General features: G+C 40.3%; 5 protein-coding genes, 3 long non-coding RNA genes, 1 other non-coding gene and 7 pseudogenes across 51 annotated transcripts; 6 read left to right on the top strand and 10 right to left on the bottom strand.

Moving 5' to 3' along the window:
* Positions 1-67,762: 67,762 nt before the first annotated feature.
* On the bottom strand, positions 67,763-155,975 carry Fgf1 (fibroblast growth factor 1). 12 transcript variants are annotated; one of them, XM_087180470.1, is made up of 6 exons: positions 155,829-155,975; positions 155,570-155,703; positions 83,956-84,158; positions 72,240-72,343; positions 69,894-69,952; positions 67,763-69,037 (listed from the first exon to the last, which is right to left on the bottom strand). In XM_087180470.1, the coding sequence occupies exons 3-6, from the start codon at positions 84,122-84,124 to the stop codon at positions 68,821-68,823; spliced, it is 549 nt and encodes a 182-aa protein (XP_087036596.1). In that variant the 5' UTR covers positions 84,125-84,158; positions 155,570-155,703; positions 155,829-155,975; the 3' UTR covers positions 67,763-68,820. The 12 variants fall into 12 exon arrangements, with proteins under 12 accessions (XP_087036596.1, XP_087036594.1, XP_087036593.1 ...); XM_087180468.1 differs by adding an exon at positions 110,957-111,216 and having other exon boundaries at positions 155,570-155,956; XM_087180467.1 differs by lacking the exons at positions 155,570-155,703; positions 155,829-155,975 and adding exons at positions 110,957-111,216; positions 145,599-145,746.
* On the bottom strand, positions 95,158-95,282 carry LOC147826687 (small nucleolar RNA SNORA36 family). Its single transcript, XR_015438878.1, has one exon. It is a non-coding gene; the product is annotated as a small nucleolar RNA SNORA36 family (small nucleolar RNA).
* LOC106010177 (uncharacterized) lies at positions 108,934-258,059 on the top strand. Its single transcript, XM_087180465.1, has 9 exons — positions 108,934-110,044; positions 126,447-149,213; positions 173,791-175,161; positions 176,548-176,696; positions 176,846-176,925; positions 182,876-186,154; positions 186,301-189,255; positions 190,886-191,012; positions 257,670-258,059. The coding sequence occupies exon 2, from the start codon at positions 132,869-132,871 to the stop codon at positions 133,862-133,864; it is 996 nt and encodes a 331-aa protein (XP_087036591.1). The 5' UTR covers positions 108,934-110,044; positions 126,447-132,868; the 3' UTR covers positions 133,865-149,213; positions 173,791-175,161; positions 176,548-176,696; positions 176,846-176,925; positions 182,876-186,154; positions 186,301-189,255; positions 190,886-191,012; positions 257,670-258,059.
* Positions 167,558-170,180, bottom strand: LOC110343865 (ubiquitin carboxyl-terminal hydrolase CYLD pseudogene; annotated as a pseudogene).
* On the bottom strand, positions 170,172-170,870 carry LOC101700574 (ubiquitin carboxyl-terminal hydrolase CYLD pseudogene; annotated as a pseudogene).
* On the bottom strand, positions 182,063-186,981 carry LOC101719859 (ribosome biogenesis protein NSA2 homolog; annotated as a pseudogene).
* Positions 185,857-186,375, bottom strand: LOC110351093 (dnaJ homolog subfamily C member 24 pseudogene; annotated as a pseudogene).
* Positions 242,984-243,147, top strand: LOC147826686 (U2 spliceosomal RNA; annotated as a pseudogene).
* Positions 258,060-259,708: 1,649 nt separating the features above from the next.
* On the top strand, positions 259,709-725,753 carry Arhgap26 (Rho GTPase activating protein 26). Of its 6 annotated transcripts, none has more exons than XM_004854324.4 (23): positions 259,709-260,225; positions 370,995-371,090; positions 372,885-372,946; positions 376,443-376,514; positions 381,976-382,077; positions 388,769-388,879; positions 402,577-402,681; positions 404,110-404,239; positions 413,482-413,582; positions 418,671-418,765; positions 434,679-434,757; positions 501,072-501,108; positions 527,921-527,986; positions 531,709-531,783; positions 552,498-552,585; positions 554,014-554,072; positions 555,584-555,689; positions 611,718-611,877; positions 626,490-626,628; positions 645,356-645,506; positions 704,826-705,101; positions 711,043-711,134; positions 720,008-725,753. In XM_004854324.4, the coding sequence occupies exons 1-23, from the start codon at positions 260,072-260,074 to the stop codon at positions 720,094-720,096; spliced, it is 2,445 nt and encodes an 814-aa protein (XP_004854381.1). In that variant the 5' UTR covers positions 259,709-260,071; the 3' UTR covers positions 720,097-725,753. The 6 variants fall into 6 exon arrangements, 5 of the variants coding, with proteins under 5 accessions (XP_004854381.1, XP_004854382.1, XP_021121804.1 ...); XM_004854325.4 differs by having other exon boundaries at positions 259,711-260,225; positions 704,826-704,936; XM_087180451.1 differs by lacking the exon at positions 259,709-260,225 and adding an exon at positions 369,374-369,542.
* On the bottom strand, positions 314,962-316,671 carry LOC101720810 (60 kDa heat shock protein, mitochondrial pseudogene; annotated as a pseudogene).
* On the bottom strand, positions 453,615-470,567 carry LOC106010181 (uncharacterized). Of its 5 annotated transcripts, none has more exons than XR_015438794.1 (4): positions 470,310-470,564; positions 465,733-465,973; positions 461,338-462,120; positions 453,615-457,395 (listed from the first exon to the last, which is right to left on the bottom strand). It is a non-coding gene; the product is annotated as an uncharacterized LOC106010181 (long non-coding RNA). The 5 variants fall into 5 exon arrangements; XR_015438795.1 differs by having other exon boundaries at positions 453,615-461,877; positions 461,988-462,120; positions 470,310-470,558; XR_015438793.1 differs by having other exon boundaries at positions 453,615-462,120; positions 465,733-466,330; positions 470,310-470,567.
* On the bottom strand, positions 659,350-659,632 carry LOC101720208 (mitochondrial import inner membrane translocase subunit Tim9 pseudogene; annotated as a pseudogene).
* On the top strand, positions 659,979-696,023 carry LOC106010180 (pentatricopeptide repeat-containing protein 2, mitochondrial-like). Its single transcript, XM_087180464.1, is given in 1 exon segment — positions 659,979-696,023. A coding segment is annotated over 1 exon segment (1,011 nt). The 5' UTR covers positions 659,979-670,333; the 3' UTR covers positions 671,345-696,023.
* Positions 725,754-778,622: 52,869 nt separating the features above from the next.
* Positions 778,623-886,582, bottom strand: Nr3c1 (nuclear receptor subfamily 3 group C member 1). Of its 22 annotated transcripts, none has more exons than XM_087180453.1 (11): positions 886,348-886,582; positions 884,719-884,783; positions 884,142-884,388; positions 881,030-882,223; positions 803,537-803,700; positions 800,747-800,863; positions 795,741-796,016; positions 794,651-794,795; positions 789,208-789,338; positions 783,142-783,299; positions 778,623-782,671 (listed from the first exon to the last, which is right to left on the bottom strand). In XM_087180453.1, exons 4-11 carry the CDS (start codon positions 882,208-882,210, stop codon positions 782,519-782,521), a joined length of 2,325 nt encoding a protein of 774 aa, XP_087036579.1. In that variant the 5' UTR covers positions 882,211-882,223; positions 884,142-884,388; positions 884,719-884,783; positions 886,348-886,582; the 3' UTR covers positions 778,623-782,518. The 22 variants fall into 22 exon arrangements, with proteins under 22 accessions (XP_087036579.1, XP_087036583.1, XP_087036585.1 ...); XM_087180457.1 differs by having other exon boundaries at positions 803,540-803,700; positions 886,348-886,581; XM_087180459.1 differs by lacking the exon at positions 886,348-886,582 and adding an exon at positions 886,013-886,194 and having other exon boundaries at positions 803,540-803,700.
* On the top strand, positions 821,759-869,804 carry LOC110351095 (uncharacterized). 2 transcript variants are annotated; one of them, XR_002398136.2, is made up of 4 exons: positions 821,759-823,168; positions 855,297-855,406; positions 856,350-856,532; positions 869,691-869,804. It is a non-coding gene; the product is annotated as an uncharacterized LOC110351095 (long non-coding RNA). The 2 variants fall into 2 exon arrangements; XR_015438797.1 differs by lacking the exon at positions 821,759-823,168 and adding an exon at positions 837,400-837,479.
* LOC106010178 (uncharacterized) lies at positions 885,822-899,700 on the top strand. Its single transcript, XR_015438792.1, has 3 exons — positions 885,822-885,958; positions 896,798-896,863; positions 898,394-899,700. It is a non-coding gene; the product is annotated as an uncharacterized LOC106010178 (long non-coding RNA).
* The last annotated feature ends 105,109 nt before the right edge of the window (positions 899,701-1,004,809 follow it).

The raw sequence follows: 1,004,809 nt of genomic DNA, 5'->3' as shown, positions 1-1,004,809 counted from the left end.
GGTAGAACACTTTCTAAGCCTGCGTGAAGTTCTGGGTTTGATCCCCAGCTTTGCAAAAATAAATAAATAAAAAATTCGAAGCATTGAATAGAGGTCCTCCACAGTATGTCATAAACCCATCTGGATGTTGGTGATGACAATGATTATCTCACCGCTAATGATAAAATAACATTCTACTGGAGTCCTGTTGCTCAGGCACTTTAAATGACTTATCTTATTTAATCCTCATAACTGTTTATGCAGTAAGTACTTTTGCTGTCCCCGTTTTACAGAGGGCAAGATACTAACATCACATGGCTGGTAAAGAGGGAGCTGGGACTCACACTCAGGCTGATTCCAGAGTACTTGTTCTGAGTAGCCAGTAGAAACAAAGCTGGCGGTTGTGCATTTCAGCCATGGAGACAAGGTCTGAGAAATGTATCTTTAAGTGATTTCATCATTGTGTGATCATCATGTACTTAACAACACATGGACCACCATTTGACACACCTAGGCTGATGGCCTCATGTCTGAGCAGCCTGGGTCTGTACTGAATACAGTGGTATCTGTGGGTCTATAGGTGTCTAACCATGGAAGAAGTACAGTAACTATATGGTACAAAAGATAAAATATACTACATCCAAATACAAGTAAAGAACAAAATAGAAGATGGAGAATAGGAAGCAGGGGGATCATCCTCAAAGTGAAGGGGCTCAAAAGATGGAGGGAGGAGGAGGGAAAGGGATGAAAAAGGAACTCGGGTGAGGTATGCACATGTACCAGCTCCACACAATGAGTGTAAACATTAGGTACTGCAAGCATACCAATAAAATTATCAAAACAATGACTGTGTCTCTACTGAACGACAACAAAATAGAATACAGCCATGTAGAGCTGTTCCTCTGAATGGAGCCTGTAGGATGGGAGGTTGCTCTGGGTCAGCACGAAAGCCAAGGGCAGTGCTGCACACTGTGATACACTTTGTAAACATCACACTCAGGCTACACTGAATCTATAAAAACACTTTTCTTCTTTTTTTTTGTCTTGGTACCAGGGATCAAACTCAGGTCCTTGTGCTTGTGAGGCAGGCGGTGGAACCACTGAGCTAAATCCCCAGCCCACACTTTTCTTCAATAATATATTCACCTATGTTTACTGTAACTTTTGCTTTTTTAATGTATTTTTAAAATGTTTTAAACTTTGATTCTTTTGTAGTAATAGCTTAAAGCACCAACACATTGTATAACTATACAAAGAATGTTTTTCATTTTCTCCTTATACACTTTCTCTCTCCCATTTGCTTTCTCTACCCCCTCTCTTTTGTGGTATTGAAGGTTAAACCCAGGGCCTCATGCATGCTAGGCAATCACTCTAGCCAGAACTATATCCCCAGCCTTTAAGAAATCTGGCTTTGAACTTGAAATCCTCCTGCTGCAGTCTCTCAGGTAACTGGGATTACAGGTGTGCAGCAACATGCCTGGCTCTTAGAAGCTCTTTTTCTTTTCTTTTTTTTTAACTTTTAAAACATTTTTTGTTAAAAACTAAGACACAAACATACACATTCACCTAGGCCTCCATAGGGTCAAGATTGTCGCATCTTGTCCCACTGGACGCTCTTCTGGGGCAGTAACGTGTGGAGCTGTACCTCCTGTGATACCAAAGCTGCCTTTTGGAACACCTCCCGAAGGACCTGTGAACGCTGTTTTGCAGTTATTTATTAATTTTTTTTTTTTTTTGGTACCAGGGATAGAACTCGGGACCTTGTGCTTTCAAGGCAGGCGGCAGAACCACTAAGCTTAATCCCTGGCCCTTACAGTTACTTTTAAAAAAGTAGTAATATATTCCTACATAATGATAAACAGTACAGTATTCCATAAGCCAGGCACAGTGGTGTATGCCTTTTATCTCAGCTACAGAGGCTGAGACAAGAGGATTGTAAGTCCCACACCAGCCCAAACAGCTTAGTGAGACCCCATCTCAGAATAAAAAGGGCTGAAGATATAGTTCAATGGTAGAGTGCTTGCCTGGCATGCAGGAAGCCCTGGGTTCAACCCCTAGATTTCCAATACTAAATATATATTTAGTATTACAGACTGTATATAGTTGTGTGTCCTCAAGTTTAATACAACTGGCAGGGCAGTGGGTTTATTTATGCCAACATTACCACAGATGCATGCATTGTGCTCTAATGTTATGGTGGCTATTGATATCATTAGGCAACAGGGACTTTTTCAGCTCTGTTATAATCTTTTCTTTTGTAGTGCTGGGGATCAAACCCAGAGCCTCACACATGCTAGTCCATCATAACCTTATGGGACCACAGTCATGTATGCAGTCTGTGGTTCACCAAAACATTGTTATGTGGCACACAGTCATATTTGTAAATGAACCTGCATAAGCTCTGTCTAATCTTGGAATCAATTATCTGGGCCTCTGCCTAGAAGCTACAACTGATCTTTAGCAGTTAAGGATTCTTATGGAAGAATCCTTTCAATATTAAGGATCATTTTGTATTTCTGTGTGTCCAGTTTTGATAACAACAGCATGTTAAACCAGTGGAGAAAGGATGGTTTAATCATTAAAGGATGTTGACACAGTTGAATAATATTTAGAAAAATAAAATTAAATTCCCACTTCACATAATAAATATGAACATATTCTAAAAGAAAATGTGAAACCATACACAAAGCTTTTAGGAAAAAAAATAGGTGGATATTCAGAGTTGAATGAAGGTGGCCTTTCCAAGTGGGGCTGTGTTTTCTGGTGGGATCTGAGCTGGGACTCAGGTCTGGCTACCTTTTGGTGGCTTGTGGCCAGTGTAGAAGGTGCAGCCTGGGATCTGGAGGACCAGGAAGCCATCCTTCCAGTTGTTATTGGTTCAGCCCTTTCTCAGAACCTTCTGCAACTGTCTAGCCTTCCTTAGCCTCAGCAGACAATCATCTTAATGTCCAGAGGAAAAAGAGGCCAAGGACTTTGTCCTTCTCACAGGTTTCAGAGAAAGTAGTGAAGTAGTGTCCACCTTCTTGCCTTAAGCCAATTCCTTTGTGGGTACTTCAACATTTATTAGTTTAGAGCAAAAACATTACTGGTAGACACACTGGAGTTCTCATATTAGCTTTTCAGTGCATTCACTCCCTGAAAGAGAGTAACACAGGAAGCCAAATGATAATAAAGTTTTCCTGGTGGCCCAGAACCTGCCTGAGCAGAGGATGTGAGCTGTGGCTGGGGATTAAGGACCCGTCAAGACTCTTTTTGAAAGATTCTGGACTTAGTGAAACACTTGGATGACTGAGGCTAATCTGTGAAAATGATAAATAGTTCGTTTGATTTAGCTGACTTTTGTTTTGTTTTCTGAGACAGGGTCTCGCTATGTAGTTCAGGTTGACCTTGAACTCACTATGTAGTCCAGGCTGGCCTCAAACTTGCTGTGGTCCTCCTGTCTCAGCCCTCCAAGTGCTGAGAATACCAGTCTATATCACCGCACCTGGCTTGGCTGGCTTTGGTTTTGATTTTATTTTGTTTTTGGCTTTTATTTTTAACAAAATCATTATATGTTCCTTGTTGAACAATTGGGAAGAAAAGGAAAATTAATTAATTTAAGAGTGTTCGTAATTCAGACTATGCTACTGCAAACCCTTGTACATCCTTTTAAATGTTTTCTCTGGGTATCCAGGCACTCCCTTATGCCACTGAGTGCTTTCAAGTCACTCCAAAACGCTATTCCCATTGTGCAGAATCCCTGGAGGAAAACTGTCTCTCTAGGAAAGCACTTCCTTTGCATCCTCTCCAGCCATGAACGATGGGACAAGAGCAGACTAACAAACTGCTTTGCTGTGCACTTCCTCCTTATCTGAATTATTTCTTTTTTGCAAACTTTCTTACCATAAATGAAACAGAAACAGAGCATACCCAAAATATATATAGTATACAGTATAATGAATTATTCTAAGGCAGAGGGAACCCAATCAAGGAATATAACTGAGCTTCCACTGTGTTCTGCCCAATTACGCTCCTTCCTTCCCTGCCTCTGACTTTATACTGATTGATCATATCTTTGTTTTGTTTTGTTGGCAGTGCTAAGGATTGAACCCATGGCCTCACATGCTGGGCAAGTGCTCTATCCCTGAGCTACATCTCCAGCCCCTCATGTTTTTTAACAATCATTTTATCACCCTCACACGTATCTCTAGATATTATAGTTTAGTTTTTCCCTTTTCAAATGAAATATTTTAGGCTGGAGATGTGGCTCATGGTAACCTGTGGCTTTTCCCACAGTCTGGATTTGGTTGGTCACTGTCCCTTGGCTCTCTTTAGTGTGGTTGCCTGTCCTGTGTGCCAGCTGCTGAGTCCAAGTTATGGGCAGATGTAAGCCTGATCCCTTGGGCAAACTAGAAGAGGTACTGTATTCCTTCATTAGGAGGCACAAGGTCTCATTGTCTCTTTCTCTTTTTAAAATCTTAGTAACTATTGATGTGTTTAGATCTTAATTCATTGGTGATTGTAGATTGGTGATATCCTAAATCCTTTGTTTTTTTTTTTTCATTTATTCACTGGAATAGTTTTATCATAAAGAGGTACTTTCTCCCATTTACTCTTTGCTTACATAGTTGCACAGTAGGATAAATGCTTTCACTTTATTTATCAAGTTATTAAGATAGTGATTTGTGGAGGACAGGGATTTAGGTCAGTGGCACAGTGCCTGCCTTGCAAGCTCAAGGTCCTGAGTTTGATTCCACGTTCCAAAAAAGAAAAAAAAAAAGATGGTGATTTGTTTCCCTGTCCACCTCAAAAGGTAACCAAAAGTACCTATGAACTCAGGGAGTGATCTCTTCCTTAGAGAGGTAAACCAGGTTATTCTCACCAAACCTCCCAGGCCAAGGCTCCAAAGTCACATGATGTCACTTCCACTACAATGCAATGGTTGAAAGCTATCCAAAGGCCAGTCCTGATAAAACACTCCAGCTTTTGATGGGGGAGAACTGCAAAGATTTGTTACCATACTTAATCTATGACACCTAGTTCTGCTATAAATATCTTCCATACACTTTGGTCCTGCACTCTGTTTTTCTGTGGGCATTCAGGGAGATTCAAAGACTATGACACTAACTCTATCTTACCAGAATTCTCCTCTGAATCGACTTTTAATCTACTTACTTGTGGAAGGTGCCTCATATAGACACAGGTGCCTAGCAGGTGAGGAGGCCAGGACTTCTGCACGTTCTTCCCTTGAATCTTCAGGGGCACCAGACTTTGACCGTTCACTGCTGCCCTGTCCATTTCAGGCAGTATCTAAATTTTTCATTCCTTCCTGCAACCTCAGCCTGCTCCAGGTGATATGTACGCAACTCCTCCCTGAAGGCCTTTCATTGCCCGGCAAATCAGGTCCCCAGATACAGGGCTATTCTTGCCACTCAACCCATTTACCAAACAGAGCCACCTCTGAATCCATGTTCAGGCTATTATGGTTTGGGTCTGGATGTCCCCTCAAGCCTCATTTGGTCAGAGGTGGCTGAATCTGGAATGTGTGATGCTGGGATTAAGGGCATGTGATTACCAAGCTACTACACGTGAGTGAGTGGTTTAGTACCGCCGTAATCCTGGTAGTCTGGATGGGATAAAAGAGGCAGAAATTCTCGGTAAAGGCCTCTCGTTACCTTTGCTGCCTTGTGTGCACCATGTTGTTTCTCCTCTGTGAGGCCTGTTTGCCGTCCCTGCCTTGGAGCCAACCGACTATGGGCTGAATCTCTGAACTGCGAGCCAAATAAACCCCTTCCCCTCTCACGTTGGGTGTCTGGTATTTTGTCTCAGTAACGAGAGAAAAGAAACTAACACAGGCTCTACTGGGACATATTTAGACAGTTAGAGAAGCTGTCCCTATCCAAGATTATATCACTGTTTCCCTGTGGGCTTTGCTGATATTTACATGTATGATTTCATGTCATAGATTTAAATCTTTAATCTACTGTTTTTCATATATTTTGAGAATATATTTTTCATATATTTTGAGGTTTTCATATATTATGAGAATCTAAATTTTTCCCAAAGTAATTTGACAGATACAATTAGATTATTTGTTGAATAGTCTGTCCTTCCCCCACCAACTCGAGACCGCATTGTCCATTGCTTGAGTTTACACACATATGTCCACACACATGCACACGCACACACAGGTCTGTTTCTGGGCATTCATCCTTGTTCTTTACATTTGTATGTCAACATCTATTTGACAGTAAATGGAAACATCACAGTGCCTTTATTAATTGCAGTTGTTTAATATATTTTAGTAATTGATCCTGTATTCTCATTTCTTTCTTCCACCCTCTCCCAGGAATCTCGGGTCTGTCTTATTTATTTATTAGCTCCTCCTTTTCTGTCGGCTTATTCCCCTCCACCTATAAACATGTTCATGTCCACATGTTGAAACAAACCAGCAGCAGTCTCTTGAGCCCCTTTATTTCCTCTGGCTGCCATGCTACTTCTGTCCTCACCAGAGGTGACCTCTGCTAAAAGGCAGGTTTTCTGGGTTCTCACCATAGTCGTTGCTAAGTTGAAGAAACGTTTCACATTCTTGACTTCCATGCTGAATGACACTCTAGTGACCATTCTGTGCTTCTTGGAACCCACAACTTCTGGGCCTCCTGCCGCCGCCTTCCTCAGGTCCCTTAGCCTGCTCCTTCTCACACCCCTTCTCTGGCTTCTGTTCCTTGGTTGGCCCTTAGCAGCCAATGCCCAGGCCTGAGTCCTAGGCCTAGCTCTCTTGACTCTCACTCTCTTTGATTGCACCTTTTCTGTAACTTTCTGCCAGAAAGTTTATTCTGCATTCCTGGCCCAATCCCTTACATATTTCCAGTTACCTACTGGATGGCATCAATGAGGTGTCCTATTCAGAGCATAAAATATGGAGAGTCTCATCTTTCCCTACACATCTGCTCAGATCTATCTCAGTTCCTGGCCTTACCATTCCTCTGGTCTCCTGACCAAGAAACCTGAGCCTCATACTCATTCCTTCCTCCCTCTCCCTTTCCTTCTGCCTCCAGAGCAGAGAGAAAAAAAAAAACTTGCTTTGTGAGGAGACCATGTTGGATCCCAATCCTGGCTCTGCCTCCTGCTCATTCTGTGGCTTGCGTGAGCCCCTTCACCTTCCACAGCCTGCTTTTCCATGCCCTGAAATTGGCGTGATGATGGGCCCTACCTCAGTGGGTTGTTGGGAGGGACACATGAGATAATGTAGGTCTACCCCAGGCCTGACTCATCACGAAGCTCGTCAAGGACTAGTGTCCACTCTAATCAGTGTCCTTAAAATATTCTCCGAGTCAGAATCTTCCTGTCCATTATGTCTGCTGGTTTTTCCATTCTTGTCCCCTCACCTCTCACCTGGACTGTTCCAGCAGCCTCCCTGCGTCCCCTTCCATACGTCCCATCTTTTCCAGTTGATTCTCTCCTTCTCTCCCCTCGTTCCTGCTCTCTACTTTTTGTAGATTGAACCCAGGGCCTTTGCACTGAGCTGCATCTCCAGCCCCTTTTTTATTTTTTATTTTGAGCAAAGTCTCGCCTAAGTCTCTAAATTGCCTGGGTTGGGCTCAAACTTACCATCCTTTCTCAGTGTCCCAGAGTGCTGAGATTACAGGCATGCCCCCACCACATCGTGCTAATTCTCTCTTCTTTCCCTTGTCTTTTCTATATCCAGATCCTGGAAGGTGCCAGATCCTCAATAGGCAAAGTACATCTTCCTTAGGCTGGTTCTCAGGCCTCGTGGACATCCAGACCTCACCAACTTTCCCACCTTTCTCTCTGTGCCTGTCCCCTGCATGCCACATTTCAGCTGTATGCATCAAGCCCTCTGTTCCTCTGACACGCTGTGCTGTTCCTCCTCAGCCTTGCTCTTTTGTACCCTGGATCTTTTGTCTACTCTGATTCCTTTTCTTTTTCTCCCCCCATCCCTGCCCTGGACACAGAATGCCTGGTAAACTCCTACTGATTATTCACCTTCGTCTCCCTCCCTAGCCTCCCCACAGGGTAGCTGGTTCTCTCCAGTTCCTTCTCGCAGCGCACGCCACATTATAATCTTGTAGGAAATCCTTGAGTCACAGTGTGTCTGATTATTTGCTTCCCAGGCCTTCCTTCTCCCTGTTCTCTACCCTTTCCCCTAAAGACCGAGAATCTCCTCGAAAGAGCAGTATATATTAGGAGCTTGGGCTACAGAGTTTCAGTGGTTAGATTCAAGTCCGGCTCTCACTGTTCACTCAATTGGTGACATTGAACAAGGTGTTTCATTTATTTGAGCCTCAGTTTTCTTGCTTATAAATAGAGGCATTAATAATACCTACTTTGAAAGATTATTTTGAGGGCCAGGGATTTAGCTCAGTGGTTCCACAGCCTGCCTCGCAAGCTAAGGACCTGAGTTCAATCCCCAGTACCAAAAAAAAAAAAAAAAAAAAAAGATTATTTTGAGGGTTAAAATAATTTGTGAAAATGCTTGGTGGCACTTATTAAATGCTCATCAAATGTTAGAACTTGCTACCACCGTAGTTATTCTTTGTGTCTCATTCATTCTAAACCCCCAGGACAATCATATGAAATGTCTACTATTGTCTCCTGTATGTATCATTGTCTCTATCGTACAGTTGAGCAGACTGAAGCACAGAGAGGAAGAACCTTGTCCCCCTTCCTCTCCCAGCAGGTGGCAGAGCAGGGACTTGAGCCCAGGAAGCACCCAGCAAAGAGACTTAATGGGCTGAAGATGCAGGCCTCGTGCCAGGTCCCCACTGGTGCTATCCCTCCTTAGTTCCAGTTTTAGGATAATGCCAGAACCAAACAGAATTTCACAAGAAAATAAGATTGACCCAATTTCTAAGAATCGTGTATTTCTCTTAATTTCTGAGATTCAGATTCAGATTCTAGGATGCTCAATCTGGCTAAAATTAAAAAGTTAGAAATTCTTGATCTCTTTGTCTCTCATTACTCTAATGTGCTGAAGATGGGGTCCCGAAGGAAATTCTCAGGGGCCCACCCTTAAACTTAGCACTATGCTGCCCTCTCAAGTTCAGGGTCACTGTATCAAGTTCTGGAAGAAAAAGACAGTTCCTATTTTCACTCCCTCACATGTATTCTTTCAGTTTCTCTGGACAGAATCAGTCACCAATTTGGAGAAATAAATATTAGAAACAAAATAACCCTGATCTTCACCTTGTCATTAATCCACGAACATAAATTCTGGATGTGAAATTCAATGCTTAGTTTGCCTAAAGTTAAATTGTGAAGGAGCTCTAAGGTCCACATTTAGGATGGAATAAATGCATGTAATTTGGGGAGCATACAGTTAATGGTGGCCGAGGGGAGGCTTTCTCCCTCCCCAGCCAGAAGGTGTCCTGCTTGGTGCTGTGCTCATGAGATTGGCAGGAGGCAGCGGGGAGAGGATGCTGCTGCTCTAGTGCAAGATGACAACTAAATCCAGAAGGGAAGGAAGTGGGAGGAGAGACCTGAGTGAGGCCGTAATTTCATTATGAATTCCTGCTTATTCTGAGCAGATTGTCCCCAAATTTGTCATTAACAGTGCAATTTCCTCTATGCGAACTATCTTTCTGAGGACCCCAGAAAGATGCTGAGAACAGGAAGTGGGGTATCCAATTATTCATTTTGGTAATGAACTTGATTCTGTATTCATTATTTATGAATTCTGCATTCTGTTCAGTGTTCATTTGATAATAAAGTCAGTATTTAAAAACTTCTCATTCCTTTGCTTGTGCATTTGTTTCACAGACATTTACTGATTGCCCTCTACATGCAGATGCCATGTTGGGTACTGAGCATTTGAAAAGGCCCTGGTTACTGGCCTCTGGTGCTTCCATTCCACCCAGGGAGGCAGACATTAAGCATCTAATTACAAACTGGAGGTATATAATTTTCAAGTTGTGTGTGGTGCAGAATTGCAGGATATGATGAGAGCAGGTAACAGGAAGGGCTGGCTGTGTTCAGAGCAGCAGGGAATGCAAGTATGGCAGAGACATTTACATCAAAACTAAGGACGAGTAAGTGAAAAGACAAGGAAGGGAAGGCTGGGGTGTAGCTCTGCAGTGGAACTGAGGACTCTTGAGGCCCTGGGTCCAGTCCTTTGTATCAGGTACATGGCTGCTTTTCCAAGTATGATCTGTGAGCTACCTGCATCAGAATCACTTGAAAAAATGATAAAAATTCAGATTCCTGGGCCTACACCAGGCCACTGTAGAGATGGAAAGAATTAATGGATTTTTCTTTTTTCTTTCTTCCTTTTTTTTTGTGGTACTGGAGATCGAACTTGGGACCTTGTGTTTTTGAGACAGGCGGTGGAACTGGGTTTTTCTTTTCTTTTCTTTTTTTTCTTTTTTTGTTACCAGGGATAGAACTTGGGTCCTTGTGGTTGCAAGGCAGGCGGCGGAACCACTGAGCTAAATCCCCGGCTGGATTTTTCTTAATGAAGTGACTTTTGGGAAGTCCTTACCCAACTGCAAGATGAGGAGGTAGTTGCCAGGGAACTTACTATGTGATCAGAGAGTTAGAAATTTTGGACTTGGGCCGGGGATTTAGCTCAGTGGTTTCACCACCTGCTGCACAAGTGCAAGGACCCAAGTTCGATCCCTGGTATCAAAAAAAAAAAAGAAATTTTGGACTCATCCTCTAGCCTCAGGGAGGTCCGAGGGTCTGAAAGTTGAACTGATCACCATTAGCCCATGATGTCATCAATCGTGCCTACATAATGAAGCTTCTGTAAAAGACCAGAGGGCTGGCTCTGGGGAGCTTCCAGGTTGATGAATAAAATCTCATCTCTGTGACACGAAAGCTGTGCTTCCCAACTCCACAGGGACAGAAGTCCTGTACTTGGGACCCTTCCAGACCTCACTCTTCATCTGACTATTCATTTGTATCCTTTAAAATAACCTTTGCAATAAATGGTTAACCATAGGGAATGTGATTCCCTGAATTCTGTAATCTACTCCAGCAAATTAAACCCAAAGAAGGCATCTGGAGTAACCCCATTTTATAGCCAGTGGGTCACAACCTGAGCTTGTGTTTGACACTTGAAGTAGGGATCATCTCCTGGGACTGAACCTTTAACCTGAAGGTTCTGATGCAATCTCCAGGTAGAGTGTCATAACTGAATTGGGTTGAATTGAATTAGAGGACTCTCAGCTGGTATCCCCTGGAGAATAGAATGGTGTGTGGGGAAAAACCCACACACACATCTGGTGGCAGAAATGAAGTGTCACATGACTGCACAAGAGTAGGAACATTTTGGACTTTGTTTTATTCCCCATCTTGAGAGTCACAAAGCAAAGATGCCCTTAAAGTCTGATGGGAACATGTCAAAAAGACAGACAAGGTAAACCACAGTTGTAGGGAACAGGGAAAGGGGATGTTACTAGGACCTCTCCAGTAAGTCCTAGTCTCCTGTGAGCCACGGCAGCACAAGGTGAATTAACTTACTATACAGGAAAGGTAGAAAAAGCTGAGCTTTGGGTCTGATCAGTGCTGCTCTGGGCAGCAAAGATGAAAGCCCCCAGCTTACAGCACCTTTTATTCAATACATCAGGAGGACCAGATGTAACAAATGACTTGCAGAGTTCAGTACATCGAGATAAACAAAGTGTAACAATCCAAGAACAAGGAGGAACTGAGTAGATGAAGATTTTGTTCCTCCTAGGATGTCTTTAACTGGTGTAAACTTGTCCTGGAGCATCACAGCGTCACCAGATCATTGATGTCTCAGTTGTGACCAGAGGCCAAAATGGAATTATGTCTCAAAATGCCATAGCTGCCCTGTCGGCAGGAGAACTAGGGCTAATCAAATGATTTTTCCCTAAAATTGTATCGCATTGCTCCCGACACACAGTGGATCCTATTTCCCAAACTTGAGACACTTTGAGTATCAGAAGAATAATAACCATGATGTTGATTTTAACACATTTGAGTATAAAACATTTGAGTTCAAAGTAGTAATTAAAAAACAAGGAATAAGCCGAGGATTTAGCTCAGTGGTTCCAGTGCCTGCCTCGCAAGCACAAGGTCCCAAGTTGGATCCCCAGTACCAAAAAAAAATTATGTTGTAAAAAACAAGGAATAGTAGAGAAAGTTTTTTGTTTCAGTGTCTGTATGTAGGAGGAATTATAGTCAGAAAAGTTGGAAGATTTTCTGAGTAATACTCTTATAATACAGTCTTGTGCTGCATAATGAAGTTTCAGTTAACAATGGGTCACATATACAATGGTGGAACCATAAGATTACTTTTATATCCCCTAGAGTCATTGTAGTCATTATAGTTTTCCAAAGTATACTCTATGAGATTTGTACCATGAAGGATCACCTGACACACACTTCCTATAATGTATCCCTGTTGCTAAGCAGTGCATCACTGCACTGAGTTTAGTGGTCATCACTGGATGCTGAAACTATTGGTTAGGAGCTGGGGGTGCAGCTCAGTGGGAGAGCACTTGTTTAGCATGCATGAAGCCCCAGCTTCAATGCTTAGCACTGCAAAAAATATAAGAATAAAAAATTTAGTTAAAGAGTATTGATAAGGACCATACTCCTACATCCTTAAGTATTACTTAATAGTACTATTTTATCATTATACAAAATGAAAAATGTGTGTTACCAAACCAGGCCCATTTTGCCTTCTGTGCTGGATGCCAGTCACTGAAAAGATGTTCTGCAAAAGAGAAAAAGTGTTTACTCACGAGGTGGCCAAGTCTGAAGAGGCAGAAGACCCACCTCTCAAACTTGCTTCAGGGTACTTATGGGATAAAGAAACAGGGTGGTGGGATGCACGGGCAAGGGGATTAGAGCTGAGGGAAAGTGAGGTCATAGGGGCTCTGTGGTTGGGTAATCAAACTTCATAGCTCGCCAGGGGATGCATGTTCAGAAAATGGCAGTGTTAGCTTGCTCTGAGGTTAGATTTTTGGCCTTCTGATGTCAGAAGGTCACCCATTGGGCACTTGCTTGGACACGGGAAAGGCTATGAGGGTAGGTGGCTTGAGCTGCCAAATTCCTGAAAAATGTCTTAGGCTACCATTACCACCATGCCCGTATGTCAGATGTGTTAGCTATAGCAAAGCTAAAGAGAGTATATAGTGTTTATCAATGTGACTTCTAAACTTGGTGATAAAAGCAAATGAAATTAGAGGGCTTGGGCCAGGGACTTAGCTCAGTGGTTTTGCCACCTGCTGTGTAAGCGCAAGGACCTGAGTTCGATCCCCGGTACCAAAAAAAAAAAAAAAGAAAAGAAAAGAAAAATATCAACTGATGTACTAATGAATAAAATGTGAAATATAAAATTCAGAAATAGAAATTAATTGCTGGGTGTGGTGGCACGTGACCTTAATCCCAGTACTCTGGGAGGCTGAGGCGGGAAGATTATAAATTTGAACCCAGCCTGTGCAACTTAGTGACTTAGCAAAACTCTGTCTCAAAATAAAAAAAGGGCTGAGAATGTAGCTCAGGGCAAAGAGCCTGGGTCCAATCCTCAGTGACTTCCCCCCAACCAAAAAAATGGATGAAATATAGATACCTTCTAAGAAATGGATGAAGCCTGAAAACATTATATTAAGGGAAAGAAGCCTGAGAAGTATCACCTATAATACGATTTCACATCTATGAAATGTCCAGAAGAGGTAAATCTATAAGGACAGAGGTAGATTACTTGTTGCTACAGGTGGTAGACTGCTAATAGGTCCAGGAATTTTTTTCTGGAATTATGAAGATGTTTTAGAATTAGGAATGATGGTTGTACACTTTGTGAATATACTGGAAACCTGAATTGTACACTTGAAAGGGGCAAATTTTATGATATGTGAATTATATGTAAAAAAAAGATGTTGATTGGGACCACTGGGGAAATTTGGATGAACTATCTGTTAGGTAATATTTTTTCAGTGTTGCATGGTTTGGATGTGTTAATGCATTGTGTAAATATTTAGAGATTATTCAAAGATGAAGTACTTAAGGATGAAATGTCATGATATTTGCACTTTATTTTCAAATAGAACAGAAAAAAGTATTGGGAGAAAGCAAATGGAGCAATAGTTAATGGTTAAGTTCTAGGTAATAGATATACAGGGATTCATTCTATTGTTCTTTTAAATTCCTTTTGTAGATTGAATTACTTCAAAATAGAAATACTGAGGAGGGGCTGGGTGGGGTGCTGCATGCTCAGTGAGACTGAGGTGGGAGGATGGAACATTCACACCCAGCCTGGGCAATTCAGTGACTTCTCAAGATCCTATGTCAAAATAAAAATGATGAAAAGGGCTGGGGATATAGCTCAGTGTGAGGGCCCTGGGTTCAGACCCCCACAGTTTTGAAAAAAACCCAAAAAGGATGATAGATTCTTGTGGATTGTGACAAGGAAATTAGGAACGCCTTGCCTCTTTTCTGAGTGAATCCTCAAAGGAGAGTGAACTGTCCTCCTCTTCCCTCAATACTTCTCTCAGTTCCACCCTCAGGAGAGGAGAAGAGAGGAGAGGGGAGGGGAGGGGAGGGGAAGGGAGGGGAGGAGAGGAGAGAGGAGAGAGAGAGGGGTTTTTTTGTTTTTGTTTTTTCAGTACCAGGGATCAAACTCTGGTCCTTGCGAGAGTTTTGTTTTGCGAAAGTCATCCTGTGCTTGTGTAGTGGTGCTGTGAACGGATTGTGTGACTTCATAGCATTGACTAGGAGTCTTACAATTTCCCAGGAGGGGGTGGTTCAGGTGTTGCCTAGTGGTAGAGTGGTAGAGTGGTTGCTTGCTTAGCATGTGGGAGTCCCTGGCCTCCATCTCCAGCACTGCAAAAATAAACGAATGAATGAATAAGATTTCCCAGAGAGCCAGTACTATTAGTGAACTCAAACGGTGATGATATGCAGGTTTCTTGGGGGTGAAGGCCTGAGAAGACACGGGTTGGTCATGGGTCCCTTCAGTGTGGAAGTCAAGTAGCCAAGTACACTCAAGTACATTCCATAAGTTTGAGTGATAAACAGAAAGTGGGGTGAGCCAGCCCCATTGCAGGCTGCAAATAGTAAAGTAGATCTGGGGAACTTCTTTGTTTAGCTCCCAGCTGCTCCTGGTCAACTTGTCTCCCATCACCTCTCTCAGTATCATCACTGCCCAGGTGAGTGCTCTCTTTTTGGTCTGTGTTTCATGATTTTACCTCAAGGATGCTGGGAGAAAGTGGTATAGAGCTGAACTAGCTAGTGTTTACTTTGGGACAGAGATTCAGGGTCTCAGTTTGGATCAGGGGTTTCGGGTATAGAAATGGCCAAGCAGCTGCAGTGGCATCAGGAAGGTTTTGTGAGGCTAACTGGAGAGGGTGGGGTGGATTGGATTTCTGGTTCACCCCTGACCACTTGTGCCGTCTGTTTTTAAAACAGACATGCTTCACCCTTCCCCAGAGCAGGGCCCAAAAATGGCATTCAAAATGCAAAGTCCCACCCGGGGAAATGAAGCTGCAAGCACTCAGCGCCTGAAAAATATTGACTGTTTCTTTTTTTAAGCTAATATTCCAAATTTCTTATGAAAGTCAACTTCGACAATCAGGACACAGGAAACAAGGCAAGAGGCCACAGCCAGCTGCCTCAGAGGACCCGGGACACTTTCTTAATAACATCCAGATGGTTCCACAGAAATTGTTAACATCTTGAAAAAAAAAATCAGCTGCAAGAGAAATGAGATTCAAGTGGTTTAGGAAGGACAGCCTGGAGGAGAGTCCCAAGGGGCTGCCAGTGGGCCTGAAACATTAACCGCTGTGGTGGGATCACTGCCTCCCATGGCAAGGCTTGGGGGCTGGGGCGGTGACACCCAGAGCTTCTGTGAGAGCCCTCTCCCTGTCAGGGGTGCTGGCCTCCAGTCCTGTTCATCTGTTCACTAACCTGTCTGCAAGAACTCTCTGAGTTTTTGTTTTGTTTCTTTGCAGTAGTAAGGATTGAACCCAAGCCCTTTGCACTGACCTCCTTCCCTAGCCCCTTTGGAATACTTTATTATTTATTTGTTTATTTATTTTTTGGTACCGGGGATCGAACTTGGGTCCTTGTGCTTGCGCAGCAGGCAGCGAAACCACTGAGCTAAATCCCCGGCCCTGGAATATTTTATTTTGAGACAAGATCTCACTAAATTGCAGAGGTGCTCAGGCTGGGCTCAAACTTGGGCTCCTGCTTCAGCCTCCTGAAGTGCTGGGATTAAGGGCATATGCCACTATGTCCAGGTTTGTTTTTGTTTAGAGAGGACCATTTACTTCTCCGTCTACTGTTTCTGTTAGGTTCTGAAGACACAGTGCTAAGGCCAATAGTTTTTAAGGGTTTATGGCAATATTTAATCTGGAACACTATGACATATGTAGTATATTTTTATAATCATATACATGACACATATCTTTACTTACAAAACATAAGTGTATTTACTGATGTATGAAAATAAACACAATTTGGGCCAGGGATTTAGCTTAGTGGTTTCGCTGCCTGCTGCGCAAGCGCAAGGACCCAAGTTCAATCCCCGGTACCAAAAAAAAAAGAAAAGAAAAGAAACACAATTTAATATCTAAATCCGTACAATAGCTTAGCATTTCAATCTAATCATTTCTTAAGTTTAGTGTTCATTAAAAGCTTTGTTGCATTTGAAAACAATCCATAGGTTAGATTTTCTCATTTCCCAATAATTGTTTAAACATCAGTTCCTTGGAGCCAAATAAATTTAAAAGGGAAATTTAAAAATCCTTCCGGGCTGGCAGTGTAGTTCTGTGGTAGAGCACTTTCTACATGTGCAAGATCCTGGGTTCCATCCCCAGCACAAAAACATTAAAAATAAAAATCCTTCCATAATCTTGCCAGGAAAGAATCATATATGTTTAACATGGAATATGAGTGCTTTGTAATGTGTTTCCCTCAGACAGGGAAGAGAGCAGACCCCTCCATGAAAAGGATGAAGAGGCTGAGGGTCAAGGAAGCCCTTAGCCCAGTTCTGATTTTCTGAAGAGCTGGGGGCTTCCTCCTCTCCTCCCAGTTGCCTTCCCACAAGGAAGAGGAAATGACTTGCTTGTGGAATGTAACTGTTTGCACGCAAATCACTTGTTTGGAATCGAAAATGGGGGAGAGGGAAGTAAGAGCCACAGACTCAGGGCTATATCAGCCTTCAGAAAGCCTCAAGAGTTTTTCATTTCCCATGACATGCCTCCCCCACCAGGCCACTTCAAAGCCCAAGTGAGACATCTCCTGCCTCCCACCCTGTGGTCCCTACTAGAATAGAATTCCGCTCTTTTGTCTGACTGTGACAGCAGGAGATTAGAGCTGGCTCATGAGTTGGTGGCCCTCCTTGCAGTTCCCACCTTGTAAATCAGGAAGCAGGCTGGAGTGGAGGGTGCGCAGCAATATGCACGTCTTGGAGCTTGTAGTCTGAAACACCTGGGTATTTAGTCCAAAAAATATATGTATAATTAAAGAAAAAAAAATCCCAAAACCTAATGCAGGAACCAGAATTTTTTGCAACAAGCAACATTACCAAAGAAAGGCCAGGGGAGAGAGAGCCTGCCAGAACTGGTTATGGAGTGTTAACCAGGTAAATTCATTAGATGGAACCTTCTCTTCATTTGGGAGAATATTGACATTTAAGCTTTGGCTTCTTGGGACTGTGCTGGAGGACTCTTCAGTGGAATGCAATGACTCCTTCCTCCCCAAACTGAAATCCAGGCTATAACAATTCCAAATGGACACAGAGTCCTGCCAAGTTTATAGGAAATTGGAATGACACTGTGGGTTCCCACCGCGAGGGAGAGCAGAAGCTGAATGCTCAGAGAATAAGTAACATTTCCCTTGTGATTCCCAAATGTGTCTATTTTTATTTTAAGGGGTTCTGTGTTTTCATTCAGTTTTGTGAACCGAAGAATCCATATGGAATTTTCACCAGCTCTACTAAAATAAAAGCATGCAACTTCTCAGTAGTACACTGAAATATCTGCAGAGATTCAAGAATAGGTCAGAGGGAATGGAGACATTTACTTTCGGAGAACTGTGAGAAGTCATCGACTCATTTCTAATGGATACCTTTGTGGGCATACGGTGGAGACAATATAAGTTGCTAAATCCGCGTACCACAAATACTGTCTCTGACAAAGTATAACTAACTTATTTAAAACAAGCTATAAAGTAGCTATTCGGAGATAAACAGCTTGTATTCACTTAATATTTTTTTATAGGTATTTTTCATTAAGTACAGGATTTTGGAGATGGAGTAGTGAGACTTATAAGTCCCATGAACAAAACAGGTATATTTTTATCGATAAGTTTCAATAAGCCTTCTTGAAAATAGATGTTAATGTTAACTTTGAAATTATCTTGTTCATTTTCTTGTTTGCTTATTTAAATGATATTTTTCCTAGCTTCTTCAGCTTCCACCTACCTTTACCTCTCTTCTGGGACTTTACCTGTCTTGATTGTATACCCCCAGAAGACGGATCGTGCTTGAGACACAGTACTTGCTCAATAAAAGGTCTTCTCTCTTCACTCATCCATCCAATAAAAAAAACCCTCCTTTTTTAAAAGGTTAGTTATGAAAAAGATATCGCATATATTCATATAGTTGACCATTTTTTGTTGTAGTTGTTGCTGTTTGTTTTTCCTTATGCAGCACATTAACTGGGCCATATACAATAGTATTCATTTTTAAAATATTTGCCTGCTGTGTACCAGGCACTGTTCTCATGAGGAAAAACGCTGTCTCCATGGAACCTACATTCCAGCAGGGAGAGACAGACAGAAAAAAAAATGTGTATTTGCCAAGTGGGCATAAGTATTTTAAAGAAAGGTACAGTGGGATAAAGGGGTGCCTAGGAAAGGATCTGATAAGAGGACACTGGGGAGCAACTTGAGTGAAGTTGGGGAGCTGCCCTTGCAAAGAGCTGGAGGCCAAGAGGTCACAATACTGAGTATCAGACCCCACTGTGCAGCTGGGGCAGGAAGGCAGAGCTGGGCCAGCAAGAGGAGGCCGTTGGGGGCTGGGGGCGGGGGTGGTCAGCCCAGGAGGCAGGCAGGCCAAGGAGGGCTTAGAGGCCTGGGCTGACTTCGGCTTTCACTCCTCGTGAAATGCAGAGGCCTCTCAAGGGCCCAGAGTCAAGGATTCTGTGACTCGGGTTTGCAAAGACTTCGGGCTGCTGTCTCTAACGGGATGGGAAGGGTGGGTTGGGGGACCAGTGAGACCAGGTGGGAAGTCTGTAACCCAGGACCAGGGCATGCGATAAGCTGGCCTAGTGAGCGAGGAGAAAGGATCTGACCTGAGCATGTCTGAGAGGAGGTGCTGATGGTTTGGGTGTAGGACCTGAGGACAGGAACCTGAGCGCCTGGCAGAGTGATACCCTGGCCTTTGAGTGACATGGAGGAGACTGTGGGAGCAGCAGGGAGGGGAGGAGTGGATGATGGATTGTGCTTGAGATTTCCCGAGTGAACCTGTAGGGCAGAGGCTGAGTAGGCAGTTGCAGAGGTGAGGATGAAGGGCCAACCTGAGCCCCTCACTGGCAGCATGACCGCTGCACCCTGACTGGCCAAGGGCCAGGAGGATGGGGTCAGGCGGGGCCAGTGTCAAGCTGCACAGACAGGGAACCTAAGTGATCACAGATCCTAAAGTCTAAAGCAATTCTCCAGCATAGCTAAGAGGGAAGTCTGCCAACGAGCTCCGAGAGCCCACCTCTGAGTAATCTTCAGGGGCCTTGTTTAGTCTGTTGCCTTCCTGCTAATGTTCTTTTCCTTTATCTCTGTACCCTATGCCATTTATTGATTGAAGAACCATAAAGTTGCTTGTTTTTAACAAGACAGAAGACCACAACATGGAGGTTTAACTTTAAGAGTTTAAAATTTGGCATTTTACTGCTAACTGCGGGGCTGCAGGCAAGGAAACATAAAAGAACCCTCACATTCTCAGTAAAAAGCATCTGAGTCTGGGAAGACTTGGCAGTAAAGGAGAGGTGCAGCCAGGGGAAGGAGGCTTGGGTCCCTTCTGTGCCACCAGTCTGGTGGCTCGGAAGATGGGTGGCAGGCTGGAATGCTGGACTGCCTGCCTCCGTCTGCTCCAGGTCAGGATCTTGTCCTTGCTGACCTTGGGAATTTCTGCAGCCCCCATTCCTTTGACCGGTCAACTGTACTATCCTTAGTCCCCCAGGGCCCAGGATAATCTGCCAGCAAATTCCTTTTTCTTTAAACCTAAATCTGAAGCCCCGCGGGCCTTTCCCATAGCATAAATATAGCACTCTATTCCTGTACCATATTGTCTCACTCACAGGAAATAGTGTCTGAATTACATCACGGACCAGTTCTACTGTATTCTATTGACATTTTTTTTTATGGAACCATTGTGGGAATGACCTGGTTCCTGTCCCTGATAGCTACTATATCCTATCCATTATGTTCACAATGCTAGAGCTGGTGGCAGAGATGGAAGAAACGCAGTGAATTAAATTCCAGGATGTCTCATCATCTCTCCCATAGTAATGTTTTATCAAAACTTTTCTCTAAATGCTGCCCTAAGCACTAGACGTGAATATGAATATACAGCAAAGCAGGATACTTTCCTTATCTATGACCAAAAATCTTATCTTTGGAAAGTTGCTTGGGGGATAGGAATCTGTTAGATCAGTGTTACAGAAAACCACTGGATGTCTCCCAGTATCTGTCTTTCCCTTCTTCTGGGTTAAAACAGAACCCCCCATTTTAAGTGGGGCATGTAGTCACTGGGCCTTGTGACTACATTTCCCAGTATCCCCTACTTCTCCTGGGTAGGTCAAAAGACTGAGTCCTGGTCAACACAAGTAGGTTTGCTGCCTGAAAAGCAGACACTGCCATCTTGGTGAAGGCCAAGCTCAACGGAGCAGCTACCATAGCCTTCCTGTCTTCAAGGATTTTCACATGAGAAAGAAACTTTTATTCCCTAGAGGGTTTCTAGGCCTCATAGCTGACCCTAATCCCAATGAATACAGTTTGCTAGCTTTCTCTCTAGAATGCAGTGTGCTCCGAGTGCCGCTCTTAAGTGGCTATGAGCTATGTGGCCGTTCCTGCCAACAAGTCATGGAATTGTAGTTACTCTGATATACTGCCATCATCATCCAAATGGTTCTTCATGAAAGCCTAGAGTAGTGAGCAGCACTTACTACCTGAATATCAGAAAGTGAAAACAGTGGTTTCCAGCTAGTGTGACTTGAGTTCACTTGTTCCCTCAGCCCCAGAGACTTGTCCCTGTATATACTTGTCTTCCATTGTAGTATATCTGTCACGTAGACTCTGGATATAGATGAATACAGCCAACAGAGTTTCTTAAGGCAGCTGAGAGATCTGCATATCACTCCCTGAGACTGGTTTTTATTATGTAAAAGTAACACGTGTAAAAGGATTCAACCAGTACAAAAGACTATAAACAGAAAAAGTGCTCCATATCCCTAGTCCTACTACCTAAAAGTCCCTATGTTAAAAGCTTTCAGGATATCCTCTAGACATTTCCATGTGTGTAAAACCTCTAAGAAAAAAATAATTTATATGACTTTGATTATATATAATCACTTTTATATAATTGAGCATACACCACATACTCTAATATACTTTGTTTTTTAAATTTAACCATAATTCTAAGCATCTTTCCAAAATAGATATGTATATGCTAGCTTCTGACTACATAGTATCCCATTGGACAGTAGATGTATCATAATTTATTCAATGAGATTCCTGTTAATGGGTATTTACTTGCAGAATTTGGCTACTATTGACATTATTATTTGACATTTGGCTATTCATTGACATGCAACAGATTGTCTTGCACATACATCTGTGTACCAGTACATCTGTAGGAGGAATTCATGGAACCAGAGTTGCTGGCTGAAGTCATATGTAAGTATGTAAGCAGCACTCTCTACATTTACATTCCCAACAACAGGCCCAGGGCCAGGGCTGCTCTTTTTTTTCTTCTCTCCAGTACTGGAGATCAAACCCAGAAGTGCTCCACCAATGAGCTCCACCCCAGCCCTTTTTATGTAGTATTTTGTTTTGAGACAGAGTCTCAATAAATTCCCCAAGATAGCCTCAAATTTGTGATCCTGAATAGCTAAGATTACAGGTGTAGACCACCAGGCCTGGTGAGTTTGCTTATTATATTCACTTCCCATCTGGAGCTACAGCTGGGCATTGGTTTTTTCCTGTCCAATTAGTTTTTTTGTTATTTGAGTTTCTGTTCACAAAGAGCAGAGCACTTGATTTTTTAAAAGACAGATGAGAAACAAGTGAGTGATCTATTTCAACATCATACTTTATGTTATCAAAAGTACATCTTGGACAAAAGTTCCATCTTATTGCTGAAAAGATGCTAGTGATTATTTTCATTTAAGGTATTGACATAATAATCTCGAAAAAAGAGGGAATAGCTGGAGGTCTTCCAGAAGGAAGGATCAAAGATACCATGAAGAATATAAAAGTCCAGTCTTTTAGACCCCGGGCTCTAGAGAGGCCACTCCACCACAAAGACAAAAGGGATTTTGAAAATTGTTGGAAATAGAAAGGTGCCTTATATAAGCCCTGAGAAAAATTCTAAATTTAGGGTTCTTTCAATCCCTGTGATCTTTACCCATCCAGCCTCACTTAACATTCCTTCTGTCTCAGAATCTTTGAAAAGCAGCCTGAGGGCAGGCAGCAGTAGTAGCAGTGGCAGTGGAAAGTTTTGTACTGTATTCCCAGTGCCCAGCAAGCTGCTGGATAATTGCTTAGAATAAAAGGAAAATCTTTGCCTGAAATCTGTACATCTTTTGTATCCTCTTTGCATCTGCTCTGCTGATATTTCATGCTCTTTAGACACTTGCCTACTATTCATCTAAATTAGAAGAGTTCTTTGTGTCAAAGGATGGCCAGGCTTGCTGGAGCATTTCTTCTACACTGGTGAAAGGGCTGCATAGAGCTGAGCCCCGGGCTCATTTCAGGTGTCCTGTCATGCTGGGCTTTCCTGGAGCAGCTGTCTTGGAAGTAGATAGCACCCTCTCCTGGGCTAAATCCAAATGTTTTCTATTTGTCCTGAAGTCATCTAGGATATCCACCAGCATTTCCCTTCTCAGCCCCATCACTGCCCTCTCCTGGCCCCTTCTACTTTTTATTTAAATGCTGCACTAGACTGTTTACAAATTCAATGAAGTAATAATGTGGGAGATTCCAGCTCAGATTTGTTAGGCAGCAAGAACTTATGTGAGTATTTACTATGTGGAGGACACAAGGGCACGGTTGTGGTTATTTAAAAAAAGGCTTATAGTTAGTACAGATAGGGAATATGAACAATAAGTAACTCCTTTATATGAAATACTCCTTTAAACAAGCAAACAGGTGCTAATGAGATTCCCTCTGTAGATGTTTGTTACCCAGCAGTCTCTTCATTAAATGGCGAATGCTGGAAAAGGAGCAGCGTGAAACATGAGGGTGCCTCCTTGCCTCTGAGAAGATTCACATAAAACTATACAACTTAAATCTTTGGGATTCTCCTAGCACCAACTTTTACGTTCTTCCCTTTTTGTCAGTCATTTGTTTTACAATGACGTTGGCAGAAAACAAAGGCATTTTAATGGTACCTTCTTAATTATAATAAGCACTCCATTTTCTAATTCATCAATATATTTACTCTAATTGACATATAAATTCTGCTTTATTTAACTTCATCTGCATACTGATGACCATGATCATTTGTTCATTTTATCTGGTAAGTCAAGGACTTCATTTTCAATTCAACAATAAAAAGAATGATAGGTGCAGGGGACATAGCTCAGTGGCCCTGCACCTGCCTGGTAAGCACAAGGTCCTAAGTTTGATCCCTGGTACGGCAAAAAAATTTTAAAAAATAAATAAATAAATAAATAAATGACAACAGCTGTCACCTTTGTGCGTCCTTTCCTGAGCCCAGGCACATAATAATTTTATATTTTATCTGGTGTTTACAATTACCCAATGGGACAAGAACTGGCCTTATTATCCTTTTTTTTTAAATTAATTTCTTTTATTGGTACATTGTAGGTATACAACATAATTATATTTCTTATTGGTAATTGTACCTTTATATAATGCATCTTGGTTCTTATTTTTTCCCCATTCCCAGCCCTCCCTTCACGCCCTCCACCCTTCCCTATTTACAAAGACTTTATTTCCATTTTTTCCATTTCTCAGCATTTTTCCTTTCTCATCATTCCTTTCCTGTGCCCCTCCCACTACCCCTACTGCTTTGGACCTTTTCTTCCTATTTCGCATTATCGATTATTCATTCTAATCATTGGTACATTTTAGGTATACAATATAATGACATTCATCATTGGAAATTTGCACCTTTACATAGTCTCTCTTGGTTCTTATTTTTCACCCTTGCCCAGCCCTCCCTTCAACCCCTCCAGTCCTCCCTATTTACAAAGATTTTGTTCCTATTTTTCCATTTTCTCATATTAATCCCACTCCCTTCTATCCTTTCCCCTAGCCCTCCCACTTCCTTCCCCTTTGCCCCTTTTCTTCCTATTTCACATGACCTATTATACATTTAGTCCCTATTTACACTTTCAGTTTCTCACACCAGAAAAACTATTTGGTATTTATATATGTGTGTCCTATTTATTTCACTTAAGAGTATGGCCTCAATGTGCATCCACTTAGCTATAAATGTCTCTAATTTCTCATTTTTTATGGCTGAGTACTACTCCATTTTATTAAAAAAACCCACACTTTCTTTATCCAGTCTCCAGTTGATGGGCATTTGGGCTGTTTCCAAGTTTTAGCTATCACAAACTGTGCTGCTGTGAACATGGGCACACATATATCACTGTGGTATGATTCTTTTAATTCTTTGGGGAAGATCCCCAGCAGTGGAATAGCAGGGTCAAATGGGACTTCCAGTCCTAGTTCTTTGAGGTATCTCCATACTGATTTCCACAGTGCTTGCACCAGTCTACACTCCCACCAGCAGTGGAGCAGGGTTCCTCTTTCCCCACAGCCCTGCCAACATTTGTTATTGGTTGATTTCATGATAGCAGCCATTCTTTCTGGAGTGAAGTGGAATCTCAGCGTTGTTTTCATTTGCATCTCTCGAATGACCAGTGATGTTGAACATTTTTTCATGTATTTATTTGCGATTTCTACTTCTTTGTCCGAGAAGTGTCTGTTCATTTCAGCTGCCCATTTTTGGATTGGGTCTTTAAATTTGGGAGGTCTGATCTTTTTAAGTTCTTTACAGATTTGAGATAGTAGACCTTTGTCTGAGGAACAGCAGGTGAAGATTTTTTCCCACATTGTGGGTTGTCTCTTCACACTGCTGGTGGTTTCCCTTGCTGTGCAGAAGCCTTTTAATAAGAAGACATCCCACTTGTTGATTGTTTGTGCTAGTTCATGGGCAACTGAGGTTTTGTTCATAAAATCTTTTCCTACACCGATATCTTCAAGGGTTCTACCTAACCTCTGTTCCAACTGGTTCAGAGTTTCTATTTTAATATTTGGATCTTTAATCCATTTTGATTTTAGTTTAGTGCATGGTGAGAGATACAGGTCTAGTTTTAATCTTTGGCAAGTTGAAGCCCAATTTTTCCAGCACCATTTATTAAAGAGGCTATCTTTCCTCCTGTGAGGGTGTTTGGCTCCTTTGTCAAAGATGAGATGGCTGAGTGTGTCTGGTGTTGTTTCTGCATCTTCTAATCTGGTCCACTGGTCCTCAAGCCTGTTTCTTTGCCAGTACCATGCTGTTTTTATCACAGTAGCTTTGTAGTATAGTTGCAGGTTGGGGATTGTGATACCCCCTGCCATGTCGCTGTTACCTAGAATTGCTTTTGCTATTCGGGGTCTCTTCTTGTTCCAAATGAATTTTTGGATTGTTTTCTCCAGGTCTATGAAGTATGCTGCTGGGATCTCAATTGGAATTGCATTAAATCTATGTAGCAGTTTTGGAAGTATGGCCGTTTTCACTATATTAATCCTTCCTACCCAGGAGCAGGAGATGTCTGTCCATTTTCTGCTATCATCTTCAATCTCTCTTTTCAGAGTGCCATAGTTTTCAGAGAAGAGGTCTTTGATTTCTTTTGTTAGGATGATTCCTAGGTATTTCAGGTTTTTGGATGCTATTGTGAAAGGAATTATTTGCCCTATTTCTCTCTCAGTGAGTCTGTCATTGGTGTAGAGGAAAGCTATTGATTTTTGTGTGTTGACCTTGTAACCAGCTACTTGACTGAATTTGGTTATTAAGTCTAGAAGACTTTTGGTGGAGTTCTTGGGGTCTTCTATATAGAGTATCATGTCATCTGCAAATAATGACAATTTGACTTCTTCATTTCCTATCTTTATTCCTTTTATTTCTTTCTCTTGTCTAATTGCCGTGGCCAATGTTTCCAGAACTATATTGAACAAGAGTGGTGATAGTGGATATCCTTGTCTTGTTCCTGATTTTAGTGTGAAGGATTTCAGTTTTTGACCATTTAGTATGGTATTGGCTGTTGGCTTTTCATAGATGGCTCCTATCAGTTTGAGGTAGAGACCATCTATTCCAATTTTTTGTAGGGTTTTTATCATAAATGCATGTTGGATTTTGTCAAATGTTTTTTCTGCATCTATGGAGATAATCATATGTTTTTTGTCCTTGTCTCTATTGATATAGTATATTACACTGATTGATTTGTGTATGTTGAACCATCCCTGCATCCCTGGGATGAATCCCACTTGATCAGGGTGTAGGATCTTCTTGATGATCTTCTGCATTCTGTTTGCCATTATCTTATTAAGGATTTTTGCATCTATGTTCATTAGTGAGATTGGCCTATAGTTCTCTTTTTCAGTTAGGTCTTTCCTGCTTTGGGGATCAAGGTGATGCTTGCTTCCAGGAATGAATTTGGGAGTATTGCTTCCCTTTCAATTTCATTGAAGAGTTTCAACAGTAGTGGCAGCAGTTCCTCTCTAAATGTCTTGTAGAATTCAGCAGTGAGGCCATCAGGGCCCGGGCTTTTCTTAGTTGATAAGTTTTTAATTACATTTTCAATTTCATTGGTTGATATTGGGTTGTTCTTATTATCCGTTTTTACAGGTGAGGGTACTAAGGTTCAAAGGTATGAAATAACTTGCCCAGGTTGCAGAGATGGGCTCTGAAGTCTAGCACAAGAGACCTCATTCTTGTCCACTATGTATATTGTCCCTCTTAGCACTCACAAATTATTCATGAATGTGCAGTACTTCAGTGACCAAGGAGATCATGACATTAGCAAGTATAGTTCACTACATGAAAGTGAACATGACTTGGGGTATTACAAAACTAGCAAGGAAGGAAATGTGTTCTCAGTGTCTTGAGGTTGCCTTATTAATGGAAGAGGAGTTGAGAGCAGGATCGGCTTATGCTCACACATCACAGATCTCTGTGCGACAGGATCATAGCCAGGACCTACCCAGTGCTTACTGTGTTCCAGGCAGTGTGCTCAGAGCCCTGCAGGTTGGTTCACTTAGTCCTTATGACAAACCCACTTCACAGAGGACGTCAGAGAGATGAAGCAACTTGTTTGAGTTTACAAAGCCAGTGATTGATGGAGCCAGGACATTAGACAGCTCCCCGGGCCTCCTCTCAAGTGACTCTGGGGATCGTTAGATTGTCTTCCAAGCCTTCTGTCTCTCAGAGGATCCCCTCCAATAGGGTTGGGGGCAAGGAGAGGTCAAGGTTTAGCTCAGGACTCTGTCAGATGCATGTGCTGGGGAATACTCCTGGATCTAAGGGTCTGAGGGAACGAGTCTGCCCCGGCAAACCCTAAATGGCTCTAAAAGAGCCTTGTCAAGCTGAAGGGAACATCGGGAATACTGCATATTTGCACCTAAGCCTACAACAAGACTCTAGTTATCTTCAGGAGCAGGAGTCTCTCTAGTAAGTTTGATAGTCAAGGAAGGAGAAAGCAACCTCAGTTTTGGGTAGCAGTCAACTGAAGAACCCTTTCCTCTAGATCCACGTATAAAATAGTGGTTCTGGCTGCTCTTGTGAAAAATCTCCATCAACTAGGTTTTCAAGTGGATCTGGAGGGTAAAGCTTTGGAGACAGAATGCCTCGGTTCACATTCATGCTTCACCACCGCTAGCTACTTTTTCATCTGGGACAAGTCAGCAACCCAGTCTGGGCCTGGGAATCCTCTGCAAGATGGCTTGGGCCAGTGGGGGTGAAGCACTGGGCTGGGGTGAGTACTAATTAACCGTCCCAGCCCTGTGGTACTAACAGCACCCACCGCCATTTCAGCTGGACGCGCTGCAGCCGTGCTTCACAAAGGCACCAGGGATGGTTTCCCTCAGCGCGAGAGCTTAAAATTCGCAGTTCCAAGTTGAACCCAAATGTGGAGGAACAAACACCTGGCCCCAAATATAATTTCCTCTTGTAACTCACTGCAGCCCGGAGGAAGTCGCCAGGGGGAGAGCCCGGGTGTGCGGCAGCACGGCAGCCCAGTAATTTGCAGAGCCGTGCTTCTCCGCTGACACGTAATTGTCAGATTGTTTTATGAGAGCAGCTTCCTGCCCCCTTCCTGCCTGGCTTCCAAATGTGCTCATTCCCGGGAAGCCTCGCATCTCCTCCTCGCCCTTAATCGCTCCTTTCCTGCAGTCCAGCCGGCCGGGCTGGGCGATTTCCTAAACCACTGGGAATTGGCTCCCAGCACGCGCGCCCCGGGTGGGCTCGGAGGGGCGGGCTGCCGTGACCCGGGGTCAGCCGGCCGGGACGCGGTGCTGTCTGAGGTCTCTGCGGGGCTCCCTCGTCCACCGCTCCCCACGGCCTCCGGAGCTGATGTTGCCCTAAGGGCAGGAAGAGACGAGGGCGCCCTGTCCGCTGCTCCCCGCTGCAGGCTTGGGTGGACGGGCTCCACCGGTCTCCCCAGCCCTCAGCACCTCCGCGCCGGTTCGGAGGGTTCCCCGCACCAGAGCTGTTTACTGAGTCATCCGTTCCTGTCATTCTCCAAAAGCCAATTTTTAGGAGGAAGCACTAAGTTAACTTTTTTTTAGCTTAATTTCCCCCATTTGAGGAATTTCTGAGGAAGCACCATGAGGCTTTTTATATTTTAACTATATAGTTTTTATTACTAAAGAAATACACAATCACAGTAAAAATTTCAAACAGAATCGCTTCCAGATGGAGCCACAGTTAACAGAGTTCTGTGTACCCTTCCAGAAATGCTCTGTGCACGCAGAGGCTTGCAAAGTGTGTCTTTTGTTTGTTTTACACAAATGGGAGCATATTGGATGTCTTTCTCTAAAACTTCCTGCTTTTCATTTAGTGCATTTTGGATGTTTGCCTTTTCAATAAACCCAGCTTGACTAATTATAAAAAATTGCTAGATAGTATTCTGTTATATGAATATAGTAGTGTATTTAACCAGTTCCCTATTAGTGAATGTTTATGTTAATTTTGCTTTCTTACAAACAACAATTATAATATCCTAAAGCTATGTCTCTGTGTGTATTATTAAAGTATCTAGGAGATTAAAATTTTGAGAGATGTCAGATTGTCCTTCAAAAAGGTTATGCCAGTTTAATAGTGTGTAGGAGTAACTGGTTGTGCATATCATCACAAATATATGCACAAACATGTAAACTTGCAAATCTTAAATAATTTTTATTATTTAAATTAATATTTCCTAAAAAGTTATTTCCTCCAAATAATTTTTTCCTGTGAATTTCCTGCTCATGTAAACATGACCATTTTTGTATTATTTTGGCTACATCTTATTGATTTGAAGATTCTGTATAAAAAGGAAAATAACCTTTTGTATCACAGGTGTTATCATTAGTTGCCACCTTTATTGTGTGGTGGATTAACTAATGGTGAACTTGAAATGCCCAGCTGAACTGAGGGTGGTTTGGAGTGGAAGACCCACTTGAGGATTGTTGCCAGCGACACAAAAAGAGAACTGGAGGGCGAGGGATTAGCTCAGTGGTGCCACTGCCTGCCTCGCAAGCGCAAGGTCCTGAGTTCGATCCCTGGTACCAAAAAAAAGAGAACTGGAGGGGAATATCCAGGGCTGTTGATTTTCTAGGAGAAGCTTGGTGCGGTTGGTTTTCCTGATGCAAACTTGGCTGTTCTTGTCGGAGGAGGAGCTTGGGGTCTACATGTCACTGGGAATGGCTGCTGTTCTCCTCAGGGGAGCGCTGGTCTTCACCATGAGCATCACTTCCTGGATCCAGTGTAGATCCCTCAGTCTGGTGGCACAGATCCTTCACCCCACCGGCACAGGTTTTCTGGCATTCACCCCTGGCCTTTGGGTCTTCCAGGTGCAGATTCTCACTATGGACAAGCATGAGTTACTGCCGTGGGCTCGAGGCCACTGACTGGAGTCCTGGAGGATACTGTCTTGGACTCTAGGCCTTCAGCTAGACTTGGCGGGACATTGCTGTGGAATCCAGGGCCTTGGCTGAATTCTTTGGGTCTCTAGTATGGGGCTAGATCTCTTAAACTCCTCTGCATTTGACCTTTTGGGTGACTATTATAAAATAATCCTATAAATTATGCATCCTGTATTAAATCTATTCCCTTGTAAACCCTGACTACGGCAACTGAAAGTCCTTTGGTCTTGTTTATGACTTTTTCTCCAGCTAACATTTTAAAAAATTGGGGCTAGGGATGTGACTCAGTGGTAGAACATTTGCCTAGCAATGCAGGAGCCTCTGGGTTCAATGTTCAGCAATGAAAACAATTTTTTTTAAAAAATAATTTTAATAGCAAGATAAAGCTCTCTCTCTGTGTGTGTGTGTGTGTGTGGGTGTGTGTGTGTGTGGTGCTGGGGATTCAAACCTAGGGCCTTGTATTTTCCAGGTAAATACTTTACCACTGAGCTATGCCCTCCACTAAATTTTTCATTTAAATATGCTTAGAAACCCATGGACAAACTGTTTCTTTTCTAATCATCCACATTTTTACTCAATCTTTTATATTTTTTACACTTAAATACTTTATTTTGAGGGGAAAAATAAATCATACTTTATATCCTATGTGTCCTATCAGTTCTCACAAGTATTCGTTGACTAATCTCTTCTCAGCACTTTTGAAAGTATAATGTTTTAATACAAGGAAAATACTTATCATTTCATAATGATAGCTTTTCCTATGTGTGGAGCTCTTTAGGGAAGAAAATAATTTGATTCTTTTTTTTTGTATTAAATTCTTTTATTGGTACATTGTAGGTATACAACACAATTACATTTCTCATTGGGAATTGTACCTTTACATAATGCATCTTGGTTCTTATTTTTTCCCCATTCGTAGCCCTCCCTTCATGCCCTCCACCCTTCCCTATTTACAAAGACTTTATTTCCATTTTTTCCATTTCTCAGCATTTTTCCTTTCCCTTCTTTACTTTCCCCTGCCCCTCCCACTACCTCTACCCCTTTGGACCTTTTCTTCCTATTTTACATTATCGATTATTCATTCTAATCATTGTTACATTTTAGGTGTACAATTTAATGACATTCATCATTGGAAATTTGCACCTTTACATAGTCTCTCTTGGTTCTTATTTTTCACCCTTGCCCAGCCCTCCCTTCAACCCCTCCATTCCTCCCTATTTACAAAGATTTTGTTCCTATTTTTCCATTTTCTCATGTTAATCCCATTCCCTTCTCTCCTTTCCCCTACCCCTCCCACTTCCTTCCCCTTTGCCCCTTTTCTTTCTATTTCACATGACCTATTATACATTTTAGTCCTTATTTACACTTTCAGTTTCTCACACCAGAGAAACTATTCGGTATTTATATATGTGTGTCCTATTTATTTCACTTAAGAGTATGGCCTCAATGTGCATCCACTTAGCTATAAATGTCTCTAATTTCTCATTTTTTATGGCTGAGTACTACTCCATTTTATAAAAATACCACATTTTCTTTATCCAGTCTCCAGTTGATGGGCATTTGGGCTGTTTCCAAGTTTTGGCTATCACAAACTGTGCTGCTATGAACATGGGCACACATATATCACTGTGGTATGATTCTTTTAATTCTTTGGGGAAGATCCCCAGCAGTGGAATAGCAGGGTCAAATGGGACTTCCAGTCCTAGTTCTTTGAGGTATCTCCATACTGATTTCCACAGTGCTTGCACCAGTCTACACTCCCACCAGCAGTGGAGCAGAGTTCCTCTTTCCCCACAGCCCCGCCAGCATTTGTTATTGGTTGATTTCATGATAGCAGCCATTCTTTCTGGAGTGAAGTGGAATCTCAGCGTTGTTTTCATTTGCATCTCTCGAATGACCAGTGATGTTGAACATTTTTTCATGTATTTATTTGCGATTTCTACTTCTTTATCTGAGAAATGTCTGTTCATTTCAGCTGCCCATTTTTGGATTGGGTCTTTAAATTTGGGAGGTCTGATCTTTTTAAGTTCTTTACAGATTTGAGATAGTAGACCTTTGTCAGAGGAAGAGCAGGTGAAGATTTTTTCCCACATTGTGGGTTGTCTCTTCACACTGCTGGTGGTTTCCCTTGCTGTGCAGAAGCCTTTTAATAAGAAGACATCCCACTTGTTGATTGTTTGTGCTAGTTCATGGGCAACTGAGGTTTTGTTCATAAAATCTTTTCCTACACCGATATCTTCAAGGGTTCTACCTAACCTCTGTTCCAACTGGTTCAGAGTTTCTATTTTAATATTTAGATCTTTAATCCATTTTGATTTTAGTTTAGTGCATGGTGAGAGATACAGGTCTAGTTTTAATCTTTGGCAAGTTGAAGCCCAGTTTTTCCAGCATCATTTATTAAAGAGGTTATCTTTCCTCCTGTGGGGGTGTTTGGCTCCTTTGTCAAAGATGAGATGGCTGAGTGTGTCTGGTGTTGTTTCTGCATCTTCTAATCTGGTCCACTGGTCCTCAAGCCTGTTTCTTTGCCAGTACCATGCTGTTTTTATCACAGTAGCTTTGTAGTATAGTTGCAGGTTGGGGATTGTGATACCCCCTGCCATGTCGCTGTTACCTAGAATTGCTTTTGCTATTCGGGGTCTCTTCTTGTTCCAAATGAATTTTTGGATTGTTTTCTCCAGGTCTATGAAGTATGCTGCTGGGATCTCAATTGGAATTGCATTAAATCTATGTAGCAGTTTTGGAAGTATGGCCATTTTCACTATATTAATCCTTCCTACCCAGGAGCAGGAGATGTCTGTCCATTTTCTGATATCATCTTCAATCTCTCTTTTCAGAGTGCCATAGTTTTCAGAGAAGAGGTCTTTGATTTCTTTTGTTAGGATGATTCCTAGGTATTTCAGGTTTTTGGATGCTATTGTGAAAGGAATTATTTGCCCTATTTCTCTCTCAGTGAGTCTGTCATTGGTGTAGAGGAAAGCTATTGATTTTTGTGTGTTGACCTTGTAACCAGCTACTTGACTGAATTTGGTTATTAAGTCTAGAAGACTTTTGGTGGAGTTCTTGGGGTCTTCTATATAGAGTATCATGTCATCTGCAAATAATGACAATTTGACTTCTTCATTTCCTATCTTTATTCCTTTTATTTCTTTCTCTTGTCTAATTGCCGTGGCCAATGTTTCCAGAACTATATTGAACAAGAGTGGTGATAGTGGATATCCTTGTCTTGTTCCTGATTTTAGTGTGAAGGATTTCAGTTTTTGACCATTTAGTATGATATTGGCTGTTGGTTTTTCATAGATGGCTCCTATCAGTTTGAGGTAGAGACCATCTATTCCAATTTTTTGTAGGGTTTTTATCCTAAATGCATGTTGGATTTTGTCAAATGCTTTTTCTGCATCTATGGAGATAATCATATGTTTTTTGTCCTTGGCTTTATTGATATAGTATATTACACTGATTGATTTGTGTATGTTGAACCATCCCTGCATCCCTGGGATGAATCCCACTTTGTCACGGTGTAGGATCTTCTTGATGATCTTCTGCATTCTGTTTGCCATTATCTTATTAAGGATTTTTGCATCTATGTTCATTAGTGAGATTGCCCTCTAGTTCTCCTTTTCGGTTGGGTCTTTCTCTGCTTTGGGGATCAAGGTGATGCTTGCTTCCAGGAATGAATTTGGGAGTATTGCTTCCCTTTCAATTTCATTGAAGAGTTTCAACAGTAGTGGCAGCAGTTCCTCTCTAAATGTCTTGTAGAATTCAGCAGTGAAGCCATCAGGGCCCGGGCTTTTCTTAGTTGATAAGTTTTTAACTACATTTTCAATTTCATTGGTTGATATTGGGTTGTTCAGAATTTTTAGGTCTTCTTTGTTCACCTTTGGTAATTCATATGTATCTAGGAATCTGTCTATTTCTTCTGTGTTGTCCATCTTATTAGTGTATAGGTTCTGGAAGTAGGTATTGATGATCCTCTGGATTTCTGCTGGGTCTGTTGTAATTTCACCCTTTTCATTCCTAATTGCATGGATTTGGGCCTTTTCTTTCCTTTTTCTGACAAGGTTGGCTAAAAGTTTGTCATTTTTTGGATTCTTTTGAAGAACCAACTCTTGACTTCATTGATTTTTTGTATCATTCTCTTAGTCTCCATTGCATTGATTTCTCCTCTGATCTTTATAATTTCCTCCCTTGTATGAGCTTTGGTGTTGTCCTGCTCTTCTTTTTCTAGAAGCTTGAGTTTTGGCATCAGGTTGTTTCATTGGGCTCGTTCTGTTTTCCTAATATGCGTATTCACTGCTATGAATTTCCCTCGTAAGACTACTTTCATTGTGTCCCATAGATTCCGATATGTTGTATGGTCATTGCCATTTAATTGAAGGAACTGTCTGATTTCTTCTTTAGTTTCCTCTGTGACCCATTGGTTATTCAGAAGTGTGTTGTTCAATTTCCATGTGTTTGTGAAATTTTTTTAGTTTCTTTTGCTATGGATCTCTAATTTCATCGCACTATGGTCTGATAATGTACAGGGGATAACTTCCATTCCTTTGCACTTACTTAAACATTTCTATGTGTGAGTATGTGGTCTATTTTGGAGAATGACCCATGTGCAGCTGAGAAGAATGTGTATTCTGATTTTGTGGGGTGGAAGACTCTGTAAACATCTGTTAAGTTCATTTGTTCAAGAGTTTGATTGAGTTCTAGTATTTCATTACTTATTTTTAGTCTAGTTGAACTATCTATTTGTGACAGTGGGGTGTTGAGGTCCCCCACTACAATTGTATTAGTGCATATATGACTTTTCATGTCTGTTAGTATTTGTTTTATATAGTTGGGTGCACTAGTGTTTGGTGCATAGATATTTATGATTGTCATCTCTTCCTCTTGGATTCTTCCCTTTACAAGGATGTAGTGTCCTTCTTCATCTCTCTTAATCAGTTTTGGTTTGAAATCTACTTGATCTGCCAAGAGGATAGCTACTCCTGCTTTTTTTCAGGTTCCTGTCGCATGCAGTATTGTTTTCCACCCTTTAACTTTCAGTCTATGAGTTTCCTTTTGAATGAAGTGTGTTTCTTGTATGCAGCATATTGTTGGATTTTGCTTCTTGACCCATTCTGCCAGTCTATTTCTTTTGATTGGTGAATTGAGACCATTAACATTGATGGTTATAACTGACATGTATTGACTTGTCATTGCCATGACTTTTTCTTTTTGTTGCATTCTCTCCCTTTACATTTAATTTCTTGTCATGCCAGATGGGTTCATTCTGCTTTGCTTCCTGGGGTTGTGATCCTCAATGTCTGTTCCTAGGATATTGTGTAAACTTCTTTGGAGTGCTGGTTTGGTATTCACGAAGTTCCTAAGGTGCTCTTTGTCATGAAAGTATCTTATTTCTCCATCAAATTTGAAAGATAGTTTTGCAGGGTCCATCAATCTGGGTTGGAGGCTGTTTTCTTTTAGGGCTTGGAATATGTCACTCCAAGCTCTTCTTGCCTTGATGGTTTGTGTTGAGAAGTCAGCTGTGATTCTGATGGGCTTTCCTTTGTATGCGATTTGTTTCTTTTCTCTGACTGCTTGGAGAACTTTGTTCTTCTGTTGTGTTTCTGGAATCTTAACAGTTATATGCCTATGTGTAGATTTTTTTTGATCAAGGCTATTTGGAGTCCTATATACCTCACTTATCTGTATGTCAAGCTCTTTTCCCCTGCTTGGGAAGTTTTCTGCCATTATTTCTGTGAAGAGATTTTTTATGTCATCTCCACTCTCTCCTGTTTCTTCATTGACTCCAATCAGTCTTATGTTATTCTTCTTTGCATCATCTAGCAGCTGCTGGATTGATTTCTCATGTTCCCTTATAATTTTGAAGCAATTTTTCTTTTCCTGGGTACTAATTGCAATCTTATCTTCTATATCTGAAATTCTGTCCTCACATTGGCTCATTCTGCCGTGTAGACTTTCAATGGAGATTTTCATGTCTTGGAAATCTATTTGCATCTGTTTTATGGATTCCATTTGTTTCTTATGTTGGGATTCCATCATGTTCCTCAGCTCCTCTCTAGATTTATTAATGATGTCTTGCACTAGGGGCACAATTTCTCCTGTTATCTGAGAAATTATTTTTGATCTCATTTTTTCCAGATCCCCTTTTGTTGCCAGTTCAGTGGGTCCAGGTGGTTGAGTATCAGAGTGTTCCATCTCATTTCCCTTTAGGGTTGCTGTAGGTGATCTGGAAGTCTGGTTTTGAGACTTATTTACGTGTTTTCTCATTTCGACTGGGGCGGGGGGCTGTTAGCGCCTGCACGGATTACTTCCTCTGAGCTGGGTGAGGTGGGACAGGGACCGGGAGCAGCGGTAGGGATGGTGACCCCAAAGCCCTTTCCTGTGGGCTGGGAGCAGCGGGAGGGATGGTGGCCCGGAAGCCCCTTCCTCTGGACCAGGAGCAGTGGGATGGCGGCTCAGAAGCCCCTCCCTCTGGGCCGGGAGTGGTGGGAGGGATGGTGGCCTGGAAGCCCCTTCCTGTGGGCCAGGAGCAGCGGGACAGAAGGTGGCCCAAAAGCCCTTTCCTCTGGGTTGGGAGCAGCCGAAGGGATGGTGACCGGGAAGCCCCATCCTCTGGACCAGGAGCAGTGGGACGATGCCTCAGAAGCCCCTACCTCTGGGCCGGGAGCAGCGGGACTCAGTACCTTGGTCTGGTGGTCTGGTTGTCTGGTGTCCTCTGCGTCTTTGTAGTGTGGAACCAGGTGGCTGCCTGTCTGCAGTGGGGTGATTTGGTGTCTTCCGCGCGACTCAGGACCTCGGTAGGGCGTGCACAGACCTTCCTGTGTGCAGCGGACTTATTCGGCGTGTTCTGTGCGACTCAGGACCTCGGTAGGGCGTGGGCAGACCTGCCTGTCTGCAGCGGAGTGATTTGGCGTCTTCCGCGCGACCAGTAATTTGATTCTTAACTGACTTTAAAGATGCTGAGACCCATCTTCCAGAAAGAACAAGTTAATTGCTAGTGTTTGACTAGTCTTTGTGAAATGAGGGGATCTTCAGATGACCCTGAAAGGTTCTGTTTTTCATTCATCCACAACAAGCACTCATTGCTAGTATGTGCAGTGGCCTATGGAATCACTGAAATGGTTTCATATAATTTTTGTCCCCTGGTATTCTCGGATAGGGAAATGTCAGATATTTCAGTTTTTAGAGAGGTGTGTGTGTGTGTGTGTGTGTGTGTGTGTGTGTGTTTGTGTGTATGTGTGTGTATGTGCATGTTTATAGCTCATTAATGTTTTGCTTCCTAGGGCTTTGGAAATGTATGAAAAGGTGATTCAAATTTATTTGTTGATTATTTCAGGAAATAAGCTTTTCCATACTTGAAAGTTGGAATGAAACATCAGAAATATTATAAAGGACTTGCAGTTTAGAAATATATGTTCTGTATATATTCCTGTGTGTTTCATTTATCTAAAAACAAAGTCCTTTCTGCAGAGAGCCAGGCTGATGTAGAGTTTCAGAGCTGGCAGGTAGGAAAGAGAATAACTGCCAATTATTGTATCCATTTCACTAAACTGAAGCTCCACCTTTCACCTCTGTCTCAGCTAAGTAGTGGGGGGAGATCATATCCAGGTGTTACTCAGGAGTTGTGGTGGACATTGTTAGTCATCTGCCCGAGGTCTGCTTACCCTTTTGTTGTATGAGTGAGAATGTCCAGGCTGCGACAATCATGCCACCTCATTTCCTTTTCCTAAGTTCCCTTTTCATGGGCTCTGTTGGACCATACTCATTGCCAGGGGCTGACGTAACAAATACCAGATCAGTGCTTCAACAACAGAAATTTGTTTGCTCCTGGTTCTGGAGATGAGAAGTCCAGGGTCAAGGGGTTGGTGGGGCTGGTTTCTCATGAGGCCTCTCTGCTTGGCTTGCTCTGTCCTCAGGTGGTCTCTTCTCTGTGCAGGTGCATCCCTGGTTTCTCTCTGGTGTCCAAATTTCCTCTCCTTAAAAGAAGAGCAGTCACATTGGGTTAGAACCTACCGGCTGTCCTCATTTTAACCTCTTTAAAGTCCCTGTCTCCAGAGGGTCAGGTGAGGAGGTACTGGAGCCTAAAGCCTCAGCATGTAGACATATAGGTCTGTAGGGGACGCCATTCAGCCCACAGCAGAGACCAAACTGAGTTTGGCCATTGCTACCTAAGGAGAACTCTATGGAACCATAGTGGGTTGAATTTTCTTTTCAAATCAGTGGGCCCTTGTGAAGAGAAAGCTTTGTCTCCCTGTCTGCCTTGGCAACATCCAGGGATGCTTATGCCTGGCACTATGACAGCTCTCTGACAAGAGTTGAAAACTATTAACACAAAAAAGCTTTATGCCACATATGGTTAAGACCCACAACCCTCACAAAATTGTTGAGTTGTTGAATGAATCCTGAAGTCCTCCATTTCCAGGCTTTTTGTTAAGAATAAAATGTCTTGGCTACTATTAGATAAGACGAAGGGAAGAAAGAAAGGATAGCAGAGGGAATGGATATGATCAAATGATGTTATATGCGTGTACTTATAAGAAGCTGTCATATTAAAATTAACATTTTTATAAAATTGATACTAGTAAAAATATATTTTATAAAAAGAATAAATGTTCTGGGCCTGGAGAGGGGCTCAGTGGTAGAGTGGTTACCCAGATGTGCGAGGCTGTGGGTTTGATCTACAGCATTACATACACAAAAATAAATTATGTCTTCATAGTAATTCTGCCATTATTTATTAACTTTTCTGTCACTTGCAGCTGAAAACATTTTTAACTAATGTGGAACTTCATTATTTCTCCACTGAACTATAGGTTGACTCCCAGAGAGACTGAATGGCTGATCTGGCTTATTAAGTTTAAGACACTGGGTGCTGCCTAAACCCGTGTGCTCCATAGCCTGGTAGGGACCATCAGCCAAGAACTCACCTTACACCTTCCCAAGCCCTCTCATCTTTTCTGTTTATTCCAGCTCCCAGGTTGTGGGTTTCAGGAGCTAAGTGCCTGCTAAGTGGAGTCTGGCTTTTGTTACTTTGTACAGTTTTTTCTATAAAGTTCTAAGGACAATCAGGGTTCTCAGACTCAAGGACCTGATGAACAAAGCTATGTTCTCTCTGTGCACAAATGAACGCATGCTGTGCATCTCTGTGGTGCTGGGCACTGAACCCAGGCAGGTGTACTACTGCTGAGCTACACCCCAGCCCATAAACTCTCTCTCTTGTGTGTGGACCTTAAATAGGTTTCTCTTTACTCCAAACATTAGAACTCGGGCTTGAGTACACAAGGTGGGTTTTGATTTTCATTTGGAAGCCTTCTCTATAGTTTTACCATATTCAATCATTACTTTTACCATTTAAAACATGTATAGAAATTGTGATAACCTGGAGGGGGTTGCAGAATGGCACCTATCTCTCAGCCTTTTCTCTAAGAGATCTCCGACAGCTTCAGCGCCTTCATCAGATGCTGTTCTGTCCTTTTAAATTGTCTTTCAAGGAAACACTCTCCATCTTACAAAGAGGAGAAATTGCAGAAGGGCATGTACTATGGCGTGGCACATTCGAACAAGTCTTTGCAGTTATTCTTTCTAGGTCTGACTCCTTCCTCTGTCCCTTCCCAGCTCTGTGACGTCACAACAGTGACCTAACCTCTCTGAACCTCAGTTCCCTCCTCCCTGGATGGAGTGGGTATAGAATTAGACTTGTTGAGAGGTCTCAGTATCTCGTGTGATCCAGTGCTTGGCTCTAGTGTGTCATAAACTACGTGTGTCTTGTTGTTACTGTTTTTATTATGTTGTGCCATCATTATAGACTTTATTTTTTTCAGATTTTCTTTATTTTTCAGCTCTTTGTTGTAGCATAATTTTAGGTTTAAAGGAAAGTTTCAAAGATGGTACAGAGTATATTGTGTGTACAACTCACCCAGTTTCCCCGTTGTTAACCTTTTATATTACCATGGTACCTTCATCAGAACTAAGAGACAGCGGCGTATCACTAGGAAGCAAACTGTAGACTTCGATCCAAGTAACCACTTTGCCTTGAATTGTCCGGGCTCCCCAGCTCCTTTGGTCTGAGAGTGCTCAATCTTTTCTTGTTTTTCACAACCTTAACAGTCTTAAGGAATGAATCCTGGACTCTCTAGGGAGAGTAAAAACAACCTATGCCACTTCCCTCTGCTCATACCTTTTCTGTTCCAGAGACTTCTGAGCCCACAGACAAGATGGAGCAGGATTGATGGAGCAGCATCTTCCAAATACTGAGCCCCTTCTGCAGTCCTGTGGCGCAGGTGCCAGTTGCATGCACATGTCTTCAGTGAAAGCATGGATGCTTCTAGAGGTTAGATCCTCACCCTTCCAAAGGGTGCCTTTGCTCCAGAGGAGAGCCTTGTAGATAATTCTGTCTACAAATGGAGTGTGTTGATGGGAGATAGAATGGGGATGTGAGGACAGAAAGGAGCGTCCTGGGAGAATGTGGCTCTATTTAGGATAACCCTGGGGACAGGCAACTCTTGCTTCTTTTCCTTTCTGTTGATACTGGAGGACATCAGAGTTCTTCCCATCAGCCTTCATCCTATATACTCCCCTTTGGTCCTTACTGGCAAACCCCTTCAAGTTCCAGGTGTCAGGGAAAGAATTCATCTCTAAATGAAGACGTCTCTAGTTAAGCAGATCCACTGCTACACACACTAATACCTTCTGAGGCTGGGGACTCTTGCCTCATGGTCAAGTTCAGGTAGCCACAAAGGACATTTGAAGCCCATTAAGTCCAGATTCACATTCTTCTCTAACAAATGGTGGTATTTCAGAATGTTTATATAACATAATGTACAGTTAAAGTTTTGGCCCTTAGAGCATAAGAATTTATGTGATTTCATGCCCCTCTTTCTGGGGAGAATAAGCAAAACAGGGATAGGCCAAAGCCTGTAGAGGTTTTCTTCCTTCTCCTGGATGCCTAGTTTTTGCTTAAAATATTGTAGGAAACTCACACATGGGAACAAAGATTGCTTGTTTTCTCTTGAGCAGAGTTGTTTGTATTCGTTTTTGTGGAATCTGTGTAATTTTGATAAATCTAAGCCCTGCCTTATCATTTCTCAGTTAACTTTATTCTTTCTACTTCAAGTTGGGAAATGAATTTTGTTGCCCATGTAAATAAAGTCTTGGGATGAACACTGGACTTGATGGGCCCGAAGAACCCAAAACTATGCCTTGTTCACACATGTGCATGGTATGTGCACCTGCGTGTATGGGTGGAGTGGTTGTTCCCAAATTGACCTCTTTCTGGCTTTGTCACAGCCTGCAGGGTTGAGTGGTTCCAACCATTCTGCCACTTTGCTACTTTGGTGGAATAGGCGTCAAGATAGAGGGTGTAAGCCAGGGCAGGGTGGAAAGATGAAGCCAGAGGAGTGGGAAAGTGACCTATAGGTAACAAATTATGGTCACATTATTTAAAAGAGAAGCAGGTCTTAATAGGAAACCTCTCAAATGCTGTATAGTGATCAGTCATTGATGCGAATACTTTGCCAAAAAAGCCAATACTTGACTCAAGATTTTTCTTCTCAGTGTGTTAATAGGTCAACCTCAATATTTGGTTGTCTGAGAGTTACAGGTATTAAATACTGCTAGAAATAAGTCTTAAGATTTTGAGATTTTTTGGGTCACTATTATTTTCACTGTAATGGAATTTGATTTTCCTAGAACTAAAAGTTCCTACAGCTTTATTAAAGTCCACACATCCATCAAAAATTTGAATTCACGGTTAGTTATTCTTGAAATCAACATGGAGGATTATCTGGTTTACATTTCAGAGGTTTGGGATAGAATGATTGCCTTATCATGAAGTCATACAGCCAGGGTCCTGGGAGTGAGCTATGATTGCTCTTGAAATCAGCAGTCTCAGGGCAGATGAGTATGCAGAGGTACTGGCAGGTCTGAGTGCAAATGTGGTCAGCCTGGAGAGGGACCTGATGACCCCTCCCCTACCCCAGAGTGCCAAGAGGGTATCTAAAAGAGCCCCCCTTCTAACTTCCTTCCCTTTGAGACGGACAGTCTTTCTTTCATTGCCTTCTGTGCTGTCTTCCCTCGTGATTCTATACCTATCTCGTCCACATAGTTCCTGTGAGGCCTGTTGGAAAGGTACCACTTCTGGAGACCATGCCAGTGAAGAGCAAAGCTGGCTCCACATCCTATCCCATGCACAGTGGCTCCTTTCCCTAAATAAGCCTGTTTAATGAGTCAAGAATATTCCATTAACCAAACAAGTACAGCTGCCAACAGGAATGTTCCAAGGAAAATAAATGAAAACTTGTCTACTTTGTACTGTTTTGATGGGCAGTCTTTTTAAAAAATCATGGTGCCTGGTCTGTCTCCTGTCAGGTTGTAATGTATTGGAACAAACTTACCCAGAGAGGCCTAGGAATGTTTTCATGCAATGATAATTCACAGCTCAGCTTTTATGTACTTTATAGTCCTCTCTCCTCAGTGCCTAAGGCTTTGTCTGGGAAGAAGTTAAATGTGTAAAGAGATGCATTAATTCCTTGGAGCCACTGGCTTGCAAATCTAAACAGTGAATGCAATTACAACAGCAAAGCACCATTATTTTAAAATGTTATCTGTTGAGCCAAACTCATATAAATGCTCTTTTATTGCTTCAAGTGACAAGTCTGTGTCAAGTAAGTTTGAAAATGAAGAAAACTCCAGTATCATCAAATGACGAATACCACTCTTTTCCCCTACTTCACCAAGTTGGAGTTCTCTTGGCAGAAACGGAGGGTGCTGTGGTGGGAAACCTGGCGTGGAGCGGCTCCCTTGCTCCGCTTGTCCTTCTCATAGACCCAGTATGAGGAGCTGTTGGCAGGTTGAGCTCCTTTCTGGAGGCTCAGGAAAGAATCCACTTTCAAGATCACTTGGGCTGTTGACAGAATCCAGTTCCTTGTGGTTGCAGGACTGAGATCTCCATTTCCTTGCCGGCTATCGCCTGGGAGCTGTGCTTGTTCCTAGAGGCTTCTCAGGAGAAAGTCCTACCAAGAGAAAAAGTCTCTCAGAATTTGAAGGACAGAACCTAACTCTTGTAAGTGTGGAATCCTCATCTCAGAGACCATCAAGGGATACCACACTCAAGGGTTTTTTTGTTTGTTTGTTTTTAATACAGGGTCTTGGTAAATTGTCCAGGGTGGCTTCAAACTTGTGATCCTCCTGCCTCAGCTTCCTGATTAGCTGGAATTACAGGCATGTGCTGCCATCAGATGGCTATATTCATGGATTTTTTAATGAAATGTTTCTTCCAATTAGTTATTGGAAGGTTCTTCTGATGTGGCTCAGTAATTTTATGCTGTTCCCACTTACCTTTCCCAAGGGCGTTTTGTGACTACTTCAGAGAATCCTTGGTGTGATGTGAGGTTTTTATTTTTGGGGGGGTGCGTATTGGGGATTGAACTCGGGTCCTTGGACTTGCGAGGCAGGCGGCAGAACCACTGAGCTAAATCCCCGGGCCGGTTTTTAATTTTTTACAGTGCTGAGGATTGAATTCAGGACCTTGCACATGCTATTCAAATGTTCTCCTGCTGAGCTACACCACCAGCCCTGGAAATGAGTTTTCATCTGGGGGATCAGAGCTCTTTGGGAAAACTCCAAATATTATGGCCTTTTAATAATTAAATCCCCTATTAGACAAGATTGTTTTCAGATTTTTAAAAAACTGGTTTGATTGAACTCTAGTTTACATGCAATAAAATGCACTATTTTAAGTTCCATTTTGATAAGTTTTGAAAAATTTATGTATCTGCGTAACTACCACCACAATCAGAATATACATTTCCATCACACCAAAAGTCTCCCCAGCCCAATAAACCTCATCCTTTACCCCCACCATCCCAGGCAACCACTGATCTGCTTTCTGTCACTCTACACTTGATTTGTTTTGTTTTTGTTTTAGAATTTTATATAAATGGAATCATACGTATCTGTATCTATTACTACATACATACTTTTTTTGGTCTGGTTTCTTTTTTTTTTGGTACCGGGGATTGAACTTGGGTCCTTGAGCTTGCACAGCAGGAGGCAAAACCGCTGAGCTAAATCCCTGGCCCTGGTCTGGTTTCTTTTATTATGTATAAGGTTTTTTAGTTTCATGCATGTTATGGATATCAGTAGCTTATTTTTTATTTTTTAATTTTTTTTAGTAGTTTATTTTTTAATACTGAGTTACTTTTCTACTATGTGAATACCCCACAATTGCCCTTTTTCTGTGTTGTTAGAATGCATATGCTGTGTTAGTTACTTTTCTCTTCTTGCTGAGACAAAATACCCAACCCCTAAAGTTAAAGGGGCAAAGGTTTATTTAGTTCACAGTTTGTAGAGGTTTCAGTCCATAATCAGCTGGCTCCAAGGCAGAGTGGCAGAGGGACAACAGTTCATGGCGGCAGAAGACAGCAAAAGCAACAAGAGAAACTTAACAGTGCCTTGCTGCAGCTTTTACCTTTTTTTTTCCTATATTGTATACCTTAAATGTACCAGTAAAATTAATTTTTAAAAAATCAAGTTTCGGCCCTGCCTGACAGTAGGGTGGGGAAAGGAAATTCTCTAGTGTTTCCTGGTGAGTACCCTAAAGCAAAAAGTAAAGAAATGACAGAAACACACCCTGTAAGGCAGACCAAGGAAAATTTAGACCCATATGTAAACTTCTAGGAAAGGAATCTTACACATCATATAATGCCCCCTCCCACCATTTATCTTTATGAATGTGGAGGCTGTCTCTCATCCCCATCCCTCAGAGATAGCCAAGATGTTCGAAAGCCACTGTTTTATGAGGTTTTGGGGCCCCCAGGCAAATAAAATTCCTGCTGATCGTGCTTGATTCTCCAGCTCTCCTGAGTTGGCATGCAGAACAGGCTCTCAGAGTTCTGGCTAACAAAATCAGGACAAAGGACACTCTCTGGTGACTTTCAGCCCAGGACTGAGGCTAAGGCATGATGTTATATAAACTCCCTATGTGCTATATCATCTTTGGGTGCCTTTTATATTGGTGTTTCGAGCCAAATATTACAGCAAAAATAACATCAATAAATATACTGTAATTCTTGAGTTTGTGTGTGCGTATATACACACACATACAATTTTAATAGCTATATGATTAAGGCATTAGCATATGGAGAGTGTAGTGTAATACTTTTTTTTTTTTGCAGTACTGGAGATTGGGAGATTGAACCCAGGGCCTTTGAACTGAGCTACATCCCAATTCCTTCTTTATTTTTCATTTTCAGATGGGGTCTAAATTGCTCAGTTGTTCAGGCTAGGCTTGAACTTGTGAAACTCTGGCCTCAGCTTCTAAGAGTGCTGGACTTACAGGCATGCACCACCACACCCAGCTTCTGTTGTGCAACATTCTGAGAGCCCACTTTCCTGTGTTGTTTGGGAGACTTACTGTAGACCTCCACAAAGGCTAGAACAAGTTACACGTGCCATGGCCACTCATGGAGACCCAAGGACATCAATCTTCATCTCCAGATAACTCCTTTGTAAACTAGGTAAGTTGCTTAGATGGGAAATCAGAACTAAGCAAAGGGTTACAACAAACAAGAGTTTCATTTGTTAGAGTAGTTAAAGTTTGACGTTGGATAGAGTAAGATATTTGGATAAACCAGTTCCTAGGAGCCAAGAAACCAAGATGATGCACAGAGCCCAGGAGGAGCAGACCTCAGGATGGAAGGAAACAGCCAAGACCTCAATGTGTTTTTGTCAGTGTCCTTTGTGGTGCTGGGATCAGACTCAGGGCCTTGTGCCTGGTAGGCAAATGCTCTACCACTGAGCTACAGCAACAGCTCAAGACCTTGTTTTTAAGAGTGGTGGGTGGAGGAATAAAAATGACACGAGACAAGCAGTGAAGTCACTGAGTTTGGATTCAGTCTCTGCCACAAAATCGTTTTGTGGACCTGGCCCCTTCAACAGTTCTCCTAGGACAGTTTTCTCTTTGGAAACTATAAATTTATAGTTTATAATAGGAGTTGAGTGATAGGAGTTGATGATTAAATTATGTCTAGATTTCAAGACCTGAAAACAACTGTGAGGAAATAGCGGTTCTTTGTTTTTGTTTGCTTGTTTAATGTCCTCTATAAAGGTGCCAGCTGGTCTGAGACATAAGTGGGAACAGAGAAAAGGGACTTTGTGTATGTAGAGGTGGTGGTCAGACACAGCTGAGGACCCTTAAAGAAGGGGTCAGAAAGTCAGGGGTCAAGAGTGAGACTGCTGGATATTCAATCCTTCTAGAAACTGCTCTGTCATTCTCTAGAAGGTTCTGAGTGTTATTTAAGGACATGGAGGCTTTGCTATCCTGAATTCTTAAGCTAACTCCATGTGTATTTCTCATGCTTCTTATCTTATAAACAATAAGGTAGGTCTTATAAACAATTACAGTAAGCATAAACACTGAAAGTGCTTGGACTATGTGACCAGCATCTTCTTTCAGAGAGCTGCTTCCTGTCTCCTGGAAACTTCTTTCCTGCTCTGCACCCCAAACCTACCACCACCAGCCTCCCCTCCCCATATTTGTCCACCCAGCCCCAGGGGTGAGCAGGTACATTTATATAGCATGATCACCCTCTGGCTTCCTGGCTGGAAATCTGTTCATTTTGAGAAAGTATCACAGGAACATTTTGAAGTAATTTTTACTTTGGAGCTAAGAATCCGACCCCCCCCCCCCCCCCCAGTACCAGGGATCAAACTCAGGACCTTTAGCTTGCGAGGCAGGCATGGCACCATTGAGCTAAATCCCTAGCCCCTGGAGCTAAGAATTTTTTATGAATGAAAACAGAAAGAGGAACAGATTTGGGACTGAAGGGGAAGCAGACCATTACTCGGGGCGTTTGCAGATCATGCACAGGTCAGAGTCCACTGGGTAGTTGAACATACTGGCCCACACCTCCCAAGAGAAGCTGCAGGCACAGGCTGGGAGTCAGCCTTGAAGTCTTGTTGCAGGTGTGAGAGTAGCTGCAGCAGCCCCAGAGAAATGGAGGAGGCCAAGAGTAGATTGTAGGTAAAAGAAGAAGAAGAAAGCCAACCGAGACTGTCAAGGACGATGAACCTGAGTTCTCTGTGGTAGTGCATGCTTGTGCTCTCAGCTACAAGGGGTGATCGAGAAATATGGCAAATGTTTAAATTTTTAAAAGTATATTCCAGTAAAAGACATACTGCCATTCATCCCCCTCAAAATTCTCCTCACTGGGAATTTAGCTCAGTTGTGCCGCCACCTGCCTTGCAAGGGCAAGGTCCTGAATTTGATCCCTGGTACCAAACCAAACCAAACAAAAGAAAAAAAACCCCAAAATTCTCCTCACTTCAAACACACTTATCTCATTATTCTTGCTGCTTCCTGAAGCAGTTTTGGAATTTCATTTTCATGAGTGTATTTACAAGTTGTGGTAAAAAATATGGTAAATGCTGCTACCAAGTGTCATCCAATCATAAAAATATTACAGGGCTGGGGATTTAGCTTAGTGGTTTTGCTGCCTGCTGCGCAAACGCAAGAACCCGAGTTTGATCCCCGGTACCAAAAAAAAAAAAAATTACGTTCGTCCTCATCCACCTTACTCACTGGATCTGCCCCCATGTGACTTCTGGTTCTTCCCCAAAGGGAAAATGGCCATGGAAGGTAAATGCTTTCAGGACATTGAGGTAGCCATGACAGCACAATTAAACACTCATGAAAGAGACCTTCCAGAACTGCTTCAGAAAATGGCAAGAACAAGAGGATAGTGTTTTTGAAGCAAAGGGGAGTATTTTGAGGAGAATTAATGGCAATGTGTCTTCTGCTGTAAGAAAATTTAATACCATGTTTTTTGACCACACCTTGTACTCAGAAGGCTGAGGCAAGAAGATTTCAAGTGTGAGTCTAGCCTGTGCAACTTAGCAAGACCTTGTTTCAAAATAAAAAGGCCTGGGGGTGTAGCATCAAGAGCTGATCAAGTCCTCGAATACCTGTAGGCAGAATGAAGGGGACTAAAAGAAAGAGACAGAAACAATATTCAATATGCGGGGGGGACCAGGATGTATCTGTCTCTAGTGGACAGGCTTCAGCGAACTCCACAATGAGTCCACTTTTATTCAGCAAGAAACACAGGGGAGGAGATAGTATGCTATTCTATGAACAGGGACTGCAGTAAGATTAGAGTAGTAAGATAGGGAACAAATTTAGCATCTCAAAGGGGAACAGGTTAAGGTCCTTTGCACACCTGGATGCCTCTATTTTTTATTGCGCTCAGCAGAATGCTGCTATCTTGGCTCAGGCTGTGATTATGGCTTTCCCACACAGCCAGGAAGTCTGTAGACTTTTGTATACTTCTCTGTTCCTGAGGCAAGTTAACTCGGACATTGGGACTGGGGGGCCTGTTTCATGGCCTCCACCACATATCATGGCCCTGGTTTCAACCCCCCGTATCACACACACACACACACACACACACACACACACACACACACACGCACAATGGTGAGGGCCCTGGGCCAAGCTTGGGTCACTCCATTCCTTCTTAAGGACACAGCCTCTGGTCAATACACTTGCCCTCTGTCTGGTCCAAATATCACTGGTTTCCAGCCTTTTTCTAGGGTGTCCACATTTCCAAGATGCATTAGTGTTCCTTTTTAGCAGTCTGTCCACTTACACAATTAATTTCCAACTCGCTGAGATAAGATATCTGGTGTTGTGTATCTTCCAGGCGTAATGTCCCTTCTAGCCTGTTCACACTGGATCGCTACCAATGGCTTGCTCAAGAAAAATAGTACAGCTCCCAACTAGCTGTTGTTTCTGGGGTAATGCATTCTGTACTGGCACCTCTGGTTTCTGGAACCTTCTGGAAGTTCCTAGAAGCCTCTGGAAGCCCTAGGATATTCACAGGCAGCTATAGATCCTGCTTGTGAGCTGGAAAAACTCAGGAAAAAAGCAGTGATTGAGTACTTTGCTTTATCTCACCATGTACTTCCTCACCTCTCCTTGCTGCGTAGGGTGTCACCCAGTAAAAGGGCATTTTATAAGCAAACGATTCATCAGGACTCCTAATTAAAAAGTTGGAAAGTGTAACACTGGAGCTAGTTTTGCCATCTCTGACACCTCATTAACCTCATCACTAGTCTTCTGTTGAGGGCAGGAGGCTCAGGAATTATTATGTAGGCTCTATCTTTACACTTGAGCAAAAAAAGAAACAGCAATGCTTGTCCTTAAAAAATGACCTCCACCATGTGATCGGCAGAGTTTGCCAGATCACGAACCAAACAGGAAGGATATGACAAAGAGGAAGATCTACTTAGACTTGTCTAAATTTAGGAATATCCACCTTTACCCAAAGGAGGAGTAGGAATAAGTAACCCATTTTTCATGGGCCTTTCAAGTGCAGGGGAAGATGATTTACCAACTTCTCTCTGCAGAAGACAGCTAAGCATAAATATCTAGGGATTTGAACTGTACTGTGATCCAAAGACTGCACATTTTGTGAATTTTAAATTGAGCCCAAGTTCTTCTTTTTTTGGATCACAGTGAATGGATTCATATTGAATCCATGTCCATTTATTTTCTGTGACTGGTGAACTGAAACAAAAAAATTCACCCAACCAAACTAATTTTTAAAAGATCTTGTCTCTGGTATCATGGAAAGGGGAAGAGGAAACTAGGTGTTCTATGGGGACAAGAAATTCAATTCCATTTCTCTCCTAATGAGAATATGGTAAGACTTAAAGAAGGAGATGGGCCCAAGTGGTCCCACAAAGGCCCAAGTAGTCTCACAAGGCTCAGGGGCAATCAATACTCCAAACCAGGTTTTATCTAAATCTGTGACACTCTTATTTGCCCACAAGAACCAAAATCATTTCCTTGATGGTTCTCTCCGAGGAGAAAGTTATAGAACCTATTTAAAAAAAAAAATCAAAATAAGAAATCAGAAACCCAAAAGATGGATTCTAACTCTTACCTATTTTCTTTGGCCTAGAACAAGTCAACAGGGCTATAACGTTGGCACCCTGTCACTTGGATCTCTCCAGAAAGTTCTAACAGGCACTTGGTAGAGATACAGTGTGCCATGGATTTTTTGTGTGTATTTGTTTGGTGGCATCTCTTTGGGCTCTTATGGGGTGGGCTGCTTTCCTATACTCAGAGTCTTGAAACAGACAGGTTTCAGGGGCCATCATTAAACAACCGAGGAGACATTCAGTGGGAAAACACACCTCCTCCAAGGTTGTCCAAGGAAGGGCTGAGAGTGCCCCTTATTGTGTCATGATAAATGTTTGTCTAGGGTTTCCCAGAACTTGTAGACATTATCGCTGGGACACAACAAGATTTCTTTTTCCCGTGTGAAAAAGTTTGTCCAGGAAAAACATCAGGTTTACAGAGACAAGCATTGTGACTATATGGATGGATGTGGTACAGAGAAAAGAATCCCTTCTAGGGATAGAAATACGGACTCTTTGTTATAATTTTATAAGACAAGTTTTCTGATAGTGATCTTTGGGCAGTTTTAAAACTTAGAGAAATCCATGGGAAATTGGGGGGTAGAAGGGTGAGAAAGGAAGCAGTTATTAGTGGCTACAGGAACAGTGATAGCAAGTGGTGACATTTGTCCTTGTATCCTACTTTATTTTTTTAAATTTGACTTTTTTTTTTTTGGTACCGGGGATTGAACACAGATCCTTGTGGTTGTGCAGCAGGCGGTGAAACCACTGAGCTAAATCCCCGGCCCCTAAATTTGACTTTTAAAGTGCGATGTTCTATGAATTTTAACATCTGTATAAATTCATGTAGGCACCACCACAATCAGAGTTCCGAACAGTTTCTTGTGCCATCCCTTTATAAGAATACTCTTCCCCAACCCCTATCCCTGGCAGCCATGAATGTGTTCACCATCCCATTTTGAGCATGTAATTTAAATGAAATCATCCAGTAAGTCAGCGTGGTGCGATTGGCATCTTTTACTCAGCATAATGCCCCTGCAATTAATCCAAGTTGTATGTAACAAGAGCTTATTCCATGTTATTCTAATATAATACATGGATGTACTTCAGTTTGTGTATTTAGTCATCCATTTAAGGACATTTGGGTTGTTTCCAATGATTTGAGTCCCTGATTTTTAAAAAGGTTATGGAGAGATGGGTAGATAGAAAGAGAGAAAGAAAGAATTTGTTCCTTTATTTTTTTTTCTGGTACTGAGGTCTGGGGCTCGTGTATCTTTTTTATTATTTTAAAACAAGGTCTCACAAAGTTGCCCAGGCTGGCCTTAAGGTTGCAATCCTCCTGCCTCAGCCCCCTAAGTGGCTGGAATTATAGTCATGCACTACCACGCACAGCTCCTTCAACCATTTTTTAAGTATAGTTTAGCGTATTCGTTGTAGTTGCACTGTTATGCATTCATCACTATTTTCTGTTTCTAAAACCTTTTCATTGCCCCAAACAGAAACTGTGTAACCATTAAAAAATAATTTCCCATTTCCTCCAGCCCCTGGCAACCTTCAGTCTGCTTTCTGCCTTTATGAATTTGCTCACTCTAGGTAGCTCTTATAAATGGATTCACACAATATTTGATTTTTTTGAATCTGGTTTACTTCACTCAGCAGAGTGTTTTCAAAGTTCATCCAGGGTTGTAGTAGCCACTGCACTTCATTCTCTTTCAAGGCAAAGTAAGTTCCCATTGTGTGTAATTGCTACTTTTTGTTTTCCCCGTTATCCACTGATAGGCACTTAGGTCTGTTCCTACCATTGGTCATTGTGAAGAATGCTGCTGTATGCTCTGACATATAAGTATTTTTTTTGAGCTCCTTCTTCCAATTCTTTTGCTTCTCAAAATGTTAATTAAACTGGGAGGAGAGGGGAGATTCTAGTTTCTAAGAATCTGGTATTTTGCCTGAATCTAATCCTTGTTCTTTGTATTCTTAAAGGATTTGAGGAATTCCATCAAATTTTGTTCATTAGCTGCATCAGTCTCCTGAGAGGAAGAGACAGTCACAGCTTGGCTATGGGGCAGGGCCACTTGGGGTGAAGGCCAAGATGTCCTGGTCTGCAAAGGTCAGAAAGTGCTCTTTCTCTAACAAACATCTATAATTTATTTTTAAGTAGCTACATTTGCATACAGCAGGGGCTGAAGTCATCAAAAAGTAGGGATTTTGTTTGTTTGTTTTGTAGTGCTGAGGATTGAACCAGGGCCTTGTGTATGGTAGTCAGGTGTGCTACCATGAAGTTACATCCCCAGCCAAGTAGTTGGGTTTTTTGTTTGTTCATTTTTGCAGTAATGAAAAGTTGCTCCTCTAATGTTGCTAGTTTGCCTATTAAATTTCCCTTGATAAGCACTGTAAAGATTAAAGTTCAGTCTAGCTTTCCTTATAATAAATTGTTGCAGAAACTAAACTTAGAAGATTATTATTTTGTGCAGCTGAGTTTGCTGTCTTTGTAGACTGAATATAGGGTGAGCTGCTTTTTTTTTTTTAATACTAGGGATTGAACCCAAGGCCTTCACACTGAGCTCCATCCCTAGTCCTTTTTATTATGATTTATGTTTTTCAATTAAGTTTTCGCTAAACTGCTAAATTGCCCAGGCTGGTCATTCTGGGATTATAGGCATGTACTACTACATGTGGGTGATAGTGTTTTGTTTTGTTTTAATGTTTATAAGCATTCTTTTGCTCCTGAAGTGTAACAAATCCTTCATTTTACCCACACCCTGCCATGGCCTTCCACAAAGCCTTAGATTCTCACTGGTTTAAAATTCTTCTTTTCTGAGAAGCTACTACAAAATGTAAGAATAGGATCTTTGTGTGTGTGTGTGTGTGTGTGTGTGTGTGTGTGTGTGTGTGTGTGTAATATAGTCTGTATTTCTCCAACCAACATCTATAAATAATTGGTGTTTCAGTTTAATGAGTGGTGTGTGTGTGTGTGCTTGTGTGTGTTGGTGTATGTGTGTTTGTGTAATATACTCAGCATTTTTCAAACCAGTGCCCACAGGTACATTGGCACATGTCAGAGTTCTCTAAGGTGTTTGTGTTGTGGGGAGGAGCTTTCAAAAGGACTGCAAACTTATCCTAAATCCCTTGTGTCTCAGTTTGGCCACATTCCTTCAGTCCCCAGGTCTGAGCTCAGACAGGAACCAGGCAGGGCCAGTGACATCCCATCCCAGGTGTGAGGCCAGAGTCATGGGCTCACACTGACACACAAACTTCAGGAGCTTTTATGGCAAGTGGAAACACAGAGCCAGCTTTGTATCCTAAGATCAGCAGAATTTTTTCCTTGAATGGAAAATTTGTTGGTATTGTATTTTGGGAGACTTCATTAAATTGATTAGCCTTTCAAAATAATGGAAAAGGCCCAGGCCCAGGCCTGTAGCTCAGTGGTAGAGCTCTTGCCTAGAGAATGTGAGGCTCTGGGTTTGAACCCTAGCACTGAAGCAAACCAAACAACAGCAATAACAGAAATGAGTTAAAGTGGGCTTGGCTCTGGGCTTTCCTTGTATTCTGCATCTAATCCTCGTAGTTGCTGCTCAAGAAAGTACCCATGCTGTTTCCATATTACACGTCAGCAGGTAGAGCCATTGGGTTTCAACCTAGGTCTGATTCTAGACCCTTCATTCTCAGTCTCTGAGCTGGTTTCCCACAGCACAGCAGAAGATAAGTAGCCACATTGTAGGATTCTAGTTTCTAAGAACCCCAGTTGTCTACCTGCCGATGAATGCATAGCAAACTTCATCACATTTTTGTCAATATTTTGGATTTTATTGGCATTGTAATTTTGTGGGCTTCTGTTTGTTTTGTTTTGTTTGAGGCAGGGTCTTGCTGTGTAGTTCAGGCTGGCCTTGGAGCTTGCAGCGGGTGGTCCTCCTGCCTCATGTAATTTTGTTTTAAATTTATAAATAAATCCCATGTATATTTATGCATCTGTTAGGTTTAATAGCTGTATAAGAACTGTACACATAAGGAGTTTATACCTTGTTTTATATACTCGTGCATATTTTAGTAATATTATAATAAAATTGGCTTAGGTCAACACTGGCAGTCCTCAGTATTATGTCATTAACACCCTGAGCACATTAACACTGTTTACTTTAAATAAAATCCCTTAATAGCCTAAGAGACTGGATGTATTTTGATGGACTTGGAATGAAAAGGTAATAAGGAAGCTCAAAGCAGAAGTTTAAAAATGGCTTACAGTTGGCTACATGGTACCAATGCGGAGGCAGTTGATGGTTATTTTCTATCAACTTTTTTTTTTTTTTTAGAATTTTTTTTGGTACCGGGATCGAACTCGGGTCTTTTCGCTTGCACAGCAGGTGGCGAAACCACTGAGCTAAATCCCCGGCCCTCTCTCAACTTTTTAATGCAGGATTTTTCTCTTTGCTGGATGCTATTGCTGTGTTGAAAAGCTGCCTTCTACTATAAATGCTACCTTAAAACTAATCACCCTTGCCTCCAGTTGTTCTTGAGATTCTCTGTGGCGTCCATCCTCGTCCTGTGTAAATGTGGACATAGCCACTGCATAGGACTCTATGTGCTTTCAGAACCTTCAGGTTCCTGTCTCTCACACAGCAGGAATGTTCCCAGTGAGTCTCCCAGAAATCTCCATGTCTCCCCTCTGCTCATATTGCATCTCCTCCTCTCATTCTCCTCTCTCTGCCTCTGTACCTCCCATTTCTATGACCGTGTCACATTCTGGTTAATTTCTTTAGATGTATTATTTTTTCATTTTTAAAACTTAAAAAATTTTTTGTAAATATTAACTCACATTAATTGTGCAAATTAATGGGTCTCCTTGTAACTGCTTCATACATGTGTATATCATGCTTAGATCCTAGCCACCCTCCTCACTGCTCTCTCTTGCCCTCCCCACCTCCACCCCCTTCTTCAGACCTGTTTGTCAGTTTTCTCATGTTCTCTTCAGATTTTACCATTATAATATTTAATCTGCATGTTAAGTTTTTTAATGGAGGAGAGACATACATTTCATCATTTATTTTTAAATAAAGTATTAGTTATACTTTATACACCCCATTTATATTGCACAGTAAGGTGATTCTTGATGAATGTAGATACTGATGAAATGTCATATTCAAAATAAAGAACATTTACACCACCCCTGTTATGGCTTGTGTCTAGATGCCCCCCAAAGCATCATGCAGTCATAGATGGAGCTTTTCAAAGGTGGCTGGATCTAGAGTGTGTGATGCTGGGATTAAGGATGTACACTGAGATTGATTCATGGTGAGGATTAGAGTGTCTTACCCTGGGTGTTAGTGCTATCTAGCCTGGGTAGAGAATAAGGGATAGAAAGAGGGCCGCTCTTGTCACTTGCTGCTTCACTACTTCACTGCTTGCTCCCTTGCTGTATTCTGCCTTCTGCCTGCCATGAACTGTTTCTCCTCTGCCATGCCACCTTGGCTTGGAACCAGCCAACTATGAACTGAAACCTCTGCAAACTGTGAGCTACAACAAATCTTTCCTCCTTTAACTTTTAGTGTCAGCTATGAGAAAAGTAACTAAAACAACCCCTAAAAGTGTCCTTGTATCCTTGTGGGAAGTTTGCAGCAAATATTTCTTCAGCTATTTTTTCTCTTCCCTACTCTTTCTCCTCTTCCTCTGTAATTCCAGTTATATGTATATTGTTCCTCCAGGTTTCTGAAGTTCCCATTTCTTTTCAGTCTTTATTCTGTCTGTTGTTTGGATTTGGCATCTCTATTACTCTAGCTTCATGTTCACAGATTCTTTATTTTACCATCCTCAATTTTTTTGGGGGGTGTAGTGAACTTTTTATATTTGGGAGATTTAAATATTTTCAGTCCTAGAAAATTGTTTTTCAGTCCTTTTTTCCTGATTTTTTATGTTACTTTTAAGTTTTCATTTCTCTATGTGAATTCCTAGCTACTTATTCAGTATGCTATTATACTTCCCTTTAATTTTTGAACATATGTATAACAACTGTTTTAAAGATATTGCCTGCTAGATCCAACATCTGGAGCCACTCAGAGTCAGTTTCTGTTGGCTGCCTTTTCCACACTTCAGAGTGTCTTTGCTCGTCTAGTAGTTTCTGGTTGAAAGTTGGACCACGTAGAATTACATGATGGCCACTCTAGATTCCATTGTGTTCTTCTGGGTCATTGGGTTTTTGATTTAGGAAGAAATTTACTTGTCTGAACTCCACCTGCAAACACTGTCACTATTGTGATGCACAGTAGCTACCTCTGCTCTTATGTTTTCCCGTTGCTGTATTTTTTACCTGGCCCTTTGGAAATTTTCCCTGTGTCTATATCATTTGATATGCCAGTATTTCTCCTGAATATTTCTAGGTACTTTTGCAGCCTGAACTCTGATCTCTGGCACCATTAGCTGGTAAGGCTGTGGTTTTCCACCACTATTTTTCACAGCTGTAGTTGTGAGAGCCCAGCTTCACCCTCAGGCAAGGAAGACATAAACTCAAAATTCTTACCCCTTTCTGTGGCAGTTTTTGAAATTAAATTCCCCTGCTTCTGTCTGTTCTTGATTTCTCTCTATAGAATATTTCAGTAGTTGTTTGTGTTAACTTATCTTGTTTTTTTGACTTTTGTCATTGTTATCTGTGGGAGGATTTCATGACCATTTCATTCCTCTGCCATTTCTCGAAGTTCAGCCCATTAGGTTTTTAATTCTAGTATTTCTGTTTCTTGTTTGAAGTTTTATTTGCTTCCTAAGTGAAATCTGCCAGTCAGTCTTGTGGTTATGATAGCCTTTGTATTTCTCATATTTTAAGTCTCTTTTCCAAAATATATTTGATCATTTTAAAGATTCTTTCTTCTTCTTCTTCTTCTTCTTCTTCTTCTTCTTCTTCTTCTTCTTCTTCTTCTTCTTCTTCTTCTTCTTCTTCTTCTTCTTCTTCTTCTCCTCCTCCTCCTCCTCCTCCTCCTCCTCCTCCTCCTCCTCCTCCTCCTCCTCCTCCTCCTCCTTCTTCTGCTCTTTCTTCTCCTCCTTCTCCTCCTCCTCCTCCTCCTCCTCCTCCTCCTCCTCCTCCTCCTCCTCCTCCTCCTCCTCCTCCTCCTCCTCCTTCTTCTTCTTCTTCTTCTTCTTCTTCTTCTTCTTCTTCTTCTTCTTATTATTATTATTATTTGGTACCAGGGATTGAATTCAGGACCTTGGGCTCATGAGGCAGGCGGCAGCACTACTGAGCTACATCCCCGGCCTTTGATGCATCTATAATTAAAACCCAGTCACTCCATTTTTGATGTTCTTGAGTGTTCAGCAGTGCTATCATTGTGTCCTTCATTTAAGTTTTTGTAAGTAATTTTTGAATTATGAGCTAGTGATTAAAGATGCAATACACATGGGGAAACCATTCCTGATTTAGGGGGTTGAATCTGCAGAGAGGTTTTCATTTTCTTTTACTTGGTGTTGCCAAGAATTCCATGGGCTATTTTTTAATGTTTATCTCTAAGACTAGGGGTTCTGAAACCAGGTAGGTAGTATAAATCTGTAGCCAGAATTCTGAAGACAGGTTGATGTTCATAATCCTTAGAAGGAGACCCTTCTTCCTCATGATACAAGGCTGAGGACAACCATATCTATTGGCCAATCAGTAGCCTATTTTACTGCCTACAGTAGAGTTCTTTGAAACTGTCATGTGCCCTCACATGATAGAAGAAGAAAGAGAGCTTTCTGGGATTGTTTTTATAAGATGTAAGAGCCCTTGTGAACCAATCACCTTCCAAAGGCCTCAACTCCCACCACCATCACATTGGCCATTAGGTTTTAATATAGGCACTTGGGGAGCACAGGGACATTTGAACCCTAACATCTGCTCATCTCTTTGACACAGTTCAAATATCACTCTTCTGGAAAGCTTTCCCTGACTCCCTTGGAAAGCATCTTTCTTCCACCTGTATTACTGTGGCCTCTTGGACTTATTTCTTCAAGTGCTCTTCTACATTGCATTCTAATGATTTGTTTATGTATCACATTCTCCAACTATGTTGTGACCCCCTCCATAGCATCCTTTTCTTTCTTTTCTGAATTCTCTGATATTTTTTACAATCCCTCCTCCGTAGCAGGGATTCAGGAACAATTTTTTTGTTTGTTTATCAGAAAGGCATATCTCCATCCTTTTAAGAAAAGGAATGAGATCAATTTATAGTGCTTATTATAAAGAATCTGTGGTATTTTATACAGAATTTGAAGTATGAAACATATTCTTTCTCTATTTACTTTCTATCTCTTTGATTTCTTTGTTCTTTCTGTGGGATCAGTATTTGGTTTTAGGACATTAAGATGCTAGTTACTGTGGTAGTGTGGGCTGTTGAATTTTCTTCCCTAGGTCTGTGTAAACATGTTTATGTTATCTATTTTTCATGCCTGGGTTAAGACATCTCCAGTCAGCCAGTTCCTTCCTGACTCTTAGGCTAGCACCATCTCTGAAGAGTTTCCAAGTTGCCTTTTGGCTTCTCTCTCATGGAGAATGCAGGTTTGGGTTGTATGCTTCTTTTTAAGCAGCTCTATTTGTTTTGGGGATGATTAATAACACAGCTACCCAAACTTGAACAGAAACTTCACATTCTGAATCTCTGGAAGCATAACAGACATAATTGCTTGATGTTTTCAACATGATTGAGACACAAATGCATAATCAGTGCTTCTCTGCTCCACTCTCACCCTGAACTCTGCTGGCAAACTTCACTTTTCCTTTAGGATATCAGGGAATTTATTAGAACAAAAGGCATTTTCCTGCACTCCACCTGCTGGAGGGAATGAAGAAAACCTCAGTAAAAGATCTAAATATCTAGCAAATGCAGCCTCAACCCCTGGAGTTTCAGTCTGGAATACATTTTACAGACTCTCAAATTTGAAGGCAGGCCAGATACATGCAACACTGATACTGATTATTTGTGTTCTCTGGCAGAGGGTCTAGAGAAGTGTTATAATTCAGCTGTGCAGGGAGAGTGAATGATTATGTGCATGCAACTTCCGCTTGGTCACCTACAGAGGTTGAAGAACGGAGTCATCCCACGTCCCTCTTCTGTTATTGGTCTCTGCCCCTGTGGCTTGCCTCAGTTCCTGCTTTGTTCCCTCACCCCTTGTTTTCTACCTTTGAGCTGCACTGTTTTCTGCCACAGGGAGGCACATGGAGTGAGGCCCACACCTCTTCACCTACTCAACTCTTCCTCTTCCTTTCCTGTCAGTTTGCTTCCTCTGGGAAACTTCTGAGTAAATTAAATCCCCTATATATAGCCTCAGGACACTGGGTACTTGTCCTCTGTAAGTACCTGTTACAGTGCAATTTTACATTTCTCTGGATGATCTTTCCTAAAGATTGCCTCCTGAAGTATGATATGTGTATGTGACACAGATGATATGCAGATGTTTATTTCATTATAGATTATATGTTTATTTTAATATGAATTCTTTAAAAAAAAATTGACATAGAGCTGGGTGTGGAGGCACATGCCTGGAATCTCCTGCAATCCCAGCACTTTAAGCTGAGGTAGGAGGATCTCGAGTTTGAGCCCAGCCTGGGCAAGTTAACAACTTTGTGAAACTTGTGTCAAAAACCAATTTTTTTTTAGTGGCCAGGGTTATAGCTCAATACAAAGGCCTTTGCTTCAATCTCCAGTACAAAAAGAAAGAAAGAAAGAAAAAAAAAGAAATCCACATTCTACTACTGCTAATTAATTTTGTAAACATTTTAGGTGATCTTATAGTAGGCCTAAAGTAGCTAAAACTGTGAACCAACCTTCATAAACAGTATAAATTAGAAGTACCATGGTCAGACAGTAGGCAGGTGTGGCAAACATTTTGGAAGCTGTATGAAGATGTCTGAAAGCTGGAATATAACTAAATCACCGATGATACCATGTTTCCCCTCATTGGAATGCACGCTTCACAGAGGAGCTTTTTTGTACAGCCTAGGGCATATGTGGGCCTTAAAAATATTTGTTGAAAGACAGGATAAGTGATTGGACAATCTAATGACCCAACAAGTGTCCCTTGCAAGTGACCTCAGGGTGCTGTAGCCAGGTGATCAGAAAGAAGGTGGGCTCTTCTTGTGGCTCGGCAGTATGATCTGCACACAGAGGCACACAGGTTCCAGCTATAGGGAGCTCTGCTGTGACCTTGCTCAAAGCCGTGTTGACAGCATCCTGGACAGGTATTGCCATAGCCAAGGTTCCCTGGGGAACAGAGTCTGAGGCCAGGTCACTGTGCGGGAAGTTAGTCTGGAGTCCTCACTGGGAGGGAAGTAGCAGGGCATTGCGGAGGCAGCATGGAGGTGGCCTCAGTGGGACCTGGATGAGGTCCTGAAACTGAAAGGACCATTAGACTTCTGAAATTGGTCACTGACACTCCTAAATGGAGAATTTAAAATAGCATTTTAGCCCTATCTTATTATAGAATAGGAATGATTATATTTACTAAAAAAGCAATATCAAATGTTTTTTGAATCCTCATTGAATCCCAGATGTGGTGTTGCAGAATACTTGCATACCTCCCTTCCTCCATCTTACTTAGTCCCCCCAACAACCCCTTGAGGCTGATACTGTTCTCGTCCTCATTTACTGAGGCACAATGGGTTTAGTAATTTGCCCAATGTGACAAAGTCAGCAAATGTTGGATTCCAACTCTGGAAGGCTGGCTTCAAAACTCTCTTCTGTATATGTATATGTTACACTGTTTTAAGTTAGGGGACAACTAAGCATACATAAAGACAGCACCAAACACATGTTGGTGCTCTTCTGAGAGGCTCGGAGGGCTTGAGAGACAGTAGCATTCTATAAAGGAACAAAACCAAAATATTGACTACTTCATCTAAGGATTCTCTCCACTGCTATCATAAGCTTTGGAAGAAGGACACCCTTTCTCAACTTCAACTACTGTGTGTTTAGTAGAGTAACTAAATCATGGTCGTGCAGGTTGTCAGTTTATTATCAATTTATTGCCTTTCTGCTCTTACTCCACTCTTCTTTCCCTTTTTTTAAAAAAAATACTGGAATGGGTGCTATAAACAAGTCATTCATTCATTCATTCATTCATTCATTTTGTGGGCTCAAACTTGTGTTCCTTCTGCCTCAGCCTCCCAGGTGTTTGCCACTACATCTGGCCTGGCCTGTAAACATTTCTTATATACCAGTTGATACAGTGCCAGGCTTGTCATAGGAAGAAAGCATGGTCCTATTGGGTTCTTGGTCTTACCTTCTTGCTCCCATAGCACAGCGCCCAGTGAGTAGCTCCCTGTGGGAGACTCAGCAATGCACAGCCTCTGATGAGTTTTGCTAGCACCCTGCAAGTTCCACCTATGCTCCGATGGGAAACTCCCTGAAGCACCTCAGTGAGATTCCCCACCCTCCACTGGGCCACAGCCTCATCTTGTCCAGTAAAGTCTGCACCTCATTCTGGAGAGGACACCTTCTTTCAAGCTTGTTCCTTCCTAGAGGACTCTCCTTGGCCTTGGCAATGGTAGTGGCCCCCTGCACCTGCTTTTTCATTATTCTTTAGAGATCTCTTTGCCCCTCTGAGTAATTAATCTCTTTTGCTAGCCTCTAAATTTCCCTGTTCAGATTATTGGTGTGGTTACTGTCTCTTGCCTGAACTGTGACTAATATAATAGTAGACAGTAAATGACTCATGAGTGGATGAGTTAGTGAGGAGTTGAGGAAAGATGCTTAATTTTCACATTATTGCTGCTGTTCTCCAGGGCTGGATTGGGTGGCCTCTGCCCTATCAAATTCTTCCCAGATGTTTGAGTTTCTTGCAAGTTACACGTAATCAAGCAGTCTTAAAACCCATAAAACTCTTCTTCACTCCAATTAAATATATGACAAATTCTAGCAGCACGAAGGGCATAGAAACAAGATTCTCTCTCTGCACACCTCTTGTAGATTTGCAGTTTCATCCTGTATTATCAGGAATAATCTGCCAGGTCTGAAACTCTCCCGCCAAGCAGCACTGCCCCCAAGGCAGGTGTTCTATTTTGAGGATGCCATAGACGTTTCTGTTCATTTCCACAGGAAATTGCTGAACTCCAACACAGTTCATATTCCCAGGCTTCGAACAGTTCTGTTTCCCAACCCACACAAAAGAAGCTTGTATATAGCAATATTCCTATGACCTATTCTGGCGAATAAAGAGTTCTGGCTAAGGCCTGTCAGGAATATCACTAACGTCATCTGACGTCTTGCTCTTGTGTGTCTCTGGGTCAGGTGAAAACATTTTTTTCCTATAACAGGAAAACATGAAAAATGAAAACACAATGAAGTACGCTTCTGGGACTGTTTGTGCAAGTTGCTTGTCTCCGTCTCCATTCCCACACACTTCTGCCCAGTGAACCAGATCCTGAAATTGAATGCAGTTCTGAACAAGGAGTACCTAGCCCTTCATTAAGGTTGATCGAAAAGCACAAGGACAGGGTGAGGTTTTGCTTGAGTATGTAGTAAAACAGACACCAGTGTTTAGTTACTGAATGTGTAAATTTAATCTATGTGACAGCAGGGAGCTGAAAGAGAAGAAAGCCATTTGGGAAATAACCTGCTTCCCACATCACAAACGCTCTCAGATCCATTAGAAGACCCCAAACCTGGGTCCTACAGTACGTGCATTTTATAAAGCAAACCCATCTGTGGCTTCAGGCTGTGTGTGACCTCATTTCTCTCTTTAATTTTATAACTAGGGTGGAAAGCTAACAGCATAGTATGTCATGGTCAATATGTCAACCACAAAGCAGGTCCAATGCTGCAGAAAGAGTCCAGTAGCCATTCAGTGCATCTCCCCTATGTGATTGTTAGCGGGATCACTAGGGTCCGGAGTGCCTCTTCACATCCCTGTGCCTCTGGTTCTGAAGTCCCTGACTGCATTTTAGAGTAAGGTTTATGTACAGTGACAAAGAGGGTTTCTTTCTGGAGTGGAGAGCAAGTTTTAGGAGGGGACTAGGAAGGAGGCAGTACCATTTTTAATCTTTTTTTTTTTTTTGGTACCGGGGATAGAACTCTGGTCCTTTCACTTGTGCAGCAGGCGGCGAAACCACTGAGTTAAATCCCTGGCCCAAGCAGTACCATTTTTACTAATGGATTATTACATTTTAACAATTGTCAAACAAATCATCCCTAGGTTTTTATTTATTTATTTTTATTATTTATTTACTTGTTTATTTATCAGTATTGGGGGTTGGACCCAGGGGCTCCCATATACTAGGTAAGTACTCCACCACTGAGCTATATCCCCAGCCTGTCTTATTTCTTGTTTTGAGATAAGGTCTCACCAAGTTGTTTAGGCTGGTCTTGAACTTTTGATTCTCCTGCCTTAGCCTCCTGAGTAGCTGACATTACAAAGACACACCATTGTGCCCATTCATTCCCAGTACTTTTTTTTTTTTTCTGGTACCAGCATTTGAACTCAGGGCCTTGTGCTTGTGAGGCAAGCATGGCACCACTAAACTAAATTCCCAGCCCTCATTTCCAGTACTTTTTAAATGGGAAACATACAAGTCCACTGCTCAATTGAGCTTAAATATTCCTATAGTATCACTACTGTTACTAAAAAATAATTTTTGTTAATTTGGGAAAGTGCAGTTAAAGGCACATTTTTTTGTTTGATGTGCTACTATGACCATATTAGCACACTAACAACCCACAAGTGCTTAGGACCTGACATGCCCCTCCCTGCCCACCCCATGACAAACGGGACCTCAGGTAAATATGGAAAGTGATGACTTCATTTATAGATTTCTCTTTACAGTCAAGTTCACCCATCAGGGGCTCATTCTCCCCAACTCTAATATTCAGGACACAGAATTCCTTTTTATAGTTTGTTCAGTAAAGATGGAAAATTTTCAATCCTCATATAAGCTACATTGCAGGAACAGTGGTATTTATTTTATGAGTGAGTTGGTTTGTGTTTTGTTTTGGTAGATAGAAGAAGAGAAGGTAATTTCCAGAAAGTGATGGAAGCTGGGTTTGTTTGGAGCCTTTCCTGGCTCAGTTTACTTTTAATGTCTCTTAGAAATGGTTATGAAGTGAGAACTTGGAGGGGGGGGGGGAGAGGGAGAGAGAGGGAGAGAGAGAGAGGGAGAGAGAGAGAGAGGAATGAAGATGTGAGAGGGAGGGAGTAAGCACAAGACCCCAAGCTGTGAGATTTCCAAAGGAGGAGGGAGTGGACCAAGGTTTCCGGCTCCCAGAGCAGACATCTGCTCACCCAGCATGAGAGGCAACAGTGGTGCCAATGGAATCTGCATTGTTACCTTCATTTTGCATGATTAGTAGCAAACACAGTGGCTGGAATTCACTGAGCTTCAGAACAGATGGTGCCTGGGTAACAGGATGTCCCTTTGTCTTTGTTTATTCGAGAATGAACCGTGTCTTTGAAAACACTAAAGTCATAACACAGTATCCTAATTGGATCTCTCCATCTTTAGGAAGGAGAACAATTGCTTTAAACCAGTGTTTTTCAAACTGTGGTTGTGACCCATTAATGTTGAGACCTGATTTAACTGATACCTGACCAGCATTTTTTAGCGGCATGTAGCAGAAAGACCAAAGTACATCTCTTAGAGTTTTGTGAATTTTTTTATTTTAGTGGTGTGTACATATAAGGGATATGTACATTCTGGTTTGTAATGGAAAATGTAGTTATTTTGTGGAGCAAGCTCTGAAAAATAGAAAAGACACACTTAAGGCAACTTTAGAAGGCCAAGGACAGTTGGTTATATGTGATTACCATTGTGAGCACACTGCCCGGTGTTTGTCATGGGTGATGCATGTGCACATGTTGGGTGTGTGTGTGTGTAAGATCTAATTCCACCGTGATATACTTGGCACCAGTGCAGTGTATCTTAAGAATAAGAAGTCTAGGGCCGGGGATTTAGCTCAGTGGTTTCACCGCCTGCTGTGCAAGCACAAGGACCCGAGTTCGATCTCTGGTACCAAAAAATAATAATAATAATAATAATAAGTCTTAAGATTCAGAGGTTCCCTTAAGGACATATTGCTGTGTGAGATAATTTAGAAAATCTGATGAGTGAATTCTATAGTCCCATATTAAATTAAGGCTTTGAGATATAGAGGTACAGCCTGTTGACCTAAAATTATAAATAAATCCTTATTTCTTTTTTACAATATCTTTGCATAAACAGAAGCCAGTCAACTCAACAACAGTGGCAGAATTTCACATGGTTCATATTATAAAGACAAAGTTTCAAGCAAGTTTTTAGTGGTGCCTGGTTTTTGAGAAGATGAATTTCTGGAGTCTGTGTCCTTACCAGAAACCTAGAAAATCAGCAATATTACCTTATGTCCTCAAACAAAATGAGAAATGTTTCTATGTGAGATTTTCCTGTCAGCCTTTAAAGCATCATTTCTGGTAACACAGTAAGTGTAGAAAGCAAAGGAGCCATGTCTCAGGGTGCTAGGGAAGTCCTTCCATAGAAAGATGTGGCATCTGATGTTCAGAAACTCAGAGACAGGTCAGCTCTTACTGGATATTTATTAATATTTGTAGGGTACAGGACTATGTGTGAGAGAGAGAGGGTAATGGAGGAAGGGGAGGAGGGGGAGGGAGCAGATGACAGGTGTGGCCTTTACTAGAGCCCTAGACTGTTAGGCGGAATGTTCTGCCAGGCTGAGGACACAGGCTCTGTTGCCTCTGACACAAAAGAAGGACTTCATCTTCAGTGACAGCTGAGCCACCAGTTTCTTTTGTATGTCCACCCTGTTGGATGGCCATCTCTACTGCCATTGCATTGCCAACCCTCAAAAGTCCTGATGCTCCAGATGCTTCATACAGAGTGGCAGGCACCTTGTAACAGTTGGCCTGGAAATGAGTCCACGTGAGAGGCACAAGACAAGTCGATGGCTGCAAGACTTGATTTATGGAAGAGAGAATGAGACAAGAAGGTCCCTGTGGTTAATGTTTGCATATTCACAACGGCACAAGGAAGCTGCCCACTACTCTTTTCTTACAAGATCTGCTGGGCTTTCTTCCTGATTTGGAAGCAATCGCTCTGGAGCTGATGCAGATCTAAAGTTGAAAAAGTTGGGTTGACTTTGTCATCTCCTCTGCCATTTTCTTAGGGGTTCAACTTATGTTGGGGGTTGCTAAATTTCCAAATCCTGAATGTCTGGGACTTGTTATTTATTTAGCAGTAAACTGCAAAGCCTGTGTTTTTACTTGACTAAAAGAAAGGAATCCACAGCGTCTTTCAATAATGCCCTTGGGAGGTCAGAGCAGCAATCTAGACAGAAATGGTCCCCAGGGACACCATACCCAGTAGTGTGCCTGGCAAACAGGAGGCGAATAATTCACTGAGCAAATGTGTGAGCGATGACTGGGCTGAAACTGTCAGGCCACAGCTTTCTGGAGTACTTTGGGCCTCTGAAATCACAGATTACCATCTCATCTATTAGCTATGCTATTTAATTTTTCTTGGCCAATGTTACACTTAAATTTGATTCACATAATAAAAATTATGAACCATTATAAATATCTTATATTTCCTTGTGGAGTACCTTTTAGTGGCCAGATATTCTCACTGAAGTGATATTAAGCCAAATTGCATTATCTCCAACTTGCCTGCAAAGATTTACTAAAATAGAAGAGAATCATCTTATCCAAGTTACAAAAACAAAAAGTCACAAAATCATTTTGCTGTACAAAAGCAGAACACTATTCTTATTCTTTTTTTTTTTTTTTTTTGGTACCAGGGATTGAACTCGGGACCTTGCACTTTCGAGGCAGGTGGTGGAACCCCTGAGCTAAATCCCTGGCCCCAGAACACAATTCTTAACCATAATGTCGACTTGCTTCAGTTCCTCAGTTGCACCATGACTTTGAACTTTCAAATTGTTTTTCTTCCATCCTAAATATGACAGTTCAATTAATAAGGAATTATTTTTCAGTTAATAATGACTGCAATTCCCTGTAAAATATGAGCTAACACTCATCAGTTTTATCCACAATTATGATTTCATTGCTTAAGAGAACCCACTTTCAAAAGAAAATTCAGAAACGGCACAATGGAAGACAGAGAAAAATCTCATGAGTAAATGAGTATGTAAGTATTAACTGAGTAGCTTGTACATCATATCCTATTAGTATCATTCTCAGTGGTTGAATGCTAATGAGCTTAACTGCCTTAAAGCTATATATTTTAAAATGTGATTAAAACATATAGTCTCATAAATTTGAATGGCTTATTATTAAAGGCCTTTCCCTGCGTCAGTATCACATGTCAGAGATGAATAGTGTTTCTAATTTGCTAGCCACTTGGGTCAAGTTTACTTTAAGCAGGAAGCATATTTATAGAAGTAATAGTAACAGAAATGGCCTCTTGGGAAAAGCTGTTTGTGAGGATTTAACATTTTTTTTGAAGTATGTTTTTGTGTGTTTTCTAAATGGGCATTTTATAGGCATTGGGCCAAAGCGCCTTACCACCACACTCCTTGATACAGGCCTGAAGACTGGGGATGCTGCCCAAGGCTGAGGGAGGCACCTAGGGTGTGTGTGTTTTCAATGAGGCAGAGGCAGGTGAGGGTCAGGGATTTAGCCACCTTTATTTGAATAATTTTAAGATCTGCTCCTTACAGGATGGTGGGGAAAAGCAGCAGCAGCAGCTGCAAGACCTGGGAGGCTGTTGGAAGCATAGAATATGCGCTCCAGCCAGGTCCGCAGGTGGTCTGTAAGCGCATCAGAGGGGGAAGCCCTACGCCAGGACCCTAAGACCTCTACTTCCTGGTGACTGAGCACAAGCGATGGTGTCGCTTTCTCTGTGCTTGCTTCTGAAGTCATCCCTTTTAGAGGACAGAATCCCCTCATCCCCTCTCTACTCCCACCATCTGGACCCAGATGAACTTCCCAACCTCCATGTCATTACTTTTATTAAGAAACCACTTCTGGTGCTCTTCCCGGACATCAGAGGCTTCCAGTGCTGCTCATAACCTTGGGACGGGCAGCAGCATGACGTTTAGACTGCTTTCCTGTGGCCAAGCCCCCCCCCCCCCCCGCCTGCAGTTGTTCTGTATTGGGACCCATCCTTCTAAGCTGTCCAGCAAAATGCAATCTCCCTTTTCATTTCAAACCCCTTCTGTGCTCGCTTTCTCTGTGCTTGTTTTGGTCATGGAACACCGCCTTCCTCTAACCTCACAGTCAGCTTCTCTGCTAATATTTGTGGAACACTGAAAGGGGAAAAGGCAGTCAGCCTAGATGTTTGGGGAACTCCAGTCAGGGTTAACTCATAGCAGGCTGTATTAGGGGTTACTAGCGACCCACTGGCAGACCTGTAACACTTCACTCACACTTCACTTGGCCCCGCCTTTGCATTGAGAGGCTCAGCCTGCAGCAGGTGCCCTGAAGCAACGGACACCCATACCCGGCCTGGGACCTGGCCAGTTGGCCCCTAGAGGCAATTTGGTCCTTCTGTCCCAACTGTGCCAGGGTAAAGGGCTCTGCGGAAAAAGTGAACTGGGCATTTAGAAGTGCTCTGCTTACAGATTCAGGCTCTGTGGGCTGGGAGTTAGCGCAGCCAATGGTCAAGGGAGCATTTTGGGGTCTACCAGGTGAGGATCCCTCAAGGCTCCTCTGGAGTGGTCAGCACCCAGAACAGATTTCTCTAATCAGAGGAGACTGGCAAGGGGAGGAACAAGATTGCTTTCTGGCCATAGTGAGTCCGAGGACCACGTTTGCAGCTTCCGTTCTTCTTGAGGCCAACAAACCAATTCTTCTCTGCATGCTTCTTGGATATGTAGGTGTTGTAATGGTTTTCCTCCAGCCTTTCCAGGAACAAGCATTCCTCGCTTGCTGTCTGCTAAAAGGATAAAACCAAAAGAGGGTACCACTGTTAGGGTGTAGCTTTAAATGGGGTTCCTTGCTCACTAGCTGTGTGACCTTGGGCACATTACTGATACTGTGTCTAAGTCTCTTCTTCAGGAGAATTAGAATAAGGAGGGAACCAATCTCGGGGTGGTCATGAGGACTTAGCAAGGGTACCCAGCACATAATGAGCCTTCAGCATTCATCTGCTGTTATTGTAAGCTCCCTTCCATCTTCTCTTGTCAGCACGGGAGAGCTCCTGCTGGGAGATCCTGTGAGCACCAAGCAGCCCCAAGGAGTTGCTGTGCACAGACACTGAAAACTGGTAAAGTCATACCTCCATGTAGTGGGGGTTTCCAACTTTGAACACGTACTTACATTCCCTTCCATCCTGGTGATTTCAGTAACAATAGCAGGGTTTTACCACAGCATTGATATGAACATGAATGCTGGTACAAAATTTGTCTTCCTTATAAAACATGCAGGAATTTAAAAATAACTATTTTTTGCTATTTATAAAAATCATTGTATTTTAAAGTCACAGCTTTGCTTAAGAAAGAAAAAGAAAAAACACACCAAAGCCCATCATCTATATATAGGCAACTGTATAACTCTAGTGTTGTGTGTGTGTGTGTGTGTGGCGCTGGGGACCAAACCCAGGGCTTAACACATTCGAGGCAAATACTCTATCACTGATCCAATACCCCAGCCTATTGTTAGCTTTTATCGGTAAGGAAGTACATGACAGGAAGTCTTCTGCTTCTTACTCATGTACTGGCTAGTGAAGTGACACTTGGTGAGCCACGTTAGGTCCTTTTGGAAGGAGATGGGATATAAATATAGTACTTAACTGGATGACTCTGCTCCCTCTAGAGGAACTCGGTCCGCACATTAGCATGGATGCACACAGCTGGGTGGAAGGAAGGACAGTATGGGTCACCTCTCCCCTGCAGGGAGGGGTCACCCTGTGACGCCCTTCCGTGGGTTTCCGGTCTGTGTTCTGTGACGGAGGTGAGAACGACCACACTGCCCACCTGACGTCTCTGTGAGCGTGGAGCAGTTGACACGCTCACAGTGGGTGAGTCACCGGCTGAGCCAGCAGGCAGTTCCACTTCAGCCTTGGCCAGGGTGTGTCAGCTCTGGCAGCATGCTGGAGGCGAGTGACTCGACTGCTGGTTGATGCCTATTGTTGTGGTTGTTCTGTGTTTTTTATATTTAGCATGCTTTCCCCCTGCTTACTTAGGTGGCATATACTCACTGTAGAAAATTTAGAAAGTACAAGAAGGCATTCATACACTGTAAAATCAACCACTTACCACCCTCAAAGATAACTATATTAATATTTTAGAATATACCCTTTCAAGCTTCTAAAAAAGACCCTTTCTACAGGATAGGTTGATACCTACAATTTGTTCAGAGCATGATGCAGAGCTTTGAGACACTTTAGAGCTGCTCTGTATCAATGAGAAAAAGATAATAATCCTTAGGCACAGTATACTAAGATCAGAGTCCAGGTGAAGCACCCTGATGGCCAGGGCCATGGAGGGAGAGGGGCTGCCTGGGGCCCAGCAGAAATGGGATTCAGCGAGTCTTCCTTAATAGTTTATATACGTAAAAGGTTATAATAAATATGCAAGTTGATTAAAGACGAAAAGCCATAAAACTGTAGTCTATTACCTAAGGCACATGAGGGTCAGGGATTCACACTCTCATGGTTTGTCTCGGTGGCACTGAAGTGCTCGTCATTCTGGGGGTGTGTTCTGAGTGTCATCTCACTAAACCCTCTGCAGCTCCACATGAGGTGGTCATTGTCTGTTACTGCGCCATTTTAGACGGGGCTCAGAGTGGGCAAGTAACTTGCCAGAGGGGCAGAAGTATGAGATTCAGTTTTGAGTCTGAGAACGAATGACTGCTTGATTGATTTTATTACCAACTGGAAGAACAGCCTTAAATAAAAACTCCCTGTGTAGCAGTAACTGCCTGCGTTCCAAACCCTTTCAAGCCTGTCCGCTTTGCTCTGTATTTCGGCAGACTGCACCGCACCGGAGAGGCTGCCTAGTGCTCTGAGGAGTCCATGTCCTGACCCCTAGCGGGCAGCGAGGGGGAGACACCTGCATTCACATCCTGCGCCTCCCCTGGGCCGCCTCCACTCTCACTTGGCCACAGGAGTCAGAGGAAGCCCCCAACCTACTGGCTGCCTTTTTGTAGACATCTTTATAAAAGGCAAGAAGGGGTTTGGACCGGATCATGAATTTCTGCCAAGCCCTGGTTATCAGCTGTGAGGATACAGAGAGGATCACTGCAATCCGGAAATAATTGCAAATCCCACACTTACTGGCTCCAGCTCTCGCTCCACTTAAAATTGAGCAGAGATACCAGGCAGAGCAAAATCAGATTGCCTGTGTTTTTCTTCTTTTCTCATAGAGACCAAACGTACAAAGCACTAACTCGGACAGGGCAGAAGCAGATGTGGAGGGGTTTGCTACTGAGGAAACCATTAGACCGTACTTCCTGAGATGGCTCATTCATTTTTACATCCACTTCAACACCTAAGATGCTACTTAGACACTGTAGGAGTCATTTGGCAAATGTTTGAATTTAGTTATTACATTTTCCATTCATTTAGGTGATCCTTCTAGAATAAAAGGGGCTATTTCCAGAATTTCATGCAAGACATGTAAATTATTAGAATCTAGGCTACTGCTTTCCTGATTTTTTTGAGATGCGGTTTTGCTATGTTACCCAAGCTGGGCTTGAACTTCTGATCTCAAGTGAGCTTCCCGCCTCAGCCTCCCCAGTAACCGGGACTGTAAGGAGTATGCCACCATACACAGTTTGGGCAGTTTTATACAAAGCCTTTAAACATACATCTATAGGATGTAGTAGGTACTCAAGAGACATATTTGGGATGAATTAGGGTATAAGGTGGTCTGAGATGAGTGCCTGACAAGTTATCAAAACATCAATCAGTATTCCCTGTCTGTATGATAATACATCTGAGTATTTTGAGAAACTACCACAAGAAACTCTTTTATGTTTGTGCCTAAAATAAGTCAGAGTAGAGGGCGGCAATCCTACTGCAAAAAATAACAAACAGAGGCTAATTGATGCTTTTTAGTTTGGATCACTTGGTGTAACACGATTTCTGGAAACCTCAGACCTTGGCCACATCTGGAGGAGCGTCAGCTTCTACTTACTGAGCCGTACAGAAGCCCGTCGGTGTCCATGGCCAAGTATTGGCCGGTCTCGGTGCTCTTTATATACACCTCCCCCACGCCTTCCGCACTGAGCTGCAGCTGAACTGGGATAAAAATAACACACGCAAAAGTAAATAAACACTGTGCTTTCGCCCATGGGGCCCAGCAGCCAGGACAGTTGGCCATGGAAAATTCTGCTCATTGATTTCATAGAGCCCCAAGGATGAGCGTCCAATGAATCAAAACACAAGAAATACAGCTCCTTTCTGCTTCCCCTCCAAGGAGAGCTGTCCCTGTGGATTATGTCCTCAAGAGGAGGAGTGACAGTGCCTGGCTTGCCCACCTGTGCACCCCATTTGTTACAGAATGACCCCAGATGACCCTGTAGGCACCTCTGCATTGCCCCCTCAAATAATCACAGGAGGAAATGACATTCACTTCCCTGGCTCTGTCTGTCACCCCAGTAATGTTGGGGTGCTTGTAGCGTGTAGCTGGCCAGCCTGAGTGTGTTGTTTCTGTTATCAACCTGCTACAGGGTCCCTTTTATGGCCTGCACCTTCAAGGTGGGGAGAGAGTCTTGCCAACAGATTTTTTTTTTTTAAACCCAAGATTGTTGTTTTTCCCGACAGAAGAGAGTTAGGAATAGTTGTCACCTATGAGATGCAGGTCACCCACAGTGAAGTTCAGTCAACCCTTCAACTCTGGGGCAGCCCAGCTGTGGTCCAGGCAGAGGGGAGTCCCCAGATTTGGATTAGAAGAGTGAAGCAGTTACCTGAAAACACAGTGGCAAAGAGTACTCGTTCTCAGCCAGGGGCCATTTTGTTCCACAGGGGACATTGGGCAATATCTGGCTGTCAACCGGAGGGGATGGAGGATGCCGCTGGCATCTAATGGGCAGAGGCCAAAGGATGTTGCCAAACATTCTACTGCGTACAGGGCAGCCGCTACAGCAAAGAATTATTTGGCCCCAAAAGTCAATGGTGCCCAGGTTGAGCAACCCTGAGACTGCAGGCAAGGCTGAGTTACCGTCTGCCACACAGTCCCCATCTGCATTGACTGAAACTCCCAAGAGGCCTTGACCATTGCTGGTTACCAAATTGGAATCCAGTATCCAACTGATAATTATTATTTTGCTCAGTCACCCCAGAGTACCTCTGAAGGGAGGTGCTCTGGTTGCATTTGGGAATTGGAATTACTTCTGCACTTTTCTAGACAATTTCCTTGGTCTCCAGACTGTCAAAACTATCATTCTGATTGGGTGAGAAATCTAGACCAGCAACCAATGACTGCTCAGTAAATTATTCTCTTGAGGATGAAGGGGCTTTTCTAGGGGTCAGCTATCAGAGCAAGGGACATGGAGGCTGGAACACAGGGCTTTTGTTGGCAGGTATAGACCGCTCATGGCTTCTTTCTTTGTTTTCATTTTAAAAATTTAATTTCTTTGAAAAAGAAATTCATTCATATGTTTCAACTTGGAGACAGTATCAGAGAAGTCAGTGGAAAGTCCCTCTTCAGCCCTCCCTGCCTCTCACCATGTAGCCAATGGAGTTTAGTGGCAGCAAAAGTCTTGACCCTTTGTGTCTGTGCTTGTGTGTGTGTGTACACGTGTGTGTGCATTCTCCTCTGGGGAGACAGACCCAAACAGGGAGCTCCTCTTGGGGACATTTTGTGTACATCCCTCTAGAGAGATTATATGCATGTGCTGCCAAATATATATTATACCCTTTATGATTTTCTACACTAATGATAATATACTATTCACACAGCTCTTCATCTTGCTTTTTTTGCTTAACTATGTCAGTACTGAAAAAGTTATGTCTGTTTTTTTATTTTGGCCAGTTGAATTGTGTTCCATTATGTGGCTTTATCATAGTCATTCAACCACCTCCTTATGAATATACCTATATTTTCTCATTTCCCTTCATTTTCTTCACCTTCTGATTCATCCCAAGGGAAATGCACAGTTTTACACACACTGAAGATGCACATCTCTATCCTCGGAAGTCTGCCACAGACTCCGGACTTCCTCCAGCTTCCCGTGGTAAGTGGAACTTATTGAATTCACAGGAAGGGAACTGGAAGCCACTGAGGTCCTTCCCCATGGGGCACCCTGTGCCTCTTTCGAGGCAGCTCTGAGAGCAGGGTCATGGAGAACAGGCTGAAGGAGGGGAGGACAGCTCATCCACCAGCCTCAAGTCCTACCAACTTGCTCTCTCAGTTCCCCTGCTCTGCCTCTTCACCCCCTTCAGACCGCCAAACTCTTTCCTGCTCAAGTCTTTGCACCTACTCAGCCCTCTGCCTGGCATCTGCTTCCTCTCCATATTCACAAGCCTGATTCTCCTCCTCCTGCTCTGGGGCTCAGTCTTAAACACTCCTCCTCAGAAGGCCTCTGCCATGTGCCTGATGCAGGGACCCAGACTGCTCTGCACACAGAGTCCTTCACTCGCACCCACCACCCCTCCCAGAGCCTCCCCAGGCCCACATCATTCTCTTTCTCAGGCCCTTGTTTCTTTCGTGGCCTTTAATGAACATTTATTTTATTGCTTAGGAGCCTGCTCATTTCTTTCTGCCTCCCCAGGAGAAGGGCACTCTGAAAGGAAGGGCAGGGATTTGTTTATCCTGTGCCTCCTTGGGTCCCCAGCCCTTCACACAGTGGGCCACAGTATCTATTTGTGGAATGAAGGTGTCAGGCTAATGTTGATGGAGATGATTTTGCCGGGCCGTCATCAGTAAGCTGCATGCTTTGGTTTGTGTCTCCAACGATGCACTGTGGAATGAAGTGAGATGGAGCTGGGGTGAAAGCTGTGAGGCAGGAGCTGGGCTTTGTCCTCAACCAGCTGGGTGGCTTGGCGAGGCTCCTTACCTCTCTGGGCCACAGCTTCCTTATGAGCACAGTGGTGTTTGGGTTCCTTCTCTATGAAGGTCCTTTCTAGGCGAATAGTCCTAGAAGCAAGAGGTCTAAGAATTCTAGAACATCAGTGCCACATACACTAGAATATTACTCCTTGATAAAAAGGAATGATGTACTGGTGCAGGCGATATCAGTGTCAAGTAAAAAAAAAAAAAAAAAAATCCAGTTCCAGAAGACTGCATACTCCATGACTCCATTTGCACAAAAAGTCCAGAATAAGCAAATCTCTAAGTACAGCAAGTAGATTATTAGTAGCCAGGACTTGGACAGGGGTGGGGACGGACGGGGGGAATCATGATAAAGGGCATAGGGTTTAATTTTGAAAATGTTCAAAATTGATGGCAGAGATGGCCGCACTAGTCTGTTAAAGAGTTGTAAGAAAAAACAGTGGATTATACAGTTTAAATGGGTAAATTATATGGTATGTGAATTCTATCTCAACAAAACTTTATTTTAAATGTCCTATATTTTCACTGGACTTCATGGTTTTCAGAGGCACTTCAGATATATTTTAAAATTCATTTCTCAGCATAATCTTGCATGTGTGAGACGAAGGGAAGAGGATAACCAAGTTTCTGCCTTGGTATAAATAGAGTAGAATTAAGGAGTGTGGGCTCTAGACTCAAACTACGTGAATTCCAGTTCTGGCTGTGCTGTGCATTATCTTTTCTTTTGGTACCGGGGATCGAACTTGGGACCTTGCGCTTGCGAGGCAGGCAGTGGAACCACTGAGCTAAATTTACCCCGGCCCTGTGCTGTGCATTAGCCGTGTGATCACTGGGCAGATTATCAACCCGTTTCGCTTCCTTACCTATAGCCGTGGTTTTTGTGAAGATTAAATGAGCTGGTGCACAGGAAGTGGACAGTATGATCGTTATTTGTTCTGTGCTTATGTGACCCCATGTGGTCCTCACAGCCTTCCCTGCTCCGAGCTACAGGGGAGGCGCTGAGGCTTGGTGGCAGCATATGTTATTTAAGGCTATACTCATAAGAAGGTGAAAAGTCATGAGCAGAACTGGGCTTGAGTGCTTCAGGCACCTTACCTTTTCCTCTCCTTCACACCTCTTAGGCTCCAGTTAGTGGTGGATGGTCCAAACCTGCTGGGGCCCCCTTCTGTCCAAGGTTAGACATGTCCAGGCTGGTGGGTGCCCTGCAGGGTCCCACTGGTAGCTTCCACTCTCATGGAGTGGAGTGAGACTAGAGCCTGGCACTCTTTCCACCTACCATCACCTACCATTTATCTGTGTAAGTATTTCATCAAATACACTATAGGTGCTACAGAGATCCCCAGGGTAGGTCTTTGTAGCTAATCAAGGGAGATTTTTAAAAGCTTTTCATGTCCTAGTTCCCTTCTGTTCTGTTGCCTTAGATGCTGCCCATCGTCTTGCCATGGGGCTAAGTGGAGCTGCCTCTGCCCTCTGTGGAGTCCTGTCATGGCCACGGAAAGGCCTCACACAGGTGACAAGGGCTGCGGGTCTGCCTCGAACATGACTGCAGCCCCCAGCCATGAGCCCCACCCAGGGTTGTTGGGCTGGGGAGAGTTCACCTTAAGAGTTTCTGTAAATATTATTTCTCCAGGATGTCCAAGTTTCATAGCTCATTTTCACTGGATTTCTTTCTGACTAAGTTTCCTAAACATATATCCTTTTGCAAGCAGCCCTGGCAGGAAGGAGCAGCACCCAGCCTGAGCTGCTCATGTCGCTGCCTAGGTGTCCAGCTCTCTAGGATGACCTCACTCCAGTTTTCCAGATATACATCCTCCTGCAGCTGCCACTGAGCAAGGAGAGAGCGTGAGAAGGGGGCCTCAGAAAGAGAGGGAGGGGAGGCCGTGGTGCATCGTGCCCTTCCCCTTGCAGCAGTCCAGTCCCGGCGTGGACAGCCATCCCATCTGCACACACTCGCCTGCCATGTGCCGGGGGCTGGGTGCAGTGCACAGGTGGTCCCTGCAGCCAGGGCTGACACATGATTAGGGAGACAGACACACCGACCTGTACATGGTAAAACAGCGTGTAACAAGGACCCCATTTGTTTTTGAGCAAATGCAGACGAAAGTGAAAAACCATAATATGCTGTCTCTTTTCCTCTGTTCTTTATAAAATTTTCCTTTTTTTCCCTCTTTCAAAGCAGAAAATGATATACAGTAAAAAAATATTATGGTTAGCCCCCTCTTGGAGCAAGGGGTGGAGTAGGAACCCAGGGCTTGCTCACTCAGAACACACCCCAAGTGCTGGGCACTTCGGCGCCACTGAGAATAACCATCAGTGTGTGAATCCCTGACCCTCACTGTGCCTTTGGTTATAGATTACAGTTTTATGGATTTTCTTTATCCAACTTTGATATTTATTCTATAAATATTCATATATAAAATACTAAGGAAGAATCACTGAATCCAATTTCTGCTGGGCCCCAGGCAGCCCCTCTCCCTCCATGGCCCTGGCCATCAGGGTGCTTCACCTGGACTCTGATCTTAGTATACTGTGCCTAAGGATTATTATCTGGTTAGCCCTTCTTGGAGCAAGGGTGGATGGAGCAGGAACCCAGGTCTTGCTCACTGTGAGCAGGAAGGGCAGTGGTTGCAGCACCCCAAGGATGAAGAGGCAAGTTCTTGCTGAAAAATGACACATCTTCATAGTTGGTAGGATACCTCTGTTTCCCCACTTCTGAAATGGGGACAGCAACTTTTGATTTAGCAGAGTAGAAAGCAGCTTTTAAAAAGCTACTTAGTGGTAGATACACATTTCCTCAAGAAATTCAGTTTGACAGTGCATTGTAAAAACACAGTGGAAGAGTGCTGGAACTGCTTGCCTGGCAGATTTGTGATCCTCAGTGTCCTGGATAGAATGGGTCCTGCTCTGTGTGCGCGTGTGCATGTGTGCATGAGTGCGTGCATGTGTGCATGAGTGCGTGCATGTATGCGTATGCGTGTGTACTGAAGATTGAACCTAGGGCCTCACTCATGATAAGCATGTGTTCTACTACTGAACTATATCCCCAGGCTATTTTTTAAAGGACTGCATTAGATGTGTTGGTTGGGAATGCTGTATTTATCAAAAAGAAATGTCAACCTGAAATATACAGAATCGTCTTTGCAGATGTCCTCCTACCTTGTCTCGTGTTCATTATTTAAACCCTGCATAGATCTCTGCATACCTAGGGGACCTACCCAAAGGGGGACACAGAGCTTTTGAGTGGATATCCCAACCCCGACCTGGGCACTTGCCTGTTGTCTGAGGAGCTGAGTCTGTTTTCTCCTCTGCTCTCAGGGGTTTCTTAGTGGTGGTTCACTAGGCTAAGACCCATGGTCCCTCACGTTTCCGGTGCAGAAGCCAGGAAAGGGAGTTTACGCCTGCTGAGTGAGGCGTGCGCTGCAGGGCACTCCGCCTGCCTGGGTCTAAGCCTAGCGTTTCTGGTCCTGCCCGAGGACCTGCTGAGGATGAGCTTAACACTGCATTCAGCCGGGCACAGGGGACCCAGTCAGGGCCGTGGAGGACGCGCCAGTTTATTCTGGGTTGCAGACTTCCCGTCCTTGGGTCCTTGGCTGTGTTTACCCACAGTGAGGTCAGCCTCATTCAGAACTGAGGAGGTTGTTTTATGTCCATGGCATTTATAATTAAAATGAAACCATAGCCAGGCTCCGCAAGACATTAAAGAAAGACAGAGAGGTAGAAAAAAATGGATTTGAGAAGGGAAAATTCTGGCGGTTGAACGGATGCATGTATTTAAAGACCGCTTAAAACCTGTAAAGATGTTTGTTCTTTTAAAGAGTGGAAAGGATGTCTGAAAACTTTTGGTTTGGTCCAGAGGCATATTCGTATTTTAAAATCTATCTACAAAAATCCCTCTGTATAATCAGATAAGGGGTGGGGGCCGAGGGACCAGGAGGTCTTCACGTCACGCATGTGACCAGGCTGGAACACCCATCCTGAGGACCTTCCTGCTGGGAAGCAGGAAGGTCCTCTGTGGCTTCTGTCAGCAGAGTGCAGCTTTGCTGCCTTGGTCTTCTGGAAAGCTGCTGGGATGCGGGGCCCAAGCTGATGGGAAGGCAGCGCCTTTACCATGAAGTGCCAAATCACATCAGCCCAGACAGTGGAAGTCTGGAGGCCCCAAAACAACAGGCAGGGAGGGAGGGATCTCACTAAGGTGAAGTCTGCCCTGGAAGCAGAGCTGCTGTGCAGGATTCTTTTAACTGGCAAACCCCCAGTGCCTTTAGGATGTGGCTGGATTTATAAATATTTGATTGGCACGCACTTTGCTCAGGAACATTTCCATCTGTGCTGTTAGCGGCACCAGTAATCCTCCTCTCCGCACAGCCTCTTTCGTGACTGGGGAGGAGACTGCAGGCCCGGGCAGCTCAGAGCTCACCATCGTCCTCCCATTACCGTGCCAGGCGTGGGTCCCACCAAGGGCTAAGGCGTGGCCCACTCGCCAGAGGAGACTCTCCAGTGCGAAAGCAGCACTGAATGTGGCAGCCCCTTGCCTTTGCCCGAGTGGCTTGCTCTGCCAGAGATAGGGCAGGTCTTGCCAGCCCAGGGCCTGGGCATGTCGCACCTCTTTGTTGGGCCTCAAGACTTCCATCTTAGAAGTCCCAGAGAAGCTGGGGTGAAAAGGCACCCTCAGTTCCGTAAGGAAGGATAGCATTCACTTAAGTTTAACAGACTCAAAACATCAAATGTTAGGTGAGGAAGGCCCAGGAAGGCCTCAAAATGATGACAATGGTGATGATAAATATAATTTTCCAAGCACTCACATGCCTTTAAATGTGCTAAATACTTTCACAGACCTCACATTTCAGATTCCTACTTTTGTAGGAGGTAGATACTGTTGTCATTGTTGTTTTTAAAATGAGGAAACTGAGGCATATAGAAGAGAAGTAACTCTACCATGGTGACACAAAAACTAGTGTCAGTGATGGGACCTATGTCTACATCTGTCTGACCCACACGACATGCTGTGTCACTCCAGTGTGTTTCTTTAGTTTGTGGGGTGAAACCTCCATCATGGTGCTGGTATCAGAGGTGGTGGTGGGGTACAGAAAGATCCTCAGTGTTGGGAACAGCTGAGGAGGTTGGCCATGCTGTCCCCATTAGAAGCTGGTCACTCCCTGTGAGCTGTAGTGTTCTCAGAGTGGTAGTAATTCATCACCTCATGGGGAAATGAAAGAGTCTAGCACAGTGCCTGGCAAGTATCAGTGCTCAATAGATATTGAATATATCACTGAATTTACCTCCAGGACAGTTCAGTCACTCATCAAATTAATGCTTGCTGGGCATTACTCCAAGAGATGTGCTGGACATACAAATTAGTGCCGGGTCTTAGGAGACAGAGTCCTCGTCCTGAGAGAGTTTAGTGGGTGACAGAACCAGAGAGTCATCACACAAGTACAAGTAGGAGTGAGAGATGCACTGTACTCGGGCCACTCCTCACATGTTGTGTCCGCAATGGAACTGGCCATCTTTCCTGGCACCTGTGCCTCCTCCACAACCCTCCCTCTCATGGTGACGCCTCTCCCTGTCTCTCAGAGCTAAAGTGGGAACCTTCTCACGAACTGCACACCGCGGGGTCAGAGTCAGCAGCTCTCGCTGTCTGGTTCACCTGGCTCTGGTGGGATAGAGGGGAACCCGTGCTGACAGGTGCCTGCAGCTGTGGTCTGAGGCAGGTTGAAGACAAATTCAAACCATGCTCTCCACAGGCAGGAAGCCCCACCAGGGGAGACTGTCCTCAGGTCTGCATTAGGGTGGCAGCAGGCGCGCATCCATGGGAGGGTGGGCTCTGCAGTAAGGCATCTGGAGCCTTACTTGCCTAAGGGTAGGAAGAAGACATATATTTGAAAACTTCCCCATTTTTCCCAAGGCAGATCAGCTAGTTCAGGACAGAGAAGCTGTGAAAGAATGATTTTTGTCTTCTAGAGTTCCAAGGCATACAATTCTGTCTTGTGACAATTTATAAAGATTAATTTAAATATCCAATTGGCTTTTAGGAATGGTCTTCCTGAAGGAAGTCTTGGAATGAGACTCTCTGCCTGTAACTACAACTCTATTCATGTTCAGAACAGTAGTCAAGGGATAGAAAGCATTCCCTTGCCAAACTATGTGGATCACGGTTAAGCGGAAGCACCCACTCTATTCCTGTCCAGGGCTGATTCTGCTTCCTAATAACCTCTCCAGTCAGAAGTGCCAATGCAGTACCACTATTGGGCAGAAGAGGGCAACAGATCCGCATTCAGGGAGTGTATTATGCCTGGGGTTTCCCGGAGGCTATCTCACCTGCAAGATCTTACTAGTTTTCAGACTTGTGATGTGCACAAAGCAAGGCTATCATTTCCATTCCACAGGTGAGGAAACAGTCTCTGAGATTAAAATTTTTCTCCAACCTTAGACAGCTGGAGATTCTGGAGATTAGAAGAGCCAGAAGGCCAGACCATTGGAGCTTTTGCAGAATACTTGATGCAAAATGGAGAGAATGTCCACAGTCCAGTTAGACGTGGTAGAGCAGGAATTTGAACTCAAGATTGCTGACTCTAAACTAGGGCTCCTGACTGCAGAGGGCACGTGGATTATCCAGTTCTGGCATTGGACAGATGTAGGGTGGATTTCTGCCCACTACCCCACTTACCCTGACTTCTGTCCCCTAGCCTTTGTTCTTAGTTCCGGAGTAAGCAAATAAAAGGCTGACATCCCAACCCTGAATGTTGGCCGAGAGGCCCAGAATCAAAGCCGGAATCAAGACCCTTGTCCTCCCTGGGAAGTGGTATTATAGAAGAGAGGAGACTAGGGAAGTTCCTTTAATATATACTCATTTCCAAATGCTGTATTGAATGTAGTGAAATCTTAATGATGATAACAGCAATATTAACCAATATATGCTGAGCTGTTACTCTGTGCCAGGCACTGTGACAAAAACTTTCACTATATTATCTCATTTAACTCTCCCAAGTAATATTGTTTTACAAATGGGAAAAGTAAGACAAGAAAGACTAAGGAACTTGCCCACTTGGCGCGTAATCCAGCATCACTGGGATGCCAGCACCCTACGCACACTCCCAGGGCTCACTGTGCTGCGCTCCGAAAGTTCCCGGCATTACACCCACAGCAGACCTCAGGGTTTGTCTCCATGTTATGTAGCCGGGATGCAGTCTGTCGTGTTAACGGTGGGATGACAATAACGGGAGCATATGACATTCAGAAATCCCAGCAGCTATAGCCTGTTTTTACCCTGGAATGCAAGTTTTCCCAGAAAGGCCCCTTAACCTCAAGAATAGGTCCCCATATCCCCCTTTCCTCTAGAGACTAGAGCACTCCCCAGTGATTCAGGAAAATTGATAAGCTTATTAGAAACATTTAAAACTCAGAGAAATTAAAGCTTGTCCCCCTGTGTTGTGTGGACAGATCACGTAAGTTGTATATCATGTCTAACACAATGGACTACAATCTAAGTCCATTTATTTACAGTAAACATCACTTACATTTAATGTACTAGAGTCATTTATATCTATCTATCTATCTCTTTGCTTATTCTCTTGCCTGTTTTTCGCTGAGTATAAAGTTGACAAGAGGCCCATTTAACAAAGAGTCCACACAAAGCCCCCAAACCCTAATCCTGCAGATGCAACCCTCAGCCTCAGTCTTTCCGCTCGTCTCTAGGGCTGAGTAGTGGGTAGGAAAGAAGGGACAATACCACCTGTTCTGAAAATGCCGGCATCCATTCCAGTTTCCTCTGCATCCGAGAGAAGAGGGTGGGCTGCAGTGAAGTGGTCACTGCGCTTAGAGCCTGTAACCTTTGGTGCATAGCTCAGGGCTAATTGAGACTGCCTGACACATAAACCATCCTATCAGGCCAGCATTGTGCATTCTATTTTAAAGTTATTCCCACGAAACCCTTCTTCTTGCCTGTGCCCTTCGAAGTTCTTGCATGGCTCCTGATTTTTACCCACACTTTCCTCCTGTTTTACACTTGAGATTGCTGCCCCTCTAAGCAGGGAGCAGGTCTCTGCAACAACTCATGTCTCAGTGGTAGTCGGGGAGTCTGAAACATTGCAGGAGGACTAGACACTGGGTATCAGACTCACCCCCAGTACCAGAAGTGCTGCGGCAGAAGGAAGAGGTGTTTATACTTAGCCAAGAAGGTTCTTTTCTTCGAGGTCACACCTCCATTTAGCAACATCCTCTGAGAGCTGGCTGCCAGGAAAGCTGAGGAGGGGTAGTCAGCCTTTGGCTCTCCGGCTTCCCCTCTTTGGCTTCAGCAGGGTCTGGAGAATGACTTTCCCCCTCCTGGTTACCGCAGCCCCATCTGCATGATGCCTTGCGGGAAAGCTGCATAATTTATGATGTGTAAAACTACGGTCATGGACTAGGATTTCACAAAGCAAGCCCAGCGGAAACATCACCTGGAGAAACTGTTAACTTAAAATCAAGCCCACATCTTTGTGCAGGATTTACCGTGCCTGCCCATCTGGCTCTCCCCATCATGGAGCAGGCAAACCCTTGGCCAGCCTTCAGGGCTGCATCTTTCATTAGTTACAGAAACTCAGGAAAACATCCGCAACTGCTGGCAGGCAGTAGTGTCAGGCTGCTGCGCATCCTTTTAAAAACTCGAAATAGGACACCATTCACTAAGCACCAGCTCACAACTCCCCGTTTTCCAAACCCAGGCCGATTGCTTTTATCTGTTGTTCCCACCTCTGAATGAATGCACCACTGAATGGAACCCCAGAGAAGCAGGTACCGGTACTGAATTACCCACCCTTGTCCTATCCTTGACTAAGAGAGACCCAGAAAGGTGAGGGGTGTAATACAGACGGCTGCTTACTGTGCTGGTCGCTTCTGTCCCTTGTCCCATCCACTTTGCCGTCTGGAAGGATCCTCAGGAAGTGGCCCCCGTTGCTGCAGTAGAGCAGTTTGGGCTTCTTGTAATTCCCTGGAGGCAGATTAAACTTCTCAGTCAGGGCTGTGAAGGTTGTGATTTCTCCTTCAGCCATGGCTCAGTAGCGGCTTATTGTGGCGCTTTCAGGACTGTAAAAAATTAAACAAACCTGTAGAATGTTCTGCCTGCAAAGGCTCAACAGACACTTTCAAGAAGGGTAGGACTGCTTCAGTGCACAGGGCTCCTGGTCAGCTCGTAACCACAGCCTGCCCAGGTGATGCCCAGAGCTGGGCCTGTGAGGTGGCTGGTGGTTAGAGAGGGAGGGTCCCTGGCAGGGGAGGGCTTTTCGGAGCATTCTATCTTCCCAATTGGACACTACTTTGGACCAAGCTGTGCATTTTTTAGAGCTTCAAATTTAATCACTTAGCCAAAGGGGCAAAAAAATCATGTTTCAGTCCCTCCTTCTGGTCTACACAAATCCTCAAATTAAACACTGAAGTTGCACTAAAATAACATCTGGGGTCAAACCACAGATGCTGGAAGGCTGGGTCTGAGGCCCTGGCCTCCACCCTCATACTGTTTGACTAGGTCCTGCCAGGCCCGGGCATAGCAGAGAGCACAGATGGCCTGGACCTTCGGGGACCAGGGAGCAAAGGACACGGGAGGGGCAGGGAAGAGTTGCTAGCTAAAAGAAACATTCTGGGTTTGCTGGAACCAGGGAGTAAGGCAGGGAAGGAGATTAATGGGGATTTTTAAACGCAAACACTGTCCCAGAGGATGTTTGATAAAGTGGATTATTACGAAGGGGATGCCTGGTTTCAGCTTTCCATGGGTCCGTTTTTGTACCTAGGTCATCTCCATCCTAATTATTTTCTAGTACAAGATGTAAGAAAGAAACTACCATGTTATATTTCATAATCCTCTAATGCTGTATACACTTACCATATACACATTTATGTTATTAGTGTAAAAATGCATCAATTGTTGCTCCAAAAGATTGAAAAACAAAGCCAATGAAGGTAAGAATTTTCTAGCATATATGTGTCCCATCACTTAGAAAAAGGAAGTGCTGGTGACTACAAAGAGTTTAAAATAAAGAGGCCAAACAGAGCAGGAACCTGCTGTAGGGGATTCACTTGTGAGTAGGTGCTAATTATATACATGGATTATCAAGTGGTCTTATCCTAACAGTGAGTGTCATCATCTTCAATATATGCTAGGCTATAAGTTCGTGCCTGTTAACCTCACCATGACCCTTTGATGCAGACTCTAATATTATTCCTGTTTTTCACAAAATGGAACCAAAACTTAGAGATATTAAATGACCTGTCCAAAGTCAACAGCTACAAATGGCAGAACCAAGCCTCAAAATGGGCCTGTGAATACAAAACCCTGGTTTGCCCTTAATCTCTAGGAAAAGGCAAAGTGATTTCCACTGACATGGAAGTATTGTTATCAGAAGTGGGGTTTTACCCATTGCTTGGCATGAACATCTGCCCCTGTAAACTCATCATTTAATTCATTTTTCACTTGGACTCAAATGTTGGCTATCTTCACTTGCTTTTGCCCCCTGTCAACCATGGATCAAAACTCCACACATTTCCCCCATTAGCACTGTAAACCCTGGGGGCCACCAGCCAGCTGCCTGCATCCCTGTCAGAATCATCCACCCCGCCCTGCAGCCGCCTCGTGGAGCTGCTTGCACTGAAAGCAGTTTCATCATAAATCAAGGCACCAACTTAGATCATTTGTCCTTGTGACATTGGAATTAAGGTTTGTGTTGAAAGCACTCATTAATTTTCTGCACTCCTGGCATTTTAATGTTTCTGGTACAAATCTCCCAACCTCCATACATGGGCCAGTCATTGACCTTAGTTTAAGCTACTGTTTGAGGTCCCTCCAAGGACCCCAAAGAAAATTTTGCATGCATCATACAAACAGTTTTTAAAGTCAGACCATCCCAAGTGGCACCTCCACAGGTGATGAAACTCATTCCAGTTTTTTTCACATAATTCAATAACAGACAAAATTTTATGTTGATTTTGCAGGGCAGACAGAGGGCTTACCTTGCATAGAACATATTTTCCTCCCCAAGTCTATCTATTCTAAGCCTTTCTCTTGCATCCCAAGCCTCTGAGTCTCTCTGTGCCCACCTCTGCCTCTCGCACTGTGTCTCCACCTAGACTCTCAGTCTCACTCTCATTCTAGTTCCTCACTCCACTCCCATCTGGATCCCCTTTTCTTTCCCCCTGGTGCTGCACATTGAACCCAGGGCCACATGCATGCTAAATACAGGCTTTACCACTGAGCTACACCCCAGTCTTCTGGATCTTCCTCTTACCTTCCCCCATCACCTTTCCGTTAGAACACACATGACCAGATCCCCCTTCCTTAAAATGCAACTGAGATAAATTTTTCATTTATTTTTTCCAAGCACTTCCTAAGTTATATATTTAATTTGGAATACAGGAGACAATAATTATATTCTAGTGGTTGCCAGCTAACTGAACAAATAGCCATTTTTATTGTCAGTCTCAGGTGGGCAGGATTTTGTTCCTTGTTATCTATGGTCTCCTCCAATTTTTTGTGGTTTTGTTGTTGTTGCTGCTGTTTGTGGGGTGGCTACATGTTAAGGCTGGCCTTCTGCCTAGATGCAGCCCCAGTGAGGGGTTTCCACTAAGTTGTTTCTTAGTGTTAAGCATGCATTTGACACTCTCCATTTGTTTGTTTGTTTTCCATTAAGTTTATTGGTACATTTTAGGTATAAAATAGTTACATTCATCATTGGGATCTTGCACCATTACATGAGTATCTTGGTTCTTATTTTTTTCCCCATTCCCCTGCCCTCCCTTCACCCCCTCCACCTTTCTCTATTTGCAAAGACTTTGTTTCCATTTTTTTCCTTTTCTCATATTTTTTCTTTTCCCTTTCCCCTACCCCTCCCACTTCTCCTGCTCCTATAGACCTTTTCTTCCTATTACACAATATCAATTATACATTTTAAAAATTACAATATCATGATCTAGGAGACATTACCACAGATTTTACAGAATTTAAAAGGATATAGAAAGTATATTACAAAAATCTTTTTTGAAATAAATTTGACAACTTCTGAGAAGTACCTTGGAAGACAAATTAATGATACTAACTCTGGAGGAAATATAAAATTTGAATAGCACCTATTAAAGTATATTCCTAGCTTGAAAACCTACCTATATGACAACAGCAGGCTCATATACATTTTAACTGAAAAATTATATCAAACAATTAAAGCAGAAAAAAGAAGGAACACTTCTCCCCTCATTTTAGGAAATCAACATTGTGACACTCTCCATTTGCATTCTTGCCTGCATCCTTTTGGGATGAAGAGGAGCAGATACACCAAAGGCTGGCTGGAGCTGGAAGTACCAGCTCTGCCCAAAGAGTATACTAATACACTCACACATGTGTGTAAGCCTTGCAGCCCGGACTTCATCACTGCAGAGCTTTCATCAGCTAAATGACTTTGGCCAGAGCCCAGCAGGTCCTCAAGGGTCTGCTCCCTCCTAACTACGATGTAATTTGTGGTCATACAGAGTAACAATAAATCTGTTCTCTGCCTGTCTCTCCTGCCCCATAAGAGGGACAGTCACGGGTGGCTGTACTCCACTGATGGCTCCCATAGTCCTTTGATTAAGGCTTGTACCTGGTAAATTGAAAGGCACATGTCATAAGCCTGGGGTCAATGTGGAGCTGATAGGCCACAGCAGGTGGACTTATGGATCAGCTGGAATCCCAGAGGCATTAAAAGCTTTTATTGTTAACTTTATTTACAATTTACCTATATTTTAAGCAATGGTTGTTCCACAGTTCTTTTCCAATCTGCTGTTTATTAAAGGATGAGAATAAAGGAAATATGTGATGTGATAAAACCATAAGCCATCAGCCTTAGCAGGCTCTGGGGGATTTACACAAATTGCTCTAATAAATGAAACCATTAACTAAGTGAAATCAGGCATTAAACATAATGGAAATTTATGAGCTCTGCTTTTTGTTGCTGTTTTCTTTTTATTGGCTGTCTGGAAGATGATTAGCTATGTGTGTTTTGGGAGATGGAGAAGACCAAGGCCAATGGATTGTATGTCATCATTTGCACAACCAGCCCCTGAAGATTTTAAGAAAGCAGATGATTTTCTGGATGGATCAGTGGCACAAACTGAGAGGAACATCAGTGCTATTGGAACATCCATGTTAAGGCTGACATACTTGGCTAGCTGTGGCCTCTGGAAGAGGCCCTGATTGCAGAAACATGAACAGTAACAGGATGAAGAGTGTACACTCTTGTACAGGAATACAGCAGCCACTCTTCAGTGTAGGGCAGCAGGAAACTACGGCACAGTCCCGGCTGTGCAACAGTTGGCTCTGGGAACATGGGTTACCCCCTCCTTCTAAGATTTCTTTGCTACTTTAGTAACCCCACCCTACCTACTGCACAGAGTTATATGGAGGGAGAAATTAGTATGATTGTGACCTGATATATGGCGCATAGAAATAACTGATAATGCTGAACTAGTTGAAGCCTGGTATGATCTAGGTCAGCTGTAATCAAATGGTTAATTTAAAATAATTTTTCAATTGGTTTGAAAATAGAGATTTCCCCCCCTTTTTTCTTTTTGTGGTGCCAGGGATGGAATCCAGGGACTCATGCATGCTTAGATAAGCACTTGACTACTGTGCTATACCTTCAGCCCTGAAAATAGAGCTTTTCATTCCCTCTCATATTTGGCAGAAATTAGCTAATCCCCTTCTCCCATTATTTAAGCTACAAATATAGCAAAGGAGGTGAAAGAGGTAAAGGCAAACTGTGGTTATATTGAGAGAATTCAGATCATGGTTTCATACTCAGTTCCTAGCTTATCAACAGTTACTGAAGAAATATTTGTGAAACTTGCTATTTCTAACTGACATTTATGCTCACCTTGGCTCTGTTGACTAAACTGGAAGGAAATACTTATGGTTCTAAGAATCAAGGGAAGGCAAACACTGATGTTTACTTTTTGGCTTTGTCTTTAACTCCTGTCACTGCTTATGCAGTGTAGGCTACCCACAAAGGAGGACATTTTATAGTGTATAAAGCCAGTGAGGTTAGATGTGTAGTAGGTATTTATAAAGGTGATAATTGAATGCGCCTTCAAACCCACCATATACAAATAGGATTTAGCTTTGGTTCCAAATAGGTTCCAAGTCCTCGCTGCCTATCTCTGAATAACATCACCCAAAAGCCTTAATTGTTCCTTACAGAAATTAGTTAACTTTCAATTTTGTTAATTCAAATATGAATGTTAACTGTTAAGGGTAAAATAAATAAAATAGAATGTATTAATTTCAACCAGCAAATGGCAGGGATGAGGAGGGAGGATGAGTAAAGTACTTAACCAAAAGTATCCAGAAAATAGGGCCAGGGATGTAGCTCAGTGGCACCATGCCTGCCTGGCAAGCACAAGGTCCTGAGTTTGATTCTTGGTTCCAAAACAAACAAACCAAAAAAGTCCAGAAAATAAAAGAAAAAAAAGAATTAAAAATTTTCAGAATTTACTTAAAATTAGGTGGCTGAAATGAACTCTAATATATTTCTAATTACAGTAAATATAAATGGGCTAAATTTCCTAGCTATTGGATGTTTTAAAAAATCCATCTATACTCTGATTATTAAGAGATGTATTAAAACATAAGGATACAAAGAGATTAAAAGCATTGAAAGTATAAATAAAAAGTAAAAATGAACTAGGTGCAGTGGTTGCACCTGAAATCCCAGATGCTTAGAGGGTCAGGCAGCAGGATTTTTTCAGTCCACAAATCAATCAATCAATCAATCAATCAATCTCTCCCTCTTTCCCTCCCTCCCTGTTCCTCTCCCTCCTGCTGCCTCTCTCCCCCTCTCCCTCATTCCCATTCATTTAGCAGTATTAGAGATTGAACACAAGGCTTTCACAATGAGCTACATCCCAGCCCTTTATGTTTTTTATTTTGAAACAGGGGCCTGCAAAGTTGCCCAGGCTAGCCTTGAATGTATAGTCTGCCTGTGTCAGCCTCCTAGGGTTCTGGGATTACAGGTGTATGTCACTATGCTCAGCACGAGCCCATGAATTTGAGGCCAGTTGGGAACATAGTAAGATCCTGTCTCAAGAAGCCAAACAAAATAAAAACAGATAAATGATAACAAAAAATTAAAAATTGGTAGGGCTATATTAGTATAAGATAAAATAGGCCTAAGGCAAAAATGAGTAAAGGTAAAAAGAATTATGATAAGTGGATAAAATCCAAAAGAGAGACAAATTCCAAGCTTACATATATCTAATGACATAGCCTCAGAATATAAAGGCAAGAATCGACAAGCCCACAATAATGGTAGGAGATTTTAATACATTTCTGTCATAAATGGTAGAGTAAACCAATCATGGCGAACCTTTTAGAGACAAGTGCCTACACTATAACGCAAAACCCACTTAGCTATCACAAATGCCAACACTGCAATTAAACCTGAATACTGAGGTTTTAGGTTAGAAAAAACAACTCATACATTAACGTCTTTTGTCTTAAAAGAAAAACTACATGTGCCACAGGTTTGCCACACCAAAGTAAACAGATACTATATTAATTAGGACACAGAGGATTGAAATACAAAGCTAGCAAGCTTAATTCATTTCTCTCTCTCTCTCTCTCTCTCTCTCTCTCTCTCTCTTTCTTTTCTTTCTTTCTTTCCATCTTTTTTGGTACCGGGGATGGAACTCGGGACCTTGCACTTGCGAGGCAGGCGGCAGAACCATTGAGCTAAATCCCTGGCCCTGCTTAATTTATTTGAGAGAATCTGTACCCATCAATGAAGTGAATATCATCCTTCTGGAACATCAATCAGAATTACATAAGACAAGAACTACTGCCACAGACAAATTAGTTTCTTTTAACTGGGCTTTATATAGAAATCACTCCTGCCCATCCAGTATGTGATGGTGCCCTTCCACTTTTGCCTTTTAATGTCTCCTAAAACTACCCCATCTCTTCATCTTCACCACCACTGCCAGAGAACAAACCCAAGGGGCCCCCTCACCTGGGCTGCTCCAGCACCGCTCCCTGTGGTCACTTCCAACCCTGCTGCTCATGACCCTCCGGGAGTCTGAAGATTCCTCCCCAGCTGCAGTGCTTTGACAGGGCCAGTGGTCTTCTGCTGCCTTCAGACTCCTGCCATGACCTATGCGGCTTTCCTCTTCTGCGGTCTGCCTAAGGGAGACGCCTTTTCTCTTATTGGCTTCTTCTTATCTGCCCGGCCCCCACACCCACCCAGGCCTCATCCCCACTTTGTTCTGCTGCCAGCACTTCTTTCCCCTTTCCTCTTCTTTTCTCCTTTCCTACTACCATGGCCTGGCTAAGTCATACTCACTGTTCAGAATTTGGGCTCAGAGAGTTCCTCCTCCAGAAAGCCATCTCTGGATACATCCCACATTCCCCAGGCTCCCTCCGCACCTTGCACACGCTAGTTCTGATGGCTTGCTTCCTATGGGGACCCCCTGCAGCATGTCCTTTGCTTCATGGCAGCACTGGGTGTCACTGTCATCTATATTCCCTGCCTGAACCCTTCCCTGGCTTCCCAGTTCTCTGCAGTGGAGGCCAAAGCCTCTGGGAGGTCCAGCCCTTAGCTCCCCCTGCCTCATCTCTTGCCATACCCCCCTGCCAGCTAGCTTTCCATCTCTGAAATCACTGCACTCTCTGCCACTCGCCCCACTCTTCCCTCTGACTGGAGCAGTAGCCCTTTTCTCCTTTTGTCTGCTCCACTTACCTAGTGAACTAATTTTCTGCTAATCTTAATTCAGTTAATTGCTCAAGAAAGTCTTAACTGACTTCCTTAACTGGGTCAGGTGCCTCCAGGGCTGGTAGGACCATTAACATTTCTCCAGAGCTCTTGCATCTGTTTTTAATTACACAGTCATTCCTGTGATTATTTAATTAATGGCTCTCTTCATGACTAGGCTGTCAGTTCCATGATCATAGAAACCAATCTGTCTTGCTCACCGTGGTATCCCAGTGCCTGGCAAAATGCCTGGCACCTAATGGGCACTTGATAAATATTTGTTAAGTGAATGAATGAATATAATTTAACTATGCTTCTTGATGATCTCCTTCATTAGTCTTCATTAGGCTCCTTCAGGGCCTCACAGACACTGTGCCTTTTTCTTCTGCATCCAGTACTAGGTAAACACTTGCACATAATTGGTATCCTGTGCATGCTTGTTGATTGGATAGCAAGCTGGTCCCTTCTCAGGAGGCTCTAGCAGAGCTGTGTTATCAGGAGAACCATTTAGAAGGCAGTGTCCTGTAGGCGGTGATGGAAATGGTAAGCCAATGCCTGTGTATTTAAATTGGATTCAGACTCCTGACTGTTGGTTAACAGTAGGCCTAATACCTGTTCCCATGCATAACAAGTACTTGCTTACTTCTTCAAAGAAACTACTATCGGAATTAAGGGTCTCAGAAGGAAAAGGATCAGACCCTTTAGCCTGAAGTCTAACCTCCATATCTGACCAAGAGTAAGATTTGTAGCACCTGGAAAAACGATTCCAGTTTTGGTTATTTCAGCCCAGAAGTGCTGTCAGGCTGACAGGGACCCTCTGGAGAAGGAAAGTTTGCCTGACTAGAGAAGGCAGTGCATTCTCTGTCCCTGTTCCCCCGCTGCTCTTCCCTTGGTGATCTGGATAGGGGCTGAGGTAATCAGCATGCTCCTCCAAGCCAGCTCTGCTCTGTGAGCTGCAGTTCACTTTCCTAAATGGGCAGCAAGACAGTGGTCTTGACTATGGGATGGACTCAATAGTGACATGCAAGAGATAGCTCCTACAGGTTCACAAAAGCCAATTTATACGTAGTCAGGAAATTTTTTGCTGGATGTTAAACCATTAGTTTAGCTTGAAATCAGTTCTGGTGAAAGTATTTATACCACAGAAATTGGCAAGTACTGTAAATCGGGCTTTTGCTTTCTCTCTTCCTTTTTTCTCCCTCTGACTGCTATGTTACCAGCATACAACTAGACTTGGGTTTAAATCCTGACGGGGCACTCATTAGTACATTACTCATTCTCAGCCTGTTTCCTCATTGCACAGCGGGGCTCCATAAATGTAGCCACTGCAGAGCCTCTGTAAGTATTAAATGACAATGCACACAAAGTACTAAGCCCAGAGCATGCAAGTTTGCAAGCATTCAGGAGATGTTGTTAGTTTTGTCAATCATCTGTGCTACTGATTTAGAACTCGACTTAGTCCTGTTTTTAGCAATATTTGAAAAATACCATTTTCTAAGTGATAAGTTACTTTTTTTCATCATCATGTATATGCAATGATGCACTCTTCTCATTTGCTTTGTTGCAGAACACGACACATTAGTGATGTGTTCTCAGTGTATTCCACAGGTCTGCACATTTTCCTGCCTAGGATGACAGATAACCTCGGGTTGAATAGTCTTCCTGTCCTGTTCTTCAGGAACTTTCTTTTTTTTTTTGGTATCGGATATCGAACTCGGGACCTTGCGCTTGCGAGGCAGGCACCGGAACCACTGAGCTAAATCCCCGGCCCCTCTTTAGGAACTTTCTAACGCTAAAGAATCCCTAAGTCACTGAGCATAAATTCCTCCCAGACTTTCAGAATCAAATATTTGAGTAAGATTGAGATGTCATGCTTTAGATGTCAATAGCCATTAGCATGCTGTTAGAATGCTACAGGCGTCCTGGAAATTCAAAGAGGAAGGGAAAGGAAAGGAAAAGTCCTGAAATCCCTATTACACAATTCTGAACTCCAAAATGCTCTGAAAACTAAAAATTCTTTCATAACTCAGCTATGGCAAATCCTGACCCAAACTGACCCAAGACTATTTCAAGTCTTTATTTAGCTCATTTTGTATTAATATTTATATACTCTGATGCAGAATCACTAATGCCTGTATCCTAGGCTACTGTCCCAGACCCCACTGGTGTTGCTCCATAATATATGAGCCACACTACCTTTCTACAATCTCCAGAATTGTTGGTTCTGAAACCTATCCAGCCCAAGGTTTTCAAATACAAGATTAGGGACTGCCAGTAGAAATCAGTTTCTGCCTTTAAGAAGGCTACAGTCTAGCCATACTCGACTCATCAAGCTGTGCTTCAGACAGGAGAGGGCCTAGACGCTTGGGCCAAGCATAGCTGGCAGGAAGTGGGGGCTGTCACTCTGTCCAGGTGGACCAGCCCAATCCCCACCTTAGCTCTCAGACTCTGTAATGAAGAGCAGAGAAAAATAAGCAGACTCACACACACATCCCCAAGGATGGCCTCCAATATCCTTTCTTTCTTCCCACAATTTGTGATCTTTTATCCTCAGCAGTCTGGCATATCCATTCCCAAAACACATCCCTGCTGTAAGTGCAGGGATAAAGGTCAAGAATTCTTTTAAGTGCTTATAGAAAACAGTGCCCACTCTGAGAAGGAAAACAGAGTGCACCCTGGCACACCAGCGTGTTCTGCTGGCTTTGGTTCTGCTTGAACGCACTGGTCCAGCGGCCCTGAGCCGTCCTGGAGACCTGTGCACATCTTAACAGAAATCTCTTGCCAACAGACTGATGCACTAAAGCCCAGGGCTAAAAGCCAGATGCAAAGTGATTCTACAGGGACCCATCAGCCCTCACACCCCTTCCTTTAACCTTCTCTTACTGATGTGCCTCCAAAAATCCTTTTAATCTCTTGTGCAAGTTACAGTCTCCAGAAGCAGCCCAGCAAGGACATTCCTTTTTCAAAGTCAGCCGACTTGCAGCTTCTAGGAAGATGATCTCTTTCCTGGATCTATTTTTTTTCTTCCTTCCTGACCTAGAAAATTTAGCTTCTCCAAATTCAGTTTTTTCAAAGAACATTTGTTAGGCAGGCGGCAGAACCATGGAGCTAAATCCCCGGCCAAAAGTACATTTATTATCTGTTTGGCAATGCTCAGGGCTTGCCCCACCGTATATTACTCAATAGCCTGCTCTGGATATCCCATAAATAATAAAATAGCAACAGTTTCTTGAACCTATACTATATTCCAGGCCCTAAGCACATTGTAGTCATCATTTTAATTAATCTTTGAAGAAATTCTGTTAGGAAGGCATTGATTATTTTTGTGTTGGCTGGAAGATAAATGACTAGAGTAATACTTTCTATGCGATCACACGCCACAGCCTGTTTCAATGTTGGAGAGTGTAAGTAACAGAAAAGGGAGATGTCCTGAGTAGAATTCATCATTGCTTTATAACCGCCCCCCCCCCAATTTTACAACTGAAGACACTGAGGCTCAGAGAGTTTAAGTCATTTGCTGAGGTAATGTAGCAGAATAAGTGTTAGAGCTGAGATCTGGAAGTAGGGTTTTCTGACTCAAATCCCTGATTTTAATCACTGCATCAATGTGGACAAGAAGGAATGAATGCCACTGGAGCTGAGTGAACTTTTATCTTCTCTTTTCTCTTTGCCCTATCAGCAGCGTGTGTCACTTGTATAGCCCCCTTGACAGTGTGTGGAAGGAGGTGTTGCTTCACTCAAGTGGAGTCTATGTGACCACATCCCCCGACAGCCTGTCCCCTTCTACAGCAGTGCTCTGCTGTTGTCATTCTGATGCCCCCATTATGGCTTAGTTCTAAACTGTCCCCAAAGTATCATGTGTGTGGAAGGTGATTAGATCATGGAGGTGCTATCTATACTCATCAGTGGATTTATGTATTGATGAGTTCATACCCAAATGTGTTATTAGGAGGTTGGGCTTGGCTGGAAGAGGTGGGTCAGTGAGGGCATGACTTAGAATGGTATATTCTTGACCCTGGCTCCTTCCTTCTCTCTCTGCTTCCAGCTGCCATAGTTTGAGCATTGTTTCCTTCACCACACCCCTCGGTCACCCTCTTTCTGCTGCCAACCATGGACTGAAAATACTGAAACTGTAAGCCAAAATAAACCTTTCTAAGTTGTGTGTGTCAGGTATTGTGTCCAGTGATGGGAAAATGACTAAGACAACTCCTCAAGGTGACACAGCATCATGTGAGAGCCCCTTGATTCTTGTCAGGGAAGTCATTTGCCCTTGCTGATAAGGGCCAAGTGAGGCCAGAAACCACTGGAAAAAGGTCCCACTGAAACTGATTTCCTCTGAAATGCCCACAAAATGAAGTTCTCACAAGCTGAGAATTAGAGACCTGGATTTTGGTCTCTGCTATGACATTAACTTTTTATATGACTACCAATTGACTCAAACTTTCTGACCCCCAGTTGTCTCATCTGTAAAAGGAAGCTGTGAAGAGTGTGGATCTCAGGGTAGGGATGTGGGTAGCATGCATGAGGCCCTGGGTATCATTCACAGCACCTCTAAAAAAAGAAAAACAAAACAATACCAGGCTTGCCATGGGACCAAGAGGAAAGAATAGAACAAGGCCTAGGAAGGACCTTGCATATAATGGGTTCCAGAAAATGCCAGGTATTATTATTGTTAATTAGAGCCTATGTCTTAGGTTGATCATTTGAATTTTTAAGGCATCTGGGTTTTCACAGAGCATTTAATGACCAAGCAGGCTGTTTAGGTGGGTGTTGTATAGACATGACCTAAGTACTTTATACTCACTTTGCATTTGCTACTCCTCTTCCTATGGGCTACACAGATACCCCTTCTTCTCTAGCCAGGACAACTGTGACACAGACAGGCTGAACAGCTTATCAAAATAAATCTGTGGCTTAGCCAGAAATGAAACTCTTAGTCCTTAGACATCCCTCTGTTGGGCGGCCTCATTTCCAAGGGCCTCAGCTTACTCAAAACACTAAAAAAATAAAAAGGACAAAACTCACATTTTTGCCAGACAGGTGACACCCAAGCAGCTCTGGAAGGATGGTTAGCAATTGGCTTTGTATTTAAGATGCTTGGATACAAAGGAGGAATGTAAACACTTCGGGGCTCATTTTACATGTCAGAGTCTATTCTGGATCTTGGAAGGGGGCAATGGGTGCCCAGCTGTGCCCTGAGAGCTATATCTTGGGGAGCTGTCCAAAGGCACGCAAGAAGCAGGCAGCAGAGCAGGGCACGGGATTTGCAAAGGACCCACTGGGTGTCACAGCCAAAGGACAGGAAGAAAATAGTCATTTGCCTCAACACCAGCCTTGAGGACCCAGTTTTTTTTACAGGGTCTGTATTAGGACAACATAAAACTTGTTCTCCTTTGCATTCTTTCTTTCTAAGGACTTTGGCTATTTTTAGAGATTCCATGTGCTTGCCAACTCTCCTTGGTCCCACACCGATAGTCCAAAAGCAACCATTCTCCTATTTGCACCATTTGCCCTATCTCAGTGCCATGGATGGCTCTCATGGTCCTGTGACCATGTCACTGCTTTCCACACACAGGTTCCCACACAGCCCTAGCTGTTGGTAGGAACCAGATGGGTTTTATGGGAGATAGAACAACACAACCGTGGGCCCTGGGGAATGACTAGTGTTGAATGGGAGATGAAAGTGCTTGGAAGTGAGTTGAAATCATTGCTAACCTAAGAGATGTTTGCCCCTGTATCTCGTGTCTTCAGGAAGGTATGCAGCGCAGCCAAAATGCCATGTCTCAGAAAAAGGTAGGCGCAGATAACCAGGACGGTGCCTTTATCTTCAGGAGAGGTCATTCACAGGAGAAGCTTCAGCCCTGGCAGGGAGCTCAAAGCGTAGTTTGCTCTATCTCTTCAGCTTGTCAGATTTTCTCTCCTCCTTTGCTTTTTTTCTCTCTGACCTTTCACAGCCATTCATCTCCTTCAGTGTCCACTGCCCCGCTCATTTTTCCATATCAAAGAGCCACTATGTTGGGTGCGGCTGTTTGAAAAATGGAGAAACTTAAGGGCATTGGCCTCTGAAAGCAGATTAGGCAACAAGAAGGAAGGAGAAATGTCAGAGTGACTTTGTCTTTCTCTCTGTTATCTTTTTGCTCATAATTCCTCTCTGCAACAATCTACATTCCTTGGCTCCTTCTTGCCTCTGTCAGGTTCAAGGGGTTCTTCTGGAATTTGATAAATCTGAAGCTCTAGAAAGGCCCACGGGCTGCAGCAGACAGAAGGCAGAATATCTCCTGGTGTTCTCATGATACTGTATTCTTGAACGCTATGGTGTAACCTTCCTATACATCTGTTCTTACAGAAAATAAGTAGAAAAATGGATGTTGATTTTAAAAAATTCTCTTCCACCAGGTGTGGTGGTGCATGCCTGTAATCCCAGCTCTTGGGAGGCTGAGGCAGGAGGATCACTGAGTTTGAGGCCAGCTTGAGCTAAATAGTGAATTCAAGACTAGCCTGAACTACATAGCAAGAGCCTATCTCAAAATAAATAAATAAATAAATAAATAAATAAATATTATCTTTCATGGAGTAAGTCATTAGGCTGTGATATTTAACACTATGTAGGAAGTCTGATGGATTTGATTTGCAAATCTCCTTATTAATGCCTAGAATCTCCAGCCAGGGCATCTGGTTCCCTGAGCCTAATTCTGTTGGGCCTGCCTTATGCAAGGGGGCTCACCTGCCTGCCCTTTAGATGAACTCAGAAGGAGGAAGCTTAGAAACCTCCTCCCCTTAGAAAGTCTCTTTAGAAATAACAATTAATCAACTATTGTTTTACAGATGTTCTAACAGCAGGATGTTCCGCTTCTGTACCTTTTGCTTGCTTTACTAGTTCTATCCCATAGGGGGGCCTAGAAACTGCTGGCCTCAAAGGTGTATAAAACATGTTTGTCTCCCCGCAACCGGGGCTCGAGTCTGATGCTCGGCTTGGGTCCTGGCCGGTAATAAACTCCTGTGTGGATTTAATATCGGTCTCTGGTTGGTTCTCTCTCGCTGGGTCTAACAATATTGGATTTTTGAAAAATGTCGTGTAAAAAGATTACTTATTAGGATTGCAGAGGGAAGCGACTGGCATCCCCATCTCACCCTAGTTCCAGCCCTATCTCTGAGGTTTACTAACTGAGGCCCTTGACTGCAGTGAAGGTTGTCAGACTTTGTACTCATCGACATCCCCATCAGCTGCGACCAAGCCCACCGTCACCATAAGTCCTACTTTTTGAAAAAGCCCCCTCCTTCCTTGTTGGGTCCCTCCTGCCATTATAAAATACAGAGCCAGAGAGACCTCTTAAAACCTGTATCATATGGGTCACTCTCTGATTCAAAACCTTCCATGGTTTTCATTTCCATAAAGCAAAATGCAGCTCCTTACTGTGGCCTGTAAGCCCCGGTGTGGTCCGGCCTTACCTCCATCCCTCTCTCTGTACCTGCCTTCCAGCTATCTCAGGTACTCTTGGGTCACTGAGCGTACGGTGTCCTTCTCCACACCACTGCTTTCTTACAGACTGTTCTCTTGTCAGCAGTGCCCTTCCCCATCAGTGCAGCTGGCTGGCACCTACTCACTTTGCAGATGGTGGCTGAACGCCACCTCCTCAGAGCCCTTCCCTGGCCTCCCCACCTAAGCTCTCTCCACCTCCCCCATTCTCTCCTGTCCTTCCTGTTCTTTTCTCTCCCAGCACTTCCCGCCACTTGTAATTCATTATGCACCCACCCCTGTGAGTCCTGTTTGAGGCGTTTCTGCTTCCTTAGGAGCTCCCAGAGGACAGACAGAGCCATGCCCTTCACCTCCTCCTCCCAGCCCTCATGCCAGGGCTGGCACTGAGGAGTGGCTCAAATATTTGTGAAGTGAGTGAGAGAGATGAGAGAGGGAGAAGAGAAGAAAAAGGAAGAAGGAGGCCACGAGTAAGAGTGTCTACAAGAATTTTTGAGATTGCAAATTCTTGACCTAAAGATTGTTCCACACAAGGGACTTTTGTGTGGCATTCTCCTCCCTGATGGAATGAACTTTGCTCTTCTAAAGCGAGTATTTTTCCCTCTAGATTATTTTTATACAAAAAAGTGAAGCAAATATAGAAATAATTATCGATTCCCACTCAACTCCCTGTTCCCTATCACCAACATCCTCCTGAGAACCTGCTGCAGAATTCCTGGGAACCACAGGAAATAAATCCACTAACCACTTAAAATGCTCTTATAAAAATAGACCAGACTTGACCTTCTTCCTGTGGAAGGGCCTCTTTCCTCAGGGCAAACATTACAAAGAAATTTTATCTGCTTTTAGCCTCCCTCTTCTGTCATTCTCCCCTCAGGATTTATCTGGATGGACTCAGATTCCTGTCCTGAAATTGTCCCCCCACATTGGCTGGGTCCAATTGCTCATTTATTATTTCTGTGCCATTGTTTTTATACAAAAATGAGAAGATGGATAGAAATAAAGGCTGGGAGGCTACTGGGCTATTGCAGCACACACTGACGTTCCAGGGGCTGTTCTGTCCTGACCAGGGCTTATCACTGCTCCCCAGACTTCACCCTTCGTCACTTTCATCACTATCCTGTCACCAAATTCCTTACCATTAACTTTCACTTAAATTTCTGACAGGCACTTTTACTTAAACTTAATTTCCTTATTTAATGGAAGCTTGAACCCTCTAGCATATTTGCAAAAATTTCCCACAATAGAAGGCAGTCATAAAGGTAAGTTCTGTGAAAGGACAGCAGCGACACTGACCTCTCCTCAGAGGCTGCCTCCAGCCTTCTGAGCTTTCTTGGTTGCAAAGAGGGCACAGCTGTTCTTCTGAGGTAGTAGAAAACAATTGTCCTGAGCCAGAGCTTTCTCCTTGAATGACCCAAATGATTTAAGGAGACATAAAAGGCAGCTTCCTTTCTCTGGGCACTGTTATTGAAAGAAAGTTCTTAGTGCCATTCCAACTTCCTCCTGTACCACAGGGTACCTGCACTGCACTTGGGAAATGGGGCTGGTGTTTAGGAGCTGTTGTTTTAGTATTCTGTCAGTTCAACAAGTAAGCAGGAAGTGCTAGTCCATTTAGAAGCCCTTGACTTAAGGGAGTGATAGAAAAATGAGAAAATACAGATAAATAACAATAAAAGGATTAAAAAAATTGCATACGATCACTTGGTATGGTGGTGCACTCCTGGAATCCCAGCACTCTGGGAGGCTGAGACAAGCTGATCACAAGTTTGAGCCTGGGCAGCTTAGTGACTTAGCAAGATCCTCTCTCAAAATAAAAAATAAAAAAGAGCTGGGGATGTAGCTCAGTGCAAAGGCCCTGGGTTCAGTCCCCTGTACTGCAAAAAAAAGTATATGATCATATCTACTAGAATTAACTTCTGTTAATGTTTCTGTTTAGTTATGTAAACATTTTACAAAGTAGAATAATATATTCATGTATTTATATAAGTATGTTTATCTTATAAATGTGTTTATATTAATATTATAAAGCAGTTGTATATAATTATTATTTATGCTGTTTTATAATCTGACTTAACATGTCAAGAATTTTTCCTCATTAATAAACAAAGGAACATCTCCATTCACAGTGGCTGTATAGGATTCCCTTACCAGGACATGCAAAACTGTGTTAACTAATCCCAATTGTTGGACCCATAGGTTATTATTTGTCACACTTATAAACAAAACTGCTGAAGGCATCCCTGCATGCTATGCCATTACTTCCCTAGGGAGGATTTATGGAAATGGAATTACTGGGGGAAATCCTGTGTATTTTATTAAGGTTTTTACTTGAAATTTTCAGAAAGTTGGTACCTATTATGGCCTTAAGTTCCATTTTTTACTCCTTGATTTATCCTTTCTGATTTGTATGTCTGTTCTTCAAAGTAGAGGAAAAATTAATTTGAAAGTTTCAGATCTGCTCACTTTGGTTTCAAAATGTTAAACAAGAGCTTTGTTCCCTGCATCTAAAATGGCTCTGAGGACAGCGACAGTCACGGGGTCCCTGCAGGGCCCCTGTTCCTGTGTGTGGTGTCCTCCCTGAGGATGTGTCTGCAGCGGGGCGGCAGGGGCGGGGGCTGTGACCATGCCGGGCTCCAGGGTGCCCAGGTGCGGGAGCACAATGCCTGTGGGACACAGCCCTTTGCCTGAGTCTTTGGCCTCAGGCTCTTGAAGACACCTGCTCCCTATGCTGCACCGCTCTCCTCTTTCAGCTCGGACTTCTGTTTAAAGCTCATCTCCTGACTCCTTTTTTGTTTTCTTTTTCCTTTTAATTGACACATAGGAATTGAACTTATTTATGGGGGCCAGTGTGATAATTCAATACATGTGGGTGGTGCAGTGCTCAAATCGGTAAAACTGGAGTTTCCATCTCCTTATTCCTGCGTTTGGAATCTTCAGACTCTTTTCTGGTTCTTCATTAAATATGACTTCTGGGTCCCCCTTGTGCTTTTCACCTCTGCTGGCATTGATGCCTCTTTTCAGTCCAGACCTTTTGTAAAATCACCTCTAAATGTTTTTTGTGTCCCTTCAAACCACAATAAATGTGTACACTTTCTTGAGGGAGACCACATGCCCCACTTATTAAATGCGGGGCTTTGTGCTTGGCATGAACATAGTGTAATGAAGGCACTCCGTAAGTACTGAAAGAAGGACCAAGTAAGTCTCCTAGAAGTAAGTCCACACAGCCAGGTAAGAACTGTAAATGGCTGAGAATTTTTACTTCCTGAGCATTCCAAATGGTGTCTGTCTGCGTTCTTAACTGTTGAGACCACCCAAATATTGGACGAGGGCGCTGGCTTGTGACTCAGACCCCTCACCATGGACAGCCATGTGACTACAGGCAGGCTGGTTAGCCTCTCTGCTGCTTCCTCACGTGGGTTGTACTCCTTACAGAGTGGTTGTAGAGGTCAAGTTTGTTCACATCATGTAAAGGATAGGACAGTGCTTCGAATCTGATAGGCCCACCACACACAGTAGTACAGTATTAGGGCCTTTGTACTTCGGGAATTCACAGCAAAACGGAGCCTCCCACCCAGTTTGGGCTGCAAAAGCTTTGGCTCCTGTACTCTTCCATGGGCCACCGGGAAAGGAGACTGCTTCACTTTTCTAAAAATATGCTCACCCCCTGCCCCACATCCATGTAGGGGGAAAAAAGTCACTTTGGTTACTGCCTTTCCTGTTAAGAATCTTTGCACCAAAGAGTCTGCCGAATAATTAACCAGAACTGCACAGCACTCAAGATGATTGCTCATTGCTGCATAAAGCTATATAGTTTGTACTTTCCCTTTTGATTTTCTTATGATTTTTCCTTTTAATTGTAAGCAACAAAAAGGCAGGGAGCGTTCTCTAATGGTTTAGACTGGAGTCTCAAGGGTCAGGAGGACCTGGCTTCTAATCTGCTTCTGCACTAACTTGTTTGATGACTGGGCAACTTTTGCTTCTTCCCTGTGTAGAGAATGAGGGTACTAATAATGCCTTTTAGGGTAGCTAGGAGGAGGAGTGAGATAATACACGTAAAACACAGCACACACTGAGTTACCACCACAGTCTTGCCCAACTCCATTGCCATCAGCGCCTTTCTGCAGGTCCCAGCCCACAGGCTCAGTTCAGTCCATGTCATGTGACCTCTGGCCTTGGCACCCTTCTATAGCAAGCTAGAGGAATGCAGTTCAGCTCAGAAGGAAGCGATGAGCTTGATTATTTCTCTCCATTTAGCAGTCACTGAAATATCTCCAAATCTACTCCCCTTGTTTTCTTTAATAGCAGCAGCCCAGGGAACACTGCCCATTTTGACATGTTTACTTTTTTCTCTTTCTTTCCATTACTCATATTTCCTTTACTGAATTATTGTTTGTTGCTACTCGGGGGAGGAATGTAAAACATCAGTGGGGCGGAAAAAGCAGAGCTCTCCTGGCCCTGTTGGGCACCGAGGGTTTGACTTACTGATCATGGTGGTGGCTGGAGAAAGGCCTAGGTTTCTTTGACCTGAACCACTAATTTGAAACCAAATTAATGGGCTAATCACAACACACAAGCGCCAGGTAACACACAGCTCCAGAGTTAGGAAGTCCATGTGGCTCAGAATTGCAGTGTGAGGTCCTGTTGCATTTGGCTTCTCTCTGCCTCTTATTTGGTAAAGTTGCTCTGAACCGTTCAATCACTTGAATACATATTCAATGATTTGACACATATTTAATGAGCCCCTATATAGACAAGACAAGAGGAACAGAGTGGAGAACAAGGCAGACATCGTAAAGCCTTTCAAAGTTTGAATTTTATTGGGAAGAGCCCCTTATACAAGGGATTCCGAATTAACTGTTCCAGTAGTGACTCGTAGGATGCTCTAGGAGCCAGATAAGTGGGCTAGAGAGGCAGGGAAGTGAGAAGGCTTCCTGGACAAAAGCTTTTATTCATGTTGTTAATGAATAAGGAGGGTAGCGGGTAAAAGCATGTGCAAAGGCCTTGAATCCAGAAAGAGTGTTTCATTTGGGGAACTGAAAAGACCCCATCATGGATGAGGAGAGAAGGCTGTGTCTGGGGAGCTAACAGGGCCAAGGCACTCAGAGCCCTGTAGGCATTTATCTGAAGGACTGTGGGAAACCACTGAACAGTGCAGGCTGAGGAGTGACATCATCAGATTTGCATTTGGAAAATGTCCGTGTGGCTGCTGATGGAGGAAGGGAAGAAAGGCAGAGCAAGGAAAGTTCTTGCAGTAGCCAAGGAAGAGGGAATGGGACCCAGGAGAGTGGCATGTTTGGCATGGGCCAAAGGTAGGGTCACTCTTCACAGCTCCCTGCCGAGATAGCTTGGGTATGTTGGCCCTGAAGCCTTCTCTGAAAGGAACAGTGGCATTTATTTAGTCAGTGGATGGAACTGAGAGATGAGCTAAACTTGGACTCAAATATCCCACCACTAAATGTACAGGAACTATATTTCCATATGCGATGGCGCTGCTTTGGGAATGTAGGGCTCACTGGTCTTCAGTGGCAGATTTGGAAGTGAGGCCCATGATGTCTCCAGAGTTGACATCTAATGGTGGGAAGCAAGGGATTCCCCCATTGCCTGCTGTGCCAGGCAGGAAACTCAGGGCTGTCATCTGCTCTTCTCCATCCTCTCCTTGGCTCACTGGTGAATGGACAAACTGTCTCCTTCAGCAGTGTGAGTATGACCTCAAGAACTGAACTTCCGAGTCATGCTGCTATAATTCACACAACCTAGGAGTTGGTGTCATTTCTGGGAGGTTGAAGGGCAGGATGGCCTGAGGGGTGTGAGGGAGCCAGGAGGCTCTCCAGATGCCTCTGTGGGGCTTAGTGAGGTCTGAGGAGAGGGCTGAGTCTTCCTGCCGGGGCTTCATTCATCCACTCTGCAGATGACCACTAGGAATCTCTGCTCTGGGACCACTCTGAGGGTAAGCAAACTGATAGATCTTAAATTCCAGCCATTTATTGGGAACTCACTCTTCCTCTGAGTTCTCCTGGGCTTTGTGCTGAAGAAAGACAGATAACCCAGGAGTTCTCTAGCATGGAACCCACCAGTGGCCTCAAACAGGAGTGAACTTTCAGTTCTCAAAGGTGCCAAATTTGTTTTCACCTCTGGGCCTTTGAGTTTGCTTCTCCCTTACCCTAGACCTCTCTTTATCAGCATTTCCACCACTCCCATCTGTCTCAGAAAGATAGGGTATTTCTACTTCTCTCAGATATAACCTCAGAATAGGCCTTCTGCAATTTGTTTAACTATTTTCCCTTTTGCTGCCTTAGGGCAGAATCCTTGCCAGTCTTGCTCAGCTTTTTTTTTTTTTTTTTTTTTTTGGTACTGGGGATCGAACTCAGGACCTTGCGCTTTTCAGGCAGGCGGAAGAATCACTGAGCTAAATACTCGTCCCAGCTCAGCTTTTTATCCCTAGTATCTAGCATGTGTCTGGCACATAAGACATGCTAAACAAATGTTGATTCCACCATATACAAAGAACAACTAAAAATAGATTGATACCTTACATTTGACTGGAAAGTGTAAAACTACTAGAAGAAAACACATGGGAAGAGCTTCTTGACATTGGCCTGGACAATGATTTTTTAAATATGATCCTAAAAGTACAGACAATGAAAACAAAAATAGACAAATGGGGTTGCATCAAACTAAAAAGTTTCTGCATGATATAGGAAATAATCAACAGAATGAAGAGACAACCACAGAGTGGGAGAAAATATTTATAAATCATACACCCGATAAAGGGTTAATATCCAAACTATATAAGGAATTCAACTCAGTAAGAAAACAACCCAATTAGAAGTGGGCAAAGGACCTGAATAGACAATTCTCACAAGATACACTGAGAGCGAACAAATGTATGAAAAAACCTTCCACATCACTAGTCATCAGGGAAGTACAATTTGAAACCACAATGCAATGTCATCTCACACTTGTTAAAATAGCTATTATTTAAAAAGACAAAAGGTGACAAGTGTAGGTGACGATATGAAAAAAAGGGAACCCTTGTATACTACTGGTGAAAATGTAAAGTCATTCAGTCATTCTAGAAAATAGTATGGAAGTCCCTCAAATAATTAAAAATAGAATACCATGGGATCCAGCAATCCCACTACTGGATATGTATGTAGGGAATTGAGATCAGTATCTCAAATAGATATCTGCACTCTGATATTTACCCAGTGGCTACGTAGGCAGCCACTGAGGAAGAGTAGGTGCAGAAAATATATAAGGCACTGGGAGGGCAGGAGCAAATACGAACAGCCATGCTGCTGCTTTCATTGACTGAGCAAGAGCATTGGAAAGGGTGCTATTGCCTCTTTCTCCCTGTTGAATTAGGCAGGGGGTGCAGAGGGAGAAGTGCAGCAGGAGAGAGAGAGTGGCCAGGGGACTCTTGGAGGGATATCTGAGCAGAGATCTTTGATGATGAGCAGAAATTTGCCAGATGAGATCAGGGATATGTATGGAGCCATAGGCATCTACATCTGTCTCACCTACTGGGATCCCTGGTCCTTGTAACCAACAGGGCAAAATGGAACTTTAGAAGTTTTCATAGATAAGCAGCTTCTCCAGACTTCTTCCTGCTGAGCATATAACCAACTCCCCCTCCTCTCCTCAGCCCCCAAACAGTGACAGAAGATGGATGCTGGCCCCACGAGGCTGGAGTCCAGTTTTCTTCCCACAAGAGGAGGGGGGAGGATAAGCTGTGATGGCTGGAAGTGATAAAGCAAGTGCAGAGATCTGCATTCTCCTGACCTCTCCCCTCTGCTCCTCACTGTAAAGGACCCTTACCCACCTGAACATGATGCGACAGTGATTTGAGACAAATGGACCCCTCCATTTCATTGGAGCTGGCTCTGAATAAATCATTTCTCATTTTTACCAAAATAAATGGCCTCCTTTGATTTGGTCTGCGGCAAGCAAACAAACCTGAGCATACGAACCTGAGTGGCCAGTAACATCATGAGAAGGTGCTGGTGGGTAGTTTCAGAGAAGAGACCACAGGATGCCAGCCCTCCTTCAAGTTGTTAGCCCAGAGTGGACAAGGGACTTAGAATAATCCACTGGTTGCAGGGGCTCCAGGAGCTAATAATATAATCTTTTTTTATAAGACAAATTCTTCTGGGGTCGGGGTGTTACTGCTGCCTCCATGCTGAACCTGTCCTGATCCCTACAAAGCCAAATTCATTGTTTCCTGTACGGCATCTTGTGCATGTTGGGTGTAGCTGTTTGTGGCAGTCACTACCTTCTTACCCTACCATTATAGTTATTTGTATGCTGTCCCAGCTCCTCAGTGAATCTTCATCCCCTCTTAGGCAGGGATCGGGTCTTGTGCACTCCTTTCCTGTAAAGACGTGCACTCTTGCATACACTTAGCAGATACCCAGTGAATAGTCATTGATCCTTATGACAGTGAATAATGAGGATTTCGGGCTGATCCTTTGGAGATACCCTTATTATAAAAAGGGAGGACTTCTGACGTAAGGGAAGGGAAAGATGGCTTTGGAGCACAGAGACCCTATTGGTGGTTCTTCCAGTGGAGAATGTTGAATGGTCTTAATTAAGACTTTCCAGTGGGAATGGCCAGGATAAGAAAAGAAAGTTGTAGGGGCCACTAAAAAGGGAAGGGACAAGAGGAACTGACTTCATATTCTCCTGTTTTGATCTTGGTAATGGTAAAAACCATTTGGAATTTATCTTGCATTCTCCCTGAAACTCTAGGCCACAAATGTTCAGGTTTCCTTTGAGATTTCTGATGTCTGCTTGGGGTTTCTTGTCTTGTGTTTTCTGCTTCATTTTTGTGGAGGAGGTTTATTTTTCTATACATAAGCAGTGTATTGTTCTGAAGAATCTAGACCAAGGTGCGTTTTTGTTATTAGTGTTTTTGAGGTTGAATTAACGTTTAAAACTGAAATTAATTTTAAATGGAAATTTGGGTCACTACTGAAAATGTAAAACCAGTATTACTTGCCACAGATGGCCATTGTAAAAGTAAATATAATTTTCTTAAAAACCACATATCACTATTTTAATTTATTTGCACTAAATTGAGTACTTATATGTTGTAATGTATGTTATTTAATGTACATATGTCATCCCACGATTAATCTATCATTGCAGTGCCATAGCTTGCATAGTGTTATTCTCAGTTTTACAAATGAGAAAGCTGAGATCCTGAGAAATTAACTCTCAAGTTAAGAGGTATTTTAAATATCCGAACAAATACAAATGGATTATGCAAAGAAAATCCCATGAATATTATAAAGCTAAAAAGTAGAATAGAAGGTGGTGAGAGATGATTAACTTTTAGAATAGACACTGGCAAGCGCCCATCAACTGGAAACTGGATAAAGAAGATGTGGTTTTTTTATAAAATGGAGTACTACTCAGCCATAAAAAACGAGAAGCTAGAGACATTTATAGCTAAGTGGATGCACATTGAGGCAATACTCTTAAGTGAAATAAATAAGATACACATGTGTAAATACAGAACAGTTTCTCTGGTGTGAGAAACTGAAAGTGTAAATAAGGACTAAAAGGTATAATAGATAATGTGAAATAGGAAGAAAAGGGGCAAAGGGGAAGGGGAAGTGGGAGGGTAGGGGAAAGGAAAGAAGGGAATGGAATTAATATGAGAAAATGAAAAAATGGAAACAAAGTCTTTGTAAATAGGGAGGGGTGGAAGGGTTGAAGGGAGGGCAGGGGAAGGGGGGAAAAATAAGAACCAAGAGAGATTATGTAAAGGTGCAAATTTCCAACGATGAGTGTCATTATACTGTACACCTAAAATGTACCAATAAAAGGATATACAAAAAAAAAAAAAAAAAGAAGAAGAAGCAAATCTAGTGAAGTATGGGCAGACAAAGCAAAAAAGCCCTAGCACCCACCACTGTCACAGGAGCCAGCTGGCCTTTGGCATCTAGGATCCAGCAGTGGCTGCCCTTGGCCACAACATCTCCTCCCTTCAGGACAAGGAATGGCCAGTGACAAGAGCGTTGCATGGGGACAGAGAAGGAAAGAGAAGGACTTGGGGGAGGGCCAGGGATACTGAAGATGAAGCCAGGGCCTTGGCACTAAGCTATGTCCTCAGCCCGATTTTTATTTTTTATTTTGAAACAAGGTCTCTCTGAGTTGCTAAATTGCCCGGGCTGAGCTTGACCTTTTTGTTTTTGTACCGGAGATTGAACTCATGACCTTGCGCTTGCAAGGCAGGCGCCGGAACCACTGAGCTAAATCCCCAGCTGAGCTTGAACTTCTGATCCTCCTGCCTCCAGGTGCTTTGGTTTCCTCTTGGCCATAACTTATTAACTGAAACCAAGTTCATTTTCCTTATCCTCTTGGACTGGAGGTAAACTTCTGATGGAAGCTTGCAGGGATAGTTCCGTGGGGGCATTCCAAGGTCAGAAAACACTGGCAAGCAGTGTTTGCATCAGCGAATCCCTCTGCATCATGCAAGCACTTGACCTGCCCCTGACTGCCAATACAAAACAGATGTCTGATGTAGGAATCGGGAACACACAGGACTCTGTAACTGGTAGGATGTCTCCATGATTTGAGAAAAGGCCAAGATAGGTGGCACTGTTAGGCCAAGAACTGACAACAGCAGCAACAGAACAGACCTCACTGTGTTGGCTGAGCCCGGCGGCCTCCAGAGGAGATGCTGGGGAGGCCAGCGAAGGCGACTATGTTCCTGCCTGGGAGACTCGGAGGTTTGTGTGCTGCGCTGTGGGGCTTTGAACTGTCTTTGGCTGGATTGTGAGAAGAAGTGGGATCTTCCAGGCCAGTGAAGGGGAACTGGGATCAGGACAAAGGTCCCACCTGGAGCTCGGTCTTAGAAACTGCTCTTCTGCTTTTGTCTACATAATATTACTAAATGTCATGCACATCATAGCTTATGTTACAAATCTATCCTAATAAATAGAAGGTTGCCTGATTAGGTTAGTCATGCTGAACAACTTTCAGGCAAGGTTTACCAGCTAGGTATAGTAATAGATAAGGAATAATCAAGCATTTCTTAACTGATCAGCCAGGCCCCTATAATCAGTGTACCCAGAAAGCCTGCCTGCCTTCATTTTGAACAAACAGCACAGTAACAGACTTTAAGATTCAGATATTGCCCATGGAGCAGTGATAGCTAAAAGATTCAGATTCCAACTCCTTAATACACATTTAGTGTAGAAAACAACTTACTCCTCAGCTGAGCTTTTTTCTTCTTCCGACTCTTACTTTTTCATATCTCTGCCAACAGACTCAATTACACGGGAGCAGAGCTACATTGGCATCCCAGCTCCCCAATTTGCTAACCACAGGATCTTAGCCAAGTAAACCACTTAATATCTTTGTGCCTCAGTCCGTTCATCTGTGAACTAACAGCCTTATGATGAGGATGAGATGGAATAATGCATGTCAGCTCGTGTGGCCCAAGGATTGAGGGTTTGGCTATTCCTGTTATCCCACTGGCTTGTTCCCATCATCTTTTTCAACTATCGTGCACAGAGCATTTTTCTGATTTAGCTGGGCTCTGTAATCACAACAGGTAATGAGAATTGTGTAGTTCCAGAATGGCCCCAGGAGCATTTAAAGACAACACAGGAAAGGCTTAAAACATAGTCCCCACTTACCGGCTGGCACATCACTGGTTTCCTTGCAGAGGTGTCAGTGCCCACAGTGGAGTAGTAAACTTCACTCACCAAGGTGTCCCCAGGAGCCTGGCTGTGCCCCAGCGCCTGCCTGCCTCACCCAGATGGTGTTCTCTGTAGCTGTTCCTTTGGGTTCCTCTGATTCAGTGTCTTAGGTCATTCTGACACAGACTTCTCCTCACCACTGTCCCAGCTTCTACCTGCTGTCTTCCACATTTGTCATCCTCTTGACTGTCCAGCATCTGAAACCCCACCCCCGTATTTGAGAGTCACCACTCCACCTCACTCCCCAGGACACACACACACACACACACACACACACACACACACACACACACACACCATCTTGGTCTGGCAGGACCATTCCTGGTGTGTGACTTAGGCCACCATGCCTTGCCAGTGACTCATTGAGCAACCCCAGGTTCTCCAAATTCTCTTTCTGGAATCAGTTTTGGTTGCTTACAGTGAAGAAAAAGCTTGCCAGCTCCTCTTTGTCCTTCCTGCCTACTGTGGCTGTTGGTTCCACTCCCTGAGCTCCTGTCTTGCATCATTTATCTATTGGTTATGACATTTTATCATACGTGCCTGCTTATTTCCCCTGGACTATTCTCTTCCTGAGAACAGGAATGAAAACTGTGTAGCCCTTGGTGGTAACTGTATCACAGAGCAGAGTTCCTGACACATAGTAGACTGTTGAGAAATGCCAGATGAATAAACAAGTCGCAAAACCTTAGCATACCCAAGCGGATTGGAAGTAAGACAGTAGTTTCATGTGGAAAGCCAGCTAACTTGCCAGTTGTTTGATATCCTGGCACCACTCCTAGTCTGATCCCAGGGGAAACCAAATTTCCTTTAGGCTTCGGCAAGGAAGAAGGTCTTCCAGCAGTATCCTGAGTGGGAGGGTGGGCTGTTGGCCACATCTTGAAGAGGGTGAGTAATCCCCCAGGCAGTACTTAGCTTCAAATCCTGGCTTAGAATGCAGTCATCTCCCGAAGCTCCCAGCTTAAAATGGAAAGTGGCATTACTCATGGTGAAGGGCAGACAATAAAAAAACATTTAGGTGGGGCCCAACAATGGGGTGAGTATTCCCTGCTGACGGATGAACACATCTCTGCTCTGAGCACTCATAGCCCAGGCAGACAGCTCAGTCATAGCAGGGATTTTGAGCTACACCTCCAGATTAGCTCACCACCCAGAGCCTTGCTCTTTGGGGTGTCAGGAGATGTTGTGTTTCTCAGCCTACAGCATGCAAGGTGGGAGGAAGCCCATTGGATCAATACCAGAAAGTAGTAGAACATTGGTTTTGTCACTTGGCAAAATTGGATCCAAATCCCAGATTTTAAGACTTAGTAGCTCAGTGATTCTGTGAAAGTAACTTAACCTTCCTGGCCCTCAAATTCCTCATCTGTAAAATGAGGAAAATAATAGTACCTGAATAAGGTACTATTCTGGGGATAAGTACATTAGACCAATCCCTGGGATGTCGTCAACACTTACCAGACAGTAGCTGCTTTCATTGACTGTGTTCTTTGACCACCTACCTTCAAGAGACTCCATTCTCTTCTCCACCCTTATGTTTTTATTTCTTTGTTAATGTCACCTAGTCTCCATACCCTTACTTTTCTCAGGAGTCATCTTTTACCTCTGACAACTTCCTGAGCTCAGCCCATACCCCAGATTCCCTCCATGGTCACTACTCTTCATTTCTAAGTTGTCTTCCTGTCACTTTGTAGGTGTCTGTCAGCTTGTGTACCAAGATCCTGCCATGCAATATCCGACCCTGTCACTAGGTCTTTTCTACTTCAGAATCCATGACTTGGCATACCAGGAAGAAAAATTTGTTCAAATAAACAATCTTATTTTAATGAAACCTTGTGGAGAGACTGTGCATAAGGTCATAAAAGAATCAGGGATCAAAAAAAAAAAAATAACGAATCAGGGATCAACACCAGTTTCTAAGGCCCCAGGATAATGAACCTGCAACCACAGAAACCAAAGAGGACCCAAGTCTAGTTCTATAAAAGTTGGGCATAGGGTGGTAATGGTGACAATGAAAAAATTGCAGGTGTATTTTTCCTTAGGAAAGAATATGCCACCAGCTTTCTAACAACAATCTTCTTTAATGAGTTCATAAAAGAGAGTCAGATTTTTTTAAGGAGTGCACACTTTGCCTAAAGCAGGCTCCATGCACATATAAGTGCTAGGACCTTTAGCACTGAGCAGGCAGTTCTACACCAATGAGCCAGAGACGCACTGATCAGCCCTTCCTAGGGTTTAGAAAATGTCCTACCTTTGACCATGAATGCCTAGGTTTACCTGTTCATCATTTCAGCACATATCCTAATCATTCATTTATCCAGCACATTTAATGTGTAGCTTTCTTTATGCTGAGCACGTTTCTGGGTACCATGGAAGATATTATAAAAATAGATAAATAAAGTAAATAAGCAAGTCAGTTGTTTCAAACCCTGCCTTCCAGGAACTTATGACTTAGGAAGTTAATTAATAGTTAATTAATAGTAATAACTTTCATGAGGAAGAATGCACAAAATGTCCCAAACAAAGCATCTAGGTTTAATATGAATCCCCACTGGGCATCACTCATTTATGATGGAGATTTGGGGAAGCGAGGTCACTTGAGATGGGTTGTATGCCTGACTAGGGTCTCCACAGGCAGAGGGGTCAGCATAGACAAAGAACAGAGCTGGGAAGATGCAAGGCGGGAGCAGGAAGCAGTCCAGGTGGGTTAAGGATGGCTGCGCACAATGAGTTCATGGCGCGCAAAGCCTGGAAAGATCACTTGAGCCAGATCTTACATCACTGCTGGCTTGGCATCTCCACTTGGATGTCAATTCACTATCTTAAAGTTAACGTGGCCTAGACAGAACTGTTGATTCCCCTACTCAACTCCCCAGCTATTTGTTTCAGAATATTTCAAACATTTAGTAGAGAAGTCCTGAGCCCAAACATGAAATCAGTGTTTTTCTCCTGTACCTGTCCCTGTCCAGTTCATCAGCAAGTTCTATTATGTCCAAAGAATATCATCGACCTGATCTCTTCTGTCTTCTCCATTATTACTGGCACGCTCCAAGCCTCCCACCGTTCCTACCTACCTCTGATTTCCACCTTTGACTATTCAGAGCAGCTTGCTTCAGACAGATTGTATCTTACTGCTTGCTCAGAGCTCTCTAATGGAGGCTGGGGACATAGCTCAGCGGCAGAGTGCATGCTTACCATGTAATACGTCCTGGACTCCATCCCCAGTCCCCCCCCCCCCCCCCCCGCAAAACACTCACAAACTAAAACCCAAGATACAATAGGCAGGATGCCTCTGGAAAAGAAAACTGCATGACAGAGGACAAGCGGACAGCACTTTTAAATTTTTGTTTTGAGAAAAAAATAAAAAGAAATACCTGCGTGTACTGTATTCAGATTTAACAAATGTCAACATTTCCCCAAATTACTTCAGATCTTTATTTATGTAAAAGAAATGAAACATGAGTGAAAAAGTTGAAGTCTCCCTTGGATCTCTTTTTCATAGCATTTCTATCCCTCTTCTTCTGAAGAGACCACTATTTTTTTTTTTTGGTACTGAGGATCGAACTTGGGTCCTTGCATTTATGCAGCAGGCAGCAAAACCACTGAGCTAAATCCCCAGCCTGCGACCACTATTATTATGTGTGTGTGTGTATCCACTGTACATAAACAGTGTGCTCAGTATATGTGGCCTGCAATTTGCTTTTATGCATTTAATATTGTTCCTGAAATAATCTATTTTCATACATTATCTCTAATACTTGTAACTATCAGAAATTCCAAACTGATAGTTTGCATTGTATTTATATATAATCTCCAGGGATGGACTTTAATGCTACTTTTAATTTTTCGCTATTATGAAAACTTCAGCCATGAACATCTCTGTACATTGGGAGAGGAGCTTTAGGCTGTACTATCTACCCTATTGAACTTTCTTATTTACTTTTTATATGAATTTAGCAGATATTTTTTTAAAAAAATTAAATTTCAGGCTGGGGATTTAGCTCAGTGGTTCCAGCGCTTGCCTTCCAAACCCAAGGTCCTGAGTTCGATCCCTAGTACCAAAAAATAATTAAATTTCTTTAAAAACCTACAGATTAGTGTTTCTCAAAGAATGAGCCAAGGAACACTAAAGTAAGAATTACATGAAATATCTGTCTTCAGCTGGGCCTAGACTGGCAGGTGCACCAGGCAGAGCGTTCAGCGTAAACAAAGAACACAGGTGGCCCCATCTCAGGCTACTGAATCAGGGTGAGCCTGGACCTGCACTGGAATAAACTTGATCATGTGATTTTTAGACATCGTGCCAGTGGGAGGCACTGGACAGTCAGGGGGTCCTGGGGCAGGGGAGAGAGCACCAAGTCCGTGGTGGGTACAGGGTGTGCTGATTGACAGCTTTCCTGTGCCAGGCACGTGCCTGGGTGTGACATTCGTCCTGTATCACTTCAAGTAGAACAGTGAGGGACTCTATGGGCTTTATTAGGATAACAGCAAAAGGTTTCAAAAGACAGGAAAGGTGAATGTGGCAGTTTAAACATGGTCTGTGGATTCCGTCAGCCCTGGCCTCAAGTACCGCCCTCCCCACTTACTCTGCAACTGTGTGACCTTGGGAAGTGATGTAACCTCTCCGAGCTTCAGTTTCCTCACCTGCAAAGTGATAACAGTACCTCCTAGGAATTTTGTAACACCTATGACTTAAGGCACAGAAACTGCTGAACCCAGAACCTCTTGCAGGGGTGATAAATAATGATGGTGGTGGTGGAATAACTGATGCCTGCGGTGGTCACTGTGTGATCCTTTTGTAGTCAAGACATGTACATTTTATAGAGTTCAGCTCAAAGTATTGTTATTTGAAATGCTAGAGATTCTTAGCATGGATGTCATTTTAATATCACTTGATAGAAATCTCAAATATGTAATCCTCAATCACTCCATTATTCTCATAGGAAAATATCAACAGAGTCAGCTATGAGATGCAGATTCTAGGGACACATTGTAATGGAAAATGAGTGCCTCTTTTGTTGTTGGGGGTGGGAGGCCAACACTCTAAACGGAAGAGAGAAAGTTGCACACACGTCCCCAGCCCTAGCACATGTAGGCCTCACCCGCAGTGTGGTATGGGGGGTCAGTGCTAATGCAGTGTAAATGAGGCTCAGTATCCTTGAGCTCAGAGAGAGGCCAGGGCCCAGGGGTAGAGGCCAGAGCTGGGGCATTCTGCTTGCCGACCAAGACACACATGCTAGGAGCCCAGAGGTCCCCAGTGCCCTCCTTCCTGAGTCCAGTCCCTTCTGTTCAGTGTCCTCTTTCCTTCCTAGGAGCTCCAATTAATTGTAGCAGCTGAGGCAGGTGGTAAAAGTGCTGGCTTGATCTGAGTATCAGCTTTGTCTTAAGAGCTAGGTTACTTCACCTTTTGATTTTTTAAAATAAATACTAGGCTTCACTTTTCAAAGCAGTTTTAGGGTCACAACAAAACTGAGCAGAATGTACAGTGAGTTCCTTCTCCCCAGCTCCCAAACGGCTTCTTCCAAGGTCAACTTCCTCCACCAGAGTTTGGTCTGATCCACGAACCTACATCTTTATCACCCAGACTATAGTTTACCTTATGGCTCACTCTTGGCGTGCCTTCTGTGGGGTTTGACAAGTGAAGTGACTCTTAGAGTATCATATGGATGATTTCACAGTCCAAAAATCCTCCATGTTCCATGAATTCACCCCTCCCTTCCTCCTAACCATCATGGACAGTTTTCTGCTTCCATAGTTTCATCTCTTCCAGAAAGTCATATGGTAGAAATCAGATAGGATCTAGCCTTTTCAGATTGGCTTCTTTCACTTAGTAATAGAACCAATTTACAATTCATTCCTCCATGTCTTCTTGTGGCTTGATAGCTCATTTTTTTTGGTGCTGAGTAATATTCCATCACATGGACACTTGACCTCTTTTTAGACTCAATTTCCCAGGCTGCATTATAGGAGGAACTGGGAAAATTAGTAATGAGGATAAACATAAATGTTTAGTGAGTGCTAGGTCCTGGTACTCTGCTAGGTGCCTCTGTGCCTCTCCTTCCCTCACCCTGTGCTGCAGGTATTATTCACACCCTCACTTTGCAGAGGAAGAAACTGAAGCCCAGGGAGGTTAAATAATTGCTCAAAGCCACATGTTCAGGAAGGGGTCAGTTCGCAGTTTGAACCCAGACATTCTGGTCTCAGTATAGATAAACATCACTAAACAATGGGAATATGTTCTGAGAAATGTGACAGTAGGTGGCTCTGTGTGTGAACATCCTAGAATGCACTTGCATGAACTTATGCAGCTGTGATGTCACCAGGCTTTATAATCTTATGGGGCCACCATTGTATATGTAGTCCATGGTTGACCGAAATGGCGTTATGCAGTGGACAACCACATTTGGGCTACAACATCCCAGAAAGTTTCTTCATAGTTTTGCACATAGTAAATACATATCACCAAATGATATCTCCTATATTTCCCCTGCGTTGCTACTACTAAATTTATTTAGGTTAATCCTCTAAACTCAGAAATGGCTTCTTTCTAATGTCTTAAAGGGGACTATTCAATCCTCCAAGGAACGTGCTCGTGACCTGTTATGATGGGGGGAGGAGGCAGCACGATATATCCTATCGTTATATTTTGAAGTACAGCCATTAACAGTTCTTCTCCAAAGAAGAGCATGAGATGTTCAGACATTATCTACTACTTGTGCCGAAGATGGGTCACAGAACCAGGGCTAAGGAGCCAGAGAATGGAGGCTTGGCAGAGGTGCTGCTGGTTTCTGATGGTCCCTTACAGGGTGGGTGGTCCCATTTGATGCACTGATGACAGTTATCCCAAGGCCCTGTTAGAGGGGGCAGAAGCACCCCAGGGCTCCATCAGTGCTCTGTGGGCTTCTCCCCACACTGGGCCAGCCTGTGCGGTCCAGCCCCATCATGGCACACGGGCAGCCCCACAAACCCTGAGTTGGAGTCTGGCTGCAGGTGTGGGCACCTTGGCAGCCCATGGCAGCAGCTTTCCCTGTACCCCGTCACGTACCTGTGCGTCCCCACCGGCCCAGCAGTCAGTCTCAGCCTGGGCACATCTACTCCCTGTCCCCTCCACTTCCTTCTGTCCTGCTGGATTTCCAGACAGAGTCAAAAATGGGTTCACATCAAATAAGATTTGTTTTCCTTTGGTGTAATTTTCCATTTATAGCTGGCATTCTCTAGGGAGGCTCTGACCTCCTTCCTGTGCCTTGTTTTTTTCTGGGTATTTGGGATAAACCCTCAGTGGTTGTTTTGAGCCCTGCGGTCAGCAGCCCAGCCGGCCATTCATTCAGAATGTCTCCCGAAAGCCAGTGGCTACCTTACAGGAGATTATGCTAATTTCTGTGGCTTCTGAGACCTGGATGGTGCTGTGCCCACAGATCCAGTGTGAACTGTTGAAAAGAAACGTCCCAGCCAGCCCAGCAGGCCCTGCCCCATGGGGTGAGAAGGATGAGGACAGTGATTGCAGTAATTGCTGTTACTGACAGCACAGCCCTCTATGTGCTCTGCAGAGGTGAGCTCACTCACCCCTGTGAGGTTGGGCTGTCCAGATCCCCTTTATTACACAGGAGGAAATGAACACACAGAAGTGAAGGCCATGGTCGACGAGACCCCTTGGGGGATCTGGCCCTGCTGCCCCTCCCAGCCTTGAGCTGTAGCCATACCAGCCTCAGTTTGGTCCCTCCAATACACTATGTGTTTTCCTGCCACAGTCCCTTTGTACATGCATCCTCTTGCCTGGACCACTGTTTCTCTCCTCTACAGCTTATTCACCCTGACCCAGCTTTTAGACCTCAAGTGTCCCTTTTTTCTGAGGATGCCTACCTGGACATTCCCCAGCACACACATACATATATGGATCCCAGCCAGCTACTGTATTAAAGCTCTCGTGGTACCGCCTGCCTCTGCTCCATGGCACTGGTTGGAATTTAAGCCCCACTTTTATTTGTGCAATTTTCCAATTAACGTCTGGTTTTCTTTCCCCCAGACCATAGCTCCAAGAGGGCAGAGGCTTGGAAGTGCTGCCCATGGGCAACTCTCATGGCACTTACCAGGCTGGACTGAAATGGTGTGTTTATCATCTGTCTCATCCTGTGGTCTGTTAATTTCCTGAGGGTGGTGTCCAGGTCTTTTCCTGACAGTTCTCAGCTCAATAAATATTTGTTGAGTTGGACTGAATGAACCACACTTAATTGAACCAGGGTAACTTGGTAGAGGCCATCTGAAATGTCGGAACTTTGAATGGAGCAAGCCCACAAAATACAAACCTTGGTACCATCTTCTTGGAAACTAGGAACGTTTTTAGAGAAAATGTTAGCTTTTTTAAAAAGCCCAGTTCACTTATAATGAACTAGTACATATTTCACTGAACTCTGGAAAGCAGACTAGAAGAATGCGTGACTTTCCCAAAGAAGCATCATACTGTGGTGGCGATTCCAAGAGAAATGAGAAAGAAAGGGTGCCTGTCCCCGCCAAGGTCCATCTGAAGTTTAGTAAAAGTCAGGGCATACATAGTGAGTGGAATCTCATTGGATGCTCTTGGAATTTGGTTCCTGTCAGTCCCTGGCCTTGTGTCCTTTCTTTATCTCTCCTGGCTCATTTACTAGTGCTATCAACTGCTGTCAGCTCCGTCAGTGCTGTGGCCTGGCTGGAGGGAAACGCCCCCTCTTCAGGGCTGGCTCTCCACAGGGATCGATCCCTTGGTCTGGTAGATGGGCCCTTGGATGAGCAGGAGAGAGGGGAGAAGGGACTTCTTTCTGCAGGAGGCACAGGGCTAGGGACAAGCAGAGTTATAGACCTGCTGCTCGCCTTGCAGGGTTTATGAAGACAGTGCAGGTAACCACAGGCTTCCACATCCAGGGCCCGGCCTCAGCTCAGCCCACCCGAGTTCCAAGGAAAATAGTTATTTGGAAAAACTGTTTCCTTTCATGCTGCATCCTCCCCCCATCATAACAGGTCACAAGCATGTTCCTTGCAGGATTGAATAGTCCCCTTTTAAGACATTAGAAAGAAGCCATTGCTGAGTTTAGAGGATTAACCTAAATAAATTTAGTAGTAGCAGCACAGGGGAAATTAACAGGTGACTTGAAAGAACATCACTGAGGATACAGTAAGCCATTATGATGCTCTTAGGCTTCCAAGCTTATTGAAATGAAAACCCACCTGGTTATCACATGTGAGGTTGAAGGTGACATTTTTTGCCTTGTTCACCACTGAGATCTGTCCCTAGGACGGCAGGTGCTCAGTGAGGACAGAAAAGATGAGGTCCTAACCTAAGGTCCTGACAGCTCCCCACAGCGGACCTCAGTCTTGCCATGCTTTAAGTGATTTGGGTAACAACACATAGAATTGTTTGCCATTCTGCTTTGGCTTCCAGATCTAGTTCCCACTTAACCAAAATTATCAAGTTTATTCCTGACAGTTAACAAACATAAGTAGAATCCCAATGGTTCAACTCACATTTAAGAAGGGCATTAAAGGAAAAAACAATACCAAACCAAAAAAACTTCAGCCACCAAGCAATCATTTCTAGAGGAGACAGAACCCTGGGTAACCTGAAATATAGCACCAGTACCGAAAGAGAACATATTGGGGTTTCAGTGGCTATGGCAGAAGAAAGCCAAAGGTTCGTGGACGTTAGCATTGGAGAGCCAGAGCTGCATTCCAAACACTGGCTATCAGGCTACACCTGCCCTTGGGTTGTCTGGACTCGGGCTGGTGCAATGGAGCCTGGGTCCAGAAGAGGGCGCGCTGAGCCAAATGTGAGGCCGCCACGGAGGACTAGGAGGGACCATGCAGAGGCCTTTTTAGGTTTCATCTGGGTTTTTTCAGCATGGTTTTGTGTTCTCTGCAGGAGGAGAAGGAGTTTTACCCGATCTATGCCAAATAATGATTTGATGACTTCATATATTAAATACCAAATCCCAGGAATATAATCTTCCTGCAATTTTCCCACACTGTTAACTCCTTTAGCAGCTTAAACGTGCCCTTGGGAATAAATATCTTCTTCAAATACTGACTCTAGGCATCCATATTCAGGAGGTTAGTAAGAGTTACTTATGCATAAATGCAATCACCGACAGCATCTTGATTAAAAAGAAATTTGTGTACTCATCAGGTTGGAATACTTTAAAGCCTTGTTTTCTCTTTACAAGCTTCCTTGGAAATACGTCTTCTCCCTTGCACTTTTCATTACCAGTCCTGATGGAAGAACGAATCCAGGAAGCCCTGCTAGGAAATAGCACATTTATGTATGGACCCCGTGCCTGGCATGGCCAGCATTAAGAATTTGTTGTGCAGAAGGATTTGCATAAATCCCCAGAGATTAATGTATGAAATTCACCTGAGTGCTGTTTACAATAGCAAAAATTTGGAAACAAGGTTGCATCAGTAATGGAGTGATAAAATAAATTATGCAGCCAAGCAAACAAGCACTATAAAAAAAGAGATGCATGCGTTTATGAGTAGAGGAAAAAGAAAGTCCATATGTATGGACTTAATCCCATAACTGATTTAAACCAGTGTGTGTGTGTGTGTGTGTGTGTGTGTGTGTGTGTGTGTAAAGATGAAAACCTCTGGGGGGGGGCAAAGAGGAAGTCACATTTTATTTTGTTACTATAAATATTTTTCTAATTTAAAAGGAAAAACTAATAGCACTTTTAAAGCCCCCTAAAGGGAGGGCAAGAATGCTGTTCACTGACCTTTCCCTTTAGCCCCAAACATGCTAAGTCCCCTCGACCTGAAGTTCTTCTACCCACCTGGGGCCATCTTCCCCTTGCCCCCTTTCCCTTCTCCTTTCAGCTAAAGCCCGAGATTTCACGTAAACTCATGCTATCTGGCTCCCCTTTAACCATTCCAGAGCCCATCCCTGTGCTGGCCATTGCAGAGGATGGTAATATTGACTGTGCCCAAAGCAAGCTGTGAAAAGTTAACCCCACAATTGGCTTGTTTATAGAAGTGAGTCCAACCACAGCCTACGTGCCGAGTTCAGAGTAACTCGCACCCAAATTCCATTCCCCCAGCTAAAACCTTCAGACTAGAAGGACAATCATGTATTTTGTTTATTCCTAATTCGAGAATGCTTTGTCTTTTACGAGCCTTGCTTACATTAATTTCCACAGAAACCACACGACTGCACATCCTCTCATGTACTCCTCCCCTTGCACCATAGCTTGCCTTTATCCCAATTGATTACCAATAAAAATGAGTGGCTTAGACTGGCCAGCACCTTTGTCAGTTGTACTGGCATTGGTTGTCTTGGCTCTCCAATTTCTGTCCCCTAGTTCTGTCTTTAGTATATTTTTTCTCAGGCCTGCATCGTATACTGGGGAGGAAACTGAAACCTAACTGCAGGAGTCTCCAGTAGGCCATCGCTGGGTCTCCACTGCACTCTCACGGAGTTTCCAGCCCTGGTGGGCACTGGTACTTTTAGTTCCCCTATAGATAGTTCTGCCCACTCTGGTTTCACCAAGAGCACTGGCTTCTAGGCTTCGAGCATTGTCTTCTTTCCCTTTCCCTGCCCTTGATTAGTGTCCTTCCCAGGCTTCTTTTCCTTTAGCCACCCTTAGAAATGTGGCTTCCTCCAGGGTCTGTCCTAGGTCATCTCTCTTAAAGTATATGTCCTCCTTGGCTTCCTCAGAGTCTGCTGTCTCTCCAAAATCCTGTCCTGTGTAGCTACACCTGGGTCTGCAGATTCAAAGCTCCCATCACCACCAAGAAGCCTTCCTAGACATTCTGCCAGATACATCCCACGGTGGAGGAGGTCCACGTCCTCCTCCTCCTGTGACCTCTTGATTAATGGCAGGTACAGTGGTTACAAGGTAGCACAAGCTTCAGACAGAGTCTATTCCCCCTCCCTTAGTACATACTGCAATCCCCCATAGTTCTACCTAAATATCTATTAAATTTTCCTTCCCTTTCATCAGTGTCTGGGCTCAGGTCAACAAATTTGATCCAGTGGCAATTGCTTCTACTTTTTCTCTCTGTAATTTATTTCTCTTAATTCATCCACAACATCTCCAACCTTGTCTTCTTAAGCCCCAGATCTGACCGTGATTTGCCCCAATTTGCACATTTCCTATGTTATTTCTCATTGGCTACAAGCCAAACTTCTTAGCTTGCCAGTCAAAGCTCTGTATGATCTGGTTACAACCTACATTCATTCAGGTAACAAACTAGATACACATTATGGGTCAGGCCTTGGAGACACTTTTGTGAATTACATAGCTGTGGTCTCTGCCTTGATGGATCACATTGTAGTGGGACTCTACAGAGAGTGTGCATGCATGTGCACAAAAGAGGAAGGGACAAAGAAAAATTGTAAATTGTGATTGGAGGATATTCCTTTCAGTACCAAAAAACCAAGTCAGAGAATAAACAGTGAGACCAACAGACAAGACTCCTTGAAGAGCAGTATGTGAGCTGAGGCAGGCGGGAAGGGAAAGGAGCAAGATGCTGAAAACCATCCTCCTAGGACCTGTTTATACTGTGCTCCCTGTCTCTGTACTCTTCAGCGTGAAGAGCGGACTGATGATTTGAGAATCCAGTACTTGGCACATAGTAGGCTCAGTAATAATGAGATCAAAAAGCTGGCTGGCTGGGTAGGTAGTTGGGTGTACACATTCTGAGCCAAGCTGGGTGTAATGTTTTGGGGGACAGTTAAATAACCAACAATGCTGAAGCCTTCAGTACGATAGCATTGGCTTTCACGGGGGAAAGAATGGATGAATTGAGTTCTCAGGTTCTCTGCCACTTTGGTTACATGTCAGTTTTCTACTGAGACATTATTATTGTTGTGAAATGAGCACAAAGTGGTTTTTTTTTTTCCAGATAAAAGGCAGTAACATTTTTGTATTTTTCTTCAGCAAATAGCTCTTTACCAGATCTTGCTTCATCTCTAAGGAGAAACTGTAAGTAGCATAACCAGAGGTAGTGGACAGGGGCTAAGTGCCCAGTCTCTGTGGTTAGAACGTCAGATTCAAATACTAGCAGAGATCCTGGGAAATGTCACCAAGCCCCTGTGGCATATAAGTAGCAGCAGTACCTACTTTCGGAGGACTGCTGGCTTGACTCAAGGACACAGGTAGCTATGACTTGGGACTAAAGAAAGGCTCACAAGGGAGGCCGCGCCACCATTAGATGAGGGCCATTTCTTTGGCCTGCCCTCCACAGGCCTCCCATGCATCTGAAAGAATTGCAGCCAAAGATGACAAAAGACATGCACTTTGGACTGTTTTTCTGGTTGAAAGGGAGAGATTCTCCAGCTGGGTGCTCCTCGACTCCAGAGCAGGGCCTGAGAGCAGCCACAGACGGCGGCACTCATGGGCCTGTGTCTCATCTCCCTCTCTCTGTGTGGGCTGGGTCACTCCTGAGCCAGCCAGAACCAGGCCCCAGGACAGTGCGGCAAGTTTCTTCACACAGTATGGCCCTGGTTTCTCTTAGTTTGTCTGCAGTTGTAGTTTCTCACATGACCACGCCAGTTAGGTAGCGGAAAACATCTTCATTCTCACGCTGTGAGAGAATTGAACTGGTCCTGTGAGGAAGTCCTGCAACCCTCGGATCCCTCTGGCTTTAGCCACCCCCTGGCCCTCTCTGAGGTGGCACCTGGCTGTAGGAGGAGTATGGAGTCATTCATCCTCTCCCCAGAAGGGAAGAACTGCGATCCTCCTGTCCAGGGTCTTCTGGGGCCCTAGCACGAGTCCTTTGCCTGCTGTGCTCTGCCCACCCCTCGACCCTTATGACTCAAGTTGGGCCTGCTGGTCTCTCTTGGCTGGGTCATGGCCCAGGGCGGCTCCTTGGCTGACCAACTCTTGCTGGCCATGGGCCTCTGCCTCCCCACCCGGGAGGTCTGCCCCTGCCCCCGCTGTAGGGTCACCCCACAATGCTTCTGGCTCAAAACCCACTATCTGTATTATGTGGGAACAGCACCAGAGTCCACCCACTCACCATCTCATCGCACCCATTCAATCTCTTGGCCCTCTGGGCTGCCCCATGTTGCAGGACCTCCTTGTCCTCTCCACTCATCTGGATGTTTCTAAAGCCAGAGCACACATATACACATACAACCATCGTATCTTCTTTTCACACTCCATCTTTGGGGCTAGACCTTCACCACCCCTGTGGTACCAGCTCCACAGTCTGTCTGCTGGGCATTGCCCTCACTGTGTGAAATGGAGCATGAGCCATTTCACATATCTTCTTCCCACAAATCTTAGAAGTTGATCCAACTGTCTTTCTCTTTTTTTCTGTGTCCCCTCTCCCTCTCTGGCTCCAGATGACAAGCTCCTGGCCCCGCCTCTGAGAAGGGTGGCCCAAGTGGAACATGGTTGGGGTGAAAATACATTGCTTCAGATTTCCAAACACTTCCCTCGTGGCACCACCCCTTGTGCAGGCCTGCCACAGCTGGCAGAGCTGGCACCCTTGAAGGCACACTTTTTTTTCCTCTCATAGTTACGTCCGTTCAGCAAATGTTACTGAGCACCAACAACATACAGGTACGGTGCTGGGAGTCCGGTCAGCAGCTGCTGCACAAACATCATACAGATGTTCTCATCCCCACATGAAAAGATGCTCATCATCCTTAGCCACCAGGGAAATGCAAATCAAAACCACAACCTTACTTCACCCCTGTCAGGATGGCTTTACTGTAACAGGCAGACACTGTTAAGTGTTGACAAGGATGTGGAGAAACTGGAGCCCTCACTGCTGGTGGGAATGCAAAATTAGTGCATCCACTGTGGAGAACAGTTTGGCAGTTCCTCAAATGGTGAAGCATAGAGTTGCTATATGACCCAATGACCCCACATCTAAGTATATACCCAAGAGAAGTGAAAACATATGTTCATACAAAAGTGAGTCCACTAGGTTCACAGAATTCCTCATAATAGCCAAAAAATAAGAGCAACCCAAATTTCCATCAGAAGATAAATGGATGAAGAAATCCACACAATAGAATATTAGAAATAAAAAGTAATAAACATGATATGATGAACCTTGAAGATATGTGAGATGGGGCTGAGGATTTAGCTCAGTGGTTCATGCACCTGCCTTGCCAAGTGCAAGGTCCCGAGTTCAATCCCCGGTACCAAAAAAAAAAAAAAGTCAACCTAAGAATTTTAGGGGGCGAGGAATTTAGCTCAGTGGTTTCGCCACCTGCTGTGCAGGCGCAAGGACCTGAGTTCGATCCCCAGTTCCAAAAAAAAAAAAAAAAGATATGTGAGATGAAAGAAGGTGATCACAAAAGACTACAAGTTGTATGGTTCCATTTATATGAAATATTCAGAATAGGCAAATCCATAGAGACAGGAAGTAAATTAGTGGTTGCTAAGGACCAGTGGAAGAATGGGAATAAACAGGGAATGACTGCTTTAAAGGTTTTTTTTTTTTTTTTTGGTTCCAGGGTTCGAACTCGGGTCCTTGTGCTTGCAAGACAGGCGGCAGAATCACTGAGCTAAATCCCTGACCCCTTTAAAGGTATTTTTTAAGGGGCTGAAACTGTCCTGAAATTAGATAGTGTGAACGTACTAAAAGGTAAAGATTTGTATACTTTAAATGGTGAACTGTATGAAATATGAATTACATCTCAATAATACTGTTAAGAAATGGCCTTATCTCATTCTCTAGTTTTCTCTTTTTGCCAATTTCTTAGCTTTCTTGAACAAATATGAATTAAATTCTGTCGCTTGAAGACTTTCTCCATACTGATAAGAATCTTATCAAATGGACACAATATAATGCTTTTTTTTTTTTTTTTTTTTGGTACAAAGGATCAAACTTGGGACCTTGAGCTTGCAAGGCAGGCAGCAGAACCACTGAGATAAATCCCTGGCCCACAATATAATGCTTTTTAAGTAGCTTTTTTCCATTTGTAGGTAAGACAGAGGGCAGGGATTTTTCTTTCTTTCTCTCATATCCATCATGCTTCACACAGGATCTGACAGGATCTCAATAGGTATTGTTTTTTTGTTTTGTTTTGTTTGGTACCGGGGATCGAACTTGGGTCCTTGCGCTTGCGCAGCAGGTGGAGAAACCATTGAGCTAAATCCCCGGCCCTCAATATTATTGTTAAATGAACAGATGCCGGTGCGGTGTTCATACATCGAATGGACATGCAGTCCCAGCCATGACTGCTGGTCACTCCTTCACCCAACACATCTGTCCTGTGGCCACCTCAGTGTGTAGATGGTAGGAGTGAAGCAGATACTTCTCTGCCCAGGGGCATTTAGAACAAAAGAAAGACGAATTGAGCTATTTTCACACTTTGATCAAACACTGAAAACAAATATCTAATATTTAATATAGGTTGACATATATTGAACTTGTAAGTTGTTTCCAAGTTCCCTTGAGCAAGGCTTGGTGAGAAAGGTTGAATTGAGGCTCATGTAAAGAAAGAGAAAGGAGATTCTTAGGGGCAGAGGACTCGTGAGAAGAAGGGCCATTGGGAAAAAAGAAAAGTAGCATTTCCAATAGAGTAGATTTGCCAGTTAGCATTTTCCAGTCATAATTGTTGTTTTGTTGCAGTGGGGAGTAAAACCAGGAGAGGGTAAAGTGCCGAGTCCCAGCCTTCATCTTTAGGGTCAGGAAGGCTTTGTAGAGACTCAGTGACTGGAAAGCAAGAGAACAAGGGTGTCTTAAAGAGATGGGAAAGAGTTAATGAAATAGAATTGCCTTCTTCACCGTGGAAAATCACGGAGAGGACAGCCAAGAGTCAAGACAGGGGGCGAGGAGATACATGATGACGACACGAGTTGGAAACCCAGAAGCCGGCTGGGCAGTGGGGGCTGGAGGCCTTGGGGTCAGAATGAGAGAAACTTGCTCCTCCAGCTGATGATTTTCCACAAATGCAACCTCTTTGTTGCACCTCTGTCTTTTCCCATATTTTCATTAATATGCAGGGCTTTTAGGAAATGGTTCATGAGAAGGAGTGTGAACAGTAGTGGGAGGTGATTAAGATGGGAATGAAGCTTTTGGAGAAAGGGTGAGGCTGAGAAGTTAAGATACTTGGAGAAATGGGAGGAGGCAAGGAAGATGTGGGAAGAACACAGTTCAAGGTCAAGGATGATGTTACAAAGTCTGGCACAAATCACAAGCGGAGTTCGGGAAAGGGGAGAGATGGGTTAGATTGAGAACTCTGTGAACCGGGAAATGAGTGGCCAAAGCTCAAGGACATCTTAAAGGCTTCACCTGACTTCACCACCAAAGGACACCTTGCAGCCCAGGGGGAGTCTGAGATGCCAAGTGAGCCCAGGCACAGATGAACACAGGAAGGAGGACAGGCAAGTTTTCCCTTCTCCCGGAGCTTGGTGCCTCCATTTGGTTTCAGTTGGCCAAGCCCACCCGCAGGAGCAGATGACAAAGACGGCCCTTCTGAGGCAGTGTGGCCTGCCGGTTAAGTGCAGGGAGTTGCCAAGATAGACCCAAGCTCAGTGGCTCCCTAGGTCTAGGTCTCAGACAGTGGACACTGACGCAGTGCTCTAAGCCCTGTGTCCCTTTTTGCAAAAGCAGAGGTGTTGTGGATGTGAAATGACACAGTAGAGGCAGAGCTCCTGGCCCAGCATGGCACCTAAGATCGAGCCTCGGATGCACATATTGTTAGAGTTTGAACATCTTGAAAATCAAGCTATGTAGCAGTTTTTCTCAGTGGTACACAAAAGGATGGGGTGTTTTACAATTCATGGCACCTAAGATTTGATAAAGTACACAGGGAGATAGCCAGTAAGTGATTGTTGGGGTGTTTGTCAGTGCTCCTACCTGTATTTGAGTCGGGGCACTGTTGATAACCCCGCTGGTTGATAGCTCCGGGCTGGTTAAGCCTTTTCCCTGGGAGGTAGGGCTGGGGTTCTGGGGTCAGTCCAACTGAGGGCAAATTTCAGCTTCACTAGTACCACTGGTGAGAGAGCTGGAGTAGCCAGCATCACCTCTCGGAACCTCAGTCTCCTCTTCTCTACAGCAGGGATAGCAATATTACTCACAGGGTTATGGTGAGGATAAAACGTGATAATATTATGTAAAGTGCTTAGTACAGTGCCGCACTGTATAATTAAATGATATAAATTATTAAATAGTATTACCTTATTACCTTTTTTGGGGAGAAATTTGAGACAGGGTCTTGTTATATAGTTCAGACTGGCCTTTAACTCACTATGTAGCCCAGGCTGGCCTTGAACTCAACGGTGATTCTCCTGCTTCAGCCTCCGGAGTGCTGAGATTACAAATGTGTACCACCAGGCCCAGCTGTTACATATTATACAAAGAGTTCTTATTAGTATAATCCCAAGAGACCCTGGGAGCCCCTCCCGCAAAGTACCCATCTGGGGCCCTCCTGGGAAGAGATTTCAGAACCTGAATCAGCCTCAGCATCAGGCCAGAGGTACCCATCTCACCTTGCCCTCCACCTGTCTACCTGCCTTCCTGTTTGCCATCCTCTGTTCTGAACCGGGCTTCCTGTCCCTCCTCAGGTCTTTGGACCCTTCTGGACTCATGACTTCAGACCTGTTTACCTTAGAGAGATGCCGCTCCCTCCTCCTTGGGAAAGGCCACCACACGTCCTGGCTGGGGTTTCTTTGGTAATTATTGACCTCCTCCACTCCAGGCACCTGCAAGGCTCCTCTTCACCTTTTCCTTTTCCTGTCTCCTCCTGCTCACTTCACCCATCTGGCTGCCTCTGTCCTTGCCAGGATTTTCTCCTCAAAGCCTCTCACCTCTGCCTAGTAGGCCTTGTTAGTCACTGTCAGTGAAGCTTTATGTTTGGAACATTGGAACCTCCCTCAGACACCTGCTGGTCTTCCCCTTCCAAAGTCCTCCTGAGGCTCAGGAAGTATAGCACACGTCTTGTCCAGCATGACAAAAGAGCTCTCCCTGCAGGGAAGCCAGGAAGGCTTTGTGCCGACAGGCTCTGCCTGCTCTTTCTGATCCTTGGTCTATCTCATCATTTCATGAGCTGAAGATGGAGCTCATGGCTTCTCCCCAGCTTGGCTCTCTGCAGACCCTCTCTTCAAGGCAAGGCCCCTCCTGCAGTCTGTCTTTTATAACTGGCCTGCTTCACCACCGAAAGCCCAGGGTCAGGAAAGCCACAAGCATCTGATAAAGTTTTGAACTTGGCTCAATGAATCTTAGCCACAGCTCAGCCTTGAGTTCCTATTGCTATGGGGTTGGACCTGTAGTAGAACCTTGGGTCCTCAATCCCCTTGGGGAGCTGTGGAATAGGAATATGACTCTCATGGCCTAAGGAACATGTCTAGTCCCAATTTCTCAAAACTTGTTTCTGCCCTGTTAAAATCATATCATACATAGAGTACTGCACCGGCTGGGATGGGGTGTAAGATTTCATGAGATTCAGCAGCAGTGTGGCATTGTTGAATCAGAGTCTGGAAAGTACAGTGTGTTAGACAAGATTTCCGCTACTCCTCAGTAGACTGTCCATTTGCCTGTCTGACATGTTCCCCCAAACATGGCACCTAAGCCAGGAGGTGGAAGCCACAGTGGCATAGATGAGATAAGCCAAACTCAACCAAGTAAAATTATGAAGCAAGGAAAGGCTGTATAGCCTTCATCCCTTTTCTGTTGTTGTAACAGTACCACTGACTAGGGAACTGATAAAGAATGAAAGTTTTTCAGCTCATGCTTCTGTAGGGGGGTCCTGCATCTGATGAGGACCTTCTAGCAGGTGGGGACTCTGTAGAGGCCAGAGGCAGCAGCACAGGTGGCAGGGATGTGTACCAGAGCCAAAGTGGCATTGATAACAGACTCACACAGGAGAGAACACACTAACCCACAGGATCCAGCACTCCACAAGGATCCAGCAAGTCTTCATGACCCAATCACTCTTAAGGGTCCGACCTCGTCACCTCTCTGAATAACTCACAATGGGGTTCAAGTGTCAGTGTGAGTTTGGGTGGGGACCTCAAACCATAGCCACTACCAGCTTCTCAGTCCCTTGCAGGCTGGTGGGGAAAGAAAGGGAGTGAGAGGAGCAGGGTGTCCTCCTGCTGTCAATGTCAGCTCTACAGTGTTGCACGCTTTGGGGCTCTGAGAGGTCTGGCCCTGGGCTCTGCTTCCCCGGGCTTTCTGGGGCTCACTGCCACCTCATTCACACGCTCTACTGTCCATGTCCCAGACAGGGATGGAGGAAGTGCCTGGGCTGGTGGCTGTCTGTGTACAGCAGTCTGGGCAGCCAGCCCTTCCCCTTTCCCAACTTTCCCATCTCCACTGGCCCTTGTGGCTGTGCTCCTGCTGCCTGGGGAGGCCACAGAGGTGCTGTGCAGACCAGGAGGCCACCGCCTGCCTGTGCCCACAAAGGCAGGCCTGTCTGGAACTGAGCAGGGCGGCCCTCGGGGGAGCCTGGAGCCACACCACTCTTTCCCCCTAAGGAAGCAGACAGGTCCAGGCCAGGAAGAGAGGGAGAGGGTGACCTTGTTAAACCTCCTCTCAGCTCAGCAGAAGTAGTGGCAGCTATGTGACAGGCAAGTTCTTTGCTTTGGGAGCCTGGGTCCACCAGGGCTGGGTGACAGAGCGTGTCACCACCCAAATCCCATCGGAACCAATCAATTTGGATTTAACAAACTGCAATCTAGTCCTTTGCTGAGAAGCCGGCCAAAATGTTTAGGGTTTCTTGGGAAACTAGTGCTTCCATTTCCTGGTTAATAAGTGTAAGAGAAGATGTAGCCACTAACAATCCTACATTTGCCATGTCTCAGTGGCTGTAATTGTAGCATGACCTTGAGACTGCTCTTAGTTTCTCCCCTGTCTCTTTTTCCTTCGTGAGCCACCCCTGTTAAGGAGCCTGACCAGACACGGTAAGGGAATGAAGGTAGAGTTAGGGTTAAGGGCGTGGGCTTTAAAGTGAGGCTTCCTGCATTTAAATCAGAAAGTCATTTTACCTCTCTGAGCTTCAGCTCCTTCACTTATAAAAGCAGGCCAGTGCAAGAAACTGACCTGAGTGTTTGTACCCAGATGCCATAAGATAATGCAAGTGAAGCTCTCAGCACAATGCCTGGCATAAATAACATACGCATTACAGCATCTCATCATTTTAGCTATTATGTTTGTTGTTATGATTATTCAGGATGAATAAGACAAGCTCCCTGTCCTTTACTGAGGGTGAGACGCTAAATCATAAACAATGCTAGGTGCTGCGAGGCAGCCAAGAGCCAGCATGGAGGAAGAGGGCAGGAGGGATTGTGGAAGGAGGTACAAACACGCTTTACATGGGTGGACAGAATAAAGGAATTGCTTGGAAAAAGCCTGGCAAAGGGCAGTAGAGGGCACCCTCTCCTGGGTGAGTGGCCGACGCCACCGAGCTGCAGACTTTCCAGAGATGCACATTGTCACTGCAGGCTGGTTTGGAGTCAGACCACGGAGGACCTCAAAGGATGCCATTCCCAAGAGTCCAGGCTTTCATCTGCAAGCAAATAAAAGTGGAGCCAGTGGAGCTTTTTTGAGCAGGGAATTTGGGAAATGCTCCCGGAAACATTTTATCGGAAAATTTGGGTTACTGATGGGGTGGGCAGAGGCGGAGCAGAGGCTGAAGAGGACAGTATCCTGTATTTCCATCTTGGAAAAGCTAACCTGGCTTAATGTTCATCTTCCCTAGACTGCAAGGTAGTCGAGGCCAGGGCCTGTGTGCTTCATTCTCACCAGTATATCCCCAGTACAGTCCTGGTGCTCAAAGGCGGTTGAATCAAAATAGACAATGGGCCAGGGATTTAGCTCAGTGGTGCTGCCACCTGCCTCAAAAGCTCAAGGTCCTGAGTTGGATCCCTGGTACCAAAAAAAATAGACCACAGCAGATCTTGAACTGGAATCATAAAGGAGAAGAGGAGGATGGCTTTCAGTCCCTTGAAGAGAAGGAAGAAGGAACAATCAGACATCACTGGGGTGGAGTTGGGGCTGGAGGTGCCAGTGGAGAGCTGTTTGGGAGAGAATGGAGAATGGAAAAGCTTACTTGGCAGAGCACATGAGGGGCTCTCTGTGGGGTGCGTCACTGCTGACCCTCTGACAAGCTGTGCAAATGGGGCTCTGGAGAGCAGCAGAATGGGAGGGAGATGCAGGAGAGTCAGAGCCAAGGGAAGGAGGGCTCTTCAGCGGGGAGCAACCTGGAGAGGGGTGGACAGAGCCGCCGCGTGCCCGGAGCACTCCAAGACACCACCTGTTACCTCAGAGGAGAGGCTGCAGGAGCCTGGCGAGAAGAGGCGGGGTCAGGAGGAGGGAGGGGCAAAAGGCACAGGGTCCCAGCATTGGATGGGCTTGTCTGGCCGGGCCACTCTGTGCAAAGCCACAGAGAGACCACACAGAATGGAAAATGGACGCTGGAGCCTCGGGATTGGTCTTCTCCCTCCCAGCAGAGGTGTCCCAACCCTTCTGCACACGGGCACTAGTGTCCTCCTGAAGGAAAGTCTGCATGTGACAAACCTTTACTCAACAGCTTTCCCGTGCTTCCCGCTTCCCGGGTTTTACAGCCCAAAGTTCTTGGCCAAGGATTTAAGTGACTCCAAATCTGGCCCGAAAGGCCTCACCTTCTACCGTGTCCTTCCACATCCCAGCAGTCTGAGCAGCCTCTTCCCCGTTGCACACCGAGAACTTCCACACCTTCACTCACTGGGTCATGCTGTCCCCTCAGCCTGGAAGGCCCTTCTCCACGTTCTGCTAGTGACAGCCCTTCTGTCCCCCAAGGCTGAATACTACCTGCATCGCAAAGCCTTCCTGGGCCTCCCTTGTAAGAGGGCTCCTTCCTTCAAGGCCCCAAAGTGTGGTACTTGGCCTAGCAATGATCTTATTCATTCTCCAATTGGGTTTTGGCCTTCTTTCTCCCCTCTGTGAGCTCATGAAAGCAGAGAGCACATTTTATCTTTGACTTCCTTGCAGTACATTTTCTTACACACAGAAAGCACTCAACAGATGCCAGCAAAGCATATGCCCAGGTTTAGCCTGTCTTATAATCATGTGTGTTAGCTGAGATCTCTGAGCGCTTTGATATTGAGGACATACCCTTCTACACACATGCTAAGACTTTTGAACATTTCCCATGGATAGACAGAAATGGGAAAACTTGGCGTGGCTGTTAAACGTGCTATATCATATGTGCTGCCTAGGACGGCGCTGTAGAGAAATCCCAACAAAATCCCATCACGATCATAAACACAGTCATCCCAAGGGCCAGGCACTGGGAGGAAAAAGTTTCTCAACACTCAAAAAGCATCTGTTCATTATCTGGCATCTTTTAGTCCTCCCAACAGGCTCTGACAGTATTTAGATTAAATTAATATACTGTTTCTTTACTCAATAATTTGCTATTGCTGTAAGAAAAACATATGGTCCAGATGGGAATTCATCGTGGTCCAGTGAGGACCTACTGTGTGTCAGTAGTGTGTCTGCTTTTACAAATGTAGTACCATAAATAAGTCCGGTCAGTTCCGTCTGTGGTCTGTGTTTTAGAGGCTAGACATTTTCTGTATTGTTGTATAACACAGCAATTTAGGATTGATCTAGACAATCCTTCTGCTTCTTTCTTTTTTGGCCTCCTTTGTTTTATTTTAGGATAGGCAGTTATAAAACACAGCTGGCTCCTTGGAAAGAAAGGCTACATTCTTGATGCAGCTGTGAACAACAGGATCACTTAAATCTATCTCTAATCCAACCAACCTGGCTCTTGGCAAGGAAGAAAAAAAAGAGCTAATTGTCTTTAACACTTGGACTTTGACATGCGCCTCCCCAAAAGAAACAAGGATAATGTAGGCAGAGGGTCTTTTGAGTGATTTTAAAATCCATTTTCCTTGGATCTTGCAGAGTAGGATAGAGGGGGTGAGTCTCCAAAGCACAGAACTGGCGAGATGTCTGCTCCATCTTCATAATAACCATTTCTTGCACATTTTTTCCCTGCTAGGCAGGATGCTCAGAAGAGCTTTGCCCATTTTACCTCATTGTGTCCTCCAAGGTATGAGCCATTTACCTATGGTGAAACTGAGGCTCAGAAAAATGTGCTCACCTTTGGTCACATAGCTGGTACAGGGTAGGATTGGCATTTAAACCCAGTTGTCTAACTTTGGGACCCACATTCTAGTCACAACTGGGATTTTTCTTAACCTATTCCCACTGTGGCAGAATTGCACCCAGAACATACTTGAGAGGTGAGTAATGACCAGAGCTGAGAAAATGGAGGGTGTGTTAGATGGCATCTCCTTGACTTGAAGTGATTCTGAAGGACAAAGGCAAGAAAGATGCCAGTTGGCCTATCCAAAAAAAGCCCCCCAAATGGGCTTTGGTCTGCGTATGTCTGCCCCCAGATTCATACATCGAACTTCTAACCCTCACAATGACATCATTAGAAGGTGGGGCCTTGGGGCAGCAATTAGGGCATGAGAGTGGAGCCCACGTGAATGGATCACCACCGCAGAGATCCCTCACCCCGTCCACTATGGGGGGTTACAGGAAACAGATGGCCTTTGAGGAAGCAGCCCTCAGTAGACACTAAGTCTCCTGGACCTTGACTACCCAACTTCCCGAGCCATAAGAAACAAATGTCTGTCATGTAGACGCTACCAGTCTGTAGCATTTTGTTGTAGCAGCATAAACATACCAAGACAGTTGCTATGCACAAGTGTTTTAGAAGGATGTTCACTACAGTATTATTAGTAATTGTGACCACAAATTGAATGTCCAATAGTAGAAGACTCAGTAAATAAATTACAGAGGATTGTACCAACTCCTCACAATGAGTGTATTCATTATGTGTTACAAACATGTACTACTAATACTACTAAGAAATAATAGAGGAATGCGTGATCCATTAAAATTCTATTTTAGAAGAATATTAAGTGAAATGATGACTTCCCATAGTATATTCTTTTTTTTTGGTACCAGGGATTGAACTCGGGTCCTTGCACTCATGCAGCAGGTGGCGAAACCACTGAGCTAAATCCCCGGCCCCCCATAGTATATTCTTGAGTGCAAAAAACTAAGTTCAAAGCCTCTAAATGCATTATGATGCTATATTTGTTTATATGCACAAACACATGTATACATACATTGATGAGAAGGTGGCTAGCTGGATGGGTAAAGGAGAGACAGACAGACAGATATAAACGAGAAAAACTGGAAAGATAACAATAGTGATTATCTCTGGATGACATGTAAGTTTTTATTTTCTTAAGATTGATTAAATTTTATATTTTCTATAATGAAATCTATATCCAAAAGTAATTTTTGAGTAGCATATACTTATTAACTCAGCAATTTCATTAAACAAGTTGATTTTGAGTATCTTATATGTACTAGGCACACTATATTCAAAACAATAAGAAACTAAAAATGAAAAAGACAATGGACAACTTGTATCCTTGCTCTGCTAACATTTGGGATGCTCTCCCGCCAGTCTTTTCCAGTTTTTAAAACACAGTAGTGGCCAAGTCAGGTAACAGTGGAGCCCTGGTATGTAGTTAGTTATGAGTCCAACCAGCCTCCAGACCCTGACTCTGGCCCTCCTACCATGTGACAGCATGTCGCCTCCCTCTAAGCCTCTGTTCATCATCTGTAAGGACTGGTGCCTCTTCCTTGATTTTTTGGAGGACTAAATGACTTAATACAATTAGGGTTTCTGCAAAGTACCACAAATAACAGCTATTATAATTGTCCTCTGCAGAATGTGTACGTGGTGGTTCGATTTCATAAGCATGGCTTTCTTCTGAAGAGCAGTAATACAAGAGTGTTTCTCTGCAAAGTAGGTACAACTGTTCAGGTCTTGTGGAAAAGTGAGATCATTCAGTCAAAGTAGGTTTTCTGTCAAAGCTGTGAATTTTGTTCTTGTTTTTGTTTTTGTTATGTTTTATTCTTAGTTGATCAAACAATTCCTCAAGAAGAGTGGAGTAGACCCATTTGGCTTCATGTCCCAGCCAAAGATGGAAAAGACAGAGAGCTACCATGGTATAAAGAGAGAAAGGTTTTTACACACAATTCAGAAAAGTCAAAGGGGCAAATGTCGGACAAAGCTTACTTAATTGAGTTGGAAACCCTGTGCGATAGCTTTTCCTGAGCAACCCTGTGACTTTCACATTGGTGTTCTAGTCCATCTGATGACTGCAGGACAGTTCTATGAATGCTTTGGAAGGAAAATGTTCAGTGATCAGGGAACTCCTGGCAGCACCAGCCTCTGTCCAGCTCTGGTTCTGCTCCCACTCTTGCCTCAGCTGTGGTCACCGCCTCCGCATGACTCTGTGGCCTCCCAACCCACACCCCAGCCTTCCTTCTGCCCCTCTTAGGGTCAGTTCCCCTCTCAGGAGCCGAGGGAGGGTCCTAAAATGTCCACCACTGCATGCCACCTCCTGCTTCCAGCCTGCTCAGTGACTTTCCACTGTGCTTGCAGCAAACCCCTATGCCTCTACGTGACTCCAGGGCTGGCACACATGTTCTTCCTGCCTGAGATTAGCCGGCATCCTGCTCCTTGCATGCACATAGTCCTTGTTCTTTGGGTCTCTGCTTCTGAGTCACCACCTCAGAGAGGCTTCTCTGTACCCCAATTAGTGCCTTAATTGTTCTCTTTGTACTATATATTTTTTTTGAGACAGGGTCTCACTATGTAGTTCAGGCTGGCCTTGAACTCACTATGTAGCCCAGGGTTGTCTTGAATTCAAATTCAAGGCAATCTCCTGCCATAGTGCTGCGAGTACAGGTGTGTTCCATCACACCCAGCTCTACAGGGTATATCTTGTCACAGTTTCTTCGCTGGATTACTTGGTTTGTGTCTGCATGCTTGGCCTATCACCCACTCCCCTGGCCCATCAGAATGTAAATTCCTCAAGGGCCGGCCTCTAACTGTCCTTTTGATGTTATATCCCTGGTGCAGAACATCTCATGGAGTTGGTGCTCAATGAATGTTACAGGAAGTGAGGCAGGGAGAGAGTGAGAAAGCCCTCAAAAGGGGGGACACCTCTGCAGGCAGCCTGGTTTCCTGTGGATGTAGGCAGTATGTCCTGCTGAGCCCTAAAATTATGGTGCAAGTTAAAAATAACAGCCCTGGGTGGAGTGAGAAGTCTTTAAAGAGGATGGGGGAAAGATAATGAGAAACATGAGCTGGCCAACACAGATCCAGCAGGATGTGGGACTGGCCAGGAAGAAAGAGCTCTTGACTCCAGGAAAATACTGCCTTTGGGGCTGCCATCGTCTGATGAATGTACAGCTCCTAATTTGTTACCAAAGTCTTTCTCTTGATCTGCCTGTGTACGAAGGACTTTAAAGTAGCCAATTCAGGACATGCTTCTGTCCTAGAGCAGGCCATGATTAGAGATTTTTAAAAAGACAGTGCCTGCCCAGCCATGAGAAGAGGAGAGACCTAGAGGTTACAGAACCCTTGAAACCTACTTTGGCTCACCTTCCATTTGACCTACTCCAGGGCCCCCAGTGTGGGATCTGAACCTCCCACCACAGTGGGCTCCAGCTGGCCATCCCAGGGTGAACCCACCCTCCAAAGGCTTGGCTTGGTTCTGGGGCAGCACAAGGCAGGGAGGGTCAGGTCAATGGATCGACAGAAACAACTCAGACGTCGCCTTGGAAACACTCTCCCCCCTTGCACTACAGGCATCTGGATCCACCCTGAACCAGCTGTGTATTAAACCCCCAGGCCTCAGGAGGAGGTGGAGAAGTGCTGGGAAGGGTCAGAGTGGAGCGGGAAGGGGTCCACCTCCTTTATGGGACTGTATCAATCTTCAGGCCTTAGTGAGAAGTCCGAAGTCCCAGGAGAGTGGCAGGCTATAAATCCATCTTTCAGGCCTGGCCCCGTAGTGAGTGGATGAGCTGAGCGGAGTGTGGGGGCTGCCAGCACCCCTCCTCCAGACCACAGCCTGGACCCATTCCCAGAATCCATCTCTCTGTGTTGCTTTGGAAGCCAAGCAATGTGATCATGGTCACCTGGTGCGAGGAAATATTCACAGACCTCTAAGACATTGATTGCCACTGAGTTTTTCCATCTCCGCAACTACGAGACAGGCAAGGGGCCACAAAGGAAGGGAGGGGAATTAGCAAGTGTCAAAAGGGACTGTTGTGCTACAGGCTTTACACCGCACCTCTATTTCAGTCCCGTATCCATGCCCCGAGAGAGGAGCTCTTAGAGGGGAGAAACTAAAAATAAAAGAGGATCAGCTCCCTCACCCTCTCTGGGAGGGAGGGTGAGGCATAAGGAAGGCAAAATGCAAATCTCTGTGCATTTGCCACCTGTAACAGTCCACCTCTCTAATCTCTGAAGTTATTTGTCAAGTGATTTGAACTCAGAGCCCAGCACCAGGAGAACTGAGCAGAATTTTCAATGGGCCCACATACTGAGGAGCCACAAGGCCCCTGCCTGGGTAAGAATCTCAAAGTCTTTTTTTGCACAGAGTAAAGGGAGAAAAGTCAACAGTGATTTAATCATTTTCATACAGCTTAAAACTGCTGAAGAAGGCTATGTCTGCTGGGGCTTAAACCCTTTAAGGGGCTCTTGCTTTCTTGGCCGGATCTAGGTTCCTGACCTGAGGATTTTAAGTCCTGAAAAAGCACAAGTTAACCCTCCCCTGGGACAAGAAAGGCTGACAGGGAATGGCAGGGAAGCAGGTGATTGACCTTCACATCCCAGGGTCATTTTAAAAATTTCAAATACATTTATATGAAGACTTCTGAAAACCTTAGCCAGACTGCAAAGTTTGTCAGCAGCAACAGCAACACATATTTTGTTGAGCAAATACTGTGTGCAATTAACGTGTGCTCTCTGTAAATTTTTATACTAACCCTATGGGACAAAAACAGCTAACATTGACATAGCATTGACATGGACTTTAGACTTTACCTGCATTAACTCACATATTCCCGTTAACAGCACTAGATACAGCTGTTGTTATTGTGTCTGTTTTAAAGACAGAGAAGTTCTGTGACTTGAGCAGGCCTCACAGCTATTGAGTGACAGACAGATCCAGAATTTAATCCCGGACAGTCCTGCCCGGAGTTCCTGCTCTTGGCCATTACGGCACCCACTAGAGCACCTCGGGCTGTTTCAGAAATAACGAAAAGGCAATGCAAGATGGGGGAGAACTGGAACCATCAAAACATTTCTTGGTCTCCCTTGTCAGAAGCATAGGGCTCTGCTTCTCCAGCCTGCAGCACAGACATTCCAAGCCTGGTCAACGACCTGGAGATGTCATCCTTGGGAAGCAACCTTCCTTTGAAAGATGCCAATCTGAAACTGACTTGCATCTTTGCCATTTAGAACAGTTCCCGTTATCACTCCAAACATAAGACACTGATCTAGCCTAAGGAGGAATGTTTTGCTCTGGTTACGGAAATCCCACCTGTCATTAAGCCACCCCGGCCTGCGACCTGAGCCAGGGAAATCCTGTTCTCTGGGCCGCTGAGCTTGCTGTATGGTCAGGGCCCAGCTCTGAAGCATTAACTCCCAGCTGTCCCTCCTTGGGCTTGTCATCTTCCAACAGGGATTCTGAGCAAGGCCATGGAAAGGTTCACTTCTCGGAAGCCCTTTCTGTCCCCAGAGGTACCAGGCAGCACTTTGCACATGCTGATTAACTATAGTCAATGGCATCTGCCATCCCCAGCGGGTTGGCAGGGAACACAGAGGCTACCTGCTCTGGCTGCTTCCGTGGGTGTGAGGGCCAGAACGTGGTGGCTTGATGTCCCCCTGCTGGGCATTGGCAAAACTTGTTTGCCTTCGATGCCCATCAGCCAACAAAGTTACTCATTTCTGTGCATGAATAACACCCCAAGAGTGGATTTTTCCAGGCCCAAAGTGGTTCTGTGCAGAGAGGAGACCAGGCCTTCTCGGCCAGAGCATGTGACACACGGCACAGGGTTCTGAGAGCTGTGAGGGGCTCCTGGATGCACACTTCCCAGCTTTGCTTTGGACATGCCTGCCCCCTTCAGAGCTAAAGGACCAACAGTAGGCAGTCCCGCAGAGTAAGTGATAGAAAGATTGTTTAAAACTGGTGAGATACCTGTTGACTGGGGCAAGTCCCATGGAGGAAAGAGGAAGATGGGGAGTACCAGGAGTGTCTCTTTGAGGAGTTGACAGGAGAGGTAAGGCTGAGGATGGAAGGGGATCTGCTATGCAGAGAACCAGGGAGACAGCATCCAGGCAGGAGAGTAGCAATTGCAAAGTCTCAGAGGCAGGAAAGGGCATAAAGGCATCTCAGAGCAGAAAGGAAGCCGGGGGTTCAAGTAGGTGCTTTGTATGGGGTTTGCTCTCTCTCCTCCAAAGTATATTTCAGACTTTGTTCTTGCTTAGCCAAATCCAGTCCCTCTGCCAAAATCCAAAGGAAGAGAATTCTTTTTGTGGCAGGCAAGGCACTGTGGCAAAGGCCTGGTGTGCCTTTTTCTGTAACAGGAATTTGGTTGCATATGGACTGTGCCCACAACAGTTGGCACTGACCTGATGTTTCCCGATGATGAGAAAGAACTGTCAGGTAGCCGCGGCATTCAGGCAGCTGGCAGGGCTGCCAACACCAAGCTGGAATTCCTCCTACCCCTGCCCCCGGGCCCCAGGCCCCAGGCCATCTCACTGCTTCTTGTAGGAAATCATGAATAAGGCAAAGTTTGCCAGTAGGTCTCTGAATTCTCTGTTCAGCACCTCCTGCCCCTTTTCAGAGCTGTTTCACCCACTCTTTCCCCTAAGGTCCTCAGTGTTCTCCTGGGCTTCCTGTTACACACTGAGCCTCCTGAATGTAACCTGGGCCTGCAAGCTCACTGACAGGAAAGAATGGTCCCCCTTTAAGCCCTCGTGATGGGGCCATTATAAACACCTAGACCACACGCTGCTGAGGGTGCACCATGGCCATGCACCCACTATTTGGGAAGTAGCCTGGAACTCTGCTCTTAGTGCCCATACAGCCCACCCCAGGTTGTGAAGCCAAGGTCTCCTGATGCCTGCTTCAGGACTGACCTGAGGTTGACCCATGCCGTGGGCATCTCTAGCCCAAGGTTCCCTTTGTTGAAATGTGATTTTACTCTACATAGGTAAAAGGCCTCTTTTGCCTTTCTATGGCTCACAACTTCAGGAACTAAATCCTCGAAGGGCCACTTATCTGACTCTGCTCCTGTTTCCACTTCCCCTACAGTCAAGCTACACTGGCCTTCCAGTGACCTAGAGTGCTATGCTGCCTCATACCACGAAATCTTCCCACATGCTCTTCCCACAGCTGATCTCACACAAGCATCAGCTCTCCTGGACCTCCCACCTGCTCAGGTGCCTCTGCCATCTGCGTTGCAGACCACCTAGAAAGGTTACCCCTGGAGTGATGTCCACGACTCCATCTAACCGCTAATTCTCATGGCGGCGGGGACTGCTGGGCCCAGTGCCACAGCTGTGTTTACAGGCTCTCTGTCAAACAGGAGGTGCCCTGTGACCATGACGGAGCTGAATGAACCTGAAGTAGTCACTACTGGCCTTCTGTGAGCCCCACCCAGGCCTCACTCCATCTCTTTCTCCTCTTGTCTCTTTTCATCTTTCTTCTTTACTTTCCCTTTCTTCCTCCCTCTTCACCTTTTCCATTTAGTCCTTCTCTCCTGGGCCTTAAGCCTACTTGTAGCTCCCAAGAATACTGTTTTTGGTGTGTGTGTGTGTGTGTGTGTGTGTGTGTGGTGCATGTGTGCATGTGGGTGTTTGATTGTAGTAGTGTCGAACTCAGGGCCTTGTGTATGTCAGGCAAACACTCTACCACTGAGGTACACCCAAACGCAAGATACCATTTAAACCAACAGAAAGGTACTCAGAGCTCCCTAGTTAGGAGCACAGACTCACTGGACCACCTGGTGTGAAGCTTGGGTCTGTCACTCGGTACCTGTGTGACCACAGGTAAATGGCTCACCCACTGAACCTCATGTCCTACATCTGTAACAACCCTGCGGGTTGACAAACTAAAATCCTGGCCCAGTGCTCAGACAAGGGAAGGACTCGAGGAACACCAGTGACCAGAATGGAAGCTCTTCGGTTCTCAAATGCTCACAGATGCAAACAAAGCTCCATGCCAAAGCAAAAGTGCCTCCATGGCCAAAAGGTGGCACTAATGGTCATGGTTACCATATCACTTTGGATTTTGGACCAAATGGACTTGTGAGCGCCTCTGCAGAGCTCACATTTTAACAGGATGATAGCAGATATTTACATCACTCTAAGCCGGCCACTGCACTAAGGCAGTTATTCCTTTGATCTTTTCCATATCAAAGTGTATACTCTATTACCTACTTTACAGATAAGGAAACGGAAGCAGCTCACAGGACTAATAAGTGGCAATCAGAATTTGAAGCCACAGAATCCATGTACTTAGCCACCATATTACGCTACTTTTCTTATATAGTATGATTCAGGAGTTAAAATAATTGCTAGTCCTGCCTCCCCTTTTGGTCCCTGCAGGCCACTGGCCCAGATAACTGCTCTTGTCCTACACCTTGGGCTCCTTCCAGCTGAGTTGGACAACTTGTCAGCCCAGTTCATCTGTGTATCCAGCCCACCTTATAGGTCTCCTCCCTTCTCTGTGGTTGATCGGACTGGATCGAGTCACATATGAAATGGGACACTTTGTGGGTACTTGACAAACAATTGCTGGTTAGTGAATCCTTTCCTAAGGAAAAATACTCATTCACCCACAATTTATGTGCCACAGATAGATTTTACTTTACTGAAAGCAGGGTACATCTGTGGCACAAATGGCTATGGATTATTTTTCCAACAGCCTAAGTAAGTCAAGGGGTACTGCCTCCACCAAGCAATATGTATTTAATGAGTGGAAGTGGGTGTGCCTCACACTCTGCACAATGCCTAGTTCCTGGCTGCTGGTGCAGCAGGGCTGGCAGGTTCATGATCCTTAATGGCCTATTCAGGGTCCACAAAATGCATGTCCACAAAGAGATCAACCGCGCTGTCCCTCCAGGGCAAAGGGACGTCCTTTGCTAGTGTAGGTGAAGGTTATGGTCGTCTGTTCCCCATCTCCCCAAAAAATACTATCTTCATGGTTGGTGCTACTCACCTGTAAGTCAAACCACTTCCCCAGATTCTGCTTTCTTAACCCTTTTTGAACACAGGCAAGGCTTATGTGAACAGATTTGGGAGAAGGTTTACAGGAAGTTCATTGTTTCCTTCCTGGACTCTTTGTATATTAACATTTGCAAACCCATGCATACTAAAAACAGCAAGGATAACCAGAGTCTCCCTGCATCTTCAGCTGGCTACCCTCAGCAGCAAACTGGTGCTCTCACCCTCAGAGATATAGTTTCAAAAGGGGACTTTCCTAAACACAAAGAAAACAGAGGAGAAGGGAACTGTGGCTGTGAATCAGACTCTCCACCAAAATGCACACTTATTCACATGAACAGCCCTGGTAAACAGCCGGCCGACCCCTTGCCGGTCACCACTTCCCAAAGCAAGGCTCCTTTCTTTCACCCCTTTGTTACCACCAGGGTGGCTCATCCTCACGCAGAGCCCTGGGGAGGCAGCCCTGCTCTCCTCTGCCTGGATGTTCTTGTCCTCTCCCTGGGGCTTAGAGAGCTAAACCATGAACATTCACATCCCTGTAGAGAATGAAAGGGAAAGCGCTGGTCACCAGAGCACAGAGGGAGGAGGAAGGAGATGCCTGTAAAGCAGCCAGAGAAAGCACAGGGTGCTGGAATTCTGCGGGGACGCAGGCGAGCTCTTGGGCTGAGACGGGAGGTGTGGTCTCTGAAAACCCGTCCTTGATTAAATGCCTGAGATTCCCACCCCAGCACCGGGAGGGAGGCCCAAATTTCCCAAGTATGTCTGCATAGGAGCCCTGCGCACTTTGGGTACACAGTCGCAGGGAGGGTGTGGCTAGCACGAGCACCCAGTGGTTAGCCATTCCGGCTCCTTTTCTCTTGGTGCTGTGCAAGGGGTGCAAGATGCAGATGAGAGAGTCAAAGATGATCAGACAAAAGGTGAGACATGACCAGGTGGCCCAGGGTAGGGACATGGGAATACCACCCTCTCACAACCTATCGCTCACACCCTCAGAAGATCCTATTATTCAGCCCAACATTTAGGGCAGACGCCTTCTGAGATCTAAGCCGCCCACCAGGTGGACTGGTCTCTCAGGGCATTGAATTTTCAGGCTTCCTGGGAGGGTGAGTGTGACACAGCAAGATTATGTCAGCCAGAGCACCACGGCCACAGCCTGCGGCTTCCACAGACCGCAGGGGCGGCTTCCAGCACTGTAGTGACTGAGAACATCCTAGCTCCCTCCCATCCCAGTCCCCCAGGCGAGCACTAGGGGCAGGAAGATAACCGAGCAGCGTGGCGGCACATGATTATTTCACAGTGTCTAAACCCACAGTGCTATTTTTGCAAATCTCTGCCATCAGCAAGCCTTTGCCCCACACAGCAGTCGGGGACCCCCAGCCAGAGGTGAGCTACTAGGGAGTCACTGGTGGGTGGCTCCATGTTATCTGCTTAAAACGCTTCTCAGCCTTACTGGCCTGTTTTTACTTTTCTCTTCCACTAGCCTTCTATTTTCACCCAGACACACCCTCGGCTCCTGATATAACGTGTTCTGCTGCAGAGCAGACCCCTGATTCTTACCTGAAAAGCTTGCAGGCTGATGCTGTCCCAGGGAAACTGCATCCACTTGGTGTCCTCTGCTCTGCCACTGCTTTGTCACTGTCACCTTGCTGTGGCCGCTTCCCCAGCAGCCCGAAGCTGGCTCTCTGAACCTCGTTGTTCCTGCAGCTCTGTGTGGGGAGAGGGACGGGCCGTGGCATGCACATCAGGTTGCTGGCCCGCCTCCAGACACCATGCCACAGAGCTGCTACCAGTCCCGGAGGGCTGTGTGGGAACCGGCGGCAGGTGAGGGGAGCTGGGGGTGTCAGCCTCTAGGTCCGTCTGCCCCTTGTTCATCAGCAGAGGGGCTGCCTTCCCCAATGGCCCCCTCCCACCCACAGCTGGACATACAGAACTCTAAGTGCCCCCCAACTCCGGGCCACAGGCAGCAGACCCAGGAACCCAGAGCCTCTGGCCAGCAGAGAGAAAGGCAGATGGGAGACAGTGAGAGCAACTACCCCTGGTGTTATTTTACCACGGTTTGTCTTGGGGCAAATGCCTGAGCCCAGCGGACTACTGGCCTGGCTGAGAAGGATCCTGTTTATTTTGAGGCCTCAGTCACCAGGGAAACAGCAGGTCGTGGTTGGAGACACTCCTCTGGAATCAGAAGGCTGCTGGATGAAAGGGAGCCCTTTTCTGTTCTGTCATCTGGCATCTCTGCGCAGGGTGTAGGTGTCTCTGTGGGGCAGCGTGTCTGTCTGTCTGTCTGCACCATTCCTAGAGCCAAGCCCTACAAAGGGTATTTTACAAAGCTAGTCAGGGGAATGGGTGTCCAGGTTAGGACCGGGAAGGGGCTGCAGAGAGCCTTCTGCACAAGCCTGCCCTGTTGGTCCCGGTGAGTCCTCATGTGACTCAGTTTCAGGGATGGGGATTTCTTCCATGAGGCATGGATGTTGTGTTCACACCACTGCCGAGATGGAAAAAGGACAGAGGGAGGAAGGGAGGGAGAAGGAAGGAATCTAAAAAACTAACTCTGGCTAAAAGGTGGGGAACAAAGGTAGATTGAAAGGATAAGAAGGACAGGGTGTCTTTGAAGAGACCAAATGGAAACATGATTAATACTTTCCTATAACTGGCAAAGAGTCTCTACTCCTCGTGTAGCCATTTGAGCCTTGGAGGCATGAGTGGGTGGTGAGTGTGTGTTCACATTCACGTGCACACACAAGCCTGCCCGCCTGATGATTCAGAGACAGAGGGACAGATGGACCTGGAAGAGCTAGGTTTCTTTCTGGTTTCTTGCTTCTCTGGGCAGTGGCTCAGGTACAGTGAAGGTGGAGGTGGACACTTCTCTGCACGAAGCACCCGGGGGCCATCCATGTACCTGGAGCACCGAGGAGTCTTGGGAGCTCATCCTCTGTATCTGGGAACCAGAGGTGTGGACATCTCATGGCTCTGACCATGGATCTCCCCGCTGCGGGTTGACACCCTTTGACCTCCCACACTGTGCCACGCTGGGTGACTCAGCTCTGCAGGGCCCAGAGTCACTCTTTGCTGATGGCGAACAGTAAGACTTTCCTATTCTCATCATCCCTGCAGACTCAAAGAATCGGCATGAGGTGTGATAATCAAATGCATCCAAGCGCGTGAAAGCACCTTAAACACCAGGGATACAAAGACAGTTGTTATTTCATCTCTCCACTGCATCTGGTTGTGAACCATTCTTTAACACACACATGCACACTCACAGAGGTTTTAGTAAATGTAATCCTTAGCTAATGACTTACACTAATTTCTCTGCTATATATTGTTACAATCCAAATACTGGGAAATATTTAGTTACTTAATTCCCTGCATGTTGAAATTTTTTTAAAATTCCATTTTAACAGCCCTCAATCTCTATATTTATTTCAACTTCCATGTTAAATATCTAGATTTATCTTTTAAATATATATGGATTTATCTTTTAAATATACATCATGTCTTAAGATATGATGATATGATGATTTTTGGCCTCACTATTATTTAGAGTGGAAAGGGACTCCAAGATTACCTGCTAGAAAAGTCTGGGCTCAGAATAGCTCTTAGCTTTATGCCAGGAAATAGTCTGTGGAAATAATAGCTGTTGAAACCACTTATTAAGCATCCACAATAGACTAGATCCTATACAGTGCACATATCAGAAATCATACCTTCCCCAAAGCTCTTATACCACTTCAAAAGCCATTTCTGCCATGATAAAAGCTTACATGAGAGCCGTTCCACCCCTGCAGAGAGGTGGTCTGAGAAAGAAAGAAAATTATAGATTCTGAGGACCAAGAAAAATCCCAGTCGGTTTATCCACAGATCTGTGGGCATGGCCGGCATCATCCACATCTAAAATGTTAGGGCTGGTGCTAGACGTGCGATTTCCCTTCTGCGTCCTGAGAGGCAGGCTCCATGAGGGCATTTAGGCAGTTGTTATTACAGAAAGTAGCCCCAACCTCTTCTAAGAGAGTTAGAGGGATGATAAAAGTAGAATATGGCTTTTCTGCAGTTTTATTTATTCTGTGCTCAGTGCTTTCAAAAATCAGACATAAAACTCACTTTTTAACTTCAGCAGCATGAACAAAGGAGCAAAGCATTTTGCCAAAGAGTCAGAGGATGCAAAATGCCACCCAGCCATAAATACATTTTCTTCACTCCTGGAGTAACCTAAGCCCTGGCATCTTGTCCTTGAATCTTGAGACGGACATTTGGTATTTGCTTTAAAATTTCCCCTCATTCATCCTGTTTACATGAATGACGCAGTTATGTGAAACGCGTACCAGACACAGTGCATTTCTTCCTAATCTCATTTGACCTTGCTCAGGCACTACAAATCCTAATCAGCTGACAGGAAAATTCAGATGCTGTAGGCCACTCTCTTCTCCCAACTCGGACTTCCTTCTGTTTATGGCCAATCAAGCAGTTAAATCAAGGCCTTCTGGCCTCCCAGTGGGCCAGGTGCCAGGCCGGTGGCAAGTCTGGGAAATGCAGCAGACAGTCCCAGGAAATTGCATTTATTGCTCAGGAGACCCGACGAGGACAGTACATGCGGCAGTACACACTAGCAGAGCTGCCCAACAGAAACCAGGTCCAGCAGCTGCAAGAAAGAAGGTGCCTCGCCCCAACCCAAGAATGTGGGCTTGCCCCAGTTTGCAGCTCTCTAGCTCTGGAGGCCAGAGTGCTTAAAAAGGTTCCTGTTGTTGAGAGGTGGGCTCCTTCCCCTCAGATACTGATCAGCCATTGCCTAGTCTGTTTTCCTTGATTCTAGTTTTTAAATTGTATTTCGAATATTTTAAGTAAGAAGAAGACTTCATGGACATGATTACAATGTACAATGTACAAAAAGATGTAAAACGGTCCTCACTAGCCCTTTTCTCCTGCAAAGATAAGCACTGATAATTTGTATGTGTGTGTGGGTTTGTGTGTGTATGTAGGGGAACTGGGATCTTCTCAGGGAGAAAAAAATGTCTTTATATGGCTAGATGTCTGTATGTTTAAACTATTGCTTTTCACTCAATAACAGATCTTTGCCCATTGGTCTAGTCCACTCAAGCCTAGTTCACTGCAATATACTCCTAACTGGTCCCTCTGCTTCTATCTTTGTAGTTCATCCCAGAAGGATCTTGCTAAAAGGTAAATCAGATTGCGTCTCTATTTGTTCAAAACTGCCCAGTGCCTTTCCCTTGCACTAAGAGCAAGTGCTAAGCATGCCTCCACCACCTGCTTCTCCCCGAGTTCACCTCTATTCACCCTTCCTTGCCCACTGTGCTCCAGTCATACTGCTCTTTGTATGCCAAGCTTGGTGCTACCTCAGGGTCTTTGCACTTGTTGTTCCTTCTGCACAAAATGTACACATTTATTTTCTGCTCCTTGATTCCTTGCATGGCTGGCTCTTTGTTGTCCATCTGATCTGATCTTAGACCATCTCTGCCCAGAGCACCTGTTTTATTTATTTATTTGTTTGTTTGTTTGTTTGTTTATTTATTTATCTTGTACCAGGGATTGAACTCAGGACCTTGCGCTTGCAAGGCAGGCACGGTGCCACTGAGCTAAATCCCCAGCTCTTCAGACCAGCTGTTTTAGATCAGCCTTTCCTCATGGTCCTTCACGTCCCCTGCTCTCTTTCTCTTCACGGAACTTACTGGTACTGGCTGAATATTACCATATTCATAAAATATTAACTTCTTTGCTTTCTGTCTGTCCCACTTCACACACTGAAATGAAATTCCATGAATAGAGAAGGGTTTTTGTGTCTTCATCCTTAGATCCCCTTGTGGATACACATCGAGTCACCGTTAAGTGTTAGTTAAACTACACAGGGCCGAGTTTCTGATTCAGCAGGTCTGGGTGGGCCTACTCGACTAGAATCTGCATTTCTAACAAGCTTCCAGCCTTGCTGCTGGTTCAGAGCCAGCCCAACTGGTGTTGCATATATGTTCATATGTGATTGTGAGGCTGCACATGAGGATCTGCTGCCTTGGCGTTTTCCGTTTATGGGTTAGTCCAGCATTGGACTGTAAGCCTCCTCCAACTCTTTGTGACAGGAAGGTCTTGAGTCTTAGCAGTTCAAATGGTTTATCAGCTCTGTGGGCTTGTCAGCTGGTGATCAGCACACTAAAGCTTCACCGACTCAAGGCAGAGCCTTGAAAGCCTTGAAAGCCTTCCTGCCTCTGCCTCAGCAGATACTCACCCCCGGGACGTGGTGTGGCTCTCGGGTGGTGTGGGACAGCACTGCCCCAGGAGCAGTCACTTCCCCAGTGTGGCCAACACCTGTGCTGCTGGTTCGGGATTTAGCCTCCGTGCCCAGGAATGTACACAAGCCGGCCCCCAGGTGGTTATAAAGCAGATATTTATCACCCCATTCCCCAGGAGAATAAATGTGTGTGAACATGCACTCATGTGCAGGCACACACACTTCTTACATGTCACTTTGGGAAGTTACAAGATGCCTTAACCCCTGGTTAATAATTAGCTTGCTGTTTGGCAAAACAAACAAAACCAATCTTGATCCCAGCATATTATTTAAATTCCTGATGAATCAGAAGTTTAAATGTAAAAAGGCAAACCTTAGAGGAAAGCATTATAGTAAAACATTACTTAATGAGATTTATCATCTTAGAATGTGGATTACTTTTTAAAGCAGGATTCGAAACACAGAAGTGAAAACAGAATAGTAAGAGTGATTCCATAAAATGTTAACTGTTCTATGCAAAAAAGAGGGGGAGAAATCCTCCTGGTTTAAACTCAGGGGAGAAATCTACGGATCCTATCTTTTCCATCTACAGCCTTTCCACTGGAATTATGTGAGAGGCCAACAGCTAGGCTCTCTGGAGCAAGACATGCATTTATCAGAGCAGACAGGGACCACATTCTTCAGCAAAGCCTTCCTACTGGGTTAATGATTCCACTAGTAGTGGCTTGGGTTTTTAAACAATTTTATCAAGGCATCATTTATAACTGGTGCCACCACTGTGGAAATCAGTATGGAGATACCTCAAAAAACTAGATTTAATTTTTTTTTTTTTTTTTGGTACTGAGGATCGAACTCGGGTCCTTGAGCTTGCACAGCAGGCAGCGAAACCACTCAGCTAAATCCCCGGCCAAAAAACTAGATTTAGAGGTCCCATTTGACCCAGTTATCCTTCTGCTGTGGATCTTCCCAAAAGAATTAGAAGAATCATACCACAGCAATATATGCATACCCATGTTTATAGCGGCAGAGTTTGTAATAGCTAAAGCTTGGAAACAGCCCAAGTGCCCATCAACTGGAGACTGGATAAAGAAGATGTGGGTTTTTAAAAAAAATAAAATGGAGTACTACTCAGCCATAAAAAATGAGAAGCTAGAGACATTTATAGCTAAATGGATGCACATTGAGGCCATACTCTTAAGTGAAATAAATAGGACACACGTGTAAATACTGAATAGTTTCTGTGGGGTGAAAAACTAAAAGTGTAAATAAGGTTCAAATGCTATAATTGATAATGTGAAATACGAAGTAAAGGTCTAAAGGAGTAGGGGAGTGGGAGGGGTAGGGGAAAGGAAAGAAGGGAAAAGAAAAAATATGAGAAAAGGAAAAAATGGAAACAAAGTCTTTGTAAATAGGGAAGGGTGGAAGAGGTGAAGGGAGGGCAAGGAAATGGCGAAAAATTAAGAACCAAGATACACCATGTAAAGGTACAAGATCCCAACGAGGAATGTAACTGTATTTTATACCTAAAATATACCAATAAACTTAATGAAAATACTTTTTAAAAGATATAATTTATATACCATACTGTTCACACATTTACAATGTACAGGTTAGCAGTTTTGGTATATTTACAAAGCTGTGTAACCATCACCACTATCACTGTGGGATATTTAGAAAGAAACCCCTTACTCATTAGCAGTCACATCCCATTCCTAGCTCCAGCCAGATTCGGGCAACCACTGTCTACTTCCTGTCTCCATAGAGTTTCCTGTTCTGACCATCTCATGCAATAGAACCACGTAGTGTGGGTTTTATTTTCTTTGTATATGATCTTCAAGGTTCATCTGTGTTGTAGTATGTATTAAAATTTCTGGCCTCTTTATTTCTGAACACTGTTTCATTGTATGGTGCACCACATTTTATTGATCCACTCCTCAGCTGATGGATACCTGAATTGTTCCCTCTGTTTAGCTATTATAAATAATCCTGCTATGAATGCTCATGTGCAAGTTTTTGCATGGATATATGCTTTCATTTCTCTTGGGTCTAGGGATAGTTTTTCTCTTAAGGCTTTTCCCAAAGAATTCTACTAAAACACACACACACACACACACACACACACACACACACACACACACACACACACACACCCTATCATAACCTCATGGAGATGTGAGCAGGCTTGGACCCTGAAGACCTCAGTGTATGTCCGTCTCCCTTCTGGGACCTTATTGTAATCTCAGGATATGACTCAGTCTAACTGTGCCTCAGTTGTGCCATCAAGAGAAGGAAGATGAGAAAACTAGCTCTTTGACCCTCTCATAGGCTATTGTGAAGATAAATGAAATGACAGAAGTCAAATGAGAACTGCTCTTTTGAAGATTTAAACCATATGGATAGATTCATGTGCATCAAATAAGCAAGATGCACCCAGATCAAGAGTTTCACGAGCATGCAGATAACTGTACCAGCCAAGAAGCCTGTGGCCTGTGACTTGTGGGCACAGATGGTATAAAAAACTCACCATTTTCTAAAGATTTTAGTTTCCTCTGGGATGAGAATTTGGTTGCCTACCAAACCCTGTCAGCTTCTGTCTGAGCGAGAACCCTGGCGTGGTCACCACGGCCACCGTGGTGGTGTCTAATAACTAGTAGCCAGAGGAGCAGGTTTAAATTCTAAAGCCCATACATTCCCCCAAATATCACCCTGTACCCATTTAATTAAAAAGCGCCTTGTTCACTGCAGAGCTCCTTTTGTGAAATCCCTGACCCCTTGATGTTCTTGATGGCTCTGGGCAGGGGTGTAATTCTCACTCACACAAGGACTGTCCCCCAGAGAGGTGCTGGGATCCCTCCCAGCAGAAGAGGCTTTTTAAAATCAGGCAGTAGGAAACTGTACTGATAAGCATATGCATTATGAGTGGAAGAACAAACATGATGGTAGGCATGCCTGGGTTCTAATCCCAACGTTACCACTTACTGTTTGCATGATCTAGGACCTGTGAATTAATTATTTTAGACTCAGTTTCCCCACCTGTTAAATGGAGTAATCATAATACTTTCCTGGTAGGTTCTGTGTGAAAATTATCTGAGATGATACCTGTAAGAGTTCCTACATATATTCTGAGCTCAATCAATGTTTGCTATAGTTATTATACTACCTTTTTGTGGTACTGGGGGACTGAACCTAGAGAGCTGAGCTACATCTCTAGCCTTTTTTATTTTACTTTGAGACCATCAAAGTTGCCCATATTGGCTTTGGATTTGCCATCCTTCTGTCTCAGACTCCCAAGGAGCTGGGGTTACAGGCATGCGGCACCAAACCCAGCTTATTTATTATGTTGCTTTTAAAGAAGGAATTAAGGACCTCAAGCATTCCTGCTATTGGTCTTGTTTAGGAAGGCTTATTTTCTGTTGGTCACTTAATTGGACTCTCTTAATTGGGCATCTCCCATTAAATACCACAAAGAGGGCTGGCCACAAAACTTAATTCCCACCACCCCATCTATAAAATTCAAGGTGAGAAAGAAATTAGGAATCATGAAGTTCTTAAAGAATATTTAAACAAGGAAAAACAATCCTGATATTCACTGCCATTCGGGTTTGGGGAGGGGAGAGGGAATAAAAGTCTGGAAGAGCTAGACAGTGTCCCCGTGGGAGGGAGGTAGCACTAAGGCTGTCTTCTGTGTAAGGGTCGGGAGAGAGGAAGCGGTGAAGGGAAAGGAAGACCCAGGTGAGCACAGGCAGTTGGAGGGTCCAGGCAGGTCTGGCCTGGTAGAGATGGAGCCAGAGCCAAGCCTTTTTGTGTCAGTGGCTTTCCCACTCTCAGGGGTCTCTAGGAACAACATGCCACGGGGCCTTTTAGTCCTCTGTTCCACTAACAATTATCCTTCCTGAGAAACTTCCTGCCACTTGTGCCTCTGTGGAGTGTGAGAGGTAGGGAAGAGCAGGTTATGTTGGAGAGAAGCCTTGACTTTTAGTCCACACCACGGCAAGTGAGAGCAGCACAGTGGCAGCCCTGAGCTTGGCTGTCCTGGCTGACCTTGGCCCCCCTTCTCCTGGACCACCGAGTTGTTCACCTCTGGGGGGAGCCACCCTCTGCTGCTCTCAGTCTGTGTGGGTTTCGATGGGGACCTCTACACCCCCAAGGCAGGAGTGGGCACAGTCCCCGCCTTGCTTCCATGACAAGTGACCCCTACACTAGCTAGAGCCCCTAGGAACAAGAGGCATCTGCTCTCACAAGGTGGCTGTGGCAGCCTGAGCCGCTGGCAGCCCTGTCCCACCACACCAGCGAGTCTTCCCGGAAACAGAAGGACACAGGGAATGCAAAGCCAAGAGACAGAGAGGGACAGCCTCACACGCCACCACCTTATACCTGCACCGGCCATACCAAAACTGGCTTTTCAGTCACATAGTCCAAAAAGAAAAAAAAATCTTCTTTTTGCTCAAGACTCTTCAAACTGGGTTTCTGTCTGTGGTCACTAAAAGAATCTGGACTTATTCAAGTAATTACCTGGTCCCAGCAGAATTTGATTGACTTTTTTTTAGCATGGATATTTGCAGTCCACAGTTTAAGGGTACTCAGTAGCCAGGACAGTAGGATGCACGTGTGAGGGATGGTGACCCCCATACTTAGCCCCGAGTAGACACACGTCCCTGTGACGTGCTTGAGTGCGCAGGCACATTGGAAGGGGAGGCCAAGAGGGAAAATGTGTTTCTCCTCTTCCCTCACTCTGCTTACAGAGCAGTTCTCCCCAAACCTTTGATTTTATTCCTCTTGTTTTCAACCAAAATAGAGTTCTTGAATCTGTTAAGCATATTTGGTAGGACTCTTAAGAAGTCAGGAAGAGAAGGGGAAGGGAAGCTCTGCAGATCCCATTTTTTGTTTTATCCCTTTTGCCTAATAACAAAGAATCAGCTGGCATCCTCTTATTTCCTACTTCATGCAGCACTTTTTAAAATGAAGCACTAACTCTACTGTAATGGGATTTGTCTAACGATTTCCTGGTAAATGTCTTCTCAGCAAAGATAATTCACTTGGTAGGAATCACTTCCTGCTTTCCTGCTCAGAGCTAGACCTACCTATTTCTTTCTGGGAGTAAATTGGCCTCTGAATGAAGGCATACAGGAAATGTTTTACCATAGCCCCCATCACTCAGCCTCAAGCCACCCAGATCTGGGAAGGGAAAGGAAGGCACAGGGGCTGAGGGAGAGCATTCATGCTGAGCTCAGGTGCGAAGCCAAGCACTAATCTGAGTCTGTAGCCTTCTGAGTCCCTCCCAAACCGATGCACTCACCTCTATGCCTCGGCTCTGGGGCGCCTTCCTTCAGAGCAGTGAAGCTGCTTCAGCATTCACAGTACTATCCAGAGGCTGCAGGCCGGCTGTGGCAGGAGGAAGGGAGTTCCCATTCACCATCAGAAGGGAGTGTCCTTCAAGAAAAAGAGGCGATGCCCTTATCCCTCCTGAGGCTGTTGGATTCACTTGTCCTCCCTTCCTAGTGTGAATGGAACCCAAGGGCGCCCCAAGGGAGCAGAGTGAAACACACCACACCCACCTAGTAGCAGGTGGTCCCCTGGCTCTGAGATCCTGGGGAGGGAGGTAGCCACCTTCTTGGGGCCCTGCAAGGGGAGCTGGTGCTAGTGTGCCCACAGAAAGCGCAAGGACAAATCCTTATTCCTCCTCTTCTCATGTGATCTTATTTTTGGACTGGACGCACAAGCTATTTGGGGGCTGGACACCAGCCAGGTGAAAGGACAAGCATGTCTTCCAAGCTGTCTCTTTGCCCCACTCTGAGCCAGTCCCTGTTTCCTTTCCTCATGGAGGCAGAGAGGTGGGGGTCTTGCTCCAAGCAATTTGTTCGACTTGCCAACTTTTTTCTGAGTAGTTGATTGCTACCCTTTCAGTTTCAGAGAAGATAGATGTATTGGGAAAAGTCATACTTCTATATTGGACGTGGCCGGGTGTTCCTGAGGCTGGAGGCCTTATCACACAGCCATTCGCACTCTTAGATTTAGAGACCCTCTTATCAACACGGGGACCCCCCCCCAAGGCAGGTGTGAGCAGTGTCCAGGAGCGGGACTCGGCCGTTTCTGCTTCTACCTCCCGGGCTTGTAAAACTTACAACACTGAAATACGTAACTTGATTTCTCACCTCTGATTTTCCCTCTCTGGACCCCAGTGGAGTGTTGAAGTAGTCATGTCAGACTGAATGCCAGTTCAATACCGTCATCGTCTTTGCTATCTGTCATCACTAATATTACTGAGTGCTTACTGAATGCGTTCATGTGCTCGGCACCTTTCCTGACCCCATTTCCTCACAGCAGCCTACCAGGAAGGTGACGCTGCGCTTGTCTGACAGCCAGGGAAACAGGTTTGGGAGGGTCTTCAATCTGACTTTTGGAACAGTAAAGTGAGACCACAGAGTTGGGGCTCTCGGCCCCTTTGCTCTGCTGCCTGCTGAACCTATACATGGGTGAGATTTCACTGCTGTTTTTCATTTCAAAAGAGAAAAAACAAAAACTCTATGGTTAATTCAGACCCATAATTTCAATCTTCAATTTCTATTCCAAATTCAGTTCTTAAAGGGGAGAATGAGGGTTTTTTTTTTTAACTGTTTACAGGCCCAGGCTGTGATTCTAGCTAGTACAAGATGGAAAGACGCTGGCCGCCGTTCTCGTCGGAGCCATTTTCCTATGAATAATTCACGGTTCAGATACACATTTTAGAGAGCACTGGGTTCCCATTGCGTCTAAGCTGAATTGTCCTCTCTGCTGCCTGCGGAGCAGGAGCCTGAGCGGGAGCCCAACAGCTTGTGCAACACTGCCCTCTGCCGGCGTTAGACTGTATTACCGCAGGACAGTAGTCTTGCAAGGGTTTTCAGATCGCTTTTCGGGTTTTCCCTTTCTGTAGTCTTTTCTAAAATTGGTTTGCCTGACAGCATATTTGTGTTCACAATAATTCTTTTCCCTAGTTTATAAAAGGAAAGCGTACGTGTCATTATGCAAATCTTAATAGATGACTTTGCCGAAAGTGTAAAAATCTTGTTCCTAAACTGGAAGGTTCCTTTGATGATTTAATTCAATATCCCTTATCGATCTATTGGGCAGTTTCTTCAGTTGACAAGTTTCTCTTCCATACCTTGAATGTTGAGAGACTTGACTGTGAAAGCAAATCAAAGACAGAATATTAAAAATAATGATACGTACATGTAGAGAATGTCATTGTTTATTTTTTAATTTAATTTAATTTAATTTATTTTTTATTTTTTGTACCGGGGATCAAACTTGGGTCCTTGCGCTTGCGAGGCAGGCAGCAGAACCACTGAGCTAAATCCCCGTCCCATTGTTTATTTTTAAAATTTAATACTAACAATACAGTAAGTCCCTGATTTACAAGCATTCGAGTTGTGAACTTTCACTGACATGAATGGCCCTCACGCATTCTCCTGGAATGGAAACTCATTTGTAGGTCAGGGCCTTCATGTAGCTTATTTATAGTTGCACTGTACTGTACCACCATTTTTTATTTATTTATTTATTTATTTATTTATTTATTGGTACAGGGGATCAAACTCGTGTCCTTGCGCTTGGGCAGCAGGCGGCAAAACCACTGAGCTAAATCTCCAGCCCGACTGTACCACCATTTTAAAGTAACTGTAAAAGCAAAAAAGTTTATTTATAGTATTTTTGTGTATGTGTTTGGTTTCTATGTTTTACATTGTATAAGACTCACTTTGACTTACGAACAAATGCAACTTACGAACATTCTTCCAGAACAGAACTTGTTCATATGTCAGATACTTAATTTATGTTGGAAGTTATAATTGTCAAACAATAAGAACTTAATGATGAACATTTATATATCAGTTTTATGTATTTATTTATTAACTTACTTATCTAGATGGAGGTCTCCCTATGTTACCTACACTTGTCTCAAACTCCTGGGCTCAAGCAATCTTCCTGTCTCAGCCTTCCAAGTACCTGGGACTATAGGCACACATCATCTTTCCAGGCTAACATATCAGTTTTAAAGGAGATGTCTTATGGTTTCGATCTAGAATCTTCAAGAGTCTTATTTGTTCAGAGGTGGTTCTTTTGGAAGGTGACTGGATCATGGGGGTTCTAAACTCATCAGTGAACCATTGCTGAGTTAAGAGCCTGGTTACAAGATGTATGTTATTGGCTGGGGATGTAGCTCAGTGACACAGTGCCTACACGGCAAGCATGAGGTCCTGAGTTCAATCCCCGGTACCAAAAAAAAAAAAAAAAAAAAATGATGTCTGTCATTGAGGACATGTTTTTGGAAGGTGTTGTGGCTTTTATCTAGACATTTTGACTAAAGCCTCATGCTGGGCTTTTGGGAAGTGACTGGATCATGGGTGTGTGATCCTGGATTAGTCCTCTGATGGTTTATAGCTGGGTGTAATATTGGGAGGTGAAACAGTGGGTCACTGTGAGTGTGGCCTGGAAGAGTGTATAAATATATCCCTCCTCCTCCCTTGATGGCACTGCTTCCTGGATACTGTGTCCTGAGTTCTTTCCCCTCTGCCAGGCCACCCTGCCTTGGAGCCAGAGGACAGTGGGCTGAAACTGATACAGGATATGATACTGGAGATGAAATATGAAAGTATTATATCTACCAACCTGTTAGATGCCTGACACACCAAGCTTGTGTTCTCTAAAAATCAAAGAATGAATTCTAGGAAAAATGGAGATTAAGGGTAGGAAGATATTGATAAGATAGCTCCTGAGAGGCAGGAGGGGTCCCAAATGGGTAGCTGGGGACCTTACTTTACAGAGGACTTTTATAGAGCAAGACCCACGTGGGTACAATGTGGGTTACAGCTGTGATCCACCAATAAGATTGGAAGTATAGTTGCTTAGGTAATAGTGATCCAGTTGGAAAACAAGTTATGTAACAAGTGTGCCTGGAAAGAACAAAGACTTCTTGGAAATGATGAGTCCAGAGGTCCTGGTTACCCGCTGAGGTGACTGATGTCTATGTAGACTTCATTAGGCTCAGTGTTTGTCCTTTGAGGAAGTATACAGGCCTGGTCATCTTGTCTTTGTTTTGAGGCCTGGTCTCTAGCATATGTATCTCCAGCTACAGCTGTGATATGTTTCACCATTGTCTTGACTCTCTCCAGGGTCTAGCCCTATCTGACTGCCTGTAATATTTCTATCTGATTTAGCTGTCTATAATAAAACCTCTGCATACCATGAGCCAAAATAATCCTTTCCTCCTTTAAATTGTGGATGTTGGGTATTGTGCTTCAGCAATGAGAAAGTAACTAAAACATATTTTGCAACCAAAGAAGTGGGGTTGTTGCTATGATGCTACTTGGCCATGTGGTTCAGATGCCTTTGGAACTGGTTTGCAGAAGGAGTTTAGAAAGCATTGGAGATGCTAGCTGGAGAAGCATCCCTAGGATGCTGTAGGCCAAAATTGGTGGGAGATTCTGGTTGGAGCACAGAAGACCTGAATGCTGATAGAAATGCAGCCAGTAAAGGACCAGGCTTGAGAAGTTTCAGTTCAGAAGGACTGTATGGACAGCTGGGCTCTAGGCCATGTGTGTTATGCTTTAGCAAAAAACTTGTCACATTTTGCTCATGCCCAGAGACATTGCAGGAAACTGAGATTAAGGGCAGGGCACTAATTAATCTGGCAGAAGAAATTTCAAGGCAGTCTAATGCTGAGGCAGTGGCGTGGCTACTATTGGGGACTTTTCACAGTTGTACCTTGAGAAGATCAAATGGCCTAGGAGAATGATTTTAAAAGTTTTGAGTCTGGGCAGAAAGGAAGCCCCAGTAAAGTTGTGGACTGGAGAGATGGAGCTGAGAGCTTGGTTGCTGAAAACATTAGTATAAAAAAGCCAAGTACTTTGGAATAAGACAATAGAAAAGATGGCTTGAGGGCATCACAAGAATCAGCAGGACTCCACCCTTTGCAGCCTCAAAATTGCAAAGATTTTGCTTTGAGAAAAGATCCCCAGGGCACCATGGTGCAAAGTGGCAGTGGCCTACTCAGCATTCTAGCTACTCAAACCTTGTAACCAAGAGAGAAGGAAGCCTGGCTACTGCTCCAGCTGCCAGCAGACCTTAATGTCATCCTCGTGGTACTGGTTTTAGGTGCAAGAAGAATGCAAGAGCTGTGGGGTCAGGAAGGCTTTTGCCCAGATTTCAGAAGGCCTGGGAGGCCAGGCAGTGTGCCCCTGAGAGGGCAGTGTACAAAACTGTGAGTGTGAAGCCAAAAGTGCAGTGGAGACCCCAGAAGGTTGGTGAAGTCAGGAACATGGATCATCTGAGGAAAGCTGCAAGGAGTGAGCAAAGCCAGCCCAAGAGAGAGCCATAGGAGCTACAATCACTGGCAGTGCTGTAGGGGTGGACCACCTAAGCCCTTTGGAGTTCACATCTCGCCACAGACCACCTCAGATGCTAGACACGGAACTGTGGCATTTAATGTTTGCCCTGCTGGATTTTGGTTTTACTTTGGTCTAATTTCTTCTTATCTCCTTATTTCTACCTTTTGGAATGGGACTATACATCTCATGCCATTGTATGTTGAAAATGTTTAACTTTATTTTCATTTTTATAAGACTCCCAGCTAAGAATTTGCCTTAAACCCCAGAGGAGAATTTGGACTTGGACGTTATAGCAATGTTGAAACTTAGAACTTTGGCAATTCTCAGACATGGACTAAATGTATTTTGCATAAAGGGATGCACACGAGTCTTTTGAAGGCCAAGGGTGGAATATTATGGCCTATATCTAGATCAACCCCTAAAGCCTCATCCAATTGTAGGTGGGGCTTTAGGGAGGTGACTGATTCATGGGTGTATGATAGTGGATCATGGGTGTGAGGTACTAGATTAGTCCTCTGATTGGTTTAGCATAGTTCTGGCTGTGGATGATGGATTTAATGAAGAGAGAAGACCCACTCTGGGTGTGGGTGGCACCAACCAAATAGGCTTGTAGCCTAGATGGAATAAAAAGGGAAAGAAGAAGGAAAGGTCTGATTCCTCCCCGCAGTGCCATGAACTGTTTCTCCTCTGCTGTGCTCCTCTGCACGCCACCTGCCTTGGAGCCAGCTGACTATGGACTGAAACTTCTACAAACTGTGAGCTAAAATAAACCTCTCCTTCTTTAACTGTGGTGTCAGGTATTTTGTTCTAGCAACAAGGAAATAACTAAGAAAGAGGGTGTATTTCCCTTCCTCCCTGGCTCCTCTTTTCAGCTTCCTGACTGTTATGAGGTAAGCAGCAGGAAAGGGCCTGGTGCCACCACATCATTTCTGTCTAGGAGCCAATCAACTGAATCATCTGAAAACTGTGAGCCAAAATAAACCTGTCTTCCTTTGAGTTATGGGTATTGAGTATTGTGTCTTAGTGGCAAGAAAGCTAATACAGGGTATACATGTAACATTATTTTTCAAAAAATTGTAAGAAGGCACAAGAGCAAAAAGTCATGAAGAAGGCTGTCCCCCAGGGTTGGCTATTGCTGACTGATAATGGGTTTTCATCTGTGCATTCACTAAATACTCCTTGACACCTACCACGTGTCAAGCCTTGTTTTGAGCATTAGATAAAATATGGTGAGCAAACACTAACATGTTATATACTAAATTCTTTGTCATGGTTACCTCTGTGGAGCAGAGTAAGGAAAACCAGTTAACTTAATAATTGCTATAATTGCTTAAATGACCATAAGAATTGATCTTTGAGAAACACTACCAAGGAAGGGTATTTGGTGACTAGAGAATGCATAATAGGAATGGACAATGTGTAATGGGGAAACAGGGAAGGTATCCTACAGAAATGAAATCTAAACCAAGAATAAGATATATAAGAATCTCTATGAAAGGACTGAGGAGATCCACAAAGAAAGGGTGTTTAACATGGGAGGATCAAGGAGAAAAACTATCAATATTTCTAGAGTTGTTTTGTTTTATTTTGTTTTGTTTCATGGCACTGGGGATTGCACTGAGCTATATCTATAAACCTTTTAAAATATGTTTTTTTAAATTTTGAGATAAGGTCTTGCTAAGTCTCAAGTTGCCTAGGCTAGGCTTGAATTTGCAATCCTCCTGCCTCAGCCTCCCAGAGTGCTGGAACTACAAGGTATGCTACCACTCATGGCTGAGTTAGTTGTTTTTAGAAACAGCTCTTACACAGTCATGATCAGTGGTTCTCCACTGAAGTAATTTTCCCCAGGGGATATCTGACAATTTCTGGAGATATTTTAGTTCTTGCCACTGGAGTGATGTTAGTGGCATATAGTGAGTGAGGACAGCTGTGCTGCTCAGCACTTTACAACTTATAGGACAGCCACCCCCCCTTACACACACCAAAGAGTTATCTGCACCTGAAAGTCAATAGCACTGTGTCAAGAAATCCTGTTATAGATGGGGGCAGAGCAGGCCTGACAAGGGTCTACAGTGGCTGAGAATTTGTGTTTGTTCATTCCATCCATTCATTTATTTAACAGGTACTGAGTGCCCACTGAGTTAGTATATGATTCTGGACATAAGTGAGGCACACCAGGTACTTCTTATCCCAAATTGTGCCTCAAATCATCTCCCCAGTTGTGTCCTTCTGTTTATTACCCAGCCAAAAATTTTCATCATTGCAGTGATTGCAAAACTGGTCTTCTTGTTTGCAAAATGAAGATATTAAAATGTATGAATGTTATTCACAATGATGGCCACTGAACCTTTTCCTGGGAACAATTTAAATGTCAACAGAGGAATAGTCATATATAGTAAATAGCACAATGGGATACAAAGCAGCTAATAAAAAACAAAGAGGCATATCTCTTTGAGATAACTTGGAAAATAATCATGAAGATATTATAAGTTGGAATTTTGTTTTTCAGGACAGCAGGTGGAGTATGATTGATTTGTGTTTTTAAATTTTGAGTTGTGTGTATTTGCATGTGCACACACTTGCTAGAGAAATTCTCAGAAAATTCCTAATAATGACAACCTCTAAGGACTAAAAAATCACACAAACAATTTAGCCTGTTCATTGGTAAGAGCTTTCTAAGTCTCTCCTCCACATTGATTAGATCTCCCCAATTCATCCTCTCCATTACTACTGATATTCAGTTACCAGCCTCTTGCTTATTTTAAATTCAAATCCTCTTTAAACCTACCTGTAACCAATCTTCACAAACTCTTCCTGGAATCTGCTCTCCCTGCCCAGGCTACATCCCTGGAACTTAAGCCACAGTGAGCTCACCAGGCATTTAACACACCATATCCTTTGTTTTCCCCCAGTACCGGGGATCAAACTTAGGACCTTGTGCTTGCAAGGCAGGTGGAGAGCCACTGGGCTAAATCCCTGACAGCAACAAACTTACCTTAAGCCCAGAAAACAGTCCTTCTCTTTTCCTACCAAATTAATCTCAATATACTGGGTTATACTGTGGTTGTAAATAATCCCTAATCTCAGTGTCTTAAAATAACAAAGGTTCGTTTCTCTCTAACCAGTGTTAACATCAACATGTCTGTCTGAAGTTCTGATGGGACATTTTGTCATCCTCACCCAAGGCCCAGGGCCGAAGGAGCTCCAAATCTCTGTTTTTGGGAAGAAAAAAGGAGGCACATTTATTAATCATGGAAGTTACTTCTCCCATTTCATTGGCCAAAGCAAGTCCTATGGATATTCCTAAAAAAGAGGTGGGGAATTCCAAACCTATTATTTTCTTAGAAGGGGAGCTGTCATAAATATTTGGGCAGCGTGGATTCTGTAATTGTTGGGTGAAATACAAAGTCAAATTTGCTAATCTTGTCCAAATCTATATCCTCATTCATTGTGTTAGATGAATTCTCCAGAGAGATGTGAAAGAAACATCTGCCTCCAAATTGAGAGGGATCCAACAGGTGGCAGAACAACTCACACAGGTCCAGCATGGTGAGAATGAGTTTATTAGGGCTTATTTACAGAGCAGTGGGAAACTTGGTGAGGAGATGAGTTTATTAGGGCTTTTGTACAGAACAGTGGAGGACTTGGGGGCTGCAGCACCACTGAAATCACCAACATCCCCCCACTCCATGCTAGGCTACTGGTTTTATAGGACACTAATTACAATAGCAAAAGTAGGATCAAAAAGCAAGGAGGGCCCTTGAAAAGTTGTGTGTACTCTGGTCCTATACCACCCTCACCAGAAAACTCCTCTGGATTCAGCAAGCACGGTCCACCCGCAGTAATGGATGAGGTTTTTGTGCTGAAGTCTGACACACAGCCTCAGCACCAGGCTTGGGCCCCACTGGACAGCTAAGCAGCAGGCCCACTACAAGATGGAGTTACTTTGGCTAGGGTTTGGAGGCCAATCACACTGTAACTTATCTGCTCACTTTTTGTCAATGTTAGCTTTATATTTTTGAAGCCACATTATAAGATGTGTACAATTTCTTTTTCTTTCTGAGCAGTTGCATTTATTCTTTTTTTATTAGTACATTATTATAGTATATAATGATTATATTCCTCATAGGAAGTTGATACATGTACATAATACATCTTAATTCTTTTTTCATCCCTTTTCCTTCCCCGCTCTCCTGCTTCTTCTACCTCTTGGTCCCCTTCACTTTTGCAAAAGATTTCCCTGGTTTGTATTATCTATCTTCTATTTTACTCTTTAATTTATTTATACTTTGGGTTTCTCATGTAGTATACAAGTTTTATCATCGTTGTATTTTCCTTTGAATTACACTTTTTATCATTACATAGTCCCCTTTAGCCTTAGAAATGCTTATTGCCTCAAAGTCTATGTTGTCTGATATTAATATATATACCATTGGTATAATTTTGTTAATATTTACATTTTTTAATTTCAACATTTTAATATTAATATTTTAGATGGTTTTCTTATAAGCAGCATATAGGTTTTTATCTAGTTCAATAATTTTTGACTTTTAATCAAGGTATTTAGTTTATTTACATTTAATGTAATTGATCTATTTGGATTTAAATTTACCATCTTGTTAGTTGTTTTCATTTGTCCCATTCTTCTTACCCTCCTTTGTTTGATCTGCTTTTAGAGTAGTTGAATATTTTATTTTTCCCTCAATTACATTGGAAGTTATATATCTTTTTAATATCTTTTAGAAGTGATTCTAGAAATCATAATATGTGTCATTGATTATCAAGATCTAATGTTAACTGATACTTTTATGTGATAATTTAAGAAGACTGGGGATGTAGTATAGTGGTAGAACTCCTGCCTAGCATGTACAAGGATCTGGGTTCATTTCCCAACACTACAAAATTGAGTAATAATAATACAAGAACCTTAGAACATTTAATTCCATTTACTCCCCCTCTTCATTTATACATATTCTAATATTTTTATATTACAGGAGTTTCCTGCATTTTCATATATTCTAGTATTTTTAACCTGCAGCACACATTGCTATGCTCTGAATTTCCTTAAATTAACCTTCATTGTACTTCCTTTCTTCCTGCATCCCTAATCTGTCATCTTAAATCACTTTACTTTTGCTTAAAGAACACCCTTTAGTATTTGCTCTTGGTAAAAAAAAAAAATACTGGAAATGTCTTGATTTCACTTTTATTATTGGAGGTATTTTCACTGAGTATAGAAATTCTAGGTTGGCAGTTATGCCTTTCAGCATCTGAAAAATATTTAAATTTCTCTAATTTAATACTTCCATTGTTTGGCTCAAGAAGTAAGCTAATGGTCTCATTTTTTTTTTTGACCGACACATTACTGTTTTTTAATATAATGATAATTGCATTATGTCAAGATTTCATACATGGCAAAATATGGATAATGATCAAAAGTTTCCAAATGTATGTACTTGCTACATGTTAAGGTCAAAATATAAGTTAAGGATTTGGTTTTTTTCTTTTTGATTTTTTGTTTTGAATTTACAGTAAATGTTTTTTAAAGGCTGTAACATGAAAAAAGAACACAACACAGATTACATTATGATGACTGAGACAGTGTTCTACATGACAGAAATCAAAACAAAACAAATGTATACAGTAAATATACCAGTGCTGAACACAGTACTTGAAATTTAACCCAAGCTGCATATGCATAAAATGATCTGACTACAGGATTATGCAAAATAAATTTTTTTAGAACACCACAATGTCATCCATTTGGACTATAAAGTGACTTATTCCTCTAAAGAGTATTTTGAGACAATTTCTGTTTGACGTGAAAAGAACTGACATAACACTTAAATAGTACAAAAATAATTGAAGACATATTTGTAATGCAGTTTCTATAAAATATACAGTTAATCTTATTACTTAAAAAACTGAAAAGCAAAAGACCACCCTGAATAATGATGAAAACCTCAACAAAGAAAAATGCTCATCATTTGGATATCATTGGCAGAAAACTGATAAGATTTTGTTGAGGGGAACAAGGAAGGTATCTAAAGAAGTCATTCATGTAAAATTTGTTCAAAAATGTTCATAAAGCTGTAAATTTCTGACTTGTAACATCTTAAACACACTTTCTACTATTTAACTGGAGGACAAAAGAATATCTTGAAGAAAGTGTTTCTCAAAATGAGGTTCAAAAGTCCAAAAGAGTTCTAATGTGGGCTCAATAATAAACATGGTAAACAAACACCCTGGGTGATTATTCTACACTCTGAAATGCCCTACGGAAAAGAGCAACACTTAAAAGCAAGATCCTAAACATATATCTGACATGTTAGAATTCTCTATAAGTTTATGTTGTGAATAAACTCTGCTTTTTGTTTTAAAACAAGTTCCAGGCATTAAGAGAAACACATACACGCCTTGGAAATGAACAGGAGAATGTCTATAAACATTTTCCTTTGATGTTTTCATTAGTTTCAAACTAAATTATATGAAGAAAAGACAATACACGAGTACAAGCTTTGGAGCATCTAAAAATGGTTAAAAGATAATTTCTTAGGGCCGGGGATTCAGCTCAGTGGCTTCACTGCCCGCTGCAGAAGCGCAAGGACCCAAGCTCGATCCCTGGTACTAAAAAAAAAAAAAGATAATTTCTTAAATGTTTACAAATTTTAAATCATTCCAAATTTAAAACTAGATCATTAAGTAAAATTAGGATGCTATATATCATCCTTCTGTTTTAGTATCATTTTTATGCCAAGGATGTGAAAGGTAACCATCATCATCTAAATGTAAATAAGTTATAATGGTACAATCTTAGTTTAATTTAATTTTAATGATCTAGTTTCAAATTCAGAACAATTTAAAATTTATAAACATTTTTTTTTTTTGGTACCAGGGATCGAACGTGGGTCCCCGCGCTCACGCAGCAGGCAGCAAAACCACTGAGCCAAATCCCCGGCCCTATAAACATTTAATAAATTATCTTTTAATCTTTTTCAGATGCCCCATTTCATGAGAACTACTACCTTTCCAAAGCCTGCAGTTGTATACCGTATTTTCTTCATATAAAAAAAGATACAAGTATATGTGTTTTTAGTCACAATTGTTGGTATTTTTTGGATTTTCCTGAAGACTGCATAAACTCACCCCAAAAGGTGGTCAGTTTCAAAAGTGTAGTTGGAGAGAAACTAGCATAGGTAAGATATTTTACTGAAAAGACAAATTGTTTTCTTGTATCATAAGTAAAAAGAAAAAATATTAGGCGTTATGTCCCACTTAACAAATGAAATGTGTATACAAGTGTGGTTAACAAGCAATTGCCTCATTGTTATTTAAATCAGTTCATAAAAATCTAATCTATGAACAAAAAATTCCATATTCTCTACTACAGACTATAAGAATCATGTATTACATCTAAATATAGCTTCAAAACAATAAATGAAAATTCGCTTCCTGACATCTCTGAAATGGTTAATTCTATCTAGGCTGGTAACAAGTTTTTCCAAGCATTAAATGGGAACATAAGGAAAATGCATAGTTGAAAAATGGAGATCAGACCCCTTCTTCATACATCATAAGATGATTTATATACTCAAAACCTGCAAATTCATATCCATCAAGCTCCCTCAAGACATCATTATCATCTGGGGTCAGCTGGACAGGTTCATTAGTAAATTCAGGATCAAAGTTGTCCAAACCGAATCGCTCAGAGATATTTGAGGGGTTTTTGGGGTTTTTTTTTTTCCAGAAAGAAGAAACATTTATTTATATTTTCAGTGGACTAAAAGAAGTTTTAAACTGTCACAATTAAAATTTTATGCTTCCAAAAATATCATATAATCAATACAGTTAACTTAAAGCTTCAGGTATTAATTAACTTCATTTAGACTTCTTAAAAAACCAACACAAACATACTTTCTAGAGTGCAAAATGCTTATTAAATACTTTGGTAACACAAAAGCAATTGGTTTTGAAGTATAGGAACCCTTTTCTGAATTGCCACCACACAAAGATACCTATTGCTGGCAATGGGTGTGGAACAGAACTGCCAGCTCCGGGCAATTGCAACACTGAGATTTTGTGTTCAGTCTCTTTATCTCTCAGGATGACCCACTACTTGTATAAGCTCATGGTCGGACTCTGCTTCATGCACATATATGCATCGCAAAGAAGTCTGCGAGCACAGCCTTGGATTCTCCTGGAGTCCAAGGAGTGTAGGTCCTCGGGAGACATCTTCAGGTACTTGCCCACTTCTGGGCAGGGGGTCACCTGGGGAATGTTGAAGCCATTCTGACCACCATCCTGGTCAGCCATACTGTCAAAAAAGAGCCAGGCGGAATCGTCCTTCCCATACTTCACAAATGCAACATAATGGCTCGTTTCTATGCAGAGAATAGCAAACAACTCCATCTTCTGGCAGGGGATGCAGCCGTGTCTCCAGTCCCAGTCAGGCAAATCTTTGGGGAGTGACACTGGGTTATATTTATGATTCAACCTCTTGGGATGAAAGTGGACCTGAGTGTTGCAGGCTTTACAAAACTGCTTGATTTTTCCAGCTGAGATGTCTGGATCATCATACTGCTCTCTACACTCACACATGGTGAGCCCTCCGCAGATCCGGCACTGCCTGGGAGTATCTTCAAGTAAATCTGTTATATTTAATTCCAAAGAAGGAAAATTTTTTAAAGATAATTTTAAAGTCTTTTCCAAATCGAGGCATCTGAATAATCAGACATGATGGTGCCTCTGCAAATTTCAGGTTACTGTAGATAAAGGACCATTCTAATAACTGTTGAATTGTAGGAACTCCAACTTTCTTGTTTTTTTCAATAAAAATTTGATGGAAGTAACAATCTTGTACTTTTAGACCTGCTGATCTTATTTTTAACAATGGTTCTACCCTTAAAATGTGGTGAAACAGGATATTTAAGAATTCTTCAGGATCTTTTTCTTCACAGGTAAATCCTGATGCAGGTTCAACTTTTTCAAGTATTTTCCTCAGTTTCATAATTTTTGTGGCACATACATATCCATATATTCTCAGAGGATTAACAATTTCTGTCCTCAGTAGTTCTTGTGTTTCACTGTAATACTCTACATCATTCTTTTCTTTGGGTCTAAGTAATACAGTGTCCAGAACAGAACTAAAAGCAAATAAGCAAAATAAGGTTGAATCTAAGTAACAAGAATTGTAATGACCCTGGATCCCTTTCTTCTTTCCAATCATTATCTCCAAACCTTCTTTTTCCATTTTTGGTGGAGTGTTTTCTTCTACCACTTCACTTAAATAGCCTCCAAATTCTAAGGAGTTGCAACGCTCAATCTGATTGGAGACAGGCTGCAGGAATGCAAACCTAGAGTCTGGCCTGCAGCTCTTCAGTTTCACGAACAGCGCCGTCTTCGGGGCACAGGTGAAATATCAAGTGCCCTGAAGGTTCCATCTGTGCCACCTGCACATTCGTCCTCCAGTTCCAGTCCAGCTAGAACTTCATTGAGTCCCGGTGGCTGACCAATCCAGTGGATGACCCCATAAAAAGGAATGATTCTCCTTCACTTCAGCCAGTGAGCCCACTTCAGGCCATGTGACCCATTTAAGGTATAAAATAATTCAAATCTATTTCTGTTTCCAGGGTTGGAGGTAGATTCTGTAGCCTTTGGTTTATCATGGCTGGATGAACCTTTGTCCCCAACATCTCATGACATAAAGGCAAGTTTGGGAGGCCTCCTTTCCTGTGTCATGCTATCTGGAATGATATCACTGATGTGCAAGAGAATTGTACTTTCAACACTTGCAAAACCGCAAAGCTGTACTCCATCAAACTTTCCATCCCAGTTGCCAACAGGGTTATCCATGTCCATACCAACGAAATATCCTAAGCTCTCTTTTCCTGGCAAAACCTCACAGAATATAACTGTTCCAGATTCTATAGTTTTTCAAACCTTCAAAGAAACTCTGGAGTTTATTTCCAAAGGGGGAAGGTCAACCTGCATTGTGTCCACTGGGCCTGCATAATCACTTTCCAGTCCATTGTCATCATCTTTTATGATTTCTAGCTTGTCCAATGCAACAAATACTCCACAATCTTCATCACACTGAAAAAGCTGTTTCCCTTGATATACCCCATCAGTGAAACCTTAACCATGACCTTCTTCCTCCGACGTGCGGGCCCCTGTCCAGCTGAACCTGCTACCTGAGATACTAGGTTTAAATGGAGGCACCACCTGCTTTTGTTCCATCATGTCCCAGGCTACATTTTGAAAGAATGGATGCTCCTGAATATCACCAAAGCCCCTGTGAGGATGACAGCCCAGCCGTTCTTTTGGGTATTTGTTTAGAAAATCCTTTTCCACTCCTTTCATGGCATACATACAGTTTGATTCTTCCTGTTGGACTAACATTACTTTCTGATAGCTTCCTCTGCCAATCACTCGGAGCAAATCAAAGTCCTCAAGCCCTCAGCCAGATGAAGCTTTGCCACTTTCCCCGGTGTTCCCTGCCTCATTCTCTTCATCAGCTTGTTCTAAAGCCTCATGAGTTGAAAGGTTATGTGGGATTGCTGTGTGTGCAGGGTCTGAAGCCATGGATGATGGATCGACTGGCATCGTGGGCTCTGATGGTAAAGAACACTGCCCACATTCAATTGTGATAAGGTTGTGGCACTTCTTGTGAACTGGGAGTTTACAGTCAGTGCACTTATACATCTAGTGGCCCAGTCCCCCTACACAGTCTGTGCAGACAGCACAGTGAGCTCTCCTGCTGAAGCGTTTGGCCTGAAAAGTGTGGCCATTCACATAATACAGCTTTCTCCAGCAGCCTGCAGCTCTGTGGTGGATGGATTTCTCTTCTTCTGGATAAGGCACTTTAGGATGCTCTGGTATACAAGGCAATGAATGAATTAAGAGCTCAGAATCTTTCTTTAGCTTAGAAATCCTAATGGCCTCTTCTAACTCCAACTGAGGTAACACAGTGTCCGGGTCTCCTCCCTCCTCTGCCCAGTGTGTGGTGAAAAGATGTTTATTGTCCAAACACCACACATCTCGATCTTTATCACACAGGGCCTCAAAGGGGATGGAATTCTCAAGTGATCTTGTCATGATGTCCCTTCCCAAAATCAGGGCTGATTGGGTAGAGATGTGGGTGGTGGAGGTTCCTGGGAAGAAGGGACCATAGACAGGTTGGCTGCCCAGGGAAACAGGCAGGCAGAGCTCAGAGAACGAGAGTGGCCTGTCTGCAGGCACCACACTGGCCGGAATCCTGCACGGCTCTTTGTGAAGTTGTTTCCAATAGTGCTGGCCAGGCCTGGGTGGATGTACGCCAGGCTTCTCAGTGTCTCTCAGGGGATGGTGGCTGTGACTTCGGTCTCCCCCCCTGGACTTTGACTCTGTAGGTTCTCTGTGCCTGGCTCTGGGGAGGCCTTCCCAGAGCTACTGGGTGTTTCTGGGCCTGGTGATACTTGCCCCACGCTCTTCCCAGTTTCTGTGCCATTGGTATTTGGGCTTAGGGAGACTTCACTGGGGTACCTTGATTTTGGTAGGTCACTGGTGGTCACTCCCGGGGAGACCATCCCTGGGGTGTCTGTGACAGTCATGCTGCTGCAGCAGCATGGCCTGCGGCACCTGGATGTAGTCAGCCATCTTCTTAATCTTTCACAGATACTTTCTCTACCTGGGGTCTTGAGGCTGCGGCCTCTCGAAGTGGAGAAGCAGTTCAGCATATTCGCTGTTGACTGTCTCTGGCCAAGTGAGCTTGGGAGATGGCAGTTACAAGATTGTGACACCCGTTAGCAAGAGTTCCAAGTTCTGTTTGGAGATGTTGCCGAGGAAGTGACCTCATGTCTTGGGGCTCCATAACCTGAGTCTCTATATAATAGAAAAGCCTATAGCCCTGTAGGGATAGAGACCCCTAGGCAGGGAGAGATGAGCCCCTCCCCAAAGGAGTTCAGATAGCTGGCAGAACAGGCTTAACCACCCATAAAAAGCTGACAGTCTGCTGAGGATACACCTCTTCATGCTGTACCCTGCAAAGCTTGGTTTGCTAAGATCAAAAGGAAAAAGAACCTTGGCCCTAAGATGTAAAAGGCCCCTGAAAAGACCCTTCCCTGTTGTCCCTAGTAATGAGCTAAGTTAATCATTAACCAATCAAGTAGGGGTGCCCTCAGCCTAGAGGCAGGATAGGCCCCCAACTACTACAAAACCAGCATCTTGAGCCCCCCCTGCAATGGTGCCTCTGTTTCAGGCACCCCTGCCTGTCGCTCTGAGAGAAGGCAGCTGTACTCTTGCATGCTTGCTCAATAAAAGTATAACTTTGCTTCTATGCTTTCGGTCTCTATCTGATTTTTCCACAACCTTCTGCATCTTTAGCAGAGTCAGGCCCAGGATTGTGGGGACTCTCCCCCTGTCTCCACCCATGACAGCCATTTTTTTTCTTCATACTAAATAAATCAGTGGCCACTTATTTTGTTATTTTTATCTAAGTATCTATGAATATTTTTTTCTATTTCTCATCTATCTGTTAGTGTTTCACTTTTGCATTACTGGGGCTTGTACTCTGCATCTCCTCAGTGAACTATATCCTCAGACATTTTACTCCAGATACCCACTAAGGGTCTCACTAACTCACCAAATTGGTCAGGCTGGACTCCACCATGTGACCTTCTTACCTCAGCTGTCCAGCTTGCTGGGACTGCAGTCACACACCATCCTGCCCGATTCAGTGTGCAACTACAGTGGTCTGGGGTGCCTTTATTGCAGAGATTTTCTTCACTTTTCCAGTGGGCTTCCATTTTCATCAAGGAGCCTGAGAGAGGCCCTCTTTCTGATGCTCACTTCTGCTCTATCTTCTGGAGCTCAGAACAATGTCCTTTATGACCCCCTGTACCTCTGTGCTGTGGATCCAAATACTGTCTCAGCGCAGCCACTGGGGTGGGGGGAGAGTGGTGCTGCTGGCACCCACGCAGCTCACCTCCTCGGCACTGGGGGGCGGGGGGGGGGCTCTGCTCCTCAAGTTTTTTGCTGTTTTGCACTGTGAAGTGCATCTGAGGATTTTATGGGGCTATGGTGTCTCCAGGCCTGCTCTAGAAAGTTGTATAACAAATTTCTTCTACGTGAGGGTCAACCTGTTACCAGCAATGTTGAGCTATTGATATCTTGATTTCAGGATCTGCAAAGAGGTGAACCTGAAGAAGATAGCTTGTATAGGACAGTCCCCTTCGGAGCACTGCTTGTTTACCCTTCGTGACTGTGTGGCCGGCTGGGAGCAACAGCGTTTATCAGGAAGAGAGTGTCAGGTCACGAGTTCCCAGCAAATTGTTACCTGCTTCCAGATATGGTGGAGGATGCTTGTAATCCCAGCACTGGGAGACTGAGGATATGCATTTGAAGTCACCCTCAGCTACATACTGTGTTCAAGGCCAGCCCGAACTACATAGCAAGATCCTGTGCATGGGGCTGGTGTGGCTTCCACGCCTCCATCACGGGCTCACTGACGTCCAAGAGCAGGCAGCAAAGCTCCTTGTCCTCCCCTCTCTCCCAGATCCTGATGTCTTTACAGAAATCAGCATCCTGGTTCAATTGTCACTGCATAAGGAACCATCTCAGAATACAAAGACTTCAAATATCTTCAATATTAGGGACCATGAGTCTGGTTGCATCATGGCTTCTTCCGCTGACCCTGCCTGCATCATTCTTGGAGCAACATTCCATTAATGGACATTCTCAGTAGTATGGCTTGAAAGAACGTGTACAAGACACTGATGGATACCATCACTGCTGTGCATGATGAGAGGCACAAATCTTTCTCGGTGAGTTCAGAAATATGGCAAAGATTTCTCTTCTCACAATTTTTCTTCAATATCACAGTAGAAGTTGTAGCTGTGCCTCAGAGCTGAGCCCAGCGGCTGCTGGATGCCGAGGCCTGAGCAACTGTGTGTGGTGGCAGGAGCGCCATGGACTCCTGCTGCAGCTGGTGTGTTTGTCGGGGGGCCGGTACCTTCTGGTGCATGGCTGGCATTCACTGCCCCCTCTCAGCCATGACTCCAGTCCTTGGAATTAGTGCTACTGGTCTCACTTTCAGGGAAGACCCAATAACAATGAGGAGATCAACTTCATCTTTGTCCTACTTCATGGCTCCATGAAACTGTTCTGGTAAATTTTCACCAAAAAAGACAATCTCTGGCTTCATGATAGCAAGTGGTTCATCATCAGGTGGGCACCTGATTAAAAATATCTCCTTGTACAGCTCCACAGTAAACTTTATATTTAAAAATCAAGCAAGATGCTGTTGCAAAGGAACATTGAATTATCCTTTGGATTCCTGCAACTTGTTCCAAGGTATCTATATTCTGGGTATAGTTGCGAAGTAGTTTTCTTCTTTATCTGATAAGGCTATGAACTAATGACAGAGAGACGGCTGGAACTGTCCAGGACATATTTCCTTTGCAAACCTGAAGAATGGTCTTGGATCTTTTCTGAAATATTCAATATCAAGCATCGCTTGAGGATCTGGAAGATCTGGGAAGTCAACAGCAAGGTGAGCATAAATACCATCTCTTGACCTGAAGTCAGGTATTCCACATGAAACAGATACCCCAGCTCCAGTTAGAACTATTATTTTTTTCCACTCTTGCAGTAATTTCACAGCATCTTCAATTGTATTAATATCTTTTCTTTTTTTCCTTTTTGGTGGTTCTGAAAGGATATTAATGACAATCTGCCACAATGTCATATCATCTAGTTCGGGTGGTGGAATTGTTTCTGGTAGTAAATCTTTAAGAACTGTTCAAGGATCTGTGCCAATCATGAGATGTTGTTGAACAAAAGTATATGGACCTATCCTCGGCCTTGGAGTCCAGTCACTAGAGCTGGCATGCGAAGCCCTGTCATCGTCATCACTTTCACAAGAATGAAAGCCATTGGTGCTAATGTCATCACTTAACAGAAGGTTATCTCCTCTGCTCCTGCTCGACGCACAGCATTGGCCGGTCTCATATTTTTTTAAGTTATAGTGGCCACTTGAACTGTTTTCTTTTCTTTATTTATTTATTTTTAAATCTTTTTTTTGGTACCAGGGATCGAACCTGGGTCCTTGCCCTTGAGCAGCAGGAGGCAAAACCACTGAGCTAAATCCCCGGCTTGAACTGTTTTCTTTTTGTCTTTGATGTCATATTTTACTGTGATGTGCCTAGGTGTTACACTTAAACAATTTATCCTGGGCCGGGGCTTTAGCTCAGTGGTTCCACCGCTTGCCTTGCAAGCACAAGGACCCAAGTTCAATCCCCGGTACCAAAAAAAAAAAAAAATTATCCTGCTTGTGTGTAAATCCTGGGGCTTCTGGAATCTGTGACTTGATGCCTTAAACCAATGTGGACAATTTCTCACCCAACTTTTTAAAAAAATGCTCCTCCCCCATTTCCTCTCATCTCTTTCTAGTACTTATTTTCATTTTACCTCCTATCTCTTATTCTCTCTGTAGCATTTTCCATCCTGTTATCATTGTGTTTCATCTTTATGTTTTCTTCTAACCTACTTCTCAGGTTATCAATTCTCTCTTCGGCTATGTCTAATCTGTTAAACTCATCCACTGAGCCCTTTACTTTTCTTGGTATATTTTTCAGTTCTAAATTTCTATTTACTTTTAAAATTTTTATCATCTTTTTAAGTTTCCAGTTACCTGCCAGTTTTCTGATATTGTCTTTTATCTCATTATCCTTGATAAACATTTTAAAGTCTTGTTTCTGATAACTCCCCAAAGTGGAGTTCTCTTGGATTGTTTCTATTGTAGTTGATCCAACTGTATCTCTTTCATGTTGTCTTATTTCCACATGTGTGTGGTCATTTTCATGTGTGCTAAAATTGTATGTGGAAAGTTTTTGATAGAAGTAAGGTGAGACTTATTAGACTTATCCTTTTCTTATAGGATGTCATTATAATTTCCCAGAGAGTATTTACATTTGTTTCTGCAAGGCACCTGAGGATACCAGCAATCTCGGATGAAGTATTAAGTTCATTGGATCATGGTGGAGGCTCTGCGAAATCCCACCTGCTTCCAGTTCATCTAGTTCTAAGGTACACTCCTTCAGGGTGAGTCCTAGCCTAAAATGGGGAGTTACAAGTACTCCTCCTTTGATGGGCTCTGGATTCTACTTTTGTCCGCACTGCATACATAGCTCCCTTGGTGTTTCTTAGTCTTTCAGCTTCTTCGTTGTCTTTTCTAGAAGCAGCCAGTGAGCGGAGAAGAGGATCAGTTATTAGGAGTGCCTCCCTGAGTACCCACCCTCCCCTAAATCCTGGTTTGGTGAGTCTTCATTGTCTTTTTAACACTGATGTTGTCCAGCAGAATTTATATTTAATTTATTTTTATTTATTTATTTTTTTGGTATCGGGGATCGAACTCAGACCTTGAGCTTGCGAGGGAGGTGCCAGAACCACTGAGCTAAATCCCTGGCCCCAGAATCTATTTTTATTATTCCCTATTTTTCCAATTCTCAGTAGGAAAGCAGGTCTACGTTCTCTAGTCTCCATTGCCAGATGGTAGGAAATACAAATGCAGGACATGGGCCAGGTATGTGTACATATGCATGGCTCATAGCAGTGATGGGCACTGAGGTTAACTAGAGAGCATGAGGCAGTGTTTGCCTTTGGAGATGAGGGCCTCATATTGCCAGTTGCCCAATTTTTTTTTTCCAAAAAAAGGAGGGATAGAAATGCAGGCTTTTGAAAAGTGAAATCCTAATTTCCCATATTGGTTCCAAAAAATTAATTCTCAGCTGGCCAAACAAAATACATCTGGGGCCCACACCTAGCCCAGGATACCATTGGAAAATATTGGGAACATAGTCTGCATTGATGAAAGAAGTAGGGTGAAGGCGGAACTCCCTTTCATTAAATTCTAGCCTCCCTATAGCCTGAGCTTCTTTGAGTAAACACCAGCCCCCTCATACCAAACATAGTTTTTAAGCCAATTTATGTTTTAACTGAAATCTCTTTAAAAATACCAAAGACGGGGTGGATTCCATTCATAATAACAACATTTCTGAAAAAAAATCCTCTTTTCCAAATGCTCCTCATGACAGCCCAGCTGTCAACCCCCTAATTTATCTCTTGAACCCTCCAATTCAGTGCATCCTATCTCCTGTCCTGTCCAGGGCTCCTGTCTCTCTTATTCTCCCTCTTAGCTTCTGATTTATTCTGCTTTCTTTAGGAGGTAACTTCCTGCCTTTTCTTAGGTGTACCCACTGAGCTGTCCTACCCACAATTGCATCTTTCAGAATCCTTTCCCATATGCTTCCATATTGTGCATGAGAAATACTCGGGAACTTAGCTGGCCTAGACCAATCCTCCTTCACAGGAAGTGGGGGTGGGGGAAATCATGCCGTAAATACTCCAGAATACATACTTTTTCATGTCCCACAGCTATGCCATCTGGGATGGGGTGGAGCTAGGAGTAGATGTCATTTTGATGGAGGCAGAGCCCATTTCTGGGATGCTATGGCAACCAGATGAGTTGTGAGGTGACTGCCATTTTCCTGTCACTCACCTCCTATTGACAGGATGGTGCCTCTGCCCAAACAACCACCCCTGCGAAATTGGGAGGGAGAAGCTGGAAGGGAAAGAAATCAAATTCAGACTTTCCCTGATATGTCTAATAATACACAGTTGGCAAAGCATGACACAGAATAGAAAGTATTTGATAAAAATAGCATCTGTTCAGCTTAGGACTCAAGCTGGAGAAGCATGGAAATTGATTTTTTCTTTCCTTGAGTGTTCTTGTACTAGTATAGCAATTCTGTCTCTCTTGTCAATGAGGAATGTTTAAAATGCTACTTTCTGTAAGCAAAATGGCTTCCTTTCCCAAGGTCTGTAGGACAAGGAGGTATCAGCCAAGGCTGAGCGGCCACCCTGGCTGGGCACTGGCTGCAAATCCTCATACCTACTGTGCCATGGAGGGGCAGTGTCATGGCCTCCCTTACACCAGCTTGTGAGCAGCAAGATCTGGCATCCCAGACAGGTCATGTGGCTGAGGACCAGCTCACCAGTGTCTGGGTTTTCATGGTCTCTTGCTCCCACAGAACCAGCAGGGTGCACCCCTCAAATCAGGATGTGAACCCGAGTCCTGGCCTTGCTCAAAGCACCCCAGAGTCCAGGGAGACACCAGCCAGGACTCACCTCTGTCCGCAGCCCTTCAGGGCCTGGCTCCTTAAAGTCGTGCTGTAGGTGCAGCGCCCTTCACTGAGAAGCAAATCTGGGCAAACCAGGATAAGGGAAGGAGTGACTGACCCAGAGCTGTTCACTCTTTAAATGACTCAGTTTGAGTTGGTTTAATTATAAAATTTAATGTACAGTTCAGTGGTGTAAGATACATTCACATAGTTGTGTGACCAGCTCCAGGACTTACTCATTACTCTAAACTGAAACTCCCTGCCCTTCCTCCTGCTCTCCTCTATCGTTAGCTTTTAATTTTCTTCCCATCAGCATTGCCACATCCTCAGTCCCCACTCACCTGTCTCTCTGGTGACTTACATTCTGCTGTTTCTATGAATTCAATTCTTCTAGGTAACTCAGGTAACTGGCAATATACAGTATTTGTCTTTTCGTGTCTGGCTTATTTCACTTCACATAATATCTGCAAGCTTCATCTAGGTTGTAGCAGGTGTCAGAATATTGCATTTTATTTCCACTTGTCCACTGATGGACATAGGTTGTTTCCACCATTTGGCCATTGGCAATAATGTGCGGTTTTGTTTTGGTCTGTTTGTGTTTGACAGGACTCTTTGGGAAGGTAATTCAAGTGGTAGAATAGTTCAAGGACTTGTAGCTGACAATCTTAAATGAGGGTAGACTTAGTGTCCCTTGCATTAAACTATATCACCTATGTAGGGGGCTGCCAAAGGATACACATTCTGGTATCATATATTTTCTGTTTCTTCACTAAAAAGCATAAGAAGTTATGTCCAGTGGAGGGAAAATGTTTCTGCCTGTAACAGTTTCCCAAGCCACTTGGCCCTGGTGATGGTGGGAAGGCATCATGGGGTGCAGATATAAGCAGACATAAGAGTTAGAACCAGCAAACATGTTCCCCCAAAATGAGCTTCAAACATCTCATTGTCTTGACTCTTTGGGGGTCCTTGTTTGTTCAGCATCTACCCCCCTCCCCATGCTCTTTTCTATCTTCAGCTCTTAATTTTCTTCGCAGCAGCACTGCCACATGCTCATCTTTAACAAAATAAAATTACTGGGGGAAGCACAGCCCCTCCTTGAAGCTCTGCTTTCCTCCCTCCCTCTCTTCCTCCTCCTTCCTTTCCTCATTCCCTCCTTCCTCTCCTAGAGGCCTGTCTTCACTCCCAGATGCCACAGCGTTCTGCTGTGACTCCTTGCCACAAGCTCCTCACATTTTGTTTCACAGGCAGTTCTGAGGATGCTAAGAAATATATATTTCCCATCAAGAGAAGGCATATGGTGTCCTGGGTACACTATACAATCTATAGAGCTGTATCCTCACAAACTCAGAAACAAGACCAACACTTACAGATTGTCTTTACTGACAATCAAGTGTAGAACTTAGGAAATCAACTCAATCATCAAGCAGACTTCCATACAACTCTGAGCTTTGCCCATTGCTAGGGGGGAATCTTGAGCAAGTTACTTAAATTGTGCCACCTTACCTCGACTCAGATAATGGCAGTTGTCACCTGACCTACCTAATAGGTCTATTAGAAAAAATAAATAAGATAAGCCTTGTCCAGTGCTTAGCACAGTGCATAGCTCACAGGGAGCATTTCATGAGGCTTAGCTCTTATTATTACTTTTTCATAGTATAAGTTGAGTGCAGTATTTAAGTGTATCTTGATTTTTATATTTGTAAAATTTGAGTGAAGAAACATGGTAAGCTTTAAGGGTTTATTGAAAAATTCTCTAGATAATAAGTGATCTGAAGTGATCAGAACTATTTCCTAAGGACAACATGAGGATCTACAGGGAGAAACATCACACAGAGGTTAATGGAAAGGCAGAATCCTGAATGGAGATGAACATGCCTGGACGTTGTGAGATCAACTGAAAAGCTTGAGTGTGACTGTCTTAGTTACTTTTTCATTGCTGGGAATGAAATACCTGACACCAACAAGTTAAATGAAAGGTATATTTTAGCTCACAGTTTATAGACATTTCAGTCTATATTTGGCTGGCTCCAAGGCAGGGCAGCATGGTAGAGATGCTAGAAGGTCATGGCAGAGAAAAAAGAGCTCATGGCATGGCAGCAGAAAGCAGTGAGCACTCAAGGTAGGAGGGGCATGGATATATATATATATATATATATATAATCCCCAGGCCATGCCCACAGTGACCCATTGCCTCCCACCAGGCTTCACCTTTTAACATCACACCCAGGTATAAACCCATCAATGGACTGATCCAGTATCACAACCTGTGATCCAGTCACTTCCCCAAAGCCCCGCCTATGAGTACATGAGGCTTAGCGGGAACATGTACATATAACCCATAACAGTGACTGACATGTGCATCAGTGATTAGCATCAGGTAGGATGAAGGGTCACAGCTGTGCATGCACAAACACAGGCTGTATTGGAAAACAGCCTCTTGAAAAGCTACCGGTACTAAAAGACAAATAATAATCAACACAGTCTGGCCACCAGATGAGGTGTTCTACTATTTAACCAACTTCAGAAACTGTAGACCTCATTTAAAAATAAGTGGAAATATTCCAAGAACAGACTGCAGAGTACATGAATAGGTATATGAGACTGAGAAAACAGCTCGAGTGTGGCCAGAAATGGAAAGACATTGAAGAAAAACTGACCTGTATTGTTTGATGCATTAAAGTCAAAAGGCAGCTGGGCACAGTGGAGCCTGGGCTCAGAATCTAGGTCTCTGTTATGCAGTGTGGTAGCCAGTAGCATGCCTGGCTCTGGAGCACTTGAAATGTGGCCAGTATGAATTAAGATCTGCCATGAAGGCAAAATATATACCAAGTACAAAGACAAGAATGTAAAATATACTGACAATTTTTAAAATATCAACTACATATTTAAAAAATGTTAGCAGAAACCAGATATGGTGACACATACCTGTAGTCCCAGCTACTCAAGAGGCGGAGGTAAGAGAATTGCTTGAACCCAGGAGTTCAAGCCCAGCTTGGGCAACTTAGTAAGTTCCCATCTCAAAAAAAAAAAAAAAAAAAAAAAAAAAAAAAAGAACAGAGTGACTTGCACACAGTAGGCACTCAAGAAATGTGATCCACACAGTAGGCACTCAAGAAATGTGATCCACTTTTAAAAAATGTTTTTACAATTTAATAAATAATTCTCTTGATGACTGCAGTTATGAAAGCTGTGGTAGTATTCACAGTAATGATGGTTTTCCTGATTGGTCTATAGTCTTCAATAAGTGTAAGAAGTTATTGTATGAAACATCTGTCAAACCAGTAAGACTGCATTGATGCAGCCATCATTCTCAGGAGTGTTGGTTACCTGGGCATATTTACCCCAAATAACCTTGCCTCTTTGTGTCACAAGCCCCAACTCATTCACGTTCACTTCAATCACTGTACCTTTGGTAATAACACCCAAAGTTGTATATAGTGGTGATGAAGGATTTTTTTCTCACACCAAATATTGGCAGGCAAAAGGTGGCTTTCAGTTCAGGATGTGTTACATGGGCCTTCTTGAAACGTAAACCCACTGTGCTAATGAACCTTTTGTATTTTGGTGGTTTTCTTATAAAGCCATCTCCAGCAAAGCAGACTTTAGTAACCATCCTCTTCCATGCCTTCTTTTTCCTCTTTCCAGTTTGAATAACTTTTTTTTTTGTACCGGGGATCGAATTTAGGTTCTTGCGCTTGTGCAGCAGGCAGTGAAACCACTGAGCTAAATCCCTGCCCCCCCCCCCTTTTTTTGGTACCGGGGATCGAACTCATCGAATAACTTTTTTCTTTTTTCTGACAACTGACAAGCATTTATTCCTCTGACCTGATGAGTCTCCTGGTCCAGTGAATTTATGATCGCAGTGGAAACCATGTACTTACCTTACCAATAAATGATTTGCTATTTATTTTGTTGTTTTGAATGCTTAAACATAAAGAACAAGCAACACATTGCAAATTAGTTCAAAATACCTGGACAAAAATGTAAGGCAAAGTTAAGTTTTCCATCTAAATTTTATGGTGATATACAAACATTTTGGGAGGAGAACCTGGATGAGTACCTCACTTTTAAATTTTGCTTTGATAGGTACAATAAAGCCAAAGCAAAAGATCTACTCTTTCTGAATGTGCCACATTTGTCAACTACATTTTCAGGGCAGTGTAACTGCTCTGCTCGTGAGTTCAGGCCGATAGCACCGAGCACGCATCTGATGAAGACCTGCTGAGCTCCGTGCATGGCTCGCTCATCTGAAGTAGGGAAGTTCAGAGACCCCAGGAAGGATCCTGTGAAGATCTTCAAATAAATTCTACCTTACACCATAGAACATCAAGTTCAGTGATACCTCGGTTGTCAAACTCAATTTGTTCCAAATTCATGTTCAAACACTGAAAAGTTCAAGAACTGAATACATTTTTTCCCCATAAGAAAAGTGGAAAACCAAATAATAGGTTCTGAGGCCCAAAAATTACACTTAAAAATTCATTTTTCCAGGACTTTAACACAAAACAAACAGCCCTCGGTTGTGGAAATACCCCTAAAACAGCTGAACACCATAAATATGGTACATTAAATACCAAAATGATACAGTAAATGAAATTTTAAGAAAATTTGTCCAGGAGCTTCACTTTGAGACTCGGAGGCTTCCTGGCATAGCAGAAGCTGGAGAGAAATCGGAGGAGGGAGAAATGTTACTTCTGGAAGGAGCGTCTCCTTCCGCAGCGACTCCTGGCAGTACCCTTTCTGGGGTCTTCTCTGTCGGTCTTTTTTTCATCTTTTCTCACTAAAAATTTGTCCAACACCTGCTTCTGCCTTTTCAAACTTCCTAAAGTGAGAGGCATCATTTGCATTTGCGAGGCTCACAGTCCTGTCACGGCCCTCCCTGGGTGGTTCTGTCCAGAGGTGGCCACTTCCATCCATGTTGCATTCACTTCTTTATCAATGAGCAGGGAGCTCCTCGGGCCCCTCCTCCTCATCCAGGCTATGTCCTCAGCTGCCGCTCGCCGCTGCTCCTCCTGAAGACCCCGAAGTTCTTCTGGGGCCAGCTTTGCACTGTGCTCCGTTGCCTACTCCTCCACGCCCTCATCAGCCTCCAGACGCATGGGCACCTGCGAGGCACAATATGCTGCACACCAGGCTCCTCCTCAGAGCCCTCAGAGCCTTCAGAGTCTCTGCTTCTGGCCACAGCCTTGGCCGTGCAGCATTCAGGGTCTTGTAGAGACTTCCCCCAGGCCTTGTGGAGAAGGGCAATGCAGTGAGGATGCGAACATGACTAGCAGAACTCTGGAAGGGTCCCCTGGGTGTGAGGGTATTTCCAAGCACAGTGCCCTGGTAGAGTTTTGTGAAATTAGCAATGACTTGCAGGTCCATGCTGGATGACAGGAGTGTATTCAGGGCCAAGAACTTAACAGTGATAAAGGAGCATTTACCATCCAATGCCCTCCAAGCCTGGAGGATTAGCAGGAGCACCGTCCATCAGGAGGAGTGAGTTTCCAGGCAAATTCTCCTGCCCAAACACCTACTCAGTGAAAAACGGTCTGCTCCCCACGCTTCATTATTTACCCTCCACATCGCACTTATTTTTCATTGTTTTGTTGTTTAAAAACCCATGGGTTTCAGAATGGTGCACCGACACGGGCTTCACTTCAGTCCCCACCTGTGTACCCCAACACCAGAGCCAGCCCATCTCATAGGCTCGTGGCCTGGCAGTGCCTTTTCCGCTTCAGAATGAGTTCCTACTGGGCATTTCTTTCCCAGAGTCTAGTCTGTCCCACTGAACACTTGCTGGGGAGTGACACTCAGCATCCACATACTCAGCAAATCTAGCCTCACAGGTATTGGCTTTGTCTGTATTTGAGCTCGCTCCTTCCCCGTGTTTCACTCTACTGTGTGTGCCTGTTCTCTTTTTGAATTTTTCAAACCAGCCACAGCTGGCTTTGAACACTTGAGGCTGGCTGCCCAGCACTCACTTGGCAACACTGTCAGTGAATCACTGTGGAGGCATTCGGCCTTCTCGAATTGTCACCGTCGCCATCCAGTTTCTCATTTACTCGACCTTACAGTAACTTTTCAACCTCTTTGATGGCCTGGGTTCTTGGTTTCGCGGTTAACGTTTTCACACCTTTTACTACACTGGCCACTTTAATCACATTTTTTTCTAGAAGTATTGATAATGGCAAGTTAGCCATGTTGTATTCAGCTACCAAATCAGACAAGCAGTGACCTGATTCAAATTTCACAATTTCTTTAACTCTGTCGTGTTTCTCAGTTTTCCACTTCACTTTACTGCTATCACTTTCTTTGGGGCCATGGTTATCGTATTTTATGCAAATAACGCCGGAAAAAGCACAATGACGGGTGTTTTAACGTACTAACACAAGCACTGTATGTGGGCTTGGCCGAAGCAGCGCTGAGTGAAGCGTCACCCTTTGTGTCCAAGGAGAAATGCAGTCCATGATTCACTCTCCGCCCATACAGGTTTCTTCTAGTCAGATTTTCGCTCAACTATCAAGCAAAGTTACAAACACCGAGCAGATTTTTTTCAAACTTTGCTGTTCAAATGGTGGAAAGTTCAAGAAAGACCGAGCATGGAGCTGTTGGACAAGTGAGGCAGCACTGTATCGGAAACGGGGGAACCGATGCCTCGCAAGCCACAGTCCACAGCCCACACCGTCAAAGTCCGGTGCCTCATCCCAAGGAACCCCAACGTAGGCACTGTGGTCGGATCCCGAGCCTCTGGCGTAGGCAAAGGGAAGCGCCTTTTCCGGTTGCTTCTTTAAGCTTCCACTCCCTGAGTTACACCTGAGGATGGCAGTGTTCACAGCCAGGGCTCCGAGCTGCATTACTCCAGCTGCCGCCGCCGGATCTCCAGCCACTGGGAACCGCCCCACGCCACCCTCACCCAGCCTTGCTCACGGAGAACCAGCTCTGCGCATCCCACAGGGGTTCTGATCCACAGAGAGGCCACCAGGCCTGTGCCTTCAGCAGCCAGAAGCAGCTCTGGCCGATTAGAACCCAAGTCTCTGTAAAGGAATCGGCGGCATTGTGAGCCAACACAAGGGGAGACATGCTCACGTTCGAAAAAGAAAGTTCTTATTTTCCTAAGAGCAAACAAAAGTTCTCAGACATCAATCCACAAAATACAATTTATAATTGAAGTCTTTTCTTTGGCAATGTGTAAATATGAATTCTAAGCCCACGTTTTGACGAAGTTCATTTCCTATTATTCCGTGGCGGCTTCCGGTAGGCCTCTCCTGGCAGAGGCAGAGTGTGACTGCGCAGCTAGCTGTTGCGAAGGAGCTCCACCATCAGCGAACACGCGTCGCAGGGACCCAGGCTTGAGGATGCTGCCTCCTGCTCAGAAACGAGGTATCTGCCACCACATCAGCAGCTCAGAGAGAAAGAATGATTGCCTTCATTCCAAGACATTTCTTCAAGATATATTTGAGCGTCTATTGGTCCCATACTTCTGAGCTCATCTTCATTAATATGAGTTTCTGTTACTTTTGCTTCAGGTCTGACACATTAGCAGAAGGCTTGGCCCCCAAAACACCATACCAATCCTTCGCTGGCCCCTGCTCCAACGCCATCACTCTTGAACCAGAAGAGGGTCTTCTCAGGCCGGCTAGGCCGGCCCGGGCCCTGTCCCTTCTCGCGCGGCAGAGCTGGAGCCGGGCCGGACGCGGCCAGCCTTCCTGCCGCGCCCCACGCACCAGGACAGCAGGCCCTGGGGCCCTGCACGGCAGCTCCGCTCCTCGCGTGCCACCCGGCTCCGTCCGCGACTAGCTCCCCTTGAATAAATTTTAATATTTCTGTCTCTCCCTGCGCACGAACTTTAGGCAGAGGGACTTCCCATTTTCCCGCCTTTTCTTTTCATTTTTGTTTAATTATATTGGAAAGTACTTTTGCTCGAGACTGTCCCTCTCTATCCAGCAGACAAGCAGGTACTGCTGCCTGAGGAATCTTTTCATCATTCTTTTGTTTGGTGTTTCTCTTTTCATGCATCTTGGTAGTCTTCTTCATTTGTATTTTCTCGGCATGGCGCTGTTTATAGTAGAGCTTAGCCTTCAGGCCAGTCATTTCTTTTTTTACCTTCTTTGAACATTCATGAGCCTCTCAACTTTCCTTCTTTCCCTTTTTCTCATGGTACTCCAAATGATACCCATAACATTTACGGTGTTATTCAGTATATTCATTTCGAGGCATGGTGAGAGCTGCAGAGCCACCAGGGGCAGCCTCAGGCACGGGAAGAAAAGTTTCAACTTTAGGGTCTCTCAGACACATGAGCTGACTCCACGCAGCCGGTAACAGGTTGTAATCCACTTTTTCGGTTGCTATTTAAACTTAAAGAAGATGAGAATTTATTATATGTTGTAACTTGAATATAGTTTGTTTCCATAAAAACTCATGTTGAGGCTTGGTCTCCAGAGTTATGGCATTGGAAAATGGGGCCTTTAAGAGGTGGGGCCTAGTAGAAGGTGACTGGGTTGATGGGTCATAAGGGAACCACCCTTGGAAAGGGTTCATCCTTTTCTCAAGGTTCTTGATTGGTTGCCACAAGAAGAAATTGTTACAAAGGGAGCATTCTCAACTTACCCTTTGCTCTCTCTCTCTCTTGCAATATATTATGGTTTAGACATAAAATGGTCCCCTAAAGTCTCACATTCAGTGTGTGGCCTGGTCAGAAAGGACAAGTGACTGGGGACATGAGTTTGAAGGGTACCTTCTTTTCCCAAGCTCTGACCTTCTCACTCTGCTTCCTGGCTGCCATGAAGTGAACAACATTCCTCCAGCACACCATTCTGCAATGTCATTTCTGCCAACCATGGGCTGAATCCAATAAAGCTGAATCAAAATACACCTCTCCTCCTTGAAGTTGTATGTGCCAGGTATTTTGCTCCAGTGACAGGAAAGCTAATATAGAAAATAAGTACCAGGAGTGGGGTTGTAGCTGTGACTGTACCTGACCATGTGGTTTAGAAGTCTTTGGAACTGATTTGGAGGAGGAGTTTGGAAATGTTTGGAGATGCAGGATAGAGAAGCCCTAGAATGTTCTGAGCAGTGCTTTATATGTGATGCTGATCCAAGCTCAGAAGACCAGAATGCTAATAGGCATGTGGACAGTGAAGGCCAGGGTCATGAGGTTGCACTGGAGAAAAAGGACTCCATTGGTGGTTGGGCTAGAAGCCTTGTGTATAATGTTCTGATAAAAAATTTGCCTACATTTCCCCCATGACCTGAGACTTGCAGGAGACCAGGATTAAGGGTTGCAGACTAAAATCTGGTAGAGGAAATTTCAAGGCAGCTCATTGGTCAGACTCTGACATGAATAAAGCTGGCTGCTTTTAGCTGGATCTACAGTGGGAATCAGAAACAGACAGTGGAGCTGAATGATTTGAGGCTTGCAGTTTTGCCAGAAAGAAAGTACCTGTAAAGTTAGGGCAAACAAACAAACAAACAAACAAAAAAAACCCAAACATGGTTGCTGAAATGGTTAACTAATATTAAAAAGAACCCAAGTACTTTGTAAAGGGAGAAGAAATCAGCAAAGCCCCACCCATCACAGGTTCCAGAGTGCAAGACTGTAAATCTTTCATTTGAGAAGAGTCCCTGTGATACTCACTCAATTCAGTGCCACCTAAAGAAGTGTATCCCTGAGCTCAACCATCACAGAACTCAGAGGCCACTACAGCCATGATTCAGGGAGATCTAGCTAGTGCTCAGGCTAGTAGCCAACCTTTGAATCATCCACATGGTGGTCATTTTGGGGCATGCATAATGCAAGAGTTATGGGGTTACAATGACTTCCACTAAGATATCAGAAGGCCTGGGGCCAGGAGCTCATGAGAGGGCAGTGCGTGATGCTGTAAGAGTGAAGCCAAGATATAGCAGAGACACTCGGAAGTTGAAGCGGCCAGGAATTGGAATGTCTGCTGAGGAAAGCCACAGGCAGTGAACAGAGCCATCCCAAGTAAGAAACCATGTGGGCTGCAACCAGCAAGGCCATAGAGGCTGGACTACCCAAGCCCTTTGGAGCTCAAATCTCATGACAACCTGCCCTGGATTCTGGATGTGGAGCTATTGGATTTAATGTTTGCCCTGCTGGGGTTTGGTCTTACTTTGGTCAGATTTCTGTCTATCCCTCTATCCTTCTCTTTTGGAACGGGTATGTTTACCCTGTGCCACTGTAGGTTGGAAGTGTTTAACTTTCTTTTTCATTTTTACAAGGGCTTACAGGAAAGAATTTGCTTTAAATCTCAGAGGAAACTTTGAACTTGGATTTTTCAGCAATGCTGGACCTGTTGAGACTTTGGTGACTCTTAAAAGATGGACTAAATGCATTTTGCATAATGAGATGGATGAAAGACTTTTGGGGGCCAGGGGTGAAATGTTATGGTTTAAATCTAAAAACGCTCCCCAAAGTCTCACATTCAGAATGGGACCTGGTTGGAAGAAGCAATTCACTGCAGGTATGACTCTGAAGGGTATGTTCTTGTCCCTAGATCCTCCTTTCTCTTTCTGCTTCCTGGTGGCCATGAGATGAACAGCTTCCCTCATATATTCCATTCTGCCAAGACAGAATGGAGCCAGCTGACTATGAGCTGAATCCACTGAAACTATGAGCCAAAATAAACCTCTCCTCCTATAAGTTGTGGATGTTGGTTTGTGCTAGTGATGGGAAAGTGACTAATACACCATGTGATCTGTTGTGCATGTACTCCCACCATGGGATCTATCCCCCACGTTACAATGCAACCAGAAGGCTCTCACCAGTGGCAGACCAGATGGAGCCACCCAACCTTGGACTTTCAGCCTCCAAAATTATAAACTAAACTTCTTCTCTCTATAACTTTGTCAGCCACAGGTATCTTGTTATAGCAACACAAAATAGACTAAGACATTCAGTATCATTATGTAAGGCAATACTTTAAGAGGCCTTCACAGTCTACCAGATGAGAGAGTAAAACATTCCCACCTTTTAGAGCAGTGGTTCTCTATTGGGGGACAATTTTGCCTTCCAGAGCCATCTGTTGATGTCCAAGATGTGTGTAATAATCAAACCTGGGGGAGAAAGAAGAGTCTGGGAGAAGAGGCTGCTACTGGGATGTGGTAGGTAGAGGCTGGGGATCCTAAAGGTCCTACAATAGACAAGATAGCTACACACACACACACACACACACACACACACACACACACACACCCCACAAAGAATTATCAGTTAGGATATCAGTAGTGCTCATGTCAAGACACTCTGAACTAAATCTTCTGGATTGCTCATAGATTTTGACTGATTAATAATCCCTGTAAGTGTGTAGTACAGGAGGGGTTCCCACATGGCAGCAACAGCAGCCAAGAAGTTATTACAGCAGCAAGTCCTCAGGCCCCATCTAGTCCTATTAAGTCAGAATCTCTGGGGGCAGAGCTCAAAAATCTGTTTTAACGAGCCTTCCAGGTGATGCTAATGCACTCTGCAGTCTGAGGAGACAAGGTAGCCGATCTTGTTTCCTAGTTCCCAATTCCTGGCTCTAGCATTTGGTGACAGCGAATCTTATAACACTTTTGTAATGGCTACTAAAAGCTAAGAAGCTGACTGCACCAAATCAATTGATGACTGAGCTGGTGACAGTCATTCCAAAGTGCTCCTGCAGGGGACCCACAGTTAATCATGCCAGCTTTCTAATTCCAGGACATTGGAGTTGACCACAAGAGGGCACACTCCACTCAGCCTTGAGCGTCTGTGGTCTCTGCAAAGGGTCTGAACGGGAAGTTTGAGTGACCTGCCAAGTGTGAGGGGGGTAGGAGGGGACAGACACTTTTCCCCATAGAGTGGCAGTGATCGGACTTCACTGCTAGACCTCAGCCCTGAACTCTAGAGCTGAGTTTCTCCAAGCATGGTCCCAGATCAGCAGCATCAGCATCACCCTGGGAAGTTGTTAGAAAGGGAATTCTTACCCCAGGCCACTAGATGCAAAGCTCCAGAGGCGGTGGCCAGCAATCTCTATTTTAACAATTCCCCTCCCCTTCTAGGTGAATGCTTCGTTGGCTCAAGCTCCAGAATCCCTACTCCCTAGACTAGAGCACCTTTCTGTTTATTTGCAGGCCACAAAACCACGTTGGTATCTGATCTCTTCATACTTCTGCTGGGAGGTGAAATGGAAGAGGCTTCATTCTTGACACCCACTGTCTTCTTCAGGTCACTTTCCTGGGAACCCCTAAGGACACCCAGGTCAGTCACTCTGCAGAATTCTGTGCAATCTCTAGGCTCAGCCCTTGGCCAGGGCCTCTGAGAGAGCAAAGGAGCTGTAAGCAAGGTAGCACTTCCATAAGCTCCCAAGGCACTGTGGGAGGCAACTGTTAGAAGTCAGAGGGGTGCAGGGAAGGTCAAGGAGCAGTAATGGGCCGGAAAACAGTATGGCTGAACCTACCTGAGACAGCTAATGCAGAGGAGGAAGGAGAGACAGTGCCAGGGGGCTGGCGAGTCAGGGTGTGAGTTACTTGCGCATGTAGACCGGCTGAGGGAAAGACCCCATAGCAAGAATAAGGTTCGGGTTTTGTGTTGATGAGTGGATGCAGTGGAGCCACGGGGCACCAAGAGTGGGCACTGTTGCAGCTCTGCCCAGCATTCATATAAGAGCAGGCTGCTTCTCCTCACAAATCCTTGGTGTCTTCATATGTGACACAGACTCTCTAACTTATATAGTTTGGTGGATATTGAATAAAAACTTGCCAGTGCCAAGTCTAACATGGTACCTAACTTAGAGCAATCACTTAGAAAATGTTAATTATTAGAGTCGTTTTTGATAGCATTTGATTAATGTTTGTTGAAAAAAGAAAGTAGTGGCTGAGCAGGTCAACAGCTTAAGCTTACTCCTGGCCCATGATTCCTATTTGTCTTTTGAGAACTGGGAAATAAGGGTTACATTGGTTCGAATGAAGCTCATCTTAACATAAACTTGAAGCTGCCTCCACCGCTACCCCCAAAAGCAGCCTGCCCCAAAGGCAAATGGATCCCATAGTCAACTTGACAGAATTTGGGACCCAGGCTGATTTTCCCCAGAGAGCTTGCCTGCTCTCCAGTGAACCTAGGACTCCTGTGATTTACGTCATCGTCTTCAGGTGCAAAGAGCTCCACGAACAGGGGCACTCTCTCCCAGGCAGCCGCAATACCCTGGCCCTAGCACGAAGGAGCCCATCTGGTGGTGAGGTGCAGCTGTCCAGGATGTATGCTGGCCCCGCTGGCTCCACGGTGACTAACGGACACAACTGCCACTGCTGCCTTACTTCCAAATAACTTGGAGTAGGACAGTCTCCCAGCCACATGGGTAGCTCCAGGTGGCCACTTTTGGGGATTTCTGCCAGTCTCAGGAAAAGAGAGAAAAGCTCTGTAAAATCATTATAATAATACTTTCTCCTCTTGAAGGATCTTAGCTGTTGGGCCACATGCGAGTTTTTCTCTAAGGTTTCTATGCCAGCACTGTGTGCCTTGATTTTCAGGCAGTGGTGGGGCCTCACAGTGGAGACCCCAGATGCAAAAGTCTGGCTCATCTTTTCTGAAAGAAATACATTCTATAGCAGTGCATCCCAGACTTAGCTGTGTGCCAGATTCCTCTGTGGAACATAACATATGTGCAAATTCTGAATCAGTAGGTGTGTGGCCAGATCCAAACACCAGTGTAGATGTTCACACTGTACAATGAGTCATATCCTGATAAACCCACTGTAAGTCAGAACTGTGTTAATACACCCAGCCTACCAAACATCATCACTCAGCAATACACACACTGACAGTGCCTGGTGGTTTAGCCCTGCGACCATGTGTGTGACTGGGAGCAGTGGCTCAGAGCTGCTGCCCAGCCTCTTGAGAGAGTATTATACATGTGTTGCTAGTCCAGGAAAAGATCAGAATTTGAAGCACAGTTTTTAGTGAATGTGTATTGCTTTAGTGCCCCATCTGAAAGTAAAAAAATAAAATCCTAAGCCAAATATAAGCCAGGGACTATATTTTATTGCTAACCAGCACTGTAGGACTTAATTCTCACAGTGTGGTCTGCACACTGCCTGCTTCCAATCACCTGCAACACTTGTTGAAGATGCAGCTTTCTCAGCCCCACCTCTACCCACTCAGGCACGCCCAGCCTAAACTACAGGTGGGACACACCTAGGTTATAATAAATGATATTTTTAAAAGAAAGTCTTGTTACGTACATTACCTATGTTATGTCTTTTATATGTGGCCCAGGACACAATTTCTTCTTTTTTTTTTTTTCACTTTATTAAATTCTTTATTGGTACATTGTAGGTATACAACACAATTACGTTTCTCATTGGGAATTGTACCTTTACATAATGCATCTTGGTTCTTATTTTTTCCCCATTCCTAGCCCTCCCTTTACCCCCTCCACCCTTCCCTATTTATAAAGACTTTATTTCCATTTTTTCCATTTCTCATCATTTTTCTTTTCCCTTCTTTCCTTTCCCCTGCCCCTCCCACTACCCCTACCCCTTTGGACCTTTTCTTCCTATTTTACATTATCAATTATTCATTCTACTCATTGGTACATTTTAGGTGTACAATATAATGACAATCATCATTGGAAATTTGCACCTTTACATAGTCTCTCTTGGTTCTTATTTTTCACCCTTGCCCAGCCCTCCCTTCAACCCCTCCAGTCCTCCCTAATTACAAAGATTTTGTTCCTATTTTTCCATTTTCTCATATTAATCCCACTCCCTTCTATCCTTACCCCTAGCCCTCTCACTTCCTTCCCCTTTGCCCCTTTTCTTCCTATTTCACATGACCTATTATACATTTAATCCTTATTTACACTTTCAGTTTCTCACACCAGAGAAACTATTCGGTATTTACACATGTGTGTTCTATTTATTTCACTTAAGAGTATCGCCTCAATGTGCATCCACTTAGCTATAAATGTTTCTAATTTCTCATTTTTTATGGCTGAGTAGTACTCCGTTTTATTAAAAAACCACATTTTCTTGATCCAGTCTCCAGTTGATGGGCATTTGGGCTGTTTCCAAGTTTTAGCTATGACAAACTGTGCTGCTATGAAATGGGTGCACATATATCACTGTGGTATGATTCTTTTAATTCTTTGGGGAAGATCCCCAGCAGTGGAATAGCAGGGTCAAATGGGACTTCCAGTCCTAGTTCTTTGAGGTATCTCCATACTGATTTCCACAGTGCTTGCACCAGTCTACACTCCCACCAGCAGTGGAGCAGTGTTCCTCTTTCCCCACAGCCCTGCCAGCATTTGTTATTGGTTGATTTCATGATAGCAGCCATTCTTTCTGGAGTGAAGTGGAATCTCAGCATTGTTTTCATTTTCATCTCTTGAATGACCAGTGATGTTGAACATTTTTTCATGTATTCATTTGCTATTTCTACTTCTTTGTCTGAGAAGTGTCTGTTCATTTCAGATGCCCATTTTTGGATTGGGTCTTTAAATTTGGGAGGTCTGATCTTTTTAAGTTCTTTATAGATTTGAGATAGTAGACCTTTGTCTGAGGAAGAGCAGGTGAAGATTTTTTCCCACATTGTGGGTTGGAGGACACAATTTCTGTTCACTCATTATGGCCCAGATAAGCCAGACAGGTCCAACCCACAGGCTACAGGTCGGACATTCCTGTGACAGCTGCAGGGTATGGGCTGCTTCCTTCCTTTTTTTTTGTTTGGTACCGAGGATCGAACTCAGGTCCTTGCGCTTGCGCAGCAGGCGTCGAAACCACTGAGCTAAATCCCCGGCCCTATGCTTCCTTCTTGACAGGTGACCATCCCTGCAGGTCTGCTTTGAGAACCACTGGCTATCACAAGCCACCGCTGTAGAACAATTAAGCTAGAATTTCTGTCTTAAGAACTCAGCAACTATGGAAAGTGTCAGCCAACATGACACAAAGAAGCAAAGAAAGTAGAAAAAGTGATGTAATCTGAGGCCATGTTGAGTTTGAGGTGAGGAAATTGTGATGGAAAAACACAGGGCTCTCACCTTGACCCTGACCTCACCCTGGCAGAGGGGCTGGTCGTGGTTAGCAGCCTTCTCCTGGGGGAGGCGCTTCTGCCCCTGCTCTTGCAGGGGACAGGGTCGGGGTTTGTGTGTTCTTCCTGGCTGTGTGAGCTGGGATTGGAACTGGGATCCCAAAGGACTGGCGCTGGGCCCCAGCCTCAGCCTGAAGGGTCTGTCCTCCCAGGGGCAGAGGGGCCCCGTGCGCATGTCTGTGAAGTGGCACTAGGAGGCTTTGCTGCCAGCTCCATGGAGCCTTCCTCTCCTGTGGAGAACCAGGCCAGAGCCAGTCTCTAGGGGCCCAGCCAGCCACACAATGGCCTGTCTGTTCCTGTGATTCCAAGCACCCAGGCAGTCAACCCAGAAACTGCCCCTGAGCCCTTTAGGGCAGGCAAATTTAAAGAGCTCTCTTCAACCTAGGCTCAACATTTTATAGGCTAAGAAGATGCATTTGCCTTCCCCAAAGTGCACTTTTCCATACTCTTTTTATTTATTCTTTTTTTTTTTTTTGGTTGTTTTTGAAATAGGCTCTTGCTCTATAGTTCAGGCTGAACTCACTGTGTAGTCCAGGCTGGCCTCAAACTCATGGCAATTCTCCTGCCTCAGCCTCCTAAGTGCTGGGATTACAGGTGTGCACCACCATACCCAGCTGTCTTCCATACTCTTTGACCATGAGATCTTCTAAATGGAATCTTTTCTTCCTCTGCAGCTGATGGTCTCTGGAAAAATTTGTGGCTCTCCAGAATTCCCCCGGGAACTCCTGGGACAAGAGAAACCTGTGTCCACTCAGCAGGATGGGCTGGAAACACACACAGTGTCTTTCTCTCACCCCACAACAGCCAGGGGTCAAACAGCCACCCAGAAGGCCAAAAACTAGATACTTTTTTAAGATTTACTTTTGAGTTTATCTCAATATAAGCCACATCATTTCAAAAGTTAAGGTAGCTGACAAAAACACATACATTATTTGTCAGTTAAAGGAAAAGAAGCAAAGGGAATGTAAAGGAAGGCAAACCAATGAAACCAGGTAGAAGTTTATGCATAAATTTACTACTATACCTATCAAAGACAGAACATACATTGGTTCTGAGCTTTTCGGCCAAAAAAAAAAGAGTGTGTAATTTTAAAGGTAACTCATATATACCCTCAAATCCTTTTTATTTCCTTAAGGAAAACAGTGAACTTTTATTGAGTTTCCTCTATGTGCCAGGCTCTGTTCTAGGCACAAGGGTACAGCCATGAACAAAGTAAAGTCTGTCTTAATCCATAGCAGATGGGGAGGGCAGAAGGAGGAGGAGGAAGAGAGGGAGGGAGAGAAGGGGGGGTGGAGGAGGGAGAAGGGAAGAAGAAAAGGAAAAAGAGAAGAGTGTCTGGGGAGAGGCGTGATCATTCTAGACTGAGCCCTTAGGGAAGTCCCTTAGGGAGTGACGCCTGAGCAGTGCAAAGCCAGCCCTGGATTGCATGGAAAATGTGCTTTCAGCCTGAGGGCAGTGTGTGCAAAGGTCCAGAAGTACAGGGGTGGGGGAGGGAGTGTGTCTGTGGATCTTCCCACAGGTCTGAGTGGCCTAGCATAGGAAAGGGAAAGAAGTTCATGGTGCCCTCGAGATAGGGAAGGAGAGCGGAGCCAGGGGTTGAGCAGTCAGGCCCTGTGATTACACGTTGGCTGGGGCATGAAAATAGGCTGTGGCCAGTGTAAGTTTGCTTAAGCTGCCATCATAGAATACCATCAACTGGGTGGCTCAAACAGGAATTTATATTTTCACATTCTGAAGGCTAAAATCCTGATATCAAAATGTTCACACATTTGGTTTCTTCTGATGCCTCTCTCATTGTTTTTTGTTTTGTTTTGGGAAGTAAGGATCAAATCCAGGGCCTTTTGCAGGCTAGGCAAGCACTCTACTACTGAGCTATATTCCTAGCCCTTCTCCTTTGCTTTTGATGACTGCATGCTTGCTTTTTCTTTCTTTCTTCTTTTTATTAGTGTATGTTTGTAATATGTCATAACTATAGTCATTGTGGGGGATGGAATTGGTATATGGATATATCATATCCTGATCATTTGTGATTCCTTCACCCCCTCCAATCTTCCCTTCCCCCTCCCCCATCCCCATACCTAGCTCATCTCCTAAAAGTCTGCCTTTTTGTTTCCTACTATCTTTCCTTTGTTTAAAGGTTTTTGTGTATGTTTTATGTTTCTCATATAAGAGTAACCATGTGATATTTAACTTTCTGTGTTTGACTTATTTCACTTAACAGTATGGTCTCAGGTTCCATCTGTTTTCCTACAAATGGTATGATTTCATTCTTCTTTATGGCTGAAGAGTACTCCATTGTGTATATATATACCACATTTTCTTTATCCGTTCATCTGTTGATAGACATCTAGGCTATTTCCAGTGGTTACTGTGAGTTACATGTATGACTACTGTATGTCTTTAACTCTTTAGGGAATATATGCAGGAGTGTCACTAGGTCAAATGGAATTTCTGCTTTTAGTTTTTTGAAGAATCTCCATACCAATTTCCATAATGGTTGTACTAGTTTACATTCCCACCAACAATGTAGAAGAGTTTCCTTTTTTCCTCATTCTTACAAGCATTTGTTGCTTTTTGAGTTCTTAATGATAGCCATTCTGGGCCTGGGATTTAGCTCAATGGCACTGTGCCTGCCTCATAAGTGCAAGGTCCTGAGTTTGATTCCCTAGTACCACAAGAGAAAAAAAGATAGCCATTCTGACTGGAGTAAGATGGAATTTCAGAGTTGTTTTGTTTTGGATTTCAACCCATCCTATAGTAGTTATGGATAATGAATTTTTTTTTTCATGTACTTACTGGCCACTTGTACTTCTTCTCTTATGAAGTATCTATTTAGTTAATCTGTTGATATTTTGATTGGGTCTTTTAAGAAGAGGGTTAGGTTTTTTTTTAGTTCTTTATATATTCTAGATATTAGCCCTCTATCAGAAGAGTAGCTGACAAAAAGATTTTTTCCCATTCTGTAGGTTGCCTCTTCATTCTATTGATTGTTTCCTTTGTCATGCAGACGTTTTAAAATTTGACATAATCCCATTTGTTGATCCTTGGAATTATTTCCTGTGCTATTTGATTTCTATTCAGAAAGTCCTTTCCCATGGCTGTGGCTTCAAGTGTTTCCCCTAAGTTATCTTCGAGCAGATTCCAAGTTTCTATTTTTATATCTAAGTCTTTGATCCATATTGATTTGATTTTACTATAGGGTGAGAGATACAGACCTAGTTTCAATCTTCTGCATGTAAATAACCAGTTTTCCAAGAACCACTTATTAAAGAGGGTGTATTTTCTCCAAAATATGTTTTTGGCCCCTTTGTCAAAAATCAGATGGCTCTAGGTGCATGGGATTGTTTTTGTGTCTTCTGTTACCTAGTCTGTTGATGACTGCCTTCTTCTTTTTTTTTTTTTTTTTGCTTAAATTCTTTTATTGGTACATTTTAGGTGTACAGTACGTTTACATTTATCATTGGGTGCTTGTACCTGTACATGATGTATCTTGGTTCTTATTTTTTCCCCATTACCTGTGTGCCCTTCCCTATTTACGATGACAGCCTTCTTGATGTGTCTTCCTATGGTCTTTCCTCTGTGTGTGCATCCCTCATGTATTTTTTTTGTGTACAGATTTCCTCTTCTTTATAAAGATGCTGCTCAGTTTGCTTTAGGGCCCATCCAAATGGCCCCATTTTAACTTAATGACATCCCTCAAGATTCTATGTCCAAATACAGTGACACTCTGAGGTCGTGCTGATTACAGCATGAATTTTAGGGAAGGTAATGCAACCCACTACAAGTCAATGATAGAAGAAGGAAAACAAATTTGGAAGCTAAAGCCATAGTCCGGACAAGAAAAGATGTTGGGCTGGACCAGGGTGATAGATGTAAAAGTGTGAGAAGTGGTCAGATTCTGGAAATATCTTATAGGAAATATAAGACTTGTTGATGGATTGGATGTAGGGTAGGAAGAAAGAGAGGCTTCAAGGATGATTCCAATTTTTTTTTTTTTGCCTGATGTGATGTTCAATTGTTACATGCCAACTTGTCAAGTAAAGCCTGCCTAGCAGATTACTACAGCTGAGTGTGTCTCTAGATGATTGACATGTAGGCCAAACACAAATAGGAAAGACAAAACCCAAATTCAGGTGGCACCAACCACTAGGCTTGTATCCTGGGTGGAATGACAAGGAAAAGAAGAAATAGGTCTTCTCTTTGTTCTTCTTGGGAGAAGCTCTGGTCTGTGACATTGCCTTTGGCATTAGTCTCCAGTTCCTTCAGTTTCTTGCGCAGAATCTTCAGCCTTCCAGTGCAGATTCTTTGGTTTTCCAACATGGACTCACACCAGCCTCTGCAGTGAGCTCCAGGGCTTTGCAGTCTTCCACCCCAGATTCTACAGGCAACCGTGGGACTTCTGCTTCTGATCCTTTTAAGCCTACTTAGTAAATCCTTCATATAATCATGTATTTATATTAAATCTGTTCCTCTGGTGAACCGTAATATACCTGAGAAACTGGAATCATGAAGTTTGACATTTCTTGAGATGGGGAATGGGGAAAACTAAAGGAGGGGAAAATTTGGGCTACGGGATATTGAGCTCAAGGAGTAGAGTTTGGGACATAAAGCGTTTTGGTTTTTTGGGTTTTTTTGGCATCAGGGATTGAACTCAGGACCTTATGCTTGCAAGGCAGGAGGCAGAACCACTGAGCTAAATTCTGGGCCCTGGGACATAAAGTTTTAATGCCTGTTAAGCATCCAAGTGGAAATTTCAAGTAGCCAGTTACATGTGCCCATCTGGAGCTTAGGGAAAGATCAGGGTTTATTGACTTATAAATATTTTTTTCTCATTCCTATGATTCTTTTTTTTTAAATAAAAATTTTAATGAGACATAATTTGCAAACCATAAATTTACCCTTGTAAAGGGTACAACTTGTTAGACTTCAGAATGTTTACAAAGTTGTGCAATAGTCATCAGTATCTCATTTCAGAACATTTTTATCACCCCCAAAAGGAATCCCACACTCACTAGTAGTCACTGGCCAATCCTCTCTTCCTCACAAAACTCTGGCATCCCTTTATCTACTTTCTTTCTCTATTTACTTGCCTTTTATGGACATTTTATAAAAAATGGAATCATGCAATATGTGGCCTTTTGTTTCTGAGTTCTTTCCCTGAGCATAATGTCCTCAAAGTCCACCCATGAGTATCAATTCTCCATTCCTTTTTATAGCTGAATAATATTCCATTATATGGATACACCATGTTTTGTTATACATTCATTAGTTGATAGATCTTTGGGTTGTTTCCTCTTAGGGCTACTATGAATAATGCTGCTATGACTATTCACGTACAAGCTTTTGTGTGAACACGTGTTTCCAGTTCTCTTGGGTGTAGTTAGGAGTGGAATGCTGGGTCATAGGGTAACTGTGTTTAACATTTCAGAAACTGCTAAACTTTTCTGAAACAGCTGTACCATTTTACATTTTCACCAGCAGTGCATAAATTTCAGTTTCTCCTGATATTTTAACAAGCCTTAAAAATTCTTTTTTGGTACTAGGGCTTGAACCCTCCTTTATTTAAATTTTAAGAAGGGGTCTTACTGAGTCACTAAATTGCCTAGGCCGGGCTTGAACGTGTGGTCCTCCTGCCTCAGCCAGCCAGAGTGTTGGGACTACAGATGTGCACCACATGCCGGGAATGCCTATCTTTTTAATTATAGCCTTCTAGTGAGTGTGAAGTGGTCTCTCATTCTGGTTTTTATTTGCATTTTCCTTATGACTAATGATGTAGAGCATTTTTCATGTATCTAGTTGGCCTCTTGTATATCCACTTTGGAAAAATATATTCAAATTATTTGCCTATTTTAAAATTTGGGTTGTCTTTTTATTATTCAGTTGTAAGAGTTCCTCATATCCTCTGGATACAAGTTTCTCTCTGAATATGAGTCACAAATATTTTTTTCCTATTTGGTGTATTGTCTTTTCCTTTTATATCTTCTCTTTCTTTCTTTTCTCGAGATGGGGGTCTCACTTTGTTACTCAGTCTGGCAATTCAACTTGCTATCCTCCTGCCTCAGCATCCTGGGTAGCTGGGATTACATGCTATTTTCCCTTTCTTTGTTTTGTCCTTTGAAGCATAAGAGTTTTAAATTTTGATAACCTGTCATATAAATTTGAGACTTACCAGTATATTGCTATTTTAAACTGCAAGATTCAATGAGATCCACCAGGAAGTTAATTAAGGAATGAAAGTATCAAAATCTGAACCCGAGATTGCTCTTCCCTCAGAGACCCAAGATGTGGAAAGACAGTAACAAAGGAGACAGAAAAGGACTCCACTCTCTCTTCTGTTTTTAAGGGCTTATCCCTTTTCAGAGTAGCAAGAGAGAATTCAAAATTCTTGTTCATTTTTTAGGCTGTACAGTTTTGACCCTCCGTTTCAGTCCTTTGCTTCATAGCCACACAAATGCCAGGGGCCTTGCCCATTCCAGTGAGGAGGGCTGGTGTGTCAGTTCAGGCCCTTGAGGAAGCAGATGCCAAGATGACATTAGAAGCACCACAGATTTATTGGATGTAGTTTCAGCAAAAGATAAGGGAGGAAGAAGGAGGGCTAGTCCGAGAGAAGCTTCAGACTGAATGGAAGCCATGACTCCTGTGAAGGGGGAGGGAGAAGGAAAGAGGCTTGAGTAGGAAGAGCCCCAAACCACAATGCAAGTCTGAGAACCTATTGGCCAGTCCAGCAGGGCTTACAGCACATAAAGGGGGTCCATGTGGCCAGAAGTGACCTGTGTCTAGTACTTTTGCCATGTTCACTGTCATTGGCTAGAAGCAGCCTGAGGAGAGTGTGGCCTTCTCATGGGCACCGAGAGAGATCATAAAGATGCTCTTTCTGAGGACTTCAGCTAACTGCAGGCCTCCCAGCAGATTCATTCTTAAAGGGACACCTGCATCCCCATGTCTTTAAAACCTATCCCTCATGCTTACAAATCATGCTCATATATACTCAGGAAAACAGCTCCCCCGTAATTTACACAGGTTTGTCTTCCTTGGGTGAAAATTATAAGGAAATTAGAACAAACTACAGCCCCAGTGGCTGCAGAAGGTCTCAGGGCATCCATTGGGACTTAGGGTTCTACTCCTCCTCCATACCCATGTACATTTTCCCCATCTTGAGCTATCACCTCTGCAGATCTTTGTGGCTTACTTGCCAATGTGACTCAAACACTAATTCTCAAGAGGCCTGAGCCTCAGCCTTCTTAATGGGCTAACTGTACCTATGTACATGTCACCTAGGTTCCATGTGCATGCCTCCACACCTCCATTGCATACAAGCAGCCCTACTTCCTCTTGCTGATCAGAATCCATTGCCTCTGCCAAGGTTGACTTCTTACCTGCTAGCCCTTAGTGACAAAGAATCCAAGTTCCCTGCCAGCAGCCAAAGCTGGTGGTTCAATGGGGCATTGCTGTGTCATTTGGCAGAATGTACTCCCTTTTTGAACCGTAACCACTAACCCTGCAAAACCCAGAGTTGTAGGGGCAGGAAATACAAAGTCCCTCAGTGGGTCACGAGGAGTAATGATAAAGCTTTCACTGCTTTGTTCTCTGGTCAATGGATTTAGCCTACTGTGACATAGTAGTATGTCATGGGGACATCGTGACATATTGAGCTCTCTGATTTAATGCCTACAGTGGATCCTGAAGCGTGGCACCCATCCTTCAGCTGTGCCTGTAGAAGGTCATCCCAGCACTCTGTGAGGCTCTCTGTGTCTGGCTGGTGTGCTTTTGGGTGATGCAGCGAGTGGATTCCATGTTAATGGGCCCACATCTACTATGAAGGGTCCCCAGGACAAGTGTATTTAGAGTAGAATAACAACTGGACTAATTTTTCTCTAAGCCCCTAGATACTGGCTGAGGATCTGTAAGCAAGAAAGGCAAACCCAAACTTGTAGGGAATAATTATCTCTCTATATAAGGACAAACTGAAGGCCCTTCCAAGACAGAAAGAGCTCAGTGGAGACAATTTGCCATCAAATAGCCATATCTCCTTGAGGAATAAATGACATGTCAAGGGCTGCAGTAACAAAGATGCACAAAGTGGTTTAAACAACAAAAATTTATTGTCTCATGATTCTTAAGGCTGGAAGTCTGGAAGCAAACATGTCAGCAGAGTTGGTTCTTTCTGAGTGCCATGAAGGAAGAAATCTAACATAGGCCCCCCTCCTCGGCTCATAGGTGGCTGTCTTCTCCTTGTATCTTTATTTTGTCTTCCCTTTGCATGTGTCTGTACCTAAACTTCCTCTTAAAGGATGCTAGTCACATTGAATTAGACTTAATCACCTCTTTAAACACTCTGTCTCTGAATGCAGTCATATTTTGATGTATTGGGGATTAGGACTTTAACATAAAAATTTGCTGGGAGGGTTACACTTCAGCCCATAGTACAAGCTCAGGACTGGCTTTGTTGCTTCCCAGTTGAACATTCAAAGGCATCAGCAGCTAGATCAGCTATAGTAAGTTGGGATCCTTGGTGTTTGACCCATACATCTCTGAGCCTCCTTCTCCGTTACCAAGGTGACTGTATGCATGTGCCCATCTTGCACGCGGAGGCATTTTGTCTGCTTGATTAATCAGTGTCTCTTCCATGGTGGATGTGTTCATGTGAACATTAAAATGTTATACACAGATTTTCACTTGGTGCCTGCTCCCATTTGTCCAGCCACGTATCTCTGCCCCAGACCTCTTCATCTCTGATCTCCTGGGCCACTAATTAGTAAGCAGCCCATGGATTCTGCCCATAAATCTCTCTCTGGCCTCATCAGACCACTTTTCCTACAGAATAGATGGGTGTATGCATCACTTTCAGCTCTGTCCATTGGGAAGATTTTCCACCTCCAGGTTTCACGGCCACTCCTATACCAGCCCACTCATGAGCCAAACTAGAGCTTCTTCCTCCTTCAGCTGGTATTAAGGACCCCTTTCTCCCGAACAGGGCATAGGTACAAGTAGGGGGAGGGACATTTGTGGCACTCTCAGGTGACCTGAGAGTCTAGACTACCTGTTTGTATACCTTGATCCTAAATGGATCATTTCCAACTTACAATGTAGAAATTTGGGGCTCATTCATCTTTGTGACTTGGTGACTCCAACAGAACCCACCTCATAATAGGCTGTTTCGGATACATGAAACTCATATGTACCCCATGGCCAAGTGAGTGGCCTCTATTAGGGCCCAGTAACCTATCAGGAATCGTTTTTCCAACAGCATATACCGTACTTGTCTGCTGTGGATGGCACAGTCTTGCTCTAAAATCCGAGGGCTGCATCATGATTCTTCCACTGCGGCTTGTACAATGTGTCTTGTACCTGCAGGGAATATTTGGTCACACCCTGATCAGTGGCAGTCCCTGAATCTTTATAGCATTCATCTTCCACTCCGCAGGGTGCAGTTGTCTCCCCAAGGTTTCCCATGTTTAGCTACCTCTTGCTCATTCTATCTTATCAGCATGATGCCATCAATAGAATGCATCAGTGTGATGTTCTGTGGGATTTCTACAGTGTGCAGATCTCTGCGGACTGTATTTTTTGTTTGTTTGTTTTAGTTTGGTTTGGTTTTTGTTTTTTGAGGCAGGGTCTCACTATGTAGTTCAGGCTGGCCTTGAACTCACTAGATAGCCCAGGCTGGCTTCAAACTCTTGGCAATCTTCCTGCCTCAGCTTTCTGAGTGCTGGGATCACAGGCATGTGCTACCAGGCCTGGCTGTGTGGACTATGTTATAAGAGAGCAGGGGAGCTGAAATAGCATGGAGGCAAAGCTGTAAATAAATGTCAGTTTTTTTATAAAGCAAAATTCTTTGAAATCTTTTAAAGTCAGAATGAAAAAGAATACATTCACCCAATCCATGGCTACACACTTTCTGTGCATACTGGGCTATACTAATCTACTCTAGCAGAAGGGCCACATTCAGCACCACAGCTGTGGTCAGGACAACTGCTTGGCAGAGCCTGTGGGTACTGTCTGGCTAGGCTCTGTAGGGATCTGATTGGCAGGTCAATGAAGATATGAGAAAGACATCAGCCTCCTCCTGCTGATATTGTCTGACCTTGGAGAACAGTCCCCACTGAACTTCTTGGTGGAGCTGGTACCCCTGATGGCCACACTTTGATTAATGGCATGTCTGGACCCTGGCATAGAACTTGACCTCTGGCCTCATGTAATGTATCCACTACAGCTGCCTTTCTTAGCTTCTTTATTCCTTGCTCAACTGCCTTTCAGAGCAAGTCAGGCATTTTATTTTGTTTTTTAGTTTTATTTTATAAACGTATTTTAGTTTTTGTTCATATCCATAAACTTTCTGTAGTATAATTGTTTTAATCTGTTTTCTTACTTTTATGTAATCTCTTTTTAAAAACTATAAGTATGTATTTGTAGAACATAATGATTACATTCATTTTCAGGAGTTGGTACATGTGCATAATGCATCTTAATTCTTTTTTCATCCCTTTCCCCTCTTCGCCCTCCCACCTCCCTTCGGCTCTTGGAAAAGGAGGGGACCAAAAGGGAGGGGGGTCCCTTCTCCAATAGATCAATCTCCCTCTTTCCTATTACCAATCTTTTATTTTGCTCTTGAATTTATTTATATTTTGGGTTTCTCTTTGGACCGTCAATTTCTTTAGGCTTCTAGGAAGTACTAGGTTTTCTGTTGATTGCTGTGAAACAAATTCCCTAAAACCCGATGGCTTAAAACGGCAAACATAGGACTGAGGATTTAGCTCAGTGGTGCCGCCGCCTGCCTCAAAAGTGCAAGGACCCGAGTTCAATCCCCGGTACCAAAAAAACCAAACAAAAAACCCCAGCAAACATATATTTTTGCATGATTTCTGTGAGGCAGCTTAGGAGTTGTGTAGCTAGATGGTCGCATCTGCCAATCAGGCCCAGGTGGATCCTGGGGAGTGACTGCAGCCCCCAGCTTTGACTGGGGATGGAGGGTTCCTTTTAAGAAGGATCCCTTACATAGCTGGCAGTTATACTGGCAGCTTGGATGCCTCAGTCCTCCTCCACATGGCCTCTCGGCCTCCTGGACCTCTCTTCTCCATGTAACTTCTCCAGGAAGACAGCCTAGACTTCTTGGGGTAGAGAGAGACACACAGGCACACAGAGATAGACAGACACTAAGACTTAAACCAATCTAATCATGGAGGTGACATTGCAGTAGCTCTGCAGTATTCTGACCATTAGAGGTGAGTCCAGAAGTCCAGCCTGAACCCAGCTGCAGGGTTATGCAAGGACTTGAATGTCAGGGTGCAGTAGTCACTGGGGTAGAAAGTCTTTGAGGCTCTCTGCCATAGCTGCCCTAGTAGCCAGTTTGGAACTCTGAAGTGCTAGTGATCAGGTGCTGCAGGTGCTCCTCAGTTCCTCTAGCTCTTCCCCTGCAGGTAAACTCCCCCAAAAGCCCTCACATTTAGCCTGTAACTGTTTAATTACTTGTTAACAACTCATTTTTTACCTCCTCTGGAGAGCTTCAAGGCAATTTAGCAGTAACCAGCAACTCTTCTTTCAGATCCTGCCTCCCCCAGTGTCTTCCAAATGTGGGCTTTGTCCCACCTACAAGGTTGTTCCCTTCTGCCAGATGGTTTCCCCAGGCCGTCACCAGGAAACTCTAGTGATTAGGTTGCGGCCTTCACCAGGGACTCTCAGCACCCCACAGGCTGCTGAGGTGTCCCCTTTGCCTCCCTGTTGGTGAGTGAGGCTGTCTCCAGGCCCCATCTCTCTGCCGATTTTCTCCAACCATTTCTGTGCTAGTTTGGGTTTTCTGAGAAGCAGGTGCCAGGAGTTGTGTCATTTTCCCATTGCCCATGATGTGGGAAAGGGAGGGAGCAGGCTTGGTCAGTTTTGGGAGCCTTGGACTTTGAAGAGAATCAGCTGGTAAGAGAGTTTCAGCCGGGCTGATAGAGTCCTGGGGCTGTAGTTAGAGGTGTCTAGATGAGGGCCTTGCATACGCAGTCATTCCTGGGAGCAGCTCCAGAAAGTAAGCCCTGGGCACAAATGCCATGGAGGGTTTAGAGGGCCTGTCAGTCACCTGCCCCAACCCAGCCCCTCAGAGGAGAGTATGCAATGTCCCATATCACCAATATCTGAGTTCAAGGCTCCTTCTTCCTTGGAAAGTCACCCAAATTCCCTTCCAGGGTCACCCCTTCTCCTGCCATGGTGGCCCTGGGGACAGGCCTGCTCTCAGGAATGAACACTGTCATCCAGGACTTGCTGGTCAGGCTCAGAAAGCCTGGCAAACTGAAGGTCCCTCAGCTGCCACACAGCTTCCTCAGGGTGGAGTCCCCAGCCAGAGAACATATGGTGAATTGAGGGACTTGCAGCTGTGTCCCTGTCCTGACTTCGTGGCCTAAGCCTCCACTACTGGAGTCATTCCTTTGCCTAGAACACAGTCTTCGCTGGCCTTTCCTTTTTAAACTCTGCTCCTCGCTCTCCTCCCCATCCTGACTTTGTTTGCCAAGAATGAGATGATCACATCACAAATACTCCCAGATGAACTCTTTTTCCGGTCCTTTCCTCAATCCCACGAATAACTCTGGGTAGTAGGAATGTACTAGGGGTGCACAAAAATGCAGGGGCAGAGGGCACGACTCTGAAGGCAACTGATCTCTTGCAAATGGGATTGCTGTTCCTCCCAGGAGAAAGCAACTGATTTCAGGTTTCTGTCTGTAGGTTTGCCTATCTCTAGGTTGTCGAGGAAGGGATTTTTGTGTCTTTGAGGCAAGAAAACAACCTTTACTGTCAGGCAAGAGGGGGATCAAAAAAGGAATGAAATTAGGCAGTGTTTCTGTCCCTTTGAGCACATCCAGTAGGTGTTGGACAGAGGAGAGGAGGTATTGTGACCTCCTTGATGTAAAAACCATGCCAGGCCAAAGCTGTGGAGGAGAGCTGTCCCCTCTTTCCTTCTCATCCTGCAATTCTGCAGAGCACTGCTCCCTGATCCTCCCAGAGAGCAGACAGCGGTAGTTGTTCCCTCCCACGAAAAGGCAGGTGGTCCTGGCTCACATCTAGCTGCAGGTCAAAGCTGATTCCCAAAAAACCAGTCTGGGGAAGGCCTGTGACCAGGAGTTCTCATAAACCCCATAAGTAGAGGGGGTGAGGATAGAAATGAAGGTCTTAAAGGGACCAGCGATATCCAGTGTGTGAGCCCTACTCACCCTGGGGGACCCTGGAGCAGGTCGCCCGCATCTTTGGCCTCGCCTTCTAAATCTGATGATAGGTAGATAGGTATAGACAGATAATGGATGGATGGATAGATAGATAGCAGACAGATAGATACAACAGATAGACAGCGCTTTTCTCATGACACTGTTTTGAGATGCCAGGGAGCAAGATGTGAAAAATGCTCAGGCCGGGCCTGGCATCTTAAGGTCTAAAGGAAAGCTGCTCTCTGTGTAGTATTTCTGCAGTGGATATTGGAGCAGCAGAGATATGCTGTTTCCCAAACTCAGATGTGTCTGAAATGTCCCCACACCTCTTTACTTAAAAAAAAAATCCGAATGAAGTACAACTGTAACCTCCATTCCATCAGGCTTTCAGGAAACTCAACCTCAGTTATTATTCCAGTTGCTCTACCTTTCAGCCTTCTTGGGGTGCCTAGACATTGGGTGACCGTGGAGTTGACTGGGGCAGCAGCCTGAATGCAGCACCTCTGTACCTCCAGTGTACAAGACTCTTGGCCCCAGCTCCCGGGACTAGGACCTGCCTCCCCAAGCCCGCCAGGAGGCTCTCTCCCTTTTGCCCACCGTGCAGTTCCCCAGACTCCACAGTCCCAGGGATCTCCAGATCCAAGCAGCTCTCCTCTGCTGGACAAAACCTTTTCCCTCTTCTCCCAAGTCGAGGGCAGCTCCTCACCCTGCAGCTCCTCCTCTATTCCCAGCATCTGTTCCTCAACTGGGTCAAGTCTTTTATGTTTGTTTTGTTTTTTGAGACAAAGTCTCACTATGTAGGGCCCTGAACTCACTGCATATCCCTGGCTGGCCTCAAAGTCATATCTTCCTGTCTCAGCCTCCCGAATGCTAGGATTAAAGCCATTTGTGCCATGCCCTGCAGGAAAGGTCTTCATGAAGGACAGAAGGACAGGTTAGCTTCAGACAACTTCTGCTTTTAGCTCTGGATCACAAACTTCCCAGAGGCAGGGAGGCAGTAAGAGAGTGAAATACACATTCATGCATTGACTTTTCATTCATTCATTCATATCTTCTGTGTGTCAGTACCACTCTGGTCCCTGGACTTCGGAGTAAATAAGCTCCCTCCTCCCAAGGCTCACTTCCTGTCAGGGAAGTTGGATAATAAGTTCGTGAACAAACCCGGAAGGCGATTTTGCCTAGTGTGAAAGTGCTATAAAGAGAGTAAGGGATAACAGGTTAGCGAATGGGGCGGAAGAGTTAGCATTTGGTTGTGTGGTTGAGAAAAGCCTCTTTAGGATGTGATATCTGAACTGAAACTTAGTTGCTGGGAGGCCGCTGTGCAGACATCCAGGCAGGAGCGGCCCAGGCCCAGAACTGCTCTGCATTGGGAATGAGCTTGGCCTGTTCCGGAATCATGAGCAAGATGGTGATGCAAGAGGAGGCCAGAGAAGCGAGCAGTCAGGGGCCAGATCATCACCTTTGGGTCACAACAAGGAGTTTGGATTTGTTTGTTTGTTTGTATGTTTGTTTGTTTTTTGAGACAGGGTCTCACTAGGCAGTTCAGACCTGTCCTCAACTCACTATGTAGCCCAGGCTGGCCTCAAACTTGCAGTGATCCTCCTGCCTCAGCCTCCTGAGTGCTGGGATTACAGGTGTGCACCACCACGCCTGGGTGGATTTTATTTTTAATCCACCAAGAATTCCTTAGAAAAGATTTGCAGCAGTGTAGTAATGTAATCTGATTTGCATTTTTAAAAGATAGTTTTGTCTGCCAGATAGAGAATGGTTTCTGTAGGGGCAAAAGTAGAAGCAGAAGCCCACTGAGAAGCTGTCACCCTAATGTGGGGGAAACCGTGGTGCCTGTGCTATAGTGGGACAATGCCACTGCCACCAGCGTTGTTATTTCCCTATTTGTGCTGCTAGATTACCTGCAAAAGCAGTATGACCTCCTTTCTCCTGTCTAGTAGGTATTTTAATTGTACTCCTTATTTTTCTCTTTTAATTTAGGAACAAATATATATGGTGTTCTATTAAATTATTTTAAATTTTTATTTTATTTTATTAGTGCATTTTTGTTTTTGGAAACAGGGATCAAACTCCAGGCCTTGCACTTGTGAGGCAGGCGCTGGAACCACTGAGGTAAATCCCCGGCCCCTAGTACGTGTTTTTGACATATAATGTTTACATACATTGTGGGCATTTGCCACCTGTACATGGCATATCATAAATATCCTTGGTCCCTCTTCCCCTCACTTTCTCCCCTCTTTCTCTGTTTCCTGGACCCCTTCTCATTTGCAAGAGATCTACTTCCTTGTTTCTTTTTATCCAGCCTCTATTTTGCTTTTTGTACTTTGCCTTACTCAAATGAGAATGACAGATACCATATAGTTTTTAAATGTGTGTCATTTATTTCACTCAACATTATATTCTTTGACTTCTTGATGACTTCCATTCTTACTGACTCAAGATGAATTCTTAGTGTTGTTTTAATTTGCTTTTCTCTAATGGCCAGAGATGTTGAACATTTTTTCATATATTTATTGGTCATTTGTACTTCTTCTGAGACATGTCTATTCATTTTACTTGCCCATTTCTTGACTGGGTCTTTTATTTTGAGTGATCTAATTTTTTGAATTCTTCTTATATTCTAGATATTTGTTCTCTGCCCAAGGAATAGCTGGCAGTTTTTTGTTTTTTTTTACCCATTCTGTTGGTTGTTCTTCACTTATAAATCAATTCACTAATTGATTTCTTTGCTGTGCAGAAGGTTTTTAACTTCATATAATCCCATTTGTTGATTCTTGCTGTTATTTCTTGTGCAGTTTTGTTCAGAAAGTTCTTTCCTATAGCTATGACTTCAAGTGTTTTATCTACTTCATCGTCCAGTAGGTTCTGTTTCTTTTTTAATGTTTAGCTCTTTTAGTTTAGTACATGGCGAGAGCTATGGGTCCAGCTTCAATACCGGAAATAACTAATTTTTCCAGCACCACTTGTTGAATAGGTTATCTTTCCTCCAATGAATGCTTTGGGTCTCTTCATTGAAGATCAAGTGGCTGAATGCACCTGGGAATGTTTCTGCATCCTCTATTCTGTTTCATTGATCTACAAGTCTGCTTTTGTGCCAGTACCATGCTGTTTTTAATCAGTTGCTTTGTAATATAACTTGAAGTCAGGTATTGTGAAGCTTCTCATTTTGCTCTTGTTTCCCAAGATGGCTTTTGTTATTCTGGGTCTGTTCTGGTTCCATATAAATTTTAGAATTGTTTTCTCTACTTCTATGAAGAATGCTGTTGGTATTTTGATTGACATTGCATTGAATCTGTATAACAGTTTTGGGAGTATGGCCATTTGGACAATATTGATTCTGCCTATCCAGGAGCAGGGGACATTTTTCATTTCCTGACATCCTCTTCAATCTCCTTTTTTCAGTAGTTTTCATTGTAGAGGTATTTTACTTCCTTGGTTAAGTTAATTCCTAGATAGTTCATGTTTTTGTTGCTATTGTGAATGGTATTATTTTCATAATTTCTTCCTCACTGAATTCGTTATTGGTGTACACAAATGCTATTGATTTTTGTGTTGATTTTGTATCCTGCTACATTGCTGGATAATTCTAAGAGTTTTCTGGTGGAATTCTTTGGGTCCTCTATGTATCAAGGCATTTGCAAAGAATAATTTGACTTCTTCCTTTCTTATATGTATCCCTTTTATTTCTTTCTTTTGCCTGATTTCTATGGCTAAGGTTTTGAGTACTGTGTTGAATGGAAGTGGTGAGAGTAGGCATCCTTGTTTTGTTCCTGATTTTAGAGGGAGTGCTTTCAGTTTTCCCCCATTTAGTATGAGGTTGGCTGTTGGTTTGTCTTAAGTGGATTTCATCAAATTCAGGTAGGGTCCTTCTGTATGTGTTTTCTTCAGGGTTTTTATCATAAAGCAGCATTGGATTTTGTCAAAGGCCTTTTCTGCATCTATTGAAATGATCATGTGATGTTTGTCCTTGCTTCTGTTTATGTGGTGTACTATGTTTACTGATTTGCAACCATGCTTGCAACTCTGGGATAAAACCTACTTGGTCACAAATGTTCTTTTTGATGACATGTTGCATTCTATTTGCTAATATTTGGCCAAGGCTAATATCTTTGCATCTATGTTCATTAAAAAGATTGGCCTGTAGTTTTCTTTCTGTCTTTTCTTTCTTTCTTCCCTTCCTCCCTTTCTCTCTTTCTCTCTCTCTCTCTCTCTCTCTCTCTCTCTCTCTCTCTCTCTCTCTCTCTCTCTCTCTCTCTCTCTCTCTCTCCCAGTACCAGGGGATCAAACTCATTTTCTTTGCTTGCTTGCTCGCTCTTTTTCTTTCTTTCTTTCTTTCTTTCTTTCTTTCTTTCTTTCTTTCTTTCTTTCTTTCTTTTCTCTCCCTTCCTTCCTCCCTTTCCTTCCTTCCTTCCCTCCCCCCTTTCTTCCTTCCCTTCCTTCCTTTCTTTCTTTCCTTCCTTCCTTCCTTCTTCCTCCCCTCCCCTCCCCTCCCCTCCCCTCCCCTCCTCTCCTTGTACCAGGGGATCAAACTCAGGACCTTGTGCTTGCAAGGCAGGTACAGCGCCACTAAACTAAATCCTGGCTCATCCTGTAGTTTTTTTTTTTTTTTCAGTTGAGTTCTTTGTCTGCCTTTGGAATCATAGTGATGCTGGCCTTCAGAAATGAATTTCAAAGCATTCCTTCCCTTTCATAAATATACATAGTTTCCTATTGAATTATTTTAAGTATTATGCTCTGTCTTTGTTAAATTAATTTATCAGTAAAAATTTATTCTTATGATAGATTCTTTGTGTTTTGCTATCTCCTATTTCTGTTGGATGTTTCAGAAACATAACTGTTAGCTGGCTCATTCTTCCCCTTAGGATGGTTAATTTTTTGTTAACTTGTCTGGGCCAAGATAATTGGTGAAACATTGTTTCTGAATGTGTCTGTGAGGGTGTTTACAGAAGAGATGAGTATCTGAATCAGTAGACTGAGGAAAGCTGACTGCCCTCCCCAATGTGGTAGGCATCTTCCAACCTGTTGAGGGCTCACATTGAACAAAAAGGCAGAAGAAGGGTACATTTCTCTCTTGGGTGGGGACATCCAACATCTTGTGTCCTCCAAAATCAGAGCAACTGTCTTACTCTTTAAAATCCAGGATTATACCAGAGGCATCCCTCTGCCTCCCCACCTGGGTTCCCCAGTGTTATGGTTTGGGTCTGGATGTCCCCGCAAAGCCTCATTCAGTCAGAGGCAGCTAAATCTGGAATGTGTGATGCTGGGATTAAGGGCATGTGATTACTAAACCACTACACTGTGAGTGAGTGAGTGGTTTAGTACCGCCATAATCCTGGTAATCTGGGATAAAAGGGCCAGGAAGATGCTGTTAAACTCTCTCTTGTTACCTTTGCTGCTTTGTGCACACTATGTTGTTTCTCCTCTGTGACCCCAGCCTCGGAGCCAGCAGATTATGGACCAAAACCTCTATGAACTGGAAGCCAAATAAACCTCTTCCTTTCCAACTTTTGAGCCTTCAGCGTTTGGATCAAAATTGAATTAAACCAGCTTTCCAGGTCCTCTAGCTTGCAGGCTGCATATTGTGGGAACATATCATACCTTCCATGATCATGCGAGCCAATTCCCATAATAAAGTTCCTCTTATGTACCTATATGTGTCCTATTGGTTCTGTTTCTTTCGAGATCCCTAATATATTCCTCTTCTCTCTTCTTTTATCTTCTTATAAGGATTGAATTTAACCAAGCCCTGTCTTTGTTTCCATTTTTGTGCCAATTCCTTTTCATACCTTCTGCTGTTCTGTAGTGAGGAAGGGTATCAAAGGCTAAATAAATACTGCTACCATGAAATTATGAAAATTAATCATAATCATACATTGCTTAAACACTTAGTATGTGTCAGGCACCAAGCTAAAAGTTTGTCTCATTTAAATTTCCTAGCAATCTTATGAAAGAAGTGCTTCTATTGTCCCATTTTGCAGATGAAGACAACATCTGGGAAATGAACCAGATAACTTAAGATTTCATGCTAGAGTAAGTGCCAGAGCCAACCCTGAGACTCAGGCTGCATGAGTTCCAGCTGCAGCCTGATCACCTCACCCCTTCCTGCCCTGGTGGTTGGTTTCTTTAGACTTGGCTAACCCAGTTTGGATAGAGATGGACGTGTAGCTATGTGAGTGTAGACTGCAAGTGCATTCTCCGCACCTCAGAGAAGTAAACAGCATGTAAACTCAAGTTCAAATGCAAATAAGCATCTTTGTTTTTTTCTGAGTCAGTCAGCCATTTTCTATAACAGATCCATGGCTCCTTGGGCAACACTGGATTTTGATTGAATGTGGTGTTGTGCCACTCCAGATTTGTGCTTACACATGTGGGTATCCTGGAGGCTACATGGCACTGGTGTGCAGCCAGCAATGGCTTCTGCCAACCGTACCTCCTCTCCAAGAACATAGACCTGATGTAGCTACTGAGCCAGTCCTGGCTGAGTGACTTTCTTTATTCTCGTACCTAGCCTTTGTTAATAACACTTGGCCATCTCTCTCTCTCTCTCTCTCTCTCTCTCTCTCTCTCACACACACACACACACACACACACACACACAGACACACACACAAATACAATTAGGATGAACTGGAAAATGTGATTTCTATATAGGAAGTTAAAAATTCAAAAAATTGCCACCTGGATTTTATGTCTTCATACAAAATAAGACAGCCTCTCAAGACAGCACATTTGGGGGCAGCTTGGCAGCTTTTAGTAGCAGCTTGCTTCCTCTCCAGCCTTCTTGCTCCCAGATGCAGAGTCCAGCTGTGTGGCTTATGTAGAGCAGAAGATCGGGGAGTACAGGAAGAACCTCAGGCTGTGCCCTCCTTGTTCTCTGACTGTGCCTGCTCACAGGCTGGCACATTTGCATGTCATTCTCTGCACAGACAACCCTCCCACTGTTTCATATATTTTGTAAAGGCCAAGAGGGCTTTCTAAGGCAGGCAAATAAAGAGATAGTAAGTGGGAGCTCCCACTAACTGCTAGCCATTGCTAGCACTGTATTGGTAAGATCCTTCAAGGTGCTTATCTTCTTGATGCCTAGAAGAGTGCTGGGTACAAAACACACATCAGATATTTATTAATTACAAGGGCTTGGGATTTAGCTCAATGGGAAGACATGAGGTTAACATGAGTAAGGCCTTGGGTTCAATGGCCAGAACTGCACTAAAATAAAATATCCATCAGTGTTCCTCAAACTTCAGTTATTTCCCCATTACTTTTGCATATTTGTATACCAAATGTGCTGCTGTCTTTTTCAGTATATTTTAAGCCAATTGATCATCTTTTTAAAAAATTTGAATAAAATTAATTATATATTACTACTACAAATTGAAAGCCAGCATCTTATGCATTAAGCAGAAGAGAACTTTAAAACTAAATTTATAATTATTAAAATAAAAAAATAAAGTTGTCCATGAACCATCTGAAAACTTCTCTCTGTCCCCTGTGAAGTAGGACAATGACATCGAGCCTCGCTCGAGGTTGTAGTAGAGGCTGCTGGTGCCCTTCAACCCTTACTGCTTCTTTGTACCCTGTGCAGTCCTGATAGCCAGAACCTGCACCTCTGCACCTGTGGGCCTTCCTAGTTCCTGTAGAAGTCCCCTCTTCCTTCTCTGTAGGCTGCCAGGGAGTTAAGAAGCCTGAAGATTGCCTCAACCAGTGACAGATGGGAATTGGTGTGTGTGTCCCCACTCCCTGGCCCCTCTAGTGGGATGCTTCTGATGCATGTCTCTTTCCCAGAGCTTCCCCACGAGTTAAGCTCTAGGAATTTGCTGTAGTCTGTCTCAATAACGCACACCTTCCTTTCCTCTCTCATCTCCTCAACTCTGTGTCATCACACCTTCCAAATGACCAACTTACACTGGAACTCTTATTTCCAGGCCGGCTTCTGGGGAGACTAAACTAAGTCAGGGGCTGGCTGCTCATAAGTCAGAGGTTAGTGTTGCTTTTCTACTCACTAGATGAGGTTTGCATAATGTACACTTTGTAAAACTGTGCACCAATCTATGTAAATGTATCAAATGAGAAGGAGGAACAAGTACAACCACTTTTTGACAGATATTTTATTCAGGCTACATTTTCCCACAAAAGTAACAATTTGAAAATATTTTCCAGAAAAACTATTTTTGAACTAAACTTACATAGTTTCCAAAAGTAATGGTTCTTTCCAATAAAAGCAAATAATATGAGACAAAAGTTTTATTGGGCTAATGTCTTCCAATAAAGAAAAGTCAATATGCTTAGGGTCTGGGAGTTATCAAGCAGAAAAGTTCATTAAAAAAGCAAATAAGTACTTTGAGATATTTCAAGGAGATAATGACCAAGTATTACTGTCATCATTGGCCATAGTCAATAATTCTAAAATCCTCACAATTTTATCATTGTGTTCTCAAATCCAAGCCATTGTCTCCTCTTGCAAAAACAGGCCAGGAAATGAAACAACAGCAAAAACAACTTGAGTGGAAAGGGCAGGCTTACTTTGTTGATCTAGATATTCTATTTATTTTCTACTCCATTTTTTCAGAGATTCCAACATTAATATGGTTTCTTTTAAGGTACTTCTACCTGGTGTTTATTTGGTAGTGCTGGGGATTTAATTGAAGAATCCAGGGTTTCACACTGAGCTACATCCCTAGCCCTTTTTATTTTTTATTTTGAGACAGGTTTCACTAAGTTGCCAAGCTGCCCAGGCTGGACTTGAACTTGTCATCCTCCTGCCCCCGCCTCTCAGAGTGCTGGGATTATAGGTTTCCACCACTCTGCCCAGCTCTCTGCCTGCTTATTTGATATTCAGACTTATTTTTCAACTGTCAGTGGACTGCTTACTGATGTAATTTATTGGTTGCCATAGAAATCTAGTCGTTCAGCTTTCTAGGTGCTACAGATATATCAGTGAGCAAGAGAACTTACCTTCATAGAGCTTATAGACTTGTAAGAAGTTTAAGCCACTTATCAAAAAGACAAATAATTATAAAATATATATGCTATGATGGAAGGGGACATGTTTTGAGAGAGAAATCAAGAAAGTACTTATTTATTTGGGAGGGGATTATCAATTGGAGATTGTGTTCAGCTGGGAGTACCAGAAACCTGATGAAGAGTAGCTTAAATAATTTAGAGTTTCTTTTTTTCTCTTGGGATATGAGAAGACTAGATGTGAGCAAAGCAGGGTTATTAGGGAAGCTCTTCAGTGTCATCAGAGCCCCATGTTCTTCTAACTTTCTAACCCTCCATTGTTAGAATATGACCCTTTACCTCATGCCTATAAAAAGGCTGCTAGAGCTCCATTCATCTTGTCAGAGGCAATGAAAAAGACTAAATGCTAATAACTAGCTTGCCTGTTAAATTGGTCTCCATCTTAGGGAAATTTTCCAAAAGTACAATTGTAACAACTTTTCTTTGCTCTTTGGAATTTTTGGTTTTTGTTTTGTTTTGTTTTTTGGTAGTGAGGATTGAACCTGGGGCTTTGTGAATGCAAGAATAGCACTCTGCACTGAGCTGCCCCTCCAGAACTGCCTCTTATAAATTTTGATACAGGTCTCACTAAATTTCCCAGACTGGCCTCAAACTTGTGATCCTCCTACCTCAGCCTCTCAAGTAGTTGGGATTATAGCTGTGCACCACTGCATCCAGCTTGGAGCTATGTTATATGGCTGTCTCCCGCTACAAGAGAGGCTAAGAAATATGATATTTTCTAGGAATGTCTCCACTACCAACACAATCAAAACAGTGTTAGTAAGAAAGAGATGAGAACGAATACTGGGTAGGCAACTCTGCTGTAAGATAAGGGTCAAGGAAGCACCTTTGAGGAAGTGATGTCTAAACTAAGATCTGAAAATAAAGAATTATCCACACCAAGAGCAATGGGAGAGGCATTGGAGCAGCAGTATATGAAGGAGGAAAGGAGAGGAGGGTGTGTGTAGCTTCCCAGTGTTGGCATTCCATACTAAGCAACCCAGAACTGTTCTAGCCCCTGTGGGCTTTTTATCGGCTGGTATAAGGACTGTAGTCAAATACTGAAAGGGATGCTGAGTAACAGTAGTAAGTGATTGTTTTCAGAAAGAGAATATTAAATATCAGCCCTCCTCCATGAGTCATCCCTTCCCACATATCTTCAGTTCTGAGGATTTAGTACTTTTTCTACTGGAACTATGAAATGGTGGTCCTTCTTCCTGCCAAACTTCTTGTCAGCTTTGTTCTGGACCCTGGAAAGAAGAAATCCTGTTTCCTGTCTTTTGTTTCCTGGCAGTGGCCTCTGATTCCACCCCTTTCTTGGTCTCAAAGTGTCTATTTCCACCACAGGTTCCAGGGTCTGTAACAAGCTCATGATCTCTTTTCTCTTCCATAGTTACTAGTCAGTCGCATCCAATTATCAAAGAGGGAAATGATTTCTCTCTGTCCAGTGGGATTTTTCCTCCTTGGATCATTTTCTTTCATTTGTCTTCCCTAGGTTCATTTCCCAGGCTCTTCTGTGCAAAGACAGGAAGAAATTAGCAGGTGTTGGGGCCCTGGTTCTCCTGGGGCATAGAGTGGAGCGGCATTGGTACTGGACCAGGAATGATGTCATAAAATCACTGGCAACAAATCCAAGACAAGAAGAACTCCAGGGTTTACATCCTGAGTGTAAAGACTGAGATCTGATACTATGGCCAGGATGAGGAGTAAAGTGTGCTCCTCTAAGAGAACACATTCCAAGATTGCATAATTTCTCCTGCTCCTGGGCTGGCGGATTGTATGCAGTTTACATGATCACATTAAGCTTTGGGAATTTTATCTTAAAAAGAAGATAATAGATCCTATCTATAAAGATTAATTTTATGTGTCAACTTGACTGGGCTGAAGAATGCCCAGATAGCTGGTAATGTTATTTCTGGGTGTCTCTATGAAAATATTTCCAGAAGAGACTGGCATTTAAATCAGTAGACTGAGTAAAGAAGATCTGCTTTTACCATTGTGAGGAGGGATCCTCTAATCCACTGAAGGTCTAAAGAGAACAAAAAGGCACAGGAAGGACATTTGCTCTTTGCTGCAGCTAAGAGCTCCAGCTCTTCCTGCCAGGACTTTGGCCCTCTGGCTCCCAGGCCTTTGACCTTGGACTGGGAATTACATCATCTCCCCTGTTCCTCAGACTTTTCAGACTCAGACTGAATTACACTACTGGCTTTCCTGGTTCTGCCACATGTAGACTTCATATCATGGGACTTCTCATCTTCCATAACCACATATGCTGTTTTCTTTTCTTTCTTTTTTTTTTTTTTGTATTTTATTTTATTTATTTTTGTATTAAATTCTTTTATTGGTACATTGTAGGTATAAAACACAATTACATTTCTCATTGGGAATTGGACCTTTACATAATGCATCTTGGTTCTTATTTTTTCCCCATTCCTAGCCCTCCCTTCACGCCCTCCACCCTTCCCTATTTACAAAGACTTTATTTCCATTTTTTCCATTTCTCATCATTTTTCCTTTCCCTTCTTTCCTTTCCCCTTCCCCTCCCACTACCCCTACCCCTTTGGACCTTTTCTTCCTATTTTGCGTTATCGATTATTCATTCTAATCATTGGTACATTTTAGGTATACAATATAATGACATTCATCATTGGAAATTTGGACCTTTACATAATCTCTCTTGGTTCTTATTTTTCACCCTTGCCCAGCCCTCCCTTCAACCCCTCCAGTCCTCCCTATTTACAAAGATTTTGTTCCTATTTTTCCATTTTCTCATATTAATCCCACTCCCTTCTATCCTTACCCCTAGCCTTCTCACTTCCTTCCCCTTTGCCCCTTTTCTTCCTATTTCACATTACCTATTATACATTTAGTCCTTATTTACACTTTCAGTTTCTCACACTAGAGAAACTATTCAGTATTTACACATGTGTGTCCTATTTATTTCACTTAAGAGTATGGCCTCACTGTGCATCCACTTAGCTATACATGTCTCTAATTTCTCATTTTTTATGGCTGAGTAGTACTCCATTTTATAAAAAAACCACATTTTCTTGATCCAGTCTCCAGTTGATGGGCATTTGGGCTGTTTCCAAGTTTTAGCTATTACAAACTGCGCTGCTATGAACATGGGTGCACATATATCACTGAGGTATGATTCTTTTAATTCTTTGGGGAAGATCCCCAGCAGTGAAATAGCAGGGTCAAATGGGACTTCCAGTCCTAGTTCTTTGAGGTATCTCCATACTGATTTCCACAGTGCCTGCACCAGTCTACACTCCCACCAGCAGTGCAGCAGGGTTCCTCTTTCCCCACAGCCCCACCAGCATTTGTTATTGGTTGATTTCATGATAGCAGCCATTCTTTCTGGAGTGAAGTGGAATCTCAGCATTGTTTTCATTTGCATCTCTCAAATGACCAATGATGTTGAACATTTTTTCATGTATTTATTTGCGATTTCTAATTCTTTGTCTGAGAAATGTCTGTTCATTTCAGATGCCTACTTTAGGATTGGGTCTTTAAATTTGGGAGGTCTGATCTTTTTAAGTTCTTTATAGATTCAAGATAGTAGACCTTTGTCTGAGGAAGAGCAGGTGAAGATTTTTTTCCCACATTGTGGGTTGTCTCTTCACACTGCTGGTGGTTTCCCTTGCTGTGCAGAAGCCTTTTAATAAGAAGAGATCCCATTTGTTGATTGTTTGTGCTAGTTCACAGGCAACTGAGATTTTGTTCATAAAATCTTCTCCTACACCAATGTCTTCAAGAGTTCTACCTAACCTCTGTTCCAACTGGTTCAGAGTTTCTATTTTAATATTTAGATCTTTAATCCGTTTTGATTTTAGTTTAGAGCATGGTGAGAGATACAGGTCTAGTTTTAATCTTTGGCAAGTTGAAGCCCAATTTTTCCGGCACCATTTATTAAAGAGGCTATCTTTCCTCCTGTGAGGGTGTTTGGCTCCTTTGTCGAAGATGAGATGGCTGAGTGTATCTGGCGTTGTTTCTGCATCTTCTAATCTGTTCCACTGGTCCTCAAATCCGTTTCTTTGCCAGTACCATGCTGTTTTTATCACAGTAGCTTTGTAGTAGAGTTGCAGGTTGGGGATTGTGGTATCCCCTACCATGTCTCTGTTACCTAGAATTGCTTTTGCTATTCTGGGTCTCTTCTTGTTCCAAATGAATTTTTGGATTGTTTTCTCCAGGTCTATGAAGTATGCTGCTGGGATCTCAATTGGAATTGCATTAAATCTATGTAGCAGTTTTGGAAGTATGGCCATTTTCACTATATTAATCCTTCCTACCCAGGAGCAGGGGATGTCTGTCCATTTTCTGATATCATCTTCAATCTCTCTTTTCAGAGTGCTATAGTTTTCAGAGAAGAGGTCTTTGATTTCTTTCGTTAGGATGATTCCTAGGTATTTCCATTTTTTGGTTGCTATTTTGAAAGGAATTATTTGCCCTATTTCTCTCTCAGTGAGTCTGTCATTTGTGTAGAGGAAAGCTATTGATTTTTGTGTGTTGACCTTGTAACCAGCTACTTGACTGAATTTGGTTATTAAATCTAGGAGATTTTTGGTGGAGTTCTTGGGGTCTTCTATATAGAGTATCATGTCATCTGCAAATAATGACAATTTAACTTCTTCATTACCTATCTTTATTCCTTTTATTTCTTTCTCTTGTCTAATTGCCGTGGCTAGTGTTTCCAGAACTATATTGAACAAAAGTGGTGATAGTGGACATCTTTGTCTTGTTCCTGATTTTAGTGTGAAGGATTTCAGTTTTTGACCATTTAGTATGATATTGGCTGTTGGTTTTGCATAGATGGCTTCTATCAGTTTGAGGTAGAGACCATCTATTCCAATTTTTTGTAGGGTTTTTATCCTAAATGCATGTTGGATTTTGTCAAATGCTTTTTCTGCATCTATGGAGATAATCATATGGTTTTTGTCCTTGGCGCTATTGATATAGTGTATTACCTTGATTGATTTGCCTATATTGAACCATTCCTGCATCCCTGGGATGAATCCCACTTGATCAGGGTGTATGATCTTCTTGATGATCTTCTGCATTCTGTTTGCCAGTATCTTATTAAGGATTTTTGCATCTAGGTTCATTAGTGAGATTGGCCTCTAGTTCTCTTTTTCAGTTGGGTCATTCTCTGCCTTCGGGATCAAGGTGATGCTTGCTTCCAGGAATGAATTTGGGAGTATTGCTCCCCTTTCAATTTCATTGAAGAGTTTAAACAGTAGTGGCAGCAGTTCCTCTCTAAATGTCTTGTAGAATTCAGCAGTGAAGCCATCAGGGCCTGGGCTTTTCTTAGTTGATAAGTTTTTAATTACATTTTCAATTTCATTGGTTGATATTGAGTTGTTCAGAATTTTTAGGTCTTCTTCATTCCACTTTGGTAATTCATATGTATCTAGGAATCTGTCCATTTCTTCTGTGTTGTCCATCTTATTAGCGTATAGATTCTGGAAGTAGGTATTGATGATCCTCTGGATTTCTGCTGGGTCTGTTGTCATTTCACCCTTTTCATTCCTAATTGCATGGATTTGGGCCTTTTCTTTCCTTTTTCTGACAAGGTTGGCTAAAGGTTTGTCAATTTTGTTGATTCTTTCGAAGAACCAACTCTTGGCTTCAGTGATTTTTTTGTATCGTTCTCTTAGTCTCCATTGCATTGATTTCTCCTCTGATCTTTATAATTTCCTCCCTTGTATGAGCTTTGGGGTTGTCCTGCTCTTTTTCTAGAAGCTTGAGGTTCAGCATCAGGTTGTTTAACTGAGCTCGTTCTGTTTTCCTAATATACATATTCACTGCTATGAATTTCCCTCATAAGACTGCTTTCATTGTGTCCCATAGATTCCAATATGTTGTAGTGTCATTGTCATTTAATTGAAGGAACTGTCTGATTTCTTCTTTATTATCCTCTGTGACCCATTGGTTATTCAGAAGTGTGTTGTTCAATTTCCACATGTTTATGAAATTTTTTGAGTTTCTTTTGCTATGGATCTCCAATTTCATCGCACTATAGTCTGATAATATACAGGGGATAACTTCAATTCCTTTGCACTTACTTAAACATGTTCTATGTGTGAGTATGTGGTCTATTTTGGAGAATGACCCATGTGCAGCTGAGAATGTGTATTCTGATTTTGTGGGGTGGAAGATTCTGTAAACATCTGTTAAGTTCATTTGTTCAAGAGTTCGATTGAGTTCTAGTATTTCATTACTTATTTTTAGTCTAGTTGATCTATCTATTTGTGACAGTGGGGTGTTAAGGTCCCCCACTACAATTGCATTAGTGCCTATATGACTTTTCAGGTCCATTAGTATTTGTTTTATATAGTTGGATGCACTAGTGTTTGGTGCATAGATATTTATGACTGTCATCTCTTCCTCTTGGATTCTTCCCTTCACAAGGATGTAGTGTCCTTCTTCATCTCTCTTAATCAGTGTTGGTTTGAAATCTACTTGATCTGCAAAGAGGATAGCTACTCCTGCTTTTTTGGGGGTTCCTGTCCCATGGAGTATTGTTTTCCACCCTTTAACTTTCAGTCTATGAGTTTCCTTTTGAATTAAGTGTGTTTCTTGTATGCAGCATATTGTTGGATTTTGCTTCTTGACCCATTCTGCCAGTCTATTTCTTTTGATTGGTGAATTGAGACCATTAACGTTGATGGTTATAACTGAAACGTATTGACTTGTCATTGCCATGACTTTTTCTTTTTGTTGGGTTCTCCCCCTTTACATTTAATTTCTTGTCATGCCAGATGGGTTCATTCTGCTTTGCTTCCTGGGGTTGTGATCCTCAATGTCTGTTCCTAGGATATTGTGTAAAATTCTTTGGAGTGCTGGTTTGGTATTCACGAAGTTCCTAAGGTGCTCTTTGTCATGCAAGTATCTTATTTCTCCATCAAATTTGAAAGATAGTTTTGCAGGGTACATCAACCTGGGTTGGAGATTTTCTTTTAGGGCTTGGAATATGTCACTCCAAGCTCTTCTTGCCTTGATGGTTTGTGTTGAGAAGTCTGCTGTGATTCTGATGGGCTTTCCTTTGTATGTGATTTGTTTCTTTTCTCTGACTGCTTGGAGAACTTTGTTCTTCTGTTGTGTTTCTGGAATCTTAACAGTTATATGCCTATGTGTAGATTTTTTTTGATCAAGGCTATTTGGAGTCCTATATATCTCACTTATCTGTATGTCAAGCTCTTTTCCCATGCTTGGGAAGTTTTCTGCCATTATTTCTGTGAAGAGATTTTTTTATGTCATCTGCACTCTCTCCTGTTTCTTCATTGACTCCAATCAGTCTTATGTTATTCTTCTTTGCATCATCTAGCAGCTGCTGGATTGATTTCTCATGTTCCCTTATAATTTTGAAGCAATTTTTCTTTTCCTGGTCACTAATTGCAATCTTCTATATCTGAATTCTGTCCTCACATTGGCTCATTCTGCTGTGTAGACTTTCAATGCAGTTTTTCATGTCCTGGAAATCTATTTGCATCTGTTTTATGGATTCCATTTGTTTCTTATGTTGGGATTCCATCATGTTCCTGAGCTCCTCTCTAGATTTATTAATCATGTCTTGCACTAGGGGCACAATTTCTCCTGTGATCTGAGAAATTATTTCTGATTTCATTTTTTCCAGATCCCCTTTTGTTGCCAGTTCAGTGGGTCCAGGTGGTTGAGTATCAGAGTGTTCCATCTCATTTCCCTTTGGGGTTGCTGTAGGTGATCTGGAAGTCTGGTTTTGAGACTTATTTACGTGTTTTCTCATTTCGACTGGGGCGGCCGGGGGCTGTTAGCGCCTGCACGGATTACTTCCTCTGAGCTGGGTGAGGTGGGCCAGGGGCCGGGAGCAGCGGTAGGGATGGTGACCCAAAAGCCCTTGCCTGTGGGCTGGGAGCAGCGGGAGGGATGGTGGCCCGGAAGCCCCTTCCTCTGGACCAGGAGCAGTGGGACAACGGCTCAGAAGCCCCTACCTCTGGGCCGGGAACAGCGTGACTCAGTACCTTAGTCTGGTGGTCTGGTGTCCTCTGCGTCTTTGTAGTGTGGAACCAGGAGGCTACCTGTCTGCAGCGGGGTGATTCGGTGTCTTCCGTGTGACTCAGGACCTCGGTAGGGCATGCACCGGCCTTCCTGTTTGCAGCGGGCTGATTCGGCGTATTCCGCGGGACTGGGGACCTCGGTAGGGCGTGGGCAGACCTGCCTGTCTGCAGTGGGCTGATTCAGCGTGTTCTGTGCTACTCAGGACCTGGGTAGGGCGTGCACAGACCTGCCTGTCTGCAGAGGGCTAATTCGGCGTGTTCTGTGGGACTCAGGACCTCGGTAGGGCATGGGCAGAACTGCCTGTCTGCAGCGGGCTCTGCTGTTTTCTAATAATACCCTCTTATGTATCTCTATATATTCTTTTGGTTCTGTTTCTCTGGAAGACCCTAACTTATACATTACCTAATCAAGATGTGAGGATTAAATAAAATGTGTGTATAAAGTGCTTGTTATAGTGCCAAATAGTAAGCTCTCAACAAATGATCATTATTACTATACCTAATAGGATTTAGAGTATATATTTGTTATTAAAATATTTTATAATTAGCCCAGCATGATGGTGCATACCTGTAATCCCAGGACTTAGGGAAACTGAGGTAGGAGGATTGCAAATTTGAAATCTGAGCAACTTACTTAGCTAGACACTGTCCCAAAATGAAAAATAAAAATAGGCTGAGGATGTAGTTCAATGCAAAGGCCCTGGGTTCAATCTCCAATACTGCATAAAATACAGTTAATTATAATTAATTTTAGGTTAATTTTAGAGTTAATCATTCTGGTTAGAAGTATATTTATATAATTTATGTAATTTTGCATAACATCTATTTAAATTATATAATTTTCATATAATATACTTATAATTAGTTTTAATTATAATATCTTCCACCAGCTCTAAGAAGAGTTTTGGAATACCATTGGTTCCTTCATGGGGAGCTGGCTTGGGACTAGATGAGAATAGAAGATTGGCATCAAATTGAGCTCTTTAGTAGAGATTTGAGGTACTGATAAAAAACTCCCAGAGAGAGGCCTCCTTGGAATGGACGATATTTCCCAAAGTGTTCTCAGGTTAGGTCAGTTCTAACTCTCCAACCCTGCTGGAAAGTGCCTGAGGATGGAGGGAGGCTGCCCGCTCTGGGTGCTCTCTAGAATGTCTACAGACAGATGAGAAGTCCAGCTGGGAATACAGATTTAGGAGCCATGTTTCTTCCTCCTGTGATGGCAGAGAGGAGATACCCAAGATGCCAGTCTGTTAGTGTTCTGATATTGACTGTAATTTAGAGCTTTATTTCCCCATCTCACTAAATCACTAGCTTCTAGAAGTTAATTGCAGAAGAAAAGGAGAGGATTTGGGTGCAGCACTGTGTGTGTGCCTGTTATACATGCAAACTACCTCTATATCTTTGCTGTACTGTTCAGGAGAGAACAGGCTATGTTGCAGAAACCAATAGCCCTAAAATATCAGTGGCTTAAAGTAACAAAAGTTACTTTGCTCACACTGCATGTTCTGTTGTCAACTGTCACTGATAGAGAAAAGAGGAGAGGGCACGGAAAATCACATTCTGGTTCCTATAGCCTACTGTCCACATTCCAATAGCTCAAGCAGGCCTTATAGCCCGGTGACTTTAGGAAAAGTTTTCTTAGCATTGCTATAGGTTGGAGGTTGACTGTCCCCCAGAGGCCCATTTGTTAAAAGGTTGGTCCCCCAGGTGGTGCTTTTGGGAGATGATAGAAGTTGTAGGAGGTGGAGCCCAGTGGGAGTTTCTTAAATTATTGTGGATGCACCCCCAGGGTGCACTGTGGACTCCAGGCCTTTCCTCCTCTTCTTTTGTTTCTTGGCTATGAAGTTCCTTTGCTTCAAAGCATGCTCCCTACCATTGCCATCTCGTGTTCCAACTAAAGACCTAAAAGGCAATGGGACCAATCTATTATAGACCAGAACATGCCAAACCGGGAGCCAAAATAAACATTTTCTTTTATAAGTTAATTATCTCAGGTATTTTGTTACAGTGATGAAGTGCTGACTAATGATCAAGGCTAGAATTTTTCCAATTCAGCCAGGCATGGTGGTACATGGTTGTACTCCCAGCTATTAGAGAGGCTGGGGCAGGAAGATCATGAGTTTGAGGCCAGCCAGGGCTACACAGTAAGACTCTATCTAAAAAAAAAAAGATTTTTTTTCTAATTTAAATGGATCTACCTGTAGTCAGTGTGAAGTAATGAATGTTTTGAATCTTTGAAATTGTCTGGCTTGAAATTGTAAAGGGCTAATCAGGGATTTGTTGAAAAGGAGACAGGAGAGGGACTATAAACTGCCTGCCCAGGGTAGCTGTGTGTGTGTGTGTGTGTGTGTGTGTGTGTGTGTGTGTGTGTCTGTGTGTCTGTGTGTCTGTGTGTCTGTGTGTGTGTGTGTGTGTAAGTACTGGGGACTGAACAACTCAGGGGCATTCTACCACTGAGCTACCTCCCAAGCCCTTTTTATTTTTTATTTTGAGACAGTCTTGCTATGTTGCCTAAACTGGCTTCAAACTCCCAATTTTCCCACCTTAGCCTCTTGAGTAGCTAGGGTTACAGGCATGTGCCACCATGCCCAGCTAAGAGTAGTTTTTGAAAAAGCAATAGGGTTCGAGGTATAGCTCAGTGTCAGAGCACTTTGTTAGCATTTGTGAGGCACTGAGTTTGAAACCCAGCATGACAAAAATTTTAAAAAGGCAAGAAAGCAATAGTATTTCATCTTTTCACTGTGTTCAAAAATCAAACCTGAGCTGTGCTTTATATTGAGTCTTAATATAGATGCATCAAGTATGGGCAGTTAAACATTCAAGGTAGGTGAAATAGTAATGCTGATTTTCTTTGATAAATGGTGTTATAGTTTGGGTCTAGATGTCCCCCCAGACCCTTGTGCTGTCATAGGTGGGGCTTTTTGGAGGTGGCTGGATCTGGAGTGTGTGATGCTAGGATCAAGAATGTGTGTTTACTATATTAGTCCACTGATTGGTTTGGCATAGTTCTGGGTAGGATTAAGGGTGCCCCACTCTGGATGTGAGTGCTATCTGCCCTAAGGTGGGTAGGCTGGATGAAATATAAGGGATAGAAAGAGGGTCCCTGCTTGTTGCTTGTGGCTTGCTGCTTGGATGCTTTTGCTGCCTTCTGGATGCTATGAACTGTTTCTCTTTTGTGATGCCCCTCTGCCATGCCACCCTGCCTTGGAGCCAACCAATGATGGGTTGCAAACTCTACAAATTGTGAGCTGAAATAAACCTTTTCTTCTTTAACTTTGGGTGTCAGGTACTTTGTCTCTGCAACAAGAAAAGTAACTAAGACAAATGGTCATAATGATCTTTGCAAGAATAATAGGTTTAGAGTACACTGAATCTTTTCCCAAAGAGAGGTTAGGACAGAAATATTAGTATATCACTGCATTGCCCTTTTCCAAATTAATTCTGCTTACCATTTAGAAATAGAGAAAGTAATCTTTTTAGTTGAAGGATGACTTCAGATAACACCTGCTAGTTAAAACATCAGGGACACATGAGACTTTTCAGCTATTTTGAATGAAATGTGTAAATGAAGCTGGAAGACATATCATTATAACTAAGCAATCATTTTTTGCCTGCCTACCACATGCCTGGCACTGTGCTAAGCATGTTATACACATTGTCACATTTTACTACTCTCTCAACAGCAGACAAGACTGTGAAGGTTTTGAGAGCTACAGTGCTCTATCCAAGATCACATAGCTGGTCCATGGCATTGCCAAAGCCTGATCTCAGGTGCACTTGAACCCAAAGGCCAAACTTGGAACCAGATAGGTGTGAATGAATGAGACTGACTCCATTGAGAGAACGCCATAGATTTGGCAGGAAATTCCAACTGGTTATATATACGCTTATTTGACTATTTTCTGTTTGAGGAATAGGCACAAAAATAATTCACCCAAAGATATGCAGAGGGTCTTATATCAGCCAAATATTTGTTCTAGTTCTGAAAATGAAAAAATAACATGATGCTCCCAGTCCTCCATCAAAAGCATGCTGTCTGGATTTGAGCTCTCAGAAAGCTAACTTGCCACAGGAGAGACATGGCTGGTACTTTAGTCTTTAGTTTAGGCTTCCCCTATCAGATTTCTGGAAACTTCTCATAAATTCAAGCCAAGGCATGACTGTCTAGAAGATGTAACAATTCTTTAGGAAGGGAAATAGTTATCTAGCATTCCAAGTTTGAGACCATCCCAAAGGTGTGTCTCTGTTTGTCTCTCTCCTATCTCTCCTTTTCTCTCTCTTTCCATTGTTCATCTCCTCTTCCTCCTACTTTCTTTTTTCCTTCCTTCCTTCCTCTCCTCCTCCCTTCTCTTCTTTCTTCTCCTTTTCTCTCTTTCTTATTTTTCTCTTCTTTATTCCTTCCTCTCCACCTCCTCTCTCTCTCTCTCTCTCTCTCTCTCTCTCTCTCTCTCTCTCTCTCTCTGTCTGTCTCTCTGTCACCTAGGGCTTCACACATGCTAGGCAAATGCTTTACCACTGAGCTACAGCCCCAGGAAAGGATTTCTTGACGCTTTCTTTTAACCTTATGATCATCCCTCAGTCCAAGGGCCCTACACAATGTTGATTGATTCTACACACATTTTTTAACACCTCCTCTGTACTGAGCATATACTGGCAATGCCATAGTAGAGAAAACCTATTTCCTTCCCTCAAGGAGCTTATAAGTCTAGTCAGGGATACAGAACACAATATGGGCAATGAATTTCGTTGCTGTTTCATTTGGGGTGAAATCCATATTCAATACTTTTTGCAGTATTCCTTAGACTAAGCAGGCACTTCCAATTTAAGGCAATGGAGTATTGTGTAAGGAAGACTATAGGACAGATATGGACATACCCATAATGAGTGATTAAATGATCCTGTAACTCATTACCCCTATTAATTAACCTCACTGAGCTTCAATTTTCCCCTCTGTAAAATGGGGATAAGACTGGCATGGAAGAGTTGTAAAGATTAAATGAGGAAATGCTTTTAAAATATCCAACATTATGCCTGGTTCACAGGAAGCGCTCAATGCCTGCTAGCTAGAATCATAATAACAAGGATGCCAGTTATGACAATAAAGAATAATAACTGTCACAATAAAACGGGGAAGGTAGAAAATAAAGGCTGCTGAGAGCAGAGTTCAGCCAGTAAATCCATTTCCTCTACAATGGTCACTCTTGAAAATGTATATTTGAATGCAATTTCCAGCCCTATTAAAAATAATTAGTCTTGAACTTTTCTTAAATGTGTGTGCAGAGGGTGGAGGTGGCCAAGGGGAAGGTGGTTTAAGCTGATCCCAAACTCTTTTCCTTTTTCTCTTGTCCTTTCCTTCCCTAATGTCTAGAACAATAAACATTGTTTAGAGAAAGAGTATTTACCCAAGGTCTGTTTCCATTTAAGATGTTTCAGCAGGACAGTGAATAACCTTGTATCCTAATGAAGATTTTTCACTTTCTAGAACAAAGACCTATTTATTAAAATAAGTTCTTTATTAAAATAAGTTCTTGAACCCCAATAGAATGGTCACTATAGTTAACAAAAGGATCATTTACAATGGCTTTGTAAGAATGGAAGCCATTATCATATAGAACACTCTAACAAAAATCTTTTTGTTTTATCCAGTACTGGAGATCCAACCCAGGGCTTCCTGCACACTAGGCAGCCACTCTATCACTGAGCTATATCCCCAGTCCTTTTTATTTAGATCTTATTGTATCTTTTCTTTTTCTTGTTTTCTTTTGAGATAGGATCTTGCTAAGTTTTCCACTTATCCCCAACTGCCTTAGCTTCCTAAGTAGCTGGGATTACAAGTGTGCACCAATGTGCTTAGGCTATATCAAAGATCTTGATTCTGAGACTCAGGACTTTTTGGTGGCAAGCAGTGAGAGAAACTCTGGTTCACTTAAGCAAAGGAAGTTCATTAGAAGGCTAGATGATGTTGCTTATAGATCCTCAGGGAAAGCTGGGGGTGGGGGTGGGGCGGGGACAGGCTTTGGAAAGCACTGGAACCAGGACAACTCAGAGAGCAGAAACTAACAGAGAGACTTTTGGAGTCACCCATATAATACAGATCAATTTCCTTTAATTTTAGCCTCTGCCTCACTTTTCTCAAATTTAACTTCCTGGGAGAATCTGGTTGATCCTAATGGACTCAGATGAGATGTGAATGGAACTGCAGTCAGCTAGAGGGCAACAGAGCACCTTGACTGACAGTCCTACAAGCCTTATAATGAGAGACAGGATAGTAAAACCTAAGGGCTGCCACCAGAGAGGGACTAGACATTGGGGAAGGTTCAAGAGTCTACACTACATAGAACTTCTGGGGCAGAGGGGCAATAGAGGAATCCCTGAGGAACTGAATCAAGTGGTTTGCTCCAGGAGCCACAGTTGTGGCAGAAATGAAACTTTTTTGATGTTGTTTCTTTCTTCTTCTTTTAACACTATTAGGGATCAAACCTAGGGTCTTATGTATGCTAGGCAAGTACTCTGTCACACAGCTAAACACCAGGCCAGAAATGAAAATTTCTGACTCCTACCAATCAAATGGGAATTTTTCCTTCTTCTTTCCACCTTGCTGAGAGCAATGGTTTAGAAACCTGGCAGTACACCAGAATTACCTGTGGAGCTTGTTAAAAATAGAAGAGCTGGGTTTGGCATGAGGTTGGGGCATTTGTATTTTTAATCAGTTTCTCATCTGTTTATAATGAACTTGGAAGACCACTACACCACAATTACATAGAGTATGACATAAAGAAAAAATATAGTACACTTTAAAAGGGAATAAGGCAATTTTAGGGAAATTATTTGGGTTTGAAGATAAAATGTTTTGAGGTCCAATGTGTTAGCTGTCTTCATGGTTTGGGGATTGAGAAAATGTGGGACAGGGAGAGTCCTCTTCCTACTTATGGCGGATCAAGGGGCTTAGACTTTTATCCTAGGATGCATCTTCCCTTCAGCCCTGCAAGGAGCTCAGCTGGGGCCTCCCTGGGGCAGTCCTTGCCATCTACAGTACTGAAGGGGAAGGATCAGTTTCTATGAGCAGTTTACCCAAGTGGTAAGATCTGGAACACAAAAAGAGTTGAGAAATAGGCCTGAGCTGGCACCAGCAGGACAAGGATCTGTTACTTTTATCTTTTTGTCTCATCAAAACTGATAAGACAGGCTAACCTACGACTCTTAATCAACTTGGAAGATGAAAGAGGGAGGAGAATGCTATTTCTCTTCCAGGAGCTGAATGTCTCTACTCTTTACCTGGCTACTTCTATCCACACTTAGGCCCTGGACGGAATTTCTCCTCAGAAGAGCCTACCTGATGGCCCAGTCTAAACTAGGGCCCTGCTGTTCTCCCTTGTGGACACAGACCCCTCCCAGGGCAGCTTTATGAGTGTGCAACTCATGTGATATTGCCGTTACCCCAGGTAATTAGGAGGAGTCCATGCTTGATTTAGTGCTTTACTCTCACCATCTTGAAAACTTTAAGTTTTGAACCAGAGTCCCTCCATTTCATTTTGTACTGGATATTTTTTTGGAAATTAATGTATCTTGTCCCATTCCCCTTCCTTGAACTTAGCACCCTTTACTTGCAGTGATCCTAACATCTAGCCCCATGGCTTCCACTATAGCAAAGGCTTGATAAAGATTGTCTGACCATTTGGAATTAAGGTTATTTGACTATTTTTGACTTATAAAAAAGCAAATTCATATAATCCAACATAAAATATTCTGTATATTAACAGAATAATGGTAGGTAAAAAGATACTTTGGGAACGGTGAGCTGTTGACCACTATCTACTCACCTACTTCTTCCCTAATAAAATCCTAATTATGATCAAGTGTCTGCCTTCCTCAGTAACTCAGGGGAGGTGACCTCCTTCCCAGTTTCAGGGTAGATCATGTGCAGCCTACATTTTCTCTTTTGTAAGAACATTCTTTCTTTTTCTTGGCATTTTCAGGAATACATTTTTTTTTTTTTTTTGGTACCAGGGATCGAACTCAGGTCCTTGCGCTTGCGCAGCGGGGTACGAAACCACTGAGCTAAATCCCTGGCCCTACTTGGCATTTTCAGGTTTGAATGTGACTCCTGGAACTACTACAATCATCTTGATATCATCTTGATAGTTCAACCAACAGAAAGCAGAGTAGAGCCAAGGAAATTGCAGGAAAGCAATATCTGGATCTATTGTGGACGGACCCTGCTCTACCTCTGGGATTTCTATTATATGAGATAATAAAGTTTCTGTGTTGTTTGTTCTGGTTTTATATTGGTATGAACCAGTTACTATGAAATGAAGTAGCTTAAAATAGAACCTATTGTATTATATTTCACAATTCTGTAAGTCAAGAAACTAAGCAGAGCTCAGCTAGGTGATTCTGTGTAGCACTGACTGAGATCATTTACTGATATTTAGCTGGCCAATGGACTGGTCTTTCAAGTCCAAGATGGCTACCTTCACCCATTTGGCACCTTGGCAATGATGGCTGGAAGTCTAGGGCTAGCAGAGTACACACACATAGTCTATTCACTATGATCATTTCCTCTTGTAACATGGGGTGCAAGGTTACCAGAGAGAATATTTCAAGAGGCAAGATATAGAAACTACCAGACTCTTAAGGCCAGCCATTCCTTTGGGTCAAAGCAGTTATAAAATCCACTCAGCTTCATGAGAAGAAGACATAGAATCTTATCTTGATGAGAAAAGTTGCAATGAGTCCATGGCTGTCTTTAGTCCCCCTCATTATTTAGGTCTATTGAACACAGGTTTTCTGTTATTTACAGGGATATAGATCCAAAATAATTAAAATAAATTGAATGTTCTCCCAAGCCTGGATGATGTTGTTTCCTATTCCTTTAACACAGAGGCCTATAAACTTTCTCTGCAAAGGGCCAGATAGTAAATATTTTAGGCCTTATAGACCACAAAGTCTCTGTTGCAAGTGCTCAACTTTGCCAATGTGACATATAATCAGCCATGGAAAATATATAAATAAATGGACATGAGTATTTTCCAATAAAGTTTTTATTTATGATCACTAAAACTTGAACTTCACATAATTACCCTGAGTCACAAAATATCATTATTGTTGTATTTTGTTTTTCAGCCATTTAAAAATATAAAAGCTTGAGGGCTATCCAAAAAAAGAAGCCAGCCTGGATTAGGTCCCCAGGCTGTAATTTACTAACTTCTCCTGTGGCATAACATTCTTGTTCTAGGCTCAGGGCCTCTGCACATGTTGGTCTTCTGCAGTTCTCTCTTTGGTCTTCACTGCACTTTTTAGCTTCTCCTCATTGGGTTTTAGATCAAGTATTACCTCAGAGCAGCCTTCTCTGATAACTATTTAAATACTGTACCTCTGAAATATATTACCTCCTTATATTTTCTTGATGCCATTAATCACTGTCCGATTTTTAAATTTTTATAGTACTAGGGATTGAACTGAAGGCTTTTGCACTGAGCTATATCCTAAGCCCTTTTTTATTTTTATTTTGAGACAGAATCTTTTTTTTTTAAGTTTTTTTTTTTCTGGTACTGGGGATCGAACTCAGGACCTTGCACTTGCCAGGTAGGTGCTGGTACCACTGAGTTAAATCCCTGGCCCTCTGAGACAGAATCTTGCTAAATCATCCACACTGGCCTCAAATTTGTGATCCTCTTGTCTCAGCGTCCCAGGGTACTGGAATTACAGGCATGTGTCATCATGCCTATCTCACTATATGAAATTTTTCTCATTTATTTGTTTACATATTTGTTACTGCCTCTTATTTACCTTCCCTAGAGTCTAATCTGAATGAAAAGGGGATCTTGCCCACTTTATTCACCTCTGTAAGTCCTTTAGCTAGCACAGTGCCTGGCATGCAAAACACAATTAAATAATTGTTGAATCTATAATGGTTACAACCAGTTCTCCAAGGTTTGAAAGACCATAAAAGGCTACTGAATTTATACTTACTAGATAAGAGAAAGATTCTAAGAGCAGAAGACATAGATGTAGCCATTACCTATACTCAGAGAAGCTTTGGTCCCTTTGTTTCCCCATGTTTCAGAAGAAACCAAAGGAAAATTTTTCTACTTACGTAATTCTGAAGATGGCTATTTTTCTCTCTTGGCACATAAGAATGGATTGCCTTGCCTGCCTGGAAGCAGGAGAAGTTGGAATCAGTTGTGTCTGAGGAGGGGGTCTGTCACTGTGGGGTTGTGAAATGTTTGGAAGCTGGAAGCTGGCTTAGACCACTAAATTATGTTTTAACAGGAACTTCCAGGATCTCTGGAGGGGAAAAGCAAAGGTCCTGGGTGGCACAGCAACAATAGAGAGAACATATTTGGAAAAAAACATCAGGCTAAACCTGTCATCAAGAGGGAGGGAGGAAAAAGCAGCAGTAAGTTCAGGACCAGAAGGCTCAAGCTTGAACAGAGTGTACCTACTGGTAGTGTTGGGTTGGGGCCAGAGCTGAAGAATTTGGTATCAGGGTTTCCAAGCCCAGGGACAGAAGTGGCTTCAATCCAGTCCTGTCTCTATTTATTCCAACAAACAAATTGGCAGGGTAAAAAGAACCCCTGTAGGGGATAAGGATAAACAGGGAATGTCTATGGGAAGCAGCAAGATGCTCTGCATAGGCTCAGTTGAGCAAGTCAGGTTCGGAACTGAACCCTGGTGCAGAGAGAGCGCAAAGTAGAAACAGAGAATGTGGCTGACTTGAAAATGCTGAGCATAGTGTGGGATCTACAATAGGAGAGTTGAGAATACTGTGGCTTTAGATAGTTAATTACCCATTGGTGGATGAGGCAGAAAGAGTAGGGGTGAAATTATGCTTCTCACCTGGACTTTTTTCTTAGAAGTGGTAGGAAAGCTAATACAACGTTACCAAAGTTTAAAAAGACAATTTAAATTTAAAAAGGATGACATAAGAGACCAAAATGGTGGAGTAGAGATCAATGCAAAAATACAGCCTCTCCAGGACCTGGAATTGAGACACCTGGAAAACAACAACTTGGTGAAGAGGGAAAAAAAAGAAGCAGAACTCTGGGAATTGGGAATGACCTGATAGGAAAACCAGGAAGTACAGAGAAGGTGGAAAAACAGAGAACAGAGTGAAGCAGTCTGGAAAGCTCACTCTGGCTCTGGGGAAGGAGGACCAATCTCCACTGACACAAGATAAGCCTAGAGAGGGTCAGCAGCTCCCAGGAGAAACAATAAACTGGGTCAGAAGCACTAATCCCAAGGAAAGCCTATGGCTATTACAACACTGCAAAAACAGTGCTGTGTTTTACTCTGAAAGTTACACCTTCTTCAAGGCAGGTTAGAGTGGGAGAAGAAATCATGTGCAGCACCCACCATATTTGAGAGAGTTTATTCAGGAGCCATTCTGGGAGAGGCTTAACTGTTTAAGACTGAACCACAGAACAATTATAGAACACTATACTCCAGAATTTCTGGTGGCACCCTACCATAGGACTGAATGGGAGGCAGCCACAACAGACAGATGCAGAAAGGAGGTGGGACCCTCTGAGAAGTTTAAGCTCAGGCTGGAAAGGAAAGGGTCCCATCTTCTGTGGTAAGAAATGAGGCATGTCATGTGTGACTTTAAGAAGGAGCTGGGTCTGAAAGAGCTGACATGCAGTCCAGCAGATTGCTTGACAGCCCCCACCCTACCCTACTGCCTACATCAGCACAGAATTCAGTGGTCCTCATCTGCTAGCATGAGCAAGGATATGGCTCAGCTTGGGGAGTTGCCACACCCTGGAGTGTATGGACAGAGGGGTCACTGGGATGGGGGCTACCTCACAAATGCACAGGCCGTAAAGCTAAGAAGAGAAAACCATGACTACAGGCACAATGAGGGACACAGAAAGTGGGAGTTAACAGAGTGACAATAGCCAGAGGGTGGACAGCATTAATTGAACATGCCCAGTGGGAAAGGTAACAGAATTCTGCATTCATACACAAAAATGTGAGTATGGAAACAAAACAGGCTTTGCTTACTATCCCTCCCACATATTTGCTGGATCCAAGACTGCAGACCCTGGAAAGAAACTATTCATTCAAAAACACAGAGGAAATTTTTAAAGACTAATTTTGTTTTTCCTTTCTCCTCTCCCCCATTGGTTTATTGAGTTTAGGGGTTTTTTCCTTTTTTTCTTTCAATTTTTTTATCCTTCCTTTTTTTCTTCTCTTTAAATTTGTTCTTTTCTGTTACTTTGCTCTAATTCAATTAACTTCCTTTTACTCCTTATAGGATTCTTTAGTTCACTTTTCTATCTTCTCATCCTTCTTTATTTTTCAAATCTTCTTTCATTCTTTTCCCCACTCCCTCCATCTTTACAAGTCTAATCATTAAGTTTTACTAATCATTAGATATTTAGTTAACTCTGTACTATTACTCTTGAATTCTTTTGTTAGTGGAGGTGTATTTGTTGCATTTAGTAGATATTTACTGTAGATTAATATTTTGTTTGTCTTTGTGTTTATACTATAATTATAAATCTCTTTTCTTTGGGTAAGGGTTGTACGTTATTGTATGTCAATATGCAGTTTGTCTTTGACTCTATTATTGTTGCTACTGCCAGGGTGGCACAGTTGTTGCTATCAATTTCTTTTCTCTGTATGCCCATATCTGGATTGTCTTTGTGTCATTAGCAATACTGTGGTCCATTTCCAGAAGTTGGGTGTGGGGCCAATTACACTGCACCCTTTCCTCCCAAATTAACAGAGGGGCTGGATCTTGTGACAGAGGCAAAGGCCTCTGTCCAGAAGGCATCACTGAAAAACAGATACTAACTAGGGAGATCTCCATACTAGCAACAAAATCTTTCCACTATAACAACCCACAAATTTCACCATATGCGCGCGCACACACACACACACACACACACACACACTCCTAAAAAACAACAGCAACAAAAACAATAGACACATGAGAAGACAAGTCAATGAAATGCCTTCAAAGACTCCCAACTCCCCCAAAGCTGATCAATGGGCCATCAATGGGAAGGAAATCAAAAGCCATGTCTGAATTAAAATGATAAAAGAATAGATTAAAAAAAGATCAATAAGGTACTCAGCAAGTTCACAGATGATATAACTAAATAGATAATAGATTTACTAAAATGATCAGTGAATTTACAGAAGACACTAATAAAAAGCTAGCTGAGCTAAATAAAATGGCACAAAACATAAACAACCAGTTTAGCAAAGAATAAGAGTCCATGAAAAGATACCAAACAGAAATCCAGGAGATTAAAAATTCTATTGAATGTATGGCCAACAAAAGTGATCAAGTGACCAATGTGAGTTGGATGTGGTGGTACCTGCCCATAATCTAGCACTTGGGAGACTGAGGCAGGAGCATTGCCATGAGTTAAGGCCACCCTTGGCTACATAGTGATTTCAAGGACAGCCTGAACTACATAGCAAGGCCCTGTCTCAAAACAACAACAACAAAATGTAACCAATGTAAGACAGAGTATCAGAACTGGAAGATAAGGTTGATACTGGTAACCATATAATCAGAGATACCTTAAAAACAAGAGAACATGGGGCCAGGGATTTAGCTCAGTGGCACTGTGTCTGCCTCGCAAATGCAAAGTCATGAGTTTGATCCCTGGTACAGAGAGAGAGAGAGAATGAATGAAAAATGGATCAACCCTGAAAATCCAGTAACAGGCAATAAAATTGAAGCAGTACTAAAATACTTACCAACTAAGAAATGCCTAGGACCTGATGGATTCACTGTTGAATTCTATAAGAAATTCAGGGATGATCTAATACGAATAGCCCTCAGAATCCTTAATAAAATTGAAAGGGAAAGAGTACACCCAAAGTCATTCCTGGAAGCTAACATTACCCTTATTTCAAAACCAGACAAGGACCTAACTAAAAAAAGAACTATAAGCCAATCTCTTTAATGAACATAGATGCAAAAATCCTCAACAAAATACTGGCAAACAATGCAACAAATCATCAAAAAAAATCATACACCATTACCAAGTAGGCTTCATCCCAGGGATGCAAGGATGGTTCAACATATGCAAATCAATAAAGTAATACATCACATAAACACAAGGAAGGAAAAAAATCACATCACTTCAATAGACATAGAAAATGCCTTGGACAAAATCTGACATCCATCCATGATTAAAAAAACAAAACAAAACAAATTGAAGGAAATAGGTGTAAAAGGACCTTATCTTAATCTGATAAAAACTATGGCAAACCTATCACCACTATTCTATCAAATGGGAAAAAGCCTTTCCTCTAAAATTAAGAAGACAAGGATGTCTACTATCACCACTCCTGTTCAATATAGTACTCAGAACATTATCAAGCAAGAGAAGGAAATAAAAGGTACATATGTAGGAAAGGAACAAGTCAAATTATGATTATTTTCTGATGAAATGATCCTCTACATAGAAGACCAAAAAAATTCAACCTAAAGACCCCTACAATTACTAACCAAATTCAGTAATTGCAGCAGGATACAAAATCAACACACAAAAATCAATAGTGTTCCTGTTCACCAATAATGAACTCACCAAGAAAAATAAGGAAAATAATACCATTCACAGTAGCATCAAGAAAAACTAAATACTTAGGAATTAACCTAACCAAGGAGTGAAAAACATCTACAAGAAAAACTACAGTACTCTGAAAAAGGAGATCAAAAAGGACATCAGAAAATAGATATCCCCTCTGCCTGGATAGGTAGAACAAATATTGTCAAAATGGCCATACAACCAAAACTGACTTATAGATTTAAGGCAATCCTAATCAAAATACACCATTCCTCACTGAACTAGAGAAAACAATCCTAAAATTCATATGGAACCAGAAAAGGCTCAGAATAGCAAAAGCAATCCTGGACAGCAAGAGCAAAGCAGGAGGCATTATAATCCTGGACTTTAAGTTATATTACAAAGCTACAATGATAAAAACAGCATGATACTGGTACAAAAACAGACATGCAGGTCAATGGAACATAATAAAGGATGCAGAAACAGCTCCAGGTATTCCTTTTCTAGGTATCTTCCCCAAAAAGGTTGAAGACATCATATTACAGTGACACATGCATACCCATATTTATAGCAGTATAACTCATAATACCTAAATCTTTGAAGCAGGCTAAATGTCCATCAACAGATTAATGAGTAAAGAAAATGTGGCATTTATACACAGTGGAGTACTACTCTGCCATAAAGAAAGATAAACTTGAGTCATTTGTAGGAAAATGGGTGTATCTTAAGACTATACCGTTAAGTGAAATAAATCAGACTCACAAGCTTAAATATCTCATGGTTTCTCTTCTATAAGAAACCCAACATATAAATAAATTAAAGAGCAGAATTAAAGATAGATATTAGGAAACAGGAAGATAAACATTTTGTAAAAGAGAAGGCAACCAAAAGATGGAGTGAGGAGGCTGGGGAAGGACAGGGGATGAAAAAAATACGATGTGTCACGTGCACAGTGAATGTAATTATGTACTGCAAACGTGTACTAATAAAAATAAACTTTAAAAAATAAAAAGGCTCACAGAATTGAAAAGTACAGCAGTATGCTAGCTTCAGAAATGACCAGAGGCAAATTCTCAAACAACCCCTTCAGTGCTTCTCAGACAGGCTCTCGCCATAATGTAGTAGACCATGTCCACTGGAGGTTCATATCTGCTCAGCTTCCAGTTCAACAGGAGTGTTTTTGGCTTGGTTACTCTAACAAGCCCAAAAACTCTGTTGTCTCTGATTGACTCATATTTCCATTTCTGAGCCAATCTCTGGGCCCAGGATGTTATAATTTTTTTTTTTTGGTACCGGGGATTGAACTCGGGACCTTGCACTTGCAAGGCAGGTGGCGGAACCACTGAGCTACATCCCCAGCCCCTGTTGCAATGTTTTATTGGTCAACAGGACTGCATGTTCTTCTTGCAGTGGCACCAGCTCTATTCAGATCACCTGGATTAGTAACAGGGGAGGAGGTGGTTTCTCCAAGAAAACCTCAGAGATTACTACCATAAGAAAGGAATATGGATGCTGGGTTGGCAAAAAACAAAATCAAAACAAAAGAAATGCAAAACAGGTGTTTACACCTAATAATGATCATACGCATATAGAAATGACCAGAAGCCACAATCTTTCTCACCAGTACATGAATATGTAATACTAAATAAATGTTACAATCAGGTCTTGGCTATTCAGTTGTTTTTATACTGACGAAGTAGCATACAATAGCATAAATTTGGAAACTAGAAATGCAGCTATGGGATAAATAGCTCTTAGATTGTGAGGTAACACAGCTCTAGAAAAAGGAAATGCTGTGCATGCATGTGCGTATGTGTATTTGTCTGTCTGTCTCTCTAGAGGCCTACTTAATTTCAATTTAGGAGTAATTCATGAAGAAATGTTAACATAAGGGTCCTGAACTTAAAAAGACTTTAGAATCCCTGATAATATGCGATGCATGTGGCTCCAAGCCTACCTTACTTTATTTCCATGCCTGCCAGCCTGTTCCATTCCTGCCTCTGTACCCAATCATGAAGCATTTGTGTTTTCCAGAGTTTCATCTTTGAGTCCCCGCTCTTTTCTCTTTTTATATACTCTCATTCAGTAACTCTTCACTTTTTCTTTTCAACGGGTACCCCTGAGAGCCTCCTTCATGTCAGGTACCATGCAAAACATTTCTTGTGGACTCACAACTTCTGATTATCTATTGCTAATGACTCATCATAAGAGTTCAGTAAACATCAGTTGAATGAACGAACAGTTAAAATTGTAGGTTTATGTTTTCTCTTCAGTGTTTATACTTCCTTGTATAATTGTAGGTCTCTGTTTCCCCCTGGCCTAAATAGCTTCCACAGTATGAAAAAGGGATACTAAAATACTAAGAGCAAAAGGGAATTGTCCAAGATTGAGACAGAGGGTTACCAGTAGAAACTTATAAATAAATTAATTTGTATTTTCTGCAAAAGACGAACTCTAGAAACCAAAGGCAAATGTTACAGACATTAAAATATGTACTGGCCTTATAACAGAGATCAGAAAAGTGACTAATAAAAAAGCAAGGTCGTTGGGCATGGTGGTGCACACCTGTAATCCCAGCACTCAGGAGGCTGAGGCAGGAGGAGCACTGGGAGTTCGAGGCCAGCCTGAACTGCGTAGTGAGACTGTCTCAAAAAAGGAAAGAGGTAATATTTCTCTAGCTTAAACCATTTATTTAATTACAGTCAGTTCCTAAGCCTTATTGTGAATTTTCCAACTAATATTTTCTAAATTAATTTTAATCCATATAGAATGTCTACTAGTCTTTGTATTGGATTCTGAGTGTGATATTTCTTTTTTCTTAAATTCTTTTATTGGTACATTGTAGGTATACAACACAATTACATTTCTCATTGGGAACTTGTACCTTTACATAATGCATCTTGGTTCTTATTTTTTCCCCATTCCTAGCCCTCCCTTCACCCCCTCCACCCTTCCCTATTTACAAAGACTTTATTTCCATTTTTTCCATTTCTCATCATTTTTCCTTTTCCTTCTTTCCTTTCCCCTGCCCCTCCCACTACCCCTACCCCTTTGGACCTTTTCTTCCTATTTTGCATTATCAATTATTCATTCTAATCATTGGTACATTTTAGGTATACAATATAATGACATTCATTGTTGAAATTTGCACCTTTACATAGTCTCTCTTGGTTCTTATTTTTCACCCTTGCCCAGGCCTCCCTTCAACCTCTCCATTCCTCCCTGTTTACAAAGATTTTATTCCTATTTTTATATTTTCTCATATTAATTCCATTCCCTTCTTTCCTTTCCCCTACCCCTCCCACCTCCTTCCCCTTTTTCCCTTTTCTTCTTATTTCATGTTACCTATCATACATTTTAGTCCCCATTTACACTTTCAGTTTCTCACAAGCATCGCTTCTCAGCCTTTTGGCTAAGATCAAGTGTAGTTTCTCACACCAGAGAAACTATTCAGTATTTATACATATGTGTCCATTTCACTTAAAAGTATCGCCTCAATGTGCATCCATTTAGCTATAAATGTCTCCAATTGCTCATTTTTTATGGCTGACTGGTACTCCATTTTATTTAAAAAAAACACATTTTCTTTATCCAGTCTCCAGTTGATGAACATTTGGGCTGTTTCCAAGTTTTAGCTATCACAAATTGTGCTGCTATGAACATGGGTGCACATATATCACTGTGATAAGACTCTTTTAATTCTTTGGGGAAGATACCCAGCAGGGGAATAGCTGGGTCAATTGGGACTTCCAGTCCTAGTTCTTTGAGGTATCTCCATACTGATTTCCACAGTGGTTGGACCAGTCTACACTCCCACCAGTAGTGGAGCAAGGTTCCTCTTTCCCCACAGCCCTGCCAGCATTTGTTATTGGTTGATTTCATGATAGCAGCCATTCTTTCTGGAGTGAGGTGGAATCTCACCGTTGTTTTCATCTGCATCTCTCAAATGACCAGTGATGTTGAACATTTTTTTCATGTATTTATAAGCTATTTCTACTTCCTTGTCTGAGAAATGTCTGTTCATTTCAGATGCCCATTTTTGGATTGGGTCTTTAAATTTGGGAGGTCTGATCTTTTTAAGTTCTTTATAGATTCGAGATAGTAGACCTTTGAGGAAAAGCAGGTGAAGATTTTTTCCCACATTGTGGGTTGTCTCTTCACACTGCTGGTGGTTTCTCTTGCTCTGCACAAGCCTTTTAATAAGAAGAGATCCCACTTGTTGATTGTTTGTGCTAGTTCACAGGCAACTGAGGTTTTGTTCATAAAATCTTTTCCTACACCGATGTCTTCAAGAGTTCAACCTAACCTCTGTTCCAACTGGTTCAGAGTTTCTATTTTAATATTTAGATCTTTAATCCGTTTTGATTTTAGTTTAGAGCATGGTGAGAGATACAGGTATAGTTTTAATCTTTGGCAAGTTGAAGCCCAATTTTTCCAGCACCATTTATTAAAGAGGCTATCTTTCCTCCAGTGAGGGTGTTTGGCTCCTTTATTGAAGATAAGATGACTGAGTGTGTCTGGTGTTGTTTCTACATCTTCTAATCTGTTCCACTGGTCCTCAGGTCTGTTTCTTTGCCAGTACCATGCTGTTGTTATCACAGTAGCTTTGTAGTATAGTTGCAGGTTGGGGATTGTGATACCCCCTGCCATATCTCTGTTACCTAGAATTGCTTTTGCTATTCTGGGTCTCTTCTTGTTCCAAATGAATTTTTGGATTGTTTTCTCAAGGTCCATGAAGTATACTGCTGGGATCTCAATTGGAATTGCATTGAATCTATATAGCAGTTTTGGAAGTATGGCCATTTTCACTCTATTAATCCTTCCTACCCAGGAGCAGGGGATGTCTGTCCATTTTCTGATATCATCTTCAATCTCTCTTTTCAGAGTGCTATTGTTTTCAGAGAAGAGGTTTTTGATTTCTTTCATTAGGTTGATTCCTAGGTATTTCCATTTTTTGGATGCTATTGTGAAAGGAATTATTTGCCCTATTTCTCTCTCAGTGAGTCTGTCATTTGTGTAGAGGAAAGCTATTGATTTTTGTGTGTTGACCTTGTAACCAGCTACTTGACTGAATTTGGTTATTAAATCTAGGAGATTTTTGGTGGAATTCTTGGGGTCTTCTACATAGAGTATCATGTCATCTGCAAATAATGACAATTTAACTTCTTCATTACCTATCTTTATTCCTTTTATTTCTTTCTCTTGTCTAATTGCCGTGGCTAGTGTTTCCAGAACTATATTGAACAAAAGTGGTGATAGTGGACATCTTTGTCTTGTTCCTGATTTTAGTGTGAAGGATTTCAGTTTTTGACCATTTAGTATGATATTGACTATTGATATTTCATAGATGGCTTTTATCAGTTTGAGGTAGAAACCATCTATTCCAACTTTTTGTAGGGTTTTTATCCTAAATGCATGTTGGATTTTGTCAAATGTTTTTTCTGCATCTATGGAGATAATCATATGGTTTTTGTCCTTGGCTCTATTGATATTGTGTATTACATTGATTGATTTGCATATATTGAACCATCCCTGCATCCCTGGGATGAATCCCACTTGATCAGGGTGTATGATCTTCTTGATGATCTTCTGCATTCTGTTTGCCAGTATCTTATTAAGGATTTTTGCATCTAGGTTCATTAGTGAGATTGGCCTATAATTCTCCTTTTCAGTTGGGTCTTTCTCTGCTTTGGGGATCAAGGTGATGCTTGCTTCCAGGAATGAATTTGGGAGTATTGCTTCCCTTTCAATTTCATTGAAGAGTTTAAACAGTAGTGGCAGCAGTTCCTCTCTAAATTTCATGTAGAATTTAGCAGTGAAGCCATCAGGGCCTGGGCTTTTCTTAGTTGATACATTTTTAATTACATTTTCAATTTCATTGGTTGATATTGGGTTGTTCAGAAATTTTAGGTCTTCTTCATTCCACTTTGGTAATTCATATGTATCTAGGAATCTGTCCATTTCTTCTGTGTTGTCCATCTTATTGGCATATAGGTTCTGGAAGTTGGTATTAATGTTCCTCTGGATTTCTGCTGGGTCTGTTGTAATTTCACCCTTTTCATTCCTAATTGCATGGATTTGGGCCTTTTCTTTCCTTTTTCTGATAAGGTTGGCTAAGGGTTTGTCAATTTTGTTGATTCCTTTGAAGAACCAACTCTTGGCTTCATTGATTTTTTTGTATCATTCTCTTAGTCTCCATTGCTTTGATTTCTCCTCTGACCTTTAAAATTTCATCCCCTGTATGAGCTTTGGGTTTGTCCTACTGTTCTTTTTCTAGAAGCTTGAGGTTCAGCATCAGGTTGTTTAATTGGGCTTGTTCTGTTTTCTTAATATGCGTATTCACTGCTTTGAATTTCCCTCGTAAGACTGCTTTCATTGTGTCCCATAGATTCTGATATGTTGTATTGTCATTGTCATTTAATTGAAGGAACTTTCTGATTTCTTCTTTAATTTCCCCTGTGACCCATTGATTATTCAGAAGTGTGTTGTTCAATTTCCATGTGTTTATGAAATTTTTCAAGTTTCTTTTGCTATGGATCTCCAATTTCATTGCACTATAGTCTGATAATATACAGAGGATAACTTCAATTCCTTTGCACTTATTTAAACATGTTCTATGTGTGAGTATGTGGTCTATTTTGGAGAATGACCCATGTGCAGCTGAGAAGAATGTGTATTGTGATTTTGTGGGGTGGAAGACTCTGTAAACATCTGTTAAGTTCATTTGTTCAAGAGTTCAATTGAGTTCTAGTTTTTTATTACTTATTTTTTGTCTAGTTGATCTATCTATTTGTGACAGTGGGGTGTTGAGGTCCCCCACTACAATTGTATTAGTGCATATATGACTTTTCATGCCCATTAGTATTTGTTTTATATAGTTGGGCACACTAGTGTTTGGTGTATTGATATTTATGATTGTCATCTCTTCCTCTTGGATTGTTCCCTTTACAAGGACATAGTGTCCTTCTTCGTCTCTCTTAATCAATGTTGGTTTGAAATCTATTTGATCTGCAAAGAGGATAGCTACTCTTGCTTTTTTGGGGGTTCCTGTTGCATGGAGTATTGTTTTCCACCCTTTTACTTTCAGTCTATGAGTTTCTTTTTAAATTAAGTGTGTTTCTTGTATGCAGCATATTGTTGGATTTTGCTTCTTGACCCATTCTGCCAGTCTATTTCTTTTGATTGGTGAGTTGAGACCATTATCATTGATGGTTATAACTGAAACATATTGACTTGTCATTGCCATGACTTTTTCTTTTTGTTGGGTTTTCCCCCTTTACATTTAATTTCTTGTTGTGCTAGATGGGTTCATTTTGCTTTGCTTCCTGGGGTTGTGATCTTCGATGTCTGTTCCTAGGATATTGTGTAAAATTTTTTTGGAGTGCTGGTTTGGTATTCACGAAGTTCCTAAGGTGCTCTTTGTCATGAAAGTATCTCATTTCTCCATCCATTTTGAAAGATAGTTTTGCAGGGTACATCAATCTGGGTTGGAGGTTTTCTTTTAGGGCTTGGAATATGTCACTCCAAGCTCTTCTTGCCTTGATGGTTTGTGTTGAGAAGTCTGCTGTGATTCTGATGGGCTTTCCTTTCTATGTGATTTGTTTCTTTTCTCTGACTGCTTGTAGAACTTTGTTCTTTTGCTGAGTTTCTGGAATCTTAACAATTATATGCCTATGTGTAGATTTTTTTTTGATCAAGGCTATTTGGAGTCCTATATGCCTCACTTATCTGTATGTGAAGTTCGTTTCCCCTGCTTGGGAAGTTTTCTGCCATCACTTCTGTGAAGAGTTTTTTTTATGTCATCTGCACTCTCTCCTGTTTCTTCATTGACTCCAATCAGTCTTATGTTATTCTTCTTTGCATCATCTAGCAGCTGCTGGATTGATTTCTCATGTTCCCTTATAATTTTGAAGCAATTTTTCTTTTCCTGGTCACTAATTGCAATCTTCTATATCTGAATTCTGTCCTCACATTGGCTCATTCTGCTGTGTAGACTTTCAATGCAGTTTTTCATGTCCTGGAAATCTATTTGCATCTGTTTTATGGATTCCATTTGTTTCTTATGTTGGGATTCCATCATGTTCCTGAGCTCCTCTCTAGATTTATTAATCATGTCTTGCACTAGGGGCACAATTTCTCCTGTTATCTGAGAAATTATTTCTGATTTCATTTTTTCCAGATCCCCTTTTGTGGCCAGTTCAGTGGGTCCAGGTGGTTAAGTATCAGAGTGCTCCATCTCATTTCCCTTTGGGGTTGCTGTAGGTGATCTGGAAGTCTGGTTTTGAGACTTATTTATGTGTTTTCTCATTTCAACTGGGGGGGGGCGGGGGTTGCTGTTGTTGCCTGCGCCTGTCACCTCTTCTGAGCTGGGAGAAGTTGTCCAGGGACCGGGAGTGGCGGTAGGGATGATGACCTGGAAGCCCCTTCCTCTGGACCAGGAGCAGTGGGACTGTGGCTCAGAAGCCCCTACCTGTGGGCCAGGAGTGGCAGGATGGACTGCAGGCTAAAACCCCTTTCCTCTGGGCTGGGAGCGGTGGGAGGGATGGTGGCCAGGCAGCCCCTTCCTCTGGACCAGGAGCAGTGGGACAGCAGCTCAGAAGCCCCTACCTCTGGGCAGGAATTCTTTAAATGCTGAGAACTTGATTAGCTCCAGTATGGTGGTCTGGTGGTCCCATGTCCTCTGCGTCTTTGTAGTGTGGAATCAGGTGGCTGTACAGAGAAGAGGCCAAAGGAGTGGGGCCGGGGTGGGGGGGGGTCCAGTGGATTGCTGCCAGGGCACAGGCTGATTCGGTGTTTTCAGCAACAGTGGCGACCTTGAGACCATGTCTGCAGACCTGCCTGTCTGCAGCGGGCTCCTGAGTGTGATATTGACAAGCATAGAATTTGCCTGTACAAAGTATTTAACAAATGATTATTCACTTAATATCTTCATATTGAAATATACAGAAGATTTCATCAAAAGAATACTATCAATTCATTCAACAAGTTTTCTTAAGTACTTGTTGCATGCTAGGCATTATTCTAGGCCCCGAGGATATAACAGTGGACAGAATAGATTTCCCTAGCTAAAAGAGCACACAGCCACTCCTACCGTGCTCTCCTGAGAGAAGAGTACTTATGCCTCCTTTAGAGAATACCAAAAATGCCAGGAGGTCAGAGCAGTATGAGTAAGGAAAGTTGGGCAGGAAGTGAGGTGAGAAGAGGTATCTGTGGGTCAGATCATGATTTTGTTTTTATTCAGTAAGTTGTTGGAGGGTTGTGATCAGAGGAATGACAGTATATCTTTTATGTCCTAAAGGACCACTCTGGCTCCTGGACCACAGACAGCAAGGGAAATACCAAGAGTTAGGAGTTAGTTAGGAGGCTGTTGCATTATCCAGGTAAATGATGGCAGTGACCTGGACCAGGGTGATAGCAGAGGAGGTGGAAAGTAGTTGGGTGATAGGTATCTACAGAGAACTGTGTCAAAAGGATTTATGTGTAAATTGTAGGGTAGGGGAAGATAAGGATGGCTCTAAGGTTTTGGCTTGAACATCTGCAAGGCTGGATTTGCCACAGGGTTTGGAAGAAAAATCCAGATTTACTCTTGGTCTCATGTAAATTTGAGATGCCCATTTAAATATACAAGTAAACTATTGAGCAATGAGTTGTGTAGACTTGTTTGGAGTTAGGAAAAAAGTCAAAGCTGGGACAGACTTCGGGAAGTGTTATTGTGTAAATAATATTTGAAGCTATGGAGTGTGTTAGGTCACCTAGAAGTGGGTGTAGTTAGAGGTTTATAACTGGCCTGGAATATTCCAGTGTTAAGATGTTGGGAAAATGAAGAGGAATCAGCAAAGGAAACAAAAGAGGCGGGACCAGTGAAATAGAAGGAGACGTGAGAGGCATTGAGTGGGTGGCCAAGTAAGGAAAACCCAGAGGCCAACTGAAAAAAATCTTATTCCAAGTCTCAGTGGTAGTACTTTTCCCTATAAATGTGGGTCTGTAAACATTTTTTTTCTTTATTCCTATTGGCTTGGTGTTACCCAGGTACCACGATCAAAGAAAATTTCTTTCTGTACTGGCCAGGTCATCAGACCAGCTTTGGAAAGCACAAGTGTAGTTTACATTGTTAGTTTTTAGGCAAAAACAAAAGAAAATCAAAAAACTCTATGAATGTTTAGTTTTTAAATTGGAAAATATTAGTGTTTTTTATTAGTACATGTTGCAGTACATAATTATTGTGGGGAGTAGGTACATGTACATAATACATGTTAGTTATTTTTTCTCTCTTTGTGTGTGTGTGTTTAATACCCTCCTCTTCCCATCCCTCTCTGCACCTTCCAACTCCTGGTCCCCTTCCCATTTGCAAAAGCTCCATTTTCATTATCCCTTCAGTTATTTTCTTTTTTCATCTCCTTTCCCTCCCCCCTCCTTAGTATTTTAATGATGGAATGCTTTAGTGTGAGAATATAATAGCCATTGGTTTTGTTAAATCAGATTTTTCTAAATAGAAATAGAGTGATGGGAAATTCTAGGAAAAAATACAAAAGGAAGTAGGGACATAAATAAAAGAAATCTGCTAATATTTGTTCCTTCAACAGATGTTATATCTCATTTACTTGGTGTTTGGTTGTAGAATAACCATTTTAGTGCTGATTTTTTTCATGCTGCCCAGCAGAACACTTTATGGAAACTCTGCCCTCTTCTATCCCCACCATGACACTTTCACTATGCATAGTCAGCCCCTAAAAACTGTAGCATCACCTCAAAACCAGAGCCATCTAAAGGGATGTGATTCCCAGTCTATCCATTAATGATTCAAAGTTGGATGGTGAAGTTTCCCTGCTGCTTTTGAAAGTTTGCTAATTCTTTATGCCAGATGTTCTGTCTTGCAACAATTAAAATGGTAACTAAGAGTAGAAATCATCCTTTTCTATTGTATGTCTCTATTCTATGATTTTGTTCATCTCCCAAGCATATTTCACAGAACAGTAAGTGTGGGACCTACTGTTGGGGTGAAGATAGGACTCTGTGCTCAAAGAAATATAATAAATACTGAGTTAAGCAAAATTTCACAGGATTATTTTCTGCAGATTTCTTAGTATATGTGTAATATGGATTGTGTATATATAAAGCATATATATGTATAACAAGATTTGGAGGTGAGAAAGAAATTATTAAAAGTGAAAATAAAAACATTACTAATATATAAAACAGACTTGTATAGTACAGGTCATATGAATTTCATTAGTTTCTTGAGCCAAAGAATGTTGCATAAATGCGGTCACTATCCTTAGAGAACTATGAGCCAATGGCTTTAAAAGGATAAATTCTTTTTTTTTCTCTCTGGGAAAATGAGGATTTCATTTAATCAGTTGCTGGTATACAAATTGTAGGGCCTGGGATTCCAAGCCAAAACAAATTAGAGGCTTGTATAATTATTGATATATTTGGGACATACCAGCAAAAAATCCTGGGACACAGGTCCTGATGGCTTCACTGCTGAATTCTGCAAGACATTTAAAGAAGAACTATTGCCATTACTCTTCAAACTCATCAAGGAAATTGAAAGGGAAGCAGGGCTTCCAAATCCATTCCTGGAAGCAAGTGTTATTTTGATTCCAAAACCAGGGAAAGACCCAACCCAAAAACAGAACTACAGGCAATGTCCCTAATGAACATTGATGCAAAAACCCTCAACAAGATACTGGCAAACAGAATACAGAGGGTCATCAAAAAGATCACATACCCTGACCAAGTTGGATATATCCCAGGGATGCAAGGATGGTTCAACATTCATAAATCAATAAATGTAATACACTATATTAACAGAGCCAAGGACAAAAACCATATGATCATCTCAATAGATGCAGAAAAGGCATTAGACAAAATCCAACACCAATTCATGATAAAAAACCCTACAGAAAATTGGAATAGGTCTTTATCTCAACCTGATTAAGGCTATCTGAAAAACCAACAGCCAGCATCATACTAAATGGTCAAAAACTGAAAACTTTCACACTAAAATCAGGAACAAAACAAGGATGCCCACTATCACCACTCCTGTTCCATATAGTTCTGGAAACATTAGCCACAGAAATTAGAAAAGAGAAAGAAATAAGAGGAATAATGATAGGAAAGGAAGAAGTTAAACTGTCATTATTTGCTGATGATGTGATACTTTACATTGAAGACCCAAAAAACTCTGCCAAAAGACTTCTAGACTTAATTGACAGATTCAGTAGAGTTGCTGGATATAAGGTCAACACTCAAAAAACAATAGCCTTCTTATACACAAATACCAGACTCATTAAGAGAGAAATTAGAGAAACAATTCCTTTTACAATAGCATCCAAAAAAATGAAATATCTAGGAATCAATCTAACAAAGGAAGCAAAAGACCTCTACACTGAAAATTACAGCACCCTGAAAAAGGAGATTGAGGAGGATATAAGAAAATGGAAAGACATCCTTGTTCCTGGGTAGGAAGAACCAATATAGTGAAAATGGCCATGCTTCCAAAACTACTATATAGATTTAATGCAATGCCGATTGAAATTCCAACAATATACTTCACAGAACTAGAGAAAACAATCCAAAAGTTAATTTGGAACCAGAAGAGACCTAGAATAGCAAAAGCAATTTTAGGCAATAGAGATATGGCAGGAGGTATCACAATCCCCAACATGAAACTATACTACAAAGCTACTGTGATAAAAACAGCATGGTACTGGCAAAGAAACAGACCTGAGGATCAGTGCAATAGATTAGAAGATGCAGAAATAACTCCAGACATACTCAGCCACTTCATCTTTGACAAAGGACCCAACCACCCTCACTGGAGGAAAGATAGCCTATTTAATAAATGGTGTTGGAAAAACTGGATTTCAACCTGCCAGAGATTAAAACTAGACCCATACCTATCACCGTGCACTAAACTAAGATCAAAGTGGATTAAAGATCTAAATATTAAAACAGAAACACTAAACTTGCTATAAGATAAGTTAGGTAGAACTCTTGAAGACATTGGCATAGGAAAAGTCTTTATGAACAAAACCTCAGTAGTACAGGAACTAGCACAAAGAATCAACAACTGGGATCTCATCTTATTAAAAAGCTTCTGCACTGCAAGAGAAACCCCCAACAGAGCTAAGAGACAACCTACAATGTGAAAAAAAATTTAGCAGCTGTACCTCAGACAAAGGACTACTATCTAGACTATATAAAGAGTTGAAAAAAAATCAGACCCCCCAAGTTCAAAGACCCAATTCAAAAATGGGCATCTGAAATGAACAGACATTTCTCAGACAAAGAAGTAAAAGCAGCAAATAAATATATGAAAAAACGTTCAACATCGCTGATCATTCAAGAGATGCAGATGAAAACAACACAGATTCCACCTCACCCCAGAAAGAACGGCTGCTATCAAGAAATCAACCAAATTGGGGCCAGGGATTTAGCTCAGTGGTTTCACCACCTGCTGCGCAAGCACAAGGACCTGAGTTCGATCCCTGGTACCAAAACAAAAATAAATAAAAATTTAAAAAATTCAAAAAAGTAATCAACCAATAACAAATGCTGGCGGGGATGTGGGGAGAAAGGAATCCCTTCTCCACTGTTGGTGGAGGTTCAGACTGGTGCAACCACTGTGGAAATCAGTATACAGATACCTCAAAGAACTAGGGCTAGAGGTTCCATTTGACCCAGGTATTCCCCTGCTGGGTATCTTCCCAAAAGAATTAAAAGAATCATACCACAGCAGTATATGTGCACCCATGCTTATAGAGGCACAGTTCATTAATAGCTAAAGCTTGGAAACAGCCCAAGTGCTCATCAACTGGAAACTGGATAAAGATGATGTGGTTTTTTTGTAAAGTGGAGTTCTACTCAGCCATAAAGAATGACAAACTAGAGATATTTATAGCTAAATGGATGCATATTGAGGCCATACTCTTAAGTGAAGTAAATAGGACACGTGTAAATACTGAATAGTTTCTCTGGTGTGAGCAACTGAAAGTATAATTAAGGATTAAAATGAGTAATTGATAATGGGAAATAGGAAGAAAAGGTCCAAAGGGGGAGGGGTGGTGGGAGGGGAAGGGTAAAGGAAAGAAGGGAAAGAAAAAATTATGAGAAAAGAAAAAAAATGGAAACGAAGTCTTTGTAAATAGGGAGGGGTGGAGAAGTTGAAGGGAGGGCACACAGGTAATAGGGAAAAAATAAGAACCAAGATGCATTATGTACAGGTACAAGCACCCAATGATAAATAATGAATGTATTGTATACCTAAAATGTACCAATAGAAGAATTTAAGGAAAAAAAATCCTGTGACACACTTTTCAATGAGGTACCTTCTTTATTATTTGTGTGTCATCTCTTACATCTTTTAGATGTTGTCTATTATTTATCAATGCTTTTAGAAACATAAAATGTATTTCTTATAGATATATGAAGACAGTTATTTAATTAAGACGATAGATTTGAATTCTAGCCTAGCTCTACCATTAAACTTTGTGAACTTCGGTATCTTACTTCTCTAAGCCTCAGTTTTATTATTTGTAAAGTAGAGATGGCAGCACTAATCACTTCCTGGGGTTGTAGTACATTTTTAAAAGGAATATAAAACTATTTATTGACCACGGCTCACCATTATTTATAATAAAGTAAATAATTATACACTAAGATAACATTCTGACTACTACAAAATTATTTTGCTGGCTTCTGCTGAAATAGTAACCCAAATACTGAAAAGATTGCGTCCATATATAAGGATGAGTTGGGGTCAATGAAAACATACAGGTCAATAATATAAATCACAAAAGTTTGTTCATTTATTCTAGCAGGTCATAAACTGTGAATACCTCTAATAATCTGCGTGGTTTCCATGAGCCAAGTCCATGAATGAAGACCTTTTAGTACACAAATTTCAACTGATTGTAAAGGAATGGGTCACCAGGAATCTTTGAAAATGTTCCCTTAACAAGTTTTGCTTAGTTAATTCAAACAAACCAACTTTTGTCTAGTTTCCTTATTTGAGTGGGAAAGTTGTTGGTAGTGATGAAATTTTTCTCTTCAACAATTTTGCAAGTCAACTGCTGAATTTATGTGATTAAAGACATAGATATGGATTCCGCTATGGCTGCTTTGAAATTATCCACTTTAAAATGTCCAATTAACCAAAGAATCACCTAATTAACTTGAAAGGTTATAGTATCAGGAAAGCTTTCAATTTAACTGGAAGCGATTTATTTCTTAGGTTGCTCATAATGATGGCATCTCAGGAACATAGACTTAACACCCATGGTGTTTGTTTTGGGAAATGCTTAAAAACAAAACAAAAGGCATTTACATAGTCTTTATTTATATACACACAAACAAAACACTGAGAATGGTCCTTAAGCATGTGCATCTGGGACTATTAGTGCAAAACAAAACAAAAACAAAAAATCCAACAACTCCCTCAATACTACTTTCAAAACCAACATATTAAACTTGATTTTCATTAGAATACAGTTTACTTTTTCACACTAGTAAATTAAAAACCAAGACCAATAATATATAGTTATATTATATATATTAAAATATACAATGCAAATTACTATTGGGCTTCATTTTCTGGACAAGAATGCCAAGTTAGTCCCTCTTCATAAAAAGTAATTACAATTTGAGGACACTTCGTTTTTGCCTCTTCTGCCAGCACCAAGTCAGCCTCATCTGAATCTTCCCACTTCATGAGAAACATCAACTGTCCACTACTCTCCATGGTACCAATTATTCCTTCAGGGTCAAGACCTCTGGCAAAGCCTCTTAGTTTGTCAGCAGCATCTCTTTTCTTCTTTGATTTGTTATCATCAGACTCATGATCAGATAGAGATTTTCTTTTCATACCACCTTTTTCTTTACCAGCTTTCTGAGAACTAAGAAATGCTTCAATTAACTCTGAACAATCTAAATTTTTTAGGTTCCCATGTATTGTCAGCATCTGTGAATCCCTCCCACTTGAAATACTTCACCTTCCTGTTCGCTGCATGTTGGTCCAGTGCTTTTTCCACCACAGATTCTTCAGGCTCTGTCCCTTCAACTTTTAAACTTTTTCCATCGTTTCTTTCCCATTTTTTGCATTGTACGTAGTTTTATTGCAGGCCATTTTTGTTTGTTTGTTTTGGTACCGGGGATCGAACTTGGGACCTTGCACTTGCAGGGCAGGTGGTGGAACCACTGAGCTAAATCCCTGGCCCAAACTTTTTTTTTTTTTTTGGTACCGGGGATCGAACTTGGGACCTTGCACTTGCAGGGCAGGTGGTGGAACCACTGAACTAAATCCCTGGCCCCCTGCAGGCCATTTTTGATTGCAGTCTTGGAGAGCTACTACTCACTGCCTTGTGTGCTTGGGCATCTGTAGCATCTTGGTCTATGGCCCTGCAGCTCCACTCACAACTGAGGGAGGGGCCAGGCTGTAGATAATGTTAAACAGGAAATGTAATAAAGTGTTTAGCACAGTGCCTACTACACAGCGAATACCTAATCAATCTCACCATCACCACCATCATTACTTTTTAAAGTCAAACTTCATTGAGGTATAATTTACATATAATAAAATGCTCCCATAAGTTTTCCAAATGTGATGCTTCTGTAACCATCACTATAATCGAGATAGAGAACATTTACATCAACCTAAGATCATTATTTTAAAATAGGAAACCTGATGTCTTAACCAGTAATAACACAAAGGAAAAATCACTGTGTAAAGTAACATACGGTACCAACCATAAAAAAGAATGGATAAGTGCTGACTAGAATTATGAAACCATGGGAATGCAGCAGAAGGAACATTGCCTTTGAGGAGGCTGGTGGACAGGTCATGTGCACTGTACATTATTGGTTCTGCCTATTCAGCAACAATTCCCTCTTTCCCTGTTACTAGCACTTTGCTTGTCCTTTGGGGAAAAAAAATTTCCCAGTGTTTAATGTGTTTGAATGGGGCTGTTTTACCATTGGCTTCTATCCTGTCATTTCTGCTGGAATTCTTGGAAAACTCTGTAACTGAATATTGATGAATGTAAATTTAGAGAAGTCACTTGAGAATGCAGCCACTACAGAAAGCAGTCAGGGTAGCTCAGTGATAAGAGTGTTTGCCTAGGATTTGATTCCTAGTGTGTGGGGTGGGGGTGGGGTGGGGGGGGTGAGGAGGACGCTTAATAAAGTAAAACAAACAAAAACTCCACAAAAATTTAGGGAAGTCAGCTCAGCTAATTGGACAACTGAAGTCAGAAATAATATGGATTTAAAATACACTGATATTGAAAGCAGAACTATTTGGACTAATTTTGTGGCTAATTTGAAGGAATTCAGAAATTTCAGCCAAATAATTAAAGCCAAATAATGTTGCCTAACTTATCTCATGTGATTTCTGGTCTTAACTGTTCTACTTGTACAGCATGGCCATAACCTATGTTGTCACATGAATCACTGTTCCTTCCTTCTTAAACATGTGCTCCTCCCATTGATGTTGAGCAACTTTGAAAGATACCAGTAGCTTTTCTAAGCTGGGGCTGCAGCACTGAACACCACGCAATCTCTACCCTCACGGAGCTGCTTTCCTAGGAGAGAGACAACTGTACCCTCCATGTACCAGAGTCTGTACTCAGTGCTGCTGCCTTCTGATTCTGTTTTTCTGATAATACTGCTGAAAGCATGGGAGAGCTTATGTGCAAATTTGGAATTAATTTTATGAGACGTACACATTATATACTTTCATTATTCTCTCTGAATGGGCATATTACGTTATATGTTTGTCCCACACAGATTTATTAAGTATATATCTTGGTTAAAGATACATCTATGGGCCCCGATTTCTCATTTTGGAAGATGAGGATTATCATAGCACCAGTTTATGGGAGTGAATCAATTTTAAAAATTAAGCATAGTTCCTGGTACAAACTAAGTTTAATGATAGCTAATCTATTATCAATACACATATTAATTACATGTGTATTATATACACATTTGCCCAATAGCCCTCAATGAGATGAAACAAATAATTGTGTATTTCATTTTTTTTCATTCATTTAATATTATTGATTCCATTTTTTTCAGAAATGACTCACATCCCTCTAGAGACACATTCGAATACCTCTCCCCCACTTCAATCTGGACAAGCCTGTAACTTGCTCAGAGGCAGTGAAGGTACTCTTGCTTCCAAGGCTGGATCATAAAAGGTAATTCTGGGATGATCATACTGGAGCCCTGAGGCTGCTATGCTCAGAAGAAGCCTAAACTAGACCACATGGAGAGACCACAAAGGGAGACCACATGGAGAGACCCTGATTCTTCCTGAAGAGGAGAAGCCTAGCAAACCACCCCTTCTCTGGCTCCTGTCACCATCTGACCATTTGACTGCAATCACAGGACAGTCCTCTCCAAATTCCTGATCCACAGAGATTATAAAAGAAAATGATTGTGTTGCCTTAAACCATTAAGTTTTCATCTGATTTGTTATGTATCATTAATAGATAGGGGTTTTTTTGGTACCGGGATTGAATTTGGGACCTTGCGCTTGCAAGAGGCAAGCAGTGGAACCACTGACCTAAATCCCCAGCCCTCTCAATAGATAACCTGAACACCTACCTTGAGTTGCTCAAGATAAGCATCAAACAGTTTTACTTTCGTGGAGTTTCAATTCCTGATCTTTCTCATCCATCCCAAGTGAGGAATGACTATTTATTTTCAGGGTTGTAATTAGCAACAGTTTGGCTCTGCTGTCAAGCCTAAATTTGTAGCTACAGTTAGCAAATAGATCACATTCATTCATCCATGCATTAAATAAATAGATCTAGTTTTTCAACATAGATGCAGCTTTCAGGCATCCAGGCCTTACATCCTATCAGGCAGCACTGTAACTACTTGTTTGCGTCTGTCTTAACCAGAACAGAGGGAGTGAAGTTAATTCCGTGTTCATCTTCGTATCCCTTCCATGTGGGCTAGCTAGTGCCTGCACATAGCAGATTTATTTAAAAAGGCAAACCCAAACACACACACACACACACACACACACACACACACACACACACACACAATCAACTGGAGGGCTGCTAATACCTGGACTTGGAAATAATTATTCAAGGACAGCCCCTGTTCTCCAGGAGTTCACAGTTGAGCACTAGAAACCCTGCGGTTCTAACCCTGACAACTGCAGGATGAGTGAGCTGGAGCTGTCGGGATCTGATCCAGGCCTGCGGGTCCTAAAGAGGGACCAAAGGTCAAGGAGCTGGGGGTGCGAGGTAGAGGGGACAGGGGAAGGGTTCTCTCACCTATGCCACAAATATTTTTCAAGCACAGTAGCACAGTTAGCATATGGTAAGCACACAATACGTTATCAAATGCCTGCCGACTTCCAGGTGCTGGGATGCAAGAGCAGGCGAGAAAACTGGCGGCACGTGTTCTCGTGAAGCTCGCAGTGTAGTAGCGAAGCACAAACAGGCATTGAAAGTAATTGTGTAAAATGGTTCTAGGTGCCCAGCAGGAAAATAACAAGCGGCTGAAATTCTTCTAAGGATGTGTGATCCCGGCAAGGGGGGCCGTGGGCGGGTTTTGAGCAGGAGCGGCCGAGGGGCGGACAGACTGTAGGGGCGGGAAGACTGTAGGTGAGAAGAGCTGGTAATTTAAAAATGCGAACAACATTTTCTCCCTGACTGAAAGAGGAGTGTGTGCTGCTCAGGGCAGTCCCGGGGCAGGGGGCTGCATTTTTTTGAGGGTAACCTCAGTAGCCCAGCAGTGCAGGGCTGGCTACAGCGATGCCTAGATTTTTTTCATGCTGGGCACATCTAGGCATCCTCCTTTCCTAGACCAGCAGACGGACTATCTCCGGCTCGGATTAGGGCCACAGCAGGCGGCAAGGTCCAGGGTGGGGAGAGACCTTGCACAGCAGCACTCACGCCCTGGCTCGGGGTCTGCAACACCCCGCGGGCGGGAGAGGGCGGTACTTGCTCTGCAGACCCAGGGGTGGCGTGGGCTCCGCCCCCACCCAGGCTCCGCCTCCTGACTCTCTGATTGGATCAAGCCCGCGGAAGGGCTGGGCGGCCCCTGGCGGCCCTGGGGGTCGGACTGAGGAGGGTGCGCTGATTGGCCCGGAGGGATTAGGTCATCGCTAGCAGGTTCGAGCGGCTGGGACGCCGGCGGGGTGGCCGAGGCTGCTGTGAGAGGGCGCTCGCGGCTGCAGGAAAGCAAGCCAGCGAAGGAGGCGGGGAGGCAGCGGCCGTGCTCGGCACCCGCTTGCTCGTTTTCCAGCACCGCTGCGGGTCCGCCGCCGCGCTTCCTACTCCCCCGCTGCCCCGTTGCGCGCCGCGGGAGCAGCCGCCCTTCGGCTCGGCTCGACAGTCGGGTGCGCCCGCAGACCCCGCGCTCCGGGCGAGCCGGCGCCACACCTGTGGAGCCAGCGGCCGTCCAGGGTGCCGGCCGAGGTCCCGGGACGCGCCCCTCGGCTGGGCGCCGCCGGCAGCATGGGGCTCCCCGCGCTCGAGTTCAGCGACTGCTGCCTCGACAGCCCGCACTTCCGAGAGACGCTCAAGTCCCACGAAGCGGAGCTGGACAAGACCAATAAATTCATCAAGGAGCTCATCAAGGACGGGAAGTCACTCATCGTCGCGCTCAAGAGTGAGTGCCCCGAGCCTGGGGGAGACGGGGACCCGGGCAGGAGGGGTCTGCGGGGTGCCCAAATCCTGATCGCGCGCTGCCGGTTTCGCTCCGGGGCACTGGGTGACGGGTGTCGATGCTTCTGCTTGAGGCAGGAAGGATACGCGAAGCGGCCGAGCCAGTCTCCGCCAGAGGAGGAAGGAGACGGGTCGCCCAGCTGTTTGCGTCCCGGGATAGCCGGGAGGGGACGGGGCGCGGGTGGTGCTTTGGGGGGCAGGTGGGTGCGCACGGCACACAGGTGTCCCGGGAATGGGACCATTGCCCCCAGACTACCGCAGCCCTCTGGGAAGCCCATCGCGTCCACGATTCTGGCTGCCTTAGGGGAAGAGAAGCTCAACCTTGGGTGCCCAGCCGTGGGAATGAAGAGTGCTAGGGGGTCGCTGCCTCCCCCTGGGGAAAGGCCAGGGGTGACTGCTTCGCTTTCCGTAGGCACCTCCAGCATACTGAGGGCCTCTGGATTTTCTGGGTGGAATGGTTGGTTAGCTTCCAATTCCTTGGAGTATTGGCAGCCAGTAACCCCCAGATCTAGAACCAGTGCCGTGTACGTGTGCAGGTTCCGATTCTTGTGTTTAGCAGAAGGTGATAAGGGTGGGAGTACAGAATCAGAGTGTTCCTTTACTCTAAACTGTGGGCGAGCATTTAAAAATAGAACGAACATATCCCATCTCTCTCCCTTTTCTGCTTTGTCGCTGTACGTTTTACCTCTCCTATTATCCTTGAAACCTCAAAGGTCTGAGGAGAAATGTCTTCAGTACCTCAGAAAGGAGAAGCTTAAATTCATCTTAAAGGTTCTTGGCCTGTTTTTTTTTGTACCAGGGATCGAACTCAGGACCTTGCGCTGGTGAGGAAGGCAGTTGAACCGCTGAGCTAAATCCCCGGCCTCTTGGCTTTTTAAAAAAACCCATTTCTTCCCTCTTGGTAGAAGGGAAGAAATGAAATTTGTATTCTGCTTGAGGTTTTGCAGAGCCAAGGATTTCTCCTTCTGGCCAATTAAAGTGCTCTAGGGATGAACACTTTGCCTTGTGAGAATGTATTTCGGAGCCTTTTCAGTCTACCGATTTAAAAGTAGTTAATTCCATCTGATGAAATTGTCTTTGACCCTTTTCTTGTCTCTATGCTAGATTTCCTAATAGGTGATATTTTTCAGTTTAGAAAGGTTGCCTTTGCAGAGTAGGATCCTAGCTGGGAGAGTTGTCCCAGGCCTCTCTATGGGAGACTTTATAGAAGCCAACTGCCTGAGGTGCCATTTTTTGAAACTGTTTCTTCTAAAAATGAAGCAAGAGACAACAGAATTCCACAGCAGCAAGTGCCAGTCTTTTGGGGGTGGAATATGAACTGCGGGACTGTGATATGAGGAGGCTTTCCAGGGACAGGATCTCTGAAGGAGACTAGGGACCCTGTAGGAGGCTGTGAAGCATAGGAACAGAGTCTTCTCTGTCAATGGTGAGGATCATCCTTGATCTAGGAAACACACAACCTTGTTTTTTTTTTTTTTTTTTTTTTTTATGGTACCTGGGATCAAACTCGGGACCTCACACTTTGAGGCAGGCGGCGGAACCACTGAGCTAAATCCGAGGCCCAGACACACAACCTTGGTTTGAAGTAGCACTAGGGACCCATTAATGAGTTGAGTTCAGGCATTTCGATTGAGCCTCAGGCCAGCTTTAATTAGTCCTCTGCTTCACTCAGCAAACGTGTTGAAAGCTGGCTGTGTACTGGGTACTGCACTGGACACTGAAAATGTAGCAGTGATATTCTGCTACCCGTGTGGTACAGAGATGTGTATTCTATGTCAGGCACTGCTTCACCAATGAATTATCTCATGCACTTTTATTTATTTTGCAAATGGAAAACCAAGGGAAGCTTTGATGGAAGGATTAGCCCAGAGGCACATATCTTTAGCAGCTGAGTTAGAGCTTTTGCATCCACCTGGTCTGAGCCAGAAATGAAGTTCCTGCCATTGCAGAGCTCTTGATCCTGCTGCATCCTCCTTGCTCAGGATGGAATCCTTTGGACCAAGCATGCTAGAATTTGGAATTGCATCTTAGCATTGAATCTGAGATGGGTTCATTTGGGTGACTGGCAATTTGCCTATGGTTATTTTGGGGAAGGCAAGAATTCTATGTGTGTGTGTGTGTGTGTGTGTGTGTATGTATTTATTTATGTGGTGCTGGGGATTGAACTCAGGGCCTTGCACATGTTGGGCAAGTGCTCTGCTACAGAGCTACACCCGCAGCCCTAAGAATTCTTTAGTTAGGAAGCATTGTAGTGATGGAGTACAGGAGTTAAATTATCTAATGGAATGGAGCAGCCCTGTAATTTAGGGGAAAGAGTGATGGGAAACTAGGTGCTCTGGTCTCTCTATATCTGGCTCTACAACTAACAGTACTTCTCTACTACTACTAACTACTACTTTAGCAGGGCATGCAAATTCTTACAATAAAGAAGGCGAGGTCAATCACTGTCCTAGATTTCAGGCATTCTGTGATGAGTGCTTGCTACTATACTGCCATATTAGTACTTCTGTGATATTTTTATTCAGATCATCTTTATCATTACTGTAAATGGAAAGGCAGTGGTTTTCCAGTATAGTTTAAGGATAAATACATAATTATACATAATTACATAAGTAACAGTGGTTTTATGATTTTATTTTATGATTGTATTTATAACTAGTATTTGCAGATCTTTGGATTTAGATTTCCTTTGTGTATGAATCAGACAGTGAAACTGGCCTGCAGGGATAGGCAAAGTTCAACTAGGTCATTGTTCTAGTACTTCAGCTTTATGAATGAGGAAACTGAGGGACAGAGAGGTCAGTAACCCATCCAAGGTGACATAGCAATTAAGGGTATTTAAACATAGATTGTGAGATTCCAAGGATATTTCATTTAACCCCAAAGCAGCACTGTCATCTAGATCAGCCTAAGTCAGGTTTTCCTACATTTAGCATTCAAATTCCCTTCAGAATATGATGCGAGCGATGGACTTCATAAAAATGAACACCTTGGACTTTTTCTCTGAGTATATACTCTTGGCATGGACACAGAGAGGATAAAGAGTAAAATAATCTGAGACACATGTTTAAAAAAAATCTTGCCTTTGGAGAAAGTTATTGTTTGATATGGAATTGAGCCTTGGCAGTCAGTTGTTTCTGGTGCTGACTTGTCCTGGCCTCTTTCTGGGGACTCATTCACCTAGGACCCTTTCTTCTGACCTGATAGTTGTCTCAGTCAAGAAGATTCTGTAATAGTCTTTTGTTTTTCTTTTATTCTGTAGAGGTGATAGAGGATGGAAGAATTTTAGGATTTCTTAGGTCAAATCTTGACCCTATTACTTATTTGTTGCTTGATTTGGGGCATGTTACTAAGCCTGAGCTCCTCCTCTGTAAAGTGGGAATAGCTACACTGACTTCCTAGGGTAGTGAGAAATGGAAGCAGTGGATGTATCAAAAGCTTTTAGCTTGGGGCCTGCAACATGGCATTGCTCAATTATTGGTAGCTGGTGTTACCATCTTCCAGCATTCAAAGCTGTCAAGATTGGTGATTCTCAGAGCAAAAGTCATTAAGTGCAGAGAGGACATGTTTTTACCTTAGGTGCAAGAAGTTAGGCTAATACCTCCCTTGTGCCAGTTGTTGGTAACTCACATAGTTTTGTGTATATTAGCCACTGGTGGGCAAAATCCTGGTGTTTGCATTAAGTTGTGATTATGCTAAAAAACTCCACAAGTTAAAACGTAACAAAATAAATAAGCCTTATTTTCTTGTGTTCCTAAAAATATTCATTCTTTTTGATAAATTAACTTACCCTCCTCAGTGGCTAGACTGTGTGCCTTTCTCTGCTTTGCACAAAAAGCTTGCAAAATAATTTGGACCTCCTGTCTAATTATGTCACGAACTCAGTGACAAACTAAATGTGGTTTCACAGAAATAAAAGTGAATTAGACTCTTGGTTTTGAAGGATGATGTGGCTTTTCAGGAACTATGTCTTCCCATCACGACAGTTGAGTACTCAATTTGGGAATATACCAACTTGCTGGGCACATACCCATTTATATTTAACTTCTGCTTTTTGAAATAGAGTATGCTTGTGCTAAATAGTTTAAGCTGAGTGGAGAGTATGGCAATGCAATTATTCAGATATCAACTTTATTGAGATATAACTTATTAACATCCTACTCACGCATTTGAAGTATTCAGTTCAAAGGTTTATAGTACATTTATGGAGTTGTACAACCAGCAAATAACCTTAGAACATTTTTATCACCTGAAAAAGATCCTCTTCCAATTAGTAGTTATTCTTTATTTCCTACTAACCTCTGCATATACAAATATGCAACCCTAAACACTGATGAATTTTCTTTGTAGATTTGCCTGTTCTAAACATTAGAAATACAGTTTAAATAATTTTTTCTTGGATATTGTTGACCAACTTGAGGCACAGAGTTCTTGATTGGAATTTCATGTGGAGAAACTTTGATTCAGTAAACTATTCTCTTTATCATTAAGGGGGTTTAAGTAGAGGTGAGGCCCAAAGGTGGATCCATGTTCTAGGGCAGTGGTGGTGAATCTATGGCACATATGCTGCAGTGGGCTGTTTGTTATTGTTGAAAGCTCTAAAAGTTTGCTGGCCTGGAGAAACCTGGATGCCCTTTGGTGTTTTCAACCCATGAGATGGGAATGGATTAATTTTTGTTGATGATACTTTGATGGCTGCAGAGGGAATAACAAAAGCAAGGCTAAGAATTCAGTCTTTTCCCTCTGAGTTTTCCTCAAGTTGGGTCAAGGTGTGTGATGCCAAACAAAGGCATACTTTGTGCTTGCTATTCTGCTTGGTGACATTTTTAAAAAAATTACTAAATGAAATGAATGTATTTGTGTTTCTGTAATTGAGCCCGTACTTCTCATGAAACTTTTTGGGGATATGTGCCTTTTTCAATGAATTTTCAAAAGTTAGTACTTCTGATATCTTTGTCTTTTGCCTTATATCACATTCCCAAGTTAATTTTTTTTTTTCTGGTACTGGAGATCGAACTCAGGACCTTGCACTTGTGAGGCAGGTGGCAGAACCACAAAGCTAAATCCCTGCCCCCTCCCAAGTTAATTTTAACAGAAACACTTTTTAGAATACCAGCACGCTTTCTTTTATTGAGCGTTTACCAAGTGCCAGGTCCTATGATAAGTGCCACACATTGTCTTACTATTCCGTAGCACCGTCCTGTAAGATGAATACAGTTGACCCTGTAAGATGAATACAGTTGACCTTCCGTATTCATGGGGCATTGGTTGTAGGACCTCCTTTGGATACCAAAAAACATCATATGCTCATAAGTCTCTCATATATACATATATGCATAATATTTACATGTAACTTACATTTATCCTTCTGAATACTTTAAATCATCTCTAGGATACCTATAATACCAAATACAATATGAATGGTGTGAAGTAATTGTTATACTGTGTTGTTTAGGGAATAATGATAAGGAAAAAATGTCTAAGCATGTTCAATACAGATGCATTAAAAAAAATATTTTCCATCCTAGTTGGTTGAATCCCAGGATATAGATATGCACATATGGAGGACTGATTACACTACTCTTTTTCTGCATTTTATAGTTGAGGTAACTTGTATCATGTCACACAGCTAGGAAGTTGTGTGATCAGAGTTTGTACTTGGCAGTAGATTGCAGGGTCTCCACTTAACATTGCCTTGCAGTGCCTTCAGCAAAGATACTGAAGATGGTGCAGATGGAGTGTTTTCATAGATTTAGATTCTAGAAAGGAGAAACATGGTGTAGTTCTGGGTTAAGTGAGTATATTGCCCTAGTGTTTTTCAGACCGTGAGCCCTGGTAGCAAAGACTAGCTAACATTTTGTATTGTGTGCCGAAGTTTTGTATTTTTTTTCACATTCATAGGCTGAAAGAATCTTGTAGGCTGGAAGAACAGATGAGGGCAATGATTATGTCTTGGATTTGTAAACCAACACTTTCCTTTTGAGGTAGCACTGAGTGATTATCAATGATTCTCTTTTATCTGGGTAATAGAACATTGAAAGGGGAGACCAAAAACTTGTTTCTGGTGTGCTTCAGTAAGGTAAATGATTCATCTTCTTTGCTCATTAAAACAAGATTTAAAAAAGTCAGTATTAAGTGTTGTATACTTTAAAGCGTGTCACTTTTTTGGATTTTTTTTTTTGGTACCAGGAATTGAACTCAGGACCTTGCACTTGCGAGGCCGACTCTGGAACCACTGAGCTAAATCCCTGGCCTTTTTTGGACTTTAGGATTTAGTATAGGCTTTTTTTGTAGCAGTGAAATGAGCCCTTCCTGAAGGGCATAAACTCTCTAAGATGTTCAATGCCAGCTCTTGCTTTGTTTACAAGTAATTATATTACTCACAAAATCCTGATGGGACAAATACATATACAGTTAGGTAGCAGCAAGTTTCTCCTGGTTCCTTTGGTTTGCTTTCGCACCTTGTGAATAAAAGGGAAGACTTTTCTTAATTATTTGTAGATGGTGCTAATTTGCAATACTGACATTTGGAGTATTACTCATACAAATGTAAACAACAGCAAATTAAACCTAAACAACATTTATACTTACATAATATTGGCTTAAAAAAAAATCCCTCAACTTTTTTTCTGTTTTTGGTTGGATTGAATAAATTGCATCCAATTTGTAATGTTCAACCCAGTGACTGTGGGTTAGAGCCCTTCTCCCCATTTTACATAATTAATATATTTTATTTTTTAGAGAAGTTTTAGGTTTACAGAAAAATTGAGTGAAGGGTCTATAGTTCCCAAGTAGCCCTTCATTCCTATTCCTTCTAGTTTCTTTCTATTTTTTTTATCATCTTTCATAATCTTGGTATATTTTTTGCAGTTGCTGCTGGGGACTGAATCCAGGGCCTCATGCATGCTTTGCCACTGAGCTACTCTCTCAGCCTCCTGCTATATTACTAGTGAAAGCCTATACATTAGGTTCACTGTCAGTGTTGCACCTTCTGTGGATTTTGACAAATGATAATGACATGTACTCACCACTACAGTATCATATAGAATAGCTTTTCTGTCCTAAAAATCCTGTGTTTGGCCTGTTTCCTTCCCTTTTCTCAACTTCAAGCAGCCACTGAGCTTTTTTTTTTGGTGCTGGGAATTGAACTCAGGACCTTGCACTTTTGAGGCAGGTGCAGCACCACTGAGCTAAATCCCCAGCCCACCACTGATCTTTTAATGTCTCTAGTTTTAGCTTTCCAGAATGTCTCATAGTTGGAATCTAAACAGTTTGCAGCTTTTCACATTGGCTTTTTTTCACTTAGCAATGGATACTTAAGATTCCTACCATGTCTTGTTAACTCATTTCTTTTTATTCTTCTACTGTAATTTGTTTATCTGTTCATCTATTGAAGGACAGCTTGGTTGCTTTCATGTTTTGGCAATTACAAATAAAGCAGATTGTAAGGATTTGTGCGTAAGTTTATAGGTGGACATAAGTTTTCAGCTCATTCGGTTAAATCCAGAGTATGACTGTTGGATTGTATGCTAGGAGTAAGTTTACTTTTATAAGAAAATGCCAAACTGTTTTCCAAAGTGGCTTTGCATTCCCTCCAGCAAAGAATGAAATTCCTGCTGCTCCCACTGGGTGTTGTCACTGTTTTAGATTTTGGGCATTCTAATAGGTGTGTAGTAGTATCTCACTGTTTTAAAAATTTGCAATTTCCTGATGACAAATATTATTGGACATCTTCTCATATGCTTATTTTCTATCTGTATATCTTCTTTGGTGTGATGTTTGTTTGAATTGTTTGCTCATTTTTTAATTTGGCCATTTGTTTTTTTATTCATGAGTTTTAAAAAATCATTAGAGTAAAATATGTATAACCCAAAAGTTACTGCTTTAGCCACTTTTAAATATATCCTTCAGTGGCTTTAAGCACATTCACAATGTTGTGTAGCTATCACTAATACCTTTTCCCAGAACTTCTCGTCATTCCAAACTGAAACTTTTCCTATGAAACAGTAACTTTCCATCCCTGTCTTCCCCATGTCCTGGTAATCTCTATTCTGTGTTGTCTCTATGAATTTGTCTGTTCAAGGCATATCATTTAAGTAGAGTCATACAATATTTATTATTTGTATCTGGCTTATTTGACTTAATATAATAAATATAAATTTTGCCTTTTCATTTCTTTTTTTTTTTCTCAGAATGATCAGTAGTCCTTGGAATTGACATTATCAATTTATCATAAGTGTCTCAGAAGAACATGAAGTTTATTTATATTCATTCCTTTCAAGGCAGCTATTTGTTTCAAGTCAACATATTTTGGCCCAGTAGTTTTTAAAAAGTTCTTTACTGACTCTAGTTCACATACCATAGAATTCACCTGTTTTAAATCTATAATTCAATGTTTTGTAGTTAGTTATGCAACCCTCACCCCAATTCGGTTGATGAACATTTCTGTCACCCCCAAATCTTCCACCCTGTATTCTCACTTCAAGCCTCAGACAACCACTGATCCACTTTTTTCTGACTGTATAGATTTGTCTTTTCCAAAAATTTAAGCTAACTGGAATCATATGGAATGGCCGTTGTTGCACCTGGCTTCTTTCCCTCAGCATGGTGGTTTTGAGATTTAGGTTTGTGGTATGGGACAGTAGTTTGTTCCTTCATATTACTGAGGAGTATTTCATTTTGCAAACCATAAGTTGTTTATCCATTCACCAGCTGATGGATGTTTGCGTTGTTTTTAGTTTTTGTCTCTTATGAGTAATACTGTTACGAACATTTACATACATGTCTTTGTGTGGGTTTATATTTTTACTTCTAACTTCATTTCTTATCTAAAAGTAGAGTTCCTAAGTTATGTGGAAAATTTATGTTTAATCTTTATTTAAAATTAGGTTAATATGTTTAACCTTTAGAAACCTTTCAGGCTGTTTCCTACAGCAGAAGCACCATTTTACATACCCGCTAGCAGGCAGTGTCTGAGGGTTCCAATTGCTCCACATCTTTCCCAACATTTGTTATTATTTTTCTTTTTGATATATCCACTACTGTATCTAAACCCATCATTACAGTATCATATAGAATAGTTTTTCAACTACATTGTGGTTTTAATTTGCGTTTCTCTGATGACTAATGATGTTGAACATCTTATCAAGACATTTATTGGCCATTGGTACAACTTCTTTGCTGAAATATATATTCAAATATGTATGTCCTTTTACTTTGTGCCATAAAACTTATAAACTTTTTTGTTTTTTGGTTCCAAGGATCAAACTTGGGACCTTCTGCTTGGGGGGCAGGCGGCGGAACCACTGAGCTAAATCCCCGGCCCCCAAACTTTTGAACTTTTGAGGATCAAATGAACAGAACTTAGTATATTTTCTTTATTTGTCCTTTTCGAGGACTTTTTTTTTCATTTGCTGTAGCCCCAGATGTATTTGACTGATCAGTTTTAGGATCTCAGGACTTAGGAAAGGGGTTCTTAGGAGGCTATGGTTGAGGTTTCTATTCTGATTAGCTAGTCTGCATCCCTCTGGGCAGATTCTACAGGTGGGGGGCTTCCCGATTCTGGCCAGTGTAAGCTTCTGATCCAAAACCCCTGAATTGACAAAATGAGAACCCATCAGAGAACATTATGACCACTGAGCTATTGGAGGAAGCAACTTTTGCAGGGGTTTTTGTTACCCTGTCAAGGCCATTCCATTTCTTAAAATTAGCCAAGGGTGGGTTGCCAATATGAAGCTAACAATCAGAGTGAGTTTTCTCTATTTAAATTTCTAATTGACCTTAGTTTTAATTTTTAAGATTATAACACAATATATTTCAATTTATGTGTACTTTTTGCCACCAAAGAATGCTTTCATTCACCAGTGTGCTGCCCCTGCCATGCCCTAACCATGTTCTCCAAAGCCTGAGACTGGAGTAAGGGCTTCTGGGGATGTTTGTGGGCCAGCAGTGAGGCCAGTTGAGGCTGAAGCAGAGTGATGGCAAATGGACAAGGAGAGAGTCCAGGGGCCAGGTCATGGGGACTGGAGTTCCAGAAAGGACTTTGGGATTCTTTCTAAGTGTGATGGACAGTCTTGGGAGATTATAATGTGATCCATCTTGTCTTCTGGAAAGATCATCCAGGCAGTGAATTGGACAATTAGTTGTAGTGGGGCAAGGATGGTGGCAAGGAGACCAGTTAGGAGGCTGTTAACAATAAACAGGTCAGAAACAGTGGCACTTTGGAACAGGGTGGTGACATCAGAGGTGGTGGTCAGATGCTGGGTGGTTTTGGAGGTAGAGCCCCTCATGATTAATTGGGTGTAAACTGTGGGAGAAAAGTCAAGATTAATTTGCTAGGCATGGTGCCACATGCACTCAGGAGGCTGAGGGAGGAGGGTCACTTTAAGTTCGAGGCTACCCTGGGCTACATAGTGAGACTCTATCTCAAAAAACCAAACCACTCCACCCCCCCCCCCCCCAAAAGATTCAAATGTCTTTGGCAATTATGTGACTGACGGTTAGGAAGGTTTGGGGATAAAATTAACTGTATAAATGAATGACTTAATCTTATAGTGCAAAGACAAAATGACACAGTTCATGAATATATTCTCATGAAAGAATCAGAGTACAGAAAGATAAATATGGAAAGTAAACCACCTTTATTCCTCCTTTCTTCCCTCCTTCCTTTCCTCCTTCCCTCCCTCCCTTCCTTCTTGTGCTGGGGGTGAATTCAGGGCCCCCACAGATGCTAGCAAGTGCTGTGTCACTGAGCTACACAACCAGCCCCAGAACTCCCTTTCCCTAATTAACCATTTTGTTATGCTTTTTTCCCTTTCTCTTTTTCTATAAATTTATTTTCATAAATGGGATTATACTATATGAATTATTCTGTTTTACTTTTCCAGTTAATACTGTGTCTTAGAATTCTTCTATGTACATACTGCATTCTTTTTGATCACTTCAGAGGATTCTGTTGTATGGGTGTACTATGGTTTATTTACCCAGGCTGCTACTGGAGGATTGCTGGGTTATCTTAGTTTTTCAATTGTCGTTACAGAGTTATGCAGAGAAAGTGTTGTAGTGATCATTTGCACACCTGCCTTTATATGTGGGTCCCAAAACTTCCATGGGATAGATTCTCTCATGTGGAACTGTTGCTGACTCCAGTTTCTACAATCTCTTTGACATCTTTTGTTTAGGGCTTTTATATCCATATAGCAACTTTCTACTGGTGCTTCTTTGAATGTGTTAAGATTATGTTTCCAAAGCTTAACCTTTTAGCTCAAATTGGAAGCATCCTGGACAGGCCCCTCATTAAAGCACTGATACTGATTCTAAAAGAACCAAGGTGGAGAGAGGGAAGGAGATAGAGTGAGAGCGAGAGTGAGTGAGAGAGAGATTAGAGTTAATTAAATGTGTCCCTCTTAGTCATGACCCTAACTAATATCCTTTCTGAGCTGCAGGTTCTTACAAGTAAAATGGAAAGTGGACAGTTCTCTGTCCATATTTAATAGTCTGTTCCAAACTCAAATTATAGGGACTTAGCAGGAAATCATGTTTGTTAGGGTGAGAAAAACAATATTAGTGGCTAGAGGAGTTTTTACAAATGAGAGTCAGTGGGGTTTACACATTTTTGTAGAAACCCAGAGTGGAGGAAGAGAGGAAGTAGTAAGGAAAACAGCTTGGCAGTGTGGGCCAGAAGCTGTCACGGCATGTTTATATCTGGCTCATTTCACCTTCATTGGAAGGCACAGAATGCTGCAGAGGATGAGCTTGGAGACCATGTAGTTTCTTTCTATATTTAGAAAGAGGAGATTCCTGGGGTTGGGTAGTGTGTGTGTGTGTGTGTGTGTGTGTGTGTTTTCTTTGCCCATGGACAAAGGTTTGGGGTTTGGGAATTCTAGACCAAGCCTTGTTAACTTGCTGACTTCGCTGTGCCAAGCCAGTAGCTACACTTTGACTCTGGGTGCTACCACACAGGAAAAGCCAAAGTAAATGCTGCTTTGTATGGCTTGTAAAGACATCATAGGTAGCTTTCAAAGCTCATCTGATCCTGCTGTCAGATCTACTTCTAAGTTTACTCCAGCTAATTGGAACCCTCAGAAAATATGACCTGGCTTCTCCTGTGAGACTTTAGATAGATTTTCATGTGCTGTATTGAACTTGGGCTGTTTCTGTGCCAAAGACACTATCAAGTAGATGGAACGAGAACTGTAACGAATTTCTGACTACATATCTCATGACACTTCAAGGCAGGTATGAACAATGAGTATCAGTTGAACAAATAAAATTGAAACATTTAATTTGATTTATATCTGTTTTTCTCTTTTGAAAGCTGATCTAAATAGGTGATACCTATAAGTGGTACATGATGCAAAAGAGACAAAAAGGAATGTATCCCTGTAATTCTTCCTGTCTCATCTCCAGTTCTACTGGAGGCAGCATTTTATCAGTTTCTTGGATATTGTTCAGTTGTAATTTAGGCATGTCAAACAATATATGTATATGTTTACATGTTGATATATATGTATATATAAATTTGGAAGGTTGCCATACATATTGTTTTACATTTTGTAATCTTTTTTTTTTTGGTACCTGGGATCGAACTCAGAACCTTACACTTGCAAGGCAGGCGGCATCACTGAGCTAAATCCCTGGCCCCTCAATTTTTGATATTCTACATTAGTATATACAAAGCTAACTCCTGGTTACCATTACGTTGTATTCCTTTGTATGGATATAACACAGTTTATTTAACTACCTCCCATGTGATAGACATTTAGATTATTTCCAACCTTTTACTCTATAAGCATTGGTGCTGGGAACATCCTGGGATTTCTGGTATGGGACACATAAATGGGTAGATCTGAAGGGTAGATTCTTAGAAATCGAACTGATAGTATATCCTGTGTATATGTAAAGATAAGTATTTAATTCTCACTGTTCACTTTTAACTGACAAAGAAAAAAAAAGTGGAGAGTATAGAAACTCTGGTAGAAATTTAACTTGCTGGTCTGGTCCTGGTTGTATCCGCCTTCGAGCAGTCACAGTCCTAATTGAGAAACATTCCCAGTAGAGAGCAGCAGGAGCCTCTGACATCACTTCCTGTATCCTCGCTAGGTATTGACCAGTATATTGTGTTACATGTAAAACTTTTGATTGGCAATTCAGTATAATAGTGGGAGGTTTCTGATTTTGTCTTTAATTCTGTGGATTGTGTTGAAACAGTTCAAAAGTTTTTTTCTGATGATGAGATACTTAGTAGTATCACTATCACATAGTTGTCACTTTACTGAATGTATACAACAGTACCATGAAGTTTATAATGTCGACCTTGTATAGTTTCAGGTACTAGAATTAAAATTCATCTGTTATCACAAGGTAAAAAAAAAAAATAAAGAAATGGAACTGTTCAGCTAAAAGGTAGTATATGTGTCAGGTAAAAGGGCCGAAAACCAAGACCAGACCAGGCCACAACAAGCCATTATTAGGGGAATAGATCTGCCGGGCTGTCTCTCAACAAAGGAGAGACAAGCAATATGGCTGGGTCAGGGAGTCTTTTATAGAGACTGGGGTGGGGTTTGTAGGGGCTGAGGTGGGGTTGAGTGAGGTAGTGACTAGGGAATGGAGGAGCCGGTGATGTCACTAGGTGGTAGGAGGTGAGCGAGTATTAGGTTATTCTCTAGGCGGGAACAGGGGCATGCTGGGAAGAGGGGTTTATTCTTTGGTGGGAGCAACCATCTTGGCATGACGTCACACAGGGGAAGGGGCAAGGCATGATAGGAAGAGGGCAGCTACTATACATAATAGCTGCTGAGGTGGTGGGAGACCTATCAATATGTATATTTTTCATTTTGATAAATATTTCATAGGCGTGTTTCTAAAAGTTGTGAGTGAATGGAATATTATAAATCATGATTTTCACTGTTAGAATTTAGTACAGAGAATTCTTTGAAATATCACATACTTAGAATTTTCTCCATTTCCTTTTCCCAGTTTATATATATTGCTAATTCTGGGATTAAAAACCACCACCAAAATCATTGCCTAAAATGGAACTTGGCTGTATCTAGGAATCACCTGAATATAGGACCCTAGAGAACTTGTTTGTATTCCTCGTGATGGTCTTGTTACGTTTTTATCTTTGTACAGTGCTTGCATTTTTCAGGAGGCTTGGCAGGTGTTAAAGGAGGGTGATCTCTCTGCCCATGCATCTCTTATCTGTGGGCTCTAGAATTCCTGGGGACTGGTGGGAAAGGGGGTGTTTCATCTGACATCGCTCTATACTTAGCACTTCCTCCTGATGGAGGACAGATTATGCTACATGTCCCCTGCAGTCTATATTCTAGGGGCTGTGACAGCTCCTGTAGGTGTAGAAGGCTCCTTTGGTAGGTTTTTGGGATGCAGCAGGCCCAGCCTCATTTTCTGGGTGTTCACTCTCTCAAGAGGAGGCAGGGGGAACACAGGTAGTGCACAGTATAACAGGATGGTTGCTGGCAGCTTGGCAGGGTATTGAAGAGGGAGCAGAGGCCTTTAGGAAAGGCAGGTGACGATTATCAAGCACAGGAGGTTCCTTATGATGAGTCATTGGTAGATCACCACTGTTATTTTTGCCTCACCTTTACCTCTGTTTATTTGCTTTGAAAAGAAATCTACTAATTAAAAGTTTATTTTAAAAGAGAAGTGAGGGTGTATAAGCAAAGTGTACAGGACTGTACAAAAAAAGATGGGTCATAAGTCCCAGTGGCGGGTTGTAAGTCCGAACACTCATGAAATAGGCAGGTCCTAAATGAGAAATGCCTGTATATTACTTAAAATAATCCCACATTTCACCAGTGAAGTGAGATTTTTGCTCTGCTTAACGCTGTCCCCAGGTGGACATATTTTAGAGTGGACACCATCTGCCTATGGTACTGGGGGAAGGATAAGGTGTGTTTCACAGACTAGGGTACAAGTGTCCTGGGCAGGTGCTCAGGAAAGAAAGTCTACTCAGTGGAATCACTGTTTGAATATTCAAGCAGACACTAATAAATTGTAGAGTAGAATGCAAGGTGCCATGATGTTCTTCAGAGATGTGCTGGTGTGAATGAAGAGGAGAATGTATAGTCAGTAGCATTTGGTGGATTGGGGGTCATGGGAAAGAGGAGAGGGGAGAGTTCGGGGTATCTTCAGAGTTTCTCTGTTAGGTCTGGAGAGGCTGGCTGACCTGGACACCATGGGAGAAGTCTCATGGTGTGTGATGGGGGAGTTAAGTAAGGTTTGATCCTGCTGATTTGTTCTGATGGGGCGTGCAGGTGGAGACAGGCCCAGATCTGGAGCTCCGGAGAGAGATGGGGCCTATGGGTATAGTTTGGGTCTCCTCATGTAGTATTTGAGACCCGAAATGAATGAACTCATAGGGAATCAACCATATAGAATCACACCATAGGGAGCCTGGTGTGTGCCCCAGAAAATCAGCCTTGGGGATGCTGAAGTAATTTGTTTGGGTTGCATTGTGGGCATAGGGAATTTAAAAAAAAAGAAAAAAACTCCTCAGGTGAGTCTAGTGGGCAGCAAAGATGTTGAAACACTGACATAGAGTGAGAGAAGAGAATGGAACGGAAACCATGGGGAATATCCACATGTAGCGGATGGGTACAAGAGGATTGGAGAGAATTTGAACTGATGACTAGTTTGGTCCTGACCAACTTGGGTTAGGACTTTCCCAGAGAACTTTGGATTTGATTTTAGGAGGTGAAAGTGAAGAAAGCAGCCTAAGTACAAGGTGGATAATTAATATCTACCTAATAATATCATTATGAGGAATAGTTGAGAATTGTAGGTGTGCTTAGCAGTGTAAGCAGGCACATGGTAAGTACCCTATAATTGGAACCTGCCATTATTGTCATTACCAGATTGTCCTTGTTATTAGGCCGTGATTGTGTGGATTTAGCTTGACATGACTGCAGCCATCTTGAGTTGTAACCACCATGATTGCTTCAGAGTAACACTAATCAGTTTTTCTTGAAGTGGTTTTAAAAATCACTTGTATGTAAATATGTGATTCTTTGTGTAAGAATCTTCCTAACTGTAGATCCTCTATTCAAGGAGATTCTGATGTGTAAACTCTGGGACAGGCCTGGAAATTTGCATCTCTTATCTGCACCCACCCAAGATGATTTGCATGGAAAGGGTCCTCAGGCCACACATTAAATCTGAATAGGCCAAAAGGGATTCATACAAACCTGGTTCTCAAATCCTTTGTCCACCCTCAGGTCACAGCCAAGCAGCCTAGCCTAACTTGTGGGGACATCTCAGCTGCCTGGAAGGTGTCTGCATTACTGCAGGTCAAGGAGTGTTTAGGGTGCATTTCAGAAGTGAAAAAGTTTCTGGGTGGTTGGTGTGGCTTCAATGCCCGGGACCAAGTTGTTCCATGAACTTGACTTGTGAGCCAGGACCCTTCTGTCGCACTGGGGCTGGGGGTTAGGGAATCTCCTGAAAGGAAACTCCATGCTGTTGGACAATCCCAGGGCAGTTTTCCCACAGTGAGTCTTGGGTGCTCTTATTAGGGTTAAAGTCATTTGGGGTCAGAGGCTATAATTATGTTGCAGATTTTTTTTTTCTTGAAAAACATTCAGGAAGCATAGTAAGCTGGATTAGCCTTTGCACAGCTAGGGGAAGTCAGTGTCTGGGGAGACAGTGGCTGATGGAGTGTGAGGTGCTCCAAACCCAGAAAGAGCTGATTTGCTCCTTCTGTCATGGTGGCACCTTCAGGACACTCATTTCTGGCAGTCTTAGTTCCTTTAGTGCCTATCTGTGATCTGATCTCATTTGTTCTCAGCCCACTAGGGAGGGCTGGGTGACTGAGCAGACCATAGCCATTGCGGATGTCACCTCAGAGAGACCAGTGCCGCTTTTGCCCTGCCCTTTCCTGCTTAGGAAGTTCTGTGGGCTGCTCTTCCAAAGAATAGTGTGTAGAGCTGTGAGTAGTGCCTAGAGCTGTTTGATAGAAGTCTTACCCTGGGCAGTATATCCAGCAGCTCATCAGCTGTGCACTTCTCACTGAGAACAGTATGGCTTTGTAGGAGTTGGAGGCCAGGGCAGGTACCGTTGAGGGATGGTCAACATCTCCAGACCTCGGTGGCTGCTGCTCTCGTTGCATCTGTTTGCTGGCCAGACCTTGCTACTATCTGCTTGCCCTCTGACCAGAGCTGCTTGAGCTTAGTGTGCAAGGTCAGCAAGCTACCATGTTGCGAGCTCCGTTTAGAGCAGTACCACGGTTCTCTCTGGAAAGAACTACTGTTTCCTCTTTATGTAGTCAGCATGCTTGTATTAAGTTCCCCAGCAGGATAGCTCTGCTCCATTGCATAGCAAATTGGAGTGGAACTGATAGCTTTTGGCCTTAGTGTCTTTTGGGATATGATATTGGCCTGTTTCTCAACTCCTCCACCTCTTTTGGCCAGCGTAACTTCATACTGTCACAGCACTACAGGGCTTAGGACTTTTGTGCTTGAAGTAGCGCTGAATTCATGCACGAAGAAGATTACCAGATGAAGATAACAAGATTTGCCTGTTTTCACAAGTCTAAGATTTGAATGTTGGGGTCTGTTTTCAGCTCTCAAAACTGAGTCTCTTTAAGTAAGACAATTGAAGTGTTTTTTGATGGTTATCTCACGTGAGAAACTTGTCAAATGTCAGGCAGGAGAAGGGTGACTCATCTCAATGTGTCATCTCAACGGGGCATATTATTGAGCTCCCCACATGGGACGATGTGGGGGCAGCAACTGTGGGCAGAGACCTTGGAGATCCTTCTTTAGGATTTAAAAAATAGCTTTATTGAGGTATAATTCAGATATCACATGATTCACCCATTTACAGCATACAATTCAGTGGCTGCTTAGTATATTCACAGAATTTTGCAGCTATCTCCATAGTTAATTTTAGAACATTTCCATCATTTCCCAACAAATTCCCATACCCTTTACCTATTATTTCCCATCATTTCCATTCCCCCAGCCTTAGGCAGCCCCTTCCTGAGGCTTTTTAAGGCATGGCTCCAAGGGTGGTGCTGTCTTATCTGCTTTGTCCTTTACTCTTAGTAAGCTGCATGTCCTTTTCCTTTGATGCATCCAAACAGTTTGCAACTTGATTTCAATGCCTGGATGCTTGGACCTGGCCCTGTTCTCGCTCTTCACCCTCTGACAGATTTGCTAGTGTCACAGGTGTCACATTCATACTCATTCCTACAGGCCTGTTGGCCTCTTCCCTTATGTTGATCTTGTTTTAGAGTAATTTCCTGGCCGACAGTGGGAAGCATAGCCCAAGATGAAGGAGGTAAATGCATTGTTTTGAGCAGAAGAAGAGCCGGTCTTCTCCCCTCCAACCCTGTGTGTGTGTGTGTGTGTGTGTGTGTGTGTGTGTGTGTGTGTGTGATGTTGGACTTGAACCCTGAGCCTTACCCATGATAAGTACTCTATATCCTCCATCCAAGGAACGTTTTACAGAGGAAAACATTTTCCAGTAATATTCTGATTTGGATAGTTGCATTTGGAAGGTTTCAGGTTTAACCAGTTAAGAGCTAAGTGGCTTTTCTGTGTGCTGCAGTGGGGATAGTTTCACGATACCTAGGGCCTTAATGTGAAAGAGAACAAATTCCTCGCTGAGGACTTTGTGTTGTTCTAGGGAATTTCAGCCCAAACAGAGTATGCATTCTCTACCATCTGTGTGTTTGCTCTCCTCCTCATTTGCTTCTTTCTTCTTTTTCTATTTCTGTCTCATTCTTTCACTGTGATTGCCCTTCCTCCACTCCCAGCTCGCCTTGCCAAAGGCCCAAATTGGTGACCAGCTGATATCTTGATTCTGAGGAAATCAAAGCCTTTTGATAATGGAAATGACCTGAAACAGATTTCTGGAGTAATAGAATTGTGGCTAAAATGATGCCTAGATTTCAGGTGACTATGACTTTGCCTAAACAAGAAGTCCAGGCAGCGAGCAGTCACATCTTATAAACAGCGCTGTCTAGGGCCCCTTTCCTGTTACAGTTCCTGTGTTATGTTCCCAAGGTGAATGGACCTGCGCAGAACTAGAGTGGGTACAGAATGTCCAGCTCTGCTTAGCAGCACTGACAAGAGCGTTTAGGCGCTCACTTTTGCTTTCCTGATGAGACCTAATGCAAGCCTCAAGTTTCCCTTTTTTATCATCATTGAGCTGGGACAATGCAATTAAATTTGTCTTCAATGAAGTAGGTTAATGATTTATATTTCAAGAAGAAATTTTGGGAACATGGAATGAGAGCATGTTATTTGGGTTAGTTGAATAGCTCCAGATATAATTATGTATTTATAATGTTATCTAGGGACCTAGGAACCTATTTGGGATAGATAGGTCAGGAAGCTGGATGTGAGAGCTGAGTCTTTCAGGTTCTCATGTAGAATCTCTAGTAACATACTTTAGTCGTGTGTGTGAGTCCTGGCTGAGATTTATGACTTATATTTCCCTCCTCAGGCTGCCAGTCTCAAAGTTCACAAAGCCATCAGCACCAAAGCAGTGGGCTGCCCCTTCTGACTTCCTCTGAGGCATGGGTCTGTCTCTCTGCTCACATAGTCATTAAAAAAATCAAATAATCCAAAAACTTGCATTTTTTTGATTATACAGGTAATACATGCTCATTAGAGAAAATTTAGAAATTACAGATGAATAAAAGAAGAAAATGCAAATTATACCAATAGTACTGATTAGAGAGAGTAATTTTGGTTTTATAACCTTTTTCTTTCTTGCTTTTTTTTGAGACAGGGTCTCTCTGTGTGGTTCAGGCTGTCTTTGAACTCGCCATATAGCCCAGGCTGGCCTTGAACTTGCAGCTGTTCTCCTGCCTCAGCCTCCTGAGTGCTGATTACAGGTCACCACATGTGCCCAGCTTACAACCTTTTCTACTCAGTGCCTCATGATCATCTTTCCATATCATTAACCACTCTCTAAGCTGGTTTTTAGTAGGTACATAATGCTCCAGAAATGCTGTCAAGACATTTTGAACTAATGACCTACTTTTGGATAGTTAGGTTGTTATCTTTTTCACGTTTATTATTAACCTGTCCATAATTCATGTCCTCATAAATGTGCCATCATATCTCTTTAAGCTAAGCTTACATGGGCTTCTCTTGTGTTTCTATTCATGTTTTTAAGCTCCAGCTTTCACCTCTCTGCTTGTTTACTCTTTTTTTTTTTTTTGCTGCTGGTTGAGCAGTTCCTTGGGGGCAAAGAGACATTATATATTCAGAGTGCCACAGAATGAAGAGTCCCACAATATCTACTATCATAAAAGTGTTTACTCTGCACATGTGCTTCTGTTCAGTGTTTTGCAAACTGACTTTTTTAAACCCTTGGGCTTTGTCCATGCTAGGCAAGCACTCTACCACTGAGCTACATTTCTAGCCCAAACTTTTATTTCATTGGAATTTCACAACTATCTTAATGAGGTATGATCTGGTATCACTATTTATAGACCACAAACTAAAGCATAGAGAGATTAAGCAACTCATACAACTAACAAGCATTAGAGTAGGATCTGAACCATGGTTTAATGCCATTCCATTTGCTCTTAACTAGTACTATACTATCTCAGCCTAGCCTGATAAATGTTCCATTTTCTCCTTATAGAAAGGAGACAGTAATGCTTATTTGAGAGCATTATAAACATTAAAAGTAGTGTTAGCAAGCACCTGGCCCAAAATCACAGCAGCTATTGCTACTCTAGTAACTAATTATTTTCACTTTTTGTGAGATAATAATAATATAGAAATAATACAGAAATAATGGAAATAATATAGAAATAATTTAGAAATTTGTGGAAATAATATAGAAATTTATGTCTTTGTGCTGTCCCTTGATGAGTTTCTGATCTCCTTATTAGAGCTGAAACATTGTATTAGGGATTATCTCCAGGAATTAGACTGCATGTCATTCTCTATCTAGTATTATATTGACCTTAATCCAAAGATGTCTTGGTTTTAAACATGTCCAGCCAGATTCTGCATTCTCTAAGGAAAAAAAAAGAAAAAATAGATGGTTTGGGATGCTGACTTCTTAAAAATAATTGTAAAATCTACACACCATGTGAGTGCTCTCTTCTCCCTATTTCTGTCTCACAGCTCAGAGGTGGACACCATCAGCATCTTGGGCAAGCAGTTGACTCTAATTAGGATTTCCTCCTTGAGTTCAGCATAGGTCAGCAGAGGTATCTCTTGTCGCACTAAATTAAAAGGTGTCATTTGTATAGTGGTGTTAGTGGAGCCATAATGATCTCTATGCTGTGACCATGAAGCAACCCTATTCCCACGTCTGGTAATTTTACCCCCCTCCCCAAATCCTAATATATACCCCTGCATCTCAGCAGACTTCCACACCTGGGCAGTTCTGAGGAAAACAATAGCACAGACATTCTGATACTTCACTAGCCGGTTTATAATGGGATCCAGTACAAGGGAACTTTCTCTCCTCTGTGTCTCCTGAATTTTCAAAAGTCATTTTTAGTTTTAACAACCCACATGGGAGGCTAATAGCCCTAGAAAGGAATCCTCAATTGGGGACTATTAGAATATTTTGTTTCTTTACAGTAGAAGTAAAGATAGGATCCTCAAGAACGGAACCCACAAGTATTTATTGGACTCCAACTATGTTCTAGGCATTGTTGTACATTTTGGAGGGCTAGCTCTGAAAAAGACAAAGTTCCAGTCTTGTGGAGCTTATAATTTGGTGAGTAGACAAGGTAAGACAGTTAATAAATAAACAGGATACTTTCACATAGTAAGAAGACTGTAATGGAAATAATATCAGATGGAGAGTGATGAGTGGTGGAGGCAACTTTAGATTATGTAATTAGAGAACACTTCTTTGAAGAGCTGAATGAATTATATCCTGGGCCTGCACCAGGTGACCACAGCTGTTGAGAGTTGTAAGCCATCCTTTGAAGGAAAGACTCTGATGAATCATATTTGTTTCCCTTTGTATTTCATCTTATGTTTTTATGGACAAGACCATTCTTACCTACTGGAATCATGACCACTCAGAACCTTAGTGATCTGGTAAGATAGAACACATTTCCTCCATGATGGGCAGACAGGTAATTAAAAAAAACCCCAAAAAACCCCAGAAACTGTATTAAGTCTTTCCCATCTGGAATTTCACAGTTGCTTTACATGTCATTCACAATTCAGTTTTAACTCCTTACCGTAGTTTACATGCCTCATGTGATCAGACTTCTGCTTACCTTGCCACTGCCTTTCTGACTATTCTCCTCCCTCACTATGCTCACTATGCTTTGTTGGTCTCAAATCCTCTAATGCACCGAGCACTTTGCACTGTAGGGCCTTTCCATTGCTGTTTTGGAGCACTGTTGCCTTAGATCGCCTATGGTCAGCTTCTTATCCTTTAGGTGTCAGCCACAGAGCTCTCAAAGACTCTTCCTTTGATCACCTGAGCATCACCTGAGCTGAAGTCTTAAAGCTGTCCCTTCTTTTGCCCTGTATCTCATTGCCCTGTTTGAGAGTCTTTGTAGTCATTGTCAGAGCATGAATGAATGATGCCAAATGTGTCTTCAAAGAGCACTTCTCGTCCACTTGACTGTGTGTTCTAGAAGTAACTCTTAACTGTTGATGGCCTCAAAGATCCCTTGGTTCTCTTCAGATTTTATTTTGCTTTAAAGATTTGGCCTTAGTAGATCAGGTGTGACTTTTGATTGGGTGGTAACCCAATGTATCTTTGGGGTAGTTTAGAAATGATGGCATGCTCTCTCTTCTCTGTTAGATCTCTTTCTCTGCTGCTTGATTTTTGTGAGGCAGGGTAAAGGGAAAGGGAATCTCATATTTCTAAGTCTGTGTCATAAGTGGCACAGGAGGAGGCCCAGGTCTGTTTGGTTGGGCCAGTTCACTGTCTGTGAATTGAATGCTTTTATAATCTTCACACCAAGAAGAAACAGACTCACAGCTGACTCTTCAGTTGACAAGACTGTTTATGTATATGAAACTGCTTTAAAAAGAAAAATTTGAATATTAGTGTACATTTTTTCCTCTCTACCCCTCCGGTTTAAAGGTGTTTAATTTTGACATATCATTTTAGTTACAGCAGCGTAATGGGAAGATAAGCTTTATAAGCCTCTTGATTATTGATGACTCATTTTTCATTATTAAAAAGATTGAAACACTTTTTTCATTTTTGTTCATATTTCAGACTTCCTGTACATTGTTTGCTGACATTTTCTAAACTGGAATCACAGCTCATCTTCTTTCAGTGGTTATCATAGTTTGCACATAGTCACGGTTTCTACACAAAACTTTTTGAAACCTCATAGTGACTTTTTTTTTTTTTTTTGGTACCGGGGATCGAACTCAGGACCTTGTGCTTGTGAGGCAGGTGCTGGAACCACTGTGCTAAATTCCCGTCCCCATATAGTGATTTTTTATAAGGTTTCATATCAGTTCACTTGGAGAGTTTCAGGTACCTGAATGGGTTGTAAAAGGAACTTAGCAAACAGAAAACAGTGCTTTACAGTCTCTTTAAGTATTAGAACTTGAGCCTTGCTAAGTGGAATTTAGTATACAGGTCAGACTCTGTCTCTCTTGGACTCTAGGCTCTCGAGTTTTTGTGAACTACCACCATTTTTAGATATTCTCTACATGAGAAGGGAGAAAGAAGGGACAGCATCACCTCTGTTATGGTTTAGATCTAAAATGTCTCTTAAAAGTCTCATGTGTTTGGAAGATGATTGGGTCGCGGGAGTGCAGTACTTATCACAGATTCATCTGCCCATGAGTTCAGTAGTTGAGTGTCCTGTCAGGAGGTGGGGCTTGGTTGGAATGGGCCACTGGGAATGTGACCTGAAGGGATATATTCTTGTCCTCAGGTCCTTTCTTCTCTCTTTGCTTCCTGGCTGCCATAGTGTGAGCAGCTTTCTTCTGCCTTGTCTTTTCACTATGCCATTTGTCCCTTGGACTCTGCTGACAATGGACTAAACACACTGAAACTGTAAACCAAAATAAACCTCTCCTCCTTTAAGTTGCAGATGTTAGATATTGTGTCTTAGCCACAGGAAAGTGACTAATACAACCTCCCTCTGTCTTCGTACACACAAGTGCCCTGTTTGATGACATCTAAACCATTGGAGAGTTATTGACCCACGTTCTTTTCCCCCTCCTCCTCTTCCTCCAGGGTATGTACTTACTGTATGATGCTCTTTTATCACAGTTACACACATCTCTGTCCCCACTGACTTCTCAGTTGTTGGAAATTAACTCAGAACCTAGTGAGAGCAGCACTGTAGCTGTGCTTTCAAAGCCAGAATCCTTGGAGGGAGATGTGGAATGAAAGTACTGGAGGACTAAAGAAAATTCTGAACTCAAAACCCATCTAGCCTGCTTTCTTGATATGCACATTACCTTTTCCTCTGCTGATTCAGAGTATCATGATAAATAATAATAAATTAAAGTTCTTTTTCCTGTTGTCCTATCAAGCTGCTTTTGAAAGCTCGTACCTGTTTTGGGGAGCATCCATCGTTGATGCTCATTGAAGGTATAAAGATTAGAGGAACTTTGACCAGTATGGGAGAGACAGAAACCTGTGGGGGAGGCTAGAGACATTGGTTGCTCAGTCTGTGGCATTCTGCCAACTTTGTAAAAGAGCGTGAACCACCCCTGCCCTTGAGTACTGGGGCCATAAACAGGACATGTTGCATGTCCTAGGGCTGGTGCCTGTTCTGCTGCTTGTCCACTGGACTGACCATGCTGAGGCGGGTTGCCATGCAACCCCATACATAACAGAAGCAGGAGATCTCGCCCACTGATTGTTCTGTCTCTTTGCTTTTGCCTCTGTTTTCTCTTATAGAGGCTTAGGGAATAACAGTTTTGAGTGGAATGAGATAACACAGATTTGAAATATTGTCTCATTAGTCCTAGCTCTAATCACTAACTTGATATAAAATTAGAAGGGCCTGAAATCTCTCGGAAAGCTCCATGGTCCTGGAGTTGATGGAGGGAAGAGAGGTGAATTTCCTTTGGGCTCAGAAGCACGTGAACTTCTGGTGACAGTGAAGGCAGCTCTTATTATCCCATCATGTCTATCAGTTTTTTGTTTTTTTTTTTTGTACCGGGGATCGAACTTGGGACCTTGCGCTTGCAAGGTAGATGGCAGAACCACTGAGCTAAATCCCCGGCCCTCTATCAGTTTTAATGAGGCACATATGTAGGTGTGGCTGCACTAGCCAGGGCACTTTTTAAGATAAGGGAGAAAAGCAAGTCAAGAAGTTTAAGCTACAAGAGAATTTGCTGTGGTACATAGCTGGAAAGGCTAGGGCTGTTTGACTTTGGACTCACTCAAGTCCCATGGCTCTAAAAGGTGTACTCAACTCACCTTCCTTTTAGGATGGTGCCATTCTCATGCAATCTCTTCCTTCTAGTTGCCAAGATGACTTGTGGCCAAGAGTTCAAACTACAACTCTGGGTTTGGACCTCATCAGCTCTGTTTATTCATGTATTCATCCTTGAGATAACCCCTGAAGCTGGTCTGGCTTGAGCCCAGAGTAGGACCTACAGTATGTAAAATAAATGTTTCAGAGGTCAGGGAGGAATGGTTTCCCAGAGGAATATCAAGTTGCTATAAATACAGGAGAAGTGGGCATAGCAGCCAAGGCCACCACGTTCCTCCATACTGGCCTAAGGAAATTGAACAGGGTCATCCAGGGAAGAGGAAGGACTCTGCTTTCCAGATAGATCATGGTTCTTATCCACATTTGGATAAATTAGTTTGTGGTTTAATATTTAAATTAGTTTGTGGTTTATCAGCCTGTGGTTTAATGAAGTAACCCTGGAAATTAAGATTTGGAGGAGGAGAAAGAGGAGATGGTTTTGAAATGCTGGGCACTACCAGGTCTAGGCACACTGTGAGCATCCTAGGAACCAGTCTGGGAGCCAGGTGCCTAGAGAGTAAGGGATTGGACATCAGGAAGATAGTAGGGAGAGGGAGACCTCCTTTGTTGGGACAAATTATAAAAAATGAAAACAAAATGCTGTAGGGAAATTATTAAGTAATGGAGTAGCATTCCATGAGCCTCAGCCAATGATTGATTGACTATCTTACAGCCTGGCCAGCACGGAAGCTAGTTCTCCATCTTCCAGAGCTGGCTTCTCCTTAGGACGATTTTACAGTTAGGAAATAATGCATCCAGTAGAACTTGTTTTAGGTCTGATCTGCTCATGGCTAGTACAGTAGATTAGGCTACAAGAGTTGGCAAACTTTGTCTCAAGGGCCAGATAGTAAATATTTTAGGCTTTGTAGGCCACATAGGGTCTCTGTTGTATATTTATTTTTAAATTTTTGATGTGGGGATTGAAGCCAGCACCCCAAGCATGCTAATCATGTGCTCTTTTGCTTGTTTGTATGTTCAATCTTTCAACAACATAAAAACCATTCTTAACTCATGGGTTGTTCAAACACAGTACAAGACCTAAGTTTGCTCAGCCCCAAAGTGGGTTTTGGGAGTCAGAGAGTGTCTGTGTGGCCCCTTAACTGTATCAAAAACTCAACTTCCTCAGTTTTCTCATCTGCAGACTGAACCTGATGAAGGTCCTCATCTCAGAGGGTTAGTGTGAAGCCTCAGAAATTGTTAGCTTGAAATCACGATGTTGACCCTTTCCATGTGCATAGTGTGCTCTGGGGAGGAAGATGAGTCTAAGTTCTAGTAGTCTTTGTAATTTTGATTGTGCTTCCTCTTTTGTTACCCTCTTTTTCTCTATTCTGAGCAACTCATCACCAGGTTTTGGGAACTTGACGCCAATCTCAGTTTCATTTCTAGTATGTTCAGGAAGTGACCCACATTTTAATCCATATTTGGCAGTAGCTGAAATAAATTGGCTTCTAAATCCCCAGCCCATGGCTTGATTCATTAAATGCAGAATTTTGCTTCCAGCCTGAAATTCCCTCCTTATCCATTTTTTCATTACATTCCAGCTTATCAGCCTATCAGAGACTCTTATTAAAACCAGAATTATATTTTTCTGTTTTATCAGGAGAATGTTAGAGTTGTGGAATTTTGTTTGTTGAGCTTGGTGGATAGATAGCAGCAGGCTTGGAAGAGGGCTGAATTTCTTTCGGAAAAGCAGTCCTATTACCTACCTGTACAGGCAAGGAGTATGATGAAATGGACTGAAATCATATGACCTCTCTAATCTTTACTATCCTACATCCACTTGCCTTTCTCAAAAAGGTCTAACTTGACAGACCTCCCCTGTCCCACTTCTCTGCTTTATTTTCTATAGTACCTATCTCATTGTAACATATATATAACTTACTCTATGTATTATGGTTTTTTGGGGATTAAATTTATTTAATTTTTAATTTTTAGTACATGTGTATAGTCCATAATGTTTACATTCCTTTTGGGAAGTTGCTACATGTACATAACACATCTTAATTCCGTTTTTCATCCCATTTCTCTTCCCTCCCTCTTCCTTCCACCCATCTCTTGAACCCTCTTCCTTTTTTTTTAATTGCGTGTTTCCAGTACATAATGTTTCCATGTCATGGTGGGAATGTGAACTAGTACAACCACTATGGAAATCAGTATGGAGAGTCTTCAACAAACTAAAACTACAATTCCATTTTGACCCAGCTATTCCCTTTCTTGCTATCTTCCCAAAAGAGTGAAAGACATCATATTACAGTGATACATGCATATATATACATATATATATGTCTTATATATATGTATATATATATCAGCACAATTCATAATAGGTAAATCTTGGAAGTTGCTCATATGTCCACCAACAGATGAGTGGATAAAGAAAATTATTTACACACAGTGGAACACTACTCTGCCATAAAAATGATAAACTTGAGTTTTTTTTAAAAAAATGATCTATCTTTTCCTACCACAGTGAAACCTCCAGAAGGGCAAAGGTACTTTTCCTTATTCATTTCTGTATCACCAGTACTTATAATCACATCCAGTATACAGGTAAATATTTGTTGAATGAATTAGTCCTTTGGTTTTTTATATCAGAATGTTTAATACAGTATATCTTACTCTCTCTGGTCTAGAAGTCACGAGACTTGGGTTTGAATATTGACTCTGCCACAAATTGCCTCTGTCTTTGAGCAAATCATTTAATCTCTCAGGACCGTAGTTCTCTTATCTTTAAAATAAGGGGTTTGAATAAATGATTGCCAACTAGGTCTATAGTTCTGTGATTATAATTTCTGGTTAAAAGGAACTATGTACTGCTATTAAAATTCCCACAGATATTTCCTAAAAACAGTTTGAATTTCATTGGTGGGCAAAGTGAATTGAGTCTCTCAGAAAAAGTCTATGGAGACACCTTCTGCTTTCACTAAAACAGTTCTTAGTATAGTTGTTTTCAAGAACATTTCTACTAGGTCCTTTTAGGATGAAGTCCAGATGTCTTGATGAAGCTTTCTGAACCCTGTGGACTCTGGCCTCTGCTGGCTCCTCTAGCCTGTCATTGCCTGTGAGTCTATATACTCTGTATTCTAGTCCTTCGGAATCTGTTTTGGTTTCTTCAGTGGACAATGGGTTTTTTTTTTTTTTTTTAGCTTCAGTCTATTTTTTAATAGTGCTAGGGATTGAACTCAGGATTGAATTTATTCATGCTTAGCTAGCACTGTACCACTCAGCTACATTTCCTACCTCCCCCTGTGCCACTGAATATGCCAGGTATACCTAGTGCCTCCCTCATCCCCTTTCGTTTGGCCCCTCTCCACAGTAGATGTGAACTTGGAAAGGGATTAGCATTAGGTTTCCATTTCCACTGAGATGCTCACTGGCTAAAGCATGTAGTCAGAAACTGTGAGTAGTGTGGATTGACCAGGGCACCTATGCAATTAGAATGCAAAGGTTGTTGGGATTTGATTGTGGAAGGTTTTGGGATCACAATGAAGAGTCTGTCTTCATTTGGTGGATCCTAGGAAGCCACTGTAAGCTTTCTGAGTAGCATAATGACATAAAGCTTTATGAACTGAGTGGCCCAGATTGAATTTCCAAGAGCACTGAAAGTATAATTTTCCTAATCCCCAAAGCATCCTTGGAGGAATAAATGCCAGAATTTCTGTTTTGTAGATGGGAGAAAGCTAGGATACCTGCTGATTAAAGGACTTATTTTAGGTGTCACAGAAAAGTGGTGCTTTGAGTCAACAGTGTCTTTATAATTAGATAAAATTGTGACCTTCAAGTCTGATGAATTTTGTAAGTGGCTTCACTCATTTTTCAAGTAGATAGCAAGGTGAATAATTCTGGTGAGTGCCAACAGGCTGTCTTTTAAAGTTGACTGACTCGTGGTTGCTTCTGGAATCTTTGGCATACTTGGATTCTGATTAGGAGATAAGTGGATGCTTTTGGGGATGGACTAAAGGATGGTTCTTTTATCATAGCTGCCTATGCTTACCCTGCACAGTTTCTTAAATAGTGTAGACTTGGCAAGATGGAGGAGCAGGTGGATTCTGATTTCCCTTCCTGGATAGTGTAGGAAAAGAGTTTTCTCAAAGTGACCCTTACCTGTGATTATATCATACACATACTTTAAGACAAGTATTTGGGTTTTGCAGCTCCGTTTCAGACTCTGTCCAAAGCTGAATTTGAAAATGTAAGACTTCTATGCTATAATTGATGATCTGTAAACACTTGTTCCCATTCTGTGTTGGTGCAGTGCTTCTCATATTTTTAATGTGCATTGGACTTACGTGGAGACCTTGATAAAATGCAGGTTCTGGGGCTAGGGATGTAGCTCAGAAGTAGAGTGCTTCTGTAGGGGTCCTAGGTTCCATTTGTAGCACAGGGGGTGAAGTGGGGGTTGGGGAAGTTAAGGAAAGAGCAGGTGGCAGTGGTTTGGGGTGTGGGCATGAGTGTGGTGTAATAGTTCTGAGTTGGGGCTTTAGATTCACGCTCCAGATGATATTGATGCTGCTGAATTGCATGTGTTACACCAGGGTTTTCCTTCCTGACCCTTCTTGGTTTCTGCCCCAGCCTTTCACTTTTTTGTTGTCTCGGTTGACCTCAGTTAGGGGCTGTTAATGTTTGCCACTAGGACTCATTGATTAGCTTTTGGCTACCACTGTAGATAGAATGGTTTTTCCAAAAATGAAAATTTGATTATGTCAACTTACTGTTTAAAACCGTTTGATGACCTCCCATTTCTCTTAGAACTACCAGCAATCATAGTCTGGCCTCCTTTGCCTCTCCCCTTTCACCTTGCATCATCTTTGCATTTTCCAGCCTCTTCTCCCCTTTCCTGCTCTTTTGATGCTCCAGTGCCTCTCTCACAAGATCTTGGCACCTGTAGTTCCCTTCAATGTGGTGCTCCCTTCACCTAACTCCTTTAAATCTCAGCTTAAGCGCCATTGCCTCTGGAAGCCATTGGTTTCCCAGTCTGGTGATTTTCTGTCTTGGCCTGGCCTCAGGCGTATAGTTAGGCTCTGCGGCAGGAAAGCAGGGGCTTGGTGGGGGCATTATTGGATATGCGCTCTGACTGTGCTCTCAAGTGAGCATTGTGTAGCATTTTAGGAAGTTGTAAATTGCCCAAGAGCTGCCTTTCAAAACTCACTCCGACAGGGAGGTTGATTATGGGGAAAGTGTGTAGAGGAAGAGGAAGAGCTAAGAGTTTCTGCCAGAGGCTGTTGGTGACATCTAAAACTGGGTTCCAAGGCTGCTGTTTGTGAATATATATGCACTCCAAGAACCAACCGTTTGTATGTCCCTCTGGTAATTGCTATGCTTCTCCTTTATCTGCTGTAGCTTTATAAATGTACACCCCATTCCCCAAAGGAAGAAATTGCCCAGTTTAGGGCTGTAGGATATGTGGCTAGGCTGAGAAAGAATCCAGTCTGATTGCAGCCTGGAGCCTGGCTTCTTCCCACACTGGGCTGTGCTGGACTGGCATTTGACTGGTATCCTTTGAGGCCTGCCAGCTGTTGGGGAACTTCCTGGGCAAGTGAACAGCCCCATTTAGGTGACACTCTTCCTTCCCAAACGAGAAGGGATACCCTGAGTTATGTTCTGCATCGAACCTAACAAACCCCACGAGCTGGTCACCTGTCCTGCTCTTCACTCTCACTGTGAAAGTGAAGTAATGCTCTAAGTATTCACTCTCACAGCAGTGAATGCTGTTAGGAGGAACAGTGGTGGTTTTTTAGGAGGCATATCCAATGTCTTCTTAAAATTTCTGTAGCGATAACTTGTTAACTAAGTAATAAGATTCTCCTGCAGTGCTAAGCTCTGTGACAGCCAGGTCCTTGGCTGGATCCACACTTTTCTGAATGGTGACGGTCACATAATAGCTGCTCCACAAATATTCTCAGGGGAAGTGTCTTAGTCTGTAATATATAGAAAAATCTCCCCTATGACTTTCAGCAGTCCTGATGGCAGAGGTTTTGAGGCCAGTGGTGTTTGTGTCTATGAATTCCTCAGCAGGATTCATCCTGTAAGCCATAGGGGGTGACATATAATTGGCTTCATGATTGCTTGTTCATGTGCTTGATGCATTGGCCCGCTGCAGTGGGACACACGGTATTAACTGAAAAGGCTAAAGGTGGTACCTTGTCTGGCATGATGATCCAAAAAGGATTGACTGTAAAATAAGTATAAAATACACAGACCAAAGTGCTGGCTAATGCATTTATTTGTCCTAATTTAAAGATTGAGTATGGAGCTGGGTCTGGTGGCACTTGCCTATAATCCCAGCACACTGAAAGGCTGATGCAGGACAATTGTAAGTTCAAGCCCAGCCTGCGTGACTTAGAAGACCTCAAAAAGAAAAAGAAATAAAAAAGTTGGTATATGGAATTAGGACTGTAGAGTCTTGCAGCGTATTCCACTTCCATTCTTTAGTGACTCATTGGACTTAGTCCGCTCCCTCCCTCTTTCTTCTGTTACATTAAACTGCCTTCAGAGGGTCAGGCTCTTTTTCTTGTCTGTTTCCATGATTTGCACTTTGTTAATAGGTCTGCTTGTGGCACTGTTGCAGTGGTGTCCTAACTTTCTGTGACTCTTCTGTGGATCTGGCAGTATGTTATCATGTGCTCACGTGTGATTTGAACCACCTAGCTGTAAAGCATCTGTCTGCAAGCTGGAAGGTCCTAGCATCGGGGTGGGAGGAAAGCGGGGGCTGTGGCACAGAGAGATAGAAATGATGCTAGCTTTATTTCTTGTTCCAGTCTAAGAAAGTGTCCAAACCTCCACGTCATATTGCTCTTGCTCTTCCCTGATGAGAAGCATTGGGTCACAGAGAGGCTGTGGGCAGCAGTGTGTGTGTGTGTGTGTGTGTGGTCCATCATCAGCCCCCTGTAGGTGCTGTTTCCAGTTCTTGGGGCATCTTCAATTGCATTTTGGTGGCTGTGTGGTTTAGTCCACTGGGGCACTGGGCAGATTGTGTTTTCTTTCATTTTAGCATTTTTTTCATGAAGATGGCCTTTTTCTTTGGGCTTGAGCTTTGGAATTTTGGTTAGGAGCCTTTTGCATTGTGGTTTACTCATTATCCCATTCTACCTCCTGTCATCTCCAAGTTAACATCTGTGCTCCTAGTGCTGTGCTGGGAAATAATAAGAGTTGCAGTCATAGCTAGTAGCTGTTGATGATGCCCTGTGTGCCAGTACTTCTGTAAATCTGCACACGTTCTCATTTAGTCCTTGAAGCAGTCTTATAAGGGAGTGAAACTGTTGCTACCATCTCTATTAGTTACATAGGGAAAGCCATGAGATCCATTGGATAGATACTGGGTACCCCTTTTGGTAAACACAAAACATAGAACCCTTAAGTGCTCTTGAAATCAAGAAGTGAGTGGGTATCTTGCCTAAATCACAGGCTCATTTCTAGGTTGCTTGCTAAGGTATGAGGCTTAATAGAAGTGTGTGTGTGTGTGTGTGTGTGTGTGTGTGTGTGTGTTTCCCTATCCCTTTTTCTTTTTTAGAACTGTTACCAAGGAGATAAATTGCCTTCTAAAGGTAAATATGATGAGGAATTTTGCCATCTTTGGTTACTTGTGTGTTTGAAGAATGTGGTCGTATCCAGCTGTTTTTCTTGCAAGCAAGAGGATGAAAAGGCCTAGTCCTGGGCTCTAGTGGCTAGACAAGCCCTCTCCCCTTAGGGAAACTGCATTTTCTGTGCATGAATTTAAATCCAGGGCATTTATGTTCATGGCTAGCCCCGGTCCTTGGTCTGAGGTCCCATTCGTGCCATCCCCTCCCCTTCTGTCTCTTGGGACGAGAGTGGGTATAGATAGGTCAGATTTAGTAACCTCATGGAGAATACGGGTCAGATTTGGTAACCTCATGGAGAGCAGGGAAAGCTTAGACTGAGAAGAACATCAAAGAGGACCTGTTTCCTTTTTAAATCCCTGGCTGTTCCAACTCTGAGAGTTAAAAGGAGAAAAGCTGTTCTGTAGGACCTTCTACATGAATGAAGTATTTGTTTTGCAACAAATGTACATGAAGTTTGATTTTTGTAATAATGGCTACAGTTTTGTCAGTTGTAGCCCAGCTCTGTTACTATTGGTGATGAAGTCTATAAATGGATGTGTTGAAGTTGACATTGTTCAGATTTCATTTGATCCTAGTCTTATTTTCTGGCTATATCTACTTAGCAGAATTTCATTTGTTTAAAGTTTTGTATTCTTTTGTTTTTCCTGTCCTTAATTTTGGTGGAAAGGTCCATGAGATCAAGTGGAAATGGAAGAGAAAAAGTCATTGAAATCATCAGCTAAAATGGCTCTGGTGTGTTATGGATTGAAATTAGTCTGTGTTATTGAAGGAGAAGTAGGCATTAAAAAGAAAATTGTTTGTTTTTTTTTGTTTGCTTTTTGTTTTTTTTAAAGACAGGGTCTTACTATGCAGTTTAGACTGGTCTTAAAATCACAGTGATCCTCCTGCCTCAGCCTCTTGAGTGCTGGGATTACAGGCATATGCCACCATGCCTGGCTTGGAAAGAACATTTGTAATGGCTTTATTGAGATAAAGTGGACATACCAGAGCATTTCAAATTTGGAATTGGTTCAGGGACATTGGCATAGCCTGTAGAATTAAGTCTGGAACTCTGGTGCGAGGCTTCTAAACTTTATTTTTTGTTTGGGTGGAAGACATTGGGTCTACTCTTCTAAATTGCAGTCTCCCCACCTGTAGTATAGGGATAATAGTATTTGGGCCTACCCTCTAGAACTAATTCCAGGATACAGGAAGTTGCTAATGCACATAAAGTGCTTTTGTGCAGTGCTGACCCAATATATGAAGATATATACCTGAGCCTCAGAATATAGTACAAACGTAACTGGTAGAGACTCTTTAATCCAGTGTTACACAGACTCTCATGAAAATTGGAAATCTTATCTTTCTGCCCATCATAGTTGTTTTTTGTGTTAAAGAATATGCATTTATTTTTGGTACTGGGCATTGAACTTGGGTCCTTGCGCTTTCAGGGAAGGCTGTGGAACCACTAAGCTAAATCCCCGGCCCAACAATGTGCATTTTTTAATGTTTGGGTTATAAAAGAGTGATCTGTTGTATAAATTAAATTGTGGGTTATTAAATAAAATTAGGACACCCAGTTAAATATGAACTTCAGATAAACAATAAACATTTTTAATATGTCCATGAATATTTGTTTACCTCAAATTTAACCAGTTGTTTCATTTTGTTATTTGCAAAATCTGGCAACCCTGATTTGATTCCATTGTTTCCCCTGTTTGCAATCTTTTGGCTACCTTTATGATGACTACAAATGAAGAGCTTCAGATAGAATGTAGGTATATAATTTTATTTACATTTGCCCCATAGCTTCTTTCTTTTTGTTATTGCTAGTAGAAATGTAGCCTTTCACAAATAGCTCCACCATCCATTAAAACACTGGTTGCATAGCAGCCAAAGATTTTTGTTGAGAAATAGGTTAGAAGGAAATCTCTCTGTTGGCCCTTCCTTCTGCTTCATCATATACTGATCTTGTGGTGAAGAGGATGCTGGGCATGGAATCATAAGAAGCCTTCTGTAGTGCTATCAGCAGTTCACCCTAGAGGAGGTAGTGGCCTGCAGGCCAGGACTCTCTGGTGACCTGCAGGGAAGCATTCCCAGGCATTAGTAATCATTAGGAAGCTATATCTGTGGAGGAGTCCAGCAATGAACACTCCCTGTCTGTGTCCCAAGGGGACACATGAGTAGGAAACACATGGATACAAAAGAAATAAAAGACCTGGTCATTGACAACTTAGGAATTTCATAGATTTTCACAGAGAGATAGGATGATATAATTAACAGCACACCTCCTTTGTGACTTTACATCAGCACTGGTAGTTGCTTTCCATAAAGCATTATCACAGCAATCCTAGAGTAAGTAGCCTTATGAACAAGATCCTGTACTTATCCCTGCCTTCCATATGCAGATGAAGCTTGGGCTATGTGATGGAGCCTCTCACTACTTAAGGTTGGTCTGACTTAAAAACACGTGTTCTGTCTTGTCTCCTTACCAGATATTGCACTAAGGTCGAATCATATGCTTTTGCCATTATTTAGCCATTTTGATCTATAAAAATGACACTTTTTAGGGAGGGAGATCTTTTTCAAATGAGAAGGGGATCAAGAGATGAAGGGGAAAGAAGAGGGAAAGGAGGTGAAAAAAGAATAAAGATGTGTTATGTATGTGTACAACTCCACACAAGGAATGTAAACATTACATATTGCAAGCATGTACTAATAAAAAATGCTAATTTTGTATAGTTCATCCTAATCCAAACAACTAGACCCAGTCTACATATTACACAGAAATAGATCTTATATTACCATTACACATAATGTTGTGAGGCTGACTGGAGTGAATTAAATATGAGGACCTAGTTAAGGCTTACCCCAAAGGCTTCTGGGAAGTCAGGTTTTATTCATTCACTCACCCACCCATTGGCTCATTCCCTGAACAGAAAATTACTGTATTTTGCCAAGCATCTTATTAGGCATAGTTTGAACAGATTAGAATGTTTTATGAAAAATTTCTCTCTTGCCTATTTGTAGTCAATCCTGTTTTCACCCCCAGGTGACCAATAATCTGTGTGGGTTTTGTTGCCCTCCCCTCCCTGTGGGGGGATTGAACCCAGGAGCTTGCACATGCTAGGCAAGCGCTTTACCTCTGAGCTATATCCTTATCCCTTAAAAAATATTTAGGGCCAGGGATTTAGCTCTGTGGTTCTGCTGCCTGCTTCACAAGCACAAGGTCCCTAGTTTAATCCCCAGTACCCCCCCAAAATTTTTTTAAAAAAAACTGTTTGAGGTAGGGCTTTGCTATTGCCCAGGCTTGCCTTGAACTTGCCATCATCCTGCTTCAGCCTTTTGAGTAGTCAGGATTATAAGCATGTGCCACAACATCAAACTCACTAATCTGTGTTTTATATTCTGGCACTTTCTAGAAATTTCATACAAATAGAGTCACACTATGTGGTCTTTTGTTTCTGTCTTTTTTCATTTAACATAATATTTCTCAAAGTTTATTCTTGTTGTAGCATATACCACTGGTTCATTCCTTTTTATTGCTGAATAGTATTCCACGTATGGCTGTACCAGATCTGTTCATTTATTTTCCAGTTCATAAGCATTTGGATCATTTCTGTTATGTATCTTGCTACTGTGAATAATTTGTACAAGTTTTTTTATGGAAGTATGTTTTCATTTCCCTTCAAGTAGATAATCAGGAGTGGAATGGCTAGTTAGTTTATGTTTAATTTGAGCAAGTTTGAGAAGAGAGTGAAAATGGGTTTTTTTGAAGGTTTAGAAGTAGGACTGAGTTTGGATCAGACCTCAAGGCAACTATGTCCTGGAGTGAAGTACCAGGCCCAGAAAGCTGAGCCAGATGGATTTTGTATTTGTAAGGGTAGCTGGAGTTAGTCAGAGAGACTGTGAAGCTAATGCTGGTGCTTGGCACATTCAGCAGAGCAGGCAAAAGGCTCCTCTTATCATTGCTATCTCTGGACAAAGGAATGGTGGTTGTGAAACTTAACAGCAAAGCAGCAGTCCCTGCCTCTAGAACATCACTTTCCCAAGTTGGGAATGGGAAGCAGTCCCCAGTTGTTTTTGAGAAAAATATGGACAATAATATACATAGATAATATGAGTTTTCATAAAGCTAAATTTGTGTAATGGAGAGATCTATGATCCTGAGAGTGTATCTTTCTTACTATTTTGAAATAATTAAGACGGTTCTTTTTAAAATTTAAATGCTAGTGATACGCTTTTTAAAAATCAGTGTACATGGCATAATAGATTATTGGCAACTGTGTGTGTGTGTGTGTGTGTGTGTGTGTGTGTGTGTGTAAGTTGGTTACGGAAATTCCTGAATCTGGGGACCACTGATCCAGAGGCGGTTTTGAGAACTGGCTGTGGATGGCATTCTTGTGATTTTCTTCCTTTCTCATTTGCCATATTATTGTAGAGTGTGGGCATTTAGGGTGGTGGTTGTATGAGAACCAAATAAAATATTAGTAGATCCAAGAAAAGACAGTCCCAAGCATGTACCTCATTACTTAGACATCTGACCCTGTGTGAATATTGCAGTGGATAAACACATGCCCTCTTCTCCCCTTTGGTTGTCAGGAAGCCAGAACCAAGCTCAAGTTGGATCTTTGTGCATGTTTGGGACTGGACAACTGTTGGTTCTGTTCAGGGGAAGTGCTTGTTTTCGCTGCATAGTCTGCTGAGGCCAGAGATGCTTTAGAAGCAGCAATGTGATGAGGAGTTTAGGACAGGATCCTAAGTGGGAAGGAGTCTGTAGTCTCTCCATAGAGGACCTATTTCCTAGTTTGGGGCAAGGGAGTGGAATTTCTCTATAACATGATCCTGAAGTATGTGTAGCTGTTTTCTCCAATTAATAATGACAGTAGTTTTGGTGGTACTAAGAGTGAAATACATTGAGCCTACACTGTGCTAAATGTTTTCAAGCATGATATAATTTGACTGTAGCAACAATTGTGTTAGATAGGCATGGTTATTCAGTTTTTGTGTGAAGCGGCGCAGAGTTAAGAGTCTATAGTAACTTTGCCACTGAACTTGCCACTGGATGAGTGATGTAGTGCCTGCTGCCAGTGAGGGCCTGGGCTGCCATTCAAACCCAGTCTGTTTTCGTAAAAACCTGGGTTTCTAGAGATGAGCAGTTTCTACCCCAAATCCCATGCCCAGAGGCCTAGCATTAGTTTGTTTTAGCACTGGTTCTTCTTAGCACTGCTTTGTCTTGTGTATGAGGAGGGAGCCAGGAACAGATTCTGTCCTGAGCCATGCTGAGCAAAGCTTCCCAAGGCAGCCTGCAGGGCTCTGCTGTGTCTGACACACTTTATTTGCTACCCCTCTGTCTACAGATGCCTCCATTGATTCAGCCATGGGAAGTGTCTGCCCTGGCTGCCCTCCACACCCCTTTTGTTGATACATCCTCAGAATGTTCAAGTTCACACCCGTGATGCAACCCTGGCCCCTGAGCCTGATGTGGGTGCCTGCCCTGGTGTTCCTGGGGGTCTGTAGGGTAGAGGGTTGTGTTGGGTCACTTGCTGGTGGTTTCCTCTTTGCCTGTGCTTGGGAACTGGGAACTTTTTAACCTAGTCTCTTATAAGCCATATTCTAAATGCTGTGTCACTTCCTAGTGGGGAAGATGGGTAGAAAAAGGAGAAATTGAAAGGTTCTCTCTATTTCTCTTTAACGGTGTTTTATTTTAGAACCCTGGGCTGAACAATGCTTTGAATCTTTCTCTGCTTGTTAAATTCAGCTATAGTTTTAGGTGGTGAACTCCCATTCAATTAAGTGGTATCAAATTTTGCTTAGTGGTATTTAAATGCCGTCACTTAATGATGGATGGGATTACCTTCTGAGAAATGTGTCATTAGGTGATTTTATCGCTGTGTGAACATTGTAGCACATACCTATACAAACCTAGGTGGTGAAGCCTGCAACACACCTAGCATATATAGAATATATATGGCCTGTATATATATGGCCTGTTCTCAGCCCTACGTTCTGTGGTACATGACTCCCTCCCTTTCCTTTCCTCTTTTTTCTTCTCTGCAGTTTGATATTTGCCTTAGTTTTTCCTTAACCTGTGAGATATAGCCTTGCACTATTCACTTTTGGTAAAATGAAGTCACCAATGCATGAAGTGCTAAGTAGGTAGGCGGGTCCTGGCTAGATTGGGTCAAGAAATGAGGTCTTTTGATTGCTAGCTGCTTTCCTGTTATCACTTGGTGCAGTAGGCTGAACTTGGACAGTGAATTCTGACTGGGAAGAATCTGAGGGGCCTCTTAAGCTGGTTAAGCTGGTTAGAGCATAGTCCATCATTTTGGGACTAAGGATGAGCTCAGGATGGACCAACCAACCAGCTCCATGAAAAAAGAAACCACTTCTATTTCTGTGGAGAATTCCGTATTCCCTATTGGCTTCTCTGAAAGCTTCTGCCAGTGACGGAGAGATGCAAAGAAGCTTTTTTTTTCCTCTTCTTTACCACAGATGCATTCAGAACATATATTTTATCCATACATGGGACATGACTTGTTAAGCATGTATCCCAGTACTTTTCTAATACTCTTGGCATCTCACTCATCAGATAGCTGCCCCTTTTATAAGTGTCTGGATGACTGGATATTCTGATTTTAAGTCATTAGCTTGATTTTCAAATGACTTAATAATTGCAGGGAATTACAGTGTTAAATTTTTAGTGTAAAATGTTAAAGTAGAACTCTGTAAAATACGGGTTTCAGTGTCTTTTTGGAATGATCTTATCTGTGTGTTTTATCAGCTTATGTTAGACATTTTTATTACTTATGAAATCTGTGTTCATCTGTATTAGAAAATACAGATAAGCAAAAAAGACGAAAAAGAACAGAAAAAAAAATGCTGTAACTAAAAGTCCCTTGAGAGAGAAACTAGGATGTAGAAGACTTCTCAGAAGGAGGGGTCCAGTCAGTTGATACAAGGCATTAACATTCCTAGACTCATCCTGCTCTTCCTTGTTCCAGACACTAGAGATCACAACAGAAGCTGGGGTGCCTGAGCATGTCCTAGAGAAAGTCAGAGTGGCATTCCTGTGTGCTGCTCTGTGCTATGACCTCTGATCCTTCAGGGTTCAGAAGTCCTGGTGTTACTCTACCACTTGCAAGAGGTTGCTGTGAAAACAAAGAATAGTTCTTTGGGGGTTTCTTTATTTTATACACTTGCTAGTTCTTAAGCAGAAAGGCTAGAAAATAATCTTCTAGTCTTCTCTTACTCCTCGTGGCCTTACTGGAGCCATCCATCCACCACCCACCCATCTGTCCACTTCTTCACCCATGTGTTCATTTACTTATTCATTTGTTGATTCAGTTCACTCACTCATCCATTCAATACTAATTCAGTGTTTACCTACTAAGCACCAGACATTGAGTACACTTGGCTCTGGGAATGCAGTGTGAATAAGACAAATTGGTGCTCTCACGGAGCTTACATTAAAAACAGTGCAGGTTGTGGTGTCATCATTTCCCTTTCAGGTTTTCCTTGCACATCTGTGGTTAAGATGCCATGAATTTGCAATTGAAGGTGTTTACCTCTCCCCTGGAGCACACTAGATCCCTGTGTTCTGTCCTAGAGCTCAGCTCACCCTGAACACTCGTGGCGAACCTGCAACCTGGTCATCTCCAACAGGGAAGGTGAGGAAAAGGGATCATTTGACTGAATTTTTTTCAAAATGGGACTTTATTTTTGTTTGGGAGGGTCAGGGGAGCAACGCACAGAGGGAAGGGTTCCTAGCTTTATCAGAGAGAGAAGGGCTCATTGTGTGTTGTTGTTGGAACATGTCCCAGAGACCTCAGTGCAGTTCTTTGGACAGGGCTGAGCTAAGCTACCATGCCATAAAATAATAGCCAAAAGAATGGAGTGGAATGTAGGATAGTATCAAAGGGAGCTCTGTGTTTCAGCCCTCCAGGCCCAGGGCAGGACTTCAGCCCCAGGTCAAGCCCTGTTGTTAACTTCATAATATCTTCATGAACGTGCCTTTTGTGTCAGTGTCTGTCCCTCCCCCTTCCTCCCTCCTCTTCTGTCCCCTTTCTTCCCCTCCGCTCTTCTTTCTTCCCTGTCCTTCATCACTTGTTAAAGAATTTCGATGGAAAATTTAAAACCTCCTCTCTGCCTGACATACCTCTTGAGCTATGACATACCTGGGTGGCTGCATGTGTTGCAAGGATGGGGACATTTGATATGGAAAACAGAGAGTTCCAGGAAACCAGTCTTTCCCAAACTTTAGTCATTTCCATCGTTAATTTTTGCTACATTTATGTAATACCTATTTTGTTGTTCACTTAATATTTTTAAGTGGAAGTACTAGTTCTTTTCAGAATGACAGTCTTTGTTTAATAAAAGACCAGTACATTTTTGCCTCAGCTGGAAAGTAGCCATAAGAAACAGTGTGTAAGCCCTTGTGTTTGTGTGACACACAGTGTGTGAATTGATTGCATAGCTGTGAAGCTGCGCACTTACCACACTCTGGGAAGTTCTGTTGTAGACTGTGTCAGCTCCATTCAGCATATCCCTGGAAAGTCAGGTAAGTACAAATTCCTCCTTCCAGTGCTTTGTCCCCATCTCTCTCGGCCATGCTAAGATGAACAACTGGCTATAACTCAAGTGCAAGTTTGCAGGCTCCAGGGACTCACAGAATTTGGAAATTCTGGAAATTGAGCATTTCTGGTTGCTCCGTGCTCTGCCCTTCTTGGGCTGCCCCTTTTCCCATCTTCTGTAGGCACTGGGGTCTTGAAAGACCGCTCAATACTATGGGTACCGAATGACATTGCCAGTGCTGAAGAGTAGAAGATGCCGACACTGAGCAGTGTGCTGTGGATGCAGCTGTCTGTGTGCCAGGTGATTTCTTTCCCATCTTTTTAGCAAATGTTCTCCACTCTGCGTGGTGGAAAGTAGAAGCTGAGCTAGAGTGGGCTCTGGAGGTCAACAGCATAGACTCTAGTCCTGGGCCTATTCCTTATAAGGCCAGACAAGTAGCCTCTTTTTTCATTTATTCAAGAGATAAACATATATGTATGAGCCAGCTGCTGTTCTAAGCCCCAGGGTTTTTCTACTGAACAATCTGGAGGAGGTGGTGGGATCATGCCTTCATAGAACTTATATTCTGCCCTTATTCTCATCTCTTAAATGGGAGTAGTAGTTCTAGACGTACCTTCTGTGGTTATCACAAGGTGTGAGTGAGCGGGTATGAATGAAGCGAGCTTGGCATAGTTCCTGGCTCTCAGCCATTGCTTATTAACTGCTAGCTGTTTACTTACAATACCCATGTGCCCAGCATTGCTGCAGTCTTAGTCCCCATTCTGATCATTTCACTTCTGCTTTAGCATTAAAGTACCTAGCTGAAATATTCTGTCTGTATTTCTTAGCCATAAGTCATTCTTGAAACCCCTCAACTTGTAGGAACCTTGCATGGCTTCCGGTTTCTTCACCTATTCATAGGATTCTATATCTTTGTCATCCCATGAAGTAAGCGTAGCATCACTTAGCTGCTGTGTTTGGTTGACGTTCTCATCTCCTGGATGACATGTTTTGGAAAGATTCTTTTGTAGTGGGGTCTCCTATCTCTTGCCTCTCCCTGCAGTGTTTCCTTCTTCCTTCCCATCGTGTGAGGGTTGTTTGGGCAGATATCCTGCTCTTGCAGTTGCTGTAGGGATTTGTTTAACACAACTCTTTACAGGAAAAGCCCACTGTAGTGGAGCTGGTTTAAAATAGGGGTAGTCATGCACTTGACTATGTAGGAGATTGACTGTGTTTTAATTCCATTCACATGTAAAAGGAAAGATTCTGTTCCTCATCTCTGTGTAATCACCAACATAGACATAAGGTAGCATCGGTGACCGTGCTGCATGGGGTGGTTGCTTCAGAAGAGACACCAACCTGCTTGTGCCATGCAGGTGTGGCAGGGAGGCAGGTAATAGGAGCAAACTGGACACTGTGTTATTACTGTGCCAGAGTTACCATAACAAAGTACCACAGACTGGGTAGTTTAAACAACAAAAATTTCTTTTCTTGCAATTCTGGAGGCCAGAAGTAAGATCCAGATGTTGGGATCTTATCTCTTCCCGGGCCTCTCTCCCTGGCTTGCTGATGGCTATCTTCTCTCTGTGCTTCACATCGTCTTTCCTCTGTACATGTCTGTCTTCATCTCTTTTTCTTAATGTGGTTACCACTCAAATTGGATTAAGTCCCACCTATGTGACATCCTAATTGCTTCTTCTTTTTTTTGAGCAGTACTTGGGATTGAAGCTGGTACCTTCACACTCAGCTATGCCCCACTGCCTTTTTTGAGACAGGGTCTCACTGAGTCACTAAGTTGCCCAGACTGGGCTTGATCTTGTGATCTTCCTCAGCCACCCGGAGTGCTAAGATTACAGACATGTGCCACCATTCTGGGTTACTTACCTTTTTAAAAGCCTTATCTTTGGATATAATAACTTTCTAAAGTACTGGGAATGTGAATTTTGGGGGACACTTTTCAGCCCATAACAACGTATTTCAGGAATGCTGTTTCAAAATACACAAGCATTGCCAAAGCCTTGCGTTACTCAGTTTGGTCTTTCAGGGCAGAAAGGAGGACCAGAAGACCAGCTAGCTTTAGACGTGAGTGTGGAGATGTGGCTGTCATTACTACTTTAATATGATCTTGCTCATGACTTAGGCTAGTTGGCTGCTTCTCAGGGGGTTGGCCAGGTCAGCAGTAGGTGGACAGTTTTATTTACAACCAGAAAGTAAGATTTTCTCATTTACCATTGCATCCTGGCTACTTTCAGATAGGATTTGAAAGGGAGGAGTTGGGATACTTTGGGGAAGGATTTGTTGATGGTGAAAGAGTGACATTGTCCTTTAGAAGGGACTCAACTTCATTAGGAGTTGGGAAAACCATGGCTAGAGCTTTCCAGTAATCTGCGATCCCTCTCCTTCCGGTTTGACGTGCTGTAAACAGTGACTGTCTGTGAGAGGGGTTTGTAGCCTGTTGACTTTGGCTGGGATGTAGCCTAAGGAGACTCATCAGTTTCCAATTCCTGTTCTCTCAGGACATTAAGTATTGCAATGAACTGGAAAACTTTCCTTTATTAAAATTGGAGGAAGAGTTGGGGTGGGAGGGAGACCTGAACAGGAAGGGAGCAAACACCAGAAGTTACATGTGTCCTTTGGGGACACTTTTGTCTCTTGCACTGTCGATATTCAGTCAGTGGCTTTACACCCTCAGCACAGCGAGGTGAGATAAATACATGAAGTCCCAGCTAGTTTGCATGACATGATGCTGACAAGGCAGCTCCTTTGTAAGGCTGTGTAGGATGGGTTTCAGGGTGTATGCTCTGGGGTCCCGCCGACTCCTGTTTAGAGCCTGGCTCTACTGCTTCTCACCAGTGTGAGAGTGGGCTAATTGCTTAACCTCTCTGAGCTTCGTTTTCTTTACCTGTCAGATGAAATAATAGTATCTACCCCATGGGATGTGGTGCAGATTATCAATGGTCAACAACTGTTAGCCAGCTGGTAGCCTCTGTTCGTATTATCAATGTGGGATTGTCAGCAGGCTGTTACCCTTGTCAATTGGCTGGCATCTAATTCAAGGATAAAATAACATTTTATTATTCATGGAATCACATTTTAATCAGATTCTAACCTTGTGTGATTTTCTGTTTCTAGCTAAGAACTCAGCTAGCTAGCTAGCCAGCCTGCCTGCCTGCCTTCCTTCCTTCCTTCCTTCCTTCCTTCCTTCCTTCCTACCTTCCTTGAGACAGGGTCTTGCTATGTAGTTCGGACTGGCCTTGCACTCACTATGTAGCACAGGCTGGCCTCGAACTCATGGCCATCCTTCTGCCTCAGCCTCCCAAGTGGTGGGATAACAGGTGTGCATCACCATGCCTGACTCAATTTTAATCGTTTTAGAGAACAATACTTTTCAAATGGGAAAGAAGTTTTTGAAAAGTTATGTTTGGTGTTTTATCACGTCTAAGGTTAGTTTTATGGGTTAAAAAAAGTATTCTAATTGGTGAGGTTAATATATTTATATTCACTCCACATTTATTGAGTTGTCTCTATAACCATATTATACCTTTCCCCTGACTCCTTCCCAGTCTCTACCCACACTGATTCTGCTTTTGCCCGCCACAGGGCATTTACATTAGCTGTTCCCTGGACTTAGAGCACTTTTGCCTTTTTCCCTCTCACTCATTTTTCAGGCTCATCCCAACCTCTCTTCTTTGGCTAGTCTTCCTAGTCCCACTGTGCTTCTACAGGACCCTGATTCTTTCCTTCTGTAGTACAGAGCTGTCTCTAAATATACACTCCTTTGCACAAGTTCATCTCCTCCGTAGATGGGAAGCCCATGAAAGTAGGGACTGTTTTTTTTTTTTTTGGTTCACCATTATTTACTGAGTGTGTGGTAGCACCTTCATGCATAGTAGACATTGAGAAAATATGTGCTGAATGAATAAATAGATACCGTTTTGGTGAAAGAGTACATCAGATACAGTGGCTGCAGAGAGAGAGAGAGAGAGAGAGAGAGAGAGAGAGAGAGAGAGAGAGAGAGAGAGAGGCCGGGGAGGGGAGAGGAGAAGAGAGGAGAGGAGAGGGGAAAGGAGAGAGAAGGGGAGGGCACCTATTCAGTCCCTGTCCCTGAAGACATTCCAGTCTGTTAGAGGACACAGTTAAATAGTGCCACAGGAGATGAGTGAAGCTGGAGTGGACAGGAAGACAGAGTCACTCTCCATGGCGGGAGAAGTGAAGGCATGTTTAGGAGATACCACAGCTCCACCGGGCCTTGGAGAAAGAAGAATTAGGGCTGAAGAAATGGAAGGAAATGGCACATGAGATAGAAGGGACTATGAGCCAAGCCTTGGAAAGTTCAGCATGGATCAGGGAAGGGGAATCATGTGGTTTGGCTGGGGTCCAGCTGGCTTGCAGGGACGTGGTAGATAGTAAGTTGGAAGGGACGTCAGAGCCAGGTTTGGCAGGCTTCCTGTGATTTGGCTGGGAGGAACATGGGCCCGGTGGAAGGTCTTGAGCAGGCACTGTGCTCCAGCAGGTAGTTGTCCTGTGTAGGTTGCATGGGGGCAAGAGATGCTCAGAGTGTGAGAGGAAGGGGACTAAGTAGGTGCCTAGAAGAGGGCCATGTAGTGAAAGGGAGAGAACACCTCTGGGCCTTGGTCACTGACTAGATGCAGGAGCTGAGGAAGAGGGAGGAGACAGGCAGAATAATGAGATTTTGTAACTTGGGTGCCTGAGAGTTTATTCTTTTAGATGAAGCAACATGGGAAGCACCCAGCATGGTGTCTGGCAGGTGTGGGAAGTTTAGTAAATGTTATTTTTTTTTCCCTGTGCCAGCAACAAGAACTCAGGTGGGAGGGAGGGAGGGGGAGGGAGCAAGATGGAGGAGCATTCAGGTGATGAGGTTCAGCAGATAGCTGGAAGAGCAGGAGCGGTGCTCTTGAGGGAAAGCAGCGAATGTCACCTCCAGAGCCGTTGAAACAAAAGAGAAAACAGGTTTTGGGAAGAACTTGGGGGGCTGTCTCCCTTCAAAAGTAAGAGGAGAAAAGAGGATCGACAAGATGAACAGGATGCAGGAGAGGAACACTGAGAGGATGGTGCCTTGCGAGCCTTGCTTCAGAAGATGGGTTTTCCTGTTGTAGAGATGATGAAAGCCATGTGGACCTTTGGTGGCCCATGGGTGGGGTTGAATTATGGGTGTGGCTCTCATTTTAGCCAGCCTCTTTGTTATTTCTGTTCTCTGACCACAGACTACATTCCCAGCCATGGGCAGCTCTGTGTCTCCCTCTCATGAGGTGGTATGACAGATTGGCCAACTTCAGTGCCTGCCTCAGTGACTGGCCCAAATGGTCCTGCATTGTTACATGTCAATTGCACTGTTCATCCCTACGTCCAAGATGGTGGAAAGTACTTTTATGGGAAGATCAGCAGTATCAACATTGAAAAGTTCATGTGCCTTGTTTAAAATTTTCTGACAGTAACCTGGGCATGGTGGCACATGTCTATAATCCCAGCACTCAGAAGGTTGCAGGAGGATTGCACGAGTTTGGGATCAAACCTGAGATTCATAATGAGTTCAAGGCCAGCCCAAACTATATAGCGAGACCCTGTCTCAGAAAACAAAACTGGCAAAAAAATTTTCCCACTCTGTGGGTTGTGTCTTCACTCTGTTGGTGATTTCTTTTGCTGCGCAAAAGCTTTTTAAGAAGATGAGATCCCAGCTGTTGATTCTTTGCGCTAGTTCATGTGAGACTGAGGTTTTGTTCATGAAATCTTTTGCTACACCAGTGTCTTCAAGAGTTCTACCTAACCTCTCTTCCAGCCTGTTTAGTGTTTCTGCTTTAATATTTCGATCTTTGATCCATTTCGATTTTAGTTTAGTGCATGGTGAGAAATACAGGTCTAGTTTTAATCTTTGGCATGTTGAAATCCAATTTTTCTAGCACCATTTATTAAAGAAGCTATCTTTCTTCCAGTGAAGGTGTTTGGCCTCTTCATCAAAGATTAGGTGGCTGAGTGTGTTTGGAGTTGTTTCTGCATCTTGTAATCTGTTTCATCCATCCTTGGGTCTTTTCTTTCTTTTCTTTTTTTGCCAGTACCATGCTGTTTTTATCACAGTAGCTTTGTAGTATAATTTAAAGTCAGGGATTGTGATGCCCCCTTCCTTGCCTTTATTGCCCAGAATCATTTTTGCTATTCTAGGTTTCCATTAGTTCCAAATGAATTTTAGGATTGTTTTCTCTAATTCTGTGAGGTATGCTATTGGTATTTTGATTGGCATTGCATTAAATATGTACAGATAAAGGACTAATATCTAGAATAAAGAACTCAAAAAAGTCAGACCCCCCCAATTTAAAGACCCAATCCAAAAATGGGCATCTGAAATAGAGGTGCTCCTCAGATGAAGAAGTACAAATGACAAATAAAAATATGAGAAAGTATTCAACATAACTGGTTATTTGAGAGATGCAAATTAAAACAACACTGAGATTACATCTCCAGAAAGAATGGCTGCTATCAAGAAATCAACCAATAACAAATGCTAGTGGGGCTGTGGGGAAAAAAGAACCCTTCTCCACTGCTGATGGGAGTGTACACTGGTGCAACCACTGTGGAAATCAGGTTGGAGATTTCTCAAAACTAATACTAGAGTTTCCATTTGACACAGCTATTGCCCTTCTTTGTATCTTCCTGAAAGAATTAAAAGAATCATACCACAGTGATATATGCACACCCCTGTTTATAACCACACAGTTTGTAATTGCTAAGTCTTGGACACAGCCCACATGCCCATCAGCCAATGAATGGATAAAGAAGCTGTGGATTTTTTTTTTTTTAATAAGTGGAATACTGTTTGCTAAAAAATAGAATAAGCTTTGGGGTCAGGGATTTAGCTCAGTGGCACCATGCCTGCCTCAAAAACACAAGGTCCTGAATTCGATCCCCAGTACCAAAAAATTAAAAAAAAAAGAGTAAGCTTGAGACATTTCTAGGTGAATGGATGCATCTTGAGACCATATTCTTCAGTGAGATAAATCGGATGCACATGTTTAAATACTGCATTATTTCTGTGGTGTGAGAGAGCAAAAGTGGAAAACCAAAATGTATAATAGATATTGTGAAGTAGGAAGAAAATATTCAAATGGGAAGGGGAACAAGGGAAGGGGGAGGGAGAAAGGAAGGAAGGAAAAAAAAACAAGAAGAAAAAAATGGAGACAAAGCTTTTGTAAATAAGGAGGGGAAGAAGGGTTGCAGGGAGGAGAGGGGAATGGAAAAAAAAGAATCAAGATATATCATGTGCAGGTAGAAATTCCCTGTGGTGAATGTGATCATTATTTATATCTAAAATGTACCAATAAACTTAATTAAAACAAAACAAAATGAAACATTCCGTGACAAGATTTGGGATCTCTTTGGCCTTTGCAGAATCAGAGTTTTAGTTTCATTTGATAGGGTAATTGTCTGCTCTAGGCTTCAGGTTTTAGAAATGAGATATAAATAATAGGGGCATCACAATGGGCTATGGGGTTGTAATTCAGGTTCTGCTTTCTCTCCCTGGGTGTGTCATCTAATCCTTACCCTAAGAATGTGCTTTCTGTTCCAGCATTTTTTAGGAACAGCTTGGCTCATGGCAGACTTCCTTAGTTCTGTCTGGACTGGAAGTGTAGCTTCCCTTCTACCCACCTAGGACTACAGAGAAGAGTGCCATGTACAGGTTACTGCCTTTTTTTTTTTTCTTTTTTAAGTTACTGTACTTCACCTGTATGACCTGGGCCCATGTCACCCTCCACCAATTCTTCTGGCCTGCCAAGCCGCACTTGGCTTAGGTGGCACAGTATGTCAGCCTCTTACCTCTGTACACCTTTATTTCTTTGTGCTGTGCCCATAGGTGTGGCATTGCTGGCTGGGGTCAGGGACTGCCACAGGAGGCAGGGCTTCTATCCTTGTTACTCTCCTTGTTATTTGGTGGCTGCACCTTTTACTGTCACTAAGATACTAGGTTTACCTGGTCCTTTAAAGTCATCTAATGAAGCAAAGTAGTGGTGGTTAAGATCTCAGAATCTGGAGTTTGAGTCTTTTCTTTATTAGTCGTATCACCTTGGGAATCACTTGGTCCAGTTTCCTCATGTGTAAAATGAACAAAATGACATGACCACCTTCATTGGGCTCTCACGAAGAATAAAGTGAAGCAATACTTTTAAAGAGTTGGTTTATATGCTAACACAGTTGGCTGCATTTACCATCATTCTTATTCTTTCTCTACCACTGCAGGAGGGAAGAGCTCCAGGTGCCCATTTGTCAGCTTCTTCCTGTGATACTTCTCACCCAGAGTGGCATGGAGGGTGCTTATTAGAATCTACCTTCCTTGTTACTGCCGTAAGGCGCCCCCCCCCCCCCCCATCCTCCTCCAGGGCGTGTCTGGAAAGAATGCCCCTCTGGCTTCTAGGTGTTTGTCAATTCCACCCGGACTTCAGAGCCAGGGCTAAGCACCACCATGAGTCTTAGTAAGAGTGATTTGGTTGCAGGGAGGAGCTGTCTCCTTAAGCCAGCTGAAGCCAAGAAGAGAATTTTACTTTGGGAAGCTGGGATATTCCATGCACCTCAAGGGCAGGAAGTATACCTGATTTGGAACCAGGGATTGGGAAGTCAGGAACCTGAGTTGTAAGTACTTTCTCCTTGGGCCTGCGGGGGTGCCTTCTCACTTGCCTCTCTAGTGGACCAGCTTTCTGTCTGAGCATGCATGAGGCAGGAGGAGGCTGCCCAGCCCTCTTCTAACACATTCTTCAGTTTGCATTTCCAGCATCAGTTAACAAGCTCCTCTGTGCCCTAATTACAAGTTCCCTGGAGAGAAACAGACCAGTTCAGCTAGGTCAGCCATCCGCTGTGGTCCATAGTAGTGAGGAGAGTGGCTGGGGTGGTGCGAATCGTCTCACCTGTTGATGTGGACAGACAGGCCCAGACATCTGGACATGACAGTCACTTGCACACATGACATAGCTCTTGTTCTTCTGGCCAAAGGGAATACCTCTCTCCTCCCACAGCCAGCTCTGCCAGGCATATACAGACTGAGGCTCCAAGCCAGGTCTTCCAGAATAGCCACGCCCTGCATATCAGGCTTCATAAAATCCCCAGTTGGTTTCACATTTCTGGGTTACACAAACAACATTTTCTCAAGAGGGGTGATTTCATGTACAGGTGATGTGGGAGATGATTTTAGGTGGTATAGGGACAATATATTTTATATAGATAACTATTTTAATTGCAAAACATATAACTAAGGACCCATCCCACAGCTAATGCGTACAAAATTTCCTTTCATAATGTAAGTAAAGGTGAGTTTATTTTAAAAATTTATGGGTTTGATTTAAAAAAAATTGAAGGTGGAATGTGAGGGGTTGAAGTTGAGAAATGCTAACTGGTGGTGTTAGAGCAGTGGGCTTACCAGGAAACCTGGGATATCCTTCAAACCACAGGCAACATTTTATATGTGTGTCTCCCTTTTTTTCATGGGAGATAAGTGGGTTTAAAACTTCATTTGGTTTAAAAATTGAATGTACATTGGAGCATTCTGAGGGTAATTTTTTAGAAATTGCAGTTTCCCTCCCCAGCAATTTTGTTGTAGCATTTAGAATGACATGCATAAATATCCATTTCATATTTCGGTGACTAAAGTGGGTCTTTCTTGGACTTCATGCTTAAAGAGGCTCAGGATGCCCTAATGTTGAGAATCTGGTTTTGGCCCATCCTTAGGATTGTTGTTCAAACTGATAAAATGTTTTTGTCAAGAATTTCTGAGATCTTTGGACAAAACATTATTAGGTCAATTTATGTCACAAATTATTAAGGAGTTCTTAGTAAGGTGGCCCTTTTTTCTCTGAATGGTCCTATTGTGTTTGGATTTGGCCTTCTTAGACCAGGATATTGAAAAAGAACAAACTGAGGTTTAAGAGTTCAAGTCTTTGTGTGATCATAAATCTGTTATTAGAGAGACATGCTCAAGTGTTTGTGAGCAGCAGCAGCAGCTGCTGCTGTTGCCACTAGCCTTGTTGGAGTGTGTCCATGCAGCAGTAGGGTGGACAGAGCTGGGCTTTGCCCTTCCGTTTAGAAAAGAGAGAAATCTTTTCTTTTGAATGGATCTGGATCTCTGCTTGTCCCCAAAGGCCATAATAAAAAAAAATAATAAACCTTTTTTTAAGCACCTGCAAAGTGCCTGGATTACCATATATGCATTTTCTTGTTCTTCCCCAGAACACTATGGAGTCTGATCTTAATTGCATTTTACAGATGAGGAAACTAGACTTAAAGCATAACTAGGGAGGAGAGTTGTTATGGCCAGCCTTCTGCCCTGGCCGTAGACCTCATGTTACCTGGGAAGGTGGTGCCAGTTAGTGGTGAGATCAGGCAGCCCCCACTTCACTTGGGCAGACAGAATACCAGAAAAGACTCCTTGAAGTGGAACTTGAGCTGAAGATGAGTAAACTGGATCTTGGAGTCAGTGTACAGGACTTCCTGAGATATATATTTTTTAATGTACCATTAATGTTTCCTTCATCTTTAAGTCCTCTTAACTATGTTACTGTGGACCAAGGGAAGAGAGGGAGAATTGCCCACACAGAGGCCATAGTGGTCACAGGCATGCATCCCTCCACCTTACCTCCAACTAGTTTGGTGTTGGTATCAGTGACTGGCAGCCTTCCTAAGGCAGAGCTTCTTAATGTGGGATCCATGTTCCGTGGAAGTTTCCTTCAATGGCCCATAAAAGATCTGTGAAATTTTATGTGCATGTGCTCATACTTGCAAGTGCACCTGTGTACTTTTCTGGGTAGTAGAGTCCTTCCTCTGTACTCTCCCAGCCAACTGTAACCCCGAACAGAGGCTTCACTGCCGGAGGAGCATTCCACTGCTAGACTGTAGCTAGGTGGTCTAGGTCCCTCCTCAAGGTATGGTTAGTGGGTGGCAGCATTAGTAGCATCTGGAGAGTTGTCAGAAATAGCAGTTGTGAGCTCCACCTGGTTCCTGTTAGCATTTTACCCAGATGATTTGTGTGAACACTAAAATTCTGTACACACTTGATCTGATGAACTCTGCCTGTCTGGAGAGTCAATTTCTGGTGCACCTCTGTGCTAGAAGGCTTTTAGAAAAAAAGCCACATTTCCTTACAGCATTTCTTTTTTAAAAAATTCATTTTATTGGTACATTTTAGGTCTACAATATAATGACAATCATCATTGGAAATTTGGACCTTTATTACATAGTCTCTCTTGGTTCTTATTTTTCACCCTTGCCCAGCCCTCCCTTCAACCCCTCCAGTCCTCCCTATTTACAAAGATTTTGTTCCTATTTTTCCATTTTCTCATATTAATCCCACTCTCTTCTATCCTTTCCCCTAGCCCTCTCACTTCCTTCCCCTTTGCCCCTTTTCTTCCTATTTCACATGACCTAATATAGATTTAGTCCTTATTTACACTTTCAGTTTCTTACACCAGAGAAACTATTCGGTATTTATACATGTGTGTCCTATTTATTTCACTTAAGAGTATGGCCTCAATGTGCATCCACTTAGCTATAAATGTCTCTAATTTCTCATTTTTTATGGCTGAGTAGTACTCCATTTTATAAAAAAACCACATTTTCTTGATCCAGTTGATGGGCATTTGGGCTGTTTCCAAGTTTTAGCTATTACAAATTGTGCTTCTATGAAGATGGGTGCACATATATGACTGAGGTATGATTCTTTTAATTCTTTGGGGAAGATCCCCAGCAGTGAAATAGTGGGGTCAAATGGGACTTCCAGTCTTAGTTCTTTGAGGTATCTCCATACTGATTTCCACAGTGCTTGCACCAGTCTACACTCCCACCAGCAGTGGAGCAAGGTTCCTCTTTCCCCACAGCCCCGCCAGCATTTGTTATTGGTTGATTTCATGATAGCAGCCATTCTTTCTGGAGTGAGGTGGAATCTCACCGTTGTTTTCATCTGCATCTCTCAAATGACCAGTGATGCTGAACATTTTTTTCATGTATTTATAAGCTATTTCTACTTCCTTGTCTGAGAAATGTCTGTTCATTTCAGATGCCCATTTTTGGATTGGGTCTTTAAATTTGGGAGGTCTGATTTTTTTAAGTTCTTTGTACATTCTAGATAGTAGTCCTTTGTCTGAGGAACAGCAGGTGAGAATTTTTTCCCACATTGTGGGTTGCTTCTTCACACTGTGATTTCTCTTGCTGTTCAGAAGCTTTTTAATAAGAAGAGATCCCACTTGTTGATTGTTTGTGCTAGTTCATGGGCAACTGAGGTTTTGTTCATAAAATCTTTTCCTACACCGATGTCTTCAAGAGTTCTACCTAACCTCTGTTCCAGCTTGTTTAGCGTTTCTGTTTTACTATTTAGATCTTTAATCCATTTTGATTTTAGTTGAGTGCATTGTGAGAGATATAGGTCTAGTTTAATCTTTGGCAAGTTGAAACCCAGTTTTTCCAGCACCATTTATTTTATTTTATTTTTTTAACTTTATTTATTTATTTTTTTTGGTACTGGGGATCGAACTCGGGACCTTGTGCTTTGCAAGGCAGGTGGCAGAACCACTGAGCTAAATCCCCGGCCTCTATTTTTTTAACTTTAAACAGATTTTTGTTACACAAAGGTTATTTGTGTAATAGTTGATTTTCTCTGCTTTGTACACAATTATTCCTCTCCATAGAAAGGCTGCTTCTGAACTTTTCATCTGTAATGGCAAGCACTAGAATCCTGACTGTAACAGAATAATAGTAGAAATGCCTCCATAGGGCCGGGGATTTAGCTCAGTGGATCTGCCACCTGCCTCGCAAGCACAAGGACCCGAGTTCAATAACCGGTACCAAAAAAAAAAAAAAAAGAAAGAAAGAAATGCCTCTGTGATTAAGTTGAAAGCAGTACACTGGTATGTGGCTCTGGCACCCAGTTTCAGGAATGTACAAATGCTTTTGTATTCAAAAATACAAAATAAATTATCTGTAGGCATGGACAATGACAGCAGTAAGCCATTATATATTGTAACTGAAACCAGCAATGATGGGTGTGTGATTACCTTATAGCCAGCCTTCTCTTCATTTCCTTCATCCGAATTCTCCAGTTACTGGGGAGGACCCTGTGTGGAGCTTCCTGTCACAGTTCATCAGCAAGGGCCACGTGCTACTCTAGGCTAGAACATACCGACGCCCATCCTGCCACCCATCCCGCCCATGGCACCCATGGCAGGGTCCTGCTCCTCCTTAGGGATTTCTGTGACCATGACTTCTACTGTACTTAACAGAGAGGCCACCCCCGCAGCGTCCAGCAAAGCAGTTCTTACAGCCTTTGTTGGATCAATGATTCCTTTCTCTACCATATTCACAAAGTCTCCGAGCATAGAGTCATAGCCAACCTCAGAGGAGCTCTGCAGGATTTTCTCAACTATCAGAGATCCTTCCACACCTGTATTCTTAGCAATGGTCATCTCAGGAATCTTCAATATTCTTTTAATAATTTCTATGCCAATTTTTTGATCTTCATTAGCAGGTGTTAAGGCGTTGAGGGCAGGAATGCACTGAAGCAGGGCACAGCCAGCACCTAGCACAATGCCTTCTTCCACAGCTGCCCTCCTAGCATTGAGGGCATCTGTGACCATCTTTCTTCTCATTCATCTTGACATCACTTGTCCCACCAACCTTCAGCACAGCCACTCCGTCTGAAAGGTTCGCCAGTGGCTCACTCAGTGTCTCCTTCTCATATTCACTGGTTGTGATTTCTAATTGCTCAGTGATTTCTTGAATACGTTTTTCAATTTGTGCTTTGTCACCTTTGCCTTTCAAAAGCAGGGCATCATCTTTGGTCATGATGACCTCTCCAACTTTTCCTAAGTCATGGGCCTGAACATCTTCAAGATTTAGGGTCAACCCCTCTTCTCCAAAGACTGCACCATCAGTAGAAATAGCCATGTTTTTCAGCTGATTCTTCCCATTGTCACCGAACCCTGGAGCTTTGACTGCGACAACCTGAAGACCAACCTTTAGCCTGTTCAAAACCAGGGTAGTGAGAGCTTCTCTGTCAGTGCCCTCAGGAATTATGACCAAGGGCTTCCGGTGAGCACTGGCAATTTCAAGAGCAGGTACGATGGACTGGACACTAGAAATCTTCTCACTCAGTAGAATATAGGTATCCTGAAATTCACACTTCTGGCCTTTTGATGTATTAATAAAGTATGGAGAAATACATGCTCGATCAAACTTCACTCCTTCAATGATTTCCAATTCATCATTCAAGATTTTTCCATCCTTCACTGTGATGACGCCCTTCCTTCCGACCTTCATGGCATCAGATGTGATGTTGCCAATTTCTTTGTCTCCATCTGCAGAAATTGTAGCAACCTGAGCAATTTCTTTGGGAGTTGTCACAGTCTTAGACTTTCTTAAGCTCAGCAATCACAGCGTCAACCGCTAACATCACACCTCTCCTGATTTCCATGGGGTTCACGCCTTTGCTGATCTTCTTGAAGCCTTCCTTGGCAATGGAGCGCACTAGGACAGTTGCAGTGGTGGTGCCATTTCCTGCCTCTGCGTTTGTGTTGTTGGTGACATCTTGAACAATTTCAGCCCTAATACTTTTGTATTTGTCTTAAATCAATTGACTTTGCAACAGTCACACCATCTTTTGTTACTTTGGGACTTCCCCAGCTGGGTTTAATGATCACTATTCTTCCCTTAGGCCCCATTGTAACGGCAACGGCGTTGGCCAGAAGGCCTACACCCTGAAGCATGAGGGCATGGGCATCTGCACCGAATTTCACGTCTTTGGCATAAGCTCAAGTGAGCTTCGGGGTCAGCGCCCGGGACACTGACCTTGCCTGGCAGAGGACTGTGGGTAGCTGGAGCATTTCTGTGGGGCAGCAGTGGGGACGCACGTGGTGAGGAAGCCGTTGGTGGTGAGAGCAGTACCATATATTAAAGAGGCTATCTTTCCTCCAGTGGAGGATGTTTGGCTCCTCTGTCGAAGATGAGGTGTCTGAGTGTGTCTGGAGTTGTTTCTGCATCATCTGATCTGTTCCACTGATCCTCAGGTCTGTTTCTTTGCCAATACCATGCTGTTTTATCACAGTAGCTTTGTAGTATAGTTTTAAGTTGGGGGTTGTGATACTCCCTGCCATGTCTCTGTTACCTAGAATTGCTTTTGTTATTCTAGGTTTCTTCTTGTTCCAAATGAATTTTTGGATTGTTTTCTCAAAGTCTGTGAAGTATGCTGCTGGGATTTCAATTGGGATTACATTGAATCTATATAGCAGTTTTGGAAGTATGGCCATTTTCACTATGTTGATTCTTCTTACCCATGAGCAAGGGATGTCTTCCCATTTTCTGATACTGTCTTCAGTCTCTTTTTTCAGAGTGCTATAGTTTTCAGAGAAGAGGTCTTTGATTTCTTTTGTTAGGTTTATTCCTAGGTGTTTCAGTTTTTTGGATGCTATCGTGAAAGGAATTGTTTGCCCTATTTCTTTCTCAGTGAGTCTGTTGTTTATGTAGAGGAAAGCTATTGATTTTTGTGTGTTGATCTTGTATCCAGCTACTTTACTGAATTTGGTTATTAAGTCTAGAAGACTTTTGGTGGAGTTTTTGGGGTCTTCTATATAGAGTATCATGTCATCTGCAAATAATGACAATTTGACTTCTTCATTTTCTATCTTTATTCCTTTTATTTCTCTTGTCTAATTGCTGTGGCAAATGTTTCCAAAACTATATATATGTGTGTGTGTATATATATATATATATATATATATATATATATATATATATATAATTTTTTTTTTAAATCCTTTTATTAAATCTTCTTTTGGGTACTGGGGATCAAACTTGGGACCTTGTGCTTGCAAAGCCGGCACCGGAACCACTTAGCTAAATCCTTGGCCCCTCCAAAACTGTATTGAACAGGAGTGGTGATAGTGGACATCCTTGTCTTGTTCCTGATTTTAGTATAAAGGATTTCAGTTTTTGACCATATAGTATGATATTGGCTGTTGGTTTTTATAGATGGCTTTTACAAGATTCCAATTTTTTGTAGGGTTTTTATCTTAAATGCATGTTGGATTTTGTCAGATGCTTTTTCTGCATTTATTGAGATGATCATACGGTTTTTGTCCTTGGCTCCATTGGTATAGTGTAGTACATTTATTGATTTGCATATGTTGAACCATCCCTGCATCCCTGGGATGAATCCCACTTGGTCAGGGTGTATGATCTTTATAATGATCTTCTGCATTCTATTTGCCAGTATCTTATTAAGGATTTTTGCATCTATGTTCATTAGTGAGATTGGCCTAGAGTTCTCTTTTTCAGTTGGATCTTTCTCTACTTTGAAGATTAAGGTTATGCTTGCTTCCAGGAATGAATTTGGGAGTATTGCTTCCCTTTCAATTTCATTGAAGAGTTTAAACAGCAGTGGCACCAGTTCCTCTCAAAATGTCTTGTAGAATTCAGTGGTGAAGTCACCAGGACCTGGGCTTTTCTTAGTTGGTAAGTTTTTAATTACATTTTCAATTTCATTGATTGATATTGGGTTGTTTAGAACTTTTAGGTCTTCTTCATTCAACTTTGGTAATTCATATATGTCTAGGAACCTGTCCGTTTCTTCTGTGTTTTCCATCTTATTGGCATGTAGGTTCTCAAGGTATGTATTGATGATCCTCTGCATTTCTGCTGGGTCTGTTGTAATTTCACCCTTTCCATTCCCAATTGCATGGATTTGGGCCTTTTCCTTCCTTTTTCTGATAAGGTTGGCTAAGGGTTTGTCAATTTTGTTGATTCTTTTGAAGAACCAACTCTTGCCTTCATTATTTTTTGTATCATTCTCTTAGTCTCCATTGCATTGCTTTCTCCTCTGATCTTTATAATTTCCTCCCTTGTATGAGCTTTGGGTTTATCCTGCTCTTCTTTTTCTATCAGGTTGAGGTTCAGTATCAGGTTGTTTAATTGTGCTCGCTCTGTTTTCCTAATATGAATATTTGCTGCTATGAATTTCCCTTGTAAGACTGCTTTCATTGTGTTCCATAGATTCTGATATGTTGTATTGTCATTGTCATTTAATTGAAGGAACTGTCTGATTTCTTCTTTAATTTCCTCTGACGCATTGGTTATTCAAAAGTGTGTTGTTCAATTTCTATGTGTTTCTGAAATTCTTGGATTTGTTTTGCTATTGATCTCCAATTTCATCGCACTATGGTCTGATAATATGCAGGGGATAACTGCAATTCCTTGGCTCTTACTTAAACGTGTTCTATGAGTGAGTATGTGGTCTGTGTTGGAGAATGACCTGTGTGCAGCTGAAAAGAATGTGTATTCTGATTTTGTGGGGTGGAACACCCTGTAAACATCTGTTAAGTTCATTTGTTTAAGAGCTGATTGAGTTCTAGTATTTCATTTCTTATTTTTGTCTAGTTGATCTATCTATTTCTGACAGTGGGGTATTGAGGTCCCCCACTACTATTGTATTAGTGCTTATATGGTTTTTCATGTCTGTTATTATTTGTTTTATATAGTTGGGAATACTAGTGTTTTGTGCATATATATTTATGATTGTCTTCTCTTCCTCTTAAATTGTTCCCTTTACAAGGATGTAGTCCTTCCTTGTCTCTCTTAATTAGTGTTAGTTTGAAATCTACTTGATCTTCAAAGACGATAGCTACTCCTGCTTTTTTTCGGGTTCCTGTCGCATGGATTATTGTTTTCCACCCTTTAACTTTCAGTCTATGATTTTCTTTTTGAATTAAGTGTGTTTCATGTATGCAGCATATTGTTGGATCTGGCTCCTTGACCCATTCTGCCAGTCTATTTCTTTTGATTGGTAAATTGAGACCATTAACATTGATGGGTATAATTGAAACATATTGACTTACATTGTCATTACTTTTTCTCTTTGTTGGATTCTCCCCCTTTGCATTTAATTTCTTGTTGTGCCCAATAGATTCATTCTGCTGGGCTTTCTGAGCTTGTGATCCTCATTGTCTTTTCCTAGGATAGTCTCTAAAACTTTTTAGAGTGCTGGTTTGGTATTCATGAAGTTCCTCAGGTGCTCTTTGTCATGAAAGTATCTTATTTCTCCATCAATTTTGAAAGACAGTTTTGCAGGGTACATCGGTCTGGATTGGAAGCTATTTTCCTTTAGGACTTGAAATATGTCACTCCAAGCTCTTCTTCCCTTGAGGGTTTGTGTTGAGAAGTCTGCTGTGATTCTGGTAGGCTTTCCTTTGCATGTGATTCGTTTCTGTCCTCTAACTGCTTGTAGAATTTTGTTCTTCTGTTGGGTTTCTGGAACCTTAACTATTATATGCCTATGTGTAGATTTTTTTGATCAAGGCTATTTGGAGTCCTATATACCTCACTTATCTGTATGTCAAGCTCTTTTCCCCTGCTGGGGAAGTTTTCTGCCATCACTTCTGTGAACAGTTTTTTTATGTCATCTGCACTCTCACCTGTTTCTTCATTGACTCCAATCAGTCTTATGTTATTCTTCTTTGCATCATCTAGCAGCTGCTGGATGATTTCTCATGTTCCCTTATAATTTTGAAGCAATCTTTCTTTTCCTGGTCACTAATTGCAATCTTATCTTCTATATCTGAAATTCTGCCCTCACATTGGCTCGTTCTACTGTGTAAACTTTCAGTGGAGCTTTTAATCTCCTGGCAATCTGTTTGCATGTGTTTTATGTATTCCATTTGTTTCCTATGTTGGGATTCCATCATGTTCCTCAGCTCCTCAATTTTTTTAATCTGTGTCCTCTAGATTTATTAATCATGTCTTGCACTATGGGCAGAATCTCTGCTGTTCTTAGAAATTATGTCTCTTTTCATTTTTTCCACGTCTCCTTTTATTGCCAGTTCACGGAGTCCAGGTGGTTGAGTATCAGATTGTTCCACCGTGTTTCCCTTTGGGGTTGCTTCAGGTGATCTGGAAGTCTGGTTTTGAGACTTGTTTACAAGTCTTCTCATTTCAGTGGTGGATGGAGAGGGGTGTGTGCTGCTGGTGCCTGTGTGGCTCACCTCCTTGGCACTGTGGGTGGCTCTGCTCCTTGGTGCCGGGGGCAGTGGTACAACAGCCTGGAAGGCTCCTCCTTGGTGCTGGGGACAGCTCTCTCCTTACAGCATTTCTAGAAAATAGAGTGCCTCTATGTATAATGTTTCTCCTTTTTGTCCTTTTGTTATTGGTGCTCAGCTGATCATAGATTGAGTCAGAGCTAGATAAAGGGATTTTTGACCTTTATCTAGCTCTAATAGAGCTAGATCTGACATCAGCTGTTAGGTTGGCCATAGGTGCCTCCTGACCCAACTCTTTGGGGGAAATAAAAAGTTAGCAGTGATAAAACATTGACCTGTTAAATTTAATCCCCCGTAAGGCATTTCTTTTGAATGTCATTATGGGCTTTTTATGGGAAGTGATAGCTTTTGCTTCTCAGCTTGGCATGATTATTTTGGAGAGGTCTTTGCTGGTTCTTTTTCTTCCTCTACTTGGTTTTTGCCTAGGAATTTTTATCTGTCTGTTGCAATGACTTTTGAAGAATTGCCAATAATAGGGCAGATTAGTTGTGTATTTGTCTGGAGAGTTGCCTGGTTACTCACGGTTAATAAACACAGCCAGCTGATGTCCAGGTATCTTCAGGTTTACTATTATATGTGTTCTGGCTATATTCACACTGGACTCTGTTCATCTCTGAAGGAGAAGGTTGTTCTCATTTTGGTGTGTATTGATCCAGCACCTCCTCTAGTTAAAGGTGAATTTTAATTCACTGTTGAACATCAACTCTCTGTAAGTATGTGGGTGAAAAAACCCTGCAGGGTTGAATCTCAGTATAAGTCCTTTGTAGGAAACAAATATAATATGATACCCAATCTATTTTTTTGATTCCTGTCACAATTAAAATCCATTCTGAATTACAACAAAGCATTTGTCTTTTTTTATTGTGTGTGTTTATTTTTGGTCCTCATCTGGAACATTTGATGCCTTATTGGTTACATGGATGTCTGCTAAACAGACGAGTTGTTGAAGCCAGAGCCCCACATGATTCCCTGTTTACCCTACATCTCTAGCACAGTGCCCAGCACATGAGGAGCAGTCAGTGAATATTTGCTGAATGACTGAGCCATGAGACACATATTGTACTTAGTGCTTGAAATAACTTTTTGTCATTTAATTCTCTCAATGTTATGAAGTAGGTGGCATCATTCTTCCCATTTTATAGCTGAACAAACTTATAAAGTCTCTTGGCCAGCATCTCTCGGCTGTTGAGGGAGGAGTGAGGGGTTGCCTCCATGAGCATCTGAGCTTGAAGCTCATGCTAGACACATGAACCTTTAACTCTCCCCAGGCAAGGGCACTGACCTACAGAAAGCCATGGTATACATGGGGCCATGGCTTCTGGAGGGCTCCTTAAAATGGTCCGCCTATACAGATACAAAATGTGGGCCACCCTGATGTCTGCCAGAAGTCAGCATTCATGTGCCTCTCCCTTCTAGGTTTTTCTCTTCAGCCTTCTGCAGAAGTAAAAGCACAAATGGCTGAGTATGTTTCTACTTCTCCCTCTGTCCATCTTACTAAAGCCTGTGTCTAGGGGCTCTGTGACCTTAGACACCACTCTCTTTATTTTTGGAACAAATTAAATTATCCCGTGTAATCTAATGTTGGTGGCAAACATCTCAAAGCATTGGTCACAAATATTGTGAGGGAAAAATCAGTTTCCCTTCAGAAGACTTAGAGCTGAGTCTTGTTTGAGACAGTTTTTTAGATTATCCTAAAAATTAGTGCTCTACAGTCGTACTTTAATAGAAATGTCATTGTGTGCATGTTAACACATACCTGACAGCAGTAATTGCTTGTGACAGCTTGTAGCTTACTGGTAGTTATTTAAAGGCAGTCTTGCTTTAGGTTTCTTCTCCCTATCACTGCTTTGGACAAAATGATTTGTTTCTGCGTAAGGCCTGTCTCGGCAGAGCTTCCACCATTTAGAAGTGGGCATCTTATTTGTAACCCTTAAAAGATCTGTGGTTTACAGATAAGAGCAAAGTAATAGATGGATATTATAAGTAGTTTGGGGTCATTTCACCTGTTTTTTTCCTGTGGTCCTGAGCAGGGTGTGACTCATGCATGCACATTTTGAGATAAACTCCATGATTAGTTTCACATCATATTTATTTGTTTGTGGAACACAATACGAGCTTCCAAGTTGGTTACATTTTTGGTTACATTTGCTGCAGTGCACCCTCTCCCTCTCTGTTTTGATTTTATTAGTACATGTTTGTGTTAATAATGTTTAAATTCCTTGTATGGTGTTGGTACATGTATATAACATGTCTTGATTCCTTTTTTCTTCCCCTTTCCTCCTCTTCTCCTTCCTCTGTTTCTTGAGTCTCTTCCCATTTGAGAAGTGTATATCTCCCTACTTCCTATTATCTATCTTTTATTTTGCTCTTTATTTATAATTTGGGCTTCTCATCTAAGATATGATTATTTAAACTTGTGTGTCTGATTTATTTCATTTAACATGGTTTCAAGGTGCATCCATTTTCCTACAGATTACTCAAATCCACCTTTCTTTATGGCAGAGTAGTACTCCATTGTGTAAAAGCACCACATTTTCTTTATCCATTCATTATCTGACAGCTGCATCCTGGGATATTCCTGTGAGCTGAGTTCCTGAGAGTATGTGTTGTTGCTTGTTGAGCAAAGCTGTCTATCTGTTAGTTAGTTCTTGTATTTGGCAGTATGGGAGCATTTGAAAAAGCCCAGGGAACTAAGTCTGGATTAGGAGGCATAGTCTTTGAGGGTTGCCCCTTGCCAAACATTTTACCTGATTCTCTTTGACAGGCAGAGCTGGAAGTGTGTGGGCTCTCCTAGCCCTGGAACCTGCCAGTCTAGCTGATCATCCTGCAGGGCAGCAGCCCTGGCAGCTGTAAAAACTCCAGATTGGGAGCTTGACAGGTGATTTGTTAAATTATTACCCATGGCCTCTGGTGCCAGGCAGCATGGAGCTGGGCAGGATTAGAAGGATTACACAGCCAGCAAAGGTAGGAGGGGTGACTGCTGGCTGCCACCAGGCCTCCTTGTTGAGACAGCCACAGACGGTGGTCCTTGAAGTTGTATCTCTGGCTCTGCAGAACATATAAAGAATGAAGGATCCAAGCACAATGCATTGGCTGTAATAGGCTTTTCGAAACCCTAATAATAGGTCACGGCACCAAGAATGCCTAAAATTTCAGCAAAATATGCAGGAACTCTATTTTAAGAGCTAGGGAGAATCTATCATATGTTAAGTATTTATTGAAGGTCATTGGTCCTTTGCTACTGCAGGCAAAGCAGTAGGCTGGTACCTTTTACTAGTAGCTAGTAAAAACAGTCCAGCAACTCTTTTCCCTCGCTTAGAAGTATCCATTGTTTCTTGTGTGTGAATTCTGTATTCTAATTTCCCTACAGCTAGAACAAGAGGTACCCTTCTCTCTCCCTCATGCTTGGGAAGTGGGCTGTCCTGTGGGGAGAGGACCAGCCTTTAGGGTCCTCCCTCTCTGGCTCCACATCCCTGTCCCTATGCCCATCTCCAGCAGAGGGGCCCTGAGTGAGGCACTAGCAGTGAATGTCCCCATGGCCGCCTCCTGAGAAAGCTCCTAACACCCCTCTAAGTAGCAAAGGCTGTGGTGAAGAATGCCATGCTCTAGCTGTAGATCTTGGGGATAATAACTGTGCCTCCTTCATGGGATAATTGTAAGGATTTAAATCAGTTAATATATTTGAGGTGATTCTAACATTATCTAATATATGACTCATATTCTTTATTTATGAATGGATCAATTTCTTTTTTTTTGTAGTACTGGGGATTGAACTAGGGCATTCACACTAATCTACATTCCCAGACCCGTTTTTTATTTTTAAATTTTGGGACAGCATCTTGCTAAGTCACCAGATTGCCCAGGATGGGTTTGAACTTCTGATCTTCCTTCCTCAGCCTCCTAGAGTGCTGGGATTACAAGTGTGTGCCACCACATCCAGCCCGACTCTTTATTAGTAATCATAATCATTACTATTTCTACTGCTACCATCATTGTTATTGAACAAGGGTGGGATCATTGCAGTGGCTTGTTAGGACATTTCTCTCAGGGGGAGGCCGTGTGGACAGAGAGGCCTCTTTCATTCACTGCCCTTCCGATGGAGGTGTATGTGGGGACAGGGATTTGGAGCCAGAGAGGGAGGACCCTAAAGGCTGGTCTCCCCCATGGCACAGCCCAGGAGAAGGCCTCTCCTTGGAGACTGCCTGGGTGTCAGAAGCAGAATGGCCTCCTTCAGTTTAATTTCTTCCCTGCCCACAGGCCACCTAGAGTTCAGAAGGTTATTTTTCTATTGTACTTCATTAACAGAACAATAAATTCCTTCTAGGACATTCAGAACTTTAAAATTAAAAAAATTGTTTTGAAAAGCTAAGTTGACAGCACTGACTGAAGGATATGGCAAGAAGTAGTCAAAAGCCCATGTTCTATAAGATACTCTAAAAAGCCTTTTCTGTTTCACGGAAATACTGGATCAGTGAGGAGGAAACTTCTCCTGAACCAGAAAGTATCATTTATAGATGTCCTTGATGGAATCAGTGAGAATTTAGGTTTAAACTCTGCTGGCGACAATGTTGCTTTTCCTTCTGTCTGTCTGCAGGCTGGGATTTGAGGAATTCTATTCATGATGCATGTGAGCAGTTTGTTGTGCCCAAGGAAAGATGATGAGGAAGAGGTCAGAAGACCTACATTTTGTTATGGATTTGCGAGTCATCCTGTGGAGAGTTACTTCTGTGCTTTATTTATAAAACTAGAAACTGTTCTAGCTTCCAACTGTGTTAGTAACCAGTGAGACAGTGCTGTACTGGGGGACTTTTTTTTTTTTTTAGAGGAAGAAGGTATGATACTTACTCAAATTGTGTTTCATATAGTTAATGGGCTAGTGAACTGATACTACCCTCTATTACTGTTAGGGAGACAGTGCTGTTTCCTAGGTCAGATTTCCTGAGAGCTGATGGTTGGCCATACGGTCAGCACAGTGAGGCCAGTATCCAGGTCCTGGGTGAGGTGCTTTACATCACTAACTTACCTAATCCTCACCACAATTCTACAGTGTAGGAGTTGTCACACCCATTTTGTGGAGCAGGAAATTAAAGTTTAATAAAAGCAAAGTAATTTATTTGAATCACACAATGTTGGTCATTCATGGAGTGGCCATTTATTGAGTTACCATTACGTGCCAAGCCCCAGGGTTATCATGGAGAGCGAATCAGACACTGGTTGTCAGTGCAGTAGTCAGGATGCCCCCTCCATCACTGGGCTTCACACCATGACTTGTCACCACCATACTCGCTCGCACAGAATTTTAGTGGTGGAAGAAACAGGGCTTTCTTGAGACCCCTTAGCTGTAGCAAGTCCCCAGGTCCCTGGTCACATCACTGATTGTGGAATTACTCTCAGCATTAAAGCCCAGAGGAGTCCATAGTCCTGTTGGCCTATTATTACCCAGCCCTGCTGTCTCTTGCTGTTACAAATGCCAAGACTTTATAACTTTTAAATACTTGATTAAAAACCTATTATAAATGTTAGGGATGTCCCTGCTTTTAAAAACAGAGGATGCTGAAGCAGAAGCCAGCTTTTTTTCTTGATCTCTCAGGTCTGTCATCATGTGCTTCATTGATGTACTGTGTAATTTTGAGTCTGGATGTTTCAGTTTTTCATTTTCTTCAATGTGTCCATTGTCACCTCACCTGCCATCACACAGATTTTTGCCAAATGCTTCTCTCTCTCTAGGTTGGCTGTTTCTGATCTGCTATGAATGAGGAGACAGGGTTTCTGGGGTTTTTATTCTATTTTTTGTTATATGAAAAGCAGGAAATTGTTAGATGAGACCTGAGGAACAAGAGTCACTGGCTTTGTGCCAGCCGCCTCTGCATTTGGCCTTGTGGCTGACTGTACCATGGTCCTATGTGCTGTGGTTGTGGTCTTGCTGCAACCCTGAGCTCTGCTGGAGGTATTGAGAGCTCAGTGGTGGTAGTAGCATCTTGTGGTATTGGTTATGGAGGTGGGGCTGCATGACCATGATAGTGTTCAGGTAACCTTGTAGAGTGTGGGTTAAGAGCATGGGCTAGGAAGACTGGGGTTCAGTATCTCCAGCAGAGCTCAAGGTTGTAGCAAGACCACAGTTACAGCTGGGTGGTTGCTAATAGACAAATGTAATGTAGACGTCAATAGTGTGGGCACTTGAGTTAATGTAGGGGTCTGTCCTTGGCTCTGCCACTTACTCTTTGGGTGACTCAAGTCTAGAAACTGCTGAGGGTATAATAGAACCTACCTCTCAGGATTGGTGAGAAGATTAGATTAATGCATATACAGGGTTTCAAACAGTGTCTGACACATGTAAGTGCTCAGTAGACATCGACCCTTACTACCCAATGACTCCCCTGGGATCCAGGCAGAATTGATTTTATTATTTAAGTGTTGTAGCTTATGTTCTGCCCTTCTGCCAAGCACCACAATTGGTTTCATGATCACTCTTGCTGGTCTTTTTGTTCCTATGGCTTTTCTTGGTCTACCAAAGACTTAAGTGGGACCAGCAGACGATTTTTTTTGAGAATAGTTGCACATTCTATTCTGAGAGGTAGACCCTTTGCTTTGTGAGGTTCCCTGTATCAAGTTTCCTCTTTAGGTCAGAATTGTCTCCTTATCTGGTCCTCAGCCTGGGCCTCACCGACCTCCCTGGCAGATTATATGAAATGCCAGAAATATTCAGGAGATGAAATATCCATTAAAAATGGAAAGTGTTCTCTTCTTTGACATCTGTACCCATTTTTATGGGAAAAATTTTGAGTATTTGTCCCCTCTGTATTATTCCATTTTTACACAGTTAATTATTTTTATCATAATCTTTTCTTGGTGGGCTTATAGTATATGCACCATGAAATGAGTCATTAAGGGTTAGGATTTTTTCACTTTCTTTATATTTCTTTTAAGCACAGTATATAGGTGATAAACTACATCCTTGCTGGTCAATTCTAAAATGGTTGAGAAAATGAAGTGAAAAGGAAAAGCATGGAGAAGGAAATCAACAAACATGTTTTTATATTTTCTAAAGGATGTTGCCTTTTCCCTAAAGCGAATTTCTTTTTTCATTCCCTGATACCTAGTTATAATTAAAATACTGAGTGTCTTTGGGAGAATTTAGGAACAAACGGTTTGTCCTCATGAGGCATCAATTGTGTGCAGAGGACCAGTGATTAACAGTTGCCAGGATAACAGGAATAGTTTGGTTTTGCAAGGCTTTGTCATGTGAGGGATTACCTCTGTAATTGGGAGGGGAATGGCAGACTCCCTGGAATTCTCAGGGAGAGTTACTGTTTGGTCATATGTGGAGTTGCCCATATCTGGACTTAGCCTTCCCCTGCGAGACACTGCTCTGTGTCTCGCAGGGAAAGGGATCATCGCAGATAGCAGGCCCCTCTTTAACCCTCCACCATCTTGATCCTTGTCTTCAGCTTAAAGCAGTCGGAATAACTGCATATGATTTTACCTAGTGTTTTTGTATGCTCCTGATTCCCACTGTTGCTGTGTGTGCCACTGTATTTCAGAAAAGAAGGCCCACTTTGATTATATAGGTTAGTGAGTGCTGGTGTTGTATTGAGTCCAAGAAAGGCTGGTCATGATAAGGGGAGGAAGCTCTGAGGTTCCTGTAAACTTTCCTCTAAATTTCCAAGGTTGGAACTTGGTAGAAGAGAGAGATGACCACGTTCCATCTTCCTCCCTACAAAGGACTAGGCGAGGACGACTATGTCCTGGATAACATCTGCTGCCTCTGCATGATTAAATAGGGCCCTTTTCTCATAGCCATCCTTTGTATGGATCACACATGTTTCTTTGAAACTTTTGTCAATAGGAATGAATGTCAGCTTCCAGTGGGTTTTTGTGGTAAATCACGGTGAGTGAGGCCACCTCCTCCTTCATCCAAATCAACAGGAAAGAATGGTTCTATGGATGGTTCTTAAAACCCCTACCTTATTCACTTCAAAAAGCCACAGACAGGCAGAGCAGAAGTCACTTAAGATTGTCCACCACCGTGGAGAGAAAAGTGCCAGATGATGTAATGGTATCTATCTCTGGCTGCTTCCCGCAGTAGATTGAAAAACAACAGTGATAACAACAACCTTTGAGGTTAATTGGCTAGCATTAGATGTGATAATTAGGAAGAGTGTAAAACCTAAAAGTAACCAATGATGAATTTCTCCAGTGTCATCTGGCTAAGTAGGTAACAAAACAGAATGGGTGTTCGGGTGTGTCTAGCCCTCTCTGTCACCTCTTTCCATCTGCCATAGTGGCCTGGTGTTTTCACTTTATGACTCTGTTATGTTTTTTTCCTCATCACGCAGGGGATGAACCAATTCAGAGCATGATCTGCTGTTTCCACTAAATATAGCTAGGAAGTAGCACAAGCAAGACTCAGGCCCAGGGATTTTTATTGTTACCTTGGGGAGAGATTAAAGGTGGATGCTTTAGACTTGATGAGAATAGTAGGAAGAGGCAATTGGTATGAGGAAATATTGCTACAGGGTGAACCTTTTCAAGCCTTTGTGAGTTAAGTCATTTCCCTAGAATGTTGGCCAAGCCTCAAGAACACAGCACGTGGGGATGTTAATCATGTTCAATAAATGTCAGACAGCATCCACAGATTTATAGGTTTGTAAATCCAAAGAAACTGTTATTAAGGTTTCTTGCAAGCCCAGGATTGCTAACTATTTTTTAAAACAGTTCTAATAAAATAGCTCATCACTGTCTAATATTGTTTAAGTATCTGGCTGAGAAGGAAGATGATTTTGGAATACTTTAGTGTAGTGGAGAGTGACTATGGCAATGATTAAAAATTATTTTGTGGTGATGATGAGTTGTGATAGAGGGCAGGAGAAGGAAGTACAAGATTTCTAAAACTCAGGATTTTCTCACTTGTGCTAAATTTCCACAGGTTTGAGATAATTTCTCAGAGTATATTACTAGCACTCAGACTTCTTCCATAATTGTGGTAACCTCAGAGTGGAGACTTAACTTTTAAAATTAATGATGCGGTGAACTCAGACTCTTTAATTACTATAGCTGTGCAGGTGGATAAAAAAAATCAGCCTTCAGAAAGTGTTATTGATAGTGTCAGATGGCACTAGGGCTAATTGACCAGACTAGCATGGTTTTGTGTTTTCTTCCTAATCAGTTCACATGGGTGACAGAGGGAGAGAGAGTATGACTGTGTAGCCCCTGGAAGTCAGTTAATTTGCCATCACAAATAACTTTGGCCACTGTAATTAGTCACCTAGCCAGTTCCATGTTCTACCCCTCTCAGTTTGTAGCAGTTCTTGATACCTGATTCCACCTACACGCCTGCTCTCACATCTCCATAGCAACATCAGAATATACATGAGAGGTTTGTTTTTTCAGACAGGCAAATTTGACCTTGCAGATATGCTCCTTTTATTACTAAATATACAAAATGCTCTGAATACAAATTACACTAGTACCTGCCTTTTAGGAGTGTTTGTGGGGATTAAAGATGACAATCCATATAACATTCCTAGAATCATGATGCTTGGCAGATGTAGGTATTTAGCCTGTTAGTATCTATCTCTTGCTTTTTTTTTAAGTGTCTTTTTTATTAGTGTATGTTTGCAATACATGATAATTGCATTCATCTTGGGGAATTGGTACATACATACATACATATAACCCATCTTAATCATTTTTACTTCTCTTCCCTGACCTCCTGTTCTTATGCTTTTTGTGATTCCCTGCTTTGAAGTCTCCACCCCGTTGAAACAGTTCTCTTGAGGGTCCCACTGGTCATATAGGAGCCCGATCCAAATGCTATTTGATGACTGTATCTTGTGCTCTTACTGAGCACTGTCCTGGAAGCATTTCTTTTCTGGCTTTCATGGCACAGACTTATCTTGATTTTTCTACTACATTTCTGGACTTCCCTTGTTTCCTTTCCTTCCACAAGCTTAAATATCTCATGGTTTCTCTTATATGAGAAACCTAGAATATAAATAAAGAACAAAATAAAAAGATAACAGGAAATAGGGAGATAGTTCTTTTACAGATGGGAAGGGGACCAAGAAAGGGTAGGAGGGGAGTGGGGAGGGGAAGGGGATGGAAAAAGAACTGAGATGTGCTAATTACACGTACCAGCTCCCCATGAAGAGTATAATCATTATACACTGCACACATGTGCATATAAAAATTGAAAAAAAATAAATCTTTATCTCATCTTTTAACTTTAGTATTTCCATTTATTTATTTATTAGCTATTTTAAAGTGAATTACTTGCTCAAAGGGCACAAATATTTTTTAGTGCTTTGGGGAAGTCCTTACCAAGCACAGACATAGAGCACTTTCTGTGTGAACAAGGGTTGATCTTGGCTTTGGCATTGGAGGCAGAAGAGATAAGGCCAATGACTTGAGAATAAGACATGGCTGCTCAGAGTTTGTGTAATCTACCAAGGAACATATACATAGGAGCACAGAAGCTCAGAGGATCTTTTATTTTATAAGTGATTTACCCAGGTTTTTTGAGAGCAACCTGGAAATTTCAAACCAGTAGTTCAACATACTGTAACATTGGCATTGGAGAGGTTTCTGGGCCATCTGAATAGTCCTCCTTTTGGCAAGCGAGATAGGTATTCAAATTTATCAAGCCCTGCTTTTCAAACTAGTTTTGTATGTGTTACATGCATATGCTTCTTAGTAGATTTTGTTTAGGGAACTAAAAATTATGAGCATGGTAATTTACTTCTCATAGCCACATACTTTTGTTTCTCAAAGAGGTTTTGCCAAGAGAGACTTATTTAAAACTCTTTAAAATATAAGTTTATTGTATATCCAGAAAAGTGCACAAGTTAGAAGTGTACATTCTGGTAAATTATCATAAAGTGAACATACCCATGTAATTGCTTCCCAGTCTAAAAAATAAAAATTATTAGTGTCTCAGAAAGCTCCTTTATCCTCTTCACTCCATCCTTCCTCTCCTAAAGTAAACACAGTTTCTGACTTTCGGCAACCTAGATTTTGCCTATCGAGTGAGTGTTAAGCTTTTGATCTTTTGGAAGCTCACTTTAAAATTAAGTTAAACCCCTGAAAGTCTACATGTGTCCCTTATCCATTGTGGTATAACCAGTTACCCAGGCCTTTGAGACTAAAGGTGACAGTAGTGTTGTTTCTTGTGACTCATTGGGTTTGCTGAGTGCTTGTGTTGGCTTCTCTGGTTGGGGTCAGCAGGCTTCTCCCCCTGAGGTGTTTCATTCTGGGCTTCTCCAACTACAGTAGTTTCAGGGCAGCATTTCAAAAGAAAACGATGGAAACTTTGATGCCGTGGCAGAGTCACTTCTCCCACCTACCGTGGTCCAAACAAGTCAGAAGGCCAGCCGAGGTTCAAGAGAGTGAAGTAATCAGTTCTACCTCTGGATAGGAGGAACAGCAAAGTCACATTGCAAAGGAGTGTGTGCTAAACATGGCTGGCCATGAAACAATTCACCATACCCCCCACAAGCACTATTTACTCCCTAATAGACCAAGATTATTGTTAACACAGAACTGTGTAATATTGAGACTCTGTTCTACCTGGTTCATGTTCAGCACTGTCATGTGAAAGAGCCAAGTGGCTTGTGGGTAGGTAGGGGGCGTATTTGTCTTTATCTAAGAGGATTGGATCAGAAAAAGAAGTACTTTTAGGACTGACTTTTCTTTGTTTCTGAAAGAAACACCATTTTCTTCTTTCTCTCTCTTGGCAATTTCTTTGATTATTTGAAATAGCCGCTGCTTATCTCATGGAATGATTTAAACTATTGCTTTACCAACATGAGAACTCTTGTGGAGTTGAAATGGGTGCTCTTCAAAGCACATAGTATCTTGAATCATCAGAGGTAGGATTTGTGACACAGAGACCTCTTCTCATTCCTTCTGGCTGTCAACTCTACTCAGCATGAGGAGATATTCAGGAGGTTTATTTATCTGATTCGTAAGTCCTGGAATATCTATGAAAATGAAATCCTGAAGCAAATATCAAAGCTATTTGTTGATACAAGAAGAATCTCTGACTCATCAGAAATATCTGATTGACATATTATCCACATAGATGCTTGTGGGGTGATTAAGTTTCACATTTTCTTTGGATTCATCTTTTATCCAGGTGGCTTTTCAGAACTGAACAAAGAAGTGTTTGGATTTGATTTGTGATTTGGTTATAATAAAAGCAAGGAGTTCTCTGCATTGAGCATTTTCTATGTGCAAGGAGAGCACTAAGTGTTTGGGAAACTAAATTAGTAACCATGGCTATCACATGGCACATAAAAGCCCAGTAATGATTAGCCAACAACACTAAGGGGTAGATAATAACCTTCATTGAATTGATCGTGTTCTGGGATTAAACTCTATAGGTAACAACTCAGTCTTTACAGAATCTATAAGCTTAGTTCTGGTATTGTACCCATTTTCTAGATCAGGAAATCCAGGTGCAGAGAGTCAAAAAAAATTCACAGCTAATAAATAGCAGAGCCAATATTTAAACCTAAGACAGGTTGTCTGAGTCCAAGGCCTTGGTACCTTCTCATTTCTCAGGACTGGCGTCTTCATAGAGGTTGACATGATGTCTGGATTGTTGGAGCACAAAGGCAGGATATCTGACCCTCTCCCACAGAGCTGCACCACCCTCTGTTGTTTAATTCCAGGGCCAGGCACCCCAGGCAAGGGTTCTGAACTGGCTGCGCCAAGTTGCTGCTTCACTCAATTAATGATCTCTCTGGGGTTTTGGCTTCTCATTTAATCTATGGTTCCTTCTTCCCCTCTGAAGAGGAGAGCTGGCTTCCTCAAAGCCTGACAGCTTTTTTTCCCCTGTGATGAACTAGTCATATAAATCATTTTCAGCTTACTCTTTCAAGAAATGTTCTTTCTTTCAATATTGGAATTCAGTGTACCCTGGAAGGCAGGGGCTCAATGCCTTTGCCTGAGGGAGTATTAATTAGACCACCTGTTCTTTCTCTGTTTTAGAGCACGCTAAGCCTCCTATGCACTCAGGCTGAAGCAACAATCACCATGGCTTTCCTTGGCATTAGTGGATATTTTGACACTTCTTGAAGGCCTTCATTTTCACAGGAGGAGTTGGCTCTAGGCTACTTGGAAGAGTAAAGTTGGACTAGAACCATAGGGTACCCAGATTTAGTCTCCTGAGTTTGAAACTGTACAATGTAAACAAGTCTTTAACACTCATTGTTTTCTTACTTCCTTTCCCAGTTTAGAAAAACACTGGTCCAGATACTAGAAATGTAGGCATTTTATGCACATTATTTATCCTGTGAAAGAGTTATGTAAGATTGGTATTATTGCCCCTATTTTACAGATGTGGCAATGAAGGAGGGTTCTGTAACTTGCCACTCTGGGTAATTAGGAAGTAACCAAATGGTGCTGTGATTAGGGCTCAGGTTTTTCTGATTTCAAGTCTTGTACTTTTTTCTGTGTGACTTCCTCACGTGACTTGGCCTTCAAACACCCTTTAAATCTCTCATAGAACATATTTGGAGTCCAAAATAGTTTTTGTCTTAAAAAACCTGTCACCTGGATCTTGCTGTAGGAAATGTACTTTCTCCTCCTCATCCTCTGTACAGTTTTCCTCTGAATTTCCAAGATGAAGTAATGAAGGTTGGAGGCAAGAAGCCCTGGAATTAGGTTCCCCTAAGTTACTTGCCAAGAAATAAAAAAGAGTAGATGTCATGAGAAACTCTACCATTGTATCCCTGAGCTCTACTGGAAAGTTCTGTACTTCCCATGAGAAGAATTAAGAAAGAAAGGGAAGAAAGATCTTGGCAGAATTCTGTTTTTCACCCTGTCCCACTGTCCGAGCTCAGGGCTGTGGGTTCATGGCTTTGCTTTTTTCTTACTGCCTACCTTGCAGTTCCTCCTCCATTCTTCAGATGTGACATCTTGTTGGTCTTAATTCTTACTTGCACCTAACTTTGAGATGATAAGAAGGCCTACTTTTTAGGTTTGCAGTGCCTGATGGGGACCCTTCTTTCTCTTGTGCTCTGTGCTTGCCTTTTGGAGCTAGTCTATTCATTTTTCTGCAGTAAAAGAAAACTTTGAGTGAAATGAACATTGCGTATTTTGTCAGATCACTGGTTCCTGTCATGCCTTTTTGGGAACCATGGTTTATGAGATGTTCTGGATTGGAAGCTTTAGTAAAGTATTTAAATATACCTCAATTCATTCTTCTTTCTTTGGACTAACTCAAGCAGTACAACACATTTTTGAGTCTCAAATACTTCAGATGGAGTCAGAATTAAATAATAATTACATATATAATTTAACAGTAATATTCAGAGCTTTCATTTTTCCCTAAAGGGATATTGACAAGTAACAATCTGAGCTCGAAGTGTTGAGGATAAAATATTGATTTTTTTTTTTTTTTAGCAGAGTTTGTATGGTACCCTAACCAAGAAGTAAGATTGCATTTTCTTCCTCTTTTACCTCCTATTAAATGGAAATTACTTAAAGCCAGGCTTTCATTGTCCCTAAATTTTGACTGAACAAAAACAAAAAAATTCAGAGAAAGTAAATTTTCTAGTGAGATTGCCAAAGGCAGAGTGATGAGAACACAGGTGTTAGACCAAGTAAACCTGGGCTAGAATCCAGGTTCTTTCACTTCCTGGTAGTGTCACTCAAGACAAGTTGTTGAACTGCTCTGAGTTGGTTTCATTATCTTGTACAATAATGCCTACACTTCAAGATTGTTGTGAACATTAAAAGCAATGGATTAACAGCCGGGGATTTAGCTCAGTGGTTCCACCACTTGCCTCGCAAGCACAAGGTCCCGAGTTCGATCCCCAATACAAAAAAAAAAAGAAAAGAAGAGAAATAATGCATTAACTCTTTAGGTCAGTATCTTGCACATTGTGGGAGCTTAATAAATAATAGCTCTTATTTTGTCTACTACGTATGCACAAAACATATGGGGTCTATGTCCAGTAGCAATCACCTTTGGAAAAGGGAATCTTTGGGATTATACAATCTGAGACTTGTATTATACAGACAAGGGAATGGAAACCTAGAAGAGTTAAATGACTGTGTCAAAGCTGTGGAACTAGTTAGTAGGAAAACTGAAACTAGGACCCTATACCTGACTTATAGTTTATGCTCTTTCCCTGTCATCATGACTAATTTGGTCTGGATATTTATATCAATATCTCTAGGGCAGAGTTTCCTGTAATTACCTGGGGAAGAGGGATAGTGGGATTATGGTTAACAAAGTACATTCCTGGACTCCATCCTAAACTAATGACCCCACTCTCTGGTGGTATAATCAGAGATTTGCATGTTAAAAAATCACCTCAGATGATTTTTATATATCTTATGAATTTACATTTGAGTTTGATATGAGTTATTTGTGTTGACTATAAATTTGAACCTCTTTGCCTTTTTGCTGTAATTAAGAGTTGATCTTCACAGAGTGGCTCCAGAGAGGTCATGACCCTCAGTCGAAGAAACAAATTCTGTTCTAATAATGCTAATAATGACACTAATGGCAGTTACCATCTGTGGAATGCCCCAGCTATGGTCTTAGTACCTTCAGGCACTTGAAGAGTACTTGGGACATAATAAGCACTTTGTCAGTGTTAGCTGTAGTAATCTCATTTAATCATCACAGCAATCCATTGAAAGTTATTATTGTCTGTTTTACAGTTACAGTAAACTAATATACAGAGAAGTCAGATAACTTGTCTAAGGCCACCCAGCTGTTATATGGCAAGGTGTTACTAGAACTCATGTGTCTGATACTGAAACCCAAGTGGGATAGTAGACAGTGTATGCAAAATATTTTTCAACAAATACTAAAAGTTAGAGAGTTTCCACATTAAAAGAACACCTGTCTAGGTTTAGTTGATACTGTCTGTTGAGACAGAGCCAAGAGAAGCCTCACACTGCTAAATAATCCCTATTCTTGGTTTATTCAGAGTCAAAAAAGGTTTTCCTGAAGGTGAAGAAGCTGGCAAAAAATAATTTGTTTAAAAGAAAAATGTTTTCACCTTCAGTCTCTTGTATATATGAAATGGACAATGAACAGCAACTGACTGAAGAGCCAGACTCAGCTTCTTGAAGACCGAAGAGCTCAAGACTGAAAGCCTCCGAAGGCTTTATGTACTGTGCAGTTTTCTGTTGCTTCTGCTGGTTGTTTTATCCTTGACCCAAAGTTGAAGTTTTATATACTGAGCCCATCACCTGCACATGGGATTGAAGTTATTCTCCCTCTCCCAGCCTCATGGAACTTGACCTTGAGGCTTACAGGAGAGGGACTGTTACTATTGGTCTTACGTATTGTTCCAGCTATTGTGGCTGAATGAAAAACTACCTCAAATTTGGTGATTTTAAAACAGCAATATTTAATTTTCCCATTAATCTACCATCTGGACAGGATTTGTCAGGGATACCTCTTTTCTGCTCCATTTGGCCTTGGCTGAGTTTGCTGGAGTCCCAGAATCATCTGAAGCCTCATTTATTCATGTCTGGCATCTGGGCTGGGTTGAGAGGACGGAACAACTTGCGGCGGTGGATTGCGGGAGCAACTCTTGGTCTCTATGGGGTCTTTCTGTTTCACTCTGGCATGGTGGCTTCACACTACAAAGTGATCTGGGCTCCAGAGTTGTGCTCAGAGGAGGGGTGGGGTGGGCAGATGCCTTTGTTGCCTCTTACAGCCTAGCCTCTGACTCGAGCAGTGTCACTTCCACCATATTCTTTTGGTTGAGGCAATTGCAGGAGTCTAGCAGGTTCACAGGAAGGGAACATAAAGTGCTCTGCTTGACGGAGGAGTGCCCAGTTCTCATTCATTGTAAAAATACAAGGGATAGGATCTATTGCTGGGGCTGGCTTTCTTTGGAAAATATAATCTGCTACATGTGTTGACTGTACTCCTGCTAAGTGGACTCATTCAGTGCCTGAGTGGTTTACTGAGTCCCTGTATCCTCATAGTTAGTGTGATTTATGAATTTGCAGATGTTAAAAAGGCTAAACTTATAAGTTTTGGGATGGAACTTGAACTTTGTTTACTCAAAGCCATGTAAATATATGATGGGCAGTGGCTGGCAAAATTTTACCTCGTCATGGAGGAATAATAAATAGAATGTTTTTTTCTTTTAAGAGGAAATAAATCCTTAGTCTTTGCTCAGAAGCTTAGGAAACCTTGCAAAGCACGTAGTCATTGTGAATTTTTTGACAATTGTTTAATAGGGCCTAAAATATTTTGGAGGTTTGTGAATAAGACAAATAAGAATCTATTCTTACGAAATTTAGAGCCGTGTGGAAAAGAGACAGTAAACAAGAAAATGGGCAAGAATGACTAAGAATTTCAGATAGTTGCAAGGTTCTTAGATGAATGGGAAGCTCTCAGGACAGGTGGTAGTTGCCATAATGTCATTTGAGTCTACTTGGCCAACAGAGTCATCAGAAGAGACATATGAAGAGTTTCATGTAGCCCTCTTCTGTACTTGATGCATGAGCTAGATGTACTTGATTTGTAAGCTAAAGTAGAAATTGTCAGGGAATAAGCACAAGCTTGTTCACAAAATTCTAGAGTTGAGTTAACCACCCCTTCAATATCTACTCTCAGTTCTTTTACTCCTTTTCCTCTCCAAAGAAAGCTTCAATAGTAGTAATGTAAGAAAATACAGAGAAGTAGTACTTTTACGCAGTAGATAGTAAACCCCTGGAATTTATTTTTTTCAATACAAAGTATGACAAATATAAGAAGAAATTTTATAAATTCATGAAAACTGAATTTGTAGTAGGTTATTTAGGGAAGTTAGTAGTATTAGGCTATGTCTGTCATCTTTTAAGGATACATATCAGGTTTTCCACATGATTGTCCTTTCATCACTTTATCTCATAATAATTATCAACCCCACAATAAGTATTAGTTGTGTTTGTTCTTTACATCAGCCTCTAGGGTCTGAGGATAAACTGGTAATCAGAGTCCCTCCTTTCATGTAGGCAGACAAAAAGAGCAATATGACAAAATAACTGTAAGCCCTAAAAATAGCCAGAAAAGAAAGAAATTCTGGGTTATAGAGAGGGACTGACTTTAGATGAAATGTCAGGGATGGTCTCCTTGACCACTGATGCTAGATATTCTAATGCTAACACAGTCACCTAGGCTGGAAAAAGTGTTAGTCCAAATCCAGGACATCACTGATGTCATGCTGCCACCATAATTGAGGAATGATTGGTTGAGAGTTGGGCAATACAACAATTCCTGAAGAGTATCGAGTCCTTATAGCCTTAAAGTTTATAAGAACTCTTTACCCCAGCTGGTATGATCCAGGGTGTCTACCTAGTGACATTGAATGAGGGTAATTCTACAAAGCTGCTTAGCCTCTGAGCCCCAGGTCTGATGGAAACTGTAGATTTCTTGGCTCTGCTTAAAGCTTGTCCCATGAGTGATAGGGAGCAATAGGTTTCAGAAGCCTGACTTCATCTTGGCTCCTATTTTTGTTGGATAGTGTTGCTAAGCAACAGATCCCTCAGCTGGAGCAACAGAGATGGCCAAGAGAAGTGGGTGGAGGCAAGTGAAGTAGAGTAGTGCTTGACTAGTGTTGAAGGATGACTTCTAGGAACAAAAATCCATAGCGTTTCACTGTCAGAGGGAGGTCTGATTACACAATTTCCCACATCCATTGTGTCTGTCCCTCCCTCTTCTCTTGTGATCTCTGTACTTGGTTTTGGGGTTTAAGACTTTTGGTAGTTTGGTAAGAGCCCTGCATACTAGGGTCTGGTGGTAATTACAAGAGCAAAGTGGCCTGGTATATGAGAGTGCATTTTCCCTTGTACAGATCTTGAAGAGGAAAGGGCCTTTAAATGAGAACATTTGGTTCATATTATTTTGATTTGTATTAATGGGTTGGTTCCAAAGTCATGACTTGCTTTGGGAAATCTAATGGAGAACACTTGCAGGATATTGTGTGTTTGCTTTTTTTCCCAAGTGATATTTCCCTGTATTCTTTTTTTTTTTTTTTGGTACTGGGGATCGAACTTGGGACCTTGAGGTTGTGAGGCAGGCGGCAGAACCACTAAGCTAAATCCCAAGCCTTCCCTGTATTCTTATCTTCTTCTATAACTATTTAACTAACATTTAAAAAAATTTTTATCTTCTGAGAAGGCATCGTTTCTTAAAATTGTTCTTGAAAAAAAGGGGAGTGTGGAGTGTTTTGGGTATGTCAGTCTATGGGACAGAGAGTTTGTGGTCATATCTGTCCCCATTTCTTTCACCAGTTAATATTCACCTTGCATGTACTTCATGTCATTTATGTGTGCTTTTCAGTGTAGTTGGCCTGAGGGTTAGTGCAGTTTATCTTTGATTCTGCACCCAGCACAAGAAATATTTTGGATTAAGAGAGTCTGAAATAAGTTTGTTCCTGTGTTTCTGGAAGGACTAGTAGAAAAAATGTCTAGAGGTTTCATGGATGGAACCCAATGGTTGATCTAAAAATGCATAGTAGTAAGCATGAGATTTAGAAATCTTTTTTACCTCCTAGTCCTATGACTTTGAGCAGGCTACCTATACTTTCTGAGGCCGGTTTCCTATCTGTAAAACAGGCATGAGAATTCCCTCAAAATTTCATTCTGAAGACTGTACGAGATAATGTATATAAAAGACTTAACACATAGCATAAATGTTTAATAAATAAATGGCAGCTATTTTTGTTAATAATTATTTTCCATGTATAAACTTCATAAATTGTCCTAAAGGTGTGTAACTCTAGCTGGGAAGAGTGGGACAGAAGATTATCTTCTTTGAAGAATCCTATAAACTAGATGGATTTCTTACAGGGATAAAACGACTATAAATCATAGATTCCCCCAAACCTTTGTTCCTGCAAGCCCTGGCCTCCCAAAACCCTAACCTTTTCATCTGTTGGCCACTCTGGCTCAGAGTAGACCTGTATTACCTTTGACAACTTCTTATAGTTATCTTCTGGGCTTCTTTCTGTGTCTGGAAAAGCTTGCCATGAGCATTCTTCACTTAATCACCTTGGAGGTTTCCAAGACCTCTCAGCACCATAGATCTTGTTGGAGAGTTGGCCCAGGGACCCAGGCATGCGCCCAAATCTCGCTGGCTGCTGTGCTGGTGTTGGGTTCCCAAGCATACAGCTGGGAAAAGAGTGTGATCACTCCTGGGAGCCAAATTGTGGCTCTTCTTAGCATCTGAGTAGAGTTCAGGGATAGAGAAAGTGGGCTCACTGAAGCAATAAACGTGGAGTTCATGGACATGGGAATGATACTTTTGATCACGAGTTTCACTAAATTATAGTGATGAGGACAGTGACGCCTTCCATTTATTGAGTGCTTAAGCCATGATGCAAACCCAAGTACTTTATACATTTTGCCTTGTTTAATCCCAGTAAGATCCTTGTGGAATATAGATTTAGTTACTTCCCTGCAGAATAATGACTTATAGTCCCCATTTTCCAGCAAGAAAGTTGAAGTTTATGGCAGTGATACATTTCCTTGTGGCTGCTTGTTTTTTCCTGATGGTCAGAAAATTTCTCAGTATCAGTTGTGTGAAGACACATGGCGGGGTGGGTAAAGTGGAAAGAACATAGAACTGAGCCTAAGCTTTGGGCTCAGAAGTTTTGGGGTTGAATCTCGGCTCTGCCATTAACTTGTGTACACACCTGAGCCTTTGTTTCCTCATCTGGGAATCCTATTTTTTCCCAATGTTGTGGGAACTGAGTAAGATAATATACAGTAAAGCACCTGGAAAGTGTTATTACACTTGAACTAAAAATTAGAAATTGTTATTAGTCTTTATTTCTCAGGTATATTTGTTTTCCCTGAGTGACTCATTAATTTTAAGGCCTTCTTCCCCTCCTTTTTCTCCTGGTGAAGGAGTGTCAAAGACTTTGTTAAAAGTCTGATAAAAGTCTGGACACTTTCCCAAGAAAATGCTTGCCAGGTAGTCTCTCTTAGCCCGGGTACTGTTTCTTATCTTCCTTCTGATATAGGATGACTGGCAGGGGAGCCCACCACAAGGACTGGAGGGCGCACTTCTGTTTCTCTTTCTGTTCCATTCACTAGCAAGCAGCCTCCTGATTTCTTGGCCTTGGAGTTGCTACCCAGAACAAGCACCGGGAAGGTCTTTCAGGAGCTGCAGCTCTCAAGCCAGGCTGCTCAGAGAGCAGGGAAAACAGTTTTTCTTCTTCAGCTGGGCTGTTTCAGGAATGAGAGAGGGGTGAGAGGGGAGTGAGCAGCAGTGACTCTTGGATTTTTAAGAATGATCAAGAATGGTCTTAGGTGCTTTGCATTTGTTCTTCTCATCCATATAAGAACATTACCAAGCTCTATTCTTTGCATCCTCGCTTTACAGATCTAGAAACAGACTCAGATGTTAGGTGAGAATAGCAGGTGTCAGAGATGGGAGTCAGGCCAAGGCTGCCTCTTTTCCCAGCACTCTTCTTCCCATGCCATGCCTTTTCCCAAGGTGGAGTCAGGTCTTTGGAGTAAAGGGTAACTTCACACCCTTTGTTGTTGATAAAGGAAATACTTTTCCTCCCTTGGACAAACATCCGCAGTTACTGTTTTGTTATGTGCTTTGGAGGGCCTTCTCATGCTAAACTACAGACTTGTGTATTTTTAGAAAGGGAAGAGACTACTGTGTGGATTGTTCATGTACAGAGACGTACCAGCTTCTGAATAGTAAAATCAACAAAAGCTACCAAGGGTCAGACTTTGTCGATGCCCTTAAGCTGGTGGCCTTGTCTTCTGGCTGGCTGATACTTACTATGATGGCCTCAGGGGCAAAACTGATCTTCTGGTCTCTCTATCTGATAGGCTAAGATCCAAGCCCCCACAGGGATTTGCTTCTGCTTCCCTCCAAGTCTGCACTTGCCACCAGCACAGTTCCTGGTTGGTCCACAACTGGTCAGGTCTCATCCTTTCCTTTTAAAACCTTTTTTTGCTTGCATTTTCCTCTCCTGTGCCACCCCACTTCACCTCACCCACATGCCTTCTTTCTCCCTCCAAGACCAACAACAGCATTTTGAGTTCTTGCTGTATCTTGTGCACCACACCGAGACTGGTCGAATGCAAGGTGGAATGCAAGGGCCGAGCTGCTGTACTTGGAAGGGCAGGTACTGCAGTGTTGAGGTCTCAGTGCTCCTGGATGTCATTTCTGTATCCCCATCGCCTGTGCATGTGTCTTGCTGGCTCATGCCAAGCACTTGTTGTGTGCCAGACACTGGGTATACCCATAAACAGTTGAGTCCTTTCAGCAGCACTGTGAGCCTGGCTCTGGTGTTGCTTGCTGGGCCCTGAACCTGCCCAAAGTCACATGGCTGGAGTTGTGGCCACATGTAAGGGAAGCTGAGGCCCACATATGCAGTGAGAACAAGTCACCATAGTATAGGAGGGAGGGTAAGGTGTGCCAGCTTGGTGCCTATCCTTTGCTCCCTGGAGGATGTTTTTTGGTGTGGCATGGGAGAACCTGAATTTCGGGTCCTCTTTGACCTCCCTTTCTTCCCTGGCAAAGAGGATTTAGATGGGATTTCCCTTCCATGGGGATTTTCTTATGAGGGCTGTGAAACTGCACCTGCTGCTTGTGGCTTGTGCTGTGTCATTCCTGCTCAGTCTTCGTCAATGACCACTCCCACTGCCTCCCTCTTGAATGGAGTCGCCTCTCAAAGACATTTGGGGAAAAAAAGACATATTTTATGCTATCCTATGAGGTTTTATATGTAGGCTGTTGTGTACCCACTTGCAAGGCACTTTCTTGTCTGTCTTTGGTAGTTTAGCCGATGTTTTTCATTCTCTGTTTCTATTTTCTTCATTCATAATCTGTTGAGTAGTATGTTCACAGCACACATGTTTGAGAATACCTCTTCCATAAAGGAGGTTACTATGGGGACAGTAAGATACAGAATAGTCAGGGTGCTAAGGACTTTACCTATGTTATCAGAACAACCCTGAGGTAGGCAGGAAAGTGAAGAAAGGGATGAGGCAGTGGAGAGCAGTGATTAAGAGAAAACCCTACTGTAGGGCTGCTAGAGTGAGACTCTCAGCCCTGATGGTTGCTGTCTGTGGATCTTGGGCAAATTACTAAGTCTTTCTGATGCTCTGTTTTATCATCTATGAAACAGTTGCCGATGTCATAGGATTTTATGGATCAAACAAGATAGTGTTTATAAATCTGATTTCTCTGTTACATAGTAAGTGAGATATCAATAAAAGGCAGCTATTTTTTCTTTTCTTGTTATTATTAGTTATTATTATCTCTTTGCTTTAAAGTTATGTAAACTGAGCCTTGGGGAGGCTGTTGCAGTCTAGTTCACACAGCCAACACAGCTAAGGATGATGACATGTTAACTGCCATTTGGTGCTGCAGAGCGCCATGAAGCAGTTCAAGGGAGGGACAGCCCCTGCACTGTGTGTGTGGAGGGAGATGCTGCAGGCAGGCTGACAAAGGGTGAGGGAGAACTTCCTGGAGGAAATGGCACTTGACAGAGACATCCATCTGGACAGTTGGAGATGGGGAAGTGCATCATTGGTAGTGAGAACAACAAGGGCCACATTCAGTGATGAGAACTGGTTTGTATGTGAGCTCAGGAACCCTCAGGTTCAGACCAGAAGCAGGGCTGTGTCAGCCCCATGAGGGCAGAGACAGGGATGGGTTAGTTCTGACCCAGAGTAGTGGGTCCACATAGGTTCAGACAGAGTTGTTAAATCCAGTTGAATGGCAGTGGCTAGAGATGGTAAAAGCCTTAGTTGGTAAAGGGGGGTGACTTGGGGACAAACAATTTTGAATTTCAGTTGGAGAATTTGATTTCTGCTCACAGTGAGAGATCTGAGATTGTATATGTCTACTGAAAAATGCTAGCACTCATAGCTACCTGGTATTAAACTGTAAGTTGCTCTAGACCACTGCTCTAGGCATTAGTTTTGGTTTTACTTGGACTATGAGTCAGATACTCCCTGAGTATTTGGTCAGCATTGCTGATGGTTATAAATGATAGGACTAGATGGTCATCTCTCTCCCTGGGGTTAAATTTGAGACCACAGAACCTTGAACCAAGCAAAAGCTTGTGTGAAGTTAGTATTGTATGTGGTCCTGTGGTTTCCTAGTCCTATTTCCCTTCTTGGCTCTCTTCTGGTTTATCTTTATTTTCTATGGTCAGATTCTCACCAGAGTTGGTTCTCAAGCCTTGCTTATGAGCCCAGGGCGGATGCTCCTCCCTTCATCTAACATGTATTAGAGAAGAATGGTCAACAAGTCTTGGTTGTGTAGATGGCATAAGATGCTGCCAAGGTAAACAGGATATAAAAACACTTACCTGCAGTGAGTCCTTAGTGAGGCAAATAATTGCTTTAGTTTTGAACATCTGTGCCCTAATATGTGATTGTTTGGTTTTTGTATATTGGGTTTTCCCAGGGCCAGCAACAAGAGTGGAAACTCCTAAAGCAGAGACTGCTTCTTCATTGCTTATAGTCCAGCCATGGCTTGTGTGAACTAACTAATGGGATGTTGCTTATGGACAAGGCAGCAACTTCCCTCCTACTTAGTTAGGCTTACTAACAACTGTCAGAGAACAAATATGGGGTGGAGATCTCAGGAACAATTATCCTCGCACAAAATCAGGTTTAAACTGGAGGTAATGATCCAAAATTTACCTGAAGTCTTTGTCCTGCTGTTTATTGGTTCCATGAGATTCCATTCCCAACTCCAACTTGTTCTTTTACAAAAAAACAAAACAAACCAAACCCCAGCATCTTCTCTGAGTCCCAAACAGCACTTTAGAAGGCACAAATGGAGCCTGTGGGGTGTAACTCATTAAGAGAGTGTATGCTTAGCTGGGGTGTGAGGCGCACAAACACATTCACACACACACTCACACACACACACACACACACAAGCGCTAAGGGATGGGAATGAAGGTCTGTGGTTTTGAAAATTGATTTGAAAGATTGAAATCATTTAGAAGACAGTATATTTTTATCTTAGCTCGAGCAGTTTAAGTAGGTTGTCATGTGAGGCAGGCATGGACTCTTGTTTCTTTACCTTTGGGTGAGGCCAGTTCTCATTAAAACAACAAAATAAACACAAATTAAAAAAAAAAACAACCCAGGACTACAGAGCAGGTGAAGCAACTGTGGCTGCACCTTTTGTTTCTCCCTTCCCAACCCATGTCTGCTTTCAACTTGTCTTCTCAAAAGCGGAATGCTCCTTGATACGGTGCGTTTTTACCGCATAGGACGCGGCACGTGAGTTTTGAGTACTATGTGCTGTATGATTGGAGAGGAGGAGGAGCTGTCCCCCACTATGCGGGTCAGTAGGCTCGGCAGTTGCCCAGCTGCCCAGGTTTCGTCTGCTGCCACCCTCAGCTCTGGCCCCCTTGCTTGCAGTCCTACTTGCCTCTCTGGACAATTGCTCCGTTAATGTAATACCTCTGAGCATCTCCTTTGCTCCCTCCCTCCCTTTTTAGTGGCAAACTTTCCTCTATCTGCAAACATGCTGAAGTATAAATTACCTTTAAAATAAGGGGAAAAGGTGCCAAACCCAACAAAACTTCCCTTTGAACTTCTCCCACCCATCTGCCATACTGCACTCCTGCTTCTTGGACAGCCAGACTGCTAAAAGAGTATTTTATACTCACTGCCTCTTATTGCTTCAAGTTCTCCTCTGCACTTCATGTTAGAAGCCCTAGGGACCATCTGGTTAATTAAGTGGTGATTTTCCTCAGCACCCTTGTTTTTCTTGAGACTCCTCCTCCTTGACAGTGTGCTCTCCAGGGTTGCTTCTGAACACCCTATACTTATTTACCTTCTTTGTTCTGTGAGTTTCCCAGAGTTGCCTCCCTCATCCTTCCCTCCCAAACTCGAAGGTCTGTGTGTCTCTGTCGCTAATCTGTCCGGTCCCTGGCTTCCGTCAACATGCAGACAAATTCCCAGACTGCTCTCCTGCAGCTCCCTGTGTCCTCTAGTTCTCCCAGGCCCTGACATGCATGGGCATCTCTGACCTGTGTTTTGCTGATGCCTCACCCCTAACATGTCTCCATCTTTTCTCAAGCCCGCTTCTCCCCCGTGGTCCCTGTTCCAGTTAAAGATGCCCTTGCCTCTGAAACCATCTGTGATGATGTTTCCCTATTTAGTTCCCTAACCCCATAGGTCTTCTATGTAACACCTTCTTGTCTCACCTGTCCCTGCTGATTCAGACTCTTACCACTTCCAACTTGGGCCACACAGAGCCCTCAGACCTGGATCTTCCCTTCGCTTCACCCATGATACCATGGCTCTGTTTGGCTATCTTTTAAACTTTCTTTTGGGTTTTTTGAGACAGGGTCTTGCTATGTAGTTCAGGTTGGCCTTGAACTCACTGAGTAGCCTAGGCTGGCTTTGAACTCATGGTGATCCTCCTGCCTCAGCCTCCTGAGTGCTGGGATTACCGGTGTGCACTGCCACAACTGGTTTGTCCTATCTTTTAGCTGTTTCCTTTCACTGCTTTCCCATCCTTTTATAGAGCTCACCTTCGGGCTCTCCCTTTCTTCTGGCCCAGCTGTTCCCTGTGCTTGCAGTCCAATGTTCACATATGTACTTTTGCCACCCTTCCTGTAAGGCTTATTTTTCCCATCTCTCCCAGATCAGGCCCTCTGTGACCAGCTCAAATACCCTTTTCTTGGAGATCCACCCAACTAGGTGTGGTTTCTCCTCTTGCCAAACTCTCAGTACAGACCTCATGCCCCCAACCCCTCTCTCTATTTACCGCTTTTTCTTCCCTTGCAACCATCCTTTAAAAAAAATCACTATTTTTGAAGCATGTTACATGGTAAAGAGTACAACTTGGGAGTCAAACCTGTATTTGAATATAAGTGTTTTACAAGTTAGATATCTAACTGAGGAATAGCTTCTTAGTATCTCTGAGCCTCCATCTCTCTGTAAAATACAGATAATGATGCCTACTTGATCAGGCTGTTGGAGAATCAAAGATGATATAGATCAATGTCAGACATACATTAGATCCTGTGTTGTTTACATTTCTGCCTTTGTCTTTTTTTTTTAGGCTGCTGACTTCTTAGGGTTGCATGCTTTTTCTTTCTTGTTTTTGTGGGGTTTTTTGTGGTGCTGGGGATTGAACCCATGGCCTTGTAAATGCTAGGCAAATGCTCTTCCAATGAGCTCCCCTTTTTTGTTTTGTATTGTGCAGAGTCTGTGTCTGACATGTAGCAAATAAGGAATAGCTATTAACTGAACAGATTTGAAAGGACTTTACAGAGTATGCATTAGAGCACATGTACCTACTGTGCAGATGTCTGGCATTAGCACAGTGGGTAAGCTGAGTGCAGTGTAAGCCAGGCCCCCAAAAGGTTCCTGCATCAATTCTGAGACACGAACAGTTTAAACAACAGATTAGTGAGGGCACATTTAATGATGAGATAATTTAATTATTTTATACATGGGTGAATTTTTTTTTCAACCATAGAAAATGCACATTTGACATCAGCTAAGCTCAAATCAGGCATTAGGTTGTGACCGGATATCAGCCTCTTATGTACCAGTTTGAGATTGTGGTTTCAATAGTTAAGTTGTTTTGGGCCTCTTGCCCTTCACAGGCTTGTACAAAAGAACTGAGTTTTACCTCTAGAATCAGAAGGCAACTCCAGCTGTTTATAGATTACTGATGGTACTGGTGCTTCTGGCAGCTGAGAACAGGTTCTACCACTGTAGACCCTGCATGGCTCCCTCTTTTTTCCCATCTTATGCTGGCTCCTCATCCATGCTTGGCCTCTGGTGTGCTGGCCGCCTTAGTGGCCCTGTTTCTCCAGCCTGGTACTTCTGCTTCTCCTTCTTTGTGGAGTGCTCTTCCATCTTCTCTTTGCCAGGTTGACTTCATTTCTGCTTATTAACGCCACAGTTTGTCACACTGAAGTTCAGAAAGGTTGGGAGACTTGCCTGAGGCTGTAGCAGGTTGTTCAGCGAGTCACTGTATCTCCAGGATCCATTCTACATAGATGTGTATCCTCTCTCCCACCTTGGAAAGATGATTCATTTTGGTCAGAAGATAATTAAAATGTACTGTAGCAATGAGTTAGATTTGTTAATGGTCTCCCTCTTGCTAGAGCTTGATAAAATAACAAGCATTTGTGCTAGAGGGTTCTATGGGTTTGTTTGTGTGTGTGTGAAGAGGCAGGTAATGCTATGGAATGCCATGTTAATGAGAAAAGAAGGGGTCCCTTGGTGGGCAGTAAGGTATAGACTCAGGGTGGTAGTTTACCAAGTAGCAGTCCTTAGCAGCCAGACAGTTTAGAAGTGACAGGTCTCAGATGAGAGTCACTCAGCCTTTGAGGGGATGTGGGATGTTCACACATCTCACTCTAGGAACATGGAACTGGCTCCTCAAAGGCATTGCCAGACTCCTCTGTATTAAGTGTAACTGTTGGCCAGTGCCTTTAGTGGAGGCATTTTTGGAAAAGTAAGTTCACATGGCAGGATCTGAATTCTTAAAACTGTCCTTTGTTGCTGTCACAAAATTCAGAGTTTTATTTCTTCAGGGAACCTATGTTGGAGAGATTTACTATATTTTATTTTTTCCTAAATGACTAATTATAGCAGTCATGCTATTAATATGGATGCCTATGGCTTGTAACCACAGGGATTTTTACCCACATCTCACATACATTATCATATGTTCATGAGTTTTGGCTGCTTGCTGCCTGTGGGCTGCCAGGAGTTAGATTGATTTTACATGATTTGGTTCCATGTCCTGACAGGGATAGTAGGAAGGCTGTTTGATCCAGGAGAGATTTGTCTTACCCTGGACCTCTGTCTTCATTATTGCCATGATCTCACCCAGGAAGTTTGTATCTTACTTGTGTTTTAGAAAACCGACAAACAGAAAAGTTTGCCAGTTAGAGCCTGGTGTGCCACTCTGCCTGCAGCCAGGGATTTCAGGAGTTTGAGCTGTTGTCTGTCCTTGTATTATTGAAGCTTTGTGACATCGAGCCCTTCATTTGGCTCAGATTGATGTCAGAGTCAAGTCTCATATAGAGGAATTGAGACCTTTGACCTCCTGCTCCTTGGAATTTGTTGTCAAGCCTCAGAGGTAGCCTAAGTACCGATGGGAGAGGATTGGAGAAGCTGCTCAGCAAAGAGCAGTGTCACTGCCAAGTCTCAGTTTGGCCCAGAAGAGTCACTTAAACTATAAAGTGGCCTCTGAGATAACTGATGTACAACTTACCATTATGGTAGGGTAGCTAAGAATTTTGAATTGTAGCTTCTTGAGTCAGGTTCCAGGATTCACATCTTGGTTATATTAATGGCAATTTTCCCATTTGTAAAATGGATTTAAACATAGCTCTAGGAGCTTTGGGGAGTAGCAAATAATATTTTTAAAGCACTTAGGGGCTGGGCACATGGTACACTTTGAATAAATTCTTATCTATCACATTGTTGAAAGTCCTCCAGAGTAGCCTCAACTCCATGTTCTGAGCATGCTACCTGCCTTCAGGATGTAGACAGCAGTTATATTTTCCATTGTGTCCACGTTTGCAGGAAGCCACAAGCCAACAGAGCTGTGTTATGCTTATTTTTATTTATAGCATAATGGAGAATACAAATGGGCAGTACCTGGCCTATAGCAGATGTTTAAGGAGTTCTCATTGAGTGAATGAAGTCGTGGGCAGACTTAAGAACATTGTAGAGTGGTGTACTGTAGAGTGTTGTGTTTGCTGTCACTAGATTATTTTTGTTAGTTTATGACCTCCGAATCCTCATCACCCAGATCATGAGAGTAAGTGGCAAGATATTAGGCAACTTATATTTTTAACACTCAATTGTTACATAAAAATTTTAATTAAATGTACAATATGATAAATTTTGACAACCTATGCATCTTGGAAGGTACTGGCACAATATTGGGGGAATTCTTAATGCCCGTCTCTAAAGTGTTTTACTTCTCTCTAGATGATAAATCACTTCTAAGTTGGTCTTGGATGTGATTCACCACCTCCTCAGGGAAATAATGGAAGTCTGCTTTGCTCTTCTTCATGTTATCCTCTTCTAGCCTTCACTTGCATCTTTACACTGTTGCTGCTAAAATTTTCAATGCTTATCATCTTACAATGTGAATTTGTTGGATATCTGTTTCTACCAGTTTCAGATTTGGGGAGCACAACAGCTATGTCAGGTTTTTGTTTTTGTTTTCCTTTGGTGATACTGGGGATTGAACCCAGGGTCTTTGCCCTGAGCCACATTCCCAGCTCTTTTTATTTTTAAGATTGGTTCTCACTAAGTGAGTTGCCCAAGCTGGGCTTGAACTTGTGATTCTCCTGCCTTAGCACCCATAGCACTGCAATGAGAATCTTTTTTTGTGGGGTGGGGGGGGTACCAGGGATCAAATTCAGAACCTTTGCTTTTGAGGCAGGTGTGGTACCACTGAGCTAAATCCCCGGCCCTGGGACAAGAATCTTATACCACTGCACTTGACTACCATGTCAATTTTGTGTTTTATTCTTTATGCCTGCCAAAGTCCTGACATATAGGAAGGGCTTAGTGAAGTCAAAGGATGAATGAATGAACCTATTGCTAGAATAAATATATGGGATTGCTGGACTTGAACTGGAAGCAAAGGAGACTAAGCTGTTTTTAGAGATTATAAATTATTCTCACCTTTGGCAGAGGGAAATCAAAGGGAAGAAAGGTACTATGGTTTGAATGTATCCCCTGAAGTGCTATGTGTTAAAACTTAATCCCTAAATTCATATAGTGTTGGAATTGGGAGGGGGCCCTTTGGGCGGTAATTAGGATTTAGTGAGGACATGGGTCTAAGGCTGTCGGGATGGCATTTTTGGCTTTGTAAGAAGAGGAAGAGAGACCTAGGCTTGCACGTTTGCTTTGTCTTGGCCATGTGATGCCCTATTCTGTGTCAGGATGCAACGAGAAAGCCCTTACAGGATGCTGGCATTGCACTGTTAGACTTTCCAGCCTCTAAAATTGTGAGCTGGACAAACTTCTGTTCTTTACACATTATTCAGTTTTTGTTATTCAGTTATAGCTACCTAAGCAGATTAAGATCAAAGGCTTCCTAGGCCCTGAATTACTTTATGTTTATTACTGATGTTGTTACTGTGAGATCAAGTAGACTCTGGAAATACAGGGACTCTACCATGACACAAGCCAGACCCAGAGATGAGGCCTGTGGGGACCTCCCCTATCATTCTGAGACCCAGCTGTTTTGTGGAAAGTTAAATGTTTATGTGGGGGCTTTTTGTTTTGTTTTGTTTCATTTTACTGCAAACTATTTCTCTATTCAGCTGCCATGGAAGGGGACTTCAACTGGCTAAGTTATGAGGAGGATGCCCAGATCCCTTTTATCTCCAGCTTGTGGTTCTCTCTCCCTCATCATGTATGACAATGACATTTCCCGAGTCAGCTCTAGTTCTCTCAGAGAAAAGTCTCTCTTAAGGCAGTAGATAAAGCACAGCTCACAAAAATAATAATTAAAAATGATGCAACCTCATAGTGGTGTGTGGTGTGCATTTTGGCAAGAGTGAAGTTAACATTTTTAGAACAATAAATACTCTCTGTGGGGGAGGACTGGCAAAACAGGCTTTTAAAAGCCCCAGTACAGAAACAGAGAGGATGGATAGGAAACAAGATAGAGCACATTTGTGTTGGTAAAGCTGTTTTTCTGCCTAATGGTTACAGAGTGGTGGAGTGCCAGATGCCTTACTGTTTCTTTCAGGTGCTAGAACACAGCAGGTTCTAAGAGGAAATGAGGTGGAGCTTCCAGAGGTACCACTTAAGAGGGCGCTGGCATGTTTTTCCTGCAGTACTGAGGGGCTATCCTAGGAATGCCTTAGCACTGAGCTATGTGCCCAGCCTTTTTACTTTTTTTATTTTGAGAAAGGTTCTCTCTAAGTTGCTCAGGAGAACTTGAAAATGTGATCCTCCGGCTTTAGCCTCTCTGCGCTGGGATTACAGGCAAGTGCCTCTATACCTGGCTTCTTCTTCACTTTTGAATTGTGCTTTGTGTACCTTTCATCTCAGGTACTTTAATACCTAAGATATCCATCCCTCTTTCCATCTGCCGTCTATCATCAGCTGCCTGTTAGTTCCCAGGAACTGTTCCTTCCTTTTCACTCATTTGTCCATCCATCCATCCATCCATCCATCCATCAGGCTATTCACCTTCCATCCGTCCACATAATTGATAGCCTGCTATGTGCAAGGCACTATCTAGGCCAGTGGTGGTGAACCTTTTAGAGCTTTCAATGATACAAATAGCCTGCTGCTGCACACATGCTGTAAGTTCGCCACCTCTGGTCTAGGTGTCCCTGAGTGGAACATAACTTAGCAGGGTAGAGACAAGCTTGTGAACAAGATTATTTTATTGTTTTTTCAGCTTAAACACAAGATTGTTATTGACTGACATACTTCCCTGCACCCCCATTTATAATGCCATAAAGACACAGGTTGTATCTGTTTATTTACACTATACCGGGGACCTTGCACTTGAGAGGCAGGTGCTGGAACCACTGAGCTAAATTCCCCGCCCCCGTGCATACTTTTTGAATGAATGACAGGAAGAATGAGTGAGATGTGTGGCATGGTGTACGTTAACAGCAGTGTAGTCACAGTGTGTGAGAGGTCACAAGGAGATAGATGCATTTCAGGGCCAAATCATGAAGAATAAGGGATGACCATAGGGGCAGTTTAGCTACTTGCTCCTTTCCTCTCAGGGACTGTGGTGAGCACTGGCCTTTTGGAGCTGCCCTTACTGAAGAAGGGTGGAAAGTTGTGGGAGGGAGAAGTGGGGGGCTGGTGGAGGAGTGGCAGGACTGTGTTTGAGGGGTTTCCTGGGGGGAACCAGGGGTCATTGTGGTGGTTGCGGTGGAAGAGGCCTTTGAGGTTGAGAGGATGCTTGAGGGCACTGATGGGGAGGGAAGGAGGTCCAGGTCTGTGTGTGGAGCTGTGGGGGGTGGCTCCATAGGAGGCTGGGGGCCACATGCCTCCACAGTGTGGGAAGAGCACAGCTCTCTCTCTTTTGTTGCAGAACCCCTAGATTTTGGTAACAACATCACTTTAAGGCACAGGCTTTCTCAGAACAATGATGCCACAAATCAACACAAATTCATTTTCTGACACTCCTGGAGGCTGGGAATCTGAAATCATGGGGTCAGTAGGACCATGTTCTTCTGAAGACGCTAGGGAAGAGTTCCTCCCTTCCTCTTCCTGGCTCCTGATGGCTCCTGGCAGTCTTGGAGTTCCTTGGCTTGTAGCTGCATCACTCTAATTTCTGCATGGCCATCTTCACACAGCCTTCTCTGTGTCTTCTCTTCTTACAAGGATAGCAGGCGTTGAAGTTAGGGTCTGCCCTCTTCCAGTGTGACATTTTAACTCATTGCTTCGGCAAAGACCCTTTCGATTGGGGTCACCTAGCAGGTTTGAGTAGACATGGATATTGGGAACACCATTTAACCCACTGTGTAGATGGGGTTTTGAAGTTAGTGGAGCAGTACTGGGAAGCTTCCTACAAGTCTCCTCAAGGATTCTGATTGATAGGGATAGTCAGGCTGAGTGAGAGACCGGGGGACCCAGCAGCAGGTGAAATTCCTCTGGATACAGGATTCTTCTCAGCTGCTCCACAAAAGCTGTGAGATGGTTTGAGGTGGCCCTGCTTATGCAGGTGTTGTGGGTCATGTTCCCTCTATCCTTCCTGCACCAAAGGAACATGTCAGGGTTTCTTCCTATTCTAGAAACACCTTGAGATAGGAGGAAGTGTCCACAAGAGTAAAATGGCCAAAATAATTAATGACTTGAGTGAACAATAGCCTAGGGTTTTTCCAGGGGCCTTCTCTCCTCTGGGAACAGTTTCCTGTTGCTTTCTTGGAGGCATGTTGCCAGGGACTTTCCGGGTTTATAGGACATTGCTTTTCTTTCCTTTCTTGTTTCCTTGTTTTCTCAGTTTCAGGGTTATTAGCTCTTTCCAATTCCCTGGTATTTAAACCTTGCATGGAGTGTCTTCCTATGGTAGTAGTTCTTAAGCTTACTGTGCATTAAAATTATTTAGAATACTTATTAAAAAGGCAGATTTCTTGATTTGATTCCCAGAATTTCTTGTTTAGTATGTGTGAGGTGATCTGATTCAGGTGAACCCCAAAAGCCAAACCAAAGAAGACTTCCCTAAAGGATATTTTTGTGGTTATATCTGATATCTGATATGTGTATTAGAAAGTATGGGTTCTGCATTTACCTGATGTTAATTGTCACAGCATCATGTTAATATTTAAAATTCTGGCTTAGGTGTTCTGTCTAGATCCTCAAATGCAAACTCTTTTTCTTTTACTTTCCTTTAGGCAGAGAGGTTTGAAAATAGCCTCAGTTATATCTTGAAAACATCATAGGCATCATGTTGGATTAGGAAGTGAGTGAGGAATGTGTTTTCTTTTTTTCTTTCTTTCTTTTTTTGCTTCAAGATGAAGCCTCGGAAATGGGGTTCTGATTGTTTAGTGTGTGTCATGTAGGGGTGAAAAAAATACGATGGCTGTTTTCTTTTTTTGGGAGGGATGCAGCAAATGCAGTTTTATTTTTTTTCCTTAGGTTCTTTTATTGGTACATTTTAGGTATACAATACATTTACATTTATCATTGGGAACTTGTACCTGTACATGATGTATCTTCGTTCTTATTTTTCCCCATTACCTGTGCACCTTTCACCCCCTCCACCCTTCCCTATTTACATAGATTTTGTTTCCATTTTTTCCTTTTCTCATAAAAATGGAATTATTATAAAATTATTATTATAAAAATTATAAAAATTATTTCTCATAATTTTTCCTTTCTCTTCTTTCCTTTCCCCTACCCCTCCCACTTTCCCTACACCTTTGGACCTTTTCTTCTTATTTCCCATTATGAAATATTCATTTTAATCATTATTTACACTTTCAGTTTCTCACACCAGAGAAACTATTCGGTATTTACATATGTGTGTTCCTATTTATTTCACTTAAAAGAATGTCCTTAATATGCATCCATTTAGCTATAAATGTCTCTAGTTTCTCATTCTTTATGGCTGAGTAGTACTCCATTTTATTAAAAAAACACATCTTCTTTATCCAGTTTCCAGTTGATGGGCACTTGGCCTGTTTCCAAGCTTTAGCTATTAATGAACTGTGGTGCTATAAACATGGGTGCACGTATATCATTGTGGTATGATTCTTTTTTTTTTATTAAATTCTTTTATTGGTACATTGTAGGTATACAACACAATTACATTTCTCATTGGGAATTGTACCTTTACATAATGCATCTTGGTTCTTATTTTTTTCCCCATTCCTGGCCCTCCCTTCACCCCCTCCACCCTTCCCTATTTACAAAGACTTTATTTCCATTTTTTCCATTTCTCATCATTTTTCCTTTGCCTTCTTTCCTTTCCCCTGCCCCTCCCACTACCCCTACCCCTTTGGACCTTTTCTTCCTATTTTGCATTATCAATTATTCATTCTAATCATTGGTACATTTTAGGTATACAATATAATGACATTCAACCCCTCCATTCCTCCCTATTTACAAAGTGGTATGATTCTTTTAATTCTTTTGGGAAGATACCCAGCAGGGGAATGACTGGGTCAAATGGGACCTCTAGCCCTAGTTGTTTGAGGTATCTCCATACTGATTTCCACAGTGGTTGCACCAGTCTACACTCCCACCAACAATGGAGAAGGGTTCCTTTCTCCCCACACCCCCACCAGCATTTGTTATTGGTTGATTTCATGATAGCAGCCACTCTTTCTGGAGTGAGGTGGAATCTCAGTGTTGTTTTCATCTGCATCTCTCAAATGACCAGTGATGCTGAACATTTTTTCATGTTTATTTGCTGCTTTTACTTCTTTGTCTGAGAAATGTCTGTTCATTTCAGATGCCCATTTTTGGATTGGGTCTTTAAATTTGGGGGTTCTGATTTTTTTCAGTTCTTTATATATTCTAGATAGTAGTCCTTTGTCTGAGGTACAGCTGCTAAAAATTTTTTCCCACATTGTAGGTTGTCTCTTAGCTCTGTTGGTGATTTCTCTTGCAGTGCAGAAGCTTTTTAATAAGATGAGATCCCAGTTGTTGATTCTTTGTGCTAGTTCCTGTGCTACTGAGGTTTTGTTCATAAAGTCTTTTCCTATGCCAATGTCTTCAAGAGTTCTACCTAACTTGTCTTCCAGCAAGTTTAGTGTTTCTGTTTTAATATTTAGATCTTTAATCCACTTTGATTTTAGTTTAGTGCATGGTGAAAGATAGGGGTCTAGTTTTAATCTTTGGCAGGTTGAAATCCAGTTTTTCCCAACACCATTTGTTAGAAAGGCTATGTTTTCCTCCAGTGAGGATGGTTGGCTCTTTTGTCAAAGATGAGGTGGCTGAATATGTCTGGAGTTGTTTCTGGATCTTCTAATCTGTTTTGTCTTTATTTCTGTGACTCAGGTTTTTTTTTTCTGTAAGCAGAGTATTGCCCAGTTTATCATTCTCCTGACAGAACTCTTTTTTGTTTTGTTTTTTTAAAATAGGGTCTCACTACACAGTTCAGGCTAACCTTCAACTCGCTGTGTAGCCTAGGCTGGCCTCACACTCACAGCAGTCCTCCTGCCTCAGCCTCCCAACTGCTGGGATTACAGGCATGTGCCACCACACCCACTCTCCTGACAGAACTCTTGAAATAGAGTTTTTCTTTTTCCTGAGTTCATTTATGTAAACACACTGGAGGCTTACGGCATGCTATGATTGTGATAACTATCCTTTTATGAGCAAAATAGCTATGGCTGCTGCCTATCTGGAGTTTATACTGTCACCAGGAAAGTATCCATTAAAAAGTCATCCAGAGCCAGGGATTTAGCTCAGTGGTTCTGGTGCCTGCCTGGAAAGAGCAAGGTCCTGAGTTCTATCCCTGGTACCAAAAAAAAAAGTCATCCAAATCAAAGAAAATTACCAGTTGTATAAAGGGAGGATGGGAAGGGAATTCTAGGGAGCTAGGAGAGGCTGTCCCTGTGGGTGGGTGTGGGATGAGAGAGGGCAGCTTCCCTGAAGAGGTAACTTTTCACGCAGACTCTGATTGGCAGAGAAGGGCAGTATTTGGAGGGATAGGAGGGGGCTCCGGGCAGAGGGAACAGACGAGACAGGCTTTGTGCCCAGAGGCCTCCTGGCACCTTTGAAGATCAGAGAGTCAGCCAGTGGGGTGGGCCACAGAGAGGGAGGGGACTGGGGGACTCAATGGGACTGGTGAGAGGTGCAGATGAGACAGGTTTTGTAGACTTTGATCATATTTCTCTTGCGGGAATGGGAAGAGTTACAATTGGGGAGAGTATGGAAGGGAAATGAAAAGACCAGATCTGCCCTTTGAGTAGCTGTTTCTTGGCACCTGGGTGACGCAAGGTCTGGAGGGGACCAGGAAGGAAGCCAGGAGGCCAGTGAGGAGTTCTGGCCAGCAGTGGTGCTGATACAGCAAGGATGGGGGTCTTCCTCAGGGTATCAGTTGGAGGAAGGTAAATTGAGGTAGAAGAGCAACTCCCAGGTGTTCCTGTACTGAGGGCCAGCTGCTTATTATGTGGAACTTCTTACCTCAAAGACGGCTATGAATGCTGTTTAAAAATACTAAAATATAAAGCTCCTTTCTTTCCTGGTCTATCCACTCATGGTGGTCTTTAAATTCGCTATTTAGTGTTGTTCTAAAAAAGAAAGTTTAAAAATTTAAGTTATTAGTATGATTTTTTTTCTGTTCATCTTTCTGTTGTACAGTGCTAATTTTGAATGTCAGTGTAAGGTCATCTGACTTGTATGCAGAATCACCAAATGTACAGTCATACCTCCTATGCATTTATTTCGTTCTTCCAAGGACAGCGGAAATGCTGCATGAAATGACTGAGCTGCTTTGCCTTTACTCCTCAATGCACCCCATTCCCCTGCGTGCTCTACCTGCAGGTCACTGATAAGTAGGGACTGAAAAGGAAGGAGCTATGGGTTGACCTACTTTTGCTGTCCTTTGTCATTTGGTTGTGTCAATGCTTGGTTTATCCAGGGAAATCCTGGAGCTTGAGTAAGAAAGGCTCTGACAGGGTCCCTGGGTGGCTCCGGTTTCTTAGAATGCCTTTGTCCTCTTGGGCCTGGCAAGTCTGGTTGGAACAGAAGGTGTGGACTCTCAGGGCTGTCTTTGCCCCTCTTACACAGCTATAGGCATAGCACGCTTGCCTTGTACTTGTTTTGAGCCTTGCTGAGCACCCACATGTCGTGAGTCCCCCAGAAATCAGTGCTTCTGCACATCAAAGCACTATGTGCGCCTGTGGCCCCAAGGATCTCAGCAGGCACTGTGACACCCCTGCTGTACCCATGTCTGTCCATGTGCATGCTCCATTGTCCTACTGGACTTCACTTATAAAACACAGGTTGGAAGATAAAATTATTCAAAGTTTTAAGACAGCAGAATATTCAACCAAGTAGGCCCTCTGAGCATGGAGTCCTGCATAACTGTGCAGGTTGTTTGCCTGCCCATGAAGCTGCCCTGCCTCATTCTCTGGGCTCTCAGTTTTCAGCCACCTGTATGAGCCATGAGTCTGTATCCAGGATTCACTGGAGTTTTATTTGTCAGAGAAGATGAACTGGGGCAGAGCCTATATTGGCAGCTTCAGCCTCAGGCTGTGGTTAGAGCACTTAGGTCCCCAGGCTCTGAGGCAGCTGTCCATCCAAGCCTGGCTTCCAGATGGCTTTCCGGGCTGCCAGCACCAAGGCCATTCATCAGCTCCAGGTGCCATGAATTGGGTCTCTGCAGAAAGAGATCTGACCAGAGTCATTTTCCTGGTGAGTTGTGTGGGCTTTGGAGTGAGATGTGATTGATTGAAAACATTCTTTGAAAAAGAAAACTAGCTTCAAAATTTGTGATTTTTAAATTGAATTATGGGGTTCCCTTTCTCACCCCTATTGTCACTAGATTTCTTCTAACATGAGCATGAATTGCCTGCTTTGAGAATGCTTGTAAACCTATTATTAGGAATTAGAATTTCAGTTTACCCTGTGGGGCACCACCTTTGTGATCTGCAGTGGTTCCATTGTTGGTGTTTGGCAGCAGATGTCCAGAAGTGTTATGTCTTAGTTACTTTCTCATTGTTGGGACAAAACACTTGATACTAACAAGTTAAAGGAGGAGAGGTTTATTTTGGCTCACAATTGATAGAGATTTTAGTCCATGGTCAGCTGGCTCTACAGGGTGGCACGGCAGAAGAGAAACAATTCGTGGCAGGGCAAGCAAGAAGCAGCCGTCACTCAAGGGAGGTGGAGGAGGGGGCGCTTGCTCACCCCCCCCCCCCATCTATTTCTCCAGGAAAAACACCTGCAGTGCCCCATATCTTCCTACCAAGCTTCACCTCCCAACATCATACCCAGCTATAAACCCATCAGCAGACTAATTCTGTATCACACACCCATGGTTTAGAATCACACTCCCATGACCCAGTCACCTCCCAAAAGCCCCACCTGTGAGCCATGAGCCTTTGGGAGATATTTAGATATAAGCTATAACAGTTTAGATGATAAGAAATCTCAGCATGCATACAGAATGCCTGGCCACCCAGAGTCCTGGGCCCCAGCCCCAGACATTTTGATCAAGGCAGCTGGGAGGTGCTCCCTAGGAGAGACTATTGCAGGTGGGGCCATGCTTTGAGAAACACTAATTTTCAGCCTGTCACATTATCTGATGTTCTGGAGCAAGGGCTGCTCTGACAACTAGCTGGAGCATGATTTCTTACTTGGGCTTGGGAGGAGCCAGTGTTGGGTACGGAGCAAGGTGGCCAGAACCTGGGGATTTCTTGGGAACTTCTGAGGAGGATGTGTTTGCTCACCTGAACCTCCGGCTTGGTCCCTGAGCACAACCTTCCCTGAGGTGCAGCAGGGACATGGTTCACTAAACAGAGTAAAAGAAAGTGAGGCTCACTCTGAGAATGTTATTAGGCGTGGCTCTCTTCAGAATTGCAAAGTACTTTTTTTCTGCTTCAGAAAATGTTCATGTAATCCCGGGAGAGACAGACATATTTTCCTTTTTTAATTGAATTCTGCCTTGCTTCCTGTGGTATTAGTGTCGAGGAGTGCCTGAACTGTGCCCAGGGATTAGGCTGATTCCGTTTAGATCCTAGTAACGCTGTGCGGGGTCCTCATGGGAAGGAGGATGAGAAGAGGTCATAGCCGTGGGGGCATAAAGAAGGGTGGGAGGCAGCCAAGTGGCTGGATTGTCCTCTCATCTTTATAGCCATAAATCAGCCTGGTGTTTAATTTATTGCAGTATTACGTAAACTGTCTAATACCAATACCTCTGTTCTATTGAGTGATTACTGCGGGCTAGACCCTGTGCTAAGTACTTCCATGAATCCTCTCTTTCCTCACAGGAAACTTGGGAGGGAGGTTTCCCTTTTAGCTCTATTTCACTCAGGTGGGAACTGAGTACAGGGACTTTTTTTTTAAGTGGCTGAGGTGGGAATTTGTACCCTGGTAGTAGGCTCCAAAGCCCTAGCACTTTATCAATATTGTAGGTATTCGGCTTGTTAAAGGCCTCAGTTTACGCTTTATGCTGCATTTTTCCTTAAGTACCTTCCAGCTCATCCTAGCTGTTTGATAAGAACCACTAGAAGTGTGTCTGATTTTGTATGTATCTCCAGTTCTACTGTCTGTGACTTTCTGAGCTGGTAACTGCTAAATGCCAGTTAAACTCTGATTCTTCGGGCTGTTATTATTGGTCAGTTTTTTTCTTTTTGTCCTTAGCTAGAAAAGGCTTGAGGTGACAGAGAGTGACAGGCTTTGGTGTCTCTGTTCCTACTCTTCAAGCAAAGTTCTTGCTTGCCTGGATTTGTTCAGTGTAAACGTGATTGCAGTGCTCCTGGAAGAGGCAAGTCTGAGGGATGGAAAGATATAGTACCTTGTACAACTTACAGATGCTGAGGTGTTTATTCACAAGGTAATTCTAATGTACAGACCTTGGAACAGAAAGATCTTTGTCTCATGATGACCTGTAGAGAAATTAATGTGGCTAGAAATCTATTATCCAAGCCAGTTTACTATTTTGGAGTTTTCCCTTTTGGCTTTCAAAGGTTATAATTATTTTGGTAAATCTCTCTGAAGACTTTTCTGAGGTAGTAATATTTGTTTTTCTTTAATACTATAAATAAAGGGAGGCCCAGAATGAGAACACCATGTCAGTTGCTTGTTAACTTCCTAGCAGAAGTGATGGCGCTCACATATGTAACCATTAAACAAGTTCTGGATTCATGGGAACCCAGGATAGGCAGAGCAGTGCTGCTCCAGTTTTCATCTCTTGAATTTTTTGGCTTTGTCTGTCTTCAATTTATTGGCAAGGGCTTTCTTTTACTTATAAATGTCTTCCAAGAAACTCTGGCTTTTGCTGTAAGTTTATGACCATAAATTTTCAGATGGTACACGTCACCCTCTTAATCTAATTGAGCCAGCACATCATTGTGAAGACATCATTTTATTTGAGGGGTATTAGTTGCTATGGTTACTTGCTGAGACCAACAGAGTCTGTGTTTTCTCAGTTGGGTTTTTGGAAGTACTCTGAGAATGACACCGACATGTACCTTGCTATAGGAATATTCTCTCATCATTTTAAAAAAGAGGAGGATAGAAAAGATACTTTGGGTAAAATCTTAAAGCAGTAATTCAGCCCCTGGTTTTCAAATGCATGCTGTATGGCTGAGTATGTCAAGCAACTTTCCTTGGGTTCACATGTATGGGGATTGTAAGATGTAGCCCATTTCTTGTTCTTACTCTAGGTTCTTTTCTGTCTGTAACAGTTTAAGTTCTCTTAACAAGTTCATTCATTCCCTCCTTCCATTATCTATTGAGGGCTGGTGTATTCTGAGCACTGCGTTGGAAGGACAAAGTGGTTGTGGCCTTTGCTCTCAGGGTCTTGGTTGGGAGTCCAGACCCTCATAGTTTGGTGCCTGGGTCACTTGTGGCAATTGAGATTGAGATTCTTTTTTTTTTTTTTTGGTACTGGGATCGAACTTGGGACCTTGCGCTTGCGAGGCAGGCACTGGAACCACTGAGCTAAATCCCCGGCCCTGAGATTGAGATTCTTAAAGCGTGAGAAGCCCTGGTCTAGAAGGAAAGGCATTCTAGAAGTAGAAGCCAGCCAAGGTCTCTAGCCTTACCACCTGCTCCTTTGCTTGTTGTTGTGCACCATAGTACTATTTGGTGCTGAGGGAGGGGAACATATTCACTTTTTCCAGAACCCCCAATCTGGTTCTTCATGTTCTTCCCAGTGCCAGTCTGACACTTTGGTATCTTCTTCATGCTCCTCTCTTCCTTTCTCGCATGCACTCACCTTTGGTGGTAGCACAGGTACCACCCTCTCAGGTAGCCCACTCCCTCAGGTCTGGGAGCCTCCTTATGCCATTATCTTGGATGTGACCCTGGCCTGCTCTGTTTCCTCTGGGGCTGGCCTGCCATCCAGGCATTTGACAAAAGGAATTTGATGGAAATGTACGTTTCCCTTTCATAGTTACATAGATGCTTGAAAAGCTGAATAATTTGGTCAAAGTTACACAGCTAGGAAGTAAGAGACCTGGGGTTTGATTATAAGTTTGTGGAACCCAAGCAAGTCATAGTGTTAAATTGCCCTGGACCTGCTGTGTGTGTGTGTGTGTGTGTGTGTGTGTGTTTGTGTGTGTGAGAGAGAGAGAGAGAGGTATTGAGACTGGAAATAACCCCTCTAGTTTGCATTCTCCTTAATTAGTCCTTCACAAAATGACTTTTTTTGTTTTAACTAAGCAAACAACATGTGGTTTTCCTTGAGGGACTTTTTCCCTTCACTGACCTTCTGTTGCCTTATCACGTCTTTGGGCAGCATGTGAATGTAGCTGTGCTGGGTTGAGCCACTGGTGGGACGTGCATGACTGTCCCATCGGGCAGCATGGGACAGTCTCATCAGGTGGTACCAGCCACCCAATTGGACAGTGATGCATATATGGCTCCGGTCATGAGTGTGTTAAGGGGTTGAGTTTTCCTCATAGATTTCATGCTGATTAAATGATTTGATGCAGTGGGCAGGAATTTGGCAAATATTGCACCTTCCATGTGACATGAACTGTCCATAAACATGTTCTGGAGGAGCATGTGGCTCAACCATAGAGTACTTGCTTAGTATTCATGTGGCCCAGGGATCAATTCTCAGTACTGGAAAAAAAAACCCCATTCTTAATTTCTTTATCTATAAAAGATCCAATGCTGTCACTAAAACTCAACTAAAACTCTCAATATTCTTTGAGGATGTTAATATTTACAATATATAAAATGTATGTAAAGTATATAGTTACATGTAAATATATATTTATCCCTATATAAATATAAGATATACGAAAGGTATAATAATACTTTGGAAATCCAAGTTTATTTGTAGGTAATTCAGTAAGTCAGTCTAATGATGGTGCTGCTGATCGCTCATAGTAGTACTTGGGGGTTCCAAGCACAGAGCAGGACTCTTTGAATCCTGCATATCTTTCCTTAGTTCCTGGCTGACTGGTGGTCTGTGTACACAAGTCCAGGTTAAGAGGTGTCCTCTGTCTTCTAGTTATCCTGCCCTGAGGAAGCTCCTGGGCTGCAGTTGCATGATCTGGCAGTGGTTCATGATGAATGAGTTAAAGTAGGCATCTTCAAAGAAAGTTCCAGGCCAGCTCCTTGGTAAAGGACTTAATCAGTGTATAAATTGATCTCCTCTCTCCTCTGTTTAAAAATCTCCTTCCAGTTTCCTTTAGGGATGAAGTGTAGGTACCTTAGCTTGGCATTCAGGTCCATCCATGGTTTATTTTTAACTTCCCAGTCTTGTCTCCAGTCGACCTAGCTGAGCTTCCTGCTGTTTCTGGGTGGTCCTCCACTTCTGCATCTCTTTGCTCCCTATGCCACTCCCTCCTTTCTCCCCCCTCTGTGAAGTCTCCAATGGCCCCAGCTGGAATAATATACCACTTACACTTCTACAACTTTTTTTCCTACATGCTGACTCCATTAGCACATTCTACCTTATAGTATTGTGTATATAGATTAGGCCCTTCTAAAATTGAATTCTCCTCAAGAATATGGGATGGATATATATAATATATATTAATAATATAGATACAATATATTCTATATTCTTTTCATGTATTATTATATATTACATATAATATATATTAATAATATAGATACAATATATTATATATTCTTTTCATGTATTATTATATATTATATATAATATATATTATTTCAATTTCTTTGAGTTTACCAAAATCAGATTCTCAAACTGAGAAAATTAGGCAGTATAGTATAGTAAAGAGTTGTGAAGGCAGAGGGACCAGATTTCTTATGCTTCTGTTCATTAGCTGTGTGACTTTGAGCAGGCCATTTAACCGTTCTGAGCCACAGTTTCCCCATCTGCAAAATGGAAATAATGCTTACTCTGCAGGATGGCTGTGAGGATGGAATGATGTAACAAACTTAGTAGATACATGTTACATAGTAAAATAATTGATAAATTAATGCATAGTCATAGCTATCTTGGTGGATATCAAGGTAAGTTTGAGACTCCCATATTTTTCTTGAAGGTATGTCCATGTATAGAATTAAAAACCTCATTTGGAAAGGGCAACACCCTCCTTTGTTCTATTTGATTTCATTAAAAAAAAAATCAGCTCTGAAAACTTCATTAGCTTTAGGGCTCTGGTTGGAAAAACAAATTCTCCAGGCAGTGCTGGCTATGGCCTTATTTAGACAATATAGTTTTAGGGAAGTGGCTCTAGGAAAAGCACACAGATGTATAATCAGACTGAGGGTTATATAACATGGTCACTTGGTGGGCATATCGTCTCCCTTGCTGAGCTGAGACGTTTTCCAAGTCTGTCCTCAACTAAATTTGAAAGGATCGAGCCACCTTGGTTTTGGCTTCATCCCTGTATCCCTTCCCCTCCATGTCTCATGCTTGAATATTTTAGTTAAACAGGGACTCTCTGAAGGTATTAGGAGAGTTCTACCCACAGGGAGGCCATGGCCCTCCCTCAGTTGCTCTTTGAGCACCCCTGGGGACATTTTCTTTCTCAGGTGGGTGCATCTGCATCCGTGGGGCAGGATCTTTCCCCAGCACTGAGTGGCTTTAAGTCTGGCATATAGTTTCTCCTTGAGAAACACACCTTCTCTGGTATAGTTCATTGCTACCTAGTGGCCATAGGTAAGACCATGTGTCACAGAAACTAGACAAATATGGGACTTTGCTTTGAAGATTTTAATGGGTTGTTCCTATTTTCTAGTGTAATGTACGGGTTCAGGTTGTAGAATTGCATCTGAAAAGAGACCATTGCATGCTTTTCCTAGAGCTAAACACATTAAACTAGCTTTAATATGCTGCATGCCTAGTTGGAGACATGGTTAATAGGGAGCAATGCCTCCCTAAAGCACAGTTTCTAATAGGATGTGTGCTGTTCACCCAGGTCTGGAGAAAGAAGATAGATCTTCCTCACTCTGTTTTAACTCCAAGATGAAAGATGACTGTGGCTGGCCCTTGGCTTGTTTGTAGTTCCTTTTTCTGGGTCCTTGTTATAGAGGTTTTGCTTAATGTCCCTGCTGGAGATGGCCTTCCCCCCCAGCTTGGTGGGAATCTTCCCCCACAGACAACATTAGGGGAGGCAGTTCCATGTTAACAGTAAGCACATGGGGAGGAGTGGGCAGAATTGGGTGATTCTTAGGAAGCAGAATGAACAGTCCTGGGAATGAGCATTGTGTGAGAAGCAGACTGACCTGTCAGGAATGACACACGGGTGCCCAATTGTGTGGCAAGGCAGATGGTGGTGCCCTTCATTGCCCATGGCTGGCTCTTTGGAGAAGAGAGTTGCTGGGGAGAGGGTTTGGATTTGAGTATATACAGCTTTACCTGGGATTGGGGATGCAGAGTAAACTGTAGTCTTCTCAGGACTTGTGTTTATTTCTCCGTTCTCAGTCCTGGATCCTCTCTGGTGACTCATACACTGCATCTTGTAAGCCAGCTTGTGTTGCTTTGCCCAGTCAGGTCGGTGCAGCATGTTTTGAAGGTCACTGGCCAGCCCTGTCCTAGACACTCTCTGGGTGTTATGATACAAAGCTGCTCATGAATAGTTCTAGAATCATTTCAAACCCAAGGTGACAAGACACAGAGAGTAAATGTAATTGATGTTCAGAGAAGGGCAAGGTTAGCAAGGCTAGAGACTGATTTTCTTGTGCTTTTAAGTAGCTGGGAGCCAGTCCTATTGCAAATTTGACCTTAGTAGTTGGTTTTTATTAGCTACAATCACTTTCTAAGTCTATAAAGAAAGGTGTGACTGAGTAGCAAAAATTTTTAAGGGTAGTTATATGCAATTTGAGTAATTTTGAAGGTCAGAGATAGGGAATAGATCCACTGAAAAATATAATTGTAAGGTTTGTTGAGTTCTTTATTATGTGGATGTATATGTGTATACACAGATGTGTTAGATTTTTACCCAAGGAGAAAAAGGAGATGGCTTGGCTTGTGATGTTATGGGTAAAACTTGTATAAAATTAAGGTGGATTCTGTGGATTAGTGTTTGCTGAGGCAGAGCATGACATCTCCAGGAAGGGAAGGCAGTTTCCTTTGGCCCCTGAATGAGTAGGTGGTATTGGGAGCAGTCTCTGTAGTCCCAGACTCCTCTCTGCTTCCGTATTCCTGCCCTCCTGGTTGCCTCATTCAGAGGCAGATCCTTTTCCACTCTGGATGTGGGTAGTGGTCACTTTGCTTGGCTTTGGCCAGCATTTTGCTTTTTTAGCAACAGATGTTTTGCAAAGTAAACATTATTGATAGTGCCTTGGCTCCTTGCTGTGTCTTGCACTGTCTGTACCTGAAACAGTGAGGTTATGTGAGCAGGGGCTGTGATGATTGGCATGCACCCAGTCCTAGTACCAGCCCCCCACTTACTGGAATCTATGTGCTAATCTTGTGTGCATCAGAGTGAAAGCTCCAGAAATAAAGTTTTGGGGAACTGCACATCCGGGGTGATATTTTGCATAAGATACCCTTAAGCCTTTTGGGTTAAAACAAGCAAGAAACAATGACTTATTTATTTTTTTTTAGTTTTCTAATTTTGATGGCTTTCCCATTGTCCTGAGTAACACAGGGGTTATCTTAATGGGGTGAAGCAGCAGGCATCCAACATGCATACAGATCTCAGTTCGGACAGCTCTGATGGAGTCCCAGGTGACTTGGAGTCTCAGGCTTTGTGCTCTTATGTCAGTCTTTGATTCCTCTGAGCTCCACAGACGGGTAGCTCCCCTGGGTTTTGTTTTTGGGATGATTCATATGTTAGAAAAGAAGAGCATGGCCTTACTTAGACCTGAACCTTGTGGTGTGCAGAGTGCTTGTACAGTGTGTCTCCCCACCAAATCTGCAGGGATGACAGCATCCATCAGATGCCATCACTGAGACTTTGTGACTAACCCAGGGTTAGTTACATAGCTGAGAAATGCTGGAGCTGGAACTTGAACCCAGGAACCAGGGAAGGTTGAAATTGGTCAGTCTGTAACTAGCACCTCATTGATTACACGTGGAGAAAGGAGGGTCTCAAAACAAGCTCGAGATGCCATCCTTAAGTCTGGGGCATGGATTCTGAACAAGCAAAACAAGAGGTGTCTAGTGTAGCTTCCCTGAAAATTTTCTCTGCTAAGTCCAAGGTAAGTTCTTCATGTTCCAATAATAGGGATTCTCATTGTCCCTAGCTCTTCCACTGGCCTAACACCCCATGCTGACTCTGTACCAGTATGCCTTACCTAATCTCCTATTAAGGGATAGGCCCCCTTCTCATCTTCAATTGACCCTCCTTGCTTCTCAGGTTTGTGCTGCGGCAAGGTGTGCTCTGTGTTGCCGGACAGTGAAATCAGATTTCCTTCTGGTCATAAGCTACCAGGGCTGTACTAGTTAACCGGGTCCTCTTGTGAAAGGTCCCACAAAGGCCCTGTTGTCATTATTAGCCACTCCTTGATTCTCACTGGCAGCTACCCCAGCAGCATAGCTTTTCAGGTGCCTGTTGGAAGTTCACCCAAGCCTGGTTTACATTTCAAGCCCCTCCCACCCACCTTTTACTTTGTTGAGATGATTGTCCAGCCCAAGTCTTTCTTGCCTTATTGGGGAGGCACAGGAGGATTGTCAGGTGAGTAGAGAAACAAACCTGTTCTTACTCTGTGCTCAGGCCTTTCTCTGTGAGTTCTGACCGAGGGAACATCTGGATTAAAATAAAAATGTGGACAACCACACCCATGTTGGATGCATGTGCATTTGGGGGCTCTTTGAGGGCTTTCTCTTCTTCTCTGAAATACCATTCTCCTTTTTCTTTGTCTCTTGCTTGCCAGTGGCCTCCTGCCCATAGTCTTCTGACTTTCAGATACATCTGTTTCATTCTTGACTTACCAGGGAATGATTTGTGGTTTGAGGGATATTCTTAGCCTGGGCTAGTTTTTTTATTTTTATTTTTTTATTTTTTGGTACCAGGGATCGAACTCGGATCCTTGCGCTTGTGCAGCAAGCGGCGAAACCACTGAGTTAAATCCCCGGCCCAGCCTGGGCTAGTTTTCACAGAAGCCTGATTTCCCTCCCAGCATCTTTGGACTTTTTGTCAAGGATCATTTCATGAAAGTGACTGAACCAGGAGGGACAGGAGGTTGGTTCTCCTTTTCCACCCTATGTGCCTTCCTCTTGCAGTTCGGAGCTAAGTGTGTTGTATGAGCCATAGCTACTTCAGGGCTTATGTCATGTGAGTCTATGGGATGGCAGTCCAGGATTCATGCAGTAGCCTAAGCCTGGCTTTTCCACTGGCAGCCATTACTTGGAATGAACATGGGACATTGGATTCATATATGGTGCCCTCAACATACATTCATTCAGCACATGCTGAGCAGGATGCATCATTAAATATAGAGAGGAAACAAACCAAACAATAAAAAATGAAAAATGTGACCCCAAACCTCAGGAAACAAAATAGGAGCTAAGAAAGGGAAGTCCTGAGGATCACGGATGCTTTTATTTAGAAGGTTATGTTGATCTGTGAAGCCAGAACACACATCAATCCCCCGCCCCCCCCATGTCTTATTAAAGCCAGGCCTTGTTCCTACTTCGGCCTCATATTTCCCTCTGGGAATTTGAACATAATGCCATTTCCCCTGCATTGAGGGAAGCATGTATAAGGGTAATTTGAATGATTAGCCTAATCGGCAGGAAGGCTGCACACAGAATTAAGTTAAGCAAGTTTGTACTGAGCAACCTTGTCTGTCAGGCCACTTAAAGGTACCTTGGTGGTTTTATACCCTTAACAGAAGCTGAAGGCTCAGGAAGGATCATTGGCTTTTATTGCTGTCTTAAATGACAGCTTATTTTAAAAATTTGACAAAGACCTCTGAGTTTTCATTATAGATACCATGTGTGGGGTGTGTTTTTAGCCCAGTACAAAACATTGCCGGGGCTTTGTTCTCCTGGCTGGGATAGATGTGGCCGCCCAGGGAAGGGCTCAGGTGGAAGAAAAGAGGGTGTCTGTGAATCTGTACTTTGTGTCTGAGTTAGAAGAGGAAGTCTGGGTGCTCCTGGGCCGCAGGGACCAGGCAGCTCCAAGCCCTTCCTTTCAGCTTTCCCAGGGCTCCCCCCATGATGTCACTCTGTGTTGTGAGTTTGACTGTGGGGAAGTTACTGTTGAGTTAAATGTGGGGACACTACACTGACCACGTGGGAAGTCCGGCAGGGTGGACATGCAGGCTGTGGAGACTCTTCTTGGCTTTAATCCAGCTTCCTCCTCCTTGACCTCCTGAATGGATTCCCATGTGTCGGATGGACATGACCGAACTCACTGTATGGGTGGAGGAAGTAGAGATAGGATTAGAATTGTTCAAGCAAATAAAAATTATTAACTTCTAGAGCAGATCAATATTTCAAGTTATAAATGAATGTTACTATTTTGAGTTTACCTTCATTTGTGGTTTTGAAATGATCTCAGGAACAAATCTGTTTGTAATGGTCTCTGGAACAAATCTTACCACTATATTCATAGAACTAAAAAGGGCAGCAACTAGGAAAGCCAGTTGAATTTCAGTAACTCCACTTCTTTTTTTTTTTTTCTTGCTAGATTTGTCTTCAGCAAAGCGGAAGTTTGCAGATTCCTTAAATGAATTTAAATTTCAGTGCATAGGAGATGCGGAGACAGATGACGAGATGTGTATAGGTAAGTCATAACCATGGAGATGGTAAAAACATTCTGTCCTAGCAAAGCCTTTTTCTTGGAATAGAAGGCCTGTAAGGTTAGTGAAGACCAAAGCCTACAGTGGTTGCAGAGGGCCAGAGACATGTAAACATTGGACCTGGGGCTATTCTGAACTACTCTACTTGTCTAGTTCTGGGATTGCCTCACTCACCTTCCATTGTGCAGGATAAAACTGGAGGTTCTGCAGTGGTGTCTCCTGTCTGCCTTCCTTTAGTATTTTCCTCCTGATTTGTGATATTTTTCTTCCCAAGCATACCACTAAGTACTTAGGGCAAAAGCAAATACTTGTAGAGGAATAGTTCAGAGGAGGTTGCAAAGTGATAGCTCATGGGCTGAGGTCAGAATGCAGCTATGTTTTGCTTGACTTTAATTATTAGATTTTTTTTTTTTTTTTTGGTACCGGGGATCGAACTCGGGACCTTGTACTTCTGAGGCAGGCTATGGAACCACTGAGCTAAATCCCCTGCCCTTTGACTTTAATTATTTAAATTAAATTACTATCTAAGTAGAACTTGTATAAATTTCCAGTTTTCCAGCTTCTTTGAGAAGTTTGAGAATCCAATCTATTCTCCCTGTGTTCTGGTGTGGGAGCAGTTGGCTGGAGCTATGTAGGTGCCTGTGGCTCTAGATGGGGAGAGGAGCTCAGTGTCCTGCCCCTGCAGTACCCACCTCTCTGTCTCCTTACCAAGAAGCTGAGGTGGGTACCTGCTTATCATCAAACTGTGCTGCTTCATTCTTTCCTGTCACTTGCTTTCTTCTCTAGGCAGCCCTGAGTACAGAGGGTTGGCAAGGTCAGAACCATTTTTCTCCAGAGTGTTGTTATTGGACTTCATTCTTCTTACATTGGACATCTTAGTTGTCTCTGTGAAGGGGGAATAATTGAGAAGTTAGGGCTGAGAGATGTAGTAGAGCACATACTTATTATCATGTGTGAGGCTCTAAATTCATAATCCACCATACCCTCCCCCCCAAAAAAGAATTGAGGAAGTTATAGTGAATTGATTGATTCATCAAATATTTATTGAATCCCTCTTGCCATGGAGGGTGCCAGGATCTGGGGTTGAGTAAAGACATTTGGGAGACACCCGAGAGCAGTGAAAACACATACTTGATGTAACTTGTGAATGGATGGATGCTTCTTTTAGTATTGCACAAGTGTCCTGAGCATTCTCAGGGCCACAGCACTCAATGCTTGCTGCCTTTGTGAGTAATTCTGTCAAGGAAGACCGTCCATTTGACTGTGAGGCTGTGTTTTATTACTGAGTTGCTTCAGGACTCAGGGAGGAGGAGCCCAAGAAGACGCCAGAGATATGGCTTCTGATGCCAGCAGCGCTATTTGTTTAGTTTTGGTGCCAAAATAAAGGTTGAATTCTGATGCAGCCCCATGACAAAAGGTTGAGGAGGTTGAATCCTGGACAGGAAATCCTTTAACTCTTAAGCCGAACTCTGTGCCTTCCAGTCTGGAGACTGGGAGCCTGCCAGTATCTCACCAGTCCTGCTGCTCTCAGGGACAATCAGGTCTTTTCCTTGAAGAAATCCTTCGCCAGCTAGAGTCCCAGATGCAGTTAACCTGCATTTCTGGGTCATCTATCCTTAATGGTTAGTGATTAAAAGATAAGGGTAACTTTAGGAAGCAACTGACTGTAGGCATCTGCATGGATAGGAATTTAAATCCATAGGTTTAATAGTGGTACTGGAAACGTTCCTAAAGACCCATTACTGTCCTTCAGCCTCATGGCCCTTTCTCTCTTCCAGCAAGGTCTTTGCAGGAGTTTGCCACTGTCCTCAGGAATCTTGAAGATGAACGGATACGGATGGTGAGTATGTCTTGGTACCAGACAGTATGTGCACATGGGGTGAGGAAGACCTGAGTTCGAGTTCTGCCGCTGGAGTGATTTGAGCTTAGAGCAAGCCTTGTCTTTGCAGGGTTTAAAGCCTTTTGTAAGTGTTACTAGATTACTGGTGTATATCTTCAGAACAGTATCTCTGTCCTCTCAAAGATTTCTTGTAAGGTCTAAACTTATACCTATATGAGGTATAGGATTTAAGGGTGGATCTTTTGAATGATTAACTTTTGGGGGCCTGAGATTCTTTACCAGCAGAATGAAAAAGAAGGTATCCTACTGTGATCCCTCTTCCTCATGCCGTATTAAACCTGTCCAAGAGCCTTAGAGGGCCAGGGGCACCACTTCCTTTTTAACTCTGAAGCACCTGACAGAACCTGCCATGTAGCTAGCACCTAGTAAATTCTACTTAGTAAATGAAGGTAACTCTAGGATCTTCAAAGGGAGATGCTGTACAAATTCAAGAGTCAGATTCTGATCTCCAGTTTTGTAAGAGATATCTTTTGAACTAGCATTTATTCTGATGTGGTTTAGTGTTAACGGGTAAGAGATGTCACACTCACAGAAAGTTCCTTGGCATCTTCCCCACATCCTTTAGATATCAGGAATGTCCCTAGGAGGGCTTGTCTCCAGGCAGCAGAGTTCCAGAGATTTAGGGACGATGCCAAATTTGAGCGTTCAGGCATATTCTATTTAACTCTCATGATGCCTCTATGGAATAGTATTTATATTATCCCTAGTTTTTTCGGAGAAAGAGATTGAGGCTTACCAGGGTTAAGTAACTTGTCCAGGATCACACCGCTAATAAGTAGTATGGTCTGGATTCAAACCTAACTCAGCATTATACCAAAAACTATGGGCATTTCTTTAAAACTCCAAACAAAGCAGAAGCCTACTACTTTCCTGGAAGTACCTTGAAGAGAGAGAGACCTGTTTTTTCTGATTGCTCCCTGCTGGTACTTGAACCAGAATCAGGAGGGTAGTCGTGGTGGCAGTGGCAGGGTTGGTGGCAGCTGGAGGGAGAGGAAAGCTTGTGTGTTTGTGCATGTGCTAGTGCCTGAGAAAGGGCAATGATTCTTTTGAGTCTGATTTCTTGGCTGAGTCAGTATTTGGGGGTGGAGGGATGCGTGGTGAGCAAATCACCATGAATCCCCTGCGGATTGCTACGGCTTGTGGTAAGGGAACAATGGCTGGATTATGCTTTTCAGCTCGCCTCTGCAATTTTATTATTAATGTCAGTAAATTGAGTTTCTACTGTCTGCGCCTAAGTATCTGGCCATCACAAGCCCCTGCTTACCCCTCTGAGGCCTGTGATAGCTTCATCATCAGTTTAGCTCAGCTTAGCAAAGCTGCACCTTCTTTGGGAAGTCTTCCCTGACTTCCTGGGATATTTGGCCTTCCTTTGTGCTTTGTGAACATCTAGTCTATGCTTCTGATTCTGCACTTTTCACATTGTCCTGATAGTCACTGTGTGTCTGGGCCCATAGGAAATAAAAGTTCCCCAAGGGCTGAGGGGCTGAGGGCTTCTGTGTGTGGGCTTCTGTGTCCCCAGCTTTAAACACAGTTCTTGAAACTGAACGGAACTTAAAACACTCATAGAATTTTCAACCCAGAGGGACCTTGTTCCTCACTATCTGTAATCACTCATTTGACAGGTGGAAAAGCAAGTTGTAGTAGGATTGTGGTAAAGACTTGGGTATTTTGCTTCCCATGTGAAATGCTTCACATACTGAGCTTCTAGTTAGGGTTGGATTCTCAGTTATAGATGCCCAATGGAATGTCTTGGGGGCTTTAAAAATGCTGATGCATGGGGCTAAAGCTAGTGATTGTCATTTGGTACGAGGTGATGGTGTGTGCTCTGAACATTGGGGTTTGTAAAAGCTCCCCAGTGATTCTAATGTACAGCTGAGGTTGAGAATCACTGACCTAGCTGCTTAGCACAGCTTTGTGAGCTTCAGAGACTTTCAGTGGATTTGTGGAAAAGACTTTAGCGAGCCAATTAAGCAACACCAAATCATAAAAAATTAGAACAAATTAATATTACAGCACTTCAGTGTCAAAATATACTTTTCTGGAATAAGTGCTGTCAAAATTGAGAGAAGGGCAAATAGGAATCAGTTTGGAAACCTGTCTTTTTTTGTCTCTTACATTCTCTGGTCCTTCCTTACTGTGTCCATCTGAGGCTTCTGGCATTGACTTGTTTGGTTTCATTGTGAATGACATGCATGTGATTTAAAAAAAAATACCTTATTGCAAAGAGAGTCCTGAAATAATTAGTTGATCAAAGAGTGAGCAATGAGTGACTTAAAAGGAAAGATTGTAAAATATTATCCTGCCTTAGAAAAGACCATAGAATCTTAGAGCTGGGAACAATTTGGGTCATGCATTTTGCAGATGAGGAAATTAGAGCCCAGAGAGGTTAAATGTTTTGGCTGTCCTACAGTTGGCAGTCAGTCCAGTAATCATTCATTATTCATTCATTCATTCATTCACTCATTCAAAAGTGTTTGAGTGCTCCTTTGTTTCATTGCTTTTCTGTTCTTTGGATAGTGGTAGACAAATAAATCTTTACAAGATTGTATGTATATGTGTGTCTATGTGGATATTTAGAGTGTGTATGTACATGTGTATATGGATAGTGTATATGTATGTGTGTGTAAATGTGTATAGTAGTGAACCAGAAAACTTCACCTGGCATATGGGCTCTGAAGAAGATGCTTGGTGGGATGGTAGGTAGCTTCTTGGAATTATATTGGTGGTCAGGGAAGGCCTCCCTAGAGAGGTGACCTGAAAGCTAAACCCTTAATTATGATAAAGAGTCATTCATGCAGAAGTTTGGGGACAGAGCATCTGAGGGAATAGGCAGAGGCAAAGGCCGTAGGAGGGACAAGTTTGAGGTGCATTGGAGTGACAGTAGATTGGCGTGCGGGACCCGAGGGGTGAGCCCTGTGAGATGGCATTGAGAAGGAGGCAGCGGTCAGGAGAAACATGTTCTGGCCCCTGTCCTGTACTGTGGGTACAACCAAACCTTAAGCTTGAAGGACTTTTGTGTCAGCAGATTTCAAAGATGTTTTGTTTTTATTTTCAACCTAGATTCACTGTTGACTGACTTTACTTACAACTTCAAAGAATGATCATTTGTACGATGTCACTAGAATCTTGAAATTTAGATGCTACTCTGAAACCAGTTCCCCTTTGCCTTCACATGGTTGCTAACACTTTTAGGTGTCCTCATTTTTCCTTTTAAAAAGTCAATATTAATCATGCACAGGAGGAATATTATGTTTTGAATCAATGGGTAGATTTTGTTTTGATGTACTGATTAGTTTTATAAATAATGACACATGAAGATTATTGCTTACTCCAATTTTATTCCAAGACTTGGGGGGCGGGGCTTATGTGATGGAGCTGCTATACTCATCCTCCTTTTGTCCCCTGTCCTGGGTCCTTTTCTGACTTTCTTCACCAGATTGAGAATGCCAGTGAAGTTCTCATCACTCCTTTGGAGAAGTTTCGCAAGGAGCAGATTGGGGCTGCCAAGGTGAGAAGTTTGTAAACCTTGTTGTTGGATTTTTGGGTGGTGGTTTGGAAAATGCAGTACTTTCTTTAAAATCTAAGAACATCAGGAGAAAACATAAGCCTTCTTTCTTCAGAAAATCTTTACCTGATAAGCTGGATCTTAGCTCTTCCACACTTTGCAGGGGACTGAAGAACGGCTGTAGTGGCCAGCCCCCCTTAGCCAGTCCACTGTGTTATTCTGTGCTAGTTCACAAACCATCCAAAGGCAGAAACTACGACTCTTGTGTTATTAGATGGCTGTATGCATGGACAGTGTGTTTTGTTTTGTTTCTGGGGAGGTCTCACAGAGTTGTGTATCAGGTCCCCTCTTGACAGATCCTTCAATGTTTTAAGGGAAATTGAAAAACCAGATATTTATGGGAAATGTCCTGTGGGCAAATAATTTCAGAAAATATGTTTTACTCATTGTATAGGTCAAAAAACCATGTTTGCAGGCCAGTTCCACCCCAGAGGTTACCATGTATTACCACCAGCCTAGAGGGACTATAGCCCAAACTTGGCTAATTCTCATGTGTTATTAAAAGGCTATAAAGAATCTAGTTTATAGCGGGTGGATTCTCCAGAGTTACTCTCCCGTGTGATGAAATATGAGGCAACCTTAGTGGGTTTGATGTTCATTAGAGTGTTAGAGGCTACCTGCAGGGAAAGTGTTTTCAATGGAATCAATGGGCACAAAAGGCTTTCCACATTTTCCTGTTTTTCTGGAATTGTCACTTCATCCTCAGTCCCTTACGCCACCTATAGGGAGTTTTGGGCACCACCACCACCTTTCTTGGTGGAGATTTTACTCAGTTGTGAAGAGAAGTCCTTGAGGAGTGATTGTAGGTGGGAAAACAATAGAGGAAATGTCACAGTAAGCGCATGCCAGTTCTCAAGCCCCCTCACTCACTTTTGCTCTCTCCTCTTCCTCTCCTCCCAACCTGCCTTCCAGAAATAGATAGGATTACTGAAAAAGATGTTTAGTCGGGGTCTTTCAGAGCGGCAGGTGGCTATAGTTTGAAGGAGAGACTATGGCAAAGATTTTTCTTCCAGCTTCACAGCATGTTCACATCAATTTCAGTTTAGTTATGACGAAATTGGTGTTCATTGGTTTTGTACCAGAGGTTAAGGAGTGTATAATTTCAGGGAAGTTTTGCTCTACCCAGATTTGTCCAGGACTTTGAATTGACCTGCTGAGGGCTGAGAACACACTGGGAAGGAGCTCTCTGGGTCAGGCCCTGGGAGAGGCTCCTCTGGCGCAGCCTCAGGGCCTGTGCGTCCCCCATTCCGAGCACACCCTGCCCTGCTTCCGGAGGCTCCAGGGAGGATCTGGGATGGAGTGCGCTGAGGCAGAAGCAGAACAGACTTGCTTACTGAGTCACCCTCCTGTAGCTCCTTCTCCTTCCCGGCACATGCCTCCCACCGTGACCTCTTCCCTTGCATTGTTTGGGGAGTTATCATAGTCACCACTGAGAAGCAGAGGTCTGAGTGGGCTCCCTTTGGGTTTAATACAGTAGCAGTAGGGGTTTAAGTGGTGGGATGTGTAGAAATAAAAGAATTTATAGGAAATAGTCACCTAGTGAAACATGTTTTCTGTCATGCACACTTTACCTTTCATTCAATTAGTAATAATCATCAGTCATTAACATTTTTTATAAATCATCAGGCATCAAAGTGATTTTGATGACATTTGGGATTATTTCTCATTCCTCCTCCTTTGTCATATCTTTTCTCTCCCCCACCACAATATACCCTCCTCTCCACCACCCGCACAACTTATATATTTATGTCATAGTATCATGTAAGTTTAAGAGAAAACAAACCAAAAACCTCCTAGAAGACACTCTAGTGAGCAGACTCAAGAATATCAAAGACCCAGAAAGTCTTCCTTAGCTGTTTTTTGGTGGTGGCCTAAGGGAGGCTCCTGAACTCTGCCTGTGTGATGCTAAAATTACTTTTCCTTCCTCCTCTCCTCTATGGTGCTGCTTTGGTTGCTATAACAACTTGTTGCAGAGCATGCAGAGTGAAGGCTGCCAGGGAGGGGATTCTTGGGCATTCTTCTGTGGATATGGCTGCTCAGGAGTAGGTCAAGAGCCTAGAGCTTGCTAGAATCATTAGCTGAGGTTTTTATTTCTGAGTTTGGGGAAGTAGATTTTTTATGCATCACAGGTAGATTGGAAGTGCTGGGCTCCATAATGAAAGTAGAATAGACATTAGAGAGTGTTTGGTTCAGCATGGCCTAGAGCAAGGCTGCTTGAGTCCAAATGTCACTTCTGCCATTTGCATATAAACTCGGGTAGGTTCCTGAGCCTTCCCATGCCTGTTTCCTGATCTGTAAAATGTGGATAATAGTAGAACTTACCTCCCAGAATTATTATGAGGAAGAAGTGAGTGAACTCCTACGAAGTGCTTAAAGCAAGTATCTGTCATGTAGCTATTTGGACATGAGGAGAGTGGCTGTCATTTTGTCATTTGATATTAGTTATTAGATAAACATAGTTCATTCCTTAAGAAAATATATGAGAGTCTGCTATATGTCCGGCGGTGGCTTTGCCCTGATGTTTGGTGGAGAACAAAGCCAATGTGTTGCTGTGCTTGTGGTGCGGCCGAAGAGAAAGGAGTTAAACAGAGGGATGCTAACAAATGTGTGATGTCAAGTTGTGGTAGGTCCGTGGAAAGTCTGCCTTCATGGAACGTGGTGCCTGCGAGGCAAGTGATGTTCCTGATGAGGAGACGGGTGTAGAGGGTGAGCTAGTCCTCACCATCCTCATCACCACCACTGAAAGTCATTGAGTACTTTACACGTGTCAGGTGCGAGCACTGAATATGGTTTATCTCATTTCATCTGAACTGCCCTATGAAGAAGGGGTTATTCTTACCCTTATCTTGCTATGCGGTCTTTGAGCTGCAAGATGAAAGCTGCACAATTATCTCATCTAGGCTTCCTCGACTTATAGATAAAGAAATGGAGTCCTGGAGAGGGCTAGTTCTTGGTATAGAGTCAGTCTTTACAGCATTGGGAATGAACTGCAGGACGCTGACTCTGTCCTGTATTTACTTAACCGCCCCATAGCCACCTCTCTGAAAGGTGGGAGTCGTCTTGTGTCCCGAGTAACTGAGGAATGCCTCCCTCCCATTTCACGAATATCACTTGGACCTTAGGGTTACTGCTGCAGAGGTCTTGGTACTATTTTCTCCATACAGAAACCACTTCCTTTCTTTTCTTTCCATTCTCTCTACTCTCTGACTCTGGCTGTCCTCTTGAACATGGAATGTGGAGGCTTGAGTGGTCAGAAAGTCAGAATGCCAGTGACTCAGGTTCTCCGGCTTCTTCTCGCCTCTGGCCAGCTGGACTGTGCTGACCCTAGGGTTCTCTGTTCTGGGGCTGCTGACAAGGCTGGTAGGAGTGGATTTATGCAGCATCAATGGGAGTCACAGCCCAGCTTAGTTTCTGGTTTCTATAAAGAAAAAGAGTTGCTTGCCTGTATCCCCAAATTTGAAAGAGTAAGGTTTCCTTAGGCTTTTTCATCTTTGCTTCTATATGTTTCATTGTTAGTGTGTGCAAGGAGTGGTTTAAGCAAAACAATTGATCATTCTCCCACTCTGTGAAGCTTTGAGTCTTGCTGTTGACCAAGTAAAGGTGGGAGGTTGGCAGGGCTTCAGATCCTGGCTTCTTGGCTTGGTGTTCTTCCCCTGAGCATGTACACCCATTCTCTTGCTCCAAAAGGCTCTACCTCGCCCCTTCATGTGTTTAGTAGATCTTAGCTCACACCTCTCCTTCTCAGTGAGGCCTTTCCTGAGTACTGTATCTAAAGGACCTCTGTGACCACACTCTATTTTCTTTGTAGCACTTGCAGCAGTCTGAAACTGTCCTACATATTTGTCTACTGGTTAATTGTGTTTCTCTTTCTACTAGAACATTCTTACCATGAGGGTAGGGACAGCTTCTGTCTCACATTTCCAGTGCCTATGTGGAGTCAAATACAGAGTGGGTGCTCATTGTAAATTTCTTAAATGAATAAAGAGATGTCCTTGAGCTTCCTTATCTTGCTTGAAAATTTTTTTTGCTCATGTAGGTCTTAGAATTGCACAGAAATGCCTCCTGTGAGCTCCATATGACTCAAAAGCAGGAGAGATGCACCAAGTTAGTGAATTTGAACCTGCTTATTAGATTGGTACCAGCTCTCTCCCAGCCGCCTTGCCTGCAGTCCCCACTAGCATGTGGAAGGAAAAGAGACTGCCTGTGGCAGTGCCTCAAGTGTGGTGGAGAATGTGGGCTTTGGAGGCAGATTAGCCTGAGCCCAAACCTCGGTTCTGTCACTTTCTGTGATATTTTATAAGTTACCCTCCCTGGATCTAAATTTTCTGATCTGTAAAATAGGGGATAAAAATAGAACCTCAGTGACTCAAGGACTTGAGGGATATCATTGCTTTTCATTTTAAAGGCAGTAATTTAGGCTAATAAAAATTTCCCAAAGGGAGAAAACAATTTTTCATTGTTCTGTTTCCTTAACTGAAGTATTTCCATTTAAGTTTACGCCCATCTAATCTTTGTCCATGGGTAGATACCCTGCATAGGCTGTTCCAAGTTTATGTCATGTTATTATAGTTTTCATTATATCGTGATCCACTGAACAATTTTCCATCTGACTAATTAGATGTACTGGATATCTTATGCTTTAATGATCACAAACCCTATTCTTGGGCAGTGATATTATTTCTACTCGTTTTGTTTTGTCTTGCTGTTATCAATGGTGTTGTCAATTTGTGAAGATATCATCTTACCGTGTTTTGAATTTTTCTGTAGCATAGAGACAGACCTATGTGTGGCATCAAGTGGTAGCTGGGTCTCTACAAGACAGAGTTCTGTTTGAATGCTGTTAGGCCTGGCTCTAGCTTTACTTTAGACTTGTGCCATTGAGGCTACAGGAGGCATTAGCGACATAAATAACCTACATAGCCTTATTTTCTCTGGCTTGACATCTGTGTGGATTAGAAACCAGGAATTTTGGTCTCACAATTGAAATTCTCTCTCTTTTTTTCTTTATTTCTTTATGTTACTGGTGGTCAGACCTGCGCCTCATTCATGCTAAAAGTAGCCACTCTACCACTGAGCTACATCTGCAGTCCCCATAATTGAAGTTCTTAGAAGGTAGAGTTCTGGCTTTGGTAGTATTAAATACTGGCATTGCCTTGTTTCTGGGATTGTACTGGTGCCTCTGTGCCAGATAGATGCTCTGATCTGCAGGGCCATGGCAGGGTAGTCGCATGGCTTAATGGGTGTAATGTGCAGAGTAGGAGCCATGCTGTCTGCTGCGCTTCTGTGCAGGGGGAACAATGAGTCTGTAAAGGGGAGCAGAAAGGTCTGGAGAGACTGAATTGCTTTATTCCTGCAGCCTCTTACTCTTCATTTTCTCTCTCTCTTTTTTTTTTTTTTTTGCCAGGAAGCCAAAAAGAAATATGACAAAGAGACTGAAAAGTATTGTGGCATCTTAGAAAAACACTTGAATTTGTCTTCTAAAAAGAAGGAATCTCAGCTTCAGGAGGTAAGAAATTTGCCATATATCCTGAACAAAATATGTCATTTTTACACAGTGCTGTGGTTGCTCTTTGCCAGAAAATCTTAGGTCTTTGCCAGAGACCTTGGAAACTAGGAGCTTGATCCTGATGCCTCCTCCTTTGTAACCTCCTATCCCACTCACCTTTGTGGCTCTGGATCATACTGCTGGCCAAGATGACTGCCTTCTGGTTGGGGAGCCCTCCTTGCTAGACTGGGACTCTTCACTTCAAGCTGAGATCTGTCTTCCTGTTTCTTTCACCCTTGCCCTTAATACTGCACTGTTTCCTTAACCCCTGACTTCCTGCCTTATGTCAGTGACTTACATTGTTAGCATCTGAAGCACTTTTTTCAACCTTCCTTAATGTTAATTTTTAAATATTATTTCAGTCCGGTATCTGACATTGGTTTTTTCCTGTCTTGTCTTTTCTTTTTTGTTCTAATAGTGTCTTACTGTCACATATATATATACATATATGAATGTTTTGGGTGTTTTTTTCCTTTTGTCTTTTGAGTTTTGGTAACCTTGTTTAAAGAAAATATTCATCAGCCTGTTCCTGGTTCCTCAGGATTTGGATGGGATGTTTTTAAAAGTAGTCTTTTGGAAGGAGAAGTCAGATTTGCAGCCATAGAGCTGTTATCGTTTTACTTAGTCTGCGGAGATTTGCATGGTGAGGAAGTTTTGTTTCTGGGAGACAGGGCAGTTTCCTAGCGGAACTCAAAATATGGTGTCATGAGTGTCATCTTATTTAATTTTCCACAGCTTGCTCTCCTTTTCTCATGATATGTCTCTAAAGAGAGGTGTTGGCTTTCAGACTACCCCTCATTCTTAAATTTCAATTCCTTTTGAGCCCATATCATGCCAGTACTTACAGTAAGTGAAAAGATGGAGGAAGATAACTCGCGAGATGTGGAGTCCATTTCCCTCCTAACCATGATTTCATATACATCTTCAGAGAAGAATGTGCTGTTCTCATAAATATTTGCTTTGAATGGGTATTTGAACCAATTCTTGGGTGCTGAGGTTGTAGCTCAGTGATACCGTGCTTGCCTAACCTGCACAAGGTCCTAGATTCCATCCCCAGCACCAGAAAACAAAAAGTACCAAAAAACCAGTCTTTGAGTAATGATAAGGACCCCAGCTCAACACAGAGACACAGGCACTAGATGCTGCCCAAGGACAGGTAGATTGCACTTGATAATTCTATAATTCCATTTAGGATCTGTCCCAATACTCGAACTTTTTTTTTTTTTTGGTACCGGGGATTGAGCTGGGGACCTTGTGCTTGTGAGGCAGGCGGCAGAACCACTGAGCTAAATCTCCAGCCCTAATACTCACACTTTTTAGTTTTCATTCTTCTAACATTAGATGGCATTTAGGGTTTGGGAACTCATATTTCAGGTAAATCTCTTTGGCTGTACGTGACAGTGGCCAAGTCTTGTAGCTCTGCAGCTTCTTCTTGGTTATACAGCACGTTTAGGATAACCGTGCACCATTAGTGCAGTTGTCCAGAGTGGAGCAGGTGGGTGGAAGTTCTAGCACCCACTGATACTGGAAGCCCACATTTATCCTGTAGGCATGGTGGTCCCCCTGGTAAGGGTGCTTCTCCTGCAGGTCCATTCTTTCCATGTCTTGGTATTACTGACTTTGGGATGAATCCAGTGCTTTCTTTAAGGTCATTCCAATGCCATCTCCCTCTGAATTATCACAATATAAGGATCTGAACCCTGGCCTACCAAAGAGGGTGCTTTCCTTCAAGACCCACCTGTCTTGTATTCACTGTGTGGCCTGGAGCAAGTTCCTTAGGCTCTCTGAGATTTCATTCCTTTATGTGTAAAGTACTCATAAAATATACATTCTGAGTAGTTCATGAATGAGAAGGCGAACCACAGCTACTGAACAAACACAGTTATTATCCTTGTGACAGGCCTGCTTCTGTCTATCCGCTATATCCATATTGGATGGCACTGTTACAGACTTTGCCATTGTATATCTCAGTGAATGTTTTTTATTATGTTCTTTTGTTACAGTCCTTTGTGTTCCTACCTTTTACCCATTCATGCTTTCTATGTACTTGGGTAGCAAGGATTGGGCTGCAGTCTTTTTTGCAAGTTCTGGTTTGTTGAGGTCCAGTTGTCAAGCATTGCCATTTTCCTGTGCTAATTTACAGGCAAGAAATGTCCAGTAACAGCAACAGCACATGGGTACTACTAACAACAATAGTAGCAAACATTTACTGAATGTACATTTATGCCTGATGTACTGTGTTAAGCACTTGCCATGGAATCTTCTTGAATCCTCACAACTACTCCATGAAGTATGGATGTCAGTATTACCTCAGTTTTACATCTGAGGAGACAGAGGCTCATAGTGGTAAATAGCCTGCCTGTAGCTAGCTAACCTTGGCACCTAGCTGTGGACCCCTTCTCCCTTCCAGGTTCTTCTTCTTTCAGCATGGGTCCTAAGCGCTAATCCCTTTCAGTCATGCAAATAGAAATGGAGAGAAGGGGGGACCTTGGTGATCATCTGGTGCAACTTCCTTGAATACATTCAAAGGATCTGAGTTCTTAGCAGAGGTGAAGTGATTTGCTTAAGATTTTCCAGCTATTTAGTAATGCTTTTCTTCACATTTATTTTAAAAATCAACTTTTAGGAACATTATTAAACACCTGGTACATCTTTGATAAAATCTACTACCTTTGATTATCCAGAATTGTTCCCTGATCACAGGACTCTGAATTGAATGCTTTTCAATTTGAGTCCCTCACTCATTCTGTGGAGGCGGAAATTACTGGGGCAGCAGTGTGGGATTACACTGCCACCTAGTGGATTAAAAATAATCTACAGTGACTAAGAAGTTTGTATCAAAACCAGTATTTGTAGGGGAAGGGGATGAAAAAGGAGTTAAGATGTGTTATGTACATCCAGCAGCTCCCCATGAGGAATGTAATCATTATGTACTGCAAATGTTTACTAATAAAAAACAAATATTGCTTCATAGAAAAGCAATATTGCTTCATTGTACCAGTACTCATCAGACACTTCTGTGAAAGTCTGGTCAGGCTCTGAGTGTTTTATGGGGAGTGAAAAGAAGGATCCACTGTCATGGAACTTACAGGTTTTGAGAAATACAGAATGATCAATGGGTCTGCTCAAGCTGGAAGATATATACTTTAAGTTACAGAGAAACAGTTGTGAGTTGGTGTATTGGTTTTCTGTCACTATAACAAAATGCTTGAGGCACAGTACTTTATAAAGTAAAGAGCTTTACTTAACTTACAGTTTTGGAGGCTGAAATTTCAAACCGCATAGCCCTAGCTCCAGTGAGACACTCTTCCGCCTACACCACATCGTGTGGGATGGCATCACAATGCCAAGAGCCACATGGTGAGACAGGAAGCCAGAAAGACCAGTGAGGGGCCAGTCTTGTTTTTCTAAAACAGGTTTCTCGAGAATTAACTAAGGCCTCCAGAAACTGCCTCCCTTCTAAAAGCAGTGCCCCCAGTGACCTGCCACTAGGCTATATCTTGTAAAGGTTCCACACCACCTTCAAATGCTGTCAAATTGAAGTCCAAATCCCCAGCACACAACCTTCTGGGACACACTCAAACCATATCCAGATCATAGGAAGTGGTCTGGCAAGCAGGTTAGCATCCTGGCTTTTGATTCCAGTTTAGAGAGGCTAAGGATGTGGTACATTCTGTGGCCAATAAGCAGGGATGCTGTCAAGAGAATCCCATCTCAGTTGGGATTTCTCTTTTGTTTTCCTTTGAAGATGCATTGAGTTATGCATTTCTTCTTAGTGCTGGGTCACTAAAGGGACATTCCTTTGATGCTGCCTGATAGCCACATGGAGAGAAATCTGTTTATTCTACTGAACATTTCCTACCATCCAGGTACTTTTCTGGGCACTGAGATAGAAAGGTGAAAAAATTAGAAAAGGTATCTGTTCTCACAGACTATATTTTAGTGGGCAGCAAAAAGAAAAGAAAGGAATAAATAAGAATTTCACACAGTGATAAGAAATAAATTGGGAGAGAAAATGCTTAATGAATGCTTCTCCGGAAAGCCCAATCTGAGCCTAGGAGGAATGACATGAGCTATGTTAGCTAGGCAGTCTTCTTCAAGCTGTGGGTGTGTAATCAAAATCAAAATTACTGGGTCATAACATAGAGTAGGCTAGATAAAATATGAAAGTGCATTATACTAATTAAAAATGTGTATTCATAGGGTCATTGTGAGACGTATACACCAAAATAAAAAAAAAAGTACATTTATTTAGGGGAAGAAGTTTTTAGGCAGAAAGAATGCTAGGTCAAAGCTTTTAGACCGTAAAGAGGTTAGAGAGTAGGAAGAGACCAGAATGCCAAGCACGGTGAGGGCCAGTTAGGCTGGGAGGAGGGGCTGGTGGGCTGGACAGACAGCACAGGGCTTCGCACACCATGGTGGAGGCTGGGGGAGGGCTTGAAGGGGCTGAGAGACCATCTGATTTAGATTCTAAGGGGGCATACTGGCTGCTGGGTGGAAATTGGGACAGGTAAGGAGACCGGTCAGGAGCCTGGTGGCTCAGGGAAAGTGTGCTGGTTTAGGGCAGGAACAGGGATTGCAGGCCACTGATGCTGAAGTGCCTGGTGACAGTAGCAACCAATGCCCCGTCTCCAGTTATTCTCATCCTTTAGCCCATTTTCTCTGAACTAGCTCCACCCAGAGCAAGGGCAGATATTATTATCTCCATCCTTCAGACAAGATCAGTGACTGGAACAGGTCACATCAGCTGGAAGATCCTGGGACTGGAACCCACACATAGATCAGTGCTCTGCTGCTGGAGTTGGTTCCTTGTTCTTTACCGGAACTTTCTGTGGCTTTCATCTTGCCTACGCTGCAAGAGACTTTTTGAAGATTTTCAGAATGATCCCCTCCCTCACTCAACAACCTCAGTCAGCAAGCCCACTGAGAAGCTGTGAGGTGTGTGGGATGATCAGAGGAAGATGTATTCACTGGTGTGGGGGGGAGGAGTTGAGCCCCAAGGACATCAAAGGCTGCTGGAACATACGGGGCATGACTGGCAGGAGCCCTGCTGGAAGATGTGTCAACCCGGTTGTCTAAGCAGCTAGACTTGGCAAAATGGGGTGCAGACCTTCTGAAACATTGCCTACAGATAAAATCTCCTTCAGAAAGTGCCTTCAGCTTCAGCCTTCTGTGTTATTCAGCAGTTACTCAGCAGACCATCTTCCTTGTGTGAATGTGTCATTTGCCCCGGGGGAAACTGGTAGCCTGAGAGACTTGAATGCATACTTTGGGGCTATTTCATAGTGTCTTGTATTTTACCAGAGCTTATAATTTTCTTTTTATTTACATAAATTTGACTGGGTTCTCACTTAGTTTTTTCTTCATTGTGCTGTAAGCCTCATGAAGAAGTCTCCTTTTGCTTGTGATAGTTAAGGAATGAATGATTATATAAGTTCTTAAATGTCACCATAGCATAACATTTGGGACAATGGAAAGGTCTATTCCAAGTTTGTTCTGCAGGAATCTTGACAAAGGAACAATAAGAGAAATAATCTTTTGGGGAGCTTTTTTTTTGGTCTCAGTAGAGTGTATTATAGAACTAGTTTTGACTAATTTCTAAGGAAAACAGTGTTTTGTTTCCAACTAGCAGCATAATTCACTTATATTTAAAAAAACCAACACATTCACTTTGGTGCTTTATTGTTGAAATGTGCTTTCAGTGAAACTGCTTTGAAAGAATGTGTGGACATAGCCACATTGCGGACAGACGGAGAGCTGTGAGTGAGGGCTGGGCATCTGTAGCAGAGCATCCTCACGGAGTTGTACTCAGTTTCAGCCCTGGATAGTAGATTGCAGATCTGTGCTTTAACTGTACCCACTCAGGGCCTGGGCACCACCTGCATAGAGGGAAGAGTGGGGGTCTGAGGGCGTGATAGTTACTCTCTTTGGATGAACTGCTCATTTGTCCTTGTCATTAACAAAGTACTTGGCACTCCTATGAAAATGTTCTGTTTTGGGGTCCTTGCCCTCTAACAGCTCATCTTACTCATGAGGAGGATGGGCTGTGGATGGCTGTGCAGGCTTGCTGCTTTTGTTTGTTTCAGACAAAGTTTCACTAAGTTACCCCAGGCTGGCCTTGAAATCTTGATCCTCCTGCCTCAGTTCCCCAAGTAGCTGGGATTTACAAGCATGTGCCACTGCACTCAATTTGCTTTTTTCCACTCTAAAAATCTGTCTGCCATGGAGGTGTGGGGAGGCAGTAGAGCTCTTAAGAGCGATCAAGGGTCTTGAGGGCAGATTCAGCTGGACAGAAATCCCAGCTCTGTTCTCTGATAGTTGTATGACCTTAGTCAACTCTCTTAATGTTTGTGTACCTCATTTTCCTCCTGCAAATTAGAGATAAAGATATCATTTCTTTTATAGGAATATAATGACTATATAATTAAAAATAATGAGAATTAAATAAAGTTATATTTATATATTTATATAGCTATGGACATAGTGCCTGCCATAAAATTAGTGTTGAGCTAATCATTGTAATTACTCTTATTACTGTGTCATGCTATTTGATTTGCTTGTAAAAATTGTCTCCAGAGATTTTTTTCTGCTTTCTCAGTGTTCTTGTTGGATAATCACCAGATTTTCCTCTTAAATCCCATCTTCTTTGTAGGCAGACAGCCAGGTAGACCTGGTCCGGCAGCACTTCTACGAAGTATCCCTGGAGTATGTCTTCAAGGTGCAAGAAGTGCAGGAGAGGAAGATGTTTGAGTTCGTGGAGCCTGTAAGTAGACGTGCAGGGTTTCATGATGTACTTTCTTTTTTTTTTTAATCAATTTTATTGATACATTTTGGGTATACAATATAATGACATTCATCATTGGAAATTTGTACCTTTACATAATCTCTCTTGGTTCTTATTTTTTCCCCATTCCCTTTCAACCCCTCCATCCCTCCCTATTTACAAAGATTTTGTTTCCATTTTTTCATTTTCTCATATTAATTCCATTCTTTTCTTTCCTTTCCCCTACCCCTCCCACTTCCCCTTCCCCTTTTCCCCTTTTCTTCCTATTTCACATTATATATTATACCTTTTAGTCCTTATTTACACTTTTAGCTTCTCACACTAGAGAAATTATTGGGTATTTACACATGTGTGTCCTATTTTACTTAAGAGTATCACCTCAGTGTGCATCCATTTAGCTATAAATGTCTCTAATTTCTTCTTTTTTATGGCTGAGTAGTACTCCATTTTATTAAAAAAACACATTTTCTTTATCCAGTCTCCAGTTGATGGGAATTTGGGCTGCTTCCAAGTTTTGCCTATTACAGATTGTGCCGCTATGAACATGGGTGCACATATATCACTGTGGTATGATTCTTTTAATTCTTTGGGGAAGATCCCCAGCAGGGGAATAGCTGGGTCAAATGGGACTTCCAGTCCTAGTTCTTTGAGGTATCTCCATACTGATTTCCACAGTGGTTGCACCAGTCTACACACCCACCAGCTGTGGAGCAGCATTCCTTTTTCCCCACAGCCCCACCAGCATTTGTTATTGGTTGATTTCTTGGTAGCAGCCATTCTTTCTGGGGTGAGGTGGAATATCAGTGTGGTTTTCATTTGCATCTTTCAAATGACCAGTGATGTTGAACATTTTTTCATATGTTTATTTGCTATTTCTACTTCTTTGTCTGAAAACTGTTCATTTCAGATGCCCATTTTTGGATTGGGTCTTTAAATTTGGGAGGTCTGATCTTTTTAAGTTCTTTGTAGATTTGAGATAGTAGAGTTTGTCTGAGCAACAGCAGGTGAGAATTTTTTCCCACATTGTGGGTTGTCTCTTCACACAGCTGGTGGTTTCTCTTGTTGTGCAGTTGCTTTTTAATAAGAAGAGATCCCACTTGTCCATTGTTTGTGCTAATTCACGAGCAACTAAGGTTTCGTTCATAAAATCTTTTCCTACACCAATGTCTTCAAGAGTTCTACCTAACCTGTTCTAACTGGTTCAGCGTTTCTGTTTTGCTATTTAGATCTTTAATCCATTTTGATTTTAGATTAGTGCTTGGTGAGAGATACAGGTCTCGTTTTAATCTTTGGCAAGTTGGAACCCAGTTTTTCCAGGACCATTTATTAAAGAGGCTATCTTTCCTCCTGTGAGGGTGTTTGGCTCCTTTTTTGAAGATGAGGTGGCTGAGTGTGTCTGGAGTTGTTTCAGCATCTTCTAATCTGTTCCATTGGTCCTCAGGTCTGTTTCTTTGGCAGTACCATGCTGTTTTTATCACAGTAGCTTTGTAGTACAGTTTCAAGTTGGGGGTTGTGATACCCCCTGCCATGTCTGTGTTACCTAGAATTGCTTTTGCTATTCTGGGTCTCTTCTTGTTCCAAATGAATTTTTGGATTGTTTTCTCAAGGTCCATGAAGTATGGTGCTGGGATTTCAGTTGGGATTGGATTGAATCTACATAGCAGTTTTGGAAGTATGGCCATTTTCACGATGTTGATCCTTCCTACCCATGAGCAAGGGATGTCTGTCCATTTTCTGATATCGTCTTAATCTCTCTTTTCAGAGTGCTATAGTTTTTAGAGAAGAGGTCTTTGATTTCTTTTGTTAGGTTTATTCCTAGGTATTTCAGTTTTTTGGATGCTATTGTGAAAGGAATTGATTGCCCTATTTCTCTCTCAGTGCATCTGTTGTTCGTGTAGAGGAAAACTATTGATTTTTGTGTGTTGACCTTGTAACCAGCTACTTGACTGAATTTTGTTATTAAGTCTAGAAGACTTTTGGTGGAGTTCTTGGGGTCTTCTATGTAAAGTATCATGTCATATGCAAATAATGATAGTTTGACTTCTTCATTTCCTATCTTTTTATTCCTTTTATTTCTTTCTCTTGCCTAATTGCTGTGGCTAATGTTTCCAAAACTATATTGAACAAGAATGGTGATAGTGGGCATCTTTGTCTTATGCCTGATTTTAATGTGAAGGATTTCAGTTTTTGACCATTTAGTATAATATTGGCTGTTGGTTTTTCATAGATGGCTTTTACAAGATTGAGGTAGAGACCATCTATTCCAATTTTTTTAGGGTTTTTATCATAAATGCATGTTGGATTTTTTCAAATGCTTTTTCTGCATCTGTTGAGATGATCATATGGTTTTCATCCTTGGGTCTATTGATATAGTATAGTACATTTATTGATTTGTGTACGTTGAACCATTCATCCCTGCATCCCTGGGATGATTCCCACTTTGTCAGGGTGTATGATCTCTGTAATGATCTTCTGCATTCTATTTGCCAGTATCTTATTGAGGATTTTTGCATCTATGTTCATTAGTGAGATTGGCTTAGAGTTCTCTTTTTTGGTTAGGTCTTTCTCTACTTTGGGAATCAAGGTGATGCTTGCTTCCAGGAATGAATTTGGAAGTATTGCTTCCCTTTCAATTTCATTGAAGGGTTTAAACAGTAGTGGCAGTAGTTCCTTTCTAAATGTCTTGTAGAACTCAGCGACGAAGCCATCAGGACCTGGGCTTTTCTTAGTTGGTAAGTTTTTAATTACATTTTCAATTTCATTGATTGATATTGGGTTGTTTAGAATTTTTAGGTCTTCTTGTTCAGCTTTGGTAATTCATATGTATCTAGGAATCTGTCCATTTCTTCTGTGTTTTCCTTCTTATTGGCGCGTAGGTTCTTGAAGTAGATACTGATGATCCTCTGGATTTCTGCTTGGTCCATTGTAATTTCATCCTTTTCATTCCTGATTGCATGGATCTGGGCCTTTTCTTTCCTTTTTCTGATCAGGTTGGCTAAGGGTTTGTCAATTTGGTTTATTCTTTTGAAGAACCAACTCTTGGCTTCATTGATTTTTTTGTATCATTCTCTTAGTCTCCATTGAATTGATTTCTCCTCTGACCTTTATAACTTCCTCCCTTGTATGAGCTTTGGGTTTGTCCTGCTCTTCTTTTTCTAGAAGGTTGAGATTCAGTATCAGGTTGTTTAATTGGACTCACTCTGTTTTCCTAATATAAGTATTCAGTGCAATGAATTTCCCTCTTAAGACTCCTTTCATTGTGTCCCATAGATTCCAATGTGTTGTATTATCATTGTCATTTAATTGAAGGAACTGTCTGATTTCTTCTTTAATTTCCTCTGTGACCCATTGGTTATTCAGAAGTGTGTTGTTCAATTTCCATGTGTTTCTGAAATTCTTGTGGTTTCTTTTGCTATTGATCTCCAATTTCATTGCGCTATGGTCTGATAATATACAGGGCATAACTTCAATTCCTTTGCAGTTACTTAAACATGTTGTATGAGTGAGTATGTGGTCTAATTTGGAGAACGACCAATGTGTAGCTGAAAAGAATGTGTATTCTGATTTTGTGGGGTGCAACACTGTAAACATGTAAGTTCATTTGTTCAAGAGTTTGATTGAGTTCTAGTATTTCGTTGCTTATTTTTTGTCTAGTTGATCTATCTATTTGTGACAGAGTGGTATTAAGGTCCCTCACTACTACTGTATTAGTGCTTATTTGATTTTTCATGTCTGTTAGTATTTGCTTTATATAGTTTGGCGCACTAGTGTTTAGTTCATATATATTTAAGATTGTCATCTCTTCCTCTTGGATTGTTCCCTTTACAAGGATGTAGTGTCTTTCCTTGTCTCTTTTAATCAGCGTTGGTTTGAAATCCACTTGATCTGCAAAGAGGATAGCTACTCTTGCCTTTTTTCGGGTTCCTGTCACATGGAATATTGTTTTGCACCCTTTAACTTTCAGTCTATGAGTTTCTTTTTGAATTAAGTGTGTTTCATGTATGCAGCATATCGTTGGATCTTGCTTCTTGACCCATTCTGCCAGTCTATTTCTTTTGATTGGTGAATTAAGACCATTAACATTGATGGTTATAACTGATATGTATTGACTTATCATTGTCACGACTTTTTCTTTTTGTTGGATTCTCCCCCTTTGCATTTAATTTCTTGTTGTGCCTGATGGATTCATTTTGCTCGGTTTCCTGGGGTTGTGATCTTTACTGTCTTTTCCTTGGATATTGTCTATAATTATTTGGAGTGCTGGTTTGGTATTCATGAAGTTCCTCAGGTGCTCTTTGTCATGAAAGTATCTTATTTCTCCATCAATTTTGAAAGATAATTTTGCAGGGTACACCAGTCTGGGTTGGAGGCTGTTTTCCTTTAGGGCTTGAAATATTTCACTCCAAGCTTTTCTTGCCTTGAGGGTTTGCATTGAGAAGTCTGCTGTGATTCTGATGAGGTTTTCTTTATATGTGATTTTCTTTTCTCTAACTGCTTGTAGAATTTTGTTCTTCTGTTGGGTTTCTGGAACCTTAACTATTATATGCCTATGTGTTGATTTTTTTTTTTTTTTTTTTTTTTTTTTTTTTTTTTTGTACCTGGGATCGAACTCAGGATCTTGTGCTTGTGAGGCAGGTGACAGAACCACTGAGCTAAATGCCCGGCCCCTATGTGTAGATTTTTTGATCAGGGCTATTTGGAGTCCTATATGCCTCACTTACCCGTATGTCAAGTTCTTTTCCCCTGCTTGGGAAGTTTTCTGCCATCACTTCTGTGAACAGTTTTTTTTTTTTATGTCATCTGCACCCTCTCCCGTTTCTTTTTTGACTGATCAGTCTTCTGTTATTCTTCTTTGAATTCCCTCGCAGCTGCTGGATTGATATCTCATGTTCCCTTACTATTTTAAAGAAATTTTTCTTTTCCTGATCACTAATTGCAATCCTATCTTCTATATCTGAAATTCTGTCCTTGCTTTGGCTCATTCTGCTGTGTAAACTTTCAGTGGAGTTTTTAATCTCCTGGAAATCTGTTTGCATGTGTTTTATGGATTCTATTTGTTTCCTATGTTCAGATTCCATCATGTTCTTCAACTCCTCTATTTTTTTATCTGTGTCCTCTCTAGATTTATTAATCATGTCTTATACTATGTCTTGCACTATGGGTACAATCTGCTATTATCTGAGAAATTATTTCTGATTTCATTTTTTCCAGATCTCCTTTTGTTGCCAGTTCAGGAAGTCCAGATGGTTGAATATCAGATTGTTCCACCATGTTTCCCTTTGTGGTTGCTGTAGATGATCTGGAAGTCTGGTTTTGAGACTTGTTTCCATGTCTTCTCCTTTCAAGGGGAGTAGGGCAGTGGTTGCTGCTGGTGCCCACGCAGCTCCCCTCCTTAGTGCTGGGGGCAGCCCTGCTCACTGGTGCTGGGGGCATTGGTAAGTCAGCCCAGAAGACTTACCTTCTCAGTACTGTGGGCAGCTCTTAATGATGTACTTCCATTTCAGCCACCTCGCAGGTTACAAGGTGGTCTTCATTGTTGATGAGAAGATTGACCAACCTTGGTGCTATGTCTTTTGCTAAGAGTGGTGCTTTGTCAGTCTGGGTCTTCTGAACTCTTCCTGGCAGCTCTTCCCATACAAGCTCAGTGAAGCAGGTGGAGTGGTCAGCAATACGTAGTCCCTTCCTGTGACAACCTGAGATTGTGCTATTTGGTCTTCAGTTGGAAGAAGTGTAGTGAGAATCCAGAAGGGGTCCATTATTTTGCTATATCATAGTGACTAAAACTTAACTTATCTCCTTTCTCTCACCTTCCTTCATGTAGTCCAACTATAGTAGTAACCCAAGGAAATGGCAGAATGTACGTATTACCCTTTCTATTTTTACTCCTGGCTTTAGAGCCCTTCCAGTAGTCTATTCAGTAGTAGTACGTGCCATATAAACAGTTTCTCATGTTGACTTTTTTATAACCAGAGCAGCTTATAAATTCTATTGAGTGTATTATGATGGAATTTGGACTGGAGTAGAGAGTCCCAGTGGGCATGAAAGATTACATTGTGGAACAAGTCTGACTTTAGTTTAGCTCACGCCACTGTGGTTGTGGTTTCATTCAGACATGGTGCTGCTCCATCCTATTGTTGCGCTGGTGTACATAACCATGGCAAGAGGACTTCATGGAGGATAAAATAGGTAAAACCCTTGAAGACACAGGCATAGGTAAATACTTTCTAAACAGAACAAGAAATAATTGCACAACAAATAACATCAAGAGTCAACAAATAGGATTATGTCAAATTTAAATGCTCCTGGACAGCAAAGGAAACAATCAACAGCATGAAGAAACAACCTACAGAATAGGAAAAAATTTTTGCTAGCTACTCTTTGGACAGAGGACTAATATCTGGAATATATAAAGAACTCATAAAAACTAGAAAGAGCCAATCAAAGATGGGCAACTAAAATGAATAGACACTTCTCAGAAGAAGTATGAATGGCCAATAAATACATGAAAAAATGTTCAACATCTCTGGCCATCAGAGAAATGCAAATTAAACACTGAGATTGTGTCTGGCTCCAGAAAGAATGACTGTCAAGAATCAAACAATAACAAATGCTGGTGAGGCTGCAGGGAAAAAGGAACCCTCCACATTGTTGGTGGGAGTGTAAACTAGTACAATCACATGGAAATTACTCAAAAAACTAAAGCTAGACATTCCGTTTGATGCAGCTATTTCCATTCTAGGTATCTTCCTGGACGAGTTAAAGATATCATATTACAGTGATGTCTGCATACTCATGCTTAGAGCGGCACGGTTCATAATAGCTAAATCTTGGAAACAGTCAATATACTCATCAACAGAAGAATGGATAAAGAAGGTGCTATTTATACACAATGGTGTACAACTGTTATAAAGAAGGATAAACTAGAGTCATTCATATGAAAATGGATGCATCTTGAAACAATTTTAAGTGAAATAAATCAGACACTTAAGTATCACTTAACATCTCTTGTAGGAGAAGCCCAAGGTATAATAATTTAAAGGGCTAAAGAAAAGATAGACAATAGGAAACAGGGAAATAGATCTTTGGTAAATAGAAAGAGACCCTTGAGATGGAACAAAAAGAATTAAGATACATTATGTACATGTACCTACTTTTCACATTGAATGCAGTCAATATGTACTACAAACATGTACTACTAAAAAAAAGTAGACTTCATGGAAACACCGCACTAACAAATGGGGCTCAGTGTAGAATTGTTGTAGACCTTTGATTTTTCAGCCCACGTGTAGCCTCTGATTTAGACTCAAGCCTGGGGTCTGTGTGTAAATAAGTTTCTAATCTACCTAGATTTAAGAAAGGGCATTTTTCTTAAGCAAAAACAAGAAAAAAAACTAGAATCTGAAAGAAAATGATTTTTTTTTAAAAAGTAAAGTGTGTTTTGTGTGTCATTTCTAATTTATAAATGTATGGAAGCCTTTTTAGTCACGTAAACTTACTGGTAGTTTCATCAAGACTCCAGTGAGCTTTGGAATCTTTGTATCTTTTACTGTGCTGGAGGCGTGGTCCCTGGATTCCACTCCCAGCACCTCATTTGGCAATTCTTTAAATTTCTTAGTTACCTCCATTTTAACGTCTGAACAGTGCACATCCTAGAGCCAACTTCCTGTGCAGTGGTGGTCTTGTTCAAAGTTACAGGTTAAAGTCCCCATCCTCTGTTCTGTGAGACCTGTTAGGATGGAGCAAGAGTGTCTGAGGAAGCAGTTATTGATTTTCCTGCATGGGACCCTGACTTACTTTTCTTACCCTACTTTTCTCTCATTGCTGAGACAAAACACTGGACACCCAAAACTAAAGGGGAAAAGGTTTATTTGGCTTACAGTTTGTAGAGGTTTTAGTCCATGATTGGCTGGCTCCCAGGAAGGGTGATAGAGGCAACAGTTCACTGTGGCAGAAGACAGCAAAAGCGGCCTTCCTGCCCTTTTTATCTTATGTAAACTGTGTAGGCTGGGTAGCACTCACACCCTTAATTCTAAGGCCCTTGGGCCTAGCACTGCACTGTGAATCAATCACACACTCTGTATTCAGCAACCTCGGAAATAGCCCCACCTCATTTGCATGAGGCTTTGGAGGAACATCTAGACACAAGCCCTAACAGACCCAGAGGTGTTAAAGCTAGTTCTCTTTTTTTTTTTTTACCCAGCTCTGGGGATTAAACCTCGGGCCTTTGCACTGAGCTACATCCCCATCCATTTTTATTTTTGAGACAGAGTTAAGTTGTTAAGTTGTTCAGGCTAGGTGCTTGTACTTGTGATCCTTCTGCCTCAGCCTCTCAAAGTGCTCAATTGCAAAAATGTACCGTTATGCCTAGCTAAAGCCAGACTTTCAGTCAGTTTGCTGATGAGTCATTTCCTATGCTCAGGGCAGCATTCAAATGTTGTCACACCGAATTAGCCTTTCGATTATTTTTATTTGCTTTTACTGCAATTTCTAAACAAAAATGACAGTGTAATTTTAACAATCTTTATGTATCTATTAATCAATATTATTCTGTAATTCCTTGGTATTTATTCTCCTTGGCCCATCTGACAGGGGCAAGTTTTTTCTTTCTGTGGTACCGGGGATCAAACTCTGGACCTTTTGCTTTTGAGGCAGGCAGTGGATCCACTGAGCTAAATCCCTGGCCCTTGGGGCAGGTTTTTTCTTATTGACTTTGATCTCCCAGTAAGTGTAGTGAATCAGGTACTGTGTCTGTTAGCTTTTGCTGAGTGACAGCCACACAGCCTCACACAGAACCGACGTTTATTTTTCACTCATCTATGACCTTTAGCAGAGCTAAGCTCGGGTTGGTTGGATGGCTTTGCTCATCTGACTGGGTTCCCCCCCACCCCTCTGCTTCCTTTATTTTTTTTTTTTGAAAGATAACTGCAAAGGTTTATCATTCCATTTCCTGGCATTATTTTGTGGTATGTTATAGTCTCAGGGAGTTCAGGGATTTTTCATTTTAAGAATCCATAGCATCATAGTTAAGGACTCTGCCTGATTTTAAAACCCAGCTTGCCATTTACTAGCTGTGTGTTCTTGGGCAAGTCATTTCCCTGAACTTTTCTTTCCTCTTTCACAAATGGGAATAATAGTACCACTTATCTTACAAAGATGCTATGGAGATTAGCTGAGTTGGTCCATGTAAAATTCTTAAAATAGACCCTGATTAGCACACAATTAAAATTTGGCAACCTCCAGGTGGTTCTGCTGCACAGTACAGTTTGAGCTACTGGTCTGGATTATATACAGAAAATGTGAAATAACCATTGTCAGGTTAAAGGGCCGAAAACCAAGACCAGACCAGGCCACAACAAGCCTTTATTAGGGGAATAGATCTGCCGGACTGTCTCTGAACAAAGGAGAGACAAAAGCAATATGGCCGAGGCAGGGAGTCTTTTATAGAGACTGGGGTGGGGTTTGTAGGGGCTGAGGCGGGGTTGAGTGAGGTAGTGACTAGGGAATGGAGGAGCCGGTGATGGTGATGTCACTAGGTGGTAGGAAGTGAGCAAGTATTAGGTTACTTTCTAGGCGGGAACAGGGGCATGCTGGGAAGAAGGGTTTATTCTTTGGTGGGAGCAACCATCTTGGCATGATGTCACACAGGAGAGGGGGCAAGGCATGCTAGGAAGAGGGCAGCTACTGTACATAATAGCTGCTGAGGTAGTGGGAGACCTATCAACCATTGATGATCTTAGTTGAAACTGTTGTACTATGCTAAGTGCTTTTGCTACATTGTGTTATTCAGTCCTCATAACATCTCTGAGGGTAGGTGCTGTCCTTATCCTTATTTTCAGATAAAGAAATTGAAACATTTACAGATCTGACCCCTTCAGGTGGTATCAAGTAAACAGCAGAACTAGGTTGATCTGGCTCTTGATCTTAGTGAAGCAGCATTTGATTGCTTACAGGTGGAAAGGAAATCAGCAAATCTATTGAACTAAATTTCTGGGGCACACAGGTATTGGCTGCAGTCAAAAGGAATCTTCTAGACTTTCAAATAACCCCTGTACACAGTGATCATGTTCATTTTTTTTCTTAGAAAGTAAGTGCAAGCAGTGTTCTGGGAACATGGATAGCAGATCAGACACACTGACTTCCTGAAGCTGAAGCCATGCTCCTCTCCGTTCCCCCGAGTTTTCATAACTGAAGATTGGTTAATGCTGTGGGAACTCATTCCCCATGTTCATCAGGCACCACATCCTTTGAGTTCACTTCCTCAGTATTTCTTAGGGCCATATCCTCCTGTCCCTCCACACTCTTCCATCCTATTGCAGATTTTCATTCTTTCCTTGTTTTTTGCATCCTGTCCTGGCCCCCTTCGTTCCCTATTTGAGCTGGACCCCAGTGCATTTGATGATATCTCTATTTTGCAGAACAGCTCCTGACTGTACTCCCATGCTGGAATTAACTGTTATCCCTCCTGTGCACTAATAGATCCTGCTGATATTCTCCTGTTAAAGATGAGTTAAGTGGAGTTTTGTGGCTCAACCAGCTCAGCTTCTCATCACTCTCTACTGGCTGTCCTCTTTGTTGAATGAATGGTGATCCCTAGAGCCTATGAGTTTGCTGTGGCCGCTGAAACAAAGTAGTACCACAAACAAGGTGGTTTAATCTGATGGAAATCTATTGCCTTGTAGTTCTAGGGATTGAAGTCTGAGGTTGAGGTGTTGGCAGGACTATGCTTTCTATGAAGTCTGTAAGGAAAGAATCATTTCTGTTCCACGCTTCAGGTAGCTTGCCCACAATGTTTTTTTGGTTTATAAGTGCATCTTTCCAACCCTCCATCTTTACCTAAATATCTTCCTTCTGTGCATGTTTGTGTTTGTATCTAAATTCTCATGTTTATAGGATACCAACCATGTTATTCTTATAGAAGTATTAGTGCCCACCCTAATGACCTTATTTTAACTTGGTTACCTCTGTAAAGACCCTGTTTCAAAATTGAGCCACATCCTAAGGCACTGGGGATTAGGACTTGGACATATCTTTTTTATAGGGCACAGTTCTGCACATAACAATGATTCTGTTCTATGAATGTTGACACTTGAGTTTATCAGGTAGTTTGGAATGATGCAGCTGGCACTAATTCCAGCAGTTCCATTTTTGCTTTAAAAAAATATATGTATATAGTTGTCAGCCAGCTAATAGGTTTTGCTTGTAGTTAATCATGGGAAGAGGGCAGAGATTGGTGAGGAAGTCCTTTCCTTTGTGATTTTTGTGGTAGCTCAGTGGATGAGCTGACCCCTCTCACTGGATAATCACATGGGGCTACAGCAAGCTCTTCCTCTTTGTGTTTGAGTAGAAGCATTTCTTTGAAGCAGATGGATCCTTCCACCTCTGAAGTCCTTCTGTGGGTCTCACCCTGCCCCCTAAGGAGTGGACTTTCACTTCCCATTGGGTCATAGGTTCAAGGGTTCATGCACTATGTGGGAGGAGGATGGAGGAAGGCGGGGAGGGGAGAATGGATGCTATGAGAGGAGAAAGTAGGCCAAAAATAACACTTATTTAAGGGATTGTTTTCTGTAGAGAAATGGACAATGAAGGCACAGAACCAAAGTAAAAATCAAAATAAATATTAGTCACCGCCTGCCTCTGGAGCACTTGTGTCTATGCCCAGGAGGCATTTTAGTGAGCTATTTGGAAGGAAGAGAAGAGAAGAGAATTCTAAGAGAAGGAAAATCAGAGTTAATAGGAGGAATAACCTTAGAATTTATTTAGCTGTTTATCTTCTGCATTATTCTCATGCAGAGGAGTGGCCCAGTGCTTTGGAAAGTCATGGCATACAGCATTTACAGTCTGCAGGGAGGTCACAGATGAGAAGAAGGAAAGAATGATTTTCATCGTGAATTCTGGAATTAGGTTTGGTAGGAGAGCCCCTTCTCCTCTACTACTGGAGCCTCCTGGAGGGAAAGGTATAGGCCCTACTCTCAGAAAAGTATTTCATTTAGAATAGTCCAAAGGGTGTGATCATCTTTGAAAAAAAATTTGTTATTAAGCTTTGGCAGCTGTATGTTGATTTATGTCAGGGATGTATATGATGCCACTAGGTGGTTTTAAGCCAGAGAATCCAGCAGTGCCTGCTCACCCACCTCCTATGAGAATCTAAGGGAATAGAATGTGCTGGGGACAGTGGCAGAGGTAAGGTACCATATTGTTGTAATTGGGTTTTGCTGGACTTCCCAGTACACAGCTCTTTAATAAACGGGGCTGGCCATGTAACTTACCTTGAAGGCAGAGTCCCGTCTGGGTTGTGCCTACTATAGTGCTTACCAGGCTTGCCACAGCAGGTGGAAAGGAGGCGATTGGTGGGTGGGATGAGATCCCTTACCTGTTATTATTAAGACTGCCTCTTGGGCTGGGGATTTAGCTCAGTGGTTTCACCGCCTGCTGCGCAAGCTCAAGGATCTGAGTTCAATCCCTGGTACCAAAAAAAAAAAAAAAAAAAAGACTGCCTGTCAAAGAGGAGAGTTAAGTGAAAAGAGGTGGGATGGAATTATGTTTAAGGAAAGATGTATTCATTTAGGGACCGATCACCAAATACAATAATATGGCGCCAAGCAAATGTGTCTTGGGATAACATGTGCTAGAGGTAATTCAGGGAGGTCAGTGTGGACCGCTGAGAAAATGTGAGTGAGCCTTCAGAAGCTGAAGAATGGGGATGGTCCCCACACACAGGAGAGCTGAACTGTGATAGACTTGGGGCTCTGATCTTTCTCAACCACTTTTTGTGTTTTTTCTTTGAAATTTGGAACTGAGGCAAGATGTGCCGGACTCGGGAAGGAGCCAGGAACGCATACCACCCGTGAGACTTGGGTTTCAGCTCTGAGAGGAAAGACTGCAGGACTGTTTGTTTATTTTGGAGAAGTGAAGGCTGGCAAAGGCTCAGGGTGGGGACAGTTTTTGAGAACATGAAGTAGCATTAGAAAAATTGTGGCCGAACAGATGTTTACAGTATTCACTAGGGACAAGACTAAACAATGATGAACTTACCTTTTAGCCCAAGGGGATTGAAATGAGGATTCAGGGAAACCATTGTAACTGAAAATGGACTGTTTGAATGAAGGAATCCATGGTATTTGGTTTTGAATAGTTTAGGGAAAGCTCAAAATGCGCCTTAGCTCAAGTCTAGCTAAGTCTAATTTCACTTTGCTTGGTAGGTTGCAGACTCTGAATACACCACCTTCCTTTTCTGTGTGATAACCTGATATTACAAATGTACAGAAGGAAACTAAATTTGAACCTTGGTCTTTGGCTTCTCGAGAAATAATGTTCTTAGGGAGTGATGAAGCTCACAGGCTAAGTGCATGGATATTGGTGCCAAGGAGACCTAGTTTCAACTCTTGGCTACTACTTACTGTGTGTGTTTTGGAACAAGTTCCTTAACCTCTCTAAATCTACTTCCTCATTATTAAATTGGATAATGGTAATATTTAGCTCATAGTTGTAAGTATTCAGTAAGACAAGTCATGGAACAGCAAGTACCTGACCTGGCGCACATTTGGAGCTTGGTAAATGCTAGCCATTGTACTGCCCTGCTGCAGACGTTCAAATCAGTGTTGGGAACTCAGACACAGCTATGTCACACCTCTTTTCAGCCTGCACATACGACCTCTGCTTTTTTCCCTTTATTACAGCTACTGGCCTTCCTGCAAGGACTCTTCACCTTCTATCACCATGGTTACGAACTGGCTAAGGATTTTGGGGACTTCAAGACACAGCTGACCATTAGCATACAGAATGTGAGTAGGGAGGGGGACAGGCTTCCATTCTCTGGTTAAGGGAAGGAAAAACCAAAATCTGGGTCTAGTGGCCAGTGACCCCACCTGCATGAACTGGAATGTAGGCACGGAGGCTGGGTCTTGCTCAGGTTCAGAGGGTAGCTGGGGATGGGCATTTCAGTAGCACTATGTGGGTCAGATCATCATCTTCTTCTCCATTATTTCAAAGCACTGCTTATGTTCCCGGAAGTGCTGTTGCTGATTGTTTTAAATCTGTCCCTCTAGTCAGGATTTCCTTTGGCAATGGACATCCCGCCCTAGCCCAGCCTCCCTTCTTTGCAGCTAGCTGCCTGGCTACAGGAAACCTTAGAATGTGTGCTCAGGGAATGGTCTGGGGGCACACGCTGACCTTTGGTGCAGAGGACATGCTCTTGTCCAATGCTTAGGAAAGGTGACAGGAAGTCCAGGTCCATGCGGTTCACTCCCAGTGTTCTCTCCCAAGTTTTAAACACTGGACCTTTTGATGCACAGACTCCTGTTTAGGGTGTTTGGTCAGTGCTTACCAGAGCTCCAGTCACCTTGTTCAGTGTTTGGTGGACCATGTTGGCCTGCATGTTGTCTCTGGGTGCTGTTGTATAGGAAATAGCCAAATGTTTCTATGTGAGTTGTATTGCATGACCTGTGGAAGTCTGAAGCTTATATGGTTCTCTGCATCATCCCAGAGAACAGGAAGTTGCAGTCTCAGAAATGGTTCTACAACAGCATGACTCTTCCGTTAGGCTGGCTTCTTTTGAAGGCTGTCTCTGAAATGGAGATTTGCATGCAGTAGGTTTACTGTGTGTGTGTTGGGGAGGGGTAAAGCCATCAAAGACTCCTTTGAAAGAATGAGCATGGAGCATGGTAGGGGGAGTTGAGCTGTATGCAGATGCCTCCATTAGTGCTGTGGGAGTGTGGGGCTGGGTGGGCCTTTGGAAAGGGCTGGTACAGAAGCCAGGAGCTACAGGCCACCCTGGGTACAGCAGCTCCCCTTTGAGGAGGGGCCCATCTGTGAGCTATGAGTGAGCATTGTTCCCTGTAGCTGGAGAAGTAAGGACCTCAGTCCTGAAGGCAGAAAGGCCCTTGGACCATCTGAGTTAGAATCACCTGGGATTAAGATCCATATTTCTGGGCCCAAAGATTCTAAATTAATCTCTAGGAGCAAGGCCTGGGCATTTGCAATTTCTGTAAGTTCTGTAGGTGATTTTGATGGTTGCTAGTGTTTGAGAGTCATTCAGGTTTAGGCCTCTAAGACCAAAGTGTACTTGTTTGAAGTGAATATTGGCCCAATTCTTAGAAGGTTGAATGTTCCTGATCCACTTTTAGATCTAAGAATTTTATTAGATTTTATTAGATCTTCTGAATTGTTAAACAGAGATTCCGATTCTTTGAGTAAAACTCCTTTCATTCTAGACAAGAAACCGGTTTGAAGGCACCAGGTCAGAAGTGGAATCCCTGATGAAGAAGATGAAGGAGAACCCTCTGGAGCACAAGACCATCAGCCCGTACACCATGGAGGGGTACCTCTACGTTCAGGAGAAACGTAAGTGCTTTGCCCAGCAGCAGCCAGGACATGCTCAGACCCTCGGAGCCTCTGTCTGGAAGGTGAAGCATGTCCTTGGTAGTGCTTGGCTACTGTGCATCCATGCTTGGGTGAGTGAGTCATTTATTGTATAATTCTGAATGAGAAAGATGGTGTCCACAGAGTCTTGCTGCCTCCAAGTAACATATTCTGTTTTCTTTTTATATTCTTGTGGCTGGGAATGCCCCGGGGACCTGGGATTTCCTGAGGCTCTGTGGTTGCTCTTCACTCTTGAGCACTCTGTACTCTCAGTGTAGTAGCTACCCCGATCATAGCAGCATTGGATAGTCGTACATGCTGAATCTTCTTCTCTATCAGCAGTCATGTTCTTTGGCAGATTTAATATTTGGTGATGCTGTTTTGAGCTGAGAGTGGTCATGACTTGGGCCCTTTTCCTTTTCTGCTTAACTCATTTCACCCCAGTATTTAAATTTATGAAAAGTAGAAACCAAAGGTTGCCTGAGCACCCACAAAAAGACCCGTAGCCCTGGTGATAATGATGTCTAAGAAAGAAATGCCATGTGCTGCTAAGGTGGTTTTTAATGGTGACTCACACATTTGTGGCTTAAAGCTAGCTACACAAAAGGTTTGTGATGGGGCTGTGCTCTGGAGGGCCAGCACTTCCAGGTGTAATTCATGATTGGCAATGCCAGAAATCGAATGTTTTTTTCCTGTCCTGCTTCCTTAGTGGGAAACACACTCCTCCTCCAGGTTTGTGCTAGTTTTGCATTCTTTTTGGGGGGCGGGTCCTCTTTTTAAGCAACTATTTTTGCTTCTTCATTTCTAGAATCACTCATAAAGTTGGTCCCTGGTGAAAGTGGGGCACTAGTGGGTTTGGGGAATTGGCTATAATTTTTGTTCTTTATTCTTATAGGGACAAGCTTGCAGAGGTTTGTAAGAAGCAGAAACCACTTTAGCTGTGTGCTTCATTCTCTGAATATAAAGTGATCCCCTTTTTGCCCCATGAGAACCTCCCACCAAAAGGTTTGAGGTCAACTTGAAAGTACAAATTTTCAGGACTGAAAAATGTAGAATGATGTTCATTGTAATCCTCAATTTATTAATATTATTCACTTACATGTGTTAGTTTTTTGAACTGTCATACACATTATTAGTCAGTTTTGTTCAAGCATGCTCTTTTGACATCGTGTAGATTATCATTGGAACCACTTTTTGGTTCTCTAACACAGTAGTCCAGAACATTTCACAGGGATACAGCTTTTTTTTTTTGTCTTAACATTTTTTTCTAACTTATTATTTTGAATAATAATGTGTCAAACTTATAGAAAAGTTGAGAAGTTCATGTTTCTTCCATTGGAAGTATGGAATAAGGAGCAACTGTATGACTTTACCCAAATTCACCAATTTTTAGCATTTAGTCACAATTACATCAGTTTTTCTTTCTCTGTGTAGGTGTGTATATGCATACCACCTTCTCACACATACTTTTTTTTCCTGAATGTTCAAGAACAGGTTGCATATACTATTCTCTTTTACTTCAGTGAGTATTTTTTACGAATAAGGATATTCTTTTCAGTAATTACAGCCAGGACATTTGATATTGTTGTAATATTTAAACTATAGTTTATATTTCAGTTTTGCCAGTTTTCTCAAGAATGCTTCTATATAGCATCTTGTTTTCCTCTAGTAGAGACGCACTCCGCATTTAGTTGTCATCACTTTCATCCTGAGAACAGTTTCTCAGCCTTTATCTTTCTTGACAATGACATTTTGAAGAACATGGTCCAATTCCCTTATAGAAGTTGCCTTAGCATGGGTTTGTCTGGTATTTTCTCATGATTAGATTTGGGTTATGTACCTCTTGTTCAATTCTACATAAGTAGCTCTGTGTTCTTTTTGGGCCACATCCTGAGGCATATGGTGCCCATCTGTTCCTTGATGGTGATGTTCATTTTGATCGCCCAGCCAAGGTATTTTTCTTGTTTTTCCACTGTACAATCACTGGTTTCCCTTTGTAACTAACTAGGAATCCGTGGGAAGAACTTTAAGATCATATAAATATTCTTCTCTTTATCATTCTCTACCCTCCACAGCTTTAGTGTTCTTTGGTGATCCTGACCTAACTTGATTTTTACTATGATGGTTGCAAACTGGTTTTCTGGTCCCACCACTCCCAGCACATCCATAGTTGCCTTTCATTGTACTGTAAAGAAGTGTCCTCCTTCCTCTTACTCCTGTCTGTCTATCTGTCTATACTTCTATCTTTCCTATCTTTATTTTATCTTGCTGCTTGATCTTATTTTATCTTGATTATCTTATTTTAGCTTGTCCAAGATAAAGCACTTCTAGAATCTTTGTGAACTTTCCTCCTAAGCTACAAGAATACACTTTGATGGTTTGTATTTTCCGTTGTTCTTGATGTCCCAATGTAAACACTTATGTATTGGTTTTTAAGCTTGTTAAATACTTGCAATTGGCAATCATGCCATACCATTAATAATTAATAAATGTCTGTTGATTATGTTTTTAAACATTATAACCATTTCTGTTGTGTGGTGTCTATTTTTTTTTAATTTTTATTTTATTGGTACATTTTAGGTATACAATATAATTACATTCATCATTGGAAATTTGCACCTTTACATAATCTCTCTTGGTTCTTATTTTTTCCCTCTTTCCCTGCCTCCCATGAACCCCTCCATCCCTCACTATTTATAAAGACTTTGTTTACTTTTTTTCATTTTCTCATATTAATTCCATTCCCTTCTTTCTTTTCCCCTACCCCTCCCACTTCCCCTTCCCCTTTGCCCCTTTTCTTCCTATTTCACATTATATATTATACCTTTCAGTCCTTATTTACACTTTTGGTTTCTCACATTAGAGAAACTATTCAGTATTTACACGTGTGTATCCTATTTTTTTCACTTAAGAGTATTGCCTCAGTGTGCATCCATTTAGCTATAAATGTCTAATTTCTTTTTTATGGCTGAGTAGTACTCCATTTTATAAAAAAAACACATTTTCTTCATCCAGTCTCCAATTGATGGGCATTTGGGCTGCTTCTAAGTTTTAGCTATTACAAATTGTGCTGCTGTGAACATGGGTGCACATATATCACTGTGGTATGATTCTTTTAAATCTTTGGGGAAGATACTCATCAGGGGAATAGCTAGGTCAAATGGGACTTCCAGTCCTAGTTCTTTGAGGTATCTCCATACTGATTTCCACAGTGGCTGCAACAGTCTATATTCCCACCAGCAGTGAGCAGTGGTCCTCTTTCTGCCCCGGCCCACCAGCATTTGTTATTGGTTGATTTCATGATAGCAGCCATTCTTTCTGGGGTGAGGTGGAATCTCAGTGTTGTTTTCATCTGCATCTCTCGAATGACCAGTGATGTTGAACATTTTTTCATATATTTGTGTGCTGCTTTTACTTCCTTGTCTGAGAAATGTCTGTTCATTTCAGATGCTCATTTTTGAATTGGGCCTTTGAATTTGGGGGGGTCTGATATTTTTCAATTCTTTATATATTCTAGATAATAGTCCTTTTTCTGAGGTACAGCTGCTAAAAATTTTTCCCCATACTGTAGGTTGTCTGTTAGCTCTGTTGATGATTTCTTTTGCAGTGCAGAAGCTTTTTAATAAGATGAGATCCCAGTTGTTGATTCTTTCTGCTAGTTCCCGTGCTGCTGAGGTTTTGTTCATGAAATCTTTTCCTATGCCAATGTCTTCAACAGTTCTACCTAACCTCTGTTCCAGTGGATTCAGCGTTTCAATTTTAATATTTAGATCTTGAATCCATTTTGATTTTAGTTTGGTGCATGGTGAGAGATACAGGTCTAGTTTTAATCTTTGACAAGTTGAAACCCAATTTTTCCAGCCCCATTTATTATTATTTTTTGGTACCTGAGATCAAACTCAGGTCCTTCCGCTTGTGAGAAAGGCGCTGGAACCACTGAGCTAAATCCCCGGCCCTCCAGCGCCATTTATTAAAGAGACTATCTTTCCTCCAGTAAGGGTGTTTGGCTCCTTTGTCGAAGATGAGGTGGCTGAGTGTGTCTGGAGTTGTTTCAGCATCATCTGATCTGTTCCACTGGTCCTCAGGTCTGTTTCTTTGGCAGTACCATGCTGTTTTTATCACAGTAGCTTTGTAGTAGAGTTGCAGGTTGGGGATTGTGATACACCCCCTGCCATGTCTCTGTTACCTAGAATTGCTTTTGCTATTCTGGGTCTCTTCTTGTTCCAAAAGAATTTTTGTTTTGTTTTCTCAAGGTCCATGAAGTATGGTGCTGGGATTTCAGTTGGGATTGGATTGAATCTACATAGCAGTTTTGGAAGTATGGCCATTTTCATGATGTTGATCCTTCCTACCCATGAGCAAGGGATGTCTGTCCATTTTCTGATATCGTCTTAATCTCTCTTTTCAGAGTGCTATAGTTTTTAGAGAAGAGGTCTTTGATTTCTTTTGTTAGATTGATTCCTAGGCATTTCAGTGTCTTGGATGCTATTGTGAAAGGAATTGTTTGCCCTATTTCTGTCTCAGTGGGTCTGTTGTTTGTGTAGAGCAAAGCTATTGATTTTTGTGTGTTGACCTTGTATCCAGCTACTTGACTGAATTTGGTTATTAAGTCTAGAAGACTTTTGGTGGAGTTCTTGGGGTCTACTATACAGAGTATCATGTCATCTGCAAAAAATGACAATTTGACTTCTTCATTTCCTATCTTTATTCCTTTTCTTTCTCTTGTCTAATTGCAATGGCTAATGTTTCCAAACCTATATTGAACAGGAGTGGTGATAGTGGACATCCTTGTCTTGTTCCTGATTTTAATGTGAAGGATTTCAGTTTTTGACCATTTAGTATGATACCGGCTGTTGGTTTTCCATAGATAGCTTTTATCAGATTGTGGTAGAGACTGTCTATTCTAATTTTTTGAAAGGTTTTTATCATAAATGCATGTTGGATTTTGTCAAATGCTTTTTCTGCATCTATGGAGATAATCATATGGTTTTTGTCCTTGGCTCTATTGATATCGTGTATTACATTGATTGATTTGCATATGTTGAACCATCCCTGCATCCCTGGGATGAATCCTACTTGGTCAGGGTATATGATCTTCTTGATAATCTTCTGCATTCTATTTGCCAGTATCTTATTAAGGATTTTTGCATCTGTGTTCATTAGTGAGATTGGCTTAGAGTTCTCTTTTTCGGTTAGGTCTTTCTCTACTTTGGGGATCAAGGTGATGCTTGCTTCCAGGAATGAATTTGGGTGTATTGCTTCTCTTTCAATTTCATTGAAGAGTTTAAACAGTAGTGGCAGTAGTTCCTCTCTAAATGTCTTGTAGAATTCAGCACTGAAGCCATCAGGACCTGGACTTTTCTTAGTTGGTAAGTTTTTAATTGCGTTTTCAATTTCATTGACTGATACCAGGTCGTTTAGAATTTTTAGGTCTTCTTATTCAACTTTGGTAATTCATATGTATCTAGGAATCTGTCCATTTCTTCTGTGTTTTCCATCTTATTGGCGTATAGGTTCTTGAAGTAGGTACTGATGATCCTCTGGATTTCTGCTGGGTCTGTTGTAATTTCACCCTTTTCATTCCTAATTGCATGGATTTGGGCCTTTTCTTTCCTTTTTCTGATAAGGTTGGCTAAGAGTTTGTCAGTTTTGTTTGTTCTTTCAAAGAACCAACTCTTGACTTCATTGATATTTGGTATGGTTCTCTTAGTCTCCATTGCACTGATTTCTGCTCTGATCTTTATAATTTCCTCCCTTGTATGAGCTTTGGGTTTGTCCTGCTCTTCTTTTTCTAGAAGGTTGAGGTTCAGCATCAGGTTGTTTAATTGGGCTCGCTTTGTTTTCCTAATATGAGTTTTCAGTGCTATGAATTTCCCTTGTAAGACTGCTTTCTTTGCATCCCATAGATTCCGATATGTTGTGTTGTCATTGTTGTTTAATTGAAGGAACTGTCTGATTTCTTCTTTAATTTCCTCTGTGACCCATTGGTTATTCAGAAGTGTGTTGTTCAATTACCATGTGTTTCTGAAATTCTTGTGGTTTCTTTTGCTATTGATCTCCAATTTCATTGCGCTATGGTCTGATAATATACAGGGCCTAACTTCAATTTCTTTGTACTTACTTAAACATGTTCTGTGAGCAAGTATGTGGTCTCTTTTGGAGAATGACCTGTGTGTAGCTGAAAAGAATGTTTATTCTTTTTTTTTTTTTTTTAAAGAATGTGTTTTCTTATTTTATGGCATGGAACACTCTTTACACATCTGTTAAGTTCATTTGTTCAAGTGTTCGATTGAGTTCTAGTATGCCATTACTTATTTTTTGTCTAGTTGGTCTATCTGTTTGTGACAGTGGGGTATTGAGGTCCCCCACTACTATTGTATTAGTGCATATATAACTTTTCATGTCTGTTAGTGTTTGTTTTATATAGTTGGGCAGACTACTGTTTGGTGCACATATGTTTATGATTGTCATCTCTTCCTTTTGGATTGTTCCCTTTACAAGGATGTAGTGTCCTTCTTTGTCTCTTAATCAGTGTTGGCTTGAAATCTACTTGATCTGCAAAGAGGATAGTTACTCCTGCTTTTTGGGGGATTCCTGTTGCATGGAGTATTGTTTTCCACCCTTTAACTTTCAGTCTGTGAGTTTCTTTTTGAATTGTGTTTCTTTTTTTTTTTTTTTTTTTTTTTGGTACCAGGGATTGAACTCGGGTCCTTGCACTTGCGAGGCAGGCGGTGGAACCACTGAGCTAAATCCCTGGCTAGTGTGTTTCTTGTATGCAACATATTGTTGGATTTTGCTTCTTGACCCATTCTGCCAGTCTATTTCTTTTGATTGGTGAGTTGAGACCATTAACATTGATGGTTATAACTGATACGTATTGAGTTATCATTGTCCTGACTTTTTCTTTTTTGTTGGATTCTCCCCCTTTACATTTAATTTCTTGTCAGGCTCGATGGATTCATTCTGCTGGGCTTCTTGGGGTTGCGATCCTCATTGTCTTTTCCTAGGATATTGTCTAAAATTTTTTGGAATGCTGGTTTGGTATTCATGAAGTTCCTAATGTGCTCTTTGTTATGAAAGTGTTTTATTTCTCCATCAATTTTGAAAGATAGTTTCGCAGGGTATGTCATTCTGGGTTGGAGGTTTTTTTTCCCTTAGGGCTTGAAATACTTCACTCCAAGCTCTTCTTCCTTGAGGGTTTGCGTTGAGAAGTCTGCTGTGATTATGATGGGCTTTCCTTTGTATGTGGTTTGTTTCTTCTCTCTAACTGCTTGTAGAACTTTGTTCTTCTGTTGGGTTTCCTGAATCTTAACCAGTATCTGCCTATGTGTAGATTTTTTTTTACTCAAGGCTAGTTGGAGTCCTATATGCCTCCTTTATCTGTATGTCAAGTTTTTTTCCCCTGCTTCAGAAGTTTTCTTTCATTACTTCTGTGAGCAGTTTTTTTGTGTCATCTGTACTCTCTCCTGTTTCTTCGTTGACTCCAGTCAGTCTTATGTTATTGTTCTTTGCATTGTCTAGCAGCTGTGCATTGATTTCCCATGGTCCCTTATAATTTTGAAGCAATTTTTCTATTCTTGGTCACTAACTGCAATCTTATCTTCTATATCTGAAATTCTGTCCTCACATTGGCTCGTTCTGCTGTGTAGACTTTCAATGTTAATTTTTAATCTTCTGGAAATCTGTTTGCATGTGTTTTATGGATTCCATTTGTTTCCTATGTTGGGATTCCATCATATTCCTCAGCTCCTCTCTAGATTTATTAATCATGTATTGCACTAGGAGCACAATCTCTGTTGTTATCTGAGATATTATTTCTGATTTCATTTTTTCCAGATCCTCTTTTTTGCCAGTTCAGGGAGTCAAGTGGTTGAGTATTATAGTGTTCCATCTCATTTCCCTTTGGGATTGCTGTAGGTGATCTGGAAGTCTGGTTTTGAGACTTATTTACGTGTCTTCTCACTTTGACCGGATGTGAGGGGGTGTTGTTGGTGCCTGCACAGCTCACCTCCTCTGTGCTGGGAGCAGTGGAACGGAGGCCGAGAAGCCCCTTCCTTTGGGTTGAGAGTAGGGGAATGGTGGCCAGAAGGTTCCTTTCTCTGTGGTGGGAGTGGTGGTATGGCAGCCCAGAAGCCCCTTCCTCTGCACTGGGAGCGGTGGAGTGGCAGCCAGGTGGCCCCTTCCTCTGGACTTGGAGCGGTGGATCTGCAGCCCAGAAGCCCCTTCCTCTGGGTTGGGAGTGGTGGAACAGCAGCCAGGAGGCCCCTTGCTGTACACTGGGAGCAGTGGAACAGCAACCCAGAAGCCCCTTCCTCTGTGCTGGGAGTGGTGGAATGGGGGCCGGAGGGACCCCTTCTCTGAGGTGGGAGTGGTGGAATGGCCTGTGTTGTGTCCATAAATATTTAAAACTAGCATTGACTGAGGTCCTTGCAGGCTGTTAATGTTTTTTTTCCTCTAGTCATTTTATTTTGCTGTTTAAAATAAAGGAATTGGCCAAACATTGAGTGAAATCAGAGACTTCATTAGACCTTGACTCTACGGTGTTTCCCTAATTCCTGAGGTATAGTTTTGTGAGACAGACTGATTGGATTTGTGCATTTACAGTCACCTCCATTCTGCATCTCTGGTGTCTCTGAGGCTGGCTTGTTTTCTACACTTGATCTTAGCCAAAAGGCTGAGAAGCAATGGCTTGTTTTCTATTTAGATACTTTTTGATTTCTGCTAAAGTGAAAAATGAGGGATTTGGAAGTAGATCAGAACCCCTGATGTCAGAGTCTCCGAGCAGCTGTGTGGGAAGCATGATGTCATTGCCTCAGATGGGAATGGTGATAGACACTTGAAGAAGTCTTTCTATGTTCTTTCTTCAACCATCTTTTTCCTGTCAGAGAAAAGAATGGAAACTTCAAATGGAGCTTGATGATGGGAATATGAATTAGTTTTCCCAGGGAACTTCTACTTCCCTTATATTTTAAGACCCACTGGATATAGCATTGGTGGGAATAGTGTTCATGAGTCTCTGGAGGAAAGCCTTGGGTTGGTTCCATTTTCAGCCTGCGGGATCAGATTTCTGTCTATTTCAGTCTAGCTGATGTGGAAATTACATTACCCCTAAAACAGTGTATGGGTGAATGAGCATTATGGGCTGTGTGTTTCTGCAGTTACTTATGTGCAGCCTACAGTGGACATGTGTGCACAGATGCTTAATGGGAAATATTACCTTACAGGTCACTTTGGAACTTCTTGGGTGAAGCACTACTGTACATATCAACGAGATTCCAAACAGATCATCATGGTACCATTTGACCAAAAGTCAGGAGGAAAGGGGGTAAGTTCATTTTTGAAATTTCATGCTTGATTTGCTTGACTAACAGATAATGGTAATAATGCATATATACAGTAATACCTCCAATGTTTCACTATAATTCTCTTAATTTTATACAGTAGTTCCAGAAGGCATTGTACATTGAAGAGGTCTAAAATATGATACTTATCCTTAGCTGTAAGTTATATTAAGAACTACAATTAAGGAAGATTCTTATATTTCACATGTGTAGGATATTAAATGTGTCAAATGTTTGTAGATGCCAAAACTTGGATGATCTCATTCTGAAACTGATTGATGGCACTCTCACTCAATCCCTGGAGAGCAGTTTAGATGTTCCAGTTCTCTATTGCTGTGTAACAAGTTGCCCCCAAACTTAGCTGCAGTCATTTTAGTATTTCCCAGTATCTGTGTGTCGGGAATTGGGGAAGCATTTGGATGGGTGCTACAACCTCAGAGTTTCTCATGAAGTTCCAGTCGGATGGTAGAGCAGGAACATTGTAAATCTAAAATAGTTCAAGGCTGGTCAGCTACAGTTTCTCCTTTTCCTGGGTCTCCTTCTCCCTCCTTGTGTGCTTGTATGGCCTCAGGGCCTGTCCATCTGGTCTCTGGGTGGGCTAGTTTGGGCTTGTTTACAACATCTTGATGCAGTTTGGCTTTGAGCACCCATGGGTTTCAGGAGTGAATGTTCTAGCAGTAAAAGCAGGCACTGCCTTTTAATAACCTAACCTCAGAGGTCATTAGCCTTGCTTTTGCCCTATTTGTTGCTTGAAGTGATCACAAAAGCCCGGCCATTCCCATTGAGACAGAACGTAGACTTTGTCTCTTGATAGGGGTATATTAGTGTCTTCTCTCTGAAGAGCATGTGGGACGGAAGATATTCTGTGGCCATCTTTGGAAGAGAAAGGCCATGTCAGGTTCCTTGGTCTCCCTGCTGTAAGGCAGCTCCTTCAGTTCTGCAAAATTCTTGCCTTGCCCAGAACTGCTGTCTCTTGTGTCCTGCTGGGTATTCTCATAGTCAAATGCATTTCCTATGGAGGTGATCTGTCTTTTCTTTCTGTCTGCTCTTACTACCTTCTTTTCTTCCCTTAGTAATCCACATTTCAATATGATTGTCTTGGGCTTGAAATTTTAAAATTTATTGCTTAGAAATTTTTGGCGTTCTTGGCTGTGAGGTTTTTGTCTCTTTCAATAACTCTGGAAAATTCTCACCGTTTATCACTGAATTTTGCCTTTCCTTACTCTTATTAACCTCCATCTAGATGTTTAAATGTTTTTAATAAGAATTTTATATTTTTCTATTTTTTAAGTGGTTCTAGTGATTGAACCCAGGGCCTCATGCATGCTAGGCATCCTTGACTACACCCCAGGGCCTTATACTTTTTATCACTTTGGATCTCTGGACGACATTTTGAGTAATTTCTCTGGTTCTGTCTTTAAATAATTTTTCGGTTTTATATACCTGTTGATGAATTTTTACCCTACCAGGACTCCACCTTTGGCCCTCTCTATAATTCATTTTTGTGCAACATGTTGGGATTGTGTACGTGAGGCATTGTAGTGTTCAGGTAGAGAGTGCTGGCTCTGATACCAAGTTTCCCTGAATCAGGGGTGTTAGGTGCTATTATTGTTACTGTATCTACTCAGCTATGCTGTAGCCTTGGGCTCTCTTCCACTTCCAGTTTTTCTTCCTGGCTTTCTTTTATTTCAGCCACAATAGAGAAGATAATCAGCATCTCTGTTCCTTCCCTTTGTCCAAGCAATAACAAAGCCCTTTTAGTGTTTCTTGGCAGGGGTGGATTAATTTATAAATAATCTCAGGAAAGCAGACATGTTAAAATATTGTAACATTGTGAAGTTAAAAAGTTAGAAGGAATATTATAAACTTGTGTTACTAGGAATCCCTGTTTTTTATGAAATGGCCATAAAGGCAGGCCTGTTTTTCTTGGATAGACTCATAGTCCATTGCCAACTCTTAGTCTTTCTAGAAATCGGCTTCCCTGAATTACTCTCCCATAGTCTTTAATTGGGAGCTTTTTTTTCACTTTACCAAATCTTTAATGAAGAACTCTCTTCTATTTTCTCTACTTTTGCTTGAAAATAAATGATAGAAACCATTATGGTGGTGTTTGGGACTCCTCAGACTTCAGTGAGATCCTAGTGAGTTGTAAGAGGTTTTGTGAGTTAATACCGATCATCTTCTTGGGACAGACTCTGACACCAGTGGGTGCTATCTTAGGATCGTGATACTATAATTCATTTTTCTGATAATTATTCCCTAGAATTATATAACCTTTTATAATTTTCTACATCCTTTTTTTCCAGAACCCTATATTGGCCATTTGATCCAGTCTTTTTCCTTGTACAAAGCTGGAAATTGAGGTCAGAGAGATCAGCTGATGAGTGGCAGAGTGAGTGCTGAATGTGTCATTATGGAGTCTGAATCTCCTGCTGAAATCATGCACTTTCTACCGTGTCACTGTGTTTCTCCAGCTTCAGGTAGTGGAACTAGAAGGACAGGCTCTGTAGAAATAATGTGGTCTAGGTTTGTGTGGGGCATCATGTGAGGTCTTTGCATACATGTTTGCGCAAAGCTCTCCAAGGACCTAGACACGTAGACTTAATTTAGAGAGTAGGGTGGTTTTTTCCCCCTAACATTGGTTTTATTCTACCCTTTCTGCCCACTAATTGTCCCTTGTGGTTTTGGGTATTTTTTATTTCTTTAGAAGTCCCCACTGTTCTTCCAGCCTCAGGCCTAGAATTGTGAGTAGACTTGTTCCAGCCATGCGTGGTGAAAGAATATCCCTTTGTGTGCTTGAAACCCTTTGTTATTTTTCTGCTACTCTCAGGAAACAGACCAGAATCCTGCACTGTTTGGCCCCTACCCTCCCTCAAACCCTTTCTCATTTCACTTTTCCTCTCTTTCTGGGATTCTATCCACACCAGCTTTCCTCTGTTCCTCTAGCACTCTCTGGACTCTGACCGCAGGGCCTTTTTACCTGCTGCTTTTGTGCCTTGCTCCTTTTCTCCTGTTTTTATCTCCTGGGACCTCTCCTAATCCCAGCTCAAGAAAACCTTCTCTGCCTTCCTGATTAGATCACATCCCTTTTATCTTTTTTCAGATTTTTAAGCAGTCTGTGTTTTGCATGTTGGTCATGGATGTAACTTTTTTTCCCCAGTACCAGGGATGGAACTCAAGACCTTGTGCTTGCCGCTGAGCTACAACCCCAGCCCTGGATATAACTTTTTATTTAAGTGGTGGTTAGCTATACCTGCCACTTTTTAAAACCTCAAGTAGTTGAGCAGATAATCTTTACAGATATTTCCTCATATGGCGTGGTCACACTTGGAACAAAATTTTATCTTGTTCTTTTTTCTGCTTCTGTTGGATGATCCTTTATAGACGCCTTTCCCCTGACCTTTCTCCATGGCACTTCATTTAAGCTTTGAAAGTGGAAGCTGATTCATAGCTATTAAATCTGAAATATAGTTAGGCATTAATGAGGTCAGATTGCTTATTCTTGTTGAAGGACAAAGTTAGGACAGTTTAGTTTCAAGATCTTAATTGGCTTGATTTTTGATTCTAGAACCAGGCAACACTTCGTTTCATAAAACAGAGTTAATCTTCTGATGAGCTAAGCAGAAGAGGTTGGTTTTAAGACAAAGAAAGGCTGATAAAAGCAGAAACAGAGAACATAAAGTAGATTAGTCATTTTAAAGTTACTTTCCTTGTAGGGAAGGGACAGGGAAGCAGAAGGATGGAAAGATAATTGGTCAACATGAGGTTACTTCAAGTTAACTTTTGGTGTAAGAATTAAGTCAGAGGGAAGTACAGTCATGCCAATTGAAATGAGCCTGTTTGGAAAATTTGGCTGTTAGTTCATTTCTCCTGGTTTCTTGAAAGGTTAGATAAACAGCTTAGTGATGAGGAACATTAGCATGGGTGACTCCATGTTGACTTTTAGTCTGGTCTCTTGACGCCCAGAGTGGGAGCCTAATCCAAAACAATGGCCTCCTGTAATTTTTAGTTAATACACTCATGTATCTTACAAAGTAGAAATAGAACAGTTCTCAATCTGAGTAATTAATCTTTGGTATTCAATAAAAGACAATAGATGTAGAGCGTGTGAATATAAACTGTCTCTTAAGTCTTCTGTGTTTTTTGTGCTATTTTGATGTCAGTGAGTGGTTAAGTTTACCTCATGTAATCACACTTTCTATTATTTCAACAAATTAGGCAAGCTTGTTAATCCCCTCACCCCACCCCCAGCCCCCTTTAGAAAAAATATTGGCCGAGGTAGGAGAAACAGAAACCCTAGCAGATTTGTAAGTAACAGAAAAAGAACTCAGGAACAGTAACTTCTGTGTTTCTAGACAGTAAATCAGTACTAGGAGATAAAATTGTCACGTTCCACTTAATAGTATAGTAATAGTAATTAGCTATGAAAAGTATGAATAGTGATTAGCTATGAAAAGAAACAAACTCTTGATGTACACAACATGAACAGTTAGGCTGAATGAAAAGAAACCAGACAAAAAAGAGTACATACTGTGTGGTTCCACTTATAAAAAATTGTAGAAGATGAAATCAATCCATAATGACAGAAATCAGGTTGAAGAGTTGCCTGAGGATGGAATAAGAGCAGGGTTGGATTACCCAAAGGACATAAGGACATGTGAACACATCTTGGGCATCTTTTACCTGGTCTAGGAAGGTGTTCTTGAAGTGATGACTGGCTCAAGGGTATAGAAGCCCAGTCTTCGGAGTACATCTTCTTCAACTCTTACCAAGTCTACAAATTAAACCTGGTTAAGATATATGACCAGGAGCTCTTTCCATCTACTGTGAATTGATGCTGTATCATCTTGATCCACAACTACTAAAAATGTTTGGTTCTAAATATAACAGGATTTCCAAATTTTAGCTGCAGGAGGCTCTTACCTGAGAATGTTTATGATTAATTTTTCATCTCACATGGTCATGAATTTTGAGAAGATGATGTGCTCTCCTGTTTATGTGCTATGTTTGTCCCAGGGAGGAAGAGATCCCACATTCTGGCCTTACTTCTGTAATCTGTGTCTTCCCACTAGGGAGAAGATGAATCAGTCACCCTCAAATCCTGCACACGGCGGAAAACAGATTCTATTGAGAAGAGGTTTTGCTTTGACGTAGAAGCAGTAGACAGGTGAGTACATTACACTTTCTTTAGAAACAAATCTTGCTGAATTTGGATTTTCTTCCTTTCTTTTAGTCAAAACTTTTCTACCTTTTTCTTCTCCCTCCCATCTCTATTTCTCACTGTATCCATTTTGGATTAGATCTTAGGCCTTGGCTGATTTGCAAGGATCAATACAGTGTCCCCATATTTCAAGTTCAGCACTGAATCACAGGGTTTGTTTTGCTTTATTTGCTTTAATGTTAGCACTTCAGTGCTTAGGAATGTGTATTATATCTCTAGGAGGTGTGTATGTGGGGTAATATTCAAAGATAACTATCTTATTTACCATGATTGTATCTGTTCTTTGAGGGTTTTTTTCCCTTAAAGAAATTAATACAGAGATTCAAAAGAAAATGGGTAGTAGATATTTTAGTCAAATTAAAGAAAAAGCTTTTAATTATAGTATTTCACCTACCACTCTATGTGTATGCACACCCAGGAAAGATACTAAACCACTTGTGAAATCAGTCTTTGGAGAGAGAGCCGTGTGTTGTATTCCTCAGGATTTATAGTGTCTCTCATTAAGTTGTACCATTTCATGCTGTTAAGCTAGTTTGACAAGATTCCAATTCTTTGAGGCACTTTACTTGGCAACAGTTTAATTCTTTCAATGCAACTCACGTGTTAAGCTTGTTTGAGCTGCCTGTTCAAGATCAGCAATGTTAGTACCGAGATCCTTAAATCTCAGCATGAGACTCATTTAATGCCATTTAATCTTTTTCCTTTATTTAAGAAAAGCCACACCATTTTGTCAAGCCAGCACTGATATCCTGCCTGGAGAATGCACTTGGAGCCACCATCGCTGAGCTCTAAGGGGTCCTGACACTGAGTGTCCCCAGGATGGGCTGTGCTCCTCCTTGTGCTGGCAGGGTTGGCATGCCTTCTTGTGGCAGCTCTCTCCTCTGCACGATGCGTGCTGGAAGATGCATGCCCCTTTAGCCTAAATTAGAAGTTTAAGATTTCTTTTAATCAAAAGGAAACAACATCTCCTAAGCAATTTAGTCATTTACGTTTGGCTTCTAAAGCCTGACAACTTGGGTCCAAATTTTGACTTTGCTGCTTAGTGGCCATGTGACTTTGAGCAAGTTACTTAATCTCCTCTGGCCTTGATTTTCTTATCTGGGAAATGAAGATTATTATAGTATCTAGTTCATAGGATTGTTGTAAGGATTCAAGGATGTAATGCGTGTAAAATGCTGGGCAGCATGGCAGATAATAAGTGTTCAACAAATATTAGCTGTTGATATATCTTGTCATTTAGCTTGTCCTCCATGTTCATCAGACTTATATTTCCCTTCGCTTCTAAACATGGAGGAATATAATTTATAAATAAGAGAAAGTGCCCCTGCCCTTCACTGTGTGTGGGACTGTGAGAGAGGGAAAATAAAGGAGAAGGGCTATATGGAGGATGGGTGGAATTGGGATAATAAAGGGGAACTGAAAATCAAATTGGTTCTTGTTTTAACCAATCTGAAATCTGGATGCTTTAAGTATGTCTTTTAAAAAATTTTAGTCATGGAATTAAGGGAATCCATGTTACTGGGATCTTTGAAGAGGTTCAGAAGATGCATTTGTGTTGGCGGGGAGCTGGTTTTGATGGCCACGAAATGTGTAGTTCCTAAAGACAGTCGTATATTTGTATGGTGGTGTGGAAGAGGGGATGCCTTCTGCTGCAGCTCTCCATCAGATTGAGAATAAGCTCCAAAATGCTTTTGGGAGCTGTTATTTTCTATGTTTTCTTCTTCAGAAGTTCCCTGAGAAGTTGTGGAGAATTGTTTAGTAGGCAGTTAAAACTCCCTGTTGCATCTTAATCTCATCTCTACCTTTGCTAATACAATGTTTCCTAGCACCTTCCCTCCTTTATCATGCCCCAAAGCCTTGGCAGGCCCCAGTTTTAAGCCAAGAGCAAATATGTCACACTTGAGATACTGAATGGGCTCGAGAAGTTGATTTCTCTCTAGTGTCTGTCTCTGGTCTTTCTGGCTTTTGGCAGAGTTCAGAACCAGGCTGCTGAGTCTCCCCTAAAGCAGGAGGTAAATCAGCCATTCTGTGAAATGTCATCTCGGTTTTATAGGAGTCTCAGATGAGGTTACTGTTTGGCAGGATTTTTCTTCTCTTTCTACTTTTTTTGACTCCAGTGTCCTTCTGTGTTTTTCTCACATACCTAGGAGGGACCAGGACAAGGAGGGCAAGGCATTTCCATGTGCTGGGCAACAGCCCTGGGTACTTTCTCTCTGAACTCGTGACTTTTCCTTTATCATCTGCACCCTGTAGCAAGGAGGCCAGTGCTGCTGACCCTGCTGTCTTTGGCCATAGCGTCCTCAGCTCTACCTGCTGCCCACAGAAGCAGAGGTCAAGGTGCAACTTAGCACCTGGGAAGTGTGATTGTAAAAGAGGAATGGTTATAGTTACCAGTGCAAACGTTTGAAATGCTTCCAGAGTATCTTAATGATAGAATATTAGACATTTATGTAGTGGCTGTTAATGTGGTATTCTGTCAGGATACACATACATACCAAAGTGTGATTTATGTGACTTAGAAAATGAGATGTTATGGGATTTTAGAGCTGATATTTTAGAAGCTGTAGCCTTTAGGAAGTGACATTCCCAGAGTTTAATGGGTTGAGTTGGTTACCTCAGGGTCTCTTTGGTTTTTTTTGTTTTTTTTTTTTGGTACCAGGGATTGAACTCGGGTCCTTTTGCTTATGAGGCAGGCAGTGGAACCACTGAGCTAAATCCCCAGCCAACATCAGGGTCTCTTATTGTGTAGTTGGGCTCACTTGCATTCTGCATCCACTGGGATGCTATCTAGAACTACAGGTTCTGATGCCTACCCCAGACCCACACAGTCCCAACTTTTTGAGGCTGATCCCCTAAAATCTGTATTTTCAAGCTCTTTGGTTATTCATTATTCTTACTAATGATTATTGCATTTTACACTAGCATTTCCCAGTACAGGTTCATCAGAGAACATAAAATCATTTTTCTCACTAGAGATATTACAATAAGCAAGACAAAACACAATAGCAATATAAAAAGCAAAACAAACAAACATAAATCTCAGGTTCTTTATTCTTGAGCTTGGTTCTTACCCATACAGAGGAGAACAGTGTAGCTAGTAGAAAAGGTCATGTCCAGTCTGTGGCACAGATGATTTTACCAGGAAAAAGGCAACCACCACTACCACCACAATAAAACTCCACCTTTTTAGTTAAGGGATGTTAATAATGAATGAGGAGTGAGGAAGCTTGGTGCATGCTGTATGCCAAGTACTCTTCATACATGTAATCTTCATTATAACCCAGGAAGGTGGCACCTTCTTATTCCCACTCCACTGCTGAAGGGTCTGCGGTTCAGAGGGGTGAAGTTCTGTTCCCCAGGCTAAGGTGGGATTTGAACTGAAGGTCATAGCAGCTTGTTCCAGGGTACACCGCAGCCACAAAACTCAGAATATTTTAGAAATGTTCCTGGAGGTGAACAGGGTGCCACCTGCTCTTGGCAGGTGTATTTCCAGGATACCATGGTGTTTTCCCTATGCACGTGATAGAACTTGAGAAGTGCTGTTCTCACTGTGATCATTTGTATTTGGCATCGTAAACTAATGGTGCAATAAAATAAATTTGCTTCTGTCCATGTATTACTCTGTGACCTTTAGAAAGTTCTTGCATGACTAAATCAAGAAGTTAGGCAGATAGATCATAGAACTAGGGACATGGTATATAGTAGTTATTCCATGCATGCTATTTCTTTTTTTCCCCTGTATACCTCTTCTTTCACTTTTTATTTTTAAGGTGATACTCATCAGAAATCTAGAAATTAGGCCTATAATCTTTTCCATGTGTCCTACACCCTTCTCTTTGGCTCCTGCATAATTTCTGAGGCCTCATCTCATTTAGTCCCTTGTCTGTAGTGCCTTCCTCTTCAGAACTAGTTTGGGGGAGGTTCAGACCTGAATGACTGAAGATGTATGGCCTATTGTGAGCAAATGTTTCACAAGCTAATATTAGCTCTTTATGTCTTTCATTTTCCTTCAGAAGGGTTTTATTGTCCCCAACATTGAACAAAGTTAAGAGAAATTCATTTTATTTCTTTAATCCAAAACTTAAAACTTGCTTAGATCAAGGTACCATGTCCATCCAAATGAACATAATGGTCCTTTGACTTGTGGTTGTGGGATGTCACCACAACATGCTCTAAAGGAGGATCTTTTCAGATTTTCTTAGCAGGTGCCTTTCATAGCAAATCATGTCCCTACTAAATTCATATGTTGAAGTCCTAACCTTTAGTTTCTGAAAATGTAACCTCATTTGGAGATAGGATTTTATAGAGGTTATTAAGATAAAATGAAGTCGCTAGGATAGGCACTAATTTACCCCAACTGGAACCCTTATCAGGAGGGCAAATGCAGACAGAGACAACATGGGCAGAGGGAGAATGCTCTCCCAATGTGAAGCAGAGATCAGCATGATGGTCTCCAAGCCAAGGAATGCCAGACTGCCAGAAATCCACAGAATCTAGGAGGAAGGAATGGAGCAGTCTCCTGCACAGACCTCAGAAGGAACCAGTCTTGCTAATGCTTTGATTTTGAAAGGAGGCTAGAAGCCTCTGGACCTGGGAGGCAAAAAAATTTCTGTATTTAAGACACTAAGTTTGTGGCACTTGGTTACAGCAGTGCCAGGAACTAACAGTGTTGAAGAGGAAGGAATCCTAGCAAAGCAGCATCCTGATGGCTTTTTAAATGGATGGCTCAACACCATTCACATAAATTACCTTCCTTATTTTAGTTATTCCTATTATTACTAATTATTATTGTTATTATTATTATTATTCCTCATCCTTTTTTATAGTAGTAGCCCAAGCCTTCATTAACTTAAAAGAAAAACATCACCCCTTTTTTATACCTTCATAAGGAAGCATTCTTTGGTGTCTTTTTATTACCTTACCATAGACCCTGCTCTTGAAGGTCTATATTTTATATTGGTTAACTGACTAGATTTATAATTTTTTTCCTTAGTATATGCCAACATTTTTTTGAGAGAGTTTAGTGTAAAATTTCTCGGTGAAAGATGGGATATCTTATAAAAGCACCCTTTGCTGGTAGTGCTGTGTGAATTGGTGATTCTTGCCAGTGTCTGAGTTCAGTTACTTTGAATAATTAACTCCACCATGTAGTACTTTGTGGAAATTAATGAGAAAATGTAGGGAAACATTTGTTTAAGTTAAAGAATCATAGTGGAAGTCCTTTTCCAGCATTTCTGGATTTGTTTATTTTTTAAAGAAATTTTTCACAGATGTATGTAATACATGGATATTTTCTTCCAAATGTTTTTCAGGAGGGGCCATTAAACATATGGAAAATAGTAGAAACAAAAGGCTTTTGATTCACTGAATCAGAGTAGTATCTTGGGGGGGGGCAGTGTTTATACTTGGGGGACAGGAAACAATTAGAAGATTTTTTTTTTCCTCTGGAACTGGCTGACTCCAGCAGAAGTCCATCCATATGAAAATCTGATTGTGTTATATGCCCCTTCCCCAGAATTGTTGACACTGTTGGCAATGACCCAGGTTGGGCAATGACCAGTTGTTAGAGGTGGTCAGGGTACTTTGGGCTAGGGGTGGAATAAGGGCCCGACAAGAATAGTTGCTGTCTTTATGCTGTCTGCCTTTGTGTGTAGAATGCACACGCATACACATACAAATATTCAAGCAGCTGAGGTATAAAAACCATGCTATTGAGTGTTCTAGCAAACCTGGAGAGCCAAGACATCACAGGAGAATGTGACAGCCTGGCAGACTTAACGCTTCCATTCTTACAGAGAATGTTAGCACGACTGAATACTCTGCACTTACCTCCTTTCTTGCTTCTTGCTTTGTTTATTGAGCATAACTACATAGTAGAGACTCTTCTAACAGTGAGGGATATAATGTTCATGAAGCTCTATGAATTTGTTGGTCTTTCTTTCTTAAAGTCACATCTAATTCTTTCAAGTCCTCCTTCTTTTGTAAGCGTGTAATAGGTAAAGGGAGACAGCTCTCCTCCGAGCTAGTCCCAATCTGGCACATTTACTGTCAATCTGTCTTCTTCCTCCCATCCTGTACCCTGTGTTTGCCTCGTGATGGATGGCCTATTCTTTGTATTCATTGGCTGGATGTTTAAATAGCTATGTTTTTCCTACTTTTGTTCAATTCTGATTGTCTTAAGTGATCATTATATACAGCTCTAAATACATTAAGTACTATGTGCATGCAATTGTTTTTAATTTTTTTTTTCTTTTGGCTTTTTGAGGCAAGGTCTTACAGTGTACCTCAGGCTGGCCTCAAACTTAATATGTAGCTCAGGCTGACCTAGAGCTAGTGATCCTCTTGCCTTAGCCTCCTGAGTGCAGAGATTACAGGCATATGCCATTGCACACAGTTTAATTTTTTTATAGTGATGGAATTTTGAGATATATTATTTTGTTCTTTTCCTTTGGGACTTTGGAGATGAGACTAGAAGAGCTTAATTAAGTTAGTTGCTAATTAAACTAAAACTTTGGCAAGTGCACATGTAACTTGCATTTATGTATATAGGTAGGAGGGGAAAACCCAGGAAAATGGAGGATTGGTTAAAGTCAGAATAGTAAAGCCAAGGAAGATTTTTGGAACATCTAAAAAATCTTTCAGAACTCTCCAGTCAGTCTGCACCCTCACTTCAAATATGTTTTTTTGGTACTGGGGATCAAACTCGGGACCTTGCACTTGCAAGGCAGTTTAAATATGTTTTTACAGCAGGCTGACTGTTACAGGTACAAGATTAAAGAAAGTCGAAGTTTCAATTCAGCATCTGCCCTTTACTGGCTGTGTGACTCTTGGTGAGTGGTTTAACCATATCTGTAAGATAGGGCTCATTGTAACTGCCTTACAGGACTGAATTGAAAATATACTACAGTAATGTTGATCTCTGATGGAGTGGTATGCCCGGAAAGGTTGTGCCTTTGAATTTATTTATTTTTTCTATATTCTAAATCCTAGTAATTGTTCTTACAGTGAACTTTAGCTTTGGTGGTGCTCTGAGCCTGCTTATTATCTTACAGTGTCCCAACTTTTCAGTTCACCTATAAGAGCGAAATGCAGGTGCATTAGGAGTATACATGCAAAGGGCCTGCTAAGGGAAGACTCCATCTTAATTATATATGCGGTAACCTTTTATTTATACCCATTTCTTATAAAAGATAAAGTTTTATATCCCCCTCCAAATTATGATCACAAAAGGAAAACATACTCGTTTTAAAATAAAATAATTTTATGAGTTTTGGCTTGTTATGTGATATGTATGCATGTACTGGTTTGTATGTCTTTATGAAAATACGTGACTGCGAAATTTTCCAAAAAGAATGGATCATTTTATATAACAGATTTTGTTTCAGCATTCAGCCTCTAGATGGCAGTTTTGTATATGTATTAGTGACCACTGTATAACATGGTCAAGTTGAAAATTTGCTGTCCTTTATACATTAACAATTTAGCTGTGTATGTGTATGTTATGTAGAAATGATTATCGTGTGTATATTACTCCTTAAGAGAAAGGTTTTCTAAATGAGTCATTCTTTCTCTAGAAGTTCCTTCCTCCCACCCTTTCATGGATCATTCATACCTCTTTCCTGCTCAGTTAGCCAGGACTCTGTTTAAACGTTGCCTTTTATCTGTCTTTCTGAACTAATATATGAGGGATCGTTTGAGGATGGTGAACGCAACAGATGCATGATTACACTCCAGAGTGTGCTGAAAGTTAGGTGGGCCTACTTTTCCCTCTTGATGCAGTGTGCCTTTATCTTGTGCAACAGATGAATCCATTTTTCCTGGTTTCAAACTTCCTGTCCCTCCTCTTCTTGCCCTGTGTTTGGAATAATACTTGATTTTGCCTTCCTGCTGGTTGGATTGGAGTGCTGGACTCAGTGCCATTGACATTTCAGGCAGGAAATGGCTTTTTCCTTCCTCAGAGGGTGTTGCACTGTTCTGACTTCCATGATTTGAACAGGGAAGATACCATCCTTTCTGAATTGCTTCTTGAATGTTCTGTAAAATAAGCTCTTGGGCAAGTTCTAGGAATCTTTAGAATGCATGGAGTGAGAACTCATCATTGAGCTTTTTGATTTTTTTTGTCGTTTCTAATTAAAAGAGGGAGTATTTACTGTTTGATTCTGGTTTAAGTAAAAATGTGATATGGTGGTGAATGGGTTTGATGGGAGGGTGACTGAGGCAACAGTTTTATTTTAGTCTTTAACATAGTGAAATTTGGAGTTTTATTGATTGAATAGACCAAATTATTTACCACCTTCTAAATACAGAATAACTTCGTTTTTAAAAAACCTATACAAACATTTTGCAGTTATATAAATCCAAAGGAAGGAAACAATTCAGCCAATAAATTTCACTTACGTACATTTCTATTTATCATAAGACAGAATGGTAAACATGGAAAATAAGTTACCAACTAAAAGATTATTTTGTCTGTTGTCAATAATAATAGCAAGTGTTTGCATTCTCCCTGAGTCTTATTCATGCCATCAATCAATCTCTTTCTCCTGGTGCATTCTATTACAATTTGCTTACTTCTGCATCCCTGGTATTTAGTGTCATGGCTGGCACATAGCAGACACCCAATCGATATGTTACATTTAATGCCAAAGATTTCTCTCTTTAGGCTTCTTGATGTTTTACGATAGCAGTCTCATTTAAAATAAAACTGTAAGAAATTTTTCTGATGGGATTTGGTGATATTTACTCTTTAGACTATTTTTATTGAAATGATCCTAATTATTTTAGGACCTTTCTTCCCAAGAGGTTGGTGCTGTAGGCATTAATAGGTTATGCTTCACTCTTTCATTCACTCATTAGGATCATCTCCTTTTAAATAATTGATTAGGAGCTGCTTCTAAAAAGTTCTTAATGTATGTGTGGGAGGGGGCCTCCTTTCTCAAATGAGCAGTCTTCTTGAAGGAATCCCAGCACAGATACAGTGCATGCACTCGGGGGCAGTATGCCATTGTGATTACCATATGGCCTGCTTTAGAGTCAGACACACCTGGTTTGTGTTCAGGATCCAGGACTGAATAGCAGTGTGACATCATGCAACTAATTTCTCTGAGACTCAGGGTTTTATTTTTCCTTTTTTAAAAGGAGGCACAGTGATAGTACTTCATACAACTATAGTGATAAATAAATGATAATTCAAGTAAAGTTCTTAGCACAGTTCTTGGCATATAAAAACTTTCAAGAGATCTTAGCTATGATCTGGAGGTGACCAATTTGCAACTTCCGGTTTCTCTGTCACTCTGTCTCTCTTACCTGTACTTCGCCCCATTACCATGGCAAATGACAATGGGTGACATCTGCCTCTGTGTCGTGAGGGGAAATGCTTATTTGTTCCTGTGTCTCTGTCAGAAAGTGAAAATGCCAAAGAAAAACCAAAAGGCTGCCGATTTTAAGGAAGATGAGACCACGCATATTTTCCTTGGGGCAACAAAATTTCTTATCCAGGCTCCCTCATTTTGCTTACTTATCTGCTCTCCATGGTCATTGGGGCATGTAATTTCATAAGCAGGTATAGAAAAGATGTCATTTTCCAAGATTATTGTACATGGCTTTGGGCATATCTGTGTAAGTGAAGATATCCTGAACCTTAACCTTTGTTTAGAAACTGTTAGGAATCAGTTTTCTCAGTAGCTCTTTAGAAACAAAGGACTTCTCCTCCCTGACACTTATTGCTAACCTCTTTCCTACTGCCAGTTCCCCAAGCCTTCATTTCCCTGTCATACTATATAATCATAGTGGTGTCACACACAGACTGAGAACATGTGTTGCTGTGGATCCCACAGTCCTTGTTTTATTCTGAACTTGACCCTTAAATGTACAGTAGTGTGTATAGAAGTTAGAGAATGAATTCTCACCAAGTGAAGATTTATAGTCTTGTGAATGAGTAAACCCCAGATCTTTGGAGAATGATTTAGAAAGAACAGTACTGTGAGATTCTGAGTGTGTTTCTTTCAGTGGGGTGGAGTTAGTTCTAGCATTTCCTTGTCCAGTAGGAAGTGGGTGAATTGCCAAACCACTGAGATCACCATTGTTGACTCAGATTCAGGGATAAGATTAGAGCAGGAAAGCTGTCTAGGAACCCTGGAATCAGTGCTGGTTGTGCTTCTGCTTGTTTTTGCGACATCAGTGATCCCAGGATCTGGATGTGTTGCTAAGTGATGGATTACTTTCCTTGGACTCTTTTTGGGACCTATATTGGAGGAGATATGGTTGGTGGTGGGTAGCAACTTGCCGTGTTTACATTGTCCCTACAGTGTAAGTTTACCAACTCAGAGAAAATGCAGATTCATCCAGCAGTTCATGCTTCTTAAGCTGATCTAGCTTCAGCACTAACGAAGGGCGTATTTAGAGTGAAAAAGAAGTACTATGTTTTTCTTAGGATTGAGCTATAGAAAGATTTTTAAGTTGTTTGCTCCTTCTCTCTGGTGAATAGAGAGAGCTTCTTGACAGATTTTCTAGAATTTGTTAGACCCCTCTCTGTCCTTATCATTCACCAGATATTAATTTCAAAAGGGCAACTTGGATGCTGTACTAAGTAGAAAAAAGAAAATGATCATGATGTCAGAGATGTTGTGTTTTTTCAGCCCCTAGCTGGGTGCTTTGTGGTAGAGGTGATTTTCGGTGCTGTGTGTGAGTGTATTGATGGTGGGGTCCTGTGTATTAGTGGGACATGTGGAATATTTCTTTTCTTTTAAAGATAATCTGCAGCCATAATTTTGACCCTACTCAATACTTGGCATCTTCTCCAATCCCCATTTGCCCCTGTGATAATGACAGATTTGTAGATTATTTGTTCTGTGCCGGAGACTTGGAAAATCTGGATATACTTCTCATTTAACTTTTACAGCATGCCTTGAGGTGTAACACTAATACCCTGGCCCACAAGTAATTGAGCTGCTCTGTGCTTCTCTTCTTAAAAATGCAAGTCATAAGAGTAGCATCAGTTGCTTGTTTACCAGGGCCACACAGCATGGAAATACAGTGGACCCTTGACTTAAGAACTCGATTGGTTCCTGGGGGCAGATTGTAACTCAGGTTGGTTGTAAGTCAATACAGCTGAGATCTGAATGTTTACCTGAGTACATGCTATAGATAACAAGAGGTAGATGAATCTTCCATTAACTTAATTAACCCAAGTTGTTTGTATATCAAGCTGGTCGCAACTTGAGGGTCCACTGTACTAGAGTTAGGTTACCTAGTAAGACTAAATTACTGATGAGAAGTCATATCTCTTGAGTATTTAAAGCAGTTTTTAAACTGAGATGCAATCACAATAGAATGCATAAATCTTAAATCTATATTTTAATGCCTTATACACATATTCGTACTCATACATGTCTGTGAAATCACCTGTATCAAGATATAGGACATTTGTACCATCCCCTAAATTTCCTTTAAGCCCTTCCCCCAACACAGAGTCATTCTTCTGACTTCTGCCACCATGGAGGTATTTTACAAGTGTTTGAACATCATATAACTGGAATCAGACTTTATAGTCTGTTGTATCTGACTTCTTTTCCTCCTCATGTCTGTGAGATTCATTCATGTTAAGGTTGATGCAGAAGTAGTTGGTTCTTTTTTGTTTTTGAATGGTGCTCCATCATGTAAATATTCAGTGCTTTATTCTCTTATTGGTAGATATTTTTGTTATTGCTGCTGTCTGAAGCAATTGTGAATAAAACTGCATGCATTCTAGAATGTGCCATTTGGTGGTCATAAGCTTAATGACTGATGAGAGGTACAATAGCTAGGTCACATTTAGTTCAAGTAGATATTGCCAAAATGGTTTTTTCAGTTCATTCTCCCACCAGCAATCTATGGGTCCCAGGCGCTCTACATTCTTGCTAGCACTTGGTATTGGCGGTCTTTTTTACTAGTGTTCATTCAGGAGAGTATTTGCTTTATCTCACTGTGGTTTTAATTATATTCCCCTAATGAATAACATTTTGGGTCCTGTTTCTTACACTTGGTAACCATTTGGATATCGTCTTTTATGAAGTTCCTAGTAAGTCTTTCACTGAGTTAGCTTGTTCATTTTTTCCCTATTTATTTGTAGGGATTCCTCATATAATTTGGATGTGAGTTTTGTTGGCGGTATTTATTAGAAATACCTTCTCTCACTCTCATTTTGTTTTTTATTTTTTAAATATTGGTGTGTAGTGGGTAAGGGGGATTGAACCTAGGGCCTTCATGTTGAGCTACATCTCTAGCCCTTTTTAATTTTTTATTTTGAGACAGGATCTCACTTAGTTGCTGAGTTATCTAGGCTAGGCTTGAACTTGCAATCCTCTTGGCTCAGCCTCTCAGAGTGCTGGGATTATAGGTATGGGCCACTACATCCAGCTTAATATTATCTTTTGATGAATGCAAGTTCTCATTTCAGTGAAATTCAATTTCCAGTGTTTTTTCTTTATGATTAGTGCTTTTTTGTGTTCTTAGGGAAAAAAACCCAACTCATTGCCTTTCCATCTCTTGAACATTTTGAGGTGGAAAACAATGTGGACAACCACTTCTGTAGAAGATATAAGCCCCAGTCACATTGGGTGCTAATGGATTCTTATTTTAAATTGGTATATGTTTGTGATATAAATTCCTGATTTTGGATTGGCCATTGTCACTCAGAGTGGTATTCTGAGCTTTCATATTTATGAAGGATTTTAGGTTTACAGAGGTTTTTATCCTTCCATCTCATTTGATCCCATGCAGGAGCTCATTAAGTTATTGCAGGAGTGCTTGGTTAGTTTTGACACTAGAGGACTTGACTGGTCAACATAAGCTTCTGGGACTATGGCAGCTTCACATTTGCCATTGTGCACTAGGGTTAAGAGGTGGATTTCTTGTATTCATGTCCTAGCTCTGTAACTTGCTAAATACAGCAGCTGGTACATAGTAATGGGCTATTGCTGTTGTTCTTTTGTTATAGTGTCTAATAGGGTAACAATTTTTTGTAGAGCTACAAAGAGCTCTAATCTTTGACTCAATTTCTCTTGCATTGTTTTATATTTCCCTTTCTTTCAAAACCTATCCCTCGCCCAGTGGTTTTTGCTGTGAAAAAACCACATACATTTCAAGTATGAACTAAAGCAACAGTAGGGGAATGTCTGAAAGTATGCTGTTTTATAGGGACTTCTATGGAAATTATAGAAGGTTTTGCTTGTTTATTTTGTTTTGGAGGACAGTGGTTAGTAGGGGCATAGGGAAGGGAAACATCGAAAAAAGATTATTGCTTAATTCCAAAATAAAGAATATTCATCCGTTCAACTTGGTTCTAGGAAATTCACATGGAAGTAAGATATTTATGTAATACTTATTTCAATTGTGAAAAAGGAAAAGAAACATTTGAGTGTTTTCTAGATGCCTAGAAAGGATGGTACTATATCCAGGTATACGTATATGAGGGCTAGGAAGAAGAAATTTTGTGAACCTGGGCTAGGACTAAAACTAAACCATCTGCCACCCCCCTCCACCCCGTATACACTCTCCCCTAAAAAGAGGACAAGACCACATGTGGAAAAGAACTTGTATTTTGATGTATTTTCTCGAAATAAAAACAGATCCTGTTGACTTTCCCTGTTACTGAGGCCAAGGGGCCCACCCTTCACAGCCTCTGAGTTTGTCTGAACTTCCTCTTTGTGGCTCTGGGTGGAAATTTTACACAGTGTGCCATGAAGTTGATGTGACATCTGTGAGGGCCCAGAGATCTGGGTATTTAGGCAACTCTTGTGCTCAAACTGTTTCCTAGCAGGAAAGGAACCGGAGACATGTTGACTCTAGGACCCCAGTGTGTAGAGAGGAGGGTGTCTTGCATTCCAGAGCAGGGGGACCAAGAAAGAAAAAAGAAGGGATAGAGCAGGCAGCCAGGACATGGGCCTCAGACTTAAGCATGCAACAGGATCATCTGGGGCATTGGTTAAAATCCAGCCCAGAAGTTTAGATTCTGTAAGGTAGAGTTAGGAATCTCCATTTTAATGAATCATCTAATTTGGAAGCAGATACAGAGGTATAAGACCTTGAGGAACAAAAATCCAGGTCCAGAGACTTCAGAGTTCTGCAGTAGACTGTAGCTTCAAAGCTATCAGTTTCAAAGTAACATTGTGCTCCGCTTTTTGAAAGGTGGAAGGGGAGAATCAATCCATCATGCCCCCAAGTCAAGGGTGGTTTTATGGAGCCATGGCTGTCAGCACAGTCTGCAGACACACGGGGAGTCAGTCTAGCACTCTCCATAGACTGATGGTGGGAAATGGACATTCAAGTCTGAGAGTAAGAATTTCTGAAAAGTGGAGAGAGAGCCATTGCAGATTCTGTGGCGAGGGGAGTTATTCCATCTTTGGAGTCTTCTTTGTGTTACGATGTCAGGTGCCGAGTGGCCTCCACAGGGTCCCTCCCACCTTCACACACTACCCATGCACCCACCCTCTCACCCACAGCACTCACATATGCTCTTCCACCTGAATCCCCACCTGATGCTCCTTATATCCCCAACCCTCCATACTTAGCATGCTCGCATCTTTGAAAACATTTTTCTTTAGGTGTTGTTGAGAGGTGATCAATGAGAAGATGCAGATGTGATATTTAAAATAGGTTAAACATAAACAGGCCTATCCTAGAACTATGGAAATCAGCCAGGAACAGGAATTGTAGGTGGGAGAGAATGAACAGGCTTGGGTGGTTCTAATATTGTTCAGAATCCTCAGCAGGATTCGTGGACTTGATGGCGATCACTCTCAGTAGATCTCTTCCTTCCTTTTGGGCTTTAAAAAACTTTAAATATGACAGTTAAAATCAACAATTCTTAACTTTTTAAGGGTTGCAGTCCTTTTTGAGAATCTGATGGACAGTTTGAATTGTTCTACCAGAAAACCACACGTGTATTTGAAGAGGAAGTGGTTTATGAACAATCTGCGATCCATCTGTGGACCCTAAATAAAGAACTCCCACTTTAATCAGCATATGACCTTCTCCTGAGGTCATTTTTATGGCACAGTCCTTTTTCTTGTGAAGTAAAATTTGTAATGGGAACTCCACAAACACCACTTGATATTATGTGTTTGCTTTCTGGAGGGTTTATGTTCAGTTGTAAAAAGCAAGTAGCTTTCAGTTAGAGTGAAAAGACTGAGTGCCCATAAAGTGCTTACCCCCTGATATGGTAAGTATTCACTTACAAAAATAAATACATATACTCAATATAATCATAATCACAAAGCTGATTAACTCTATAAAACTTCTCCCCGTTTTTTTTTGGTACTGGAAATCGAACTTGGGACCTTGTGCTGGTGAGGCAGGCCCCGGAACCACTGAGCTAAATCCCCAGCAAAACTTCTTCCTGTTACAAGCAGTTTAGAAGCAAAGAACTAGATATTAGGAAACCCAGAGGCCTCTAGCTTTGCTGTTTCTCCCTCTTTTTTTTTTGAGTCCAGTAACTCAATTCACTACAATAGGTATTTATTGCATTCCTCCAGTGAGTAAAGGACTCTGTTAAGTATTCTGGAGAATAGAGATGAATAAGATTTTAAGGAGTGAACAGCATCTAAAGGAATCATGTTATTCATCTGTGTTCCTTACCTGTATCTCCTGTGTTTCTTCTTGGCTCTAAGAGAGTTTCACTTAGTAAGTGGGATTTAGGGAGGTAGTTTTGATTTCTGGAACAGGAAGCTGGCTTAGAAAAGCCAAGCAATGTGTCTTTCTTCATGTTGTTGACTTCAGGGACCTCTCACACTGTTGATTGAGTATTTCTTGAAGGGTTACCTTTGTCAGTCTCTCTCCCTGTGGCACTGTGTTCATATCCATGCCCTTCCTTTCTCCACAGGCCAGGGGTTATCACTATGCAGGCATTGTCAGAAGAGGACCGGAGGCTCTGGATGGAAGCCATGGATGGCCGGGAACCTGTAAGTAACAATTCAGGGAAGTAGAGCAAGAATAAAAACTCTGAGCTATTTGTTGGTTCCCAAGTGCAATAATCTTTGCTGCTGCTCTAAAGCCTTAGTTGTTGAAACCAGTACCAGAGGTATTTTTTTATTCCTAGGTTGATATTTGTGATTATTACTATTGTTCCTGTGCATATGTAGTTCCTGAACTTTTACCTCTCAGTCCTAAGGCAGAAGTTCTGCATGATACACCAAGCTCGCCATTTGAAAAGGCAATGTAATACCCCTAGGTTTCTTAAAGGAGGCAAAATCCAGTCTGGCTTACTGAGTGTTATTTATTGACCATATGATGCCTTCATGTGGTAGGGTACAGAGCATTATTTCAAACCCATTTTAATGGGATAAAGAATTATAAAAGCATGTATAAGTTGTGTAACATCTCTTATCATTGCCTTCTGGTTCAGTCTCCTCTTTCCATGGTGACTTATATCTCATTATGAGAAGTAGGACATTGTCAAGGTCAATGGAAGTAGTTAAGCCTGGTGATAGGATCTGTGTTCCCATTTCAGAGTTGCTGGTCTCAGCTGGGTGATGTAATCTTGTGGTTTTTCTGCATCTTGTGACATGTAAAACCCATGTGAGAGCCCTGGGGAAAGTCCCAGAACAGTCTTCTTATCTTTGTGTTAAGGATCTGAAGGCCAGTGCTCCACAAATCTCAAGGTTACAAAAAGTCTACAAGTACTTTACAATCTAGCTGTGTCTCATCAATAAAAGATAGAAAGAATCCACAGGGCTAGGGGGCCAATAATTCATGCTAACAAAAGTACTATCAAATTGGGGATGTATGCAGAGGAGAAGCAGGCCCTGGCCTCCACTAACTGTAGGACTCTGTACATCCAGTGTAGATGACCGGGGTTTGTGTGTGCATCTCTTTTTCAGCCCACCATGGTGAGGTAATATAGGAACACAGATTAGTGTACTTTTCTCCTCAGCTATGTTCTACATAAATGAAGGACTTGATTCAGTCTACTAAGCACAGACAAATAAGTACTGTTCGCACAAGATTGAATATAGAGCAAGATTTAAAGAATTATTTAAAGACTTAAGTATAGCTGGCTGAACTATAATGAAACGTTGTTTAATCTTAATTCTCCTTCTGGACTAAAATGTAAAATACCCCTGATTTTCTCTGAGTATGTTGCTACCCATAGAGATGTTCTCAAAAGCAGGTGCACATTTCTTTTAGTGCTTTGGGGGCACATTTGCTATTTGGTACTAGAGGCCTTCCAAAGCAGCTTCTGGAAAGCCTTCTGCTCTGCTGGTATCATCTACCATTAGTTTAAGCATGTGTGCCTGTGCTTGTGTGTGTGTGTGTGTGTGTGTGTGTGTGTGTGTGTGTGTTAGGGGCAGGATTGGGCATGTTACATCTCAATTTTATTTCTCTGTGCACTTTATGAGATGTGATCTGATTCCATTTTATAGATGAGGAAACTGAGGTTTAGAGAGGTTAAACTTCTTGCCCCAAGTTGCATGGATAGTGAGTGGCTGAATAGTAGGGAATAAGCTAAGTGGCTATATAATAAAGAAACTCTACAGTATAGTAATTTAAGAAAGATGGAAGTGTACTTGTCTCTGGGCAGAATGAGCCATGCCCAGCAGGGTCATGCTGGCATCCGCAACCCCATGACTTCCCAGGTTGCTGTAGTTACTGCCATTTTCCACCTGCAAATGGGCTTGAAAGCACCCAAGGCAAGCATTTTGAAGGGCCCAGAGTGTACACATCACTTGCATTGGGGCAAACAGTGATGTGGCTATATCTATCTGGAGAGGAGAATGGGAAATCTAGGTGGCCCTTACGCAGTGTGGGCCCTGCCAGTACCCAGCACACTTCAAGGAAGAAAGAGAAGATGCTGTGGATGGTTGGCAATCTCCACTGTTGTGGCACAGGTAGAATTTGAACTCATGTCTGCTCCTAGATGTATTTGTTATTCACCTTTGGTAGAAATACATCATCAACTTGCCATTTATTATTTTTACTCCATTATTTTTCATACTTCTTCTGACTCTCTAGAATGATCTTTCAAACACTTGAGGGAGGAAATATCCAGGATGAAAAACCTTGTCATGACATGCTGTTCTTGGTGTGGGTTGAAAAGTCCTACTACCATTTTCCCCAAATCTGCTGGAGTTTTAAAACTGCTTCATCAACTCCATTTTAAGCTTCCTCCTCCACCCCTCACTACTGCTTGATATTTGTTCTCCGTCTGTGTCTAATTGGGCTCTTACTAACCACTTCAGTTTTCCCCTAGATTAACATTTGGCCTCTGCGGATGGAAAGTGCACTGTTGAAAAAAAATCTCCTCATTCCAGAATGTACATATTAAGACAAGTTTAAACAAAAGAATTCTATGTCTAACCATGTTATAAAAGTTTTTCCTCATAGGAACATACAGCTTGCAGTGAAAACCATACTACCGAGTGGTTTTTAGTTTCCTAAAGAGACAGATAAACACCACCAAATGATGACTGCATAATTGAAGTAACGCTAGGTGTGATTTTCTCTCCCATTGCTGATAGCCTCTAGGGAACATTGCTAGAGATGCATGCCCAGTAAACAATTAGCAGCTCCAGTGTTAATCACTGTCTTCCTAATTAGTTAAATCTGTTCCCTTGGGAGTTTTGGCTTGCTTTAATTCTTTCTCTAGCTAATGTCAGAGCAGTTTCCTTATTTCAGGGAGATAGTAATGTGTGCACCTCCCTTCTATTTTTATACTTTTGTCTCAGTTGTCCTGTGACAAATTAATATTTTGCATTTTTTTTTTGCTTTTTTTTGGTACCGGGGATCGAACTCAGGACCTTGTGCTTGCAAGGCAGGCACTGAAACCACTGAGCTAAATCCCCGCCCCTGACAAATTAATATTTAAAAATCAATTTTGGTTTTCATTCTTCTTACGTTTTCCTTGTTCAGTAACACCTGAGAATGGTTGGTTAGGGGAAACCAAACCCTAAATGAACTCCAAATCAGTTGATTTTTTTTAACATTCTAATTAGCTGTTATATAAATCAGCTTTTTAACACACAGTCACATTCTAGTCTAATGAAATATTGAATGCCTTATATGAGTCATACTGTTGAGCATTATGGATTTTATTTATGTAGTAAATCTGAAGTATTTTTGTTGAAATGAAGGAAATCCAGTTCAAATTTGAGAAAAAGCAGGGTTTATTGGGTTACGTAACTGAAAAATACTAGGGTATAATTGTGTCTGGTCAGTCCGAATCTGGTAACTTATATAATATTTGGAGTTGGTTCCTTCTTTTGTGCTGGCTTCACTTTCCAATATGTTCTTTCCATGTAGTGGTGAGATGCTTCCTAACTCTTCCAGGCTTACATCTTATTATTAAGAATTGGGCTCAACAAACTTTTTCTGAAACTGGCTAGATAATATTCTAGGCTTTGTGCGCCATATGGAGGCTGGTATAGCTATTTAACTCTGTGGTGGCAGCTCTGAAGCAGCCATGAACAATATGTAAATAAATGGGTATGGCTGTGTTTCAATAAAACTTTACTTACAAAAACAGATGGCAGGGTAGTTTTGTGTCACAGGCCATTGTTTGTTGATTCCTGCTGTAAGTGTACGGGAAAGAGAACTTTTGCAGAATAATTCCAAAGAGGTTCCATATTTGAATCTTATTGAACTAAATACTTAGTTCAGAGGATGGGGTAGATGCACTGAATAGATCTCGTACACTTGTTTTCTGCATTGGGAAGGTTGCCCTCCTCTGAGAGAAAATGCATTGTTATATGGGTAAGGGCAGATGCTAGGTAGGCAAAAAAAAAAGTATAGTTTTTTCTTACTCTAAGACTTATATTACATTATTTTTGTATTGAGAGAGATTTTTCTTTGATACTTAGCCAAGAGTAAAAACCATGTTTACCACAAACATGATACTTAGCATGAAAGACTATAAATGCTTTCTCCCTAAGACTGGGGACAAGCAAGGAGTTTCAGTCTTACCACTCTTTTTCAATATGGTACTAGAAGTCCTAGCTGGTATTGTAGTCCAAGAAAATAATTTAAATGGCGTACTGACTGGAAAGGAAGATATAAAACAGCCCTTATTTACAGATAACATGATTATCTATGTAGAAAATCCTGAGGAGTCCACAAAAACAAAAATCCTTCTAGAATTAGCAGATGAGGTCATCATGGTAACAGGCTATGATACCCACCCCCATCAACTACATTTCTATAACTTCACCATAAACATATGGTTATCAAAGACTATAACACTATTTATAGTTACTAATCCACAAAATGAAATGCTTAAGGTATAAATCTAATTATATGTTGAAAATTACAGCATGCTAATGAAAGATATAAATAAATAGACATATTGTATTCATTGATTGGAAGAATCCATGAATTGTGAAGATGTCAGTTCTCTCCAAATTTTCTGTAGGTTTAATGCAATTCCTATCAAAATCTCAGCAAGATTTTTTTGTAGACATAGACAAGTTTATCCTAAAATTTATATATAAAGGTACAGAAACTAGAATTGCTAAAACACTTTTGAAACAAATGAAGTGGGAGAGTTCATTCTATCCTATTTTGAGGCTTTCTTTATAGCTACAGTAATCAAGACTATGGTATTGACAGAAGGATAGACATATAGATCAATGGAACAGAATAAAGAACCCTGAAATAGACTCACAGATATGCCCAATTGATTTTAGGCAGAGGAGCAAAAGCGAATCAGTGAAGGAGAGTTTTTTTGAACAAACAGTGCTTTTTAAAATAATGGATCTTCATAACTGCTCCCCCCCAAGAATCTTGACTTAAAGCTCATATCTTAAACAAAAATTAATTCAAAATTATCATAGCTTTAAGTGTGAACTATAAAAGTATGTTTTAGAAAAACATATAAGAGAAAAATTGTTGGGATGTAGGGCTCTGTGAAGAATTTATAGATATGACACCGTGAGGATGACCCATAAAATTTAAAAATGGAGACATTTTTCTTCATAAAAATTAAAAATGTTTACTCTGGGTATGAAACATTTGTTAAAAGGATGAAAAGATATCTATAGAGTGGAAGAAAGTATTTGCAAAGCATATATCTGATAAAGGACTCTTAAAACAGTTAAAGACAAACATCTAAATATGAAATGGACAAAAGACATGAAACATTTTACAGCAAGAATATGCAACTGACAAAAACGCATGAGAAAATGTTCAATATCATTAGTCATTAGGAAGTGCAGACTGAAATCATAATAAGCTATCTCTACAAACATATCAGATTAGCTAAAATTAAAAATAGTAAAAATATAAAGTGATGGTGAGGATGCAGAGAAACTGAATCCACTTATACCCTGCTGGTGGGAATGTAAAATGATGCCACCACTTTGGAAAGGCACTTGGCAGGTTCTAATAAAGTTTAATATGCACTTATCATATGATCCAGCAGTTGCTCTGGGGCATTTTTCCCAGAGAAATGAAAGAGTATGCACATACAAAAGCCTATAAACATATTTTTGTAGCAGCCTTATTCATAATAGCCCCAAACTGGAAACACTGCACATGTCCTTCTGTGGACGTATGGTTAAATAAACTGATACATCCATACACTGGGAATAGAAAGAAAGAAACTATTTATACACCAACTGGGTGAATCTCAAGGATGTTATGCCAAGTTAAAAAAAGCCAATCTGAAAAAGATATATAATACATGTTTCCAATTTATAACACTCTTGAGAGGACAGTTATGAAAATGGAAAATAAAGTAATGCTTTCCAGGGGATGGGGACAGTGGGAGTGGGGAGCACTGGGAGTTTCCCTTATGATGGCACAGTTCTGTGTCATGGTTGTGGTGACTCTGTGAAACTGGATCAGAGTTTATGTAGAGCTTCTGTACATTTGTACACACACACAAATGAGTACATGTAAACACTGCTGACCTAATCACTGCCAAAGGTCTTGCCTCCTAATGCATCACATTGGTGATTACAATAAATTTTGGGGAGGCACAGACATTCAGATCATAATATCCACCTGCTTTTGTGGGTATTAGTAAATCCACATTGTTCAAAACTTTCATCACCTTACTCATTTTTTGGGTGTGAATGTAGCACAGAAGGCCTTTTGGTAGACATTAGGGTTTTCTGCAAACCTCAGGTCATTATCGACTCTGTCTTCCTACCACTGGCTTTATAGGCTTGGGGCCCTCTTAGTTAAAATTGGATTGCATGTCCTCTTTTAATCTTTGACATTATTTTTGTCTTTAGTATTTTAGTTTAACCTTTGGAGAGTAGGATTAGTTGTGAGAGGAACTTTGAGCCTTCATTTTGAAGTTGTTCGAATTTTTCACAGTCAGCAAATTTCACAGTTAATTTTGTTATTAAGTAGCAAATGCAATGGAGATGTCTCTGTGAGTCATATCTCTTCTTTTAGGTGTCTCTGATTTTTCCTGTGTGATTGTCATTGGCTGTAATTACATTGTCATGCTTAGATTTGGAGAGTCTCCCATCCCCACCCTAGCTATAAAGTTTAGGTGAAGTCCCTCCCTCTACATAAAAATGTAGTATATATCCTTCCACAACTTCTATGAACTGGTTATATATTTGTGAAATAGAGAAATGTTTTGTAGAATTTTTGGCATAGCTTTATTATTAAACCTTTAATTAGTTTAGTAAACCTAAAGATTTTGACATTAGGTTGTTTTCAGCTTTTCATTCCTTCATTACAAACAATGGAATGAAAAATCTCTTTATATACCTCATTATTTACCTATTTGAGCATTTTTTCCCCCTGGGATACATACTCAGGGGGTATGTACTTAATATTTTAATAGATATCACCAGATTATTCTCCCGACCAAAAATCCAGACACTTACGAAGGTACCATTTTCTCTATAACTTCAGCATTGCATATTTTGAGTTTTTGTGTATATGTGTGCATCAATCTGATAGAAATTGTATTGTCCTCTCATTTGCATTTCTCAAGTTACTAATGAGATTAAAATTCTTTCTCATGTTTACTGGTCATTCATATTCAATTTTTTCCACACAAAAATATATGTTGAAATGCTTAAAACAGTGCCTGGTGCATGATTCATACCGTATAAAATAATATTAATTCCTTTTTCAGTTTTTTGGTCTTAAGGTTACACTCATCACCTTGTCAGCTCTGCTTTCAAAAGGTCGAGGTACAATCCTAACTTTTTCTAGTGGTCTTTTCTTAACTGGTAGCAATGGCCGGGTTGTTGTTGCAGGCTTCTCTTGTTTTCTAATAGCCCGGCCCATGGATCAGGCTCGGATGGTGAATGATGAAGGATGTTCCTGCTGTGCACTTTTCATCTCTGACTTGAGCTGTTGCTCTGGCTCACCAGGCTACTTGATCTAGAAGGGAGCCTGTGGATCTCCTGCACCTCTCTATTCTGACAGCAGTCAGCAGTGTTGGATGTCCCCAGGTGCTGCTAAGGTCTTTCCATCTGTCTTCTCCATAGGAAATAACCTGACCCTGTTCAGAGAGACCCAGGAGCTCTCCTGTCTAACCCCTGGCATGGTGTTGTCCTCCAACTGGCTGGTATATGTTCCCTTGGCCCTTCCACCCAGTGCCAGTTCCATCTCAGAGAAGCAGTGGAAGATACCTGCTATTCTCTACCTATCCTAGAAGCCAGTCATTGTTTGGACTGCTCTCTAGTTCATTAACTCTACACCAGCTTTGCTTTTTTCTGGAAGTTCCTGTCTCTATTTTGTGTCCTAGGTTAACTACTCCTCAGCCTTCTCAGAGGAGGTTGGCAGGAGCTTTGACTCTGAAGCTTTCTATCACCAGTTAGTTGCTTATGTGTCAGAATTAAGACCAAATTAAGAGTTCCCTATTTTAATGTTTCCTCCGTCTGGGAGATGACATCTTGGCAAGTCAGGAATTTATCAGAAGCTCTGGGTGTGTGTTTGCAAAAGCTCATTGAAGAAAAATTTAACTTTTCATTTTGAAATCATTTCAGCCTCATAAAAATGCTTGAAAAGTATTACAGAGAATTCTCAAACACCCTTCACTCAGATACTCTAATGTTAATATCTTACATAACCACAATACAATTATGAAACAAGGACATTAACACTGACAAAATATTATGTATTTTATATATTTCTAATTTTGCCAGTTACCCCTAACATGGGGTAAAATATATATGCATCATTCTCTCTACTAGCTATTTTGCAATACTCAATTAGTTATTGCCAACCACAGTTACCCCCCGGTCCTACAGAATGTTTGAAGTTATTTCTTCTCTCCAACTGCACTCTTGAATACATCTATTTCTTTTTGAATATTTTGTCTTCTATCCTCTCTACTCACATCGTGTATTTTTCCTTGTGCAGTTTTCTGTGTTTATCTATACTGTTATTAGCTTAGAGATACTTGAGGCCATAATATGATCTTCATAGACATTCCCTATTGCAACCTCTCATTGTTAGCAGCAGCACCAATCAGCTCTCTCAGGCATTGTAGCAATGATTTGTGGAAGTGGAGATTATGGTTGGATTAGCTTCAGGATTTTTTTTTTTTTCATTCTGTGGGAAAGGCAGTTGATAAAAAAACCTTTTAAGAGTGACTTTGTTCATTTGAAAAATGATCTTAGGTCCATTTGTACAGCTTTCTCTTGTACTCTAAAACCCAAAAGGTGGTAAAATTTGTTAGTGCTCTCCCCAAAACAAAACAACAACAAAAAACAGTATTTAAAAATATGTTGATAGAAAGACCTGGAGACATTTTGAGTATTAGGAAGTCTGTGAATTAGGTTGTTTGCTTTGTGGTGAGGTGTGGAACAAGATAAGCATTTTTGAAAAATTATGTTTGGGTTTGTTGAATTGAGCCCCAGCATGGTTAAGTCAGAAGAGCTACGGATGCCAGTTTTACCACATTCTTTTTAGTAGTGTTCCAAAAAATCCTGCCCCTGTGACCCTGGAAGAAAATACCAGAACAAACACATTTTAAAAGCAAAGTCATTTTCTGGTCGGTTTAAGAAATCTTCCTTTTTGGGTATCCAGAACACAGTGCAGACGTGCAGTCCAGTGGTCACAGCCAAAGAAGGAGCAGAAGGAGTGTGGCCCCAGCGAGCCCAGCCAGCTGCCATGGCTCCACACAATGTGTGGTCTTGTCCCAGTGCCCGGAAAATTAAGGTTTCCCTACTCATTACCTCCTTACTTTTTCAAAGAAAAAGAGGTCCGGGGATTTAGCTCAGTGGTGCCACCGCCTGCTTTGCAAACGCAAGTTCCCGAGTTCAATCCCTAGTACCAAAAAATAAAAGAAAAGAAAAGAAAAGAAAAGAAAAGAAAAAGAGAGAAGGAGATAGGGGAACTACAAACTGAATAGCATCTCCTCAGGTGGAAATATGCCATTTTGCAATTAGTACTAGTTAGTTTTGTTTTCACCATAAATCTAAAAAGCTTTATCTCATTCAAACTAAGAGTATCATCAAGACTCTTGGGGTAAATTGATGTGCAGGTTTTTAGGGATGGTGATAGTAGTGGTGGTGGTGCCTACCATTAAAATATATTGGAGTACTTCTTAACTTTCCCTCTTGGAACCATTGTGCTGAGATGACTGTCATCATTCTCCTATGGTCATTGATGGTGGTGGTAGCCATGCATTTGGATGGAGAATAATATCCTGTTTGGGCTATTTCTTCACCTAGTTCATACCTCTGTGTGTTTTCATCCCAGAAGATGCTGACTTACTGAGCACGGACCGTGGTTGTGTCCTTCATATACGGTAGTTAATGTTATCTACGTATGAAGATTAATGTGTAATATGATAAGGACTCACTGCTTATTGAATTAACTTGGAGGCCTAAGTCAAGTGGGGATTCTTATCTAGTCTCATACTGAATTCATTTGTTGAATGTCTTAAGTTCTAGCCATTATTTGGCTACTATAAATAGTAATTGTAAAGGCAAGGTAATTGTTCTTTACTACATATCCATACTCAGAATACTGATCATCACATCTGGAATACAAGACCATTAAGCATATGGATTGAGAATCCATGCTCTATATATTACTTTGAAGGAATGACTAACTGGTTGGGGGAGGGGGAAAGCCAAAGACATGTTTCTCTTTTCAGTCACATATTGGTTCCCTCTCTAGTTCTTAGTGACTGTTGGTGTGTGACAGGCACCAGTGTGATATACCAGAGGAGTTCTCAGGTCAGAAGGCTTAGTAGAGCCAAATCAGGGACTAGTTGAGAAGTATGTAATGTCATCTCTGGTACCAATAGTAAAATTAGAGTAAGTGTGTGTGTACACATATATGTATATAATGTAAATATTCTCATGTCCCTGTGTTGAATTTAGTATGTGTTTTTTTAGATTTCTTGCCACTTGGTGATCTTCCTTGAATTTATGAAAAATACATGATTGTGCTCAGAGCTCTGGCTTCTGGTGGTCATGTTGCCATGTTGTAAAAGTATGACAGGGCCGGGGATTTAGCTCAGTGGTTCTGCCGCCTGCCTCGGCAAGAGCAAGGTCCCGAATTCGATCCCTGGTACCAAAAAAAAAGGGAAGTGTGACCACCGGCATCCTTGTGGCCATGCTGAAGAGTTTACTCAGATGTAACAAGGGGAGACTAATAGTACTTATGAGATTTGAGGAGGTAACACATTTTTTCATATGAATTCAGTAAAGATTAGTTGTCCAATTGACAGTAAATTCTAGAGACTTTTATATTTGCCGCATATAGTATATACAGTGTGTGTGTGTGTGTGTGTGTATATATCGCACATCATTATTTAGAGAGAGTAATAAAGTCTATTCTGACTTTATGCTGACAGCCTGACTGCCTTTGGGGCAAGTTTTAGTCTGTTGAACTATGAAGATTCAGAAAAACCTAAACATGATGTAGCTTTTTCCTTTGTAACAAAATGTGGAAGGGGAGATAAACTAACGATGATAATAATAATGATAATAATAATAATACTTAACAAATACTAGGATTAAAACTTGGATAGAAATAAGATTTTGAAGTTGTTAGGCCGGTTTTGTTATGTCAGACCAGTTTGTTAACTTTGTGTCTATATGGCAACCATACATTAAGCAAGTGTAGAAATACCCCACCAAGGTTTTATAGTTCAATTTCTAGAGTTGAAGTGTTTGGCCAGTTTGTAGGCTGTACTGCTGTCTGGATTCTGTTGCAGAGGTCTCAGAAGCCAGATGATGCGTACATTTCTCTTTAGGAACATTCTCAGGAGCAGAGCTATGCCATTCTTATCTGTCCCAGTAAGCTTCATTTTTGCTAATATTATCTGTTTAAGCCCTAAAATCCAATCATAATGAGTAATGCTCTTTTGCTCTTCTAAACCTGTGATTTAGGCTAATATTGTCCCAGTAGGGTCAATTTGTGGAGGTTAAAAGGAATGTGGGCAATTTGGGGGGGGGTAGGTTTATCAGTTAATATTCTTATTTACCTGGCTTTGTCTATTTTCTTTAGAATCTAAGTAGAATTAGTATAAGCAGAGGAAAGAGACACAAAGGGCAAGTTTGAGAGTGAGGAGAAGGGAGATAGCTGGAACTTGAATGAATTCCACCGATCTAGAGAACCAGGGCTTTTCACTCTGGTATCTGTGTAGATATGGGAAAAGGTTTAGTGGTAAAGTCTCCAAACCGTCTGAAGTGGCATGCAAGATGTTTGTACATGGGTGTGCAGGAGAAGAGTCCATACCATTTAGTGGTTTGTCAAAGGGCTCTATGGCCTGTTGCCTGTTTGTTTGCCAATAAATCGCCTGTTGTTTCATGAGAATAAATATTTAGACAGAGCTCTCTGTTCTTAATACCCAATGAAGTAATGGCATATTGTTTCTCCTGGGCCCACTTGTGGGTTGAAGAGGGCTTTGGAATGCTTCACTGTGCAGTGCATTTGTTTGCTACCTACCTGCATTTTAAGCTTGCCCAGAGATAGAATACAACCTTATTTCAATTTCAGATGAGTTATAGAGAAGGCACACTTTGAGGTAGGGGTGTGTTTTGGGGGGGCATCTGGGGAGAAAGGGGTTGTGACAGGCAGAGAACTGGAGGCAGGGAAGAGGAAGCACATATAATTAAGGGGCGTTTTCCATCTCACCCCTCGGTTTTCCTGTTGGATCGATACTAATGATATTTACTTCCTTTAATTAGTGCTTTCCTTTTCGTGGCTACCACAATTAACACTTAGGCTAGTTTTTTTTATAATTTTTGAAACTTTTTAGGATATCTTTTGAAAGTTTTGCTTGTAAGAAAGAGAAGTAGGATCTACATTGCATTTTCTTTTTTCTGAATAACACTCATCCTTTCAGTTTCTATTCTCAGTTTAAACAAGAAATCCTTAAAGTAATCTTTTCCTACCTGCATGTCATTTTTTATTATCAAAACAACCCATTTCCAGCAATAAGGCCCCATCTCAGTGATGGACCAACAAAGTCAATCTCGTAGTTATAAAAGGTCTATGAGTCTGCCCTTGTCTTAGTTAAACTAATTTCAGCTAAATTATGATAGAGAGCTATTGGGATTAGAGATGATGTCTCAAACGTAGACCACAGAAATGGCTAGCCAAGTTACTGGAAGAAAAGGAAGGTGCTTGGGAATGTAGGATGGATCCTGTGGAAGGACGACATCTGTGTAGGAGAGCCTGTATTGCACCCAGACCAGTTACTCATGTAGCAGATTTCTTGTAAAATAGTTTTTATGGTATTAGATACTTGGGAAGCAGAAAGATAACTTTTTTTCCTAAAACATCTATTGTGTTTAAGTGACCATTGGGAAAGGTTGGATATGTAAAATGAGAAGGGAAGTGCCAACTTCTATTGTTCATGTGGGCCCTAGCACTTCTGGGCACCACTGGAAGTGGCTGGAGGAAGACCAGTTTGGGATCTGACCTAGGATCTAATCTAATCAGCTGGCTTTCATGACTTGATTACTGCCAGAGTTAAGTGTGTCAATCTTTAGGATCTTATCAGTCTTTGTGGGTCCTGCTCTGAGACATGCATCCAAATCTGATGACTAAACAACCAGTCAAGATCTGGCCACTCAGTAGCTGATGGTCCTGCCTCAGGGAGTTCCCATGTTGCTTCGGCTGTTCATTTATAAAGTTTTCCCACATCTGTTGGACTGGAGATGAACATACAATGAAAGATATACAAGTATTTGAAGTATAGTGTGTATATTAGTTTCTTAGAACTACCATAATAATTTACTACAAACTGGGTGACTTACAGTAAGAGAAGTCCTAAATTAAAGTATAGACAGATGTTTCCTCTGAAGACTCCAGGGAAGAATTCTTTTTTGCTTCTTCCAGCTTTTAGTGTCTTCTGGTGTCACCAATCAGTTGAGCTCTTTTGCTCAATTCAGATAAAAATTATGAATTGGCAAAGAGCAGGTCTGTTTAGGCCCTGATGCTACAAGCAGCACAAGTTAATGTTGAATGTTGTCTGTTGATGCTGCCGGTTACTGGTCTCTGCTGCTGCTGTCCACTACCATTTGCTGGCTGTGCCAGACAACGTCGTTCAACTTCTGCTGGATGCTGGTCTCTGCCACTGCTGGCCACCACCATTCATTGCTGGCTTGTGCTGGATATGGTCTGTTGACTCTGTGGGTTACTGCTCTCTGTTGCTGGTGTTCATCAGCTGCTGCTCTCTGGAGCTTTTCAGAGCCATCACCCCCTAGTGTTTATAGCTCTTTCTTTTAAAGTGACTGCTTTGTCTATACAACTCAGGATTCTTAGATTTACAGGGCCTTCCAACCCCGTACTATCTGAAAAATAAATCAGGAGCAGATACATTTAGATTTGGAGTAAGGCTTTATTTGAACAGGGCCTGTGCTGTGCACAGAGGGAGTCACACATCAGAGGGGCCCTCCTAGACCAACAGGAAAGAAATGCGAGGGGAGTGTTACTTACAGTAGTGGCCTGTGATTGGTCCAGATTCTGACCTACTGGTTGATCTAAGTCTGAGCCTGCTGATTAGTCCAAATTGTTCTAAACTCAAGCTTTCAGATCTGAGTGTACTGATTGGTCCAAATCCAGTTCTGCTCCTTCTTTCAAATTCAGGCAGGGCAGACATCTCCGGAGAAAGAGTGGGGGTGTTCAGGACAGCCACAGTTGTCACGGAGTGGGGAGCAGGACAACAGAAGCCAGCCTTTTCATTGATAGCAGTCTCATTTCTTTGAAAAATTGGAAGGCCAAAAGCATGGAATCTTGAGGGGCTAGATGTGTTACTCACAGCTTGTTGGGATTGGAGTTGGGGATGTTAATAATGGGCCCAGGTCCTTCCATCCCTAATCTTGGCCTTCTTAGGGTGGTTTCACGCTGCTTCTACCAAGACCAAGAGTGGCAGGAGTTGAGGGAGGGGCACCATGGCTGACAGCCACACTGCACCTCCTGTTGTGGCCCAGTGAGCAGCCACAAGGTAAACCTAGTGGTGGTGGGAGGGCAATGTGGCAAATGTCTTAGTCCCTTTTTAGGAGGAGGACTGAAGGCAGGCAAAGGAGCGAGGCCAGCCACTCACTGTTAGTGTCATGGCAAAAAGGGGAGCACCATGGGCTTTTCCATCAGCCTCACTGGTGCTGCTTGGCTTGGCTGCATCACTCCAGACTCTGTCTCTGTTTTCATGTGGCCTTCTCTTCTGTCTCTAATAAGGGCACTTGCTATTGGATTTAGAGCTGATAATCTGGGATGGTTTTATCTTGAGATGCTTAACTTAATTACATCTTTTCCCAAATGAAGACATATTCACAGTTTCTGAGGGTTAGGACCTGGAAATGTCTTTTTGGATCATCATTCATCTCACTAGAGTGAAGTCTTCAGTGTCTTGGTCTGCCTTGAAGGTGGCATGCACCATCTTTGCTACCAATATTTGGCAGTGAGAGATACCTTGAATGGGGAGGTTTCTCTTCTGTGAGTTTCTTCTGTCTTTTTCTGTTGTCTAACTCAGATGTATTTATTCTGTTTGGGTACTTGCTTGAGTTTAGCATTCTAGGTAGACATTGTACATGGTTACAATCAGAGGAAAATTCTAGATTGGAGGTGATGGGAGACTACTGATAGCAAATTACTGTTAAAAAATGGATCCTGTTCTATGGACTACTCCTCTGTTATTCAAAAATAGAAGCAGGCATTTGTTTCTGGAGGCGTATTCATTGCTAGACTCCCATTACCATTGGTGATTGGCAGTGACTGTATTTTTTAACATTTCAGGTATATGTTTGTTTTTATTAAGATGTAGCAGTAGCCACAATGTGGAGAGGATATAATTTGTAATGCCTTGACTCAGCAAGTGAATTTAAGTTGTGTTCTGGTCTATCTTGACAAAAATGAACCTATAGCATGAACCAGGATTTTCTTCACTTGTTTCCCACTGCCACTTTCATTCACTGACACAGAAGAGGATATAAGTTGCTCTTAAAAACCTGTAGCTTCTGGAATTCAATGCAGGGAATATTTATCAATTGTAAACCTGCACCAGCCCCTATGTAGGTGCTAGGAGAGTTTACAAGCACATAGATTAGGTATTTGCAGTTGTGCTGTAACTAGTTCCCTTTTTCCTTCTCTTATTGAACCTTTTCCTAGTCTTGTATACTGTAGCAGTTAGTTGTTTTAAATTGAACAAATCTTTCATTTTGAAAACTTTCATGTAAAAATATCTTTGTCCATCATTGTATATAGTTGGGATCCATCATAACTTTGCATCTCATTTCTCCTAGGTTTGGAACTTTTAGCACTGTTTCAAGCCCCTGCTTGGTACTTGGTTCACCACTTCCTTTCTGTCTCAGGGGTTGGCACTCCGAGGCCTGGCCCTGAGGACACTGTCTGTGCCATGCCAGTTCACTTTTGAGCACTCACCAAAATTAAGGCTGCCATTCTATATGTACAAGAGTTTGCTTTTATTTTTATTTTTGTGAGGTAGAGCTTACAGAGTCCCAGCTGACAGAGAGAGAGAGAGAGAGAGAGAGAGAGAGAGAGAATGAATTACCAAGAAGTTTAGCAGCCCGTTTTCCTCGTATGATGTAGTAACTAGGTATTACTAGGTATTAGCTCTGGCTGAAGGTGGGTAGGGTTCTTTGCCTTCCTGCTTGGCAGAAAGAGCTGCTTCAGTTTGACACCAGAGATGCTTTCCTGCAGAATTTCCACTGGTCTGGTGCATTTGGGGCAGGGCTTACCCGTGCCAAAAATCCCATTCTTCAGACCTGCATCTCTGTTGGTATTGGATCATAACTGTCTTGCCTCTTTTGGATCAGAGGGACAAGTTTCTCCTTGTTTTTATAGATGGTGTGAGACAAATTGGTATGCTGTCTAAGCAAAAGGGGTGGTTTTTTTGGCAAGAGATTTGAAAATACTATACTTTGTAACCCCTCATCCCATCTCTGAGAATAGGTATTCAGACTTTGAAGGGTTAAAGACTTAGACAACTATCAAATTTATTTCACTTTTTCTGTAAAGTAGAAGATAGGTCCCATATATGGGATCTTTCTGAAGATTTATTATAGTATTTATCCAATGTAGAGCCCATACAGGCTATGATTTCTTTTTTTGCACTTGTGGTCAGAGGTTTGGCTGAGCCGGTGTCTAACCCCCTTGGCTTCTGGTATAGTCACTTTGTTCTTGTAGTTGGAAATTCTTAGGTTACCTCTCCTCTGTATTATAAATACGGCTAACAAGTTGATGAATTATTCTTCCCTCTGAAGCCCAACCATTCTGGAGTCATTTAGTTTGTTCTGTTTTCTCTCCAGTTCTTTTTTCTCTTTCTAAAACTTACTTTCTAAACACTTACTTTGTTAGTCCTGACTCCCCAGCTTCCCATCTGCGTTTGCTACACCCTCTTGGGAACGTGCCAATTTCCCCTGCCTGGATCAGTAACTTTTACAAAATGGTACGTTTTCTGATACATAGTTGCATTTTGTACATATTGAATACATTTATGAAACTTGACTAGTGTTCAATGGTGATATGACTTGAATTCAAATGTTTATTAGGTATTTTGATGCCCATCAGACTAGACCTAGCCCCATGTCCCCATGGAGACATTAAAGTGTCTTGTCTTAGGTTTTTTGTTTAGGAACATATACATAACTTTTCCTACTGAAACATTTGGTATTTGGAGTAATTTCTGTATTGCTTAAATGTCACCAAGTCAGAGGTACACCATCAATTTAATAATTACGTTTTTTTTTTTGGTACCAGGAATCAAACTCAGGACCTTGCGCTTGCAAGGCAGGTGTGGTGCCGTTGAGCTAAATCCCTGGCCTAATTAGGAAGTAAGAAGAAAAGATTTTATTAAACAGATACAAGGATTACAAGACGCCTTCAACTTCAAGGGAAAAAAGAATGTCTTAGAATTAAGGAAATATGGTACCTGTAAATCCCTAGTGATTAGTTGTCATTGATTGAGAACACTGTACAGGAAAATTATCTGGATACTAGGTTCTTTAGTGGGAATGGTACCACAAAACAGAGACTCCTTTAAAAATTCAATGAATACTATGGACTCCTAGAATTGTATGCACCCACAAAACAAATTTTGACATCATGTTTATAGAGATTTATGGTTCCTCTAAATTTACCCAGCTTACAAATCTCCAGCATCAGCATTGTAGAATAGCATGTCCTTGCTTGACCCTACTGAGGAAGCTCTCCAAAGAATGACTGAAGATAAAATTTTGTAATGTTTTATATCAGGAACTTTGTTTGGATTATTAACACCAAAGGACTTGTTAAGCCTTTAATAGGGAAAATGGAAGTAGTCAATGACCAGTTCAAGATTTGAGTCACCTTGTAGCCTGCCCATGGCCAGGGTACATCTCATGTTGTCCCTCTGTAGCATGTAGCACCCTCAGAATAAATCCTAGTAAAGCTTGCTGCTTGCTTGGCTTTGCTCGCCTGCAGTGTCAGAGTCTTAACTGCAGCTGTGTGTGCAGCCCAGCAGCCTGGGGTCTTCTTTAGAATGATCTCTAGAGGGCTTCTTTTAGTTAGGAATTTTGAAGGTGGCAGAAGATTACTTGAGAAGGCTTTAACCCCACTATACAGTGAAGCCATTCATGGCATTGAGCATAATGGTGGGGATGAGAGTCTTTGTTTATCTGTGTTTTCATTGTCTGAGCCCCTGAAGTTATGAGCTTACCTAAGGAAACAGAACTTGTAATTATATTGAAAACATTAAATAATGAATAACCATGAGTAAGATTAATCACACCTCAAGTAGTTCTCCTTACTTAATCCTTTCATTTCTTTTATGACACTTTGCCTGTGTCCAGGGCTGTCCCTGAATAGCAGATAATCAGATTCAGGGTAGTGAGCAATTTTAAATTTCACAGAAGACACTGGATTTTATGAAATCTATAGAATTAGTATTAGAGATCTTGACTTGTAGTCTTGAACAGAGGAGGTCTAGCAGTAGCCGCAGTTCACAGTTGACCAGGAGAGAACAGGGAGCAGCATTTGGGTCAGTGGCTTAAAGCTGGATCTTGGGAAATGGATGAGTATCTCCACGGTTTTATCAAAAATCATCATCTTTTTATGGTGGTGTTAAAAATCAAGCTTAATTATCTTACAGTGTTATTATAAAACCTTAAATAATTGTATCCTTCATCAACATCCAATTTAGTCTTTTAAGGTTTTGTACATAGTTAAAATCTTACTCAAATATAAGGTGAATTTATTTTGATTAATCATTTTTTATTATTTTCTCTTTCAAAATGAAGTCCTGGGGCTGGGGATTTAGCTCAGTGGTTTCCCCGCCTGCTATGCAAGCACAAAGACGCGAGTTTGATCCCTGGTACCAAAAAAAAAAAAAAAAAAATGAAGTCCTGTTCAGCTCCCCACCCTCACCCACCCCACCTCAAGACTCACATGACCAAAAAATGTTTATCTTCAAGCTAAAGGGATTCACTTTGTGGCTTTGTCTTTGTACCAATTCACCTATGACAACAGGCCGTATTTCCCCTCCACTAAATGATGCATAATAAGCAGTGGGTTTTGATACAGATTTCTAGGCCTTTCTCCTTGTGGGCAGGCTCTGATCTAGTTTGATCTAGATCTCTGTGCCACACTTTCCTGCCACTCTGCATTGGGAAGCCTCTTCCTGTACTGCAGTGCACATGCTTTTTATAGAAAGCACTCCAGCACTCTGTGCCATGACTCAGAGTTCAGTTTAAGTACAGGGAATCAAGTAGTTGAACTGCCAGGGGGATTTGTGCCTATCAAAACACTGCAAACGCTCCCCACCCCCTCTCTCCCTCCCACTTTGACACATTGCCTTTTGTATAGGCTCAGGTTCTCAGTCTGTACAAGTATTTGAACTGGGGTATGGATATTTAAAATATACTAGGTGGTTTTCTAGAGAAATTTTTACTCTACAATGTCTCAGTTAAGAATGATTTGCAACTTTAACATACCTGGAACATATTTGAAATAATCAAAGACAATGTGTGTAAGGACCCTTCTTTTTGTTTGCTTTAAATAAAAACTAAAATTCAGAGGTCAAATATGAAAATTTGAACAGAAGACCCTAAATATATATGGTCAATTTTTCAAAGTTGTGTTTATTTACTAATTCTTTTTTTTTTTTGGTACTGGGGATCAAACTCGGGACCTTGCGCTTGCAAAGCAGGTGGTGGCACCGCCGAGCTAAATCCCGGGCCCTCAAAATTGTGTTTAGATATACTGCTATCTCCCTCCCCCCAATTTGGCACCCAGATTATGTTTTATGCAAGTTTTGGGATCATGTTTACTTGGGTTTTATGCACACATAAACTCTATAGAATGCCTAAATAATTAGTTAACTGCAAGATTGCAGAGCCGCTGGGGTACTGTTATAACTAGAGCTAAAAATAAGTGCCCCAATTATATATTGAATAGATTTAAAATAAACAGTATCAGCAGATTCTTTTTCCAGCAGCCTTTTGTAAACGTTGTGAACTTAAGATACAGGGGCACTAATATGTTGGGAAAAATGAATATCACTGGAAAATTAAGTATATGGAGATAATTATGCATATTTGTTTTTAGTTCACTTTTCTAATTTGATAGGAATGATTAAATCTGTAGACCATGAGAGCTGGAAGAGAAACTTAACATCAGAACATTTCTATGATTTATAAAGAAAAGGCCAGAGGAGGAAAATGAATTTCCTGAATCACAGAGGTAGCTAGTGACAGGGTTGGGATCAGAATCCAGGGTTACTGTCTCCCAATTTTATGCTGTTTTTATTAAGGTAGGTATTGTGTGCACAATGGGGAGAATGACATAGTGAAAGCCCATTTATGAGTTGGGCATGGTGGTACAATCTATAATCCTAGCAGTTTGGGAGGCTGAGGCAGCAGGATTGCAAGTCTGAGTCCTGCCTGGGTAACTTAGACCCTGTCTTAAAGTAAAAAGAGCTAGAGATATAGCTCAGTGTGAAGGCCCTGGGTTCAATCTCCATTACCACCAAAAACCCCTCAGACCAGACCAGACCAGACCAGACCAGACCAGACCAGACTAGACCAGACCAAAAACCTCATTTATGGATTCATTGCTCTTCAGCAAACTTACTAGATGTTCACTTCACTTACTGTATTATTTAGCTGTATAATAAATGATCACAAACTGAGTAATTTAAAACAGCTTCCATTTATTGACTCCTACTTCTGAAGATCAAAAGTCAGCCTGGAAATCAAGGTGTTGGCTGCCTGTGCTCTCATCTGGACACCAGGTTCTTTTACATCCTGGTTCCTATGAAATTTGAGAAATCGTTTCTTATAGTTTCTTACAGTTGTAGGATTTGTATTCACGAGTGCTGGCTGGCCATGAGCAAGGACCTGTTCTCAGTTTCTAGAGACGGGTTCAAATTCTTTGTTTTTCTCAACAAGGCAAGGTTATTTTACTTCTGCATAAGGGTGTGAGCACATATTAGCATGAAGTAGCAAGCACACATAGACATGGCAGTGGGCTCCTTTTATTTCCTCATGTGTGAGAAGCAGCTGACCTCCCCAGTGGCTGAAGGTTTACAGTCTGTCCCCATTGGCTAGTTTAAGTGGCGTGAGGGGAGGACCTGAAGAATTGTTGGGTAGGGTTGCTGGCTATATGGGGACCGAAAGTCCTTGGCTGTTGATAAGTTGTCTGTGGTGGTTAGCCGTGTTCCAGGAATCTAAACTGAGCAGACATTTTCTGTAACTCTGGTGTAAGGGTAGGGGTGGGGCAGCCTAGGGTGGACTAGAGTTTAAAATGGAGGCACTCCTGTTTATATCCTTTGATAGGAAAGACAGGGCTGTGGTTTTTCACAGTTCCCTCCCTTTTAAAAATCCTCATTTTTTTCTTCAAACTCTGTGAGCAGAAGTTCACTCTCTCTGTTGTGTTTCTCCTTCAGGAGCATGTTAGCTGAGTGTGGTCAATCCATCCCCACTTAGCCATTTGGACTGTAATTTCAGTAGTCAGGAGCATGAGGAAGGGTCCCTCCCAGGCTGATCTGACTTTGTCCTCTTTTTATGACTATCAACACATAGTCACCAGGCTGTTGTGGATGGACCAGAAAGTTGAGCAGTGGGGTTTGAGTTAGAAGTCCTTCTGTCTGAGGGAGTAAAGGGTGAAAGCCAAGCCAAGCACATCATTTCTTAAGAATCGATCTTTGGTTTTAAAGATAGGTGGGTCTGAAGGCCTGGTGAAGTAGGGAAGTCCACACAGCATTTTATATGGAGATAACCCAGTGTCTTTTCTGAGAGCTGTTCCCATAGTTGACCCATGGTAACTGAGTTTCCAGTATCTCTTTGGTTAAGTGGGATTTAAGAGTGGTTTTAAGAGTAGTTTGACCCGAGGAAGGTGAGTGCCAGGAAGAGTGGTATTCCCAGTTTATATCCAGCTCCCTAGAGTCTCCTATTTGTGCTGTGAAGTAGCTCCCATTATCTGAGTCTGTATTTTTAATTATTCCAAATCTTGGGACTACCTGTTGTAGCAGAGTTTTTACTACATTACTTGTTCCACTAGGCAAAAATAAATAAACTTTAAAGCACATATGACCAAAGCATGAGTACTAGAGTGAAAGGCAGATTGGGGAAGGAGCCACACCTAGACATAATTCTTAAGAGATTGGAATAGCAGTTATAACCAGCTGGCTTTGTAGCTGGAAACTGTCAGCAGGGCTCAATGATTGGAGTCCCCTGTTTATGTCTAGTCTATATTATTATTATTATTATTATTATTTTTGGTTATACTTTCTTATTGGGTGTTTAAGTGACCAAGTTAAAGTGAGACCAGTATTAATCAAAATTAACTTTTTGTCAAATATCATGGTCAGTTAAGGCTCTCCAGGGATTGCTTTTGGAAGTATGTGCAGAGCCTCTTAGCTCCTCTGTCAATGTCAGCTGCCAGGATGGGTCATGGTCTTGCTTGACCATGTAGTTTCCTGTGGAAGCATAGAAGACATTTCTCTTTTCTTCCTTTTTGGCACACTGTGTCTTGGTTGACTCCTGTTCTCTGGAGTCCAGTAATCTCCCTACTCAGGAAGTTGGGTGACTCACCAAAGTTGTAGAATCCTGTAGAAAAGGTCCCCTCATGTCCTGGTCCTTGTTGACCATGGAGGGTCAGGGCCAAAATATTAGCTGTCCTTTTGGCTCAGTTACTACATTAGCTTTGGTCTCCAAACTTTAGTTGTTGAACACCTAGATCAGTTAAACAATTATTGTAGTAGGGAGCAGTTGGTTTAATCTTATGATCTTATCTAGATATCAAGTGTCTTGAAATATGTAGTATGACCAGGGAACTGTTATTTTCTTACCAGTCATGGTTGAAACACTGTAGAATGTTAACAGATAACAATTATAAAGCTTCATTGAGAAAGCCTGAGATAACGTTTTAGCATAACAATATGACATCCTTACATTGGAACCATTAGGTTTTATTATTATCTCTGAAACATTTAAATATTTATCTTAGTATAAAATAACTTTTTAGTCAGTTATCTTTTATCTAACTACAAGATATTAAATGATATACAGAAAATTTTATCTAAATTTGTTACCTTTTAATAGAGTGTCTACTTTACAGGTTATCAATGCCTAATCTCTAATCATTATGACACTCTTAACTGTATAAGGTGAAGGCACATCAAACTATCATAACACAATTATATAACAATCACATAAACCTGGAAAAGTCCATCATCATGAACAACTGTAGTTTAGAGGTCATCAGTATGTCTTTTTCCAGTCCTATACCTTAAAAGGACCTGTACACTTGGGAAAGCACAAATGTATTTCATTTACTATGAGACTGAGCAATAATTAGCATGACAGCTATATAGAAATCTTAAACATATCTGCTTAGTTTTTACTCTTAAGGCAAAATTTAGATTTTTAAAAACAGCTTTATTCAGAATTTTTATCAATTCTGTATTGATAAGAATTAAAGGACATCTTTAGAACTCTTACAAATTTAGGTAACAGTGTTAATGACTACATGGAGACTTATTACCCAATATAAAAGTGTTATCACATTTATATAATAACAAAATGCTTATTAATTCAAAGCCAGTAGATGTAGATCAAGCTTTAAATGGCAGGACCAAATTTAAAGAGATGTCCAATTTTGATCATTTTATGCTTAAATTCTAAATATATATTGTATAAAAGAAAGCACCTATTACTTTGTATGTATTAAACATAACTTTAAAGTTTAGACTCACAGCATAGCTTGTATTTAGATGTATACATACATATATGTCCAAATATATGTTATTTCATGAACTAATATAAGTTTATTTAACCAATCACGAACTGATTATTGAAAACATTTTATAGGTTAACATTCAAGTACTGTTTAACTTTTTTTTTTTCGGTACTGGGGATCGAATTTGGGTCCTTGCACTTGCGCAGCAGGCAGCAAAACCATTGAGCTAGATCCCCGGCCCCGTTTAACTTTTAAATCCCCCTTTTTAGTAATCAAAAGCGTAATGATGAGAACACAAAAAAGCTATTTTAGTAAAATATAGTAACTTTTGCTTTTCAATCTAATTGTGTAAGTTTAACCAAGAGGATTTCAATATATTAAGAAAGCTTATTGCTTTAGACATAGAGAGCTTAACCTTTTAATCATATTTAAATATATGCTAACGATTGTTTTAGATAATTCATGAGAACCAAATCATAACATTTAAACACTTTAAGCCATATATATTATCGTTATCTAAGGAAAACCTCTTAAATTATTGTAGAAAAACAACAATAGACACTGCATTTATAAAACCAACCCTTTGATATTATCTCAATAAGCTAACAAGCTGGTTGGAAATATGGTACCAGCTTTAAGGACATCTTATTATCTTATTATCTTGTTAACTCACTGTTAACCCTGTGAAAAAAGATATTTGGATTATATTATGGTATTCATTTATCGATATATGAACTAAAATAGAATATATACCTGAAAATTGACACACAAAGACATATACAACAACCCAACCATATATAACCCTTATGATATCAAACTTTTAGGGTTTTATTTTTAAGTTCTATGTAAACCTTGAGACTATCAGTCCTCATCTGTTAATGTTTTAAATAAGTTTGGCTACCCTGAAAATCTATATAAATGATTTTTTCATGGAAATCTCAAAAAGGATCAAAAAAAATTGTTGTGCTAAAAAAATACTTTTCTTTTTTTTTTAAAATACTTTTCTTAAATGAAGCCATTGTAGGTGCTTTAACTGGTTATCATTAACATACATTCAACAGACAAACATACTCAAGAAGATCACATTTAAATTAGAGTGTACTCTCAGATGTATTTGGCCAAGTTGAATTACAATAACCCCTTTACAATATTAGGTTTATAACTATAAATAGACTAGTCAGAACTTCTTATAGGTCAGTTAACAGAGATTCCTTGTAATAAGAATCAGAGGAGGAAAAAAAAAGTTTTATACCTGTGAAAGCAAAGACAGGCCCTAGGCTGATGGTTTATCTTATTGAAATAGCCAGTCACAGAGGCTTTTCATGGTTGCTTTGACAGCCACAGCTGATAGCCAAAACTGCAGATTTGATACCCTCATGTAACTGTTCCCTCTAAAGGGACAGACTGTTAAAGGCATTTTTACCTATTTTCAGGGGGTGCTTAGGCCAAGTTTGGGTGTAGAGTCTAAGTGGTACTCTTTTGGAGCTAAGTATATATTTTAAAAGGAGAAGAAAGGGAAAGAAGGTATCCCTGTCTATCCCTCTTGCTCTGTACCCAATCTAAGGCATCCCCTAGGCTTAACCCCATCCAGCAACAGCAGTGGTGAACTGGATATTCGAGGAAGTGGCCAGAGCTGGGTTATCCACTCTTATGGTACACCTGGGCCCCTTCTTCATGGTCCTGTGACCCTTGGACCATACTTAGCTACAGGCTTTCCTCTTTCAGAACCTCAGTTAGTGTATCTCTGAGAATGAGGGCTGACCTAGCAAGATGCTCTGGAGAGAAACCATGGCAAGAGAGAGGCAGTCCTCTGGAGACTAGGGCTATGGGTATTCTTTAATACCTGTTTCTATTTAAAACTGTTATCAAACTTATAAGGGTCCCTAAGAATGCCTTTTCTTCTATCAGTGAACTTATCTGTGGTCTAAAAACCAGTCAGTCTCCTGTGTAGTGCAGCATTCTTGAAGGGAGGGGATAGTGAAAAGAGTTAACTTGTAGTTCTGCCTAAGGGTAAAAAGGCTGATAAATTTGGACTAAAACTTTTACATTTATTCTTTGAGGGTTTGAGGATTAAATCTAGACCATATTTTTTTTTTTAGAATATGGTGCAGAGATAAGTAAAGGTCATCTTTATTCTGCAAGGGTCCCATGGAAGGAAACCTGGCCCTGGAATTAAGCTGTCACAGAGAAGAAAATTTCCTCGGACAAAACACTGTTGTAGATTACATTATTTTTCAGGGGAAGGGCAGTGGAGAAGGAACAGAAGAGTGACTCCATGCATGGCAGAATTAAATCCTAATTATCTCAAGGGCAGAAAGACAATCAAGACCAAGAGTCTTCCCAGTGTGGGTCTCCAGTCCTTCTCCTTTCTTTTTCTTGTCTTAGATTGTTACATTTTTAAATTTGACTGGCTGCCAACAGACTTTCAAGTAACCTTGAATCGGTACTCCTATCCTAACATGAGCAAAAAGCAGAAGAGCAAGTTAACCCTATAAATGTAGTCTACAAATTTACAAAACACAAGAAATGTATTAAGCATATCAAGTAAACAGAAATACCCATTTAAATTGGCCAGTGTTTAAGTAGGTATTTCAAAGGTGACTGGGGAAATATGATGGATTGTTTGTTTGTTTGTTTGTTTTTCATCCATGGATTATCACCCCAAGTCCTTAACATCAGTCCAGGACTGTCAGTTGGTATTTTGTTCCTTGAGCTCCTTGATTCCCTCATTTGTCCTGACTAGGAGGCACATTTATTTCCCATTCCGTTTGTTCCGGAGCCTGAGGCTCAATCTTTGGCATGCACTGAGATATCTTGCCATTAGTTACTTTTGATTTCATCCTAAATTGCCAGTCTTACCTGAGGTTGTCCTGAGACAGGGACAGAATAACCCAACCACCAAAGAAGTACTCAGTCATACTTGTGACTTTTCTTACCTTGGTCTGTGCATGAAGTTGCCTGGTCACTGCAGTCTTTGCCTCCAGACCCTTTCCGTGTTGTCAGGAAGTCTTTATTGGATCCTCTGCCTATAGGCAGGGTTTCTTGTCCCAGAGGCCACTGCAACAAGGCTGTGGGATGCGTTTCCTCCTGGTGGGAGTCCTTGTGCCCTAATGGGCTATAGCTCCACAGTTGGGTGCCAAAATTGTTGAGAATATGCTCCCTGACTCAGTTTGTTGGTGCAGATACTAAAGCACTCAGACATCAAGAAATCTTGACAAGGCGAAGTTGTTTTACTTCTGCAGAAGGGCATGAGCACATTTTAACATGAGGTAGCAAGTGCTTGGTTCAATTTCTTTCCTTTTTTTTTTTTCTGTACCTGAGATCGAACTCAGGACCTTGCACTTGCCAGGCAAGTGGGGTGCCACTGAGCTACATCCCTAGCCCCTCAAATTCTTGATCATATGATGTCCTCCATGGTCAAGCCAACAACAGCATGTTGAATCTTCCCAATGCTCCTGTCTCTCTGACTTCTTTTGCTATAAGACAGAGATAACTTTTCTGCTTTTAAGAAGTCATGTGATTAGGTCATCTCGATAATCTATATTTTAAGGTCAGCTGATTTGGGAATTTAATAATACAGTAGTACCTAGATTAATGTTTGATTGAAGAACCACAAGATGGAAATCATTGGCAAACCACCTTTAGAATTTTGCTACCACACCCAGTTTATCTGGTCGCCAGACTGGATAGACCTTTTCATTTGTGGTACTGTTGTGAACCTGGAAATAAAGAGAGGGAAAGAAAACTATCTATATTTGTTCTGTTTTTCTTTTTCTGTATTGCAAGGTGCAGCAATAGGAATGGGCTCTAGATAGCAATATTTATTACAAAACTCCTGCACTTGATTATGTGGAAAAGAGTAATAGCCTATTAACCATAGCTGAAGGTATTTCCAGATAAGGCAGTTCAGGGAACCTGATGTAGGAAGTGATTGCTGGTAGAAGCAGAAGAAAAAAATTGTGTTATAAAAGCATGTCTCTGTCCTCCTGATGACAGAGCACCACACAATACTAATGAGCTCAAGTCAATAAAAAGTTCTATATACTTGCTTTAAAAAGAGCAAATCTGTGACATAATGGGAAAGAAATTCCTATTAAATGCTTTATAGTTTTGATACCTCAAAAGGTAAGTCTGACTTAATAAGAAAAGTAGTCCACTTAAGTGGAACAACCCCACTATATTCCTGTCATGTAGAACAAAGGCCAATACCCTGGTGTGGTTTCAAAGGGCAGCCTTATTGGCCATCTTCTTATTCCCAGTGTGTCAAAGTATTTCTCACCTTAGGATCTTTGCATATGTCATTCTGCCAGGCTATAGTAAAAAAAAAAATATTTTACTTGTACATGTTTGCAGTTCATATAGTTCACAGTCATCTTGGGGAGTGGTTACATGTACATATTACAGCATTTTTCTTTGTTCTTTTAAATCTCCTTTCCCTTCTCCACCCCCCTTTCCTCCAGTTCCCCCATCTCATTTTTCATTCTTGTTGATGCTGTTTGTCTTAGCTCATGTTAGGGCATATAATGTTTACATTAATTGGGCTCCTGTACCTGGCTTATCTTTACTCTTCTTATTTCCCCTTCACTTTCCTGCTCACCTCTCACCCTTGTTCCCTTGGACCACTTCCCCATTGCAAGAGATCTGGCCCCTTGTCTCTTTCTATCCATCTTTTCTCATTTTCTTTGTTTGTACTTTGCCTCACTCAAATCAGAGACACCGTACAGTATTTAAGCTCGTGTGTCTGATTTATTTCACTTAACATTGTATTTTCCAGTTGCATCTATTTTCCCACAGATGTCTAAAATTTGTCATTCTATATCGCCAGTAATAGTCTAGTGTATATAGGATTACATAAAGTTTTTTTTTTTAAACACAGTTCACTCTTTCATCAGATCTCAGCCTACTTATCACATTCTCAAAGGCCTTTCTTAACTTTCCTATTTCTAGCATTACTATCTTGCCTCTTCCTAACCTCTATTACTTTCTATCAGATCACCTACTGGCCTTCTGGACAACTTACCCTGTTTCCTTGTTCACAATTTCCTCCCTCTTTTAGAATGACATTGCTTGAAAGAAACCTTTTCTAACTCACCTTTGTCTTCCTAGCATCTAGATCAGGGCCTAGTATACCGTGGACACCCAGTCACTCTTTGTTGGATGTTTAAAACAGAGATCCAGAGAGGTTAAAATGTTCCTTTGTAACATTGTAGGTAAAGGAAAGTCATGCTATTACAGGAAGTAGCGTTCTCAGTTTAAGAAAATTTCACCCTGTCAGTTGAATTAGTGGTATTCCTGATTACCAGTTTGACAGTTTGAGTTAAAAGTGGCTTTACTGGGGCTGGGATTTAGCTTAATGGTTGTGGCGCCTGCCGCACAAGTGCAAGGTCCCGAGTTTGATCCCGGGTACCAAAAAAAAAAGGTGGCTTACTGACTAGCCCAAGGTCATACAGTTTAGCTTCCTGAGGCCTTGATATTTGCAACCATTCTTCCTTAAGGAATTGGTTCCTGTTGAAAATGTTCAACTTTAAATGTTCTTGCCTTTGAAAATAAAATTAAATAACAGTAGTCTTCAGATGTTCCATTTGAAGAATTTTCAGTTCACTCTTTTTGCTCTTTCTATGGTTTTATGCATGTAAATTCTCCTCCAAAATTGTTTTTGTTTTCAATATCTTTTAAAAATGATGACAGATTATCTGGTAGAAACTACACATCTTTTGAACTCTGGCCAGTGTCCCAATCATTAGCATTCCTGGCCTTGTTAAAAATATCACTGACCCTTTGAGATCCTAGGGTAGTTGATACTGAGACCTTATTCATGAGAAACTTCAAAGCAAAGCAGAACTGTGAGAGGCAGAAAAGTATTCAGAAATAATTTCCAAAATAAAACTTTCTTTGTGCTTATCTTCTACAGATTATATCAGATATTTTATCCTCCACTGAAATGTAGATGAGGCTTGTTTCATTTGGGCAGCTCCATGTGGATTTTACCATCACCAGCTTGAAACTGCACTTCTGGGTTTTTGTTTATTTTGCTTTTTTAATTTAAAACATGCTTTAGCCTCCCTTCAGCTCTCAGTCTGAAGTTGTCTTGAGTGAACAAGAATTTGTGAAGTATTGTGGCAGTGGGGTTGCTTTTGGATTTTAACTAATATAAAAGAATACAGGAAAAAATACCCCCAAAAAATGAATAGGAAAAGAATGGTGACTGTTTGTTTTTGTATTGTTTGGTTTTCAAATCTGTGGTTGATAAAGCTAAAGCATTGCTTCTACTTCAGTGGCCAGAGAAGGAACAGGAGCCCCAGAACAGGCAAGGCAGGAGAACAGGGGGTTGGCACAACCCTCCGTGCAATTACAGAGAATGCTTAACTCTGAATACCTGAATCTCTCACAGACAGACAGTTAAGGGTGAAATAATCTATAGGTCAATAGGATTGCATGTATTTCCGTATAGTAAGGGGATCGTTGTGCCTGTTTTATTAAAATATCTGTCATATTCTTTATAGATCATCAAAAACTTAACAGAGAGTAAAACTGAAAGCTGAAGTATCCCAAGTCATTCATGAATAATAAGCACTCAGAGGTCAAGATAAAGCAAGGTTACATTGTAATGATTTTTTAAAATGGACTTCAGGATCAATGAGAAATCAAGATAAAGTAAACTCAAAATTATAATGTCTTGATGGATTTAATGTATCTGAATGTTTTGTTAAATGGATAAAAATATAAAAGTTAGACTTTGCTTTTATATGGGATACCTGACATCTGAAATAAAACATAGTGATAGAATACAGTCCTTTTCCTTTAAGAATAGAAGAGTTAAATCAAGAAAATCAGGACATGCAAATGATAAGTGTGAAATATAAATAGGCTTAATGCAGTTTTGCAAACTTCAGTTTTTCCCCATCACCTTCTTGATTTTAATCATATCCCCATTAACACTTTTGCTTAAAACTTTTCTTCTATTTAATTTACTTACTTTACTTACAAACTTAAAAAAAAAGTGCACATCTTACATGAATCAGTAGCACTTCCTATATAAGGAAACCATAAAAATAAATAAAGTAGAAACAAAACTATATTGTTTTTAACATCTACCTATATTTTTGCTTGGTAAAGCCTCTGAGCTTATGTCCTACTTTTCTCTTTATTAAAAAAATAAAAGGATATTAGTGCAGAGTTTAAACTTTCCCTCTGAAGGTTTGGTAATTGAATTTTCTGAAACAGCTGCAAAATAGGCAGATTAATAGGGAAAAAGGCATATAAATTTATTACTGTGCATATGTGGGCCCACGCAAGATAGGAAACTCAAAGGGCAGATGATTGAGGCTTACCTACTGTCTTCATAGGAGGGAGGCAAATAGGGGCTGTAGACACTTTTAGAGGGGTTGGAAATTATTTTTAGGGAAGAGAGCGAGCTCACAGAACAGAGAGTGGGCTGAGATGAAGTTCCTGTGGGCTCCACGTGTGATGTCTGATTTTCAGTCTGTGATATGAGTTTAATCTTCCATGGGTAATGAAACTTCAATAAAGGAGTTGAAGGTAGCTGTGTTCCTCGAATTGCAGACTTGGTTTCTGTGGAGAAAAGAGAACTTCAGAGAATTGCCATCCTTGTAGTTGCTGCTCCCCGGTTGCTCTCAGTGCGAAGTATAAAGTGGCAGATACTGGGGGTATCCTTTTCTGAGCTTCCCCAACATTAGTAGCTATTAAATGTTAGAGGCCTGCTGATAGCAAATGGAGACTTCTTTTAAGTGATATCACGAAGCATAAAAGATGATAGAAAGGGACTGTCTCTACAATCTGGGGTGCATTCTTGAGTCACATGGAGTCATCTCTAGCACAGTTCCATAGGTCTTATACTTGAAGAATGCAGGCTTGGGAGGATGCTGCCGAGGGTGTTGGTCTTCGGGATGCTAGAAGCAGAGGCAAGGTCTTGAAAGGTGTCCAAGGTAAATAGGTAGAACATAATGGGTTAGAGGGCTTGTACAAATTTGTTGTTTAATCTTTAGCAGACAATTCTAAAACACTATAAGCCTTTTTGTTTTCTCTCTTCTGTTCTTTTCTCCCTTGCATTTTGGACAGCTTTGTTCTACTGTTAGTAATTTCCAGAATAGCAATTATTCTGTAAGATTGGGGTGGTAGAGGAAAGAGGATAGGAGAAAGCCAAATATTGACACACACACCCCTTCCTCTTTGCAAGGATTCGGCTCCAAATGGAATCACAAATTGGAAAACTGTTCTAGTTGCATTCATAAAATAGGAGAGCTGTACCAACTTCCAGAGAGAGCTCTCAGTTGTCTGAGTGTAGATGGCTTCTGACTTATTTAGAATTCCATGACTAGCTTCCCTTTGTTTCCCAATAGGGTTCAGACTTTTTTTGATCTTTTACTTTTTCAGAATGCTGTACTCCTGCTTGATTTCGTTTTATCTACTTACTTTCTGTTGACATGTGAAGCATAATTAAGAAAAATATTCTATAGCAATATGTGTAAATATTTGGCCTCCCAATTGCAAACAGAAATAACTTGGGTTATTCTCAATACCGCTTTTCTCTATTAGTGTGATAATAAACTGTTGATTTTAGTTGCATTTGGTTATTCAAACCCTTTAGAATAGCCTTTTGGTCATTAAAAACCTTAAGTTTTTTCATAGCGTTTGGTCTGATAATCTCATTGCTAAAAAACTTTATTCCAGGTCTCTAATTGAAAAGAAGAGCCTTAGCATGATGGCACACACCAGCACTGGGGAGGTTGAGGCAGGAGGATCACTTTGAGTTTGTGACCAGCCTAGATAATAGAGCTAGACTTCATCTCACAAAACTGAAAAAAGAAAAGTAGAAATACCTACATAGAAAGATAATTTATTAATGAGTTATATTTCAAAATGGAAATTTGTGTTTTCACCAATAGGGCAGTAAGTAAGTAAACAAGGGTATGACAACCCTCTGAATGTTTATACTGCTATTACAACATAAACACTGAATTTAGAGAAATGCTTACTCAAATAAAAAATAACAGTGTATGCATGTTATGGTTACAATCTTGGATGTGTGTGCATAGTGTATTGTATATTGCATATGTTGTACATCATACATGCACATGGACAAACTAGAGAAAACATAGGAAAATAAAAGTTACTAGGGTTAATAAATTGAAAAAGATTCTTAATGTTCTTTTAGTTACTAAATAAGTATTTAGAAAATATTTTATCAAGAATGTCAGTAGAAGGAAAAAGGAAAGATAAAAACTAGCCACACTGTATAAAAACAGGTGCCAGTAAGACAAATTGAACTGTGTACAGAGAGGTCAAATACATATGAATCTTAATAATCCCATTAAACCAGATGGCTGTAGAAGGAGTGTGTGTAGATCATTTTAATTTTTGATGTTGTACTTGTCCCTGTCAGTCTCAGACACCTCTCCTGGTCTGTTTCCTGGCAGAATGTTTGGCTTGTTATTGTCATTTGCTGAAGAGCAGATGATGAATTGACTGGTGATGTTTGGGTGGGTGGATAATGGGCGGATGGCTTCTAAGAGCACAAATCCAAGTCAGAGTTTAAGGTAGAAGTTGTAGGAAGGAAGAATAAGCCTCCAACACCAAGTCAGGCACTGAGATGAATAGAAAAGAACAGAGCAGAGCAGATAGAATAGAATCAGTATAAGAACAACATAAAGGGGAGAAAAGAACCCGTTTGTTGGAGCATAGAGGGCCTCATGGGTATAGATTATAGTGGCCAGGAAGTGGATAAACTGTGGGGGGCAGGGATGAGCACGAGTTTGCTAAAGGCTTCTGATGCCCCTGGAGAAGTGGACCTTGCTGTTATGGGAGGAAAGGATTCCAAAAAGGGTCAGAAATATTTGGATCGGGTCTGTGCTCAAGAGTGTTTTTAGATGAGGCTCTTTGTGTATAGTGTATCTGAAGCAGCTTTTCTTCCTCCTCATTCTTTATCATTATCCCCTTTATTAGCTTTATTTTTTCTTCATAACAAATCTGTGCAGCAGGCCTTTCATTTTCTCCAGAATTGTTTTGGGAACTGAAGCACAGAGAGACTTAAGTGATTTACTTAAAGTCACACAGCTAATAAATCGAGGTAAAATTTGAACCCAGGCCATCTGGAGTGAGAGTCATTGTTCTTATCCATTATTACATTGCACAATAGCCTCTGGATAAGCAATTGAAATTCCATTATTAAAAATAAAGATGTACAACTTCTTCTCAACCTCTTGTTTCAGAAGACCACCTTAGGGTCTCCAGGTTGTGTTTTGTGTGGTATATTTCAAAACGTGTTTAACATACAAATATTACATATGCTCACTCTCAAAACCCAAATGATATAGAAGTAGCATGAAAAAGAGGAATTACCCAAATTCTTACTTTTTTAGAGATGACCACAGGTAACATTTTAGTGAATATGCTCTCAGTGCTCTCTGAGTGCATATGTATTAGTGTTAATAGGATTGCACCTCCTTCATTGATTTGTACATATATCTTCTCCATTGCTTTTACAGTATATACCTGCATAGACACTGTACATACGTGTGTGTATGTATGTTAATGAAATTGTGCTTCACATGCTCTTTTGGTTTTTTTTGTTTTTGTTTTTGCTTTTACTCTTTGTACCATCACAGAGCTTTTACCATGTTAGTAACATAGGTGTATATCACTAGATCTCTTTGATCTGCAATTGTGTTTCCATTTCCTGTCATATTGCTGGCACATAATAGATGTTCAGGTTTGAATATATCATGTTGATTCCATCATCTTATGCTATAATATTTAAGTAGTCTTCTTTTTAATGAACATTTAGTTTGTTGTGTGTTTTCCACTGTTATAAAAAAGCACCATTCCCTCATTTCGAGTAGGTTGGCCCTTTTGTGGTGAAACCTTTGGAGGATGGCAGGCTCTTGCCAGGTTGAAGATGAAGCCCTTTTCCTTCCTCTAGCTAGGGTTTGCTGACTGCCACTGTTCATTCATAGTAGAAACAATAGCTCTGAGAACTTATTCCCTCCACCATAAGGTTTAAACAAACAAGCAAGCAAGCCATCAGATAAAGCTTGATTTTATGTTGGTCTTTTATAAGGAAAACAGCTCCAGGTGGATTATTTCTTGTCTTTTCCTTGAATAATGTTCATTTAACTGAATTAGCAGGGGAAGAGAAATGAAATGCTTATTGTACCCCATAGAGTATTGCTTTTTAACATTTCTGGGCTCTCAGATCCCTTTGAGAATATGACTGAGCCTTGGGTCTCCTACTTAGCAAATGCACTTGTGCATTCAAAGAAGTTGGAGAGCACTGGCTGAGAACCTCTGCATCTATTGGAGCCATTGCCTCTGCTTGCCTCACCTTCTTGCCGTGAGCACTCTGCTCTTTCTATGTGATGCTATTTTGTTGACAGTGCTTTGGAAACTTTGGTGGCTCTTTGTTGTTCTTGAAATGTGTGAGGTTGGGGGTGTGTATAAGAATTAATGAGTGCATGCTTTTTGGTAGGCAGAAAGGAAGAATGCAGCACTTTATTTTCCATGAGTGTGTCTAAACAGCCCACAATCAGGTACTTTTTGTAGTTACTGTTAATAGCATTTAAGCTGCTGAAGAGGATGCACATAACCATTTGTTGAAGAGGAGAATTAGTTGTGGGAAAATTCCCATTGAGCCCAGTGCTGCACGCATATTCAAACACTCTTGAAACAGGGCTTCTATTAGATTGTGGGCATACAAAGACAGTAAAACTTAGTTTCTGCCCGTTATAGACAGATCTAATAGAAGCTCATGGGCATATGAAGAAATAAATGAAGCAGTTTTATTAGTGAGCTTGATTTGCTTCCAAATGCCAGAAACTGGCTCAAAAGAAAAAGAAAATTTTTTAGCTCATATGTCTACAAATCTCAGCAATAGATTCTCTGCTTTACTCACAGTTGACTTCATCCTTGGGTCTTTGTGTATGTGATCCACCAGCCGTCTACCTCTGGCAGCTCCACGCTGATGTCAGCCTTACAGCCCACAGTCCCAGTTAAGAAGATTTACTTTCCCTGCTGTTCCAGTCAGTCTTGAAGTTGGGTCATTGCCCAACCTAGAGCTAATCACATGCCGGGAAGGAAGAGGACAAAACACACACTGACTGGCCAGATCTGGGTCACAAGGGCAGAAGAAGGGAGGAGCCAGCTGGACTGACACAGGAGAAATGGTTCCCCAGAGGAAGAAAAATAGCCTAAGTTGCAGGACATGGTTGGGCACACCTGTAATCCCAGCACTTTGGGAGGCTGAGGCAGGAGAATCCCAAATTCGAGCCTAGCCCGAGCAATTTAGTGACTTAGTGAGAATTTGTCTCCAAAAGGGAGAGGGGCTGGGGATGTACCTCAGTGCAAAGGCCTTGAGTTCAATTCCTAGTAATGAAAAAACAAAAACAAAAACCCTAAGTTATAATGGTTTCTCCTTAGTACCATCATTTGCAAAAGATTGTTCTGAGTATAGTAATGTAGAGTTGTATAGTTGAGTAGGGCAGAATAGACTGTTAAAAATAAATAAAAATGAAATTGCAGAGAAAGGAAAGTATCTCTATTTTAGAGCATTATAATTTTCTGGAAATTGATAATAATCAGAAGGAGGAGGAAGAGGAGGTTCCTGTCCCCCCTCCCCCCTTTTTGGAGTCAGGGTCTTGCTATGTAGTTCAGCCTGGCCTTGAACTCACTATGTAGCCCAGGCTGGCCTCCAACTCATAGCGATCCTCCTGCCTCAGCCTTCCCAGTGCTCGGATCACAGGCATGGACCACCACCACACCCGGCGTGTCCGTCAGGGGTGGGGAGACCTCAGGGTGCATTGTATTGTAGGAAGCTACAGCTGTATTGTAGGAAGCTCCCGTAGGTTTAATCTGATATCTAAGCAAAAATCTGTTTCAGAACTATAGCACCCTTTACTAAGCCTGCTCATTTTAAGGACTGAGGCTGATGCTGATGTAAGTGGTTTCATTTGAGCATAAGCTAATCTGGGGTGGTTTGAGAGTCTCTATAATGGGGGGCTGCTGCTGAGGAGGGATTTCATTTCATTTCCATGCTAGCATGATGCCTGGGTTCAGGACACAGCCATTCTAAGCTTTCAGTTTCCTCAAATGCCGAACAGGAACAGGAACTGTACCTACCTCACTGAACATGAGATAATACACGTGACATTCTTGGCAGAAAGAGTAGGACACAAAAAATAGAAGTTGTCAGCAATTCACATCAGCAGCGTGCTCAAAAACAGCTGCTGTTCATTGGGTTCTTTCTCAGGTTGGAAGCATCAAGAGCTCCTTTGAGTGAGGGAGGCCTTGGAGAGGACAAGGATGGCCTCACAAGGTTGATACCCCTTTGGACCTGTCTTGTTTTTTAATGAAGGCGTGATTAATCTCCATTTTTTCTGTTAATTTTTTCTATAATGTTATTAAAAAGGTAATTATATTTCTATGTATTAGATACAAAGTTATCCAAGTAAGTTTTTATTTGATTTTATATCAGTTAAGTTTTTAACTACTGATTGGTTTGGCATTGTTTTGGAATAGTGCTTCCCAAGCCCTTTGGTTTGGTTCATTGAGAATTAACTGTGGAACATAGACAGACCCTGACGGTTCAGAGTGGGAATGTAGGATGTTCATGGCAGTGTTGGTGAAGGAGTCCAGATAGACAGAGAAAAAGGCATCACTTGGAATGCCTCACTGGTATGAGACTGGCTCATCTGTTGGTGCCTGCGTAGGCATCGTGTGTGCTGCTCTATTTTATGCAGGACCTTGTGTCCTGATAGGAAAAGCACTGGTACAGTAGTGGCATCCAAAACTTTTTGAGTAATATGATCTCATTTGAGTAGATAATAGGATGTTTATGAAGTCCGTGTTCAAGCTCTTCCTAGTATATAAATAATTTCTAGGGATGATACTCCAAAATTTAATAGTTGAAACCTTTGGGGAGAAAAAATAGAGGAACTTAACTTTTCATTTTTTTCTGGATAGTTTGATTTTTGCCTCATGCACATATGTTACTGTTATTTAAGAAACCATAGTACAGTATTGAAAATGACACCTTTGGATAAGGAATGAATAAAAATGAAATTTAACAAAATGAGTCCTTTAAAGTCCTTGATTAAAATAAAACTATGAACGTGTTTCAAAGAAGCTAAGTCTGTTATGTACCCTAAGACACGGGATATATCCCTTCTTCCCCACCCTCCTCCCAGACTTTAGGGAACTGAAGTTATTTATTCCATGGATATTCGGAAGTAGGGCAGCAACACAACCCAGAAAAGCCTCTCTGTTGGTTTTGGGGTAGCAGTAGGAGGGAGGGTGCTAGCAGAGGACATTGACTTTGCTTCCTTGATCTCCTTTTGCCTTTTTGTGTTTGTTGTGGTTTCTAATCATTTTCCTCTGCTTTGTGCATACATTTTGAAGAGATTCTTTTAATCTAGGCAATGCCCTTACATTTTTTTTAGCTTTTTGCCTTCTGTATTTTTACAGTATGTTTTTAGAGTCTATTTATTTTCTTTTTATTTGATCAGTTCCATTACATTTCATATCTACTATTTTATTGCTTCTCATCCTGATTGCTTCTGGTGGAGGTTAATGTGCATGTCTGATTGTGATCATTCCCTTTCTATCCTGTTTCATTCATACCCTCTTATCTCTGTACTTTATTGGTGTTTTTTAAAATATCTGGATAATTCAGTGTCTTATGATCCACATAGTGAGTAGAACTTTGCTTGAGTTTCTTAGAGTATCTGAAATACAGTGATACAACCAAGAACCATGAAACAGGATGGACTCTGCTTCTCAGCATTGTCCTGATATCTAAATCTTGGCAGGGTGATACCTATAAGCTTCTTATTAACACTATATTTGAAACAGGCAGCAGACCTTTTTACATGGCCTTTTCATGGGAATAGATGAATTCTTCTCCATCAGTTGGTTAATGTTGTATTTTTAAAGTGCAATAACTTTATATACTGATTAATATTTACAGTTTTTTTCTTTTTCTAAACATCTTATAATATGTTAGTCATGCTTGCTCTCATTATTTGAGGACAAGGAAGGTGAGCTTTTTCCAGATTCAGGCCCTCTGTAGGGCTCTAGTCCTCTGCTTCTTCATCCATCTCCTCACTCCATTTCCACGTAAATACTGCAGGAAGGATTTGGGATATATGCATCTTGTGGAAAATAGCTTTCCCTCAGCTATTTAGCATCACTAACATTTTGCCTTTTGTTCTTTTCTCTCATCCCCCTCATCCACTTCAAGACTTTCCACTGAGTTCTAGTTGTCACCCTTTGCCCTCTACATCTCCTTTCTCATGCTCTTAAGTAACCTGAAGAGTGGAAAATGAATTTTTCCACTAATCTGTTCCTGACTTGATTTTCTGTAAGATCTAGCATCAATTGCTCCTCTTTCCAGAAGTCTAGTAGATCCTATTTTGATCATTTCAAATCTTCTTTAGCTCTTCACATTTCTGAAAGATCACCTCTTATGTAATAGATGGTGGGTGGAGGGGAGGCAGTTTTGTAATGGAAGTGGTGCCAACCTCAATCAGGAAATTTGATGTCTACAACAATGCCACTAAACTACACAACCTCAGGAAAGTTGCATGCCCTCTGTAGGCCTGTGATTCTGTAGCTATAAAATGAACTGACTGGGAGTAGAGGTTTGCCTCTAGATTAGTGTTCAGATTGTTTGAGGAATCTCTGGGATTCTGTGGTTGTTGAAGTGAAAGGAGTATCTTTTCCTAGCATTCCCCAGAGCTGTCTTGCTTTTGTCTTTGATATGCTCGGATTTCAGATTCTACACTCCCTCTTTTTTCCCTCTTTCTCTACGTATTTGTCTATTTTTGATAAAAGATTTTCTATGAATTATTTTTAAATCATCAGATTAGATGACCCAAATATGGTCACTGTCTCTTACAGTTAACGACTAATAAATAGTATTAGTTTGACTTGGCTTTGTGCTTCAGATATTTCTTATGTGCATAGTCTCCCCATCTACAGAATATTAACTTTACTACCATAGGTACCAAAGGCTGCTCAATAAAAGATTTTGTAGGATTAAAAAAACTGTAGTCTGTTTCATGAGTCACCTGAATAGTATTAAGAAAGCATAATAAAAGTGGTCAAGGTACATTATACATGTATTAAATTTAAGTGAACTTAACTATTAGTATTATGCAAATAACAAAAATCTATGTGTGATGTGGCCGCTGAGTGCAAGTAACTGCTTTGTCTGGTGCTCAGCCAAGGACACCACCCTAAGCAGGCAAAGGTCCCTGTGGAACTTACCAACAGGCTGCACAGCGACTTACAGGTTAAATAAAGCAAAGGGTATTATGCTGCATGCACTGCCTAAGGGCTTTTCATGAGAAATTCTTACTCTGGGTTTTTCTTTGAATGTTAGTTTTAGAACCTAACATTTAAGTAAGTAAAAGGCAATATCACTGTATTCCATTTCACTTCCTTGGAAGTTCTTTCCAATGAAGGATTTTTATTCTGTGATGATGATTCCACACTACCACTTACTCCTTTAAAAACATTTTAAAAATCCTTTTGAAAGAGGAATATGAAACCATTTTGAAAGCACCTTCTTTAAGAAAATGGTAAGTTTATGAAATAAATAAGTGGACTGACGTCATGCTAGCTGTCTGTACAGAGCAGCTCTGCCTCTGCAGGGCAAGGGCTGTCCACTGAGGAAGGATGTCCCCTTCATCTGCATCTGGTTCTTTTGCCGACCCTGAATATAGCCCAAGAGTAGGAGCTCCATAATGCCAGGATTTTTTACCCAGTCATAATTGCTTCCATGAAGTCTTTTAACATCCATATATAATAAATATAGCCATTCACTATAAATTCAAGGAATAAAAGCATACCTGAATAAAACTGTGTAGTGAAAAATGCAGGATTCTTAAGATTTCCTGGTGGTAAAAGATATTTTTTTGCATGCCAAGAATATAAATTGAGACCTTACTAAACTGTATTGGAAAGACAGTTCTGTAGAGACATCTGGTTCCCTGTAGGTGGAATTTCAACCTCTTAGAAGCAACCATACCAGCTTAAATGGTGTGTGGAGAATTTAGATTCTGAAGCTGCTGGTTTCAGCTTTTCTTTGTGTTGCATCATTCTCAGGTAGGATCTCATGGTGTCAAAGATAGGCCCTTGTTAAGCCAGAAGCCCCTGGCTTATACCCCACCACTTCACAGGGAAGAGAATGCCTCTTTGCTAACAATGCCAGCAGAAGTCCTGGGGCCTCTTTCATTACCCCACGCCAGGTCTTGTGTTCATCCTTGTCTCTGTGGACAGGCCAGACCTGAGTCATATGCTAGTGCTGGGGTTAGCTGCGCCCAACCACACAGGAAGAGATGGGGGCAGGGTAGTACCTTAAATGGAAATTGAGGAATTGTTCCTAGTAAAAAGGGAGCAGGATTCTGGGCTGGCAGAAATGACATGTGGTTCATAATGAGCAATGGTAAGGGTTCATATAGATAAGTTTCAGAGAAGTGTGTTAGTGGTGATGAGTAAAGAAAGTTACATGAAAATAATAGCTCAACCCTGATTCTTCTTGGAGATTTTGGACTTTCTCATTTCATGATTTATGTCTTTTGTTGTATGACATTGCTAGCCCAGTAAAGAGAATTGCAAACAGATATTCAGCATTTTGTTTTATTACTACACAGAGCACCATTGTTTAACCTTACTTTGCAAAGAGAGAAAACAGAAGAACTGTCCTGTTTTCATTTCTTGATTTGCTCCAGAAGCATGTAGAAGGTCAGCAAGTCTTTGCTGGATTGACAGATTGGAAGTCCTGGGGCTGCCCGGGGGTCAGTCAGGTGGGGGTCCTCTGGTGCATATGGATCTTCAGACATTTGCCGCAGGTCTTCAGGATGACCCAACAACTTCCACGATGAGGAGGCAACCTTTGTGTGCTTGTCTCCCTCTAAAGCAACTGTCTCCAGGAGCCAGTAGCCATCTCCTGGCTTGGACAGAAAAGGGAAGGTGGTAGGGAGAGGAAGCAAAAGCATTTCACACATTGCCTCCCCAAAGAGAGATCTTTTATCCTCCCTTGACCACAAAACTTCACTAAGGAAGTCAGTGAGTCAGAGATGCACCAGAGTGTAAGTCATCAGCACAGCTCAGTGGGCCTCCCATGGCTTGTATCTTTCTGTTCTGGCCATGGTGGCTTTCTTTCTAGGCCTTGTTCACCAGCGGGAAGAAGCAAGGCAGGACCTTGAAAGGTTTCATCAGCCCATCGCTGGGTGTGGGGGGGGGATGGATCACCCACAGAGCCAGGGAAAGGTGACGTTCTTCCTCTTGACCACTCTGTCATATTTTCAGTGATCCTGACATATTTTAAATATTTTCTATTTCATTTCTAGATTCTTGCAGAATTTCTAATAAATGAGCAGAGCAAATATTAGAATTTTTTTCTATCTACATTAATTGGGATGGGGTCAGAGTTTGTCTCCTCAGTGGGGACTGCAGGACCTATCTGAGGCTATCAGTGGTAGGTCCTGGTAAAAGGATGTTCTCTTTCCTCAATAGCAATACCTTCCCAAATTTGTTTTTCCACTGTTGTACCTCTCTTTTCTTCCAGTGATGAGGGGGTATGAAATCATGTCTGAGAAGTCCTAGGTTCCTTTTGGAGAAAGAAGCACTGCTCATTTACATCTTGTATTCTCATCTAGAAAATATAGCCGGTATTAGCCAGTGGCCACCCCCACCATTAATCTAAGCCATTCAAGACTGGAAATGTAAACACTAGTGTAGAATGATGGCCGGGTGTGGTCTGGTTTCAGACAACCTGATTTGAATTCAGGCCTCTTCCCTGACTAGTGGAATCCTTGTGCCCCAGATTCTTCTTTCTTAAATAGGGATGATTTTGACATTTACCTCATTGAGTTCTCAGTATGATTAAATGAAATAATCCATTGAAATCACCTGGCACAGTATTTACCACATAGCGAACAGCCAATGAAGTTACCATTATTATCTTAATTCTAAAGCTTAATGTCAAGATGGAAATGTCTTTCTGGTAAAGGTTGAAATTTTTCAAAGCAAAACTGGGCCAGGGGGAATACAAAGAAGACTAATGAACAATAAAATGACCAACCATGTCTCACCAATCAAGTCTATAAAGTCTCAACACTTTACTACACTTATTTGGGATTTTGTAAAGGAATTAAAGCATCATAGGTTTATAACTTCTGATAAAGCAATGCTGTGTAAAGGAGAGGGGAGGGAGGCTGTTCAAAATAAAAGTGACTTAAGACTCCTGAGTGACTGCAATGTGTGGACCTCAATTGGGCTTGGAACTGAATAAACCAATTACAAAAAGACCCTTTTGAGGCAGTTGTGGAGTCCTTATTAGATGATATTAGGGAATTACCATCATTAACTTTGTTGCATGCAATAAAACCCTGGTGATTATTTATTTAAAAAATGTTATTAAAGAAGATGGGGATTTGTAAGAAAGAAGCTTCCCTTTTAAACGTATTCTTTTTTCCCCACCTCAAGAAATAACCTTACAAAAAAAAAGAGAGAAAAAGAAATAACGTTACTTTGACACTCTCAACTAGGTGTTGTTTCTTTCTTCTCTCCACTTGACCCCTCAAGTCTGCTGAATTCTAAAGTCCCAGTTGGTGTCATTTTGGTTCCATTCTGGCCAAGTCTGTTTAGCCAGAATGAATCTGTTCAGAAGTGGATTCTTCTCTGCTGTGAGCCTCAGTGCACACAGAACGTGACAGGTATGTTCCTCTCAACCCAGTTTTCACTCAGGATTTGGCAAGCATAGTTGTATCTCTTGAAGACTAGGAATGCCTCACATGGGGCCACATTATCAAGAAGAAATCAGCAAGTACAAACTGATAGCTTTTGAAATATTTTAAATTTTCTTCTATATACAATCAAAACAAAAAGAATATCCAGAGGCAGGGCGCCCGGCTTGGGATTCTGCCTCCTCTGTTTATCTACCAGGTGAAGGGGGCAGGAGGGGGGGGTGTTGCTGTGTGAGAATTAAGGGGAAATGGCCCCCTATGAGCCCAACCCCAGGAGATAATTCCATATGAAGCTCAGTCTCTGTAGTCACCACATACGTGTACAGCAGGCAGAAGGGGTAAGGGAGGTAGCAGGAGCAGTTCCTTGTCTGCTGCAAATCCCTGACCAGCAGCTGGAAACTCCAGTGAAGGCTTGGGAGAGGAATGGCACTTGGTGGATTGTGCTGTTACCATTCTTAAGCCAAATCTACAAACATGTAACTCCCACCCGGATCAAGATATATAAGACATTTCCGGTATCCCAGGAGGCTCCATAACGTGTTCAGTCATCACCTTCCTCCCGTCCTTATCCACTCTTGGTAACCACTGCTCTGCCTTCTGTCGTCACTGATTAGTGTGGAATCATGTGGCATGTATTCTTTCTGTGGGCCTCTTTTAATCAGTGTAATATCTGTGAGAATCTCCATGCTTACATTGTAGCAGCAGTTCTTTTTTATATACTCCTGATACAAAGCATTTCATTGTAGGGAATGTATCACTATTTTTTCATTGTTTTATTGGTGAGCACAGTGTCATTTCTAAATTTGAGTGATTATGAATAAAGTGTCTGGGAACATTCTTCTAATGTGTTTTGAGCTCTAAGTATTCACCTCTCTTGTGTGTGTTCTTAGGAGCGGGGCTGTTGGATTGTAGGGAAGATATGTGTTTACCTTATAGATAGTGCCAGATAACCTTGCAAAGAGATTATACCAATTTCCATTTCCACCAGCAGGGTATGAGGGGTCCAGGTGTTCCACATTCTTATGTGCTTGCATTTGTTCATCTTTTTCATTGTAAACCTTCTGGTGTGTATGTAATAGTATCTCACTGGGGATGAATTTGCATTTCCTTCTTTCAGTATTGGTATGGAAACCATTTGATCATTTTGTAAAAGGCCTGTACCATCTTCTGGCCATCTTTCCATTAGAAATTTATCTTTTTTTTAAGTAAAGGTGAATAGGACCATCAAAAGTCATTGTGAAGGAAGAAATGCAGATGGAGTTGTAGCACCACTTGGTTAGTGATATGAAGAGTAGACTCTGGTGTCTGACAGTATGGATTCAAGTTCCAGCCTGGTACCCACCAGTACAGTATTGATTCACTTTCTGATCCTATTTCCTCAGTTATAAAATGGGGATAACAGCACCAAACAGTAAGAACAACAGTTATTGGGAGGATTAAGTGAGATATGTGCCGGACATGTAGTAGGTGGTCAGTAACTATTACACTGGTGTGGTGGTGGGCTGCTCAGCAAAAGGGAGAGAGACTTTTTGAAATATGGGGGTTAGAAATATGTGAGCGTTCATTCATTTTTAGTGCCAGGTGATAGAACATCCCCTTTCTTTTGTCCTATCTGTTTGACCAGTACCTACCTACTTGTCCTGTTTCGTACCACCCGTGCATCTTGTGAGATCTTGGCTATCACTGGATGGCTCAACTCTTGAAGTTCTCATTCCAGTTCAAGCATCTACTTCTTATAGCTCTGTAAACTCAGTTATTTCTAGGGAACATTTGTGGGACCTGAGAGTCCTCCTTCCAGCTCTTAGGGAGCTTAACTTTCAGTCAGGTACTAACAAGTAACAGCTGCATCATTTGAATCTTTACTATATATATGCCAGCTATAGTTCTAAGTATGTTTATATATTAGCACATCTGCTCATAACACTGTTCTTTAGAGGTGTATTCTGTTATTATTTCTGCTGTTCATATTGGGAAAATCATTCAAGGTCACACAGCTGGGAAGTGTCAAAGCCATTATTTGAACTTATATCCAAACCCATTTTCTCAATGCCATTCTGCCTTTCTTAAAACATCTCTCCTGAAGCACTTTGGGCCATATTAACAAAGCTTTAACAACACATAAGCACAGAAAGTCTAAATGTCCTAGAGATCTCTCTCCTCACACATACACCTTTCCCTGCCCTCTACTTTCCAGAATGGTGAGAACATGAGCTGTTCTTGCGACTAGGTATCCTAAATGTATAAAGTCTGCTGTTTTAGTTGGAGTACAAGTTAATGTTTGGAAAGTTCTTTGAAGGCCTGAGTGTGTTCCTAGTTGTCATTATTACCAACAATAGATTAGTGACTTTCCTAAGGGCAAAATTAACTGCAGTCAAGTGATCTTTTGGTAGACTTTCAAATTAAAAGGATCTTTGCTTCCTCTTGCCTCTCCTTCAGTCCTCCAGAACTACCAGCCCAAACCAAACAGTTGCACTTGTCCCTGTGTGGGGAGAAGGTGCTTCACTCACCCACGGCACCATCACACTGCAACCTAGGTCAGGAGGAATTCAGTACCTGCCTCCCTTTCCTTTTAAACCTTGGAAGCTCCTGATGAATGGAAGGCTCCCATTTCCTATCCTCTGTTGCAGTTATGCATCTGCCTGTGTTTTACTCTGTTGCTTGTTACGCCAAAAAGGACTCTAATCACAGGCTTTCTTTGCATTTGCCCATGCAGAAGTCTTTTCTCCAATCCATTTGACCCCAAGGTGGTTTTTTTTTTCCCTGGTGCTGCATGTAAGCCATCATGATCCTGCTCTCTGATGCTGCTTTTGAAGGCTGAAAAAGCCCTGTGACCAAATGTTTAACAGGCTGTTCAGACATGGTGGATTGATGGCTTGATTTGATCTGTTTCCTGCCTTGCACACACCTCCCCATGCCTCAAGGCCAAGGTGGAAAACCCAGAAAGTTACATAAGTTGCTGGAGCAGTCCAGATGGCTGGCTGCTGGCCCAGGCAAACTCAGCTTCGGAGCACTTGGGAATGGCTGCACTGGCAATAAAGTGTGGACTCATTTTTTAATGAGAACAGTCATTTTGCTCAGTTATGTGTATCAGTAGTGAAGTGGGATCAGGGCTGTGATTGCTAACATGTCTGGTGGCTTTACTCTGGAGCAGCTCAGCAAGTGTCTTGTGGCAGGAGGCTGTCTGTCCCTCCTGTTTGAATTTCACAAGCAGTGAAGCATAGGTAGGGTGCAGAACGGGAATGAGCCCACTGTCCAGCCTGGCTGCCCTGTGGAGTCAATGTGAGAGTGGAGGGAAGGAACCTGCAGAGGCAGGAAGGATCTGAGCATCAGCGAGAGTGCGCTCCCACCTTGCAGTTCTGTCTGCCCCACATCAGGTCTTCCCGTTTTGCTACATCCTGTTCTCAGAGATTTGGAATGGCATTATTTCCTCTGCTTTGAGGCCCCATGTGGCTGTAGTTAGCCAGACTAGCTCCAGAAGATGGACCTGAAACTCTGCTGAGGGAGTGAGGGAGGCCCAGGGAGAGTCTGTCTAGGAGGCCAGGGGTGCTGCTCACAGGGTGGTCATCTTAGGTCTGATTCTCCCCGTGTGGCCTCAGTGTGATCAGGAAGCTGGGGTGTCACTCGCCTGTGGCTCACACGCACACAGCCTTGCATCCAGGATCGGTGATGGTTTTCACCAGGCCTCCTGGAGCTGTGTGGGACTGCTGGGCCCCTGAGAACTTCTCCTGCTTGTCACATGGGGAGCGCCTTCATGGCTGGTGGGACAGAGTGAGGAGAGGTCACCTGACTGCCTGCTGCTGTGCGCTCTGGCACACTTGATATCAGAGGCCAATTTCCCATGCAACCCCATGGTCAATTTAGATTCTGAGATACTATTCCTTTGTTTCTGCTATTTTTTAAAAAACGGATATAAAGCTGGGTGTACTGTAATCCAGCATGCAGGAGGCTGAGGAAGGAGGATCACCGCAAGTGTGAGGCCAGCCTGGGCTACATAGTGAACTCACAGCCATTCTGAATTAGCAAGACTGTCTCAAAAATAAATAAAATAAAATGTCATACAAAAGTAGAAAGGAGAATCACATTGAACAAGTAAGTTTCTCTGATTGAAAGAGTAACATTGTAGAAAATGTGGAAATAATTAAAAGGACAAGAGGAAAATGAATTTTCCACTCAGAAAATAGTGATTAATTTTTGATGTTCATGTTTTAACTTTCACTCTGTATGTATATTTAGATAAGCATACATATAATCAAAAAATAAAGGATCATTTTTCACTTATGGTATAGGTAGGAATTTCATTTAACTTATTATGCTTTCTCTTATCTGTCAGTTTAGCCAATGAATTTTGGTATAAACAAGTGAAAATCCAGTAAGCAGTGGCTTAAAAGAAATGACAGTGTATAGGCATTAAGGTATAAAAGAGGCAGTCTGGGACAGATAGGATGGCTCTGTGAAGCTACTGGGGACCCAAGTTCTTTTCCTCTTTCTGTTCCTGCATCTTTATGATACAGGATTTGGTCTTTCTCATGTGCTCCTAATTGCAATATGGCTGCTGTACCTCTTGGCTTCACATCTGTGCTTCAGGCAGGAGGAAGAGAAAGGAGTGGTGTGTGTCACAGAAACAAAGGTTTCCCAGAAATCCTTAGTAAACATCCACTTATGTGTCTTTGCCCAACCCTTTGTCATACTTCTACCTACAAGGAATGTAGTGTTTTCAGCAGGGTGATATTTTGGTTCACACGTTGGTTACTAAGGAAGACAGGAAAAAGGGACATTGTATTGACAGTTAGCAATGCCTATCATTCCTTGTGTCTAAGTATTACTCCACAATTAGGAGTTCTTGAGTGACTTAGGTACTCCTATGTTAATATTAAGAGAAACTCGTGGGCACTGTCCTCAGAGAAGTGTACCTGTATGTAACATTTCCTGTGTAACACACAGGAGGCTTTTGCTTTCAGAATCTTTCCTTAGCAGAAATTCGTGAAAGTGTATTTGCGTGGTGAACAGATATATCCACTTGGAAGCTTGCTCTCCATGAAGACTGTGCCGATGTATACTTCTATGAGGCTCATGTGGGACTGTCCACTCTCCTGAGTTCACATCTGTATTAAGTGTTAACACTTTTGAAAAAATCCTTAATTTTTTTAAAGGTTAAAAGTCTCCAGGCATAGTGACACACTCCTGTAACCCCAGCGCTCTTGGAGGCTCATATAGGAGGATCACAAGTTCAAGCCTAGCCTGGGTGATTTAGCAAGACCCTGTCTCAAAATACAAGTATTTTTTAAAAGGGTTGGGAGTCTAGCTCCGTGTGAAGGTCCTCCGTTCAATCCTGAGTACCACCAAAAAAAATTTTAAAAAAACCAATTCTCATTGTTACAATTTGAATGTCTTTGTTTTCTGTTGAATTTGAATACTCTTTATGTTTATTGAATACTTTTCTTTTGCATATAGTTTATCCTTTTTGGGGTACATTTGCATTTCTTGTATTGATTATAAGAGCACTGTATATATATATATATATCTTTTTTTGGTACCGGGGATTGAACTCGGGTCCTTGCCCTTGTGCAGCAGGCGGCGAAACCACTGAGCTAAATCCCCGGCCCCAGAGCACTTTATATTAAGGCAGTGAACTACTTTATGTTTTCTATCTTTGCTTGAATTCATCCCCATTCTAAGATAAATATTCACCTGAGATTTGTTTTGGCATGAAAATGTGATATAAGGTGGAGATCTATCTTGATTTTTCCCTCTAAAAGATTGTTGTTATCTCAACACTGTTTATTGAATAATTCCTGACCTCACACCTGATTTGAAATGCTCCCAGTGGTTTCAGAAGTGCAGTAAGTGGTGACTTTTTCAGCACATGGAGTATGTAAAGGTCAGCTGCATGGAGGAAACTGAGCTGCTGTGCATTGAGAGGCCCCATCTTTCCTTGGTGGACACACTCCTAGCAGTGAGGAAGTTTGAGTTCTGTGCCTGGCCCTGATGCTGACTGCTTAACTTTTTGGTGTAAGCACAACAGTAAGTGAGCAGTTTAATACTTACAGTGCTGGGAAGCAGATGGCAATTTGCGCTTCCCAGATTGGAAGAGCTCTTTCAGTCCTGGGTTCACGTTAATTATACAGGCACTTTGGGTGATTGGACTGGCACCTTTTAAAGTTAATGTGAACTAATTCTGGGATGTGCATTTTAGCACTTTCAGTACCCTTGGTCTATCACGTCATCTGTCTAATGTTTACTGCCTACTCTGTGCAAGACACTCTGGGGCCAACAGGGATAAACCTGTTGCTTTGCTATTATTTTGGAGTAGGAGAGATTAGTGTGAGGTGTTAACACAGTGCTAGTGACGTAAAAGAGGAGACTTGAGACTGAGGGGAGGCAGATATACCCACGACATTAAAGGCCATGCAGAATAGAAATGGACAGCAGGGCTTTCTCAGCAAGAAAATGAGGATTCTTAGATAGGAGAGCATGGGCCAAGCCTAGGAAATACCCCTTAGCTACATGGTGCTGAGTTTGATGGGAGTCTGAGAAATAAGATAGAAAATGTTGAGGCCAGCTTGTTGGAAGCCTCACTCAGACATCTGGACGTTAGCAGGAATGATGTGACCAGGAAAGTGTGTGAGCAGAAGTGAATTCAGAGCTGTGGCCATATGAAAAATGTGCTGGCAAGTGAAGAGCAGAAGCGAAACCAGTGTGAAAGCATTCTAAGCAAGAGGTGCTGCATTCCACTGAGGGAGTGTCAGGACTGCAGAGCAAGGAACAGATATGAACATCATGCTGAAGGAGGCAGAATCCAGTTATTGTCACCTGATCAGATGTAGGAATAAAAAGATAGGACATGAAGATCTTACATCCCAGTTCCTGAGATAAAAAGTGGTGCTGTTGCTATGTACCAGACATAGTGCCAGCCGCCTCCTCGGCTATCTGACCCTTTAGTTTAGATGGTACATTCTCCATTTTTATAGATAGAGGCAGTGGGTACAGAGTACTGTTTGGAAGGAAGTAGCAGTTGCTATGTGAAAATAAGCTTGTGTATTTTATATACATCTTCTGTCCAGCAGCCTTGCTGCCAGCACCTAAAAATAACTACTAATTTGACTGGTCATTCACAAGTTGTAAGGTGTTACACCTCCCATTATCTTAAGCAACCTTTCTTGGTGTTGATAGGAGAAATAGAAGCAGGCTTGGAAGTTCAGGGAAGGTCTGCTCCCAAGAACGGGAGGGAGTTGAGAGTTGCAGGTTTGGGGTGGGGCACTGTCTGCACAGGGGCACCTATTGAAGCTGTGAGAATGGGAGCGATTTCAACATGTTGTATGTAGGAAAGAGAGAGCTAAGCAAAGAACTCCAAGGAAGGAGCTTTTGGAAATTTTAAAACATACTCTTTGGAGGGCTGGGGATTTAGCTCAGTGGTTTTGCCACCTGCTGCGCAAGTGCAAGGACCTGAGTTTGATCCCCTGTACCAAAAAAACAAAACAAAACAAAACAAACATACTCTATGGAGCTCCTGTAATATACTGTTGGTGGAAGTATAAATTGGTACAACCATCCAATACATGGTAAAGTTGAACAACAGACTCTGTTGGAATGACTCATCTCTGCTGTTGTCCCGCCACAGACAGTGTGTAAGTGCACGAACACATCTGTTTTCCAAAAAATTTTATCTATCTAGGTAACATCTGTCTGTCTGTAGTATACAGAGTCCACCAAAAAATGTATACACACTTCAGCAGTTTGCTGTGTTAATAAATTGTAAGCTAATGGCTACCACTTTGAGCACGTCTAGTAACTGTAGAAGACAAAGATAATTTGTATTAATCTCACAATGTCTCAATAAATTTAGTATGAAAAAATGAATACATCCGAACTTTGCTTTCCTCTTTCAGATCTCCTACTGCAAGTAAATGTCTTTCTCATGATCTATTTAGTGCCACTTTTTATTTGCATTTTGCATTTTTTCTGTTGATAATTTTTTGGTTGTTTTTTACAGTGGCCTCCAAGTGTAATGCTGAAATAGTTTCTAGTGTTCTTTAGTGGAAGAAGGCTGTGATGTGCCTTTTGACATCATGGAAAAATACACACTCGATGAGTATTGTTTGAGCTTATCTCATGTGCATTATGCTGGTGGCTATGAGTTTAAAATTGCCTAATCTGCAAAATACATTAAATACAATGTCTCTAAAAAGAAACCCACATAAACATAGTTATGTATTGATCAATTGATCAAAATATTTAACTAGAGGCTCACAGGAACCTAACCCTGTATTTCCCCTAGGAGCAGTGCTTGTATTTGTTAATTCAGTGTTTGTGTTGACTCCGTAGAACATAACTGTTCTTTCAAGTTTAAAAAAGATTGCACAGGGCCAAGCAACCTGCTGAGGCACCATGGGGGCAGGGACGGGTAGTAGGGCTCAGGAGAGGTGGACATGTAAAGGACATGGGGGATCAGCTGTATTAAGCACAGTAGGAAAGCACCCAGATACAGCCTTTGGATTTCTGTGTTTATCTTTTGAGCTGTCAAGTTCAGATCAGAAAATAGACATCTCCTAATCTCTCCTACTCTCACTTCTGGGCTTAAGTCTTCCGAGTGGCCTTTGGAAGCTGGCTGTGCATCCAGCTGGAGCTGTGTGCCCCGCTGGAGCTTCTAACTGGTGGCTCTGTGTACAGTGTGCTTTGGCTTTCTTTAGAGAAGAAGCAAAAGAGGCTTAGGTTGGGCAGTTGGTGCTTTGGTGTCAACCCCTTCGGTATGGGTCACATTGCACAGGGAGCCGAGTGACCTGGGATCACTCGCTTCAGCCTCCCATTCCTTGCAGTCCCCCTCCCTGTTCTCTGAAGTATGCAGGACTTCTTTCCTAACCAGTTGCCAGCAAATCCCAATTTAGCTGTTTGCTAATGAGACTGAGGTGTTACCTGTCAATGTAATGTGGAACTCTTAAAGTGGGTGAAGAGCCCTGCAGGACCTAAAGTCATTCATTTTTCATGGTGGGATATTAAGGATGATGGACCCTTCTGTTTTAGATCCTTCTTTTGATTCATTAGGAAAATAAAATCCAGAGAGAAGGAAGGGATTGATCAGTACAATAAGTGAGTAACTCACAGGTCAAGACTTCTATACTCACTCTGGGAGGCTGAGGCAGGAGGATTTGCCAAGTTTGAACCCACCTTGGGCAACTTAGCAAGGCACCATTTCAAAGTATAAAAGAGGTGGAGGTATATTTCAATGTGAAGGCCCTTGGTTCAATCCCAGTATCAACAATACAAAGCATCACAAAACAAAAACAAAAAACCTCTATACTTTTCTGGATACCCTGCCCCTGCCCAGTCAGATATACCCTATAAGTAGCCACGTAGTCAGCTGAGTATCCTGAAAATGAGCTTTGAGTATTTATGTATAGGTGTTTATGATGAGCGCATTTGTCCTGTGAGCCGAAGGGCAGTAAGCAAATAATAGTTTAGCTAATATTGTGAAGCATCGCAAGGCTTATATGAATAGATTTCACTGGTCAGGGAGGGGAATGAGATGGGTTAATACTACTTGTTCCTAAATTTCTATTTTAAACTAGCCAGTTTCAAATCTGGGCTGCATCTCAGAAGCACCTATACATTATGTTTACAAACTAGAGGAACAAAGGAGAATTAATTCAAGATGGATCATAAACATAAAAGCCCACACTGTAAAGCCTCTAGAAGAAAACATAGGGTGCAATCTGGAGTTGGTGAATGTTTCTTCACAGGAGACAGAAAACAGTAGCCACCCCCCAAAACTAGCTTTATTAAAATGAAAAACTTGTCCCTATCAAAGATATCTCTAAGAAAATCAGTTGGCAAGCCACAGAATGGCAGAAAATATTTGCACAACATACATTTGACAAAAAACATGTCTAGAATATTTGGAGAGCTCATAAAACCCAGTAATAAAAAGAATGTAATTAAAAGGTGGAGGAAAGACTTGAAGTGGCACCTCATAAAGGAAAGTTAAGAATGCCTAATAAGCACCTGAAAACTGCTTCCCATCATAGATCATCAGGGAAGTGCAAACTAAAACCACAGTGAGCTGCTACTACATAGCAGCAGAAAGGCTGGAGTCACAAAGTTGACAACACTAAGCATTGGCGAATATGTGGAGCAACCCGAACTCTTGTTCTTTATTAGTGGGAGCATGAAACGATGCAGTCACTTTGGAATAGGGTAGAGTATTTTCTTTTTTACTAACAAACAACAACAAAAACATAATTCATCACTTCTATTTCTAAGTACTTACCCAAGATAAATGAAAGCATATGCCCTCAAAAGTACTTATACAAAAAATTGGAGGGAGCTTTATTTGTGATAGCCGAAATCAGGGCGCAGTATAAGCATCTGTGATCAGGAGAATTGATACACAAAACTGTGATGTATTTAAATAATGAAATAGTGGTCAGAAGTAAAGAAGCACCCAAAGCATTGATTGTCACCACAACGTAGAGAAAACTCAAAAATTTTATGCCAGTTGAAACAAGGTAACTATAAAAGAGTGCATACTGTAGGATTTCATTTTTATATTGATCTAAAATATATCAGACTAATGATGGAGCAAAACAACACAGCAGTGGTTTGAGGAAGTAGTGGAGGCAAGATGGGAAGAGGCCTGAAGAAACTACCCAAGGTGGTGGGTAAGAAGCAGGTAGCAGTCTTGATAGAGGTGTAGCTTACGTGGGTATATGAAATTGTCATAGTTCATGATTGATTTACTTGAGAATTGTGCATTTCATTGTATGTAAATTTTACATTTAAAATTGGTAAACAAATACTGAGATTTAATAGATGGTATGCATACTGAAACGTTTAAGTGGAAAATGCTAATGTCTGCAACTGATTTTAAAATTTACCATATAATGAGTTGGGTTTATAAATGTTGATAGAGGGAGGGCCCCTTCCTGTGTACAGTGCTATGTGATGGTATAAGGGAAATATAATAAAACATGAACAACTGTAGAATGGGAATATTGGGTATGTGAGTGTTCCCTGTCCCTTCTTCCATTTTGGCGGGGGGGGGGGGGGGTTGAGAATTTTCTTAAGTGCTTGGGGATGAGATTGAATCTGCTCTTGTGGTTGGCTATACCTAAGTCATACTGTTTGTCCCGATTCAGAATCAGAAGTAGGGTGAATTTTGTCTGTGATTGAAAAGGGTAGGTCTGTGAAGAGACAGTAGACTATTATTTGTCTGAGGACAAAGTGACTGAATGCTGCGTGGCCAAAGAACAATTTTCATTTCCAAGGAAAAACACTGAGACTTCCTGTGAGGTCAGAACTAGAAACCTCTTTCCCTATCAGCTCAGAGCAGTGGAATAAGAGTCAATAGTCTCAGAACTTGCACTGCATGCACATGGGTTGTCATCAGGATTATTTCTAGATTTGGAGTAGGAAACTGAGCTTTGAGTAATGTATCTAGAAATGCTGGCTTTGAACTTGCTGCTGTCCATGGCAGGGCAAGAAGTCTCCTTTCCCAATGTCTCTGGCCCTCAGAGGGCATTGTGGGGGGAAATGAGATCACAAAATTGTTTTGAATTCCTTTGGCTTTAGTCAGCCTCAGGTTATAGTGGAGATGGTATAAATGTTGCTGCTTTAAGTCCTCTGGAGGAAGGAGGGCTGGGAAGTGGAGAGCAGCATTGTGCATGACTCATGCTCTGGCTGTGGTTTCTCTTGGGCAGGGCCCTGCTTGGGCAGCAGATGAACCTGATGAACTCCCACTTTGGGACCCTGCATACTGTACTGAGGAATTTCTCATTTGTACTTTTCCAAAGCACAAAAGAACAAGGCTGCCTCTTTTGCTAACAGGGCTGTGTAACTTTTCCAAGGACATGGGAGGAGAGAGAGGGGAGTACATAAAGACATTCTCTGTTGAGGATTTTAGGGTTTTTTTCCGAGGGACAGGCAGTTGTACTTCCTCTCCCCATGGAAACATGTGCTGATGGACTAGTGGGTTCGCACCTACTTTTTAATGTTGTATCAGCATGAAGCCAGGAAATGTTAGGGCCAGAAGACTCCTCATACTGTGACCCAGCCACATCCTCCATACACATCAGCTTACCCGCCTTCTACTTAACCGTTATACATTCAATACTGACTGAGTTTGCTCCCTTTCTGCTGCCTTGAAAAATTTCCTGAAATACTTTTTTTGATTTGTATATTACTTAGGTTTCTTTTTTTCTCTTTTGCACTCAGTTTTAGTTTACATTGGCCATGATTCTAATCTTCAGTTGAAAGCTAGAGAAGTTGCTTATAAGAGTTTTTAGGATTTCTGAATATGAAATGGAAGGAAATTGCATAACATCACAGCGTTTCCTCTTCTTGTTGCTTGCCTGTTACCCAAAATACAGTGGTTCCTTCTAGAAGCTTGAAGCTTGAAGGAATTTGGCAGATCCTACACTCGGATGGTCTATTGTGGTCTAGAGAGTCAATGTTATCCTGATTTGAGGTTGAATTTTTCTTGAGGTCAAGTAACAAGGCTTCCTGAATTATAACCATGGCAACAGTGTTTATGTAACACAAATCAATGTCTGGGAGGGGGAGGAGCATGCACAACAATCAGTGTTAATAACCTCAGAGACATTTTGTTCATGCTTAATTCACCAGGACCAAAAACAAGTGACAATAAATGGCCTCCCCTTCACTGGATGTCTAGGGGAATCTACCACCTGCATGCTGTAGGAGGAATTGCTTCACTTTCCCTTGGAAATCATCTTAGCTTCGAGATTTCTCGTGGAGAAGGGCAGTAAGTGCCAGCAACACTCAAAATATGAAAGCATTACTGTAAGGACAGTTTGCTCATCAAGGTCATTTGAGCTGCTTCTGACCCCACAGAGAAGGAGTCAGACAAAAGAATGCATATCCTCTGTTTTAAGCCCCTTGTTCTTTAATCAGGAGTCACTTCTTGGGCACCAAATATGTGCTCAGCATTGAATTTGTTGCCAGAAAGACTCTTCCTTCTCCATTGTCATCCGTGGACTGATTGGGTTGGAGGTTAGAAATGAAGAATGAAAAATTGTATTCAGAAGCATTAAGCTCTAAAGAACAGATTTAAGAGTGGTGAGAAGTCCAAGAAGGGAGAGATTAGGAGAGTGTTGGTGAACCTATGGCACACAAACTGCAGCAGGCCATTTGTGTCATTGAAAGCTCTAAAAGATTTGCCATCACTGTGGTTATCTGCAGCCACAAAGTTAGGAAATCTTTGTGGAGTAGGGAAAAGGACAATAACATTTTTGAGCACCTTTGGGCACTGTGAGAATTATTTTAATTCTCCCAGCACTCTCGTAAAGTTAGTACTATTACTTAGCTCTATTGTATAGTGAGAAAGTAGACTCAGAAATGTTAAATAATTTTCTAAGAGCACAGAGCTCAAAAGTGCTGGAACTAGGCCTTAATGATAAATCCTCAAAGCCCATAGCATACATGGGCTACCTCTCCTTCATCGAAATTCATTTTCCCCTGTTCTAGAATTTACCCAAGACCCATACAGGTGAAAAGACAGGCTAGCAATGATCAGTCCCAAATGTAGCTAAATTTACCAACCCAAGACTGCTTTCTCAGTGAAAGGAAGCTTAGTCCTATGTGTAGGATCAACACTGTCCAGTCTCACTGCAACAGTGGACCATGAAGAGCTCTTCACTGTCAGCTATGTTTGGCCATTTGAAATCTGCCTTCCTGGGACCCTCACCTCTGCTCAGGAATGTGACTGTTCCTCTTCTTTCACTTAATGGCCCTTTGAGAATTTGAAGACTAGTATTATGATGTCTTGAGTGCTTCTCTTCTCCAACCAAAGGTGTGGTTTAGGGAGACTTTTTGTAGGAGCAATGTGTATGCTGATTAGAACAGAGAAGAAAGAGAGGAGTCAGCACAACTAGGAGAAGGCCAGGGTCAGGGTCTAGATGAGAAGGCAAAGGAAGTTTGTCCTAGGGCAATAGGAAAAGAAATGGGGTGAGAAGTCACTTCCAGATATCTGTTAGTGATAGAATTGATAAAACTTGGAACTGGATATGTGAGGTAGAAGGAAGGGAAAATTCAAGGATGGCGTGAATGCAGTTTCTTTCCCATTCTACTCCCCCCCTCCCCCCCCCCATTTCCCCAGTCCGTTTAAAAAACATTTTTAGTTTGAGACAGGGTTTCCTTGAGTTGCCCATGCTGGACAACTTATGATCCTCCTTCATCAGCCTCCCAGAGTGCTGCAATACAGGCATCCGCCACCATCCCTGGCTTCCTTTCTACTTTGATGTACATTTTTCTCCTTCATCCTAGAGCACCCTATAAAGTTCAAGTAGGCTTTTCTGTAATGTACTTTAAAAAGTACATACCTCAGCTCTTGGCTGTAAGCCACAGAAGCACAGTTTAAAAATAAGGGGAAAACCATTACTGGTTCACCATGGGAAGAGCCGAATGAACTTCAGATACATTTAGATAAACAGGCTTAAATGATCCATCATTGGAATCCAGTCTCCCTTCATCTTGCAGCTATATTTTCCTTTGCCTTTTTTGACTCAGACTTTGCCTGGGTGTGGTGATGGAGTTGTCCACAGAAGTTGCAGACATATATCCATGCTCCTAGCAACATAGCCTCTTTTCTAACAATTGTGATTAAAAAATGTTGAAAAGGGAGTACTGTTTGCTACATTTGGCCTGAGGCAAATCATATGCATGCAAGGATGCAAGGTGTGGATCACAGTGCCAAACCTGAAGGTGGAATTCAGATTAGCCCCACCCAAACCACAAAGATTTAGATTTGGGTGTATGTAGCTTCTCTAGGGCAACAAGGGTGAATTCCCTAGAAAAAGAAGGACATAATGGCAGTAGTACTAGTTGCAAGAGTCCAGAGCATTTTGTTTTTCTTCAGTATTACTGAGGAATAATACAAAAAAAGTAAAAAACTACACAAACAAAAAACCCCCCCTTTTGTATCCGTAAGGCATAAAGCAGCAGGCAATGCTTGAACTAATGGAAAACATTTATTTTTGTATCCATCCATAACCACACTGAACAGCAAGCAGTGATTTTGTTCCTTAGCATGCCATTGTCGTGTATGCAAGAAGGCTTCAGGGGCTGTCCTGTCAGAAGATTCTTTCCAAAAGGCTTTAGGAGCACCAGCTCTTGGTCACCTCTGGGGGGGCCCTGGGGGGGCTCTTTTCCAAAGGCCTGAGTCCTCAGGTGCCTCTGATTACATAGGAAAGTACCATCAGACATGAGAGCCCCTTCCTTAGCCCTTATTTCAGAACCCCAGTGGCACCAGAGGCTCTGATACTGTTAGCAGTTTGTTGTCACTTGCTGGGTATGGCGCTAATGTGCAGCAGTGGACCATAGAAAATAAATAGCTATGTGAGGGATTTTGATAGTTTGAGTTAAGCCAAATAAGATCAATCTGTTATATATTTCTTCATAACAAAACCTGCATTCTATTGTTTCATTTCACTAGAAGGTAAAAATTGATAGAGAATTTGCCAGATGTTGGGAAGGAGGAGACCCAATCACCCGGAAGTGATAGATGTGGCTGGCCTTTTCTGTCTGGTCAGTGCCTTGTCCTCATCAACTCCAGTAAGGGTTTTTTGTTTCAATTTCTGTCTTACTCTTTCTTACTCAAAACCTATTCATTCAATCAGTACTTTTTGAGTGGCCTGTCAATATGGCAGTTACTGAAACTTCTTTATATGTAATGCAGCTGGGCAAGAGTAAGGTCTTGACATTTGTTCAGGGTTAGGTTATTGGAAAATGCCATCAAATATATTTTTGTTTGCTTTATTTTTTTTCTTTTATTTATTTATTTTGGTACCAGAGATTGAACTTGGGACCCTGCGCTTGCGAGGCAGGTGGCGGCACCTCTGAGCTAAATCCCCAGCCCTTATTGGCTTTATTTTTGAAAAAGCCTCCTTAAGACAACAAGTGCAGTATTTTTTATTACTAGTCTTTCTATTTATTCTTTTGATCATATTTTGTCACTAGGACCATGGTGATGAGGGACACATTTCTGATGAGAGTAGGGGGTAGAGGACTGGTACCTACCCCCCAGAGCTCTGTCCCTTTATATTGAAGTATATTTTTATTTACTCCAAGCTAGTTGAACTGGTTTTATTCCACCATACTTCAGATTCAGATCCTTCCTGAAAGCTTTTCCAAGTGTGGCCTGTGGACATCCATCAAAAGAGAGGTCTTTCTGATCCAAAAATTGATGTCCATTCTTGGGTTTTATGGGTGGCATCCCACAGACCCAGGGTGTCTTCCTAGTCACTTCTCGGAGGTGTTGTTAACAGTTCCTAAATTTAGCTGTTGCTAGAGTTTGCGGAGTATTGGAATGTGCTGCTCTGTTGAGAAGTCTGCCTGCCACCCAGTCCTTGGTAATACTGGCCAGGTCTCTGTGTATCTACTCATCATAGGAAGGATGTTTTTGGGCGTCCTAAAGTGTCTCATACTGGTTGTGGTTTTTGGTTGCTGCCATACTTGTGTTAATTGGAAGTTTGTAGAATTACTGTTATGTTTAAATTGAGTGGAAATTTTGTTCTTATATAATAGTTGCATTGTTGCCATTTTAATTACTGCTTAGCTTCTTTTGAGTTCTTTATTAATAGCCAAGCTGTTTTTCCACTGGGAAGCCGAACTGGGTGGGGAAGTTGTACCAAATTGTGGTTGAGTACAGACTCCACTCTAAAGGATGCTGCCTGCCTACTTCAAGCACCGATTCTGTCATTTGCTGGCTATGTAACCTTTGGAAGATTAATTAATCCATAGGATACTATGAAAGAGAAGCAGGGGTAGTAGTATCCTGTAGGCCTGAGGATGAAATAAAACAATTCATGCAAATGCTTATTAGTTCAGGTAGTATGGTGCCTGGCACATAATGGGTACTAAAAAAGTAGTTGATAGTGGGGAAGTTATTTTAATTTTTTGTTTGCTGTCTTTTAAAAAAATTGAGAATCATTTCTCCAAAAATTGGCCTTAGACTGTCTCTTTTCCTTTCCCTTTGTTTCTTAGTATCAGCTGGGTATATTATATTGCTAATGAGGCCAGCCACTGGGCCCCTCAAAAGGCATTTCCTTCCTTGGCCATTTATCCCACTGGGGATAACTTTCCCTTACTGGGAAAATTTTGTTTGTTTAAAAAAATGTGAAGAGAAGGAAAGAGAGGAGTGATGGTGACATTGATGATAAAAGTTAATCTTTATAGAACAACCTTTGAGCCATGAAATGTGCATTTTATGCCCTATGTAAAATATTTGATATCCATTTTTCCATTTAATTCTCTCAACAACCCTAAGAGGTAAGGACTATTGGTACTATATTCCCTGTTACATAGGGCAAGATAAAGGTCTACAGATGTTAAGTGATATATTTGCATTGTCAATAAATGGTAAAGCTGAACTTTGAACCTAAGTAGCAGATTAATATGAATCTGTCACCACTGATAGGAAATCACAAATACAGGCTACAGTGATGTGGACCCATTGTGTCACAAGGAGAGGGCCAAGGTAATGTCCAGTGCTGGAGAGCAAGCCTCTGCAGTGTTCTAAGATACTGGCTCTGTATCTCTGTTCATTGTGTCTCCATGTTGCTGTATCGACAAAACAGTCAGGGAGAGAAGAGGTGTAGATAGCCCAGGCTACTTGGAAGAGACCTTGAGGAGTGAGTTTGGGTGTGTGTTCAAGTAAAACAGTACAGGTAAAGTAGCAGCGGTTTAAAAAAGTTTGCCTAACACTTCATTTCTGCAGATCTTGTTGCAAAGTGTGATGTAGCCAAGTACTAATTCAGCTATGTGTCAAAGGAAAAAGTTTGATGGTTTCTGTCTAATTATTGTTTTACTTATGCCTTTAATTTACATGATTAAAAAGTGCCTCTCATACTGTGTTTTCTCAGTATGGCTGGGATAATGGTAATAAAGGTTACTCATAGAAAAATTTTGGGAATCCAAATGACTCTGTGTAGTTTCTCTTAATTCTCTAGGGACATGTAAATTGAATTGGCTCAGAAGTGAACAGAATTTATTGCAAAATCACGTCTTATGCAGAGAAAGCATATGAAGGCTTTCTGTACCCTTTTGATTTATTAAATTGTACTCTCATTGTAGCTTCTGGGTATGGACTGTTAGAATAGCACTACCCTGTGATTTGTATTAAAGACCTACTTTCCTGTCCTGGTGTTTATCTTCAGGTTGGTTTGGAGAGAATAGAGTATTACTTCTCTGTCAGCTGCCAGCTGGTTCCAGGGATTAGTGGTGGGTACTCGGACTAGGATCTGAAGGCCATTCTCAGTTTCATTTTCTCTGACTTAGGCAAGTTGTTTCTTCCAGTGACTCACTTGCTGTAGCTGCCCATGATACCTTATTACCTTTATCATCATCATCAGCAGCAGCATCACGCTACCACCACCACCATCACCGCTGCTAACACCACCACCACAGTGTGTCATATATCATGTGGTCAGTAGTTAAGTGCTGGACTCTGGAGACACACTATGGGAGTTCCTGTCTGCACTCTTCCCATCGGCAGCTGGCTCACCGTGATCAAGTGACCACACTTCCTGAACTCTCAGTTTTCGGGTCTCTGGGACAGGAATAATCAGACTGTGTGAACACTGAATTGCTGGAGAGTGCCTGGCATGCTGTCTGACACAGAGCAGTGATTTTGTCATCATCATTGTTATTAAATTATTGTAACTGTTGCAATTGTTTCTTAATGACTGAGATAGACCCTGATAAGATAAATACATGTAAATTCTATCTCTAGAAACATATAAGAGAATAGATATGCGTTGGCATGGAAAATTTAGCAGATTTCATGTTCAGTATTCACCAGAAACTGGAGTGTAGCTACAACAGAGAACACAAAGCCAAAGGGCTAAAACACTTTGAAGTAGTCAAATCTTAGAGTATTCTAGCTAAGCAGGACAGCTAAACTTAGCTTAAGATACATGTGTTGTTGAGAAAGTACATGGAATACTTCAATCTTCCTAGGAGCCATAATGCAAGCATCACTTCATGACTTTTGTCCCTTTGAATTGATCCTCATGAGTTGGATTTTTTTTTTGGTTTTTTTTGGGAGTTGGGTTCTTTCCTATGGAGATGGAGCTCTTACAAGGCATGCGTCAGAGCATGTGCGGTCACTGCTCAAGACAAAGCTACCATCACAGAGACCTTTTGTTTCAGGACATTGCTCTGACCCCTGAACCTCAGTCTAGTGGAAAACTATGTGATTTACATAAGAAACATTGCCTGGAACAGACTAACCATTTCTAAAGGGTGACTTTGCTTCTGCAAGTACAGAAGATATTTATAAACCCTAATACCAACTACTGGCATGCTTGATTATTGTGTGCATTTGCTACCACCTGGATAGGTAAAAGGAGATTAGAATATCCCTGTAGTGGCTAGAATAGTGTATCACTTACTATTCTGTATTCTTGGACAAACTATAGGCTTCAGGTTCCTTATCTGTAAAGCAGGAATAACACTAGATTTAGTCCATATGGTGTTACAAGTATTAGATACTGTCCTGTGTGCCACTTGGTAAGTGCTCAGCAAACAAAGGCATTTCCACTTAGTGCTATTGTCATGCCACCATCTGGCCTCTGTGATGGTGAGGCCTTCTGGGTTGAGTCATGTGGTCCTGGCAAGCCTGGCTTGTTAGCGTCACTTCAAAACTCATTCTCTTTGGCTCATTTACTCAAACCAGACAGAGATTAATTGCCCAGACCCCAAGGATTGGGCAGTACATGTTTCTGGCGCCTTTGGCTCATTGATTCCGCCTCTTGAATTCAGGGAATGCTTGGGTGTTCTAGGCAGGGCCCTCCTGAGACCCAGGAAACCTTGAAAGAAAGTGATTTGGCATGAACTCACCTCCTAATTACGAAGGGCTAAGAACCTCATGTTTTACTATTCCTTCTAGATTTTTGCCATTTATAAATAAGAACAAGTTTCTCTCGGATAGAATGTTTGAATTTAATGGGAGAAATGAAGTGCTTAAGGATGCCTGCAAACAATACTTGTCCAAATAGTATATTTCCCCTTGTACTTTTTCACCCAACTTTTCAATGTTATTCAGTGCCAGTCATCATGGATTGTTGGTCCTAGTGATTGCTTGGCTTCCCTTTTCACTCATAAGTCACAAGGGCACTGTAGGATAGGCTATTGCCCCTTTGCCCTGTCCTATCTCCTGCTGTTCTCTCCTTGCACTGGTTGCCAGCCACACTGACCTTCTTCCCTCCAAAAGGCCATGATTTTTCCATCTCAAGGACCTGTTGGGCACTGGCCCAAGGAAGTCTCCCCTTACCACTCTGGTCTCGTCCAAACTTTATCTCTTCAGAGAAGCTTTTCCCTGCATCAGATACACAGTACCCACTTTTTTTGTTTCTGTTGTACTTATCAGTTTTTGAAGGTATCATATTTGTACATTTATTTCTGTTTTCTTCACTAATGGGAAAGTTTCATGAGGCAGAGATCATAGCTGTTTTATTAACCAATATACTTAGTACCTAAGACATTGCCTAGTCATTACAGGCACTGAGTAAATATTTAAAAATATATGCACACATAAACAAATGCATTTCAAATAACATTAGGAATTACCCATTCAAGAGGTCTTCAAACTTTTCAAAGCCAGTATCCCCTTGTTTGATAACCACATGAGTAAAACGCATAGAAGTAAAGGAAGAGGACCCCCTCCCAGCTTCTTTGGCAGTCCTAGTGCAGGGACTTTGAGGTTCCGTTTGGGAACCATGATCTATTTCAAGTTCTTCATTTATACAGACAATGAAGATGCTGCTGAGAGAAAGCAGGCAACTGTATTCCTTATGTTACAGATAGACACTAGCACAGCATCTGGCTCTACCTGAACTTTGTGGTGACTTTTGCTCTTTTCTCAAATTCCATGATGGTTAAGCAATTCTTTTCCAATGAGTACAGCTCAGAGCACTGCATTTGTTTTGTAGTGTTTCCATATATTTCTCTTTCATGGTCTTGTTTGATGCTCACAGCAGCCCTGGGAGAGGTAGGCAGAATAACTATCATCACCTCCCTTTTGTAGATGAAGAAATTAGAGCTCAGCTAAGTGAAGTGACCAATGGTGAAATCCAGGCCAGAATCAAAGTCTTTAGAACTTTAAGTGTGTGCTCTAATGCCTATTTATTCATCAGAATATCCTTCTTAAGATAAAAACCCATTTCTTTAATCCTCATCCTTCTGACCTTCAGTGAATACAGCTTCAGCTACTTTAGAAAGAGAAGAATATATTAATAAATAGTTTTTTTCTCTATTTAGAGTTTGAGAATTCAAAGACCTTCCTGGGAACTACTTCAGTTTATAGAAAGAGTAGGCAGTAAAGGCTGAGGGAATGTAGGAGTCTTACCCAGTGACATGAGCCAGCTGGGAGCAGAGTTGAGCCATTGCCTAGCTCCTGACCAGTCATTTCCATCCATATTTCTTAGTAGGGAAAAAGTCTTTTCGGGCTTAATGGGTCTCTTTTCAGAGGTACTTCACTTGGTTCCTTTAGAGGTTAAATGGCTTTCAGCTGGGAGTGACCATCAGAATCACTTCGGGTGGATAGATAGCTAGATACTTGAGTTGTGACTACACCTTCACTCTGTGCCACTAGTGGGGAACCTATGGCATGTGTGCCTCAGTGGGCTGTTTGTATCATTTTAACTGCTAAAATATTCGCCATCACTGCTCTATGTGTTTCGATACCTACAGAATCTTAACTACCAAAGAAGGATTTGGCACTATTTTTTTTCCTTTCTTAAGCAGAAGTTTCATCTTACTTGATAGTGACAGGATATCAGGGATAGGCAAACTATGGCCTACAGAACAAATCCAGCCCCCACTTGCTTCTGTATGGTTCATGAGCTATATGTGGTACTTATGGATGAACATTTGCAATTGACTGATTATAGGGAATACTTTGAACCCTATTTGAGCTAAATACTATCCTCCCTCTAAAACAAAAAAAAATTCATCTCATTAGTAGACTTGTATTTCAAAAAGTTATACTCAATTATTATATTTAGAATTTTGTCAAAAATCCTGTGAAAATTTATTTTCTCTCATTATATAAGAACCTGTATAATATTGTTTTGCCTCTTGCCCCTCAAAGCCTAAAATCTTTACTCTCTGACCCATAATAGAAAAGACTGCTGGCCCTTGCAGCATGTTATTCTCTACTTTATATTGATGTGCTTTCCCTTTTACTGTATTGAGCTATTTTATCTTTTTATGGTTTCCATAAATCACTTAAGGGTTTTTATTGTAAATATAATATATTCTACTCATAACATTCAAATTTACTAAGGTATATAGAGTAAAAAGTGGCTGGTGTCATTCCCTGCTGTTAAGACTCAACAGTTTACAGTGTACCTTTGCTCTGACTTTATAGCTGTGAGACTTCAGTTAACTTCTCTAAGCCTCAGATTCTCCAGCTCTAAAACAGTGATAATAACAGCCCCTACCAAGCAGAATTGATGTGTAGATTATGTGAATTGCTTAGCACTTTGCTTTTGCACCATTAATGCTTAATGGTTTGTAACTAATTTCAAAATTCTTTTTTATTTGTATATACACATAAGTTTACTTTTATAAAAAGATGGAATATGATTTTTGCACAATAAAGTTTCATAATTGTTGCATGCACATTTAAGAACAGCCCGGGCCGGGGATTTAGCTCAGAGTTCTGCCGCCTGCCTCACAAGCGCAAGGTCCCAAGTTTGATCCCCAGTACAAAAAAAAAAAAAAAAAAGAATAGCTGAAGCACATACTAGAAAGTAGGTAATTAATGAAATGGTTCATACCTACAGAGTCTTAACTACCATCTCATGGTACAAACTAAGGAAAGGGGGAAGGTAATGGTTTTCTACAGTTAACCTGTATAAAATGCATTCAAGTATTATTTTATTTCTGTTTTCCAGGTCTACAACTCGAACAAAGACAGTCAGAGTGAAGGGAGTAAGTATGATGCTTGGGTACTTTTGTGCAGCCAGAGTGGGGAGTGGGCTTTGAGAAATTTCTACTCCAGAGCTTAACCACCAGGAGGTGCTGTTGGCATGTTGCTAAGTGTAGCATGAGATGCTTCCACCCTGTCTTTCTGTCACAGACTTCAGAGGGCCAGTCACTGAGCATGACTGGAAGATTTTAATGACACCTTGCACTTTAGTTGTGGGAAAGCCAAAGTTGCCCTAGGCTCCTGCACACTCTGCCTGAAGGACTGGAGAAGGCAACATCTGTCTTAGAATACTGCTTACTAACTCTGTTTTCTTGGAGTAGAGTCAAGATGGTGAATACAGTTCCATTCCTCTTTGGTGGAAGTGCCCCTGAGCAGCCTTCTTAGAATGTATAGCACATTTTCCCTGCCGCAGGCTCAGAGCCCTCCAGTTAATGATAATTTCCAGGAGCACCTGTAACCTTGTAAAGGTGATAGGATTAAAATCAAACTCCTAGTGGTAAAGTGTTTGGACTGATTATCTCCTTGGTGCATATGAGAAAAAAATTCCTTCCAAGCTGCTACTAAAGTACAAAGGAAATCCTGTCCCTTGGCCTCAGATTTGCTTTGTAAAATCCACTTGGAAAAAAAGCCAAAGGTGCCCCTAGGATGAATTTCAGTAATATCAGGAGTCAGTAGAACAGTGCCTCTCCAGATGGACAAAACAATGAGCTAGCGCCTCTCTCTGTCTCTGTCTCTGTCTCTCCCTCCCTGTCTGCCTCCCTCTCTTCCTCCCTCCCTCCTTCCCTCCCTCCTTCCCTCCCTCTCTCCCTTCTAAAATACAAATTTTATCAGGAGTTTTATGGAGTATAAAATGTTTCTTAGTTTGGGATCACTGCTATTGATAGGGTACAAGGCCTTTGTGACTGGAAAAAAATTTTTTGTCTCCTCAAGAATTGAAGGAGGAAAATAATTTTGAGCATATATTCAAGGAAACAAAGAAGTAACCCCCACCCCAAATCAGGTAGGATTGTTTTAGAGCATCTGCGGTCGACTGTGGCCAACTTAGGCAGAACAACTGTGCAATTGTGAAGCAATACAGAAGGCTACAGCATAACTATAATAAGGTAAAGAGCTGAAGACAAAGTCTTAAAATTAGATCAGCTCTAGGACCCAGGAGCCAGGACCCAAGGAAAAGGATCTTCTGGGTAATATTTGGAGGGTGTGTTTGTTGTCTTTGCCTTACTTGTCAGAGGATTTAAATTCCCAGGAAAGTTACCATCAAGTTGGTCGAGCTTGGGCCCACCGAGGGAAAATGATTCCCTTTGATTGAGTTTCAAGAGTGTGGAGCAGGGTAGTTTCCCAGAGGGAAACCTGGGAAGTCACAAGGATGATAGATATGGATCCCAAGCAGGGTAAACAGATGCCCACACAAGGCTTCATTCTATAACATAGGATCCAAGAGCTTTGGGGAATGAGATGCATGTGAATGGAGACCACTGGCCAGAAGTTCACCTGAACTTTTTACCTTGCTGTAACTTTTGAACCTGCTTCTCCCTGCTTACATTCCCATAGGTTGGAAAGATTCTGTTTGAAAGGATTTTTTTGGTCAGTTGGTTCTGTCGTTTCTTTTTTTTTTTTTTTTTTTGAGATTCATCCACAATGCTACAAGTAGTTTGTTTACTCTCATTACTGTACATTATTTGCTTTATGAGTTTACCACTAAATGGATGCATATTGAGGCAATACTCTTTTTGGGGGGGGTGGGTACCAGGTCTTGAACTCGGGACCTTGCGCTTGCGAGGCAGGCGGCAGAACCACTGAGCTACATCCCCGGCCTGAGCCGTTACTGTTAAGTGAAATAAATATGACAGGCATGTGTAAATACCGAATAGTTTCTCTAGTGTGAGAAACTGAAAGTGTAAATAAGGATCAAAAGGCATAATAGATAATGTAAAATAGGAAGAAAAGGGGCAAAGGGGAAGGGGAAGTGAGAGGAGTTGGGGAAAGGAAAGAAGGGAATGGAATTAATGTGAGAAAAGGAAAAAAATGGAAACAAAGTCTTTCTGTCACTTCTATAAGGCATTTTTGGGGATATATTTCTATACCTTTGAAAAGGGATTATCCCCTGACCCAACAATTTGCCCCAAGTGCACAGTATTTGTGCAATAGAGAAGTTAGAGCATTCGTAATAATAGCAAAGAACTGGAGATAATATATACATATCCAGTAGGGAGCAGGTTAAATAAATTATGGGATAGTATGCAACCTTTAAAAAGAACAAGGGAGATATTAATATATTTACAAAAATGGTGCTCTAGTATGTTAATTGGATTTTTTAAAAATCAGGCAATAAAACAGTGTTATAGTAAAAAATATTCTGATTCATCTTAGGTATTTGATAGACAAAAGTTAAGATTATATTTATCATCAGTGAAGGATGGATTATTGGAAGCCGTTGACCTTCTACTTTAAATATTTCTGTGTAGTATGCATTATCTACAATTAACATTTTATAGTTATAGCTATTAATAGCATTAAATGACCATTTACTGTGTGTCAGGCACTAGGGCTGTGTTACATACATTAGCGTATTTACTGCTTGCAACATTCTGTGAGATGGGTGTTTGTGAACTGCATGTAGGTGGGGAAATAGAGGCTAGGGACACAATTAGGTCTAAACTTTGTGTGGTCCCGAAGGCTGTATGATTAAACACAAGGATATTCTACCTTCCCTAATAAAAGAATAATTTCAAAGGTTCCATTTTGGATAATGCAGAATTTTGCTTCTGGCATCCTATTATTTACAGAGTGGGATTTACTTGACTTGTGTGTCTAGTGATCATTTAAATCATCTAGCAAGCAGGAGAGAAAAAGATGAAGGAATAAAAGTTGGTTACTTCTTCAAGAGTAGATTAAGTTGAATTTGTTTTTGTAGGATATTATGGATTTCCAGACTACCATAGTAGAGGTGTGGGTTAGTGTGCCTTACATTTTTGGCATTAGGCCCCCTCTTCCCCATGATGCAATTTCTTACTTTCCCCTCTCCCAAGCTATACTTGTAGCATCTCTGCATTGTAGTAATTTGCAGTTTCATTCCACACCCACTCACAGAGCTCACCTGCCACAGGTGGATTATTGCCCAGGGTCTTCATTGTTCTACAACCCTCTTTCTGAACTCTTTAAAAGGTAAGAAATCAATCTGATTATCAATTTAAGAGTAGGGAATTTGTTGTTTTCACAAAATTACACATACTGAGCATCCAAATCCCATATGTCTAGCATTTCTAGAAAATACTTTCTAGACAATATTTTGGTGGGAGTTTGAATGCAAACATTTTATCACACAGCTAGAATGTTTTGAAGGGGCAGATAGCAAAAGGAAATTCCCATGGGAACACTCCTGAATTGGTTGCTTTCATGCGGAGGTTTCTCTCAGGGTGCACAGTGTCTGTGGGGTATAAGACAGGGCCATAAATAGTGTTTGTCAGCTGCTGGTATTTTTTAAAATGCTCAGTTGTCAGGGAGAGGATGGTCATAGATAAATAAATGCACATTTCTTTGCAGAGTTTTTCTCTCTACTTTTTTCTTCTCTGTTCTCTGTTTGGTCTCAGGTACAGAGGATTGAATTAATCATGCTTCCCTGTTGATGGTACATTATGATCCCAGGGCCCTTGATTCATTCATTCTTTCATGTCTGTCATTTTATTTATTCACTTGTTCCTTTTAAAATTATTTTCCATACTTTTATTCCTCTTCTAACTTTAGGCCTCCATTCTAATGTATACTCTTAAAATTCGTATTTGGAAAATTTGTGTCTTTTACCTGCCTATGTGTTTAGGCTATACAAATGGTTATATGTCCTGTTCTGATCTTTCTTTGTCCTCTCACCATTGTGTTAGGAGCCGTCCATGTTACTTTGTACATCTTCAGATTGTGACTTCTGCCTGATACCTGGTCCATGGTTTATCTGTTTTTGCAGAGATGAACTCCAACTCCTCATCACCACTATCAACACCACACTGAACATCTCTGTGTATGTCCTCCTGCATGAGAAGTTTGTTGGGTTAAATTCACTGGGGGATCTGCTGGTTAAGTCACTGGTTTATGCATAGACTTTGTTTAAATGCTCTCATATTCCTCTTCAGAGTGGACAGTCCACAGTCCCATCAACCCTACACGTCAGTGCCTCCATTCTTACCAGTCCTCCTTTTGTCAGCCTTCAAATTTTTTGATAAATACAAAATGATAAAGCTGATAAATATAAAATGATAGCTCATTGTGGTTTCGGTTTGTGTTTATCTGGTAAATAATGAGTTTGAGCTCATACCCTGGGTTTGTTCTTCCATTTATTGCCTATTCCTGTCCTTTGCTCATTTTCCACATCGGTTGACATCATTTTTGGGGAATTGTAAAGTTATTTCTATCATAATGTTAATCCCTTCTTTGTTTTGGAGATTTTTGTATTACATTCTCATCTTTTCATCTGTGTAAATTATATGTAGTGTCCTTGGTTGTCTATAGGGCTCCATTTTTGTATATTCACATCTTCTTTCTTCCTCACTTTACAGTTTATAATTTTCAAGTTGTTTTTTAAAGAAGGCCTTTTTGACTCATATCACACAGATGGGCACCTACATTTATCTTTTACCTTTAGGTTTCTAATTGTACTGTGTGTGATGTTTCATGAAGATCCAGTCTTTTATCCATATGAAGAGTCAGTTTTCCCACTAACATCTACTCCACTCTCCATTCTTTCCCCTTGATTGATGGTGCCAGCTCTTTTGTGTTAGATTTGTATTCTGATTCTTTGAGTTCTTTATTTTTTTGGTCTATTTAACTGTTATGATGACATTGAATCAGATCTTAGCATCTGGTAATTTAAGACCCTTCTGTTTACTCTCCTTTTTAAGATTTGACTTAGCTATTCGTGGACCTTTATCCTTGTAAAATAAATTCCTCAAGACATTAAATTTATCTTAATTTTAGGGGAAAATGACCCTTTTATAACATTAATTTCTCCTCTCTAAGAACTTGTAATGTCTTTCCATTTATTCAAACTCCTGACATCATTTGAGCTTTAGTTTTATATCTAAAGGCTGTGTGTTCTTGGATAAATTAATCTCTACATGTTAAAGTTAAAACCTAATCAGTTTTTTTTGCAAGTCCTGTTGCCCTCTCAACATGAATTTACTGCTAGCAGAGAACCTTCCCTGGCTTTGCTGCTAGACTGTCAGGAAATGTATGCCAGTGACCCTGAGTTCTGTAATTGGACAAGTGCTCTCCTAGTAGAAAGAATGAAGCGAAAGTAGGAATGCGTATGATGCAGATAGTAAAGAGGAAGAAAGTATTTTTTTTTTCCTTAAGCTTTACTGAGGAGGTGACAACTGCCGGTGTCAATAATCCAGTCATCTAGGTTTGCACCTAGCCCAGGTTCTACAGGAGGCAAGAACCCTCCCCACCTCCTTCTGCTCTCCTTCCCTCCCTCTTCTCTCTCTCTCACTCTCACTCTCTCACTCTCTCTCTCTTACTCTCTCTCGCTCTCTCTTGCTCTCTCTGGCTCTCTCTGGCTCTGGCATCTTAATGTATGTTACCTGCAGTCTGGGTCTTGTTTCATGCTTTACATTTGGGCACAGTTGTAAGATTTGCTCCCCAAAGGCTGTATGACAGTTGGTTCATTCTCCTTTGAAATAAGCTCAGGTCACAAGCACAAGAAGCCAGAAAGGGACCTGTTCTCAGCCCAGGGGCAGTTAGCCAACAGCTGTCAGAGACAATAGTCCAGTCCAGTGCAAGGGATGTAGTGAATGGCAGGCTTTATAGTGTGAGTTGGTCTTTTCCAAATTTCAGGGGTTTTGTTTGTTTGTTTTCCGGTACCAGGAATTGAATTAGGACCTTGCACTTGCCAGGCAGATGTGATGCCACTAAGCTAAATCCCCGGCCCTTGAGGTTTTAAATAATAAATGTTCCTGCCTACTTACTTCTACAAAGATTAGCTTGTTTACCGAAATGCTGCCCTCCCACTGCTTCTCCAGCTGTTTGAAGGCTAAGTTCTGAAGGATTGGGACAGAGAGGACCTAGTCTCCTAATCAGGCCTTCTAGTGCCACCTTCTTCAAAGTGGGAATTAATTCAAATCCTTAGGCTACGTAGATTATATTCAAAGGAGCAGTCTTATTGCTACAGGAATGCCTTCGGGTGCACACTGGGATGCAGCTAAATGTTAACCACTCTAGCTTTTTGAGTTGGCACTACAGTAGTTCACTCTGCTTCTCACTGTTGTTTAACATTTTCCTCTTTGCTCCTATCTGAATCCTTTACTAGATGAAACTGTAGGAATCCAGCTTCCTGTAGCTCTTCATTCAGTAAATGCCTCTGGGGTTTCAAAAGGGCAGGTGGCACAGAACCCATTTGAGTGCTAAAGGGTTAGGATACTTAGAATGGGTGTCCCTCTGCCTTTTAGGGGTATCTGGTCTGTTGTGGAGGTTCAGACAATAGGCAGCAGACTCAGTTACATTGTGTACACATGTGTAATATTCGTGCCATCTATAGAGGTACCCATGTTCAGACAGAATGCCCAGAGCTGATGAATTTGAGGGTGAACTCAATCTGGGATTCCATCTGGGGTAGGAAAACATAAAAATAGAAATGTCTTACGTTCCCCGGAATAAGGAACTATAACATTTTGCTCTTTGCTCCCTAGGACTTAATCCCTTCATTCTTTCCAGTTTACTCTTAATCTAGTGCTTTTATAAGAATCATTTGTATTTGAATAATTCTAAAGAACTCATATAATTTGCCAATTTGTCACTTACACTGCAAGGTGGATGAAAGAGTAATAATTGAACAAAAAATGTTCTGTACAGAGTTGGAATTAGGATCTAGTTATCTGTAGGGTGTGGACATTGAATCTCTGAACTTCACACTTAAGCAGGTTTAAAAATCTATTTTTTTCTTGCTATAAAAATGGTATGAGCTTGTTGTAGAATATTGAGGGAATACAGCAAAATAATTTTAAGAACTCAATAAAAATAATCAGTAATAGCAATTCCAGAGATATTTTCTTATTGCCTTTCCCCCTGATGTCTTACATGTATTTTTCCAATTTGATTTAATTGGCATTATACTAAATGAGTGTAATATACTTGTTTCCATTGTGCTTCAAAAATTTACAGGCTATTTTCCATGCCATGAAAATTGTTTATTAGATACTAATATTCTGTCATAGAATTATACCTTAATTTGTTGAACCTTTTATATCTCCTTTCCAGATTTTTGCTGTCTTTTTTTAAAGACTTTAAAGAAAGAATATATTTGAACCACATAAACAAAAAGATAGTACATAGGAAAAAATAATGTAACAATTTATGTAAGTACCTAACGTGATCATGCTCTTATATCTAAAACAAAAAAAAGTAACATTGGTACTATATATATATATATTTGACAAGTGTCATTAAAGAAATCTCTAATATAAAACATTTAAAACATGGAGAATACTTTTTCAAGATACAAGAAATAACTGTTAAGATAGGCACAGCCACAATTCTTATAAAAACGTGCTTGCAAAGATAAAATTCATCTGATTACTCATTTCTCAGATGTACAAAAGCTATGAAATTGTTAATCACTGGATACTGCCTTTTGTTTTCGCACTGTTTTGAGTTTCAGCACTGATCGGTACAGATTTTTGCTATCTTTGTGTAACAGAGGGCTGTGCATCCTTGTACACCAGTCTTTGTATATATGTCACATTCTTTCCTTCTGGTGGACTTGGACACGGGTTTGGAGAGAGGTGTTTCCGTGGAGGATACTGTAGATTATCCTACCTTGGATAGGTGCTGGGCCTCTGAGCATCTCTACTTTTTTGCAAACTGAGGATATTAATACCACAACTTCATAAACTCAGTCTGAAGATTAAAGTTCAGTACAGTTTCTGCCATGTTAGGTAATGCTTGAATACTCTTGGGTTTTATCCTTCTTGTATTCTAACCATTCCAGAGAAGGAGGGAGGGAGAGAAGGAGGGAGGGAGAGAAAAGGGGGGAGAGAGGGAAATTCTACTGATAAGGAGAAGCCTCTAGTTTGGCAGAAAGAAGCAGGAAGGAGCAGGAGGGGAGATCACAACCTTCCTGCTATTTTTCATTGGTGCCTTATGAAAGTCAGTTTAATTCTGGTGACTGCGTTTCTCAATGTCAGTATCACACACACATTGAAAATTACCATTTAGATTTAGATATTCTATAGTTATTTTAATATGTATAGGAAGTATCATTTATAAACTTTATGATTTTATAAATCTTATTGCTTAACACAGGGTTCAACTTTTTCACTAAAGGTTCAGGTAACAAATTTTTCATTTTTGTGAGACTATTCAGCCTCTTTTGTTCTGTGAAAGTGGCCATACATGATATGAAAATGGTGTGGGTGTTTTCTAATAAAAATTTATTTACAAAACAGTCAGTGAAGAATTTGTCCCATGGACTTTAGTTTGTTACTCCTTTGCTCAATACAAGGTTAAATTTTAAAAATATTCATCTGTTTAAGATGGGAGGGAGTTTTGCCTGGGAGCCTGAAAGTGGTACATAAATGGCTGCCACTTGCAGAAATGCTGTTGAAGTAAGTGTACAAATGAGCAAATGGGCTAAAGAGGACAGGGTAGTACAGTCAAGGGGAGGGACACTGGTGGCCAACCCCAAGGCCTCCTGATTTGCTAAGGTCACCCCGCCCTGCCCTGCTGTTCTTAAGATCCACAGAATCGTTGCTCTGTTCTGCTGTCCTGTCATATGGGACCAACCCTGTGGGACCAGAAAGCTAACTCCTAACTGCTAACCTATCTGGTTCTTTGCTGGTGAGGGGCCATTCAAGACCCACTTTCTATGTTGTTTCTGTTATATCCAGTTTCGTTCTTCAGGCACTCATTCAGATCAAACTCCCTGATGATGTTTTGTTAGGGCTTATGTTATGTGGGCAAGACTAAGGACCATAGAGGAAATGGACAGACATCATTGCCATGCTTGTTGGCCCGTTGCCATGCCTCTGAGTGTACATTCCCTTCATCTGTTTGCCTCAGCTTCCCTTGATCTGTCAAACAGAAGATTTATTCCCTGCAGATTGCAAGGAAAGCCTTAATGGAATGGCATGGCCTGACGTTTTTAAAAGGGTTTTGAAGCCTTCATCCTTTCTTACTAAAGGTCCTCAGTCTTATGAAAGCAGCAAAAGGGAGAAAAGATGATTTTTTTCTTTTGCTTCCAGTCACCTTTGGCCTTTTACTTTTAGAACACCCATAGATGAGAGGCAGGAGGAGGCAGTCACTGGTAACCACGATCCCTTTGGGATCAAAGCCATCCGAGGCTGCCAGGTCTCTCTTGGTGGGTGGCTTATAAATAGAACATTTCCCCTTTTAAACCTGAGAAAGATGGAAGGCATTAATGGGCATGGTGGCCTGGCCTCCTGTGCACTGGCCCATGAGGCAGTCAGCTGAGTGTACCTTCGCCTCCAGCTTTCCATCCTGCCTGCCAGGGCTGGGCTGATAGGAGACCCACTTGCCTGCAGGACTTCTAGCTCCCTGTATTCTTCTTGGCCCTTTTTCTTCCACTTTTGCCCTCCCTGCTGTGCTGTGCAGGTTTCTGTGGCCACTACTTTGTCTTCTGAGCCAGTTGGGTGAGAGGGTGTAGTTCTAGCTTGGTCTAGGAACTCATTCTCTGCACCTCCCTTTCATTAGGAGTTGCATGTACAGCACAGTGGCTGTGGCCACACTGAGCTCAAATTATATTTAGTTGAGCAGTAACAGCCCAGCTCTGGAGTGGCCTGGCTGGGGCCAGAGGGTAAAGAGAGGAAGGAACTGGAACAGCTTGTTTGCTCAGAGATTTTATGATGTGGGTTCTCAGCTATTTTGTTTGGTGAGACTCTGCCCCCTAAAGATGTGACTGGTCGTGTTCCTTGGACATCTGTGGATAATCAGAAGCCTTTCTGCCTGTCCTCAAAAGACACAAAGCAAGTCTCTTCTGTAGATTGACAGATGCAACCAGTGTGTGACTTTGCCTTGGCCTAATGTCCCTCTTTCCTTCATGACATGGGCTCTGTACTAACAGCAGGCTGCAGACAGAACAGGTGTGAGCCACCCCTTGGCATCCCATGCTGAGCATTAGCCAGGCAACATTAAGTGGGCCTAGGCTGCATCTCTAACAACTAATGACCAGTGTGAGGGTTTTTTAAGACAGGGACTGAAAAATTTCCCCCATTGCCACCAAATACAGGCTTTTGATTATTAATAGTTAATGTTTATTGAGCACATACTGTGTATTAAGCAGTGTGGTCATTGTTTTACATATAGTATATCATTTGCTTCTCAGAAGAACCACAAAAGGTAGATTAGTATTATTGACCCCATTTACAAATGTGAAACCTGAACGCAAATTTGCAGTCACTTAAAGGCATTCTTTTCCCACCCCGATAAGAGTTTTCAGGATGTGCAACACACTCTGCATGTAAGCTTTAGCAGAAGCTGTAATAGAAAGTACTGCTCCCTCTACTTGGGGTAGTGCTGAGCAAGGTGTAGGAGTGTCAACTCTGGAACATTACATGGATTGGAACCTCACAGCTTATTAAGTGTGACTCTGTAAAAGTAATTTCTCTGGGCTGCAGTTTTCCTGTCTGTCAAATGGGGATATCTTTGGTTTGTGGGAAAAATTAAATGGGATTAGGATGAACATCCTTTGCTCAGTGGTCCCCGGGATTATATGCAGTCATTAAGTGTTGCACACTGCTGTGGTTACTGCCAATAATGTCAGTGTTAACCTAAACCAAAACCTATTAAGATAAAAGCAGGACACAGTATCATTTCTCTTGAGTTCCTGGGGTGCCTTAATAGGCATTACCTTATTCAGTTTTTATAAACATGGGGAGAGTTCTCAGAAAGGCCGAGCATGTCCGTGGCACACAGCCAGTATATGGTGACACCAGGGCTTTTGATTCTGAATGCCATTTCAGTCCCTGCCCCTTGCTGCTTCAGAATTTATTGTGACCAGAGAACATTTCAGTCATTCTTAGGCATTTGAAGGTGATAAAACAGATAAGTAAAGGCAGAAGAGTGGTCTCGATGGCCAGAGGCAGCTGGCTCTGTTTAAACTCTTCCACCTTCATGGAGCTGCTTATGATCTCTCTTGGTTGAGAAATCAGTACAAAACTATCTGGGCCTGAAGACAGGAGAGAATTGAAGTCACTAGACTACTTCATTCTCAGGATGTCCAGATCCTCATGTGGGAGGCAAATGGTCCTGATTAAACTGCTTGACATTACCAGAGTGCATTAAGCCTTGCTCTTTCTCTGCTGTCCTGATTCAGAATTTTAAGGTGGACTAGGAACTTCCAGATGTACAAAACTGCAACGAAACATTCCATTCCTCCCAAACAGATGTGTAGTCCATTCCTCCCAAACAGATGTGTAGTCCTCACCCCGTGCTGAGTCAGATACTGCCACTTTGCTGACTCTTGCCAAGAACTGAAACACTTTACAGCTGTCTCAGAGCCTCTTTTGACTCAGGTGGAGAGTTGGTAGGTTTATTGAAGGCAGGGAAAGGACTTTGACTCTTTTCCTGGTGTCTGGTTTACTTTCTTTACTATCTAGTCTCTCTCACCTTATTTTTCTGTGTGTTTGTCCCCAGACATCATGAAAAAGAAAATAGATGCCTGTGTATCTGGTAGGCTAAGGGAAAAAATTTCTGGCTAGCAGTATTCTTGCTTAGAGGTCTAAGAAAGAATGTGATCCCTGTCATCCCTTTTTGTCTCATATGCAGGGGCCCTGAACTCTAGAAGGTACCAGTATGTTCAGCCAGCTGCTCACCACTTATAGTTCTAAGAGTGTCAGGACTTTTTACCTATTGGTTCCTGCTGTCACTGGTGAAAATACAGATTGTTTCTGTTCCTTCATTCAAGAAATATTTATTGAAATACGGTAATGAATAAGTCAGATTAATTATCTGCTCTCATAGATCTTATACTATTGTCTAAATTGTAATTATATTTATTTCAACTGATACATAAAAACACAAAAGTTATACATACTAACAGGATAAGGTTGCCGGGGACTTAGCTCAGTGGTCCTGCCACCTGCCTTGAGAGCGCAAGGTCCCGAGTTGGATCCCTGGTACAAAAAAACCCCAACAACAACAACAACAGAAAACCCAGGATAAGGTGATGTTTCAATACATGTATATATTTTGTGATGTGGAGCTTATATTTACAAAAATAAGTAGACAAAGGTATAATTTCAGATGAATGCAAGTACTAGTAAGAAGTTAGGGGCAAGGGGCTAGAGAGTAAGAGAAAGGTAGCTAGTTGCGATAGCTACAGCAGGGAAGCCCTCTCTAAAGAGGTGACCTTCAAGTAAAAGCCTGAACAGAAGGAAGAAAAGAGGCATGTCAGAAGTTGACAGATGAGTATCGCCATCAGAAGGACCAGTGCGTGCAAAGGCCCTAAGGTGGAGGCAATGACTGGTTGTGTTTTCTCTAGAAGTGATAGGAAGGACCACTGTGACTAACTGGGTGGCAGTAGTCAAATAGGTTGGACTAGACTATGTGAGGTTAGGAGATAAAGTTGTATTCTTAGTGCTATGAGATGTCACTGGAGAATTTTATTAGGTGAATGACAGGGATATATGTATGTTTTAATAGAAGACTCTGGCTGCTGAAGAATATATCTGGACACAAGCAGAAACAGCTGAGAGGCTAGTGCAGAAGTCTAGGAAAGGGATGATGGTGGCATGGGTTAAGGTATTGGCAGTTGATGTGGTGAGATGTCATTGGATTCAGGATATGTTTTTATGTTGTTACTGACAGGAGTGGCCACTGGACTGGATGTGGGGTGTGTGTTAGATGTAGGATGAAAGAAAGCAAGGAATCAAGGATGGCTTTATTAGAACAGGACATGTTGCTGGTAGAAAATGGTATCCTCCTATCTCATCCTTCCAGCCAGGTTGAATATAATGCCTGGCCTGGGACATATCAGGATGTAAGCTCTCAAATGTATTATTTACATATGACTGTCATTTTTTTTTACATAAACATGTCACCTTTATTATTATTTACTTACTGTTTTTCTTTAAATCAGTTCATCATTTTTACCTCAGTGTATTTAAAAAGGAAATATGCTGTGTGTGATAAACCAGTAGATTGCTAATAGTCATTGAAATAAGTACCTATTGGAAATGTCTGTTAACCATTTGGAATAATTTCGTATAGCACCAGTGACACAAGCCAATGTTAAATATTGTATTAGTCACTTTCCACTGCTGGGACAATGTATCTGATAACTGAAACTTAAAGGAGGAGAGTTTTATGTTGGCTCATGGATTTAGAGGGCTCAGTCACTGGTCACCTGGCCCCAAGGCAGAGTGGCATACTGGAAGGGCTTGATAGAGGAAAGCTGCTCACCCAATTACAGCCAGGAAGCAGAGAGAGAAGAGCCAGAGCAAGCCCATGACACATCTCCTTTACCTGGGCCCTACCTCCTAGCCACACACTTAGCTGTGAACTTATCAATGAATTAATCCACTGATAAATTTAGCACCTTCCCCCCAGTATCCAGTCACTTTCTGAAAGCCCTGTCTTTGAACACGTGAGACTTTTGGGGAATATTTTAGATCTAAACCACAACACCTATTAAGACACAAGGCTTTGGCAGATCGTTAATATCCAGTGGGGAATATCATAGCATAGATATTGACAGTCGACTAAGTCACCATTTTTTTTTTTTTTTTTTATCTTTGGTGAAAATAGTTTGAGTTACTTGGTATATACTACCAGTGTTTGTCCAAGTGGATTTTTCATACCTGCTGAAACATAATTTCTGGGAGAAGGCCTAGGATTCATATTATAACAAGTATGAGATGTGATCAAAAATATGGTGAATGTTTAAAATTTTTTTTAAAAAATTACAGTAAAAGAAACATTGTCATTAATTCCCCTCAGAATACTCCCCCTTGCCTCAAACAGTTATTTCATCATTCTTGTCACTTTCTGAAGCAGTTCTGAAAGTCCTTTTTCAAGAGCATCTAGTTATGCTGTCGTGGCCTCCTTGATGTCCTGAATGGATTCAAAACATTTACCTTTCATGGCCATTTTGAGTTGAGGGAAGAGCCAGAAATCACATGGTGCTTGATCTGGTGAATAGGTGGACAAAGACACACTGTGATGGTTTAACTAGCTGGCTTTTCCTTGGAGGCACTCAGCAGCAGCACTCCCCATGTTTTTTATCACACCGTGTAAAGATACTCACAAAAAGAACTCACAAAAGACAACTTCCAGAACTGTTTCAGAAAGTGGTAAGAGTGATGGGGTTAAATGTGTACAAAACAAGGGGGTATATTTTGAATTAAGCAGTAATTAAAATGACGATGCAACCATTATGTAAGAACAAAATTTCCACTCAATTTAAATGTAACAGTAATTCTACAAACTTCCAGTTAATACAAGTTGGCAACGTGTCTTTTACTGTAATACATTTTAAAAAAGGGTTCATTGTATATTTCAATCACCCTCATACACCCTTGCTTTTCTTGTTCACTGGAGTTGAAAATTGCTGATAGAATAGAAGGGCCAGGGTCCTGAAAACCAATCCCCTTCCCTTAATCCTTTTCTGACTGTCCTCTGAATGAGAATGAGCTCCAAGTTTAGACTGAATCAGAATCCTGGTTCCACCACTCACTAATGGTGGAAGTTCCTTAGCCCAACTAAGCCTAGGTTTCCTGTCTGCAAAATCAGGATAATGATAATGATAATAAGAAGATGATGCTTTTAAATGTGTAGCCTGGAGCAATGTAGTGAGTCTCAGTAAGTGTTAGCTACTCTTATCATCATTGTTACCACTTAACATCTGAGCCTGGCTTTTCTCATCATAAAAAACTTAGCAGAGAGGTTGAGAAAATCAAATAAAACTATAATGATTGGATAAACTGTAATATATTATCCCTCATTATATTCATTAGTGTGAAAACACAGCAAGAAGTTATTAGTAAGAAGAGTAGCAATATTATCCCCATGGGATTATCATGAGAATAACATGAACTTGTGTACAAAAAGCATTTCATCAACTGAAAAGTTTGATTCAAATAATAGGATGTAGTTGCATCCTAATTTTTTTTTCCATTAAGTTTATTGGTACATTTTAGGTACAAAATACAGTTACATTCATCATTGGGATTTTGTACCTTTACATGAGTATCTTGGTTCTTATTTATTTCCCCTTCCCCTGCCCTCCGTTCACCCCCTCCACCCTTCCCTATTTGCAAAGACTTTGTTTCCATTTTTTCCTTTTCTCATATTTTTTCTTTTCCCTTCTTTCCTTTCCCCTACCCCTCCCACTTCCCCTACTCCTTTAGACCTTTACTTCCTGTTAAACAATATCAATTATACATTTTTAAAACTAAAATATCAAGATCTAGAAGACATTACCACAGATTTTATAGAATTTAAAAGGATATAGAAAGCATATTACAAAAATCTTTTTTGAAATAAATTTGACAACTTCTAAGAAGTACCTTGGAAGACAAATTAATGAAACTGACTCTGGAGGAAATATAAAATTTGAATAACACCTATTAAAGAAAGTATATTCCTAGCTTGAAAACCTACCTATATGACAACAGCAGGCTCATATACATTTTAACTGATAAATTATATCAAACATTTAAAGCAGAAAGAAAAAGCCATATGATCCTGTCAGTAGTTGGAGAAAAAGTACTGGACTAAATTCTATGGCTGTTCATGGTAAAAGCTATCAGGAGACTAGAAGTAGAACAGAACACTCTCAACAGATAAAAGACATATACTCCATACTTCCAGGAAAAACACCTTATATGAATGGAGAAGATACAATGCTTTCTCCCTAAGGTGGGGAACAAGGGCAGATATGCCTACTCTTCATCTGTCCATTAAACTTTGAAACAGGCCCAAACCAAAATAGTCTGGCAATAAAATGACACAATTAGAATAAGATTGGCAGGGTAGAAGTAAAATCTTTATATGTAGATGAAATGATCATCTACAGAGAAAATACTAAGAAATCTCTAGAAGCCCCTAGAACTTGTATTTGAGTTTAGCAAGATTAGAAAACACAAGGTATATATAAAAATTCAGGTCTATGTCTACTTGCTATAAATGAAGAATTGGATGTTGAAATTTAAAAGTTATGTAGGAGCACAAAGGACCTAGAAAAGTAAAAGGAAAAAGAAAACAGTGTTGGAAGACATTTAGTACCTAATTTTAAGACTTCCTGTAATGCTACAGTAATCAAGGGAGTGTTGATATAAGGAAAGACATATAGATAGTTGGAATAAAACAGAATCTAGGAAGAGAACCACACATAAATGGTCCACTGAGTTTTGAAAGATTATTTAACATTAACATTTTATAGAACATAAGCTCAATTCAAGAGCAGAGGAAAAGATAGTGTTTTCAGCAAATGGCACTAGAACACTTGGTATTTGTATATAAAAAATTAATCTCAACCCTTTATTTCCATACATAAAAATAACTTGAAAGGATCTATGAACCTAAATAGGAAAGACTAAAACTATAAAACTTTAAGAAGAAATTATAAGGGAAAATGTTTATGAATTTAGGGTAGGCAAGAATTTCCTAGGATATAAAAAGTATGATGTATAAAAGAAAAAAATTGATAAATGAGATTCCATCAAAATTTAGAACTTTAAATGACATCATTAAGAAAATGAAAAGTCCTTAAACAGACCATATTTATAATGCATATAGCCTATGACCAGAATATATAAAGAACTCTTACAGCTCATTAATAGACAACCCAATTAAAAAGTAGATGATAAATAGCCAGTACAGCACAAGGAAATATGTGCAGCACTAGAATCAGAAAAATACTAATCAGTACAATAACAAGATTGAATTATACACTCATTAGGGAGATGAAGTTCATGACTTTTTGTTGGATTCTCCCCCTTTACATTTAATTTCTTGTCACACCCGATGGATTCATTCTGCTGTGCTTCCTGGGGTTGTAATCCTCATTGTCTGTTCCTAGGATATTATCTAAAATTTTTTGAAATGCTGGCTTGGTATTCATGAAGTTCTTAAGGTGCTCTTTGTCATGAAAGTATCTTATTTCTCCATGAATTTTGAAAGATAGTTTTGCAGGGTACAGCAATCTGGATTGGAGGCTGTTTTCCTTTGGGGCTTGGAATACACTACTCCAAGCTCTTCTTGCCTTGAGGGTTTGTGTTGAGAAGTCTGCTGTGATTCTGATGGGCTTTCCTTTCTATGTGATTTGTTTCTTTTCTCTCACTGCTTGTAGAATTTTGTTCTTCTGTTGGATTTCTGGAATCCTAACTATTATATACCTATGTGTAGATTTTTTTTGATCAAGGCTATTTGGAGTCCTATATGCCTCACTTATCTGTATGTCAAGCTCTTTTCCCCTGCTTGAGAAGTTTTCTGCCATCACTTCTGTGAACAGTTTTTTTATGTCATCTGCACTCTCTCCTGTTTCTTTGTTGACTCTAATCAGTCTTATGTTATTCTTCTTTGCATCGTCTAGCAGCTGCTGGATTGATTTCTCATGATCCCTTACAATTTTGAAGCAATTTTTCTTTTCCTGGTCACTAATTGCAGTCTTATCTTCTATATCTGAAATTCTGTCCTCAGATTGGCTCATTCTGCTACGTAAGCTTTCAATGGAGTTTTTGATCTGGAAATCTGTTTGTATCTGTTTTATGGATTCCATTTGTTTCCTATGTTGGGATTCCATCATGTTCCTCGGCTCCTCTATTTTTTTATCTGGGTCCTCTCTAGATTTATTAATTATGTCTTGTATTATGGGCACAATCTCTGCTATTATCAGAGAAATTATTTCTGATTTCATTTTTTGCAGATCCTCTTTTGTTGTCAGTTCAGGGAGTCCAGGTGGTTGAGTATCAGAGTGTTCCTCTCATTTCCCTTTGTGGTTGCTGTAGATGATCTGGAAGTCTGGTTTTGAGACTTGTTTACGTGTCTTCTCATTTTGACGGGTGGGGGGGGTGTGCTGTTGGTGCCTGCGCAGATCACTTCCTCTGGGCTGGGAGCGATGGAACGGTGGCCTGGAAGCCCCTACCTCTGGGCTGGAAGTGGTGGAATAGCGGCCTGGAAGCCCCTTTCTCTGGGCTGGGAGTGGTGGAATGGCAGCCCGGGAGCCCCTACCTCTGGGCTGGGAGTGGTCTAACTGGGGCCCAGGAGCCCCTTCCTCTGGGCTGGGAGTGGTGGAACCTGCGTCCTAATGTTGATAATACTGAAATTGACCATTTATTGAATACCAAATAAGTTATGTGGTATTCAAATGACTGTCCATTTCATTTGACTGTCATGACACCATGGTGAGTTGTCCCTACTGTACAGTGAGGAAGTTGACTCTCAGAGAAATGAAATACCTTAACTAAGTTTATATCCAGCAAGAGGTAGCAGAGATAAGATTCTAATCTAGGTCTGTCTGGCTTTAAAGCTTATCATTCCCTTTCTGCCTCATACTGTTTCTTTCTGTGTTGATTCACTTAATATTTACATTAGTTTGTATTTTCTGAATACATAGTAGAGAAAGAATCTAATGTATAGTAGTCTATAGTAGTCTAGACAGATATTGAACAAAGTCCTGAGGCACTGCTTTAGGATTAAAAGTTGGTTGTAGGTAATAAAAAAGCAGATAATTTACATTTGAATAATGGAGAACCAATTTTCCAAATTTTGTAGGCCCCAGTGGAAGAATTTGATAGCTGCTACTGGGGGCCAAACCTCAGGAAGCCCTGGCAATCCTGGGACTTCACTTAGAAGAAGGTATGAGCTCCTTTGGCTCTCCTTCTGACTGTGTGAGCAAATTATAAATCTGTTCTCCAGATAGCTTTGAGTTCAATTCAATGTGGGTATTTTTCTTCATGACTTCTAATGGTGCTGAAATTGATTAAATTCAGAATGAGTGAGGCAGCCATATGTTAAAGAACAAGTCCCACACTGGGAAATTGAGTAAATTTCTGTGGTGAGCATGAGTATCTGAAGCAGCCCATGAATTGATGGCCTGCTTATAGCATCTCCGACAGTCTCAGTGGTGGCGAACCTATGGCACTTGTGCTGCAGTCGGCTGTTTGTTATCATTGAAAACTCTAAAAGGTTTGCCATCACTGTCCTATGTCCATCCATCCATTTTAAAACTGAGGCAGTGACTTCTTTTACTTCTCAGGCTTTTTGTTTTTATGCAAACTTCCAACAAATCCAGCAAATTTCATTTCTCCACAAAAACTTAGAACTTTTATTTTGTTGGGTTTGTTTGTTTTCAACCAAAATAAAATTGGATAAGTTTCCTGGGGGAAAAGTTTCAGACTGGGAAAAAACCTGAATATCAGCTTTTGGAAAGTGATAATCCTTTTTGCTGCATGTTGAGACTAATTTCATAGATCTGTTCCTTTCATTGGGGAAGGATTTGTCTCCTGAAGTTTTGCACACATGCGGTGACTATGGGGTGTGTGCTTTGATCGCTGTTTTCATGGACTGTGTGTGCACAGGTCAAATTATGGTATAGAAAGGTCCTTTCTATTCAACATTAGTGATTTGGCCACTTCTTGCCTAATTACTTAGTTTTCTGAGTACTAGAGGTTGGAGGTGAACAGTAGCAGGAAGCTGGTTCTCAGAAAGGAGTTCTTGGGCCTGAAGAGTCAGGTCTGAGGGGAGCACAAACCTCTTTGGGAGAATACTTTTCCTTTCTAGGGATTTTCTTGGCTCTCAGGCCTCTGCTATTTAAGAGGCCTAGTGAGTATGATACCGAAGTGTCCCGTCAGCTTCAGCCTCTAGCCTCTAGCTTCTAGCCTCATATAGCTCAGTAATGATAACACCTATGGACAGGCAAAGGATTTCTAGGAGTCCAGGAAAACTTAAACTTACTTTTGGCTCCTCTGTTTTGTATTTTGGCCTGTATTGCTTTTGTTTTTCCTTTCTCTTGGACCTATTCTTGGGGCTGTAATGCCAGGTGGCAGTACCTCTTTGTATTAATACAGGAAGGAAGGAAGGAAGTGGTTAGATCAGGCCATTCATTTCTTTATTTAAACTTTATATCCTCACAAAAGATGAAAAAAAAATCCGAGGACTAGAAGCTTAAAAAACTTATCTGCTCTTATAGAATTTGTATCATTTGGAATTTGAAAGGTCATTCTGACTATCCCACACTGCTCCTCAACAACTTTCTCTATCATTCAGTCACTGATTTACCTGCCCACGAGTCTAAAGTGAAAAGTTACACAAAACACACACAGTGTCATTTCATGTCCAGCATACAGGCTATGGTATATAATAAGAGATGTAGTAGTGGAAATACAGATATTCTTCATGATTGCATATTCTATTTTACTAGATAGGCATTTTTTCACAGAATCACACAAGTAAATATAAACTTGCAGTACTACGCAGTCTGAAAGAGGTTGATAGTGCTTAGTCGAAGTCCGCCATGGTGGTATTATCCCAGGTGGGGAGGTCAGGAGAGGCTTTTCAAGAAAATGGCACTTGAGGGGAGAGCTATGTGACGTGAGCTAGGAGACTCAGGTGAGATCCAGAGCCCTTGAAAAGTCTTGAAAGCGTGGCCAGTTGAATGCTCTGAAAGAAAGCCAGTGTGGTTGGATGCTGAGAGCAGGAGAGTGGTACCTGAAGGGCAGGTGAGGCATTTGAGTCCAGGCCATGCAGACTCCGGTGGGCCATGTGAGGATGTGGGTTTTCCTCCTGTGTGCCCTGGAGAGACTGTGAGCAGGGCAGACTAGCTGGGAGCCGGGGGTTACAGTCATCCCAGCAACAGATGATGGAGGCAGAACCAGAACGACAATGGTGATGATGGAGAGAGCCAGGCAAAATTGGGAGAGAGGGCCGGGGATTTAACTCAGGGGTTCCAGCGCCTGCCTTGCAAAGGCACGGTCCCTAGTTCAGTCCTCGGTACCAAAAAAAAAAAACAACCAAAAACCCAAAATAAAATTGAGAGAGATTAGGAGATATAGTTGAGGGGCTTGGTGACAATTTCATATAGGAGGTAGAAGAGAAGCAGTGCCACAGGTACTGTTCATGGTTTTGCTGTGGTTGGCATGCCACCACTACCATGCCACCACCACCTGTGTACCTCCTTTTTTTAAAGGTGAAAAGAGCCAGGGAAAGGTATCTCAAGTGAGATACTAGAAGCTGCAGAGCATGACAGGAACATTTTAGATGTCATAGTATGGCACTGGCAGTTATACTAAAACCCTTGTCTTTACACCCAGACTACCAGCCTCCTTCTTTTCAACAAGAAAAGAATTTGGTTGTACATTATTGTGTGTTGTTGTTTTCAGCCCTTTGCAGTAAAACAGACAGTCTATGGATTTTATCTGCTTCCCTATTCCTGGAGTTCATATCCCAGCATGATAACCTAAACACCAAAGATCTATCGGGCATCTTTCTCCCATTTCTGCAGTTTGCTGTGAGATTATTCAAGTTAACCAAGCGTGCACCCATCTCTCCTGTGGTCTCATGTTCTCCACAGAACTTTGCCAACATGAGTTTGTACAACCCTTGCCTTTCCTTCTTCTAAAAAGAAAGACAGCAACAAGGCTTCAAGCATTGAAATGAAAGTTAAGAGGATGGCACATTTGTAACTTGGAAGGTCAGCCTGGGTCTTAAGTGTATGCCCTGCCAACATTCATTTTGAGACAATAGTTTGGGCTGCCTCAGTGTAAACTTAGGTAGAGCTGAACTTGAGCTGAGGGAGAAGGAGAAGTCAATCCAAGCCTTGACTGCAAGACAGGGGATATCAGACCCAGGAATCAGATCCTCCGGCAACTCATTGCAAGTCAAATTAGGGGAATAATGGAGGCCTAGTAGATATTTAATGAGAGATTATTTCTGAAGATTATAAGGATACAGACATTGCAAATAAATCCCTGACCTTTTCTAAGCCTTGGCTCAGTGAAAGAGCTGAATCACCTGCTTGAGGGGATTAAGGACAGCCGCTTCCATCTGGCAGGCCACTTTCTCTGTCATTTACAGACTGCTTGGTGGTGACAGTGTTCTAAATCTTTTACTGGGAATTCACTTTTCAGAGTAGGAGATCTCAATTAATTTAGATTATGTACCCAGTGGGCAGAGATCAGGACCAAAGATCTGGTTAAGTGTGCACTATAGTTCCTATCATGTAATGGTACTGAGTCCATGTTAAATAGTTGAGTACTTGTTAATTATTAGTAACCTAGTCACAATGTCAGCAGGAAAGTCAAATTGATGAAGTGTGCGTGTGTCTGTGTGTGTGTATAAGAGACAAAGAGAGATGGAGAAATGCCAGGGCAGTGGGCAGCAGATAATGTAGTAACTTGTACCGGTTCTAGTTTAGAGATTTAGAACAATGGTTGCTAAATTGTATTTCATGAACTTTTGTATGATGTGAATTTTATTTCTTAACACAGTTTTACCTGCTTACTGGACTGTAAATATCAACAATATGCAGCTGTAATACAGTAGAGGCTAATAGAGTTACCTTTAGTCCTTTGTGTTTGGCTTTACAATATGTAAATACTATATTCATTTGAACTTAGGCACCTAAGATTACTGATAAATACTATGTTATGTATATTAAGCATAAGGCTTTATGTGTAAATCTATATAAAGGAGTTTGCTAACTTATAAGAAATTAGAGAAACTCTAAAATTTACATTTATTTAGTGACCCAGTGCAGAGGTTTTGCTTTGCCATTTTCTAAGAGAAGTAATTGTAGTTAATGTAGATTGGTGCAATTTTATTTTTTTCTGGATACATTAAAATATTCAATACATTGTTTTCCACTTACCTAGAAAAAGATTACACTTCTTCACTTTCTATTTAAAAAATAAAGTCCAAGGCCGGGGATTTCGCTCAGTGGTTCCAGCGCCTGCCTCACAAGCACAAGGTCCTGAGTTTGATCCCTGGTACCAAAAAAAATTTTTAAAAATTAAAAAATAAAATAAAAGATAAAAAATAAGACCAAGAACTGAATTGCATCTGAAAAACTCTGTCCAACTGTGTCTTTAGGTTTTCTGCTAGTTGGGCTGGTGACTCATCTTCTGACCACTGAGGCCATTTCTGTATCTCTGTTGCTAAGTTCTTTCCAGTTTTCCAAAACTTTTATCGATGCTTATGGGTTAAGGAAATGGTCTTTGTCCAGGACAAAATTAACTATGTCTAAAACAAGACAATGTTGACAACCTCCTTCTAAAACATCCAAGTCTGAGATCAGTCTCAACAGCTCCCCAGAGCCTGTGCAAAATGTCACTTATTTCTTTCTTCTTTGAAAAGAATCCCTTTGAAAAGATTCTCTGCAGTACTTCTCAAAAGAAGAACTAAAAGGCTTCAACCAACTTCTGAATCATAGTTATAAACATTTTGGAAACCTTCTTAGACATAAAAAGTAATTCTTTGTCTTTCCAGTTCTATTCTTACTAGTGGCTAAAGGAATAAAAATTCTCTCCTGTGCATGAAAAGATGCCCAACACCATTAGTCATTGGGGAGATGCAAATCGAAACCTCAATGAGATGCCTCTTGACATCTATAAAGATGGCTATAATACAGAAAATAATAACAAATATCGGCAAGGATGTGGAGAAATTGGAACCCTCATACATTGCTGGTGGGAGTGTAAAACAGTACAACTGCTTTGGAAAACAATTCAGTAGGTCCTCAGAAAGTTAAACATAGAGTTACCCTATGGATCAGCAATCCCACTTATGGCTATATACATGAGAGAAATCAAAATATATGCTCTAGGGGCTGGGGATTTAGCTCAGTGGTTCTGACGCCTGCCTTGCAAGCGCAAGGACCCGAGTTCGATCCCTGGTACCAAAAAAAAAAATATATATATATATATGCTCTTACAAAGACTTGTACGCTGTTATTCATAGTAGTAGTAGTGTTTTAGCTGTAAAGTAGAAATACCCCAAATGTCTATTAGCTAATAGATAAATGAAATGTACTATATACATACAGTGGAATATTATTCAGTCTTTTTTAGTTTTTATTTTTTATTAGTATGTACATAATGATCACATTTCTATTGGAGAGTTGGTGCATATGCACAACACATTTCAATTCTTTTTTCTTTTACCCCCCCATCTCTTTGTCCTCTTCCCATTTGCAAAAGATCTATCTTCCTAATTCCTTTATCTTTTACTTTGCTATTTATTTATTTATTTATTTATTTTATTCTTAAGTTCTTTTATTGGTACATTTTAGGTGTACAGTATGTTTACATTTATCATTGGGTGCTTGTACCTGTACATGATGCTTCTTGGTTCTTACTTTTTCCCCGTTACCTGTGCGCCCTTTACCCCCTCCACCCTTCCGTATTTACATAGACTTCATTTCCATTTTTTTTTCTTTTCTCATAATTTTTCCTTTCCCTTCTTTCCTTTCCCCTTCCCCTCCAATTACTCCTACCCCTTTGGAGCTTTCTTCCTATTTCAAATTATCAATTATTCATTTTAATCATTTTAATCTTTATTTATGCTTTCAGTTTCTCACACTAGAGAAACTATTTGCTCTTTATTTATATTTTGGGTTTCTCATATTTGAGAAACCACACAATATTTAAGCTTGTGTGTCTGATTTATTTCACTTAATGTTATGGTACATTTGTTTTCCTACCAATGATTCAAGTTTATTCTTCTTTATGTCAGAGCAATACTCCATTGTGTATAAATACCACATTTTCTTTATCCATTCAACTGTCGATAAAGGGGAATGAAATACTGTTGCTATTCAGGATCTAAGAGAGACCTTGAAAACATAATAAGTGAAATGACACATTTTATGATTTCATATATGTGAAGTATACAGAATAAGCAAGTCCACAAAGAAGGAAAGTAGATTTGTGGTTGCCAGCAGTGGGGGAAGGAAAAATGGAGAGTTATTGCTAGTGTGCATGGTTTTGTTTTGTTTTGTTTTATTTGGGTGGGGAACAAAATGTTCAGGAGTTAATGATAATTAGTGCATAGCTTTGTAAATGTGGGAGAAATGACTGGATACTTAAGATGGATGAGCTTCACGGTATATGAATTATATCCATAAAGCTGTTAATTTAAAACAAAAAATTCTTCCCTGCATTCCAACAGGAATTTGGCTTGTAAGTTAAATCTTGTTACTGTTTTTGAAAAATGTTTACTGCAGGGGTTAATTGAGTTTCACCTGGAAAAATTGTCTCAGTCTGGTTTGCAGTTTCCTGTCAGAAAATGTGAGATACTGTATCACTATTTGCAAAGTAAATACTGGTTCATACTGAAAAAACTAGGGTTGACTTAGTAGGCTTCTTACTGAGTTAAGGGAATAAGAAGAGTGGCTTGGAGAGCAGGTAATTTCCAGGGAAAAGAACATTGTTTTCCTGCTTCTCTTTAGTGTTTATTATCCTAGAGGCTGAGTGTGTTTATAACAAGTACCACTAAGCAGTGAGTATGCACAGAAGTACAGGAGCTGTTTCACTTTGGAAATGAAAGTTTGAGCAAGTTAGCATTCCATTTTAGATTGATCATGGATATTCTTAGCGATTTAAAAAACTTTTAAATTTTTGTTAGATCTGAGTCTACCCATATATACTAATGGTTAGAGAATGATTTCATTTGGATAAATTCCATGATGAAGTTAGGTTCTGTTTGACAAATTTGTTGCTTGGCCTGTGTGATCACAAATCTCTTGTAAATTCTTACCTTCCTACTCTGTAGCACTTCCTTCTTAACTCTGAACAGTAAGCTGCAGAGTATCTGCCTAATATCCTAAAGTCAAAGATGAACCCATTCTTGAAGACTACCACACACATTTTATCACTGGGTTGAGTTTTGGTAGATTTACAGCCTCTACAGTGCTTTAGAAACTGGTTCTCCACTATGGAAAAAGTTGCTGATATGGATCATTTACTTTCTGAGTGACATCAGTGGGTTTTGAAGCAGATGAAGAAGCCTGTCACCACCTGCTGATTTACCATGTGGAAGGCTGACTTTTCTGCCTTAGTGCTTCTTCGTCAGGTTGTTCTTTGTTCTTGGCTCTGATTTTCCTCTGAATTTCTCTCTCCCTCCCTTCTCTGTCCTTCTCTTTCCTTCTCCTCTTTTGTTTCTCCATTTTTACTTTTCCCTAGTCACTTGAGCAGGATTATCTTTTAACTGAAAGTTGCATGTAAGGCAGCTTGGTGATACCGGCTCTGGAGCAAGTCTCCACATTTCGACTTGACATCTTTGATCAAGATATTAACCAGTCCCAGTTTCTTCATCTATATTACAGTGATGGCGAACCTTTTAGAGCTTTCAATTGATACAAACAGCCAGCTGTGGCACGCTTGCCATAGGTTTGCCACCAGTGGTCTATAATACAGGGCTAATGGTATTATCCTGGAGGACTTGCTATGATTAAATGAGGTAATTTATATGAAGCACATACCCAAAATTTATAGCTCACTTAAGTTTAGCATTTTGAAGGAGACCATAGTCAGTCCTACTGTTCTAGTTTAAGGGTGCCTATTACTCTGTGCTACAGTTTCTTCCACTATAAATTGAGGATAGTGTTGCAGGTTCCTATAACTTGAAGTTATTATGAGAACTAAATAAAGTAATGCACACAAAACACTCAGCACGTACCTGGCATATGGTAAGCTATCAGTCAGTGCTAGCTATGTTGTAATAATTATTTGTTTACATTTTTGTTTTTATCATTACCATGGGAAGAATGAGAGGACATGTGGCCACACCATGTGATTGTCTCGCTATGGATTGGTCAAGCGTTACCCCAAGATTAGTTTGCACGGCTACAACTTGACTGCCCTCCTCTTACTCTTTCAGCTGCGCAGTTGGACAGCATTGGCTTCAGCATTATCAGGAAGTGCATCCATGCTGTGGAAACCAGAGGTAATGTGGTCTAACAGATGCCATTGTTCTCACTACCTGCTGTTTCCCAACGTTGAGTGACTCATTAACTCCCCTAGTGCCATTACCAGTGTATTTCCATAGGCCACATCTGAAGCAGAGGTTATCAAGCTATTTTGTGTCATTAACTTCCTTGGCTGATCAAAAGAATATTTTAAATGCGTACATATAAAATACACAGGCTTATACAAATCAGTTACTGAAATTCAGTTATTAAGATACTTAAAAACATGATTGTGGTGTAGTAATGTATCAATTTCTTTGTTACCAAGCTCTTTCGTAAGACATAGTGGTGGATCTGATAACTGGAAGTACTGTTTCAAGCTGTCGGTAACAACTCAGTATGTTTTTGAAAATATCTGTGATTTCTGACCAAGTGGCAGGTATTGTTAATGCTAGTGTAATTTATTGCTAATGGAAGGAAATGTGTAATGTCAGTTATAGGTTAGTGAAAATGAAGATGCAATTATTTTCCTGTTTAATTCATGGGCCCCTGAATCCTCTGCTGTGAATTGTGTCTTAGAGTTGAGACTGAGTCGCTAGGAAACCATTCACATAGTGGAGCCAGGCCCCTGTTGCCCATTGACCTTTCCTGGGCCCACTGACCCAAGACCCTGAGGCTAGGAGGCTGGTTCACCCTGTAGTCTCTCCCCAGACACTGCCACAGAGGAGCGTCCTGACAGTGTGGCACTTAGGATGCACTGGTCTCTTGTGTTCTGAGCTAAACTATTAACATCTTTCTACTAGATTTGATTTGTAAGCTTGTCAGAGATGTAAATCTCACTTATTTACAGTCACCACACCTACCAGCCCTTTTTATTTGTTTAAAAGAAATTCTTTTAAAGCATGGTCCATAACTCTTACCAATTGGAAATGCAAAACTTTTTTTAAAATAAAGGCTATGAAGCATTGAATAGAGGAGGAGGAAGAAATACACCTTTTTTGAGCCTCTGCACCCATGTATCTTGCCGAAAGATTTTCTTTTTAAAGTAATTATTTTCATGTATGGAAGCGTTTTGTAAAATATTTGCTTATTTCTGTTGCATCTCCCTTCAATAGGGTCAAGACAGCTTGGGAAAAATACATAAAATACACCCAGAGAACATACAGTAGAAGTAGGTAGGAATTGATCTTGAAAGAAAAGGATTTAGACCAGATTGAGCCATAAAGATGTTCACACAATGGTGTGGTTGAGTGAGAAACTGGCCAAATGTCTCAAAACTTGCTTAAACCAGCAGTGGTTCATCTATGCAGAAAAAAACTATGAATCGCTGAAATTGTAGTGGAAGTACATTTTTTGACATCCAACATTTTCTTAATCATATATTTTAAATGAGAAAATGTACTTACGAAAAGCTGCCCACTCCAAGCCCACTCTAGGAATGGTGGGGAGAAAGTGCATCCAGTTATGCATTTGTCCTTGTGTTATAGATGGTTCTCTCTGCTGCCTTTTACTGGCTTTGATTTGTCTGTTTGTTTTAACTATGTCTTAATATAAACTTTTGGAAGTATATATTGCTAAGGTAGCTTTTCAACAGTTTAAAATGTTTTTTCGTTTGAAAAGAAGAGAATGAGAAAGGAGTACAGATTTAACGAAGAGGCAAGAAGAAGAATGGAGCCAAACATGAATCCAAAACACCCTCTGCCCAATGAACTTTATACATTTGTCTAAGGTGGATCACCTGTCTGTCTCTCAGTCTTCAGCAACCAAAACCAAGAGGGAAATCTAAACATGTAAAGGTGTTGACAGAATTTGTGATAAATGCAAACCAGTAGCTTGGAAGGACAGCCTTTTCTGATAGAAAACTAGAAAATATATGCAATAGCATGTAGCAGTAGCAAAAGAGGATCACACACTACATAGCCTCTGCCTCCTTGTTCCTTCCCTTCTCTAAAATAAGGATGAAAATGATATGTTTGAACTTCTAAAAAAGGTTTCACTTAGCACAAAGAAGAAATAAGGACAGTGTGAGTTAAGTTAAATGTCATTTTAGTACAAATAGTTGAAGTGGTTATTTTTCTACTATAGTGCATTTATGCACACACATATCTGTAATGCCTAGCGATGAACAGACATCCCATACTCTCTGGGATTCATCAATAATTGTCCAGCAGTGGGAGCTAGGATCGTGTAACGTCCTAGGAAAACATAAAGATAAAAGAAGTAGAGTCATTGCAGATCTTTCAAGCCTTTAGGCTGACACATTACTGAACAAATTCTCTGCCACTGACTAATGTGTGTCCCATGCATAGCTTTTGGCCAGAGCCTCCTAGCTCAGGAACTGTGAATGATGTGTGATTTTATAGGTCCTTTTCTACTGTAAAGTCCTATCATTCCAGACTATTTCCTTTTATTTATTAATTCCTCTTCTGTATAGGTCTTGTTGAAGATACTGCAGAATCAGACCTTTCTTAAATTTCTTCAGAAAAAAATATCATTTCAGACATTGTTAATTATAATAATAGAAAACAGAGTTAGGAAATGTCTGGGAGTGTTGGCCATGGGGACATTGCGGTATATGAAAGAAGTTGTGCTTGAGCTGAAATCTGCATGATGAAAAGAAGTGGGAAAAGAGTGAGCCAGGTAGTGGAAATGGCTAGAGCAGTAGTAGCGAACCCTTTAGAGCTTTCAGTGATAGCAAACAGCCCACAGGGGCATGCATGCCCTAGGTTTGCCACCACTGGGCTAGAGCATAGGCTGTGAGGCAGGGTCCAAGTTAGTGTGTTAGCATGAGTGGGGTGGCTGATGATGTGGTCAGAAGTGGCCTGGTGCTCAATGGGATAAGCCTCGTAGGCTACCATAAGGTTTACTTATGTTCTACATGTAATGGGATTCTCTTGAAAGGTTTTAAGAGAAGAAATGATATGAATTGATTCATACTTTAAAAAATTCACTTTGGTTAGAAAATGGACAACAGGGGAATAATATAGGAAGCAGGAGACCAGTACTTAAGGGGTACCAGATACGATGGGCCTCGGACTAACAGGAGGAACATCATTTCAGATCCCTGATCTAAATTGCCCCCTTTGTAAATGATACAGTGGTGCTTTAATCTGTGCATTTAAATGATCAGAAGTATGATTGTTAGTTTCTGTTTCTTTGTTTAAATGTTTAAAAGTAAAGTCTTTCTAGTCTAATTGCATAGTTCCTTGGATTCACTGAAGGTAGTCTTCTTGTTTAATAAAGAATATTTACATTACAGATGAATGGATGTTCTAATTTTTCAGTCTCAGACAACATTTCTCAAAATTATGAATGTCCTTACATTTTAATATATTTATTCTATATGTAAAATAAATTATAAAAATATCTCCTTTCTGTTGTATGGATTGTTATCATGTCATCTTTGGCTTTTTAAAATTAAAAATTGGTTAAATATGACATCTTTAAAAGAATATATTTTGCATCTTTTAAAATGCTTCAGATGCTGCATTTGGCAAGAGAAGAGGAAAGTTTCTTCCCCCTCTGATGGCTGAGCTAACACAAGGGCTGAAGTGTGCAGCACATCCATGAAATCCTAGACAGCTGTACCAAATCCCACTCCTTTGCTAAGAGCTGAGCTGAGTGACAGAGGACTTTAATTAGAGCAGCTTTTAGAAGGACTGAGAAAATGAAAAGAAAAAAAAAAAGAGCATGTGGCAGTGTTTGCCTGACTTGTGTTCTGACCTGCCTCTAATTAAATCATCATTGTTTCTCTTTTCAGGGATCAATGAACAAGGACTCTACCGAATCGTAGGGGTCAATTCCAGAGTGCAGAAGTTGCTGAGTGTTCTAATGGGTGAGTGCGGCAGTGACTCTGCCAGGCAGGTCTCTGGGGGAGCCACTCTGAAAAGTCACCAGGTCCCTGAGTAGGGCTAGTGTCTGGGGAAGGAATCAGGGTGTTCATGAGCTAAGGCCCAGAATTCCACGGCCCTGTTTGCCAGTTGTCATGACTACAGGCATTACTGGGAAAGATTCTCAGTGAAACTGTACAAGATAAAAAATAGCAGGTCCCAGGCACCACACCCTCTCTGTATCCTCAGCCACTGGCAGTCCAAGTGGAGCTTGATCGCTCATGTGACCACCACACCCTATTCTGTCTTTAATAGCTCATGAGTCCCTCTGTTTTCTTTTACTGCAGATATTTAGTGGGACACACCCAGTGCCCAAAGCAGGGCACCATTCTTTCCTGCAGAGGACATGTTGCTGTTACTGAACATGTCACGTAACTCCCAAATAAGGTGGATATATGCAGACAAATCTTCCGTCCTCTCTGCTTCTCCATATCAACCTAGACCTAGTCACTTGAGCAGGAGAACCACCTTTGCCATTGGCTGATACAAATACAAAACCACTGTCTCCAGATGTGCAGTATTTGAATCAAAAACTCGTGGTCCACGGGCCAAATTTACTTAGGGTGCAGATTTCCTATATTTTTAGATATGAACACAGCCTGCCTCAGTGAGTCACATGGATCTAAATGGCAAACAGATCAGATTTCACAGATCACTGGCTGTTCTCCATTTCCATGAAGCCCCAGGCGTGCACTTGTAAAGCTGAACTATCACTCAGGGTTCTAGCTCTGTGTTCTGGGCAAGGATGGTTCTTTTTTCAGTGTTTATAAGGATTTTTGCCATGCCAGTTTCTGAAAATGGCTTTCGTATGTGAAAAAACCTCTTCTCTCATGTGGGCCAAATGACTGTTTTCTTCCTTTAACAGAGCTGCTTACCCTTTGTGGGCAAACTCCTATGGTATCACTGGTTACAGTAAAAATCTGTTTAAAACTGTGACTCTGGGGTATTTAGCACTGAGTATCTGTTTTTCAGTTCAGACTTTCATTTTTTAAATTAAACTTTATATTTTGAGACAATTGAAGATCACATGCAATTGTGAGAAATGATAGGGAGAGGTCCTTTTACCCCATTTCCCAGTTCACTGCAATGATAACATCTCGGAAACATTTCAATATCAAAAACCAGGATATTGGGCCGGGGATTTAGCTCAGTGGTTCCACTGCCTGTCTTGCAAGCACAAGGTCCCAAGTTTGATCCCCGGTACCAAAAAAAAAAAAACAACAACCAAAAACCCAGGATATTGACAGTGATGCATCAAGATGCAAAACATTTCCATTATCATAAGGATCCCTTATGATGGTCTTTAATGGCTACACCTGTCAGTCTCACCCCTATTTTACCTCCCATCCCTAAACCTGGCAACCCATAATCTGTTCATTATTTCTCTAATTTTACCATGTCAAGATTGTTATACAAATGGAATCATACAAGCCTTTTGGGATTGGCTTTCTTTTTCAGTCAGCCTAATTCTCTCAAGATTTATTCAATTTATTTCATTTAACAATAATTTGTTTTAGATAAATTGACTGATTTTTTTTTTTTTTTTTTTTTTTTTTACTGCTAAGTAGTATTCTACGGTATGGATGTACCAAAGCTTGTTTACCCATTCCCCTATTAAAGGACATCTGACTTGCTCAAAGTTTGAAGCTATTATGAGCAAAGCTGCTATAAATATTTCTGTGCAGCCCCCCCCACCCCCTACTGGGGATTAAATTCAGGACCTTGTACTTGCCAGGCAGGTACAGCACTGCTGAGCTACGTTCCTGGCCCCTCTGTATATTTCTGTATGAACATATGTAACAAAATACCTGGGAATGTCAACCTGAAACACAAAGGGTTTATTTTGGCTCACAATTTCAGTTTTTGGGCTGGCTCCATTGCTGTGGGCCTGAAGTGAGGCAGAACATGGTAGAAGGGCACAGCCGAGCAGAGCTGCTCGTCTTATGACTTCCAGGAAGCAGAGAGAGAGGAAAAGAGCCAGAGAAGAAGGAGCCAGGTACCTGATATAGTCTCAAGGTCATGCCTCCATGATCCACTCCCTTCAGCTAGGCCCCTCCTCCTAATCACCCATGTAGCTATGACCTATCAGTGGATTCCTCTGTTGATCTGATCACTTCCCAAAAGCCCCATCTCTGAAATTGCTGGATTCAGGACCAAGCCTTCAACACAGCAGGTCTTCTGGGGGGATATTTTAGATCCATAACAACATACATTTGTTCTTCTAGGATAAATGCTCAACATGTAGTTCCTGGGTCATATGATGATAATGGCTGGCTTTTAAGAAACTGTAATGTAAGGAAGATTTAAAGAGTCTAGTGGGTCAGGGATGTAGCCCAGCCATAGGGCTTGCCTATGATGTGCAAAGCCCTGGGTTTGGTCCCCAGTACTGCAAATAAAAAGGAAGAAAAAGTATATGCAGTTCAAGCTTAGGATGTAGCTCAGTGGTAGAGCACTCCACCTAGCACATTCCTGAGGCCCTGGGGTCCATTCACACCACCACCACCAAAAAAAAAAAGGCTAATAGGTTATCAACCCTCAGTCTTTTATTTCTGATCAGTTTCAAACATTTGTGGGATATCTGTTCTCTGGGACAGGTTGTCAGGTGCTGGAGATTAAGCTTTATGAAGAGCTTGTACCTTTCTGCAGAGTCCTGCTAGGGTGAGATGTGCATGCATCTGAAAACTATGGAGTAAAAATATGTTAGCACTTAAGAAGAGTGAGTCTGGGGGATTTACTGGAGGGTAAAGTGGAAGAATAAATCAGATTCAGAGCATATTATTAGCAGTTGGCATGGGGGAAATAAGAGTATGTGGTGGCTAATAGCAGAGGATGTGGGTTTTTTGATGATTATTATTTTAATATTTGAAAGAACTGCTTGAGGCTGGGAAAGGAAAATTGAAGGTGGTGTCTTGTTGAAGAACTTGAATACTGTGCTAAGGAGTTTGGGTTTTGTTTTGTTTTCCTAAAGGAAATAAGGTGTGGGGTACATATGGGGTTAGTTCATGGACCCTGTGGACTGAGCAACATTATTGATAGAATGGTGATGGGGGAGTGCTTTCTTGAAATAATGGCTGTGAATGGAAAAGAAGTATGTCCAACACTGGTGTGCAAGGGTCAGATTCTAGTTTCAGGAGGATAACCCAGGGGCAGTGTGAAGCATGTATTAGTATTTGGCACAGAAAGACATGGAGGAAGAAGAGTTGCAGTAAATTAGGCAGAGAATACCCCATCAAGGGCTTAACCAGATAGCTAGCCCAAGATCAGGAAAAAAGCACAGGCTCACAATGATTATAGAGAATCAACAAGACTTTGTAACTAGCCAGATGTGGGGGAGTGGAAGGGGCAGCGAGATTTCAAAGATGACAGATGCTTATGTAAGGTGACACTAGTGAAAAGAAATATGACATTTTAGACTACTTTGCTAATCTAAAAAAGAACTATCTTACTTCTCTTGTGCTGAGCAAAAGAGTGATTTTGAAAGGAGTTGTTTTTATCACTTTACTTAGTGGCCCTCAAACAAGGGATTTTTTTCTCTTCCTCAGTTTTTCTGAGCTAGAGAAAATAATTGTGAAAAAGTAATACCTGGTGGCTGAAAGTCACATGGCCAGCTCCCTCTGCCAGGAAATATTATAGATAGATTGGAATTCAAACTGAAATCCAGCCAGAGCTGAGAGATGATGACCTGAGAGCAAGATTGATCCTGAGATTGAGACTAGTAACTGAGATTCTCCCTACCAGTAAAGCTTGGGTCTTGCAGTTGAGAATCTATATACTGTACTAGGCCACAGCCCCAGGCCCAAGTCTGTCTCCCTTCTCTTTCATGAACATCCTTGTACCTTCATCATTTGGTCTTGGTATTGGTCTGGGCTAGCCAAAAGTACAAAATAAATGCGGCTACTGTATTGCAAAACCTTTCCTTGACATGGCTGGGCTCTATGTAAATCATGCACTCTTCCTTTGTTACATGTCCTCCGAATGCCCTGTTATGTGCTAGGCATTGTGTAAGAGTTGCATAATTTGTCTGAAGCTCTCAAAAGTGGAATATTATATTGTGGTTCTTAAAAGTGTGGCTTACAATTAAAACCAGAGACTAACTTTGGTCATGAGTTTATTTTTTGTGCTCTTAATACACTGGGAGACTTAGGGTGGAAGAGGAAGATGAGCGTCCATGCTTTGAGACTATCTTTGTTTTACTGATTTAGATTCCCTAAGAAAGCCTTCTAGAAGGCCCAAATGTAGCTCAGTGGCACAGCATCTGCCTGGCGAGGCCCTGAGTTCGATTCCTGGTACCAAAACAGAAAAAAGGGGACAAAAAAGAAAACCTTCTAGACTTCCTCATAGCAAATGCAGTGTCATACTGCACTTCATTCTGGCGTTGGACCAAGAGCTAGTCCTGGTCTCTTCCTCCTCGCAACTGAGGATATTAGTCTTTGGATAGTGAAAAGGACTCAGAAAGACTTGCAGACTCCCCAAAATAGAATCCCTTCTCTCTGTGTTTTGTTTTTCCCCCTTGAATATTAAGTGAAGATAAATATTTCCAAATTTTAGCCCATTTTTAATATGTCAATCAGCTATAAATATTACTGTTTAGTGTATGTCTGCCTCTTTTCTTTTCTCACTACTTATATTTTATATAATTATTTTTTCTGATTAAAAGTTGCAAGGTCATTGTAGAGAATGTGCAGAAATGAAAAGTAGGAAAAAGAAAATAAGAGACAAATCAGAGATAAACTGTTTTTGTTTTATCATATTGAATCAGATCATTTTACCATATCACCTTTTTAAGTGTAGTATTGTATAAGATTATAATATAAATACATATCATGTACAATAGTAATACACTTACAAAATGAAGCTCACACTGTGCATACAAAATATGTAGTATTTAAATAACAATTTATTGCAGTAAAAGACACATTGCCATTAAAACCCTTCAAAATACACTCCCTCTCACTTTGAATACACTCATCTCAGCCTTCTTTCTACTTTTTGAAGCAGATCTGGAAATCCTCTTTCATGAGTGGCTTTATGAGATGTCATTAAAAATATAGTGTATGCTGCTGCTAAGTGCTATCCAATGGAAAGGCGGGCTCATAAAACACCTCGTACAATATGTGCATAAGAAAATCATGCCTTATAAGAATTTAAATAACATAGGAAAACAGACACTCTACAGAGTTATATTAATGACGCCTGTTTAAAAAGCCTGTAACATATGAGGTAAGATAGAAAAATATGATTAACATCTAAAGTTTTACAAATGTATTACAGTAAAAGGCTTGCCATTAATCCCCCTCTAAACACTCCCCTTTGCTTCAAACACACTTATCCCATTGTTCTTGTCACTTGTTCATATCTTCAGTTGCTCTGGCATGGCTGCCTGGATGTTCTGAATCAGTTCAGTACATTTACCTTTCATCATCATTTTGACTTTGAGGAACAGGCAGAAGTTGCATAGTGCTAGATCTGGTAAATAAGGTGGATGAGGACACACCATAAGCTTTATTTATACTTGACAGACATTGCCATAAATATTTGGTCAGTGAGGGATAATCAAAAATGTGGTGAATGTCTACATTAAATAATGTATTACAGTAAAAGACAAATTGCCATTAATCCCCTTCAAAATATTCAAATACCCTCACTTCAAACATACTTATCCCATCATATTTGGCAATGTCTTTTACTGTAGTAAGCTTTTTAAAAATTTAAACATTCACTTTATCTTTTGATGACCCCTTGTAGAACTGTCCTGAAACTTTTTAATCAGCCCCTATTCTTGGATACATAGGCTGATTGTAGTTCTTCATGGATTTTGGAGTTTGACATTTGCAACTCCACTGTTTATTCATTTAACCTTGCACAAATGATTTAAATCAGTTGAGTCATTTCTTTGTCTGTAAAAATAGTCCCTGCCTCCATAATGATGTCAAGATGAAATGAAAAGATGCATGTGGGTTGTGAGTCTAGAGCCTCCACGTGTTAAATAGTAAATTCACTGTCATATTTTTAACATTTTTATATACATCTCTACTTATTTTCTTAGGATTTATTTTTAGATGCTAAGTTGCTAGGTCAAGATATGTATATAGCTTCAAGGGTCTTAATTGATAGTCCAGTGTTTGCTGTCAGCAAAGTCTGAGAATATCTTGTACTTCACAGCCTGGCCTTGCTCTGTATTACTTTTTTGCTTATAAATGTTAAGCATTTAAATTTCCTTTTTATTCCTTTTTATTTACCTTTGTATTTCTGTAATTTTGGGTGAAGTTGAATATTTTTCAAATGTATATTGCCAACTTACACTTCTTTTGTGACTTGTTTCTTTATGTTCTTAGGCTAGTTTTCTATTTTCTGTTTTCATTGTTTGGTTACAAGCCTTTTTTAGATCTGGAAGCTGTGTTAACAGTATTTTTTAATCCAGTTTATTATTTGTCTTGAACTTTTTTTATGGTTTCTTTGTTTTTTGCCTATTGTGTGTTAAATTTTTCTGAAGACCAGTTTCTTGATCTTTTACTAGATGAATTATGTATTAAAAAGATCCTCTCCTTTCCAAGATTACAAAACCCTTTTGTTTTTCTTAAAATCCACCTGGAATATAATCATTCAAATAAAAACTCTTCTTTTCCTCAAATACATATACAAGTGACCAATAGCTATATAATAAATCTTTCCCTTTTCCATTACTTCTAAATATCATTGTATATCCTTTTTTTAAAAAAAAAATTAGTACATGTTTACAGTGCATAATGTTTCCATTCCTTGTGTGGAGTTGGTAAATGTAAGTAACACATCTTTTTTTTTTTTTTAATTCCCTTTTCTTCTGTCTGTTGATCCCCTTCCCATTTGAGAAGGTTCTATCTCCCTACTTCCTATTATCTTTAATTTTTGCTTTATTTATAGTTTGGTTTTCTCATATAAGAAAGAAGTGCAATATTTAAGCTTGTGTGTCTTATTTATTTCACTTAACATTATGGCCACAAAGTGCATCCATTCTTTAATACCTATTGGGCTCTATTGAAGAAGTTTCAGGCATTTTTCTAAAGGGAAATAAATTACTTTCTGTTTATTACTTTGCAATTTCCAGTCTTTTAAAAAGCACATGATATTCATATTTTACCTTTTTAATGTTTTTCTTCTGATTCTGCGTTCTTCCAAAAATTCTTAAATTTGTTCCTAAAATACATATCAGTCATTTAAATTTCTGGCTGGTTGGTTATTGCCTTATCATTATTATTCTTATTATTATTATTTCTGTTCATCATTTTATAATTGAAGTTTTAGTGTCTTTACTAACTTATTTAGAGATCTTTTTACTTTTACCTTTCAGCTATCACTTTTATTTTTTTTAGTCTGTTTCTCATTTTACTTTGATGGCTTATTTCACAGAATGCGTATTTTCTGAATTTTATTTATATTAAAGAGGTGCTTTCTGAATTACTTTTCAGAGTATTTTGGTCTTTGTATTTTATGCCAACAAATATTGTATAGACAATTTATTTTATCTTCTGTACAGTCAAACCTGAAATACTCAGAGAAGTTTATAAATCTTTGCTCTTAAACTCACTCTGAGTAGGTTCTTCTTGTTCCCTTAATCCTATTTAGAATCATCCTCTTACATGAAATTACAGGGCTGTCATACATGATTCTGGCTAATTTTCTTGCATTAATAAATCTTTCATTTAGAATGAACCAGTGCTCCTGAATTGATTTCTTTTGGTTCTACTATTTGTTTTTGGTCCTGGGAGAAGTATTTATTCCTGTTAACCTGAAGCTGTGGTTGTTCCCTTGTCACTCTTGTTATTCTAGAATTCACTTCTGAAGTCACTTGCTTTGATATAAGGGAGATACCTCACTGCTGTTCCCCAGTCTAAGTTCACTGCCAGGATTATAATCTCAGGACTACAGTAGCTGCTTTTGCAAGCACTTGCCCTAAAGTGTTATGTGCTGGGTCATTGGTGTTTGGGGTAGGTGCAGCATGACCTTCTTCCCCAGGGTGGCCTGGGCTATGCTTGAGAGTGGACAGAGTGTTGTCAGCTATCACAGTGTTCCCCTGAGTGGGTTTTCCTCGGGCCTTCATTTGATCTTTGCCTGATGGGCATTTCTCTGGTGACAGGAGAATGTTGATTAAAGGGCTTAATTTTCTGTGCTGTTGAAACTGTATGTCTTTATTTCATTGTGATGGTGAAGGAATCTAAATTCAACATTGCTGTTTTTCTCATGCTAATAACTTTTCCCTTTTTATAATATTTAAAGCAAAGTTAGTGCTACAGAGAACACAAGCAAGGTATTAAATAGCAGTGCTTTAAATCACCAAATCACAGCAGCAGACCTCACCCTCTTCTCTGTAGCCATGTGCTGTCCTTCGTTAGCCCTTCAATCCTAGAATCTCTGCATTCCTTTTTACCTGTGCCTCTCATTTCCCATACCCTTCCACAGATTACCATAAATAAAAGCAATCAAGGAGTTCTTTCTAATGAGATGCAAAGATAATAGACCTTCTTTATGATGACTTCTGAGATATAAAGTTATGCATGGCAAGGATTCAAAACAGCTCCAGATTTTGAAGTCTGTAGCCAAACAGAAACAGGGAAGCCAGCAGTAAATTCAGTTTTATCTATCAGTAAAAGGGGCAGAAAAATGATGATGTAATCAGGAGATATGGACTATTTAGATGAAGGATTGGCCATTCTGAGAGCCAGAGAGGTGGTTCCCCATCACAGCCCTAAATTCCCGAGAAGAGAAACTACAGGAAGAACCACACCTTCCTTTCTGCACCTGCCACATTACCAACTTTACTCATCAGAGTGCTGCAAGCAAGGTTTCCTAAGAAAGAACCTCCAGACAATGAGAGCTTTAAGATATCAAAATAGAAGTGTCTGTGGGTACGTGGGATTCTTAAGCACTAGGTAGGGGGAGTGACTAAGGTTTGTAAGATGTATGACTTTTATAGTCAGAAAATAACTGTAGTAAACAAATTTGCTTCTCAACTTGCAAAATATTAAGTCTGGTCTTAAAGGATTACATGTGGTATAAATGAAGTCTCATCTACACAGAGACTAGTAGACTTAATATAAACTTCTTCAGATGGAAGATGTGAATGGCTTGTGAAGATTCTTTAGCAAAAGACAGTTTACAGAAAACAAAAACTTTTAGATGCAGGAAAGCAAGATGGTATGGTATTTGCTAAGGATAGACAAGAGCTAGAAGCAAAACCCACATATAAATGGTCACTTAATCTTTGATAAAGGTGTCTAGGTTAACTCATTGGGGAAAGGACAGATTTTTATTTTATTTTTAAAAATTCTTTTATTGGTACATTTTAGGTATACAGTTTGTTTACATTTTTCATCGGGTGCTTGTACCTGTACATGATGTATCTTAGTTCTTATTTTTTTCCCCATTACCTGTGCGCCCTTCACCCCCTCCACCCTTCCCTATTTACATAGAAGGACAGTCTATTAAACAAATGGTATTGATACAATTGGGTATCATATGGGAAAAAGTAAAATTAATTACTTAACTGACACTGTACACAAAAATTAACTTGGAATGGATCACATTTCTAAATTTAAGAGGCAGAAGCATAAAATTTCTATAAGAAAACAGGAGAAAATCTTTTTTTTTTTAAATTTTATTGGTACATTTTATTTGTACATTTTAGGTATACAATTCATTTACATTTACAATTGGGTGTTTGTACCTGTACTTGATGTATCTTGGTTCTTATTTTTAAATCTTTATTACCTTAGTTGAAAAAAGATTTCTTAGAACACAAAAGCAGGAAAAATCTGTCCAGGGGGGTGGGGATTTAGCTCAGTGGTTCTGCTGCTTGCCTCGAAAGCACAAGGACCCAAGTTCAATCCCCGGTACCAAAAAAAAAAAAAGAAAAATCTGACCTTCCTGCTCAGAAAAGACCTCCACAGGCACACAAGCATCAGTCAGAGGCCCACCCCGATATCATTGGTAAGTTCACGTAGATCTCAGCGAGCAGCAGTGTGAACCAGAGCAGCATGGCCTCGGGCAGGTCCAGTCAGGGCCCTACCCCAAACCCAGCAATTTAGGTACACAGGCCAAAGCCAAGGGCCCACCTGGAAAAGAGCTGCACAGGCGCACAAGCAACAGTCAGAGGCTTGGCCCAATACCATCAGTAAGTGCACGGAAACCCTAGCCAGAAGGCTGCTCAGACACCAGGGATGGGGTGCACAGCCCCCAGCCAAAGGCCCTCCCAGACAACATTTACACAGGGGGGCAGGTCCTAGCCAGAGGCACACCTAAATACCTTCCCAAGTGTGCACAGGCCCCAGCCAGAAGCCCGCCCAGACAACAGGACAGCACAGGGATCCAGACGGCCACCTTTTTGAACCCAGGAATTGATGCAGTGGTGAGCAGCAGAGAAAAGTCTTCTCGGTGGCTTGCTGAGAATTGAAGGCCACTGGGTGAGCAAAAAATTGCCTCAACAAAGGCGCAGCAGGCTGCATCTGTTGAAATGAGAAAACACATAAACAAGCCTCAAAAACAGACTTCCAGATCACCTAAGGCAACCCCAAAGGGCAACCAGATGGAACTCTGATACTCAACCACCTGGACTTCCTGAACTGGCAGTTAAAGAGGATCTGAAAAATGAAATGAGAAATAATTTCTCAGATAGCAAGAGATTGTGCCCATTGAGTGCAAAACATGATTAATAAATCTAGAGCAGACACAGATACAAAAATAGAGGAGCTGAGGAACATGATGGAATCCCAACATAAGAAACAAATGGAATCCAGATTGCAGATGCAAACAGATTTCCAGGCGATTAAAAACTCCATTGAAAGTTTACGACGCAGCAGAATGAGCCAATGTTAGGATGGAATTTCAGATGTAGAATATAGGATTACAATTAGTGACCAGGAAAAGAAAAATTTCTTAAAAATATGGACCACGAGAAATCAATCCACCAGCTGCTAGACGATGCAAAGAAGAATAATGTGAGACTGATCAGAGTCAATGAAGAAACAGGAGAGAGTGCAGATGGCATAAAAAAAAGCTGTTCATAGAAGTAATGGTGGAAAACTTCCCAAGTAGGGGAAAAGAACTTGGCATACAGATAAGTGAGGCATATGGGACTCTTAACTAGCCATGATCAAAAAAAAATCTACACATAGGCATATAATAGTTAAGATTCCAGAAATCCAACAGAACAACAAAATTCTACAAGCAGTTAGAGAAAAGAAACAAATCACATGCAAAGGAAAGCCCATCAGAATCACAGCAGTCTTCTCAACACAAACCCTCAAGGCAAGAGGAGCTTGGAATGATGTATTTCAAGCCCTAAAGGAAAATAGACTCCAACCCAGATTGCTGTACCCAGCAAAATTGTCTTTCAAAATTGATGGAGAAATAAAAGTATCTTTTAAAATTGATGGAGAAATACTTTCATGACAGAGAGCACCTGAGAAGCTTCGTGAGTACCAAACCAGCACTCCAAGAAATTTTAAGTAATATCCTAGGAAAAGACAATGAGGATCACAACCCCAAGAAACCAGCAGAATGAATCCACCGGGCATGGCAAAAAAGTAAAAGCAAAGGGGGAGAACCCAACAAAAAGAAAAAGTCAGGACAAGCATAAGTCAGTACATATCAGTTATAACGATCAATGGTAATGGTCTCAATTCACCAATCAAAAGAAATAGACTGGTAAAATGAGTCAAGAACCAAGATCCACCAATAGGCTGCATACAAGAAACACAATTAATTCAAAAAGAAATTCATAGACTGAAAGTTAAAGGGTGGAAAACAATACTCCGTGTGACAGGAACCCCCCAAAAAGCAGAAGTAGCTATCCTCTTTGTAGATAAAATGGATTTCAAACCAACACTGATTAAGAGAGACAAAGGACACCATATCCTTGAAAAGGGAAAAATCCAAGAGGAAGAGATGACAATCATAAATATATATGCACCAGGGCCTGGGATTTAGTTCAGTGGTTCTGCCACCTGCCTCGCAAGCACAAGGTCCTGAGTTTGATCCCCAGTACAAAAAAAAAAATATATATATATATATATATCTCAAATACTAGTCTGCCAAACTATATAAAACAAATACTAACAGACATGAAAAATCAAATAAGCACTAATACAATAGTAGTAAGGGACCTCAATACCCCACTGTCACAAATAGATGGATCAACAAGACAGAAAATAAACAACAAAATATTAGAACTCAATCAAATTCTTGAACAATTGAACTTAGATGTTTACAGAGTGTTCCACCCCACAAAATCAGAATATACATCTTTTCAGCTGTGCACTGGTCGTTCTCCAAAATAGATCGTGTACTTGCTCATAGAACATGTGTAAGTAAGTATAAAGGAATTGAAGTTATCCCTGTATATTATCAGACCATAATGGGATGAAATTGGAGATCAATAGCAAAAGAAACCTCAAGAATTTTATAAACACATGGAAATTGAGCAATACACTTCTGAATAACCAGTGGATCACAGAGGAAATTAAGAAAAAATCAGACAATTTTTACAAATAAATGAAAATGCCAATACAACATATCGGAATCTATGGGACACAATGAAAACTGTCTTACAAGGGAAATTCTTAGCAGTGAATATTCATATTAGGCAAACAGATCAAGCTCAAATAAACAACCTAATTCTGAACCTCAAACTTCTAGAAAAAGAATACCAGGATAAACCCAAAGCTTATACAAGGGAGGAAATTATTAAGACCAGAGCAGAAATCAATTCAATGGAGACTAAGAGAACAATACCAGAAATAAATGAAGCAAAGAGTTAGTTCTTCAAAAGAATAAATAAAATTGACAAACCTGTAGCCAACCTTATCAAAAAAAGGAAAGAAAAAAACCAAATCCATATAATTAGGAATGAAAAGGGTGAAATTACAACAGACCTAGCAGAAATCTAGAGGATCATCAACAACTACTTCAAGAACCTCTATGCCAGTAAGATGGAAAACACAGAAGAAATGGACAGATTCCTAGATACATATGAATCACCGAAGTTGAACAAAGAAGACCTAAAAATTCTAAACAACCCAATATCAATCGAGATTGAAAATGTAATTAAAAGCTTAACAAATAAGAAAAGCCTGGGACCTGATGGCTTCACTGCTGAATTCTACAAGACATTTAGAGAGGAACTATTGCCACTACTGTTGAAACTTTTCAATGAAATTGAAAGGGAAGTAATGCTCCCAAATTCATTCCTGGAAGCAAGCATCACCTTGATCCCCAAAGCAGAGAAAGACCCAACTGAAAAAGCAAACAATAGGCCAATCTCACTAATGAAAATAGATTCAAAACTCCTTAATAAGGTACTGGCAAATACAATACAGAAGATCATACACCCTGATCAAGTGTGATTCATCCCAAGGATGCATGGATAGTTAAACATACACAAAACAATAAATTTAATACAGTTTATTAATTGAGCCAAGGAGAAAACCCAAAAGTTCATCTCAATAGATGCAGAAAAAGCATTTAACAAAATCCAATACACATTCATGATAAAAACCCTACAAAAAATTGGAATAGATGGTCTCTACCTCAGTCTTATAAAAGCCATCTATGAAAAGCAACAGCCAATATCATACTAAATGGTCAAAAAGTGAAATCCTTCACACTAAAATCAGGAACAAGACAAGGATGTCCACTATCACCACTCCTGTTCAATATAGTTTTGGAAACATTAGCCATAGCAGTTAGACAAAAGAAAGAAAAAAAGGAATAATGATAGGAAATGAAGAAGTTAAATTGTCACTATTTTCAGATGACATGATACTCTATATAGAAGACCCCAGGAACTCCACCAAAAGTCTTCTAGACTTAATAACCAAATTCAATAAAGTAGCTGGATACAAGGTTAACACAAAAATCAGTAGCTTTCCTGTACACGAACAACAGACTCACTGAGAGAGAAATGGGGCAATCAATTCCTTTCACAATAGCATCTAAAAAATTGAAATACCTAGGAATCAACCTAACAAAAGAAATCAAACACCTCTACTCTGAAAACTATAGGACTCTGAAAAAAGAGATCAAAGATGATATCAGAAAATGGAAAGGCATCCCTTGCTCCTGGGTAGGAAGAATCAACATAGTGAAAATGGCCATACTTCCAAAACTGCTGTATGGATTCAGTGCAATTCCAGTTGAATTTCCAGCAGGATACTTCACAGACCTTGAGAAAACAATCCAAAAATTCATTTGGACAAGAAGAATCCTAGAACAGCAAAAGCAGTTCTAGGCAATACAGACAAGGTAGGGGGTATCACAGTCCCCAACTTGAAACTATACTACAAAGCTACTGTAATATAAACAGCATGATACTGGCAAAGAACCAAACCTGAGGACCAGTGGTAGAGATTAGAAGATGCAGAAACAACTCCAGACACACTCAGCCACCTCATCTTTGACAAAGGAGCCAAACACCCTCACTGGCGGAAGGATAACCTTTTTAATAAATGGTGCTGGAAAAATTGGGTTTCAATTTGCCAAAGATTAAAACTAGACCTATATCTCTTACCGTGCACTAAACTAAAATGGAAATGGATTAAAAATTTAAATATTAAAACAGAAACACTAAACCGGCTTTTAGAGATGTTAGGTAGAACTCTTGAAGACATTGGTATAGGAAAAGATTTTATGAACGAAACCTGAGTTGCAGATGAACTAGCACAATCAACAAGTGGGATCTCTTCGTATTAAAATGCTTCTGCACAGCAAGAGAAGCCATCAACAGAGTGAAGATACAACCGATAATATGGGAAAAAATTTCACCAGCTGTTCTTCAGACAAAGGTCTACTATCTAGAATATATAAAAGAACTTAAAAAACCAGACCTCCCAAATTTAAAGACCCAATCCAAAAGAGGGCATCTGAAATGAACAGACATTTCTCAGACAAAGAAGTAGAAATAGCAAGGAAACATATGAAAAAATGTTCAACATCGCTGGTCGTTCGAGAGATGCAAATGAAAAGAACACTGAGATTTCACCTCACCCCAGAAAGAATGGCCGCTATTAAGAAATCAACCAGTAACAAATGCTGGCAGGGGTGTGGGGGAAAAAAGAACTCTTCTCTGCTGCTGGTGGAAGTGTAGACTGGTGCAACCACTGTGGAAATCAGTATGGAGCTACTTTAAAGAACTGGGATTGGAATTCCCATTTGACCCAGCTTTTCTCTGGGTCTTCCCAAAAGAATTTTAAAAGATCATATTATAGCTATATATGTGCACCCACGTTCATAGCAGCACAGTTTGTAATAGCTAAAACTTGGAAGCAGCCAAATTGCCCATCAACAAGAGAATAGATAAAGAAAATGTGTTTTTTTATAAAATGGGGTACTACTCAGCCATAAAAAATGAGAAATTAGAGACATTTATAGCTAAATGAATGCACATTGAGGCGGTACTCTTAAGTGAAATAGGACACATGTAAATACCAAATAGTTTCTCTGATGTGAGAAACTGAAAGTGTAAATAAGGACTAAAAGGTATAATAGTTAATGTGAAATAGGAAGAAAAAGGGCAAAGGGGAAGGGGAAGTGGGTAAAGTAGGGGAAAGTAAAGAAGGGAATGGAATTAATATGAAAAAATGGAAACAAAGTCTTTGTAAATAGGAAGGGGTGGAGGGGTTGAAGAGGGCAGGAGAATGGGGAAAAAATAAAAACCAAGATAGATTATGCAAAGGTGCAAATTTCCAAAGATGAGTATCATTATCTTGTATACTTAAAATGTACCAATAAAATTAATTAAAAAAAGAAATATATGTCCAGTTGAACTTCATTCAAATTAAAAACTTTTGCTCTTAAGAGATATTATTAGAAAAGAGAAGTTGCATATCAAAATAAAATACTGTATTTTTAAAAGATATATGATAAATGATTTGTATCCAGAATATATTTTAAAGAGTCCTATAATCCAATAACGTAACCAACCCAATTTTTAAGAAAGACTAAATATTTGATAAAACAGTTCACTAAAGAAAATATCCAAATGGCCAAAACGTCCATGAAAATAAGACTGACACCACCATTAGTCATTAAGGAAATACAAATTTGAAAAAAAATGGTATATCACCACACATCTACTAGAGTAGCTAATATTAAAAAGGCTTACCATATCATGTGTTGATGAGGATATAAAGCAATGACAGCTCTCATATGTGGTGGTAGAAATGCCAAATGGCCCAAACATTTTAGAAGACAATTTGGGTGTTTTCTCTAATGTTAAATATACTATGTGACCTACTCCTAAGTATTTTTACTCAGTCCCATTCATAGCTACTGTGTTTACCCAAGAGATGAAAATGTCGTCCATGCAAAGCCCTGTGTTCAAATATTTACAGTAGCTTTATAGCAGCCACAATTGGAAACAACCCAAATGTCCATCAACTATTGAATGGATAAATAAATTATGGCATATCCATAACATTGAATACTACTCAGTAATAAAAGGATTACTCTACTGGTACGTGTAACAACATGGGTGGATTTCAAAAATATTATGTTATTAGAAAATGGTTGCCGGGGTGGAGGTGGAAGGAGACAAGTGAGTATAATGTAGCACAGGAATTTCTTGGGGTGATAAAGTATCTTGATACTGGTAGTAGTTACTTGACTATAAATGTGTGTCAAAAATCTGTACTGTACACACCTAAAGGGCTAAGTATAATTTAATAACTTTCACTTTAAAAACACACCCACCTACAGGAGAGGTGTTTGGGGTTTTTTGACAGTACCAGGGAATTCAACTCAGGACCTTGTGCTTGTGAGGCACCACTCAGTGCAGCACCACTGAGCTAAATCCCGGGCCCAGGAGAGGATTTTTAACCTTCTTCCTCATTAAAAATGCAAATTAAAATACTAAGAAACTTTTTTCAACCCCTTAGATTTGCAAATATCTCCACATTACTATCAAGGATGTAAGAAGGAATCATTTAAACTTATGCATCAGAGCAGTGCTTGAGCTATCTTTCAAAATAAAGGCACAAATTTTTGATTCAGAAATTTCATTTTCTGGGATTGTCCCTACAGGTCAGACATATGCAAGTGAATAGTAGTTTATATCACTGTTTATCATAGAAAAACTGGGGAACAACCTTAATTTCCATGAAAAGGTGGTTTCAAATTAACTGTGGTACATTTATACAGTAAAATCCTGTGAAGTGGATATATTTATGTGCCAACATGGACCAGTTTCAAGAGAGATTGTCAAATGAAAGTAACAGTGCACAGAATGATATGTACTATGCTTCCCTTTGTGGATTTGTTTTGTTTCAGTCTTGGAGATTGAATGCAGAGCCTTGCACATGCTAGGATGTTTGTGTTTTTTAAAAGATGTATGTATTCATATGTATGCTTGTATGTGCATAAAATGTTAGAGATTGGCTGTGCTCATGCACACACACACACACACACACGCACACACACACAGAAGCTGGTATTAGTAGTTGCCTATACCGTAGAAAAACATTACTCTTTTATATATCTATTTTTTTAATTGAACTTTTTTACTAAGTGCATATATTAATCTCAGTTAAAGAGAAAAATATTTCATTTGCATACATTGTAATATATCATTAGGAAATTTAGGGGTACATAGTAGCTCTGAGTGTCCTCCATTGTGTGTCAGCAGTACAACAGTTGACTATACAGTTCTTGGTTCTGGTCTGGTGTGATCTCCCTAACGTGACCTCCCCTTGTAAACACTGTTTCCAGCCTGTGTCTCTTGGTTTTGTGAATTCATGTGGTAAATGGTGGGAGAGGAGATACATTCAGTTCACTTTACCTTCGTGGTGCCTTTTTGTACATCGGACTGCTCCTCTAAATTTTTTCAAAACTAAGCTCTAGAGTGGTTGAGCGAGATAGTGGGGAAGAAATGTGCTGAATTCTGCAGAAAATTGGAGATGATATCTCATGAACACACTGAGATGCCACCAGGCATCTTCTTTAAGTGAAGGGAGCTTGGGAGTGCAGTACAGAAATTGGCAGCGCTCTTTGGAAGTGGGGTAGCTTGGGAGGCTGTATTCAGTTTAGTTTAGATATTAAATGAATTGAACGTGTTCAAGTTATGAGCCTTGCCTCATCAGTGCTATAAAAAGCCCTTTAGCCGAACTGTAATTTGATTCTCCTCCCTGAAATGTTATGCAATATTCCTATGGTTACAGAGTAATAAGTGGAAGCTAATCATTAGTTTGCTAAATGTGGTTCATGGAATAGTTCACAGACCTGCCAACTGCTGCTGGTTTAGTTTCATGTTCACTCTTCTTGGTTAGAAGTTGGATTGTTCCTCAGAAAAATGTACAGTAACATTTGTCTTCGATCCAGAAACCCTGCATTGTGGCAGCTCTCCATGAGTCTCGGGAATGGGAAAGGCAAAGGGTCAGTCTAAACAAAGTTTTTGGATACATATGCTTCTGCAGGAAGAAATTATTCAAGGAGTGCGCGGTGACAAAGAAATTAAAGCTATAGAGCTTTTAGTTATAAAGAAAGTCATATTTTTGAGCTTTTCTAGAAACTTGCTATGTTAGAAATCTTACAGAATTCACTATTCTGTGGTCCCAGAAATAAAATTATACCCTTTAAGGTTCTTCCTTGTTTGTTTCATGTGACAAGAAAGATTTCATTATTGCCCCTAAGGTATAACCATCACACAGGTCCTCTGCCTTTAGAAGACACACTTTTTATGAACAGATGCTCTTTTCTGCCTCCTGTACAAGGGAATGTCAAGGGAAGGTACTGAGCACAGCAGTTACATACTAGGTTTATGCCCTTATGTAGGAATCAAAGGTTAAATTCTTAAGCCTTTCTTGAGTATTTGGTCTCTTACTATTAGGATGAAAGTGAGTTTTTTCCCCAGTAAATAGAAACTGTGTTGTGGCCAGCATGACTCATTCTTCTTTCTCCACTGAAAGACGTTGGCTCTGAAGGAGGAATCTCTTTCTTAGCTGATGTCAGTTCTTGGGGACTGTCCAGGAAGCGACAGTCGAATGGTTATCTATCCTTACCTGGTGTATCATTTAGATATCTTTGGATTATTAAAAAAACAGAAAAGCTGACCAAAACTAGCTTATAAGGTAAAACAGGAATTTCTTGGCTCACGTGATTTAAAAGGCATAGTTAGATACAGGGGCTGAAACCATGTCCTCAAGACCCACTATCTCAGTTTCCCTGTCTCTGGCCTTGGTTTTTGGACTCACTCTCAGGCTCTACATGGTAGCACCTAGCAGTTACATAATCTTCCAGGTGCAAGCCCAGCAAACAACCACCTACCTCCTGGAAAAGTCCTGAAGTTCACTGTGGCTGGCTGGCCTAGATTTGGGCCATCCCTGAACCAGTCACCATGACACCAAAGAGTGGTATGCCTCTGAGTGCTCTGTCCTGATCTCATTCCCTGTCCCTGGAAGGAATAAGAAAAGGAGTGCTCCACAACTGGAAGTGAGCCACTCCTCAGAAAGAACAGGAAATGGGGAACAAATCCTGGTCCTTAGCCAGTGTGAGGAAGCTGGATTCTCCCCTTGATGCACTGATAGACTCCACTGCCCTCCCAACAGTTTTTGTGTGACCTGAGCCACCAACCCAGTGATGACATGGGGTTCTACTCATGGGGAACATGGCGCAGTTCACATTCCCAAGCCACCGACTCTTTTTTGTTTTTGGTACCAGGGATCGAACTTGAGTCCTTGCGCTTGCAAGGCAGGCGCCAGAACCACTGAGCTAAATCCCCGGCCCTAGCCACCGACTCTTATTCTCACCTGCCTGCGTGCTGCTCAGGAATACTACAAGAACTCCCTCTCTCCTTTTACAGTGCCCTTACTTAAAATACACACATTTGCTTAAAACTCCTCACAGGAGGAGACTAGAGAGGAAATTATCAGGAGCCAATATAATTAGGGTTGTGCTCATTGCACATCTGATCTTAATGTAATTTTAAAAATATATAAAAGCAATGGAATCAAGTCATACACAGTTTAGAAAATATAAAAACCACAATTTCACCACTTTAACCCAACCACTATTTTAATTTTAGAGTATTTCCTTTCAGCCCTTGTTCATATGAGTTTCTCACAAAGTTTTATATCTTGGTTTTTTTTACTTGACATTACATAATACATTTTCCATATTGCTATACAGTCATCAGTATCATGTAAATGGTAACATAATAGTCTATTAGGGAGACATACTGTAAGTCATTTAACCATTCTTTTATGAGCAGGCATTTAGGTTGTCTGTGTGCTTTTTCCACTGTTATAAAGTGTCTGCAGAACATTTCTAGGATTTGTAACTTTTCTCATGCCTTATCTTATTTCCTGGGGAGAGATTGTGAGAAATGGGATTACCGGTTCAGAGGATATAAACATTTTTAAGACTCTTGATGATACATATTGCCAAATTGCTTTTCAGAACTGTTGGATTTATCTCTACTGCCTCCAGCAATTTATGAGAAAATCAGTTTCACTGCATTCTTCCAGCACTAGACATTTGGGCTTTTAAATATTTCCCAGATATATTAAGCAAAAAGTATGTGTCACTTTTGTTTTAATTTTCATTTCTCAGTTACTAACAAGGTTGAATGCTTTTATGTGCACTTGTTTATTAGCTGTATTTATGTTCTGCTTTGTGCATTGTCTTTTCTTTATTTTAGATCCCAAAACAGCTTCTGAGACGGAAACAGATATCTGTGCTGAATGGGAGATAAAGACCATCACGAGTGCTCTGAAGACCTACCTAAGGTAGGGACTTTCCATGTGCAGGGCAGGGTGCCAGTTAGTTATCATGCAGTCAGGAAGACAGCAGTTTTATTTTCAGCCCCAGAGAGCTGTTGGGTGGGTGTTTGAAACGTGGAAACAGCTTCTGTGTAGGTGCATTTGGTTCAGATGGTCAAGCCAAGTGTAAATCATCCATAGTTGATGGGTTGCCATTGGGGGATGGTACCAAGAGTGATTTAGGAAGTTTTGCTCTTAATGAGAAGTACTGTAGTAATTAGCCTGGAACAAAACCTAAAATGTGGACTTCCCTGAATAATCTATTAAGAAAGTAAGAAATCATGTATCACATTCTGCTGAGAATACATAGTTGCCATGTATTTTGATAGTTTTGTGCTCTGCCCAGAGAGTATTGCTTACATTGGTCCTTAAAAGTAAGAATTTAGAAGAACTCCATGTGACTCCTTCATGTACATTAGGAAGTACTGTACAGTACATTGTATTACCTTACTAAAGGGACTACTTTTCTTATATTACTGAAATGATATCGCTGCTACCTCTTTCTGTGTCCCTTGGATTATTGACTACTTCCCGTATCTCTGGGGTTTTTTTGCTTTTGTTTTTGGTACTGGGGATCAAACTCGGGACCTTGCGCTTGCGAGGCAGGCGGCAGAACCACTGAGCTAAATCCCCAGCCCCTGTATCTCTGTTTTATGAATAGACTGAAGGATGAATTTGAAGATGAATATTGTAGTTCAAACTGAAGTAAGGAGTAAGATGAAATGCGAGGGATGACTAAGAGATCAAGTAGGGTAGGGCCCAGGGTATCCAATAAGAAGAAAATCTAAGCCATGAATGATGTATAGTCTGTTGAAACGTTTATTATTTGAATTATCAGAAAAAACTCAGGTTTGTATATAAATGTGTTCATACTCAGCAGGTGAAATTTGCTTGTATTATGCCTAATGTTAGGGATTCCAGCCTGGTGGGACTCTGGAGCAAAACTCCACTGTGGAACAAAATACCTCCAAAGGCTTTTCATCATGTTTCCATCTGAACTTATAACAACAAATTGCTGAAAAGATGAGAGTTTAAGCACAGGCAATTGTAAATGTGTAGTGAGTTTCTTGTTTCTGAAATACATCCTAAAATGCCCTTGTTGATAGGTGAGTCATTGACTGAAAAGAAAATCTCTTGGTTTGTGCTAGACTTTTGCATTAGAATTTTTCTAGTTGTGACTACGAAGTATAGCTATAGCCATTCCTTCCTTCCAAAAAAAAAAAAAGAGAATGAGGATTTCAAACCCTTTTCAATCGAGAAACTATTGAGTTGCCTTTGTTTCCTTGTGATCTTTGTCTGAGAAATGTAATACCCTTCGGCAGTCTTTAGGTTGCTGTTTAGAGAAATGTGATTATTTTATTATTGAGCTGACTAGTCTATATCTTTATATTCCAGAATGCTTCCAGGACCACTTATGATGTACCAGTTTCAAAGAAGTTTCATCAAAGCAGCAAGTAAGTTAACTTTTCTTGCAGTTTTAAGAGGAATAAAATAGATTTTTCTATTTCAACCAACAGTCAGTATCTCAAAATATTCTCTAATCCATTATGTTCTACATCTGAGTGTTCACATATATGCTTAGAAGACATAGAATAGAAATGAAGTCAAATCAAGACTGCTAAGGGCCTTGCTATGACATTGAATTTATAGAGGAGGATAGAAACTTCAGAGATATTTTTCTTGAGTGGTAGAAGAAGAGAAAGAGGCAAATTTTGCCTTTCTAGTTTTTATTATTGGAGTTCTAACTTCTTGGGTTTTCCCCATCCTTTGAGTGGCATTTTGCAGAATGAATCAGATATTGCACATTACCTAAATTGAGCATTGAAAGTGTTTCCCTGAATGCGATACCATTTATATAACTTCACAGTCCTCTTTCCATCTTGTCTTCCATTTACAACTTCTGATCAGTCTTCGCCCATATCATCCAGGTCCCTAGTGTCATATTACTGGTATTAAAATACATAGGGATTAGGCGCAAGCTAGCCTAAGTATACTGGAATCTGTCTATGTGGGATAGGCCTCCTGTAAGGGGCATTTAGATTCTCTATCAGATTTAAATCTGGCTATTTACACAGTATTATTGTGTCGATAGCTTGTACCTCTCCCTGGTTCCTTTCAGCCTTTAGGGTTTGTTTACCCTTGTAACTACTACTGACCTAATTTAATAGTACCTCATGTTCTGGTGACCTTATCTACTCATAGTTGTCCTCTTAAAACGAGGAGGAGAAAGACATGGGAGAAATCTGAGAGTGTAGATGGTGTTTATGTGATTTCTTTTTCAGAGAAATTCCAAACCCATAGCAACCATTCTCTAATTAAAACTCACTCAGTTCCATAAATAGATCCATTGAGTATCAGCAATCTACTTCCCAGAGAAATGAAGCCACTTACCCAAGTTTAACCAAAAAAATATGACAAGCCATGATATAGGTTACAGGGTGGCAGTAAGATTTAAATACTTTGTCTGCCATTGCTTTCTTTCTACCAGGCTGCTGTCATGCATAACTAGAGAATAATGCACCTTTGCTTTGGTTTCTTTGATGCAGTCGTAACACGTTATTTTGAAATTTGAGACCCTTGCAATGTTCTTGATGGAAGATTTGTTTATCACTTTCGCAGTGCACAAAGTTCCTTCCTTCCTTGAAATGAAGTTGGCCCTCTAGGGATCCAGCTGTTCCTGAGTTTGTTCCTGCCCTGGGTGTGCAGTTGAGTAGCTCCCTTTCATCGTGTCACCATTTTGCCTCAAATATTTTGACAATTTGATGAACTCTGTTACAGAAAGCATCATTGAAAAGGACTTATAGACCTAGTTGGCTGTGCTAGTCACGCAGTTCCCACACAACATGGATCATAAATGAGAAATTCTTGATCTGTTAGTGTCCAAACTTTGGTTTCCCTTGATTTTGTCTTTTAAAGTGAGTTAGGTGGAAACTGAAAAAATATTACCTCCCTCCTTCCTTTGCAGAGCTGGAGAACCAGGAGACTCGGGTCTCTGAAATCCACAGCCTTGTTCATCGGCTCCCAGAGAAAAATCGACAGATGTTACAGCTGCTTATGAACCACTTGGCCAAGTAAGGTTATGACTGATTGCTGGCCCCTTTTTCACCCCCAGAAAGTTCTTATCTTAGCAGTAAAGCTAGTCTCAGTTCTGCTTATGTTTTCTTCTCTCACTATTGCATCAGGTATGCTGGAGGCTTAGGAAAGAAATGTGTGAAATGTTAACTGCAGTGGATAACAGCAGTAAATGCCAGATGGCTCTCACAGAGGACGCTGGGGAAGTGCCTTATGGCCAGGCCGCCAAGCAGAGTTTGCAGGGAAATTTTGTTCTTGTCCTGATCAAGGGTAAACCAGAATGTGTCATCCACAATGCCAGGTCACCACATAGTTTTTAGGGCTTATATGTTCTCTTGATGATCCAAGGACATATGAGAATATGTTGTGGGTTTATAGAACTTGGATTTGGAATAAGGAGGCCTGGATTCTAGAGCTGACTATCTTTTGAAAAAGACTCTCAACCCCTTTTGAACAAACCACTGAACCTCCCATTCCTTAGTTTCTTCACTGGGCAAGTGCAGATTAAAATAGAATCTGTCTATAAGGTCATTGACTTTAAAGCCTTTGAAGAAATATACAGAATAAAGGAATTATTTTTGGCAAATGTTCACTTGGCCTCTGAGATAGTCAAAGCATTCAGTGAGGGCCTGATTTTCCTGTTGGGAGTATTTACATTGTTGGAATGGTTTTGAATTTTTTTTGTGTATTTTCTGTTGCTTGACTCTTTGGAATGGCCTTCCCTTGCTGTGTCAGTCATTTGTGTGTGTTATGTTCTAACCTTCCATTAACTTTGATGGAATGTTCTTGATTGTTGACTAGAGCAAAAGAAAAGAATGAGCATGTAGTACTTAACATAAATTGTTAAGCACAAAATTCTGCTGAACTGATGTGTTTTAAATTTGCCCCTTACTAGCCCTTGGCTCATGCTGTTAAATTAGTCCTTTGGGATAAGTTGATACTCATCTGAGAGAGAATGTGATGCTTAGTTTTCTTGTTGACAAGCATGTGACATTACCTTTTAGAGAGAAAGCTTGTAGGTACCATAAGGATTTATATGCATATGGCTGGGTGTGATGGTGCACACCTGTAATCCTAGCACTCAGGAGACTGAGGCGGGGGGATCACCCTGAGTTCAAGGCCAGCCTGGACTACATAGTGAGTTCAGGGTTCAAGGCCTGCCTGAACTACAGAGCAAGACTCTCTCTAAACGCCCATCCAAAAAAGATTTGCACTAGTATGAAGAAATTAATGTTGTTTTTTTGTGTGTTTGTGTCTTTATCTTTTTTTTTTTTTTTTTGGTACCAGAGATTGAACTCGGGTCCTTGCGCTTGCGCAGCAGGCAGCGAAACCACTGAAAAATCCCCAGTCCTATCTTTTTTTTAATTTCATATGGTGCAGGCCTGATGAGGAATGTGTTTTGTGTGTTAATGAGAAGCAGCGAGCTACAGTTGAGTATTGTTCCATTATTGATAGATTTTTTTTTTTGCCATGCCATATCAGAACTGCATGTCCAGAAACAAGTATAGCAGAGAACATGTGAATTTATAGGGAGATTATCCCCAAAATGAATCCTGATAAAATGTCTGTAAAATAATGGGAACTAGGGTTTAAAAAGTAGCTCTACATGCTCTGAGATGACAGTTTAGTACCTGTTCCACTTAACCTATTTGTTAAACTAGAAAGCTGGTTTTTATCTTAGTTGCAAAGATTCTTGGTACATATTCCAGCCAACTATATGTGGGGATGCTTGTGACCGCTTTATGGTACTGCATCTGAAGGAGGCCTTGAGGGCTGCGAGGAGCATCTGGAGAAAGGTTAGGAAACCACCTGAAAGCAGTGGGTCTTGTCAGACTGCTACTGGAGTGAGCACTTACTTGGACTCAAAGAGACCAAGAGTGAATGGTGATTCAGTAGGGCCAGTGTTGAATTTTTCCCATTTGTAAATTGCCCTGAGAATTGTTAGGACTATTTAACAAGATGAGGAAGAAACCTAACCCTGAAGGTAGCTCTTGAACAGTTGAGCCTATTCATCCCCTGACGAATGAATGATGGATGGTTCATTTCTCCCTTTTTCCACCCTTTCCTTCCCCAATTCCATTAAGTTCAGTCTAGCCTCATTCCCAACTTAAGGCATAATACAACTGGAATATGTGAGTTACAGTTGTGATCATGGCTTTTTGTCTTCTAACCATTTTGTTGCTGAAGTTATTTTATTCCCTAGCATTTCTAGAGCACTGTGTCTTAATTTTGATACTTGAGAATGACTTTCTTTGGCTTTATGGGATTTCTTTATTAATTTAATCATTAAAAAGTCTACCTATAGGTGAGCTCTCATGCCTTAGTGTGAGTTGGTCAGAGTGGGTATTGGAAAACTCAGACTCCAGTTCTGAGTGTGCTGTGTTCTTGGTCTGCAGAGCCTCCAGATTGAATATGTCCCTGAGGAGGGAGATGGGTGTAAGTGAGCACTGCTGAATCCAGTAAAGAGTATTTATCTAGGTCCCAAAAATTTCTTTGGCACCCATGGGAGTTCTAAGATTCCACTGAAACTATATTCCCACTTATAGCACTGTCCTTATTTTAAAATTCAGCCTCAAGGGAACGTTAACTTGGGATAAGAGCTTTGTCTAATTCCAGTTTTCTCAGGTTCGGACTTGCCCTAGGATTTGCCTGAACTATTGTTCTTTTAGGCCACTTGCTTAATGGTCAGCTTCCTTCCTAAGTTTTGGTTTCAGGGCCTATTCTGCTGGAAAACTCAGTGTTTACTTCTCTCGTTACCCACTGTTTGCCTGGTGCATCTCAGGCTTCTGCTTCAAAGTCCAGTCATTCTGTATTGTGTATTTTTTTAAAGTATTCTTTTGAAACCTTTTCCAAAATTGATTTCCTCTGACTATTGAGGGAGAGGTATAGCATTTTGTATTAATCCTGAAGAAAAAAACATTCAGAAGAAAAAAAGCCTTGGAGGGAAAAGATAAAAACACCAAACCTCTTAAAACAAATGATTACCAGGGTACATCCAAATCACAGAGATGCTGGGTTTGTTTCAGACCTCAGAGGGAACATAAAAATTATAGGCAACCATGCACATATTTTTGTCATTCCAGCTTAAATTTACTATGATAATTAGATGTTTTCTATTCAGATCTTGGAGTCTGGTGTACAGTCTAGAGTCACATGCCTCAGAGCGTGGTTAGAATCACCTGGGGTGCTTGTTTACTTTGGCAGTTCTAGGCTGTACTCTGGGTTTACTAAATGAGATCCCTCCTGGGAATCTGCATTTCTGATTTATTTCCTAGGTAATTATTATACAAACAATCTTTTGAGATCCACTGGCCTACAGAATGGGCCATATGTAAAGATTTTCCAAGAGACAGGGATGGTATTAAGGGGAATATGGATTGGGATTTAGGAGAGTATTAGTAAGAGGAAGAAGCAGCTTAAAGCTTTGAGTTCACAACAATTTTATCTTCATGATTAAATTAGTAAAAAAACAAATCCTGTGTTAAGACTTTGCAATTTGACTTTGCATTACATCGAGCTTTCAACAAATAACAGTCTTATATAAAACATTTTTAATTATGAAGAAAATTGTCCCCAGCTAGCTTTGGAACTTTGTGCAAATTATTTTACCTCTTTGAGCCTCATTTTTCTGAGTTTCCTATCAATTCTGCAGTTCTGTGTTTTCATATAATGGATGGGGTTGGTACAGGAAGAAGAAAAACATTTTTCTGATCTTATAATTGTAGAAGAAAATACGAGTAGATGAGTAATAAAGACTAATTTCATGGTAGTTTCCTAATGTTTACATATTATGATGACTCCAAGTATATTGTATATCCCCACACATACCATTCATAATGGCTCATTGTAACTTTATTACAGTGTTTATGCAGTGTAGGAGGATTTCATAGGACTCTCCATACATTAGGAGTTGTTATTAAAAATATCTTTTCACAGCTGGTTTTCCCACAATACTTATTGGAAAATAAATCGTAGTCTCTTTTCTTTTTTGGGGTGGGGATGGGGGATTATTCTTTTGTTGCTAGGATGTTGCCAGAGAGGCAGAACCTTGTTTTGCTTCTCCAAGGTGGTAACATTTAGGATGCTTTTAGCTGTACAAAACAGAAAATTCAATTCTAAATGGATTAAACAATAAGGAAATCTATTGTGTGATTACACAAAATCAGTTCTGAGAGTTGGTTAATTTCTTGGCTCCTGAAGGACTCAGGTTATTTCCATGTTCTTGCTGATCGAGCCTCATTGTGTGGACCAGCTCCTCTCAGGGTCATAGACTGTTACAGCGTGTCCTTGCACATTGGTTCTTGATCAGAGGCAGAAGAGGTGTTGTTTCTTCTTTGAGTCTCTTTAAGAACTATGGTGGTATTTTTTTTATGGTGATCCTTTTCCCAGATGTTCTCAAGCAGACTTCTCATCCTGTCTCCTTAGTCCAAAACAATCACCAGAAAAGAAAAACGGACCACCATGCTTATTTTGCACCGAACAAGTTAGCTGAGCTGCTTGTGGGAGACACAAACACCAGAATAAAAGCTTAGTTTTGCCTAGGCAGCCCACAGTGTCTGCTGCAAGTAGTCTTCATAAAATAGCATTCAACACAGAGCATTAAATTTATTAAATGACTTTTGCATAGTGAGTTACCTCAATCAAGACATTTGGCACCAAAAGGCCAATTTGAGAGGAGAGATGAGTACATGGGTACTAAACTATGAGATTTTGAGGGAGGAAGATAAAACAGAAATAAAGGAAAAACTAACTCTCGTCCCATTGCCTTTTTCTTTGTCCTTATTGTTCTTTTCATTACCTAGTTGTCTGTTTATTTTGATCATCTGTTACATGGTGTAACTTTTTAGAGAGGATACAATTCTGTAAATCGCAGGGATCATGAAAAAAAATCGTGGGGTCTGTGGTTGGCATACAAATGAAACTTTATCGTAATGTATAGACTGTGTTGGCAGAAGTTATCAAGGATTGAGTATCTGGTAGTATGGCTTTTTTCTCATTCTTGTGACTGAAGTTTGAGTACTTGCAGGCTTCCCTGCAGATCAGGGGATATATTCATATTTTATTAGTGATCTAGAAAGAGTAAATCGAGTTCATGAACAAATGCCTGTGGTTATAAGGAAACTCATTGATAGGCCTTGGCACCAAGGAAGATGGGCCCTGGTGGCTCAATAGCATTCTTTGAAGTTCTTAAGAAAAGGTCAAAATAAAAAGAGACGGGTGTTGATCCCTGGCATTAACACATGTCTTGCAGATACTGTAATATTCTTTCTTCTTCCATCCCAAGTCTAAAAGATAACAGTTAGCTTAGTGATGAGCTGTTAAACACAGAGAGAGCTAGTGATTTCTTTGCCATCAACACTTGTCCAAACAAAATAGCTGTGGAACTTTACAAAGCACATTTAAAGCAAACAGTATTTTTGAGGTGATGGCTTTCTAAGATGGGAGGCTCCTGTGAGCTTCTCTGGCTGCTGCCCTTCAGCCAGACGTGCTGGCTCCCAAACCTTTGTTCTCTTTAATAACCACTGGACACCCTCTGCTGCCAATGCAGAATTGTGCGGCTGCTGGCCCACTGCTGTGTTGCTTGATACCCCCAGGGAGTTCCACTGAATACATTCTTTAAACTCCTTCTGCTACTCCCACCCACTAGTTCTAGTGATTTTAACCCCTATCTCTGAACCCATCTACTTCGCTCTGTCTTTATCACTAATTCCTTAGTCCAAGATATTACATCTTTCCCAGACTGCATGAAGAGTCGGCCTCTGGTGGACTCTCACTGTTGGCACTCTGGCTCCTCTCTAGTCCAGGAAGTGCAGGCCCTGCCACCAGTGAACTTTGCAAATGGCAAAACGCAACATTTGATTCCCAAGTTTTAAAAAACTTCAGGGCTGGGCCGGAGATTTAGCTCAGTGGTTCCAGCGCCTGCCTTGCAAGCGCAAGGTCCCGAGTTCCATCCCCAGTACCAAAGAAAAAAAAAAACAACTTCAGGGTTGGGGATTTAGCTCAGTGGTACTGCCACCTGCCTCATAAGTGCTGGTCCCCAGTTTGATCCCTGGTATCAAAAAAACCACAAAAACCCAAAACTTCAAAGGCAGTTTCCCTGTTGCTCTTAAGATAAAGCCCTCTTAAGATACAGCCTCCAAGGTCTTGTCTGAACCAAGCTTTTTTGAAATTTGCAGTCTCTTTTATGTCTTTCATGATTACCATTGTATTCCCACTGTGTGGCACAAAGTAGACACTCTGAAATATTTATCGAGCTGAAACATGAATAATCTCTTGACCGTTTCTCAAACATCCACTTTCCTGCTCCATCTTCTAACTTTTTGCAATTCATTTTCTTTCTGGAACAGCCCCTCCCCAGCCTCTGCCTGCCAAAGGCTACCTCATTCTAGCTTCAGCTCACATGCCTCAGCCTACAAGATCCCTTCCTGCTTCAAGTACCCTCTCACCTTCCTAAACTCCCCCAGCCTTTGTTGTTCCTCTCTTTTTTCATGTATCACTTTCCACCAGTGGGACTGTTTACCAGGTGCCTCTCTCATTCCTTCTAGATCAGAAGCCCTCAGGGGACAGGCAGTCTGTCTCCCTCAGCTTTGTTTTTTTACCTAGAAATTGCAAACAAGGCCTGTAGCTGGAATAGCCCATATGTGTTCTATTTGGCAGCATTATCCCACACATTGCTGTTCTAAAACTTTGAACAGGTTTCAGACATTTTTTAAGGGGGTGATTTTACTTGAAAAATCCAACCTCTGTGCTGACAATTGGCCTGAGCCAAGGAGAAGCCACACCCTATCATCCAGGGTGTGCCTTCTCCAGTTTGCCACAGTTCCACACAGTCCCTGTTTTTTCTTGTGGCTGGCTGACTTTTTTTATGCTTCCTACTTGGCCACCTTGAAGGCATTTAAAAGGTTTTCAACCTGTAACCTACCTATCTGCTTATCCCAAAAGAACTCAGTATTTGTTGTTCACATAAATAAATAGGCAGAAATATACTGGGTTAGTTACTTCCCTGACTGGCTCCTTTATTCTCCTGAAAGATTAATTATTTTTGATAGACTAGCAGTTCCTTGGAAGAAGTAGGTGATGCTGTTTCCAGGCCTATTTATGCTTATGGAGAAGGGAAAAGTGTGTATTTTTTGTAAGACTAAGAATGGGATTCTCAAAGGACCTTCTCCAACTGTTTTTGGCAGAGCCAAAGGAAAATCTGTTTAAAGGGACACTGCAGAGAGGACGACCATGTATTTTAAAGCAAACAGGCAACTTAGCACTTTAAATTAATGGAAATGCAGAAGTCAGAGCTCGACCCTTATTTAGCCTTGTTGCCAGTTCTTCACTTTCTGCACAAGATTTTCTCTGGTCTGTGGCTTTCCAGCTGCCCGGGTGAGGAGAAGGAAAGATATAAGTTCAGTTTAAATTTTTTGCTTAAAAAAAAATCAGCAAAATTGCTGAATTCAAGAAACAACATCTTTCCCATCTCATGGAACACCCATTTTTAAGGGGAAATGCCTGACTTCAAGCTGTTAGTCTCCACAGTCTTAGGCTCCTTTGATTTGAGCCTCTTATTTGTTTTGAGTTGTTCCACTTCTGTTTGGATTTATTTTTTCAATGACTTTCCTGTTTTCTGATTTGCCTCTTCCTTTTTGGAACTCAGGGAATCACCCATGGAGTTCCGATCTCAAATTCAGGGAAGAGGATACTATCTTTTCCCTTCTTAGTTGCTGACTCTGTTTATTTTAGGGGTATTATAAAAGCTGAAGCATCAACAAAAGTGAACATGCTTTAGTTTCCCCTTTGTCAGCCCTTGCAGAGCCTAGACTTCTTGTGCAGTGGCACTAAGAGGAAAGTTGCTCCATCTCTCTTTCTCTGTTTTGGGCCCTGGAGTCCTCTCTTGATGAGCCCTCTTTGTGTTATATGGTGATCATCCTTTGTGATCCTTTCTTACTCTGACTGGTTTCTCACCAATTCTTCACCACAACTGTGTCTAAATGTGGAAGGTAAACTTCCAGGTATTTGAAGTTTACCTATTGGGGCTGAGAGCCCAGTGGTTAACAGAAAACATTCTGGAGCCAGACTGCCTGATTTTAATCTTATCGCTCCTGTAACCTTGCATGAGTGACTTCTCTATCCCTAAATTTCCCTATCTAAAAAAAAAGGTGATGATAATTTTATCAGAAACTTTTAAATTAACACATCACCTTCTCTTACTTGTCCTGTCTGTCTTTTTTTTTTTTTTTTTTTTTTTAAGACAGAGTCTTGCTGTGTAGTTGAGACTGGCCTTTAACTCTGTGTAACCTATGCTGGCCTTGAATTCATGGCATTCCTGCCTCAGCCTTCTCTTATCTGTCTTACAGCCACCCTTCTAGTGACAGTTTGGAGCCTCTAACTTGCTCCATGAAAATGTGGCCTGATAGCTTGTAGCCTCCTGTACTTTACTGTGTGCCCTGTGCTTCTTAAGCCCTACTGGCCCCCACCCCAAACACCTGCTCCAGGGAGACATGACACAAAATGGTGTCACCACACCTATAATCTGGAAGCCAGGGGATTTCACAGTAGTCTGAGGAGAAAGCCTTTGGCCAGTGGGAGATGAAGCTGGAGGTTCTAAGCAGTCACTATACAGTCTCTTTGTAAATGAGCCTGAGCTTGAGCAAGTATTGGTCTTTGAACAAGGCGATAGCTAGGTTCTCTGCCTCATTCCTCCTGAGAAAAAGTAGTGTCCTATAAGACTTTATTTACTTCACTCTCTTCTTTATAGAAAACCTAAAGGCAATAATAGTACTTACCCTCTTAGAGTTGTGAGAATTAAATCCATGTAAAGCTCTTAGAAATGTGTCAAACATGTAGTATACCCTCCGTAAATGTTAGCTTTCGCAATCTGAGAAATCAGGACACGGGAAAAAGAAGATCATGGAGCTGTGCCTTAAAGTAGGGGAAAATGGAGCAATTAGAAAAGCAATTAAAATAAGGCATTCTCACTGACTTGACAGGGCCTTCTTCACAGTTATGTTATTGGTAAGCAAAATTTGTGGGGCTGGATGTCGAAAATGTGTGTGTGTGTGTGTGTTTGTATACATGTGCATACACAGAGCTCTCTTCCACTTAGGAGATTTCTGCTGTTCGTGTGTTTATTTTTGGATTGCTTTTTTTTTTTTTGGCAGTTTGTGTACATTTGGCCTAAAGAGCTGAGCATCTCACTCTTCCTAGCAAAAAATGAGCCAGCTAGGGCCAGCTGGTAGAAAGAGCTGTTCATATCTGGTTTCAGGTCCCACCTTACACCAAGCCTCACATGTCCCTGTGAGGATTTAGGGCTGTCTGTGATTCAGTGCCCCAAAGAGAATGCACCTGCTCAAAAGTGCAGGCTGAGAGGGGCTCACTTCCATGAAAAGTGGCTCTTTCTCCTCCTCCTCTCTCCCATCCTGTGCCTTGGTGTAACAAGGCTGATTTCATCTCAGAAGCAGCTGTCTTTGCTGCAGCTTAATAACTCTTAATTTCCTGGAGGGAGATGACACGTTATATCATGAAGAGTCATCTTAGCTGCATGGTCTGGAAATTTCCATTCATCTTTGTAATCTTTGAAATGTTTTTCTTTCTGGGAGACTCTGATTTTCCTTGTCTCTGACTCAGTTTTACTGCTCTCAGATGCATTCCTGGACCAAACATTATCATCCACTGTGAAAAATGTTCTCTCTGTTGTCTGGTTTATTCCTAATTATGCTCTGCACATGGATTTCCTTCCCAAATTACTAGAAGTTGTATTGAAGTAGTATTCTACACTGAAGTAAGGAAGGTTGTATGTATATTCAACTCCATTTTGTCTTGATACTTTTTAATCTTGTGCAGTTTAACTCGTGAAGGGTTTCCAGAAACGTTCATGTGTTTGAATTGTGGTATTATTCCTTTCTGCTTTCTCACATATAAAAGAACGTTTTTCTTCAAGCAGTTTGGAGTCCTGATTTAGTGTCTTCAATTTGCTATTTTAAGTTTAACTCATTTTTTCTTGATTCTGTTTAGCAGGTGATAAAGTAAAATTTGTGGTTTTGTTTGTATATGTAAGAACGTCTTCTGCACTTGAAGTGCATAGGATTGGGCAGAGTAAAATCACTATTTCATTAAAGTCAGACTTTCAGTGAGAAAATGGCGTAGCATAGGTCTCAAAAAAGAGTGTTAATTTTTTTTATTAAGCAGCAAATCTTCACAGTGGCTAATTTAAAAACTAGAAGAAAATTTATTGTATGACTTCTGAGTTAATTGTATAGGAGAATCAAAGCATCAGACTTTGCAAAGCAGTCTCAGGGGCCTGGCATCCTATTGCACTTTCCTAGGCCATTGGTTCTTCTCTTTGAGAAGATTGTCTCAGATCTTGCTTCCTACCTCCATGAGAAAATAGATGCAGTTGGAAGAAAACTTCCATGAGCTACCTCCACATTCACCCTGTGTCTGGATTTCCAGCATACCTCCTGGGCGGCAGGGAGCTGTCAGTCCCTTTCCTGCTACTCCAGAGCCATTGACTCTCTATTGTATCTGTAAGGACTCAACTCCAGTGTATTTCCCATCTTCCTTTTATATCACGAACTTTTCTTTCTCTGCTAAATCTTTCCCATCAACACATAAGCACACTATCATTTCTAGTCCTTTAACACCAGGAAAACAACTGCAAAGAACCTTTCCCAATCCTCCCTCTTCTTCTGAATAGTGTTTCATTTCTCTGTGTTCTTCTTTTCACTTCTCAAATAGCTGTCTGTGCTTGCTATTCCCAAAGTGTCTCTTCCATTCGTTCTTTCTTGAAGCTACGCAGGCCTTCCTACCCACCAAACACTTCATATCTGTGTTGCCCAGGACTTTGCATCACTAAATCAGTTTCAGCCTTCCCTTCCTTGGAAACTCTGAAGGATTTAACACAATTTCTCCCTGCGTTCATCTTGAAATATGTCCTCCATCTGCCGTTCCCCTGACTTCTTTCCTGCCTTCCTCTCTGCTCCTTCCCAGCCTTGTTTGCTGTGCCCCAGGATTTCGGCCTTTAACTCCCGAAGTCTGACATCTCTTTCTTCCATTCTTTCCTTTCTCAGTGAAATCTTCCTCCTGCTCTAACATTGCAGCTCCAGCCCCCACACTCCCTAGCATGGCTTAATTTTTTCCCCATAGTACATGTCATCATCAAAGGCACTATATATTTGGCAGTTTTGGTTACTTGTTGTTGTCTTGTCTCTAAACTGTAAGCTCTGTGAGATTGATGATTTCTTTCTGCTCTGCACTGTTTTATCTTTTTCACCTAAAAAGTGCTTTGCACATAGTAGGAGGCACTCAGGAATTAAAAAAAAAAAATGGATGAAAGAAAGAGTGGAAAGAACCCACAGAACTCAAGGGAGCTCCTTTGGAGCATGGCCTTTGCACCATTTTAGCTCTAACCACTTTTCGCCTTTGTGACTCCACTAGAGGTTACCATTTCTAGTACAGAGATTTGTAATGGCCTTTCTTGTGTAACCACCCCCTTGAATGGCGAGGTGGTAGTAGGGTACTCCAGTGACATTCTTTGGTAGGACCACATGCAGTGGGAGAAGGGCCTCCACCTGGAAATTTTCCAAAGACAAATTGGATGCCATTTCTCCAAGAATCCTGGGCAGGTAAAAATAACAGGTATTAATAAACTCTGCATTTGCTGAACTGCAGTTCTTTGCCATAGAGAGTCCATCTTTTGTGTTAGAATCAGGCCATGGCATAAATATTAACAATAAGGGACCTTGTAAATGCATGACAACGCTATTATGCATCATTATTTGAAAGATAAGATCATCATAATTAATACAATACAGCAAACATAGCATTCAGATACTTAATACCTGGTTATACAGTCTGGTTCCCTAGAATGTCTGATTCTGTTTTCACATGGGCTAGCACTTCCCAAAGCCCTAGCTTCCCTTCACTGAGTGTCTTTGGATAGGCCCTGGGCCCATGATCATCTTCCGTGATCTTCCCTGTGCTCTTCGGGGTTTCACCATCTGTTGAGAACTCTGCTCCCCAGTGTTATTGATAATCAAGCATCTTCTTGATAGAGGGAAGGTGCTAGCTTGATTCACCAAACCCTCCGAAGTGGGTACATTTAAATATGCTTCCTTAAGTCATTGGGAAATGGGAATTTCCCAAGTCTCTCTATCTAGTCACTCTCTCATCATGTGTCATGCCGTTTGGCTTCTTTAAAAACTACACTTCCCTTTTCATTAGAGCTGTCACATCAAGTGCTTCCATGCCACTTCCGTATGAGCTCCCCTTCCTAAATTGTTGCCTATCCACAGTTCCCCAACCCAAACCAGATGGTTAATGAAGCAAAGAACTCTGGCAAAAATGTAGATTATCCCTTCCCTGTCATGAAGTTAGTGTGCTGTGATTCTTGACATGAATAGGCACCTAAGAAATTATTTTAGTCATGGTTAAATCTGATCTTACTCAGTCAACTTAAGGCAAATTTTATGCAGATGTCTTGACACTTTCTGCCCCTTCAGATGCTCCCCTCAGCAGAACCCAACACTGGATTCCTAATAAACTAGTCTGTAAAGGATTCACAATAATGCCTCACTTTAAAGGAGAGACAAAAGTATATTGCCAACTACAGTACTGTGGGTAACAACAAGCCTGTTACAGATCAGATCCTGCTAGAGGGGCTCTCTCCCATCCCTTTGTGCCCTTTGGTGTTTGACAGTCTTGAAAACTGTGCTCTCCAGTGTTACTGATAATCACAAGCATCTGTAATAAAACTGGCTTGGGCAGAGCTGAACTGAGATAAAGAAATGGTATCACCCAGCTAGCATCATCATTCATTTCAACATTATTAATTTCGCGAACACCAGGTATGGCCAAGGCACTGACTTAGTTGGGTTGCTAATCATTTATTTGTGTTGCTGATAGCAGAGGGTAGCATTGGCCTAATAAGCAGGGGTTCTCATCCTGTGTTTTCACAGACTCATTTTATGTGCAGTCTTGAGCTAGTTTATCAGGCCTTTAGTTTTTTCACAAAATGAGAGTTTCTTTTTTTTAAGTTTGTACACACATACACATAATATGCAGTCAAGGAAAACAGAGTCTACAATGTAGCCACTGATACCCTAACTTGGGTTTTCATCTCTTGGCTTCTTTATTTTGGAATTTTTATGTAATAACCATGTGTGCTATCTAAAAAGTTACCGTATAATTATTTTTAATGAGAGAAGCAGACTCAGACTCTAAACCCCTCTTAACTTGAGAGACTTACACGGCTTTATGCAGCAGGCCAGGTTGGGACTGCACAGGACAGTCAATCCCTGGTTATTCTGAGATGGAATCCCTTTGTCTGCTTTCAAGTCTTTTGCCTGCTTCTCTACTCATTTGCATCTCTACTGGAGAGTGGGCAGCAGAGACAAGGACTACATTTTAGCAGTGCTGAAAATGGTAAACTTAATACCTTGAAAAAGTTTTCACGTTTAGTTTCTCTGTTCTTCATTTTATCTAGTATTACTAATGACTTCTAACGATACAATTTATTTTTCTGTCTTCCTCGGCCCTTAGTTAATTAAATGTAGACATCATTATTACTTAGAACTGGTTTAAAATAAAAGAAAAATAGTAACAGTGAAACTTCATTGGTTCTCGTTTCTGTTTCTGTAGTCTTTGTGTTTGTCCTACTTATAGGTCTGGTGAAGGCCCAGTTACTTTTTACCCATCCTAGACCCCTGGCTTTGCTTTTGCTCTGCTCAGCCTATCCTAGCTTGTCTGGTTTCCCATGCTTTTTCCATCTACCTCTCTGTCATATCTGGTAGACCTGAGGCTGGAACACTCTGCTGCTGGTTTTTGTATGACCCATAGGCTAAGAATGGTTTTTGCATTTTCACACAATTGAAAAAAATCAAGAGTAATATTTCAGGACACATGGAAATTATATGGAATTAAAATTTCAATGTTCAGAAAGTTTGATTTGAACAGACCCACACTTGTTTACTTAATTATCCAAGACAGTCTTTGAGCTATAATGGCAAGTTGAAAAATTGCAAGAGAAGCTATTAGGGCTTTCAAAGACTAATCATTTACTACCCACCCCTTTGAAGAGAAATCATCTGCCAAAACCCCTGACTCCTTTCTCATTGGATGCCTTAGCGCTAAAACCTGTTCAGCTGTGCTGAGTTAGTCAACAACTACTTCATCACATGGACATGCACGGTCTAGGCACAGATACCCAGAGGTGTGTCTTCCTTTTTAGGAGGCAGGAGCTCACAGCCCAGAGGAATGCATGGATAGGTATACAGGTAAACAGCAGTGCAGTGCTGGGTGCTGGTGCTTAGCATCGAGTCAGGGCTTGTGAACACTCCAAGGAGGACCCTGACTCTTCTTGGGAAGGCAGGAGGAGAGGTTGTCATTAGATAACGGACAGCAAAACCTGGATAGCCTAAAGCTGGACTCTTTTTTCCAAAGTTGATTACTTTTAATCATAATATTGAGATTATTTGTTACCTAGAACAAGAGCTGTCATAATTTTAACAACCGTGCACTTAACATTTCAAGTGTACTTTAAAATTATTGCTCTACTATAAGATCAACATTTTACAGAGCTTATGTATATTAACATACAACAATGATTTTAATTATCAAAATGCAAAGTTTTCTTTGAAGACTCACAATTGGCTGTCTATGAGCAATAGAATAAACTTATAGGTCAAAATTGCAATTTTTATTTGTTTTGAGTTCTTTTTAGAAAATATTTCTCAGTGCTTTTAACAAAGGCTGCACTACTGTACTAGGGATGTCTGGCTTTTGTATAGAAAAGAGATCATCGGAACTTCTGAATCATAGTGGGAGATGCGAAGGGCAGCAGGAATTTCTGCTTTTATAAGCTCCCAAGTGATTCCTGTTTACACTAAAGTCTGGCATAACTGCAGGTAGTATTGACCAAAAATGTATTTTAAAAGTTATTTTTGTCTTTACTTTTTAAAATTGTTTTTTCTTTTTTGTCATATTCTGTCTGTCCCTGAAGTAAGAAGTTTTTGAAAGTTCCTCAGCACAGTTTGAAGGGTTACTTCTGATTGCCCAAATCTTGTTCTTTCTTTCTCTTCTGTTTCTTTCTTTTGAAAAAAGAAACTAGAGTAAAATATATAAAAATAGAATATGTATGTAACTTTATGTATACATTTATACTTGGGTGTTATTTATGTAACAGTTAACATCATATTTGTTCTACTGCCTGATGCAAACATTGAAGTCATCTCTCATGGCCCCCCCATTCCCTTTGCCTTTCAGTGGAAAACATTAACATGAATTTTAGTGTGTATCCTTATGAATTATATTTTGATACTTTAAAACAGATTTATTTTTGGTGTGTCCAATTGGAGATGGGCATCTGGTATTTGTGTATGTGTGTGTTGTAATTTCCATAAATTGTATTGGAGTGTTCTCTGATTTTTCAGCTTGTGTTTTCACTCAATTTTATCCTTTTGCAATAAATGCTAGTCATTTGTTTAGATGCTGTATAAATATGCCAACATTTGTTATCCCTTTCTCCATTGATAGACACTTAGGGTTGTTTCATTTTTTACCATTATAAACAATACTGTAGTGAACATCTTCATGTAATCCTTCCAATGTGTATGGGTCTTGGTATGATGCATACCTAAGTATGGCATTTTTATGTATCACAGACATATAGTAATAAAAGAGAGAAGAAAATAAATTTCTCTTAATTAACGAAAAAAGAAATTACAAGGATATGGACTGCCTGTTTTTCTCAATGTTGCCAAATTATTCTCTGTGATGACGGAATCAGTATATAGGCCTGACATGGTTTTCGTTTTAGACCAATAGCTGAACATAGAGGCAGCATACTTTGGATAGTGTTGTGTCCCCAGAAGTGCTCTTAATGTCTTTGAGTGTGTGAAGTATGTAGGAATCTGTAAGTACCTTTCCACCTGAACTGGAAAGATGTGAGCAAGTTAGCCAGGCTATAGGAGTTGGAGTTGCAGTTGGTGGAATATGTTTCACACCAAGAATTGGAAGAGCTTAGCTGAAGGCCTAGAACAGTGGTTGCAAATCTATTACATGTGTGCTGCAGTGGGCTGTTTGTATCATTGAAAGTTCTAAAAGGTTCACCATCACTGGCCTAGAATATCAGGGAAGAAAAGGAACCAAAGGGATGAATCTCTATAGAATTCATAGGGCTGATAATTGAACCACCCAGAGAGATCTGACATTGAAATCCCCCAACACCTGGTCTTCTCCTTGTTCTTGCTGAGGCTTTAGCAGGTCCAATTTATTTTAAAATATCAAGGTTCATAAACCTCTGCCACAAGCCTCAATGAAATAGACCTAACTCTCCAAGGACCAAGCAGCAGCAGACATAATTTTTGAAGCTCTCACTTCAGATGATGGCGGCTCCTTGCTAAACAAGTCACTATGGTGATATAGCACCATTGTTTCTGGCTTACAAAGATAATAAGGCTCTGCCAGCATCTTTGTAGATGTCTTTGTAGAGGATCAGTCTGAAATTTATAAGTGGTGTGAGGAATTTCTAAAAACGAACTGTGCAAAGAAATCTCTTTCTGACTGTTGGTGTACATAGCCATCTGGACCACCTGATGGGGTGGAAGGTCAAGGAATGCTCACTGATTGTGTGGCCTCTCAGTAAAATGAGAAAGGGGGCTTTTGCTGTCATGCTGAGGTTCTTGCCTTCTGTAAGAAGCTATACAAGCTGAGCTTATCTCCTCTCACCCAGCCCTGGTTTCCAGGAATGTCCTCAAGGCCCTGATGGCCTCTCACCTCTGCTACCTGCCTGTAAAGATCACACAGTCTCTGTAGGCTTTCTCTTGCTTAACCACCAGTGGAATGAATCAATAGACCACCATATTGTACTACCTCCTGTGACTGGACAGGAAGATGGAAGGAAGGAAGAATACCAGAAAGATAGCTAATGAAGAGAAAAAGGAATGTCTGAACAAAAGTTAGTGTTACTCAGACAATTATGTTATTAGAACTCAAAAAAATAAGTTGGTGCTAGGTGTGTAGCTCCATGGTAGAGTACTTGCCTGGTGTGCACAAAGTCCTGGGTTCAGTCTTTAGGATTGCCAAAAGAAGGGAATGGGGAGGAGGAGGAAGGGACGAAGGGAAGAAGGAGAAAGAGAAGAAGTTGTGTGGTTCCAGGTGAAGTAAATCTGGATATCAAGGTGATGTGTTAGCAGGGCTGGGTCTAGGTTGATGCAAGAGTGATACTTGGGTGTAGACTTTAAGGAGGTGATAACCTGCAACAAGCCTGACAGCAAGAGTTTTCCCAAGGCTTGCACCCAGGCTTATCTCTTGCCTCATCCTAGTCCATGCTCAGACTCTACTTCAGTTCTCATTTGGGGTCTTTGGGTCAGTATTCAGACCTCAGTTCTTCCTCTCATTCCCTCACCTATGGACAGTGATAGTGCTAGGGCATGGATTTCCTGAGTCTGTCTTTAGTTTGCTATTTCAGACCACATGTGGAATTGTATAGCAGTCACTCAGGTTAAAAGAGTTTCAGATATAGAATTTTGATTTAGAGAGGACTCTTAAGGAACGTATCTGTTGCTGAATAGTATGGATAATTGGAAATTGTCCCCTCCACTCCATTAACATCAATAAGTGAAAGTTGGCTCTGTCTATGACTGTGGAAAAATAGGAACAGGTGGGTTTGATTTGCTTAGGAACTGGAAAAGCAACTTTAGAGACTTTCTTAGCATCTGCACTCTGAGTTCTTAAGTGGTTTGTTGATGGCTGACTGGTGAACCAGGTGGTTGTGGAGGAGGCAGTAAACTCCCATGGCATTTTTGTCTCAAGGAACCAGTCTTACAATCCACAAACATGATCTCCTGACCATGCTCTGCAAGTGCAGAGGCCAAAGATAATTTCAAGCTGAACGGGGCAAAAATAATATGGAAAAGGTGTAGGGATTATCAATTTATTATCACAGGTTAATTTCTCCTTTGGTTATACATAACCAGTCCACAGAAGGTCTTTCCCTCCTTTCTTTAACTTATACTCCTTTGTGCATATCGCTAATCTGAAAAATCCTAAATCCAAAATGTGAGAAAATCCAAGATTTTTTGAGTGCCAACATGATGTCATAAGTGGCAGTTTCACACCTGACTTCATGTTATAGTCAAAATGCAAGTAGGATAAAAATATTGCTTAAACTTATGTTCAGGCTCTTTGTACATGAAAAATGAATTTCATGTGTAGTCTACGTTCCCATCCCTAAAATAACTCATTATGTATATGTAAATACTTTAAAAATATGAAAAAAACAAAGCTGAAACATTTCTTATCCCAAGCACTTCAGATAAAGAATACTCAACCTGTACAAAGAATCACACCTGAGTGGAAAGTCAGTTTGGAAAGAGTAAAGGGACAGGAAGACACAATTCTATCTACTTGGTCAACAGAATAAGTTAGATAGAATAAACCTTGGGAAATTTGGATCTCCATCTTTATCTACCATGAATACAATGGACCCTCAACTTACCAACTGAACTCATTCACGAGTGTAACTCAGGTTGGTCAGTGAAGGCTCAGGCTCCTCTACACAGCCTTCAAAGTCTCCTGTGTACAGGCAGATGTCAGTGTCCTTAGAGAGACATTGGGCCAGGATTTCTCAGTTAACCCCACATAGGAAAGGATGTTGTAATGTTCCTTCCAGGACTCTTTAAGGGTTAAATCTTTATCTGAGACCATCTGGAATCACAAGTGGCCAGCATTCAGATTGTAACTCAAGACTTTGGTCATAAGTTAAAACTAAAATTCCAGTCATAACCCAAGTTGTTCGAATGTCAGGCTGGTCATAACTTCAAGGTTCACTGTAAGCACTTTCTCCTTAACAGACTGCTAGAGCAGAGACCACCCCATTTTTCCACTTCTCTGTTTTTATCCACCCCAAGTCTTACACTCCTTTGCTTACAGCTTTCACTTTGGCCTTTGCTGCAAGGCTAATTCTGGTCTTCACCATTAGCAAAGGAGACAAGCAGACATAGAGATCACCCAGGAAGCGCCACTTGCCATTTTAGAGCTAAGTGCTGTGCAGCTAATTTGATTATCACATTTAACTGAAAACACCTGCAGCATCTACCAGCCGGCCTGGTATTTTCAGCCCCATACAGACCCTCCTCAACTGTCAGACTCAATTAAATGTGTTTTAAAACATAAATGCCATTTCAAGCCTCAGAACAAGTATTTGCATTGTCTCTGTGGCTCCTTGGGACAGAGCTGGGATGCACAGAGAACCTGTTTTTCCTTTGGACTCATTTCCCTGCAGCTTTAGCATGGTAGTGTTTATAGAAATTCATTAGTGATACAGTGGCCTCGTGAAAGTGAGCTTGTTTGGCTCAAGCTTTGCAAGTTCCGAAGGCAATCTGGAGATCAGAGGAAAAGGAAGCATTCTTCTTGTGCTCAGACCCTGGCCTCTGGTTGCCTCGGGTGGTCTTCTCCCCCTTCAGAAGACCAAGGGAGCTCTCGCAGAGCTCCAGAACATATGGATGGGGAGAATCTAATGTGGAATCTTAGGATTATGACCTGGTTGTGGATAATGATGGGCTTTGAACTACTCAAACAGTTCAAATGTCCTTGTCATTCTTTTGCCTGTAAGATGGGAATTGGCATGGTCTTTGTAGAAATGCTAGAATCATTTTACGTTCTCATCCTTCAAACATTGGGATGTCTAGTATAAACCAGGTACTATTTGAGGCATGCAGATACAGCAAGGACAAGACAAAGTCCCTGCTGTTCTGGACCTTGCATTTTAATTGAAAAAGGGATAATTCACAAATATTTATCGAGTACCTGCTTTGCATTCATGACTTGTGAATACAGTGGTGATTTTTAATTTTATGGCATAAAATATAGACTAAATATATTTGAGGGGCTTTTTTGTTGTTTTGGGGTTTTTTTGGTACAGGGCATCAAACTTACAACCCTGCACTTGTGAGGCAGGTGCAGTGCGACTGAGCTAAATCCCTGGCCTAAATAAATTAAAAAGATAATTGATAATTTCAGGGAATGTTAAATGCTTTGGATTAGAATGTTGAGAGTAGGCAAGGAGCTGTATTAGATCAGGTGATCAGGGACACAGTCTCTCTGAGAAGGTTACATTTAAGACGCTGCTTGAATAAAGTGAGAAAGCAAAGCATTTAATGAAAGAGTCTCACAGGAAGAGGTAACTGTAAGTACAACGGCCTGAGAAAGGAACCTGCCTAGTGTGAAAAAATGCTTGGTTTATTAAGGAACAATCAGGAGGACAGTATGTACACACTGAGTTTTAGAGAGCTAAGCAGGAGCCAAACCAGGTGGGGTATTGGGGGCCCACAGAAAAAAGTTTGAATTCCATTATAATTATAATGGAAAACCACTGGAGGGTGCAGGGAAGAGTGACTTGGTTTTATTGTTTCTTTTCCCAAATCCTCTGTTGCTCTCTGCTGAATGAACCAAGTGGGAGCAAGAGCAAAGTTGGGAAGACCACTTGGGAGGCTGTTGTCATGTACAGATGGTAGACACTGGGGATCTGGACTAAGATGGTGAAATGCTGAGAAGTGGCCAAAATTGGGATATATTTTTGGAGACAGGGCCAACGGATTAACTGATGGGCTGGATATGTCACGTGGGAAGGATCAAGGATGACTCCTGGGTTTGGGGCTCAGTTTGCCAAAGGGGAAAGAGAGAGGTCTTGTTTTATCTGGATGATGGGTCAGGGATGAAGATACCAACAGTTCAATTATGAGTTCTCAGCATAGTGATGATTTTTCTTTTCTCTTTGTCAGCTGTGAGATTGAAGGACAGGGCTCACCTACAGTGTGTCTCTGAATAGAGGAAAAGAGGTCCAAGAACGGAGTCCTTGGCCATGGCAACATTTAGAAGTAGGCAGAGGATGCTTAAAAATGAAGATTGGAGGGAGCCACCAATGATCAGAACAGAAGTTCTGGAGTATGTCTGAGTTGGGACTCACAATTTAGAGAACAAACAAAAGTGGAACTTTGGGAGACTAAACCTGCTGCTTGGGGAATAGAGTTGGCTTATGTAAGGTAATGACTTCTGTTTTCCATTGATGTGTTTGGTAATGGCACAGTGTTTAAGAGTGGAAGACCTGGAGTCGGGCAGACCTGAGTTCAAAGTCCACTTCTTTCATTTACCAGCTGGGGACCTACTGTAAATTATGTGCCTTCTGAGCCTGTGTCCACATTTATAAAATGGGAAGAATAATAATACCTACATCAAAGTCATATTGTGAAGATGAAGTGAGTTGATGCATGTGAAGTGCATGTCTAGTGTCTAACATGGAATAAGGGCTCAAAAATGGAGGCTTTACCTCATGAATGTGTTTTGTTTGTTTTGTTTCGTTTTGTTTTGCTGGGGATGTTGGATACTTTTTTGGAGTATTGTACTTTCTACTTTGCATTTTGGGGTCTTTCTCTGCTACTTCTGTTGGTATCTGTTGCTGGCTATCAGTTTGGTGTTAGTGCTCCAATTGCTCCACCCTTGATACTTGCTCCAATCAAGAAGATGATAATCATGCTACCCCAGAAGTGTGAGAAGAAATCTTTCAGGGTGTTCTGTCTGTATCGTTATAGGAATATGGAGTTGTGGTTATTACTCCCATGCAGAGAGAAAAGTTCTCGTAACAATTTGTCAATGCTTAAAAGTCATTAGACATAATAATTTATGTCTAACAATTTTGGAGGAATACAAAGAATTGAATAATAAAATCACTTTGCTTTTTTTTTTTTTTTTCCGGTATGGGGATCTAACTCAAGACCTTGCACTTGTGAGGCAGGTGGTGGCACCACTGAGCTAATTCCTGGCCCTCACTTTGCATTTATTGACAACCTAATATATGTCAGGTGCTTTAGACGCCCAATATCCTTAATCATTGCAAAAACTCCCCCAAACAGATATTGAGATTGTTGATGTGTAGAGAACATTGAGATTCACAGCATTGTGTAACTTGCCCAAAGTCACACTGCTATCAAGTTTCAAAGTCAGAATTTGTACCTGTGTCCTGGGCGGGGGGAGCTGGGAATCAAACTCAAGACGTTGTGTGTGCTGAACATGCATTTTACTACTGAGGTACACCTCTAATCCCTGTATGCATGTTCTTAGCTGAGTCTTGAACCTGTTTGTTTTTTTTTTCTCACTGTACTCTAGTCACACATCAGCATAATTATAGATCTAAAACCAAAATGATGGGAGCTGGTGGATAACTAACTTTAAGCAGACCTCACCCTCTAAAGTGTTCCATTTCCCTTTACATTTAATAAAACAAAATATTCTATTTTGAATCACAAAAGCCTAAGTGATGTTTTTCCCATAATGGCTGTTAAAATGACTTTTTAACCTAACTTTTTAAGTTTTTGAGTATAAAAATAAGGAAAATGTTGATATGTCCTGCGTATTTGGGTATTGATGTTGAAATATTTTATCGTTTCCCTTAAGACAGAAGGTCATCACTGTTGAGGACATACTTTATTGACCACACCAATAAGATACTGTTTCTAAGAATCTCAACAAAGTGCTTCTGATGGTTAAAGGCAGCCTTGAGGACTTTGAGAAGCCAAAGGTAGAATTTTTTTTCTTTCCTTTTTTTTCTCTTTCCCTTCAGAGGCTGTTTCCTAGGTATGGTCTAGTTTACATTACTAGTGATCTAAGTCATGGCCAATAGCCACCTTTCTAAAGACGCTGGTTTATTATTTAGGGGTAGTTCTCAAATTCTAGGAGACAGGGATTTAGCTCAGTGGTTCCGGTGCCTCCCTTGCAAGTGCAAGGTTCTGAGTTTGATCCCAGGTACCGAAAAAAAAAATTCTGGCCTCATTTCTGCCCTAAGTGTACACCCCAGTAACTGGTCCAATGATCAATTACTCAAATTTATTTTTGTCTCCCTCTCTCCTCTTCTCTCCACTCTGAGGTCCCTTGTGAGCGGGGAAATCAAGCCTTTCTTGTCTGCATACCCTCGGTAGCTATTTTGGTCAAATTGTAGGTGCACAAGAAATAGCTTTGAGTTGAGAAGAATTCCCCGTTATATTATCTTCTTCACTCTAATCCAGTATATCTTTTATTCACCTTATGTCTTGACACTTACCTCTCTGATAAGAAAGCCTTAAGATACTTCATATGCAGAGGACCAGTTTTAAGTCATTACATATGATAAAATTAAGGTATGATTTTTACAGCAAATAATGTTCTTCAAGATAAGGGGATGAGGTCCTTTAGCTCTTTCTGTCTCTGCTTTATTAAAACTAGATAGTATCCAGCTGTCCATCTCACTGACCTTTATATCATGTAGCCAACCCAGCCCATGCAGATGAATTCAAAGTATAGTCAAACCATAACTGAGTGGGAATTTAACAGCCTGAAAAAGACTCTGCTATTAATAACCTGTAGGGAATAAATTAATTTTCAGGGAAATTTAGGATCATCACCATGGTCACAATATTCACTATCATTAAAACTTAATTCCAATTTTAAAAATTAAAAGATAAGCTTTTTTATCATATGCCATTAAAATAGAAAAAGAAAAAAAAAATGAGAACAAGATAGATGTGGCTGTCTATGCCCAGCCATGAGCTCTGGATTCTCAACCTGCACTGATTGATTTGTGACGGCTCACAGAAATGCATTTGGAATGCATGGAAAAGCTGCTCACTTCTTTTTTATTCCCTTGAAAAGAATGCATGGAGCATTTGTGGAAAAATTGGCAAGAGAGCGCGGGAAGGTTTATGGGCTGTTTTCACAGATTTGTAGGGGCGTGTGTTTAACCCAAAAGGCAGACCTAGCCTTTTCTTTGCCCTAAAGCTGAAGTCTGTCCTTTCCAGTGTGACACACAGAGGGATACTGTCATTTGGTCACTGCTTCCTCTCAGCCTTGCTTTCTCCACTCAGTCTACAAAACCTGCTACTCTGGGAATAACCAGCTGCTTGCAGTGCCTCTAGCCCCTACCTTGGCTTATGCAAATATCTCCACCAGCACTGCTGTCTGCCTAGGTAGAATTTGCTGTTCCCCACCTTGTACACTGGTGCATACTGTGGTCATAGCCTCTGAAATACTTGATTTACTTGTTTTCCTTCTTCTGTGTTATAGGACAAGTTTCTTGATGCCAGGGCCAGTATCAAGCACATCATTTATCCCACATCCCTTGGCCTGGCTTACTGTAGGTGCTTCACAGAACATCCTCTGGTGGTGGAGACACATTGTGTAGTCACAGAGTAATTACCATGGTAGCAGAGCACCAGGTCCCTAATTTGAGGGCAAGGGAGGCAATCTGAGGCATTAGTTGAATAAAGAGGAGGACAAAGGAAATAAAGGCTTCTAGATAATGGCATGTGTGAAGGTGAGCAATATGTTCGAAATACAGTGGAGAGGCCAAGGTGAAGATTAACTTAGGAGAACTAAGCAGAAGCAATAATCTAACTGCATATAATGAAAATTTTTAAGTGTAATCTGTCTCAGTTTTATAACCAGACAGACAACACTGAAAGAGAGATCCTAGGATTTGGTGGCAGCAAATGTAGAGTGCTCCAAAGTTGAACTCATTTGTTCAGCTAAACCAATTGTTTATCCCCTTTGGCTGGATTTGAGCCAGTGCCAAAACTTAGCTGAGGATTCTCAGCCCTGAAGTGGCTTGTGGTTCATGGAATGGAGCAGGCCTCCTTAATCAAATAAATGCCCTGAATTTCAACTCATTGGTAATCATCTTACTTTTCTTTAATGGTTTATTTCAAAATTTGAATAATTTTGCCTGCAGTTTTCCCTCTTCTGTGAGAAAATGAAAAATCTACTAAGGCTGATAAATTGCTAATCAGTGATTTTTCAAAAGAAACAGGACAGAACTCTTGTTGTCATCCTAGTTTTAGATTGTCAAAGCTGGCCATTTGGGATTCCATACGTTGGCTGCTAATACTGTCTACAACCTGTAAGACCAAGAAGTTGATTGTGTTTTTGTTGGAAAAATGTTTTTCTTTCTAGAGTATCTGGAAAAAGAATGGTAAAGCTGAATATAGCCATTCAGAGAACTTTTAGAAAACTGCTTACCAGTCTCTAGCATTGCTAAAATGTTACAAACTCATTGTTATTCATTTATCTAGAATTTTGGTTATGGGGGAAATCAACTTGGGTCTTCATATTTATTTTTAGTCTGTCATATAAGAAATTTCAGCCAGCACACTTAGGTCCTTGAAGTAATAAAAAAGCAAGAAAGTACCTCTAAAATCAGATCGTACCTCTGAGTTCCCCTCACATTGGACATATTAATCTTGAGAGTGAAGCACTTTCTGCTATGAGATGTATTAGAGATTGAGCCAATCTTCCTATATTAATGAAGATATTTCTACCCTTCCTAGCACTTGTGGCTGCTATTAGATGCTTCATGTATACATTTTCTTGTCCAGCTTAAGACCACACCATGATTCGTCCCTCTCCCTGGGGTGTCTTCTTACCACTAAACTCATGCTAGTCCACATAGGGGGCACTGCTGGGCACCGCTGCCTCTCTCCATGCTTGGGCATCCATGAATGCCTGGAGCCATATGAAAGTTTTGGATCTCACATCCTGTCTCTCTTGCTCAAGTGTTTTTTTTTTTGAGATTGTCTATTTAGTGCAGTTGCCTCAATGCAATCTGCTGAGTTTTACAAGCTTGCTGAGTCATTTTCCCACAAGTTTTCCAACCACTAAATAAAGCGGTCACCAGGGTCATTGCCATTGTGACCCATGTTTTTTATCAGCAGCCTCAAATACACAATGTTTTAAGATATATGCAGTATCCAGATTATATGCAGTCACTACCACTTTAGTGTTTAGACCTCCCTAGCAGGGCCTTCTGAGGCATTGTAGCTTTAATATGATTTTTTACACATATTTAAATTAAGATGTTGTAAGCCTGCCTTGTTATTTCACATTGAGAGGAACCAGAGCTATTGCCACCTGTGCTATAAGACATTGGTTCTTTGGTTGGAATTAAAGAAATCTGCCCTTCAGCAACTACAAAAGGATGAGTGTCTGACTGTTGTGTTTGTTTTGAAAGCAGTTAGTGCCTGGAAGGCCTATCTGGTAGAGTTCAGGGGACTAGAGTCCCTCCTAACCTTTCTGGTTACTTATGACCAAATTTAGTATATGCCAAACCCTAGCATCTCTGGCAGTGTGCTCTACAAACGCTTTCCATTCCAGCCAAAGTTACCTCCCTCAGTTCCTCAGACATGCCCACCTCTGTCTGCCTGCAAGGCTTTTATCTCTTATCTGGGCCAGAAGATTCCTCCTCCACTTAATTAACCCGTATGGCTCTTTAGAACAGTGAGAGCTTCTCATCACAGATCACACAGGAAGCTTGTTAAAAATGCAGATTCTTCAATAGGTCTGGAAGAGCCCTGACATCTGGCTTTTTTTAAATCAAGCTTTCAGTAAAGCTGAAACTACTAGTCCTTAAGGAATCTTTCTCTTATTCTCAGTTAAGTCAGCGTCCCCTATTTCTGTGCCCCTGACACTGAATACAGTACCTTTCCTTCCTAGAACACTCTTTACAACCATGTATTTTCCTTTATTTGTATCCTTTGTGTCATTTTCTGATTTATATTTATCTTTCCACTAAGTTGTAAGCCCCACCATCACTTAAGAAGGGTCACCTGTGATTTGACCTCACCCTTTGTTCCCAGGACTTGCCACAGTATGGCGTACAGGGTTGTAATACGTACATTTTTTTTCCTTAAATTCTTTTATTGGTACATTTTAGGTGTACAATACGTTTACATTTATCATTGGGTGCTTGTACCTGTACATGATGTATCTTGGTTCTTATTTTTTCCCCATTACCTGTGCTCCCTTCACCCCTCCACCCTTCCCTATTTACATACTTCATTTCCATTTTTTTGTCTTTTCTCATAATACATTTTAGAATGGACAGGAAAGTAGATGATTTGCATTGGCTGTATTAGTCTGAGATGCCTTAGAGACCATAAAACTCAGGAGTTTTGGCCAAATTATAGAAATTTGGTCATGGTTTTCATTACTTTCAAGGAAGCCTCCTGAATGTTTAAATTTTACATGTAGTAAAACCTAATGTAATCGTGGACTGAGACAATCTCATGCTGGATAGTTCGTGTCTCTTGGTCTTCATCCTACAAAGGAGATTGTGCCAGATCAGCTAGACTCTTGACTAGTGAGTTCTAAGGCATTGTGTTTTTTCTAACACTCTTTTTTATTTATGTAAAATAAATTAAGCATTTTAAAGTACAATGCTGTGGCACTGAGTACATGGGCATTGTTACATACACAGCTTCCACCTCTAATTCTAAGACATTTTCATCACTCCCAAGGAAGACCCTGTCCAAGGTGCCACACTCAGCTCAGAGTTCCTACAAGCTTTTGGCCTCAGCACCTCTTCCAACTGTTAAAATTATTGAGGCCTTTAACAGCCTCTATTTATGTAGATTATACTATTGATGTCTACTATATTAGAAATGTAAGAATAAAATGTTTAAAGATTTATTTATTAATTCATTAAATGGCATCATTTTACATACTGAATTTGTAAGTCTCTTTCACATATCTGACTTAATAGAGGATAAATGGATAAACGATATCTTCTTCCTCATCCAATCCATAAGTAGTTCCCTTTATCCATAAAGAACTTTGTGAGGTTTCCCACGGTCAACATGGTCTGAAGATATTAGATGGTAAGCTTTAAATTGCATATCATTCCAAGTAGCATGATGAAATATTTAATAAAATTAATAATTTTATTAGTCCATCAAGGAAAATTTTAAGTAAAACTAGGCTCTTGTTGTTTTTTTTTTTAAACCCAGTGAATGTGTGGTAGAGAAAAATACAGTGCCTGTTGGTGCAGCTTAATGACACTACCTGGATTCACATTAAGGCACCAGGAGTTCAATGACCAGTGTTTTACATCTCTTGGAAGCCCTTGAAAGGGGCTTGGTACCTTCCTTGGGGTCCACAGACCAACACTTTGAGAACTGCTATCTTACTTAAGTAAAAGATTCACAAATAATATGCTCATTCAGCCATATCTTTTTTTTTTTTTTTTTGGTACCGGGGGTCAAACTCGGGTCCTTGCGCTTGCAAGACAGGCGGCGGAACCACTGAGCCAAATCCCCGGCCCATTCATCCATAACTTAAGAGGAGTATACCTGACTGCAAGGTATGAATTAGAAGACATCGCACTGTGGGTTTATTAGAGCAAACTTACCTGATTCTACAGAAATAGTCATGTATATTCTTGAAAATTTGGCAAATTCTGTCAAAGCAAAACTAACCCCTTTGTCACCTACTCAGATCTAAATTGTTGATTCCAATGTTTTTATCATAATTGGTTTGATGATGTGTTTAGTGGAATGTATTTTGTACAAATATGAAAACCTAGAAATTTTTTAAAAATTGATTTTTTGTAGAATTCGAAGTTTTTAAAAATATTGAAGCTCAAATTCAGAGTCCTAACTTCTTAGAGTTCCTTAATCCCTTTCTTAAAATAGCCATTCTTGTCTCTCCTTTTCTTTCTTTCTTTCTTTCCTTGTCTCTGTCTGTCTCTCTGTCTCTTTCTCTCTTTCTCTCTCTCTCCTATTTAAGAACCTGTCTGACCAAGTAAAGTATGTATATGGAGTTGAAAGCTTAGAATTCTCATTTTAGCTTCCCCTTAAATTCTCCTTGTTCTATTTTACCGTAAGTTATAATTTAGCTTTAGAACATATAGTCTTCCTTTGTCTATACACTGGATAGCATAACTGTTGTGATTTTTTTAAAGTCAATTTCTTTTAAATATACAATCTCTAATCTATAATTTTAACAATATCAAAATATGATTTTTCTACTTTTAAGTTAAATTTTTTATCTTTTGCAATTATTTTATTCTTGATGAGTTCAAGTTTAATTAAAAGCAGTCAGCAAGAATAATCAGTAGGAGGTTCTGTTGACTGTAAATTGTCTACCCTCAAAGGCTTAATGTAATTTTAATCTACATTTCTGGATTATTTTATCTAGAGAAGGGAGAGAGCAATCTCTTTTTTTTTTTTTTTTTTTGGTACCGGGGATTGAACTCGGGTCCTTGCGCTTGGCGGCGAAACCACTGAGCTAAATTCCCGGCCCCAAGAGAGCAATCTCTTATAGTCTTAGCACCAGTGAGAAGACATGACAGCAAAATAATATTCAGCCTATTAAATTTGAAGAGAAAAGAGCAGAGCATTGCATTTGAATCATATAAGGAAGTTAATATATTGCCTTAAACATGATTAACACATAATAAATAAGGTTAATATTAAAGTATAGCTTTTAAAACATTTTAAAAATGTCTTTGTAAAAAATGTAGAATGAGCACATTAAAGATATATGAGGCTTCCCTCTTTAATAAATGGTGCTGGAAAAACTAGGTTTCAACTTGCCAGAGATTAAAACCAGACCCATATCTCTCACCATTTACTAAACTAAAATTGAAATGGATCAAGATCTAAATATTAAAACAAACATTAAACCTGCTAGAAGACGGGCTAGGTAGAACTCTTGAAGACATTGGTGTAGGAAAAGACTTTATGAACAAAAAATCTGTAACTAGTACAAAGAATCAACAACTGGGAGCTCATCTTATTAAAAAGCTTCTGCACCCAAGAGAAACCACCAACAGAGTGAAGAGACAACCTGCAGTGTGGGAAAAAAATTTTATTAGCTGTCCCTCAGACAAGGGTCTACTATCTAGAATATATAAAGAACTCAAAAAGTCAGACCCCCCAAATTTAAAGATCCAATCCAAAGATGGGCATCTGAAATGAACAGATATTTTTCAGATGAAAAAGTAAAAACAGCAAATCAACATATAAAAAAATGTTCAACATCACTGGTCATTTGAGAGATGCAAATGAAAACAACACTGAGATTCCACCTCACCCCAGAAAGAATGGCTGCTATCAAGAAATCAACAAATAAATGCTGGTGGTGGTGTGGGGAGAAAGGAACCCTTCTCTACTCCTGGTGGGAGTGTAGACTGGTGCAACCACTGTGGAAATCAGTATGGAGATACCTCAAAAAACTAGTATTAGAGGTCCCATTTGACCCAGCTATTCCTCTGCTGGGTATCTTCCCAAAAGAATTAAAAGCATCATACCACAGTGACATATCCACACCCATGTTTATAGAGGCAAAGTTTGTAATAGCTAAATCTGGGAAACAGCCCAAATGCCCATCAACTGGTGACTAGATAAAGATGATGATGATGATGATGATGATGATGACGGTGGTGGTGGTGGTGGTGGTGGTGGTGGTGGTGTTGGTGGTGTGTGTGTAGTGTGTGTGTTTAATAAAATGGAGTACTGAGCCCGCTGCAGACAGGCAGGTCTGCGCATACCCTACCAAGGTCTTGAGTCGTGCACAACACGCTGAATCAGCCCCCTGTAGACAGGCAGCCACCTGGTTCCACACTACAAATACTCAGAGGACACCGGACCACCAGACCACAGTACTGAGTCAGGCTGCTCCCAGCCCAGAGGAAAGGGCTTCTGAGCCGCCGTCCCACTGTTCCTGGTCCAGAGGAAGAGTCTTCCTGGCCACCATCCCTCCCGCTGCTCCCGGCCCCTGTCCCACCTCTCCCAGCTCAGTGGAAGTAATCCGTGCAGGCGCCAACAGCCCCCGCCCCACGGAAATGAGAAAACACGTAAATAAGTCTCAAAACCAGACTTCCAGATCATCTACAGCAACCCCAAAGGGAAATGAGATAGAACACTCTGATACTCAACCACCTGGACCCACTGAACTGGCAACAAAAGGGGATCTGGAAAAAATGAAATCAGAAATAAATTCTCAGATCACAGGAGAAATTGTGCCCCTAGTGCAAGACATGATTAATAAATCTAGAGAGGAGCTGAGGAACATGATGGAATCCCAACATAGGAAACAAATGGAATCCATAAAACAAATAGATTTCCAGGAGATGAAAAACTCCATTGAAAGTCTACACAGCAGAATGAGCCAACGTGAGGACAGAATTTCAGATATAGAAGATAAGATTGCAATTAGTGACCAGGAAAAGAAAAATTGCTTCAAAATTATAAGGGAACATGAGAAATCAATCCAGCAGCTGCTAGATGATGCAAAGAAGAGTAACATAAGACTGATTGGAGTTAATGAAGAAACAGGAGAGAGTGGAGATGACATAAAAAATCTCTTCACAGAAATAATGGCAGAAAACTTCCCAAGCATGGGAAAAGAGCTTGACATACAGATAAGTGAGGCATATAGGACTCCAAATAGCCTTGATCAAGAAAAATGTACACATAGGCATATAATTGTTAAGATTCCAGAAACTCAACAGAAGAACAAAGTTCTACAAGCAGTCAGAGAAAAGAAACAAATCACATAGAAAGGAAAGCCCATCAGAATCACAGCAGACTTCTCAACACAAACCATCAAGGCAAGAAGAGGTTGGAGTCACATATTCCAAGCCCAAAAAGAAAACAGCCTCCAACCCAGATTGATGTACCCTGCAAAACTATCTTTCAAAATGGATGGAGAAATGAGATACTTTCATGACAAAGAGCACCTTAGGAACTTCATGAATACCAAACCAGCACTCCAAAGGATTTTACACAATATCCTAGGAAGAGACATTGAGGATCACAGCCCCAGGAAGCAAAGCAGAATGAACCCATCTGGCATGACAAGAAATTAAATGTAAAGGGGGAGAACCCAACAAAAAGAAAAAGTCATGGTAATGACAAGTCAATACGTTTCAGTTATAACCATCAATGTTAATGGTCTCAATTCACCAATCAAAAGAAATAGACTGGCAGTATGGCTCAAGAAGCAAAATCCAACAATATGCTGCATACAAGAAACGCATTTCATTCAAAAGGAAACTCATAGACTGAAAGTTAAAGGGTGGAAAACAATACTCCATGTGACAGGAACCCGAAAAAAAGCAGGAGTAGCTATCCTCTTTGCAGATCCAGTAGATTTCAAACCAACACTGATTAAGAGAGATGAAAAAGGACACTACATCCTTGTAAAGGGAAGAATCCAAGCGGAAGAGATGACAATCATAAATATCTATGCACCAAACGCTAGTATGCCCAACTATATAAAACAAATGCTAACAGACATGAAAAATCATATATGCACTAATACACTTGTAGTAGGGGACCTCAACACCCCACTGTCACAAATAGATAGATGAACTAGACAAAAAATAATGAAATACTAGAACTCAATCGAACTCTTGAACAAATGAACTTAACAGATGTTTACAGAGTCTTCCACCCCACAAAATCAGAATACACATTCTTCTCAGCTGCACATGGGTCATTCTCCAAAATAGACCACATACTCGCTCATAGAAGATGTTTAAGTAAGTGCAAAGGAATTGAAGTTATCCCCTCTATATTATCAGACCATAGTGCAATGAAATTGGAGATCCATAGCAAAAGAAACTCAAAAAATTTCATGAACATGTGGAAATTGAACAACACACTTCTGAATAACCAATGGGTCACAGAGGAAATTAAAGAAGAAATCAGACAGTTCCTTCAATTAAATGACAATGACAATACAACATATCGGAATCTATGGGACACAATGAAAGCAGTCTTATGAGGGAAATTCATAGCAGTGAATACCCATATTGGGAAAACAGATCGAGCTCAATTAAACAACCTGATGCTGCCCCTCAAGCTTCTAGAAAAAGAAGAGCAGGACAACCCCAGAGCTCATACAAGGGAGGAAATTATAAAGATCAGAGGAGAAATCAATGCAATGGAGACTAAGAGAACGATGCAAAAAAATCAATGAAGCCAAGAGTTGGTTCTTCGAAAGAATCAACAAAATTGACAAACCCTTAGCCAACCTTCTCAGAAAAAAGAAAGAAAAGGCCCAAATCCATGCAATTAGGAATGAAAAGGGTGAAATTACAACAGACCCAGCAGAAATCCAGAGGATCATCAATACCTACTTCCAGAACTTATACACCAATAAGATGGACAACACAGAAGAAATGGACAGATTTCTAGATACATATGAATTACCAAAGTTGAATGAAGAAGATCTAAAAATTCTGAACAACCCAATATCAACCAATGAAATTGAAAATGTAATAAGTTTTTATTATCAACTAAGAAAAGCCTAGGCCCTGATGGCTTCACTGCTGAATTCTACAAGACATTTAGAGAGGAACTGCTGCCACTACTGTTTAAACTCTTCAATGAAATTGAAAGGGAAGCAATACTCCCAAATTCATTCCTGGAAGCAAGCATCACCTTGATCCCCAAAGCAGAGAAAGACCCAACCGAAAAGGAGAACTATAGGCCAATCTCACTAATGAACATAGATGCAAAACTCCTTAATAAGATACTGGCAAACAGAATGCAGAAGATCATCAAGAAGAATCATACACCCAGATCAAGTGGGATTCATCCCAGGGATACAGGGATGGTTCAATATAGGCAAATCAATCAATGTAATACACTATATCAATAGAGCCAAGGACAAAAACCATAGGATTATCTCCATAGACACAGAAAAAGCATTTGACAAAATCCAACATGCATTTATGATAAAAACCCTACAAAAAGTTGAAATAGATGGTCTCTACCTCAAACTGATAGAAGCCATCTATGCAAAACCAACAGCTAATATCATACTAAATGGTCAAAAACTGAAATCCTTCACACTAAAATCAGGAACAAGACAAGGATGTCCACTATCACCACTCTTGTTCAATATAATTCTGGAAACATTAGCCACAGCAATTAGGCAAGAGAAAGAAAAAGAATAAAGATAGGAAATGAAGAAGTCAAATTGTCATTATTTGCAGATGACATGATACTCTGTATAGAAGACCCCAAGAACTCCACCAAAAGTCTTCTAGACTTAATAAGCAAATTCAGTCAAGTAGCTGGTTACAAGGTCAACACACAAAAATCAATAGCTTTCCTCTACACAAATGACAGACTCACTGAGAGAGAAATAGGGCAAATAATTCCTTTCACAATAGCATCCAAAAAACGGAAATGCCTAGGAATCATCCTAACGAAAGAAATCAAAGACCTCTTCTCTGAAAACTATGACTGTCTGAAAAGAGAGATTGAAGATGATATCAGAAAATGGACAGACATCCCCTGCTCCTGGGTAGGAAGGATTAATATAGTGAAAATGGCCATACTTCCAAAACTGGTATATAGATTTAATGCAATTCCAATTGAGATCCCAGCAGCATACTTCATGGACCTTGAGAAAACAATCCAAAAATTCATTTGGAACAAGAAGAGACCCAGAATAGCAAAAGCAATTCTAGGCGACAGAGACATGGCAAGGGGTATCACAATCCCCAACCTGGAACTATACTACAAAACTACTGTGATAAAAAGAGCATGGTACTGGCAAAGAAACAAACCTGAGGACCAGTGGAACAGATTAGAAGATGCAGAAACAACGCCAGACACACTCAGCCATCTCATCTTCGATAAAGGAGCCAAACACCCTTACTGGAGGAAAGATAGCCTCTTTAATAAATGGTGCTGAAAAAATTGGGTTTCAACTTGCCAAAGATTAAAACTAAACCTATATCTCTCGCCATGCACTAAACTAAAATCAAAATGGATTAAAGATCTAAATATTAAAATAGAAACTCTGAACCAGTTGGAACAGAGGTTAGGTAGAACCCTTGAAGACATTGGTGTAGGAAAAGATTTTATGAACAAATCCTCAGTTGCCTGTGAACTAGCACAAACAATCAACAAATGGGATCTCTTCTTATTAAAAGGCTTCTGCACAGCAAGAGAAACCACCAGCAGTGTGAAGAGACAACCCACAATGTGGGAAAAAATCTTCACCTGCTCTTCCTCAGACAAAGGTCTACTATCTCGAATCTATAAAGAACTTAAAAAGATCAGACCTCCCAAATTTAAAGACCCAGTCCAAAAATGGGCATCTGAAATGAACAGACATTGCTCAGACAAAGTAGAAATAGCAAATAAATACATGAAAAAATGTTCAACATCACTGGTCATTCGAGAGTTGCAAATGAAAGCAACGCTGAGATTCCACTTCACTCCAGAAAGAATGGCTGCTATCATGAAATCAAGCAATAACAAATGCTGGCGGGGCTGTGGGGAAAGAGGAACCCTGCTCCACTGCTGATGGGAGTGTAGACTGGTGCAAGCACTGTGGAAATCAGTATGGAGATACCTCAAAGAACTAGGACTGGAAGTCCCATTTGACCCCGCTATTCCACTGCAGGGGATCTTCCCCAAAGAATTAAAAGAATCATCCCACAGTGATATATATGCACCCATGTTCATAGCAGCACAGTTTGTGATAGCTAAAACTTGGAAACAGCCCAAATGCCCATCAACTGGAGAACAGCTCAAGAAAATGTGGGTTTTTTATAAAATGGAGTACTACTGAGCCGTAAAAAATGAGAAATTAGAGACATTTATAGCTAAGTGGATGCACATTGAGGTGATAGTCTTAAGTGAAATAAATAGGACACACATGTATAAATACCGAATAGTTTTTCTGGTGCGAGAAACTGAAAGTGTAAATAAGGACTAAAATGTATAATAGGTCATGTGAAATATGAAGAAAAGGGGCAAAGGGGAAGGAAGTGGAAGTGCTAGGGGAAAGGATAGAAGGGAATGGGATTAATATGAGAAAATGGAAAAATAGGAACAAAATCTTTGTAAACAGGGAGGAATGGAGGACTTGAAGGGAGGGCTGGGCAAGGGTGAAAAATAAGAACCAAGAGAGACTATGTAAAGGTGCAAATTTCCAATGATGAATGTCATTATATTGTATACCTAAAATGTACCAATGATTAGAATGAATAGTCGATAATGCAAAATAGGAAGAAAAGGTCCAAAGGGGTAGGAGTAGTGGGAGGGGCAGGGGAAAAGAAAGAAGGAAAGGAAAAATGATGAGAAATGGAAAAAATGGAAATAAAGTCTTTGTAAATAGGGAAGGGTGGAGGGGTGAAGGGAGGGCTAGGAATGGGGAAAAAATAAGAACCAAGATGCATCATGTAAAGGTACAAGTTTCCAATGAGAAATGTAATTGTGTTGCATACCTGCAATGTACCAATAAAGAATTTAACCACAACAAAAAGAATAAATAAATAAAATAAATAAATAAAATGGAGTACTAGAGACATTTTAGTTAAATGGATGCACATTGAGGCCACGCTCTTAAATGAAAAATATATAGGACACACATTTTAAATACCTAATTGTTTCTCTTTTGTGAGAAACTGAAAGTGTAAATGAGGACCAAAATATATAATAGATAATGTGAAATAGGAAGAAGAGTTCCAAAGGAAACGGTGAGTCAGGGATAGGGGAAAAGAAAGAAAGGAAAGAAACAATATGAGAAAAGAAGAAAAATGCAAAGTTTTTTTTTTTTGTAAATAGGAAGGGGTAGAAGAAGGGTGGGAGGGAGGGATGGGGAAAGGGGAAGAAAACAAGAACCAAGATATAACCATGTACAGGTATAAATTCCCATTGATGAATGTGGTCATATTGTATACCTAAACTGTACCATTAAACTTAATAAATACAAAAATACAGAAATTAATAGGAAACCTTAATGATACATGAGGATTCCAGTAGAAATCTAAAGCTGGTTCAAAAGAGGATAGCAGAAACTTGTTTATATGTAGTCAATGAAAGAAAAAATGCTGAAATAAGATTTCTAAGTTAGATTCAGAATTGGGTGCTATTATACAGGGCAATAAAACCTTAACTTTTGAGATTATTTTTTTTCTTGTTCAACAAAAATTATTTGCATCTCTACCAGACAAATCATTTACAAACTTAGCAATTTTAATTTAAGTTAAAATCTATCTTTATGGAGTCTTCATCCTTATCAGTAATAAATAGTATAAGTCAGGCAAAACTTACATGGCCTGAGAAAATCATATCCTTAGAAAATAAGGACCTGAGTGATAATGTACCTTTCCTGGGCAGACTGGAGGCAAGGGTAGAGCAACATAAAATTGCCCGTGTTGGTTAACATGGGTTCTCAAACCATGTAGGAATGGAAATGAAACCTAGGGACAACTTGAAGCTAGAAGCAATTAGAACTGAGACCCCCACTGTAATCAGCTATCCTTGACTGGCACTACCATCATTGAAAGGATGTACTAAGTAAAAACTACTTTTCAGCACAGGACTACAATAGGAAATTCTACCTCAGCCTGAGACCTATAAAGAAATTGGTGATGACATTCAGGTTTATTCTACTAGTATCACTCAGCAATACCCTTCAAAAACTAGCTGAAGAATATGCATTCAACTTATGTACAATGGGAATTTCATAACTAAAGGACCCCTGCAGATACATGCAGCCTTTTAAACATACAAAGAAATAGTCCATCAGCTACAGTCTGTGAAAGCAATGTGCAGTAATGTCAAGACCCAGAAACTTCAAATAATAAAGCAATAATTAAAAATTCCATACAGACCATAAAATAATTAATGTTTAAAACAATAAAAAATGTACTGAAGGGAGGGAGGGGAGGAGGGAGGTTGAGGGAAAGAGAAACGGAGAGAAAGGAGGACCCAGGGAAAAGAAGACACCCTCCCAGGTCACACCCCCAGTAACCCACCTTTTCCTGGAATACCTCACCCCAGAACACATGAGACTTTGAGGGAGCATTTTCTGTGTAAACTGTAACACACACTATAATAAAATACCAGATATAGGCTACTTATAAAGAATACCAAACTTATTTAGTTCACAGATTTGGAGGTTCATAGTGCAAGATCAGGCAGCACCATTGGTTTGAGCTCTGGGACGTCATGGCCGGACCGTTTGTAGGTGTGAGCCATCATATTTCAAACAGGAAGGGAGAAAGTGACAGTGCAGTCTCCATAGTTCCTTCTTAGAGCATATCTGTAATGAACTATGGACCTCCCACTAGGCCCACCTCTTAAAGATTCTACAGCACTTTACAGTAACCCTATTCCTGAGGACCAAGCCTTTAATTATGATGTACCCTTGGGGAGCACAAATTATATTCAAATGATAGCAGTAATATTTGAAGAATAATGGCTGAGAATGTTCTAAAATTGAGAAGGATCCAGTAGCTATAGTCCTTTCCAAAAAAGAGAAATGAAGGTCATTCAGCCCAAATATATACCCTACAGATACTACAGGACACACACCATGGGAAAGTCCATAAAGAACAACTTTTAAACAATAACCACACAACCAGGCCCCACAATGTGTTGGAAGGTAGTGAGTGAACTTCCTATCACTAGCCTTGTCCTCACCCTCAATTCCTGGTCACACTAGCATGTTGAATGACATGACTTTCTTCTGTGTGACCTCCATTGTGAATCAGTTTGAGACTGATGTCTGTTAGGTGTGGGGCATTTACAGTTGGACATCATTTCCTGCACTTATTTTTACCTTTAACTTTAGACTTAATCACCTCAGTGGTCCAAGTTTGAGGAGTTAGCCTTCTTTCTTCCTGTTTTAGGTGTGGGTCATAGTACCAGAATAGTTCCTGCTTGGCAGTCCCCTTAGGGATTCTACTGGCTTCGTGGGCAGGAAATGAAATGTCTACAACTTTGGCATAGACTTGATTTTCCTAAGCCATTCTTTTGCCTCCCCTTTCATTGTGTAAATGGATACATGTGTGTCCATTTTCTGGACTTAAATAAAGATCTGAAGCCATCTCACTTTGGAAACATCCCTGGGACTGAATCATTTGCCAGGATACCTCACTCGTGCACTCTCAGAACAGTGATGAGGGAATGGGAATGAGAGCTGGCAGGAAGGATGTGGGTTTTTAGAGCTAAGAACAATACAGGAAAATGCTCTACCCTGCTATATCATTTTTCATTTTTTTCCCATTATTTTTGCTCCATGTTTGCTACTACCAACAGTATAGACCAACAGTTGTCTTAGAGTTGTGATTTAATACACCTCCCTTCCATTTCTCATCAGGGAAGGGCTCCCTAAATATATCTTTTCTGGGTCTTCAGAGAAGCCTTTTTTGGTTCCCATTAACAAGAGTGGATTGCTTTCCCGGCCTTTTGAGGGGCTCTTCCTCATCAGGTGTCATCATTACTGACTTTTCCTTCTCTTCTCCTCAGCATCTGACTAGACAGTGCTTTGATGTTTGTCCGATCAAATGTTCCTCAGAGAATGTCTTTTCATTCGCTTTTTAAAAAAAATTTTCCTGACCTAAACACACACACTGTTGCTGTGAACAGTTGTTTTCTACCCCTGTCTGGAAACTAGATTATTAATTTTTTGTCACTGCTTAATAGAAATGCCCACATTTCAGTTTCTGCTGCATGTTCTACCCAGAATTTACTGGACAAGGCAAGGAGAGAAGCTGATGGGGGAGTTAGTCACGCAACATAAAAGCTTTTTCTTTTCGTAATGGTTTGGAGTGTGTGTGCCCTTCCTAAGAGGAGGAAAAGCAGCTGCCATGGCAACAGGTTCTAGTTTCCCAGGGCACTATGGTGGCGTTGGTCTTCCTGGAGTGTGGCAAGTGTGGAACAATAACTAGGAGCAGCAGTGCCCTCAGCACACTTTCTCATAGCGATTACTGACATTTCCCTGTTGGGGCTGGATGATATATATGGATGGTAGGCTTGGTGGCTTTGTTTCTGAGTGGTATAGAGAGAGGTGCAAGACAGCCAACATCACAAGAAAGGCTTTACAAAGGGCCTTCTCTGTGTTAAAAGAGAACCTGTCTAGTAAGGCTGCTCTGTTTCAGCCTTTGTATAAGCTACCAGTCCAGCATCTCCTTCCGCTTCCTGCCTCTCAGGATTGGGGCTTCCTCCTGGCAAACCTATCTGCCCCATTGGGAGTTACAAAAATATTAATGTACCTTGGCAAATCTGCCGCCTTCTGCCCCTTTCAGGGGTTTACCTTCACCAAAGACCTGAGTGTTGGCCCCCAGGCATGCAGAACATGATTGCTGTTCCTAACTTTTTCCTAGAGCAGGTTCTTACTAATCACTGACTTTCTATCAGACCCAGGCTGGCTGCATGATTTCCAGCCCCCTGATTACATGCCTGTGCCTGTTGTGTTGCCCATCCTGGCTCCAGGGAGACAGAGACTCTCACTGCTCAACTCACAGGTTCCCTGAGCAGGAAACTCGATTTCTTTTTCAGTCCTCTTCACTCAAGGCCTGCTCTGTTATAGTCACCCATCCTGTGGTCACCCATCCACCTCTTCAAGGCTTCTGTTTAAACTGCTTCTCCCCCTGCTCCTCCTCCTCATCATCCAGCTTTGTACAGCATTTCGTAGTTTTCAGAACTCTCTTCACCTCCTTTCCTCCCCTTATCCTTAAAATATCCTGGTGTCCCTGGGAAGCAGACCAAGGAGGAGATAGATGTAAGGACACTCTTGTGGCCTCTGAGGCAGTTACAAGCTTTTAAGTAGTGCCTCCATGTGTGCAGCACTCACTAGAGCCTGGTGGAATACAGTAACACAGTAAATCATGCTCATGTTCATGTCCCTCAAGTCCTTTGACTGTCAGCTTGGAAATACACCTAGTAAATGCTTCTCCAGCCTCTGTTCTGCCAGCGTGGGCCTACCTTGATGAGCAAGGTAGACAGGGTCCTTATCATCATGGTACTCACAAACCGGTGGATGGAGAGATACTCTGCATTTTCCTTGGCCCACTTTATCTGTGTCTAAATAGATCCCAGTGTAATATGGAGGCAGGGTAATTTGCCTTTGCCTAGCTTCATAGAGATCTCATATTAAAATTTTAGTAGTTTTTTCTTCTTTATTAAATTTATGAGGGCCGGGGATTTAACTCAGTGGTTTCACCACCTGCCTCGCAAGTGCAAGGTCCCAAGTTTGATCCCTGGTACCAAAAAAAAATTATGAAATATGTGTAGATTATAATTACAGAAATACTTTAGCAGTTGTAGAGCTCTGATTTTGAAAATGTAGAAAAAAGGTACCATCCTTGCCTGCTATGTCATATTATTTACCTGTTACTTTAGTCATTTGTTAAGAGATTAATTGCTGTTTCTGGACCCTTAAAGTTGTTGGATCAATATATATTTGGAAAAAGTTCAATATCATTGCTAATAAAATAAATGCAACTGAAAATCAGATAGGCAGAATGTTGTGTGCTCTTCATAAAACCTTTGAAAATGAATTTGCCTTATTTTGGTGCAAGAAAAATAAAAGACCCAGAGAAACAGGCGCATTAAAAATTCTAGGTGAGGGCCGGGGATTTAGCTCAGTTGGTTCCACTGCCTGCCTCACAAGTGCAAGGTCCGGAGTTCGATCTCTGGTACCAAAAAAAAATTCTAGGTGAGAATGTAAATCAGTACTGATTTCCTGGGTGACATTTGGTAATATGTATTAATAATATTTATATCCTCTCCCCCAGAAATTCTGTTTCTGTGAATTTATTCTCCAGAGAGATATGCACAAGTATTTATGTGCATAGAAGTTCACTGCGGTTTTGGTGAAAATAATAAAATCTTGGATACAACCTGAATATCTGCTAATAGGAGATTTCTATTTGATATCTCTGAGTCCTAACCGCTCATGAGCAGCAGGACTTCCTGAGCCTTGTTTTTTTCTCTCCCCTAAATTTTTTCAAACATAAGAAATCTTTTCAAAGGTGTATTTTTTTCCTCTTATTTCCCACTCTTGTTTAATGATTACTTCTTACAGAACTCAACCAAATGCTGGTGAAGTTTCATAGGATGCTGATTTGGTTGTCTCCCTGTAGGTAAATGTCTGAAAGGTGCCTTCTGTGTGCAGGACTGAGCTTTGAGATCTGTCCGGGTGTGTTTTCAGGAGAAGCTGCTTCCTAAATGATTCGAAACCACAAAGATGGGCAGAGGCAGCAGCCAGAAGCCACAGGGTGTTCTCATCATTGTGTGGGAAGCCACAGGGGTAACAAGGCTTCCAATTGTACTCAGCAGCTGTTGACACAAACTGCAAAATTGTTTTGGAAAAGGAAGTAAATGCTTCTGGAACATAATTTGTTGAGGTTCATTTTAAAGAGGTTTCAGGCAGGGATCACTGATGTTTGTGGTTGATGATACAACTTCTTATTGTGGGTGTGATTGGTAGTCTGGTCGTTGGCTGTGGAGTTCTACAGTTCACCCTTAGGTACACAAGCCTGGCTCACTCACCTACCTGGGTAGGCCTCCTGCCTTACCTAAGTTGGTCTTCCTCACCAGTTTTTGGTCACATGTTCCTGTTTTACTTCTTGGTGCCCCTTTCACAGTCTGACATTCTTACTGATTTGTGTATTATCTATCTTCCCAGTTGGAATGAAAGTGCAGGTCTTGTCGTTCTGGTTTCCTCTTGCGACCTAGTTCCAAGAAGAGTGAATAGTATCTCTTAGGTGCTCAGTCAGTATTGGGCGTGAGGATACTTGGCAGATAGAGGCAAAGGCAATTGGAACACCATAAGAGAAGAATGGCATGACATGAGCTTGGAATGGTAGGCGGAGGTCACCTCATATTGGCCATGATGAGGAGCTGAGTTTGCTTGAGGACCTGATGTTTGTGGTTTCATCTCTGAATTTCTACAGGCAGATTGCTAAAGCTTGTTACTGAAGGTTTTCCTATCAGGAATTTGCGTGATCATCTCCTTAAATTGCTACTTTAGCCTGCATTATATTTCTCTTCCCCATCTCCACTCCCATTACCTTGGCCTTCTTTATCCACTGTGCTTTTTGAGCCCAGCAAAGCAAGATGACAACAACCAAGGTATCATGCTTTCATGCTTGCACAGTTGAAAGTGTTTCAGAACTTTGTCACTAAACACTTTGACTTCTCCTTTGAAAACTGTCTGTTTGATTTACGCTTTGAGAATGACACTTGCTGAGAGCCTGGATGTTGGGTTGATCACGGACCCAGATCTCAGCTTCATTCTTTGAATTGTTAGGTATCTCTATAACCAGATACTTTCACTGTTCTCTGCCTACTGATATGTTGGTTTTCTCACTTTCGATCTCTAGTTTCCATTTGTTGACACTATATTTTGAAATTTACTTTCAAGGTAACAGAATGCCTTAAGTTTCTAGTTTTGTGCTGCCTGTGATGAAGATAAATCCAGTTTTCTTTTGCATGTGTTGAAGTAAGAACTCTATTGGTATTATTCCCTGATGAATCTATTTTTGTGATTAAGACAGTAAATAGAAAGATTTGTGTGTTCCCTCTTATTCTAACATCCATAACTATATGTAAACACAATTATCTTATATGTATGAGTAAGTAGGAGGAGCTGTTGTTTCTGTTATACTTGAACTTAAATTGAAATTTTAGGAGATAACAATTGAGTGCAGGAAGGAACTAGCAGATGTTGGCCCAGAGCTTTAGCAGTATGAAGGTTTGTATAATCCACTCAGACCTTTTTTTAAAACTTTTATGGACTGTAAAGATTGTGTTGCCTTTTTTAGTGAATTCTATTCATTAGCATTAAACATATGAACATATAGAATGTTGATATATTATTCAAATAAGTCTTCATGGATATTAGAGATCTGGGATGTTTTTTATTTTTCCTTATTGAAATGAATTGACCTCAAGCATGTTTCCATGGAGTCTCAGCTTTTGTACATGAAGAACCATAAATGTTTCCAGATACATAAATACCTGTTTTCCCCTATTAATTAGATGTCCACGTGCAATTTAAAAGTATTCTGATAGGACATGTAGGATAAGTTTTGGTCCTTTTGGTAGATTGGGCCTTGAAATAAAGCCATCTTTTTCAACCTCAGCCTCTCAATTTGTTGCATACTCATGACAAGGAATATAATTTTCTTTCTGTTTCCTTTTTGGGGTGAAAGCACACTGCTTTTCAAAAATATGTCAGTCAGATGGATTACTTCCCTCATTTGAAAGATCTCCATGAAAGGAGCTAGATTACCCAGGGTGGGTGCCTGTGTGACTGTATCTTTTTCTTTCTCTCTATCAATCTGTCAGTAACACTCTCTAACACTTCCCATAACTCCATTTGTAGATTTGGGATCTTGATCTTCCCTCCAAAAAGGATTATAGTCATTTCTATAAAGCAGAAATGAGGGTTGCATTTCATGGGAATCAAGAAGCTGCAAAGGCTTGTCTCAGAGCCACGATTCTTGCTGGAGCTAAACCAGATGCCCAGGCTAATCCCTTAACCTTTGACTCACCTCCCTTTGTTCCTATTCCTTTATCTGAAAAATGGGACTCGTAATACGGATCTGGATTTAAACGACTGCTATTTCTTTTAACTACTTAAAGATTATTCCAGTGGTTAAATTAAATAGCCTTTATAAATGTCTCATTGAAATGATTAATACTGCTGCTGTTCACAGGTGACTATTAGCTGAGTGGCAGGTAACTTGCACTTGGAAGCAGTCACTTACTGTAAGCCTCCATACAGGTTTGGCCAAGCATTTTGTTCATCCCACAGCCTTGCAATGAAGTTCTCCCATACAGCGACTGAGGGGTAAATGGGAACAACCCTGAGACTTACACAGACATAGGCGCAAAAGCACAGTGCCTCCCATTTATTTACTCAAATATAATATGAACAGTGCTGTATTTTGGTTTGTACATGTCTCGAATTCTCTCATTGGGTTTAATGGTAGCTTGTGAAGTTTTCTCCCTCTCTTTGAAACATAAGAATTTGAGCATCCAGTCTTATTATTTCAGGCCTTTCTGAGCCTACAGAGAGGGATGACTAGTATTATGTTACTCCTCAGATAGGAGTTTTCTAATTGCTTTTCATCTCACTGAGTGAAGAACAGAGTTCTCACAGTGGCCTGCAAAGCCCTCTAGGATTTGCTGCCCTCTAGTCTATTACCTCTCTGGCTTCTCCTGATACTTTCCCCCTTGCTCACTTTGTTCCAGGTACACTGGAACTTTCATTTGGTGTTGCCAATGTGCCCTACACTTTCCTTGAGGCTTTTGTACTTGCTATTTCCTCTGTCTGTCACTTTCTTTCCACATGTCTGTGTGGCTGGCTTCTTTACCTCATTCAGGTTGTCCTACATGCCTCCTTCCAGGGAGTCTTCCTTGATCTGATCAGATATTTAAAGATGCAACCATTTCCTCAGTACTCCCAGACTCTTTCTCCTGCTTGCCGTTTCACCATAACATCACATATTTTATTTACTTATTATCTATCCCACCACAAAAGTATAAAATATGCTCTAAGGCAAGGTATTGGGTGGAGGGTCTCTTATTTATCACTGTATACCTGGCACTTAAAGCAATCCCAAGCCAATAACAAGTACTCAGAAGTATTTGATAACTGAAGAATAGGTGATGTCCTAATGATCTCTGTGCTGGTTCAACTTACACTTTGATCCTAGGGTAGAAAGTTCTAAAGCAGTACATCCATGGCCTGCCTTTGTGTTAGCTTAAAGCCGGTAGTCTGCGTCATTGAAGGAAGTGTCACGCCAACAGGAACTGATGCATTTGTAGCTCTTGGTGACATCAGTTTGGCATGTACATATACAATTTTTGTTCCTCCTCTATTTGCCTTCTGGCATCTCGCGCTGCGTTTGAGAACTAACCAAGAAATCCATGATAATGAATGTGAAAACATTTTATAAACCATAAAATCCTTGGCAAATCTTAATTACATTGAGCTTTAGAATTGATCGTTACATAATTTGAAATAGTTAAGTAATTTTCCAGGAAGTAGGGCTTCCTGAGTCAGTTTCTCTCAGGCCTCTTTCTGTGTAAATGTTGCTCTTCCCCCGCAACATAGCTGCTAGCAGAAGACTAGACTATCCAGGCCCAGAAAAAGGTGAAAATTAATCATTTAATCCCTAGTAAGGAGTATACCCTTTCTTGCGAATAAGGCTATTCAGATACCAGGTAGCCAAGAGAGTGTAAGGCAAAGAAATTCAAATTGGCCTATTTTTGGTCTCTAAAAGGCTGTGACTAATTTACTGAGCAACTTACAACAAAAGTGTAATTCTTATTGTTAATTAAACCTGGCCTTTCCCAGAGGGATTTCAGTAAATCCCATGACCCTGATTATTATTACTGCTAGAATAATTTAGGGAGTTTATACTGTTGATCTACCAAGATTGACGTTGTTTACTTTAAAGGTCTATTTTTTAAAAAGTAATGTTTCTCTTTGCCTTTAATCTCTTTAAAGTTAGATAATGTAGGGGCCGGGGATTTAGCTCATTGGTGCTGCCGCCTGCCTCACAAGCTCAAGGTCTGGAGTTCCATCCCTGGTACCAAAAAATAAAAAATAAAAAAAAATAAAGTTAGATCATGTAGAAAAGAAGCAAATATAAAATTATCACACACACACACACACACTGCATTGTAGAACATTTAAGAGCAGTACCTCTGAAATCAGACTGCAGATGCAACAGGGCACTGCCTCTTCTTTAATTATTAAATTCTAACTCCACTCCTTATTAGAAATGTGACCCCTGGACAGTTTTCTAAATTTGTTGGAACCTCACCTTTTTCATATAGGAGAATAATGAAATTTAACTCATAGGGTTATTTTAAGGATCAAATGAGATAATTGTTGGAGTGTTTGTGCCTGCCTCACAGAAAATACTGAGTCAATGTTAGTTGCTATTATTTTGATGACAATCATAGTAATAGTAAAAGGCAGGCAAAGAATAAAGGGATTTCAGAAAAGGATAAGGGAAAAAAGACACAAACTCTATCTTAGAAGGTTTAATATTGGAAGGACAGTAGCATTATAATGTGAGCATTATGCAGTATTATGTATTGTATAGTATGTAATGTGTATAATAATGATTATTATACACTATAAATATTTTATGGCCTTCATACTTTCCAGATTACTGTGGCCAGAGAGGGGTGCCTGGTTTGTTAGGTGTCATTCCTGTCAAAATGAGCTGCTCTAGCTGCACATGCCCCTCCCCACACTGTTCCCTGGCTTGGCAAAGGCTCTAAGACACCAATTGGTTGCATGAAAATTTAGGCATTTAGTGCAGCTGTGCTTTGTTGCACTTAGAAAAAAGTGGCCTCCTGAAGCATCCTGTGTTCTGTTTTCTTCCCCTCAAAATTTGACATGGCAAACTCTCTGCTAGTTACTAGGGATGTGGCAGGCTTATGCCATCTCTGTCCTTAAGGAGTTTCTCTCTAGTGGGAAACAGACAAGGACAATTTTGTGAATTATGGTATATTTGTAATTCAGTAAGTACTAGAAAAAAAATTGAGGAATTAGAATTTTAGTGAGGGAAATGACCTAGAGCATTTCCTGGTGAACCTTTTAGAGCCCTAAATGACAGAAATGGCCTGCTGCAGCACACGTGTCATAAGTTTGCCACCACTGACCTAGAGCATGTGTCTAGAAAAACCCCTAGGAGGAAATGAATGTGATAAGTAGGAAAGAGCTGGATAAAGAGGAGCTTTGGGGCTTCCCAGGCAGGGAGGATCAGCATTAGCAAGGAAGACACTAAGGCCTAAAGGAATTTTTAGTCCAGAGATCAAAGAGCATGGAAGTATGGTGGAGAACGGTCTCAAGATATCAGCTGAATTATGCGGGACCTTTTAGGACATACCAAAGGTTTTCTCTTCTTTATCAATTTTTTATTATTACAAGATACCAGTCACAAAATTTATCATCTATTTTCACATGTACAGTTCAATAATATTAATAAACATGTATTATGCAGTCATCCATATCTAAGACTTTTTATCTGGCAAAGCAGAAACTCAACAAAACTCCCCATCACCCTCTCCTCCCACTCCCTGGCAACCACCATTCTACTTTCTGTCTTTATAATTTGACTACCCCATATAAATGGAATTAGTATTTGCCTTTTTTGTGACTCATTTATTTCACTTGAGGTAATGCCCTCAGTTCAGCCATGTTATGGCATGTGTCAAAATTTCTCTCCTTTTTAAGACTAAATAATAGTTCCTTGCATGTGCATACAATTTGCTTATTCATCCAACCACTCACCCACTACTCCACCCACCTATCCACTGATCCATCTATCCATCCATCCATCCACCCATGCATCCATCCACCCATGCATCCACCCACCCATCCACCCACCCATCCTCCCACCCATCCATCCATCCATCCATCCATCCATCCATCCTTGGACACTTGGAGTGCTTCTACATTTTAGCTCCTGTGAACAATGTTGCCATGAAGGTGAGTGTATCAGTACTTCGCTGAGACCCAACTTTCATATATATTGGGAAGCAGAATTATCAGATCATGTGAGAATTCTTTGAAGATCCATCATACTCCAGGCCAAGGGTTTTCAACTGGAAATTTAAAGTAGCCAGAAGCCTTTGGTAGGTTTTAAAAGAGAATAGAGTTGGATTTGAAGAGGGCAGAGTAGAAATGGAGCTGCCTGCATACACTGACTTTAGAATAGCTCTGCCTTACACAGCAAGCTGTATGCACAGAGGCACCTTGTCTTCTCTACATTCCCATGTCCCCTTTCCTTTTCTCCAAAGAAATTTCAAGACCAGGTAGTCCTCAGTAAGTGGGGTAAAGTTGGTTTAAGTAGTTCTGAGCAATGCTTAATGTCTCAGAAGTCATTTTTACCCATTTGAAATATAGTTTATACATCTCACCAGAAGCAGCAAACACATTCCAAGTTATTCACAGGGCTTTGATATCCATGGATGGAAGTAGTGCAGCCTGGATGAATATATGTATGGCCATATTTTTTTTTGAGTTATAGAAACTATGTTGACAGTTCTGCTTTCTGCTTTATTTTAAATTCTTCTTTCTCAATCCAATAGAGTTCACTTTTTCATTATTAGAAAATAGCTCTCTGCTGGGCCTGCCAACTATAAATGATATGTCATCATTTAAGGGGCAATATCATCATTTTCATAACTTTGTCAAGCATGCAGCCATATTTCTCATAGGAAAGGGAAAGAAACAATATTTGGTCCAGTACAATATTTCTCTCTCTCTCTCTCTCTCTCTCTCTCTCTCTCTCCCTCTCTCCCTCTCTCCCCCTCTCCCCCTCTCCCCCTCTCCCCCTCTCCCCCTCCCCCCGCTCCCTCTCCCTCCCTCTCCCTCCCTCTCCCTCTCTCTCCCTCTCTCTCCCCCTCCCTCCCCCTCCCTCCCTCCCTCTCTCTCCCTCTCCCTCTCTCTCCCTCTCCCTCTCCCTCTCTCCCTCTCCTCTCTCTTCGCTCTTCTCTCTTTCCTCTCTCTCTCTTTTCCTTCTTCCAGCTGAGTAATCTGGTGGTGGTGAGCAGCCTTTCCCTTCCTATTGTAACCACTGCTTTTCTGACACAGTCTCAAGCATATGTATGTTCATTATAATAGTTCTGTATGTTCATTTTTTATAGTTTTCTGAGGCAGTAATGTCTCTTTTAGTTGAAGTTGAACTTACCCATGGTCATGTAAGCAGCAGAGGAGAGGATGGGCTCTGCTGACTTAGTTCCCTCTTGGTTCTTCCCTTCTTTAGCTGTGTTTCCATAGGCAGATTACTTAACTTTTCAGAGCTTCAGTTTCCTCAGGTCATGTGACAATTCCTGCCTGTTGGGCTTCTCATGAAGGTTCTGAAACACTATATAACAGTACCCATCATAAGCACTCAGTTACTCAAAGGTTGGAGTCTGGCTGCTCATTAAATAACTATCCTCAGGAAGAAAATACAATATAGTTGATGAGTATGTCCCCAGTCAGTACCAGGCAGTTTATTTTATACTCATTCTAGTGCCAGGCTTTGGGGTAGCTCACAGAGCTGTATTTATGGATCAAATGGGATTTCTTGACAGAGTCCTCCTTGGCATCATGTGGACTGGTCTCACATCTCCAGCTCTGGAGGATACCAAGGCAGCACACACAGTCTGACCTAGGAGGAAACACATGGCACTGAGGGTGGGGACTCCCCACATCCTTCCCCATAATGCACTAAGGATGGATTTTAAGTCAGTGAAAGAAGACAGATTAACAACCCAGGAAACTTATGCTAGCTAAGCACAAAAAAAGTATAGTTCAGGCAGCTTCATCTCCATTGAGTCCTTCTTGCTCCAGAATTTGGAGCTTCTCTGAGAAGGTAGCAGAGAGCAAAGTGGTATTCATTATTGTTTGAGGGCTCACCCCCTTTCAGAATTGTTAACCTGAGGCCTGCCTGGAACCTGCCTATGTATTTCAGAGTGCATTCCAAGGTCATGATCCAACCCGTAGTCCTGAGGCACTTCTGAAAAGGGGAGCAGTCAGTGTGGAAATATCGTATAGGGTGGACTGGAACATATCATTTAGAAGAGAAAGCTTGGTGTGGCTGCCAGTGGTCCAGGTAGTGCCAGGGGTGCCCTTTTCAGGGTGCTGGGCTTTGGCTGCTTTGGGGAGAGCTGGTAGGGAGGCAGCAGCATGCAGGTCTTGGTATTGAGGTAGTGTGAGTTTGCTGACTTCTTTTGGCTTCTCAGGAGACTCTCAGCCTGTGGTGCCATACATGCGTATAAGGAGATAGAGAATGAGTACAGTGTGCTTTGTGCTTTTCAATAAATTTAAAGTATTTCATGATTAAGAGAAAAAGAATAAAAATAAGAAATGCACATAAGTACTATAACAGAAGTCCTTGAAATAGAGGTGGAGGAGGTGGGGCTCCTTGCCCCAGGCAGGATCAGCTGTGTGAGGTTCCTAGACAGATACCAGGTGAAACCACTAACTAGAAATGCAACTTTCAATTGGCACTTGCTGTTACCATCACTGCTCCCTTCACTGCCTCCATGACAATAGTAGCTGTCATTTATTCAGCCATTATTTCATGCCAGGTAATTGACTTACATAATTATGCTTTATCTGCCTTCCAGCTTTATGAGGCAGGTATTATTATTCACACTTGAGGAAACAGGTTTGGAGAGGCCATGTGACTTTCCTTGTCATCTAGCTGGTTCTCTTCCATCTGATTCCAGCCACTGTGCGTCTGTCTCTCTTAGCTTTATTTTCCATATTTATAAATTGGGGATAACATTTATGTGCTAGACCCCTACACCGGTGCTTTTTAAATTGTAAAAAGTGGCTTGTGAACCAATTTAGGGGACAAAAACCAATAAAATAGATCATACCAGAATGCATTCCACTTAACTGTTTCTGAAACTTGTTGCTGACATGTTTCTCTGTTATGTGAGTACATACTAGTGAAATATTCTATGGGAAAATATATTTCATATTTTGGATCATTGTCAAAAAGCTTGAGAGCTACTGTTCTAGAGTTAAGATGGTCAATTAAACATAAAAAGTTATTGCAGAATTATTAAAGTCTAAAACACACTGCAAGTCTAAATTATTATTTCTTAACATTGGAAGCTGACACAAATAAGGGATGGTAAAAAAGTTGTGACATGCTGTTACTCCTCCCATCTGATCCATTGCTAACCTGTCACCACATTGTGCCCAGTGGAACTGGGACTCAGCTTTGACATTCCTCAACGTAGCACCCTAGGCCTTAAGGTAAAAAATCATTTTGAGAACCCTGCAAAAGCTATGTATTATTGGAGTAGTCTGGGGTTATAAAATATTGCTTAATATTCATATTCAGGACCAGTCTGTGGTTATAAATTGTTGCTTAGCATTTACAGAGCTCTGGCTTTCATATAAACTTGAGGAAAATAGGTGAGATCTCTATGACAGCATGAATTTTCTTTACAGGCCCCCCAAGTGTTGGCTACTGTCTGCTCCCTCATAATATTCCCCCATCACCTTCACCATCTTCATCTGGAAGTAATTAACCTTCTGCCTTTCAAAAGGTGCATCAGCCAATGTTTATTAAAGAAATATCTAGATCTAGATCTAGAGATATATGGATTTACAATGTGAGGTAGGCTTACAATGGCCACTTGCACAGTCAGATGTGGAAGAGTGCAAAAGGTCTGTCTAGGTACTACAGACCTGGAGGATCCAATCAAAAGTCAAAGGCCTGGAACTCACTGTAGAATTGCATGCGAATCTGTATCTGGAGGCTGAAGGGTCTGCACTGGGAGGCTGAAACGTCTGTGTAGGAGTGCTAAAGAGCCTGCCCTGGAAGCCAGGAGACAAATGTCCAAAGTGATGGTGCAGACTGGGGCTCCTCCAGGTGCAGACTGGGGCTTCTCCAAAGAATCAGAAGTGAGACTTCCTTCTTCTTTTCCTTCTTCTTTCATTCAAGCTACCAGCCTATTGGTTGGTGCCACACAGGGTGGGTCTTCCTTCAGTCAGTCCATCACTTAGTCACACATTCAGAACTATGCCTAGCCAATCATCTGGGCATTTCTTACTCAAGTTGGCATAGCAGTTAACTATCACTATGGGTGTCAGACCAATCTAGAATGTCCATCCCTTTTCCTTTGAAACAAGTGACAATAAGTAGCTCTGCCAAGGCCTTTTTCTTTGGAACACATTCTTACCTCAACTGCAGTTTGTGAGGAAATTGCAAGGAATCCCCCGATATCATCCCTGAAAATGCACACCTCGGGATGCATTGCTTCTCAGCTGAAAACTTCAAAATCACAACAGGATCCATGCCTCCCCCAAGTGAAAAATCACGTGTGGGCCTGTTTGCCTGCAGTCTGTGAGGGAAGCTTGCAGATTGGCAGTACTTGGACCACAGCAGAGTGGTCCATGTGGACACAGAGATTTAACAGGCAGGTATTGAAGGCCCCTTCAGTGCAGTGTGCAATGCACAAGAATGTCTGTGTGTGGATTTTAAATCAAGACTCAACATGACATTCTGAATTATGTGAAGAAGAGCTTAGGCAGTTCAATTACCAGAACAGAAAGCAGGTGCTTGGTGTTTTATGGACCTTGCTAATGAATGAGTCCTGTAGCCTCTGCTGGACCAGCTTCCCAGCACTCTGCCAGCCTGCTTCCCACACATCTGTAAATCCATCAAGCTGTAATGCATGGCTGATGCCAACAGAGGCTGCAGTCTAGCCCTTTCTCTCTGGGACACGTAGAAATCTCAAGTCATTAATAATTCATTCAGAGTAATGAACATAGCTATACCAAGTTGTGAGATGTATTAAGTGACAGATCAATTTATTACTTCACTGTGCCAAACAATAATGATAGTTAGTGATGAAAAGATGAAGGTTTTTCCCCCTAAAAGTTTTTCCTAAAACTTAGATCAATGTATTTTTAAGTTCCAAAATAAAATGGATCGTTAATAGGGAAATGAATTCTGTTGAATAGCCTCTAGCCTATTTATATTCAGAGTTGCTGATCCAGAATTACTGTACCTTTTTTCCAAATGCCTTTGGGCATTGGGCCCTGCATATCAGAGTAATTATTACTCATTAATTAAATCTTAAGTGGAACACAGCTTGAGACTTTGAAAAGAGGATTTGGGATAGTTCAAATGCATTCCCCCAAAATCATCAATAATAATTTGAGGTTTGTGATTAAGTAGTTGGGGTGAGACTAATAGTTCAATGTCTACTAAGAAGCTCCACTCATCCGTTAATGCCTCACTGAAATTCATTTGTGCCAAGTACTGTGCTTGGCACTGGTTTAGCCAAATAAAAAACCACAGTCCCTGTCCTCAGGCAATGGTAGAGACATCAACACAGTGGAATAAATGCAGGAGCAGGCCAGCATGTCTGCCTGCATCAGTGGTGGAGGACTTCAGAGAAACATGGGAGAAAAGCATTAAGGAAAGGGGATGCCTTTGAGCTGAGCCTGGAAGATTAACAATTTTCCAAGCAAAGAAGAGTTAGAATATTGTAGAGAGGAAATAACATGAACAAAGGCAGAGGGGTGTAAAAGTGGAAATAGAACAGAGAGTGAATTACTCATCATTGCATTTCCTGTGCACTGTCACATTTATTCTGTATATAAACATCATGAAATCTGTGTATCATTCACCCCAGCCTCCCCTTTTATAAAGAGGAGGAACCCAAAGCTTAGGGTTTTAGCATAATGAGTCACTTCCCCAGGGATCCAGAGCTGGGAGGTAGCAGAGGAAGGCTTAGAGATGAGTTGGGGAAATGTGTGCTTTTTATGAATTTCAACTTTGGGTGTATCTCAGTGGTATAGAGCTTGCCTAATGTGTGAGACTCTGGGTTTGATCCTTACCATCTCAGAAATAAAGGATGGGGCATCAATGGTTTATTGTTATAATTATCAGGACCATTAAACAACAGCATCATTGCTAAACACTTCACATATGCTCTGTCATTGTATTTGCTGATAACAACCAGGAGATATATGAGACTGTTGTTTCCAGCAGGAGAGTGTCATGGTCAGACCTGGATTTCAGACCGTAACTTGTGGTGGCAGGCAGGATGACACTGAACCTAGAGGTTCTAGAATCAACAGCTGAGTTCTTAGGCTTTTTTTTTTTTTCTTTTTAGTCAGATGTAGTGTGGAAAAGCAGGATGGTGATCATCATCCAAACCATATATTTTTATATTGGCCTACAATTGAACAGTGCTTTCACACAGAAATAGCTTGTTGATTCACTTGCACAAGGGACTTTTGTGAAAGGAGGGGTAAGTCTAATGACCTAACTCATTTGGGAGGGAAGTAGGAGGACAGAGAATTTCCTTCCCACACATAGGACCTGTGGTGGAAAGTAATGATGTTATAAGCAGCTTGTAAATGTGCATACTTGATGATTGACTGAGGCACAGGACCAAACCCTCTCCTCCTTGCCAGGTATGAACTTGACCATCTGCATTACTCTTTCAGAGTAATGGCAATGCACTGTAGTTCTGGGAAGAATATGAAGCTGTAATAAACCTGGAAGACTCAGCTAGAACTGAAAAAATGTTGATAAAATATCTTAATGTGGACCAGAAACAGGATACCTGTGGCAACTGCTGCAGGTGTTGCTTAGCAGCCAAAAAGCAAATTCTCTTCCTGACTGGGCTGAGCCATCATTAAAATTCCATAGACACAACCGCACCCTGCCCCTTTCAGAGAGGGAAGTTAAATTACTCTTTTAGCCTGAAAAATTATAGAAAAGCACACATATGCTGATAAAATTGGCTGATGTAGTATTTCAATAAAGGCTCAGTTTAGAAATTGGCACTCAAGGTATATAATCTCTTTTCCTCCTTCCTACAAAATAGAGGTGTACAAGAGAAAACAGTGCAGGCATTTATAAAATTGTGAGGAAAAAGTGCTCAGTATAAATAGCACTAAATGGTAGGGAGTTAGGTCTGTGCAAACTGCCCATCTCTGCCCAGTTTCTCCCTAAATTCAAGTTAATAATGAATAGCTTCCTTCGTCTAACAGGGGATTTAGGGATGCTCCTGATATTTTCTGAGCAATAATAAATGGCATGAACTTTTAACTAATTTCTTGTCAGCTATTCACTTGTGTATTTTTAGATACCATGCCAGCAGATGAACAATTGGGGTTTAAAACTAGATCATAGTGTGGCCTGTATCACAGAGTTCACATATATGGTTTGAGTAATTGTTTATTTAAAAATATGTGTATGTATTTAGTAAATTACTCAGACCCACATACTGTGTTTTCTTGAATTTTGAGAATAAATGACAGTATAAACACAGCCACATACACGGGTATACAATAGTGCTTTTTTATTTCTGTTTATGCCACATTTTCTCTTAATGTGAGCCACATGTTTAATCTAATGGGACTTTAATATTTTGAGTCTAAAGTACTGAATTTCCTGACTTGGTTTTAAATACCAGATCTGCCCATTTTAAAAATTAGGTCTATTTTTTACTATGTTTGTAAATGAATTAAAGCAGTCAAGAGTTTTTTATATTTGCACTAGAAAAAATGCTAATGATCACAGTGGTTTAAGGAATAGCCAAGAACTTAAGTTGTAACTAAGAAAGATTAGCAGTTACTCGGACTCGCAGAAGAGAGCAATTCAGATGTGCAGAGATTCATAATTTGGCAGGTAGTCATTTTGGCCAATTGTTTGGTTGTTTCCAACTGGAAATCATAAGGCGTATCAGATCCTGAAATAGCAAAATAGCCTGGATGCTGAATGAGACTTTGTAAACTTTGGGAGGTGAAATACAGGTAAAGTCTCTCTTAATTCATACTGTCTAAACACGCCCCATGTTCTGGCTCCTACAGAGAAGAAATCTACAGATATGAAGATAGTAAGGTAGGAAGGGCATAAGGAGGCCGGCTGTCCCTAATGTACTGTCTCATTTTTGCCTTTTTTTCTTCCTTTTTCCCAGTGTTGCTAACAACCACAAGCAGAATTTGATGACCGTGGCAAACCTTGGCGTGGTGTTTGGACCCACCTTGCTGCGGCCTCAGGAAGAAACAGTAGCAGCCATCATGGATATCAAATTTCAGAACATTGTCATTGAGATCCTAATAGAGAACCATGAAAAGGTAATATATAACTAGTCCCTGGTAGGGAACAGTTTACTCTGAGGAAAGCTACGTCAGAATTGGCCTTCAGGTTGACACAGTTTGCATTGGTAATGGTTCTCGCACTATGATGACGATGAAGTTGCTGACTGTGGTAATATAGTGGTGTTGATAATCAGAAGAGTGCTAGTAGAGGTGACAACAGTGGCAGTTATGGTGACAGCCATGGTAGTTATGGTTGTGAGCCTTTATTTTGTGCCAGGAATAGTGCTAAATGCTTTACGTATGTTGTCATTGTATTCTCATGATAATCTAGTGAAGGAGGTACTATTATGAGCCTCGTTTTTAAAACATCTTTTGCCCATTTTTACTTGGTTGTCTTCCTAGGAATTTATGAGGCTTTTAATATTGAGACTATTAACCTTTTTTTATTTGTGTTACAAGCAGTTTTCCATACAGTTTGTCTTTAGACTTAATAAGTGATATGTTTTTTGTACATTTTGTGTGTATCTGTGTATGTGCATGGATGTAGTCTTTTCTTTCAGGGTATTGGGGTTTCTGGTTTTTCTTAAGATTTCTCCTGCCCTACATTATGAAACTGAATTTTTTTTTTTTTTTTTTTTTTTGTACCGGGGATTGAACTCGGGACCTTATGCTTGCAAGGCAAGCGGCAGAACCACTGAGCTAAATCCCCAGCCCTGTTCTACATTATGAACTATGTTAACTCAATTCTAAACTGAGAGTTAGGGACATGAAGCTTCCTTCATCTGTTCCACCTCGGGGTTCCTAACAGCAAATTCCTATGAAGCTTCCTTCTCTAGGCTTATGCAGGGCTCCTTAGGCTATCATTTGGCAGCCATGTCTCTGAAATCTCCTAAAAAATACTCCTTTTCCTAAAGGAAAATTTTGCCTAGAATGGTGAGTTAATCATGGAGGATAAGTCTAGAACCTGACTCCAGTGGTACCTAGGTACTCATCGTTTTTCGGTTCCCAGAGGCCCAAATACCAAAAAGGATGAGTGTCAATCAAATTGTTTGGGCTGAAAAGGGAAGTGAGTCACAAGGCAACTGACACTGACAAATTCTAACTTGCATATGAAGTTCCAAACAAAGAAGGAGTGCTGGGACAAAATTTTTGCCTCAAAATTCATCCAGTACCAAATTAGACGAGTTTCAAAGCAGCTGAGTACCAAGGTATGAATGTGCATTAGCTACACTGGTAATACAAGCCACCATCACTTCTTGTCTACGTTTTTATAGGAGCCTCCTAATTTGCTTCCATCTCAGCCTGGCTGTTCTGATAGCCATTGAAATGAGATTTTTAATATGTTAAATCAGATCACATCAATGGCTTTCCACTGTATTTAGTGTGAAGGTTAGTCTGTAGAGGAGCCTAAAAGGTCCTAGCTGGCCTCTGGCCTCCCACTGTTATTAATCTCATCTGATCTCCTGTATCTTCCCTGTAGCCACTCTGACTGCTTGCTGCCCCTCGGACATGGCAGGCACACTCCTGCCTCAGAGCCTCTGCATTTGCTGATCCCTTCACCCGGAACACTCTTCCTCCATGAAACCATGTGTCTCATTTCCTGGATTCCTTGAAGTGTCTGAGTGAGGGTTACTGAGAATTCTCTGTGTAAAATGACAGACAGTCCTGGCCTCCAGCATTCCCTTTCCTCTTTGCTTTGCTTTTCTCTTTCTGTTGCACTTATCACTTTCTAACATATTATATAACTTATTTAGGTCCAGTTCCTCTCTCTTCTCCACAAGCATTTATGCTTCACGAAGGCGAGCACTTGTTTTGTTTGTTGTGTGGTTCTCAGTTCCTGGGTAGCCTCTCAGGACACAGGTGTTGGGTGAGTATGACAGCCTTCAGAATGGCTGCCAGTGACCTTGTCTTCTAGTATTTATGTCCCTGTATAGTCCCCCCCAACTCTGAATAGGGCTGACCTGTGTGATCAACAGAACATTGCAAAACTAATGATGCGTGATTTCTAAGATTAGTCATGAGAGGGCTTGCACCTTTGTCTTAGTTTCTATGCGTGTTTGTTCTGGGGAAGTAAGCCTCTGTATTGTGGGGGCAGTCATGATAGACCCTCGGGGAGGACCTAAAGCTTCCTGCCAACAGCCAGACCAGGTTTCCAGCCGTGTAAGCCTGTCAACTCTCAAGAGATGCCTCAGTCTTGACTGGGCCAGCCAGTGTTTTGAAGGCAGCCTCATAAAAGGAACTTGAACCATAACTATCCTGTTAACCTCCTTCTAAATTCCTGACCCACAGGAAAGGGGAGAGATAATTTATTGTTTTAAGCTAGTAGGTTTTGGGAATAATTTGTTATGGAGTATTCTGTAAGTATTAGAGAACCTGTGAATATAAACATTTACAAGATACCAGCGTCTCCTGAAAAGCTGTTTAAGCAACATAGTCTTCCTCTTATAGGGCTCATAAGAGATTCAGAAAACTAATAATTTATTGGGAAAAAAATGCCTTCTTTCTGTCCTTAACTTTGGGGCCCAATCTATCCATCTCCTTCAAATATAGGAAATCAAGTAGAAGGGTAGTTTATGCTATATATGAGAAAATGAACTTATGGAAAGGGAACAGACTATATATACTAGTAATTAATAACCTGGTTTCTAAGGGCAAGTCCCTTGGGTTTAAATCCACTAGTTCTTATTAGCCCTGTGATCTTGAGCATCTCAATTATTTAACTTCTCAGTACTCATGAGAGTATGTTCAGCAGAGCCTGACTTACCTTCATATTGAGTGAAATGGAAGCCACTAGATGGTTCATAGCATAGAACCATACCAGCAACAACCCCAGAGTATTAGGGACTCAGGACAGTAGAAGTCTTATCTTTTGCCCACATTACAGTTCCATGCAGGTATTCTCAGATGACATCCTCTGTAGTAGTTCAGCAACCCAAATTCTTCCCATTTTATAGCTCTGCTTCTGAAGATTCTCCACAATCAATAAGAGTGGTAAAATTTTTATGGACTATTCCTAAAGGATACTTGCTTTATTTTTTTTCCCCAGTGTAAGTGGAGTGAAGGCTAGGAAAAGCAAACTAATTGTATGCTCACAAGAAAAGGAAGCAAATTTAAAAATTAATTCACCCGTCTGCCACATTCCTTCAATTGGTTTTTGTGAGAATGATTTGATTTCCGTAAAGGACTTAGTCAAAGTTCTGGATTATAATACGCTTCAATAACTGCAAGCCACTTTGTTTCAGCAGCCTCAACAAAATTCTTTGGAAATAGAGCTGAAGATTGTCTTCAGATATCAAATATACCCTTTCTCCCAAATAATACTTTTTATAATTTAATCATATCTTAACTAAAATCATTTAAAATGTTGAGACCAAACTCTATAAAGAACAAGGATTTTGATCGTTTAATGCCCTTAAAGTATGTATCCAAGTTTATGGTAAACAGCATCTAAGGGTTTTTGAACTATAACTGTTTTGAGTGTCCTTGGACCCATAAAAATAGCTTGCCAGTTGCTCCTAGTAATGTTATTGAAAGTTGTATAAACAAGTAACCATCCTGTCTTGGACACAACATATAGAAACAGAAATATAAAATTCATGGCAGGGCCTATAAATATATGAACAAGTGGCTGATGAAAATGCTTACCTAGTTTGGTGGATTATAAATTATATTACTCTTTGATGTTGATTTGGTGTTGTACATATAAAATAGTAGTACAGTGCTTCATTATGTATTCTTCTTCATTAGATCCCAGAGGTAAGGATGAATCACAGCAGGATTTATGGTTCTGTGGAAGCCAGTGAAGGAGTGAGAGTGAAAACATTCCAGGAATAAAGTTTGTCTCAGAGAGTTAGTGTACCACCAAGGCAAGACTTTTTAATATGGGGTTTATGGTAGGCCACCGTTATATGCAAGACCTGTACATGTGTGTTATTGTAGGGAGAAAATTCTTAATATCCATCAGGTTTGTCTTTTGAGTAAAAACAACTTAGAGTAGGCAGCTTGACTCCTTTTTAAATGTACCTTCAGGCATAGCCTAGTACAAAATGAGGAGATGCTGCCTCAGTCTCTATTGGAAGTCTCTGGTGTTTGTCACACAAGAATCCTAAGCATCCTTGGCCATGCTATGGCCCTCAGCTTTCTGGAGACAACACTCTGGATAAACTCCCTGACGGCAGAACTTAACTGTAGCCATCAAGTCCAGGGCATAATTATGTCCTTAGAAAATATTATTGGAGACTTATTCTTCAAAATCCACAACATTAAGGTCTTAGTTTACATTTAATAGCATTCCTTTAGGTTTGGCTGTAATTTTCTAGAAACACACAAATGTCTAGAAGTAACTACTTATCTGAGTAATTTTTAGTGTTAGAATTTGGACAAAATCCTGAAGCCTCACTTGAAGAAATGGCTTCCAGCTGCACCTTTTCATCTGATAGCATCTGCCCTCTGGCTTGAAACAAGTCCTAATATGGAGTTTAAATATATGACCCCACAGTGACTAGAATATTATTCTCTCATATTGTGAAGAACATTTTATATAAGGTAGTAACTTTATGCCTTGGAAGAGCAATGAAAAGAGAACTAGGAATAAATAGAAAATAGTTCTGAAAGGAGGGTGTGGAAACCCAGGCGTCTAGCCATTGGAACCATCTCATAGAGAGACAGAAAATCATAAGATGCCTGATGCCAAGATGCTATGTTCTAGTTTTCTAGAACATAGCAAATCATTTCTAAACATAGTGATTTGAAGCAGCAACATTTTTTTTTGATACTGGGGATCGAACTCAGGACCTTGCGCCTGCAAGGCAGGCACAGTGCCACTGAGCTAAATCCCCGGCCCAGCAGCAACATTTTTATTGCTCTCAATTTTCTGGGTCAGAAACTTGGGGAAGGCTCATGTGTGAGGCTTATGGCATCAACTCGAGTAGTTTGACTGGGATTAGAAGGTCCAAGATTGCCTCACACCAGAGGTCTGGAACGTTGATACTGGCTGTTGGCTGGAACATCTTTATCCTCCTCCACATAGCATGCTCTCCTCCCTTTCTCTCACTACACATGATCTCTCATCATTCGGTAGTCTAACCAAAACTTTGGAGATGTCAGAGGACAAACACAGAATTATTGGGGACTTAAAGTTAGGCCTGGAACATGGTGTCACTTCCACCACATTCTGTTGATCAAATCAGGCACCAAGTCCAGCCAGATTTAAGGAGAGGCTATTAAACTGCGTACTGTGGTTTGAATATGGTTTGAGTGTTGGATATGGATCCCTGTGTTGAAATTTAATTCTTATTATAAGGTATTAGGTGAAAACTTAATCTGACTGTGGTGTTTTGATGTGGGGTCTTTGAGATATGAATAGGATTATCCAAGGGGGAGTCCCATAATTAAATTATTGGTAGTCTTTCTAAGAAGAGGAAGAGACCAAAAGAGGCGCGCGTGCGCGTGCACACACACACACCACACACACACACACACACACCCATACCCTGTGTTTTGCCATTTGATGCCCAACACCACCTCAGGACTCTGCTGAAGAGAAGACTATCTTCAGATACAGCTCCTTGGCCTTGGATCTCCAGAAGTGTGAGCCAAAATAAATCTCTGTTTTTTGTTTGTTTGTTTCTTTACAAAGTTACGCATCCTTGTGTATCTCATTATAGTAACACAAAATGAAGTAATAAACTACACCTTTGAATGAGAGAAGCAGGGTATACACACAGATGTAGGAAAATTGTTGGCTGCCAACTTTGTAAGCAATTTACCATACTAGGTGGGTTTGCATGTATTTAGTTCCCTGTGGGGAAGAAAACCTTTGTATTATTAGTAGCCTGTGCCCAATGTGGGAAACTCCTCTGTATTTTTTATGGAAAGTATTCTTGTTTCTACTCAGCACTGCCATTTTTGACACAACCAAAGATTTCAAACATTTGGTAGTAGAGGCTGGTTCAGTTTTTAGGTACCCTTTGTAAGCCTCAGAATGGAGAATTAACTCATAAATATCTAACCTGGAAAAATATTGTCTCTAAAGCTGACATTTTTTTAAGAAGAAGAGAAAGGGAGAATATTTAATAGCCAGAATATTCAGTTTATTTAATCTGATAAAATACCTTTTTTTCAAGAGAAGGAAAGAGGTCTCTGTGTTTTAACTGGCTGAAGCATGGGATCTTTTCAGTCTCTGTCTCTTTTTTACTAAAGGCTAACACAAGACATTCAGCCAGAGAAAGACTCAGACCTCGAGATAGTACCTGTGAGTCTAGCAACATCTCTCCTGAGCCTCTTGTTTCACTGAGAACCTACCTGTGTGTCCCTCCTAGGAGCCTTAGTGATGTATGTCTTGTTACCACCAGTTTGGTCTGAGAAAGCATATGTACCACATACTTTCCCCATCACAATGGTGTAGAAACTCTGCTCCACCTCTTCTAGCAGATTCAGAAAGGAGAGTAGTGTTTGGCACAGTTTTAGGGTACAAGCATTCTAGAATAAGAACGAGCAGAAAGGAAACAACCAGAATATGTGGTGTTATGTTTATGGGCTCATGGTAGTTTTTCCATGTTGTTCATACATAACTGATTTATTCAGTGGAAGTAAATGGATCTTGTTATTTAACATAGTCCAGAAATAATGATGATGATGTATAATAGCCAAGTTTTACTTTTGGCTTATTATGCACAAGGTATTGTGCTAAGCAGCTTTATAGATAACATCTCATTTAACTTTCACAGCAACCCTATGAGGCCAGTGTTTTTACCTTTGTTGTACAAATTATGATCCTGACATGTAGAGTTTAAGAAGTAACTTGTTATGAAGAGAACTAGGGTTGGACTTAGAACCACTTTTAGAACCCATACTATAAAAATCTACTCTAGTTAATCTCTATTTGATGCAATAAACATTAGTGGGTATTGACTATTGGCCCAAGAGAAATAAAATAGATTCTTTTATCAAAACACTATTGTTTTATCGTGATATAACGATCCATAATATAGTGTGCTAGATGGCAGCCAGTAAGATGAATAAAGTACAGTGACATCAATGAAGAGAAATAATTTGATTCAGTTTGCACTGGCCTCTTGTTGATACATAGTTTTCTAGGCAGACGAAGAGTTGAGATAAGAGGAACCGTTTTCCAGGGAAACATTAATCAAGTTGTATGCTTTTAAATGGCATAGTTGTGAGAGGACTGTGGGTTACATGTTAACAGGTAGGGGAAGATGGTGCCAGATGGCTGGATTTCATCCATTTATTACGGATCTTGAAAGCTATGTAAAACGAGCTGAATTTATTCCTGAAAACTGAGAGCTCTCAGAGGTTTCCAAATAAAGGGGTAAAATTATTGTACCAGTACTTTAAAAAGACATCCCTGAAGATTGAACCAAATTATATTCTGGTTGCTGATATAAAAGTCACCTGTTAAATGAGTGACAAAACCATGATCATGCAGCTCAGAAAGTGTAACCTTCGAACCCATAGTCTTCATCTAGAAGGTAGAGTGAGTTCCTAATGACCTGTATTTGGTTCTTCTTCCCGGACTTCCTAAGGAGAAATGCTAGCTCATAGCATCATTTCCCATCAGTGTTTCCATGCCCTGGACTCTGCCTGGAATATATGAGAGCTAAAGAAAAACAGACTTGAGAGTATGACTCTTTTTACCTATAGCCAAGTTTGTATTGAGAGCTCAGAGGGCAAAGATTTTAGCTCTTACCATACTATTCTCAGGTAATAAATAGTCAAATATTTAAAATTGCCATTTCTGTATGGACAGAATCTCTTCCCCAACTCATAGCTTATCACCCCAAGTTCTAAAACATCAAGTAGGCAAACACTTGGTGTTATAGTAGAAATAATATTTATATACTTCTAGTTAATATTTTTAAATAAAGCAAAATATTGAATGTTGTTACTGTCCAAGATACCCCAAAGTACAGAAATTCTGCAATTTCTTACATAATTTTCCTTTTATTTAATTTTTAAAGTTTACTTGTCAATGACTTTGAAAATTTTGGATGGCTAGGGAAAATATCCACATCAAGAAAACAGGTTGCCTTCTTGTCATGGTTTTTATTAATGTAACATTTCAGGCTCTGTGTGTGTGTGTGTGTGTGTGTGTGTGTGTGTGTGTGTGTGTGTGTGTTATACTTTACTGTGAAGTTCCAGCACATATAGAGGGATTAGAGCTGTTGCTTTGTAGTTACCCCACAATAATTCATTTGACTGTGGCATTGGAAAGGGTTTCTGTACATGAAGCAGGACATGCCCATTCACCATGTGCTTTTGTTGGTACTGCCCCTCACTACCTATCAGTACTTGACAAAACAAGTTATATTCTTTTCCCAGTCTACCACTGAGCTTAGAAGAGGGAACCTACTGTAAACACCAAATCCTAAGCAACCTTGTGTTCCCAATAAAATGGTGGTGGCTTTCCATGCAGTTAGTTTTTCTTGGATCCACTAAACTATTTGGCAACTGACATATTTGGCAGTTGTGTTTCATTTCCATGAAACTTCACAACTTATATACAAAATCAGTAATAATAATAGTGTATAACCAGATACACTGAAATAGTTCTTGTATTCCTTTTAGTTCTGTCCTTCTTAGGTTCAGAAGCAAGCTAGATTTTATTGTGTGCTAAGTAAGCTACAATGCCTCTGCCATAAGACTTTGTTCTTTTTTTAGTGGGAAGAAAAAAATCACTTTCATTAATATAGTAAGTTTGTGGATCTGAGCACATCTATTCTCCCTATTAATCCCTAGAAAAATGAATAATTGTTTGAATTGGGAAGTTCCTTTAATGTTGCTCAAATAGAGGTGGAGTTGGTTGTATTTTAATTTATTCCTCTCTGTCAGCAAAACAAACAATCAAACAGGAAATGGAATCTTTCTGGAGAGAAAAATCACAGCCCTCTATATATACCCTCAATTACTAATTGTAATTGATTTCTTTTGAGAGAGTTTTTAATAAAGTTCCCCAGACTATTTTCCCAATTGTTGATTCCTCTGCCAAAATGCTGATATCAAGAGGACATAGGACTTCCAACTGTCCTTAAAAAGCCTCTCTGTGGCTACAGCTTCTGAATTTGGATTCCTCATAGTTATAGCAAAAGAGCCCTGCTCGGTTATGCTTGCCTGGCCCTGCATTGCAAAGTTGCAGGGTTTATAACCTCTGCCCTCTGCAGTGCCGTCGTGAGAAATGTGAGCAGTATGTGACCCACACTAGTAGCTGTAGCCCTCCATTCCTCAGGCAGATGTTTCTCAGATTAAACAAGCAGGCCCCATATTATATGCAATCCTGATCTATTTACATCTCTAGGAAAAGCTCTGTGTCTTTTCTTACATAAACCTTTCTGTTTTGCATTGTATTCCTCAGGCCTCTCTGGGTGATTTATTGTCTCAGAGCTACTTTGCAGTTATAGACCAGAAGCTCTTCATCATGACCTAATTTTCCTCCCATAAAAATCACAGCACATAATAAAGAGTACACCACACACATTACAGGGAGACTCCTAATCCTTTTAAATTGCAGGGGTGCATGGCAGCTGGGGTTGGGAAAGGTGTAAAAGCGTGTATGTGACATGGCTAAGAACAAATTCCAAGGTGTCAAATGTCTGCAATGTCAAGATGGGCCAGAGAGGGTCCAGAAAATACATGAATTTTGCACACAATGCAAGGGAAAAGAAGGGCAAAGTCTAACATTGCTGTAGGCAGTTAAGATAGATGTTTTGTAAAGAGCAGTAATTAAATATATGCTTATAAATTAAATCCTTGTGTTCCAACTGTAAATAATTCATTTTGATTCTCTAGTTATTTCCCTTCTTACACTTTATGTCTCCTTTTTTATTGTATATAATGAAATCTTTTGAACAGCAAAGGCCAAACTGTTAGGTGCTTCCGTCCTCACTGCAGTCCTGGAACCTTTTGCCAATGAGACACCTGAAGGTCAAAGTGTTACATAATTTGCTTAAGGTCATAGAGTGACTAAAAGCCTATCTGCCAGACTCCAGAGCTTAACAGTCTTTCCATTTTGTCCTCTTGTCTCTCAAATTACTAATAGGTATGAAGACAACAAAATAGTAGTACCTCCCTCATAGAGTTTTTATGAGTAAACTAATCCAGGTAGATAATCCACATAAATAACTTAGCATGGTAAGCACTGAACAAATTTTGGTTACTTTTATTGTCATTTATACTACCACTTACTCCTGCCTACTCTTTGCAGATGCTGTGTTAAGCATTTTAAGTGCATTATGTTTTCAGCAGCGCTGCAAAGCCGGTAGGTGATAGATCCCCACTTGCACAATGGACGCAGCCTCACAGGGGTTAAAGACCTTGCCTTCACCTATTTTTTACTGTGTAGTAGGAACTCAAGTCCATCTGGCTCCGAAGCCTGTTTGCTTAATCCTGGTATGGATCCCTTCAATTCCCTTCCTATTGTTTTATATGGTGATATGACAGTGGGATGGATGCCAGTGATGGCGAGGTCAGTGTAGCTCTTGGTGTTATCTGCTGAGGAAGCCCCACACCCGGGACAGAACCCAAGGGGTCCAGTCCACCCCTAACTACTCTCTTTCATGGATTAAGGAAAAATGGTGGCTTGATGTTTATGGATCTAGTAATTCCACTTATAGGAAGCATGAAATTAGGGATGCTTGGAAGAGTTACCAAAGTTGTATTTTTATAATTATGTTCTCCAGTATCTTCCAGAAGGCTTATTGTACTCCTTCTAATTTTTATCTGAGTTGGAAGTAATTTTTAAAGTTGGACAGTGTTAAGAGGAGACTTAGGGCACAGAATGAATCTGCCCTTTTTGTGTTGATTTGGAAAGTGTAAAATGAGAAGATTATTCCAACCACATCTTAGAGCTCCATAAATCCATTGCTTAGGGTTTACATGAGCTCATGCTCCCATCATTCAACAGAGTCATTTGTACAGTGATTCTTCTTGACAGCCTGAAGAAAACCTCATTTGATTATCTTGAAATCATCTTTTCTAAATGAAATAGGATTGGAATAACCAACAAAACAGAAAATAGCTTAGATTCTCAACAGAATCCCAACTCGAACTTTTGGCACCGAGGCAAACCCTTGGCCTTGCTATAAGGTGGCCAGAAAATCAAATTGCATGTGTTTAAGTTTCATCGTTAAATGAACAACAGCAATTTGGAGGATGATTTTTCAGACTCCTTAATGAACATTTGTACCTCCTCTTCTGACTTGGCCTCATTTACAGAAGTGCCCTTGCACCTTGAAAAAACATGTAGTCATAACGATGGTAGTCCTGTACCTGTCACTTTACATTTCGCAGTGTGCTGTCTTGTACATTATTGTTTTTGATCCTGAGAGCAGTCTGATAGAATTCTTGAGGAGCCTATACTGGACTCACAATGAGCTGGCTTTTAGGACTGTAGCTGTCACTCAGAGTGAAAATCCTCATCATGTTCAAATAACGTTTCCTTTGGAGAAAATAGCCAGTGAGTAGAGGGAGATCCTCCCTCAAGTGTTCCCATGTTTCTTCCTGCTGTGTCCCATATAAATATTGTTCTAGAAGCAATTTTGCATGGATCTGTCTAAATTCACAGTTCTTCCTCACACACTTCTTTGTTCTCCAACATTTAATATAGTTCTTAGGATGGGCCAGGGATTTAGCTCAGTGGTTCTGCCACCTGCCTTATAAGCGCAAGGTCCTGAGTTCGATCCCTGGTACCAAAATATATATATATATATATAAATATATATATATATTTCTTAGGAAAGAATCAATACTGCCATTTTTATTGACCACTGAAATTAAAATGTATGTATACTATCTTTTCTTCCATTGTCGGGAAAGAATCTCATTCTTAGTAACACGTTAGATAAGAGAGACAAAATCTGAAAGGCAGAGATAAAGAGAATGAGGGGAGAATTGGAGAAATAAGCCTTTCTCTAACTCTGAATTCATTTTCAAATGCTCTTAACTAGGGGTTGCTGAAGCTGCTTTATCTGAGGCCAGAAGCATCAGGATGCCAAGAAACATTTTCTGAAAATCATACTTGTGAGTTTGGGGGCACTGGCTTCTCTATGACAATTGGCTGGAGAGAACAAGCTGAAGGAATGGCCACTGCAGCCCCACATTCCACTCTGGTCCCTCTGTTGCTTAGCCGTGTGGCAAGTCAGGAAATCTCTCATTGTTGAGCAATCATCCTATTCAAGGTCCATAGTTGACCTGTAGCTTCAAGATGCGTCAGGTGAGGCACCTAGCACAGTGGCTGGCAGGTGAAAGCATACGTATCTAGAAGGCATTTTAAAATGTTGATGATAATGGTGCACAGTTAGGATGTTGCCTGCAAATGGCCATGGCTCGGCATGGTTTGGAGAACAAAGGTGAGATGGTGCAGAAAGGCTTCTTAGAGGTTGTGGTCCTTGAGCTCAACAACCACAACTTATCCCGTTTCTTTCAGTGTAAACTCAAAAATAGACTGAAGACATGAAGCTCTGTTAAAATGATTAGGGTTCTAGCTGTTCCGGAAGCTGGGATGTCTTGTTGCTTTGTCTTTAAGTCTCCTTTTCTCCCCCCACCCACTCCAGTTGATCTCAGCTATGTGTAGTAATTCTGTTTATTTTATTGCAAATTTTCAGTCCTCTTAGGAAGATATGATAATGCTGCCTCCAGACAGCTGTGTTTGGGAACAAAACTGACTTAACCAGCTGGCTGGCATCATTGGAGCCCAAGGACTTGCCAAGCCAGGGAGAGCAGCTGTTTGGGCTGAAACTCTTATAATTCTTATGACTTTGCTTTCTATATAACAGCTTTTGAGTTTGCTTTTATATGCACACACAAAGGCTGTGGAACCATGAGAAAGCAATTTTAGGTGTCTAGGGCCACCATAGGTGAAGGGCAGGGGACAGCCACCACCTTCCTCTTGTGACTCATAACTATTGGAAAGAAAAGCTCCAGAAGGAGGCTAACTTTACAGAGTAAGAGATGATAACCACTAAATCAATAAGTTTTGGTATTTCAGTACAGTGAGGACATTATGTAACTAATAATCATGCTTAAAAGTTTTTAAATGAAGAATAAAATACTGCAATGTAGTATTAAAGTGTGTAGGTCACACAGTGGTATAAATAATATAATTCCCAGTTTGGAAAAGTGTGTTTAGCATTAAATGAAAATTCATACAAAGCACTTAACACAGTGCCTGGTGTATGTAGCAGATACATAGCAAATCATAGTTACTGGAATGCAAACTCCCTAACCATAGGAACATATTTGTCTCATTAATTCACTGTTACACCCAGAGTGCCTAGTGCAAAGTAGATGTTCCAAAGAATTTTGCCAATTGGTGGAATGAGTCTTATTATTATATACACTTAAAAATGAATCCGGAAAGAACCCTGTATTATCATCTGTATTTATATCTATAATTGTAGCAACTTTGTCTCTTTGTGTTCATGGTTGGTCATTATAAAGTACTGAGGATATTAGCTGTTGTGCAGGATTGCTGAGGGCTGAGTGAGCTACCTGCAGTGCACAGAGTGCAGTGACAAGTACCTCAGGAGCTGGTAGTGGGGAGTGGCTAGTGTACTCATGACAAGCACCATACAAGTGTTGGCTGTTATAACTAGTAAATTCTGTAGAAAAAAATGGAAAAGTTATCATGATTTTTGACTATAATTTTCCTCTCATTTTTTAACCATGAACTTAAATGATAGTAATAGCCCAAAAGAAAAAAGTCATAAAGAAATAAAACTCAAATTCTGATCATGATGATTTCTAAATAGTAGAATTGGGAGAGTTTTTCTGTCTTCTTGAGACTTTTGTACATTTTCCAAACTGCAATAGATAAATAGGCATTTTTTTAACCCGGTGGGGAGCAACCTCCCCCAGTACACACATTACTACCTCCCCGACCCCCTCACCAGTCTTCAAACAAGGAAATGGAACTGAGCCTCAGAGATAGAGCAGAGAAGCTGCACTGGAAAGGATGCACCCTCTGAGGCCAGGGAATTACAAAAGACACGGTACCCTGCTCTGGGTCCTTCTTGGGATGTTAAATACATGCTTCACAGTCTTAAGAAAGTTGACAAACAGTTGTTGAGAACTGGGAAATAGAGCCAATAAAGAAAGAGCCAGATATGGTGGTGTATGCATATAATCCCAGCACTCTGAGAGGCTGAGGCAGGAGGCTTGCAAGTTTGAGCCCCACCTGGGCAACATAACAATGTAGTGAGACCCTGGCTCAAGATTTTAAAAGGCCTGGGAAGGGGAAGGAATGAAAGGAAGAGGGGGAGGGAGAGAGGGAGGGAAGGAGGGAGGGGAGTAGGAAGGTCAGTTTTGATTGATTGGTTCTGGAGAAAAGTGGTCAAAAAACTTCTAAGAACTCTTAATGGACAGTGGTTTATCCTTCTATCAATTTCTTTCCATTTCTCCTGGAGAGAACAAAAAAGAGATCCATGAAAATTACGGTAGGTGTTAAAAAGGGAAGTGAATGGTAACCAGACTGTGGGGTCTAATGAGAGTTCCTAGAACTGTTTACAGGGAGGCCCTGAGCACATGCCCTGGCCTTTTCTAATCTTTTCCTGCTGATTCTAAGTCACCAGTACGCTTTCACTTGTACCAATCCAGGCCTAATTCACTATGACCTTTCCATGAAACTTTATTTGCAGATATTTAACACTGTGCCTGATGTGCCGCTCACCAATGCCCAGCTGCACCTGTTGCGGAAGAAGAGCAGTGACTCCAAGCCCCCATCCTGCAGCGAGAGGCCCCTGACGCTCTTCCACGCCATGCAGTCCACAGAGAAACGTGAGTCCTTGCTATTGAGGGCCAGTGTGGTGCTCAGGGCCATCGGGGCCACCTCCCACTGCTTGTGGGGCACTCCTCTGGCCTCTGTGTGCTGTCAGCCTTTTGTGTTCTTGTGGACTGTTTCACTGTGCCCTTTCAGTTCCATTGCTCAGTAACCCTGATTGGGCAAGAAGCAGCATTGCTGTGAATGAAAGCAGGGCCTGCCATGGAGTACTCTCTCTCCAGATCTGTGGGCAAACACCTGAACCTCTATTCCCCAGTTACACAGTAAGAGGTCAGCTTCTGCATCACTTTTGTGGACTCTCTTTTGTTGGCAGCTCCCATAGAACCAGTTTCCTCTCCTTTTCTCAGTTTGTAATTGAGTGCTCATTAGAGGGAATCATGTCCTACTAGAATGTGTCTCTGTGATACTGGGACCTTGTTGTGCTTGCCCCGTTACTCCACCTCTCTGTCTAGTGTGAAACTGGCACTTAAAAATATTTGAAATTAATTAGTGAACTAATTAGAGAATAATTCCTCCTTGTTCCAAATAGCAGAGTGTTATCACCACAAATATCTCAAATAATTTTTATTTCCATGAAGTTCCTTGCAGTAATCACATACTGGGCCTAAAATATACAGTCTTGTTTCAACTTTTATAATAAGAGTCTTGTGTAATGTGGCAGTGGAAATCTTGAGCTGTGCCCAAAAGCCTCAGTTTGCTTATCTATAAAATAGGCATAATAATGCCCACCTCATAGGGGAGTTGTGAGGATAAAATGAAATTATGCATTTCAACATCTGATACAAGGCCCAGAACATGGCAAGGCCAAAAACTAAGAGCCCCTGCTACCATTAGTAGTTATTCTTTGATCACACACAGATACCACGGCCGGTTTGTAGATGCTGCTGATGTTTATGTGATGCCTGCTGGGGCTGGGCATACAAAAGCAAGGTCTTGTGTCTCAGGAGCTCAAGGCTAAGTGAGGGAAGTAGACCAGTGAATACACTGTGGTTAAGTCACCACAATAACTGCTCTCATAGAGAAATGTACATTAGGTGAGGTAGAAGAACGACCTGGTTGAATGGCAGTGTTGCTCTAGGCTGCCCAGGTGGGAATTCTGCCTGTGCTGTTCACCAGCTATATGTGATTTGGGAGGTCATGTAACATCTCAGGGCCCTTGATTCCTCTGGAAAATGGGAAGAATGTTTTTCCAGGATTTCTCAGTTCTTTGTGGTGATCAGGTGCTGGGCCCTAAAATATGTAGTCTTATTTCAGCTTTTCTAATAAAGAGACTTGTGTAGTGTAATGCAGTGCAGTGCAGTGCACTGTATTCCTCTGGAAGTCATAGGGCTGTTGTGATGATTGAAATGCTTCAGATGGTGCCAGGTGGAGAGTTGGTACTTGGTAAATGCTGGATGGTGGTATAGTCATCATCATTATCACTACTACTACTAAGACTACTGATCTCCGTGAGATACAGCAAAGGCACAGAAAGGATAGTGACCCACTTCGACTTGAGGAAAAGAGGCTCCATATCTGGAATGGCATCTTTCTCCCTTTTTCTCACAAAAATGTTTATGATACCCTTGTATTTTAAAAACAGTGGGCTGGGTGTGGTGGCTCACACCTGTGATCCCAGCAGGGAGACTGAGGCAGAAGGATCACCGTAAGTTCGAGGCCAGCCTGGGCCACATAGCGAGACCCTGTCATCAATCAGTACATACATACATACATACATACATGCTTTTTCTTTTTTTTTTTAATTAAATTCTTTTATTGGTACATTGTAGGTATACAACACAATTACGTTTCTCATTGGGAATTGTACCTTTACGTGATGCATCTTGGTTCTTATTTTTTCCCCATTCCTAGCCCTCCCTTCACTCCCTCCACCCTTCCCTATTTACAAAGACTTTATTTCCATTTTTTCCATTTCTCATCATTTTTCCTTTCCCTTCTTTCGTTTCCCCTGCCCCTCCACTACCCCTAACCCTTTGGACCTTTTCTTCCTATTTTGCATTATCGATTATTCATTCTAATCATTGGTACATTTTAGGTGTACAATATAGTGACATTCATCATTGGAAATTTGCACCTTTACATAGTCTCTCTTGGTTCTTATTTTTCACCCTTGCCCAGCCCTCCCTTCAACCCCTCCATTCCTCACTATTTACAGAGATTTTGATCCTATTTTTCCATTTTCTCATATTAATCCCATTCCCTTCTATCCTTTCCCCTAGCCCTCCCACTTCCTTCCCCTTTGCCCCTTTTCTTCCTATTTCACATTACCTATTATACATTTTAGTCCTTATTTACACTTCTAGTTTTTCACACCAGAGAAACTATTCGGTATTTACATATGTGTGTCCTATTTATTTCACTTAAGAGTATGGCCTCAATGTGCATCCACTTAGCTATAAATGTCTCTAATTTCTCATTTTTTATGGCTGAGTAGTACTCCATTTTATAAAAAAACCCCACATTTTCTTGATCCAGTCTCCAGTTGATGGGCATTTGGGCTGTTTCCAAGTTTTAGCTATTACAAACTGTGCTGCTATGAACATGGGTGCACATATATCATTGTGGTATGATTCTTTTAATTCTTTGGGGAAGATCCCCAGCAGTGGAATAGCAGGGTCAAATGGGACTTCCAGTCCTAGTTCTTTGAGGTATCTCCATACTGATTTCCACAGTGGTTGCACCAGTCTGCACTCCCACCAGCAGTGGAGCAGGGTTCCTCTTTCCCCACAGCCCTGCCAGCATTTGTTATTGGTTGATTTCTTGATAGCAGCCATTCTTTCTGGAGTTAAGTGGAATCTCAGCGTTTTCATTTGCATCTCTCGAATGACCAGTGATGTTGAACATTTTTTCATGTATTTATTTGCTATTTCTACTTCTTTGTCTGAGAAATGTCTGTTCATTTCAGTTGCCCATTTTTGGACTGGGTCTTTAAATTTGGGAGGTCTGATCTTTTTAAGTTCTTTATAGATTCGAGATAGTAGACCTTTGTCTGAGGAAGAGCAAGTGAAGATTTTTTCCCACATTGTGGGTTGTCTCTTCACACTGCTGGTGGTTTCTCTTGCTGTGCAGAAGCCTTTTAATAAGAAGAGATCCCACTTGTTCATTGTTTGTGCTAGTTCACGGGCAACTGAGGTTTTGTTCATAAAATCTTTTCCCACACCGATGTCTTCAAGGGTTCTACCTAATCTCTGTTCCAACTGGTTCAGAGTTTCTATTTTAATATTTAGATCTTTAATCCATTTTGATTTTAGTTTAGGGCATGGTGAGAGATACAGGTCTAATTTTAATCTTTGGCAAGTTGAAGCCCAGTTTATCCAGCACCATTTATTAAAGAGGCTATCTTTCCTCCAGTAAGGGTGTTTGGCTCCTTTATCGAAGATGAGATGGCTGAGTGTGTCTGGCGTTGTTTCTGCATCTTCTAATCTGTTCCACTGGTCCTCAGGTCTGTTTCTTTGCCAGTACCATGCTGTTTTTATCACAGTAGCTTTGTAGTATAGTTCCAGGTTGGGGATTGTGATACCCCTTGCCATGTCTCTGTCGCCTAGAATTGCTTTTGCTATTCTGGGTCTCTTCTTGTTCCAAATGAATTTTTGGATTGTTTTCTCAAGGTCCATGAAGTATGCTCCTGGGATCTCAATTGGAATTGCATTAAATCTATATACCAGTTTTGGAAGTATGGCCATTTTCACTATATTAATCCTTCCTACCCAGGAGCAGGGGATGTCTGTCCATTTTCTGATACCATCTTTAATCTCTCTTTTCAGAGAGCCATAGTTTTCAGAGAAGAGGTCTTTGATTTCTTTCATTAGGATGATTCCTAGGTATTTCCGTTTTTTGGATGCTATTGTGAAAGGAATTATTTGCCCTATTTCTCTCTCAGTGAGTCTGTCATTGGTGTAGAGGAAAGCTATTGATTTTTGTGTGTTGACCTTGTAACCAGCTACTTGAGTGAATTTGGTTATTAAGTCTAGAAGACTTTTGGTGGAGTTCTTGGGGTCTTCTATATAGAGTATCATGTCATCAGCAAATAATGACAATTTGACTTCTTCATTACCTATCTTTATTCCTTTTATTTCTTTCTCTTGTCTAATTGCCGTGGCTAATGTTTCCAGAACTATATTGAACAAGAGTGGTGATAGTGGACATCCTTGTCTTGTTCCTGATTTTAATGTGAAGGATTTCAGGTTTTGACCATTTAGTATGATATTAGCTGTTGGTTTTTCATAGATGGCTTCTATCAGTTTGAGGTAGAGACCATCTATTCCAATTTTTTGTAGTGTTTTTATCATACATGCATGTTGGATTTTGTCAAATGCTTTTTCTGCATCTATGGAGATAATCCTATGGTTTTTGTCCTTGGCTGTATTGATACAGTGTATTACATTGATTGATTTGCATATGTTGAACCATCCCTGCATCCCTGGGATGAATCCCACTTGATCAGGGTGTATGATCTTCTTGATGATCTTCTGCATTCTGTTTGTCAGTATCTCATTAAGGATTTTTGCATCTGTGTTCATTAGTGAGATTGGCCTATAGTTCTCTTTCTCAGTTGGGTCTTTCTCTGCTTTGGGGATCAAGGTGATGCTTGCTTCCAGGAATGAATTTGGGAGTATTACTTCCCTTTCAATTTCATTGAAGAATTTAAACAGTAGTGGCAGTAGTTCCTCTCTAAATGTCTTGTAGAATTCAGCAGTGAAGCCATCAGGGCCCGGGCTTTTCTTAGTTGATAAGTTTTTAATTACATTTTCAATTTCATTGGTTGATATTGGGTTGTTCAGAATTTTTAGGTCTTCTTCGTTCAACTTTGGTAATTCATATGTATCTAGGAATCTGTCTATTTCTTCTGTGTTGTCCATCTTATTAGTGTATAGGTTCTGGAAATAGGTATTGATGATCCTCTGGATTTCTGCTGGGTCTGTTGTAGTTTCACCCTTTTCATTCCTAATTGCATGGATTTGGGCCTTTTCTTTCCTTTTTCTGACAAGGTTGGCTAAAGGTCTGTCAATTTTGTTGATTCTTTCAAAGAACCAACTCTTGGCTTCATTGATTTTTTTGTATCGTTCTCTTAGTCTCCATTGCATTGATTTCTCCTCTGATTTTTATAATTTCCTCCCTTGTATGAGCTCTGGGGTTGTCCTGCTCTTCTTTTTCTAGAAGCTTGAGGTTCAGCATCAGGTTGTTTAATTGGGCTCATTCTGTTTTCCTAATATGCGAATTCACTGCTATGAATTTCCCTCATAAGACTGCTTTCATTGTGTCCCATAGATTCCAATATGTTGTAGTGTCATTGTCATTTAATTGAAGGAACTGTCTGATTTCTTCTTTAATTTCCTCTGTGACCCATTGGTTATTCAGAAGTGTGTTGTTCAATTTCCATGTGTTTATGAAATTTTTTGAGTTTCTTTTGCTATGGATCTCCAATTTCATCACACTATGGTCTGATAATATACAGGGGATAACTTCAGTTCCTTTGCACTTACTTAAACATGTTCTATGCATGAATATGTGGTCTATTTTGGAGAATGACCCATATGCAGCTGAGAAGAATGTGTATTCTGCTTTTGTGGGGTGGAAGACTCTGTAAACATCTGTTAAGTTCATTTGTTCAAGAGTTCGAGGGGCCGGGGATTTAGCTCAGTTATTCCACCACCTGCCTTGCAAGTGGAAGGATCTGAGTTCGATACCCGATTCCAAAAAAAAAAAAAAAAGAGTTCGATTGAGTTCTAGTATTTCATCACTTCTTTTAATCTAGTTGATCTATCTATTTGTGACAGTGGGGTGTTGAGGTCCCCCACTACAATTGTATTAGTGCATATATGACTTGTCATATCCATTAGTATTTGTTTTATATAGTTGGGTGCACTAGTGTTTGGTGCATAGATATTTATGATTGTCATCTCTTCCTCTTGGATTCTTCCCTTCATAAGGATGTAGTGTCCTTCTTCATGTCTCTTAATCAGCGTTGGTTTGAAATCTACTGGATCTGCAAAGAGGATAGCTACTCCTGCTTTTTTTCAGGTTCCTGTCGCATACAGTATTGTTTTCCACCCTTTAACTTTCAGTCTATGAGTTTCCTTTCGAATGAAGTGTGTTTCTTGTATGCAGCATATTGTTGGATTTTGCTTCTTGACCCATTCTGCCAGTCTATTTCTTTTGATTGGTGAATTGAGACCATTAACATTGATGGTTATAACTGAAATGTATTGACTTGTCATTGCCATGACTTTTTCATTTTGTTGGGTTCTCCCCCTTTACATTTAATTTCTTGTTGTGCCAGATGGGTTCATTCTGCTTTGCTTCCTGGGGCTGTGATCCTCAATGTCTCTTCCTAGGATATTGTGTAAAATTCTTTGGAGTGCTGGTTTGGTATTCACGAAGTTCCTAAGGTGCTCTTTGTCATGAAAGTATCTTATTTCTCCATCCATTTTGAAAGATAGTTTTGCAGGGTACATCAATCTGTGTTGGAGGTTGGTTTCTTTTAGGGCTTAGAATATGTCACTCCAAGCTCTTCGTGCCTTGATGGTTTGTGTTGAGAAGTCTGCTGTGATTCTGATGGGCTTTCCTTTGTGTGTGATTTGTTTCTCTTCTCTGACTGCTTGTAGAACTTTGTTCTTCTGTTGAGTTTCTGGAATCTTAACAATTATATGCCTATGTGTAGATTTTTTTTGATCAAGGCTATTTGGAGTCCTATGTGCCTCACTTATCTGTATGACGAGTTCTTTTCCTCCGCTTGGGAAGTTTCCTGCCATTATTTCTGTGAAGAGATTTTTTATGTCATCTCCACTCTCTCCTGTTTCTTCATTGAGCCCAATCAGTCTTAGGTTATTCTTCTTTGCTTCATCTAGCAGGTGCTGGATTGATTTCTCATGTTCTCTTATAATTTTGAAGCAATTTTTCTTTTCCTGGTCACTAATTGCAATCTTATCTTCTATATCTGAAATTCTGTCCTCACATTGGCTCATTCTGCTGTGTAGACTTTCAATGCAGTTTTTCATGTCCTGGAAATCTATTTGCATCTGTTTTATGGTTTCCATTTGTTTCTTATGTTGGGATTCCATCATGTTCCTCAGCTCCTCTCTAGATTTATTAATCATGTCTTGCACTAGGGGCACAATTTCTCCTGTTATCTGAGAAATTATTTCTGATTTCATTTTTTCCAGATCCCCTTTTGTTACCAGTTCAGTGGGTCCAGGTGGTTGAGTATCAGAGTCTTCCATCTCATTTCCCTTTGGGATTGCTGTAGGTGATCTGGAAGTTACATGCTTTTTCTTATAACTCTTGAAAGCAAATCTACCCTTCTCCCAAACCTCACTGCATTTTTTTTTTTTTTTTTTTTTTTGATACCAGGGATCTAACTTGGGACCTTTTGCTTATGAGGCAGGTGCCGGAACCACTGAGTTAAATCCCCAGCCCTCACTGCATTTAAAGATGTAGTAGCCCATAATAAGGCCACACCTTAGTATTTCGCACCATTTGAGTTGCTGCAGAAATTTTGTTTTTATAAATAAATCTGTTATCATTCTTGTATCTAATTCTGTTCATATATATGATCATTCCCTTAAGATAAATTCCTGGAAGAATTCCTAGGTCAGTGGATATGTATGCAGTTAGGGTTTTGACTCCATCCCCGCACTGGCTTCCTCCTAAAAGTCCATGTTCCTCTTGGACATCTGGCTGGCTTTGTTCTCTCCATGGTCTGCACACGGCCTACGCCTCTCCATGTAGACCAGGGAAGATTTAAACAGCACTAACCTCACCCACATCTGTTGAGCAAACGAGGGATCAGACTGCCTGGTGATGTGCTTCTTAGGTTTCCAAGAAAGCCACGGTCACCTAAGGTTTCCTACTAAGCACTGTACAGGGCAGATCGGGACAGACCAGACAGTATCAGTCAATTTCCCTGAGCCTAAGATAGTGTTGGGTTTGTGGCCAGAGTGGCACAGAAGCAGCCTCTGGACAGGTCTTCAGGCACACTCTGGAGCATGCAGGGAGGTTGGAGATGAGGAGAAAATCAATTAGATGTGTGTTCAAGATTAATGTTATCACACAGGGCAGAGTGAAAGTTGAGGACATGTACAAGCAGACCTGGCAAAGCTGCAGAACGGGCTGCTGTGTCCCTGTGTGCAGACAGCAGACAGTGAAGCAATGGGGCTCTGCTCTCAACGTTAGGAAACACTCCCCGGAACAGGCCACAGTCTCCGCATGCTCACAAGTTAGCGGAGGCCTAGCTTCTCTGATTTCTCAGAGAGAAGCATATGTATATATAATCATACATAAACATAAAAGCATATGAGTGTATTTTACTGTTTGTTTTGAACACGCCTTTGTTTTTTCCTTGGAATCAGGGATGATACTGAGCTGTGAAGAAAGTACCAGAGCAGGGGTGGTAGAGTCAGTGCTTCCAGGAGGACTGGGCCAGGCACTGGAAGGTTCTATGGGACCTGTGCCTCCCAGGTTGTGATCGAGCACCCATCACTGTTAGACCAGCAGGTGCCAGTGCACTGTAACGTTGTCACACACTTCACCCTTCCTTTTGGTCCACGGACAAAGAAAACTTTATCAAAGCATTCTTTGGAGTTAAAGTACAGGTAAAGACTATAGAGGTAATTTGTGGGAAAAATGCATATTCGTGTAGAATGATGTTCTCCAGTTTAAGGCCTCTTATTCCCCTAGCTCAGTGCTTCTCAGTCTTCAGCCATTTACATAAACCTCTGCTCACTCTTGGGGCCACAACTACATAACTCAACCCTGTAATTTGTTTAATACACTTCAGTTAATTTCAAAGCAAACCACTTCTCTGCATGGTCTTGTCTTGTCCTGATATGTAAAATCTCTAAAAACATGAATTTAACGGTCTCATTGTATCATTCTCTACTGTATATCAAAATAACCATTAAAATAACAAATGTTCATCCACATCCCACTTAGAATTCTCTTGTCTACCACTGTTAATTTTGACTGACTCCAGTCTTTCTTCTTAGTGTAGACAAACTCATTTCTTCTACTTTACTGGAATTGGGTTCAGAATATGTCAGTGGCTGTTTATGTTGCAGTGGATGCTCACCACTAATCTGTCGGTATCCTGCTGTGCACTGCAGCTCATTGTGACACCTGTCCAGGCCTGATGTGACCTTGCCTTTCTTCAGGTTCTTGCCCCAGAGCAAATGCCCTGCTAGAGGATTGCACAGTGTGCACACACATTCACACACGGCACATGCATGGGCATAGATATATCTCCTCTACCTTCAAAATTGCCAGGCCATGTTTTTCAGAAGCTCATTTCCTCTTATGTCTGTCTGCCTGATCTCCGCTGAATCCAGTTATGCTCCTTTATCTCCTTAGTAAAGTACTTGCAGGTTAATATTTTCCCTGCATCCCACTGACCAGTCCCTTTGCAGTCCCCAGTTGAGATGTTTAATGGGGCTGAAGCTTCTGAAGTAGCCCCTTTGGGCACCTCCCTTGGAGTTTCTGGTTGTTTATCATTAACATACATTTACCCCACCTCTATCCAGTGACCCTATTCTATGCAGAAGTTCAGCCCATTGTTTCCTCTCAGAGGTGAATTTGTGCTGGTACTCATGGCTTTAAATTGTCATTTTCCTTCCTTTTCTCAGAAAGGACACTCCTGAGGGTTACCTTGAGAAATCTGTAGGCTCTGTCCAGTCTTAGAGTCATGGAGGTAGTCTAGCATGTTAGATAACAGTTATAAATGTGTGTCTTATTTTCCAGAAGTTTTTTCCTTCTACGTAGGTAGACCAGTTGTGTGACCCAGTCACCTGTCCACAATTTTCTGCTTTATGAGAATGAGTAGAATCTTCTCAGATGACTTTCTTCTTTTCCATAAAGGTAAAGCTGTCTTTTTGATGACAGTGGTGTCTTTCCAGAATGACCCATCACATGATTTCTCCTGCTCTGTGCTGGGTAGAGATTGAGGTCAATTACAAGGCAACATATGACTTCTTCTCCCATAGACAGTGTATGGTGGACGTGGGGTTGGAATGAAATGGAAGTGGCCTGGGAGATGAAAACTTCATGGAAAAGAGCTATGAAAATGATGGGAGAACACAGAATTTAAAAAGCATCATATCAACACATGCAAATCATCAGGAAACCACTGACTATTTCAGTGAAGAGTGGGCTAGATATCGTAGTTGTTGGTAGCTTGTCAAGGAGAGTTTTCTAAAATGAGAAATTTTGAGAAAGATACCAAAAGAAATGAATGTCCTAATCTGACCCAAAAGATAGAAAGGAGGCCCATAGTGTATAATGGAGCAGGTGAGAGAGTCCTTTCTGCAAGCACCCATAGAAATTGGTTTTCTGTTTATCTATGTTTAATATATGTGACTACATAACTCAGTCAAGTGGTTTCTTGTGGTGGGCACTGTGTAAAGCAACATCATTTAAACTTTAAAATTACCTGACACAGATAATATCCCTATTTTTCCAGTTGGGAGGAAATAAAGTTTATATTAAATTGTATGCTCAGGGCCATCCAGCATCAAAGTAGTTGCTTCATACCCAGTTAGTGCATCTCAAAGCTATGCTATTAACCAATACGTCAGATTTCTGGTTTCAATGGTGGAGTAGTTCCAGAGGAGAGATGGTTCTGTTAGGGTTTTCTACTGTGACCAAGTCTGGAGACACAACCTTATTTCCAAGGGAAAATGGTTTCTCATGATCCTGGAGGTTAACCTTTCAGTAAGCTGGAAGTCTGCTTATTAGAAGCTGGGGAGTTGATGCAGAAGGATAAATGGATGCAACTGATAAAGAACACTGAGGCTCATTCAATAACAATTTTTTTTAAATTGTAATATGCCAAGAGGCCTGCTAAACCTGTCATTACCTCATTGTATCCCCACAGTTAATAGTCCTGAGAGGCATGTTCTGATCCACATTTTCCAGACAGGTAAGCTGAGGCTGGAGAGGTTGAGTAACTACACAACTAGCAAATGGCAGAGAAGGAATTTGCCCAGCTGGTCTCCTCTCCCTGCACATTATCTTCCTGAGGCCTCTTTGTCTGTTCTTGAGCCACAGAAGTGAAAAACTTGATAGACTGAGTTACAGAAGCAATAAAAGCCGTCTGACTCAGCTTCCGGTGCCACCATGGGGGCAGTTGAGCTATAGTGAATGGGCTCCTAATATGCAAATTGGCAGCATGCAACCACGTGATAGCCTTCCCTCCAAATCTAGCACTGTCTGTGCAAAGAGCTGTATGCATTCAGTTGTGGCTTTAATATCCCGGGCCAAGGCAGTCACTCTGAGTTGCGATCACCTCCAAACAGATGGAACAAGGTTTTTCAACTGCACTGCCAGACGGATAGTAGCAGAGGAGATTACTGTCTAAGTGAGAGATACTGACATACAAGCTGCACTTTTTCAGGACAGCTATAAAAAGTAGAACAAGAAAGAGTGGAGAGAAGTAGCAACAAGAGCTTATACCTTTTAAACTTCTCCCAAGAGGTCACAAAGTGACATTTATAACTGATTTTGTCCCAGATTTTTAATATTTATACCAAGATATTGAAATGAGTTTCTTAGAACAGTGTTTTTTCTATTTGAGTCTATATCAGATTGCAGGGACCTTATTAAAAATATAAATGCCTCACCTCCTCCCCAGGAAATTCTGAGTTAAGAGATCTTGCCTCAAACTTAGGCATCTGTACATTTAAAAGCATCTGGCAGTGTCCATACTAACTAAAGTTAGAGAAGCTCAGCAAGGTAGGGACAGAGAGGTTGCTGGTATCCTGTCATTAACCAGACCATGTCTGTGACTCCCTGTCAGGGTTTGGAACAGCCTAGCATAGTGATTGAAAACAAAGGCTCTACAGCCAGACTGAGTTGTTTTATTGCCATCTCTATCACCTACTAGCTATATGGTCTAGAGAATATTACTTTCCCTTTCTGTGCCTCAGGTTGTCATCTGTAAAATCGATCACTAATAATAGCTGCCCTAGAGAATAATTAGCCTGATTAAGTGACCCAGTGCATGTAAAGCACTTGACACTGGGCCTAGAACATGGTAAGCACCTAAGAGCTGTTAGCTTTGATTATGATGATTATTATCAGGCTGTAGTTTTACCTTACAGTTAACTCAGGAAATAGTCCTTCTTTGGAGCCCATGGATTCCAAAAGAGAGGCCCACAGTGAGGGAAACACAGAGTAACACTGGTTTCAGAGGGGACCTGTTTGATGCCTGAGCACAAATTCACCAGCAGCTTGAATTACATTGCACGGAGCTGGGGGTGGGGGTAGGAATGGATTCTTGGGCATTGTTTCACATGGATTATGTTAACTAGCTGCAGGAATTATAGCTCTGATTAATTCTTTTAGTTCAGTTAATGCATCCTGGACTCTCTCCCAGGCCCAAAGAGAGACTGAGAATTCAGATGATAGCCTTCTCATGTGGGTCCTCCTTGTTGAAAAATGATTGGGAATTCATACTGTCTAAAGGCTTACATAATGCCTTTCTGTGAGGAGCCAGAGCTGTAGCATGTTCCATTTTTCAGGTTGCCTCTGGAGATCCTGGGCCTTCTGGACACACCTGTTTGCTTTGGCAGAAGACATGTTTATCCACATAGAGTCCTATTGTCACACAGGCTGCAGAAGGTGTAATTTGGCCCTTAGCTTAATTATGTGTGGTTACTATGTGTGACTGAAAACCACATAGTTGATGTAGCAATTTAAAAAATGATGTGTGGAAAGCCAATGTCAAGAAAAAGTTAAAGATGAACCATTAAATAAAAAAAAAAATTAAAGGCTCATGTCTCTGGAATTATCACTAAGTGAACAAGCAGATGATGCAGCATTAGGTGCAATATGATTCTTCTTTGTTAAAAGAACAATGTGTGTATGTCTATATGTACTTCTGTGTATAGCAGAACAACCGAATGTTTAGATGCCAAAATAAATACACCTAGAGAGTGCTCATACAGGATATTTGTGCATGCTTTTCTATACTATCTAAATTGTAGAGGAATGCCTATTTATTAGGTATTGACTTGTTTTTAAGTTATTAAAAACAAAACTCCCTAATTGTACCTTCCATTTACTATCTCAAGTCTATTTTGCAATGAGTCATGGTATAAAAATAAGTGAGTACATAGCTTCTTTCCAATGAGGACTGAGTAAGCAGCCTGTGTGTGGACTCCCTCAGATACTAGGCAATGATAGGGCGCTCTACTCGAAAGTAGTTCTCAAGTAGAAAAGAGAGCTAGGTTGTGAGCACTAGAGTGTCTGTATAACTCTGATAAGCCAACTTCCTATTCATCCATTGGCTAAAGGTTTGCTCCTAACTTTCTGGAGGAGGGGGGTGTTTGTTTGTTTTTAGTGGTGGTATTTTGGGGCCTCTCCATTGTTCCACCATGTTTCCTTCTTGGGAATAAATTCAATCCTAGGCTTGCCCAGTGCTGTTCCCATTCCCTTTGGAATCCAGTTTTATTGGCATTCTTTCCTTTTTGCAAAGGAAAGTGTTATTACGAGTGCCTTGGGAGGAACATAAGTCATTTGATCCACATAGGACCAGAACCAGAGGCTGTTTTGCTGAAGACAGTCAGCCAAAAGTTTTGTTATCAGGTGTTGTGTATATGATGAAAACAGTATGCTCATATTTTTTACTTATCAAGTCATTGTTTGATCCATTCATCATTGCCTAATCTGCTTTTTTCAGATTTTTTTAAAACATTGCCCAAACTTTTTTATATGTCCAAACATATTATCCAAACTGGTTTTTAAGATTATTTTTATCATAGAGACTGAGATAAGTCATCATGAAATCAGACCACTTCACATTTTAATGTGGCTTGGCATGCCACTATTATTAGGAACAAAGCTATAGGAAAAAAGAATGCTTCAGAAAGTCTGCTTCCAAGCTTCCCATGTACTTGGGTGTTACCCAGAGATGGTAAACTCAGAAATTGCTGTGCACTCATCATTTTTTATTGCAAAATTCATTAAGCTGCCAGGCTATTATCATCCTATCTTGTCAAGATGATACATTACAGACTTCATTGCAAAACTTATAACAAGCAGAACAAAGTACACTTCTCTCCCAGACACAGTTCAGGAAAGCCTTGGATATTTTGCTTGTGCCTTCCTATTTTTGGTAGAAAGCTGTCTTTGTAAACCTCTTTCTGGTAACTCCCTTTTCTCCTCCTTTGATCATGTGAAAAAAAAAGTTTCCTCCTTTTGGCCCTGGCGTCATGAGCTTCTGTTAAAGAACAGTCTTCTTCCCTCTTTTTTTGACCTTTACTCTTGAGTATGTTGAAACGGTGACATACTAGCCTGAATTCTGACAGACTTCCATCCACAATGGGAAACCTCCTCCAAAGTGATGTTGAAGATCTGTGTTTCATATTTACCCTCCAGTTCTGTGTATTCAGTGGGCCAGACACGCTCAGGCCTGCCAAGATGTGTGAGTTTGGCTTGGCTGTGGTATGCTTTCCTGGCCTTGCCTCTGGCTTCTGTGATAAACAGAGAACCTGTCTCCCCTATGTGATGGAGTTGCCATTAAAGTGAGTAGGAGTCACTTGGTAAATATGGAAAGTGAAGTAGCTTAGCTCCCAGATTTCCATGGCAACTCCCAGAACAAGTACAATATCAACAAAATTATTCTGTGGTTTTCCTTTTTTAGTTGCAATGATTTGGTTGCATACTCATGTTTTTCCACTCCTGATTTGTTCAGAAAATAAAAATGCTGCCCACTCTCAGCAATACTTTTGTTTCAAGGACATTAGTGGTCCCTTTCTGAAGCACCTGAAGAACTCAATCAAACTACATCTTTCTGTTCCACCAAAAAAAAAATGATTGCATATTATTCTCATATTTATTTTTTATGTTATAACTGCGCAGTTTGGTATTTATGATGCATGGGGTAGACACCAGAAATGTATGATAAACATTAACCTTACCAAGTCACTTTAACGGATTCCTTGTGGCCAGGCAATATGTGCCCGCCCTTGAGTAGTTTGCATCCTTAAGGACCAAGTTCAATCCAGTTTGTCAGTGCTTTAAAATACATGTTCACAAAAGCACCCAGCACATTACTGATGCATATTTATAATGGTTTTGGGATTTATTTTATCATTTCCTTGTTTTTGGACTCTTGTTTTATGTTCTGTTTTGTTTTTGTTTTAACTAATATAAAGATAAAGAGATATTTGTGTTGACAAACATGTTTGTGAAAGCCAAGCATTCTCACTGACTATAGCCTGTCTCAGACACTCCTGAGTAGTGGACATTCTTTTTCTTTTTGTCATTTAATTGGTCACTGTGATCTTGATTTGACTCATAACTGGTTGTTGTATTTCTTTGAAGTCTACTAGCCTGTAATTTTTTTCCTCTAGGAATGTAATTGCCATCAGTCCTTCCTATACCTTCTAATGAGGATGCCAGAGTTGGACTGATTCATCAGTGACTCAGTGAAGTCCAGCTCCGTTATTTGAAAAATTTAGTTTATTTTTATTTAAAAGAAGTCCTCTGAGCTGCCTGTTCTTCTGCTTCTCTGTTAGGAGCAGGTACTTATTTGCCCCCAGGACAAAAAAAAAAAATCCTCTTGTTTTGAATGACGAAACTGAATCATTTTCTCTTTATTTCTTAAGAATTTGTCTTGCTATAGTTTGCCATCACCATTAAAACATTTGGTTTGCTTCTGATTGTACTCTCCACCTCTTCTTTGAAATAATCTTTACCTTCTCCCTCTATCACTGTCGGGACTGTCAGCATCTCAGCTTAGATCTTCCACCCAGGAGTTCTCGTTCTCATTTGCTGAGATCACAGATGAAGAGAGTTATCGCTACCATACAGTCTTGTAGTCAGGGAATGTCAGGTTTCTTGATTTCCTTGTCATATAGTCCATCAAGGAATACCAGTAAAAAAAAATCTGCCTCTTCGGATGCATATATTTGACAATCTTGACTATAAAGTTGTGAAATTTTATGATACATATTTTTGTGTATTTTTCTTGGACAAATAACTCCTTTCTCTCATCTTTTGTTTTGGCTGTTCTGTTGTTATAGTATGGGTTATGCATCTGTGAAAGAATACTTAAAAATTTATTTATTAAAAAAAGAATACTAATGTCCTATAGTAAATGAAATACTAGAAATCTGCAAGCTCTATTTGGGTGTAGACATTTGTTTTATTCCGTTGACTTTTCTAGTCCATAGAAGGTCAGATCCGTGTTTTCCACCAGCTTCCCTTTTTCTCTTGCAGGCTTATTTCAGACAGACATGCTACGTTCCCTTTGCTGTAGCCTTCCCCATTAGGTCATCGAGTTACCCAGTTTTTAGTACTCTAACAGTAGATATTTTCATTAAAACATCATCTAAATTCAGATTTTGGAATCATTTTATTAAAATCAGAACTATGATAACATTTCTTATAAAGTAAAACTTTTATATAATGTTATTTTAAATTTGGTTTCAAGGTTTTGTCTTAAATTGCTCATAATCCACTGACAATAAACAGATATGTGCAAATTGATAAATACTCATGTATTTTTACAAATAAAATACAAAAACATAATATAGAGGTCTTAAATATCTGGCAACCTTGTTTGCTATTTCCTAGGTTCTCAATAAACATGAATTGAATTAATGAAAATTAAGGAAGTTTCATTTCATATATTATTTTTTCTAATGAATAATAAGAGGGAGGGGGAAATGTCCTGATAACATTTTATAAAAACGAATATACTTTTAGCAAGGTGTTATTTTAGATTTGTAGGATCATAACCCTCTCACGGACAAGTGAATATAATCACAAGAGATATGGGAACTATAGTTTTTCTCTTCTGTTTCCTGAGAATTCAAAAAATTAATTCATGCAAAGTTGGTTCTTCAAGCTTCACAAACTAGAATCAGTAAAACTATTTACCTCTCTTCCCATATGAGGCAGAAAATGTCTTCAGCTGAGGGCCAAATAAGAGCTGTCTGCACTCTCCTTTGTGTGGTTCAACTTAGGCTCTTCACAGTTTTTCAGGAATCTTAAGATGCACATTTTGTACAAAGGAGACTTTTACTTATACTGATTCACACTAACAGGTGCTATATTCATTCTCTCAGTGCTCCTCTAATTATAAATTTTGAGGATTGTTTCTCTTTCTAGTTGCAAGTTCTGGTTTACAGGCTCTGTTAGTCTTCCTGCACGATATAGCTCTTACAGTTTCTTTTTCTGTCTGGTTGCTTCTGTTTGAAACTTAGTCCCTTAAATTATGACTAGCTCTGAACCTCAGTAATAACTGTAGTGATATACTGGTTTGGGTTTTTTTTTTTCAAAATCTACATAGAGTTTAGAAATCTCCCAATAGCCTCACAGGATTTTTATATTTTCTCTGGGTTTTTTTTTTTTTACAGGGAATTAAGAATTTGCCAAGATATTAGGGGGTATTGTAGTGTGAGTATGCATATTTAATGTGAAGATTATTCTGATATCATTCCATAAGCATAATTTGTTTTTATAGACATGATTAGTGCAAGAAGACAAGTATTTCTTATGATATCACCTTTATTGGTTGAAGAGACCTGAGTTCAAATATTAACCTATAAATTGCCAGGTCAGTGACTCTGGTCTGTCCTCCTAGCAATACACTACACCTCTAACTCTTGTCAAAAAGGCCCAGTAAGAATTAACCCACATTTATTTCTTGACACATGAAACAATTGCCAGGAACACCCATTGATTTCAGTATGGTACATCTGTAATGAGTGGGGCTGAAGAATGATACAACAAGACTATGATATTCTACTGTGACAGTGGGGCCTGTGCCATTAAGCTAGATTGTCCCCTGAATGTTTCTTCAGTGTATGGTTCCAAGTTTTTGAAGATGAGAAGAGACAGAAAGTTCTTTTCTTTGAGCACTATTCTAAAGTTTACAAAACACATTCCTGCATATGATCCCACTTGATCCTCTTGACAGCTCCACAAGCTGTGCTAGGCTGCTGTCCTTCTCCCAGTTTTGTAGATTCATTAACCAGGAATCTGAGATCAAGTGGAAATTGCCTGAGGCCACACACCCAATCAGGGTTGGATTCTTGAACTCAGGTTTTCTCTCTCCTGCCTTCATAAGATTCTCCTAGCACAGCATATGACTGCTTGGACCATGGACTCAGTTTTTTGTTTTGTAAATGCAGGCTACTAGGTAGGCTTTTATAGTTCTGTCACAGAATTAACATGAAGTTAGACATCAAATACACGAAGCTAGAGGCAACACAAGGATGTGTCTGGGGTGGGGTCAGGCATTTAGACTCGGAGTATAAGGAAGTTAATTGATGGCCAAATACATTCTGTGGTGAGGTGCTATAGAGTTGGAGGAAGTTCATAGCCTGGAAAGTATTAAAGGCAGGGTTTTTATAGTGAAAGATGAGTGTCACAGAAACCAAGGCAATGTGGCTAAATTCAAGGGGTCTCTAAAGGCTGTTTTGTGTTGTGACCATCCACTAAAAGATGGCACAACTTATGGTGCAATGGTAGGCCCACTCTTAGGAAAAGGGCTGGTAAATATTACAGGGAAGGTGGATCCTGTCAAGATGAGGAAGAGGTTTTTCCCTAAAATTTTATGTTGCCTATTCCCTTTTGACTCTGTTTCCCACTTTATTCTTTTGTATGTCTTTTTTAAATGTTAGAAATCTCAATCAAGCCTCATTATTTATAAATTTTGTATACATAGGAACAAGCTATCCCTATGCAATATTAATACAGGGCTTGTGGTCTTTTCTCCTGCAGAGGAACAAAGGAATAGCATCATCAACTCCAGTCTGGAATCTGTCTCATCAAATGCAAACAGCATCCTTAATTCCAGCAGCAGCTTACAGCCCAATATGAACTCCAGTGATCCAAACCTGGATGTGGTCAAACCCACCCGGCCCAACTCACTGTAAGTATGATGTCCAACTGCCTTGCGTCTCTGTTGACCATTCTGCAAGAATCTACTCTCTGGGTCCATCTGACCTTGAGCCATTGTCCCATGACTGTGATTTAAACTTCTCTCCAAACATGGATCTTGGCTGGCTTGCTGTGGAATTTTTAAGCATCATCATCCCCAAGGAGAGTCACTGTTGCTAACATGCTGCTTCGTGGTCTTGGTCACCTTTGATTTACTGTCCCGCTGAGATGGCTTTGGTGATGGCTACTGCCTGGGCTGGCTGCTGGGCATGAAAAGCAATTTCTTTTAGTTTCCCAAATACCAGGGACTGTGGCAGCTTAGTAGATCAGTAGCCAAGTCTGTTGAACTCGTTAATGTGTGTATTAGGAATGTTCATTGCTACCTCTGTGCCTCCTTTCATAAAGATAGTTCCAGTTGCCCTTTGTATCTTTGCATTCTCAAACCTTAGTGTGACTATGATCTCTCACTAGAGACTTTAAAAGGGCTCTTGTTTCTTCATTTTGGACCCTGAGAACCCATAGTCAAAATAGGCATTTTATGGGACTGGTTGTCCAGTGCCCCTTCAGAAACTATTCTAAAAGGGCCAGAAAGTTCTCCCTTGTGGCTCCAGTCTACATTGCTTAGCGTGCTTCTTCAGGCCACAGAATAAATCTTGTCAGCTAGAGCCTTTCCAAATGAATGTGAGGCCATGACCAGAACAACTGGACTCAGGCTACAGCTATAGAAGAGTCAGGAAAAACCATGTTGACTTTGCATTTCTCTAGTGAAAATAGTTTGAGGCCCAGCCACAGACTGTCTTCAGGCAGTTGTTGCACTTGATGAGACACCAGCATGCAGATAAGATACCAGGAGGGCAGCAGCCTTTCCCTGCTCTTCTGTATGCTATGGTTGTATGCTAGTGCCATGCTGTTCCATCTCTTTAGGATATAGTATTTATGTATCTGTGAAATGAGTCTAATAATTTTTGCCTTATAACAGGCTAAGGGATATTAAATGCTTGGGAGGAAAAATACCCCAAAATGTATGTAAGATGTACTTATAATGAAAATGTAGCTACGATGTAAGATGAAATCTTAAACTGAGGAAATCAGATCTCCTTTTAGTTCTTGGCAGTTTTTAAATTGTACCAGCATTCAGGAAGTTTGATCACTTGCCCAGTATTTGGTGGATAATGTTGTAGCTCACCAAAGCTCAGAATATTTGGGTTTGTCCAGCTTGTGGGCAGTAAGTCTGTTCTTGTTTTTCATTACCAGATTTGCCTACAGGGCCTCCTGGCCTTGACAAATGCTTTTTCAGGTTCTTTTATACCTGCTTTCCTGGACTTCAAGGAGATTCTTTTTTACCCCCTCCATTTGATTTAAGTCTTTGTACCCAGCAGTTGCTAAAGTTATTTGTTACTCAGCATGAGCAGAGTTGAACTTCTAGACCACGCTGCTTCATATTCCCTGATTTTAGCCAACCAATACCAACTAGTGGTCTTTAATATCTGTTTTTAGCTGCTGGTTGCTGTGAGCCCCTGAGTCACTGCTGAGAACAGTGTGTTCCAAGAGGTTGTTTGGGTAGCTAAGTGAGGGCGGGGCAGGGGGGATATGTCTTTTAAACAGGTCCTGGAGGAGAAGCCTTGAATTTTTTATTTTTTGAGTAGCCATATCATACTGAGGGCAACTGCCCACTTCACCCAGGACAAATTTGGGGGGATTTCCCAAGAATGGAGGGTGAGGATGGGAATAGTTCTACTTGTTTGTCTTTGGAGGAGGGTCGTAGGCAGAGTGTGGGTGTGCTTCCAACAATACTGCTATCCTCAAGCTGAGTGAGTCTGACTGATACCTGTGAGTCTTAAGGTCAGGAAGGCTTCTACCATGAGGTAGAAGCAATGGTGGTACCAGAACTGGAACCAGCAATTGCCTTGCCCTTGAGTGAGGCACATGCCAAAGCCTTTTGCAAACAGGTTCTGTGGCCATTTCTAAAATCCAAGGCATTTTTCTGGGTTTCATCCTCCCCAGTGTTTCTTGCCTGAGATTTGCCTGGTGGACCATGAATGGGAGTTAGGCAGTCCTGACAAAATAGAACTCCTAGTACCTTCCCTGAGAAAATTAATCCTGAGAAGCCTGAGAGTGCATTATGCCATGGTGATAATTATGCCAGGCTCAGTCATACCAAGCAAGACCTTAGTCCTAAATCCCTTCATTTTCTACACCAATGTTCAGTTTGAGGTGTTCAGAGATCCTTAAATGGGAATACTTGATGGAAACAAAAAGCAAAGGCATAGAGTAGAGGGCTACCATTAGCTATTAATTAGGCATAAAGTAAAAAACCAGTCACCAGGAAACTACTTATCCTTTTTATTTTGTTCATTATTTTTCATGAGGAAAGAAATTTGCTGCTCATGATACTTTGCTGTATCATTAGTAAGTCTTTTCATAATTCTTTTAGGACAGTGATGGTGAACCTTTTAGAGCTTTTAATGATAGAAATAGCCTGCTTTAGCATACATGTCATAGGTTCACCACCACTATTTCACGAGATCAGGGCTCTTTTGTTTGCATGAATATAAAACTAAATCAGGCATCAGAATTAGAGATGCTGCCATTCTACCCATGCTATGGCATGGCTGCTGTGTTTAATTCTTTGGCAGGTTCTTATCTAGACTCCTGGAGTAGCTATTGCTCCTAAAGATCAAGGGACAGTTAGTGAGCCGGGATCAACGTCCATATGATCTGAAATTCCCAACAAGTCTTGCTGAATATCTTTTGTGCCTTAATCTGTGCTAAGCTACCTTGGGTAAAATAGAAAAAGAAAATTCCTGCCCTCCCTGAGTTTATAATCTAGCTGTGGAAAGACAGTGACACAAAACAGTGCTAAATGGGTCTCATAATTCAATGGTGTCTTCAGAGTTCAGTACTAATGGAATATCTGTGAGTACATGCACCAGGTCAGAGAACTGGGCAAGGTGAGGCAGATGAAGTGTGAGGTGAGTGTTAGTGAAGATTTAGATCGGTGAGTGAAGAGCATTCTAGGTAAGGGAACAAGAGGTAGAAATGACCCAGCATAGATAAAAAATCCCAGAGACATGTGTATTGGGGGAGGGAGCTATAGTTTTTCCCCTACCATTACTATCAAAAAACAAAAACAAAACTTGAACTCATCTTTAAAGTCAGGAGACTTCATATAAAAATCCACATTTCATGCTGAAACAACTGGACATTCACATGCGAAAACATGAACCCAGACATGGACCATATACTTTTCACCAAAATTAACTCCAAATGAATCATAGGTTTAAATGTAAAATTCAAAATTATTAAAACTGTAGAAGATTATGTAGGATAAAACCCAGGTGACCATGGGTGTGATAACTTTTTAGATACAACACCAAAAGCATAATCTGTGAAACAAAAAAACTGTTAAGTTGGATATCACTTAAATTAAAAACTTCTACCCTGTGAAAGAAATTGTTAAGTTAATAAAATGATAAACCACAGCCTAGGGGAAAATATTTGTAAAACACATATCTGATAAAGGACCCATATCCAAGATGTACAAAGAACTCTTCTTAACATTAAGTAAAGCAATAATATACTTAAAAAATGAGCAAGAAATCTGAATAGATATCTCACTGAAGAGATTTACATGGCAAAGAAGCATGTGAAAAGATGTTCCACATCACATGTCACCAGAGAAATGAAAATTAAAACAATATGAGATACTACCACACTGCTATTAGAATGGCCAAAATCCCAGAACACTGACAATATCAAATGTTGGCAAGGATATGCAGCCACCCTCTCACTCACTGCTGGTGGAAATGCAAAGTTGCAAAGTGGTATAGTCACTTTAGAAGACAATTTAGTTTTTTTCTTACAAAAATTCAACATACTTTTACCATCTGATCCAGTAGTTGTGCTCCTTGATATTTACCCAAACAAATTGAAAACTTATGGCAAACAAAACTTATGACAAACATCCACATAGATCTTTTGGTTAACTTTATTTGTAATTACCAAAACTTGGAAGCAATCAATATGTCCATCAGTAGATGGGAGAAGGTAAACTGTGGTGTATCCAGACAATGGAATGTTATTTATCATTAAGAAGAAGCGAACTATCAAACCATGAAAAAACATGGAGAAAACTTGAATTCATATTGCTAAGTAAAAGAAATCAATCTGGAAAGAATATAATATGATACCAACTAAATGACTGAAGAAATAAACTTGGTTTAATAAAATGATCAGTGGCTGCCAAGGAAAAGAGATGAACATGTAGGATGCAGGAATTTTTTAAGGCTGTGAAACTATGCTGCATGGTGGGTACATGAAATTATGACTTTGTTAAAACCAGTAAAACTATAGAACACAAACAGTGAAACCTAATGTAAACTATGGTCTTTAGTTAATAATAATATATCAATATTGGTTCATCAGTTGTAATAAATGCACCATACTAATCCAAGATATTAATAATTGGGGAAAGTTAGAAGGTGAGAGAGGAGGAAACTTGTTTTGCATAATTTTTCTGTAAAACCAAAACTGCTGTAAAAAATAAAGTTACTAATGTATTTTTAAAGTCTAGATGTCCAGCTCTTTTTGAAAGGTAGAAGATTCAGCTACATGAAAGCTATGTGTTACTTGGTAGGAGAGGATGTCCAGTCCCCACCCTGTCTCATTGGCTTGTGTTACTCCTTTGGATTTTCTCCCTGCAGTACTGCAGTAGATTAAATAAGGCCAGAATCTTTGCAGCCCCTCCCATTAAGAGCTAGAGCCCTTGAATCTAGGCTGGCCTTCACCCTCGGACTTGATTTAGCCAGTAGAATGTGATAGGAGTGTCATCATGCAATGTGCCAGGCCCGAGCACGATGCTTTGCAGTTTCCTCTCTTGACCCATGGAACCCAGCCGCCAGGTACAGAAGCCTTTTCTAGCTTCCTGGAGAGGGAATCCCAGCAGTCTCAGCCAAGTCTAGCCCTTGGGCACCCATCAGTTGAATGCAGCCATGAGTTAATCCAGGCAAGACCCACAGAAAAGCTGCCCAACCAGTCCATAGATTCATGGTAAATAATACACTACCTAGAGTGGTTTAATACACAGCAATAGTTAAAACAATACAAGGCCTGTGATTTTGTGATCTGGGAGTCATGGACAATTTCCAGGGGAAGGGACTGAACTTCTTGGGTGGGACAGAAAGGTATGGGAAGTTCTCACTGTAGTATAGACCCACATGGGAACTCGCCTTTCAGTTTTCAGAATCTTCTTTGAAAGAAAATGACTCATGTCTGAGAGTCTAAGAAATTAAGAAACAAAACAAAATCCCTAGCTAATGGCTGAGGCAAACAAGAAAGTTAGCTCAAGCATTGGAATGAAAAGCAGGAAACCCTAGGTTTTAATCCTGGCACCAACAGGGACTGACTGATAATAGAAGTCCTTGGCTTTGAACACACCCACCCCCCACTGCCTGGGGTGGAAGAAATGGGGCTGACCCATCTGCAAGAGTGGAGGTTGTTCAATGGGTGCTTACAAAAGGCTCCAGAAGTAAAAGTTCCCCTTTCCTTCCACAATGACCAATAGAACTGGCATCATGCTGAATCTTTTCTGCAAGATACTGAATTTTGAAGGATGAACTCAACAAATGCTGGGAAAGAAGTCTGGGGATGTCCCACCAGGGACATTACATCCTCCAGTAATTCCCCAAAAGTAGAAACTTCCGGGAGGAAGATGCTTTTTTCAGGCAGCTGAGGTAGGGGTGGAGGGGCTTGTTAAGAGGAAAGCAGGCTGAGAGGGCTGGGAATGCGTACTGGTGGAACCCAACCTCTGAGTTCTCCCTATGTAATACCCACACCTAAAAAATAACAACTGCTTGGTAGCCTAGTACATTAGACTGATTTTTTTCATCACTTCCCCTTAACACACATATACACACGTACATTTCCAAGTTATTTCTGGTGACCTAAAAGATGTGCACATGCCACACGCCTGCAGGTTCTGCCAGAGTCCACTGTTCTCGCCCATCTTAGTGGCTAGTGAGCAGTTCAAGAGCTGCTCACTGGAATTCAGAAGATAAACAAGGCCTGCTTCCAGGGGAGTTGTTTCTCTGAAGCATTTCTGGCTCCCTCTGAGTTTGATTCAGCTGTTCTCTGATGAAATTTGGACGATACTTCCCTAGAGAAATGTCTCTAAAATTTTACTTATCTTCTGCTTATTTAGTTAATATTTGTTCAGATATCAGTTGAATACCTATTGTGGGCCAGATGTTGTTCTGAGTGTTGAAGATACAGCAATTAAAAAAAAAATCAGAGGGGTTGGGATGTAGCTCATTGGTAGAGCACATGCAAAGCATCTATGAGGGTCTGCATACAATCTCCAGTACTGAAAGAAAATAAATACATTGAGAGTTTCTGCTGTCAGGGTTTACATGCTTTTGGAGATAGAAGAAAAATCTGTGTCTAATGTATCAGATGGTGAGAAGTTCTGTGGAGAAAACTAAGGTAGAACCAAGGAGAGAGAGGTCTGAAGGGAGGGAAGGAAGTTGGTGTAGCTCTCTGCCCTTGAGTTTCCTTATCTGTAAAATACGGTAGTCAGACCCTCCTCAGAAAGTGGGGTCAACATTCAGTGAGGTCATCCTTTGTATCTCATTCACATGTTTAACACTTATGAATGGTGGCAGTTATTTTGCAGAGCTCCTTGTACAAACTATCCTTTCTCTTTCTCTAGCCCCTCAGCCCTGGTATGCACTTTGCCTTTGTGGAGAAGTGTCTCAGCTGTTTGCTCCACTCCCTCCCACCAGCTCCCTTCCTCCTCTGTGAGAGGGGAACTGTCTGTTGCTGCCAAGGAACTGTTCCTGCAGAGGCAGGTGCTGCTCTGCCTCTGTCCCAGGCCAGCTGGGGTAGGCATGCCTGTTCCTGGAAAATTTGGAAATTTCCTTATCCCACAGGTACCTGATGAGCTAGCTGTGTGCATGGCTGTTACTTAGTGGCACAAAATGAATCACAAAATGAATAATATGCATTAGATAAGTGATCATTTATGACACTTTATTCAAAAAAGTCACTTTATCATCCCAACACTGTTGCCTGCCAAAAGAGTTACACCCAAACGGGCAACTGTGATTTTCCTGAAATTGTGTATGTATTGGGGGGGGGGGGGGTTCTCTCTCATTTCAGAAAGTTTTGGTTTTGATTTGGGTTTGTGGTTTTCTGTTCAGTCTTTTTTGTTTTGTTTTGTTTTTGGTTGTCTTTTGTTATTTGTTGTGCTCATTCTTTGGAATTTGGGCCTTTGAGAGAAGTTTTCCTCCATGGTTAGATCAGCTGGGTGTGAAGGAGGATCTTCATGTTAGATTGAGGATTCTGCTGCTCACCGACCTGCAAGTAGAAAAGGTCTCTTCAGATTGTTTTGCCTGCAAACTTGGAAATAACTTGAGAGCATAATCGTTTTCTGTGGGAATTGTTTGGCTTTTCTTGCTCCTCCTCATGGTGACCCTGTTGATCTCAGCTTACTGACGCTGTGGTTCCTTGGGTGTGCCCCAGACCCACCCTCCATCACCTCAGGTTATGGGGGCTGGGAAGGCTACAGTTCCCCCAAGTAACATTCCCTTGGCATTTTCAGAGACTGTTACTGATGTGCCTCATCATCATCTTTGTAAGTGGCCTCAGTCGACATTTCCCTTTTCCTAGACAAGATCTCACTCACCAATCAGAAGCCCAGCTGCGCTTCACTTGGTTGAGGGTGGAGATTCCTGGCCAATGCACCATCTAATTTTTATGGGGTAAATGTGTTTGGTTATTAGCAGTTCTTTATTTTTAAAAAATATGCAGTCTGTTTCAGGCAGCCCTCAAAACCCACGAGCCAGTAGGATTTCTTTCCCAGGCACCTGGAATATCATTGGCACCAGGTCTCTACAGCAGACGGATTAAGGTGGAGGTTGGGTCACATTTTAACGCCTGGCCACATCCGTTTTCCAGCACAAATGGAAAAATGTTCTCTCTTACACATGTTCTTTTCTTTTTCCCTTTACAAATTAAAATCTTATAAAGGGTTTTTTTTCTGTAAACTTATTAATCTTAATAAATAATCTAAAACAATTTCTCAAATTTGCCATGACATATAACACATTTTTAAAGCCTTGAGGTTTAATTACAGTTATAAATGAATGAATTTCATTCTGAATTTAGCTGTCCTCAAATGCCTTATGGCACTTTGTTTTATATGTGCACGTAGGTGTTAGACGATTTAAATCTGAAATTTTTTGGTAGACACTTTAGGGAAGGAAATAGCCTTAAGATTTTGCATGCCTTTCAGCACTACTATTCCTGTAAGGAACTTTGAAGGAACTTGATGGTGCTATTTTTCTCACTTAGAGTTAATATGAATTGGGGGGTCTTATTGATGGATTCAGATTTTAAATTTGGTATATTAAAATTACATTAAAGTTAAAACACTGCTTTTTAAACATTTTTAGTGAATCTAGGAGGCAACTGTTTACTTAGCGAGGAAAGCATTCCTAGTTGGAAACAGCTTTGGGATCGTGTTTTTAACCGATTCTCTGTTCTAAGGGTCTGGAAAGGGTTGTTTGCATTTTTCTGAGGCTTCATTTGGTCTCTGTTGCGCTGGCCTTCCAGGGCACAGTCTTCGATGCAGTGGTTCTAGACAAGGTCATGGACATCACCTCAATGGATGTTCAGATCCTCTTCCAGCCCCTCACTGGAATAGCAGGTCTGGAGGCAGGGCCCAGTGATCTGTTTTTCCAAACTCTGCAGGTGATTTTGGTCTGTGCTAAAATCTGAGAGCCATAGTGGTTTAGTGTGTTGGCTCAATGGACTTCAGCAAGAATAAAATCAAGACTTACCTCATTGAAGCTCTCAGGGTCAGAAGCAGCACCATGATTGTCCATGCTGGGATGACAGTGGTAGTGCTTCCTAGAGCTCTGCCCCTGGTCACAGCTAATGTGGCTGAGGAGGGCTGGGTTTGCTTCTCAGAGGAACCCAATTAGCTTACTAGTGCCGCACTCTTAGATTCCCCAAGGAAACCAAACCATCTCCTTTGCAGACACATGCCTTTTGGCCACAAATCAAGAGGGGGTGGATGCATTAGCTAAGACAACAGATATCTTCATTCAGCATCCACTGTGTGTATGTAACAAAAGAACAGGATGCTAGTGCGTATTGATAGGAGAACAGCTTTCAAGGGTATGTGATCCTGAAAGTAGTGGATCTGCATCAACGTGAACATAGGTTAGAGATTTTTAAGTCAATATTTTCCAAACTGATGCAGGAAAAGGCAGGCCACAGGGGGCACTGGTCAGGCCAGAGCTAGGTTGGACAAGGTTCAATATGTTCTTGATTAACAGGGTCAAGCCTTGCCGCTGCCATTTCCTAACAGTAAACTTGGACAAGTTATTTGCCTTCTCTGAGTAAAACCTTTTCTGTGAATTGGTAATGGTAAGAAGAATATCTACTTTCAAGATTGCTTTCAGGGTATATGAGACAACACCTTCATAACACTTAGTACATGGTCTGGTTCAGAGTAAACAGTAAATAAAAATGGGGTCCTACTACAAGTGTCTGTAATAAGCCCCCCTCATATTTGATCAGGTGCAATGGACAGATCAGACTGAGGTTGGGGAGAGTGCAGCAAAAGCAAGACTTTATTTCTCGATCTAGCAAGAATGGGTGGCAGTTTAACAGACAGACAAGCCCACCCCAGAGTGGTTACACTAAGCAGTTTAACTCCTAGCAAGTAGTTCCCTTCCCTCTTTCTTCATTGGCTTGAATACTCCGGGGAGCACAGTCTCCTTGATGGGTGCCTATACCCTTACCTGCCCCCTCTGAATATTTTGGGAGTTTTAAAAGCAAATGATTAAGCTACATGGGTAACTCTTTTTTTTTTTTTTTTTTTGAGACAGGGTCTCACTGTGTAGTTTAGGCTGGCCTTGAACTCACTGAGTAGCCCAGGCTAGCCTGGAACTCGTGATCATCTTCCTGCCTCAGCCTCTGAGTGCTGGGATTACAGATGTAAGAAGTTAAGGGTAACTTCTTAACTGCCAGTGCTTTTCCAGTCAGAGTTAGCATAGTGAATTCCATACTTTTGACTATGTATCCTCCCACCTTTGTTGAGGGACCTCTCAGATGCATGGCTTCAGTCATGCCCTCAAGCTAATAGATTTTCACTCAGAGTTAAAGACCTTATCCTGAAAGTAGACCACTTTAAGTTTTTATTTCTTTTGGTCATGTGCCAAGAACCCATATTTTGGTCAATAAAAATTAACTGTATTCAACTTCATTTCCATAGAATTATAGCACCTAGTGACATTGTAGCTGTCTTTATTTGTGTAATTATACTCTATATGTTCACACAATGATGAAATAATGTAACAATGCGTTTCACAGAACATATGACTTTATTTTTATACCATTTGCTTAGATTGCCCCACAAATGAATAAACCCTCAGTGTTGATTTTTTTCCCCCAGTCCTGACAGTAGATGGTTGCTCAGTATTTATTTTGTTTGATCCTGATGTGACAAAAAGCAACTCAGATTTAAAAGTTATGATTATAATTTTTAAAAATAATTAATATGCCTAAAACTGAATTAACTATAAATAATAAAATACACCAGAATCGATGAATGCACTCAATTACAAGACAGATTTCAAGTTGTTTGAATAGTCAAAGACATCAGTGTTTACCGTAGGAAGCCTTGTCAAGCCACCTACCCTATTGTTTCTGCATTGGGTGGAGCCAACTGAAAGTACACTAATTAGGCTAGAAACTAATTGCATTCTCCAATCTTCACTGGGGAATAATTTAGCCTCAGGAATTCCTCTGTATCCTCTGACTTTGTGTTAATTTGACTGACATTATGGCAAAAAGGAAAACAGTTTCTGAAGGAAAGCCATTCTGAAATTCTGCATCTTAGTCATTCACTGTATTCGCTCTCTGCTGCAGATCCTCTTCCAGTGTCTGTCAACTTCCTTCTCAAAAAAGCAGTGTGTTTCTCACCAAGACATTGTTTCGCTATTTTTTCCAGGATTGTTTACAAATCAAAGACAGCTGGTGCGTTAGTCAGCTTTTCTGATGCTGTGACAAAAAACCCGAGAAAAATAACTTAAAGGAGTAAAGACATTTTTTATGATGGTTTCAGAGGCTGCAAGCCATAGTCATTGACTCCATTGCTCCTGGGGCCATGGTGAGGCAGATCACCGTGGCAGGAAACATTTGTTTTAGCAAAGCAGCTCCCCTCGTGATGGAGAGGAGGCAGAAGAGCATGAGATGATGGGCTTGCTGCACTTTTGTAGGCTCCAGGATCCAACCCGGTTGATCGTGCCACTCCCCCAGAGGGTGGTCTCCTCCCTTCGTTTGCTGGCACACATGCCAGTTATCCCTGGAAACACCCTCACAGACACACACACTGAATGTGCTTTACTAACTTCCTAGGCATTTCTCAACCCAATCTCTTTGACAGTCAAGATCAACCATCACAGCTAGTGATGGGGCTCTTCCTTAGCTGTTGTCAAAAATGCTAAGAAAAAGGATGAGATAGCTGCCTACTCCTAGACTACCTTATATTCTCTAGTTTCCCTATGCTGGAGAAACCATGTCTTCAGAAAGGGAGATGAAGTGGGGGGCAGATACTGTCCACAAATAAAGGCATGGATGGGATGTTCATCCAAGGATGATGTATTAGGAGCCTAAGAAAAACATCAGCACAATCAAAACAGCCTGTTTCAAGGAGAGGTTTTTTGTTTTGTTTTTTTTTACAAAAGAATTGATGCAGTTGAATCATAAGACATAATACAGTATACCAGGGCTAGTAGCCACCAGTCAATCACTACCCTTAGGCTAAAGAGATGTGAACAGAAATGATACCAAAATCTAGAAGTGGCAAAAGTTGGATTGTCAGTACCCTGACAGATGCAGTGACTCTTGGCCACGAGGTGGTCACTTGGTTGCTAGATGGAAGTAACCTCAAAGAAATGGAGTAGATGCCTTCATCTTCTCCTTCCTTTCCTGCTAATCTGCTAGTGCTTCCCATTGGTGAAACCGACAGGAATTCAGAATGTATGGAAATCCTTTTACTGTAATCTGTGCTAGTTAGCTCTTGAGAGAAGGGCAGGATGGAGAATGCACCTGGAAAGGCAAGTAATGCTGTTCAGCACAGTGGCAATGGAAACAGCAGGGATAACCATCAGTAAAGGACTGCTTAAAAAAACCAAGAGCAGAGTGCCAGCCAGGACAGCAGAGGTGAGACATATGTGCCATTCTACAGTAACCTTCCAAGGCCCATTAAGGGGAGAAAGGCAGATGCAGGGCACTGTGCAACTGTGGCTCTCCAGCCAGTCTGCACATAAGCATCACTTGGGGAGCCTAAAGTAAAAACTACAGCTCCTAGGCTTTCTCCTGGGAATTGACCTGAGTGGGGCCTGGGTTTGGGTTTTAAGCTTTCTGAGTGATTTTGACATGCAACTGGACTTGAAAAGCATTTGTGGGCAGTATGTAATACTATTTAGATAGGACTCCAGGGCTATAGACACAGATAAGTTGTGTACATGTCTGAAATATTCCTAGAAAGATACAGGGGAACGAATCTGTAGTTGTCTCTGGAGGAGGCAGATGGCACAGGGTCTATGAAAGAAGGAACAGCAAGTTTTCCTTTCGATGATTGCCTGTCACAATGTGGGGATCTTTCACATGTGCTGCACTGATTGTTCACCTACCCAAACTCCATTTACAATAGATGCACTTAGTTTTGAAATCACCATTCATTCTTTCATTCTTGTCAAGCTATATAGATTTTGTTTTTGTGAGAAAAAATTCCTTTTTTAACATTTAAAAATGTTTATATCCTCAGTAGCTAGAGATCTAAGTATGATGTTTTTCGATTGAAGAATAAAGCCTATACCAAGAAAGAAAGTATTATTTTGGATGTGTTGTAAATGAAATGAGAGCCATTGAATCATCCTTTCATTGGCCATCTGACTGCTCTCCAGGCTGGCTTGTCCCAGGCTTCAGGGCTCCAGGTAAGTTTAGTAAGTATAACTTGATCCAGCAGAGGAAATCTGTTGCAGACTTGATTAACAGCTTTCTCTCCACCCCCCTCCATCCTAACTAAGTACAGTGGATCGTATTACACTCTTGCCTCTGGATTATTTCAGATTTCTTACTAAAACTGGGAAGCCCTAACTTAGGAAACCACAAAGTAAATTTTAGCATTGAACAGCTACTCATGTACTTCTCCCACAGCCCCCAGCCAACATTGTGAAGTTTAAGTAGTTCATTTATTTTGAGATATACATATATACTTTTCTTTCATTTGATCTTCATCTGATTTCTACCCAGTTCCCTTTAAAAGCTCTGTTTTAAAGAAATATATAATGGAAAAGTCTTCACTTCTGACCTTTATGAAGATACGCTGGAGTTACTCAATAATAATCAGCAGTTGCCCTGGTAACCTCAGGCACTCTGCTTAAATCACTTTTTTTTTCCAGTGATATTCCCATTTATTTCATTTTCAGTAATGTTTTTCTTTTACATGATTGAATACATATCTTGCTTTAAAATTAACAGTCACAGTTGAAGAAACAGTGGCTTATTTTTCTAATTAAGTTACCAAGCTACTGAATCTTAAGGCCTCAACCTTAATGTCGCACCTTATTATTTTCACTGAACAATAAGATCCTCTATTTTGATTATTCCTGGTGAGCAGCAATTTTGTTTTTCCAGTGGTTTCCATTTGCCAAAGAGTCATGACAGGTGGTTCAACATGGTGCCCACCACTTCCAGGGAATTCCGCCTGATGAGTCCTCTTTCCCAGTGGAACAGCCGTGGCAGCCTCCGCCCAGAGCTCAGCCATTGGGACTTCTCTATCGGGGCTGGCCAAGAAGTCCCGCTTTGGCTGCCAGGGCCTCATTCTGCTGAATATGGTATTCCTGAAATGTCGGATATTCTTTGTGGTATTTCTAAATATTTCTGTAAGCAATGTTCCGAACAGGTGATCTCTTCAGGTTTTACTTCTCTTGTTGTGAAGTCTTTCACACAGTCCAAAAAGCAGGTTTCTGTAAGTTTATTGTAGGTTCCCAGGAATTCCCTAAACTGTTTTATCTGATCAGATTCTGATATCTGTGCAGCCATATTCTTTTGGTTTATTTATGAGTCACCTTTTCTGACGCATGAGTTTCCTGAGTCCCTGAGAAGCAGTTGTCCACCCTCTGCTCAGGGTTCCAGTGAGGCCTGATTTCTACTCAGTCACTGGCTTTCGTCCTTACGAGGCTGGGGGGACTGCGATGACTGTCAGCCTGTCGGGGTTACAGCGGGCGCCTTGGCCGGAGAATGGCAGAGAACACGTCTGAATCACTTTTGTTTTTAAATCACTTTTACTTATCACCATCTCCTGTCTTCAAGAGACTAAGATCACCTGCTTCATGCTAATGAAGAAAAGGCACATTTTAGTAATTTTATAATCTGTTGAACTTCTATTGTAAGGGAAGTGGTACTGTTTGTGAGTACTCACTAAAACGAGTTTTTGTTATTGTTTTGTTGTTACTAAGGCAGTGAGATTGAATAGAATTCACCTTAGATTTTGTGCACATTGGAAAGCCCTGTTCATTCTGTTTTGTTCTGCTCTGTGCTCTTAACCTGAGAAGATTTAAGTAGGTGAAACTTCCACACTAGAATTTAAGGACAGCAGCACCAAGGGATAGAACGTGAGGCAAGTCTGTTTCAGTGTCACTGACATGAAATATCACTGACAAAGATTACTAGAGCCCACTAACTCCTGCACTTTGACTTGAAGAGTACTGCTTGGAATTTGGCAAATCTGAAGCTGAGACACAGGAGACATTTATCTTCAACTGAGTTTATTGGCTTCCACTCTGTCATGGCAGAAATCTACATCCTCCTGTAGAATCCATATATTGTAATTTAGAGCATTGGCCTCATGGTAGGAGCTTCAAATAATTCTCTGCTTTTTCTGGGGAAAAAAAGAGTCCTGTTACCACTAAATAGACACATCCTCTTACATTCCTCTCTTAACCCTTTCTATGAATCTGGAATTAGAGGGAATATGTCCTTAGTTATCCCATGGTAAGACTTACAATGTTCAGTTATCACAGTGAAAATAAACTGGCAGTAGATCAGGAATCAAGAAGTGGAGTCATGGGAATTGTGGACATGCTAATCCAACAGAGACCAGATCCACACGTTAGTGACTGACATAGCCGATGCAGTCATCCAGAAGCAGTTAGACCCCACACTATCCCAAGAGAAAATTGCAAGCATTTAATTAGTACTGAACTCTTGCTAGTTGCTCTTGCTTTATTTTTTTTCCTGTACACTTACATCTCCATATAACACAAGCTTACTTTAGTCTTATGTTTCCCTTTGGAATATGGCACCACCAGTTGAATTTTGGCTGCCATGGCCTAATTGCAGTCTAGAGCACTCATTAGAATCCAAAATCAGTATCCAGAACCAGCCAGATCTGCCAGACAGTCCCTTCCCACTTGAATCATTATTCCATACTCTCTGAAAGAGACTAAATTGTACTCTCCCTTCATATCTCTTAATGCTCAGATGGAAGAGATCAGATATACATACATGAAAGGCATTGCTGCTGTTGCAATACAGATTCTAAGGAGTGGGCTGGTCGTGTACCCAAAAATAGATAATGTTGAAGTTATCTTTGCAATTGTGCATTATGTGGGCAGAGTTTCCAGTAATCCCCCTAGTTCCTCTTCTAGATCTGCTTTAAAGTTTATACTGTCTTTGTCTCCTTGGTCTAGTTTACTGTGAGCTTGGGAGGAGGAGCTCTAGTTTTATGACCCAAGTTTTTTGTTGTTGTTGTTGTTGTTGTTTTGGGGTTTTTAAAATTATTTAACATGTTCACCATAAGGCTTCCTGCATCTCAGACTCGGCAGATTGTCAAGTGCTGGGATTAGAAAAGATAAAGCAACATCCCAAATGTATTTCTTTTCCCCACAGAGATCTCTATGGCTCCAATGATTTAGATGCCAAAAGGCTTAAAATTTGGATTTTAAGAATGATATAGGGAGAAAAATAGCAAAAAGTAGAGAAAGCTGGAATTTGATCATTCAAATATGTTGCATTTTTGAAGGCCCCTTCTTCTCCCCGAAGACTTTCTCATTAGGATATATCTGTACATTTTTTCCTTCCCAATTAACAGTTTATTAATATTTTAGTGTCAAAAATCTGTAACAATTTTTTATATAAAGCCCTAAATCAAATATCTTGTTAAACTAAAATTTAATTCAGACTTGTAGAATTGTTTTCTGATCATATATGGGAGAGAAAATATCCAAAATTAGTAGTTCTTTAAACCCTCCATCAATATAAATAAGAAAAAATAAGTGAAGTGAGACTATGCCTCACTGTGGCTTAGGAGAATTTTTGCCAGTAAATTTTCCTGTGATACCTAAATCTCTATATGGGTCTGAGGATTCTTTTTTTGTTCTTTGTCTTTAAGACGATTCTAAATTAAATGCCTTTTTCCTTACCAGTCAGTTATGAATTCTGTCTTGAATTTCCACGTGAATTAGTTATATATTATGCCCAAAAGCAAGCAAGCAAGCACTCTGGTTCACTGTTACAAAGAAAGGCATTCTTCAGGCTGTATTTTTCTTTGCATCCCTGTCTGATTTTTCCAGGCTCTTCTTCCACTTCCAGAAATGTCAACTCCTGGAGTTTATTTTTTTCAATGCTCTACCAATTCCAGTGGCAATACAAAGGGAGGCTTAATAAAACCAGAGTTGATACTTTGAACACAGCTGGTCTGAATTGGAGCATAGAGAGCTCTGTCTGTTAGCCATAACCTGAATGCTCCTATTGAAACTCAGGCAGAGCCAGCTTTGTACCTCATTCCACGTTTTTGGTTCTCCTCATACAAGCAAGTTCATAATGTAACCATCTGAACTTGGCATGTCTCATGAAGAATTAGATCTCTATGTGCAAAAATGTTCAGGGAACCCTAAAAGCCTCATCTAGAATCTGAATATGTAATCAGCATGTTGGACCCCAAAACAGGAAGGCAGTGTGATTTTAAGCAGAACCTATTTGTATGTTGCCACAGTCTTATGCTTAGCTTCACTTGGATTCATGTGGAAGTACAGGAATTAGTAGATAAGAAAGAAAACAAAATCCTTGCTCAGTTGAGCTAATGTGGATTTTGCCACCTATGGAGACAGCCCTTTTTCTCTGGAAAGCATTACCAGATTGCTTTTCTGCGCAACACTATGTGCCTGGCCTGGTTCCATGCTGCATCTGTGAAACTGGATTGTGTGTTTGTGCAAAACCGGGGGCAGAATCAGGACCCCAGGGACCATACTGTAGTTTTGCAGAGTGGAGATACAGGTTGAGATCTTTGGTGACAAGATGGAGAAGGGGGTGGAGAGATGAGATATTATCGGTAGGGGAGGAACTTTGGAGGAGCAGAAATATCTAGGAGAAAGTTTTATGAAGCTTCTCGTATGTGGTATATAATATGAATCCTCTTCCATGTCACCTCATGAAGTCTTCCGAAAAAAACCAGTTCCTTGTTACCCAGTCTTTGACAGTATTAAGAACTTGGGCCTTGGGGACAGACTTATTTCATATCCCAGCTCCACTGCTTATTAGCCATTTTACAATGCACAAGTTACATGACCTCTATAATACTCATCTATTTGGTGGAAATAATAATAGTATTTACCTCATAAGGTTGTCGTGAGAATTAGTCAAAATAGTTCATGGAAAATACCAGCACATGAATGCTCAGTAAAAGTTGTATACCGCAGGGCCAGGGATTTAGCTCAGTGCCGCTGCGCCTGCCTTGCAAGCACAAGGTCCTGAGTTTGATCCCTGATACTGGGAGAAAAAAAAGTTACTTACCTACCATAATTATGGTCATAGTTGTTCTAGGAATAATAGGATTTGGAATATCTTTGGTGTTTGCACTGAGGTGCCAAGTCCTGCTTTGTGATGGACGAAGGGTGAGTAGGGATGCTTCCCACAGGATCCACTTGCACCTGAGGTATAGAATAACACTACACCCAGCCCAAAGTTTCTGGACCAGCTGTGCTGAACCTAGGGCACGTGTGCTGCAGTGGGCTATTTGTTATCATTAAAAGCGCTAAAACGTTCGCCATCATTGATTCTAGACCAAACCTAGTTACTTACCTGGCAGTGAGCACAAAAGCTCTAGCCAGCGAGTCACAGCTCTGTCAGGTGTCTCTAGTTCTGCTGGACACCCTCCCGGTACTATTCAGAGATGTTGGGGCCCAGGCAGAGCAGGAGCTCCAGGAGGGGCTGTAAGGAAGAAGGCAGGGACCAGAAGGAACTGCAGTAGCTTTCTCGGGTCTACATCAGCATTCAACTGCTTGGTGTGTTGGCCGCTCAGTCCAACTGCTTCCGCCTAATGTTCTCACCTGACCTATATTTCCATTGTGCGCATGTCTTTCCTTCTTGACTCCGCTTCCTCATAGATATGGATTGCCCACACCCCTTATGGCCGTAGTGCTGCCTCAGCTTCACTCTGCATAGAATTTCACCAGCAGCTTCTGCTGAATTTTCTACTTTCCAACCTTATTTCCTGAGAAAGAATCTGATTGGCTGAGGTCAGCTTTCTGCTGAGCCAGGTCACTGGCTTGTGGCCAGCTTATGGACCAGAGAGTTTGAGGCTGGAGATTCTAGTTTAATCACCTGAAGCCAGAGGGCTGGGTTACTCAATCTTTCAGCAGGAACTGAGAGTACAGGAGGTTCTAAGGTTGCCACATCCAGGAGGTACCTTATTTTGTCCACAATTATACTAGGTTTTTCATCATCCAGTATTTTGGAAGTAACACACTGTAAGAGGTAGTTATATTCAGAGAACACAAAGTTCATTGCTGATGGACAAGGTACAGAAGAACTTTTTAAAAAGTCATTAAAAACTAATCTTACAGAGGCCAGGGTAAACAGCAAGCTACCCTTCCCACCACACAATAGCTCCTTTGGTCACAACTATGTGACAGTACAAGGCAGTAATTGATTTTTATAATCTCCACTCCTAGGTAAATTACTTTTGATATACTCTGGTTTCGAAAGTAGAGAAGTACGTGCTCTGCCTTAGAAAGATTTCCATTGAATATAAGAACAAGAGTGTTTAAATAATTACTCCTTAATTTGTTTTAGAGTTACTTGATGGAAAACCTTGTTCTTCATTAATGTAAATTTTGCACCACAATTCCATATGACCCAGAGATGGTAACAGTGTGAGAAAACAAGGGGAAGCACATGACCAAGGCAAATCAACCATGTTTTCATAGATGTGTTTAAAACCAGAGGTGTTAAGTCTTGCCCTCCAGCATGGTCAGCAGCCATGGTCCCTACCAAGTCCAGTTGCTGCCATTCCAGTGCGCAAGAAACATCTGGGGGATAGTGGGGGCAACTTTAAGCAGAAGGCTTTCTTTTCTCTTTGTGTAGTTGAGGAGTTTCAGTCTTCTGTGACCAGAGTATCCATATGACTTTGCATTCCCCCTACCCCTTGGTACTGAGGATCAAAACCAGGGCCTCACACATATTAGGCAAGTGCTCTGCCACTGAGCTACATCTCCAGCCCAAACTTATCTTTTTTATTCTCTCAGTCATTCAATAGTTTTCACTGAATGCCTTCACTGTATAAGCGAATTATAGCCATGCTTCATTCTATTGTGCTTCACTTAGTGAGATTTGCAGATAGTACTACTTTTACAAATTGAAAGTTTGTGGCAATCCCACCTTGAGCAAGTCTGTCAGCACTATCTTTCCAGAAACTCAGATGATTGTTAGAATTTTTTAAGCCATAAAGCATTTCTTAATCATGTAAATTGTTTTTATACGCAATTCTCTTGCACACTCAATAGACTATGTTATAGTGTAAACTTAACTTTTATGTGCACTGAGAAACCGAAAAACTCATGGAACTTGCTTTACTGTGATAGTTTGCTTTATTTCAGGGATCTCAAACCAAAGTCACAAAGTCTGAAGTATACCTGTAAAGATGAGTTAGATTGGGATAGGCCCCTTAATGGGGACAGATAACAGAAATATAAAATAACTGTAAGACCAAGTTGAAAGGCCTAGATGGTACAAAGTAAGTGCTGCTGGATCTCCCAGTCAGGCAAGGTGACTTTGGCTTGAATGATCAAGGAAGGCTTAATGATCATATTGGCATCTGACCTCACAATCTTGAAAGATGAGTTGATTTAGATAGAAGAGCAAATGACAAAAGGCTCAGAGGTAGTAACGTACAAGATATTCACAGGGAGCTGTTCATAATTAACTTTGTACATATGCTTTTCATCTATAATATTACAGTTGTTTTGTTTCTTGTGTCAATATGATTTTTACTTCCTTAGGCGGTAAAGCTGGGGAAGCCTAGTCATGTTGTCTTCCCATTCCAGAATTTCATGCTAGCTGGATCCCCATGGAACATCTTCTACCAATTTATCCTGTGTAATTAACTTGCCTGAGACGTTCTCTATTTTCATCACAGTTTGCTTCACAGTCAAATAAGCCTCACCATCTGGAACTTCTTTCTTTCTTTTTTTTTTTAACACACATTTTCTTCCACAAAGGGCCTTTTTCCATTTCTAAGTGTCACTTAAGGTCCTACAACATTCTGCTTCATTGTCTTTGCTTTAAGGTTTATATTGTAAAAAGCCAACCACAGAGATTTGAAAACAAGCTCTATCCCTCTTTTCTACATTACTACCCCAAATCTGACAAATTTTGGCACCTTCAGCTTTCTACAAGGGCAGTTTTCCTTGAAGTTAGGGTATATCTCTAAGAGACTAGCTGGCACTGAGTCCCCAGAGGGTAGAGCAGCTCGGAGACTATTGCAATAGGCCAGATTCATAGTGAGATTAATAAGGAAAGAGAATAAATAGTGATCACATAACCTTACTGATCATATAACCTACTTAGTTTTACTCCTTAGATAGAATTGTACGTTTAACCTTCAGTTACTGTGCTAAACCTGTGAAAGTGCATTTGTTGTTCATTTTCATTTTGGATTGGTAACATCGATTCTTTCTCAAACTGTAAATGAACTATGGAAACTGCATTCCAGACACTCAGCTGAAGGCTGGCACACAGCCCCAAAGCACCTAAACTTACTATTGGGGACTTTCATTTAAGAATGTTTGCATTTCTCTTGGTCCAGAGCCTCTCTGGGCCTTGACAAAGCCTGACTATTCCTGTTCTTCTCACATTTTTCCAGAAAATGAGCATTAATATAACTGACATCTTTTAAATGTATAGACAGTTGTTATGTTCAAGATCTTATATGTTGACATGGCCAAATTTACCAATCAGGATTCTTGGTTCCAAGTAACAGAAAAGCTAATTCTACTATCTTAGGCCAAAGTGGAACTTAGTGGGTCACAAGTGTACCTGAGAAGCCCAGGAATGTTGGTGTTCAGCATGGTTGCATCCAGGAACTCAGATGTTGCCACTGGGATCTGGGCTTTGCCATCTCTCAGTTCAGCTTTCCTCTGGGTTTACTCTCCTCTTAGGTTATCCCTGATTTCTTTCATTCCAAGATGAGCTCTACCAGCTAGACTTATTTCCATAGAAGTCCAAGTCCAGCACAATAGAGCCTCTCATTCCAGTAGCTTGAACAATCGTCTGAGCCTAATTTCTTGTGGCTTAAGCCCATCTTTAACTAGTCTCTGGCAAGGAGTGTGTGATGTTCTACTGGGCTAGGCCTCAGTTGCCTATTCATCCCTTGACTGGGTAGGAAGAAGAGGCTTGACATGCAAAGCACATGGACTATGAGAATGGCGAAAAGGTGTCTTCAGAGGAGAGAGCCCCAGACCACTGGTGTCCACTACACTAGGTTTTGCTTATACCCACTTCATAAAGGACTTGGTGACTATACTACAGGATACAGATTTTTCCTGCCTCTTTCCAACTCCCTAGGACTTCCTTATATGTTCTCTGCCAATGTCCCTTTTTCAAGTCCAACTGGTTGTTGCATTATTTATTTTATTCCCAGTTTATTGAATAATATCTTTTTACAAAGTTTTAAAATGAAAATAATGTCATCTTTTTACTTAGCCCTGGACTCAGTTGATTCATTTAACAAACAATTTTGAGGGGAAAAGGCTCTCATTATCAGGACCCATTATAGATCATTAAAGAGCATATGGCACATAACAGTGTGCTAGGATAGCTTCTAGTAGTTTAATGACAGTATTGTAAGGAGTCTTTCTCATCATCTTAGAATTTGATGAACCAGAAGTAAAGAAATTGAAAAGGACTGGCCCCTTCCCTTCTATGAGAGCCATAAACATGCAACAACGATGTGCCTTCTGGCTCAGTGGCTCTGAGAGTTCCTGAGGTGCAGGCAGCTGGTTGGTGGCATCTCCTGGTGGCCTGTCAGAACAGTGGTACAACCAAAAGCCAGCTTATGAGCTATGCAAAAGTCTCCGACTTGTGGTGACATTGTCCAAAACCTTTGAGTGTGAATAGAAAATAATTTTCCTGCCAAGATCACATTGACCTCCTGGAAGATTCCACCTTATTTGGATCCTCCAGTGCCTGGTTTTCACTCCTGAGAACAAATTTTGCTCTCAAAGGTTGAAATCAAATCTCTATAGATAGAATGGTGATAGTGATAAATTTACATTAAGCACCAGTGTGCCAGGCATTTTACATGTACTTACTTTTATTTCATCATCATACCCATTAGGTACTATTATAACCCCTACTTTACACATAAGAAAATAGGCACCAAGAGGATACCTAATGTATCTGAGGGTAGAGCCTGGGATTTGAAACTGGGCAGTTTGGGTGGTCCAAGTTCAGTATTCCCCCATGCCTAGCCAGTATGTTCAGCTGCTTCCATAGGCCACAATTTGACCTGAGGCCTGTCTAGCCCCTGGCCAACAAGTCCCCTGTGGTCTTGAGGACTAGTCTCTCATTCCTTGTCATGGCTTGTGGCCCTAGATGAGAGCCACTCTTGAGATACTGAGATCTGACAGGTATGCAGAAAGGATTCTGATACAGCCCATCCAGAGCAGGGAGCCAGTTGTCATTTTGTTCCTTCATAAGGAACACAGCTTTATAGCGTGCCTCATTTCTCCCAAGTTTCAAACTTTACGGAGCCCTTTCTTCGTATTCCAAGTGTGTTGGCAAAGGTGCTACATCTCCTGAGGCATTCCCTACGCCTTCAGTCCCAGGTAAGCTGCATTTTTCACATTCATGAGATCTCTTTTACATTTGCCCATTCCTGCCACTTAAAAGAACTAAAGTAATAACTCCCTCAAAAGCTGACCATCTGGTTGTCACTACACTTCCCTCCAAATTGAAGAGGTGGCAGGCAACAGTATGTTTGCAAGCCCAGCATTTCTCTGTGGCATAGGCACAATCTCACGGTCTACTAATTGCATTTCCAGTTCGTTTTTATGTCTGTGACTTGAGAATTGAACTTCCTCTTAATTTTTTTCTATTTCCTTCCTTTTATTTCTTGGAATCCAGGTATAATTTTCCCCCTTAGGGCTGGACTAATTTCAATACACTTATTAAAGGATGGCTTCACAGCACGGGAATCATATCCATCTCAAAATCTGTGTTGGCAATCATCAGACACTCATCTCCTCTTGCCAGCTAAAACTAGGGCAGCATTTTCAAGACTTGCAAACCTTTACTAAGTACAGGCATTTGTTTGTTATTTCAAACCTTTGTATGCTGACAAGCTTGGTACGTGTGCATGTGTGTGTTTAGAGCACAGTTTGGTGACATGTGCCAGATATCTGGTGACAACTGTTCTTTGAGCATGACTGATAACCAAACAAAATCCAGGAATGTGAGCCGCCTTATTCTTCTAAAAGTACACACATGGTTAAGTAAAATTGGGATAAATAATAACATCAGATTAACAAAAGCTGAGAGGAATAGAGTAATTCATCATAAAAGTGTCCTGAACCATCTAGCAGCCAAGCCAAAGGGGAAAAAATTGATGGGATGTGGAGTTTAGTTGTCTTCAAAGAAAGCATACCAGTTCATCTTGAGTTGCAAGTTGTAATATTAATATGTCATATGAAGGCCTATATTAATGATTTTGAATAGCATAGTAGATAATGTCTTTGATACCAGTTTCATGCAAAAAATACATGGGGTTGTACATATGCAGCTGTTTCTCCTACTAGCTCTGGTTAAATGTAGAGTGTAATGTTAAACTGAAGTTTTGAAAGGTACTTCTTATAGTGCTTTCTGGCGATCTACCTGGTTGCACAATGATGGATAGAAGACAAGATTCCCCTCAGAGCAAGTGTCTCCCTAGTTGTCCTATCCATGCATTTGACAGAAGTTATACCACCAGTGGTTCTAAATTGAGGTTTATAGGACTATAAGGACCTGAGTGCAGATATCCATGTTGTTGATTGGAATAAGAAGCCAGAGCCATAATCCATGGTTTTATTGAGGAAATTAGGCTGAATGGAATCCATGTTTCCGTGGAGTTCACTTGCATTGACCAAGCAGTTACCAAGTGCTGACAGGGAGCCTCCTCCACAGTGCTGGGAATTTGGTGTTCAGTGCCTTTGAAGACCTAGGTCCTTTTCAGGGAAGGAGACAGTGATTACAGGGAAGTGGGCTTAGGATGCAGGAATATCCAGAGGAAGGACACTGAATCTCCCCCTCTGTGCTACCTCTTAGGGAGTGAGTTAAAAAGTCCTTGTGTGGGCTGCTCATCAGTCCTCGAGAAAAGTTGGGCTGCTTGCGCCACGGATCTCCCCAAGTCCCTGGGTGGCAGGCTCAGGCTCCACTTGCTGCTGCTGCCCTCTCGGAGCTAAAAGATACCTACTTACAGATAGTATTATGAAATTAAAGGAATTTCAACATAAGAAAGTGGCTGTTGCATATAATCTTCCTGGCACCAAAGAAACTTATTTTAGAAACTTGGAAGAGAAATTGACCCAGAACAAACTCATCTTGAAGGACAAGCTGAAAACCTTGCTTCATTTGTGTCAGTCCCAGGAGGACATGGAGCTGGCTAAAAATGTCATTCACAGGTACCATGCAGAAACTAGAAATATGACTTTGGGGGAATATAAATTTGGATCAATTTTCATGAGGCTGTGTTATGAGATGGATCTTGAGGAATCTGCAGTGGAGCTCATCAAAGATCAGCATTTACAAGGTTTCTTTTCAGACTTCCCATCATTCAATATTTTGATGGATATGTTATTTATGAAGGGCAAATATGAAAGTGCATTGGAAATATTGATAGAGATGAAAAACCAGGATGTGAAGTTCACCCAGGATACCTATGTCCTTGCTTTTGCAATTTGCTACAAGCTGAACAGCCCAGAATCTTTTAAAATCTGTACTACATTAAGAGAAGACACCCTAGTCAAAGGAGACATTGTCTCCAGGAGAGCATCTTGTTTTGCTGTGGCGTTAGCTCTGAATCAGAATGAAATGACCAAAGCTGCATCCATATTTTCTCAAATCATGAATCCAGAGACCATAACCTACACTAATTTAAATATCATGATCCATATTCAGTCAAATATGTTGGAAACCCTAATAGAGATACTATAAAGTGCTGCAGAAGGAAATTTATCCAGATTTGTGAAAAGACAGGAGTTCTCCGAGGAGGTGCTGGTCAAAGTGAGGGAAAAAGTGAAGGATGTGCTCAACCTTGTGGACAGATTTGAGGAGATCTATGGGAAACTACATATACATCGCCACGTGACTTCTTACACTCTGGATGCTCTGTTCTGCCATACCCCCAGGGACAAGAATTCTCATACTCCACTACTAAACAGGAAGAGGGTCAGCCAGCGTACCTTCCAGCCCCTTAGCCAGCGCCTATGGGCCAAGTAACCCTATTTTCAACTTTCCTCTGGGTCTGAGGGGCCTGCTTCAAGTGAACAATTGGCTTCTGTAAGAAATCAGGCCTCTTACTTCAGTGGATGTTGTGCTAACACTTGGTCTCCCTATGTCACAAGTTCATTGAATGATGGCATGCTGAGCAGAGAAGTTTCTTTGTTGTGCTGCTGTGAAGATCTGGATCAAGCAAAGAAAGCTCAGCTCCCTCAAAGGCAGTCTTCCCCTGTGTCACTGTTGAGGAAGGAGTATGATTTGAGTCTTCAGTGCAGCTTATAGCACCTGAATAGACTCCAGTGCACATCATCAGGAATGAACTACACTAGAAGTGTCATCTTCCCTGTTTTTCAAGAGAGTAATTGGTTGTAATAATACCCTCGCTGATTTTAGGAGCTCCAAAACCCTGTCCTACCATGTTGGGAAACAGCCAAGGTTTTTCTCACTGCCCTGCCATCATTTAATTCTCTGACCCTACATAGAACACTTGAGCCCTCATTTTTCTATCTGCAAGTAATCGTGCCTGTGTGTGTTGGCATAATGACTTGAAATCTTCATCCAAGTTTCATTTCACTCAAGTATTCTCAAAAATAAGAGAAATAAAAAGGTACCTGAGCAAAAAAAAAAAGTCCTTGTGTGAAGACGGAGGATATTGTTGGCAAATGGACACATACAAGCACTAACAAGGAGCTATAATATCATGCACTCAACAACCAGGTCAGTCTACAGGATGTTTATGAAATATGGAGACAGGGAGAGTAGAATAGGGAAATGGAGCTTTGTGCTAGAACACAGTTCATAAGAGGTATATTTGTAGGTAGGACCATGATGCTTTTCCCCTTATCCTCCAAAAAAAAGTTGTTTTATTAATAATAGTTAACATTTTCTTGAGCTATTACTTCACTTTGCTTAGCAACTTGCATACACATTATTGTACTTAATCCTCATTGTCCCCCTCTGAGGCAGATATTCTTTTCCCCATTTTGTAGACAGAAAGTAAAATTAAAGATGAAGTAGCTTGCCAGGAATCCAGGCAGTCCACCACCATGCCTGGTTTAAACATCAGTAATTTTTAAAAGGAAGATGGCAGGAGGAAAGATAAAATGTCAGTATTCATTCACTGCTTCTTCTGTTTATCAAACTCCACATTTCTGTCCCATTCAAAAGTAAAAGATAGGAAATAACCTGCCTATTTATTGGTAAGGACCTGGTTGAATAGGTTGTTGCATATCTCTGCAATGGAAAGCTATATCGTCACAAGAACAAGGGAGCAACTTTCCATGACCTGAGAGAGCAGTTTCCAGTAAACATGGCTAGGGGAAAATAAACAGTGTTCAGAACAATGTGAATAACTTTAACCTTTTGGTTTTTTTTTTAAAGAGGAAAGGATGTGAAATCTTACACATAAGTTTGCGTGTTTCTTTAATATCTGTAGAAGAAAACATAAACTCAATAATGATTTGTTCTGGAGAAGGGGTCAGTAAGAACGGAGGCTTACTTTTCCTATCCTCCCTTTTATACTGTTTGGAAATTTTGTCAACTGATATAATAACCATTCAAAATAATACATTAGTATAAAAAATTAAAAAGAAAACTCCCCAGCCCCCTAAACAGATTGATGGAGATTCATATATACTTCTAACTCATGGTTATGAATTATCCGTCATAAGACTATTTTAAATCTGTAGCTTATAACCAGGCAACTCTGTAGCAATAGAGGATTACCTGAGATCATAAGTAATTGGAGCTCTCATCCAAATACTTGCTGATATACTACATCTGAGATTCTAAACAAGTGAGCAAAAAAGCCCCATATTGAATTCCTAAGCCTCATACCTGTCAGGGACTGATAAGTGCACATGGGCAGGTTCTTTGATATGTGGCCAAGTCCATTATAAGAGATAAGCAACCTGAAGTGCAAACCTGTGATTTAACTACATTTCAAACTTGATAGAAAACTACAGGATGAACGCCAAAGAGAACCTATGTGCTCAGAATTTATCTGTTGCTCCAGCTCTTTAGATTTTCCTTTCTTATAAGAAAGGAACTCAAAATTTATGTCTCATGTTTCAGATTGTTTGGTGACCTAAGGGCTAACTTTTACTTTTTGTGTTTCACAAGTGACTAAGTGTGGTATTATTAAAACCACTAAAAAGTCAGGCATTTAGGGTCGTGACTGTGGCTGGCAGAATTTATAAACCATTAAAAGGATTTTTTAAATCTTGAAAGGTACCCCATAAGAAGCATAAACATAATGCTTAGGGGTATCTGCAGATTCAGGGCTGTGGAACTTTGGTGATGTAAAGGAAAATGTGTTTGATGTGATCTTGTTGTAATTAAAAGATATCTGCCGTACTTCAACTTACCACATTTTTTTCTTTCTCAAATTACGTAAGATTGTTTCAAAAATGTTTTAGAGAAGTGAAATTTTTTGTTTTTGTTTTGTTTTCACCAAATTTTTAATTATTGGAAAAGGCTGAAAAATGAAGCATTTCTTCTTATAAAGAATAATCAGTACTAAAATGTAAAAGATTCCTAACAAATAGCCTAACTCTGTTAGCCTAAAATTAAACTCCTGGTCTAGAAGTTCTATACTGTTGTGTGCTGTTGCTTGTAGAGCAAGGGAATATTTTTCTTTTGTTTTATTTTTTGCAATGAAAAAGGCTTGGGTTTCCTTATGATTCTTGTCTTAAGCTTGAGAGAGAACTGCCTTAAGGAATTTTTTTAACCAACATTCATTTCCCCTTCATTTTTTAAGTTCCTCATCTATAAAATGGCATGTGACAATGAAACAGAAATATCTTTATGAGATGTAGTCTTTTTTCTCTAAGCTAAAGTTAGGGCAAATGCTATCCCTTAAGAAGAATGGAGATCACATCACCTGTGTAGTGAGACAGCTACTTCTCAGTTGACTGTGGATAAGAGACTCACCAGCCAACTCTAGTTTCCTATTTATGACCAGAAGAGTATTTCTTAGATGGAAGAAATTACTCCAATAGAACCTTACTTTGAAAGTAAGTTTCACATGGAAAATTACCTCCAGACTTGTTAAGTGGCCTTTTAGGCAGGATAGTGATGCCCAAACACCATAATGTGAATGTTTCCAAAAGCTTTTTCTGTCCTTCTTCTAATTCATCTTACCAAGAATATCACTTCCATGTTCATATGCATAAAAGTAGAAGTCCTTTCACCACTGACTATAAAGAGCCAGTCTAAAAATGAGAAATTAATTTAGCTTAGCCCTAGGGTAGCTTAGAAAAAACTTTTAAATGTTAATATTAAAAAGCACTTAGAAAGACAGTTCATTTTAGAGCCTGAGGAGAGAATTCTTTTAGATAGGGGCTTAACATAAACCTAAGTAGCTGGCTATTAGTCAGAAGTCTAGATTTGGCACTAAAACTTAAATTTCAGTACTATAATGAAAATTCCACCATAAAAAGGCTCCGGTGTCTGATTATCATCACCCTTACACAGTTTTCAGTTCATAATCTCAGAATCCACAAATGCCTTCAGGATCTAATAGGCACAGAAAATGACATATTACAAGGAACCATCCAAAGAATGTAACTAGTTCCATGGAAATCAAAGCTTTGGGCGACATCTAATTAGGTTGCAGTATCAACGTGCTTTGGTTCTGACATTTATTTGCCATTACCTTGAGCAAACCACTTGACGTTTATATTGTGTCTAGGGACCATTCTATTTTGGGAATAAATTACATGATCCTTCTTTATACACAGTCTCACAGTAATCATAACACCTTTTAATGGTTTCCCTGGTGTCTTTTTTCACTAAACTGATCCCCTTTAGACCAGGTACCACCTTATTTTTCTCCCTACCCTGGCCTCCTAGAATAGTACTTGGCTAACATTTGATGTACAGTGCTTGTTGAATGGGGAGTAAGTTCATCAGACCCCACCACTGGCATGTACGGTTTGGATCCTTTAATATTTGCAAGATCACCAACCAAAATGTTCCCTAATGTGAACAGGCTTCATGAAATGCCAAGACACTCTTTCTGATACTAATTGGGTACCAGACCACAGAAACCTGGCACAGATGTCAGATCTGGAGCCCATCTGTATACACATTGATCCATAGCTCCCTTGGAGATAAGGTGCCATCAGCTGACTAGAACTTGGGAAATATTTGTGAGAGATTTATGGGAGATCTGGCTAGTATTACTGTCAAGAATAATAATAGCACTACAAGATACATAGTGCTTTCCAGTTTTTAGAGCCACTTCCTTCAGAGTGTTTAATTTAATTTAATTTTCACATCAACTTTAATCATAGCACTTGGCATACTGTATTTATTATTGCCCATTTTCTTCTCTTGATTCCTATATTGAATATATGTCCAGTCCATGCCTATTTCTTACTCGGTATTATTTCCCTAGGACTTGCCAGTGCTATTTGTAGGTGTGTGATAAATATGGACTGAATTAATGAGGAGTACAAGACAGCTATCTCCTATAGTTTGTGAGTGAGAGCCCCTGAGGCTGAAAGGGCTTGAGTGGCCTTTTCACATCTGTGGGGCAGTCTTAATCTGGGAACTTGTATTTAAACCTAGACTTCCAGATTCCAAGTCCAGTGCTCTTTCGGTGACTCACCACCCAGAACAACAGCATCATGTTCATTATATGGGGATGAAAAAGTGAAAGAGCAGTTTCCTGTCCTACCCACATTTGCCACATGTTCTGTTCCTTTTAGGATCCACTGAGAGCTCCTCCAGGAAGCATTCCCGAACCTGGATTAGGTGCTCTTTCAGCACAATTTCAATAACCAGTTCTTATTTCTGTCACTCTATTTAACAACAGCAGCTGTTGTCATTCATTGGGGGCTCCCTTGGTGCCAGACACAGAATTGAGTGCTTCACATTCACTCAGAATTACCCCCAGGAGAGAGGCTCTTAATGGCTTCATTTTTCAGATGGAGAAACTGCCTGAGGTTACAGGGGGCAGACCTATATAAATCATCATAGAACTCCAGGCTGCTGATCCCACTGCTTAACTAAAGATAGGATTGTCATCTCTTTAGATGCCCGATTTTCCCTCTGGACTTTGCATTGCTTTAGGGCTAGAACTGTTTCTTATTACTGCTTAGCATCTACAACCTTTCCCAGTGTCAAGGTGACATGTACTAAATACAGTTGTTGGGTGGATCAGGAAGAAAGGTAGTGAGGAAAGAATTGTGGGGTTCCTAATATAAACAGTTACCTGTTACCTTCTTGGCTCAGACCACACCGCCTGTGATGTGCTACTTTTCGTAACTGTGACGGTTCTGGTCTGCTGGCTGTGATTACCATTCCCTTGCTGCCCTTGCTGCCCTTACTCCCCAGACAGGCAGTGGGCTATGTTTGAAGTCTGGTAGTCCCTGAGTCATCCTCCCTGTACCTGAACCTTGGCTCCCAGCGAATGAGTGTTTAGCTCCAACCCAGTGTGTAGCTACTCCAGAAAGCATTTGGAAGGAGAAATCTCAGGAAGGTTTCTTGGGCTTTTTCCTACCTGAGTTCATTTGTTCCACAATGGTACTTTGTTTCCCATTTTTTAAAACTCTGAAGTTATTTCCAATGTTTGGTAAATCCACCCTTGACTTGTTATTGTGGGGGAAGTCCTGTGCTGAATTTTTTGTATCCCTACTCTGGAGACTAAATATAGGCATCCCTCCTATCTTCCTCCTCCTCACTCAGTTGAATTTGTCCCTGCCTACCTACTGACTCTCCCCCTACTAAGATCACCGTGACCTCCCTATAAGCCTTATGGACCCTCTCATTATTTCTGGCAACAGTGGATGCTGTCAGTAGCCCCAAAACCCTCCCTTAGCTTGTCTTTGGTGGCACAACACTATCCTGGCTTTCTTGCCATCTCTGTCTTCTTGAGCATTCTTTCCCCCTTAAAAGTTATGTCTTGAGATCTGGTTTTCAATCCTCTTCTTAACTCCTAGATTAATCTCATCCCTTTCTGTAGTTCCACTTACCAGCAGTATGCCAACTATTGTCTGTATCCTCCATCTTCTGCCTGTTCCTTAGACCCACATATCCAACTGTCTGCTGAGCCCCCACACCAGTTGACTGTTGTACATGAATGCTTCCCCTTCCTTTTCTGCACCCACACCTGCTTCTTACCCTGTGCTTCCTATTTCCACGAATTCCACCACTCTCCATCTGGTACATAGAAATGTAGCCTGCTTCCTTTACTCATCATCAACTTGATGTCATTGTTCAATACTTGTTGATTCTGCCTATTTGACTCCTTACTACCACCGCCCTTGCCAAGTCTTGCCCTTTTAGTCTTTCTGACTGTTGCCTCATTCTCTATGTAGCAGCCTAAGGGGTTGGTCTAAAATGCAAATGTGAGCATATCACTCCCTCTCCATAAAAGTGGTGGCCCCCATTAATCCTGTAGCCTTGAGAATCCTTTTATTAATTGAGAAGGCTTAGGTGGTCTGCCCCTGCTTGACACTGCAGGCTTTGTTTAAATGCTCTACTTTGGCTCTACTGAACTTGTTTCACTTCTTCAGCCTTGCCCTTTTTCCTCTCACCTCCTGGAAACACTGTTATTAAACATCACGTCTTTCAGAAAGCCTTTGTTGGTTCCCCCTCCTCACCCACTTTCCCCCCTGCCCGGCCTGGGTAGAACAACTCGTACATATTTGGGGAACATTTATCCCCCAATAGAGCATTTATCACAGTGTGTTGTCATGGCATGGTTATTTGTCTCATATTCCTGTGGGCAGAAAAATGTCTTCTCAGTTGTATCTTCTCAGTGCCAAGCACAGTGCCTGGAACATAGAAATTTTTAAATATTTTATAATGTAAATGAGCAAACAAATAGACTGGGAAGAATTTCTGGACAATTCATTTTGCAAAAAGATGAATCCCCCACACTCCACTTAGGAGATACCAGTATCTGTGATTTTTAAGTAGTTTTGTTTTGCTTTGTTTTTTGTTTTTTAAATCTGTAGCAACCTCAAATGTTTAGCAATGCTCCAGCTTCAAGAAATTGTTCAGAATTCCCTAGTGCCTTCCAGTTGCGCATACAATGAAGTCTAACCTCTTCCTCTTGGCCTACCCAGTTGGCCCATGCTTACCTTGCTTAACTTCCTACAGCTGCCTCCCTTGTTCATTGTGCTCTCTTGCTGCTCTCGTGCCGTGTAAAAACCAAAGTCCTTTCTTGCTGCAGAGCCTGAGCTATACCCAGAAGTTCTTCCCTGATCCTCACATGCTGCAGCCTGCCTTGTCCCACCTGACCCTCACCACTCGCTGTCTGCCATATCACCTTTTCTACGTTCCTCAGAGCACTTTCCCTCTGAAGTGTTCTTTTTTTAAAAATTAACTTTATTAGTACATTTTAGGTGTACATGATGTTATTGGCTAATAATTCATCACTTACCTGCTTGCTGTCTGTCTCTCCTTACAACACTGTAACCTCCATGAAAGTAAGGACCATCCTATCTGTGTATTATAGGAGTCCTTGGACCTAGCGTGGGTCTGGTTCTGATACCTTAGGAATATTTGTTAAGTAAATCCATTTTATTTCTTTAAAAGTGACTTGTTAATGAGCTAAGAACTCCTTTATCCAAAGCCTATTCTAACAAGAAACATGTAAGAGATTATATATACTCATAGCCAAATGTCTGAAACTTTCTACACATGAAGATAGTTCTTTACCTCTGTGTATGTGGTAGTCTGGCTATGCCAGTTCTTATGTAGTTAGTCATTATGTCATTAGTCACTCTGTTCTCAAAGTATCAGGTCCTGTGTAGTTATTTTCGTAAATTGTGTCAGGAAAACCAATTTTTGAAGATGTGGTCTTTGAGTAATCTAGTCTTTCTGATCCTGTGTAGCACAGGTTCTTAGGACATTTGGTGCTACCAGTTGGTAAGAGCCTTGTGATTGTGCAGTTTTGTTGACTCCATCTGAACCCACCATGTTGACAGCAGATTGGCTGCTTTGGTTTTAGAATTACTTGCCTTCTGCCTCATGCATTTTAAAAGTGGCACAAAAAATTTTTTTCCCCTTTCTAGATAAGGATTGCAGGGGAATTTGTGCCATTCTCAGTGGCACATAATCTCTCAAAAGATATGTAAACATAGCGCTTTGCCAAGTATTTGCAGAGGTAAGGGGCAGGAGGTAGTTTGGCATAGCCCCAGAGTAAGAAGTCCTGAAAGGTTTTCTGTGATTTCCCAGAACACTAAATTCATATGTTGTGGTCTCCTTGGATAGGACACACCTACTGGGTGTGTTGTGGGGTCAGGGAGATTATGACAGTAAGGTGCTGTATGACCTGTCCTGTGAGGAGCCTTCAGTGAATGTTAACTACTGCTGTTGCTAACTCATTCCAGTCACTATTCTGGAAGAACACAAACCCCTGGGCTTTGGTGCTAATCCACCAGGAATTTGCCCTGTCCTGAGTGGTTGCAAAACTCTCCCGCAGTCAGTCATCTGCCAGGAGCAGTTTGCAATCTGAGTCGGCTTCAGGCAACTCATTTCTTGAGCTCTTCCCTGCCCACACATATTGTGAATTGCCCAGAAGTAACAGCTGCATTCACCAGTGGAAATTCCCCCAGGGTCCCCTTCTAGGCCACTCCCTATCTCTGATTATGGGTGAAGGCAGACTAGGGGAATGGCTTCCTCCACCAACTCCTTAGTGTCCTGGACAGGTCTCCAGATACCAGTGTGAGCCCTGAGGCTCCACTGCAGTGCACCTGCTTCTCGCAGCCCTCAGAGCTAGCCTTTCTCCTGTCTTCATAAGCAGGCAGAGATTTGGGAGAGGCATGGTAGAAAGGGCTGGGTAAGGACTCTGTTTTAAGTTTCAGAAGAAGTTTGGATAATCTGTAGTTTTTGAAAATTTATTTTTCTGTCTCCTTTCTTGTACTCATGATGGCTACATAGTTTGAAATTGTCTGTTCCCCTGGTTAGAAACTCTGCCTCTCTAATAAAGAGGATAAGGTATTCAGATTCTGGGAGTTTCACAAAATGAAAGGGTTAAAGGAAAGCAGTGTATGTGTACACATGCTGACAGTCTGAATATTACAGTATCTGTTTCAACAAATAAACCTTGGATCAGATCAGTCTACCCAATACAGAGACAACATTGATCTTTCAGGAGGGTTTTGCCAACTCCAAAATGCCAGCTGTCCTTTCCTGCCCCTGGTGGGTAGAGAATGTCTCTTTTTAAGTAGCTAAAATACTCATTACACATATCCAGGCCTCCAACCCAAATTGATAGGATATTTTTCTTTTTCTGTCTCCTTTAAAAAACGGAATAAGAAACATTCCTCCTTCATTCCACAAGGGTAGTAAAGGAACATTTTACCTGCCACCATGTGTCCAGCATCACAGCTGGAGGTGCAGAGGGGGTGTCTGTGTGCATGCATTTGTGCTCAGGATGTGGGTCCCTACTCCATATAAGCTCATTCATTCCCTGCTATAATTCAGTGTGCAGACTCGACTTGCTGATTGATGAACTGGAGGAAGCCAGTCATTCTCAATTCAGAAGAGACTAAGAGAGAACAAACCTACCCACCATCTCTCACCAACAGCCTTGTTCTGAAACACTGCACTGGTTCAGAGAAGTCTCCCTTCAGAGCTCTCACTTATTTTGGAGACTAGATATTTGTAATAACCTAGACCAGATCTACCTCATTTTTTTCTTAGCTATCTTGATTGGTTCATGTGGCAGAAGCAACAAAATCAGTACACCCAAGAGACTGAAAAGGGGGAGATGAAGGAAGAAGAAGGAATATGCGTGGAGCCAAATGGCCCCCACTGTGGGTAGTATGTAAATCATCAAGTCTTTTCTTGGAAGCAGTAAGGCACTATGGGTAAAAGCCTTAATATATGTTTACCCTTTGACTCAGCCATTGCATTGCTGCTGTTTATCACAAGAAGATAATCAGAGAGCTACACAAATGAGAGTCTATTTTTATTATTTATAATAGCAAGAGAAAATAATGTAAATGCCCAACAATGGTGATGGTATGATGATTATCACACAGCCTGACCTATAAAGCAACTATTAAACATTGCCCTGCTGATAACTGCTTATTGACATGGGACGATTTCATAATAAGCTACTTTGCCCCTGCTCCCAAACAGTGCATAGTAAAAGTGCATTGGTTAGCCTTTCTATTCTATTGGTGGGACAAAATACCTAATACCTGCATCTCAAAGGAGGAAATCCTTTATTTGGTTCATGGCTTCAAAGGTTTCAGTCCATGGTCACCTGCTTCCATTGCCATGGACTGAAGTCAGGCAGAACATCATGGCAGAAGTGCATGGTGGAGCAAAGCTGCTCAGTTTGTGGCAGCTATGAAGTAGTACAAAGGGGAAGAGTACCAATGATATACCTTGCAAAGGTACCCCCTGTGACCCACCTCCAATGGGTCCCCACTCCTAAAGCCACATTCCAGCTGTGAATGTCAGCGGACTAACCCACTGCTAAGTGTAACTACTACCCACATGATCCGACCACCCCTCCGAGAGTATCTTAATCCAGTCAAATTGACAATTAAGATTAATTGGCACAAAATTATATAAATTGTGCTGCCATTTAAGTGCTAAAATGAAATACATATAGATGCATATATACACAAAGAAAGGCTCTAAAATAAGTCTCCAGTGTGTTAACAGGAGTATCTGAGCTGGACATGTTGATGGCTGGTTTGGTTTGATTTTGTGCCTGTTATTGTCTCTTACTTTTCTGCATTAAGCTTGAATTCCTTTTATAGCTAGAAACCGAAACAATGGATTTTCTTCCTGTATTTTAAAATATACATTTCTACATTAAAAAGATATTATGGGGCATCACTTTTTAAAAAAGAAAGAGGAAAGAAGGTGAGCTGGCTTTGTTTGAATTGGGCAGAGCCCTGGGCTCCTTTCTGGCTGCTTTAGAAAAGCACATATAGCTGCAATGAGGCTAAGATTATTTACTCCTTTCCTTAACTCCACTGCTTTAGCAAAGTCAATACTTTACTAAAGTGTCAATACTTGCTTTTATGTCAGGAGACACTTGCTATGTGCCAGGAATGCTATCTGACCCTTTATGTATGTCAACTCCTGTGGTCCTCACAAACACCCTTAATAGTAACATTTTCTCTGGCTTTTAAAGAAGGGGAATGAGGCAGTCATAGGACACCGAGCAGAGGAGTGAAGCTTTTCAGCCATGCTCTGCCATGACCCTTGCCCTTCCCCCTCCACCTTGCATCCACTTTGAAATGTTTCTCACTGAACATTTTTCATGCTTGTCTTCCTAAGGGAACCATTCTATTTAAAGAACCAATATTAAGCCTTTTGGCAAAGGTGAACACCGGGAAGAGGAGGTTAGATGGTGAGAGGCTGGTGACTTAAAGGGAGAAGAAGGGAGGGAAGCTTTGGGTGACAGCTTCCCTCCCAAAGACTGTCGGCCTTTCACAGAGGCCTAATGTCAGAGGATGCAGCCCATCTGACCTTGTTCAACTTAGTGATGGAAACTGTCTGGTAGTTCCCATGCAAAATATTGTAAGAATGAGAACATCATCCTTCACAACATTTGTGTGAAACCTATGTGATGCTGTTTTTCAGAGTGTGGTGTCATCCAAAGAAGTATAGTTAACCCTCCATCTCCATGAGTCCCACATCTACAGTTTCAATCAACCATGTATTAGTGGCATGATTTGTGCTACTGTAACAAGATACCTGAGGCAGGCTACTTTATAGAGAAAAGAGGTTGATTTTGGCTTATAGTTCTTTAAATGCAGAGTTGAGGGCCTGCATCTGGTGATGGTCTTCTTAGTGGTGAGTCCTAAAGTGGTATAGAGCATTGCATAGCAAGAGACTGGGAGTATATGTGCTGTGGTGTGTCTCCCTGTTCTTTTAAAACCATCAATATTTCATCATGCAGACTCTACCCTGATGACTTTATGTAATCCTAATCACCATCCAAAGGTTTCACCTCTAAATACCATAGCTGGATTAAGTTTCCACCCTCTTAATACCTCATAGGGGGATTACACTTCAACACATGAACCCTTGGGGGACATATCTACTGTATAGAAACCACAAAATTAAAAATATTTTAAAAATAAAATTGCATCCATACTGACCATATACAAACTTTTTTGTTTTTATACTATTATCTATATTGTTTAAGGGATGATAACTATTTACATGATATTTACATTATATTCAGTATTACCAGTGATCTAGAGATGATTTAAAGTATACAAGAGTACATTCAGGTTATATACAAATGCTTGTACTGTACTTTGCCATTTTACATGAGGAACTTGAACATCTGTGGATTTTGATGTCCGAGAATGTCCTGGACCCTGTCTCTGACACCCAGGGAGGACTGTTCTACCATGTCACTGTGACCTTCCCTGTCTATGTCCACGTGGTGCTTCTCAGGAAGCTCTTCTTTGAAGCACCCTGGAATTCAGACTCCTTCCACTGTGTCCACCAGAATGAGTGTGGGCTGATGACTTAGTGGCTGTCCTCCTCTTCTCCCCAGGCCCATCTGCTGTAACATCAAGCCTTTCAGGGATACTACCTGTGATGTAAGGTAGACTGTCAACTTGCTTGGTTTGGGAGCCACTCGGGGGTTAGTAAAACACACTTCTTGGTGTATGTGGGTGGGTTATGCATACATGACCTTGACGCCTCTATCTGGCCCATGGCCCCTTCTTCTCTGGTTTTTTCACCTCTTCTGCTTCCCAGCTGCCATGAACTGAGGATCTGTGCTCCACTCTACCCTCCTGCCATATTTCTGCCTTGGAGCCAGCTGGCCCTGAAAGAAGAGGCGAGGGATTAATGCAGGTTCACAAATGAGCCAGAGCTTGGTATCCACACTCCGCTTGAACATGCAATTCTGAGCTTTGGGCATAGGTAACTGGATACCTGTGGCCCTGTTTGCTACTGGTAACACAACCTGAGCACCTGTGAACTTGCCTCTGTATGTTCTTCATGGGGTAGCTTTGGTGTACAGAGACAGTGACAGGGCTGTGCTAAGAGGGCAGATAATCCTAGGATGAAAGGCCTTGAACCTGAGACATAGTGCTTGGCCCTCTTTTCATTTGGTTAGGTGATGCTGTACTTTTCTCTTGATTTTCACTTCTGTTTGGATCAGTACATTAGCATTTATACATGGCACCAAGGACCGTTTCCTTAAATCTAATTTTCATTCTAAAACAGAACCATTTTTTTCAGGACCAACCAAGCATACCCTAATCATAACAGCTGCCACCTAGTAAATGCTTACTATGTGCCAAGCCTTAATGGACTGAGTATATTGTGTGTATGATCTCCTTTCTTTCTCACCAGTCCTCCGAGGTATAGGGAAGAAAATTTTGCAAGGGAAGAAAATAAGGCACACCGATTGCCCCAGGTGACACAGGGGAAGAGTGGCAGAACTAGTATCCAAACCAGTATTTGAGGGCTGTCTAACCCCAGACTCCTGCTTTTAACTGTTGATTCCTTGCTCTTACGAGTATTGTTTTCACCTAGAAGTCTGTTTGTCAAGTATGACAGATATTCTCTGGAAATGGACAAACCATCAAACTATTGAGAAACTTCCAAACCAGTTTGCTTTATTTTCTGTATGTACTTACGAGCTCATGGAACTGAAATTTGGCCTTTTTTCAAGAGGTACTAGAGTAATTGAAACATTCCCTCTGAGTGCCCTATGTTTGTGTCAGTCAGGGCCCCTGTGTCCACCAAGCTTAAGTCAGCACGTTGGGGACTTTGTTAGGTGCCAGTCAGCCCTGTGGAAGCCACAGAGGGAGGCAGGGAGGAGAGTAGTGGCTCGGGTCGAGGGCCTGAGTTCAGTCCTAGCATTGCAACTTTCTGCCTCTTAGACAATTATTCAACCTCTCTAACCTTTACCTTCTCCTTTTGCAAAACCAAAGCAGCACTCACAGGATTGTTAGGATAAGTGACTGATGAGGAGAAGTCCCCAGCCCAGGCCTGGCAGAAGTCCCCAGCCCAGCACTCTTGATGGGGAGCTTGTATTTTAATTAGAGGCAGGGCTTTGTGTTGCTGCTTCTCTTGTCTTGTCTTTGCAGAGACCCATTTCACTCTTGACCCTGGTTTCTCCTTTCCCAGGTGCAAGAGGCCATGGCCCCCTTAATTTAAAACCCCAAAAAGGAAAATGGGAAGCACCCTGATTAAAGTATATGGTCCCAAATTACCCCAGCCCAGACTGATTTCTCCTTTCTCAGACCTTCTTTACTTCTTCTGACCAGGTCCTAGATTAACATTAAAGTTTGCTAATTGTCAATAAGAAGCTCACATGTCTGCAGAGCCAAAAATAATAATAAAATCCATACAAACACATCCAGGTTTTTTGAGGAAAAAAATAATCATAATTACCAAAGCTGAATTGGAACATGACAGAAACCAAAGGCCAGTGGTTCCTCTCTCAGGTCATTCATCAGAACCTCGAGGCCAGAGGGGGATAACATTTTTAAAATATAGATTTGTTGGCCCCAAATATACTGGACTCATTCAGTCACTTGTTAGTGTGGGGGCTTTTCATTTTGGAAAACACATTTTATTTTCTTTCGTTTTTGAAATTTACTCAATTGTGATTTGTAATTTCTTTCATTAGAACGATTCTCCTTTCCTTTCTATAGTTTCCTGGGCAAATGACAGGAAGCTTACGTAAATCCAGGATGCCGTTTTGTCATAACAAGCCTGAGTGACAAGAAAGAAGGGCCGTGAGACATAGTGGGGGATGGTGCTGTGGGAAGCCTGTCCTCAGTGGTATTTCAGGTAGGGATATTGGAAAATATAAACTGATGACTTCTGAAGAGAATTGAACAGGCCTGTAACACTCTTTATAAGTGAATAGAACTTTGGAAATGTTATACTTGGGGTAGTAAAAGTCAGGTTGAACTAACATAAGGAAGTGTGATGACCAGGGTGTCTCACCGTGTGGTAGATCTCCTAGAGAACTGGGCATGTGGCAGTTCACACATAGGAAGATTAGTCCCTGGGCTGTTTGTCTGTCTGTTTGTAGCTTATATAATTTCTTTTTTTATCAAAAAGGGACAAGCAACCTACTTGTTTTTAGGACAGAGACATCATTGAAAGACAAGCATTTGTTTTCCCAGACAGAATAACTTCTGATTTACCAAGAAACAATTTTTTGCAGGAAGAGTATGCTTTGCTGTTACCAGCTACTACTTGGAATTCTGTTACAGCCAGGCCAATGTTAGTGCTGATCTTCTTTTTCAAAATAGTATCTTTTCCATTAAGTTCACACAGTATTCAGGGGAAACGCTCTGTCATTAAACAAAGAGACTGAAGAAGCTTAGCAGGAAATGCAGGTTAGTTTTATTTTAATCCCAATGATTAAAATTTAAAGATGCACTGGTGTTTAAGAGAGTGAGTCCTCAGTGATCAGTGTTGTTGTCATCTCACCTTAAATATCACCACAGAAAGAAGCTGCCCTATCACAGAATCCAGATCATCCCCACTTGTCCTGACCACTCGGGCCCTTGCTTTTATATTGCCCCCAGTGTTAATACTTTTTGTAGCTCTTACTATCATCTAAAACTATCTTACTTGGTTGTTTACTTGTTCATTATCTGTCTTACATGCACATCATATAGTCTTTCCTAAACTTTTTTCATCACATTTATGATCAGAATGTTATCAGAAAAAATATTTGGGCCATAGTACCTCCAGTGTGTCTTTGTTGTTTTCATTTGTTATTTATAAAGTATATACCTACCATAGTAATTGTTCTCTAACACACATCAGAAAATACATACAATACTAATCTTACAAGGATAAGCTCCCCAAAGTACACATGCAGAGTTTGATGTTTGTTCTTCCTTCACCAGCTTGTGTTCTTCCCATACTCCACCTTGAAGTTCACTGTAGTTAAACGTGAGCTACCTGGGGGAAAGAGGCCTTGCAGGGCTTGTTGCATGCCCACTTTCCAGTTCCTGCAATAGTGCCTGGCATACAGAGGGTGCCAAGTAAACACTTAGTTTTTAGTAGCAAACAAGGCTAACGTGCAGTTTACTCTTTCAGGCTCTGAATAGCTAATGTTGTTCTGTATCTTCAGAGGGAAGAAGGAGGAAAAACCCTGTTTTTAGAGTTAGAATGCCTTCCTAAGACAATACGTGCTGAATAAGGAATTCACTGTAATACTTTAAATCCTTCACCAAGGAGGTAATTATACCTTCCCTGATAAGATCTGGGCTCAGGCAGACAGACAGGTGGTTTCTCATTTCCCCTGTGACGAATGGCACCAGTGGACCTGCTTCTGACGCTTTTGGGGAAATTTGCTTAAGAAACAATCTGAGATATATTTTTATGTCTTCCCATCCATGCTTCCTAAATAAAATAAGGCTTCGGCAGCTTGAGGGTGAAAACACACATGGTTAAAGCTGCCGTGAGGGGAGGGCGTTGCCATTCTGCCAGGCAGCAGGTGTGGCATGTCAGGACACAGGAGAGAGGCCCATGCTCCTGGAGGCTGCGTGTCATGAAAGCCTTTAAAAAAGCACCTGCCAATCATGAAGTCTATATTCAGCAAAACTATTCTTCAGAACTGAAGATGAAATAAAGACATTTCCAGACAATTTATGGAAGAAAACACCAGTGAAAATCTTCAGGTTAGGCAAAGATTTCTTAGATACGACGACAAAAGAACAGCTCCGTAAAAGAAAAAAATTAATGAATTGGACTACATCAAAATGAAAAACTCTGGCTCTTCAAAAGATATTACTAAAAAAAGTATCTTTTCTCAGGCTGCTCACAGGGAAAGTGTATTTGAAAATATTTTCACTGATAAAGAACAAATATCTACAATCTATGCAAAAACCTTACTACACAGTAAGAAGACAATAGATATCCATAAAATGGAATATAATTTAGTGACAAATATGTATTTAGTACTACACATGCTATAACATACATTAGACCCTCAAACCTCAAAAATATTATGCTAAATGAAATAAGCCAGGCACAAAAGACAGACCACACATTATGTAATTCCATTTTTGTGAAATGTCCGGAATGTGCAAATTAGAGCTAGAATGTAGGTCAGTGGTTGTCTACGGCTGGAATTGAGAGCAGAGCTTAACTACAGATGGCAAAAGGTCCTTTATGGGGTAATGGAAGCATTATAAAACTAGATACTGTGATTGCTGTAGAACTCCCATCAGTGTACTAAAAGTTGTGTATTAATATGGGTGAATTTCATGGCCTGCAAATTACACCTCAGTAAAGCTGCTTTAAGCTCCCCTAGGAATATTGAGTATTCCATACATGTTGATTATTGTTTTTATTCCGTGGTGAACAGACAAATTATATCAAAATTTAGAGGGAAAAACAAAATGACTGAACACTTTGCCTGAATGGACAAATACATTTTATTAATTAACTTGGCTCTTCTGAATAATTAAATAGATTTTAGGATAAAATATGTCAAACTTTCATAAGAGTTAAAAAAGCCAAGAATGATAGCCAAGAGCAGAAATTTCCGAAATATAGCTTTGTGTCAGTGAAACACCCAAGATTATTTTAAATGGTGCATAGATAAGCTTTTCTTTTCTATGTTAATAATATTTTTTATTTAGACTGTCTTGTTAAAGGGAAAAACTTAAAATATTAAGTAAATGTTCTATATTAAAAATATATGTGGGCTAGATCTATAGCTTAGTGATAAAATGCTTGCCTAGCATGTACAAGGCCTGGGTTTGATCCCCAGCACTGGAAAAAAAATGTATATGATACACTGGTGTAGCAAAACTCATGAGCCTGGGCTTGCATGACAGAGGTCGGGCAACACTGCCAGTAGTCTGGAAGAAGAATGATGCCAGTGAGTGACTGAAATTGAATACTGCAACGAAACATCAGAATTCACCCAGTGTTCCTGTCTCCCTCCCTACCAGAAACAAAATGTCTGAAACTCCCGACATACCTGTCGAGCATAATCATCTTAGGCAAACAAACAAATGACTGTCCATAGCTGTCGTGGCAACACCAGCATGAGAGCAGTTCCTCTCTACATCAGATATTTCTGATTTGGAAATGTCTGACTTCCCTGGATACCAGTAATCTTACCACTGGTTTCTGGTAGACCCATATTTCCTTTCTCTTAACTTTTTACTTTGATCCTGTGGAGTCTTTTTTTTTTTTTAAATACAGTCTTTGAATGGTGTCAATTCCAAAGAAACTTGTTAAGCATTCACAGTTTGTAAGAGATACAAAAGAATAAAATATTACAAGGTAGGATCAAGACCAGAAGAAGGTTCAAAAGAGAAAGATATATCTCATTGTGATATGAAAGAAGCTCATCAGAAATGAGATGGCATTTGAAACAGGCTTCAGATAGTGAATAGACAGTGGTTAGGGGCAGGAGAGGAAACCCTGCAAGTAGAAACAACAGCATTAGCAAGAACGTGCAGATGGAGGAGCTTAATGCTTAACCTTAGCACAAGTGAAATATTGCCATTTGACAAGAACAGGATGGCAAACCTTAGTCCATGGGCCACATTCAGACAGGTGTCTGTTTTATGCCCTGTGAGGTAAGAGTGTTTTTCCAGTGTTATATGGTTAGCATTTTAAATGGTTAAAGTACCTACATAATAACCTCAGTTTTGCCTCTTGGTTTGCAAACTAAACGACTTAACTAATGATCCCTTAAGAAAAGGTTTGTGGATCCCATGTATGATGGCACACAACAAAAGAGGACTGCAAGTTTGAGTCACAAGAACCCAGTGACTTCTAAGACCCTATCAAAATAAGAAATAAAAAACGGGCTGGGGATTTAGTTCAGTGCAAAGGCATTGGGTTCAGTCTCCAGGACCACAAAAAAGAAAAGGTTTGTGGGCCTGGAGAGCTGTGGGTACATGTAAACAAGTGATGAGTACTGAGAGAAGCTTTAAGACCATATTGTGAAAGATCTTTCCTCCCTTCATGAAGGAAACCTAGCAAGCTTAAGGAGAAAAAATGGAAGTTTAGGTATACATTCTGGAAAGTCTCAAGATGATTCTAACCTTAAGCACACCTGGATCCATAAACCCAAATTATTATTTTGCTTGGTCCTTCTTTGTTTCTTAGGTTCATCTGCAAACAGATGTTTGCCATGTAATACAAAAAATGAAAAGATCTCTGGTCACCCTGAGCCAATACATTTAGGTGTTATATCCACAAAGAAGAGCATCTATATATTAGACTCCATAAGAATGATGATCAGTTACCTGTCCTTCCTTGAACCCATTGCTGTGGCCACGCGGAAGGGAACTCTATTAGCTAGTCTGAATTCCACGTTTCCTCCTGCAGTGAAATCAGTGGGACACTGGACCAACCTGAATCGCTTAGGGATGGACAAGAACTTTTCCAAGGGAACTAAAGGAAGAAGAATGGTGAGGCTGGCAAGGCTTTAGGCTTTGTCTCATGAGCAGTGGGGAACCATTGAAGTTTTAAGCAAAGAAATGACATAATCAGATTTGCATTTTGAAATGATTGTCAAGAATGGTTCTGTTAAGCATTTACATTTTTAAAAATCTTGTTTTCCTTGCAAATTTGCTTAGTATAACTCATAGATTGTCCAGAGTAAATTTGGATCCACCTCAAATTTGAAGAAAAAAAAAGAACTTCTCATTTTGTGAGATCAGAATTAATGGGGCTTTCCTGTATTTATTTTCATTGACTTCTCTGTGGATGTTTGGTTTTGAAGTACAAGAACTAGAGAGGAATATAAAAATCACTCTCCTTCAGTTTGTTTTTATTCACAGATGTTAAGATTCTTTTTTCCAGTGGAAAGGGTGACTTTGCTGGAAAATCATTTAAAGTTTTTTCCAGTCAGTAGGCTCCTCAGCACCAAAGGAACAAGGGGTGTAAAATCACCAACGAGCCCAGTGAGATTACATACATTCCTTCACAGCAGCCTGGGCTAGCCATAGTGGAGGGCAAGCAAGATAGTAGGAAGAATGTGGGTTTTGTGCATAGTCACACTAAAGGAGCAGGACCAACCACAGAAGATATGCATATAGAGTGCAGAAGAAGTCTGAGTAGTCTGAAATCAGATCAGAAACCATTTTCCACATTTGTAGACTACTGAATAAACACCCAAATTAGAGGAAAGTCAGCCGTGCATGTGGGTCATAAAAGAGTCAGAGACCACTGGCCTTTCCACCGGAGTCCATCTCACCTTATCGTTCTGCCTCATGTACCTTTCATGGTACCTTTCACGTACCTTTCAGGGTTCACAGTTGCAGGAATTTAACTTAGTCTTCCTAGACTTTGTCCTTAGCAGAAGTGCTTTTTCTGCTGCTGAACAGAACATATTAAACATAGTGAAGTATTTTATGCTCTTTATTCAAGGAATCCCTGTTCCCTGGGGTTCCTGTTCAGTTGAAGTATCTTGGGCCACCACTGCTAATTTTAGATGTTCTTTTGTGTTCAGTAGTGGACGTTTAGATTCTTATTAAATCCTTTTCCCTTCTCTTCCTCCCCCTAGTGCAAACAGGAAATATTCCCTGAAATCAGACTGTATAAAAAAGCATGCCAGATGGCCAAGGCCTTTGAGCCAGATTTGTTCACATGTCCAGCCTACTCAGAATTTGACATGGGAGACAGCCTCCTTGATTTCCCCAGGAAAGGAAACCACTATTGACTTACTATAATACCTTCACCAACATTTAAAAATATCACTGTAATAGTTAACGTAACTTCTCTGTGAAGTGGAAAAAATAGAAAAATTTGGTTTTGTACATGGAAAGTGCTCAGTAAATATTTGTTGATTGTATTTGACTGAAAAAGAAGAGAAGTAGTATCACTTGTAAGCTGCAAACTGTATTATGTAACTTAAGCCATTTATTGGCACTCCAAACTCTGAAGTATCTTTTTGCACTATTAAACATAGTTCCTCAATTATCACGTCAAATGGCAAGGGAGGTTATTTTTATACTAACATTTATAAATACAACATTAATTGTTGAAAATATTTAGAAAACATAAAGACTGTGATTATATGGAGACTACAGGTTTATAGAAACTCTGTACTAAAACTATCCTAAAAAGTAAAGCCTGTTTAAAAGAGAAAAAATGAGCATGAAGAATACAAGTTACCTTTTATCACATTACCCAGAGAATGATTGCTGTATTAATGTTATATTAATATGTTGATATACTTCCTCTCTAGAAGTATGTTTTAAGATACTTTTAAACGCGTATAGAAAGCTTCATGAGATGTAAACATAGAGCTTAGCTAATTATTAATTAGCCATCAAGGTTAGAAGTACACCCTTGCCAGTCTACATCTCTTGCTTTCTCCTTCCTTATATCATCCTCTTTGTCCTCACAGTGGTAACAACTAGTCTGATGTTTACAGTATCAATTCTTTTTTTAATTCAATAAGTTTATTGGTACATTTTAGGTATACAATATGATAACATTCATCATTGGGAATTTGTACCTGTACATGATATATCTTGGTTCTTATTTTTTCTCCATTCCCCTGCCCTCCCTTCAACCCCTCTGCCTCTCCCTACTTACAAAGACTTCTTTTCCATTTTTTTCCAGTTTTCATATTTTTTCCTTTCCCTTCTTTTCTTTCTCCTACCCCCTCCCCACTTCCCCTTCCCTTTTGAATCTTTTCTTCCTATTTCACATTATCTGTTATACATTTTGTTCCTCATTTACACTTTCAGTTTCTCACACCAGAGAAACTATTTGGTATTTACACACTATTTATTTCACTTAGCCTCAATGTACTTCCGTGTAGCTATAAATGTCTCTATTTTCTCATTCTTTATGGCTGAGTAGTACTTACAGAGATGCCTCCAAAAACTAGGCATAGGAGCACACAGGAAGTGAGCCACTTCCAGCACCCAGGAAGAGGCTTCCAGGCCCCCGTACCACCCCCCTCAGCACACAGGAGGTGAGCCGCTTCTGGCACCCAGGAAGAGGCTTCTGGGCCACTGTACCACCCGCCTCAGTGCACAGGAGGTGAGCCACATGAGCGCCAGCAACACCCCCCCCCCATCAAAATGAGAAGACATGTAAACAAGTCTCAAAACCTGATTTCCTGATCACTTAAAGCAACCCCAAAGGGAAAGGAGATGGAACACTCTGATACACAACCACCTGGACTCTGAACTAGCAACGAAAGAGGATCTGGAAAAAATAAAATCAAAAATAATTTCTCAGGTAACAGCAGAGATTATCCCCATAGTGCAAGACATGATTAATAAATCTAGAGAGGACACAGATAAAAAAATAGAGGAACTGAGAAACATGATGGAATCCCAATATAGGAAACAAATGGAATCCATATAACAGATACAAACAGATTTCCAGGAGGTTAAAAACTCCATTGAAAGCTTACACAGCAGAATGAGCCAGTGTGAGGACAGAATTTCAGATATAGAAGATAAGATTGCAATTAGTGACCAGGAAAAGAAAAATTGCTTTAAAATAGTAAGGGACCATGAGAAATCAATCCAGCAGCTGCTAGACAATGCAAAGAAGAGTAACATAAGACTGATTGGAGTCAATGAAGAAACAGGAGAAAGTGCAGATGACATAAAAAAACTGTTCACAGAAGTGATGGCAGAAAACTTTCCAAGCAGGGGAAAAGAACTTGACATACAGATAAGTGAGGCATATAGGACTCCAACTAGGCTTGATCAAAAAAAAATCTACACATAGGCATATAATTGTTAAGATTCCAGAAACTCAACAGAAGAACAAAATTCTACAAGCAGTTAGGGAAGAGAAACAAATCCTATACAAAGGAAAGCCCATCAGAATCACAGCAGACTTCTCAACACAAACCCTCAAGGCAAGAAGAGCTTGGAGTGACGTATTCCGAGCCCTAAAAGAAAACAGCCTCCAACCCAGATTGATGTACCCTGCAAAACTATCTTTCAAAACTGATGGAGAAATAAGATACTTTCATGACAAAGAGCACCTTAGGAACTTCATCAGTACCAAACCAGCACTCCAAAAAATTTTAGACAAAATCCTAGGAAAAGACAGTGAGGAACACAACCCCAGGAAGCCTAGCAGAATTAATCCATTGGGCACAACAAGAAATTAAATACAAAGTGGGAGAATCCAAAAAGAAAAAGTCATGACAATGATAAGTCAATATGTATCTGTATTGGCTATTTATCATCTTCTTGTGTCTACTTTTTAATTGGGTTGTCTATTAATGAGCTGTAAGAGTTCTTTGTATATTCTGGTCTTAGGTTATATGTATTAGAAATATGGTCTGTTTAAGGACTACTTTTCATTTTCTTAATGATGTCATTTAAAGTTCTAAATTTTGATGGAATCTCACTTATCAATTTCTTTTTATTATACGTCATGTGTTTTGCATCCTAGGAAATTCTTGCCTACCCTAAATTCATGGACATTTTCCCTTATAATTTCTTCTTTAAGTTTTATAGTTTTAGTCTTTCCTATTTAGGTTCATAGATCCTTTCAAGTTATTTTTAATGTATGGAAATAAAGGGTTGAGGTTAATTTTTTACATATGGATACCAGGTGTTCTAATACCACTTGGTGAAAACTTTTCCTCTGCTCTTGAATTGAGTTTATGTTCTATAAAATATTAATGTTAAATAATCTTTCAAAACTCAGTGGACCATCTATGTGTGGTTCTATTTCTAGATTCTGTTTTATTCCTTTGATCTGTCTTTCCTTATGCCAGCACTGCCTTGATCACTATAGCTTTAGAGGGAGTCTGAAAATTAGGTAATAAATGTCTTCCAACACTGTTTTTTTTCTTTTTATTTTTCTAGGTCCTTTGTACTCCTACATAGCTTTTAAATTTCAATATCCAATTCTTCACTTATAGCAAGCATACATAAACCTGAAGTTTTATATATACCTTGTGTTTTCTAATCCTGCTAAATTCAAATACAAGTTCTAGGGGCTCCTAGAGATTTCTTAGTATTTTCTCTGTAGATTATCATTTCATCTACATATAAAGATTTTACTTCTTCCTTGCCAATCATATGCTAATTGTGTCTTTTTGTTGCCAGACTATTTTGGTTTGGGCCTATGTTTCAAAGTTTAATGGCCAGATGAAGAGTACACATATCTGCTCTTGTTCCGTACCTTAGGGAGAAAGCATTGTATTGTTTCCATTCATATAAGGCATTTTTCCTGGAAGTATGAGTACATGGCTTATCTGTTGAGAAGGTTCTGTTCTACTTCTAGTCTCCTGATAGCCTTTACCATGAACAGCTGTAGAATTTAATTCAATACTTTTTTCTGCAACTAGTGACAGGATCATATGGCTTTTTCCTTTCCTCTGTTAAAATGATTACTTATGGGGATGGATCTTCCAATGCTGAACCAACACTGCCATCTCTATAATAAAACCACTTTCTACATACTGCCAGATCTGACTTCTAATAGTTTGTTTTGTCAAACAAATTTTTATCTATATTTATACTTTTTTCTTTTATTATCTTTATCCAGTTTTAGTATTAGCAAAACGTTGATTTCCTAAAATGAGTGGAGAAGTGTTCCTTCTTTCTTCTGCTTTCAATGTTTGATATAACTTATCAATTAAAATGTGTATGAGGCTGTTGTTTTCATATAGGTAGGTTTACAAGCTAGGAATATACTTTCTTTAATAGGTGCTATTCAAATTTTATATTTCCTCCAGAGTCAGTTTCATTAATTTGTCTTACACAGTACTTCTTAGAAGTTGTCAAACTTATGTCAAAAAAGATTTTTGTAATACGCTTTCTATATCCTTTTAAATTCTGTAAAATCTGTGGTTATGTCCTCTAAATTTTGATATTGTAATTTTTAAAATATATAATTGATATTGTGTAATAGGAAGAAAAGATCTAAAGGAGGAGGGGAAGTGGGAGGGGTAGGGGAAAGGAAAGAAGGGAAAAGAAAAAAGATGAGAAAAGAAAAAAAAATGGAAACAAATTTGCAAATAGGGAAGGGTGGAGGGGGTGGAGGGCAGGGGAAGGGGAAAATATAAGAACCAAGATACTCATGTAAAGGTGCAAGATCCCAATGATGAATGTAACTATTTTATACCTAAAATGTACCAATAAACTTAATGGAAAAAAAAAAAACTAGGAATACGACCCAGCTATTCCCTTGCTGGGTATCTTCCCAAAATAATTAAAAGCATCATACCACAGGGATATATGCACATTCATGTTTATAGTGGCACAGTTTGTAATAGGTAAATCTTGGAAATGGCTCAAATGCCCATTAACTGGTGACTGGATACAAAAGATGTGGTGTTTTTTTTTAAATAAAATTCTTTATTTTTATTCATATTTTTGCCTTCTAAATACAATTGATTCTTGTTATTTGCAGTATTTGTGTTCTACAGATTTGTTGCAAACACTGAATTAGCAAATATCAAATCTGTGCTCCTGGGGAAAGTAGAGGGTAAGATTTCTGCAAACCTCTCAAGCTTACAACATTTTCAAGTACAGTTATAATCATACTTTACGTATATTTTTCTTTAAAGATCCCTTAATATTACTGTTGATTTGTTAACATCATACTCTTGTCTAAAAGCGTTGTAATTCATGCCTATGTACAGCTTATCTAAGTACGTATTTCTCTAGAAGGCACATCACAGCCTTCTTGTGCTTAAGAACACCAGATAGCATTTCAGGCATATGCTTGGGTCCATTTTAAACAGTAGACACTAAGTAGATCTGGAAAGTATGCTTATTTACAGTGTGAAAGCTAAAACTGGAAAGCAGAGCCTGGCCTTGTTTGATCTCATTTGTGCATATTGGATGACTTGAGTTTTGCTTTGCTTCTACTATGTACCAGCAGCTCATTTTCATTGTAGGAGGGTGCACTGTGATATCAGTATACTAAAATTATTTTTCTTTTGTACTTTTGCTAAAATTTTGGGTTTTGAGTTTTTACTTTTACAAATTATTTGCTCAACAAATTCTTAAACATGTTTTCTGATGTACACATACACACATTGCTTTAGGGTATAGACCTGTGAATGGAACTGCTGGGTCATAGAGGTTGATATCTTCACTTTTACTAGATGATGCAAAGGTTATAGCAATTACCCTTCTCTTCCAACAAAATGGTTGTAGTGATTATCCTTCTTCAGCAAAATGGAAGAATTTTAGATGTTCCACATCTTCATAGACGCCTGGTATTGTCTGTATTTTGATATTAACAATTTAGTCAATTTAATACTAGTGGATATACATTATTATCTAACTGTGGTTTTTATCTTCATTTCCTGAATTTTAGGAAAGTTGAATACCATATCTTTTCATTTTTCTTTTTTTTCTCTCTTTTAAAGTCCCTATTAAGTTTCTTGCCCATTTCTTGTTTTTTTCTTACTGACTAGTAATATTTTTTTACATGGTCTAGCTATGAGCCCTTTGTTTTCATTTGTAGATGGCCTTTTCATTCTCTTTTAATGTTGTCTTTGGAAAAACAAAGGTTAATGTTTTGATATTGTCAGATATATCAGTACTTTCCCTTACGGTTATCCCTTTTTACACGGTTGTATAAATCCTATCCCCCAAGTTCCTGGAGTTACTCTGTTCTGTTACTTTGTTGTCTAATTCAGTAGTTAGGTCTATAATCCATCTGGAAGTAAACTGACTTGTGTGATGAGAGATAGGGAGTCACATGTCATTTTTGCATATAGATACTCAATTATTCTGGCACTGTTTCTAGAACAATTTATATTATTATTATTATAGAACAGTATAGGCCTGTGAAAGAAGTTTCAAAAAGTATAAACAAAAATTAAAATAGAAAGCTTAATCCATGCTTATATCCCCAGTTCTGTATTCTCAGTTCCCTGAGGCAATTATAGCATATGGTTGCAGATTTTAAGAAAAAACAAAGTAAAAGATAGGTAATAGGAAGTAGAAAGATAAATCTTAAATGGGAAGGGGATCAAGAGATGCAGAGAGGGAACAGGGAGGGGAGGGAAAGGGAATGGAAAAAGGAATTAAGATGTGCTAGGTACAGTACCAACTCCACACAAGGAATGTAAACATTATGTACTACAAACATGAAACACACTAATAAGATTTAGATAGATAGATAGGTGCACACACATACATAGAAGCATGCTTAAACATCCCTGTCATTAGAACAGTGGCTGTAATTATATATAAGAACAATAAAAGACATAATCCGATAGTACTATGGCTTTCCTTTTATTTTTATGTTACATTGAGTGAAGTTGGTTTTGCAAGCACAATATCTGCATTGTATATATAGAATGACATTGATAGTGCACTCAGTTTAAGATAGTAATGTGCCTAGTAAGGAGATAGTGGTATTTCTTAGGAGACATTCAAATCTTTTGAAATTGCAAATGTCACTATATAGATATTTTTTAGTCTCCCCAAAATGCTTCAGCATTTCTTCACAAAAAACTTCATAACTTGTGAATTTTTTTACAAGTGGCAAGAGTAAATGCATTTCATTTTAGAAACCAATTCTGATGTACCTGAGTGTGATACTGAAAAAGATTGAGAGGAGACAGTTAGCTTCAATGGAAAAGAGTACTAAGCTCAATATGTATTTTATTGTGCCATGCACACGATAGAGGCATGTAACCTATTTAATCTTTTTAATTCCTTCCGTTGAAGTTTTTTTCTGTATGGTAAGCAATTGAACTAGGATTGTTGTCCAGACATCTTTATTTCAAATCCAGAGTTTTTCTTTCTGCTTTGTATTTCTGTATTACTCTACATGAGAAGTTTCAAATTATTGACTAGGGGAGCTATAAGGACACCAGATGCTCTATTCCAAGATAGTGATTTCTGTTTAATCATGAAATTACCATTCCCACCCACACCCTCTGAGCTTATACTTCAAAAAACAATTTTTAAGCTAGAAAACAAAACCACTGCACTGTAGATTAAACTATTTTAATGCAAATTATTTTAAAAGTATTTTTTAAAACAACTGCCTATAATTGTTAAAAACCCTAGGGGGATTTTACCAGTTAATGTCATTAAAATAAGAAACAGAACTCTGCCATTATCTGAATAAAAATGCATATTAAATTATATTAGATGAGGGGAAAGAATCTATATAAATACATACACACACTAGTTACGAGTCAGAAAAGAACACAGAACAATGAAGCTCGGGAACATGTGGGCTTTTTCTGCTTGTAAAGTTGTGAAGCACATACTGAAACTTCAGGAGGTTGTGTTTGGAACTTTAGGTAGATACACATTAAGTAATGTTTTTAAATTTCTAACATGTAAAAATTGATTTTTGTAGCATTTGCTCTGATTCCCCACTATCCCATCTGTCCGCATTCCTTGTGGCACTGTTTTCCTGGGTGAAGTTTGATTTCCCTTCTCTTTTAATGGTACCTTAAATTAAGACATAAAGGGGTATTTGCCAAAGAAAAGAACTCACTGATTTGGGATTAGATAAGACTACAGATTGTGTGGAATCTACTCTTCCCTCTCACTGTGGGGATGGGGTAGAGGAATGAAAGCAGCCTCCCTTGGACTTTATAGCACCATCCCTAGTTCCAGGTCTAATCAGGTAGGCGGACAGACGGATCATTAAGGTCAACCCTGTGCCAGTGATCCCACATCCCCAGCCCAGGCTTGCAGTACATGACTGGGAACCTGGGTTGCAGATCATGGGCCACTGCCTGGCAGGGAGGCGTAAATGCCAATTTTGTGTCCCCTCCACTGTATGATGCCAGCACAAGACCTTCTGGCCCCTCCTTGTGTACCTTATGCCTCCTACTTAGTCCTATCTTTAAGAGTCCTAGACTAAGCTAAATACCCCCTACTCCCTACTTCTCTTAGACCAGCCATACAATCAGACTCAGAGTCTGACATCCCCAGGTTGTGGTTGTCTGTCTCTCTGTCCATCTGCTTTTCTCCTTCCCACACTACCTTCTTGGCAGAATGCCCTTGGAAAATTAAACATTGCTTCCAGATAGAAACCAAACACGGGAAGAGAACTGTGCTCATTTATACATCATTAAAAATGTTAGGAAAGAGAAGAATCCAAGGTAACCTTTGTAAAGTAAAACAAAACAACAACAACAAAAAATACTTCTGTGGGGTTTGGTTTTTGTTGTTGTTTGTGGTGATGCTTTTCTTTTATTTGTTTGTTTGTTTGATGATAATATGTTGAATGCTGGTGGAGTTATGGTTAAGAAGGAATTCCCATTGTTGGTGGGAGTACAGTTTGATAGAACCTTTTTGAAAACTATTTGGCAGGATATATCAAGATGAAAGTCCTGGCCTTTGACCTGCTGATTTTACTTCCAGGAATTTATGCTAAGGAAACAATCGGTGGCACAGGCAGTGATCCACTAAAGAGATGTAATTGCAGCACTATTTGTAATAACTAAAGTGTGATGGTAATTTGAACATACATGGTAAGAGAATGGTTACATAAATCAGGGTATACTGTACAATACAATGCCCTCTAGCCATTTTTAAAATGTGATATCAAAAGCTATTTAGTGACATTGTAAAATCTTTATTAAGCAATTTAGAAAACATGCTGTTAACTTTGTTTGTAGTAATGTGCCCCCCCAAAAGTGAGGAAAGGAATATGATAAGATATTAATAGTGATTTCCAGTGGTATAAATTATGACTTCATTGCTTTTGCCCTCACTTTTTAGCATTTTTAAATTTTCTACAAAGCCATCTAGAATTGTGATTATCTGAATTTAGAAAGATTAATTTGCTTCTGTATGTTCAGCTTACCTCTCCAGTAAGAGCACCTTTCATCTCGTACCAGTTCCATGATCATGGCAGGGAGAGCAGAGAGGGTCTACCATATCCATCATCAGATAGGGAACCTGCCTACATATCCCTGTGCACAGCACAGGAGGCATGACCTGGCCACTGTACAGACAGCCCATCATTCAGGTGAGTCACCACAGAAGGGTGTCAAGCTGATGATATTGCTACATACTGTACTTGAACTGTCAGCCACAAGCCTGCATGCTGCCAAGCCTTTTAGCCTTATCTTCCTAAACCGTTACTCTTTCACTGTCCAGCAAATGTCAAAGGAACTGCCTGGGACTCTCTGACTCCTTTTGAGGACACTGTAGGCCAACAAACTACCGCTGATTCTAGCTTTCCAATTGGATGCGACCCAGACCAGCAAATGTTCTTCCATGCTAAAGTTGAAGCTCTTGTTGTTGCTGTAGATGGGCCTTGATGAGGGGATTTGGCAGAACCAAAACACAGGAATATTTAGGGCAAAAAAATGTTCTGGCCCCAGAACACCTAGCCTCAGCTCAGATACACCCAGTTGGACTGAGAGTTGTAGAGAAGCCTCTAAGGGTCATCTGCCAAAATTGTAGTTATAAAGTTATTTCCTCCTATCTTAACCTCAATCATTTGTTATCTTTGGCCTCACTGGGGGGGGGGAGGTTGAGAATTCTATATCAGAGGGTTTAGAACCAAGAGGGTTTTTTTTTATTTGCCTATTTTTTTTTTAATTTATATAGGGTGAGCTTTTTTGTCAGTTGTCATTTTTATGAGATTATACAGTCTTGGGCCATTATCATCATTCTTGTGCATCTTTTATACTATGTTATATGAGTTCCATCAGAACTAAAATATAATTTGCTCTGTGTCTCTTAGAGTGTTTATATGTACACAGGCCTTCTGTTTCTATAACCATCATTATATCTATAAAATATGCACTAGTATTGTTGATAGTCACATTTATGATATGTCTCTGAAGTACAAATGAATAAATGGCATAATTATCTGAGTTTTAAAAAATCATAGAAGTACTATGGTGTATGCATTTTATTGTTCTACTAACTAAAAAATAGTGGTAATAGATTTTAAACTGGTCATTTCAGAGCAAATAAATGTTATTACTATGACTAAAACACAAACAAATGAAATTCTATTTGGTTGTTAAAATTTTCAGCTGATACTATGGGCAATTGCTGTGGGGATTGAAGAGTAACTTCTTACAGTAGTTATGAATACCTTGTATTCCAGCTGTATCCCCAGATAATTTTAGCCATGTCCTACTGGCCAAGAACCACTTAGATATCTGAGGATGTGAAAAAACACTCCCAACCCACATTGTGTTCCCTGGACTATGTTCCCAACCATGCCTCTAGTTAAAGGCATAATTCTTCGTTTAGATGTGTTAGAAATCTAGAGATGTTTCCTACACATGGTAATTGTTTAAAAAACAAGTTCTGAGGAATTTTTAATTGTCCTGTGGTAACCACAATCAAGGGAACAAATTAGTCCAGGCCCGTCCACCTGGGCTGTTCTCTTGAAACTCCAAATTGCTCCTGGTCAGACTCTGGTGCCTGGGCTGGGCTGTAGTTGAGGAGTGATGCTCGGCCTTGCCTACTGACATTATTTAGTGGACAGGGTCATGGAGAGAGACAAATAAGAATGCGAGACCTCTCTTACCAGCATAGTACTACAGACTCTGTGGTGGATGTGAGGTGACACTGCTCCAAGACTCAAGACAGAGTCAACCAGAGCAGGTATTAATCTAATAATAGAGTAACATCCCTCAGCTGATGAATCTTACTGTCTTATATTATAGTTGTTTTTTTAAACAACTTTTTCCTATCTTGTCAGAGATATTTTAAGCTCTTTGAAGTCAGAGACCTTGACAATTCCATTTGTTGTCTTTATCAGTCTAGGTGCTCCAACATGAGTCTGCTAGATTGAAAAAAATAACTTAAATAAACATACTCTTTAAATTTAATTTCTTCCCTTATATGAATTCCATCTGTTATATGAATCTCCCATACAGAACATTGGAGGCAAGATTGTGGAGTTTGTTGGAATTTACAATGTGTTGAGTCTTATTGAATCTGTCTGTTGCTATATTCCTGTGTTCCCTTGCAAATGTGGTAAGTATCTAAAGGAAACTTGTAAATCGGTGGTTAAGAAGATTGCTAATGCTATGGCTGGCCCTGCAAAAAGGCTCGGCAAGCCTAGAGGAACGGAGTAAGCCCTCCTGTCCCAGTACCCTGGAAACAAGAGCCCTGGGCTTGGAGTCAGGGGGTTGGGACATACACTTTGTCCTTATCACCTATAGGCTGTGTGTCCCCAGGCCAGCCTCACCTTAGCCCAAGTTTTCATACCTGTAAAAGGAAATTTTAATAGTGCCTGTCTATGGGATTACTAGGTGGATCAAATGAGATTCATTAACTTATTGATTATTTATTGAATACCCATAGGCACTATTTTAGACATTGGAGATACAGCAATAAGCAAAAGAACAAAAGTCCTTGCTGTCGTGGATCTGTATTCTAGAATTATAATATAATAATGTTATTTAATAAATGCTTAATCAGATTCATCTAAGGATACCTGACAGACTTACACAATGAGATTTCTACCATATGAGTCCATAGATCTTTAGATAGGCAGTAGGTAATTAGAACCATGACTGGGTCTCATGTCTGAATTGGTATAACCCTACGGAAGTCCCGTTAAGTAGGACATTTACGTGTTCTTGCTAAATCCCAGGCTGCTTAGAAAATCTGTTGCCCTTGAATTGGATTTTTAATCGTTTTCACCTCCATGAAGTGCTCGGTCTAAACAGTCCAGCAGTTGGCCGCGTTCCAGGTGCTGCAGGTGGTGTTGAGCCTGGATGGTTTCCACATCTTCTCAGCTATTGTGTTTGTACTATTTGTAGCTTAAGGTGATTTCATGGAGTTGCTAAGGTGTTTATATAATTTGTCGGAATAAGTGAAAGAGCTAGCATAACCAATTAAAATCCACACACCATATTTTAGTCAGTAATTTCAACCTTTCCTTCCTCTCCAAACCTTTGATTAACTACCCATCAAAAAACAAATGGACAAATGTAAGGTTTCGGTTCTTTTTTTTTTTTTGTAATTGCCTTCCTACTGGGGCCTTTTCTTTGAGCATCAAAATGTCCAAAGTCCATGAAAGGAGAAAGGGCAGGCCTAGACAGCAAACCTCCAAGGAATTATACGCTGCCAGTAATTGCATGCGGTCTCCTAAGAAGTATGTGTTCATACCTGGTACCATGATTCTAATACAGTGCTTTGGATCTCCAATGGCAAGCAGCCCATTGAGTTAAAAATGTAAACAGGATACTGTTTTCTGGCTGAATGGCCTTTGTGGCCCAGAAAAATTGTCGTTTCTGCTGAGACATAATTTTAAAATACACACACAACAGTGGGAGCTGAAGTCTGATTATAAGCCAGTCTGTGTGAGAACCAGGTTGCTGAGAGAATGTGGGTGTTGGAGTTCATGAGGTACGATGGACATGACTGAAAATGCTCCTGTTACCTAGAGAGAGTTAGTTCTGCAGGAGAAAGAAACATGTCTGTGTTCCAAGGAATTACAGAAATGGATTCCTTGGAAGATGTGGAGGTCTGGTCTGGAGAAATTGTGACTTGGCACTGGCCACTAGTGCCTGGGTTTCAGTGCTCCCATGTTCTGGTCCAGCACCCTATCATTTGGCCTCCCATGAACCTCCTCCATTGTGGTTTCCCTGTGTGCTGATGAGAGTTCTGGTTGTTCTGTCTTGCAGCCCCCCGAATCCAAGCCCAACTTCACCCCTCTCGCCATCTTGGCCCATGTTCTCGGCGCCATCCAGCCCTATGCCCACCTCATCCACGTCCAGCGACTCATCCCCCGTCAGGTCTGTGGCAGAGTTTGTTTGGTTTTCTGTTGCTGCTGTTGTTCTCTCATTGGCTTGGTCCTCTCTTCATGCAGTGTTCAGCCTCCTCGTCAACTTTGTTCCCTGCCATCCAAACCTGCACTTGCTTTTTGACAGGCCAGAAGAAGCAGTTCATGGAGATTCCAGGTAAAACCACGGATGATGACCAGTCTGCTCCCATTTATCCAAAGCTGGTCAGGGACAACAGGGGCCTCCTCTGCTCTCCTCTGGTTCCATCCTAACAGACCAAAGCCAGGAGGGACCATTTGTATGGAACCACGTGACATTTTTCACTCCTTTTCTGACCCAAACTCAAGTCTGAATAAGGCTCCTGTTTAGAATGCTCTCCTAGTCGTTTGGGCTCTGTGTGCTTGACTATAAGCATACAAAGGAACAGTATTGAGATGCATGATGGCCTTTTCTTCTCCCATTTTTATCAGGTGACAGGCACTTTTTATTTGTGGAGCTGTCCCACAAGCCTTGAGTGCTGACACATAGTCTCTCAGACCAGATTCACTGGGTGCAACATGAATTTAACACAGAATAAAAGATTGAGACATGAAGCATTTTCTCTCTAAATTGCTCATGGCCTTTCCGTCTGGCCCTCCCTACACTCTGGAAGTCATCTGGGCTCCCAGTCTGCTTCTGTCTCTGTGTGTCATGAACCTGAGAGCTGTAGGAATGAGCACCACCTCTTTGAGGGTGAGTGGCCTGACCTAGTTCTTCTCTGCAGGGGCTGTGCCGAATGATTTTCCCTGTCTTGGTGACTTTCATACTTAAGTGCCACAGTTCTTTGGTCTTGAGCTCTTTATAGAAAGGAAGCCCTTCAAATCCAGGGAGGAAAAATAAAGATCCTGCAGAATCTGTCAACTGTGTAGGACCTGAGCATGGCTGGTTCTGGAATTTAGTCCTTGCTTTCAGGTAACCAAACTATATAGCCCAGTTATAAATATCATAAGCATTTTGGGCTTTGGCAATATTTTCTTATCTATCTTTTCTACAAAGAGGTGAGTCAAGCAGACAGGCTTAAATAATTTATAAAGCTGACTCACTTTTTAAAATGGAAAAAAATACATATATATGCCTATTCCTATATAGAGACAGATAGATAGCTGTGCTTTATATAGCTGTGAGACATATATATATATATATACACACATATATATACGTATTTATGTGTGTGTGTGTGTGTATATATATATATATATTCTTCCTCCTCAGCCCAAACTCTTTCCTCCAAACCCATGGGTAACCCCAACTTTAAATTCCCTTACAGCTCCCAGTCCTAGAACCTGGCTGCCACATTGATCTTTGTCCTAGATGATGGGAAAGACAGCTTTTCAATATTTTTTGTCCTCATTATATAAATATAAAAATTCAGGTCCTATTTCTCTGACATTCAGATGATTTCCTAATTATTTCTTAGACAATTTCTGGGTACTTTGTGAGACATTTACTTTCTAGGATACCAGAGATGGTAAGGATTGTTCTAGTTAGAGCGCTTACTGTCCCCATGAGGACCCAGACCAGAGCAAATTACAATGACCAGAGACAATCATCTTTTAAAAATGCCTCACTCACTCATTAGAGAGACATGGACATTAGGAGAGTGTGGCTCATCCATTTTTATCAAAAACAAGTAAAATTTTCAAAATATTGGCTCCTTGGGTAAAATGGATTGACTCAGGACAATGGAATCAGTGAGCTAAAAAGTGACATATACTATGATTTGATGGTGTATACTCTTTTGCATCCCTGAGCTGTGGGCCCTTTGCTTGTCAAGTATCTACCTCTCCACTACTAGAATATTATCACACACCCCCACCCCATTCAGCTACTCCTTTCTACCTCCCAGTGTATTTTTCAGATTGGCAGAGGAGACTATGCTCACCCCAGTGTGTTTGGGGATCAGGGTTACTCTGTACTGTCCCCTCTGATCATTGTTAGAATAGCAACATTTGGATGATCCACAGCCCTTAAGAAAGTTGCCATTTTGGAATAGGCAAGGCAGAAGAAGGCTTGGAATGGGCTGTCACTGAGCTAAAGTATGTGCCAAGGTAAGCAAGACAGGAATACTACTGGAGAGTTAGCCCAGAAGAGGAACAGAGAGGATTATAATCCCCTAATTACTGTTGCAGTGTACAGCCAAGAGGTTTAGGCATATACCCATCATTCAGGTCCACTGGGTCTCTTCCCCAAATCTACTTCCAGAACATGAAACTTCAGATTTCCTTCCCTGGGGAAGGCTTTTAAAACTAAATATTGAGGGCTGGGGATTTAGCTCAGTGGTTTCACCGCCTGCTGTGCAAGTGCAAGGACCAGAGTTCAATCCCCGGTACCAAAAAAAAAAATTTAATTAAATATTGAGTAAGACCTAATTAATGGTCCTGTGAACTTCTACATGATGTCTCCTCTGGAAGTGGCTTCCTCTCCCCTCTTCACACCATTTTTAGAACTTGGTTCATGCTCAGGAATGAAGATGCCTTTTGCAGCACAGAGGAGCAAGGGTATTAGAAGAGCATCCCTTCTCATTTCCCTTCTTTCTCTAGCCCACCCACCTTTCAAGAAACCCCCAGCCCTATAGCCATAACTTGCATTTGCACCTGGGCCCGGAAGTTGTGTCTTATTGATCAAGCCCTTGCAACCTGCCAGTCTAGTTGTTCCCTCCTCTAATAGTGCACATACTGGAGAGTGTATTGTCATTCTACAAGCTTGGAAGGGCATTTGAGGGAAACTCCTCTGAGTTCTTTCTTGGCCTCATGTCATTCTCAGAAGTGAAAATTAACAGTGAACCAGCAGAAGGATCCATACTTGTTCATGCCCTTGAAGGCCCAGCTGAGGCCCAAAGAGTGCTGAGACAGAAGCAGCTGACACTACCCCAAGCTCTCTGTGTTTGGTCTTGAAACTCACTGCAGAGAGTAGGCAGCCAAAGAACCAAAGATCCTTGGTGCAAATTTTTTACTGTTTTTAATCAGAGCCAAAGCCTACAAACACAACCCTTCTGCCAACAGGATCTGTCTGTTTTGGTAGGAACCTTACCTAAAGCAACTCCTAAAGGATTTTGAGAGGGAGCTGTAGGGCATGGACTTGGGCTGATAAACATTTTAAAAGATAAGACTTTCCCTTGGGTGGGGTTGGAAGATTTAGCAAATAAAATAAAAATATAGTATACTCAATTAAATTTGAGTTGAGATAAACAACAAATAATTTCTTAGTATATGTATGTCCCATGTAATCTTTTGGATATGCATATATCAAAAAAGTATTCTTTATCTGAAATTTGGATTTAACTCAGTCTCATTTATTTTATCTGGCAACCCTACTCCTAGGATAGGAATGCACCTTTTGAAAGCACCCCTTCTAGGACTGGGGATATTGCTCAGTGGTAGAGTGCCTGACTAGCATGCACAAGGCTGTAGATTCCATCCCCAGCATCATAAAAAATAATAAATCATAATAAAAGTACCCTGTCATCCCTCCCATTTTTTGCACACCCTAAAGAAATGGAGAGAGGTCTCATGGGAAAGGACTGTCCCAAAGACTACTGGTCACCTGTGAAATTAGTGGGAAAAACATCCCCTGACCTTTGTTTTTATTTTTAGTGAATTATTTTCTTGTTATTTCATTATTCAATTCTAAGCGCCTAATATTAGTGGAAAGTTACTCCTTTTGAATGATCGTCTTGAGCACCCAAGATCATTCCCTGTGCTTTCTGCCTGCCAGATACCCTTGCTGGTTTCTCTGGTTTGTCCCTGTTTTCTCCCATTTCCTTTATTTAACAAGGTTAATAAATAAGCTCTACAAAATGCAGCCAAAGGAACCTTGCCTTCCCTTGTCTCTGCACTTTACCCACCTGTTCTGCCCTGTCGTCAGGAGTCCTTGAAACCTGGTCTCTAAGACCTTGGCTTCTGTGGCCTGGATTATCTTCTACCTTCCATGTCATTACAGGGTCCATTTGCCTGCCATTATAGGTTTTTGGCTGTTCTGGTTCTTTTTACAGGCAGATGCTTCCTCTTCTCTGCTCCCCACCCCTTAAAGAAAAAAGACCCCACCCCGCTTTGGAAATTTGCACATTGAATGCTTGACCCTTACTAGCCAACATGTAGACTTTGGTTAGATCACAGAAAATGCCCCTTGTCCCAAACTATTCTTTAAAAATAGAAGGAAGAGCTGTTTTCCAGTTGGAGGTGATGAATAGTGAAAGTTTCTCACCTTCATTCCCACTGGCCCCATTCAATTTTCTTCCACTTTCCCAATTTTCTCACACCTGGCCATCATCTCTTAGTTACTAGAATATCAGAGAGAAGAACAACAGTAAACTTGTTTCCCTGACAACAAATTCTGGATAATCGTTTACTCACCCTGCTGTACAACAGACTCTATGTGATTTGATTTGATTTTTTTTTCCTTCCATTTTCATGGATTCACGACTGGAAGGTTTAGATGCTTGGACCTGCTATAGGTTTCCATCAATTTGTGCCTCTTCTTTCCCTAAGGAAAGCTGTACTTGTTGATGCCAAGAAATAACAGTTCCACAATGACCCAAGATGTCTTGGCTTAACTGATTCTATCTGGCCTTACCTGAGACCTTACACTTCTTCAGCCAAGTCCCATTCAGCCACTAGAAATCAGTGTATCCTGGGAGCTTTAAGCACCGCTGGCTCCTTGAGGCACTCCATGAGTCAGGTGATAATAAAACAAACAGCATATATCCCTTCAATAATTTTCTAAACCAGAGGACCTCCTTACCTTTTTTTTTTTTTTTTTTAATTCTGCCTCTGGGCCCCTTAGTGTACTTTTTCAGATGACTTGGAGGAAGAAGACCACTTGTGGCAAATAGCCAACTTTTGAAAATGAAATTTCACTGTGACCCTTGAGAGGTGTATAGGCTGTTTGGAACTAGCTAGATACCAAAGCCACAATTGACAGAAGGTAGCAGGATTTAGCAGCTTTTAAAAATTACTTTCTAGAACACAAGTTAACATACTGTGGCCTGGGGTAGGTCAAGTCTAGCCCCCTGCCTGTTTTTTATAAATAATGTTTTATTGAAACACAGCTGCACTGATTCATTTATGTTTTGTCTGGAGCTGCTAACATGCTACAGTGCTGCATTGAATGGTTGCAACAAAGACCATATGGCCCACAAAGGCTGAAAGAGTTACTGCCGGGCCCTTGCAAAAGAAGTTTGCCAACTTCTGCTCAGCCCAGGTTGCATATGAGAATCAGTTGGAGAGTGATGCCTACCGAATATTTGGGTTTGGTTTTGTTTTGTTTAATGCTGATCTCTATTTTGTTTCTGTAAGTTAGTAGAACCTAGACATCTGCAATTTTTAGCTGCTCCCCAGCTGATTTTGATGCACAGTGAGAGTGGTTGTTAACATTTACTGGGCGTGAGGACAGAAAACAAAACCAAAAAGAAAGACATATCCTGTCCCTTCTATCTCCCTCCTTCCCAAAAGCCTGTGTGTGCTCATTTACATACATATGCAACTGCTCTTACACACCTTCTCCATTCTCTACCCTACCCTGGGGGCTGGGGAGTTCCAGCTCTGGAATCCTGCCCCACCAGCAAGACCCAAGCTAATGAGAAATGAGGAACATCTGGGAGAGCTAATGTCAGCCTATGGCCTGGAGCTGAAACCTGGCTTTGCTGGAATCGCTCCTTGATTAACTGAGCCCTGCCAACTTCCAAGAGTGCTGGGAGTGTTCTCCAGAGCAGCTTGGACAGTTCTTCCATCCCCCTCCTTCCTCCCCTCCCACAAGGTACTTCTGCTCCAGAAATGGGGTTCAGCTACCCTCCAACATTCAGCTGTTGTAACTGCCAGGTAAAGTTTTAATGTGGCACAAGGTGACTCCTCAAGAAGTGTGCTTTCTTGAAACTTACAGCTTTTCTCTGAATAGTTCTCATTTTTCTCCCATGACCTTTACAGTGTTCCTACTTCATGTTTTACCATCTGGCTGCCTTGTCAGGCTCTTCCCATGAGACAGGACTAGGTGGCTTGCAAGGAAAGGGAAGAAGAGACATGAAATAGCTGGGACTTTCTGCAGGTTGAAAAAAAATGTTAAATAAACTCCTGTTTTCACACAGCACACCATTCCGGAAGGCAAAGGCCTTGTACGCCTGCAAAGCTGAGCACGACTCGGAACTATCCTTCACTGCAGGCACAGTCTTTGATAATGGTGAGTTTCTCATCCCCTTGCAAAAATCTCTGTGCAGGGCTATGCCTATCTAGGGAAAAAAATCTCAATAAAATGGGTAAGATCAAAATAGAGTGAATGAATGAGTGTGTGTGCCTGTCTATGTATCTTTTTCCAAAATAAGAGAATTACAGTAAGACTTCTAGAGGCATTGTCAAGAGTAGACAAATATTATCAGCAACCCATTTAATTGTTATGAACATTCAGCAAGATTCAACCCAGTACCTGGCATAACTGGCAGTTGCTTTAAGAATCTGGGGCCTGGACAGAGGGTAAGAGAGAAAGGAGTGGAGAACAGGATGAGCCATAGTTGGTCAGAAGGTCAGGGTGACAGGTTGAGACCACCTGCTCTGTCCTTTTCCTCTTGGGTTTGGTGGATCCACTCTCCCAGCAGGGAAGCTGTATTTTCCAGATGCCAGGGCACTTGGCAAGCTCTGAGGCACTGAGTGCACCGGGTTCCTGTTCATCACTCTCTCACTTCTGGGATCATAGGGCGGACTACCCCACTGTTACATCACCCTACAATGCACCAGCTGTCCTGTTTCACTTTCTGATATGAGAATAGAATCATCACTCCTCATAAAACTGAGTTCTTGTATTTGCTTCATGCAGTCTTTTGTGTCCCTTTTTGTTTTCCTCTTTAAGACATATTTTAAGTGAAAAGTGATGTCATAATTTGCTATAATTTATCTTTAACCTACAAGGAAAATCTGTATTCTGTTGATAAGCCCAAATTTCTGGGCAGCTGAGTTCTTCCCCAGATGAAGTTCTTCTTTGAGATTAGGCCTCCTGCATCCATGGGGAAAAGGGTTGTTTGTTTTCCTCAAAGTAGGAAGCAAAGACAGCTGCCAGGTTTCAGAAACTGGCTTTTTCTCCGGCTACTTCCCTGGCCTCAGGTGCCGGGGCAAAGGCCTGGGAGTGAGTGAATGGTGCACCAATCAAACCCTTTCCATCCTGGCTGTATCCCTGCCTTGGTCTGGACTCCACCTCCTCCCACCTGACAGAGCCAGCAACACAGGCAGCCAAGGTGCCTGCATATTGCTGGAGCGCCTGAACTCTAGAGGCAAGCCAAGGTACAAGTCCCAGTTTGACCATTTGCTCTTATGTGACCTCAAGCAGTGGCAACCTCTCTATGCCCTAGTTCTCTCCTCTGTGATGGAAACTTAACTCTGCCTACCTCAGAGTGTGTCAGGAAGAGGGAACTGAGATGATACACATCACATGTTTCAAACGGTACTGAACACATATTACACATTTAACATGTTATTATTGCTAGGATCATTATCATTGTTATGTCCTCTTTAGGAAAAGAGCTTGACACTACCGGGGTTCATTAGGACAGTGTTTCTTTTTTGGCTAATGTGGCCCAGGCCTGGCTTCCGGCTGGGCAGTAGGTGCTGCACACAGACTCCCTGGGTCCTGGCTATGTGGAAGGGCCTTATATTCCAAGCCAGACCCGAGTAGGCCCCTGTGACCAGCCTTTATTTACCCACATTTCAAGGGTTGCCTGGTAGTGAGATTATTAACCAGGTGTGGCATCATGGGAAGCAAGGGACAGAGGGTGGTGAGTTCCCAAGTGACCCTCAACCCCGGCCAGCAGGCGTGGGGGTGAGCTTAGAACTGCATGGGCCTGCTGAGCCCGTGTCCCCTGTACAGTTCTCAAAGCTGTCAGTGCACTCTCCTGAAACCTTTGCCTTGTCCATGTCCACTTGGGTGCTTTACAAGTCAGAGTGCAGAACAGCCGGCCCAGCCTCTCCTGTCAGCAGCTGCTGCTCTCAGGCCCTGGCGCACTGGCAGGTGCAGTGGGTCTGTGAAGGCTGTCACTGGTGAGTGTCCCCTGCATAGACTTAGGTGGGGAAGCCACAGCCCAGCCATAACATGACAGCTTTCACTACAGGCAGACCAGAACAGGCTGTGTTGTTTGGTTGTTTGGGATTCTGTGCTCTGCCATAGGCAGAGGAGGGGCTTCTGCCCATAGGTGAGCAAGGTCTGAGAAACCCTCACATTTCCAGGTGAATCTAGGGCTTATGACTCTGTCCTCTAAGTTCCAACTCACTGCTCACAGAAGGCACCATGTTCCTATAAACTGTTCACTCTGACCACACAGAAGACCCCTGATGGGGCTGGTTTAAACTATCAAAAGGTATGCATGTGGTCTGTGTCTTACTTGTGACTCCTTTTATTGAATGCAGCCTTTTTCCATTTTTTAATGGCTTGAGATATCCACATACCATACAATATACCCATTTAAAATGTACAACTCAGTGGTTTTTAGCATATTCGGAGTTGTGCAACTGTCATCAGTATCTAGTTCCAGGATATTTTCATCTGCTCCCCACCCCCCACATACACACAAAGCAATCCCATATCTCTTGGCAGTCATTCCCCTTTGCCACTAACCCTCTTCTGTCTAGTCCACAGGAACCACTCGTCTAGTTTTCGTCTATAGATCTGCCTGCTCTGGGCATTTCATACAAATAGAACTATAAATGTGTAGTTTTTATAACTGGTCTTTTTCACTTTGTATAATGTTTTCAAGATTGATTCACGTTGAACTTCATGCCTTTTTATGGCTGAATAATACTCCTTTGTGTGGATGTACAATTTAAACATTTGTCAGTTGCTGGATATATTAATTGTTCCCACTTTTTGGCTATTATGAATAATACCACTGTGCATGTTCATGTACAAGCTTTTTGGCAACATATGCTTTCAGTTGTCTTGAGGATATACCTAGGAGTGGGATTCCTGGGCCATACAGCAGCTCTGTGGTTTTTTTGCTTGTTTGTTTGTTTGTTGGTACCGGGGATTGAACTCTGGTCCTTGTGCTTGCACAGCAGGGGGCGAAACCACTGAGCTAAATCCCCGGCCCTAAATACTGTGGATTTTTTTTTTTTTTTAACCAGGGATCGAATGCTCTGTGTTTAACTGTTTGAGGAAATGCCATCTGGTTTTAGAAATAGGTTGCACCGTTTACATTCCCACCCCCTTTAATTTTTATGTTACCTTTTTTAAGTAGTTTAAGTAGTTAAGAAAAGAGAAGAAAAGAAACCTCGATGATTTTAACTACCAAATTGTTTCCTTCCCTGCAGAGTGCTGTACCTGGCAGCCTGTGAGGTCATTCCCACCCTACAGCTTGGTAATCAGCATAAATCCTATAATGGTATACGAGAGCAGGAGAGAGGTTTGGTTAAACGAGTGAGAGCCCTTCCTGTGATTTCTGGGAGTCACGTCAGAGTTCACTGACTAGTTTAATCAGCCATGCTAGTGACATTTCAGATTCCCTGAAGAGCAGGGCCAAATTAAACCCAAAAGGAAGAACCACTTGGTGTCAACTGAGCTGCAGTCAAAGAAGAATCTGACAATGTTAATCCACTTTCTAGAATGGTTGAGTGATATTTTATTAGGTCCAATTTTTAAAGGAAAAGGCTGTGTATATCCTATTCCCACCTCTCTTCTCTTCTGTAGGAGAAAAAATTACCACCATGTTAGGTACAGGGTCTTTTTCCTTGTTGTATTTTTCACTAGTTTAGTGCTGGAGATACTAGGTAAGGGCTGTTTAATTTCGATGCTCTGTTGTCAGTCCAAGCAGAAGAAAGTTTCTGAATGACAGGTTTAGGTCACACATGCACACACTCTTGACTTGTTGTATATGTTGTGTTTTGTGTATTTTCTTTTTTCTTTTTTTTTTTTTTTTGACACCACGGATTGAACTCTGGACCTTGCGCTTGCAAGGCAGACATGGTACCACTGAGCTAAATCCCCGGGCCTGTATTTTCTTTTTTAGAAATGAGGAGGAAGAGGAAGGAGCACATGGAGCTCCTGTTGTCTGATGAGGGTTAATGTCTCAGCCTTTGGATTCCAGGGGCCTGTGCTGTGACTCCAGAGCAGCTGCTTAGTCAGCTCTTGGACTTCGTGCAGTGGGGCATGGACGTGCAGTATTCAGAAATAACTCCACTGTGAGCCCTTGCCAATCTACTAGGAAACTTCGCTTCACCAAGAGCACCTCAGATAGAAAGAGGAAAGAGAAAGAACTCATTTTCTCAGGAACATTAGTCATCTGGAAGCAGTGTGATTAGCTATACCTGGAAAACTTGTATGGGCAGTCACTAAAATTGAGTTCTTGGGATACTTTTATCTAGATGTGATGAGCTGGATCCCTGCATTACTGTGTGCAGGCTGCAGCACCAGGGCCAGGAAGAGCTGTCCCAAGGTCTCAGTCGATGGGGAGCAACCTCACCAGGGAACCCTGAGCTGCTCAGAAGTGGGGTGATGCGAGAGCTCCTCAGGGAAGTCTTTCAACCTCCTCACTCTCTCCATTGCCACACCTGAGCCCAAGCCACTTCCACCTTTCACCTGGGCAGTTCCACTGCTGCCCAGCAGTTCTTGTCACTTCCACTCTTACGTTTTGTCCATTCACTACACAATGAAAGATAGAAATCACATCATGTTGCTTCCCTGCTTACAGTGGTCCAATGACCTCCAGATTCTCTGAGGATTATTTACAAGGCCATCCGTGGCCCAGCTGCTGCCCCTCTGGTTTCCTCTCCCCCTCACTTGACATCCTACAACCTCACAGGTCACCTTTGTGTTCTGAAATAGGGTTTAGCAAACTTCAACCTGCCAGGAAAATCCAACTTGCCACCTATTTTTGTAAAAAAGTTTTATTGGAACCCAGCCACTCGCCCCTTTTTGTGGGTGAGTTATCTGTGACACTACAGTGGCAGAGTTGAGTAAGAGAGACACCTTTGCTATCAGGCCCTTTATGGAAAATTTACAGGCCATGGTTCTGATACCAGACCAAGATTTTCCACATTGTAAAGCCTTTCCATTTGCATTACCCACATCCTGCTGACCCTTTTGGATCATTTAAGTTTTAGCTTTTTGAGCTTCTTCCTTTCTACCCAGATTCCTAATCCCAGTTGGAGTTAGTGTCTGCCTGTCTCTCTGTGCCCCCCCATCACTACTTAAAGCTACATGCTTATTTATTGATTGTCCCTCCCCAAGAGCAGGATCTTGCCTCTTTGTTCTGTATTATATCAAACAACCTAGCATAGTGTCTCACACATGGTGGGAGCTCAGTAGACATTTGTTAAAGGAGTAAATGCATTTTAACTACACTGATGCCTGCAGCTCTTACAGTTAGGGCTTTTTCCCATGAGGACAGTCAACCGTTAAGATCTTAGTCACCCACTTGTTCCTTATCCTCAGTGAGCCAAGGAGGGGAGAGAGCATGAGTTGTGAGTTGTGTATGCAGGGATGTATGATATATCCAAGGATACAGCTGAGGGAAAGTGGTTGGCAGGAAGCACAGTCATGTCAGTAGCAGCTTATGTTTGTTATATGCTTGCTGGGCTGGAGAGCCACCTAGGCAGCTTGCAACAACACTCTGTGTGTTTATATAGACACTAGTACAATTCAGAGTGCTGATCATTGGGCACAGTACAGCCCACCAAGCACTTACTGAGTGTCCTCGATGCTCAGAGCATTGGATTAGGCAAAGCTATAGAGGTTAAGACCACAGACTCTGAGGTGAGTTGTCCTGGGCTTTAATATACCTCCAGGATCTACCAGCTATATAACTTGAGGCAAGATACTTAACCTTTTTGAGCCCCAGTTTCGCCATGGTAAAATGAGATAATGTCAGTGATTCTAGTCACTTTGAAGAGGGAAGAAAGTATGCCGGTGAAGTACTTATTAGCAGAGGGCCTGTCGATAAACACGTGTACCACATGTGTATTACCATTCTTCTCCTCAAGGAGCTTGTTCTCTGGTTGAATTGGGGCAGGATAAAGTGGGAGAGAAAGGGTTTGGTTTCTCAAGTCAGGCAAGCTAGGTTCAAGTTCCTGTTCTACCATTATAACCATGTACCAATTAATTTACCTCTCTGAGCCTTACTTTCTTAGCTGTAAAATAGGAATGATAGCAGTACAAGCTAGGATTGTGAGGATCAAATGAATTAGTAATCTAAAACTTTGAGCACATGGCAGCTTGGCAGTCAGCATTTCTTTCTTTTTTTTTTTTTTTTTTTTTTGGTACTGGGGATCGAACTTGGGTCTTTGTGCTTGCGCAGCAGGCAGCGAAACCATTGAGCTAAATCCCCGCCCAGCAGTCAGCATTTCTAAGTGTTGGATTTTACCACTATAATTCTCAAGGTAGAGAGGAACTCTCTGTCAAGCCAGAGGGTGCTGAAACACAAACCAAAATGCATTGATAAACTGGATAGAGAAGCAAAGCTTCACATTTGAGCACCTTATTAATAGGACCCAAGAATACTATGTGGGATGTACTGTGAGGCTTCTAGGAGTCTGGAGGAAGAAGGGAGCAGGCAGAAGCAATTCCATGATGCTATTCACGAACGAAGTGGGGCTTCAGCTAAGCCTTAAAATTGGAAGACAGGAAACAGAAGACAACAGGAAGAAGGGGGACATTTGGGGTTGCCTCCCTCCTGCATAAGGTAATGGGAAGTTAGGTTTTATTCTTATTACCACCTTTATTATTGAGGCATTTTGGCACAGAAAAGCCATAGCTCTTAACTCTGAACCAGTTAAAATACAAGCTTCTGGGCCCTACTACCCAAGGTTTTTCTTTAATTGATTTGCATGTGACTTGGGAACCTACAGTTTTAATAAGCATCCAAGTGATGGTGGTGTACATGGTCTGGCATGATGCTGAGCTCAGTCCTGGTTGGAAGACTCCAGTGAGTCAGCAGACTGACCCAGAGTCTGGTTTATCCCCTGCTGTCCCATGTGACATAGCTCTTGCTTCTAGATAAAGGGCCTTTCTTGTCCCCTCTGATTCTTCCCTTAGTCTGCACATTCCATTTCTAATGTTTGTATGTGTCACCAGCTCAATACCTGTGCCTCTGAACAGCTGCCCGGGAAGGGGGAAGTGACTGAAGGAGGTGGAATTGGTGCACCCGCAGAGTAACAACTCAGCAATAAGCCTTGCTGTCCAGTGAGAGAGGTCTTTTTTGTTGTTTATTTTATGCAGTTGGTTGGTTGGTTCTTTTCTAGGTCATTTGTTTTGAGCAAATGAGTTTGATTTGTTCATTTTGGTTGTAATGTTCAGTGGATGTGGAGACCAAGTCTTCACCCGGCTTGTGCTAGGATGATTAAGTAGTCTGTGTGACTGGTCACATAATGGGAAGTCCCCCACTGACTGCCCCGTATTTGGCCTTTACGCTGTGCCTGGCTTTGTGCAGAATGCTTTGTCCATGTTGACACCTTGAATCCTCACAAGAGCCCACTTAAGGGGAGAGATTTTACTGTCTCTAGGCAGTAGAGACATAGGCATAGGAATAGAAGTAGTCTTGGCAGCTTCCGTCAAGTAGAGGGTAAGGGTATTTGGGTGTTATTTAGGGGCGGTCCAAGAGGGCTTTGGTAACGGGAGAGGTCAGGTTGCTTTGAAGTTGTGTACGTACTTCTGCAGCACTTCTCTCTAGACTCTTGTGTGAGTTGCCATGGATCCTTGCTATCGAATCCTTGCTACTTTGACTTTAGTATTAAAGCCAAGTGATAGGAAATTGTTTGAGATTTTGGAGGCCAACTAATAGCTGTTTGACTTTGTGTTTTCCTAAGGAAGCATTTGAGGTCTATACAAGTTTGACAGTGATCTTCTATAAGCCTCAGTACCTGTCCTTTGTCTCCCTACCCTTTTCTTCCTTTGATTTCTGTTCTTTCCCGGCAAGCCAAAACTAGAATTACATAGTGGTGTTGGGACGGAAATGCTTTTCTAAAACAAGCTCAGGAAGTCACTTAATTAGCCCAGGAAGGGAACAGGGGAAATTCATTCTCTCCAAACAATCTTGGATAATTGGAGTTTTCCTAATACATAAAGAGTAAATGCCCCAGAGTGATCTCTTCATATCTCTGATTCACAATATCTCTGATTCACCTCCTAGTTCCATTATTCCTTCTCCTCCTTCCTGCTATTGACTACTTTGCAGACTCAGCTGAATTTTTCTATAATCTTTATAATGTCACAGTGGTTTCCATGGAGATGGATTGTGATGTCACAGAAATGGATCTATATTCTTTGGATATTGAAAAATCGAAGGGACAGCAGCTTTGAAAATTGCAGTAGAAAGAGGAAGAGGACAGCTAGATGATATACAGGACAGAGGGAAATTCTAGAGTACTGAAAGAAAATAAGAAAGAACCTGAGTGGAGCAGAAGAAGAGCATTCAAAAGCCATAAAATGGGGCTGGGGATTTAGCTCAGTGGTTTTGCCGCCTGCAATGCAAGTGCAAGGACCCGAGTTCAATCCCCAGTACCAAAAAAACAAAAACGAACAAACAAAAAGCTCTAAATGAAAAGCAGAAAGCACAGAAGGACTTTGCAAGAAAATTAGAAGTGGAAGAAAAGTAAGATGCATAATTAAAAGCTAGATATCTATAAGGACTGGTACTTACCGGTCCTCCACAGGCACTCCACTGGATTCATAGTTGATATCAAGCAGGTATGTGGGTACCTGTGTGGATAGGTGGATGGATGGATGGATGGGTTATTCATATAGATGGAGGTTCGAGGTCAGCCTAAAACATATAAATGTGTCATTTATAGTTTAAACCAAGAATTTCAGAAAGTCTATGAAACTCCTAAAATTGCATGCAAAATTTTGAATTCTGTTTTCCTTTTTGTTGTGGAAAAACATCAGGGCAGCCTTCAGTCAGAAGATTTAGATGCCACAAAAGATTAAAAGCCTCTGATTTAAACAAACCCTAGAATTGTATAATGTAACAAGTGATTGCATTCATTCCCCAAACTTCCTTCCCACACATACACACCCCACAGCACACAACCTCCTGCTCTGTCAGTATCATTGTCTCTCTTCTCTCTCCTTTTCCTGTACAGTTCATCCATCCCAGGAACCTGGCTGGTTGGAGGGGACTCTGAATGGAAAGACTGGCCTCATCCCCGAGAACTACGTGGAGTTTCTCTAACCATGGGCCCCAGCAGAACTGCTGAGCTTTACATGGTATCCATGAGAACTGCTGATTCCAGTGTTGTAGCTATTTCTTGTTGCCGCTGAGAAATGCAAGGAGACTGACTCTTGCTACCTGTTAACATGAATGTTTCTGGAACTCACGTCACCTACCTTCATGATCATCTCAGCTGACACGTGACAATACTGCAAGCAGCAGAAGTCATCAGGAAAGGAGGCCATTCCATTTTGATAATCTAGAGAAAGGCTTGCAAGGCATTCTCATGAGTATCCTAAATAGAGAATGCTGAATTTGTTTCAACAGTCATCCAAACTCCCAACCTTCTGAAAAATAAAGTAAGATATAAGTTGTCCCCAAGAGCACACAGTGTAGCTGAGTTTGACAGGGCAGGGCAGAGAAACTGGCAGGGAGATCCAGGCTGGCTGCATTGCTTTTGTTTGCACCTGACACTCTTTCTGTGCCCACTCCTGCTATTGGAGACCCACACTGCAGCAGGCAGCTGGGTCTGTCTGTCTGCAGGCAGGATGGAGATGCTTATGTGAGATCAGATTTTTCACCATCTGTGAAGCAGCCATTGGCCCATCATCAACAAAATTCCATCCAGCCTTTTCGTGCAAAGGACCAAACACCCCACATCCTCCCCTTCTGAGCTAAGAACTTCTCTGCCACTGAGGGCTGCTGTTGCCTAGTAACTGTGGCAACTCAACTTACTCTAAAAGCAAACCAAAAAAATACCACATTCTCTTTGTGTGGCATACTTCCCCTATCCCTGCCCTTTTTGGTAGTTTTGTTAATGGCCTTCCAACAACCTAAACCAGAGGATCAAGGTATTAGGATGGGCTATTTGGGGCAGACAGAACTGTTCACTTTCTGAATTTCAGCAGCACCAGGATATATTTAGAGCAAACTCTAATAATGCTTTGAGATTAAATTACATACAGGCTTAATATTTCTGTTGTCCACACAACTAGTGTTTGCTTTAGGGGCCAAGAGGGCACCTTCCAATGGGTACACCATCTGACTGGTTCCCCCATGACTTCCCCTTCACTCATCCCTGCCCCTACCCTTCACTGACCAGCCCTTTGGCAGTGCTTTGGGCTGCTGAGCACTGGTGTCCTTGATTTTCAGGGATGATTCTGGGGTTTCCCTATGATCTATAGTTTAAAGGATATCTGCATTCACTGCCACCCGGAAAAAGGCAATTTCAGGCTTTTGAGACATGAAATTAATATCACAGGCTTTGTGACTCAGGAAGACACAAAAGATTGGGGCATGGAGACTGGGATAATACCTTCTAAGAAAGGGAATTCTTGGTCACGGGGGACTGGGTCTTGTGAGAGTCTGCCTTTTGTGGAGATTTCCACCTGGACATTTCAAACTCACTTGGCCTCCAAAGAACAGAGTGACCATATCTCCCACACATGAATGTCCTTGCAAGAGGGACTCTGGACGGACAAACTATAAACTGTCAAGTTCCCCAGGAGGCCCTCGGATAGCTGTGTCACTCCAGGGAGCATTTCCTGTTTCTGGAATTCCGTTAGGGACCTTTAATGAAGAAGAAAAGGAAAAACTTGAATTGTGTTGAATTACTGTATCTTTTACTTTTCTTTTTAAGATAAACTTGTAAATAGAGTAATTTGAAATACTATATGGCAAAGTTTTATATTTGAAATTCTTTAAGCTAGTTGCTCCACACATTTAGGCTTTGATTGCTGGACAAGCGTGTTAAGAGAGGGAGAAGGCCAGGTTGAAGAGCCAAAGTTGTGGTCCCCTCTCTGGGCTGGTGGAAGAAGATAATCCTGTGTGCTCCCTCTCTGTGGACTCCCACTGGTGTGTGTGGCTGATCAATGGTGTTCAGTCTTCTCTATCTACATGTGTGAAGAATTCCTCGAGCTTTGAATGTAGAGATAGAAAGAACATCTTCAGGCAATAAGTGTTACAAAGGACACTTATTAAGCAGGTAAGATGAAGCTCAGGATTTAAATAAGTGGGGCCAAAGGTGACTTTTTTTTTTTTAGTTTTTCTTCTCAGGTGTATTTCTTGGTTCCCCAAGATATCAGGACAAAAGGAAATGGGACAATTGCTGTACTCCTTACTTTCCTCCACATCTTCTAAGGCTTTATAAGTGAGGCCAACCTAGTTTGCAAATTCTGTGTGTGTCTATAAGTTCTAAAAAAAAAAAGCCATGGCTTTGGATCTTTAGTTCTTGATGTACTGTGCTGCTGTTTCCATTCAGTAAGTGTGTTCCTGCTCTTTCAACTCCAGATTCCCTATGACTCCCCAAAACAGGAAAAGACCCAAGATAGATACAGATTGTACCATTACAACTTTGTTTTTTTGGTACCGGGGATCGAACTCGGGACCTTGAGCTTTGTACCATTACATTTTTAAAGATGGCTTTAAAGTTAACAGATTTTGTCATTGTGATTCACTATTCAATTATCATTTCAAAGATTATAAAGTACCTGTTATCCAAGACCTCACCCAGGAGCAAGGAAGACACTACTATTGAATTAGGGAACAGGGACGGGAACAAGAATTAAGTGTGGACAGGACTCAAGAATACTATCACTGAAAACCCAAGGGAAAAAATAAATGGACTAATAGGTGCCAGACCTATTCCCCTTGGACTTGGGAATGAGAAGAAAGTGGGAAATGGAGCTGAGGAGCATGCATGCTTACATATCATTGTGTTTTTAGAAGAGCCCAGCAAAATGCTTTTGATACATTTGACACTCTAAATTGTCACCTGCTCCATCATAATTGGAGCTCATAAGGAGAGTCAGAAGGCCAAGGCTCTTACTTAGGGAATTTCCTTACTGAAGCACACTTGTAGACACTTGGCCCCAGCTTGCCTATTTGGAAGCATGTGCCTCCTGAGTTGTCCCTGATTGGGACATCTTATAGGAAGACCTCTTCCCTACTTCCCTAAGGCCACGCTGGGCCTATGGCAGGTGGCTGCTCTGTTTTCCTTTGTCTCTCCAGGCTTCCTTCTTTTCTGTTAGCTTCAGAACTGGAGAAACTATTCAGAATGTGAGCCACCAAGTCAGAAGGAACTTGAAGATTAAAAAGAAATTTTACTCTCTCCAATATCTGCCCCCACTCCTAATTCTGCTTAAATAGGGAATTTTAAGGCAGATTAAGAGAATAGACTGGTATCAGAATAGAAAACCACCAGGATTCCAAATCCGGTCCTTTGTGAAGCCTAGGAATCAGTTAGTTGTAGCTTCAATCTTCTTGGGGCATTAAGTTCTGTGTCTCACTCCTCCTTGGAGTACTCACAGAATTCCATATCTAAACAATATCATGACACGAGAAGATAGCTAGTTTCTAAAACATACTCCCAGGCAAGTAAAATCCTGATTTACTAAGACGAGGAAATTCCTATTTTTCAAAATAAATATATAAGGATGAATCATGTACAGTATAGCTTTGATTGGTATTCTAGAATTAGAACCATTTTTTTTAGTGTATTGATAAAGTATGTGTTTTTACAAGAGCTTTTTGGACAGAGAGACAAAAGAAGCAATAAGAATTGACACACTAGTATTAAGAGGACAGAGCCATTGCTAGTGGCAAGGTCATTTCAGGCCCTTGCCCAAGACTCCAGAGACGTGTGTGCCATACCTGAGCTTGAAGAGATATCCTATCAGCTGAATTTGTTAATCACAATCCCACTGAAAGCTCTCTAGACTTCAGCCTCCAAAAGCATCTGTGATTGAAGGGTCAGGGAGACAGGAAGAATGCTAAAGACAACCTGACTGTCTGTTCATGACTGTTTATTGACACCTTTCATCCTCTGGCTTCTGCTTCCAAAATCAAACCTGGATCACCTAGTTTTATGGACAAGGAATTCCCAGGTATACCAGTGGCCACCATGGTACCCATCGTTTGCTCTAGCATTGTTTTATGAGCAACCATATTCCCCAAGCAGGTAGCCAGCACTGAAAAAAACTGAAGAGCCTCTTAGCTACCTGATGGTCAAAGGAATGTTCTATGAGCAATTATGTTGACACATCTGCCCCACATCCCTTTAAAGTTAGCCCAGTACCTTCTCACACACCCTGTGCTGGTGTTTTAAAAATGTATCTTATCATGCTCAGAATGTGTTTGGTAGCCACACTGATTGGCTGGATGCTGAACCACTTCTCTGTAATTGTAACATCAAAATGACAACAGTACAGAGCTGTGAATTTTGCACAATCCTACAGCATACCTGGGACAAGAATCCAGCAAGTAATAATTAGCTTTCTTCCTTTTGCCGCCTACAGTACTTGTCTAACTTAAGAACTTCCCACAGCAGAGGCCACATAGAGAATCCAGATGTCATTCAGAGACAGCCCTTGCTGAAATGTGGTCTTCTGATGGAAGCACCTGTCTTTATGGGTGGAAAAGGATCAGATGTAACGCCAAACCAGAGAAAATGCTAAAGGTGAACCATACTGAGGAACTTTGAATGTTTTTCAGAGTAATAAAGTATTGTTCTTTGGAGGAAAAAAAATTCAGAAATATTTCACAACTAATATTTTTACAAAAGTGTAGCAGAACATTACAAAATGAAAATATCTTTCAAGGTGAAATGCTTTAGAAAGCAGAGGATGAGCATAGTCCTAGATACATAGAAGGGTAGCAGTTAGCTGAGTTAATTGTGTCAAAATTTGCGTTAGTGTAGTCAGTGAGAACCAGAATATTGATAACCAAAATGTCTGAGGTACCTGAGGCAACCCAGACTGGCTATGACAGGCTGCCATTCTGTGTCAATCGTTTCTACAGTCATCCAAATGGACACCTAGAAGCAGCTAGCTTTCTTGGGTATTTAAATGCCAGGATCAACCTGGGATCTGAAAAAATATATCTAGTTATTCTAAAATATACGTGTATGTGGGGTGTGTGTATACGCGCGTGTGCACATATCTACATATGTAAAGATAGACTCTCACATAGAGACCCACATGAGCTGGCAGTTGCTGAGCATTTACAGCCTTGAAGATGGAAAATTTTTTTAAAAGAGGCTGTTGATTGCCTACTGAAAGATCAAAGATGTAAATTAAGTGCCATTTTAAAACTGTGTTCATATTACCAAATAGATATCTGCAGCTGTGTTCCTTATTAACTTATTAAAAGTCTTGTTGGAAAAAAAAGATCAGTCCCATAAATGATTAGTAGCTAATGCTAGGCTAGTGTTCAAAAGCACTCTAAAAATCATTTTGTCCATATTTTGGGAAAGAAACTATTTGCATGTTTAATTTATAATTTAGGCTACCTTTGATTGTACTGTAAAGTGCTGTGTGATATAATATCAATAAAGTACTTCTAAAATGGCACTTTAATGTTTTCTTTTTACAAACACCATAAATAACGCACTGTTTTAAAACTTTAGTATTGAATATTGACTGGTGCATAGAATCAAATTCCATAATTAAAAGTAATCTGTGACTACAGTAGATTTTTTCCCTGTTATTAGAGAAACAGTTTGCCATGTTCAGGCTTTTCTAAAAAATGTGTTTTGTGTCACTATGTGTATCTATAAAGAAAATGCAGTTTCTGCTGAACGGCCTCTGAATCTTAGCTTTCTTACATTTGGTTGGTTTTTGTGACAATTCCTATGAAATGAGTGGAAGTATGATTTTTGAATTAAATGACTTTTCCATTTGGTGGTATGTTTGTTTCTTGAGTTTCTGATACATTTTGACTTGGAAAATGTTTTAACATTTCTTCAAATAAGAACATAGACTATGATCAAAGAGGTGACAGGGCTGACTTTCTGATGAACTCTGAGGAGCTTTGTGTTCCAGTTAGGTTTTTCTTTTTGCAGTGCTGGGGATTTGAAACTAGGGCTTCTTGCATTCTAGGCAAGTGCTGTACCACTGAACCATATCCCCAGCCTTGTTTTCTAGTTTGGAAGAGGTCAAATGCCCTTACACTTGAGAATATACTGTACAACTAAGCCTCAAAGAGTCATTCAGTATAACATTGCTGACTTTATCTCCTAGAACATGTATTGTTTTATTCTTCTTAAATTCAGTTTTCTAATCAATGACTCTTTCATGGAACTTCCTGAACACAGCATGGTGTAATCAGAAGAGGCAGAATACAAGCAGTCCCACCATACATCTGGTGCAAATGGTTGCTTGGAATTTGGAATGTGTTGCCCCAGGCCCACCCAAATCCCTGAGTTTTCTTATCCACCACACCCCTTTCAGGAACTTTCTGAGTTGCAACCTGGGTCCCAGGTTTACAGTGAGGCCCCAGCTTCTGCTGCAAGTTTAAGGGCCTTGCTGTCCTCTATAAAGGACAGAAATGGGGAACCAGGGCTCTGGAGACTGAAGGTGAGGCTTCTGACTTCAGGCGGTTGCTTAGGGGCAGAAGGAAGAAATAGGAGGCTTGCCCTGTAGGTAGGTCTAAGGAGGTGGTTGTTTGAATGTGTGGCTCACACATGAGATGCCACCGTTGTCCTCATTTGCCTTTTAAGGTGCTGGTTTACTCCCTGTGCACAACATAGACTACCCAGCATCTGGTCCCTTACAAGTCTGCAGACTCCTCTGGAAAACTTCCAGTACCCAGAGCCTCCTACATGGGTAGCAGCATTCATTACCTGGGTGAGGGTTCCTGAACATGGCACAGGTGTACTGATGCCATTCTGGAGAGAATGAACCACAGGGTATGTGTATCTTATCTATGGCCTTGGCCTTTCCAACAGACTTTTCAGTCACTTCCAATTTTCACATCTCCCTAACATGAAAGGTTTTCATTTTCATTTTGCTTTTAGCAGCCACTCGGAGCAGAGCTCAAATAGTCATGTTCTGTGGTTTGCTCGGTATTTTTCACTTGTTAGTTCTGGCTGCATGATTAGCTTTAAGAGCACCTTGGTTAGAAATGGACTTGATTGACACTTGAAATTAAGCAAATGTTAGACAGTGGGTGTTAAAGATTTTTTCAGACCCCAAACATGTTTGCTCTCTTGACGATTATGTCATGGCTCTAATTTCTTCTTTTCTCAGTTCTTTCTCAGCCTCCACTCAGATACCACACATCTCTTCTACCCCCAATGTGTCAATGTCATTGGCTTGCCCTGCTTTTAATAGCACTAAGCTAAGCTGCAACTCATTAACTGTGCTGAGCTGATCTGTATTGGTGGCTCCAGCCTGGACAGCAGCCAGGGGAAGCTCTGACAACACTTGCTGCTTGGGGTGGGTGACACTGCTTGCAAGGAAGCTGTCCTTAGGATGGGGCATTGTCCACACCAGGGTGCCTTCCCCAGAACACCCTGAGGTACACAGCCACACCAAGACAGGATGGTTTTCAGTTGAAATGATCAGAATTGAGATCCGCTATATCCCACAGCACTTCGCAACTCCTTCACACTACATATCTGTCCAGTGTCTTACATAACTGACCCTGGAGGCCAGTCACAGCCTCTGTTACCTAAAATCCAGGTAACTAATGTCTTCTCAAGATCCACCGGCAAATCAGTGTAGATCTGAATTCATAGGTCCTTTCTTCAGGTACCAAATTGCATCCAGGTCTTGTGTCCACCCTAAAATTCAAATATGTGTTTTGACATTGGCTGAATGTCTTTATGCATTTTGTGGGGGTAGGTTATTGGAAAGATATTTCTTAAAATTATTTAGAGTGGTTTTTGTCCCCGAAACCTTCCTCTGTGAAAAAGAGCTGAAACAAACTGAGTTTCTTTAGATTTGGTTACTTGAGTACAGGGTAAATGTGACCCAGGCAAAACACTCCATTTGCTCATGGGCTAGGACTGAGGCCATCAGAGCAAGACCTCCCCGCTCCAGGCACACACAGCCATGTTCTTTCCTGGCTTCTTCACTGGGTGCATGCCACAAGGAACCAAGAGCCAAGATACCCTGTTGTCATCTGGGTTATGTAGGGCTCATTTTATGATCCTCACACCAAGCTGGGGCCTGCATTCAAGTAAAACCACACCAGAATCACCTCACACATTAAAAGTACTCCTTTCTAAAGACTCTTCGAGGAAATTCCACACAGTCCCATGGGAATTTGGTCTGGTATCCAGAACTCTCACTAAGGGAATTCTTTGTGTCTGGTTGAAATTTCCCATGTTTCAGCTTAAATCTGTTTCTGTTCAGATTTTCCTAGAATGGACAATAATTGACCATCATCCTTCGAGAGCGATCACCCTCCTCCATCCTATGCTTCCATTCAGCAGTCACTTCTCAGCCACCTCTTGTGTGCCAGGAGCTCTCTGTACATCAGGAAGTGGAGGACGAGATCTCTGTCCTCATAGAACTCTCCGTATACTGGAGAGGTGGCTGCCATGTGGGGAGTAAGAACCAGAGAAAGCTGCTCAGAAGAGATGGCATTCAAGAAGCACCTTGAAAGATGGAAAGGAGTTTGCCCCTTAGGCAAATGGAGAAGTGTCACAATCAAAAGGACAGCAAGGACCAAGGTATGAAGGTAGGGGTGAGGGTATGACTTCAGTACCACAGGAATGTGAAGAGATTGGGCTTTCTGGAGAAATGAAAACCAGTCACCCTTGCCCACACCCTACCTTAGCATTTGGGCTTCTGTTTTCCCTCAGCAACATTAGCCAACATTTATCACTTCCTACTGGGCACCTGGCACTGTGTGATCTTAACTCATTCAAATCTCAAGACACGTGAACGAAGTATGCGATTACTACCATTTTATAGTGAGAAAACTGAGTATCAGGAAGGTCACACAAACTAGGAAGAGGTGAACCTAAAATTCCCACATTGGTCTGTCTGCTTCTAGAGCCCATTTGGCCTTTTAAAACTTCCTTAATTTCTGGACTGGGAATGTACCCCAGTGGTAGAGTGCTTGCCAAACATAAGTTTAATCTCTAGCACTGTAAAAAAAAAAGTATCTTTAGATACATGTGACTTTCCATAAATGCATACACCTAATCACATCATAAGTGATTATTTTTTAATTTGTTGAGAGTTTGTGGCTTGGCTGTCCCATCCCTCCCCTGCAGTCTCCTCCCTCCCCAGAACTGATGGCAGCAGCTACCCTTTGCCCTTCCCAGCAGAGAGCCCTTCCAAAAGCACAGCCTCTGGCAAGCACACAGCTTTGGCTTTGCAGAGGCAGGAATAAGGGCTAGCTATGTTGTTATTGAAGAACTTTGTTTCTTCCTTGGAGCCCTTTGCTCACTCATCTTGGGTGAGTAGTCTGTGCGGACATTCCTGGTTCTCTGGGTAGCCCCAGGGACCCCAGCTGCAAGCCTTGGCCAGTCCTGTCACCCTTGAGCACACTGCATGGAGACAGCCCTTGCTGAAGGCCCAGCCATGTTTTGCTGACTGAAAATAAGTAATGTGAATTTTGTTTTAACAACTTGAAAACAGTCTTTTTCCCCACCCTGATCCAGCTGCTGAGGACAGACCTACTGGCTCTTGTGGGATTGCCAGGGAAATCCCATGAGCTTGTGTCTTCTTCTGGGAGAATCAGTTTCTAGTGTTCTCTGCTATTGTTCAAAAATAGACAGTTTTTGTGACATTTTTAACTCATTCTTCAGCCTCGTGAGATTTAGGAAAAGTCAGAGCTATAGGAGAGATCAGAGAACTCAAAGCAGATGACAGGTGAGATACTTTAGGGCACAGGAAGTTCTGACTCCACTGAGATGGCCTCCTAGACAGAGCTATTCGCACAGGCTCTACAGTCTCTGAAGGGCTAACCTGCTGCTTGCTAAAATGACAATGGGGATGTAGGTCTCATTTATGGAGCACTTCCATTTTACAGGCATCAGATGAATTGATTTACATACATCATCTCATTTGATCAGCTCTATGAAATTGGTACTGGTGTTACTCTCTTTTGCAGATGAGGAAGCCAAATATTAGATTGGGCAATTTATTCAAAGTCATGAGTTAAGAAGTAAAAGGGCAAAAATTTGACCCGAACTGACCCCAGAGCTTGTGCTCTTAACTCCCATACTTCCTAATTCTGGGAAGGGCTCCGAAGCTCCAGCCCCTGATTGCCCTTTAATTTTCCATCCAGGGGAATAGCTGTTGTTCTTATCTGTCTGGCTTTCTGCAGTACCACTTCTGGTGTCAGCACCTGAGTTTCTTTAGGGGAGCAGCCTGTACTTCCCTAAGGTCCCAAGGGTTGTATGGCCTGATATCAACTCTGGAACCAGTAGTGACCTTGTGGCCTTTGGCTGGCCTGTGAGATCATCAAATCCACCCAGCCAAAGTGATTGGTTGATTCAGTAATTGACCCTGGCCTAACTAAGTCCACAGTGTTAGGGCTTTGTTCCTGGGCCAGGTATATAGGACACAGCAGGGAACTCCTAATATCAGTGAAGAATAGTAAGCCTATTGCCCACACCCTCAGATGGCTTCTTAGCATACCTCTGTCCACCACTTGTCTTTATTTGGAGGCCCAGGGTGAGGGGCCCCTGCTTTAGGAGGACTCTGTTAAGAATATAATAACGGGGCCGGGGATTTAGCTCAGTGGTTTCGCTGCCTGCTGTGCAAGCACAATGACCTGAGTTCTATCCCTAGTACCAAAAAAAGAAAGAAAGAAAATATATATATAAAATAACATATCTGTTAGAAAAGTCACTTCTTCAGAGGGCAAGCAGAAAATTTAAACTATTTATTGCAAAAAATGGCTAAACACTGTTCTAGTTTGATCAGTCCTGCAATTAGTCCACTTTTCTTCACTGGGCAAGGAAAGCCGATGTTTAAAAATCTGACATTTGTTCTCTATTCTGGGGTATGAGAAGCCATACCTGGATCTCCTAAGAACAGGAAGTTACTGTGTCAGAGCCTGGCAGTCATCTTGTACCGTTGGTGGGGAGCCTGAGAACGGGCAACCTGAGCGAGTGCTAAGACAAAGAGATTAGTACTCCATGTCACCTGAGCTTTCCCACTATATTAGCTAACATATTCTCGTTTTGTCCAAAACCATTTGACTAGGGCTCTTTCACTTAAAACCAAAGCTGTAGATAAAGCTTTGAGCAATTTCTACAGTCATTTGTTCCAACCCATTTTTTGTCTCTGTGAAGAGGACAGAACACTGGCCTTGGAGTTAGAAAACCTGACAATGGGGTCAGGGATTTAAGTTCAGTGGTGCTGCCGCCTGCCTCACAAGCACAAGGTCCCAAGTTCAATCCCCGGTACCAAAAAAAAAAAAAAAAAAAAGAATTCCAGGCCTTAGAAAACCTGATAATAAGTGTGCTTCTGTTGCTTCCCAACTGTGAGGCCTTGTGATAATTGCTTACCTTCTCAATACAATTTCTTCGTCTTTAAAATAGACACAAAAATGCTCACCTTCTAAGGTTGTTTTGATTAACATTTATTAATGTACATATAAAGTACACTGTCCTCAAAACTCAATAATAGAGTATCACAATATGTAATTCATTGGTACTTTGCAAAGAGTTGGCAATATCTAGATGTTTGTTGAATTGTTGCATAGCCATTACTGCACTCAGCCCACCAGTGCTGGGAGGCACCTGGGGCTGTGTGAATTCTACCCATCACCCCTTAATGTACAACCTTACACACCATGTATTTCTCCCCGCTTGCTTCCTGGTGGTGCCCAGAAGGACTAGACATGGGCAGACATGTAATCTGAAGGCTCTCAAAATGCCAGCATCCTGCAACTAAGGTGGCCTGGCTTAAACACATAACATGGGGCAATGAGATTTTTGCTCTTATGAGTTTTCCCTCCAAAAGAAGCTACTCATAGAGATGGGGGCAGGAGATGAGAGTTTCTGATATCCAGCTAGACCATGTTGTGCTGGACTCAAGCATAAAGCACAAGAAGCCCAATCTGCAGAGGCAAGAGAATAGTGCAGAAAGAGAAGAGCAAATGGAACCATTGAAAGACAGAAAAGCTGGCTGGGTCTGGTGGCACAGAACTGTAATTCCAGCCCTTTTGGAGGCAACAGAAGAATCCCATGTTCAAGCCCAATCTGGGCAACTTGGCAATGTAGTGAGACCCTATTTGAAAATAAAACATAAAAAATGGGCTAGGGATGTAGTTCAGTGCAAAGGCCCTGGACTCAATTGCCAGTACTGCAGAAATAAACAGAAAACTTGCCTCAATGCTGAATAGCTTCTTATTTTTCTACAGGGTCCAGGTCTACTGCATGCCCTGCTACAGGATCCCAATGATCTCACATCTTTACAGTTAACATCTCCTTGTATTGGAGGTCTAGTCCATAAAACCAGAAGAGCCCTCCTGAGAGCTATGATGGATCCCAACCAGCAGTTGGGGAAACCAGAGGTTCTGGCAGCTAAACAACTGGCCCAGAGTCATGTGTGTGATACAGGGTGTGTAACTTCTGGGTTTCTTACCCTGAGTAAAAAGTGGCGCTCTAGGACTGGGGTGCCCACTCCGAGGTTTCACACCAGGAAAGGGTGTTGTATGGGTCTCAGGCCCACCTTTTCCAGCCAGGATTGGAAAGCATGTGTTTAGAAACTCGATGAGTCAGGCCACAAATTCTCACAAACAGTCTCTTATTGTGGTTAACATTACCTATTGCTCTTTAAACATACACATACAGCTCTAGTAGCTTGAAGTTGACCATGGTGGGAGCTATGTAGATAACTGAAATCACCAAATGTTACAAATCATCCCCTGCCCAAGTCAGCTGGTTAACATTTACCAGCACACCACTTCTTAGGTCACTTGGGAGCTAAAATGATAAATGGCACCTGAACCTGGTTCCATTTACAGCCAAGACGATTTCAACCTAAGTGAGGGAGAGGTTGGGGTGGGGTGTAGAACTAGAGAGAAACTACAACTACCCCTTGTGGACCTAAGCCAGAAGCGCCTAGCTGACTTTCTTTGAAGCTGAAGTAACATTTCCTAAGTGCACACAAGTTTCTGCCTTGTGAATCAACAGCTAGTTTCTGTTTATTTGTGCTGCTTCTAACTAGACCTAGAGAAAGGAGTTTGTCTCCCCCTCTCCCCTCAAAGAAGCTTCTCAGAACTTTGCTCAGAGCTGCCAAGAACTATGTACAGGTCCTGTGCATCAGACAGTTGGCCAAAGATGCGCCCCCTCTGGAGCTCAGCAAGATGGAGGCTGCCTGGGCTCATTCCCCAAGGCCAGGGGAACTGTCCGAAGCCACTCCAGGTCTGGCTGCCTCCCTTGGGACCTAGGAAAGACTCTTTCCCTTGGAAACTGTTGTGGGCAAGAGTCCAGGCATAGGCCAAGAGGCCAAGGCATGATGCTGCTGGTGAAAGCCTGCATTGTCGTGCATCAACATGAACCAGGCTTGTTTGGAGGCCCAAGCACTCCCGGGCTCACTGGAGTGAACTTCGGTGTCCTCCAGGATGCTTGTTAAAAGCAAAGCATTTGGATTTGGTGCGTGTGGGATGATGCCCCAGATTCTAATGGATACCTGAGGTTGGTGATCCTCAAAATTCCTTTTGTAGTCCCATATGGTCAAAACCACACCAGATCGATGCTTTAACATGGGCATTTCCTTTTTAACATTGAAATGTTATTAGCACCTTTCCTGAGCACACAGACTTATGAATAAGAAGATTCTTCATCGTACTGTGATTAGCACAGTATAATAATGGAAAAATCTATATGTACTTGATAAATTAGAGGGCATCTAGATGGTAAAAGATGGCACCAAAGTTTTTCTCTAAATACTGAAACAAACTTTAAGACACTAAATTTTTAGTAACTCAGCTGCCAACAAACTATTCCAAGAACACAAGCATTCTGTAGTTTCTAAATTGCCACAGTTTTTGTGCTTTGGTGCTGATTAGAGTCAGGGAAGCTTTTGGCTAAAGCAGAAACCATTACAAATACAGGCTGTCAGTAAAACAGCTACCCTTTCTCCCTTCAACCCCTCTGTCCAGAATAGAACGGAGTAAGTGGCAAACAAACAAAAAACCAGGCACTTAAGAAGCCTATCTGCAAAAGGAAAATGTCTTAAGAGGGGCACCGTGGTTTACTGGAAAATATCAGAGGATTTCAGTGGGCCTTCAAATTCTCATCCCAGGTTTTTTTCACAGGCTGCTTAACCTGTCTGAGACAGTTTTTTCATTTTACAACAATGAGGAAGAGGGAGAGGGAAGGTAATTGACATGTAGGAGAAAATACATACATCCACACACATAGCTGAAGCCTTCTGCATGAGAAATTTGGAGATCACCAATTCAGTGCTGCAAAAGTTAGTATCTGTGAGTTTCAGAGAGATTCTTAGTCTGCAAAACAAGAGTAAACATGATCCCCACTATGACTGAGAGTTACATAAAAGTATCCAGCAAATATCCAGAATAATTTAATATCAAAGCAAAAATAGTAAAGAATTCTAACTGAACAAAGTAAGAATTTATGAGTCCATGATGATACAAATAAGTAAATGAGGAGCCGGATGTGGTGGCATATGTGTGTGATCCCAGCACTCTGGACAGCTAAGGCAGGGGAGTTGAAGTTTCGAGGCCAGTTTGAGCAATTTCGCAATTTAGTGAAACCTTATCTCAAAATTAAGGCCAGGGGTCATAACTCAGTATAAAAGCCCTGGGTTCAATCCCCAGGAATGGAAAAGAAAAGAAAAGAAAAGAAAAGAAAAAGTAAGGCATACAAGAAAGTTCTTCCTTATACCCTAATTGAATGTCAAATAATAACTGTAGAAGGAATGACAATTAGAATATCATCATTTGGCACCCTTAATAGTAGTATTTGAGTCAGTCAGGAATCATCAATGGATGATTCACACAGGATATTTGCAGTCTCAAAGTATCTCCTCATAAGATACTTATTAATCACAAAGAATAAAATAATACCTTTAAGGTAGTAATAACTAGCTGATGCTAACTTTTTTTTTAAGACGAGTTCTTGCTATGTTGCCCAGGCTGTCAATGAATTCTTGGCCTCAAGTGATCCTCCTGCCTCGGCCTCCCAAATAGGTGGGACTGTAGGCATGCGCTACCACACCCAGCTATATTCTAAATTTTTTTTTCCAGTACAAAGGACAGAACCCAGGGCCTTCACACTGAGCTTTATCCCCAACCCTTTTAAATTTTTATTTTTTGAGACAGGGTCTTGCAAAGTTACTAAGTTGACCAGGCTAAGCTCAAACTTTGTATCATCCTGTCTCAGCCTCCCAGAGTACTGGGATTACAGGCATGTGCCACTACAGCTGGCATAGACACTAAGTTTGGTTTTTGGTGGGGTTTTTTCCTCTCTTTTTTTTTTGGTACCGGGCATCAAACTCTGGTCCTTGCGCTTGCGGGGCAGGCGGCGGAACCACTGAGCTAAATCCCCGGCCCTAGACACTAAGTTTTAATGGGACTAATTAAGGGCATGTCCCTTATATAAGGCATTGAGAAAAGCAGAACAAAGCATAACCTCAATTTCACCATGAGACAGACCAAACTGAGGGGTGTTCTACAAAATAACAGCTGTTCACTTGAAAAAAAAGTCAATGTTATGAAATACAAAGATTTGGGAACTGTTCCGGATATCCAGATACATGACAAACAAATGCAACATATAGTCTTGGCTTTTCTTTGGCTAGGAAGGACATTACAGGTTATAAGGACAATTGGCAAAAATCTGAGTAAGGTATATAGAGTAAATTAAACATAATTGCATTGTAGTTTTGAGGGGTAAGATTTTTAGGACAATTTCTAGGACAATTTTTAGGACAAAAGCCATCAGATCTATGATTTACTCTTACACAGTAAAGAAAAAACAATTAGAGAAAGATGATAGATGAAGTGTATATAATTGAATGCTAACTTTTGGAGGGCCTAAATAACAGGTGTCCAGGAATTCATCAGTACTTTAGCAAATTACATACCAAACAGCTGTTGAAAGTGATTGCTGTTGTATTAATTAATCATAATAATAGAACACTGAGTACATTCTGAAGAGTTTGAAAGCCAAAAAAGAAAACTAGTTCAAAATCAACATAGAGGGAGGGCAAGGGGAAAGGAAAGGAGGGAAAGGAAAAATTATGAGAAAAGAAATGGAAACAAAGTCTATGTAAATAGGGAAGGTTGGAGGGGGTGAAGGGTGCCCAAGTAATGGGGAAAAAAATAAGAACTAAGATACATCATGTACAGGTACAAGCACCCAATGATAGATGTAAATGCATTGTTTACCTAAAATGTACCAATAAAAGAATTTAAAGGAAAAAAATCAACATAAGGATCTGCTAAAGGCACATTTTGGTTTTACAGTACAAAATGTAAATCTCCACCAGCCTTCTATCATTCATCTTGATGTGGTTCCTCTTGGTGGTTCTGGTCCCAGGAGTGGGGTCCGAGATGGAACATGTGGTCTTACAGGAAGCATTGGCTTTGGGAAGTGCATCCTGTGGTGGGGGCATTGTGGCTGGCACTGCTGTTACTACTCAGCTCTTAGGGCTGGAAGGTGCTGCAGTATACCAGATAGTACGTCTGCCTCCCAGTCCCAAAGAACTCCATAAAAAGGCCATTTCAGGCTGAAGGGTTAGGCTTGGCCCTGTTCCTGTCAGCTTGGGGGACATAAATATAAAAGTGTACTTTTAGCCACTACAAAGTGCCATAAAATATATCAGCCACACACATGTACCCGTGAAGCCTGTGGCTTTGTGGTTGAGAGGGCGGCCCCTGGAGTCAGCCAGACTGCTTCCAAATCCTAGAATCACCATTTACCCAGCAGGCAGTTTGGGGCAGGTCATTCAGCTCTGTGCTCTCCACTTTCGTCATCCATTCAATGGGGATAATAACTGTAATACACAACAAAACTCTCGGGATAGTGTCCAGTAGATGGATAGTGCAAATACCAGGTTTCATGCCCATGCATTCTGATGTATCTTCTGGTGTAAAATTCTTTATTATGATATTATCCTAAAATTTTCTAGAATGAGAATAATTCAGAATAATTCTATTAGAATACACTGTATCTTCCCCTCTCTCCTCCACTGGTCCTGGCCAGGCCATCTGATGACACAGATCACTGACTGCTTTTTGTGTTGATCATCTCCTGATGCTGCCTCCTACTGGGCTCCTGGGAAAGGATCTGGCTGCTCTACCTTCCATTCCCACCCCAAAGTTCCCGTTTCCCAGCTGAGTCCTGGGGCTTCTGAGACTTCAGTGATTCTGCAGGAATTCATCCTGCCTGGGAAGCTCACCTGGAAAACACGTGGAACTTTAATGCCAGGCCCTAGAGCTGTGAATACGTTTTCAGTTTGCTGTCTTGCCAGGCACATATGAGTCTGCCCAAACTCTGGTCCCCATGCAGAGACGGCACAAGAAATGCAGCCTGGTTGTTGGGACTGTAAGGCTACACCCAGGATCTCAGAAAGCACTTCCCCCACCACTCTGTCCACAGTGGCCTTAGCCAAACCCAAGAAATGGAAGCTTAACAGGAATGTGTCACAAGAAAAATATGCCATCAGAATACTCTCTCCGAAGCTCTGCTCCCATACCCATACTTCTGCTGGCCTATTGGACATCTCCAATTAGATGACCCACAGCCATGCCTTTACCAAAATGACATGTGTGAAATGATGGCTCATCCCCTCCTCCTGACTTGGGTAGTGTCACAAGCCAAGTCAGAAACTTGAAACCCTCCTCTCCACATCCCTTTACTGTTACAAGGTCCTATTCACTGCAAATCAGCATGGCTCTTATCTGTGTCTTCCTCTTCATGTCCTCGCATGTCCTCACATGTTGATATTCAGGGCTTTATGGTCCCTCACCTGGACTAATTCAGCAGCCTCCTAATTAGTCTTCCTTCTACCACCAATCCCCTTGCTGGCTTATGCTCTGCATTAAGTGTAAAGTTAGTGCCAACGTGAGCCCTCTCTCGCCATGAGGAAGCATGTGTTGGGTCCCCAATGACTGCAGGATGAACTCTTGCCTTGCCAAGCATGACCCACAGCCTCTCCAGCTTCATCTTGCCCTGACCCCCTCCCACCAGCATACCAAACTGCTCACCAGTTTCCCAATTGCTCCCTCAGCAGTTTGCTAGTGGCCTTTGAACAAGGTCTTTTCTTGTCTGGACTTCTTTCTCTTCCTTGTTCTCTTCTGGGAGCTTCATGCTTACTCTTAAAATTTAGCTAAAAAATCATCATCTCTGGAAAGGAAGTTTCTCCCTCTTTCCCGTCTCTGTCTTCCCAGACCAGATTTTTGGTATCTTTGTTCTTATGATGTGTTAGTCTGTCTTGTGGTGATTGTTTATGTGTTCATACTGTATGCTTTTCAAGATCAGGGATTCTACCCTGTTGACTTCTGTCCTCCTAGGAGTGGACATGGTAGGTCTTCAGGAAAGGGTGGTTGGCTGGGATGTATACAGTGTGCCATAATATCATGAAGAGGCACTCTACATTTGAAGATTTGACCTTTGCTTTGGCTTCATAATCTGCTAAATATAAGAAGGTTGATTCTGTGAAAGAGTTCAAGAGTCACCTTTATCCCATACTTCTTTCACTTGATCTTGTATTATTTATTTTTGCTGGTGAGGTGGGGGACTGAACCCAGAACCTTTGGACTGAGCTACATCCTTGGCCCCCTTTTTAAATTTTGAGACAGGGTCTCACTAAGTCATGAACTTACCCAGGCTGGGCTCAAACTTGTGACCCTCCTACCTCAGCCTCCCAGTGCCAGGATTACAGGCGTGTAACCACCACACCTGGCTTTTGCCTGCTTTTCTGATCTGCTGCCTTCTCAGCAGATCTCTGAAGGATGTCTCTTTGTCCGTAACAAATATTGTATTTTGGATTTCCTGGCCATGAAAATTTGCTTGTTTATCAGTTTATGGGTTGAGAGGGAGAGATGGTCTTGCTATTGTCCCTCAGAGAGCGGATTCTCTGAAAAGAAAAGCACTATCAATGCCTTAAAATACTGACACGTGAAGTGTTCGTCTCCATACTTGTTCATGTTTTCATGACATTTAGAGCCAGGATTAAACCAACCCTGTCACTCAACAGCCTTCATTCTAATCTCTCCCACATTGAATTTGTTTCAGTTTTTTAACTGTGGTCCTGGTGGTAGCCACAGTCGCACCACGTCTCTATGCTTCCTTTGCCACAGCGGCTCAGCCTGGCTCTTGGAATTAATGTATTCTGGCAGGTGCAGCTCACGCAGTGGGCAGCCTCCACGGGGTGTTGAGCTATGAGCCTCCTGTGCACCATCTCGTTTTTTCTCCATCTGCCCAGCCATTTGGGCCTCAGGCCTCATGACTCACACAGTGACTCTCCATCTGCCCATTTACTCCAGAAAGGAAGAAGGACTTCTTTGCACGCAGTGAATCATTGTTTCAGAGCCACCTGCCTGACTCAGACTGTAGCAGAGCTCTGTAATAATGGAGCTTTCTGTTACATGAAGATGAATATTATTTGCATACTCCCCTCTAAACCCCCAAACCTAAAACTCCCATCTGAGCCAGTAACAGCATAGGTCAAGGGTGGCAGAGGCTTCTAGCTCCTGCCCCTGCATCCCCTTGGGGCACCTTGCAGACATTCTGGTTGGTTGATGAACTTTCCTCCACCAAGTGCAGGGGAGGCCTCAGCACCCTAGCCAAGACAACCCTCCCAGGAACAAACCCTCACAATTCTGATTTGGCACCAGAAATGTCGATATGATAAGGTTACATTAGGAAGTTGTGCCTATTTTCAGGGTGAGGACTGTGGTCTTCAGAAAGCCACTATGATTTTTTAATGTCTAATTATTTGACTTGAGAGTATAGGAGCGTAGGAAGGTAATACACACAGTGTATAAAATTCAAAAGGTAAACTAGAAGATACAGTGAAAATTCCTTTTCCTACCTCAGTTCCATAGGTCCTTTCCCTTGAAGTAACCAGTACCATCTTTGTGTGTGCGTGTGTGTCCATACACTGGGACAGTTCACATGAATATATGACATATGTACACAGATTTTTATAGAGAGAGATTTTATATACAGACAGACACAGAGGGGCTGCTGTGTTCAGTTTCCTGTGGCTTCTACACAAAGTGCTGTATACCCATGGCTTGCATAACGGGAATCCACTGTGTCACATGTCTGGAAGCTGCACACTGGAGACCAAGCTTGAAGGATATGGAAGAGAATCTGCCCCAACACTCTCCCCTAGCTGCTGGCAGTTTGTAGCCATCTGTGGCATTCCTCGACTCCTAGAAGCATCACCTTGAATTTTGCTTTCATTTTTATGTAGTCTCCTCTTTGTGTACTATGTCCCTCTCTAAATTCCCCCCTTTCACAAAGGTATTACTCACCCTGGATGAGGTGCAGCCTAATGAGCTCATGTTACCTTTTACCTCTATAAATACCTATCTTCCACTAAGGCTGTGTTCTGAGGTACAAAGGGTTAAGATCACAATGTTTGAATGGGGGGAGCACAATTGAACCTGTAAGTCATAGGCATTTAAATATAGGCTAATTTTTATATAAAGGCGGGCCTGCTCTAAGTACTGCATTGTACTTTTTACACGTTAATATTTTTATTAGCATGCATTAATCACACATACGAGGTTCAGTGTGAGAATGCCATACCTGCAAGCAGTGCTCAGCGATTAGGCCCTACCACCCTTTTCCACCCCCACTCCCCATGCCCTTCCTGATCCCTAGGAATCACCATTCTCCTTCCACACCAACTTTTCTAGTTTTCCTATGTTGGTACAGAAGTGCAGTACCTGTCCTTCCGGGTCTGGTTTATTTCCCTTAAGTAAGTTCGTCCAGTTCCATCAATTTTGCTGTAATGATAAGATTTCATTCTTCGTTATGGCTGAATACTCCAGTGTGACCTATGCCACACTTTTTTTTCTTTCCTTTTTTTAAAAATTCTTTTATTGGTACATTTTAGGTACACAACACAATTACATTTCTCATTGGGAATTGTACCTTTACATGACGCATCTTGGTTCTTATTTTTTCTACGCCACACTTTTTAATCCATTCCTCTGTTGTTGGGCACCTAGGCTGCTTCCATATCTTAGGCATTTCACTATTACATTCTTGGGGATTTTACTGTATCAGTACAAAGAGACCCACTTGCCTTATTCTTGTTAGTAGCTACATTGAACTGCACCTGCCTGGCATAGGAGTATAATTATTTAATTAGTCTCCTAGTTATGGCCATTTAACTTCCTTTCTATTTTTCGGTATGTGTTACAGGGTTTCAATGAATGTCCTTGAATATATCATTTCACATGAAGTATAAATGAAGTATACCAGTGTCACGACTTCTTTTTTTTTTTAAATGTTATTTTATTGGTACATTTTAGGTATACAATATGACATTCATCATTGGAAATTTGCACCTTTACATAATCTCTCTTGGTTCTTATTTTTCCCCCTTCCCCTGCCCTCCCTTCATCCCCTCCACCCCTCCCTATTTACAAAGACTTTGTTTCCATTTTTTTATTTTCTCTTATTAATTCCATTCCCTTCTTTCCTTTCCCCTACCCCTCCCACTTCGCCTTCCTCTTTGCCCCTTTTCTTCCTATTTCACATTATCTGTTATACCTTTTAGTCCTTATTTACACATTCAGTTTCTCAAACTAGAGAAACGATTCAGTATTTACACATGTGTGTCCTATTTATTTCACTTAAGAGTATTCTCTCAATGTGCATCCATTTAGCAATAAATGTCTCTAATTTCTCATTTTTTATGGCTGAGTAGTACTCCATTTTATAAAAAACCCCACATTTTCTTGATCCAGTCTCCAGTTGATGGGCAATTGGGCTGCTTTCAAGTTTTAGCTGTTACAAACTCTGCTGCTATGAACATGGGTGCACATATATCACTGTGGTACGATTCTTTTAATTCTTTGGGGAAGATACCCAGCAGGGGAATAGCTGGGTCAAATGGGACTTCCAGTCCTAGTTCTTTGAGGTATCTCTATACTGATTTCCACAGTGGTTGCACCAGTCTACACTCCCACCAGCTGTAGAGCAGGGTTCCTCTTTCCCCACAGCCCTGCCAGCATTTGTTATTGGTTGATTTCTAGATAGCAGCCATTCTTTTTGGAATGAGGTGGAATCTCAGCATTGTTTTCATTTTCATCTCTCGCATAACCAATGATGTTGAACATTTTTTCATATGTTTAGTTGCTATTTCTACTTCTTTGTCTGAGAAATGTCTGTTCATTTCAGGTCCCCATTTTTGGATTGGGAGGTCTGATTTTTTCTTTAAATTTAGGAGGTCTGATTTTTTAAAGTTCTTTATAGATTTGAGATAGTAGACCTTTGTCTGAGGAAGAGCAGGTGAAGATTTTTTCCCACATTGTGGTTTGTTTCTTCACACTCCTGGTGGTTTCTCTTGCTGTGCAGAAGCCTTTTAATAAGAAGAGATCCCACTTGTTGATTGTTTGTGCTAATTCACGGACAACTGAGGTTTTGTTCATAAAATCTTTTCCTACACCAATATCTTCAAGAGTTCTACCTAACCTCTGTTCCAACTGGTTCAGAGTTTCTATTTTAATATTTAGATCTTTAATCCATTTTGATTTTAGTTTAGTGCATGGTGAGAGATATAGGCCTAGTTTTAGTCTTTGGCAAGTTGGAACCCAATTTTTCCAGCACCATTTATTAAAGAGTCTATCTTTCCTCCAGTGAGGGTGATTGGCTCCTTTGTCAAAGATGAGGTGGGTGAGTGTGTCTGGCGTTGTTTCTGCATCTTCTAATCTGTTCCACTGGTCCTCAGGTCTGTTTCTTTGCCAGTACCATGCTGTTTTTATCACAGTAGCTTTGTAGTACAGTTTCAAGTTTGGATTTGTAATACCCCCTGCCATGCCTCTGTTACCTGGAATTGCTTTTGCTATTCTGGGTCTCTTCTTGTTCCAAATGAATTTTTGGATTGTTTTCTCAAGGTCCATGAAGTATGCTGCTAGGATTTCAATTGGGATTGCATTAAATCTATATAGCAGTTTTGGAAGTATGGCCATTTTCACCATGTTGATCCTTCCTACCCAGGAACAAGGGATGTCTTTCCATTTTCTGATATTGTCCTCAATCTCTTTTTTCAGAGTGCTATAGTTTTCAGAGAAGAGGTCTTTGATTTCTTTTGTTAGGTTGATTCCTAGGTATTTCAGTTTTTTGTATGCTATTGTTAAAGGAATTGTTTGCCCTATTTCTCTCTCAGTGCATCTGTTGTTCATGTAGAGGAAAGCTATTGATTTTTGTGTGATGACTTTGTATCCAGCTACTTTACTGAATTTGCTTATTAAGTCTAGAAGACTTTTGGTGGAGTTTTTGGGGTCTTCTGTATAGAGTATCATGTCATTTGCGAATAATGACAATTTGACTTCTTCTTTTCCTATCTTGATTCCTTTTGTTTATCCCTTGTCTAATTGCTGTGGCTAATGTTTCCAAAACTATATTGAACAGGAGTGGTGATAGTGGACATCCTTGTCTTGTTCCTGATTTTAGTGTGATGGATTTCAGTTTTTGACCATGTAGTATGATATTGGCTGTTGGTTTTTCATTGATGAATTTTATCAGATTGAGGTAGAGACCGTCTATTCCAATTTTTTGTAGGTTTTTATCAAGAATGCATGTTGGATTTTGTCAAATGCTTTTTCTGCATCTATTGAGATGATCATATGGTTTTTGTCCTTGGGTCTATTGATATAGCGTATTACATTGATTGATTTGCATATGTTGAACCATCCCTGCATCCCTAGGATAAATCCCACTTGGTCAGGGTGTATGATCTTGATGATCTTCTGCATTCTATTTGCCAGTATCTTATTAAGGATTTTTGCATCTATGTTCATTAGTGAGATTGGCCTAGAGTTCTCTTTTTCAGTTGAATCTTTCTCTGGTTTGGGGATCAAGGTGATGCTTGCTTCCAGGAATGAATTTGGGAGTATTGCTTCCCTTTCAATTTCATTGAAGAGTTTAAACAGTAGTGGCAGTAGTTCCTCTCTAAATGTCTTGCAGAATTCAGCAGTGAAGCCATCAGGACCCGGGCTTTTCTTAGTTGGTAAGTTTTTAATTACGTTTTCAATTTCATTGATTGATATTGGGTTGTTTAGAATTTTTAGGTCTTCTTCGTTCAACTTTGGTAATTCATATGTAACTAGGAATCTGTCCATTTCTTCTGTGTTTTCCATCTTATTGGCGCAGAGGTTCTGGAAGTAGGTATTGATGATCCTCTGGATTTCTGCTGGGTCCATTGTAATTTCACCCTTTTCATTCCTAACTGCATGGATTTGGGCCTTTTCTTTCCTTTTTCTGATAAGGTTGGCTAAGGGTTTGTCAATTTTGTTTATTCTTTCAAAGAACCAACTCTTGATTTTCTGTATTGTTCTCTTAGTCTCCATTGCATTGATTTCTCCTCTGATCTTTATAATTTCCTCCCTTGTATGAGCTTTGGGGTTGTCCTGCTCTTCTTTTTCTAGAAGCTTGAGGTTCAGCATCAGGTTGTTTAATTGAGCTTGCTCTGTTTTCCTAATGTGTGTATTCACTGCTATGAATATCTCTCATAAGACTGCTTTCATTGTGTTCCATAGGTTCCAATATGTTGTATTATCATTGTCATTTAATTGAAGCAATAGTCTGATTTCTTCCTTAATTTCCTCTGTGACCCATTGGTTATTCAGAAGTGTGTTGTTCAATTTCCATGTGTTTATGAAATTTGAGTTTCTTTTGCTATTGATCTCCAATTTCATCTCACTGTGGTCTGATAATATACAGGGGATAACTTCAATTCCTTTGCACTTACTTAAACATGTTCTATGTGTGAGTATGTGGTCTATTTTGGAGAATGACCCATGTGCAGCTGAGAAGAATGTGTATTCTGATTTTGTGGGGTGGAAGACTCTGTAAACATCTGTTAAGTTCATTTGTTCAAGAGTTTGATTGAGTTCTAGTATTTTGTTGCTTGTTTTTTTGTCTAGTTGATCTATTTGTGACAGTGGGGTATTGAGGTCCCCCACTACTATTGTATTAGTGCTTATATGGTTTTTCATGTCTGTTAGTATTTGTTTTATATAGTTGGGTGCACTAGTGTTTGGTGCATAGATATTTATGATTGTCATCTCGTCCTCTTGGATTGTTCCCTTTACAAGGATGTAGGGTCCTTCTTTGTCTCTCTTAATCAGTGTTGGTTTGAAATCTACTTGATGTGCAATGAGGATAGCTACTCCTGCTTTTTTTCAGGTTCCTGTCGCATGGAGTATTGTTTTCCACCCTTTAAGTCTATGAGTTTCTTTTTGAATTAAGTGTGTTTCTTGTATGCAGCATATTGTTGGATCTTGCTTCTTGACCCATTCTGCCAGTCTATTTCTTTTGATTGGTGAGTTGAGACCATGAACATTGATCATTATAACTGATACGTATTGACTTATCATTGTCATTACTTTTTCTTTCTGTTGGATTCTCCCCCTTTGCTTTTAATTTCTTGTCATGCCTGGTGGATTCATTCTGCTTGGCTTCCTGGGGTTGTGATCCTCATTGTCTTTTCCTAGGATTTTGTCTAAAATATTTTGGAGTGCTGGTTTGGTATTTATGAAGTTCCTAATGTGTTCTTTGTCATGAAAGTATCTTATTTCCCCATCAATTTTGAAAGATAGTTTTGCAGGGTACATCAATCTGGGTTGGAGGCTGTTTTCCTTTAGGGCTTGGAATATGTTACTCCAAGCTCTTCTAGCCTTGAGGGTTTGTGTTGAGAAGTCTGCTGTGATTCTGATGGGCTTTCCTTTGTATGTGATTTGTTTCTTTTCTCTAACTGCTTGTAGAATTTTGTTCCCTTGTTGGGTTTCTGGAATCTTAACAATTGTATGCTTATGTGTAGATTTTTTTTGATCAAGGCTATTTGGAGTCCTATATGCCTCCCTTCTCTGTATGTCAATTTCTTTTCCCCTGTTTGGGAAGTTTTCTGCCATCACTTCTGTGAACAGTATTTTGTTTTGTTTTGTTTTGGTTTGGGTTTTTTTGGTACCGGGGATTGTGTGAACAGTTTTTTTATGTCATCTGCACTTTCTCCTGTTTCTTCATTGACTCCAGTCAGTCTTACGTTATTCTTCTTTGCATTGTCTAGCAGCTGCTGGATTGATTTCTCATGGTCCCTTACTATTTTAAAGCAAATTTTCTTTTCCTGGTCACGAATTGCAATCTTATCTTCTATATCTGAAATTCTCTCCTCATATTGGCTCTTTCTGCTGTGTAGACTTTCAGTGGAGTTTTTCATCTCCTTGAAATCTCTTTGCATCTGTTTTATGGATTCCATTTGTTTTTTATGTTGGGATTCCATCATGATCCTCAGCTCTTCTATTTTTTTTTCTGTGTCTTCTCTAGATTTATTAATCATGTCTTGCACTATGGGCACAATCTCTGCTGTTATCTGAGAAATTATTTCTGATTTCATTTTTTCCAGATCCTCTTTTGTTGCTAGTTCAGGGAGTCTAAGTGGTTGAGTATCAGAGTGTTCCATTTGGTTTCCCTTTGGGGTTGCTGTAGGTGATCTGGAAATCTGGTTCTGAGGCTTGTTTATGTGTCTTCTCATTTCGATGGGGTGGGGTGTTGCTGGTGCCCATGTGGCTCATCTCCTCTGTGCCGGGAGTGGTGGTAGGTTGGCCTGGATGCCTCCTACTCTGCACTGGGAGCTGTGGCATGTAGACCCGGAAGCCCCCTCTGTGCTGGGAGTGGCGGTAGGTTGGCCCAGAAGCCTTCTACTCTGCACTGGGAGCTGAAGCATGTTGACCTGGAAGCCCCCTCTGTGCTGGGACCTGCAGTAGGTTGGCCCTGAAGCCTCCTACTCTGCACTGCAGTAACACAAATTCTTAAAAGTGGAATTGCCTGTTCATTGGGTAAGTGTGTTTTGATTTTGATATCCACACAAAGGACTCTTAAATTGCTCAGAGAAGGAGCAGAGATGAGTTTATTGGATTACCAAACTGCTACTATGCATCCCTTTCAGGGGAAAAATAGAAGATAAAAAGAGTCCCTAGAAGGAGGGAGGGGAAACTGTTTTAAATTGGCTCTTACATGCTCCCAATTTGAAATAACATTCTTCATTTATGCCTCTAAATGGGCGTTCTCCAATCTGCTGTAAGACTGTACCTTCACCCTAGAGCCCACAGACTAGAGCTGGGTTCAGAAACTCCAGAACCTTCCTGAGACTTGAGCCCCAGGTTCAGAGAAGCACTGGTCAGTGCAGGGATGAGGGGTGAGTGGGAGCTTGAGGAAATACTGAAGGAGATGTTTCAACTAAGGACTAGAGCTAGTGTGGATGTAATTGCTGTTATGTCTCCCTGGTAGGACTAGCCATTCAGCTTCTTGAATCCTGAACCCCTGGCTTGGTTTTAGATGTCTCTGAACTTGCTGACAGTGTGAGGGTATCTAAGGTCAGTCAGATTATGGCATGGTACTTCTTTTAATGTAACTACTAGCTGGAGTTATGGAAACCCTACCTCAGGTTTTGCTTGTCAGCCACCCTGACACAGGGAAGGTGAGTTGCATCTGGCTCTTTCTAGCTTGTACTCACTGAATCACAGTATTTTAGCCTTGTTAGAACTCACCCCCCTGAAGTCATGTTCTTGGTACCTGAAAAAGCTGAACCACAAAGAGGAGAACTGACTGAGCCAAGTTCCCATAAGGAGGTGCTGCAGATCCTGACAAGACATCCATTCGTCCACGTGGGCATGCATGTGACTCATGCTGCAGACTTGGGGACATCTGGGGGTGCAGGCACTATGCTAAAAAGCCTGGGGCTACAGTAATGATTACAACACCCCCAATTCCTACCCTTTTAGCACTCAGCCCTACAGAGAAGATAACCGCAATAGTAGTACAGTAATTTGCATTTGTAAAATCTGCAGAAGAGATTAAAAATGTAAAATGTGAAAGCTGCGAAGGAGACATTCATGGTGCCATCAGGGTGCAGGGGTCAGAGACTGCTCTGAAGAGGAAACAACATTTTTCTTCAAAAAACTAAAACTAGAGATTCCACTCACCCCAGTTATTCCCCTTCTAGGTATTTTCCCAGAAGAGTTAAATGCATCATACCATAGTGATATATGCATACCCATGTTTATAGTAGCACAATTTATAATAGCAAAATCTTGGAAACAGCCCATATGCCCATCAATGGATGAATGGATAAAGAAAATGTGGTTTTTGTATAAAACGGAGTACTATGCTGCCGTAAAGAAGGATAGACTTGAGACATTTTTAGGTAAATGGATATGCCTCAAGACCATATTTTAGGTGAAATTAATCAGACAACACAAGTTTAAATATGGAATTGTTTTTCTTGTACTAGAGTCCCAAAGGGTAAATGAGGAGCAAAATGGAGAATAGATATTGACAAGTAGGAAGAGCAGGTTCAAACAGGAAGGGGAGCAGGAAGTGGGGTGGAGGAAAGGGAAGGAAGGGAAACAAGATTTTAAACGGAGAATGGAAGGAAAAAATGAAAAAGCTTTTGCAAAGGGAAAGGGGAATGGGAAAAAAAGGATTGAGATATATTATGTACAGGTACAATTCCCAGTGATGAATGTGATCATTATGTATGGCAAACATACCAATAAAAAAGTCCAAAAAAATTAAAAAATAAACTCCCTCCTGGCCATGAAAAAGATAGGGCAAAACTGTTCCTCTCACTGACCACTCCAAACGTAAGCTATGTACAAGAAAATTCCTGCTGCCTCCTGCTGAAGAAGCCTAAAATAGGGAATTTCCTGGCCCAGGAATCACCTGGAAGATTCTTCCAGGTGACTAAAGGAATGTTCACTGACCTAGTTATCCTGCCTTCTCCTGGGAAGGGAGTTAAATTCTTGTCCTCTACGCTATTGTTTAAAAAGAAAGCAAAGCCAAGCAAAACTACTGCTAGGCCTTCAGGCCTACCTCATGCTCCTTACCTGGCAAATGAGCACACTGTTGGCCTCTGCTGTAGCTAGGGCGGAGCACCTATGGAGGGGACCTTTTTTGAAACTGTGCTTCTGAGCCCTTCCTTTCCTCAACTTTGTTTTGAGGCAGCCATAATTACTCATTCATAATACTGCTGTATTCCTCACAAATTTGAGTGTAGCCCAGAGTTATTAAGACATGATTGCAGGGCTGGGACTCAGGATGTCTGGACTTCAACCTGAGCATTGCTACAAAGCATATGAGTGGTCCAGTGCATGCCACTCAGGCCTACATGACTGGACCTGATGTGTGTGAAACTGTGGTTGTGAACTGTTTAAAGGATGATCTGACCATCTGATGATGGTAGGCCATGACACAGTTCAATTTAACACAATATGGGCTTGATACATGATGATCTCCAATCTACAGATGAGAAAATGGAAGCATAGATTGCTGTGGGGCCAAAGATCACAAAACCTGTAAGTTATGGAGCTGGCTCTGAACCTGGATCTTTCAGACACTGGAGCTTTCTTACAAACAGTTGTCTAAGGCCACATGGCCCAATAGAAAACCAATCTTTTAACATGGTCCTTTCTTCTCCTCTACCTGTATCTTCATGTCCGAGGTAAGTTTTTTAGCAATTCATTGCCCAGCAAGACAAAATGAAGAGTGGGGGGAGAAATAGGAGAGATCAGTCTGTTTGTTTTACAATTAACCAAGGGCAAAAGTGACTAAGGGAGAGATGTTTGGGAGGTGGGGGTGGGGGGGAGATAGAGTGGGGATTTTATTTTATCCCAAACAGTCTTCTAACCTGGGGACTAAGGAGCAGAGAGTGTAGAATCTTATCCCTCATCAACACATGTGAACCTGTAATTGCCAGTGGGCCCCTCTCTGAACTATCTTGGACCAGTCCCTGTAGCTTTTCAATCAGAAAGCCCTTCTGGAAGACTTAGTCCTAAAATGTTGTGTGCCCTGGTGAGGGGCAGCCAGGCATATGGTGCAATTTCCACTTCTGCAGCTGCTCAGTTATGTTTGAAACAAGAACTCAGCCCAGGTTCCAGTATCTCCAGGACCAGCTCTGGAACTAATGTGACTTGAGCATGCAAGCAGTAGACTGGAAAAACTCCCCAGCCTAACCCATTCCAGTGGATCACACTGTACACAGGAACAGAAATGCCCCAGGCCTGCCGAGGGTTTCTAGTTCATCTTGGTCTTTGTTTCATCGGTTTCCTCAGCACACTGTTTCTCACTGTCATTGCTCTCTGAACTAAGGCAGACTTTGGCCAAATATATTATAGTGGACCCTTGACTAATGAACTCAATTCATTCCTGAGGGCTGGCTGTAACTCAAGTTGGTCAATTGAAGGCTCAGGCTCCTTTATTTGCTTTGAAAGTCTCTTTCCTGCACACAGGCAGATCTCAGTGTCCTTAGAGAGACATTGGTCCAGCATTTTTTCAATTAACCCCGCACAGAAAAGGAAGTTGTCATGTTCCTTCCAGAACTCTTTAAGGGTTAAATCTGTATCTGAGACCATCTGGAAGCTCAAGTGGCCGGCATTCTGGGTGTAACTCAAGACTTTGTTCTTAAGTTAAAACTAAAATTCCAGTTGTAACCCAAGTTGTTCTATGTCAGGCCTTATAACTTGAAGGTCCACTGTATTCCTTTCTTCAAGTCTGTTTCTTATTAATAAAAAATAAAATGGTAGAATTAGATTCTCATATGCAGTTCAAAAATCTCAGGCTCCTCTTCATTTTATTGTTTGTCAAACCAAGACAGAGGTGAGGGAGGAGTAGGGTAACAGGAAGCAGTGCAGTCCGTGTGCCCTGGGCTGGCTGTGAGGGAAGATATTGTCTACTGAGAATGTAAAGAAGAATAAAACCAACTAAAAGCTGCTTTTTATTATGAGCTGGCAATGCTAAACAGGTCATGATAAAAAAACTCCTCCCTGAAAGGCTGCCTGTTTGTATCACCCTGCTCTCAGTATGTCACTGTGAGACGCTTTTGCTTCCTGGTTAGAGAAACTCAAGCCAGAATGGCTTAGATAAAATAAAAAGATTGTATCGACCCACTTAAGGAAAAGACCAACAGATGCCCTTGCACTCAGACATAGCTGCAAGGAGAATCTCTCAGATGTCATCAGAGAGCTGCCTCTCTCCATCTCTCACCTAAGCCTTCACTGTTGCTGTCTCTTCTCAGTGTACTAATATTTCCACTGGCAGCTCCGGGCTCGCTCTGCATCAGCTAAACTACTTCACAGAGACCATCTGACCAAACAAGTTCTTTGCTATTGTCTGGATCCTCTTCTGGGACTTCCACTGGCCTGTTTATACTATCTTAATAATTATGTCTTCTGTAATTATACACAATACATCTGGACAGTAAGTCTTTCCATGTAATTTTATTACCTTCAAATATATTGTATTGACTGTTTTGAAAGATAACGTGCATATTGTCCTTTGTGTACTGTGAATTTTGATACATAGGGCAACACCTTGTTAACTTGGCTATCAGGTAGCTCATTTCATGTGATGCTTGCATTAAAGCTTCTATGGTAATTATTGTGTCTATACAGTGGATGCTTGACTTACAAACTCAAGTTGTTCATCAGGGCTGGTTGTAATTCAAGTTGGACAACTGAAGGCTCAGGCTCCTCTACACAGCTGTCAAAGTCTCTCTCCTGTATACTGGCAGATCTCTGTGCTTAGACATTGGCCCAGAATTTCGCAACTCCACACAGGAAAAGATGTTGTAATAGTCCTTCCAGAACTCTTTAAGGGTTAAATCTGTATGCGAGACCATCTGGAAGCACAAGTGGCCGGTATTCGGGTCGTAACTCAAGACTTTGATTGTAAGTTAAAACTAAAATTCCGATCGTAACCCAGATTGTTCCTATGTGAGACCAGTTGTAACTTGAGGGTCCACTGTATTAGTACATTTCTTCCTGGTCTTTAAAAAAATGGAACTCTGGGTATGTTTGCATATGTGAAATTATGTAAGCAAGGCTACTATGATGGGACATATGGACCTGACCTAGTTAAAGTCTAGACAAGGTTAAATCCAAATGCTCAGTGTTCATTCTCTTAACATAGTATCTTGGGATGATGTTGAGTAAGCCATTGAAACTAATCAATGTTTAACACTGGCAGTAATGTTATTATTGTAGTCTCAGTTTATAATTGAGATACTTTTTTCTGCTATTTTATATTTGGGTTAAGAAATATAACTGGTAAAATATTTATTCTAAGTTGCTAAATTCTTATTATTTGTATTAGTCTTTACATTAATTAAGATCAAACTTATATTATTTTCTATTATCCCTCTTTTAAGTTTCTGGGCCAGTAGAAAGTTTGGTAAGTTTCTGGGCCAGTATTAAGTTTCTGGGCCAGATAGAGCTTTTGCAAAACAGAAGGAATCCAAGAGACTGAGGTGGAGGAGAAGGAGGCAAGGGAAGGAAAGTAAAACGACCTAAGGTGGGTCACACACATGTACTAAACACCCACAACGAATGTAAATATTGCATGTTGTAAACATGAGCTAATAATAATAATGAAACTCAGGAAAGGGGATCTGGGGAGGGAAGGAGGGAAGCGGCGGGAAGAAGGAGAATAAAAAAGAACCATGATATGTTATGCACCTGAACCTACTCCTAAGGTGAACATAAACTTCATGTATTGTAAACATGTACAAATAAAAATTTTTTTAAAAAAAGCATAGAAATTACTATCTCTCACTTATAATTGAGCATGTTTATGGTCACAAAAGATATACATAAGTCTCAGTGTGTACTAGTGAAATGTTACTCAAATAACCTTAAATTGGTATTGTATGTTTTATGTAAGACTTTGGAAAAAAGAATCTGCTGCTACAAATGTTACATACTGCTGCAGTAATAAAACTAGTATTACTTAAGGTCTAGTATGAATTATTTTGTCATGGCTTTAAAATTGTGTACTGACCAATTATGGAAAAATTAGAAAATTTCAGGGAATTAGAGCTTCCAGAAATCCTATGACAGTACTCAGAAATAAACACTTTTAACATTGTGGGGTAGCGTTTCTGAGACATTTCCATAAGTATGTATATGAATATGGGTGTGTATGTCTAGGATGACACTGTATCATAGTGGTTAAAATCATGGGCTCTGGAACCAAACTGTCCATATTTAAATCACAGCTTTGCCACTTACCAGTTTTGCAATAATGGGAAAGTTCATTTCAATGCCTAGATTTCCTCAGCCATAAAATGGGGAAAATAAAGGTGTCTATTTCAATGGTAGTTGTGAGGATTAAACATAAAATATGCAGAAAAATGCTGGAACATATAAATGCCAATAAAATATAATTATATATTATATAAACATATGGCCCCACATTTTAAAAAAGCCTACAGTCATATATATAGTTTTTTCCACTAAAATTTCAGTTTACTGAGGTATAATTTATATGTAATATGCTGTACCCATTTTAAGTGAACAGTGAAATGAGCTTTGAAATGTAATATACTCTTTTTTTTTTTTTTTTTTGGTACCGGGGATCGAACTCAGGACCTTGCACTTGCAAGGCAGGCACCGGAACCACTGAGCTAAATCCCCGGCTAAAATGTAATATACTCTTGTAACTATCACCATCATAATCAGGATGTTGAACATTTCTATTACTCCTCAAAATTCTTGCCTCCTCATCCCAATCAACCTCTACCTATCCCCAATTCCTGGGCCTAGGAAACCACCGGTCTGCTTTCCGAGACTGTAAATCAGTTTGCCTTTTCTAGGATGATAATAAATGGAATAACACAGTATGTGACCTTCTGTGCATGGCTTCTTTCATTCAACAAATCTTTGAGGTTCATCCATGTAAGAGTTTATTCCATTGTTTTCACTAACATTTCATTCTATGAATGTATTACAGCTTGCTTATCCATTCACCATTAGTGAACATTGGTTGTTTCCAGCTTTTTACTTCTATGAATAAAGCTACGAACATTTTGTGTAGAAGCCTATGGGAGGTTACACGTCTCCATTTTTCTTCAATAAATATATAAATTTTAAACAGAAAAACTAGCAGTAACTTGCCTTGTTGGAGGTACAGATTGGGGGCAAATTTAGGAAGTCCACTGTGGCATTGTCACAGAACCAAGACCATGTTCCCAAAGTAGGTAGCCTCCATTTTAGATGAGAGCCAACTGTCTGCCATGATCTTAGCAGCTAACAAGACCATTTTAGTAGTTGTCATTCCATTTATTGTACTGTACTTTCCGAGTCAGAAAAAGTATCTTTTATAGTTTCATATATAGATTACATTAAGTTGATTCAAGATTATTATGAATGATAGTAATGACTAGCATTTATTAGACCGTGACTTTGCTGAATATTGTGAGGTAGGAACTGTTGTTTCCGCCTGTGGCAGAGGCCCAGAAAGGTTAGGCAACTTATCCAGGATTACCTAGTAAATAGAGAGGCTAGGATTTGAACACATTTGAGCCTAGGCCCGCTTCACTTGAAATCTTGCTGCAGGTTACAATCCATGTACTGTCTGACTCACTATGAGCTTAGTAATGTTTTGTTTTGATAGTGGGGATTGAATTTAGGAACTTTGCATTGAGCTACATCCCCAGCCCTTTTTATTTTACTTGTTTTTAAAATTTTGAGACAGGGACTCGCTAAGTCACTGAATTGCCCAGGCTGGCTTTGAACTTTCGATGCTCCTGCCTCAGCCTTCCAAAGTACTGGGATTACAGGTGTGTGCCACACTCCTGGGTTCCTGTTTATTTGTAGCAATCACAGTCTATGCTTAATTGCTGATAGTTATCCAATAAAGTCAGTTAAGGGTATACTCAGACCACTCCGTCTCTAATTATACACAAACCAAAAGCAGGTTCTTCCTCTCCTTGCCTGACTGAAAGGGGGATTTTCTAAAAGAGCACTGATTTCATTAGATTGTAGATGGAGCCACTCATCATTCCACCCAAGCCCTCATCAAATATTTATTTACTAAGTGCTCTGTGGCAGACACTGCGACGGATTTTATAAACTCTCTTCTTTCTTGATCACAATTAGTCTTTCAGCGAGGATGTCTGCTCTCCCTTGTTACTGATTGGCTGAAGGGTGGGCAGGCTCTATCCGGTTTAGGCCAATGAGAAGTGAGTACAGTCTCTGGGCTTCTGGGAAAAAGGCCTGCCTCTAGCTTCTCTTAAACCGGGTTACCGCCATCTTACAGGGCGAGGTCTGCAGGGTGGTGGCCCACAAAAACCTGGTTTGGAGCCTTACGTTCCGCTTCTCGAGTTTTGCGAGGTACAGCTTTTCTTTTTTATATCTTTGATTGAGCTGGTTGTGATGATTTTCTAGTACTTGTGGCCCAGCTTTTGAGGTTTCACCTGGTGGGGGCGAGCGTCTCACCCAGGGCGGTGTGGGTAGAGCAGCGCCTGGGGCTGCCCTTGGGCGCCTGCCTGCTTGGTAGGCTCCCTGTGGATAGGGACCCCCTGAGGCCAACCTGAGGGCGTGCACGTGCTGGAAAGCTGCTGGAGAGGAAGGGAACCTTTGTGGGGTGTTTGTTAGTCTGTTTCCTCAGATAATATCTCTGGGCTGGGTCTGAGTTTCCCAAACCTAACCCACCACGCTGTAGCTGGGTCGCTGACTCCCTTCACAGAAAAAGAATTTTCAGGAGGTGCCAGAAAGAGACATGAGTAGGATTTATTAGGCAAAGACAGAGAGTATAGTGCACACTCAAGAAAAGAGTGTGGGTGCTCAGAGAAATGAAACACATTACAGTGTGGAACTGAATATACAATATTTATACATTCTTAAGGGGGTAAATAAAAAGCTAGGGGAAAAAGTCTCCCCCTCCCCCAAAGGGTACCAGCCCCTTAGCAGGGACTTTTTATTTTGGATAGGTGATTTAAACATTCTCTGGATTAGCTCAGCCTATTGTTTACTTTTTTAATTGGGTCAATTTATGGCCTTCTGGTGGTGGATTTCAGGAAAGGAGTACTGTTGATATTGGGGCTGACCTTATCCCAGGACCAGGCTCCTATACCTTAAATTGAGCCCATTTATGGCCTTGGGTAACTTCAGCTGTATCCTGAAAGTTGCTGTCTTCTTACAAAGCACTACTTTTAGTTATGATTTCCTCGTCTCCTTTCTACCTATCTTTTATTTCTTCTACCTCAATATCACTGAAAGGTTCAGGGAGAGGATTTACATTTTTGTGTGTTCCAAGTGTTTTACACAAATCCATTTCTCCCTTGTGACAGTCCCAAGAGCCAGCCACAGTGATGAGTCTGTGTTTTATAGATGAACAGCTGGAAGCCTAGACATCTTATTTTAGGTCACACAACTAGTGTGTCAGGAAATGCTTAAGAATGGAGCATGAAAACTCCCTTCAAAAGTTACCTCTGTAGTAAATACGTAAGTAGATAAGTAATACTTTCTTGAATTCTGGTTTTATAGTGCTTAGGGTCATTAGTTCAGATTGTGGTTTTCAACAAACATTAATTAAATATTTTTGGCTCAAAATACAAAATCTCCCCCTAGCTTCATTGAGGTGAACTTGACAAATTATATATAAGCTGTACAATGTGATGTTTTGCTGTATGTATATGTTGTGAAATGATTTACCAAAATCACGTTAGTTAACGCATCATCTTACATAAGATGATTACCTTTTTTTTTCAGTAAGAATATTTATGGTCTACCTTCTTAATAAAATTCAAGTGTGCAATACAGTATTATTGTTCATTATCACACTGTACATTAAATCTCCAGAACTTACTCATCTTAAAAACTAAAAGTTTGGGGCTGGGGATTTAGCTCAGTGGTTCCGCTGTCTGCCTCGCAAGCTCAAGGACCTGAGTTCCATCCCAGGTACCAAAAAAACCCCCTAAAAGTTTGTATCCTTTCACCTACATCTCTCTTTTTACCACTTCCCAGCCCCCAGCAACCACCCTTTCTACTTTCTGTCAGTCTGACTTATTTTATATTCTGCACATAAATGGGATCCTGTGGGCTTTGTCTTTCTGTGCCTTACTCCATTTTGCTTAATGCCCTCAGGATTGAACATGTCACAAATGGGTAATAATACAGTATTGTATATGCCACATTCTCTTTATGCATCTACAAACATTTAGGTTGTTTCCACTTCTTATCTCTTGTGAATAATGCTGCAGTGAACATGAATGTGCAAATGTCTTTAGAGAGACTGTTTTGGCTTCCTTTCAGTATATGTCCAGTAGTAGGATTGCTAGATCATATAGTAGTTCTATTTTGAGTATTTGGGGGAACCTTCTTAGTGTTTTCTATCGTGGCTGTACTCAATAAACATTAATTTAAAAATATTACTGGTGACACGCTCATCACTATATTAAGTTCCAAGCCAGGTGAGCAAAAAAAGGTAGGCCTTCTCTTTGAAATATGCATGAACTATACTGACATAAACTTGATGTGAGTGTGTTGATCATTAGAGAATCTGCTACCATCTTAGAGATTTGAATTTGAGGGTAAGCAGTAAAGGCATTTTTTTTTCTTTAAAGATGGAATGCCAAAAACTATATTCATTGGACTTTGGTGTTCTGGTTAGTTGGTCATTTCTTGACCATTATTATAATTGAGATTTTTTAGCTCTTTTCCAGAGAGTTGAAGATTATGGATGATATTAGTGACTTCCTTAGGACAGATTTCTTCTTACTTATCTGTAATGGGCAGGGGAACAGAGTCCATTTTGTATCATATGTATTATAATGCATTGCTCCCATATTATTTACACACAACAAAACACTTCACTTTACGAGAATATTTAGTATATTCTGTATTAATTTTTATTCCAGGCACAAGACAGTGCTGAGAATTTCTCTTTGTGGTACTGAAGACCAAAACATGGGTTTAGCTGGAGCAAGGAGTGCTTGTGAAAATGTTTTGTCAACTTTGTATCTAAGATCTGTGTCTGTTTGTACATGTACACACACACACACACACACACACACACACACACACATGCACGCACAATTTTTTGGATGAATTCTTGAGACACGACAATCCAGAAAGATACTTTAATTGCTTTTTTTTTTTGTGGTAACCAGGATTGAACTCAGGACCTTGCGTTTGCCAGGTAGGCACAGTGCCACTGAGCTACATCCCTGGCCCTCCAGAAAGATATTTTATTTTATTTTTTTATTTATTTTATTTTTTTGGTACCGGGGATCAAACTCGGGACCTTGTGCTTGCAAGGCAGGCGCCGGGACCACTGAGCTAAATCTCCAGCCCCCAGAAAGATATTTTAGCAGATTCAAGCGTTAATCTGAGTCTCTGGCAGTTTTAAATATGAGAGGTGGTGTGACACTAATTTTCTCATTCATGTGCATGACTTGACAGTGCTGATTTTTGGATTCATGGCCAAAAGAATGAACATAATCAGTAATCTAACATATTTAAATAGGAAATAGCTAAATGTTTCAAGGTCCCCATGTCACACAGATTGTGCTTTGTTTAATCAGATGCATCATCCTGCTGTGACATATTGTATTTTTAAGGTTGAGATATAATTCACCCTTTTAAAGTATATGGATTCAGGTTCCTCCTATGTGGTAGGATATATGGATAAAGAAAATGTGGTATTTACATACAATAGAATACTATGCTGCAATATGGATAGATAAACTTGAGTCAGATGTACCTTCAGACCATAATGTTAATTGAAATAAATAAGACACACAAGCTTAAATATCATGAGGTTTCTCTTATATGAGAAACCCAAAATATAACTAAAGAGCAAGATAAAAGACACTAGGAAGTAGGGAGAGAGATTTTTCTCAAATGGGAAGTGGATCAAGGATGGAAGGAGGAAAAGGGTATGATAAAAGAAATTAAGATGTGTTATGTACATGTACCAACTGCACACAAGAAATATAAGCATTGTGTACTAGAAACACTAATAAAGAAAAAAAATCATATAGTTCATTGTTTTTTACTGTATTGACAAGGTTATGCAACCATTACTGTTTAATTCCAGAACATTTTCATCACCCAAAAGAGAAATCTTCGTATTCTGGAAAATTGAGGCAGGAGAATTTAAAGTTTGAGCCCACCCTGAGCAACTTAGTGCGACCCTGTCCCAAAAGAGTAAAAAGACTGAGGATTTAGGAAAGGTCTTGGGTTTAATCCTCAATAAACCCCCACCCCCATGCACATGCACACACACAAAAGAATCCAGAAGGAAAAGCAATTTCGTACCTTAGTACCCACTAATACACTTTCTCTCCTATACCAGTTCTGGACATTTCATATAAATGGAATCATAACATATGTGATTATGTATTTTCCTTCACTTAGCATAATGTTTACAAGGTTCATTTATGTTGTAGTATGTAATGATACTTAATTCTTTTTGTGGCAGAATAATGTTCCATGATATGGATATACCACTTTTTATCCATTAGTTGATGAACATTTGGGTTTTCCTTCACTTTTGTGAATAATGCTGTTATGAATATTCATGTACAAGATTTTTTGTGTATGCTTGCAATATGTAATATGATGCTCATCTCGAGGAATTTTGACATACATATAACATATCTTGATCATTTTACCCCTGTCTCTTACCTTTCACCCCCTTCCCCATCTCTGAAAAGTCTGCCACCTTGTTTGCTACCATCTCTCCTTTATTTTATTCATTTATTTATAAGAAGAGAAACCATGTGATATTTAACATTCTGTGTCTGACTTATTTTCCTTAGCATTATGGTCTCAAGTTCCATCAGTTTTTCTGTAAATGTCTTTCTTTTTATGGCTGAGTAATATTCCATTGTTTATATATAACACATTTTCTTTATCCATTTGTTTTCAGATGTCCAGGCTGTTCCCAGATCTTAGCTATTTTGAATTTCTCTGCTATAAACATGGATATGTGTGTATTACTATAGTATGATGTCTTTAATTCTTTTAGAAATGTACCCAGGAGAAATATAGCTGGGTCAAATGGAATTTCTATCTTTAGGTCTTTGAGTAATCTTTATACTAATTTCCATAGTGATTGTATTGGCTTACATTCCCACCAACAGTGTGGCTTGGTTCCTTTTCCCCCATATCTTTGCCAGCATTTGTTCCTTTTTGTTTTTTTGATGATAGCTGTCCTGACTGGGGTAAGATGGAATCTCAAAGTTGTTTTGATTTGTGTTAATACTAATGATCATTTTTTTCATGTACTTATCAGCCATTTTACTTCTTTTGAGAAGTATCTGTCTAGTTCATTTGCCCATTTTTGATTGGGTCATTTTTTTGGAGGTAAATTTTTTTTTCCTGTACTGGAAATCAAACTCAGGATCTTGTGCTTGCAAGTCAGGCCCAACACTACTGAGCTAAATCCCTGGCCCAAACAACGTCGTACTTTTTTTTTTTTTTGGTGTCAGGAATTGAACTCAGGACTTTCTGCCTGCTGGGCAGGCACAGTGTGGAGGTTAATATTTTTGAGTTCTTTCTATATTCTAGATATTAGTCCTCCATCAGAAGAGTGGCTGGCAGAATTTCCCCCCCATTTTGTATGTTTTTTTTACTCTGTTGCTTTGCAGTATAACTTGAAGTCTGGTATTGTGATGCCTCTCACTTGCTTTTATTGCTCAAGGTTGCTTTGGCTGTTTAGGGTCTCTGTGGTTCCATATGAATTTTAGGATTTTTTTTTCTTCTAGTTCTCTGAAGAATGTTGTTGGTATTTTAATAGGGATTACATTGAATCTATAGATTGCTTTTGGCAGTATGGCCTTTAAAAAATATTAATTTTTCCAATTTAAGAACAAGGGATATCATTCCATCTTCTAATGTTCTCTTCAGTTGCTTTCATCACAGTTCTGCAATTTTCATTATAGACATGTTTTACTCTTGGGTAGGTTCATTCCTAGGTATTTATTTTTCTGAAGCTATTATTTCCCTGATTTCTTTCTCTGTGAATTCAATTATTTCCCTGAGTTATATTATGAATAAAATTATTTCCCTGATTTCTTTCTCTGTGGATTCATTATTGGTGTATAGAAATGCTATTGATTTTGTGTTGACTTTATATCCTTTCAGGTAGAAATTTTTATGTCTATGTATTTTCATTTCTCTTTGGTATCCAAGAATGGAATTGCTGAATCCTATAAGTCTGTTTAACTTTTTGCGGACCTATTTTCCACAGCAGCTGTATATCATTTTACACTTCCAGAACTGTATCAGAATTCCAGTTTTGCCATATTTTTGGTAACACTTTTTATTGTCTCTCTTTTTAATTATAACTATACTAATAGATGGTGGTGACACATTGTATTTTTCTAGAGAGAACTAACTTTCATATTTTTTCATTTTCAGCATTAGGGGCCTATTCATTAAAAATAATTTTCTCTAAATCTTTATCTTTTAGCTACTGAAGGGTGTATTTAGAAAACTATTGTTATTTAACTTTTATATTAAACCTTGAAAATTTTTATTTATTGATTATGCTTTGGCCAGCTTACAGGTGGATCTTATTGAAAATTTTAGCTGTAACTGGAAAAATTTAGATAAAATTGAAAATTTATTTTAAATCCTTCAGCTATATTGCTATACTCTAAGCTATTTTATTTTATTTTATTTTGTTTTGTTTTGTTTTTTGGTACTGGGGATCAAACTTGGGTCCTTGAGCTTGCGCAGCAGGCGGCAAAACCACTGAGCTAAATCCTTGGCCCTCTAAGCTATTTTAAATGCTCTACATCGGTGATGGCAAACCTTTTAGTGCTTAACAGCCCACAGTGGCTGTGCCGTAGGTTCACCACCACTGCTCTAGACAGTTAAATGGCGTTATTTAAACAAATGCTAAGCACGGATTTCTTCAGAGGCATTACTCAACACATGCAGGATCAAAACTCTACAAGTGACTGTGGTCACTGCCTTTGATAATATTTCTAACTTATTTATTGAATTATATACTAAACTCTTCAGAATTGACTCTCTGAACCTGAAAAATATTTTTCCTTTGTTAGTTTATGTAACCCTTACCATTCAACAAAGCACTTGCACTGTATGTTAACTCATTGTGGTGTTTAACTCCTTGGAAACAGATATTGTTAGTATTCTCATATTTTTCAGTTTTTATTTTTTTATTAGTACATGTTTCTATTACATTTCTTTTTAGTGCATGTAATGATTACATTCCTTTTGGGTAGTTGCTTCATGTACATGACACATCTTAATTCTTTTTTCATCTCCCCCCACTCCTTCATCTCATAATCCCCTTTCCCATATGAGAAAGCTCTGTCTATTTCTTATTACCCTTTATTTTGCTGTTAACTTTTTTGGGGGATATTTCTCATGTAAGAGAAATTATGTGATGTTTAAGCTTGTATGTCTGATGTATCTCACTTAACATTATGATCTCAAAGTACATTCATTTTCCTACAGATTACTAGTTTATCCTTCTTTATGAGAGAGTAGGACTCCATTGTGTATAAATATCACATTTTCTTTATTCATTTGTTAAAGGCCATATAGGCTTGCTTCCAAGATTTAGCTATTATGAGTTATGCTGCTATAAATATGGATATGTATATATCACTGTAAGATGATGACTGTAATTCTTTGAGGAAAATACCTAGAAGGGGAATAGCTGGGTCAAGTGAAATTTCTAGTTTTAATGTTTTGAGGAATATCTGTAGTGGTTATGCTAGTTTACAGTCCCACCAACAATGTAGAAGGATTCCTTTTCTCCCCTGCAGCCTTGCCAACATTTGTTGTTATCTGATTTCTTGATGATAGTTATTCTTTCTGGAGTAGAATGGAATATTAATGTTGTTTTAATTTGCATTTTTGTAATGTCCAGAGATGATGAACATTTTTTCATGAATTGTTTAGCCATTTGTACTTCTTCTGAGAAGGATCTATTCATTTCACTTGCCTATTTTTTTTTTTTTTACATGCATGATGTTTTATTCTTTGAAGAACGGTTCTAAAACATCACACTAAGGCCGAAAGACAAAGTTTGAGGTAAACAGTTTTGAGGATGAGTTATAACACATGTAATGCTTGTTCATTCTAAGGAATCCTGATCTTGGAGCTTATGTTGTACCAGTTGGCAGTAGCACCCACGTTTCCCAGAGCTGGTCCTTATTTTTCTCCTGTTTGCATAGACTTCTCATTAGCTGCCTTCTGCTTTTGTTGCATTATCTCAGAGTCCCTCTGCTTTCTTTGAGAAGTAGTCAAGCTATCCTCGTTTCTTTTTCCCTTGCTAATTTCTTGCACCTTCTTCATGTTCTTCTGTCGGGGCAAATTCTCGTTGATTACCACGGCCACGTCGACCACCCGGGGGAGCCTAGAGGAGAGTGACTCAGACAAGCAACGGTTCCCTCGCATGCCCAGCGGCCGCCCCCACCCATCAATCTGGAAGGCGGAGCCCGCGCGGGCCCTCAGCGGGGCAACGCCTCCGCTCTCACCGCCAGCGGCCCTGCCCCGCTCGCCTATTTTTCTGATTGGGTTTTTTATTTGGGGGAGTGTTTAATTTTTTGAGTTCTTTATATATTCTGGATTTTAGGCCTCTGAGGAATAGCTGGCAAATATTTTTTCATTTTATGCAGGGAAAACATAGAAATATTGACAGTTGTTCTTAATACAGCTAATAAGTAGCACATGTAGATGTTCTGATTTTTCTAGATTTTTTTCTTCTTTTAAAAAGAATACTTTTTAAACAAATACAATGATAGTATTTTTTTACAATGATAATATTTATAGAATCCTTAGGAGTTGTTCTTACCACTCTACTTTATTTTATTTTATTTTTATTTTTAATTTTTTGGGGGGTACCAGGGATAGAACTCGGGACCTTGTGCTTGCGCGGCAGGCGCCGGAACCACTGAGCTAAATCCCTGGCCCCTCTACTTTATTTTAAAACAAATTTTATGAGAGACCTTTGTTTAAAGTCCTTGAGGTTATTTAAGGAATAAGGACCTATAAATTTGTTTTATTTGATTTTTTTTAGAGCAGTGTTTGTTGACTTTCAGAGATCATAGATGTCTTACAAAGCTCTCATTCTTCGAGTTGAAGATTTCTGTTGTAAACTAGGTTTATTGAGACAAAATTTACCTTCAGTAGAATTTATACTATTTGGAGTTGGGTGATATGTATAATCACCACCACAATCCAGGTATCACCCTGTAAAGTTTGCTGACTTTGCAGTCAAGCCCTTCTTAGCCTCAGCCCTGCTGATTTTTGTTACCATGGATATGGATTTGCCTTTATGTAATGGATAAATGGAATCAAATGGCATGAAAACTTTTGTGACTGATTTCTGTCACTTAGCATAATGCTTCTGAGAGTCACCCATATGAATGTATATATCAGTTGTTCATTTATTATTATTGCATAAATATAAATTCATTGAGTATACTACAATTTATTCTTTCATTTTTTGTGTGGATATTTTTTATTGTGTAAAGTTTTTGTTGCATGCAAAGTTACCATGGGCATTCATGGACAAATGAACAGATCGTTGGGTGGATGTATCATTGAAAGCTCTAATAGGTTCATCATCACTGGTCTAGAACATATGGTAGGTATATGTTAAACTTTTTAAGAATCTGCCATTCCATTTTTGATCATGGTTGTAACATTTTTTAGTCCTCTCAGCATTTTATTGGCGTTCTAACTTCTTCACATCCTCACTAATGCTCGCCGTGGTCTTTTAAATTTAGTAGATTATAGCAGAAATATAGGGATATCTGATTTGATTTAGTGAGTAGTTTCCAAATGACTATGTTCACCTTTTTATGTGTCTTTTCCCCTCAGTATTTCTGCTTTGGTGAAATATTTATTCAAATATTTTGCCCATTTGTGAAGAGGAGGATTGTTTTTCTGTTAAGCTTTGACAAGTTCTTTCATACATAGAAGTTCTTTATTAGATTTGTACATTACAAAGATTTTTACTTGCAGTTTTCATTTTCTTGAAAATTGCCTTTGAGGAACAGACATATTGATTTTCCTCTGAGAGGTCTTTATTACCTAAGTTTTTCTCTACTATAGTTAGTCACCGCAGAATTTTTTTTTTTTTTTTTTTGGTACTGGTGATTGAACTCAGGTCCTTGCGCTTGTGCAGCAGGTGGCAAAACCACTGAGCTAAATCCCTGGCCCCACCACAGAATTTTTTAAAGACTTTCTTTTTTTTTAAATAGAGAAGGAGCCTTAGAAAAATTGTACAGTGCTGTGCTGTTTCCCTTTTTTCCAGCTTTTAGTTTTTCATTAGTGTATGTTTGTAGTACTTAATGATTACATTCTTGTGGGGAGTTGGTACAGGTACCTAACACATCTTAATTCCTTTTTCATCTCTTTATCCTTCCTCTCCCTCATCCCTAGTTTCCCCTTCCCTTCATCTCTTGGTCTCCTTCTGTTTGCAAAAGATCAACTCCATATTCCCTATCTTTTATTTTGCTCTGTATTTATAATTTGGGTTTCTCATATAAGAGAAAACATGCAATATAAGCTTGTGTCTCTGATTTATTTCACTTACCATTATGGTCACAAGGTGCATCTCATTTCCTATAAATGACTTATTTATCCTTCTTTATGGCACAGTAGTACACTATTGTTTATAAATACATTTTCTTTATCCATTCATCTGTTGATGGACATATAAGCTGCTTCCAGGATTTAGCTATTATGAGTTGTGGTGCTATAAATATGGGAATGCATGTATCATTGTAATACAGTTTCTTTAACATTTTTAAGAAGACACCTAAAAGGGGATCAAATGGAATTTCTACTTTCAGTTATGAAGGCATCTCTGTAATGTTTTCCATAGTGGTTGTAATAATTTGTATTCCCACCAACAATGTAGAAGGGTTCTTTTTCCAACACAACCTTGCTAGCATTTGTTATTCTTTGATTTCCTGATGATAGCCATTCTTTTTGGAGGAAGATGGAATCCCAGTGTTGTTTTAATTTGCATTTCTCTAATGGTCAGCGATGTTGAACATTTTCCATATATTTATTATCCATTTGTATTTATTCTGAGAAGTGTCCATTTCACTTGCCCATTGTTTGGTCAGGTCTTTTATTTTGGAGGATTTAATTTTTTTGAGTTCGTATTTACTCTGGCTATTAATTCTTTGTCCCAAGTGTAGCTGGCAAATTTTTTTCCCATTTTGTAGTTCGTCCCTTCACTCTGTTAGTTGTTGCCTTTTGTGTAGAATCATTTCCATATGATATGATCCCATCTGCCGATTCTTGATGTTATTTCTTTTGCAGTTGGGATTCTGTTAAGAAAGTCCTTGCCTGTTCCTATATTTTCAAGAGTTTTACCTATTTTGTCTTCCAGCAGAATCTTTTCTAACATTTAGATCTTTGATCCATTTTGATTTTTGTTTAGTACAAGATGAGAGATATGGGTCTAGATTCAGTCTTCTGGATGTGGATAGTTGTTTTAACAGCACCATTTGTTAAGGAAGCTGTCTTTCCTCTAGCATATGTTTTGGCCCCTTTGTCAAAGATCAGATTGCTGAATGTGCTTGGGGTTTTCTGCATCCTCTATTCTGTTCCATTGATCCATATGTCTGTTTTTGTGCCAGTATTATGCTGTTTTTATCACTATAGCATTGTAATATAACTTTAAATCCTGGATTATGATGCTGCCTGGTTTGGTTTTGTAGGCCAGGCTTGTTTTTGCTATTCTGGGTCTCTTTTGTTTCCATATGAATTTTAGGATTGTTTTGTCTAGTTCTATGAGGGATGCTATTGATATTTTGATTGGGATTTATTAAATCCGTATATAAGTTTTCTCCCTTTTCAGAGTACTGTAGTTTTTGTTGTAGAAGTCTTTCATTTCCTTGGTTAGGTTAATTCCTAAGTATTTAATTTTTCTTTATGCTACCGTGAATGCTATTTTTTTTAATTCTCTTTTTTTATACTCTAGAATTATTCACAGGATATAGAAATCTGTATATATTCACAGGATATATATGAAATCTGTAAGTACTTGAATAAATTCACCAAAAAGCCAAACAGCCTAAAGAATTTTCCTCATGTCTACAACATTATGAGAGCGTGAAATTTAAAACACTCCCACAGAGTAAAAATTTCAGATTCCTCTGAAAAAGATTTCAAAAAGATGCAGAGATCCATGATAATAGACAGATAATTGTTGGTTGATTGGTTGGTTGGTTGATTGGTTTGGTTTCCTTACTGGGGGAAAGCCCCAGGCCTTCACACTGAAACACACCTTGAGTCCACTTTCATGTTTGCTTTGACACAGGCTTTCATTAAGGCCTCCATTGCTCAGGCCAGGCTCAAACTTTCGATCCTTCTGCCATATCATCCCACAGAACTGGGATTGCAGAGCTTTGCCATCACTCCTGGCTTAGATGTGCCCTTTTCCATGGTTTTCTACATTGTACTAATTTCTCAAGACAATGAATTTCATAGCATTCTATTTACTGTTTTTATATTTACAGTAAGATGGGGCATAGGAACCCTTAGGAACCTAGAACTCCACCAGCCCTTGTCCATCTCATGGAGCCAGGTCCCCGGGGTTTGACTGGTCTTTGGCCGGAAGGTAGAGAGGCTGAAACACAGCCCAGTCCTAGTGAGTTTATTATTGGTGTATAGGAACACTATTAATTTTTGTTTGTTGATTTTCTATCTTGCTACATGACCAAATATAGTTATTAATTCTTGGAGTCTTTTGGTGGAATTTGTTGGGTCTTCTGTGTGATATCATTTGCAAATAATGATGATTTGACTTCTTTCTTTCCTGTACATATCCCATTCCCCACCCCCCCTTTCCTGATTGTTCTGGCTAGTGTTTTGAGTATTGTGTTGAACAGGAGTGGTGATCCTTGTCTTGTTTCTGATTTTAGAAGCTTTCAGTTTTGCCTCATTTAATGTGATGTCATGACATTTGTAATAAATGGCTGTTCTCAAATTGAGATAAAGTCCTTTTATACTATTTTCTTTAGGGTTTTTAACATGAATGGATGTAGGATTTTTTTTTTTTTTTTTTTTTGGTACTGGGGATCAAACTTGGGACCTTGCACTTGTGAGGCAGGCACCGGAACCACTGAGTTAAATCCCCGGCCCCACGATGTTGGATTTTGTCAAAGGCCTTTTCTGTGTTGAGATAATCATGAGTTATATGTCCTTGCTTCTATTTATGTATGTCATGTATTTCATTTATGGATTTTCATGTGTTCAACCATCCTTGCATCCCTAGGATGAAGCCTACTCAATCGTCTTTTTGATGATTTACTGCATTCTGTCTGCCAGTATCATTCTTGAGAATTTTGTATGTATGATCACTAGAGAGATTAACTTGTAGTTTTATTTTCTTGTTGGATGTTTGTGTTGTTTTAGGATCAGGGCTATGCTGGCGTCCAGAAATAACTCTGGGAGCACTTTTTTCCCTTTCAGTTTCATTAAAGATTTTGAAGAGTATTTGGTGTTACATCTTCCTTTAAATTATTGTAAAATTTAGCAATGAATGCATCCAGTCCTGGGATTTTTTTAGTTGATAATTTTTTGTTTGTTTTTATTGCTTTGGTTTATTGCCTGTTACTGGATTATTCATGGTTTTTATTTCTTCTTGGTTCAGTGTTTATTATTTGTATTTATCTAGATATCCGTTTGTTCTGAATTCAATTCATTTGAGTACAGGTTTTCAAAATCAGTATTAGTCTTCTGGGTTTTGGCAGTGTCAGTTGTGATTTTTGCCTTTTTTGTTTCTAATTGCATTCATTTGAGTCTTTTTTGTTAAGATTCACTAAGGATTTGTCTGTTTTGTTTATTCTGTCAAAGGACTAGCTAGTTGATTTTATATTTTTCTATTGTTTCTGCCAATTTCATTAATTTTTGCTGCATTCTTGATAGTGTTATTCCTTGTAATAGCTTTGGATTATGTTGTCCTTGTTTTTCTAGGATATTGAGGTGCATCACTAGGGTACTTATTTGGACTTGGTCTGTTTTTGTTTTGATGTAGGAATTCAACTCGGGACCTTTCGCTTGAGAAGCAGGTGGCGGAACCACTGAGCTAAATCTCCGGCCCTCGGAATTAATAGCTATAAACTTCCCTCTTAAGATTGCTTTCATTCTGACCCATAAGTTTTTGTTTTGTTGTTATTGTTGTTTTTGTTTGTTTTGCACATCTAACTACATGATTTACTACCTTCACCAGGAGAAACAACAACATATAGGTATACAGCACAGGGCAGCACTACCTAACAGTTTTCCTCAGTTCACAGCTCAAGTTAACTTTTTCCACTGGTCATGAACCTCCTCATCAGGAAATGGTCTTATTCTTTGCAGCACCGGTACATCCTAAACTCCTCCTCCCCAGTCCATCAACAGCCCAGCTGAAGCAAAGAAGACTTTATGTAGCCCTCTATTACTTTATTCTCTATTACATTTGAAATAATGCCATTATTATTGAGGAAGGACAAAGAGTAACTTCACCATAACTCAGAGCTAAGTAAACACAACTGACACTTTGATGATTTTGTTCATTTTCCACCGTGTCCTCCTTGGTTTCCCTCCATCTAAGAAGGGGAGTGAAGATCATTGCACAGTTCTGCCTTCTCGGTAGAGCAGCACCAAACAGTCTGTAATTGAGGAGGTTTTCTCTATCCTCAGAAAAAACTATCCAGTTGGATCTACATTCTCTGGAAGGGTCTCTGTTGTCTCTCTCTGTGTAAGAACTGCCTCTGTGCACCTGGATGAAGCCACAAAAGCGCTATGTCCCTCACCATATTCAGTCTCTTGTTGGGTCTATTTGGGTCTTCTGAAAAGCAGCTTTCAAAATGGAGAGAGAAGTTTGAGTTATGTAGACTAATTCCTGTGGAGAATAAAAGGGCGAGGGAGGAGAATGGGAAAGCCTCAGACTATGATGCAGGCTGACTGTGAAAGGAGAGATGGAGGATGGAGGAAGTGAGCCTCACTCTGCAGAAGAACATGGAGAAAGTCTCACCACCACAATAGGAGAACCTACGGGGTTTAGGCCTTGGCTGGGGTTGTGCAAGGATAGCACAAGTTGGCTCAAGTATGTAGCAGATCCCTGAGATCACACAGACTGACTACAGTTCTCTCATAGGTTCTCTCAAAGGGGACCTGGGCAGTATATCTCCAGCCTGTCACACTCTTGAGGGTTGAAACTCAGCTTACTGAGGAGCTGTGTCAACTAGTTTTGGCTGTGTGACCAGCCATCTTACAAAAGTGGATTTATACAAAATAAATATGTAAATAAAAATTGGTCTTGCATGTAAAGTTGGCTCTGCCCCCACTGTCATAGCTATATCTATCTATGTGGAGAGGAATGGCTGTCATTTCAACTAGGATGGTGTGCCTCTGTTTCCTATGTCTGTCATCCTCCAGCAGGCCAGCCTGGGCTCATCCTTTTCATAAGGTCAGAGGCACCAAAGAAAGAATAGGAAGACAGGAAAGGCCTCTCAAAGGTTAAACTGAGAACTGGCCTGTATTCATGTCCCTGTATCAGCTAAAGCAAGGCATGTGTTTGAACCCTATGTCAAGAGACTGTCCACGTCTGGAAGGCACTACAAAGCAACATGGTAACAAACTTAGATGTAGAAACACGTCAACGATTGGAGTCATCTTTGCAAATAACTCTGGGATCCAGGACTTTGGTTCCTTCTTTAGTATCATTGCTAGATGTGGGTTTATAATAATAGCACCTTGTCTAAATAGAAAAAATAAATTATTAAAATCAGCCCAGTAGAAGAAAAAATGAGGATTCAAGTGAGATGTGTCTTCTTGCTTCTCTTACAGTCAGTGTGAAGTTCAGCCTCTGGGAGGTGTGGAAGGATGGATGCCATACCACACACTGGTAGATGGTCCCATTGTCTTTCAAAAAGATATTGAGCTTCAGGTAGCTGGTGATGTTAAATGTACCAGCCTTATTCTTGAAGATGGGATCTATACAGATGTCCTCGGAAATTCTTTGGTACTGGGGAATCTTCTGGGTCCACTTCTTCCTTGTTATGTGAATGACCTTTGGGTAGAACCCACTTGACTGATACATAATGTGCCTGTCATTGCCTTTCACCATAATTTGCTCTGGAGACACTGCTGGCTGGCTTAGGGGAGGTTGCCAGCATTGCCACAACAGGAACAGCAGCTGCACCACTGCCCCCAAGTGGGCTGTGGACCCCTTGGCCATATGCCTACCAGTGTTAGTTCCTCAGGGTCTGCCCAGCCCAGAAGCTGCTGAGAGACCATCTTGGCCATGTGGGGAAGGAGTGAGTGGGAAAACTTCCACATGCTGTGATTGGTGCTGGAAAAGGGATTCCCTGAGGTTACATATTTGCTTTCTAAATCTTTGGACTCCTCAATGATGCCATGATGCCGTGATGCCGTGTGGGTCCCCTCTTCAGATAGCTGAAATCTGGGTCACCTCTCAAATCTGATCAGACTGGTTGTTAGGCTGTCCTAGACAGCCTCCCATAAGTTCCAGTATGTTTTACAGGCATTATTGTTTGAGTCAAGGAACTAATTTTTTTCTTGATTTCTTCTGTGACCCATTGATTATTCAAGAATGTGTTGTCATGTATTTGCATAATTCGACTTATTCCCATCATTGCGTTATTTTCCTTTTGCTGATTTCCTTTTTTTCCTTTTACTTAATTGCTTATCCTGTCTGATTCATGGAATCCAGCAAGTCAGTTTTCTATCTTTAGATTCTTGGAATCCAGCAAGTCAGTTTTCTGTCCTTAGATTGATGGACTGGGGGTTCGTGAGGTGTCCTCTTCCCTCTTCAGAGCCCCCTTCTGTCAGTACAGACCAGGCTGCACCATCCGTCCAAGCTGATGTGTGTCCTTTGTTTACACTGGCAGATGGGGGGCAGATGGGGGAAACAATCAGACCACTGGTATCTTCTGGAATAGGCAGCTGGGCAGGAATCAACCAGACCTCTGTATTTAAGCCAGCACTTTCAGATTGATTGGCTTCTGAAAGCCATATATACTGGAGCCTGGCTTCTCACCATGGAGGATGTGATCCTGTGTTCTTCCCAGCCTGAGATTAAACTTCTCACAGGGGTCTATGTCTAGCCCACACCCTCTCCACAGTGGTCTTTTGTGGTCATTCTCTCCCAGTCACTGTGATAATACTGGAAAGCCTGAAGTGAAGTTTTTCTGTGGCTCAGTCTGAAATAATTAACTCCTTCCCCAAAAGGCTCCTGATTAAGCCCTTTCAAATATGGTGGGCTCTGCACTGGATTTCTTCTCTAAGTCTAGCCTGCTGTACAGAACGAGTTACTTTCTGAGTAAAACCCCACACTATTTTGGCAGTTTTTAAAAGTAGTGGGCTTTTCTTGGAGCTATAGCTCCTGGCTTGGTCTGTTGTTTCTCCCTGGAGCTGCCACAGTGGCTTTAGCTTTTCTCCTCAGGTGTTAGCATCAGTTAGTACCTCTGCTCTCCCGTGCTGAAGGGACACAAAATACAGAATGGGCTTAAGTATATGTTAGCTATACCTTCTTTTTGTAAGTAATCCTTTATCAGTCAGAGGAAGCTTCCCTCTATTTCTAGTTTACTGAAAGTTTTATCATAGAATGGTGTTAGTTATTTTACCAGTGCTTTTTTTTACATCTACTGGTCATGTAGTTTTTTTTTGGTCTGTTGATGTGATGGAGATTACATAAGTTAATTTTGAAGTGTCACATGTTATATCTGGAATAAATCTCATTTGGTCATAGTGTGCAATTCTTTTAGGCGTGGTTTGCTCATATTTTATTGAGAATTTTTACATTTGTGTTCATGAGGATATTGGCCTGTAGTTTTGTCTGATCTTTGGTTTTGGTATTAGGGTGATGATGGCCTCATGGAATGAGTTAAAACTATACCTTTTGCTTCTGTCTTCAGAGATTATACAGATTTAAAATAATTTCTCCTTTAAATGGTAGAATTTACCAATGAATTCATCTGGTCCTAGTGCTATTTTGGAAGATAATGATTCTGTTTCTTTAACAAATATAAGCCTTATTTAGATTGTCTATTTCTTCTTGTGTGAGTTTTTGGCAGATTTTCAAGGAATTGGTCTTTTTCATCTATATTATTAACATTAGATATAGGTAGGTATAGAGTAGTTCATATTCCCGATTATCCATTTAATGGGGGTAGTCACATTATTGTATCTTGTATTAGTAATTTGTGTCCTTTTTTTCCCCTTAGCTTCCCTAGAGGCTTATCAATTTTACTGACCCCTCTTCCATAAACCAGCTGTAGTTTTCACTTTTCTGTTGTTGATTTCCTGTTTTCTCTTTCATCCATTTCTTCTCTATTTTTTATTGTTTCTTTTCTTCTGCTGGCTTTTAGTTTAATTTGTATTTTTCTAGTTTCCAAAGGTGAACACTTAAATGATTGTTTTAAGATTTTTTTTTACTCCTATATACATTCTGTGCTATACATTTCTCTTTAAGCACTGCTTTCTCTGCATCCCACATATTCCAGTGAGTTTCTGTTTTCATGTGGCTCAACATATTTTAAAACTTCATTTGTAATTTCTTCTTTGATCCATATGTTTATAATGTGTTATCTCTACATCTTTTTGAATTTCCCAATTATCTTTCTCTTACTGACTTGTAGTTTAATTCTGTCTTGGTGTAAGAGAAGACAGTAGGGCCTGGGATTTAGCTCAGTGGTTTCTCCACCTGTTGTGCAAGCGCAAGGGCCCGAGTTTGATCCCCGGTACTAGGAAAAAAAAAAAAAGAGAAGACAATACATGTATGCTTTCTATTCTCTTAAATTTGTTAAGGTGTTTTTTATAGCGCAGAATGTGCTCTGTACTTGGTGAGTATTCCATGGGAATATGAGAAGAATGTATTACTCTGTGTCACTTTTGTTAAAAATTGCTTGTTCATATGTAGGGCTATATATGTTAACTGGTGTGCGTGCGTGTGTGTGTGTGTGTATGCACGCATGCATGTTAGTTTGTCCAGAAATCATCTGGAGTTTTTATTGTGATTATGTTGAAGCTATATATTGAGAATCAACATCTTAATGACATTGTCTTCAAACAAGAGATCTCCATGTATTTAATCTTCTTTAACTTTTCTCAGCCATATTTTGCTCTTCAGAGATGAAGTTTTCCAGACTGTCAGATTTATATTTTAAATATTTCATGCTTTTGAAGTTATTTTAAATGGTACTTAAAATATCAATTTTTAATTATTATTAGTGCATAGAAGTCATTATTTTTTTGTGCTGGGACTAAGGTCTGATGTGGGAGCCCTTTGTCCTGGGAAACAGGGTTTCGTCAGAAGGGGGCCAACCTTTTGCTCATAGACATTCATTCTGGGGAATCTGGTGCTAAATCATTTGTAGAAAACTGACCTGCTTTGGGAGTTTGTATGTAGCAGAGCAGCCCTCTTACTGTGATCTACTGAAAGTGAGCGCTTTGCACACGCATTTGTTTTAAAAAAATCAATTTTTTCTATATTGATCTGATATCCCAGGCATTAGAAAACGTTTTCTGTGAAAGATCAGGTAGTAAATATTTTAGGCCTTGCAGGTCATATGGTCTCTGTTCCAACTATTCAACTTTCCTATTACAGTAAGAAAATATAATAGACAACTTATAAATAAATGTGCTTTAAATGATTAAAAAAATAGGGTTAGTTTTGGCCACAAGTCATAGTTTTCTGACCCTTGTATCCTGCAGCCTTGCTAACCTCCTTAGTTCTAGCTTTTAAAAAAATGTGTTGAAATGAAAATTGCTTAACATAAAATTAGCCATTTAAAAATGGACAATTTGGTGCCACTTAGTATATTCCAATATTGTACCACCATCACCTCTGACTGGTTCCAAAATGTTTTATTCCAAAGTGAATCTCTTAATGCTAAACAGTTTCTCCCCATTTTTCTCTTCCTTGGCAGCCAGTCTATACTGTGTATCTATAGATTATTTATTCTACATGTATCACATAAATGAAATCATTCTATACATAGATTTTTGCTTTTGTCTTCATTCACAAAGTATAATGTTTTGGAGATTCATTCATCTCATAGCATTAATCATGAATGATATTTTGTTTATATATGCTATTATCCATTCCTCACTTGATGAATATTTGTATTGTTTCCTCTTTTGACTGTTATGGTAGGGGTGCAATGAATATGTATATACAACTTTACTTGAGTATCTGTTTTCAGTTCTTTTGGATATATACCTTGGAGAATTAAGGGTTAGCAGGTAATTCTGTGTAACTTTTTGAAGTTTTAAAGTTCACCCACTTAAAGTGTAGAGATTATTTTTACTAAATTTACTGAAGTGTGCAACCATCAGTACGATCCAGTTTTAGAACATTTCCATCTCCCTCAAAAGTTCCCTAACATGCTTATTTGCAGTTAATCTCTGATGCTACTCCTAGCCATAGTCAACCATTGCCCTGTTTTCTGACTGTACAGATTTACCTGTTTTGGACATCTCAATGAAATCATATATATGGCCTTTTTTTTCGGTCTGGATGTTTTAAATGTAGCATATTTTTGAAATTCATTTTTTTTTTGGTACCTGGATCGAACTCTCGGTACCTGGCGCTTGTGAGGCAGGCGGCGGAACCACTGAGTTAAATCCCCGGCCCTTGAAGTTCATTCTTATTACAGCATATGTCAGTATTTCACTCGTTATGGCTGTATATAATATTCCATTGTATGGATATGCCACATTTTGTATATTACTTGATGGACATTAGGAATGTTTTCACTTTTTGGCTGTTATGTTCCTGTGCACATTTACATGCAAGTCATTGTATGGATACTTGTTTCCATTTCTTTTGAGTGGATTGGGATGAAATTACTTGCCCTTCATTTCTAATTCCTCGAGGGCAGAAACGTCTTGCTGTGGTTTTATGTTTATTGCCTTAGTGGTCTTTGAATGGTATCATTTACATGCCTGTAACACAATGGGTAGTGAAACTGGTCAGGGTATTTGTGATATATTCTCATATGAACTTTTACTTAGTTTTTATGTACAGTCCTCCTTTCTTCCAATTTTGAATTTTTTAAAATCTTGATTCCTCATAATCCTAGCAATCTTCGAGGTTTTGTATGGCCTACAGTCTTATTTCCAGCATAACCCCATATACATACTCAGATAGTACTTTATAAGACAAACATTAACAATAAAAGCTTTAGCCTTACACTGTACATATTTTAGAACTCTGTGGACTTTTTGGTTAAAGTATTGCATTCCCTGCATGTCCCCAAAGCCTCATGTGCTAGAAGGGACTTTCAAAGGGTGATTGAATAGGTGCTGTAACTGAATGTGATGTTAGGAGGTAGGGCCTGGTTGGAAGAGGTGTCACTGGGGGCCTGACCTGAAAAGATCTCTCCCTCCACACTCCCTTCTTGGCTGTTTCCAGGCTGCCACAAGATGAGTAGTTTTCCTGTATGGCAGGCCTTTCCACAGCATGCTACTGACCATGCAAGGACTGAAACTTCTAAAATGTGAGCCAGAATAAACCTCTCCTCCTTTAAGTTGTGGGTACTGGGTATTGTGTCCCAGCCATGAGAAAGTGACTAAGACAGGTGTAGTAGATGAACAGAATATAAATTGTCTTGTATTCTAGTGGGGTAGGAAGAATGAAGAGTTTTGGGGGTATTTCCTGTGGTCTATGTGAACTATTTTGAGATTGACTTCTGTAACTAAATGATTTTCTATCAAAGTTTTGTCTCATTTTTAACTAGGAAACCAGTCGGATAAAAGAAAAGAGATGAAGCCAGGAGTGGTAGTGCGTGTCTCTAATTCGAGAAGTCTGAGAAACTGAGGTAGGAAGGTTGCAAGCTTGAGCTCTTAGTGAGACTCTGGGCAACTTAGTGAGACTGTCAAAATTAAACAAACAGCTGGGGGCTGTAGCTCAGTGCAAAGGCACTGGGTTCAGTCCCCAGATACAGGGAAAAACAATTCTTTCAGTAGAAAGAAAATACCAAAGTTACTAATGCTGTTAAAAGCCACTTACTGCCAACTGAGAGATTAAAGGCCTAAAATATTTACCTAGTGTAAATGCCTCTATATTTTCAACCTTTTTTACATCCATTGTCTAGCTAGCTCTTATTTTACCTGTCAGACTATAAACAAATTTTGATTGGCATTGTAGTTTTCATTTATGAATACCTTTCTTCCGGTTTGACTGTAGCCAGTATACACCATATCACTCGAAGAAATGTTATATTGACTTTCTGTGGGCATTGGTGAGATGTAGATTCCTTATTGTACATTTGACACACTATAGGGCACTCTGTAATCTGTGGGCAGCTATTTACATTTTTTTGTTGTTTTTAATATTAGCCTCCTCAGGGTTCTAAATCAAAACATATAGTAGTAAAAGGGATTAGGTTGGGGCCAGGGATTTAGCTTAGTGGTTCTGCCACCTGCCTAGCAAGCACAAGGACCCAAGTTCAATTCCTGGTACCAAAAAAAAAGAAAAGGGATTACATTAATTAAGCCCATGTCATAAGATCTGGGTATATAATGCTCAATATGGATTCATTTTCTCTAGTTAGAAGCTATATATTAATAATTTCTCAGTAGTGGTTGAGAACTTGAACTCTGGAGCAAGATAACCAGTGTTTAAAAAAGTTCAGTTTAACTATTTACAAGCTTTGTGACCCTAGGCAAATTACTTAATTCTTCAAGTCAGGCTCCTCATATAAATGCAAAAAAGATATTGTACTATTTATGGTAGCACTTTATAGGGTTGCTAAGATTAAATGACCATTGAAATGTGCATGACATTGTGCATGACAATGTGCTCAGTAAAGCATTAGTTTAATTAAACAGAACAACCATAACTAGTTCCCTGAGGGGTTTCTAGGCTAGAGAGATCTTATTTGGTATCTTATAGCTAAATGGTTTCATTACAGAACCTTTCCATTCAAACTTATATAAAGCAAGCAGCTATAAATCAGTTGCTCAAATTCTGAGCCTATTTCCTTTTCTGTAAAATTAATATCTTCCTCATCACTTGTATTCACTTATTCACTGAGTCAAGAGATATAATGTATGTGGTGCTGTTCTACAAAAACATGAGGTTAATACTTGCAGGTGAATGGTCCAGTAATACTGAATGTAAGTACTGGTGCCATATGTGCTACCTCTGCATTGTACCTAAAAACAGAGAAACAAGTTTTGTTATGCAGGTTTCCAATCACAAACTGTAGTTGGGGGTAGCAATGTGTTTTTCTTATTAATCTGGTAACTTCAATATTTATCATATAGTTTGAATGAAATATTTGCTCTGTGTGATGGTTAAGGCAAATTTGGTTTTTAAACGTTAAATTATAGAAGTTTGTTAGGTCATCTAATTTGTAGATATGGCTTAACCAGTGTTTTAGAAGATACTGAATAGACTGTATAGAATAGCTTTACTGCTTTTCCCTCTCTGCCTTTATTTTCTGTGCTGTACAACACTGCTATATTGTGTTTATTACCTTTCCTCAGAGAAAGAGTGGAGTTTAAAAAATTCTTAACTAGAAAACATTTGTTTACATGTCATCTTTTATGTTAAGAACTTGTATTTGCAGGAGCCTCAGGGATTCGTCTTTTCCTTCCCTCAGTACTCTTTGCATTAATAGTTACATAGCCGTTTGAGGCATGGGTTGGATAATTTTTGACATCAGTATAAAACTAACTCATTTTGAATTTACATCATGTTAGCATGCATACACTGCCACACTGTCATTTAAAGGTCCACTTTATCATCTTAAATTTCCTAAAGTGTACCTTCAGTAGGAGAAAAAAAAGTCAGAAAATTTGAACTGCACAGGTTTTACAAAAGCATGTTGGGAGTCACATAATGAAAAAGCAGAGTTTTATTATGATGTTTCTCTATATTTGGCATTGCTGTAAATGGCTAACTAACATTTACGGCCAGTTCAGTACAAACGTGTGGTTTGATAATACCAGACAGCAAATTTAAATGAAAAATAGAAGTTAAACATTTCCACACTTTACAGTCTGACATTTCACTGCGTAGGTAAAAAGACATTTTTTAAACTACAGATTATTATTCAGCATGAATAAAAAACTACAACTTTTATTTTTAAACAGGAGTCACTGGTTTTAATTTTTGCACATTTTAAAATTACTGTGATAAAAAATAATGAAAAAGCTTCTTAATAATGCCATACACAGTATAATATAATTTGTCCCCATTATATAGCATTTGTTTAATATACAAAATAGAATATTGACACACTTGAATCTATATGTAGTTAAGCAAGTTATTTCAGGAGGGTATTTTCAAACAGCCTTTTATCAGAAAATAAAATCTTTCAGACATTTACTAGAGAGAAACTAATCCTTTCCTGAAAACCTGGTCACTAATCCTCGGTGGACCAGGTTGATTGAAAATAGTCTGGAACATGACAAAACTTTCATCCAAAGTGGTTTAAAGTGTTCACTGTACATGTTTATTTTTCCCTTTGAACACTGAAACCAGGCACATAAAAACACATTCATCTACAGCTGCAGTTGTTGGGGTGACCAACCAAGATCAAAAGCTCACTGAAGGCTACCATGATTCTTGCATTTGGACAGATCAGCGTATCACATTGTTGTTCATTTCATGATGAAGTAGTTTTAGGGTATTTAAAAGGGGGAACTAATGATAGAACAAGTAAAAATGAAATTGTTCATTTCCTCCTGTCTACCCCTCAAATCCTAAAGTAAGGCTGGCTTTCCTGTGTGTGCTTGCTCAGAGCTCTTCCTATGCTTATTATGAAGCTCTTCAAACACTCATGTTAATTCTCCTTTTGGGATGGCCACGCCCCCACCCCCCAAAGAGAAAGGAGGTGCTCTTTTAGGTTCCATCTGATAGTTCTGCATATTTGGGTGTATCAAAGACAGGTCAAGTCTTTAGCCCCTCAGTTCTGCTGAGGGTTCAGAACCCCCAGCAATGCTGAAAAACACTGAGAAGGTCATTGTTTACCACCAGTAATTAAAAAATACTTTTGGATTTGTTGTGAATCACCAACTCTGAAGCTGCTTTCAAACTATTTTTCACTTAAATCCATTATAATAGTCAAACATAATTAGGTAACTTTCTCACATATTCTAAAAGAGCATAGCTTCTTTTTCCATTTAATGAAAAGCCTCTTAAGTTGTTTTATGACTCAGTTGACTTGGGACTAAAGACTAAAGTGTGATGTGCTTTCTGGTTTTAACCATGTAACATTCTATAAATGAACAATAATCTACTTTGAGAAGCTCTTTTTTGAAACTTAACACTGTCATTGCTAATATTCAAGTGGTATTTCTTAGGCACCATAAATTCACATCCAGCTGGGTTACAAACCATCTTAAAGTACTTTGAGAAAATTTAAACCATTACAAAAGGAACATTCCCTTTTAGAGAGCATTCAAAAAGCAAATGATTACATTTTTATTAAATAATTTCTCTGGAATACTGAAAATAGCAAATAACATTCAAAAAGCATTCAAAGAAACAAACATGTCCTCATTGTACTTGGAAATGAACTCATGTTGTAGGATAGAAAGGAATTAGTGTATTACTGGCACCCTATGCGATTCTGCACTATTTACATATTGCTGGTACCTCTATGCACATTATTGCCAAACTTCTAAAGCCTGTTGGAGAGGCTGTATGTGAAAGTAACCCTGCTGTTAGATGATGCCTATACGTATGTGAGCACCACCTTTCTGTCTCGTTTACACACTGTAAATGCAAGGGGAGATTTAATAAACTAAACCTGTACTAACAGACTCACTCTTGGAATGAGAAGGGTAGTCAGAAGGGGAGGCAAAGAATTAATTCCTCTGTGATCTGATTGGGTCAGAGCCTCAGCAACCTTCATGCACACAGGGCCAGTCTCCCATCTTCCCCTAGAGCAGTGGTGGTGAACCTATGGCATGCAAGATGCAGAGGGCTGTTTGTATCACTGAAAGCTCTAAAAGGTTCGCCATCACTGCCCTAGAACAGACTTGTTTGATTTTTGAGACCATTGCTTCCCATATGAATATTTGTACACACTATGAATCATTTAGATTAACCATCAACATTTCTTTGACCCCTACAAAAAAATATATAACATGTCCTGATAAAACAATCTCATCTAAAAATCATTCTTATTTTACACTATACAAGCTATTTTACAATCATTTTAATAAATTGCATGTAAAGCTGCAGTAGCCCTTCCCTTCCTAGATTAGTGAATACCAATATGATATATATCTGAAACTATAACTAAATATAAAAATATATTAGAAGTTTCATATTTTAATATTAGATTTTCAGTTCTGTTACACAGATAATTTGGCCACCTTGAATAGAAATCAAATTTCTTGTGGCTTAGTAAATATGTTAAGTTTTGAGGTTACAGAAAGTTTGTAAGATGCGCACAGAAAGGGCTACTACAGCTTCTGTTTTAAAATAATTCTCAACAGTGAAGAAATTCACAGGCCTTGTGTTAAATTCTATGGCACATGTAGGGATGTGTAGTTCCACAAACATAGATGTCTGACATTCAATTCTAAGTCACAAAGATCAGTAGCTGAGCTTTCCTGTACCACTAGGAAAGATAGACCAATTGGTGACAGATGGGAATGTGAAAATGGGTGTCTAGCCACTTTTGCCATATTAGACATTTAGTTTTTGGGTAAAGTTTGGTGAGAGGAATTACTTGGTCTGATTAAAAAAATCTCTCAGCTGTGTTACAGCTGGTTATTTGGAATCATAACTTTTAAGAAGTTATACACACTACTTCAAAAGGTCCCAAAAGACATTTAGTTTACCAACTTTCTTGCCATCTAACCACTGCAGAGGTAGGGAACTGGGTAAAAACAGGGCCTTTTGGTAAGTATTTTTTAAAATTAGTTTTTGTAACCATTATCCACAGTTTACCCAGCAGGTCACTGGATTAGGTGCTCTATACCAGTTAGAATGGTTAATTTGCACAATCTATGTAATTCTCCACTGAAGCAGATATATACAAAATATGAGCTTTTTTGACAAGAATACTAGAGATCTGAGTCAATTTTGTGGTCTTCTGATAGCTAAGGGCCATCAGGTTAGAAGCACCAACCCATTTTCACGCAGATTAATGTTTAGTTTATTAAGGAAAGCTATGAACTAGCTGCCCATCTTAAACAGCTGTACAATAAACTTGAATACAAAAATTATGTAAGAAAAAATGAGCAAGCGTAGTTCACTGAATATAAAGGAAATTGTTAAAACCAGACAGTAAAAGCTATAAAAGGCACAACTTCCCTTTTCTGCTATACACTTGTAAACTTTTTTCAGGATTCCATGCATAAATCAAAAATGCTACCCTAATTATACATGGGAAAATACACCAACAAAAAGTCTAGAAAGTTGTATCCAGCCAGCTGAAAAGTATGAGCACAAAGTTCATTACACAGACTTTGGGCACTGGTGGTTCAGGTGTCATCTTTCTCTGATGGTGGAGATTACCCTCACATTATTCTAATTTCTAGGATATTCCAAATAATAAATTTCAGTATCTACTTACCCATCACTTTAAAGTGATGACTCACCTCCTTCTGTTGCCAAGTCTTGGCCCTCTATAAACCACATGTAGTGCATACTTAACAACAACAACAACAAAACAGACGGAAAAAACAACAAAACGTCTACAAGACAAATTGATAGTTTGTACAATAAAAGCTAAAACTTCAACTTTCTTTAAGGCAATCTTTCTTAGTAAGGCAGTCACTTTTGATGAAATAGAAGTTTTTTGATATTTCCATTTGAATATTTTGGTATTTGATTGGTGATGATTTCAGCTAACATCTCAGGGAATTCAATACTCATAGTCTTATCCAAAAATGTTTGGAAGCAATAGTTAAGGAGATTTCCAACTATCTGCAAGAGAAGATACAGGGTAATTAGGATTCAAAATTGATTAGGATGAACATGTCACACTATTATACCAGTCTTTACTAGAATTCTCCAGGTGGAAAAGTCTAGTCAAATAAGCACTTAACTACAAAAGACATTTTAAATTTAAATGTAAAAATGTATGGAATTAAGTGCTTTATGCTTAATTTCAGTCTAGAATATATGAAGGCCATGTTATTTTAATAGACTATTCAAACAAAAATGGAATTCTACCATTTAAAAATTTCTGTATTAAACTGTATTTTTTATACACACAAATAGATGAAATATTTCATAATTAGCCTTAGGAAAAATATATGCACAACTGAAGTTCATAAGTTGGGGGCTAAGTGTAGGGGCAGAGAAGACCACTGGTATATGATTATATACACTAATAAAAATATACTTTATATCACAAAATTCTTGTATATTATGGCTTTATGTGTGACACTTACTTCATGCATGGAGTCCAAAAGTTTTGTCAGCTGATAAAACCTCTGCCAGTTCTGGCTGGAGTTTCCTTCTCTTTTGACAATGGCTTTTCCTAGCTCTTTGATGTAGGTCATTCTAATTTCATCAAATAGCTCTTGGCTCTTCAAACCTTCCTTAGGAACTAAAAGGTTAAGATGAAGTCAATTGAAGAATTTCCTTGTTGTAATATTTTTATACACCGAGTATGGCATTTAATACCACACTTCATAGTTACCTTAATGCATTCTAAAATATAAGTATTTTCAAAGGATTGCTAGACTGCAGCCAAGAGAGAACACAAAATAGAGGGTCTTAACTGTATCATTTTTTAAAGGTATAAAATGGAACTGGTAATGACATTTTTCTTTGTATTTACTCAATGTTGTTTTAAAGACTAAGGAATTAATAAAGTTATTTGTTTGGCTAAATTTAATTAATTTATTAAATCAGATTTAATTTTAGTTTTGAGGTAGAGGCTTCAACAATAGTGTTATTTCCAAGAGTTAAATCTTAGAATATCTGTGGCATCAACAGTTGATTAAAACTTTGAAATCAGTATACAATATCCTCCCAAACCACTCTATACTGGGGCCCTTTGTACTGAGCTATATCCCTAACCCTTCTGAAACAGGATCTTACTAAACTGCCCAGGCTGGGGTTGAATTTGTGTTTTTCCTGACTCAGCATCCCGGAGTACTGAGATTACACTTAGGAGCATGGGCATGCAATACATTTTTAAAAATGTGCTACCATACTGAGTTGGTATGATTCCAGCCTAAAAAGAAACTGCAAATATCTGCCTTTTTTAAACTTATACATATTAAAAATAGCTCATGGAATCTGGATTGGAAAATTGATATAAAATTCTTGGTGAATTTAAAAATTAGTGGTATTTGAAGATAATGAACAGAAGACTAACCATGGTCATTTAATCTTGCAGGAATCATAACTTTGCTGTATTTCTCAAAATGTGCATCTAGGAACATTAGTTTTGGGTTAACAGTGGCTGGGGTGCAGGGGTGGGGTGGACTTTTAAAAAAGCTAAATGTTTAATAAAAACAAAGTTTGGCAGATTTCTGAATTTCAGGACTTCTCAGAAATACTGTATTGTAGTTTTTAGACTTCTGTTTTAAGTATCAATGACCATATTCATCCCATAAAGACAGAGTTGAGGAACTATGACAGAGACTGGGAAGTTCAAAGTGTTTCTCAGCTTGCCCTTTATAGAAATTTTCCATCTCTTATCCATTGTACTGGATACCCTTCTATTTTACCTTCCAATGTCTTCATTTAAATATTTTTGTAAATAGCATAAAGTTGGATTATTTTAAAAATCCAATCTTTCAATTAAGCTAGGAGGGTTTAGTTAATCTCTACAGAAATTATGAATTTATTTGTACTACCTTATCTTGCCCCTTTTTAGGCTCCCCCCCTCCTCTTCATTTGGATTGCTTTTTGTTATGCTCCCTCCTTTTAGTCCCTCTATGGTTTGTTAATTTGCATACTCCAGTAATCTCTGAAATTTAAGCATTATTATTGAATTCCTGAGTTTATATGCAATTATTGTGTATTTTATTATTGCATATATTATTTATCATACTATTGCATATTTTAGTTCTATTTTTAAACCACTGAAGACATGATAACTTATATAGAATACATAATAAATATATCTGTGTATTGACCACTTTCTTCATTCTTAATTCCTTTTTAAAGATGACGTTCCTTTCCCTAAGTTTATTCTTTTTTTTTTTTGGTACCGGGGATCAAACTCAGGTCCTTGCGCTTGCGTAGCAGGCGGCGAAACCACTGAGCTAAATCCCCGGCCCCCTAAGTTTATTCTTTAGTACATTTTAGTGATGGTCTGTGTTGGCAAACATTTTTTATCCTCATTTTAAAATAGAACATTGATGTATTTAGACCATTTTAAAATGATTGTGGCTATAACTGGATTAATGTCTACCATGTTTGTAACTATTTTCTATTCATTACTTTGTTTTCCTTATCTTTTCCTGCCTTCTGATTTTATTGAGCATTTCATAATTACATTTTCTTACAGTATATTACTACTCCCTTTGTTTTTATTTATTTTTATTTATTTACTTATTTTGGTACCGGGGATCGAATGCCGGACCTTGCACTTGCGAGGCAGGCTCTGGAACCACTGAGCTAAATCCCTGGCCCCTCCCTTTGTTTTCAGTAGCTGCCTTAGAGTTTGCAACATATATTTGCAGCTAATGTACAGTATGACCCTTTTCAAAAAAACACTATGCAACTTCATAGGTAATAATATAGGTACCTTATAAACAAAGCATTACAAGACTGCCATTCATTTCATTTATCATGTTTTAAATCATCCAATTCATCAGAATTACTTTGAACAGTTATTAGACCAACTAAGAAGAAAAATGAAATTTTATTTTAGCTTTATGTATTTGTTCTCGAATGCTTTCTTATAGATCTGTGTTTTCTTATAGATCTATGTTTCTGACGTATCATTTTCTTTTCCTCTAAAAAACTTCTTTTAACATGTCATGCAAGAAAAGTTTAATGGTGGTAACAAATTCCCTCAATTTTGTTTGAAAAAGTCTTTCTCCTTTACTTCTGAAGGATAATTTTGCTGTACACACTATTTGGGATTGATAGTTTTTTCTTTCAACATTTTAAGTATTTTAATTCACTTTCTTCTTGCTTGCAAGGTTTCTGATGAGAAGTCTAAAATATGTAAGCTGTTTTTTCTTGTGAGATTTTTCTGTCTTTGGTTTTCTACTATTAAGTAGAATTTACAAGGTACAGATTTTTTGCTGTTTAGTTTGGTGTTCTGAGCTTTCAGGATATAAGTTTTGGTGAATGTCATTAACTTTGGAAAATTTTCAGCTTCTACTTCAAATACTTTTTCCCTTATTTTTTCTCTTCTGGTTTTCATACTTCCTTATTTTTCATTCTTTTTTCTCTTTGCATTTGAGTTCGGGAACTTTCTATTTATCTTAATGTTCACTGATTTGTTTCCTTAGCTATGTCCAGTATTCTTACATTTAACTCTAGCATTTCCTTAGAGAATTCCTTAGCATTCTGAGTTGTCTCCTCTGTCCTTATACTACCCATCTGTTCTTGCATGCATTCTAATTTTTCCATGATAGTCCTTAATATATAATTAAATTCACTATCTGATAATTGTAGCATTTTGGACTAATTTTAATGCTTGCTTTCTTCAAACTGATTTGTTTCTTCCTCTGAGCATGCTTTATAGTTTTTTGTTGAAAGATGTATCAGAAGTGATGCTTATAGCTTGTGTCCTGCAATTACTCTTTCAGCTGCAATCCACTGTTACTATACTGATATGCTGGTTAAAGTATTGGAGAGGTGAAGTGTTTTGTAATTTTTTAGGATTAAATCTTAGCTATTTTACTGGTCCTGCGTCCCTGGGGATTCAGAAATAGTTCTTACTTTTTCTTCTCCCCTCCTGCAAGAGACAGGAAGGCCAGAAGGGGCTGAAACTTCTCTACTTGGTTTTTCCTGTAGGTCAAACAAGGCCCTGGTAGAAATAGGTCCCTCAGATGGCAAACCTTTAACACAAAGAACATGTACCACGTATATCCAAATGTTTATCCTCTCCCTTGTACCACCAGAAAAATGAAAGATTTTTTTTCTGTCATCATCACCATAAGTTTCTGAAGGTAAAAACTAAAGAAGTATGGACAGCACTGGATTTCTGGGAGTTTCCATTCTTTATTCAGCCTCCAGCAATGCGTTCAAATTCCAATAGGCTTCCTAGCACTACTGGCTGGAGGCTTGTATTCCCAGTAAACTGACCTTGGCTACTTCTCTGAATTTGCCTATTTCTCCATATTTTGAGGTGATGGTTTGCCCTGTGACAGTTCTCTGGTACATTAAAAAAAAAAGTTTGATTTTCAGGTTCTATACTATAGCTTTTTTCTTCATTATACACACAAACATACACACTTTTTAAAATGTATTCTGGGGCCAGGGATTTAGGTTAGTGGCACTGCACCTGCCTCGCAAACGCAAGGTCCGGAGTTCAATGCCCAGTACTTAAAAAAAAAAAAAAAAGTATTCTGGATGATTTCAGATACATATGTCAGTCCAAGAGTCTCTTCAGATGTCTATAATCAGTTTTTAGATCCATCGATTGCTTTTCAATTCCACTTATATTTCTGATCCTTGTCTTACTAAATATACTAATATAAACAAGTTCTGCAAGAGAAAACTAGCTTTAGGATGAACCTTAAATTCTGGTTTCTAAGACCACCATTGTTGTTCTGTACCAGTATTCTGTAAAGTTAAAGTTTATACCATAAGATATATCTTTCTATCCTTTTGATTTTATACTTTTTAAAAAAAAAGAATCTAATAAGTACTAGTTCAATTTAGCTTATATCTACAATGAAAAGAATACATACAGCTTAGTCTGATATGTGTGAAATCTAAACCATTACTTTTTACAAGTTAAGTTCTTGGTGTCTAGACACTGATCTGTTTGATCAGAACTTTATGTAACTGAAACACCAGGTTCTTTAACAAGTGTTTTGCAGGTGACATTAATCAAGTCTTTAGCAATGGTCTTTACTTATAATTTTTTGCTGGGTTATGGAAAATTTTGTTGCTTTGATTGAAATATTAATCTTTATCTCAGTTAAACATTGTAAGTGCAAAGACAGTATGAAAGCATTAATAGAGGTTTGTGCATTGGAGATGGTTATGGTACATGAGCAATGTCCATAACTTGAAGTTACAGGCAACCATGAATCCATAATTACTAATGTAATTTATAGAAATTACAAATTTACTCATTAGTATCTAAAAGGAGATTCAGCCACTAACTTGGTGTTTCATAAACAGTAACTTCTAACTGGTTTATAGGCTGCTCCCTTTTAAAAAGACTATTTTAAATTCATAGCAAAATTGGAGGGAGGTACAGAGAGTTCTCATGTGCTGTCCACCCCCATTATCAACATCTTTCCATGAGAGGTATATTTGTTACATCTGATGAATCTATAATGACACCTCATTACTGCCTAAAGTCCATAGTTTAGTGTTCATTCTTGGTGGTGCACCTTCTATGTGTTTGAACAAATGTATCCAACATCCTAGTAATATATAGAACACATTTATTCCCCTAAAAATCCTATTGTGCTCCTTTCCCCCCAATCCCTCACAATCACTGATCTTTTAATATAGAATGTGGGACTCATATAACATGTAGCCCTTCAGATTGTATTCTTTCACTTAGTCATGTACATTTAAGGTTTCTTAAATTTCTTTTTAGTGCCGAATAATACTCCCTCATCTGGATGTACAAGTTTTTTATCCATTCACCCTACAAGAACGTCTTAGTTGTTTCCAAGTTTTGGCAATTATCAATAGAGCTGTTAATAAGCATCCATGTGGATGTTTTCTGTGAACATATATTTTCAACTCTCTTGGGTAAATACCAAAGGGTGCAGCTGCTAAATTATATGGTAAGAGAGTAGTTGTAAGAAACCACCAAACTGTCTTCCAAAATGGCTGTACCATTTTGCATTCCCATTAGCAATGAATGGGAATTCCTGTTGCTCCATATCCTTGCCAGTATTTGGTGGTGGTTATTTTACATTTCAATTTTCCTGATGATATTATGGGAAGCATCTTCTCATATACTTAATTGCCATCATTTATCTTCTTTGGTGAGATGCCTGTCAAGGTTTGTGGTCAATTTTTAAAATGTTGTTGTTTTAAGAATTCTTTGTATATTTTGAATTCTAGACCTTTCTTTTATTACTTATTGAGGTAGTACTCCTTAGGTAACAAGTAACAGCAAGAGAAACAAAATTATTGTGGTTGGTTTTATTTCTCCATGTTTCATATAGTAGTTTTATTGAAAGAAGGAGAAAGCCATATGCCCAAATTCTGATTAACAGCACTCCTTGAACAGCTGAGGTACATATTTCTCCTGTACCTATTTGTCTCATTAATCTTGGCATTATATGTATGTAAACTTTTATTTCTAGACTTTCATATTTCATGCTGAAGTGACTAGGTATTCTACCAACCTGAAGAGAAAAGAAGTAAGGTTTTCATACAGAGGTACTCTTCATAAGATACCTGAAGCCTTTTTAACTCAGAGGAAACAAATAGCATCTGTTTACATTGGTCATACATGTAGGGTAGACCCATTCTCTGCCTGTAAGAGAAAATAAGAGTGAGTTAGGAAGAATGCTAGTTCCAAAAAAGATCCATTTCTTTTGGTTTGCTTTACAAAATTATGAACTTATAAATAAAACATAACTTGGTATTAATGCTAATTTGTTATAGAACCATAATTTTGGAGAACTTTTTCCTTAAACTTACAGTAGTGGGGGTGAACCTATAGCACAAGTGTCACAGCAGGCTGTTTGTATTACTGAAAGCTCTAAAAGTTCCATCACTGGTATATAGTGTCTAAAAAGAGTTCTATCAGTACATGCCATGTATTGTTTTATTTACTTCAGCACAGAGAGTGTATTCCCACAGAATTTATTATGAGGTGCTCATTTATATCAATGTTTAGCATGTGAATACTGGCTATCCACTTAAACTCAGAAGCTATTTGATTTTTAACATAATGCGCCATCTGAAGACAATCATGTGTGACACTAGTTATGCAGGTCAGAACTAGCACATGACTCTAGACTTTTTTATACCCCAAGTCTGCCTCTGATAGACATGATCATTCTTTTAATTCAGTGTACCAAATCAATTCTTGATAATGAATCTCAGTAGTCACTATCACATCACATCCATAATTTTCAAATAGATCTCTAAATTTTTTTTTTTTACTTTGGAAATACGTAACACTAAGAACCTGAAAACAAGCCCAGTACATGACTTTTAAACTCAAGATTTTTTTTTTTTACAAGAGAAATCATTATTTCTACAGAAGATGTGATTTATTTTCTTTATAGCCCAAAGTGATCACGAAGAGTTTCCATGGCTCTTTAAAAATCTCTGAGGAGGCACCTTCTCAATCCTCTAGTAGCAATTAAAAACTCTTTGGGAGCTTTTTCTCCTTTATTATTCATGGCTAGAAATCCTCCTATAACTGCAAATTTCAATAACGTGACCATGTAATAGAGTAACAATGCATTCTTTTTTTTTTCCCCATTAAGTTTATTGGTACATTTTAGTATAAAATACAGTTAAAAACATCACTGGGATCTTGTACCATTACATGAGTATCTTGGTTCTTTTATTTTCCCCTTTCCCCTGCCCTCCCTTCACCCCCTCCACCCTTCCCTATTTGCAAAGACTTTGTTTCCATTCTTTTCCTTTTCTCATATTTTTTCTTTTCCCTTTTTTTCCTTTCCCCTACCCCTCCCACTTCCCCTGCACCTCTAGACCTTTTCTTCCTGTAACACAATATCAATTATACATTTTTGAAATTACAATATCAAGATCTAGGAGACATTACCACAGATTTTACAGAATTTAAAAGGATATAGAAAGCATATTTCAAAAATCTGTTTTGAAATAAATTTGACAACTTCTAAGAAATAACTTAGAAGACAAAATAATGAAACTAACTCTGGAGGAAATATAAAATTTGAATAGCACCTATTAAAGAAAGTATATTCCTAGCTTGAAAACCTACCTATATGACAACAGCAGGCTCATAAACATTTTAACTGATAAATTATATCAAACAGTTAAAGCAGAAAAAAGAAGGAACACTTCTCTCCTCATTTTAGGAACTCAGCATTGTGCTAATCCTAAAACTGGATAAAGATAATAAAAGAAAAAAGTATGAACATAGATAGAAATTAACTAAACAATCAGAAGTCAGATGTGGCAGTATGTAGAAAGTGGTTTTGTTATAGGGATGGCAGTGTTGGTTCAGCATCGGAAGATCCACCCCCAAAAGTCATCGTTTTAACAGAGGAAAGGAAAAAGCCATATGATCCTGTCACTAGTTGGAGAAAAAGTATTGGACCAAATTCTACAGCTGTTCATGGTAAAAGCTATCAGGAGCCTAGAAGTAGAACAGAACCTTCTCAACAGATTAAAGACATGTACTCCATACTTCCAGTGAGAACGCCTTATATAAATGGAGAAGATACAATGCTTTCTCCTTAAGGTGGGGAACAAGGGCAGATATGCTTACTTTTTATCTGTCCATTAAACTTTGAAACCTAGGCCCCACCAAAATAGTCTGGCAATAAAATGACACAATTAGGATAGGATTAGCAAGGTAGAAGCAAAATCTTTATATGTAGATGAAATGATCATCTACAGAGAAAATACTAAGCAGTCTCTAGGACAATGCATTCTTAATGGCCCTAGTACCAAAAAAAAAATACTCTTTACACATTGTGATGTAAAGACAACCGTGAGACTGTTTCAGTTACACAGAGGGCTGGAACTTAAACCTGTACTCTCACTCTAAATCTGCCTATCACAAACACCAGAGCAATACAGAAACACTAAAAAAGATGGAGGTGTGCCCATCTCATACATAGCAGCATAGGGACATAAGAGTGGGAAGAATGCCATCTTCAAAACTATTTTTCCTCTGGCACTGACCTGCCCAGAATTGAAAACTGAGTAAAGAAAAATCTTCAAAAGCATTCTTACATATCTTATAATGGAAATGAAATTAACGTAACTGGAGAACAAAATCTCTGTAAGGAATGTATGTGGCATTACCAGGTTGTACTTAAATTTAAGTTGTGCGCTAAAAAGAAAACCTTGAATTAATTATTTTAGTTTTACAAATGAAAGGGCTAAGTTGTCATTTCATATAAACTTACTCATGGTTTTAATTCCAATTAAATGACTTCAAATAGCTTATTAGAAAGTGACTGTAAACATTTTTGTTTTTTAAAGCACAGTTGGATTCTGGAACGAGTGAAAATGTCTTGAGTTTTCATATAAGATAAATATATTTACCAGTTAATTTAAAATTGGATTGATCTTGTTACACTGTGATGTGGTAGTTTCAAAGTTCTTTTTGGCAACAGATAGTCCCAGGCGACTTCTTTATCTAACACAGATACTGAAACAGTGCCCTGTGTGAAGGAGTGGGCTGGCCAACTACAGGTAGTACCTATTGACTGAAGGCTGTGAGATATGGTCCCTTAGAATACAAAGCAATTGAATACAGTACAATGCGTGCGCTGCTTTGTTTTTCAGCCTAAATGACATCTCCAAGAAGTCATTAACTACCCTGTTTGAAACAAATCTTTGTCTAGAAAAACTATCTGTGTCTCTTCTGTGGGTGACATATATGCAAAAAAAGATCAGGGATCTTGAAGTCATGTGCTGTATGAGGCATGTATTAGGATTATGATGAATATTTGCTCTTTAACTCCAACCTATTTCTTGGTCATAAAATAAAATCTAAACTCTGATTTCATGGCCTAAAATATTCTGTTTTATTTTGAGTTTTGTTTACTTCTCTTAACAACTCAAACAGTATGCTCAGCTGCTTTTTTCACATAGTTTGTTTTGTAACACTTAATGATCACCTACTTAGATCTTCTGCAGTCATAAAATCTAATGTAGCAATCCTCTTTCCTCCCTTTCCCTAGTTACACTATTATATCCAGCTCTGTGAAATAATTCTTGTTATTTATTTGGGCTCTGTGAAATAATTCTTGTTATTTGAATTGTCCTATCAAAGGTCAGCAGGGGCCTCATCTATTTTGTTCACTATTATATTTCAAACTCTTATAATAGTGCCTGGCACTTGGTAAGTATTCAAATACCACTAAATAAGAATAGTACTGGAAAATTAGTAGCACCAATGGAGAAGCAATACCAAATTTAATTTATAGCCAGGATTTTTAGACTGGTTTTTTTATGCCACTAGTCTAGTAGTGGGGAAACCTGAAATCTCTGCTGTACGTAGTTCTAAATTATCCTGAGAAATAGCTAGCTTTAGATTTACCTAGTGGTAATATAAGAAGAGGTGTCCCAGTTTAGAGTTCTCCTGCTATCTGTGGCTTCTTACATACTCCCTGAGGATCTCTTCTTTAAAATACTTGGGACTAGTGTCATCCTGTCCCTACTAAAACACTTAAAATAAAGGGAAATTAACGACATTGTGAATCAGGCTGTCCTTTTGATGCTCAGCTCAAATAGATGCTTTTCTAGAACTCATCCATTTTTTTTAACCTGACACACCCAACAGGGAATATGTGCTGTATTTTCATGTCTTTAGGCTGTGCTTGCAAGTTTCCTTTTTCTCTTTCCTGATGTTCATCAGTGCGAACTTTCAAACTCCTTGCCACTTTGGACAAAACTTCAGATGTCCATATTTTTAATGTGGTACCCAGTTCTGGAAATAACTAATGATGGGTTTGCTCACATTTCTCACATGTGACTATTACTATAATGCAGTTTAAAATTTCATTATTACTACCCTGCCAAAAAAAAAATAATAGAGTGGCTCTTAACAGTGTCCAGAGCTCACAAGGAAACCCCCATCTTTTTTCACATAAGCACACACTTTTTCTTTAAACTCTTTTTAGGCAATGGTATATGTATGTGAACTGCTTATTTACATTCTAATAAAAAGAGAGAAACTGTGGGTACAAAAAGTAGTAATACAAAGTGAGAAAAACTAGAGATATACAATACCATGACCTGAGGGTGTGTTTGAAGAATGCTTTAGCTGAATGAGAACAGTGTGTGAAGAACAATGGGAGAGTAAAGTGAGACTTAAGTTCTGGAAAATCTGAAAGCATATAGAGTATACACTAGATGGTCAATGAGCAGATATGGAAGACATCTGTATATTGGGGAGATATATAATGTGATCAGAACTGTGCTTCTGGAAGAAAACATAAATCAACACAATAAAGTATACTCTGTGAGTATAGAAAACTAGTTGACACAACTGGAATATGATTTGGAAATGAACACCTGAAATATTTCACAAACAGACATAGGCCTAAAGGATAAGAAAAGAGCTGATTTATAAAATCTATAAAGGCTTGACTGGTTCTTTCTCAATTAAAACCACCAGTAATTTGTTTCCTTGTTCTTTCTAGGACACAGACACTTAGTGAACCTTGCCATGCAAAGAGATACTTCTTGTTTCTGGGTCCATAACTCTCAGCTCCCCTCCCAGCCAAGATGTCCTCATCTGTAATTGTCCCTACTGAAGCCGCATGAGTTCTCTCAGGCTTTTTTTTCCTTTCTGGAATAGGGTTATATAATTAAAACAACATCATAGTAAGATTCCTTGTTACTTGCCACAGATTTCACTGACCCCAGAAATGTCCATTATTTAAAAAAAAAAATCCTTAAGTATGTGCTGAGATGCTGATAATGCCACGTGTATATTTGTTCTATATTACACATGACCTGCCCTAAGCACTGACAATTCTATTTTGAGTTTGCCCAGTTCTCAGATACTGGTAGGACTGATTCAATTCAGAATCACTACACTAGCAGGCCATCAGGAAAACAGGGGTTAGTTAAAAATATCCTATGAATGACTCACATATGACTTACTCATTAATAATCAGATCAGGAGCAAAACACAGCACATTTCCACTTGATTGTCTGTATGATCTCCACCCCAGGGCAAATGCCATGAGAAACATCCATGAGTACTGCAGAAGGGTCATTTGGTCGTCTAGGTGTAAGTTCCTGAATCCTGAATTGAGAGAAATAAAGGTATGATACAACTCACTAGTTGCCAAAGAGATCATCCCTCTGTGAACTGCCAATGAGCCGTTAAATCAATTAGCTTGGTGTGGGGTTTATTTTCTTTTGTCATCTGACACATTAAGACCCGGACCCTCAGAACTTTTTAATGGCATTCTATATAAGAAAAGAGGAGCCAGTTTTGTCACCTTTTAACTATTTAACTAAAAAATGAACTAAACAGTAAAGAGAAAACCAAGAGTCCTGGCTTCAAATTGTACTCATCCAATGAACTTCTGAAAAAAGTTTCCCTAGGGCAGGGGATTTTAGCTCAGTGGTTTCACCGCCTGCTGCGCAAGCGCAAGGACCTGAGTTTGATCCCTGGTACCAAAAAAAAAAAAAGTTTCCCTGACGTTCACACTTTTCTCCTTGATAGGACAAGGCCAAGAGGTTACTCATTCTTGTTCTGCCTCTAGTTGTGTAACCGTAAGCTTGTCAATTTCCCTCTTCTCTGTAAAGTCAGAACTGTTGCCTTTTGGTGTTCCACGGGGAAACTTTTGTTTAAAATTATCTTAAAAATTTTACACTCATTCACTACATTTTAACAAGTCAACACTCTTGATATTTAACAATTTTACAAACAACCTAAAGGAAAATAAGTGGAGTTCTTAAAAATGTTACACATTTTATTCTCCTAGATGTCAGCTGGTTCTAACATTACATCATCCCATATAAAATTACTGTTATGGGTAATGATCTGAAGAGTAGGGAGCGGTGTAAAAGTTTTATTGTAGACTTTCTCCTTGCCTATTTTCACCTGATTTTCTGCTTCTCAATCCCAAGAAGTGAGAATGAAGAACAAGATGTTCCGTGAGATGAGGATGATAGAGCCAGCCATTTTTTTCCCCCCAAAATCAGTTTTATAATGTAGTTCTGTCATTCCTTTGCATCTTACCTGGTATTGCCTTTGCCCATTTCACTGCTGCAATCACTTGGCGTCCACCTAACATGTTGAGTGTGGTCATGATCCTCCAGGTTGTGTCTGGAACAGTGCCGTCATATCCTGCATATAACACCTCAGGTTCAATGACTTCCAAGAGTGACACCAGCGTAGGGGTGAGTTGTGGTAATGTTGCAGGAACTATTGTTTTGTTAGGATTTTCAGAAGTGTCTTGTGAGACTCCTGTAGTGGCTTGCTGAATTCCTTTAATTTTTTTCTTTGTTTTTCGAGCTGTAGGTATTAAAAAAATACATAAAAATGAATTATAATGGGATGGAATAGGCTGCGAAGTTTATTTAAGAGGCATTTTAAACTTCTGAAACTATTAAGACTAAAAGAAAAATATTTTATTTAACAATTACGATAAAGTGACATGAAGAGTAGAAATTTTGTTTTCTTCTGAAAACAAAGGTTTTTTTCCCCTGTATGTAAGCCAGTGACTAACTTCAGTCATATAAAGTTGTCTTACAACACTATTAAAATAGTACAAGGCAAATCACTTTTGTAAATTCTTCTGTAAATTAATTTGTGTCATTTTGACTTTAAATGTGAAGATTTCATGTGTGCTGTATAAGGCAAATGACTATCAACTGAAAGAATCTAAGTTTGTAAAGATCAAAAGTTGTAGTTTAGGATTAATTTAAATTATGGTAGTATATATAATAAGGGGAACTACACTATTTGTACAAAGACTCTTATTAAGATAGGGAGATGACAGATCATATGCTAAAAATTGCATTAGTTGTAACAGTAGAAAAATCTGCTGTGTACATGATAGATACTAATTAGGACTAAAACAGTTGGGGAAATTAACGTAAGTTATCAATGCAAAATTTCCCTTTTATATGGAAAATTTATAATGATACTATAAACCTGAAGTATCCTTTTTCATACTTTAGGTAAATAAAGTTATATCTCTGACCTTGTATGAAACCCTCTAATCAAATTACAGCATGGATTCCCTGCATTTTTTAGTAAACTTATTCATTCTCCTGAAGTTATTTTGACTGAATAAGAATTATAATATTCTCTTAAAGAGAAAGTACTGAACATTCCAAAGAAGGGCAAGGAATGTAATTTTTATGGAAGAAGAAATGTACCTGCCTCAGTTGTCAGCATGCAAACCATTTTACAAAGGGAAAAGTAAATGCAAATTAAAATAATTATTAGACATTCTATACTTATACAGTTTGTGGAAGATGGATATGGTGGTTAAGAAAAATGCCTGTCATTCATATAAAGACTGTTCTGGCCTGGGGATTTAGCTCAGTGGTGCCATCGCCTGCCTCGCAAGTCCAAAGTCTTGAGTTCGATCCCCAGTACCCTCCCCCACAAAAAAGACTGTTCTGTGGGCATTGAGAAAATTAGTTAACATTTCAAAACAGAGAAACAGGATCATATGACATGACTACTCTAATTTAGTTGCCACACTTTCTTAAAAGCATGGTATGATAAAATAGTAAAGAGCACCAATCTGAAATCAGGATATTGGACTTAAATCCTGACTCTGCCATTTTATAGCTAGGTTCTGTACAGGTTATTCCCCATGCCTTAATTGTAAGATGAGAATAATATTAATCCCTAACTTACAGGGTTGCTTTTAGAATTAGAACAGTGCCTAGTATACAGTAAGTACTACATAAGTCCTTATCATTACCCCAACTTATTTGAAAATATATTTTAAGAATACAGTAATTTCATTGAATATAGCTCTACAGTGATAAAACTTTAAAAAGGAAGAGTATGTCACAGTAGCCCAGATATAAAACCATGAAGTGTAACTTGATTTGAGAATATGCCTGTACCCAATTAATACACTGAAATGGTACTGCAAAACCTCAATCTTAGCCATGACTTCAAATGAGCTGGGATGCATGTTTCTATACTTAACATCAAAACAAAGGTTAAAGAATAGTAACTTGGAGGATTAAAAAAAAAATCATTTTCTGTTAATCACTATATAATTTCTGACTACCTACAGTCCTAAGTGAGAACCAGTGTTTTATATTCCAGTTGACCATTTATACCAAAAATAACAGCCTACTTTGGAATGATTATCATGCACCTTAAAGTGAAATGTGCAGCTAGGTGTGTTGTATACACCTGATTCTGGCTCTCAGGGAGGCTGAGGCAGGGGGACTGGCAAGTTTAAGTCCCACCTGGGGAACTTAGTGAGACCTTATCTCACAGAGCTTAGTGGCAGAGTGTCCATGGGTTAAAACAAAGAAATGAGTGTAAGACATTTAGGATCATCATTTAAAAACATCTATATTTAAATACTAGGGACTTTACATAGTGAAGAAGGCTAATAGTTAAATCTTGAGATTTACTTGTTCTGGGGTAACAGTATCAAAACACACCAATTTCAGAAGTACTGACATATTTATGGAGAGAATTGGGTGCTAAGTGAGCCAACTGCTTCTGCAGTTATTCTGGGGCTGTCATCAAAACTGTTCGGCTGGGGGAAGCACTCTAATGAACAAGAGACTATTTCTAAAGATTAAAAAAAAAGTGTGAAATACATGGCTCATCTATTTTGTTCTTAAATATTATGGTCTGCCAGACATTTCTGGCATACACACATACCTACTCCAAATAAAAGTTTTATATGTATTGGGATGGATTCAAAACAAAAATGAGGCTTTCACAATAAAACCACACATAACACACACTCTATTAACTTACATTTTTAAGCCTTTCTTTCAGTTCATCTACAAATCGAACCAGATTATCGCCATATGTGACACCTGATGTCTAGTATGTTGTACTATGTATATAAATGGATATAAAAGTTAATCTTAAACCTACTGTAAGGTGTTTTTACTATGATGGTCCAAAACAACCTTTGAGGTGAACATACTTGAAAAATTAGCATGTAATGACTCTTAATAAATGCTAATTTCTTCAATTCTGATCTTTTATATTGACCACTTATAAAAGCATACACTTGTTGGTTGTCTTTTGATGAGATAAAGGCAAAGGAAATGGGAGTTGTTATTCAGTGTTTTTAAGAGAGGAGAAATGTAGTACTTTGCTCTATCAGGATCATTAGTTGCTATATCTTATTTCTCCTGAATAAAGAATTACCTTATACCACTGATGATGAACCTTTTAGAGCTTTCAATGATACAGGCAGCTTGCTGTAACACCTGTGCTGTAGGTTCGTCACCGATGCCTTATATTCTGGGTAGAGGAGACATTACCCAGAGAAGCATTCTATGCTTAAAGCTCCAGTCTTAAACTTGGCATGTATTTGGGAAAGCTCTTAAAAATGTTACTGGGGGGGGGGGGTTGCAATCATACTATGTTAATGATACCAAAGAACTTTATCTGGGTTTATTCTTTGAGCTTTATTCACAACTTATTTCTCAGTGTAAAATAGCTGAGATGAAAACATAAAGATTAAAGTAGTAAAATTGGGGCTGGATTAAGTAAACCAACCTATTTAAATGGTCAAAATACATTGTATAGGAGATTAGAGAGCAGCAAAATGGAACTGGGTAAAATCTGGACAAAGATTTGATATATATATGAAAGCAAGAAATAACATTTTTATAAAACTACCTTATGGTACGCAAAGTGAACTTCTGCCTGAATTTTACTCTTTGTAGCTTTTGTAACACAAGAAAATGGGTAGCAATTATTATAAAGAATGTTTAATTTAAACATGTTAGCACTCTGCAGTCAAGTAATCTGGTCCTACTTGAAGCTGTATGTGTAGTCACACACACATTGTGTGCTAGGCAGCACCAACAGTCTCCTATCAAGAGAACAATATGCATTCTATTCTTTTTTGTATCTGGATTATTAAAAATACAAATCTGATCCTGTTTTTTACATTATTTTTTGTCTGATTCCTACTTAGCTTCTAGATTTAAAATTCAATGTTATTTCTTCCAAGATGCTTTCTCTGACTTCTAGGACAGAATTAGGTGGACCTTCCCACTTGTTTCTACAGCATTATTCTGCCTGTGGTATGTCATGCTATTTTGTGATTTAACTTTACAACCTAAATAGCAAACTCCTTAATTTTAATCATTTTATGTCTAGTAACTGTCTTGTTGGTGAATACTTGCTGAATGAAACCATTACTATCACAACAAATACTAAACACATGAGTTACTATATTACTGTATTCATATAACTTGCCATTTCAACCACAGCAGAATTCCAGCCTTTTTTCAGAGCAGAGTTTTTGATGATGAGATCAGTGTTTAATTATACAACTAGTTATATAAACAGGGATATGAAACTCTAACATAACTACTTTCAGGTTTCTTGAAAAACAAAACCCATAGAGTGCTTTCTTGAGCTTTTTTCCTGGCATAGCTGTAATTTTAAAGACATACAGCGAACCCCTGACTTACAAAGTCAATTCATTTGTCAGGCTGTAACTAAAATTCATCATTTGAAGGCTCAGGCTCCTATGCACAGGCAGATGTCAGTGTCCTTAGAAAGACATTGGCCCAGCATTTTTTCAGTTAACCCCACACAGGAAAGGATGTTGTAATGTTCCTTCCAGAACTCTTTAAGGGTTAAACCTGTACCTGAGACCATCTGGAAGCGCAAGTGGCAGGCATTCTGGTTGTAACTCAAGGGTCCACTGTACATACTTCCAAGTAAAAGGTGTTTTTCAAAGGTAAAAGAAAAATGAACATGTAAATATACCTAATATAGAAATATTTCCAACCTTAGGGAACAGTTTTGAGAATTTAAAAAGGAGTAAGATAAAAGTAAAGTTGCTTCAAATTGTGTTTTATTATTACATAATTTCCTTTCTTAGTGTATAGTCTGCCTGTGCTGAATTCAGTGTTTGTAACAAGAACCAGTGAATAAACTTAATGAGAAAGTCCTATTTTATTGGGCATTAATACAAAATTATGCTAGTCAAACACAAAAAGTAAAATGATCAATTTTTATATGACAGAGATGAACAATTCCTATCAATTTATTTGCATTACCTTCCAGGTTCATTCCAGCTTGAAGACATTTTCGATAGCGACAGGCTGGGCAGTTTTTTCTCCGAATTTTATCAATGATGCAATCATTTCTTCCAGCACAAAGATAATTGTGCTGTCCTAAATGGAATAAAAGACACTTAAAGGATTTTTTAAAATGTAGAGCTTCTTTATGCTTTTGTTTTGGGTAGGACATGACTGAGACCCAAAGGCACTGATTACAAAAAGTAACAGTGTACTTTGCTAAATAGACATTAATTCCAAAGTTGAGAGATCAACTACTGAAATATACTTTAGTGAACATACATAAAAATACTCAATTAAGTATAATACTTATAAATTTTCACAAAGCAACTGAGCACCTCTATATTACCTCTCAGATTCAGAAACAGAATTGCACCCCATAAACCCTTTTTATTCCTGAGTCTACTCACTATTCACTGAAAGTAATCTATTTATTATGACTTCTGGCCTGATGCTAGTGAGACTAAAGAAAGAAGAAACTGTTTTTAAAATACCCAAAAGGAAATGGCTTTAATTCAAAATTATGCCACCATATGCGAATAAAATGTGCCTCTTATCCCAAATGTAAAGGGAGTGAGTGACAGCAATATTCTTCACTATTAGAGTTGTTAGCAACTGATTCGGTAAGTTATAAATAGAATTATCAAACTAAACTACCAGAGATAGATCTTAGATCATTATTTCACATGCTGTTAGAATATAACAATATTTGACTCACCTTTGACCTCAAATATTAGGACTGTTACTATCTAAATCTTTTAGTACATAGTGTTCGCTCATGTGTTAAGAAGAAATGTAATTCTCTTAAAAGGAAAAGACTAAAAGTTTCCTCACTCCCAAATGTACATTCTTATAGTCTTCTTCTTTTTTTCTTTTTTTGGTACTGGGGATCGAACTCGGGTCCTTGCACTTGCGCAGCAGGCGGTGAAACCACTGAGCTAAATCCCCAGACCTCTTATAGTCTTCTTTTAGTCTGGTTACTGAATGTTGAAGAAAACTAAGAGAGGATCTCCTACACAAGAAATTAATATAAAGGAGAGATTTAAGCACAAAGGTCATGTGGCCTGCCATGGTGGTGTATTTGGGAGATACGATTTGTGTGTGCTAATATTAATCTTGCCTTTCTTCCCCCAAGTGTATTATATGTGGCCAGAGTGATAAACAGCTAATCCTTATAGGCATTAGAATTTATAGCTTTGTTTTTGGTACCAGGGATCGAATTTGGGACCTTGCGCTTACAAAGCAGGCACGCCAGAACCACTGAGCTAAATCCCTGTCCTATAGCCCTGTTTTAAAGAACATGTAAAAAATATTTTTTTTTATGTTCATAATTTTTAAGGCTCTACTGCCTTTGAATTTCACTTTCAAAAAGCAGTTTGTCAAATTTCTTATACACAACAGTATTGTATTTATTTTCACATTATGGAAATACTTGAGCAGTTAATAAAGTGCTGAACAAAGTAAGGATGAGACTTCCCTTTTTTGGGTATGTCGTAGGGAAATTGCACTAAGTGCAGATGGTCTTTACTTAGGGAGCTAATACAAAACTTGCATCCCATGGGCCGGGGATTTAGCTCAGTGGTCCTGAGTTCAATCCCCGGTACCAAAAAAAAAAAAAGAGAGAAAACAAAACTTGCATCCCTGTCATCTAGGTGGGGTAGCATGAGTAATTTTATACTTTGCTAATGTATTAAAAAGTAATCCAAACAAAATGATTCCTCTAACTCTCAAAGATATGTAAACATAACTCTAGACAAATAATCCGTATACAGTGGATGAATAATTATGTTTCTTTAAAAATTAATATAATCAGAGCTTCAGGTGATGAATTCAGGCCAAACACCTTCAAACTGCTTTACAAAGAACTAAATTACTTTTGTCCAAAAGGATTCACTGGTAAAATTAATTAGAGTCCTTTCCAATAATACTCTGTCATGGATTGAATAACTGTTAGGGAGATACTGCTCTTGCCTCTGTCAGCAGTCTAATGTAAACTTTAGTCTGGTTAGGGATTTAATGAAACATTGCATAGTTAAAATCATTTTCTTTAAAATACCTTCTTTCCTGACTTCAAGCAGAATTTATCACTTCCTCCTCTATTATAATCTCTATACTTGTAATTGTTAACTCATCTTTCATTTTGGTGGACTGTGACCTCTGACAGGGCAGGGGTCAAGTCTAATGGTATTTATAACACCTAGTGTGGTGCCCTGGCTTAATATGATAAAGAAGGCAGGGTGAGCTGAAAGGAATGTCTTTTCTCCTCACCGTTTCCACTCATAATTGGTCTAAGTTTGGTATACTGGCTATACCAACTGGTATAGTTTGTGGTCTGAAATCAACTAAAACTTATGGGGATTCAAATTCCATGATTCTAATCCAGTGAGTATTATGTTACTGCCCAAATTTAACAACATTCATTTCACATAATAGCACTGTCTTATACTGTTATCTTCAGTTCTCTAACCAAACTCCCTCCTATCAATTTATAATTTTTTTTTGTACCTGGAATCGAACCTGGGTCCTTGCACTTGCATAGCAGGCGGCGAAACTACTGAGCTAAATCCCTGGCCCTATAATTTTTTAATTTTAGCTCTGCTTGTGTTTTTAAAAATACCTCATTCCTACTGAAGAATTAGGAGCCACATTCCTTCCCCTTTACTGATTTTCTAACCTTAGTGGGCTTTGCATATAAATAGAAATTTCACAATCCATGGTGAAAAATGGGAATCAAATAGAGAAAAAAATAGAACTCTTCAAAACACACACTACCTTCCACTGCTCTTTTGAAGAATACTTTACAGCTTCCACATGTCAAGACCCCATAATGACATCCCGAGGCTTCATCAGAGCACACCAGGCAGAGTTTGGGAGGTGGTCCTGTTGTTGAGGAACTAGATGGAGGAGAGCTTACATCTGGCCTCATTCCAGGGCTAGAGGAGGAAAAACAGGGTTGTAATTTAACTGTCAGGCTTCTAATAGCAATGTCAGAATTCATTTCTTTTAAGCTTCTCACTCCATCTCAGCTATCACAGCAAAAAAATTTATCATCTTAGAAACTGGTCCTATATCTCTCATTCCCAGTGTCATACTAGCTGAAACCATAGTTTCTTAAGGCTTAAAAAGACTAATCCAGAAATAATTACTTTTATAACCTGTCTTTCAGTTAATACTAGAAAAAGCACCAGGATTTCAACATTGAGGACCATTCTGCCTTCCTCTCTCAACAAAAACACCCCTAAGAAAAAGATGAAAAATATGAATCTGCTTCTCTTACCAGGTCTCATTTTTCATTTTGCAGTTCATTTTGTGACCCTCCTGCTTCAGCGTCTTTTTCCCCTCAACACAAGAAATGCAGGTCTGGTGTTTATTAGTGTTTAAAGAGCATGTAATTGTTCTTTCATTTTTAATGGAAACAAGTCTTTATTAAGTAATTTTTAATAACTGAAAAATAAAACTCTTTAGCAAATGTATAATATCAGTGCTTTGGTCATCTTAAGTTAAATGTTTTTCTTAAAACATACGGTTTTAAACTCTAAATTTATAATCTATGACTTCCCTACATATACATGATAAAAGAGTGTAGTAAAATCTGGTAATACTAAACTATGTTGGTTATTTTCATTCTCAGTTTGTGATTTTTAGAAACAGTACACACACCTAATAGATGTTGATTGTGAAAGGTATATAATTTTTCTTTAAGATTTTGAACCTCAGAAAAGCTGAAAGAAGTACAATACATATATATTGTTTACCTATAATTACCAAATCTTAACATTTTGCCACGCTTATTTATAAAATAGTAAGACAATAATCCTTTTAATGCTGCAGGAGAAATTACAGTGGCTTCCAACATATTTTCCTAAAGGTTTTTATCTTACATGTCAATTTTAGAAGCAAAACTGTATCATGCAGCTAAAAAGAATTTCTAACCTGCTTGTAGTTAGAAACTGCCCATTCTTTATCTGGGTGTATGTTCTCAAGCAGACTTCCAAAAACATGGATGGTGACAACTTGTTGAGTTTAGAACTCTATGTAAAGTGTGTCATTTATTATTTATATATCTAAAATGTCCCCCAAAACCTCATGCACACATAGGTGGGGCTTTGGGGAAGATGACTGGATCATGGATATGTAATACTCATCACTGGATTAGTCCACTGATGGGTTTGTAGCTGGATGTGATGCTGGGAGATGAACCTTGGTGGGATGAGGTCAATCAGTGTATGGATGTAGCCTGGAAGGCTCTATATTAGATATGTTACCTAACTGATATCTCTACTTTTTTGAGTGTCTTCACTTGCATTGTTGTGGCTGCCTTGATATTCCTGAATTAATTCAAAATGTTTTCTTTTCATGGTCATTTTAATTTGGGGGGGAAGAGCCAGAAGTTGCCTGGTGCCAGATCTAATGAATGAGGTAGATGAGGACATACTGTAATGTTTTTACCAGCCTCACTTTCCACTGGATGGCAGCGGCATTCACCGTATATTTGATCATATTTCATAAGAAACCCATAAAAGAGACTTCCAGAACTGTTTGAGAAAGTGGCAAGAATGGTGGGATAAGTGTGCGAAGCTAAAGGAGTAGTATGAAGGGGATTAATGGCAGTGTGTCTTTGACTGCAATAAGTTAAAAAACCATGTACATCTTTTTGTTCTGTTTAGGAATAAAAATTGAAAGGTAATAATTATAGTTATTTAAGTCAGTAAACCCAAAAGTCCATAAATCCTGTCCTCAAATTAACTTCTTACACCTTGCCAACTGTCTGCTTACCCAATAGGACAACATTCCCACCACCTCAATTCTGGGAGTAGGCACCAGGGTTTCTTTCACATTGTTCTCTGAATACTCTTAAGAGTGTTTGCATGCTTCTGTACCATGAGGCATTGATTCCTTGCAAGATTTGGGTGAGCGGGCTGACTATATATTGAAAGCTTGTAATAGAAGAGAATAACCTGAAATGACTGCTGTAGATATAGCACAAGCCACCCTAGAGTAATGGGTGACTAATGGAGCTGCTGAGGGGGGCCATAGTTTTATAGAGACATAGGAATGTCTTGGAGTGAGTGAAGGGAGCTGCAGCAATGTGTTGGGGAAGCAAAAACTTCCCTGGCTTCTGTTCTGAAGGTACCCCTATTCTTGCTCACGCAGTCTCTGTCACCTGACTTCTATTTTTAGGAACCAACCAGTTGCTTGTATATTTAGTTTACGGAAAGTGAGACCATTGTTTAAAGATTTAAAAGGTTAACTCTAATATTTCCTCAACCAATGTATACTGTATACACACATGCATGTATAGTTTTACCACCACCTCTAGACGAGGTTATGCAGGTAGTGACAGGTAGTTGATTAGGGAATCCATTTGTGATTAAACTGACACATTTCAGACTCCTCTGTACCACTCAATAGCTTGTGACCTTAGGTTAGTTATCTACTACTTTGAACCTTAGTTTTCTCATCAGTAAACTGAGGAGGATATTACTCATGTCTTGCTTTGTGAAAACAGTCTAGTACATTGTTCCAACACTTAGCACACAGCTGATAGGTGTTCATTCTTTTTTCTTTCAGGGAAACTAAATATTTTGAGTAAGCTGTATGTAAGGGGAAGGCATATATTATTAAGTCTAAATCCTAGGACAGTGTACCCTCCCTAAATTATCACACATGCAAAATATATTCAGGCTACTTAACTGGGAGATACACATGTCAACAAGGAAAGTTAAAATGACATGAACAAGTAGATTAAAAAAAAAAAGAGCACCTAAGAATCTGGAGCCTAATCAGGCTTTTGGCTTCCCTGCAGGCAGTTATTCTGGGCTGTATCTGGTAAGAATTGAGAGCATGGAAAGCTGCCAGGTATACCATAGACATCAATGGGGAAATTTTTTTTTTCAAAAAAATATGAGGACTGCGATAGCCTGTATTGAGTGCTATTGAAAAAAATGGATGAATACAAAATGGTCTTCAGCTACACATGGTATTTGCTATGATATGGCTAAAAAGGGTTGTTATGGTTTGTGTTTAGATGTCCCCCTAAAGCCTCATTCAGCATAGGTGGGGCTTTTCAGAGGTGACTGGATCTGGAGTGTGTGATGCTAGGATTAAGAGTATGAGTACTACCTGCCCTAAGGGTGGGCAGCCTGGGTAAGATATGAGACAGAGGGTTGTCACTTGTCACTTGCTGCTTGGATGCTTATGCTGCCTTCTGTCTGCTACAAACTGTTTTTCCTCTGTAATGCCCCTCTGCCATGCCAGTCTGCCTTGAAGCCAGCCAATTATGGACTGAAACCTCTCAAACTGAGCTGAAATAAACTTTTCCTCCCTTAACTTTGAGGGTTGGGTATTTTGTCTCAGCAACGAGAAAAAGCAACTAAGACAGGAGTAAAGTACAATAAAAAATGGCTAAAACTCAAAGGAAAAGCATACAGAATTACCATCTTTTAATATAAAGCCATATAGACAAAAGAAATTAAAGACACACCCCAGAACAGTGTATATTTTGCCCTCTTTGAGTGGGAAAGCTATAATGTTCTGGTATTAAGGGCATTACCATCTACAGAAGACGCTGAGAGGTTCCATTTTGAACTATTTTTTTGTTGCTGTTGTTCTCATTAGGTTTTTATTTTGCATACCTTTCCAGGTCTCAGGTAATATTTACATAGTTGAATCTGGCTTCATATTCCTTTTAGTTTTTTTTTTAGTATTTATTTATTTTTAAAATTAATTTTATTGGTACACTTTAGGTATACAATTCGTTTACATTTATCACTGGGTGTTTGTACCTGTACAGGATATATCTTGGTTATTTTTTTCCCCATTATCTGTGTACCCTTCACCCCCTCCACCCTTCCCTATTTACATAGATTTCATTTCCATTTTTTTTCTCATAATTTTTCCTTTCCCTCTTTTCCTTTCCTCTTCCCCTCCCCCTTCACTCCTTCATCTTTGGACCTTTTTTCCTATTTCAAATTATCAATTATTCATTTTAATCATTTTAACTTGTTTACACTATCAGTTTCTCACACTAGTGAAACTAATGGGTATTTACACATGTGTGTCCTATTTATTTCACTTAAAGAGTATGGCCTCGATATGCATCCATTTAGCTATAAATGACTCTAGTTTTTCATTCTTTATGGCTGAGTAGTATTCCATTTTACAAAAAAACCCACATTTTCTTTATCCAGTTTCCAGTTGATGGGCACTTGGGCTGCTTTCAAGCTTTAGCTATTACAAACGGCCCAGTTTGTAATGAACTATTTTTAAAGTGCTTTAAGTGAAAAGCCAAGAACAAAAATACCTTGTTCAAATGAGTCTGTGAAGAATGTTGGTTTCTAGTCACAATGCTAAGTGTGCAAGACATTGAGTCCTCTCTCAGGTTACAGAGACAGACACATGAGTTGGGAGGGGCAGAAATGCACATAGCTGTTTTTTTCTATGTACTTTTCTTGCAAGAAAAGTAACTGATGAAAGGATGATCAAGGATGAAATGTTCGTGGATGTATTATTAATCACAGACCTTAAGAAGAATGAAATGTGTAGGTAAATTACACCTATTTATTCAGCAGACACTTCCTGGCACCTTAGTGTCAGGCACTGTGAGGTTACTGAGGCCTTATTATGTATGAAAAGCATGAAATAATAATGGACTTTGAAACTTTTGTCTAATACGGACAGTAGAACTGCAGTATATGTTTTAGCCACCCTTTATGCCACAGTATTACTAGAGGGTAGTCAGTCTTACAGAGAGACAATCTGGGTTCAAATCCCAGCTTCATTGCTGTTACAGTTGTAGGACCATTTAGATAGCTGGTTTTAATTTCTTTGTGTGCTCCTGGATTTTTGTATGGATTATATAATCATACTTGGGGTTTGTCAAACAAGTCTCTAATCTACTCTTAGGGATCATCTCTTTTTTTTCCCCTCCTCAACTCCTTTTTCTGCTGGAAGACCCCAAGGAAAGATAAGTGCTATATACTCCCTTTCTGAGATCCTAGGGAAGCTTCTTGGTCAGTCAGAAGCTTAAGTTCAGAAGCTTAAGTTCAGGTAATTATAATCTTTTTTGATGCTTCACCAAATTTATTAGTTTTTAAAAGGTTGATTTTTCAATGTGGAATCTGAAACCCTACCAGTAACCTTTTGGGAATATAATTCAGTTGCATTAAAAAACATTGGTCTAGGGCCAGGGATATAGCTTGGAAGCACAGCACCTGCCTGGCAAGCGCAAGGCCCTGAGTTTGATTCCCCCACCCCCCAAAAAACCCATTGGTCTATCTTGCACTTTGAATGGATCTTTTCCCATGCATACTGTTTTAATACAGGTTGAGTATCTTTTATCTAAAATGCTTGAGATCAGACATGTTTCAGATTTTGGCATGTTTGCAAGCATTTACCAGGTGAGCATCTCAATTTCTGAAATGACATGAAATCTGAAACTGCTGAGTATGTCAGCACTCAAAAAGCTTAGGATTTTGGTGCATTCAGTTTAGAGATCCTCAACCTACATAGGGCATTAGTAATCTTAGAAAACTGGTTCCTTGAGTTTTCCAGATCTTCCAAATACTGACATCATCCATTACATAATACATAAAAGTTACATTTACCAAGCTCACAATGGCAGATAAAATTCCAATTTCTGTTTGAAAACTGTATTTTACTAACTGGCAACAAATACTGTCCGTTGTTTTCCTTAAGGTACATACTAAGTTCAGTTATTTCTGAGAAAACATCTACCAAATACCCATGACTGAAAACCATTATTTTTCTCTCTCATGGTACTCTATGAAAAAAAAAACAAACTACCTCATTTAAGAACTTAACCTTAGGTGTGCTTTTTTTTGGAAAGAAAAACCAAATACTATAATGCACCATGTATTATGTGTCTTTCCTCTTTGTCACACAGAAAATAAAGATGTATGCATGGTTGAAATTTAACAAGTAATTTTTTTGGTTCATTAAGGCCATTAAGTAGAGCTTTTCTTAACTGTAGCAGTGAATAAAATGACTAAGTCATCAGCAGTTCACTCATTTTTGCTTCTGTACCACCAGTGCAAATTTCAAAAAAGTGAAAGAACAAATAAGGTATGTACTATCAACAAAAATAGTTCTGATAGGGCCTTGAGGACTCTCAAGAGTCCATATCATACAGTGAGAATTGCTGTTAAAGAGAGTAGTGAATGAAGACTCTAAATCAGTCATGCCTAGTATTCACAACTAAGTTGTGAATTACTCTGCAATGTAGTGCCTTGATGACCTTTTAATCTCTCTAAATTCTGCACTGTCATATATTAATACACCTAGCAAAACTATATAATATTGCATATTAAATTATTAAAGGCTTTTCTCCACAAAGAAGAGGACAGAGATGCTAAACTTTTCACAAACCTAAGTGATATGTGGTTGCTTTAGCTTTCAATTTAAGTGAATTTAATCTATAGTTTTTCAGTATAATACAAGAAATCCATTTGAAGAAAGAGCAAAAAGGATATCACCTGAGAAAACAAGTATTAACATGGGAAAGATCCTGGACACAGAGCTGCTATAACTGGATTAATTTTTAACAATTTCAAATAGAATAGGTATGTTCTCATTGGCTTGTCAATTTTCATCCAAATACCATACGGCAGACCTCAATGGGAAGAAATTTTCCTTTCCAGGGCACATTTAGCAATGTCTGGAGCACTTCTGGTTGTCACAACTGGCCAAATGTTACCGGCATCTAGTGGTAAGAAGCTAGAGATAGGGCCGGGGATTTAGCTCAGTGGTTTTGCCACCTGCTGTACAAGCACAAGGACCGGAGTTTGAGTCTCAAAAAAAAAAAAAAAAAAAAGCAGCTAGAGATTGTTTAACATCTTACCATGCACAGGGCAGCCCCTACAACAGTTACTCCATTTAAAAAGTCAATAGTGCTGAGGGCTGGGGATTTAGCTCAGTGGCACTGTGCCTGCTTTGCAAGCACAAGGTCCTGAGTTCGATCCCTGGTACCAAAAAAGAAAAAAAAAAGTCGAAGTGTGTTGAGTGCCATAAATCTTTCAGCAACATAAGATGGAGGGAAGAAAAAGAAAAATCAACAAGGACAAGAGACATTTTCAAGTCTTTGAACTCTTTAAAACTGGAACGACCACCCTGTTGAGGGAGCATAAATAGTCTTTGATTCAAAACAGATCCAAAGAGAGAAAGCTGAGGCCAGAGATTCTACAGGCTGGGAATAGTCTGTGCCAGTAATTTTTTTTCCCTCTAGAGCTAGCACTAAAAGGTAGTTTTTACACATTAAAGTCACCTGTACTTATCTCTGTTCATTAGGAAAAATGTAAATCACTTGGCTGTACACAGCGGGTGATTATATATTGTGACTGCTGATTTGTTTGATAATAAGCTATGGAATAGTTTTCAAATCAAATACAAAAAATACACTAGAGGAAGACTTTCACAATACTATTTAACAAGCCAAAGAAAGACTGATTATTCTCTTTGCTTTATACTTATTGAGAGAGGTTTCAACTCTAGCTACATTTTAAGACAGTTTCAACAAACTGTGCATCATTTATACTTATTCATTTTAGGAAGGGATTTACATCCACAAAACCTGTATAGTAACAGGTGAAGAGAATTTTTAAAGGATTTCAGTGAAGGAGGATTTTAAAAATTTTTCTAGACCTTGAGACTCCAATGGCTTTCCACTTAACATCTCTGGGCTAAGTTTCCTTGATTATAAAATTGAAGGCATAGAACAATATGGATCTACAAGGAGTTCTCTGGGCCTTTATCTTTAATTATGTGAGAGAATATGGTCAGCTTAAATCAGTGCTTTCTCACTGTAAGGAGACTCCTCTGTTTGGCCATTAAGTTACATAACTTAGTTCCTAACAACAGTATCATCCTTTACTCTTCAAACCAAGTGCCAAAGATGGAGAAAAACATTTTATTTTATTTATTTTTTTGAAAGAGAAACTTTCTTCTTTTTAGAGAGAAAAGCAATCTTAAATCTCATAGGTCCCAAGCACTCCTTTCTCAGGCTGTGTGCTCTCAGTTTTGTTTGCTCAAGCTGACATTAGTGGACATAAGTTCTAAGAAGGAGCAATAATGTAAATACTATACTAAAACTAAGAGTGGAAGGACAGTAGGTGAGAATTGTTTTTACTCTAAGTTACAAAGACTTGATTTTGTTTCTATTTGATGCATACTTACTCTTAAGGGCACCCAAGAATACATGGTTTGATATGTACAGAATTTTCAACTTTAGTTATTGCTTTCTAACTATGTATCTCACACATCTTTGAAATGCCACTGATTTCCACCTGAAGATGATGGTAACTTATTTCCAAATGTCTTACTCCATTTTTTTTTAAATTTTGAGACAAGGTCTTACTAAATTGTCCAGTGTGTGCTAGGATAACAGGCTACCATGCCCAGCTAATCAGGTAAGGTGCCCCAAGAAAAGTCCTTACTTGCTTCAGAAGTCTCTCTTGTTGTGTTTAGTTTTTGAGACAGGTCCTGCTATGTACTCCATGCTGGACTTGAACTCTTGATCCTCCTTCTGTGCCTCCCGAGTGCTGAGATTATAGGTGTGCCACCATCCCTGATCTTTTTCCATTCTTCAAGATTTGAATTCCATTTACCATGCTTAGTAACGTAGGCATAAATACAAAGAGTTTGCCAATCCCAACCCCTATCCCCACATCCTAATTATTACTTCTACAACACTATTACTTTTTCCTCCTTGTGCACTCTGTTGCTATCTAATGCATGCTTTCCTTCACAGCTTGTCTTAACCTCTGCAGTGGTTTACATTTAATAGTCCCGGGTTTGGCTTCTCTTTCCACTCTACTTGCCACACTACTAAAACTTTTTTCCCATCATGATTAAAAACCTCAGGTGCTTCTCCACTGTGTGTAGTGCAAGTGCAGTATGTTCACAGTCTGGTACATTTTCCAACCCCATGTCTTCTACTGCTCTATCGTATGTTCTACAAAGTCCTTAGTGTGTGTCACATTTTTCCTGAGAGGTTTTGCTAACATTTGATCCCTTAGCTTTAAATATTCAACAACATTTCAACATTGATCCACAGCAGTCTCCAGACTATTATACAACGCCATGTAGCCACTTCATACAGATGACGTTGTTACCTTTTCATGCATGTGTGAGTATCTTCTACATGTACCCTATTTCTACCAGAAACTCCCTCTTCAAATTGCCAACATCTTATACAGGGGTCAATATATATTATATTTTATTTTTTCTTTACATATTCATCTGTTCTGCAAAATATTTTGAAGCTGCTAACATGCTAGATATTTATGAGATTATACCTAGAACACTGGCCTCTACTGGGCACCACCTTGCAAATTCATTCTTCATACACATTATCCCATTTAATCTTCTCTATAGTCCTATGATACTGGCATGATTTAAACATTGACAGATGAGGAAATATTTAGAGAAGTTGATTTGCCTAAGATAACATAATTAGTAAATAACTACGCCAGAATTCAAACCTAAGGTTTTCTGATATCAAGATCAACATTCTTATCCAATAGTCTTCTTTTTTGGCTATGATAAAGTGTCAGATTTTAGAAAGTATATCCAGGTCCTCAAATTGAGGAACAATGTCTTCTACTTTATGTCTCAGTAACAAAGAAAGTATCAAATTTCCTTTGCCCACTTCTGATCATAATTTGCAAATAAAGATTTTTATGCCCAAAGAGTTGTCTGGGCAGATCAAATTGGTTAAAAATAGTTGCCTTACAATTGTGTGACAATCTGAGAAGTCTAAACTTTCAAATCTTCTATACTGCACAGTTACCACAATTCATAAATTTCATATTTATAAAATTTATGTCTTTCTTAAGATTTGTATGTAACTGAGATCTCAGTTTTGATCATGCCAGTCTAGATTTTTTAATATATAAATTTTCCGTATGTTTTGATGGATGCTTTCACACCCTAATTCTTAAATGTCCACTGAAACAGTTTAAGAAAAAAAATTTTTTTCCCTGGAAGCTTGCGCTGAACTCAGGACCTTGTGCTTGCCAGGCAGGCTTGGCACCACAGAGCTACATCTCTGGCCCTGAGAAAAAATTTTAACTATTTAGTAAACATTGAAAACACTGGTACATTTTCTCAAGAAGGAAAGAAATAAAGTCTTCAGAATGATACACAAGTTACTTAGTTGAAATCTCCAATATAGCAACTTGGATGAAAAATTTAAGAGTGAAAAGGTTTTCAGTAGGTGAAACAAAATACCCCATCACAGCAGTAATCATATTGGAAACTACTACTTGTTAATTCTGCATGCCAAACTCCATGGCTGGGTACTTTTACATCAATATATAATCTAAAGTAATCATTATTACTAAGTTCATTTTACAGATGAAAATATAGAGAAATTAAACCATTTATTTGCCCAAAATTGCATTGCAAGGTACGGTTTGGATTTGGATTCTGCTCTGTGTGATTTCAAAATTCATGTATCTTACCTTCTTGACTGTTGTCTGGCAGGGACCTGCAGGGTAGCAGCAATTACACTTGACAAAGTATTTAAAAGATTATGTGGCAGGTACAAGCAACCAATGATAAATGTAAACATATTATATACCTAAAATGTACCAATAAAATAATTTAGGCAAAAAAAAAAAAGATTGTGTGGGTTATCAAATAGTCTTGAGATAAGTTAAAACAGTAAAACTTGTTTTTCCTTCTATTATTGATAAATAGTGGACAAAAGACTATCCTTGATATTACAATAGAGTATGAAGTAAAAGATAAAAGTAAGTTTTCATTTAAAGAAAATTCCTTTATTGGTATATTTTAGGTATACAGTATGTTTACATTTATCATTGGGTGCTTGTACCTGTACATGGTGTATCCTAGTTCTTTTTTTCCCCATTATCTGTGCGTCCTTCACCCCCTCCACCCTTCCCTATTTACATAGACTTCATTTCCATTTTTTTTTCTTCTCTCATAATTTTTCCTTTCCCTTCTTTCCTTTCCCCTTCCCCTCCCACCACCCTTACACCTCTGGACCTTTTCGAATTTCAAATTATCAATTATTCATTTTAATCATTTTAATCCTTATTTACACTTTCAGTTTCTCACACTAGAGAAACTTTGGTATTTACACGTGCGTCCTATTTATTTCACTTAAGAGTGTGGCCTCAATATGCATCCATTTAGCTATAAATGTCTCTAGTTTCTCTTTCTTTATGGCTGAGTAGTACTCCATTTCATAAAAAAACCCCACATCTTCTTTATCCAGTTTCCAGTTGATGGGCACTTGGGCTGTTTCCAAGCTTTAGCTATTACAAACTGTGCCGCTATAAACATGGGTGCACATATATCTCTGTGGTATGATTCTTTTAATTCTTTGGGGAAGATACCCAGCAGGGGAATAGCTGGGTCAAATGGGACCTCTAGCCCTAGTTCTTTGAGGTATCTCCATACTGATTTCCACAGTGGTTGCACCAGTCTGCACTCCCACCAACAATGGAGAAGGGTTCCTTTCTCCCCACACCACCGCCAGCATTTGTTATTGGTTGATTTCATGATAGCAGCCATTCTTTCTGGGGTGAGGTGGAATCTCAGTGTTGTTTTCATCTGCATCTCTCAAATGACCAGTGATGTTGAACATTTTTTCATATATTTATTTGCTGCTTTTACATCTTTGTCTGAAAAATGTCTGTTCATTTCAGATGCCCATTTTTGAATTGGGTCTTTGAATTTGGGGGGATCTGATTTTTTTCAATTATTTATATATTCTGGATAGTAGACCTTTGTCTGAGGTACAGCTGCTAAAATTTTTTTTCCCATATTGTAGTTTGTCTCTTAGCTCTGTTGGTGGTTTCTCTTGCAGTGCAGAAGCTTTTTAATAAGATGAGATCCCAGTTGTTGATTCTTTGTGCTAGTTCCCATCCTACTGAGGTTTTGTTGATAAAGTCTTTTCCTGTGCCAGTGTCTTCAAGAGTTCTACCTAACTTATCTTCTGCAAGTTTAGTGTTTGTCTTAATATTTAGATCTTTAATCCACTTCAATCTGAGTTTAGTGCATGGTGATAGGTATGGGTGTAGTTTTAATCTTTGGCAGGTTGAAATCCAGTTTTTCCAACACCATTTATTAAATAGGCTGTCTTTCCTCCAATGATGGTGGTTGGCTCCTTTGTCAAAGATGAGGTTACTGAGTATGTCTGAAGTTGTTTCTGCATCTTCTAATCTATTGCACTGATCCTCAGGTCTGTTTCTTTGCCAGTACCATGCTGTTTTTATCACAGTAGCTTTGTACTGTAGTTTCAAGTTGGGGGTTGTAATACCCCCAGCCATATCTCTGGTGCCTAGAATTGCTTTTGCTATTCTAGGTCTCTTCTGGTTCCAAATGAATTTTTGGATTGTTTTCTCTAGTTCTGTGAAGTATATTGTTGGAATTTCAATCAGCATTGCATTAAATCTATATATAGTTTTGGAAGTATGGCCATTTTCACTATTGGTTCTTCCTACCCAGGAACAAGGGCTGTCTTTCCATTTTCTTATATCCTCCTCAATCTCCTTTTTCAGAATGCTGAAGTTTTCAGTGTAGAGGTCTTTTGCTTTGTTAGGTTGATTCCTAGATATTTCATTTTTTGGATGCTATTGTAAAAGGAATTGTTTCCTGAATTTCTCTCTCAGTGAGTCTATTTGTGTATAAGAAGGCTGTTGTTTTTTGAGTGCTGACCCTATATCCAGCTACTCTACTGAATCTGTCAAGTCTAGAAGTCATTTGGTGGAGTTTTTTTAGTCTTCTATGTAAAATATCATATCATCAGCAAATAATGACAGTTTAACTTCTTCCTTTCCTATCTTTATTCCTTTTATTTCTTTCTCATTTCTAATTGCTGGGCTAATTTTTCCAGAACTATACTGAACAGGAGTGGTGATAGTGGGCATCCTTGTCTCGTTCCTGATTTTAGTGTGAAAGTTTTCAGTTTTTGACCATTTAGTATGATGTTGGCTGTTGGTTTTTCATAGATAGCCTTAATCAGGTTGAGATAAAGACCTTCTATTCCAATTTTCTGTAGTTTTTATCATGAATGGGTGTTGGATTTTGTCAAATGCTTTTTCTGCATCTATTGACATGGTCATTTGGTTTTTGTCCTTGACTCTGTTAATATAGCGTATTACACTTATTGATTTACGGATGTTGAACCATCCTTGCATCCCTGGGATAAATCTCACTAGGTCAGGGTGTATGATCTTCTTGATGACTGTCTGTATTGTTTGCCAGTATCTTGAGGATTTTTGAATCTGTGTTCATCAGGGAGATTGGTCTGTAGTTCTCTTTTTGGGTTGGTTCTTTCCCTGGTTTTGGAATCAAAGTAACACTTGCTTCCAGCAATGAATTTGGAAGCCCTGCTTCCCTTTCAATTTCATTGATGAGTTTAAAGAGTAATGGCGATAGTTCTTCTTTAAATGTCTTGTAGAATTCAGCAGTGAAGCCATCAGGACCTGGGCTTTTCTTTGGTGGTAAATTTTTATTACATTTTCAGTTTCACTCATTGTAATTGGAGTGTTTAGAATTTCTATATCTTCTTCATTTAACTTTGGCAATTCGTATGTATCTAGGAATCTGTCCATTTCTTCTGTGTTTTCCATTTTATTAGAGTACAGGTTCTCAAAGTAGGTATTGATGGATCCTCTGGATTTCTGCTTGGTCTGTTGTGACTTCACCTTTTTTGTTCTTAATTGCATGTATTTGCACCTTTTCTTTCTTTTTTCTGCTAAAGCTGGCTAAAGATTTATCAATTTTATTTATTCTTTTAAAAAACCAACTCTTTGATTCATTTTTTTCTATCGTTCTTTTAGTCTCCATTGCATTGATTTCTGCTCTGATCTTTATAATTTCCTTTCTTATATTAGCTTTGGGTTTGTTATGCTCTTCTTTTTCTAGGAGCTTGAGGTTCTGCATTAGGTTATTTATCTGAGTTCTTTGTTTTCCTAATATGGGCATTCACTGCTATGAATTTCCTGTGTAGAACTGCTTTCATTGTGTCCTATTTTCATTTTTTTTTTTACTAATTTAGGATGTATGTCAGTATAATAAGGATCTAAATTAGTATAGTGGCATTCTAAATTATGTTTTAAAAGTCATGGTAGTCATTAAAATACTAAATTAACAAGAAGACCACATATAAAATGTGAAAGTAGAAATTACAAATGTTTTGTTTATTCATAACAACATTTTTGCCCTTAGAGGAGCTTTGATGTATATTGTATTTTTTTGATATTGTATTTTTGACTGTGTATTAAACCCTAGAATTTGGGGGATACATTTAATTCTTATGAAATACCCCGCTCCACTAAGGTACCAAGTTGAGCACACATGATGATATGAATAAGATAGTTAATATTATATAGGCTTAACTAGAAGGGTAGTTATCTAGCTACACTATCAATTTTATTGATGGGAGACCTATGGACTAGGAAAAAGATATGGGTATAGCTGCTATATGATTGAGCAGATTGCTAAAACCAAAAAATCTATTCACAAGGGATTAAAGTATCATACTTTATACATGTAACCTCACTACATAATAGCTAGAATTTATTTTGCACCTCTTATGTGCAAGGTACTTGATACCCACAATCTGTAATCCTCATTACCAACCTGAAAATAGATGTCACTAATCTTATTTGACAGATATAGAAACTAAGACTCATAAATATCAAGAGAACTAGTCCTCGGGCCCCTAAATAATGCACTCTTAAAAAGCCAAGCCTAAATTTGAAGATTCCAAGTCTATTGCTGTTTTTAGTACATGCCAATAATAAACATGTGACAGTCTCAATGTATAGTAGATTAGATTATAAAATGACAAAATATTATAAGTGTTTGTTTCACAGAAACAAAGGTCAATTTATTTATACTTCAGGTAATATTATAGGTAACATTAGTACTTTTCACCAATACCCACTTAGTCATTTGTTCTGCATTTTCAAGACACAGATAAAAGGGCTGGCTACATTATTAAAACTACATGTAAATTATTCCAAGTTTCAGTAACTATCAAAACATACTGGAAAAATAATGTATTGAGGAATTATATATAAGGTATATGTATTCTCATTTACATATATTTGCCCACATATTTTCTCAATTAATAATGACAATAAGAAATATAAGCTATCCTGTAGTTCCAATTGAGCAAATTTAGCAATAGAAAACAAATCTTTGTTTCTGCTTTTCAGAGTCCAAATAAAGATAAATTACTGTAGTTCATTTTAGAATATTCACTAGAAAGTAACTTGCATTTCTTTAAAAATGGTACTTGCTAACATTTTAGAAATCATATGGGAATGAAAAAGAAATTTAAACCAAGTGATAGGCCTTGGGCTTGATCCCCATCACCACCCCTCAAAAAGCCAAAGTGATGATGTGATTTTTATTTTAGAGATATTCTACAGAATGTAAACATTTCAAAGGAACAGGCAGTACTTTTATGAGAAGGGATAAAGAATGACTCATTGCACTAGCAGCATGCAATCTGAGACTAGGAACTGATAAGCATTTATAATCAAGTAACAGTAATTCCACTTACTTTTAACCTTTTTTTCTAAAATTACCTGCACATTTAAAAATAAGACCAATAGTATATTCCTTAAAACAAACTTGGTTTAAAAGCTATGCACAACTTTGTGTCTTCAGTAAAACATTACAAAACCTGTTATTTGTAAGTAAATCAGATGTTTTCCTGGAAAAACTAAGAACATGAATGTTTGCCATTAGAAAGCATTTTCAAACTGTTCATACGTAAGCTTTTAGTTCTGCATGCAGAAAACAGAAACTGCTGAATATCACACTGGTGACTGGATACTTACACCAAGCAGCATCTCCCAAGTTTAAGAAATAAAATTTCTGAAAATATAGTACTCAGAGCCAATGTTTTAAAATCTGTCATACTTTCAAACCCTAACCCTACAAAGTAATTTCAAAGCCATTCACAATTCAAAATAAATACAACAACAAAACTTGGAGGTTTTGGGGTAAAGAGGGAAGGAGTGTGAAAAATTTTCATCCATAGTGTAAAACAACACAAAACGTAGATCTACCACTTGACAAAAAATGAATAACAAAACTGATATTTTAAAACCAAATCATTAACTTGTTGCATAGACAGCCGCAACTATAGACTGAATGTTTCACTGTTAAGTGATTTTCCCACATTATCTTTATTACTGAACATTGAGAAGTGTTCAGGACACTAAAATATCACAATATGAACTGTTACTTGTTAGGTGGAAATCAGTGTTTTGAGTTTATCTGTACTGGGTTTATTTTACAACAGCTTGTACTCACTTTGTTGTTTTTACTTAACTGTACTTTTCTTTTTACTTAACTTTTTACTTTCTATAAAAACCACATCCCTTGGATCATAAAATTTAGCCATAAAAATTAAGAGTAGAAAGAAGGAAATAAATTCAAAATTACAATGGAAGTTGTTAGAAAAAGTTTGCCTAGTCAGCTTGAGGGGAAATGTCTCTATTTCTGTGCAACAAAAAGTGGACAAGAGGGAATATAGTAGCTGAGAGCACCCTTGTTTGAAATTTCAGTTTTTCTCATAGTGACCAGGGTGAAAAGTAATATAAAAGAAACATTGAGATTTCAGAAATGCAGCATAAACTTGAAATCTGAAAAAAATGAGCAACAGTGACTTAAGAAAATTCAAGCAACAGAAAAAATGATGGGCTCATGCTTGCCAATGCACTGGGTAAATGACATGACTGGCTGACTGTATTTGTGAGCTAGATGGTTCCATTTTAATAGGGAATTTGCTTGTCTTCCTGCTAGCATCAACAAATAGCATCACATACAGTGAAATGGCACATGCCAACAACTTCAAGTTGTAAGCTTGCCCATTTTTCACTCATGAAGGAGAGAAAAACTAAATATACTACATACAACTTACTGTATCCGTGAGGTCAAAAATGTACTTTTCTAGTCTCCCGGTACTGGGGACTGAAACCACGGCCTTCACACTGAGCTACATTCATTCACAGCCCTTCTTATTTTAAGATAGGATTTTGCTAAGGTGCTAAATTGCCTAGGCTGAATACTGTATTAAATGGGAAAAACTGAAAGCTTTTCCTCTAAAATCAAACAAGACAAGGATGACCACTATCACCACTGCTGTTCAACATAGTACTAGAAATGTTAGCTAGAGCAATCAGACAAGAAAAGGTGTATGTACAGAAAAGGAAGAAATCAAATTACCCTAATTTGCAGATATGATCCTCTACATAGAAGACCCAAAAAAGTCCACCAAAAGACTTCTAGAATAACCAAATTCATTAATGTAGCAAGATACAAAATCAACAGCATTCCTGAAATGACAATATTTAATACAAATCTGTTCTTAAATATAATATTTATAATATTCTTAAAATTATAAGAGTATTCTTATTAAAGCAGAATTCTTAAGACCTATTTCAAATAAATTTTGGAAGAATATAAAATTATTTAACTCACAACACATAATATATGTTAAATTCCCTCAATTTTTATTATGAATTAAACTGAAATGTTAGTGCTATGGGCTTAACATCAACAGTCTTATAGCAAAGAAAAGAGAAAAAGGAGGGTAGAAATTAATGTCTTTCATTACATCCATGTCCTGGCTGACATCCATTTGATGTTTATCCAGGACAGTGCAATTGTTGAGTCATAAGTTATTCCACTGATGCCAGGTTCAAGATGACAAACTGGTCTCTGAGACCTTCAAATAGGAATCTGGGGTAGCAATAGTAAAAAACTATTAATAGCAAAAAGGAGCCATGCAGGTGTTTCACGGAAGAAAAAAAGTTTGGAAATAAATTTCAAGAATAACAATATCCTTTTGGTCAACTCATTTCATCTGTTGGTCATCTCATTTCACCTGTTAATTTCTTATGGTAATACCACAATTGATGTTAACTCCCTTGATATGTAGCAGGCACAGTGCCACATGCCCTACAAAAATCATTATTTTAATGTTGGCAACATGTTGAGAATGAGTTCCATTAGTATTCCCAGTTTAAGGTTAATGAAACAGGCTCAAGGAGTCAAGGACACAAAGGTCATGGCTCTGTGAGAACAGAATCTAGATTCTCAGCATGATGTGGTGTGGTGCACACAGGTAATCCCAGGATCCATAAAGCTAAGACAAGAGGATCACAAGTTTGAGGCTAGCCTGGGCTACAGAGTGAGTTCAGGGCCAGCCTGAAATATAGTGGAATGCTGTCTTAAAAACCAAAACAACACAAAAAGCCTAAAAAATGCCAAATTCTCAGTCCTGCAGTGGAGAAGTTTCACCAGTAAGTTCTCTTGTTCTCTGTGTCGATGGCACATCAATAAATCAACTCTTTTTTTGGTACTGGGGATCAAACTCGGGACCTTATGCTTGTGAGGCAGGCAGTGGCACCACTGAGCTAAATCCCCAGCCCAATAAATCAACTTTTAAGAGAAGCTAGAATGGTTATGGAAAGGTTTCATGGTAGCATGAGAAAATGTTACCCCAAAATGTTTTAAAATGGAATCACGAAGTCCTGAGCAAGTATGCCAAAGTATGCAAAAGATTGAGACCTTGACTAGGAGTCAGGAAATACTGTACTGTATGCTCTATCCTTAGGATTATGCTTATAACTAGTAAACAGAGTGTATTTTCATGAAGCTTCTACAGCTCACTGTGGAAGACATATAAGGAAAGGGCCAGTTATATATAGTAGGTGCATGCTGTTTTGGGAAAATATGGAGGATCTTTAAATGGAGGTACCAGGGAAGTTTTCCTAGAGGAGATGACATCAGTGCTAAGAGCTGTAAAGATAAATAGGAGAGGTAGGTTGAGAAAGAGAAGGTAGTGGGTACATAAATGTCCTCATAAACCGAGTACAGTTGTTTCAGGGGACCTTAAAGTAAAGGTGACAAAAGAGCACTAATAAAAATACTAGAGGGAACACTAAAAATACTGTTCTAGGTTCTAAATGATTGAAAGCCCTAGGTTAAATTTTATAAGGTGCAAATATAAAACAGCATTTAAGGAAGGGAGGGTAAAATGGTAGAAATTTTGGTAACACAATGGAAATACATTTCCATTTTTAGAATGTTACAGTGCTTAAGTGCAAAGCAGATGCTGCCCCCCACCCCCAACCCCAAAAGGAGAAACGAGGAGGATTCCAGGTATTTTTCCACTACCAACTTTCAGGTGACTATCAACAACTCTTTTGGCTTCCCTGGATGATTTCTTTGATTTACGAATAAAGTCACTGACCTTGCAGGAGGCACAATTCCTTCAGTTCTAACATCTATGAGTTCCTGATTCAAATACACAAAGGCAAACAGTCGGGTGAATACCAACAACCTTCTTTTAATGAGAACCAGCAACAGTAGTTAATGCTTATATAGGTAAGTACTATTATTATTCCCATTATATAGACAAAGGAAAATGAAAAGTCAGAGAAAAGAAATAGTGGATTCAGGTTTCTCTTTCAGGCACACCACTTCCTGAATTCATGCCCTTAATCATCAGGTGTGTCACATGTTGCTTTGCTTGTTAAATATTAAGTAGCAATAGTCCCAGTACTCTTACCCTCTGCACATTTATAGTTTTTAGCTTTTTCAAAGTATTTTCACAGTAACAGTGTTATCTTCCTAATGTTCTTGCACCCATTTAAAGATGAGGTAACTGAAGCCCTCAGAGGCCCACGGGGAATTCAGGTGGTACAGAAGAAGAAAATAGGTTTCTGTCCATCTATTTAATAAATTCAGCACTATTTTAGCCTGATTTTTTCCATCATTAACACTTTAATTTGACAGAAGGTATAGGGGGCCTTAAGATGTATAATATTAAAGTTATAAACCTAACAATTTAATATTTCCCAAATTTAGACAATCTCTGGATTAAAAGGAAAAGGCCATGACTCACTGAAATAACTTCTAGATCCCAGTTGTGGCTAACATGAAATTATTCTTAAAAGATGTCATAAAGTATAGCAGCAGAACTGAAATGACTAGGAACTTCAAGAACTTACAGAACTCTACTTTAAATTTTTTATGTGTTAGCTATTTTGGAAACTAAAAACATGGCAACAGGTCGTTCAGTTTAGGATAATGGAGTGATATTTCTTTCATGAACAGCAAACAATTAGAATCAAAAATCAAAAAATCAGGCAAGATTCTTTCATAATTCAAGATAGCTTGCCAAAATACAACAGATGTTACGAGGCTATTGAAAACTCACTTCTGATATTATAAAGCAGTAAGAGAGTGACTTTATCTGTGCTTAGTGTTTTATGATTTACAACAGTCTTTAATAGCACAGTAAAGGAAACCTCTCATCAGACAGAATGAAGTACTACACATAAGGAACAGCTTCTTTCTTCTAAGTAATTAAGTGTAACGGTATTTAAAATGTTAAATATCCACATGCTCAAAAATACAGAAAGATCTTTTGCATTTATCCTATTACAGTTTATTTGAACTGCTTTACCAAAGTAAAAAGGTGGAGACTTAGAGTTCACAATCTTGTCATGTCACACACAGGCTATAACCCTTCCCAAACTTTAGTCACCCAGATGTTGGGACTGAGCCCAGAACCAGACCCACCTTCCAGCCCCCACAACAACCTAACATGTGAGAGAAGACATGCACCTGTAGACCTGTGCCTTAGCCCATGCTTCACTCTTAACATAATCATTTCAACAGGTATCACACTGGGAGAGAAATAAAAGGCTACCTTTCACTTAGAAATTCCACTTAAATTACCTGCCATTTCTAATATCTACTGAAGGACATAGTGCCTCTTTGCAAATCCATTTTACTGTATGTGGAAGTGCAGAGCCAAGTTAGGTGTTATCTTTTGCTATGCAAGACCTTCAGCCTGAAAAGGCCACCTCCTTTCCATAATCAAGAATGTGCAATCACATTACCATTGTCGAAATTCAGACCAAACTAAATATCAAGAAAATGTATTAACAGTTCTATCAAGTACGTGCTAAGATGCAGCTTCTGTGCAATTCCTCAAACCTAATAGATCTGTTTTGGAGAGAATAAAGTACAGATTTCTTCAGCTAGCAAGTACAGCTCTGCTGCCTGTGCCCAGTCTGTTTCAAGAATGAGCAGCCACCTCTTTACGCACCTGTGTCAGCTTTCAATCTCTTCCCAGAATCACGCCCTGTGAATTTCTGTCCATTGGTGTCTTTTTGGTCTGAGGTCTTACACCATCAAAGTACAGGTAGCTTGACTGAGCTTCCCTGCATATACTTCTTGGGTATTCATTTCAGATCTCTAGGCCTGCAAAGTTTCTTAATCATTCTGACCCACAACTTTATTGATTCTTCTCAAAGCATCAACTCAACTTTCTGGTAGCACACTTTTGGAGCTTCATTGCCAAGATTTGAATGGAACTTAAGATAAAACTACTGAAAATGCTCACAAAAAATCTAAAGTATATCACCTGATGAATGACTAAAAATCAGGATGTTCATAAAGTGCTATTAATTGAACTTTTAGAAATTGATTTAATGATCAAATCAACTCAATTTATTATTTGCAGGTTTTATATTTGGAAGTTTGCCTACTTGCTAACATTTATTTGTAACCCCAGAAATGACATTTGCAGTGCTGTGTTGGCCATTTATGGATAAACACAAAGTGGTGAAAAATTGAACTGATGTGTCCATTCCCAACTGAGGTCAAACAAAGTGTCGTGCTGCTGCCTTATTTCAGGGCCCTCACACTGGAAATGAGTATCCTTTTCATGGTATATTTTAGTGCAACATTATTTGAAGTTTTGTGCTTTTGGTTGGTGATTTTGCTATTTAAAATACCTTCTATGCATAGTGCTAAAATGCTTTCTAGTGTCCTAAAGCACAAGAAAGGTATTTGTATTTCCTCCCTAAGGTACATCATATCAGAAAAGCTTTGATCAAACATGATTCATAGTGGTGTCAGCCATAAATTCAATGTTAATCAAGGATATACAGTATGTGAAATAAGTTGTCTTTAAATAGACACATACATAAAACATGGCTATATATTGTTAGGTTGACAAAATGTTGCAATCGGGCTCTGTAATTCCCCTAGGAGCAGTGGTTCAGTATTTCTTAATTCAGCAGTCACAATGTGTGTGTATTACACGCACACATTATTCTCTCTCTCTCTCTCTCTCTCTCTATATATATATATATATATGTACATATATATATATATATATTTTTTAACATACAACACAAAAGATGATGTAGGTCAAGGACTAGCAAGCTCTTCCAGTAAAGGGCCAGACAGTAAATATGTTAGACTTTGTGAGTGGTATGTCATGCATTCTTTTTTTGTTTATTTGTTGTCACAACATTTTTAAAAAATATAAAAACCACTCTTAGCTTACAGGTTTTGAGCTGCCAGGTTGCACCTGAGGGCCATTGCTTACCAATTGCTGATACAGATTTAGATGCATTACTTTATGGGGAATCTGTGCAAACTATTAAGGAAAAAATCAGGTTAAAATGTGGTATACCCTAAAATAAAAATAAGATTTGTGGATAGAGTAATTCCATTCTTTTTGTATATACAGAATTTATGAAGGCAGAAAAATAAAAATGTCTACAGATATATGCCAAAGTATTAGAAGTTAGTAAAATATTAAGAGGGGTTATTTGACTTCTGGGTGATCTTCGCATTTAATCTTTAGTTTCTTCTTTTAATCTCCAAAAGAAAAATTTGACTTGAGTACAGCTCTTGTCCTTAAGTCCCATCCCATCTGTTTATATCAATCTGTATATTCATGTTTCTACTCATTTTTCATTCAACATAGATTTTTATATACAAACAGATTTTAGAATGTTACTTTTTGTTTTAAAAGTATCTGAAGGACTCAATTTGAAATTTTTATGTAAATATAGAAAGAGAATAGGTCTTAATATATTTGTAAACATTTTTTTCCACAAACATTCACTCACTGGATTATTGAGAGACATCTAATCATTTTTCTCTCCATGCATACCAACATAGTAAAATTTTATGCAAATTTCTAATTGTTATCGAATAATATATGGTAAAACTGAAGTGGAGGGGAAGTGGTAGAAAAAGCCTTTTACATAGATTTTTAAATTGTGATACAATGAGGTAAACGCTAGGATGCCTGTTGCTATCATGGTACTGATGTAGGTCCATCAGGAATGAGTTTACTTGAGGATGTGACATTTCAGCTTGATGGATTTTAGATGATGAGGAAAAAGGAGATAGAGGTTAGAGGTAGAATGAACTACCTAGAGGTAGGGAACAATATTATGCAAAGGGACAAGAGCAAGAGAGAGAAATAAGAACAGTTTAGAAAAGGTATCTAATAAAAAGCTTACTAAATCATGAAAAGACTTTACAAGCCAGAGTAAACCATTCAGCTGTCCTGAGGGCAGTGAGGACTCTACAGTGTGAAAACAGGAGAATGATCTGAATGTATCTACATGCTTGCAGAATATAGTACAGACTGAAGATGACAAGGGTGTCTGTAGTCCAGATGATATTTCAGTAATCCAGCTAAAAATTATGGTAAGGCAGGAGCAATTCAGAAGTAACGAGCTAGAGGTATAGCTCAGTGGCAGTGTTTGACTTGCACATGTGAAGTCCTGGGTCTGATCAATCCCCAGAAGACAAAAATAAAAGTAATGATGTAATAGATTGCTAAAGGTATTTTGTCAAATCTATAAATGAAACATTATGAGCAGAGCCGAGAAAAGGGTAGTTGAGAATTATGTCCAAAGTTCTCCTTTGGGAATGGGACTGACAAGGTACAACACATCTGCTTAGGTAGAGAATATGGGGACAAGAGAAAGCACATTTGAGATGTTGAAGGTGAGGAATTATTTTGGACACGTTGAGTTTGAAAGGCCTGTATTACATTCAACAGAAGAAATCCAGTAGGTGGTTGGAAATATGGATCCAGAGGTGATAAGACTAGATCTGAGCAGGAGCCACAGACAATATGAATGAATGGGAACTAAGAACTAAGATCACGCAGGGAAAGGAAGAAAATGAGAAGGGAGCTTGAGACAGAGCCCCGAGAAACTAAAAGGAAGAGGAACTTACAAAGAAGAGCCCAGAAAGGTATGAGAAGGAAAACCAGAAACAGAATTGTACCATAAAAATCATAGTAAGAAGACTTTACAAATAGGATCCTGGTGTCTAGCACGTGGCTGGTGCACAGTAGGCCACTGGAAAGTGTCCAGTGAATTTAAAGACAAAGTGATTAGTAACACTGGAAAGTTAATTGTCAGTGGAGTGGAAATAGAAACCAGTGATTCTCCAAGGTCAGTTAACTGCCACATCATACCTTCCAATGACTTTTACATCTATTACCCCTTTATTTCTTTTTCCTCTGCCACCACTTTAGGTCATACTTTTACTACTAGTTGACAGATCTTTGGCAATGGCTTCTATAACTACTTTTGTATGAAATGTCTTTTATAGAGTTCCTTCTCCTCCCCAAATAAAACAAAACAATATATAATAGATCCTATACACAACTGCCAGAGTAATATGCTAAGGTACAGCAAAGAGCAAATCAATCCTGGCTCAAAAACGTAATGGATCTCTACTGCCCTCAAATCCAAATCCTTCAGTACGATATTCAAAACCTTCCCTTATTTGGCCCTAATACATATGCCCAGCCATACTACCTACAATTCAAACACCTGACCTTATAAAAATTGCAGAACCCTTTCCAAACACATTTAAAGAGTGAAGATTTAAATTATGGAGATGTAGGTAAGAGTCATTTCTTTTGTTTAAAAAAAGAAAGGAATGGTCCAGGAGTCTATTTATTCTACCAAAATTAAACATCTGACAGCGCAAACTCATAAAATACACTCTTTGTTGTGTTGTGATAGGAAACACATGGCTTATGGATGGGGAAGACAAAGATTTTCTCTTGAAAGGATCCACCCTCTAACAATTTTGTAGAAGCCATCCATTGGATCATAGTTGGAAGACAGTAGTTTGTATGCACTGCACTAAACTAGCAAGTGTCATACCTTTCCACTTACACAACATGCTTATTAGGAAATACTGTCAGTTAAAAGCCATTTTAGACTTTCAGACCAATTTTAATTCAAACAGATGAGGGAGGTCTCTAACAAATTCAGAGATGTGTTAAAAATGGCTTAACAGATAAAGAGGAATTTGTTAGGTACTTTTAGGCATAGCTTAATTCGTCATAACATTCCCATCCCTTTAACTTTGGGGTGTTTTTTTTGGGGGGGGCACATAGTTTTCTATGACTTTGCACAGTCACACATGTACTTACAATGCAATGAAATGATAAAAAATGCTTAGCAAAGATGTTATCCTTTTCTAATTTTGCTTGCCTTGATACTACATTATAATACATGGCAAACAACTGTAAATCAATTCTAGGATTGCCAGAAGATTACTGTGCACTAAATCCTGTATCACAAATAACATTTATAAAAAGACTTCTTACTGACTGAAATTTTATCACTGGAAACTTAAAAGTTTCAGTTACCAGCAAGAACTGACTATCCCAGACATACCTTCTTGGTTTATATAGAAACACCATGAACTCTGTTCTGATCTAATTAAAATTTATCATATTCTCAAATAAAGCAAACCATTTTCATTCATACTGCATAAATCTCAAGGTTTTTTATGTTTTTTTAACATGCTGGGGTTTCCAGCCACAAAATATTAATATCTAAATATGGCAGAATATCTGTAATGGCTGGAGCTATTAAGTTACACCAATAATTCAATGATTTTTTAGAAGTACTTTGGGGGAGTGCTTTACCAAGACACAGATAACCAGTCCCCGAAATTCTTACTAAGTCATATATATATATACCCTGGAATTCTAATTTGGTGATCCATGTCTTACGTATCATAGACTTTGTAGCATTTAGAGGTAGCAAAACACAGTTTCCATGTTACATACTTGGGGCAGACAACCAAAGTGATTTGTTTGCTGTTTCTGTCATTGCTAATTATATATACCAAATCAAGATCAGTATCTTTATCATTTTATTTGGTAAACTGCAATGGATGGTAGAGATAACTATAATTTTTTAGAATCATTTGCACATCACCTAATTTTTAGTCCATTGCTATCATTTTAAATAAAGTGCTGTTGTATGAAATGGCAAATGCTAATCCTAGCTTTGAAATACATTTCATCCAATTTTTTCTTGAGATCAGATACTTCTATCAGATTCTCAAAGGGGTTTATGCCCCCAATAAAACTTAACTAGTGAACGAGGGATTATAAGTTAAAGGTTTACTGAAGTATACTGTATACTTTTCTTATCTTCATATTTTGGAAGAAAGAAGGGCTACCTAACATCAAACACCCTTCTACTTCCACCTAACAACCATAATAAATTTGCTTCACTGATGATGATTTAAGTGATCTTATAAATGGAAGAAATATGCCAACTTAAGAAATGTCTTTTTCACTGAAAGAAAACTTACTAATTTTAATTTGTTTTAATAATCTGATTTATTATGCAGTGGAACTCTACCCTAAAAGTCTTCCTTTTGGATATGAAAGATTTTAAAGGAAAAGTAACTACAATGCAAGGTACTACATCATTGTAGTGATACCTTTAAGTATATAAGGTTTTTTTTTTTAAAAGCCTTTTAGTTTTTATAAAATTTAAAATAAATTTTAAAGGGGACAAAATTCCAAATTCACACAATTTACAAATATATCACTCTATAGAAACCTCCCAATTAATAATTTGATTCTCTAACACTGTTCTAAGCATATTTCCTGAGTTGCAAAAGAGTATTTAAGAATACTATTATATTTTGACTAATTTTTCAGTACAAAATTTTCTAGGATTCTGTAGCCTCCACTTTTTACATAGAGATGATATTCAGTTGACTTAGGTGGTTGAAAGGTTCACTAGCTCCAAACAAATGCTTTGGGTGTAATATGTCTTTGGAGATCAAGATGGGGTATTTTCTTTGTTTCTAAAGTATTTAGTTAATCTACTGAATTAAAGAAGAAAACAATCTTTGAGTTTTAATATCACATAACATTTTTTCCCCAAAACATCACTGGATAAGTTAAATACCTTGAAAATACTGTAAAGTTCAGAGAAACTCCCAAAGATGATCTCAAATACATCAAACAAGGTGAGGCAAGCAAATTTGAGAAATTCCTTTTAATTATTAAAATACTTCTCATTATCTTATCAGAAGTATTCAGATCCAATAAAACAGTACTAATAACTTCTAGGCATCCCTAAAAGATCTTGTATGCCCTAAAAGATCTTATTAGGGACTTAAAAAATTAGTGCAGTTGTGCCTTTACCCATATTTAAAAGTAGCGGAAATGAACAAGTTAAAAGGCATTTTCCCAACCCTGACTGCAAGTCACAAGCTTGATGCCTCTTGAAGCCAGCTGGCATAGCGCCCATTTACAGTAAGTTGTTTACTCCCTGCCTACCAATCCCGTCACAGAGAAAAGATGCCTACAGAGATAGTGTCTTTTCAAAATAGATAATCAAAGAAGGGCTTATAAGCTTTAATACATTTTTACAAGTTTTTTTTTGTATATTGCTGTAAAATATTCCAATCCACTTTCGATAACCTCGACACTTTAACAGACATTGTCAATGTGCAATCCTAAACTAGTTTTTTAGTGGAAAAAGTCAGTGTCCTTTAATCATTTTAAGAACTTTTAAATGTAATTTTTAAAGGCCACAATACCTAAAAATGGATTTGAACTTACTTCAGTTGAAGTTCACTTTAGTTGGTCTAAGAAACAGAATATCCAGAGAATATCAGAAGAAAGAAAAGTACAGTGACTTAAATAATACTTGCTTAGCCCCTGGAAATCAGGGTTCGGTGTTTGGACCTTGGATGTCGCTTCTCACCCTCACTGGCTAGTTCACTTCAAGGAAAATCAGGTAATAAACCTTTTTCTTTGGACCAAACTTGTCATAATTCCTTGAACTGTCTCCTCAAGGTTACATACATATCATCACCCAGTATCAGCTGTCACTGAAAAGTTCAGAATGTGTCTTCCATTCAGAGAATCAATGAATGAATGTTAAAATGAGTGACAGACATAGGTAATGTCTCAGGCCATCTCATTAATATCAACTTAATCCTAGAATCAACAAAATCAAACATTTTAAACAAATCCTACCCCAGAGGACTTTAAGAATCAAAAGCTTGGGCCGGGGATTTAACTCAGTGGTTCTGCTGTGTGCCTTGCAAGCGCAAGGACCTGAGTTCAATACCCGGTACCCCCCCCCCCCAAAAAAGAATCAAAACGTTTTTCTTGTTTTGTTTGGAGTACTGGGGATTGAACTTAGGGTCACATGCATGGCATGGTGGACAAGTGCTCTACTATTGGAGCTATACTCCTAGCCATATATTGTATATGTATTATGTATTCTATTATGTACAAAACAGTGTATATATATATTTTATAATATTTTTGAGCCAGGGTCTGCGTTGCAATGGATGGCCTTGAACTTGTGATCTTCCTGCCTCAGCCTTCCTAAATCACTGGGACTACAAGTGTACAGTATATGCCTCCGCATCTAGCTCAAAAGTACTTTTTAAGTCACATATCTGCAGTAAAACAATGAGCAACCACAGAAATGATAGATATCTTTAACAACTTCTATAGAAAAAAAGCAGCTCCTAAAACCAAAGCAACACCCAAAGCTATAGATACTTTAAAACAGACAAAAACACAACTAACTATGCAGGCTTGGCTTTTCTGGCGATGTCTTCACATGCTTTTTGAGCCAACTTTTCATACGTTATGGAAACCTACATCTTTGACAGTACTTTAAATATTTTTAGTACAGCCATTTTCTAGTAGATACAGCAATTTCACTTAATTCCCAACCCCAAATGGCAAAGTAGATCACTTTATTAACAATGTTGTAGATTTTAATAATTATTTTTAGATCCTCAAAGCCAGTCTTGGTTTATCCCTCATCCCAGTACTATTTTTTATTCCATTTTATGCAATAAGTTTTGCATTCTAAGTCCCTGAAATCCTTTGGTCCGGTCCTATAATAATGTTTTTTCTATTTCTTTTGTTTTTGTTTCTCATAATTTCTTTTTCTTCCCCCAAAAAGATACAAATTTTTTAATTACTAAATTATTCTATACTAGTTTCTAAACATTTTTCTGAAAAAACTTTGCACTAATCATCATCATATCGAGGTTAGTTTTATTTTTTCAGAACCCCAAAGCAAGAATGTATGTATAAAGCACTGGGACTAATATAGGTCGCAGTACATAGGTTGTTTGTAAGATCCCACTAGGGTGTATGATTTAAATTAGACTTCAATCAGTAGGTAAATATAAAACCAAATTCTGTCTTTGTTCCAATCATTAATATCCAAAAATGTGTCAGCTTCATGGTATTAGAAATTTCAAAATAATGCTGAGGCAGCAGTAGAACTTCACTTCCTCAGTCAATTCTTAAGCCAAAAGGCTAAAGAAGTATCAACTATTCATTAAATAGGTTGAAAGTTTTATATTTACAATGTAATGCTAGTGTATTTGCTCTAGAAAAGCAAGTTTGGTTTTCCACACATTGATAAGTAATTTGAAAGAAGATGATGCACAAGGAAAACTAAACTTTAGTTTGGTAAAATACAATAATTAGAGGAATTATTTCTTCTAGCTTCCACTTTCCCTTTCAAACACTTTAAAAAACACATTTCTAGCTTAATGAAGGAACTATTTATTTTATTCCATATAAAATTGAATAGCACGGTATTAAAAAAATGGATGAAATAAGTGAAAAGTAATGCTAAACAATTTAAAAAGAATTCTGTAATCCTCAGTTTATACCTGAATTGGCAAAAGGTAATTTAAGCTCGAGTCACAAACTATCAATAAGGGAATGCCATGTTTCCTTTCTCCTCTTTTTCTTTACCTTCCATTCTTTTTACCTTTTATAATTTTGCAGAGTAGTATCTCCAAAATAGCATTTATAATACTCAACAGAAAATATGCAATACATACTTTCATTATTTCATTGTAATTTAAAGTGGTAGAGCTGCTACAAGTTCATAAATCATTTCCAGTCTTTATCTTTTCCTGCTTCTTAATTCTCTCAGACTTCCAGAACGAAAACTAGTTCTAAAATTTTGAAATTTTGTTTAATAACTAAGTGAAAATCCTGAAATAAAAACCAAAAAATTTAAGTGATATTTTCTTGAATACCTGACCAAGCCAGGTAAATGGTTCTTTAATCTGAAAGCACACAAGATAAAATGCCTTGATTTTTAATTATTGTGTACTACTGATAAGAAATTTATGTTCAGTAAAGCATATCAGGATCTGGGAATATATCTTTTCTTTCCACATACCCTAATGCCAGCTGTTCTCCCCATTCACCACAACAGTAAATGAAGTATGTATATATTTTCATTCTGTTTCCTTATTCATTCTCTCCAATGTTTTGCTGGCTTTTCAAAACAATGATAAGTCTTCACTGAAGATTTTTTTGTCTTAAGCATATTCAGTGCGATACTCATTAGCTCAGTAATGGAAAAATCTGAACAGAACATGAGAAAGGAATAAGGCTCTGGCACATTTTCTACATTAAAAGCAAGTTCTATAAAAATGAAGGACTTAATTCTAAAGAAGGACAGCCTTAGTGTTATTTTGACCATGAGTCATGAATATGATAGTATCCTTTGAACACTTTAGCCATTGTAAGCATCTAATATCTGGTACTGTTAAATATTTATGAAAAAATTTTAATGTTTTATTAGGGCATGTTTACATTACATAATACTTTCATTGTGGGGAGTTGGTACATGTATATAACACAGCTTAATTCTTTTTTTATCCCCTACTTTCTCCCTGAAAAGTATTCTGTATATCAAAGAATTTCTATGTGTAAATATTTTCAGAAAATTCTGAACACCAGAGCCTAACTCTTCCCTCTACCTTTCATTTTAACCCACTCTGATCTGTTCCTCTTAAAACAAGTTTTCAAACCCCCAGCAACAAAATCTTTTCATTTAAATTTTATTCAAAACCTCAAATAAAACAGGTAAAGTTGACATGCTTGTTTTATACATTCAGATTTATAATATCTAACAAATCAGATCAATGAAAGCACTTCCAATGAAACTATAATGGGTTATAGACAATACTCACCAGGCTTACCATCAAACTTTGCATGTAAACACAGTTTGAAAACCACTGCTCTACTTCATCTTCATGAACAGCTACATGTTTCATTTCCAAGGCCTTATCAAGTCTCCCTGCCCTTATAAAAATCTGAGCAGTAACATATCTCTCACCATTTTCTCACAGGAACTGTCTTTCTATCAATTTGGTTTTCTCAGTGTTCCTCACTTATGCCAACTCAAGTTATTCATTCAACAAGTACATAACCGTATTAAATGTTTCCAATGAGCCTTTAGGCTAGGTTTTTGTTTATTCTAGCCATTAATGGAATCTTCCTTGGAAGATTTAATCATGTGTGTGAATCTTAGAAGATTCCATGAATCTAGGAATCTTCCTAGACCATCTTTTAGCAAATGGATTCTCCTCTTAGGTCCCCAAGTACTCAGTCACTTCTGCCACTCATCAGTACTGAAGTATTCACTTTTGTTAATGGACTGTTTATGTGATAAGGAGACGTGTGGTATATATTCATAATTGCTAATAGAGAAATGTACTAAAAAGTAACTTTTTTCAGTTTGGATTTAAAAAAACCAAATTTTTATTTCTATTGAAGATAAGACCTATACCTGAATTTCAGAAATGAACATTTGAGGCCTATGTACTAAACTGTAAAAGGATGTATGATGGCATACAGTTTAATTTAACTGGTATTTGTGATTTCAGCTTACCTTGCTGAGTAATTAAAAACAAAAAAGCTAATGTTTAGCACACAGAAAAGCTACTAGATTGTAGAGAGAAGCCAGATTTTTCACACACGATTAAAGATTATCTGAAATGTTTTTTATAGTATGAGTTCTGATTTCTACCACTCTTTATAAAGTTACTTCTACTGGCTGTGTACAGTCCAGCTTTAAAATATGTTTAAGTTGTTTCTCTGTAGCTTTGTGTACTATCAAGGTATTTTAAAAATCTTTAAAGAAGTCTGCCTTGTTTCAGAAGGGACTTGGCAACTTAAAAGTAACTTTTCAAGTAACTTTTCAAGGTTAGCTATTCCATTTACATAGGAGTAAATTACTGAGTTATTGATATTTAGAAGCACAAAATATTCAGTTGATTCTGGGTACCAAATAAAGCAATCAATCAGTCGGGAATCTTGGAAAATTCATAAATACATGAGAATAAACAATATGGTCTTGAACAACAAATGGGCCAAAGAAGAACTTGAAAAACAAATTTTAAAATATCGTGAGACAGGGCCAGAGATTTAGCTCAGTGGTTTCGCCACCTGCTGCTCAAGCACAATGACCTGAGTTCAATCACTGGTACCAAAAAAAAAATATCGTGAGACAAATGACAGTAGATGTACAATATAACAAAACCTACAGAATGCAGCAATAACAGTTCTAATAGAAATTTTATAGCAAAAAATGCCTACATTAAAGAAGACTCAAGCAGCCTAACTTCATGCTTCAGGGAACTAGAAAAGAAAGAATAAAATGAAGCCAAAATGAGAGGAAGAAAAGAAATAATAAATATCAGATCAAAAATAAAACCCTTAGAACAGAAAATTGATGGAGTGAGGAGCATAAGTAAAACCAAGCATTGTTTTTTTGGAGAGGGGAGAACAAAAACAAAACTGACAAAAACCTAGCTAAACCAAGAAAAGAGAAAATAAACAAATACACAAAGTGGAGACATTCTAATGTCAGAAACAAAAAAGATCTTGAGGGACTACCATGAACAATGTTATGCCAACAAATTGCATAATACAAGAGAAAATAAATGCCTAGAAAAATATCAGCTACAAGATTGAAATCAGGAAGAAATAGAAAGTTTGAACAGATCATAACAAAGAGCTTGATGAAGGAAATAAAACCCTCCCAACACAGAAAGCCAAGGAACAGATGGTTTCAAGGCTAAATTCTACCAAACATTCAAATTATTATTATCAATGCTTCTTAAAATTTTCTAAGCTAGAAGAAATACTTCCAAACATGTTTTACAAGGCCAAGATCACCATGATACCAAAGCCAGATAGTTACACTACCAAAACAAAAATTAAAGGCCAGAATCTAATCAACATTATTACAAAAATCTTTAATAAAATACTAGCAAAGCAAATTCAAATCAAAAAGATCATTCACTGTGACCAAATGTAATTTATCCCTGGAATGCAAGGCTGGTTTAACAGATGCAAATTAATCAAATACACCCAGCCAGAAACTCAACATTCTTATCACTAGTATTAATACTTCGTCTATTTTCCATTAATTTCTCTAAAATAACAAAATCACAACACAAGAAGTAGCATTTGAAATAATTTTAAAAATTTCTTTCTTCAAAGGAAAGCTTCTCTGGAAACAGGTATGTAATAAAAGGTACATTAAATATTCTGTCTTTGCCCTAGACTCTCTTGAGCTCCCACTTATAGTTTTGTTTTGTGGTACTGGAGACTGAACCAGGGAGTGCTTGGTTAAATCCCTAATCCTTTATTTTTTATTTTGAGACAGGATCTCACTAAATTATCCATTCTCGCCTTGAACTTGGGATCCTTCTGCCTCAATCTTCTAATTAGCTAGGATTAAAGGTATGTGCCACCATACTTGCCCACTACAGTTCTTGATGGTTCTTCAGGGCAGTTGGGAAAACACTGTCATCACTTGCTCAAACTTCATCACACAGAAAAAGATGGCAATACTATTAAACCTGTTGGTTTGGTGATAGTACCACCGTATATTAGTGGCTTTAAATGTGGATCAGTTGTTTTAATGAATTTCTGGATTTCCATGAAAAAATTTGGTGGACGAGGCATCGATATATAATTTCTAACAACCATAACTTCTCTACAAGAAGCTCATTTGTTCCAAAGTAGAACTTTTCACAGTTGAGGACCACCTGTGTTAATGAATAGGAATCATCAAATTCTAAAGTTAAGACAAGTGGCAAAATAGCTTGAAAGAGCTTTAATACTGGATTTGGGCCAATCTGAACTCATTTCCCAAATGAAAGGAGAGTAAGAGTATTTTTAATTATTCAGACCTGGGAGAGACTTGAGAGAGACAAGCATTTAGGTTTTTACAAAGTGCTTTAAAGACAAGTATGACAGCAATGTCAGCAAAATTATAGTAAGGAACTCTCGCTTCTGCCCTTTCAAAAAAACAGAAAAAAAGCAAACACTTTCAGACTTTTTCAGATCTCTGAAAACTAACTGAAGGCTTGGAGCAACCCAGGAAATGCTTATTCAAAAACACTGCCCCCCCCATCACACCTAACTGATCTTGGTAAGAAAGGTAAACTACATGGCATTTTAATTTACCTAGTCTGAGCTGATCCCAACTCAGCAGTAGCCATGAAAATAGCAACCCACATTCCTGATATGGGAGGCAATAGAATAGGCCTCATTCACAAAGAATTATTTGTTGCAACCTGTCTAGTGGCTCCATGGAAGACCACCTCAAAAGTATTGTCTTTATTTTTCTTTAATTTACAACTGACTAGTGCTAAAGGGCTATACTTGGAGAAGGGTGGGATGGAAAGCATCTCTGCTAAATATCTTGGTTTGCTATTGACTGAGATGATGGTTAACAGTGGGTACAAAAAATAAACTTGCTAAACAACTTAAAAGGAAAAAGCTAGGGAGTCCCATAAGGGCTCTGAAAAGGTCTGACATATTCTTAGAAATCCAGAAAGCCACATACATGAGTAGGGCTGTACACAAGCTCAGGGAAGACCTGAGTAGCCCCAAAGCTCTTACTTCCTTTTGACCTTGAAGCTATATAGAAGCTGTAAGTAATGACTAAAGTAAGGTTTTAAGCTCCACTAGTGATAGCTGAAGGCTACCCTCAACTACCCATGCATAGAGCCCCTGGGCAAACACTGGAAGATATTTTTCTTCTGGGCATTTGATAAAAGTTCTGTTCAATGGTTAAATGACCACTAAGCTAAGAGAATGGAGATTTCAGGGTGTTTGCAGTGGGAAAATATAAAGTGTACAGAATTAGCTTTAAAAAAGTCACTGAACTATGACTTCAATATTCACTACAAACAGATAACGAGTAGAGAAGAGAGTCACTTTGGAGTTTCCACACTATAATACACACTGAGTATACTTTATCTGAAATGCTTGGGAAGTTTTTCAGATATCCAAGTTGGTTTTTTTTTTTTTTTTGAATACTTGCATAAATTTTAATGGTTGAGTATCCTTAACCCAGAAATCCAGAATCTGAAACTGTCATGTTGGCACCCAAAGTTTTGGATTTTGAATTTCAGATATTTGGATTAGGGATGCTTAATCTGTATTCAAAGTGTCCAGTTTTCAACAAAAAATATACACAGTTATTCAAAGAAGAAAGTACAGTTCATGCTCAGGAAAAGTAATCAACAGAAACTGTTCCTCAGAAAGACATTGTACTTTCTAAACAAAGATTTAAAATTAAGTATTTTAAATATGTTAAGTGACATAAAGGAAACTATGTCTAAAGAACTAAAATATAGAACTGGTATCTCATTAAATTGAGAATATTAATATATAGAAATTATAAAAGTGAACCAAACAAACTTTGGAGTACAACAGTACAAAAGCTGAAATGAAAAATTCGCTAGAGAGGCTCAAGAGCAATGTCTTCAGGGAGGACAGAATTGGTGAATTTGAAGATAGGTGAATTGAGATTATCTAGTATGAGGAGCTGAAAGATAAAATGATGGCCAGGGGTGGGATGATAGTGGGGGACCTGACAGCTCTCAGACTTATGGCATACCATACATATCAACACAGAAATAATCAAAATGACAGAAAAGAGAAAAGGGCAGAATGACTATTTCAGCAAGTTATGGCAAAACAACAACAACAACAAAAAACTTTGCCAAATTTGATGAAAAATATGCAAGAAGCCCAACAAACTCTAAATAGAATAGATTCTTTGAGGCACACCTAGACACATGATAATAAAACTATCAAAATCTAAACACAGAATTTTGAAAGCAGTGAGGGAAGCAACTCATTCTTACAAGTAATCCTCTAAAAGCTTATCAGCTGACTTTTAAGCAGAAATCATCAGAGAAAACAGTAAGATGACATATTCAAATTGCTGAAAGAACTGTCAAAGAATTCTGTATTCACTAATGCTACCCTTCAAAAAATAGAGAATTAACATATTTACAGATAACAAAAACTGCAAGTTTGTCACTAGCAGACCTGCCCCTCAACTTGTTAGAATCTTTCAGGCTGATATGAAGACTAGACGTTAACTACTTCACATGAAATAAGGAACACTGGCGCAAAGTAACTATGTAAGTAAACATCGCAAGACAATACAAATACTTTTGTTTATAATACTGTTTTCTCATTAAACACAACTATATGAAAATCAATTACAAATCCATGTTGACAGGTACTCAGTGTAAAGAGTAAATCTCACACTATAACAAGATAAAAGAAGGGGGGGTAGAAAATCAAAAATTTTGTTCACTACTGAAATTAAGTTGGGATTAATCCAAATTAGATTGCTAAAAATTAAGGTTAATGTACTCTCCAGAGCAATTATTAAGAACAAAATAAAATGCAGAAATGACAATTAAAATTGTTACTCTAGAAAATAGGCATTTAATACAAAGAAGGCTATAATGGAAGAATTTAGGAACAAAATGGACTTGATAAATAGTAAAATATCAGAAGTCCTTTTTTATTGATAATTACATTAAATGATGGTGATAGAGAGTAGCAGGCAGACACACACACTCAGATTCAAAGACACAAATAGAGGGAAAGTAAAAGAATGGAAAAATATTCCATGGAGACAGTACACAGAAGAGAGCTGGAAAGTCTGAACTGACATGAGACAAAATAGCCAAGATAAAAGCTGGTTTGAGAGACAAAGGAAACTATAATGAAAAATGGGTCAGTTCATCAAGATTATAAACTTATTTGCACCTAACAACAGAGCCCCAAAATATTTGAAGTAAACAGTGACAGAATTGGAGAAACAAACAAATTAAACAGTATTAGAGATTTTAATACCCCACTTTCAAGAAATAGAATGGCTAAACAGAAAACAGACTTAAACATCACCATACCAGTTAGATCTAAGAGCTATCAAATACTCCACCCAACAAAAGCATAATATACATTTTTCTCATGTGCACTTAGAACTCTACCTAGAATAGACAATACATTAGGCCATAAAGGAAAGTTTAAAAGATTGAAATCAAACGGGTTTACTAATGAATTTTACCAAGTATTTGAAGGCAAATTATCAATAATCCTCAAACTCTTCTAAAGAATAGAAGAAACACTTCCTAACAGTCTATGAAGCCAATGCTATTGTTATCAAAGCCAGATAAAAATACCACAATTAAATTACAGAACAATGTCCCTTATGAATATAAATGCAAAATCCTCAACAAAATATTGGCAAGCTGAATATAGGAGCATATTAAAAGGATTATAAAACATAACCAAATGGGATTAAACCCCAAAACATAGGGTTGGTTCAATATCTGCAAATCAATTAATGTGATAAACCTATCTCAACAAATGCATAAGATATCTAACAAAATCTCATACCCTTTCAGGATCGATCTCTCTCTCTCTCTCTCTCTCTCTCTCTCTCTCTCTCTCTCTCTCTCTCTCTCTCTCTCTCAACAAGGGAGGAGCACAAGGAAACATTCAATAATCTGATAAAGGGCATTTATGAAAACTTCACAGCTGACAACATTTTTAAGTTGAAAGTTTTACCCATAAGATCAAGGCCCATACAAAGGTATCTGTTGTTACCATTACTATTCAAAACAGTATTGGGGGCTCTAAGGTAGTTAAGCAAGAAATGGAAAAAAGTGTCCAATCTGTAAAGGAAGAAAATTATATTTGCAGATTGCATGATCTCATATATAGAAACCCTTCAGAATCCACCAAAAAAACCAAAACAAGCAAACAAACCCACTCCTATTAGTCAATAAACAAGCTCTGCAAGGTTGATGGATACAAAATTGACACTCAAAAAACAGCTGTATTACTATACAGTAGCAATAAGTAATCTGAAAATGAAAGTAAAAAAATGAATTTATGATAGCATCAAAAGGCAAAAATATTTTAAAATTAATTTTAACCAGACTATGAAACTTTGTTAAAAGTAATTAAATATCTACAGAAATGCAAAGATATCTGGTATACATGGGCTGGAAGACTTAATATTGTTATGATGACACTATTCCCCATATTGATATACAGGTTCAATACAATCTCTATCAAAATTTCAAGTGCTTTTTTTCCCCAGAAATGCAAAGCTGATCCTAAAATTCATATAGATTTGCAAATAACACAAAATAGGCAAAACAATTTTGAAAAAGAACAGTTGGGAGAACTCACATTTCCAGAATTTAGTACAAAGAAACAGTAATCAAAATAATATGGTACTGACAAAAGATCAGACATAGAGATCAACAACAGAATTTAGAGTGCAGAAATAAACTCATGCATTTAGGGTCAATTCAGTTCTGCAAGGCATCAAGACCATGCAATAGGGAATGAATAATCTTTTAAACAAATGGTACTGGGACAACTAGATATCCCAGCATAAAAGGATAAAGTTAAATCCCTACCTCACACCATTTAAATAAATAAACTCAAGTGCAACAAGGACCCAAGCATAAGACCTAAAACCATCTTAGAAGGAAATGTAAGTGAAATTTTGAAGACCCTTTGATTAGGCAACTTTTTAAAGATATGACAGTAAAAGCACAACCAATCAAAATTTAAAAAGAAATGAAACTATATAAAAATTAAAACTTTTTGAGTCAGTTTCCCTGCTGGGTATTTTCTCAAAAGAATTAGAAGAATCATACCACAGAGATATATGTGCACCCATGTTTACTGTGGCAGTTTGTAATAGCTAAAGCTTGGAAACAGCCCAAGTGCCCATCAACTGGAAACTGGATAAAGAAGATGTGTTTTTTTTATAAAATGGAGTACTACTCAGCCATAAAGAACGAGAAACTAGAGTCATTTATAGCTAAATGGATGCATATTGAGGCCATACTCTTAAGTGAAATAAATAAGACACACGTGTAAATACCGAATAGCTTCTCTAGTGTGAGAAACTGAGAGTGTAAATAAGGACTAAAAGGATTAAAAACTAATAATTGATACTTTGAAACAGGAAAAGGTCCAAAGGGGTAGGGGTGGTGGGAGGGGAAGGGGAAAGGAAAGAATGGAAAGGAAAAATTATGAGAAAAGAAAAAAAAATGGAAACGAAGTATGTAAATAGGGAAGGGTTTAGGGGTGAAGGGCGCACAGGTAATGGGGAAAAAATAAGAACCAAGATACATCATGTACAGGTACAAGCACCCAAAGATAAATCCAAATGTACTGTATACCTAAAATGTACCAATAAAAGAATTTAAGAAAAAAACCTGTTTGAGTTGAATAAGACTATCAAAAAAGTGAATTAACAAGCTTCTAAATGGGAGAAATTGTCTGAAAACCATGTCTGATGGGGCATGAGAATCTAGAATGAACACCTAACACAGAAATACACTTTACAAATAACAAAAGAAAAATCACCTAATTTTAAAAATGAGCAGAAGATTTGAATTGCTATTTCTCTAAAGAAGATATATAAGTAGCCAAGAAGTGTAAGAGAAAATGCTCAACATCATTGCACTTTTCAGGAATTCAAATCAAAAATACAATGAAATACCTAATAGAATAGCTATAATGAAAAACAGAATAACAAGTGCAGGCAAAAGTGGAGAAATGGAGACTCCTACCAGGACTATAAAATAGTACAGTCACTGTGCAAAACAGTTTGGCAGCTCCTCGGAATGTTAAAGTTAACATATGACCTAATATCCCCAGTCTTGGGTATCTATGCAAGACAAAACCTATGTCCACACAATTTTACATGAATATTCCCAACAGCTTTCTTTATAATAGTGGAGAAAACCTCATTATTGTCCATTAGCTGAGTAATAGATAAATAAAATGTGGTCTAACTACATAATGGAATACTGTACAACAGTACGAAATCCATAAACCATAAAAAGTATCATTACATGCAGTGACATGGATGAACCTTGGAAATACTCTTAAGAAGCCAGGCACAAAAGGCTACATACATGTATGATTTCCACTTACATGAAATGTCCAGAATATGCATATCCATAAAGAAAGATTCTCAACTGTCAGAGATGTTGCTAAATACAATGCCCAGAACAGCCCCCACCACAAAGAATTACACAGTCCAAAATGTCAATAGTGATAAAGTTGAAAAACTGTGTTCTAAAGTATTCATCTGATAAATAGGGAAAAGACTAAATCATGAGAAATGACATTAATACCATCCTGTAACAGTACTCTGAAACTATTTGAGTGCTAATTTATCACTCAATTTAGTAGTGTCAGATCAGAAGGAGAATGAGTATTCAAGTACTGTACTAGTCTCCTTTTAAAGTGTATCCTTTTAAAGCTACCTATTTAAGCCAAGGATGGTGGAACACAGCTATAATCCCAGCACCCTGGAAGGATGAGGCAGGAAGACTGCAAGTTCAAGCCCAGCTTGAGCAATTTAGTGACTAAGAAAGACCTTGTCTCAAAATTAAAAATGGGCTGGCAGGCCAGGGATTTAGCTCAGTGGCACAGTGCTGCCTGGCAAGTACAAGGTCTTGAGTTCAATCCCCAGTACCAAAAAAAAAGGCTGGGGATGTAGCTCAGTGCAAAGGCACTAGGTTCAACCTCCAGTACTGCCAAAAAAAGAAGTACAAGAGAAAGAAGAGGAAGAGGGAGGAAGAGGGAGGAGGGGGGAGGAGGGGGGAGGAGGGGGGAGGAGGAAGAGGAGAGGGAGATGTTACCTATTAAAATGTGTTCAAAATCTTCCAAGTCAAAAGTTTCTAAGAGTTCATTAATATGGATATGGGAATTTTGGGGCAATTTGAATGCTATCACAGTGCTTTTTAAGGACCTGTTTACAGAGTATTTCATTTGTAGATAATATCTTGCTATTGTACATTTCACTTTGTCATTGGAGGAGATGAGATTATGGCTCTGAGATGGAGATCCAGCACTTCAAAACTGGCCTGGTGATATATAGGCAGGTGTGCTACTTGTTGCAGGGACTGTATAAAATAATTTTTAGACAAAACATTAAAGTTGTGGGTACAGTGGTGCTTGTGCTTCTTTAATCTTTTCTCTGGAACTGGTACTCAACCAGTCAACAGTTTTTAATTCTAGCTTCTCATGGGTGAAGGTGTCCAAATTCATAAAGATGGACAGAAATGCCTTAACTTACAAAACAGAGGCACTTCTGAAAAACATGAGAAGTAAACATTCACATATAATTTCACAGACCAGAAAGCACAGAAGGGTAGTGGGAACAGGCATAGAATCAAAACCAAGACCTAGTTTCAAATCCTAGCTCTGCTGCATTAACCTTATCTAACTCATTTAAACTCTCTGAATGTTTTGTAATCCAAAAAAATAGGGATAATTTTATATTTGCTTCAAGTACTTGCACAGATCATGATGATCAAAATACAATTTGGAAAAGATATTATAATAATTACTTTCCTAATAAGAATGCATTTTGTGGTTTTGTTTACAGTATGAGGGATTGAACCCAGGAGCTTGCACACGCTAGGCAAGCACTCTAGCACTGACCTAGCTCCCTAGCCCAAGCATGCACTTCAATGGAGTTTAATGATCCAAGTTAAAAATTCATGGAAGATCAGATTAGAAAGGAATATGGCTCTTTCTGGCTCTATAAGATAATACAATACCTGAGGGCTTTTTTTTAAGGACCTGAAAAAATGTTAATTTTTTTTTTTTTTCTGGTACCAGGGATTGAACTTGGGTCTCTCCGCTTGTGAGGCAGGTGGCAGAACCACTGAGCTAAATCCCTGGCCCTAAAAAATGTTAATTTTGAGGAATAAAGCACATTAACATCATCTTTCTCAAAACTGTCTATGTCAATACTGTTTAGTAGACTTTACTTAAATGAGAGGATAAATTAATTTTGAGAATATTTTCCTGGGGCACAATGATAGCTTGAATTTTTTAAACTGTGTATTTTGTGGAAAGAAATCATAAGACATACAGACAGTGTATTACAACACAATGGTCCTTCCAGATTTTATCACTGAATGGTATTTACCTGAGGCCCTACTGGTCTAGCATCAAGCTATTACTGAACACCTACATATTTGAGAAGCTTTGTGACAGATCCAGATGCACAAAATTTCCCACTTGGAAGCTTTTACTGACTTGAGAATACAATAAAATAGCAATGAAAGAAAAGGAAAAATAATGTGAAGCTTAAAGAAAGTGAAATTAAGTCTATATAAAATAAATTATCAGCAACTTCTACATGGTTAGAACTTAGATATCAATTCAGGATAAAGCTTTTAAAATTCATCTTCCAAATATTCATGGACTATCTACCATAGCCAAGTGAAAAGTCAAGTATAAGGCATGGAGGAGTCTTAACAAATGTTCCCTGTGAGTTCTCTGATACTTAAATTGAGTCCTTAATTGACTAAAGACTAGAACAGGAAAATTTTTTTTAGTTTATATATTGCTCTTTAAAAATAAAGTTTGCTTTTTTCCATTATAAGATGTTTATCGTCTATTAGATGGACACTTGAGATTACCAGACAAATTAGTAATATCATAATTATTGGACTGAAAAGTATTTTTCTTAAAAGAAAACTCAAGAACTTTGAAAATTTCGTTAATTTTCAATTTCCGTATTTTTAGTGAATATGAGCTTTTGGCTTACAACTAATGCAGATTTTTACTACACCACTTAGCATTGAACTAGAAATCATTTACGCCTCTTCATGGTTCATACTAGTCCTTTTGTTGTTGTTGTTGCTTTAGTAAACTAAAAGTTCCTGGGCAAGAATCCAGCGTTTTTTCTTTTCAGTCCTTCCTAGGATATCAGTATTCATAAGCCAGAAGATCATGCTTCTTGTCAGACATTACACATCGCAGAAACTGCAGCTTGGACACTCAGAAGACAGAAAAGTACCAAGGAGAACACTGGGCTTGGCAAGAAGAGCCCTGAAGTCACACTCAATCTCTGTCACTTCCCAGAAGAGTGTCTTTTGTTAATTTGTTTCACTTCTTATCTTTTAGTGTTATCATTAAAAAGGAATCACAAATGAGAGGATTTTATAAATGGTTAAGTTCTGTGTGACCAGAACTTAACATTACTGATGCCACTGTTGTGAAGGTAAAATATTAATCATTTTTTTCTTTCCTAAATAATTGCTTATACAGTGGACCCTCAAGTTATGACCGGCCTGACATATGAACAACTTGGGCTAACTAGGTTAATGGAAGATTCATCTGCCTCTTGTTGTCTATAGTGTATACCCAGTAAACATCTAGATGTTAGCTGTACTGACTTATCAGCCAACTTGAGTTACAACCAGCCCTTGAGAAGCGATTGAGTTCATTAGTCAAGGGTCCACTGCACTCAAATTGTTGAACTGATCCTCAGCCTTCATTTAACACTAAACAGTAAATTTTGAAATTCCTTCCCTATGCTTTACCACATCTGATCATTATCTTAAAGTCTCTCACATGAATCTGAAGTTTGTCACAACTTAGAATATAAAAATTGGGTAGACTAAAACTGACCTACAAGTTTCCCTCATATAATCATTCAAAAGCTGCTTATTGTCATTCTGTTCAGTAAGCACAATTACTACTCTAACTTCTAAATCACACATGCATAATTTAACATTCTATTTGTATTCAATGAGGCAGAGTAGCTCTATAGTACAAAAAAAAATTCCCTTTTGAAAACTTTGGAACCAATCTTTACTCCAAGTTCTAATCACTGTCTCTTCATTAAAAAAACAATAAAACTGCATTGATTTATACATTTAAAAAATGTAAATAGCACCACATTTATCCAGTTTACACAGATGAATCTCACAAACATAATGTTTAAAAAAAATAGGCTGTAAAAGACTGTATTTAACATGATCCAATAGTTGAAGTTAAAAACTACCTAAACCTGAGTAATGTGTTACCTAAAAACAGACAGAGCTTGTAATCCCAGGTGTTCCAGAGGCAGAAGCAGAAGGATCAGTGGAACCCTGGGTACCAGTTCAAGGCCACCTTGGGCAGCAGTGAAACCTAGTCTCAAACAAAACAAAAAAACCCAAAAAAACTCTACATACAAAAGTGCTAGGTATAAAGTCATAAACTAGAGTAAAAGAGTGTAAAACCTACAAAATTCATTAGTATGACACTGAAGGGAAGAAGGGAACATACTGGGAAATGGCGTAACATGAACACCAAAGCTATAACAATATGTGTTTCTCAAGTTGAGTAGTGGATACAAAAAGGTGTTTGCTTATTCTTTAAACCATACATGAAAGTCATACCTTTTTCTGTGTCCATAACAAAATTTTAAAAACTAGTACAGTAAAACAAAAAAATGTTTAAGATACTTCATCAAGTTCAGTTAATCTATCCTGTCCTTTGACTTCTACATATTTTGCCAGTTAACATACAAAGTATTTTCCTTCTGCCTTCACTGCCTTTTTAGGATGGCCACTATTTATATTGTTTAACTTTCTAATAGTCTAAATTGTTAGTGAATTTACCTCAACCTTAGACTGACCTGAGAATACTTGATAGAGTAAAGGAAACCAAGGGATTAAAAATAAATTTAGAACACCTGAGACTTGAATTCTCAGTTCTGTTTTATTTAGTATCTATACTTTGCTGTTTTTCCTAAGTATCCTGGGCCGTCATATTTTACCTATAGGCTCCATCTTATAATCTATATTTTGCTGTTTTTCCGAGGTATCTTGGGCCTTCATATTTTACCTATAGGCTCTATCTTATAATTCAGGATGGCTACCTCAATGTGATGAAAAACACTCATCTCACTCATAGTATGTTGGGCTTGCCAAACTCCAGGCTGATAGCAGGTCAGCAGTTATATCTGAACTCAGCTTCTCCAAAATTCATTGTAGTGCCTCACAGATGCAATAGAAAATAAAGCACAAATATCAATAGTATTCCTGTATACCAATAATGAACCCACCTACAAGGAAATTAGAAAAATGATACTTTCACAATAGCTTCAAGAAAAACATTTAACAATTAACCTAACAAATGAAAGAACACTATTATGAAAGATTACAGTACTATGAAAAAAGGGATGAAACAGTATTAGAAAATGGAAAGACATCCCTATTCCTGGATAAGCAGAGGCAACACTGTCAAAATGACCATACTTCCAAAACTGGCATAGAGATTAAATGAACTCTCAATCAAAATACCAAAAGCATTCATCACAGAATTACAGAAATCAGTCCTAAAATTCATATGGCAACAGAAGAGATCCAGAATAGCAAATGCAATTCTGGCCTATAAAAGCAAAGCAGGAGGCATCACAACTCTGGATTTCCAGTATATTACAAAGCTACCCTGATAAAAACAGTACAAAACCAGTCATATAGCTCAATGGAACAGAACAGAGGATATAGAAACAACCCCAAGCATATTCAGCCATCTTATCTTTGACAAAGGGGCCAAAAACATATGCTGAAGAAAAGATACTTCTTTGGCAAATGGTTCTAAGTAAATTGACTATATACATGCCGAAGACTGAATCTAGATCCGTATCTCTCATACTAAATTAAAATCAAAATGGATCAAATATAAATATTAAATCTGAAATATAATCTGCCGGAAGATAAAGATAGGTAAAACTCTTGATGACTAAGCATAAGCCAGAACCCCTATTGCTTCAGAAATTACATTTTTAAAAATCAATGGGATTATATCCAATTAAAATGTTTCAGCACAGGTGAAATGACAATCCAGAAAATGGGGAAAAAAATTGCCAACTACTCCTCAGAGAATATATATCTAGAATAAAGAACTCAAAAAAAAAATAAATTAGAACCCCTCCCCCAAAAGACTGAATCAAAAAACAGGAGATGGACATGAATAGACAATTCTCAGAAGTAGTACAAATGGCTAATACATGAAAGAATGTTCAACATCTCCAGCTGTTAGAGAATTGCTAATTAAAACAAGACTGATATTTCATCTTCTCCAGAAAGAATGGCTTTCATCAAGAAATCAAATAATAAATGCTAGCAAAGCAGTGGGAAGAAAGATCCCTTCCTACATTTTTGGTGGGTATGGAGACTACTCAAAAAACTTAAACTAGAAATTCTTTTGATCCAGCTATTCCCCTTCTAGGTGTTTTCCCCAAAGAGCTGAAGTCATTATATTACAGTGATACAAGAATACCCACATTTACAGCAGCATAATTTATAATAGCTAAATCTTAGAAACAACCCATATGTCCATCAGCAGATGAACGGATAAAGAAAATGTGGTGTTATACACAAAGAAGGACTACTCTGCTATGAAGGATAAATTTGAGTCATTTGTAGGAAAACGGATGTACCTCAAGACTATAATGCTAAGTGAAATAAATCAGACCCACAAGCACGGCTTCTCTTCAATGAGAAATCCAAAAGAGGGAGAGATGGGAAAAAGGAGGGGAAAGAGATGTAAAAAGAATGAAGATGTGTTATCTACATGTATCAACTCTCCATGATAAATGTAATCATTATATACTGCAAACATGTACCAATAAAAAGAAAAATATAAAAAATCTGTTAATGTTTCTCATATTTAAGGGAATTTCAAAACTTGCTTTCTAAATGTGAACCTACAGAAAAAAAGAAATAGTGGAGGAAAATACATAGACACAAAAATATACATAAAGATATATACACAAAATTGTACATTCCAACAGTGTTCATAATACCAACAAAAGAATTAATCAAAATTTCCTTAATGTGTGTCTGGTTGAATATATTATGGCATATCTACTTAGCTGTTAGAAAGAATGAGGTAGACTTGTTTTGATATGGAAAGATGTCCATGACACATTTTAAAGACATAATTTATATGTACACAGATTCACATTATTATACAAATTAGCATGTTACTCAGAAGTTTAAAAATTGACCCAGGTGTAGTCACACACAGCTGTAATCCCAGCACCAATGGAGGCTGAACCAGGAGTCTGAATCCTGCCTGGGCAACTTAGGAAGACTCTGTCCCAAAATTTTAAAGTAAATAAAATGGGCATGTAGCTCAGTGGTAAAGTGCCCTTGGGCACCATATTTATTCATAAGTTGTCAATTTCTAGAAAGTATAAAAAAAATCAAAAAGCAGATCAGTATGTATCATAATAGCACACTGCCATTTGATGTCATGAATCTACTTCTCTGTATCAGTTTTTACTATTAGCAAAATGATTAATAAAAAAAATATGAGTTAAGTATACAGTTCTTTTTTTTTCCTAAGGGGATCCTTATTTCAAAATAATCAAGTAAATTTATTAATAGTGTTAGGTGAATACTTGGAAAAATACAAAACACGGGAAAAGGTTTGGTATTTTATAACATTTTGCTACCCATCTCCCCTTTTAAATTAGGCATAATATGCTACTATATTTTCATAAACCTTCTATGTTATTTAGCTTTCAAAGACAGCTCCCTGATTTTTTTTTTGGTACCGGGGATTGAACTCAGGACCTTGTGCTTGTGAGGCAGGTGGCGGCACCGAGCTAAATCCCCAGCCCGACAGCTCCCTGATATTAAGCCTGTGCCAATTAGATTTTTTTCAAAGATAAAAATAAGGAAAATAACTATTTGTTAAAAAGTTGAAAGATGTAGAGTTTTTTTTAAAAGTTGATTTAAACTTAAAGATCACAGGGAGCCAAAAAAAATTCTCATATTTGACACACAAGGACTGAGGGGAAAGAAACTGACAGAGCATTCCTTTCTCACAAATGCACTTAGAAGCAAAGATGGTTAAGAGAGAGGATTTTGAGTAAATTCTCATAAGGACACAACACAGGGCCTAGCAGAACTAGGGCATTAAGGGTGTCTCCTTACTTCTTGTAACCATTCATTACATCACACCTATTGCGCTTCTCCATGTGACCTCTTTATGTGCCCATGTTTCCCCATGCTCATGACAGAAAACAGGAGAAAAGCAGGGCAGACACAGTGGGCCTATGTGAGGAGCAAGATTCCACTTGCCCAGCTGCTTGTGACTTTATTCTTAGGTAACTGAGGATGATGTGGAATACTTATTTGGGTATTGTGGGCTTTTCCTCATATTATCAAGATTCCCAGTCTCATAATTACCTCCTTGGTGACAGAATTTATTGGCATTTTTGTTGTGCTTCTTAGAGCAGTGGTTTCAAACATGAGTGATCACCCAAATTTTCCAAGGAGATTCTAAAACCATTCTTGGGCTGTACTCCTATGACAAATGGGGGTAGAGATAGGCAAGAAAAATACCTATTTTTCTTTGTGCACACTAGAAAGAGCTTTGTATCAGTAGCTCAATTCATGACACTAGTCTTGACTAATCCACTATCTGTGACTTATGGCAGATACGTATTAGGGTTTAGAAAAGGTACAGTGGGGGACTGGAAATGAAGAATGGAGGAGGGAGAAAACAAAGTAGCTGCTGTTCTATGGAAGACATGGTACGATTCCTGTGTATGTGAAATAGTTGTGATTTGAGGTACATTTGGAGGGCTCTTCTGCCTCAACGTATCTAGCTTTCTACTAATCCCTGAAATTCCATCATTATGATGGCATTCTTTCCTTAAGGTGTATCATTTGTTAAAATGGAAATAGCCCTCAGTATCCAACTGTTAACTTTCACTGATAAAGTGCAAATTCATTTGCCACTAAAATGAAGATTTGTGGAGGACACCACACCCTTCATTTTGGCAGAAAGGAAGGGGTGCCAAGAAAAAGGTTATGATTCAAATATGGTGGATTTTGTATCTTGCTTCAGGCTACGCTTAGGACAACATCTGTGGGACTCTGTGTCCTGAATGAGATCTGACACACAGGACATGCTAATTTGCATAAGGAACAACCATCTAATTATGCACTGTCCCTTCTCCCACACTAGCTTTACTGTTCTCTGACCTTCTGGTACACTTTTCAGTACCTACTTTATTTAACTGTTTCTCAATTATGTCATATATCTGTATCATGGCTCCCTAGGTAGGTGCCAGCTCCTTGGAGATAAAGAAGAACATGGTCTCTGACCAGGTGTAGTGATACCTGCATATAATCCCAGAATTCTGAGAAGCTGAAGCAGGAAGATCACAGTCTGGATAACTTAGCAAGACCCTGTCTCAAAATAAACAAAGAAAAAAAGAGAGGAAGGGAGGGCGGGCGGGCGGTGAAGATCCTGAGTTCAATCCCCAGTACCACACACACACAGATTATTTTCTACCTCTGAGCACCTATGCAATGTAGAAAGATCCTCAGTAATATACTGATACATCCTATTATTAGTAGGTAACAGGAAGAAATCCTTTTTACTGTGTTTTCTTTATGACCTTTCATTTCTGAGTGCTTAACCCTACTTGCTTCTCAAGTTTTTTCTTCTTTAAAATCAACTACCCTTCCCAAATTAAGAATCTTTTGTCACCAGTCAATTTTTGTGGGTTTTACAAAAATGTATTGACATGAAAATACTATTGAATGTTTTGGGAAAATATCCTTGTTTTCCAAATGTTTGGAGAAGCTGAATTTTCTCTTGGCTTATGGTTGAAAATGGTCTTTGTAAAGAATGAAATTGAAAATATGGATTAAAAAAGCAAAGACTAAAATCTATAAAAGCCAAATGTAATCTAAGTTTTACAAGAAATTAACTAAGGTCTTCTCTACCAAATATTGTTATTTAAGCACTGTAAAACATTTTATTTTTTCATTAATAAAAAACTGTACCCAAACTTACTTTTCTTAAAATAATGTGTAATTATTATGCATAGAAGGTAGCTAAGGCACAGGAAAATGAACTTGTTTATGTTGATGGAAATAGCTAATGTCAGACAAGGTTCAGTCCGAGTTTCCAGTTCTTTGAGAATATTTACCTGGTACTTCTCCTAAGACAGGTATTGAAAACTCTAGTTAGTATTTCTCGTTATCTAGATTCTGAGATATCTGGTCCTCTGTATGCATTAAATGAATCCAGTTTTACCCTTATGTGTATGTTACTGTTTCTTTTTTTTCTTACTAGTAGGATGGGTTTATTTTATTTTTTAGGATGGAGAGATTTAAATGTCTAGTCTCCACTTAATATGAGACTTTTAGCACAGGAAAATGAAATTGATGAGATTTCATTGCTGGGTGACCCTTTTAACTTCTAAAAAAGTCAACTTTCAACTGGTAATGTGGGAGGGATGATATTGTTCTTTTTTCTATCTTATGTAATGTACCTATATGCTCCTCCAAAGCCTTATGTGCTCACAGGTGGGACTTTTTGGAGGTGGCTGGATCTAGGGTTGGTGATACCTGGATTAAGGGTGTGTGGTCCTGGATGAGTCCACTAATTAGTTTAGCATAGTTCTGGGTGTGGATAATGGGAAGGCCCACCCTCGTTGTGAATGGCATTAAACAAAAGCCCTGTAACCTGGATGGAATAAAAGGGAAAGGAAGGGTTGCTGCTGCTTTGCTGCCTCCTACCTACTCTGTCATGGACAATTTTTTTTTTTTGGTACCAGGGATCGAACTCAGGTCCTTGCACTTGCAAAACAGGCAGCAAAACCACTAAGCTAAATCCCTGGTCTGTCATGGACTATTTCTAAGATGCCCCTCTGCCATGCCCCCTGCCTTGGAGTCTGCACACTATGAACTGAAACCTCTACAAATTGTGAGCCAAAATAAACCTTTCTTTCTTTAACTTGTGGGTGTCAGGTTATTTTGTCTCAGCAATGAGAAAAGTCACCAAGACATGCAGTATCTAATTTTTAGAAGTGATAATTTCCAGATTGGTGTGAAGGGACCAAGTGTGTCTAAGATGGATTAGAATTCCTTTAAAAAAAATTTAGATTTGGACTGTGTTAATATTATTTTCATCTCATGAATCACAGGGAATCCTACCCAAAGAAACAAAACCTATGCATCTGTATCTCTTAATGAGTCTCAGCCTTTCTTTTCCTGTAGGAAAATAATCTCAGTGAGTGATCACTTCATTTTAGGCCACAGTCAAATATTCTTCTTCCCTTTCTTTATGTATTTTTTCTTCCTTTTTTAATTCAAGGCAGTCATTGAACTTTATATCTTGAATGTGGGAGTGAGAGATTTGTAAGAAAAAGAGCAATTATTTAAGTACTTTGCAGAGACCTAGCCGTTTCTTGATAATACATAGAAAATCTGAGGTTTAGCTAAGTCAACCATTATATACTGACTACCAGGGAAGATTAGTTGACTTGTACAGAAATGCACAAATAAATAATAGAACTAAGAATATGAACTTTAGTTGGTCTCAAAGTTCTAAGTTCTTATCCTTTTTCCTTTTTTTTTTTTTTTTTTCTTTTGGTACCAGGGATCGAACTCGGGACCTTGCACCTGCAAGGCAAGTGCCGGAACCACTGAGCTAAATCCCTGGCCTGTTCTTATCCTTTTTACCACAATGGTTCTGATTTTCCATCCCAGGTAAGTTGCAAGAAGATTTAAAATGTCACAAACTGAAGGATCAGAATTTCAAATACCCCTAATTCTTGTTATTATTGTTGACAGACTGGAAAAACCACCCTCCTTATGGTCATGCCTCTTTGCAGTGTAAATCTGCAGTTTCTTCACTTCCTAAATCTAGAGCCTGTGATTTGTTTTGATCAATAAAATGCGGTCAATATTGAGTTGCTGCAAGCCTAGAACTTGTTTTTGCCTGCTGCTCCTGGTTCATTTGGAGCTCTACTGCTAAAAAAGCTCAGGACAGCCTGCTGGATGATGAGACCTGGCTATTACTCTTCACTGCTATAGCAAACCCGCCAGCTGATCACAGAATGCTGATTGAACCAAGCTGAAGTCAGTTGAGCCTGGATGGATTAGAACCGTCCAACTCATCTTTACTCATGAGGAATATTAAATGATTATTATTTGAAAGTCTTTAAATTTTGAGATAGTCTGTTACAGAGCAATAGTAACTGATACAGCTATCAAGTAAATCTACTTTGACCAAGCAGAAAAAAAAAAACCAAGAGATTGATTCTAAAAGACACAAATGGAAAAATTTGTTTATACTAAAATAAATGCTTAACAAATCCTTATTTAACTTATATTCACAAAATAAGACTGAAACATGTGACTTGATCCACTCAAGAATTTGCAAATTGCACTGGTCTCTATAGTAAGTTCAGATATGAACATGAGCAATTACATATTTAAAAATCTCTATCAAGAAAGCAGTCTTTCTTCTTGATGTCTTGTATGACCTATATTGATTATTTAAGAATATATTATTTAATGTTCATGAGCTTCTGTAGTTTCTGTGATAATTTGCTTTTAATTTCTAGTTCCATTCTGCTGTCCTAATACTTACAGATTATTTCAGCTCTTTTGTATTTAACCGGATTTTATGATTTAAAATGTGATCTAGGCCCTACCGAGGTCCCCAGTTGCCAAGAACATGCCACATCAGCCCACTGCAGACAAGCAGGTCTGTGCATGCCCTACCGAGGTCTTAAGTCCCGCGGAAGATGCCAAATCACCCCGCTGCAGACCAGCAGCCACCTGGTTCCACACTACAAAGATGCAGAGGACACCAGACCACCAGACCAAGGTACTGAGTCCCGCTGCTCCCAGCCCAGAGGTAGGGGCTTCTGAGCAGCCATCCCACTGCTCCTGGTCCAGAGGAAGGGGCTTCCCAGTCACCATCCGTCCCGCTGCTCCCAGCCCAGAATAAAGGGCTTTTGGGCCACCTTCTGTCCTGTTGCTCCTGGCCCAGAGGAAGGGGCTTCCAGGCCACCATCCCTCCTACCACTCCCGTCCCAGAGGTAGGGGCTTCTGAGCCACCATCCCACTGCTCCTGGTCCAGAGGAAGGGGCTTCCCGGCCACCATCCCTCCTGCTGCTCCCAGCCCACAGGAAAGGGCTTTTGGGCCACCATCCCTACCGCTGCTCCCGGCCCCTGTCCACCTCTCCCAGCTCAGAGGAAGTAATCTGTGCAGGCGCTAACAGCCCCCCTGCCCCAGTCGAAATGAGAAAACAGGTAAATAAGTCTCAAAACCAGACTTCCAGATCATCTACAGCAACCCCAAAGGGAAATGAGATGGAACACTCTGATACTCAACCACCTGGACCCGCTGAACTGGCAACAAAAGGGGATCGGGAAAAAATGAAATCAGAAATAATTTCTCAGATAACAGGAGAAATCGTGCCCCTAGTGCAAGACATGTTTAATAAATCTAGAGAGGAGCTGAGGAACATGATGGAATCCCAACATAAGAAACAAATGGAATCCATAAAACAGATGCAAATAGATTTCCAGGACATGAAAAACTCCATTGAAAGTCTACTCAGCAGAATGAGCCAATAAGAGGACAGAATTTCAGATACAGAAGATAAGATTGCAGTTAGTGACCAGGAAAAGAAAAATTGCTTCAAAATTATAAGGGAACATGAGAAATCAATCCAGCAGCTGCTAGATGATGCAAAGAAGAATAACATAAGACTGACTGGCTCAATGAAGAAACAGGAGAGTGGAGATGACATAAAAAATCTCTTCACAGAAATAATGGCAGAACACTTCCCAAGCAGGGGAAAAGAGCTTGACATACAGATAAGTGAGGCATATAGGACTCCAAATAGCCTTGATCAAAAAAAATCTACACATAGGCATATAATTGTTAAGATTCCAGAAACACAACAGAAGAACAAAGTTCTCCAAGCAGTCAGAGAAAAGAAACAAATCACATACAAAGGAAAGCCCATTAGAATCACAGCAGACTTCTCAACACAAACCATCAAGGCAAGAAAGAGCTTGGAGTGACATATTCCAAGCCCTAAAAGAAAACAGCCTCCAACCCAGATTGATGTACCCTGCAACACTATCTTTCAAAATTGATGGAGAAATAAGATACTTTCATGACAAAGAGCACCTTAGGAACTTCGTGAATACCAAACCAGCACTCCAAAGAATTTTACACAATATCCTAGGAACAGACATTGAGGATCACAACCCCAGGAAGCAAAGCAGAATGAACCCATCTGGCATGACAAGAAATTAAATGGAAAGGGGGAAAACCCAACAAAAACAAAAAAGTCATGGCAATGACAAGTCAGTACGTTTCAGTTATAACCATCAATGTTAATGGTCTCAATTCACCAATCAAAAGAAATAGACTGGCAGAATGGGTCAAGAAGCAAAATCCAACAATATGCTGCATACAAGAAACACACTTCATTCAAAAGGAAATTCATAGACTGAAAGTTAAAGGGTGGAAAACAATACTGCATGCGACAGGAACCTGAAAAAAAGCAGGACTAGCTATCCTCTTGGCAGATCAAGTAGATTTCAAACCAACACTGATTAAGAGAGATGAAGAAGGACACTACATCCTTGTAAAGGGAACAATCCAAGAGGAAGAGATGACAATCATAAATATCTATGTACCGAACACTAGTGCACCCAACTATATAAAACAAATACTAACAGACATGAAAAGTCATATATGCACTAATACAATTATAGTGGGGGACCTCAACACCCCACTGTCACAAATAGATAGATCAACTAGACTAAAAATAAATAATGAAATACCAGAACTCAATCGAACTCTTGAACAAATGAACTTAACAGATGTTTACAGACTCTTCCACCCCACAAAATCAGAATACACATTCTTCTCAGCTGCACATGGGTCATTCTCCAAAATAGACCACATACTCACACATAGAACATGTTTAAGGAAGTGCAAAGGAACTGAAGTTATGCCCTGTACATTATCAGACCCTAGTGCAATGAAATTGGAGATCCATAGCAAAAGAAACTCAAAAAATTTCATAAATATGTGGAAATTGAACAACACACTTCTGAATAACCAATGGGTCACAGAGGAAATTAAAGAAGATATCAGACAGTTCCTTGAATTAAATGACAATGACAATACAACATATCGGAATCTATGGCACACAATGAAAACTGTCTTACGAGGGAAATTCATAGCAGTCAATACACATATTAGGAAAACAGAACGATCCCAATTAAACAACCTGATGCTGCACCTCAAGTTTCTAGACAAAGAAGAGCAGGACAACCCCAAAGCTCATACAAGGGAGGAAATTATAAAGATCAGAGGAGAAATCAATGCAATGGAGACTAAGAGAATGATACAAAGAATCAATGAAGCCAAGAGTTGGTTCTTTGAAAGAATCGACAAAATTGACAAACCTTTAGCCAACTTTGTCAGAAAAAGGAAAGAAAAGGCCCAAATCCATGCAATTAGGAATGAAAAGGGTGAAACTACAACAGACCCAGCAGAAATCCAGAGGATCATCACTACCTACTTCCAGAACCTATACGCCAATAAGATGGACAACACACAAGAAATGGACAGATTCCTAGACACATACGAATTACCGAAGTTGAATGAAGAAGACCTAAAAATTCTGAACAACCCAATATCAACCAATGAAATTGAAAATGTAATTAAAAACTTATCAACTAAGGAAAGCCTGGGACCTGATGGCTTCACTGCTGAATTCTACAAGACATTTAGAGAGGAACTGCTGCCACTACTGTTTAAACTCTTCAATGAAATTGAAAGGGAAGCAATCCTCCCAAATTCATTCCTGGAAGCAAGCATCACCTTGATCCCCAAAGCAGAGAAAGACCCAACTGAAAAAGAGAACTCTAGGCCAATCTCACTAATGAACACAGATGCAAAAATCCTTAATAAGATACTGGCAAACAGAATGCAGAAGATCATCAAGAAGATCATACACCCTGATCAAGTGGGATTCATCCCCAAGAATGCAGGGATGGTTCAATATACGAAAATCAATTAATGTAACACACTATATCAATAGAGCCAAGGACAAAAACCATATGATTATCTCCATAGATGCAGAAAAAGCATTTGACAAAATCCAACATGCATGTATGATAAAAACCCTACAAAAAATTGGAATAGATGGTCTCTACCTCAAACTGATAGAAGCCATCTATGAAAAACCAACAGCCAATATCATACTAAATGGTCAAAAACTGAAATCCTTCACACTAAAATCAGGAACAAGACAAGGATGTCCACTATCACCACTCTTGTTCAATATAGTTCTGGAAACATTAGCCATGGCAATTAGACAAGAGAAAGAAATAAAAGGAATAAAGATAGGTAATGAAGAAGTCAAATTGTCATTATTTGCTGATGACATGATACTCTATATAGAAGACCCCAAGAACTCCACCAAAAGTCTTCTAGACTTAATAACCAAATTCACTCAAGTAGCTAGTTACAAGGTCAACACACAAAAATCAATAGCTTTCCTCTACACAAATGACAGAATCACTGAGAGAGAAATAGGGCAAATAATTCCTTTCACAATAGCATCCAAAAAACGGAAATACCTAGGAATCATCCTAATGAAAGAAATCAAAGACCTCTTCTCTGAAAACTATGGCATTCTGAAAAGAGAGACTGAAGATGATAGCAGAAAATGGACAGACATCCCCTGCTCCTGGGTAGGAAGGATTAATATAGTGAAAGTGGCCATACTTCCAAAACTGGTATATAGATTTAATGCAATTCCAATTGAGATCCCAGCAGCATACTTCATAGACCTTGAGAAAACAATCCAAAAATTCATTTGGAACAAGAAGAGACCCAGAATAGCAAAAGCAATTCTAGGTTACAGAGACATGGCAGGGGGTATCACAATCCCCAACCTGCAACTCTACTACAAAGCTACTGTGATAAAAACAGCATGGTACTGGCAAAGAAACAGACTTGAGGACCAGTGGAACAGATTAGAAGATGCAGAAACAACGCCAGACACACTCAGCCATCTCATCTTCGATAAAGGAGCCAAACACCCTCACTGGAGGAAAGATAGCCTCTTTAATAAATGGTGCTGGAAAAACTGGGCTTCAACTTGCCAAAGATTAAAACTATACCTGTATCTCTCACCATGCCCTAAACTAAAATCAAAATGGATTAAAGATCTAAATATTAAAATAGAAACTCTGAACCAGTTGGAACAGAGGTTAGGTAGAACCATTGAAGACATCGGTGTAGGAAAAGATTTTATGAACAAAACCTCAGTTGCCCATGAACTAGCACAAACAATCAACAAGTGGGATCTCTTCTTATTAAAAGGCTTCTGCACAGCAAGAGAAACCACCAGCAGTGTGAAGAGACAACCCACAGTGTGGGAAAAAATCTTCACCTGCTCTTCCTCAGACAAAGGTCTACTATCTCGAATCTATAAAGAACTTAAAAAGATCAGACCTCCCAAATCTAAAGACCCAGTCCAAAAATGGGCATCTGAAATGAACAGACATTTCTCAGACAAAGAAGTAGAAATAGCAAATAAATACATGAAAAAATGTTCAACATCACTGGCCACTGGAGAGATGCAAATGAAAACAACGCTGACATTCCACTTCACTCCAGAAAGAATGGCTGCTATCATGAAATCAACCAATAACAAATGCTGGCAGGGCTGTGGGGAAAGAGGAACCCTGCTCCACTGCTGGTGGGAGTGTAGACTGGTGCAGGCACTGTGGAAATCAGAATGGAGATACCTCAAAGAACTAGGACTGGAAGTCCCATTTGACCCCGCTATTCCACTGCTGGGGATCTTCCCCAAAGAATTAAAAGAATCATACCACAGTGATATATGTGCGTCCATGTTCATAGCGCAGTTTGTAATAGCTAAAACTTGGAAACAGCCCAAATGCCCATCAACTGGAGACTGGATCAAGAAAATGTGGGTTTTGTATAAAATAGAGTACTACTCCACCATAAAAAATGAGAAATTAGACATTTATAGCTAAGTGGATGCACATTGAGGTGATACTCTTAAGTGAAATAAATTGGACACACATGAATACTGAATAGTTTCTCTGGTGTGAGAAACTGAAAGTGTAAATAAGGACTAAATGTATAACAGGTAATGTGAAATACGAAGAAATGGGACAAAGGGGAAGGAAGTGGGAGGGCTAGGGGTAAGGATAGAAGGGAATGGGATTAATATGTGAAAATGGAAAAATAGGAACAAAATCTTTGTAAATAGGGAGGACTGGAGGGGTTGAAGGGAGGGCTGGGCAAGGGTGAAAAATAAGAACCAAGAGAGACTATGTAAAGGTGCAAATTTCCAATGATGAATATCATTATACTGTATACCTAAAATGTACCAATGATTAGAATGAATAATCGATAATGTAAAATAGGAAGAAAAGGTCCAAAGGGGTAGGGGTAGTGGGAGGGGCACGGGAAAGGGAAGAAGGGAAAGGAAAAATGCTGAGAAATGGAAAAAAAGGAAATAAAGTCTTTGTAAATAGGGAAGGGTGGAGGGCGTGAAGGGAGGGCTAGGAATGGGGAAAAAGTAAGAACCAAGATGCATTATGTAAAGGTACAATTCCCAATGAGAAATGTAATTGTGTTGTATACCTACAATGTACCAATAAGAGAATTTAATTTTTAAAAAAATTAAAAAAAATAAAATGTGATCTATTTTGTTTTTTGGTACCGTGACTCTAACTTAGGAACTCGCAGTTTCCAGGCAGGTGCTATGCCGCCGAGCTACATCCCCAGACCTAAAATGTGATCTATTTTGGAGAAAGTTTAGTATGCTGCTGAGGAAAATGTGTATTCTGTTGCTGGATTAAATATCATAGATATTTGTGAAGTCCATTTGTTCGATGGTGTGATTCAATTCTGACCGATATTCTTCATTCATTTTTTTGTCTGTCTGACTTACTTGTTAGAGTGGACTGAAGCCCCCCCCCACCCCCCTGCCCATAGGAATAAATTTTAAAGTTCCTAACATCAAATAACAGTGGCAGGGCAACATATGCTACCAAAATGTATGGGACACAATGAAAGCAGTTCTAAAAGGGAAGTTTATAGTTGTGAATGCCCACATTTGAAAATCAGAATGATCACAAATAAATAACCTAATAATGCTTCTCAAATTGTTAGAAAAACAAGTGGAATCCAAATCATGTAGAAGGAAAGAAATTATAAAAGATCAAAACAGGAATGAGTGAAACTGACACTAAAAATAGTAGAAGAATCAATGAATCAAAGAGTTGGTTCTTTGAAAGGATAAATAAGATTGATAAATTCTTAGCCAAGCTTCTGAAAAAAAAAAAAACAACAAAAAAAGACTCACATCAGTGCAATTAGAAATGAAAAAAGTGAAAGCACGACACTGCTAAGATCTAGGTTATTAATAACCACTTTGAGAACCTGTAGTCCAATAAATCAGAGAATCTACAAGAAATGGATAGATTCCTACAAACATAAGCACAACAAAAACTGAACCACAATATAAAAACAAACAGATAATAGGCAATGAAATAAAGGCAGCAAAAAAAAAAGTTCAAGACCTGATAGATTCACTGTTGATTTTTACCAAAACTTTACAGAAGAACTAATGCCAGTACTCAACAAACTCTTCTCATAATTGAAAGGGATGGAACACTGCCAAACTCATTCCTCAAAGCCAGCATTACCCTGATACCAAAACTGGACAAGGGATACATGAACACCCACACCCACACACACACACACACACACACACACAAACAGTAGACCAATATCCTTAATGAACACAGATGCAAAAATCCTCCACAAGATAACACAAATCATTAAAATGATTATACGTCATGACCAAGTTGGCTTCATCCCAGCAATGCAAGAATGGTTAAAAATTCATAAATCAGTAAATGTAATATACCACATAAACAGAAGAATAAAAATTATAATCCTCTCAATAGATGTAGAAAAAGCCTTTGACAAAAATCAAAAATACATTTCTGATGAAAATAAGCACAGAAGGAACTTATCTTAAACCGTTATAACCATTTACAACAAACCCGTGGCCAACATCATATTAAAAGGGGGAAAACTGCAAGAATTCTGTTTAAAATCAGGAACAAGACAAGGATGTCCACTCTCAACACTCCCATTCAATATGGTACTGGAAAGTTTAGTCAAAGCAATCAAACAAGACAATTAAAAGATTCAAATAAGAAAGGAAGAAGTCAGACTATCCTTATTTGCAGATGACATGATTGTTTACATAGAAGACACACAAAAAACTCCAAAAGACTCTTAGAAGTAGTAAACAAGTTCACCAAAGTGGCAGGATACAAAATAAACACACAAAAATCAGTAGTGTTCTTATATACCAAGAGTGAACCAGGAAAGAATCAGGAAAATCCCATTCATAACAGTTTCCAAAAAATTAAATACCTAGCAATTAACCTAACCAAAGAAGTGAAAGACCTCTATGAATGAAAACTATAGTACTCTAAAAAAAAGAGACTGAAGAGGACATCAGAAAATGGAAAGATATTTCCTGTTCCTAGATGGTCAGAATCAGTAGTCAAAATGGCCTAATACCAAAAATGATATAGTTTTAATGTAATTCCAATCAAAACACCATCTTCACTTTTCACAAAACTAGAAAAAACAATTCTAAAATTTGTACAGAACCAGATGAAACTCAGACAGCAAAAACAATCCTGAGCAATAAGAGCAAAGCAGAAAGTATCACAATCCCAGACTTCCAAGTTATATTACAAAGTTATTTTAATAAAAATAGCATACTGCTGGCACAAAAACAGACGTGTTGACTGATGGAACAGAACAGAGCAGTGATGAGGAACCTTTAAAAACTTTCAGTGATAACAAACAGCCTGCTCCAGCACTGGATTCACCACCCATTGGAATGGGACCCCCTGGGTCCACCAGCACTAGAATAGAGGATGCAAAACAACCATCTGATCTTTAACAAAGGAAGCAGTAACATACCCAGGATAAAAGATAGCCTCTTTAGCAAATGGTGCTGAGAAAACTGGTTATCCCTGGGCAGAAGAATGAATCTAGATCCTTATCTCACTCTAGTAAAATAAAATTAAAATGGATCAAAGACCTAAATATAAAAACAGAAGCATTGAGTCTGCTGGGAAAAAAAATGATAACCCCTTGAAGATAACAGGCATAGGCAAGGACTTCTTGAACAGAACAAGATAAAATATGAAAAATCAAATGAGATTATCTCAAATTAAAGAGCTTCTGCACAGCAAGGGAAACAACCAACAGAGTGAATAGAAAACCTACAGAATGAGAAAAAAACTTCTAGCTACTCCTCAGACAGAAGATTGGTATCTAGAATGCATGTATAAAGTACTCAAAAAAATTGGATCATCAAAAATAAAAGATGTAATTAAAAATTGGGAAACTGAAATGAATAGGCATGTCTAAAATGTACAAATGGCCAAAAGGACATGAAAAACTGTTCAGTATCTTTGGTCATTAGAGAAATACAAATCAAAACATTAAGATTCTAAGATTCCACCTTAATCTAGTAAGAATGGTTATTATGAAGGACTCAAAACAACAACAAATGCTGGCAAGGTTATGGGGAAAAAGAAATCCTTCCACATTGTTGGTGGAAATGTAAACTAGTACAACTACAGTGGAAATCAGTATAGAGATTCCTCAGAAAACTAAAGGTAGTAATTTCATTTGACCCAGTTATACGTCTTCTGGGTGACTTCTTAGAGGAGTTAAAGACATAACATTTCAGTGACACATGCATACCATGTTTACAGCAGCACAACTTTTAATAGCTAAGTCTTGGAAGTGACCTGTATGTCCATCAACAGGTGAAGAAAATGTAGTGTGTGTGTATATATATATATATATATATATATGTGTGTGTGTGTATATATATATATGTGTGTATATATATATATATGTATATATATACACACAATGGAGTACTGCTCAACCATAAAGAAGGATAATTTTGATTCAACTGTATATGGTACACCTTGAGTCCACAATGCTCAGAGATATAGAAGGTTAAATATCATATGGTTTCTCTGAGATCGAAAATATAAACAAAATAAAAGACAGACTGTAGAAAACAGGGAGGTAGACTCTGAGGAGATGAGAAGGGGAACTGGGTAAGGAAGGAGAGAGGAAGGTGGGGCAAGGGTTTTTGCTGGAAAAGTAAAAATGATCAAGATGTGATATGTATATGTACCAATTCTCTAAAATGAATCAATCATTATGTATTGCAAACATATACTAATAAAAGAGAAAGCAAAGTCTTTTTAATTTGGTGATTTAATTCATACTGAATTGCAGAGAATGATCCCCTCCCTTTTCTTTAGTTTGGTAGTACTGGGAATTGAACCCAGGGCCTCGCATATGCTAGGCTGGCCTCAAATGTGTGATCCTCTTCCCTCAGGCTCCTGAGTATCTCGAATTACAAAATAACAACAGCAGCAACACCAAAACCTTTGATGAAGTAGAATCTTAGTATTAAAATAAAACTTTCAAAGAGACATAGCAGGAACAGTGAACTTTTTTCTGGTAATGGGGATTGAGCTCAGGACCTTGCGCTTGCAAGGCAGGCAGTGGAACCAATGAGCTAAATCCCCGGCCCTCGACTTATTTTTAATACCCCAAAAGTTTGTCAAGATAGGAAAGGTCTGCTCTTCTTCAGTTATTCTAACTTAACCTTAACCTCAAATTCAAGAGGTTCAAGTTGCTGATGAGTGATTGAGTAGAGAAACTTAAGTGATAGGGTACCTGGGGGTGTATAATGAAACAAGACAGATGGGAAGCATTCGTTTTAACAAAACATTTATCACATATGTATTTTTCAGTTCCTCTTCAAAATTATAGCCAAAACATCAATGTGATGGTTAAAGTTACAGTTACTATGAAGATATAATTACCTAACTATAATTACTTAGTTTAAAAAGTTAAAATCATAACAAAGCCAGTTTGAGAACCATCAATTAATGAAAAAGACTTATGAATAGGATGGTATGGCACAATGAACATAATTCTCAAGCAGGTAACTTGAGCATTAAGGAATCATCTAACCTGAAGCCAAGTCACTTAAAATACGAGCTAACATTTCATGAATGTTTTATAAGTACCAGACACCACATTGCATAGTTTACAGGTACATCTACATTTTAAATTTTAAATTTTAAATTTTAAAAGTGAAGAAATTGAGGGTTCATAGGGTTCTAAGTTTGGTCATGTTCACACAGATGTTAAACACTCAGATTCACATTCAGGAAATCTGACGGCAGAGTCCTAATTTTTATTCAAAATCTAAGACCAATTTTACTGTGCCTTACTTCCTTATGAAAAGTTAGGATTAGATATTAAGAACAGCTTTGGTTGGAATTCTGTGATGCTATGACAATGATGGTGCTTATTCCTTAGTGGTTTGTTACAGGATACTCTGACACCTGCCCCTAGAAAGTAATGTCCCTGGGATAGACAGTAATGTTAATCATTGTATCTACTCCTTTCCTTCTGCATGAATATACAGAAACAGTGAGGCTACTTTGAGAAGTAAGCCTATTGCCCACAAGCACTCACCTTTGATCAGTTTGCCACCTCCCAGCAAAGGTCTGGTGCCCTTGGACTTTCTCTGTAGTTCCTGGCAGAGTATGCACTAGGTAAATGTTGAACGAACAGATAAATATTCCATAGCCTCGGTAAGAGAGACTGAAACTGGATACCATTTTTCAAAAATGGATGTTCTAAATATATCTAAGACAAACCATAAGCTCCACAAAGGCAGAGAGACAACACCGGTCTTGTTAATTGCTGAATCCTTTGGTGCCTGAATTGTACCTTGTATACAATACCTACACAATCCCAATGCTATTCTTACTGTTGTTTCTGGATACTTACAGTTCCAGTTTTCCCTAAAAGGAATAAAACATATGTATTAAAGGCAAAGCCAGGCTATTTGCGTCCTCCTCTCCATAGTAGTTCTCTGTTCAAAGAGCCAACTTAAATTGAGTGCCTTAAGTACTAGACTAACATTATAGTGAAAATGTTCATTGTCCTTAAAACTGGATTTACTTTAAAAGATAAATCAGAAATATACAAAGAGAACAAAGCGGGGCATAGCTGCTCTTGCCTATAGTCCCAGATACTTGAGAGGCTAAGGTAGGAGGATCACAAGTTAGAGCCCAGCCTGGGCAATTTAGTGAGGCCCTGGTCTCAAAACAAAAATTAAAAACTGGCTCAGTGCAAAGGCCCCGAGTACAATCCCCAGTAATGCAAACAAAAGAAAAAAAAACCCTCACAGCTACATCTCATGTTATTTATAATGTTTATATATAAAATATTTAAACATATTTATACTTATAAATGAAATATCTATGTATTTTATATATAAACTATTAATTCAGTAGACATCTACTGGATACCTACTACATTGCTAATCACGGAGTCAGGAATAAAGAACTACCTGGTCAGGTATTTGCCCCAGGATACCATCAGATGAGAGAAAGGATGCTAGAAGTTGGGTAACATAAAGGAAAATGTATAAATTGACATTCAGCTGGTCTAGATGGCTATATAATGTTAAGAGAGATAGAGCCTGGATTCCACACTGCTAGAGTTTTCAGTTATGTCACATGGTACAATGACATGTTGTGATCAAGGAATTAATTAGTAATAATGGATTATGTATTTTTATTGTAAAGAAAGGTATTAAACTCTGCCTGGTGAGACTGATTTGCTAATCCTTATGAAAAGTTGGAAATATCTATTAAAACTTAAATACATATACCCTTGATCAGCAACCCTACTTCAGGGAATCTATGCTTAGAAATAAGTATGTGAGCCTTGTAAGAGCAAGGTGCCGAGTTCGATCCTTGTACCAAAAAAAAAAAAAAAAGGGGAAAAAGAAAAAAAGAAGTAAGTGTGTAAGGGTGTATAGAAAAGGGTATGGATTAGAGCCATGTCTGCAGTGGCAAAAATCATGAAACAACACAAATTCCTATTTCTATACTATACAACTATTCAAAAAACAGGATCCATATCTGTGGATCTGGAAGGATATTCAGGCTGTACTTGTTAAGTAAGAAAAGCAAGCTACAGAGAAGTGGGTATAAGATGACCCCATTTTGATTTAAAAGTAGACAAGCCAGAATGCTTTGTATGTATCTACTTATGTTTATGCAACTACAGTGAAACGCGGAGGAAAAGAAAGAGGAGAAAAAGAGGAATGGAGAAGCAATGGGAATAAGTTTATTAACTACTTCTGGTATAATTTAGTGGAGGAAACTGAAGAGGAATTTGTAAAAATAATACATTTTAAAAGACTCAAATCACAGACTGTTCATATAATGTTCATTTGCACTGAGATATGCTTTCTTGGATAAGAGACCAAGGGAGGGTTGCACGAAATTATGCACAACCCAAATCCTCTTAGGGCTATAGAGAGTTCATATGACTACCTGCATGTATCTTCTGGCACAGGGGGTGTGGGAGAAAGAAAATGGAGATTCACCATACTATGAGCAGCAGAACCACAGCCATCCTTTTTGATTAGGGAAATAATATTGGAAGCACTATTCTAGGATACTGCAAATGGACTATGAAAGGAGAGGAGAAAACTAAGAAAACAATTAGAAGACTACTGATAAGAACAATAAGAGTTTGAGCTAGGCTGTGGTCATTTTTTTCCTGTTGTAATGGCTTCTCCAGGAAGAGAAATTTAATTCCCTCCTGACTTCTAGCCTTTGTCCCTCACTACAAATCCAGTATCAGATTCTTTGTGGTCTTGGAAATGTATTTCTTATCTATATCAATATTTTAAGCTGAATTTCAACTTTAGGTTTTTAAAAATTATAAATAACTGGTTATATTAGAATTTCATTTCTCTGGCTTTGACTTTTGAGAATGTTTACATGGGTTTTTTTTTTTTGGTACCAGGTATCGAACTCAGGACTTTGTGGTTGCAAAGCAGGTGGCAGAACCACTGAGCTAAATCCCCGGCCAAGATGTTTACATGTTTTAAGGATTGGGTTCAGCAACAATAACTCAGGTATTTATGATATTCTGTTCAATTTCTTCTACCCAAGTTGATGTGACAGCATGAACTACTCTCTCCTGGCCCCATTTTAAGACTGTTGCCTTCTAATTCTCCAGTTATTCATTCAGTATCTTTTGTGGTTGCTCTCTTTGGATGCTTTCCAGAGCCCTGTCCTTGGTCCTCTCTTTTTTCCCTGAACTCTAGAGGAGTACATTCTTAAATTACCTCATCTGATTTGCTGCAGGCCATATCTACTTCCTTGCATTTTATCTTTTCTATGACTGTCCTTGCCATATTAGTTTTAAGTACTCACCTACAACTCTTAGAAGAGATAAACTTACCCCACTGGCCTTCTATAGACTACAGGCAGAGTAAGTCAAATCTAAAACATAAATAAGCTAAAAAAAGATAATTAAGAAATTCAGGGAAAAGTAAGACACTCTTCTTCTGAAGTATTCAGTAATTACATGCACACTAAACAGGCAAATCAATCTCTTGCCTGACTTTCTAGGTAAGTCATTGCAATTGTACACATTAGCCTTATCTGCTAGAATGTAATTTTAATTATACAAACAGCAAACATGAAGAAAGCTTCTGGTATAAAAGATTCTATAGTGAAAAATTACTACAAGTTACAATTTTGAGCAAGATTTTAAAAAACCAAACAAAAACCCCTCAAACCCACCATTTCCAAGCTCTGGCTCCCTTAATTTGTTCAATGATAAATGTACCAGAGTTCTTGTAAGCAACTGTGAAATGCATTCTGTTTCAAAGTCTTAAAGCAAATTTAGAGACTGATGACAAATGAAAATATAGTGTATGTATACTTTCTGTCCATATACATAAAACATTATCAGTTTTAAGACTGTTTTCCTATCTGGGGAAGGTAGGCTACAGACCTTACTGATACTATCTACTGACACTTTCCTTTCTCTGTAGAGGTTAGAGGTATCATCCATTCCAACATATCTTGACTTATATGTCAAGTTTTGCTTACTCATTAGTCAACATACTTTTATTGAGGTTTTACTATGTGCTACACATTCTTCTAGATCCTGGGAAACAGGAGCAAGCAAGGGAGAAGACATCACTGCTCCCTTGGAGTAGACATTATAGCAGGGAAGCAGAGAAGACATACAATTAGATATATGTCAAGGGTTAGGGAATACTGTGTGAAAGATGCTATCATTTTATATAAAGCAGTCAGGAGTCTCTCTTATCGAGTTAGCATTTAAGTGGAGACATAAATAAAGTGAGAGCGAACTATGAGAATATCTGGGAAAAACATTCCAAGTAAACTACCTCAGTTTTGGCTAATGCACTGTGGGACTTTGTTAGAAAGAGAACTGTAGTTCTCCTCGAGAACAAAGAGATAGTCTTTAAGTAGGCAGAAGAATCTCACACACCTAGGGTGCACAACCTGAGATAACACTGAAAATTTTGTTCTTTTGTACTGAACAGTGTTTAGCCTAACAGTATGCATGTATTACTTTCAAATTTCTATCTCTCCTTCCTGTCCAAAACTCCTTGTTACTCCTTTTCTTATTCCAAATGGCTGAATCAATTCTCATTTCTCATTCATCCCTACACTTCCCTCCAACAGTTATGCCTCTTCAGGAAGGAGCTTGAAATCCTTTCAGTACACATTCAAAAAGCGAACTGGGGAGGGAGTATGATAATCACCAGATTGTTCTCTGTGAGAGTGGAGATTTTTATCTTTTTCATCTCAGTATACCCAGCGTCTAGCTCAATATGTGTTTGCTGCTTAAATTACAATTGGAAGGGCCTTTGAGACCATCTAGTTAAATTCCCACTCCACCCATCTTAAGAATTCTTTTCCTAGAATATGTCTTTGTCACTCTTCTACTTATTAACATAATAATGTAGCTAGACTACTTATATACTGTATTTCCTTGTATCCATACAGAAGTATTTAGGGATACACAAATCAAATTTGGCCAGTTAATGAACAGAAATTTAGAATTTTTCATTTTATAGGTGTCTAACTTTTCCTTGTTTTCCTAATATGTGTTTTCTTTTTAAAATGTCTGTGGTACTGCTAAAGCACTGTATATAGTTGTTAAATAACATTTATCATTCATCATTAATATACTGAATTAGAAATGATTTCATTAATTTTCCTTACCTCTCCTTTAAAAATATTTCTTCTTAAAAATTTAGTACCCATAGACTACACTAACACCAGTTTCATGATGTGTTTAGTACTAAGAAGCATTTGCCACCTAACAGGAAAATCTGCCAGTCAGTTAGTTCTCCTTACTATAGAACAAAACTAGAAGAGTCAAGGCTATTAAGACAGTTTAAAAGGTAAAACCCAAGTTAGCAGTAAAGCACATCTGCCATTCTCTAAAGGCTTTTCAATCTTCTTTTCTTGGCTACTGAAACTTGTAAGTCATCTTTTGAGGAGAGTAACTATTTGAGAAAATAAGCTGCTTTTACTACAAAAAAAACAAAGTTCTTAAACAGGCTATTTTCAAACAAGTTCTCAAATAATTTTAGCACTAATAGAATGGTTATAAAAGTAATATCCTATTTTCAAAGGCACTGCATATATCTTCATGAATTTGTAGGCCAAGATCTACTCTAATCCTAGCATTTGTGAATAATATATAGAAAAATAAATTAGAAAATAGCACTAAAAAGTTAAATTCTTAATATTTAAAAGTACTGTCAATAAAAGCAAAAAATCTCTTTTCAGCCTATTAGGACTAAAAGAAAATACATAAATTTTATTTGTAGTTACAACTTTCTGTTAAACTTTGTTATGAACCAAGCTCGATAACACATATCTATAATTCCCATTACTAGGAGGCTAAGGCAGGAGGTTCGAGAGTTTGAGCCTAGCCCAGGCAACTTAGCTACTAAGCAAAATTTTGTCTTAAAATAAGAAAAAAAAATGTTTTTAAGGGCTGGAGATGGAGCCATGTGCGAAGGTCCTAGGTTCAATTCCCAGTGCCACAAGAAAATTTCAGTATACATGAATTATTATGGCCATAATGAGTGTCAAACATGAAGGTACTGAAATGGGAAATTAAACTGCTTTAAAGATTGTTATAGAAATTCACATATTTACTTTGTATCTGCCATCACCAAATTCCCCTGAAGTCAACGGTAGGCCCACCTTTCTTCAATACCAACACTTGGAGGGGTGGGGGTGGGGTGTCAGGCTTAGGAGGTATGTAATTACTATTTTTTCCGTACTGTGTCCAGAAAAGGGAGTATAAGCTGTGCATATGTTTCTTGATAAAGAAAACACAAATCAGAATTTAACCACTAAGAATCCTCCAGTTTAAGAGTAGTCGCCAGCGGTGGCTATGCATTTATTCCAGGCATATTTAAAGTAGGATTAAATAGGATTAAACATCTGTAGAAATACCTACATGGGTTGTTTTAAATTATCTCAATAAAAGCAGTATCATTTGAGAGAGTATTAAATTTCTAAATTTCTAGAAATATTTGACTCGTGGAGTCTCAGAAATAAGGTCAAGGCACAGAATAAATTTTCTGATTAAAAAAAGAACATTTAGGTTTTTCTGTATTGTAGTGAGTTCAATTTTCTTGGCTTACAAGTTGTCTCTGAAGGCAGTTTCAAAAGAAACAGCTTCTCAAGGCTTAGAAATACAACATTCATTTTGGGTTTTCTTTTTTTTTCCATAAAAAAGCAATCTATTTTATAGTCATTCTTTGTCCTCAATAAACCCAGCTGGATTCCAGATGACAAATTTCACATAATATTCTAATTGAAATTTTTAAAGTTTCTGTCTACAAACTTATGTTTTACATTGGTAAGTTTACCAATCTAAGCTGCCATTTAACTTGTTTCTATACTTGCTCTTTTATATATTTGTATATATATTTGTATATATAAAAGACATTTAGTTTAATCCATCAAATTTGTTTTACTCAAGTTTTTCAACCCCAAGTCCTCATGAAATGTGTTCATGACTCTTTGGGGACTGCACATAGCAAAACTAAAAAGGAAAAATAATATTCCTAGTGCTTGAGGATAGGAAATATCTACACCACAGACACTGACAGCATAACTACTTAGCCAGTATAGTCGTGCGAGTTTGATATGAGTGGGATTTCACAGAGCTTTAGACATTCTACCTTGCATTTTAAAAATTCCCTTTAATATTCAAAATAAACACCATTCAAAAATTCTATCAGGCAAAAATGCTGGGTACTCAATTTCACGGAAGTTGAAACTGGGGCAAAAAACAATGGACTCCACAAATACCTGAAGATCAAAGCTTGATCATATCTCTGTATAATGTTGTGTTAATAGACTGAAGTGAGATGAATGCATGAAAAGTGCTTAGCATAGTGCTGCCACATAATGTTCAATCATTAATGAGGGGAATGGTCAACAAAACGTATAGGAAATACAGACACCATGTATTTAAAAATCTAAAGCAGCCAAAGTATCTTTGTAGAAAACCTGAGCTAGTCAATATTATTTCAATCAACTATTTATTTTCAGATTTCTAGAACAGACTTAGAAGTTAAAAGCCTGGCAGGGAGTTTAGATGCTGAGCACTGAATTATTCAACTCTCCCATACCACTTATTAATTTTGTATTCTTTCCCTAACTACTTTCTATGGGTCTGATTTTGCATCTGAAAAAATGTGGGGGTGGGGAAAAATAAGCTCTCATTTTAAACTGTAATCTTAAATCATCTTTCTCACCAGAACACACAAACAAGTTCTGAGAACCCCAAAGCTCCATTTCTTGGGTGCTAACAACAGCAATATTTACATTTGATTTCTTATATGCCACCAACTGTATTACTTCAAATCCTTATAAAATTCCAAATTTGAGTTCATTTTTTGTCTTGTACTTAATAGCGTAAAAAGAAAATGTCAGAAAACCAACTTTAGTATACCCCAACTACTTCCTCACCACATTAATAGGTTAATAAGACTGTCAAATTTTAGATAAACACATGCACATGTTTTGAAAACAGTTCGACAGAGTTGTAAAGAAATATTTCTAACCCCAAAACACCTTACTGCCAAAGGTCATGGACTGGCTCAGCTCAGCTTTAGACCCTGGGTCTTTTCATTTTTAGTTCACTGTAGTAGAACAACAGTGAACTAAATTTCTGTTACTGAATATCTAAATCAAAATTTGTTTGAAAAGTATGGGGATCACCAAATCCTGCATCTTAAAATTAATGAAACTCTTATCACCAATAATTACAAAACAAAACATTAAAACAACATAAAACTGTACCTAACAAGCTGGTAGAGCTTTAATGTTCAACATGTGACAGTCATAAGGTCAGAAGTCACAGCACTGCACCAACCAGCATGAAATAATAAATCATGTAAATTGAATGTCATTTCACAATAGCTTTCAAAATTTGGCTATCACATATACTTTCATAATAGCCCAGGCTAAATATTATGAAAAATTATGAAATCAACTAGAATAAAGGCTAATTTATTATAAAAATAAATAAAAGTTAACATTTAGTGCAAAAAAAGTCTTAAACACTGTACACTTAAGTTGAACTTTAAATTATTAGTTACAAAATTTAAAATTTAAGGTGAAACAATATGTAACCAACTATAACTATACTATTAAACCTTTTTCTCTGCTTATATATATTTTTGTGCCCTACAGTGTGAATAGAAAAAAATATTCTAAAAAAAAGAAGTACTTTCTCTAAGTTTGTTGTGCTCTAAGAAATGTTAATATTATTGAAGCCTGCTAAAAAGAAAAAGCAATTTACGGCAGTCAAAATTAATAGTTGAGTTACTATGAACAAGTATGCTTAAGCATGCAGCTCTATCAAGACAAGCTATTAATATTTAAACCGGCCTGAGATAAAATTAAGGAATGACATAGCTTCATTCAAAATAACTGACTTTAAGGACTGTACTGCAGTAAAGTTTAAATGAGTGTCTAGCACTTGCAGAAGCCCGTAGTGTATTCTGCCTACTTACCATCAATTAAGAATTTAATTTCTTCAATACTTTTGGAGAATACATAACACGTGGAAATACATTACTGAAGTGTTGTACTGCATAGTAAATTAATATTTGTTGGGCCGGGGATTTAGCTCAGTGGTTTCGTCGCCTGCTGCACAAGGACCCAAATTCGATCCCCGGTACCAAAAAAAAAAAAAATTTGTAAAACTGCACTATGAAATATGAAATGTTCATATCAAATAAGACATCACTATTTTAACTGCATTCAAGTCGCTGGATTTTCATTTATTAAATAGCAGCCAAAATAAAAATGGGGCAAATACGGACTAGATTTTAGCAGAAATAAGCTAAAAGGAAGTAAAATGCTCACTCCTTCATTTTGGTGATAAAACATATCTAGAGACAACAATGTAAAAACAGGTTCATAATACTAAAATCAGTTTTAGATTTCTACCTCAAATTAAAGAGACAATTGTAATCCCCAGTTAGAAGCAGTGACAAATTTCTCTTAAATCTCTGAATTCATACACATGATCCAAACTGTTGGTTTTTGAACTATTTTTGGTATTTTTAAATGTATCTTCACCATTCCACAACTCTCTTTGCCCCTTACCCACTGGAGGGTGAAACCACTGTCTATAACTAATATTGAAATGTTCTAAAAATTTTTTTTAATATGTAAAATGAAAAAAGAATCATCACAGGGTCAGAGATTTAGCTCAGTGGCACTGCACCTGCCTCACAAGCCAAGAGCAAGGTTCTGAGTTAGATTCCCCCCCCCCCCCCAAAAAAAATATCACCATTACAAGTCACACCTAGTTTAGCATAGAAGAAGCAACCACAAGCAATTCAAAGGGGAAAGGAACACTTAATGGACCTTTTTTCTTTTCTTCATTTGTTTTTTTTTGAGGTAAGGCCTTGCTCAGGAGTCCATGTTGGCCTTGAACTCTCAGCAATCCTGCCTCTGCCTCCTAAATGCTGGGATTACAGGTGAGGCATTCCACCCCTGCCTTTAATGGGGCTTTGTTAAAATCAAAGTTCTCTTTAAGAATATTTTTATTTACTTGAAAAATACAAAACCCAGGTAGACTATTCCACAAGAAGATGAAAGTAGTTGGCTCTCTAAAGCTATAGAAATAAAGAATGCATAGGCTTTTAAACCCTCTGTTCAATAAGGTCAGTAAGTAATTTTTTTTCCAGTTACAGCTTAACTCAGAATATTTCTTGAAAACTTTATGCAACAGGATTCACCAATATATATGTATTGGGCATGACTCAGAAATATGGAAGCAAGCGCCCATTAACTTAGCAAAAACCTATAAATATTACAGTACACCATTATTTTTGATGAAAGCCTTACCAGGATGACTTCATAAGGGTAAATGCTATTCAATACAAACCTATTTTGCCTTTTTAATTTGCTCACATAAGATATAATATGAATATGCTACTAATTTTAAAGTAGATATAATCATTAAAGCCAGAAAAAATACTTGTTTTAAGAACCGTGCCTCAGACCTATTCTAAATGCAATGTAAATGAAGATTTCTTAATGTAACTATGGTATTTCAATCACCCGCAGGTCAGGGTAGATTAAGACAACTAACCAATTAACACAGATACTTTGTCTTTCATATTAGGCACTCATGATAAAATAAACCCTCTCTCTCTCTCTATTAAAATCTCAAAAGGCCTCTGAAGTGTTCTCTATTCACATGTTAATTTTACTAATAAAATTTGCATTTAATATTTAATCTACACTTATGCAAAGATGTATTTCACGTTTGGCCTAAAATTAATAAACATTCAATAATATATTGAAAGTGGTCAGATTAAAATATCTGTAGCACAAATACACAAAACAGCATTATGAGTACAAATTGTGTTATCTGTTATAAAAATACACAGGGAATAGTCAAACATCACAAAAATTTCAATGAAATCTGAGTAAATGTTCATCATATATTTCTGTATTAATCATTCCACACTAAACTAAGACACCTGAATACAGTGTGATCTTAAAATTTTGAATCAAACATACAGCCATAAGAAGGTATAGATTCTTTTAAAAAAGATTTTATCATAAAGCTAACAATAAATAAAATCACCTCCTATGATTTATTAAATCACATCAGAAATACTAAACAAAAAAGTCACGAAAACACCTAAGAAGCTTTGGAAGAAGAGGAAAAAGAAAACATTAAGCAGTAAAACCATCCATCAAAAAGAGGGGAAATGATAGCCAAAACAAAATTGCTCCTTCCTTTATGCTTCCTCCCTTTCTATAAGAAAAATGAGAAAGGGACAGAATTTACTTCACTCTCCTGTGTTTGGACAAGTCTTCAATTTCACTACTTTTATGAAATTAAAAACAGATATGACTAATGAGACACCTAAATCTATCTAAATAAGTACTCTTATTAAGTACAAATAACCAGAGCCCTAGACTCAACCTAAGACTAAATTTACAAGTTCATCTAGCATCATTCTCTCTAATAATCCTAGCCTTCAGAAAACAGTCAACTTTTTAGCACTAAATATTCAACTTTATCTCAGTATAAAAGCTCTAACTCCACCTAAAACTGTTTACTTCTGTTTCTTTTCAGCAGTTTCACCATTAATGTTGAGGGGAAACAATGTTGAAAATCAAATCATGCAGAAATGTGCCTTCATCAATGTGGTATTTATGCTAACCTTGTTGAATTTTAGTATTTAAAAAAGCACATTAAGTTGGAATAGCTAGTTCAGTTTACTTAAGAATAGATTTGGGCATCAGTAAGGTTTCTCTTATTTTACTACCAATGAATTTAACCCTTAAAAAGACAATGTGTTTCTGCGTTCAATCATGCTGTTTATATTTTTACAATATGCTAACTTAATGTGGTGTGTTGACATATCTAAAAGAATCGCCTACAGTAGTTTTTTAAAGTGTTTTGAATAAAGCAATTTTAGATGACAATTTAAGTCAAATTATAATTTATACTTTTTTACACTAAAAACTAAATGATTACAGGAATTTAATATTTTTATATCCAAAGTCAAAGTCAGTATTCAATCAAGTTGCTGCCTTTCAACATACTAGTTTAATTGCTGATAACTCAGGGTTACTGATCAGAGCTAATGCTTGGCTAAAGTCATGTAATATATACAGAAAGCAACCAATTTTAGTTTTATTGAAGCTGTTGTTTGGAAACAATAGACTAATTCAATGACGGTTAGAAAAGAAACATTGTTTCAGTATATTTGGGTGAAGCTTTGTTCTGGGTAATCATAGTGCTTAATTAAGGCTATAATGTATGGTGTTTGCAAACAGTATCAAACTATCCTGTATTGAGGTATTGTTAACTTATTCGTTAGAAAACAAACTAGTAATAATTTCAAATCACTTATCAGCAAAAAAATAATCATTTCATGGGCCAGTAAGAAATTTCTAAAGAGCTCTGTAATGAAGTTATGAAGCTCAAAAGTATATGAAGACAATTTGTAGGTCATAAAGTACCGTAAAATTATTTAAATCATTATTAATGATTTAATGATTTAAAGGTAACTATGTTCATCTAAGATTTATTCTGCAATCCCAGATTTTATAAGGTTTACTGAAAATTCAGTGAATGAAAACTGCTTTGTTCCAATTTTTTTCCTTACAACAAAATGAAAATAGTACTACGATGCCTATCACGACAAAGAGTTTCCTTAATATATTGTTTTTCTTTGTATAACGTTTTACAAATCTATTTAATAGTTTTCTACAGTTAAAAATCAAATGTACTTACTCTTAGAAAAATCAAGTACATGAAATCCATTGTGAAAATTTTGAGATTGGAAAACTTAAAACACAGCATGTCTTTGAACATGTGAAACAGCACCTAACTCAAATCTCCTTATTGGAAAAATTTAAAACCTTTAATTCAGAAACAATTAAAAAACTGAAATAGTGTTCTAAATAAAAGTACTTTTAAAATAATTCATTACTACTAGGTAGCTTGCATTAAGTCACATAAGAACCAAGATATTTTTTCTCTTAAGAAACAAGGCTTTTTTTTTACAAGAACAGAACATAACCTAAATCTAAGTCTAAACTTTTTCCCTAATAAGAAAAGCTACCTACATAAGAGGCATCTCTTTGTATGTCAACATTAAGACACCTTTCACAGAAAAAATAATTTAAGAGTTTTAAGTAAAATGCTCAGTGACTAGTTAATAGAACAACAGACATCACTAACATTTAAGAAAAAACTTGAAATGGTTATGTACAAATAAGTCTGCTATGCCTTCTTAAAAAAAACAATGATTAATCAATCTTGGCCACTGCAATCCACATTTTTATATTTTCCTACACACCTAGAATGTACATACAATCTACCATTTGACTTGAGTTTAGAGGTACAAACTACAGAATTTAACCCCTAACAATACAGTATACCTAAATTTAGAACTATTTTTTAACAGTTCCATTTTAAAGGACCTTTTTAAGGCCAGACAAAAATGTCAGTATACTTATAAATGACTCAGGAAAAAGAAAAGAGAAATCAAATGACAGCTGAAAACTGAAGCTTAACAATTTTGGCCATCAGTTATCTACTTGAGAACTTGCAGGAACATCTGAAAGTAAAATTTTGTTCTGCACCAAACTGCCGCCAATTCCTTTTTTAGAGACTGACCAGCAAACTCAACTTCTCTACTTCAGGTTGGGAATGCTGGGAACAAGACCTATGTCTAATACTATGACGTGGTACACTGTATAATGCAGTGCTTTACCAATTTTTAAACTGAAATTCTTCAACTAAGGTTCAATTTGAATAGGGGTCATTATTAATACTTTTAATTTTTAATCCTTTAATCTCAAGTTAACACTTCACAAAAAATATAGCTACAAATTTTTTCTTTATGTCTATATTAAGGGTATATTTTAATTTAGCAACATTCTAAAACAACCAATACACACAATAATTGCGTTATTACCAGACATTAACTCCTCTGAATTTATACAATTTTCCCTTAAGATACTTGTTACTTAGCAATATTATTTTGAAGTTTTGAAATAAAATTTTCAATACTGGCCAATGGGATACTGAATATCACATTTAACAACAAAAACCCTGAAGTAGATATGCAGGGGTAAATTACTTACACTGTCTACCATGCCTACTTTCAAAAGCCCACTTATTCATATGGGAAAAGAGCATGAATCTTTGGAGAAGACACATAAATAGATGACTTTTTAATCTATCAAACTAGTTTAAACTACCATTGTTACAAAATAAAAAAGCATTAATCTTACCTTGAAAAGCCGTTAGAAAAAACTGATCGACCAGGGAAGTTCACAGTCCCCAAGGAACTCAGGTTGTCATCTCCAGATCCTTGGCACCTATTCCAATTTTCTGAACCAACAGGAATTGGTGGAATGACATTAAAAATAGGCTTCTGATCCTGTTGCTGAGAAAGGGATGCTGTATTCATGTCATAGTGGTACATCTGTCCTCCAGAGGTACTCACACCATGTATAGAAATGGCAGACATTTTATTACCTATTATATTTGCCCCAGAAAAGCTTGCCTGACAATAAACTGGGCCCAGTTTCTCCTGCTTAATTACCCCAGGGGTGCAGAGTTCAATGAAGTCTTCTTTTTCTGTTTTCACTTGGGGCAGTGGTACACTGTTGGGACTTGATAAGATCACATCTCCATTATCCTTAATTTTAGGTTTAGTGTCCGGTAAAATAAGAGGCTTGCAGTCTTCATTCGAGTTCCCTTCCAAAAGGAATGGATCGTCCTCTCCTCCCAAAGGAGAAAGCAAACAGTTTTCGTCCATCAACAGGTCAGATCTCCAAGGACTCTCATTCGTCTCTTTACTTGGTGACCCAGAAGAAAACTCCAAATCTTGCAAGATGTCAAAGGTGCTTTGGTCTGTGGGATACGACTTCACATTGCCACCATTGGTGCCAGTCTGACCCTCTAGGTTTTGCTGTTCTGAAGATATATCAGACTCAGTTTTGGGAAACTCCTCTGTGGGGGTTCCAGCCACAGCAGATGCTGAACTCTTGGAGTTTTCTGGAATACTAGTCGACCTACTGAGGTTTGCAATACTTTCTTCCAGGAGCTGAAAGTCTGTTTCTCCAGAGGAAAGGCTGATTTGGCCCTGCTGTGGGAATCCCAGGTCATTTCCCATCACTTTTGTGTCTGTCTCTCCCATATACAGTCCCATTGAGAGTGAAACAGCTTTTGACAGATCTGGCTGCTGTGCATTGCTTCCTGAGCCTTTTGGAAAATCAACCAAAAGTCTTCGCTGCTTGGAATCTGACTGAGAAGCAGCAGCCAGTGAGGGAGAAGATGCAGAAACCTTCACAGTAGCTCCTCCCCTTAGGGTTTTATAGAAATCAATCACATTCCGCCTCTCTGAACCAAGTGCACTGCTGGGGACTTCTTCTCTACTAGGTGGGGTTAATGATTCTTTGGAGTCCATCAGCAAAAATTAGCTAAAGAAAAGATGGGAAGACATAATAAGCTGTAAGGTTACATTATCTGTGATCCAATTAGTTAACAAACAGCCAGTTAAATGAACCTTTCAGTTAACTCCAAATCAAATTCTTTGTTATCAGAAGAGTAATTTCTATCTTCAAGAATAAAAAGCCACATCCCTTGCTCCCATTCAGTGTGCCTCATTTAAAAGTACAATGCAGTTCGTCTGCACAGCTGAGGACAAAATTGTATCAAAACTAAGCTTTGCTATTCATCCTGCCACTCATTGAAGGGACATGTTGCTTTTTTAATCACAGACATTATAATTCATTGCATCTGATTATTCTAAAGGTTCAAGCTAGTGTCAAAGTATTCAATTTCAAAAAAAGTGTGATCACTAAAATTCCTCTTTTCAGTCAAAGCTATTCACGCTTCTGAGAACCAATACATATATATATATAAAATATTTGATAAATACTGTGCTAAAATTCTCAATCTCCAATTATTTCCAAATTCAACTATCAGTCACAGATTTAACCCCAATACAACATACCAGTGAACCATGTACACTTAATTTAGAAAATAAACAATACTGATTTGTTTATCTTCTAATAGGCTAGGAAAAGCTCTTATTTTTAACCCACATTTCTTACTGGATGTGCCTGACAGTGCCTATCTCCAAATCTGGGGTATATGAAGAGAGATACATGGTATATATAAGCCACCTAAAGTTTACATTACATAAAGCAGAACAGTGTTCTAGTAGCATCTCAGTGCAATTTTAGCTTATCTGAATATGACGAGATATTTGACCCTTACCATAGTTCTCAATAACGTCTAGATTTAATTCAGACTAATAAATTAAACATTTATTTTTTAAATTGCTTAAGACTCTCAGTGCAAGCCAGGTGTAGTGGCAAGGCTGAAGAATGAGGATTCCAAGTTGGAGGCTAGCTCAGGCAATCTAGTGAGAACCTGTCTCAAATTAAAAAGTAAAGAAGGGATGGAGATGTAGCTTAGTGTGAAGTCCGGGGTTCAATCCCCAGTACTGTACCCACAAAACAAAACACAACAAAAGACCTTCAATGTGAAATACTACTAGTATGTCTCTTAATTTTTACCTCTAAATTTTTCCTTTTCAAATATCTCAGTACTGAAAAACAGAAAAGCCCACAACTGTAAAATTACATCATATAAGTCTAAATAAAATAGTATCCAATACAATGTTCATAATAATTTTCTTTACATTCTAAATTTTCACCTATCCAAATTCTGAGCCTATTCTAAAGGAATTAGGTTTGTAATACACAGTCAATAATTGTGTTTTAAGAAGCGCCAAGACTTTGAGAGTACATCTGGGACATTATTGTCCAAATCCCGCCCAATAAAAGGAAACTTTTCTAGTATGAAATGCTAAGAAGCATAAACGTCAGTGGCCCTCCCTGAAAAGGGAGTATGATGAAGGAGAAACGGGTGGGGACCCGCCACTGGGAGTATTAAGGGTAAACGGCTTAGATCCCTGCCCCTTGCCCTGTTTATCTGATAATGATCTCTAAACAAGGTAAGGTATCAAATAGAGCCTAATGAATTTCCTCCTGCTTTTTTGACAGCCGTCTTCAAACCCAAAACCACAACAATGCTTCATAAAAGAAAACGCTCCCACAAGCGACATTATCCCCCAATTTAAACAGCATATAATCCGTCCCAATAATCAGGCGTAATGAACCATGCCAAGGGGTCTTAAGTGGTATTACAAAGTCGCAGTTATCAAGCTCGCAACCTCAAACATCAAACTAGCACTTGTCAAAAGTCGCAGTACAAAACTATTACGGTTAGAGTGTCTATTTTTTTGGAAAAGGGGCCCCTTGAAAAAGGCTCAAAGATACCACAGCAAAAGAACGGGACTGGGGGTGTCAAAGAGAAATGTGTCCGGACCTGTTGCGTTCTCCCCGACACGCCCACTTCTACCAGACATCGCTGGCCCGGGCCGAAGTCTCCAAATTGCTAGCCGTCGGCCCCCTGCGTGTACACACACACCCGCAGGCCCGCCAGAAGTGTGGCTCGAAGGGGCCTCCACACATCCCCGGAGTGCGCTCGGGCCCACCAGGGTAGAGGAAATATCGGGGCGACGCGGTTCGGAGTTCACCGTAAAATGGGCGACTGGGCGGCCCCTAGAAAGAAACTGAAAAGGGAGACTTGGAAAACAAAGATACCAGGCTCCTACCGAGGATCCGGAGGCTAGAAACCCCTAGCCGCTCGCCGGCGGAGGCTCTGCTAGCAGTCAGAGCTCAGGTTCCTCCCCTCGCCGCGGAACGGCGGCGCAGGGAGAGGAAGAGGCCAGCGCTGTCACCCGCGCGTTGCCCTTTCGTCACGGACACCCGGCCCTCGCCAGCCCCCACCCCCACCGCCGAGACCGATAAAAGTTTGCAAGCTCCCGCGCAGCCCCCGAGGCGAGCCAAGCCGGTCCCCGCCACCCCTCCGGGAGCCAGCGCACCGACCCAGCCCTCCTTACCTCAGGCAGGGCACCGCTCACCCGCCGCCGTCCGCAGCCGAGATAAACAAGTTAGCGTGTGAAAGCTGGAGGAGCAGGAGGAAAATATTTTTTTTTCTAAAAAAAGGAAGTAAACAGCCGCCCCCTTCTCCATAGGGAGGAGGGAAGAGCCCCTATTTCGGAAAGTCACCTTTTCCCGCTGACAAGCCGCCCCCCGCCCGCTCGCGGCTCCGGGCTCTGGGCTCCAGCGCGCGGCCCCTGTCCCGAAGCGAAGCTACGGCAGCGGCGTCTCCTTCCACCCACTAGAATCCGTCCCCGACGGGCGGGCGGCGAGTCGGGTTCCCTTCACAGACTCGCGCTAGCAAAATGGAGGAGGAGGAAGAGGGGAGGGAGCGCGGACACGCGAAAGGGCCGCCCGGCCCGGCAGGCGAGCGGGACCGAGCAGGGGGCAGGGGCAGGCGGAGGCGGCGCCACGGCGCACACACTCGCACACACACTCGCTCCCACTCCGCCCCCGGCCGCTCCCCGCCACAGGCGGCGGGGAACGGTGCAACCTGTTGGCGACGCCCGGCACTGCAAGGCGCCCGCTACCCGGGCCCGGACAGCGCCCGCATGCCCGCCGCAGGAAAGAGCGAGGCGGCGCGGCAGCCCTGGTCTTGCAGGGGCAGGGCGGGGGAAGCCGAGTTTCTCTAGTTTCTCTAAGCGCTGCCTCCTTTCCGCCCTCGCCCAGCTCCGGAGCTCACCCGGTCCCCCGCCGCCAGCACCCCTCGGGTGACAGCGGGCGGGCCGCGGGGATGGTCCGCGCCGCCGCCCCCGACCTAGTTGCGCGAAGTGTGTCACTTCCAAAGGGGCCGCGGGGTGGCACGGAAACGCCGCCACGGCGCCTCGGCCGCGCTCGGGCCGAACGGGAGGCTCGGGAGGGTCCGTTCGGAGGGTCGGCGCCTACATACTCCGCCCGGGAGTCGCGTGCCGGCAGGTCCCCCGCCCCCGCACCGTCTGGGCGGCCCCGAGCGCCGGGAGAGAAGTCGCGAAGCAGAGCCCGCTCGCGCCCGGCCGACCCCCTCCCGAGGCTCGCGGCGGCGGCGGCAGAAGGAGGCGCCGCCTGCCAAGTTCAACCCCCACCCTCCCTGCGCGCTCGCACTTGGAGGAAGTTGCACGCCAAATGCAAAACCTCCGGCGAGCTGGATTTCTTTGCACTTTTAAAATTGTGATTAAGGAAAGTAGGGGGTGGCGGGCCTCAAAGCGAGTTGCAGACGAAATAGTAAGTTGCTGGCGAAGCGCGCCTCCCCCCAGCCCAGCCGCCCAAACTCCTGACCTCTCCTTGCACCCCCTCCGGGGCGCGCCTCCGAGTTCCCAGCCCAGGCCCCTCCCCGCGTCTTGACATTTGCCGACCCGGGCTCCGCGCGGCTTTCACCCTTTCGCGTCCGCGGGACCCCTGCCTCTAAATAGAACAGAACGCGCGCAGCGGTAGACGCCGGCGTCACGCTCCCAGAGCGGGTCCCTTTACGCCCTCCCCTCCGCCCGTGAAACACGTGGCCCGTCCAGGAGGAGAGCGCAGCCCAGGGACGGGGGCGAGTGTGTCCGCGCGAGGCCCCAGCCCAGCCCGCCGCATTGGGAAGGCTCCGGCGGCGTCTGGACCCGGCCTCCTACCTTGTGCGGCACATGTTGGGATGTTTGCGACTGGGGAACAGGTTGTGCTGCGTTGCTACAGGGCGTGGGAGGTAACTTTTGCGCCCCCACAGGTGACAGCACTTGGCAGCTTCTGACAGGAGCAGGGGCTGCAGCAGCTCCACTTAGTCTCTGCCCGCGCCGGCGTGCGGCCGCTCTCTCCTCCCGCCGCGCTCCGACTCTCACGGCGGCCGCCTCTGCTCTGACATCTTGGAGCCCAGTGGGGGAGCACGTGCCGGAAGCCGTCCGTCGCCATCTTGGTAAAGCGATGATGCCAGCCGGGCTCCACAGCCACCATCTTGGCAAAAGTTTTCAATTGCGACCGGCCTAAATCGCCCTCCCATGGTTCACAAAGGGAAACGCTGCCATATGTGCAGTCTGATATGTAAGGAAAGAAATTGGCTTTAATTAGGTACTTTGTTCTGAGATTGGGGGCGGGCCACCCCCAGAGGATTCCAGGGCTGCCATCTTGGCAAAGGAAGAGAGACTGTGTCTGCTTCTGAAAAGGGAAGGAAAACCCGTGCCAATGGAGAACATTCTGCCACAAGAATGTTTACGAAGAGCATGCGCAACCAGGTGTTGACGAAACTCAATTCAATCCAAGAGAGTCTCCTCCTGCAACCGTAGAAGGCACAAGTCAACTACATGGAGGCCTTGGCCTTCGATGCCCATAGTGGACCCTACATGAGAATTTACTCTGATAACTGTCAAGTAGGCACTTGACAGTTTGTCCAGGTTCCAAGTCCTTAGTACTAGAATCAGATGACTTTCATGGATTCATTCTCCAATTAACAATTTTTCAGTGAAAAAATCAAGAACCAATCCTATGATAGTTTATGTTTTAAAATTAAATATCCTTGTCCACCTGTTTAAGAGAACTAGGAATTATATATGTATGCATATACTTAAACATACATGTATATATGTAAAGGGACCATAGTAGTTATCTGGTAGAACTCCCCATACCATACGCCTATTTCATAGTTGAAATTCTGCTATATGAAAAAGAATCCACTTCATCTCTCGTACATATTTGAATTTTAAGTGATAGCTAATTTGCTTTTAAATTATGATTTTATGAGACTTCTTAGTTAACTGTAGATTAACTGTAGATATCTGTTTTCAGAAGAATAAGATTTATACTTAACATTTAGACACCCCTCTGCTGTCCACTTTTGCTGACAATAAGTATTATTACAAGTATTTGATTTTTTTTTTTCTTGGTGCTATGGATCACACTCAGGGCCTCCTGTGTTCTAGCAAGTGCTGTACCATTGAGCTTTACTCCTCAACCCGCTTGATTTTTCAGTGTGAGGAAACTAAGGGTTAACAGAGGTTGATGCTTATCCAAGATCTGGTAGCCTCTTAGTGTTGAGGGTGGAATTCATTACTATTAAAGAAGTTTTTCTCACTGATCTCATAATTTCTGTGAGGCATATAGCAAGCTCATGATAGACTTAAGTGCTTATAGAATTTAAGAAATGAAGTTTGTTGTATCAGAAAGGAAACGAGATTTAGTATTAATTATTACAATATAAGAATAATTAACATCTACTGAGCACTTATTAGTCTGGCAAGCACTATTGAACATCTTAATGCACTATATCTTAAGTCTTTAAAATGATATTTACTTATCTGTAATCCTGGAAAGTCATCACTACAAGATAAGAAATAAGATAAATTTCCCCACCTGAGGGGAAATGTTTTTGATTGTCTCAGGCTTCTTTATTACTTATTACTTCATGTCCCACTTCTAGAATAGAGCCCCATATATAATAGACTCAGCAAATATTTTAGAGTTATAATACTAACAATCAACTAGTCATCTGGGCATAATATCACTGTGGGTTGTTGTGGTGACCAAATGAGTTAATGAAAAATGTACAAATACTACTCAGGATCTTGATTTTTATTGTCATAGGTTTAAAAATCTGAGTGTCTCTCCCCTTAAAAAGCTAGTTAAGTTTATTACTATATTATTATATGTTCCTATAGTATCTTGTACTTTACTTTGGTAGCGCGCTTAGCAGTGATAGTTCATTATTTGTTCACGCATTTGTTATATTGCTTTATCCTCCACTAGAACATAAACCCATAAATGTAGGGACTATGTCTGTCTTCTTCCCTGTTATCTCTAGTGCAAAGTAGAAGCTCTGTGGATGTTTGTTGATTGAATGTATATAGTCTGAGAGGCTGTGGCCTAAAACCAACAAATCTTTAAGGCAGAAAAATAACTGAATTATCTTTTATATTTATATAGTTTTATATATCCAAGAGTTCTCCCATTTTGCTCATCTGTTTTATCATTTCTATTTCTATTAAAATAACCCAAGCCACTTTACCAGATTACCCCTTTAAAATAGCAATTATCATGCCATGCTCTTGGTCCAAATATACAATACATTGTTGTAATTCAGTGATGTGCAGGTCCCAACTTCTGCTCTGGTATTTAAGACCATCATCTTTCATCTCCCCCCTGTATAGATGATGACGCCTTCTAGGTTATATAATTAGACTGGCAATTAAACTTTTAAGTTATTTAAAGCCAGAGAATCATAAAAAATGATAACTTGGATGCATTAAACTTTTTGAAACCTAAAACTTATCACTTGGACATTTATTTGCTTATCTTCTGAAGGTCTAAAGGTTTCATGAGTTCACTGAATAGAGTTCTATGACTTCTTCTGTGTATAAACTATACCCACAGTGCACTAGAACAGCACAGTGGTTAAAAGCCAGACTGCTGGGAAAAATCCAGTTTCCATCACTTTGAGCAAACATAATCTTGGGCAAGTTCCCTAACTCTATGCCTTAATTTACATAATGTGTAAAATGGTAATGAAAATAGTACACATTAGAAACAAGTTTGATATGTGAAATACTTAGACATATCTAATACATATTCTGGGACATAAATTAAGTGTTCAATCATTATTACCAATTATTATTATTACTAATCTGTAGTGTTACTGTTTTCCCCAGTTTCTTTTTAAAAGTGGAACAAGAAATCAAAGTTATTTATAAAATAAGTGCATATTTCTAAATGTTTATGATTCTTCCCGCCTGCCCTCACTTCAGTCTTTGAAAATTATCTCATATCCACCTTATTTGACTGCAAGTACTTCTATGGGATCTTTCTATTTAGATTTGGTAGAACTACAATGATTTCTTTTTAAATTCTTATTTCATTCTTTACTTAACATTGAATGAAATTAAGTATTTACTACAACATGCTCAAGTGTCATAAATGTGCTCAAGGAAAAAGCACAAGCTGAGGGTACTCGCTCAGTTGGTGACAGCAGCAGTAAGTAATGGTGGCTGTGGGTTCAGCATACCCTGGGCATCCATCATATGTGTTCCAGGGAGACTGGAAAACTTGCTTTAGTTGAAATGAATAGACTAGTGTTGGTTACAAAAGATCTTGTTCAGAAAACGACATAGCACACCACATTCCTACCTCTACTGTTGTCATCTACATTTTCCCTTACATAAGAACACATCTTTGTGACATTTTTCTACAGTGTTTGTACGATTTTTTTGTTACGGTTACAGTTTTAATTTATTTTATTTTTCTACTTAAAGCTGTGATGTTAAATGTACATTAAAATATAATTTTGTGTGTATGTGTTAGTAATTTTGAGTATGTTAATTTTATATTAAGCCAACACAGCTTTTGCTGTTTGGCACAACCTACATTAAAAACAGTTATTCCTGCAATCATTCTAGCTATTAGATGCCTCTTTAAAATAATAGCTTTGGGAAACACTTCTATTCTTATTTAACTTTTTTTGGGGGGGGTGGGTACTGGGGATCGAACTGTGGGCCTTGTGTTTGCCAGGCAGGCAGCAGGACCACTGAGCTAAATCCCTGGCCCTTATTTCACTTTTTAAGATAAGATGTTCAGGCTAACCCAGCTGAGCTGGGATGCCCCATCTCTCTCTTTTTCAGTATATGCATTTTACGACAGACATGCCTGTTACAAGCAATTCACACTAGTACAGCAAGTTCTTAATCATAATAAATTCTACTTTGTTACTTCTCTTTGTAATTGGAATTAACATTCCCACATCAACTGAGAAATGATAAATTGGTACTGGCTTTCCTGGCGTTTTGCTGTTTGTCATGATGCTTTCAATGATTTAATCAGAAGCCACCTAAAATGCGACAATTTTGTGCCCAATATGTATGAAATGCTGTATCAGAGTCCTGGTTAAGTCTATATTCTTAACACTGGCAGAACTTAATTTAATCAATATCTGTTTCAAGGATGAGGTAAATACCAGCAGATAAATGAAATATTACCATAAGGAGGAACCTAATGTTTTTAATGTTTGTTGGCATTAGAGCAAGCAAACTGAATAATTTTAACAAAGATTATGTACATTGTTTTTCATTTGTGGCATTTGTGGCTCGCTATTATGTCATTAGCTTTCTTCCTTTTCTGATATAATCTTTCTCTGTCCCATGTGCCTTTGGTAGAGAGTGTTTCAATCTGCCCCATTTCTCAGTGGAACCTCTCAGCTCATGTTTGAGAATCTATGTTTTCAATTTGGTTCTTACAGTTTACTTATTAGATTATGCAGGTTTTTGTTTTGTTTTAAGCCAAATTAGAAATAGGGTTTATAAGTACAGTACGTCATATCAGACCCTAAAGTGCTACAAAGGACATTTATTGCAATTTTTTAAACAAGCTGGTATCAGTATTAGTTAAATTTTCTCTAGTCTCGTTTAATTTTGTACATTAAAAACTGCATTTGAAACACATTCTACCATTTACTTGTTTGAATGAGCTTGGGCCAGTCTTTTCATTTTTTTTCTATCTGCAAAGGAGGTTAATGATATACCCCACCTAACTCACAGGAAATATATATGCTTCAAATGAAATGATGTGTTTAAAAACAATTTTTAAACAACTTTGTTTGGAAAACGAGAGTCTTACAGAATTTTTGAATCAGCAGTTCACCACAACAAAAATAAAGTTATCTTTGTTTCTTTTCACTCATTTCCTGATTAACCAGTACAATGGGCAATCTAGACTTTAAGGCAAGGACTCCCTTGCAATTTAGTCTTGTGCTGAACCCACTGTACCAGCTCTCAAGAGCTGATTATTAAATTTTCAGGAATTTTGTATGTCTTTAACTGTGGTCATTATTAAAAACTAAATTGTTTATAAATTACAGTTATTTTAACAACAAAGATAAATGCTCAAAACTTCACTTTTAAATTACTGTTTTTCTATGCTCTTAAAGTTATTCCTGTTCTGTTCTACATTATAAGCATCTTATATAATGGTGTAATATAGCATATCTCTTCCCAGCTGTGTATTCAGAAATGTTATTTTGATAGTTTGAAATCAACCATGGTGGAATACCTACACTATAGAAATTAGAAGGCACTATAAATCAGAACTTTAGTTATTTTGTTGATTGTATAGACTTAAGTATTAGGGAAATTTTGATAAGGTTAAAAGTACAAGTGTGTTAGTTTGTGAATAATACACAAATTATTATCTGACTCAGCAAGTCACTCATGTCATTGATGAATGATACTAATCCTAACATATGTCTTTGTTATTAATGTAAAAATATCAACCAACATTCCTGTTGGAACTTCAGTAGCATGAGCGACTTCTTTGCTGAATTGAATATTAATTAAATATTTACTTGTATTTTGTCTTTGTCAAACATGATTAAATTTTATCCATAGGTTACCTGTGGATACAAAAGTTAGGCTAAAATTACTGACACCATACTGTGAATTCAGTTGGCCACACAGAAGTTATTATTAAAGAGTGTTGTGTGTTGTATTATGGCATGTTTTGAAAATTGTGTGCTATACATACTTTGTATCAGTACAATTTATAGTAAACATATTCCTTTCCCTCCAGGCAATTGCTAAACATTTACCTGCACACTAATGGACATGATTTAATTTACTCATTTGAAAAGGTCATTCTGTGTTGTGGAGTATGGGTTGTAGGGGGTAAGGGGGGAAGCAAAGAGCAGTGAGGAGGCGGGCATGTTTGTCCAGGGAAAGATAAGAGATGTGACATGGGGCAATGGCAATAGAAGTGGAATGGGTGAGATGCTCTGGCTGGACAGGAGAGGCATTTTGGAGGTGAAAAGAAGGCAAATCAGTCATCTAGCAGCTCTAGGGAAGAGATAGACTTTCAGGAATGTCCTGTGCTAAGGGAGGACTGCCTGGTGAATTTCAAGAAGGTTCAGTGGTTGAATGGGGTAGAAAAGAAGTCAGGGGAGGTATAAATACAGGTAGTTATAGGGTTTGCAAATACCTTGAAGCACATGGAAAAAGTTAGGGTTGGTTCTTAGTGGAATGTCTAGTTCCCTTAAAGTGCCAGTGGAAATACCAATGATATGCCATAAATGGGACTCATATATTTGAAAATTATTTTACTCATCTAGAAACTATTAATTTTTGTCTACATAGAGGAATTATTTGTTCATCTCAATGGCTTCATTATTCCTAGTATGAGATTTTTTCCCCCAGGACCGGCCCATTTTAATTGTACAGCTCCCACTTTATTAGCCTGTGTTACACAGATAGTGCCGCCTCTTTTTATACCTCTTATGACCTCATTCCAAGTTTTTCTTTGCTATGCTATAAAAGAGGACCTTACCACAGGCCACCCTATTGTATTGCCTGGCAGCTATCAGCAAATTTCTGGCCATCATTACTTTCCCTGCCTCCTCTATTATACCCTAAAAACTACACTCCACATTAGAGCTTATTTGTTTTGGTTTTAATATTTTGCAAGAGAATTTACTAAATTTTATAGAATTTTAAATATAGAAAATGTTTTGCAAAAGAAACCATCTTCCCCCATTCATCCACCCTATCAACCCTAACGAATAAAGGAAAAATTCTTAACTATACAGCCACCAAGGATTAACACTTTGAAGTTTCAGTTTGGATGTAACAGTTTGGTTCACTTTGGTCTTCTGATAATTAGATATTTTATGGATAGTTTCAGTGAACCATGGAATATTTAGTAATGGAAGGAACTGGTTATGAGTCAGTGGTTGAGTGCTTGCCTAGCATGTACAAGGTCTTGAATTCAATCCCCAGCACCTCAAAAAATAAAAAAGAAGAAAAGAACTTTCATAACCAATTTTTCTCATTCATTCATTCATTCATTCAACAAAATATAATTTCTTCCACGATATAGCAATTATTACTTGGTAAACCCAGTGTAAGGCTATAGGGTTTTTAAAGTGATTATTATGTGTAAGTTAAATATGTTCAATTGTTATGTATCAGTTAAAAACAAAGTTTTAAAATGTAAATAAATATTTATCAAATTAAAGACCTTTTATAATACAACCTTTACCCTGGAGGAAATGGAAACAGAAGAACAAGTCAGTATCAAATAATGCAGACATAAGTGATAGATACATCAGGCACTACATGTGAACTGGAAAGACATCTTGAGTGTTTAGGGATAGGGGAGGTGGTTGTGGTAATGGTCAGGAGGGTTGCCTGGAAGTATATATGACTGATGTGAATTATGAAGGTTCTCCTTCAAGTTATCTTGCTATTTCTCATGTAGGAACACGCATAAAGGAAGCTTATCATTAGTATTCTATTAAGAATTATTTTTTCTTTTTGGTGCATTTAAAAGATACACAAATGTTAAATCAAAAAGAAAACTCACTGTTTCACTCAAAATTCCAGGGGAAGTTTAATTTTAGGTATGGCTAGGTCCAGGAACTCAGGCTATGTCAGAAGGACTTGAATTCTGTCTTTTATCTTTATTTTTCTGTTTTGGTTTTATTCTTGGGAAGACTATCTCCACTTTTGGCAGTTAATCTAAATTGTCAACCTGACTGAATTAAGAGAATCCTGGAAAAGTGAGTGGACCATGGTGGGAATTAATCCATTGATGTTACGGCTGAATGTCCCATTAGGCGGTGGAGCCCAGTTGGATATGGGTCACTGGGGCTGTGCCTTTGGAGGGTGTATCTCTCTGGCACTCTTCTGCTGTGTTCTGCTTCCCACCTGCCATGAAGTAGTAAGGAACTTTGTTCCTCCGTGTCCTTCTGTCATGATGTTCTTTCCTGGAGCCAGCCAGCCATGGACTGAAACCTCTGCAACTTTGAGCCAAAAATAAACCTTTCCTCTTATTTAAGATGCAGGTGTCATGAAGTTTGTTCAGTGATGAGAAAGCTGACTAATATATATCTGCTAGACTGTAGCAACTGGATTTAAAACTCCCTATCAGTTTGGTAACTTCAGTGGAGAGAGAGTTCTTTTTCAATAATCTTAGTTGTTTCTGGAAGAGGCTTCATTGTCTAGTTGGGCCACATACTCATCCCTGAACCATTAACCATGACCAAGAGACATAAAGGATGTATACTCCAATTGGCAAAAAACTAGGTCAGGTGTCCACTGATGCCTAAGAGTGGGGCAGAGAGTGGAAGAGAGAGGGGGGATGAGGGAGACAAGAGAAGGCGGCGGTGGTGAGGGGGAAAGAAGAGAGAGAGAGGAAATAATTGGAAATAATTTAAATTAAAATAGGAAAATGTTGTGCATACAGAAAACAACAGATGTCCACTACAATAGCTATTTTTTAAAATGTTAACAGTGACATAAACATCGTATTTTATATTTTAAGTGAATTAATCTTAACCTTAATGTTTGTCAACAATGGAAAGAACCCTGGAAATTAAGTACAAGTCCTATTGGCTTTGCTTTCCAATTTTAATAGAAATTGAACGTGGATTTATACTTTGAAATTTCTAACAGTACACAAATGAATTTAGCGTTGCTTTATAGAATTAGTATCTCTACTTAAGTGGGTTCTTTTCAGGTATTATATTGATGTTTACGAATTTTCAGCAATTTTATTTCAGAGAAACAAAATGTCTTTTGTATGATTCCAACGAATATGATGGTGTATAGGTAGCTGCTGTGATCCTCTGCTGGCTTATTTTGCTCTTTCTGTCTTGACAAGCTGAATGTCATGCAAATGTCTCCAGCCTTGACACTGGGCAGGCAGGAAGCCAGAACCAGTAATAGAAGCAGGAGGCAGTCTATGAATACTTGCTGATTAATTTTAGCTCCATAGGCCTGATGGGTTTTCCATCCCTATAATTACCATGAGCAAATAGTTATTGAATGATGTCCAGCATATTTTTATTCCCCTTTCTTTGGTCCTGATTTTCCTTTTCTATTTTACCTCTCTGTAATTTCATCACATGTGTTTCTGTTCTTCAGACCAACAGAGCCTCCTGTGATTAGTTTCTGATACTAAATTTCATTGCTCCTATAGGATTATCTATCTATCTATCTATCTATCTATCTATCTATCTATCTATCTATCCATCCATCTATCCATCCATCCATCCATCTGTCCCTCTTCTGGGAATAAATGATAGGAAAAAACCCAGAAATAAAATAGGCTATTGAATGACTATTCTTTGCTTGATGCTGTATTAATACATCCCATGTTTGTTTTACAAATTAATCTTTTGCATTGGAAATCATTCTTAATAAGGCTACAAGTCCTTACTGAGCTCAATCTGTATAGAAAATGGAGCACTTGCTAGTGAGGGATGAGGCTATGATTTATAGATGTGATAAGAAGGAGAAGATTTTGTAGAAGGGAGATTGGGAACATCCAAGAAAAATAATTAAATTGTATGGATAGAATTCAAAGGATGAAGTATAACTTTAAATATTGCTTTTGTCTTTTAAAAAAATCTTAAAAGTAATAGGTTCTAGAAAGCAATACATGCTTATTATAAAAACCTAAACACACAGAACACAGAGATGTATAAAGTAAAAATAAAAAAATTTTTACTGCCCCCCCATTCCATTTTGCAGATGTAACTTTTTGTTTGTTTTGTTTTTGAGATAAGATCCTGCTACGTATCTCAGACTGGCTTTGAACTCACTATGTAGCCCAGGCTGGCCTCCAACTAGTGGTACTCCTGCCTCAGCCTCTAGAATGCTGGGATTACAGGCCTGTGCCACCACCTGGGCTATAAATTTTTTTTGGTTTTTTTTTTGGTAACGGGAATCGAACTCAGGTCCTTAGGGTTGCGCAGCAGGCAGTGAAACCACTGAGCTAAAGGTCTATAACTATTTTTAAGAGTTGGTATGTATACTTCCAGAAACCTTTTTTCTATGCACCTGTACATCCATGCATACCCTTACTGTTATGGTTTGGATCTAGAATGTCCCCATGAACCATCATATGCTCAGAGGTGGGGCTTTTGGAAGGTGATTGGATCACATAGGCACTATACAAATCAATGGATTCATCCGCTAATGAATCCAAAGTTGAATGTGCTGTTAGGAGTCTGATGAGTAGAGGCAAGTCCGTGGGAATGTGACCTGGAACGTCGCCGTGGCTCCTCCCTTTACTCTCTGCTTCCTGGCCTCGGTGATGTGTGTCGTTTTCCTCCTACAGGCTCTTCCACCATGGCCTTCCAGGCTGGAGCCAGCTGGCCAGGAGAAGACTGAGACCTCTGAAACTGTGAGCAAAATAAACCTCTACTCCTTTAAATTGTGGGTGCTGGGTATTTTGTTCCAGCAAGGAGATGGTAACTAAGACACATACAGTATATTTTTTAAACAAAAATGAAGTTTTACTACATCTATTTTCAAACTTTATGAAACATTTTTGGACTTTTCATGTCAATATTTTCAGGTAGTAACAGTATGATTTATTTACCCTCTCCTTTATTGATTATTTTAGTCTCCAATTTTTCACTATTGTAAGCCAAGCTACAATTAATACACTTGTGTCTATATCTTTGCATCATTGTGCAAGTATTTCTATAGCATAGAATTTCTCAGGCAAATGTGATTCATAACATTAACTATTAACATTCACCATTAAGTAGCTAATTGAGCCACATTAGCAGGCTTATTTAAAAATGCTTATCCAAAAATGCTTATCCAGGGGCTGGGGATTTAGCTTAGTGGCACCGAACCTGCCTCATAAGCACAAGGTCCTGAGTTCGATCCCCAGTGCCAAAATATATAAATAAAAATAAAAATGTTTATCCAGCTTGGAATGGTAGCACACACCTGTAATCCCAGCACTGGGGAGGCTGAGGCAGGAGGATTTAAAATTAGAGGCCAGCCTGAGCTGTATAGCAAGCTCAAGGCAAACCTGGACTACAGAGTGAGACTGTCTTGCATAATAAAAACAATCAAACAAAACAGCATCAAGAAAATTCTTGCCCATTACTAGCTCATTTTGTTATTTTATCTTCCTTTGGGCATTGTAGAAAACTTCAGGTTGAGCAGGAGTCCTAGCTGACTGAAGAACAGGCCACTACCTGAAGATGTCTTGTATCTTGCTTTATTGAATCCATCTTATGTTCAATGTATTGTAAGTTCAAGTGAATTTGGTTTCCATATAAACTGGGAAAAGTCAGCAGCAAGGAATCATTGAGGGATACCATAATGCTTCTGTTGACCAGCATCTATCCTGAAAGGGTACCTAATATTCCCTGTGTCATGGCCACATGATGGGTATGCATTGTTTTGTCTGCCAAGCATCCACCCTCCACATATGGTACCAGGACCTGAAATAGCCTCTGGAGAATATCCTTTTCCTAAACATCAGTTCATGTGTTTGTGGTGCTGTTAGCCCAGTGCCTCACTCTGTGGATGGGCCAGGCCTGATTTATCTAAGCATTAGTATAGAGAGAGGTGGACACATGGCAGGTACAAGCAAGCTTTCATTCTTGGCCTTCTGGGACTATTTAGAAATTTGACCTTTTCAACAAAACATGTGATGCAAGCTTGGAGCAGCTGGAGTCTACCACTTAGAGCCACTATTGGAAAGAGAGAGAGAGAGAGAGAGAGAGAGAGAGAGGGGGGGGGGGGAACATAATCCCAATTATTTAATTTGAGTATCTAGACCCTGAGGCTAAGACTACTCCTAGACTTGACTGTTACATTCTCCAATAGATAATAGTACTCCTTTCATTCTCCCTCTGTTTCCTCTTTCTTTCCTCTTTTCTCACTTCCTCTTCCTCTTCTTTTACTTCAGCCAGTTGGAGTTCTCTAAAACTGGCATCTGAAAGGATCCTGAAACCAGAAGTAAAGATCTGAACCATGAAGGTGTGCTCCTACTGGAGGAGAGAGGGCTCTCAGATACCTCAAAAGAAAAGGAGAAGACCAAAAGAGAAGCTCACTGAATGCCAAAAAATGAACTTTACCTGCTTCACAAGCTGGGCTATAATTTCATCTTAATGATTAAGTGAAACGATCAAACTCCTTTATTTAAAATACATGTACATAAATGAGAATATCAACTATTAAATTCACTGATTCTGGTTATATCTGCTTAAAATGTCCATTTTTATTAATACAGAAATTGCTTCTCAATTTTAGGGTGCATTTTAAAAGAAGAAAAAAACCCCATAATCCTTCTAAAGAAGTGTTTTATTTTTCTTTAGAGCAATTTAGCTTATTACTCTGCTTTCCATATTGAACGAGGCTTAATTTTATTGCTTTGCTTTTAGCAGACTTGATAATATATGAACTTAAATAAGTATTGTAAATATGACATAGTTGAATTATATAACTAAAATATTTTTAATATCTCATTGGCGTTTGTGTTCTTGAAACCAAAACCTGATAGCTAAAACTAGCTCTACTAATATGAAAAATCAATCCCTTACTTGAATTAAATCCACAATCCTTATATAAATATTGTTCTTGTTTTATCTACATAAACTTTACACTTCTATCTTATCTGTGGCAGGAGGATAAAACATGATGGTTGATAAGGATATCAGTAGTTGGACTCAAGAAACATTTATATACTTATTAATATGTCCAGCTCAATTTGAAATAGACTTGAGACTTGACATCTTAATAGACATGTCTTTGGCAAGTTCCTTCTCTAAGTCTAGTTTTCTTATCTGAAAAATAAATGTAATAATAGTATTTGCCACATAAGGTTTTTATGCAGAGTAAATAAGATATTATCTGTAAAACACTCAGCACAGTCTCATGCTAAAGTAACTGTTACCACTATCCCTATAGAAAGTGAGATGGCCATGTAGGCATACTCCATACCAGAGGACACAGACTCTTCATTAGCTTCCTTTTAATCCCCTTTCCTCCCTACATCATGCACTGTGAAGTGAGGCTATTGAACACCTGCCAGGGAGTCTGTAAAAAAAATCCAGCTTTGGCTAGGCATGGTGGTGCACACCTGTAATCCTGCGCTCTGATATCACAAATTTAAGCACAAGCTGGATAATTTAGCAATTTAGCAGGACCTTGTCCCCAAATTAAAATTTTTTTTTTTTTTTAAACACTGGCTCGGGATGTAGCTCTGTGCAAACAAGTATCACAAACAAAACAATTCCCACACTATCTGGGAATTTTGTTTTTTATTTATTTTTTGCCATACTGGAGATTGAACCTAGAGCCTTAACACTCAGCTAGCATCAGCCCTTTTTAGTTTTTATTTTGAGATAAGGTCTCCCTAAGTCACTAAGTTGCCCAAGCTGGGCTTGAACATGTGGTCCTTTTGCCTCAGCCTTCCAGGGCACCGGGATTACGGCTATGCATCACCCACGCCAAGTCTAGCTAGAAATTTTAACCTTCACTGTATGATTTACCAGATTTCTCACAGCTTTGGGGTCCTTTAATTTCATAAACCACACAAGTTACATATCTCTGTGGGATTTGAAACTTATAAAGCCTAAGAGAAATGTAGATTCTTTCCCATCCAGCTGAGCATGCTCAAATGGAGACATACTTGAAAACATAGAAGTGGGTCACATGCTTTGAAACCAGCAAAATGCCATAGCCAAAAGAAATAAAAGCACAGATAAATAGAATGAATGATTTGTCTGGAGTTTCACTGACTTCCCAAGGAACCAAAATGCACACATAAGCTTTCCTAACTCCTCATCCTCGTGACACATAGTTATAGATCATCTTCAGGCTCTAGTGTTTACCTTTTATGAAGTTATTGATGCTCATGAGTCATCCACAAATTCATATCTTTACTTATATCAGTGCCATCAAAAAACTTTTAATTGCTGATCAAAGTTTGTATAACATGGTGGCCAAAACATGGGAACAGGGGATGGGGCTTTAGCTTTGTGCCCTTTCCTGTCCTGCTCCTCAGTTACTTTTCCTCTTTTCAACTATTTACCTTTCTCAGCTAAAGTCACTGAACTTTTCCTCTTCATTGTTCTCAAATCACAAAGAAGTACAGTTGTTCCTTGGTATCCACAAGGAATTGGTTCTGGGATTCCCCCTCCCTTGGGGATACCAAAACCCACAGATGCTCATGTGTCTTATATAAAATGGCATAGTATTTGTATATAACTTACACACATCTTCCTGGATACTTTAAATCATCTCTAGATTATTTACAATACCTAATTCAATGTAAATACGCAATAGTTGTTCAACTGTATTGTTTAGGGGATAATGGCAAAAATATCTGTATGTATTCAGTACAGATGCAGTTTTTACCCCAATATTTTTGATTGACAATTAGTTGAATTCACAGATGCAGGATTCCTTCCACAGATGCGGAAGACTGTCTATAATTATGTTCCTCTCATTACCTCTGGCTGAAAGCTTTTACTAGCAGCCCATATTTAATGGGTTCCTGCTGTCTGTCTGTATGTGGGACCCTGGAGATAGAGGTAAGTAAGATAGGCCCCTGTTCTGTAGGCTCTCCCAGTTACAAGGGGACAGCAACACAAATACATGATGTGATAGGTAAATATAATAATAAAAATGTGCACAGGTCGTGACAGGGGTGTGGGAGGCAGAGGAGAGGGCAGGAATCAGGGAAGGCTTCTAGCAGAGTCAGGATGAGCAGTCCTGGTGTTGGATGGGGGTAGACAGACAGAGCCTGAGGCTTCAAGGATGACAGTGATCATGCTGAAAGAGAACAGTGTAACAAAAATGGCTTAGATGAGGGCAGAACGAGAAAGAATCAAGGCTCCAATGTATCTTACTGTGTGACCTTGACCTAGTTACCCAGTTTCTTCAGCAGTTAAATAGGCGTAAGGATTAGATTCCCTCTTAAGGCTGTTGTGACTATTCCAGGTGATTATATATGCTAAGTTTAGTACATTTGGCAGTAAGGAGTAATAATAATATTATTATTACCAATTTACTTTCACCAATAACATGTTGTGATCTCTGTTCTCTTGTTCCTCTCCCTCTTCAATGGTCACAGGCATGTTTCTATCTCGCTGTCAAATATATTTTGTTTATAAGTACTTTTAACAACACATAAGCATTTGAAGCACTATGACAAAAAAGTGATATTCCATAGGAGGAACAGGAGATAATAGAGGTGCCTTTACTTATAGTGGTTTCCCTAGACAAGTCATTCTCAACTGAGGTTTGACTGACAGGAAACATTTTTGGTTGTCCCAGATGGAAGAAGGAGAATCACATGGGCATGTAGTGAGTAATGGCCAAGGTGCTGCTAAATATGCCACCACGCACAGGGCAGACCTCCACAGCAAAAAACTGTCTAGCCCAAAGTATCAATCGTGTTGAAGTTGTGAAATCCTTCCCTAGATGTAACCCACTCACTGCTTTTTTTCAGTGATCCTCAAGGAACACAGCAAAGGCGTGTTCTAAGGATTCTAAATTCAGTTACAAAAGCATATCTTTTGGATACTTGATACATCTTAATATCTTCATTGAAAGTGCAAGTCCTCCAGAGCCCTTGGTATGGTCATTCAAACTTTTCTTGCTACCAAAATAATAAAAAAAATTTTCACTATTTTCCTCTATATGGGTAACTCAGGAAAAATATATAATTTTCAGATAATTATTTTAATGTAATTCACCAAAAAGAAATGAACGTATCCCTAGTTTGGGAGTCTTTTTATTCGAGAGTCAAGAAACTTAACAGTCTTGGCTTGTCTCCACTGCTGTAGGGGTTCAAATGGCCAGCTCCTGTAGCCTTTGGAAAGAGGGATCTTTGAACCCTCCCTAACACTTCTGCCAGGGCTGGGCCAGTGACAAGATGGCTTGGAAGGGTCTGTGTGTTTTTCTCAAATAAGAATTTTCTCCAAGTAGTTTATCTAAATTGCAATGTTAATGAGCCTCATCCTTCATTCCTTACTTTTTTTCTTCTAGAAGCAACATAGAAGTTAAGAGGTAGATTCCGGGGCAAGACTGCCTGGGTTGTGGTTCTGTCACTTGCTACCTACATGACCTTGAAAAGCTTAACCCTTGTGTGGTTCAGCTTCCTTACTTGTAAAATGAGGAAGACAATAGTACCAGCCGGAGGGTTTAGTGTGAGGATTCAGGGAGGTCTCTCTTCCCTACTTTGACCTCCCATGGTGTTTTACTTGGCATCCTTTACAGCACTGATTTTCATCTGAGCTCTCTAGCAAATCATTTTAGGAATTTACGTATGAATATCTGGGCCCCAAATCTAACCTCTTGAACTAATCTCTAAGGGCAGAGTCCAGGGATCTTTATTAGAGAGGCAGCATGGCATATTAAGAGTGTGACCAAGGAGCCAGGCTGCCTAGGCCACTTGCTAGTTGTGTGACTTTGGGCAAATTATTTAATTCTCTGTGTCCCATTGTCCAGTCCTCATTTGCAAAATGGGGATGCTACCATTTGAATGTTTGTGTGCCCCCAAAATTCATATAACCCTGAGGTTAATGTGATGATATTAAGAGACAGGGCCTTTGGGAGGTGATTGGATCATGAAGGTGGAACTTTCACAAATAGGATTGGTGCCCTTATAAAGGAGCCCGCCAAAGAGCTGCTTTGCCCCTTCCACCATGTGAAGACACAGTAAGGTGATGGCTATTCATGTGTACATCAGGAAGTAACTCTTACCAGACACTAAATTTGTCAGCATCTTGATCTTGGACTTTTCAGGCTCAGATCTGTAAGATATGAATTTTTGTTGCTTCTAAGCCGTTTAGTCTATGTTATTCTGGTATGGCAGCCTAAAAGAACTAAAACAAGAGAATACAAGAGTACTCAGCTCATGTGGTTGCTGTGAGAATGGATGAATTACCTCTTAAAACACTGTAAACACTTAATGTTAGGTGCTTCTTCTGTCTTTTTTTTCCCACTTTTTCTTACTCCCCCCCCATTTCTCTCTCTTTCTACATTACCCTTTTCTCTCCTGGTAACAAACATATATTAGCTATCTTAGGACATGGTTTTGGGGACCCAGAGATGAATTAGATGTAAATCTAGTCCTTTATGACACTGGAAATTTATGGGGAAAATAGACACATAAATAAGTATAATAAGGTCCTCTGATATATACAGGGTATGAATGAGGGAACTGTTTTCTTAGGAGAAAGGAATGAAAAAAAAGCTCTGAAGGAGCAGTGACTTGGACCTTCAGAATTAGAATAGAGATGAAAGCAATCCATTCCACACACTAAGCATTTTTAAAAACAACTACTACATACCATGCACAGGTCACAGTACCTCTTTGACACGGTCTTCCTTTATAGAGTTGTAGCTTCACTTTTAACTTGATGTTTTAAAATGTTACTAACTCAAAATAGCAAAACACTTTTTAAAAAGAGCCAAGTTGGAAGACTCACATTAATTGACTTTAAAACTTACTACAATGCTGCAGTAATAATGACAGAGTGCTTCTGGCATTAGGATAGGTATCAGATCAATGGAACAGAATTAAGAATCCAGAAACCTACATCTTAATTTCACTAATTTTTGATAAGAATGCCCAAAATATTTAATACCATTCAATCTTTTCAACAAATGATAGCCACATGCAAAAAAAAAATTTCAGAAATTAATTTGAAATGGATTAAAGACTGAAGTGCAAGAGCTGAAAGTAAAAAATTCTTAGAAGAAAACCTATGTATAAATCTCCAAGATCATGTAAGGTTTTATTAGCACAGGTAAATGAGGAAAATAGTCAAAATGGAATTCATTGAAATTAAAACTTCTGCTTCAAAGAACATTATGAAGAAAATGAAAAGTTGACCCAGAGATGAGAGAAATATTTGAAAATCATATATTTGATAAGGGCCTAGACCTAAAATATATAAAGAACTCAACAATAACAAGACAGCTCAACTTTATTTTTTTTGGTACCGGGGATCAAACTTGGGTCCTTGAGCTTGGGCAGCAGGCGACGAAACTACTGAGCTAAATCCCCGGCCCCAGGTCAACTTTTTAAAGGGAAAATAACTTCCACAGAGTTTTCTGAAGAAGATATACAAATGGCCAATAAACACATAAAATATGCTTAGCCTTATTAGTCATTAGGGAAATGCAAATAAAAACATGTGAGGTATTACTTCATACCTATTAGCATATCTATAATTTTATAAAAGGAAAATGATGGGGTTTTGTATGTAGCAGAGCAGCTCCCTCACTGTGAACTATTGAAAGTCAGCTCTCAACACAAGGGTTTGAAAAAAAGAAAAAAAGACAAGAAGAAAACAAAACAAAACAAAACAAAACAAAAGGGAAAATGAGTGTTGAGGAAGAGAAACTGTCATACATTGTGGCTGGGTTTATAAAATGGTTCAGCTCTGTGGAAAACAGTCTGGTGGTTTCCTCAAAAAGTTAAACATATAGTTACTATATGACCCAGCAATTCAACTCCTAGGAATCTGCCCTAGGAGATATTATGTATGTCCACACAAAACTTTACACATGAATATTCATAACAACATCACAGAAACCAAAAAGTGGCAATAACCTACATGTCCATTAAGTGATTAATGATTAAACAAAATGTAGTAGATCAATACCATGGAATGTTCTTCATCCATAGAAAGGAACAGAGTGTTGATCGATGCAGGCTACAACATTGGTAGACCCAGAACATATTATGTTAGGTGAAAGAAGCCAGACATAAAAGACTATAAGTTGTATGATTCCATATATGTGAAAGGTCCAAAATAGGCAAATAGAGACAGAAAGTTGACTAGTGCTTGACAGGGGCTTGAGGAAGGAGGGAATTGGGAATGACTGCTAATAGGGATACAGGGATTATTGTTGGGTTGGTGGACATACTTTGGAATTGGATAGTGGGATAGTTGTACAAATTAAGAATATATTAAAACCCACTGGGTTGTACTCTTCAAAATTGTAAAGTTTGTGTCATGTGAATTAAATGTCAATTGTAATAATGAAAAAGAAAAACATTAAAAGGCAACATATGCTTTCTATTTTGTTTGGAATGTTGATACATTGATACAAATCAGCTAAAATAATAAAGCATAAGAGTTATGCCATAATATTTGTTTTATAAAAACACATGTAGAAGTTAGAGTTTATACAGATTGTGATCAAGAGTAGGTAGAGGCCAACGGAAGGAAAAAAATGGAAACAAAGATTTTGTAAATGAAGAAGGGCAGGAAAGTTGAAGGAAGGGAGGAGAATGGGGAAAAAAGGAATTAAGATGGATTATGTACAGGTACAAATTCCCCATGATGAATGTGATCATTATGTATGGGAAACATGTGCTAATAAAAAATAAAATAAAATACTTTAAAAATAGAGTGGGTAGAGGCCAAGGGAAGCTACTTTAAAGGACTTGGTTGTCAAGGCTTCCTTGACTAATTTTTAAGCTCTTATATGGCCATTCATCATAGCTTCATTTGGAAAAATAATTATTAAAACTTTAAGGTATAATAATGAATGGGTGAAATCCTGTCTCATAGAAACAAATTAGTCGTTTTGAGATACGCATGTGTTGTGGTGTACTGAGGGGCTTTTTATCTGGCTGACCCTGAGGGTCTGGCTGCCAGCCTCAGTGTGTCTCATGGTGAAATCTCACCAACATTACCTGCTCTCTTTTCCTTAGCTGTACTGACTTAGTTTATCCTTTGGAAGAAGCACTTGTGTGAGAGGATGTAGGCTTTGATTGTGAGTTAATTCATAAGCTGAAGAGGTTCTTAGACTTGTTTATGAAAGCAGATTTTTGTCTTCATTTGTGCTCCCTTAAAGGAGTTCAAAAGCTAAGACTTTGGCCTCAATAAACTTCCTATTATGTTTTAGCAAGCTTAATATTTCTGATCCTTGAAGAGAAGCTGCAGTCTATTCCTTAAGTAAGAAATTAGGATTTTTAACCACGGTTTCTACCTAGTAGACTTACTGTAAGAATTAAATGTGGTAATTATATACAGTGCTTTATACTCTAGTATTGGTACAGTGTTATTGTTAATAAATGTTAACCATTATGATTGTTACTGTTATTCCACTAAAGATGTGCCTATGAGGCTAGGATGGACTGCTCACATGTGGCAATTATATTTGTTCATTGAAAATTACTAACGAGCTTTTGACTTACTATGTTAATCACCTGCCCTCAGTGTGTAAGTCTGACAGGAAGTGAGGGATGGTGGGCTGACAAATTGGGTTTTTGACCCTGGCAAGCTAAGGGGTTAGAGTTGAGACCTGGTGAGTGCACCAGTTACAAATACCACCTTGTGAAGCCCCCTGGGATCTACATGCTGATCTTTCCCTAAGACACCATGTCAGTCAGGAGCTTGCTTTGAACTTCCTTAGGAAGAAAGTCCACAGAGAAAGTAATAAAAAGGAATCAGTGGTCCCCAAGGAGTGTGAAAGCTGGAAGACTGACTTGAGGCCTGAACTTTTTTTGTTTCAGGTCACAAGCTTCCTAAAATTCTTCAAAGGCTTCTCTCCTACTCTGAGACTAAAACCCAAAATTTGTACTAGGATCCATGAAGGGTATCCTGTCTGGCTCTTTTCAGTCTTTCCAGCCACGTACAACTCGCCCTTGACCCCCTTCCAGAAGTTGGCACACTACAGCAACATTTTGTAAAGTTTATTAGAATATAGCACACCTGTTTGTTTCAGTATTGCCCAAGCCATTGAGACAGCCCACAATGTAAGCACATGGTAGCACTTAAGTGCATGGGACCTTAACCTGCATGAAGTCTAGTTGTGGGTTCAAGACGAAAGAATGGTCTTATTCATTAGCAAAGAACTTTGCCATGAAACCAAAGCTATGTCTGTTGGCACTCTGAAGCTCCCAGTGCCCTCACTATTTTGACTCCCACCCCTATGCTCAGCAAAGATCTCTGGAGAACACCCTTTTAGGATTTATGATTTGGGGATGCACTTGCAAAACACTGAGTTAACTATTTTGATTTGGCAGTTTGATTAAAGTTACTCTGATATTTTGATTAAAGGTATAATTACATGGTGGAGACATACTCCTACCACTAGTAGTTTAAAAACATTCAACAGGAAGACAACAACTTCTAAACATTTCACATTGAGTCTAAACTCCCTGCTTACTAATACGTAGCAGTGATAATAATAGTAGTTAACACATACTACTTACATGTAGAACCATCTTATCTAATCTCACTTATAAGGTAAGTGGTTTTGTAAGGATGATAAAATTAAGGAAAATGAAAGTCAAGTAACTTTCAATATATGCAACAATGAATATTAAATGATGGATCCATGATTTAGAGCCAGCAGTCTGGTAGTAGAGCACCAGTTAATTCACTTTAGCTACATGGCCACATCATATGTTTAATACTAATACTTTATCCTTGTTAGAAGTATAGTGGTGCCTTGACAACTTAATTTGTTCCACGATTCTGGAAAAGATGGCCATGTCTGTGTTCATGTGGGAAAGATGGCCACAGTCATGTTTGTCACCAGATGCAGAGTTCGCAAACAGAAACAAAATTTTGCCAAACACTTCTGTTTGGGAACCAAATTGTTCACAAACAAAAGCATTTGGGAACTGAGGTACCACTTACAGTTCACAAAATAGATCATTTTCCTGATAACTAAACTGAAGCATAAAATGTTAAGTGATATGGCAAGGTCAGATAGTGTTTTAAAGCAGAAGAACATTAGGAACTGGGTCTCTAGATTCTTCCTATCAAAAACAAAAGCCAACAGGATGTGGTGGCTGTGATTCTAGCACTTGGGAGGCTGAGGCCGGAGGATCACTGTGATTTCAAGGCTAGGCTGAGCCACATAGAATGATCCTGTCTCAAAAAACTAAAACCAAACCAACTAACCAAACCAACAAAAAACCAAAAGCTAAAATTGAAATGTATGCAATGCCTGTTAAAGCACACTCACGATCCTGGAGCCTGGTGAGCATTAAGTCAGGGTACATTATTGGGTGGATAGCATTTGACTGCAGATTTAAAAAAAAAAAAATTCCTTCCCCAATTAGGTATAATAAAAAAATACAGTGAATGTTTAAATTAGAAAAACTAATACAGTGAAAGACACATTGCCATTAATCCCCCTCAAAACACACTTATGCTAATATTCTTGCCACTTTTTGAAGCAGCTCTGGAAGTCATTTTTCAAGAGTGTCATTAGTTGTACTGTTGTGGCTATCTCAGTGGTTCTGGATCTATTCAAAATATTTACCTTTCATGATTGTTTTGACTTCAAGAAGAGGTAGAAGTTCCAGCGTTACATGGGCTGGGGATTTAGCTCAGTGGTTCTGCCACCTGCCTCACAAGCTCAAGGTCCCAAGTTCAATCCCCAGTACCAAAAAAACCAAAAACAAAAACAAAAAAACAAACAAACAAAAAGAAGTCCCAGGGTACCAGATCTGGTGAATAAAGTGGATGAAGACACACTGTAATGTTTCTCTGAGCCTGCTTTTCTGTTGGGTGGCACTTGGCAACAGTATTCACTATAATTTTTCTCACACCTCATAAAGACCCTTATGAAAGAGGACTTCCAGAATGACTTCAGAAAGTGGCAAGAACAATGAGATAAGTATGTTGAAAGTGAAGAAGAGTATTTTAAGGGAGTTAAATGGCAATGTGTCTTTTACTGTAATACATTTTTAATTTCTAAATATTCACTAAATTTTGATCACCCCTGTTATATATCCTTTGAGAAAGAAATTGTACTCTGAAGAGTAGTCTTAAGGAACTAAGAGGAAATGTAGTAATAATAACATTTGGAGACTACCTTACTATTAAACAAAAGGAGTGTGATTAAATTATATTGTATTTATAATATAGAATACTGCCTTCAAAATACCATGATTTTCTCATAATCTGGAAAAATATAAAATAACAAGTATATATATTTGTGTGTATATATAGCAATACATATGCATACATATACATAATAACATCTTTGGTTTTATATGTCTTTATGAATTTCATGCATTTATATTAGATTTTGTTATCTATACTATGCTAATTTATACTAAATAACTTTATAGGGAACACATTAAAATACTAACCACGGCTGTCTTTGGGAAACATAGGATGATGGTGGATTATTTTTTTTCCTCTACATACATTTCTGGACTTTTCTACTTTCTCCAATGAAAACATATGACTTTTTTTAATTTTAAGAGATAGAGTCTCACATTATCTCCCAGTCTGGTCTTAAATTCTTATACTCAAGTAATCTTCCTATGTTAAGGATATATTACCTTTATGAGGAGGAAATTTTCACAATACTTGTTTTGTGTAGTACAATATTTAAGAGGCAAGGCTTTTGGGAGATTTTAGGGGATAATGGTGGAGCCCTCATGAATGGCCTTAAAAAGAGATTCTGGAGACCCCTTTCACCCCTTCTGTCACATGAAAACACAGCAAAAAGAGCTGTTTGTGACCCAGGAAGCAGGCTGTCAACAGTCACAGAAATTGCTAGTAGACTTCACGAATCTTGAATTTCCCAGTCTCTAGAACTATGAGCAATAAAAAATATGCTGTTTAAGCCAGCCAATCTATGGTATTTTGTTATAGCAGCCCAAACAGACTAAATCACATATTATTGTGAGGAAGGAGCCTGGTACCCTGCACAGCCTGCTTTCTCAGTAAGGGCCCATTCTGTTTAAGAGTGATGAACCTTCATATGCCAACACTAATAAGATGTCTCCACTCTATGTAATTTTGAACCCCACTTAGTAACTCCTGTTAAAGCTCACTACTAGCTACATGTGTCTTGAGTTGAATCATCTGTCAGTGTTGCTTAAGGATATAAAGAAGAGAGAGGAGAGTGTTTGGACTCTTTATGGTTTAATGGGATGCTGTTTGATCTCTTTCAAGGGAGAAGAGGGAAAAGGATTTGTACATCGTTGAGGACAATAAGGTGCCAAGACTGGGCAAGAACTGCAGCTGGGAAGCAGAAGGAGGCCATACCTGCCCCAATGCTTTTATTTCTATCTACTGATTTTCAAGAAGTACTTAGGAACCCCCAGAGAAACAACTGAAATCCTGCTCTCCAGTGCATTGCAAAACTGAGAAACTGGGTGTTCCAAAGAAGAATTAAACTGGCACTGTGACTCCAGCTTTAAAAGGCTGTCAGTGGGGAGTGGGGGTGACAGTCTCTCAGCTGATATTAGAGCTTGCCTGAACCCAGCTACCCTGGAGTCATTTTTGCAGCTTGGAAAAAGGTACAGTGTGTTGGATTTGAAAGAATGATAGCCTTTTAAATGTAGTAATATTTTGGGGCTCACATGACTTTACAGTGGAGTCCTTAGCTGAGGGGACTACAGCAATTACATCCTCTAGCTTTGAATCACAGCTATGTTGGCTTGCACACAGAGCTGACTGTCCCTGAGGTGGTGGTGGTAGCTATAGAAATGACAAAAGCAGAGTTAAAACCTTGGTGGGGGTGAACAGTCCATGTGTAGGGCTGTCAAGAGTCAGGGTGCACATTTCTTATTTGGCTCATCACACCGCCTGCCACAAGTCACTAGAACATGTGGGATTGTGTACTCTTGTCCTGGGACACCCATCCAGGCCAGTACCCAGCATTCCCAATTCACTTTGCTGAGCAGGGAGGTGACAAGGGTTTCTAGCATAGGCAACTGGTGGGTATTGCCAATTTACCAACCCAGGTCCTGCAGGTCTTCCTAATACTGGTGACTAGGGTGACAACAGGGACGGAGACAGACTTCTAGTCCTAATGGAACTTTTGAAAGCATTAGAGCCTGGGTCTGCAGATTTCTGTCATCGTGGGGAGACTCAGCAGTTACTTCCAGCCATATGTCAGCAACCTTGGACTTTTTCAGAAATACTTAGGGGACAAGGCCTCTTTAAAGGTTGAGGTGAAGCAGGGACACCCACAATTGGTGAAGTGTGAGATATTTGTGAAGAGTTTATTTAAACAAAACGTTCCAAAGGGGCCATTAAAGGTACAATTGTCCATGGATCCAATGTTTTCCTTTCAGCAGTTTTACTTTCATGGCCACTAGCTATAATGACTTCAAGGAGCCACCCTTCCAGAATTTAATTTTTATTAGGTGTTAGCAACACCATGATTGGAGGCCACTCTAGGCAGATCTCATCATAGACAGTTTATCTTTGGAGGCTCCTTTCCTGGGGATCCTCTCCATCTGCCCACAGCATCCTGAGCCACCCTCAACTCACAGATTCTTTGTGCATATTTATTCTCTCCTTTCTCGTATTGGAACTTCAGCTAACTATAATAGCAGGAAAGCAATCTGATATAAATTCACCTCAGATGACAAATGACAGCAGCTCAATTTAGTTTCTGTTTTGAAGGAGGAAGTCTGGGGTCCACAATACTTTAACAGAAAGGAATTCAGATAATTGTGAAATTCTTTCACCACGATGGGCCATAGCAGGGCAGCCCCAAAGGTAACAATACCAACTCCCAACATTAACTCTGACAAAGATGATGTTGTTCCTAACTGGTCCTAAGCCTGTGCAGCCTCTAGTTCACAGAGTTTTATTTAGTATATCCTTTTGAGGGAGGCGGAACAGAACTGATCATCCCTGCATCATAGCAAACATACAGAAGGTTAGAGATCCTTATTAGTCCCAGTCTCCCAGCTAGTCAGTGGTGGAACAGGCACTAAATATGTGTCATCTTGTACCGGCCAAATAAAGGTAGCATCCAAGAAAAACAGGGAGGTTTCCTTGGCCCTGAGTGAGGCAAGCCAATCCTGTAGCCAATCCTGTTGACTTCACATTTAGTGTAAATGCTCAGATTCCCCTCATTGTCTCCACCATCATCCCCTACCCAGTTTCCACTGCTCTCAATTAGAAGATTGTAGCAGTTGTCTGAGTTCTCTCCCTACTTTTATACTTGCCTGCTACAGCCAATCCTTTCCTCACCAGCCAGAAGGATCCTGTTAAACCCTAATCCAGGGCACTGTATTCCTTTGCATACAACTCTCAGTAGCTTCCCAGCTCACTCAGAGCCAGAGCCAAAGTCTGTACCCTCCCCCAGGGGCCCTGCTGGCCTCAACTCCTGTTCTCTGCCCTAGCTTTTTTTTTTTTTCCGCTTTAGCCACACTGCCCTTCTTGATATTCCTCACACTTGCCAAGACCTTCCTACCTCAGGGCCTCACTATGTGTTGGTCTTGTTCCTGAGTTCCTCAGATAGCCATGTAATTTACTCCTTCATTTAGATCTCTGTTCAAATGGCGCCTCCTCAGAAAGCTCCTTTTATCACTTTATCCCTCTATTACATTTTAGTTTTCTCTTAGCACATTATATATTTTAAAAACTGTGTTGTCTGGTTCTCCTCTCTAGATGTGAGCTCCATATCAGTTCTTGCTGCTGTTTTCATTGTCTACAGCAGTGCATGGCATGTATTTGCTGAATAAATGAAACTGAGAAACTTAGAGCAGTGCATTTCTTTTTTCGATAAGCTCACCAAAGATGTTTTTTTCTTTACAGTTTAAACTATTTGCCACACAATATCAGTCTTGTGATCATTTTCTCTTCTGATGCTCTGACCTCTGTGTGACCTTCAGCAAGTAATTTAATTTGTTTCGAATCACTTTTACAGGCTGTAGAATGGGAATAAAAACATCACCTACCTTCCTTCCAGATCCTTTTTTGAAGCAGCCTCTGAAAAGGCAGTGCCAAGCAGGCTGTAGAAAGGAGCCGTACGGGTGCAGATTCTGATTATTAAGGTGCAGTGCAAGCCCCAGGAGGGTAGAGGCTGTACTTTGTTCCTCTCCATTCTTGCACAGAGCAGGCTTTCGTGAGGCATTTATCAAACCTCCTATCTGGGGAACACAGACAACACCTGCCTCGGCACCAGTCATCACGGAAGCTGCCCCTTTGTGAGGCTAACTGCTCTCACAGCAGCGGAAGGACTGACTCTGACATCGATGTGGCACAGATCCTTTTTTCCAGAAGGAACTAACTGTAGCATGCTTGATGAGCAAATAGCTACCACCCATACCTTCTTTGCTTGGAAAACAAGGCAGAAAATCTCATAACAGGGAACATTTTAGATCAGAGGACTCTGTCTCTTGGTTCTAACTTTTTCAGATATGTCAATACTGTGTCTCTCTTCATTTTGGTGAATTTCTTGGTTCAGCTCAGAGCAACTGATTCAGCAGATATTTCCTGTGTCAGGAAACCATCCCGAGAGACTGGTACTGGGTGCTTGGTCATGCTCAACAAGGGTTTATGGAATAGATGAATGCACAGATATGCACTACTCCCCGCACCTGTCTTCACTACCTTCCCTCTTTTTTTTCTCTTAGTCCCTTTCTGACTAATTGTCTATTCCTTCCTGCTGTGCCCCAGGGCCTCTCTCAGACACATGGCATTTTATGGTCCTGCTGGGCCTGAACAATCCCTGACCCTTCAAGGTCCAGTGATTTGGTATCAGATCTGTGTTTTCTCTTTCACGCTACCATTTAAAGAAGTGTGTTGTAATTTCGTCAGCAGAAGTGAAAGTGATCAGCGTCTACTCTGGTGTCTGCACAGGCACAAGAAAGAGGGCTAGAGGAAACAAGAGGAGAGGCTGAAGACCTGCTGCAGGGGGTGAGAACAAACCTCACATCAGCTCTGACCACCCAGTGGGAGGAAATGGAAACTTGGGTTCAAGGGCAATTTTGCCATTGATTAAAATTCTGTCATCAAGCAGGTGCCAAGAAAAGCAATTTAAAAAATTTTGATTCTACACATTAATTTTAACAACTGGGGCTTCCTCATTTGCCTGCAGAGGATCTATACAAGGGTGCACAATTTGTAGTTAATTTGAAAATGAATAAAATATGAACATACCCTTTGTTTCTCCTAAAACATAATACCCAAATTAGTGCAATGTCCTGATCACAGCCCTACACATGCACTTAGGTTGTAAATGAGCTCAGCTTTAGGCAAACAGTTGAGCAAGTGAGAAATGTATTACATGGCCAAACTGGTACTGGTGATGGCAGCCTCCCGAAGCATTCCACCGTAAGATATCTGATCTACAGAGGAACGAACACTCACAGCAGAACCAGTGATCTTAACCTCATTGGCCCCAATCAGGTTTCATCTAGTACATCTGGTTACACTGAACTCTAATTACAGCAGACTTTTTCAAATAGATTTGTTTCCAGAAAGCTTCCTTGAGACAGATTAAATGACTGAAGTTGTTCAAGATATCATTGTTTTACATAAAATGTCTGTGGAAATTATGCCTAGAAACTTGTTGCCTTTTAATTTAAAAGCTGGTATACACAAAATAATAAGTCAAATTATTACCACAGGAGCAAGGGTCATTTTTATGGTACATTTATAATTGTTCTAGAAAAATAAGTACAGAATAACAGTTTCCAGAATTAAGTGCGGGGTGTTACTTAAGAAGTAGAAAAGATTTACAACTCATTAATAGTATAAGAAGAAACTGGCTCTAAAAAACTTGTCAATGTATTTGTTTAAAGAATATTGCTGGGCTGGGGATTTAGCTCAGTGGTTCCGCCGCCTGCCTTGCAAGCGCAAGGTCCGGAGTTTAATCCCCGATACTAAAAAAAAAAAAAAGAATATTGCCAAGGTCATTATCCATATTATGTGGTTCGACAGGGCATAGTTTCTTTAGATTTGTACATTAGCATCCAAAAAATTGCTGGTTTTTAAAATGTTTTTGGAAACTGTGGTTTTTACTAGTGACCATATTTTCCTCTTTGCATTGGTGGGTAGGAAGGAGCCCAATTTACAGACTATCTCTAGTGACTACAGAACTTTATGCTTGCACGCCATTTTCTTTCTTTTAGGAGGAATATGTGGGTATTAATTTTACCTCTGGCTTTATTTTCTCACCAATGTTTTCTCTTCACTCTGATTTTTTCAACTGTTTTTTCCCTCCTGCTTTTCTATTACATACATTCTTAAAACTGTCATGTAAGGAGATTAAGCATATATTATATAAATAAATGTGGCCTTAAGGTGATAAATACCCTAAATCATCATCCTGGTGCTAAGATTAATTCCATCTCACTATCTTTTCAGGACAATGCATTTAGAATACTGTCCTCCTCCTTGGAGTCTAAAACAGTCCAATTACTTTCTGAATTAGAATATACTGAACATAGGTTTTCTTCTTATCCTTTCACATTTTGTTCTTTCTTTTTTATCCTTTTCTTCAAAAGAAATGTGAACTACTGTTAGTCATCAACTTGGGGAACTAAACTGTGGCCTCACTCCCCGTGTCTTCTTTTGATAGTTCTAGGAGGGGTGATTAATCTGCCTTATTTATCATGTTCCTTCACTTTGTCTGCCCAGGGACTGTGTTCTTGCATTTATTTTTATTAAATAACCCACCATAATTATTTACTGTTTGGTCATTTCATATGTTTTCTCTCCTTCTTCTCTCTCCTCCCTCTCCCTCTCTACCAATCTCTTTTTCTTTTTATCTTTTTTCTCCTATTCATCTGTCCATTCATCCATTCATCCATCAGAAGTTTAAAAGTAACAAAAAGGCTTATATATAATCAGGTCATTAAAAGATTAAAAAATGCTAGAAGCCATAGAAAAGGAAGAAACAAGTACAGCAGAAATCTATTATGACTTAGGTCTTAAACTCAGGTTCAGTTGCCAGTGACCCCTGTCAAGGGAGTTTAAGTCCCAGGGCAGAAAAATAGTATGAACACATTGGCTGTAAATATAAATGGGCCTGGGGTGAGTGGAAGCAGAAAAGAAAAGAGTTATAATGAACATTGGAGATATATTTGAATATTAAACAGAATGAAGATAACCTGACCCAGTTCAGAGTCAAATTTACAGTAAGCATTGTCTTGTTTGTAGTTTCTAACTCCTTTGCTTAGATTCTTTCTTGAATCCATTACACTCAGTCATTTGTGCCCTAACATTCTATTGGTTTGATCAAAAGCACCAATCACCGAGGCTTGCTGGCACATACCTGTAATCCCAGCACTCTGAGAGGCTGAGGCAAGAGAACCACAAGTTCTAGCTCAGCTTGGGCAACTTAGGAAGACCCTATCTCAAAATAAAAAATAAAAAGGCGTAGGTACATAACTCAGTGGAAGGCCCTGGGTTCAATCCCCAGTACTACAAAATCAAACCAAACTGAACCAAATCAAACCAAACCAAAATTCACCAATGGATTGGTTAACAAATGGGTGGCTTTAATCCAATGGCCAGCTCCCTGGCCCCATCCCTTCTGGTTTACTACCAACATTTGTAGCCTGTTTACTCCTCCTCCTGGTAATACTTTCTTCCTTTGGCCTCTGGGATACTACACACTTGCAGTTTTTCTCTTATTTCACAAGCTCAGTGGTTAAGCTTTTGTGCACAGCAGAATCTCCTGGAAGGATCTGTTAAAATGCAAATCACAGGTTCACTCCCTAGAACCTCTGATTCAGTAGGGGTGAAGTATTCTTCAATTCTAATGAATATTTCTAATATATTTCTAATGAATTTCCAAGTGATGCTGATCTTCTGGTCCAAGGACTACACTTTCAGGATTACAGAACAAGCCATTCCTTTCAGACTCCCTTGCTGATTCCTCATCTCTCCCATATCCTAATGCTGGACTGCCTCAGGGCTCTTTACCTCAGTGGACTCATTTAACCTAATGGTTTTAAGTACTGCCTCTACAATGAAGACAGAAATTTATATCAGAAACTGGAATGTCTCTTCTAATATCCAAACTCATATATCCAACTGCCTACTCTTGACATCCAGGTAGATACCCTGTAAGCATGGCAGGACTCCTAGTCTCCACTCAACACAGACACAAACAAGAGCTGGAGATGTTGCTCAGTGGAACACCATTTGCCTAACACATGTGAAGCTCTGGATTCAGTTGCCAGTACTACAAAATGAAAACTAACATAACTACTCCATCAGCTTTCTCTGTTTCACTTTATAGCAATTCCGATTCTGTCCTTCCAGTTGGTTAGGCCAAAAGTCTTGTAATCATCCTGAAGGTTCTCTCATTCATACCTCACATCCCATTCATTAAGGAATCTTGTTAGTTTTGGCCTCAGATATATCCAGAATCTGCCATATACTGTACTTCCTTCACTCTCCCTAGTCTAACTGGTCAGTGGTCATCTATTGCCCAGGTTGAATACCCTTTGGTAGTGCTGGTCCCGCTCCTACTCTTGCCCTTGAAAGTGCCTTTTTCACCCAGTAGCAAATGGGATCTTGTGAAAATGCATCCCTATGGGAAAAGAAAATTCTTTTCATTTCACTGACAGTTAAAGCCAAATCCTTACAGTGGCCTATGTGGCCCTGCAAGTTCTGGACCCCTAACTTCTCTGAGCCTTCCCTCATTCCTTGCTTGGGCCACATGTCTGTTCTCAGGCACTGTCCCTTTGCCTGCACAGATCCTTCAGCCATCCCTCTGCCTTCAGGTCACTGTTGAAGCCTTGTCTCATGGGAGAAGTCTTTCTACTGAAGTCTCTGATCATCCTACTGAATTAAGACTCCTCTTCTAGCTCCACCCTCTTTATCCCCTTTCTTTAGCACTCATCACCTGTTTTATTTTCCTCTTTAGCACTGGTCACCATGTCACATGCCATATGTTATCAGACTTATTTTGATTGTCTATCTGCTTCCCCCCTGCTAAAGTCCAAACTCTCAAGGGCAGGAGCTTTAATCTGTGTTGTTTACACTGTATTACTTATGCCCAACACCTAAAATACTACCTGATATGTAAGTTGCTCAATAAATATTGTTGAATGAATGGATGGAATCACATATTCTGGCCTCGTTAGCTCATTGGCAGCTAAGATAATAAAGCAGTGTGCCATCCAAAATAAATTAATAAAATGAAGCAAAGTCCCTGTTGCCAAAGAAAAATAGAAAATTAAAGCAATAACCAGTTAATTTGGGCAAAGGGATTAAAACAACTGTTTTGTAGGGTCATATAGAATCAAAATAAGGAGAGGAAGAGGGATTGAAGGGAGGGTAGGGGAATGGGAAAAAATAAGAATCAAGATATATCATGTACAGGCACAAATTCCCTATGATGAATATGGTCATTATGAATACCTAAAGTGTACCAACAAACTTAATTAATTAAAAAAAGAATCAAAGGACCAAAAGGAAATGGAGCTCACATTCAATCTTGCCTCTCCAAGTGAAAATGACAGGGCACATTCAAACCGTGTTAAAGAGGACCTTTTCTGGGTTTAAGAGCATTAGGAAAAATACTTAAGTTTCCCAACATTCATAATTTTTAAATTTTGATTTTCAACAACCCACCATCACCTGTCCTTAGGAAAGTCACACCTCTACCTTAAATCACTCACTGAAGTGCAGAGCCAACTGCAATGACGTGCAAACTTCTGCTGCTTTTTATCTTTGACTATCTGGTCCCAGACAGGAATGGAAAAAATACCATGCCCATCAGGCATGCATGGCAAAATATCAAACTGCTACCAACAGCATTCAGTCTTTTCTGAAGTATCCAAAATAATTGCCTTTGAAACAGTTTCTGTTATAAGTTACTAACAACCTCCTTTTACTTATTTCCTTTCCTTTCCTTTTCTTTTTTTTTTCCATAGGAAGTGCAAGATCTTCTGTCGTTTTTAAAGTTTGCACATTATAGGCCAAAATCTGTTATGACAATGTGCTATAATAAAAAAAAATTCAATGGGGAAAATTTTCTGATCTTGCAGAAGGCCCATTTCCCCCCAAATATTATTTATGTTAAATATTTCATGAAATCAATTCAGATATCAAGTTTCCAGTGAAGTGAAAGAGTGGCAGCATGACTACAGACCTACCTGGGATCTGGTTCTCACTTTGTTACAAAGCTGCTGTGTGACTCAGGCAAATTATTCATCTTTCCTAGACTTGACGTTTCCAGTCTGTGAGAAGAAAGCTTACGATGTGAGGAAACTCCATGTTCTCCTTCACTCCTAGGACTTTGTGTACTTGAAATGGATTTAGCCTGAAGTTTTAAATTTTGACTTTTTCTATCCTCCTTAGCTCCCTCTTCCGTCCTGCCCTCCATTTTCTCCTTTCTTCCTTTGCTTCTCTGCTTCTTTTCTTTCCATTTTCTTTTTTCTTCATCTTTCCTTTTGCTTTCAACTATCCTCTAACCTGCTTCTTTTTCTTTTTTACTTTCCTCCTTTTTCTTTTAGTGCTTCCTTTTTTCTTAATGTTTCCTTTACATTTTTTCTAGAGTTCCTTTCTTACATTTATTCTTTCTCTCAGCAGCAAATAACTTGAGATTTCAACTAAACCACAAAGTAGCGGCAGTTTTATTAGCTGGTGTTAGCACCTATTAAGACCAGCCAGGCATTGCAGACTGATGTGAGTGCTGATAGGGTGACATTTTGGCCTTGTGTGGAAAGTAGCCAAATCAACACGTGGCTATTATTTAATGATGCTCAAAGGAAAAGAAAAAGAAAAAGAAAAAAACCAAAACCTCCTGCAAATTGCTTCACAATTATGCAATGGCTCCTTGTCTTCTCATTATTGGTATGAAATAGATTTGTGAAACTATGTTTAGGCCTTCAAGTTCTTTCCCAATTTTAGGAAACATAGAAGCTACTTTTTTCTCTTTTTTTTATGTTAAATTCTTTTATTGGTACATTGTAGGTATACAACACAATTACATTTCTTATTGGGAATTGTACCTTTACATAATGCATTTTGGTTCTTATTTTTCCCCCATTCCTAGCCCTCCCTTCACCCCCTCCACCCTTCCCTATTTACAAAGACTTTATTTCCATTTTTTCCATTTCTCATCATTTTTCCTTTCCCTTCTTTCCTTTCCCCTGCCCCTCCCACTACCCCTAACCCTTTGGACCTTTTCTTCCTATTTTGCATTATTGATTATTCATTCTAACCATTGGTACATTTTAGGTATACAATATAATGACATTCATCATTGGAAATTTGCACCTTTACATAATCTCTCTTGGTTCTTATTTTTCACCTTTGCCCAGCCCTCCCTTCAACCCCTCCATTCCTCCCTATTTACAAAGATTTTGTTCCTATTTTTCCATTTTCTCATATTAATCCCATTCCCTTCTCTCCTTTCCCCCAGCCCTCCCACTTCCTTCCCCTTTGCCCCTTTACTTCCTATTTCACATGACCTATTATACATTTTAGTCCTTATTTACATTTTCAGTTTCTCACACCAGAGAAACTATTTGGTATTTATACATGTGTGTCCTATTTATTTCACTTAAGAGTATTGCCTCATTGTGCATCCACTTAGCTGTAAATGTCTCTAATTTCTCATTTTTTATGGCTCGGTAGTACTCCATTTTATAAAAAAACCACATTTTCTTGATCCAGTCTCCAGTTGATGGGGATTTGGGCTGCTTCCAAGTTTTAGCTATCACAAACTGTGCTGCAATGAACATGGGTGCACATATATCACTGTGGTATGGTTCTTTTAATTCTTTGGGGAAGATCCCCAGCAGTGGCATAGCGGGGTCAAGTCCTAGTTCTTTGAGGTATCTCCATACTGATTTCCACAGTGCCTGCACCAGTCTACACTCCCACCAGCAGTGGAGCAGGGTTCCTCTTTCCCCACAGCCCCACCAGCATTTGTTCTTGATTGATTTCATGATAGCAGCCATTCTTTCTGGAGTGAAGTGGAATCTCAGCGTTGTTTTCATTTGCATCTCTCGAATGACCGGTGATGTTGAACATTTTTTCATGTATTTATTTGCTATTTCTACTTCTTTGTCTGAGAAATGTCTGTTCATTTCAGTTGCCCATTTTTGGATTGGGTCTTTAAATTTGGGAGGTCTGATCTTTTTAAGTTCTTTATAGATTCGAGATAGTAGACCTATGTCTGAGGAAAAGCAGGTGAAGATTTTTTCCCACATTGTGGGTTGTCTCTTCACACTGCTGGTGGTTTCTCTTGCTGTGCAGAAGCCTTTTAATAAGAAGAGATCCCATTTGTTGATTGTTTGTGCTAGTTCATAGGCAACTGAGGTTTTGTTCATAAAATCTTTTCCTACACTGATGTCTTCAAGAGTTCTACCTAACCTCTGTTCCAACTGGTTCAGAGTTTCTATTTTAATATTTAGATCTTTAATCCATTTTGATTTTAGTTTAGGGCATGGTGAGAGATATAGGTCTAGTTTTAATTTTGGCAAGTTGAAAGCCAGTTTTTCCAGCACCATTTATTAAAGAGGCTATCTTTCCTCCTGTGAGAGTGTTTGGCTCCTTTATCGAAGATGAGATGGCTGAGTGTGTCTGGCATTGTTTCTGCATCTTCTAATCTGTTCCACTGGTCCTCAGGTCTGTTTCTTTGCCAGTATCATGTTGTGTTTATCACAGTAGCTTTGTAGTATAGTTTCAAGTTGGGGATTGTGATACCCCCTTGCCATGTCTCTGTTACCTAGAATTGTTTTTGCTATTCTGGGTCTCTTCTTGTTCCAAATGAATTTTTGGATTGTTTTCTCAAGGTCCATGAAGTATGCTGCTGGGATCTCAATTGGAATTGCATTAAATCTATATAGCAGTTTTGGAAGTATGGCCATTTTCACTATATTAATCCTTCCTACCCAGGAGCAGGGGATGTCTGTCCATTTTCTGCTATCAACTTCAATCTCTCTTTTCAGAGTGCTATAGTTTTCAGAGAAGAGGTCTTTGATTTCTTTTGTTAGGATGATTCCTAGGTATTTCCGTTTTTTGGATGCTATTGTGAAAGGAATTATTTGCCCTATTTCTCTCTCAGTGAGTCTGTCATTTGTGTAGAGGAAAGCTATTGATTTTTGTGTGTTGACCTTGTAACCAGCTACTTGAGTGAATTTGGTTATTAAGTCTAGAAGACTTTTGGTGGAGTTCTTGGGGTCTTCTATATAGAGTATCATGTCATCAGCAAATAATGACAATTTGACTTCTTCATTTCCTATCCTTATTCCTTTTATTTCTTTCTCTTGTCTAATTGCCACGGCTAATGTTTCCAAAAGAACAGGAGTGGTGATAGTGGACATCCTTGTCTTGTTCCTGATTTTAGTGTGAAGGATTTCAGTTTTTGACCATTTAGTATGAGGCTGTTGGTTTTTCATAGATGGCTTCTATCAGTTTGAGGTAGAGACCATCTATTCCAATTTTTTGTAGGGTTTTTATCATAAATGCATGTTGGATTTTGTCAAATGCTTTTTCTGTGTCTATGGAGATAATCCTATGGTTTTTGTCCTTGGCTCTATTGATATAGTGTATTACATTTATTGATTTGCATATGTTGAACCATCCCTGCATCCCTGGGATGAATCCCACTTGATCAGGGTGTATGATCTTCTTGATGATCTTCTGCATTCTGTTTGCCAGTATCTTATTAAGGATTTTTGCATCTGTGTTCATTAGTGAGATTGGCCTATAGTTTTCTTTTTCACTTGGGTCTTTCTCTGCTTTGCGGATCAAGGTGATGCTAGCTTCCAGGAATGAATTTGGGAGGATTGCTTAGCTTTCAATTTCATTGAAGAGTTTAAACAGTAGTGGCAGCAGTTCCTCTCTAAATGTCTTGTAGAATTCAGCAATGAAGCCATCAGGGCCTGGGCTTTTCTTAGTTGATAATAAAAACTTATTACATTTTCAATTTCATTGGTTGATATTGGGTTGTTCAGAATTTTTAGGTCTTCTTCGTTCAACATTGGTAATTCATATGTATCTAGGAATCTGTCCATTTCTTCTGTGTTGTCCATCTTATTGGCATATAGGTTCTGGAAGTAGGTATTGATGATCCTCTGGATTTCTGCTGGGTCTGTTGTAGTTTCACCCTTTTCATTCCTAATTGCATGGATGTGGGCCTTTTCTTTCCTTTTTCTGACAAGGTTGGCTAAAGGTTTGTCAATTTTGTTGATTCTTTCGAAGAACCAACTCTTGGCTTCATTGATTTTTTTGTATCGTTCTCTTAGTCTCCATTGCATTGATTTCTCCTCCAATCTTTATAATTTCCTCCCCTGTATGAGCTCTGGGGTTGTCCTGCTCTTCTTTTTCTAGAAACTTGAGGTTCAGCATCAGGCTGTTTAATTGGGCTTGTTCTGTTTTCCTAATATGCGTATTCACTGCTATGAATTTCCCTTGTAAGACTGCTTTCATTGTGTCCCATAGATTCCGATATGTTGTATTGTCATTGTCATTTAATTCAAGGAACTGTCTGATATCTTCTTTAATTTCCTCTGTGACCCATTGGTTATTCAGAAGTGTGTTGTTCAATTTCCATGTGTTTATGAAATTTTTTGAGTTTCTTTTGCTATGGATCTCCAATTTCATCGCACTATGGTCTGATAATATACAGGGGATAACTTCAATTCCTTTGCACTTCCTTAAACATGTTCTATGTGTGAGTATGTGGTCTATTTTGGAGAATGACCCATGTGCAGCTGAGAAGAATATGTATTTTGATACACTATTAAGTTCATTTGTTCAAGAGTTTGATTGAGTTCTAGTATTTCATTACTTATTTTTAGTCTACTTGATCTATCTATTTGTGACTGTGGGGTGTTGAGGTCCCCCACTACAATTGTATTAGTGCATATATGACTTTTCATGTCCGTATTTGTTTTATATAGTTGGGTGCACTAGTGTTTGGTGCATAGATATTTATGATTGTCATCTTTTCCTTTTGGATTGTTCCCTTTACAAGGATGTAGTGTCCTTCTTCATCTCTCTTAATCAGTATTGGTTTGAAATCTACTTGATCTGCCAAGAGGATAGCTAGTCCTGCTTTTTTTCAGGTTCCTGTCGCATGCAGTATTGTTTTCCACCCTTTAACTTTCAGTCTATGAGTTTCCTTTTGAATGAAGTGTGTTTCTTGTATGCAGCATATTGTTGGATTTTGCGTCTTGACCCATTCTGCCAGTCTATTTCTTTTGATTGGTGAATTGAGACCATTAACATTGATGGTTATAACTGAAACGTACTGACTTGTCATTGCCATGACTTTTTTGTTTTTGTTGGGTTTTCCCCCTTTCCATTTAATTTCTTGTCATGCCAGATGGGTTCATTCTGCTTTGCTTCCTGGGGTTGTGATCCTCAATGTCTGTTCCTAGGATATTGTGTAAAATTCTTTGGAGTGCTGGTTTGGTATTCACGAAGTTCCTAAGGTGCTCTTTGTCATGAAAGTATCTTATTTCTCCATCCATTTTGAAAGATAGTTTTGCAGGGTACATCAATCTGGGTTGGAGGCTGTTTTCTTTTAGGGATTGGAATATGTCACTCCAAGCTCTTCTTGCCTTGATGGTTTGTGTTGAGAAGTCAGCTGTGATTCTGATGGGCTTTCCTTTGTATGTGATTTTTTCTCTTCTCTGACTGCTTGGAGAACTTTGTTCTTCTGTTTAGTTTCTGGAATCTTAACAATTATATGCCTATGTGTAGATTTTTTTTGATCAAGGCTATTTGGAATCCTATATGCCTCACTTATCTGTATGTCAAGTTCTTTTCCCCTGCTTGGGAAGTTTTCTACCATTACTTCTGTGAAGAGTTTTTTTATGTCATTTGCACTCTCTCCTGTTTCTGCATTGACTCCAGTCATCTTATGTTATTCTTCTTTGCATTGTCTAGCAGCTACTGGATTGATTTCTCATATTCCCTCATAATTTTGAAGCAATTTTTCTTTTCCTGGTCATTAATTGCAATCTTATCTTCTATGTCTGAAATTCTGTCCTCACATTGGCTCATTCTGCTGTGTAGACTTTCAATGGAGTTTTTCATGTCCTGGAAATCTATTTGCATCTGTTTTATGGATTCCATTTGTTTCCTATGTTGTGATTCCATCATGTTCCTCAGCTCCTCTCTAGTTTTATTAATCATGTCTTGCACTAGGAGCATAATTTCTCCTGTTATTTGAGAAATTATTTCTGATTTCATTTTTTCTAGATCCCCTTTTGTTGCCAGTTCAGTGGGTCCAGGTGGTTGAGTATCAGAGTGTTCCATCTCATTTCCCTTTGGGGTTGCTGTAGATGATCTGGAAGTCTGGTTTTGAGACTTACTTACATGTTTTCTCATTTTGACTGGGGGGGGCAGGCAGGAGTGCTGTTGCCGCCCAAGTGGATTACCTCCTCTGAGCTGGGAGAGGTGGGACAGGGGCCAGGAGCAGCGGTAGGGATGGTGACCCAAAAGCCCTTTCCTGTGGGCTGGGAACAGTGGGAGGGATGGTGGCCAGGAAGCCCCTTCCTCTGGACCAGGAGCAGTGGAATGGCGGCTCAGAAGCCCCTACCTCTGGGCTGGGAGCAGCGGGACCCAGTACCATGGTCTGGTGGTCCGGTGTCCTCTGTGTCTTTGTAGTGTGGAACCAGGTTGCTGTACAGAGGAGTGGGGGGTGGGGGGGTGTGTCCAGTGGATTGCTGCCGGGCATGGGCTGATTCGGCATGTTCTGCAGGACTGTGACCTCAGTAGGATATCCACGGACCTGCCTGTCTGTGGCAGGCTGATTTCTCATGTTCTGTGCGACTCATGCCTAGAAGCTACTTTTTGAAGCATGAAAATCAAATCTACCTTTAGAAATAACATAAATGCACAAAGTGTAAACATCAGACTTGGAAAACTGTATTTATAATCCAGTAACTATCAAAAGATCTAATTTTCATAATATGTAGAAAGTTATTGAAAATTATTTATATATATATGTTTCAATAGAAAATGGACAAAATTTATGAGTAGGTACTTCACACTGAAGAAAATAAAAATGGGAACAAACATAAGATGCTCAGCTTCAGCAATTAAAGAGATTTTAAAATGATTAATTGATTTTTTGAAAGAACAATTATTTATTTATTTACTTATTTGGTACTGGGGATTGAACTTGGGACCTTATGTTTGTGAGGCAGATAGCGGAACCACTGAGCTAAATCCCTGGCCTGAAAATTTATTTATTTTTAGTTTTTTTAGTTCATTAAGTTTATTGGTACATTTCAGGTATACAATATGATGACATTCATCATTGGGAATTTGTACTTGTCCATGATATAAGAAAATTTATTTTTAACAAAGCATAATGCTTCAAACTGGCCTGAAGAATAATAATAGTATATATATATATATATATATATATATATATATATTTATTTATTTATTTCTCTTTCTTAACTTTAATCTTTTGTGACGTGTGTGTGTGTGTGTGTGTGTGTGTGTGTGTGTGTGTGTGTATGGTACTGGGCACTAAACCCAGGACCATCACACTGAGCTATAGTCTCAGACCTTTAAAATATATATTTTTAAATTTTGAGACAGGTTCTCACTGAGTTGCTAATTTGCCTAGGCTGAGCTTGAACTTGCCTCAACCTACCAGACTGCTAGGATAACAAGTGTGCAGCCCTATACCAGATTCTCAACTTTAACCTTAACATTCATAGTTAAAAGTGGCTTTAAAATACTTTCTCCCAATGAAGAATTTTAATAACTCATGATCCCCACCCCAGTTCTGTTAAAACTCTAGGTTATAAAAAAATTAGGAGGTATTTTTAAAAGTGACTTTTCTTTTTAAGTGACACATAATAATTGTATATACTTACGGGGTACAATGTGATAATCCAATACCTGTATATAAGGTATAATTATCAAATCAGAATAATTAACATCTCCATCTCCTTATATATTTATCATTTCTTTGTGTTTGGAGCCTTGAAACTCCTGTCTTCTAGTTCTTCACAACATACATAGTTGCTTATTGAAATTGATTGTCACCCTGCTGTACTGTAGCAAACTTGAACTTACATGCCCTGTATTGTTGGAAAGTATTTTTTCGGAGTAATGTTTTATGTAAGTCAAATTCTGTCAAACTGGCTCACCAGTTTTATTTTCTACCTCTAATTCCTACTCAAATGCTCATAATGTTAGGTATCATTGTCCTTATTCTAGTATTTGTTTTAAAACTGGAAGAAATTGGGGCACCTTTGAGATCTCTACCTCTTGTATTTAGTAGTGAATATCTCTTGGCAAGTTCTTTATTCTCCTGAATCTCAGTATTCTTAGCTGTAAGTAGGAGCAGCAATAATACATACCTCTTTCATTAGGTGGTGGTGAGCCTTACAAAATATACATGAAAACCCAACATAAGACAAAAATTACTAAACTGCCAAGATAATAGTGAGGACAATAATGATAAAGGCTTAAAAAGTAGAACTGAGGGTGGGGATTTAACTCAGTGGTTTCGCCACCTGCTGCACAAGGCAAGCGCAAGGACCCAAGTTCAATCCCCAGTACCATTAAAACAAACAAAAAAAAAGGAGAACTGATCAGAACTCTGAGGTAGAACTCTGTATGGTAACTACAGATTTATAAAGGAGCAGAATCTCATGTACACTGGAAGGAAAGAGCTTGGCAACTTATACACAGTTTGAATTGAACTCCCTTGAAGTCCCACTGAGTAAGTACAATGGAGAATGATATCTCATTCTGGTGAAAAGCCAAACCTTTCATAGATTTAAATACAGCAGAATGAAGGAACAGATCAGAAAGATAGTGACAACAGTTGGAACAGTAGGGGAGGCAAACACACATCAAGGTCTATGTATAATTTGACACAATATGGGTCAACATCTAATAATATTCCAAAGATGATGAGAGGTAACCTTGACAACCCAGTTGTTGCAGCATGGAAAGAATAAGAGAGTCACAGATAGAAACAGGAGAGAATCTAGGCCATTTTCTTGGTTCACTGTTGGCTTATGGCTTTTGCTTTATAGACAATTTCTTATAATTTGTAAACCAGTCTTTTTCTTAATCAACAAACATCTGTTAAATACCTGTAGCATGCCAATACAACAGGCTAGGCCTTGAGGACAGAGAGCTATTCCCTGTCCACACAGAGCCTCTTGAGGGGCATATTACCACTTAAAACCAGCCAGGACATGACTCAGGCCATGCAGCAACATTGCAAGCTCAGTAGTTGGGAAGAGCAACAAAGAGGGTGATTAATTTTGATTGGGATAATGCTAACAATAACAGTGATGATAATAATGGCTATGTTAGGTTTTTGCTGCAGTAGCAATCAGTCTTCATATCTCAGTGGCTCCATACAACAAAATTTTATTTCTTGCTCTTGCAACATGTCTGTGTGGGTTTGCAGGGAAACCAGCCTCCTCTAGCACTGGATTCCACCTTCCAAATCAGGCAAACTTCCCCACTGTTGTGGCCAAGGAGAAGCGAGCAAAGAGAATTGAGTGCTAGGTCTTTAGTGTCACCTGTAGCTGCAGTTAGACTTTGGTCAGACTTTGACACATGGCCTTACCCAAGATTGGGACTAGGGGAAGAGGAGGGAAGTGCCCAGAGTACAAGATCTTAGGAGGCCCTCACTCTTGGGGATCATGCAATTATAGGGTGGACCTTGTGTGGCTTCTTTTAAGACCAAATAGCTTCTTATATTTTTCACCTTAGGCACATCCAGGGTCTCACTCTAGCCCCAGCCTAAAGGAAAAAGGCGAGGATATGTATTACTCCTTGTGTTTAGGAAAAGGAGGTTAGTTGAGTATTCAAGAGCAGTAGAAATGTCTAGCAATCTAGGCTGGAAACCTCACCCTGCCCTGTGGTGCTTGTGTTCCTTTTTTCCCACCTTTTTTTTTTTTGGCACCAGGGATTGAACTCAGGACCTTGCGCTTGTGAGGCAGGCAGCGGCACCGCTGAGCTAAATCCCTGGCCCTTTCCCACCTTTTTGACCCAGACTGTCACCAATCCTTGGAATTTTAACCAAATATAACAGATTTGCTAATGTTAGGGGCTGGCTTTTCAGGTCTTGTACTATGCATACTTATTCTCATCAGTTCACTTATTCATTCCTCAAAACAGACATAGGAAGAAGTGCTTCGTACTATTCCAATTTTTAAAATGAGAAACCCGAGGCTTAGAGAAATCAAGAAATTGCCCAAAATTATCATTTATAAGAGGCAAAAGTTGAGATTTGAACTCTTATCTGACCATAATGCCATTCATTCTTGTGGTAACTTACATTCATCTTCCAAATTTATTAAATTAATCCAACCCATAGGATAGTTGGATCAAAGAATACTGGCTTCCAACTTGTAGGAAGTATATGTAAGCATAATTATCAATGATTTAAAGCCTACATCCTTGATAAAAGAAAAATTTTAAAGTTTTGTTTTTGGTTCTCACGTGAGAGAGGTACTCAGCAGGTATAGGATATAACATGGAGGTATAGGAATCTGTACTAATCAGATGTATGATTATGCAAGTCCCTTCCTCTCAGTTTTGCCAACTACAAAATAAGAGGCAAAATAAGATCCTTGAAAGCCATTTTGTATGAAATTACAAAATTCTCAAACAAAAAAAATAATGCCTGGCTGCTAATATTGATGCAAATTTATTATAAAATTTTCATCTCTGAGTCATAAAATAATATCTAATTAGACAAAAATATAAGGTCAATTGAAGAAACAGCAAAAGTTTTACATGTAAATTTGAAATAAATTGAGTTTACTTTGGTCAAAATGTTACAGTGTTTACTGGGGTTTATTGTGCGGATAATATTGAATGAGTACGAATAGAACCCAAAGTTGACTCCTCCTGAGACCACAAAGGGCTAAAATGCTGAGAGACTATGAAGACAGAGACGACAGATGCTCTTCACAAAGTAACTTGGGAGAGAAATCATCTATTTAATTAAGAAGGAGGAGCATTTTGAAGCAGTCATTAAGGATGAAGTCATGTTCAGCAGTACACACACACACACACAAAACTGTGCCTTTACATATTTTTGTGGAAGCGTCAGGCAAAAACACATTGAGAAAAGAAAACTTTTCCATTTTGTGCAGTAGGATCTTGCTGTGAAGAGATGAAAACTTGAGCTAATTACAGGATGTCTGCAAAAAGAAAGGGCTAGCTTTATATTTTAGGCTTAGTTTTCTCCCTATAGGGTAGACTGTCTGATATAAAGCAATGGTATGCTGTGGGAAATAAATATAGGGTAGGAAACAATGAATTGAATCTAGTACATAATACTGTACCATAGGGTTATTAAAATAGAATTCAATTTATTCTTGCTTTTATAAGTATGCCAAAAGAAAAACAGACAATTCTGAAACTGGTATGATAAAGACCACAAGGATGTACATTTTCTTATGTGTAAAATGTTGCAGACCTTTTATTAAAAATGCTCCTGTTATTGTCCTATGCAGAATAATGCTCATTTTGGAATTTTGTTTTGCATTTTTTGTAAGACTACAACATCCCGAAACTCTTTACAATTTTCCTTTTTCAGTGTTCTTTTAGCTCTTTCGGCGTTTCCCTACAATCCTGTTCTCATTTCATCCCTTTTCCAGAGTTCTGTAGACTCTTCAGCCCCAAAGAAAGCACAAGAAAGGAAGAAAGAAAGGAAAAGAAGAATTGGATGTAGTCTGGTCTTAATCACTCTTGGAACATTCCATGTGACCCTCGTACTAGTGGCACAAAATGTCAAAACACAGCACGACAGGCACCTGAGGGTTAAGAACATGCCTAGGCAGTTAACAAATCTTTCAGACTCCCTTTCTGAAAGGATTAGGATTTGACTGAGAGTGGTGCTTAATTCCATTGGCCTCTTCCTATAGGAAAAATATGCTTAAAATGAAAAAGAGGGGAGCTTTTTGACTTATCTTCTGGAGTGACTGAATGAAAAGGCTGTTTTTTTATCCTCTCATCTCTAGAATTTGAGTATTTTTTTTAAAAAGTTCTTCTTAAAGAGGTAGGCCAGTGGTTATCTACCTTCTAGCTTTGTGACACCACCTACACCATCATGTACCAGGCTGAGCCTTGTTGGCTCAGGAACTCAGGGAATCTGGACACTGGACACCATGCTATACCTGATCTAACTCCTTGGCAGCTTTCCACCCTCCTCTGTTCATCTCAAACCCACCACTATCAGAAATCAATTCTCTTTTGGCAGAGCCAGAAATGTCAAAGCTATTTGAAGGGTGTACCCCTTCTAGTGGCGTTCTCCCTTGATCTTCACACTTTCTCGTCAGTCCCTCCTCTCCCAAAGCACACCATGTCATCTGCCATTCCTCATCATTCTTACATTGTTTTTTTAAAGTTGAAAATTATTGCTCTATAACCATGTGTCTCCATAATTGGAAAAATTAGAAAGGCCAAAATGGTTGTGTGGATTTTCTGACATCTATCTGTTCCCTGTGAAATTGTAACGTGTAATTTTTGCAATAAGATTATAAATCCCTTGAGGGTCATCATATCTCTGTTTTTGCTCACTACTGGCCCTTCCTCCATAGCCTAGAACTGTTTCGGACACATGGTAGGTGTGCAATAATTTTACTTGTCAAATATAGGAACAAATACCCCTATTGTGGCCATACACTATACTGGACACTTTGCATATAGATGTGAGTGACAGAGTTCTTGCTATCAAAACTTAGATCAAGGGTTTGTCTTTCAATATGGCTGTTAATGCTGTTAGCTTTAAGCAAAGTAATAGAAACAGAACTTTCTATTAAAGTTGGTTTAGAGATCCTAAAAGAAACTCTGCTTTCAAATGTCTCTCCCATTAGCTGGACAGCACAGGGCATTTTCCTCACTTATGAAAAATACTAACAGCAACAAGTATAATTTAGGCATACTTACCATATGTTGGACAACGTAAGAACTGCCTTGCATATATTCTACAGTAAAATCTTCACCATACCTTCTCTGCACAAGGTGTTACATAATTTTATTCATGAACAAAGAGACACACAGAGATGATGTGCCCTAGTTGGTGCACCCACTTCACAGGTGATAAGTCAGCATAACTGCTTTAAGCTCTGACCTGTTAGAATTTAGAGACAAGATTTATAACCATACTGTACAGTGGCTTCCACTTCTTCTTTAAGGCTAAAGTTATTTTTTCAGGAAAAGGCAATAGATCAACAGTATTATTCAGTCTGATTCTGCCACTTATTGGAAACAACAGTGAGTACATTTTGATTTACTTTTTCAACTATTCACTGACACGGACAAGTATAGTATTATATCTTAATGTACAAACAAGACTCCTAGTAACAAGGGCCAGACTGCTAGTGTGACTGAATCTTTTTTACTATATGAAGAGGGCCTCCAGGGATTCCAGAAAGACACTTTTTGTTCTGTGTTTTCACCAGGGGACGGTACTGCACTGGTGATTGGACAAATTTATGACCAAGAATGCCAGTGACTGTGTGACAGTGACAGTTGACTGTGTTGCCTCATCCAGGTCTGCCTTTCCTAGAAGATAAAGAGATGGTCACGGCCTTCTACCTTCTCCCTTTCTCAAACCAGTAGTTCTCAACCAGGGGTGCTTTTGCTCCCCAGGGATATTTGGCAATGCCTAGAGGCATTTTTATGGTGATAGCTGGGACCAAATGGCCATACTGGCATCTAGTGGGTAGAGGCCAGGGATGTGGCTAAACATCCTAGCATCAGGCACAGGACAGCCCCCCTCACAGCAAAGAATTATCTGCTCCATATAAAACTCTGCTTAAAGCAATATTCTGCCTATCTCATTAAAAACAACAACGACAACAATAACCTTTTTTTTCCCTCTAAAAAGTATAGAAAAATGAGACAGCTCGACAGGCAGGATATTTGAAATAATCATATGCAGAAGACAGTAGGACCATTTTATTATTTATTTGAACATGATGTTCTTTAAAAAGTATTTTTAAGTATTTTACTGTACCTTTGGGAAGGTGAAAAAAATCTGTATTTTAAAAATAAATTATTACACCACAACTACTGAGACCTCAAGTGGGGTCCTTTTTCTATATAAACAATCTAGAACAAAACAGAATAATGCAGCTAGGCTTTAATATAGTCCATGAAGTAAGCATCAAACAGATGGACATGGAAAATTGAAACAATTTCCTGTAAACAAAAAGAAATACAAAATGAGAGCAATACCAACCCTTAATTCACTGATTCCTTTCCAAAGCTTTGAGAAGCTTCCCACTCAGAGATAATTCGGCTTATGTGGCACATAGCCTGGGCTTCTTTCTCTTTGCTATTTGTTTAGGGAACATTTGTAGGTAACCAAGAATTCATCATTTTTATTCTGAAGTATCCTGCAACACACACTGGGACACAAGAGAAGTGCTACTTCTCAGGAACTTGGCTTTCATCAGGCCTCGGGCTCAGCACTCAGCCATTGGGGGTCTCTCCAGGCTGGGCAATGGCAGCTACAGCCTTCTGCCACAGGACTCTTTGCTTAGGTCTTCTCCAAGCCTGTGTTCTCAGCAGATCAAAGGCTTCATCTTATTCAGTCATTACAGAATCATGTATCTATTTTCAACATAAAAAGGTACCAGGAGTGTGAATGGTGATGAACAAGGTAGACACTCTCTATCTTTGTGGAGCTCACAGTATGGTAGGGAAAGAGAGGCATCTGGCAATCTCACAGATGATGTTAGTTACAACTGTGGTCCAGGTGACAGAGAGATAACTTGTGATCATATGAGAGTTCACACCTGGGAACCCTAACTAGGCCTCTGTACCAGTGGGGTGAGGATGAGGCTGATCAGGGAGGTTTGACCTAAAATATAAGCTAAATGAGAAGGATCAATGACTGGTCCAAGGACAGTGTGTTTCAGGTAACACAGGCCACCTTATAGCTGCTATTGCTTAAATGTAAATGAACCTTGTTTATAGGCCTCCATGCCTTTTTAGCACCTTCTATTTCTGTTTACAGTCCTATCCTTAATATTTCTTCCTTTACCTTAGGCCTGTATGAATTTTGAGTTATTTCTGCTTCTGCAATTAGAGTAAAATTTCTTCTTGGACAAGAGCCAGGGCCTTGTTGTACCTCAAGATGTACCTGGTCTGGGAGGCTTTCTGGCTATTGTCACATGATGGTCCCTCTTCCACATGGAAAATGATAGGGTTTTGGGCTGCATTGTAATAACACGTGTTATTCCACTGGCTTGTATAATTGGCCCTAGTTACAGTAAGAGAAGAAAGGAAAGCCTGAGTCATTCTTTTTCATCTTTATATTTTGCTGATACAAAAAAGAAATATGCCACCTTCTCCTGTCCCTTCCAGGTATGCTCTCCACTGAGCAGGGCTGCATATGGATCTCTCTGTCTGTGCTTGCTCAAATAAAGTACAGTCTGTTTTGGACTTCTCAAACAATTCATGGAAAGAAGTCTTCTAAGTAGAAGGCAGAGAAATAGTGTGGATACCGTCTTATTATTACATAATATTACCCTGAATAGGAAATAAAAAGCATCCTATAGAAAAACACTTTGGAATGATCCTGTCTTTTATAGAGTTCAGAATCTTTTGCTGATACACTTTTAAAAAGAACTAGTTATTTAATTTAGGGGTAACAAAGAAAAGGCTCAGATTATTCTTAAACAGGAAAGGATGTCATGGAATACTTCTGTTGTGTTCACCACAGAGCCTAGTAGGGGCTGAGCAAAAGGTGATGCCTAAGAAGACTACATTTTGCTTATTTTGAATGCTTGTTTTGTAAGTGGAAGAGGAAAATCAGAAGTCTTAGCCTTGCCTCACTTTTGGGACTCTTACTGCTTTTCTCCCCATCATACTCTTCCACTCTTCTGTTGTAGTCTTTATCATGTTACACTATCATCAGTAGTATTGTCATTGTCATCACCATCATTGTCAACTCTCATTTTTGGATTGCCTAATGGGAGTTGTTATCAAAGGTAGCCTTGGAAAACCATGGGAAGCTTGATTGTCTAGGCCACTCATCCATTCATCCATCCATCCATCCATCCTTCCGTCCATCTGTCCGTCCGTCCTCTAAGTAAGATAGTCTTGGAGTTCGGCATGGTGGTATACACCTGTAATCCCAGCACTCTGAAAGACTGAGGCAGGAGGAGCACAAGATCAAGTCTAGCTTGGGTGATTTAGCATCTTTGTGAGACCTTGTCATGGAATAAAAAAAAAGTTTTAAAGGCTGGGAGTGTAGCTTAGTGGGAAGACCCTGGGTTTATTTCCAATACTGGGAAAAAAATTGGACACAGACAACTTTTTCCTGGTGATGTCAGTTCTCAAGCTACATACAAATGGGAAAATAATGGTAGAATGGGGTTGAGTGGGGATGAAAGAGATAGGGAAGAGAGGGGAGGGAGGGAGAGAGAGAGGGAAGAAGAAGAGGAGGAGGAGAGAAAGAGAAGAGAGAAAATGAACTAATGTGAGTACACAGTGGGAAGGGGGTATAGATACATTCAGCAGCTATTTTTAAAATAGGAAACTAGGGCTGGGGATTTAGCTCAGTGATTCTGCTGCCTGCTGCGCAAGCACAGGGACTTGAGTTCGATCCCCGGTACAAAAAAAAATAAAATAAAATAGGAAACTAATAGATAAAGGTATTTTAGAGATTTATACGGCTTTCCATGTGAAAAGCCCAAGGTTTTGAATAAGGACCTTTTATCCTTGTTCAAAAAATAAAAGTCATGCACTTAAAGAGATTAAGCATAAAGAGAGAAACTAACTCAAGGGAAATACAGAAAAATGGGGGACACCTTGGGAAATCAGAAAGAACCTTCATGAAGAAGTGGGGTGGGAAGAGGAAAGTAAACAAAACCTGTCATGCTTAAACAAAGCCGTATAATGACCTCTTTGTCAAGCACAGTCTTGGGCACTGAGGCAGAAAGTAACGGTCCAGGAGGAAGAAGAACTCTGATTCTGGCTATAAAGAATTTGGAATTTATATGAGAAAATGAAAAAAATGGAAACAAAGTCTATGTAAATAGGGAGGGGTGGAGGGGTGGAAGGGAGGTGAGGGGAAGGGGGAAAAATAAGAACCAAGATAGATTACATAAATTTGCAAATTCCCAGTGATGAATGTCATTATATTGTATACCTAAAATGTACCAATTTAAAAAAAAAAGAATTCTTGAGGTTCCTCCAGACTCTTCCTACTCCCACCCACCACTTGACAGCTTAACTCTGCTTTGGGATCTTGTGAAGCCCTCCTTGATTTCCTAAGGCCGTGCAAGGAAGAACCTCATGTCTATACTTGTGCCCCTCACCCTGTTCATCTTTTTACTAAAGATTGTTTGGCTATGTGTTGTTTATTTGTCTGGATCCCTAACTTGGCTGTGGACTTATAGGCAGGAATTTAAACATCTCTCAATTTCTGGAGCCCACCAAGACACTTTTTGATGCTTAATGTACATTTGAGGAATGGAGGAGGAATGGAGGAGGAATAGAGGAGCAATTTGGTGACTCTATTATAGTTCCTAGATGGAAAGACACATCCAAATGGTAATTTAGATATTGTTGCATTCATTCAACCAACCAACTGACTAACCAATATTGGTATTTACTATCTGTCAGTTACTGGGATATAACATATCCCAGTAAATCCTTGAGGGGTGAATCCCTGGAGGGACTAGTCTACAGGCTAGTAAAATGAAGTTTACTAGGCGTATTTTATGTGTTGTTTGGTTGGTAATTTGAGCATATAAATTGCCAAGACTCACTGAACTGAATATTTAAGATCTGTGTTTTACCTTGTATGTTAGTTATTTCTCAATAAAAAGTATATAAAAAAGAGATGTAAAAGAAGTATTTAGCAAAGGAGGAGCAAAAGGAGGAGCATCAAGTCTCACTAAGGGGCAAGGGTCTGGGGAGGCACCTCAAAGGACCTATGTATGCACAGCATCAGGACACACTTACATATCTAAAGGAGAGAAAAGAGCCTCATAGGTGGGAAGTGACATGTCCATACCACCACTGCACTTGTTCCTTAAATCCTTTCTCTTATTCTATGATTGACCACTTAAAAATATGTGCATTAAGCAGACAGATTTGTCCTTTTGAAAGGTCAGTCAGGTCACTATATTACTTTCTTAAAATTGTCCTTTGTTTTCATCCTGCACTTAGAAAAAAATTCAAAGTTGTACCATGACCTAAGAGGCCCAGAATGACCTGACTCCTATTATGGGTGCTGTGCTTTGCTGCCCAGACCCCAAACTCTAAGGCAGAGGACTTAACTCTCTCCGCTGTTAGGAGCACTGCAGCCTGACAGCCCCCATCTCTAAGGCTTGGATTTTGGAGAGCAGCTCACATGCACAACTGTTCTGAATTAAGAAGTTGTGAGGAGTTAGGAACACCTGTCCTCTTCATCTCAGCCTGGAAAAGACTGAAGAGCTGTCTGGGGCAGAGCTCTCTCTCAGGCTGAATGAGGCTTTGCTGTGATGGAACCACAGTTCAGTTCCCTCTTGGTCCAATTTTATTCCTATGCTCCTCAGAGTTGGTAATGCCAAGAGCTAGGGTGCCCAGCAGGCAATAAACCCTACCTGATACTGTGCCACTGTCCTCCAGGTCAGGTGCCACACTACCTTAGTTCCTGTGCTGTACTGTGCTTCTTATGGGCTCAGGGTCATCGCTACTGTTGGCTCCCTCTGTCCTTACTCATCGTTCACAGTTCATTCAAAAGCAACTTCTTCAGGAATTTATCCCTACCCTAGGAGTGATCCAGTGGCTGCTATCTGCTTTCACAGCAATCCGCTCTCACAGCAATCCATACATTTTCTTGCACTTACCTTTAATCACTAATAGCTTACACTAATAACTTAAGGCTTGTGTTTCCTGGTAGGATATCTGTGCCAGGAGGATAGTGATTTTGTCAACTTTTTCCTTTTAACCATCTCTGCTTAGCACTGATCAGACTGCCTGATATAATAGATGCTTAATAAATTTTATTTGTTGAATAAGTCAATGAATGATTTAATTCCCTTGTCTTGTCCCTTAGTGACAGATAGAAAAAGGCAAATATAAATGTTTCTGAATAATTATGGATAACAACAACTTGTCTTTCCTATTGAGAAAATAAAACAAAAACAAACAAACCAAAAAGAAACGCAAGCAGCACCTTAAGGATGAAATGTATCTGGACCACATCCAGAGTCAGACACAGGTGTTCCTGGCAAGACCCTCAGTCAGCTAAGGTTTATTGACAAACATTTTACCGAGTAGGAGTAAGAGAGGAATATGACCTCAGGAAAGATTAGCAAAATTCTCCTGCATCACTGTGGAGCTGTTTTCCCAAGCATTCAAATGTGTCAATTAAATTAAATGCAGCTCAAGACACATCTGTCTTTTACACATAAAATTTCAATTTTTATGTTGAAATCTTCATCTTTTTGGAAAGTTACAGTCTACACACTTTTTTTAACCACATGAAGACCTTTCTAAATATGATTCAAAATCTAACAATCATAAAAAACAAACTATATAAAAATTAAAACAAGTTTACATGGCATAAATACTACAAGTAGAGACAAAATACAAATTATAACTGGGAAAACATAAAAGTAATTCATATTACTAAGTGTCTACTTCTCTGATATTTAAGAGATGTCTTGAAATTGGTGAGAAAAGGCCAACAATGCAATAGAAAATGGGCAAGAGAGAAGTGTAGACAATTCACAAAGAAGACGAAACAAATAACTTCTAAATATGTAAGATTTTTAACCTTGCTTTGTAAGAGAAACTACATGAAGATGTCTTTTTTTCTTCTTGTCATACTGGCAAAAATACAAATGTTTGATCATTCACTCATTGATGAGGCTGTGGGGAAACAGGTACTATCAATCTCTGCTAGCTGATAGGTAAATTGGTTGTTTTGGCTATGATGTCCCCCTAAAGCCTCATGCAGTTATAGGTGGGGCTTTTGCAGAGGTGGTTGGATTTAGAGTGTGTGATGCTGGGATTGATTCATGGTGCAATGCTAGGATCAAGGGCACTAGGATTAAGAGTGTGAGTACTGCCTGCCCTAAGTAGCCTGGATAAGATATAAGGGATAGAAAGAGCTGTGATTGGCCCTTGTTGCTTTGCTGCCTTCTACCGGCCCTGAACTTTTCTCATGCCACTCTGCCTTGGAGCCAGCTGGATTGAAACCTCCACAAACTGAGGTAAATAAACTTTTCCTCCTTTAACTTGTGGGTGTTGGTTATTTGGTCTCAGCAATGAGAAAAGTAACTAAGACATTGGTAAACTCCTAGGGAGGCAAATTTGACAATTTTAATCCCAATGTATATTATCTTTATTCCAGCCATTTCAGCTCTAAAATTTACCCTACATTTATACTGGCACATGCCCAAAGGACTCATGCAAAAAATGATTCATTATAGCATCGTTTATAGCACAAAAGGTTGGAAATAACTTGCGGCACATTAATCTATGAGAAACTGCTTTCTAAGTAGTGATTTGCAAAGAAGTTCAAGATCTATTTAGTTAAAAAGAAAAAATCTCCTCAAACTGACAACTGTGGTGATTTTTTTCTTTTGGTACTGGGGATTGAACTTGGGTCCTTCTGCTTGCAAGGCAGGTGCCGGAAGCACTGAGCTATATCCCTGGTCCTGACAGCTGTGTTTGGTAGCTACCTTTTCTGTATCAAAGGAAGAGAAATAAGAATGTATAAATTTTTATGGAGAGATATAGGGAGTAAGTTATTTTGGGGACGGTATTGGTAGAAGGTTGTGGGGACCAAGTTGAAGAGTGAGACACTCAGAGGAGAATTCTCACTGAATTTCTCTCTCTCTCTCTCCTTTTTTTTCTTTCTTTCTACTTTTGAACAATGTGAGACTTATCACTGAATATTCCTTTTTAAAATTTTGTTTTACCTGTGTATATATTAAATAATATGAGAAGAACCTGTGGAATAACACCTGGTGCCTCCCCTCCTCCCAGGGCTGTGGAGTTACAAAGGTGACTCCTGTCACAAGAGTTGGCACTTTACTGTGGATATCATACTGAGACACAGGGAAAAAGAAGAGAATTCTAGAAAGGTAATGACTGTATCAAAATGGGAGCTGAAGGAACAGAGTGCTGAGCAAGAGAAGGATTAAGGACGAAACAGTGAGGCCCAGAGTTCAGGGGTGGGGCTCACAGAAAACACGCAAAAGAGCTAGGTCCAGACTGAGTCAACTTGGGATGAGAGATCATCCTAGTCCTTTTTAGGGGCCACAGTTCTTTAATTATTCCAGCAACCATAAGGAGATAGGTATTATTATCATCTCTATCTAGACTCAAATTATAGGTTTGTGGGAGGGAGACCACAGATGCTATCCTTATCATACTGTAACCAGAGTACATGTTTCCAATATGACTTATCACTGTTGGTGTTAACCTTGATCACCTGACTAAAGAAGTATTTATCAGGTTTTTAATCCTTTTGGAACTGTAGTCTTTGGAAGGAAGTCATTGTGCACACTATATTTAAGTGGCAAGATTTATGCCTTTCTTCGAGGATGAGCATCTAAATTATTTTTAATTCTTCTGCACAGGAGATTTATCTATTGTCTTCTGTTTATTCATCCCATCAGTTATTTACATCAACATGAAGTAATGAGATTTTATTTTATATTTTGTGTTAAAATTCAAAAGTGCTTTTTAAAATAATCTGTTTAAAACAAAGTCCTTGCTCCACTATCTTCTAAATGAATTTAGCTAAATCATTTCCCTTCTTCAGTTTCATCTTCTCATCTGCATGAGGATCTTGGGTCTTTCTTCTATCTCTAGCATAAGAATCAAGATAAGTATTCTTTCCAACAGTGGAAAGAATAAATTATATACATATAATACAAATATAAAACTAGTAATAAAGATGAATTGACTGAGGTTACCTATGTCAACATGGATGAATTTTAAGACATAATGTTAATCAAAAAATGCAACTTGAAAAGGGCTATATACAATATTACACCACTTAAGTAAAATTTTATAATACTAAATAAAAATGTAAAAGCATGAGTTGCACACAATTTGGGAGTGTAGCCATTGTTACGGAGGGAGAAATAGGAATGGGATGTGGTATGTGTGCCGTGGGCTTCGACAATATCTGCAAAATTTTTAAAATATGAAAAATATGGCAGAATCTTATTATTTGATAAAGTGTCAGGGTCATGGCTACTTGCTATATTACATGCTAAACTTTTCTGTATTTTTAAAATATTTTAAAGTAACAACTTCAATGGCTGTCACTATAATATTATTCACTCTGTTTCAGGTACCCATCACTGAATAACTTTACTATGCGAATTAACTCATTTAAACTGTATTAACTACTTCTTGGAAGACTGGGCTTCTTGCCACATGGGCCTCTCCATAGGCTTGCTTGACTGTCCTCAAACTTTGCATCTGACTGAGTTAATGATCCAAGAGAAAGAGGCAAGAGGAAGGCATATACTGTCACTTCTGTTACATTGTTTGTCAGAAAAGTTTAGCTCATAAATCCTCTATAAATTGCAGATAATGAAACATGACAATGCACAGGTAGCTTGCTCAAGTACTGAGTAGGGAGTGGGAGGGCCTAGATTCAACCCCAAGCAATATAATTTTGGCATCTGTACTCTTTTTTTTTTTTTTTTGCTTAAATTCTTTTATTGGTACATTTTAGGTATACAATATGTTTACATTTATCATTGGGTGCTTGTACCTGTACATGATGTATCTTGGTTCTTATTTTTTTCCCCATTCCCTGCGCTCCCTTCACCACCTCCACCCTTCCCTATTTATAAAGACTTTGTTTCCATGTTTTAATTTTCTCATAATTTTTCCTTTCCCTTCTTTCCCCTTCCCCTACCCCTTTGGACCTTTTCTTCCTATTTCAAATTATCAGTTATTCATTTTAATCCTTATTTACATTTTCAGTTTCTCACACTACAGAAACTATTCGGTATTTACACGTGTGTCCTATTTATTTCACTTAAGAGTGTGGCCTCAATATGCATCCATTTAGCTATAAATGTCTCTAGTTTCTCATTCTTTATGGCTGAGTAGTACTTCATTTTATAAAAAAACATCTTCTTTATCCAGTTTCCAGTTGATGGGCACTTGGGCTGTTTCCAAGCTTTAGCTATTACAAACTGTGCCGCTATAAACATGGGTGCACATATATCGCCATGGTATCATTCTTTTAATTCTTTGGGGAAGATACCCAGTAGGAGAACAGCAGGGTCAAATGGAACCTCTAGCCCTAGTTCTTTGAGGTATCTCCATACTGATTTCCACAGTGGTTGCACCAGTCTGCACTCCCACCAACAATGGAGAAGGGCTCCTTTCTCCACACAACACCGCCAGCATTTGTTATTGGTTGATTTCTTGATAGCAGCCATTCTTTCTGATGTGAGGTGGAATCTCAGTGTTGTTTTCATCTGCATCTCTTGAATGACCAGTGATGTTGAACATTTTTTCATATGTTTATTTGCTGTTTTTATTTCTTTGTCTGAAAAATGTCTGTTCATTTCAGATGCCCATTTTTGAATCGGGTCTTTGAATTTGGGGAGTTTGACTCTTATCAGTTCTTTATATATTCTAGATAGTAGTCCTTTGTCTGACGTACAGCTGCTAAAATTTTTTCCCCACATTATATGTTGTCTCTTAGCTCTGTTGGTGGTTTCCCTTGCAGTGCAGAAGCTTTTTAATGAGATCCCAGTTGTTGATTATTTGTGCTAGTGCCCATCCTACTGAGGTTTTGTTCATAAAGTCTTTTCCTATGCCAATGTCTTCAAGAGTTCTACCTAACTTATCTTCCGCAAGTTTAGTGTTTCTGTCTTAATATTTAGATCTTTAATCCACTTCGATCTTAGTTTAGTGCATGGTGATAGATATGGGTCTAGTTTTAATCTTTGGCAGGTTGAAATCCAGTTTTTCCAACACCATTTATTAAATAGGTTATTTTTCCTCCAATGAGGGTGGTTGGCTCTTTTGTCAAAGATGAGGTGGCTGAGTAAGTCTGGAGTTGTTTCTGCATCTTCTCATCTATTCCACTGATCCTCAGGTCTGTTTCTTTGCCAGTACCATGCTCTTTTTATCACAGTACCTTTGTAGCATAGTTTCAAGTTGGGGATTGTGATACCCCCTGCCATGACTCTGTTACCTAGAATTGCTTTTGCTATTCTAGGTCTCTTCTTGTTCCAAATGAATTTTTGGATTGTTTTCTCTGTTCTGTGAAATATATTGTTGGAATTTCAATCGGCATTGCATTAAATCTATATAGCAGTTTTGGAAGTATGGCTATTTTCACTATATTGGTTCTTCCTACCCAGGAACAAGGCATGTCTTTCCATTTTCTTATATCCTCTTCGGTCTCCTTTTTCAGAGTGCTGTAGTTTTCAGCATTGAGGTCTTTTGCTTCCTTTGTTAGATTGATTCCTAGATATTTCATTTTTTTGGATGCTATTATAAAAGGAATTGTTTCCTGAATTTCTCTCAGTGAGTCTGTTATTTGTGTATAAGAAGGCTGTTGTTCTTTGAGTGTTAACCTTATATCCAGCTACTCTACTGAATCTGTCAATTAAGTCTAGAAGTCTTTTGGCAGAGTTTTTTAAGTCTTCTATGTAAAATATCATATCATCAGCAAATAATGACAGTTTAACTTCTTCCTTTTCTATCATTATTCCTTTTATTTCTTTCTCTTTTCTAATTGCTGTGGCTAATGTTTCCAGAACTATATTGAACAGGAGTGGTGATAGTGGGCATCCTTGTTTTGTTCCTGATTTTAGTGTGAAAGTTTTCAGTTTTTGACCATTTAGTATGATATTGGCTGTTGGTTTTCCATAGATAGCCTTAATCAGATTAACATAAAGACCTTCTATTCCAATTTTCTGTAGGGTTTTTATCATGAATCGGTGCTGGATTTTGTCGAATGCTTTTTCTGCATCTATTGAGATGATTATATGATTTTTGTCCTTGACTTTGTTGATATAGTGTATTACATTTATTATTTTACGAATGTTGAACCAGCCTTGCATCTCTGGGATAAATCCAGTTTAGTCAGGGTGTATGATCTGCTTGATGACTTTCTGTATTCTGTTTGCCAGTATCTTGTTGAGGATTTTTGCATCTATGTTCATTAGGGAGATTGGCCTGTAGTTCTGTGTTTTGGTTGGGTCTTTCCCTGGTTTTGGAATCAAAGTAACACTTGCTTCCAGGAATGAATTTGGAAGCATTCCTCCCTTTCAATTTCCTTGATGAGTTTAAAGAGTAATGGTGATAGTTCTTCTTTAAATGTCTTGTAGAATTCAGCAGTGAAGCCATCAGGACCTGGGCTCTTTTTTTGTTGGTAAATTTTTTATTACATTTTCAATTTCACTCATTGTAATTGGGGTGTTTAGAATTTCTATATCTTCTTCATTTAACTTTGGCAATTCATATGTATCTAGGAATCTGTCCATTTCTTCTGTGTTTTCCATTTTATTAGAATACAGGTTCTTGAAATAGGTATTGATGATCCTCTGGATTTCTGCTGGGTCTGTTGTGACTTCACCTTTTTCATTCTTAATTGCATGGATTTGAGCCTTTTCTTTCCTTTTTCTGATAAGGTTGGCTAAAGTTTTATTGATTTTATTTATTCTTTCAAGAAACCAACTCTTTGATTTATTGAATTTTTTTGTATCGTTCTCTCAGTCTCCATTGCATTGATATCTGCTCTGGTCTTTATAATTTCCTCTCTTGTACAAGCTTTGGTTTTGTTATGCTCTTCTTTTTCTAGGAGCTTGAGGTTCTGCTTTAGGTTGTTTATTTGAGTTCTCTCTGTTTTCCTTATATGGACATTCACTGCTATGAATTTCCCTCATAGAACTGCTTTCATCATGTCCCATAGATTCCTGTATGTTGTACTGGCATTATCATTTACTTGTAGAAACTGTCTATTTTCTTCTTTAATTTCCTCTGTGACCCATTGATTGTTCAGGAGGTTGTAATTCAATTTCCCTGTGTTTGTGGGGGTTTTGCGATTTCCTATGTTATTGATCTCCAGTTTTATTGCACTATGGTCTGATAATATACAGGGGGTAACTTCAGTTATTTTACATTTACTTAGACATGTCCTATGAGCTAGCAGGTGGCCTATTCTGGAGAATGACCCGTGTGCAGCCAAAAAGAATGTGTATTCTGATTTTGTGGGGCGGAACACTCTGTAAACATCTATTAAGTCCATTTGTTCAATAGCATGGTTCAGTTCTAGAATTTCATTGTTAATTTTTTGTCTAGATGATCTGTCTATTTGTGACAGTGGGGTATTGAGGTCCCCCACTACAATTGTGTTAGTGTTTATTTGGTTTTTCATGTCCAGTAATATTTGTTTTGTACAGTTGGGGGCATTCATATTTGGTGCATATATATTTAGGAATGTCATCTTTTCCTCTTGGATTGTTCCCTTCACAAGGATGTAGTGACCATCTTTGTTTCTCTTAATTAGTTTTGGTTTGAAATCTACTTTGTCTGCAAACAAGATTGCTACCCCTGCTTTTTTCTGGGTTCCTATCGCATGGAGATGTAGTGACCATCTTTGTCTCTCTTAATTAGTTTTGGTTTGAAATCTACTTTGTCTGCAAATAAGATTGCTACCCCTGCTTTTTTCTGGGTTCCTGTCCCATGGAGAACTGTTTTCCATCCTTTTACTTTCAGTCTATGAATTTCTTTTTGAGTTAGGTGTGTTTCTTGTATACAGCATATTGTTGGATTTTGCCTCTTAATCCATTCTGTCAGTCTATTTGTTTTGATTGAATTGAGGACATTAACATTGATGGTTATAATTGATGGATATTGACTCATCCTTGCCGTGATGTTTTACTTTTGTTGGCTCTTTTATTTCTTATTTTTCCCCCTTTCCCTTTAGTTTCTTATCTTTCCTGGTGGCTTCCCTCTGTTGGGCCTCATGGAGTTGTGACCTTCATTGTCTTTTTCTAGGATATTGTTTAGAACTGTTTGGAGTGCTGGTTTGGTGTTCATGAAATTTCTCAGGTGTTCTTTGTCATGGAAGTATCTAATTTCCCCATCAATTTTGAAAGATAATTTTGCAGGACACAATAGTCTAGGTTGGAAGTTATTTTCCTTTAGGGGTTGAAATTCTTCACTCCAGGCTCTCCTTGACCTGAGGGTTTGTGTTGAGAAGTCTGCTGTGATTCTGATGGGCTTTCCTTTGTAGTTGATTTGTTTGTTTTCTCTGCTTGTAGGATTTTGTTCTTCTGTTGGGTTTCTGGGACTTGACTATTATATGTCTAGGTATAGATTTTTTTTGATCATGGCTAGTTGAAGATCTATATACCTCACTTATCTGTATGTCCAATTTTCTACCTCTGTCTGGGAAGTTTTCTACTATTAGGCATCTGTACTCCTAACTACCTTTACCAGCCTCTCAAAAAATAAACATCCCTGTATAACTACATACTCAGGTGCTGGATACTATGAAGCATAAGAAAAGTATGCAGACAGCTGTAGGATTTAAGACAAAGGCTTCTCAGTGGTGTGATAAGGAGGATCAATGGCTCTAAATACAGATCCAGGGCTCTAAATAGCTGGTGGAGACTGGCCCAACTCTTGGTAAAGGTTGAGAGAAGGAATATATAGGCCGAGGAAATAACATAAACAGCTTGGGCAACTGAGTCACTGCACAGGCAATTAATGGGAGCCAACTCTAGAACTGTGGGAGGCAGTACACTAACAGAGGTTAAGAACTCCAGTCCAGTCCAACACTTAGGAAAGTCCAGTTCAAGGAAGAGAGTGCTTTCCAGCTGAGCATTAAGAAGAATAAGGGCAAACTGGCCAATGGATGGGAGGAACCTAATAGTGGGAAACCAAGTGGGTGACCATCTAGCAGACAGGAAGGAGTGAGGTTGTGGCTGCAAGGTGAACAGGTGGGAGGACAGTGCAGCAGCAGCAGCAGTGGCCTAAACACCTTTATAATTGCTATCTTGTGCATTCCTCACCAGAGCACTGCAGGGTCAATGCTATAATCCCCAGTTTGTAGATGGAGACACATAGTCCCTACTGTCTACTCTCTTGCCCCTGTTTCCTGGTGGTGAATCCTTTTGCTGTGGAAAGAAAAAAAGAAATCTATGATAGTCACCTTATGTCAGTTCTTCCCAACTTGCACAGTTTTGGAGAGCTTTCCTGCAATGACCTAAAAAAAAAAGTCTTCCTTGTTGCTAAATATAGACCAGTGAAATTACTCATTATTAGATAGCTCCTGTCTTTAAAATATCTAAAGATAGATTCCTGGAATGGTGGAATGAGGAAGAAAATAGCTTCATTTCTTTTAAAAAATAAATGGTGCTGTTAGAGGTGGCTAATGCATTCAAGTTTCCCAAAGGGAGTTAACCTTGGGTAGAACTATGGAGTTGGGATGGGAAGTTGGCTTGGGTGTGTTGTGCCTCTGCCCAAGGACTCCTTAAAAGAGAGATGCTGCTTCCTAGAAGTTTCTCCTGCAGTGATTTTCATCACCAGCTTGTATCGAGGGACAACTTGAGGCCAAGATCATGAGGAGGTGGGTGGGACAGTGGCCTACCGTCCAGTTGCTTAGTAAGAAAATAACAGCTGGGCACAAAAAACCTTCACAACTTATGCTCATGACATTAAGTTGCTATCAATTTGCCTGTGAATGCATCATAGGAAACAGAAGTTAACTTTGGAGGCCCCTAGGAGAATATTGCAAGTAGATGGTAGTGGTTCCCAGTGTAGCTGAAATTGAGGAGATCCAATCCATGGGACAGCCAAGTGGGAGAAGCTGGTGTATTAATACTCTTAAGAATGTCTAATGCTTGCTGAGTGTTTTCTGTGTATTAAGATGAAGTGGATGGAGAACAGAAACGTGGTTTTTTATATGAGCCTCAAGAGGAATGTCACTGAGGATAGATGCTCCCAGTTGTTGACACTCACTAGCAATGATGAAATGCTTCTCATTGGGACAAATATACGGAGTGCTCTAGGGTGAGTAGCAGCAGCAATTTATTTATTTTACTATGTTTAATAATCCTCCTGAGCAATGTCAAGGAGGCGCACATCTTCTACCACTACTGCTTACTATGTGATTGGCAGGATGTGATTGGCAATAAGCTATGTGCTTTTCCACTGATGTATTATGTTTATTCTCATGACAACCTATGAGGTAGGTTATAATGATGTCTGATGTGGAGATAGAAACCGAGCCTAATTATACACTCACTTGTGCTAGGCTCTCATGAGAAAGATAGATTCTTCTCAAGCTCAAAGCAGACACATGGGATGGTCATAAATTTTTGTGTGATTTATGTATTTGTAGAAGATTTAATCAAGTATAACATTTTTCATGTACTTAGTGGTCACTGAAAATGATTAAAATGATTTCAAATTATCTTATCCTCAGAAAGGGTTGGACAGTTACTGGTTTGGGGGGCGGCCAGAGGAGGATACTTCTGTCAGCAGGTGGTCAGGCTTTGTCACTTGTTTTCTCCCCTAACCCCTTGGCTATACTTCAGTACCGTTAATTAATTAATTAATTAATTAATATTTTTGAGACAGGGTCTTGCTATGTAGTTCAGGGGCTGGCCTCAAACTCATGGAGATCTTCCTGCCTCAGCCTCCCAGGTGCTGGGATTATAGGTATATGCCACCATGCCCGGTCCATATATACTTCAGCATGTTTCCTCAGCCTGCTGTGGTTTCCACAATTCCAGCCTCCTTCCATTTTCAGTCCTAAAATTCAGATCTAATCACATCCCCTTCCTGATAAGAAACTTTTAATTTTTCATTATTGTTGGAATCAAATCCTAAGTCCTTAACACCTTTTAGGGGGCTTGTCATGGTCTGGTCACAGCCGACATAATCAGTCTACGTTCAACTTCATACTAAGAATAACTTTAAATGCTTAAAAATAACTTAATACATTAAAAAATTAGAAGTAAAATGTTTTACTTAAATAAAATCCCACTTCAAACTGTGTTTGAGGTATGCATCATAGTTTGGAAAGTGCATTCACATATATTAGGTCATTCACATATATGAGGTCATTAGCAACCATAAAGGACAGGGAAGCAGGTGGTCATTCATATATTTTAAAAATAAACAATTTTAGGATAGATTTGGATGTATAGAACAGTTTAAAGGCAGTAAGAGCTCTCAATATTCCACACCTGTTTTCCTCTGTTATTAACATTTTGCTGTAGCATGGCACATTTGACACATCAGTGAGCCAGCGCTGATACATTAGTACTAGTTGAAGTGCACTCATTATTAGTCACATTTCCTTGGTTTTTACCTAATGCCCCTTTTCTGTTTCAGAGTTCCATAATGCAGTTAGTTGCTATGTCCTCTTGGGTTTCTGTTGGTTGTGATGGGTTTTCATATTTTCCTTGTTTTTTTGTTTTTTTCCGATGATCTGTACAGTTTGAGGAGTACTGGCTGGGTCTTTCAGAGAGTGACCCTTGGTCTGGATTTTTCTAATGTTTTCCTCATGATTATAGTGGGGCTATGTGTTTTCAGGAGGAAGACCACAGGAAAGAAGTTTCTTTCTCAGAATATCAGGAATGGTACATACTGTCAAGATGGTTTATCACTGTTGATGGTAATGTTGATCACCACCAAGATGCCTTACTTTCTGTGCCACCCTCTGGAGGAAGTCATTACCACAGCCCATGTGTAAGGAGGAGGCAGTTCAGCTACAGCTCCTTAACAGCATTGATATAAATTATTTAAACTTCTGCAAGGAGTACTGTCTCTTTGCCTCATTTGTTTATTCATTTCATCATTATTTATAAAAGTACAGACTTACGAGTAATTTATATCTTGGGTTATAATTTAATACTGCCTTCTTATTTTGTTGCTCCAACTGTTCCAGCTCTGGTCATTAGGAGCCCTTTCAGTTGCCTTCTGTGTTCCTTTAACAGACTCATATGTCTTCTTTCCCGCTCCTGGGGCAGGGGGGGCCTTGTTTCCCTTTGCTGGAGAATGGCATTAGAAACCAAGGTCTAGGCCCTGGCATGGTTGTTGCTACTGGGATGTGTTTGCTCCTAGGTCCTCTCAGCTGCAAACTGATCATTGCTATTTTGTGTATGAGAATGGTGAGTGTCTTTGTTACTTTCTCATCACTGGGACACAATACCTGGTGCCCACAGCTTAAAGAAGGAAAGGTTCATTTTGATTCACAGTTTGTAGAGGTTTTAGTCCATAGGCAGCTGGCTATAAGGCATGGCAGGGACAATGTGGTAGAGGAGACTTGCGTATGACATGGCTACAGCAAGAAGCAGAGAGAGATCAAGGAGGGAGGGCGGCAGATACACTCTTCCAGAACACACCCCCAGTGACCCAACTCCTGTGACCAGGGTTCCTCTCCCAACATCACATTTAGCTATAAACTCATCAGTGGAGTAATCCACTGGTGAGTGTCACCCTCCTATGATCCAGTCACCTCCCAAAGGCCCCACTTATGAGTGCATGAGGCTGGGGGAGGCATTTAGATATGAATCATAACAGTGAGGTTCCAGGAGATTGTTATCATTGCATGAAGACAACAAAACTTCCAAGAATCTCAATGATTTTGAATATACCGCCATCAATTTTCTGTCTAATGAAACAGCTTCTGTGTTCCCTCTTGTGAGTTTGTTCTCCTGAAATGCCTTCTCTTCTCTCCCATCAGAGTTAAAGTTTCTTCCCCCATGCTCCACTGCAGTTGTTAACTCCTCCAGGGAACAGGTAGCACAGCGTGGCAGTCAGAGTTAGTTAACATACACCTGTTCTTTTGCCTTACATCGCTCATCTAGCACACCAGGTGGTTGCTAATAAATGTTTTCCGAGCTGTTCTCACAAGTGCAGACAGTGTGTGGACTGAAGTGTGAAGGATGAGAAAGCTATGAAGAGGATACCTATAGGAGGCCTGGTGTCTCCCTACTTCCACCTTGCCCCTTCCCATTCCAAGTTCTTCCTATAGGTTAAGATTCCTTGTATTGTGCACAGAGACAGGACCACAGGGCCCCCAAACACACCCAGGCAAGGGGTTCTACACTTGACCGCATGTTGACATCATCTGGGCCTTGTTGGTGGATAAGTCTTCTGCCAACCTCCACTCCAGAAATTTAGCTTCAGCATTCATAAAACGGAGGAGGAGATCTGTATGTAACCTCCTGGAAAAAGAGTTAGTGAGGCTGAAGTAGGCAGTCTGGTATTTGGTAATTCCCCTGAAATACATTTCCAATCTGTAATAATTGAACTGTTTTAAAAAATTCTACTAGAACCTGTATCTCCTTCCATTGTGGACATATGAAGTAACTAAAATATATAAACTTAAACTTAAGCATAGGAAGAGGAGAGAGAAAGAGAGAGAACCTCTGAAGAGCCTCTTGGAGACTTTTCACTGTTAGAACCCTAAAATTCTCTTTACAAGGTTAAACTGGGCCAAACTGAGCTTAAAAGTGACAGTTTAGAGTTTGATGACTGGACAGTCCACCAGGTCTCAATGCATAAGATTTGAAGCACCCTCATCTTGTGATTTGGGGCTGAAAAATGAAAGATCAGCAGGGTGTGATCTGTCAGTCATGGCAGCTGTTCCACATTTGCCCAAAAATGCTGCCTTGTTTGTCTTCCACAAGCCAAGTTTGTTCTACAGAAATCTGTTTTCTATGTGAGTAAATTTTTGCTTTCTCTTCACAAGTAAATTTGTGAAAGTTCTTCCTTCTCCTTCTTCCTCCACTCTCTCATTTTCTTCCTTTTTTCCCTCCTTCTCCCTCCTTTTCTTCCTTCCTCTCACACAATTCATTTGTTTGAACTAAATGCATTGGTTGAACAGAATAAAATTTGAATTTTAGAATACATTAAAAAATTGTACAGGCTTTCAATTATATTTAGTGACACAAATACAGCTGAAAACAGATTGACAGAAATGTTGATAGCATGAGTTTTTTCAAAGCTAAGGATTAGAGAAGACCAAACTTATAATTAGTTTTGCCACATTGCTTCTGATTACTTATGTCTTTTAAACTTTTTCATTATAAAAATATACTGACAACCTTCATTTTGTTATTTTGCTTAACAAGATGATGTTTCTTCTTAGGAAAGGTAAACATGTTAATCGTGCCCCAAAAGAGCACATAGCATATTAATTTTTGTGATGATGATGATGATAATGATGACAATAAAGTCCATATTTTATGTGCTTCCTGTATACCAGATACTTTACATGCATTGTCTTATCTAACCCTCACATCAACCCTACAAAGTTGTTAGATCTTATTACTATTTCTGTTCTCACAAAGGTTAAATAATCTATCTGTCTAAAGTCAAACTGCTAAGTGGAAGAGTTGCCTGACTCTAAGATACGTTACACTGTGCTTTGACCATTACTCTCTAGGATCTACAAGGACTCATATAGGTGGTGGATACACGGTGATAAAGATGATGACAGAAAAATTCTTTCCAGAGGAAGAGGAAATACAAAATGTCTAAACTTTTCTTCAGCTTTCAATGCTATTTGAATTGAATTGAAAGAAATTGAAAGAAATCTTTAATTATGGAAACTCCCACTTAACTAAAATGTGCCTTTTTTTCATAGTTGGCTAAATGTAAAGTAACATCAGTAAGGATATAGTTAATTTTGCAAAAAACTAAAGCTTTTGCAAACCCACTATTTTTAACCAGAGTCATTATTCTGGCATCAAGTCCCCTTAAGCCTGCAACTTTCCATTCTGTGAAACATTTTTCCTTCCCATTCTGGTTTCAACATGCTTTTGAAGGGTTCAAATAATTTGATTTAATGCCAGAAACTTGGCATGACCCTTTGTGGAACTATGTTGACTTGATGAGAAGAGAAACAGGAAACCAGTCACACATAAATCTCCCATGCATTGCTGATTCCATCCATACCATCTTCTTATCTAATGGACTCTTTGAAGAGTCTGCCAGGGCAGTCACTTTGCAGAAATTTGTTTTTCCATGCTTGAGTTTTGATGCTTATGGAATAAAAACTATTTCGGTCATTCTTGACTTTTTCTTGACATAATGCTTAATTTTAGATTTAAAAATGGTATGAGGAAGAAGCTATAATCTGGCAATACCATCATATTGTTCTTTTTTTTACCTTAAAAATCTTTTCATTACTACATGTTTGCAGTACATAATGATTGCATTCATTCTGGGGAGTTGGTGCATGTGTAAATACATCTTAATGCTTTTTACTTCTCTTTCCTTCCCATTCCCTTCTCCATCTTTTATATGAGAGAGGATATGTTTACCAATAATAAACTGCTCTCAATACTACCTGGTTATGGGGCTATTTTCATAATATACCTTTTTCTGTCTCACATGAAATTGTTATTCTTTCCTCTTTTTGGTCAATAAATATTTATGATGTGCTCCCTTATGGTAGGTAGTAGCCACTGTTTGGTGAATGCAGTAGTCAAGATCCTTGCCCTTTTGAAGCTTATAGTCTACCACAGAAGGTATAAAATAAAAACAATTTATTCAATTTATTTCACTCACAGCGATCATGAATTTCCCTACATACCTGATAATTAGTAGATATTTTCCCGTTTAATGAAGCAGAAGTCATGGCCTCTATCTTACTCTGGGATAGTTCATTTCACTCTGTTTTACCATGGTTATGGAAGTAGATTTTTCACTTACCATACCTGAGAGACACATTTTATTGATTACAGAGGGTCTAAGTAACAGAATGTAAATGAATAAATCCACACTTCTGAGTCCTCAATCAAGAAGTCAAAGTATGTGTCCTTAGGAACTGATGGATAGTGCATTCAAGATGACCCATCCGTCATCCAATGCCACTGGATTGCCTGTTTATCATGTCTCCTGAAAACTTGTGAATAAAACAGAATCAAATCTAAACTGAACATGGAGAAATGTATCATTTTGCTATGGCTTTTGGAGTTAAGTCCTATGCAGGGCCTCAAAGTTCAAAAGTAAAGAGTCTATTTTCACATTGAGAATGAAAAAGTTTAGTTTGGATATTGAAGTAATTCCAGTATTGTGTACTGAAATAATAGGGACTAAATATTCATTTATTAAACTGCTCATTCACTCCACAAGCACTTGTTACCTGCCTGTAATGGTCAGAATTTAGACAGGCACTACCGACAGGAACAGAGCTTCAGGATCTTGCAAAGGAGGAAAGGGAGGCAAACACCAAAAAGGGTATGATTCACATTTTGCAAACATAGGGCTAGAAGCCTGTCCAGGGGCCTGACATTTAGACAAGGCCTCAGGAAGAAAACCAGGCTGTAAGGGAGTTGTGAAACTCAATTGTGTAGGTTTTTTCCAGGTGGAGGGAAGGGATTAGGGGAAAATCTTTCAGACACAGGGAACAGCAGCAAAGTGTTCTTGAGGGACTGCGAATGGCTTAGTGGGGCAGCAGCAGTGTGTAAGGGAGATTAGTAGGAAGCATAGCCAGGGAGAAACTGGGCAGGTGGAAGAAGTGTCACAGAATCATAGGAAGAGAGGGTTGGAGCACATGTTAGAGTGGAGGGTTTTGTGATGTGCTGTGTAAAAGAGCATTGCCCCTCAGAGAAGAGGAAGTTTGCAAGAGGAAACTGCTATTTTCCTCCATTTGCATTAATGTCAAGCTCCTTGGTTCTGTTTTGTTTTCAGTTGCACAAACTTTCTCCTACATCATACTGCAATCTCATTGCGGTAGTTTTAAGTTCTTGACTGTAACACTTTCAAACAGGTCAGAAGTACTGTAGCAGGAAGGAAAACTTACACAGTCCAGGAACTTTGTACCTCAGATCAGAGAGAAAATTCAGAACAGAACTGCCAAATTGGCGGTGTTCCTGGTGCTGAAATCAGTGTGAATTTGTCAAACATAAAAAAAAAGAAAGAAAGAAAATTATATAACTTGGCTTTGAGAAATACTTTCCTCATTTTAGGGTACCAGGCCTCCTCCTTTGCCTAGTGTAAGAAAATGTGACCATCCAGGGTTAGCCAAAATGGCGTCAGCCCTCATGCATGGTAGTTTTCTTATTGATCAGGACCTTCCTATTTGATAAGGCCAGATATACCAATGGAATGATTCACGTGGCTATCGCCAGTGAGTAGAAGAAACTTCTGTCTCTCTGATCTTAGAGTGAGCTACATATGTAATTTAAAATTTTCTAGTAGCCAGAGTAAAAAAACTAAAAATAGACAGATAAAATTAATTTTAATAACTTTTGGGGGGTTGTTTTCTCTCTTTTTTTTTTTTTTTTTTGAGACAGGGTCTCACTACATAGTCCACACTGGTTTTAAATTTGCTATGTTGCCCAGGCTCGCCTCAAACTCATGATCTTATCCTCCTTTCTCAGCCTCCTGAGTGTTGGGAGTATAGTCATGTGCCACCAAGCCTGGTTTAAGCATGCATTTAATTTAGCCAAATACATAAAAAATTGTCATTTTTAACATGGAATCAGTTTAAAAATTATTGAGGTATTCTATATTTCTATTTTCATACTAAGCCTTTGAAATCTGGTGTGCATTTTTATGCTTGTAACACATCTTAATTCTCCCCAGGCACATGTCAAGTGTGTAAGAGCCACACAGGGAAAGCAGCAGCTATTGCAGTGGATACCTTGAGTCTTGATTTTACCTGAGGCCTCATTGTGATGGGGAAGGGAAGAGGCTCAGAAATATTCTCCCTTTGTTGCCAAGTCCCTCCTGTCCTGTGAGCACATTTGCTGGGGAGGAGCCCACATCAGGATAAGACTAGAGCAAGCCCATTTTCAGGTTTGGCCTAAGAGCAAGTCCTTGGGTCAGTAGGACTGAGGTCTCCAAAGTGGAGACCTTTAAAATGGTCTTTAAAATGGCAATGAGAGAGCCTATAAGTATTATCACTTATTTCTTATGGATATTATAGTGGAAACCCGTGTGATAAAACTGAAAAAATTCTTTTAATGCAACTTTTGCTTTCTTTGAAGAATAATTTAAAGTTGGAGATCATAAAAGGACTGCAAACAGAACACTAGGATTTAGAGAAGATATTCAGTAGAGATCAGAGAGTCCAGAATGTTATAACTAGGAAGACTTTGAGGAAAAATTTATGTTTGGAAACTGAGACCCATGAAACTTAAGGGGTTTTCTAGCTGCACAGCTGGGTAGAGACAGTGCCAGTTTTAAAACTTCGTACTCTCAAATACTAATCCTCACACAGACGCCTTGGCCCTGTATCATGAGGCCAAACATTAGGGATGACAGACTGTTGAAAGAATATATAACTAATATTAAAGCTGCATCTATTTATTTAGAGACCTAGATGTCATCTTCCTAATGTAATCTTTGAACAAATAAATAGAATGTTAACATAATTTTTGTTTTTTGGAGGGTGGGAGTAGATGGGGCAATGGGCCTCCTTCCTCAAATGTTCTTGCTTATTCTGGTCAGTTCACCAGGCCGCAGTTACTTAGCTTTATACAATGGAGGAGCGAGGGAGTGGAAGAGAGAAAAAGGTGAGGGGGGAGTTATACTAAAAAAGCAAAAGAAGGAATGAGGCCAAGTATTTGGATAAATGAAGCCAGATAAAACTGTCATGTGATGAGTGGGGTTGAATTATTGTAGCCAGATGGTAACTTCTCCCAGCACCTCCATTTTGTTAGACTTTTTGACCTAGAGGTTCCCTTCAACCTCAGAGCCCAGGAGTCTAAGATTTCTTTGCCATTGCCTCACAGAACCATGGAAAAAAGGTTTCTGATTCTGAGTGACTTCTAAAGGGAGGGAAAATAAGATGATTTAATTACTAGCCCTTGAACTGATTTATTTTCAGCAGCAACAACAAAGTCACACGAGCCAGTGACACAAGTCAAGTGATTACTCTTAAATGTAGAAGATGAAGAGGGGGAGAGAAAGAAAAATGTTCTGATTTCATGTTATGGCTTCAAGCCAGACAGCAAAGAAGAAATCTGTGAAACTCAAGGTCTTTGAGTCTATCATTTTTCTTTGCTATTATTTCTGAAACAAGACTTGAGCAAAAATCAATTCAGGTTCAGAAAGAATATTACTTTAATTTTCTACATCAAATTGTCAGGAAGTCTGAATTAGAAGAGGAGAGAAGACAGGCGACTATCACTCAAGCAGAAATTAAATGAATGTGTTAAATGAAGCAAAATAGATTTATATTAACAAAACTCAGGTCACGAGACAAAACTCATCTTTTGGGACAAACTCATAGGGGTTTTAACAAACAAATTGGCAACACATATGTTGAGGTAACACCCCTGAAAATAAAGTCTTTCCTAAGTGTTAGGAAATCAATGGTAGACTCATAAAAGAGAATTAATTTTATTTTGAAAAAAATGTATACGGAAAGCTTTTAATGAAACTTCATCCTAATATTTGTGATTTTTTTTTTTTGGTACCAGAGATTGAATTTGGGTCCTTGTGCTTGTGCAGCAGGCAGCGAAACCACTGAGCTAAATTCCTGGCCCTAATATATGTGATTTCTGAAAAAAAGATTTTTAATTTATATCTCTCCCTCCTCAAGTAATTTAACATGAAAATTTTGGAAAATTGGAGAAGCTCTTGGGAAAGTTCATCTGTCCAGCAGTGATGAAATACTGACGTTTTTGTCCTACTTTCAGAAAGCATTTTCACTGGCCATAAATTCAATCTGCCTGTAATGCAATTTCCACCAGATGTTAGAATACGAAACGAATCCAAAGAAGTTGGTGATAACATTATAGGAGTGAGTCTTCCTGCAGATATTCAAATGGCACTGACAGTCTAGTAGGACTATTTCATTGCTAGTAAGCCTTTGTCATGTTAATGGACTTCAGTTTTTATTTTTCAAATGTCTGCCCTTCCCTCTTGGTGAGCAGAAATCTTTTCAGAGGTTTTTCATACTGAATTGCTGCTAGTAAGAATTGGTCAGGATCCTCTGTGGCAATTTGTATGATATAGACAGAGGCTGCCTTAACTCTTCCCTTACCAGGCAAATGGCAATGGAGATGCAAATGAAGTTGGTTTTGGCATAAGATTCAACATCGCTGCTGAGTTCTTAATCTGTGCTCACTGTGTGCTGCACATTGCATGTTAATGCCCATAACCCCTATATGGTGAGCTTGCCATAGGAGTCCATGTAACTCTATTTTCACCATTTTTTTGACACATGCTAACGTCACTCCATCTTAAATATACAGAATGCATGGGCTAATTTGGCCAGGAATATCTCCCCTTGCTTAGGACTTAGTCTCAATTTCTACCCCACAAATAAAAATTTACTTTCCTTTTGTCTCATTCCTTCCTGACATTGCTGCCTAGTGACAAGAACTGGCTTGATACACAACTTTCCAGAACTGGAAGGAATTTCAGTTCATGTCATTTAGTACATTTAGTTCCCATTTTATATATGGGGAACCGAGTCCTAAATTGCTTAATTCATTAAACATATGATAAGAATCTACTTGGGACCAGGGAGTGTGCCAGTATCTGGAGTGGCATATATCATTAAGACACAATTCCTACTATGATTATTTTGTATAAATGTAAATACACACAGGTAAGTGCAAAGATAGAGGTATGCTTATGGTGCTCATGTAAGGTGTGGTGAGGGTAAAGAAGAGGGCTCCTTGGAGGTCAAATTAAAAAGGATGAGATGGAATTAGCAAGGTAAACATTGACTGAAAAAAGGAAAGAGGTACTCCAGGGAAAGGCATGAGCAAAGACCTGAAGAATGAACTCAGACTCGTGCATGTCCACAAGTGTGAACTCCAGCAAGCTCAGTAGCTCATGTTGCTGGGGTGTCAGTGTCAGGCCAAGGAGGATGAGGTGGAAAAGCATGCAGAAGGCCTTGCATGCCACTTAGGGAACTTGGCTTAGATCCTGCAGGCTATGGGCGTGGGTGGAGAGGCAGCTGGATGCACTGATGAATTCCAAGCTGAGACATGGTTACATTTGCATTTTAGCTAGATCACTGTGGGAACACTGTGGAAAATGGATGTGAGAACAGACCAGAGGCAGGGGAACTAGTGAGCCAAGAACCATGGTCTTTCCCTTCTGAGCTCTTTGTCTCACCCATTATACCAAGTTACCTCCATGGATCCAGCTGAAAGCAAATGCTTGGAAAAGACTAAGAGAATCCATGGCTTTGTGGCTACCTGCTGTTTCTGCCTGGTGGGCACTCATTTCTTTATCTGATGCTAACAACGTTTCAGTTTCCTATTTGGGGAACCCTTCCTATTCTATCCTCAATTTGAGCTTTCAAGGGAGGCTAATTCCTTCCCCAGACTCCAAGGGCTGGTAGCTGCCCCAGATCTAGCTAATTTCTAATTCTGTCCTCCTAGGAAAGTCACCAGCCAATGATGGACATACGACCCAGACCAGGCCAATGGGACCCAATTCTGCCCTGGAATTTTTAGTTGTGTGGATCCTTTTTTTTTCTTTCCAGTTTAAGGTAATTTCATCAGCTGTTGGAATATTCCTAACAAATACATCAAGAAACATTTCTCAATGTTTCCCATGGCAGAGGAATAGTTTTAGATGAGCCTCTATGGGTAGATTTCAAGTGCTACGACAAGTGTGGGGACCAGAATATAGTATTTGGTGATATATATCTAATGGATGATTATTTTCGTTTGGCCAACCCTCCAACTCAGCCTTGCCCTTCATGTCCCATGGACTAATGAACTTATTAGAAGATTAGTCTTAGAAATGACCAGTTTTCTTAATCAGAGTGCAATAGGGGCATAGAGGACTTCAGTGGCTCATTCTACTTCTGTGGGTGGCAACATATTTTTCTTTTCTTATCTGAGTCACAACACCTGGTCTGAGGCAGCCATATAATAACTGGTTGATTAGGGGATGACTAAGGGAGCCTCTTCCTGGGTCCTCTATATTGTAGCTTGGGGTCCCAAGGAGCAAAGCAGTTGTTCAAGAGAACAGGTCAGTTGGGGCTGCGTTTTCTTGTCAGATCAAACTTGTGCTGAGCAAGGGTCTCTGGGAATGGCAAAGACCAGGAGGGGCAAACTGGCACCTGCTTCCATCTGAAGGCAGGCAGCTGGTGCTGGCTATCTATCTCCTTTCCTACTCATCAACTGCCAAGGGCTTACTAGAGAAAAAAATCTGAAAACCTAGTAAGAAAGAAAGAAGAATAAAAACACATTAGCAGTTTTTGTGTATTGATTTCCAGGCTCCTTTTCCACAGAAGTGTATTCATATATTCCTACCTATATGTTCATATAAACTCATGGAGAACCCAGGAGAGGATTGCATCTCCTCTGCCATGTCCCTGGCTTTTTCCACTGCACAGTGGATCTTGGGCACTTCCCTCATATGCATATGATTCTTAAGTAAGCTCAATTAACCTCCAAACAGTTCCAAGCTGCCCTTATCTGACTCCCATGCTGCTAAATGCGTGCCAGTCGCCTGAGTGCAGTTTTCTGTTGGCTGCTGTTCCAGGGAACATCTGCTGGCTGCCTCTTTCTCCTCCTTCAGCAGCAGCCAAGTGATCCATTGACCCCAGAAAACGTACAGAGCCAGGGTTGCACAAAACCTAGGGATAGGAGGCTAAGGAAGTGCTCTTCTAATTCTTAACATGGATCCAGGGATAGCAGCTATATTATTTGTATTCTCAGTGATTCTAATAGAAATCTGATCTTACTATCTACTGCTTGCTTAAAAACGATTCTTGGCTTTCCCCTTGATTTTAGGAGAACTACCTAAATCTTTATCACTGGGGGATATGTCCCTGGTGTCATCTCCCCTGCCTGCCCTTTTGGTCCAGCCTTTTCCTTCCTGGATCTGTTGGTCTTTTTTCAAATGATAGGTCCTCTCTTTTGTCACTTCTCTACTCTGATCCCAATCCACCTTGAGTCCTTAAATTTCTAGTAATCCTATGACCCCACCCTCTATGTGTACTTCCTCGGGGAAGCCACTCTTAGCTTCCAGATGGTCTTCCCTAATTTTTGTTCCTTGTCATTTTCCTTCACTGAACTCATCATACCTGCAAACAAATGTCCCCACCAGTGACTTTTCATTTGCCTTTGCCTCTCTTTGCCATGAGTCAGGGGTGGAATCTGGGGTGTTCCCTGAATGGTTTCCAGTACCTAAACCCATACTGAGCACATCATAAGGCCTCAACAAATAAATGAAGGAAGGAATAATTTCACTATTGTTCTTTGGATGGGGAAGAGGAAAGGAAGCACATAGACAGGAATCAGCTTCATGGCCTGTCCTTTTCTTCCTTGTCTCATCGTGCTACCAACTTCATGGGCTTTTTTAGGCCTCCAACTCTCTGTGCAGCAAAAACTCAGAAAGGACCCCAAACCACTTTATCTTGCTTGTCTCTTCTATTTCTCTGCTAGAGACAGGAGGCAGGAGGAAGAAGGGTCAGGGCCATAGCATTTATAAAACACACAGATGAGAATCCCTGGCCCAATGCCCAGAGAGACAGACTCTCCCAGAGCAAGCCAAGACTTCATCCTCAGAAAATTAACCCTAGATTGGAGGCAGAAATGACCAGGCTTTGCTGTGGGAATATAGTCAGCTCAACTCCGTAGACCTGGTACAGCTCCTCCTGATGTAACTTACAAAGTCAGAAAGTACAGGAGCAAGGTAGCAACTCTTTCCCCATTTTCTGCCTGGAGGCTCAGGTTTTCTACCCTTCTCCTTGGATGGCTATGACAGTGTTGATAACAACCCTAAACAGTGCCTCCCACAGAGGGTTTCCAGTTAATGAGCTCACAGGATGGTACAACACACCTGCTTGCTCCATTGTGTTTTTTGTCCTTTGCCCCTGAATTTCGGTGTGAATTTGTTATCCCCGCCTAGTTACAAAGAAGGATCACATCTCCCATAACTACTAAGTCTCTCTCATGGCTTTACACGGTCATTTCTAGGCTCAGAAACCACGGATGACTCTTTTGTTGGAGAGGAAAATCCAAATTGTTTGCCAGACATGCAAGGCCCTTCTGGCCTGAGCTTCCTCTCCCATGTCCCCTTCCAAAGGTTACTGTATAGGAAATTTCTACTCTGACACACTGCTGTATTTTTTTGGCAGTGCTGCTCCCCTTTTCAGCAGCCTCTCTCCCTCCTCGCCATATCTGAACACCATCCTCCACCTTGGTCTTCTGGGATCAGCACAAGTTTTGACTTCTCCTCTAAGTCTTTTCCAGCTACCGTGAACAAAAGCCAACAGCCCCTCCTCTGTCCTTATCCACATTGCCTCTCAGTAGTCTTCAGCCTTGCTGTTGACTTTCCTCTTCCCTGGTCTCTGTAGTGCCCTTCTGCCCTTTTCTGCTTTCTTAGTGGATACATCCATTTCACCCAACTATTACATGTTGACATTTCTGCCAGCATGGCCCTAAACTCTTTTTTAGACTCATCTCTGAACTCTCAATTGGGCACAGAAGTCACAGTTTATTTGTCTATCCTAGCTATTTGCTCTAGGTTCTAAACTCTTAGGTCCAACTCTTGGATATTCAATAGTCTCCTTCCTCAGGTATGCCCAAGACAAATTCATGATCTTTCTCTGTCCTCCCAACCTCTAGTCTAGGCCCCTGTAGTGTCTTTTCTCTCAGTAAATGGCATTACCATCCATCTAAGCATGTAATCCAGAACTGTGGAAGCCATTCTGGTCCCTGTTTGCTACAGAGACACTTTTGGGTGCCTACAGTGTGCCACACTCTGGCTTTCATGCATGTATGTCCTATTGTCTTAGTTCTCTGTATGCACGTGACCTTTCTTTCCAATAAGATCACAGGATTCTGGCAAGTAGAGAATATGTCTTGCGAAGCATGTCATGCCCAAACTTTAGCCAAGTGTCACATTCCTAGCAGATACTCAGTAAATGCTTACTGAGTGATTAAGAAGCTGTAGAGCAGCCTATGATCTACAAACAAGACAGGTATTTAGAAAGTAAAAGAGGACTGTACTTTGATTCCTTGATGCTGCTAATATCAGATGCCTGATTTAGATAAATATAAAAGACTGTAAATCTTTTCCTGCTTTTAAATCTGCGATTATAGGACAACACATGAGTTTTTATACCGATGGAGAACCTAATTCTAAGAATTAAATTCTACATTTTCAGATGCCCCCATAGTAATGGAAGGGCTGGCTTCACAACAGTAATGGTGTTCCTTAGGGAGTAGCATTGGAATAGGAAGTAAATATTTCTTTGGTTTTTCCAAGTGTTATGGTACAATACATTAGGTCATGTGCATGAAATAAGGTTGTGTTTATTCTGTTATAATATGAAGGGTTATGTAAGGTAGAAGGGAAATGATTTATGAAACCAGCAACACACATAAGATTTAGGACATTGGGTGAGCAATTGACATGAAAATCATCATCAGATGGATGTGAATTTTACACTTAATTATGAGGGATTTTAAAAAATTAAGGTCTTAAGTAAGATGATACATTCCATGTTATTAGAGTTCAGACAATAGAGAAGGGCTTAAATAGTCCAAACCTTAACTCTACTCTCTGTCTAAAATGTCTGGTAGATAGTTAATGTGGCTATTCTTGAATCCCCTCCTGTGATTGGGAACTCACCTCTCTATTTTTGAACACATCTGATAATGGAAAAGCTTTTGTTATGTTTGTCTTTCTATGTAGTTTTGACCAGCTTATGTTCATTTTCTTCTCTACAGTACCCAGAATAAATTTGAGGACTTGATCACATAAAGACTGTACAAGAGCGGTCTCAGGTCTCTCTGAGTTGTGTTTGTTATTCACTCATTTAACAAATCTCTTAAGGTTTTAGACAAATTCAAACAATTTGAAAGACATAGTAACATCTCCAGGGCTCTTACCTTCTATTTCCAAAATTCTATAGTGTCCAGCAAATATTAAGCATTCAGTGACTATAATTGAATTAATGTTGGAGTCCATGATTCTTGATTAGAGGTACCCACAGTCAGGTTGAGAAATCAGACATAGAAAGATATGAATGATAAGGAAAAGACAATAAATCCATCAGAAAATGGACAAAGGATATCAAAAGAAAACTAATGAAAGATAAAAGGCCAGTGGCCAAAACCATCTGATATAGTGCTAAATCTCATTAGTAATAAGACATGTAAGTTAAAATGACATGAGACACCATTTCATTCTCATGAGATTGGAAAAACCTGAAGAATATAACAATACAAAGAATTGATGAGAATATGGAATAAGTAGAACAATAATATATGGCAGTGGATAGATAATTGATAAACTAGTGTGAAGAGCCATTTGCCAATGTTTTCTAATATTAAAGAATACTGAACCTTTGATTTAGCAGTTCTACTTCTGGGCCTATGCCTTAGAGAAATTATTTCATGTACTCAGGAGGGGGTATATATGTTAAGCATTGCTTTAATAGCAAGGGAATATAAGTAATCTAAATGTTCATCAATGAAAAATTATTTGGATGAACAAATTGTGTTACATTCCATTAAAGCAATTATCACACAGCAGTGAAGTTGAATGAACTAGATCAAATGTGAATAATTCTAAAAAATCCTACTTAGATTTAAAAAGGCAAGTAGAAGAGGGCTAAGTTACAGTATAATGCCATTTGGACAAAATTTTAAAATCATGTAAGCAATATTATGAAAACAATCATACAGAATGAAAATATGTGTGGAAATATAAAGATGCCAAATTCAGTATAGTATTGGTTATGAGACCAGGGTAGGAAAATGATGGATCAGTTTTTAGCTGAGTGTAGTATAGGTGCACATTATGATGTGAGTTTTAGTATTTTTTTAAACAGTAATGAGTGCTCTGTATCTAAATCATAGCTGATTGGATCAGGTTTGGATGGACATCTGATCAAGCAAAACCAATTAAGTTCTCTCACATATGAAAAATATTTCCTTTTTCAAAAAGGGGAAAGGAAATAATGACTTTTGTTGCAGACAGTACCATTTGGCTAAAATGTAACAATTATTGATCTCCATTTTCAATCCACCTCCTTCTTAATATGGATCTTCCCAATTGCTGTTAAAGATGGGGCATGAGGCACAGTTCTAAAAAATGAGATCTAAGCAAATGTTCTTGGAGTTTATTCAGATAAAATTTTTATTTTTCTGATAATAAGGATAGGTCAAGCTCATAGCACTCTTCCTGTCCCCTTTCCTTCTTTGAATATGGATAAGATGGCTGGAGCTCTGAAAGCTGTCTTGAAACCAGAAGTCAAGAAAAGGTCAAGAGAATCACAGAGATGCTAGCTTTGACACCATTGGACCACTGACCCAATACCAGTAAATACTTGCCTCTAGATATTTCAGTCTGTAAAAATAAATGAATGCATTTCCAACTGTCTAAGATCTTGTGGCCTGGAGTGCATAAAAAGCCTTTCTGATATGATGATATGTTGTAAAGAGGTATTATTAAGTTTTACCACATCCTGTTCCAGTTTGCCACAATCTCTTTCAGTGAGATACCTCAAATTAAAGGTTCTACTTTATCTAGGTGAACCAGATTTTCATTCAACAGAGAAAGGCTGTCACCTTTCTCATTTTAATGCATATATTTATATTACAGTGTACCAAGATCAAGCTTGCTCTTTTGGTAGCCTCATAATACTGAAACTTGCTGTCATCTCAGGTTCTAGCATTCTTTTTTTTTTTTTTTCTATGTAAACAAGGATGTTTATTCATATATAAAAACAAAAATAGCAATCATTTCTAATATGCTAACACATCTTTTATCTCAGAGGTTTTACATAAACATCAATTATTTTAAATTATTTCTTGCATAATACATATAAAAATCTTACGTGAGTAAATATCACTATAAAAACTTCTATATAATAGAAATACTCCTAGAACTCTCTATATGGCTTGTTGATTCCTCACAATGTTTCAAACAATAAATTGCATAATGAAAGAATTTGGATAATTTTCTAGAGACTAGAACAGTGTTTATCTTGCAGATACAGCCTCATTTTCCTTTCTCTCTTTTCTTTCTTTCTCTCTCTCTCTCTCTCTCTCATTCGACAAGGGCTTGCTATGTAATTCAGGCTGCCCTCAAACTCTCAGTTTGAGAGATTTGAGATCATTTTTCAGTGATCTTCCTGCCTCAGCCTCTAGAGTACTGTGATTACAGGCATTCACCACTAAGCCCAGTCCATTTTCATTTTCTTTTTTTTTTATAAGCTTCTGAATCATGATCCCAGGTGCTTGCCGTGACTTTAATTCTCATGTACTAAGTGACCTTGGCTGTTTTATTTTTTTTATTTATTAAATTCTTTTATCGGTACATTGTAGGTATACAACACAATTACATTTCTCATTGGGAATTGTACCTTTACATAATGCATCTTGGTTCTTATATTTTCCCCATTCCTAGCCCTCCCTTCATGCCCTCCACCCTTCCCTATTTACAAAGACTTTATTTCCATTTTTTCCATTTCTCATCATTTTTCCTTTCCCTTCTTGATTAGCAATTATGAGTTTATAAAGCAGTGCTGCATAGAGTATGTAGAAAGCACAATCCATTGTAGAGGCTCATAGAGACTAAACTCCTTTCACCAAAGCCATACAATTTGCAGAAGCCCTTTGACCCTTGCCTTCTCTGAGAGCCTCCCTTCAGTCTGCCCAGGACCACTATGCACTCAGCCTTGCGTTCTTGGTCCTGGCTGACTGCTCCAGGGGAGTTGATACCTGGATGAAGCTGGATTAGTCAAATCATCTCTGTGTGGGGCCTTCAGGATTGGCTAGTGGCTCTGAGTTTTAAAGAATTCATCACAATGGATGTGGAATGAGACTTGGTGTAAGTGTTACTTCAGGGATCTATTAATCTTGTAGAGCTAGTATGCATAGATCAGATCAGAAATGAAAGAGGAAAATCCCTCCTGCAGAAACTGGTGTGTGTCCTTCATACTGTGCGGCCACCTTACCTGAGTTACCCAGGCTCAGTGTCACAGTGGATAAGGTACTCATTGCCTTTAGGTTTCCGTCTCTTGTATTTGTTTCTCCACATTCAACCAACCATTTTTCTTCTTTCATTCCTTGAAGGAATTGTGTGCAAAACATGGAGCAAGAAATTATATTTTTCCCAAATAATTCACATTCATGTCTACTTATCTGTCTCTCTATAGTAAGATTTACATAAAGGAAGCAATATGAAAACCTCCCACTTTTAGTTCTAAGGTAGGGAAGGATGTGACAAACAACTTTTAGGAACTGATTATATTTTTCTTCCTGTGGCTATTAGGGGTTTCAAGGGTGTTTTCATGAATTATATGATCATTGACATCAGAGAGAAAGGTTTTAGGGCAAGGGCTTTTCCAGCAACAGAAGGACAGCATCCAGGGTTGGCCCTCTCTGTTTGGGTGGGGTTAGCCTTGGGCACTTTGGCTTATGCAATTACATGAGAGAATCTTGTGCTTTCATTCCTAAAGAGTGCAGTGATTATTTTCTTCTAAGAAAGCCTATAGTTGAGTAACATGTTTTAGATCATAAGAACCCTCAGATTTCAATTTTAATTAGCTAAATTGATCTGACATCTTATTTTTTGGTAAAGAAGTTTTGAAGAGTAATGATTGTTCTTTGCCTTTGGAATAGTCTTTAGGAACCAGGGATTTAGCTCAGTGGTTCTGCTGCCTACCTCATAAACTCAAGGTCCCAAGTTCGATCCCCGGTAGCAAAAAAAAAAAAAAAAAAAGAAAGTGCCAGGAAGAACAAAATAGGTGAGGTAATTTCCATAAAGACTCCTGTTTGTGGTAGTAATCCCCATTGATAATTAATCCCTTTCAGAGAGAGGGTGTGGAATTCAACTAGCATCTTGTTTTGCTATAGGAAATGTTTAAATATATCCCGTGTTGCTGCCTGTCACTTGGGACTAGGAAAATTTTAGCATGTTAGAGCAAGATAGAAGAGACTTCTTAGAAGCAAATCAAACAATTTATTAGGTCAAAACAATCATACAGGCAGTCCCTGTGAGCTTTGCATTAAGCATGGCCTTACAGCAAATACAGATTGAGGCAATTAGACATTTCCAACTTTATGCAAGCAGTAGCAATGGGAGGCATGCCAAGATGGATGATTAAGGATTAAACAATGGCATGGGAACTTGATCAGAAGCTCCCAAACTTTTTTTTGCCAGCACCTGATATTTCTACATCACTCCCTCTGAGATTGTGAAAGGCAGGGGCCCTTCTCCCAGACCCTACCCCTGAATCCACTTACTGCTCAAGAGAAAGTGAAGAAGAGAAGGGTTTCTGTATCCACCAACTCCTAATAGGGAGTAGAGCCAAGAGAGACAGGAAGAAGCATGCTCATTTCCAAACTTTTTGGCAGGCTCAAGCAGGAGCAAAAGCCATAGCCAATTCTATTTTTTAATACAGATTTTAAAAGGGTTGTGTCTGCACATGCAAAGGGAAATGCATAGTACGCCATGTTAATTTAAGCAGCACAACAATTTTTTTCTTATTAAAAAATAAAATGCCTAAAACTTTCCTGTCTATCCAAATATTTGTTTTACATGTGATAGATCCAAATTAAGAGGGGAGACTGAAGTGTAACACTTTCTTCTGCAGTTATATGTGTACTCTTCACCCCCACATGTTTATTCCACCAGCCCTAGGCTGAGCTAGGCAGAGACCACCTAGGATTTTGCATTTCAAACCAGGAGCGATGCTCTCTCTTTCCTTTGGAAACAGAGTTGAATTCCTAGATTCCTGGTATGTGGAACCCGATGTAAGTGGCACTTTGGTAGTTTGAATTGGATACTTACCAAGAGTGAGCAAGAGAGAGTGAGAAAACAAGAATCAGAGGGGCAGCTAGGGAATAAAAGAAATTTCAATTGCATCATTTGATGAAATGGGGACTAAGTGTTGGAAATAAGTCCCTAGACTCAATTCATCGGTGCAGATAATGAAGCACTCAGACACCAAGAAATCTTGACAAAGCTTTTTACTTTTGCAAAAGGGTGCAAGCTTGAGGTAGCAGGCCTGCAGGACAAAGGAGGGCTGTCCTTTTTATCCCTAATATGGGGTGGTGGGGAGCTGACCTCTTTCCCATTGGCTGGTTTGGAAGTTTGTAATCTATCCTGATTGGCCAACTCAGACAGGTACAATGGGAATATGAGGGGTTGCTGAGGGAAAGAGAGAGCAGAGGGGAGGGGGATGTAGAGAGCAGAAAATCTGTGGCCCATAATAAGCTATCTTTGGTTTATAGCTGTGTTTTCAGGATTGGAACTGAGTGGGCATTCTCTGTAACTTAGTGTGTTCAGGAAGGGCTATCTAGGATGGGCTAGAGCCCAAGATGGAATTACTCCTGTTTGATAGAAAAGACAGAACTTATATTTTAAGATGAATGCATATGCTTGGGCCTAAAGAGTTAAAAAAAATTGGAATTCACAGCAAAATTGTAGTTAAGTAATTTGGAGGAAGATCAAGGTATTGCAAATGCCTTTCCTGGAAAGATATAGGTGGAATGAGTGAACAAATGTTTATGGAGGACGCATATGGGCTTTTTGCAGGGGACCGTGAAGTGTTTCATGACAGCAGGGACTATGACTATTTTGCTTTAGTCTACATAATCCCCTGCGGGTAGGTACTATTATTATTATTACCATTTGTAAAGACTCAGTTTAAAACTTGCCTAAGGCCACCACCTAGTTCTTAGTAATACTGGGATTCAAGTCCAGGCCTGTGTAAGTGCAAAGCTTGCCAGAACTGCTATTATGATGAGATCTAGCCCACAGAGACAGGATGGGTGTTCTCTCAGGCAAGGAAAGCAAGAAAGGGGAGAACAAAGAAAAATGATAGATGCAGGACCTTTTTAGCAATCTATCATCTATCTATCTATCTATCTATCTATCTATCTATCTATCTATCTATCTATATCTAGCTACCCACCCACCCTTTCACTCATCTGTGTACATAGCTGTATCCATTTACTAAACATTTACTGTGTGCTAAATATTTTGTCTCATCTGATATTCACTTCAGTTTTCAAACAAGATAATATCACCTCATTTCATGCACGAGGAAACAGATTCAAAGATCACACAGTGGATTAGTGATAGACTGAAGTCTGACCTTGGATTTGTCAGATTCCAAGCCACCACTCTGAACTATTTCCTGCACTGCTGCCCAAAGAGGAATGTCTAAAATACTTTGTTATCTCTCTCTCAGTTGGTGAATATTTCCCACAGCCTATTTTCCCTGAATATTTAAAAGTAAAATTTACATTTTCCATGAAACGTTGTACTTAAAAGATCATATACAGAGAAACATTCATTTACTTAGTGTTATGTTTAATAGGCTTTTTGATAGTCTTATTTATTTATTTATTTATTTATTTATTGGTGCTGGGGATAGAACTCCAGTCTTTGTGCTTGCAAGGCAGGCGGCAGAACCACTGAGCTAAATCCCTGGCCCAATAGTCTAATTTTTAAACTAAGTGGCTAGGTCAGAAATTCAGTCAACATCTACTAATAAAAAAAAAGTGAAAAAGAAGAAACACAAACTGTCAAAAAAGACAAACAGGAATACACATCTCTTTCCTATCCAAGATACCTAGTGCCCCTCTTCAGAGCCCCCTGCAGCTAAGTTTTGTATAATTCCTCCTGATATCATATATATATACATGTATGTGTGTGTATATATATATATATATATATATATGTATATATAATATGTATATTTTGGGTCCTTTTTCTTATAGCTCCAGACCTTGGGGATCTTTTATATATGAGTACAGATTGCTGTCCTTTATGTACTTAGCAGTAACATAGAAACCATTGCACAGATGTATTCTACCTCATATACAGAACCTCTAATTGTTGGGCAGCTTTTGCTTTTTTGCTTCTGGTCTTATGCCATCACAAATAATGTTGCAATGAACATCCTTTTACCTATGCCTTTATATACTTGTTCCATTTGAGGTCAAGTTCTTGGAAATGAAACAGTTGGTTCAAAGGGCATTTTTGTCCATTTTGGGGACCCATAAAACCCAGCCCTACATAGCTGAGTAATGTCTACACAGTATGTTCTAAACAAGAGGCACTGTGGTACTTGTTCTAAATAAGAGCACCAACTCTGCAATCAGCCAGTCCCAGCTCTGCAACTCATGGCCTGTGTGACCTTGGGTGAGTTATTTAGCCTTTCAAAATCAGAGTTTACTATCAATTAAATGCAGCAATAATAATACTTTATTGAACTAGCTATGTGACGGGTACTAGACTCAAATAATCTTATGAAGTAGGTACTATTAGTAGTCTCTCTTACAGATGAGGAAACTAGGCACAGAGTGAATATACACTCTGCCCAAGGTCACACAGATAGTAAGTGGTAGATCCAGAATTTAACCCCCAGAAGTATGGCTGTAGAGCCCATATGTTAACTACTTCCTCATAGAGGCATTACATTAAATGAGAAGACAAGTAGAGAGCTAATAGATGGGAAGAGAGGGAGGGGAGAGAAGGATGAATGAGAAGTGGATGGAATGAGAATGAGTGCAGTGTGGTGTGTGGCCCTCAGTCTGTGTGATATGGCTAAGTGAGATGTGATCCCAGTCCTTTTCCTGGCCACATCCTTCTAGTATGGACAAGCTGGCCTGAAAGATTTTCTTAAGACTTCATTTCTATGAAGAAGAAGGCTAGGAACAGGATCATGTGACTTGGAGAACTGCTGTATCTTTCAGTCCAGAAGTCAACAGCACCATGGAAATATATATAAGAGAATCAAATGATACTGATTAAGTAAGCTCTAATGAGTATGGAAACTTAACCTTCTGTCTCAGGAAGTCAAGACAGGGGGAGGAGCTAGTGACTGAACACAATTTAGGCTATGAACAAAGGACTGTCAGGGAAGACTGTCAGGGAGTTTCTCTCCCATAAGGTTTTGTAAAAGGTGAGGCAGATTACTTCTGATTTAGTCCTTTATATTCATCATCTCCTTTACTCCCACAACAACTGTTTTAGGCAGGCAAGATAATTGACTCCATTTAACACTTTAGGAAGCTAAGGCTCAAAGAGGCAGTGTAGCTTTCCCAGAAATCTGTAGTCCTACCTACTGTTTCTCCCACAGAGAGCGCTGTTGGGAGATTTGCTGTCTTGTGTCTGCTGCAAGGTGGGAAACCTGGGGCCATATTACCTCCTAGCTCCAAACCTCTGTGTCATTAACTAAATCTCACAGGTGGAGGATTAGATGAGATGATTCATATAGAATATTGAGCACAGAGGCTGGCAAATGGTTAGCCCTCAAGAATTACATCAAGAACTAGAAAATACACATTGTGTCAAAAATCACAATGTTTAGTATTATGTCTATATCACAAATATTTTCTAGAATAATGAATGTCAAAATCTTTCTTGTCCAGCAAGTAGAATAGATATAGCATAGGTCAAATGTCATTAGTTGCAATGAAGCCAAAGCTGCTGTCATGGGTTGATTGTTTTATTGGTAATGCTGGACTCGGTATGACTTCAGACTTGCCCTGTGTGGGACTGAAATGTGCTGTCCATGGAGTAAGGACCCAGCTATGATCTGTACATTGTAACACAACTGAGAAATATAAAGAAAATTAAAAATAAGTCACGGGTGGAACATAGAATAAATCCTTGGTTTGTACTTAGTTGATGAGTTTGTCCTTGTGGTAGAAAATCTGAATTATAGAATATATTTTTAAAAGAGAAATGCTGATAATAGTTATTCTTTATGAACCTAGCTATGACTTAGGCAAAACAATGCACTTGACACATAAATTTATTTCTCTCAACAGTTTCAACAGTCTTATGTGTCAATAGTGTTATCATTTTTTAACTAGTAAAGAAATTGAGTCTTACAGAGACAAGCGACTTGGAAATATAAGCTTATCTGTTGTCCCCTGTTATGGTTTAGATCTAAAGTGTTCCCCAGAAGCCTCATGTGTTTGGAAGGTGATTGGATCATGGCAGTGCTATACTCATCAGTGGATTGGTCCATTGATGAGTTCATAGCTGACTTGCTATTAGTAGGTGGGGCCAGTTGGAGGAGGGTCACTGGGGTGTGATCTAGAAGAGTACATCTCCCTCCCTGCCTCTTTCCACTTTTCTCTGCTGCCTGCCTGCCATGGGTTGAGCACCTTTTCCTCCCCTTTGCCATCATGTTTCTGTGTTGGAACCTACTGACCATGGACTGAAACTACTGAAACTGTGAGTCAAAATAAACTTCTCCTTGTTTAAGTTGCTGGTGTCAGGTATTCTGTCCCAGTGATGGGATAGTGACTAAGACATCCCCTTTCCCCCACACCTTGATAACAGCAGATATAAATATTGTAAAGTCCTTGTGAATAGCTGGGCTAAACACCCAAGAAAGTCCTATCACTTAAAATTATTCTATATATAGTTATAGCTTTTATTGTAATGACATAATGACGTGTGGGAGGTAAATGGTTTCCCGGCTTAATTCAAATAGCAGATTTTATCAACTATTTGTTATAATGAGTTTTACAATTTGGTACTGTTTTTCTTTTGAAATCTGGAAGCAACAAGAATGAGGAAATAGATCAGGGGACTCCCTGGGCTCCTACCACGCTGAGTTCCCCACTGTGTGAAGCTGGCCAGGGCCATTCTCCCTTCCAACAACTCAGTAAGACTCCTCCGGGAAGCTTTTTTTTTTTTTTTTTTTTAATCAGCCTAAGGCCTCCTGCTGTGGGTAGTGGGAATGGATGAAGAAACCCTTGTGCTTGAGTGGTTAATAGAGAAAGCACTTGGGGAAAGATTAGCCTGCAAGTAGGATTCTGAAGTCAAGGTCAGCAAGTTTTCCAGAAGCAGGCTTGGATGGAACCTCTCAGCATGAGCTGTGATGAGGGCAGCCCTGCTGCAAACAGGAAACAGATGGGCAGGGCGGTGTGTGGGGAGGGGGGAGACTCCCAGTGAAAGTCTCCCAAGTGGAACCTCCTCTGTCCTGTAGAGCCAGAACTGGTCTCATAGGTGGCATCCAGAAGTCACACTAGTGACTCTGGTCTTACAGTGATCTCAGTTATGTACACATAGGCATATAATTTCCAGCTCCCTCCCTTACATATCCTTCAGCACTCTGGGCCTTTCTTGTCTCAAAGCCTGAGGACATGTTTCTTCTGGGAGGATATTTTTCCCCTTACCTTGTGTTCCAGTTCTCATCTCCTCAAAGATCCTCCATGGCCATTTTCTCAGAAGAATATCTTTCCTTTTCCTGGTATCCTCCCTTTCTTCAACAGGGTTGCTCCCTTCACAGCATGTGATGTGAGTTTAACTGCAAATCTTTTTGTTTGTTCCTCTGTTTATTGTCTCTTTCTGCCATGAGTCTGTAAGGCCCAGACAGGCATATGTTTGACTCAGCATTGATCTCAGTGCCCAGCAACGAGCTGAGAACAGAGTAAGTTTTTCAATAAATGTTTGCCAAATGAATAAAGGATGGGACGGAATTCCCAACCAAGCCCTGTGCAATGTAATTGTAATTGAACTTGGTTTGTGATAGTGAGGATGTTGAATCCTAGTCATGAGACCACCAGGATTCTCCCTGGGCAATGGATTTGGAAGAAAATTTCAATATACCCATGGAATGAGCAATTATTAAAGGTCTTTGGAAAGGGGTTAATTCAATTTTTAAAACATCCTTGGAGAAGAATCCCAAGAGAAAAAGAAACATAAATAAATTGGTTTGTGGTATTTCCTGGAAATGTCTTAATGAGATCGTCCATCTGACATCTACAAGCTGTGGGAATATTGTCCTTTTTATATTCAGTTTCTTCCCAGTTACATTTCCAACAGGATTATAATGATAAGAGCATGGTGAAAATATCAGAAGAGTTAACTTTTTAATTATTCTGAAGTTACATTTATGGGTTTTGAAGGGCTGTCATTGCAATGGTGACTTCTTGGCCATTTTGCTCATCAGTGTAGAAATATGAGTATGAAATTTGATATTTATTAACAGTTGTACTACAGATGTGGAAGAAAGGATGTAAAAGTTATTGGCCAGACTGAAGCTTATAATAAACTTTATTAAAGGCACCCTTATGCACTATAACCATAGTCGAAGACTGGAAGTACCCGAACTATAAACCCAGTTCCAGATGGAAACATCAATGGAAATGGCTGTGACTGGCTGGGGCTGGGGCTGGGCAGGGTGGGGCTGACTGCAAGTTGTTGCACTGCCTCCCTATCTAGGGAGCTGCCTTCCAGCTGCAGGGCTCTTTTTAGGGCTACAGAATGGAAGTGAACAAAGAGCAAGTCTTTTCCTTAGGATATGGGCCAGGCATTCAGTTGGGGAAGGGAGTATGGTAAATCATGTTGGTCAAGGAGAAAGGAAATATTTTCCTTTGTCCCTAGTATTTTAACAATAGGTGAAGCGTGCTTAGAATTTATTTATTTACTTATTTATGAATTGACCTATTTAGTGTTCATTCACTTAAATCTGAAATTATATCTTTGTGTCCCTGAGTAATAAATAACACTACAGTGCACCAACCTTATGTTTGATGTTCAATATGAGGCAATTGTCACTTTTTATAATAGCATGGGGCCGTACAAATTACTATGCTAGCTATAACTGTGTGAAGTGATCACCATCATCAATGGGAGAAAAAAATCTCAATTGTTTCACACATGACCTTTAAAACTTTCTTATTGTCAACAATAATTGTAAAGGAAAATGAAAAATATAATAAAACTATTATTTATTTAGTCATGGAAGTTAAAAACATTAGAAATAGTGGGCATTAGTAAAAAACACAGTAGTTTGAAGGGTGTTTGCCTTCTCTTCTCACCATATAACTCACAATATGGAGCAAATTTCTTTTTCATGTCTTGGCAAATTGTCATCTTTTTTCTAAGTTGGATCAGCTTCTAAAAATTTCTCCTTTGGTTTTTCTGTCAATATGAATTATCTCCAAGAGTTCCTTAAAGATGGAATGGTTTGCTAGCTCACTTCCTCTGGGACATCTTCATCCTCTTGGTTATGGTCATTTTGCTCATTTATGCCACTAAATTTGCCTTCACTAAGTTGTCTAGTTATATCCACAGAACATTCGATGGCGAAAGATGTTCACATTCCATAGGCAGCTATGTCTCTGGGAACTTCATTTATAATTGACTTGGATTTTACTTCCAGGCTCATCACTTTTCATTTTTTTTGCTGCACTTTTATCTTTATCTTTTTTTTGCTAATTCCTTCCTTTGATCGTTCATATTTGTAAAGTGTCACATGGACTTATCCTGGGAGACAAGGAGGCAACACAACTATTCATTTTGCTGTCTGGACATGAACAGAAGAACAAATGCACAGTGACGAATCACTCACAGACTTTGGAAGAAGAGATGTGATTGGTTACTGATAATGATGTGAACCTGCTATTTATGAAATTGTTTGTGGACCCTAAATTAAACCACTCACAGTTCATGCAATATCTCACAGTTCATATATTATAATAACTGAAATTTAAACTGTGCTATTGGAGGACTTGTGTTATTTAGCAAAATAATGGCAACTGAAGTATCAATGCATATTCAAACTGCATAAAGCAAAAACTATCCACGTACAACAGGGATAATTTGAAAATGCCATGGAAATTTGCAAAAGAGATTTTTACCAGTCTGTGGGGATGGGGTTGTCTTGGAGAAGGTGGTGTACAAGTTGAGACTTGATAGATAGGTAGGAACTAGCCAGGTAAAGAAGTGTAGGAAAGATTGTTCCAGGCTGAGGGGAGAGTACTGTTAAGCCCCAATGACAAGGGAGTGCATGGGGTTGGGGTGGTGGGTACTGTTGTTTCAGGCTGACTGTGCGTGATAATCCCCTTCCATTATTTTGGCTTCTTCCAGCCACCCAGGCTGCTGCTTTTGGTTACGGGCAGCACTGGCTGTTGTGGGTGGGAACCTTGAACATGCCATTTTGAGATATTCACCTGAAGCAGGTGCTGAGGGACAGTGTGCGGCCTGCTCCAGGTCCAGAGCTGCCCCTGCAGGAGGGGAGAAGGTTGTCAGCAAAATGAAACCAAATCAAACAAAATGAATTTAGATGCCATTTTGTATGCATGACAGAGGAGGCGCTAATGATTCAGATGCAAACATTTTAAGCACAGAGCGGCATAAGGCAGAAAAAAAAAATCCCCTTTGTAGTCCCAATGCAGAAGGTTGATTCAAATCTTTAAATGATAAACCATTATTTCTAGTCAAGCTGAATACAGAGTATAAGGCTTTATATGGGTAAAATCTGGTTACTGAGCCACCCAACCTCAATAGATATTATAAATAATCTCAATTATGTCTCCTAACACCCCTATAGAATAATTATGATTATCTCCACTTTACTGATGAGGAAACTGAGGTTAAGTCAACCAGGCCCACAGGGCTTGGACTTGAACCTAAGACTTAATCCAAAGCCTGTGCCTTTAGCTACTATACCACTAGCATATGTAATTATAACAAAAAAGATAACAATCTCATCTACATGATAACTCTTATGATATTTATAAGAAAAAGAGTCCAAGATAAATGGTAAAGAATAGTGCAAAAAAATTCCATCCTTATAGAAATGTTCAGACACAGGGGATTCTCAAGTACAGCTTTTCAGAAAAGTTTGGTGAAATTTGGTAGAATTTCAGGCATGAGCTATCAGTTCAAGGTTCTATTAGGAAAGCAAAATAATGAGATTATTGCAATTATTGAGTTAACAATGAGATTTCACCATCTGCAATATAGCCATGAATAAGACATTAATTTGAATTAGATAAGAAGATATAATGTCATTTGAAGGAGACCTAGTAAATTTAATAGCAGAGATAAATGAAACCAACAATGACCTCACACTTTATAAATCTAAACACAGGATCAAGGTTAGACACAAGGACCCTAGTAGATGATGAATGAGCTCAAATGCTGCTTTTTGCTCTATTGGAGGCCAGACCCAATTTTTATGTTTTCTTCTAGACACAGAGATTAAGAATTAATCCAAAGTGCAAGAGCAAGAAATAACCTTGAACCTTCTCTACTCAAATAGGAGCTATGCCGGTAATTCAATCACTGAGTTGTGTAACTTGCCTACAACAAATGATAAAATATCTGCAGTATGGAAATCTGCCTGAATAATCCCTTCATAGCAGTGGGAGGGAAACGTTCACTAGCTCACACTCGTACTGTCCCGCCCTGCCCTCAGTTGCTGAAACTGCTTCTGTATTAGGATAGAATATGGAAGAGTTTTGGCAAGTGTGAAGTGGTTGAGACATTTTAGGATACTCTGCTTTCCTCCACCATCCTCCCCTGTCTATTGCCAAAGTGGAACAGCACATGCACCACATGCAGTGCTTAATCAAGCTAAAAGGTTAGTGAGGAATGAACAAGAGACCCTGCATGGTCTGACTCCTGTCTCTGGGTGCAGCCTTACTATATGCCTGTTTCTTCCTTGCTTGCTCCAGTGTTTAATTTTTAGATATGGAAATGTTGAATAGGATCATCTGGGCTATTCTTTCATCTCAACTTAATCTTCTCTTTCTCTTGGAATATTTCCTGGGTCACTAGAACTACATTGGGGTCCTTTGTTCCATACTTCCACAGTGCCCTGTGCTTCCTGCCATGAGACATGCTTCTTCCATCTTCTCTGCTAGCTCAGCAGGTCTGAGGGGGCAGGTACACAGTTTGCTGGGTCCACTGCTATCTTCCAACACTGTTCAATACCTGACATACTGCTTGGCCTGAGTGTTTGTAAACTGAACAGCTACCTTTTCCATTTTCTTTTTTAAAAATGTATTGTAATGTATTTAGGAGAAACACAGAAGTGAAAAGAAAAATATTATGAATCCTCATGGATTGACTACAGGATAAGAAATAAAAATGGTACCAACACAAGTTTAAGTTCCTGCTTTCTACTCTCTGATCCCATTCTGCTGTCTAGAAGCAGCTACATAGTAGAGTAGTCCCCCTTCCTCCTTGACTTTGATTTCAGTTACTCATGATCAACCGGGTCCAAAAATGTTAATGCTTGTCTTTATTCTTTCAAGAGAGACCATATTCACATCTTTTATTATAGTATATTGTCATAACTGTTCTATTTTATTACTAGTTATTGTTGTTAATCTCTTAATCTCTTATTGTTGTGACTAATTTGTAAATTAAACTATCATAAGCATGTACGTATTGGGAAAAACATTGAATATATAGGGTTTGGTACTATTTGTGGTTTCAGGAATTCACTGGGGATCTTGGAACATGGATCCTATGGGTAAGGAGGGACTACTATAGTCTGAACTTGGGGACTACTGTTTTCACAAATATCGTAATATTTTTACCATACTATATACAAACTTATAGCATCTTTGCATATTTTTATAACATGTATGACATTTATATGTGTTACATAACATCTGTCCTTCTGTAATTGACTTTTTTCTTTCAACCTTTGTGTGATTTATTGCTACTTCTGTGTTGAGCCAGAGGTTATTTTAATTGTTGTGTTATATTTCATTTTATGGCTATTCCACTGTTAATCTGTTTTCTTATTCATGTGTTATTTCCTAAATTTCTGCTGTTTCAAAATACCATAAGCATACTTCAACCTGCAAAGCTTTTCTTCTTGTAGGGCAGACTGTTGCACCCAATATACTGGCTCTTTTTATCATTCGCCTGTCAAAAGCTATGTGTCCTGTATCTCTGAGATCTATATAAAACATAGGTTTTGAGAGTGAGGTGATACGCCAGCCTACAGTAGTATGAAAATGGCATGGTGGATTTATGAGGAACAGTGTGGAATAATGACAAGAACACTGATTTAGGAGCTAAACAGAGCTGGAGGACCCACTCAACTACATGTTACACTGGAAATACAAAGCCTCAGATTTCACTCTATAAATTTGGAATTATAAACTACTTTCTGCCTATCTCAGAAGGTTGTTATAGTGGTTAAATGAAAGAATATTACAGAAAAGATTTTGAAACCTGATGTATTTTGCAACTTTGGAACATCAACAACCAAAATGTATTACCCAAGTGTAATAGTGCAAGAGTTGTACAAAACAACAATAAGAATGTAAAATAATTTATCCTCTACCTTCAACTTGTTATTGCCTATAAGTTGTTAGCCCTTATCTACATTTAATTGGGTTAGATGTACCCCCAAAAGCCAACTACGGGAAAATCAGGCTCTTGAGAGAAATATGTTTTCATCTGCCTATAAAATTCTACTGAGTTTTTGAAATGAGTAAAATTAGTTCTGGAAAGGGATCTCTTGCAGAAGTTCTGTCTTCATGCTAAGGTGTGAAGGTAGGAGTGTTATACTTAAAATGAAGATTTTTAGAGGATATAGGGCCTGATTCAAACCTTGACTCTCTGTCTCTTCCTTGAGGTTAACAAGACGCTTTAATGGCACTCTTAGGAAGATTAAATGAGTGGATGTATATACAGTTGCATACTTGGTTCTTTGAGTATGTGGCTTAAAACCAGGCTTAGTTGATATTTCCCAACAGGTGAGGCAAGCTTGCTAGGCTTTTGTTCCTCTCACCTGATGTCAGTTTCTTCTTCCTCACATTTAAAGTGTTGGTGCAGATACCATGTGGTAGCCTGCAGCTATTGTATGTCTACCAACACTTCTGAATAAATGACCCAGCCAGCTATGTTCACTGAACAAAGAAGATTGTCACTACTGAATACTTCTGCAAGTGCCAAATGCTTTGGATCTGTAAGTACCGACTTCTGGTTTGGCAACTGAGAAAAACCCACCTGGTTAATTTGTCTGAATACCAAGAAACCAAAGAAAGGATTTCAAAGTAGTTAATAAGGTCCAGTGTAAATCCTGGAGTTTTAGTCTCAAGCAAGAGCTAAGGACAGATAAGATTAAAACTCAGTGTTAGGGGCTGGGGGTGTAGCTCAGTGGTAAACCATTTGCATGTGTAACACCTTGGGTTCAATCCCTAGCATCAAAACCAACCAACCAACCAACCAACCATCACTACCACCACAAAACCTCAGTGTCAAAACTCTGGGTTCCAAAACAGCTCTTACTACAGAAATTTGCTGCCCCTAAAAATTCTCCTCTTTTATTCTTATGGTCATAATAAGTCAAAAAACTAGATTTTACCTCATGGATTTGCACACCAATGTTCGGTTTCCTGGGAACTGGCTCGCTTTATGAGCATACATTTCTCTCCATAAACACATTCTTTGTAAAGGTCCCTCCATATTCAGAAGGAGGTAAAAAAGAAGCGAGGGAGGAGGGATGACAGAACAATGTTCTTCCTATTCTAGTAATCTTGGGAGGCTTCCTAGAGGGCATATGCCTGGAAAAGATGGGTGGAGACGAGTACACGGAATTTTGCTGTCATAGATTTATTTTATTGCTCTGTATCCTCCACTTGTTCACTCAAAGAAGTTATTAAACTCCAGCCACCAGCCATCATAGCTTTGTGGCTTGGGAACCAGACTCCTGGATTTAAAATCCTAATACTTCCAGTTAAAATTCGTGTGATCTTGGACAAGTTTCTTCAATTCTCTTTATCTCAATTTCTTCATCTGTAAAATAGGGATAATATAATAATGATAATAATGATAATGATGATGATAATGATAATACCTGTCTCATAGGGTGATTGTTGGTTAAACAAGTGAATTATATCTTATATCTGTCTTTAAACAGTGGCTGGTCCATTCTAAGTGTTCAATAAATATAACCTTCTATTATTACTTTCAATTAGAGAGTACTGAAAACAGTACTTCTGTAAAACTTCAGCAAAGATTTTTGGGTAAGCTCATCAATCTTCTGGATTGAGAAGAGCCTCAAAACCAAAACCAAAATATTGATTATAGTCTTGCCCATGACATATAGTTCAAACTTGATAGGCTGATGCCTAGAATGAGTTTGGGGGGCAAGCAGACCAAGCTATGTCTAACAGTAAAGAAAATAAATGCTATTATGGATTTGCTAAATAGCCCGCTGTTTCCAAATGGAAAACATTGCAGTCATTTCAGTTTGCCACTGAGTTCAACCAATGCTGTTGAAGCAGCACAAATGGAACATAATATACAAGTATACACATAATGTACTGTTCTAAATTCAAAGAGTGCATTTCTCTTCCATGTCTCTTCCCCGAAATTCAGAAAGATGATGCATAGAATGAGGTAGTTATTAAGCTTAAAATGAATAACAGTAAAACAGAGGAGGAATTTCAGGGGCTGACAGAATTGAAGGGAAAGCATTAAATATCAGAGGTAATAGGAATGGAGGGGTATTATAAGAAATCTTATTAGTTTTCTTGCTTTATGGGAAGACTAAATCTATCATAGCATGAAGTTTACAGATAAAAATCTTTAAAGAAGTTTAAAAAAAGATATCCACAGATGGAAAACTTACATGTTTGTTCAATAGCCCATTGTTCAGCAATGTTCCTAAGAAAATGACTTTTGTGTAATATAAATTCCTCACACTGCAGCCAAATCCTAACTACAGCGCTGCAAATATAGGAAAAAAACCCTACATAACTTAAATTCTTGGAGAATGGGTTAGATATATTGTTGCTGTCTTTGTTGTTCTACTTTGCCTGGACTAAGAAAAAAATTACTTAAAAAATTCTGTTTGTAGACTTAATTTGGGGGGCTGTGGCAGGGGCTTTGAGACACTGTAGAAGGAAAGTACTGTACTTTAATCTTTGAGTGATTCAGGACTCTTTAGGTCCTCAGGGATCATTAGGAAGAAAATGATTATGATTAGGCAGACCTGTTGATGTAGAGAGTTGAGAAAATATGACTTAATATGACTTTGTTCAAACTATGCATATCTAGAAATAGTTCTTTTTATGGAATGAAGAGTGGAAAGATGTTTAGTATCTTTCTTTAATATCTTATGAGGGGAAAAAAAACTAGAAAAAGAAAGCCCACCAAAACCTGGTGCAGTTCCAGAAAATTTGAGACAACTATTGTGGTAGTAGTTGTAATTCATATACAATTTTTAAGTATCTTTTTCGCAATATGTCACATACTATAAAATTTAGACATTTGAGATATACAGTTCAATTGAAAGCTTTTACTATATTCAGAGAGTTGTGCAGCCATTATCATAATCTACTTTAGAACATTTTTATCACCTCAAAAAATACCCTACCATTCCCTATTGTTCTGCTCCCCCCCCCATTCCAACTTAGATAACCACTAATCTGCTCTTTGTATCTATGGATTTGTCTATTCTGAACAGTTCACAAAATATGGTCTTTGTGACTGGCCTGTTTTACTTAGAATAATATTTCTAAGTTGCATTGATATTTTAACATGTATCAGTACTTCATTTATCAATGAGTAATATTCCCTTATATGGACATAACACATTTTGTTTATCTATTCATCAGTTTATGACATTTATGTTGCTTTTGCTTTTGGGTATTATGAATAATGCTGCTATGAACACTCGTGTATAAATTTTTGTGTGGACGTATTTGAATTCTCTTTGGTAGATACCGAGGATTGGATATGCTGGATCCTATGGCACCTGTGTGTGTACCTTTTTGAGAAATTTTCAAACTGTTTTCCGTTGTAGCTGCACCATTTTACATTCCAACCAGCAATGTATGAGGGTTCAAATTTTCACATCCTTGCCTAATATTTATTATCTTTTTAACCATCCTTATGGATGTACAGTGGAACCTCATTATGGTTTTTAATGTTCATTTCTATTGATTGGTGATCTTGACTGCTCATTGGGCATTTGTATATCTTCTTTAGAGAAGTGTCTATTTAAGTTCTTTGCCCATTTTTAAATTCAGCTTTTAATTTTTTATTCTTGAGTTACAGAATTTTTTACATATTCTGGATATAAGACTGATCTGATATATGAATTTCCAAATATTTTCTCCCATTTTGAAGGCTTTTTTCCACTTTTTTGATAGTGTCTTTTGAGGCATAGCCATTTAAAAATTTTGATTAAATCCAATTCATTTTTTAGATTGCTTGTGTTTTGTGTACCATATATAACAAACTGTTCCTAATCCAATGTCACAAAGATTTATACCTATGTTTTCTGCAAGAGTTTTAGTTTTGGTTCCTACATCTAAGTTTATGTTCTTTGAGTTAATTTTGTATGTAGTATAAGGAAGGAGTCCAATTTCATTCCTTTACATGTGGATATCCAGTTTTTCTAGCACCTTTCGTTGAAAAGTTTTTTCCTCATTAGCTTGTATAATTATTAAAATCATAGGTAACTCTGTTAGTTACTTTCCTCTCATTGCTGAGACAAAATACCCAATACCCAAAGTTAGAGGGAAAGGGGTTTATTTGGCTTACAGTTCTTAGAGGTTTCAGTTCATAGAAGGCTGGCTCCAAGACAGGGATGGCAAATGGATATAGCAGAGGAGAAACAACATGGTGCGCAAGGTAGCAAAGGCAACAAGAGAGTTTAACAGCGTATTTCTGCCTTTTTATCTTATTCAGGCTACTGGGATTAGGACAGTGCCAAACTAATCACTCACATCTAGTGGTTTAGTAATCACACACCTGTAACCCCAGCATCACACATTCCAGATTCAACTACTTCTGAAAAACAAAGTTCTGCCTCATCCATGTGAGGCTTTGGGGGGCATCTGAACGTAAACCATAACCAGTAACCTATTAGAAAAATCAGCTACTAAACATATATCTGTGTGATACCAAAAATTGATTGTGTGGGTTTTCCTTTACCCACAATACATCATTTGACTTTAGACCAAACAAACAGTTTTCATGCATTTGGTTACTTTATCAATGAGGCATTGAATACTTGTTAGGCAACTCTGGGCACACAGTGAGGAATTTAACAGTGGGTGGATTTTGCCTGAGGCCAGTTCCTTCACTGGTAGAGAAAATGACACAAGGAAGAAGAGAAGGGATAAGAACCTGACTGTTTTGACAGATTACTACATCTTTGGTCACCTCCCCCAATCCTGCCCAATATACCAGTCTTAAATGTGCCAGGGTCTCTATTCCCCTTTATCTGCAATGCTGTTCCCCTTTCTTTTCTCCTGATTAACTTCTATTCACTGTGGCTCTCACGGGAACTATCACTTTCTCAGGGAAGACACTGTAATCCTCAGCTTGTTTGTCCTGTTAAACACATGTACAAGAGCCCTGATTTCAACTGTGAAGGATTTTCCAAAGTGGTAATAAAGTAAACTAGCAGGTAATTAGTTATGAACTGTACACCTCCACTGTGACATGATGACTTCTCCAGGGCAGGGTCCGTATCTCTCTTTTCCTGCTACTTGTTGCATATTGTTCATATTACTTGAGAGAGCCACCTCTAGACTCAATAGACAGACATGGTGAGAAGTCCAGCTACTCTGAATCTCTGTGTCCCCATCTACAAAATGAGGATGATAATGGCACCTGCCTTACTTGGCTCTGTGAGATTTAAAGAATAATAATAGCATGAGAAGTGCATGGCCTAGGGTTTGTCACATGGCAGTCCGTTGGCTAAAATCAATCGAGTGAATGAATGCATCAGCCCTATGTCCCAATCTGCCATGGACCTCTGTGGCCAATGGACACATCCTTTGGAACCTAGAAAGAGAAAGTGGAATGACTGACTGGGCACAATAGCTTTCTAGTAATATTCTGGAATCTTAGGTGTTTCCCCAGCATCTTCAGTGGAGGTTTGATATCTTCTGAAGCATTGTCTACAAAACTATTAAAAACAATTAAAGTAAACTACATTTTTTTTGTATTTCTACACCAAATAACCAGTTTGGCTGAGCTAAAGAAGAGATTTTTTTTGGCCAAGATTTTTATAGCTTAGCATTCAGTATAGTGTTCGAGAGGAGGTACTGGAGTCCAACAGCCTGGGCTCCAATTCTAGCTCCTCTTCCTACCATTCAGGCAAGTTACATAACCCCTTTGAGCATCAGTTACCTTTGTAAAGGGGAAGTATGAGTCATACCTTCACTGTGGGAGTCACTGTGGGAGTTCTGTGGGCCCATGCATGTACAGCACATAGCCTAGTTCCTGGAACAGCCCACTGGCTCAAAGAGCATGAGTTGTTAGCTTTGGAGAGGCTCTGGTGTCTGCTTATGAGTGGTCCAAATCCCAAAGTATTAGTTTCATTAAACTCTTGACAATCTTCCAGGGATAATGAGAAACAAAGGGCATATAAAACACCCATTTAGTGCTATTTCACTGTAAGCTACAGCTAATCAGATTGCCAGATTTTCCATTCACTCTCAAGAAATCATAATTGAGAAAACAAACACTTGGTGTGTATGTTTGTTTGTGTGTAAGTTTGTTATCTGGATAGGGTTAAAATTAAACCAGCTTATTTTTGTCTAACTTTATAGACTGTGAAACAAGCCATTCTCTTGAGTATTTTTATTGTTCCAAATTAAGGTAAAAAGCCAGTTTTCATTCATAGTATTCCTAATCCTCAGAGTAATTTCTTTTACCTTATGTCTTCTGCAGTCATTCTGTGTGCTATCCACAAGAAAGCTGAGCTCTGGGGTTCTGCCTTTTCTTTCCTTTGTCCTTTCCTTCTTCCTCATGGCTCATTCACTATTTCTCTTTCTCTCCTCCATTTCTTTCCTTCCCTCCCCAATTTATTCTCTCTTTCCCTGCAACTCTCAGTTCCCCCTCCCTTGCTCTCTTTTTCTATAAAGTAAAAACCTTATATCTCTGTGCAAAATGGAAATAATTATATTTCATGGTAAAAATATTTACCTTGTAGGGCTGATGAGTTGATGAAATGAGACATGTTGATCCTTAGTGCAGCACCTGGCACATAGTAAGCGCTTACTGTATGTTAGTTATGATTGCTATTACTATGCAGAGAAAGGCAAATTCTTTATTTTATTCCCTTTCTCTTGGTTCTTCTGAATTGGGCTTTTCAAATTCAAATTTATGGAAACAATTTGCCTGTATTTCTTTCCCTGGTTCTTTCTGTTGAGCCTCTTTTCTTTTCTTTTCTCTCTCTCTCTCTCTTTCTTTTTTGTACCAGGGATCAAACTCAGGACCTTGTGCTTTCGAGGCAGAGAGCGATACCACTGAGCTAAATCCCCAGCCCCTGTTGAGCCTTGTCAGTAATGGGAGAGCATCAGAGTTGCTAGCAAGTGATTTGTATATGAGACTCCGTAGGAGCCAGGCATCAGGCCAGTTTCTTAGATGGGAATTGATTCCTGGCTGGGATGTGCTCATGGCATTGGTTAGGGTCAGCTTAGGTCCTGGCTACTGCTGTCATGTTAGGCCTGTCCTAAGAGTGGTGGGGCTATGGCCTTCACTATGCAGCAGATGGGCAAAGAGGCAAGAAACTGTTTCCATAAGGACCGGTCACCACCGCAGGGACAATTGTGAGTGTCTGCAGCCTTATACACTATATTAAGCCACACATGTCTCTGAAGTTTGGTGTTTTAAATCAACGTGTGGATTGTCACTTGTCCAGCCTATTGGGGAAGTGTTCTGTGCTGTACCTCTCTGGCCCTGAAAAATGCTGGCAAGATGCTATTACGTTCCTTTCTGATTCTTCCCTGTCCTACCAGAGAGTGTAGTGGCTCGTGCACTTTGGAGGGCGTGCACCTCACCTTGCTAAGTGTAGATTTTTCCCTAGATACCCAGATTCATTAATTCCAGCATAGAGATCAGGAAATGGCATCTTTAGATGCACCCTAGGCCTAGCACTTAACTGTAATTATTTTTTTTCATTCATTAATTTTATTGGTACATTTTAGGTATACAATATAATGACATTCATCATTGGGAATTTGCACCTTTACATAATCTCTCTTGGTTCTTATATTTCCCCCCTTCCCCTGCCCTCCCTATTTACAAAGACTTTGTTTCCATTCTTTCCTTTTCTCATATTTATTCCTTTCCCTTCTTTCCTTTCCCCTGCCCCTTCCACTTCCCCTTCCTTTTTGGACCTTTTCTCCCTATTTCACATTATCTATTATACATTTTGATCCTTATTTACATACAAACTATTCGGTATTACACATATGCATCCTATTTATTTCACTTAAGAGTACGATCTCAATGTGCATCCATTTAGCTAAAAATGTCTCTAGTTTCTCGTTCTTTATGGCTGAGTAGTACTCTATTTTATATTAAAAAACCCCCACACATTTTGTTTATCCTGTCTCCAGTTGATGGGCAACTGGGCTGTTTCTAAGTTTTAGCTCTTACAAACTGTGTCGCTATGAACATGAGTGCACATATATCACTGTGCTATGATTCTTTTAATTCTTTTGGGAAGATCCCCAGTGGGGAAAGAGCTGGGTTAAATGGGACCGCTAATCCTAGTTTGTTGAGCCATCTCCATACTGATTTCCACAGTGGTTGCACCAGTCTACATTCCCACTAACAGTGGAGAAGGGTTCCTTTTTCCCACAACCCCGCCAGCATTTGTTATTGGTTGATTTCATGAGAGCAGCCACTCTTTCTGGGGTCAGGTGAAATCTCAGTGTTGTTTTCATTTGCATCTCTAGAATGATCAGTGATATTGAACATTTTTTCATATGTTTATTTGCTACTTATACTTCTTTGTCTGAGAAATGTCTATTTCAAATGCCCATTTTTGGATTGGGTCTTTAAATTTGCCGGGGGGGGTGTGTGTCCTGTTTTTTTTAAGTTCTTTATATATTCTAGATAGTAGACCTTTGTCTGAGGAACAGTAAAAATTTTTTCCCACATTGTGGGTAGTCTTTTCATGCTGTTGGTGGTTTCTCTTGCTGTGCAGAAACATTTTAGTACGAAGAGATCCCACTTGTTGATTCTTTGTGCTAGTTCACATGCAACTGAGGTTTTGTTCATGAAATCTTTTCCTACGCCAACATCTTCAAGAGTTCTACCTAACCTCTCTTCCAACTGGTCTAGTGTTTCTGTTTTAATATTTAGATCTTTAATCCATTTCAATTTTAATTTAATGCATGGTGAGAGATATAGGTCCACTTTTAATTTTTGGCAAGGTGAAACCCAATTTTCCCAGCACTATTTATTTATTTTCTGTACTGGGGATCGAACTTAGGACCTTGCACTTGTGAGGCAGGTGCATTGCCACTGTGCTAAATCCCTGGTCCTCAGCACCATTTATTTTTTATTATTTTTTAAAAATGTTATTTTATTGGTACATTTTAGGTATTCAATATAATGACGTTCATCATTGGAAATTTGCACCTTTACACAATCTCTCTTGGTTCTTATTTTTCACCCTTCCCCTGCCCTACCTTCAGCCCCTCCATCCCTCCCTATTTACAAGACTTTGTTTCCATTTTTTTCATTTTCTCATATTAATTCCATTCCCTTCTTTCCTTTCCCCTACCCCTTCCACTTCCCCTTTGCCCCTTTTCTTATTTCACATTATCTTATTATACCTTTTAGTCCTTATTTACACTTTCAGTTTCTCACACTAGAGAAACTATTTGGTATTTACACATGTGTGTCCTATTTATTTCACTTAAGAGTATCGCCTCAATGTGCATCCATTTAGCTATAAATGTCTCTAATTTTTCATTTCTTTTGGCTGAGTAGTAATCCATTTTATAAAAAGAAAACAAATTTTCTTTTTTCAGTCTCCAGTTGATGGAGATCTGTGCTGTTTCCAAGTCAGCACCATTTATTTTATTTTATTTTATTTTTGGTACCGGGGATCAAACTCGGGTCCTTGCGCTTGTGCAGCAGGTGGCGAAACCACTGAGCTAAATCCTGGGCCCTCAGCACCATTTATTAAAGAGGCTGTCTTTCCTTCAGTGAGGGTGTTTAGCTTCTTTGTCAAAGACGAAGTGGCTGAATTAACTGTAATTCTTTATGTGTGGTCTATTTCCCCCCTGTCCTTTACGTGGAGGCTGTTGGGAGGCAGGGCTTTGCCTATGGTGTTTTCTATTGCAGCCTCGTGACCTCCCTTTGTGAAAGAGAATGAAATGTAGCATCTGTCAAACTTTAATATGTGCAGTGAATCTCATTCACTGTGTCTGGAATAGGGTCCAAGGGTCTGTGTTTCTATCTCCTGGGGGATGGTGCTAGAGGCTGCCTCATAGAATAGCAATTTAGGGCTCCAATTTTGGAACTGGCCACCTGAATTTAAATCATAGTCCTACCTTTTGCTGGTGGGGAGACCTAGGAAAGCCTCTTTCTTTATAAAATGGGGCTAATGATAGCACCTCCTTCAAAGGTACTTGTGGGGTAACCATAAGATAAGACATGGATTCATTTAGCTCAGTATATGATGACTGCTTAATAAATATTAACTCATAATGATCATGAATAATATCAAGAGGTTTTCAGACATGATTTAAGAAACACTGGAATAGTCTATTCATAGTTTAGCATTAGGTTCCTGAGTTTAGCTCCTGGCGGCATCTTTTACTATTTTATGGCCTTGGGCAAGTGTCTTAACCTCTTTGTGCCACAGTTTCTTTATCCATAAAATGAGGTCAAGACTAGCGTCTATTCCCTATTGTCACTGGGAAGATTGAATAAGACCATAATTTAAAGTCTTTATTCCATACCTGGCATCTTGAAGCCCCATTTCTGCTACCATTGTTGACTGGCTATAGCTGGAGAACTTTGGGTGAGGTTGCAACTACTGGGACCTCTATTCTGCCTAATCCAAACTACCAGTCAGTTCCATCAGATAGCCTTGACTAGCTGCAAGGCCGTAATAGAATTGTGACCCTTTAGCTATTCCGTTAGAACAACCACAGCTTCTTCTATTAGCTTTGTACCTTTGGAAGATTATTTAATATCTACATACCACATTTTCCCAATCCATAAATAGGAGAAACTAATAGTATCTGCCTCATTGTGTTATAAGCGTAAAATAATTAGAACAGAGTGTGACACATAATAAATGTTCAGTAGATATCAGCTATAATAGCAACTATTATAGTATATAAAGTAAATACTAGCTATGATTATTATTAATATATAGTATATTACAGTTACATATTATATAAAGTATGAATTATAGTAATTAATATCAGCCACCAATTGATACCTTTTGGTCTTAAACACAAAAAACTTACGTGTTGAAGGCTCCAATCCTTAGCCAGTGGTGCTACTGGAAGGCAGTGGAAACTGAGGTGGAGGCTAGTTCAAGGAAGCTAGGCCACTGGGCCATGCCCTTGAAGGGTATATTGGGACTACAGTCCCACCTTCTCTTCTGCTTCCCTGTGGCCATGTGTGAGCAGCTTTGTTGCTTCCCCAGCATATTCGATCTCACCATGGGCCTAACGTGATGGATCTAAGTGACTGTTGACTGAACCCTCTGAATCAGTGAGGCAGAATAAATATTTTTTCCTTTTCAATTGTTTATCTTGGGTATTTTTCACAGTGATGGAAAGTTAACTAACACACCAATATTATGTTATAATCATAGTATAAAAATGTACATTAATTTTGTCTGGAAACATCTCTATTTTATTTTCACTTAAAATAATTTAAAATTTATGATAAAATAGATATAACAGAATGTATCACTATGATAATTTTAAGTATGTAATTCAAAATATTAAGTATATTCGTATTGTTCTACAACTGTCACCATCACCCATCTCCAGAATTCTTTTCATCTTGTAAAACAGAAACTCTGAATCTTTTAAATAATAACTTACTGTTTTTTTTTTTATTCCTGCCCCCAGAAACCACTATTATGCTTTTGGTCTGTATGAATTTATCTACTCTAGGTACCTCATACAATAGAATGTACAGTATTATTCCTATAAATGACTTAATTCACTTAACATAATGTTCTCAGTGTTCATCTATATTTCAGCATGTGTTAGAATTTCCTTCTTTTTAAAGGCTAAATAGCATTCTACTCTACATATAATCCACACTTAAACTTAAAAAAAATAAATTATATGTTTTTTTGCTTATCCATTTTTCTATATCTATCAATGGCTATTTGGATGGCTTTCACCTGTCGGCTAGTGTGGCTAATAGTGTAATGTATCAAGTGTGCAAATTCTCTTTGAGATCCTATCAGTTCTGTAGTCATAGAAATTGTGTCATTGGTTATCATGACTTCTGACTACATTCAGAGAAATTTCTCCTTACATTATCATACCCCACCTTGAGAAGAAAGCCAAGATACAAATGACAGAAACTTTTTTCACTTATTTATTCAAGCTCTGAAGTGTATTCATGTCCAGAATTTCTTTGATCACCTGCTGTGTGCAAGAGACCATACTGGACGCTGTAGGACTTAGGTTGTAGGCCATATTCTAGTAGGCTCTTTATAGGTCGTCCCAAAGTTCTACACAGGTTGTGGCTTTTCTTATTTTTCAAGTGGCCACATAGAAGCTTAAGGTTAAGGAGAAAAGCTTCCTTTCTTTGGCATTTGGATGGAATTTCAGCTTTGGATACATCTGGAAACTTTGCTTAAGTCTAAGAGGGGACCAATCTCTTGGGTGAGGCAGTTTTTGTATCCAGAAGATTTCATAATATTCTCAAGATTTTGCAAGAATAGGGAGTTTGTAGTGGTAACAACCCATATAGAAATTGCGTAGAAGTAAAACTCTGTGGTTATATCTTTCATCATTCACGAAGATATTTGGAGGGCTTTTTTGGAGGAAAGTTTATTTCAATGTAACTTCAGGCAAACCATAAATATAAAACTGTATTCAAAAGCACTTTCTAATTCTGTCTTCAGATTTGTGGGGTGAGCTGCCCCAAGCTAATGGGCCCACACCTATGGGATGGTGCAGTGGTTAGGACATGAGCTTTCAAGCCAGACTGCAGGGTAGTAATCCCAGCTCACACACAAGCTGTCAGACTGTGGGTGCTATAATTCATATCTTGAATCCTAACCTCTGTAATTCTCAATTTCCCCCTTAGTAAAATGAGATGAACGATAATCCCTAGCTTAGAGGATTGCTGCGCAGATTTCATGAGCTAATACTCGAATGGGATGGCCTGTCACAGGCCTGGCATAGAGTACATGCAAATTAATGTTGACAAGCCATGATAAAAATGAACGTGCTCCATGCTCCCTGTGACAGTGCCATAGACCATCCTGTAATCCCTCACATATGCCACTCACAGTCTCGTGCAAATACCCTGCCTGAAGGCCATCCGGGCACCCACCACCCTGTATTGTCACCCCCCAAACTGAGCTGTGAGTCCCATGAGGCCAGGACCTATCTGCCATGATTTTGCAGAATCCCAAGTGAAAGAATCATGGCTTGAGATTCCACTGGAAAGATCTCTGCTTTGAGCTCTTCTCAGGGACCTTACAGACCCTCTAATGTAGTGCCGCATGTGACCTGTCCCCATAGTGCCCCCAGAAGGGTCCCGGGCACTTTCTGAGTGCAAGGTCTGTCTTCCCAAGTGCTATCTTCTTGGCTGCTAAAGGGCAGATACATGACAATTCCTTGGCTTCTCAGGGCTCTGATTTGGCTTTCAGACAGAGCCACAAAGGTTTTCTGAGGATGTTCTTGACTGAGACGAGTGGCCAAGGTCTCCAAAGCACACTGGATTTCCTTGCCTCTTTCCTTCCTCCTAATGCACACTAGCCTTTCTCTATCCTGGTTCTTACAATGTTATATTTGCCTTAGATTCATTCTGATTAAATTGCAATTAGCAGTTGGTGTTGATTTCTTAGAAAGACTATGCTCTTGACAATAAGACACTTCTGTGCCATTTCTGCTCAACCCATCAACTTTTCTGCCAGATTATTTCCTCTTGGATTAATGTAAAAGTCATGGCTATAATAAATATATAACAGAAATGTTTATAATATGAACATTTACTAAGTACTTTTCTGTGCCAGGCAATGCGTGAGTGTTCTCCATGGGTTATCTCACTTAATTTTACACCAAGCTGTGAAATAGAAAAAGTTAGTATTTTCCTTGGAGGAAATTGAGGCCTGAGGAAAGTAAGTAATCTGTTCAGGTACCGTGAAAGAAAGTAACAAAACCGGAACTCAAACTCAGATTGCACAACTTCAAAGGCTTAACCATGAGGGTTCTTCAGACCCTTAACCATGAGGCTCCATCATTACCATGTAATTTTCAGTTATTATACTATCTCAACGTGAAAGCTCCAGAAACACTAAAAAATATACGCTTCGTAACCAAAGTGACTTAGCTAGCATGATCACACTAAATGTATGCTTTCTATATTACATCCTAGTTTACATTTTATCTTTTGTTTGAGAGGCAAATGGGAGAGAAAAATTTAATTTTATCCTCTTCTGCCTTTTGGAACCAGGTACAATTTTGTCTGTTTTGAATGCATGGCCAAAGGTTATGAGATTGTCAGTAGATAGCCAGCTAGACTGATACTCTCCCAGCAGGATTAGTCTGATGACTTTGTCTTTATGGGACCTACTCTTTTCTTTGATTCTAAAGCTGACTGGCAGGCAGCTGTCTAGGAAAAAGTATTTTTGGATATGAGAAATAATGAAGGAACAGTGTTGATACCACTGCATATCAGTCCATTCTTGTTATTGAATAAAGTAATGTGCTCTCTTAACTGCCCCCACTGTTCCTGTGCGTACTGTGCTGCACTTTGAGATTTAGAGTGGAGAGTGAGGGAAGAGGTTGGAAATTAGTAACTCCACTTGTGCTTTTAAAGTAAATTCTTGTGATTCATCAAATTTAGAGAATCAAATTTTGTAAATATGGTACTATCATTCTTTAAAAACCATTTTTTGTGTAAGAAAAAATAAAGGCAGAGGGACACCTTAATACTTCATAGGGAAAAATAATAAGAAATAATAATGGTTTCAGCTTCATTCATTGATTGTATTCTTATCGAGTGTCTAAGATATATGAGGTAACATGCTAATTACTTGGGGTGTGGAGGAGTAAGAAATCAAAACTCTTGTCCTCTCTAAATTGATAGCAAGTATATAAATACTTAGAGGTAATGAGCAAAATTAACTTGGCACTGGGACACAAGAAAACAAGAGTTTTCTTGCTGGTAATGTTAACACATGTTGGATGAGACTCTTCGCTGGAATATGAAGGGAAGAAGCAGTATTCCTTGTCTTTGGTCTACATAATCTGTTCTCAGGAAACTATTTTCCACCTAGTCTGGCATCAAAAGCAACTGTAGTTCTAGTGACTTTTCTTTTTTCTATATGGCTTGATGCTTTCTTGATCTGCTTTAATTTTTTTTTCAGTCACAATATGGAAGGAACCTTAAGAGCTTGTTCCTGTGTTCCCTCTGAGTGACAGGACCCCCAAGGGGAAGAGGGAAGGATGGGATGGATTTAAGAGAAAGTGACTGCAAGTACTAGCGGCTTAGGGAGCTCATTCAGGTTTGGGGGCCATAGCTTTCAAATGACTTGGGCAGGCTTGTTATGGGGCAGACATTTTAAACAGATTTAACTCAAGAGAAATTTAGGTGCTAAAGATGTTAATTCTGATTCCCATTCATGAATAATTCTAATGAAGAGAGAAAGGAACTTCTAAAGCAGGCATGGTGAAAAAATTTAATGTCAAATGCCAAATCAGACTGAATGATAGCAGATGCTGCACCACTGTTTGAGAAGGATTTTGAGCCTTATCTGGAATACCAATGATAAGAGATTAAACCCTGAATACACTGATGTAGGTCCAAATCTTGTTGTATGACAAAACTCCCTGAGTGATTGAATTAGGATCCAAAATAATCTTCATAGGCTAACTGAGTGAATCAAAGCCAGCAAGACAAAGACTAATGAGAATACCACTGTATTACTTCATTTAAATTCAAAACTAGTGATGGGTTACATTTTGGGATTGGGGAAACTTGACTGGCTAGCAAAAAAGATGAGACATATGAATCAATAAGGTGATGTGGCTACAAAGTGTCCTAGAACAATCGTAGGTGCTACAGTTGAACAGCAGGGCCCAACATCAGCCACTCTGCTGGAACTGCATAGTAAAGTGTCTTTTAGCCTACTGCTGTGCTTGAAGACCTGAGTGTCTGCATGAGCCTCCAGTTTCTGGAGTTGTATCAAATAATTTTTCAAATGTATGGGTTTTTGAAAAAGTTTGATATGTATTTTGCTGCACGTGTTCAGGAAGAATTTTATCCATATGGTATATTCACTGGCAGTTAACTTATCAAAATCACTATTGTGTCAGAACCACTTGATTTCCAAGTTTGCCATTTAAATTGTTCCAAAAAGCCTCCTGGAAGCTTATTTTCTTAAGCTAGGATTTGGGTTTTAGTGGAAGAAGTAAAGAAAATGTGTATTTTTTGGTTTGAATTTAACACAAAGGGAACTCAAGAATTTTAAGCTTGTTAGGATCCATTCTTTCAAAACCAGGTTGGCCTTTACTACCATTTCTTAAGGATAATGATAATGGTGGTGATGATTGATGGTGATGATAATGATGATGACTGTGGTTATTCAACTGATTGGGTTTGGGTTATTTTCTGATTGTTCTTGGAACAAACTTTTTCCTAATAACTATGATTGCAAAAATAGATCAGGCATGAGAACTGGAAGGGGAAGTTAGAAAATAACAAAGAATAGTTGGACTAAAAGCATTGGCACACATGAAGGGCATTAAATTTTCAAGCAGAAAACAGTCTGTGAATAGACTTACTAGGTAGAAGAAATTTAATTAGGTTCCACGTTGTTTTCCTCTTATAGGTAGGCAAGTTAGAGGGCTAGGAAGCCAGCAACTGGTTTGGTTACCCCATTCAGAGACAACTGTTTTGTAAATCTAAATTGTACCAATAAAATTTTTTTTAAAAAGGAAATGAGGATCTGGCTTAACCTAACATAATAAGTGCAGGTTGGAACACAAATTTCTGATACCTGTGTAGAGGGCATTTGTTATTGGTTTGATTATTTTTCGTATTCCCCTACTTAATTCCCTTCCCATCACAGAAGTAAAATAATAGTCTCTGGCCTCCTGAATAAGTAAAATTAATCTATAGGTAGACTTGAGGTCACAATTTTAATCTTAACCTGGACACAGTCTAGTGATTAGTTCTACTCCTGTTTTCAGGTCACTTCCCAGTTTTCTTTTGACCCAAAAGGTAACGACTGATCATTGACATAGTGAACAATTTTACTTTACATATTTTATATATTTACTTTTTTCTCCCAGATTTGAGAAGAGAGCCATGAAGAATTTTAGTGAGATTGAGATTCGTGATAAAAGTTACAGAATAGGTAACAAATCAGAAGGAAAGGTGCAGATAGTTGCAACTAATCTCTATATGGGTAGTGTAGTGGGTACAGATAAAGGGCCATTGGGTGATATCTAAGCAGTGAGTGGCAGAGAAGAGAGGAGGATTTCTCACTGTAATCTTACAGCCTGTGGAAAGTATTATTTGTTCTACATTCTATTGTTATTCTAGAGGAACAGTTAGCTTCAAACAGGCCATGACTCATCTCCTACACGTTATCTAGCTGAAGAACTTTGAGCATTTTTTAGTAACAAGATATCACCACTGTAACTTACCAGTTATAACAGGCACAAGGAAGTTACAAATTCATGGCCGTTAGGTGTTTATTTTTCCAAGGATCCATAAAAATGTATGTTTACCCGAGCAACTCTCTATAATAATTCTCGGCCTGTGCTTTTTTCTGGGTTTCCAAACTTTCTCTAAAGCCAATGCAACTGGCCCCAACATTTCATAAAATAGCAAAGATGGTTTTGATTTTGAAAACAAAAATGTAAATGGTACTTGTATAAAGTCAGAAAGAAAACATACTTTAAAAAATTAGTATATGTTTGTAATATATATTTACATTCCTTTTAGAAAATTGCTACACTTATAAAACATATCTTGATCATTTCAATTTCCTCCCTCTCCCTCTTCTCTTGATCCCATTTCCCTTCTCCAGAGACATACATTTCTGAAATGCACAAAAACTCATCGTGTTAGGAAGAAACTTCCTAGATATATCTGGCAGAACCAGACTTACTTCATGAACAACTTCTAAGACCAGTTAGGTTCAAAATTATTTTCTAAAAAGGCCTGAGTTGGGCCGGGAATTTAGTTCAGTGGTTCCACCACCTGCTTTGCAAGCGCAAGGACCTGAGTTCAATCCCCAGTACCAAAAAAAAAAAAAATTCATTCTAAAAAGGCCTGAGTTTCACTTATATACTGTGTGTTCTCTCATTTTTCCATTGGTTTGGTTACTGATTCCAACCCATCTGGGCAAAGAGTGGTTAATTAAGTAGGGGAAAGGGGAAAGTTTTTGGTTTAACATTCTACCCAAACATAAAGAAATACGAAGAATCATATTTCAAAGAGCTGATTTTTCCCATATTGTCTAATTCATTCTTTGACCAACATAGTGGTATTCTTTGAGTAAACAAAAAGGATTATACTGGTTTTTAGAAATTAAAAATTATATTACAGTGGCTGAATAAATTGTACATGATTGAAAATCATAAGTTGCTTTGGAAAGCTCTTTTTAAAAAATAGTCTAAAGGTTTGCCTTATTTTCCTTTAATTTATTTGATTTTTCCATATCTCTGTCATGTCTAACCTCAATTTAAAAAAATCTCATCCTATGTGTCTCCTGGTTATTATTTATTTTTACTTGTATTTACATGACATCATTCATTGAGATATACATATAGCCACAGAATAGGAAACTGTTACAAATCCCTTTAAGAGTAAAGTTCTGAGTCAAAGATTGCTATATTAAGCAGCAAAAATAAGGACCAATGGAAGAATCTAATTGCCTTCCATTTATTAATTCAGCAAGTATATTTACATGTTGTTGCTGGTGCTGAGGACTATGAGGTAAATCAGACAGATAGGGGCTTTGTGCATGTGGGGTTTCCTTGCCAGTGGAGGTAGGCAGACAATAAGCAAGCTAGACAAGCAGATGAAGAAACTATCTGAGAGTATTGCGCAGAGAACTAAAATTACACAAAGCAGTGAAGTAACTGGGTGACAACTTTGTTCAAGTGGACCAAATTCTTTGAGGACATTTAAAGTAAGGTCTTTCTTCTCCAGAATGCTGCAGGACCTGAACTTAGTGACATAAAACAACTTATTTTGCACATGGATTCTCTGGGTCAGGAATTCTGAGAGGGGCAGTGGAGAAGTTTTTCTCCACCTCACCATACCATTGGAGGGTTTGCTCACTCACAGGTCTGGCAGTTGATGCTGAGTGGCAGCACATCTATATCGGACACCCCCGCCCCCCATGTAGTCTGGTCTTCTGACTGTGCAGTGGCTATGTTCCAAGAATGAGTATCTCTAGATAAAAAGTGAGCAGGTGCCAGATCTACTGTTTTTTTATGACCTAGGGACATTTCTGCCATATCCTATTGGTAAGATGATTGCTAAGATCCATCTAGGTTCAACATGAGGAAACAAAGACCCCCCCACCTCTTGATAGAAGAGTGTCAATATCCCATTATAGGAAAAGCACATGGGATGGGGTCTATTGCCGTGAGAACATCTTTGGAAAATCCATTCTATCATAGTCTGAATGTCAAGATGGAGTTAGGAATATGAAAATCAAGGAGAACATTCCAGACAGAGCTTTGGTAAAAATTCACTTGGCTTAAATTTGAGCACAGATAGAAGGTTAAGGTAGCAGGATAGAAAGAGCAAGGGAAAGAATGACACAAGATAAAGTTGAAAAGGGGGTGGAGACATGATTATGAAAAACTATCTTCACTTTAGGCGAAAGGTAAAGAAGACTGGATTTTTGGGGGGCCTCTTTCACACCTTCCCTGGGGAACATTTTATGCCTTTGGGTGGGTGTGTCAATTTGGGCCTTTGCCTCTCTAGATTTTTGTGGTGCTTACAGTATTCTCCTTAATAATGCTTCCATTTGAAATTCCCCCAGGTCTAAATGCTTCTGCTACTGGCTATTAGATAATGTGGATAATATACAGAAACATTTGATTCCTCCAGCCTTTTAAGAAGTTTTAAATTTACTTTGAGAGAGTAATATACATGTACATTTACACACATAGGGATATTAAATATAAATCAGGGGAAACTGTGTGCAGCAAGAATCAAATATCAAAATATGAGTAAGAATCTTGATTCAGAAGTCAGAAGAGATCATCAAATGTCTAAAATGGATGTATTGTAGTAGTTATAAAGGAAAATGCTGTACATTTATCTATATCAATGTCTAAAACTTCTAAATAATACTAGGAAATTCCATACACAAAGTAAAAATGTAAATGATAAACTAGGACAAAAAATTTGCTTCATAGTGACAAAGGCTACCTTTATATACAGATAGCTTTTACCATTCACTGCACAAAATAGAAAAATAAAAAAGAGCAAAGATAGCAGAGAGGAAGCTCAGAGAAAAGAACATACAAATGACCAGTAATCACAATAAAATGTTCAACTTTATCATAAGAGAAGAAATACAAAGAAAAGCAATGTGCTTTACTAAATTGACAAAAAAATCAAAAGCTATTTTTCACTTAGACAATGATCATAACTTTTGATAAAATTTGTTGTTGGTGAAAATGTAAGATATTGGTCTTGTACACGATTGGTATAAACTTTTCAATGGGAATATGACAATATCAGAGTTTAAAATGTATGTTTTCTTTGCTTTGGCATTTCACGATTTGAAAATAATCTATGGATGTTCTTATTCCTATATGCAATGATGTATGTTCAAAGATATTGATTTTATATTATTTTAAGAGCAAAAATTTAAAATTTCTTGGATACCTTCATTAGGAAACTAGATTTATAAATTATAGACTATCCAAAGGAATGGCCTGAAATACTATGCAATTATTTAAAAAATATGAAATATTAAAAGTGCAATGAAAAAGGTGGGCAAATAACATCCAATTTATAGACTGTTGGATAGAATAAGAAGGGGAAAAGATCACAGACATTACAGAAGTGAATTGTAACAAAAAGTGATAGATTTACAATAAAGAGCAATGGGATATTTATTAGCAAAATACGTCATTAGTGACTCATTTGTATCCATTGGGTTTTTAAACTGAAGAACATTTAAAACTTCAGACTTAAATTTTATATCTGAACATGATAATTGTAAGCACAATATCCATGCTTGTTCTTTTCAAAATGTAGGTTCAGAGGACCTGTGGTATTATGATATACCCTGGAACTTTATAAAGAATTAAAAGGCAAAATATAGGAGTCCATAAATATTGAAAATCCAGTGGATCCCAAGTGGGATGAGACCATCTTTTCTTGCAAAGCATAGTTCTTTCAGTCCACCCCATACCCAGCCTATCATATTCCCAACACCCCCACATTTCTGATCCAGATTAAGATTAGGGAGGAGAATTGTGAGGTAAATATATGCCACTGACATTGGAACAGACTACTTTTGCAATTAAACCCTAGAATATAATTTCTTCAAGGATGGACACTTTTAAGATTTGGTAAGGGGAGTCAAAGAGGGAGAAGTTACCGCTCCTAATTTTCAACTCAGAGTTCTGTTGGTGGCCTGTGCTTTGGTGTGCCCAGCCAGTGAGGATAGCAAGCAGTGTAATTTGAAGGGCACCAAAAGGCCTCAAATATGGCAATATATTGGAGCCTAAAATTCCTACCATTAATTTTACTACCAAAAGATCAAGCAAAGACATGCTTATGATGCTTTTAATATTTTTACTTAATTTACAAATTAATATATGCACCAGATTTTAAAGAAAAATATCTAACATTACAGTAGATATGTAAGAAAATTAAAATTCTGTTTTTATTCTCTTCAGTCTAGAATTCCATACTCCAAAAATCTACCCTTAAAGTTTCATAGCTGTCTATCATTCTGGAATTGGATTATATATATTTTATATATTTAGCAGTATATGAGCTGGCTATCACTTAACCACGAGCACCCCTGTCATGATGTGCTGCCCTCCCAAACGGCCCAAACCCATCCTGATCTGGACTTGAAACTCTAGACCTGTGAGCCAAAATAAACCTCTCTTTACTTCATAAGTAGCTTTCATAAATATCAAGTATTTTGCTATATTTATGGAAGATTGACTAATAGAGATCATCTAAGGAATTTTTTTTATCTTTTTCTCTTTTCTTATTCCCCCACCCCCAGGTACTGGGGACTGAACCCAGGGCCTTTGTAATGAGGTACCTCCCCATCTCTTTTTGCTTTTTATTTTGAGACAGTGTCTTGCAAAATCATGAAGTTGCCTGGGCTGGGCTTGAACTTGTGATCTTTTCAAGTAAACTTGTGATCTCCTCAGTCTCCCAGAGTGATGGGATGCTAGGCATACACCACCATGCTCACCTCTAAAGAAGTTTTAAAGAAGATCTAGATAAGGTAAGATAACATTTCCTAAACTGGGTTCTGTGGAACTCCAGTGCTGTGTCAGAAGTCAGTGGGAATTTGTTGAGTTCTAATGTCATTGAACACACAAACGTCAGAGAATGGAATAGAGTTAGCAGTGAACTCAGAAGGATCACAATACCCTCAGATGTTGGTCCCATCTTTATTCTCTGCCAGGGAGCTTGTCAAGGAGGGGATGGCTCTGAATAGTCCTGTAGCAGCTTTCCTTCCTTTTAATTGTTTTACATTTTGTTAAACAAATATGTCTTTAGATTCAGGACTTTGTTTCAAGACCTTATAAATAAGAGTATAGGCAGGAGAGGTAAGGAGTGTATATTTTCTGCCATCTGTATATATATTCAGGATTTTTGAGATCTACTAAAAGTTCAGAGGAGCCTGGTTATGGCTTATTTGCAGTACTCAAAGATGAAAAGACCCAAGAGGACAAATATGTCTGTCTGGATCAGCTCCCTCTCTCCTCCCTAGCTTCCTGGTGTGTGTCAGGTGTGGTCTGGAATTGACAGATAAGATCTTGGGTCATTTTCACTTTGGAGATTTGTATTTTCCTTATGAAAAATTCTCTGGGAGGTTGTTCTAGGGCTGTCAAGGTGAGGAAGGGAGGATGCCATAAAGTCAACAAAATCTCAAAATCAAAATTTTCTGGCCTCTGCATACTGTATTCTCAACGTTTATTGCCTCAGAGTCCAGGGACCATGGCCACTTGGGAAAATATGGCTCTATGACATAATGGGAGTTCTCTCTTAAATAGTTGGGTGCTCAAATAAGGTTGGAAAACACGGGGTAAAATAAAGTTAATATGTGTCTGTATTGTAGGGCCCTTTTGAGCTTGTAACATGCTAATCCACACTTGACACTCTATGAGGGGGAAAGCATATGCAGTGGATTTCCACACATATTTCACTTTTCTCTCCTCTATCTTTACCTACTCCTTCAGCAGAGAACAACTGTGGAAGGAAGCAGAGAGCAACTGGTAAAGGGCAGAATTAGTGAAATTCTAAAATTGCTGTGATAGTTAATTTACATGCTAACTTGTGTGGACCATGGGGTGCCCAGATTTTTTGGTATACATTATTTTGGTGTGTGTCTGTGAGGATGTTTCTGGATGATAGAAATATTTGAAGGAGTAGATTGAGCAGAGTACATTGCCCTCACTAATGTGGTTGGGAATTACCCAATCTGTTGAGAACCTAAGTATAACAAAAAGGTGGAGAAAGGGAGAATTTTCTCTGCTTGACTGAGCTGGGACACTGGTCTTCTCCTGGTCTCAGACTGAGTCTTATACCATTGGAACTCCAAGTTCTCAGGACTCTGGACTTGTCTGGAACTTTGGTTCCTGTTTCTTGGGCCTTTGGACTTGGAGTTGAACTTACACAATTTTTTCTCTTGGTTCTGAGGCTTTGAACTTGGACTAGAACTACATTACTGGGTTTTCTGAATCTGCAGCTTGCAGACGGCAGATTGTGGGCCTTCTTAGCCTCTAGAATGGAATGAGCCAATTACTTATAATAAAACATGTATGTCTTACTTATATATGTTGCATATATAGATATAGATTGTGGCTTTCCACAATCCCTTTGTATAAAGTTTACTGTCAATTTCAGCAGCAACACTGTGCCATGGGTATGTCCTGCTGCTGTCAACATGCCTGTCACAGGACTGGGACACAGCAGGCCTACATCACTATAATAACAACCTTTGATAGTGAGGCGAGGAGTTGGGCAACCAGATATAGCTCTGTTCTAATCAGGAAAGGAAATTCCCGGGGGAAGATAAAAAATTCAGGTTTGGGGAGTTTGTGGGCCTTGTACAGAATGCAATTCTGCTTTTTCTTAATTTGTTGGAAGAGAGTACCATCTTAGCCATAATAAACATGGGTCTGACTGCATGGGAACCCGTGATGATAAATTACCAAAAGGACTATAGCCATCGTTCTATTAATTTAGGTCAAGTACCTATATAATTTTCAACTTCGCAAAAAATGTTCTCCTACCAATAAAGCTCAAATATTAATATTATGAATGTCTAATTTTTAAAAAAATGTGATGTAAAACAGGGCAGCTGGGTCCCAACATCTACATGTACTTGCTGATGAGGAACAGCCCAGATAAATTGTGACAATTAATGTCTAACTTAAAATGTCTAAATACTTGTAAGCCTTGCAGAATAAAATATATAAATCGAAGAATGGCCATTGGTGCAGTGGAAGTTTGGGGATTGTCCCCTGCATCTGTTTTCTTTCATCCGTAGGCTGCATTAGATGAAGCTACATGTTCAGGATTCCACTGTTGAGGTAGCACAGTGACACAGTTAGGAGCACAGGCTTTGGGGTTAGAGGCCTGAGGCCAAATCTCAGGTATGCTGTATTTCAGCTGAGTTTATCTGGATACTTGGGCAGGTTTCTTATTGTAAGAATGAAAAGGATCAATGTGAGAATATAAGTGCAAAGCAATGTGTGCATGGGGCAGAGTGTGTGCTGAATAAATGAGAGCCACATTTATTACCATCTTTATCATCATGTCATCATTATTGTCATATTTACAACCAACAGCTTGGATAGGTGCATAAAAATAATCTGACTTCTACTTTGATATAACTAGGGTACATAGATACA

Source organism: Heterocephalus glaber, unplaced genomic scaffold (assembly GCF_053883595.1).
Source record: "Heterocephalus glaber isolate CG9 unplaced genomic scaffold, H.glaber_assembly_v1.0 deba00001463, whole genome shotgun sequence".
NCBI lineage: Eukaryota > Metazoa > Chordata > Mammalia > Rodentia > Bathyergidae > Heterocephalus > Heterocephalus glaber.
This window is presented reverse-complemented; position numbering and strand designations above follow the sequence as displayed.

What these genes read in the sequence shown, in the direction of transcription:
- Fgf1 (XM_087180470.1), bottom strand. Translation starts at nt 84,124, where the DNA reads ATGGCTGAAGGAGAAATCACAACCTTCACAGCCCTGACTGAGAAGTTT. An exon ending in GGACAGAAGCGACCAGCACA is followed by an intron (nt 72,344 to 83,955) that starts GTAAGCAGCCGT and finishes TTTTTATCCCAG; the next exon opens with TTCAGCTGCAGCTCAGTGCG. An exon ending in AGAGGGAGCAGAGTCATCCA is followed by an intron (nt 69,038 to 69,893) that starts GTTAAGTACTAT and finishes TTATCCTTTTAG; the next exon opens with CAGACAGCAAGCGAGGAATG.
- LOC106010177 (XM_087180465.1), top strand. Translation starts at nt 132,869, where the DNA reads ATGGCTTTCAGTCCCTTGAAGAGAAGGAAGAAGGAACAATCAGACATC.
- Arhgap26 (XM_004854324.4), top strand. Translation starts at nt 260,072, where the DNA reads ATGGGGCTCCCCGCGCTCGAGTTCAGCGACTGCTGCCTCGACAGCCCG. An exon ending in CCATGCTGTGGAAACCAGAG is followed by an intron (nt 527,987 to 531,708) that starts GTAATGTGGTCT and finishes TTCTCTTTTCAG; the next exon opens with GGATCAATGAACAAGGACTC. An exon ending in AGGCACAGTCTTTGATAATG is followed by an intron (nt 711,135 to 720,007) that starts GTGAGTTTCTCA and finishes TTTCCTGTACAG; the next exon opens with TTCATCCATCCCAGGAACCT.
- Nr3c1 (XM_087180453.1), bottom strand. Translation starts at nt 882,210, where the DNA reads ATGGACTCCAAAGAATCATTAACCCCACCTAGTAGAGAAGAAGTCCCC. An exon ending in AGCTGGAATGAACCTGGAAG is followed by an intron (nt 796,017 to 800,746) that starts GTAATGCAAATA and finishes TAATACCTACAG; the next exon opens with CTCGAAAAACAAAGAAAAAA. An exon ending in TTTTGGACTCCATGCATGAA is followed by an intron (nt 782,672 to 783,141) that starts GTAAGTGTCACA and finishes CTTCTCTTGCAG; the next exon opens with ATAGTTGGAAATCTCCTTAA.